Here is a 1,042,418-nt window from a genome sequence, read left to right as displayed (position 1 = left end):
TTATACAAGTTATAAAGTTAATCAAGTTAGTCAAAGTAGTCAGTCATACATATATCCACAACTGCTTTTCGAGGAGAATACTGAAGAGCTGCACTTCCTGCAGGGATATATGTACTGGGGCTGACGTCAGATTGAAATCTGATCCGTCTCCAACTGCTATCAGGAGTACACTATACCCACTGGTCCTGAGTCCATCTGTCTACACTAAGGAAAATGAAATTATCAGGTAAGTAATTTCTCCAATCATGGCAGACAAGGGTTGCATCCTAACCAATTAGTACAACTCTAATAGAAAAGGCCTTTGAAAAGAAGCTAAGCAAAAGGAGAAATTTGTGTGCGTGAAAGAAATTTTAGTTAATATTAAATTTATCAGCAGAGCATGTGGGAAACAGAGAAATCTGTTGTAATTGAAGGCTGAATGAACAGATATTGGTTTGGATCTGACTACTTTTGAATTTGGCAACTAGGCCAAGGGAATTATTCAGTCAGAGACTGGTTATAGAACCAGAAGCTGTAAAACACTGACCAGACTGGAGCATTGTGCACGCTGACAGTGTACGAGTCCCCTGGCAATGTGAGCTGCTGTTACAAAGGGAAGTGTTGAGACCTATACGGCTTCGTATTTGGAACTAAATCTCCACATTTTAAAATTGTATTAACTGCTTTGAACTGATTGTAACTGAAGAGAGCGGTTATCTTGAGAATTTTTCTTAAGAATTTTTAATAAATAAATTATATTTATTTCCCTTTGGGAAATAAAATAAAATTAAGGAAAATGTCTCCGCTCATTGGAGCCCTTCTTTACTAGAACTGTTATCAGCGAAAGTGATGCAGAAACCACTTGGGGTTTCTGCATCACTTGAAATGAAATCAGCTACCTTCCTCACTGATTGTCACAGTTAATCTTAAATTCTTTTCAGGTGAGATGACAAGCAGCTCATTGGAATAGGTGAAGCTGACTATTCTCTGACATAGTTAAGGAAACATGTTTATTTATTGTTTATTTTTATTACTAGCTAGTTCACAATTCGATATAGTGGTTGCAACGAATGAGGCATACGCATACCTAGAACAGCCGGAAAATAATTTGCAAAAGAGTAGATAGTTTCTCTTCTTTATTTTGTAAAGTTAGGAGAGTAGGTGCTGTGCTGAGGCCAGGTGAGGGAAGGAGGTCCAGAGGACCAAAGCACTCAAGAAGAAAAAAAAGGGTCTTCAAAACTGTGACCTGTATTTACATGCCTGCTTCTAGCCAGAAAGACACATAGAAAGGCACTGTGGGCTACTCCCAGACACACAGAAACAGGTACACACAGTGAGCACCAGAAAATAAGACTGACAAAAGCATAGGGGTAGATCTTAAAAACATTCGCGAGTGCCTACTTTTGTTCACGCACCAGGTGCGAACAAAAGTACGCTGGATTTTATAAGATATGCACGTAGCCGCGCGTATCTTATAAAATCCGGGGTCGGCGCGCGCAAGGGGGTGCACATTTGTGCAACCTGCTCGCGCCGAGCCCAGTGCGTGCTGCCTGTTCCCTCCAAGGCCGCTCCGATTTTGAAGCGGCCTCGGAGGGAACTTTCCTTCACCCTCCCCCACCTTCCCCTCCCTTCCCCTACCTAACCCACCCCCCTGGCCCTATCTAAAACCCCCCCCCTTACCTTTGTTGGCAGATTTACGCCTGCTAAAAGCAGGCGTAAATCCGCGCGCGCCAGCACGCCAGCACGCCATCACCCGACCCGGAGGCTGTCCGGAGGCCTCTACCACGCCCCCGGGCCGGTGAGCAGGAGGTGCTGTTTGAGCTCCATAGCCATTATGGGTTTGAATGAAGATCTGCAAAATGAGCGCAAGCCACTGCCAGCTAGATCTCAGGCACATCTGGTTTGTGAAACTCTTCAGCACCCTACATTTCCTGGCCTCTGCATTTCAAAATACGGTGGTCAGAGTAGGTGGAATAAGCAAGCCACCTTTACATGATGCTTCCAGCATAAACTCTGAGCTATGTGGAGCTGGGCAAAGAGTTACAACCACAGGGAAAAAATGGCAGGCACTTAAGGATGATTTCTATGCCATTGCTGATTTTCTGAATGCTTTGGGATCACAGATTGCACCTATGTCATACTTATCCCCACCCAAGTGGAGGGAAGAGTCATACCACAACCACAAGCCCTTTCATTCAGTCACTATGCGGGTGGTCTGAGATGCACAGATGTGACCCTGAATGTGGTGCCCAGGTATCCAGGGTCCGCTCCTGATTCATGCTTTGAACTCTTCTATCTTGCTTACACATATGCTCAACAGCTATTTACATGCACAGAGTTGGTGAAATGATTTTTCCCCTATGAACCCATGAATTCACAAGGAAATACTTCCCTAACACCTGCATGCATGGCTTGGCATTGAAGCTGTACTGGATCTGACACTCCAGCAAACGTGTTATAGAGAGTGTCTCGTCTGCTTCTACTTTTACTCACTTCAAGGTGTACAGATTTAGCCATCCTTATGGTAACTAAAGGTGAACTAGAAATGATATGGGTCCCAGACCTACGCTTTGGACTGCCTGGGTGGGACTCCATAATCCCACAGGGTTCAAAGCAGGAGCCTGGCTGGGGCAGCAGGAGAAAGAGGAACAGATGGCATGAAGTGCCTCTTTCCTCCTCTTCCTGTGACTGAATCGGCAGAAGAAGGTGGGAGGGGGGGTGGGGGGTGGAGGAAGGTTGTGCACCCACACATCCGCTTGGCTGGCCCGACGCGCATAAATCTACGCCTGATTTTATAACATCTGTGCGCATGTTATAAAATCCAGGTCACAGTACAATAATAAACCCCAAATAGCTTGAAAATTTGAAATTATCACAAAATATAAGATTCAGCTATACAAAAAGGAACGTCATATAATGCCTCTAGAAGCAATTGGCTTATATATGAAGCCTATATAGCTCTGGGCTGACTAATCATTGGTCGCAAGATTATTGCACAAGATAAGGCACTGATTTGTACACTTAGCTTGAATCCACTGTCAACATGTGAAAATCCTGAAGACTATCCTCCGACACAGCAGTGTTTCGGAGTGTGATACTCCTTCTTCAGGGAGCTTCAGGAACCAAAGTCTATTGGTACATAGACAGACGAAATTGTGGTCAATTCTGAGCTGGTAGTAGCGAAAACATGCAGTGCGCGGCAATGCGCTGCCTGCTAGCGTTTCGTCTCGCAGCGCACCAAATACAGAATAAAGAGACACTAAAGTTTAACTAGAAACATGCAAACAAAAACTGAATTGGAAACCATAACAAGACAGACTCCGTATGCAGTGTGATAGAGAAACAGAAACACCACCATTCCTTATTAAACTTCAAACAATAAAATCAAGATATATAAACCATCAATCATAATAGTAAAACTATACTCATAAAAATACAAATATTTCAAAGAAGCTGATGAATAGAACATCGAATGATTAAAATATATAATTTTTTTATGTTTTAATTTTCCAGTCAATAAAATATTTCAAAACAGTACACACATCAAATAACACCCAATAATTAAAACTCACTTCCTCATCATTCCTCATAAAACATTAAGCAATAAAGACAAGAGATATAAATCATTCATAATATTAAAACCATACTAAAAAAAAAATATATATATATATATATATATATATATATATATATGTCAAGCAGGCAGCAGCCATCCAGAAATTAAAATAACTCAAGTTATTTCTAATATTTCTCAACATCAAATATGTCAAACAGCAGACACATGAAATAACACCCCAAAATTTAAAATAATAGGATTAAAAATTTCCAGCTCTTGAAACCTGAGATCTTTTAATTTCCAGTCACCCACAGATTGTTGTGGATTGGGGGAGAGAGCCACACAATCTTTACCTCTCTCTCCCTCCTCAACACACAACTTGCTCTCACTCACATATATGCTGTCACATACACATGCTTTTTCACCCTCTCTCTTACACACACACACACACACACGCACACAGTCTCAGGCTCTCACAGACACATACAGGCACTTTCTGTCATACATACGCAGTCTCTTATACATACACAGGCTGTCGCACTTTCATATACATGCCAGCTCTCTTGTTGTTGCGTTCGTGCTTGTTTTAGCCCTCGCTCCACCCTCTCTACCTTTGTGGCGACTCCCTTCGGGTCTGACGGACAGATGCTGCCACAGCTTCTCCTTGCCTCTTCTCCCCAGAATCCCCGGGCTGGCCTGACGCTGCGGATCTGCCATGTTCCTGATGATGTAAGGGCGCGCGCTCCAGACTTTGTACCAGCAAGGATGCGAACCTCGGGGGCGTCCCCCCGTAGTGACGTCATCCGCTTCCAACTTAAAAGTTCTTTGCTTGCAACTACAAATTGAGTTAGCAAGGGGAAATCTTTCTCCGCTGCTCTGCCTCTACAAACTTACCTAGGGGTACCCGTTCCTCGGGGGTCCCCTGCTCTCTCTTCTTGATTTCAGATTGCTAAGATGGGATCCGGTACTCGCTCCTCGAGGGCCTACGTCCCTGAATGCTCAGAAGACTCCTCACTGCCTGGAAGCGATCGCAGACGTGAACACTGAGTTCTGTTGCAGATAGGAATCGGTACTCGCTCCACGAGGGCCTATGTTCCTAATCTCTGAAGACTCCCTTCTGTCGAAGACGTTATCGCAGGTACGGAGATCGTGAGCTATTATTGCAGATTGCAGATAGGAATCGGTACTCGCTCCACAAGAGCCCATGTTCCTAAAACCCTTCACAGACTCTCTTCTATCTCAGAAGCTATTGCATATCTCTATCTTATGAATTACTATTACAAATTGCAGATAGGAACCTGTACTCGCTCCACGAGGGCCTATGTTCCTAAATCCCTCCAAGACTCTCTTCTATTCCAGAAGCCATCTCATACACAGCTATTGTGAGTTCTTATTTCAGACTGCCTATAGGAACCAGTACTCGCCTACGGCTCCTGTTCCTGAATGAACTGAAGACTCTCTGTTGCATAAGAGGCCATTACAGATATCTACAATTGTAAGTGTATCATCTACTACTGGTTATGTATCCAGCATACCCTGTCTACTCACTACCTATAGTCTCTCTCTACAGCTCAGCAACCCAGAGATCGTAGTTCCAGTATCTCAGGGACTTCAGCCCTGCCGGGCACATCAGCTCACTACTGCCACCTCTGGTGGTTCAACTTCCAGTCTAATAAAGAACTATCTGTGTTTGCCTCATACTCCAGTCTAGCCGGTAGTCCCTCTCAGGATCTCCTCCTGGGGGCGCTGTCATCTGCCATCGGCCCAGGGATTCACCATTTCTATTAAGTGTTTATTCCTTACACTACTAGAGCGGTATCGTACCAACTGCCACTCTGTGGGAGTCATCCCACATTATATCACCAACTACGCCTACGGAGTATTACATATCGCTAGCTCCTCTTCCTAGGGAAACATCATTCTACAGAAGTAATGTAACCGCCTCCCTGGTGGTTACATTACTAACAGATTGCTATCCTCTCTTCTCGAGGAGTGATCTACAGCAGATTGCTATCGTCTTCCCTCTGAAGGAGCTAAGCCTTACGTATTGCTAATTTCTTCCTCCTGGCGGGGTGTGCGCCAACAGAGTCTATTCCTCCTGGCGAGGTTATCCATGACAGATGATAGCTCCTTCTTCTACAGGAGTATTCAGCAGCCAGATCGATACCAGATTGCCAACTCCTCCCCTCTGGGGAGCAGATCCATAACAGATTGCTAACTCCGCCCTCCTGGTGGGGTGAGCGATAACAGATTGCTAACTCCGCCCTCCTGGCGGGGTGAGCACTAACACTTGTACACATACACACACACACACTTGCAGGCTGTCTCATACATACACGCAGGCTCTCTTTCATACACACATCCAGGCTTGGTCTCGCATACACACAAGCATACACACATATAGCTTTCAGGCCTTCCCCTTTTTTCTGGCCTTCTTTTTGTCTGCCCTGGGATAGCAGCGCTGCTCCTCAATACTGGAAGGGAGGTGGAAAAAGGCCACTGGTACCCACGGCTTCTGCAAGGTGGGGAGGTGGGAGGGGAGGGCCTCGGCTGCCGCCTTGCTAGTCTCTCTTCAGGCCGCAGAATGATGGGCTTGCAGGGTTCAAAAAAGGTTTGGATAAGTTCTTGGAGGAGAAGTCCATTAACGGTTATTAATCAAGTTTACTTAGGGAATAGCCACTGCTATTAATTGCATCAGTAGCATGGGATCTTCTTAGTGTTTGGGTAATTGTCAGGTTCTTGTGGCCTGGTTTTGGCCTCTGTTGGAAACAGGATGCTGGGCTTGATGGACCCTTGGTCTGACCCAGCATGGCAATTTCTTATGTTCTTATGTTCTCTCTTTGGGCCATGCAGGACTCTCTTCAGGCCGAGCCATGATAGGATGGGCACTGCCGCGCTGTGCAGGTTTTCTCTTTGGGCCAGGAAGCTGGAAAAAACCGTGATCGGAGCAACCGGCCTACCAGGAGATGCCCGATCCCCCGTTAGGCCAATCTGCCCCTGCCCCTGTCTAGATTCAAAAAGGAAAAGAGCCTTCTTAACTGTTGGACCAACAATGTGGAACAATTTAACAATCCATCTCCGGTGTATTAAAGAACCAAGAGTTCAGGAAGGTGCTTTAAACATGTTTATTCAAAGAAGCATTTACAGATTTCCAGGAACAATAAATGGCCCAAGTAATACACCCCTGTTGATTTTTAAGTCGTCATTAGTGGCTTTTAAGCAATTTTTAAGTTTGAGGCCTTGTTTGCTTTATTGTGATCATTGTACGTGACTACTGATTATAACAAAGTCATTTTTGCATTGATTTTTTTTTTTCTTATAGCAATGAATTCCCAGGAAACATAAAATGAAAACTGAACCCGAAGGTCCCTACGTACACGATAACATCTGCCTGATCACAAGAGACTAGGCCAGTGGGACGGGTGCCTCATAATACAAGCGGAAAGTAAGGTGTCCGCCAATGGAAAAGTGAAGCTGACTTTCCAGCGCTCAGTTGCATAAAGACGCTGAGCCGTTCTTTGGTGAGATTTTTCTTTTTTTTATACTTCTCCGGCCTGTTCAGTCAATGTGAATGTAATTAAGGGCTCTTTGAACAGTTTGTCTTGAACTGCAGAGGTAATGGATTTGGGTGCCGTGCCAGCTCGGGAATGGGCTTGTGCAGACGGACGGTGAGCAGCTGGGCAGCCTGGCGCGCATTCAGGCTTCTGCGCTGGATTTCTCCTGCTTCCATAAATTATCCGCGGACGTCGGAAACTTAACAGAAAGAAAATCCTTTTGGAACTAAACTTCCCAAACAAAACAGCGGCCACCTGCTCCTGAAGAGTTGCAAATATTTATGCAAAGGATCTCAGGACTTGTGAAGGAAAGGCACCGTAGTTTTAGGCAGAACTGGGCTGAAGAATCGCCATTCTGTAGGTCACGATGATGAGCCTCACCCGTGGCCTGGGTGCTTTGCCTTTAGGCAGGGATTTGGGGAAATCAAGGTCCCCCAAATAATCCCCAGTAGAAAGCAGAACATTGCAACCTGCATCACTTCTATTGGTATCGCCTGCCAAGCGCGGACGGAAAAGCTGGCCTGGCTTCAAAGTTTACAAAATGAACATTGCCTAATCTTGTTTCTTCCCCTTCCACCACTTGCTGCCACAGCTCGCCGGCTGAAAGAGCTGCGCGGGCAAATTTTCCCTCCTTCATCAATATGGAACTGTGTAAATTGCATAGGCCAGATCCCTCTCCGACTCCCCACAGGTCCACAAAGTTTTGCTCACCTGCACCCAGCTGTTTCCAGACTATAAAAGTTGAGGGGGAGGGGGGTATACAGCTACTCCAACCACAGCTCATACAGACATTCGGGACAATCTGACGGGGCTCTTTTTCTTATTGCGCCGAGGCTAAAAATACTAAAATGAGATCGGGAGTAAAATAACAAAACTTTGAGGCTAAGCCTGGATGGGGGGGGGGGGTTTGTTTGTTTGTTTGTTTTTTACTGTCTCTAGGCCTAGGTTTGTCTGGTTCTTTTAAAATGGATTTATGGGTTATGATCTCTAAAGCCCTGCCCACAGGCAAATACCCAGTGCGTAGGACTGTGCTCAAGCACAAGGGGATGATTGCAGGCAAATATCAGCCCGGGCTTTTTTCCAAAATCGGCCCCCCAGGATATCTGTGACTCGCTCGTGTTTTCTGTGCAGCAGCTGTTTCCACACCTCCCAAAATCTCTTGAGAAGCACATCACGTGACCTAGAGCCTGACAGAACTGAGACAAAAATTCTCCAACATAAAATTTCACGTTTTTCCTAAAAAAACAACTAAGTACAGCACCTCCTAAACCGGGAGTGAGGAAACGGAATTGCAATTCCTATCCATCTATGCAATCGGTTGGGCCCCCCACATCTGTCATATATCCTGGATTCCTAGCCCGGTGTTAAAGTCTCTTGCCAATCAATCAGCTTGTGAACCAGTTTCCAAGTCATGAGACGACCGCACTGCCAGCCACATTTGCTTTTGTGCTGCTTTTCTTGTGCTCATTCAGTGAGTGCCTCTCTGCCCAAGCACTGCCCGCGGCCAGCTGACCCGCTAAGAGCTCAACCCAGCCACCTCAGACTGAACAGGCCTTTCCTTCTGGTTCACCCCCTCCCTCTCTATGGCAGTAATTTCCCCCCACTTCTCAGGGCCTCCCTACTCCAGCACATTCTCACTGGCTGTATGACACAGTCTGCTGCTTTTAGGATTCCTCAGGCTCTGCGCTGCCTGGGGAGGTGTGTGTATGGGGGGGGTGACCAGAAGTGATCCACACTGCCTGCCTTCTCCAGGGCTTAAGGAAAAGGAAAATAAGTCCTGGCCAAGACTATCTGCATCATTGCTGCAGCAGAGACTGGGGAGAACCTGGCCCACGATAGCACAGCTGGAATTCTGCTTTCTCACGTGGAGCCAGTGCAGCCAGGGCTGATGCAAGGGTATTAGGTACTCTAGGCAAACCTTACAGCCTTGCACCCCCAGCCCACCCTCCACACACTCAATTAAAAGTTATAGTATTTGGAATACAATTTTATACGATAAAGGCCATTCATTCTTCTGAAATAAAAATATCAGAACATGCATGCAGGGGTACATTTTAAAAGACAGCGCACGCGCATACTTTTGTTCGCGCATCAGGCGCGAACAAAAGTACGCTGGATTTTATAAGATACGCGTGTAGCCGCGCGTATCTTATAAAATCCGGGGTCGACGCGCGCAAGGGGGTGCACATTTGTGCAACTTGCGCGCGCCGAGCCCTGCGCGCGCTGCCCGTTCCCTCCGAGGCCACTCCGAAATCGGAGCGGCCTCGGAGGGAACTTTCCTTCCACCCCCCCGCACCTTCCCCTCCCTTCCCCACCTAACCCACCCTCCCGGCCCTATCTAGACCCCCCCCCTACCTTTATCTGAAAAGTTACTACTGCCTCCGGGCAGTAGTAACTTACACGCGCCGGCGCGGCAGGCCCCGAGACAGGCCACTGTGTCGGGGCACTCGGCCACTCCCCCGGACCGCCCACATGCCCCAGAACACGCCCCCCAATACAAAACCACGCCCTCTGGCCACGCCCCTGACCTCCCCTTTTTGCAAGCCCCGGGACTTACGCGCGTCCCGGGGCTTGTGTGCGCCTCCGAGCCTATGCAAAATAGGCTCGGCGCGCGCAGGGGGGGTTTAAAAGGGTTACGTGCGTACCTTATGCGCGTAACCCTTTTAAAATCCGGCCCATTATATTTACATGCACTGCTGTGGTGTCAATCATAAAAACCTGCAAAAATGTAAAAAGAAATACTTAGAACTCATATGGTATTAGGCCGATTGTAACGTGTTGGATGTGGGCTTAGCCTTAAGAAAGCCATGAGTAAACTAAATTGCAATATTGTAAACTTCCTATATCAATACAGCACTAACTGTCAGCACTCAAACAGTAAAACTCCTACCTCTGAAAAAGCAACACTGCAAATATTACATCAGGCCCTAAAACATCAATACACCTCCTATTAGGACAACAGAACCAGCCAAACTGCTATAGATCCCTACACGGAAACTATACCCTAACAGGATCCCTCACCTTGGTCTGGCACAGGCAGAATACAGACAGATCCTCACCAAATTCAGAATAAAGAGAGCAAAATATACAAAGAAACATACCTACAAAAATTTAACTGGAAACTGCAAAAAGCAGTTGCATATGAAAAACAGAAACATTACCAAACAATAAAACCAAGAAATATAAAACTTAATAAAACCATACTAAACAGTGAACAAATATTTCAAAACAGCTGATGAATGGCATATCCAATAATTGAAAACTATAGAGCCTAATATTCAAAAAAACAGCTTAGGTGGATAAGTCATACATATCCAGCTAAGTGGCACTGCTGAATATCTAACTATGGTCAGTGGGCACCACTTAGCTGGATAAGTGACTTATATGGCTAAGATTTTAGCCAGATAATTTAGGTAGGGAATGGGTGAATCAGAGAGGAATCAAGTTAGTCAGATAAGTTATCAGGTCACCTTCTATATTCAGAGTTAGCTGGATAATTTGTCTGCTTATCTCTTGCTGGGCCACAGGCCTGTCCTAATGTTTGCAGGATAAACTGAAGATAGCAAGATATATTCAGTGGTGCAGGATAAGTTTATCCAGCTAACTAGCCGAGCCATTCACAGGCTGAATATGGACCTCCAAAATTATTTTTTTTAATTTACTATTTTCAAATATTATTACTGGTGTTTGGGAGACAAATACCCAATAATTAAAACTAAGGATAAAACACAAATCCACTGTTCTCCATACCTGGGAACATTTGATTTCCAGTCATCCTAAGACTGTCTTGGATTATTAGCAGGAGAGAGGGAGGTGTGCAAACTTTCTCCTTCCACCCTCTTTCACACAAACACACACATGCATGCATCACTCTCTAATATGCACACATGCAAGCAGGCTCCCAATCTCTCTGTCACATACACACACACACAAGCAGGCTCCCAATCTCTCATTCTGTCTCTCAGGCACACATACAGAAGCAGGCTCCCAATCTCTCTTTGAGAGACATACATATACACACACAAACACACACACACACAAACACACACAAGCAGGTTCCCAATCTCTCTGTCACATACATACACATACAAGCAGGCTCCCAATCTCTCTTTGAAAGGCATACATATACACACACTCACACAAGCAGGCTCCCAATCTCTCTGTCACATACACACACATACAAGCAGGCTCCCAATCTCTCATTCTGTCTCTCAGGCACACACACAAGCAAGCTCCCAATCTCTCTTTGAAAGGCATACATATACACACACTCACACAAGCAGGCTCCCAATCTCTCTGTCACATACACACACATACAAGCAGGCTCCCAATCTCTCATTCTGTCTCTCAGGCACACACACAAGCAGGCTCCCAATCTCTCTTTGAAAGACACACACAGGCTTCCGATCTTTCCCTCTCTCACAGGCACGTGCACGCACACACAGGCTCCCACTCTGGGCAATGTATGACCTTTTTAGGAAAGAGCAGAGAGTGGCACCAGTGAATAGGGACAGCAAAATCACTGGCATGAGGGAGTGAGTGAAGGTCAGGGCTACGAGGAAGGAAGGAGTTGAAGGAAAGCAGGATCAGGCCTAAAAGGAAGGGGTGGGAAAGAGGAAGCAAGGAGATTGCAATGGAGTGAGAGAAAATTAGAAGAAGGGAGTCTGATTTGGGGAAGGAGAGATGACAGCTAATAGTTAACCAAGGAGAAAGATAGGAGTTTCAAGAGGAAAAAATGGCATGAAAAGAACCAAGAGTTGGAACACAAGAGAAGAAAACTATCGGGCACAGAAAAGATAGAAAATTGCTACTACACAAAAAGAACTGGAACATTTTTCATCTCAAAATGGATGCAGGGGTAAAAGGGCACATCTTCAAGTTTTTGTCCTTAAGTGTCATTTTGGCTGTTGATGGCCCTGGGTTTAAGAAAAACAGCAAAACAACTTTCCACTTTTGCATTCAGCATAGTATAGCAATTTAAGAAGATGGAGACTGAAGAGGGCTATAGAACTGAGGCATGTGGATATCAAAACAAGATGGCAAACCTGAGTGAGAGCAGGTATTAAATAGCTGCAAGATAATCTAGCATTATTTTTTGGTATCAGCCTTAAATCTTAAATTCTTATTTAACCCCTGCCAAGGGATGGGGTTGGTTTTTTGGGGTTTTTTTGTTTCTTTTTTATAAAGTTGGCAAACAAATTGGTCTCCTAGATAGGTTTTAGGTTTTTTCCTGTGCAGATGGCAGATTCTGATTTCATACAAATACTAGTTGCCTGTAATCTTCAGAGCCAAGCGTGCTGTCACATCTGCTTCCAACATACAGGTTCTGTGCCTCAGCTTAGGAACAAATTCTGCAAACCCTGGGCAAGTCTGCTCTTTCTTGTCTTCCTCTTTCTCTTTCCTGTTCTCTCTCTGTCTTTTGTTTTTCCATCTCTTGTTTCAGGTTACGCTCACCCGCACTGCCCGGAGCAGGCGTTAATTGCTGAGCGCTACTAAAACTAGTACAGAAAAGTAGAAAAAACTGCTTTTCTATACTGCCTCCTACTTAATATCCTTGGAAGGAGCAACTCTTTAAAAAATAATTTAAAAAAAAAGTTTAAAAAAAAAGCAGTGGCAGGTTAATTCAGCGTCCATTCTCCAAACCTGACTACTGGCACCAGAAGGAGTGTATAAAATCAATATTAAAGTGTCGGGCACTTAATATTAATTTATTCACTCCTTCACTTAGTGCCCATTGGTCCTTTTCACTGACATGTGACAGTAAATGGACCAATTGGCAATTGGAGGAGGAATAGCCTAATGGTTAGAGCAGTGGGCTAGGAGCCAGGAGACCAGCGTTTGAGTCCTGCTGTCGCTCCTTGTGACCTTGGGCAAGTCACTTTACCCTCCATTGCCTCAGGTACAAACTTAGATTGTAAGCCCTCTGTGGCTAGGGAAATACCTACAGTACCTGAATGTAAACCAATGTGATATCTCAGATTGAATGTTGGTATATAAATAAAATGAGAACAAATACCCCATATCTGACTCCTCTTTCCCCCACTGAAATGTACTGCAAATTTGGTGTGGACCAGATGCAAAACCAAAATGTTATTAGGTGCATAATCATGGAATATATTCATTCCCCCAAAATTATCCCCTCATGACCCTCATAGATGGCATAAGTATGTGTACGGATCTGTGGAATATGTGGATCTATAAAAAAATATATATCCTCATCAGAATCCTCATGCCCTCTGTGAGCAGATCACAAAAGCAAGAATGTTATTAGATGACAGACATGTACAAAAGTTATTAGATGGCGTAACTGCATGCATGGATTCATGGAAGCCATGGTTTCCTCCCAAAGATACCTCTGTCATGATCCTCATGGACCCCCTGTCGAGCCATAAAATGTGTGTGGATCAGAGATGCAAAGCTAAGAAGTTATATTAGGTGGCATAATTGCACATGCAGAGTTAGTCATGGAGTCCCAAAAATTAGTTACCCCCTCGTGGTCCCCATAGACCCCCCTGCTATGCCTTCAAAAATTTGATGTAGATGGGATGCAAAAACGAAAAAGTTATTAAAGGAGCAACAGCTGTGTGCATGTCTTCATGGAGTAAGTGGATCCAGAAAAAATATAGTCATGTCCATCTCCCCATGGAGCCCCTGAAATGCCCTAAAGCTTTGGTGTTAATAGAACATCAAATGGGACCAAGGTGGTCAATTAAGCCTCCTTCCCTTTGTAAATTTCTCAGCCTCGAATAAGAACAAAAGTCCTATGAGAGCCATTTGTAGTAATTTTGGGATGGCTTTTAACTAAGACAGTCAACCTGTTGGTTTCCTGCTTGGGACTGGAGTTGGGCAGGTGACATGTAAGGACTGGAGGGCCTGGAAAGCCTGGAGCTGCGGCGGATGTAGGGGATGAGCTCTGGGGCCTTATGTCTGCAGAAACTGGGCTTAGTCTTTTGGGTTATGGATTCAGACACATACAGGAATTGCATTTAATGCTATCCCCCTACTGTACCTTCACCAGCCACTGTGCGGGCTCCATCTCAGCGCCTGCTCCCACCGCTTATTTGTCCTTTCCCCTGTGCCTCTAGCCCTCCCCACCTCAGACAGACATTCTTCCACCCTCTTCCTCACTTGCAGAGTCCTTCTTCCCCTCTCTCACTTCATTTTGCTGCCTGTCCACCTCATCCCGCTGCTGCCACTCCTCTCCTCCATTCTCATTTCATTCTGCTGCCCATCTACACTCCACCTCCACCTCCTCCTGCTGCCGGACCTCTCTCCGTGGGTCCTCTCCCACCTCCAGCCCCTGCTGCCTCCACTCTCTGGGTCCTCCTCTGCAGTGGCTCCTTAATACAGTCACAGCACTTACAGCCTTCTGAGCCAACACAGAAAACACGTTTTAACTCTGCAAAATGTTGCCTGCTTGTCAAAATAATACAACCTAATTACCGGCTAAGTAATAATTAAACTGCCATATATAAAAAGTTCTTATTCAAAGGTGCAGAATAACCTTAGGAGTGTTGTCATAATATATCACAAGGCAGTGGACCACGCTCTCCTCTGCTCTCTCCCCACTCCAGCCCTTTGTCCCCACCTGAACAAACCCATCCTAGCCCTACAACTCCTTTTCCTCTCCTCCCCCCATATCCCCACCACTGTCTCTATTCCTTCTGCCCTGTCAATGCCCCCCACTCTCAATCTCTCTAAACCTATCCTGTCCTCGTCTCTTTCACAAGGCCTGATGCCCCACCCCCCCAGCAGTCTCTCCCCACTGCTTCGCTTGTATGCAGATCTCTCTCATGCATACTCATTAGGAATATCTTGAAAACCTAAGCTGATTTGGTGTCCACAGGGATGGAAGGTTGCTATCCCTTGGATTAACCAAGATGATCTTCTGGGGTATTTTGCAGAATTTTGTGTAATTTAATTTCTGGGGGAAAAAAAAACAAAACAAAAACTTGGATTATAAAAAAATACCAAAGATACTTGAAAAACGAAATTGTTCTTTTGATAGCTGTTTTGCAAAATGTGTATACCTTCCTAACGCTTTGTCATGGATTTCAGTGGGAGAATTCTTGTAGAAAATGATGCTACAGGTTTACATACAAAACAGAAAGCAGCACTGGCCATCTCGTCAGCCCAGTAATGCTGTCCACACTGCTACGGATACAGACTGGGACCACCTGCAAGATTCCCCTTTACCCAGGGCAGCCTGTCTTGTCTTTCTCCTTTTGAACGCTGCCATCTTGGGTAGGCGAGCATACAAGCTTCCCTACTTGGTTCTCACCAGCACCCACTTTTCCCGTGCCTATGCACAAATCTCTGTGATTATCCAAATAGCCAGTGCTACCAGCATGGTTGTTGCCTGAACATCTAGCTTCCTAGTCTCCTGCGTAGACTGCCAGACTGACCCTGCTACCCGAGTGCCTGCGTTTCTGCTAGGAACATGCCAGACAGAACCAGCTGCTATCATCACAACTTGATCCAAATAGTGTGTGTCAGCACCTTTTTTGAACTCCTGATTCATTTGCATGCTATTAGTGTACACCATCAGGAGAAAACTCTCTTTTTTCAGATCATGAGTAACGAATATATATTTATTTATTTATTTATTTAAAACTTTTTTATACCGACCTTCATAGTAATAACCATATCGGATCGGTTTACAAATAACAAAGGGATAACTGAGGCAAAAATAAAGTAACTAACAATAGAGGTGAATAAGGCAAAGTTACATTTAACAAGGAGTACGAACTTGGAAGCTTAAATAGCTGGAAGAAAGGTAAAGGTAGGAAGAAATTGTAACATCATACAAGAAGAATATGGTTAAAGCTTAAGGTGCTTTAACCTGGGAAAGCATGGGTCCATTGTTCAGGAGGATAGAAGATCATTTGTCCATGTGATAATAATGGCGACTAGTGATTGTCTGGAGGTTCAGAGAAGGCTTGGTGGAATATAGTTTTTTCCTATATATATGCATAGAAGTTCAGTGCATAGAAGTATATATGCATTGAAGTTCAGTGCACATTTTATTACATCGGGCCATTATTTTCTATAACTAGAGGTTAAGTAGTTTTCAGGTAGAGGTTAAGTATGGACAAGTTGGGACTGGAGTCACATACATTAATACCTTTCAGGTATTCGATGTCTCTAAGTTACACATGTTTAGATGTCTAAGTTTTGTCTCGCGAGACTTCTGATGAAGACCATGTTCCATTTTGGTCGCCCTTCTCTGGACCGCCTCAGTTCTATCCATATCATTCCGGAGGTTAGACCTCCAGAAATAGGAATAAAATACTCCAGACAAGGCCTCACTAATGAGCTGCACAACAGCAAAAACAGCTCCACTATGTTCCCCCTTCTGAAGCATCCTTACCTGACATGTGAAGAACAGCAAAAAAAAGGAGTGGAGGATTATTTCTTTAGTGCAGCAGGCAAGGCAAATTGCATGGTTCTTCACCTCTTCAGTCAAACCATTTTCCCTTTAAATTCTATGTGCAAGAATGATTTGGAAACTGTTCTGCAGAGCTGAAATGCCAGGCTCCTTCCTGTTTGCCTCCGCTGAGAATATTTCCACAGGTCTCTAGAAAACAGCAAAGCCAGATATGCACGGTAAAAACCAGATCTAATAGGAAATCCGGCATCTGTCCATTCCACCTCTGATTTTACCTCACAGCACACAAGATATACTGGTTCAGCTTTGCGTACGGAAATCGAGTCCGTGCGTGCCGTCGGAGTACACGGGCATATCTCTGATCGTGAGTCTTGCGCAATTTAATAACAATACAGTACGTTATTGACTGATTTACCTTGGGATTGAATAAAGAAAGGGGGCGGGCCTGTGCGGTATGGAAGTAGTTTGTGTAGCGTAGGATTCATTTACATTATTTTCTCTGGCTTGCTCGCGCCCACTTCCTGTAATAGATATAACAAGGCCACCTCCTGCCTCAGATCCTTTTCAGTGCTCTGAGGAGCTTGCAAGTGCTGGAGCCAAGCATCAGAGGCTGTTTAGAAAGAGAGAGACGCAGGAGATAGGAGAACTTCATTTGATTTGTCTCATTTATTCCCATTTCTTTTATTATTATTTCCCTTTTCTATTGTAAGAACATAAGAACATAAGAAATTGCCATGTTGGATCAGACCAAGGGTCCATCAAGACCAGCATTCTGTTTCCAACAATGGCCAAACCAGGCCATAAGAACCTGGCAATTACCCAAAAACTAAGTCTATTCCATGTTACCATTGCTAATGGCAGTGGCTATTCTCTAAGTGAACTTAATAGCAGGTAATGGACTTCTCCTCCAAGAACTTCTCCAAACCTTTTTTGAACCCAGCTACACTAACTGCACTAACCACATCCTCTGGCAACAAATTCCAGAGCTTTATTGTGTGTTGAGTGAAAAAGAATTTTCTCCGATTAGTCTTAAATGTGCTACTTGCTAACTTCATGGAATGTCCCCTAGTCCTTCTATTATTCGAAAGTGTAAATAATTGAGTCACATCTATTCGTTCAAGACCTCTCATGATCTTAACCTCTATCATATCCCCCCTCAGCCTTCTCTTCTCCAAGCTGAACAGCCCTAACTTCTTCAGCCTTTCCTCATAGGGGAGCTGTTCCATCCCCTTTATCATTTTGGTTGCCCTTCTCCATCGCAACTATATCTTTTTGAGATGCGGTGACCAGAATTGTACACAGTATTCAAGGTGCGATCTCACCATGGAGCGATACAGAGGCATTATGACATTTTCCGTTTTATTAACCATTCCCTTCCTAATAATTCCTAACTTTCTGTTTGCTTTTTTGACTGCTGTTGTTTATTGTTAGTGAAAGAAGTGTGAGCATGCTTGCTTGTTTTGTCTTGTTTGTCTGAGGTCTTTGTGTTTAGAGTATGAAAAGATGGATCCTTTGAGGGTGGGAGCTGCGAGAATGTCAGATGGCAGGGGAGTGAGTGGGGTGAGTGAAGGCTAGAAGTGAGAAGGGTGAAGCAAGGAGGGGAAAAGCCAGGAGCAGGGGAGGGAGGAGGAGGGCTGCAGCTGTAATGGGGGACAGTAGCAGCAAGGAGCACCCAGTGCCAGATCTAGTACTGGCGGTCCAAGTGGAGGAAAAGTAAGGCTCACCACATGCTCAAGCCTAGTACAGTAAGGAGGGCCTGCAGAATCTACCATCAGAAGAGGAGGCAGATGATGATGGATTTTGCCTTGTAGTACTACGGATTTCAGTGGCCTCACCTGGAAGCCTATCAGTCCCCACAGTCAGACAGAGGAGCCACCTGGGATGAACACACCCAGAGCTAGCCTCAGCAACCAGACACTACGTTGGCAAGTCTGCTGGAAGGCCTTCATATCCAAAGCAACACAGTGCATCAAGACCAGTGCAACATTTCATGCAAGCTGGTGCACCTGGACCACACTGTGAACCAGCAGTGGCAAGCTGAAGAGCAGCAGACAGTGACACTCTGCAAGGGTTGAACAACCTCTCAGCTGCCATTAATAACATCACTCTCCTCCAGGCCTTTCAGCAAGGTGCCTCCTCTTCACCTGCCACTCCACGAACTAGTCTAAGACTGCTGAGCAGCGGACAGGTGAGAGGCCCAAGATGAACCTTCAGGTTAAAAAGCTGAAACATGGCCTTCAATAGGCTACACCATGGACCTCAAACAATGTCAGCTGTGTGCCAGGGAGATGCCAACCTGCCTGGGGAGCCCTGGCTGAGGATCCCATGTGCCACGGAGATGCCTCTCATCCTCCATTCCTCACCTTTCCTTCCACAGGCATGAAGTGCAGCCCAATGCTCTCCTGCAAAACAAAGACAATGGCAGAATAATAAGAGAAGGCTAGGTCCAATCGGACAGCTACTGTCTCTGGAGTTAAATAATGGGTGTGCAGTGCACCCTTACAAGCAAAATATTCTGCTGGTATTCAGCTCTGGCCCTGCCTGCTACTCACTGAGGTCTCCCAATTAATTGCAGAATCTTCCCCCATTCCTGAGATCTCCTCCCTCTGTTGATCTCTGAGATCCCTTTTACCCTCTGGTAAGTCAAGTTAGAGCCATTTTGTTAGCCGGTCAAAAGATGTGGAATGCATTACCCACTGAGATAAGATTGCAATCTGATTTTAAAATTTTTTAAAGAAACTTAAAAACATGGTTATGTAGCATAGCTTACAAGAAATGTGAAAAAAGGTAGCCCAAAAAAACACCCATCATTTTTTTTTCATTGATTCTTTCACTACCATTTTCTGTTTACTTTATTCTATTTTACTTTTATGTGCTTTTATGCTAGAATCTTGGTATTTTATTCTTTATCTATTAACACTAAATTTTACTAATGTACTTTATGCTTGTGCTTTTTGTACCTTTTATCCTCTTATTTATTATTACTAAGCCTGACTTCTTTAATTTTATGTAATCCTGTATTTTTACTTTTAAATTGTAAACCGTTGTGATGGCATGTTTGAACGACGGTATAGAAAAGTTGATAAAGAAAGAAAGAAAGAACAAAAATGATACAGACATACAAATATGGTTAGCAAAATATTTTTATGGTGTAAAATAAAAATGTTCATCATTTACTGTGCAAAAATATACACATTGATGTAAACGTGCCAGTGAATTTCCACACAATTATCTATCTCATGCAGCAGAAGACCGGGGCTCTGGTCACATCATACCATACTTTTATTGCTGTTACCTGGTGCCTAACTTCATCCCCTAGTACACTGGACACCTTCACTGTATTTATCAGTGCTAAATTCAGAATGGACGTCTTCACGTGTGAAGGCCTCACCAGTACCCTTTCCTGGGGAGAGAAAGGGTATGAATCATTCTGATAGAAGAGGTGTACTTGCTATCAGGGGAACTACAGAGACAGCGCGCCTGAGGCTGAAGCATCCAAAGGTGCCCATGACATAAAGCTTTCCCAAGCCTGTTCTAGGGGACCCTACAGCCCCTCAGGTATTAGGATAGCTGCAATGAATATGCATGAGATAACTTTGCTCGGGCTGGGTCTCCAAAGCCTGTAGATTTATGTCGTGTACATTCATGGTGGATATTCTAAAAAGCCGACTGTGTGCTCTGCAGGGTGGAAATGGGAAGGCCTGTGTTACACTTCTGCATCAGTGTATCAGCGTGTCTGAGTACCAAAAAACATACAGCAGTACATGGCAGATTGCAATTGCTCCAGCTGGCAGACCTCATGCCAGCTATTTGAAAACAAGAATGCATCAGTTGGAAGTCAAATCAAAATTGTGATTACCCAAATGCCCCCGTATGTATAAGCGCTAGGAAGTCATTAGGCAGATCCACATAAAGCAATAGAGTTTCCTGCAGTCTTCCCAACTTGTCCTTTTAATCATCTGCATCTTCACGACCCTAAATAGCCCCGGCGAGTAAAGAAGAAGCTGTCAGGCCCTATCCAGAGCAGTGAAAGGACCGAACAGCCTCCAGGCAACACCATGGACTTGATGGAAATATTACAGAGAAGACTGATCTAAAAAACAGATCACGCCTCTCCTCACCTGAAATCCCCCCACCCGCACAACTCTCAGGACAAAAATACAACTATTCAGATACAAAGGAAGGCTGGAAATGTACTTAATGGCAATTAAGCAAAATCAGTTTATATCAGCAGTCAAAAAATTCAAATGCGCCCAAAGGCGCCGTAGACTTGCTGCAAATTTCAGAAACTTTGCAGCAGGATTTTCTCCGCCTTTGTCAGGGAGTCTGCCCGGGAGCTGTCACAGGGTGTGTGACAGGGGTGGGCTGGGGCGATACTCAAGTGGTTTGCCTTGCACGGGGTTTCCCCGTTAACAGCAGAGCCCTGGCTGGACTCCTTCGGCCGCAGGAGGCTGGAGAATCCGCTTCCCCGCAGTCACCAAAATTAAGAGCGGCCGCGCATGGAACGCCTCCACTTTTGGACCCAGGAAGCATCTCGTACCTCGAGACGCTGACGGGCGCGGGGTTTGGCTGACAGAACCGATTGCAGTAATCTGCTGGAACAAGAGCTCTCTTTTTCAGACACGGGCTGAAGAGCGTTGAGCAGCTTCCAAAAACAGCCGTGTAAACAAACAGCAGTTTCTATAGCAACCTGGGTTAGTGCCCAATTTTCTGTTTCATGTTTTAAACTTTGATGGCTTGAAAATAGTGCCTATGCCCTCCAGATTTATTTTTTTTTTTTTACCCTTGATCAGCTTCATCCTGGGCCTACGGTCCCTGCAGCCAGTCATTAACTGCCAGGATGTTTTCCCAGATGTCATTACCGCTTAAATATTAGGTCTGACTCGGTGTAAAGCTGATGCTCTTAAAAGTTCACTCTCAGGCTTGGCATAAATTTAGTCTTCAAGGATTTTGCTTTTTTGCAAGAATAGTAGTTGCTTAGCCTTTGAAATCACTGCAGGAGTCGCAGTGCTGGACTGTGCTTTAGTTCGTTTCAATTTGCAAGACCTCTTTCATCTCTTCTTATCATCGGTTCACTCCCAGCTCCCAAGGGAGAAGGTCCCATCAGTGAAAGCATTCAAGGGTATATCGCTCGTGATGAAAAAGGCAAGAAAACCCAGAGCAAGCTCTTTACATTCGCTGTGTCTCCTTCCTAGGAGCTCTGCTCCCATTTATCATCCACAGCAATTGCCTCCCACTCTCTTGCCGCCAGGTTACAAATGGTTTTGTCATTATCATGAGTTTCTCATGTAAAGTACTGATGCCCATTTGCTGTTCCATTTGCAGTACACAAACATCTGTTAAGGTCCCAAATGTGAAGTCACGATTCAGATGAAGGGGAAATAAAGGCAGCATCTTTCTCACCGAGGAACCCATTGTTAAACTTGCTCCCTACGGCGGACAAAATGAGCAAAAAAAGTCTACTGAGCCCTCTAGTGGTAAGAGTTAAGAACTGCAGCTGAAAAAAAACCCCAACCCTCACTAGAGCTTGGCCCCAGAAAGGCCTCCTCAGAGCAACAGAGAGGTCCAAGTGTCTGCAGGGACATTTTAGGCCTGTTTTGTTTTGTTTTTGTTATAGACCCTTCAGGTGCTTTTTACTGGGTTTGTGCTGATTTAAAATGGGAGAAGAAGGGCTACAAATACTACTCTGCTTTGGGATGTAGATTTAAAAATTAAGAATGATCAAAAACCTCCCAGACAAGAAGCAGCTCCGCCTCCTGTTGGCAGATTGTTAGAGCTGCTGCTTCTAAAACTGGCTGGGACTGGGGGTTTTTTTCAGAAGTGCTTGGGTTTCTCTCCTACCAGAAGGTGTCCGAGGGGATTTTGTGATGATTGAAAAGGCATAAACCACTTCACTAGCAGCCACTGGACAGATGGGAAGAGTCTCACAGAAATATGTAGGCTTCGGTTCTACAAAGATTCTGAGCCACACCTTCCATTTCCTGGAATCGAGGTCCACGGAGAGCCATGTCAGCTGACAACTCCTGCCTATGGCACAAGTCACATTTCAGTTCAGTAAATAAGCCTGAGGCTGGCTTGAAACCAGCTTGAATCCAATTTAAAGAGCTGAACTAGGAATGGTCTGTAATTATTTTGTACCTAATGTAAGAAGATGCTGGCTAAATAAAAAAATCACACTAACTCACTTGGATACAATATGATAGAAAAATCAGGGATAGTGCCCACAAAGCATGGGTATAGCAAAAGTGAAACAACTTTAATAATCCAAAAATCACAGTAAAGAATTCATACAGATATTCCAAAAATTGATTTTAAAATCATAGACAATATTTTATTCAAAACAAAAATAAATAAATAAATAAAATAAATATACAATCATAAACAATATCCTACACAATAATTCTAAAAAGAATACAAAGCATTAACCCATCTCACATGACACAAAATCTGAACAAAAACAAAGCAAACACATAAACCCCCAATAAAATATACAATATTGTATCACGTAGAAAAAAACCAAAATAAATCAACATTTAAACATCCACAAAACACAACCTACTCCTAAAAATTAAATGTACCCAAAAACCCTTTGCAGAATAAATCCCTTTAAATAGCAAAGAATTTCTTCCTTTCTTGTCCATATTATAAATGCCACGGTATTTCTAACAAGTTCAAATGTACTGAATGGGCTTGCAGGACCACTAAACTCATCTATGCCACAGAATCATATCTTCCAATGCAACGCTTTAATAAACTCTATAGTACGGTACCAATGCTCGTCTAAAGCGATCTTCCTGACAGCAATACTTGATGTTAAATTTACACAGTCATTACACAGCTGTGTTTGCTATGTGACAGCAACCACAGTTAATTTGTAACCTAATGCAACCAATGCAAGAACATAAGAACATGCCATACTGGGTCAAACCAAGAGTCCATCAAGCCCAGCATCCTGTTTCCAACAGAGGCCATTCCAGGCCATAAGAACCTGGCAAGTACCCAAAGGGCCTTTACCTATTGTGGAGCAAGAATCGCTTTTACATTAGAGCTGGTCCTGCATCCAAGGCAGAACAACTAGTAACTTAACTGAAAAAGAAACGGGATGCAGTTATGTTTCCTACTAAATATATCTGCCAACTCCATTATCATCTGCAAGAGCTGGAAATCACACTGGGAAATCCTTCTGTAAGGTCTATCAGGACCTTCCCAAAGGTGGCGTGTGCTACAAAATGCTGAGGGTGGAATCATTGCCAAAGTCCATCCCCACTGGGAGGGATCTTATTTGGGAATATGAGCATGCTCATGTGGACAGGTTAAAAATAATAATAATAATAATAATATTACAATAGGGGTGCACCCATGCCCCTTAGAAGGTACTCCCTGGCAAGCTGAATGAGGGCTGAAGCAGCCATCAGCGCCGTGAGAGAATTTTCCCGGCGCCTGCAAGTCCTTTAAGGCCGAGGAGGGGCGGGGCCCGAAAGCGAGTGCTGCCGCGGCTTCCCCCTGCAACCACGGCGGAGAGAGAGAGAGAGAGGTGTTCCCTGTCTCCCACGGTCCTCGGGGAAGGCCAGCCCAGAGCACTGTCATGGCTGCCGTGGCAGCGTGGAGCCGCTAGAGCGAGTGGCAAGAAAGCTCCCTTTGCACTGAGGAGGCTTTGGCTGGGCCTGGCAATGCTGCCTGATAAATATCACTGCTGCGACCCTTAAAGGGCCAGATCATCCTGGGGACAGAGAAATAAAAGAGAAAGGAGACCAAAAAGAAATAAAAGTAGACACGGGGGGGGGGGGGGGGGGGGCAGTGCAGAAAGTGGCAGGGGGGCTTAACAAGCCCCACCACAGTGAGAAAAGCCCCCAGGCCCGGACGTTCATCGGAGCACAGGGGAGAGTCCCTGCGGTTTCTACTGTGTGCTCAAGAGAAATGTAAGACTTGGGAGACGAGTCATTGCAGAACCCAGGGAAAACCATTTAAAATAAGTGTTTGGTCAGTTTTGAGTGATGCCCCCATCACCTGTGCAAGGGGGTTGGGTACTTTAATATGGTCCGGGAAAGCTCCTATGCTGGGACTTCAGTCTTGTAAGAATCCAGTCCGGGTAGCAAACTCAAAAGCACAAGGGCTAGCCTCTTGACTTTTGCAAGTGAGTTGCCCAGTGGAGGGACACTAAAAAGTAATGTAACCAGCCCCTGGGGACTTTGTTTGGAATAGCGCAGCTACTTTAAAACATTGTGGAAATAAACAGAGGCAGCTGCCACCTGTGCAGAGGAACTAAGAAATTTGAAATTGGCAGCACCAGAATTAAGAGTTTTTAAAAGTGGCACTACTTTGGGTGACATCAGTGGTGGAAGGATATGCTCTCTGAAGAAAAAGGTGTTGGACGTGGGGACTTCAGGAGAAAGCCTGGGATTTTTGGAGTTAAGAATGGAAAAGTCTTCCTCCTCGTCCGGCCTGAACTCGGACCCGTGAAGGATAAAACACCCAACTTGGGGACATGTTTCATTACACTGAAGATGCTATCTACCTCCTTCCCCCCATAATGCTACCATCGAATAATCAGCACAGTTTGAAAGTGAAGGAGGCAGCGGATGGAAAAATGCTGTCAAAGAAAGCAGAGCAGACAGCGGCTAGAATAACTGCAGTAAGGAAGGTGGAGCAGAAAAAAGCTGGCATGGGTGCAGCAGAGAAGGCGGATGAGATGCCGAATGGAGCAGTGCTGGCCAGAGAGGCAGAGGAGCAGTGGTCCATGGGAATGTGGGATGACCGAGCAACTTTCCTAGGCTGGAGGCCCGCACCACACTGACTCCAGCCTTTTCTTAACAGATTACAGCTTTATTCACACTTCTCAGTGTCCCATCAAAGTGGGATGCCTGCCTTCTAGCAGCAAGGCTGACAGGCTTGGTCAGGACAGAAATGTTTCTAGGAGCTGCCTTCTCCTAGTGACACTGCTTATCTCCGGCACTTTTACCCAGGACAGCGATATATTCAGGACGTGCCTTCTCCTGGAGACCTGGGCCTGGCCTCCTGATCCTGGCTGGACTCTGTCTCTTATCCTGCCCAGCAGGGTCCCACCCACAGAGTTCCCTCCCTCTATGGGATTTCCCGCACAAGTTAAGGAGGCCTGCTAGGGCCAATCCTTCCCAGGGAGCTCTTGTGACTTTAGTGCCAGGAGTTCCAAATCTTGAGCCTGAAGATTAGGGCCCACGGGTAGCGAGGAGGATACAGCTGGAGCAGAAGATATTAGTAGTTTTGACCAGTTGGGAGCCAGAACCTTTCCTTTACCCCTAAGGCTTGACAACAGGTCTTAGTAATCCTGTTTCAGGTGCTCCATCAGGATGCGTTCTTAGGGTAACCAAAGTTCACAAATGAACCTGCTTATTAGTGGAGAAGTATGCAAATATATTCCATAAATATTCATTGCTGATATCCTCAAAAGGAGACCAGTTTTGAGGCCTCAGGGACAGAGACTGGGAACCCCCCTGGCTTGATGCTAAGGCTTACATCTGGGACACAGTGGCTAGAAGGGCTGTTAGCTCACCCCTGCCGATCAAGCAGAATTGCCCTAAGCTGTTATTATTTCCTTGACTACATACAGGCAATATGTGACGTCCACCCCGATGCCATTGTCCAAATCTATATTACGCCAAACGAAAGCGACTGTGATGAGACGTGCAATGGTTCCCATCCTCGCGGGAACCCTGCAGCGATGACAGACACCCCCTTAACCTCCCAACCCATAAATGTGCGAGCTGGATCCTCGGAACCCTGCTGAGGACAGAGAAAGATCTTCCCTCGGAAAATCTTCCTGACAGCAGGACGAAGGAGCAGCACGATTGTTATCACTGGCTGGAAATGTAACAGCAGAGGGGCGGGGGAAACACGTGCACCGGATGCCACGTAACTCTGTTTCACTGCTGTGCGGAATGGCTTAGTTTCAAATTGCTTCGTAAGGACTCGGTGCTCCTTTATGGTGTTGACCCCGTAGGTGCCTGGGTCCCCAGGGGGGGGTGACAGTGGCACCCTCCTCACTGCCTGGCAAAGACGCAGTGTGCGAAAAACAGAAACCAGGTCCAGAAAGCTGTGGAAGAGGCCTCCCGGGTCACTTCACTGATAGAAAAAAAACATTGCAGGCTGTGCTGCTTTCCGACAAATATCCCTGCCCGAGGTGGCAGCAGGCAGGCACGGATCCGCCATGTAAATCCTGTGCACTTTTATTTCAATCTCGGGCACCGGAGGACAGGATCTGATCTCCTTTTCCCAGCTACTTATTTGCTGTTACTGCATCTGCTAGATGAAAGGGGGTCAGGTGCTGTGACAGCTTTATTACAACTCTCCACATCCACTCCAAGGATTTTTCTTTTTTTTCCCTTTCTGACTCTTCCCGCGGCCCCTGGGGACATGATTAATTCATGGAGCAGGCCTGAAGGCATCTCTCTGCGAGGGGCAGAGCACGTGTCCTCCTGCTGGGGAGAGCTGAGCGGGCTGTCCAGTCAATCTTCTACAAGCACTGACATTACAAAATAAATACAAGCCATCTATTTGTTTAAGGTTATTACTGAGTGATCGGCAGGGCGAAAAATAATCTTTTGCACCGACAAAACACATCAGGCTGCCGTTCCCATTTCATGCTCCCTCCCGTGGACTTTTCACCAGCTGCAAGGCTTTGAGGGGCTTTAGGGGAAAGGCTTCTTAAACTGTTACTGATAGCAGCGATTGTGAAAACCGGCCCTAAGCAAAGCATTCAAATCCAAATATTGGTGGAATTCTAACTAGAAATCTTAGCTAATAGTAAGACTGATGGGCAGCAGATACATAAAACGTTAACTCTTCTCCTAAGGCCTTCTGCTTTTCTTCATGCTATTTGATTCTTTTTTTTTTTTTAATCCTGCCATGCATCTGAAGGGCCTTTCTCAGCTCACCTCTGCAGTCCTGGTTCATTTAGGGTTGAACGAGAGCTCTCAGGTGACGCTGAGTAGGTGCGAGGAGGCCCGTGGGATGGAGCTGCCTTCATCCCCAACACCAGGCAATGCCAACGCGATGGCTACAGTCAAGCCATGCAGAATCCCGTTCAGAAAGAATTAAGCCATGCAACTGGCTCCACTTAGCCCCCGATAACCCTGAACGTCACCTGGCATTTTCCTGTCAGGTTGCAGGAATGCTCTCTCCCTCTCCCCTTCTCCCCGATTCATCCTTCCAGAGAAGGAAAACTGTGAAGCAACCCAACATTAAAACACTGACCCGTAAAACCTTTTCATTTCAAGTGGCTGATGCTGTGAAGAAAAGTCACAGCCCCCTCCTTCATGGATCATGCAGGTGTTGTGAAGTTTGCTGAAAGATATCTTAGAAGTACATTATTTACAGTCAGGAGAGAACCTAATTAATTCTGGATGCCTGAAGCTATAGGCAATAGTGTTCTTTCTGTTGTACTTGGGGTGCTTGCCTGGGTTACACTGACAGGTGATGGTGGCGTGAGGGTGACCAAGCAAACCGCCTAGGCTGGAGGAGAAAACCACACTGACTCCAGCCTTTTCAAATGCAATTTCAAGTTTTATTCTCATACACAGCACTTTCACGCAATGGCAGACTGCCTTACCTCAGGACAGTGTCCTTACAACCTTCAGAGAGGGTCAGGAGCTCCTGGTCCCAGCTGGGCTTACACTCTTATCCTCCCCAGCTGGTGCCACCCTCAGGACTCTCCCTGCCCAGCAGGGCCTCCCGCCAGGGAGCTCAATCCCTCTGTGGGATTTAAGGTGGATCAGGCATCTAGCCTGGTCCTGCACAGAGAAAAAAGGGGAAAAGAGGGTCACTCCATCACAAGTGGCTCTTTTTGTTGTTCTTGCATTTCTATCCTAAGTTTCAGGGATGAGCGACAGTGGATCTGCCTGTAGTACTTACAGTGCTGTCCTGGATTATGGGACGGTCAATAGTGGCTCAGTCTATTATACTTACAGTGCTGTCCTCAGGGCCAGTGCTTCCATTAGGCAAACTAGGCGGTCACCTACAGCACCAAAATTTGGAGGGGTTGCAAAATCCTGCCAGTGTGAGGCATAGAGGGGTGTCGTGCCAGATCTGATACTGCCAAAGAAGGGAGCACTGTGCTGGAGCCACTGTTGCCAGTAGGAGGGAGCACTGTGCTGGAGCCACTGTTGCCAGTAGGAGGGAGCACTGTGCTGGAGCCACTGTTGCCAGTAGGAGGGAGCACTGTGCTGGAGCCACTGTTGCCAGTAGAAGGGAGCACTGTGCTGGAGCCACTGTTGCCAGTAGAAGGGAGCACTGTGCTGGAGCCACTATTGCCAGTAGAAGGGAGCACTGTGCTGGAGCCACTGTTGCCAGTAGAAGGGAGCACTGTGCTGGAGCCACTGTTGCCAGTAGGAGGGAGCACTGTGCTGGAGCCACTGTTGCCAGTAGAAGGGAGCACTGTGCTGGAGCCACTATTGCCAGTAGGAGGGAGCACTGTGCTGGAGCCACTGTTGCCAGTAGGAGGGAGCACTGTGCTGGAGCCACTGTTGCCAGTAGAAGGGAGCACTGTGCTGGAGCCACTGTTGCCAGTAGGAGGGAGCACTGTGCTGGAGCCACTGTTGCCAGTAGGAGGGAGCACTGTGCTGGAGCCACTATTGCCAGTAGGAGGGAGCACTGTGCTGGAGCCACTGTTGCCAGTAGGAGGGAGCACTGAGCTGAAGCTTCTGCCAATGGATAAGTTGGGGAGGGGGTGCATGACCAAAGGTTTGCTTAGGACACTAAATACTCTTGCACCAACCCTGTATCTCTTGGTTACAGGGACAGGAGATAGTGGCTCCGTCTTTTGATTTATAGTACTCTCCTGAGTTATAGTGACAGGTGATAGTGACTTTTTATGTTGTACTTACAGTTCTGTCCTGGTTGCAGGGACAGGCAATAGTGGCTCTGTCTATTGTACTTACGGTTCTGTCCTGGTTGCAGGGACAGGCAATAGTGGCTCTGTCTATTGTACTTACGGTTCTGTCCTGTTTACAGGGACAGGCAATAGTGGCTCTGTCTATTGTACTTACGGTTCTGTCCTGGTTGCAGGGACAGGCAATAGTGGCTCTGTCTATTGTACTTACAGTTCTGTCCTGTTTACAGGGACAGGCATTAGTGGCTCTGTCTATTGTACTTACAGTTCTGTCCTGTTTTCAGGGACAGAGGTAATAGCGCCTTGAAAATGCACGGCCAAACTCGCGAAAACTAATAGCGCTTATCACATGCAAATGCATGTTGATGAGCCTATTAGTCGCCCAGGATACTGAAAGTAAAATGTGCGGACAGCACCAGGAACGTGTACAGAAAAGCAGAAAAAACTGCTTTTCTGTACCCCCTCCAACTTAATATCATATCGAAATTAAGTCGGCGGCCCCAAAAATAAAAAAACCAAAAACTTAAAGAAAAAATAAATCTGCCCACTGGTCAGCGGCTTCGAAAACGGACGTTCAATTTTGCAGGCGTCCATTTTCCGAACCCGTGGTTGTCGGTGGGTAGACAACCGACGCTGGTAAAATTAAGCGTCGACTGTCAGCAGGGACTTCCACTAATAAGGAGGCGCTAGGGACGCGCTAGAGTCCCCTGGGGTGCTGCATGGGGTGCTGCATGGAGTGTCCCCTAGTCCCTTTATTTTTCAAAGAGTAAATAACCAATTTGCGTTTACCCATTTCATTCCACTCATTATTTTATAGACCTCCGTCATATCTCCCTTCAGTCGTCTCTTCTCTAAGCTGAAGAGCCCTAACCTGTTATGCTCTCCGGCCGCTTCTGCAGCGCGGCCGGCCCCGCTCACCTCGCTACTCCGTCTACCAGCACCGGGCTCACCTCCTCAGCAACCTCGGCCTGTTCGCAGCGTCCCCAGCTTCCCTGCTGTCCTTCGCCTGACCAGGCCTTGCAGCAGAGCTCCTGCCGGGGCTCCATGACCTCCTGCTCCTCGGCCCCGCCCCTAGGCGCGCACGCGGCCAACGTCACTCCTTTTGAAGCTCCTAGCGCGGGAAACCCGGGTCCGACGCCCCATGATGATGTCACAGGTCTGCGGTATATAGGACAGGGCTCTTGCCCTTAATCCCTGCCTTGGCAATCGGGTCGACACCGTGAGTGTTTCTAGTTTGCCTCTGCGAATCTGTCTGTATTCCAGCCTTTGTTCCAGTCTCATTCCAGTCCTGTTCCAGTCTCGTTCCAGTCCTGTTCCAGCATCCTTCTGTGCCAGCATCCCTTGTCTCCTCGTCTCCTCAGGTAGTACCTTCGGACTGTCTTCTCGGTACTGACCTTGGCTTTCCTTGACCACGTTGATTGCTACCTGCCTCTGACCTTCTGCCTGTTTCCATGACCTCGTCTGACTGCTGCCTGCCTTTGACCTTCTGCCTGTTTCCACGACCACGTCTGACCGCTGCCTGCCTCTGACCTACTGCCTGTCTCCATGTCCACGTCTGCACGCTGCCTGGAACTGACCTCTGCCTGAACTCGACCACGCCTGACTGCCTTCTGGAACTTGACCCCTGCTTTGACTGACTGTGGTAACCGACCTCTGCCTTGCCTGACTATCCACGCACTGATTAATGGCATTGACCTTGCATTGGCTGACCACACTTCTTTGAACCTGGCACTGATCTTAGCTATCCATTCAGAGACACTCTTCTGGCCTTTACAGACACAAAGGACTTCCGGCCTAAGTTTCAACCACGCACCCTTGATCGTGGTGGGTACACCCCTGAACTTCTTATCAAGGAGATCCTGCGAGGCCCACCTAAGACCAAGCGGCCCAGATACTCAAGGGCTCAGCCCGGGGGTTCCCAGGGTTGCTAGTGGCGAAGCTCCAGCTAACCTCTTGTCTCCTCTTGTGCTCTACCTCCTGGTGGCAGGCGCTCTCTGGGTCCGACCAGGGAGCCTACCAATCCTGCACTAGGCCAAGGGTCCACCTCCTGGCGCAACATAACCTCTTTAGCCTTTCATCCTAGGGGAGCCATTCCATATACTGTATTATTTTGGTTGCCCTTTCTCTGTACCGTTTCATGTTCTGTTATATCTTTTTTGAGATGCAGTGACCAGAACTGCACTCTGTACTCTAGATACAGTCACACCATGGAGAGCTACAGAGATATTATGGTATTTTCTGTTTTATTCTCCATTCCTTTCCTAATAATTCGTAACATTGTGCAGTCAGGGTCCAAACCTTTATCAATGCACAATTAAACTCTGGAATTTGTTGCCAGGGGATGTGGTTAGTGCAGTTAGTGTAGCTGGGTTTAAAAAAGGTTTGGATAAGTTCTTGGAGAAGTCCATTACCTGCTATTAATTAAGTTGACTTAGAAAATAACCACTGCTATTACTAGCAACAGTAACATGGAATAGACTTAGTTTTTGGGTACTTGCCAGGTCCATATGGCCTGGATTGGCCACTGTTGGAAACAGGATGCTGGGCGCCCTAGGCACCTTCTGCCTTGCACCCTCCCTCCCCTCGTCGTGCCGCTTCTACCCGGTCGCGCCCCCCCCCCCCCCCAGTCATGCTGCCACCCCTATTAGGGGGTGCGAGCCATGTAGGGATGCGAGCGGCGGCACCAAGGCAGCAAAGAGGAGTGGAGATTGCCGAATCTTAACTCCTCTTTGGCGTCCATAAAAACAATCCCTCCCGGGGAGTAAGAGTAGAGCATGGGATGGAATTTGCTAGCCGGAGCAGCCCCTGAAGATAAATAAATTAGTCTGTGTACCCTTGGGGGTAAATACTCTACTAAAGGTTACACCTGAGATAAAGGACACCTTACCCAAAAGAAACACCTTTGTACATCAGACAGCTTTAAATTCATCTTTATTGCAAATGGACTTTAATTTAATTGTTAAAGAATCAGTAAACATTTAATTTAACACCCAGTGCCTTGTCCTGCCTGGTTTATCCCAGCATCTCACATCCTGGGATGCAGCAGCTAACACCATATAGAGAGAGAGACACACACACCACTACCTGGGCCAAAAGTGAACGCGTCCCACCAGAAAAAGGATTCCACCCTTGGGACAGAGAGGAGAGTGATGGGAGAAGTGCTAGCTGGAGAAGCCCCAAAGAATAAATAGGTTTGTGTGCACGGCTTAAAATCCCCCCCTCCCCCCCTACTTAGGGTTACACTCACATTGGTGTTCAGAGGGATCCAGACAGGACCCCAAGAATAGGGTCTGCACTCTGGGTGGGCTGCCTTTGCTGCTTTGTTTCTCCCCTTGGTGTGAGAAGGGGCAGATTGGAAGGCCCCGATACTAGATTTTATTTTTTCAATTATTACTGTTTGCTATGGCCCAGTGGCTGAGAGCAGGAGTGGAATCGAGCTGGGTAGTGAGAGGCCTGATGGCTCCCTCCTACTGGCTGCCAGCAGAAGCATGTGAAGGAAGGCACTGATGATGGGAAAGAGATGCCCAAGCAAAGCAGTAGTGACAGGGGCATGGAGCCATCACTGCTGTTACTTCTGCCACTGCTGCCTGTAAAAAAAAAAAAAAAAAAAATGAGAGCACAGAGTGAGTGGAGAGCCTGGAGGTAGGCGCACGTTCAGTAGCAGAAGATGCTGTAAGGCCTGGTGTTGGTTGTAGCAGCTCCTCGGGCATGAGGCCGCAGCAACCAACACAAACCATGTGATCCTCATGACCAGCCTATTGGGCAGGCCTGAATCTCCAATAGGCCAGACTGTCCTTGTGCTGCCGCTCTTTCTTTCTTCTTGCCCATGGGGGGGAGGTTAGGGACCCCGTGGGGCTTGTCGGCAGCACTGTGCTGTTGATGGCCCTGAAGGCAAGTTGAGGTGGCCATGGATGGAGAGTTTTGAGAGACAGTTTTTGTTGTCTCAAAATTTTGCCACCTGAGGCCGCCGCCTCACCCTGCCTCATGATAGAGCCACCCCTGGAGAGGACATTTATAGTCAATGGATGGTTTAGATTAAAAGCTCTTGGCTTTGCCTCAGGCTTTTGTCACCCCCAAAGGAGGTATTAACTGCTAGTAAATGCCCATCAGGGATTAGAAACATAGACAATTTTTCTAGAAAAGAGCCACTTGGTCTATTCATCCCGCTCAATTGTATTTGCCTACTGTGCTGTCACTGGATCTGCGGTATTCTCACCTTCCTCTTCCACTAAGGTCTGTTTCTGTCTTCAATTCTGCCACTGTTCTGGCTGCTATAATCTCAGCTGGAAGTCTAGACACCTGGAACATCATCCTCTCAGTGGAGAAAGTAACTCCAGAAGGAGGTTGTCTTTGGCACATTGCAAGCATAAAGGGGAACGTTGGCAGTATATTTGAGAGACAGATCATTCCCAGCGCACCCTGGGTGCACAAGCAAAACCTATTTGGAGACACTGCCCTGTGAAAAAGTATTTTCTCACATTCCTTTGGCGCTTCCCTCCCTTCAGCTTCATATAATGACAATACACAGTTTTATAAGGCTATTTTATTAAAGCTAATTATATCTCCATTGATGAGTTTTGATTGCAGCATAAGGCATCATCAAATATTTTGTTTATGTCAACAGAAATCCGAGACGGGGAGCATGCTAATTTTATGAACTGTATTCTGCATTTATTTTATTGGCCATGAGATTGCATGCTTTATGCAGCAAATAAAATGGACTTCTATTTTTTTTCCTGGTTTTGCCTTTTTTATTTGCCTCTCTGATGTGATCATCTCTTATCTCAAGCTTCTTCCTCTTTCTGTGCTCCTCAAAGACTCCTGAATGTTCCTGTTGCTCCCTAGAGCACGAATGGTAATTGGCTATCCTTGACTGGATTGGATTTGCATTTAATTGCTCATCTTTCTAGGCCTGTGCTCAAGGTGAGCTTCAGTTCAGGTACAGCAGGCAGGTCCCTGCCTGAGAGAGAGCTTACAATCTAAATTGGTACTTCAGGCAACAGAGGACAGTGTGACTTGCCCAAGGTCACAAGGCCCATCAGCGGAAGGAACAAAATATGAACTCTGGCTTCCCTGGTTTGTAGTCTGTAGCACTAACCACTAGGCTGCTCCTTACTGTGCACGGGTTTTGTTCTAAACTAGACAGAATCAATCATTCTTGTCACATGTAACAGCATAAACGAATCTCTAACAATATCACAATATTTCTCTCAACTTGGCAGATTACATGCCTTGGTCAAGTCGAATGTTTTTGTTCCATAGGCACAACATGGATAAAACTCCCTTTTGAAAACAAGCCCTAAGTCTTTCTTAGACAGGCAGCTGAAATCATCCATTTCCGATCTTTTGATTTTATCCTGCTTAACTATTACTCCAAAGCCAAACGTGCCTACATTCCTATGCCTACTATTCATAGATGTCTTCTCTAGCTCTGTACAGTGAGATCACTTGCAGTGCATTATGGGAATTTTAGGCTCTAGGAAACTGCCCTACCATGCTGTTACTATTTTATTCTTCTTTAAAGTAAAAAATAAATGTATTAACGGAGGCAATACAAATTATTATTCCTATTTTATCTGACTATTCTTGGATCTAAAACAGAGAGTAAAGATTTTCACTTTTATGCTTTGTAGTCTGTGAGACCTTTTCTTTAATCCACAGCTCTGAGGCTTGGCCTGTTTTGAACTTGCAGTGAGTGCTTGTGAACTGACATTTCAGTGGTAAAAAGCAAATTTTGACTTTTTACCCCTGAAATGTCATCAAAGTTTGCAAAGAAACCTTGGGAGGTTTCCTGAAGATTATGTGACTGTGTTACCAGGTCAAAATTTAGTCTTATTTTTTTTATCTTTAGTGAGGTTTACAAGATTTGCAAATCTGCATAGAAGGGAAATTGATTTTGTTTGTCTACTTCAAAGAAATTCACTGAATTCAGACTGGTTATGAGTTCAAGGAGCAGAGCTCCGAACACATCCATCTTTTTAAGGTCGTTATTTACAGAGGTGACATCACATCCACAGGCTGCAGGACTACTCTTAATACGGAAAGCAAACAGACTGTCCTATCTCATAGCGGCATTTATTTACAGATAGAAATATTGCAGGATATTGTACATATTACAAGATATGATGCTGTTTTTAGTCTATTTTCTGAGAGTTTTCAAAAACATTGGGCTTAACTAAATCTTGAGGGTCTTTAATCTTGAATGATTATTTTAGATCTAGGCCCTTGTACATATTTTAAGGTTACTGTTAGCAGTTAAGAATGAAATTCCTAATACTACAGTATGGTGCTAATGCTAGCCATTCTTTACTAGGCCTTTCATATCATGCAGGTTTTTGGAGAACACTAGGCAAATTTATAAAAAATGGGGGTCTGCCTGAATCACGGGCAGCAGAAAAGTGGGTTCATGACGTGCCTTCAAAAAATGTTCTGGTGTTTCTGAACCATCTATTACTAGTAATTTGAAACCTATCATTACAATTGTTCATTGTACTTGAAGACTAGAAGATGGCCAATGTAACCCTGATATTTAAAATGGACTCCCAGGGGAGATCCGGGAAACTGTAGACTAGTGAGCCTGACTTCAGTGCTGGGAAAAATTGTGGAAAGTATTCTAAAGAACAAAATCACAGAACACCAAGGGAAGTCTTGCCTCACAAATCTGTTTCACTTTTTTGAAGGGGTTAATAAACATGTGGATAAAGGTGAACTGGTAGATGTAGTATATTTGGATTTTCAGGTATTTGACAAAGTACCATGAGAGGCTTCTAAGAAAAGTAAAAAGTCATGGGATAAGTGGCGATGTCTTTTTGTGTATTGCAAACTGGTTAAAAGACAGGAAACAGTAGGATTAAATGGTCAATTTGCTCAGTGCAGAGAGTGGAGTGCCTCAAGGATCTGTACTTGGACCGATGCTTTTTAATATATTTATATATGATCAGGAAAGGGGAACAATGAGTGAGGTGATCAAATTTGCAGATGATGCAAAATTATTCAGAGTAATTAAAACACAAGTGGATAGTTATAAATTGCAGGAGGACCTTGTGAGACTGGAAGGTTGAGAGTCCAAATGGCAGATGGAATTTAATGTGGATGATTGCAAGTCTATTTAGTAAAGATTTTCTCCCATTTTGTGGGGAAAATGCTTGGTAAATGGGGCCTTAAATTTGTACCTGAGGCAATTGGGAGTGAAGTGACTTGTCCATGGCCACAAGAGGCATCAGTAGGATTTGAACTTTGGCTCCCCTGCTTTTCAACCCACTCTAGCCATCCGCTAGGCTATTCCAAATCCTCTATCAATGTGCAGGAAGAGCAAGTGGTTCGTAAAGCAGGTTGAATTTGATTCTGTATCATCATTCTGTAGAATCTGCAGCTATTTGGTGGGCTCGGTTTCTATAATTTAACCTTCGTGTCTCATTGCACTTTCAACAGCATCTTGTACTCAACACGGGCCTCTCTTTATGGCAAAAAATGACTTGTCTTGCGGTCTCAGTATTCAAAGTATAGAAGCAGTTGAAAATGGAGGCCAGCAATAAATGGAGAAGAAATAAACTAGAGCAACTGGGGGAGGCAGAAAGCTAGCAGACAGGGGATCCAGAGGGTTGACCACCAAGAAGAAGATTTGGTGCAGCGTGCAGGTGATGTGTTCAGGCTCCAGGACCGGGGTGGTTCTATAATGAGGCAGGGTGGGGCAGCCGCTTCAGGTGGCAGAATTTTGAGGCGGCAAAAAAGACCCCTCTTAGAACACCACTGGCAATTTAGCTGAAGAGTTGCCTCCCTGCCACCTGAATCACAGTTTTTTGGCAAGAACTGCTGTGCCTGCTTCAGAGCCCCTCCCGCAGTCAGAAGCAGAGCGCCAGTCCGGTAGAAAGAAGAAACAGTGGCCTCCACCGCAGCAATCAGAAGGTGCAGCCCACGGAGTTACAATAAACAGCGTTAGCCTTCCACAGCCCCTGTCCCAGCAGTAAGAAGCAGCGCAGCCGTGGAGCCACACTAGCAGCATCACCGACCTCCCCCCCCACAACAGTCAAGAGACGAGGCTGAAACAGCATCAGCCTTCCCCTCCCCTCCCCGGCAGTCAGAAGTGCAGCCTCAGAGCCAAAAGCAGCCTGAGGCCTCCCAATTACTTTTCTCACCTCAGCAGTTAGAAAGAGCACAACCTAAAAGAAGCATTGGCCTCCCCCCTCCCCACAATCATAGCAGGAGCAGCAGGGCCCCGGAGACTAGAAGCAAAAAGGAAGAGTCTAGTGGCTGTCCCGACTGAAAGAGACCTCTGCTGCTGCCCCTTGTTCTTCCAGAGGGGGAAACCAGTGAAAGAGCATGAGAGACAGCATGTGTGTGTGTATGTGTGTGTGTGAGACTGAGCATGAGACTGTGTGTGTGTATGATTATGTTAGGTTCTATCTTGGGACTTACTACCCCAGAAAGAGATCTAAGTGTCAAAGTGGATTATACTTTGAAATCGTCGGCTCGGTGTGCTGCAGCAGTCAAAAAAGCAAACAATGTTAGGAATTATTAGGAAGGGAATGGTGAATAAAACGGAAAATGTCATAATGCCTCTGAATCGCTCCGTGGTGAGACCGCACCTTGAATACTGTGTACAATGCTGGTCGCCGCATCTCAAAAAAAGATATAGTTGCATTGGGGAAAGTGCAGAGAAGGGCGACCAAAATGATAAGGGGAATGGAACAGCTCCCCTATGAGGAAAGACTAAAGAGGTTGGAGCTGTCCAGTTTGGAGAAAAAAAAAAAGAAAACCTTTCAGGCTTGAGATACCATCTCATGAGCACCTTGTAACTATTTTCCGACAATAGGGCGGAGAGCGAACTATGTTTTTTATTAGAAAATATCAAATCCCATTAGTCCGCAGTGAGTGGTTTACCCAAATCTCTTTCCCATGCCATTACATATGGGGCCTGTATCTTCTTTGCATGGCCAAGAAACCCATAAAGAGTAGAGTTAACACCTGTCACGTGGTCAGCCTTTTTACACCAGTGTTCCAATTGTGTTTTGCCCTATTTTAGCTCTATCCCGATTTTTATAATTGTATATAATGGAAACAGGCCTCCCTGCCCAATTGATATTTCTCCATGAGTTCCTGTAAGGTGTAGAACATTTGTATTGCCCAGATATGCTCCAGGCGGACTATGCCCTTACAGAACAGCGGTTGAAAGTTCGCGAGTTCTCTGCCAGTGGGAATTTAGTATTATAATTTATGGCCGTACTATAAAAGTAACGTCGTGCTCCCACAAAATATCCATGCCATTTTTCCCAAATATCCAGGGTTAATCACATGGTGGGGATCATATGAACAGCCAGGGTGTCCTGGGTTGCCAGACGTTAGTCTGCAAAGGCACAGTCCCCACCTGTTCTTGCTCTATTTTTGCCCACTGTTGGAGTTTTTTGTCTCTATGCCAGTTGATGTGTGCCCTCAGCTGGTCACTACCCAGTACCATTGAAGGTTTGGGACTCCCAGCCCTCCCCCAAGAGTGGGTTGATACAGGACATCTCTCCTGATCCTGGGTGGCTTCCGTTTCCAAATATAAGAAAAGATTCACCGCTGCCAACATTTCAACATAGCATTAGGTATAGAGATCGGAAGGGCTTGAAAGAAATATAAAAATCTAGGGAGTATATTCATCTTCACTGCTGCCATCCGACCAAACCAGGAGAGCGAGTATGGGGCCCATGTTTCCAGTTTTTTTGATAAGATTTGCCAAAGCGGTTTATAATTCAACTCAACCAAATCTTCATAAGTCTTGTTAATCCTGATGCCTAGATATTTTATACTTTGTTTAGCCCATTTAAAAGGAAGCTGTGATCGTAATGTAGCCTGCTGCTCCCCACCAGTGTCAGGTTTAATACCTCAGACTATTCTAGATTTAACCGGAACCCTGAAACCCTACTAAACTCCTGCAGTAAAGCTATAGTCTCTGGTAAGGAAGTTTCCGGTTATGTTAAGGTAAACAATACATCATCAGCAAACATGGTAATTTTATATTCTGCACAACTAGTCTGGACCCCATGATTAGCTCCTGAAGTTCGTATGCTATGAGCCAAGGATTCCAGGAATAAGGCGAATAGAAGCGGTGAAAGCGGACACCCCTGTCGGGTGCCTCGCTGAATAGTCAAGGGTTCCAAATAAATTCCATGAACCTTGACACGTGCCTGAGGGTTAGAGTATAAATTTAATAACCAGGCCAGAAAAGAGTGTACAAAATTAATTTTACGCAATAAGCTGAATAGGTAAGGCCAATGGACCATATCAAAGGCCTTTTCTGCATCAATGGAAAGTAACACTGCGAGTGTCCCTTTCTCCTTAACCAACCAGACAAGATCCACAACATTTCGCACATTATCAGCCGTCATGCGACCCGGAATGAAGCCCGCCTGATCTTTATGTACCAATTTGGTCATGGCACGCTTCAATATGTTTGCTAAAATCTTGGCAAAGATGTATAGATCAACATTGATCAAAGAAATTGGCCTATAGGAAGCGCACAGGGAGGGGTCCCATCCAGGCTTAACCAAAATAGAGATCCCTGCTACATTGGCACTTGTGGTAAGGGGATTACCAGCCTTCAAGGAATTGAACCACTCCTGTAGTAAGGGGGTAACGGGTTGAAAATCTTTTATAAAATAAGGCCTTATAGCTGTCTAAGCCCAGCACCTTATGGATTTTTAACTCCTTTATCACTTGCTCGATTTCCATTTCAGCAATGTCTTTGTCAAAGAATTGCCTCTCGAGATCTGATATTTGAGGGATGTCTATATCAATAAGATACTGCTCGATGTGAGCTGATTGGATCTGAGAGTCTGCCGTATAGAGGGACCTATAGAAATCCATAAATCTTTGCTGTAATTCCTTAGGTTGTGTCAGCATGCTGCCACATTCTGATTTAATTTTTACTATTTGGCATTGGGCCACCCATTTTTTCAGTCAATGAGCTAATAAACGACTGGATTTATTTCCCCATTCAAAACTTGTTTGTTGCATTTGCTGTAGCTGAAATGCTGTTTTCTCCAATTCTAAGGCTTGCAGTGCATCCCGAGCTCTCTGAAGTTTGACATAACAGGCCTTTGCCAACGTTACCTTATGTATGCATTCTAACTCCTGTATCTCCTTTCGCAACTGCTTTTGTTGCTTTGTTCTTTCTTTTTTAAGAAAGGCTGTGCGAGCAATTAAGCAGCCTCTAATCACTGCTTTTAGACATTCCCAGAGCATTGTGGGGTTAACATGCTCTTTGGTATTAAGATCAATGTACTCTTTTATTTCCCCCTCTAATTGCACACATTACTGTTCATCCCCCAATAGGGAGTCATTAAGGGTCCAGAATCGCACTCCCTCCCATCTAGCTGGCTCCTTCAACATGAGTTCTACTGGCGAGTGATCGGACCAGGTTATTTGTCCGATATCTTCCACTACAGTTCAGTTTTTGAATGAAGGCTTATGGTACCAGAATCGTACTGGTTCCAATTGAGCTGGAAGTTCAAAGAAGCAGGGGCAAACTGCTTGGTGAAAATAAAAATAAAAATTAAAGCTCTCTGCATTTAATAGACTTTCCCAGTTCGTGGTGTTGTATGTTGTGTTCAGGGTGAGGGCGCACTTTTTCTCTTAACCATAGGTGCCAAATGGCCTGGCTACGATTCTGGTGGCGGCTGCCTTGCACTCATACCTGGGAACTCTCCGGATTTGGCTCGGAGACTCTGGAATTCTGAACAAATTTTCGGGTCTCTGGGCCAACACCCGAAAACTCCGGGTGCCCTGTTGCAGAAGGCCAGAAGAGAAAGAGTCTGGAGCAGCACACGCCTGAAGAAGGAGGAGCATCAGCACCCGTGCCCTCGGAAGAAAACGTGAAGCCTGGTGCTACACGGCAATAAAGACGAGCAGGAGCGTCGCCCTCCTCCATGGGAAATGAGAAACTGAAGACGCAGGAGGAGGAGTAACAGTGTCGGGCTGCATGCTGAAAATAAAACAAGAGCAGAGCGAGCCGACACTACTGGAGGAGGAGGAAGTGGAGCGCATGTCTTGCAGGCCTGGGGAAAGAGGAGGCTCTTGTGGCTAATGAGAATCGAGGTGAGAAGAGACAATGAGCTTGTGTGTGTGTATGGAAGAGGGAGAGAAGTGAACGAGTGTATATGGATGTGTGTGGAATCTCATCCCTCGCCTCAGGCAGCAGATTGCCTTGAGCCGCCCTTGCTCCAGGAGGGAGGTAAGATGCCTGGTACTACAACCCCTAGCACCATATGTTCTATCTCTCTAATCTTACATTTCAGACTTCTGGCATTTACATACAGACATTTTAAGATGATTATTCTTTGTATTCCTGTTTGTATCTGTATTCACAACTGCTTATTAGCAGAAGATACAGACAGTTTAGGGTCATTTACATCTGTGAGCAATTTATTTTACATCCATCGGAGCTACTTTGGCCTTAACCACAACCTCTCTACTGGGATATCCTAACTTCCTTGTTTTGCAAGCATTATTGGAAGATACCTACCTACAAGGCAGGTGGCTCTGAGCTTTCATCCAGCAGCCAGGTTTCACTGTGGTTAAGGTGGAGCCTATGCCATCAGAATAAGCTCCCCCTTCCTAAGAATGTTCCCCAGCTTCAAACAACTCTGAAGCCTTCTTCCCTGTACCATAATCTCATCATACACTGAGACTCTGGAGCTCAGCCTGCAGTCCTGCAAATGGAACGTGGAACATTTTTTTGAGCATATGGCCCTGAAGGTTCTGGATTTCAGTTTCCTGCTTAAAGCCTAAATTTAACCTCCACAACAGTCCTCATGCACTTTCTTATGCCATTGGTACCCACGTGTACTACAACAGCTCGCTCCTCCCTAGCCCTCTCCAAAATCCTCTTGGTGACTTGTGAGGTCTGCTACCTTTGCACTAAAATATTTGTTTGCCCCAGGGCCTGAAACAAATCTGGAATTGTTCTCTTGTGCCACAACAGACTCCACACCGCTTCTCCAGCACAAATTATTGAGGAGCTGACGTAGCAGAAGCAGAGAGAACTTATCTGAGTTCTTTTTGCTGGGCTTCCAGTAGCACGTGCTAGGTGCTGGCATTTTCAGTGTCCAAAGAGACAGAACAGGAGGTCTAATGTGCTGTACCCACCAATGCTTCTTTAATCCCATCAAACCTTTCTTTGTGCTTGAAGTAAACTGCAGGAGAGGAGAAGACTTGTTCACACAGGTGCTGTGCAACCTAACCCTGCTCTCTGGCCTGTGCCATGCTAGAACCAATCAGACGGAGCTATGGAGAAGCCTCTTAAGTCTGTATAAGGGAAGCAGCCAATGGGGTGAGCAGGTGACGGGTAGGATGGGTGGGACTCAAGGTCATACCCTTAATTTGCAGAATAGAGACAAGCGGGCAGTTTTGTCCAGGAAGAGGGAGAGGGAAGGATAGTGTTGCATCTTAGAGAAATTCTGGAAACTCTAGAAAGATCTTCAGTGTAAAATTCCATCAAATTACTATTTAAATTCCTTATTAAAATCTGAGGTTTTTATTTTTTTGGAATAATTCCATTACAATTTTCAGTTGTGCTGCACCACACTTGTCAGTTTTATAAACATGAATCTATATACAGCTCTCGGTGGCATTTTTCGGAAAGGGCACTGGTGTTTTGCATATGCTGGTGCAGTAATTATGATGTTAATTATGTCAGAACGTTAAGTTAATTACTCAGGAGTGGATAATGGGGATTTTGCTCAGTGGCCATGATTTTGCCGATTCAGCATGTTACAGATGGCCCTTCTGGCCCTCAGTGGTTCTCAGAATATTCATCATGATGTATTAGACTGTGCAGCCTAAGCACCGCTGCCAAACTAACCTGCAACAGGCTTATAGGCAATTTCTTCCTCTCTCCCTTTCTCTTCTGTTCTCTGTTTCTTCATAATTTGGCTTAGCAAGGGTTTTCTCCTGTTTCTACCTGAACAACTTTTGATAAATCAGTTCTGAAGCTCTTTAAAGAAACCAGAAACAGAAAGACGTACAGTACAGCAGCAGTGGGTATCCCTGGTAATGATGGAGCACCAAGGGACAAGCACTAGCAGGGGGTATCCCTGACACTGCTGTAGAACCCAAGGAGAAACACTAGCAGGGGGGCATCCCCAGCACCACTGGAGCACCAGGTGAGATGCACTAGCAGAGGGTATCACCAACACTGATGGAGCAGCAGGAGTGAAGCACTAACAGGGGGTATCCCCGGCACCACTGGAGCACCAGGCAAGAAGCACTAGAAGAGATATCCATGACACTGATGGAGCAGCAGGGGTAAAGCACTAGCAGGGGAGCATCCCCAGCACCACTGGAGCACCAGGTGAGATGCACTAGCAGAGGGTATCACCAACACTGATGGAGCACCAGGAGTGAAGCACTAACAGGGGGTATCCCCGGCACCACTGGAGCACCAGGCAAGAAGCACTAGAAGAGATATCCATGACACTGATGGAGCACCAGGGTTGAAGCACTAGCAGGGGGGCATCCCCAGCATCACTGGAGCACCAGGTGAGATGCACTAGCAGAGGGTATCACCAACACTGATGGAGCACCAGGAGTGAAGCACTAACAGGGGGTATCCCCGGCACCACTGGAGCACCAGGCAAGAAGCACTAGAAGAGATATCCATGACACTGACGGAGCACCAGGGGTGAAGCACTAGCAGGGGGGCATCCCCAGCAACACTGGAGCACCAGGTGAGATGTACTAGCAGAGAGTATCACCAACACTGCTAGGGCCATTTTAATACATGAGCATATCTTTTGGACCTATTGAACTTTTACAGTTTTGTTGCACTAGGATATAGTATTGTTTCATAGAATGTTCAAAAGAACAATTTTTTCCAAAAAAATAAAAATTTACAAGGATATAGTGCCACATAATTTTGGATAATATTTTTAACCCACAATTAATAAAATAAACATTTTTAATATACATTTTGTAATATTTCAAAAATTAAAAAAAGATTATAGGATGGAAGGAGATTGTTAGTTTATGATGTAAAACAACACATAACTCTGTTTACATAGAAACATATAGAAATGACGGCAGAAGAAGACCAAACGGCCCATCCAGTCTGCCCAGCAAGCTTCGCACTTTTTTTTCTTCTCATACTTATCTGTTACTCTTGGCTCTTAGTAACCCTTTGGTTCTATTTCCCTTCCACCCCCGCCATTAATGCAAAGAGCAGTGTTGGAGCTGCATCTAAGTGAAATATCTAGCTTAGTTAGGGGTAGTAACCGCCGCAATAAGCAAGCTATACCCATGCTTATTTGTTTACTCAGACTATGTGATTCAGTCCTTGTTGGTTGTTGTCTGTATATAGATCCACTTTTCTTCATTCCCCCTGCTGTTGAAGCAGAGAGCTATGCTGCATATGCACGAAGTATCAGACTTTCTCCCCTGCCGTTGAAGCAGAGAGCAAAAGGATCTCGGGCAAACCCACATTGTGTTCCTGCCATTCATTTCTGAAAGGACATTCAAATGTAGCATTATGAATTTTGTTTTTCAAGAGACGCTGTGTTGCCTATTTAGAAAATTGTAGCAACTAGAAATAAACTTTGGTTTTGGATTGAAGAAAGAGCATCCCACCTGAACAGGGACTTGAACCTTGGACCCTCAGATTAAAAGTCTGATGCTCTACCGACTGAGCTACTCAGCCATAAAAGAAGTGACAGTGGGACTTGAACCCTGGTCTCCTACGTCATAACCCACTGCTCTAACCACTAGGCTATTCCTCCTCCTTTACCTTGGTGGCAATAATGTTAAATTTATATGAAACTACCAACCCTTTCCTTAATTTTTGTCAATTAGAAATGACACTTGTGAAATAGTGCATTTCTAAAATCTTGGGAATTGAATGTTTCTGTTTTTCCATTGCTATACTGCTTGTCTGACTTGTTGCAGTTTCCAGCTCAATTTTGTCTGAAAGTGTTTATTTATACTTTAAGATCTTCCAATTCTGTATTTGGTCAGGGTCTGTGTGTGTTTTGCATGTGTGACTGAGGTGGGGTATTCTGCTAGCTTGTAGTTTCTGTGTAGGGATCTATAGCAGCCTGGCTTGTTCCGTTTTCCTAATAGGAGGTTATTGGTGTTTTAGGGCCTGGTGTATTATTTGCAGTGCTGCTTTTCATGTTAGGGTTGATTCTGTTTGAGTGCTAGCAGTTAGTGCTGTTTTGGTATGGGAGGTTTACTGTATTGTAATTTGTAATTCAGTTTACTTATGGCTTTCTGAAGGCCAAGCTGACACCCAATGCACTTTACAATAGGCTTAATACCATATGGGCTCCAAGCATCTTGTGTTTTTGCAGGATTTTTTTGGTCGACCCCACAATAGTGTGTGTAAATATAATATACCTGTTGTAAGGGATGTTTTTACTTCAGACTGTAGTTTTTCTTGTAAAGTCTGTTGTTATAAATGCACAATTTGTATTGTGCAGGGGAGGGGCGGGCACAAGGCTATAAGATTCGCCTAGATGCCCAAAATCCTTGCATCAGCCCGGAGAGTGCTAGGCACAAACACATACACACACACACACACACACACACAACCATTCACCCTCTCTCACTTCCCCAGGGGTCAAATGTTGAGGTAGGGTGGGAGGCAGGTGGTAGAGATCCTGGGAGTGTGACAAGGTTATCAACTTCCTGGAAATATCACTAACACTCTATCTGCCACTTCTCCGGGAACCCTGACCCCCCCCCCCCCCCCCCCCCTTTACCAGCATTTTCAAATCATCAGGAGGGCCAGACTCCAAGCGGGATCCCCCTGTCCCCGCTCTCACGATGATATGACCTGCTCCCCGCCTTGCTGGCGGCGTGGGCATTTTCTTTTTCCTCGCCTCAGGCAGCTTATTGCCTTGAGCTGCCCCTGGTTCTGTCCTTCCAGCTAATTATTGCTGTTATATGCTACATGACTGACTGATATCCTATGCTCGGGCCAATCAGCTTTCTCGAAATCTAACCCGAACATTCTGCTGAACTCAAAACTTCGACCACAGAAAATGGCAGAATTTGCATTCCAGGGTCAGGGCTGCTCTGGAGCCTCCTAAATGCCCCTCCCCTTGCATTCTTCAGCCAATGAGGTGTCCCGCAGGAAGGCCACTCAGAATCCATAAAGCAAGCTCAGAGCACCAGCGGAAAACAGAAAGGCCATAGGGCTGTTAAGCTCCAAATACAACCGTACAGGGCTGCGGTCTTCAAATGAAATTACTTTACCTTTTATTGTTCTTTATCGCCTGTGTCCTGACCATGGAAGTTAAAGTGCTGTCTGCAGGGACTTGGTTTGCTTCAGAAAACTTCCCTAAATCAAATTTAAAATGTTTTTGGATTCCTCCGGAGAACCCTACAAGAAATAAATAGCCAAGCAGCTCCGCATTAAAGCATCCAGGCAACAGTGATCATTAATTCTGACAAGAAGAACAAGATGTCCAGAAACGCCGGGGAGTGTGGACTGCTCTCTCTCTCTCTCTGCTATTTAGCAATGCACTGAGGTATTTACCTGACATGTGTCTTTCTTTGCAAAGGTCACTGCTAGATTGAATTGTTTTATGCCTGAGAAGATACCTGCCATTTATCTATGTCCAAAATGATTAATTGATTCCCAATGCATATAATAATAACAACGTATGGGCGCTATATTTAACATGCTCCATAATCCTATGGTTTTTGGCTGGCTCTCTTGTAACCTGTCATCCGTAAGGTCGGCAGGAGGCGTCTCTCTCATTGTCAGAATGGTGGAGCAGAATGAGACAGGTAGATTTAGGGCAGCGGGAGCAACGTTTCTGAAGCAGTATTTAATTCATAAAAATAGAGTTGTATGTATATAAATATATATATGTGTGTGTTTGTCATTTATGAGTCCATATTAAAAAAAAAAAGTTCACAATCATGGGTGCCAGCTAGGACACAAAGCCAAGAAATGATTCCATGTTCTACGTAACTTACCTTCACCATCCTGGAAACAAAATATTTAAAAATAACAAAAAACAGGCAGTCAGCTAACACACTATATCTAGCATCGCGGATTAGCTGACTATCAAATAGGTATTGAAGATTCATGACGGCCGCAGGAGGAAGGACTTGAGAGACCCTGAGGTACCTTGTCACTAAAGAAGAAAGCGAACTGAGATGACGCTGAAAAGATAAATCTTACAGTATTTACAGGATATTTCAACAAAAACATAGCACCAAGCACTCTAGGCCTCATTAATAACAAGAATTGTTTATTTTTTTCTATACTCTGAGGCTTTTGTCACATCTGGGAATATTCTGATTTTCAGATTAAGAACTAACTCTTTTTGGTACCTGAATAACAGTCACTATCAGGTTCTAAATTAACATTTACAATGGTATGGTATGGTATGGTATCATTATTTATAATCCGCTTAATAATTCCCTAAGCATCTAACATTAAGGACATTCATAATAAAAGAATAAAAACACAAGAACTAAAAAGACATAATCTAATAAAACATATGGAAATAAATAAAAACTAAAACAGAATGAAACAGCCTAAAATGTAACATAAGATCGGAAAGGGCAGAGTGTGTTAATTAAGAAATGCTTCCCAGAAAAAGAAAGTTTGCAACTGAGCTGTAAAAGTTTTTAAACATGGGCTTAAACCTCAGTGTTTCTGGTAAGTTGTTCCATACAGTTGGTGCTGTGATGGAAAAAGCACAATACCAGATTACCTGTAAACAAGTTTGACAGACACTAGGTATTTCTAACAGCACCTTCTAAGATGAGCATGAGATGAGATGAGATGAGATGAGATGAGATGAGATGAGATGGTGTGGACGAGTAGCCTAGTGGTTAGAGTAGTAGGCTACAAACCAGGAGACCAGCGTTTGAGTCCCACAGTTGCACCTTGGGCAAGTCACTTTATCCTCAATTGCCTCAGGTACAAACTTAAGCCTGGATTTATCAAAATGCACTAAATATCGCATGCGATAGGAAAAGGGGTGTGTTTTATGGTAATAGGCTGTTTATTGAAAAGTGTGCTATCTTTACAACCACTGGGGTGAGGGAGGGAGAGAGACTAGCTATAAGGCCCTCATACTAGGTAGGTATTTATATCTCTATAGGAGGCCCAGCTAGCTACTCGAGGTGAGGTTTAGGAATTAGTGTAGGGGTTAAGGGCCACTTTGACATGCAGAGTGCGACATACGAACAGAACAGTGCACTCTTGTGAAGATCTGATGACCTTCAGAGTGAGGAAAGTCACCCAAAGTTGAGATTTGTGCAATGTTCTCTCAACCTAGCTTGTTCTCTCAAGCTAAGTTGAGAGAACATTGCACAAATCTCATCTTTGGGAAGGTTTCCTCACCCTGAAGGTCAGCAAATTGTTGTGACTCAACTAGTGTGAACCCCTGGATCGGGTGAGAGCTGACTCCACCCACAGGGAGGAACCCTGTGGGAACTCACCACAATAGGCTAGCCTCAGCAGAGAATGACACAGAGCAGCGAGGTTTTATTGTACAGCAAAAGAAATAATGGACCCGTGGAATGGGCAGTAGGCTATTGTCCAGAGTAGAGCTGTTCCCAGTGATGGTTTCCGGTAGTAGCCCGCGGAGCGGGGAACCCGGGGAAGTACCTCCTCTAGATGTCTTGTGTGCAGAGTAGCTTCGGTAGTGGTCCACAGCATGAGGTACGGTGAAGGATGTTATAGCAGCGGGCACAGCATAGTGAAGAGAAGAAGGTGGAGCTGGTACGTTTTGTACTCACTCTGTAGCGTAGATGGAAAATTGGTGACGAAGGCCCTCTGAGGAGCGGATAGCTGGAACACGGCAAGGCCCATGAGCAGCGGGTACCTAAGGTGTTCAACCAGGAAGGTAGCAAGGAGCAAAGTGACTGCAAGGTACTGGAACTCAGTAGGAAGGAAAACCCAGCGAAGAAAACGGAGAGTGTCTCCAATGCAGGTTGGAATCCAGCAAGAAGAAAGTCCTTGCTAACTCGCTGGATAGCAGACAAGAAGGGGTTTAAATATCCTGCCTAGATGACGTCAGGATTCCGGGTAGGCCAGGGTTCCCGCCCTGGGCCCTTTAAATGCAACGGGGGCAGCGGCGGCGCGCATGGCTAAGAAGAGCCAGGAGGCGTGGCTTAGCCAGCGGCGGCATTCCTGCCGCAAGGGTAGGTCTCCCATTCGCGGGGCAGGGCGCACGAGGAGGAAACATGCTATTGGCTTCCTCAGCGGCCGGGACGGAAGAAAGCGGCCGGGAAAGGTGAGCACGGTCGGCCACGGTATCCATATGACAACGCCATACTGCACTTTGATAAATGACCCGCTTAGATTGTAAGCCCTCTGTAGGATAGGGAAATACCTACAGTACCTGAATGTAATCTGCTTTGAAGTGCAAAAAGCAGAATATAAAAATCTAAATAAATAAATGAGCACAGGGCTCTACTTGGACCATATCTTTTTAATAGCATGTCACACTCATGTAGTGAAGTACAAGAAAGAAGTTTATGTACCCAAACGGCAACTTTATATTTAATTCTTGAATGCACAGGAAGCCAATGTAGGTCTACTAAAGCAGGTGTTATATGTTCACAAATTGGTTGGCCCAAGATCAACCGAGCAGCTGCATTCTGTAGAAGTTGCAAGGCATCGGTAGTCCGAAATACAGCGTGTTGCAGTAATCGAGCACAGGTAAAATCAACATCTGGACAACAATTCTAAAATCATTAGATTCCAGAAGTGGTTTAATACCACGAACAAGTCGTAGCTTATAAAATCCATTTTTAACAATAGACCTTAGAGAAAGCTTTGTGTCAAGTGTGAAGCCAAGACTCTTAGCATGGGAAACAATTTTAAGTTCTTGGCCATCAATTACCATATTCAAAGGCAAGGAAAAAGATTCATGATATCTTATTACCATCAATTCTGTCTTAGTTAAATTCAAGGCAAGTCTCTTCTTAGATACTAGATCGTAATCGCAGAGGTGCAATTCTTAATAGAGGAAGATGTCTGAGCCCATGAATTTTTCATTGGCCAATAGAGCTGCATGTCATCCGCGTACACATGGAAGCCCGCACAAAGGCCAGCCAATAAACTGCATAATAGGGCAAGGTACAAGTTAAAGGGTAGGGCAGATAATGCTGACCCCGTGGGGCTCCAGAGTGCATAGGAAACAGTCAGACTATGACCCATTATTATAAGTTTGCTGCTGTCCATTTGAAATGTACGACCGGAACCAACTCAGCACAGACCAATGAAAGTTGATGAGATAACATAAGCACACCCTGAACTTTCCAGAAAAGCTGTTAAATCCGGACTATCTGAAGGCAGCTGGGCTATTCCATATTGCCCTCTACCCTGCTCACCCTTCTTTTTTTAGGCTGGGGAGGAAGTTATAGGGGATAGTTTCACATGGAATTTGTTACTATTTCCATTAAATATTTCTTGAGCCCATCTAACCTTGGTATTGTTTCAAATCGTGGGATGTGGATCAGGAATAAATGTTGTCTTATCAGTTCTCGGCCTTTTGGCTAAGATTGAGTGTAGTATCTGTTCTTATAAGTTTAAATTCTGTCTCAATACATATTCTATGTTCTCCATTTTATTATGTGAAAAAGTATTGTCCTTGACCAAACAAAGTTCACTTTGTTAAAACTTCCTGCACTTTACTCTCAAGGTTGCCCAACCTCTTCTTACAGTCTATAGTTCCTGATTCCTGGGCAACAGTTTGGGCTGTAATCTCCTGCAACTGGCCAGAATTTACCCTGAAAAAGGACTTACCTAGCCTGTTGATAGCTTTCCAGCTTCTTTCTAAATTAAACATCTTAGGCCTCTCCAAGACTAATGCCTGTGCAGTCTTTTCAGCTGTCATCCCAACTAATGCCACCAATGGCAGAACACTGCTCCTCCATCTCGGGTCTGCCAGCACAGAGGTCTCCAGTGCTATTCCCATTGCACCCCTCCACACGGTGGCAGCTCCGGTGCCCCCCTCTCCAGTTGCCGCCGGTCCATTGATGTGATCGGTAGACGCTGGGTGCCTGTGGTTTCTAAGCACGGTCTCTGCGGTTGGGCTGACAGACGTCCTCTGGGTACGGGGACACATCGGAGGCCCAGGGGGATCGATCGCACTCCTTCCCTTTCAAAGCTTCCAACATCACCACGCTGGAGCTCACAGGTACAGCAGGGAGGTTGTTGCACAAATTGGTCCATTGATCCAGGAGTGGAGGAAGATTCAGAGACGAAGGGGAAGGCTCAGGTAATTCCCTTCCACTTCATCTTCAGAAAAAAAAACAACCTGAAAATATAGCCTAATCGCAGGAAAAAAAAAATAGAGAGCCCATAGGAAGAGCACAGCTCAAGTTAGCTGCACGTCCAACATCTTAAGCCTCTTCAGTCTTCTTTTTTAAGAAAATCTGGTCATACATAGAAAAAGCAACTCAATTGAGTTTCATACCTGACACACATGGGCAGATAAAAGAGTTTAAAAGGGGAGTGGAGATGGCATGGTGTATCGTTCTGTCCCTACTTCTTTCCCCTCCCCTTCCCGCTCTCACTGTCATCTTTCTGCCCTTCTCTCTTCCCCTCTCCCTCCCTTCAGCTCTTTTCCACCCCCAGCACACACACACACACACACACACACACACACTCACCTTTCTCTTACCTACCCACTACCATTTCTTTCTACCTTCGCTCCCAGGTTGTTTTCCATCTCCCCTTCCTCTCCTTCAGATATGGTTACATTCCCCACCAACCTTAATTTCATCTCCATCTCCCCCCTTTAAGCTCCTTCCCATCTCCTCCACATCCTAAACCCTTCGGTTCCTTTCCATCTCCTCAAGTGCCCATAGGTTTCTCTCCATCTCCTCTTCCCCTTCAAGTATTCCTGCCTTTGGATTCCTCTCTATTTCTCCTCTCCTTTCCTTTAGGCTCCTCTCCATCTCTCCTCCCCCTCCATCTTTTCAGGTTCCTCTCATTCTTCCCCTCTTCTCCTTCAGGTTGCTCTCAGTTCCATGGGGCGCAGTACGATGGGGCAAAGCGGTGGCAGGTCATCAGGGCAGGGGAATAATGAGTGTGAGTGCCCGCTCCCTTTGGCTGCTCTCCCCCCTACAGTATACACTTCCCTTGTAATCAGGAAGGGAAGGAAAAGCATTTGCAGAAAGTGGAAGCGCATGCTTGCCGCCCCAGCACTGATCTGACTCCCAGAGGAGAGGAGAGGGGGAGGAACGGAAGCCTTTTTAATGCGGTAATGTTTAGGTGGGGTTTCTTCAAGGGGAAGGTCTGCAGTCCCTGTTCATGCACTCAGTCGTGCACGATAAAGAAGCGCTAGGAGGAGGAATTCAGGAACTGACATCACTGGACCAGGCCCACTGTAGTTTCTGAAGTCACCACTGGAAAGAATCTGTGTTCGCTGGTGAGACACTCACAGGCCTTCCCAAAGACGTAAGAGCGAAACATGCACTGGCTGGCCAGGCCAAGTCCAGTGGCTGTGGTGTGATAGCACTGGGCTGGGAAAAGAGGAGGAAATACTAGAAAGCAGGAACGGTCAGGCACCCCTTGGCTTATGCCTAGTTGGCCTAATGGAAAATCCAGCCCCCATCCCTGCTGCAAAAACAGTCAGAAGCAAGGGGAAACTGGACATCCTTCCATCAAGTGTCACTCCTGAGGCAGCTGGTACCAGAAACCACACTAGAGGGAGCGATACTGGTCGTAATGCCTACAAACAAGGGAAATGGGGTTCTTTTAACCTGGCCGTTTCCTTCTGCTTCTTTTGGGCTTCCAGCTCAGTGGAAACAAACCTGGATTCTGGCACCATGAGCCTTCATTCGCAACCACCCAGGGATTTTTTTCCTCTGCTTTGCATCCCTGCCAACTTATTTCAATCCAGACATTGCAGATGGGAAGGGCTCCTTCCGGGACCCAGCAGCCATGGACCCTAAACTCAGCCTCCAGGGGTCACCGTTGAGCAATAACTGTGACTCCCTTCACTCTGCTCCAGGGCACCGAGCCCAACTGCAGCAGACCAGGGCCAGGAATCAAACCCAAATCTCTCTGCATGGCAGCAAGCAGCACTGCCGCTGAGCCACCGGGCTGACCAGAACAGGGTTCCCAATATCACAAGCGCTCGCCCAAGTTCTTGCAATCACGGGACAATGCGGCTTCACATGACCGCAGAGTCTGGGAAGGGGGGGGGGGGGTCTCACAAAGCTCAGGCTCCTGGACTTCCACAATATCAACTTTGTTTTGATGGGTGAGGACCTTACAGAGAGGCCCTGGCAGGGTGCCAAGATCTAGATGGAGAACAGGAACAGTGGGCAAAACCTCAAAGAAGCCAGGTGATAATGACCTTTGCGTTAGGAATGCAAATAAAAGAAGGGAAAAAGATCAGTATGGGCTTCGAAAGAAGCGATGGATAGATTAAGAGCAACAAGGTTAAGCATTCAAAAGGCACAAAGGTTCTGCAAAGAAGGAAGCCAGAACAAATATCTAGAATAGCTGAGGGAAAGCAGAAAGAGTCAGGACAGGAAAGGCACAAACAGAGAACAACAAGCCCTTTTTTTTTAGATTTATTAATGAAATGAGGGGCATGCATGGATTGGATTACAAGACTGAAAAGTAAAAGAGAGCAGTGCATGATGTGGGATGAGAAACGGATGTGCACCAAGCAGGAGAGAAACAATGAGGCAATCCTATTCGATGAGCTCAAGGTGGCTAAACAGTGTGGCAAGGTAGTGGCCAGCACCAGAGGAATGGTAGGGTAGGGTACTGTACATAGGAGGAGGTATGATCGGCAGAAAAAGGGAGGTGATAATTCCTTTGTACAGGACATCGGGTGAGACCTCGTCTGGTATGGGATCCAGTTCTGAACGCAGGGGGCCACATTTCCCAAAGGATGCTGATAGAGACAGTCCAGAGGAAGGGCCACCTGAATGATGCAGGGTCTCTCTGAGACTTAAATCTGTTTACCCTAGAGGAAAGGAGGAAGAGGAGGTTTGGATAGACATACAAAGAGCTGAAAATGAAACATTTAGATGGGGGAGGGTGATTTTCTTCAGACTGGTTAGAGGAAAAGTATGTGGGTAATGTTGTACCTGCGTAGTTCTAGTGAATTTTCAAAGGGAAACTACCCTGGTAGTAAATTCACTAAAACTACATGGCTACAAGAGTCCCTACATACTTTGCCCCTACTTTATCTGCAAGTGGGGTTAGTCACATAAATAACAGGTGTATATTTCAAACTTCAATATATACATGTAGTTTACTCCAGTCCTAAAATATCAACTTGTTGGAACAGCTAAATATATCCGTATGGTGAGATTGAGTGTGTGCATGCAGCTGCTCAGTGGAAGCACATTTCTAGGCAAGGAATGTAGATGCCTAACTCTGTGGTTTAGCTCCTTGTTCACGTTTAAAAATCGCCCTCAATATACAAGAATCAAGCAATTTTCCATGGAAAAGCAGTTGTAAAATAACAGATCCTGATATGAAGCTGGGGAGTAGACTCGGGAATAGAATAGGGAAATATTTCTTCAGAAAAAAAGTTTGTGGATGCTTGGAACAGCCTCCCAGTGGAAGCAACAGAGGCAAATTAAAAAAAAAAAAACTGTTTCAGGCGCAGAGGAAATGTAGTTGTGAGAAAGGGAAGGTGAAATCAGAGTTCAATTAGAGTCTGTGGCATTGCAATAGGGAGGCGAACGGGCACAGTGAATGAACCTTGTGGTCTTTATCAGCCATCGCAATCTGTTTCTATGCTATATTTTTAGGTAGCTCCCTATTAATAACATTGGCCAATTTAATTTCTTTATTGTGCACATATTGCCATCTAGTGTTCAATGTGTGTATATCATTCATACCAAAAAGCCAGCCTTAAATGAAAGGAGCTTACGATTACGAGTAATTCGGGACTCTGTCTTGAAACTGAAATCTGCAAATATTAAAAAGCTGAACGAAGTGGTTGGCTCTTGATTCTCCAGTTGTCAAGGGGTCGAGGTTAAATCAAGAGTCACCGCACAGGCTGCGGTGCGCAAAGACTTCCTAAACCGCTCTTTCCCGCGGAGCGGAACGGGTGAATGAGCTCGGGTTGCAAGCACGTGATCAGCAGGGCCAATCGTGACAGCTTCAGCTCAGGCGCCCACCTACTGACCCCGAGAGGACTTGGCTTGCTTTGGGTCTCCTCTCGTGTACTATGATTGCTTGACATACCGAGTTTATCAACGTGGAGCGTTTTATAACATGCATTTCATAGAAAACGGTTCAAGTCATCCACCGGAACTAAGTTGTGTTTCATATCCACTGTCTTTTTTCCAGAAATTCTAAAAGTTGCTTAGAATGCTTATTACACCCATTTCAGAGAAGGTAGTTTGGGGATTTTGCTGAAATTAAGTGATTTTTTATTACTTATTCTATTTATTTATTTATCTAAATACTCTTTAAGGCCAGTAAATTGTTGTGAGCGATGTACAAAGTTACTGTCTCTTTCGCTTGCATCATTTGCAACTGCTTGGTATCAAATATTTTTAGCCTGCTTTCCAAAGGGAAGGATTTTTATGAGATCACCCTGTGGGTCCATATTAACTTTTGTGCTTAGTGTCCTAGCCATACCAATTTTTCAGTACCTGTCAGGGGGTCCCAAGGATCCCCACAGGGAGCATTGTTTATTTAGGGGAGGGGGGAGATCCATAAAAATGCACATATGCATGATGGAGAATAGGTTCCACTATTCCTCCGAGGAATTTCATGCTTACAATGTTGCCTATATTCATTTAAGGAATCGTGACCCGTATTCTGTGAATTCAGTGAAATGCTCCAATTTTAGGAATATGGTCACTAAGGTAAAATCTTTTGTCCTGTAAACAAAAGATGGAACGATGCTGATCTTTAAGCTAAATTTGGAATAACTGATGGGTTTTTTTTAATGAAATGTTTTGCATAAATTGACCCAGTTTCCTTGACTGGAAAGTCCAGATATTTACAAAGATATGCCCATGGTATGTCAAGTAGGAAATATCATTAGACAATTGTTTCTTGTACCTTAAATAGAATAGTGTAATCAGTAGCTAGGGCTACAATTAAAATTAGTGCCATAATATGCACTGTATGGTTTTCAGCTTTGCTCTATACGCTTACATCTGAACATGATATCAGGGAGTCACCAAAATAGATAAGAGAAGCCCTTGGCTTTCCACCTCCCCTAGTCCAAACAAATGCCATCCCAGTAATACTTTAATACAATCTGTGCACTTTGTATTCTTTTTTGGTACTTGATACAGAAGATGTCTCTTGCTTCTTTGTGCTGCCATTTTAATTGGAAACAAGGTTGGAATTTGGCACTTGGCGATTTTGCCCCTATTTGATCTCCCCTCCCAAATTTCTTTCAGTCTAATCCTTGCCTGAGGACCTTGCACCAGAATTCTGCAATCACGGGCCCTAAATTCTACCATCCTAAATTCTTCCAGCCAACCTGAGGAATGGAAGATTTCACTGAACCTGGCATTGAACCCAGATCCCTCCATGAGAGCCACTGGGCCGGCTCCTCTACTTTTCAGCCTCCTCACGGGTAGGTAAGTTGATGCACAAGGGAAACAACCCCGGAAGTGTCCTTTTAGAAGCCCATGGCGGCCAGTGCCACAGGCGTTTCCTTACCTGCAGGTGCAAAGTGTGCAGCATAGACAAAGCATGGGGATTTCAAAAGGAAACCCCGGTGCATTCTGTCAGCTGCTCCTCGCCCTATTTTTTTTTTTTTTTTACCTGTGGGGACAGCACATGAACTTATCCTTCACAGAGAGAGAGGTCATTTTCAAAGGAAACTTTTCCCTGGGTACATAACTTGTCTACTTGCGGAAATCCCTCTGAAAATGTACTCCCTATATTCTTAACCTAAAATAAGCATTTTACAGATCCCAGTACTACAGAAAAACAAGAACTGTTGACGTGCGCAGGACCAGCACACGTTCTAGGAAATTCAGAAGAAATACAATAAATATAAAAATGAAAATCTAAACTGGAAAATGCTCCCAGTCTTCTTTAGCGTTACTTTTCTGATTTTCTGTACTTTTGGAAGTCGTAATCCCTTCTTAAGAGTATTTCATGATTGTCAAAGGTGATCTCACGCTTTCTATCGAAATGTTTATAAAACTCACAAAGCTTGCAGCAAAAGCATATATATATATATTTTTTAGATTACATTTGCCCTCCTCCCCTCCCTGGATTGACTAGTAAATGCAGAGGCTTCTTAGAGCACAACATTTCTTGGGCAGATACAGGTGCGAATTGAAATGGGAAAGAACAGCAAAACAATCTCTCGTTTCTGTTCAGCACCGTGGTCTGGACAGCTCCTACAACCAATTAATGAAAATAAAAGAGCGATGGACGGACAGAGAAATTCTGGGCGTGTTTAGGCTGGATGCCATAGAACTGTTGCTTTCCAACATGATTTCTAGGGAGCAGGAACAAAATCTCAGCAGTAGGCACTGGACTCTGTTAAAAACTCTGCGTTCCCCAGCTCCATGGCCCTAGTACCAGCTGCTGGGAGGGTTTCAGCACGATGCCTTCCTATTCACTTTTCTGTGGATTGCGAATGCCACGGAGATGCTCCTCCATGCTGTTGATGCAATTCTGTAACTTCCATTGCCTTGCGTCGACGGCTCGCGTCCCCTTTTAAGCAATTATTGCCAAGAATTACTCCATGGGATTGCTGGATCTCATCTGTTAAAAACAAAACAAACAATAGGAGGAGGCTAATGAAATTGTTTGTGGCTACACAGAGCTTGCAAGGACATCGGAGGACTAATCAATTACAATCCATCGATTTAAAAAAAAAAAAGTTAACGAGTGTTTCCAGTAAAACTGTATGCAGTCAAGATGGCTGTTTTGATATTTTATAGAATCACATTACCCCAGACCAATTCTTAAGGGAGCAAATTGAGGTATTTACAAAGAATTATTACAACATAAAGTAAAATGTCTGCAGTTTAGTGCAGATGTTAATGCTCTTTCTTCTTTCATCGAACAGACTCATTACAATGGAAAGACAGAGTATCTGAGGCTACCTCTCTCTACAGTGCTGTGCTGAGTTTTCAATGTTGTTCACTGAAGTGCAGTGTGTGTGTATGTAGTTGTGCTGGCTCCATTTTTGCAGGACAGGACAAGCCAGTTCTGGTCTTACTCAGCTACCTTCATCGACCTGCAGTTTAGGTGTCTCTGTTGATTTCCCTAAAAGTCCGTGAAGACAATGAGGTAAAACCAGGACTGGATCAGTCCTGGAAATCTGGAGCAGATGGTAACCCTGACACACACACATATATATATATATATATATATATATACACATACAGCAGACATACACACAATAGTACATTTTCCTGAGAGGTTGCTGAGTAGGCTGTGGCTGGAATAACAACAAAATTAGATTCACTGTCATAGATGTTACATCAGACTACTTTTCTTCTTTCCCCTTTTTCATCGTATTACTAATACCACTATTTATCATTTCTAAAGTGCTACCTGACAGATGCAGTGCTGTACAGTTACACATAAGAGACAGTCCCTGATCCATGGAGCTTACAGTCTAGTCGAGACAAACTCTGACTCAGGATCATGAGCTGCCTCACTTTTGCAAACTGTCAAGTTTAAGATGAAGAGCCTGTTGAAATTTTTAGATGATGCCATCTTAATTTCACCTCTGTCATGCCCATGTTAGTTGTCAGTGCATACAGATTGCAGACACAGTGGCTGATGTCTCCTTCTCTGAGCTTTGATTGGAAGTTAAAAACCGCAGTTTGCCCCATCAGAAATATAGTGTGGCATCCTGTATCCTCTCTAATTTTCGCAGCACAGTATTCCTGCTTTTGCCTTTCTCAAAGATTAGGACCTTTTTAAAAAAATGACAAACTAAGAACCAGCTAGTTCCTTTTATTCTGGAACAGGCTAATCCACTGCTAGTTCCAATGATATGCACAGACATCTAATCCATCTTTTCATAGGGAAACAAAATACACAAATCCACGCATGCTGGGAGAGAGGGATAAGGGAGAGAAAGAAGAGCCAGTTGGTAACCCCAGAAAGCATTTGGTTGTGAGAAACTAAGCAGGGTAAATATAGAGAGTCCACATTTACAAGGCAGAAAACACAAAGGGCTGCATCTTCTGGAGTGGGATTCATAGTTATCCTGGAAACAGAGCCCAACTGAAAAGGGGCATGTTAGTCCAGTTAAAAAGGGCAAATTCTGTGATTCTCGATTGGCTCACATTCTAAGTGCACACACATAGGAAATTGTCCTTAAAATTCCTGGACCCAGCTCTAAGTTCATGGAATTGAGACTGCTTGCTGCTGTGAAGCTAGGTAAACCATGCCTGGTGGTCATTCCTTTATGAAAATCTAATAGACTTGAACATATAAAATATTACTAGTATAATTAATGCACAAGCACAACACTTCACATACAGGGACCCTTTGATGTATAAAAAAGATCTAGTTGCACTGGAAAAAATGCAGAGAAGGGCAACCAAAATTATAAGAGGCATGAAACAGCTCCCCTATGAGGAAAGGCTAAAGAGGTTAGGGCTGTTCAGCTGGGGGAAAAGACAGCTGAGGGGGGATATGATAGAGCTCTACAAAATCATGAAAGCACTTGAACAGGTTAATGTAAATTGGTTATTTACTCTCTCAGATAATAGAATGACTAGGGGGCACCCCATGAAGTTAGCAAGAGGCTCATTTAAAACAAATCAGAGAAAATTCTTTTTCACTCAAAACATATTTAAGCTCTGAAATTCTAACTGGGTTTAAAAAAAAGTTTGGATATGTTAATTGAGGAGAAGACGACAACAAACTACTATTCATCAATAAGGAATAGTAGCTTGAGATCTATTTAATGTTTGGGTACTTGCCAGGTACTTGTGAGTTGGATTGGCCACTATTGGACACAGGATGTTGGGCTTGACGGATCCTTGGTCTGGACCAGAATGGCATATCTTATGTTCTTATGTACAGAAGAGACACATTTCCATAATTTTTTCTGTATATTCAAACTTATTTTCCCATTGACTCCTTTTGAGGACCTGAAGACATGTTTCTATGTCTAAAATAAGCATAAGGAATAGCAAAAAACAAGAACTTTTATTTTTTTTAGATATAGGGTTGGTCCTTGTCCTGTAGATCCCCTGCTTCTTTTCACCTTCTCTGTTGGATCATCTGTCTCATCTGTTGGACCAGCTGCCTTGTTCTTCTGGATCATCTGCCACTTGCTGTGGATCATAGTCATCATCTTGTATTGCTATTTCGTTCTTTTATACTGTATTTCCTCTAAAAGGGGACCCAAGGCAGTTTACATCCCACAAATAATGATGCAGCAGTACAACATAATATAACATACATAATCTCAAAAAATATCCCTAATATAGACCTACCTCTTTCCCTACTCTCACTAGGGATGTGGCAGGTCATATGACATACTTAAGGAATACTAGTGCAATACAATCATTCAATGATATGTATAGTAGCTCCCCTATAGTGGCTCTAAATTGAGGATGAGCTGTAAGCTGATTTATTAGTATGTGTTAAAATACTCATGGTCACTGGTGTAGTCAATCAAGCTTTACACTCCAGAAGACTGTCATGATCAGAATAAAGAGCTCTTTTATAGGTCTGTTGGATAACGGCGTGCGGATAACCGTGTTCTTGGAAACATTGTGCTAGGTCACGGGCATATGTACGATACTCTCCAAAATCTGAACAAATTCTGAAGAATTGACTGATGAGTAAACCCAGTTTCAAAGGATGAGGATGATGCCGACTCTGGAACTGTAAAAAGTTGTTTCTCTCTACTTGCTAACAAAAAATCCTAGTACATAAGTTGGTTACAGTGAGCTGAAGTGATGCATCCAAAAAAGCAATTTGTTGTGAATAATTTAAAGAAAACTTAAGATTAGAATCTAACTGATTAATCCATGCTTGAAAGGCTTCCAAGTTAGATACTGTGGATGTCCATAAAAGAAAACTAATCATCAATATACTTAGAGCAGCACGTGGTGCATTTCCACCACTCTGAGGGATAAATGAGCAGCTCTTTCCAATCAGATTACATACAAGTTAGCCACACTCAGTGCCAATACAGACTCCATGGGAATACCACGAATCTGGTGAAAAAACTCCAAACCAAAATTTGAAATTAGAAAATAATGTTAGTTCAGCTATAGAAATAACGAATTCATTTGGGATATGGTGATCTACCGGCCTGTTGACAAGGATAGCAGAGATTACATCCAGAGCTGATTGTTGCAGGATGTTGGTATAGAGTTGCTTCCATATCAAGCGTGACTAATAGGACATGAGATTCATCCAAATGAACCGACTGGATGCCTCTTAAAAAATGAGCGGTGTCTGGAATGTATGACTGTGCTTTAATGATCTCTGTTTTGAGAAAGATATCAGAAAATTGGGCTAAACTTTCCAAAACCAATCTGATAGCTGATTGGAGGTGTGATGAGAGACTTGTGGATTTTGGCTAGAGAGTACATTCCCAGGGTCTGTGGGTGCTTAAAGGTTTCCCTTTTGGAGCTGTACAACTTCAGAACAGATTACAAACCTTCTCCTGGATTATCGCCATGATTATGGGAATATTCTGTTGGTTCTGATCTTCAATCCAACTTTCAGCAATCTTTCCATGTTTTGGGTGGCATCATTTTTAAAGACAACTTACCTGTACTTCAAGGTGTTGCTGCTTGTTAATTTGCTTTTTTTCCCCTTTATTTTCTCAGATTGCTTCCACTGTGAATGTTGCAAGCCCTAATGCCTTTGAAATTTGGGTCAGTTTTTCTCCATATTGAAAGCACCTTAAAACGTCACATTTCACTCCCAAGGTAATGCATTTTCACTTTGTTCTTGTACTTCTTCTCTGATCTCTAAATATTGGATATTTTGCAGATCACTGCTTACTTTAGCTTTTCTTGTTTTGTTCAGGATGAGGCAGAGTGTGAAGAAATGCAACGGGCAGATCTGCTGCAATAACTGAACTGTAGCAGGCTTGAATGCTCCAAAAAGTCCCAACGCAGGCAGGAGCTGGCTTTGTACATTGTGCAAACAGAAAGCCATCTGCAGGAAGCTTAGCAGGACAAACTTCTCTGCTAGCAAGTCTCTGCATTACATATATCGAAGCCAGGTACTGAAACACTAATTCTGTTACAGCAAAATCCCATTTCCATATAACAAGGGATTGCTGTACATATTTATACACATGGCAGAGGGTGGCTAGGACAGCAGATGCCACATGAATGGGAAACACAAATAAGAGAAGAAGATACAGAAATATCATATTCTCTTCTTTTTATTCACATTTTCTTCCACTTTATCTTTACCGACCAGGGAACTCAAGGTCCCTCACTGGCATCCCAGACAGAACTCCCTCAGCACTGTAGCTCACCAGCAGTCACCTTCCCTGCTACTCTGGGGCTTGAGTACCTCACCTCCACGATGTGTCTAACATGTGCTGCAGGTTTTCATCCTCATTGCTAAATACCACCTTAAAAAGTCATGATTATACAGGACTAATTCTGAATATGTTCACTACATTTTGGATCAGCATAAGCATTTTCCAACGATGTTGCTATAGCTGACTTTTCAGAAGTAAGGCTCTGGCTCTCTGAGACAAATATGGCTGCCGGACACTAGCAGCAGGAACTCCTCCCCTCCCATCCAGACATCGGCTTAACAAAATGCTGAGGTTGTTCATATGGGAGACAATCTTTGCACATTTTCCTATCCTGCCCTCTTTACAGCTGAATCTCTTGATTCAGTGTTCAGAGACATACAGTGGTCAGATCTGCATCTTTTTCTTACAATCCTAGCAGGGAGCACAGGTTACTGAGGACCATGCCACTCTCTCCAAGTTTCACGAATTGGCAGTGATTGACATGTGACAAATGAAAGGGTGGTGGATTCATGGAATGGACTCCCAATGGACATGCTAGTGTCAAAAAATTCAAGAAAGCATGGGATGCCCTCAGAGGATCTTTAGCTGCGAAGAAGTAAGGAAAAGTCAGAAATCAACTGGAGTCTATAGCATTATACTGGGTGTGAAATTGGGCTAACAAAATGGGCCTCTTGTGCTTTACTTGTCCTTGTATATCTAGATAGAGAGGTCTTCTTCTTTTAACCATACTAAATATGGAGAAGGACAGCCTCCCCTGGGAATTACAAATCCTCTAAAGTCAATACTAAGACTACCACCCCAAATCTGCATCCACCATGAACCACTCTGCACACCAAAGGCCAATGTGCCTCCTTGGACCAGTCAGAGAACCACAGGATACATTTCCCCACATGCCACACATATATCAAAGGTGGTGCGACATGGTGCCATCTCACAAAGGTGCATTACTCAGAATCTTTGCTAAGCAACGACCGTTTTCCTTGGTGAGAGTGATATGGGTCAGGAGATTGCAGAAAAGGTGCACCGTGCGATGCCAGAGAGTCATTCTCCTCACAAACCCTGCCAGCATGGCTCCAGGAGGTGGTCACACAAGTTCACCACAATAATAAAGACAACACAGGCCTCGTAGGGTATGTGGTTTTGTTTTTTTTTATAAGGGTTTTCCAGGAAGTTTAGATACATTGGAATTGGCCTGGGAAAAAGATTTAGGAAAATCTATAGAGGAGATCTTGATTATATGCATTATGCTGATACTCAAACTCTTTCATAGGCTTTATTGGCGTCATAAGCAGTTTAATAAGATTGGCAAGTGATTCAGGTTTGTTGGAGAGGCTATGAGCAAGCAAGAACTTTTTATCATATGGTTTTGTCTTGCCCCAAGGATTTGGAATTTTGGAACCAAGCAAAATATTTGACAGAAAGGATCATGGGAAAGGAGGTGCCTGGAGACTCACAGTGGGCTCTGCTGGGTGTTGAACCAATGGGGACCCTAGATAGAGGATGGTGTTGGATTGTTGTGCGCTTAATGCAGAGAGTGATTCTCCACAACTGGAATCTATTGGGGTCAGATTTGTTCAAAGAATGGAAGGATCTGATAACCAATTCTGCATCATTGAAAGATGAATAGTGCACATGAGAAGAAAACCTTCTTCCTTTATAAAGTTTGGAGAAAATATTGTGTTTACCAGGGTGAAGAGGAATAATTCATTTAACGGGCCTAGTTTTGGGGAATGGCCTGGGAAGGCCATTAGATTTGGAGAGGGGATGTGGGATTTGAAATGGGAGAGGAGGGATGCCACAATAGATATACTTGTATTATTATACTTGTCTTAAGAGGTTGGTAATTTGGGGACACATTGATCTGTACTGTTTTGAATGTTATTGTGATGTCTGTGCATGTTACTGGCATTGAATGGATTGTTGCACTTCCTCAATAAGAATTTCAGATTGCAAAAAAAAAAAAATCAATGCAGACAACACAAAGAAATGATTAGAATTCTTGTTATTATTTATGTCGCTTTACTCAGTCAGTCCTTGACCCTCTTTCTCCACACTATGCACAAACATTTTAGAAACAGGTCCTGTCATGAACTTTGCATTTCATATTTTGAGTTTCATGAGACATTTCAATATCAAAATCCTGTCATTAATCGAGTTATTTATCTGTTTGCCTGTATAGATATGCATACATTTAAGACTATATAGAAAGTATATATGTTATCCATTTGATAAAAAAGATCACTCTCTCGACATAACTAAAATACCTGAATTAGAAAGCCCTTTTTGTACATGAGGATTTCCAGTTCAGAAGTGCTATGTTTTTCTAGCATCCTTTTTTTTTTTTTTATTATTGTGTATTGACTGCTGGGTCCATTTTCAGCCCTCCAGTAACCCTCATTAATTTCCCTCATACATTCTGTGTGCTGCATTGTCAGTTTTTATCAAAGACATGAAAATAGGGTAATGGTTTGATTCCATCATAACAAGCTCAAGAAAAAAAATTCTTATACAGAAGACTCCAATAGTTGCTCTGCATATGGCAAATATTCTGAATAATATAATATACATCATAAAAATTCATAAGGTTGTGCAATAAGGTCACTTGAAGTCTCATGTGAGAGCTCCAGAGATAATAAAATAGATATCTCTGTTTCTTCATATGATGCTTTGAGTTTCTGTCTTCTGAAATGTATGTATTTATTTATAAGGGTCACATTTGTTTCTCGCTTAACATCAAGACACGCAAAGCGAATTACAGTATCATCAGATTGAGGAATTCCCTGTAGTCACAAGCCAGCTCCAGTTAGAGTGCAAGCAGGGGTTTATTCAAAGGAACTTTAGCAGAACCTGAATAACAACCTGACTTGCGTTTCTGCAGGGTCAGCGTATACTGCATAGGGCCAACCTGGAGTCCAAGATCCAGGATAAATTTATAACAGCCTGTGCGGGGTTAATGAATGTCTGTGGGAATGTTGTACCCGCAGGCTTTAGCTTGAATTTGCAAAGCAGACTTTTGAAAATTCACGAGTTGCCCCGGTATGTACGTGCACATGCACGCAGGAAGTTACACCTGCTCCCAAGCAAGTGTGCTTTCAGCGTGTACATTTACACGCATACTTTCAAAAATCTACGGCTATGAGTGGAAATGCTTCTTCTGCGCTACTTCCACCCCCAGAATACCTCTTCATAGGGCAGACAAAAGTATGTGCGAAATGGGGTTTCACATGTGCTTTTACATACCCAATGCCTTCACTGATTTTCAAAGCACCACACATGCACATAGAACAGGGTTTCAGGCACATAGGTCACTTTGAAAATCAAGCCCTAAATAATACTTCCACAGTACTCTTCTCCATCCAGGAACAGATACTTTATGTAAGCATGAGCACTCAAAGGGCTCTCTGGGTCCAATGGCTCAACTCATCTCGGCCTTCTAGCCATCAAGTTGCCAGAACTCCTGAAAACCAATCCAGATCCTCAGGGGTGGTGCCATGTATTAAGCTCAAAGCTGTCAAAGTCAACCTCTGACTGGGCAGACTCTAATTTAAGGCCTGCCAGAGCACTTCTTGCCCTGACAAATGTAGATTACAGAACAATTTAGAAACAAGAAATCCATAATATAGAAACACAATAAAACATCAACATTAAACAATTTGCTGGGCAGCCTGAATGGACCATTTGGATCTTTATCTGCCATCATTTACTATGTTACTATAATATATAACAATATAACTACAAAAAAAAAAAAAAAAGAGAGATAACAATAAGCATACACACAGCATACACACAGCATACAGAGGGTAATTTTCAAAGGCATTTCTGTGGATAAGACAGCAGCAGAAATGACCTATTTCATACTTGCGCGCTCGATACGAAGATAAACTTATGTACTTATGCCTTACCCAGATTACAAGGGAGTGTTCCGGGGACAGGGTTGAGGAGAAGTTTACACTTAGGTCTCTACTTTTTGCATTTTCAACTTTCATTACACACGTAAGCTCACTTTGAAAACTGCTGTAACTTAGGCCTGGATTTTTCAAAATGCGGTAAGTATCACATGCGATAGCAAAAGGGGCATGTTTTATGCTAATATAGCATTTATCGCAATTTGCACTAATTACCTGTGCAAAGAGCTAAGTTAGCGCAAATTGTGATACCCTTTTCAGATTCTGTGATAAGTGCCAACCTGTTGTATTTCCTGCATTCAACCACTGGGGGACCATTGTTGAGAGAGAGAGAGAGAGAGAGAGAGAGAGAGAGAGCAAGCCTGGCCATAATGTCATGGACCATAGGTAGGTATTTGTATCCCTAAGGTAGGCCCACCTAGTAACTCGAGGTGGGGATTAGGTAAGAGTGTAGGGGGTTAGGGGCCACTTGACATTCGTAGGTGTCACGTAGAATGTCAAAGTGGCCCCTAACCCCCTACACTCTTACCTAATCCCCACCTCGAGTTACTAAGTGGGCCTACCATAGGGATACAAATACCTACCTATGGGCCATGACATTATGGCCAGTCTCTCTCTCTCTCTCTTCTCTTCTGAAATAGGCCTTACGGGAGACATTCATACAGCCTAACACAATCCAAAGAGGTGTAGTTAAAAATCAGCATTACAGCTGTGCACTCTCTGCCCCTAACTCCTCCTATTTTCTGAATTTGCATACGATATGGTGCGATCGCATGTGTTAAACATGTTTTCGCATGTGTTAACGGGGCTTTTCGCATGCGAAAACGCCTTATCGCATTTTGATAAATGACCCCCTTAGGTAGGTACTGGATGGAAAATATATGCAGGCTATTACACAATTCCCCCTGCCAATGGTTACGGCAGCAAGCAGGCTGTTTGGTGTGTAAAGTCTGCCCCCTAGTGGTAGTGCTACGGCATGCACGGATGCCGGAACGTCAGGTACAGCAATGGTGTCTTTGCACCACGGACTTCTGATGTGCTGCTGGAAATCTTGGACTCTTCAGGCAAAGAAAATACAGTCATGAAAAGCAGCTATTCAAACCAGGTGTTGGCCAGTTTCTAGCATTTTCCTCGGGTACAGTAACCCGGACATGCATGGTGGAGTGTGCAGAGGGATTCTCTAACGTCTAAGAGTAGCGACAGGCCCTGGAATTCAGTGTTTCAGCCCATTCAGAAATTAATCTCATGATACCAGTGACCTGACAACATAAGGAAAACAGAGCTTGGACATTTTGGGGATTTTTTATTTGTATATATATATTTTTTTTTAATCTTCGATGCACCATGTACTGTTTTTAAAAGTTGTCCAGAAGTGGTTCCTCTATTCCATTTTAAACATAAGCTGAGATTTGCTTTTTAGGTTTAAAAAAAAAAATCAACAAAGGGCAACCAGAATTCCATAGGGCTTGGGCCTTTGATCTGTGCTACAGGCTCTGTCAGTGTGTGTCCTTGCCATATCCTTCGGAGCTGGAGGGAGCAGGAAGTGAGTCTACGGTCTGTATCTTTTAAGCAGCCTTTTAAAACACAGGGAACACTAAGTGCCATACTCATACTCATGGCAAAAAGACATGGTCACATCTGATGGGGGCTGGAAGAACCTTTACAGTCTGGAAAGCTCATCTGGCTAATCATCTTTGGATAATTTGTATGTTTGTCCAATGCAAAGTAGCACAGCCTGCAGAGAATTAATACAAAGAGGAATTGGCATTCAAATTATCCTAAAGTGCTTATAGCCCAGATGTTCTGACGGCTACTATTACTTAAATCACCTTTATTTTGCTTGGTGGGCTGGTTAAATGAGATTTTCACAGTTGATTGGATATCATTTGATGTGGGAGCTTTAACCTGTGCACCCAGAGAGGAACAAGTGCATAAACAGCTGTGTGCAAGTGCTAGCAATTAACAACGCCGTCGTGATGAAGAGGGCAGGGTTCAAACTATGCCTTCAAATTAATTTACAAAAAGCAATCTGAGAAGTTTCCAGCTGGTGCTTTCCTCTGCAAGGACATGACTGTGGCGGTGTTTAGCAAGCACGCCCCAATGCTGAGGTATCAATAAAAGGCATCTGGCAGGTTACCAAAAAATAAAACCCACATTCTTTAAGGCTGCAAGTTTTGGAGGACTGGAGAGAGCATAAAAATCTATTTCTTGCTAATAAAGTTTGGTAAGTTTAACAGATGGCTCCGTGGCATCAGGGACCAGCTGAGCCATATTTTTTTTTTGGGGGGGTTCTCCAAGTGCTATCATGTGCATTGTAGTTTAATTGAAAACCATCTTGAATTAAATGTCGCACATTTCCTGCTTGGTGTAGGGCAGAGGTTCCTAAACCTGTCCCGGAGGATCCCTAGCCATGCAAATTTATATCCTGAAAACCCGACTGGCTGGGGGTCCTCCAAGATGGGCTTGGCAATCACTGGCATAGGGTATTATTTGCTTTTCTACTTGGGAAGGTGAATGACATTACAACAGGGCTTCTCAAACCTGTCTTGGGGACCCCACAGCCAGTCAAGTTTTCAGGATCTTCACAATGAATATGCATGAGATAAGTTTGCATATCACGGAGACACAGCATATGCAAATTTATCTCTTGCACATTCATTGTGGATATCCTTGAAGCCCGACTGGGTACGTGGTCTCCAGGACATGTTTGGGAAGCCTTGCATTAACAACTACTATGAAGCAACAGAGCCTGCACTTAATTGTATAGAAAATGTAACCCTCTTCCCTCAAACACACAAAAGGTTGCTTTATTCCAAAAGGAAAAAAGTCATTACGAGACAAGATCCTACATTTTAACCTTCCCCTTTTGAAAACCATTCTTAAATATTCTCTAAAAAAATGTTTATAATAAAAGAGACCCAGATCACCTCTAAGAAGCTTCTGTACTGGTAAAGAACTCAAGAGTTCTAGAATATTCCTGGTTTGTTGTTGTTGTTGGACTCATTATATTGATATTGCACTAGGCAATAACAAATCTGCTGCTTATTAGAATCTGGATTCTAGAAGATTCCTGGGATCTACCACCCTGGCACTTCTTGTTATGCTGTGGAAAACATACAGTAAGGATACTAAACTGATTTCTGCAAAGATTTGTTGCTGTACTTTTTTTTTTTTTTTGCATGCCCTTGAAGTTTGCAGAAAGGAGGAAGGTCACTTCCTTCCCCTGTGCTCAGATTGAAAACTCGTGGAGTCAGGTACATTAGTAGCTGGGCAAGTCATCTTGGACAGAGTTGTGTAAACGGAAGGCACTTTGAGGGCAATTTTCAATCAAGGACATGTTCAGAGGTAAAATTAGCGTGTTGGCCTTTCACAAAATTCCCCGCCTGATGTGTGGGTAAACCTATGCAGGTCCTGCCTGTTTGCACATAAGGTTAACTGGACTGAGTGGTGGCATTCCCAGAGGCAGAGTTGGGGGGAGGGGTTTGAGCTTAGCATGCATCGTTTTGCATTTTCAAAACAGGGAGGATAACTTTAAAATGTGAGCGCGAGCGCCCATATATACGTGTATAAGGACGTGTAACAAGATGCGCTTGAATTTTATATCCCCCATGCCCACGCTATAAAATGGGCCTGGCGCATTTATGCGAGCTCCTAATTCTAAGCAGGGAAATGTCGGCATTTAGACGCACAAGTGAAGGGATTTTATAATATGCACGCGTCCAGGAAATCACATTTAACCAGTTCATCCACCAGTTTGCCCACTCTATATAGCTGGGTCCTCAAGACCACCCTGGTTCTTTAGCCTGCTCTCCCCCCTAATGGAGCCGGACCCCTCAGGCAGTTCATCGATGGCTGGAAATAGTTTTATTCAGACTTACACCTCATCCGTAGCAGAAGTATCTTTGCACGGAAATGGACCTGGATGCACGAAGCTACGCCTGCACATATCCCCGCCCATATTCTGCCTCTCTTGTCCCATGATGCGAGGTACTTGTGCGCCTATGTGGCAGCTTTATAAAATCGACTAGGCGCACTTAAGCGATACCTGCGCATGCATCTCTCAGTTTTGATGTGCACATCGCTTTTAAAATTCTGCTTTCTGTGCGTACATTTTCCTGAAAATCTTCAGTGCGCCTAATAGCAGGTCTAATTGCGTGCCGGTGAATTTGCAGAATACTTTCCAAAGCGTATGCATGAGCCTAAGTCTGCTTTGAATACTGGTGTAACTTATATGCCTTTTTTCCACCTTCCGGTCAGATTTTAAAAAACCCGGCACGTGCTAAAAGCTGGAGATATGCGCATGACCAGGATGCGCGCACGGCGCGGGGATTTTCAAAGGCCCTCAGCCAGACGCGTATCTCCCGATACGCGCCAAAGAACAGGTTAAAGGAAAAGGGGCGGGCCGGGCAGTGCCATTAGGCACGGTCCCGCTGAAGCGTGCGTCGGCAGCCGGCCAGCCTGCACAACCTGCTACTGCTCCAGAGAGCAGGTAAGGATTAAAACAAAAAAAAAATTAAGTTAGCAGGGTTTTCGGGGTCGGGGCAGATAGGGGAAAAGGGAGGCAGGTTAGCTAGGGGGTTTAGGAAGTTCCCTCCCAGTCTGCTTATTGATTGCAGCGGACTGGAAAGGAACTAGGGAAAGGGCCTATTGCGTCCCCCCTTACGCGTGCGCAGATAGCGGATTTTATAACATGCGCACGTCAAAGCACGCATGTTTTAAAATCAGCACGTCACCGTGAGCGCCTCGGGACCTGCAGGAACATGGATGCCCATGTGCGGATTTTAAAATATACCTTTAATTGATGTGGGCTGTTGTAAAATTATGCCCATCTGAATAAGACGCATCCTTCAGTCCACATCTATAGGCTTTACCTAGAATGCAGGTGTGTAAGCTGGAAGAATATGGAATGAGTGCTGCTTGGGCTCTGCTGCTATATTCATACAGCACACCTGAAAGTCTCTTTGTTATTGGTTAATGCATAAGAGATATGCAAATACAACACAATTTTAAAACAAATTATTATTCTCGTTGTTACATTTGGTGGTCCGTGGGCTGCTCCCGTGGACTGCTCCCGTGGACCGCCACACTCACCTCCTGGGCTGGCGCCTTCCTGCCTGCTCTTGATGTGGCCATGTTCCACGTGGCAGTCTGCTGTGCTCCAATGTGGCAAGATGCTGCCAACCTCCAGCGCCAGTGGACCTAGCTGATATACCTCTTCTTAGTCGCGCATGAGCGCCGGACCTCTACCACTTTAAAGGGCCAGTGGTGGGAAAAGCCCAGTGGCGCAGTATGAGGAGGTCACCTATAAAGAGCTCACTTACTCCTGCTCTCATCGCCTCAGCAGCAGGTCCTCCTACACTTCTGAAAAACGTGATGCTATCCAATGTCCTTGTCTTCAGTTCTTCAGCTCCTTCCTCGTGACCCGCCTACTCTTCTCTTTTGAATCGATACCTAGTTTGACCTGATCGCTGCCTGCCACTGGATACTCCTGACCCCTGTCTGTCACGAGTTACGTCTGACCATCACCCAGACCTCGGATTCATCTGACTTCTGTCTGTCTCAACCCAGCTACCCTATGACGACCACCTCTGCCATCAGCAGAGGCTCCACCTAAGACCTGCCAGCACCCAAGGGCTCCACCTGAGGGGAACAAAGGCTGGTATAGGTGAAGCTCCAACTCTGCCTCTGCTTCATCCAGGTCTACCTGCTGATGGTGGAAACCTGCAGGGCTCTTCCCTGCAGGTTGCGCCAATCCTGCCTTGGCCCAAAGGTCCATGAATGCAACACCTGTATTTGATTAATTTCTCAGAAAATCGTATTTGGAGGCACAATATTTTAACATATTTAGATGCAGTATAAATAATGCACATTTTTTTTATATACAGGGAAAATGAAAAGAACTCAGTCATTCTCTGTAAATCTGGCACTACTATCAGAGCTTTTTAAAATCTCAAGAAACTGCTAATTAAACCACAGTGAGAGCTCAAAAGCAGTCAGCACACAAAAGAAAGTTAAAAAAAATACAAGAAAATTATTATTATAAGTCTCCACAGGAGCTCCAAACTCATGTCCTTATTTGCATCTAATTGGGTTAGTTTTATAACATATTAAGAATTTCAGTACCACAGCAGACATTACATTAAAGTGAATCTCTAGTGATAAAAGTTATGACATGGAATATGGAGCAAAGGCTGACATCAGGAGAGAAATGAATGTTCATTGGCTAATAACACCGATGCCCAAAAGCATCATCAAGAGCTCCTTAATGTGGAGAGAACTAGAAGCCCTTTCACTAATGGTGCCAATGCCTGAAAGCATCAACATGAGCTCCATAATGTGTTTCGGCTGCATAGGAACCTTCATTTTCAATTTTTATTTTATTTTCCCTGGGAATGTCAATGTCCTAGCAAAAAATAAATCAGTGGAAAAATGACTGTTATAATAAACAAGAGAAAAATTAGTGGAAAAGTCATTTTTCCACTGATTTTTTTTTGCTGTAACATTGAAATTCCCAGGGAAAATAAGATAAAAACTGAAAACAAAGGTCCCTGCTTATGCAGTAATCAAATGTATACTGGGAGTTGGAAGAAAAACGATAAACTGGATGAGAAGTTGGTTGAATATCAGGATTCAAAGAGTAACAGTCTATGGGGGTCCATGCAGGCGAAGGAAAAGTGATGAGTGGACTGCCATAAGCACCTCTACACAATATAAGAGTCAATGGGGAACGGATACAGGGGAAAATGTGCCTGGCTGTAGACGAAATGAAAATTTGCAAGAGGGGGAAAATAATATGAATCACCGTAATAGTAGGAGAAGACACTTTTCATGGTAGTCTGGGCTTTCTAGAGATGTTGCGAAGATGGTGATGTATCTTTTGCTGTTCTTCCCTTAAAAGGGCTTACATCACAGTGGGATCTACCTCCCCTCAGTCTCATCTCTTTACATTGGGTCTTCCCATTAGAAGTGACACACAGTCAATGGTTCTCCTGGAGGGAGGGGCCGAGACCAGGTGGAAAATCAGGCAAAAGCCCTGGCAGGTGGGGCTTGCATGAGATATTAAGGAGTGATGTTCAATGTAACATATGGTGCAGAAATAAAATGAACACTTTCATTAAAATAAAATATGATTTGTTATTTTTCAGGAATGCTTTAGTTTTTCCAACTGGAGGAATTTTTTATTTTAACTGAAGCAAAGGTAACTATTGTCATTTATAACAATGCCATGATTAGCAAAGTAAGAAATACTGGTTTTAAACAATCTTTTATTTTTCCTATCAGGTATTTTCACAGCATGTATAACAGGAAAGTATTAAGTAATATCACTTTTAAGCAGCCAAAACATAAGTCATTTGAAATATCTGTTAATGGTCTCTCAACGGACGACTTATTCAGAGCAGACACTCACAGCCACGACTGGGACAGATCAGATTGCAAGTGCCTGCTAAAGGCAGTGCATAGCAGCGAATTCGAGTTACCCCACTGATTTCCCCCCCCTGCAAAGGTCCAGAAGAGCTGGGGAGCACTGGCTGCAGTGGTGTGGGAGGTTTGAATGGCCACTGCTCCCCCACTGCCACTGCTCTGGGGTTGGAGATAGGAAGCAACAGCAGCGGTGCTCACAGGGATTCCTGCAGTTCAACACCGTTTCCTTCTGAGTCCTCACTCCTTGACACGCAACTAGGGCCACTGAAAGAACACTTGGAGCCCTAGTTGAACCTTCAGTCTTTCACTCCCCCCCCCCCCCCCCCAGCATTATTGGCAGCCACTCCAGCACAGTGCTCCCTCCTTCTTGCGTCAATGGCTCCAGCATAGTGCCCCCTTCTTTGGTGCTATTGACTCTCTTACAGCACCACTCTGGACCTTGTGCTGGCAGGATTTTGCCACCCCCCAAAACCTTGGTGCTATAGGCGACCACCAAGTTTGCCTAATGGAAGTGCTGGCCTTGCATGCAATATGTGTAGCTGCTTCACTAAGGGTCTGTGTGTGAGGATGGACAGCCAACCGTCAAAGTCACCACAATAGACGCTCTTCCTGTAGTGAAACATGCCAAAAGCTAACAGAACTATAGTCTAAAGAACTGGACTACAAATATGGCTCCGGGCATGGTGAGCAGTGATGTCATGAACATGCGCCCACTGAGAGCATTCACTCATTTCCCTGCCAGAGGGTCGCCAATGGGCTCCATTCCTTCACGCTAGATTGATCTGGTCATGGTTTTACCCTACTATCAGCTAAATATAAACCAGAGAGTGACAACAATTTTTATGATGGATAGTTGGTGCTAACTGTTACCTTACACATACTCCAACATACATCCCCACTTGCAACATTTACTGACGCTGATGATGAGACAAGACCATTTCTAAATTAGGTGTTAGTGACCATCATAATAGGCTTCATCGATATAGCTTGACGCTTTAGGACTCTGCCTTATATTTAATCATAAGTCGCTTATTGCTGGATATTATATGCAACAATATTTTTTTCAACTTTTTTTTTTTTATATGCAGCAATTTAAAAAGTCCATCCATGACCTACTTAGCTTATTTCCAATGAGCCAATCATTCAGTTGCAGCTGTTTTTCCCGACTGTTGATTATCTCCACATTCGTATTTGTAGAAAAATCTTCTGAATTTATTTAGGACTGGCTGTACTCAGGTCTCCTAAGTAGTTCATGGATGGCTTACCCTACTATCTCCATGGACGTGCAGTCCCACTCTTTTCAGTGAAATCTATAGGAAAATCAGAAATGCGAACCCATGCAAGCAGTGGGGTAAATCCAGGACTGGATCAGTCTGTCCTGCCTGAGCCCACTTTTGTACTTGTCCCTTTTACAGACTGCTATTATTTTATTATTTTTATCTTTCTGATACTTACTGCATCTGTGTGGGGGTGGCAAGATGTCGCTTGAGAAATCGTAAACAGCTCTTTCAAATGACATATGGTTTGGCTGATTTGGTCAATGGGCGAGCTAGCGAGAGCTCATGTTTTGATCTATCCCTATAGAACTCCATTATGAAGAAGCAGCCTTCCTTCCCACATAATTTTAAGAAAAAAAGAAAACCATCTGAGTTGAGATAAATTAATTTGACCAGAGTCTAAAGTTTGGTGGACACACTTTTCATAAAAACTGTGTGAGAATTTAGACCTTATTGTAACATTTTCCAAGCCATTGGCTGTCTTGGAGCTGCTAAAAAGCACAAGCAGAGCTCTGTAGCACAGGGACATTTAGCCAGACTGCAGGTAACACGTTCCTGGGATGCATGTTTGCAAATTAGCACATGCACAACTCGCATTATTTTCCATAGAAATGTAACCCTCACAAAAAGCAGCGCTCTCTCTTTGAAAATTAGGTAGAATGTCCCTGGAGTGCAAAGCACTGCAAACTTAGTAAATTGGCAGCCTATTTACTACATGTTTCTACATCTGTAGGAAAAATGCTTAGTAGATAAGGCAGTGAGCTGCCAGACTTCCATTCATTTCGCCGAGGATCTCACAAATAAGGGTTGGTGATGTCCTTTCTTTCTATACCGGGTTTAACATACTTCTTGGAGATTTTCAATGAAAAACAGTACTAGGGGGGAAAGGCATGGTGTGAAAGCTTTCGGATGTTTTCTTTGTCAATTTTGTTTCATTTTAGCACATGCTAATTTTAAATAGCGCATATTTAAAACAAAATAGTGCACACAAATGAAATAGCACACATTGTCAAGGGGAAGATTTTTCTTCTAGCCCCTGTGCGTTATTCAAGACTTAACCACATCAAAGTCTATTGTAAACAGCACTAATAATCATGCTGGATGATGATGTGGTTTCCAACTCAAACTGTTACTGAATTAAAGATGGAAAACTTAATGAACAGGCTCCTTACAGCTCTTGAGACTTACCAAATCATTTTTACAATTTCAGATCGCCAAAAAATTTGTGGCCTTATTGTTCTAGTCATTTTATTCGGTAGTCAAAACCAATTCCAATTACTTATTTTACTCCTTGTTCTTTCCAAACACTGGGCTGTTTTTTAAAGCTTCCTCCCAGTTGCTGGTGGATAGGATAATAACCCAGTTTAGTTTGTGTTAGTGCAACAGTCACATTTTTCATACCTTTAACTGCAGTTCAATATTCTTCTCCCTCCTTTGTTTCATATCTGGGTGGTCCCATCATACTTCTCTCTTCCCCTCCTGTTAATCTCATTGAGATGATGGTGGATACACCTGATGGGTATCACTGGTCATCTTCTAACCTCTTCCACTCCTCTTCCCTGAAAATAAATGGTAATTCATTCCTCCAAAAGATATTGACACCGTCCTCTGGTTCTCTCTCTGTGAAAGACACCACTTCCTCATGATGGATGGTAAAGATGAGTCCATGGACCCTAGGATCCTCAGGCAACTAACAAAAAGAAAATCTTAAGAAAAGGGAAACCAAATACTAGAGAATGGAAGGGTGGACACATTTCCTCCTTCTCCTAACACAAAGTTTCCAAACAAACAATGTAACATAAGGAAAGGCACCCTGTCTTCTTTACTTCACCCTAGTCTCAATCCTAGAAATCCCAGGATCCTTCCCTATAAAAATAAGCCATACTGGAGCAGTAAAGGGACATGCTGCCCCTAGGAAGGCCAGCGAAAAGATCCACACAGTACATTGAAGGCAGGGGCTTCTACAAACTAGCTCACCACCTAAAGCGCCCACATGGGGGAGCTAAAATCCACAATAATCCTCTCTCTGTTCCCCCAAAGGATAAGACACAACCTTTAGTAAGTAATGTGTTTTAATGATTGTCTACTTTTGTTTGATATTTGTAATTCACTTAGCACTTTTTGTTATAAGAGAAACCTACATTTTTTTATAATACTACTACAGAGTTCTCTACATATTTCTAGATTTCTCCAAAGTTGATAACCCTGCCACAGCCCCTGCAAATTTGCCCCCTGCTTCCCTCCTTTCTCCAATATCTGCCCATCTAAGGAGGTAGGGGACAGGGAGGGTGGATGGGTGGGATGTGTGTGTGTGTGTGTGTGCAGGGCACTCTCTCAGTCACTCAGATATACCCCTAACCCATGCTCTCTTGTTCTTTCTTCCCTCCTTCCCCGTTCTCATCCCTTTCCCCCTCCTCTCATTCCCCTTTCATGCAAAATGCTAGATTTGTGGTATAAGTAAAATCCCCCTTTGGAAACCCTAATCCATGGAGAGACCCTTGCACTTGGTGTATGAGTTTTAATGAGGAGTTCTGCATTCTGGGTCTCCAAAGCCTGCATATCTTTAGAGGACAATGTCTAGGCTTCCTCCCCTACAACTCCAGCGAGACAGCTGCATGGTCTGGGAAATGCCATCCATAATTGGCTTCCCTGACAGCACCACTCAACCCATGGCTCAATACAGCCAGAGCTTTCCTCCGTACTGGCCCAAAGCTTCTCATGGCTGTGCTGCAGCATTTGTCCCTGTCTTCAGTCCAAGTGGCTCCATCTGCACAAGCAACACTAATGCCAGCAATGCCTGGTGCAACCCGTCAGTGGTAAGCTTGCAGCAGCATGCTCCGTCCACACTGCTCTGATGTGCTGCCACTTGAACGTCTGACTTCAAGTCTGAGGTAGTGGTAGCGGCAGAATGTACTCCCAACTGCCAGCATTGCTGTTGCTGATGGGGGCCAGATGAAGTTCAGCCAAGGGCCACATCTGGCCCTAGGAGCATAATTTGGGGCCTTCTAGGTTAAAGGATAGGAAACAGAGAGTGGGACTGAATGGTCATTTCTTTCAATGAAGAAAGGTAAATAGTGGAATGTCCCAGGAATCTGCTCTGGAACCAGTCCTTTTTAATATATGATCTGGAAAATAGAGCAATGAGTTAATGATCAAAATGGCAGATGATACAAAATGTGTGAGATCATGTGTGCATGCATGAGAGCATGTGTGAAATTGTGTACATGTGTGTGTAAAAGTGCATGTGTAAGAGCATATGAGTGCATGTGTGTGAAAGAGCACATGTGTGTGTGTGTGTGTATATATATATATGAGGACAAAGTTCACCTTTCTTGCCCCCTTCTCCTCTCTCCCCAATAATCCACGGAAAGGTGACTGGAAATCAAAAGTACCCAGATCTGGAAAGTGGGTATTTTTTTTTATCCTTATTAGTTTTAATTGCTGGGTGTTATTTGATGTCTGCTTTTTTGAAATATTGTTTGGGAAATGTTATCATTTTTATGAGGTTTTTAATTGGTGGTTGTTCTATCCATCTGCTGTTTTGAAATATTCTATTACGGTATGATTTATGTTTAATATTCCCTGATTTTGTTTTGAGGAATGGCTTTTCTATTTTTCTATTATTGCTCTGCATACAGTCTGATTTGTTGAGGTATCCAATTAATTTCTGTTTATACTTTATGGTCTCTTTATTCTGTATTTAGTGAGGGTATGTCTGTTTTTTGCACGTGTAACTGAGGTGAGGCATTCTGCTGCCATGGAGTTTCTCTGTAGGGATCTATAACTGCTCAGCTTGTTCTGTTTTCCTAATAGGAAGTGTATTGGTGTTCAGGATCTAGTGTGCAGCATTGCTTTTTCAAAGTTAGAACTCTTACTGTTTGAGGACTGGCAGTGGTTTTTTTTGTTTTTATTTTAATATGGGAGGATTACAAATATTGTAAATGTAATTCGGTTTATGCTGGGTTTATGCATTACTATAGGCCTAACACCATATGCATTCCAAGTGTGTATTTTGGCAGGGTTGTGATATTTTATGATATTTCTTTTTCATGTAAAATTGACTATTATACATGCAGAATTTTTAATTGGGTGCGATGAGGGCAGGGGAACATGGACACAAGGGTGCCTAATGTCCGTGCACCAGCCCAGAAATAGAGCTCCACACAAAGACCTCCACTATTCATCCACTGCCCACTGCTCCAGAGGAAAAGGTGAGAGGCAGGTCTTAGGGTTCCTGGGAGTAGGGCAGGGTTTCCAGCTTCCTAGAAACATCATCAACAACACTCTCTGCCATTCCTTTGGGAACTCTGACTCCTGCTTTCTCCCTTCCACAGCATTTGAAATCAATGAAAGGGCCGGACTACAAAGAGACTCGCTTGCCCCTCTTGATGATTTGACCTGTACCATCTCGTCCCTCACATCAGGCAGCAAATTGCCTTGAGCTGCCCCTGGATTTACCATTGTATAAAGTAGCTGCCTTAAGCACGGTGGGAAAGTGAGAAACAGAGCAGGGAGATTGAAGAGACAGGAAAAAGAATGTTGCCAGAAATTAAAAGGTTTTGTAACCATTGCCATGAAAACCCACATAGGATGGCAAAGGAATGGGGCATGGCAGAAGGCTAGCTACACTGGCCACCCATGTTAACTTTGGTCCCTGCTCCCTTCCCCCCGGGAAAAAAAATACAGTTCTCAGTTCTCACTACACTCCATGTTTTAAGCAGTAATGAAAAATGATCATGGTGCTACCTGCATTCACTGTACACATGGGGCAGGATCCTTCTTTGGGAAATGCACTACCACAAGCAGTTTCCGATGGAAGTGAACATTCTCGCCCTGCTGGTCATACACATACTGCAAAACTTCCCTACTTTGATAAAGCCGTGGCATCATATAGCATATCAACCAAACTACAGGCTCCATGGGTCTGTTTACATCAACAAGGTCAGACATGTAACCTTAATAAGTTACGTCTGACATGCTTGGATGAAAACCATTAGTAATACAATCAGCATAAATCCTTGAGAAATGTGCATGCAAGAAATACATTCTCAGTCAGCTACAGCCAGCAAAAAATACTGTGTACAATTCCGGTCGCCGCATCTCAAAAAAGATAGTTGTGATGGAGAAGGTACAGAGAACTGTGACCAAAATGATTTTATTTATTGAGCCATTTTATATACCGTCGTTCCAAGTGAAGATCACAATGGTTTATATCATGCCACAAATATAAGTAGCCAGTTACAGTGTTCATATATCATACATTTAGCAATAGACACATACATTGCTTAAGGAGGAAAGACTAAAGAGGTTAGGACTTTTCAGCTTGGAGAAGAGATGGCTGAGGGGGGATATGATAGAGGTGTTTAAAATCATGAGAGGTCTAGGATGGGTAAATGTGAATCGGTTATTTACTCTTTCGGATAATAGAAGGACTAGGGGCACTCCATGAAGTTAGCATGTGGCACATTTAAAATTAATCTGAAAAAGTTCTTCTTCCCTCAACGCGCAATTAAACTCTGGAATTTGTTGCCAGGGGATGTGGTTAGTGCAGTTAGTGTAGCTGGGTTTAAGAAAGGTTTGGATAAGTTCTTGGAGAAGTCCATTACCTGCTATTAATTAAATTGACTTAAAAAATAGCCACTGCTATTACTAGCAACAGTAACATGGGATAGACTTAGTTTTTTGGGTACTTGCCAGGTTCTTGTGGCCTGGATTGGCCACTGTTGGAGACAGGATGCTGGGTTTGATGGACCCTTGGTCTGACCCAGTATGGCATTTTCTTATGTTCTTAGTATGCACAAGTGCATCCAGGGATGATTAGGAGCTTGTGCAGTTTCTGCCATCTGAGGGCAGTTCTAGAGAAAATACTGACACTTGGGATGGACAGCAAGAGTACCAAGTTTAAAGGTGAATTATACCAAGGGAAAATTTGGAGGGCAGGGCTTCCTAAACCTTTCCTCATAACCCCACAGGCAATTGGGTTTTCAAGATATGCAGTGAACATGCATGAGACAAAGTTGCTTTTTATTTCATTGGAATGTCTTTTAGGCTGATTTGATATTGCTTCCTATATTTAAATGTTATATTATTGCATTGTTTTTATTATTCATGTATTGGGACATACATTGATTAATGACATAAAATTACATTAACATACAGTGGATTACAGACTGGCTGAAAGGTCACCAGGACAGGTTTGAGAAACCTCAACGGCAGAGATGCTGCCAAGACTTAAGAACATAAGAACATAAGAAAATGCCATACTGGGTCAGACCAAGGGTCCATCAAGCCCAGCATCCTGTTTCCAACAGTGGCCAATCCAGGCCATAAGAACCTGGTAAGTACCCAAAAACTAAGTCTATGCCATGTTACCATTGCTAATGGCAGTGGCTATTCTCTAAGTGAACTTAATAGCAGGTAATGGACTTCTCCTCCAAGAACTTATCCAATCCTTTTTTAAACACAGCTATACTAACTGCACTAACCACATCCTCTGGCAACAAATTCCAGAGTTTAATTGTGCGTTGAGTAAAAAAGAACTTTCTCCGATTAGTTTTAAATGTGCCCCATGCTAACTTCATGGAGTGCCCCCTAGTCTTTCTACTATCCGAAAGAGTAAATAACCGATTCACATCTACCTGTTCTAGACCTCTCATGATTTTAAACATCTCTATCATATCTCCCCTCAGTCGTCTCTTCTCCAAGCTGAATTCTGAATTCTCACTGTACTGGTCAGAGCTGCACATGGGAATCTGCCAGACTCAGAGCTACTTTCCATTGTGCTGCGCTGCTATCAGGAATAGACCTCCTAAGTCAGTGTGTTGGACACCCTACTCTAACTCTATTTAAGGCCAGACTAAAAACCTACCTTTCTTGAGGCTGCTTTTAAATCCTAACCACTTCTCTACAATAAATGTACTTCCTATAGATTCTAGCTGGTCATAGATGCTTGTGTTGAATAGATTTTAAGCTCCATGGAACCAGGAGCTGTATCTGTAGAGTGCGGTGTATTTCTAGTAGTCATAACAGGGTAGCCCCTTCAGATTATTACCTATTTCCTCTCTTTCATCATGAGGGAGTTGCATGCTGGGCCTGTAGTTGACAGAGTATTGAGTGATCCTGGAGCATCTGCTCATAAGACGGCATTAGGAATAATTGAAGAGGAAAAAGACTGAACAGCAGCAGGAGTTGCTTAAAGGATTTGCTGGGACATCCCCTTCATAGGCTGTTTCTAAAAGGACAAGAGGCATGAAAGACCCCTGTATTTCAAGACAAGAAGAGCAGAGGAAGTGACTGAAAAAAAAAACAAAAAACTTGCAATGAAGCATTACAACACCAGAGCCCTTGAACAAGAGGTTGAGGCTTGAAAGAAGGATGTAGGGTGGTGCTAAGGACAGCTACTAAGAACAAAGTGATTCAAGATGAAAAGCTTTTGTGACAACATAAATTCTGTATTCTTAAACACCACCTCAGACAGGCTTGGCTTTTATATACATACACAGAACTGACAAAACAGTTCTACTGAGCCAGTCTTAGGGGCCAGATGTACTAAGCACTTCCCCACAGCCATAAAATAGGAGAAATCTCTTCCTACATCTGGTCTCTAAGGTGCAAAAACATTTGTGTATTATGAAAGAACTGGAAAATGAAAATATTTATGTACTTATAAGTAGTAAGAATTAGAGAAAAAAAGATGCAAAACTAAACAGGTTGTATTGTAGGGAGATATTCCAGGTTTAACCACTGAAAGCACCCAATATGAATCATAATAGCCAAAGAGGGATGCAGACAAGAATACTGACACGCCAAAACACCGTCACAGTTAAAAAAAAAAAAATTAAACCAGAACTGAAGGATCCTTATCAAGATCTGCCTGATTGTAAGAGCCTGTGTAAATAAAACCAAGGCAGAGGCACAATGCAGCAACTTAAGCTCATAAGCTGAAGTCACGGACCGGCCAAGGGAAGTCCAGATGTCAGAAGGACCTCCCACCCTTAGATGAAGGGGGAGCATTATGAAATGGAGAAAACACTGACACTGGCATACAGCTTCAGTCCAGAAGGGCAGGACCCCCCCCAAAGAAGAGGGGGGGGGGGAAGACCTGCAATGAGGCAAAGACTCTCCACCCACTACATGATTATGCACAAGCTTATGCACATATATCAGCTGGAAAGTAAAAGATGGGGGCAAATAAGGAGAAAGGGAGCAGACCCGAAGCAGCCCCCGCAAACCCTGCTATTGAGAAGACTAAGCATGCCCAGGAGACCAGAGAGAGGAGGCGCCCTGCCTAGAGTCGGATGGTGATGCAGAGTCTGAGGCAGTGAGGAGCCAAGAGCAGGCCAGCAGATCTGCCAGCACCAGACCCGGAAGCAAGCCCCCAGACAGCTCGGAAGCTCTGCTAGTAGCAGACCTGGAAGCCTCCTTCCCAGATGGTTATTCAGACCTCCAGCCAGGGCCTGCCTTCAGAGGTAAACAGGGGAAAATCACCTGAAGTTGGGACCAGGGGTAAGTTAGCCATAAGTATTAATATATTAGGCAGGCTAAGGTTTATGGCATGTTTGAAACCACCCATAGTACAGAACTTTCTTTAGGTAAACTGGTGCTTAGTGGCCAAGATGTTAGCCAGGAATTATCTTCTAAACACTAAATCCTGCCAAATCTGATACGTAAAAGTCTAATTCTGAGGAGAACACATTGATTTTTCCTGAACTTAGGATTGTGAAGTGGGAGGGGAACTGGTCGTGTCCTGTAGCAGTCAGGTCCTGCACCCTTAAACTTACTTACAGAATATGAACAGTTCAAGACAGTTCAAGGATTTGCATTCAAAATGTATGTGCAAGAAAAATGTAGATATTGAAAACCAAGTTGTTATAGCTAATGTATGGGTGCATACAGTCTAAATATATATATACACACAGCATAAACTAGTTATAACATGACTTGGTTTTCCATATTTTTCTTACTAATCTTATTCCATCTGATTTCCTGTTTTAAAATGTATTTGCTATATTAGTCACACCACAGACCCTGAAATGTTATGTGTTGTTGATCACATGTTGAGGTCCAAAAGGCAACAAAAAAGTTCATTACTAAATTATCCACTTGGTAGAGCAATAATATACACAATGAATATAACTATACATCTTGGAATTTCAATACCCAACCTCAGAATTTAAGAAATGCCATGCTAGGTCAAACCAAGGTACATTAAGTCTAGCAAATGTTTCCAATAGTGGCCAGTCCAGGTCACAAGTACCCGTTAGATCCTCAACAGTTGATCAAGTTCTTGTATCACACTCCCAGGCTAACTGTTAATTGTCTTTTCCTTCAGGAACATGTCCAATCCTCTTTTGAATCCCATTGGTAGTGGTCTTGACCATATCTTCTTGCACTAGATTTTATAGCTTTATTGTGTGCTGAGTGAAAAAATACTACTAATGATTTGTTTTAAATCTGCTAATTGCTAGTTTCATGGAGCGTCCCCCTAATCCTAGTGTTGTTTGAAAGGGTAAATAACCGTTTCCTACTCGTTCCACCCCACTCATGATTTTATAAATCTTAAATTATATCCTCTCTCAGTCATCTCTTTTTCAAGCAAAAGAGCCCTAATCTGTTTAGCCTTTCTCCATAATGGAGCCTGTGGATAAGCAGGCTGAATTAACCATGCTGTCTTGGGGCGACATCATCTGATTGATAGCACATGATGCAGAGCTCTCTCTAAGCAGCAGAACTTTTGTTGCTCTGCTCATGTGCGGCAGTTCCCACGCAGTCGACCAAAGTAGAATCTCCTCAGTTATTTTTTTTCCGTGCCATCGCACGAACAGGAGTCGTCTCTCTCTCTCTCATCTCCTCAAATATATTTGTCACTCTTTTTCACGTCAGCGACTCACAACAGCACTTTTCAGTGTTAAATGTAGTCTAAGAAGCAGCTGGGCTTTAAATATTGCCAGTGTGGCAAAATAACATCGGCAACAGATAGGCATAACTATTGTTATATCTGTCTAGGCCTGGAGCCTGACCAAACCAACTGCAGACTGTGGCCGCATGTCCCCTAGAGCTAAATGCCAGAGGACTGAAAAGACTGCCCTACTATGGGAGCAGGACAACGACTCATCGCTATCTGGGAGTTAGGCCCCATCGCCACGTGAGCTACACATTCGTCACTAGGCCCAAAATCGCAGCACCACTTAAAATGACGAGCTGTGTCAGTAGAGCCAACAAAAAGGCCCCCTAGAAATTCTAAGAGTCCCACAACATACTGAACCACTACCCCGCTCTACCATGAATAAGCCTTCAGTTTTGGAGTCAGGGATGCATGGAACACCAACTATGCTGTCAACGCCACACCCCGAGTCGTTGCCCTGCAAAGATGCATCGAAGCCCTCGCTTGCAACTCGACCCGATGCAACACGTCGGCTTCTCAAGCAATGTCATCTCACGATGCATGCACTTCAAAGATATTGTCTCAGAATACACAGACCACGCACCCTGGGCGATCAACGCATGGCCATCATCTTCTGCATCGAAGAACACAAGTCCCAAGCAAGCCATGCCGAAGCAATGGACGTAGCACAACTCTACATGGGTTTCTAAACTGAAGCAGGCAATGCAGAAGCCCCACAAGGCTCCTAAAAAGTGTCCATTTCAATTAGGGGACCCCACACTTCCAGATTCTTTAAAGAAAAAGAAACCAGAGGAAATGAGACCACCTCGTAGAACTGGAACCTATTCTACAGTCTTACTCAGACCAACCGAGAATGTCCCCTCAAAGACCACTCTCACTGAGTTCCTTGGGATCTTCTCAGAGTCAAATGACGGTATACTCAGATCTTTCAAGAGAGTCCCTCAGAAGCCAAAGCCAGTCTCCTCTTCAGAAAGAGCTTATCCCACATGATAAATCTTACTGGGAAGAACCTGTATTTTCTCCAGTTCATCGCCCCCCCCCCCCCCCCCCCCCCCCGATATCTTTCTAGCAGCTATGCCAGCTAAGGGACAGGTGCGTCCATTATCCACTCTGACTACACAGCTTTCCACGGATAAAGCTCAACCACCCCTACCTCCGGGCTCCCAGTCATCACAGACTATACAGCAAATTACTTCCATCATCACTAACCTGTTTGCCTCAGTGCATCCGAACATACCCTCTCCATCGTTCCTTCTCACCCTTTGGAGCAGGATACAAAAAGAACACATTCTCCACCAGTCCTACGCACTCTTCACCTTGGAGCTGTCATAGCCCTTCTGTTCCAATAGGGCAATACACACCCCAGCTTCCCTGCAACCTGAGGAATCCCCTGCTCCATCCCCATCTTCATCCACGGGACCACCCTCGGACCCTCTGGAAGAACCGCCAGAGCCCACATCTCCTTGGGAAGATTTCACCTCCTTCAGAATTGTGGAAAAGATGGGCAATATATTACAAGGTTGAGGTACGAAAAATCCCAGACCCCCGCATAAAGGTTTTTGGTATCCTTATCAGAACCATTAGCGTTGCCATCTCATGCACTCTTGGATTCTGTTTTACTAAAGTCCTGGGAGACCCCATATTCGAAACGTGCCAGTATCCAGAAACCTAGATCTGAAATTTTGATTAAGAAAATCCAAGGGTTATGGAGTGGTCCAGTTGACCCACGCTTCCGTAGTGGTAGAATCCGCAATGAAAAAGGTGAAAGTCAAAACTCCACACTAGTATGCCACTGGGGAAGGATAATAAGATCCTAGACACTTCAGTCGTAGTCTTCCAAAGCTCCATGCACACCTCCCATATAGAACAGTACCAGTTTTATATTGTACAATACTTATATGAATGCTTCCAACAGTTCAAGCTATTCGTATGCTCAGAAACTGTAGAGCAGATAACCCCTCATCCTCTTCAAGACCTATAGAAAGGACTCCGACATCATCTACATTCAGTATACAAAGCACTTGAAACAACATCTTGTTTCATTGAGGACCTCTATTGTAGCCCATCGGATAACTTGGCTGTGAGCAAGCAACATATGGGAGGATGTCCATGATAACCTCGCAGACTTTCCATGCCTGGGAGACAACCTATTTAGAAACAAACAGACACAGCTGCCAAAATAAAGGAACAAAATGGGGCAGTTCAGTCGTCGGTACTACCGACTGACCAACAGTCCCCTTTATAAGTGATACTATTCTCAATTTAAGAAGCCATATTTTCAAAAGAATGCCCTACAAGCAATACTCTCAGTACTGAATATCGTCATACAACAAACTCAACCACAGGCTCCACCAGCACAACCAAGGGACCATCAATGCGATCGCAGGCAGTAAAAACAGCAACAGTTGAATCCAAGCCGCATCGATGTTTTTTGAGCCAAACCAAGCCATAGCCCATCATGCCTGTCAGGGGCAGACTGATCCTTCAAATGGGTCCTTCAGATCATAAAAGGGGGTTATCAACTGGATTTTATCAAAGACCCCACTCTTCCTCACCTCATGCAATAGACTAGAGACTGGTCTCAGTCCCCATTTTACAACTGGAAGCAGACAGTCTATTAGCGCAGAAAACAATTCAACGACTGCCAAAACACCTCATTGATACAGGTTCTACTCCTAATATTTCCTCATTCCAAAACATTTGAGGGGTCTTCGTCCCATCTTGGATCTCTGGTCTCTCAACAGAACAGTTCAAAGAGAAAAATTCAAGATGACAACTCAAGTCTATTTTGCCCTTCGTTCGGCCAAACAATTGATGTGCTTTCTAGATCTGAAGGATGCATATGCACACATTCCCATCCATCCTTCTTACTGAAATTCCTATACTTTCACATAGACATTCACTACCAGTTCAAAGTTGCCCCTTTTGGATTATCTGCCCCGAGTGTCTTCAGAAAGCGCTTGGCAGCGGCTGTGGCTCATCTCTGATGAGCGAGGATTTGCATATTTTCTTACGTAGATGATTGGCTTGTAGTATCTCCAGAACGCAGAGGCCTACAAACAGACCTTTGAAACACAACAGATTGTCTAGGAGCAAGAATAGACACCATCCAATCCAGGGTATTCCTCCCCAGAGCCGGGGGGACAAATGTCTCCATAATCTTGACTCTCAGCAGTATCATCAAACATCAACTATGATTCAGAAAATATTAGTCATTCTGAGCCATATGGTGGCGGACATTCAGGTGGCTCCCCACACTCATCTACATATGCGAAAACTACAGTGGGGCCCAAAAGATCAATGGTTGCAGTTCCAACAACCTCTCTGTCAGAATCCACCTAACAGCTACAACGAAGCAAAACCTTTCATGGTGGATGAACCCAGAAATCCTACATATTGGAGCACCTCTACTGCCACTCCTCTCTCAACTAACCCTCATGACAGATGCAACCTCACAGGGTTGGGGAGCTCACCTTCTCCAATAGAAGACAGAAAGCTAGTGATCAGTGCAGGAAACATTTCAAATCAACATACTGAAACTGAGAACAATTCACAGTGCCATAGCAGCATTCAAACACTTGCTGGCGGAGAAAACAGTAATGATACATAGGGACAATGAAGTTGCTATGTTCCCCATAAACAAGCAAGACGGGTCTGGTTCTCTGATTATATGCAAAGCGGCCGTTCTGATCTGGGAAGGGGCGATCCTTCGCTCCATCGACCTCTGAGCAATATATCTGCTTGATATGAGAAACATCCAGGTGGATCTGCTCAGCAGAATATTTCATCCCCACAAGTGGTCTCTGGGCCAAGAAGTAATGGACGACATTTTCTACCACTGGGGCACACCGTGGATAGACCTCTTTGCGAATGAAAAGAACAAGAAGTTGGAGCACTTTTGCTCAGTGCTTCCCATCTGCAACAGATTCTCGCAAGATGTGTTCCTTCTATCATGGTTGATAGGTCTCCTATACCCCTCATCACACTCACAATACAGAAATGTATTTAGGATAAGGCGGATATAATTTTAATAGCCTCAGCCTGGCCAAGACAAACATGGTATGCCTATCTAGTTCAATTGTCAGTACAACTACCTAGGGTTACTTGAACCGCCTGACGCAAGGGGGGGGGGCAGGGGGAACCTTCCTATAAACACACTCCACTTGTCTCTTCACGTAAATGTATGAATGTTGAGCACAAAGTCTTATTACTGTTGCCACCACCCATACATGAAGTCCTGCTTTCAGCCAGGACACCTTCGACTCATAGAAACCATTTACATGGGAACATTACTCAGATTGGTGTACAATACATTCTCTTGACCCTTTCACGTGCCCTCCAGATCAACAGATCAGTTACTTGTACAATCTCTAACAGAAAGGTCTGAAAACATCTTCGATCAGAGTTCATCTGAGTGCTATCGTGGTATACCACTGTCAGGTTAGAGACTTTTCAATCTCACTACACCCCCTCATATCAAGGTTCATGTGGGGACTATTTTAACTTCACCCTCCTCTCCAGCAACCTCTAGTATCTTAAGATATTAATGTTACTTTGGGAGCACTTATGAAAGCACCCTTTGAGCCATTAGCAACAGCTCCACTAAAATTCTTAACATGGAAAGTTTTGTTCCTAATGGCTGAGACATCTGCACGACAAGAGAGTGAGCTACAAGCCATAGTACACATCACCTTACTTACAATTCTTCTCTGAGAAAGCAGTACTCTGACCACACGCAAAGTTTCTGTTGTGAATCTACTCCTGTGGAAGGAGGAGTTAGCAACCTTGTTAGGATCTGCTATGCTGATGGGAGGAGCAAGCAGATAGTAGTTAATGACTCCTAAAGGAGGAGGAGTTAGCAATCTTGTTATGAACTGGCTGCTGGATACTCCTGTTGGAGGAGGAGTTCTCAATCTGTAATGAAATGACTCCTGTAAGGGGGAGGAGTTAGCAATCTGTACCAGGAGTGCTTGGAGAGGGCACTCAGCTGTAGAGGAAGGTAGATAGGTGAATCCTTGGGCCGATGGCAGTTGACAGCACCCCCAGGAGGATATCCTGAGAGGGACCACTGGCTAGGCTGGGTTATGGAGACAGACCCAGATAGTTCTTTATTAGACAGGTTAGTAGAACCACTAGAGGTGGCAGTAGTGAGCTGATATGCCCGGCAGGGCTGAAGTCCCTCAGGTACTGGAACAGCGATCCCAGAGTGGCTGAGCTGTAACATAGAAACATAGAAATGACGGCAGAAGAAGACCAAACGGCCCATCCAATCTGCCCAGCAAGCCTCACACATTTTTTCTCATACTTATCTGTTTCTCTTAGCTCTTTGGTTCTATTTCCCTTCCACCCCCACCATTAATGTAGAGAGCAGTGAAGGAGCTGCATCCAAGTGAAATATCAAGCTTGATTAGTTAGGGGGTAGTAGGGGAAGTAACCGCTGCAATAAGCAAGCTACACCCATGCTTATTTGTTTTACCCAGACTATGTTAGACTATAGATAGTGAGGAGACAGGGTATGCTGTGTTCATATCCAGAACTAGATAACCAATCTCACATAAGGTCTTAAAGAGGCTCAGTAGCTTGAAAGGGTTAGGCCCTCGAGGAGCGAGTACCTGGTTCCAGTGAAAGTTCTGAGAGAGCGATGGTAACTCACAAATGTCTGTATCTGCGATAGCTTCCAGGCAGTAGAGAATCTTCAGAGTATTCAGGAACATGGGCCCTCGAGGAGCAAGTACCGGTTCCTATTTGCAATCTGAAATAAAGAAAAGAGAGCGATGCCCCCGAGGAGCGGGTACCCCTGGTAAGTCTGAGGAAGCACAGTAGCTTGGAACGAATCCCTTTCCATTCCTTGCTAACTCAATTAGTTAGCGAATACTGAGACCTTTTATATTGGAAGCGGACGACGTCAGCTCAGGGGGACGCCCCTGAGGTTCGCGCCCTTGCTGGTACATTAGTCGGAGCGCGCACGCGCGCCCTATGTCATCAGGCAACATGGTGGATCCGCAGCGTCGAGCTGGTCTGGGGATGCCGGAGGGAGACGGCATGGACACGCCGCGGCTGTAGCTGTCCATCAGACCCGGAGGGAGTCACCACAGAGGTAGAGAGGGCAGAGTGAGGGTGTTGAGCAGTGACGGACGCAACAGTTTCTACCAAAGGTGTTCTCATTTTTCATTTAAATGAGAATCACACTGTCAACTTTCTTCCCTAAACCACACTAGAATGAGCGAGAAAAGACCTTACATTGTAAACTGGCCTTGGCTTATTACAAATGAACAAAGCCATAGACAATCCCAACAACTGTTTATTTTGTTCAACTCCAATAACCTAGGAGTAGCAGTAGCTTAAAGAACTCTATTAAATTGGATCACAGACTGCATTCAATTCTGGTATTCTTCAACCTCACTGCCTTTACCTTCTAAGGTAAAGGCACATCAAGTCACAACTACTGCCTCCTCTATAGCGCACTTGAAAAACGTGCCCATTGTGGACATCTGCAAAGCTGCGATATGTTCATCAGTGCACACCTTCACAGCCCACTACTGTTTGGCCCAGCTCTCAGCTTGGTAAACAAACTTGCTTTTTTCCATCTCCTTTATCATTTTTGTCACCCTTCTCTATACCTGCTCTGTCTATTTTGAAATAGAGCAACCAGGAATGCACACAATATTCAAGGTACAGTCACACCACATATCTATACAAAGGCATTATGGTATTCTGTTTTATTCTTTATTCCTTTCCAAATAATTCCTTACATTTTATTTGCCTTTTTGAATGCTGCTGCACACTTAAACAAAGATTTCAAAATGTTGTCCCCCTAACACGGAACACAGCATCATGTACTTAAGTTGGGATTATTTTTCCTTATATACATTACTTTGCACTTGTACACATTAAATTGCATCTGCCATTCAGAAGTTCTCTCCTAGTCTCACAAGGTCCTCATATAGTTCTTCACAATACGCTGCATTTCAACTCAACATAATTTTGTATATTCTGTAAATCTGATCACCTCACTTGCTGTTCCTTTCTCCAGATTTATGAGTATGCTAAACAGCAGAGGTCCCAATACAGACCCTGTGACACTCCACTAATCTTTCTCTATTTGGGAAAACTGACCATTTAAGCCTAACCCTCTATATTTCCTGTCTTTTATCCAGTTACAAATCCACAATAGGACACTGCCTCCAAGCCCATGACTCCCAAGTTCCTGAGGAGTTTGTCATGAGGGACTTTTTCAAATGCCTTCTGACAATCTAAATACATTAAATTAACTGGCTCACTTTTGCCTACACTTTTGTTTATACCCTAAAAAAAAATCTAATATATTGATAAGGCACGACTTCCTTTCGCAAAACCCATGTTGACTTTCCTTCATTAACCCATGTCTATTCATGGGTGAGTAATTTTTGGTTTTTTAAGAATAGCTTTGACAGACTCACCAGTCTATAGTGTCCCAGATCACCCTCCCCCGCCCCCAAGCCCTTTAAAAAAAAAAAAAATTGAAGTCACATTGGACACCCTCTAGTTGTCTGGTACCATGGCTGTTTTTAATGATAGATTGTAAATCATCAAAACAGGTCTGCAATTCAGCTTTCAAATTCTTTCAGAACTCGGGGGCGAATACCATCTAGTCACTTAATCATCACAATCAAAAAATGTTTCTGGTGTGGGTATGACCCTGACATCCTCCTCAGTTAAGACAGAAGCAAAGAATTCATTTAGTTTTTCTATTTCCTTGTACTCCCTGAACACCCCTTTTACCTGTCAGTTATCTAGCAGCTCAACAGGCTTTTTGCTTCAAATGTACTTGAAAAATTTTTTCCCTCTATGACAAGCTTTTTTTCAAATTCTCTGAGCCTGTTTAATATTTTTACATAGAAACATAGAAATGACGGCAGAAGAAGACCAGTCGGTCCATCCAGTCTGCCCAGCAAGCTTCACACTTATTTTTTCTCATACTTATCTGTTTCTCTTGGCTCTTAGTAACCTTATGTTCTAATTCCCTTTCACCCCCACTATTAATGTAGAGAGCAGTGATGGAGCTGCTTCCAAGTGAAATATTAAGTTTGATTAGTTGGGTAAGCGGCAGCATAGCTCTCTGCCATGAAGCAGGGAGCTATGCTGGATATGCATTGAAAGTGAAGTATGCCTTGAAAGTCACATTAACTATCATCAAATATTGAAAAGCCTAATAATTGGTAATACCTATAGCCCATGAACCCATCCCTGTTTTTTTCTTTTTTAATTGGGAGATGGCTGCCCTTCATCCTTCCGCTCCGTGAAGGTGGACACCTACCACTGGCATCCCGCTCCGTGAATGCCTCTGTGGCTACTGCCGCTCTGTGCAGTGTTTTACTACCTGTTCTTTATATGCGTCCTCTAGACCTGATGGATCCCATCCCTGTTTTTTTTTTTAATTTAATTGGAAGATGACAGCCCTCCATCCTTCTGCTCCATGAAGGTGGAACACCTACCACTGGCCACTGGCATCCCGCTCCGTGAATGCCTCTGTGGCTACTGCCGCTCCGTGCAGTGTTTTGCTACCTGCTATTTTATACGTGTCCTCTGGACCTGATGGATCCACAATGTTTATCCCACGCCATCTAACTTACCAGTGCTTATGCTCTTACCTAATTTCCTCATGTCTCTTTCCATTTTTTGAATGACGCCCTTTTAGCTTTAATTGCCTCTTTCATATCACTATTAAATCATGTAGTCAGTCATTTGGTTTTCCTTCAACCTTTAAGGCACAGAATACATTTTGTCTGCGCCTCAAGGATTTTAAAGTGTCCACACCTACTGCAAGATTTTAACCTTTTGGATTGCTCCTTTTTTGTTTTTCTATTTTATCAGTCTCCCTTTTTACAGTTAAAAGGTACTTCAGCAGTTTTCCTTAGTATTTGCCCTGAGTGATTATCTAATTTTATTACATTATGATCACTGTTCCTAAGTGGATGTGGCACTTTTATCTCTTGTACCAGGGCCTGCATTCCACTGAGAACTAGATGTAATATAGTTCTTCTCTCATCAGTTCCATGACCAACTACTGCGGAAAGCAGTCATTGATGACATCCCTTGCATGTCCTAATATGACACTACCCTACCAATATTTAGGTAATTGAAGTCTCCCATTATTATTGTGTTGCCTATCTTATTAGCCAGGCTAATCTCTGTTAGCATTTTGCAGACCTTTTACTCATCCTGGCCAGGCAGGCACTACTAGGGATGTGAATCGTGTCCTCGATCGTCTTAACGATCGATTTCGGCTGGGAGGGGGAGGGAATCGTATTGTTGCCGTTTGGGGGGGTAAAATATCGTGAAAAATCGTTAAAAATCGTTAAAAATCGAAAAACCGGCACATTAAAACCCCCTAAAACCCACCCCCGACCCTTTAAATTAAATCCCCCACCCTCCCGAACCCCCCCCAAATAACTTAAATAACCTGCGGGTCCAGCGGCGGTCCGGAACGGCAGCGGTCCGGAACAGGCTCCTGCTCCTGAATCTTGTCGTCTTCAGCCGGCGCCATTTTCCAAAATGGCGCCGAAAAATGGCGGCGGCCATAGACGAAAAAGATTGGACGGCAGGAGGTCCTTCCGGACCCCCGCTGGACTTTTGGCAAGTCTTGTGGGGGTCAGGAGGCCCCCCACAAGCTGGCCAAAAGTTCCTGGAGGTCCAGCGGGGGTCAGGGAGCGATTTCCCGCCGCGAATCGTTTTCGTACGGAAAATGGCGCCGGCCATACGGAAAATGGCGCCGGCAGGAGATCGACTGCAGGAGGTCGTTCAGCGAGGCGCCGGAACCCTCGCTGAATGACCTCCTGCAGTCGATCTCCTGCCGGCGCCATTTTCCGTACGAAAACGATTCGCGGCGGGAAATCGCTCCCTGACCCCCGCTGGACCTCCAGGAACTTTTGGCCAGCTTGTGGGGGGCCTCCTGACCCCCACGAGACTTGCCAAAAGTCCAGCGGGGGTCCGGAAGGACCTCCTGCCGTCCAATCTTTTTCGTCTATGGCCGCCGCCATTTTTCGGCGCCATTTTGGAAAATGGCGCCGGCTGAAGACGACAAGATTCAGGAGCAGGAGCCCGTTCCGGACCGCTGCCGTTCCGGACCGCCGCTGGACCCGCAGGTTATTTAAGTTATTGGGGGGGGGGTTCGGGAGGGTGGGGGATTTAATTTAAAGGGTCGGGGGTGGGTTTTAGGGGGTTTTAGTGTGCCGGCTCACGATTCTAACGATTTATAACGATAAATCGTTAGAATCTGTATTGTATTGTGTTCCATAACGGTTTAAGACGATATTAAAATTATCGGACGATAATTTTAATCGTCCTAAAACGATTCACATCCCTAGGCACTACTATAAACTTTCCTTTTACCTTTGGAATTGATATCCATTAGAATTACAGAGTGCAGTTTGTCTCCTACAAAACTTTTATCCTGCTCAGCTCTATGCTATCATTAACATTTAGTGCCACCCCTTCACCAACTGTATCTGCCCTGCCATGTTGCCATAATTTGTATCCTGGTATCAGTGTCTCATTAGTTATCCTCCCTTCCACCAGGTCTCAGATGCCTATTATGTCTATATCTTCCTGTAGCACCATATATTCTAACTCTCCAGTCTTATTTTTCAGATTTCTGGCATTTGCAAACATTTTAAAGTAGTTTCAATTGTAATTTCTATGGTCATATGTACCCAAAAACTGATTATGACATGACACAGGCAGTTTGGAGTCACTTTTATCTGCATGCTCTATATTTAAATACAACTGGAATTTTTTCAGTTTTTACAACCAGCTTCAGGACATTGTAACTTATTTGATTTGCCAGCATCCTTTAAAGATACCTCTCTCCAAACCATATACTGCTGAGCGACTGTCTGCCTTCCCCCATATTCTAGTTTAAAAGCACCATTACTTCGATCATTCAAACAATTCAAACCAAGCATTTTTTTTAAATTTATTTAAATAAAAATTATAATTTATACAAGACTTTTAAACAATCAACAAAATTCTTTACAAAAATTCATTGGGCAATTGGTTTCATTTTTTTTCAATTCTTTTAATAGTAAAAGTTCTTTATTGACCAAAGAATGACACCTAGAAGGAATAATTATTCACAACTTCAAAATAGACTCTAACGTCAGACATAAAAAATGTAAACATCTATTCTACCACTAGAAATGAAACATCTGCCCAAATGTACACAATTCAGTAAAAACTGCCTGTTTTGCTTTGCTGAACAGTTGTATCACCGACAAATCTGTACACTTCTCTGTCTTTTCCGCCTACGCAACAGAAGCTTCCTTGGCTCTCCGTTCTGGTCCAGAAGTACTGTAATGAGTTTCACTGCCTTTTGCGTTTGTGCTTTGCTGTCTTTTGCTGATGAGCAGCTTGTGAATAATGTGTCCTCTTGCCTTTCAGCGCTGCAAGAGGACACTAATGCCAAAGTGCAGCATCTCCCAGATCAGGATGCAAGTTCAAGCATTGTTTAAGACTGTCCCCACTAGTGAAGTGACTGGTTTTCATTCCCCTTTATTTTTATCCTTAAAGGGACTCAAATCAGTCACTGCATTTCTAGTTAAAGTAATTCAATCCATTTATGCTGTGATCAACTCAACAATAAGGCTTATGAATTAACAGAATGGCAAAGCAGAGGCTGCAAAAAAACAAGGTAGACTGACATTCTGCTGCTCAAAGGTAGCACTGCACATAATAATCGTACAAATTGCTCGCCAATGACTGCAGCAAAGAAAAAAAGATATATTGCTAATTTTGTGTAGCAACATGGAATGAAACAGTGACTTTGGTACTACAGAAGACAATAAATTAGGCCAGTGCTTCTCAACCTTTATTTCATTGCTTACTGTCAAGTTTGCTAAGTCCTCGTGGTGCACTAAACCAAATCATGCACAATTCTCATTCTTCACCTCACCAGCAGAAGAGAGCAGTACTGTTTACCTGTGCATGCCTCATTCTGCCTGCTTGGGTCTGACATCGGAACATGCAAAATCAGCTGATCCTGAGGGTTTACAGGGCCCTACACATTCAAACATTGGACTGAAGCTGGCAGAAGAGATGGTCACAGGTAAGAAACACTGTTCTGCTTCCAGTGGGAAGGAGGGAGATATGGTAAGATTACCAGAGTTCTGCTGGGTGAATATGGGACCTTTGTTCCCTGTAGTGTGTATAGTGAGCGAGCAGTTCATTTTGGTGGGAAGCAGGAAATCTTGTGGACTGTCCCATGGAAAATCATAGTAATCTACTCTCAAAATATTCCTAAAAGCACATTCTTTGTTTTGTTACCAGAAAATATATTTTGGCCCAATGCAAAAGCCTCTGTGCTGGTGAGTATGTCCTGCATACAAGATAATTAATTATATACTAGAATAAGTCAAAATTAGCCAACAAAATTCAACTCTTCCCAACATGTAAATTCTATGTAGGAGATACATCCATGTCAGAGACTTTGATCTGCGTCCCAGTATATTTTATGATTATGCATTAATATTCTCTATTGGGCAATAAGTTTCCAACCTTTGATGTCTCTGGCTTGATTTTCTGGCTGTCTTTTTCTTCTGTCAGGTCTTTGTTCTTTTTTTTTTCTCCCCTTTTCTCTTTGTCATCATCCATCCTTTGCCTTTTTTCCTTGAGTTGATATTTTAATACTTTTTTTTTTCACTTGATGCTCTCCCTTCCTTATTCCTCCTCCCCTTTCTCCTATTCTCTCTTCCATTCCTCATTCCCTTTCTCCTCTTATCTTCCAAAATTCCCCCATTCCCAAATCCAAGGTCCTCTCTCATCCCCTTTCTATTGCTGAGTCATTTCTTCATCTCTATCTTGCCAGTACCTGGTTCTCTCTCTATTTTGGGTTCTCTGTCCCTCTTCATCACTCCGTCCCTTATCCAGGGTCCTTTCTCCCTTTCTCTCAGTCCTTGGTCTTCTCTCTCCCTTCACCTGTTCATTCCTGGTTTCCCCTCCTTCTTACCAGATCCTCTCTCTCCTCCGCTTCCCCCTTCTCTCGTATGGCCCAACCTACCCTTCCAATCTTTTCTCTGCTCCCACTCCCCTTACCCAGCAGTGCTGTAACAGCATCCTGTGCCTTCTCCCCTCACCCCCTTTCCTACCCACAAATCATTCTCACCTGGCTGCATCTCTGGATGACTTCCCCCCTCTGCTGTCATTTGAGTCCTAAGTCCCTGCAGCACAGAATATAAGGCCAGGGGCAGTGACTCTCCAAGGCAATAGCGCACAACAAAGAGCAGCCCTGTACTCCAGGAAGCAGGCAGAGAACTTTTCCCTACCACTTACTGTTGTGTGGGTTCCCTGCTCCTGCCCCTCCCCCTCTGGTTTTCCTCAGTGCTGTCTGGTTGCCGTGAAGGCAGGACTAAAGCAGCAAATAAGATTTAGGACCCTGTCCAATAGAATCCAGCATGAACCCAGGAGGAGGATCATGCTAAGGCTGTCAGGGTGAGCACCGGGACACATGAAGAACTTTCTCAAGGCACACCAATGTGCCCTGGCATACTGGTTGAGAAGCACTGAGTTAGGCTATAGTTACCCTACCATTTCAGAACCTCTGGCAAACAAGTCATTATTGTATTCTGAAGTGTTCCACTGAAATCACCACATAATACCATGTCACCACGGTACGCACTTTGCTGTACTGAAATTAATACCACTTAATGTAAGTGTGCCCCTAGTGGATGCACCCTATGTGCTCTTCTAGAAGTACAGCAACACATAGCTTAGTGCTTAAAAAAACAAAATCCAACATCCAGTTCATTTCCTTTATAATGGTATGAAAGATGTTCCACTATGATTTGGTTTTGGTATGCTCACTGGCGTAACCTAGTTCTATAATGTTCAAGTTATTAAAGTGCTGGTTAGTATTACTTCTTTACTTACAACAGACAAGAGGACTAATGCAATTACACTTGACCTTGTGTCAGAAACATTGATCAGAATCACATTACAACCAGATCATGGTAAAAGAGTTAAAGGTAGCAAACCGCCTTTTGCACAGCCAAAAAAAGCTTGCTTTGAAAGTGGAGTGTGACTTCCTAATAGCTTAACATATCACCCAGCTCAAGCCAGGAAGCCTCACTCCCCAGCAAAGGCAGGCCAAGCTACTTCAACTGGGAAAAATATAAGAAGAAAAACAAACAGTCTCCTAGTAATGCTGAGCATTCGGCTAGAAGGCATTTCTGGGAGCCTACTGTCCTTTTAATGATCTTTATTTTTTTCAACAAAAATGGTCAATTTTCCTTGTAGCAAACAGGACCCTCCCCCCCCCCCCCCCCCCCCCCCGAAAACCCACCTTATAAAAACACTTTTACAGCCATCAAAGACCCAGACACAAGGCAAGTGTAAGACTGGGAAATTCTAATCAAGTAAATGGACTCTTCTGCCAAGGTAGGCAAATTACAGACATGTGATGAGCAGGACAGTATTTGAAAATACAATAATCCCCGATCCATGGTGTGTTCCATATAAAATATAATCTGCTTTTCCTAAGTAGGGCCCATGGTACAGTATATGCAAGCAGAAGTAGCCTTGTATTTACAAGTAAACCTTCCAAAGGTTTGGTATGGATAGTACCAAAAGAAACCATTGTTACAAATGTCTGCAATTGTACAAATTATTTTGTATTAAACGTCTGTATCCTCCTTTCACTAAATTGTGCTTCCTTAAGCAGAGTTAACAGAATTGTCCAAAAATCTTATTTCACCTTTTTTTTTTTGTCAAAAATAGTGCGATTATAAATGAGGACAATTATGAATGTTGATCTGTACAAAATGTAGCCCCATGCAGGGGGCAATCTAAGGCGATAAGTTTGCTTCCTCTCCTCCAGTTACAGGGTTCTCTCTCATTTCAACACGCCAGTAATCCAATGGAGCGCTCTACACAATAGGTTATGTTCCAAGATACATTGTAAATATGGTAAACCAAGTTTTGAATACTAGAGAAGATAAAGATATGGGGATAACTGATTTAATATGGGGGGGAAAAAAAAAAAGCTGATTTGGGTTTTTTCCCCCCATAAAAGATTAAATGGGAAAAAGGACCCTGTACTGTAAAAGGACCATGCACACCAGAAGCCTTATGCCACAGTCTCTCTAAACCAAACTGACCTCCAATCACACCAGCAGCCTCTTGCCACAGTTTCTTCTCCACTAAACTAGCCTTTAGCCCAAAGCACTGACAGTTCTGTTCAACAAGGTCCTAAGCAAAGCTTAAACAGGTAAAATCAAACTAAAACCAGCTTTGCTTTTAATAAATCAGAGGATCTGTTAAGGTGAGGGGTTTTGGCTAGTTTGTGTGACAGCATGAAATTAAGAGCTGAAATATGAGGGGGCTTATCTTTATCGGTCCCAATGCATACATTTGGTGAAGCCAGAATACTGAGATGAAGCAGAGTTCATGTTCTGCCAGATTAACCCCCTGTCCTTACAAGATTCTAGTCCAACTCCATTCTACTTCCCATCCCACTGAATACTGGTTCCTAGAAAAGAAAATTGGCTCTTACCTGAATTTTCGTTCCTGTAGTACCACGGATCAGTCCAGACCCCTGGGTTTTGTCCCCCCTCTTGCAGATGGAGACAGAAGTTTACCGACAAACTCCGCCTTATCAAGGATGGTGCCACCTACAGTCTGGCAGCATTACTTAATGTCAAAGCAGAATGGATCCAAAAACCCATACTAACTATATACATTAACCTAACAACCTTAAACTGGCTCATTAACCCCCAAATGGGTACAGAACCCATGCTACTCGGGAAAAAAACTCGAGTGATCTGCCGATAAAAGAAAACAAAGATTGAAAAACAGTGTGGACTCTCCATTACCTTCAAATGCCAAAATGGGCGGGACTCTGGACTGATCTGTGGTACTACAGGAATGAAAATTATCAGGTAAGAACCAAATTTTCTTTTCCCTGTACATACGCGGATCAGTCCAGATTCCTGGGATGTACCAGAGCTTTTACTTACTTGGGATGGGATCCGGAGAGGCCCGCTCTCAGCATACCTTCTCCAAATCCTCCTGCCCCTGATGCCCGAACATCCAGCTGGTAATGCCTGGCAAAGTTATGTAATGACTTCCATGTAGCTGCCCTACAAATTTCCTCAGGTGAAATCTGTTGACATTCCGCCCAGGATGCATCTTGAGAACGAATAGAATGAGCCCGGAGACCCTCGGGCAAAGACCGATTGCTCAATAAATAAGCAGAATTTATGGCCTCCTTCAGCCACCGAACTATCGTAGTCTTTCTTAGAAGCCATGTTGCCCTTTCTTGGCCCACTCCAGAGCACAAAAAGATGATCCGAGCCCTGAAAACCATTGGTAATCTCCAGATAGTGCAGCAAAGCCCTACGAACATCCAGCTTCCGCAGATCCTTATTAAAGGGATCCGACCTATCTGAGAAGGATGGAAGCTCCACCGACTGATTTAAATAGAAGGAAGACACCATCTTGGGAAGAAAGGAAGGCACCGTACGCAGGGAAACGCCAGAGTCTGAAATTCTCAAAAAGGGCTCCCTACATGACAAGGCCTGAATCTCTGACAGTCTGCGCGCAGACGCAATCGCAACCAGAAAAACCACTTTCAAAGTGAGATCCTTCAAGGTTGCCCTTCGCAAAGGTTCAAAAGGCGCCGCACACAAGGCTTTAAGGACCAAATTTAGATTCCAAGATGGACACGGCTGCCTCACCGGGGGACGCAAATGCTTTGCTCCTCACAGAAAATGAGCGACATCGGGATGTGCTGCCAAACACACTCCTTGAATGTTACCTCGTAATGAACTGAGCGCTGCCACCTGCACTCGCAAGGAACTACACGATAAGCCCTTCGCCAAACCAGCCTGAAGGAAACTCAAAATGTCTGGGACACTCGCTCAGGTAGGTAAAATACCCCTGGCAAGACACCAAGCCTCAAAGATCTTCCAGACTCTTACATAAGATAAGGAAGTAGAAATCTTACGTGACCTCAATAACTTAGCCACAACAGCATCTGAGTACCCTCTGGACTTCAGCTGCTTCCTCTCAAAAGCTATGCTGCTAGACAAAAACCCTCGACCTGGTCGAAACAAACGGGACCCTGATGAAGCAAATTCGGCAGGTCCGGAAACCGCAAGGGACAGTCTATGGCCAGATTGACCAGATCCGCAAACCAAGGACGTCTCGGCCACTCAGGAGCTATCAGGATCACCTCCGACGGATGTAATTCTATTCGGCGAAGAGTCTGACCTATGAGGGGCCAAGGTGGAATCACATAAAGCAGAACATCCGATGGCCAGAGGAGAACCAGGGCGTCCACGCCCTCCGCTCCTGTGTCTCTGCGACGAGCGAAGAAGCGGGGAGCCTTGGAATTCTTTAACGTCGCCATCAGATCCATGCAGGGTGTGCCCCACCGGACACAGATGATCTGAAAAGCTTCGTCCGCGAGCTCTCACTCTCCTGGATCTAGAGAATGTCGACTGAGGAAGTCCGCGTGGACATTTTCCACCCCAGCAATGTGAGAGGCTGCTATGCTAAGTTCTGCTCCGCCCACGTGATCAACAGAAGAGCTTCCAACGCCACTGGTTGACTCCGGGTTCCGCCCTGACGATTGATGTAAGCCACTGTGGTCACATTGTCGGAAAGAACTCTGACCGTCTTGCCTCGGAGAATCGGAAGGAACGCCTGCAGTGCCAACCTCACTGCTCTGGTCTCCAGGTGACTGATGGACCATCGAGCCTCCTCCTGGGACCACTGCCCCTGCATTTCCGCAGGCAAACCGCTCCCTAACCGTGCAGGCTGGCATCCGTAGTGACCACCGTCCAGTCCGGAACTACCAAGGGAACCCCACGTCGCAAGTTGTCCATGAGCAGCCACCAATCCAGGCTGGACTGAGCAGACTCCGTCAGAGGTAAAGGGAGATGAAACTGTTCCGAAACCAGGTTCCATCTGGAAAGCAAATCTGATTATAAAGGTCGCATATGAGCGAAAGCCCATGGAACCAATTCCAGGGTTGAAGTCATGGAGCCTAGGACCTGCAAGTAATCCCATACCTTTGGGGTTTGCTTGGACAACAAGGCTCGCACCTGACCTTGAAGCTTGACCATACGTTCCTCCTTTAAGGACACTGTTCCCTGATGAGTGTCGAACAAAGCTCCCAAATAGTCCAACAACTGGGATGGCATTAGACGACATTTGGACATGTTGACTACCCAGCCGAGGGTTCTCAATAATTAAAGTACTCGGTTTATTGCCTCCTGGCAAAGCAACTCCGATTTCGCTCGAATTAGCTAATCGTCCAGGTACGGGTGTACTAGAAACCCCTCCTTCTGGAGCTGCGCTGCCACTACCACCATAACCTTGGTGAATGTCCTGAGCGTGGTGGCCAGACCGAACGGCAGAGCCTGAAATTGGTAGTGATACCCCAAGACGGAGAACCTCTGATGTTCGGCCCGAATTCCGATGTAAAAATATACCTCCATCAGATCCAGAGATGCAAGAAATTCCCCCCGTCGGACTGACGAAATGATGAACCTTAACGTTTCCATCCGGAAACGGGGAATCCGAAGGCATCTATTGACCAGCTTGAGGTCGAGGATGGGTCGGGAAGGTCCCTTCTTTCTTGGGCACTACGAAATAAATGGAACAACAACCCCGAAGTTCTGTCAGAGGAACTGGAACAACGGCGCCGAGGTCGAGAAGACGCTGCAGAGTCTCCTTTACTGCATGGCGATTTTTTGCATGACCGCATGGAGAGACCAGGAATCGCTGGCGGGGCCGGTGTGCAAAATCTAATGCGTAACCGTGTCTTATCACGGATAGCACCCACTGATCCAAAGTCATTTTGGCCCACTCCTCGTGAAACAGAGACAATCTGCCTCCCACCACGGAATGTACCGGTCGCACATCATTGTGAAGGCTTTCCGCCCGGTGTGCTCTGGCCGGTGCCAGACCTACCGAAACGGCACCCACGAAAGGACTGAGCGTACGTCTGCTGCCTGTTGGCGTTGTGACGAAAAGAAGAAACCGACCCCCAAGAAGTCAGAGGCCTCCGACCTCCTCTAAATCGAGACCTGAAAGCAAAAGAACCTCTCGACTTCGGTCTATCTTCCGGCAAACTATGCACCTTATTCTCGCCCAAGGACTGAATCAGGTCTTCCAGCTCTTTCCGAAAGAGCAGTTTTCCCTTAAACGGCAAAGAGACCAGTTGAGATTTAGATGACAGATCCGCCGCCCATTGCGTAACCACAGCAGATGTTTTGCTGACATGGCCGATACCATGGTTCTGGCCGAGGTGCGAAGCAAATCGTAAAAGGCATCAGTACTATAGGCAATCACCACCTCAAGTCGCCCCACTTTGAGAGATTCTTCCTCAGAGAGCGACTCGTTAGTCAAAAGCTGCTGCACCCAACGCAGACCTGCCCTCAAAGAAAAATTGCTACACATCGCCGCACGGATTCCAAGCGCGGAAACCTCAAAGATCTTTTTGAGCTGAATCTCCAGTTTGAGATCCTGCAAATCCTTAAGTGCTGTCCCCCCAGTGACCGGAATGATGGTCTTCTTCGTGACCGCAGCCACTGCTACATCTACCTTAGGAACTCTTAAAAGCTCCAAGGCCTACTCAGGCAGAGGATAGAGCTTATCCATCGCCTTAGCCACCCTTCAGGCCCAAGTCCGGAGTGTCCCATTCCTTGAAGAGCAAATCCGTAGCCGAAAAATGAAACGGGAAGGACGAAGGAGGACCCTGTAGTCCATAGACCCTAGGCAAGACTCTTCCTGGGGAAGTTGAATGCCTAACTCCCCCAAAATAGCCGGAATGAGCAGAGCCAGTTCGTCTCTCTGAAAAAGACGGACCACCTTCGGGTCGTCTCCGTCCGCCCCATGGGACCCCCGAAGACCGCTCTGCAGTTGATCAGCCTCCCCCTCACCCCCCCTCGGGGGCTGGGAAGGTAACTCCCGGTCATCCTGATCCTCCGATACCGTGGAGGAATCTGGATCCGCCAAAGGGGTCCGCAAGTTGGAGGGCCGCTGTCCAGATGAAAGACCCGGGGTCCTGGGCAATCCTGGTCCGCTTCTGAGGCGTGGGTTGGGAGTCCAGAATGAGGCCTCTTCTTACCTGCCTTCCAGGCCTTAAGCATTAAAAGGACAAAGTCAGAAGAAAAAGAAGACTCAGAGGACAAATCGTCTGAATCCCCTGCAGGGACATCCCCAGAGCCACAGCTGCCAAGACTTGCGGGCCTGTCCTCCTCAGGGACCCTCCGCTGTGGCGATAAACTCTGTGGGAGATCCTCCTCCCCCTGCGTTGCATGCGCTGCCGAGGCCACTGACACCAGTGGGGCCAAAATGCCAGCCGTTCCCGCATTTTGCGGGAACGGGCCAGAAACTGAGGGCAGCAGCTCACCAAAGGCTCTGGTGACAGTCTGCACCCTAACAACGACCCCCAGTGGGGTCGTGGAGGCTCCCTCTCCCCCTGAAAGAATTTGCACACAGCCCGTCCCGCGACAGGCGCGCTCACGTGGCACCACAGGCCCAACACGGTATTGCTGTAACTAAAAATAAAAAACTATTGCCACCCCCCCTCCCCCGGAAATGTGGCGAAACAGCGCGAAACTACCCCCACCGCAATTGGAAGGGAAGAGAGAGTCGAGCCACAACAAAAAAATACAATCTTTTTTTTTTTTTTTAAATAAGACAAATACTTGCCCTGGACTTACTGGGGGGAGTGAGCCGGGCTCCCCAGTATCACCCCCAGTAGTAGTTTGAGCTGGCAAATGGGCTTTCCACCCTGTACCTTAGCTGTCTCTGAAACCAGGGGGGATGGTCCCCTCAGGACCTCACAACCCCCTGGGGAGGCGGGAGACTCTGACCTGTAGGCAGTCACTGCGGTCCCTTCTCCTGGAATTTTTCTCTTCTTCTTCTTTTTTTTTTTTTTAATATCTAACTAAACTAACACTGTCATAAAATCTATATTAGGCCCTAACACAGACTGTAGGTTTTGCACTCCCACCATCTGCTGGAGACAGAAGAATACTGCCAAACTGTAGGTGGTACCATCCTAGATAAGGCGGAGTTTGTTGGTAAACTTCTGTCTCCAACTGCTAGGAGGGGAGGGGGGGGGGGGGGGACACAAAACCCAGGAGTGTGGACTGATCTGGGTATGTACAGGGAATTACCAGTTTCCGCAGATAAAGCGGTAAGGGCCAGAAAGCAGAAAGACACAGGCGCTAGGAAATTATGAGACCAAAATTAAATGATAGTATATAGCTAAATTGGCAAATCCCAGAATGTAATCAGCACTTTAATTAGCCAAATAACCTAATCCATTCAAGGTTCTTCACCATGTAAATCCTACCATAAAGGTGACAAGCATATGGTAAGAGTGCAAGATGAGAGTGTCTTCAACCCTTGTGGAAGAGGGGGAAAAAATAGTTCTACTTGATTCACAGCTGCTCAGGAAGTGACAAAACTATCATTCATCCATATAAAAGATTTTAGGGCGAAAAAAAAAACGGTCTGTGCCGATAAAGTGACACATCACATGATGAATAGAGAGAAGAAGAGATGAGAGCATGCTATGAAAAGCATAGTTACTGATTAATCCCAAAGGGTATCATTAGGGGGTAACACACACATAGAGGCCCACACAAGCTCCAAAGTTCAAAGGGTATTTTGCTTAGAAGGGTCATTTCATCTGGAAGTGGCAATTCCTAAAAACGCAAGGACAGAAAACAACTGCAGGCTCAGTCCTGGTATAATTAATTTTGCTTGGACTTGTACCTCTATTAGTTCACAAAGAAGTTCAATTCCTAGTGTCTTATTGAGGAAGTTTAAGTGACCTTTATTCTCCCTCTTTCTGTTTTCACCTTGGGTTCCATTAAGGAAGGAAGGAAGGGTAAGGTGAAAGTGAAATGAGACAGGACAGAGAGGGTGGGGGAGTGAGGGATGAAATGGAACTGTAAAAAGAGAGCGACAGTACTGCTTCTTAAGGCCCATCCAACAGCATATTCATATCCTGCACTGCCTGAAGTCACAATCTTTTTCACATTCATGCCACAAGCCTCCCACCTAATGCAGAGCCTGCAGCAGGCCAACATAAAACACAAACAAAGACATATAGGAGAAAGGTAAAGGTCTGTCATCCAATTATCTCCTTCACTTTTAAGGTCTGCAAACAAACATTAACAATGTTTCATGTGCAAAGCTTTGAGTGATGACATTACTGTTAACTGTCACTATCTAAAGACTTACAAAAAAAAAAAATTATACAAAATACGTTTTCTGTGACAAATATAAACCTTCTCAATCAGCAAAATTATTGCAAAGTAGAGAATATGAACGCTCCATTTCAAATTCATTAGTAAGCCATACAAAACCACAGACCAGCCTAAACCAGAAAAGAAAAGCCAAATCCGGTCAGAGCATGCAGGTCCCTTTGGAATGAAACTAATTCTCGATGTTGGATGCTGCCGATGTTATTTTCATGTACTGGTTGAAGATGGTTTCGAAGGCCTCGTCCCTGTGTATCATGGCACCAAACACCAGCGGCTAGAGAGAGGAAAAGAAAATTAAATAAGGAACTCCCAAAACATGATGCATGTATCTATAGAGTAACAGAGCAGAGGAAGACATAAAAGACCAGACGGTCTGTCCATTGCTGTCTACACTGCAAGGATACATCCCATCATCCATAGTGCCTGACCACTTCTAAGATCTGTCTCTCTTCATCCATTTTCTTCCTTTGTATGCTACCATATTAGGCAGACAAGATTCCCCACTTAGTTCACACCAGCATCCCTCCCTTCTCAGGGCTAACCGAAAGTTCTACAATAATCCAAATAGTTCCCAGTACCTGATCTCCACAAGATTATTTTTTCTTCATTATATTATTTTTCCTCATTACTTTTGAGGAAGCAAATAACTATTGCAATATGTCAGTGGAAAGAAACTCTTAATTTTAGTCTCAGGAGTCTCAAACTCCGCCCCAGAAGGCCATAATTTTCCAGATTATTTTGATAATGCTAATTCACCATTACCCAGAACCACTGCATGCAAGTAAATCTTCTGACTACTCCTGGCAACCAGCTTGAAACCCTGTCTGCGATCTGTTTGTGGCCCTCATGGACTGGAAACCAAGCTATAAGATCCCTCTTTTTAACTCACTCCATATAAATATTTATATCAACCTTTCCATTTCAGTCAAGTACAGTATGGTGGGAAAAGAAATTGCTTTTCCTGACATTTCAACAGCATCCTGTTTGAGAAGAGCACTGAGGACTGTATTCTCTGCAGGCATCCCCATCTACACTCAGTCACATTCCTGACAATACAGCTGCAGCTCTAAAAGGAATTTCAAAAAGAACCTAATCCCCCCCTACCCCCACTCTTTTCTCACAACTCTTAAGGAAAATTTAGGAATGCTTTTGATGCTGTCCATCACAGATGGATACAAAGAAAAAGAATAAATGCAAAACCTTGTCATGAGGACAACGAAGGGACAAGCAGATACTACAACAGTGGCATAATTAATCACTTTTTGTTCTCCCTGCCCAACTCACGCTACCACAAATTAAAGCCTCCCAACCAGTCAAAAGAAAGCTCATTAGCTCTGTCCGGAATGTGAATGAGAAGTGTATAAATTCTCTCCCTGCTGTTTATCTGCTTTAACAAGTTCTCCTCAACCACTCACTGGCCATTAGCCTTGTCCATCTCCCTCAGTGGTGCCTTCAGTATGCTAGGATCAGGGAAATAAATATTTTGTATCCCAGAAAGGTAATTCCAGTGCAGTGTTAGCAGAATAATCCACATGACAATGATCCAACTCCAGTCCTTGTAAGCCACCAATAAGTCTGGTTCTTAGAATACTCAAAAATCTGGAAACTGTCCAACTGTATGCAGATCTCTCATGAACATTCATGATGAATGCCCCTAGAAACAGATGAGCCATTTCCCGCAGTGCAGAAAATTCAGCCGGGCACTCCAGCCTCAGCACGGTCCAGAGACACACGGGAAAACAAACACAGCCCACCAACCGCTGCTCCGCCTCCTCTGCTACAAGCATGGCAGCTAATGCCGCTCCCCTGGGACACACACGGACCGGCCCAGTAGTTACCTGCTATCTGCCGAGGCCTGCAGCCCTCGCTGCCTCATGGCCGTACCTTCCGCCCCCCAGCAACCAGCTGTTTGCCTTTCTGCTCTATTTTATTTTAAAATCACAGATACAAAGGCAAAAAAACCCACACAGGGGTACTTCCCTGATTCCGGGGCCTTGCAGACAGAAGCCTTGAGGGAACCAGTCCCCTGGCTATCAGGACCTCCGGCACAATGCGGCCAAGCACAAGGCAGGGGTTCCCAACCCCCCAAATGTCCGACTCAATCTGAGGAATGGTCTACCAAGAAGCCTAACACCTCAGGGAGCTTCCTCCGAAATTCTCCTACTTCAACTTCTCTCTTTCTCTTTCTTAATCTCAGACTGCAGGATTGCACCTCTACCATCTACTGGAGTCAGAGAAATACTGAGGGGACTGCAGGTGGCACTCTTATGTAGCAGTGCCTCAAAGTTTTGTTTCTCTGACTCCATGTGCTGGTAGGGAGGCAAAACCCATTTGTCTTCACTGATCTGGGTATGTTCAGAAATAAGATTTAATATACTATCCTGAGCTGCACACGAACTGTTAAATCCTCCTTAGAAGTGGCAGTGTGCCAAATTTGTGTTCTTGCTAGAAAAAACAAGCGTGACTTGAGAGGACTGTTTTACCTTTCCTTTCCCTTCTGTTGAAGAGAAAATTCTCAAAAATCACAAAATCATTTTCTTTGAAAGTTTTTCCAGAATTATAATAAAATTACTCTGGATATGCACTGTACAATTACACATAGTTGAGGACAAACAAAGATTCCTGGCCTGCAGCCTAGTATAGCATCTAGGCAGGTCTAATTACCCCCTGCAACAGAACACGCTTCCCGGTGTCCAACATCAAACACAAATTCACAGTTTAAAAAGGTTAGGATGTGTAACAGGAGGAAACATTCACGTGACCAATGAGGACCCATCATATACTACCACTTCAGAGCTATTTTATTTTTAAAAATAGCAAATACACCCGGTTCTAGAGTTAGATGACGCCTCACCCTCTCCAAAACTGCCCATAATAGGTAAGAATGAAATATTGTTTAATTGCTTACAGCTTCTTGGTATAAACAACATTATGGGCCACAGGAAAGTGTGCTTCCTTCCCTTCCTGCCAGGCTCAAGAAACGGTGGAAAGGCCTGCCTCCCTATTACTTACTTCTACAGTGCTACTAAACTGTAGAAATACACATTTATTTTATTTATTGATTGTTTATATACTGCCACCACCAGAGAACGGGATGGTTTACAATAAAACATCCATAAAATTAATAAATAAGAGATCATTTCTGCTTTCTAGAGATTACAATCTATTAAAGACAAACAAGACAAATAAGAAAATTAGGGCGTTCCATTTAATATGGAAAATGGTTAAACCCAAAAAGGGTATGATCAGGAGAACCAGAGGTTAAGATTTAAAAGCAGCTTCAGAAGGGTGGGATTTTTGGCTCCATTTGAATAAGGCCAGAAAGTGAGCATGATGCATTGATTCAGGAAGTCTATCACAGCACAGCAAGGTGGACAGTGAGCATAGAGTGAGGATTCAGGCATAGATAAGAGTGACTTATCCAATGAACAGAGTTCTAAAGGAGAGGTGTAAGAAAAGAAGAGGAGAGATAATGAGTTGCTGTAGAATGAATGCACTTGGAGATGAGTAAAAGAAGCTTGAACTGTATGCAGGGATGGATAGGGAGCCAATGAAGTGACTTGGGTGTAGCAACAATGGTGGAAGATAATTTGTGCAGCTGAATTTAGCTGATTCTAGTGGGGAGAGATGATTCAGTGGGAGACCTGTGAGGAGTGAGTTACAGTAATTTTAAGCAGGAAGTGGGGACAATGTAGTAGTGTATTCAGAAAGGAAGGAATGGATTTCAGTAATGTTAGAAAGAAATGACATGTTTTAGCAGTGTTGTGGATTTATAGAGAGGAGTTGAACATGACCCCATGACAATGGACTGAGGGGACTGGAAGTATGACAGTGTTATCCACAGAAAGAAAAAGGGGACAGAAGTAACGGGAAGGCCTGTCTCCTTTCCCCAGTTGTCCATACAGTAAGTAATGGGAAGGCCTGCCTCCCTCCCCACCTACTCAAGGAGTGGTAGGAAGGCCTACCTTAATTCCACAATTGCCTAGCCAAAAGCTGTAGGGAAGGCCTATCTCCCTTGCTGCCTGCTCAGCCGAAAAAGCAATGGGAAGGCCTACTGCAGCCAAAAGAAGCCTCCCCATGCTCAGCCAACACTGAGCTTCCTTTTGTCTGTAAAGCTGAAAGAAAGAGGTATGCTGTGAATGCACTTTATATATGTTGTAGCAAGTTCTGGAAAGAAAACCTGAATAGCAGTCCATTTCTTCAGTTCACCCCTTCCTTGGGGCAGTCTCCCCTTTGGGGGAGAAGGGACGGAAAACTGGCTTATTATTATTCATACAGGATTTCCAACACTCCATGTGATTTTGGCCAACCAATCATGGAGTTACAGTGAAATCATTTTATAACAGTTCAGAAAAGTCAATGCTTCAAAAAATCTCTTTAGCCAGCATGTGAGGTACATGAACACAGAGCAGAGCCATAAAACTGGAGGAATATATTCAAGTCTAAACATTGATAACATTTTGTGAGGCAAGCTAGTTTCATCTTCTACATGAATGTGTAAAGATACCAACAGCAAGAATAACCCAACGTTATTCACTTACCTTTTGCGTAAAAGGCGTTGAGACTGCAATACCCATCCCTGATCCTGGCAGCACGGACAGGACTTTGTACTACATGAGACAAAACACAACCAGCTTCACTACAGAAGCAAATTCTGTGAAAATGCAGCAAAATGAAATATTTCAGTGGCTTAACTAAATAGGGAAATATAGGGATCACAGAAATGACCAGTTGGAAGGAATGCTTTCACAACATGCAGGAGGTAAAAGGAATCCAACATGAAGACAAAGAGTTCCAACCCAGCTTTACCTGGAACAATGACAGCGTATAAGACGAGGCCAACATGGAATGAGGTAAAATAAAGCAGAGTTTCTTACCTGTAACAGGTGTTCTCCGAGGACAGCAGGATGTTAGTCCTCATACATGGGGTGACATCATCAGATTGAGCCTCGACACAGAAAACTTATGTCAAAGTTTCTAGAACTTTAACCAGGTGCCAACGGGCACAACAACAATGTTGGTAACAGAGGGGGGAGACAGCTTGAACTTAAATGGGTCCTAGGCAGGAGAAAGTTGGATTCTACAACTCAAATAGATTCCGAAGGACAGATTGGCCAAACCTACTGTCGCGTCAGCCATTGCTATCCAGGCAATAGTGAGATGTGAATGTGTGGAGAGAACTCCACGTCGTGGCCTTGCAGATCTCCTCCATGGAAACTGCTCGCAAGTGGGCCACTGACGCTGCCATAGCTCGGACAGAATGAGCCTTGACATGACCCCCAAGATGAACAACTGCCTGGGCATAACAGGAGGAGAAGCAATCTGCTAGCTAATTTGATAGTATGTTTGGCAACAGCAATACTCAACCTATTCCTATCAAAAGAAACAAAAAGTCGGGTGGACTGTTTATGGGCTTCGGTCCGCTCCAGCTAGAAGGCTAAGGCTCACTTGTAATCCAAACTGTGCAGGGCTCGTTTGCCTTAATGCGAACGTGGCCTGGGAAAGAATATTGGCAGGATGATGGATAGATTAAGATAGAAGACCATCACCACCTAAGGCAGGAACTTAGGGTGTGTACGCAAGACCACCCTGTCATGACAAAACTTAGTGTAAGGTGGAAAAGTCACTAATGCAAGGAGTCTCTAACCCCTGCATGCTGAGGTGACAACCACTAAAAATATGACCTTCCAGATCAGGTATTTCAGGTCAGAGGTACGCAGCGGCTCAAAAGGAGCTATCATCAAATGAGTTATTACCATGTTGAGGTTCCAAGACTCAGCGGGAGGCTTCATTTGAGGCAGGGCATGCAGAATTGTACAACTATAGGCTATAAAGAGATGGGCATACCATCTACACCACGGTAGTATGCACCAATTACATTGAGATGAACTCTAACGGAGTTGATTTTTAAGCCAACTTCCGATAAGTGTAGAAGGTAATCAAACAGTTTTTGTGTGGGGCAGGAGAACGGATCTAGAGCCTTCTGCTCGCACCACATAGAAAACCTCCTCTACTTCAGTCCATAGGACTTTCTAGTGGAAGGCTTTCTAAAAACCACTAGGATCCAAGACAGAGATCGAGTGGTTGCAGAATTAACCTTTCAACATCCAGGTTGTGAGTGACAGGGCTTGGAGATTGGGATGTCCCAAAAACTGATCGGGGGAAGTCCCCAAACTGATCGGTCTCCAGATGGACAACTTCCGTATGATTGGAAACCAAACCAGTCTAGGTCAATAAGAGGCTAGGAGGATCATAGTCCTCTTGTCCTTGCGAAGCTTCAAGAGAGTCTTCACTACTAAGGGAATCGGAGGATATGCATATGGAAGACCCTTGACTCAATGTTGAGCCAGGGCATCCAAGTCTGGTTTGACCATCTGTCCCACACAGGGAGCAGAAATGAGGCACCTTTCTGTTGCAAGGGGACATGAAGAAATCCATGTCCAGGCTCTCCCAGAGGCAGAATATCTGATTTGCAACCCCCTGGGTCCAGGGACCACTTGGGGGTCTGGAGGCCCGACTCAGTCTGTCTGCTAACACATTCTCCATCCCAAGAAGGTACATGGCCTTGAGCACCATCCCATGGGACAGGGCTCATGATCAGATTTGAATCACTTCCTGACTCAGGAGGTACGAGCCTGTACCTCCCCTGCTTGTTGACAGACCACATCACCATCTGGTTGTCAGTCTGGATCAGGACAACTGTGTTGGACAGTCTATCTTTGAAAGTCCATAGTGCGTACCTGATCACCTGGAGCTCCAGGAAATTGATTTAGCAACAGCTTTCCAGGCCAGACCAGAGACCGTGAGTGCTGAGCCCTTCTACATGAGCTCCCCATTACAGGATGAACGCATCCATGGTTAGGACAATTTGGATAGGAGAACTTTGGAATGAGATCACCTGTTCCAGATTTTAAAGTACCTGCCACCAGGACAAAGAGTCCCAGAGGGGCAAGGTGATTCGGATGTGATTCTGGAGGTTCTGTGTTGCCTACCACCCCAGTGACCTCAAGGTCCATTGGGCCCTACGCAAGTGTAATTCTGCCAAGGGAGTGATGTGGATGGTTGCGGCCAAATGGCCAGACAACCTCAACATGTGCCAGGTGGACACCTGCTGGCTCTGCTGAATCTCTACTGTGATGGTCGACAAATTGACGGCCCTTTAAAGAGACAGGAAGGCCTTGGCCTGAGCCAAGTCTAACAGGGTTCCTATGAAGTCCAACTGAAGTGATGGGCTGAGATGGGACTTCAGGTAGTTGATGACGAACCCTAGTGACTCCAACACCTGACACAGCCCCTGCCTGGGATGTGCTCTTGACCAGCCAATCATCCAGATAAGAGAAAACATGTGCACCCCCAGCCTGTGGAAGTGCGCCGCCACCACGGCTAGGCATTTTGTGAAGACCCATGGGGTTGCCGCTAGCCCAAATGGCAACATCTGATACCGGAAGTGCTGTTTTTCCACAACTAATTGGAGATAAGATCATAAGATTTGCCAAACTGGGCAGACCAAACGGTCCATCAAGCCTTGTACCCTATTTCTACAGTGGCAAGCCAGGTCACAAGTACCTGGCAGGATCCCAAGGATTCTTCCGGTGACTTGGGAAGATCTCAATGTCAGTGTATGCATCCTTTAGATGGAGGGATCATAGCCAGGCCCCTTTTTTTCCCCATAACATTTTTATTGAGGAATGCTGCCATACAAACACACATACAAATTTCAAAACAAACATGTTGTTACAAAGTGTGATAGCAGCCCTTCACAATTTTTGCCTAATAAACTTTTCCCTACCAACACTCCCCCCCATGCCGATACAGACTCATCATTTTACATGTAGCCGTGGTTTATTAAACAAATTGTAGTTGTAAAGACCTCCAAAATACTTTCAGACATCACAATTCAAGGGGAAGAGAACTTGAACAGCTGCTGGTAGACTTCAATAAAACTTATACAAAATGTCTCTAAAGAAAAGTTTCTTCTTCGGAGTAAAAGAGGAATATAAGAAGTCATACTCCAGCTGATACAGCTCTGACATTAATGAGGTCCACGGGAGGGTTAGGTTTCAACCAATTTAGTAATAAACATTTTTTATAGAAACATCTCCATTGTCATTATTAAGTAAACAAAATGAACAAAACCAGCGAATATCCATATTGAAGATAACTGAGACCCGTTTACGCACAGATTCCCAGAAACCTCGAACACCTTCACATGACCATATACAATATATCAAGAAGACTGACTAATAAGCACACTTTAAACATGCACTGGATGTTGCAAGATCCATCTGATGAGCCCTCTTCGGGGAATATACAATCTATGGAAAATTCTAACTTGCATTTCACTGAGACTAATATTATTAGTGATCTTTTGTATAGACATGTAATCTCAAAGCATCTGGGAATCCAAAACCTCTTGTACATCAACTTGCCATTTTATGTGTTTTAACATTTTGATAAAAAAAATATACAAGTGAGAAAGAGTGCCTTGTTTCGCTGCAAAAAGTTATATGAAGGATTGTCTATTGGTCCTGTTATCTCCTTCATCACGTGTTGATAAAAAGCCTTTGGTGAGACCGCACCTTGAATACTGTGTACAATTCTGGTCACTGCATCTCAAAAAAGGTATAGTTGAGATGGAGAAGGTACAGAGAAGGGCGACCAAAATGATAAAGGAAATGGAATAGCTCCCCTATGAGGAAAGGCTGAAGAGGTTAGGGCTGTTCATCTTGGAGAAGAGACTGCTGAGGGGGGATATGATAGAGGTCTTTAAAATCATGAGAGGTCTTGAACGAGTAGATGTGAATCGGTTATTTACACTTTCGGATAATAGAAGGACTAGGGCCACTCCATGAAGTTAGCAAGTAGCTCATTTAAACAAATCAAAGAAAATTCTTTTTTACTCAGTACATAGTTAAGCTATGGAATTCATTGCCTGAGGATGTGGTTACAGCAGTTAGAGTAACTGGGTTTAAAAAAGGTTTGGATAAGTTCCTAGAGGAAAAATCCATAAACTGTGATTACGGTAATAAAAAGCAATAGTGGTTTGTGATTTATCTAATGTTTGGGTACTTGCGACTTGGATTGGCCACTGTTGGAAACAGGATACTGGGCCTGATGGACCCTTGGTCTGACCCAGTACGGCATATCTTATGTTCAATTCATTTTTAAATTGATTGCAGACAAAACATGATGGTGTATGAGTATAAGAAATGTTTTTTTTTTTTGGTTTTTTTTTTTTATCAGATGTTGCAAGTTCTGCATTTATTCTGCATTATTTCACCCAGATACAGATATAATAAATAAAATGTATGGTTTTTGTTTTTTGCTTTTGTAGCAATTACATAAATGGGAAATGATTTAAAGTAGCAGGGTCTCTTGCTCAATACATCTTCAGGTAATAGGAAGCTTAAAATATCAAAGATTTTATGTACTAGTACATGAACTCCGGTATATAAAAAGCCTTTAAATAAATAAATAAATAATATTGGGGGTGGTAACATGAGGCAGCAGTAGGGCTTCAGTACTAATCAGCGAGATATGGGACAGAGCCGGGTTCTGCACAGCACATGCTTGGTAGATTTTGCCAGTGACCAACTACCAAGAAAGAAGGGAGAGGCCCTGCAGTCCCAGCATTTTTCACATTCAAAATGGCTGCTTATGAACATTCTTTTTGAAACTTCACCAGAGCCAGATGTAAACATGTACACCATAAAGGAAATATGATAGGGACATTTAAATACATCAGAGGTATCAATGCATAGCAGGATAGATTTCTTTCAATGGGAAGGAGGCTCTAGAACAAAGGGTCACAGGATAAGGAGAAATCTAAGGAAGGCTGGGGACTGCATGGAACAGCCAGTCAGTGGAGGTGATGGAGACCAAGATAGTATCTGAATTCAAGACAACATGGGATAAGTATAATAGGCAATCTCTGCGTGAATGGCAGGGATTGAAGAGCTGAGCAATTGGTGTGGATGGGCAAACTATGATAGGCTATATGGTCTTTCTCTGCCATCATGTTTCTATCCTGTACCATAGTACATTGTACAGACACCTCTAGAAAATAGTTTGCTCTTTTAAAGAAAAGAAATAAGCCAATAGAAATATTCATTTATTTTAATTTGCAGTCCACCTTTCCATAAGGAATATGCCCAAAGTGAGATAAATTAAAATGTAAAAACAACATTAACATACAAATACAAACAAGCAATACAGTCAGTCTAATCCAGCAAGTACCTACCTTCTGAATATCAGTTATGTCTGTCAGTTTTATGACCTTGTTCTTCTTAGATGAACCAGATTTGGAACTCTCGAAACATAAATAACTGGAGGAAAGATGCCGACAAGTTATGATACATCAGAAGCACTTCTCAATTTGTCTTCAGTTATTTTGGACCAGCTAAGAAATGCTCCATTCTACGGTATTTAAAACTAAATAAAAGCAAGATTGCTTACCCTAAATGGTGTTTTACATAAATAGCAGGATGAATTATCCATGCTCTCTGGGTGACGTCCTCCAGCAGCATGGGGCAGAGCTTTCTCTCTCAGAAACTTTGAACTTAGTGCAAGCATGGCCATTCTCGCACGTTACTGTCCTTCTCCTCAGTTGATAAAAAAGCCACTTTAGTGTAATGATGGAGAAAGGCTGTCCAGAGAGGAAGGAGGGATCACATGGCTAATTCATTTTGCTATCTACGGAAAGCACTGTTTACGGTAAGAAAACCTTTTTTCCCCCATCAATAAATAGGTTAAATTAGCCATGCTCTCTGGGAGTCCCCAGCTAAGGGTTGCTACCATATTTACTGAAAATAGGAAAATTAGATTCTTACCTGATAATTTTCGTTCCTGTAGTACCACGGATCAGTCCAGACTTGTGGGTTTGCCCCCCCAGCAGATGGAGACAGAGCAGTTACCATAACAACACTCTGCCTGTAAATAGAATGGTGCCACCTACAGTTTGGCAGTATTACTCAATGTCAAAGCAGTATATCTCATCAAAACATCTTGAACTATGTACAAGAACCCTTTAACAAGAAAAGAAATAATTGGTCCGCTTAACCCTCCGGGGAATCGAACCTGTAGAACCACTTGAGGACAGACAATCGCAAATTTCTTCAGACCTGAAAATTAATTACATAATAACCGATCGGACTCTCCCTTACTTCCATGCCTCTGACGGGCGGGACACCGGACTGATCCGTGGTACTACAGGAACGAAAATTATCAGGTAAGAAACTAATTTTCCTTTCCCCGTACGTACCCGGATCAGTCCAGACTCCTGGGATGTACCAGAGCTACCTTACATGAGATGGGATCCGGAGAAGCCCGCTCGAAGCACACCTTCTCCAAAACCACCGGAACCTGGTACCTGGACATCCAGTCTGTAATGTCTCGTAAACGTATGCAAGGACTTCCACGTAGCCGACCTGCAAATTTCCTGTGGAGAAAACATCTGGCACTCTGCCCAAGACGCCGCATGCGAATGAGTAGAGTGAGTCCTTAGACCAACAGGAAGAGATCTACCACGAAGGAGATAGGCCGAGCTAATAGTCTCGGAGGCCATCTGACCCCGCTTGGAGCCAACTCCAGAGCACAAAAAGATGGTCAGAAACACGAAAGTCATTTGTAACCTCCAGATAACGGAGCAATGGTCTGCAAATGTCCAGCTTCCGCAAATCCCTGGACAAGGGATCCGAATGGTCTAATTCCACATAAGCCAGAAGCTCCATTGATTGGTTGATATGAAAGGAAGAAACCACTTTCGGGAGAAAGGAAGGCACTGTCCGAAATGAAAACCCCCGACTCCAAAATCCGCAAAAAAGGTTCTCTACAGGAAAGAGCTTGGAGTTCTGACACTCTACGAGCCGATGTAATGGCACCAGAAAGACTACCTTCAAGGTAAGATCCTTCATAGTCGCCCTCTTCAAAGGCTCAAAGTGTGCCGAGCATAGAGCCGTGAGAACTAAATTTAGACTCCAAGACGGACAAGGATGCCGCAGCGGAGGACGCAAGTGCTTTGCTCCCCTTATGAAACGAGCCACATCTGGATGTGCCACTAACGCTACACCTTGCACAGAGCCACGCAAACAACCAAGAGCCGCCACCTGCACATGGAGGGAACTGCATGACAAGCCCTTGGACAGACCAGCCTGAAGAAAACACAGAATATCCGGACACAGAGGCCTGGGTAGGAGAAACATCTCGGTCTAAACACCAAGCCTCAAAAATCTTCCATACTGTAACATAAGCGAGGTTGGTGGAGGTCTTATGCGATCGCAGGAGCGTAGCCACTACGGCTGGAGAATAGCCTTTGCCCCGTAACCGTCGCCTTTCAAAAGCCATGCCACTAGACAAAAGCGATAGACTTCAAACAGACGAGCCCTTGATGTAGCAGATCTGGACTGTCTGGAAACTACAGTGGACCCATCACCACTAGATTGAGGAAGTCTGCAAACCATGGGCATCTGGGCCATTCCGAGGCTACGAGGATGACCTCCACCGGATGGAGTTCTTTTCGCCTGAGTACTTTGCCGATCAACGGCCAAGGTGGAAAGATGTACAATAGAACTTCGATGGACCAGGGCAGGACTAGGGCATCCACGCCCTCTGCGACGAGTGTAGAAAACGTGGAACCTTGGCATTCCCAAAATGTTGCTATGAGATGAATGCTGGGCATACCCCACGTGTCGCAAATTAGTTGAAAAGCTGTGTCCGCTAACTCCCATTCCCCGGGATCTAGGCGATTTCGGCTGAGAAAGTCTGCCTGCTCGTTGTTCACGCCGGCAACGTGAGATGCTGCTATGCTAAGTGCTGTTCCTCCCAGCTGATCAACTGACGAGCCTCGACTGTCACTGACTGACCTCTGGTCCCTTCTTGATGATTGATGTACGCTACTGTGGTTGCACTGTCTAAGACAACTTTGATGGACCTCCCCTGAAGGAGAGAACGAAACGCTTGTAACGCTAACCACACCGCTCGGGTCTCCAGACGATTGATCGACCACTGTGACTCCTCCGGAGACCAAAATCCCTGTACAGATTTCCTCCGGCATACTGCCCTCCAACCGGAGAGACTGGCATCTGTGGTAACCACTGTCCAGTCGGGTACCTCCAGGAGAACTCCACGAGTCAGATTGTCTGTTACCAGCCACCAATTGAGACTGGACCGCGCTGCATCAGTCAGTGGGAGAGGAAGAAGAAACAGTTCGGTGACTGGATTCCAGCGGGAAAGCAACGCGGACTGTAAAGGCCGCATATGAGCAAAGGCCCAGGGAACCAGTTCCAAGGATGAGGTCATTGAGCCGAGAACTTGCAAGTAATACCGGACCCTGGGAGGATGCTTGAATAATAAGGCTCTTACTTGAGCCTGCAATTTGGAAATGCGTTCTGTGGAAAGAAATACTCTGCCCTGCTGGGTGTCGAACAGAGCCCCCAAATACTCCAAGGACTGAGAGGGCACGAGCCTGCTTTTGGATAAATTGACCACCCAGCCCAGCGACTGAAGTAGCTGGAGTAAGTTGTGAACCGCCAACCGGGCCAGTGGTTCAGACTTCGCTCGAATCAGCCAGTCGTCCAGGCAGGGATGTACCAGCAGCGCTTCCTTCCGGAGATGGGCTGCCACGACTACCATTACACCTTGGTGAATGTCCTGGGTGCGGTGGCCAGCCCAAAGGACAGCGCTCGAAACTGAAAATGCTGACCCAGTATCGCAAAATGAAGGAACTTCTGGTGATCCGACCAGATGCCTATATGAAAGTACGCTTCCGTGAGATCCAGGGATGCCAGAAATGCTCTCTTTTGCACCGAGGCAATGTCTGACCGGAGCGTTTCCATGCAAAAATGTGGCACCCTGAGGCATCTGTTCACTCATTTGAGATCCATAATGGGCCGAAAGGATCCCTCTTTCTTTGGGACCACAAAATAAATGGAATAACGGCCTGGAAAAAGTGTGTAAGGAGAACCACGTCGCAGCTCGGCAGATATCGACGGGAGACAACAGACTAACCTCCGCCATTGACTCTGCCTGAGCCCTAGTGGAAAGAGCCCTAACCTGAGTAGGCTATGGCTTTCCAGCATCTACATACGCGGCCATGACCACCTCCTTAATCCCATGAGCTATGGTAGCTCATGAAACTGGAGCGCCCTGCTTACTCCCACCATGGAGAACAAACAGGTGATCTGTGTTTCGAAAAGACTCAGACCTCTAGATATCCAAGGAACGCAAAGGGCAAAACTCCTATGCATCCCATCCCTTATCCAGGGATGGCAGAGAGATGGAATGATTCAAATGAAAGTCTGAGACTACCTCGGGCAAGAAGGATGTAACAGTACACAGCTGTAACACCCCCAGAGTCACCCGAAGGAACAGCTCCTGGCAAGACAATGCCTGCAGCTCAGAAATCCAACGCACAGAACATATAGCCACCAGGAACACAGGCTATGCAGTGGTCGGAATGGTGGGGCCTGCCAAAAGGTCCAGCACCAAATTAAGACTCCACAATGGAACCTTTAACCTCAGGCACTTCACTCCCTTCAAAAAAAGAAAAAAAAAAAGGGCCACATCAGGATGAGACAAGGAAACACCATTCACCAGGCCTCTGAAACAGGCAAGAGCCACAACCTGCACCTTCAAAGAATTAAAGGCCAAGCCTTTATTCAATCCATCCTGCAAAAAATCCAGAATGAAAGGGATCTTAACTAAACGAAGAGGAATACCCTGCTCCTCCACCAGGCCTCAAAAACTATCCAAACCCGCACATAAGCCAAAGAAGTGGAGAACTGGCAAGCGCAGAGCAGAGTAGAGTAGCAATCACCGCAGAGGAATAACCACACTTTAACAGGCGAGCCCTCTCAAGGGCAAAACCGTAAGACAGAATAGAGTCGGATCCTTTTGAAGAACCGGTCCCTGCTGAAGCAGATCCATGTGGAGCGGAAGACGAAGGAAGGCCTCCACCAAGAGTCGTCACAAACCTGCATACCATGGATGCTGAGCCAATCCGGCGCCACCAGGAGTACTAGCCCCCTGTGGCCTTCGATGTTGTGAATTATCCTGCCTAGTAAGGGCCACAAAGTAAAGGCATAAAGCATTGTCTTCTGGCCACACCTGTATGAGAGCATCTATTCCCAGGGACCACTGATCTCTCCTGAAACTGTAGAAGTGAGGAATCTTCGCATTTTGAGAAGTCGCCAGCAGGTCTAAGAAGAGAAGGCCCCAGTGATCCACAATCAGCTGAAATGCCTCAGCTGACAACACCCACTCTCCTGGGTCCAGACTCTCCCTGATAAGAAAGTCCATTCTTATGTTGTCTTTTCCTGCAATGTGAGAGGCCGAGATCATCTGCAGATGACTTTCCGCCCATTCTATCAGCTGGTCTATTTCCTGCGACACTTGCTGGCTCTTGGTTTCTCCCTGGTGACTGACATAGGCCACCGTCATTGCGTTGCCTAACATCACGTGAACAGGTTGATTCCGCAGCCTGTGGCTGAACTGCAAGCATGCCAGCCGTTCCACCCGGCCCTACAGGCGACTGATGTTCCAGCGCCTCTGGGCCGTTAACTCCAGACAGTGAGCCTCTCATCTGTAGAGACTCGCATCTGTCGTGATTACCAACCAGGTCAGAGAGGATAAGAGATCTCCCTTTCTCAGATGATCCTCCTGTAACTACCACTGGAGGCGGGAGCAGATTTCCATCGGCAAGTGGAGCCGAACTGCATAATCCGGAGACTGCAGGTTCCAACGAGATAGCAGAGAGTGCTGAAGAGGACGCATATGCACCCTTACACACAGCACCACTTTCAGGGTAGTGCCATCAAACAGAGTAAGTGCAGCATCTGGCGTATGGTGTTCATCAACTGACACACTTGAGACATCAATCTGTCCCATGTCAAACTGGACCCCCAGATACTCCAATGACTGGGATGGTTGAAGATTGCTCTTGGTCAGGATCATCACCCAACTGAGCTCCTGCAAAAAGGAGATCACCTTGTGTGTCACCAGGCGGCTCTCTTCCTGAGACTTGGCTCCAATCAACCAGTCGTCCAAATACAGGTACACCAGGATAGCAGAGTTGCTTACCTGTAACAGGTGTTCTCCCAGGACAGCAGGGTGTTAGTCCTCACAGATGGGCGACATCATCAGATGAAGCCCAGCATGGAATACTTTTGTTTTGACTGGCACACTGAGCATGCCCAGCATGCCACTAACCCCGCAGCCATGCAGGATTCCCACTCAGTCTCATATCAAAGCATAAAAGACGAGCGAAAAATAAAACAAAACACAGTCGGATCCAACTCTGCAGGGTGACGGGTGGGTCTTGTTGAGGACTAACATCCTGTTGTCCTGGGAGAACACCTGTTACAGGTAAGCAACTCTGCTTTCTCCCAGGACAAGCAGGATGGTAGTCCTCACAGATGGGTGAATACCAAGCTACAGAGGTTGCCCCCGAAACATACTGGGCCAAACAAACACCCAATAATGTGCAACAGGCACAACAACAGGGGTGCTGTAGGCAACAACGGGGTAATCAACATAATGGGCCCAGGTAGGAAGAGTTGGGTTCTCACACTTAGAACAGGTTACTGAGGACAAACTGGCTGAGGACGCTATCCTGTCAACCATCCTTGTCCAGAAGTAGTGGGCAGCGAACGTATAGAGGGAACTCCACGTCGCAGCCTTGCAAATTTCTACAATTGGAATTGCACAGAAGTGGGCCACTGACGCCGCCATGGCTCGTGCGGAGTGCGCTGTCACACGACCTTCGAGGGTATGGCCTGCTAGCTCATAGCAGAAAGCGATACAGTCCGCCAATCAACTGGACAGAGTCTGCTTGCCCACCACAACTCCAAGTCTGTTTTTAATCAAAGGAGGCGAAGTTGGGTGGACTGCCTGTGGGCTGCAGTGCGTTTCAGATAAAAAGCTGGAGCTCGCTTGCAGTCCAAAGTATGCAGAGCTCGCTCACCTCGGTGGGAATGTGGCTTCGGAAAAAAAGTGGGCAACAAGATAGACTGTTTCAGATGGAAGTCAGTCACCACCTTGGGCAGGAACTTAGGGTGTGGAACAACTTTGTGTAAAACGGATAGGTCACCAGGTCCTGGAGCTCACCGACTCTGCGAACAGACGTTAATTGCCACCAGGAAGAGAACCTTCCAGGTGAGGTATTTAAACTCGCAGGAGCGCAGAGGCCCAAATGGAGGCAGCATGAGCCACGCTAGTACGATGTTGAGGTTCCAGGCCACAACAGGAGGACATAACGGAGGCTTCAGTTGGAGCAAGCCTCTCATGAAGCGCCCCACTAAGGGCTGCACCGAGATTGGAGTGTCACCCATTCCGTGGTGGCAGGCTTTGATAGCACTCAGGTGAACTTGGATCGAAGTAGTCTGAAATCCCAACTCTGAGAGACGCCACAGGTAGTCCAGGAGCCGAGATGTGGGATAGGAGAAAGGGTCGAGACCCTGTTCAGCACACCAGACCAAGAATCTCTTCCATTTCAGCTGGCAGGACTTCCGCGTGGAAGGCTTACGAGAGGCTACCAAGACTTTTGAGACATTATCCGGAAGGTAGGGACTGTAGCACTAGCCTTTCAACCTCCAGGCTGCGAGGGCCAATAACCGAAGGTTCGGGTGGCATAGCCTGCCCTGATCCTGTGTGATGAGGTCGGGATAGGAGCCCAGACATATGGGCTCCTGGATCGACAGGTCACACAGGATTGGAAACCAGGCCTGTCATGGCCATTGTGGGGCTATCAGGATCATGGAGCCTCCATCCTGCTGGAGCTTCAAGATGGTCTTGCCTACGAGAGGAATTGGAGGATTCGCGTATAGGAGACCTGCCCTCCAGGACTGGGCAAAGGCATCCATGGCCGGGTCCCAATCTTCCCAGAACAGGGAGCAAAAGCGGCTCACTTTGTGGTTCTGAAGGGACGTTAAGAGGTCCACATCCAGCAGACCCCACCTGTGGAAGATCTTGTCCACCACGGAGGGGTTGAGGAACCACTCGTGGGGGTGGAATGTCCGACTGAGGCGGTCCGCCACCACATTCTCCGTCCCTGCCAGGTATGCTGCTCGCAGGAGCATGGATTGTGATAGGGCCCAGGTCTGCTCCAATAAAGGTGTGGTGTCCAGGTCTGCTCCAATGAAGCTGAGCTGCTGGGATGGCATCAGCTGGGATTTTGGAGAATTGATGAGAAACCCCAGCGATTGGAGGACTTCGACTGTTGAGTTCAGGGACTGTAGGGCACCCTCCCTCGAGGAACTCCTGATGAGTCAGTCGTCTATATAAGGGAACGCATGTATCCCCTTGCGGCGCAGGTGTGCTCCCACCACTGCCTATAGAGGGCAGCAGAACATGCACAAGAGCATGCGAAATCGGCCACCGCAGCCTACCATGAGGCGTGCAAGAAAAAAGCCTAAGTGAGGGGCCTAGCCCACCGGGGGCCACTCAACCCACCAGGCTGCCAAGTTCCCTAGCCCCAACGGAAGTGGGAACGAATGTTGTCATCGCGCGCCGAGAATGGAGACCGGAGGAAGTCCTGAAACCCCTCTGTCTGTCTCCGATTCAGGTAAAACTTTCTTTTTTTGTTTTTTTTTTTTAAACTTTACCTGAGCACAGCACTTACCAGCTGAGTACAGAGATGGTCTCCGGCTGCAGGGGGAGAGGGCATCTGCTGTCACCGCCGCACTTGGCCTCTTGCACCCGATGCCTTTCAGATGAGCTACCAGCTAAATCCATGCCAGGAAACCCAGCTACGGGACTAAGGCACACCTCTGAGAATCCATGGAAATCGCCTCAGGAATTCTCAACTGGGGAGAGACCTTTAGATATCACCGCAGGAGAGCGGGGCTTTCTTTTCCTGAATTTAGAATTTCAAATTTCTCCTTTCAAAAAGCTCAAAGCAATCCCCATAGTGAGATGCACATCCATATGCTGAAGATGGAGAATACTGGCAGGCTGGGTCACTGCAGGGCTATATATACTGTGACGACAGCTTGCTCCATCTCCATCTGCTGGCAGGAGAGCATAAATCCACTGGTCCTGAGACCATCTGTCTACACACTAGGAAATGCCCACTCACTATGCAGGTTAAAAGTCCACAAGTAGGGACTACATTCTCCTACTTTTACCACCACTGAGCAGAGGCCTTCATGGGGATGTGAGGTTGGCAATTAAGCACTTTTGCCTTTTCAAAAGTACATGCCTATTTTTCTTGAGTAGCAGGTTACGTGAATACAGGTTGTTTGGGTGTAATGATTTTCAAAGAGAAAATGCAAGTATACATTTCCTTAGAAAGCTGCTGTGAAATCTGCAAGTAAAAAGCCGCTGCAGATTTCATGCCAATGCAGGCAGTTACTGAATTACCCCCTTAAGGTTTGTCTCATGGACCTCAATCCCTACCCCAACAAGAAATCAATTACTCACTTTTCAGTAACATAAAGAACACCATTCCTCATGTAGTCTGTGGGCATCTTCCTGTCTCTGTTGATCAAGTAGCACCGCCAGCCTGTGTCACATGCTAGTGAAAGAAGCACACAAGCACAGGTGAGAGCCAAGAGGATACTATATTTATGTCCTTTCTAAAGAGGTCAGGCTCTATCCAGCACTAGCTATCTCAAACCACATAAACCTGCTTCTAGGCTCTCCCCCATAGGATTCTCCTAACAGAGGAATCCTACAGACTCCATAGGGATGAAGAATCATCATAGCTATGATGGCCTTCCTGGGAAACACACATAGAGGTAGATCTTAAATAAGTACGCATGCGCGAACAAAAGTACGCTGGATTTTATAAGATACGCACTTATCTTATAAAATCCGGGGTCGGCGTGCGCAAGGCTGCGCAAAATCGGCAGCCTGTGCGCCAAGCCGCACAGCCTGCCTCTGTTCCCTCCGAGGCCGCTCCGATTTCCCCCTACCTTTGTTGTGCAAGTTACGCCTGCTTGAAGCAGGTGTAACTTGCACGCACCGCCTCGGCATCCCCCAGCACAGGCCGCAGTGCCGAGGGGCTCGGGACCGCCCTCCCAGCCCGCCCCCGAACCGTCGCCACACCCCTGGACCCACCCCCCTGACCCCCGGACACGCCCCCTCCCACCCCTTTTACGAAGCCTCGGGACTTACGCGCGTCCTGGGGCTTTGCACGTGCCGGCGACCTATGCAAAATAGGCGCGCGCAGGGCTTTTAAAATCTAGCCCATAGCCTGTAAAAAGATGGTGAACAGCTTGAGATAAGAAGCAACAGCTAAAATTAAGGGCTAGAACCAATTGACAGGCCACTAGAAGATGTATCAGACCCATTTTAGTCCACATATTTTATTTTATTTACTGTATTGTATTATTCTTTTGACTGTTATATGATTTTTTTTTGGCTTTAATGATTATGTATGTATAATTGTTACCCACTACAACAGGGATCGGGAACCTTTTTGGCTGAGAGAGCCATGAACGCCACATATTTTAAAATGTAATTCTGTGAGAGCCATACAAGACCTACCAAATTAATTTACTACAACCCCCTACTCTCCTGACGCCCCCCAAGACCTGCCAAATTAATTTACTACAACCCCCCACCCTCCTGACCCCCCCCCCCCCAAGACCTGCCAAAAGTCCCTGGTGGTCTAGCGGGGGTCCAGGGCTCGCAGACAAATTTTTAATAAAAAAGTAAAAATCTAACAAAACCCCCCACCCTCCTGATGCCCCCCAATACCTCCAAAATTAATTTATTACAATCCCCCACCCTCCTGACCCCCCCCCCCCCAAGACCTGCCAAAAGTCCCTGGTGGTCCAGTGGGGTCCAGGAGCGGTCCGGGAGCGATCTCCTGGACTTGGGCTGTTGGCTGCCAATAGTCAAAATGGCGCCAACGGCCCTTTGCCCTCACTATGTCACTGGGGTCGACCAATGGAAGCGGTAGCCCCTGTGACATAGTAAGGGCAAAGGGCCGTCGACGCCATTTTGATTACTGGCAGCCGACGGCCCTTTGTCCTTACTATGTCACAGGGGCTACCGCCGCTATTGGTCGACCCCAGTGACATAGTGAGGGCAAAGGGCCGTCGGCGCCATTTTGACTACTGGTAGCCGACAGCCCAAGTCCAGGAGATCGCTCCAGGACCGCTCCTGGACCCCCGCTGGACTACCAGGGACTTTTGGCAGGTCTTGGGGGGGGGGGGGGTGTCAGGAGTTGTAGTAAATTAATTTTGGAGGTCTTGGGGGGCGTCAGGAGGGTGGGAGGTTTTGTTAGATTTTTACTTTTTTATTAAAGATTTGTCTGCGAGCCAGTTGCAGCCATCAAAAGAGCCACATCTGGCTCGCGAGCCATTGGTTCCCGACCCCTGCACTACAAACTATCTTTGGGACTGCGGTACAAAACTCACTGATGCCAAGGAAAGTGCACAGTGCAAAATATTACAAAGGACATTCCAAAGACAAAATAAGAAAAGGCAGAAGAAAAAGGCGGGAAATACAAAATTAACAATGTTTCACATTGTAACCACAAAAGGCAAACAAGCCCATTCAAAGAAGTAAAACACCATCATTCCAGACAGACCAGGAGCTTAAGTCAATCAAGGAAAAAGTAAAACATTTACAAAAGCAAGACTTCCTCTTTTACTGTGTTTTATTTTAGTATTTTGTACTCTTTTAAAACATCTCCTATATAGGGTAATGCCTTCATCTTGCCAGCAGATGGTGTGGGGGGAAAGGGAAGAATGCCAGGGTGCAGGGGAACCCTTTTCAACTCCCTACTGGGGCATGTGGTCTCATCTTAGAGAAAGCTGTGAAGAATGAAAGTGACAGGAGAAAAAGAGGCAAAAAACAAGAGAGGAAGCAAGGGCCTGGAAAGGATGAGGTAAATAGAATATGAAGGGGCAAAAGAGTTCCAATCAGAAAAACTGGAACCAGTCGGTAACCTCAGAGAGTCCTGGTTTTATCCCACAATGCCCAGAGATTTGTAGGGACTCTTTTCCCAAAGATTTAGTTCACAAATATGCTGGTCTAACACTAGTACTAGGATCAGCCAGCTGGTAAAGAAATAGGAATCCTACTAGCAATTCTCAAGCCTAAAAGAAAAGAGAGATGGACAGAAGGAAGATATAGTGAGCAGATCAAATTATGGAAAGATGACAAAGTAAAAAAAAAAAAAAAAGGGGGGGGCAGGAATTAGAAGAAAAATACTATAAGATAGGAGAAAGCGGAGAAAGTAAGACAAAAAAGGTAGAACATTTTTTATTCATTTCCTGATAATCAATTTGAAACCATGGCTACAAAAAACTGATTATGTAGCATTGACTACTAGCAAAATCTCTGATGTAAAATAGGCCCTGAAAGGCAGAGAGGATATCACCAGAGGTAAATACAGGACAACTGGTTCTTACCCTGCTAGTTTTCGTTCCTGGAATACCACAAATCAGTCCAGACAAGTGGGTTTTGCATGCCTACCAGCAGATGGAGGCAGAGAATAAAAACTTTTCAGGCACTGCTACACAGAGTGCCACCTGCAGTCCTTCACTATTGACCTGTACCCAAGCCAAGATGTCCAATCCAACAAACCCAAATAACTCTGAGTGAGCAAGACTCAAAGTTGGAGCCCCCTAAAACTAGGACCCCCTGACTCAAAACAAGGATTATAATAATTAGCAACTCTAAGGCAGTGTTTCCCAACCCTCTCCTGGAGGCACACCTAACCAGTCAGGTTTTCAGAATATCCATAATGAATATGCATGAGAGAGATTTGCATACATTGGAGACCCAGGGTATGCAAATCAATCTCATGCATATTTATTGCGGCAATCCTGAAAACCTGACCTGCTAGGTGTGCCTCCAGGAGAGGGTTGGGAAACACTGCTCTAAGGCATAACCTCTGTACAATCTTTAAAGTTGTTCTTAGTAATCTGAATATGATTACAAACTGCCTTAGCAACATCCAGAAGCAAGGAAGTCTTTAAAGAAAAACAAAAAAACAAAAAGGAATAGGTCTCTGGACTGAACTGTGGTATTCCAGGAACGAAAATTAGCAGGTAAAAAACAATTTTCCTTTTCTGCTCATACCCCAGATCAGTCCAGACAAGTGGGATGTACTGGACAGGAACTAGAAAGACCTGCGCGCAACAAATACTCCCCAAATGCAGACTCCTCTGGCGCCCGTACATCCAGGTGGTAGTGTTTGGTAAAAGTGTGAAGTAAAGACCACGTTGCCGCTCAACAAATTTCCTGCGAAGAATTCAGTTGACACTCCATCCTAGTAGAATTTGCTCGCAATCCCTCTGGAACCAACCAAACTTTACAGATACAGGCTGAACTTATTGCCTCCTTCAGCCATCTTGCAATCGTGCTCTTGGAAGCTTTACTTCCCTTCTTTGCTCCACTGAACAGGACAAAGAGGATCTGATCTCCGAAAGGCATTCCTGACCTTGAGATATCGCAATAGAATTTGCTGCACATACAATAAGTGAAACTCCTTCGCAAGTGGAGTATCGGGCGACAAATGTGGGAAGGCCAGCAGCTCCACCATCTGGCTGAGATGAAATGAGGAAACAACTTTGGGCAAAAAGGAAGGAACCGCACGTAACGATACACCATCCTCCAAAAAGGGAAAGGGTCTCTATAGAACAACGCTTGAAGCTCTGATATCCACCTAGCTGAGGAAATGGCAACCAAGAAAATGAACTTCAAGATAAGATCCTTCAAAGAAGCCATTCTAATTGGTTCAAAGGGAGGACCACAAAGAACTTGAAGGACCAGATTAAGGTTCCAGGCCGGACACATCCTCCGGATCAATGGGCGCAGATACTTCGCCCCCCTTCAGAAATGCATGGCATCCAGATGAGACGCCAAAGGTCTTCCCTTCAGCTTACCTCGAAGACAACCTGAGGCTGCACCTGAACTCAGAGGACATTATAGGCCAATCCCTTTGCTAACATGCTTTGCAAAAAAAGATAAAGCCTCAGGAACATCTACGTGCAATGGCTGTAGCCCATTCTGCAAACACAACGACTCACTCTCCAAACCTGGATATAAGCCAAAGAAGTGGAAGGCCTCCTTGCCTGAAGCAAAGTTGCAATCACCGGCTCTGAGTATCCTTTCAAGCAAAAAAACTTTGCCTTTTGAAAGCCAAGCTGCTAGACAAAAGCGATCTGCCCAGTCTGAAAAGATGGGTTACTGCTGCAACAACCTGTGCAGATGAAGCAAATGAATGAGACAGTCTATAGCGAGATGAACCAGATCTGCAAACCTGGCTGGTGTGGCCACTCTGGCGCCACGAGATATTCAATGAGATGCAATACTTAACCTACAAGAGGCCTCGGTGGGAATATGTACAGCAGAAGCTTTGTCAGCCACGGTTGAACCAGGGAATCAATGTCCTGGAGCCGACCTCCCTCCGGGACTGTAAAACCAATCTGCCTTTGCGTTTCCTGAAACTTCCTTGAGATCCAACTCCGGCCTGCTCCATCTGGCCTGTATAAGGGCAAAGGCCTCTGCTGACAACTCCCACTCCCCCGGATCCAGCTGTTGTCTGTTGAGATAGTCTGCTGCACATTGTCCATTCCAGCAAAATGAGACACCGCTACTCTCGATAGATGTCTCTCTGCCCAAATAAACAATTCCTGTGCCTCCTGCGCCACCAGACTCATTTCACCTTGACAATTGATATATGCCACAGTCGTTGCATTGTCCGAGAACACTCGTACTGTTCGTCCCTGAATAAGCAAAAGAAAGGTGAGAAAGGCTTTGCGAACACTTTAGTTTTCAACCGGTTGATCTGACCAGGACGCCTATGGTGACCACTGACCTTGGGCAGTTCATCCTTGACAAATTGCCCCCTAACCTCTGAGGCTGGCATCCTAGTCACCACCATCCAGCCCATTACTTCGACATCCATCCCTTTTCTCCAAATTGGGATGAGACAGCCACCATGAGAGACTGGGCCTGGCATCTCCCAGAAGCGGTAAAGGAAGCTGAATTCCTCTAAGAGTGGATTCCAACGGGATAAAAATGCCCTCTGGAGAGGTCCCATTTGAGCAAATGCCCATGGAACTAACACTGGGGTAGATGCCATAGAACCCAGGATCTGCAAACAGTCCCAGTTTTTGGGAACCAAAAGCCACAGAAGTCGAAGCACCTGAGCTTGCAACTTGACCACCCTCTCCATGGTCAGAAACACTTTCCCGACCTGGATATCGAATCGAGCTCCCAGATATTAGATTGACTGGGACGACACCAAGTGACACTTCGCCAGGTTCACCACCCAGCCTAACGATTGCAGCAGTTGCATTACATGCCGAATCGAATGATGACACTCCACTTCTGACTTTGCCCCAATGAGCCAATCATCCAAGTACGGGTGCATCAGAATTCCTTCCCTCCTGTGTGCCGCTGCCAGCACCACCATCACTTTTGTGAATGTCCGCAGTGCTGTCGCCAACCCAAAGGGAAGGGCCCAAAACTGGAAATGATCCCCTAGCACCATGAACCTTAGGAATCTTTGATGGTAGGCTTTTATGGTAATTTGCAGATAGGCCTCAGTCAAATCCAATGACGCCAAAAACTCTCCCTTGTGCACAGCTATCGCCGTCTGCAGCGTTTCCATCCAAAAGCGTGATACCTGGAGTGCCACATTGATTTTCTGTGGATCGAGAATGGGCTGAAAAGTCCACTCTTTCTTGGGAACCACAAAATACACTGAGTACCTCCCCAGTTCCCGCTCATGAGGGGGAACCAGAACAATTGCATTTAGGTGCTGTAACCACTGTAAAAAGTGTCCTGCACTGCCTCCCACTTGGCGAGGGAGGTGCAGCGGGAGAGCACACAGAATTTTTTCACCCACTCCAGAAGTCTAAGGCATGGCAGTCTCTTATCACCTCCAGAATCTACCGGTCTGACGTGATTCTAGTCCACTCCTCATATAACAGGAATAGCCTCCTGCTGATGGCTTCCAAGGAGGAGCGGACCAGCCTGCCTTCCTTGGCTAGCCTTACTTCCCGCAGCCCCTTTACAGAAAGGCCTATGCTGCCCCCGAAAGGACTGCTTGCCTTCTCAAGCCTTGCTTCTGTGCTGTAGGCAAAAATTCCTGTTGGATCAAAACCTCCTTGCATCTCGAAAACGAGTGCGTGGTGGAAAAGTCTTCTTGCCGATCTTCTTATCCATGGGTAATTTATTTCCCTTAGACTCCCCCAACAGCTTCCTCTCTGAACAGCAACTGTTCTTTAAAAGGGAAGTTACACAGCTATGCTTTAGACCACACCTCTGTTGACCAATTTCATAATTACAGGAGTCTCGACGCTAACAATGAAGAAACCATATTTTTGGTGAAAGTCTGGACCGTGCTGTATAGAGCTTTCGCCACATAGGCCACTTCCGCCTCCAAGCAGGCGGCCTGTGTGGCCTCACTCGCCACCCCCGAATCCTTCTCCTGTGCCTTCTGTACCCAACACAAGCAGGCTCTCTGCATCAAGATCCCACAGACCACCGCACCAAGGCTTAAGGCCGAGATCTCAAATGGTCTTTTCAACAGAATTTCCAGCTTTCGATCCTGGATATCCTTCAGAGAGGCCAAACCTGTCACTGGGATGGCCATCTGCTTGGTCACTGTAGACACAGCTGCATCTACCTTAGAAAGCTTCCAAAACTCCAAGGTTTGTTCCAGCAAGGGATATATCAGCCATAGTCCTGGCCACCTTAAGACCTGCCTCGGGAGATTCCCATTCCTGATCCACCTTCTTCGGTAAAGGAAAAGCCTTAGGTGGACCCCGTAGTCCATCCAATTCAGGGTTCACTCCCTCATTGTCAATCTTCCTTTGTGACCTTAATCCCCAACTCTTCCAACACCTGGGGAATTAGTGGCCGCAGTACCTCCTTACGGAACAATCTCACCACCCTAGGATTGTCCCCTTCTGCAACTAGGACATCCTCCATATCCTGCACATCCACTCCAAATACTGCAAAACTCAGCCGCCAGAATCCTAACAGGCAAAAACAAGAAGGAACATATAACCCCCACCCTTTTATCACTTCACTGGTTCCCAGTCAAATACCAAATAGAATACAAGACACTGACCATCACACACAAATTAATTCACAAAGATCATGCAAAACTGGGCTGAATTAAACATCACTCTCCATAAACCCAAACAAAACTTACGATCAAACAAAGGCCTCCTGACAGTCCCCTCCGTCAAATCTACACAACTCACAATTCGAGAAAGCTTTCTCCATCGCCAGCCCCAAACTTTGGAACACACTCCCGACTAACCTAAGGCTACAACCCAACCTAAAAACATTCAAGAAAGAACTGAAAACACTGCTGTTCACCAGAGCCTACCAAGACACACTTGAACAACCAAACCAGCCCCCCCACAACAAAAGACCTCCTAGACGACCGTAATCAAACAAACATCCCTCAAAACATTTCACCATAATAATCTAGTATCTCCCTCCCCCATCTTAATACTACTATCATTCTATTACCCAACTACGTAACTATACCAGAATGTACCTGCTCATGCTGCCCCAATGTACATTATGACGGCTTTAATACTGATGTAATAACTACTGTACCACTCGAATCTTTGTAAACCGTTATGATGGCGAAACCGAATGATGGTATATAAAACTCGATAAATAAATTAGCTAACGCGCTCACACGATCCTTCTCCAGATCAGTCCCAGGACCTCCCCCTACAGGTGATCTGTATCTTCTGCTTCGTCCAACATGCCCTCTTCTGTCACGCGACACATGACCCAGACCGAGAAGCCGAAGAATTCCCCCTAACCCCGACTGCTTAGCTGCTTAGGTGTCTTCTGAGGGGCAGAGCACTTAGTTCTTGCCTCCTTCTTAGCCAAATAGGCTTTATGGAGGATCAGGACAAAATCCAGAGAACTCTTCAGAATCATTGGACAGGTGATCCTGATCCACTTCACCCTGCTCTTCCTTCCTTTACCTGTCCTCAACAGGACACTGATCAACTGGAAACAGAAGGGGAGGGGAGTCCAGAGGCTCCCTTGCAGAGGCCTGACTTCTGACATATGGAGCTAAGATGGCCGCTGCCTCCTCCGACCCACCAGGGGTCTCCTGCACCAGGCTGGACAACCAGGTGGAACGACCACCACCTGCGAGTCCCATGGAGGTTCCTACTCCTCCGGAGACACAATCAGGGCAAAACACGGCTGCATCGAGGCATAATCGCCTCAGGCCGTAGCCCCGACAGTTTCCTGCGCTCAGGAGAAGCCATTAAGCCATGGTCAGTGCTAAAAATAGGCTCCTGCCTGATGAATCCCCCTGCCAGCACGGCAAAAAGCTCTGATGCTGTCCCAGCACCTAGCCCGCTGGTTGAATTGCTTTTGTCCCCTACTTACCTGACTCTTGCTGCCTGGCAAACATATTGCTCAGCCTTCACGTTTGCTTAACTCAATTATTGGGATTTTTTTTGTTTTTTTAAAAGCAACAGTACTCCAGAAGCACACACACAAGGGAAGGCAGAAAGAAAGAAAGAAAGAAACTGACTTCTCTGCTTCTGGACACTGGCAGCTGAGAGTGAAGGGGACCCAGAGGGAGTGAGGGAACCAGGAACCCTGGCTTTCCCTCCCCTCTAGAAGACAAGGGCAGAGCAAGATCACAGATAACCAACCCTTCCGCTCAACCTGATCTACCCAAGGGATGGCTCACGAAGGAACCTAACACCTCGAGGAGCCACTCTCTTCTTAGAAATCTCTCTTCCAATTTTAATTTTTTTTCTTTTTTAAGTATAGGATACGCTTTCAGTTTTGGTCTGTCTCCATCTGCTGGACAGGAGGCTTAACCCATGGTCTGGACTGATCCGGGTATGTACAGGGAAACTATTTTGTTTAGGTAAAAGAAAAAGGTGAAAATTGTAATCTCTAGGACCCCCTTCAAAGCCAACAGGAGAAAAAATCATAGGATTAGTACCATCAGCAATTCTTCACATTTTGGCTGACTACAGAGCTACAGTATTTTGTGCCAAGGAAGCCATGCTCAGGTCTTAGTTACAAGGCAGGCTGCTTTTGACACTAAAGTAATAAGTGTTCCAAACCAAATGGGGCAGTAGTCCAACAATTAAGAGTGAAAAGTGATGAGAAATTTAGGGGGAACTTAAAACAAATTGTAACTGGATGTTGTAGTACTCGATTTCCAGGACTATAACAACCCAGAACCTAAAATAATCTGTAGCCCCGAAATGATGGATCACATGAAAATGTCAGAAAATACTGTGTAAGAAAGTGGCAGTTCAATGCCTATGACAAGTCACTGTGGAGAGAAACTAGTGAACAGATGATGGCTATTTTAATTAAGTCATAAGACAAAAGTACAAGGAAAGAATGGTTTTCAAGGGTCATGATTTGGATGCACTGAACCAAATCACAGTGAACCTGGAAGATGTAGTAGGCCAGATTGACAGCCTGAAGAGTAGCAGATCATCTAAACCGGATGATATACACCCCAGGATTCTGAAAGAGCTAAAAAAGGAAATTTCAGACCTATTATTAATAAGTTGGAACCTATCATTAAATCAGCCATTGTACCTGAGGACTGAAGGTTGGCCAATGTAACCCCGATATTTAAAAATGGCACCAAGGGTAATCTGGGAAACTATAGACCAGTCAGCCTGACTTTAGTGCCGGAGAAAATCATGGAAACTATTCTAAAGATCAAACTCACAGAAAGCAGAGTTACTTGCCTGTAACAGGTGTTCTTCCAGGACAGCAGGATGTTAGTCCTCACAGATGGGTGACATCATCAGATGGAGCCCAGCAAGGGAATATTTTTGCACACTGAGCATGCCCAGTATGCCACTCTTCCCGCAGCCACGCGGGGTCCCCCCTTCAGTCTCGTATCAAAGCATAAAAGACTAGCGAAAAATAAGATAAAACGCAGACAAAATCAACACCGCAGGGAGGTGGATGGGTTTCCTGAAGACTTAGATCCTGCTGTCCTGGGAGAACACCTGCTACAGGTAAGCAACTCTGCTTTCTCCCAGGACAAGCAGGATGGCAGTCCTCACAGATGGGTGAATATCAAGCTGCAGGCTGCCCCCGGAACACACTGGGCCAACAGACACCCAACAACGTGCAACAGGCACAACAACAGGGTTGCTGAACCACATATTAGGCCCTAGGCAGGGTGAGTTGGGTTCTCACACTTGGAACATGTTACGGAGGACAGACTGGCCGAAGACACTGTCCTGTCTACCATCGTTGTCCAGACAGTAGTGAGCTGCGAACATGTGGAGGGAACTCCTAGTCGTGGCCTTGCAGATTTGAGCAATGGGGACTGCACAGAAGAGGGCCATCAATATTACCATGGATCTCACAGAGTGCGCTGTTATTTGGCCTCCGAGCGGAAGGCCCGCTTGCTCATAGCAGAAAGCGATACAGTCCGCCAACCAATTGGAGAGTCTTTTTGCCCACCACAACCCCAAGTCTTTTTTTGTCAAAGGAGATGAAGAGTTGGGTGGACTGCCTATGGGCTGCAGTGTGCTCCAGGTAAAAAGCGAGAGCAATCCAGGGTGTGCAGAGTCCGCTCACCTTGGTGGGAGTGTGGCCTCGGAAAGAAGGTGGGCAGCACAATGGACCGATTCAGATGGAAATCAGTCACCCCCTTAGGCAGGAACTTAGGATGAGTACGCAAACCACCCTGTCGTGGAAGAACCATGTATAAGATGGATAAGTCACCAGGGCCTGCAGCTCACTGACCTTGCGAGCGAAATTAATTGTCACCAGGAAGAGAACCTTCCAGGTGAGGTGTTTAAACTCACAGGAGTGCATAGGCTCAAATGGAGACAGCATGAGCCACACTAGCGATACGTTGAAGTCACAGGAGGCAAAGGAGGCTTCAATTGAAGTAAGCCTCTCATAAAACACCCCACTAAATGCTGCACAGATATCAGTGTGTCACCCACTCCTAGATGGTAGGTGCTGATGGCACTCAGGTGGAATCGGATCAAAGTAGTCTGCAACCCTGACTTTGAGAGACACCATAGATAGTCCAAGAGCTGAGGAGTGGGACAGGTGAAAGGGTCGAGATCCTGCTCCGCACACCAGACCAAGAACCTCCTCCACTTCAACTGGTAGGACTTACATGTGGAAGGCTTAAGAGAAACTTCCAGGACTTGTGAGACATTGTCTGAAAGGTCAAGGACTGTAACACTAGCCTTTCAACATCCAGGCCGTGAGGGCCTATGACTGGAGGTTCAGGTGGTGCAGCCTGCCCTGATCATGTGTGATGAGGTCAGAAGAGATGCCCAGGAATATGGGCTCCTGGACAGACAGGTACTGCATGATCGGAAACAGGATCTGTTGCGGCCAGTGCGGGCTATCAGGATCATGGAGCCTCTGTCTTGTTGGAGCTTCACGAGGATCTTGCCTATGAATGGAATCGGAAGATATGTGTACAGGAGACCCGCGCATTCCAGGTTTGGGTGAAGGCATCTATCCCTGTCATCCCTGCACAGAAGTAGAAGCGACTCACTTTGTGGTTCTGAGAGGATGTGAAAAGGTTCACGTCTAGCAGACCCCACCGTCAGAAGATCTTGTCCGCCACAGAGGGGTTGAAGTACCACTCGTGGGAGTGAAATGTCTGATTGAGGCGGTCTGCCCCAATATTCTTTGTCCCTGCCAGGTATACTGTTCGAAGGAGCATGGCCCGTGATAGGGCCCAGGCCCAAATCTGCGCTGTTTCCTGGCAGAGGAGATAGGAACCTGTGCCCCCGTTTGTTCACGTACCACATGGCCACTTGGTTGTCCGTTGGTATCAAGACAACCTTGTGGGACAGGGGGTCTTGGAATGCATAGAGGGCATACTGCATCGCCCGGAGTTCCAGGAAATTTATTTGGCAACTCGCCTCAGGCTCCAACCACACCATCTGCGTGTGGAGGCCTTCAACAAGGGCACCCCAGCCGATGTTGGAGGCATCTGTGGTAAGGAACATCTGAGCAGGAGGGGGCTGAAATGGAAGTCCCTTGCTCAGGTTGGCTTCTTGTGCCCACCAGGTGAGGGAGACCTGGAACAGCTCGGTTATCCAGACCAGTACGGAGAGTTCCTGAGTGGCTTCGTGCCACTGGGAACGCAAGATCCACTGCATCATTCTCATGGCAGCCATGTGGCCCAGTAGCCACAAAAGCAGGTGAGCAGAGGCAGTCCGTCGGTGATGAATGGACCAGGTTAGGCACGCCAGGGTTGCCACCCGATCGCTGGGGAGGAATGCCCTTGGCCACTGTAGTGTCCAGGTCAGCTCCAATGAAGCTGAGCTGCTGGGACGGCGTCAGCTGGAATTTTGGATACCTGATAAGAAACCCCAGTGATTGGAGCACTCCGACTGTTGAGTGCAGGGCCCCAAGGGTTCCCTCCCTTGAGGGACTCCTGATGAGCCAGTCGTCTAGATATGGGAACACATGCACCCCCTTCCGGCACCGATTTGCTCCCACCACCGCCAAGCACTTGGTGAAGACCCGGGGTGCGGAGGCAAGGCTGAAAGGTAGAACCCTGTATTGAAAATGCCGCTGGCCTACCACGAAGCGCAGGAATTTCCAATTGGGTGGAAATATGGCTGTGTGTGCATAGGCATCCTGCAAATCGAGAGAGCAGAGCCAATCCCCCTGACGAAGAAGTAGGATTAAGGTGCCCAATGAGACCACCTTGAACCGCTCTAGCCTCAGGAACTTGTTTAAGGCTCGGAGGTGGAGGAGGAGCGAGGGAGACTAACTGTCTGGTGATTTTAAGCGACGGAGAGAGCGAGGTGAGCTACTTACTGCAATCTCTTTACCAGCTGATACCCGCTGAATCCCGAAGTTTGCTCACAGTAATTTCATTAATCGCTGCACGCCGACGTCATCTAGGGGCGACTGACTCCTGCATAAAAGCCAGCCCCCTTTGGCGCATCGTCGCCGTCCCGGCGCATCGCCTACAGGGAGGGCGACCATGTTGGAATTGTGTTTGGAAGAACTGATTTCAACAAAATCGACTTGAACTGTGAGTTAGAACTATTTATCTACGTTTTCCTTTCTCCCTTGCTCTAAACCTCCATCCACCACTAGGAGTAAATAAATAAGGAAGGTGAAGTGTTGGAAGTTTTGAGAACTGTGAATATATTACCTAGCAATTTATGCCTCACACTAAGAGGAAGGCTAGGATTAGGGAGATAACAACCTCATCTCCCAATCCCTAAGCCTATCCAAACACAGATATCATCTTTCTACTCACCAGCATCTGTAAAAGAGCCGGTGGATTTGGCTGCTGGGGATTCTGCCACGGAGCGGGTGGTAGAACCCATGACCGAAACATCTCTAACACCCGGCGCCCCTAAGACTCCTCCTCCTCCACAGATATTTACTTCTGATAATGATTTACCTAATTCTTTCCTTGAATTAGAAGGAGAAGGAGACCTGGCCAAAGCGGGCCAAACTGGATCCATAATCTCTGAGGGTAATCAAGTGTATATAGGAGAAACAGAAGAGATAACAATGAGCTCTATTTGGTCAGCTTTAAAATCGCTGGAAGCAGCTATAGTAAAATTGACTCAATCCACTGAATCAACAAATCAACGTTTCATGAAAATTGAGACTGTGATATCAAAAATTGATGGTAAACAACAAGAAATGGATATGAGGATAAATAATCTACAGTGTAGTTCTCAAAAAATTGCTAAAATAGAAATTGTGTATGACAAAAGGCTTGAGACAATTGAAAACTCATTGCGTTATTTGAACCTGAGAGTTCTCAATTTCCCAAGACATGACATGATTACACCGAGAGATATGTTCAAAGAATATCTTAATGCTGTATTAAAAATGCCAGAGAATGCCATCCCTCCTATAACAAAAATATATTATGTGGAAAGAAAACAGAAAGGTGTAAAATCATGAGAATAAGATCATAGAACCACAATTAAATATTTCAGAATTAATTGAGTCATCCTTAGAAACAGACATATTAACTAGAGCTACATTGTATGTATCCTTTGTATTTCCAGCTGATAGGGATGCAATACTTCGCATGTTCATGAGAAGTAGGTTGGAGAAATTTCATGGGGCCCCCATATGGATTTATCCAGATTTATCTCGCCAAACACAGATAAGAAGGAAGAAATTCCTTGAAATGAAAAATGAGGTAGAACGTATGGGAGGGAAAATGCTTGTAAGGTTTCCGTGTAAATGCGAAGTTATGTGCCAAAATCAGAAATTTATTTTTTATGATATTACCCAATTGAGAGTATTTTTGGATTCACGAGCCCAAGATGCTTCGGCTATGGGTTTAGAGGCATAAAAAGAATAGTAAGATGCTACCTTATTTTTTCAATTGTTAAGTTTCCTTAAATCCGCTTGATTTCCTCAGTTAAAAACTCCTAGTGGATTACTTGTTAAAATTATGTAGATACTAAATGCTTATTTCTCAAAGTTAATGATTGCTAATGAGTATATGATTTATTATTAATGTATCTCTAACTATTATCTGTTTATTGAATATAGCATAAATAAAAAAATTTTTAAAAAAAGGCTCGGAGGTCGAGGATGGGACGGAGGTCACCTGTTCTTTTTGGAATGAGAAAGTACCTGGAGTAGAACTCCCGGCCTGTTGGGGGCAGGGAACCGGTTTGACGGCTTTTGATCGCAACAGGGCTGAAAGTTCCAACTCGAGGGTCACCATATGCTCCACAAGGCTCCACCCCGGTGAGGTGCTGCCAGCGATAGCCCCATTTCACGATGGTTAACACCCATGGGTCGGTGGTGATGGGGGTCCAGCAGTTTGTAAACAGGCATAGCCAGCCCCCAACCGGTGGGTCAGGACCTGTGGGCACTGGGGTTAGGCTGCTGCTTTCTCTGCACCAGTCAAAATCCCGCTGCAGGGCCGGGCTAGGGTACCCGCTGTTAGTGTGGATGGCCCTTTGGGGGAGCCCAAGCCAGACGAGCTCACGAGGCGGGAGGATAATCTCTGTTACCTATAGAAAGGTTTCCTGGAGTCTTGACGCAGCGCCAGAGGTACTGGCAGACAGTTGGCACAGGGTTTTGTGGTGGTCCTTTATCTGGGCCACTACGTCTCAGATCTTATCCCTGAACATGTTTTCTCCTGTGCACAGGAGATCGGCCAGCTTCTCCTGGACTTCAGTGCAGAGGTCGGAGGCCTTAAGGCAGGCCCAGCGCCGGGCACTAATATCGGCCGCAGACACCCTTGTCGCCGTCTCAAATATGTCATAGGCCGTTCGCACTTCATGCTCGACCGGCCTCGAACCCCTTCTGTATGATGGACTCCAAGCCTTCCTGGAACTGCTGCAGGAGACGTTCTGCGAGCTCCTGGACTTGATTCCAGAGGTTACAATTGTACTGATTCATGTACAACTGATACGCCACTATTCGGGCAATAAGCATCACCCCCCTGGAAGACTTTGCAGCCTAGGGCATCCAAGGCCCTTTGATCCTTCCCTGGAGGAGCAGAGGAGTGTGTGTGGGCCCTTCTGGCATTCTTGAGAGCAGATTCCACTATGACGGACTGGTGTGGGAGATGTCTCTTCTGGATGCTCAGGGTCTGTTGCACTAAATAAATGGCGTCCATCTTCCGGTTGACTGGAGCGACGGAGCCTGGGTGCTTCCATAGTGGGTAGAGGACATGAAGGAGAACCCCCATGTTCAGGGATAGCCACCACCTCCTTCAGGACGTCAACAAATTGGAAAACCTCCAACAATTTATGGTTGGTGCCCTCTTCAGTCAGAAGCTGAAAGGGTATGGCCTTCGCCATCGCCTGAACAAAACTGGCAAAAGGACAAGTCCTCCGAGGGTGAGCTGCGTCTCTCGTCCGGAGGTGAAGGCTCTGACGGGAGAGCATCCGAGGTCTCCAAGGAAAATTTGGAAGAATCATCGCCCCATGGGTCATAAGGGGCCTCCTCCTCACCACCGACCCGTTTGGGCTAAGGAGGAACTCCGAACACTGGGTCCTGGAGTACCGGCATCAATGGCCTGTCAGGGGGCCTCCATGCCGGCCACTTGGGCACTGGGACCATCGAGGGCCTTGGTGGACCTGGAGGCTCTGGGGCACCCGATGGCCCAAGACTGGGCTCAGGCACAGACGGCACTGCCTGCGGTGGCAGGCACAGAGCCGCATCCTTTTCCTACGAGGAACATGGAATCGGGATAGTATTGGAGAGTAGAACCGGTGGTGGATGGGGCACCAGAGGACCTCCGGGCACTGGCAAGGCACCAAGCAGCACGTCCAGCCTCTCTACAAGGGGCGCCAACATCCAGGGTGCTGGCTCCGGTGAGGCCCCGTAGGGGACAGAGCACTGCCTGCTGGACCATGCGATCCAACTCCTCCCGAAATTCAGGTGTAGTGAGCACCGATGAGGGAGAAGGCAGATAGGGTGTAACTGGCACCTCCACCAGGGTCTGTGGAGGTTCGGTACCCGACACCGAGATTGGTAGGGAATGCCCTGGACTACCGGGCCTGGAGGAAGATGGGGCGTTCTCGCCTTGGGGCCACTTCGGAGGGAGTTCTGCTGAGGCCGGTGCCCATCCGCTATCGGTGACGGCACCATGTGGCAATGACTGTCAGTGCCGGTGTTGGTGCTTCCCTCGGTGCTTAGCCCGGTCCTTCTCTGGCGCAGAGGAAGACAATCCCGAGTCCTTGGATTGGCCAGAGTCAGTGAGGGGCGATTCCCCGCACCTTTTTCATCGCAGTGGGGCACCAAGAGCGACAGCCCTAAGTCAGAACGATCCACCTGGCTTGACATCCCCGGAGCCGATGGAACTGATTGTCGGGAACCAAACAAGTGCTCCATCTTATCCAGGCAGGCCCACCGGCCTTTGGGGGTCATCTGAGTGCAATTGGTGCACCGACAAACATCGTGGGAAGGCCCCAGACAGAGGACGCAAATGTGCGGGGCCGTAATGGACATGGTCCGCGGACACTGAGGGCACTTCCTGAAGCCGGTCACCATCGAAAAAAGACGATGCGCAGCTGGTGGCCAGCAGCCACCAGGTGGGGAAGACACTTGGGAACAGACTACAACAACAACTCGGAAAATGTACCTACCGAATGCCGGAGGAACTGACTTGCGAAGGGGAACCCCGGAGCGGGAAGTAACGGTGAAAAACAAATGATTTCTTCTGTGTATGAAAAAGAGTTGAAGAGCTCAAAAAACCAGCGAGGCAACAGCACCTCGGAAAAAAGGAGACTGAAAGGGGACCCCACATGGCTGCGGGGATATTGGATTGCTGGGCATGTTCAGTGTGCCAGTCATAATTTCTAGAAACTTACCAGGCCTACTACCGCAGAGTGGGCATCACTCCAGTCTCGGTGCAGCCCTTAATGGGGTGCTTCACGAGAGGCTTACTACAACTGAAGCCTCCTGAGTTCTCCTGTTGTGGCCTAGGAAATCAACAGGAGTGCTGGTGTGGCTCATGGGGCCTCAGTTTGAGACCCTGTGCTCTGCGAGTTCAAGCATCTCACCTGGAAGGTCATCTTCCTACTGGCAGTTACTTCTGCTCGCAGAGTCAGTGAGCTGCAGGCCCTAGTGACGTATTCGTCTTACATGAGGTTCTTCCACAACAGGGTGGTGCTACGCTCCCATCTTAAATTCCTCCCTAAGGTAGTGACTGACTTCCATCTAAATCAGTCCATCGTGTTTCCCACTTTTTTCCCCCGAGGCCACACTCTAATCCAGGTGAGCAGGCTCTGCATACCTTGGACTGCAAGCGTGCACTCGCTTTTTATTTAGAGCGCATCGCAGCCCACATGCAGTCCACCCAACTCTTTGTATCCTTTGACAAAAATAGACTTGGAATTGTGGTGGGCTGCAGATCCTCTCCAATTGGTTGGAGGACTGTATTGCTTTCTGCTACCAGCAGAGGGCCATGGCAGCATCAGTGGCGCACTTCCGGGCACTCCCTATTGCCGAAATCTGCAAGGCCGCTTCGTGGAGTTCCCTCCACACCTTTGCAGACAATTGCTGCCTAGATAAGGACAGTCGACAGAACAGAGTCTTTGGCCAGTCTGTCCTTCATAACTTATTTACAATATGAGAACCCAACTCTCCCTATTTAGGGCCCAGTATGTGGTTCAGATTGCCCCCACTGTTGCCAACAGCACCCCTGTTGATGTGCCTGTTGCACGTTATTGGTTGCTTGTTGGCCTACAATGTTCTGGGGACAGCCTGCAGCTTGGTATTAACCCATCTGTGAGGACTACCATCCTGCTTGTCCAGGGAGAAAGCAGAGTTGCTTACCTATAACAGGTGTTCTCCCAGGACAGCAGGATGTTAGTCCTCACGAAACCCACCCGCCACCCCACGGAGTTGGTTTCGCCTGCGTTTTATTTTATTTTTCATTTGTATTTTTTCTCTGCTTTGAAATGAGACTGAAGGGGGACCCCGTGTGGCCACAGGGTTAGTGGTATGCTGGGCATGCTCAGTGTGCCAGTCAAAGTTCAGAAACTTTGACAAGTCTTCTGAGACAAGGCTGCATCTGATGATGTCACCCATCTGTGAGGACTAACATCCTTCTGTCCTGGGAGAATACCTGTTACAGGTAAGCAACTCTGCTATCCTACTCTCAGTTTCTTGTCTTTTAACCAGTTTGTAATCCACAAAAGGACATTGCCTCCTATCCCATGACTTTGTAGTTTTCTTAGAAGCCTCTCATGACTGACTTTGTCAAATACCTTCTGAAAATCCAAATACACTATATCTACTGGTTCACCTTCAAGCATATGTTTATTAACCATTTCAAAACAAATGAAGCAGATTTGTGAGGCAAGACTTCCCTTGGGTAAATTCATGCTGTGTTCCATTAAACCATGTCTTTCTATATGCTCTGTGACTTTGATCTTTAGAATAATTTCCACTACTTTTCCTGGCACTAAAGTCAGACTCACCAGTCTGTAGTTTCCCAGATCACCCCTGGAGCCCTTTTTAAATATTGGGATTACATTGGCCACCCTCCAGTCTTCAGGTACAATGGATGAGTTTAATGATAGGTTACAAATTTTAACTAATAGATATGAAATTTCATTTTTGAATCCTGGGGTGCACAACATCTGGTCCAGGTGATTTGCTACTCTTTAGTTTGTCCATCTGGCCCACTACATTTTCTAGGTTCACAATGATTTGGTTCAGTTCATCTGGCTCATCACCCTTGAAAACCATCTCCGGAACCGGTATCTCCCCTAAATCCTCATTAGTTAATACAGAAGCAAAGGGCAAGATAAATTACCTTAAATTCTTCCCATGTATGTATGCCTGCTTCCCAACCCCCTTGTGAAGGCACACATACGGGCCGATTCAGTAAAGTCCGCGGGAGAGCGGATGAACACCCACTCGCCTGTGCACGTGATGCAGTATTTAAATTAGGTCCGGCGGTAGAAACGAGCAAAAGGAGCGGCGGTTGTCACCGGGTTTGACAGCCGATGCTCAATTTTGCCGGTGTCTGTTCTCGAGCCCGCTGACAGCCAAGGGCTCGGAAACCGGACACCGACAAAATTGAGCGTCCGGTTTTTGACCTGACAGCCGCCAGCCCATTTCAAAATTTTTTTTTTCTTTTTTTTACTCTTCGGGACCTCCGACTTAATATCGCCATGATATTAAGTCGGAGGGTGCACAGAAAAGCACTATTAGGTGCTATTAGGTGCCGCGGGTTGGACGTGCGTTTTCCGCCCCTTACTGAATATAAGGGGTAAGGGAAAACGCGTGTCCAAGGGCAGGTTAACAGTGCGCTCCGTCGGAGCGCACTGTACTGTATCGGCCTGATAGTTTTTGGGATTGCCAGAATGAATATGCATGAGATAGATTTACATACCCTGCGCGTCTTCAATGAATGCAAATCTATCTCATGCATAATCATTATGGATATCCCAATTGGTTAGGTGTGCCTTCAGGAGAGGGTTGAAAACACTGATCTTTGTAGCAGAGGATATCATTCAGTTAATTTGCATTACAACTACAAAATTAGGGATAGTACACCGGATAGCTATCACACCTTCTTCCATTCTCTATCAGTCACCCCCTGCTGATGACTGAACCAGGTCATGGGTTAGAAAGGCCTTTTGTCTGCAATACAAGGAGCATCCATCAGCTGTCCCTCTCAGATCCTAATACATATGATTTTCCAAGACACAACCACACACCAACTCTCCTGATGCATGCACAATGTATCAAGCTTTTGCCAAGCCACAAAACCACTGAAGGACATTACACTTGCTCCAAAAGACTTTTTTTTTTTTTTTTTTTAAAGAGTGCAGCTACCTGGCAAAGGCCGTTCGGTTTCTGAAAGGTTAAAGATTTCATGGAAATTCCCCTTTTTGGTACTGTGGTAACGTCCCCCTTCTTCTTCTTTACTTACTCCCACCGGAGCACCAGAGACCACATTACTCCTCGATGATGCCATCTGAACCTGTGAAAATGGGAGCTGGACATAGTGAAGTAAGTTCACTCTGACAGGATTAGTCATCGGCTAACCCCATACCTCTTCCCTAATGAAAACACAGCTTTTGGAATAAAAATAAGAAAAGCATTGACATCTACAGTTTTAATTTTGGCAAATTTCAAAATGATATCTGATGCACAGCATATACCTGTTAGAGACATGACCCTGACAATATTCTATTCTCCAAATCAAAATAAGGAGATAGCAAACTACATTGCTCTTTAAGCCAGTCACACTAATCTCTTCAGTCTATACACCACATCAAAAGTTTGCAGCTTTGCACACAAGAAAATGCCTTAGATAAATTAGACTATTTTATCACTGCAGACATGTCAAAATTCATTTACTATTATAAACTCCACAGCAGGCTGTTTAATCAAAAACCAAGCGGCTGGTATGTGAAATTTAGTATTTAAGAGATAAAGGAAAACAAAACAAAAAAAACATTGAAAACAGATGTAAGTAAATAAAAAGAGAAATTAAAAACAAAACAAAACACATTAAGAACACAAATTTGAAATTAAAAAAAAAAGTTATTTCTACACTAAAATCCATACCTTTTCATGCCCTGGCAGCTAGCAGGAAAAGAAATGACAAACAGAAATGTGACAGCGACCAAAGAAAAAAAGTGAAATTAATTGAACAGCATTAAATACAGAGGGGCAGATGCAATTATGTGTGCGAAAAGTCAGCACCCGCTTTTTTAATGCACTCATGGCGCCCGTAAGGGGGGCGCCATGCAATATGGAAATTAGGGGGGTCACGCTAGGAAGGAGGCGCTAGGGCCGCTTGTGTTTATCGGCAGCCATTTTCATTACTGGCAGATGGCCAGTTATGAAAACCGATGCCGAGTTTACCGGCGACGGTCTTCCGAGTTATTTTATTTTTTTTTTTTTTTACTTTAAAGTTTTTTCTGCTTTTCTGTACTTCTTTTCAATGTGCTCAGCTATTAACGCCTGCTCCAGGCAGGCATTAGCGATAAATGTGTGTCTGAGACATGTGATGTGCGCGTTAAATAGGCGCTAATCCCCCTATTGCATTAGGGGGTGGATTAGCGCCTATTTATCCCGTGTCCGACTGCGGGTTAAACAATGCCCTCAGCTGAGCACACTGTATTGCATCGGCCCCAGAGAAAGACAGAAAAGGGAAACAAGCCGCAATATCTTAAGTACACCACAAGGGACAATACGCCGGTGGAGTCTCATTGTTTTTGCCTTTTACCAACCGTGTGTCAGGAAAATTTATTTTCCAATTATGCACAGCAATTTGGATATTCCGAGGCTCCCACTCTCAGGAAAGCAGCAGACCATGGCAGCACATGTTCACTTGTTTAGAATTTTGCTCGGTTCTTTTCTTTTTACCTGATGCTGGGAGCTGGTATTTCCTGATACAAAATGTACTGGTTGCGATGTGGAAGCTTCTAATCTATCCAATCCTAAGAAGCCACCAAGAAAAATCCCAAGGAGGATATTGGCAGCATCACTTGAAATTCTTTTTTGTGTGTTGATATACTTATTGAATTCATGAGAATTATGTCTCCTCTCCCCCCCCCCCCCCCCGTTTCCCGCAATTATCATCTCATCTAGGAGAATACTGCTACCATATTGTATAACACACTATCTAATGATACAACAAAATACATGTTGCAATTAAAACATCAATGATACCTAATATTTTCCAATCTATTATACATTTGGGCTGCAAAAGCTTCATATTTATACATAAAAATGTATTGATATATTTTATATTTTAATGTATTCATTCCCTATCAAATAATAATCTCTTGAATGTGATGGGGCCTGCCTCACAAACAGCTCTCTTTCCATTCTGCCTCTATGGAGGATAAAGAGTTGAGTAAATCAGGCCCTAATGTACTTCTGTCACTGAAAAAAAACAGACTCCACAATGGAGATGAAAAAAGAAAGAGATCTGAATTTACCCGTCTTGACACCATAACATTAGTTCTCTCTTTAAGCTGTGGATCCGTAGGCAAATTTGTCCAGATGATGTAAGGTGTATCGTACTTAGCTCGAAGCCTTGGGCAACGTTTGAAGACATAATCAATAAGGAAGAACTTGATTCCAGCGTAAAGCCCTAAACAGTTAAAAGAACAGAATTATCTCTCTCAATGATAATGCTGAAGACACTTATCTAATACAGCTGTACACAGACTGGATATTTTGTCAAAGGAAACAGAAGGGGAAATTACTACTTACCTGATAATTTCCTTTACTTTAGCGAAGACAGGTTAATCCACATCAATGGGTTATACACCTCTACCAGCATATGGAGCTGGAGCAAAGCTGATGTAATGGTATATTATACCCCTGCTCTGACATCAGCCCTCCAGTATTCTCTGCAAAAGCCAACTGAACAATACATGAACATAACTATTAGACAATTCAAGCACTCAGGTAACAGGAAAATACTAAGCTCAGACAAGGAATCTAGGGACTGGATCTGTCATGTATCAATAATCCCTGGAAACGCAGCCACACAGGAGGACAATAGCACCATCATCCGGCAGCCAAGGGCAGGAATGTGAATTAACCTGTTTTCACTAAAGAAAAGGAAATTATCAGGTAAGTAGTAATTTCTCCTTTCTTAGCATTCAGACAGGTCAATCTATACCAGCAGGGTGTACCAAAGCTACTTCCAAACAGGGCTTGAGGTTGCCCGCAGTCTGATCAACACCACACGCACAAAGGCTGTGGCCTCCTGGGTCTGCACATCCAGGTGGTAATGCCTGAAAAAAGTATTTAAAGAGGACCACATTGCTTCTCGGTAAGTCTTGACAGGAGACAACAATCAAATCTCCGCCCATGACACTGCCTGAGCCCTAGTGAAATCAACCCTAACCTGACTCAGCATCCACATACATGGCAGTGATAACTTCCTTAATCCAGCAAGCAGGGCTGGCGGAACCACTAGGCGAGCTAGGCTTGTGCCTAGCTCGCCTAGTGGTTCCGCCAGCCCCTATCATGTGACAGGGGTCAACCAATGGCACCGGTAGCCCCTGTCACATGGTAGGGGCTGAAGGCCACCGGCGCCATTTTGCTTAGTGGCAGCCGAGGCCCCGGGAGCAGCAGATCGCTCCCGGGACCTCCGCTGGACCACTAGGGGGGTGTCGGGAGGGTGGCACTGGCGGGGCGGCAGGGCGAGTCGATAGCTGGCTGCCTGCCTGCCGTGGCGCCCCCTAAGTCTCGGCGCTGATCTTCTTTCTGTGAGTGTGTGTGTATATGAGAAAGGAATCTGCCAGTTTAAAAAAATGAAATATTATAATAAACATACCTGAACTTTTGAAAAGTTGGATGAAAGATAAAATTACTAAATTTTAAGCATCCTGGAAAATAAAATTTAACTTAAAGTGGGTAGAGTCAAATACTAAAGCAAAAAAAATTAAAGTATTTAAAATGTTCATCTCAGCAAAATCACAAATTTAAGATACTGATGCCAGGTGGGGTTTGGTTTGTTTTTTTTTGAAGCATAATTTAAGCATGAAGACTAGAATCTGAAATGGTTTTGCTTTTAGAAAATGTATATTTTTAAATGACTAAGACTGGAATCTTCCCATTTAAAAGGGAAGCCGACTAAGGATATCTTTCTGTTCCATATCTCCCACATGAATAATCATACGACTGATAGTTTGAAGAAAGACACTTGCTTTATTGCCTGGAAGCATAAAACAAGAGAAGCTGTACTGTGTGGGTGGCTGTCTCTTGGGAGGACAGAACCTGAAGGAAGGGTGTCATTTCGCCTTTTGATAGGAATGTGATTTTCTTATTTAACGGTTGGGAGCATCACTTTCACTTTTAGTAAAAGTGAAAAATGCTGCAAGTCTGAAAGCAAAGTGCTTCTGTGAGAGTGTAATATGTATGTGAGACAGGGAGGGTGCTTCGTGTATGTGAGACAGGGAGGGTGCTTCTGTATGTGTGTGGTGTATATGTGAGTCAGGGAGGGTGCTTCTGTGCGTCAATGTGTGTGCACGAGAGAGATGGAGCATGTTTTTGGCTGGCTTGTGGCTGTGAGAGAGGGCATGTGTGTGATTGAGCCTGTTTGTAAGTGAGATAGAACATGTTTCTATCATACATGGACTTATTTGTACTTGTTTTGTTCTATGTCATTAGAATGTAAAGCTAGTTGCTGAATTATTGTTTATTGTAAACCGAGGTGATGTTTATAACGTGCCACGGTATATAAAAAATTTCTAAATAAATAAATAAATGTGTGTGATTGAGAGCTTGTGTGTAAGTGAAATAGAGCATGTGTGTGATTGAAAGCCTGTGTGTAAGTAAGAGAGAGCGAGAGCATGTGTGATTGAGAGAGACTGACCAGAGAGGTGACGTGTGTATGTGTGAGAAAGGCTGATCAGGGAGATGACTGGTGTGTGTGTGAGAGAGAGAGAGAGACTGGTTGGGGAGAGATTGGTGTGTGAGAGACAGAAACTGGTCCTGAGGGTGTGACTGGTGTGTGTGTGTGTGTGTGAGAGAGAGAGAAGAGACTGGTTGTGGTCCCTAAGGAAGAGGACTGTGAGGACAGTTTCAGCAGCTACTACTGCTTCTGGTATGGCCTGCAAGGGAAAGGAGTAGGAGAACTGCTGGAGAGGGTAAGTAAAGGTGGCTTTTTAAGTTCATTTTTCTTGACTGACTACCATTTTAATTATTGGGTAGTATGTGATGTGTCTGCTGTTTGAAATATTTTATTGGTGTTTGGTAAAGCTTTCAAAATTTGCATGAGTCTTTAATTATTGGATATTCTATTCATCAGCTGTTTTGAAATTATTTTATTAGTATGATTTTATAATTATGATTAATGATTTATATATCTTTATTTTATTGATTTGTTTCACGAGGAATGGTGAAATTTTTGTTTTTCCATTGTTACACTGTATAGAGTCTGGCGTGATGCGTTTTACAGTTCAGTTTTGTCTGCACATTTCTATTTATACTTTATGGGGCTTTATTCTGTATTTGGTGATGGTTTGTGTTCTGTATCAAAGACTGAGATAAAGCATTCTTTTAACATGTGGTTTCTCTGTAGGGATCTGTAGTAGCTTGGCCTGTTCTGTTTTCCTGATAGGAGGTGTATTGATATTTTAGATTCTGGTGTAATATTTGTAGTATTCTTTTTCATAGGTGGGGTTGTTATTTGTTGAGTGTTGGCAGACAGTACTGTGTTGATTCGGGAGGACCATGCCGAATTATATCATAATAGGTATGATGCCATATGAATTCCAAGATGCAAAGTTTTCTTGTTGGCATCACAACAGTGCATGAAATTATCACAACAACTTGTATATTAATTTTACCTCAGAATGTCATTTTTCATGTAAAATATGTTATAAATGCATAATTTAAAATTGTGTATGGGGAGAGGGTGCCAGACTGTAAGGTTTGCCTAGGGTGCCTAATACCCTTGCACTGGCCCTGCCAGCAAGCTATCGTAGCCCATGACGCCAGCTCACCCCGTTTACTCCCATCGTGGAGTAGTAACAACCAGTCCATTTTCCTGAGAGGTTTAGAAACCTCCAAATACTTCATGATATGCCGCTTGACATCCAAGGTCCGTAACAGGTGATATTCTCCACATCTCCCTCCCTGTCCAGTGTTGGCAGGGAAATTGAATGATTCAAGTGAACATCCAAGACCACCTTTGGCAAAAGACGGAACAGTTCGCACCAAGTCTCAAACAATCGCCAAACCTGAACACAGGCTAAGGAAGTGGAGAACTTTGACGCTCAAAGCAAGGTGGAAATTGCAGCAGCGGAGTATCCATGCTTCAGCAACTGAGCCCTCTCAAAGGCCATATCGTAAGACAAAAGAGAGTCAGATCTTCATGAAGAATACGACCCTGCCGCAGCAGATCCCTGTGGGCCAGTAAACAGAGAGGAGAGTCCACCAGGAGCCTCCGTGGATCTGCATACCATGGCCTCATGGGCTAATCTGGCGCCACCAGAAGCACCATCTCAATGTATCTCTCGATCCTCCAAATCACTCTGCCCAAAATAGGCCATGGGGGAAAGGTATTTAGAAACTTGCCTTCTGGCCACTCCTGCACGAGTGCATCAATGCCCAAAGACTTCAGATTTCTCCTGCGACTGAACCAGCAAGGAACCTTTGCACTGTGTGATGTCGCCAGCAAGTCTAGAAATGGGAGGGCCCCAGCAGCCCACTATGAGCTGGAATGCTTTGTTTGAAAATTCCCATTCTTCTGGTTCCAGACTCTGTCTGCTAAGGAAGTCGGCTCTTACATTGTCTTTTAATTTATTTATTTTATTTATTTAAGTTCTTTTTTATACCGACGTTCATGGCACAAGTCATATCACATCGGTTTACATCAAACAGAGATTGATTAACCAAAAACTTTTCTGCAATGTGTGAAGCTGAGATCTCCTGAAGATGTACTTCCGCCCATTCCATGAGTTAGACTATTTCCTGCGACACTTGCTGGCTCTCTTGGTTCTTCACTGGGGATTATATAAGTCAATGTCGTCATATTGTATGACATTATTCAGACCGCTCGATCCTGCAAGCGGTCGACGAATCACAAGCATGCCAACCGAATGGCACAGGTTTCCAGCCAATTGTTGCTCCAGAGAAACTCTTCTATGCTCCAGCACCCCTGTGCTGTCAACTCCTGACAGTGAGCCACCCAACCCTGGAGGCTTGCATCTGTCTTGAGTACTAGCCAGGCCAGTGTTCAAAGGGGAATGTCCTTCCTTAGATGATCCGCTAGCAACCACCACTACAGTGAAGCAGTTTTAAGTAGTCCTGACACTGTGGACTTCAACGTGCAAGCAGTGTGCGCTGAAGAGGACGCATATGTGCCCTTGCCCACAGAACTACTTCTAGGGTGGCTGCCATCAACCCGAGCACCTGTAGGTATACCATCGTGCGTATTGTTTCTGTCAATAGCTGCACCTGCGTCATCAGTTTCTGAAATCGGCTCTCTGGTAGGAACACCTTGCCTTGCTTCATGTAGAAACGAACACTGAGATACACCATTGTCTGGGATGGCTGCAGATGGCTTTTGGTCAAGTTCACTCAACCTAGTTCCTGTAGCAAGGAGATCACCTTGCATGAGACATGAAGGCTTTCTTTCATACTCTTGGCCTGAATTAGCCAATCGAAGTATGGGTGGGCCACAATGCCTTCCTTTCTCAAGATTGCCGCTACCATCACCAAGACGTTGGAGAAGAACATAAGAACTTGCCATGCTGGGTCAGACCAAGGGTCCATAAAGCCCAGCATCCTGTTTCCAACAGAGGCCAAAACCAGCCACAAGAACCTGGCAATTACCCAGCATGTAGGCCAAGCCAAAGGGTAGCGCTCAAAACTATAATGTCGCCCCAAAACAGTGAAACGCCGAAACCATTGATGCTCCAGTCGGATGGGAATATGCAGGTATGCCTCTGATAAATCCAGAAACGTAAGAAACTCCCTGACTGTACTGCTATTATCAATGCGAGAAAGGTTTCCATGCAGAAATGAGTTACTCACAAATGACGGTTGACTCCCTTGAGATCCAGGATGGGGTGAAAGGAACCTCCTTCTTGAATACAATTAAATAAATGGAATATCGGCCTCCACTCTACAGGGATAGTTGACCGCTTGGCAACGGAACACACCAGCGTATCCACTTTTGGAAAGCACAACTGCTCTCTCGCTGCCACATCCAGGGATACAGGGCTTCCAAGACTCGTCACCCTTTAAAATTAGCTTTCGGGGGTGCCCTATTCAAGATCAATTCTTGAATAGCATCCATAATGAGGAAGAAAAGGAAAATTGGTTCTTACCTGCTAATTTTCTTTCTTGTAATACCACAGATCAGTCTAGACAAGTGGGTTTTGCATCCCTACCAGCAGATGGAGGCAGAGAACAAAAACAGTGAGGCACTGCTACATATCAAGAATTTTGAAGTTAAGGAGAAATGTTTGGCTTCCAGTCGATTGGAGTGGCTCCCCGAGGTGCTAGTTCCTTTGAGGGCCATCCCTCGGGTCAAGCCGGGCAACCAGGAGGTTGGATGCCCCTGACTGTTGTAGCCCGCTGGTACTGGAGGCCTTGATAGCCAGGGAACTGGCTCCCTCTGGGTCTCTGAAGGCCCCCCTCCTGCCTGCCGCTGTCTTTGTCAGTGACGTCACCCCATATGTGAGAACTAGCATCCTGCTTGTCCTGGGATAAACTCTGTTAGATTATGCATTCAAGTTAAAAGGTGCAATAAACAAACTGACACATACATACATATAATGTGCTGTGTGCTGTATGAAGATTTTGTGTGTACAGCTTTCAGAGTTTCTCTATTTCTCACTCTCTTTGTGAAATGCTTCTTTAAAGAGCCTCGTCTTTAAGCTCTTTTTGAAGGATTGAAATCTCTCTGTAGTCTTACCTCTATGGGCATGGTGTTCCATAGGCCAATGATAGTGCTCTTTCTCTGACTTGTGTTAGTTTTGCAGTTTTGACTGAGGGGATGGTTAGGAGGGCTTTGTTGGCAAATCTCAGGTTTCTGTGTGGGACATGGACACAGAGTGCTGTGTTTAGCCATTCAGCTTTTTCGTCGTGGATTAGTTTATGATTTGTACAAAGAGTTTTATATTTTACCCTGTATTCAATTGGCAGCCAGTGTAAGTCAGCTAGCGTTTCAGTGATATGATCTCTTTTTCTTTTGCCAGTCAGAATTCTTGCGGCTGAGTTTTGGAGTGGTCTTATTGTCGTGTATGGTAATCCTAATAGAAGGGCATTACAGTAGTCAGTGCTGGCAAATATTAGTGCTTGTAGGACTGTTCGGAAATTTGTTTAATTTAGTAACGGTTTAAGTTTCCTGAGGACCATTAGTTTGGCATATCCTTCTTTGACTTTTAATGATATGTATTGTTTGAGGCTAAGTTCTATGTCAATTATTACACCGAGGTTCCGCACTTTCTTGGCTATTTCAATTTTATGATTTTTTTTTTTTTTTTTTTTTTTTTTTTTAGCAGTATTGGAGATTGGATGACCATCATATTTTTTCGTTCTAGATGGAGGAATTCAGTTTTTCCTATGTTAATGACTAGCTCCATTTGGTTTAGTAGCTGTTTAATGATGTCAAGATACATGATTGCTAGGTTTAGTGTTTTTTCCAGTGTGTCTTCGACTGGTAATAATATTTGAATATCATCGGCATATATGCAGTGTATGATACCCAGGCCAGCTAGGTATCATGGTGGTGAATTATAAAAAACAAAATAACAAAAAATAATTTTGATACAAAAGGATGTATTTGGACATGCATGAAGTTATCTTTTGATACATTGTTTGAAGATTTTTTTTTAACTTTTTGCATGCTCAATAGATATTTATAAAAAGGTTGGTGGTGGATAATTCATGATTATAAAGCTTATACACATTGCCTGGTGGTAATGGAAATAAGGTAATATATGAAACTTTCCACTCCTCCTTTTAAACATTTTTTTTTAATATGCATTTAAATCACATGGTCATTGAGTTGAGTTTTGCTCAACCAGAAAAATCAATGAAGATAAATAAGTGAGGTGATACAATTGAGTTGATAAAGAAAAATTCATAGGCACCATGATGGAGCAGTGATCGCCTAACCCGCAACATCCCAAAATAGATAGAAAGATGATAGAGAAAAAACCCAAGTTCTATCGCAGGTCTTACAGTCTTAAATCTTTGGACAGGTGAAGCCAGAAAGAGACTAATGACCTTACCTATAAAAAGCCCAATGAGCTTATAGGGAAAAAAGCAGGATGCGATGAATGCTGTCCAGAGGACCACATACAGTTTCTGTGTTATATCTGGCTGGACCCACATGAACAAGCTGAAAACAAAGCAGACACAAAAAGAGCTCTGCAATTTATTTGATGTGTTTTAAAGATGATCAAATCATGTGTTTCAAGAAATTAGACAAATGAAAAAAGGAAAAACATACTTCTTGATCTTTTCCAGTATGTCAGCCATCTTTCCAAACAGGTTCTGTGTGGAAAGAAAATGGTATCAGATTTGTAGTCAATACTGGGTTTGCCCTTGAAATCACTTGTAAACATTCAGTGTGCACTTTATATCAGATTTCTAAAGCTTTTCCCTGTAACAGTAGTGTTACAAAATATTTGAAGGTTTTCACTGAACAAAAGTACTTGTGAGGATCCAGGCTGCAGTGCAACCCTCCTGCTTGCAGGAGCCCTCAGTGGGCTGCACAGGCTTTGCCTTGAAGACTCTCCAAATCAGAGCTGCCACACCCATAAAATCCTGCCATTCAGTGTATTGCTTCAGCTTGGGTCTAACCACAGTCCTCACCTTTGCTCTCCTTAAGTCCTTGCCTTGCTTGTTTGTTTGCTGTCCTGCTTACATAAGAACATAGGACTTGCTTAGGCCAGTATACTAGCCCTCCAGTTGTGTATGTGTGTTTGTCATTGTTTGTTCTGTCCTATTCCTGTATGTATGCTGGCCCCTTTGTTTGTATCTGTTTGTCCTATCTTGTGGGTTCCCTTGTGTTTGTATCCCTGCTCCAGCCTCACCCTATCTTAGTGGATGATTCTTAGTTCCCTGTACGTACCATGGATCAGTCCAGACGGTGGGTTATGTTCCCCCTCCAGCAGGTAGAGTCAGACCAAAACGTCAGAGGGAGGTGCCACCTAAGCCCGCACCCCCCCTCTATGTCCCTTCAGTATAGTTCTGACTCCAGCAGAGTGGAGCAGGGGAACATTAGTTCCCCAGTACTTTGGTTTAATTTGCCATTCTAGCTCTTAGGTCTTTTTCTGACTTAACTGTGCTTGTGAGGGATCAAGTTTGCTATTGAAAAAAAAAAAAAAAAAAAAAAAAAAAAAGATTCCTGCAGTTTGCTTCGGGCACTTGCAGACAGGTCTGTGCTGACTTTCCTGCTCTGTCTTCCTTTCCTGTCTGTTTTCTACCGCCGCTTTCTCGCCGGGGTGGTAAGTACCTGCCTGTATTTATTCTTTTTCTCCTCACAGATTGCTGCTCGCGCCGCGCTGCTGGGGTGCATGCTGGTGGGTCCAGCCTCTCCCCACCCCCCTCCCTCCCCAACTCTCGGTCGCCTTCGACCCGCAGCCCCGCGAAGTCACATTCCCTGGGGCTGCTGATCACTGGGAGGTACCATTCCCCGGTGGTCCCTGCATATTTTGGGAGCTGGATGGGGGTGCGACAGTGCTCTGAGACCGAGCCAGACGCGAGCGACTTTGACTGATCTTCCTTCCCGCGCTTCTGCCCTCCCTCCCCCTGCCACGCGACATGTCGCGATTTTCAGCATGCACCGCGTGTGGTCGGCCCGGGGGTCGCCGCTCCAAGGAGGGACTATGTACCGACTGCCTCCCCGGTGGGGAGGTCAGCTTGAGGCCGGAGGAGGACACTGAGGCGTGCGGTCAAGACCACGCTTACGGACAGCAACCTGCCCCATTCCCGCGAAGCGCGGGAACGGCGGCCATCTTGTCACAGGAACAAGCTGCCTCCGGCGCCTCGGAGGAGGACGCGGAGGCCTCGTTTTCGGCCCTACCACCGGTTCTGGAAACGGTACGGGCACCGGATTTGCTGCTGCTGTCGGGGGATCCTCGGACCTCACTGGTTCCACCATCTTTCTCACCGGAATTCGTGGACCTAATGCATAACGCGTTCCTGGCCCGGATGGCTCAACCTGTGGATCTCATCCCCGGGCCTTCCCCCCCTAAGCTGGCACGGTCGGACCCTGTCCCCGGGGGAGCCCCCCACCAGAGTCTCGGCCCCCCGAGAGTGGGGACGGCAGGCCCGACCCAGGCCCTTCCTGGATCTTCCGGAGGGGATCCCATGCGGCATGGGGGACACCTGGACCCGGATTTGGCCAGCGATGACCCGCTCCTGGCGGCTCAGATGGAGGGTGACGACCCTCGGGTCCTGCGCATTTTCCAGAAGGAAGAGCTGGAGGATCTGATCCCGCATATCCTGCAGGAGCTGGACACTGATGCACCGCCTGATCCTCCAGGACCCGAACCCACGGCAAAGAAGGGGGATCCTGTTCTGGCGGGGCTCCGTCCGCCGGCGAGAGCATTTCCCACCCATCCTACATTCCTGCAGTTGCTTTCTAGGGAATGGGACTCACCAGAAGCCACACTCAAGGTCAGCAGGGCCATGGAAAAGCTTTATCCATTACCTGAGGATTTCCTGGATCTACTTAAGGTTCCAAAAGTTGATTCCATGGTCTCTGCGGTCACCAAACGCACCACCATCCCGGTGACAGGGGTCATGGCCCTGCGGGACCTCCAGGACAGGAAGCTGGAGATGTACCTCAAGAGAGTGTTCGAAGTGTCGGCGCTGGGAGTGCGAGCGACCACCTGCAGCTCTCTGGCTCAGAGAATTGGGCTCCGATGGGTACAACAGCTTCTCACGTCACAGGATCTGCCCACGGAGGAGATGCAACAGGTGGACAGGCTGGAGGCCGTGATTGCCTATGAGGCGGATGCCCTGTATGACCTGCTCCGGGTCCTCGCCAGATCGATGGTGGTGGCGGTCTCGGCTCAACGCCTCCTTTGGCTTCGGAAGCCCCGCATGGAATCAACTTTTGGAACCTTAAGTAGATCCAGGAAATCCTCAGGTAATGGATAAAGCTTTTCCATGGCCCTGCTGACCTTGAGTGTGGCTTCTGGTGAGTCCCATTCCCTAGAAAGCAACTGCAGGAATGTAGGATGGGTGGGAAATGCTCTCGCCGGCGGACGGAGCCCCGCCAGAACAGGATCCCCCTTCTTTGCCGTGGGTTCGGGTCCTGGAGGATCAGGCGGTGCATCAATGTCCAGCTCCTGCAGGATATGCGGGATCAGATCCTCCAGCTCTTCCTTCTGGAAAATGCGCAGGACCCGAGGGTCGTCACCCTCCATCTGAGCCGCCAGGAGCGGGTCATCGCTGGCCAAATCCGGGTCCAGGTGTCCCCCATGCCGCATGGGATCCCCTCCGGATCGGCAGATACCTCCTCCAAGTCTCGTCTAGGTTCACTCCCGTTTAAGGGTAAGTTCCTAATTGGAGAAGATCTGGATCAGATCATCAAGAACCTTGGAGAGAACGCGGTGCATAGGCTCCCGGAAGACTGACCGCGTTTCACGAGATCCTACAGTTCCTCCAGGAGTAAATTCCGCAACCAACACCTTTTCCACACCACGAGACAGCAGCCTCCGTGGACTCCCTCTACTCACTCACATTCCTGGAACCGGCCCTTTCGGGGGCGCAGATCCGGCAGGGAAGTTCCCTCTCAGGGCGCCTCCTCCAAGCCTCCCCCCAATGATGCCAGGACGACCCACTCTGCGGTACCCCTCATTGGGGTCCGAATCTCTCTCTTCTACGAGGAGTGGGTCCGGATCATGTCGGATCAGTGGGTCCTAGATGTTCTAAAGCACGGCTACGCATTAGACTTTATACAGCCCCGAAGAGATAGATTTCTCTTCTCGCCCTGCGGATCCCTTCAAAAGCAGATCGCGGTTCGCCAGACGTTGGACCAGCTCCTTGCACTGGGAGCAATTGTTCCAGTGCCACCATCAGAAGTGGGCCGGGGACACTATTCCATCTATTTTGTGTTGCCCAAAAAGGAGGGCACTCTCCGCCCTATCCTGGACCTCAAGTTGGTAAACAAGTCTCTCAAGGTTCCGCGTTTCCGGATGGAGACACTACGTGCGGTAATAGAGGCTGTACATCTGGGGGAGTTCCTGGCCTCCCTGGACCTCACGGAGGCGGATCTTCACATCCCAATCTTCAAGGCGCATCAACGGTTCCTCCGGTTCAAGGTACTAGGACAACATTTTCAGTTCCAGGCCCTCCCCCCTTTGGTCTGGCGACGGCCCCTCAAGTCTTCACCAAGGTCATGGTGGTGGTAGCGGCGGCCCTGCGTCGGGAGGGCATTTTTGTTCACCCTTACCTGGACGACTGGCTCATTCGAGCAAAATCTTTGCACCAGGGTTATCGGGCGGTCGACAGAGTATTACAGCTTCTCCAGTTGCTCGGGTGGATCATCAATTTCGCCAAGAGCAGCCTCACCCCATCTCAGTCATTGGCCTTCCTGGGCGCGAGATTCGACACGGCGGAGGGCAAGGTGCTCCCGTGGCCGGAGCGGGCACAGGCGTTGCGGGATCAAATACAGCAGTTCTCTGGCCTTCCTTTGCCCACAGCTTGGGATTATCTATAGGTTCTGGGATCCATGGCTTCCACTATAGATCTGGTACCCTGGGCCTTTGCGTATCTGCGTCCATTACAGAGGGCCCTGCTTTCCCGCTGGAAGCCGGCATCGAGGGACTTTCAAGCCATCCTCCCGATTCCGCAGAAAGCCGGCGACAGCTTCGCCTGGTGGCTAGACCCCTCCCATCTGGCTCAGGGGGTATCTCTGCAGACTCCGGACTGGATAGTAGTCACGACGGATGCCAGCCTCTCGGGCTGGGGGGCGGTCTGTCAGTCGAGTTCTCTCCAGGGCCAGTGGACACATGCCCAGGCGAGGTGGCCGACCAACCGCCTGGAGACCAGAGCGGTCCGTTTAGCGCTGAAGGAGTTCCTCCCCCTCATTCACCATCGGGCAGTCAGGATACTCTCGGACAACGCGACCACGGTGGTGTATATAAAACGCCAGGGAGGCACGAGGAGTCGTCACGTCTCCCTGGAAGCGGACAAGCTTATGCCCTGGGCGGAACTGCACCTGACCCGATTGGCGGACTCGCTCATCGCCAGGGTGGACAACATCCAGGCGGACTTTCTCAGCCGTCAACACCTCGACCCAGAGGAGTGGGAGCTCTCGGAGGCCATGCACTTGATTGTCCACCGTTGGGGGGTTCCTCACGTAGACCTCATGGCGACGGCCCGCAATGCCAAGGCCCCTCGCTTCTTCAGTCGTAGAAGAGAACACGGTGCGGAGGGAGTCGATGCACTGGTGTTGCCATGGCCCCGTCATCTTCTCCTCTATGTATTTCCTCCCTGGCCTCTAGTGGGCAGGGTCCTACGAAGGATCGAGAACCACCATGGCACGGTAATCCTAGTGGCTCCGGAGTGGCCTCGCCGGCCATGGTTCACGGATCGTCTCAACCTGGCAGAGGACGGGCCCCTGCGTCTCGGACATCTTCTTCGCCTCCTTCGTCATGGGCCAATATTTTTCGACGAGGCAGCTCGCTTCTGTCTTGCGGCTTGGCTTTTGAGAGGCGCACGTTGAGATGACGTGGTTACCCAGAGGCCGTGATCTCGACCCTCCTGCGTGCACGAAAGAAGTCCACCTCTGTTGCCTATGTCCGGGTGTGGAGTGTTTGAGACATGGTGCAAGGCTCAGGCTACACAACCAGGACAGGCGTCCGTGTCCCAGATTCTCTTGTTTCTTCAGGCGGGATTGGAAAAGGGTTTGGCTTATAACTCTCTCCGAGTACAGGTCGCGGCCTTAGGAGCCTTGCTTCGTCGCGGGACAGAACTTCCTCTCTCCTCGCATCCGGATGTCGTCCGTTTCCTTAAGGAGGTGAAGCATTTGAAGCCACCATTCCAACACCCTTGTCTCTCTTGGAGCCTCAATCTGGTACTTCGGACCCTTGACAGGACTCCCTTCGAGCCTCTATGGACGGCTATGCTCAAGGACCTCACTCTCAAGACAGTCTTCCTGGTGGCCATCTCTTCGGCCCGTCGGGTCTCTGAATTACAAGCGTTGTCCTGCAGGGAACCGTATCTTCATTTCACTGACTCAGGGTCACCTTGCGTACACAGTACCCTCATTCCTGCCCAAGGTGGTTTCATCCTTTCACCTAAATCAGATGGTGGAACTGCCCTCCTTCTCATCGGCTGAGTCTCGAGACCTCCTCAAGCTTGATGATAAGCACTGCTTGCTGCAGTACCTGGAGGTTACTAACGAGTTTCGGCTTTCGGATCACCTTTTTGTCCTTTGGTCGGGACCTAAGAGAGAGCACCTGGCGTCTAAGGTGACGATCGCTCGCTGGCTGAAGGAGGCCATTGCGGCAGCGTAAATCGGAGTGGGAAAGAAATCCCCGCTGTGGGTCAGGGCTCATTCTCTACGCGCTTAGGCAACATCCTGGGCGGAGAGTTTTTCGGTTTCATCGCAGGAAATTTGCCGGGCGGCTACTTGGAAGTCGCTACATACTTTTGCTCGACACTACCGTCTGGATGTTCAGTCATCGACTTTGGGTTCGTTTGGTGACAGAGTCATTCGAGCAGGGCTATCTATGGCCCACCCTCAGTAGGGAAGCTTTGGTACATCCCACCATCTGGACTGATCCTGGTACGTACAGGGAAAAGAAAATTATTCTTACCTGCTATTTTCGTTCCTGTAGTACCATGGATCAGTCCAGACGCCTTCCCTCAAATTGGTTGGGTTTTACTGCTCGATTTTTTCTTCTGTCCGTGACTCTCCTGATTAGAGTTGTGCGCTATTCTCCTTTGGAGCTGTGTTCCTTACAGTTCTGTTTAGCAAGTTGCCGTTGTTTCAACAGTTACGTTTTACTATTTCGATTTCAGGATTTAGTGTTTCCTTTATCTTGGTTTACTTGATCCCTCCGTTTTCTCTCTTCTATGGCTTTGATAGTCTATATACTGAAGGGACATAGAGGGGGTGCGGGCTTAGGTGGCACCTCCCTCTGAAGTTTTGGTCTGACTCCACCTGCTGGACGGGGGACATAACCCACCATCTGGACTGATCCATGGTACTACAGGAACGAAAATTAGCAGGTAAGGAATGATTTTCTTTCATCTTGCCAGCACCTCCGATGAAGTCCTGCTGGCCACCAGAACCAGAAGGCTCAACCTGAGGAGGTGATCATCAGTTAGGAGAAGAACTGGTCCTGCACAGCCCACGCCTACAGAGGACAGTTATCCCCGAGTCCAGAGCTGCTCCTGTCTTGGGGGATCACCCCTTAGCACTACCGTCACAAAACAGGGAACATATAGCAACTACAACAATATGTCAATTGTTTTCTGTAGTAAACAAAATATTGCCCAACTAAGAGTAATAGATCCATCAAATCCAACACCTCAGATCAAGACTGACATGCAACAGAAACCAGTGGCATCTTATATACTAAGATTTATGGAGGCCTATGTTTTCAAGAAGAGTCAGATATTTTCTACAAGTTCAAAATTGGAAGGGGACTCTCTTTAAAATTGTTTTAGAGAGTCTCAGGAACAGAAGACATGAGGTAGAATGATTAGTGATTAGAATCTGAAACTAAGAGTAAAGAATTCTGTGGTCGGAACCACAATGGACACTGAACAAGTTACAGTCTCTTACTGAGCCCCAAACTATAATTGGTTTATAACACTGCAACTTTGAGGACTCACTACGAATAAGGCATTACTGTACTAATTAAAGTTACTATGTATTTAAAGTTGTTTTACTAATAAGTATTTTTTCAGTTCACCCTAAACTTACTCTCAGTGGAAGCTGACTGCACACTGGTGATGTAATGTACCCTGTGAATCCTCAAGTTGTGATCCCTCCCTAATAATAATTATTTCATACTTATACACCTCTGATCCATATAACATGCTTGCAATGGTGAATAACAAAGCGTAAAATAAGCAACGTGTATATATAATGGTGCCTGAACAGTACCTGGGCTTTCTGTGCCACATCTAGAACAAGCTGAAACTTTTCTGACACAGTCAGATCTTCTTTTGGAGGTTCCTTAAAAGTAAACAAATTAAGACATTATGAATTCTTTTTATACAAGATCAGAAGTAGTTTAAAATATATCCATCACAAAAACTGGATTATAAATCAGTATTTCACGCTCTAAATTATAAATCAGTTTGAGTTTGCAGTGCTGAGATTTAAGACTTACAACGGTTTCAGAAACTTGAGGCACAATGCTCCACTGTATTCTCCAACCCCTAAAATAAAGGAAACTGTTGTAAAAATGCTTTTATTTTATATGCTATGTTTATTTTTTCAATTTTTAATTATGTATCGTATTGTTATTTTATCTTTGGTAATGGGGACTGGTTATTTTGTTGTACATTTTATTTAATTTTTATGTGTAAGGGTACTGACTAGTTGGTTCGTAATTTAGATTTATATAAATAGAAGATGAATGCATACTGTAGGAAACATATGTTTACAACATTTAAAAGCATTAGATTTTCGGTTGGATTTGTCACCATTCTAGTCATAAAATGGCCTGAAAGGTAGGATGAGTAAAGGCATAAGTACAGTTTCTGTATAAATAAGATGTAAGCCAATTTCTCTCTCATTGAAATTAAATGTTGGTTACAATCGTCTTGTCATTTCATCTACACCTGCATGTCACTGTATTTATGCTGCACATAATATAAAACAGTTTTCAAAAAAAAACAAAAACTATTAAGTTCAGTCCCTGTTTGGAGGCAAGAATCTCAGTTATCATACAACACCACCAAATGACCACCAGATTTAGGGTCTACATTAAGTTGAGGAAGGAATCACGATTTGTGATCCTTGGCAAAGGACGGTTGCTGCTAGGCTAGGCTGACTTGGCAATATAAAATAAGGAGAAAAATCCTGTGCATCTGCAATTAAGGGTGAACAATGCCCAGCAGAGACCAGTTTCAATTGAGCTGACAGCCCCAAAAGAGCAGGAGGAAACAGAGGCAAAAAAAAAAAAAAAAGATACACTATAAAAATTATCAATGTAATACAATGAATACTGTGTGTATACAGAGGATAACTATAGTGCTATACCACTTAACCAGCAGATTCAGATCTGTGTAGGACTTTATTAAGAAAAAACAGTCTATACCTTGTCATCTGATCCTTTCTGGAAACATTTTAAAAATTACTGAGAGATGCAAACTGGTTTCACATGTGGTTTTTGCTGTAACATTCAGTGGAAATACAGCATGGAGAGTCATGGTGGCCGTAAGGAGACACAAACGTAATGCTGATGAATTACAGAAGGAAACCCTACAAACTTGGTTGCCTTCCATGATTGACAACATTCTTTAGGATTACATGCTTGTGATTTCAATAAGTATACCTCATTGTTTTCAGTTAGTACTGGGACAATGCAAGACATTATACAGAAAATGGTGTATGAGCTTAGTATTTGAAGGAAAACCCAATGAAGATAAGAAAAACATTACCTGGCTATGAGGTAATTAAGGGATAACCTCAAAATAGCTAAAAATAAGAACATAGGAATGGCCCAGCCATGCCATACAGCATTCATATAAATCTGAAAATTTGAAAAATAAAACCAGGTTACAATCAGACAATATAACACATTAAGAAGCATTTCTTAAAGGTAATGACCATATTTTGTTGAATTAACTTCCTAAAGACTAGAATATGGCCCTGTTCAGATTGCTTTTCTTTCCACTCAGCGCATGACGTAAAAGAAACCAGCCTCACTACACTACACTAGCTATACGACAATTTGACTCTGCGCAACAAGTCAAGCTAGTGCAACAGTGCCAGCCTTCTCCCTAAAGCTCAGTTCTGCAAGAAATGCTGTGCTGCACCACGAACTAACAGACATCACTTAATGAAAGCTTTGTATAAAAACATTAGCAGGCTTTTAAAGATGAGAAGGTCACTTACAATAAAGGCAATAATTGACGTGTAGACAGAATGCCAGTCTGATAAGGCAGAAAGGTTCCTGACAAAATTTGTAACAGGTTTGGCACCTCTCTCTAGCAAGGAAAAGAAAAAAGACAAAGCACAATGGTTCAGTTTCAAACAATCCCCACCCCACCAAAAGCAGTTCCTCTCCTTATTAACAGGCTATGTATTAAGATTTATAAATAAGCCACTACAACATCATATGTATTGTTTACAAAATGTTAAAAAGAAAAATCTGTATATTTCTTTTTAACCAATAGAATAACACATTAACAAAACAGACAATTAAAACAGAAAGATTTTATTTAGCACTACTGATCTGATTCCTCAGATAGGCCAAGATTAAGCAAAAGATTCAAAGATCACTCTAAACGATAACAATCTAAAGGTAATGTTCAAACATCAGCATTCCCACAGCCCCCAATACACACGGGTGAGCTGGGACACTGGCTGGAGCGCTCTTTCAAGAAATCCTCATCTCATAGTGAACATTTCACATCAGTGCATGTTGATACTTACTCAATCTTCTCATATTTTCGGTTAACCTAGAAAAACAGCAAATGTTCATATGTGAGCAAGAAACCTGATCTTCCAGTACAAACACCTTTGTTTCAGCTGCCATCCTACCGACTGGACTGAGAAAATCACCCCATCCTAGGGACTATCCAAGATCCAAAGCTTTTCTTGCAAGAAATGTTTGACAAGCGGTCACAAATGCACTTTAAAAAGGCCATTACAGAACCCTACCTTATACATTGTTGCTACCTGTCCCTGTTTTACCTGGAAATTGAAGAAAATATGTGGTAATCACAGTGGAATACCAAAAAAAACCCCAAAAACTCTGAAACCTGGTATTCCACCCGTTCTTCTGCATAGGAAAGTATGAAGGTCCTCTGGTGGTGAACATTCATGACTCACAAGCAGATGAACAAAACACAAAGTGTGCAATTCAGTGAAGAGCCATTTAATACCTTGCTTGACACACACTTCGGTGATTCTTTTTAGATCTGTATTCTTGAATGTCTCATTTAGAGTTGACCGAACAAAACATTCAATGGTGCTCTTAGCAGAGCCTTCTCTCTCCCCTTTTAAGGCTTTGTCACATACAAGCAGCTGAAGGAGATTGCGACCAACATTATTGGTACAGTACAGATTATTCATAAGTAAGTAAGAGGATTACCTACAGGGATCATTACCTTCTAGCACTCAGCGGTTCCTCCGTCTCCACTGTGTTCTCCTCTGGTTGAAATCGAAAATCTTCAATGTATTCTCCAAACTTATCATAGAACCACTTCTGAACTCTGGAACACACTGTTTGACTGCGCTGCTTATCTTTAAAGAAAAAGGCTTGATATCAGAACATGCATTTTAATAAAGCAACATCGAAACATGAGAGCAGAAAAAGACTGTATGGCCCATCCAGTCTGCCCATTTGTCCAATTAATTATCCCATGTTTTTGTCTCCAACATCTAGTCCTGGGGGAATTCTGCGCTACTGTGGAGCGTGGAATTTGCGCAGAATTGCCAAATTCTGTGCAGAAAATAACAGAGGAGACCCCGGCATGCTGCAAACGGAGTGTGTCCCAAGTGTGCTGTGGGACGCGCTCCATTCGCGGCGAAGATGAAGGCCCCAGTGAGAGAGAGAGAGAGTGAGGAGGAGAGAGAGCAGGAGGGTGTGAGAGCATGGAAGGTAAGAGCGGGGGGCGCGGGGAATGCTTGAGTGTGGGTTTCAGAAAGAGAGAGCCTATATGAGGGGAGGTGAGGGGAAGGTGAGAGCGCAGGAAGGTGTGAGAGAGCATGGGAGGTAAGAGAGCAAGGGGGGATACTTGAGTGTGGGTTTCAGAGAGAGGGAGCCTATATGAGAAGATTGTGAAGGAGTGTGTGTGCATGTGAGAGAGAGTGGGAGCTCGTGTGTATGTGAGGGTGCTAGCCTGTGTGAAGGGATTGTGTATGTGTGAGACAGAGCCTGTGTCAACAGGTGTGTGTGAGGATGTATGTGTGAGAGAGAAAGGGAGCTTGTGTGGGTGTGTATTCAAGAGAAAGGGCCCTATATGAGGGGATGTGTGTGTGTGCGCGAGAGTGAGGGAGCCTGTATGACGGTGTGTGTATGTGTACTAGAGAGAAGGAGTTTGTGTGTGAGGGGAAGTACTGAGAACAGGGTCAAACTCTGGGACTGGCAATAGAGTAGAAGGGGTTGAGCCTAGAGGTGGAGAGGAGAGATTCTGGCAGGTGGAGGAGTTGGGGCCTGAGAGGGAAAGTGGCCAGGGGAGTAGGGAGAGCGAGTGGAAGGAAGGGACACACAGTGAATTTCTAGGGAAATTCTGCTCAAAATATTTAAAATTCTGCATCTTAAGTAATAACTTTTTTCTGTATTAATTTAAAATGTAATTACTTAAAGACTGTCATGTAAATTGTTTTATTTTGACCAATATAAAGTTTGCAGAATTTTAAGTTTTTGTGTGCAGAATTTCCCCAAGAGTAAACATCTCTACTGGTAGATAGTTCCATGCATCCATCATACTCTCTTGTAAAGAAATATTTCCTAAGATTACTCCTAAATCTACCTGCTTTCACTCTCATCTCATGACCCCTCCCTTCTAGAGCCTCCTTTCCAATCAAAAAATGTTCACCTCCTGTGCATGGAAACCTTTGAGATATTTGAATGTCTCTATATCAGAGCTTTCCAAACTGTGTGTCGGGACACGTTAGTGTGTCGCCTGCAGTGTGCAGGTGTGTCGCGCAAGCCCGGTCAACTCTGACGCAAGTTTGGGCTTTTTTTTTTCTAGAGATTCACTTTTTTTTTTCAGTTTATGGGTTGCTTATTATTGGGTGATTTTTGCTGTCAATCGCTTTTTTTGGGGGGCTTGGTGGGTGGAACAAGCCCAGCCATCCTTGCATTGGCTGCTGCTGCTGCCAATGAGGCCTGGCCATGAGGAGTACTGACTGCAAGCAGCAGTGTCTGGTGATCATGGAAGGGAGTGAAGCACTTAACTGGCAACAATCAAAAAGACGAGGTACATGAGTGTGGGGGCCAGACATGTGCTGGGGGGAGAGAGATGAGTGAGTGGGGGGCAAATGTGCTGGGGGGACAGACATGTGCTTGAGGGGGAGAGATATGAGTGTGTGGGGTACAGACATGTGCTGGGGGGAGGAGAGAGATGAGTGTGTGGGGGACAGACAATTTGTTTTATTATTGTTTCTCATAAATTATAACAATAACATGAATCTTGGAATATATATTTTTAATATAAATTTAAGGTTTTCATGAGATAGGTTGTGTCGTGAAACATTTTATTTATGTATATATTTAAGGAAACATACATAAATTGTCAAAATATGTTTCGTTCGTTTAACCTTTAACCTCTGGTTTACTAGTAGACTGAATTACTGTGTCCCGAAATTATGTTTGTCTAAAAAGTGTGTCACCAACATGAAAAGTTTGGAAAGCTCTGCTCTATATTGTACGGGCCCCCCCAGCCAGTCGGGTTTTCAGGATATCCCTAATGGATATATATGAGATATATTTGCATACAGGAGGTAGTGCATGCAAATACATCTCATGCAAATTCATTAGGGATATCCTAAAAACCCAACTGGCTGGGGGTGGGGGTGACGACCCGTAGGACTGGTTTGAGCACCCCTGCTCTAGGGTATACATGTGTGTAAATCTTTAAGTCTATCCCAATATGCTTTACAATGGACTATTTTAGTAGCCACCCTCTGGACTGACTCAATCCTGTTTATATCCTTTTGAAGGTGCAGTGTCCAGAATGTACACAGTATTGCAGGTGAGGTCTCACCAGGGATCTATATAAGGGCAACATCACCTCCCTTTTTCTGCTGACCATTCTTCTCCCTATGCAGCCAAGCATCTTTCAATCCAAACAAAATGAACCAAAAACACATTTTAAGAAGCTCAAGATTAGACAAGAAACAATGGAAATTTAGTGATAAAAAGCTTTCCAAGGCGGAGTAGTGTTAGTCTACAACAGCAAAAAAATGAGAGACTGGGGGCACCCTACAAAGCATTGATTCTTTGTGCAGTCTTCATGATACACCCAGTTAATCTGATTATTAGGATATCTACATTAAGCATGCGGGAGACAGATTTGCATGCACTGCCTCTACTGCATGCAAATCTGTGTCATGCATATTCATTCCAGATAATCTTGAAAACCAGACATTTTTAGAACCATTGCTACAGGATAACGAATTGAGGCCTACGTGTTCCTGAACAAGATGCATCTGAAGAAGTAGACCTGGAACACTTAGTTCCCCATTCAAAATCTGATTTTCACAAAAAACATGCAGAATTAACAATCACTGAAAAAAATGTGTGCAGCATGGGTTTTTCTTCCTTAAAGCAGGAGGTTTATTCTTTCTGCTTTAGCAAGTCATTTCCACATGTCCCCAAAGCAGGTTAGGGATGGCACACCACCCTACTGTACATATTCTCAGCCAAAAAACCATAAAAGGCACTGTCTTTAGCTCATGGCTCAAACCCTGTGACTGTCAAAAAGCAGAGAAGTAACCACATCATGCAGGCAGAGAAGGCAACCTGTCTAGGGGCATCACAATGAAAGAGGCACCTCCTCCAATCAGATGGTCCACTTGTGTTTGGCCTTCCCCTTTAAAGGAGCAGGTTGGCAGCACTCAGTGCATTGAAAAGTAGAGCCACCACTGGTTCACTCCATGCCTTTAAAAAGATAGGTCAGATAATTTACTAGCGCTCAGGCTGAATGATGCTTGGGAGAGCACTGCCTGGTCAGAGGAGGAACCCTTTCACCGCCTCACATCTTCAGAGGAAGAACCCCCCTCCTCCCACCCCCATGTCTAGAGGCAAGTCCAGCCCCGACTCCATGTAGAGAGACACTTTTTATAAAGAACTCATGAACATTAATAATGCATCTCCCAACAGCCAGACCCGCTAATAGCTCAGAAGGACCAGAGCTGTGAACTACTGCACTAAACATGCTGAGTCAAACAAAAGTGTGTCATGTGCGTAGCCTGTTAAGGCATTATTCAATCTCAGCTTCTACAATGAATAAAGCACTTCTGGAAGAGAGTAAGTTTAAAAAGGTCCTTTAAGGGTCAGTCTTTCTTGCATTATCTTTATTACCATCACAGAAAATATTCTATGGTACAGTATGACATGCCATGTTGGACCTTCCAAAATAAGGATTCATCCCTAAATGTGTTTGTATGAGAAATATGCATAAGTTTCCAATCCCTAAGAAAATATATTCCACCAAGCTGCCAGTTTTGAATATTCCAGCATGTAATCCTTGCTGTCCGAGATGGGAAGTGCTGCTGACGTGGGTGCGAGACTAACCCTCTGATGCAGAGTTCTCTTGAAGCTTCACAGAATGCACAGGGAATGAATGAGATGCCTCCCCTTTACAAAGCTGCATTATGTGACTCTTACACCTGATTCACTCTAGCTGAACAGTGTAGGCTCTGGAGCCTCTTCTAGCTCATTCTGCTGCTACCCTGACAGCTCTTCAGTTGCTGAAGCCTTGCCAACTCGTTCTCAAGGCATTCAGCCCTTGAAAGATCAGACCACATCAAGCTCTCCCACCAGGCTGATTCTGCCACTTGGAATGAGCTCAGTTTTACAAAATTGTTGCAGATGAAATAGGAAAATTGGTTCTTACCTACTAATTTTCGTTCCTGTAGTACCACGGATTAGCCCAGACTGCTGGGTTATGCCTCCCTTCCAGCAGATGGAGACAGAGAAAAACTTGAAGGGCACCCCCTGTAAGTACAGTGCACCACCTGCAGTCCCCTTCAGTATAAACAGTATCAAAGCATAAACTGAATTCTAACAGGTAACAGCAATCCAAATTTACTTATTTATTTTTAATTTTTATATACCGATGTTCCTGTATACAATACATATCGCACCGGTTTACATGGAACTGAACTGTCACCTCAGGGGTGGAATACATTGTAACATGTTGACAAAGAACTTTTACGGGGACATACATAAACAAGATTAACTGAAACAGGGTACAAAATCAGAAAACGTATGTACAGTGGTATGGATACCGTCTATCGCTTCATCAAGTTTTAGCTCTCAGAGAAGGCTTGGGTGAATAGCCAAGACTTTAGCTTCTTTTTGAAAGTTGCTAGACAAGGTTTTTGGCGGAGGTCCGGTGGAAGCCAGTTCCAAAGAGGGGGACCTGCAGTGGACAAAGTTCGTTTCCTCAGTGAACGTTTAGCCGGGTGGGTGTGAAGCATGTTCTGGTATGCACTTCTGATCGGCCTCTTTGAGGTGTGCTGCTGTAGTTGAAAAGATAGGTTGAGGGGGGGAGATGTTGTGTAGAGCCTTGTGAATCATCATGAGTGCTTTAAAGTGTATCCTGAATTTTATAGGCAGCCAGTGAAGGTTCTGGAGGATAGGGGTAATGTGTTCCCTTTTTTTGGTGTTAGTGAGGATTCTTGCCGTCGCATTCTGGACCATCTGAAGTGGTTTGATGGTGCTAGTGGGCAGGCCCATTTAATTTAGTGGCTAAATCAAATCTATGACAAACAACTATGTACAAATTAAGAGCACAGTGAAATCTTCGTTCTGCTATATAGTCTGACAGTAAAATTGAAAAATTCGAACAGATCCGAAAAATTAAATAACATCTACTCTGAGCGGGCATCTGGGCTGATCCGTGGTACTACAGGAACGAAAATTAGCAGGTAAGAACCAATTTTCCTTTCCCTGTACATACTCAGATCAGCCTAGATTGCTGGGATGTACTCAAGCTACCTTACATGGGGTGGGACCTAGAAAGTCCCGCTCGAAGCACACTGCTTCCAAAACTCTCGGAGTCAGGAGCCTTACCATCCAAATGGTAATGCCGAGCAAAAGTATGCAAAGATTTCTAAGTCGCCACTCTACAAATCTCCTGGGGGGAAACCAACTGACTTTCTGCCCAGGACGCAGCCTGAGACCTAAGCGAATGAGCCTTAAGACCTTCTGGAACCGCTCGCCCGTGACATGTATGCCGAAGCAATAGCATCCTTCAACCATCGGGCAATGGTGGCCTTGGACGCCTTTCTTAGGACTGCTCCACAAGACAAAAAGATGATCCGACAAACGAAATTCATTAGTGACCTCCAAGTAACGTAGAAGTATCCGCCTAGCATCCAACCTCCTCAATTCGCATGTATGCAGAGAATCTTGATCCAAATCCAGAAACGCAGGCAACTCAGACTGGTTCACGTGAAAGGGCGACACAATCTTAGGAAGAAAGGATGGCACCATTCACAGAGAAACACCGGAATCTGAAAATCTAAAAAAAGGTTCATGACAAGATAGTGCCTGAATCTCAGAAACTCTCCGAGCCGAGCAGATAGCCACCAAAAACACCGTTTTGAGCATAAGGTCCTTTAAAGTAACGCGCTTGAGTGGTTCAAAAGGAGGTTCACACAACATTCGAAAGACCAAATTCAAACTCCAAGATGGACAAATAGCCTGGAGGGGAGGATTCAAGTGCTTAGCACTTCTAAGAAAATGCATTACATCAGGATGAGTCGCTATGGACACTCCTTCCACCTTTCCTCAAACAGCCTAAAACTGCCACTTGAGCCCTTAGAGAACTGAAAGCTAACCCCTTCGCCAAACCCTCTTGTAGGCTAAGATGCGGACTATCAAGGCGTGCTTAGGGGAAACTCTCGATCTACTACACCACATCTACTATGGCATATCAAAAACTTTCCAGACCTGGATATACGTAAGAGAGGTTGATGTTTTGCGAGCCCGCAAAAGAGTGGAAATTACCATATCCTGATAACCCTTCTTTCTCAACTGCTGCCTCTCATAAGCCAAGCCGCTAGACAAAAGCGATCCACCTAGTCGAAAAATACTGGACCTTGCCTCAGGAGATTTGGAAGATGACCCAGATCGAGAGGGCTGTCCACCGCGAGGTTGATGAGATCTGTGAACCACGGCCTCCATGGCCACTCCGGAGCTACCAGAACCACCGTCCCCGGATGGGCCTCTATTCTCCTTAAGACCTTGCCTACCAGGGGCCAAGGAGGAAAGACGTAGAGCAGAATGTCGTGGGGCCATGGGAGAACAAGGGCATCCACTCCTTCCGCCCCATGCTCTCTTCTACGACTGAAGAAGCAAGCCGCTTTGGCATTCCTCCGAGTTGCCATTGAATCCAAGCGGGGAATCCCCCACCGCTGAGTTAACTTGAACAAGGATTCCTGTTAGTACTTTTGTTTTGTTTTTTTGTTGGGTTTTTTTTGTAGTTAAAGAATCAAGCTACCAGGACTGCAGGTTCTGCCACCTTCATCTGCTGGAGGCAGAGAAATACTGAAGGGGGCTGTCTGCAGGTGGTTCACTGTATTTACAGGGGATGCCCTTCAAGTTTTTCTCTGTCTCCATCTGCTGGAATGGAGGCATAACCCAGCAGTCTGGGCTGATCCGGGTACGTACAGGGAACTACTTCAGCTCTTTATGATGCACTTAATGTTCAAATACAGGACAGAGCTCTTGTGATGGCAACCCAGATAGTTATATACGATATCAACAGTATGCTTTTATGGTGGTCTTTCCTCATATTTTCTTTCCAGAATTAAATGAACCATGAAATATTTTAAAAATTAGCATGCAATTGTGTTATTTGTACTGGTTAAAAATATAGAAGCTCTACCCCAAAAAACTCTTTAAATTTATTTTGTGAATAAAAAAATCATAATTCTTGGATTCACAGGCACCAATTTACTTAGGCAGTTTTCATAATTTTCTAATGTCTCAGTAAAAATCCCTTGTGTGACCCCGATTCTGACACACCCAATAGGTGACACTGAGCAACAGCTCCTGGCATATTAGATGCCCCATATCATTTTCTTCATGCTTCTGTAAAAGCAATGCATTTTTTCCCCACCAAGAATCTCATTTTATTGCCAATGCAGACCATTCCTTTTTACAGATTCACTATTTAATTTAATTGATTTTTATTCCGCACTGCCATGTGAAATACCAAAGGTCAATACCTGAGCCCAGCTTCTTTGCCTCAGACCATTCAGGGATGCTATGGATGCAGGGTTCACTGCACTCCTTCCCCACCCCCCTATCTGAGGGGGATGGGGAGAGCACACTCAGAGTCCATGTCTACTGGGTTCTGTGGGCCCCCTGGTCAAGGGCTAGCACTGCAGTGGCTGGGCAAAACAGGAGAGGTGATGGGAGAAAGTGTAGAAAAATGTGAAAGAATCCTGGATAATTGCAAATGAAGGCTCTTGGCACCACATTCCCAACAAAGGCCAGTTCCAATTTACAAGCCAAAGGAGTAGGAGAATACTGCCCTATCCAAAAATAAACCTATAAAGTACAAACAAATTTAAATGAGTTTTTGATCTGGCAGTTTCCTCCCACCCTTTTGCACTTCGAACTCAATCAGAACTGGCTTTCTTTGGGCTACCATGCCTTGGGCCTTCATTTGCAGGTACTTGAGGATTCCCTCCTACCCCTATTTTACCTCCTGTCCCAATTCACTCAGCCCAGCCAGAGAAGGAATTTGAACTCTGGTCTTCCACATGATAGCATGGAGCACTGCTACTAAGACAGAAGGTTGGGTTTTTATTATTAACAAGAAGCAGCAGAAATGTGTAAAAACTACTGGGGAAAAAAAAAAAAAGCAATGCTATTCTCCTCTCTAGCCTAGCACTCACTGCAGCTAGTGCAATACTGGGCCACTGGAACATCTCCTTAATAGCCAAGGTCAGTAAATACAAGATGATCTTGGATCCTTTACTGGAATCACCAGATTAGTTTTGCTCTTCACCTGTTTATTTTTTGTTATAATTTCTGTCTGCAAGGTCCGATTGTGGACATGACCCTGTTTCTATAATGTTGGACTGTGTCTTGGCATTCATTAAATCAATTGGGGGGGGGGGGGGGAGGTATAACAAAGTCTTAGAGAGAACATGGGAAAGTCATTTGTGATAGAAAGTCAAAGTGTACATTGTCAGCAAAACGTTCTTGCTCTGCTTCATAGTCCAATGGCCATGCAGGGAACCGATTTCTTTTGCAACATATCACATCAGAGTGGTTGCCAACAGGACAGTTATGTAAGAGATAGGTAGATGAAGAACTAACACACCCAACACTTTTTTCCCCCTCTGCATGAACAAAGACTAGTTAGGAGTTAAAAACTATTTATAAAATTTGAGCACCATAATAAAAGAAAAAAATAAGGAGAAAGGTTCATTTTTTTCACTTTTTTTTTCCTGTTTATTTTGGGTTTCTTTTCTTTGCCTTTATCTTTCCTCCCAGGCACTCCCATCTTCTCTTCCCCCACCGGCAGCCATTGTTGACTCCCCAACAGCAGCAAACCTTTCCTCCCGGCCCTGGTCAGTCAATGCCACAACGCTCCTTCTCATTACCCGGGACCCATCAGCTCTTGCAGCTTTGTCTACTCAGCCCTCTCAGAAAGCTCCCTCACCAGCATCCCTTTTGTCAGGCAACAGAAGCCCAAATTTTAGGCATTTTGCCCAAAACGTCTCCAGCCTTAGCGATATTCTGTTGTGGAAGTTTGGAAACTAAATAGGACAGATCTCTGACATCTTAGCGCCAGCCAGAGAGGACTGAAGATTGATAGCTATTAAACGTGAACTAAGAATATGACAATGACCCAGACTGTATTCAGGATTGGTGGTTTCCTGCAGGTGATTGTATAGCTCAAGGGTGAACACTAGCGCTGCTAGATAAAGGATGAGGGATGTAAAAAAACAGAAAGCTTCTCCAGACAAAAGGAACATGAGAAGGCAAATGGTATAAAATATTCAGTAGACAAACAACTGAACTGTGTGCCTGGCAAGCTCCTGAGGCTCATGGGTAACTCCTCTTCTCCTGGACCATGTATCAGCTGGTGAAGGTCACAACCTCCCCTTCTCTCCAGCTGTCATTGGGTACTGACAACGCTGATTATTCCCACCTTCCTTTGAGAACTGCTAAGTAGGTCAGATGCACCAAGAATGCCACCAGATTATAACTGTAGGCATGTTTCTTAACTATAACAATAGTAAAGCAAGCAGCAGTTCAGTTAGAGATGAAGAGCTGTAAAAATCCTATTATTCTATGCACTCAGTACTAAAATATTAAATCTATTTTGTAACGATATTTTGTCAGGCTACTGAGCCTGCACTTTACAGAAATGCAGCAATCTCTCTCCTTACGTTAATAGAAGACCACGTGGCCCCTCCCCTCATGAGCACCATATCCAACTCCAAACACTTCAAAAAATCCTAAAAACACATTTATTTCAATCTGCTTTCCATATATCACACACTAAATAACATAACTACTTCTCCATCACACAGGGCACAACATTATTATATATTGATTTATTTTTATGTAAACTATTGTTTTTAGATTTTTTATTTTTATTGTATATTTTTGTAATTTTGAGCTTTTATAATTTGATAATTTTTATGTTTCTTTTAAATTTAAATCTTTATTTACATTTGTTTTTTTATTTAGTTATGTAAACCGTTTTGATTAAACACTGTTTGTAAAGACGGTATACAAACACTTTTAAATAAAATAAATAAATAGAAAGAAATGCCACAGCTGGGTGTGACAGACTCATACAGGAGAGAGCAGCACAGAAAAGAGGGAAGGTGCAACAGAAATCCAACATGGGAGCAATCACACTAAAAGGGACACATGCAATGAAGGCACTGGAAAATCGGGAGGGGGAGGTAAGAAGATGACTATTTTACAACAGGCAACCATAAAATCAGCACAAGTTTAGATTTTCTAGGCCATAATACAGTTCTTGAGATTAAATTTGCTCTGATTTAAAAAGAGAAAAAAATTAGAAAGGGGAACACATATTTGCTCTCACTCAGAAGCCTTCTGATAGCATTTTGAGACCAAGCTCCTGTTCTTGTATATAACATTTTAAGATGTCACATGGGGTACATGAAACCCACACTTGAGTTACACTCAGTTCAAAGATCTTCTGTGCTGTACAACTGCATGTTTACAACAGCATAAAGGGAGTCAATATATGAATTTGAAAGATAATATGGTAACAATATTAGAACAACTGCTAGCATTGGTTACTCGCTCACAGTATATCTAACGCAACATAATGGTAACATTCAGCAAAGTCTTTTACATTTATTTAACTGAGGGCACATGCCCTGGCTTATTTTGTTTGACTGTTTCCTTTTTATGATTGCCAAGTCTATTCCATGTTACCATTAGCAATGGTTACATGGAATAGACTTAGTTTTTGGGTACTTGCCAGGTTCTTATGGCCTGGATTGGCCACTGTTGGAAACAGGATGCTGGGCTTGATGGACCCTTGGTCTGACCCAGTATGGCATGTTCTTATGTTCTTAAGTGTCAGTAACACCAAACCTTGTAAGGAGGAATGACTGTGTGGTCTTTGCTCAGTTTTCCTTGGTACCCAACTTAGATGAGGACTAGCAGATGGTTCTTTTTGCCGTGATACAATTAATTAGTGATGTGTATCGTTTTTATATATCATATTGGTTCGTACTTCGTTTTTCCCCGCGGTTAACTTCATATTTTCCATGTTTCGGGGGTTTTTTTTCGTATTTCAATAATTGTGTGTTAGTGCGCACTAACATTTTCAGTTAGCACGCACTAACACGAAATTCAAAATGTTCCCGAATTTCGGCAAATTATCGTTCGTTTCAGGGTGCTCCCAAAACAGGACAAATTCTAAAACAAATGCACATCTCTACAATTAATGTAATGGCCTTTTCAGTTTTTTCCCAATTGATTATTTAAATAAACAATCTTGCGGGTTGTGTTTGAAGCAAAATTAATTTTTTATTTACATATTTATTTATTTTTACTAATGGTACTTTTGTTTGAGCTTCCTAAAATCCCTGATTCGTGTTCGAAGATATACAGCATCTTGCTCACCCTAAAGCTCATATTGACTTAGAAAATAGCCACTGCTTTTCTGGCATCAGTAGCATGGGATCTTTTTAGTGTTTGGGTAATTGCCAGGTATTGTAGCCTGGATTGGCCCCTGTTGGAAACAGGATGCTGGGCTTGATGGGCCCTTGGTCTGACCCAGTAGGGCAATTTCTTAAGTTCTTATATGAGTGTGAATGCCAGGAATAGATAGGCCCCATCAGTGGGTGTATGGGGTGGGGGGTAAGGTACAGCAGGGGAGTACAACTGAACCATTCTGGGAGTAAATCAAACTGTTAACACTTGACTGCAAATGTAGTGCATGATCTAACAGCATAAGAACTAAACAGGACCTGGTTGTGCCTCAAAGAGGATTGTAAGTAATCCTCATTGAAGATTCAGGAGAGCTGCCCTAGCATTTCATAAATGTGCGGGGACAAAACAGGAGCATACGACTACAAAACCAGACAAATGAAAAACAAAACAAAAAAAAAGGACTAATTTAAGTAGCAGTAAAATACCTGTTCCATTGACTTGGGTCTGTCCTTTTGCAGGCTGCTGAACTGCAGACTCTTCAGTTCTTTAAAGAGAGACAGAACACACTTAACATCACAACATAAGAAATGACATACTGGGTCACAGTGAAGTACCTCCAACATTCTCCAGATGGAAATCGGACACCAAACCATTCAACCACAGAAACCTTGCTGAACATGCATAAACACAGACACAGTACAATACAATTCTGGTCCTTCATTTTCAGTTTAAACCGATTTTCACCCATAAATTCCCAGGTTTGTCCGAAAGTGACAATTGGTTTAAACAGATTATTACCCTGATTTTAGAATGATTAAAGAGCATCTCCAGAGCTGCAGTCGCAACAACTCAAAGCATCCAGCAACTGCTGGAAGCCAGTGCGGGTCAAAACACCTGCAGTGTTTCAAGTCCCACCGCCCACCAATGAAAGCACTCGCCCTTCACTGCCGCTGATATGCTGTTTCAAATCCCACCTCCTCCTCCCACCAAGCAGCCAAAGTACCTGCTGCTTGGTACCACCAATGCAACATTTGAAGTGGGCCATACCCACCAGAAGCACGTCCCGGCAGGCTCCCTGGCCCTGCACAAAAGCAGAAGTGCAGTGCTGCAGAGTGTAAGACCCTCAGGAAGCTGCTGCTGAAGGAGAAGAAATATCTGCAGCCACCACTAGTAAGGAATAAATGTTGTTGCAATTGAGGGGGAGGGGAAGAGGGAGATCCTTGCTAGGATGCGAGTACAGAAACGGACATGCTAGGCAGGAGATGGGGATAGAAACAGGGATGTTGCTGAATGGAAGAATCTGCTTAATAGGGGAATTTTCAAAGGGACTTCTGTAGCTAAAATAGTGTTGTAACACGCAGAATTGGCCTTTTACAAAGTTGTCTGCCTAATATATGTGGGTGACCTTATGCATGCATGCATGCCATGATCGCACCCAGACTAAATGGAGGTGTTCCTGAAGGCAGAGCTGAGTATAGGTTTGGACTTATGCAAATACTTTTTGGACTTTAAAAAGCATGAGCATAAATGTTCATGGAAAATGTACACAAATGTTTTAATAGGTATAGCTTGTTCAGGTAGATCTGGTGGGATAATTATCACAATGGTTTTGTGAGTGTGTAATCCGCTTGGAAAACTGTGTAACTTGTGTGTGTTGTTGCTAATTTCCTGATGTAGGCGTTTGGAATATTTGCCACAGATTTTCTCTCTTGCCGCAACCCATGGGAAACAGACTATCCACCCTGTCCTATCCTCCAAATGTTGCTGCTATTGATTTCTTAAAGCCATCTTTCCTGATCTAATTGCCACTTTCCCTCAGTTGTTGGTCTCCTCCAGCCTTCCCCCTCTGCTGCTCATACCCTCATCTCCCACTTCCAAGTTGCTGGTCATCTCTTTTCCCCTTCTGCCTCCCTGCCAAGTTGATTTTCTGCCCTCCAGTGGTCAATGGCAGCTTGAACCCTTCTGGCCAACCTGATTTTGCCGACTATGGGCCTTGCCGTGCTGGTTGGGAAATCACAATCCTGGATTACATGTATGCCAACCTGTAATATGTATATGCAATCCTGCCCTATCGTGTAGAACTAGCACAAGTTAAGATGCCTTTCCATACTAAAGATCAGAGTATTCAAATGTCTGCAAACGAGGCATAATCCCAATGGAAACAACCAAGGGTCTATGTAAGAAACTAACCTTCTGAATCATCAGGTTCACTAACACAAAGCAAGGAATCTTTTAGTAATCCCAAAAGGAAAGGGAATTTAGCTCAGAGTATTCAAATGACTGCAGGGCAACAGCTAAGAACCGAATAAGCTAGATCTGTGAAAGGTATTTGTATTGTACATCAGCTTGCCAAAGAAACCCGCGCTGGCACAGCACAAAGAACTCCAGCACAAAGGAGAGATTACTTATGCCTCACAAGCTTCTCTACTGTACAGTCTAATCAGCTGACCAATATAGTGGACTGCGTCATGTAGAGACACTGCAAGAGACATAGGGTAATTCAAACAAAAGCATCATTTATTGTTCCAAAAAGTTGCAATTTCCTCTTAGTGTGGCCAAAATTAAAGCAGCTGGATCAGGGACAAGTTTTATTTTTAAGAACTTGTCAAGGTCCACTTCTCTGTCACTCTGATTTATAATGAAGTGCTATCAGTTTATAATCTCTATTAGAAGTTCCTCCTGCTTAAATACTCCCATTATTCTGAATCAGAGACATTGGGATGTTGCTGTATTGAAGCTCACCAGAATGTAGGAAAACATCTTACTAATATATTGGAAATACCGATGTAAACACAGACAACTGCAGCACAAACTCTAGAAAAAAAGGAGAGTGGCTGTACTAAAAGGTCACTTCTAATTTGAAAAAATAATTGTAAACGTTTGCAAAACCAAATGAGGATGCAACAGAGATGAGAAAGCAACAGGTTGGAATTTTGAAGGCTGATATTTTCAAGACCCTAGCTAGAGCAAAACTACACCCTGGCCAAGAGAATGAACAAGAGCTGGCAATGAAGAATGCACCACTTGTATGAGACTCTTAACGGTACTCAAATGACCCTAAGGAGAAGAGACTCAAAAGAACATGCAACAAATCTCTGTACTCCAGCTCAGCTTTCCCAATTCTTTGGAAATAAACAGATGGTGAGAGTCGGGCCCACATGAAGATTAAAAAACAAACAAAAAAAAACAACACTTTGATGGTTTTTTTGAATGCCCTCTCCTTTTCAGTCTGAAAAGTAAACAAAGCCACTTGTGCTTAGAGGCAGGTCCCTCTTGGGGGAAGATGAGTGACTTACTGTTGCCAACTGGTTCCAGATTTTCAGGACAAGCTGATTCAGTCCTGGTTTTACTCCACTGCATGCAGAGATTTTTAGTCTGGTCTTTCTTAGGAAGTGCAATATGAAAAGCAGAACTACAAGTTTCAGCATGCAATGGGGTAAAAGCAGGACTGGGTCGACCATTCCTGAAAATATGGAGCCAGCTGGCAACTCTAGGGGGAATCAAGGTAACTGCCCTGGGCCCTGAGCTTTGAAGGACCGTGCTCTGACATCACTACCTGTTCTTGAGCTTTGGCAGGGCAGCAGTTGTAACAGCAGCAGTGACTGAGATATCAGGTACAGTGGCAGACAGTCCAGGGAGGGGGTGGGGCTCACCTTTCCTTAATGCTGCCTTTCAATCTGTCAGGGGCCAATCCAGGAGATATGCTCCAGGTCACATACCCCCAGGCTCAGCTCTGCTTAGAAGCTTTATTAAATAAATGGCAGTAAGTTTATTTACACCATTATTCCACCCTTCTGAGACATACCCAGGGTGGAAAACAATCAGATGCAGGAAGTCTAGAAAGGCAAGTTTTAGCAATGTACCTGGAAGTTTCAAAGTTGCTTACCTATAACAGGTGTTCTCAGAGGAAAGCAGGATGTCAGTCCTCACACATGGGTGACATCATCTGATGGAGTCTGGCATGGAAAACTTGTGTCAAAATTTCTAGAACTTTGACTTAGTTTCAACGAGCATGACTGAAGATACCCTGCACAGCCATGCAGGGTATCTTCAGTCATAGCTAAATAAAATAAGCCATGAAGTGGAGACCCAACTCCATGGGGAGGTGGGCAGGTCTCATGAGGACTGTCCTCAAAGAATACCTATTATAGGTAAGCAACTCTGCTTTCTCAGAGGACAAGTGCTCACACATGGTTGAATCCCTAGCTACAGGTGCCCCCTCCTCAAAAAAGGGGACACCTGTAGCCAGGCCCTGGGGGGTGGGGGGGAGAACAGGTTTGAGGTGAAGAACCCAACTAAGTTCCAGAGGACAGACTGGCCAAATCTACTGTCACGTCAGCCATCCTGTTCAAACAGTAGTGTGATGTGAATGAATAAATGGAACCCCACCTCACAGTCTTGCATTTCTCCTTCATGGGGACTGATCACAAGTGGGCCACAGACACTGCCATGTCTCAGACAGAATAAGCTTCGGCATTACCCATGAGAATGCATGAGCATAATAGGAGATGCAATCTGCTAGTCAACTGGATAGCATTTGTTTGGCAACTGTGATTGTCAGCTTTCTCTGATCAAAGGAAGCAAAAAGCTAGGTGGACTTCCTATGGGCTTCTGTCTGTTCCAGATAGAAGGCTACAGCTTTCTTGCAGTCCAAACCGGGCATGGCTTGCTCACCTTGGTGAACATGAGGCCTGGGGAAAAATGTTGGAAGGATGATAGACTTGTTAAGATGGAAATCAGACACCATCTTAGTCAGAAACTTAGGAAGCATATGCAAGACCACCCCTATTATGGAAAAACTTAGTATAAGGTGGATAAGCCATTAAGGCCTGAAGCTCTCTGACCCTGTGAGCTGAAGTGATTGCTACCAAAAACACAACCTTCCAGGTCAGGTACCTTCAGTAAGAATGCAGTAGCTCAAAAGGGAGCTTTCATCAGTTGAGTCAAAACCACGAAGTCGCAAATCACAGAAGTTCTTAGGGGAGGCTTCAAATGAAGCAGACCCTGCATGAAATGAACAAGTAAAGGCTGTACAACTAATAGCTGTACAAAGATGGGCTTACCTTCTACATGGTGATGATATGCACCATTCGTATTAAGATGGAATCTTACTGAGTTGGTCTTAAGACCAGCATTGGAGAGATGTAGAAGGTAGTCCAGCAGTTCTTGTGTTGACCAGGAGAAAGGGTCTAGGGCCTTCCGCTCATATCAAGAAGCAAACCTCCTCCACTTCAGTCCGTTGGACTTCCGGGTGGGAGACTTTCAGGAAGCTAAGAGGACATGAGAGACATCATCGGAAAGATCAAGGAGTTGCAGAATCAGGCTCTCAACATCCAAGCTGTGCGTGTGAGGACTCGGAGGTTGGGATGCTGCAACCTGCCTTGATTGTGAGAGATAGGACTTGGGGATGTCCCCAATCTGATCGGTTTCCAGATAGACATCTCCTGGAGGAGTAGAAACCAAATCTGTGTGGCTTAACTGGGTGATATGAGAATCATAGCCCCCTTGTCCTCTTTAAGCTTCAGGAAAGACTTCCCTATCAGTGGAACTTAAGGATACAGCAGTTCCCTGGTCCAATGAAAGGCAAAGGCATCCAAGGCTAACTTGCTGCATGCCCTGTTCTAGGGAGCCGTGAACAGGTCCACCTCTGGGTTCCGCCAGAGGTGTAAGATCCAATTCGTTATCCCCTGGTACAGGGACCATTCATGTAAAGGCAGACTCAGAATGTCTGCCACCCCATTTACAGCCCAGCCAGGTATGTGGCCCCGAGTACCATTCCTTGAGAAAGAGCCTAGGTCCACAACAGACCAACCTCGTGATATGGGATGTAAGATCCTGTACCTCTCTGCTTGTAAAACATTGCTACCTGCTTATCGGTCCAGACCTGTACAGCTTTACTGGTCAGCCGATCTCTGAAAGACAATAGCGTGTACTGGATCAGCCAGAGCTCCAGAAAGTTTAGGTACTCATGTTCCCAGACAGACCAAGAGACCTGAATGTGGAGCCCATCCACATGAGCTCCACAACCCAAGTTGGATGCATCTGTAGTTAGGACAATTTATACCAGAGAAATTTGGAAAGGAATTACTTGGACCAAATTGGAATTGATTTGCCACCAGGATAGAGTCTCCCAAAGTAATGGAGTAACTTGGATGAAATCCTTGAGGTCTTGAATGGCCTGAAGGCAGTGACACCTCAGAGTCCATTGGGCTTTTCACATGAATAGTTGTGCCATGGGAGTGACATGAACTGTTGCAGCCATGTGGCCCAACAACTTCAACATGTGCCAAGCTAATGCCTACTGACTCTCTTGGATCTCTGACATACTAGCCATCAGAATGACATACCATTGCTGAGGTAGGAAGGCTCTCACCACCATGGCTAGGCATTTTGTAACAATGGGTGGGACTGATGCAAGTCCGAATGGCAGAACACAATACTGGAGGTGCAGGTTTCCCACCATGAATCTGAGATACTTCCAATGTGTGGGGAAGATCTCAATATGAGTGTAGGCGTCCTTTATATCAAGAGAGCATAGCCAGTCCCTTTTTGGAGAAAAGGTATAAAGGTGCCCAGGAAAATCTTGAACTTTTCCTTTTTTTTAAATTTGTTCAAGGCCCTTAGCTCTAGCATGGGACAGAGTTTTCTGGTTTTCTTTGAAATCAGGAAGTAAAATCCCATCCTTCTTTGCCCTAGTGGTATAGGCTTGACTGCTCTGGCCATTAAGAGGAAGGACAGCTCTAATAATAATACCTACTTATGATCTACAAAGACCTCAATATGGGCTTCGGGGGCTATTTGGAGGGATACTTAATAGATTCAATTTGTACCCTCTGTGAACAATGCCAAGGACCCATTGTTCTGAGGTTACACTGGACCACCAGTTTGTGTAAAACCGTAGCCCTCCTCTGACCGGAAGGCCCTACAGCACGGGTACCTGGATCTTAGCCATGCTTTCCATGATCTAGTCAAAACCCCTGGGATGCTGACTGAGACAGCTGCGTACAGAATAGAGAGGGTGGAGGATATTATCTCCTCTGGTGGAAGAAAGACTTCCTCTGTCCAAGTCTCAGAGAGTGGCTGTGGAGAGCTGCTGAAGAGTTGCACAGTGGTCACGAATGTGCTACAGCATCCTTTACTCAATCTCCAAAGAGATTCTCTCCAGTGCATGGCACATCAACGAGTCGCTCCTACACTTCTGGACAGAAATCAGAGGCTTGCAGCCAGGTGAAGCTACAGGTTCAGATGCCTATGGCAGAGACTCGATACCACCTCAAACACATCGTAGGTCGAACAGACCCCATTATCTCCACACTCCAGGCCTTTCGTCAACAGTAACTGGACAGTATTTTGCTGCTTCTGAGGAAGCTGGACTGCCATCTCCTGCACCTGCTTCAGGATGCTCCACATATACTAGCCCATAAAGAACTGGTATGCTATTATGTGGGCAATAAGCAATGCTTCCTGAAAAACCTTCCTCCCCAGGGTGTCCTTGGTCCTAGGATCTCTCCCAGGGGCACAGAGGAGTGGGTCCCAGAACACTTGGCCTTCTTGAGGAAGGATTTGACCACAACTGGTTGATATAAGAACAAAAAAGAAACATAAGAACATGCCATACCGGGTCAGACCAAAGATCCTTCAAGCCCAGCATTCTGTTTCCAACAGTGGCCAATCCAGGCCATAAGAACCTGGCAAGTACCCAAAAAAAGTACCTGGCAAGTACCTGACACTTTTCAAATCCGTGAGCTTTTTGGATGAGGTGTACGGTGTCCACCCTCTTGTTGACTGAAGCCACCATAATGGGGTTCTCCCACATCCTCAACAGTAAATCTTGAAGGATTTTGTGAACTGGGATTGCCACAATCTCCTTAAGAGGCTCCATGTACCGGAGAATGTCAAGCATCTTGTGCCTGGTCTCCAAATGAAATGGGATGGCCTCCGCTATTAACCTAATAAATCATGCAAAGGAGAGGTCCTCCAGAGGGGACTTCCTTCTATCAGGTGGAATAGAGGGATCAGAGGGGGACACTATCTGATGCCTCGTCATCCAAAACATTGTTTAAGCCTCCACATCCTCAGCAATATTTAGATTCTTCCCAATGAGACCAGCAGGGGAGAGATCCCAGAGCACTTGCTCCTCAGCCAGAGTTATGACGACCGAAGCAGCTGACTGATGGGGCTTGAATCCCGAGGCCTCCCATTCCCTTGGGGGAGCTTCCTCCTCTAAGGAATCTGGGATGACCATTGGAATGGCTGGCACTGACTCCAATGCCTCTCTGGGCATCTGTGCTGTTGCAGGAACAGTAAAGCACCAATGAGTGCCTGCAAGGAGTCCAGTAGTGGCTAAAGGAAGGTCAGTGCCATCAGTGCTTCTCCTCAGAGGTCTTGCAGCACCTCGAGGAAGGGCGGTGCTGTCGGTGCTCCTGCACCAAGGCCTTGCAGAGTCAACACTGACTAGGAGGCAGAAGGTGTGGCCATGTTCTCTTCAGAACAAAGAGAAGAATCAGTGGCTGACATCAAGACCGGTGGAGACCGTGGCGAACCACCAGGTCACTTGAAGGATGAGCTCTTCTCACCATGGGGGTTTCTCAGATGAAGTCGGACTATCCCCATGCTTGGCACCATAAATCGGCAGAGACCAATGCCCATGCTTTTTTGGCTTCCCTCAATGCTCAACATGGGTCTTCCCTAGTGCAGAGATCAAAGAGAAGGAACCACATGCTTTTTTGACCAAGAGTAGCTGGGACAATGATGGTCCATCTCCAGAGACCCTACCGGCCATTAACCCAATGTATATCGGTGCGGCTCCATGACACTTTGATGCCGATGCCTCAGACGCATCAATTTTATGGTGCTCAAAGAGACGGTCCACAATCTCCAGACAGGATCGGCAACCTCTGGGGGTCATCTGGGTGCATTTGCGGCAACCCCAGACATCATGCAATGCCCCCAAGTAGAAGACACATCTATCATGGGGATCCGTGAGACATGGTTCTCATGGAACCCAGACAGTCAGTTCGAAACAAAAGGCACGTTAAAATCGAACTCTTTGGTGGCTACCTATCGATGGCTGGTGGGCACTGACTGTACTGCTGCCCAGGGGAAATGACTACAAAAGGAAACTTGTTTAAAAAAAAAAAAAAAAACCCAACTACTGAAAAACCCACCTAGAGATTCTAAGAGGAGAATAGCGGGATCCCAAGATGACCAGGCAAGGAAACTTAGCGAAAATGAGAAAAATCCAAAACTGAGAGGTGAACAAAGAAAGGGAGAAAGAAAAAAAAGACCATGACTATCAGAAAGAAAGACTGAAGGGACCCCACATAGCTGCATGACATAATGCATGCTCAAGCATGCTCAATGAGGCTAAATCAAAGTTCTAGAAATTTTGATGATATCACCCATGTGCAAGAACTGCCATCCTGCTTGTCCTTTGAGAATAGCATTTTTCTATGGTTAGAAAATAAGGCAAAATATTGTGACTTGTTCCAATACACTGCTACAACACAATATTCTCCTTGTATTTGGCTAGAGACCATTTTACAATACATTTGACCAGCATTAAATTTTATTATATATTATATTATACCATGAGCCCAGACATGGATATTAGATTTACCCTAATATGGGACGTGCAGGCAAATACACAGAATATCGCTTCAGCTACTGTTCTGTGTATGACAGTTCACAGCACAAGAGGTTTGATTTTTAAGTTAGATGCAATCAAAACTCAGTTATGCCACTGTCAAAAATCAGAGTTAAAGCTGATGAAACTTCCAAGTAGCGTTAAAGCCAAACTGGATCCCAAGATTTTACAAGGAACACTGCAAACTATGCCACCACTCACCATAACACGCAAACAAGAAAGATCTATTAAAACAAAACAAATAAAAAAAACCTTCACCTTTGCAGCTTTAAGAACATTTGTGCACACTTTTATTATGATTTTAATTTTATTTTCAACTGGAGGGAGAAGAAGCTGAGGGGAAATGATTATTATAAGAAGTCATGGCAGATAGCAATGAAGCTCTACAATAATAATATGGCTGGAATACATCTAATGTAGAACCCTCTCTCCCCAAGAAATCTATTACACTGTCAGACATGCAGCAGCATCTGGGCTTTCACTAACAAGATGTCAGAGAAAGTGAAGTGTTGCTTCAACAGTAAAATCTCAGGAAAAACCTCAGAGACAGGCCAATTAAGCCCATCAGGACCTGGAATGATCAATTAGTGCATTAAGGCTGGCTCAGAAAAGGACTCCATTGCCAATACAAGAGCACATTACCTATGCAAATAGGGTCAGATCTCAGCCTGTTTCTTTGCTCTATTACCTCCTCTACCCTTCTGGTCTTTTCAAATCAGATTTTTACTGTCTTTTTAGAGCAGGGCTTCACAAATCTGTCCTAGGGAATTTCCCAGGATATCCGCAATAAAAGTGCCTGAGAAAAATTAGCATACATTACAAGTTTACCTCATGAATATTCATGATCAGATGTATAACTAGAACAGAAGCCCAGTTTCCAAGCTGCAGATGAGCATGTTATGGGGTGGACCCCATTTTTCCCCATCTCTTTCCATTTCTGAAATATTTATTACTTGCTTCCCATAGGACAGTGGGGCGTTTGGTGAGGATCAGTAATAGCAGCACCCCGATTTCCAACAGAGTAGCTAAGTCAGAAGAACCCAAGAAGCAAAGCGGAAGCTGATCCAGTTGGCTGTATAGCAGTAGAAACAAAGAGAATCAGTAGTTGGAAAAGCCCTTTATTTGATAATGCCCAACTCTGGCCGAGTTTCGCTCTCTTACATAGAGCTGCCTCAGGGGCAATCAATTAAGGCAGGACTGATACCTGCAAGGCCAATGTCACAATAGCATATGTAAGCTCATCTAATACCTGTCACATTTCGGAATGCTGCTTTCTCAGAGCAGTTTTTATAAAAACAACCTCAACTGAGAAATGCTGATTTAGTGCATTCAGCGTGGCTGTGAAAAGTACCAATTGTAGTTTGTCTTAACCGATTGTGTCCGCAGTCATCAATAATAATCCAAACGAGGTCTGTAGTCAACGCTGTCAACTAACAAACATTCGCATAAGACAAACTACAATTGGTACTTTTCACAGCCACACTGAATGCACTGAATCAGCATTTCTCAGTTGAGGTTGTTTTTATAAAAACTGCTCTGAGAAAGCAGCATTCCGAAATGTGACAGGTATTAGATGAGCTTACATATGCTATTGTGACATTGGCCTTGCAGGTATCAGTCCTGCCTTAATTGACTGCCCCTGAGGCAGCTCTATGTAAGAGAGCGAAACTCAGCCAGAGTCGGGCATTATCAAATAAAGGGCTTTTCCAACTACCAATTCTCTTTAAGTCAGAAGAACTAAATCTCTTAATTGACATCCTCAGGAGTTAAAATACTATTTTTTAAAAATCCACTTTTTTTTCTTTTTAAAGAAAAGGCATAATATAAAAGGAAAATAAATTAAGATTTTAACTGCTTTTTCTTTTTAACTTGCTTTTTCTTTTGCAAGCTTTAAATGTACATCTGTTCTTCCTTACTGTCATCTTTTGTGAGGCTTCAGAGCAGATAATAGTTTATGGGCACCTTAGAATTTACAAATGCATGCCACTCTTGTCATGCCTTTTTGGTTTTAAACTTTAAAAAAAAAAAACAAAAAGACATCCTTGTTCTTTTGGTAAACAGTTGCTGTGATCTTCCTTTGTAATATAAACATGAAATCTAAATGCTTATCAAATCCAACTGCAAAAGGAATGCAAGTGGGTTTGAGGGCTTGTATTAAGTTCCACCTGTCTGGAGAAGCAGCCAAGATGTTAGTAAGCATTTCTAGTTTTAGAGCTTGGCTTTCCAGAAGCTATGCTGCAATGCAACACAAGTTTAAGCTCTACTTTTGCCTACAGTATGAAAATGGCTTGTTCTAACAGCAGCCAGAGAAATTTATTATTTTAAAACAGCTGCTTTACATGAGCATAAGAACATAAGAAATTGCCATTCTGGGTCAGATCAAGGATCCATCAACCCCAGCATCCTGTTTCCAACAGTGTCCAATCCAGGCTAAAAGTACCTGGCAAGTATCCAAACACTAACTAGATCCTATGCTACTGATGCCAGTAATAGCAGTGGTTATTCCCTAAGTCAACTTGATTAATAGCAGTTAATGGATTTCTCAGCCAAGAACTTATCCAAACCTTTTTTAAACCTAGCTACACTAATTTATGCACTAACTACATCCTCTGGCAACAAATTCCAGAGCTTAACTATGCGTTGAGTGAAAAGGAATTTTCTCTAATTAGTTTTAAATGTGCCACATGCTAACGTCATAGAGTACCCCCTTAGTCCTTCTATTATCCGAAAGAGTAAATAACAGATTCACATCTTCTTGTTCAAGACCTCTCATGATCTTAAAGACCTCTATCATATTCCCCCCCCCCCCCCCACCAAAGTCATCTCTTCTCCAGGCTGAACAGCCCTAACCTCTTTAGCCTTTCCTCAAACAAACTCACAGCATGTGATTACTAAATGCAGCAAGTTATTAACACTATAGCTACACTTTAAATATTCTTTCTGGGGCTGGTTAATGATCTACTGGAGGGGGCATGAAGAACGGGTTTGATTTCCAAACTCAGTTAATACTCTTCAGGTTGTCAGAGGCAGCATTTACAACACCCCTAGAAAGGAAGGGGTTCCAGAAGACAGACACCTAGAAAATGGTTTAAGGGCACTCTTGAGTCAGGTTCTGGAGAGAACTGCAATTCTGAAGACTAGGCTAGAGGGGAGATAAAGTGATATTTTAACACACACACACACACACACAAAAAAGAAGTGCTATCTTTCTGGAAAAAATGGTGCTGCTCCTCACATGAGGATGCATATTGTTTGAGAAACTACAGGGCAAATCAGAGGAATAAACTTCACACCGTGATCATAAACAAACAAAAACAACTCTAAACATTAAAATAGAGCAAAATAGTTATATGCATGAACATCAAAAGCATAGATAAAATGCACAAATAATAAATACAGTTGTGCTCATAAATATACATACCCATGGCAGAATTTGTAAGCGGTGTAGAATTTTAAGAAAATATAAGTGATCAGACAAAACACGACTTATTTTTAATGTGTTTCAAATTAAACTATTATGCATTACACAATAGCACAATCATTAAACCATAATAAAGGAAATAAAACAATCATGTTCAAAAGTTTGCATACCCTTGAATGTTTGGGCTGATAATATACATAAGTTGACACACACAGGTTGAGATAGCAATGAACGGTAGGTATCCACACTTGTGCGTTGTTTAATTGTAATTAGTATCAGTGTATAAATAGTCAATGAGTTTCTTAGCTCTTGAGAAACCCTTGTGTATTTCATCCAGAGCTGCACTGACTCTGGTGGTTACTGAAGCATGATGAAAGCAAAAGAACTGTCAAAGAATCTGTGACCAAAAGTAGTTCAACTTTATAAATCAGGAAAAGGATATAAAAAGATATCTAAAGATTTGAAAATGCCAATTGTACTGTTCAAACTCTGATCAAGAAATAGAAAATTATGGGTTCTGTTAATACCAAGCCACAGTCAAGTAGACCAAGAAAGATTTCAGACACAAATGCCAGGAATATTTGTGAGGATGCAAAGAAAAACCCACAAACAACTTCTACTGAAATACAGGCTTCTCTAAAACAAAGTAGTGTGGGTGTTTCAGTATGCACAATAAGGAGATACTTGAACAAAAATGGGCTGCATGCTAGAGTCGCCAGAAAAAGCCATTGCTGCACCAAGCCACAAAACAGCTTGCTTACAAAACACCAAACAGTACCTAGAGAAGCCTGAAAACTTCTGGAGTAAACATTTGGCGTGATGAGACCAAATTTGAACTTTATGGTCACAACTATAAACACTATGTTTGGAGAAGAATCAACATCATCCCTACCGTGAAGCTTGGAGGTGAATATCTGCTGTTTTGGGATGTGTGAACTACAGTGGCACAGGGAATTTAGTCAAAATTGATGGCAGGATGAATGCATCTTATCAGAAAATATTGGAGGAGAAAGCAAAATTGATACCTTGTAATAGGTGTTATCCCAGGACAGCAGGATGTAGTCCTCACACACGGGTGACGTCACTGATGGAGCCCTATTGCGAGAAAACTTTCTGTCAAAGTTTCTAGAAACTTTTAACTGGCACTGTGAGGCCACTGAGCATGCCCAGCATGCCATGATATTCTCTGCCACAGGGGTCTCTCTTCAGTCTCGTATGTAGCAATGAGCTTTAGCAAAAATAAAATAAAAGGTATGAGACCCAACTCCGCGGGGTGGTGGGTGGGTTTCGTGAGGACTACATCCTGCTGTCCTGGGATAACACCTATTACAAGGTAAGCAATTTTGCTTTACCCCAGGACAAGCAGGATGCTAGTCCTCACACATGGGTGATTAGCGAGCTAGAGACTGAGTCATTTTGTAGTGAAGCAACATTGAAGTATTGTTAGTGAAAATGAGGCAGCCGAAGATCACAGCAGGTTGGATGTAGTAGGAGTTGGGATTAAACCGGAAACAAGTTCTTTACGACAGATTGTCCATAGGCTGAATCTTGTCGTCCTTCTTTGTCCAGACAGTAATGAGCTGCAAAGGTGTGAAGAGAACTCCATGTTGCTGCTTTACATATGTCAAGAATTGGCACTGAACGATAGTGTGCTACTGAGGTTGACATTGCTCTTACTGAATGCGCCTTTACTCGCCCTTGGAGAGGAAGGCCTGCTTTTTCATAGCAAAACTGTATGCAATCTGCTAACCAGTTAGATAGAGTATGTTTACCCACTGATTTACCCGGTTTGTTTGGATCATAAGAAACAAACACTTGAGTGGATTGCCTGTGGACTGCAGTGCGGTTTAAGTAAAAAGCCAGCGCACGTTTACAGTCTAAGGTGTATAAGGCTCGTTCTCCTTGATGAGAATGAGGTCTTGGAAAGAATGTGGGTAAAACTATGGATTGGTTCAAGTGGAATTCCGTAACTACTTTGGGAAGGAATTTTGGATGTATTTGGAGAACCACTCTGTCATGAAGGAATTTTGTGTAAGGTGAGTATGTGACAAGTGCTTGTAACTCACTAACCCTTCTAGCTGATGTAATTGCTATTAGGAAGATAGTTTTCCATGTGAGAAATTTAAGATCACAGGAATTCATGGGTTCAAAAGGAGAACGCATGAGTCTTGTTAAAACAACATTCAGGTCCCATTCTGTGGCTGGTGGCCGAATTGGTGGTTTAAGGTGAGTTAAACCTCTCATAAATCTAGTGATGAGAGGTTGCGCGGATATTGGTGCATCTCCCAGCTTGTTATGGTAAGCAGAGATTGCACTTAAATGTACAGTACAGATGAAGTCTGGAGACCAGAGTCTGAAAGGTGGTATAAATAATCTAATAGAGAAGTTGTGGGATAGGAAAAAGCATCAGTACTTTTTTGCTTGCACCACAAAGTAAACATGTTCCATTTCGAAGAATAGTTCTTTCATGTTGAAGGTTTACGTGAAGCTAGAAGCACTTGAGATACATTGGTTGAAAGATTGAGTGGTTGTAATATAAAGCTTTCAACATCCATGCTGTCAGGGACAGGGATTGAAGGTTGGGATGGCGCAACTGACCCTGATCCTGAGTTATGAGATTGGGAGCTACACCTAGGCGAATTGGATCTCTGATTGAGAGGTCTAGAAGTGTGGGAAACCATACTTGTCGAGGCCAATACGGGGCTATGAGTATCATAGACCCCTTGTCCTGTTGTAGCTTCACTAGAGATTTGGTTATAAGCGGTATTGGAGGATACGCGTATAGAAGGCCTGAGTTCCAAGGGCGAGCAAAGGCGTCCTTGGCTGGCTGGTTCTTCTGTTTGTGTACAGAACAAAATCTGTCCACTTTGTGATTCAGGTGTGACGCAAAGAGGTCTATTGTTGGTTGTCCCCAACGTTGAAAGATCCTGGTTGCTATTGAGGGATCCAGGGACCACTCGTGTGGTTGGAATTGACGACTGAGTCGATCCGCCAGTACACTGTGAATGCCTGCCAGATAAGTGGCCCGGAGAAACATTGAGTGTGTTAGGGCCCAAGCCCAAATCTGTGCAGCTTTTTGACAAAGGAGATACGAGCCCATACCTCCCTGCTTGTTGATGTACCACATGGCTACTGTGTTGTCCGTTTGGATCAGAACAGACTTGTGTGAAAGGCAGTCCTTGAACGCATGAAGCGCATAATGTATAGCTCAAAGTTCCAGGAAATTTATTTGAAATGTTGCTTCGAGTTTTGTCCAAGTCCCCTGGGTTTGGAGATTGTTTATGTGAGCTCCCCAACCCAAGGGGAATGTTCTGTAGTTAAAGTGATCTGTGGGGCTGGTTGTTGGAAGGGTAGGCCCTTGCGCAAGTTGTCCTTGTTCGCCCACCATAGTAGAGATGAACGTAGCTGGTGGGTGACTTGAATTGGAGAATGTAGTGGTTGAATGGCTTGGATCCATTGTGATCGTAAAGTCCATTGGGTTACTCTCATGGCGTGCCATGCCATAGGAGTGACATGAACTGTGGAGGCCATGTGGCCTAGTAAGGTTAGAAACTGATGAGCTGTTGCTTGTTTCTTTGAACATAGCGAGTTTGCCAGTAGGGAAAGTGTAGTCGCTCGATCCTCTGGTAGAAAAGCCCTTGAGAGTATGGTGTTCAATTCTGCTCCTATGAATTGAAGCAGGTGAGATGGAGTGAGATGGGACTTTTGATAATTGATGAGAAAGCCCATCGAATGAAGTAGAGTAATTGATCGATTGAGAGAAGAGAGAGCTCCTTGTAGAGATTGACTTCTGATGAGCCAGTCGTCTAAATAGGGAAAGACATGGACACTTTCCTTGTGCAAGTATGCTGCTATTACTGCCAGGCATTTGGTGAATACTCTGGGAGCAGAGGCAAGTCCAAAAGGTAGTACTCTGTATTGGAAATGTTGATGACCCACCATGAAGCGCAGATACTTGCGATGAGGAGGGAATATTGGAATGTGGGCGTAAGCGTCTTTAAGATCCAGAGAACAAAGCCAGTCTCCTGTTTGAAGAAGCGGAAGCATGGTGCCTAGAGAAACCATCCTGAACTTTTCTTTCTTTCTTCAGTAATTTGTTGAGACTTCTGAGGTCTAGGATGGGACGTAGGCCTCTGGTTTTCTTTTGAATGAGGAAATAACGGGAATAGAATCCTCTGCCCCTCTGAGACCGGGGTACCGGCTCTACAGCCCTGGCTCTCAGAAGGGTGGATAATTCTACTTGCAATTGGAGTATGTGATTTTCGCTGAGAGAGAAAGGTCTCTGAAGAAAATCTGTTGGAATTGAGAGGAAATTGAGTTGGTAACCTCGAGATATTATTGCAAGTACCCATTGGTCTGTTGTTATTGGAATCCAATTGTTGTAAAACCAGGATACTTGACCTCCTACTGGACATTCTGGCTGAGGATTGGAGAGGAAACTGTGTTCTCTGGGAGTGGCCTCAAAAGCCAGCAGCAGGCCCTGTCTGAGGCTTCGGTTGAGGCCTAGTTGTCCTAGGTTGTCTGGGTTGAGGTCTTTGCTGTGTTCTAGAAGATCTGGTCCTAGATGTAGGAGGGTAGTACTGTCTTTGTCTATAAAAAGGTCTTCTAGTCTCTTTTCGTTGAGGCCTACGGACAGAGTGCATAGGTGGATCCTGTGGGATCGAGGAAAGCTGACTCAGGGTTTCAGTATGTTCTTTTAATTGAGCAACTGCATCTTGGACTTTGGATCCGAAGAGGTTATCTCCTAGGCATGGCAGATCTACTAATTTATCCTGGACTTCAGGCCTGAGGTCCGAGGCTTTAAGTCATGCCCAACGCCTGGCACTGATCCCAGATGCAGCCACTCTGGAAGCTGTCTCAAACCCGTCATAGGCTGCGCGTACTTCATGTTTGCCTGCCTCCAGCCCTTTGTGGATGATGGCTTGGGCTGCTTCTTGATATTGTAATGGAAGAGATGGAATGAATTCTTGCATCTGCTTCCACAAATCTCTTTGATATTGGGTCATTTATTATTTTATTAACTTTTTTATACCGGTGTTCGTAAAGGTACATCACGCCGGTTCACATTATAACAAAAAGTATTGAAATTACATTATAACAGGGAAGAGGGATGGGGCGACAAAGTGAAGCACAGAAATACAGTTCAGAAATAAACAAGAAAGTGTCTCATGAGTATAACAAGGAGTAACTAACAACTTCAACATAACGACTGCATGAGCAATAAATTACAAGTAGTGACTAAGTTAAAAAAAAATATACTGTATCAGACTAAATAGTATTTCAAGAGAGTATCTCGGTAATGAGGAAAGAAGAGTTCCAGGTAGAGGAATCACGTAAAGTTGATATGAAGATATTCTCAAATTTAACATGGCCCTTGGTAGACCTTCCGTCCCAGGGAATCTAAAAATCTATGATCTTTTCCTGGGGGATTTGAGGAATGCGGCCTAATTCTTTTTGATTTTTTCTGTGCAAACTACCACTACTGACTGGTGAGGGAACTGCGATTTTTGGTAGCCAGGAGCAGACTGCACCAAATATGTACTGTCCATTCGTTTGTTGACAGCTGGCACTGAGCAGGGATGTTCCCAAATACGATGTTGCAAATCTAGGAGAACATCATGCACTAATATAGCTACTACTTGCTTTGGAGGGTCTACAAATTGAAGTACCTCCAATGTTTGCTGTCTGGTGTCTTGCTCTGTGACTAAAGTGAATGGTATGGTGTCAGCCATTTCCCCTGGACAAAGGTTGTGAATGAGAAATCTTCTGGAGGAGATTTTTTTCTTGGATCTGGTGGAGATGGATCTGACAAACTCTTCAGATGAGGTATCTGATTGTGTATCGCTCCAAGTGTCATATGGATCTTGGACTTGCGGAGAAATTGTGGAAGTCTTAGGCGGTGGAGGAATTCCTGAAGGTCCTGGTAATGGATCCTCAATAGGTGACTCCTCAGTATGCTCTTCCTGTGGATTAGAGGGAAGAGAATCGAGCAGATCATGATATTTTTTCAATAAGATCTGATATAGTGCTGACTCTGGGCGTCCTGGATCCCCAGGAAGGAGTGGCACAGATGGTGACGGCATTGGAACCGAAGATGGGGTTGTTGTCTTCGGTGGTCGCTTCGAAGTCACTGTAGTTGTTATCGATTTAGGCCCCGGCATTGATGCAATTATTGACATCGGCGCCAGCATCGACAGGGTCGTCGGCATCGGTATGGTGACCGGTGTTGGTGGGATCACAGACATTGGCGAAGATACCGGCATCGGTGACATCACCAGCATTGGCAAAATCGCCATCGGCACAGTCACCGGAATAGGTGTCTGTTCCTTCAAGGCCTGGATCAGCGCTTGTCTTATAAACATCAACAATTCCTGCGATACAGCTAGGGTAGATGGAGCAGCTGTATGCGGTGGCAGTGTGGGTTTTGATAATACCTCCACAGATTCCTGTGTAGGTTCGATCGATGATATAGGCCCCGATACTGGTAGCGGAGTTTCCTGATGCTTTTGCCGTTTAGCGGTCGGTTCCCCCGGGGAGAGGGTTAATGCTGGAGTCGGTGCGCGTCGATGTCTATGTTTGGGCCTATGCTCGACTACCGACCTTATCAATGCCATCGAAGTCGATGGCAATGCTTGATCTCCCGATCCTTCCAGACGACGCTTTTTCAGCAAAACTTTTTTGGAAACTCCTGCTGGGGATGATTTCATCGATGTTGAAGGAGAAGGAAGAAACTGAAGGTGAAAGAGATGTTCCATTTTCTCCTGTCTAAGTTTTCTTCCTTTGGGAGTCATCTCTGCACATTGAGGGGCAGGATGAGACATCGTGTTTATCTCCCAAACAGAGAACACACTCAAGGTGTGGATCTGTTATCGACATTGTCTGATTACATATCGGACATTTTTTAAATCCTGAAGCCATCTTTTCATCAACAGCCGTCGATGAAAAGAAGGGAAAATACTGAGAGAGAAAGTTTTTACTTGAAGTAAAAACGAGACTAAGATTTCTCACCAGCCGGTGGAAATATGAGAGAGATCCCTTATGGGAGAAAATCTTTTGAAAAATAAATGACTTTCTAAGTCAGTAAGTTTGTGAGAAAAACTCACAGGGCTCCTTACTCCGCGATGCTTACAGCAGCATGGAAAAACGAAGACTGAAGAGAGACCCCTGTGGCAGAGAATATCATGGCATGCTGGGCATGCTCAGTGGCCTCACAGTGCCAGTCAAAAGTTTCTAGAAACTTTGACAGAAAGTTCTCTCGCAATAGGGCTCCATCAGTGATGTCACCCCTGGGATAATTTGCATTCAACAGCCAGGAAGCTGTGGATGGGGCGCACTTGGACTTTCCAACATGGCAATGATCCGAAACAAGGTCAAGTCAACCCTTCAGTGGCTGAAACAGAAGAAAGTGAAGGCTCTGGAGTGGCCATCACAGTCTCCTGACCTCAACATCATTGAGCCACTTTGGGGAGAACTCAAACAGGCAGTTCATGCTAGACAACCAAAGAATTTACAGGATCTCGAGGCTTTTTGCCAAGAGGAATGGGCAGCTTTTCCACATGAGAAAATAAAGGGCCTCATTCACAACTATCACAAAAGACTGCAAGCTTTAATTGATGAAAAAGGGGGCAATACACGATATTAAGAACTAAGGGTGTGGAAAGTTTTGAACAGGACCATTTTATTATTTCCTTTATTGCTATTCTGTGATGTATAATAGTTTAATTTTAAACATGAAAAACAACATGTGCTTTGTCTGATCACTCATGTTTTCTTAAAATGCTACAGATCTTACAAATTCTGCCAGGGGTATGCAAACTTATAAGCACAACTATTTATTTGTGAAATTTTCTAATCTTTTGATGTTTATTCATATGACTATTTTGCTCTATTTTAATGTTTGGGCTTTTTTGTGTTTATTATGATCACTGTGTGAAGTTTATTCCCCAATTCGACTAGCATCATAGAAAGGCATGCTAAAAATACTTATAGTTGATAGAAAGAAAAGCTAGGATAGCATGAGAGAACTAATGCAGCAGAAACAGTTTTTCAGTACTGTGCAAGTGAAGTATCTGAAGATGGAGGTGAGCTAGTGCGACACAGGCTGTGTAACCAGATTCAAATCATCCCTAGGGATATTCTTGCACTAGTGCCATCACCTTCCTAAATGCCAGCTGGGATCCTCAGCAGAAGAAAGGCCACTAACCAAGACAATAAGACAACAAATCACGAACCACCTACCATTCCCTCTCGATTACCAACACATGATTTTTGCTTTCATTCTTCCAATCTGGTTTTCCTATTGCAAATTCAAAACTAGTAATTTTATTAAAATGTAATAGTTATGATAACCACTTAATTCTGGAAGCCCAAGGTTCCTGGTTGAAGCAGCAACATTGTATGACTTATCTGGAATGCTGCTCATTCTATAAGAATGCTGCTAGTTAAGGGTTTGATAGTTGCTTGATAATATTATTATAAGGCTTGGGCATAACCTGCACGGAGAAGTAGTTACTACCATAAGAAACTTTCTGGGCAGACTGGATGGTCCATTTGGTCTTTTTCTGCTGACATTGCTGTGTTATATATAATAGTTTAATAGTTTTATAGCTTTTGTTATTTATGTTTTTATATATTATCTTATGCATGTCTTTTTGTGAGCTGTTAGGATTGTAAATAATGCAATATAGAAATTTTTTAAATACACACACATACACATTTCTTTATAAATGTATCAGCTGCATTTTTTCAGAAGAAAATTAATAAACTCACAAGGTTAAGGTTAAATTCAGCTGTTATAGCTGTTTTAATTCAGCTGATACACAGAGAGAAGTGCCAGCCAAATTTTTAGGTACCAAGGGAAAATATGATAAAATTATTTCTAATTTTCTATTGTGGCTGTTTCTTTATTTTGTCCTCATTTTACTGGGTTTGTTCCTTTGCTTTGCTCCTCACCCTTTTTCCTACCCCTGGTTCCTGATGTCCATGGCACAGCACTTTCTCCTTTCTGGGGTAGGCATCATGGAAAGTGCTTTAACACCACTAGAAACCAGGATTATTCCCTCCCTGCCAATAACTACCTGGAGCAAGGGACACAGCCATCCATTCTGAAGGCTGCAAGTGATCACACAAGAACCCTGTGAGACACATCGACCATGGCGATTTTGCTAGGGCTTGCATTAACCTAAATTTAAAGAAGTTTGCTTCCAAAACCTACACACATAAAATGAAGTAACAGACTTTAAAAATAATACTTTCTATATCTGAGGGTACCTATCACATCCAAAAAACTGAGTATTTCCACAATTGAATTCACATGCATTTTTTTTTTTAAACTTCGATACATAGTGCACCCCCTAAACAAAAAGAATATAAACTGAGTGTACCACGCATTAGAGTAACTGGATAAATTCCTTCTGACAAGTCTGCAACTATGTTCAAGTGTAGGAAAACTTGCACACAACAGCATGCCTCTTAGCATGATGCATTGGTTACAAGTTGAGTGGCTAATGTTCAAAGGGTCTTTAGCTAGTGAAGGTTTATCTGCTGAAATGGCCCTTTAGAAGTTTGTGCGACTAACAAGCACATAAAATAATGCACACAAGGGATAGGTATGCCAAGGGAGTAAAGTCTGGGCAGGGGTAGGATGTACATGCATACTATTTTTTTTATTTTTAAAAAATGTGCACATAAACACAGGATTGTAGAACAAATCTCTCCTGGCTGGGGTGGGCTTTAGAGCTGAAAGGGCTGGTATGGCCAGGAACGTAACGATTTCAAAATATTTTCAACCATTTCCATCATTAGTAATAACACACAGGCCGATACAGTAAGGAGCGGTAGGAAGAGGTGCGTTAGGGCAGGGTGCACCCATGTTTGCAGCACATACAGTTCGGATCACTTACCGCTCGATACTGTATTTAAATAGCATGCAAATGCAAGCCGCATCCAAGAAGCATCCGTGAAGCATTAGGTCCGCGCAATCCATTTTACTGTATAGAGCGCTATACAGCGCCTATACAGTATCCTGGGTGCGTTGGTACCTGTCATTTCAAATGACGTTTGAAATGACAGGTACCAGGGGGGATTGCGAGTCCTCTCTCCCCCCCTCCCAAAGCAAGGCGCAGGGTGAAAATTAAAACAAAAGTGAATAAAGTGTAATAAAAGTAAACTTACTGCATGTGAATTTTCTTTGAACAGTCCTCTCTCTCTCTCTCTCTCCTCCTCCCGAGGCACGCACCGCGGCTCCCCTGCCTCCCGGGGGCAGCCGGCGGCAAAAGCGGCTTCCAGCAGCCCCCGCCGGCAAAGGTGAATGAATGTGCGCCTGTGCGTGCAATTTTGGCGCTCAAGGCATGACGTCACGACGTTTGGTGTCACGGCGTGTTAAGTCGGCGTTCGCTAATGCACTGCCTTGAGCGCCCAAATTGCATTCATTCACCTTCGCTGGCGGGGGCTGCTGGAAGCCGCTTTGGCTCCCCTATCCCCGCCGGCAAAGGTGAATAAATGCACGCCTGTGTGCACAATTTGGGCGCTCAAGGCAGTGCATTAGCGAACGCCGACGTCACACGCCGTGACGTCACGCCTTGAGCGCCAAAATTGCACGCACAGGCGTGCATTCATTCACCGCCAGCGGGGGCTGCTGGAAGCCACTTTCGCCGCCAGCTCCCTCCGCCTGGATGAATGCACGCCCGCCGGCTCCCTCTACCCGCCGGCGCGTACGGGCATGCATTCATCCACTCACCTTCGCCAGCGGGCGTGCATTCATCCAGGCGTATGGAAGCCGCTTTCGCTGCCGGCTGCCCCCGGGAGGCAGGGGAGCTGCAGTGCGCGCCTCGGGAGGAGGGGAGAGAGGACTGTTCAAAGAAAATTCACATGCAGTAAGTTTACTTTTATTACACTTTATTTACTTTTGTTTTAATGACATGTCGAACCGATTTTCGCCCTGCGCCTTGCTTCGGGAGGGGGGGATTTTGACCGGAGCCTGCCTATTGCTGTCACACCACACTAACGCCAGGGTAAGGGGGTTGTTTGCTCATGAAATTTCGTCTCTCTGACCTGACGCTCCACACTAACGCAGGGGTAAGGGTAGGCGGTAAGTTAGCAGGTTAAACGCGCGGTAAAACTACAGGTTAAAATGGAGATAATTGGGGCGCACATTACTGTATGGGAGGGAATAGCTAATCGGAGCATTTACATCTCATATACATGCTGCGGACGGAAAGGGTTACCGGTTGATTTAAAGAAGCGGTAAGGATGAGTTAAAAGGGATAGTGAATCACGGGTTGGACTTACGCGGCCAAATTGTGAGTTAGAAGCGGGTTAGAAGCAGGGTAACCGCAGCCCCGCTTTACTGTATCGGCCTGACAGTATGTAAAAGGAACAATTATGTGCTGTTATGTTTGTGTGTTTTCTAATGCCAACAAAAAACAAAATTGACTTTAAAAAGTCTGCACATAAATTTTCAGCCAAACTACACACAGCAAACAGTTGATTTAATTGTGTATGTGGAGTTTTGCAGTGTTATATTCCTGCATGGGGGTAATCTGCACAGAGCAAGTTACTATCCTTAACAGAAGAGCCCACTGGGTCAGGGAAATATGCATTATACCTGAATGTAATCTGCTTTGACGAGCCTGAAAAGCGGAATATACATCAAATAAATAAGGCTTGCAGGTAACCTGCATGAAGCAGGCAGATTAAATGGGCCATTTGGGTCTTGATCTGCTGTCATTTACTATGCTGCTATGAGGTTGGTGTATCTTGTGCACATTATTTGTCAGCTAATTTGTTACAAAATTACTCCATCATGCAAATTTGTATCTACCCATCCGAGGAAGCACATTGCTCTCACAAATACACAAGCACAAAAGACAGAGGACAGCTTTTTACACATTTTGAAGGAATTTCAACATTCATTTGAAGTTTATTTTCACACTACTTCACCTTGTTTTAAGTATTTCATTGATTCTGTGTTCTAATTCCTGTCTCCTGTTTCGCTCTTTTTCCAATTCTTGCTTTAGTGTTTCAGCATTCGTCTCTTCCCTAAGCTTCCTGAGCTCTTCTTCTGTTGAGATTTAAAAAAATAAAGAGTAATGTTAAGCAGGGACAAATTGAAAGTGGGTAATACTTCAGTCTACGTGACAAACAAGCATACATGTTTCATTAAACAAAGAGACATGTTAATGCCTATTAATATCAAAAGTCCCAAAATACCTTGCTTACTAGGCTTATAAAATTATCTTTTCAATAAAAATTCAAGTTTGGGTTTTATGTTTTGGTGTCAGCGAGTATACTGCCACAAAAAAAAAAAAAAAAAAAAAGGAAGTTCCAAGTGCTGATGAACATGCTCTAATCCAAAGAAACGTAAACCACTAAATTAAGGAGCAAGGAATTTCTGCTTCAAAGCCACAAATTCAATAAAATAAAATGGATATTACTCCTTAAAGAAGTGTTTCTTTTATGTGACATACCAAAGAAAAGGATGGGCAAAGTGACAGATAAAAAAATAAAATATATGCAATTTTTTTTTTTTTTTTTAGAACTTGGCATACTCCTATGATGATACATTTACGGCATTTTAATTTATCTTAGAAATCAAATTAGGCATGGTTTTTGAACTGAGAAAAGGCCAGTTTGCCTGAAACAGCGTTCCTCTAGAGGCTAATATTTCATTGGTGGTTGTTGCTCAGTCTAGGGCAGTATCGGTTTTCACACATCAGTTTCTCTATGCAGTGAAGGAAATACTTTTCTGTCACACAGTTGGCAGATAACTCAGGGCACACATGTCCTGGCCTGCACAAAGGCACAGAATGAGCAGGATCAAAGTTCAAAAACGGAGTGTCATGCATCCAGATGGTCATATTCAAAACCGTGTCAATGGAAAGCTAAAACCAGTGCAGAAGAAGGGGAAGTGCTGGCTTTAGCTATCCCCACAACGGTGGGGAAGCAGGATGCACAATGCTACGTTTAGGACACACTGTCAGACTCCTAAAGGTTATCAAGCTGTTCAGCTTTAATTCATCTTCCTCAAGCACAGCAAAATTGCTTACCTTGTAATAGGTGTTATCCCAGGACAGCAGGATGTAGTCCTCACATATGGGTGACGTCACTGACGGAGCCCTATCGTGGGAAAAACTTCTGTCAAAGTTTCTAGAAACTTTTGACTGGCAGCCTGAGGCTACTGAGCATGCCCTGCATGCCATGATATTCTCTGCCACAGGGGTCTCACTCCAGTCTCGTATGTAGCAATAAGCTTTAGCAAAAATAAAATAATAAAAAGTATGAGACCCAAGTCCGCGGGGTGGCGGGTGGGTTCTGTGAGGACTACATCCTACTGTCCTGGGATAACACCTATTACAAGGTAAGCAATTTTGCTTTATCCCAGGACAAGCAGGATGCTAGTCCTCACACATGGGTGATTAGCAAGCTAGAGGCTGAGTCATTTAGTATTGAGGCAACAGTGAAGTGGTGTTGTTGAAATTGAGTCAGCTGAAAATCACAGCAGATTGGTTGTAGAAGGAGTTGGGTTTAAACTGGAAACAAGTTCTTTAAGACGGATTGTCCGTAGGCTGAATCCCGTCGTCCTTCTTTGTCGAGACAATAATGAACTGCAAAGGTGTGAAGCGAAGTCCATGTTGCTGCTTTACATATGTCCAGAACTGGTACTGAGCGATAGTGTGCTACTGAGGTTGACATTGCTCTTACTGAATGTGCCTTTACTCGCCCCTGGAGAGGAAGGCCTGCTTTTTCATAGCAAAACTGTATGCAATCTGCTAGCCAACTGGATATAGTATGTTTACCCACTGCTTTCCCTTGTTTGTTTGGATCATAAGAAACAAAAAGTTGATTGGATTTCCTGTGGATTGCCGTGCGGTTTAAATAGAAGGATAGAGCACGTTTACAGTCCAAAGTATGTAAGGCCTGTTCTCCTTGGTGAGTGGGTAAAACTATGGATTGGTTTAAGTGGAATTCCGTAACTATTTTAGGAAGGAATTTTGGATGTGTATAGAGAACCACCCTATCATGTAAGAATTTTGTGTAGGGGGCGTATGTTACAAGTGCTTGTAACTCACTAACTCTTCTAGCTGATGTAATAGCTATGAGGAAGATAGTCTTCCATGTGAGAAATTTGAGATCACAGGAATCTATGGGCTCAAAAGGAGAATGTATAAGTCTTGTTAATACCACATTCAGATCCCATGCTGTGACTGGTGGCCGAATTGGTGGTTTAAGTTTAGTTAAACCTCTCATAAACCTACTGACAAGAGGTTGTGTGGATATAGGCAATCTCAGCTTACCATACGTTGTTATGGTAAGCTGAGATTGCACTTAAATGTACCCTTACAGAAGAAGTCTGTAGACCAGATTCTGAAAGATGGAATAAATATTCCAGTAGAGAAGTGACGGGGCAATTGAAAGGATCAATAGCCTGTTGTCTGCACCAGAATGTGAATCTTCTCCATTTTGAAGAATAATTCTTTCGTGTTGAAGGTTTACGTGACGCTATAAGCACTTGAGATACAACCTCTCAATCTTTCAACCAGAGTAAGATCAAGCTTTCAACATCCATGCTGTCAGGGATAGGGATTGGAGGTTGGGATGGCGCAACCGACCCTGATCCTGAGTTATAAGAGTGGGAGCTACTCCCAGACGAATGGGATCCCTGACTGAGAGGTCGAGAAGTGTGGGAAACTATACCTGACGAGGCCAATAGGGGGCTATGAGTATCATGGTCCCCTTGTCTTGCTGTAGCTTCACTAGTTTTGGTTATGAGTGGTATCGGAGGATACGCGTATAGTAGGCCTGAGTTCCAAGGGCGAGCAAAAGCGTCCTTGGCTGGCTGGTTCTTTTGTTTGTGCAGAGAACAGAATTTGTCCACTTTGTGATCTAGATGTGACGCAAAGAGGTCTATTGTTGGTTGTCCCCAACGTTGAAATATCCTGGTCACTACTGAGGGATCCAGGGATCATTCGTGTGGTTGGAACCGACGACTGAGTCGGTCCGCCACTACATTGTGAATGCCTGCCAGATAAGTGGCCCAGAGAAACATTGAGTGGTTGAGGGCCCACCCCCAAATCTGAGCGGCTTCTTGACAAAGGAGATATGAGCCCGTACCTCCCTGTTTGTTGATGTACCACATGGAGACTGTGTTGTCCGTTTGGATGAGAACAGTCTTGTGTGAAAGGCAGTCCTTGAATGCATGCAGCATATAACGTATAGCTCGAAGCTCCAGAAAATTGATTTGATATGTTGCTTCGAGTTTTGTCCAAATCCCCTGGGTTTGGAGATTGTTTATGTGAGCTCCCCAACCTAAGTTGGATGCATCTGTAGTTAATGTTATCTGTGGAACTGGTTGTTGAAAGGGTAGACCCTTGCACAAATTGTCTTTGCTCGCCCACCAACGGAGAGAGGAGCGTAGTTGGTGGGTTACTTGAATTGGAGAATGTAATGGTTGAATGGCTTGAATCCATTGTGATCGTAATGTCCATTGGGTTACTCTCATGGCGAGCCTTGCCATAGGAGTGACTTGAACTGTGGAGGCCATATGGCCTAGTAAGGTTAGAAAATGATGAGCTGTTGCTTGTTTGCTTGAGCAAAGCGATCTTGCCAAGAGGGATAGTGTTTCTACTCGGTCCTCAGGTAGAAAGGCTCTTGAGAGGATGGTGTTCAGGTCTGCACCTATGAACTGAAGGAGGTGAGACGGAGTAAGGTGGGATTTTTGATAAATTGATGAGAAAACCCATGGAATGAAGCAGGGAATGGTTCGACTGAGGGCGGTGAGAGCTCCTTCTGGAGAGTGACTTCTGATGAGCCAGTCGTCCAGTTATGGAAAAACATGGACACTTTGTTTGCGTAAATGTGCTGCTATTACTGCCAGACATTTGGTGAATACTCTGGGAGCAGAAGCAAGTCCGAAGGGCAGTACTCTGTATTGGAAATGCTGATGCTCCACCATGAAGCGCAGATACTTGCGATGAGGATGGAATATTGGAATGTGAACATAAGCGTCGTGTAGATCCAGAGAACAAAGCCAATCTCCTGTTTGAAGAAGTGGAAGCATGGTGCCTAGGGATACCATCCTGAACTTTTCTTTCTTTAGAAATTTGTTGAGATTTCTGAGGTCTAGGATGGGGCGTAGGCCTCCGGTTTTCTTTGGAATGAGGAAATAGCGGGAGTAGAATCCTCTGCCCTGCTGAGTCCGGGGCACTGGCTCTATAGCCCTGGCTCTCAGAAGGGTGGACAATTCCATTTGAAGTTGAAGGATGTGATTTTCGCTGAGATGAGAATGATTGGGTGGAAATTCTGTGGGAATTGAGAGGAAATTGAGTTGGTATCCTCATTTTATTATGGAGAGGACCCATTGGTCCGAAGTTATTGAGGTCCAATTGGTGTAAAATATGGACAATCTGCCTCCTACTGGTAGGGTTAAGTGGGGGTTGGCGTATAGACTTTGTTCTCTGAGTGTGTCCTCAAAATCCGGTAGCAGGGCCAGTTTGAGGAGGTGGTTGGGCCCTAGCTGTTCTCTGTTGAGGTCTCTGTTGTGATCTAGGAGGTCTCGGCCTAAATGCAGGGGGATAGTATCTGCGTTGCTTGTAGAAGGGACGCCTGATGTCTCTGCGTGGTGGCCGGCGCGTAGTATGCGTGGATGAATCATGCGGGAGGAAGGATAACTGCCTCAAAGTTTCCGTATGTTCCTTTAATTGGGAAACTGCATCTTGCACCTTGGAGCCAAATAAATTATCCCCAAGGCAAGGGAGATCAACCAGTTTATCCTGTACCTCTAGTCGTAGATCAGAGGCCTTGAGCCAGGCCCACCTTCTGGCAGTAATGCCTGATGCAGCAACACGTGAAGCTGTCTCGTAACCATCATAGGCGGCTCTAACCTCGTGTTTGCCGGCATCTAATCCCTTGTTAATAATGGTTTGTGCTGTTTCCTGATATTGTGTGGGCAGTGACAGCACAAACTCCTCCATCTGTTTCCAGAGGTTCCTCTGGTACTGAGTCATGTATAATAGGTATGCAGAAATTCTAGAATTTAGCATTGCCCCCTGAAATACCTTGCGGCCCATTTGGTCCAGGAATCGATTATCTTTCCCTTGAGGTGTTGAGGAATGGACCCTTGTCCTTTTGGATTTCCTCTGCGCGGATTTTACCACAACTGAGTGGTGTGGTAACTGTGATTTTTGGTATCCTGGTGCAGATTGTACTAGGTAAGTTGTGTCTACCCTTTTATTAACTGCAGGAACAGTGCAGGGATGCTCCCAAAGGCGTGGTTGGAGTTGCAAGAGAACTTCATGAATAGGAATTGCAACTGTCTGCTTAGGGGGATCTACAAACTGGAGGATTTCCAGAGTTTGTTGTCTGATGTCTTTGTTCAGCTTGAAGCTGGAAAGGAATGGAATCCGTCATCTCCTGCACAAAGGTTGGAAAAGATAAATCCTCTGGAGGTGATTGTTTTCTTGTCTGAGGTGGAGACGGATCAGACATAAAAGTTTCAGATGATGGATCTGAATCCGTATCAGACCAAGTATCGTATTCTGGAGGTTGGTGGTGAAGAGATGTAATCCTAGGAGGGGGAGGTACACCAGATGGTCCTGGTACAGGATCCTCAATTGTGACATCCTCTACCTGCTCTTGTACCGGGTTAGATGGCAGGGAGGCCAGTAAGTCTTGGTACCTTTTGGTGAGAAAGTCTTATAAGACTGATTCATCTGACTGTGGAAGTCTAGAGAATGATGGTGTACGTTTTGGCATCGAGGAGTGTGACCTTGTCGATGACTTGTGCTTCGGTACCAGTGTCTTTGCAGATCGAGGTATGGTGGGTGCCATAGTATACAAGGGTATAGGGTATCAGGTATGGAACCGTAGGCGTCGATGTTGTAAGAAAAGAAAGCATCGATAGTGGAGTTGATATTGACGTTGTTGTAAGTTCCAAGGAACTTGTCATCGGTGGTATGGTCGTCGAAACCGGCACCGGCATCGAGGTGGTTTGTGGCATCGATGGCATCGACTTGATGACTGACGTAAGCGTAACCGCCGGCATCGACGTAACCGTCTGCATCGGCGTGGGAGCCGGCATCGGCGATGACGCCGGAACTTGAGCCTGTAAGGCGTCCATTACCATCTGTTTTATAAGCCCAGCTAAGTCTTGAGTAGTCGACGGCAACTGTGCTGTTTTTGAGGATATCGACGGCGATGGTGTCGACGTTGGCACTGCGGACGCAGAGGTTACCGGCGTGTCAATGGTTTTATGCCGCTTTAGAGACGGTTCTCCCGGGGGGTGGGGGGGGGGAGCGATGGAGACGTCGAGGATTTTCGATGGCGATGCCGATGTTTAAGCCTCGATTCCGAGACTGACCTGGTCGATGCCGCCGATGGAGTCGGCGATGAAGCGTCTCCGGATCCTTCAAGATGTCTCTTTTTTAGCAGGAGTTTCTTCGTGACTCCTGTTGGAGATGACTTTGTCGAAGTAGATAGAGATGGGACAAGCTGGAGATGGAAAAGGTTGGACATCTTTTCCAGTCGAAGTTTTTGACCCTTTGGGGTCATTTCTTGGCATTGTTGGCATGATGAAACATCATGCTTCTCTCCCAAACAGATCACACATTCGAGATGCGGATCTGTAACCGACATGGTGCTGTTGCAAACCAGGCATTTCTTGAAGCCTGAAGCCATACTGGGATCGACGGCAGTCGATGAAAAATTTTCTTGTGAAAAAGGAAATTTCAGTATCAGTTTTGTCACCATCCGGTGACAAATGGGAAATAAGACCCAAAATGGGGAGAATATGAAAAAACTGACTGACTGTTAGTCAAAATTGTGAGAAAAATCTCACAGGGCTCCTGTCACCACGATGCTAATGGCAGCGCGGAAAAGCGAAGACTGGAGTGAGGCCCCTGTGGCAGAGAATATCATGGCACGCTGGGCATGCTCAGTAGCCTCAGGCTGCCAGTCAAAAGTTTCTAGAAACTTTGACAAGTTTTTCCCACGATAGGGCTCCGTCAGTGACGTCACCCATATGTGAGGTCTAGCATCCTGCTTGTCCTGGGATAACATTTGTACCATTCTAGCTAGCACCTACACTATTATGAAATTTACAAAGTTATGAAGTACACATGCTGAATCTTGCAGCCTGGCATGTATTCACCTTATCTCAATTCCAGAAACTGCAAAAGAACAACATGGTGGACCTGATCAAACAATTTGGTCTTTTCTGCCCTTCTACCAAATAAATATTATTCAACCACTAAAGTCTGAATGAAGGCCTTACAATAATCACTTCTCTAGTCATATGAATGTAGAATAGGGAAGGCCCGACGGCTTAGTGACAGTGCTGCATGCATACCATGCTGTCTTCAGTATCTGAAAACAGCTTCTAAGCCTCAGGTTGGCAGGAGATGTGGAGGAATTTCAGTCATCGCAAAATGGTGACACAAAGTAGCCAAAGTCAAGATGCACCTGTGCCATATGCTGGCATCACGGTCTCTGAGCATCAGTGAAAGATTATCATTGCAATGGCTGAGCTAGATGGGAGGCCAAAGAAAAATGAAAAAAAAAAAAAGCATACCCCCCCCCCCCCAGCAGCTGTAAATAAAGGCTCCTAGCATACAATTTAGTACAGTCCAATTCCAAATGAGCAGAAACTACTAAGCCTCTATCAGAATTTGATCATTACATGTGAGAACTAAAAAAAGGTTGTGCCCCATAGAGTACAACCAGACCATTACATAAACCATCATTTAAAAAAAATTATTGATCAATTGAAATTACCCTTATAATAGAATATAACCTTATAATGCAAAAGTTAAAGCTAATTGTACAAGTTATTTATAATTTGTACAGTGACAAATTTTACTTTTCAGGGAGGAGATGGTGAAAGGTGGATAACTAGACAAGAGGAGAATGGTACTGGAATTAATCAATACCAAACTATCCATCTGCAACCACTAATCATCTTTCTCTGTGCAAATGATTAGAATGGCAAGACAAAAATAGTTCCTGGAAGAGTGAACTAATTATAGAAAATCCCCCAATGACCACACAGTATTTCCGTTCGAACATGTTACCTAACTGGTATTGAAAGCCTTGTATACCAAATCCTATCTAAGCCTCATCAAGCCAGATCACATCAATAAAAAGACCATCAGCTAAATTGTGAGCTACGACTGCAGATGCCAAAGTAAATATATACAAGAGTTGTTTTGCAATAAATCCATAATCTAATGTGTCTCCATCTCAAGCATGCCTGAATTCTGTTATTGTTAGGACTCCTATCATCTCCACAGTAAGTCTGTTCCAAAGATCCAGCACCCTTTTCAATGAAAAAATATTCTCTCATTTTCCTTTTGAGCTTCCTCCTGTCAGGCCCCTTCTAAAGCTTCTCATTTTGTGGGAAATACCAGTACCTATTGAAGCCTGAAAGTTTGTACATCTCAGCTCTCTCTCCCTTTTCTTTTGGAGTCCTTGCTCCATTATTCCTAATAACAGCTGAGCCTCAACAGAAATCCAAGCTCTGCTCATTCAAACTTAATACAGGAACTAAGACAGGCAAGAATAATTAGAGTAAAGGCTCTTAACTCCTAGACAGGATTTGTGTTTCTGTATGACCAATTTGCACCTTCAGCTTTCTTTCCACAGTAAAGCAGCAACCAATGCCAAAGCCCATCTATAAATAGTCTGTTTGATTTCACGTCAAACATAAATAATTTTAGGCATGCATTCTTAAACCAAGGTAAGAATAGCAATAACAATTCTCCCATGCACAACAAAGCAAAGGGCATTCAGCAAAAGAAAAGTATTTGAGGAACAGTTCCAAGGCTACCATTTTTAAATTTAATCTATGGTAATATTTCATGAGAAAATAAAAACACTTTTGCCTCTCAGGTAAGGGTACAAAATATATTGAAGTTCAGAACAAGAGTGGCATAAAATGATCCTCGAAGAATACAAATCAATCTAATTCTAGTGTGTGCATACAGAAAAGACAAAAAAATATTTATGACAGAAGCATTTCAAATGCCTCAGCAAATTTAGATCTCATGCCACTCCTTGGAATACATTTTCCGGTTGATTTTATTCTCCCGACATCAGCTGATATTTCATATGATTGTCAAGAAGTGTGGTTCTTTCACATGGTGACAACTGCCATGTTCAATAAGTTCTTAGACTGTATTTCCCCGATGTAGTTTTCGATTACGAAACATCAGCTGATGTCGGAAGAATGGTGTTGGGACATTAACTCTAAAAAAACAAAACAAAAAAAAAACAAACCCCACGTTATTGGGACTCTGAATTTTAAAATTCATGTTTGTTGGCACTGATCTGCACAAGTTTTTGAAGGAAGGTCATTTTGATTGTGAATAGAATTTGTATTTGGACCTTATTTGGCACAGACACGTTTTGCGATGACACCACAATGGAGCAAAAAAGTGAAAATCTTTATAACTAGATTTCCCTGGCTCTTTTGATGTGATTTTAAAAACAGCCAAAGTTAACAAAATTAATGCTTTAAAACTATGCAGAGTTCCTATTTTGAACTGAAACTAAAATTACAGCCTTGCAGCGCCTGGGTCAGCTGGCGTTATTCTGCCATCATCTGCAATGTTAACGGACCCTCATCAATTTCCCTACAGGTATTCATGGCAAATTCTGCAAATATCTGTGGTATCACAAACCATTGCTAGCATGTCTGAGTATGAGGCATGTTGTTCAGCTAAAGGCAATTCAAATCACGGTTATGTGAATGTTGTTGTATGGTTTATTATGAAACGGGTACACTAAAATAAATTCTACAGCACGATTAAATAATTACACCACTGACATGTCTTTGCTGTTTCTCTATAGACTCAATAAACAATGACACACACAAAGATCTGTTCTCTGTGAACATTTGTTTTATATTCATATAGCTAACAATTATTATTTTTCACTCAATGAACAATTAAGCTCTGGAATTCATTGCCAGAGGATGTGGTTAGGGAAGTTAGTGTAGCTGGGTTTAAAAAAGGTTTGAACTCGTTTCTGGAGTAGCAGTTCATTAACTGCTATTAATCAAGCTGACTTAGGGAATAGTCACTGCTAATACTGGCATTAGTAGCATGGGATCTATTTAATATTTGGGTACTTGTAAACCTGGATTGGCCACTGTTGGAAACCAGATGCTGGGCTTGATGGATCCTGTCTGACTCAGTATGGCCACTTCTTATATTCTTAAGCACCACTGTTACCCTCTCCCCTCCACCATTTTGTCTTGGCCTGCATGGCACTCATAGAAACATATTATAAAAGAGAGAAGCATGAGAAAGCTTGAAATCCTCAGGAAACTTGAGACATTGTGCAAACTCAATTCTCAACTTTTATTACAAAGAACTCCCAGTAGTTAATAATGCATAGAAACAATTAATAGATCCTAGAAGATATAACAGAGCAAACTGACAAACTAAAGGAGTAACAAATCACCTGGACCAGGATGGTATACAGCCCAGAGTGCTGAAAGAACTGAAAATTGAAATTGCAAATCTGTTTTTGGTAATTTGTAAATGTATTGGGTAGGGACAGACTTGCGGAAGTCATCTTGATGGATCATGCGAAGGGTTAACTTAATCCCTTATGAGAGAGAAATACTGTCATACAGTTATGATTGGTTTATATTGAGTTACAGTTATTAGCATGTAGCTTTGTGCTTTTAGTTTACTGAGAAACATACTGTGTTATAGTTCTTGCTTCACAGCCCAGGGTCCCCCTTTGCAGAAAGCCTATAGCCCTCCTTTCACAGCTTCACCCACAGACCGCCCCCCTCCCCTTCCCAAGCCCACAACCCCCCTTTGCAGCTTCCCCCCTTCCTTCATAGCCCACAGTTCCCTCCATAGTCCTCCCTTCCCAGCAGCCCCCAGCCCATGGGCCCCCTTTACAGTTTTCCCCTTCCCCTTTGAAGTCTACAAGCTTCAAAGTCACACACACTCAAAATGGAGATATGACTAAAAGTATAAGAACATCAGTTACTTAAAGCCAGCTAGCAGATTAAGAGTTAAATCTTGACCTTGACTGGCTGCATCAGTCAAGCACACACAAGTAGTTTTGCAAAAGTTGAAGCTAAAAACACTTGGCATATACCCAGATGAGTTTTGGTAAAAGGCTAATAGTTACACATGTGAAAATGATGTACAAAATATTGAAACAGGGAACTTAGATAAGAAATTCACCACTACTCCTCATTCAGGCAGGCAAATCCACACCAATGGGTTAAGCACCTCTACCAGTAGATGAAGATGGAGTAAAACTGACTCACAGTCGACATGGACATATAGCCCTGCCCTGACATCAACCCGCCAGTATTCCACATCTCCAGCAGATGGTGGACATACATTTCCCTATGGGGGATTGCTTGTAATAAAAATTAAAAAAGAAGAAGAAGAAGAAGGAGAAGAAGAAGAAGAAGAAGAAGAAGAAGAAAGAATATTTCAGCACACCGCTTGAGAACCTGAGGTGACACTCGTTTTGGTCTCTCCCTCAGCTGAGTATTTTAAGCCTGGGAGCCTGGCAGGCATAGACAAAAAAAAAAAAGGTGATTTGAAGATGAGGAAGTGCTCAGCGGTGAAGGCTTGTACCCTCTTCCCCCCCCCCCCCCCCAATAGCCAGTGATTTGTTCATGCTCTCAGTCAGAGAAAGCTGAGCTCTGGTATTTAAAAAAAAAAAGTAGGGAAGTTTTAGTCTCTCCCCCCCCCCCCCCTCTTTTTCCTTACCGGATCTACTTCCCTTGGCGTTTGTTGCTCTGCGTCTCTTGCCCCCTTCCCCTTTTCTGGGGAGTTAGTGTAGAGTGTAGACAGCTTGGGCTCGGCAGGTTGAGCAGCTTTTGACTAGGCCCCGCTCCTCAGGCTTGGTTCTGCCAGCTGCTTGGGTAGGCCGCAGCGGTGGTTTTTCCCACGCACAGGAGTAAACGTGCATTCTCATCGTGCAGCAGTGTACTGAAGTAAGTGCACACGTGTGCAGGGGTATTTTGTGCATGTACTACTGCGACCTAGTTTTGGGTGCATAGTTACACACAGGAGTACTTGTATGTGGACAACCATAGCCTGACTTTGGGCATGTATTTGCACATGTATTCCCGAATACTGTTGCTGGCTGCGCAGGTCAGGAAGACTATGGTGCCAGGGACAAAACGGTCTAAGCACCTACCTATCTATGAAGCTTGCTATATAAATGCAACTCAACCTTCACTTTCTCTACAACCATATAGGCGCTGTTTAGGTGCTCAAGGTGATTTGTCCACTATGGATTTTGCTGATGTTGGGCCATCCCCTTGGGAGGGGAGTGGGATGGGATGGAAGGCGACATGGTGGATGTGTCCCCTCTGCCCTTGTTCCTGATGACAGAGACATCTCAGGCAGAAGGGTCGGAAACTGCAGGTCTGAGCCTATGGGCTCCAGTTTGGATTCATCGTCCTTTTCCTGGGTGGAAGTTTTCCAGGGCCTGCAGGCTTTTCTGCAGGGGCACCCAGAGGAGGCGAAGCAATCTACTAAGAAACGTTCACATACTCGGGGCTCACATTCATCAGCCACTGTGAGCAAGTGCTGCAGGGAAGTTGTCCCTGGTGATTTTCAGGGGGATGTGGCTCATGATACATTGGATGAATCAGACAAAGACCTCCGTTTCTCCCCTCTGGGAAAAGGGAGAAATTCCACCTTATTTGGAACAGCATCAGACTCTGCTCTGGTTTCTTCACAAAAATGAGTTGCCGATTCTGTTGATTCAGACCCTGAAGACACTCAGTGTGGTCAGGGGCGATGCTGCGGGCTTGCAAAACAGAGATCCCATATTAGTCACCTTATACAAAGCATAATGTTTCTTTCCCCTCCTTGATCCAATTCAAGAGTTGATTGATCTTGGAACGCCCCAGAGGCAAATTTTAAAGGAGATATGCGCTTTAGTGGGTTTGTACCCCTTGGATCCGAAGGCAAGGGTTCAGTTACGATTGCTGAAGGTGGATCCCTTGGTATGCGCTGTTACCAAGTGAACCACTATTCCAGTGGAAGGAGGGGCAGCTCTAAAAGATGCTCAGGATAGGCGGGGTCCAAGGGCGGATCAGTGATGGAACCGGGGGCCGCATTCTTAGCGATGCGGGCTATGACTTGGTGTGGACAATTGCTAGAAAGGTAGCTTCCACAACATTGGCTAAACGTCAGTTGTGGCTGCGAAATTGGTTGGCAGACACTATTTCCAAATCCAATCTCACAAGGTTACCCTTTAAGGGTTTCTTTTTATTTGGCAGCGAGTTGGAGAAAATGGCGAATAGTTGGAAGGAATCAAATTTACCAGAGGACAAAGCAGTGGCATCGAATCCTTTTGAGGGGGGGCGGGGGGGGAAGGGCTGCTCCAGGGATTCCAGTCTGTTTCACCCTTACAGAGGGGCATCTTCCCAAAAGTCTCGTCCCTACAAAAGATCTCAGACCTTTTGGCCTAGAAAGCCTCGTAAAGATGCGGGGTCCGGGACTGGAGCTCCTTGATATTCATAATGAAGGTGTGTAGGCTCACTTACTGGTTTCAAGAGATAGACAGGCATCTCCCTCTCTTTTATCAGAGATGGGTCCAGATTACAACAGACCAGTGGGTCCTGAACACAATGAGAAACGACTATGCTCTGGAATTTCGCCAAATTCCTGCGGATGCCTTTATGATTTCTTTATACAAATCTCTACAACAGAGAGTGGCAGTGGAGACTACATTAAAGAGGCTGTTGGATCTAAAAGGCTGTAACTTCTGTTCCCAGATTACAAGAAAATATGGGGAGCTATTATATTTATTTTGCTGCTCCCAAGAAAGAGGAGGGGTGTTTTCGTCCCATTCTGGATCTCGAAGGAGTCAATCGACATTTGCATGTGACTCATTTCCAAATTATAATGTTATTACAAACAGAATTCCCTGTACGTACCTGGATCAATCCAGACTCTGGGTTATTTCACCAATCCAGCAGAGGGAGACAGAGAAACATTCTACTGACTCTGACGTATACCCTGGGGTGCCACCTGCAGTCCATCAGTATTTCTCTGTCTCCCAGCAGAGGTGGACGTGCCTAACCCTGCAGTCTGTGGTAGTTTTTTTTTCTGGTCAGGTTGTTTAGGAATCAGTTTTTTAGTAGGGTTTCTAGGTCTTTTGTCTGTGAGAGGCTGTTCCTTTAATTTAAATTATAAAAAAAAAAAAAAAAGTAAGTTCAGCAGTCTAACTTTTATTACCAGCCGCCTCACTGCCTCCCAGGAGGTTGGGAGGTCCTGAAGGGACTATCCCTCCTGGTTCTGAGGTCGCCGGAGTTGGGGAGGTTTTGTACCCAGCAAACACTCCTGGCAGGGATGATACCGGGGGGGGCCAGCTCACTCACCCTATTTGGAGTAGCTCCGGGGGTCCGCGGCATTTGGTCAGGTAAAAAAAAAAAATTCTCTCTTAATTTCTGTTTCTGCCGGCAGCTTTTATTGTGGTTTATTTCAGTATTTCAGTGTTCGGCGGCACCATTGTTTTTACCTTTCGCCAGGGTGTACTTTATTCTTTTTTCCTTTTTCTTCGCGCCATTTTTTTCTCACAAAGCCACGAGGCACGGCCTTCCGCACCTGTGGGGATGCGCGCGCGCACGGCTCTCACAGCAGAGTCTCTGCTCTGCTTGCATCCCCGGTGGGGAAGGCTAGTCTATTTTAACTGTGAAAGATGCAAGTCAGCCGGCTCGCTCGGCCCCGAAGCCTCAGCGCAGCTGCTCGCCTACTCCGGACCCGTTTCGCTGCAGTGCAGGAACGGAAGCTGTATTAAGTGCTATGCGAGCGGCGACACAGCAGGTCATACAGGGAGCTTCGGACCCGCCTCCCTTGTCGCCGCAGCCGGCAGTCCCTGGGGGGGACAAACCACACGATGCTGAAGTAGGTTTAGGCGAGGAGAGCCTTGAGGAAGCCTCAAATTCCTCTTCCTCCTTTTCAGAGGATTTTATCCAGTTTCTTCATAAGGCTTATAAGTCCAAGAAGGACCGCAGAAAGTACAGGGAGTGCTCATCTGGGCAAGGACTAAAGGTCCACTCCTCCAAACGTGCGAGACCAAGTGGTTTTGGTGCTGAGTCAGCTCCAAAGCGTCCCTTTCACTCAGGCCCGGATCATTCCACTTTTTCTACTTCAGAGGATTCCGAACAGGACTCTTTGGCTATGCAGGGCAAGTCCCTGCCGGATGTGGATCTCGGAGGAGATCCTGGTTTGGGCAATAGTTCTGACCCTCACATAGCGGATGGGGATGATCCCAAAGTGGTCTGCCTTTTTAGGAGGGAGGAACTTAGTCCTTTGATTCCAGCAATTTTACTTGAATTGGGTCTTGAGACTCCGAAGAAGGATTCTCGGATGAGCGATATCGATCCTGTGTTGCTAGGCCTTAGGGGTCAGACGTCTTTTCCTTTCCATCTTTCTCTCACTGACCTTCTGTACCGGGAGTGGGACACTCCTGAATTAGGTCTTAAGGTAGGACAGGCAATGGACAAGCTATATCTATTACCGGAGGCGGCTTTGGAGATTTTGAAGCTTCCCAAGGTAGATGCCGCAGTATTATCTGTCACTAAGAGGACAACTATCCCAGTGATGGGAGCTATGGCCCTTAAAGATCTACAGGATCATAAACTGGAGGTTCAGCTCAAACAAATTTTTGAGGTTTCTGCACTTGGTGTGCGGGCAGCTATGTGTAGTAGCTTGGCTTTACGAGCTGGTCTGCAATGGGTCCAGTCATTGCAAAACAATTCTTCCCTCTCTGATGAGGAGGTAGCACAAGCTGGTTGATTGGAGGCTACGGTTGCCTACAGCGCAGATGCTTTATATGATCTCCTCAGGACCTTGGCTTGCTCTATGGTGGCTTCAGTGTCGGCTCGCAGACTTCTCTGCTTGAGGAACTGGTCGGCGGACCCATCCTCAAAGGCTCAGTTAGGAGCTTTAGCCTTCAAGGGAAAATTGCTCTTTGGGAAGGACTTGGAAGACATAATTCCGTCCTTAGTAGAGAATAAGATTCACAAATTACCGGAGGATCATCCTAGAGCTCGAAGCTCCTTCCATCCTGCTCTCGTTTTCAGTCTGGTTGAAGATTCCGTTCTTCTCGTCCATCGGCTCCACCTGCTAAGCAGTCTTCGGGTAGGCAACAGAATTGGCCTCAGTCCTTTCGTGGCCACCACTTTGGAAGACCTGGAAATTCCCAAGCTTCAGGTGGAACAAAATCTGCCCAATGAGATAGGGCTGGTCCATTCCCCAGTTCCGGTTATAGGAAGCAGGCTGTCTCTGTTTTACGGGGCATGGACCAGATGGACATCAGATCAATGGGTTCTCACAGTGATAAATCAAGGTTACGCTTTAGATTTTGTTCGGCGGCTTCACCATCGATTTCTGGTTACACCATGTTCTTACCTGGAAAAACGTCGCTCAATAAAGGACTCTGAGGCATTTGAGCAACCTCGGAGCTATAGTTCCAGTTCCTCAATCAGAACAACGGAGGGGTCGTTACTCAATTTTCTTCGTCGTTCCAAAAAAGGAAGGAGCCTTTCGTCCCATTCTCAACCTCAAAACAGAGTCAACCGTTGCCTACGGATTCCCAAGTTTCGAATGGAAACTCTCCGGTCCGTCATAGCTTCGGTACACAAGGGAGAGTTCCTAGCGTCTCTCGACCTCACCGAGGCCTATCTTCACATCGGCATTCGCTCTGATCAGCAAACGTTTCTCAGGTTTTGCATTCTAGGACAGCATTATCAATTCAGGGCTCTCCCGTTCGGGTTAGCCACAGCTCCCAGAACATTTGCCAAGGTAATGATTGTGGTGGCAGCACAACTCAGGAAGGAGGGCCTTTTGGTCCATCCGTACCTGGACGACTGGTTAATTCGGGCGAAGTAGGAGTCTTTTTGTCGCTCAATGGTCAGCAGAGTCATCGACCTCTTGCAGTCTCTAGGCTGGGTGATCAACAAGGACAAGAGTCACCTAGTTCCTTCGCAGTCTCTGGAGGTTTTGGGCGCATTGTTTGACACTCGTCAAGGGAGAGTGTTCTTTCCAGAACATCGCCTTCTCAAGCTGCAAACGCAAATCCGAAACTTACTGTCCATTCCTATACCATGTGTATGGGATTATTTGATAGTCATCGGTTCAATGACTTCTATTCTGGAGTTGGTTCCCTGGGCCTTTGCGCATATGAGGCCACTTCAGTCTGCATTGCTTTCACGCTGGAATCCAGTTTCGGAACTATACCGCCTTCCCCTTCCCGAGAAGGCTCCATCCAGTCTGGGTTGGTAGTTACAGCCGGTCAATCTATGGCAGGGAGTCCCTCTAGAGATTCCGGAATGGACTGTAGTCACCACCGACACCAGTTTTTCAGGCTGGGGAGCGGTATGTCAGAAAACATCTGTTCAGGGTCAGTGGTCCAAAGAAGAAGCGCGGTGGTCGACAAGTCGGTTAGAGACCAGAGTGGTACGCTTGGCATTGATCGCTCTTCAACCTCTCCTATGCGGGAAGTCGGTGCAGATTCTCTCCGACAATGCGACCACGGTAGCGTACATCAACCGCCAGGGAGGAACTCGAAGCCATCTGGTGGCTCGTTAAGTGCAGCAGCTGATCACCTGGCCAGAACATCTGCTCAGCATCGCAGCTTCTCACATTGCCGGGGTAGACAACGTTCAAGCCGACTTCCTCAGTCGTCATCATCTCGACCCGGGGGAGTGGGAACTGTGCGAAGAAGCCTATCAGATGATATGCAACAGGTGGTCCAGACCGGCAGTGGATCTCATGGCAACATTCCAGAATTCCAAAGCCCCTCAGTTTTTGGAATTTAGGGCTCTGTGTGCGGCACCTTTTGAACCCCTTAAACATACGACTTTGAAAGATCTCACGTTGAAGGTGGTTTTCCTTGTGGCCATTTCCTCAGCTCGTAGAATTTCGGAGTTAAATGCCTTGTCCTGCAGAGAGCCCTTTCTTAGAATTTCAAATACGGGAGTTTCATTACGTACTGTGCCTTCTTTTTTACCCAAGGTTGTTTCTTCTTTTCATTTAAATCAGTCAGTAGAGCTTCCAGCTTTTCTGTGTTTAGATTGTACGGATCCTTCCTCTAAGGATCTCAAGAAACTGGATCTGCGACGTGTACTGTTGCGTTATCTTGAAGTTACCAACAGTTTTCGATTGTCTGATCATTTGTTTGTTCTGTGGAATGGTCCTCGTAAGGGTCATAATGTTTCCAAGGCTACGATTGCTCTCTGGTTAAAAGAGACCATACGGTCAGCTTATCTTCTGGCTCGTCGAGATCTTCCGGAAGGTTTGAGGGCTCATTCCACTAGGTCGCAAGCTACGTCACAGGCGGAGTGTCAACTAGCTTCTCCTCAGGAGATTTGTAAGGCAGCAACTTGGAAGTCACTGCACACTTTTGCTCGTCATTACCATTTAGATGTCCAGGCTCAGAGTTCGGCAGCCTTCGAAGAGAGTGTTCTCCAAGCGGGACTCTCTGGGTCCCACCCCAAGTAAAACAGCTCTGGTACATCCCAGGATCTGGACTGATCCAGGTACATACAGGGAAAGGAAAATTGGTTCGTACCTGCTAATTTTCGTTCCTGTAGTACCATGGATCAGTCCAGAGGCCCACCCTTTTTAAGTCTCATTCTAGCAATTATTTTTTTTCTTCGGAGAGTCCGCTCGTTCACTGTTTTGGTGTATAAACCGCTTTTCATGCTGTCTACTTGCTTAATGTTTGCTTGTTTATTCCCACGGTTCTTTGGGATTCTGCTTCCATTTAGGATTTGTGAGTTGGAAGTATGTTATAGCGTTTAGCCAGTTAATTTTTATTGGTTAGATTTCTGCTTTGATATCGTTCAATACTGATGGACTGCAGGTATACGTCAGAGTCAGTAGAATGTTTCTCTGCCTCCCTCTGCTGGATTGGTGACATAACCCAGGGTCTGGACTGATCCATGGTACTATAGGAATGAAAATTAGCAGGTAAGAACCAATTTTCCTTTCCTCACGTCTCTTGACCTGATGGAGGCATATCAACATATTACCATTTGCCAGGAACATCAGCATTTCCTGTGCTTCGCCATTCTGGGATGTCATTATCAATTTCAGGCCTTGCCCTTCAGGCTGGCTATGGCATCCAGGACCTTCTCCAAGGTCATGCTGGTGGCATCTCTACACAAGGAGAGCATTCTAGTCCATCCATATCAGGATGGTTGGTTGATTCGGGCCAAGAGTGCAGAAAAGAGTTGATTGGCTTGTCGCAAGGTGATTTGTTTGCTGTAGGAACTAGGCTGGGTGATGAACTTGGCCAAGAGCAGTTTAAAGCCATCTCAGATGCTAGAGTATCTCAGCAAGTGATTCGATACAGAACAGAGTTTCTTTCAGAGAGTCGCATTCAGAAATTAATTACTCAAGTTCAGGCCCTGAGAAAGACTATTCACCCAACAGTCAATGGCAGTCACATTGCACATTGTTCCCTGGGTGAGGGCACATAAGGCCCCTTCAGCACAGGAGTACATAGTTCGACTCCACTCGCCATTGGAGGTGAGAGTCCAGTTGCAGTGGTGAATACAAGCAGATCATCTCAGGAAGAGAGTTTCCTTGGAGACACAAGACTGGTTGGTGCTCACGACAAATGCAAGTCTTCGGGGCTGGGAGGCTCGCTGTCAAGAATTGGTAGTGCAAGGTCATTGGAGTGCCGAGGAGCAGCAATGGACCATTAATAGGTTGGAAGTGTGTGCGGTTTGTCTGGCATGCTTGCAGCTCACCAAACAACTGGAAACTCTATCGTTGAGGATAATGTTGGACAATGCCACAATGGTGGCCTAAATCAATCATCAAGATGGAACCAGAAACAAACAGGTGTCTGTGAGATATATGCACTCATGGTGTGGGCAGAACAACATCTCCAGGACATATCTGCCTCCCACACTGCCAGTTAGGACAATGTATGGGCTGACTTCCTCAGCAGGCAGGCCTTGGACCCAGGAGTGCGGGAGTTGGCAAATGAAGACTTTCAATTCATAGTGACATGCTGGGGTCATCCATATCTGGATTTGCTGGCAACCTCCAGTAATGCAAAGGTTCCACAGTTCTTCAAATCGCAGAAGAGATCCAAAAGCATTCGATATCAATGCTCTCGTTCAGGTCTGGCCGCAGAGAGGGGTGTTATAGGCCTTCCCACCATGGCCGTTGATAGGCAGGGTGTTGGAGTCATTTTTTTGTTACTTTCACTGAGGATATGTGTGGAAGTTGGGCTGTGTGGATTCAGAGTTCTCACCCAGACACAGACTAATTTCAAGGCTACAGGTCAACCTCTGAGTGAACTCATATTTACTGTTTTGCACTGTGAAATACAAAAAGGCCAAGAGTCTATTTTAGTTATTCCAGTAGGTCTAGGATGAGAAAGCAAGCAATTAACTTATACTAAAGCCTGAGAGAGAGTGAAGTCCACACAGCTGCGCCCGAGACTGATAAGAACTCAGAGGAAGGGAACATCACTGCTTTTCCCAAGCATTTAATATGTAAGGAGTAATAACAGCTAGAGAGAGAGGAAGAGAGCACTTTTGGATATGATAGCACAGACTGATCCTTTGGAAACACATAAGCTTTTTAAATATATGCAGTAATTGTTATTATCTACCATTATTTCTTCTGTATGATCTGATTTTATTTGTTCTATCCTCCTATTGCTCAAATAAACTTACCTTCCTAAGTACATGGAACTGTGATGCACTGAATCAAAGTGTGTGCGTGGCTATTTGTGTAGGGAATAAGCTCCTGGTTTCAAGCCCCCAGGTATAATCCCAGTAATTGTGTGCATTTATATTGGGTAAGCCCCCGAGCTAGGCCTGTGTGCATGCAGGGGAAAAGCCCCTCAGGTAGCCCCCAGTGTAGACCTCAGTGAGATTAGCCCCCAGGTCAGAATGCTAGTGTGCCTGGTCTTAATTCGGATAGAGGGTCATTCGGAAGATTGAGAGTCAGACCGAAACTGTACTTTTTGTAGCTCCGAATTGGCCCCGGAGGCCGATCTTCAGAGACTACTTGGTGAACAGTCCTCTCAGACTGCCACTCCAGGGAGGATCTGTTGTGTCAAGGGCCCATACCTCATGTCGATCTAGGTTGATTTTGTCTTTCGGTTTGGCCCTTGAGAGGGCTCATTTACTGAAGCGTGATTATTCTTCTGCAGTGATTTCCACTTTGCTCCGGGCCAGGAAGTTTTCTACATCTCTATTTCATATTCGTTTGGAGAGTGTTTGAGAGCTGGTGTGAAGAGCAAGGTTCTCATCCTCTCAAAGTTGAAATTCCACTGATACTGGAATTTTTACAGGAAGGCTTATTTAAAGGTTTGGCCCTTAACTTTCTGAAGGTAGCAGCTCTTGCTTGTTATCAGATAGTGGGCCATTGTCTTCCCATCCAGATATGTCCAGATTTTTGAAGGGAGTTACGCATTTATGACCTCCCTTGTGACTACCAGTGCCTCTGAGACCTTAATCTGGTCTTGTGTTTTTTGGCGGGTCCTACTTTTCGTCCACTGCGTGATTTCTCTGTGCGGTTGCTCATTTTGAAAACAGTTGTCCTTGTAGCAAATCTCTTCAGCATGACTGGTCTCCAAGCTGCAAGCCATTTCTATGAATGACTCTGGGTGCGGTACAGCTTAGAATGGTATATTCTGTTTTGCCAAACGTGGTTTTGGAGTTTCATTTGAATCAGACTATTTCCCTTCCCATGCTGGACAGGGATAGATTTCAGTGTCGATTATAGTCTTGTGTGCCTTGGATGTTAGGTGGCATCTGATGTGGTATATGAAGATTACTAAATCTTTTAGGAATACTGATCATCTGTTTGTGCTCCATGGTGGTGGCAAACAGGGTGAACAGGTAACAGAGGCAACTATAGCCCATTGGATAAAAGTCGTCATCACAGCCGCCTATACAGATACTAATGTCCTATTGCCTGGACAGGTTAGAGCACATCCCAATTAGGGCTCAGGCGGAATCATGGGTGGAGCTTTAGTTGTTGATTCCTGTTGAAATTTGCCAAACCCCGACGTGGTCCTCCTTACAAACCTTCTCCAAGCATTACCGCTTGGACCTTCAGGCCCAGGAGGATGCGGCCAGCTTCCTGCCCTTTTCGGGAGTGGCTTTGATACATCCCACTGGTGTGGATTGGACTTATCTGAGTGCAGAGGAAGGAGCAATTATTACTTACCTGATAATTTCCTTTCCTCCAAGGAAGACAGGCCAATCCACAACCTGCCCTGGGCTGCCTACTTGCTTTTAGTTTGTCCCTTATATACGGATGATGAAGAGTGTTGTTTCTGTCTATTAGTTTCAAGGACTGGTAAGCATCATATCCAGCCCCAACTGATAGGAAGCATGAGTGTTTGACTGTTAATAATCATGTTCACAGTTTCGATTTTCCTGAGAATACCAATAGGCTGATGGTGGGGCAGGGCTATATGTCCATGACGTCAGCGAATCAGCTTAACTCAGTCTCTTGGTAGAGATGCATAACCCACTGCTGTGGAATGACCTCTCTTCCTTAGAGGGAAGGAATTTATCAGGTAAGTAGTAATTTCTCTTTTTAGAGTGATCCTGAAATATACGCAATAAATTTATATCATCAGTTAATTTGGCAATATATCAAGAAGGGTTCCACAATGAGATCCCCACAGTGCATGTGCAATTCCAAAAGGCATATAATCCAGACACACACAAGGATGGGCAGACTTCTGCAGAAGAGCTATACTGAGAAAGGTTAGCAAGACTAGTCTAGCACTACCAAAGGATCCCCTGCGCAGTTCAGCCTTCCCAAATAGAACCTGCTTAGCGACATTGACTGAGGAGTTTTGGAAGGTGCTCTTTCAGGAAAGAGCTAGGTCTTTGTTTACAATTATTTCCCTATAAGTTGAGGAAAGATATTTACCCTTGCTTATTGTGCTGATATACTATATATAATTTGTTTTATTTGTTTCCCAGATGTTCTTATAAGTGTTTGGTTTTGTGCATGTATTATATAGAGAATATAGCTTTTCATAGTTCATATAAGCTGTAATCAGGTGTCATTTTCTTAGTATGTTTATGTGATCCAGACTACAAGGCAAAAATTGCTCTTTCCACCCACTACAGTAAACTATCATTAAAACAGTCGATGGTATCTGAAAACTGGAGGGTTGCCAATGTAATGCCAACTTTTAAAATGGGATCTAGGGGATGATCCAGGAAACTACAGATCAGTGAGTCTGATGTCTGTGCCAAGCAAAATAGTTTCTACCATCATGAAGAACATTTATATAGGCAAAGTTTAATGGGACAAATCCAATATGATTTTAGCAAAGGGAAGTCTCACCTTACTAATCTGCTACAATTTTTGAAGGTGTAAATAGATGGATAAAGGTGAACCAGATGATATAGTATATCTAGATTTACAAAAAGCTTTTGACAAAGTCTCTCATAAGAGACTTCTTAGGAAATGAAAAAGTCATGGGATAGGGGCAATGTCCTGCTGTGGATTAGGAACTGGTTAAAAGACATAAAACAGAGTAGATCTAAATGGAAACATTTTCTCAATGGAAAAAAGGTGAATAGTGGAGTACCCCACGGATCTGTTCTGGGACCACTACTTTTTTAGCATATTTATAAATGACCTGGAAATGGGAACAGCGAGTGAAATGATCAAATTTGCCGATGACAAAATGATGCACTTGGGAAGAGTAGCCAAATATTAGCTACACAAACGCAAGGTTCCACGTTAGGAGTCACCATTCAGGAAAAGGATCTAAGCATCATCATTGATAGCATGTTGAAATCTTCTGCTCAGTGTGCAGCAGCAACCAAGAAAATAAAATGCCAGGCATTATTAAGAAAGGAATGGAGAATAAAACAGAGAATATCATAATGCCTCGTGTTGCTCCATGGTGCAACCTCATCTTGAGTACTGCATGCAGTTCTGGGCACCAAATCTCCAAAAAGATATAGCAAAATTAGAAAAGGTACAGAGAATGGTGACCAAAATGCTCAACGATTCCCATAAAGGAAAGACTAAAGAGGTTAGGACTTTTCAGCATGGAGAAGAAACAGCTGAAGGGAGATATGATAGAGGTTTATAAAATAATGAGTGGAGTAGAACGAGTTAACATTAATTGGTTGTTTACTCTTTCAAAGAGCACAAAGACTAGGGGGCACACAATGAAGTTATTAGATGATACTTTAAAATTAATAAGACATTTTTCTTTTACTTGACACATAATTAAGCACTAGAAATCACTGCCAGAGGATGTGGTGAAAGCTATGAGTGTAGCTGCTTCCATAAACCATTATTAAGGTAGAATTGCAGGAATCCATTGCTTATTCCTGCAATAAGCAGCATGGAATCTATCTACCCTTTGGGATCCTGCCAGGTATGTGTGACCTGGGCTAGCCACTGTTGAAAACAGGATACTGGGCTTAATGGATCTTTGATCTATCCAAGTATGGCAATCTTATGTATCAACCTGCACACAACAGAGGGGGGAAAGTCCTGAGCCACAACAAAGCAAAGTCACAAAAGATCAAGAAATAAATTTGAGTCCACCAGTTTCGCTGTTCAAAAATATAAATTTATATAGTTTCATATAAAAGTTCAAACACTTTTTCCTGACTTTAAATTTTTCTATTAAACTATATAAAGTTATATTTTTGAACAGAGAAATTGGTGGACTCAAATTTATTTCTTGACCTTTAGTGATTTTGCTTATGTGTCCACCCACAATACTGTAAGCTCTAAGTTATCATTTCAACTTCACAGATTTAACTGACCAGGAGAAAGAATGAAGGCTTGGGCAATAAAAAAAAAAAAAAAAAAAGCACAAGCAAATCCATTCCCTGGCAGTTTGAAATCTGCCTATGTTTTGTTCAGTTTTTAAATCTCTTGCAAATTCTAAAAGCAGGAACAATTCTACAGAAAAGAAATAACTAAATGTGAAATAAAGCTCATGCAGAAAGGGCTTGTACCCAATTCTTAAATTCAGGCCATCAGGGAAAAAGTCTCACAGCATTTTTTGCAGATTTTGCCCTCCTTTTGTCCGATTCTTAGAAATGGTTCTTGGCTGGTTAAGTTTAAATGCTTTGCAGGTATATAGCGCTAAGCTAGGGCATTATATAGCTATAAAGTTATTTTTTTTCTATTATTTGGGACTCAACATACTTGACTTCTACCTTCCTTGCTCCAACATTTCACAAAGTCCAACCCACAAGTTCTCAAAAACAAGAATAAAGAAATGACAAATAGCAGCAGTACAAAAAGCTCAGAGAGATGAGGAGCAACCCAGATATAAGGCAATACAATGAGGGAGTTGGCACTGGGATAAGCCAACAGAAAAAAAAAAAGAGAGTAAGTTTTGGATTTAGACCAGTGGTTTAAAACTGTTTTATTCAGGATCCAGTGGAAGAAAAGCACTTAAAATCCTCATGACCCAAACATCATCTTATGACTGCTAACTCGAGCCACTTCACATCACACAATTACTAAAATTAGATGTTACTTGCATTTTAAACAGTGTAAAATGTTTCCCATACATTTAATGTGAGTGTGGGCCTGGCTGTTCCTGATCTCCTTCCAGTCTACTCAAAAGGATGAAAGTGCCGCTTGCATATTAAGTGGGTTCACTGCTCACTTGCATTCCCTCCTCTGCCTTTTATTTCCTCGTATCCCCTTCCCCCCAATAATCCCATTACAGCTCTGTATAGCTCTCAGTCACTTTCAGCTATGCGGTGCTGGTACTCCCATACCTCTCGGTCACAACAACAGCAGTGCAGATGTATTGGTACTGCATGGCTCAAATTCCCCAAGTATCGTATAGTGGAACAATCTCACACTTTGCATAGAGCATTTGTTGAAGGAACGGTTTTATAAATTCAATTTTTAAATTTAAAAACACATATTTCCTCCCAATAATGCAATAGGAATGGGTGCATGGATAGGAACAAGGCCACAACCCAGTCACAGGCATGCTACAAACCAGAACAGGGATGCAATCCACAGTTTGATCACCACCGTGTTAAGAGATACCTACCCTGGTGAAACTCAGGAAGGTATTCATTGAACTGAAGCATTCTTGAACATGTCCAGTGTACTGGCATCATATCTATTTATACTAGCAGAGTCGTTTCAACTGAACAGTACATAAAAGCCTTCTGCTTAACCCCAAAACATTGCTTTGTATCCCTTTTATTTCACGAAAAGAAGAATTTGCCTTTCAGGTGCACTATATGCCCAGCTCTCAGAAAATAGGAACCCTTAAATGACCCTTATAGAAGACAAGATCTCAGTTTATCACATGCTAACTTTTGTCAAAATGGCAGAATCATTTCCCAGCATCAATCTGTAACATCATAAGGAACTCATTTGTTCGATATAATTGGGAAATGTGTTTCTGCTTCATTTCAGCATTGAGCATTTGAGGTTTTGTTTATTTATCAGGACTGAGTAGTTTATAGTTTAATTAAAAGCATAGTTTGGACAAATCTCCTGGTTTTAGAGGGAAGGATTTATTGAGGAAGAGGCTTGTCGGATATCCATGCACAACGCAAAATCTCAGCTGCTTCACAGACTAGCATCTTGCTATTCCTGGCTCTTCTGGGTTCAGTGAGTGGCCAATCACAGCTTGTTATTCAAGTCTGAAAACCAGCAGTATTAAAAACCGGTAGATCAACTTGAAAACCGGTATTCAAAACAATGCCAAAGAGCAAATTTCCTAGTCTCTTAAACTCGCACCATTTTCTCATTACTTATCAATGATCCAATTGCACAAAAAAATAGGATTATTGCTTTAATACTGGTGAAAGGTAGAAAAACAATGCTTAAAGAAGAGGAGAAATAGACTTGATCTAAATTAATACATCTCAATTTTCCATTTTTATTTTGAGGCAACAAAACTGTCCCATCATGTTTTACATCACTTATGTAGCTGCACAGATTTAAAATGGCAGGTATCCCATTGGGTGGCATTACTATTGGAGCAAAAAGAGTCAGATACTAACCATCCTTCTCACACATACGCATTTAATCTTTCAGTTTCCATGCTAGGTCTCTCTTATTTATTTAAGCAAACATATCCCTCGGCTTTTTACACTTCCTGCCAAGTGGGAAACAATTTTAATCATTTTACTTGCCTTTTTATAAATATAACTTATAATTATCACTATAAGATCTACAATTAGCGATGCCATGAGTTTTCATGGCAGAAGAGTGCCTGCATAACTAGTATGGGTATGCTGAAAAGACAGTACCACCATCTCGGGTAAGGGTTTTCTTACCAGCTATCAGACAAAGCAACAGTGCCAGCCGAAACTGAGAAAGAGCCAAATGTGTAGACCAAAGGCAGAAGCTGTGCGAGTGTGGAAGGGAGGTGGAAGAGAGGGGCCTAAGCTTATCTGCTTTGCTTATTAGAATAATAATGAGCAATCATTCTCATCCCTACAGTAGTCTTAATAAAGAAGCCCTAACAAATTAAAGAAATGGCTCTGTTTCCCAAATGCTACAATGTAACTAACACGCGACTGCATTCTTTTAGGACACGAGACATTTCTAAAAAGTAAAAGAAAAACTGCCCTCCTAAAGAGTATTCCTACTATACAAATTGTTTTCTAAGTCTTTTTTGCACAACATATTCGTTTGAAAGGAAAAAAATATGTTGAGTCAAAAAGCTTTTTTTTTTTTTTTGGATTAAGAAAAAATTATATTAGGCAACTAGTTGATTTCTTTTCATTTACTTAGAGCTCTGGTCAATGAGATGTGACAACACAGGATCTAATCACTTCTGCTGGTGTGCACATGGTTGAGTATTCAATTCTGCAGTAAATGTTGGAATATTAGCAAGCAGTTGTATGGTAAACCAGTTATTGAGTCTATCAGTTTCAAGAGGCTTCGCATTGAGCCTTGCACACAGTGACCTGCTATAATATACTTAGCACACTCCCAAGAGAGCCCTGCTACTTACAAACAGGATGTGATGGCGTACTAGCCTAGTATCGATCGCACTGTTACTACACAAAGAGTTCTAAGAACATGCTGTCTTTTCTAAAAGCTTTTGTGGCAGTTTTCTTCCTTGGCTGTCAGGGGACAGGGCATCCAAATGGATCTAGCTCAAGTGTTTAGTGAACAAAAATCTCTCTCTGGCTTATTTAGTACATTAATTGCACAAAATGGCTTGCGATCGATGTCAAGAATCATCCACTTTATAACAACCACAAGACATCTGATGATTTTAATAAGGAGATAACTTCCTGGAAAAGAGACAGCAGCATAGTGGGAAACGTGAGAACATAAAGCCTAATGATTCAGCTACATGGCAAAATTTGTACAAAGTAAAGTTCAGGAAAAAAAAGAATAGGTTTTAGTTTTAGTTTTTGTTCATGCTTCATTCAGGGCTGAAACCCAAAATGTAAAATGGTCTTCGATTAAAACATGGCCTCAGATAGCATCCACTTTCATTGACTGATGGATACATATGCAGGATTTACCAAGGATGGCTTGATGGAGTTACGGTTCTACCTGCACGTTACATCAAATCATGCTCATAGAAAATACTAAGGACATCTACTAGAATGATGAAAAGGCCAACCTCAAGAAGTGTAGCTTTGGTAATCCTGGTAGACCAATGCCTATTGTATTACTTAATGTGATTTGCAGTACCCTGTGGTAATTATTCATGAGCTGTTTAGCACTCATTTCCAAGCCACACAGCTCATCAGAATTTTTTTTTGCATTAGACCATGTTAAGTTCATGTTAATATGGAACACCACACTAAAGTTTTAAAATTTAACAGATTTTTAGAAATGAATAAAGAAATAGGAAAAAAACCCACTGCATTGGCAGCACCAGACAGCCTAAAATTGGGGTGAAAATCAGTTTAAACCAATAATGAAGGACCTTAAAACATCAATTACTGGCTCTTTAACAACTTTTTGTAGTTTTCATTTTTGAAGACTCTTTCCACCAGCCATCTAGATATATTTAGTACTAAGACATTTATGATCCTACTCAGACTTTAAGGTCATTGCAAAGGAGCCTAGTGGATGTTCTTTCAATTCATCAAGCTTGGGTGGTTGAGACTCAGGTGAGGAACTTCTTGATGAACTTGTTGCCTGGGGCTCTGTGCTCGTCACATGCATTAAAACTTAAGAAAATGGGTAAAGCAAAGTTGCTTACCTATAACAGGTATTCTCCAAGGACAGCAGAATGTTAGTCCTCACACATAGGTGACATCGTCAGATGGAGCCCGGCACGGAAAACTTTTGTCAAAGTTTCTAGAAACTTTGACACTATCTACGCGGGGTCCTTTAACAGAGTTCGCAAAAATAAAATAAGCCAAAAGAAACCCAACTCCGTGGGGTGGTGGGCGGGTTTCGCAAGGACTAACAACCTGCTGTACTTGGAGAACACCTGTTACAGGTAAGCAACTCCACTTTCTCCAAGGACTAGCAGGATGGTAGTCCTCCACATGGGTGAATATGTAGCTACAGGCCGCTCCCAACATATGCAGCCTTTAACAGGTACAAACGTGCACGACGACTAGCACTGCCAAAACATGGGGAGCAAGCCTGCACCCAAAGAAAGGGCCCAAGGTAGGAAGAGTTGGGTTTTCATGGCTGAAATAGATTACGGAGGACCAACTGACTGAATTGACTGTCATGTCGTCCATCTTTGTCCAGACAATGAGAGGCGAATGTGTGGCATGAACTCAAAGTCACCGCCTTGCATTTCTCATGTATGGGTACCGCAAGTGAGCCACCAAAACTAACATGGCTTGGCCAAATTAGCCTTGATGTGGCCCTTAAGTTAGTCCCACTTGTGCATAGCAGAAAGAAATACAGTCTGCTAGCCAATGGGATACGGTCCGTTTGGTCACTGTGACCCCCAATCTGTTCCTGTCAAAGGAGACAGAATTGAGTAGACTGGCGGTGATGTGCTGTTTGTTACAGGTAAAAAGCCAGGTCCCTTTTACAATCCAGAGTGTGCAGGGCGCGCTCACTCTGGTGAGCATGAGGTCTTGAAAAAAAAGGTAGGCAAGACACTGGATTGATTAAGATGGAATTCCGTGACCACCTTTGGGAGAACTTTGGGTGTGTACGCAATGCCACCTTTTATCATGACAAAAGTTTGTATAAGTTGGATAAAACACTAAAGCCTGAAGCTCAATGACTCTGTGCACTGAGGTAACCACCAGCAAGATGACGACCTTTCAGGATAGGTACTTCAGATCGCAAGATCCCAGGGGCTCAAACAGTGCCCTCATTGACCAAGGCCACATTGAGGTCTCAGGAGACCGTTGGAGCTGCGTCAGAGGCTTAAGCTGCAATAAACCTCACATGAAAAGCCCTACAAGTGGAGGGGTGGAAATGGAGATGCCATCCATCCCCTGATGATTTGCCCCAATGGCACGGAGGTGAACCCTCACCGAAGTGGTCTTCAAAACAGCCTCGGAGATGTGCAATAGGAAGCCTAAAAGCTTTGGTGTGGGACATGAAAACAGGTTCAAATCGTGCCCTTCAAGCAGGAAATTACCAGGGAAGCGAGGGTTATCGCTCTGTCCCGAGGCAGAAAGGCCTTTCTCTGGACAGTATCGAACCTGGCTCCGATGAAGTCCAACTGCAGTGACAGCTGGAGATGGGATTTCTGATAGTTGATTAGAAATCCCAGGTTCTCCAGAACACGTATGGTGGCATGTAGGGAATGCAATGTCCCCTGCCTGGAGTCACCTTTGATCAGCCAATCGTAAAGGTAGGGCCTCCTGAGGTAAGCCCCCCACCACCACCAGGCATTTTGTGAAGACATGGGGCACAGTCAGGCTGAAAGGCAGCACCCGATACTGATAGTGCTCCCCTTCTACCATGAATCAAATATAACTCCATTCTGCGGGAGAAATGGGAATATGGGCGTATGTGTTTGAGATCGAGGGAGCAGAGCCAGCCTCCAGATCTGAGGAGAGGGATCAGAGCTCCCAACGAGACCCTTATGAATTTTTCTCTGACAAGAAAACAGTTTAATGCCCTCAGATCTAGAATGGGGCAAAGGCCTGCGGTTTTCTTGGGAATCAGGAAATACCTGGAGTAGAACCAGTCACCCTGCTGGCCTGGCGTACTAGCTCAATCGTTCGAGCCACTACTCGAAGTATTTGCTGGTTCTCTGAACATCTTCACTGAGGACACGAAGGAGAATGTGGAGGAGTCCGTTGGAAATGCTGGCTCAAAGCCCCTCGCCACCAGTCAAAACTACGTGACGGGGTTGAGGCGGGGCAGGGGCTGGTCAAGGGGCACATGGCTGCCGAGCCCTTGCTCTAGCTGGTGCCTGTTGGGGTCTTGATCGGGAGGCCAGCAGATAATACTTTCTTGGCCACTAGAAAAGAGCATCTTGTATATTGCCTGGGAGGCTTCTTGCCGGAGGGCTGGGTGTCCGAGGTGCTGGCTCGGACACCCAGCCCACCCAGCTGTGCTACCGCCTCTTTAATCTTGTTCCCGAAGAGGTTCTCCCCTTTACAGGGGAGGTCTGCCAAACAATCTTGAACTTCGGGAAGGAGGTCAGAAGCACAAAACCAGGCCATGCAACGAGCCCCAATGCCACCTGCTGCAACCCTGATTGCCGTTTCAAATACATCATACGCAGAGCAGACTCCATGTTTGTCACACTCCATGCCCTCACTTCTGGAAATTGTCCCGAAACTGTTGTGGAAGGTGTTCCACCAAATCTTGAACCTGTTTCTAGGTTTATGGAGTATTGACCCATATAAAGCTGATAGCAGGCAATCCTGGCTGCCAAAATTGAGCCCTGGAATACCTGCTGAGAAAGAGCATCTAGAGCCCTGTGCTCACAACCCGGGGGAGCCGAAGCATGACTCTGGAGCCTCTTTGCTTTCTTCATAGCCGATTCCACCACTACTGACTGGTGTGGGAGTTGCCGGCGTTCAAAACCTGTTGTGGGCTGGTCAAGATAGACAGTGTTGGTCTTCCGGTTCATTGGTGGAATGCAGATGGGATGTTCCCAAAGCTGGATGACTAGTTCCTTAAAAATGTGTACTGGCACAGCCACCACTTCTTTAGGAGCATCAATAAATTGTAGGATCTCTAACATTTTATGCCTAGAATCCTGCTCTGTTAAGAGCTGGAAAGGCACTGACTCCGCCATGACCTTTACAAATCCAGCAAATAGATCTTGTCGTGGGGACCCTCGCCTCTCCTCTGGTGGAGAGCGTTCGGAAGGCAAGTCCTTAGATTCATCTGTGGAAGAAACTGATGCCTCTCCCTCCCAGGGATAGTAGGGGGCATCCTCCTCACTTTGGAAACCTGGAGACACTTGAGGTGCAGCCCCCACTGGGATCTTAAGCTAAGACTCCAAAGGCCTCGGGAACATCAATGGGAACGAAGTAGGCAACTAAGGCACCAGTGGAATCCCAGAGCACATTGACATCGAAGGTCCCATAGGCATCGGGAGCACAGAGGGAAATTGATGGCTCCAAGAGTTCCAGCCCCAAAGGCTCCGGAAGGGCTAGCGTTGGTCGGGGCATTGTGCACGGTCTGGGCGCCGTTGATGCAAATGGACCTTCCTCATCCAAGGAATCACTCACCAGAATTGGAAGCGGTGGAGGAAGCAGCAATGCACCCTTCGAAAGAGAAGGGACTCGAGGCATTGGGGCTAGCTGCATCCGTAAAACACCAAGCAGCAGATCCGGCTGCTCCAACAATGGCGCAAGTACCAATGGAGTCAGTTCCTGAGGCGGTGGCGGTCCCGGTGGAACCGGAGGCTCAATACCCTAGACGACCCAGCCGACCGCCAGTCGCACACACCTCTCCAACTCCTCAAAGTCTGCCTAAGACAGGGCAGCTTGAAGAGGCGGCGGTAGGGGCATTGGATCGCCCCCAGAACTGTGGGGGGGGGGGGGGGGACTGACCCCCTTCACCAGTATCAGTGGGGATCGCCAAGGTTCCTCAGCTTGTCCGGAGGGTACAGCATCCTCTACATGGGACTGCTTCGGGGGAGGCACAGATAACGTTGGTGCTTTCCTGTGGTCAGACATCTTTGAGGATGAAGACCGGTGCCGGTGCTTCCTGGACTTTTCCTGGTGCTCGCCCCAGTACTTCCAGAGCTGAGAGAGATGGAGAGGAACCGGACCTGGAACGCAAGGATATGGACCTCGCTCGGTCCCCCGCTCCTACTTTTGGTCCGGAGCTCGGTAGCGGAGAAGACACCGAGGGGGTCGTAGTCAAGACTTCCTTACCCTGTGGTGTCAAAGTCTCGGATGCCGATGGTTCTGATTTCTTAGCACCAAACAGCTTCTTAGTTTTGTCCAGGCATGCCTGACAACCCTTAGGGGTCATTTGGGCACAAAGATCACAGCCACGGACATCATGCAATGCCCCCAGGCACAAGGCACAGACCTAAGGGAAGTCCATGACATGGACATGGTCCAGGGGCACTGGGGGCAACAGCGGAAGCCGGATGACGCCATGGAAAAAAGAAATCTGCACGTGGTCGATGCCCAGCAGCCACAGGGAGGCAACACAGTCAGTAATCGACTGCAAATTAGCAAGGAAACTTACCGATACTGAGAGAAAAAAAAAAATGAAAACATGCAGAGGGACCCGACAGGACTCTGAAAAGAAGAAAAAAGTTGTTTTCCACAGCAAAAAAGCACAAGCTCCACAGCTGCAAGGCTTCAATTTCAGGGAAAGAGAGAGACTGAAGAGGGACCCTGCATGAACGCATGGATAATGGCATGCTGGGCTCAGTGTGTCAGTTTTCCATGCTGGGCTCCATCTGATGTCACCCATGTGTAAGGACTACCATCCTGCTTGTCCTTGGGGAAATACATTTTTCTTTCAGCAGGCATTTGCAGAATAAAATTTGGCACATTTCTTGGATTTTACTGTAAGTCTAAGTCTGGTTTTCAGTTTTATGGACGCATGTATATGTATTGTGATTGTTTTTGCTTTATGAATGTTTGATTTTATTTATATTCCACCTTTCAGACAGTTAAGTTGTGGTTTAAGCGGTGTGTGTATATATATATATATATTTTATATTTTTTTTTAAATAAATAAAAATGAGAGACTATCATCAAAGATGACCACAAGATTTGGTTATCAACTAAAAAAAAAAGTCCACAGGTCTTGCTATTTGTTTATTCCTGTCACCTGTGTACAGTGACATCACTACACTTTAATATTACATGGACATCAAACCTGCTAGCATATGTATAAAACACAAAAATTGATGGTTCAGAGAAAAAAAACACAAGTACTTACTGCAAAGGAAATTATGATAGCTGAAACTGGCACAGTATTTTGAAATGAGTTATTAAGTGCTTTTAAAGGAGGACCATCTCTGTGACTCAGGATATATGATTTAACACTGTGGCAAAGGGAATACGGTATCAGATCTGCCATCCATTGGGGCCAGTTGTACTTAGCATGCCATGGAGGTGGATGTGACCAAGGCCCAGGGCAGGAGAATAGCTGCCTTTACTGTCGCAGCTCCAGGTAGGCAACAAGCAGCACAAAGGGTACATGCCTCAGAGTTGGTACTCCTCTAACTCTCGGACTTACGAGAGTCCCCCAATCCAACCTGGAGGAGCAGGAATGAATATGATGAATTTAAAAATGTAAATCTATCAATGAGGAGAGATTTAAAAGAAAACAAATAAAAAGATGACTTATACTTGGCAAATATTAAGAGGTCTTCAGCAAAGGAAGGGTCAGTAAAAGATATGGAAACATTTAATTTTCCAAATCAAAATAATCAACAGAAAATGTTTTTACCAACTTTTCAACCCAGCTATCTGGTCGAAGGAACAAATGCATATTTCCTGAGCACTGATCTTTATAGTCATGACAATGTTAAAGGTCCCAACTGACACCAAAGACAGCCCCCTAGTCTCTACTGTTAACATGTATTTCATGCAATGGCAGCATTCAGGACTCCCCTCAACACAATTTTGTGACACCGAAAAAAATGAGACACAAATATAGTGGGGCTAAAAATGGATTTTTAAAATCTGTGGACAAGGTTTATATTTATTCTGTCCTATAGCTATAAAACAGATACCTACACAATCAGAATACACATAACAAAGACTAGTACAAATGTCATTTAATGAGAGCTTCCTCGCACTCATCTGCAATTTGTATTATGCAATAAAATTCTGTGGTTTCAATGAATAATCACACTCACCCCTAACAGGATTTAGCATGGACCAAAATTGCTGACAAAGGTTTAAAGCCCCACTTGCTATGCAAGCAGAGGATCCCATCCCCGGCATGCACTACAAACATTCCCACCAACTTTTTTAATGTCATACTTACGTAAAAAGTGTTTTTCCAGTAAAGCGATTTCAAGGTGACCTTTGATCTCATTTAGCCTGTCAGACTCTGTTCTGTTAAAGTCCTGGATTCCTGAAGCCATGATGAGGGTCCCTGTACCAGCCTCGAAGAGAATCAAAAATCCATTTATAAAATGTGTATATAGACACCTAATCAGCTAAGAAGCTTTAAACTGGCATCGTTTCCAACTGCAATTGAAATGCAAATATATTGCAAATAGACAGGAGTTAACAAGGCATCAAGAATGGTAAGAAGTGAGGCCTAAGCAAGCACAGCATCTGCGTACTGTTCTACCAACCTAAATGGCAGCAGGCAAGCTTTGGGTCTGCTATAGAATCCAGCTTGCACCTGCGTGTTGAACATGTATTTTAAATGAGCTCAGGTCCTTTGTCTATCAAAGCCAGTTAGAAAAGAAAATTCTTGCATGAAAATGATTGCAGGCAGCTCTCAGGGAGGAGACAAATGAGTGCAGTAGACTCCCTCAATGCTGCTGATCCCCAGTGCATAATCCTCTGCATCAAAGCAGCTATAAAGCACAATTAGCTGCTCTCAATGCTGCCAGACAGCAGAAGCAGTTAACAGAAAGGAATGCTGCAGGGTTACACAACCCCCCTCTCCACACCTGCTCCTGGCCTCTTTGTGTGGCCAATTGATTGCTTTCCCCCAGCAATGGAATGCACCACAGCAAGGTGAAAATGAAAGCACAGTGAAGGAAGCTGGGACAGCAAGAGCAGGGTAAAAAAAAAAATAGGTCTGCTGAAGGTAAGCAGTGGAGAGAGAATGAGTTGCATTTCCCTCAGGAGAAGCAACTATACCTACAAAAATAATAACACCTTCATGTGCAAAATGGGAGATACTGATTTCTGTCCTTCAGATGGTCAACTAAAAAACACAAACTACAACAATGCAAAAACCAAATACTGCTAAAAACAGAATTCCAGCTCCTGAAGCATCTCTAGGGTTAAAGTACATTTACTGAAACATAGAAAAAGACAGAAGATCAGGACAATAGGACCCATCCAGTCTGCCCAATATTATTTACTCCTGGGGGAATTCTGTACAATGCAGAATTTCCCCCTCCCACCAGAGGCTTTGCTAAGTATCTAAAAGATCAGAGGCACGGGCTCATAAGCCCTCACTCCTGAGAATTTCTCAACTAACTCAATCAAATTCTTCATCTTCTCCATCACCCCAAGAACAATCTTACAAAAAACACAATTGAACAATCCACAAATTATCTCTGTTCTGTATTTCTATGCAGCTGTGAACAGGAAGTTATCCTATGTAACCTGTAACAGGGAAACCACCTTGTTAGTTTGATCCTGACGAGGGCACAATAGCTCTCTCCATACTCACCTCTTACCAAAATTCTGTTCATGTACAGACACACACATAAAACAAGAGGCACTGCTACTAATATTTTTCACCATTGTCACAAGGTACTGGGCATGTCAATAGCACCTCTAGACCAGCGCTTCTCAACCGGTGTGTCACAACACACCAGTATGTCGCCAAACACCGGCAGGTGTGTCAGGTCTCCCTGTGACCCACTGCCCTGTGGTACTTTCCTTCTCCTTTTTTCCAGCCCCCGCAGGCCAATTGGAAGCCTCCTTTCTTCCTACCCCCACTGCCCAATGGGAAGCCTCCTTCATTCTGCCTGCCCTCACGCAGGCCAATCGGAAGCCTCCTCCCTTCTACCTGTCAGTGGGAGTAGGAAGAAGGGAGGAAGCCTTTGATTGGCCAGTGAGGCAGGCATCGCATAGCCCAGAGATGGGGTGGGAGGAATGGCAGTGTCAACCCCGACCAAGCAAGGCCGCCTCGGGAGCCCATCCCCATGGCGGCGAAGAGGAAACCTGACCCGGAACTGGAGGCCATTCCTGCAGTGAAGGAAGAAGTAGTTTTTGGTGAGTTTGTGTGTGAATGATTGCCTGAGTGAGAGCTTGTGTGTCTGTGGGTGTGAATGGATGCCTTGGTGTGTGTGGATGCGAATGGAAGCCTGGGTGAGAGCTGGTGTGAATGGGTGCGAGAGCATTTGTGTGTGATTGAGAGCTTGTATATAAAAGAGCATGAGTGTGATTGAGAGAGAGACTGCTCAGGAAGATGACTGGTGTGAAAGAGACAGAGATTGGTCGTGTATGTCTGTCTGTCTGTCTCTCTCTGGTTGTGGGTGCTAAGGAACAGGACTGTGAGGACAGAGCTGTGAGTGCTATTGGACTGGAAGGGAAAGGAGTAGGAGAGTTGCTGGAGAGGGTAAGTAAAGGTGGCTTTTTAAATTTATTTTTCTGGATTGACTGCCATTTTAATTATTGGGTATTATGCACTGTCTGCTGTTTTGAAATATTTTATTGATATTTGGACATGTTTAATAATTCTTATGAGTTTTTAATTGTTGGATATTATTCTGTTCAGCAGCTGTTTTGTAACATTTTTAATATAGCTTTACAATTATTTCTGTGTGGGGCTCTATGGCAGCTTGGCTTATTCTGTTTTACCAATAGGAAATGTATTAGTGTTTAGGGCTTGGTTTAATAGTTGCATTTCTTAGATAGGGTTGTTACTGTTTGAGTGTGTTCCATAATACAGGTGTAACTTTGTGCGGATTAGTTTGTGTGCATTATTGCGAATCTTGAGAGTCTGTTAAGTGCTATATTTATTTCTCTTTCCATTTTTCCAGGTTCGCACTGCATGCAGAGTGGATTTTTTGGTTTTCCATTCCAGTTTCTGTCTCCATATTTATAATTTGTGGTTTTTCTGTACTTGGTGAAGGTCAGTTCTGGATGTGTGACCGAGGTGAGTTACTTTACTAGCATGTAGGCATTTGTATCAATCTTATTTGTTGTGTTTTCTCAATAGGATATACATTAGTGGTAAATTACTGTCTTTTCATAAGGAAAGCTATTGTGCCTGGTAGTAAAGGGAGTTTGTTTTGCTTTTACTGAGATGTCATCAGAACCAGAAAAACAAGTTTGCTTACTGTAAACGGTGTTTTCCATAGATAACAGGAAATTTAGCCATGCATGCTGGGTGACGTCATCCGTGATGTCACGAAGGTGGAGCTTACTCTCTTAGCTCGAAGAGCTTTGAAGTGCGCATGACCTCGGGTTCCCATCCCATGCTCCTCGAGCTTCCCCTTCAGTTTGTTTTCCAAGCTATGTGCTGGTGTAGGCATTGCCAGGATGGATGGCTGTCCAGGGAGCTGGGAGGGAATGCATGGCTAAATTCCCTGCTATCTACGGAAAACACAGTTTACAGTAAGCAAATTTGCTTTTTTCCGTCGATAAGCAGGGCATTTAGCCATGCATGCTGGAAGTCCCAAGCTCATAAGTTGCAGAGATGATATTGTAATGTAAGTTTTGGGGTTTTTTATTGCAACCTATGGAAGGTGGACAGCCATTAAGGCTTAGAAACAGTTTCTAGAATTGCAGATCCCAATGAGGAATCTGATGCAGATTGCTGATCGAGGAAGTAGTGCGTTGTAAATGTATAAATGGACGACCAGGTTGCTGCTCTGCAAATGTTTTGGATTGCCACCCCGTGAAAATATGTGCAATGGAAGCTGCAGTCGCTCTAATCTGATGAGCCTTAACTCGACCGGCCAGAGGTATCTCCTTTTAGAATAACAGTATTGGATATAGGCGGTAAGCCAGTTAGAAAGTGTTCACTTTGATACCGGCTGACCCGGATTGTTTGAGTTGAAGGAGACAAATAATTGAGAGGAATGTCTGCTTGAGTCAGTCTTGTTTTTGTAATAGGCTAAAGCTCTTTTACAGACCAAGGTATGAAGAAGTTTTTGTCGATCGTCAGAATGTAGTTTCGGGCAAAAAACTGGTAAGGAAATTGTCTCGTTTAAGTGAAAAGCAGATACTACCTTTGGTAGAAAGGAAGGGTGAGTTCGTAATACCACCTTATCATGGTGAAATTGAAGATATGGAAAATTGATTACCAGTGCTTGGAGTTCACTTATTCTTCTTACAGAAGTGACGGCAACTAGGAAAAGTACTTTCCAGGTTAAGAATTTTAGCACAGAAGATGACATGGGCTCAAAGGGTGCATTCATCAACGCTTCAAAGACTAGATTAATATCCCATGGAACAACTGTTTTTTTTTATAGGGCGGGTGTAGACGAAGCAAGCCCTTCATGAATTTGGAAATCAAAGGATGGGAAGAGATGGAGCAGCCATTATCTGTGACATGATAAGCTGCAATAGCACTAAGGTGAACTCTTATGGACGTAACTGCTAACCCTGAAAGGGATAAATTGTGGAGATAAGTCAATAGCGATTTTGGAGGACAAGAAAGGGGGTCGAGTCCCTGCAGGGTGCACCATTTGGAGTACCGTTTCCATTTGAAAGCATAATTTCTTCAGGTGGAAGGTTTCCGTGATGCAATAAGAACGTCCATTTTGTTTGGTGAGAGATTCAGTAAGCTCAATATTTGCCGTTCAATCTCCATGCCATCAAGTAAAGGGAGGACTGCATGACGTGAATCAGACTCCCTCCATCTTGTGAAAGGAGAAATGGGTCCTTGGGCAGTGGTATTGGAGGGTTGATTGAAAGACTAAGATGATAAGTATACCATGTTGTCTCGGCCATGCGGGACCTATTAGGATTAGATTCGCTCCGCCTGCAATACATTTCTGAACTGTGTGTGAGATTAATGGTATGGGAGGAAAGGCGTATAGAAGGCCACTCCCCCACAGAATCAGGAAAGCATACTGCGACGTCCTGTGTATACTGGGAAGAAGAGAGCAAAATTTCTCTACCTTCCGATTCTCTTCTGATGCAAAGAAGTCTATCTCTGGAGTACCCCAGTTTGCGAAGATCTTGTCTGCTTCCGTTTGTTTGAGTGACCACTCGTGTGAGTGGAAAACTTGACAGTTTGTCCGCTCTTGTGTTTGCAAGTCCTGGAAGGTAGAATGCCTGTAAGAAGATCTTGTTATATTCTGCCCGTTCCCATATTTGAACCACTTCTTTGCAAAGAGTCAAGGAACCGGATCCCCCTTGCTTGTTTATATAAAACATTGCCACTTGATTGTCGGTGTGAATCATTACTGACTTTCCTTGTATCCATGACTGGAATGCTATTAAAGAGTTCTTTATTGCTCTGAGTTCCAACAAATTTATTTGGAGACTCTGTTTGGTTTCTGACCATAGCCCTTGTGTTTCTAGATGCAAGAGATGAGTGCCCCATCCCTTTGTCGATGCATCCGTAGTAATGTTTAACTGGTGAGGGGGATGTTGGAATGGTCTTCCTTCTTTTAAGATGGCTGGTTGAAGCCACCATCGAATGTCTTTTTTCATGGAAACTGTAACTCGTACCTTGTGAGACATTTGCTGTGTCAATTGGTTCTATTGAGATTTCAGACCCCACTGAAGGAGTCGTATGTGTAGTCGAGTATTTTGGACCACATGAATTGCTGTGGCCATATGACCCAAGAGTACCATAATGTTTTGAGCCGGAACTACTTTCTGACGTAGTAGAGTTTGAGAAAGGAACTATAAAGTTTTGATTCTGTCCAGAGGTAGAATGGCTCTGGAAAGAGGGGTTCGAATAATTGCTCCTATGAATTGAATGGTTTGGGAGGGTTGGAGCTGGGACTTTTCATAGTTTATTATCCAACTCAAGCTTTCTAGACAGAGGAGTGTGCATTCTACCTGAGTTTTCAGGAGTTGAGCACTGGAAGATACAAATCAGCCAATCGTCTAAGTAAGGAAATGTGTTTATTCCCTGTTTGCGGAAGTGTGCCACAACAGCAAGATATTTTGTGAAGACTCGTGGGGTAGAAGAGAGGCCAAAGGGAAGCACCTTGTATTGGTAGTGGTGATTTGCATCTTGAAAACAGAAGTAGCGCCAAAAATTCTTGTGAATCAGAATGTGAGTGTAAGTGTCCTTTAGATCTAGCGAGCACATCCAGTCATTTGTCTGGAGAAAAGGAAGTACTGTTTTGAGAGAAGTCATCTTGAATTTTTCTTTTGCGAGATGTTTGTTTAGTGCTCGGAGATCCAAGATGGGATCTCCTGATTTTTTGGGAATGAGCAAGTATTGGGAATAGAAATTGTTTTCCCTTTGAGAGGAAGGCACCGGCCAGACTGCCTTCTGTTGGAGGAGAAATTATATTTCCTTCATGAGTGATGGAAATTTAATTTGAGGCGTTTTGGAAGGAATGAGATGGGGAAGAGCTGGAAAGGAACTGAAACGTAGCCGGTAACCTTGTGAAATTATGGTCAATACCCATTGATCTGTGGTGATATCGGACCATTGGGAATGAAACAAGGATAGTCTTCCCGCCACCAGGACTGCTGTTGTAGCAAGTGGATTTAAAAAGATTGCTTAGGAGTCTGCTGAGAAGTTTGAGGTTTTTCTTGCCTCTGAGTTCTTTGATGTGGTCTTTGTCCTCGCATTTGAGACTGAGGCCTTTGTGGTTGGAAAGGCTGTTGCCTGTAATTGGATTGGTAAGGTTGATAATAGCGATACTGTCTGTGATAGCAGAAACCTCTCTTGTATTGACTGAAGTAATGCCTAGATGTGGAAGGCGTGTCTAGAGGCGCCGCTAAAGACTGGACTGCAATATTTTGTTCTTTAATTAAAGAGACGGTTTCTCTGAGTTTTTCTCCAAAGAGATCGTCCGGCCTGCATGGTAAGTTTGCTAATAGATCATGAACGTCATCTCTTATACTACTGGCTTGGAGCCATGCCAGACGTCTAGCTGAGATTGAGGTTGCTGATGACCTTGCAGACGTATCAAATGCTTCATATGCTGTGTGTAACAAATGACGCAACCCTTCTTGGAGGTCCAGGAAAGGCTGAGGTAGTGGAGCGTCCCCATGCGAGGTGGTTAGCAAGGGTTGTAATTGTTGAATACAGTTAAATAAATATTGTATGATGTAAAACTGATGATGGCTAATGTGGGAATTGAGCATTGAGTTTTGATAGACCATTTTTGCAAAGTCATCCAGAAGCTTATTATCTTTTCCTTGCATCCTCCTCCAGATCTATTAAAGATTGGGTTGATGACTGGTCACCTGTGCCTGCCGAAATGAATGAGTGGTCGAAGATATGGCAGCTGAGATTCAATGCCAAGAAGTGCAGAGTCATGCATCTGAGGTGTGGTAATCCGAAAGAATTATATGCGTTGGGGGGGGTGAAGGGCTGATGTGCACGGAGCAGGAGAGAGACCTTGGGGGTGATAGTGTCTAAAGATCTAAAGTCAATGAGGCAATGTGACATGGCGATAGCCAAAGCCAGAAGAATGCTAGGTTGCATAGAGAGATAATCCCCTTGTACAGGTCCTTGGTGAGGCCTCACCTGCAGTACTGTGTTCAGTTCTGGAGAGCGAATCTCAAAGGAGACAGAGACAGGATGGTGGGTGGTCTCCATCAAATGACTTATGAGGAGAGATTGAAGAACCTGAATATGTATATCCTGGAGGAGAGGAAGAGCAGGGGTGATATGATACAGACCTTCAGATACTTTAAAGTTTTTAATGATCCATGGTAGTCAACAAACCTTTTCCATTAGAAACAATTTAGTAGAACTAGGGGTCACGATTTGAAACTCCAGGGAGAAAGGCTTAGAACCAATGTCAGGAAATATTTCTTCACAGAGAGGGTGGTGGATGCCTGGAATTCCCTTCCGGAAGAAGTGGTGAAGACTAAAACTGTGACGGATTTCAAAGGGGCATGGGATAAACACTGTGGATCCCTAAGGGCTAGAGGATGGGAATACATAAAAAAGCTTGGGGGCAACCTGCACGGAGCGGCGGTTACTACCTTGGGAAGCTTGCTGGGCAGAGTAGATGGACCATTTTGGTCTTTTTCTGCCATCATTACTATGTTACTATTTTCAAGGTATGAACACACTCATAAGTACTGTGTTATAAAATTGATGTTGCTGAATGTTCAGCCTAGCACTTTGAAAAATCTTGCAGCTGAATTTGTCCACAATGTTGTTATCCTTTCCTGGAGGCATATTTGAATAAAGCCTGGATTTAAGATTTCTTCATTGCAAACTCTATGACCACAGACACATGCGGAAGTTGCACCATTCCATAGTGAGATAATTTTCACATGCTAAACTTAAGGTCTGTCTTACGAGAGTCGGACTTCCCTGAGAAAGGGGACTCCCAAGATTTATCCATCACTGTGTCCATTACCACATACGATACCAAGACGGTAGGCTCCGCTGGCACATCAAAAGTTTTTAGAATAACCATTGCCTCAGATCTGGGATCCGGAATATTCCTTGTCTCCACAAACTTCGAGTACGTGAGGTCTTACGGAATGATGAAGGCTCTGGTGGGTCCTGGGAAAGGGGGGGGGGGGGGGGGGGGGGGGGGGGGGAGTCAGATGGAATCCCTGTGGAACTATCTGGGGAGGTTGGAGGGGAATCTTGCAGTCCCTTATCTGGCTCTAGAGAAAATGTGGTTCGGGCTCCTCTCTCTGGTCACTGTCTTCCTGAAGTGGAGATGAGGGAGGTTGCTGATGTGGAGAGAGTTCTTCCTCTGATGGACTAAGCGGTGGCCAGGGGTGATGTTCAGCCTCTAGCGAGGAGAACAGCATTTTTAGGGTAGCATTATCTGATTCATAGCCTGTGAGGCTGTTCCTCCTTGTTCAGTAAAATGTGCTCCCTTCTTGGAATGGTAAAGCTTTCTACCAGCAGCCTTGTTTGAGAGGCAGGTCTCCTGTGGGTTTTTCATGGCAGAGCCACTGCTGCCAGCAAGATGGAAGAGTCTGGTTGTTTTTGGTGCTCTGATGCCATTGTCAAGCCAGCATTACTTTTAACCAGAGATTCTTGTAGCCAGGGATTGCTTTTTATGCTTTGAAACTGACAAAATGGCAGAACAGACCTTTGAGAGGATGTGGCGGATCCCCCCAACATGAGGTGAGGACATGATGTCTTCCCTATCCGAAGGAGCCGAACCACATACCTATTCAGGATGGAAAACTATCTGCGGACCATGTGCCGGTCCCTGTGGAATCCCAGAGGAATGTCTTCCTGAAGCCCTGTCCTTTGGTATTTCATCTACTTCCCGGCCCTTCCTTAGACGATGCCTGCTTCGAAGGTGTTGAACGTTTTGAAGATTGCTGCAACTTTTGCCTCTATTGTGTCGCTTGCTTCGTCTGCGTCATGAGCACTTGAGTGGTGCTCCATATACTTGGAGCTTGCATTGTGCTTTTGCGATGCAGCTTCCTTCTTCTATCATGCTTCGTGCCTCGGATGCGTCATATGCAGAGGCATTTTATGGGCCTCATCGCTGTGCTAGGATGACAACTCACTCGCTTCCAATGCATGCGCCACTGTCCTGTGCGTATCTGTCTTTTGAGCGGTCAGTTTCGTCAAAAGCACACTGGGATCTTTGCCCACCTGGCTCCTCAATGATTTCATGGGTGATGTGCTGCGTCTTGGGCCCCGGAGAAGAGTGCGTGGAATGGCGATCTTTGCGCATCGGTGATGGGGCATAGGATCCCAATGAAGTCCCTTCACCTTCCCTTAGTCTAGCAATCTTCGCCGCTCGTTGACTTTGGGATCGTGAAGACATTCTCCCGCAGACACGGCACAACAACTGTTCGTGCTCGGGTCCCAGAGAGAGGTAGCAATAATTATGCCAGTCAGTAAGGAATATAATTTTTGCTACACTGGCAGTATTTAAAGCCGGGTGTTTTCGGGGACACTGCAGCACTTACAAGTGCTGTTGAACTCAAGAGTTAAAATATAAAAAAAAAAAAAAAGAGAAGATTTGAGAGAAAACTTCCGCATGACCACCCAGCTGCATGGAAAAAGAAGACTGAGAAGATGGAATCACATGGGAACAGCCATGCAAGCGTCCAGAGCAAAGCTCTGTATTCTAAGAGATAAGCTCCACCCTGTGCCACCGGAAGATGTCACCTAGAGCAGCGGTTCTCAACCGATGTGTCACCTGCCGGTGCGGGTGTGACACTTTATGTCAGGGAGGGTATAGAGTCCAACAGGATAAAGATCATACAAGAGACTAAATGCTCAGTAGTATCTATATGGGTACAAAATCCCATGTGTGTTGGGTAAGAGTATAGTGATAGGAGTATACTACCGTCCACCTGGACAAAATGGAGAGTCAGATGATGAAATGCTAAGAGAAATCAGGGAAGCAAACTAATTTGGCAGTGTAATAATAATGGGAGATTTCAATTACCCCAATATTGACTGGGTAAATGTAACATCAGGACTTGCTAGAGACAAAGTTCCTGGATACAATAAATGACTGCTTCATGGAGCAATTGGTTTAGGAACCAACAAGAGAAGGAGTTATTTTAGATTTAATTCTTAGTGGAACGCAGGATTTGGTGAGAGAGGTAACGGTGGTGGGGCCACTTGGCAACAGTGATCATAACATGATCAAATTTAAATAACTGGAAGGGGGGACAATAAGCAAATCTGCAGCTCTAACACTAAACTTTCAAAAGGGAAACTTTGATAAAATGAGGAAAATAGTTAGAAAAAAACTGAAAGGTGCAGCTGCAAAGGTTAAAAGTGTTCAACAGGCTTGGACATTGTTTAAAAATACAATCCTAGAGGCGCAGTCCATATGTATTCCACACATAAAGAAAGGTGGAAAGAAGGCAAAACGATTACCGTCATGTTTAAAAGGTGAGGTGAAAGAGGCTATTTTAGCCAAAAAAAACATCCTTCAAAAATTGGAAGAAGGATCCATCTGAAGAAAATAGAATAAAACATAAGCATTGTCAAGTTAAGTGTAAAACACTGATAAGACAGGCAAAGAGAGAATTTGAAATGAAGTTGGCCATAGAGGCAAAAACTCATAATAAAAACTTTTTAAAATATATCCAAAACAAGAAACCTGTGAGAGAGTCAGTTGGACCATTAGATAACCAAGGGGTTAAAGGGGCTCTTAGGGAAGATAAGGCCATTGCAGAAAGACTACATGAATTCTTTGCTTCTGTGTTTACTAACTAATGAGGATGTTGGGGAGATACCAGTTCTGGAGATGGTTTTCAGGGGTGATGAGTCAGACAAACTGAACAAAATCACTGTGTACCTGGAAGATGTAGTAGGCCAGATTGACAAACTAAAGAGTAACAAATCACCTGAACTGGATGGTATGCATCCTAGGGTTCTGAAGGAACTCAAAAATGAAATTTCTGATCTATTAGTTACAATTTGTAACCTTTCATTAAAATCATCCATTATACCTGAAGACTGGAGGGTGGCCAATGTAACCCCAATATTTAAAAAAGGCTCCAGGGACGATCTGGGTAACTATAGACCAGTGAGCCAGACGTCAGTGCCAGGAAAAATAGTGGAAACTATTCTCAAGATCAAAATCGTAGAGCATATAGAAAGACATGGTTTAATGGAACACAGTCAACATGGATTTACCCAAGGGAAGTCTTGCCTAACAAATCTGCTTCATTTCTTTTGAAGGGGTTAATAAACATGTGGATAAAGAGATGCAGTGTATTTGGATTTTCAGAAGGCGTTTGACAAAGTCCCTCATGAGAGGGTCAGAAGGCGATGTCCTTTCGTGGATTACAAACTGGTTTGAAGACAGGAAACAGAGAGTAGGATTAAATGGTCAATTTTCTCAGTGGAAAAGGGTAAACAGTGGAGTGCCTCAGGGATCTGTATTTGGACCAGTGCTTTTCTATATATATATATATATATATATATATATATATATATATATATAAATGATTTGGAAAGGAATACGATGAGTGAGGTTATTAAATTTGCGGATGATTCAAAATTATTCAGAGTAGTTAAATTACAAGCGAACTGTGATACGTTACAGGAGGACCTTGCAAGACTGGAAGATTGGGCATCCAAATGGCAGATGAAATTTAATGTGGACAAGTGCAAGGTGTTGCATACAGGGAAAAATAACCCTTGCTGTAGTTACACGATGTTAGGTTCCATATTAGGAGCTATCACCCAGGAAAAAGATCTAGGCATCATAGTGGATAATACTTTAAAATCATCGGCTCAGGGGGCTGCAACAGTCAAAAAAGCAAACAGAATGTTACGAATTATTAGGAAGGGAATGGTTAATAAAACGGAAAATGTTATGCCTCTATATCGCTCCATGGTGAGACCGCACCTTGAATACTGTGTACAATTCTGGTCGCATCTCAAAAAAAGATATAGTTGCGATGGAGAAGATACAGAGAAGGGCAACCAAAATGATAAAGGGGATGGAACAGCTCCCCTATGAGGAAAGGCTGAAGAGGTTAGGGCTGTTCAGCTTGGAGAAGAGACGGCTGAGGGGGGATATGATAGAGGTCTTTAAGATCATGAAAGGTCTTGAACGAGTAGATGTGACTCGGTTATTTACACTTTCAAATAATATAAGGACTAGGGGGCATTTCATGAAGTTAGCACGTAGCACATTTAAGACTAATCAGAGAAAATTATTTTTCACTCAACGCACAATAAAGCACTGGAATTTGTTGCCAGAGGATGTGGTTAGTGCAGTTAGTGTAGCTGGGTTCAAAAAAGGTTTGGATAAGTTCTTGGAGAAGTCCATTAACGGCTATTAATCAAGTTTACTTAGGGAATAGCCACTGTTATTAATTGCATCAGTAGCATGGGATCTTCTTAGTGTTTGGGTAATTGCCAAGTTCTTGTGTCCTGGTTTGGCCTCTGTTGGAAACAGGATGCTGGGCTTGATGGACCCTTGGTCTGACCCAGCATGGCAATTTCTTATGTTTTTATGCTGCTCTTCCCTTTCTGTCTTCACCCCAGCGAGATGCACACAGTTCTTCAACGAACACTGCTGCTGTTCCTGCCTGTGCTATCAGCACTTTCAAGCCCAGAGTGGAACAGCAGCAGTGCTTGTGGAAGCCGACACAGCAACATGGCCTTTTCTTATTCCCTCCCCTGCAGCCCAGAAGAGGAAGTGATGTTTACCAGGCACACGGGAAGAAGAAAGTGCCATGCTGCTGCTGCAGAAATTGTGTCCCAAGGCTCCCCACAGCCCCGCAGAGGTAAGAAAGCAGTATTCAGCTGTTTGCCTGTGCTACGATCATCGCTTGCAAAGCAGCCAGCTGAGAATGTGGCCGCAGGGATTTCCTGCCGCACTGCAGTTTGGGAAATATGTTGATTAGCTGCCCCAGGTCTGCAGTCTTTAACTTTTTTTTTTATATGGCCCCTGTTTCAGACCTACAGGTCACGCTGATGTCATTACTGACATCAGCAAGAATGTGGCCTAAATTGTAAGGCCCCCGATGCCTTCTGCAGTTTTCCCTCTCTCCTTCTTGCAGCAGCACTAGGCTCAGAGACTCACAACGGCGGCCAAGATCATTGTGGGAGAGCTGGCAACTGTACTGGCTCATCCACTCCAGCCCTTCCCTTCGGAAACACTTACTGCCTCTCCTCAGGCTATGGGGAACCTGCAATTGGCTTCTGCAGTTCAAAACACAGCCTCATCATATCATGGGGAGCCTGTCATTGGCTTCCCGGGGCTCTGCACATCCACAGCCTACAGCCACTATTCTCAGTCCCTCCTCCCTGCAGCCTCTGCACTGTAGGAGCTTCCCCTGGCTCCTGCAGCTAGAATTGTGGCCTTTCTGCTCCTGGCTACTCACCCATGTGACCAAAGGCCCACGGAGAGACTGTCACTGACTCCTGCAGCCTTTGAACATCACGGCTACTCGAATGATTTCCCAAACAGCCACATGGCAGGAAATCCCCGCGGCCACATTCTCAGCTGACTGCTCTGTGCTTTGATGATCGCAGCACAGGCAAACAGCTGAGTGCTGCCTTCTTACTGATGCGGGGCCAGGGGTCAGTCACTCCTGCTGCAGTTCCCAGCTTGTCACAACTGCTTTAATAAGCAGAATACCGGCTGCCTTGTACTATAGCTGCCATGTGTGCTGGGGTGGGGGTGAGTGAGTGAGACAGAGAGAGTGAGTCAGCATGTGTGCAAGTGTGTGAGAGAATGTGTGTGATTGAGACTGTGTGTGAAAGTAAGAGACTGGTCAGGGAGGTGACAGGTGTGTGTGTGTGTGTATATATATATGTGTGTGTGTGTGAGACAGACTAGTCATGAACCCTAAGGAAGAGGAGCGTCAGAGTACAGCTTCAGCAGCCATTGCTGCTTCTGGTGTGTGCTAAGGCCTACAAGGGAAAGGAGTAGGAGAGTTGTCGGAGAGGGTAAGTAAAGGTGGTTTTTTTAAGTTTATCTTTCTTGATTGACTGCCAATTTAATTATTGGGTATTATGAAATGTGTCTGCTGTTTGAAATATTTTATTGGTGTTTAGAGAATTTGTAATAATTTTTTCAGTTTTTAATGATCAGATGTTATTCTATTTATCAGTTGTTTTGAAATGTTTATTTTATTTATTCTAGTTTTAGAAATATTTTATATTTCTTGAGAAATGTATAAATAGAAATGTGGAGACAAATACTGAACTGGAAACAGCAAGAAGCCAGATTGAGTGTATGCAGTGCAACAATGGAAAAACAAAATCATTAACTTGATGGTCACTTTATTCTGCATTTGGTGAGGGTCTATCTGTGTTATGCATGTATGACCCAGATAAAGGTATTCTGCAATCTTGTAGTTTCTGTGTAGGGATCTATAGCAGCTTGGCTTGTTCTGTTTTCCTCATAGGAGGTGTATTGGTGTTTAGGGCCTGGTTAAATATTTGTTGTGTTGTCTTTTCATAGCTAGGGTTGTTACTGTTTGAATGAGTTCCATAATGCAGGTGTAACTTTTTGCGCATTAGTTTATGCACATTATTGCAGTTCCTGGGAGTCTATTAGGTGCTATATTTCTGTTTACATTTCTTCAGTTTTGCACTGCATACAGAGTGGCTTTTTTGGATCTCCATTCCAGTTTGTCTCCATATTTGTAATTTGCGGTCTTTCTGTATGTACTTGGTGAAGGTCGATTCTATGTGTGTGACCGAGGTGAAGTATTTTACTAGCATATAGACATTTGTATCAATATTATTTGTTGTGTTTTCTCAATAGAAGTGTGTTGGTGGTAAATTACCATTTTTTCATAAAGAGGGCTATTGCACATAAAAACTGTTTATGTTGCTGTTACTCATATGACATCAGAAATATCTTTTTTGCATGGTAAACTGAAAGGGGAATGTCCTAGTTCTGTTCTGTACCCATTGTTGGGGGGTCAGGACGGTTCCTTAGATACAGAGTATATGTTTACATTTAGCCCCATGACGGTCATGTGTTCAGATGTGAGAACCATCTGTCAGGTGTGTCCCGACAGAAAAAAGGTTGAGAACCACTGACATAGAGAACAAGGCTAATTCAGTCTGCTTATCAACGGGAAAAATAGAGTATCCAGGTCGTATGACTGTGCCTAGAAAAAAGTTCATAGTCTACATTTGAATAATGAATGACAGTAGTAGAATAAGCTCAGGAACTGTGGGCATAAAACAGAAACATTACCATTCCTCATAAAATATCAATACAATCAAGAAATAGGAAACAGATCATAATAGTAGAACCATACTAATAAAAAAAAAAAAAAAGATACATATTTCACAATTGCTGATAAACAGAATGAAAATTTACAAACTTTCCTGATAATTTCCTTTTCTCTAATGAAGACAGGTTAATCCACGACCAGTAGGTTATGCACCTCTACCAGCAGATGGAGATGGAACAAAGCTGACGTCACGGTATATATACTCCTACTCTGACATCAGTCCGCCAGTATTCTCTGCAAAAGCCAACTGTGGACAAACTAACAATACATGATTATAACCATTAACACAGCGCTTCTCAACCGGTGTGTCGCCAAGCACCAGCAGGTGTGTTGCGTGCTCCCGGTCTCTCCCATTGCTCCTCCTTCCCTGCTGCCGTTGCCACCGGGCTATCAGTACGTTCAAGCCCAGTGGGAATGGCACCTGCGGCTGGCCTTTTCTTCTTCCCACGCCCCCCCCCCCGTGACCCGGAACAGGAAGTGATCTCTGGCTGTCCCCTCCTTTCTTTGCAATTATGGATCCTCTGCATTTATATCCTAAGTGCTCTTCAATTCCATTACCAGTTTTGTTTTGTTTTTTTTGTTTCCCCTACCTCTCCTGAAAGGTCATCTTGTGCATCCAGCACCCCCTTCCCATACAGACATGTTCTGATGTTGCTCCTGAGTCAACACCCTTGCAGCCTCATGGATATTTATATGCTCTGTAGGTGAGTAGCACAGAGATACTCGGCTTCCATCACAGCTAAATAATTTAAGTCGATTACCTTGCCATGAAGAGTTTACAAAACATTTTTAAATAGAACCATTTCCAAATAATATAGGAAATAAAGACAACAAGATACACACGGTGAATTATTTATAGCATTCTTGCCAACACTTGGCTTGCTCTGCAGAGGGTCTTAAGTAACTAGATAAAATTTACATATTTTACCAGGAAACACTGCTGGTATCTGAAGAAATAAGTATGCTCTAATATAAAGCATTCATAATGAATCAATATAAATAAAGCCCTTAAAAACACTTTCCATAGCCTCAATAGTGAAAAATGTTCATTTTAAATGAACAGTAAGTACCCTGGTGATGCCATTTTTAGCATACTTTCCGAAGGAAGAAAAGAAGGCTTACAAGATCATCATGTCTGTGCGTGGGTGGGATTCTCCTAACCCTACATAAAACGTCTGTGCTTGGCATCCTATCCACACCAAATTCTGAAGGCATGTCAGGAGGATCCAGGAGAAACCTGACCAAGTTATTTTTTCCCCCCCTTAATCCATAAATATATGCATGCACATGCCCCAGAAAGTGCGCGCCATTACTTATACTTGTATTTTCTTACTAACATTTGCAGGCTAAGTTCCCACTTGGGCCTCAGTACGCATTCCAAGATCAGCACAGAGAAGACAGAAAAAAAAAAAGATTCTCTGGAGCAAGGAAGAAAGCAGAGTTGCTTACCTGTAACAGGTGTTCTCCAAGGACAGTAGGATGTTAGTCCTCACACATGGATGACATCATCAGATGGAGCTAACCACACATCCACGTGGGGTCCCCTCTTCAGAGTTCGCGAAAAATAAAATAAACTGAGAGAAACCCAACTCTGCGGGGTGGCAGGCAGGTTTCGTGAGGACTAACATCTTGCTGTCCTTGCAGAACACCTATTACAGATAAGCAACTCTGCTTTCTCCAAGGACAAGCAGGATGATTGTCCTCATACATGAGTGATTATGTAACTCCAGGCCACACCCAACAGGTGCAGCATAGAACAGGTACCAACATGCACAACAATTAGAGCTGCAATAAACAGAGGAGCAGGCCTTCACCCAAGGATAGGGCCCACGGAGGGAGAGTTGGGTTTCATGGCTGAAAGAGATTACGGAGGACTGAGTGACCAAAATGACTGTCCCGCTAGCCAACCTTATCCAGGCAATAATGCGAGGTGAACGTGTGGAGGGAACTCCAGGCTGTCGCTCTGCAAATCTCGTGAATGGGGACGGCACGCAAGTGAGCCACCAAAACGGTCATGGCTCGAATGGAATGAGCTTTGATATGACCTTCAAGATGTAAGCTTGCTTAAGCGTAGCAGAAGGAAATACAGTCCGCAAGCCAATGGGATAAGGTCTGCTTAGATACTGCGACCCCCAATCTGTTTTTGTTAAAGGAAACAAAAAGCTGAGTGGACAGGTGGTGAGGTGCCGTCCGCTCCAAGTAAAAGGCCAGAGCCCTTTTATAATCTAGAGTGTGCAGTCCCCATTCCCCCTGGTGAGTATGCGGTCTTGGAAAAAGAAAGGTAACACAATGGACTGATTAAGATGGAATTCCGTGACCACCTTAGGAAGGAATTTTGGGTGCGTTTCCAAGACCACCTTATGACAAAATTTTGTATGGGGGGGGGGGGAGGGGTACGACACCAGAGCTTGCAGCTCACTAACCTTGCATACTGAAGTAACCACAACCAAAAGATGACCTTCCAGGATAGGTACTTCGGGTTGCAGGATCGCAAGGGCTCAAATGGAGCCTTCATGAGCTGAGACAGGATGACGCTGAGGTCCCAGGAGACTGCTGGCAGCTAAGTGGGGGCTTAAGTTGTAACAAGCCTCTCATGAATCGCTCCACAAGCGGATGGGTGGAAATAGATGCACCACCCTTCCCCTGATGGTATGCCCCAATGGCGCTAAGGTAAACCCTCACCGACTTGGTCTGCAGACCGACTCGGAGAGGTGTAACAGGTAATCCAAAAGGTCCGGAGGGGAACAAAAGAAGGGATCCAGACCATGTTCCATAAACCAAGATGAAAACCGCTTCCACTTGAGGTTGTAGGATTTTCTTGTGGAGGGTTTTCTGGACTCCAAAAGGACTCGTGATACACCTTCCGAAAGGCCTAGAGCTTGGACGGTCACCTGGTCAACATCCAAGCCGTAAGAGACAGGGCTTGGCGTTGGGATGGCAGAGCCTGCCCTGGTCCTGGGAGATCAGGTCTGGGCCAGCTCCTTTAGCAGCGGGAACCAGACCTGGCGAGGTTAAAAGGGTGTGAACAGGATCATGGTTCCCCAGTCCTGTTGGAGCTTTTGGAGGGTTTTTGAGATGAGTGGAAGGGGAGGGAAAGCGTACAGCAGCCTGGTGCCCAGTGAAGTGAAAAGGCATCCAACACAGATACGCTGCTCTCCCTGCCTAGGGAGCAGAAGTGATCCACCTTCTTATTCTCTGACGAAGCAAAGAAGTCCACGTCTGGGATCCTCCAAAAGCGAAAGATGCGGTTCACTACCTCTTGATTGGAGGGACCACTCGTAAGGTCGGAAGGCCCGGCTCAATGAGTCTGTAAGGACATTATCCGCCCCGGGGAGATACACTGCCTAGAGGAGAATGCTGTTCTCGATGGCCCACAACCAGATCTGGATTGCCTCCTGATAGAGAATGCATGATCCTGTTGCTCCCTGCTTGTTCGGATACCATTTAGCCACCTGTCGGTCTAACAAGGACCACATTGTTGAGCAATTGCTCTCTGAACACCTGCAGAGCATACCAGACCGCCTATATTTCCAGGAAGTTTATCTGGGACTGTGTCTCCTGCAAGAACCAAGGACCCTGAGTGTGGAGCCCTGCCACATGGTCTCCCCAACCTGTATGGGACGTGTCCATGGCAAGGACAATCTGGGGCTGCGGGTTCCAGAAGAGCATCCCCTTTTCCAGATCTGATGGGGTTGCCCACCACACGAGGGATAGCCAAAGGGGGGTGGGGATCAGGACTAGAGCCCATAGATCCTGGGTGGCTTGACACTACTGTGAGCATAATGTCCACTGAGCCCTGCACATGTGAAGCCGAGCATACTGTATAAAACGTACCATTGCCACTATATGACCTAGCAGTCGGAGAAACTGGTTCGCTGAGACATGGGAGCAAATGGAGACTACCCGAGCAAGTGCAGCAAGGGTTTCCACCCTGTCTTGAGGTAGAAAAGCCTTTTTCTGGACGGTGTCCAGTCGGGCCCCGATGGAGTCCGGTTGTAACGACAGCTGAAGAAGAGATTTTGGATAGTTGATCAGAAACCCCAGATTTTCCAAGACTCGGATGGTGACTCTCAGGGCACTCTACGCCTCCGGCCTGGAGTCGCTCTTGATAAACAAATCGTTGAGGTAAGGGAAGACATGAATCCCTCGCCTCTGAAGATAGGCCCCAACTACTGCCAGGCATTTGGTGAAACATGCGGAGTCCGTGAGCTCAATGCTCGCAGCCCGGTGGGGGGGAGTCTGAGGCATAAGTCTGAAGCCTCTTCACCTTCTTCAATGCCAATTCCACCACCACAGATTAGTGAGGGAGTTGTCGGCATTCGAACCCAGGACCAGATAAGCTGCATCCGTTTTGCAATTAACAGGAGGAATGGAGATGGGGTGTTCCCAGAGTCGGGCTAACAACTCCTAAAGATGTCATGGACTGGGACAGCCACCAACTCCTTCAGGGCATCCAGGAATTGTAGGATCTGCAGCATCTTGTGCTGCGAGTCCTGCTCTGATAATAGCTGGAAAGGCACAGATTCCACCATGGCCTTAATGAAACCCACCAAGGAGAGATCCTCTGGGGGAGATTTCCGCCACTCTTCCAGAGGAGAGGGCTCCGAGGGCAAGTTCTCTGATTTCTCTGTGAAAGAACCCCTTCCCAGGGGTTAAAAGGGGCCTCACCTTCACTTTACACATCCTGAGATGCGCGGGGGGGGGGGGGGGGGGCCGAGCACTCAACTGTGTCTTAAGCATCGAACTAAGGGGCCACGCAGGCCCCGCAAGAATCAGAGAGGGAAACAGAGGGCACCAGAAAGGTTTGGGGCCATATGAGCGCCAATGGATCCATCAGCTTCGGAAGCGCTGGGGACACAGATAGTACCCAAAAGGTATCGGTCCTGAGGACCCAGGGAGAGCCAGAGGATGGCAGGGCACCGCCAATCCAGACGGCCCATCTTCATCAGAAGAATCGCTCACCGGAATGGGAACCGGTGGCGGCAGCAGCGATGCTCCCTTCAGCCGAGAAAGGGCTTGGGGCACCGGAGACATCTGCATCAGCAATATACCAAGCAACAAATCCAGCCGCTCCAGGAGAGGCACAAGCACTATTGGAGTCAGCTCCTGCGGCAGTCCCGGTGGAACCGGAGGCTTGATGCCCTGTAGGGCCCGGGCGACTGCCAACTGCAGGCGCCTCTCCAACTCCTCCTCAAAAGCTGCTGAGGGTAAAACGGCTTGAGGAGGCGGCAGTGGAATTAGTGCATCCCCGGGTCATGAGGGGACACCGAACCCTCCACCAGCGCCAGTGGAGGCTGCCAAGAGTCCTCAGAAAGACCAGAGGGAGTCGCTTCCTCCGCCCAAGGCTGCTTCTGGGGAGGCACAGATGCAGACGATGCCTGCCCGCAGTCCGACTTGGAGAAAGATGAGCGGTGGTGATCCTTCCTCGACTTCTCCCGATGCTCACCTCGGTCTTTACTTGGAATCAACAGCGACTGAGAAGAGCCCGATCTAGAATGGGAAGACATTGAATGCACTTATACCTCCGCCCCTACCTCAGGACCGAGGAACAGCAGCTGAGGTGACCCCAAGGGGGTTGAGGCCGGGACTTCCTTCCGCAGCAGGGTAGAAGTCCAATATGCCAACGATGGATCTGATTTTTTTTTTTTTTTTTTTAAAGAGCTGAACAGCTTCTCCATCTTGTCCAAGCATGCCTGACGACCGTTGGGGGTCATCTGGGCACAAAGATCGCAACCATGGACATTGTACGATGCCCCCAGGCAGAAGACAGACCTCTTTGGAGTCTGTGATGGACATAGTCCGAGGGCACCGGCAAAAGCCGGATGATGCCATGGCAAAAAGAATGCTGCGTGCGGTTGATGGCCAGCGGCCACCGGAGGACAACACAGTCAGTGATCAACCGCGAGAACCCAAGAAACTTATCAAGATCGTAGAGAAAAAAAACCCGAGAAATGCAGAGGGACTCTATGCGATGCTGGCGATGAAAAACTGCAAAAAAGCAAAGAAACAAGCGCGAACTCCACGACCACGAGGCGAAAGCTTCGCAGAAAGGAAGAGACTGAAGAGGGACCCCATGTGGACTGGGCATGCTCAGCGTGCCAGTCAAAGTTTTCCTCACACATGGGTGACGACTACCATCCTGCTTGTTCTTGGAGAAACAAAAACATGGGGGCTGGGGCTATCACCATTACCAGCAACGGAGAAAGACAGGGAAAATGGGTTCTGGCTCCCCACTGAAACTGGGAGATGGAAGACTAGATGGGAAGGCAGACAGCAACTGCAACTGGCCAAGCTCAAGAAAAAGTACAATATTTTTCCACACTTAAAAATGAAAGGCAAAGGAAAAATGTTGATACTTAAAAACAGGGAAATATGGATAAAACACAGTGAAAGGAAGCAAGATTAAGAAACAAAGGACACTGAAGAGCAGTAAATGAATCCCTGAATATAACCAAGGCCTAAGAAATTTTATTGTACTAGTTTTCACAATACTCATTGCATATATTATACGTGCTTTGGTGGTTGTTCTCTGTATAGCGCATATTGCTTTCGTTTCATGCTTACTACCAGAGATCTCATGGACCTGTTTTTAGTTACAACCCTTGAGAATTTAAAAACTCCTAAGATGGCCCTTACAATGGGGAAGCTTACCAAGCCTAGGTTAATGCACTCTGTACTAGGTGGTCAACCTGATTAAACACACATCCCCCCACAACCCTTCCTACCACCCCAAACAAGTAAGTACTGCATTGGGAAACAATGGACTAGAGGGAGGAAAAGAGCAAGTTTGCTTACCGTAAACGGTGTTTTCCGTAGATAGCAGATGAATTAGCCATGCTGTCTGGGTACGTCTTCTGTGCTACTAGGTGACAGAGCTCTCTAAGTATAGTAAAGACTTTCAGCCGGGTGCTCCCTCTTATGTCCTCTCTGATTCACCTCAGGCTCCTCAGTCAGTATTAAAACAAGTGCAGGTTTTGCTGGAACAGTTCGGGGAGGCAGGTGGGTCAGCATGGCTAATTCATCTGCTATCTACGGAAAACACCGTTTACGGTAAGCAAACTTGCTCTTTTCACGTAGATAAGCAGCTGAATTAGCCAAGCTGTCTGGGAGTCCCCAGCTGAGGTATTGATCTGTCGTTTAGTGTAATTTGTAATTAGCTCAATACAGAATTTGAGGCGGACAGCTCCTATGAAGGCTGTATATGCGAGGAACACATGCTCTTCTGTAGGATAGTCCTACCCATTACTGCATCATTCACAGTTTGTTTGTCCAAACAGTAATGGGATGTGAAAGGGTGCAGCAGCTTTGCACAAATCTATGATGGGAACTTCATGGAGATGGCCATCAAGGCTGCCTGTGCACGAACTTGGTGTGCTTTTGGACTGGAAGAAAGAGTTTGCGACCGTTGCTAGTAGCAAAATTGAATACAGTTCGAAATCCACATGAAAAGCATTCGTTTAGTCACTGGACGTCCTTGCGCGTTCGGGTTGAAAGACAGAAAGAGTTGTGAAGGTCTGTTAGAGGAAGTAGTGCGCCGTTTGTAGTAGGCTAGTGCACGTTTACAGTCCAATGTGTGGCGTTTTCTATCACTGTCATTTGCATGAGGTTTCATATGAGAAGTTGGTACAGTTATGGTCTGGTTAATGTGGAAACTGGAAATAACCTTTGGTAGGAATTTAGGGTGAGTGCGAAGAGTCACCTTGTCATGGTGAAATTGAAGATAAGGCGAATAGTGGACTAGCGCCTGCAGTTCACTTACTCTTCTTGCTGAAGTTAACGCAACTAGGAAACGTTCTTTCATGAGAGGTATCAAAGGTGACAAGTGTTTAATGGTTCAAAGGGGGGAAGCATTAGTTGTTCGATGACCACATTAAAGTCCCATGGTACTGGTGGTTTTTGTAATGGAGGGCGTAGACGTAACACTCCTTTCATGAATCTGGAGACTAAAGTATGACACGAAATGGGTTCTCCATTAAGGTAAGTATGGTAAGCTGCAATAGCGCTTAGATGAACTCGGCGTGAGGAAATCGCCAGGCCTTCATTATAGAGTAAAAGAAGGTATGAAATAAGCTGTTCAGGTGGGCAAGTGAATGGGTCTGTTTCTGCTGTTGAACACCAAGAAGCATAGCGAGACCACTTTCTTTTGTAACTGAGTCGAGTTGAAGGTTTTCTCGAGGATACTAATACTCTTGAAGAGCAGGAGAAATATCTAGATGTTGGTATGCGATCCGTTCAACCTCCAGACTGTGAGATGTAGGGAGGAATGAAGAGGATGTAGGAGAGACCAGTTGTCCTGGGTTAACAGCTGAGGGCTTTTTCCCAGGGGAATGGGTTTGCATATTGTTAGACGAACTAGGTAGCTGTACCATGGTTGTCTTGGTCAAGCTGGCGTTATTAAGATTAGATCAGCTTCGTCTTCAATGCAACTCTGTATGGTGCGGGAGAGAGAGGTATCAGGGGGAATGCATACAGTAGGTTGTGAGACCAACTGACTAGAAAAGCATCTGATGCGATTCTTTGTGAGCTTGGGTAAATTGAATAGAAGTTTTCCAGCTGTGTGCTTTCTGTTGTTAAAAGGTCAATTGAGGGATGACCCTAAATCGTGAAAAGGCGTTGAGCTACTTTTTTGTCCAACTGCCATTTGTGAGGATGAAATATCCTGCTGAGTTTGTTTGCCCTGGAGTTTTGAATTCCTAGCACATAAGTTGCTTGAAGAGATATTGTTCGCTGATGAGCCTACTCCAGTAATTAAACTGTTTCCCTGCAGAGGTTCCAAGAACCGGACCCTCCTTCCTTGATTATGTAAGACATCGTGACTTGGTTGTCCATGTGAATCATTACTATCTTCCCTCAAAGGGATTCTTCGAAAGCTCGAAGGGCATTTCTGACTGCTTTTAGCTCTAGTAGGTTGATGTGCTGAATCCCCTCGAATGTCGACCATAAATCCTGAGTTGTCAAGTGGTCGAGATGAGCCCCCCAACCCTTGGGGGAGGCATCTGTGGTTAGTATTAGATGATGTCGTAACGGTCTCAGTGGCACCCCTGTCTGCAGTGATGATGGAGAAATCCACCATTGAAGGTCTGTTTTCATACTGTTTGTCATAATGGGTGTAGACTATGGGTGGAGGAATTGATTCCATTGGTTTTTCAGGCCCCATTGCAGGCAACGCATGTGGAGTCGTTTATGAGGGACTACATATATGGAAGCTGCCATGTGGCCGAGAAGGGTTAGAATATGGCGAGCTGATGTTATCGAAGTTTGTAGGAGATCTGTAGCCAAAAGTAGAGAGAGCCACTGCTCTCGGATGGGGAAGGAAAGCCTTGTTGTGTATCGTATCGATGACGGCTCCTATGAATTGTAAAGTTTGAGTGGGCTGCATATTTGACTTTTCGCAGTTTATGAGAAGGCCTAGATTGTCTAGGCAAGAAATAGTTCGTAGGAGATTGGCCCGCAGCAGAGCTTGATTGGAGGCTACCAGGAGCCAATCATCCAGATAAGGAAATATTTGCACCCCCTGACGACAAAGGGGCACCACTGCCACTGCTAAACACTTGGTGAAGACTCTGGGGGCAGAGGAGAGGCCGAATGGAAGAACCTTGTATTGGTAATGTTGATTGTCCGCCTGGAAACATAGGTAACACAAGGAACAGGGGTGCATTGAAACGTGTGTATACGCATCCTTTAAGTCCAGGGAGCACATCCAATCCTTTGGTTGAAGAAAGGGAATGATAGATTTGAGAGAAGTCATTTTGAATTTTTCCTTGTATAGCAACAAATAAGCATGGGTGTAGCTTGCTTGTTACGACGGTTACTACCCCGAATCAAGCCTGATACTTCACTTAGAATACATATCCAGCGCAGCTCACTGCTTCAACGGCAGAGGGAATGAAGAAAAGAGGATTTGTATTCAAACAACCAACAAGGACTGAGTTGCACAGGCTAGGTAAACAAGCGTGGGAGTAGTTTGCTTATTACGGCGGTTACTACCCCAAATCAATTAGCTAGATACTTCACTTAGATGCAGCTCCAGCACTGCTATCTACGATGGCAGGGATGGAAGGGAAATAGAACCAAAAAAGTTATTTAAAGGGACAAGAGTAACAGAAAAATATGAAGAAAAAAAAAAGTGTGAAAGCTTGCTGGGCAGACTGGATGGACCATTTGGTCTTCTTCTGACATCATTTCTATGTTTCTTTGTTTCTATAGATATTTGTTCAGGGAACGCAGATCCAATATCTGATGCAGCCCCCCTGATTTCTTGGGAATTAGGAAGTGTTGGGAGTAGAATCCCAGACGGGACTGTTGGGAAGATAACCTCTGAATGCAGTTGTTCTGTAGAAGATTCTGAATTTCCTTCAGTAGAGGTTCTTTGTGAGATGTTAATTGTTTTTGTGGAACCCAATGTGGACGGGTTGGGGGGGATGAGAAATGAAGATTATAACCGTGGGCTATGATTGATAACACCCACTGATCTGATGTGATATAATTCCAGGCGGGAAGAAAGCTTGACAATCTGCCTCCTACCGGGGGGTGATGGGATGGTGGCGGCATCATTCTTAAAAACCGGTTTGAGTTTTGGCGGGCTGAGGGTTCGCCTGTTGTCTAGGCGGGCGAGGGGCCCTTGGTTCTTTGGCGAGGTGCTGGAGGTTGGTATGGTTGTTGCCTCGAAGGTTAGAAAGGCTGAGGTTTGTAATATGAAAACGGTTTGTATGACTTAAAGGGTGGTCTTCTGTATGAACCCGAGGTAGCATATTGCCGTCTCGAAGTGGATGGCTGATGTGGTGAAGTTAAGGAGAGGGCAGCCATCTTCTGCTCTTTAATCTTTGATACCATTTCAGTGAATTTATCGCCGAAAAGGTTGTCTGGACGACACGGCAAATTTGCTAATTTGTCATGGACATCGTCTCATATGGCGCTAGAACAAAGCCATGCGAGACGTCATGTAGCCAGAGTGTTTGCTGAACCTCTTGATGAGATATCAAACCCTTCATAAACAGTTCTTAGTAAGTATATTAAGCCTTCTTCCATGCTGTGATATTGAGGAGGCAAAGCCATATCCGGAAAACTCTGTTGGAGATTTGTCTTAAGTGCCTGTAAATTGTCAAACAGGTACTGAGTAATATAAAATTGGTGATTCTGAATTCATGTGTTTAACATCGCTGAATTAAAGGATTTCTTTGCAAATTCATCCAACAGCTTATGGTTTTTGTGAGGTGGTGTATTCGAATGAATACGAGATTTTCGTGCCTTCTGCATCGCTGACTCAACAATGAGAGTTATGCGGAAGCTGAGTGGAAGCATGAAAGGGAGAATCTTTCAGCTTATATTTCATATCAATCTTTCTGGATGTTGGTGGTGTGGACAGTGGAGTATCTCAGGATTTCTCTATCAGCTGTGTGAGAACAGAATGCTGTGGAAGGGCTATTGGCTCTGTGGGGCATCAAAAATCTTCAGTATGCCCATCATTTCCTGACGTGGGTCAGGTATTTTCCTGGTTTCTACATTTAGGAATTTACCAACCTTCTCTATAAATTGAGCATAAGATAAATTTTCTTGGGGTGAAGATGGTTCTGGAGGTATCTCTGCTGGGTCAGACGGATAACCTGTGGAAGTATCTGCAGAGGAATCAGTATCGTATTCAATTGGGGTTGAATGTGGTACTGGATGGACCTTGGGTGCTGGACCTGGTGTGACACGGACCACTGGAATTGTTGGTAATTTAGCAGGTTGGGGTAGAATATTTGATTTTTCTACTGATTGTAGAAACTGAGACAGAATGTTGGTAATTCGGGTCATGGCTTGAATAGTGAGACCTGAAGTGGACGGTACTGATATTGGCTCCGTACTTAGCGGTAGAGTAAATGGGATTACATCTTCTGAACCCTGTCCTGGAGCCGGCTGAGGTTGACCAGGACTTGATGCACCAATCGAAACTATGGATTCAGATGATTCTGCTCCTTGTGAGGTAGGAGTTGTGGGCGAAATATGAGGAGGCAAAAACTCTGGTTCAGACTCCAAAATTGGCAGAGGAGATATGTCTCTTGGCCTCTTATGGCCCGAATGGTGCTTATGTTTTTGTGGAATTTGCGTCAGCTGTGCGCTGGTATGTGTCGACGACGCACCTATTAAATGAGGCATTGAGGCAGAAATATTTGTGCATCGATGCATCGGTAGTTTAGCTGTTGCGCCGGTTTGATGAAGCTTCAACGCAGAGGCATCCCTGCACCGGACGTCTTTTGGTGCATCGGTGCGCCGTACGTCCCTTGATGCCTCGAAGCTTCGAAATTTTTGAGCCCTGTTGGCGCGTCTAACTGCTGGCCGTCGATGTGTCGGTGATCTCACCGACGCATCCCCAGCACCATGCCCCGGTTTTTCACGGGTAAGCAATGGTGGGGGGTTCTGACCTGGGGGGTTCAACCGAGGAGGCTCTCCTCAATGAGGGAGACCTTTTTCTTCTTTTTGGTCCTGGTGATGTCCTTACCAAAGCATCAGATGGTGCATAGGAACCCCAAGTCCTGGATTGAAGGTCCTGTATCTTTGCTGCCCGCTGACGCTGAGTACGTGGGGACATGCGTCCACAGTCCACACAATTAACTTGGTCATGGGAGGGTCCCAGACACAAGTAACAGGATTTGTGGCCATCAGTGGCCGACAATTTTGCCACAAGAGCAAAATTTGAAATCAGGTCATGGCATTCTTCTATCTGTTGTTAATTCAAAGAAGTGCTGATGATTTTCACTGGTTTCTTCTTCTTTTTTTTTTTTTTTTACCACACAGAAGTTTCTCTCACAGGAGAGCAGAGCTCCGCGTGCCAACTGCCTTGCGGAAAAAAACTGACTGAGGAGCCTGAGATGAATCAGAGAGGATATAAGAGGGAGCACCCGGCTGAAAGTCTTTACTATACTTAGAGAGCTCCGCCACCTAGTGTCACGGAAGACGTACCCAGACAGCATGGCTAATTCAGCTGCTTATCTACATGAAAATAGCAACAGAGGTTGCAACACACTGCCAGATTAATGTTAAACATTAATTAATGGTGACCACTCAAGATGAAGCCACACAATGGAGTGAGACATTATAATATTCTCTGTTTTATTCTCCATTCCTTTCCTAATAATTCCTAACATTCTATTTGCTTTCTTGGCTGCTGCTGCTGCCACCTTAGCAGAAGATTTCAAAGTATTAGCAATGATGATGCCTAGATGTTTTTCCTAAATGGTGACTCCTAATTTGGAACCTTGCATTGTGTTGCTATAATTTTGGGTTACTCTTTCCTAAGTGCATCACTTTGGACTTGTCCACATTAAATTTCATGTTCCATTTGCATGTCCAGTCTCCCAGTTTCGCAAGGTCCTCTTGCAATTTCTCTTGAATTTTCTGTTTCTAAATTTTCCTCTTTGGTGAAGCAAAGAGCCAAAGTATACCATCAGGAATGAGCAAGTATCTGCGTTTTTCCGATGCTACATGATGACTGTATATCATCAGCTACTCACATTTTACTAATATTGTTCAGATTCTTGTAGGATTTACATTTTCAGCCAAATGGCCTTCTCTAATTTCATCTCTGACCACACATTGATATTCTAGAGGTTTTTCACCTTTTCCCCAAGAACATAAATTTTGTAAGCAAGAAGGCATTTAATATACTAGCCAGCAGCTAACAGGTCTGTTTCCTCCTTGAACCATGTCGTCGCATTCAGATTGAGGCGTCCAGATGCCTAGTACATCTAGCTTGCATCTAGATTCTGAGCTATGAACTTAGAAAGCAGAAGGATACTTAGCTCATTCATACAATCTATTTTTTACTGCAGGCTTAATGTTCAGTTGCACAGATAAGTTAAATCGTTGTTAGAACACTGACAAATGTAAAACTCCCATTGGAAATATGATGATTTAAAGCAAACATACCATGCATGAATAATATCCCCAACATGGTTCTGTTTCAAAGGATTAAAGTTTAAAAAAATAAATTAATTTAAAAAATTGTACATCATTTGTTGCATTTTTCACAACAGCAATTCCATATGCTAAAACTGATTAATTTAGCATCCTTGGGACTGGCTGTAGGCTAACTAGCATCCTGTGCGAAAACTGAAATTGGCACCTCTCTCCTCTCCCTTTCAGTGGTGGAAGTTCTGGCACAGAACTCCCTGCTTCGGTAGTGGCAGTGGCTCCAGCATAGCATCCCCATTTTCTCCTCTCCTACCCAGCAACCCTTCCTCTCTCCCCTCATCCTTTGCCCAGCACCACTAGCCCCCTTTCTCTTTCGCTCTGCCTACGATATGGAAAGTCATGGTGAAAAAGAGGGTGTCAGCATGGCACCCAGTGCAGCTGCACAGACCGCAAACCCAAATCATCATCCCTGGGCATCCATATAACTTTACAGATCTTGGCAAAGGATGGCTAAATTTAGAAGGACACTTCTTAAAGCTTTTTTTTTTTTTTTTTTTTTTTAAACACTACCACTGCATCTGTCAGCCTTTTATAAACTGCTGCTGGGAATTCTTGCACTGCCAGAAATAAAACTTGCAAAAGCAGATCTGTTTATAGTTTATGATAAACAGATTTAAGTCAATGTGTAGCAGCTAAATCATCAACAGGACCTGATTAACTGTTAATCACGAACATGGCTGACCCTGTCTTCCAGTACCAGGCTTCTCTTTCCCTCCAATGTCGTCCTTTCAGCATTGGAGGAACAAAGGCCACTGTGACACTGGAAGCGGAGACCTGCAGCAACATAGATGAGCCGCCTGGAAACTTTGAGAGTTTTCACATGATTCTAACATGCTATAACTTTATAAAAAGTGAATTTCTGTCAGAAATCCTTTGGTTATGTTGCCTGGCAGCCAAGTTTGCTCATTCATTCTCCAGAGAGAGCTCGAAAACTAGTGATTCGATAGAATACTTACAGGGTCCCTCAGCTCCTCATTATCTCGGAGGGATGGTCGAGGCATTTTCAGTGGGATCTCGTCGCCACATTCAGTATCGGAAGCATTTGGAGATTCGGCTAAATCAAGGAACTCGTCTCGCCTATGACCTCTGAACCTGATTTTGTCTAATCTCTTTAGCATGTTCAGGACCAAACTTTTCTGCTTTACTTTAACATGTCGGTTGAAGTTCCTGCAGAAGATAAACAAAGGATAGAATTATTAGTTTTTTAAAAGATTTTAAAAAAACAAAAACTGCAAGCTACTTTCAAAGCCAAGCAACAATGGATGCTTGCAAATGCGATCCTAGCTTGCACTTAGAACAAAGTTATATTTATTTAATTTTATTTATTTATTTAGTATTTTTATATACAAACGGTCGTTGGGAACATCCCATCGGTTTACATTTGAACACAATATCGCAACAGGCTTTATGTAGAACAATAACATGAGAAATGGTAGGGAGGAATAGGGAGAGTAGAAGGTTCAATCCAACAACAGTAGCTACAAATATAATACTCAGAAGCAGTAATTATATCCCCTGCGTATCGTGCACACTCTTAAAATTATGTAACACTTGGCCTGCAGCAGTCCAAAATGCTACTGTTTAGAAACTTTTAAGCCACTTCCCTAAAAATGTTCAACACTCTGGGAGCAGCCAGGTTAGCAAGAATCAGATGTTCTCTTGCCCAATGAATGCGGAGTCTGCATCTTTTGAGACCACAAACAGCATCAGACAATCCATGAAACAAGTGGGTGATGTGTGACACTGGAAGCTTCCAGAGCTTATGGACAAATACAGGAAAGCAGCTTTGAGAATTGCAAAAACTAACAAAACAGCAGCAGCACTGAAAGAGCCAGTGATTACATTGTGTATGTACTTTTCAGTCATTGAACTGGACAGAGCATCACTCTGCCAGTTTTCCACCACGCCTACAAACTTAAGAAATATAATTCAAACAGATCACCACATTTCTCTTTTTCTTTCCTCTCTTTGAAAATGACACTGATGTAGGACAATAATTAAAGCAAGACCACGTACTAAGGATCACCAATGCACATATTTTGATATAGTATACCATTGCTACCTTCTAAATCCCTCGACCAGTGGTGCTCACTTCCAGTCTGTTTCACAATATCCATCATGAATGTTTGTGTGATATTTATTCATTTGATCTCAGAATCTGAATAGTTTGTTATGAAAGATGACCAGAAGTCCAGCTAGTTCACACTTCTGTAATCCGGCAGAAGCAGAGGGTGGAGATAAAGTAAAGAACCAGTTTGGAAGGAAAAAAAAAAAAAAGTTTGCCCATCCCCAAATATGGTGATCACTTCAGAACTACTATAGCATGCCAGTCACTAAGAAGTTTTTCATGTAAAAGTTACTCTTGGATTGATTTAATTCTATAGCCATACCTACTTCTGCCAATAAGATGCTCCATCTTTTCACTACTTCCAGTTCATATTTTTTTTTTAGGTGATAAAATCTATTATCCCCTTAATGTTACAGGGTGCATCCTTGTTTCACTGGTTGTTTCTTCATGAAGAGGGAGATGAAAGCTCCTGCAAAATTCCTGTAGGGTCCATTAATATCTGTATACACATAATTAAATTACTACTTAAGTATAGATAACCCAGTCTGAACAACCTTTCAGCGTGCATAAGGCTCTGTGCCCCATCATCAGCTTAACAGGTCCCGTTTGCAACTTTTCTAGCATTTGGATACACCCTATTTGAGAACAGGTGCCACAAACAGAACCCCATATGCCAACCATGGTCTAACGATCACCTTGTACAGTGGAAGGGGCATAGGAATTTTAGGTAATATACGCAAGCCCTTTTAGAAGCTACCAGGTATTAATAAATAATACCCTCTCGAAGAAAATAAACCTAAACACTGGTGTTCCAAGGCTCTGCACTATCCGCAACCCTTTTCAACATATACCTTCTCCCGCTTTGTCACTGTCTATCTGACCTAGGGCTTACCCAATTCCTATACGCGGACGACATCCAAATATTAATCCCAATCCAAAATACTCTGGAAGAAACCTACAAAAAAAACAGCCTCACATCTCTCCAAAATAAAACTATTAACCAACATGAAACTCATAATAAACATCGAAAAGACAGAAATAATTCTCCTGGATAGGAAAAACACACCATCACCCCCACCACTGCTCAACATACAGAACCAAAAGACAACAATCTCACCGGTCTCACATGCTTGTAATTTAGGAGTCATCATCGACAGGGAATTATCCTTCAAGAACCACATCACGAATAAAATTAAAGGAAGGATACCACAAACTACTCACACTAAGACGATTAAAACCATTCCTTACTCCAGATGATTTCAGAACAGTCCTTCAACTACTCATCTTTTCCAACCTGGATTATTGCAACTCCCTATTATTTGGATTACCACTCTCCACCATCCTCCCACTACAAATTTTGCAAAACACTGCCGCCAGAATCCTCACAGGAACAAAAAAGCACGAACATATTACGCCAATTCTCATAGCTCTACATTGGCTCCCAATAAAACATTGAATATATTACAAAATACTGACACTACTGCACAAAGCAATATACGAAGAACAAACTAACTGGTTAAGTAAAACAATAAAAATATACACACCTCAACGAAACCTCCGCTTAACCAACAAAGGCCTTCTGAAAATCCCACCTACGCACTCCAAACAACTAACCTCAACCCATGAAAGAGCCATATTCCTCAGCAGCCCCAAACTCTGAAACACCCTCCCAACGGAACTAAGGACTCAACAAACCTAAAAACCTTCAAAAAGGACCTTAAAACCTGGATGTTCACCAATGCCTACCAAAACACCCAATGACTCATACACACCCTCCCCAAAATATAACACAAATCTGGACTGAAACCTCCTTGCCCCCGCCCTATTAACCTTCATTCAGAACCCCACCATGTTCCCCTTGCTACGTTAAGAATATCTCCCTCAATTTTAATAATGCTTTAAATGAACGCTGTATGTATAAATGAACGCTCTATGTACGTCAATGCATCTACTAACCTTCTAACACTTTATCCATAGAAGACGTGTTAACCAATATGAATACGATGTTAATCCCCATCCTAATCCCAACATTTTACCCATCGAAACTTGTAAACTGTTGTGATGGCGAAACCGAATGACGGTATATAAAACTCTATAAATAAATAATCAGTGGACAACGTTAAGGTTTAAACTATAAGGCTGCCACAGACTGACTCTCACAGAATAGCAGTGCATGAAAGATGACCCTCCTATTTTATTAAATTACATATTTACTCGTCTTATGGTTTGTTGAAGCAGTATGTCAGACTGCACTTGCTGCAGTAATGCCTGGTGAAGTGGCTGGCCATAAAGACGCTAGCATCTTCCTGTTCCTTGGCGACTGCTACCATTATCCAGAAGGAACAGAACAATAATAAAAAGGAGGAGCAGCCAAACCTGGAGGTTCCTGCTGTTACAGAACTAAGCGCATTCTATTTTGATGTAAAAAAAAAAAAATGATTTCAAGTCATTTTAATTAAAAAAACAAAAAAACAAAACTGTTTCAAAACCACCGAGATCCTCACCTGGATAATTTAGGATCACTAAAGCAGCAGTTAGCAATAAGTCAGAAAGAGGCGTTCCCATTCCAGAAGTCTAGGCCAGTCCCACAACGGTTACCATACCCACTCCTAACGCCGCAGAGCCCCGATTAAGCTGTTGAAGACAGTCGGGTGGGCAGACTCCAGAAGAGGCCGCCTGAAAAGAGGAAGGCTAGGGCGGGGGCGCCGCGATGCAGGCGATCGGCATGACGGCCTCTGGTCTGACAGGGCTGGAGCGGCTCGCAGAGGCGACGGCTGCCACCGGTGCGGTGAACCCTCTACCGGCGAAGGAGCAGCACCGAGAGGCAGGCGCCTTTCCACGCGACGTCCTGACAGCGCGCCAGACACGCTGCCTGAGGGGAGAAACCCGAAAGTTCCCGAATAAATGCAGGCAAAGTGTCACGGACAGACAACCTCCAGTTTCATTATTTGGTAAAACGCCATTAAATTTACACAGCATCTTACAAGAGATCGGAAAAAAAAAAAAAAAGAGCCAACTAAAAAATTGTTTGCGGTCTGCAGACAGTGACATATTGGGGGGGGGGGGGGGGAGCCTCGAGGTAAGTCAGACCTGAACCTCTCCCGTACACTACTACCCGCTGAAACGATTCAGTAAACGAAAGTGGCATTCCCGGGAGTTAAACGCTGGTGGCTTCTGTGGTAATTTCTGACCGCTCTGCTATGAGCCTTTGCCACAGTGTAGTGTGTATGCACCATCTTCCGCGCGAGATTTTTTTTGGTAACTTCTTAAAGCAACGTTTGGACAAGAACACTGCTCGGAAAGCATTAAAAGTTACAGCGCCACAGAACGGGATCGGAATGGCGCTCCGGACTGCGGCTGGAGAGGGTCTTTGTCATCTGAAGCGCCCCAAGCTTGCCGCCTTACGGAATCTGAAGGGCAGGGCTCCTGAAAGCTGCTTTCAACACTGCAAATGCCTCGCGCCGGCAGGTCGGCGCAACCAGGGACTTGCCCTGCCCCCATTTCCCCCCCATCAAACCAAGGAACGCCTGAGCTGGCACGCCATTACTTTTCAGTTAATAGTCCACATTACACACAAAAAAAACCACTGGGGAGAAGAGCAGCTTACAGCACGCCAGATGACTTCTGGGCAGAGGGAACAGCAACGATGAAGACGGGCAGGGGCGGCGGAATGCCTTGTTTGGTTGGGGGGAGGGGCCAACCAAGCGCCGCCCCAACTCCAGTCCCAGCTCTGCCAATTTCTTATTTATGTTTTCAGTTCTCTTTCTTTAAGTACATTCTTTCCGTAAATCATAGATTAGACTTATTTATTCCCAGACCTAGCAATAAAATACTTGATGCTAGAAAACTGCTAGGTTCTTCTTTATGCCTGCAGTCAGGGATGGTCTGCCCCTGAGAAAAACAACATTATTAATAGCAGTGCCAGTATTAAGTGGCTGTGTTTGGAGAGAGAAGATCCTCAAATGCCAAGAAACGTAATCAGAGACCAAAATACTTTGGCCTAAAGATACAGAAACAGTCCTAATTGTTTCGGCACCACTCGCCTGCAAGCTCACCTTGATTTGTAGCCCCAGCATTTATCACCTGGGTAAGAAAGAGACAGGGAATGGTGAGGGCTTGTGCATGGCAAATTCTCGCAGGGTCAATGCAAGGGTAATTAGGCATCCTAAGTGAATCTTATATCCTTGTGGGCCTCCCTCTTAACACACACAAAGTCACACCAATGAGAGAAAACACACCAATGAGAGAAACACACCAATGAGAGAAACCTTAACACACCAATGAGAGAAACCTACAAAGGAGCACTACAAGCCCCACCAGCTAAAGCCACACGACTCATCTCTACCAGGGACCGAGCTTTTTCTACAGCAGGTCCAGCCATTTGGAACAACCTCCCTGCAGATCTCAGAATGGAACCATGCCTACCAACATTTAAAAAAAAACTCAAAACTTGGCTCCTCTTACAAGCCTTCCCTGATCCATCAAACTTTCATTAGATAACTACTCAGCTTATGAATATGAATTCCGAACTTCGCCACTCCAATACTCACCTCATTCACTAGTTTGCTACCCTAATAAGCTAACTAGCTATAGACCAGGCTCGGACATTTCACATTGTATTTAATTTAATACACTCTTAAGGCTTCTCTTTTCCAGCTGATCCAGCTTCCAAGTTCAAGGTCCTTGTTATTATGTAACTTTTGCTTCTCTGCTTTGGTCTCCGCTAATTATAAAAAAGTTGTTCCTCATGTTACGTTATGTTATACTGTTCTACCCCTGTTCGATGTAAACTGACCTGATATGGTATTCAACCTTGAAGGTCGGTATAGAAAAATGTTAAATAAAATAATAAATAAAGTACAGTCTTTTGAGGTAAAAATATCATTTACAACATCATGTATATTATATTTACATACACTGCTGTGGTGCTAACAAGGAAACCCTGCAAGAGACATACTGTAAAATGTGTTGAGTTTGGGCACTTGGTCCTCAGAAAGCCATATGTAAACTGAACTACAATTACAATATACTAAACCTCCCATATTAAAACACTAATTGCCAGTATTCAAACAGTGAGAACCCTACCCATTAAAATGCAATAAGTCAACTATTATTCCAGGCCCTAAAACACCAATACACATCCTATTAGAAAAACAGAAAGTCAGATTGCTATAGATCACTACACAGAAACTAGACAGTAGCAGAATACCTCACCTCAGTCACACATGCAGAGGACAGACAGACACCCTCACCAAGTAGAATTAAGAGACCATAAAAAAAAAAGACAAAAATTGAACCCAACCCCCAGACTCTGTTTGCAGTGCAAAAATAGAAAACATATCACCATTCTTCATACAAACAATACAGTCAAGAAATATATCAGTTGTAACAGTAAAACCATACTAATAAAAAAATTAAATATTTCAAAATAGCTGACAAATAGAATAAGTCTACAATTAGAGTCATAAAAATGTTTAAAATCAATAGAATGTTCAACACACCCAATAACAAACTAATAAGGATACAAAAAAATTCCCTGCTCTCCATATCTGGGAACTTTTGATTTCCAGTCACTCTGAGATTGTATATACACACATTCATTCTCACACACATAACTCACTCTTCTCCCCCTCTGGAACGCTCAAACGGCAGCAGCCTCAATCTTCAGCCCATAGAGCAGACTGGCCTCCTCCTCCTTCCATCCGGGGCACAGGCTGACACTGCTCCTGCTTCTCCTGGCTGTTGCAACTGTACCTTTTTTCCCCCACATGTGCATGCCCATGTAGCAATTTCCTCTTCTGTGCCCACAGAGAAGGGAAGAACAAAGTCACAATTGTTGCAGTCTTTCCACCCCGAAAATAGTGGTGCTCTAGGCTGCTGCCTAGTTTTTCCAATGGCCCTGCACTCTCTCACTCCCCTCTCTCACCTTAGTCATACGCCCTTCCCTTTCCCATTTCTCCTTTTCTTTCCTCCCCTCATTCACATCCCCTTCCCTCACTCAACCCCTTCCCTCGCTTTTCATTCACTCACCCATCCCATCGACTCATCCCTATTCCCTACCCTGCACTCCTCTCACAGACCCCCCTCTTGCCAAACACACGTTCGCATTTTCTCACTCTTTCCCTTCTCATCCCACTCACCCACTGTGTCTTCTACCCTGTGGGCATATCACCATCCTACGCTGCCTCAGAGTTCTCTTCTTGCCCACGGGAGGGGTGGGAACCCTACAGGTGGGTCATCATTTGACAGTAATGCAGTCACAACAGTTGGGGGATCTTCTGTCTATAGGCAGGGATAGTCTGCCCCGAGAAGGATGGACAGGCCAGAGCCTGGATGGCCCACCCCATTCCGACACCTATGCAGGTTTTCCAACTCCTACTTGAAAAAAGTCACTAGATCCACTGTGAAAAATCTACAGACTGGGTAAAAAGTTAATAAAACTATGCTGTTGCACAATGATGTCTATCAGTCTAAGATTGGTAGAGAAAAAGGGGTGGCTCACACACTATTGAGCTCTCTCAGAAAATGACATATACATTCTGTCAGTCACACACACACACACACACACACATATAAGAACATAAAACTTGCTATACTGGGTGAGACCAAAGATCCATCAAGATCAGCATCCTGTTTCCCATATTGGTCAATCCAGGTCACAAGTATCTGGCTTGCTCCCAAGGGGTAGACAGAATCCATGCTGCTGATCCCAGGAATAAGCAGTGCATTTCTGCAGAAATCCTCTCTACTGCTGCTTATGTGCTCATGTAGCAAGTATCCCCTCCTCTGGGCTGGCTAAGGGCACTACAATATGTAAAGCTCCTGCTCTTCTTGCCAGGCCTTACCCAGCTTGCAGCAACAATATTTATACTTCCTCCTCCCTTTTCAGTCAATAGCCCACTGCACTGCCCTTCTCTGAGATCAGCCCAGCCAGCTCACACAAAGGCCTGACTAGCATGGCAGAGAAATTCCCCTGACGTCTAGCAGCGCAGCAGCAAAAAAAAAACAAAACCCCAAAAAAACAGGATTACTGATGATAACACAATCCTCATGATGTCTTTTGTTCTGCTGCTGGCAGCCTATCATATAGTGATAATAAAGTTGCAGCTCCTGCTTTTTTTTTTTTTGCTGGTTGTGATATGTTCTCCTTCCAGCAGAGAAAGCTCTTCTGTGACATTATCAGACTCTCCAGCGTGAAGGGAGGAGACTGAACCAGCAGAGCATGTTTTGTGGAAGCAGGGGCTGGCAAAACAAGCATGGCTCTCTAGCCAGGGATGTCACTCTCTTATACTCTCCTGCAGCACCCTAGCCAAAGGAGGTCTCACTCTCTTATACTCTCCTGCAGCACCCTAGCCGAGGAGGTCTCACTCTCTTATACTCTCCTACAGCACCCTAACCAGAGGAGGTCTCATTCTCTTATACTCTCCTGCAGCACTCTAGTCAGAGAAGGTCTCTCTCTTGCACTTTTCAGCTTCCACATATGCTTTGTAAGTAGGGAACCAGACTGAAATTGAGAAGGGGAGGAAGGAGCAGTCGTTGCTGATGGTGGCCCAAATTATTTTGGGGGGTTGGAGGGGGGTGTCATGTCCTCTGTGGCAGCCGCCCTTCCAATGTGTATGAAGATGTGAACAATTTTGTTTTCCTTGTGAAGCACAGTTTAACTATTAGATAAAGACCTACTGGCTCTTTCACCTACAGAAATGGTCCTGCATCCATCCTTTCAACTAGTGACACACTCACACATACACCCCTTCCACACAGAACTGTATCTGACTGCTCCATGTTATCACTCATGGTATTACAACTCCAGTGAAGTAATAAAACTCAGACTGTGTCAGAGATTATTTGTGACAGCTCTAAATATAGCTGCTCCCAGGGAAAGTGGGACAAAACGATTACATGACAGTTACATTTGGAACCACTGCAGGGTGCGTATTACTACTTAAGTACATTTTAAATGCTGCTTAATACATAGAAGATAAGATATGCCATGCTGGGTCAGACCAAGGGTCCATCAAGCCCAGCATCCTGTGGCCAACAGTGACCAATCCAAGTCACAAGTACCCAAACATTAAATAGATCCCAAGCTACTATTCCTTATTGATTAATAGCAATTTATGGACTTCTCCACTACAAACTTATCCAAACCTTTTTTAAACGCAGATATACTAACTGCCGTAACCACATCCTCAGGCAATGAATTCCAGAGCTTAACTATTTGTTGAGTGAAAACTAATTTTCTCCAATTTGTTTTAAATGAGCTATTTGCTAACTTCATGGAGTGCCCCTTAGTCCTTCTATTATCTGAGAGAGTAAATAACTGATTTACATTAACCTGTTCAAGTCCTTTCATGATTTTGTAGACCTCTCTCATATCCTCCCTCAGCAGTCTCTTCTCCAAGCTGACAGCCCTAATCTCTTTAGACTTTCCTCACAGGGGAGCTGTTCCATGCCCCTTATCATTTTGGTCGCCCTTCTCTGCTCTCTCAAATGCAGCTATATCTTTTTTGAGATGCGGCAACCAGAACTGCACACAGTATTCAAGGTGTGGTCTCACCATGCAGCGATACAGAGGCATTATGACATGCACTGTTTTATTAACCATTCCCTTCCTAATAATTCCTAACATTCTGTTTGCTTTTTTGATCACCACTGCACACTGAGCTGACGATTTCAATGTATTATCCACTGTGACGCCTAGATCTCTTTCCTGCGTGGTAACTCCTAAGATGGAACCTAACATTTTGTAACTACAGCAAGGGTTATTTTTCCCTATAAGCATCACTTTGCACTTGTCCACGTTAAATTTAATCTGCCAATCTTCCAGTCTCACAAGGTCTTCCTGCAATTTATCAAAATCTGCTTGAGATTTAACTACTCTGCATAATTTTGTGTCATCCGCAAATGTGGGTCAGAGGGAGCCTGTGTGAGGGGTCAAACTCAGCGTGGAGGGGTAGGGGATGGAGATAGCATGGAAAAGGTTGAGTTAGTGGAGAGCAGAGGGGTTTATTTAAATTTTTTTCTATATCGCTTTAAACCAAAGCAGTATAGAAGTTGGGGCATGAAAGGACAGAATGAAAGTGTTCTGACCAGAGGAGTAGAGAGAGGGTGGAAGTGACACTTACAGTGTACTTCTATGGGAGTTCTGCTCAAAATATTAAACTCTCCATCTTTGAGTAATAATTTTTTGGCATTACATTTTAAGATAATTACTCAAAGACTAATGTATATTGTGTTATTTTGACAAATATAAAGTTTGCAGAATTTTAAATGTATGCACAGAGAACTCCTCCAGGAGCAAATACTGCAGAAGGGTTAGAAGGAAAAAAGTGTCATTGTGAAGATGATCTAATACAGGGGGTGGAACAATTCCCCTATGAGGAAGGGCTAAAGAGGTTAGGGCTCTTCAGCTTGGAATAGAGGCAACTGATAGAGATCTATAAAATAATGAATGAGGGAAATGAGGAAACGATTTGGTTGTCTACTCTTTCAAAAACTACACAGACTAGGGGATATTCAATGAAAGTCCTAGGTGATACATTCAAGACAAAATAGGAGAAAATATTTTTTTTACTCAGTGCATAATTAAGCTCTGCAAGTCATTGCTAGAGGATGTAGTGAAAAGTATTAATGTAGCTGGGTTGAAAAAAAAGATTTAGATACGTTCCTAGAGGAGAAGACCATAAAACATACTTTTTTTTTTCCATCATGTTTATTAGGAATTTCAGAGGCAATACATAAGAAGATAAATACTCAGACAAAGCATGTTCAACATATGGCAATCATACAATAACATAGAACAAAATTAATAAGGTGGGAAGAACATTCTCAGGAACATAAGCCATTCTTAATGGGGACTTGGGGAAATCCATTGCTTATCCCTGGGATAAGCAACATGAAATCTATCGACCTTTTGGGATCCTGCCAAGTACTTGTGACCTGGATTGACTACTGTTGAAATCAGGTTACTGGGCTTGATAGAGTTCTGGTCTGACCCAGTATGGCAAATCTTATGTTCTTATGAAAAAGGAGGTGATAATGTCCCTGTACAGGTCACTGGTGAGGCCTTCCCTGGGGTACTGTGTTCAGAGGCTATAAAACAAAAACAAAATGATAGGGAGAAGAGAGAAGCAGTCTACACCAGATGACTTAAGAGAGAAGACTAGAGGACCTATGTGTGTATACTGTGATGGTTACTATCTACTATTAGAGAGGCTGATCAGAGGAACCACTAAGGCAGCGGTTCCCAACCCTGACCTGGGGACCCCCCAGCCATGTCATGCATGCAAATTTTCTCTCATGCATATTCACTGTGGATATCCTGAAAACCCGACTGGTGGGGGGGGGGGGGGGGGGGGGGGGGGGAGGTCCCCAGGACAGGGTTGGGAACCACTGCACTAAAGGGAGCAGCCCTCGAGTTAAAACCTAGGCCAAGCCTCCAGAGCAGAGGAAGTCAGAAGGGTAAGAAGGAAACTACAAATCCCAAACAGTATGGAAACTCTTGGTGGGGGGTGGGCAGGGGGAAGAGTTTCTAAGAGAAGGGAGCGTGAAAAATTCCAGGCCTTTAATAACCCAAGTGGGTTTAAATTGGAAAAGTTTGGAATAAGGGGAGGAGCTGAGGTGAACAAGCAAACTGCAAGTTCCAGAAGCCATATTCACAAGAAAAGGATGTAAAGAATTAATGGAACACCCTCCCAGATGAAGATAAAATCACTGAACCTAGGAATTAGAGCTCCCAAATACTGTACCGAGTGGTTGCAGCCGTAGCTGCGTAAGTAGTAAAAGTACTAAATTCTCACTACAGGCTACTGAGGATGGTGGCAGTGAGGTTTGGTTCCCTGAAATCAAGCCCAAATAGAAAGGCATTATTACAAAAGATGTTATTGAGCTGTACTACAGAGGTCTGGCCAGATTGTCACAACTGGAGGACCGGATGGATATAGGGATTTTCCATATAGGTGGAGTACAGGACCTCAAGGCAGGGCAAAGCAGGGTCTTCTGCCTGACCAGCCACCTCTCCCCCTTGGGTTGAGCCTGTAGGTTCTGATGGCCGGCGAGGCAATGGCTGGAGACAAGCTGGGTCTAGAGGCAGGCAGAGGCGATGAGACAGGAGCCGGAGGCAGGGGCTGGGAAAGGAGGCAAAGCTTGGGCCTAGAAACAAAAACTGGAACACAAGGTAAGGCCTGAGACTGGAGTCAAGATATGGAAACAAGGACTGGTACAGAAGGCAAGGCCTGGGACTGCAGTCAAGGACTGGAACAGGAGGCCCACAGAGTATGGACCAAAAGGAGGACCAGGCAGACTAAGACAATGACTAGACAGGATAAGACAAGACTAGGACTGGACAGGACCACAAGAACAGGGCAAGAAAGTAACAGACACAGGGTAACAGGAAACTAATGCAAAGCAAGATACATACAAGACCAGACAAGGGAAAAACAGACAAGGAGGCCTAAGCAAAGTAAGGCAGAGTGAGATTAGAGGCAGGGAGGCCAAGGACGCCACTGAAAAAGGCAGGAAGGCCACAGGGGCCACACAGAAGTAAAGCAAGGCAAGGTGAACCAATGCAAAGAGCCAAGGTGACTCGAAGAAGAGGCACAGAGTTCTGGGAGAGGAGGGGCTAAATAGGGCTGGCCCTGCTGCATCATGGAAGCATCAAGGAGGAGGCTAGTGCAGGAGAGAGGGTGGCTCCATGAAGATCTATGCTGGCGGAGAAGCTGCCTAATAGCCAGGATCATGACATGGATATAAAGACTGTTATACAGAGACACCACTGAACCTTATTCCAGAAGCCTGGCAGGATAAGGAGCCTGCATTTGCTGAACTTCTGACAGTTGATTCGGTTGGGTAACTGAGGGTAACTGAGGAGATGAAGGGAGAGTCGAGAACCAGCAGAATCATACTGAATCAGCAGATACCCAAGCAGAACAACCAGCAGGTTGTGACAATACTCCAGAGGAATGGAATGGAGAGACTTTTAAATATCTGAAAATGTACAAAAAAAATGTACAAAAACCTTTTCCAATGGAAGAAGCTCCAGGATATGAAACTCCAGGGGAGTAAACTCTGAAATAACATCAGGATATGTTTTCCCAGAAAGGGCCATGGATGCTAGGAATGACTTCCAGGAGGATGTAGTGCAGATAAAAACAGTTTTGGAATTCAAAAGGGTGTGGGATAAACACAAAGAATCCCTAGTGGCAAGAGGATGGAAATGACATACTGGGGGTAACCTGTGGTACTTTTTCTGTATGGGGGGGGGGGGGGGGGTAACCTGCACAAAGTGACAGTTACAACCCTGAAAAAGGCGGCGATGGGGTAATGTGCACGGTGCAGCTGTTACAACCCTGAATACCTTGCTGGGCAGACTAGATGGTTCATTTATCTTTATCTGCCATCATTTACTAATTAGGTATATACACGTCACAGGCAATAATCAAAGCTCAATAGCTTTCTTTTAAGTGACATCCCTGTCTAGTGAAGACAGTGATTTCATCTATTTAAACCCAAATTCCCAACAGAAGGATACTGCCATGATATGTCCACATGCATTCAGCATTTAAAAGTAAGCAGCAATACATTTAATATATTTCTTACTGACTACACAGCATTTTCTCTCAGGCATTAGGGGCACTAATGTGCTCCATATCATTTCCATAGAAGACGAATGGCATTTTGACTGTTTCAAGGCCCAAGGTACTTTTTCTTTTTTTTTTTTTTTTTTTTTTTTAATGGAAAACGACCTTTCAAAAGGAAAAGGCTCTGAGACGCAGTGCCCCTAGTGTTCCCCTATTTGCCTGGTCCACCTTAAATTCCTTAAGGAGAGTATGCTCTATGGGCGGGATCCTGAGGGCATAACCAGAGACTGGGGAATAAGAGCTGGGATCCAGGTGGGGCTGACTAGACCAGGCCCAGGTCTCCAGGAGGAAGGCAACTCCTGTAGTGTAACACTGTCCAAACACTGAGTTGAGACAAATCTGAACTGTGAGTACTGAGAGAAGTATTGTACCGTAAGTAAAGAGAGACACTGTTCTGAAGCATGTGTAAAGCTGTAATAAAGATATACTGTTTTAAGCAAGGCTGGGGGAGGTCTTGTGGTGTGATGTGAAGATGAAGCTGCGTTTTCTGCTTGCTCGGGGACCCCATTCCCTCCTTTGCTGATTAAACTACTACTCGTGACCTTTTTTTTATTAATTTACCAGGACTCTGTATCTTACACTCACGGTGTGATTCGGGGCATCCTTATGTCCAAACTTGGGCAGAGAGAAAAGGAATGCGCACGGGCAGGCAGTGGCAAAATGGCGGAGGGCAGCAATGGCTGGACATCCCCGGCTGTGTCTGATTTCAATACTGCTGAGGTAGCGAATGTGGTGGCCCTTATATTAGAGGAACATAAGAACATAAGAAATTGCCATGCTGGGACAGACCAAGGGTCCATCAAGCCCAGCATCCTGTTTCCAACAGAGGCCAAAAACCAGGCCACAGGAACCTGGCAATTACCCAAACACTAAGAAGAACCCATGCTACTGATGCAATTAATAGCAGTGGCTATTCCCTAAGTATAATTTATTAATAGCCATTAATGGACTTCTCCTCCAAGAACTTATCCAAACCTTTTTTGAACCCAGCTACACTAACTGCACAAATTTTAAAAGACTGGCTCTCACTTTAATGAATCCTATGCCTTGCTAACTGAAACTGGGAAAAGACTGAAGGACCTAGAATCCAATGTATCTGACATAGATGACCACTTGGTCACCCTGGAAGGAGAACTGTCTGCCTTAAAAAAAAACTGGCAGATAAGCAAGCCGAGAAACTGGAGGAGTTGGAAAACCATTCCAGATGAACAATTTACATTTCATAGGTTTTCCCAAAACCATAAAAGATAAGGACATCGCCAGCATCATTGAACAATGGCTGCCAGAAGCACTGCCACTATCAGATTGACAGCGCAGACTCCACGTGGAATGTGTACACCAGTTAGGTATTCGGGTGCCAAACAAAAGCAAGCCCCATCCAGAATTAGTAAAATTCGTGGATTATGCCCAGAAACAGGAGATTTTAATGGCATTTTGGAAGCACCAATCTCATCTATGAAGGTACTTCAATATTAATTTTTCAGGATTTCTCAGCGGGGATCTCGGCGCAGAGGAAGTTGTTCTCCCCTATTTGTGTGCAGCCTGTTGACTTAAATCTGCCTTTTGCTCTTCTATATCCTGCGAAACTTCGGATCACACATGCCAATAAAACAACAGTATGTGATACTGTTGCTGAAGCCTTTCTGGACACTTTGAACTGATGGGTGGTGCCCTTCTTAACATCTCTACTTAAGAGGAAGTTGACAATGAAGCGGAGGGCTGTCGCTCATTAGGTTTTTTCACTTGCTTCTGAATTCCCTTTCGAATTCAGTGAAGGATTGAGACTGTTACATTTCCAGTTTTTGCTAGACAGACAATTCTCCTCACTGGTTGATCATATGTTTCACCTAAGCCCCCCGCATAATCTCTTTATTACCACCTTTTCGCTCCTTTGAAATTTACCAAATTATTCAGTATGTTCCAGCTAGTCCCCTGCAGCCATCTCCCTTCCCCCCTGCTCATCTTACCCAAAATCTATACTCCCAACTACCATTCTCTTGCAACTGCTAAGAACTATTCCTGGTGTATTTCTCTGCACTTTGCCTCCCTCTCCCTGTAAAAGCACGATTTCCTGTGTCATTTGTTACAATCATGTTAACTACCATTAACTTACACGTTACAATATGTTCACTGCAAAACTCATCCTGTTACTTATTCCAATCAGTCATGATGACCTCACATTAAAGTACACTTGGTAAATAGCTCGCTACAAAACCTGATGTGTTACCTGTTTGAATTTCTCAGTTACCTTTATTAACCTTCACTTTGTTCCTTGTTCTCTGTAAAGCTTGTTGCTACTTTTAGTTATCTGTGAAACGAGATGATGCTCCCAACGTATCCCGGTATACAAAAACACTCAAATAAATAAAATAAAAAATAAATGTTTACATTTTTCTTTCTTTCTTTCTTTTTTGGTCTTTCTATTGCCTATTGTATTCCAGCTGTGGTGGGAGTGGGGTCCAAACACACAGTCACGGTCCTGATTCGCCTATGGTTGGGCAAAATTCTGGATTGCTGTTTTTGGTTCTGAGGGCAAGGGAGTTATTAAAAGGGGACGGGAAGAGGTTTTGTAGGGATAAGGGTTTCACACCACTTCTATCTTCATTTTGGGGATCATTTTTTACTTGAGAGCCAGTGATTTGTTTGGCATGATAGTAACAGACTAGGGTCTAGGCTGGAGGGCCTGGTCCTCTATGATGCCATTTTCTGCTTTTTGCAGCTTTATTATTCTAGTGCACCGATGACTTCCTCACCTATTAGGTGGGCAACCTGGAAAGTTTCAGGGATTTTTCTGTGTTTAAGACGCACAACATTTTAAAGACAATGAAAAGGCAAAATATACACATAGCTTTAATGCAAGAAACTCGTTTGATTAAACTAGAATATCAAAAGTTATGTAAACAGTGGGTGGGGCATGTCTTTTCCTCCCAGTCGGGAACAAAGAAGGCAGGTGTTGTTATTCTGATAGGTCATAATATTCCTTTCCACATGTCAAAACCGACTGAAGATTCAGAGGGGAGATTCTTATTGATTTCTGGTTCTGTGTGTGAAAAACCCATTGCTATTTGTAATATGTATGCCTCAAATGTATAATGAACATTCATTCTTTATGAAATTGCTTCGCTTACTGGCTGATTGCACATCTTGCCCCTTAATTGTAGGGGGTGATTTCAACTGCGTTCATAACCCAACATTGGATCCCTCTTCCATGGCTTTAGGGGGAGATTCCAAGTCAGTGAAAGGTACAAAATATCTGTTTCAGGGGCTTGATTTGGTGGACACTTGGCATGTATTACATCCTCTCTTGCGAGAGTATACAAGTGTCCCGAGCCCATGGGACTTGCTCAAGGATAGATTATTTTTGGATGAGAGGAGAAGACTTTGGCTCCGTTCTTAAGGCTAAAATATGTCCCCTAGCTGGGTCAGACTATACATTACTATGGGTTGAAATGGAAGGCATTCAACCTCTTGATTTTAGATAGATCTGGAGGTTTCCCAGACATCTCTCTACAGATCCACAATTTAAGAATTTTTTTTTTTACAAAAAAAAAAAATGGGAAGATTACATGGAAAGTAATAAGGAACATCAGGCATCCCCTGTACTTTTTTGGGAAATGGCCAAAATTATTTTAAGAGGGGAGATAATCTCTTATGTAAGTCCTCAGAGAAAACTCATGTCCAATGAAAGAAATCTTTCATCTAGAGAAAAGACTTAAAGCTGCTCAACAAGCATATGCTGCCCAACCCTCCCGAGCTGCTAAAAATAATTTTCTTATGGTTCAAATTAATTGAATGAGCTATTACACCAGATAGCAAAAAAAATAATGACTTTTTACAAAAGTAAGCTCTTTAATTTTAGTAATAAACCAGGAACATTTTTAGCACAGCTGGTAAAATCCTGGAAGGGTCAGAATTTATTCCCGCTATGAAGGATTCTACAGGTCAGGTGGTTAACTCTAGTAAGGAGATTGCTGCTATTTTCTGAACTTTTTATCATTCCTTATACAAAGCAGGGGATGTAGATAAGATTGATATTCGACAATACCTGGCCACGATAGATTTGTCCTGATTAACTGAACGCTAACTGAACGCCAAATAAAATCTTGAACACTCCAATACATATTCAAGAAATCCAGCAGGGCATTCATCGATCTAAATCAGGGGTCGGGAACCAATGGCTCGTGAGCCAGATATGGCTCTTTTGATGGCTGCATCTGGCTCACAGACAAATCTTTAATAAAAAAGTAAAAATCTAATAAAACCCCCCCACCCTCCTGACACCCCCCAAGACCTCCAAAATTAATTTACTACAACCCCCCACCCTCCTGACCCCCCCCCCCCCCCCCACGACCTGCCAAAAGTCCCTGGTGGTCCAGCGGGGGGTCCAGGAGCGGTCCGGGAGCGATCTCCTGGACTTGGGCTGTCGGCTGCCAGTAGTCAAAATGGTGCTGACGGCCCTTTGCCCTCACTATGTCACTGAGGTCGACCAATGGCGGCGGTAGCCCCTGTGACATAGTAAGGGCAAAGGGCCGTCGGCTGCCAGTAATCAAAACGGCGTCGACGGCCCTTTGCCCTTACTATATTTTTTTATTTATTTATTTATTTGTGTTTTTCTATACCGGCATTCACGGAAGTTCGTATCATGTCGGTTTACATAAAACAAGGGGTGAGCAATACATTATAACGTACATAGCTAAAACGTAAGAGTATACATTACAAAAGTATAACAAGTGCATAGAAGAAAAGTTACAATAAAACAGGGGTTATTCTAACTGGGATTAGAGTTAGAGGAGAGATAAAAAGTTTAACAAGAAGTAAAACCTTGTAGTGATTGGTTGGTATTGTCTGTTTCAGTTTAATAGAAGATGCTCAGTGTTGCTGCATTTGATGGAAGTGAATCATTAAGGGTCCGGAAATGCTTTCATGAACAGCCATGTTTTAAGTCTATCACAGCCATGTTTTAAGTATATCACAGGTCGACCCCACTGGTCGCCATTGGTCGACCCCAGTGACATAGTGAGGGCAAAGGGCCATCGGCGCCATTTTGACTATTGGCAGCCGACAGCCCAAGTCCAGGAGATCGCTCCCGAACCCCCGCTGGACCACCAGGGACTTTTGGCAGGTCTTGGGGGGTCAGGAGAGTGGGGGGTTATAGTAAATTAATTTTGGAGGTCTTGGGGGGGCGTCAGGAGGGTGGGGGGTTTTGTTAGATTTTTACTTTTTTATTAAAGATTTGTCTGCGAGCCCTGAACCCCCCGCTGGACCACCAGGGACTTTTGGCAGGTCTTGTATGGCTCTCACGGAATTACATTTTAAAATATGTGGCGTTCATGGCTCTCTCAGCCAAAAAGGTTCCCGACCCCTGATCTAAATTATTAAAAGCCCTGGGCCCAGACAATTATACTGCGGAATTTTACAAATTACTAGGTGATAGGCTGCTACATCTATTGCGTGAGGCCTATGAGCTGTGATTGCGACTGGGGGTTTTCCTCTCTCCCCTAATAAAGCCCTTATTATGGTTCTTCCTAAGGAGGGGAGGGATCCTATATGCTTCCTAGTGCCTATAGATCTATTTCCCTTTTAAATTCTGACACCAAACTCTTGGCCAAGACTTTTGCGGCTCGTTTGAAAAAAGTTCTCCTGGGTTTGATAAGGCAGGACCATGTTGGGTTTGTAAAAGGTAGGCATTCTATTTATAATGTTAGGCGGATAGTGGCATCTATGGAGATAAGTAAATGAAGGCGTATTCCATTGATGCTCTTAAGCCTTGATGTGGAAAAGGCATTTGATCGCGTTAATTGGGCTTTCATGTTTGACGTTTTACAAAAAATTGGATTTGGAGGATATTTTTTGCAGATTGAGACGTTATATAATTACTAAAACTGAAGCAAAAGGGTTAACAGTATTCAGTCTGAACAATTTCCATTGACTGGAGGTACTCGACAGGGTTGCCTCCTGTTGCCCCTTCTTTTTCTTATTTCTCTGGAACTACTACTCCAAAAGATTAGGGAGAATACAGGGATTCCTTTTGCTAGTAAGAGGGGGTTTATCTTTTAAGTTGGCAGCATTTGCCGATAAGATACTTTTACATATTAGTGAGCCAAAGTCTTCTCTTCCTTCGCTCCTTAAAGGATTTTCTGATTATGGGGCTTTGACAGGTTTGAAATTAAACCTGGATAAGTCTGAAGCTTTACCTATGCAGGATGCCGTTATAGTCACATGTGGTACTGACTTTCTGATGAACGGGGCTGGCGATTCTTTTAAGTATTTGGGAATATGCTTACAAAGAGATCCCACTAAATTGAAGCAGATTAATTATTGACTGTATCTAGATCACACTGGGCAAAAACTGCATGCTTGGAAAGATTACCCTCTCTCTCTCTTTCTGGTAGAATTGTTCTTTTTCAAATGATATTATTACTTAAGTGGCTATATAACTTTTTCAAACTGTGCCTCTGTCTCACAAAACGGGAAGTGCTGCACGTGGAGGCGTTGATAAGTAGATTTCTTTGGCATGGGAGAAAATCTAGGGTTGCTATCCATAAGCCAAAGAAAAAATGGAAACAAGGGGGTTTGGGGCATCTCCAACCTGCGATTCTATAACATGGCTTGTCATTTACGCCATCTTGGAGATTGGCTGATGAGTTTGACATTTTATATTCCTCTAGACATAGAAAGAGAGTTAGTGGCCCCATGGGATTTACGTTTTATATTACACATTAATAAAGGGTCCTTCCCATGCCAGGCAAAAGACAGTACCATTATTTTACCAATTTGGAAAACTTGGAAATAGTTTTGTTCCAAATTTGGTATAAGTTGGAGGATTTCTCAGTACTTCCCCATTAGGGGAAAAAGATTTTGCTCCAGGGGTTTTTAATCCAATTTTTAGACATTGGGCAGATAAGGGGATACAAATTTTGGCACATCTTTTAAACAAGGAGGATGCTACGATTGTTAACAGCTTCAGAATACTTAATGATTTAAACAAATATTTCTTTCCCTATCTCCAAATTCAGCATTATATACAGGCTATGAATTCGCAAGAGTCGGCTTGTGCATTTCATGCTGAGCTATTGGAGATTTTTGACTGGGAAGACCCCAGTAGACCCTCGATTTCTTATTTTTATCAGAAATTGATAAAGCAACTACCCTCCATAGTTTATGACGACATCGTACAGAGTTGTTCTCAGAAATCAGGGATAACTTTTTCTAGTAATGCTTATGCTAAACTTATTAGGGCTTGCCATATAACTAATGAAGGCCTCTGTGAGGTCCAGTATAAGTTCTTAATGCGAGCTTATATATCATCTGCAGGTGCATATGTAAAGTTTCTCTTATATATATTTATATATACTTACCGTATTTTCCGGTGTATAAGACGACTGGGCGTATAAGACGACCCCCAACTTTTCCAGTTAAAATATAGAGTTTGAGATATACTCGCCGTATAAGACTACCCTTCTGTGTCACTACATAACCATACTGCATGTGGTACCCAGTATACAACAACCAGCCAATCACGGCAAGCGATGTACCTTACCGGCGATTGGCTGGTTGTTATATACAAATCCTGCTTGGATTGGTCAGCTCTCCCTGCTTGCCCAGCCCTCCCTGTCTCCAAGACTATCAGAGCGGTAACGCATCCCTCTGGCCCACCCTTGTATCCTATTACCGGTGCCTCCTTCTCTGCCTCTCAGATCCCGCTCCTGAGGACTGCAGTGAAGCGGCGCAGACGTGCATGTGCGAGATCTGAGAGGCAGAGAAGGAGGTACCGGTAATAGAGATGTGAATCGGAACCGGAATCGGTTCTGATTCCGGTTCAGATTCACATCGTGGGTTTTTTTTCGTCTGGCCCGATCGGGTTTTGTTTTGTTTTTGTTTTTTTTAATCGGCGGCGCCCGAGCCGATAAACAAAAAACCCACCCCGACCCTTTAAAACTAATCCCTCAGCTTCCCCCACCCTCCTGATCCCCCCAAGACCTGCCAAATTAATTAAATACAACCCCACCCTCCTGATCCCTCCACAAGATCTGCCAAATTAGTTTTCTACAACCCCCCACCCTCCTGACCCCTCCAAGACCTGCCAAATTAATTAAATACAACCCCCCACCCTCCTGATCCCTCCACAAGATCTGCCAAATTAGTTTTCTACAACCCCCCACCCTCCTGACCCCTCCAAGACCTGCCAAATTAATTAAATACAACCCCACCCTCCTGACCCCTCCACAAGATCTGCCAAATTAGTTTTCTACAACCCCCCACCCTCCTGACCCCTCCAAGACCTGCCAAAAGTCCCTGGTGGTCCAGCGGGGGTCCGGGAGCGATCTCCTGGACTTGGGCCGTCGGCTGCCAGTAATCAAAATGGCGCCGACGGCCCTTTGCCCTTACTATGTCACAGGGGCTACCGCTGCCATTGGTCAACCCCAGTGACATTGTAAGGGCAAAGGGCCGTCGGCGCCATTTTGATTGTTGGCAGCCGACGGCCCAAGTCCAGGAGATCGCTCCCGGACCCCCGCTGGACCACCAGGGACTTTTGGCAGGTCTTGGGGGGGGGGGTCAGGAGGGTGGGGGGTTGTAGTAAATTAATTTGGTAGGTCTGGGGGGGGGGGGCCAGGAGGGGGGAGTTGTTAGATTTTTATTTTTTTTTATATTCGCTCCATAAGACGCAGACATTTTTCCCCCCACTTTTGGGGGAAAAAAGTGCGTCTTATGGAGCGAAAAATACGGTAATTATTCGCCCTATAAGACGACCCCCGGCGTATAAGATGACCCCCGACTTTTGAGAAGATTTTCAGGGGTTAAAAACTCGTCTTATACGCCGGAAAATACGGTATATATTTCTCCCTCAACAATTATGTACTCTCTGCATACTATGTTATGTACCTTTCCCTTACCTTGCCATGTAACCAAATCGTTCCATGTATCTTCTATATCTTTCTTATACGTTAATTGTAAACCGATACGATGTGCAAACGGTTATCGGTATATAAAAACCTTTAAATAAATAAATAAATTATATAGTCCGATAGGTGCCTGAAGTGCCTTACAACCAAGAGTACTCTTGGACACTTGTTCTGGACCTGTCCCTGCTTATAAAACGTTTTGGGGCGCACTCAGACGTTACATCCAGGAGGTGATGGGGATTAATATCTCACTAGAATCTAGATCTTTTTTGTTTGATTTCCCTACCTCTGTGACTACAAATGCGTACCTAAAATTATGGGTGCGGAAAACACTTCTCTTAACAAAGAAGGTTATTCTACATAACTGGCTTCCGCCAGAAGCTCCTACACTAACTCACCCAAGGATAGCTTTACATCATCTGTGTTCTAAGGAGTACCATACTGAAAAAACTGATTTGACCATCAAGCGAAAGATTTTTTTGAAAATGTGGGAAATGTATTTGCAAACTCTGCCTCATAAAACTCTGCGTTTCTCCTTGAATGTTCTTCAGTGATGGTTGCCTGACTCCACTGGCTGCTGTAATGATTGTTATAATATTGTCCTGATCACCTATGTCATGTTTCATAATTTGCTATGTGGGGTTTTGGGGGTAGTGCTTATTGGGTTGGGGGGTTGTTCAAGGTTGCCACTTGTTAGTGGATAATCTTTATCGTCCGGGACTGGGACTGACAATGGGGAATCTGCGCACCAACATCTCTTTTATGTTACTGTGTATTTTGATTATGCTAAAACTAATAAAAAAAAGATATGAAAACATAAGCAAGGCTGGAATCAAGACTAGCTTGTCTCCAGGCCTGTGGGAATCACTGCTCGTTCCCACAAGCTCGCTAAATGTTTTAGAGCCATTTCCTTCTTTTCACTCTTTTTATAAGGGAGAAACTCTGCAGAGCTTTCTGAATCTGGAGACTTTGGCTACCCATGTGCTGGAACCAGAGGTTAGGTAGTACCTCAGGGGACAGAGATCCAATGTACCCTGGGATCACAAGGGGTTTGCAGTACTGCTATGGGGGGAGGGGGGGAAGGAATATCAGCTTGGCTACATTTTCTTTGAGAAGTGTCACATGGATCTGTGGAATCCTGAAACATAGAATCTAATTTCCTGCCCGTCCCCTAAAAATCCACAGAAAACACACTTCTTTTGGCTAGCAACTTAGAGACAGCCCTACCCTTTGTTTCTTACAGACCTGTTAAATCTTGTTGAACTTTAAAATGTTCTGCTATTTGTGTGCTTAGAGGGAAAGTTTCATTCTTGTATAAAAACACCAGGTAACTTGAATGTTAACACCCTGCAGCTTCTATTCTTTCCAGGAAGCACCACACCTTTGAATAACTGCTGCCCATGCATTTTATGCCAGGTGCTCTGGCCAAGCTAAAAAACCTTCCCTGCGCGTTGCCATTTACCTTGTCTCAGGCAAGGGAGCTCAGGCCCTCTGATGCCACGAGCGAGGTCAGCAGACAAACCTCAGCACACAGCTCACATCTGGCACCTATAACACACAGCTGCCACAAGCCACTCAGAGGCTTAGAAAGCATTTTCTGCTAACATTTCATTCTGCTCTTGATGGATGTAAGGTATATTCTGAAAGTAATCTATAACTACGAGTCTGATTTAAGAGACAGAAAACTATGTACAAATGTTTACGTCGTATTGGTATAAGTACCTGTACTCCTGTAAAATCTTTAAAAAAAAAAAGTGTTACAATAAAAAAAATTATATAATGTATCGTAGGTGCATGCAGGAATTTAGACTACAGATGGGAGAGTGAAATCACCTGAATAATCATTTCAGGGCTAGATATATGTCCACTCTGATAAACTCTCTCTGCAAATCACTTTCATTAATCCAGACTAAGAAATCGACTTGCCTCTGATGAAGAAATCGATCAGTACTGGCTTTCAGGCAACCACCTAGTCTGAAGCAAAAATTAACTAAAGCAAGCTTCTAACGGCAACTCCCGAAAGATCCTGACAATTTACCATGCTGCAAGCTAGCCAGCACCTAGCACAGACCCCATAATTGCTCACATGGGAAGCACATTCAGTATAAAGGGATCCTACTCATGCTCCTCTAATATGGTGCATATCATTCAATGCTGAAAACGTGACAAAGAAACATAGAAACATAGAAATGACGGCAGAAGAAGACCAAATGGCCCATCCAGTCTGCCCAGCAAGCTTCCCTCATTTTTTCTCTCATACTTATCTGTTTCTCTTAGCTCTTGGTTCTAATTCCCTTCCACCCCCACCATTAATGTAGAGAGCGGTGATGGAGCTGCATCCAAGTGAAATATCTAGCTTGATTCGTTAGGGGTAGTAGCCGCCGCAATAAGCAAGCTGCACCCATGCTTATTTGTTTTACCCAGACTATGTTATACAGCCCTTATTGGTTGTTTATCTTCTCCCCTGCCGTTGAAGCAGAGGGCTATGCTGGATATGCATCGAAAGTGAAGTATCAGGCACATTTGGTTTGGGGTAGTAACCGCCATAACAAGCCAGCTACTCCCCGCTTTGTGAGTGTGAATCCTTTTTTCTTCTCCCCTGCCGTTGAAGTTATGCTGGATATGCGTGAAGTATCAGTTTTTCTTTTCCCCTGCCGTTGAAGCAGAGAGCTATGCTGGAAATTCGTGATGTATCAGTCTTTCTCCCATGCCGTTGAAGCAGAGAGCCATGCTGGATATGCGTCGAGAGTGAAGTATCAGGTACATTTGGTTTGGGGTAGTAACCAGTGTAACATTTGGTTTGGGGTAGTAACCAGTGTAGCAGGCACAAAGCCTGCTACACTGGTGAGACAGGACAGACCTTAAAAGGCAAGAGTCAATGCACACAGCACAAGATCAAACAGCATTGGGAAGACCAGGCCAGCACCTCCGTGGGGGAACATTTTTTGGAACCAGGCCACTGTGTCAATGACCTTATGATCAGGCAATCAATGGAAAATTTATAACTATCCAGGAATGCAAGAATCTTGAAGTCAAAATGATTACATAAATTGAAACTGACAAAAAAAAGGACTCAAAGGTTTGCTATCACATTATGAGCCATTAAATTATACTGCCTGTCACCTTCTGATTATCCATCATTGGAATGCCTTTTATGATCCACTTGTGGCATATTTTACTTATATTGCCTGGTAAAATATTACCTTAAACTCATTTGAAATCTGACCTGAAGAAGAGAGTTAGTTCAATAAAAAGGCATCACCTTTTGTTTTCTTTGTTAATTTGTTAAACTTTACATCTATGAAGCAATACAAACTTACTAGTCAGCTGGTTCAGAATAAAGTGAGACAGAGCAAGTCGAAAGATGTCAAGCTAAAAGGTCTGCAAACGGGCACACAGCATCTGCTGAGCAGAAAGCTAGAGCTCAATATAATAAAGACCGGGCTCAAGTTGGGATGTGGTAGTACCATTCACCAATTTTATGCCAGCACTAATTCTACTCATAATTTTTAAATTAAGCTAAACTCTGCCCAAGCACCCCAGGTTTGCTGTCTTGAGAAGATTATTTTGGCTATAACTTGGTGGCACTGCTGTGCAGGAGCCCTGGGATTCCATTCCCAAGTCCATCTTCTGCTCTTTGGGCCACATGAGGCTGGGAAGTTCAATTTGCTACGCCACAGTGAGACTTCTGGGCTCATTTTTAAAGAACCCGCATACCCTGAGGCTAATTCTCAAAGCTAAACTCCCAACGCTGCCTCCTTTTTGAAAATCAGCACGGCAAAGCGTGCAGCTATAAACTGCCCGAATCCTCTGCACCTATCTGTGCAGGTGGCAACGAAGAGATTCGAACAGCACCCAACCATTCGAAACGCAAACCACATGCGTGCTGTTCTCCTCCCTTGAGCCAGGGAATGCTTCTTTTTAATCTGCATGCTGGTCAGAGGGTGGCACTTTTCAATCGAGCCGATTTATCTTGGCAAATGGCTTTGAATGGTGTCTTCCCTATGGCTAGGTGCAGAGAGGAGCTGCAGTCTGCAATCTGGGCTGGATGGAATCAGATGGGGGGGGGGGGGGGGGGGGGGAGTTTAAAAAAAAAAATGGGGCTCTCCATTGTGGATGAAGATTCATAGGTGCCACTGTTCTAGTAGAGGTTGGGTGACCATGCAGCTCCATGTTAGGGAGGACAAGCCGAGTTGGTCCTGGTTTTCCCCCTTGCATGCAAGCAAATGTAATCCTGGTTTTTCCTGATAGAAATCAATTGAGAAATCAGAACATCTCCCTGCACGCCACACAGCAAAGCAAAGTCTGGTTCAGCCTGTCTCTCCTCGGCATGGAGCTGTATGGTCACCCAATACAGACCCATTCCAAGATGAACCAGAATTACTGCTGGGGGAAAAAAAAAAAAAAAAAAGAGTCCGGCTACACAAAGAGAAGAATAATGATGTTTTGAAGCAAATGTAGGATATTGTAGTCTAACACCAGCCAGGTTAATTTATGGTTTCACTCATTCACCTACACAGAAATTAAATGGCAAGTCAAGTAAAATACAGCAGCACTTGAGGAAAAGACAAAATTCAGGAATTGTTAGAAAAAGTAAAGGCCATTCGGTCCTTCAATGTTAAAAGGAAGTTTTCTTCAGGATCCTACCCCAGCCTGATTTATAGGCAGGCTGCCCCATCACAAGACATAACGCAGACATATGGGCTGAGATCTGCCAGCAGGTACACTTTACTGCTTGCAGGCCAATTTGGTAAGGAATAGTAGGCTAAAACCAGCCTGTTGCACCACCTGATCTCCGGCATTGAGAATGCCTGTACCTGCTTTGTAGCAGCAAAGTGGATTCCCTGGGGGGGGGGGGCAGATTCTCCAGTGGTAACTCAACAGTTTTTGGCCTTGATGATTTTTTCACGGTTCTGTCTCTAGGATGCTCCAAATTTATTTTACCAAATTCCAGGCTCAGTGCCAAGAATCCTCAACAGCTAATACCAAGTGTCAGACAGCAATAGTGACTAAGGAGTTCAGTACCAAAGAAATCAGCAGCACAGCAGAGCAGTAAGTGCAGTGTCCTGCCAGAGCAGCACCAAAAGGAGAGCTTCTCCAACCAAAACAACTTTCCTGGTTGCCTAATTAATGGGAGGCTCACTGTCAAGTGAATTTAAAGCAAGTCAGAAGGCCTAAGGTTACTAAGCCTTTTTCCCCCAAAAGTAAAAAAAAAAAAAAAGATCACTACAGTCACTCAAAACAGATACTAAATGTTCCTATATTCACACTGCTGAGATGTCATGGAGAAAAATAAGACCACAAAAAGAAACATGAAAGGTTAGGAAGTGGTGAACGAAACACACTTTAAGCCTCAGCTTGTAGTCTGCATAGCGTTCACCTCCTGTATCTGGCATGTGGGACTCTTGAAACACTTAATAAGATTCACCACCTCCAAACTGAAGCCAGAGAGAGATGTAGCAATCTGAAGTGCTGTATGCTGAATTTAGACCAATTGTACTGCTGATTTATTAATAGGATTAAACCTTACTCATTCGAGTCAAGAGCTCCAAACTGCTTAAATAGTCTATGCAATCTGCTAGATAGATGTCAGGCAAGTCTCAGGTTCTAGCACCTGGAGAGAGCTATGACGCAAACCTGGGGAAGCAAAACTACATCAGGCAGAAGGTGAGAACCAGCTCTGAATGACTGGAGGGGCAGTGTCCTGGGGATCTCTTCTTTCATCAAAGCTGGTGCACCAACACTGGCCAGCTCCTTTCCGAGAGCCTGCTCCCCAGTAGCAAAAGCCAAAGGATGCAGAGTGCTTCATACACAGATATTTGTGTACAGAAGCAAGATATGCAGGAGGTGACAAGTCAGGGTCATGGACTCTGCATTGTTTCACACTACTTAACAAGCACATGACCAGGTTCGAGCACCACATGGTGCCGGACCCTTTTTATGGTACAAGGTAGCTGAACTAATGATTTAACCCTTGCTCCTTAGGGCAACAGAAGCTGCTAAATTGTAAAACTGTGCCAACAGCTCAGTGTGCTGCAGCAGTCAAAAAAGCAAAGTTAGGGATTATTAGGAAGGGATGGTGAATAAAACGGAAAATGTCATAATGCCTCTATATCGCTCCATGGTGAGACCGCACCTTGAATACTGTGTACAGTTCTGGTCACCGCATCTCAAAAAAGATATAGTTGCACTGGAGACGGTACAGAGAAGGGTGACCAAAATGATAAAGAGGATGGAACAGCTCCCCTATAAGGAAAGACTAAAAAGAGTTTAGGACTGTTCAGCTTGGAGAAGAGATGGCTGAGGGGGATATGATAGAGGTGTTTAAAATCATGAGAGGTCTAGAACAGGTAAATGTGAATTGGTTATTTACTCTTTTGGATAATAGAAGGACTAGGGGGCACTCCATGAAGTTAGCATGTAGCACATTTAAAACTAATTGGAAAAAAATTCTTTATTACTCAGCGCATAATTAAACTCTGGAATTTGTTGACAGGGGATGTGGTTATGGCAGTTATTGTAGCTGGGTTTAAAAAAGGTTTGGATAGGTTCTTTGAGTTAGAAAATAGCCAACGCTATTACCAGCATCAGTAGGGATTCCTTTTGGCCTGGATATTTGGTGCCTTCAAAATCTGGCACCCTAGGCAGCAGCCTATGCCTAAATCCGGGCCTGCAGATCGCAGCAATGTCTTGGTGGTGGCAGACAGTCTCCATTTTACAATGACTGACTTAGCAGTGCCCCAGGGGAATATTCAAACATATACAATTTTCATATAGTGTGAAGGACATTATATTCCCCTGGTTAATACGTAAAAGCAGGCTGTAAGGAAAACCTGGGAAGGAAATCCAGTATGTAAAAGAAATCATAATAGGAGTCAGACTCCAAGTCCCAGAAGGCAGAGGGGTTCGGGAAGGGGAGGAACATCCGAGGCTTTACTCTATTGATAAGACGAGCGAGCCCAGGGGTGGTGGGAGAAGGGTGAGAGCTTGCTGAAGGAGGGGGGAGGACAGGAACAGGAAGCGACTCCACTACAACCAAATGAAGAGGTGGAGGTGAAGGGGTTGAGCCAGAATCGATGAACTTGGGAGACGAGCGGGGGAGCAGAAGAGGACAGACTCATGGAGACTGCAGGTCAAGAGCTTTAAGTGAACACTGCCAGTGTTGTTGCAGCCATCGTGAAAGGTGAATCATAAACCTCAGCTGCAGACTATAGGGGGAGGTGGAGTAGGGCCTGGTTCCCCAAGAGGTAGGCACCTAAAGCACAGCCGAGCTTAAACTGTGCAGGAAACAACTGTGCGCAGCAGGCAGGAGGATTAACGTGAGAGGTGCTTTCTTACTGTATGACTTTCAGGCATTTGTGTTTTGTAAAAGAAAAGCTAGACCGACTTTAAACTACTGGGATAACCTGGGACTATGTTTAAGCCCAGCTCGCCAACTGAGGTGAGAGGATTTTAACACATTGCTGGGACACCCTGGAAGGAGAGAGAGAGACTTTACTAAGTTCGGTTTCTTTTGTATCCAGAGGATTCCAGCTGGATTGCGACAGCAGTCTTCCCCCATCTGTACCTTTGATTCATCATGTTTTTGACCTTCGATTCAAATTCACATCGTAGGACAGGAACACCTCAAGGACCGTGACTGGCCACAGGTGGGCTATATTTAATTGATTATGGGTCTTGTTCAGGCAATTTTTGGAACTGGAGGTGATTTGGGTTTGCTACATTGGGTGTAAACAGTTATACATCAAGACCGTTTGCTTTTTTATTCTTAATTACTTTTGGAATATTCTAGACTTGTTCTGTCATGATGAAAGTATAACATTGTATGGATCACTGGTTCTCAACCCACTCCTTGGGACACATTTTACCAGTCAGGTTTTCAGGATGTCCACAATGAATATGCATGAAATAGATTTCCATACAATGTACGCAGAGTCTCTCTCATGCATATTCATTATGGATATCAAAAAAGCCTGAATGGCTAGATATGTCCAAGGTCTAGGTTGAGAACCCCTGGGTTAGGTCAGTGAAACTCTTATTTTAATACAGTTTGATTTGTAGTTTTTACATAAACTGTTAGTCCTGGGGAAATTCTATGCCCCCGTGGAGTGCAGAATTCCCCTACTGCGCAGATTCTGCACAGAATTTGGCAGGCCCCAGCCCAAACATGCCATGAGTAGAGGCCATCCTGCTCACGGCGAAGAAAAAGCAGGCCCCAGCATGCTGCGAATGGAGGCAGTCTAGTTTTCTGTGAAGATGGAGCAGGCCCGAGGGAGAGTGTGGGTGTAAGATTGCAAGCCTGGGGGTGAGAGAGAGAGCATGAGTGAGGCAGCATGGATGCCAGAGAGAGGGAGCTTATGTGAGGAGATTGTGAAGGAGTGTGAATGTGTATGAAGATTGGGAGTTGGTGTGTGTGAAAAAGGGATAGTGTGTATGTAAGGGAGCTTGTTTGTTTGTGAGAGAGGGAGCCTGTGTGAGAGTGTGTGTTTGGTGTATGTGCGCGTGAGAGAGAGGCATAGCTAGCCTGTACGAGGGGGTGTGCGCGCAGGAGAGAAAGAGATGGGAGCCTGTAAGAGGGGGTATGTATGTGCACTAGAGAAAGGGAGCCTGCATGTGTATGTGAGAGAGAGAGAGAACCTGTGTGAGGGGCAGTACTGAGAGAGGGGTCAAACTTTGGGAGTTAAGATAGAGTGGAAGGGATTGAGCCTAGAGGGGGAAGGGAGCAGTAGTAGCAGGTGGAGGAGTTGGGGCCTGAGAGGGCAAAGTGAAAGGAGACTGGGCAGGGGAGTAGGGAGAGAGGGTGGAAGTGACACTCTTACAGTGAACTTCTAGGGAAGTTCTGTGCAAAATATTTTAAACTCAGCATCTTTAAGTAATAACTTTTTTCTGTATTACATTTTAAATTAAAGACTGTCATGTATATTGTGTTTTGACCATTATGCAGAATGTTACTTTCTTTTTGCGCTGAATTACCCCAGGAGTAGAATGTGGAAAATGCATGGCCTGTGCAGTTGCATAGGGTGCTATGTACGCGGGGGCGCCGCTATGCTGGCACTCTCTTCCCCCACCATGTAGGCAGAGGAAAGAGTGAGGACACGGGGGGATAAAGTTGCTGGGCAAAAGGTAGGGGTGGGAAGAAAAGGGGATGCTGTGCTGGAGCCAATTGCCCTGTATCCAAGTAGGGCATGCTGTGCCAGAACTGCCTCCATGGAAGTGGGAAGGAGAAGGGCACCAATTTCAGTTTTTGCACAGGGTGTAAATTAGCCTAGAGCCAGCCCTGTACAAGCATGTGAAGATTCTTACAAAGGCACTGTACAAAGTCTCTGCTATTGGAGAAATTACTTACCTGATAATTGTGTTTTCCTTAGTGTAAACAGGCGGACTCGGGACCAGTGGGTTTATGCTCCCCTGCCAGCAGATGGAGATGGAGCAAGTTGACATCACAGTATACATAACCCTGAAGTGACCCCAGCCTGCCAGTATTCTCCCCCTATGGGGATTGCTTTGAGCTTTTTGAAAGGAGAAATGTGAAATTCTAAGTTCAGGAAAAGAAAGCCCCGCTCTCCTGCGGTGATACCTAAAGGTCCCTCCCCCAGTTGAGAATTCCTGAGGCAATTTCCATGGTCCCTCAGAGGTGTGCCTTGGTCCAGTAGCTGGATTTCCCGGCATGGACTTAGCTGGGGTTGGGGAACTGGGCAGCCTGGCATGTTGAATGGCCCCGGTGGGCTAGGCCCCGCACTTAGGGGTTTTTTTGCACACCTTGTGGTAGGCAGCCATTTTCGCGCGGTCTTGTGCGTGTTCTGCTGCCCTCTATAGGCCCTCGATGCGCAGAGTGTGTCGGTTCTTTGCACGCGTTGTGCTCTTGGTTTTTGGGCGCACTTTTTATGTGCACCAACTTTTTTTACGCGCTTAACTTGGCACACAGGCTGTGAGTGCGCCTTGCCGTGCTTTCTTGTAGGTGCTTATTTTTTTGGACGCATTTCATTTTTGAGTGGAAGCTGCTCAGACACACATTTACTGCAGCGATGGTGCCAGTAAGCAAGAAGCCTAAGCTTCTACCTGTTTGTGTTGCCTGTCATATTAGGGCTCCTCAGCCTGACCTGACTTCTAACCTGTGTCAATGCTGCGCTGCTCAGACGCTCGGGGAGATTTGTCTTCCTCAGATTTTGCTAAGCCTGGCTCTTCCCATTCTGATGATGGGTTGGTCACGGTCTTGACCAGAGGGACGCCAGATCTTGGTTCTCCCTTGACAGACTCCTCCGCTGGCGAGGGCAGATCTGTGGGACCAGTTCCAGTTCCTTCTGGGCTTGGTCTAGACCCGGCTGCTTTTTTCTTGGGTGGATTTTTTTCAAGGCTTACAAGCCTTTCTTCGGGTGCAGTCCTCCACTTCCCCCATTTCTGTCTGGTCGGACCCCCAGCCGGTGGCTCCTCCCTCTTCCAGAGCTACGCTTAAGCACCAGAACTTAACTCGGTTCCCTGCGTGTGTTCCTGACAGGAATCCAGATGGCATTGATGAGGAGGCTGATCCGGATTCCCTGGAAGATGGGGAAATTCCTCCAGGGCTGGAACCGTATTGAACGGTTCTCTCTTTCTGACACTTGCCATTTTCATTGTATTTGAATTTCCGGTGGATTTTCTTTGTTGTTAGCGCCGCCCTCTGTGAACAAACATAATTTTGAAAAAAAAGAAACTGCTGGCCCTCATTTCCCAGACTTTGAAACAGCTGGGTGTTCCTGGTTCAGATCTTATGACAGAGCCGAGGAAGAATCCCATTTTGGTTTTTTTTACAAAAAGCCTCTGGTCCCGAGTCCATCTGTCTACACGCTAGGAAAACATTACTATTCAGAATACTGAACTTACACAGGACTTTTAAGCAGTCAATGCACACATGCTGTGCACTGCCATGTGGAAGATCCTCAATTTGATCCCCGAGATGCATTTGGGGATGTAGGAGAGGCAGCACTCATAGACCTCTGGGGTGGGAGGTGTAATCATTGCTCTAGGGCAGAGGTTCTCAACCGGTGTGTTGCCACACTGCCCGGTCCCCTGCTGACCCAGCTGCTCCCCCTTCCCAAGCGAAATAGGTCCTGTGCCCGGGCTTTAAATGTTGATAGCCTGGGCAGAACGTGGCAGGGCAGCAGACGTCAGCGGCACTGGTATGCTCTCTTCTTCCCGTGCCCCGGAAGAGGTGAGCAGCAGGTGCATGCGCGGGAAGAAGATACCATGCTAATGCGGGCAGCATCGGCCCAAAGAAAAGAAGAGAGGCGCGACCTGAAGGATGAGCAGCGCAGCTCGGAGTAAAATGAGGAACAGCGTCAACCCTTGCGGCCAATGGGACGCCTTTCTCCGCGAGGAATGAAAATGAAGGAGGTTGCTGCTGCCTTTAGGGTTGGGAGGAGGTTGCTGCTGCCGATGGTTCGGGGGGGGGGGGGGGGGGGGGGGGGGGAGGAAGAGTGAGTGAATGAGCAAGCATGTATGTGTGTGAGTGAGATAGCATGTATGTGAATGATTGAGAGCCTGTATATGTGAAAGAGTATGTGTGTGTGATTGAGAGCTGGTTTAGGTGAGGGGAGTATGTGTGTGTAAATGAGAGAAAGAGAGAGCATGCTTGTAAGCATGTGAATGAGAGTCTGTGTGTGAGAGAAAAAGACAGCATGTATGTATGTGATTGAAAGCCTGTATGTGTACGCATGAAAAGACAGACAGCATGTGTATAAGTGTGTAATTAAGAGCCTATATACGTGAGAGAGAAAGAGCATGTGTATATGTGAGCGATTGAGAGCCAGTGTGAGAGAGAGAGAGAGAGAGAGAGAGGAGAAAGTTTGCAAGCAAACCATCCCTCCTCCTACTAATTCAAAACAATCTCAGGGCACCTGGAATTCAAACGTTCCCAAGTAGGCAGAGCAAAAACATTTTTTATATCATTATTTTTCATTACTGGGTCTTTGTGTCTGCTATTTTGAAATATTTTATTGATATCTAGAAATTTTTTATGAGTTTTTAATTATTGGATATTCCATTCATCAGCTGTTTTGAAATAATCTGTTCTTTTTGTTAGTATGGTTTTACTGCTACTGATTTTATATTTCTTGATTTGTTTTATAAGGATGGGTGAAGTTTCTTTTTTTTTTTCCTTTGTTACACTGCATACAGAGACTCTGGCTTGTTGCAGTTTCCAATTCAGATTGTCTGCATGCTTCTAGTTATGCGTTTTGGTCTCTTTATTCTTTGTTAGGTGAAGGTCAGCACATGTGATTCAGGTGAGGTTTTCTGCTGGCGTGTAGTTTCTGTGTAGGGCTCTATAGCAGCCTGGCTTGGTCTGTTTTCCTAATAGGAGGTGTATTGGTGTCTTAAGGCCTGGTGTAATATTTTCAGTGTTGCCTTTTCTTAGGTAAGGTGGTTACTGTTAAGTGCTGGAAATTGGTGCTGTTTTGGTGTGGGATGTTTACTATTTATGTAATTTCTGTTCAGACAGAATACGCATTTTTTCCTTGTGTCATTTTAAACAATAAAAATAATTACCGGACCTTTATTTTTTATTTCCGCCGTGAATTATAATGAGCAGTATGTCACACATGTGAGCGTGGTCTGTCACGATAGGAAAAAGGTTGAGAACCACTGCTCTAGGGTGACCTGTTTGATTTGCTTTTATTTAGGGATCCTGCGGCTTTCTCCTGCTCTTTTAGGCCTCCAGTTGGAATAAGAGCTGGGATGCTGGCAGCATGAGCCTTCATACATAACTATGCAGGGATTCTCCCCATCCCCCCATCCCCAACGCACCTATTCTAATTATTGCAGTGGGAGTCCTTTGGCGGGGGGCCCTGCACCAGGGCTCCTTCTGGAAGCCTGTAAATACAGGCCCTGCATTAAGCCTCTAGTTTTAGAACATCGAGCCATACACGCAAGAAAAATCATGACAGTGAAGGGACCAAAGTCATTTTTGATTGTTGACAATTTAACAGCTCACAAGAAACATTTGAAAGAGAACTTCAAAGCAAGCAAAAAAGCAAAGTTTTCAGGATGTACATAGTAAATTTTACCACTCACAATACTCAACATAGTAAACCAGCAGAAAGTGAGACATTTTAAGCAGCGGTTTCCTTCTACTCATTCAGAAGCAAGGGTGGCATTATGAGTCTTGCTTCACAACTACCCAGGGGTTTTTCTTCTATTTTATACCCCACTCCTTCCCCAACATATCGTGTCTGGTCATTACAGTGATGGTCCTGGGCCGGGGCTCCTTCCAGAACCCTGCAAGCATGAGCCCTGAACCTGACCTCCAACTGTCACACTCAAGCCATGACTATGTCGCCCTCCTTTTACCCCCCCCCCCCTACTCTTATCCAACTCCACCCCTGCTTCCACAGCATCCCCAACTCAACCTCAAAAAGTTCTGCGTACAAAACGTGGCTGCAAGGGTCTTGACTAGCTGCAGTTTCTCGGAATGTATCGCCTCGTCTTAAAGCAATTCCACTGGCTTGTTCTTGCTTTCAGACATACATGTTAGGTGTAGGCACTCATATTTAAACTTTTGAACAGTCATGGGCCATCATCATACTTTGCAGAGCACTTAAACCTGTAATAATTCTGCCCCTTATCTACAGCCTTCTAGATGCCCCGACTCTCTCAGTGGCGAGACAGGCAGGAACAAGGGATAGGGCCTTTTCACTGACGGTACCATTACGGGGGAACACACTTTCCCCAGATGTAAGTCAGTGCAGTAACGATATGGTCTTTTAGACGGGCTGTGTATTTCTAGGAAGCCTTCACCAAGTCTTGAGTTCTATTGTAGCGTTACAGAAACCCCTAGGTCAGTTTTATAGCTATTGTAGTGACATGAAGGTATGTCTTATTTATGGGCACGAAGCAATTTATTTTACTATATTTTGTATGATGTAACTATTTCACTTTTTGTTTTTTATTTATAATTTTAAGGTAACATATTACAATAACACATCAGTATGTATGTAAACCAGTGGACATCAAGAAGCCGCCAAACAGAGATAAACAGCAATGCAAATAGCCAACATGAAGATGAAGTGTTATATTGTACAATAAAGATCTCAGTTTCATTACCAGAACAGTTTTTGTTATTTGTTTACAAATCCCTCCCTATCTCCCCTTCCCCCCCCCCCAAACCCTAACCCAAAGCCTAAGTTACACCTCAATGTTAGGATTGCCAGTCTTCCCAGGGTTGCCATTGAGCAGAAAATTTTAATAGCTGATTGTGGCGAACAGCGGCAAGCTTATTTAAGTAACAAATCTTAGTTATTCTTTGATGCACCAGTCGGATAAGTGGTGGTTCCGCCTGTTTCCAGTGATAGACTAATTCCATTTGTGCTGCCAGTATTATTTGATAAATAAGATAATTATGTGGGTATTTTGCTGGTGCTAATGATATATTGTGTATATATTGTGTATATATTGAGAAAAAAGAATGCTGGCTCCTTGGGAACACGAACCCCTGCCACCTCAGATATCAGCTGTATCACCCCTTCCCAATAGGAATCCAGTTGGGGGCACTCCCACCACATACATCCCGATACCACCACATGCTCTCCAGCAATACACAGACAACCTGTTATAAAAAGCGATATAATTTAGCTGGCGTGGCGTACCACCTGTAGAGCATCTTATAGCCATGTTCTATCAAGGAAGCTGAAATGGAGCAACGCCTAATGGAAAGGAAACATTTCTTCAATTGTGCAGGTGTCAGAACTATCTTGAGGTCTCCTTTCCAGTCCCTGATATGTAGTGGTGCATCCCGGATTTCCCCATTCAGTAGGGAATAGATCCGAGATATAGTTTTTGTAATGCTATCCGAGTAGTCACAAAAACCTTCAAACAAGGTCTGACACTTGCCCAAATCTACTTGGACTAGTTTCTGTGAAACGTAAGACCTGATCTGGCAATAAAAGAAGTGGTCAGATGGTGGAAAATGATATTTCTGCATTAGTTCCAAAAACTCTAAGAACTTACCCTTTTGCCAAATATGCCCAAATCTGTAGCATCCACTCTTCTCCCGCCGAGCTGCCCTAGCCTTAGACATTCCTGGAGAAAAGTCCAGATTATGGAATATCGGCGTACTCAAATAGTATTTCCTGTCTCCCACCAATTGAGATTTCCAGCGATCCCAAATTTTCAAAGTGAACGCTATGGTTGGAATACTCTTTAACAACAGCTGTCTGGCCGTGCACATTAACCATACTTGAGATGCCGGAGCTGTCCCGGATAGAAAGCCCTTTTCCAACTGAATCCACCGTTTACCACAGCTTTTAGCATGCCAATCAATTACAGGGCGTAATTGTGAAGTGACCTAGTACCATTGTAGATATGGCACTCCTAGACCTCCCCTATCTTTGGGAAGGTACATGATTGAGCATTTAATTCGGGGAGGACGTCTTTTCCAGATAAATTGGGAGGGTCTGGAATAAATATCCCAGCCTAGGAAGAAGTCCAACAGTGATGAGATGAGATTCTCAGAGAAAGAAATGTAGTCCAGCAAAAGACTCATGCCCCTTCAAGTATTATAGTCCCCAGCTGGAGAGGAACCTCCCGATTGTCTTCTGAGGCGCTTGCCTCCATGTTGGACTCGTTGCAACCTCTGAGATTTTTCTCCAGTGGGATGAGAGGGTAACATGCCGTCCAGTTTTTCTCCGGACTTCAGAAGAGCTGCTGCTTCTTCTACAGGCTTCACTTTATTTGTCACACCCTGGATCGTAAATTGAAGTCCAAATGGGAATAGCCATTTATATCGGCGATTATGTTTTCTCAAAATTTCTAGAATTTCTTTGAACTCCCACCTTTTCCTAATCGTGATGGCAGATAGGTCTCAAAAGAGTTCGATTTTCACCCCATGCCACTGAAGATCCTTAATTTGGCGTGCGTGGCACATGATCTTTTCTTTCGGCGCATATTCATGAAAGCACATTACTATATCTCTCGGAGTGTTGCTTCTAGGTTTAGCTAGTGCTCTGTGTGCCTTCTCAAGGTTAATATTGGGAAGCTATACATCTTCATTGGCCTTGGATGTAACAAGAATAAAAAGACATATCTTTTACAATTGTTTCACAGTTCAGGTAGTCTTCCTCTTCAGGGACTCCTCTAATTCTGAGATATATTTATTTATTTATTTTGAATTCTTATATACCGACATTCTTGCAGGATTTACAAATCATATCGGTTTACAATACAACAGAACAATTGCGTCTAAGGCGTTACATTAAAAACATAGCGTCAAAAGAATATAATAACAGAACAATTTACTCACCTGGAACTGTTTTCCCAGGTCTTCTAGCCAAGCTTGTTGGTCAGCAATGTCTTTTTGAAGGTGAGCAATGCCTTGCTGAGTTGCTGTTACTGTGGCCTCCTGTTCGCTAAATTGCGTTTCCAGGCTGTCAACACGATCTCCCAGCACAGACACTCGCGCCTCATTTCCCCTGCTATTGACCTGATTTCTTCTTTTAGGGACCCCATACCATCTTTTATCTCCCTAAACCAGCTGCAGAAATCCTCCCGTGTGATAGCGGGGTCCACCAACGGAGGCAGGGGAGAAATGCAGGGCAGCGCGCTTACTGACGTTGTTGGCGGGCCTCCAGGCTCCTCCTCATCTAGGTTGGAATCCTGCTTGTCCGGCGCTGTTTCATAAGAAAATTGCCGCAGGTCGGCAATTTTTTTCCCGGAGCGACATTTCTCTCTTCCTGCTTTAATAACGCTGCGATTCGGGTGAAGATTATGGACGGATTACCAGCTTTAAAAAGGGATGCTTAAATTCTCGGCCTGGAGCTCAAGGATCAAGTGGCCATCCGAGCTTGTGACATCACTTCCCCTAACTGTATTTCACTTTTGTATATAGATGCTGTACATTGTGCTGGGCAATGCAAATTAGGAGTGCAATAAAAAAATTGAAATAATCTATGAGGAAAAGGAGATTGAGCTTGGTCAGTTAGCTTGCATGCTCTTTTGCGTAGTGTCTATCATTTAGGAAGAACTGTTAAAGATTTTGTGATATGTTTTAATGTCTGCACTAAATATTAACGTTTGCTGGTACAAGTTTATAACACATTGTAGGCATCAGAGTTGTCTTGGACTGAGGGCTACAGTCATTCCTGGCAGAGCTTATGGCAATTTTAATTCTGGTAAGTCACATGCTTGGTAGCTTCCTGTTTGCACTTTGAGCATGCTAAAATGGCTATTAATAGATGATGCGCTAAATGGTTTTGAAAGCCTGCTAAAATCTAGTATTTATAGCATGTGAACCATCATAAAAAGACTACCATTGATTATGCTACTTCTACCTGAGCACTAAATATGGGGATGATGGGTTACTGTACACATTATGACCATAGAAAAAAGAAATCAATACATGTTAGATATAAAGATGGAGATAGAGTGTACCTTCATACGATGCAGGTTCTGCTATCGTGTCTGTGAGCCTCAAAAAACGGCTTCTAATCATTAGGTACCTCTATGGAATGGTTAAATTATGTTATAGTCCACAGGTATTGCACTTATCTTATGCTCACACAGTCCGTCTCGAACCACCGACACCAGGGTGTTTCGGAGCGAAGCTCCTTCTTCAAGGGCAGTATTTATACTGGGAGAGACTGTTAAGACATTGTGGAAATCTGCATAACATGAAAAAATATACCATAACATTCATCCTGGAATTATTGACTGTTTAGTCACTTAATGCGGTCACTATGAAACTGAAGAGATACATACTTGCAATCGCGGCTGTTTCTGTGTTGTGGACTTGGCGTTAGTAATGCGGTCAGAAGTGCTCCGCTATAAAATGCATATAGAAAAGGACACTTTTTGAGGGTGTCTTTAGTGGAGGCAAAGCTGCCTTGTAATAGGTAAGGAAGATCAAATCTGGATATCTGGACAAAGAATACTTACTGTATTTTTGACGGCTGTCTCTGAGCGGCTCCTCTTACTAACGCGGGAAGCCGCACTGATGCCGCCATATTTAAAGGGGATTCCTCCGAATCAAAATCATGACGTTTAGGGGGCGGTGCTTATGACGAGTGAGCTGTGATTGCTAAATCAAATCATTGTGAGCCACTCTATTTTGTCATTGAGCCCATCTGGTTCCAAAGTGTTGAGGCGATGTATCCATTCATTTTCTTTTCTGTTGAGGATGTTGACACGATCCCCGCCTCTCCATGAAGCGCGGACGTGCTCCAATATGGACCAATATGGGAGAGACTTAACAGTCTCTCCCAGTATAAATACTGCCCTTGAAGAAGGAGCTTCGCTCCGAAACACCCTGGTGTCGGCGGTTCGAGACGGACTGTGTGAGCATAAGATAAGTGCAATACCTGTGGACTATAACATCATTTAACCATTCCATAGAGGTACCTAATGATTAGAAGCCGTTTTTTGAGGCTCACAGACACGATAGCAGAACCTGCATCGTATGAAGGTACACTCTATCTCCATCTTTATATCTAACATGTATTGATTTCTTGTATTAAGTATCATGTTGTAGATACTGGGTCTTATATTTCACATTATGACCATGGCATTTTTTAAATCAGGGCTGTTCCTTTATTCTTCAGCTATACTTTTGTTTTGAGTGGGTTAACTCAGAAAACTGTTACAAACCTAAAGGATGCAAGGAGCTACCAGCACCCCCAAATCTCATTACTGACCTGAGCAGCAATGACCTCCCATTTAACAGACTGTAAAGGTATCATACAAGCTCAGTAAGTGAATGCCACGAAAGAAGCTAATCCTGGCCCATAGTGATGCATAAATGTATACCCTTATTTCAAGAAAAAATTAGAAATAAACTTTCAGATATTAAATATTCAAGGTCTGCAAAGCTCCAGTGACTACCTCTAATCAGGACCATAAGCAAACAGGACACCAGTTTGATTTCTGGCAGTTTAATACATCTGGGACTGATTTTAACAAAGCACTGCCCACTATATAGCTATACCTGAAAGTAGCGTATATCTGTTTCTCTCAACCTTCTGTATGCCAGGGACCAGCTTCCTTAAATTATGTAGATCGGTTACAGTGCTGCAGGGAGTAGGTTGGCCTCCTATAAAATTCAAGAGTGGGAATGCAAGGAGGATATACCCCCTCCCTCCACTTGATCTTTAATCTCATAGGTCAGCCCTATAGCTGGTCCTTGTCATTTTAATAAGTTAATTATCCTGTTTAAGGAAAAAAAAATTAAGAAAACAAGTTGCTCTTATTTTAAGAGGCCCCCCTCCTACCTTCCTTCTCCCAAAAAGCCATCAGTAATGTCCTCAGAAAAGAAAAAAAATGCCTTCCTCTTCCATCCAGTCAGCTATAGTTGTTATTAAAAAAAAAAAAAAAGTAAACAGTCCTCACTCTCTCTTTTTCTCCCTCCCACCAGCTCACCATTACAAAATATAATAAAATAATAAACCCCTCCCCTCCGTCAGCCAGCAACACTACTACAATTAATAATGTCACACTGTGGACTTTTTTCCCCTATTGGGACAGGTCTACGAAAGGAGCAACTGCAGCAGAAGGTTAATGAGCCTACATGAGACTGAGTCAGTCTACTCCACTCAGGCCTTATCCCCTCCTGGCTTCTGTATGAGAAACAGGGCTAGCTCATTAACATTCAACGGCAGCTCTTCCCCTGTCAAAGATGGGATCTTGGGATCTGCAGAGCAGGAAGGGTTAGGAGGGTTCTCGGCCTGTGCTGCAGGGTGATGTGCAGCTATGGGTCAGGTCTTGCTTTCTCCTCTTCCTCCTCCAAACTCCATCACTCTGCAGACTGTCAGATACGCTGCAGAGGCCTAGGGTTGAGAACACTGGTGTATAAAACATGTGTCGTCCCCCCACTCAAACCAAGACACCCAAGGGAATACGCAGGTGTGCTAATGATAAACCGGTCTTCCCTTCTTATTACTTCACAGAAGATGTCAACAAAAGTTGACAGGAACCATCCCTAATCTGACAGTCATCATTCTCTAGGGCACAAGAACTTCTTCAAACCTCCATTTATTTATTATTTAGCATTTTTATATACCGAGGTATAGCAGAGTTGCCTTCACTCCGGTTTACAATTATAACAACCAGTTACATTAAAAAGTTTTAAAACATTAACATTTAACAAGCTGAGAACTGTCATATAATCCTACCTAATAAACGAAGGTTGACCGATGTGCCGCAAATGCGCAGTAGAGAGCAGCTCTACTGCGCATGTGCGGGCAAGGACGTCGGTCTCAGAAAAAAAAAAACAACATGGCGACGTCGGGTGGCAGCGGCGGCGTCAGGTGGCGGTGGCGGCGGTCAGTAGCGAGGGAGGGAGGAGAGAGAGGGAGGGAGGGACTGAGTGAGAGGGAGGGAGAGACTGAGTGAGAGGGAGGGAGTGAGAGGAGAGGGAGGGAGGGACTGAGTGAGAGGGAGGGAGGGAGGAGTGGGTGAGTGTGTGGGAGGGAGGTAGGGGTGGGGAAGAATGAGGGGAGAGGGAGAGGGAGAATGAGGGAGAGGTGAGAGACAGGGATGTGAGTAAGTGGAAGGGTAAGAAGTTGTGGAGCAGAGAAAAAGGGAGTGGAGGAGGGCTGAGGGAGAGGGGATGGGATTGAGAGAGGGTGGGGAGTGACTGAGGGAAGGGGAGGGAGGTGAGAGTGAGGGGAAGGAGGCAGTGGGAGACAGAGGGTGAGTAAGACTGAGTGGAGGGAAGAGGAGGAGTGAACGTGGGGAAGGGGGAGTGAGGGAGAAAAAGTGTAGAAGGGTGCTGTGTTAAATGTAATGTAGCCCGTTTTAACGGGCTTAACGGCTTGTATTAATATAAACAAGGCAAGATATTCCAAAGGATAGGTACATTGAAAAAACTGAGTTCATGCATAAAAATAGACATCTGTAGGAGGCAGGATAAATTGTCAGAGGGGGGGATTGAATGTTAGGAGGCTATGGAAGGCTGTGGTATTATGTTTTGAGATCATTCAGGCCTACTCCAGCTCATTGTCTTTTAGCTCTATTACCGCACTGTGCCTGTACCTGTACCTATGCTTGGTCTTAGCCTTGGTAAGTAGATAGGGCATCTGAGTAAAGCTGAGGTTATTTGAATGAATATGGGACTCAGAACCAAAGCTATCTTACATTTTGCAGCACTCTGCTCAGAAACCTGTACATATTCCTTATTAAAATAATCCTCTTTCCCATGTATTCAGCCCCAGCCATCTTACCCAGCCTCCCATTTACTACTCCCTCACTCCTGCTACCTCCAGGGCATTGATCAATGCCAAAGTTGCCACCACCTTGCCAGCCGAGATAATCCACTCGCTATCCTGTAACTTCTTTATATGTCAGAGAAACTATATCACCCATTTCTCACTATCACTATCTCACTATCACCATCATTTCTCACTATCACTGCAATTAATTCTGCATCCACTAGCAAAACTACTTAAGTCTCAGAATTACCTAAAAAATAAATGTATATTTTAAATTAAAATTGACTTCTCAGATTATCAGTATGAAGTATCCCACAAAACATCAGTCCATTCACCAAATGGTTGAGCATTTGGTGAATGGGCTGATATATATATACAGATATTGAAAAAGACAGGTCTAGCATAATATTGGCTAAGTGCGAAAATGGATGTCATCAAATTCAAAAAAATCCATGAAAAGTTTTCAAAACACAGGCCTGACCCAAACAAATCAGCAGGATGTACAACAGTCCATACAGATCATAGAATTAATGCACAAAGCCAAGCTAACGTTATCAGACTATACATTCTAATCAGAGCAGAACCAGCAAAATCCTAAGCAATCCATATCCATCCAAATTATGCAAAAATTCATCAGAAGCATTTTCTAAACATGGGAAGCGAAGCAGAATGCTTTGCAGTACATTTAAAGCACAATTAAACATTTCATTCATACTATAAAATAAATTCACTAAAACACACGTGTCTTCATAGAGATAAACAAAGAGAATATCACCCAACACCTGTCCAGTGGTTTTGTTTTTACAGCTTTTTGGTGCGGGTATCTAAGGAGGACTAAGGAAAGCAAATTGATATCAATGAGGTGGCAGTAATGGATGTAAGTGCAACCCACAACCGTGTTCTAATGTTAATATTCAGGACCGGATATCTACTTGATGCTTACCTTTCTCTTAGCATCCCATCAGACATACCTATCTTCGTTACAATTCGTTTTTATTGCCCACATTTTTGCTACATGGGAAAGCAGTACACTAATAAGCTTTCAAAAGTTAGATAGCTACTTCACTTAAATTCCGACAAAGAAATGGACAGCAGACATTCCCACCTTTTGGGCATACAGCCAAGCACCTCTCACGTGCGAAGAATATGCTCCTTTTAAAGAGGAGGAAGTTTAATTGTCCGCTTTTGGCAACGGTGCCCAATATTGCCAAACTAGGCTATTTCACGCCTTGTGCCACTTTTGTTTCCCCCCGTTGGGCTAGTTTTGGACAGCCTCTATCTTGCTGGCGCCTTTCTTTGCCTCGAGCAGCCCACCCAGCAATCGCAGAGTGATGACGCATCCGCAGCAGCCAATCGGAGGTGAGAGGAAGAGCCAGGCAGGTGCAGAAGGCGACTGTTGCTGCAGGATACGGAAGAAAGAGGATAGTGCATGTAGTCGCAGAGTGATGACTCTAGGCAGCAGCCAATCAGAGGTAGGAGAAGCAGCAGGGCAATTGTAGCAGGCTAGTGTTGCTGTAGAATACCGTGTTGTTAATTTATAGATTTTTGTAGCTAGATCTAGCGACCTTTTGAACTAAGTGGAGATTTTAGAACTGTGAATGAGACAAGGAGCTGTTTTTGGACAATTTAGCTATAAATCTAGAAACTTTCTCCCAGCTCTACAATTTCCATCAGTTTCCATACTGATGGAATATATCTGGAAGCAGAAAAATGCAAGAAAGTGAGACCTTCTCTAGCTAGAATGCCCCAGAAATGTGCAAGAAAGTTAAACCACTTTTGGATAGAATGTGGCAGGAAAGTACAAGAGAATGAAACCTCCTTTGTCTAGAGTGCCATGCAAGCTAGTTCTCTCTCCTGGCGACGGCCCCCTCACTCCTCAGAGCACTCAGCTGTTTATCCCCCCGGAATCACCAGGGAATCTGATGGCATCGTGATCAAGCTCTCTCTAAAGCAATAAATAAAAAGCAGGAGTTGCAGCATTATCACATGACAAGCAGCAGCAGAAGAACAGAAGCCAAGGAGAGGGTTATGTTTTATCTTCGGTAATTTATTTTTTTTAATTTGCCATGCTGTTGATAGGGGAAGTTCTCTGCTGTGCCGGTCAGACCTCTGTGTTAGCGGGCTGGGCTCATCTCAGAGCAGGGCAATGCAGTGGGTAATGACACAGTGTGAGTCCTGAAGAGGAAATGCAAAGGTGGCTGCTGCAAGTTGGTTGGCAACAAGTGAAGAACTCTCCATGATGATGTTGTAGTGCCCTTGGTTAACCAAGGGACACATGCTAACTTGCTAATTTTAAATTGAGTGTGTGGATGCCCAAATGAACATACGCTGGAATTTTAAATTGTCAACACATTTATGCATGTAAAATTTAAAATACGCCTTAGACTTATAAGTGTGCTAATTTTAAGAAGTTGCTCAAGCAGACCTACTTTACTTATCTTCCATAGGACTTTGCCAGCTTAAATAAGCATATGTAAGCGGATTTTAAAACAGTCCACCAATTTATCCAGTCTACCTTGAGGTCTTCCAGACTCCTCTGGTTTCTCATCCTACACTCTTCCCAGTTAATCCAGACCCTCACTTTTGGGTAGATTTTAAAAGCCCGGCGCGCCTAAGTCCCGGAGCTTGCTAAAATGGGCGGTCCGGGGGCGTGTCTGGGGTGTGTGTCTGTGGTTCGGGGGTGTGTCCAGGGGGTCATGTCTGCGGTCCGGGGGCGTGGCCAAGTGCCCCTACACAGCGGCCTGTGTCGGGGCCTGACCAGCCGGCACGCGTAACTGCATCAAACAAGGTAGGGGGGATTTAGGTAGGACCGGGGGGGTGGGTTAGATAGGGGAAGGGAGGGAAAGGTGGGGGGGGGACAAAAAAAAAGTTCCCTCCGAGGGAATGGAGGCAGGCTGCGCGGCTCGGCACGCGCAGGCTGCCGATTTTACGCAGCCTTGCACACGCCGACCCCGGATTTTAAAAGATACGCACGGCTACGCGCGTATCTTTTAAAATCCGGCGTACTTTTGTTCGTGCCAGTTGTGCGAACATGCGCGCGCTGTTTTTTAAAATGTACCCCTTTGTCTAGTAAGCCCAGAAATGCAAGATCAGACTTGCTTCTTATTAGGAGTAGCAGTAAAGTATCCCAAGTGGTGTCATTAAGCAACAATCATAAGTACCAACAGCAGTTAGCCTGGGAGATCATCTACTAAGACTAGAACACAGTTAAAAAATGGCAAAGTTCAGAGAATTATATAGTTAAACATGGAAAGTGACAGGGAATCAAATTGTTGTGGAAGTTCTCTAGGTAAAGAGGTTATAAATCCACTGCATAGTTTAACACATTTCCAGTAAAGGATTTGGATTTAAACAGAATGTATTTAATTTCCAAACAAAAAATATCTATCATTTTTGCTTTCCAAAGTGATGATTAGAGTGCATTATTGCTAACCATTTTAACAAAATGCACTGCTTTGCTATGGGGCAACATTTGTAAAATACCAGCGGAGTAAGTCCCAATCCTACTACATGAGAGTCACGTCTCAAAATACACAATGCAGGTGATGTTGCAAGTGAGATACTAAGAAATCCTGAGAGATGATATAGGACTTCACCCAGAAAAAAATGAATCTCCGGACAATATCAATGCCCATGGATTAACATAGCATTTCCAGTCCCACATTTCAAACAATTTGCATAACTCGCAGTACCCACTTAAAAAGTATTATGTGGGGAATAAACAAGGCCTTGCAAAAGTATTAGATGTCCTAAATTAACCATATAGCCTAGAGCCTCCCCCTCCCCGACCTTCCCACACACAGTTTAAATGCATTTATAACAGATTTTACATGAAAATGGACAGGTGGGCCCAGTCATGACCTCAGAGTCTTTTCTTCCAGCCCTTCAGGGCCCAAATTTGTTACTCCTTCCAGCTGCAACAATCGGGAACTTCCTTCCCACTTGTGCAGGCCCACAACACATTTCTTCTTCTAGATCCCACAGATGGGAAGAAAGATGCACAATCCTGCAGTCCTATAGCTGCCCCAATTCTGAGTAAGGTCAGTGGAAGCAGTAGGCCACTGCCCACAAACCTGTGGTGTTCTAGGCAGTTGCCTAGTTTGTCTAGTGCTTCCACTGGCCCTGGGAATAAATTGTTCTCTGAATTATCCTCAACTGCATTTCCCATAAGAGAGTAAACTCTAAACCCTTGTATATTTGTTCATTATAACTGAACATGTTATCCTGTATAATGTCTACCTGGAGTTCATCACGCCAAGCATCTGCTAAAGAGTTTAACAGCCCATAAGAATGCACAGAATGAAGAAACTTATATGAAGTGGGCTAATTATATTTCTCCTGTCGATAAATATGCAACAATCTTTGAAAGAGTTATATGTGTAGTGAACCGATCTCAATTAGAACTTCGTGTGAATAAAGTTTTCGATTTTAAAATGCATCAAAAAATCTGATGCTTTAAGACCAATTTGTTCTACACAATAGTTAAAAGGGTGGATCTGCCTTCTTTGAAGATCAATAAAAGTGAGAAATACTCCTTCATTCAAAGTCTTCAAGCTATGATTATATAGCATGCTCGTCACCTGGTGGGAAATGCAGATTCTCTCTTAGGGGCAGTAATAGTGACACATCCCAAGGAAGTCCCAATCCTTTCCTTAAATATTTCCAAAAATATCTAGCTGCTTTTATAATTAAGGATTTTGATAACCTGTCAGGTAATTCCCTAGAGTTAGCATGCAGGATAAATTTCAAACCCAAGGGGGCTACAAAGTAACTTTGTAGATCAAAATCTGAATAGAATGATCTACCTCCTATCCAATTCCCTATACACCTTAATAGGCATGCCATATTACCGGTATATAAGTGGATATCCAGGAATCCAAAACCACCTTCCTCCTTAGGGACCATTAATTTGGTCATATTAAGTCTCATTCTCTTTCCCCACCAAATAAATTAAGAGCAGATTCATAAAATCAATTTGATGCCCCTTTTTTTAAGCATCAACAGAATCATCTGAAGAACATAATACAATTTGGGCAGTAAAATTATTTTGATCAATGCAACTCTACCCAAAAAAGAGATTGGAAAGTGCATCCAACTCTTCACCCTGGACTGAAATTCCTGAATAAGAGGTGGTATGTTAACTGAATACCACTTGGCAAGGTCTCTAGGAACTTTAATGCCCAAATATGTAAGCATTTCACCAGCCCATTTTAAAGGAAAATGCCCCCATTGATCTTTTAAATCACCTTTTAAAACCATAGCCTCAGAATTATCTAGATTTAATCGACGCCCAGAAAAACTGCCATATTGGTCAAAGATATTGAGAAATCTAGGAAAATATTCCCTTTAATTAGGTAGAAACATCAGAATATCATCTGCAAATAAGTAGATGACAAGATTTTGTCTGCTGTCTTTACCATCTCTAACTTAAGCACTAAGGCACAGATGGCAAACTCCAGTCCTCGAGGGCCACAAACAGGCCAGGTTTTCAGGATATATCCACTAGAGATGTGAATCGTGTGCCAGATCGTCTTAACGATCAGATTCGGCTGGGGGGGGGGGGGGAATCTGATCATTAAGATATGTGAATTGGAATCGTTTCCGTTTCCAATTCACATCGCTAATTTAGGGAGGCCCGCGCCGCTAAAAAAAAACCCAACCACCCGACCCTTTAAATTGACCCCACCCTCCCGACCCCCCCAAAACCTTTTAAAATTTACCTGGTGGTCCAGGGGGGCCTCGGGGAGAGGAGAGATCCAGGGGGGCCTCGGGAAGAGATTTCCCGTTCCCAGGCATCACCTGTTCTAAAAAAAAAATGGCACCGATGCCCCTTTGCCCTTACCATGTGACAGGGTATCCGTGCCATTGGCCGGCCCCTGTCACATGGTAGGAGCACTGGATGGCCGGCGCCATCTTTACTCATCAGCCCCTATTATAGAGTATAGTATAATAGGGGTTAATGAGTAAAGATGGCCGGCGCAAAGCAGCCAGGGCCAAAACATTGTATAAGGATAGTTTATGTCCTTCCCAGATCACAGTTCTTTGGGCTCTGGCCAAATCCATAATGCGCTCCTTCACCAGAAAATCCGTCAAACAGGCCACAATGTTCTGGGGGAGATTTCCTTTTCATGGGCCCAATGCCCCATGTGCCCGCTCTACATGGATCACTAGATCTCTTCCATCTCAGCATTATTGCCATGCAAATGAGTTGAGCAAATGCGCTGCATCACAGCAATCACATCTTCAAATTCTGCTTCCTCAGGTAAATCTCTGATTCAAATGTTATTCCACCGAGATCTAGTCTTCAAATCTTCAATTTTGTCCAAGATCTCAGCTTGATGTTCAATTAAGAGGGATGTAGAACGTATAGACTCCATTATTTGTAGCTCCTGTTCTTTCTGTTTTTGATCCACTTCTTCTAAATCAGACACCTCCCCTTTGAGCTCCGTCATTGTCCATGATTTCTTTTTTAATGGCCATTATGTCTTTGTGGAGATCATGGAACCAGCTTTTCATCTTGCCCGGGTGATTGACTGGTCTGATGATCCACTCTTCTCCCTAAGTTGTCGGGCTTGGAATTGGAGGAGGCCTGCTCCCGCATGGCCTGTGATCTGCTCGCATGCTTTTCCAACGCACTGCTCAGAGTAAAAAGATTCTTCAGATCAGCTGTCTTTCAACGAGTCTCCATCACTACCAGGCAGATTCATTCACCAAGTTGCAGTAAGCGCCGTGTAAAACTTGCTGAATTTTTTAAAATTTAGCAAAATAATTAGCATCTGGGCAGAGTGATCTTTTCAAGCTCCCATCCCGGAAGAAGACATCACTTCCTCCTCAACTGCAATTTTTAAAAATAAGTTGGAAATTGGCAGTTTGATCCATTTTTCATTTATAGTAGGTTGTCCAAGGAAATGTTTTGCTCCGATTCCTCCCATTCCAAGACTGTCACACCCGCCATCTTGAAGCACCTGTTTGGTAGCTTAGACGCAGATACCAACATCTTTTAAAATTATTCCAATACAGATAACATTCTTTTTTGTCTTGTCACCATCTTTTCACAGTATCTATAATAGTAATATCATACATAGGCCGGCCCTATCTGATCATGGATTGATTGTAGTGATGCAAGATTTATTTGTGTACCAGGAATAAAGACCATATTCACTAGAGATGTGAATCGTGTCCTCGATTGTCTTAACGATCGATTTCGGCTGGGAGGGGGAGGGAATCGTATTGTTGCCGTTTGGGTGTGTGAAAATCGTGAAAATCGTGAGCCGGCACACTAAAACCCCCTAAAACCCACGGTGGTCCCCGCTGAATGACCTCCTGCAGTCGATCTCCTGCCGGCGCCATTTTCCGTACGGAAAACGATTCGCGGCAGGAGATCGTTTTCCGGACCCCCGCTGGACCCCCAGGGACTTTTGGCCAGCTTGGGGGAGCCTCCTGACCCCCACAAGACTTGCCAAAAGTCCAGCGGGGGTCCGGAACGACCTCCTGCAGTCGAATCGTGTTGGTCTATGGCCGCCGCCATTTTGAAAAATGGCACCGGCTGAAGACAACACGATTCAATTGCAGGAGGCCGTTCCGGACCGCTGCCGTTCCGGACCGCCCCTGGACCCCCAGGTAATTTAAGGCATTTGGGGGGGGTTCGGGAGGGTGTGGGATTTAATTTAAAGGGTCGGGGTGGGTTTTAGGGGGTTTTAGTGTGCCGGTTTTCCTGCCCTCCCCCTTCCCCCGATTTACAATTTTTTGACGATAAATCGGGGGAATTGGTATTGTATCGTGGCCCTAACGATTTTTGACGATTTAAAATATATCGGACGATATTTTAAATCGTCAAAAAACGATTCACATCCCTAATATTCACTAAGCTGCAGTCTACAGCGGCTTCCTGTGTGACCTCCATATACTCTGTTTTTTTGTTTTATTGTTTATTTTGCAAATTTTCAAAGTATATGGCAAGAAAAACCTTGATAAAGAAAATGAGAGGTATACAGTGACATGTTAAAGTCACATGACAAACTACAACAGCCCACCCACAGGTTTTATTTAACAGAATCCAAACCAATATACTTTAAATAAATAAATCTATAAACTTTGGCAAACAATCTTAATCTGTATCCACTGCCATGAAATAATGAACATAAGTACATAAGAAGTTGCAATACTGGGTCAGACCAAGGATCCATCAAGCCCAGTATCCTGTTTCCAACAGTGGCCAATCAAGGTTACAAATATCTGGCAAGTACCCAAACATTAAATAGATCCCATATTACTAATGCCAGTAATAGCAGTGGTTATTCCCTAAGTCAACTTGATTAATAGTAGTTAATGAATTGTATCTCCAGGAACTTATCCAAACCTTTTTTAAACCCAGATACACTAACTGCCCTAACCACAAACTCTAGCAATGAATTCCAGAGCTTAATTGTGCATCGAAAGAATATTATCCACTTTGTTTTAAATGTGCTACTTGCTAACTTCATGGAATGCCTCCTAGTTCTTCTGTTATCTGGAAGAGTAAATAACAGATTCACATTTACCCATTCTAGTCCTCTCATGTATTTATAGACCTCTATCATATCCCCCCTCAGCTGTCTCTTCTCCAAGCTGAACAGCTCTAACTTCTTTAGCCTTTCCTCATAGGGGAGCCGTTCCATCCCCTTTATCATTTTGGTTGCCCTTCTCTGCACCTTCTCCAGTGCAACTATACCAGAATTGCACACAGTATTCAAGATGTGGTCTCACCATGGAACGATACAGAGGCATTATGACATTCTCTGTTTTATTCACTATTCCCTTCCTAATAATGAGTAGCTTAGTGGTTAGAGCACTAGGCTATGAACCAGGAGACCAGGGTTCAAGTCCTGCTGGTGCTCCTTGTGACCTTGGGCAAGTCACTTTACCCTCTATTGCCTCAGGTACTAACTTAGATTGTAAGCCCTCTGGGGATAGGGAAACACCTGCAGTACGTGAATGTAATCCATTTTGAAGTGCTGCAAAAAGCAGAATATAAAATAATAATTCCTAACATTCTGTTTGCTTTTTTGACCACTGCAGCACACTGAGTTGACCATTTCAATGTAATATCAACTATGATGCCCAGATCTTTTTCCTGGGTGGTAACTCCAAAAATGGAACCTAATGTCGTATAATTACAGCATGGGTTATTTTCACTGTTGGCATCACCTTGTACTTGTCCACACTAAATTTCATCTGCATTTTGGACACCCAATCTTCCAATCTCACAAGGTCCTCCTGCAATTTATCACAATACGCATATGATTTAACTACTCTGAATAATTTTGTATCATCTGCATATTTGATCACCTCATTCGTCATATTCCTTTCCAGACCATTTATAAATATATTGATAAACACAGGTCCAAGTACAGATCCTGATGCACCTCACTGTTTACCTTTTTCCACTGAGAAAACTGACCATTTAATCCTATTCTCTGTTTCCTGTCTTTTACCCAGTTTGCAATCCACAAAAGTACATCACCTATCCCATTACTTTTTTAATTTCTTAGAAGTCTCTCATGAGGAATTTTGTTAAACGCCTTCTGAAAATCCAAATATACCATATCTATTGGTTCACCTTTATGTTATGAACTCTGCCCGCAGGTTCCCCTGCGAGCAGGCACCTTACCTTTGCTACTTCTGCCGTGCCCGACGCGGCTGGACGCCGCCGAAGTCGGGCCTTCACCGCGGCTGGAGCCGCGGACTCTCTGTTCTCTTGCAGCCTGGAGGACGCCCATTTTGGCCTGCTTCAGCGCAGCACGGAGCCGCCGATGTTTGCCATTACCGCAGGAGGCCACCGCCGACATCCCGTCCATCTTCGCGGCTGGAGGCCGCAATCCCTGAGCTGGCTTGGTGGCTGGAGCCGCCCTCGGGTCCTCCTGCAACAGCAAGAGCCGCTGCCGTCATCGGGGCCTATGTCTGGGCCCAGTCCTGCTTCCGCCCTAGACGCGCGGCCGCGCCTCTCTTCAAGATTTAAAGGGCCCACAGCTGGTTTTTGCCCTGGGCCCCACCTTGAGACTGTTTCCTGTGTCAGCCCTATAAAAGGGCTGTTCCTGCAATTCCTCTTCGCCTTACATCGGAGTTACTTCAGTCCTGGAGGCTCCTGCCTGCCAGCGCTCCGTCAGGTCCTTGGTGCTCTTCGTGGAGCTCCTCATCTCTTCTTCTTGTCATGCCTTCATTGCCTGAGGTCCTCATCCAGGTCTCCTGATGTCTCTCTTCCTGGTGTTCCAGCCCTCCTTGGTGTTTTGCTTCTTTGCTCTTGAGCCTTCTGTTCTGCCGGCCGTGGATTTCCGGGTGGCACGTCTGTGTCTGTGGAGATGCCGGCAGTGGACTTCTGTCCTGTGCTCCTGAGCCATCCTGTTCTGCCAGCCTTCGTGGTGCTCTGGATGACACCGGCTCCGTCGTCGAAGCCCCGCCTCAGCTGGATTCCTTCCTGCGCTTGTCCCGCTCTCCGCGTGGTCCGTGACCAGCCTCCTCAGGCTGTGTAGGGTGCGCAGTGGGACAGGGTGGTCCGCGACCAGCCCATTGGGTCTGCCCGTGAAGGTGGGCTGAGTAGGGCGCCCTGAGAGACAGTGCCAATGTCTACCTTCCCAGCTTCTCATCTCGTCAGGACTTCGTCAAGTTCCTTGTCTTGTCTGTGATGCCGTCACATCAGCCTTTGGTATCATGTCGTTGCATCAGCCTTGGTGTCATGTCTTCGCATCAGCCTTGGTGTCATGTCTTCGCATCAGCCCTCATTTGTGATGTCTTCGCCCTAGTCATAGTATCTTGTCTTCGTGTCAAGGCCTCCGTCTGCCCTCATCCTCAGGCTGGTCTACTGCTCCATGCCAATCCTAAGCGGCAGGTCCAAAAGGGCTTGGAACAGTCGGAGGACTGTTCACCTTCCAACATCATCTTGTTGGCCTTGGGAGCTTGCAGGCCTGGCAGAGGGTAAGACCGTGTCTCTGCCATGCTGGGACACATTGCCAACCCTCGGTTCGGTCCTGGATTCGTCTGGGGTCGGACCGAGGCCCAAGGGCACATGAAAAACCCATGTCACGTAACACTTTATCCACATATTAACGCCTTAAAAAAATGTAGCAGATTTATGAGCAAGACTTCCCTTGAGTAAATCCATGCTGGCTGTGTTACATTAAAAAATGTCTTTCTATATGTTCTGTGATTTTTTGTTCTTTAGAATAGTTTCCTCTATTTTTCCTGTCACTGAAGCCAGGCTCCCTAGTCTATAGTTTCTCGGATCACTCCTGGAGCCCTTTTTCAATATCAGAGTTACTTTGACCACCCTCCAGTCTTCAAGTACAATGGACGATTTTATTGTTAAGTTACAAATTTCTGCTAATAGATTTGAAATTTCATTTTTTTAGTTTTTTCAAACCCCTGGGGTGTATACCATCTGGTCCAGATGATTTGCTACTCTTGGTTTGTCAATCTGGCCTACTACATCTTTCAGGTTCACTGTGATTTGGTTCATTCATCTGAATTATCACCCTTGAAAATTGTCTCCGGAACAGGTGTCTCAACATCCTCATTAGTAAACAAGGAAGCAAACAATTCATTTAGTCTTTCTGCAATGGCCTTATCTTCCCCAAGAGCCCCTTTAACACCTCAGTCATCTATCAGTCCAACCAACTCCCTTGCAGGTTTCCTGATTTGGATATATTTTTTAAAGTTTATATTAAGATTTGCATCTATGACCAATTTCATTTCAAATTCTCTCTTAGTCTGTCTTGTCAATGTTTTACATTTAATTTGACAATGCTTATGCTTTTGCCTGTTTTCTTCAGCTGACTCCTTCTTCCAATTTTTTAAGGACGTTTTTTGGCTAAAATAGCCTCTTTCACCTTGCCTTTTTACCATGCCATTAATCATTGGCTTTCCTTCGACCTTTCATAATGCATGGAATACATCTGGATTGTGCTTCGAAGATGCTATTTTTAAACAATGTCCATGCCTGTTGTACACTCTTAGCCTTTGCAGCTGTACCTTTCTTTTTTTTTTTTTTAACTATTTTCCTCATTTTATTAAAGTTTCCCTTTTGAAAGTTTAGTGCTAGAGTTGTATGTTTACATATTGTCCCCCTTTCAGACATTAGTTCAAATTTGATCATGTTATGATCACTGTTGCCTTCAGCATCATCTAATGTTCCTCCTTTATATGTTTTTCACATGCACTGGCTCCCCCAAATGTCCATAAAGTGAATTACTAAACACTAAGCAACCTGTTTTAGATGATCTGTGCAGGGGCAAATGATAACCTGAGTATGACGTTGGTGTCCTTATTCTGAATACTTGTGGTTCTTTACTACTGGGAACTAATGATTAGTCTGCACACTAATTATTATCTGAGATCAATGAACATTATAAACAAGGAAGTATATACAGAATGTAGAATGTTTAGAGGTACCTAAAATAAGATTAAGAAGCTACAGCTTACAGCAATAGATGGGCAGGGATTCGGCATTCCATACAAAACTCAAGACCCACTTCTACAGACCTTGTTTTCTGATATCCCTCACCCCTTCCTTCAATATTGTGTTACCCTCAGGGAAATTTTAACACTGTCGGCATTCAAACGAGGTCCCGGTGTACTTTCTACCCGCAGGCTTTGCACTAATGTTTTTCTTTATTGTTACCTGCTCTGAGCATTGTTTTATATGATAAAGCAGGCTACACATTTGATAAAATCATTTTCAAAGTGAAAGTATGCACTGAGCTTCTGCATTAAAATGTGCCATGGGTTCAGCTCCATCTGCATATGCATTTTCCCTCCCGTGACCTGAGCACAACTCAGGGAATCCTTCCTCCCAATGTGGCTAAAAATCTTGAGTGTTATTTTTAGCTGCATTGAGGGAGGGAAGTTTTCAGACACTGACGCCACTTTGAAAATTGTCCTCATCATAATATCCTGCTGGTGCGCCGGCAAAGGGTGCCACAGAAAAAGCTAATAATGTCGTGACCTGGAAATGATTGGAACATTTGGAATCTTAGGGAATGATTTGTAGGATCAGTGTCTTTCATTTGATGCCTGACAGGTTGTGTGCAGACTGTGTACACTGCTGAACAAGAAGCTCCGAGAAGAATTTGAGAAAAACAGACAGGCTGAACCATATTGTTATGCTCAGGCTAGTGAACCCTTGGGCCGACGGGAGGATGGGATACCTTGGCGGAAGATCCGGAGGCTCTCCCATCGGGAGGTGAGGCAGAAACAGAAGATGTGATCAGCTGACCCTCGGCACTGTAGGCAGGAGTGACTGAAGGTGGAGCAAGAGTCGTGACGTCGAGGAACGGAGGTGTGTCTTCACCGCTGGAAGTCCGCGGTCCCCCCAGGAGGAGCCCGTAGGGACCTGGACCGCTGGGACTTAGGTGGACCTTTGAGAGGTCGAGGAACAGACGACGGTGCAAGGGCTGACTGGAGCTTCACCCCTGGAAGCCCGCGGTCCCCCCCGGGAGGAGCCCGTAGGGATCCAGGCCGCTGGGACTTAGGTGGGCCCTTGGAGACGATAATCAGAAGGTCCGAGGTCAAGTGCCAGAGGGTCGTCGCTTACCAGTCCGAGGTCACACACCGAGGGATCACCACTTGCCAGTCCGAAGTCACACACCAGAGAATCACCGCTTGCCAATCCGAAGTCAATACCAGGAATCACCGCTAGCCAAGCCGAAGTCAGGAACCAGGAATATCAAGACGGAACTGGAACAAGGAGTCAAGACGCTGGAACTCACCGAAGCAAGCAGACTCAAACAACACTCACAGGAGACATTGCCAAGTCAAGGAATGCTCAGAGGAAGTCTCCTTTTATACTTCCTCTGGCCCTGTGGATAGGAATCAGCTGAGGACAATTAAAGGAACGAGGTCCCTTTAATTCTGGTGAAGGGGCGCGGCCTCGCACCTAAGATGGCGGCGGCCATCTTGGATCCGGGCCGCGGAGGAGAGTAGCAGGCGACCGCAAGGGAGGAGCAGGACGGCTCCGGAGCCGGCGGCTCGCCCGGAGGCCCGCGCCGATGTGCGGGGGCGCTGGGCTCGGACGCAGGGCCATCAGACCTGATGCTGCTGCCGGCCCGGTCAGGACATGAGGTAGGGGGCCGCGCTCGCGGATGGCTGCGGGCGCGGAACACAACACATATGACCTAAACTCCGCTGAAGCTACAGAAAAAGCAGCTTGGAAAGCTTGAGACACACCACTACAATCCTTGTTCCACTCTAACCTAGTTTTTTGTGTAATGTCCTAGAAGTCTGTGTCCTGCCTAAGACAATTTTGCACTTTTTTATCAAAAAATATATTCGCAGAGTTTACCTTCCTTGCTGCACTTCAGTGGGGGATTACGACCTCTTCTTTTTTCCTTAGTTTCCTTTAAAAAGGCTTCCATAAGTTGGCATATACAAAGAGGTGAAGTTGTGTTGCTTCAACAGTAGCTTCCTTAACATTAGGAGAAACGGGCCGGTACAACGTTTGGGATTCACAATCCGGGAATTTTGTAGTCCTGCCCTCTCATCTGCCAGGGTAGCTTGCCCTGGTTAAAAATTATGAATGTAAACACGATACAATTCTTAAGTTTCAGAAAACGTGGCAGGCATATGCTGCTTGGAAAACAAGGGTTCATAACATAGATACCTAAATACAGAGGACGAGCTAACTGACTACATAGTTTTACGGCAATAGTCATCTCAAGAGATAAGTGAATCGCAAAAACTGGATAGGAGTTTATCCTGGGTCACTTTCTTACCCACTTAGTAGAAGCGGGGGGGGGAGGGCGGTGTAGGGATCAGGAGCAGTAGTTTGGAGGGGGTGATATATAAAAGTTGTGTGTCATTGCTGCTGATGAACCATGCACTATGTATTTATGAGATGGCGTTACGCCTAAATGTATTTATGTTGTGATACACAATAAAAAATGTTGAATTAAAAAAAAAATTATGACTGTGCTTTTGTTTCATTGTTTCTTTGTTTCTTAGTGTGCACTAAAATATTTAGCTTGCAGTTAATTGTTTTAAAATGCAGTAAATGGTTTTAGTGCAGGCTGAAAAAGAATGAAAAAAAAATATTACCCCAGTACATTCTATTGAAAATTATCCCCCTCAGAGCTCCTAAAAGTTAATGAGTTAAGGCACGATGGGGGCAATATTCAGCTGCTCACCGGCTTCCAAAGTTATTCAGATAACCTTATCTGGATAACTTTGATGGGATATTCAGTGGCACAGCTGCACCATTGAATATACCCAACTATCTTAAAGTTAGTCAGATAATTATCTGGCTACCTTTAGGACTACTCTATGACACAAAGCCAAATTGTGATGGGAAGAGGATGTTATGTTTTTCTAGGTGGTCTGAGAGCTGGGTATTAACTACTTTTTCTAGTACTTTGGCCAGGAAGGGTAGATTAGAGATGGGTCTGTAGTTCGAGGGGTCGTTGGGGTCAAAGTTAGGTTTTTTTGAGTAGGGGTTTGACAGTGGCTTGTTTTAAGGGTGCAGGAACATCTCCGTAAATGAGGGAGCAATTAACGATATCAGCGATAGATTTGGCAATGGTGTTGGGGATGGACAGGAGGATTTTAGTGGGGATTGTGTCAGTGGGGTGCTGCGCTGGTCTCATTTTCCTTAGAATGACTTCTGTTTCAGTGGAGGAGGTTGGTTCAAAGGTCGTAAGTGTGGAGGGGTTAGTTAAGGGTGTGGTGGGCGGGGCTGAGGAGGGAAAGCGTTGTAAGAGCTTGGAGATTTTGTCGCAAACGTAGATTGCACGGTTATCACATTTGGCTTGTGTGTCTTCTTCAGGTATGGAGGGGGAGGGAATTTTGGTTAGTTCGGCGACATATGTGAAGAGGGCTTTAGGTTGTATTGTAGGTCATGGATTTTGCTGGCGTAAAAATCTTTTTTTGTTTTAAGGATGGATGTGTGGTAGGTTTGTAAGGCTGATTTGTAAACTGCTAAATGAGAGGGGGAGGGGTCTTGGCGCCATTTCTTTTCATGGATAACATGCTCAAGTACAGCCAAGAGGAGAATGATAAAATCTTGGAATGTGTTCTAGACAATTACAGTATTGTGTTTGTCAAAGATTCAGCATGGAAGTCCTCTGGTGGCATAGGTCAGCTGCTGAATGTTGCCAAGAACCGTGAAGCAATTCAACATTGACATCAGGACTGCATAAGAACATAAGAAATTGTCATGCTGGGTCAGACCAAGGGTCCATCAAGACCAGCATCCTGTTTCCAACAGAGGCCAAACCAGGCCACAACAACTTGGCAATTACCCAAACACTAAGAAGATCCCATGCTACTGATGCAATTAATAGCAATGGCTATTCCCTAAGTAAATTTGATTAATAGCCGTTAATGGACTTCTCCTCCAAGAACTTATCCAAACCTTTTTTGAACCCAGCTACACTAATTGCATTAACCACATCCTCTGGCAACAAATTCCAGAGCTTTATTGTGCGTTGAGTGAAAAAGAATTTTCTCCGATTAGTCTTAAATGTGCTACTTGCTAACTTAATGGAATGCCCCCTAGTCCTTCTATTATTTGAAAGTGTAAATAACCGATTCACATCTACTCGTGCAAGGCCTCTCATGATCTTAAAGACCTCTATCATATCCCCCCTCAGCCGTCTATTCTCCAAGCTGAACAGCCCTAACCTCTTCAGCCTTTCCTCATAGGGGAGCTCTTCCATTCCCTTTATCATTTTGGTTGCCCTTCTCTGTACCTTCTCCATCGCAACTATATCTTTTTTGAGATGCGGCGACCAGAATTGTATACAGTATTCAAGGAGAGGGTAGCCAGGACACAGTGACCACAGAGCAAAACAGAAGAAGATAGTAGTGCTTATCCTTATCAGCTGAGCAGATTGAAGGAAAGGCTGTGTGGTGACATGTAACTGGAAGCCTTCTTTGGTCTCTTGAAGTTGCAGGACAAGACAACAAATGAGTAGTATCTCCTGCTACAGCAGCCAAGATTCCTTTATTTTCTCCAACAGTTTCCAGCCTAAAAGCAATTAAGGGCCTGAAACCAAATGAGGAACCCTGACAAGATGTATTCACTGTGGAATTCTATAAAAGTTAGGCATATTCTCTAGCTGGGCTGTTGGCCAATGTTAGAGCTAGTTGTGATATTTCTCCTTCCATGTTTGAGGCCTAGATAACTGTGATAAGAATTGCAGTTCTTACTGGTCTATATCAATCTTAAAGACAGATGTTAAATACTAGCCACAGTTTTGGTCTCCAGATTATCTCTCCTATTATTATTATTATTTGTGAAGTCCGGTATAGAAATATATATTAAATAAATTACCTACTGTAATTTGATACACGCTGACCAGGTACATTTTATTGCAGGTAGACAGGCATCAGACAACATAAAGAAGATGATGAACTTGATACATATTGTCAGGGATAAGAGGATTCCAGCTGTGAATTCAGATAAAGCTGTGGAGACGTTACACAGTAACATAGTAATGATAGCAGATAAAAAATCAAATGGTCCATCTAGTCTGCCCAGCAATTTGCTTATGGTAGTAACTGCCGCTCCATGCAGGTTATCTCCATTCTGTTAAGGGTAGTAACCGCCGCTCTGTGCAGGTTATCTCCATTCTGTTAAGGGTAGTAACCGCCGCTCTGTGCAGGTTACCGCCCCCCCCCCCCCCCCCCCCCCTACAGAACTGTTACACTATCTTTTTCTTTACGCCTTTAGGGATCCACAGTGTTTGTCCCATGCCCATTTGAATTCATTAACTCTTCTCGTCTTCACCACCTCTTCTGGGAGGGCATTCCAAGCATCCATCACCCTTCTCCATGAAGAAATATTTCCTAAAATGTTGGTTCTGAGTCGTTCTTCCTGGAGTTTATTTAGGGATTTTATCATAAAAAATTGGGTTGGGTTAAGTTTTGTTAATTGGATAGCAAAAATGCACAAAGATCCCAAGGCCTATCTGAAAATAAATAGCAGCCATTCTTACTTTTTATAAACATTTTCTGAGTGATTAGGCAAGGGTGCCCTGCTATTTGTTTTGGCTGTGAAACCCCTAGCATACAGGATTAACAGCAATGTGGATGTCCATGTTATAACTTCAGGCAATAAAACATAAAAAGTTTCATTGCTTGTAGATGATATGTTGTTATTCTTATCATATCCCCACACTATGCTCCCAAACTTAATAAAGGAGATTAAGTTATATAGTTTGCTATCAAGTTTCAAGATGAACTTCATTAAAATGAAAGCACTGAATGTTAATATTGGTGGCCAACTCTGATCATCAAGAGCCATAAACAGACCTGGTTTTCAGGATACTCATAATGAATATGCATGAGAGTGATTTACATAAATGGAGGCAGTGCATGCATATCTTTCTCATGCATGTTCTTTGTAGATAACCTGAAAACCAGGCCTGTTTGTGGCTCCTGAAGACTGGAGTTGGCCACTTCCTGTATATGGGGGAGCATACTGTTGAGAGAGTGTAAAATACATTTCCTATTCTTTTAGGATAACAAAACAAATAACTGGGGTTAATTTGACTAGAGCTCTAAGAATCTTCTATGAAATTATTCTGATTTGGTCAGTTTTTTTAGAGAACAGCATGGATATGTAGTCTGGGAGCAGTCTGATATGATTTGGCAGGATTGCAGCCATTAAAATGAACTGGCCACCGAGACTGCCTTACCTTTTTTTTTTACACTGTTCCCCATAGAACTACTGAAGAGAATGCTTGTCAAATTACAGAGACTTATTTTGAGATTAGTATGGAGCAATAAGCCTCAGAGGATCAAAATACAAATATTATATCAACATAAGGGGGGGGGGGGGGGTTGGATGTTCTAGATGTTACTAAAAACAATAATTGAGTGGTTTGTATTTTCAGGACAAAAATCATGGATCAGCACTGAATAGAAAGAGTTCCATCCCCCATTATAAGAAATTAAAGCCTCTTAGAATAAAAGAAATAATACCTCGTTCTTAATAGATTTAATCTAAAAAATGTGGGATTCAGTCAGTAAGCTTTTAGTATAAAAAAGGCTTCTATCCTATGCCTTTTATAAATAATTCTTCATTCCTGCCTGGCCTGAGTTCAAAGATTTTCCAAACGTGGAGCTCCCGTGGGCTATAGCATTTAGGTCAACTGGTTGAAAATGGGAGATTTTATGCTTTTGATGTGCTTTGGCACAGGTTCTGCTTTTGCATACAGAATTAGTACTCTCTTTTGCAAATAAAATGCTTTGCAAAACAAAAATATGTCAAAGAAATTTTACTTTATTCAAGCTGGCTTCTCTGGTAGTAGCAATGTGCCTGAAAAGCAAAAAATATAAAAGGTTTACTTTCCAACTTATGCAAATCGCAAAGTCTTATGCTTACTCCAAAAATTGTATATAGAATAAATTGTCATTGGCAACATAGTAACAGAGTAGATGATAGCAGAAAAAGATCAATTGGCCCAACCCACATGCCCAGTTAGTCTGTCCACACTACCAAGGATTTATCCCATAGGCCAGCTGCAGAGTGTGACTGTCTGAGATCTCTCTCCTTAGCCAGTCTTTTTTCTTTTTGTCTTCTTCCTTGGTACTCCATTATCTTAGGTAGATGAGCATATAAGATCTCCTCTTAGTTCCCTCCCACACTCAACCTTTCTCATGTCTAACCACAGCTCTGTAATAATCTAAATAGCTAGCAATACTAACATGGTCATTGCCCAAACATATGGCCTCCTAGGTCCTCTGCATAGACAGACCCAGCGATGTGAGTGCCAGCATGTCCACTGGGACTTTTAGTTAGTACAGTATTTGCAGACCAGCTGCTAGTTATTTCTACCATCACAAGACAAACAGCCATGTAATTGGTTGTGTTTCCACTAGGACTTCTAACCTTTCATATTAACCATTTGCCATTCAATTTAGCAGCCTCAACACTTGTTGAATCCTTCTAGTTTGGTGATATAAACGCTTAAATACATGCTATTAGATGACACTTTTTTCTAATTCTTCACTTTTAGCAACTAAGGATCTTCTTTGCTTATCCCATGCCTCATAAAACTCTGTTGCTGTGGAAAAGGTGCGCCATCCACTCACACTTACCATTCTTTCCATGAAAAAATAATAGTTCCTGATGTTGCTCCTAAGTCTTCTACCTCAGAACCACATATCATGTTCCCTAGTGTAATGGGATTGCTTGGCTTAGCTCTGGCAAGCTTGGCTTAGGATGTAATCAGAAGGTAGGCCTCATTAGATTCAGCATTCTCCTACTGACTGTATGACAAGTGTGAGAGTAGGAGAAGTAAACTACAGATGTGGGGAGGGAGTTCTCACTCTGGACCAAGTTTTGGGAAATCATATTAATTTCTGAAAATATACTTTTAAATATGCACATGAAAAGGGTATAACTAACTGAGGTGGGGAGAGAGGAGAGCAGAGGGACAAATATAGAGAGATAAAATCCCAGACCTTCAGCCGCCACCCTAATAATCATTAAGAAAAGCTTTGTACTACATTATTGCAACTATTGTCTTTGCTATATCTATACATTACAATTACTGCATTGCTTTCTGGAGCATAACTTAGCATTAATAATCAAAAAATATTTTTTACTACATTCTAGCATTTCAGCATGTTCTGTCATGTTATGAACCATATATTAGTATTTACAAGTCTGGTCAGTGAGATTTTCACAGTGCATTGATAACAGCTTCATAGGAAAACCTTTTCAAAGCACCCTTTCACTTTGTGTAGTGAATCCTGTCAGGAAGGGAGCTTGCAGCATACCAGTCTTATGGCTGGTGTAGTGGATCTCATCAGGGGAGCTACCTAACAGGCCGATACAATAAGAATCTTGGGAGAGCAGGAGCTCAGTGTTAAGTGCCCACTCTCCCGACACGCGCCCAGCCATTTCTCCTGGGCGCGTGATAATTTATTTAAATGAGGGGTTGCGTTAATAAGGAGGCGCTAGGGACAATAGCGCACCCCTAGCACCTCCTTTTTATGAAGAGGCGGCTGTCAGTAGTTTTCTGAACTCGCTGAAAGCCATGGGTTAGGTAAACAGACACCGCTAAAATTGAGCATCCGCTTTTCCAATCCGCTGCCTGGCAGGCAGATTTTTTTTTTTTAAATTTTTGGTTCCTCCGACTTAATATCGCTAGGATATTAAGTCGGAGGATATACAGAAACACAGTTTTTCTGCTTTTCTGTACACTTTTCCGGGTTGCTCAGAATTTAGGGCAGGCATTAATTTCTGAGAGTATCCCGGGCAACTAATAGCCTCATCAACATGCATTTGCCCTGGTCTGTTGGAGCTTAGTACTAGTCTTGAGGCCTGCACTGAAATAACCAGCTGCAACCTTCCCATAAGGTCCAGCCAGCACCCCCAGCACAGTCTCTACATCCAAATTCCAAACTCTTTTTAATCAACAAGAATTTATAATCCACTCGCTTACATTTCTGTCCACCTCTGGGCTGTTGGAAAGCCCAGGCGCTCCTCAGTTCACACCTTGTATTCCACACTGGTCTCCCTTCTCCGTCTCACCCACAGTGTAGGTCCTTGGTGTTTTGTAAATGGTAGCACTTCAAGGTGAAGCACTGCTGTTCTCCTCTACCCCTTGGCGTGGACCCTCCAGAGCCTCCTATTGTCCTGACTCTTTCCTCAGCCAACCAGGCCCTGGCATGTGAACATCTTCCTCTTATACAACTGCAACTCACACAGCCATTGTCTAGCTCACCACCCTGGCACACTCCTACCAGGGCCATCCTTACACCACACTTTTCTCTTTTTGAGAAATTGGAAAAACATAATACACACACCCCCTTATAGGAAGGTCTACCCACACATCTCCTCCTCCTAGCCATCCTCCTCTGATAAACTTTGGATGATTTCTTTTAACCAGGACATTCCTACTGAAAAAAAAATAGGATAACCTTTTGAACTCCCATTGACCATTCAGAGTAAATACATAGCCCCAGTACAAGTGAGCAATAGTACCATCTAGTGACACCCCTAGGGTTACACCAAATTTCCAATTCTTCCCCTCCCTAGTCCTTTCTTCTCATCTCCTCTCCCCAGCCCTTGTCTTCTCACTCTCTCCTTCTCATCTGAGATCTCCTCCCTGTTCTGTTTTTTTTCTTTACATGTTAAAATTTAAAAATGTATTGAGCTATGTTTTATCATTGTGTATGTACAGTATATTGTAACCCACTGAGCTCTGGGGATTGGCAGGCTATAAATTAAATAAATAAATGTCTGCAGACACAAGCAAGGTTGGAAAAATGTTTTTATAATTAATATAAAAGATACAAATACTTTCCTATGTGCTTTAGAATTTTTGTAATTCGTGCCACAGGAAACTGTGGGGCTGCACCTTAGATCTGCCCCCTTCAGTGACAGTTTTAAGTCTTTGCCACCCTTAGGCACTATTGCCCACCTTTTACCACCCCTCAAGAAGGTCAGGCACCAGGAATAGAAGATTAAGGTACAGGCCTCCGATTTCCTGTAGCAGGAATCAGAAAATTCTAAATTCACACCTCTGCTCTACACAGCTGAAAAAGATCTGAACTGTAAATCTAAGGAAGATCAATGGAATGTGATAAAGAGACTCTGCCCAAAAATTATATCTTTCTGGAAATCAGTACAATATTTACTGGATGTATTGAGGGCAATTTTAAAAGCTATTTCCACAGGTATAACAGTACTTTACCTACAGAAATGGGCTTCTGTAAAATAGCCTGTCCAATATATGGGTAAACTTATGGAAGTATATCTTGTGCATGCTAAATTTCCCTGGCATGAGCAGCAATGTTCCCAGGAACAGAGTCGGGAAAGGGTTTGGACTTCCATCCATGCTTTGGATTTTCAAACGTTATGCCCATAAATTTTCACAAAAATGCACAGTGCACAAATTAGCAAGTGTCACTATGTGCAGGTAAATTTGGTGGAATAATTTCCCCTTTAAAAATTGGTGTAACTTATGAATGTATTTGATGCCAAATCTAGGCGGGCTCTTATAAAATGACTCCCATTGAGGTTATTTATTAATTTAAAATCATTTGTAGCCCGTATCCTCCGGACAACAAAATTACATACATAAAAACAACAAAAAACATCACAAAACAATGCAATTAGCACTTTCATTAATTTACAACATGAAAGGCACTGGTGTCTGATAACTCTGCATGACAGTGCTTAGCTTTAAACAAAAATAGAGGCAGTGAATTAAGCTCTGCTAAGAGGAGGTTGACTGTCTGTTACTACAAGGGAGAATGTGACTGTGAATAAGTGAGTTTTTAAAGATCTTTTAAATGCTTTAGTATCAGCCATGCAACGTAACAACTGCGGAAGGGAGTTCCAAAAGTAAGGACCTTTGAAGAAGGCGCGTTTTATGTAAATGACAGTCTGGCAGCACGAACGGAGGGGATTTCTAAAAGGGACTGAGGTGGAGCGAAGTGATCTCATGGGGGTGTAGAGTTTGAGGATACAACTAATCCAAGGGGAAGTAATGCGATATAGTAGATTGTGTACTATCAGTGCAAGTTTGTATTGAATCCTGTACTAGACGGGTAGCCAATGGAAAGCTTGTAGGGTTGGAGTAATGTGATTGTATTTCTTTAGGCCTGTTAGGAGTCCAGATGTGGAGTTTTGAATAATTAGTAACAGCTTAATGGTGGTGTGTGGGAGACCGATATACAGGGAGTTTCAGTAATCAAGTATAGAAATGATTAGAGCTTGAAGTACTATCCTAAAATGTTGTGGATTTAGGAGAGGCATAACATTGTGCCAGCTTCAACACTTACAGAAGGAGGCACGTGTAATAGATTTTATGTGGCTCTGCATTAATAAGGTAGAGTCAAACTGAATGCCAAGGTTGCAAGCAGTTGAAACAATGGGAATGGATAGTGTGTCAAAATGTGGTGAGGATGGGATAGCAGTAGTCCAACCAAGCATAATTTCAGTTGTGCCTAAATTGACATGCACGGATAGAACAGAGACAGAGGGAAACAAACTGAGAAGTGAGTGCCCAGGAAGAGGCGATCAGAAAGAAGAACTGGATGTCACCATCATCGACCCTAAAGGAGAGACCCAGAGTAGAAAGGTAGTTCTGTAGGTAAAACGGAAATGGCCTGTTATAAATAACCTGTGCAATGTGAAGGCAAGCTTACTCACATACATCCTGTTAATTTACCTGGACTGCGCAGAAGCATTTCAGGTGGGGAAGCGGGGGAGGGGTTTGGACTTACACACTTTCCAAAGTATGTGTGTTAAGTTTACCTCCAAAATTGTGTGCAGGTAAATTTGGGATGCCCACTCCTTGAATGAGTTGGCGGGCACTAGTGCGCTAGCTAATGTGACCGCATTGGTGGATGCAAGAATGATTCCTCTTCCCCAGATTGCCCTGTGCCTTGCACCCCTCCCCCTCCCCCGCCAACCCTACTCCCACTTCCAGTCTCACAATTTCCCGTTGACACCCACCCTCAGATGCCCCATACCTCACAGTCGCCAGTTGACGTTCCCCCACCTAAGACCCACATCCCCATTAGTCTCTCAAACCTCGGCTCCCCAGGTAGCATAAGAATTTTTGTGCGGGGTCACATCTCTGGCTCACAGCGTTCCAGCTACAATTAAAGAGAAGATATGGAAGCGTAAATTTATTGATATATTTTCTCTTCTGATTACTGATTTGGAAGCTGAGCCAGAAAAAGGGGGAACGGGCAAAGTTAAAGGAAAACGATCCAAAGTGGCCAAACACATTCATAATCGGATTAGGGCATTCCACATTTTCATGAGTGTCATTGTGGAGCGCAAGCCTGAGCAGTCCCCTTTCCTTATTAGGTACCTTGACACCATTATGACAGCACAGAGGCGGAGGGGATGGGCTTGGCTGAACTACGACGTACGCTTTCGGAAAAGCATGTCCCACAATCCCTCCATTTCTTGGAAACATAGACTAATAGACCTATGGTTGGATGAGATGACTATCCAGAAGTCCTCATGGGTTGATAGAGCTGTTTCATTCTTCGGAAATACTAGAGACAGGAGTACTTTTCAAGGCTCTGGGAGGCGTGACGTGTGCAAGCAGTTTAACGCTGTCCACTGCACGTGGGCGAACTGCAAGTTTAAGCACACTTGCTCGTCCTGTGGTTTTGGTTCCCACCCTGCCATACATTGCTGCATTGCCAGGAATCGCAGACAGCTACAGCAGCTACATGGGGGATGACCAGCTGAGTTCACGAGCCCCAACCCCGATCAGCGTTGATGTGATGCGCCCCTGGCTTGACTATTACCCTTTCCCTGAAAGGGCAGAGCAGATTTGTAATGGTTTCACTCATGGTTTCCAGATCCCGAGTCAAATTATGGCCCCTCTGACGCCAGACCCCCCATCTGGCAACACTCGATCGCTATCTATGCATGAGGAGGAGGCTGAGAAAAAAATACAATCAGAATTGTCTTTAGGCAGGATAGCGGGTCCCTTTCCTTCCCCACCTTTTCAAATTTAGTATTATCCCCCCTGGGCATGGTTCCCAAAAATGAGCTGGGGCACTACCATCTTATACATAACCTTTCCTTCCCTCCTGGTAATTCGGTCAATGACCAAATAGACCCTCATCTATGTTCTGTGTCGTACTCTTTGTTCGACTCTGCTATTCAGATGATCAAGAATGCGGGACCTTGCGTGCACATGGCTAAGGTAGACATGGAATCAGCGTTTTGCTCTGCCGGTGCACCCAGAGTCCTTCTACCTACTGGGTTTTCATTTTAAGGGGCAGTTTTATTTTGACCGCTGCATACCGATGGGCTGTTCGATTTCCTGCGCATTGTTTGAATTATTCAGTGAGTTATCGAACAGCAATCGGACACGTGGCAGGTGGTTCACTACCTCAATGATTTCCTTTTGGTTGGGAGGGACAGCGCCGACTGCCATAACCTACTTGTCACTACAAAGGAGGTAGCTAGACAATTTGGTGTCCCATTAGCAGGGGATAAAACGGAAGGACCGGCGAGACAAATTACCTTCCTCAGGGTTTAGCTAGATGCAGTGGCCCAGTTGTCAAGACTTCCTAAAGAAAAAGTTGCAAGCTTCGTGAGGTAATCTCTGAAATGCGCTGCGTTAGGAAGGCCACCTTGAAGCAGTTCCAGTCCATGATTGGGTTACTTACCTTTGCTTCCAGAATAATTCCTATGGGCAGAGCTTTCCTACGCAGGTTATCATTAGCTACAGCTGGGGTGTGCAAAAAACATCACTGAATACGGGTTTCCTGCACAATCAAACAGGATTTGGTTGTGTGGGAAACTTTCTTAAGGGATTTCAATGGCGCTTCGTTTTGGCAGGATCCGCCCAGGCAGAATAGTGAGCTGGAATTATTCACGGATATGACGGGAGGTGTTGGCTTTGGAATTTATTTTCAAGGGGCTTGGTGCGCAGAGCGATGGCCGCCTGTTTGGCGACAGCATAAGGTCACCAAGGACTTAACCTTCCTTGAGTTATTCCCTATTGTTGTTGCCCTGCATATATGGGGAGAGTCACTTGTTGGGTCCCACATTGTGTTCAGATCCGACAACATGGCTGCTGTTTAATTGATTAATGCGCTGTCCGCACGCATTTTTTAGTTTAATGCTCTCATCAGGCATTTGGTGCTCACTTGCTTGCGCTTCAATATTACTTGCCGAGCGGCCCACATTCCTGGTAGGCACAATAACATTGCAGACTCTCTCTCCCAATTACAGTTCACAACGTTCCGAAGCCTCGCCCCGATGGCAGACCGTTTACCAACCCCCATACCCGGGGTCGTATGGCAACTTGGCCCTCCGAACTTTGGGACCTGATTTTGAGATCATTGTCGGTGAACACGTGGAAGAGTTACAGCCATTCGCTGCTTGATTTCCAGAGCTTCTTGGGGAAGGAAGCACATGAGGGCATTGATTGGCCAATCTCAGTGACCTCACTGTTGGGATATGTACTGCACTGCAAGAGCCAATGAAAGTCCAGAGCGGCGGTGGCGAATCGCTTAGCGGGAAATTCCTTCTTTTCCAGGCTGCAGGGGTTCCCCAGCTGTTCAGCATTCCCGATAAAGAGGGCTATGATGGGATGGGCCAGGGAGAGTGGCAAGATAAAGGATTTGAGAAAGCCCATAACTATTGAGATCCTCAGAAACATATTTGGGTGCTTGGAGGCTTTATGTTTTAATATCGCCGAATCTATTTTATTTAAATGTGCGTTCTCCCTGGCCTTTTATGCGGCTTTGTGCGTTAGCAAGCTGACGGCTCATTCTAGAAATGGGCCTTCAGATGCTTGCTTGCAATTGGCGGATGCGAGGCTTGAGGATGGCAAACTTACCCTCCGCATTCGCAAGTCTAAAACCGACCAATTGGGATCAGGAGTAAATGTCATCCTCCGCGAATAGTATGGGGAATCCACATGCCTTGTGTGTTGCACGGAAGCATATTTGCGGATGCAGTGCACAGAAGGCTGCTGGTACACTCGACTGGGGTCCCGTTAACAAGATACCAGTTTAGTCGTGTCTTGCAAAAAGCTTTACAAACCCTGGGTTTAGGAATATCAGGTTATTCATCGCATTCCTTCCATATAGGGGCAGCAACAGCGGCAGCAAGCTTAGGTTTACAAGATAGTGAGGTCATGGCAATTGGCAGATGGCATTCGGGAAGGTTCAGGCGGTATGTGAGGCCACCAGAATACTTTGCCGGTGGTTTGTAGCCTCCTTCTTGTTACATTCCCCCCTGCTTCATGTTGTTTTGCCTTTATTTTGCACAGATCGGTGGCCAAAGATGTCATTCACTTGGATTATTGGGCACTCTTATGTGCGATGGGCACAAAAGAGGGCCCGCCAGCATCCTTCAGGGGAGCACCTAGGTATGGCGGCGCAGCATGTGTCTTTGTTTTGGAAAGGGATTCCAGGGATGATATGGGACCAGTTATTACCGACTGCTTTGGAGCTAAGCAGACACAACCCTACCCCCTCAGCCCTCTTAATACATCTCAGAGGTAATGACATGCCCTTTACAAAGAGCGTGGCTCTCACGCAAAAAATTCAGAAAGATTTACTGGCACTACATAATATGTTCCCGCAGTCTGTGATAGTCTGGTCTTGCATCACCCCTCGCAGGATCTGGAGAGGTGAGCGATCTCATCCAGCGATGGAGAAGGTCAGAAAGAAAATTAATAAATGGGTGAAAAAATTCATGCACTCTATCGATGGTTTATCTATTGCGCACGATTTAATAGATGAAAGCCCTGGGTTATTCCGACCAGATGGGGTGCATCTATCAGACATTGACTGGGATATCTTTAATTCTGATCTGCAAGATGGCATATAGGCAGTGTTACACCTAATGGCCGCAGCCCGCTTGAGAGTTGGGGGGTCCCTGGTAAGCGGATTCGCTACCAGGGAACCGTGGCGTGGTGACTGGCGGAAGCGACACCCCCCCCCCCACCGCGCATTTAGGAGGATCGACCAGGCAGATCGGACTGGGCAAGCGGCCTGACAGATCCGGAGCAGTCCCTCGACGCTTCAACGGCCAAGAGGGAGGAAGAGGAAAATGCTGAGGCGCTTAGAACAAACGACCCGACTTCCACGGTCAGGTCGCCAGCAGTGACGCTATGGCTTTAACGGCCAGGTGTCAGTGACAGCTGCCCGGCTTCTACTGCCAGGGGGTGTGCGCGTGCCTCAGCGGACTTACCTGCTTGGCACTTAGAAGCGGAGATGTTCGCTGGGCACATAAAGTTAGTTATTAAATTGTTATGCTGTTTTACTAGTTATGTTAATGTTATTGTTATGTTATTTATTGCTGGTTATTCATATTAATGGGCTGCGGCCATTTATTGTCCAACATTAAATCTGTTATCGGATGGAGTTGTGTGAGTCTGCAATAATTTGGGAAGGGTGGGTGGGGGTTAGACGCAGCCTTTACACTCCCCACATTGTGCACAGTTAGCAATAGCCCCATTAAGGATGTGCTATGGAATCTGATGTAGCCAGTTAACAGGTCTCAGTAGTCAACTGTCCTGAGTTCATTCCTCAGTAAAGCTTTCCTTGTAGATAATAAATAAAATGCAAGGGATATACTCATTTATTTTTGCATTGAGCATTAAACATTTGTTAGATCTTTGAAAACCAGTTAAACTATTTTGTGCAGTTGATGCTTAAAAGGTCTAATTGCCTTTTGATAGCCAGCAGTATATTAGAACAGGAAAATATCAATTATTTTTATTTCAAATCTGCATTTTAAAATACATTCAGCGTATAGCAACAATTTTTAGCTGGCAAAACAATATCAGTTTTTGCTTATCCACTTAGAACATGTTCTGAAATGCCAAAGAAAGGGTTAGTGTGCTAAATCTTTATTATGGTTCCAATATTCATAAACACCCACTACTCCTTAGTGCCTTCCTTTGATCAAGAAAGTAGCTTGTGCTCGCTTGTCTTTATAAAATGTATTTATGCTGCTAAGGGTAAAAGGCAGGATTAAATTAAGATGCTTCTGAAGGCACTGTGTTGGGATGGATGAAGGAATGTGGGATATCAAAAGAGATTCCATATTATCCCAGATTACATTAAAAGACATCAGAAGATAAAGAGTCTGTGAGGAGCCAGCAGGAGGACAATAAAATGAGGCGATAGAGCTGGGACTTTGTTCCATAACTGCTTTGTAGTGAAGCTACAGGGTTGCATTTTCAAATGGGTACTGTGCGCCCAACTTATAGGTCGATGCAATACCATGTGCTTAGGCTAGCACACAGGTTAACCTGTGGTTGGACTTGCATTTTGCAATAAGGGGATTAGCGCATCCAAAATACATGTCCAAACCAGTGCGTAGCTAATAGCGCTCATCACATGTAAATGCCATGTTGAGGCTATTAGGTAGTTCCTCCTTATTTAAAAAATGTGTGCCCAATGCGCACATTTTTGCTCTCAGAAATTGCCAGCTCCGGAGCTGGCATTAAGTCTTGAGGAGCCCCAAAAGTTTACAGTAAAACAGAAAATACTGTTTTTCTGTGGTTCCTCCGACTTAACATCATGGCAATATTAAGTCGGAGGAACCACAGAAAGCAGCAACGTCAAACAAAAAAGTCTTGCCATCAGTCAGATTAGGAAAACTGATGCTCAATTTACGAACGCCCATTTTCTTAAATCGTGCACTGCCACTTCTCCTGGGCGCCCATTGCCATGGACGTGCTAGGGACACACAATTTATCTCTAGTGTGTCCTTTTTAGTGCGGTGGCTCATTTGCCTATTGCATCGAGCTCCCAGGACAGGTGATTGTGTGTGCATTTAAAAAAGTGCATCCAGTTTGGACATACATTTGTAGCATTTCTATTGCATTGGCCTGTTAGCTAGTTAAATTTTGGTCAGCTAAATTAAGATCCTTTTCAGCTGTCACCTAGCTGGCTAGGCTGTGGTTGAAAATTACCCTAAATGTAGCTAACTTTACTGACATTCCTGACCTAAATCTAGTTGACTAAGTTCTCAGGATTAAGAACCTAAATTTAGCCAGTTAAATTTTGAAAATTAGCACTAGCTGGCTATGTTCTTTCCGTCACCTGACCCTTCCTTGAAAACTGCCCACTTCGCTGGGTGGTTAGATTTAGTCACTCAGCAGAGGGAATTTTCACTCCCTGGTGATCTAACTAGCTATGGTCCAATGTAGTAAGCTGTGCAGCAAAACTGCGCAAATGTTCAACTCAGTTTCTTAGCCCACATGCCAAGAAATATTTTAACTCCTGACACAGCAAGCTACTGTTATGCTAATGCAACGGGAGTTAAAAACAAAACCGCTAACACAAAATGTGCACATAAACCTAAGTTACTGTCCACTACTTTGGACAGTCTTTTTAAGGCTGGGAATGCGGTTAAGAAGAGTTAAATAAAATATATGTGCACACAAACCTGAGTTAAAATGCATGCTTGGGGTGAATTTTCAAAGGAGTTGCATACGTAAAATTAGGCTATATGTGCATAGGTAACTTGTAGTTGCACACATGTTATTTTATAAACATCAAAATGTGTATTTTTGGTTTCGTGCAGACATTTACCAGCGCAAAAAAGGGGCAATCTAAGGGCATTCCTGGGTGGGGCCAAAAGGAATACATGAAAGTTGCTATTTTAAAAGAGATTTACATGAATACGTTAGGCAACTTACTTGCACAATTTTACCCCTGCTAATTATCTACTGCAATTGATATCAGACTTGTCTGTTGTCTGCTATTGGTTAGGTGGGTGGTCTGGGTGAAGAATGGGTCTCGATGACCTAGAGAACTGCTTGAGCTGGTGGAGGTATCAGCAAACTCGCAATTTCAATTTTGCACACATTTTAAAATATTCTGACTTTCGTGTATAAATCAAGAAATTATGGGCCGGATTTTCAAAGCTTTACGCGCATAGAGGGGGGTTATGCGCGCCAGGCCTATTTTAAAAAGGCCCGGTGAAGTGCGTAAAGCCCCGGGACGCGTGTAAGTCCCAGGGTTTTACTAAAGAGGCTGTGTCAAAGGATCGCCTGCCGGCGTGCGCAACTTGCGCCTGCCCGGAGGCAGGTGCAAAAGCTAAAATAAAAATTTGGGGGGGGGGGGGGGGAGTTAGAGTAGGGCTAGGGGGAGGAAAGGTTAGGGGAAGGGGTGGGAAGGTCAGGTTAGGGGGACGGGAATGGGGGAAAGCAGTGCGGCTCGGTGCGCGCAAGGGTGTGCACAGTTGTGCACACCCTTGCGCGCGCTGACCCCTGATTGTATAACTTGCATGTGCAAGTTATAAAATCGGGTATACATGTGCGCACGCCAGGTAGCTCGCACACATGTATGCCCCCCTCCTCCCGCGCACCTTTTTAAAATCTTCCCCCTTATTTTTTTCATGTGTAGAATATATGTACATATATTTATACAATAAGCAGGAAAGGTATATGCTTTCAATACATTGCAGGTATTTGCGCTTAATCAAACATATATGTATGTTGGAATTAGACAAGCATATTTTATGATCTGCATGTACCTAATATGCCTAATTATAAAATACTGTAGTAGATCTCCGCATGGCCATATTCATGCATCTATGGGGCCGCACGGAGATCTTTGAAAGTTATCCTCCCTGCCTTTTGCACATCTTCACTTGGTGAGGGGGGTGGAGAGGCTTTGGATTCCCATTGGTGACGTGCCTGCACCCCAGACTCCAGTGGTCAAGGAAACAGGAGCAGGAGAGCTCAGTGGGCACTGCCTGCCCTGTAGGACTGGAGTTCGGCCCATCACCTCCCGCTCCAACTGATCCGGGAGGGGAAGAAATGAAATTACGCCACCAACCCCACAAAAAAGCCTTACTGCTTCTGCATGCAGTTTATTTTTGGGGGGGTTTTCTGTACAAAAATGTATGCACAAAGAATATGCTTTGTACACAATTGTGTTTTATGCACTCAAAAAATGCTTTGGGCAGAAAATATGATTTTTGTGCAAACTGTGTTTTCTGCTCAGAAATCCTGAGTACAGGTCCTAGTACCAGAACTCTAGCTCTGCCCAAAGACTAACACTAGCCCCGGAAACTTTATTCCTCCTCTGATTAGAAGTTACATTTCTAGCACTAAGAAAACAAGAGTTAAGCAGGAGCACCTCTCTGCATTGGGAAGTAATAGATAATACTTTCCTTAACATAGACTTTGCAGGAAGGAGCACTACTTCATGGGTACAAGTTTGCATCTGGTTGTTTGCACATTTTTGGTGCACAAAAACAGCCAAGGGCACCTTATTACATCAGGCAGATCCCTTTGAAAATTGGCCCCATGATGTATTAGTCTGAAAGAGAAAAGAGAATACAGGAATCCAACCAAAATAAAAAGGAATAATTTGGTTAAAGTTGCTGTACATGTCAAATATAATATATAAATAGAGATATAAATAGAGACAAAAACACAGGCACCTCAACATTTGGTAAATTTTGATAGCACTGCAGTTTTAAGAATCACTCTTTATTCCCTCCTGCACACAGGACAGAAATACAGCTCCCTGGAGATTAAGATTTTATTCCAGTTTGGAACTCAAATAGTGGATCCTGGACTTCCCCACTGTAATAAGAGACAAAAGAGAACATTACAGAGTACTCAAGGAGGAGCAAAAATCACTTTCGGTCAAAACCACATCAACAAAACTCATCAATCAGCAGCTAAGCACATTGGACTTGATTCACCCGCAGGTGCCGTAGCCCTCACCAGATTTCAATTTCCTGCCCCGCTAACCAAAATTTACCCATGTAACTTTTCACCAAGGTAAAATTTATCCAGATAAAAAGATGGAGGTCATTCCGGGATGTGACCTAAATCTAGCAGGATCGAGTTGTTCCTCAACATTATCCAGATAAATTTAGGAAGGTACGTTTAGGTGGGTAAATCACAGCCCTAAATTTACCTGGGTAACTTACCCCAGTAAGTCCCGTCGAATATCCTGGCTAACGTTACCCAGATAAATTCCTGCTCCTGCACCACTCAATATGAACTTCTAAATTTTGCAGAATATCTGCTGTCATAAAAGGGGATATTCAATTGCTCTTCAGTGTATCCTGAAATACTCATAAGTTATTTTGGAAAGACCTGGAAAAAGCTATTTGGAACGCACAGGAGGTGAAGGCCACCTATACTGTCCATTATTGGGTTCCACATACAGCCCCAATCCATCTAGTCGCATGGCTTGCATTTGGCTTCCTGAGGCCTCTCCTCCAGATTTATTCCTTTGCTCAGAGCATAGAAGCCAACTTTTTAAAACAATTAGGGGTGCTACACTGAACACAAATGATCCCTCCCTGGACACAATGAGGGCATTTTCTCAATACTAGGGGATTCTTAAGCACACACAGAGCTGGCACCTATGGCTCAGAGCAGGAGTAAACTTAAGTGACTTCTTCTCCACGATTCCCATTATTTCCTACAGGAGGAAAATGTTATTTTTATTTTATTCATGGAAAACCATGGGAGGAGGCCTATGGCACCTGTTTCTTTTACTCTGATTCCATTGGAATGGAATCAGAAGGGGAAAAAGTCAGAAAAGAGTTGGTGAAAAAGTCCAGTTTCTGAGTTTCTTCTGGCTGCTTTAAAAGAGACAGTACTGATCACCCTGCAGCATGTATTTGTTGAACAACTGCTTCGACAGTCTCTACCTACCTGGGAAGCTTTCCAACGTGCTCAGTAAAACACACACACCACCTCCCCCAGTGTTCATACATCATTCCCACATACAGGCCGATGCAATATGGGCGCTTGAAAAAATGGGTTCTCGTGATTGAGCGCCCACAGTCCTAACACACGCTCATCCAGCTCTCCCGGGCGCACGATGCAATATGCTAATCAGCTGCTACGTTAAAAAGGAGGCGCTAGAGGAAATTGTGTGTCCCTAGCGCCTCCTTGGCATCAGGCACCCAGGAGAAGTGCTTGTGCATGGATTAGGAAAATGGATGCCCAATTTTACAAGCGTCCATTTTCCTAACCTGACCAAGACGTTTTGTTTTTTTTATGTTGCTTTCTGTGGTTCCTCCGACTTAATATTGTGGCGTTATTAAGTCGGAGGAACCACAGAAAAGCAGTATTTTCTGCTTTTCTGTTCAACTTTGGGGGTTTCTCAAGACTTAACGCCAGCTCCTGGGCTGGAGTTAATTTTTGAGGGTTAAAATGTGCATGTTGGACGCACGGTTATTTTTTACATTGGGGGTACTAGCTAGTAGCTTCATCAACATGGCATTAAATATGATGAGTGTTATTAGCCATGCGCTGGTTTGGACACACGTTTTGGATGCGCTGATCCTCTTTTTGCATCAGGGTTTATGGAACACCCGTCCAAAACGCGCGTCCAACCGCGGGTTAACTGGTGTGCTAGCCTGAGCGCACAGTATTGCAGCGGCCTGATAGGGTTTCCACCTAGCTCCATGTCAAAATCCAGTCCTAGCTTTACCTAATTGCATGCAGGGACTTGTAGTTCTAATATTCTGAGGTAAATCAATGGGACAGTTGAACTACAGAAGTCCCTGCATGCAGTAGAGTAGGAATGGATTAGCCTGTTCTTTATGACATGGAACCACATTCAGTTTCACACTGTTTTATTTCAAAGAACCCAAATTCCCATACCGCATTATGGAGAAGAATTAGGTCTTGATGGAAGAAGCATTTCTGAAAATCAGATGTGGAAGAGACAGAGGTGTTTTGGTACAATAACTAATTTAGAAAAGGTTTCAGACTATGAAGTAGAGGACTGCACCGCATGCTGACAGAGAAAATGTCCTCAAATGTATGGAACAGTGGAAAAGCATCAAGATACACAAGGTATTGCTGATAGTGACAGCTTCTGCCTGTCCTGAAACAATACATGATCCTAGTACTCAGTCATATCATCAAAGGCAGGTAGTTACCTACCCTGCACTGGGAGATAAGAGTAATCAAATAGAAAAGCAATATAGGGTAATAGGAAAAAATACAGAGCCAGTTTAAATGTTGGCTTCAGTTTCCTGTAGATTTACATTCTGCTGTTTATCTCTGTTTTCTCACTGCCCTGCAAATCACACCTTCCCACATACTTTTACTTTACAACTTTTTGCAGCTTTGAAAACAAACACCAGCACACCACTACTGCAATGCAAACTGTAATTTACTTGTGTATGAAAGCAACTTCAGGCTTGGCTCATAACCAGATGAAAGAAAAGTAACTCCGGAAAGCCACACAAATGTATTAAGTTAGTCCTATAAAAAGATATCACTCACAGCTTATTGGGTGATTTTTACTTCTATCTAAAAATAAAAAGGAACATCTTCAGAGGTGCAGAAAACAATAACAAATTGCTTAGGGGCCTGATAAGGATGTGTGTCATAGGTATAACATGAGAGAAACCCCCTTACTGAACTGGCCTCCGGCCTATACTGGAAATACTTCGGTACTGTCAGTGAGGCTTCATCCATAGACGCCAACTTTACAAAACGACTGGGGTGCTAAACTCAACACAATTTACCCCTCCCAGGGAACACTGAAGGAGTCTGCTCAATATTGGGTGCTCAAGCACCCACTGCACTCACAGAGCTGGCACCTATGGCTTCCTCCAGTTTCTTGGGTGGTTCCTTTTCTGTCCATAAGCAGGAGCACATCTGACATTTTACAGGAGGAATATGTCAGCATGATTGTCTCCTACAGAGAGCATCCAACATTGGGCATGCCACTGCCCCTCTGTCAAAACACAGACAGCCTGATTAGCCATCGTACAATAAGAGGAAAATAGAATTTGAACGTGTGTCAAAAGGAAATGATATCCACTCTGTTCAGTACAATACTGCTGAATGCCGCATGGAAAGCTGGGAGACCCACTCCTGTGCCAGTTTAAAAGTGCTCTTTTAAGTTGTTAAGACTGAATTTCTTTAAACAGCTTTTCTTGGGATTCCCCTGAACCCATGAGAGCAGTCATGTTGTGACAGTGTCACACACAAGTCACATGAATCCATCCAGGAACGCAAAAACAAAACGCTGTATAGATAAAAGTGAACCTTTTATTGATGTTTTACTGTTTCCAACATAAACAAAACACAGGGTTTTATTTATTATTAAAAGCAAGTGTGGTGAAAGTGTTTTTTAACGAGATATGCATTTGAGTTATTTAAAACTGAATTTTAATCTAGACCTCTTTCTAGAAACAATGCTCAGTCCCATCCCGGTTCATGATTTGTATGTTACCCTATAAATGGATACTAACTATGCTATGGGGGAAAAGCACAAATTACATTAAAGAAAAATGTTGCCAATCCCATCTCCTGATCCTTCCCATACTATATCCCACAAGCCTCTTATTATGTTTCTAGATCTCATATAGTCTGCATTTTCAGAAACTATTGATCCTTTGTCCAAAGGTGTATGAGCAGAACTGAAATAATTTGGCTGTACAGTATGGGGTATGTTTAAAAAAAAAAGCGCAAGCGCAAACAAAAGTACGCCGGATTTCAATAGATACGCGTGTAGCCGAGCGTATCTTTGACAATCCGGGGTTGGCGCGCGCAAGGGGGTGCACATTTGTGCACCTTGCGCGCGCCGAGCCCTGCGCGCGCTGCTCGTTCCCTCCAAGGCCGCTCTGAAATCGGAGCGGCCTCGGAGGGAACTTTCCTTCTGCCTCCCCCCACCTTCCCCTCCCTTCCCCTACCTAACCCACCCCCCCAGCCCTATCTAAATCTCCCCTCTACCTTTATCGCAAAAGTTACGCCTGCTCGAGGCAGGCATAACTCACGCGCGCCGGTGGCCCGCTGGCGTGCCATCACCCGACCCGGGGGCTGGTCTGGAGGCCTCGGCCACGCCCTGGAATGCCCCCGGGCCAGCACCACACCCTCTGGAACGCCCCGAACGTTGCGCCGCCCCCCTGACCCGACCCCTAGCAAAGCCCCGGGACTTACGCGCGTCCCGGGGCGCGCGCGTAACCCTTTTAAAATCCACCCCTATATTCATTATCAACCAGTCAAAAAACAACCTTAATTTAAAAAAAAAAAAAAAAAAAAAAAAAAAGCATTTACATGTCTCCAAACATTTTTAAAGGACAAGTTTCATGTGTGCAGAACTTGTGTTTAAAAGAAGTCATTTGCTTGAAAATCCTGCAGCGCATGTCCACTTCAGTGGCATCACAGACTGCTTCTGCAGCTGGGCCCAGCATGGATTTGTCCAGCAAGTTAACCAGCAAACCATGCTTTCTTTAAATGAGCAGTTGTTGCTTGCAAGCACTGTCCTCTTAAGAGCCACAAAATCGTTTTAAATCTTAGAATTCCTTGTGACAGACTTGACTTGCACCTACCTCTTTGTGACAAGGGTAGGCTGGTAATTGTATGTAGTGTTAAGAGGGTAAGCTGCAGTTTAGTAACAAGAAGAAGCAGATAAATCAAACAAACCCAAAAAGTCACTGAGCACACTATGGCAGTGATTTTCACTAAGCTGCATATCAGCAAACTCTGTGGGTATCTCGGGAGTTCCCCTTTGAAAATTCACTACAAGGTCCATGGGTACAAAAATACCCATGCATTTTGCCCCTGCTGTTTCTGTGGCTGGGGTTAGATGGCGGAAACTATGTGCACATATGTAAATATTCAGTATTCATGCATACCCAATCGAGTAATGCTCCCCGGAAATGCCTCCATTTTGAATGGCTAAACATGGCCATGTCCTGAAACTCTGGCTATATTTACCTGCTCGGCAGCAGGGCAGTTTTCAAACAGGATTCTGGTGGTCCCTGCAGTGGTTTCAGTGGTTTTTTTAGAGGATGGGTTATGAGTTTTGTGTAGCATGTCAGTCCTTTGGCTGGCGCTAAGATAAAGGGTATGGATTGGACACAGAATGTCAGCACATATAACATCATGGCCTGTGACTGGAGACTGAGGCATTATGGGCTGTGGTTGCTAGGTAGCCAAGCACAGGCTTACACGTGGCCATTTTAAGTGCTCAGACTTCATATTAATTGTATATGGAGAAATATTAAACATTTGGTAACTCAACTTGTGCTGAAACTAATATTCTGAAATTATTCTCTTTGAGCTCCCATTTTTGTTAGCAGTATTGTGGAAGGGCCATCGGGAAAGGTTTGCTTTATTCAGGATAATACCAAAATCTCCAACAGAGTAGATACCCTGAAAGGTGTGGAAAACATGAGGAAGGATCTTATAGAAACATAGAAATGACGGCAGAAGAAGACCAAACGGCCCATCCAGTCTGCCCAGCAAGCTTTCGCACTTTTTTTTTTCTCTCACATACTTATCTGTTTCTCTTGGCTCTTAGTAACCTTTTTTTATTCTATTTCCCTTCCATTCCCACCATTAATGTAGAGAGCAGTGTTGGAACTGCATCTAAGTGAAATAGCTTAATTTAGTTAGGGGTATTAACCACCGCAATAAGCAAGCTACACCCATGCTTATCTGTTTATTCAGACTGTGTAATTCAGTTCTTGTTGATAGTTGCCTGAATATAGATCAACCTTTCTTCATTCTCCCCTGTCATTGAAGCAGAGAGCCATGCTGGCTATGTATTGAAAGTGAAGTATCAGTCTTGCTCCCCTGCCGTTGAAGCAGAGGGCTATGCTGGCTTTGCATTGAGGTGAAATATCAGACTTGCTCCCCTGCTGTTGAAGCAGAGAGTTATGCTGGATTTGTATTGAGAGTGAAGTATCAGGTATTTTTTGGTTTGGGGTAGTAACCGCCATAACAAGCCAGCTACTCCCCTGCTTTTATGTGGTTGCAAATTCTTTTTTCCACATTTCCTCTTGCCGGTGAAACATAGATCAATGTTGGAGTCGCATTATTGAATAAGGATATTCATCTCCAGGTAGTAGCCATCATTCCCTCAAGCCACCCCCATGCCTCTTCTCTTCATTCACAGCCTCTAGACTTTATGGATCCACAGTATTTATCCCACACCCCTTTGAAATCCTTCACAGTTTTGGTCTTCACCACTTTCTCTGGAAGGGCGTTCCAGGCATCCACCACCCTCTCTGTGAAGAAATACTTCCTGAAGCTTGAGGCAATGTCTAAAGTCTGGCAGCTAAGATTTAATGCTAAAAAAAATGCAGGGTTATATATTTGAGTTGCAAAATCCCAACAGTGAATTTTCAAAGGAATTGCGCGCATAAATGTGACATACTATTGTAACAATTTTCCAAAGCCATTTTCTTGAGTAAAGTACACTTACAAGAGTAAATCCTATGGACAATTCAATGGCATATATTGTAGCAATTTTAAAAAGCCCACTTACTTGAGTAAAGTGCATTTACTCAAGTAAAATCCAGGTTTACTCATGTAAAGCTTTTAAAAATCAGGTCCCAAGGGAGCAGTACAGGTTAAGGGATGAAATTGTTTCATGCACAAAGCAAGAGCAGGATGTGGGGGTGATCATACCTGATGATCTTAAGGTGATCCAATAGATAGATAAAGTGATGGCAAAACCAGAACGATGCTTGCATACACAGAAAGAGGAACAGCAGAAGGGGAAAGGAGGCGATATTGCCTCTGTATATGCTTCTGGAGAGACCTCATTTGGTGTAGTGTGCACAATTCTGGAGACTGCACCTTCATAAGGATAGAACTGGATGGAGTTGGTCCAGGGAGCAGCTACTGAAATAGCCAGCAGTCTTCATATGAAGCATATGGGAACAGATTTAAAGATCTAAACATGTATACCCTGGAGAAAAGATGATAAAGGGGGGGGGGGAGGGGGGATATGATACAGAATTTAAATACCTCTAAGTGAATACACAGGAGGTGGGCCTCTTTTAATGGAAAGGAGGCTCTAAAATGAGAGGCCATGGGGTGATGGTGAAAGAAGTCAGATTTAGGAGTAATATAAGAAAATATGTCTTCATTGGACAGGCTCCCTTTGGTGGTGACAAGGACAGGTTCACAATTCAAGAAAACATGGGACAAGTTCAGAGGATCTCAGAGAGAAGAGGGGACTATAAAGCTGAACAGGAAATGCAGGTAGGTATACAGTCCTTATCTGCCATCATGTTCTATGTTACTTCCATAAACTTCAATGCAAAACCTTTGCGACAGGCATAGCTTCCCTTTAAAAATAAACAGAGACTATTTTGATTTCAAGGTTAGGAGACTCTATGCTGACTGGGGAGGTGTTTTTTTTTGTTAAATAAAAGTTTAGTTACAAAGGTTTTGAAATATTTGTTTTTCCAGTCCTTTACTGACAGCTATAGAGACTTAAAAGTGATATTTTTCTGTCAGAAATTTCAAACTAAGGGACCAATATACTAAGTATTTTCCCATATACACAAAACAGGGAAAACGTTTTAGTATACAAATCCTAAGTTTTCTTTGGGTACCTGGTAGAAAGGTGGTCAAGGTATGTAAGAACATTAAAAAAAAAACAACTATTTCGGATTCTTGAAATGGTATTTGTTTTTGGTGTGAGGATTTTGTGTGAAATAAGAACAAGTTCTCCTTGAAGGGCTTTTACCCTGTTTTGAAAGAGAAGCCGTCAGGAAAAAACAGTTTGTTTTCTGGTCACACTGTCTTTAGAAAGTTTATGAAATCTGGATTCTGAGTAAAAGAATATTGTGATTTAACTGTGATCAGAAAAGGGTACTCGTAGGTGAGATTTAAAAAAAAATGATTTCATTGACAGAAAGTAAATATTTATTATTTGACCTCAGTCGAACAGGAACGTAGAACTATTCTTCCTAAGGTAAGGCAATCTGGTCATAAATTATAAAAACGTAGACAAAGAGAATGTGAGTAACCAATATTATGTCATAGTAAAATTGTACAGAATTAAAGCTGTACAAAGGGAGAAAAAAAAACAACTTTGAAGTTCCAGATGCTAATAAGTGAGCATCAGAAATGGTGGAAAGTAAATTATAAAGCAACTGCTAATGGAATCATCTGAAGGACACAACTTTAAAGAAGTGTTAATTAAACAGGTGTTATTTAACATTTGTGGTGCCAGGCAGAGAGGGTGGTACCCTCTAAGGGGACATAATGAGTATCTTTAAAGACAAAGAGGTTCATGGAATCTGTTAAGGAACAGGTGAAACCTTGAAATAGAACTTACCTATGTGTTAAGTAAGTGTAGCTGTGTCATTATAGTTTATTTGTAGTTGGAAAATAGGGTGCAGTCTGTGTAAACCTGTTCAGTCAGGAACATACAGTATGTGAGCTCAGGAGACTTTTCCTTTTCATAGAATAGGAAAGTGCTTTGAATTTTTGCAGCAGACTTCTGGTTTATACTGAGGTCAAAGTATATTTAGTTCCAGCAAAGATTCTCAAGGGTAGGCAACTTTTATCCTGGAGTGCCACAAACAGATGTGGTTTTCAGGATAACCACTATGAATATGCACACCTCAAGCATATTCATTTTGGATGTACCTGAAAACTAGACCTCTTTGTGGTACTCCAGGAGCGGAAATGCCTACCCTGTACTAGATTATAGTTCAAGTGGGTCTGAGATGAACCCGTCATTGGGGATGTATCTGCTTATCTGTCTCTTCAGCTTTGGAATCCAGCAGGCCTCATCTCCAGCCAATACTTGAAATCACAGGGTTCATTTGAACAGGATTTAATTCTGATCAGTCCTGAAAAAGGGTTAAATGGTTCAGGTTCCAATTGGGTTAAATGGCTGGGATATCAAAGTGTTAGCAAATGTTGCTTACCTGATGTAACAGGTGTTCTCACAGGACAGCAGGATGTTAGTCCTCACAAATGGGTGACATCGAGGATGGAGCCCACCACGGAAAACTTCTGTCAAAGTTTAAACAGAACTTTGACTGGCCCCTACTGGGCATGCCCAGCAAGGCACTGACCCTGCAGCCAGCAGGGGGTCTCCCTTCAGTCTGATTTTCAAAGCTACAGGCAGTGCCTAGAAAGTAAAAATAAAACGAACCCAACACTGCGGGGAGGCGGGCGGGTTTCGTGAGGACTAACATCCTGCTGTCCTGTGAGAACACCTGTTACATCAGGTAAGCAACATTTGCTTTCTCACAGGACAAGCAGGATGGTTGTCCTCACAAATGGGTGAGTACCGAGCTGAGGATGTCCTGACTTGCACCAAATGTACCCAACGGTGTGCAGCAGGCACAACAACTGAGGAGAATTTGGGAAAGGGCATCCGCACCCTACCGGGTAGGTGGAAGGGTGTTGGTACATCAGGTTGGAAAAAGGTTACGCAAGACAGACTGGCCAAAGATGGAGTCCTGTCTTCCAGCCTTGTCCAAACAATAATGGGCTGCAAAAGTATGGAGAGAACTCCAGGTTGCAGCTTTGCAGATGTGCGGAAGCGGCACCGATCGAAGGTGTGCCACTGACGTCGCCATGGCCCTCACAGAGTGTGCTTTAACACGGTCTTGAAAAGGAATGCCAGCTTGCTCATAGCAAAAAGAAATGCAGTCCGCCAACCAGGAAGAAAGAGCCTGCTTACCCACAGGTTGTCCCAACTTATTAGGATGGAAAGAGACGAATAATTGAGTGCTCTTCCTGTGGGAAACTGTACGGTCTAGGTAAAAAGCTAGAGCCCGTTTACAGTCTAGGGTATGCAGGGTCTGCTCTCCAGAGTTGGAGTGGGGCCTGGGAAAAAAGATAGGTAGTACGATAGATTGATTGATATGAAACTCCGAAACTACCTTAGGTAAAAATTTAGGGTGAGCGCGGAGTACCGCCCGGTCCTGCAGGAGCTTAGTGTAAGGCGGATAGGTAACTAGGGCCTGTAATTCACTAACCCTGCGAGCTGAAGTAACAGCCAAAAGGAATAACACTTTCCAAGTGAGATATTTCAAGTCACAGGAGTGCAGAGGTTCGAAAGGAGGTTTCATTAGACGACCAAGAACCAGGTTAAGGTCCCAGGATGGGGCCGGAGGACGCAAGGGTGGCTTTAGATGGAGTAAGCCCTTAAGAAAGCTTGTTACTAGGGGTTGTACTGAAATAGGATTACCCCCAATACCCTTATGGAAGGCGGCTACCGCACTGACATGCATTCTGATAGAAGAGGTTTTAAGACCTGATTCAGAGAGATGCCATAAATAGTCCAAGAATTTGGAGATTGGACAGGAAAGGGGATCAAGGGACTGAGAAGTGCACCATGATGTGTACCTTTTCCATTTGTATGAGTAAGACTTTCTTGTGGAAGGCTTTCGTGAAGCTATCAGGACTCGAGAAACGGAATCTGAAAGGTTAAATGGTTGAAGGACTAACCTTTCAACATCCATGCCGTCAGGGACAAGGCTTGGAGGTTGGGATGGAGGAGGCATCCGTCGTTTTGAGTGAGCAGATGCGGGTCCATTCCCAGAGGAATGTGCCTGCGGATGGAGAGATCCTGGAGTATTGGAAACCATACTTGGCGTGGCCAGTAAGGTGCTATCAGGATCATGGTTCCTCCGTCCTGGCGTGGCTTCACGAGAGTCCTTGACACAAGAGGGAGTGGAGGGAATGCATAGAGCAGACCGGTTGTCCACTTGAGGAAGAAAGCATCCCTCGGCCGAGAGTGCTGGCTCCGAATGAGAGAGCAGTAATCGTGCACTTTGTGGTTCTGAGGGGACGCAAAGAGGTCTATGCGGGGAGAACCCCACTTGTGAAACAGAGAGGTCGCTACCAGAGGATCGAGTGACCACTCGTGTGGGTGGAAGACTCGGCTCAGCTGGTCTGCCAATACATTGTCTACTCCCGGCAGGTAAGTGGCCCTGAGGTACATGGAGTGGGAGAGGGCTTCCGCCCAGATCTGCGCAGCTTCCTGACACAGAAGGAAGGAGCCTGTGCCTCCCTGCTTGTTTATGTACCACATGGCCACTTGGTTGTCCGTCTGGATTAAGATTATCTGATGAAAGAGATGATCTTTGAAAGTGCGGAGCGCATAGCGGATTGCTCGAAGTTCCAGGAAATTTATCTGGTGTTCGGCTTCCTCTTTGGACCATAACCCTTGGGTTTGAAAGTCGTCCACATGGGCTCCCCAACCGATGTGAGAAGCGTCGGTGGTTAGGATTACTTGTGGATCCGGTGGAAGAAAAGGTAAGCCCTGAAGGAGGTTGACCTGAGTCGTCCACCAGGTTAAGGATAGGCGCAGCGCTTGTGTGACTGTGACTATGGAGGACAGAGGCTGAAAGCTTGAATCCATTGGTGTCGTAGAGTCCATTGTGTTACTCTCATGGCTAGTCGGGTCATGGGAGTGACTTGAACCGAGGATGCCATGTGTCCTAGGAGAATGAGGAACTGGCGAGCCGTGGCAGTGTTCTGAGACTGGAGCTGGCGAGCCAGGGACATTAGGGTGTGGACCCTCTGAAGTGGAAGGTAAGCCTTTGCCTGTAAGGTGTCCAAGTCTGCTCCAATGAAGAATAAGGTTTGAGACGGGACTAAGCAAGATTTCTCGTAATTGACAAGAAACCCTAAGGAAAGGAGTGTTTGAATTGTCAATTTTAGGGAGGATTGAGCTATCTGTTGGGTGGAGGCCCTGATTAGCCAATCGTCCAGGTAGGGGTAGACGTGGACACCTTCCTTCCTTAAGAATGCTGCTACCACTAGGAGACATTTGGTAAAGACTCGTGGGGCAGAAGCCAGACCGAAAGGTAGGACACGGTATTGATAATGGTCGTGGCCTACGAGAAACCGCAGATATTTGCGATGGGATTGTGTGATCGCAATGTGGGTATAAGCGTCCTTGAGGTCGAGAGAGCACAGCCAATCCCCTCTTTGTAGCAGAGGGAGCAGTGCGCCTAGGGTTACCATTTTGAACTTCTCTTTTTGAAGGTATTTGTTGAGGGCTCGAAGGTCCAAAATGGGACGTAGTCCCCCTGATTTCTTTGGTATTAGGAAGTATCTGGAATAGAATCCCTTGCCTCGTTGAGAGGGAGGAACGGGTTCTATAGCATTTGATTGCAGAAGAAGAGACACTTCCTGTTGTAATTGAGCCAAATGGGTGGATAGACTCCACGCTTGAAGAGGCGGGGAGTCTGCCGGAAGAGTTATGAAGTTGAGGTGGTAACCCTGTGCGATAATTGTTAGCACCCACTGATCTGAGGTGATCTGCAACCAAGGTTGTAGAAAATGGTACAGTCGACCTCCTACAGGAATGTCTGGAAGAGGGGTTTGGCATGTGTTCCCTACAAGGGAGTCAAAGGCCAGCCGCAGGCCCCGGTGGAGGGGCTACAGTAGGCCTTTGTTTCCTAGGCTGACGCGGCTGAGGCCTAGTAGAGGATCGAGCTGGACGAGGCCTGGCCGATGGAGGGTAGTAACGGCGTGGCCGAAAGAACGACTTCTTAGAGTCCTTCTTAAGTGGTTGTTTCGAGGAAACCTCAGACGGAACAGAAGAAAGTTGTTTCAACGTCTCGTGGTGATCTTTTAATTCAGCTACAATTTGCTGAATTTGTTCCCCAAACAAATTGTCCCCTAAGCAGGGTAAATCCGCTAAACGATCCTGGACTTCTGGGCGAAGGTTGGATGATTTTAACCAAGCCCAACGTCTGGCCGAAATGGCAGTAGCTGAAACCTTTGTGGAGGCATCAAAGATGTCATAAGCCGTTCTGATCTCGTGCTTCCCTGCTTCAAACCCTTTGTTAAGAAGGGCCTGAAGCTGTGGCTGATATTGGTCAGGTAATGTGTCAGCAAAATCTTGCATCTGTTTAAGGATGGCTCTGTTATATTGCGTCATGTAGAGTTGATATGAGGCTATGCGAGAAATCAGCATAGCTCCATGGTACACTTTCCGTCCCACACTGTCCAGGAATTTATTGTCCTTGACCGGCGGAGTGGAGGAGTGTGGCTTTAGACGCTTGGCCTTTCTTTGTGCGGACTCAACCACAACAGAGCGATGATCCAGTTGAGGCTTTTGAAAGCCTGGTGCTGACTGGACGAGGTATGTGGAGTCAGCCTTCTTGTTAACTGGTGATACAGATGAAGGAGATTCCCAGTTTTTCTTTAAGAGATTGAGAAACACCTGGTGAATGGGGATGGAAGCGATGATTTTTGGAGCATCCAAAAATTGAAGCAGTTCCATCATCTGGTGTCTGTCATCGGTCTCAGATTGCAGCTGAAAAGGTACAATTTCGGACATCTCCTTTACAAAATTAATAAAGGAGAGATCCTCTGGAGGAGATCTTTTTCTACTCTCTGTAGGAGAAGGCGGTGATGGTAAATCTGTGTCAGAAGATGTATCATCACCCCAGGTATCATAGGGATCACTTGGGGGTTGAAGCCCCGATGGACCAGGTTGAGGATCCAAAGGCATCGAAGGAAACCTTGGAGGAACCGGTGGTACAATCGGTACTGGGAACGGCATCGAGGGTTTCGGTGCTGCCGATGGAGTCGGTGCCGGTCTTGGAACCGATGGAGTCAAAGGATAAATCGGTGGAGATATTCGAGAAGGCACCGATGGGACCACCCCGGAAGGGGGAATCAGGAACGGTGTTTCTCCCGCCGATGAAAATCCAGTCGGAGACGATGGCGCTGTCGGTGCTACTGGAATCATCGATGGAAAGGCATGTACAAGTGCCTCCATACGTTGTAGTAGCGGTGCCAGCGCTTCCACCAAAGGTTCGGTGGTCGGTTCCTTCCTCGGTGGCGGAGTCGGTGCCGGGGTCGATGCCGGTGGCGGTGCCGGAATCGGTGCCAATGGAGGTTGGAATTTTTGCATCGCTTTCTCGATGGCCTCCTGGACCAGCCGGTCCAGTTCTGCCCGGAGACCAGGGGTAACAATACCCGGCTCGACGGGAGAGGGAGGCTGAGGCAGAGCCGGAGGGACCACCGTAACCGGTGGGATCACGGCTCCCACACCCCGAGAGGGTGAGGGTTTCCTCGATGCCTGCGAACGAGACGTGGACGGTGCCAAGTCTGATCGAGGCCTCTTAGTCGGTGGCTCGGCTTGTTCAGAGGTCGATGACTGTGGATCCTCGACAGGCCGAGACTTGTGCCGTCGATGGCGATGCTTGTCCTTCCGGTCTCCTCGCCCATCCGGGGAGGGGACAGGAGTCGACGGCCGAGAAGTCATCGATGGTGGACGGTCACCGGAGGGTTGACGATGGTGGTGCATCTTCGACGGTGCCGGTTCCGATGACGTCGATGCTATCGATGGCGTTGGGGTGGGTGCATGGAAGAGGAGTCCCATCTTCTCCATCCTGGCTTTGCGACCCTTAGGTGTCATTAGGGCACATTTGGTGCAAGTCAGGACATCATGCTCACTTCCCAAACACAAAACACAAACCCTATGGGGGTCAGTGATTGACATAGTCCGGGTACAATCCGGGCATCGACGGAACCCCGTCGCCATGGCTTAAGGCCAAATTTAGTCGCGGGCTCGGTAATTGCCAACAGGCCTCAAGGGCCAAATTCGACGGTAGTCGAAGAAAAAAGGCAAAAAACTTACCGGTTTCCGCGGAGGTGACAAAAATTTGTCGAAGGGAGACCCCTGAGGGGCAAAGTTTCTTCGGAAAGAAAAATACCGAATTCCTGTCAGGAACGTGGTAAGAGAGCTCCTTTCACCGCGTGGCAACTGCTGCGCGGAAAAAAGAAGACTGAAGGGAGACCCCTGCTGGCTGCAGGGTCAGTGCCTTGCTGGGCATGCCCAGTAGGGGCCAGTCAAAGTTCTGTTTAAACTTTGACAGAAGTTTTCCGTGGTGGGCTCCATCCTCGATGTCACCCATTTGTGAGGACAACCATCCTGCTTGTCCTGTGAGAAAATATTGAACTTTTAGGGTTGTAGATGCATGGAACAGTTTCCCAGTGGAAGTGATGAAGTAAAGGACAATGTCAGAATTTCAAAAAAATGCATGAGACAAGCATAGAGGATCTCTGAGGCAGGTAAAACTGAGCAAGAGGTGTAGCTGGGCAAACTGGATGGGCCTTATGGTCTTTATCTGTCCTCATATCCTCTGTTTCTGTGTTAGCACTTATACAGTTTATAAAGAGAAGAAAGGAAGAAATATTCTTGTGAAGGATGTTAACATGGGAGATTGTATGGAAAGCACTTTATAAGAGAGATTTGCTTCATCTCTTGTTGTTCATTTTTTATATGGATATTTATTAAACTAGGACTTGCTGAGCTGAATAATTCTTGAGAAAATATATATATTTTTTAAATCTGATGTGAAATAACTGAGTTTACAATGGAAATGTTAAGCGAAGGTAAAGGGCAAAATTGCCTCTTTTTCATGAACGCATGTCAAACGCCTCTGACTTAACTTCTATAGTTGCTAGCTAATTTTTTTTTAAATGTTAGTGATAAGTTTTTTTCGGTGTTTGTAATGCCAAAGAGGAAAGCAGTCCCTTGGATGCTTCCCATAAACGTTTCTGTTGTGGGTTCAATGGGATAGATTACGCTAATCTGTTCCATTGAATTGATAGGGACCTACAGGAATTGAGGTTGACTGTCTTGCCAGGTTCTGGTTTTTCATCACCAACCAAGGTCCCCTGTCCTGCAGGAAGACCTCAGAGACTGTTCCACCCTTGCGAGCAGAGAGGCTGGGGGAGAGACTGTCTCATGGGCAGAACAGCATGGTGATTAAGAACTGGGAGCTGCTGTTGGGTTAACATAATGGGGAAAGTTTCAGCTTGGAGGGAGCCTGTTAGAGGAATTCTTCTATGCTGGAGGTTAATCTGCAGCCAATTCAGATTACCCTACAGACTTTATGGGCCGCATTTATCGATCTTAACAAGGGATTGGTCCCAGATGCCTCAATCCGTAAAGAAAAAAAATGGAATGTTGAAGACTAAAGTGGAAGCACAGCAGTTGAAAACAAACTTTCTGGCAAAATGTGGCAACTAGAAAACTAAGTTGGAGGAATATGAGACTTGCACTGGCAGCTACAACAGGAAGCTCTGTCACTTCCAGGAAGGAAAGTGTGCAGAATGCCCTTAGCCTTAAGAACTTGAGAGCAATAAATCTTATTAAAAATCAGCTGATCCTTAGGCTTGAAATAGAACTATTTAGTAGAATGCTTGCAAATCCTCAGGGGAGAGATTCTACCTATTGCTAAGACTTACTAGCTTTCCTCTTCTAAATCATCTCAAGAAATCAAGCACTATTGTTAGTGAACACTATGTAATAAACATTTTTCCCATAAACACAATAGGCCCCAATTAAAAAAAAATGTTTTAACTTTTTATTTATTGCAGTTTTAATGATTTACATCCAAGTAAATTACTTGTCAGAACAACATACAGATAACATATATAAGAAAACAAGGGAAAAAGATATTAAAGGAAATAACATAAATCTCTCATCTTATCAGTCCACAATAAGGGGTAAATACCAGGCTCAATTCAAAGGAAAATTCTATCTATATAAAAAAAAACAAAAAACTGTGCCAGGGGCATCCTGAGAAGATAAACCATCTGGGCCTAAACCGAGAGAAATAGTTGTCTGAGTACGCCTGTCATTAGAAAAATACAGCCAAAATAAAGCACCCAAACTAATGACTCCAGGTCTCAACAATAAAAAACGTTTCCTCCTAGCCTGAGTTGCCTTAGCAACATCAGGAAACATTCAAACTTTTAATCCAAAAAAGGGAACATCTCTATGGCAGGAAAAAGTTTCAAAATAAAATCGGAATCGGAATCAATAGCAAATGTCACAATTAGGGGTAGATTTTCAAACCGCGCGATTTGGCCTACTTTTGCTGGCGCATCAGGCGCAAGCAAAAGTACGCTGGATTTTAGTAGATACGTGCGGAGCCGCGCGTATCCGCTAAAATCCGGGATCGGCGCGCGCAAGGCTATGGATTCTGTATAGCCGGCGCGCGCCGAGCCGCGCAGCCTACCTCCGTTCCCTCCGAGGCCGCTCCGAAATCGGAGCGGCCTCGGAGGGAACTTTCTTTTGCCCTCCCCTCACCTTCCCCTCCCTTCCCCTTCCTAACCCACCCGCCCGGCCCTGTCTAAACCCCATCCTTACCTTTGTCGGGGGATTTACGCCTCCCGGAGCCCCGTGCGCCAGCGGGCCGCTAGCGCGCCGGGACGCAACCTGGGGGCGGGTACGGAGGGCGCAGCCACGCCCCCGGACCGCCCCGGGCCGTAACCACGCCCCCGGACCGCCCCTGGCCGTAACCACGCCCCCGGACCCGCCCCCAAAACGCTGCCGACACGCCCCCTAAACGCCGCGACGACCGGGCCCGCCCCCGACACGCCCCCCTCGGAGAACCCCGGGACTTACGCGAGTCCTGGGGTCTGCGCGCACTGGTGAGCCTATTTAAAATAGGCTCACCGGCGCGCAGGGCCCTGCTCGCCTAAATCTGCCCGGATTTGGGCGGATTTAGGTGAGCAGGGCTCTTAAAATCCGCCCCTTAGAGTAGATGATTCTACCCTATTATTCAATGATATTTCCAAAAAGGAGGACAAATGTGACATATCAGAAAGCAGTTGAGATTCACTCCTGTCTTGTGTAGGCTTTGAAGAAGATAGGTGGAAGTAGATTTTTCAGAGACCTTTAAAATCTCCAGAAAATATCTATGAACCATTTCCACAGGGGAAATACATTTTTTCATTGGAAAGTTCATTAATTGAACACTTATTTATTTAAAGGGTTTTGTATACCGTCATTCGGTTTCGCCATCATAACGGTTTACATAGTTTTGTAAAGTATTACAAAATAATGGTTTACATAATCTTGTGGTATGTTACAACATCATCATCAAAGCAATTTCAAAATGTTTACAAAAATATACAAGGTATAGGAACATTCTAACACAAAGACTTGGGATTTATATTATATTAATTTAATTCTCTTGGATCATAATTGAGTCTGCGTATGCTTTTCTGAAAAGCCAGGTTTTTAACTCTTTTTTGAATGTTTTAATGTTTGGTTGATTTCTAATTCCACTTGGTAATGAGTTCCATAGTTTGGGGCTGGCGATGGATATTGCTCTTTCCTGTGTTGATTTTAGATGAGTACTTCTTGTGGGCGGGGTTTTGAGGAGTCCTTTGTTCTTTGATCTTAAGTTCCGTATTGGACTGTGGGTTACAAGGTATTTGCTTAGCCAATTGCTTTGTTGTCCTATGATCATTTTGTTCAGTGTTGTCAGTACTTTATATTCAATTCGGAATTTTATCGGGAGCCAATATAAGGAGATTAAAATTGGTGTTATATGTTCCTGTTTTTTTGCGCCAGTCAGTATTCTGGCGGCTGCATTCTGTAATATTTGGAGTGGATTTATGGTTGCGAGAGGTAGTCCAAGGAAAAGGACATTGCAGTAGTCTAGGTTAGAGAAAATTTATTTATTTATTTATTTAAAAACTTTTATATACCGGTATTAGTATGCATACATCATACCGGTTTACAATGTAACTTTAAAGGTAGAAATTACAATGAACAGGGAGGGCGAACAAGGAGGAGTATACAAAGAGCAGGAGGTGGAGGAATTAAAGCAATAAATAAAAACTGCAACGGACTATTTACAGGAATATACAAGGCGTAATGAGTAATTGTAGAACTGTTCTAAAATCTTCTTGTGTGAGGAATGTTTTGAGATGTCTGAGCGTCAGTAATTTGTGAAATCCTTCTTTAATTTTGTTGGCTATGTGGGTTTTGAGTGAAAATTCATTGTCGATGGTGATTCCAAGATTCCGTGCATGGAGGACAGGTGTGATAACAGTTTTTTGGTTATTTGTTATGAGTGGCTTCATGAGGGCATTGTTGCTCTTTTTATTTAGGATTATTAATTCAGTTTTGTCAATGTTTATTATTAGTTTCATGTCATTTAATTGCTTTTTTATTTCAGTAAGGTACATAGAGGTTCTGTTGTATGTGTCTTCGAGAGAATTCTGTATAGAAACCAATATTTGAATGTCATCAGCGTATAGGAAATGTGTCAGTCCTTCTAATGTATAGCATATTGGGAGTAAGTATATGTTGAAAAGTGTGGCTGAAAGAGAGGATCCTTGTGGTACTCCTGTGTTGATATTCACTTTATCAGAAAGGGTGTTATTGAAAATGACTCTGAAACTTCTGTTTGATAGGTATAATGAGAACCAATTTAAAGTGCTACCTCTAATTCCTATTTCGGATAGTCTTTCTATTAGAATGGCATGGTTGACAGTGTCAAATGCAGCTGATAGGTCCAGGAGGATTAATAGGTAATTTTGTCCTCTGTCAAATCCTCTGAGTACTGTGTCATTTGGTGATAATAGTAGAGTTTCGGTGCTCAGGTTTTTTCTGAATCCGAATTGAGATGGGTGAAGAATGTTATTTATGTCAAGGTAGTCAGATAGTTGTGATTGAACAGTTTTTTCTAAGATTTTTACCAAGAAAAGTAAGTTTGATATTGATCTGTAGTTTTGTATTTTTTTCTGAGTCTAGGTTGTTCTTTTTTTATTAATGGCTTTATGATTGCTGCTTTTAAGGATTCTGGGTATTTTCCTTCAGTGAGAGATAGGTTTACTATGTCTGTTATTGTTTTGTTTATTGAGCTGGAAATCTGTTTAATAGTCTGAATGGGGATACTGTCGGAAGGATGGTTTGCTGGATTCATTTTTTTGATAATATTCTGAATTTCGAGGGAGGAGGCCTGATCAAATCTTGTCCATGTTGCTGTGGTTTGTTGCCGTGAATTGGAGGTGTTGAGGTTGTTGTTGGCGGTTGTGTGGTTGCTAGTGATGTTGTTGTTTATTAAATTTTTGATTTTGTCAGTGAAGTATTCTGCAAAGTCATTACTAGTAGTGGTGCTGGAGGTCATTCTTAATTCGTTTACAGGTTTAGTGTTTGTACAATGTTGAACAGCATTTTTGGCTTATTGTAGTATTTACTAATTTTATTTGAATAGAATTCTTTTTTTGCATTATGTATTAGCTTTTTATAATTGGCTAGAAATGTTCTATAGGCGTTTAGCAGTGTCTCTGTTTTGTTCCTTCGCCAGTTTTGCTCTTTTTTTCGGAGTTCTCGTTTTGCTTCTCTTATTCTCTCGTTGTACCAGAGGTTTTATTGTTTTGGCTTTTTTATTGATTTTATAATAGTAGGGTTTAATCTGTCAGCAATGTCTTTGGTAATATTGATCCATGAGTTTGTGGCTGTTTCTGAGTTTGTGAAGTCAATGTTCTTGTTGTAGTGTTTCAATATCAAACAGGGGGCGGTATGTGAAAGTTCCAATGTTTTCTTTTTTGTTGGATTTCCTGTTGTAAGTAAATGTGGTTTGTATGAGAGAATGGTTGGATCACGGGATTATGGTGGTGTTGGTTTTGTGCGTCTTCCAGTTGTCACGGTTGATAAAGATTAAGTCAAGTGTGTGTCCTGCTTTGTGCGTTGGTCCTTCAACGATTTGTTCTAGACCCATTGACGTTAACGCGTCTATGATTGAATTGCATGTGGTAGTGATGGGATGGACGTCAATATACTAGGCATATTTGTAAATTTGGAGAGTCGAAGAGTGCGATTTCGAATGGTGTTGCAATCTTAGAAGTAATTAGTTTCATCTGCAAGCTTATTTTACTTATTAACATGAGCCCTCCACCTTTTTTTTTCATTCTAGGGATCGAGATGGTTTTATATGTTGGGATTTCTATTTGATTGATTAGTACATTGTCAGTGTTTTTTATCCAGGTTTCTGTGATCGCTATAGTGTCTGGTTTATTGTCTGTGAGTAGATCTGTAATGATGGGCATTTTTTTTTACTATTGATTGAGCGTTTAACAGAATGAAAGACAATGTTGACAAATAACATCTAAGTTCTCCATTTTGTTTTACAAGTATAGATGTCCCTTGGAAATAGTTATCTGAAGATGGTGTTGTCTAGGTATGTACCTAATAGGCATCTATGTTCGCAGGAGGTTTTCTAGTAATCAGTCCCAGGTGTTGCCATGGTGAGACACCAGGAGACAAAGAACAGGGCCTTCTTTTGTATAGCACCATGTTTGTGGAATGGCCTTCTGGTGAAGATCAGGCAATTACAGGATTATAGTGCCTTTCGTAAACAGGTAAAGGGTAATTTACTTTGCAAGGCTTTTGGATAAGTTATATGGAGTCTAGTTTGTTTTAAGTTGTTTTTAACTGTTTTTATTGAGTATGTTATGTAAACAACCCAAAACAGAGATCTGGAAATTGGGCAGGTTAGAAATTGCTCTAAATAAGTAAATACATAAATAAATAGTTATAATTGAGTCCTGAAAAACATTCACTTTAGCTTGTAATAATTCTACTCTTTGAGATAGAGGATATTTACTTTTGTGAGGATTGTAAAGCAGTTCTGAAGCCTTCATGTAGAGACACAAAGTAGACCAATTGTGAGGATACCTTCATAAGGCATCCCAGATAACATCCAGAGTTATATTAGAAGGCTTAATGAAACAAAATGGCTGTACCTCTAGCTTTGAAGCACCATCCAAAATAATCGATGAGAGAGCAGGGACGAGCTCAGGTGAAGGTAATACTACCCACGCGAAGGCACAGAGTCTGAGGTCATCTCCGGAATCAGTCCTCACCTCAGGGATCTCATCGCTGAAGCAGTCGGAGATATGTTGTCATCCAACCACGGCCCAAGAGGAACATTGTCCTCTGGATTGACCGTTTGAATCCCGGGTTGGGGAGAACTTAGGCATGGCTCTGGAATTAATGATGTTTCGATGTCAGGGATAGTTGCTGATGAGCCTTTGTCCAGCGTACTGTCCAGCAACTGCTCAACAGCGCTAGACGACAGGTCCTGATGCCAAAGGGAGGTGCTTGTCCATCAGACCTTTAGGTGCAGAACTGGCCAAAATGTCCAGGAACATGCAAGTCTTACCCTTCTGCTTATTGATAGACTGAGGAAACAATCATACAGGGGAAATTATCTTTTAAGCAGGCCTGCTCTTGGATGCGCGTTTTCCCTTACCCCTTATTCAGTAAGGGGAGGAAGACTCGTGTCCAACCCGCAGCACCTAATAGCGCCCTCAACATGCAAATGCATGTTGATGGCCCTATTAGGTTTGTGCGCGGGATACAGAAAGTAAAATGTGTAGCCAAGCCGCACATTTTACTTTCAGAAATTAGCGCCGACCCAAAGGTAGGCGCTAATTTCTTCCGGCACCGGGAAAGTGCACAGAAAAGCAGTAAAAACTGCTTTTCTGTGCACCCTCCGACTTAATATCATGGTGATATTAAGTCAGAGGTCCTGAAGGTTGTAAAAAGTTAAAAAAAAAAAAAAAAAAAAATGTAAATTGGGCCGGCGGCTGTCGGGCCGAAAACCGGACGCTCAATTTTGCTGGCATCCGGTTTCCGAGCCCGTGGCTGTCAGCGGGCTCGAGAACCGACGCCGGCAAAATTGAGCGTCGGCTGTCAAACCCACTGACAGCTGCCGCTCCAGGTCAAAAGGAGGCGCTAGGGAAGCGTTAGTGTCCCTAGCGCCTCCTTTTCCCCGTTTCTACCGCACCACCTAATTTGAATACTGCATCGCACGCACCGGCGAGTGGCCGGTGCGCGCGCCGGGAGAGCGGGCGTTCGTCCGCTCTCCCGCGGACTTTACTGAATCGGCCTGAAAGTAAGGGAGGACCTTCAGAGCTCATGTCTCAACATGTGGCCATCTTGGAATTTCATATAAATGTCCCCTCCTTTATAAATTAAATTAAATTAAATTTTTAACTGAAAAATTTACAGACTGCACCATCCTATGGCCTAGGCAGTTAACATGCCTAAAATAAGTAAAATAAAATAAATACAAATATAAAATAAAATAAATACAAATATAAAATAAACAAATATACAGAATAAAATGTAACACAAACAATTTATAAAAAGAATGAAACTTACTAAATGAGTTAACCCTGATGGCCGGTATTTGTGCTAAAAAAGCCTGAATGGCTCGACTTTTCTTCTTTAAGGATTAAGGAATGCTTGTTAAACATTTCTCCAACATTTTGCATATATTTTTGTGCTGGGAACCTAACAGAGATCAGCTGCTCTTTTGTTTTTCAGAAACCAAAATAAAATCTTTTATGGAGTGTAGAGTTAAGATTGTTTCTTGTGTAACTTGGCAGAAAAGGAAGACATTTCTTACTCTTCTTTCTAAAACTATCAAGCTTCATGCTATCTTGTCACTGAAATAGCCTGCCAATGCAAAATAGTGTGAAAAAAATCCCAGCAACATACTTCACAGCTGCCTTCCTTAAGCAATGTTAGTTCCCTGAGTAGAATCTTAAGAGTTTACATGTTATTATTCTTTAGCCTCAGTAATTAACTTTAGTTGTTTTTTTTCTTTTTAATTTTTCAAATCTCTTGCTTCATTTTTAGATGGAAGGAAAAGAGCTGAGGCCTAGGGTTTGACATTTTTATGGTCTGAGTGGGCACCCCTATTTCCCTACCTGCTGGTTAGAGCAGCTGACTGAGAACCAGGGAAGCCAGAATTCAAATCTAGCTTTCACCCACTGGTACTCCCTGTAATTTTAGGGCAATGGAAGGTGAAGTGACTTGCCCAGGTATACCTTAGGGGTCATTTACTAATCTGCAGTATTTTACTTGGGGGGGGGGGGGGGAGGGGTTGCAATCCTGTGATATTTTGCTCTAAGGAAATACAGCAGCCCTATTGGCATATATTTTTTTTATCATGGAAAACTTTGTGATAAAATAAGGCCAAAACTATCTCCCTCCCAAAAGGTTATTAAATCCCCCCCCCCCCAAAGGTCTAGCAAGACTCCTACCACTTTTCGAGGCAGGGTGGCCTGAAAAAGTTTTTAAAAAATGTGATGAGTGGCAACACTCTGCTCTCTTCCCTCACCTTTTTATAAAACACCCCTCACCCCAACCAAAGCCCCTCCCCTGAATATATTCCTCCCCAAGTAGTTGCTCCCCCAACAAAAACCATATCCCTGGGGTCTAGCGTCTCCCCCTTTTGCCTAAAAAATAGGCCCTGGTGGTCTAGGGAGGCCCCTGATCCCCCACACCTCGGACTCCACCATCCCTTTACAAGAATCATTGGTGGTGTCATGGTGGCCCGGAGCACCCCCTAGCTCTGGGGCAATTAAAAACTCATTAATTAAAAACTGTATAAAAATTTACAGACACCAAAAAAATATTTCAAAACAGCAGACACAAAGACCAAATAAAACTCCAGGTGCGCTGAGATTATCTTGAATTAGCAGGAAGAAATGGCAGGGTTTTGCTCTCAAACGTTGTCCTCTTACACACATACTCTATAAGAACATAAGAACATGCCTTACCTGATCAGACCAAGGGTCCATCAAGCCCAGCATCCTGTTTCCAACAGTGGCCAATCCAGGCCATAAGAACCTGGCAAGTACCCAAAAACTAAGTCTATTCCATGTAACCATTGCTAATGGCAGTGGCTATTCTCTAAGTCAACTCAATTAATAGCAGGTAATGGACTTCTCCTCCAAGAACTTATCCAATCCTTTTTTAAACACAGCTACACTAACTGCACTAACCACATCCTCTGGCAACAAATTCCGGAGTTTAATTGTGCGTTGAATGAAGAAGAACTTTCTCTGATTAGTTTTAAACTTCATGGAGTGCCCCCTAGTCTTTCTATTATTCGAAAGAGTAAATAACCGATTAACATCTATCCGTTCTAGACCTTTCATGATTTTAAACACCTCTATCATATCCCCCCTCAACCGTCTCTGTCCTTCACTTACACACACAAACAAGCTCCTTCACTTTCACACAAAAAACTCACACCCATACACATGCTCTCAATCAACATACATACCTACATACCTGCTTTCTCCCTCACTTTCACACACTAACACCCATTCTTTCCCTCAGTTTCACACATGCACTCACATACTCTGTCACATATGCATACCTGCTGTCTCCTTCACTTTGCTCTCAATCACACAAACAACTGCTGTCTCCTTCACTTTAGCACAGACAAGCCTGCTTTCTCAACCTCCCCCCTACACACACCTACCCTCTCCTTTCCCAACTCACAGCGCTCGGTACCCCCCCCCCCCCCCCCCGGCGCTCTAGAACGTAAATGCACCCTCTCCTCCGCAACCCTGTGGCTGGATGAGCAGGCGACAGCAGGAGTCATATAGAAGCAGTGTCGTCTCTTTCTGCTGCGGGGGCCGAGCTCGATTCCGCGACAGCAGATGAGGGTCTCTTAAACAGGACTCCTGCAGCGAGGGGAGGAAGGCGACACACGGGTTGAAGGTTGAGTGCTTCTTCCTGCAGGACACGACCCACACGCTTTCTGGTGATTCGTTTTGCACGGTCGCTTGTTAAGAAGGCGGGCTTTTGATATCTGTCGAATCCTCTTCCCCCGAGCCTGGCTTCTCCCGCGCCGAGCGCTGGGCGGCAGCAGAGGGTTAGGTGGAGGCAGCCGGCTGGAGCCGTGCCCGGCCGCACTCCTCCGGGACGCTAGAGAGACCTGCCCGTTTCTATGGAGACGGCAACCTGCGCCTCTCCGTGCCCGAGAGCAGCGCTTCGCATTGTAGAGCCAGCGCCGCTGCCCCCTCCCCCCACTCCTGTCACCGCTCGCGGAATTACCCGGAGCCCGTGGCGCGCGCTCACCCTCACTTTTCAAAGTTTTCTACTTTTCTCCGGCGTGCGCTTGGGGCGGGCAGAAAGACGGGAGCCCGCCCAGCCGTGCTCCTGACAGGAAAAGTTTTGGGGGAAAGAGCCGGAGATGGCACCGGAGCGGGACGGGCGACGGCACCTCGCGGGGGTCCTGGCAGACTGAGTTGGAACTTGCTTTTCGAGAAGGGGAGCCGCGGCGGCGGCCCACTCCCCTAAGAAGGGCTGGGGGACCGGTCTCCTCCTTCGCTGCCCTGGCTGTGGACTAAGGGGGGGAATCCCGTGCCGGTGTCCGGGAGAGGCGCTCCCCGCCGGGCTCACCCAAGGAGGCTGCGCGGAGCCATTTTGGAAGGACGCGAGAAACTTTTGGCTGCAGGAGTCGCCGCTTTCATGAGGAGCGGAGCCGGGGAAACCGGCGCGGGCCGGGGCGGCTGAGGCGCTGCCGCCGGGGCGAGGAAAGCATGGAAGCGCCGCCGCTATTGCGCCTCGCCTGCCTCTGTCTCCCTCTCCTGCTCGGGGGCGCCCTGGACCTGCACCTCGCCGGCCCCGAGGCCGTGCTGCGGCTCAACCTCTCGCTGGGGGCGGACTGGACGTACAGGGTGGACGGTGCCGGGGAGGCTTTGGAGGTTAGCTGGGAGGAGCGGGGCGTGCTGAGGCTGCGGCCGCTCCGGAACCCGGCGCCCCTCTCCGTGCACCTGAGCGGCGGGGACACGGCGCTGCACCTGCGCCTCCGGCTCCACGTGCAGGACCCGCGCTGCCTGCTGGACCGAGGGGAGCGGCATCCGCGGCGAGCGGGCGCCGCAGCACCGCCGGATCTCCTCATCCGCCGCTCCCTGCACCTGCAGAGCCCGCTCTGCCTCCCCGCCGGGGACGTCCTGCGGGGCGCCGCCGACCTGGTGACCGCTCTCTTCTTCTCGGGGGCCTGCCGTTGGGGCCCCGGCGGCGGGCTGGGCTGCTGGAGGGGGCCCCGCTGCTGCCTGCAGCCCGGAGGCGAGGCGCAGGGGGACCTGCTCTGTCTCGTGCTGGGCGACATCCGGGTCCGGGTGAAGCTGACAGTGAAGAAGAAGAAGGAGGAGGAGGAGGAGAGGGGTTCTAGAGCCCGGAGGCAGGACGGATCGGGGATCCGGCGGCGCAGGAGTGCCAACCCCATCCCCCAGTTCCAGCTCCCCAGTTACCAGGTGTCTGTGCCCGAGAACGAGCCGGCTGGCACCTGGGTTATCTCCCTGAGGGTGATGGACCCGGTCGAAGGAGAGGCGGGCCAGCTGGAGTACATAATGGAGGCGCTTTTCGACAGCCGGTCCAACGACTACTTTGTTATCGACCGTCAGACGGGCAGCGTGAGCACTGTGAAGGCCCTGGACCGGGAGACCAAGGACACACACGTGCTGAAGGTGAGCGCTGTGTACGGAGGGGCTCCTCGGAGATCCGCCACCACCTACCTCACAGTCACGGTCAGTGACACCAACGACCACCAGCCTGTGTTCGAGCAGTCCGAGTACCGGGAGACCATCCGGGAGAACATGGAGGTGGGCTATGAGGTCCTGACCATCAGGGCCACCGATGGCGATGCCCCTTCCAATGCCAACATGCTTTATCGACTGGTCAACGGGGACGGGGACAATGCTGCTTTTGAGATCGACTCCCGGTCGGGGGTAGTGAGAACCAGAGCACCTGTAGACCGCGAGTCCGTAGCAGAGTACCACTTGATTGTGGAGGCCAATGACCAGGGCAAAGATCCTGGCCCCAAAAGTGCCACCGCTACTGTGCATATACTTGTGGAGGATGAAAACGACAACTATCCGCAGTTCAGTGAAAAAAGGTACTTGGTGCAGGTCCCTGAAAATGTGCCTGTGAACACTCAGATCCTTCAGGTGCAGGCCTCTGACAGGGATCGGGGCAACAACGCTCTCATCCATTATAGCATTGTCAGTGGTAACATCAAGGGCCAATTCTACATCCACTCTTTCACTGGCAACATTGATGTTATCAACCCGCTGGATTACGAGATGATCAGGGAATACACTTTAAGGATCAAGGCCCAGGATGGTGGGCGGCCCCCGCTTATCAACAGCACTGGTGTGGTGCTGGTGCAAGTGGTGGACATAAATGACAATTCCCCCATTTTTGTGAGTACACCCTTCCAGGCCTCAGTCCTTGAAAATGTGCCTGTGGGCTATTCTGTTATCCATATCCAGGCTAATGATGCCGATGCTGGGGACAATGCCCGTATGGACTACCGGCTGGTGGACATCCCACCTAACTGCCCTTTCCAGATCAATAACAACACAGGTTGGATTACAGTATCTCAGGAGCTGGACCGTGAGACTGTGGAACACTATAGCTTTAGTGTGGAGGCCAGAGACCATGGACTGCCTGTCATGAGCTCCTCTGCCAGCGTGGCCATCACAGTGTTGGATGTGAATGACAACAATCCTACCTTCACTGAGAGGGTATACCACCTGCGTCTGAATGAGGATGCAGCGGTGGGTAGCAGTGTACTGACCCTCACTGCTGTAGACAGAGATATGAACAGTGTAATTACCTTCCAGATCACCAGTGGCAACACCCGGAATCGCTTTGCCATCACTAGCCAGAGTGGTGGAGGCTTGATCACGCTCGCCTTACCCCTGGACTACAAGCAGGAGAGGCAGTATGTGCTCACTGTCACTGCTTCTGATGGTACTCGCTCTGACACTGTGCAGGTCTTTGTTAATGTCACTGATGCCAATACCCACCGGCCAGTCTTTCAGAGCTCTCACTACACAGTGAGTGTGAGTGAAGACAAGCCAATTGGCACGTCCATTGTCACAATCAGTGCCACTGATGAGGATACAGGGGAGAATGCCAGGATCACTTATATTATGGAGGACAACATTCCACAGTTCCGCATTGATCCTGACACAGGCACCATCACCACCCTCATGGAACTGGACTATGAGGACCAGGCCTCCTACACCCTGGCTGTGACAGCCAAAGATAATGGTATCCCTCAAAAATCAGATACCACTTATGTAGAGATTCTGATCCTGGACGCCAATGACAATTTTCCACAGTTTCTGCGAGACCGCTACCAGGGCTCAGTGTTTGAGGATGTGCCCCCTTCTACTAGTGTGCTCCAAATATCTGCCACTGATCGGGACTCTGGCCTCAATGGAAGAATAATGTACACTTTCCAGGGTGGGGATGATGGAGATGGAGATTTCTACATTGAGCCCACCTCAGGCATCATCAGAACCTTTCGCAAGTTGGATCGTGAGAATGTACCTGTGTACAACTTGAGAGCCTATGCAGTGGATAGAGGCAGCCCGCCCCTGAAAGCTCTAGCGGATGTGCATATCACTGTCCTGGACATCAATGATAACCCACCTGTCTTTGAGAAGGACGAGTTGGACATCTATGTGGAGGAGAACAGCCCTGTTGGGTCCATTGTTGCTAGAATTACAGCCACTGACCCTGATGAAGGGACTAATGCTCAGATCATGTACCAAATTGTTGAAGGCAATAGCCCTGAAATATTCCAGTTGGATCTATTTAATGGTGACCTAACAGCATTGGTAGACCTGGACTATGAAACTAGGACAGAGTATGTGATTGTAGTGCAGGCCACATCTGCCCCCCTGGTGAGCAGGGCCACCCTCCACATCCGCCTACTTGACAAAAATGACAACGATCCTGTGCTGCAAGATTTTGAAATAATTTTCAACAACTACGTGACAAATAAATCCAACAGTTTCCCTTCTGGGGTCATTGGGAAGATCCCAGCCTACGACCCAGATGTGTCTGATACTCTTCTCTACTCCTTTGTTCAGGGGAATGAACTGAATCTCCTTTTACTGGATTCTGCCACAGGGGAATTGAAGCTGAGCCGAGATCTGGACAACAACAGACCCTTGGAAGCGCATATGAGGGTGTCTGTTTCAGGTAAGGGACTCCTAGCTTCTCTTAGTTGCTAAGCATTATATATGTGACTGAATTAATTTAGCATATTTCAGAGAAAGCCTAAGAGGATTTGGTGGAAAAGCTCCATTTAATGTAGTTATATAATACCACAGAGAAAAATGTTTGTACTGTGTGTAGAAGTTTAGACACTTTTTTTTTTTTTTTTTGCTTTTGGGCTAAATCACATTAGTTGAGTTAAAATTAGCAACTGTTTTAGAAAGTGCAGTGAAGCCAAGGCTCCTTCTGACAGCTGACACTTTTACAATAAGCTAGTACATTTTTATGACTGCTACAGTTGTAGTTGTAATATATGCTGGTAAAAATTGGGCAGGCAGTTTCTGTGGAAATTAGTGGATTATCCAAACAAAATGTCTTCAGATGAAAGCCATTGTGTTCACTAGAGATGAGCCAGAAAATATGACCCTAAATCTACTGGTAGTCCAGGGATTTTCCAGGAGGGAGGGTCATCGGATTGCAATTATGGTGAGAGTAGCTCTGAAAATCAAGGAAAGCTTGGAAAAGTTTGACACAGTCATGTGCTCGTTCAGTGGTTTTGCAGTCATTAACCATTGCAATGTAATACTCTCCTGTTGAAAGTCTCTGGATTAACCACTGGGTTTAGGATTGCGTTTTCCAGACTATCTCTAGTAGGTGCAGAAATAGTTTTATATCATTTGTCATCTGAAGCAGCATTTTTTCACATCTCCTCTTTCTGTAAAACGTTATTTCATTTTTTAGAAGATGTATGTGTTAATTTTTTGAAAGCTCCTCCAGTTTGACTTCATAATCACAGAAGATACTAATGGATCTATATACTTTATTTTTTTTTCTCCCATTTTGAGTCTGTGGGAAAATTGGTTTGCACATGAGCACCGAATGAGGGAAGGTGTTGGTGTGGGAACCCTCTAGTTCAGCAATTCTCAATCAGTGTGTCGTGACATATCACCGTGTTGCAAAGCATAAGCTGGTGTGTCGCCACCTCTGCGGCCGGAATACCATGCTCCCTGGTCTCCCGCTGATGCGGCTACTCTTCCAGCGGATTGCAGAGATCTCCTCTCCATCCGGGCTGCCAGCATTTTCAAGCCCAGGCAGAAAGCTAATAGTAGAGCCGATTGCAGCACTAAGCAGCCATCTAGAAAGAACACATGGGGGTTTGGAGGGCCACGCAGGCAGTGTGGCCTCCTTTATTGGCACAGCCCAGAAGAGGAAGTGAGGTGGATCCAAGAGGGAACAAAAGATGGAGCAGTACAAGTCAAATTTGAGAGGCACAGAGTCAGCCCCCGTGGCCCAAAGAAAGGGAACGAATCCCGTCGGCCACGGGCTGGAGGAGGAGGAGAGGATGAAGCTTCAAGCTGCTGCTGTTACATGTACTTCCAGGAGGAAAGAAACAGAATGTGTGTGTGTGAGACTGAGCACGTGAGGGTAAGAGGACTGTGTGTGTGTGTGTGTGAGACTGAGCACGTGAGGGTAAGAGGACTGTGTGTGTGTGAGACTGAGCACGTGAGGGTAAGAGGACTGTGTGTGTGTGTGTGAGAGACTGAAACCGTGAGGGTAAGAGGACTGCCTGTGTGTGTGTGCGCGAGCCTGCAAGACTGAGCAAGAGTGAGTGAGAGACAGTCTGTGTGTTGGTGTAAGTGAGACTGAGCACGTGAGAGGGAGGAAACAGTATGTACATATATGAGAGAGAGGAGAAAGTTTGAGCCACAACCCCCCTCTTCTCTTGCTAATCCAAGACAATCTCAGGACACTGTGAATTTGAAAGTTCACAGGTATGGAGAGCAGAGGATTTTTATTTTTATCCTTATTATTGGATGTTTGTGTCTGCTGTTTAGAAATGTTATATTGGTGTTTTGGAACATTTTTATGAGTTTTTAATTGTTGGATGTTTTATTCTTCAGCTGTTATGAAATATGTATTTTTATTATGATATTACTATTGATTTTATTTTTTTATGATGAATGGTGATTCTGTTTTTCCATTGTTGTACTGTTGTGGTTTCCAGTACATTTTTTGTCTGTAAATCTGTTCATACTTACAGTATGCTCTTTTTATTCTGTGTTTGGTGAGCATCTGTCTGTATTCTGCATGTATGACGAGGTGAGGTATTCTGCAGTATGTAATTTCCGTGTAGGGATCTATAGCAGCCTGGCTTGTTCTATTTTTCTAATTTGAGGTGTATTGTTGTTTTAGGGTCTGGTGTAATATTAGCACTTCTACATTTTCATAAGTAATAATGTTACTGTTTGCGTGCTGTCATTTAGGTTTTACTATATTGTTGTTGTTATAATTCTTTTACTCATGACTTTGAGTGCTAAACCCACACTGAAAACGTTCCAGTAGGCCTAATGCCATATGAGTTCCAAGTGTCTTTTTTTTTTTTTTTGTAGGGTTTTCTGATTTGCACCACAACAGTGCATGTAAATATAATAAACATGTTGTAATTGAGATTTCTTATCTCAGACTGTACTTTTAATGTCATTTTTCATATAAAATCTATTATAAATGCATAGGGGTAGATTTTAAAAAATAGCGCGATCGCGTACTTTTGTTCGCGCACCAGGCGCAAACAAAAGTACGCTGGATTTTATAAGATACGCACGTAGCTGCGCATTTTGGGCAGCCTGTGCGCGCCGAGCCGCGCAGCCTGCCTCCATTCCCTCCGAGGCCGCTCCGAAATCGGAGCGGCCTCGGAGGGAACTTTCTTTCACCCTCCCCTCACCTTCCCCTACCTAACCCCCCCCCCCCTACCTTTATCCATGGATTTACGCCTGCCGGAGGCAGATGTAAATCCGCGTGCGCCAGCGGGCTGCTGGTGCGCCAAGACCCGGGGGCTGTTCCGGAGGGCGAGGTCACGCCCCTGGAACGCCCCGGGCCCGCCCCCCGAACGCCGCCTCACGCCCCCGAAATGCCGCGTCATTTGGCGACGCCCTCAACATGCCCCCTTAAAAAAGCCCCGGGACTTACGCGCGTCCCGGGGCTCTGCGTGCGCCGGCGACCTATTCAAAATAGGCGCGCCAGCGCGCTGCTCACGTAAATCCGGCCGGATTTACACGAGCAGGGCATTTTAAAATCCGCCCGATAATTTTTAATTGTGTGGTGAGGAGAGGGTGCACAAAGGTGTATGGTTCACAAGGCAGACTTCTTCATGTACTGGGCCCAGTAGGACACAGCTCTTGTCCTTCATTCCTGCTGGACCCCTGAGAGAAATGACTTTCTCTTCCGGGCTAGTGATAACTGATTCTATCTTCCCCTGCTGGGCCCGAAAGTGACAGCAGAAGAAAAAAAGTTGGTGGCCCAATAGGGAATGCAGCTTGTACAAAAATTTGTTATTTCTGTCATTCCTTGTCATTCTTAACAACAAAAATAATACTGAGACTTTTTTTTTTTTTTTTTTAGTTTAGCTGTGGATTGTTGTGACTGGTGTGTCACACGTGAGCATTGCCCAGCAGGTGTGTCACATCAGGAAAAAGGTTGAGAACCACTGCTCTAGGTTATATGTAAGGCTCCAATATAGCTTGAGCTACTTAACTGGAAAGCAGATATTTCAAAACAAGTGTGTTCATAATAAAAGTTGCATACTTTAGTTCTAAAGAGTATAAATTCATAGGAAACAGCAAATACGATATTTTAAAGAATTTAGCTAATCTTGTTGCTTTAAAATCTTTAATTTAGCATGCTTATTCTCCCTGTCTTAGGTGCTAAGAATATTTTACCTTGTATTATACAAATTATATGTTGGTTTGAACATGGTATATCATCAAGGCATAAAGCTGCTTGCTTTGAAGATACTTAGCACATTGCTATTTCAGATGTAAATTGTCCTGACCTGCTTGCAGGCTTGTTTCAGGTGGCCTCCTTGTCCTACAGGCCTAGTTTTATTGCTCTTGGGATAACAATGGGTGTCATGTTCATTTTGACATTGTACTTGTTACTTTCCAAGACACTGAGTTAGTTTGTTTGCTTTTTCAGCATGACATTCTTAATACTTGTGTATTTGTGGTGTAATATATTCTGTATACTAATGCCATGGCATTAACAGGGACATATTCCATGTCTCTACACTCCTACCATTTCTATTAAAAAGGAATTTCTTGTTGACACTGCCTTTTCAAAAATAATGTGCACTCTTGATGGCCCTTTTTAAGTTATTACTGGGCAGCCAGTTGCTAGGTGATAACTTGTAATTTTAATTTTTTAAAGCTAGTGTGCGATAAGCAAAGGTTCATCAGCCCCAGGCTAGCTATCAGTTAAAGAGGTGTAGTAATCCTGATTTTCAGTTTTGCACATTTAATTCTCTCTTTTGCTTCTGGGGCTCATAGGACAACACTGGAAGAGAGAGAATTTCCAGAAGGCAGAAGCTGCAATTGGCTGCAGCTGTGATTGACTGTCAGTTTCCTGGAAATATTTGCTGTTATGTGCTATTTAAAAAGTTTGCTATAGCTGCAGGCTTATGGCTTGATTTACTAAGGTTTTCTCCCATTCTGTGTTTATGGGAAACATGATTAGTAAAATAGGGCCTTTTAGATTATTACAAGGTAGTTGCACTGGGAAAGTGCACAGAAAAGCAGTTTTTACTGCTTTTCTGTGCACCCTCCGACTTAATATCATGGCGATATTAAGTTGGAGGTCCCGAAGAGTAAAATAAATAAATTTGAATTCGGCCCGCGGCTGTTGGGCCGAAAACCGGATGCTCAGTTTTGTCGGCATCCGGTTTCCGAGCCCGTAGCTGTCAGCGGGCTTGAGAACTGACGCCGGCAAAATTGAGCGACTGCTGTCAAACCCGCTGACAGCCGCCGCTCCTGTCAAAAAGGAGGCGCTAGGGACGCGATAGTGTCCCTAGTGCCTCCTTTTCCCTGTTTCTACCGCACCGCCTAATTTGCATACTGCATCGCGCCTACCGGCGAGGGGCTGGTGCGCGCGCTGGGAGAGCGGGCATTTGTCCGCTCTCCCGTGGACTTTACTGTATCGGCCCGTGAGTTCTTAAGGAAGGACAGGGCAGGGGACAGGGGCAAGGATAGTAAGAGAGGAAGTGATTTGCAGCCTAAATACAGCATGAATGTAGTTTGGCTGGATTAGTTCACTTGAATACACAGAAATAAAAGTAAAAAAAATGTATATATATTGGACTTAAGGTAAAGCTTTCAGGAATTAATAATTTCTTCTTCAAGTCAGAATTCAAATGCGCAAAAGAAGATGTAATCAAAGGAAAATTAAAAACAATCCAGGAACACAAGACTTTTGAAGTCAAAATGATCAGACCCTTTGGATTTACAAAAAAAAAAAAAAAGACAGGGTAAAGACCTAGGTTTTCTATTGCATTATGAGTCATAAAATTATACTGCTGCCACCTTCTGATCACCCATCAACACCCCCACCCCTTCCCTTCATCCTATCATTGGAATGTCTTTTATGATTCACTTGTGGCAGCCACACTACTTTATATTTCCTGTAACCTTTTGCTCATTTGAATTCTGACCTGAAGAAAAGAGATGTATTAGCTAGTCAAGAAATACATTTTTATTGGATTGACAATATATCACCTTATATATTCTTTTGTTTGTATTTGTTACCATTTATTTGTAACTTGTAGCATTTTCATGCTTATTATGCCTCAGTTTGCATGGCCTGAGAAACTGTGTAACTTGTTTTACCTCACAGGAGGCTTGTGAGTAGCCTGCATGGAGCTGCAGTTGCTGCTACTCCTTAAAAATAAAACAAAAAAAAACCCCCCCTCAAAAAATCTTGCTCACCAGACAACATGGACCATTTTGGTCTTTATTTGCCATCATTCACTATGTTACTATGTCTGACAGCTCCCTAAAACTATGAATCTGATTACAATTGTAGGATTGCTTCTTTCTTTCTTTCTTTCAAGAGTTTTATATACCGTCATTCGGAAACGGTCAAAGTATCACCATCATAACGGTTTACAGATAAGGTTATAGGGGAAATTGGGTTGACAAGGGGTGTAAGACATAACATGTTATTAGGCTTGGTAGTAAAACAAAATCACGCTTAAGATCAATAAATGAATTCTTTCTTTTAGAAAGCATAGTTGTGATGAGTTCATTTAAACATGAAGTTGTATTGGAGTGCGGTGGTGTTTAGTTGGTGCTTTGCTTTGTTTGGTTTGGTATGCTTTATTGAACAACCAAGTTTTTAACTTTTTTTTTTTTTCTTTTTTTTAAATGTTTTTAGGTTTTCTTGAATTCTGAGTAAAGTGTTCATTTTGAAACTATTTCTGGACATTTAAGAAGAGCTAAAATTCTGAGCCATAAGTAGATTCATAGCTTAGGTATAGAATGGAAGGCATCCCTTTTTTATAAAAACTGTTTGCATGATAAGTCTGCACATGATCAACTTTTTTCTGTTTCTGGGCTTCATAAAGAATATTGTAGGGAACTCTTCAGCCATTATTGAGATGAGATATTTGACTGCTGCTCACAAATAACCATTTTGGAATTGTAAACCTAGACGGTCAGAAAGAGAGCAGCATCTTTCTGAGAGAGGATAAAGGAGCAGACTCAACATAATACTCATGAAAAGGCTATGAGACACATGAGAAGGGAGGGTGGTGTGGAAGCAGCAAGAATTTTCTTTCATACAATGATGTATCCTTTACTCAGCCTTTTATTTCTATTTCTATATAGCAAGGGAAGCAGTAATATACCTGCAGTGCTAATAATGTAATTATTGATTCATGAGTGCCAGTAGAAATTCTGCGTTTAGGGTAATCAGCTTTTATTCAGTAATTGTAATACGAATCTAGCTGAGGAGCAGGCAGCTGGTTTTCCAATGATTAGGAATTGCAGTTGAAATGACTTCCTTTTGCAGAACCCAGTTAAAAAAGTGGAATGATTAACTGTGTGGGAGACCTGGGGCTGGCGATGCAGAGAGAGAGAGAGCGAGTATTTTTAGCCTCTGTAAGGGAAAAGAGTCCAAGTCATTCATTGTGCAACAACTGTGCCTTCTGGCTGGCTCATGGGCACTTATGCTGTTGTGTTCAGGAGGGAGCCATTGTCGGTGCCTCTTAGACAGAGGACGGTTGCTGTGATGGAGAGGAAGGGGTTTAAAGTGCATAAAAACTCTGGTAGCTGTAAATGAAGGCTCATTTTGTTATAGTCAATTGAACTTGAGCGCTGTTTCCCAACAAATGTACTTTCAGATCAGGTGTGCCATGGAAAAGCCACCATTGCCTGGTGCTCAGATCCAGACCAGCAGCTAGGCTCTTTTTTTTTTTTATCATCTCGCAACTATAAGAGACTGACGATTGCCCTTAAACATGTTGAAACTCCTTTCTGAGAACATGTGCAATCATGCATGCCTCTTCTACCTAGCTTTACAGCATGAGCTCCAGAGGATGGTAATTTATGGGCAGTATGCAGGACACAGATAGCTGGTTCCTACTTTGTGCAGTGCACATTGTACTCAATGCCTCCTCATTGAGGCTTTCCAGCCTCTGCCCCATTTCCAGGCATTATGAGATGGAGAGAGCATGCTCTGAGCACTGAATGTAACTTCGAGTGTTAGGAGTAACACCAGTCAGGGAACTCTGGCAGCCACATGTAGCAGTTAAGTTTAATTAATTTAGCCAGCTGCTCTCATCACGCTGACTTCTCCCTTATCCTGCACTTCTGTATATAGAGGGAGCTGATCTATCGTGACAGGTTCATATGTTTTTCTGCTTCCTCTTTTCCTTTTGTTTTAAAACTTGCAAGAGAGACTGGTGGATATTTAGTGCTTTTCCAGCTCTTTCTTTTGGCCATATCCCTCTCTTCGTGACTATACTGCCTACTCTGTGGAGGTTGGTGTGCCAAACAACATTTTTGTTAATGTAGATGTGCCTCAGGCTTGAAAAGGTTGGGAAACACTGAACTGAAAGACCAAAGGAGCAGGAGAAAATTGTCAAGCCAAAAAAAAAGGACTGTTTGGCAGGAATTCACCTGTTAGTGAGTAGCAAGCATTTTTGAAATAGCAGATAGAGAAAGTGGTAAACTTTGTGTGTGTGTCTGAATCCAAATCACTGAGGAGTGCAGTGCTTATGTTTAATATAATGCAGTTTAACATAAAATTCTGCTTTTCTGGACATGTAAAGCACATCACAAAACAAAGTTTAAAACTCACAAGCATTGACAAAATACAGTGCATGTATCATCATTTGCTGTTGGGGAAATAGTCACCTCTGATCACTATGTATCTGGAGAAAACATAAGTGCCTGAGATGTCCCTAGACAGCAAGAAAAGATATTTATATGAAAATGTGAGGTGCTGATAGATGAGAGAGCATACTTAAAACAGATTTTCCTTTCTTATTTCCTAAAGTGTCTTAACTGTGTTAAATTTCCAAGTATCTGTTTTTGTTCTGGACCGTGGTAGTACACCTTATTTACTTACAAACATTCATAAATTGCTGATTCCAAATATATTGAACTAAACAGTGCACAAAAGCATATAAACATCAGAAAACAAAACAGGGGACATCCATAAAAATTCAGCAAAATATGCATAGACCTTCAGCCATTTCACTCAGCATTAATAATATATTTTACCAAACTTATCATGTATTATGCTGAGATCCTAGGATAGAGAAAAGCATTCTACTTTTTAGTGATAAAATGTCTGGTGATCTGAAAAATGAGTAAATGTTTTCCTTTTTAGAAAATAAATAAAGCTAGAGAAAAGCTTTGTGTTCTCAGCTTGGAGTCCACTTTGATAGCAGGGTGGAACACCTTGTTTGGGCAATAACAGGAAGACATGAAAAGTGAATAGTCAATTCATCATTTTTTTTTATTTTTTTATATCCCATCTACAGGGTGATCAGATAAACTCAATAAACAAAAATATATATACAAATTTTATAGAAGGTGATACCTTTATTGGATGAATATATCTCTCTTTTTTTTCTTTACTAGCCTTTATTTCTGCTCATTCTGGTGGCCTAACATGACAACCACACTGCTTTATACCAGTGTGATCAAAATGTTCCTGTGCCCTTACTTAAAGTATGCTAATGAAATTACTATTACTAAAAACAGTGAGGAACACTTTTTTTTTAATTCTGGTATTGTTTACATGTACTAATTCTGTTGTGTGAACTTTATTCAGTTTTACTGCTTGGTATTCCTCAATGTACACTGGAATTCATTTTATTATTGTACACTGCTTTGAACAAGTGATTTTTTTGAAAAAGTGGTTTATACATTTGTAAACTAAATTATTGGGACAATCTTTTATTCAGTTATTAAAAGGGAAGGGGTAAGCTGAGAAGGTCACCAAAGATCACTGTAGATGAAAACAGGCAAGCCATTTCCAGCAAGAAAGGGGTTGTTTGACAAGATATATATATATGGGATTTGCACAGATGCACAAAAACTTCTTGATCATCTGGCATTTGTAGTTTTTGCTTTAAAAGATTATCAATAATCTATGGTAGAAAAATGTCTTTTTATGGGTTTTTTTTGGCTAATTTTGAAACGGATATTTCATAAAACATCTTCTTTATTTAGTTTGGTTTTCTGCTTTTAAACTGTTTTTTCTCTAGTTATTGACTGTTGGCGTCTGATTGCAGTTCTGGCATCAGCAAATCATCTTCTGCATTCAGAAGAAGTTCTGTTTAGGTGAGCAGTTGGGAGGCTGTCGTCAGCAGCAATAAAACATGAAGGAAAACTCTGGAAAATAGATTTAATGTTGGATGTCAGAGATCAGTTCATAATTTCAAGATTTACCAAACCCTTACTGTCAAGGGTTAACATTCACCTGTTTAAAATGCTGTATCCATGCGCTTGTGCAATACAGACCTTGTGCATCAAGGCTCTAGGGTCTCTCTAAGTTTTGGGGCTAGTGGTCTGACCATTGTTTCTCATACGCTGTTCCCTGCTTGTTTATAGATTGCATGGTTTGTTTGTTTTTTTGAGCAGTGGTGTGAACAAAGGCCTGTTTTGTCTTTTTTTTTGTTTAATTTTTGCTCAGTGGTTTTCTCCCATTCACTTTGGACTTTCAACTTGGTCTGAACTGGCCTTTATTGCACTGTGGGGCAACGAGCCTTCATTCATATCCACCCGAGGTTTCTCCCCTGTTTATATGCTCCTCCCAGCTCAGCTCAGCCCGGCCATTGCGGTGTCAGTTCACGTCAAGAAGCCAAAACCTTGTTTCCGTCTGGCTAATGCGGGCTCCAAGGCTAGGCAATAGCCATTGAGGAATGGAAACACCTGAGCCTCCCTCCTTTTATGGGCTGTGAGAGCTGCTTCCACAGCATCCCTGCCCAGCCCAGGGAATGGAGCACCTGATCTGGCAATTCAACCCAGGTTTTCTGTATGTTAGTCCATATTACTTGCTGCTGGGGCAAACCCAGAAGTCAATATTATTGTTGAACAAAATGCATGCTTAGATTAGAGAGGAAATACTTTTAGCACTGAATGATTCATAGTAATTTAGTTTCATGCAGATAGGTTTTAAGCTTTTTGTTTTTGTACAGGAACAAACTGTCAGTTCAAAACAATCCTATGGTGTTGACTTAGTATAAGACCCATAGTTCCCTTAGAGGCAAATACCATCAATTTTTTTCAAGGTAAAAGTACTTTGCAGTTGGCTTACACAGAATATGCCCTTTTTAGCCTACTTTATTTATAAAATGTATTAATTGCTTTACAGTTTTTCAATAAAATTTCCAAAGCGATGTACACATATAGCAGCAGATTCATACAAAAACATAAACTGAGATTTTAAAACAAATAATTAACATATTAATAGCCATCGGACTAGCAGCCTAAAAAGGAACCCACCTCCTGTTCTGTTACAGTAATTCTATATTTAAGTTTGTGCCATCTATATATCTCTCTGATTTTGGGATTATACGCAAGCATCACCAGCCCCTTAAGTCTAGGTGGTTTTCCTAAGAATTGATTTGAAAGCTCTGTCATCATTATCCAAGTTTTTATGCTGAAATTTCATCAGATTCATTTCTTCTCTAACTTCCAATGGAAGACTGTTTGATAATCTAGGAACAGATGTTGAAAAAGACTGATTTTGAAATTTTACATAGTGGAACAGCTGTATTTTTAGCCCTTTAAAACCTGATCTGGCAGAAAATTAATAAGGTAAGATAAGAAAATGCCATACTGGGTCAGACCAAGGGTCCATCAAGCCCAGCATCCTGTTTCCAACAGTGGCCAATCCAGGCCATAAGAACCTGGCAAGTACCCAAAAACTAAGTCTACTCCATGTTACCATTGCTAATGGCAGTGGCTATTCTCTAAGTGAACTTAATAGCAGGTAATGGACTTCTCCTACAAGAACTTATCCAATCCTTTTTTAAACACAGCTATACTAACTGCACTAATCACATCCTCTGGCAACAAATTCCAGAGTTTAATTGTGCGTGGAGTAAAAAAGAACTTTCTCCGATTAGTTTTAAATGTGCCCCATGCTAACTTCATGGAGTGCCCCCAAGTCTTTCTACTATCCGAAAGAGTAAATAACAGATTCACATCTACCCGTTCTAGACCTCTCTTGATTTTAAACACCTCTATCATATCCCCCCTCAGCCGTCTCTTCTCCAAGCTGAAAAGTCCTAACCTCTTTAGTCTTTCCTCATAGGGGAGCTGTTCCATTCCCCTTATCATTTTGGTCGCCCTTCTCTGTACCTTCTCCATCGCAATTATATCTTTTTTGAGATGCGGCGACCAGAATTGTACACAGTATTCAAGGTGCGGTCTCACCATGGAGTGATACAGAGGCATTGTGACATTTTCCGTTTTATTCACCATTCCCTTTCTAATAATTCCCAACATTGTTTCCTTTTTTGACTGCCGCAGCACACTGAACCGACGATTTCAATGTGTTATCCACTATGACACCTAGATCTCTTTCTTGGGTTGTAGCACCTAATATGGAACCCAACATTGTGTAACTATAGCATGGGTTATTTTTCCCTATATGCATCACCTTGCTCTTATCCACATTAAATTTCATCTGCCATTTGGATGCCCAATTTTCTTGTCTCACAAGGTCTTCCTGCAATTTATCACAATCTGCTTGTGATTTAACTACTCTGAAAAATTTTGTGACATCTGCAAATTTGATTATCTCACTCGTCGTATTTCTTTCCAGATCCTGTCTTTTAGCCAGTTTGCAATCCACGAAAGGACATCACCACCTATCCCATGACTCTTTACTTTTCCTAGAAGCCTCTCCTGAGGAACTTTGTCAAATGCCTTCTGAAAATCCAAGTAAACTACATCTACCAGTTCACTTTTATTCTCATGTTTATTAACTCCTTCAAAAAAGTGAAGCAGATTTGTGAGGCAAGACTTGCCCTGGGTAGAGCCATGCTGACTTTGTTCCATTAAACCATATCTTTCTCTATGTTCTGTGATTTTGATGTTTAGAACACTTTCCACTATTTTTCCTGGCACTGAAGTCAGGCTAACCGGTCTGTAGTTTCCTGGATCGCCCCTGGAGCCCTTTTTAAATATTGGGGTTACATTTGCTATCCTCCAGTCTTCAGGTACAATGGATGATTTTAATGATAGGTTACAAATTTTTACTAATAGGTCTGAAATTTCATTTTTTAGTTCCTTCAGAACTCTGGGGTGTATACCATCCGGTCCAGGTGATTTACTACTCTTCTAGGTGTTATGGTTATTGATGTTTGGGTGGATCTTTGGACATTGTAGCAGCTGGCCATGCCCACAGGGGGCAGTCCCATGAGGGACCACAGTGTCAGGCAATACTCTGGACACACAAACACAGATTTGAATCTTTTTATTAAAAGTTTTGGAAACCACCAGAGGTGGCAGTAGTGAGTAGTAGATGTTGAGTCTGGCTGGGCAGGTCTCTCACAGAACACTGGAACAGCAAATCGTCTGCTAGGCTGTGCTGTAGTGGAAAGAAACTGAGAGTTATGAGTACACGATAAGAAGCATTCAGAGACCCAGGTAGAATTAGGAGAAGCTCCGAGACAGGGAGAGCAGGCCCTCGAGGAGCGAGTACCTGATCCCTTAGAGCAGAGAGACTCAGTTGTATTGTACTCATGTAGCAGTAACGGAGATTCCACTAGACGAGAGTTCTGGCACCGGAACAGAGGGCAGACCCTCGAGGAGTGAGTACCTGGTTCCAGTGAAGCAGTACTTTGGAATAGATGGTAGTTGTACTCACAGATGGAAACTGTTAGTGAAGTCTTCCAAGTAGAAGGGTTTGAAGATGCATGCAGCGACTCAGGGAACATGGGCCCTTGAGGAGTGAGTACCGGTTTCCTGATAGCACCTGAAAGAAGCAGAAGAGGCCCCCGAGGAGCGGGTACCCCGTTAGTAACCCCCCAAAGGGTGTAAGAGTTCCAGATAGTGCTGGAGTGGCAGAGCAGCTTCGGTATGGAGAGCGCATCTCATCCATAGAGTTACCGTTGCTAACTCGATGAGCTAGCAAATACTGTAGGCTTAAATAGACGGGCAGTGTGATGTCATATCAGGGGGATGCCCCTGAGGTTCGTGCCAATGTGGAAATAAAGATGAGGGTGGCGTGTGCGCATGCCCGCCCTAAGGTACCTTGGAGGAGCATGGAGGGAGGCGGCACCAAAACTGGTCCGGGGACGCCGGAGAGTACGGCAAACAGACGCTGCGGCAGCCAGTAGTCTGAAGTGAGTGGGAGGAGCTGCAAGTAGTGAGGTAGGCGGGGCAAAGCCGTCGAAGACTGGTCACAACACTAGGATCAAAGCAACATTTTGATTTCTTCAGTCGACAAACTACAGATTTGATTTCTACTAAAGAGGTAGTATCAAAGGAACTAAAATTTACTCTTTCACTAAAATTATCGCTTACCTGACAAAAATCAGAAACTGTATCCATTGCCACTCCCCAGAGCTAGACTGAGAAAACACATTTCTGTCTTTTCTACTTCAGTTCTCTCTAAAGCCAAGCCATTCCCAAGAACTCCTAGGTCCGAGCAGTCTACTTTCATTTTAATTAGGGGGTCCCTTAACCTACAAATCTTGTCCTCAAAAAAGAAACTTAGGGACTCGCAACTAGCATATCCTCATAAGCCAAATTATGCCCAACATCCTTCCCCAGGAGAGTACCAACCACTATAAAAATGATTTTACAATCATAATTGGCTTTTTCAATAGAATCGGAATAATCATTTTTTTACTGTGAAGTATTCTTTTCAAATATTCATTGGAAGCCAGTTGCCAGGCTTTCTTACAAACAGCTGATCCTGTTTTCACTCATTTCATTTCTAATCTGCGTAAATTACACTTAAGTTCTAGAAACTTAGCAGAAAACCAGGGAACTGAGCCTCCACCTTCCCTCTTTAACATGATTTCCAGATAACCTCTTATTTAGCTGAGCCATATTCATATTTTTCTCTTAACAAGGAATTCCACAAAGAAATCCAATAATCAGTACTCATATCCACTTTTTCCCAACAATCCTGTGCCAAGTTCAATGTTTCCTGCACAAATTTGTCAGAGTCCACATTCTTCAACATGGACTTCCTCATTCTAGATCTGTGTTTACTAGGGAGAACTACTACATGCCAAAAAATGATCTATCCAGGGCAATTTTTCAACTCCTGTAATTACTAAACCACCCATCTGACGCACCTTCTCAGAGGCAAACAGCAGATCGAATGTGTGTCCCTTTTCATGGGTTCCCACTTATACCAACTGAGAGAGACCACTGTTACGTAAATAAGATAAAACATATTTAACTTTTACAATATCACAATTTTCAGCTTGTAAATTTAAATCACCCATTAACACCAAATAGAAATATCTGAAAGCAAGACCTAAAATTACTTCCAGGGTAGCATCAGTCTGAGATTGAATTAACCCAGGCGAGCAATACCACAATGAAACGTAAATAAGATCCTGAAAATCTAGCTTAATTAAAATTCTTTCCCACCCTGTTACTTGGTCCAAAGGGAAAAAAAAGCTTACAAAATCACCATGTATGTGTGCCCATAATAACTTTTGGGGCAGGTATTCCAAAAAAGCTGAGCCCCTAAATTTAGGCTTCTAAAATAGGTGCTCAAGTTAGAAATCTATTTTCAGCTGAATTTGTGTCCCTACATTTTCAGCTGAAAATTCAAACTTAGGAGCCTAAATTTAGGTACCTAATTCTGAAAATCAGTGCTAAACTAACTTTGTTACCCTGCCTTAACTCTATAACCACCCACTTTTAGGGTCCTAAATTTAGGAACTTAGCCCTAGTACATTTTCAAAAGGACTAATTTGGACCCTAAATCCAAAAGTTAGGAGCCTAAACTCTTTGCAAATTCATCCCTTTATGTTTAGTATTCTGTCCACACCAAATTTTTAGGACAGGCCAGGGAGGCCCTGAGGACTCTGCCAGGGGTATTTTCTGAGTATAGCCCTAGACATATATGTCCCAGGAAGTAGCTTTCTTTAGTTTAGGGTTGGACAGCAGTAGTGTGCCTGGGAGGAAGAACTTGAAGAGTGGTGGGGCTAGAGAAATGACTGTAGTGGTAGCTACAGTGGGTGTGGAAGTGTTGGATGGGCAGTGGCTGGAGCTGTGGCAGGAAGAACCAGAAGAATGTCAGCTGGATTCACTGATCTTACAAAGCCATCATGTCTTTATCTCTCTGTACCTCTCTGTAAGGCCTGGATTTATCTAAATGCACTAAATATCGCATGCGATGGGAAAAGGGGCGTGTTTTATGGTAATAGCGCACTTTGCGATAAACAGTCTATCTTAGCGCTCTGCATATGTATTACCGCAGACTGCGATAACTTTTTTGCACTTTGTGGTAAGTACCACAATTGTTGCAATTCGTACCTACAACCACTGGGGGTGGGGGGGGGGAGAGAGAGATAGCCTAGCTATAAGGCCCTCATACTAGGTAGGTATTTATACCTCTATAGGAGGCCCAGCTAGCTACTCGAGGTGAGGTTTAGGTATTAGTGTAGGGGTTAGGGGCCACTTTGACATGCAGTGTGCGACGTACGAACAGAACAGTGCTCTCTTGTGAAGGTTTGATGACCCTCGGAGTGAGGAAACTCACCCAAAGATGAGATTTGTGCAATGTTCTCTCAACTACAATACCTAAACCTCACCTCGAGTAGCTAGCTGGGCCTCCTATAAGAGATATAAATACCTACCTAGTATGAGGGCCTTATAGCTAGTCTCTCTCATTAACTTGCTCATATTTTCTCATTCTTTCTCTCCGACGTCAGAGCACTTTTTGGTGTCATTGAGCTGCCTTGCCTGTATGCATTTAGGTCACCAATTGCATAGTTTGAAATATAGCAGTATGCCATGATAATAAACCATTTTAAAGGAGGACAAGATTGGAAAGGTGTACTTGAGGATCATACAACATTTCCAAAGGCATTCTGTTAACATGATAGAATAAAAAATTCTAAAGGAGCACATATGTATTGGCTTCTTTTTCTGAGTTAGGTCATGTTAAAAGAGTAAACTTAATCTCAAAACACCATCCCATGTCTTCTCCCGCACACACACGCCCCCAGTCACTTTCCTCTTATTCTTCCAGCTCCTTGTCACCTCCTCCAAGCCATTCCTGTTTTGATCCCCCCATTCCACCTGCTGCTTATGGAGCTGGGAGGAGAATGGTGGTACGTGAGCCGCATCCTCCTCTTCTAGCTTGGCCTCCTATTGTGTTTTGAACTATGTATAAGAAGTGGGATATGGGGGTGTGTGTGTGATCTTCAGCCACTTGAGGGGAAAATGTGTGTGTAGTGGGAGGGGGAGAATTAATGTGTTTGTTGCAGTTGCCAGGGAGGGGAGATGTGCATGTGTTCCTCTGTCATTAGCTTCTCTTGCTTTTCTGTTTCTCTGTCAATTTTCATCTGCATGTGTGCCAATGGTTTACATGAGTACATTTTTTCCCATGGGGTTTTACATGCATATTTTCTAACCTGCATAATTCTGTGTATAAACTGAGCATAAGCAGATGAACAAGGACACAGATGAACACCATCGTTGGGTGCATAAGGCATTCCTACAGTATTTCGCTATAAAAATGCCTAAAACGAGACATTTAAAATCTTAGGTCATAGCCCGTTGTAATGTCAGCAAGGATTTTTAAAGTTGCCCTTCCATGGGTTAATAGTGTTAAGCGTCTACACATTTTTGAGCCAAAGATGGAAACTATGCATCATGAAACGTTCACATATCCTGTTTTACTTTTAAGTTGTTAATAAGATGGCATAATATAACTATCACTTTAAATCGGTGTTTCCCAGCCAGTGTGGATTCTGATCTGATCAGATGTGCCATGGAAAAGTCACCACTATCTGATGCTCAGATCAAGGCCAGCACCTCTTAGCAATAAGAGACACATGTAGTGGTTCTTAAACATGTAGCAGCTTCTTATTGAGAATATATGTAATCATGCATGCTTCTTTTTCATAGCTGTAGCATGAACCCTGGAGTGTGTTAAGTAATGGGCAGCAGGCCCATTACTTAACACACCCATTACTTAGCAGGCCCAGTGCACACAGCACCTTCTCATCTTCCCCCCTTGAGTGTTTTCCTTTGAATCCTTTCAGCCTTTCTTTTCCCCAGGTTGAATGAGACAGGGAGAGCATGTATAGAACACTGAATATGACCAATGTTCCCTCTAAGGATTGGGTTGCTGTGTGCAAAACGTTTTGTTCATGAGCAAAACGTTTTGCTTTCGTGACCCTGTGAGCACTACTTTCTTTGATGCAAAAAGCCTATCAGTTTTATGCTCACATTGGACATTGAAGCAACATGCACAGAAACTTTCTCACATAAGCACATACTAACACACTTGCATATTCATTGTCATAATCTTTCACATGCATATATGCTCATTCTCATACTCACTCACTCTTATTCCTCTCTTTCGCTCCCTAGATTTAATGCACACTCATTCAGTTCTCCTCCTCTTTCGCACACATGCTCATCTAGGTAAATGCAAACTTTTCACTGCTGCACACTTTGAGAAGTAATGCAAACCGCTCAGGACTCAAACAACAGCCTTATCTATGACATGGCAGCAATGCAAATATTATACCATGCCCTAAAACACTAATACACCACCTACTGGGGTTAACAGTTTCAAAGCCCTACAGAAAAACTACATACCAGCAGAAATACTGCATCTCAGTTACACCTGCAGAATACACACAGACCCTAACCTAATACAGAATAAGGAACTAAAATTAGAAACAGAAACATGCAGGCTAAAATAAAATGTAAAGCCTGAGAAAGCAGATTCTGAATAGTGGCATATTGAAGAAAAAACAAAATACAAATATGTAATGCACACTCCCAAAGATAACATTTACCAATCACTAGCAATTCAAAGTAATTGTTTATTTTACCTACCTTTCAGGCCGATACAGTAAAGCGCGACCGTGATTACCCTGTTTCTAACCCGCTTTGTACCCGCAATTTGGCCGTGTAGGTCCAACCCGCGATTCACTATCCCTTTTAACCCATCCTTACAGCTTCTTTAAATCAATGGGTAACCCTTTCCGCCCGCGGCATGTATATGAGATGTAAACGATCGGATTAGCTATTCCCTCCCATACAGTAACGTGCGCCTCGACTATCGCTTTTTTAACCTGCAGTTTTGCTGCATGTTTAACCTGCTAATTTATCACCTACCCTTACCCCTGCGTTAGTGTGGAGCGTCAGGCAAGCCGAGACGAAATTTCACGGGCAAACTTTCCCCCAGCCCCCGCTCACCTGCCTTGGCCGCGTCCATGGGTGCCGATCTCCCGCGCTGACAGCTCCGGAGCAGCCCCAGTCCTCTCTCCCTTCCTCCCGGGGACAGCCGGCGGCGAGAGCGGCTTCAGCAGACGGGGCGGATCGGGCGCTCCCCATGGCTCCCAGGATTCCTATTCTCTAAAAGGTAATGAGCGCACGCCGAGACCTCGGACGTCGCACGCCGTGACCTGAGCGCCCGGCTGGACGTCTGAGGTCATGGCGTGCGCTCATTACCTTTTAGAGAATAGGAATCCTGGGAGCCATGGGGAGCGCCCGATCCGCCCCGGGCTGCTGAAGCCGCTCTCGCTGCCGGCTGCCCCCGGGAGGAGGGGAGAGAGGACTGGGGCTGCTCCGGAGCTATCAGCGCGGGAGATCGGCATCCATGGACGCGGCCAGGGCAGGTGAGCGGGGGCTGGGGGAAAGTTTGCCCGATTCACTTTGGTCTTGTCCCGGGGAGTGAGGGGGTCAGGCAGCCCTTCTCCTGTATCCACTTCCTGGTACCTGTCATTTGAAATGACAGGTACCAGCGTACCCAGGATACTGTATAGGCGCTGTATAACGCCTATACAGTAAAATGGATTGCGCTTCATGGATGCGTCTTGGACGTGCTTTGGATGCGGCTTGCATTTGCATGCCATTTAAATACTGTATCGAGCGGTATGTGATCCAAACTGTGCGTGTGGCAAACGCGGGTGCGCCAGGCACTGCCGCACTCTTTCTACAGCGTCCTTACTCTATCGGCCTGTTCGTTGTCTGATCTCATTTTTCTAATTTGAGAATCCCAGGCTTTACTTTCTCCACATTCCCTTTCTCGGTCTCTTTTTTTTTTTTCTTTCTCTACCTGTCTTCTTCCCTTTCTCCCTACACACACACTCTTTTTCTCTCTCTCTCTCTTTCTCTCTCTCTCTAGCTCCACACACACAGCCTCATCCCCTCACCCCCACTCATAGAGGCAGGCAGTCACCCACCCCCTCCCCCCATCCATAGGGCCTCACATAGCCTCTTATCCACCCATCCCCCATACACACACAGGTTCTTAACCTCCACATACATATAGCCTCTCTTACTCCCGCAGGTACTCATTCCTCCCCCCCAAAACACAGGCAGTCTCCACCCCATCACCTAGGCTCTCACCCAGCCATATACATACACATAGGGCCCGGGCTGCGTCTTGTAGGGTGGGAACAGCAGGAGTCTCGTTTAATCGAACGTCATCTGCTGCCGCGGGGCTGATCTCACGGTAAGAGCTGTGAGACTGGCCCCGTGGCAGCTGGAGATGATGGGGTAAATGCGACTCCTGCCCTGGAGGAGATGTAGGGAAATGTGATGCCACTGAGCAGATCATGCAAGGGTTTGACTTATCCCTGCCTGATCTGATCCTTGCATTTGGGGGGGGGGGGGGGGCTGATAAAAAATTGGCTGTGGCCATGCAGCTTAGAGGGAACAGTGGATGTTACTTGTTCTGAGTATGGGAAGCAACAGCAGTGGATGAACTCTGGCAGCCAAGGTAACTAAGCAAGCTGCACCACACTGACTTCTCCCATTTCCTGTACTTGTATATAGAGGGAGTTGGTCTATTGACAGATTCATGTATGTCTCTGCCCTCTCTCACTTTGTTTTAAAATTTGAAGGATGGTGGGGTTTTCGGTGCTTTCCTAGCTCTTATTTCGACCATGCAAATCCTCTATAAGTCCATACTTTTTGCTGTGCTCAGGTTGGAGTGCCACACAACATTTTTGTTAATATAGGGTGTGCCTCAGGCTTCAAAAGGTTGGGAAAACAGTGCTTTAAATGATAAATATATTGTCTTTGAGCAGTTAAACCAGATGCTTTTTGTTAGAATTGTGCATGGCACATATTTGTTCTGCAATGCTGTTCTAATTCTGCAGATTGATAGGTAGGATAGTATTGCTCAGCAGTGCTAGTATTGACTTGGTGGAATGTTGTCTTTGTAGGGCTTGGGTGTGTAGACTCCTAAAAATATTGAATCTGAACTGAAGAACTAGTCTTGTCTACTTGTTTTGTCAGGTATACCACTTAATAGATTTGGGCAAATTACCACCGTGGCCATATGTAGACAATCTCCATCTTGCACCTTCTGCAGACAGCATTGCTTGGAATTCTTTTCCAGTGCCATGCAATTAAAAAGCAGATGCAAAAATTGTTTATTTTGAATGAACTAAGAGTAGTGGATTTATATTTACAAATTTAAGATTCAAGTTACAAAACTCTCTGTACTGTATTTCATATGACATTTCATATGCCGGTAATTTGATCAGTTGTATGCTTTGTAAAGTATATGTATGTGAGAAATTGTATTACATAGCATAGTCAATGATAGTAGATAAACATCAGTTGGCCTATTTAAGCCCAATGTAATAAGGCATGAATAAAAAATGTGTGCTGAATTTTAGTGCACATTTTCTTAATGCTTTTTTAGCATGTCAGTAAACTCCTTATGCAGTGAGCTATTAATATGCTAATAACATGGGGAGTTAAAAAAAAAAAGCATCTACAAACCTGAAAATGTGCATGCACAAACATGCTTAGCACATCAGAAATATTTTATATAAATAAATGTTAAGTGCACAAATCAGGTTTCATGTATATAAAACATGATTTAAGCATGAATCCCCGAGCTACACACTCCAGGTTCCGCCCTATAGGCTGACACTACCCCCAGAAACTTTACTCTGCCTCTGAATAGGAGTTAAACTTCCTGCACTACGAAAACATTAGTTAAGCCTATACCCATCTCTGCATTCGGGAGTAATTGATACTGCCTTTTATTTTTAAGTAACTGTTTATTAAACAAAGTCAAAATCACAATTACAAGGCTCATAACAGCGAGGCAAAATTCACCAGTAAGCAATAGACTGTCCAAGCTGTCAAAAGTCCGTTACAAAATTGCAATGAGCATAAATATCAAATAAAGATGTGTGACAAAAAGAAAAGTGTAAACTTGTAGTCTGTGTGTTTTTCTCTCTCTCTACCCCACCTCTTACACCCCCATCCCCTCCCCCCCATGATATCCAAGAGAATCGTTGAAGCCTCATCTACTGTGAAACCCTAGCTCCATCCCTACTTGCCTTTGAAGGTATCAACCCCTCATTCTGAGTCTTCTGCCACCTAATATATGGTGCCCAGGATCTTTTGAATTGCAGAAGCGTCTTATGAATACACTGGGCAACAAATTTTCACAAAAGTCATGTTACGGAAATGAAATTAGTCAATTCTTATACATTTCCATGTGCTAAACATGAATGTGACTGTGAAAATGCAAAATTAGCTCTAGTCTTTTTTGTAATATGCAATAATATAATTACATCTTGATTTGTATGCCAATAGTAGGAGACCTACGGTTAATACCGTTTGAAAAATGAAGTCATAGACTACGTCTTAGATTTCTTTGCTTGTCTCTTGTACACCTGTTCGGGAGCATCTCTGCGGAGTGTCCAGCAGTAGTCAGCCAGCATGAATATTTCAAATGCTCACCCTTTCTGACTGGGCTTCATATACTACACTGCTGACGTCAGCTTACTAAGCAGCAGCATGGCAGTAGAACTGCATTGCATCAGAAAATGATGTAATAAACTCTGGATGATGTGTGCATGATGGTATTATGCAATATGATGCAATATTACATCATTCTAGGCTTATTTACAGTCCTACTGGATAAATTTACATGACTAAACATAGAAAGTGAACTATATTAAATATCTTCAAAACGAGAGCCAATAAAAACTTTTCATGGTCATATTCGTGTTCAGCACATCAAGATACTACAGAGTAGGACCTTTTTAAGTCAGTAACACTTTCATTGTTGCCCAGTGATAGGGCGGTTAACCTGTACATGATATATAACTTAGCCAACCTAGCTTGAATATGGGTCTTCTGAAGAGCCTCAGGCTTACACCACCAAGCAGCCAGTTTGCAGCGAGCTGTCACAATAATAACTTGGGTTTAAGTGGCAGAACCGCTCATCTAAAGTGCATACATCAATAAAGAATAACAGTAATCTATGATTTCTTGCAATCTTACACCCTGTGACATCAAATATGAGAGCCAGGACCATATTCCTATAATCAACCACTTTAGCATACATCTACCATCTATGAAAGAAGTGTCCCTGTTCCTCACAGTGGTGCCAACATCAGTCATCCAATCTAGCAGGAGTGAGATACCACCGATTTAAAGCAATTTTTATCCATTCTCAATGACTCCCAAGGAAACCAGACTCTTTCCGGTCAGCTGATAACATAGATTCCATTCAGAAAGTTCAAGTTGCAAATGCATATCCCCTTCCCAGGCTAACACGGTTTCAATGCCACTTTGCTCACCTAGGAGAGCATACATTTTAGAGATTACCTTGCCCAATTTATCTGCTTTAGAGCAAAAAACTTCAAACTTATTTATTTGAAGCATTTGTAGGATCCTCTTTGACCTAATAAAGGATAGAAGCTGATAAGCATATCTATCTTTCTCAACAAGGGGATGTAGCTGGGATATCGTTCACACAAATATATGGAATTCCCATCCCACACTGCTACAGCCATTCAATCCCCACTCATTTCCAAAAAGCTAGAGAGGATCTCTTCATCCCTGGAGGAAATAATTTATTAAGCAAAAAGGAAGAATGGGACCAAAATGAATGTTCCCCTACCAGCAGTTTCCTGTATCTCTCCCCCATTGTAAGTGTAACCTGGGCGAACTGGGAGATATTTTTTTAAAAAGTTCAGGGGCGATATCTGATGACCAGACCAAAGCCTCCAGTGAGGGAAGGCCCACAAAATCCTGTTCTGTCACCATCCATAATTTACGTCTGGTTGTACCATGCCAGGAGCTTATCGCCCTGAGCTGAGAGACTGTGTAGTAAAGAGCCAGGTCAGGCACCCCCTGATAGTTAGGATGGCATAGAACCTCTTCTGCCACTCATGGCGGCCTCCGCTGCCAGATAAATCTGAGTAGCTTTCTTTGCCAGTCCTGTAGCTACCTAAATTTAAATTTTATGTCAAATTGTTACTTTTATGCTATTTTATGTATGTTTATTGTAAACCGTTTTGATTAATTCTTTGAATTGTAAAGGCGGTATATAAACATTATGAAATAAATAAATTATGAAATAAATAATCAGGATAGATATTGGGAGTGTCTGAAAAAAAATAAAACCTAGGCATGATATTCATCTTAATATGGATTCTTCCTAACCAGGACAGCTGTAATTGTTCCCATTTCTCCAGATCAGCAAGTACACCCTTCAGAAGCAGACCATAATTAAGGTCAGATAATGTCCCTAAGTCCGCCCCCAATCGGATCCCTAGATAATTCACACTACCTCCAGCCCATTTGAAAAGGAAGACTCTCTTTCATGCCCAACATCACCTGCCTCCCAAGAGTCAAGTTCAAAATTTCCAACTTATCTTCATTCATTTTAAAGCCTTAAACCATCCCGTAGTTCCTCATTTCCCTTAAAAGAGGGGTGGACCACGCAGATGAGCAATAGATCACCTGCAAACACCATCATCTTATAGGAGTGTTCACCAGCTTGAACCCCAGTGCTCCCATCATTTGCCCGAATCTGAGCAGTGAAGGACTCCGGAGAGAGGGCAAACAAAAGGGGGGACAATGCGCACCCCTGCCTTGTACCCTGCACCACCTCAAAGAAATCTGAGTAACCCCTGTTAACCCATATGCTCACTTTCAGGTGGTGATGTAAAGTTATTACCTACGTCAGAAAATGTGATTCCAAACCGGTGGAGAATCTGGAACAAATATGACCAGTGTACCCTATCAAACACTCTTTCTGCATCCACTGCCAGCAATATGGTGGGTATTTTCTGCTCCTGGACCCACCATATAGTATTTAGGACTATTTGTATGTTATCTGCACCTAACCTACCTGGGACAAAACCCAACTAATCCCTGTGAATAAGAAAAGGAGCCACAGCCTTCAACCTCTGGGCTAATATTTCAGCTAGAATCTTAAGATCAATATTAATTAGAGAGATGGGTCTATACGATCCACCAAGCATGGGATCACATCCTCCTTTGACAAGCACAATAATGTTGACTACATTTGAGCCCTGTGACAGATGGCCTCCCTCCCTCAGGAAGTTGAACATTGCTGTAAGGGGTTGAATGAGCACCTGTTTGCAGGATTTATAAAATTTAGCCATGTACCTGTTGAACCCAGGGGCCTTCCCCAGTTTGAGTTCTGTGATCACTTCCAAGACCACCTCGTTCCCAGTCTTGGTGTTGAGATGTATTGTCATCTCATCTGGAAGGCATGGTAGAGACACACCTGTAAGATAATTCTCTATATTTTCCTCTGTAATGGTGGGGTCTGTGGAGTAAAGCTCCATATAGAATTGGGCGAATCTGTTAGAGATTTGCATACTATCATATAGATAGGTCCCTTCTCTATTCTTTATTTTGAGAATCTGATTAAGCAAACATTGAACTTTAAGACACCTAGCCAAAAGTCTGCTCGCTTTATTACCAAATTTGAAAAATGTCTGTTTTGTCCGTTCTAATTGGAAGGCCAACTCAGCTTGTCCAGATCTCTCCATGCCTGTCGTGCCTCTTCCAGTAGGGAAAAAGTGGTACCATCACCACACCTTTTATTTTTAATTTCCAATTTCCCAATACAATTTCCCTCCAAAAAGTCCATTTGTAATGGTTTCCTACCCACCCTCATATCCACCTACACCGGAGCATGATCAGACCAGGTTATATTACCAATGCCAGCATTCCAAACTTTACCCGCTAGCCCTTTATCTATTAAAAAAATAGTCAATTCTGGAGTATGATTTATGGGGCTTGGAGTAAAAGGTATAATCTGTTGCTGTAGGATTTCTTAATTGCCACACATCCACTAAACCCCAGTTGTCCATTAGAGCCTTCAATCTCTGTGACTTTGATGGACAGTGCCCCCCACTGGAATTATCCAAGAAAGGATAATGTATCAGGATGAAGTCCCCACCCACTATGATGTTCCCTTCCGCCCATCCAGATAGTGTGGTGGACAGCGAATCCAAATAAGTTCCATGGTCAGTGTTCGGGGTATAAACAGTAATCAATGCAAATAATTCCCATGTATCAAGACTTTCAGTATCAAAAATCTGCCCTTCAGATCCCTGATGATTGCTTTAACATCCACTATGAGATTATTGGCAAACAGGATACCCACTCCACCATATTTACCCTCCTTAGTAGCTGCAGAGCAACATTGTGTAGAGTATTTTCTAGACTGCATTAAAGCACAGTGTTGCACATTAAGATGGGTTTCCTAACAGAAAACGATATTAGCTTCATGACCTCTGCTTCTTTGAACAATAATTTTCGTTTTCGTGATGTATTCAGGCCCTTCACATTCAAAGACACTATGTTTAGCCCTCCCATCTTAGCTCCTATACCCAAACGAACACTAGCCTGCAATCACACATGCACTGACAAAACCGGAAATCATCTGCCAGAGCTGACCAAAGAACATCCACCCACCACCCCCACCTTCCCCCAAGCAGAAGAATCCAGCATACACCCCAACCCCACCTTCCCATTCCCCAACTCCTCCAATATACTGGCACTCCATGTGGAGTACCTCTTCCCTTCTGAGGAATGGCCTCATCCAGGCAAAAGAGCCATCACTTCAGCTTCACTTTTAAGACTCAGAGCAATCATACAGGTGTCACACCCAGCTTATTGGAGGACTCCAGGGACAGAGAACAGCCACCCCCAGAAGAAGCAACAGACGTGTCATAGTTCCAAAGATCGAACAGGATCTAATAGTCAGTCCCTTCCCACACTCACTGTTCCCGGTGAGGAGGGATTGTCCGGTTGTTGCTGTATGTGTTGGCTGGACCCTGGTACCCTCTGCCAGCGAGTCTAATCTTCCTTGCTTTTAAGCTGGGTCTTGTTGAAGATATCCTGTGACACCGCCCCCCCCCCCCCCCGCCACACTAACACCCATGTCTTGCAGAAAGTCCATAGCTTCAGACTGCACCTTAGCTGTCTTGCCTTGAGTAGAAAAATGTAATCCAAAGGGAAATAGCCAGCGATATGAAATCCCTGACACCTGCAGTGTGGAAGTAACTCCATAAAAGTCCCTTCACTTCTTAATAGTGGTTGCTGATAGATCCTGGAGCACTTCAACTCTCTGTGGCTGTGCCACACAGCTAGTCCCACTCTTCTGGTTATCCGAGCTACTTTTTCTTTGATAGCAAAATCATGAAAACAGGCCATTATGTCCCTCGGGAGGTTACCCCTTGGACCACTTAGTGCTCTGTCCAATTAAATCTCAAGGCATGCACAATACCCTCTTCAGATTCCATATGCTGGCCACCTTTTTAATGCAATCAGCAAATTTAGGGAGTTCCTGCACTCCTTAAAGTGCAGATTTGCCCTACAGGACCTATTCCCAAGGTCCTTGAGTTTATCCTCCAGGGCCATAATTGAAGTCAACAAGGCCTGCCCTTCCTTTTGGTATGCTTGATATCTGCGGTCTCGTTCAGGCACGATTCTACCTCAACGCGGTGTCGAAGAGCCGTGATGTTGAAGAGCCGTGATGAAATCCTCCACTTCAGCCACTAACCCTCCAACTTTGGAGTGGAGTTTCGCTGTGTCTTGCTACACTTCAGTGAACCAGCGATGGAACTCAGCTCGGGTAGGCACGCAGTTGTTATCGGCCTCCTGCTCAACCTCGTTCACAATCCACTGCTGTTGCCATGTGCCTGGGCTCCTCCTCCCCTGCCATGCCCATGGCATTTTGTACCTCTCTGCTGGCGAAAGAGAAGTGCTTCAGGTCCGTTTTTTGTTTTTTTTTTGTTCGCTACCATCCTGGAAACCTCCGCTGAGGGGAACAAGCTTGCAAACAGGGCCTTGTGATTAGTGGGCGCCGCAATTACAACCGATAGCGTAGTGGAAGGTAGGAGCCCCGGGATCAAGCGTCCATTGCGGTGGATTATGTCACTTCCTCCTTATTATGCCTTTTATTAGCAAGGGATTTTAATGAAGAAGCACTCATTTTTGCAAATATATTTTTACTCCACAGTCTGTGTGCACTTTTTTTGTGAGCTAAACTCGTTAAATCGGGAGTAAAGCTATATATGCAGAGAATGCCTGCACAACTGGGGGTTGACATGTATGCACACCCAAACACACCTTAATACATCAGTGTCTCAGTTGAGATTCTTCCTCTCTGGTTCTTTGTCACTTTTGGGTAGGTGAGCATACAAATTCCCGTACTTAAACCAACTCCATATCTGCTCCTCCCGCTTCAGCTTTAAGAACTTTCTCACGGTGTTATCAGTTAATATGAAGGCTATTTTTAAGATATATTTAGAAAAGCTGATAATGTGAAGGTACATGTGTTGCATATTAGAAATATGTTTGGGACATATTAATATGGATGGGTATCAGAAAAAGCCCGTACATTATATATACATTACATTAGCAGCCGTTATAATATTATCTTTATTCTTGGACTAATTAAACTTGATTTTTTGTTTCCTCTTAATTCTGTTCTTTTGGATTTTCATAATATTAATATTTATTTATTTATTTATTTAAAGGCTTTTATATACCGGAGTTCATGCACTAGTACATACCACTTCGGTTTACACAGAACAAGGATTAGAAAATTACATCAAACAAATTGAACAATTAAACAAATAAACAATTACATCCTTGTAATACAGAGCATAATGGTAAATGCTTGGTTAAGTGCAGATGTAATATCGTGCAGACCACATTGCTTCATGGAACAATTCGCACTTCATTGTCTTTGCTAAGACAGCATGGAAATAAGACCAGTTTTGGTGTTTGGTGTCCCTTCATCTTAGAGTCTGTAGTATCTAGGGAATTTGAGAGCATGCATTCTGAACTTGACTATTTCAAATACAAAGCTATTAACAAGTATACCAGTAATGTCAGCATGAACAACTATGGAGCCAATGAGTCAAACATAGGAAATAATAAACAGAAAACTAGATTCTAGTCTTGATGAGAAAGTACAGTAATTATACAGTTTAAACTACCTTACTGCTTATGTCACATCATCCTCACTCATAAGAAAATTTAAACAGCTTTACTATATTCTGGTTTCAGCCCTTTTCTAAAGTCAGATAAGAGGGCTGTTAAAGTATATGGCAGGTTATCGCAAGTAGTTTATGGCTCAGAAGATACTCTGGATATGTTTAAAGCTGTTTTTAATGATAGCTTTCATTAAACAAACATGTCTATGAGCTGTCATGGTTTCCTGTTTTCTGATACTGTTCTTTGGACCCTTTTGATATCTAGACCAACTAAATAAGAGTTGACAGTCATCATATTGTTCAAAGGCTAATTAAAATGTACTCAACTAGCAAAGTGAGATAAATGTAATCTAGGAAAGCAGTAAACATTTATCAGTGATATCCATAAAAGTCTGAACTTTATTGTCCAAATAGTTATTTTACTGATTTTCCTACGTATGTCCTGCCTTTCCTGTTTCTGCATATTGTTTTGATAGCATTAAGTTTTTAAAGGTTTTATTTTGAGTTTTTTAGAAAACTGCAAAATCACATTTTGATCATCTACACAACTCTATTGAGGTCTTGATTCATATTTAAAAATGTTTTCCTATAGGTACAAAATGGAACACAATTCAGCCCTAGGCTTTTTATTAATGGGTCTTTCACCTTTCTGTTCCTCGGCCCTTTAAATGGGTTGTATAGTTTAATAGTGCAGTTAGTATAGCTGTGTTTAAAAAAGTTAGTATAGCTGTGTTTAGAAAAGGATTGGATAAGTTCTTGGAGAAGAAGTCCATTACCTATTATTAATTAAGTTGACTTAGATAATAGCCACTGCTATTACTAGCAGTGATAACATGGAATAGAATTAGTTTTTGGGTACTTGCCAGGTTCTTATGGCCTGGATTGGCCACTGTTGGAAACAGGATGCTGGGCTTGATGGACCCTTGGTCTGACCCAGTATGGCATGTTCTTATAGCTGGTATTCCTTGGACTTTTATAGAAAATTGGTCAGAATTTCAATATATTTGCATTTTAAACTTATTTGCCATGTGTTGAAAAAATTGCTTTGTATAGCCGGTACTGATTTCAGCTCTAGACTCTGCATGACGCTTATTTTTTCCAGCTCCATCTCCTATATCATCTAGCTTGCAAGATATTAATTCTATTAGGAAGATAATCAAGTTTAAGTGTGTTTCTCTGTAATGTGTGCTCCACAGAGAAGGGCTTTGTGGTATAGAAATATGTAGTTATAGTGTAATACTACAGTCACTCTCCTGCTATTAGTAACTAGACACACATCTTCGTGACAGAAATCTCAAAATACCTTTCTCAGTTTCCTAGTCTGTGCCTATAACTTTGAGGTCATCTTTGACCTCAAAGTCAGCATGGCTTTACCCAAGGCAAGTCTTGCCTCACAAATCTGCTTCACTTTTTTGAAGGAGTTAATAAACATGTGGATAAAGGTGAACCTGTAGATGTAGTGTACTTGGATTTTCAGAAGGCATTTGACAAAGTTCCTCATGAGAGGTTTCTAGGAAAAATAAAAAGTCATGGGGTAGGTGGCGATGTCCTTCTGTGGATTACAAACTGGCTAAAAGACAGGAAACAGAGTAGGATTAAATAGACAATTTTCTCAGTGGAAGGGAGTAGGCAGTGGAATGTCTCAGGGATCTATATTGGGATACTTACTTTTCAATATATTTATAAATGATCTGGAAAGAAATACGACAAGTGAGGTAATCAAATTTGCAGATGATACAAAATTGTTCAGAGTAGTTAAATCACAAGCAGATTGTGATAAATTGCAGGAAGACCTTGTGAGGCTGGAAATTTAGGCATCAAAATGGCAGATGAAATTTAATGTGGACAAGTACAAGGTGATGCATATAGGGAAAAATAGCCCATGCTTTAGTTACACAATGTTAGGTTCCATATTAGGTGCTACTACCCAAGAAAGAGATCTAGGCATCATAGTGGATAACACATTGAAATCGTCGGTTCAGTTTGCTGTGGCAGTCAAAAAAGCAAACAGAATGTTGGGAATTATTAGAAAGGGAATGGTGAATAAAACGGAAAATGTCATAATGCCTCTGTATCGCTCCATGGTGAGACCGCACCTTGAATACTGTGCACAATTCTGGTCGCCGCATCTCAAAAGATATAATTGCGATGGAGAAGGTACAGAGAAGGGCGACCAAAATGATAAGGGGAATGGAACAGCTCCCCTATGAGGAAAGACTAAAGAGGTTAGGACTTTTCAGCTTGGAGGAGACTGCTGAGGGGGGATATGATAGAGGTGTTTAAAATCATGAGAGGTCTAGAACGGGTAGATGTGAATCGGTTTTTTACTCTTTCGGATAATAGAAAGACTAGGGGGCACTCCATGAAGTTAGCATGGGGCACATTTAAAACTAATCGGATAAAGTTCTTTTTCACTCAACGCACAATTAAACTCTGGAATTTGTTGCCAGAAGATGTGGTTAGTATAGCTGTGTTTTAAAAAAGGATTGGATAAGTTCTTGGAGAAGTCCATTATCTGCTATTAATTAAGTTGACTTAGATAATAACCACTGCTATTTCTAGCAACGGTAACATGGAATAGTCTTAGTTTTTGGGTACTTGCCATGTTCTTGTGGCCTGGATTGGCCACTGTTGGAAACAGGATGCTGGGCTTGATGGACCCTTGGTCTGACCCAGTATGGCATCATGTTATGTTCTCTCCTTCTCTTACACACATACTGAAAATACTACTAAAGTGTGTTCCTCTGTAATATTATTAAAATCTGTCCCTCCTTTCTGAGCATGGTTCCAAAATGCTTATCCACACTTTCATCACCTCCTGCTTAGATTACTGCAACTTGCCTCCCATTGGACCATCTTTCTCCACTGTAATCTATTCATAATTTGAGAGCATGTCTTATTGTGAGGGTCTGTGGACATTCATGCCTCCTACCAGCAGAGGCCCTCAGTGGGCTGTGCATATGTGGTGTCTAGTCCTCCAAGCTCTATGGTTTGAAGATTCTGCTGGTAGCCATGTTCTTCCAGCACTGCCACAGTTAAAAGCCTGCCTTACATCATGCAGCTTATGTCCTTGTTTGTCTTAGTTCTGGCCTTTCATGTGTTCCTGCTCTGGTGTGACCCTAATCTGTCTTGCTTTGATTGTTCTGTCCTTTTTGTTTGCTTGTTTCAGGCCCTAATTTGTGGCTGTCTTGTCCTTGTTTGCTTGCACCTAGTCTTGTCTTGCTCTCTCTCTCTCTCTTGTCTATTTTAGTGGGCACCTTTTTGTTTCCTGTTTCTGCAGTTCAGCCCTGCCTTAGTGGGTGCTCTTTAATACTGGCCCTTGGTGTGTGTGTGTTCTAGTTAAGTCCGGCTGGCTACCAGCATCTGAGAGCTCAACCTGAGGGGAAGGTGGCCCATATAGTCAGAAGAAAACTTGATTCTTGTTCTGCTCAAGTTAATCTTGCCAACATCAAGCAATGCTCCTTTCCCTAGGGTGCAAAATACCAGCAGTATGCCATGACAGTTATCTTCTTTCAGTGTTGCTAGCTAGCTATTTATTTATTTATTTATTTATTTAACAGTTTTTCTATACCGACATTAAAATACACATCATATCGGTTTACATTATAACAGCAGGTAGAAAGTACATCGAACGGGGAGATGGGGATGGAGAACCAGCAGGAACAAGAGTTAGAGGGGCTCTAACAGGGAGCCCGAGGCAATAGTTAAAATAGAAAAGGGGGAGGGGGGAGGAAGTGGGAGCTATTTACATAGGGAGAGTTGGATGGGTGAAAATTAGGGGGCTAAAATACAAGGATGGGGTGGAAGGAGGGGGGGCATATATTTACAGGGACGGAGGGTGAGGGTGGTTTGTAGCAAAGCTAGTCCGGAAAGGCTTGCTATGACTATAAGCGCTCTTCTCAAGTCACTACAGGGGTCTCCTGGCCACTTCTTGCTACAGTTCAAGCTTCTCTTTGTTGCCTATAAATGCATTCACCCTGCAACTCATTACCTATATTCTTTTCTCTCCCTACACACTCTCGTTTACTTTTTTAATTGGGCAAATTGCTCTTTTTTGTACCCTTCTCCACCGCCAGCTCTTCTGCTTTCCACCTCACTGCTCTGTGTGCCTGGAATAAACTTCATGAGCCAGTATGTATCGTTTCCTCTATGGCCATATTTAAATACAATTTTTTGAGGCTGCTTTTAGATTCTAACCTCTTCTCTACAATATATACACTTTTCATAGACACTTGTTTTTCAAGTATGTTTGTCATGATTGGACTGCAAGCTCTATGGAGCAGGGACTCTCTCTAATGTGTATCGGTATAGCACTGCATATGACTAGTAGTACTGTAGAAATTATAAAAAAAATAGTAATAGTAATTTGTATGCAGTAGCATACTGTGGTACTTTGGTCTGCTTACTTATTTCAGAGTAATTTCTTTTTTAAAAATCTTTATTTATTCAAGGCCACATCAAAAGTATAGAAAGTACTCTGTGTTGAATCACCAAGGCACCTCGATAGCAATTCTTGGTTTCCCAAGTTGAGTTTTTTTTAATCTTTCTTCTCATAATTTTGATGGTGGTATCTCTGAAGAAGTGTGGTAGACTGGATGCTCAAGTATTATGCTTCTTTTACCTTAGATGCTGATGCTTTAGTGTTGCGTTCGTGACTCTTCTCGCCCCTCACTCCACCCTCTCTACCTTGGGAGCGACTCCCTTCGGCTCTGACTGATAGATGCAGCCGCGGCTTCTCCCTGCCTCTTGGTCCCGTTATTCCCGGGCTGGCTTGATGCTACAGATCCGCCATTTTCCTGATGAAGTAAGGGGGCGTGCGTGCACTCCAGACTTTGTACCAGCCAGGGCGCAAACCTCAGGGGCGTCCCCCCATAGTGACGTCATCCATTTGCACTTTAAAAGGTCTTTGTTTGCTAACTTCTAACGAGTTAGCAAGGAACTCCAACAGGACTTGCTTTGGCAGTCCACGAAACTTGCAACAATGATCAGAGTCAGCCAGGGGAATCCTTCTCCACTGCTCGGCCTTTTCAAACTTACCAGGATTACCCGCTCCACAGGGGCTCCACTCTCTCTTCTTGATTTCAGATTGCTGGAATACTCAGAAGACTCCTCATTGCTTGGAAGCGATCGCAGACGTGAACTCATTGAGTTCTATAGTAGATAGGAATCGGTACTCGCTCCATGAGGGCCTACATTCCTATAGCTCTGAAGACTCCCTTCCTTCCAAGACGCTATCGCAGGTACGGCGATCAAGAGTTACATTGGCAAGATTGCAGATGGGAATCGGTACTCGCTCCACGAGGGCCCATGTTCCTAGAATCCTTTACAGACTCTCTTCTACTCTAGAAGCCATTTCATATACAGCTATTGTGAGTTCTTATTACAGACTGTTTAGAGGAACCAGTGCTTGCCTATGGCTCCTGTTCCTGAATATACTGAAGACTCTCTGTGGCATAGAGACCATTGCAGACATCTTGTATCTTGTATCTAGTATACCCTGTCTACTCTTGTATCTAGTATACCCTGTCTACTCACTACTTCTGGTCTCTCTCTACAGCTCAGTGACCCAGAGATTATATTCCAGTATCAGAAGGACTTCAGCCCTACCGGACACCTTGACTCAGTACTGCTGCCACTGGTGGTCCAGCTTCCAGCTTAATAAAGAACTATTTGTGTTTACTTCATATTCTAGCCTAGCTGGTGGTTCCTCTCAGGATCTCCTCCTGAGGGCGCTGCCATCGGCCCAGGGATTCATCATTTCCTCCAAGTGGTCATTCCTTACACTAGTATCACTCTGTGGGAGCCAACCATTACCGACCACTACCACCGCTTACGGAAGTATTATATAGATAGCTACCTTCTCTTTCTATGGGACTTGCCAGCAGCCTATATATAACAGATTGCTACTCCATAGCGGAGGCATGATAGATTGCTATCTCAGTAGCGAAGTACAATATACCTATTGTTGGCTCCTCTCAGAAGAGTGTTATAGAACAGATTGCCAACTCCTCTTCCCTGGGGAGTTGATCCATACAGATTGCTACCTCCTTTCCTTACAGGAGCATCTAACAGCAGTTCGCTAACAGATTACTAACTCTGCCCTCCTGGCAGGGTCAGCACTACAGATAGCTAACTCCTCCCCTCTGAAGGAGCAGATCATGACAGATTGCTACTCCTCCCCCTTTCAGGAGGAAAGCAGAACAGTTTGCTAACTCTGCCCTCCTGGCGGGGTGAGCAACAACAGATTGCTAACTCCTCCCCTCTGGAGGAGGAGAGCGTAACATTTAGGTTTAAAGTTGTCTTTTCTGGCACATGATCTAGGAGACACTCTAGATTGTTTTGTTCATTAGCAAATTAATTACAATTTCACAATAACTGGAGTTTGTTTTTTCTGGACTGTCAGCTGTTAACTACAGCTGAAGAGAATATATAGTAATCACTGTTTCTAGGAGTATGAGCAAGGCTGAACATCATAAATAACCAAAGGCACAATTAATAAACATTTTCTAGTGCCTTCCAGGCCAATATCATGAAGTCCTAAGTCCATTCCTAGGTTGATACAGAAAGGTGCTTTCAGTTGATTGCACATTTTTGCCTGCACTTCAGCACGCAAAACATACGATGCGTCAAGAAGTATTGCGCTCAGAAAATGCATGCTCCTAATTGTAAGTACTGCTTAGTATCCTCATACAGAAATCCCATACAAATGAGGGCATTAAGCTGTATCCCCCCGACCTGTGCCGAACACACATTTTAAAGTTTTTGTGCATTTTTTTAACTCCTGATGCATTAGCATATCATTAGCTTACTGCATTGGGAGTTAAAAAATAAATAATTAACCTTTTGTTAAAAATGTGCCTTGGAAATCAGATTATTGCATCAGCCTGTCCATGGGCGCAGAGACACATCTCTGCAGGTTGTTCACTCAGAGGAAATTCTAATGCATATGGAGGATCACTGACCCTCCTCACAGATTGCCTTTTGTAATAGTTGTCATCCACATGATCTAAGACACATTTTTGTTTTTCTCCTGCTGAGAAGCTAATCAGAGGAGAGTGTGGATTGTGGCCAGTTTTACAGCTGCTCCTTTTATTCATTCTCTCTTGATCTCATTTAAACAGAAGGGTAAACTAACGAGGACAGATGCTTTCATGCAGATGTTCCTTTATTATTAAAAGGGCCAGGATCCTGGGATTAGTGAAAATGACCCGAAGCAGAATCTGAAGTCTAGTGTGCTTGAAGTTGCCTATATGGACATATTGATTGAAATAGCTATATAAGAAAACTGTGCTGCCTCAGAAAGAACTTTGCAGTATTTGAGTATTACAGAGAGCTTGTTCAAGAAAGAGATGGCAACAGTGTGGAAAGATCAAGTTTTGCAAGGAATGTTAATTGAATTTCTTTTGTGTCTGTTTTGTTTGTTTCTGATTAATACAACCGTGCTGATTGTAACATCCCGTAAAGCGTTAGTAAGGGGGGGGGGGGTGTCTAACAGCATAACGTTTCAGTAGACTCCACTTACTGCTGTTATAGGAGCACTTCATCTGAATGTTGGATTAGGAAAACTGCTAGCAAAAAAAAAGAAAACCTGCCCAATTAAAGCTATTATATTCCTGTTTCTCTCAAAAGAAGACAGATACAAGCTCTGCTTTTTTTCAGTATGCCCTAGCATCAGTTAGTGTTCATGTAGCTGCATTGGTCCTTGACCCACCCTCATTGGACCAGCATAAGAAATAATCCAAAGTTGATATACATGGATACGTGGGTTCCATTCTCAGATGTTCATGTGGAGGGATGGAAAAAGATTTAGTAAACTTGAGTACCAGCCAACAATTCTTAGGTGCCAGGGCACAACATTATTTTTCCTTGTAACCTTTTTTCCTCTTTTGGATTACTTTTCTTTTAAAAGTTTGTATTCTTTTTCTTTGGCAAAGTCTCTAATTTCCTTTTTGTAAAGTAACAAGGATATTTTTCTCAACTGATAAATCTTAACAGTATGGAACCAAACAACTCACTGCCCTCAAATGGAAGACCTATCAAGCAAAGCCACATAAGTGACCACAGTACGCTCTTTATCAACAACTCTATACATCAGAGATGTAGATTCTTATTCTTCTGAAAATCCAAATACACCACATCTACTGGTTCACTTTTATCCACATGTTTATTCACCCCTTCAAAAAAATGTAGCATATTTGTGAGGCAAGTCTTCCTTTGGATAAATCTATGCTGGCAGTGTCCTATTAAACCATGTCTTTCTATATGTTTTGTTCTTTATAATAGTTACCATGATTTTTCTCATCACTGAAGTCAGGCTCACCAGTCTGTAGTTTCCTGGATCACCTCTGGAACCCTTTTTAAATATTGGGGTTACATTAGCCACCTTCCAATCTTCGGGTAAAATGGATGATTTTAATGATATGTTACAAATTACTTGTAATAGGTCTGAAATTTCCTTTTGAGTTTTTTCAGAACCCTGGGGTGTATGCTGTCTGGTCCAATTGATTTGCTACTCTTCAATTTGTCAATCTGGCCTACTACATCTTCCAGGTTCACAGTGATTTGGTTCAGTTTATCTGAATAGTCATTCTTGAAAACAGATTCCAGAACGGGTAGCTCCCTAACAGCCTCATCAGTAAACACCGAAGCAAATAATTCATGTAGTCTTTTCGCGATGGCCTTATCGTCCCTAAGTGCCCCTTTAACCCCTTGATCATCTAATGGTCCAATCGACTCCCTTGCAGGCTTCCTGCTTTGGATATATTTTAAAAGGTTTTTATGAGTTTTTACCTCTGTGGCCAACTTATTTTCAAATTCTCTCTTATCCTGTCTTATCAATATTTTACATTTAACTTGCCAGTGCTTAATGCTTTTTCCTATTTTCTTCAGATGGATTCTTTTTTTCCAATTTTTGAAGGAAGATTATTTGGCTAAAATAGCCTCTTTCACCTCATCTTTTAACCATGCCATTAGTTATTTGGAACCTTTCTTAATGTGTGGAATACAACTGTACTTCAGAGATGATAATTTTTTTAAACAATGTCCAAGCCTTTTGTACACTCTTAACCTTAGTAGTTGCACCTTTTCAGTTTTTTTTTTCTATTTTTCTCATTTTCTCATAGTTTCCCTTTTGAAAGTTTAGTGCTAGAGCCATGGATTTACTTATTGTCCACCTTTCAGTCATTAATTCAAATCTGATCATGTTATGGTCACTATTGCTTTACCTCTCTCACCAAATCCTGTGCTCTACTAAGAATTAGATCTAAAATACCTCTTTCTCTCGTTGATTCCTGAAGCAGTAGCTCCATAAAGCTGTCTTTTATTTCATTTAGGAACTTTATCTCTTTAGCATGTCCTGATGTTCCATTTACCCAGTCAATATTAGGGTATTTGAAATCTCCCATTATTACTGCACTACCAATTTGGTTAGCTTCCCTAATTTCTCTTAGCATTTCATTGTCTGTCTTAACATTTTGGCAAGGTGGATGGTAGTATACTCCTGTTTCTATACTCCACTCCTATACACATGGGTTTTCTACCAATAAAGATTCTATTGTAAATTTAGTCTCTTGCAGGATCTTTATCCTGTTGGACTCTATGCCATCCTGGACATAAAGCGGCCATCCCCCCCCCCCCCCCCCCCCCAAGTTGTTCCTCCTTATCATTGTGATATAATTTGTATCCTGGTATAGCACTTATTCCATTGATTATCCTTCTTCCACCATGTCTCTGAAATGCCAGTTAAGTATGTCTCATCATTCAGTGCTATACACTTTAGGGCGGATTTTAAAAGCCCTGCTCGCGTAAATCCGGGCGGATTTACGCGAGCAGGGCTTTGCGCGCCGGCGCGCCTATTTTCCATAGGCCTGCCGGCGCGTGCAGAGCCCCGGGACTCGCGTAAGTCCCGGGGATTTTGTCGGGGGCGTGTTGTGGGGCGGGGCCGATCGCGGCGTTTCGGGGGCGGGCCCGGGGGCCTGGTTTCGGCCTGGGGCGGTCCAGGGGCGTGGCCGCGCCCTCCGGAACAGCCCCCGGGTTGCGTCTCGGCGCGCATGGATTTACTTCTCCCTCCAGGAGGCATAAATCCATGGACAAAGGTAGGGGGGGGGGTTTAGATAGGGCCGGGGGGGGGGTGGGTTAGGTAGAGGAAGGGAGGGGAAGGTGAGGGGAGGGCGAAAGAGAGTTCCCTCAGAGGCCGCTCCGTTTTCGGAGCGGCCTCGGAGGGAACGGAGGCAGGCTGCGCGGCTCAGCGCGTGCTGGCTGCCCAAAATCGGCAGCCTTGCGTGCGCCGATCCTGGATTTTAGAAGATACACGCGGCTACGCGCGTATCTACTAAAATCTAGCATACTTTTGTTTGCGACTGGTGCGCCAACAAAAGTACGCGAACGCGCATTTTTTAAAAATCTACCCCTTTATGTATTTGGCTTACTTAAAGCCCACTAACCATCTGGTAGGATGGCAAGAACTGATCCTAGGAAAAGGACTAGGATTATAAACTCTGACTTGAAGGCTTCAAGACCGTGTCATAAAGCAGTATATTAAGCTAACAGTATTTTTGGCTAGCAGGAAAAAGCAACATGTAAAGGAGTGGCCTTACTATCCATCCTTAACCTGTGTGGGATCAGGCTAGATGCTTGGTCCACCTTAAAACCCACAGAGAGAGAGCTCGACTCTGAGGCGGGGATCCTGCTGGGCAGGATAAGAGATGGAGCCCAGTTAGGAACAGGAGGTCCTGCCTCTCCATGAGAAGCCAGCTCCTGAACCCTCTCTGGTGAAAGCTAAGGTGCTGGAAGGTAGGCAATCTATTAGTGTTTGTATGCTGAAGGGGCCAGAGAGAGGCTGCAGAGAAACCAAAGAGAGGTGCTATAGAGAGGTCAAAGAAAGGCACTGCAGGGAGGCCCGAGAGAGGTGCTGCAGAGTTCCCAGATGCAGCCACTGCAGAATGGCCAGCAAATGGTGCTGCAGGTGAAGATGATGTAGAGGCGGCAGAAGACACCACAGTTAAACTGGGAAAAGAGTGAAAGCCACCACAGAACTCCCAAATAAAGTCCAGAGAGTCTGGATGGAGAGGAAGAAGTGGAATCCAGTGCGGTAAATGGACTGTGGGTAGATACTGGGCAAAAGGTGCAGTAGGTGGTGGTATTTGGGGTAACCCTGGTGAGAGAGGGAGTAGCCTGTAGCCCTGACCAAGAGTCTAGCTGGAGGAAGGCCAGAAGCTGTCTGCTAGGGAGTGGAGTCACTTCCCTGGATGAAATACAAGGTAAACGATAGTATTCACTCCAACAGGTTTGAGCTGAGGTGGGGTGGGGTGGGTGGGGAGGATATGTAAAGCCTTGGCCCTAGTACTCCTCCTTAACCTGTACGTGACCAGGCTTAGATGCCTGTTCCACCTTAAAACCCATAGAGGGGGAGAGCTCTGTGGGTGGGATCCTGCTGGGCAGGATAAGAGGTAGAGTCCAGCTAGGAACAGGAGGCCCCACATCTCCAGGATAAGCTAGATACTGAACCCTCTCTGGAAGCTAAGGTGAGAGTACGCTGCTGGATAGTAGTAACCCTACCTATGAAAAGACAGCAGTGCACCACCAATGCATAGCCTGTTGAGAAAACACAACAAATAAGACTGATAAAAACCTTTACATGCTAGTAATATACCTCAACTCAGTTTCTTACACAGAACACAAACAAACCAACTTTCACCAATGTAGAATAAAAGAACACAAATTATAAATGTAGAAAAGAAGCAGGAATGGAAACCCCAAGAAGCCACTCAGCATATAGTGCAAAACTGGAGAACTAGAAACAGAAATACATTTCCTCCTACAACCAAGCAAAGTACCTTCTTAAAACTGGATATATTATGGCTTTTGCATTCCATTACACCCCATTCCTTCCTTCGCCCAGCATTCCCAGTCCTCCTCCCTCAATCATCTTCCTGTGCTCCCTCTCTCCCCAGCTCAACTGTCTCAGCCAGCAGAAAAGCTCTCGGTCTAGTCCAGAATCTTCCTCCCTCCTTACCGGCAGCAGATGAGAGCAAGAAGCAAAAAAGTTAGCATCGGATCTGCGCATTGAGCTCTTTCTGTCTTTTTCATTTCTGGGCCTTGCAGGTTGAAGAAAGCATTAGTAGCATTCCTTCCAGTCCCACCAGGCTCAGAAAAGCAGGAATTGGCAAGGTCTCGCTCTGATCTGCATAAAGGAGAAGGGGAACAGCCTCCCACTGGGCTAGGAAGAGGTGAGGGAAGTGAGAGTAGCCTCCTGTTGGGCCTGATAAAGGCGAAATTGGCCAACTCCTTCCTGGGCTGTCCTTGTGTCACACCAGCGTATCTTGACACATCTGTTGAGAACTGCTGGGCTACAGTACATACTGAGTGTGCGTCTTCCTTGGCAAGTGCAGACCCCCATTCAATACCCATGCATCCCTTTCTCTCTCTCTCTTCTTCTCCACTCCCCACCTCACCCAGGTGCTGTGCCATCTTCTCTCTTCTAGTTTCTATCCCTCTCTCTCTCCTCCTCTTGCCCTCTTACTCTTCTCTTCCTACCTGCTGCAGCCCTTCCTGTCTTGCTGGGGCCTGATTGGACTTGAAGACATCCTGCTCCTGAGGGGACCTGCCAAAAAATCCACTTATCCCAGGCAAGCAGGTGAGTGGATTTTTCCAATTTCTGGGGGGAGGAGGCCCTAATATTGTCTTGTAAATATCCCTAGTTAGAACCCCAATCTGAAGTACTGTGTGCATTTCTTGAGGCCACACCACTCTTAAGGACATTGAGAGGACAGAAGCAGCGTAAAAGAGGGCTAACAATTTAGTGGCCACGTAAGCCTTGTGTGCCCTCTACTATGTTACTTTGTTCTCTGATATTCTAAGTTAGTGCTGGTCTCCCTGAAAGTGAGCAGTGGGTGTGAAATCTTAATGCCACTTTTGGCCATCATGTCTGTTCAGACTTTAGGGTCTCTTTGGGGCAGCCTCTTCTTTTCCCTGCTTGCAGTTCTGATATTCCTTCCCCTCCTTTGTTCTGAGAACATACACCATTTCTTTTTTTTTTTTTTTTTTTTTGAAGAGACAGGAAGCTGGAGTTGTTTAGAAATGGGAAATCTCATCAGCATAGGAGCAGCTTGGTGTTTGTCAGAATAGGTGTTTGCTTACATCTGTTGGACGGAATTACAGGTTCCTCAATTTGTACACTTTTTTTCATAAGTTTTGATGTAGAAGTTCTAGGTTCCTAATGACATCATCCAGTTCCTCCTTAGGGGACATGTTTCTTGAAAGAGTAAACACTTGTCATTTTGGCATCTCTAGAGCATTAAACAGTTTTTTAAAATAATTATCATGTAGAATATATTTTAAAATTGTATACATATTAGTATATGTAGGGCATATGTGAAGCGGTTTTTTTTTTTTTTTTTACACTGTGTACAGCAAGGAGTTTTCATGTTTCAACTAGTAATAATTTGAATATGTAGCTGTCTTTCTGCCTGTAGGATAAATTGAGCTTTTTTCAGCTTTTGATCATCAGCTGAATGAAATATTTTAGCAAAAGATCAGAAGAGTCTTTGGTGAATAAAATAAAATTGACCTGCTGCGTCTGGTTGTGTACTCGGAGGAAAGTAACCTCAGATTCTTACACTTTAGACACCTTTTTATATTTTCGGATTAGTGAGGCTCCAGGCAGGCGTGCTCTAATCATCTCTAGTAAGTGCTCCTGTACTATGAATTATAAATGGGCCTTAAAGATACTTGAGGACTGTTGGAGAACTGTCTCAAAATGAATAGTGTGGTATGAATTTCAAACTTGAGGATATATAGGTAGCTTGATACAGTATCCTGATGAGAAATGTTTGTCTGCTCTTTTCCTGGTTTAATAAATTACACCTTTTGGCAGCGAGCTAGCTGAAATAGTTGGTCATGTGTATCCCTGCTCTGTGACTGTCAGGTTAAATCTGTCCTGAGTTCATATCCTCATAACATGATAGCTTCTGTTTAACCATGCTTCTTTATTCTAGCTGCTCTTTAGTGATGTCCCTCACTTTTCTATGATCAGCTAAAGAAAAACACATTCTAAACTGTGCTGTCTTTCCACTGTTCATGATACAAAAGACAAGATTTCATTTCTTGCCTCTAATTGGTGCATGTAATTTTCAATAGAACTTTGATCCTAAATCTAGCTGGCTAGGTTGCAGCTGAAAATTCGTCTGCTTCTAGCTGGCTGTAACATAGCCTAGATTTAAATCAGCTTCCCTGAACACAGGGATAGCCAGCTAGCTTAAGCAAATGAGTGCTGAATGTTTCTGGAACTAGATGACTCTAGTTGCACAGCAGCAGTAAATTTTCTCATCTATAGAACTAACTGTCTAATTTCATAGTTAGATGGCTTTGAAATTCTACTTCAAAGTATTGAGAATTATAGAGCTTCTACAGGGAGACAATTTTCAGCAACTATATGATACCATCTGTAAATCAAAGCTGTCTGCATAGCACTGAAATTGTGTGTGTATGTGTGTGTTTTCTAGGCCTGAATCTATCAAGTAAGAAAAGTACCCTTTCAATAAATATCTGTTGTGGTAAATGATATAGTAGCAGGAGCAGGATCTTTTGAACAGTAAAATTCTGTTGGCAACTTTGGTTTATGATTTTATTTTTTGTTGGATAAAGTAATGATGTGGTGTTATTCATAACATAAGGTATACCATACTGGGTCAGACCTAGGGTCTGTCAAGCCCAGTATCCTGTCTCTATCAATGGCCAGTCCAAGACACAAGTACCTGGTAAGCACCCAAACATTTAATAGATCCGGTGACAAGCAGTGGCTATTCCTTATTGATTAATAGCAGTTTATGGATTTCTCCAGGAACTTATCCAACCCTTTTTTAAACCCAGCTATACTAGCTGCGTTAACCACATCCTCTGGCAACGAATTCTAGAGCTTAATTGTGTGTTGAGTGAAGAGAATTTTCTACGATTTATTTTAAATGTGCTACTTTATAACTTAATGGAGTGCCCCCTACTCCTTGTATTATCCGAAAGAGTAAATAACCATTTAACATTTATCTGTTCAAGTTCTTTCTGATTTTGTAGGTCTCTATCATATCCCCCCTCAGCCGTCTCTTCTCCAAGCTGTATAGCCCTAACCTGTTTAACCTTAACGGTGAGCTGTTCCATGCCCTTTAACATTTTGGTCGCCCTTCTCTGTACTTTCTCCAGTGCAACTATATCTTTTTTTTGAGATGCAGCGACCAGAGTTGCATGCAGTATTCAAGGTGCAGTCCTAACCATGGAGCGATACAGAAACATTATGATATCCTCCATTTTATTTGCCATTCCCTTCCTAATAATTCCTAACATTCTGTTTGCTTTTTTGACTGCCACAGCACACTGAGCCGACAATTTCAGTGTATTATCAACTATGATTCCCAGATCTTTTTCGTGAGTGGTAACTCCTAAAATGGAATTTAACCCATGCTGTAGCAATATAATGTTATTTTCCCCTATATGCATCACCTTGCACTTGTCCACATTATAGTTCATCTGCTATATGGATGCCCAATCTTCCAGTCTTGCAAGGTCCTTCTGCAATTTATCACAATTCGCTTGTGATTTAACTACTCTGAATAATTTTGTGTCATCTGCAAATTTGATTACTTCACTCATCATACCTCTTTCCAAATTATTTATAAATATATTAAAAAGCACAGGTCCCAGCACAGATCCCTGAGGCACTCCACTGTTTACATTTTTCTACTGTGAAAACTGACCATTTAATCCTATTCTCTGTTTCCTGTCCTGTCCTATGACTATTTAGTTTTCTTATAAGCCTCTCATGAGGGACTTTGTCAAATGCCTTCTGGAAATCCAAATACACCATATCTACCGGTTTACCTTTATCCAAATGTTTATTCACCCGTTCAAAAAAATGTAGCAGATTTGTGAGGCAAGACTTTCCTTGTGTAAATCCATGCTGGCTGTGTCCCATTAAATCAAGTCTGTCTATATGTTCTGTGATTTTTCCTGGCACTGAAGACGGGCTTACCAGTTTATTGTTTCATGGATCACCTCTGGAGCCTTTTTTAAATATTGGGGTTACATTGGCCACCTTCCAGCCTTCAGGTACAATGGATGATTTTAATGATAGGTTACAAATTACTTGAAATAGGTCTGAAATTTCATTTTTTTAGTTCTTTCAGAACCGTAGGATGTCCAGTTGAACGCACAGAAACAATACATTTCTCGACTAGTATTTGGGAACCTTACTCTTTATCAGGTCAAAACAAATTAGCATGTCAAGCAAAAGATGACATTTTACCAGAAAATACAGGTGAATCACCAAATGCATTCCAGTGAAGAGGTTGAGGGGAAGAGATTTGAATTGCTGGAGTGATTAGAAGATGACAGGCAGTAGAATTGTATTTCTTATGGGGCCAGATGTAGTAAGTCTTGGAATTAAAACTGTGTGCTGAAATTTAGTGCACAGTTTCTTAACCCACATGCAAAAAAACTTTAACTCCCAGTGCAGTAAGCTAATGTTATGCTAATGCATCGGGAGTTAAAAATTAAAAAAAAAAGAAAGTGCACCTGCACAAATCCAGGTTAAAATGCGTGCTTAGCCTTTTGTGAAGTGAGTGTACATTTTAACTTGGGGTGGGGGAAGAGGCTCTGGATTCCTGTGGTAAATCTTCTGCACCCCAGACGCCAGTGGTATCCAAGGAAACAGGAGCAGGCATGCTTTATGCACCACAGCTTGATGTGCCGCTACCTACTCCAGCTGAGGGGGAGCTGTCAAATTATTCTGCTATCCTCAGAAACAGCTTTACTGCTTCCACAGTGATATAGAGGAAACCTTCAGGGACATAGTAGCCAAGTCACAACTCCAGTCTGGCAGCCCTAGTGCTGCCTTGGAGGAGAAAGGTCACTTGATCAGAGAGCATCACACTGGTGTATCAGGAAGTGATCCTGTAGCAAAGACCTGCTCTCCAGTTGATGTATTGTCTTCTTGTACCAAGGATGAGTCTCCCAGGGCTACTGCTTAGGAGGGAATGATTAGGTCGGCCGTCATAGTTAGTGATTCATTTCTTAGGAATGTAGATAGCTCAGTAGCTGGTGGACATGAGGATTGCCTGGTAACTTGCCTGCCTGGTGCGAAGGTGGCAGACTTCACACATCACCTAGATAGGATTTTAGATAGTGCTGGGGAGGAGCCAACTGTGGTGGTACATGTGGGCACCAGCAACATAGGAAGATGTGGGAGAGAGGTTCTGGAAGCCAAATTTCAGTTTTTAGGTAGAAAGCTTAAATCCAGAACCTCCAAGGTAGCATTCTCTGAAATGCTCCCTGTTCCACGCGCAGGTCCTCAGAGGCAGGCAGAGCTCCGGAGTCTCAATGCGTGGATGAGACGATGGTGCAAGGAAGAGGGATTCAGTTTTGTTAGGAACTGGGGAACCTTTTGGGGAAGGGGGAGTTTCTTCCGAAGGGATGGGCTCCACCGTAACCAGGGTGGAACCAGACTGCTGGCGCTAACCTTTAAAAAGGAGATAGAGCAGCTTTTAAACTAGAACAAAGGGGAAAGCCGACAGTTGCTCAGCAGCGAATGGTTCGGAGGGAGGTATCTTCGATGGATACTACTGAAACAGGAGAGTTAGGGCATCCCGACAAAGGTTCCAAGAAAAGCAAAAGTATTCCATGTGCATAATAATTAAAGATCTGGTATCTTTTAACCTGAGTTAAAAGATACCAGATTATCCCTGTCAGCTGAAAAGCATGTTGTTAATACAAAGAAAAAAAGTACTTTGAAATATCTGTATGTCAGTGCCAGAATTCTAAGAAGTAAGATGGGAGAGTTAGAGTGTATAGCACTGAATGAAAAGGTTGACATAATTTGCATCTCAGAGACCTGGTGGAAAGAAGATAAACAATGGGACAGTGCAAATTATATTGTAATGATAGGGTGGATCAACTTGGTTGGGGAGGGGGATGGCACTTTGTCTGGGATGGCATAGAGTCCACCAAGATAAAGATCCTGCAATAGACTAATTGCACAGTAGAATCTTCAAGGGTAGAAATCCCATGTGTGTTGGGTAAGAGGATAGCGATATACTATAGTCCACCTGACAAAATTGATAAGACATATGATGCCCAAATCATGCTTTCTGCCCGTAAATCCAGAGTACAGATCCCAGCACCAGAACTCTGGCTTCTTTGCATAGATTAATACTAGACCCAGAAATTTTATTCCATCTCTGACTAGGAGCTGTTCTTTCTTTGTGCTATGAAAACACGAGTTAAGCAGGCATACCCCTCTGTATTGGGAAGTAGTAACACCTTCATTACCATAGGATTTACATGAATGGGCACTAATTTGCGAGTACAAGTTAATGTCTGGTTGTGCACCATTTTTTTTCTTTTTTTGTGCACAAAAACTCCTTTTTAAATTGAGACTGTTTGCATGCAGAAAAAGTGCATACAATCAGATCTAACATGAGCAGCACATCCAAGTTCACCTTATTACATTGGACTTAGATCTTTGTTTAGTCTTTTCTTGTCCGCTTTGATACGTTTTGTCATTTTAACTTCAAAAATCTTATTTCCTGGAATGTTTTGAATTTTTCTTTGAATATCCTTGCAGAGGTGTTGCCTTGAGTCTTCTCTGTGGTGTCTGATCTCATGTCTGTCTGTACAAATTACTACTTCTTTTTTTTTTTTTTTTAATTTCTGGCCTTTTTTTTTTTTCCAATATAGTATCCATCTGCACTGAATAATATATACTATACTTTACTGGAAGATCATGAGTAGGGTCTCCTTGTGTTGAATATCTTTTCCACCTGGGTAACAGTGGTATGTGCTGGCATGATTTGCACTGTGGTATGTTGCAGGGATTTGTGCCATTCTCTTCTTTCTGAGTTTCTATTAGAACTTCTCTCTTTTGCTAATTTTTGCCTCTGATTAGATGGTTAACAGAAGGCCAGTGCCTTCAAAGCAGTGAATATATTTTCAGTGCTTTATCATTCAGGATTAATGGTTGTTAGTATTTTATGATTTTTTTCCTCAGATTTTCTAGCTCCAGGTTGTATGTTAATACAAGGAGCACTTGCTCTGTGGTTTTTCTTTCTTTGTACTACAGTAGGTTTGCCCTTGGTGTGTTAAAGGAAGAGGTAATCTTCCTGGAGATTATAGATTTGTAGCCTTTTTGTTTGAAGGATTCAGTCAGGGCTTGAGGTGTTTTTCCATGTCTTTCGCTCAGAGCATATACATGGATACCGAGTGGCTTGGCTGTGTATAGTAGAACTCTTTGTACATGAAGAGAAGTAGCTGCATGTGTTGGTCAATGTTCTGTTTACAGATGTTTATGGATGGCCATTGCTGATTGAAACTTCAGTATCCAAAAAGTTAACTTTTTCAGTGGAGTAGTCCGTTTTCAATCTCAACTAAGGATGGAATGTTTTAAAAGAGCTGTGAAATTGTTTTTGTCACCTCTTCCTTATACCAAATTGTAAAAATATCATTAATAGAGTAGAAGTATTTGAAAGATCCTAGTATGATATCCATTCAAAAATCTCATCCAGTTCTGCCATGCCATGATGCCCATGATTTGTAGATAGATGTCATTATTGAAGATGAAATATTGTGGGTCAGTATGAATGTAATTAATGTTGTAATAGGAGTGTATTTGGTGGTCTAACGTATCTGTCTTTAGAAATTTTAATCCATGTAAGTTGTTTTTTTTTTTGTTGGGGGGTGGGTGGTGGGGTGTCATAGTTATAATTGGGTTCTCAGTGTTTATAACACTAAAATATTTTCCTGAAACTGGAAGAAAAATACCCCCACCACTTTTGTCCTTGATGAAATGCATAGTAAGGTAGTTTTGTAGTGGTGCTGTTTCATTAACTGGCACATATTAATTAGAAAATATATATCAGTCTTTCTTATATCATTTACAGAGTGAAAGGATATAATGATACGAAGTAATATTCCTATTGCTCCAATGCCTTTGTTCTAATCAAATATGACCATCATACTAGGTACATTGATAAAATGTTGTCACTTTCTGCTTTATACATAATCATGGGTCATGTAAAATCCCCACATAGCATTTTTTTTAAATATACTTTTTCTTGCAATTAAAACAATCACTTATCTTCATTAAGTCCCTGCAAAAGTTTGTGAGTCAGATTGATGATTTGCCTATATTCGCCCATCGCGGGTCCATGTTTTGGACACTGATGTCCTTCCTCAGGGTATGGTCACTTCATACATTGCTCCCATCTGGTATTTCAACATGACGTTTCCCAGGAGTGAAGATCTGTGAAAACATTTTATCCATGATTCCTAGTATGATGGTGACATTTGATTAGAACAAAGATACTGGAGGATTAGGAACATTACGTGTTAATTAGAGCCAGGACACTCAAGTCCGTCCTTGGGGGGTGGCCCCCCTGCCCAGCCAGTTGGATTTTCTTGATATCCTTTATGACATATGTATGAGTTTTTGCATCATTGGAGGCAGTGTCTACAAATCTGGCCATGCTTATACTTCATTAGGAAAATCCTGAAAACCCAACGGGCTGGGGGGAGAGGGGCGAGGATTGAGTTGAGCATCATTGAATTAGAGAAGAGAGTTTCCAAATAGTTGACCTTTCTTTAATACAAATGTTTTCTGTGGAAGTTGTTAGAGAAGAGCTTAGCACAAGTTTTAAACTTTGTATGGGCATTACAGTGAAATATGGTGATGAAACTTGATTGGGTCAGAATCGTTCCCTTTCCTTGCTTTTCACCAGTTTCAGAATTGCATAGTGAGTTACATGTTGTCTTATTATGCGATTTTTATCAAGCCATCCTTCCCCTTGTCTGCCAAGTCTTTGTAATTGTGACTGAATAAAGAGTTTTTACAGTGAAGGAGATTATTATGGGATGTGTCAAGCCAAAGTACAGTACAGGACTTTGTTTTATCAGACTGTAATAATGGCAAAAATGAGTTTCAAAAGTAACTTGGACTTGTTAATGGTATTGCCAGATTAAATTTAGATCAGGCTGAGGTCTAAGAGCTAATGTGTGTAAGCATTGTAAAGCTACCACTATAAAGTGTTACAGGTGTCGCTAGTATAGCACATTGTATGACTGTGTACAACCTTTCTTGATGCCGTGCAGGCAGCTACATGCCATGCATGCTATGAAACAATTTTTGCCTCAGACACAGGGAACTGGTGATATTCCAAACCTGGTAAATGTGTTCCAGGGGACAGGAAGGTTTCATAATGTACCATTTAGAAACATTTTCATGTATTTATTCATGAATGACTTTGTTCAAATATGAGATTTGGTAACCAGGTTTTCAGAAATTATTGTACTTGAAGGGATTTTGTGCAACTGCATTTATTTTTAAGACACTTTGTTACACTCTTCTTGTAAAAATGCAAATTAATCTACTTTTTGAAAGGATGATCAGGTTCAGCTTTCCAGTAGGTTATGTACAGGCAGGGCTTGATTTGTGGGGGAACAGCCTGGAACGCAGTTCTGGCACTTCTTTTCAGGCTTAGGATGCAGCGTAGGAGGGTTATTCTGTTTCAGCCCTTCAGGGAAGAGATGGAGAGGGGAGTGAGCTTGGAATACACAGAGAGAGTGAAAAGAACAGCCACTCTTCTGCTCCCTCATCCAGCCCTTCCCTCACACCTGCAGGGAACAGAAGGGGAAGGAGTGATACTGACGCAGACACTGCAGAGGAAAGAACAAACTAAAAAAAAAAAAAAGGGTTTGATTAGGCATAAGTTTGAAACTTGTGAGCAGTAGTGCCGGTTGTCAAGGCTTCAGTCCTGCCCTGGATGAATGGCAACTATTGCTCACAACCATTGAACTTGTGCTAATTCAACCCCTTTTTGTGTCCATTCCGAAGGGCTTAATTTCTGGCAGAACCACCCAGAATGGCATTCTGCCACTTTTTTTCCTGAGACCTGAGAAAGTGGAGCAGAGCTGGCAGTTATATCAGTTCTGGCTCCACTGAGGAAACAGAATAGAATCAGTAGTTGCGTGGATTTTTATGCCCCCCCCCCCCCCCCCAGCCTTTGGAGGAAGCAGAGGCGGGACAGAGAGTGTTTGAGCTGCTTACTCTGAGACAAGGGTTGCCACGTGGCTTTGATTTGGATATGTGTGAGAGTTCACATTGGACTCTGGTCCCGCCCCTGCTCATCTCACCCCCTCCACATTTACACTTACCTTTTGTCTACAAATTAAGTCCTGTGTACAGGGAGGGTGGACAAACACAAGCAATGTGATTAGTAGGTGCATGCCTTCCTGAACAATTTAAAGGAATCTAGGTTCCTAAAATGGTAACAAAACTAGGAAAACATTTTGGAAACATAAAAATAGAACATAGTTGAATAAGATGTATTTCATTTTGGAAATTTCAGTATTTTGTGTACTGTGGTCAATATAAAAAAAAATGACAGAAAAAGATTACACCGCCTATCTAGTCTGCCCATCCATGCCATCTACTCAGTTTTACAATCCCTACCACTCCCTCAGAGATCCTCTGTGCTTATCCTATGTTTTCTTGAGTTCAGATACTATCCTTTCTTCTCCAGTCAATTTTATATCCTGTTAAAGGTATAGTATTCCAAATGAGGTCTCACCATGGAATTAAACAGGGACAATATCACCGCCTTTTTTTCTGTCGATGCCTTATCCACCGTTTGGCTGCCTTAAGACTGTCAGGTATGATCACCCCCAGATCCTGCTCTTATTTTGTATTTGAAGAATTGCATCCCCTATAAGTGTACCTTTCTCTTGGGATTTTGCATCCTAAATGCATAATTCTGCATTTTATAGTATTAAATCTTAGCAGTCAGACTGTAGACCCATTCCTCTTATGTGTGTTATGAACCCAGTCTTTTCACCCCTCTCCCCCCCCCCCCCCCCGACCCCTTACAAAACCTTTATCAGTAAATTAATTTTGACAAAGATATTATTGGGCCAGGAATACCAAGAGATTCCTCTTTGTTTTGTCTATTAGAAATATGTTCAGCACATCTGATACTCTAGTGGTAATAATGAGAAGTGCCTTAGTTTACAGTAAACGGGTATTGTTTTTTCTCAAAATTATATGTTTGAAAAATGGCCAACACTGAAAAGATGATTTATTGTATAGCTAGATACCTTATAAACTGCTGTTAGTTTGACTGCATTTTTAATACAGATTTGTTAAATAGTTGTATTAAGGCAAATTGATAATATGATTCATTATCTGTATACTTAAGGGAACTACACATATTGTCTTTTTCTTAGAAGACCTGTTTTCTTAGACTCGCGCAAGCCACTTTTTGAAGTCTTCCCCTGCAAACTCACTCCCACACCTCCTTTTTGCTTTCCCTCTTAGCTCCATTTTCATCAGTTATTTGTATTTCAAGCTTCTATTCAGGAATTTCTCTCTGTTCATCTGTAAGAAAAGATTGTAAACCATTTGCGAATGATACTTTTTTGGTTGGACTAAAATAAAACAGATGGTAATCCAATATTGGTTAATGTAAATACAGTACCCTGCAGGTCTGTTTGAAAAGGTGTTTGTATGTCTTCAGTGAGTGAAGGTGCTACCAAATTGTGTAGTAAGATGGCAGATTGTTTTTCTTCGTTCTTCTAAGAGGAGGAGGTGTGAGCCACTGAATGGAGCTTTGTGTTAAAAACCCACATGGTATCTTCGGATAAATGTTTGTGTACTATTAGAAAAAAAAATCTATATTCAGTCAATAAAATAGATTGTTTTTGCAAATTACAAAAACAGTTTAAGATTCAGTCTGCTACTGACTGTCCGTGACCTTGAGCAAATCACTTTGTCTTCCTATGCCTTACCTTACCCAACTGTAATTGAGTAATAACAATGCTAGCATTGTTCTCTTTGATTTAATAGCCTACATAGAGTCCAAGCTCCAGAAATGTGTTGCCAGGCACAGCTGCCTTAGACATGATTGCACATATGTGTCTGAAGTGCTAAAAAAGTTTATAAAGTGTGTTTCCATCTTGTTTAAATGAGCAGTGATTATAGAATTGCTCATTAAGCACAGTGTGAGCTCATTAATTCGATGCTATATGCATGATGCTTAAGCTTATTTTTTGTCTTCGTAATTCATGTGACTCAGTCTTCTACTTATTTTACTTATATTTTACTTATATTCTCATGAATTTCTCAAGTTTTTTTGTTTGCCATATTTTAGATTTTTATTGGGAATCCTTTACACCATGTGATTAGAGAGAGTTTGGACGTTATGATGTCCATGTTTAGAGTTGTTTTTATCTTGATGTTTATCTTATTATATTTGTTTTATATAATTTTTGGTCTGTATTTTTAATCTCTTTGTAAATCATCTTGAGTTGACAGTAGACAAGGCGATTTCAAGAAGTGTCATAAATAAATGTGTTGCCCCCCCAAAACGTTTTTCTGCTCTGCCTATAATAAATAGTATAACATTCCTTGCTTGGAAATAACATCATACAAATTGTGCAAAAAGTTTGAGTATAAGTGGCGGAACTGAAGACCCAATGCATGGAAGTATGCATTATTTGCAGTCTTCCTGGTGATTCCTGAGGTAACTGCTAACAGAAAGGCATTCTGTACATGTGAATGAGGTCTAGTGGCTTTTTCTGGCAAAATTCCCAAGTTTCTAGTAGCATTATACACATTGTAATAGCTAAATTGTTTTGTAATGGCCTTGCTCTAAGGTGAATAGTGTATTCAAGGTGGCTTGACATCTGGGTAAGAAACATGCTTTTTAGTATAGTCATGCAAATTCCATCTTCTGTCCTTGTTTTCAAGACTCTACTATAATTATACTACATTATTCACGGTTCAAATCTTGTTTGCATCTTGTAGAGTGGTTTTTTTTTTCCAATTCATGGTCATTTTGATAGAAGCCTACATAATTGAGGGTTTGAACTACTTTTGTATGAAATGGTTTGATATTTCAAAAATAAAGTTTTTGCAGTTTAGGGTTTTAAGAACATAAGAAATTGCCATGCTGGGTCAGACCAAGGGTCCATCAAGCCCAGCATTCTGTTTCCAACAGAGGCCAAAACCAGGCCACAAGAACCTGGCAATTACCCAAACACTAAGAAGATCCCATGCCACTGATGCAATTAATAGCAGTGGCTATTCCCTAAGTAAAATTGATTAATAGCCATTAATTGACTTCTCCTCCAAGAACTTATCCAAACCTTTTTTGAACCCAGCTACACTAATTGCACTAACCACATCCTCTGGCAACAAATTCCAGAGCTTTATTGTGCGTTGAGTGAAAAAGAATGTGTTACTTGCTAACTTTTGTTTTTTAAATTATTGCTGCATGAATTATATTTAGTTTAGGGAAAAATTGTTAAGTATAGTCAATCTCTTGTGATGTCACAGTAAAGTCTAGATTCTTGACCAGGTTTTCCCAAGCTTGGTCCATAGGATCTATCATCAGGTCAGAATTTGAGTATCCATAGTGTAGATATTCTGAAACACAATAAGGTGGTAGTCAGAGGGATACTGGAGTGCTTCTTTGTAGGTTGTTGGTGATGCCTGGAGAAAATCTCTGAAGAAAGGATATAGAGAAACTCAAGAGAGAGGCGCCCTAAATGGTGTGGGGTTTGTATTAAATATCCTGAGAGATGAGACTGATGACCTCAATTTGCATAAATTTGAAGAAAGGTGAAATGGGCTGATATGATCCAGATATTTAAATCTATATTAAAGAAAGGAATCATTATTTAAAAGTAAACTTTAAAAATATATATAACATTTTATTGAAAAAATCATTATACAAAATCGCATATACATATGAATGATTACAACAAACACATATACATATTTACAAACAATACATGTTCATATAAGATAGCACACATTGTATGAGAACAAAATATGGAACTGATCAAATTGCAACAGACTTTACATAAACCATATACCATTCACACGAGTGCAAGTTGGGGTGTTGGTGTGGATACATACCTATACACTGTTACATTGGCATTAAAAATGCAAATCTATAGATTTTCCATCATTACAAAAAGTGAGTGTGTGGTTCTGAGGATGTTTATGGTTATTTTTAATTCATGGAGGTGTGATAATATATTTTATATTTTATAATTGTGTGAATGGTATGTGTTTGGTGTATGTAAAGTCTGTTGCAGTTTGATCATTTCCATATTTGGTTCTCATACAATGTACTTGGTGTGGGGTTTGTATTAAATATCCTACATACATACATACAATGTACTTGTCCATTTGTTTTAAAAAATATGTGTGTTTAATTGTAATGTGATGATCATATTGACAAATCCACTCCAGATTTGATTGGTATGCACTATGACGATGTGTTTGTAATAAATTTTGTGATGGTTATTAGGGTATGAAATTAATAAACCAATGATATCACAAATGAAAGAAGTGCAATAAATTAATAAATAACATTCTATAAAATACATAATGTGTGTGTAAAATTTTTTTAAAATAACTGTATAGTGTAGGTTGAAATTAGTGGGGTAAATTCACAAGGTTATGGTTTTTCATGATTCCCATTATGACGTATGATTGCTATCATAATAATGAACATGTATCTTTTTGTAAATATTCATGTTTGTTGTAAACATTCATATGTATATGCAATTTTGTATAACTTTTTCAATAAAATGTTATATATATTTTTAAAGTTTACTTTTAAATAATGATTCCTTTCTTTAATATAGAGTATACTATTTGTTAGGAATTGTATGTAAACTCTGATTATATGATTGTACCAGACATTTTAAATACCTAAAAGGTAGCAATGCCCAAGCAGCAAAGCCTATTTAGTGGAAGGGAAGTTGGAGAACTAGGGTCATGATATGAAGCTCCAATGGGGGGGGGGGGGGGGGGTAGGTTTTGGGAATAACATCAGGAAATATTTTATCAAGGAGAGTGTGGTGGATTCCTGGAAATTCCTCCTAGAGGAGTTGGTGAAAAATAACGGAACTCAAAAAAGCATGGGATAAAGAGAGGATTCATAATGGCAAGAGAATGAGAGTGAAGCAATGGGATAATCTGCACAAAGTAGCAGTTACAACCCTAAAAGACACATGGGGAAGGGAAGTGGTTGTTAGGCTCCATGTGGGAATTTATCTGCACATTTTGCAAATGAAACTGATATACTGTAAATTGGACCCCTGTCTCTGTTGGTTAGTACAATAGGTTAGGAGTAATTTAGCCCCTTTGATGCAAAAATAGATCAATGCAATCTTGAAACAAGCTATGGTAAAACCTCTTTAAAAAAACCTCTTAAAAAAAACCCAACAGTTCCTTAAACCCTGCCCCCTCCTCAAGTACTGTTTAATATTGGGCTAGTATGTAACATTACTTTTTTGGCCAAACTGTTTGAAAAAGCAGTATTTAAACAACTGAATCAGTTTCTTGGCGATGATAGTGTGTGAAACAAAATGCAATCTGGATTTTGTGGCAATCATGGCATGTAAACATCACTGTTGATGTTCTTATTTGAATAAAGGATTGGATACTACATATATCTTACTGGACCTTTCAGCAGCATTTGACACATTGATCATGGAACTTGTTTGGATTGGTTTGTGTCTCTCTTGTTCAGTAGAGCATAACAGGTTAGGTTCTCAGATCTCAGCTTCTTGGAAAGTGTTGTATGGAGTATTTAGTGGTAATCCTTTGTTGCCATTGTTACTAAATATCTATTTATTGCCATTAACCAAGGCTATAAGGGCACTTGGCTTTGAAGCCTTCATCTATGCAAATGATGTACAGATATGTTGCCCTCTGGGTCATTAATGGGAGGCAGTACCAAGTTGAACCATGGCTTGAAGTTCATTATTGGCTTCATGACAACAAATTTTTTTAAAGTTAACCCAACAAATCAGAGCCGCTGTGAGTTAGGAGGACTTTATCTCTGTGGTTTGTTCCAATTGTTGCTTTATGCGATTATGGATCTCCCAGTGACCAAAAGCATCCAATTACTTGGAGTTTAAATGAGGTCTCTTTTTCACTAGAATCTCATCCTACTGCAGTCATCCACAGTAGTTTTTTCTTTTTTCTTTTTTTTTTGCTTTGGGTACAGTTAGACAATGTGAAACACTTTCTCACGTGGTGATTTTAGATTGATTATCCAAGCCCTAGTGATGTCTAAAATAGATAGGGTCCTCCATTTTCATTTTTTATTTTTCCTGGGCAGGCAGTGAGCAAGCAGTGTCAAGGTCCAAGCTTGGGGTCAGGGCAGATGGCAGTCTAGAAGAGTAATTAATATCCATAGCAGAGGTCAGAATCAGGCAGAGATGAATGGACATGACAAAGACCGGCTTGGGGACCAAGATACAAGCAAGACAAGACAGAGCAACAAGAAGGCAGAACAAGGTAAGGTAAGGAGAAGGCAAGGCAGACAGGGAAACAACAAGGCAATGTACTGAGACAACGAAACAAGACACTTTCCAGGAATAGGTGGAACTGTTGCTGAGGTGCCAGCTGGAAGTGCAGCTGGGGTTTAAATCCCCAGCCCATGCTGGTGCTGCTGCCATTTCCTGCCATGGTGTCCTTACTGTTCAGCGCGCTGTGCACACACCTGTGGGGACCCAAGGAGGAAATATGACATGCTGTGCCAGCTTTGGGGGGTGCATGTGGCTGGTCGCGGGGCTGTTCCACGGCTGGCCAAATGTTACAGGTGCTTTCTAAGAGGGCACTTCAGAGAATACAACTTGTCCAGAACAAGTCCTGTCTGTTGGCACTAATTTGTGGGGGAATGGCCTGGAAAGCAGTTCTGACTCTTCTTTTTAGACTTAAGAGATAGAGCAATAGGGATGTTCTACTCCAGCCCCTTCCCTTCAGGGAGCCTGCAGGATCGAGGAGAGTAAAAGGTGAGTTTGGAGCAGACAGAGCAGAGGACAGCTACTCTGCTCCCTAATCCAGCCCCTTTCCTCCTGTTGTTTCCCTTCCCCTTTCCTTCTATATGGGAAGGAGGAGAAGAGGTGATACTGAAGTAATGCTGCAGAGCAAAACACAGACACAAAAAGGGATTAAGAACATAAGAAATTGCCATACTGGATCAGACCAAGGGTCCATCAAGCCCAGCATCCTGTTTCCAACAGTGGCCAATCCAGGCTTACAAGTATCTGGCAAGTACCCAAAAACTAAGTAGATCCCATGCTACTGATGCCGGTAATAGCAATGGCCATTCCCTAAATCAATTTGATTAATAGCAGTTAATGGACTTCTCCAAAAACTTATCAAATCTTTTTTAAACCCAGCTACACAGATTGAATTGGTAAAAAAGTTTGAAGTTTATGAGCAATAGTGCTGGTTAAGGCTTCAACCCTGGTTTAAGTACTTTAGCTCAAAAGTTTTAAACATGTGCTAGTTCAACCCCTTTATATATCTGTTACCTGGGGTTTAATTTCTGGCAGAACAACCTGACATTCTGCCAACTTTTTTTCAAGGACCCATAGACAGAGAGTGGAGCCAATGGTGTAAATCTGTTCTGGCTCCCCTATGGGAAATGGAACAGACCTGGTAGTGAAACTCTGTTCCAGCTCTCTGCAGAACTGGAGCAGAACCAGCAGTGGAAAGATTATTTCTGCCCCCCCCCCCCCCCCCCCGTGCTGTAGAGAAAGCAGAGCACACCCAGAGATCAGATTAACGACATGGCCTTAGTTTTTGTACAACTTCCTGGCACAGTTGAAAGGCCTTGAGAGAGGATGGGAAAGGGTAAAGAAACACAAGGTAAATGCCTGTTCACCCCACTGCTTTTGCTGCTACTGGATGTCTTTGCATGCATGTGTATGTGTATGTGAGGGAGTTCACACCCAGCCTCTCCATCCCCCTCCCCAGGTCACATCTGGCCCTGGCTCCAGCTTTGCTCCCTTCCCTGCTCCTTTCACTTCTTTTTTTTTTGTTTGCAAATTAAGCCCTGCCAACAGATGCAGTCACATTATACCAGTTTTGAAATTGTTATGTAGGATGCAAATCTTGTCATAGGTTATGTTTAAAATATTATTGCTAGTTTTCAAAGCTTTGACTAGTCCGACCCTAGAATGCCTGAAAGAAATTGATTCCTTCCTTATGAACCTATTAGGATTACCTGTGACTCCCAAATGGGATGTCTTGAGTTGCCATCAGTTAAATTACAAACTGCCTGGAACAGAGCATTTTCATGTGCAGATTCAAAATGCTGGAATGCCTTCCCATTGGATGTTAGAATTATTTCTGACCTATTAACTTTTAGGAAGGCACAAAAGCTTTTTTTTCCCCAGGCTGTGTTTTTTATAAAATACTCCTGATTGAAGGGTTCTTCCTATTGTAACTTATTTGAATGTATGTATATGTTTGTGTTAGAGGATGTATGATTATGTTGAAAGTTTTATATGGTTTTATTTCATTAGCTTTATTTTCTTGTTACCTTTTTATTTTGATAAATTGTATTTTTGCTATTATATTCTTGTTATAACCCGTTCCAAGCACTTTTTGCGATAGTAGCAGGATATAAATAGATATTAGAAAATCCAATTTCAATAGTGCAGTGGTCTTTAATGTATTTTTTTTTTAAAGAAAATCGTAAGATGAGCCTTACCTCAGCTCTCTGTCCTGAAGTTCTAATTTTTGCATTTGTTTTATCCCCGTATTCCTCTGTCTCATGACTTGTGGCACATTGGCTATAATTTTAGCAGGTACTCTATGTAATTTTTAATTAAATGGTGTATTACAAGAAGAGTCTCAGGGTAAAGCTTATGGCCATCTGAGCATCTAAAACAGACGCTGCCTTCACCTGTAGTGCTGATCGCCTTGATATTGTTGTTGGAATGGAAGTCTTGCTCCTAATTACCTGCATGTTGTTTCTTGTTTTCTGGCATGCAAGGCTTTCCCAACATTACTTATAAACATATCCACGCATGGCTTACATCATGAAGAGGCTCAGTGTCAGACAAGCTGTAGTGCCACACCGGAGTCATTTAATAAAATCTACCAGTCACATGCTTTTTCTCAGAAGAAGAGGAAAAATAGATTCTGTTGGAAAGTCACCAATGATTGTTTAGTATTCATGCTTCTTTTGAATCAACAAATACCATGTTTACTCCCACAGAGCAAGTTGGACAAAAGTTGACCTTTGAGTAACGTATGATTGATCTGCTGTGATGCATTAAAGTGAGTGCTGCTTGTAGAGAAATTGCCATCTGCTTTTTCACATTAGGTAATTAAAATGCCCTCCTAAATTTACTTTTAAACTGTGGATTACTAATCCAACTGGGATTAGCACAGAGTTGAGCTAAAGTTCTTAATGTTATAGGTAAAATGAATGGCTAGTTGGAGTACATTCATTGATCTTAGAAACAAAAACAAGCATGTAGGCATCATCTTTAGGAAAGATCGCATGCTGTACGATTATATCTTTTAGTTTTTTGCTTTTATTGGTACTTTTGTTATGACTTTTTTGTATATCCAGCAGTTATTTCCAGGTAAGGTTTCTTGGTCCTGCCAAAGTTTTTCAAAGCGTCAGTCTAATTTATGCTTAATGTGAATTTTCTCTCTGACTGAGGGTGGGACCTAGAAGGTAGCAATGGAAATACCAGGTTATTGTAGCATCTTCCTAAATAATAAAACTGATTATATTTGGTTGCTATAGAAGCTGTTAGCTATAACATTTTTACATTCTTTGTTATAACCGTTCTATATTGGTTGTTTTACCAGTTATGTTGTCTTACCAGTTATGTTGTTATTCCAGTTATCTTCTCACTTGTAATTCGTTGTTTTACCTGTAAACCGGAGTGAAGGCCTCTAGCTAAACTTCGGTATATAAAAGCGTATAAATAAATAAATACAAATAAATATTGGAGGCAAGTCAATAAGTAACTTTTTGTTACAAAATGTAACTTTATTGCATTTATTTTGTATGGGCACAGGATGTTCATACAATGATACAGTGGATCCTTGCAAGTTTGGTCACTTGCTCAAAGCAGGGTTGGCACTAGAGAAAATGGTACCCTGGGCGAAAATCAGTTCTCCACTGTCTCTTCATTTGCTTTAGAGCTAATGGGCGAAGGTGCTTACAGCACCTGGAGTAATTCCCCCCCCCCCCCGCCCCAATGTGCCTTACTCAAAGTCCATCACTGATTCATGACAGGGTTTTTGGACATATAAAAAAATGATGGCTTCAGATAGAACTTGGGTGACCTTTCTCCTCTGATGCCTCCCAATCCCTCTTATGTAAAGTTTGTGAGTCTAGGTAAAGACCAGGTTGACTCTTATTTGTTGAGTTGAAGGTAGGCGTTGTATCTCCCTTAAACTGAATTGTGGAACTTAGGGTCCATTTCCTGGCCTTCCTGTTTTCTAGCTCCTTTTATCTTTTGCTTTGTTATTGTATCTCATGCCTAGGGATCTTCGTTTTCAATTTTTATTTTACTGTTAATGCTGCTGTAAGCTAATGAACGTGTATTAACTTGAAATCTATGCTATGAGATAATGAGATGGGAAAGTATTCAAAATAAGTCATAATACACAGATGTATTAATGTAAAAATCTTAACTATATCTCAGGGAGATGTAATTATTTTTGTTTTATCATACACATGCATTACCACAATGTACGCGTGTACATGTTTTATTTGGATCTTCCTTTTTGTGAAACATTTTCCCCATAGACACCTATAGGCCTCTTTGGCCTTGGTGCATGTTTTCTTAAAACAGAAAGTATGCAACTTTGGTCCTTGAGGTCTATAAGCAGTTCTGGTTTTCAAGGCAATGGTGATAAATAGCATATTTTGAAAACATTTTGGTTTGAGAATCAAGTTAAATTGTGTAGCTTGGTAACTTGCAAAACCGGACCTGTTTGCAGTCTTTGAGAACCAGGATTGTACTCTGTTCTGAGTGAGTGTGGGTTTTTATTTTTTAACTTTTTTATATCTGTATTTTAATAAGCCATGAATTATATGTAAATTACAATCCAATCCAAAAAAGAAGACATTTAAACTTAACAGTTTCAATATAATACAATTCAACTCTGAGGAGAAACAAGTGAAATTGGTGAACAATAAATAAATATATAAATATTACCTATACTCCTGAAACTTTAATAAATCTACTCTCAATCTACTCTCAATTCAGTAGACCAGTATTATCCCTAGAAATTTCTTCAAATGTTAGCATTAAACAAATACTGTTCTGCCATGATACCATATAAAATATTTAAAGAGCCTTAAGAATCTGCAGAAACACTTGAAGGTATCCATAAATGTAAAATTAAAACTGGAGAAAGTTCTTTTTTACTCAACGCACAATTAAACTCTGGATTTGTTGTCAGAGGATGTGGTTAGTGCAGTTAGTATAGCGGTGTTTAAAAAAGGATTGGATGAGTTCTTGGAGGAGAAGTCCATTACCTGCTATTAAGTTCACTTAGAGAATAGCCACTGCCATTAGCAATGGTAACATGGAATAGACTTAGTTTTTGGGTACTTGCCAGGTTCTTATAGCCTGGATTGGCCACTGTTGGAAACAGGATGCTGGGCTTGATGGACCTTTGGTTTGACCCAGTATGGCATTTTCTTATGTTCTTATGTTCTTTTTATTTAATAACATGAGGAATCACATAACAAGAGCACTGTACAAGGAAGAGTAAGATATAAGCATGTACAGACTTGCAGACTATATACGCTACTAAAGTTCCTTGTAAAATGTGAACACACACACTCAGCTCAAAACACGAATAATGTTATAATAATAATATTTGTTTGTTAAATACTATTGTTACTTTCACTGTTCCTTGTAATAATGTTCAATGGTTGATTGTTATTGTTCAATGTTCTATGTAAAAAACCCCAGTCTAACCTCCCAGACCAGGGCAACCTTTTCGTTACTTGTAAACCGGATTGATTTGTATTGCATACAGGAATTCCGGTATATAAAAATTAAAAATAAATAAATAAATAAATGTACAGGTGCATACATAGTAGACTGGCACCAGACTAAACAAACCAGGGAGCATATTATTAATCATGTGTGTCATATTTAAAGCCGGTTATTCCAGTATTCCCAAAAACGCCACCATATCTTATGAACCAAAAGGTTATGTTTGAGCATGTATGTCAATCTTTTAGTGTTGGCAATATCCAGTACCTGTTGAATATAAACATTTTAATAAACATGGAAATCTTTCTCCAGAATGTTTGCTGGTAAGAAGTATATTACTTCTATATATGTTGCCTACGAAAGTTATTTATTCTGTGTAGTCTTCTTTTAAAGGAAAATATGAATGTGTTTTGAGTAGAGAAGTGCTTTTAAAGCAGTGTTTTCCAACTTTTTATCTCAAGGCACACTTATTTTAACAAAAATGTGCGGTAAACTAGCCTCCATGAAGCAGGCAGTGCAGACACAGAAAGGTCTGGATCTAGGGAAGCACTGAAAACTCAACCAGGCTTTCTTTTTGAAATTTTAAGACACAGAAAGAGAAGGGGTAGAGATACATATGCATCTGTCATCATGGACCAGATCCCTCTATATACAAGTGCAAGACAAGGGTGAAGTCCAGCTCAGTTAGTTACCTTGGCTGTTGCATATGGTTGCCATAGCTCTTTCACTGCTGCTTCTCCAAACTTTCAGAGTAAGTCATATCCTGTGCTCATTGTATGCTCTTCCAAGCTCATTCAGTCTGGAGATCGGAAAGAGGCTGGAAGGACTCAGGAGGAGGAGGAAGATGAGAGAGTGCTGTATACAATGGGCGTGCTGCACAAAATGGGACCTAGCTACTCGTGTCCTGCATGTTGCCCACGTTCATTCTGTAGCTAGGAAAAATAGGGATGCTGGATTACTGTTTCCATAAAGGAGCTCCCACATGTTTAAGAGCCACAACAAGTGACTTTTGTTGTTTTGAGATACCAAGAGCGGAGCCCGGGTACTGGTCTGGATCTGAGCATTAAGCAATGGTGACTTTTCTATGGTATACATGATCTGGTCTGAAGGCATACTGGTTGGTTAGCACTGTTTTAATGTGATCATTCGACATACTAACAGGCCGATACAGTAAAGTGCGCTCCGATGGAGCACACTGTTAGCCCACGTTTGGCCGTGCATTTTCGACGCGCTGTTTTTACCCTTTATACAGTAAGGGGTAAATAGCGCGTTGAAAACGCGCATCAACATGCATTTGCATGTTGCGGGCGCTATTAGTTTTGGCCAACCCCCCAAAACTAATAGCGCCCGCAACATGCAAATGCATGTTGATGGGCCCATTAGTCATTCCCGTGTGATCCAGAAAGTAAAATGTGCAGCCAAGCCACACATTTTACTTTCAGAAATTAACGCCTGCCCTTTCAGAAATTAATGCCTGCCCAAAGGCAGGCGTTAATTTCGGCCAACACCGGGAAAGTGTACAGAAAAGCAGAAAAAATGCTTTTCTGTACACCCTCCGACTTATTATCATAGCGATATTAAGTCGGAGGCCCCAAAAGTAAAAAAAAATTTCAAATAATAAAAAAAAAAAATTCAAATCTGCCTGTGGCCCGCGGGTTGGAAGATGGACCCTCAATTTAGCCGGCGTCCGTTTTCCGAACCCATGGCTGTCAGCGGGTTTGAGAACCGACGCCGGTAAAATTGAGCGTCAGCTGTCCAACCCGCTGACAGCCGCTGCTTCTGTCAAAAAGGAGGTGCTAGGAATGCGCTAGTGTCCCTAGCGCCTCCTTTTACCATGGGCCTTCATTTACATAAATTTATTTACTGGATCGCGCACCCAGGAAAGTGGCCTGGGCGCGTGCTGGGAGAGTGGGCGCTCGCCCGCAAAGTTTTCTGTATCGGCCCGTAAGTAAAATATGTGCATAGGTGCTATAACTAGAAAGCTACTGCATTCTAAGCATCCCATGATTTAAAGCAGTGCTCCTGGAGAGTTGAAAGGGGTTATCAGCATTCCCTTTAATCCTTCTGCTTTGGCATTGGTCATAACATAATCATTCCGCAGTGGAGAAATCAGGTGGCAGGAGATTAATCTCCTATGTTGTAGAAATTTTCAGTCTCTGCCCAGAGACTGAGAAGGGTCCACTTTCAGCCCCTTGCTCAGCACCTGTGGTTGAGTCTTGTGTTATGAATGTATCTTGTGTAATCCTCACTGGACTCATGTATGGAAGTTGCTTGCTTGCTTAAATAAATAATCTCATCATCACTATAGAAATTGCTCCAGCACTTCTGAATATGATTAAAGCTTTTAGTGATCTTTTGGCTAAATAATGCTGCTAGTTCTGCCATGCTCTTGCTTCTCAGATCTTAAAAAGCTGTGCTGAGGATCCAACTTAAATATGACTTCCAGTGCACATCTCATACTTTTGAAGGTTGTCGCTATGCTTCTCCTTTGTAGGAATGAAATATAAATCCTCAAGGATGAGGAGTGAGGTGTAAGAATATTCCAGATATGTTAGAGAGACTAGCATGGCAACCCTAGAGGCTGAAGCACTAAAGTGCATAGAAGTTGCCATTTTCCATGAGTACATTTTCTACTAGGACTTATATGCAAATAAGCCTGGTGGAAAATTTGTGTACTGAAGTTTCTTATGGGCAGCTTTGCAGAAATGAGGTGCAAAGGCTTTTTTTGTTTCACATTTTAGTGCTATGAACATAATTAATGAGCTACTTTGCTTGAAATTGCATTGCAGCAGCTCATTAACTTTGATTTTGCTTACAAGTTTGCAAAAAAATTTGCCAAATGTGAAGCCAAAAGATTTGGCAAAGTGTGCTTCATTCATTAAAAATGAAATTTCTGTACCTAATGCAACTTGCGTGTACAAATTGTCATTTTTACATGCAATGTGGATTTTGGAAAATTGAGTGCACTTTAGTATATCAGCCTCCTAGACACCAAACAGAATATGAAAAAAAAAATGTTCAGTAATTAAACAAAAAAAATTATGTAAGGAAAGAAACACAAATAAAAGTCTTGGATGAGGGAAGACTGTTTCAGTTGGGAGCATTTTTTGGAGGTTCTGCATCTTTTGAATGTTCCTTTTCTGCTGGTTTTCTTGCGATTTTGTCCCTGGATAAAACTCCTCTCTGAATTGGACCTTGATAAAACATGATCTCCTGCAGAAGTTTATGGCTTGAAATATTACACGACTTACATACAGAAGATGTCCAGCAACAATAGAAGCTCCTCATTAATTCTGCAGAGTAATGTGATTACTGAACCATTTCTAATACATTATATTTAATAATTTAACCAGCACACACTAAGCTTTTAGCACTTTTTTGACTCTTGATTGGCTTTAGTAAAACGGTAACTAGCTGTTTTAATAGCAGTCTTGTCATCTTTTGTGTTTGTGTCTGTAGAATGCTAAAGTGATATTTAGTTGTGGCATTTGATGGCTGCTGTAATCTGTGAAGTGATATCATAAAATATTAGTATAAAAGTATTTGAGTTTCTGTGCCACTAGTATTGGGTGAAATAATTTCAACACTTAGACTTGTACAGTAATGTACTGCATTGTGCAATTTAATGTTAATAGTGCAAATTGAGGAAATGGCACAAATATTTGATATCTACTATAATATAGTTTGCGCTTTTACTAATACTAAAATTAACAATTTTCTGATTTTAATTTAGTACTCTAGTTTTGATCCACTCAATGTTTATTTAAAAAATAAATTTAATCCATTTTAATTGTTGAAATTTTATTTAGAATGTAATTATTTTATTTTGCTAATTTTCAGAGTTGGAGAATAAATTCAAAATTTGTAAATTAAACTGATAAAAAGAATTCTTGTATTTTTCTAATATTTTTAAAGCTTTTATTGATTAAATACTTAGGGAAATAAATGGAAATGTTTATACATAGCAATGCAAGTCTTTAGAAGTACTAAAGACCATACTAGGCTGCTCAAATATATATAATTAGGACTGGATTTAAAAGTGATAGCACCCACAGGCAGAGGACCAATGAGGAAGGGGGAGTGTCCTTGAGAGATTGGACAGCAAAATGTTCTAGATCCCATATTGTATGCGCCCTCAAAAATTTGGCACCTTAGGCGTATGCCTACATTGCTTTTTCCTAAATCTAGTTCTGCATTTAATATGTTACTCTTAGACTACAGGCACTAATAAGAGTTGACTACAAGATGCATAAAAGAATAGACTGGGAGTTAGTGTATTTATTTCCTTGGACTCTGCAGATCCATCCCCTACATGTAGAAAGGACTCTGATAAGGTGTTTGTTTGTTTGTTTATTTATTTATTTAACAGCTTTTCTATACTGATATTCGTGTCCACATCACATCGGTTTACAATGAACTTAAGGAAATACAATGAACAGGGCAGGGTAAACAGGGGAGCAGGAGGAGAAAAGAGGGTGAGTACTTATGTACAGGTGTACTTAGAAGAAGGAGTATGGGAAAAAAGGATAGAAGTAATTAACTTGAGGGGAGAACTGAGAGGACATTATAAAAGATAGTAACATTATAAATATCCCCCTCCCTCTCTCACTCAGTCCCTCCCTCCCACTCAGTCTCACTCCCTCCCCCCTCTCTCCCTCCATCTCACTCACTCAGTCCCACTCACTCTCACTCAGTCCCCACTCCCTCCGTCCTCTCCCTCAGTCCCACTCCCCCCCTCCCTCCTCTCTCCCTCAGTCCCAACTCCCTCCCTCAGTCCCACTCACTCCCTCTCACTCAGTCCCCCCCTCCCTCTCACTCAGTCCCTCCCCCCAGTCCATCCCCCTCACTCAGTCCCCTCCCCTCCCACTCAGTCCTCACTCACTCCCTCCCCCCTTCTCTCCCTCCCTCTCACTCACATCAGTCCCACTCACTCTCACTCAGTCCCCACTCCCTCCGTCCTCTCCCCTTCTCCTCCCTAGCCCCACTCCCTCCCTCCCTCTCTCTCCCTCAGTCCCACTCCCTCCCTTCAGTCCCACTCACTCCCTCTCACTCAGTCCCCCCCTCCCTCCTCACTCAGTCCCTCCCCCTCACTCAGTCCCTCCCTCCCCCCTCTCTCACTCCCTCAGTCCCACTCACTCTCCCTCAGTCCCACTGCCTCCCCTCTCTCCCAGTCCCACTCCCTCCCTCAGTCCCCCCTCTCCCTCTCACTCAGCTCCACCACTCCCTCCCTCTCACTCAGTCCCCACTCCCTCACCTCAATCCCTCCCTCACCACTAAGTCCCTCCCTCCACTCTCTCTCTCCGTCCCTCCCTCCCACTCAGTCCGTCCCCCCCCCTCTCTCCCTCTCTCTCTCTTCTCCCTCCACTCGCTACTGGCCGCTACCGCCGCCGCCCGCTACCGCCGCCGCCGCCGCCGCCGCTACCGCCGCCCCGCTGCGGTACCGCCGCCGCCCCGCTACCGCCGTCCGGCTGCTGCCACTGGGCGCCGCCATTTTTTTTCTGACGCTGGCTCAGATCGACGTGCTCGCCCGCACATGCGCGGTAGAGCTGGTCTCTACTGCGCATTTGCGGGCCGTCGGTCAGAGCCCATTATAAGTAGATAACATGAAGCGGGGGAGAGGGGGGCGTTGACGGTACACAGCAGTGCAATCAGGAACCCATGGTCGATGTTAAAGGTTAGTTTTAAAAAAAGAAAATGATACAAAATGGATGTTGTACTCAAGCTAATTGCTTAACATTTAGTCTATAGTACTGGAAAAACATATAGATTAATGTTAGCCTTTTGAACACATGAACTTCTGAAGAACTGAAAAGCTAAAGCAGTGGTTCTCAACCCTGTCCTGGGGACCCCCCAGCCAGTCGGGTTTTCATGATATCCACAATGAATATGCATGAGAGAAAATGTGCATGTTATGGAGGCAGTGTATGCAAATTTTCTCTCATGCATATTCATTGTGGATATCATGAAAACCCGACTGGCTGGGGGGTCCCCAGGACAGGGTTGAGAACCACTGAAAAGGTAAGAGACTTCTTCGAAGCTGAAATAAGATCCAATTTCATGTTGCATTAATGAGAATGTAATATTGGATTGTCTGAGAAAAAACAGGATGATGTCATCTGATGGTGCTGATGCAGATAGATGGTCCCCAGAAAATTATGTAAAAATAAGTATGCATAGAATTTTCCACTCACGCCACATCACAGAGCCTGTTCTTTTTATTTTTTTGTTTGTGGCAGTAACATAGAAATGTGCCAGCAGAAAAAGTCATGGCCTATTTAGTCTGTTCATCCACATCAAATGCTTAGTTATACAATCTCTATCAATCACTCAGAAATCCTGTCTGCTTGTTCCATGTACTTAGCTGAATTCAGATATTGTCCTTGTCTCTACCACGTTCACTAGGAGGCTGTTCTATGTATCCACCACCCTTTCTGTAAAGAAATACTTCTTTAGGGAATAAATTTTCACACTCATTCCATGACCCCTCAACGTTGGTGGCCAGTGGGCACCAAAGTTTCAAAAGCTTCAGGAAATGAAAGTGAAAGGAAACTTAAATAACCATCAAAAAAACCTTACCTAAGGATTCTATGAGTGATGAGCCTGCAAGATCCCATGTCAGACAGCTTGATCTATGAGTAAAAAAATTGCAAACAAATGAATGAGAAGACTCAGAAGAGGCAAGAAGTGTGACCAGCGGGCTGCACAGGAAAAAGACTGAAAGTACTCTGCAAGGACACATGGTATAATGGCATGAATGGGCATTAGATATAAGTAGGGGGAAGTTCTGGGTCCAGAAGGCATTTTTGATGGGGAAACTGTTGGGAAATGCTAGAGAGTGGTTCCGTTTCTGGGGAGATAGTGTGCCCTTAGGCCGTGGCACGACCCCAGAGGAACTCCAAAGAAACGCCGAGGCAGGCGAGACGAGTCCGAGCACGGGTGGACAGGCTGAAGACCAGGGGCCCTGACCTCTGCCGAACCCAAACGCACCAGAAGAGATCCAACAAAGCAATGCTGGGGTAGCCCTCCGGCCACTCGATAACCCTTTCGGACCTGCCGTATGGGAACGGCAGGCTCGACAGGACGGACAGAGGTTGAGGACAGGCGATGATACTGGAACAAGGATGAAACCTAGGCACTAGGAGACTTTGATGAGACGAAGACACTTGGAGACTTGGACAAAACGTAGGCAGGGCTGGAGCTCAGGATGAAGGAGGGGATCCGGGCGGCACTGGAAGCAGGATCCAGCCGGAATGGGGGCTTCAGTGACTGGGCATGGACACCGGGCTAGATGTGGAATTACACACAGGCTGGTCATCTGGAAGCAGAATCCAGCGAGAGGGCTAGGATTAAAACCCAGAACCAGGAACATCCAAGGACAAGGACATCTGAAGAGAGGAAACAGAATATCTGAAGACTAGAACATCAGGAACATCTGAAGACAGGACGGACAAGGAAGCAGGATCCAACAAGAGACCAGGAACCATAGACGAAGATAAGGGAATTCTCACGAAGAACAGAGTGCCTTGAAGAAGCGAAGATGGACCTCTGAGCCTCCTGGAATGAAGAGCTGGAGCAGACGAGGAATCCAGGAGTGGACTGGCTCCTTGCGAAGGTGACTAGGGACTGGTGAAGGGCCCTTTTATATAGGGCTGAAGAGGAGATGCCTGGATGAGGTCATCAGGTGGGGCTGCGGGTAAATAGTCAGGAGAGGCGCGGTCATGCACCTAGAGAGAGGCAGGACTAGGGACAGCGGTGGCAGCAGCTACGCTGAGAAGACCAGCCAGAGGTGGCACTAGGCCGCAAAACAAGGCGCGACGTTGGCGGCCCCACGCCACAGAGACCGAACAACGGTAGACAACAAGCAGCAGCACCTGGGCCGCACTGGACAGAGGTGGCCTCGGGCCGTGGGGAAGCATGGCGGCGGCCCTGCCCGCCGCAGAGAGAGAGGACAGCGGGGCAGCTCCACCGCGCAGGACAATGGCATCGGCGGCCTCCGGGCTGCAGAGGTGAGAGGCTGCTAATGTGAAGAGAGGACACACTGCCGCCTTTCCGGCACTGGTGGAATCTGCTACATGATATGCTGCAAATGGAGAATCTCGCAAATGGACAAGAATTTTTACACTGGAGAAAATTTCTTGCCACATGGGACAAGTACATTCAGACTTTGCCTCTGCATTCTCAAAGTCTCATTTTGAATTGTTCTGGTTTGCAAGGACCTCTTTCAGTGGAAAGGTCTGTCTCCTCTGCATTGATGCCTTGGACGTATTTAAATGTCTCTATCATTCTCCGAGGACAAGCAGGATGGCAGCCCTCACAAATGGGTGACTTCATTCAATGGATTCCAGCATAGAAAAACTATGGCAGAATGATCGTCAATGAACATAAGAAAGACACAAACCTCATTTCAGAATACACTGGTTTGTGATGCATTCCAAAGTCAATAACACAAGTGGGCAACAGATTATATTTTCCCTTATATAATCCCCTCAACCCACCCTTGGTCTGACCCAGTCTGGCACTTCATATGTTCTTAAGTATTGGCATTTGTTGCCATCAATGCATGTTGCTGGGAGTGGGGATGATCCAGTTTCAGCCCAGAACACCCTCATCTCATCCTTTAAACGTGTCGAGGATGTGCAATGGTTTTCACCAGCCCTGGTGTCCACCATGAATCAACCTTTCTGTTCTGAAAAGGCTGTGGCCACCTCTCCTGCTTCCCAGTTAGTATATACATCAGCGATTTTTGAGGAGGATCTGTAGAAAAAGATCCAGCAGTACTTGCAGAAGATGCTGCAAGGCTTCTGTATCAGACCATGAGTAGCACCAAGAACAGCACTGATGATCCTGGAGCTGCTGCTCAACTCCCTTCAGATGCTCACAGTTAATGAATTGGAGCTGTTACCGATGTCTGGAGGGGTAATGGAGTCGATGGCTGCTGGCTTACTGTTGATCTCTGACTCCTAGGGAGAGGAAGCGTCCCTGAGACATTTAGGTTCTTTGCGATTCAGGCCCAAACAGCCAGCTGCACCGGTCCAAGACCCACTTACTGAGGACAGAGCACCGAGAGAACCCTTGCATGCTAAATGCAGTGACATGGGTTCTCAGTATTCATGGGGGTATGGTTATGACTTTGCAGATGTCTCTGAGGAGATGTCTATGGGTCTTCTCTCCAACCGCTCTCCTCTACCCGTTCTATTTATTTATTGAGGAATCATGTGAAAGGGCTTTCTGAAATTCAAGTACAACTACACCTAGCACTCTCTTCAGATGACCACTCTGGTCATATGTCAAACTGTTGAGAGTCTGCTGACAAGACTGGTAAAACAATGCTACCTCAGATCTTGTAATCATTTGGATTCCAAAAACCGCACTACCGGTATCTACTGTTTTTCAGCAATTCCATTAATTTACTGGGCACATAGTTCAGACTAACTTGCCTGATGTTCCCAGCCTCCTCCCTACTTCCACTTTTGTGAAGAGAAACTACATCCGCTCCAAATGGGTCAAGTTTTTATTTATGCTGGATTTTTATTTTCTCTCTCTTTCCTGTCTGAGTGACCTAATATGTACTTACAGTGTGCATGTGTGTGTGTGAATTTGGCAACGTTTGTATCCGTTTTTTCATTTTGTAATTCAAATAGTCTGTGGCAGACAGAGTTTGTGGCAGGCTGGATTTATCTGTCAGCACCAATAAAGATAACACATAGGTGTTGAAATGGAGGAATTGTCCAATAAAATAGAAGCCTGCAAGGTGGTGTCAGGAGGACAAAAACAGTTTTGGTGAATTCTTGGAAAAATATATGTGTAACATACAACGTAACACACAAAAAGGAATTTAATTAGCACAAGTTTGAAACTTGTGAACAGGAGCGCCAATCATCAAGTTTTCAATCCTGGTGATGACTTGTATATGGAATGCACTGCTTTTCCCATGCCTAGGATGTGACTTCATCTCTGTGATTAATGGGTAAACCAGCCTGGTCTAACTAACCTGGATTTGTTTTTATTTGATTGCTTAGATTAAGCCTTACAGAATTATCTAGTAACTACTACAATAGATAAGTAAGTGAATGTTAAAAGGCAAACTGAGATCTCTCAGCAGTGTCAGGGATGTAGAAGGAAACAAAAAAAATTACCCATTTCACAGGTTCCTTGTTTGTCTAACCTTTTCATACATTGATCTGATAAATCTCTGATCTTGAACTTGTGACCTTGTTTCCCACCCTTGTCTTCTAACAGCAGGGCACTTTTTGTAGTGAAAGAGGAACCATGCTGGTGGTGAACAATCGATCATTGAATATTATTTTGGTGGTCATACCACTTCAGACTTTGCCTTCACCATTAGTTCCTGAAGTCAAAAATAAAAAGAACAGACTTCACAGCACTATCATAAAGAATGAAATTGACATGCAAATCATTGAGTGTAAAAACAATGGTTTCCTTTAATGTTATGAAAATAGCTCCTGATTGAAGGTTTTGTCATAATGGACAAAATAACATAATAATGATTCTTTATTGATGCTGTTCTTTGCCTTAAAACAAATGCATTATGATGATTTAAAGTAGATTAAAATATTTCATAAATAATGTATAGTCCTTCAGGAAATCCAGTGGTAATTCTAAAGTTAAATGTAAAATGAATAATTGAGTAAATTTTTAAATTAAAATTTCAGGCAATACATGGAAATAAGATCAGTGCCGTGATTAAATTAGATAACATTTTAGTCATCTTAAAATCTGTCTTCTGTAGCAGAATTTGCATATGTGGCTACTGCAGCAGTTCTGTGTTTGCCATTCTATGGAAGAAAGGGTATAACTAGAGTTTAAAAATGAATAGTGTCATTGAGCCAGATTGCTCTCAACTTGGAATGAAAGGGCAGAACAGTAAAATGTTAAATCTGGTTTGAGATAAGATCATAATAAATCTTTTTGAATACTGGCATATTTCTTGGCAACTCTGTCTTTATTTTTTCATCTTAGTGCAATTTGTATAGACTAGGGGTGGCCAATTCCAGTCCTCAAGAGCCACATACAGGCCAGATTTTCAGGATATCCACAGTGAATATGCATGAGATAGATTTGCATATATTGGAGGCAGTGCTTGCAAATTTATCTCATGCATATTCATTGTGGATAACCTGAAAACCTGGCCTGTTTGTGGCTATCAAGCACCAGAGTTGGCCACCCCTGTTATAGAGCATTCTAAGTGTGGGATTTGGCATGAGTGTAAGGATTTCTGTCACTGGGAATTGTAGCTCCCTTATTCAGGGGACAGTCACCAGTAGATTGGATTATTGCAAAAATCTTTCTATCGGTGTGAATAAAATGCAAATACATAGGCTGCAACTTACTCAAAACACAGCTGCACGCATTCTTCATTGTTTGAAGCTATGGGATCATGTCTCTCCTGTTTTAATGTCTCTACATTTAGTTACTTGTATGTTTTAGGGTTGATTGTAAAAAACAAAATAAGAATTTTAAAGATATGCATGTTCCATTGAGAAATTTATGATCAGTATTTTGATAACTGACTACCTTAGGGCCTCATTGTCTAAAGTATCACAGGCCTGCGATACTTTAGAAGATGAGGGGCGGGGGACCGAAATGGGGGGAGGGCCTGCGCTAGCCGGCAGCGATCGCACCGTCGTGATGCGATCGCTGCTGGTTTCGCATCGAATAGCGCCACCATAGGAGGTGTAGCTATTGGGATCGAAAGCTGCCGCGAAAAGGCACCTACCTTTTCGCTGTCCGTGGCGTTGGCGTTGGCGCAGAGTCGGCCCCGGTGACGCCCCGACTCCTCCTCTTCCGGGGCCGACTCCGCCCCCATCCTGGTATCGCACGCGATAAGGGACTTTTCGCGTGCGAAAGCTCCCTTATCGCGTGTGAGCGGCGTGGAAATTGAGGCCCTTAAAGAGGTGAAATTGGTAGAGACTAGAAAGGCCTTTCATACTGTGATCCAGTTATTTGGATTTCTATATCTAGAGAAATTAGATTAATCTCTAATTTGACTCTGTGTGTGTATAGTAAAGCAGGGGTCCTTGCCTCAGCTTTCAGTTGATAAGCTTTGAAGTGTGGGGAGTATGCTCATTATTCTGATTGCTTGTGTTTTAATTTGCTTCATTTTTTATGTTTGTTTATTTGGTTGCATTATGTCATTTTGTTAATTTTATTCTCTCTGTTGAATATTTTAATGATCTTAATTGAATATTTTGTTTTTGTAAATCTGCCTGAAGTCTGAATCAGATGGACGATGTATAAACTGAAATAAAAAAAAATGCTGTAGTGCTCACGTGCTTTGTCATTGCATGAGCCTGCCTGCTACAGTGGGCACATACTTGCAGGTCACTAGATCAGCTGCTGTTGTTGGCGAGGCTTTCTCAATGATAGCAAGCCAGTTGAATGATAGGTTGGCATGTTATAGCAGTTTCTCAGCCATGCATTCTATCTATTAGCGCTCTCTACCTCTTTTCTCTGCAGCTTTTCCCTTTTCATCCCTCACTAAGTTCTTCAACTTTTCTCTTTCTCCCACAGCCTCTTTATCTCTGGTTTTTCTTCCCTGAAGTCTCTCCTTCCCTCATCTCTCCTTTTCTGCTCTCTCCTCCCTCCCTTGAGTTCTGTCACCCCCTATTTCTCACTTCCCTGTTGGAGCATTTAAATCCCACTACTGGTACTATAAATACAAGATCTCAGTCTTCATGTTTGTAATTTTGAATCTTCTATATAACGTTTCTATGCTGCTTAGTAGGACATGCCAGCCTAGGAGAATGAAATATGCATGTGTTGCTGGATATCTTGTATCTACAGAGTCAGATCTGCTATCCAGAATGGCAAGATGTGCTTTTGATAGTCCTACCTAGTGGAATCAAAGTACCCTATATGACATGATGTGTGGCTGTTATTGGCAATCATTGCCCTAATGTGTGTTCTCCTCACATCTGGGATAGGAATCCAGTACTTTGATTTCTGGTTCAGATTATATGTATTTTTCTCGTAGTATGCTGTTGATGTGAAGATGCAAATGGTCTGTATACTATTGCTGTGGCTGTACATCTGGATTGTTAGTTGTAAATATGTTTAATTGTGCCTTAACCTTTGTTGATGATGATGTCCTGGTTGTCGGCGACTGGTGATGACTTCCTACTTAGCTTCCTACTTAGCTTCCTACTTAGCTTCCTACTTAGCTTCCTACTTAGCTTAGCAGCCCAGTGTCAGTAATTAAAATAGCAGTATGCTAGTGGGGCAGGAAGAGAAGGAGCATTGCAGACGCACCAGAATTGGTGCATGCTGATGGCCAATATAGGACTGTCCTTGCAGCTGTCGGTGGACCTCATCTCATCGGTGGCCGAAACCCATGTGGTAGTGATAGTGGCAGCATAAGAGTGAGAGAGGTTCCGAGGCTGCCGGCAAAAGAAAGAGAGGGGAGCCTGCCTAGGTGTATGTGTGAATGAATGGTAGCCCTTCCTGGGTGTGTAAGGGTATGAGAATGAATGGGACCCTACTTGGGGTGGTGGTAGAATGAATGTGAGCCTGCCTAGGGGTCTGTGTGTGTGAGAGATGAATGGGAGCCTGCCTGGGGTTTGATTTTGTGTGTGAGAATGAATTGGAGCTGCTTAGGCGTCTGGATGTGTGTGAGAGAATGAATGGGAGCCTGCCTTGGAAGGGGGAGATGTGAGAATAAATGGGAGCCTGCCTGGAGGTCTGTGTATGTGAGAGATGAATGGGAGCCTGCTTGGGGGTTTGTCTGTGTATGGGAGGATGTATGGGAGCCTGCCCGGGGTCTGTGTGTGATAGAATGAATGGGAGCATGCCTGGTGGGGTGTCTGTGTGAAGGAGCCAGTGACAGTGAGTGCATATGTGTGTATGTTGATGGGTGGGGAAGCATTGTGTAGATGGATGAGAGAGGGCATGTGAATATGGGTGGGTGAGGGAGAGAGAGCACATTTGTGTGCAACCCCCCCCCCCTTCCTCTCTGCCTGCTCTCCATGACAATCTCAGGTCATCTGGAAATCAAAAGTTCCCTGGTATGGAGAGCGGGGAATTTAAAAAAATCCTTACTAGTTTTAATCATTGGGTATTATTTGATGTATCTGTTTTGAAATACTTTACTGTAATTTGGAACATTTTTATGAGTTTTTAACTATTTGACATTCAGTTTTAACTGTTTTGAATTATTCTTTTTATTGTATGGTTGCTGCTTTGTTCCTCTGATTGTGGGGTATACTTGCTACTGTACCCCCCATACACACACAGACACATGGAGCTCTAAGGGGCCATCCTGGCCCCAGGCTCTGATACACACCAGTAATGTGACCCTGTTTAAAAAAGTTTGCCCACCCCTGCATTGGAAGGGCACAGAGATGATGAAAAGCTGTCTGGAGGGATAGGAGAAAATGTATTTGTGTTTCGGGGGGAGAGGAGGTAGTTGGGTGGCTGTGAGAGAGGAGAGAGAACGAGAAACTGTGTAGACCTACTCAAGAAGCTTCAGTACCTTAGCAGGAATGAGAGCCCTTGGTGCCGGCAGCCTGAAAGAGAAGCAACAGTTTACACAGGGCAGTGCTTGGAAGCTCCCTATCTGTTGCACATGTGCCTCACCACCACTGCTGTCTCAAGAAGCTTTTCCTGTCACCCTTAACACATGTGCAAGAGTCGCAGAGCTTCTATGTTGGTCTTGCTACCAGGCTGCTGGAGTATGGCAGCCACTTTAGACATTTTCATGCCCTTCAGGAGTGCAACATCACTGGATTAACCTGTTCCATCAAAAGGGAATTGTAAAGCATGGTCCTGTGTCATCTTGGATTAAAATCTTGCCAGCCTACATTGCTTGTTAAATTTTTTTTTTTGTTGAACACGAAGACTGACCAGACTGATTATATGTTATGGTATTCTTAACCAGAGTTGTCATGGATGCCCAGAGACAGTTTGATGCTGATTCCAGGATAATTTTGTAATAGTAGAGTTCACCATTGGTAATTCTGGCAGAAATTAAAATCTCATGCAGAGCCACAATTAGGGTCTTGCTACTCTGACAAGTACTGTTTCAGGGAAAGGTCACTGGCACATATGTAATACACATAAAAACTGTCTGAATTGGCCAAGTTTGAAATTAGTGACCAGTAAATACCATTGTTGAGGTTTCTGCTCTTCTAGCTTATGATTTGTCACGTATTCAGGCCTTAACATTTGTAGTCCTGCTCACAGATTTCAGTCTTGTGATAATTTAATTACCTTCCGGTATGCTTTTATCTATACTATAGGTTATACTTTCCTGGTCAGTTACAGTGACCTTTATTTTGTGTGTTTATGATAACAAAGACTACCTTTGCAGTGGAGATGTGGGTTGGAAAATGTTTCATTTTTAAAAATTGTCTCATAAAATTCATTAATAACAATCAATGGATGCCAATGCACTATGTAAACCTTAGCAATTTCAAGCTTTGAATTTGTTTCAATATAATAGTGTGGGAAATTTAATATGGTGGATTTTTGTTCACTAAATATTTAGATCAAAACACATACCAGATCAGATCTATTTAGGAAATCAGTAGCATTAGCATAGTAAAAGTTTGAGACATTTTATGCAAATGAAAATTCAGTTTGCATGGAAATTTTTTCCAATTTAGAAATATTTTTTGGAAGTCACATCTCTGCTTTGTAGGTCAAAGGATATTTATACATATGTATGTATGTATATGTGTATATATATCCCTCATAGTGTGAGTTGTCAACTTGTGAAAGGTTACAGATTATTGGCCACATTTTAATTCCCCTGCGCATGTAAGAAAACCAGGGGTTACGTGCATGTTAGGCCTTGCGCGCATTTTCAAAGGGGCTCGGCCACGCGTGTAACTCCTATTATGCACAGAATTGCTGGGCCAAAGGAAAGGGGTGGTCTGGGAGGGCGGGGCTGGAGCCAGCTGTTACCGGGGAAGGGACAGCCTGCACACGCAAGTTGCTACTGCAACAAAATAAAATAAGGTAGGAGAAAGGGTTTAGGGGGTGAGGAGGAAAGGGGAGGTTAGGGTAGGGGGTAGAGAACTGGGGAAAGCTGGGATGCTTCACTGCGCAAAATTTACTGGTCTACACCCCCTTGTGCGTGCCACCCGCAAAATCTGGCACGCCCACCGATTTTATAACATGCATGCGCATGTTATAAAATTGGCAAGTCCATGTGCGCGTGACGGGTAGCGTGCACATGGATGCGCACGCGATTCTTTAAAATCTACCCCTGCATTGTTTGCTCTATTTGGATATCTAAAAGCCAAAACAGTAACAAAAATTGAAACCTTTTAATTTGAAACTGTTAATTGAAGGAAATAGCAAAACATGCCTGACATGCATTGGTTTCTTATGCATATCAAGCACTAGACTTGGTAACAGTAAACAGCTTTCTCATATTTCTATATTTTCTCCCCTCTTCCCACTGAAACCTTCCATCCTCAGGTGAGTCATTACAGAAAATTAAAATATATCAAAGTAACCTCAATACATGTAATCAAGGCTATTATTCCTACCTACATCGGGTTCAAGATCTCAGGTTATCCACAAGTGAACAACTCAAACAGAAACTGAACAATGAATCCCAAGTTGGCGGCATGTAATAAACCCCAGAACGGTAATGTTTGTTTCCAAATACCAGTCTCCTCTCTACCTCTATATTTCATATATATATATATATATATCAAATCTTAAAACCATAAAGGCGGCAGCTGTAGTCTATGAAGAGGCCAAATATCATGATGTAGGAAGTGTTGAGCAACGTCGAAACTAAACTGGTATCACCAGACATTGAGTAGTTAATGGCCATGCTCTGTGCCGTAGGAGAAAATAACTGCAGATATTTGTTCCATATCTCCACGAAGCGAAGTTTACTCTTGTAGGATTGGATAGTGTCCACGTTCTCCATTTGCATTAAATCATGAAGCATATTTTGCCAAGCCCAGTAGGACAGGATTTCACTATCACATTAAGCTATCAATATTGCTTTCTTCCCCAGTAAACAAGCTTTCCGGAAATAGAAGTTATTGCCTTGCCCCAGTAAATGAAATGCTGTGCCAACATCAAATAAGACGACTTCTGAGGGGAAATAATAAAGAGCTTCCAAGTATCTAAGTAAAAAAATTATTAATTTTCCCTTAGAATGTTTGGGTAAAAAGCCCCCAAAAATTATGTCTCAAAGAACCCCTGGACATCTTACATTGTGCAGTGTTATGAGCCTGCTTTGAATAACCAAGAAGAGGGCAGGTAGGCACGTTTCAGAAATTTATATTGCATTTCCCTCAAAGTAGCATCCCCTACCAAGCCCGGTATGTGCCTAAATCTTTTAGAGAACAGTGACTCTGTCAATGTGAATGGGATTTCTGATTGCCATTTATACAGTAATATACCAGTTAAAACTTCCTGGTCCAGTTTCAGAAGGGCACAGTGGAGACAGATGCCATCCTCTCTCTTTCCTCAATTTAAAAAAATCCCTCAAGTCTATCTTTAAAAGCCTCTGCGAGGTTAGTGTTCATTAAAGTCTGAATATAGTTCTTTAGTTGAAAATAATAAAAGTACCAATTCTGGGAAGAGAAGAATCTTGCCTTTATCCCAGGACAAGCAGGATGATAGTCCTCCCATGTGGGTGACATCATCAGATGGAGCCCTGGTATGGAAAACTTCTGTCAAAAGTTTCTAGAAACTTTTGGCTGGCACACTGAGCCTACTGAGCATGCCCAGCATGCCATGATATTCTCAGCCACAGGGTCTCCCTTCAGTCTCTTTTTTTCCACCTTGCTGTTAGCAAAGCAGATTAGGAGCTCTGGGAAATTTTCCCTCACTTTTTTCCTCAGGGAAGAAAACTTTTTTCAGTCACAAATTAATTGTCATTGGGTCTCCCTTCGACATAGTTTCGGTGAGTACATTTTTTAATCAATTTTCGGTCTATTCTGGTCACCCTCACTAACGGTACCCGCCAGTCATCGACCGTTATCCGGCCTAGTTTTTTTATCATGGCCTCCGGATTCAAGAAATGTCCAGGTTGTAACCGGACTATGTCGATTACCGACCCCCACAATGTTTGTGTTTTGTGCCTGGGATCAGGCCACGATGTCCGGGTTTGTACAACCTGTGCCCAGATGACACCAAAGGGCAGGCGTGCCCGTTTGGACAAGATGGAGGAATTGTTTAAGAAAACCCCATCGTCATCGTCCACATCGTCTCCAAGGATAACACCTCTCTCGGTGGCAAAACATTGAGGAAATAAAAGGACCGGTGACCGTCCATCACCGACTCCATCGGCGTCCTCTATAAGTCTTCCTCGGCATCGAAGGAACATCGGGGAAAAAAGACGCCATCAACATCTATCCATCGGATGGAAAGCCACAGCCATTGACGTTGAAGGACATTGAGACTGGGTACTGGAACCAACACATCCTACCGTACCCGAGGAACCGAGGCGCTCTCCACAGGGCTCGGTGTCAGAGAATGTGCCACCACGCTTAGTTGTGGAAGTGCCAGTAGCGCCAGTCTTACCTTCCCCAGTGACAGTGGACCCAGTCCCAGTTTCCAGGGAAGAGGTGACTACCATAGTCCAGCAGGCCATTATCGAGGCTTTTCGAAACTTCCAGCCTCCTACAGTACCATCGGTACCGACACCGGCATCGATATCGGATCCGTCGATTTTTCAGCCTTTGCTGAACAAACTTGACGCCTTGATCAGAATAATTCCTCTGGCAAGTACCCAAAAACTAAGTCTATTCTATGTGGCTATTTTCTAAGCCAACTTAATTAATAGCAGGTAATGGACTTCTCCTCCAAGAACTTATCCAATCCTTTTTTAAACACAGCTATACTAACTGCACTAACCACATCTGAAAATAGAAATGTATATTCCTGTAGTTTTCTGGTTTTGGTTATGGCTATTCAGTCTTGGATCTTAAATGCTTTTGTTAGTTTGAGCTGTATGGCTACTGGTGCATGAGAAAGGTTGTGATGGTTTGATAGACTAAAGTCACGTATGTTGGTATCATTTGTTTGAGAGGCCAGAAAGAAGCCATTGTTAATATCTGAATCAGCAAGTAGATTTGAAAATAAGATCGGCACAGTATTATTTTATGATGTGCAGTCTGTTCATTTGTAATGCATGGAATACAAATCAATCCAGGTATTTGTATTGTATGTCAAGGTTAGATGCACTGAGTTTTATAAACTAAAATAATATGGCATAAATATAAACAGGCAGTTAATACAACAGATGTTTCAATAATGCTAATTTTAAAATGGGCTGTTCTTCTCATGGTACACCCACTTTTTCATCTGTCTGGTGACACTGTTGTCTTTGTCTTCTGGCACATTATGATCAGTTTGGCATCTGTCTTTCCTTACATGTGAGGGCTTATGCTTGAATTTATCTGGCTCCTCCACAAATGCCTTGCAGCAGCAAATGAGAGATTGTCTCAGCTTCAATCATAATGATAATTCTTTCTCAGAAACCATGTTCAAGCGCATTGGAATAGAACAAAGCATCTATATATCGTTAAATTTTCCATCTTTTATCTATTTTTTTATCCAGTGTCCTAAATGTGCAGCATGTTTTGTTTATGATGTTTGCTATTTAAAATGATTTCCTATACAAAAGATGATAGCAAACAGGCCGATGCAGAAAGGTGCGTTCTGGCCAACACAGTTTTGCCTATATTAGAACAATCATTTTGCTGCAATAAGGAGTTTTACGCTCTCAAAATGAGCATTATAAAATGGGAGTAATACTTGGCGCATTAAGCATTACTCCCCAATGCAGAGAGGTTTATTGGTCCAGCCAGGATTTTCTTAGCACTGGAAACTTAAATCCAGGGGTCAGAGATGGAATTAAGTTTCGAGTGCTTCTGTGCTGGCACTTAAAACCTGTTAACAAAAAAAAAATGGAAAAAAGTCAACACTTTGCGGACGAGTATTGAGTTATTTGGCTAAGTGGTAGCAGCCGCCACTTAGCTGGATAAGTACTGATTTATCTGGCTCTCTTGCGCGGTTCACCGCTACTTAGCCAGATAAGTACGTATCCAGCTGATTGGTGGCGAACCGCACCGGAGAGTCAGATAAGTACTGGCCATGAACCTCGACAAATAAGTGGATAAGTCACTACTTACCTGGCTAAGTGGAGGCAGTTTCCGCTACTAACCGGAATAGATAATGGTCAGGGATTATCCCCGGTTTCTGAGTTAAAATGTGCATCCGGCCTGTGCCGAACACAAATTTTACAGCAGCCCACTTTTTTCTTTTTTTTAAACTCCCTATGCATTAGCATTGCTTTAGCTTGCTGCATCCGAAGTTTAAACACATTTTTAGTCCGAACATTAAAACTGTGGCTGAAATCCAGCGTACAGTGTTTTAACGCCTAGATTGCTACATTGGCTTGTTAGGGTGTTTGGGGAGGGGTACTGAAATTGAGGGGATTCAAAGGAAGGAAGTGGGCTGATTTAGGGAAAAGTTAGATGAAAATACTACAGTCACATAAAGCAAAGAAAGATTTGACTAGGGAAGATAGGAAAAGGTGTTCTTTATTTGGTTTGCTTAATTTTGAAGCATGTGCTACACAGTGCATGTAAAAAAAAAAAAAAAATTGTGCCTGTGGATGCAAGGAACTGTACATGCATAGAAATATGCTATATACTTGGTGAAAGATTGCTTAGTTTCTATCGTGTAGAATTATCATGTATTTGTTAGAATCATTGAGTTCTCTACTGATGGACTTGATTCATTCCCAAAGATTTGGGCCTCCACTTCGTGAATAGCAGCTCAATATCTGCTGTCATAAAAGAAGATATTTGTGCAGTTTTGAAACACTCCAAAACTTGTTCGTAAGAGCCTGTCCATTTTCAGGCACTGTGATGTCCCCTAAAGGGTTGTTCGCCCATCAAAATATGTCTCTTACCTCTCCACGATCCCTACCCTGAATAGAATTTCTCCTGTTAAGGCCTCCAAGAAATAAATGCACCAAAGGTTGGGCCTCTTTCAACAAAATGGAGGCTCTGGAGCAAGGGGTCATGGAGTGAAGGTGGAGGGGGTAGACTCGCTAAATATTTCTTTACAGAAAGGGTGGTGGATGCATGTGGAAACTAGGACAGTATTGGAATTCAAGAAAACATGGGACAAACAAGAGTATTTCTGAGGAAGAGACTATAAAGATAAGTAGGAGATGTGGATGGGCCACATGGTTTTTATCTGCCTTTGTGTTCTGTGTTTCTCTGAATCTGGAAAAAGTCCTGTTTCTGAGCTCTTTGTTTCTACTGCTGGAGACAGTACTGTGATGGCCCCAACACATCATGACACTTGTCTGTTGAACAGTGGTTTCGACAAGAGATGTGTATCGTTTTTATATATCGTAACAGTTTGTACTTCGTTTTTCCTGTGGTTAACTTAATTTTTTCCACGTTTCGGGGTTTTTTTCCCCGCATTTCACTAATTTTGTGTTAGCACACACTAACTATAGTTAGTGCGCACTAACAGGAAATTCAAATTTTTCCCAAATTTCGGTGAATTATTGTTTGTTTCAGGGCTCTCCCAAAACAGGACGAATTAGACAATTTCGTTGAAATTATCTAATTTGTCTAAAACTAATGCACATCTCTATTCCACAGACCCTACTTTGCTTGCAAGCAGCCCAGTACTCCCTGAAAACACATGCCTGATACTTCTATCCCCTCATTCCAGCATTTGTATAGCATTCTCCCATTCACTCACAGCGGAACCACCTAGATCTATACTGGTCATGTACACTCATATTCCAGCACGCTGACCAGTCATTCACACCTGCACATTGCTAATCCCATTCAGTAACACATACGACACAGAAATAAAATAAATCTTTTATAACTACCATCCTACACTTACTCTCGTCTTCCAGGGGGGAGTGGTGATGGTGGCCATTTTTTTGACGCACATATTTTTTTTTTTTTGAGTTGGTGCCACCTCTTCCTCTCGCCTTCCAAGGGTGAAATGTCAGCATCTCTGGACAGGGCTAAGAAAGAGAAAAAAAAGTCAGCCAGGATTCCGCATATAAAAATTATTGGAAGGCAGCACATAAAAATTATTTATTTTATTTATTACCTGGATTATTACCCAATTTCTGATTCAAAATTCACCTAGCGTCATTTAACATTATATTAGAATGGCAGCAAATAAACAGAGGTTAATTGCATCTGCACGTGTTTTCAAAGTGCAATGCTGGGATCCGGCAGGGGAGGAGAAGGAGGTACAGCAAGACTGCCCATCTCCTCCTCCTGTTAACAGAGCTGGAGAGTAACTGTATCTGGGGGCAGGGATCCTCCAGCCTCTGAGACACTTGTCTTTTTCACTTTTGCTTGCCTGGATCCAGGTAGTAGGGTGCCCTATACTGACTCTGGACCAGAAATAGCTTTCATGTATCCTCTATCGATCTGAAAAACAAAAAGAACAAAAAAAAAACAATCTTTGTTAGTGGACTGACTAAGTCTAACAAATGGAAAGCGAAGTATTAGTCTAGAGAAAAGAATCATTCTCAGTCTGGAAGGACACATTGGACTTATCAACAAAGAATGTAGACTCTGCTCTTCTTACATAGAAAAACAGGAGACAAGATATTCCAGCCTTACTGGAATTGTCAGGAGAATCTTTCAGGGGTAGTTCTCTCTCTCTCTTTTTTTTTTTTTTTAATTGTTTAAGTCCTGGAGAACTCGCTGAAGGAAAACCAATGGGCAGTGGAGCTAGTGACAGGAGTTGCCATTGTAGGCACTCAGCGGGTAGTGCCCGCGTATTTACATTGTCTCCAGTCCCTCTGCTAGGGTGGTAGCATTACCGTTATTTGAAGGGCCTATTTCTGTGCTGAGTAAGCATAGCTGACAGACATGCTGTGCTTGTTGGTGATTCCAAATGTCCAGTTTTAGAGAGAGGACAAGAAGTGTGAATGGCTATAGAGGGCAAAATACCATCCCAATATGTGATGGATGTGTTGTACAAGGTGGCAGTGTGCTTTCAGGAATGGGAACAACCAGTTTTTATTACGGCACAGTTGCTGGGGATGCAGTGTAGTGATGCAGCAATGAAGCCAGTGTGTGTGTGTGTGATAGATGAGGCTTTGGTAGTTTGGGTCCCTAGCTCTGCTGGCCTGCGTAGAAGGGAATTGAAAGATTCTGAGGCTATGACTACAATGCATGGTGTGTGAAAGGCAAAGATGTGTGTCCAGTGGCCTTTTATGGGGGGTGAATGAAAGTTGGACAATACAGATTGTATAAATGAGAGGAGGGATTTTAGTTTTATTTCCTTTGGACCCATTCTGGTCTTTCATGCTATATACCTTGTTTAAAACATTGGTGGTTTGTTTTCTGGCTCTGCTAAGCGTTTTTGTCTGTGTGAGAGTGCTGGTGTTTTCCCAATTGATTCATATGGTGCTGGGGTAGATAAATGTTTACAGAATATCAAATGAAGCAGTGCTAAGATTTAAAGTGTGGGCAGGCAATTTTGGCTTCTTACCCTTAGTTCAAGCAGATATCACAGTCCACACATCCTCGGTAAGCATTCCTCTGCCTTATCTCTAGGAGATTGATGTTGCCCAAGCAACTTTGCATGTCTGAAAAGGGATAATTGGGCTCATGCATGGGATAACAAGTCAGCTAATGCATTCTAGGGCTTGGAGCAGGGTGGATTTAAAATATTTCATGATATGCACATTATCACGCAAACGTGTGTGTGTGTATTTAAATTTTTTTTTAATTTGCCAGTCTTCTTGAATAGCTAGCCACTATTGCCTCCTTTCCAGGCCCTTATATAATGTGTTTATTCTTAAAACAAAACTAAATAGGAATACAACTGAATAGCCGAGCCAGTGAAACAATATTTGTAGGAATTTAATGCCAAGTGCTCAGAGTAATTTGATTACTTGGAATCAAACTGAATATTCTGTTTCATTTATAATGGTAATGAGATGAAACCTTAAGAAAACGGAGTAGAAGTTAATCTGTTATTGCCATGTACTTCTCAGATACAGGTTTTGGGAATACAGCAGGTACTTTTAGTCTTAGCATTGTATTGAAAACTGGAACTCAGTACAAAACATTTTTAACTGTATAAAACTCTGCTGTTACATATGTTTTATGTCGTATTGTTGTTAGGGGTGATTATAAAAATTATGAATATTTCAAGCCAAAAATCATACTGAAACTTCTTTCCCAAGCTTCCTTGAATATTTACTGTTCATGAATTCATTTGTGATGCTGTTGATAATCAGAGATAAAAAAGATGAGGAAAATGTGCACACCATGGTTTTGTGATCCCTTGCATCTCACAGCTTTCAGGGTCATATTGCCAGTGTATGCTTTGCACATTTCTGTGTGATCTGTAGATAGAAGTTGTGCATACTCCCAAAGTCCACAACCTTGTACATATGCAGCAGCAAAGTTTCACTTAACTGTAAATGTTTTTGTCTGCTGAACCATTACTTTACCTTGAAAATGTCTGATTATCTTGGAGTTATGCCAGGAATCTTGCATCACAGTAATGGGATCCTAAGTGCTGAGTTTTTTATTCTTTCTTCTCTTCCCCTTTGTGCTACTTTGTTGCAAGAGCCGACAATCCAGAGAGCACAAATAGATGCACGTAGTTTTTGACTGTCTACAAGAAAGTATGACACAATTTATTATAGATGTTCACATTCATGCAGCTGCATTAGCAAGAGATGGAAGGAGTGCTTGGTCAAACTCTGCAAGTCAAATGTCTCTGAATTTTTTTTACATGGGGTTGCCTTGTAGTATTTTTTTTTTCTTCTTGATGTTTTAGAAAAAGACTGAACTGTTTCCTTGTGAAATGTCATTAAAGCTACATGTATACTGTTGAAGAAGCCCGTGCTTCACCAGTGTGTTGGCAAGAGGGATTTATCTTTTGCCTTGGTAGTAATCCTGTTTTAGGTGTGTCGGGTAGCTTGATGAATCACAGCAGGTTCACCAGGCAAAAGTTTGTTAGAGAATTGGCTTCTGGTCGCAGTCTTCTTTTTTTTTTTTTAAATAACTCTTTGTGAAGATCAAAAACTAATAGAGATGGCATATAATAAAATTCCAATTCATTATTCTGAAAAAGAGCAAAATTAGCTTTGATCAAATAATCACATTGACTTAGTCAATATTTCCTATATATATATTATCAAAATAAAAAAAAATTGAGATTTCCAAACCTTGCTGTAGTCACTCCTCATTTTCTATTATTTTTTCCCCCTTTCCTTTCTTCTTTACAGTCATACGTATTCATCCATCCACACAAACACATTCATTCCTACATCCCTATTGCACCAGGCAAGAGTATGGCCATTCACTCACTGTAGCTCACTGGAAAGATAGTGATTCCCAGTACTTTCCCACTGAAATTTGGCCAAAGAGTCATTTCTAATATTCCTTGAATCTGGAGGCAACGTTTATATATAGTTCCTCCATATTTATCTATAACTTTGTCAATATCACCATCTTTTTTTCTGTAACCCATTATCTATCCCTAATATTAATATGATCATAACTTTTTAAGGAGGCCAAACCATATGCAGGGCCAGTGCTTCCATTAGGCAAACTAGGCAGTTGTCTAGAGCGCCAAGACTTTGGGGGTGGTAAAATCCTGCCAGCATGAGGCCCAGATGGGTTCTTCTCCAGAGCCAATACCACCAAAGAAGGGAGCCACTGCCATGGGTAGGAGGGAGCGCTGTGCTTCAGCTGCTGCCAATAGGTAAGTTGGGAGGGAAGAGTGAATGACTGAAGGTTCACCTAGGGTGCCAAATACTCTTGCACTGGCCCTGACCAGGTGGGACACTCTTAAAACAAGGATACAATAAATATGCGTACAATACAATATATGAAAAAAGAAATGAAATATTTGTAGAGTGTATGATGCTTTACCAGTAAATCTGAATGACTTTCTTTACTCCTAAGGTACTATGCTTTCTTATACATATGATATTGAATCAGTTTTATAGTTTGTTAGTCAATATTGATGTTTAGATTCATTATTGTATTTTTATAGGTACTGTATTACTAAAAGGACTTGACTCTTTATCTTCATTATATATCTGTACCCCTGAAACATGCTTTGCGCTGAAACAACATGGCCATACTAGGTCTTTGTTTGTGTGTTTATAGAATTTTATTTGTCCTTTTATAATTGCTAAACATAAATATATTTTGCAAAATAGTTTTATTTTTATATTATTACATTGTATTTTTCACTATATTTTTTTATCTCATTGCTTTCGTATGCTTTTCACCTTCTTTCCCCATTTTAGATTGTTTTTATTTTTTTATTTCATTTCTTTATTTATATAATACATGTATTGTACTTATTGCATTCTTGTATTCTACCTGGTTTGGCCGTCTCTGTAAACAGTATTGCTTGTTTATCTTGTCATTTTGATTGTGGTGCTTTGCCTCTCTTTTTCTGGTGATACATAACGTTTTGCCACATTAATCCATCTCGGTTTCTGAGAATACATTTTATTGTTGCCATTGAGGCCAGGCTCGTAAACATTTTTCTAGAACAGCCATCAGTTCTCCACTTTAATTGCCAATAAAGCCTAAAAGGTGAAATTTCAAAACATTATGCACATAAAAATTAGCATATACACACGTAAGTAGTCTCTACTTGTGTATTCCATATTTTATAAAAGTCCAAAATGTGCATCTATTTTCACTTTCACGTGAACTTGTATGCATGTAACAAAGAAAGGGAGCGGTCTAGGGGTGTTTTTGGTAGATCCAATAGTTACATGTGTCAGTTGCTATTTTAAAAGACACTTATGCATGTATATTTTGCAACTTGCTCGTGTATTTTTATACCTGCTAATGATCTGGAGTAAGTGATATTAAATGTGTTTATTGTGTAGTACTAACTGGGTGAGAGGTCTGGGAGAATTGGGTGGTGTTCAGAGTGAAGAGCTAGAGAGTTCTGATGACCTGGAGAAGCACTAGACCATCTGGTGGACTAATTGGTAAAACTGGTAATTTTATTCACGTGTGTGTGTTTAAAATACGCTAACTTACACGTGGAAATCTTGACTTGTGCGAGCAAGTCCTACTTTATTTTCATGCGTAAAATATATGCATGTATATTTTTTAAAATAGGTAGGTAAAGTATGCATTTTCAGTGCATTGATTATACGCTGTTCAATGAATTGCATGGTATTTGTGTGTAAGCCTATATACGCGCAGATGTGCCAGGATAAACAAAAGCATTTTATATAACATGCATATCGGATATGCATGGATTATATAATATTAGTGTACATCTACATGTGGCCATATACATGCATATATGCCGCTGCATATAGTTTTGGGAAGTTATCCTCTTAATTTTGGGCTTCTGTCTTTTTTAAAATTGAAAGACCAGTTTCTGAAGAGCAGATAATTCTAGTTGGTATACTTTTTGACACTGGATGTACTGGAATAAGCATTTCAGAATTATTCTGCTAAGTGTGTTCTCTGTTTCTTTACATATTTAAGATACTACCACTCTACAAATCAAAGAACTATTTTTTTTATACAGCTTATTTAAAGGATGGGTCAGTTTGTATATTTGGATGTATTCGTATAACATGGAAATGATTTGCATAAATTCTAGTAAGTATCCTATTTTGAATAAAGTGTACTTGAGAATTAGATAATGGGAGTACCATTTGTCAGTGACATATTGAGGAAAATATTAAGAGACATATTGAGAAGTTTTAAACACTTTTTTGTTAAAAGGTTTTAGAGCAAAACCACATTTTCTGCCTGGTTATCTACTGTGCTGGGTATTGTAGGAGATGTTACATACTATCTAACCTGGTTCTTTATGAAACAAAATGAAACCTGTCAGATTCACTTCACTGTTCTTACATCTAAAATGCATGAGATGACATTACTCCTGGGGGAATTCTGCGCAAAAAAACTGAAAATTCTGCAAACTTTATATTGGTTAAAATAACACAATTTACATGACAGTCTAAGTAATTACATTTTAAATTATTACAGAAAAAAGTTACTACTTAAAGTTGCAGAATTTTAAATATTTTGAGCAGAATTTCCCTAGAAATTCACTGTAAGTGTCCCTTCCACATACACACCCCCTCATACAGGCTCCTTCACTCTCTCGCACACACACACATCCCCTCATACAGGGCCCTCTCTCTTGCATACACACCCACACAAGCTCCCTTTCTCTTTCACTCATACAGCCTCACACAGGCTACCTATGTCTCTCTCTCTCACACAGCCCTTCACACAGGCTAGCACCCTCACATACACACGATTCCTTTTTCATATACACGAGCTCCCAATCTCTCACACACATACACACTCCTTCACAATCTCCTCATATAGGCTCCCTCTCTCTGAAACCCACACTCAAGCATCCCCCCAGCCTCCCTCTCTTATCTCCCATGCTCTCTCTCACACCCTCCTGCTCTCTGTCACTCTCCCCTCCCCCACACCCCTCCCCTCATATAGGCTCCCTCTCTGAAACCCACACTCAAGCATTCCCCCCACTCCCCCTCTTACCAACCAAGCTGTCTCTCACCCTCCCCCACACCCCCTCTCCTCTCTCACACACACACATTCTCTCTCACCGGCAACTCCCTCTCTTTGAAATCCACACTCAAGTATTCCCCCCCCCCCCCCCCATCCACCCTCTCTTACCTCCCATGCTCTCTCTCACCCTCCCCTGCTCTCTCACCCTCCCCACCCCCCCTCTTACCAACCATGCTCTCTGTCTCACGCAGCCCTTCACACAGGCTAGCACCCTCTGAGCGCGTCCCGTGAGCCGTGGGACGCACTCCGTTCACAGCATGCCGGGGTCTCCTCTGCTATTTTCTGTGCAGAATTTGGCAATTCTGAGCAGGGGGGGAATACTGCGCAAATTCTGTGTTCCGCAGTAGCGCAGAATTCCCCCAGGAGTACGACATGCATGGCTTACTAGTAAATGGAATGCTTCCACAAGCTGATCAGCTCTGAGATCTAACAGTCATGATCTGAACTCTCAGCTCAAGTGGTGCTTAAAAAAGGTTAAAGAACCATTTAATTTAGGTTTTTAGTATATTTTCTAAACAGTATATGTCCCCTTCGTAGCAGCAGGTCTTTATGATTAATGGACAGCGAGAGGTGAATTTTCAAAACTTCACATGTGTAAAAATGAGCATATCATACAACAAATCCCTGCACTCATGAGGAAATTTACTTCTAAAAATTACTACTAATAATGGGGGTTAGTATCAGATGTTAAGGTGCTCTTTCAATCCAATCTCCAGGCTCTTGCCTGCAATGGGCTTCAACCTGTAGCATAGATGAGCACTGTATTTCACGTCATTTACTGTTTCCCATTAAACCTTTTACATATTTTATATAACTTGTTTCAATTATAATTACTTATCTTTTCATTAATTCTCTTATGTTGCCCACTGCGATGCATACGCCATGTTGTGAGCTGCGGTGTGGAGCCAGGTTTGGCCATAAGAGGCGAGAGTTTGCTCTCCTGAAGAAGGCATATATTAATGTTGAAACATTGTCAATGTCGGGTGTGTGAAATGGAGGCATCGCAGTGGGCTACGTAAGAGTTTGTAAGTTACCATTCTAAAAGACATGCATGTTCATTTGTCAACTTGCATATTTTTACATTTACTAATTATCTGGTGTAAGTGATATTAAACATGTTTGTGTAGTACTGACTGGGTGGGAGATCTGGGTAGACTGGTGGGATTTCAGGCTAAGAACCAGGAAGAATGACTGATCTGGAGAATGACTGGTAAACTGGTTAATTAAATTTACGTGCGCATGTTTAAACGTTGGTCAACTTGCATGCATAAATCAGGACTTGCGCTCGCAAGTCCTAGTTTACTTTTTGCGCATAAAATATACATACGTATATTTTAAAATAGAAAGGAAAAGTGTACATGTTCAATGCATTAATTATACATGGTTTCAGTTCATTGCATGTATTTGCACATAAAAATACATACATGCATATACTGTAGGGTAGAGATGTGTAGTTTATAAAACGCATATGTCATATGCAAGGGTTATAAAATACTTTCATATTATCTACACATGCCCATATACGTGTGTGTATTTCACCTCACGCATTTATTTGAAAGTTATCCTCTATGAGCCTTAAGCTGCTTATATAGCTGGAAGAGCCAGTCTGTTTACAGGTGGGTAGAGTATGTCCCTTTATTGACCAGTTGTAGAGATATGACAGAAAACCTTTTTTGTTGTTGTTTTCCTTGTTTATTGTCAGTAGCTTGTTAATGTGATTATGTAATGAACAGTCAAACACATACACATCTTATCCCAGGTGTTCATGTGTGTTGTAAAGCAACAAATGAAAAATTCTCTTACATACACAGATTTGGTGCTGTGGATAGGATCAATTTGTTTACATAGGGGTAGATTTTCAAAGGGGTACGTGTGTAAGATATGCACGTACCCCCCGAAAACCTACCCCAAACCCCCCCCTGCGCGTGCCAAGCCTATTTTGCATAGGCTCGGTGGCGCGCGCAAGTTCCGGGGCTTGCAAAAAGGGGCGGTCGGGGTGTGGCCAGGGGGCGTGGTTAGGGATCGGGGGCGTGACCGGGGGGCGTGTGGGTGGTCCAGGGGCATGGCCGAGTGCCCCGACACAGCGGCCTGTGTCGGGGCCTGCTGCGCCGGCGCGCGTAAGTTACTACTGCCCAGAGGCAGTAGTAACTTCTCCGATAAAGGTAGGGGGGAGTCTAGATAGGGCCGGGGGGTGGGTTAGGGAAGGGAAGGTGCGGGGGGGGGGGGGGGGTAGAAAAAAAGTTCCTCCGAGGCCGCTCCGATTTTGGAGCGGCCTCGGAGGGAAATGGGCAGCGCACGCTGGGCTTGGCGCACGCAAGTTGCACAAATGTGCATCCCCTTGCGCGCACCAACCCCGGGTTTTATAAGATACACGCGGCTACGCGCGTATCTTATAAAATCAGCATACTTTTGTTCGCGCCTGGTGCGCTTATGTTTTTAAAATCTACCTCTTAAAGAATAAGATCTGAGTTTGCTTTTGTTAAGCAGGAATAAATGTATTCAAATACATTAGCTAAAAATATTTGCTGTGTTCAGCCATGTTATCTTTGTAGTATGACATAGGTGGTCTAGCTGTGTTTCAGTGAGTGCACTAAAGAAGGACCACCAATGCTATTTTCCTATAGTCAGCCAAAAGCCATATGTTAAAATATAATGCAAAGATTTAATAAGAATTCTTGAAGTGTTTCCGTTTTGATTGAAATTTGCTATAGTTAAATGTTTGAAAGTTGTAGCTGCTTGAGGCTTTCTAAAAATGTCACTTTCAACTATTGACAGACAAGATCTTAAACATAACTAGGATCATTTTCAGCTTAAACTAATTTTTACTGAACACAAAACCAGATTTTACAAAAATGTATTCACTTTTTACTGATTTTTATCCAAAATTTTGGTTTGGTCTTACAGAATTTGTTTGGCCTTGATTTTCCTATCTCCAGTACTGAGCTGTTCACCTTTATATCCCAATACACTCCCTGGTCCTTGTTTTTAGCTCATCCCACCTGCCAGTCTAAGAGAAGAGGTCGAGCAACACTTTATATTTCTGGCCTCCAAAATAATCACATATTTATTCAGAAAAATGAGTTATGTTTTGCACTGATATTTTTTCTTGCTTTTATTGTATAATAAACATTGACAGTTTGCTAAGAAAAATAAAATAAATACTGAAGATGGAAGAGCTTTGAAGATAACTAAGGATCTAATGTAATAAACATGAGTAAAAATGTGTTCCTATGTAAAAACTGAGTAAATTCCCAGTGCAGTATACTAATGCATCAGGAGTTTTAAAAAGAATGCTAACTCAAACATTCATGCAAAATATAAGTTTAGTGTGCATAAAATATGACATGATCCAACAGCACTATTTCCAAACAAACACAGAGCCAAACTGCTCTCAGCAATCAAATCAAAACCAAGAAAAGTGCAGGGAACTTGTATAGTCCAAATTCTTGTAAATTCTTTATTTTATACCGGCAACTCCACTGTTATGCAGTCGATTATCATCAGGCATGTCCCCCGACATGGTCCCGTGTTTCGCCGAGGCTGCGTCGGGAGGGACAGTGAATTTAATCAAGCAATCTAAAATAGAGAATGAAAATGGACTATGTAAAGATTACAACGGCCGCACAAATCTTAATGACACAAAGATTAAATACAATTTACCTACCTTACAGTAGACTTCAAAGAGTTCAACAGGGAGCGCATCTGAGCACTTAATCTAAAGGGTATTTAACAGAGGGAAAAAGGCGCGTGAATCAGGTCAGCCAATCACACTTCAGCAGGGAACAGCTAATTGGGAGACAGCCTAGTTAGCCAATCATATTCAGATAAAGTGAAACCATTCAAGTTCCTTGTTCAGACCAGCCGGGGCTACAGTGTTTAATGTAAATATCCACTTTTGCTCTTTTTGGACTAAAAGTTCTGAAAAGTTGCCCCCACGAGTGGGGGGGGCAGCAACAACTTCCAATACAAAAAAGATGCCCGTGTAAAAAATTATATGTGGGGAAGACTTCACAGATGATAAAAACACGAATTATTGAACATAAATCTAATATTAATAGGCTACGTGAGAACGCACCACTTGGGGTGATAGTGTCTAATGATATGAAGTCTGCGAAACAATGCGACAAGGCGATAGCAAAAGCCAGAAGAATGCTGGGCTGCATAGAGAGAGGAATATCGAGTAAGAAAAGGGAACACAGTACTCCTTGGTGAGGCCTCACCTGGAGTACTGTGTTCAGTTCTGGAGACCGTATCTACAAAAAGACAAAGACAAGATGGAAGCGGTACAGAGAAGGGCGACCAGGAAGGTGGAGGATCTTCATCGGATGACGTACGAGGAGAGATTGAAGAATCTAAATATGTACACCCTGGAGGAAAGGAGGAGCAGAGGTGATATGTTACAGACTTTCAGATACTTGAAAGGTTTTAATGATCCAAAGACAACGACAAACCTTTTCCGTAGGAAAAAAATCAGCAGAACCAGGGGTCACGATTTGAAGCTCCAGGGAGGAAGATTCAGAACCAACGTCAGGAAGTATTTCTTCACGGAGAGGGTGGTGGATGCCTGGAATGCCCTTCCGGAGGAAGTGGTGAAGACCAGAACTGTGAAGGACTTCAAAGGGGCGTGGGATAAACACTGTGGATCCATAAATTCAAGAGGCCGCCAATGAAGAGTGGGGGACTCGCCAGAATGATGGCTACTGCCTGGAGACAATACCCTTATTCAATAAACATATACATGGTTACTGTGACTCCAACATCACTCTAAGCTTCAACAGCAAGAGGAAATATGGAAAAAAGGGTTCACACTCACAAAGCGGGGAGTAGCTGGCTTGTTACAGCGGTTACTACCCCAAACCAAATAAGCCTGATACTTCACTTTCAATGCATATCCAGCATAGTTCTCTGCTTCAACAGCAGGGCTGAAGAAAAACTGATACTTCACACATCCAGCAGAGCTCTCTGCTTCAACGTCAGGGGAGAAGAAAAAAGGGTTCACACTCACAAAGCGGGGAGTAGCTGGCTTGTTACGGCGGTTACTACCCCAAACCAAATAAGCCTGATACTTCACTTTCAATGCATATCCAGCATAGTTCTCTGCTTCAACGGCAGGGCTGAAGAAAAACTGATACTTCACACATCCAGCAGAGCTCTCTGCTTCAACGGCAGGGGAGAAGAAAAAAGGGTTCACACTCACAAAGCGGGGAGTAGCTGGCTTGTTACGGCGGTTACTACCCCAAACCAAATGTGCCTGATACTTCACTTTCAATGCATATCCAGCATAGCCCTCTGCTTCAACGGCAGGGGAAAAGAAAAACAACCAATAAGGGCTGTATAACATAGTCTGGGTAAAACAAATAAGCATGGGTGTAGCTTGCTTATTGCGGCGGTTACTACCCCTACTACCCCTAACTAATCAAGCTAGACATTTCACTTGGATGCAGCTCCATCACTGCTCGCTATATTAATGGTGGGGGTGGAAGGGAAATAGAACCAAGAGCTAAGAGAAACAGATAAGTATGAGAGAAAAAATGTGTGAGGCTTGCTGGGCAGACTGGATGGGCCGTTTGGTCTTCTTCTGCCGTCATTTCTATGTTTCTATGTTTCTATGTTGAACATTGGTTTCAATTTTCACATTCTCCCTCTGACTTGTTCTTTTTTGTATTGGAAGCTGCCCCCCCCCCCCCCTGCTCGTGGGGGCAACTTTTCAGAACTTTTAATCCAAAAAGAGCAATAGTGGATATTTACATTAAACACTGTAGCCCCGGCTGGTCTGAACAAGGAACTTGAATGGTTTCACTTTATCTGAATATGATTGGCTAACTAGGCTGTCTCCCGATTGGCTGTTCCCTGCTGAAGTGTGATTGGCTGACCTGATTCGCGCGCCTTTTTCCCTCTGTTAAATACCCTTTAGATTAAGCGTTCAGATGCGCGCTCCCTGTTGAACTCTTTGAAGTCTACTGTAAGGTATGTAAATTGTATTTAATCTTTGTGTCATTAAGATTTGTGTGGCCGTGGTAATCTTTACATAGTCCATTTTCATTCTCTATTTTAGATTGCTTGATTAAATTCACTGTCCCTCCCGACGCAGCCTCGGCGAAACACGGGACCATGTCGGGGGACATATTGTACTATGCCTGATGATAATCGACTGCATAACAGTGGAGTTGCCGGTATAAAATAAAGAATTTACAAGAATTTGGACTATACAAGTTCCCTGCACTTTTCTTGGTTTTGTTGTGATGATCCAACAGCACTGACATGGCCCCAGCTCTCTTACTGAACATGTGCCTGGAGTTCCTGTATGAGCACACTTCCTCATTAGTTCCTCAGTCTGTCTTCCTCTTGAGCTATGGACATGTCCTAGTCTCTATTGTTTGATTTTAGGCCTGTTTACTTGGCATGTCTGCTTTATTTTATCTTATATATATTATTTTGTCCCTGCCTTGGCAGCCCCTGAACAGATGTTTTTTCAGTTCCAGAAAAAAAAGTTATGTATAAGCCCAAGGCAAAAAAGAGCAAAGTCAGCAGGTTTAAGGCCTGCATCTGGTTTCAGTGCATTGCATCTGTGGGTGCCGTGTATTCACCATGGATACGGACTCTGTCTATTATCAATGCCTGAACTTGGATCATGACTCCTCCAGTTGCTACAGCTGTAGTAAGATGTCCTTGAGGGTGCAGCAGTACTACGTCTGGAAATTAAGGTGCTGTAGAAAGTATCAGCCATTAAGATGCTGAAACCTCAGTGCGAGGCTGAACAGCAGAGTCACCCCTCTTCCAGGAGCAAGGCATTGTAGGATTCCAGACACAAGAAGTTAAAGCAGGATCCTTCTCCCTTTCTTCCCTGTAAGCATGGAAGGCTGCTCTCTGTGGTACCAGTTCCCAGATCTGTTGCAAGTCAGGGGTTTTGGAAGCCTCTGACAGGCTAAATGGCTCCTTTGACACTGAAGAAAAAGTCAATGTTGCTGTGCAGAACAACCACCATAGCAGGTCCATCCTCTGTGCCAAGGTGGGAGTTAACCTCATCTGCGCAGGTGCTATCGCCCTCTATGGAGTGGAAGACTCCCATGGAGCTGAGTCATTTGTTTTATCCATATCTGATGCCATCCAAGGCATTCCAGGGCACAATTGATCCTTTTGCATCATGTTAAAGCTCTTTTGATGTTGTTGGAGCAGAGCACAAGAATCCCGCTACTCTGGAGAGCAGAGCTATGGTGCAGAGGGGAGGTGGTGTTGATGCAATCTATGAAACCTGGTGCCAGCCAGAGGGGAATGTCATCACAACTGGCATGGAATGTTTCGGAGTTGACTGCTTCTGTTGTTAAAACCGCTTGGCTCGGATCTCTTTGGTGCTTCCAACAGCAGCAAGCCTTAGTAAAAATGAGCTTTTCACGGTTTCTGAAGAGAATGTCTCGTCTCTCACTCCAGCTCAAAGGATCCCTGAGCAAGTAGGAGCCCCACTGTTGGAGCTGGTGAAGAATTTCTTTGCCTTCTTAAACCCTGAAGATAATAGAGGAATGTTGGAAGTTGGAGCCTCTCTTGTCCAGAATGGAAGAGTTTTTACCACATAATGATGAGGTTGCTCAAAGTCCCCCAGAGGTGCATGCCTTGCCTCAAGAGTTTCCTACATTGAGAACAAGTTCTCCTCTCCCCCCCACCCCCAAGTAGGAGATTCACCTCAACAAAGGGAGTCCTTTCATGCTTTGGAAGGGGAGTAAGTGGGATCAACTTGTTCTGAGTTACATCCAGAGGTTTCCCCCTATGATCAGCAGAGGTCTCCTCCTGGTTTCTCCTTATTGTCAGGTTTATGGTTCAGCATACCCCAGTGGTCAGGAGGATTCCACAAGAATTTTCCTTCAGATCCTTTTCCGGACTTGCCTTAGCATACCTTTCCTTCAGAGGACATCTATTATGTCCTTTATGGATAAGCTAGAAAAGACAATGCCATTATTTTGGAAGAAGAAGGATCTAAGAACAGATATTTTCAGGCTGTTGCAATTTCTTCAACCTCCACAGGATTCTGTATCCATTTCGGCGCTTAGCCTCCTCAAGGATCTGCGGTAGAGGATGTGGCAGACTTGATATCAAATGTAGAGTCAGGTCTCTTCAGATTTTGGTGCTATCCAGCTACCACACTATTCCATAGTGATTGAGTTTGCATTGAAGCTTGCTAAGTGCATCTGTCTGTAACGTTTGCTGGTCATGGGGTCATCCTGTGATCAGCAGTACTCATCCAGGACACCTAAGAGCAGCTTCACAGCTTCCATATCACCTTAGCACACTTACTGGGCTCTTTGCAGCATACGCCACCATCACACCGCTGCTGCCTTCAACCCCCTTAGGCGTGCACGCATTTATAGCTTATCTAGGCCCTGCAGCAGTAACTCACTGTTAGCGCCTTCTGATGACATCAGCCCTGCCAGGCTATTTAAGCATGGGCTCCGCAGTAACACATTGCCTTAGCAACAGGTCCTCCTGCTTCCAGCAATTCATGTTGCTCCAGCATTCCTGATCCTGCCTTGTTCCAGTGTTCCCCTGCCTTGCCTCGTCCAGCCTGCCTTGCCTCATCCAGCTTTGCATCGTCCCAGTCTCTCGCCTGCCTGGTATTGACCTCTCTCCAAAATAGCATTCAATACAAATTATTTAAAACTTGTTTATGTGATAGAAATTCCCGATTTCTAAACCAAATATCAGTGAAAGACACCAATATTGCAAACAGAGTAAATAGAAAAAGTGACAAAGGGACCATTATGACACCCTTATGTGCAGATAATTATATTGCACGAAATGCCTGGATCATAAATAATCATAGGTCCATTTTTCAAATATACACCGTGTCACAATATTCTTGAATTAAAAATTTTTTTTTTACATTTAAAAGAGGAACTTCCCTTGTTAGTAAGAAGTATCGGCAGCAGCAGAAGAGCTTGTTGCCAATGCAACCGTGCCCAACATAACGTTATGTTTCATCCGAAACCGCATCGGGGTGTTAAAGGAGGTGTCAACGCTGTTGTAAAAGTTAATGAGAGAAAATTAATTGAAAAACATCTTAAATACCAAAAGCACATTTACATAGAAGGTACGCCAATCAACTAGTTACATGTAATGTCCAGATGCCACATCAAAAACATTTGAAATGGCTGTGCGAAACGGCAAAAGATAGCATTTATTTAAAGGGACTGTCGTAATGATGTCATACCCAGCAGTGTTCAAAATTGACAACTATCAAATTAAGCTGTCAAAACAGAGGCGGAACCAAAAGTCCGCTCAAGCCAATGTTGGTCTCCCCCCCCCCTTTTTTTTTTATAAAAAAATAATTATTGTGCTGACAATTATGCAAAAACCTTATCAATTCAACAGAGTCCCTGTGCTTTGCAACTGAGCTTAGAAAAAAATTACACCATCTCTGTGGAAGGAAGGGTCTAGTCTTCCCTTCTGGAATTGATCTTTATCACCTGATAGTTGTGAAATCTGGTAACTACTTGTACTTCTGTTGCCCTCCTCTGACCAGTAGAGATCAGTCTTCAGTTCTGACCCCTCCCAATCTGCTCAGCTGCAGTTGGAAGTGGCATCTCTCCTTCAGCAGAAGGTGATTGAGCTTTTGTTTTCACTGGCATGTGACCAGAAGTTCTATTCCCAGTACTTTCTAATCCCCAAGAAGTCAGATATATTGAGGCCTATCCTGGATCTGTGAAAACTGAATTAATTGTTGATCCAATATATGTTTAAAGTGAATTCCTATCAGATGATTCTCTTCTTTGTTCATCCAAGGGACTAGATGTGCACTTTGGATTTGAAAAACGTTTATGTTCATATCTGTATCAGATGAGACTAACAGACCTAGATATGTATTCTTAGAGACGCTGAGATAGGGAGAGGATATAACTTATTTATTTTATTTATTTATTTAACATTTTTCTATACCGAACTTCATGACAAGCTTCATATCAGGCCGGTTTACATCAAACTTAGGGGTTAACTTAACAAAAACCATATAACAGGAAGGCCGAAGCGCAGATACAAATAACAGGGAGAATGAACTTGGGGGCTAGGGTAGCCAGGAAATAAAGGACAGAAAAAACTGGAGAAAGAAAACGTATGACTATACAGTGGCTGTGTCGGTCATTTAGACTATTGGGCTAACTGAGAGAACTGTTGCGATGTTAGGCTTGAGGGAAGGCTTGGACGAAAAGCCAAGACTTGAGTTTTTTTTCGGAAGGTGATCAGGCAGGGTTCCAGTCTTAGATCAGTCGGCAGGTTGTTCCAGATGGTGGGGCCAGCTGTGGAGAATGCCCTTTCTTTCATGGAGGTTAGACGAGTGGATTTAGTTGGGGGAACTTGAAGGGTTCCTTTGTGTGCCGCTCTGATGGGTCTTGCAGATGTGTATAGTTTGAGTGGGAACTGAAGGTCTAAAGGTAGTTGGTTGTGTATGGATTTGTGGATAATGGTGAGTGCTTTGTGCAAAATTCTGTATTTAATAGGCAGCCAGTGTAGGTTTCTAAGTATAGGGGTGATATGAGTTCTCCGGTTAGTGTTGGTTAATATCCTGGCTGCTGAGTTCTGGAGCATCTGTAGTGGTCTAGTGGCAGAGATCGGGAGTCCTAAGAGGAGAGTGTTACAGTAGTCGGTTTTGGAGAATATTGTTGACTGAAGGACAGTTCTGAAGTCCTGGAGATGGAGGGGTTTGAGTCTTTTCATAACTTGTAGCTTAAAGAAACAATCCTTCGTAATATTGTTGATTGATTTTAGGTTCAAATGGTTGTCAATGGTGACTCCTAAATCTCTAACTTGAGTGGTCTGAGGAATAGCGGTTGTCTGATCAAGGCTGGTAGAATGGTCGGTGGAGATGAGAAGGATTTCTGTTTTGGCTGCATTGAGGACCAGGTTCAGGCTGGTGAGAAAGTGGTTGATGGATTTAAGGCAGTTCTCCCAGAAGGAGAGCGTTTTCGGAAGGGATTCTTTTATAGGGATCAGGATCTGAACGTCGTCAGCATATAAGTAGTGAATTAGGTTAAGGTTTGTGAGGAGCTGGCAGAGAGGCAGTAGGTAGATATTAAAGAGGGTGGGGGATAGAGAAGAGCCTTGGGGAACACCTAGAGTAGATTTGAAGTTAGGAGATTCTTTATTGTTGATAGTGATCTTGGAGCTTCTATTATTGAGGAATGAGCTGAACCATTGGAAGGCGTATCCAGATAATCCAATGTCTGAGAGACGATTGAGAAGGATGCTATGGTTCACGGTATCAAACGCCGCGGAGATGTCTAAGAGAACTAGCAGGAATGAAATCCCTTTATCTAGGCCCATGAGGATGTGGTCTGTTAGCTAGATGAGGAGGGTTTCAGTACTGGAAGACTTGCGGAAGCCATACTGGGAGGGGTATAGGATTTTGTGTTCCTCCAAGTAGTCCGAAAGCTGTGTGTTCACCACCTTCTCTGTGAGTTTTGCTAGCAGTGGGAGGTTGGATATGGGTCGGAAGTTGGAGAGCACATTAGTATCCAGGTTGGGTTTCTTCAGAAGAGGTTTAATAGATGCTGTTTTAAGGTCATCTGGGTATATTCCTTGGGCGAGGGAGCAGTTAATGATGTCGGCCAGAGATCTGGAGATGGTTCCTGGGATAAGGAGCAGAAGTTTTGTTGGGATGTGGTCCATCGGGTGGTTGGATGGTTTCAGCTTCTTGAGTGTTGATTCTATCTCCAGAGGGGTGGTGGGCTCGAAGGACTCTAGGGTAGCTCTGGGGGAGTGTGTGGTGGTGAAGTTTAGAGCTGGTGGTGTTGGGTTAGTAGGGAGAAGCGCTAGTGTGTTTGCAATTTTATCCTGAAAGAAGAGTGCGAGTTCATTGGCTTTGGATTGAGCCTGATCGTCGGGAATGGTAGGGGCAGAGGGTTTAGTGAGTTGAGCTACATAGGAGAACAGGGCCCTAGCGTCATACTGAATATCATGGATTCTGCTGGAGTAATAGTCTTTTTTTGCTTGTAGGAGAGAAATCCTGTAAAGATGCATGTTTCATTTGTAATCTGACAATGTTGTAGAGTTGGGGGACTTCCGCCAAGTGCCTTCCTTGTGTCGGAGGTCTTGCTTCATTCGTTTAAGTTCCGGTGAGTACCAAGGTTGCATCCTTTTTTGAGTCCAATTGATGTTTTTTGTCTCTTTGGGGCAGAGTTTGTTGGCTATAGACTCCGTGATATTGTGCCAGGATAGAAGGGCTGAGTTGGGGTTGGAGGTGTCTAGATTGGGGAGTTCCTTGGAAAGATGTTCACTGAGAATATCGGAGGTACATTTTCTTCTGAGATGGATGGTAGAGTGAGGTTGTGGTTGAGAGGGGTTTCCTCGAGTCTTGAGAGTAGCTGATATGAGTGAATGGTCGGACCAAGGGACTGGGGTGCAGTCTGGAGTGTTAGTGTATGATAAGTGTGAGTTTAGGAAGATGAGGTCTAATGTGTGTCCAGCTTTATGGGTGGATTTGTTGACGATTTGTTCAAAGCCCATTGCCTGGAGTGTGGATAAGAAGGTTTCGCAGTTGGGGGAGATCGGGGAGGCGTCAACATCTAGATTGAAGTCCCCCAGAATCATGGCAGGTGAGTCCATGTTAATGTATTTAGCGATGGTTTCTATAAGGGGTGAGGCATCAGAGTCTAGTGATCCTGGTGGAGCGTAGACAAGGAGAATTTGAATATGTTTTGATTTGAACAATCCGAGTTCTAGTTTTTTGGAAGAGGTCTTGACAGGTTGCTGTCTAAGATTCAGTTCCTTCTTGGTTGCTAGAAGCAGACCACCCCCTCTTTTTTTGGGTCTGGTAATTGAGAAGACGTCATAAAGGTGAATAGGTAGCTGGTTTATCAGTACAGTGACGGTGCTTTTTAACCAGGTTTCCGTGATAGCACATACATCTGGATTGGAGTCAAGCTGGTAGTCGTGAAGAATGTGCATTTTCTTTGTGAAGGACTGAGCGTTGAAGAGGGTTAGAGAGAATATCGTGAGACCTAGTAGTTGGGTCAAGGGTGAGAGCATGATTGGGATGAGTGATCTCGTTGACTGATTCAAGGTCCGTTGTGAAAGTTTGGAGAGGTGTGAGTGGCGATGATAAATGATAGGAATGGGGTAGGATTGCATGTTACCTACTCGGGTGGTGAGTAGAGGGAGGTGTGGGGAGAGGAGTTGGAGGATGGTGATAGAAGCTGATCTGGCTGGACAGGGTTGCACAGGGTTACTGGAGAGGCTGGATGAATGCTGTAGAGGCTGGATGGATAAATGCTGGAGAGGCTGGATGGATAAAGGCTGGATGGTTGCTGGATGGATGCTGGAGATGCTGGATGGATGCAGGAGAGGCTGGAAGGATGAATGCTGGAGAAGCTCAATGGATGCTGAAGTGCGTAGTAAATTATACTACGCTGAAGTGCGTAGTAAATTATGATGGTAATGCATACATCTTTTTTCTTCCTGAGCAGCTACGGTCTTTTCACCTTCGAGTTGTTTTATCTGAACAAAACATCGTTTCTAGACAAACGCTATTTGCCACAAAAGCCTACAGTGCATTATACCAGTCAAGACCGGCGGCGACCACAAAGCGCATGCGCAGCTTTGTGGTCGCTTTTAATGGAGATATTTAAATACCTACATGGTATTAATTAACAACTAACCATTTTCAACTGGAAAGAAAGTGGTAGAACTAATGGTCATGATATGAAGCTTCAAAGGAGTAGATTCAAGAGCAATGTCAGGAAATATTTTTTCATAGAAAAGACGGTAGATGCCTGGACTGCCATCCCAGAATTGATGGTGAAGGCTAAAATGGTAATGGACTTAAAAAAAAACGTTGGATAAACACTGAGGACACATTGACAAGAAAGGAGGAATAATGTAAGCATAAAATACTGGCACTAAAGGCAATGGGGGTAGCCAGTTATTTAGCCTGCAAAGAGGGAAGGTTATGATCCTAACAGCAGTGGTATGAATGCATTAGGTATCTAAGAAAACATCAGGGTAACCTGAATGGGAGAGGTGGTTATGACCCTAACACCCATGCTTTCAAGAAGGCATTGGGGTAACTTGTATGGAGCAATGGTTATGACCCAAACTGTAGTGGCAAGACTGCATTATGATTCGAAGAATATTATTGATGTAACCTGTTTTGGAGTGGCACAGTGCCACTGCTCTTAAGGTTGTATGCTGCATTGGACTTCCAAGAAAACACTGAGGCAATCTACATGGAGTGACCATAAATGTCATTTAGCAAGGGAAAGCCGAATGTTTTGGACAGTGGCTTTGCAAGTTTTAGTAGCTGTGTGGATTATTAGAAAATTTGGCAGTAAGACGTTTTGGATTTAGTGTTAGATTTTGAAATTATCTTAGAAGATGACAAGGCTTGAAATGGCCTATCAGTGGAGGTGGCAGATGCAGAGATTTTTGGCATGCTTGGGACATACATGAAGGGCTGTAGTAGGAAAAGGTTTGAAAGTTCAGCTAAAATACATGGGGTGGGGAGCTAATGTTGTGTTGAGTATGGGAATTTATATGCTCATCTACCCTTAGTGGAAGAATTGTAGCTGGGGAGACCAGATGGATCAATTTGATAGTTTTCTCCAATTATTTTACACTTTTTGTTTGCAACCCTAAACTATGTAATTATTTTAAATACAAGTATGATACAGAATAGTTTTTCAGGTATAGTAATCTGAACAGTGTATTTTGGGAATTGAGATGTAGATTAAGGGTCAACAAATGAGTTGTAGCTGATACTCTTTTATTGGACTAAATTTGTTTGATCCTTAATTCTACATATCCAAGTAGACTAAGATGGTAACCACAGTTCTTTACTCAAGATGGAATTGAGCTGGAAATTCAAAATGGTTCCTATATTGTTGTTTTTGATTAGGAAGAGCGCATACTCATTTTATGCCCATGAAAATAATTCTTGATGAGTTAGGCCTTTACAATCCTATTCAAAATGGAAGAAAACATATAGTATATATGGCAACTTTGAGTTGGGGTTTGGTAATGCAAAATATATAGGTCTACAAGTTCTATAGACTTAGATTTTAAATGCTATCAAAGTTCCTCTAAGCATGCATAAAAAGTTTAAATCCAGCACTAAATAATTTCCCCACTTTGTCAATGATAGAAAATAATTTAGACTATTTTGCCTGAATAAGTGAAAAGTTTTCATTTTGCATATTAGGATATTGTTGCAATACATTTATGTATGAATATGCTCATCTGTCAGTTCTGTAGTACTTTGGAAAATTCTTGACTTGTTTTACTTTTAGCCCAGCAGCTTCTTCCTGCTACTTTGAACTTCTTGCTCAGTTGAAATGGTGCTCTGTTGAGCTATAGTGCTGCGAGTCCTCATTCATAATTACTCAGTCATTACAGCAATGCTTCTTGGCTAGGGATCACAGACTGCAGTTCCTTCCAGAACTTGGTGCACATACACTCAGACTTACCAGTAAGTGTCGCCGGTGTGCAATGTCTGAACCTCCTCCTTCCCTAGTGCTGTGAACGCTGCCTCCACAGCTTCCTCACCTAGCCCAAGGAGCAAAAACCAAGCCTGGAAATTAAATCTACATCTCCTGCATGCAATGACTGAGCCACTAGGTTGGCAGAATCTGGTCTTTCTAAATGAAGCTGCCCCCTACTGGCTTGTAGGAAGCTATGGTCTCTTAGTAAAGTTGTTTTCATATGTTTAGTGTTGTTCAGATTTGATGAAAATAACAGTAGTCGTGCCATTAATCTCTGGTATGACATAGCAGTTAGGCATGTGTTGATAATGTTTTCCATGCTAGGGTCTATAGGTCAACAGCGGATAGAACTTTGTTGAGAAGTAAGATTCCTAAAGCATTACACCTCATAATTCTCCCCTGGTTGTCATCTATCTCTGCTTCACACAGAAAGCTTGAGTTGTCTGTAATACTTGAGTAGGCTACGCCATTTGTTCTCAAAAGTCCTCTAGCAAAATATGAACATCAGATCATGAAATGAACATATGTTCAGTTATCTGTGGCCTAGGTAAAGTAAGAGATTTTGAATTTGGAAGACTGGGAGATCTAATTATAGTGTCCAAGTGAAAATATATGGTATTAAATGTAAATTGATAATTCAGAAGGATGCTTTATTTGAAAATACTGGGTTTGATATTATAACTTGTACTAAACAAAATCCACAAGATGATAGACAATTTCATAATACAAGGTTTCTCACAGTCTTTGTCACATGCCCACATATGCATGCCAAAAATGTCTATGCAGGCAAGGCCTTTTAAAATACACCTACACTATTCATCTTTTCAAACACATATACACATCCATGAGATTATGGATTTTCAGGACTGCAGGGATATTAATTGACACAGTTAATTAGCAGGAGGCATTTATATTAACTATTTATAGCACTACTACATAGTCTTAATCACACAGGCCCCTCCATACAACATCTGCAACAGTAGGTGGTGAACGGGGTAGCCAAGTTTACTGAATTCTGCCATGCTAGCCATGTACTGAGGCAGATCATTCTGTATGAGGATGTGTGGTTGTGATGAAGTTCTGAGTATGTGTGGAATAAGTGTCCTTTGAAGTTTTAAAAGGGAAATGTGAAATGAATCTTGTGTATCTCCTTTATTGTGTGTTTGATAATGGGTATCACCTCTTGTCCATAATGTTAACTCTGTTCTTTCACATATCTGCTGGCTCATTAGAATTCTGCAGTAGTACTCAGTTGTCACTAAGACAGCTATTGAGTGCACCTTTGACCTTTTCTATACTTATTTTCATTATGTTAGTGTTTCTAACCTTTTCAAACCCAAGTCATAACTGCATTAATAAAAATGTTGCATGACACACTGACTTGCGTAGTGCAGGCAGTGCGAACATGGAGAGGACTCACATGGCCTAAAGAAGAGCTAGGGAAACACTGAAAGCCCCACCACACTCTCTTCTAAATGCAAAGGGAGAAAGACACATATGGATAATGGACTAGCTTCCCCTGTATACAAGTGCAGGATGAGAGAGAAGTCAGTATTTTCAGGCAGTCAGTTGTTAGTTACCTTGATTGCCACAAGTGGCTTCCAGAGTTACTTCACTGCTGGTACTTCCAACACTCAGGGCAAATCGCATGTAGTGCTCAGTGCATGCCCTCCCCATCTCAATCAGCCTGGGGACAGGACTAAGACTCGAAGGACTCAAATGGGACAGCTCAGGACAGAGAAAATGAGGAGGTGCTGAATGCAATGCATGCTGCATAAAGTGGGGCTCAGTTATCCATGCCCTGCATGTGTCCCATTAATTACCACACTCAGGGTCTCATGCTGTTATTAGGAAGAGGCAGCATGCATGATTACATATGTTCTCAGAAAGGAGCTCCTATATGTTTAAGAGCCATTGCTGGAATGTCTTGTTACTGCAAGGTGCTAAGAGCAGAGCCCAGGTGCTGGACTGGATCTGAGCATCAGATAGTGGTGAATTTTCTGTGGCACACCTGATCGTCTGAAGATACACCAGTGTACCATGGCACACTGATTAGGAAACACTGCATTATGTGAACCATACTGCGAGCTTTCTGCTGCTGACTCCTGCCAAAAGTCTAAGCATTTTTCCCCACTGACTTAAAACCTTGTAGTACGACTGGCCTAAAATGTGCAGTGTACCTGAGACTTTTTATGGCAGAGAGGTTCCAGTGCAGCTATGGTCTTTCGAAACAGGATGGCGTATGAGATGCTGCAAAGATCACTCGCTCTATCCACCTGGAACGTCTACATAAGCAACTGCAACAAAGGGAAGGCATTCCTCACCCCAAGCAGTTGGTCTGGTCATCAGGTTCCCGAGGACCTACTGATTAGCTATATCGTGCATGTCAAGCAGCTCTGAGTAACCAGGAACGTGGTTCTCTTGCACCTGGCCGCCTGGGCATTTTTCGCGAAGCTGGAAACAGGATGAGCAGAGCAGTACTTTGCGGTCAAAAGAGTGATTCTGGGCTGGGCGAGAGAGTCTGTGCCTCGACATGACACTTGGAGGCCGTTAACACATGACCTGCAGATATCGCTGTGGACCGTCATGCCCTCAATAGTATCTAATGAGTTTGAGACTGCAGTCTTTTGAGTCACTTTCGCGCTCGCATTCTTCGGCGCCATGCGCAACAACAAATTCACTGCACCATTGCGGAAGGGCATCTCAGGCGTGTGGCCTGCCGTGGAGGTTGTCAGTGTCTCGAACAGCACGCTACGCCTGACTTTGAGGCAGTCAAAGACTGATCAAGGAGCATGCAGTCAAGTCATCACTCTGGCGACAGTCAAAGGTCTGTTAACATGTCCAGTGGCAGTTGTGACATCATACTTGGCTTTGCGCCCAAAGGTGAATAGCCTATTCTTACAGCAGCGTGACAAATTCCCCCCCCCCACCCCCCAGCAGATACCAGTTCTCCGTAGTCTTCAAGAAAGCACTCACTCTCTCCGAATTGGAGCAGCATCTAGCGCAGCAACCGCCGGCCTGCTCCAGGTGACCATACAACACATGGACTAATGGAGGTCCAGGGCATTCGTGTCCTACATCAGGTGCAATGTTCGCTCCCCTGTGCTTGCGGCAGCCCGGGTGCACCCCGAAACTTAAGTTTTATTTCACTTGCAGCTGCTGTCCATTGTCATTCTGCATGGATTGTGGGCCACTCATTCATCAACCATGTACGTAGAAGGGTTAAGAGAGGGAAATTTGGCCTCGACCTGGGGATGACTGAGGAAGGCTGGACTATCGAATGGCTGGGCCAGAGGGGCATGCATTGGCACCAGCTCTGGCCCATGCTGCAGTCAGAGACAAATCGTTGTGCACCGCCGGACTTAGTCATCATACATCTTGGCAGGAATGACCTGGCTTATCACTGCTGAACATGATCAGGGATGATTTGCAGCATGGCCATCTTCCAGGATATGCTGGTCAGAAATCATACCCCAGCAGAAACTGTTGGACTTGGGATGGTGGGGGAGATACCTTATTAACCAAAAAATACACACCTCAAAATACAATTCCCCCTTTTCTTGAACAAACAGACAAACAAAACACTGAGAAAATGCAAATCTTTGTGGATAGACTCTAATGTCCGGTATCCTTAAGGAAGTATCTCATTATATATGTAGTATAATATATCATACAGTGATATATTCTGTCTTATTTACAAAACTCTCCTTGATAACCACAGTCCTTAAATAATTAAAGATCATCTAGAGAAAGTTGTTATACAAAATATGAATGAAGCCGCTTATTCTGGGATGGCTTGTGTCTTCAACTTCTTTTCGCCATGTTGTTGGTGAATAACTTTAAGCATTTGTAAACTGATTTATAGGCACTGCTAGCAGCGGCGTCCATCTCCCGGCTTGACCTCACATTGCCTCTCCGGCCCCTGAAGCAGGCATTCATTGCCGAAATACTGCCAGTGTCAGGCGACTTCACAGTGCCTAGAGAAATCTGTTTGCAGATGCTGGGCGGCTTCATTCATATTTTGTATAAAAGCTTTCTCTAGATGATCTTTAATTCTTTAAGGACTGTGGTTATCAAGGAGAGTTTTGTAAATAAGACAGAATATATCACTATATGATATAGTATACTACATATACAATGAAGCACAAACACCGGCACTAAAGTCAACCTATTAAATTAAAAGTAAAAACAGTATATACTAACATTGAGGTACTTCCTTTTTGGTTGTTACCCTTAAGGATACCAGATATTAGAGTCTATCCACAAAGATTTTCATTTTCCCCGTGTTTTAGGGGAGATACCTTGCCAAATTCGACAGGCATATAGCTAAGGCTCTGCAGCGCCATGGCAATCATCACCTGAGGCACTTGTGGGTAGATGCGCACTGCGCAGGAACTGTACACTTCGGACAGAGTGCATTTATCTGACATAGGAACTGTACACTTCGGACAGAGTGCATTTATCTGACATAGGAAACTATCTGTTTCTGCAAGCTTTGCAGAGAGTTTTCACAGGCATAGTGCAGGGGCCATAGCCGTTTGGTATTGGGGGGGGGGGACTCTGTCCTGTGGGACCAAGGGTTTTCTTGGCCCACACATGATGGGATCCCAATGGCAGTGGCGACAGAGTCCTGAAGATTAATGTAGTGATGAATACTGCATATGAGGCAGGGAGGCGCCAATGAAGATGAGAGGGGCCTAAGGGCCGGCTCTTGACTGGCTATCGTGGATGCATGTCGGGCAAGGGGAGAGGGCCTTGATGATTTTCGACAGCCTGGCACATCTGCGAGGGGTCCTGGTGGGGCTTGCTGCGTTGCGGTCCGACGGGGTCCCTCCGGCAGAGGCGCTCTGCCACTGGACGGCAGGGGGAGGGGGCTTGCCGTGAGAGCAACCTCCCCTTCATGCCCTCCCCTTTTAGATTCCGCTAGGGCAGGAAGGGGGGGGGGCAGAGTCATCGGCACTGCCCCCCCTGCCAATAGTTACTGGAATCTGTGCCAAGTTTAGATTCCCCTGTTAGTCATCTTATAAACAGCTGCAGCCAATTTGCATCCCAGCGACTGAAGCTCTTCTTGTGTCTGTGTGTAATTGTGGGGTGAAGGGCCTGGCTGGGCAGGGGACATTAACCAGGGCTGCCTGGTTAATGTCAGAAGAAGGATGATGAGGTTCCTGCATATTGTAATGAAGCTGCTAATGTAGTATGAGTTGCAAAGCGAGGGTTGGGCTAAAATTTGTGCAAAGGTTTTCCCAAAATGTGCAGGGCCTGTGTTCAGTGTGTGCTTTTTTTACACATGGATTTTGCATCATTTTATTTGTCAAAGTCTTTCTAAATCCTAACTTTTGAATGAGCATCATATTATGATGCTCATTATTTACTTTTGGTTGTGAGAAATTTCAGTTCATTTCCTTAAGGTTGCCAACATAATACTAAACGGTCCTGTGCTAGCTAAACTTTTTCTTCACATTTTGAGTAATATTTTGATCATACTTCTTCAGCGTTTAATTATTTTTCTCTCTCTAAATGGTGAGTTGGTTGTGACCATTGATGTGAATCTCCCAGATCTTTAATTAAAAACAAAACAAAACTGAGGTTTGCCAAAACAGTAACCTCACCGATTGTCTCCTTGTCAGCAATGCTTTCAGCCACAGTTTTGGCAGAGTCCTGAGACGTGCCCTTTCTCGAGACAGTTGTCCGGGCAAGAAAAGTGTTGGCATTAAAAGAAGGGTTGTCATAGTGATTGAAACCTTCATGCATTCTTCAGGAAAAGTAGGCCGTAAGATGCACCTTTGTTCTGCCCTTTGTAAGCAAGGGACCCTTTAAATTGAAGAGCCTATTCCATTGTCTGAATGCAGATTTCTGTCACATGTGAAACCATTGTGCTCTGGAGTACTGTTTGTGTATCAATGCTTATTTTAATTACTTTCAACAAGAAAAGTCTGAATGAGAATTAAGTTCCAATTTCCAGTAGCATCAGAGGCAGAACTTTGAAGGCCTCTACATGGATCACAGCTTGGTTCCCTCACACTGATAGAGGGTTTCAGAGAAGGCACTTAGATTTAATACTTAACCATGAATAGCCAGCTCCAAGCAGGCTTGAAAAGCGCAGCTTGGGAAAATCTTCCTTTAGAATACCACAAGATTATTGGTGTCGTCTTACAGCCGCACTGACTGGAACTAGGTATTAGCCTCTTTACTGTCAGTTTGCCTACTTGGAGAAATCAAATGCGGTATGGAATTAATAAGCATGATTTTCTCCTAGAGATGAGGTGATAGTTTAAACATGTTGCATTTTGTGTATCCTACACATCCAGTTTCACCATGCTTCTGATTGTAAAGTATACCCTTACCAGTCAATAATAGTTCTAGAATTCCTAATCATAGTTTTTTTTAACTATACGCTTATTTTCTGTTTTTAAAAACTGTTTTCTGTGGGGTTTTTGCAGCAAGGTCTAATTTCAGGTTTATTTATTTATTTTTGTTTAATTATGGATTTAAAGAATAGACTTTTTTGTTAAAAGTTCTTTCATGCTTGTTACTAAGGTTGTAAAATTCATAAGTACAGTATTTGTCTAACTTCCTGTCTTGTTACATTAATGTAAAGTAGAATACATCTGTACATAGTGCCACATGTCTACTAAAGGAGACTAAATATTAAACTTTGGGTCTTTTTGTTACTTTGCTGGAATCTGCAGTTATCTTTAGGGCTACATCTTAAATCAATCTGATCCCCTCTGACCTCTTGTAACTCACATGGTCAACACGTGCAGGTTTTTTTTTTTTTTCTTTCTCTCCCCATTCTTGTACCCTTCTATTTCTCATTTTCCCTAGTGTGTTTGATAATTTAAGCAATGTTCAGTGAGTATAGTTGTCCCCTTAGTTACTCATAAATAGCCTGAATGACAGAACTGCCAAGCAAGAAGGCCGGAGCCTTTTCAGTGGCTCCCCGTTACCGTGGTAACCCAAGAACTCTGCTACACTGGCAAATGTGATCTTTGCCCAAACTGAAAGGGTGTGGAGGAATTTTCACAGCTCTGGGAGAAGACAAAGCCCTTTAGTAGTTAGGGATGTTGTAATAGGTTATCTGATACAGTGCAGGTGAAAAATAGGCTTGTTCTTTTGAAAGTTGGGCACAGCAGTTTTTAAAAGGAAAACAAGGAAACAAACTTTATTTCTTTAGAAATGAGGCACATTTTTTTTTTTTTTAAGTTTAATTTTCCATAACTTTTCATTTTGTTATTGGAAAGAATTAATCTTATGTTGCTTCTTGCACTAGCTAAACCCAAAGGATTTTGTGAAAGGCCAGGGGCAAGAAGAAACCAAAAAGGAAGATGATGGCCACTCCATTCAGGGGACTAAATTTGGCCAGAGCCAGGCTAAAAGGGGATTGCTTGGAACAGAAAGTTCTTCACAGCAATCAGAAGGCTACTTCAAGCGCTGTAGTAAGGTGACCTCTTACCTTTCATGGCAAAGCTCTGCTCCTTGCCCCAAGTTTCAACTGCAGCTCAAGTTCCTGTTATGGCAGAATTCTGGGAGGAGACCTGGTGCTTGGACACTGACCCAGGACGGTTGTATCATGATTGGGTGAAAAGTAAATTGAGAGGGGATATAAACGTTCTTACAGGATTGGGGTGTGGTTCTGCTCCTGGGCTGAGATCTGGAGTGTGGTCACTCAGACCAGATCATGCACGGGGGAACATGAGCAGGAGAGGGTGAAAAGCTGGTAACTTGCAGCTCGTAACAGAAACTTGCAGCACACTGGTAGAAAGGGTACAGAGCAGGAACTGGGAGTAGGCAGCTCCAAGAGGCTGGAGCAGAAGGTTGTGGCAAGCAGGTAACAGAAAACAGGACTTGGAATTTTGCAGCAGACTGGTGATAAAAAGCCTGGAAGAAAGGGCTGGTGATAAAACTGGTAACGGAAACCTGGAAGCAGGGAAGCTGAGCAGCAAGAGCTTGGCACACAGAAGATTTAAGTAGCAACCCCTTTTAACTGAGCCCCAATTAATCACAACACACAGGAGGTGGCTGCAAGGGCTTGTCTTTCTTTGCTCCTGTTTTTCCTTCCCAAGCCAGCCCTGTTCAAGCCCCATCAATGTCTTGATGTAAAAAAAACAGGGAAGAAAATCACTAGACGCTCACTGTAGTTCTGACTCAGCTGGAAACTCAGAAGCAGAAGAGAAAATTGCTGGGTCAAAAAAATAGCACAGTTGAGTTTGTGTCATATTTAGCCATCTCCTTACCAGTAGATCACGTGGGCATATTTCATTTGCTGTGGTATAACCATTTTAAACAATTAAGTTGCCTTACTAATAAATTGGACTTTTCCAAATTCCAAATAATTTGACAAGAGAAGGAGATATGCTTGGTTTCTCTGAATTCATTTTACTCTAGATTTTCCAAGTTTTTTTGCAAAACAAAACATATGCTAATTTTTTGCTTTCTTTTAAATAAAAAGGAATATTATTTCTTAAATGGATTTCTATTTAAGGGGAAGCAGTTTGGTTCCTAGAGACTTAATTTTTCTTTGTAAGGATACAAAGTTAGAATGCATGAGTTTAGAAGCCAGAACAAGACACACACAGTTGTTTAAGAAACCAGTTGATTGGAATATGCTGTGTGGCTGCACAAAACAGTCACAGATGTTTTTATTGAACATCTGGTTTAGATTCTGTGCCTCACTATTCAGGTCAGTCTGAACATAGCTGTTTTCTTACAGAAATGGAGGATTTGTATGCATTCTGTCCATGTGGAATTCATTTTCCACTCATTACAGGCATCTGTGAACATAAGTTGTCAAGTTTATTATGAATTTTTCTCATTAATTAACCTCAGTTAGCTTGTGGTTTTTATATAATGACCTGGACTTCCAAAAACTACTTAGCCATAAGAGGAGGAAGGATATATAAAATGAAACCGTGGACATATGCTGGATTTAGTAAAGGAGACAGTCAATCCAACGCATTTCTTTGTGTGAAATGACCACTTTTAGCTGAACAGGTTCTGGACCACAAGTAAATCAAATTGTGTTAATTTAGTAGTTGGCTATTGCAGTTTGTTGAAAGAAAATTTACTTCAATATTTATTTTGGAGAGGCTTATGATTTTACGAATACAAGAGGCTGCACTGCTAAATTATTTGTGAAAACGTCTCCCTGTTTTCAATCTCATTAGTTCCTTGGAGTAATAAGGCTGAATATGTGCAAAAGGGTATGTTGTCAAAATATAGATTGGTCTAATGGTGTTGCAAAACTTACTGCAAGTAAACTCAAAGTTGTTATCCTAAAGGTTGGTAGTTCATGAAGCGAAGACAGTTTCGTGCAAGCAGCACATATTGCAGGAATGCTGATTAACTTCCCAACACGGATTAAGTTTGCCTGACACTTAATATCAATTTATTTACGCCTTCACTGTCTGCCGACTGGTCCTTCCACTATCACATGTCACTGAAAAGACAAATCCCCTTTCAGAAGGCTGTCTTTTCAGAATTCTGAAAGAGGATTGGTCCTTTCACTGACATGTGACAGTGGAGGGACCAGTCAACTGCCCTAACACCCTATGCTTCCAATAAGGCATTGGGATAATTTGTATGAAGCAATGGTTACCACCCAAACCCTTGTGGCAAGACTGCATTATGATTTGAAGAATAGCATTGATGTTATCTGCTTGGAGTGGCCCTTACAGCCCTAAGAGCATTAACAGAGTGAATAAATTAATATTAAGTGTCAGAAACAGCCCTGTCAGAGGAGGGTGAGGTCTTCTCCGACTGGGGTTCCTGGAGGCAGGAGGGGGGAAGAGATTTGAAGGGGTGGGAGCTTTGGGCACAGATTTTATTTTTAAGGTGAGGGAGGGGCTGGAAGGGGAAGGGGGACCAACTGGCATGGGCCGGACCCTGCTCTGACTTTTTTTTTTTTTTTTTTTAAAGGTTAGATGGCTGGAGATGCTTGGGAGGGAGAACTTGCTGGGCTGGCTTGACCCACTCAGTCCAGCCCTACCACATTGTTCCAAGCAGGGGGGAGGGAGGGCATTCCACTCGGGAAGTCAGGGGAAATGGTATTTCTTTTTTTTTTCTTACCATGGAGTGACATGAAAATGGACCATGAGTCAAAAACAATGAGTGTTTTTAGCGCACCTTTTTTTTTTTTTTTACTACTTGTCTATTTGCATGTTAGTTTACTGCATCCCATGGGGACCGTGTTAAATAAAACCTGCACTAAAATCTAACTGATTTTAGTGTGGGCTTTATGAAAATGGCCCCAAGAAGAGTTAGTAATAACTCTCCCAGTCTGATTCCCAGCCCATGTCAACATACAGAGTTGTCTATGAAGTGCTTTCCTAAAACCTAGTTACCTGTATCTACCAGAACATTAAAGTTGAAATGTAAAAAATGTACATTTTAATGAGAGAGAGAGACCGGTATGATCTTTTGAATATCAAGTGTTTCATGAAAAATTCAAAACTTAAATATATGATTTTGAGCAGAGAATCATGGTTGCCATGTTAGTCCACTTGGATACATGGAATTAAGTGGCAACAAGTTGTAGGTGATACCTTTTTATTGGACTAACTTAAAACATCTACGACTAGCTTTTTAGAGATGTATTTAGTCCAATAAAATGGTAACACCTATAACTTGTTTGATTCCACGTTAATATAATGAAAGAGAAACTTTGAAGAATAAATACTTTTTTTTTTTTGCATGATTTTGTGTAGGATTCATTTGTATTTAAGCTGGTCCCTTTTTTTTATTCATTCAGTTCTCTTTATAATTGTGTTCTGGCCAGCATATCCCTCCCTCTTCCTGTAACCTTTATTGTTGTTCTTATTTTGCCTTTCCAAAGAAGTGTTCCCCTCTTATTGTGATTACAAGTAGTAATAAAATTTAAAAGAAGTGCTAATTTCACTATAAAAAGAACTTTGCAAAAGGCCACCAGTTGTGGTTGAATGATTTCTGGGGTTTTTTTTTTTTAATCAGAGTTCTCAGGTACATTATCAGTTGCTTATATGCCAAGTGCCTATTAGCTTTAGTAATGAAGTTGGACACATGGGCAGTTGCTGGTAATACTTTTCTCTGCGGTCACTGTGCCCTCCTAAATGGCTGTAAATACCAGTTAGGTTTATGTGATGTTTCTCATTTTATTTTATGTATTTCAAGTGTGTCATGTGCAATCCAGGAATGTACCAGTTGCGTAAACCTGACCTAATGAAAGGAACATAACTCTCAAAGTGTATTAAGGTTGCCTATTGTTTGTTTGACTCTTATACATGCACATAAATGAATTGCAATTATGATTCAATATGAGTCATTTGTGGGGAAAAAAGAAAACTCATTGATGATGATAAACACTGTGACAAAAGGGAGCAAACTGTACCCATACGACATCAGATTTAAGGATTATTTATTCGTAAAGCAGCTTTCCTCTTATGTGGCTATTGAAGAGATAGCGTTCACTTTCATTTATGTGGCTGAAACATTCCATGACACCCAAAGGCCAAAAAACGTATAAGGGAAGAGAGAATATGAATCTTCATTTTAGGGTTGTAGATACTGCAGTGATTTACAATCTTCTTTATGTATTATGGCATAAACCTTTTTTGTTTTAAAAACCGAGAATAAATGAACTAAAAAGCAAACAGAAAATTATGAGCTTATTAGAACTTCTTTGCTTTTGAATGTTATTACCCAGAGCTATGGAAAATGATACTTAAAAAAATCCTGGCATGTAGACCAGGTTCATGGATTTTAATATTGAAAAGCTATAGGTGAACGGTAAATTTCAAGCATTTAGTTTATGTAAAGTTGCATGTATTTTAGTGTCTTATTTTTTATTGATGTCTGCATGGTGACTGGTGTATAATGTGTTGAAATCACTGGTTGTATTCAGCGTATACCTGGCAGGTCTGGCACGTCCTATTAGACAAACTAGGCCTGGGCCTAAGGCGCTGACCATTAGGAGGTACGAACCATATGGGCTGCGAGCGGTGGGCATGACCCGGGGGAGTATAGGCGAGACCTGGGAGGTGGGCAGGTGCAAGGCAGAAGATTTTTCCTAGGGCGGATAATTCCATTGCATCGGCCCTAATACTTGGTGATATTAGTAAAGAGCATGTGTATCATTTTTATTAGCTCCTAGAGCAGGGGTGACCAGATCTGGCTTTCAGGATATTCTCAATGAATAGGCATAAGATTTTCATGCACTGCTTCATTTATATGAAGTATATTTTATGGATATCATTGAAAACAGACTTGTTTGTGGCTCTTGAGGACTTGAGTTGGCCACCTTTTCTTACCTGCCTTAATGTTTCTGCATTTTTTTTTTAAAAACTAAAATAAAGTGCTACTTATCACTTCTCAAAGGTTGACTCAGCACAGGTTGATGCATCATTGATTCAGTGGTATTTGAATACTTGCCCTCCCAGATCTTGTTCTTGGAGTTCAACCAGTTTGTTGCAAGATCATTTTTTAAATTTTGATTGTGTAGATAGTTATATCTATTTAAATATATGTATATGATAACAGGAACGATCAAATTGCAAAAAAGTTTTTTTCCAAGAAAATATTTATAACTTGCAATGGATAATGGGAAAGCTGTCTATATTATATTAGATTGAATTAAAATGGAGGAAAAAGCCAGTTCATAACTTGTCACAGAAGTAGCAAGCAAACTTGTTAGACCTTTGCAAATTGTGCCAAGTGACTTCAAGCCTTTGTAATCATTACCAGCATACAAAACCCCACTAAGAAACTTTTTTGACTTAAAATCTTTTTGTGATTTTTTTTTTTACTTGATTTTTCTTATGTCTCTCTTTGAATTTTTTAACTACTCAGTCTAGTCTTGCCTTCCAAAATATGTGATGGATACACCAAAAAGCACCATTTATAATCTGCACTCTATATTATAGCTGCTTAGTCTGATGAATACAGCTCAATGTAAATAAATTGTTAAATATACCCAACTGCAGACCCTCGTTTCGCCATCCGAAGATAGCGTCCTCAGGGGGTCTTTGAAAACAACACACTGGCTGTCTGTAATAAGAATAAAAGGGGCAGAAATCAACTGTACAGCGTCGTAAATGTGTAGTGGTCTAAAGTTGCAAAACTGTGGAAAGTACTTACTCAAAATAGCAGCGCTCAAAACAGACAAGCCCTGAGAACATAGACACAGAAAATATGTAAACATTCAGTTAAAGCCAAGCATATTTAAAATGTCTACAGAAACGTTATTGTATTTTAATATATCTTATGCACAGCACTTCAGTAGCAGATTCTTAAAGCACTTGATTGTAGAGCTCAATTCCCCTCATGAAGACATATAGAAGCCCGCTGTTATATATGCCAGAGCATTCGTAAGAGGTACTTTGATTATGTCAGTGTACTGCTTACTTCAATCACAGCGGGATATAAACATCCAATCAAAATGAAGCAAAGGGAGACAGTAAATATATTTATACTGCAGGGATGACTTCAATGTGATGCTTGCTTCCAATAAAAAAGAGATTTAACATCCTAGCAGAGTAAAAGGATAGACAAAAAAGAAACCTAAGTAATTTATACAGGACTGCCATAAAAACTGATTAAAAATGCTTCCCATTCTATAGAAAAATTAAGTCCATTGGGAGTAATAGTATTCCAAAAATAAATAAAACATTGTTCCTTTCTTTGCAAAAAAAATTGATATGTTGTCCCTGCGCTGTTGAGGTAAATGATAGATAAAAAAAAAAGATGTCATTCACAAAGTAATTGAAATCTAACCAATGTTTCACAATCTGTGCTGTCAGAACACCGCTCTTGTGTTGAATAATGCAGGTCTTGATTGGTCGAATTGTATGTCCTATATACAAAAGTCCACAGGGATCACTTGTTTAGTTTTACAGTCTGTCCTATTCTGAAAGTGAAATGTGATTTGTTTATGAGGAATCAAAAAAGACTCTGTCTCTAAACAGTTCATACAAACCGAACAGGTGCCGCATTTGAAATGGCCTATTTGGAAATTGATGTGTAACGCACTGGGTCGAGAAGAGGTGTGAACCAATTGATCTCTTGGGTTCTGACCAAGTGAATATGTAAAAATCAGTTCTACCAGTAATTTGTCATGTATGGTCAAGACATTCCAATGACGCTTTATAATTTGTTGCACGTAAGTTATCTGAGACATATAAAGCAAAATACAAACCAGTCAGGCGGAGCTCGTGTCTGTGTGGTTAATAACAGATCTCTGTTGGCAAATAATGCCCACTTGTAAGCCCATTTGATGATTTTATTTGGATAGCCTCTCATCTTAAATTTTGCGCCTGAGATGTAAAATTGGCCTATTGGTATACTATCCCTTAATCATCTGGGATGGTGACTGTTATAATGTAAAATAATATTCCTATCTGTGGATTTAGTGTGATTAGTAGTCAACAATTTCTCATTTGTATTAAAAATACATAGGGCCAAAAATGCTATCCGATGTTTGACTAGTGAATGTGAAATTAAGTTTGTCATCCCATGTGTTCAGCCATTCACCAACAGACTCCAAAGCTTGCAGTGTGGCCGTACACACACTCACACACACACCCCCACACACTTATTTTATAGTTGAGAGTATTTGACTGACATTATCACAAATATGTGATGGTGTATCCATCATATATTTTGGAAGGTAAGACTATACTTTGTAGTTCAAAAATTCAAAAAAGACATAAGAAAAATCAAATTAAAAATGAAAATATAATCACAAAAAGTTTTTAAGTCAAAAATGTTTTTTTTTATGCCAGTAATGATTACAAAAGCTCAAAGCCACTTGGCACAGAACCTTATCTAAATGCAGAGGATAATTTGTTGTTTTCACATTGGTTGTGTTTAGGTAATGCTGTTATCAGCCAAACCTGTAATCAGTTGTTAAAAATATATATAAATGTAAATTAAGTACCTAAACATAATTTGCTTTGAAGTGTCTGAAAGGCAGAATATAAGTCAAATAAGTTAATGTTGTATCTGAAGTATTTCTGCCTCAAGACAGAAAAGCAGTTTATCATGGGTTAATGTTAAGTTTTAAACTAAGGTTCAGATTATACTTAATTATTAACTCTTACAACGTAGAATTCAAAAATTAATCTTGTTAGGTGGTAAATAGTGAAACATTATTTTTGGTCAGGCACACCATTAGAATAAATTAGGATCTGTGGCATTTTTATAGCATTCCTACCCCAATAGAGGGGTCGTGGAGGATCGATCTCCTCCACCGGGTTTCTGCTGACCTTGGTAACCATGGGTCATTTTGCTTCAGTTTTTCTTTTGGTCACAGTGAGATGAAAACATGAAAGACCTGTGACTTTTTTTTTGTCAGTTCACTCAAGACCACTCATATAAAACAATCTGGATTAGTCCCTTTAGTTTCAAGGACTGAGGGCACTCTATACAGTATTCACATACAAAAGCAGTGGTTAATCAGAGAAATAAGAATCCGAGAACCCTACAGCCATGGTAGATAGAATTGTGGCTAATTGTACATCTGTGGCTTTGTTAGATGGGTCTTCCATTTGAGGGTAGTCAGTTACATGGTTCCAAACTGACTAAACTGTAAATATGTGTCAGATAAAAAAAATCCTTGTTTCCACAGAAAATAGGAAATCAAAGACAGTATTATAAAAACAAAAAAATACAATTTGGAGTCTTGAAGACCCAAAGACAGTTTTAAGGATATAATAAATATTTTCCCAAAAATAAATCTTCTTTCATAGGCAAGGAATCAACTCTAAGCAAAATTCAGGGAAAGTCAGGCAGTAAACATTTTCGATGGTACAGTGTGCATTCTAGGGAACCTACTAGGGAGGAAGGATCAAGTATTTTTTTTAAAATTCATGACAGACCAATGACTTGTAGAAATAACATCCTCAAGATGTGAAATATTACTGATGCCTTCCTTCATGGCACCTTGTGTTCCAAAGACCCCTCAAAAGTTCAAACTGCGATAGTGACATTTCATTAACTATTGTCCATGTAATCCTTCTTACTATGAACACAATACAAATTATAGACACAGATGAACTTGTTTTTAAAAAATTATAGAAAATGAGCCAAGAGCAAATAAAATATAGGAAATCATCCTTAGTTTACTGTTAGCTTTAGCTTTAGTTTTAATAAAAGTAGTGAAATAATTACTACTAGTAGAAAAATTATGTTCAAGGTTAATTAACATAATCGTTCTATAGTGTATTAAATATCGGGCAGATTTTAAATGCCCTGCTCGCGTAAATCGCGTAAAGCCCCGGGACGCGAGTAAGTCCCGGGTTTTTTTTTAAGGGGGCGTGTCGGGGGCGGGGCCGAATGACGTGGCGTTTTGGGGGCGGGACCGGGGGCGTGGTGCCGGCCCGGGGGCGTGGTCGAGGCCTCCGGACCAGCCCCCGGGTCGGATGACAGTGCGCGTAGATTTACGTCTGCTTCTAGCAGGCGTAAATCGAGGGACAAAGGTAAGGGGGGGTTTAGATAGGGCCAGGGGGGTGGGTTAGGTAGGGGAAGGGAGGGGAAGGTGAGGGGAGGGCGAAAGAAAGTTCCCTCTGAGGCCGATTCGATTTCAGAGCGGCCTCGGAGGGAACGGAGGCAGGCTGTGCGGCTCGGCGCACGCAGGCTGCCCAAAATCGGCAGCCTTGCGCGCGCCGATTCAGGATTTTATAAGATACGCGTGGCTATGCATGTATCTTATAAAATCCAGCGTACTTTTGTTTGCACCTGCTGCGCGAACAAAAGTACGCGATCGCGCTCTTTTTTAAAATCTACCCCTATATGTATTAGGCAGAAGGGATGCTTGTTGACACAAGTAAATGCTGGACTGGAGAAATTGCTGGCCCATTTAGCCTGGAATTAGATTTGTGGAAATTAGTGCCATTCCATTGTTTTGATACTGATATTTCAGAGAAAGTGTGACGTGAAAACAGAGAAAGCTGTCAGTGGGAAAGCTGTGGGTTTTTTGGTATTCACATTTAGCTATGCATCTGAATCATAGTAGTTAGAAAAGGTTGATTATGGCTTTACAGCAGTAAAAATTGCTCAAAATTGGATGTTTCTGCAGTAACTACTACTGTTAGTCACTTCCTATGTAACCTCTTAAACTATTCATTACAGAAATATTCTTTAATTGCTTTTAATTACTAAGCATAAGGAATTTTATGTAGTTGATGAGAATTATTATAGTGACATTGCAGAATTCCTTGAAGGAGAGTATAAGAATTTTCAAAACAGTTCTATGGCTGTTTTATTTCAAGCGAGCACTTCTGTTTAGCAGATTAAAACCTCAACTAGTATGGCAGTTTAGGAAGTGTTGTACCAAAAATAAAGTTGTATAGATCCTTAGGAGGGGGGAATACTTTTATGTTAATCATTTTCTCTATATTTTGTCAAATGCATAATTATGGCTGAATGAGGACAAAAGCATTGCCTAATATTGTAACACACTGTTTGAAGGCATATCAATAGTATCATCTTGTTTTGACATGTGATGTCTGTAAGATTATCCCCAGCTGCTATGTGATGAAGAATAATTGCATATTTAAACTGGCTGCTAGCTATTAATTGGACCAAAATTTCTGTATAAAAAAAATCAGCAATAAGCATATTTTTAGAGAAAAATATTCAAAATGTATGGTATAGATCAGGACTTCCCAAACCTGTCCTGGGGACACCATAGTCAGTCAGGTTTTTAGGATATCCACAATGAATATGCATGAGATAAATTTGCATGTACAGTGTCTCTATGATATGCAGATTTATCTCATGCATATTTATTGTGGATATCCTGAAAACTTGACTGACTGTAGGGTCCCCAAGACAGGTTTGGGAAGCCCTAGTTTTGATGTTTATTTTATACAGTACTTTGTAATGCAGAACTATATTTTTCTGTTTTTTTTCCTGGATCTTGAATTAAAACTTTAAGGGTTTGTTTAGTTATCTGTATAACATATCCTAGTACCTGCAATAGTCCTATATATATATATATCGGGAAAAAGACCAAGTCTTGCATTAAAATCTTACATCTGGGATAATTCAGGACTAGCCGGGGCAAACAGAATGTACATCAGGCCTTTAAAAATCTTGGTGCCAGCAGTTCTTTCTCCTCATCTCCCATGCTGTTAAAGCATCCAAAGGCAGAGACATTCATAAATTCTAACTAGTGGGCAACACTATTTCGATAAAGGGATAAATGAGGGTTGTACTGTGAGAGAAAAGGCGGAGGACATGCTTATAACTGCATAAATGATTAACAGCAATTAGCACTCCTTTTTTTGGCTAGCCACATTTTATTTTTGTACTGTTCTATTTCTGAAATAAAATTCTCTGTGGAATTCAACCCCTGTTATAGTACAGCCATATTAATCTGTTTGATGTAGTGATGTTGGAGTGGAGGAGTAGCCTAATGATTAGAGCAGTGGGTTGCGAACCAGGGGAACCAGAGTTCAAATCCCACTGCTATTCCTTGTGATCTTGGGCGAGTCACTTTACCCTCTATTGCTTTGGGCGCAAATTTGGATTGTAAGCCCTTTGGATATAAGGGAAATACACCTTGGGCAAGTCACTTTATCCTCCATTGCCTTGGGTGCAAACTTAGGCCTGGATTTATCAAAATGCACTAAATACCGCATGTGATAGAAAAAGAGGCGTGTTTTATGGTAATAGGCAGTTTATCGCAGTTTGTGCTAATACCTATGCAAAGAGCTAAGTTACTGCAAATTGCACTTTGAGATAAGTGCCAGACTGTGGTATTTCCTACATACAACCACGGGGGGGGGGGGGGGCGACATGTTTACTACCAGGGCCACTGGGGGGGGGGGGGGGAGAGAGAGTGAGAGAGCGCGCGCCTAGCCATAATGCCCTCACCCTAGATAGGTATTTATATCTCTATGGGAGGCCCACCTAGTAACTCGAGGTGAGGTTTAGGTATTAGTGTAGGGGGATTAGGGGCCACTTTTACATTCAATGTGAGATGTACGAACAGAACAGTGCTCTCTTGTGAACATTTGATGATCCTCGGAGTGAGAAAACTCACCCAAAGATGAGATTTGTGCAATGTTCTCTCAACCTAGTTTGATGGACTCTTTACCTGGGTAACATCAAGCTAGGTTGAGAGAACATTGCACAAATCTCATCTTTGGGTGAGTTTCCTCACTCCGAGGGTCATCAAATCTTCACAAGAGAGCACTGTTCTGTTCGTATGTCTCATATTGAATGTCAAAGTGGCAGCCCTCTGGAGATAGGAAAATACATACAGTAACTAAATGCACAATTGAATCTTTATGGGTAGAAATCCCTTGTGAGTCGGGGAAGACTATAGTGATAGGAGTATACTATTTCCACCTGGTGAAATTGGTGAGACTGACAGTGGAACTGCTAAGAGAAATTAGGGAAGCTAACCAAATTGGTAGTGCGGTAATAATGGGAGACTTCAATTACCTCAATATTGACTGGGTAAATGTATCATCGGGACACGCTAGAGAGATACAGTTCCTGGATGAAATAAATGTTAGCTTTATGGAGCAATTGGTTCAGCAACCGATGAGAGAGGGAGCAATTTTAAGCTCTTAATTCTCAGTGGAGCACAGGATTTCGTGAGAGATGTAACGGTGGTGGGGCCGCTTGGCAATAGTGATCATAATATGATCAAATTTGAATTAATGACTGGAAGGGGGACAGTAAGCAAATCCATGGCTCTCGTGCTAACTTTCTAAAGGGAAACTTTGACAAAATGAGAAAAAAAGAAAAAAACTGAAAGGAGCAGCTACAAAGGTAAAAAGTGTACAAGAGGCGTGGTCATTGATAAAAAATACCATCCTAGAAGCACAAAATTGTTCAGAGTAGTTAAATCACAAGCAGATTGTGATAAATTGCAGGAAGACCTTGTGAGACTGGAAAATTGGGCATCCAAATGGCAGATGAAATTTCATGTGGATAAGTGCAAGGTGATGCATATAGGGAAAAATAACCCATGCTATAATTACACAATGTTGGGTTCCATATTAGGTGCTACAACCCAAGAAAGAGATCTAGGTATCATAGTGGATAACACATTGAAATCGTCAGTTCAGTGTGCTGCGGCAGTCAAAAAAGCAAACAGAATGCTGGGAATTATTAGAAAGGGAATGGTGAATAAAACGGAAAATGTCATAATGCCTCTATATCGCTCCATGGTGAAGACCGCACCTTGAATACTGTGTACAATTCTGGTCACCGCACCTCAAAAAAGATATAATTGCGATGGAGAAGGTACAGAGAAGGGCTACCAAAATGATAAAGGGAATGGAACAGCTCCCCTATGAGGAAAGACTAAAGAGGTTAGGACTTTTCAGCTTGGAGAAGAGATGGCTGAGGGGGGATATGATAGAGGTGTTTAAAATCATGAGAGGTCTAGAACGGGTAGATGTGAATCGGTTATTTACGCTTTCGGATAATAGAAAGACTACGGGGCACTCCATAAAGTTAGCATGTGGCACATTTTAAAACTAATCGGAGAAAGTTCTTTTCACTCAACGCACAATTAAACTCTGGAATTTGTTGCCAGAGGATGTGAAGTTAGCAAGTAGCACATTAAGACTAATCGGAGAAAATTCTTTTTCACTCACGCACAACTAAAGTTCTGGAATTGTTGCCAGAGGATGTGGTTAGTGCAGTTAGTGTAGCTGGGTTCAAAAAAGGTTTGGATAAGTTCTTGGAGGAGAAGTCCATTAACGGCTATTAATCAAGTTGACTTAGGGAATAGCCACTGCTATTAATTGCATCAGTAGCATGGGATCTTCTTAGTGTTTGGGGTAATTGCCAGGTTCTTGTGGCCTGGTTTGGCATCTGTTGGAAACAGGATGCTGGGCTTGATGGACCCTTGGTCTGACCCAGCATGGCAATTTCTTATGTTCTTATATTCTTAAATATGTAGACATTTGCTGCAATGGCCTTATTTTCCCTTGCCACCATTGCAGCAAATGTCTCAGAAGGGTCAAAGAAACCAGGCCCGTAAGATGGCTGATCTCCACCACAGGCACTTATAACATCTCTTACCTCCTCAGCGGTGCCTTCTGATCGCAGGCTCTTCTGACACAGCTCCCTGCATCCAGTGGCTCTGACTAGGAGGTACATGACAATTCCTGAGCCTTTATAGTACCTGCAACTGGGATTTCCTGGGGCACCAGCTGATGACATCATCCATTCTTTGTGATTATAAGGAAGCTCAGTGCACCTAGCCAGTGCCTTAGCAATAGCTCCTTCTGGGATTCCTTTGCCAAGGTGATGTCATTACTACTAATTCTGTCTCCTGTTCCTGCTAGTCTACCTTCCTGCTTTCCTGCCTCCACTCCAGTCCTTGCTATTTACCCATCCTGCTCTGCTCCTGACTCCTCACCTGTCCTGGTTCCTGCTTGCCCTCCTTTTCCTTCGCTTTTGAATTGACTTTGTGTTGCTGATCCATCCTGGCCTTTTGACACTGCTTCGATTGCTACCTGCCCTAACCTTGGCCTGCATTCTCATCTCTCTCTGAACTCTGCCAGCCCTGACCTTTAGTTTGCCTTACATTTCTGCTTGGATGCTGGCTGTCCTGACTGTAGCCCATGATACATCAGCATCTGCCTGTCAGGCCCTAGTCCATGTCCACACAAACTATGCTGCGCCAATCCGACAGCAGTCCTAGGGGCTTACTTTCCTGAAATGTGACAGCATTGCATGTCTTCATCTCCCTGATATCCCCCACCTTAGTGCCCCTCCAAGGCATCAGGGGTAGAGAAAATCGAGTGTGGGGCACTAGATTCTTCTGGCTCTATGTCATGTTGCCACACCTCATCCCATACAGGGTTCTTTGGGGTCTTCTGCAGGAAACATCACTCTTCCTCAGGAACTTCTTCTAAGCATAGAGTGCATTCCACGCCATCAACGCATGGAGCGCCATCCATGTAGATGAAGTGCACAGCCCTATTAGCGCCACAGGTACCACCAGCACCATTGGTGGAAAAGCTGCTGCCAATTCAGGCAATGCTGTTGAAGCATTCGGTGCTATTGGCGCGGTCAGCGTTGCCTTCAGAGCACTGCATTCTACGTCTTCATCCTTGCCATTTCCCCCTACTGAGGATGGAGGTAACTTACGGTCTGTACATGGGGTCCTAATGCAAGTCCCTTCCTCTTTTCTGGCTAAGAAGATGCTGATGCCCCTTCATACCTCTTCTTTCTAGACCCCAGGCCTGCCAAAATCCCAGAGGACCTTCCCCCGATCTCAACTTTCCATTGACCAGATCAACAAGTTAGTCAAGGACGACTCCTCCCTGATGGACAATTCGCAGGAGGGCACATTACAAGCAATCCTCTCATGGCTGATGACTTTGCTACATCTGCCCTCAGAAGCTTTGATGAGGGGCTCCACGATAGTACCTACTCTGGGAATCCCCACCTCCCCTGTTGGTTGGGGTGCTGGGTCAGTCTTGGAATAGTCCTCAGGATATGTGGCGTTTTCTCTTCCTGGGTGGTTGGGACATGCCAATCACCTCCCCTTGTCATCATCATCTGGTTCATGGGTCAGTGTCCACCCTACTTAAGATTTGGCAGAAGGTTCCACTAGGATTTTATCTGCCCTACTTCCTGACCACCCCTTCCCAAAACACTCATCTCCAGCTGAGGGCCTTACTTATGCCAAGTTCTTGGGGGGGGGGAGGGGGGACACACAACACTCATCAAAACACCAATTTCAGGATAGAGGTCTTGGGAATCCTGAAGATCCTAGAAAGTCCAGCAAAAAGGCAGCAATTCCGAAATCCTAATAAGTGGAGGAAAGGAGTCAAGATAGCCGCACGGAGTGATCCTTAAGTCGGAGGTCTCTTGAAGATCTGTTTTTTCCTTCAAAATAATGCCTGCTAAGAGGAAGGGGAAAGTTCGGAATTACCCGTCCGTGACGACCCCCTCAACAAATTCTCAGCCAGAGATAACCGGCTTTATGTATCCAGCAGTTCAGACGCAGAGAACCGAGGAAACTGATGTGCGTGACGGCGTGGGAGAGCTGTTTACGCCGGCAGGGGAGGTGTCTCTAAGCCTCGAGCAGAGGCAACCGCCTGTTCAGAGGGCAGACGAGGAGACGCGGAGTGTGGAACCGGCGGTGTTTCAAGCCGGCCCTAATCCGGAGAGCCCCTCATGGACTCCTGATGGCACAGTACCGGGACCCTCTACATCGAGTCCGGTGGAAGGACAATGGACTACGAGATCATCAGGTACCAGTGAAATGCTGGGAAGAGGTAGGATTGCAGAAAGTGCTAGTAGAAAGGAGTTGATCCGCCATTCCAGCGTGGCCCGTACAGGTGACGCTTGACTCTCTATGGGATTTCATGGCTGGGATGGCTTCTGCTATAAACTCTTTGAATGACAAAATGGATCACTCCAGTTTACAATGTATTTAAAAATCTGCAGATTTGCAAAACCAAGTTGATTCCTTAAAAGGGAAAGTTAATGGTTTGGAAGAGAAAGGGAATGAGCTTCAGCAGTATAAGATAGCTGCAGTTAAAGACCGTGAAGTTTTATCCAGACATATGGAATTTCTTGAAAATAAATCAAGACATTTAATATTTGCGTTTGATAAATTTTCTTAGAGTAGCTGGGGAAATTCCCTACACTACTTTAAAGAAATTTCTTTTGGAAAAACTGGAAATAGGTGAAGGGAACTTTCCATCTGTTAATTCCTGCTTCTTCCTTCCTCCATCAAGAAGTCTGGGCAATGCCAGTAATGTTCCTTTCCAAGGAAACTTGACAGGTTTTTTAGAAGATTCAACCTTAGAAGTAATCAATAGAGGAACACTTCTGGTATCGTTTATTACAACTAAGGATATCGGCATGGTGATGGAATCATATTTCAGGAATTATCCGATTAATTTTTATGAAGCTGATGTGAAAATATTTCCTGATTTGGCCCCAGGCACGCAGGCCAGACGTCGGGGTTTTTTAAACCTCAGACAAGAGGCAGTGGAGTTGGGCTATACTGTTAAAATATTATTTCCTTGTAAATGTTTCCTAACTAATGGAGTTGAACGCTTTGTGTTTTTCACCTCTGTCCAATTTAAAAGAGTTTATAGACACCAGGAAAATAAACACTCTAACCCAGTAAAGAATAGAAATGGAAAGCTGTTGTAACGTGCATCATGTGTTTAGATAACTATGGTTAATCCTTTTGAACTTCCTTAAAAGATTTCAAATCTCCTTCTCACAAAATATTCTGCTAGGAGTGGGACTTAATAGTTGAGAAATGTGATATAGATTTTGTTAATGCTACCCTAACTAAGCAATGTTATTATTTAATTCGATTAATAGGTTTCCACAAAAATAATTGTTGGGAGTTGGGGAATAAGGAATATGATAATTAAGAACCCACAGTATTTCTTTATAAGCAAATGTGATTTTTGTTTATGTATTTGAAAAATGAATAAATAAAGAATTAAAAAAAATAAAAGGCAGCAATTCCCCTTCACAGAATTCTGGGAATCTTCAACTTAGGATTTAAGAATCTCTGATATCATGCCTACTGGCCACTCATAAGCTTGACCTCAAGTATAGAGTCTAGCAGTCTCAAGGGTAAGGATTGATTAAACTCCCCCACTAGTCAGTGGTGGTTAATGAGTGATGAAAAGGTCCAAGAAAATCTACCTCCTTCCCAACTCTCTTCCAAGCAAAGACCCAAGGTTTTTAAACAATATGGAGAAGAAGATATTACACAGCTCAATGCTGAACATGCACATCGTGACCCTTCAGCTGTACATGGTCCAATACCTTCACTACTGCATGGAGAAACTAAAGCCTTTAATTTGGTCCCTGGAAGGAGAACTTGAGTCCTATCATCAGGTCCTCTTGGACATAGATGAATGTCAGTGTCATGCCGCTCAGTTTATTAATTCTTAACAGCTCGGCTCATTCTTCAGCCACTGCCATCGCAGCCTTCCACACGGCTTAGCTTTGAGCTAGCAATCCATGAGAAACTGGCCAATGTTCCATATGTTGTCATCAAAGTCAGGGATACAGTTGCGCAGATCAAGGAGCAGCATGCAGTGATCCATTCTCTGTCTTTTGCAATGAACCAGCCATCATCGTGGAAACACTACCTTTCCTTTAAGCACCATTTCATCAGAGGTGCTCCTTTTGGCCTTTTCAGAGATACAGACTTCCTGTCACCTTGCCCTTGCAACAGCTTTCAGCAAGTGATAGTCAATGGGAATGAGGCAGCTCAAGCAACAACCACAAGCCCAATATAAACTGGGCCTGAGGATCCAGCTGCTCCTGTCCAAATAGGAAGTCACCTTGGACCACTGGGTCTTTAAGATTGTGCGGTATAGCCACCACTTACACTTCTTCCATGTCCTGCGCTGTTCACATCCCACCTACAGCCTGGATTTGTTTCATGCACCTCAAATCCTGGAGGTGGAATCCCTCATTCAGAAATGGGCTATTTAGCTAGACCCACCATGGGAGGGTGGCAAGGGGTTCTACTTCCGATTCTTCTTTATTCCAAAGAAGTTGGGAGGCCTGAGTCCTAGCCTGAATTTGAAGAAGCTGAGCAAGTACATTTGGGAGAAGTTCAAGATGAATACCCTGAACCCCATCCTCCTCTTCAGTCAGCAAGGGGACTGGATGTGCAACTTGGATCTGAAGGATGCTTATACTCACATCCTGATCCATACAGCTCATTGGAAATACCTTAGCTTTGTGGTGGAAGGTTCCCACTATCAGTGCAGAGTCCATTTGTTCAGCCTGTTGGCAGCACTGAGGGTCTTCATGAAATGTCTGGTGGTGGTAGCAGCATTCCCTCAACACCAAGGGATTTGCATTTTCAATACTGGTTGCAAACTTGCACACCACCAGTACCAAAATAGTTCTTTGAAGGTGAAGGGTTTCCTCATGCCGCTCAGAATGGCATAGGTAGTTTGATAAAATATACTAAAGGAAGAGACCCAGAAAAAATGTTAGCAAATAATAACCACAAGACACATCTAGTCTGCTCACGTCTGATATAATATTGCAGAGGCTATCCAGATAACAAAATTCAGGAGAACCATCTTCTCTATAGAATGTCAGGCTTCTGCTGAGGGGATTGTTCCGATATTTTCAGCAATGTTTTTTTTGTACTGTGAAAGGTAGAAATGATGTAGGGAAGTTGTTACAGAAGGACCTTGCAATTGTGGAGAAATAACAGCCCTGAGTCTTGGTATGTGATTCAGTCGAGGAGTCTCCATAAAAATAAAAGGGTTCTGTTCTGTTCTGTTGTATTAGGCATTGTGTGCTCCTGCTGTGTCTGACCATCAATCGTGGTGAACCTGCTACACAGGTTGGAGAAGCTTGGTTTTTGCAAAAACACAAAAATGTGCTTGTCTGACCTGCACTGAAGAGAGGTTTTGCAAATGTAACCTTTTACATTCTTGCAGAGTTCCTGTGCTGAAGTGCAGATTTGCTTCCTGACAGAAGAGAAACCTGTATGGTGAAAAAGATTACAGTTGAAAAAAATGTTTGTGTTGAAGATGTTCACATTTCATAGAATTTCTTTTTTTATTTATTATTTATAAATTTTCACAAAATTTACAAAGTAACAATTACTTTGTACAGTAACATAGAAAACATATTACAGAAAAAGAAATATTATTACATAACAGTAAATCTATCATTTTTACCTAGACCACAATTTTCCTGGGAGTAAGTGTTTAAGAGACCATAAAAAGGAAAATCATCTCTTATAGAAACAGCTTAACATGATGCTACCCATCTATTTATTTTACTCCTGAGATATGGGGCTTACTTGAGGAGAGGAGGCTAGAAGCAAACATTTACGGGAATCTAAGTACATTTTTAACTGTTCAGGAAAAAAATATATGTAAACTTCATTATTTAATTTGAGAATGCATTTGCAAGGAAACTTTAATTGAAATGTTGCTCCTAATGATTGGGCTTCCTGTCATAATGCCAGGAAGCCTTTCCTCCTCTCCTGCGTGGGTTTAGCTAGGTCTGGGAATATCTGAATAAACTGGCCAAGGAAATCTACCTTTAAATTTTGGAAATAGCAATGCATTACGAAACTGAGATCTGGTTCATATACAAAAGAAATCAATAGGTGTTATTGTTTGTAAGATTTTGGGTGGACCCTTGGACACTGTGGCTGCTGACCACGCCCACAGGGGGAAGTCCCGTGAGGAGCCACAGGTCAGGCTCAGCTTAGGACACACAACACAGATAGATCTTTTATTAACAGTATTGAGGAGCCACCAGAGGTGGCAGTAGGGAGCAGAGATGAAGCCCGGCTGGGCTTGTAGTCCCTCAGGGCTCTGGAACAGCGATCCCACAATGGCTGTGCTGTAGTGAAGAGAAACTGAGATAGTGAGTACAATGAAGTATATGCAGGGTTCTGGAATAGAGCCTCGTTGGTTGAGTACTCACATAGCGGTCTCTCTCGGTAGGAATCACAGGAGCTGGAGTAGAGGCAGGCCCTCGAGGAGCGAGTACCTGGTTCCAGGGAACAGCTCTGAGAGAGAAGTAGATAGTAACTCACTGATGGTGTAGGCAGCGGTATCTTCCAGGCAGAAGTGAAGTCCAGGCAGTGAGTCCGGGAGTATGGGCCCTCGAAGAGCGAGTACCGGTTCCAGACAGCGACCTGAAAGAGAAGAGAGAGGCCCTCGAGGAGCGGGTACCCCAAATAGAGTAAGTCCAACAATGGAGAGGCAGAGTAGCTAGGTACAGAGAACAAATCCCATCCATAAGGAGTTCATCAGTATGAATACCTGTTCCCCTTGCTAACTCGATTAGCTAGCAGTAGTATAGGCTTTTTGTATCCGGGATGCGTGACGTCATCACAGGGGGACGCCCCTGAGGTTCGTGCCAAAGAAAGTATTTGAAGCAGGGCCACACGGCGCACATGCCCTAAGGCAGCTGGACAGCATGGCGGGAGGCAGCACTCAAGCCAGACCGGGGACGCCGGAGAGGATGGCAGGCAGACGCCGCGGCAGTCAAATCTCAGTTAACCATGGGAGGAGTCGCCAGAGAGGTAAGGAGGGCGGAGTGGAGACGTCGGGCAGCGACAGTCGTAACAATAGGGTAGCTCTTTCTATTATCTCGATTGTAGAGTATTCTAAAAATTGTGTTAGATTTTGTAGATCCAACTGATGTTGACATTCATTACTTCCTCTTACTCTTCGAAATGGCAAGAAATGTACCCTATTAAATGATGGCAACTTTTCTGAAGAAATTTTCAAGATTTCAGTAAGATATCTTTTTAAAATAACTCTGGGCTGTTCACCAATAATTTTGGGGAAGTTTAGAAGCCTAAGATTGAGACGTCTTAGATGATTATCCATATATTCTATTCTCCTATTTAACAATTGTTGTTCTTGTATGATTGTGGATTGAACTTCTAGCCCCTTTTTTGTACTATCTTCCAACCCTTGAATTCAAGTGTTTTGTTCTTCCCATTTGGTACTATAGTCTAGGGAAAGATTATCCACCTTTTGTATACATGCTGCCAATTGTTGGGAACATATTTTCACGTCAGACCCAAGCTGCACCACAAGCCCCCTTTGGCGCTCGCGGCTTAGGCAACGCACTGGCGGCGGCACACGCCACTCTAGGGCCACTTTTAAGGCCCCTCTGATGATCCTCGTTTGATGATGTCAGAGGCGGGGTCAGGGAACGGCGTCAGGGACTCCGTTGAAACAAACTCCGGTTTGCTCCCGGCAGTACAAGTAGGAGTTTCACTTGCAAAGATCACACTCTCACCTCCCAGGTGCTCTTTTTGCCACTCTAGGGCTGCTTTTAAGGCCCCTCTGATGGTCCCCATTTAATGATGTCAGAGGCAGAGTCAGGGAACGGTGTCAGGGGTCCGCTGAAACGAACCGGTTTTCTCCCGGCAGTACAAGTAGGAGTTCCACTTGCAAAGATCACAGTCTCTCACCTCCCAGGTTACATTTCATAGTACTTCTGCTGTAATTTTTAGTAAAACCCCATTTTCCAGTAGGGTTCAGTTATGATGAGGTTGTTGGTAAGGTACAAACTTAGTACCTGATTCACTAAGCATTTGTCCCATAGACACAAAATGAGAGAAAAGCCTTACTGAATCTGGCCCTTAGATTGTAAGCTCTCTAGGGACAAGGAAAAACCTACAATACATGAATGTAATCTTCTTTTAAGTGGCTGACCAGTCACAAAGGCAGAATATAAAAAACTAAAGCTGTGTAAAATTACAGAAGGACTTCATGCTTTATACATTGCTGTCCCTTCCCGTCCTCTTCTTCTTTTTTTTTTTAAGCATGTTGCTTGTTTGAATGCCAGTTAGGGAATAATTTATATTGCAAAGAGAATTTTACAAACAAATATACAATACTTTAACCTGCAGACGGACATGACCATCTCCAGTACAGCTAATTGGGCCAATATTCCATATGAGCAAACCCAATGTAGTATTTTAGCTAGAATGGTACTACCAGATAGGATCGGTGTGTGTGCTAGCATGCAAAGCATGAGGTTCCCTCTGATCTGTGCAGGAGCCTCCTTATCTCACCCTTCCCCGTGCTGTTGGTCAGTTAACTGCAACTATTATATAAAGCATTCCTGGTGGAATTCTATGCAAAAAAACCTTAAAATTCTGCAAAATTTCTCAAACTTTATATTGGTCAAAATAACACAGTTTACATGACAGTCTTTAAGTAATTACATTTTAAATTAATACAGAAAAAAATTATTATTTAAAGATGCAGAATTTTAAATATTTTGAGCAGAATTTCCCTAAAAACTCACTGTAAGAGTGTCCTTTCCACTCTCTCTCCCTATTCCCCTGACTACTTTGCCCTCTCAGGCCCCAACTCTTCCACCTGCCAGTATCTCTCCCCTTCACCTCTACGCTCAACCCCTTCCACTCTATCGCCACTCCCAGAGCTTGACCCTGTTCTCAGTACTGCCCCCCACACAGGCTCCCTCTGTCCCTCCCTCTCTCACACACATGCTCTCTTTCTCTAGTGCACATACACTCACCCTCATACAGAGTCCCTCTCTCTCGTACACACACCCACACAAGTTCCCTTTCTCTCTCATGCAAACACCCTCACACAGGCTACTTATGTCTCTCACACACTCCTTCACACAGGTTCTCTCTCACACATCCACAATCCCTTCACACAGGCTAGCACCCTCGCATACACACGATTCCTTTTTCATACACATCAGCTCCCAATCTCACACACACATATACACACTCCTTCACAATCTCCTCATATAGGGTCCCTCTCTCTGGCACCCACACTCAAGCCAACCCCCCCCCCCCCCGCTCTCTCTCACACCCCCTGCTTACCCCCTCTGGTCTCTCTCACCCCTCCCCCCTTTCACAACTCCTCCCCCTCTCTCTCACACACCTCTCCCCTCTCCTCTTTCACACTCTCTTATTCCTCCCCTCCTCTCTTACACCCCCTCTCCCTCCCCTCGCTCACACATCCCTCCCCCTCCCCTCTCACACACACACACACACACACACACACACCTTTCTACAAACACTCACTCCCACTGGGTCCTTCATCTTCGCCATGAGCGGAGCACATCCCGCAGCTTGCTGGGGCCTTCATCTTCGCATGAACAGCACGTGTTCTGTTCGTGGCATATCAGGGCCTTCATCTTCGCTGCGAAAGGAGCGCGTGCCATTCACGGCATGCTGGAGTCTCCTCTGCCATTTTCTGAGCAGAATTTGGCAGTTATGCTTGGGGGGGGGGAATTCTGTGCAAATTCTGTCCTCCTCAGTAGCGCAGAATTCCCCCAGGACTATTACTCCTGGGGGAATTCTGCGCAAAAAAATTAAAAATTCTGCAAAAAAATTGAAAATTATGCGCACACATTTTCTAAATTCTGCAACAATTCTGGGAGACTTATGAAATCCAAGACACATGCTTTCTCTCACATGCCATCTGTCACACACATGTTCTGTCTCCCCACATACAACTCTCTCTCACACACACACACACACACTCCCCCCCCCACACACACACAGACTCCCAGGTAAACACTACCCACCCACACTGGCTCACAACAAACACAAGGGCTCAAACATACACTCTCAGGGCCTGGGCCTGGGTCTGGGTCTCTTCTTTAACCCCTCTCTTTCCCCCTTCCCCTTCCCCTCTCTCTCTTTCCCCTTTCCCCCTTCTTTCTCTTTCTCTTTCCCCCTTCCCCCTCCCCTCTGTTCCACTCCCTTCTCTCTCTCCCTCTTCTCTTCCTTTCTTTTCCCCCCTCTTCTCCATTCCCCCCTTCCCCCTCCCCCTTTCTCTCTTTCCCCATTCCCTCTTTCTCCATTCCCCCTCCCCCTTTCTCTCTATTTTTGATTGTTGGGTCCTGGTTTTCGCACGGTACAGCTTGCTAACCTTGAGCCGTCCGTGCCATGCTGTGATGCCCCCTCTCTCCGTGCACCACCTGACTTCGCTGTCCCGGATTGGCCGCTGTCCGTGTGCAGCATGAATTCACATCTCATTATTGTCTGGATAGGGATGGCCGACACAATAGTAGGTTTGACCAGTCTGCCACTGTTTGAGGTGTAGAACCCAACTTTCCCAACCTAGGGCCCATGGTTGGGTTCAGGGTCAGTATCCATCTATTGCCAACAGCACCGGTATTGTTGTGCCCATTGGCACCTGGTTAGGTGTCTGTTGGTCCCCTTTTGTGTTGGGGAGCAGCCTGTAGTTAGGGATTCACTCATCTGTGAGGACTACCATCCTGCATGTCTTTGGAGAAAGCAGAGTTGCTTATCTGTAACAGGCATTCTCAGAGGACAGCAGGATATTAGTCCTCATGAAACCCATCTGTCACCTCGCGGAGTTGAGTTTCTCTTATTTTTTATTTTAATCGTAAGACTGAAGAGGGACTCCACGTGGTTGCATGGCATAGGCGTGCTGAGCATCCTCAGTGTTTCTAGTCAAAGTTCTTGAAACTTTGACATACGTTTTCCATATCGGGGCTCCATCTGATGATGTCACTCGTGTGAGGACTAACATCCTGCTGTCCTCGGAGAACACCTGTTACAGGTAAGCAACTCTGCTATATGTCAGAAACTCTCAAGTAGCTTAAGTAAAGGAAACAAGTGTAATGTTTACAGTGGAATATCACCATATTTTTAATGTATTGGATATGTGCCTAAGTGTAATTCAGCAGCCTTTAGGCCTGTATGTTTCAGTTGGAAAATACTCTTGTATCATTACATTGTTTTCTTAATGCGGTTAACGAGCAGTAGGAAACAATTGGGAATTGTTTGAAACATTGGATGGTTTTATTTGAACGACACTGGTGTTTGAAGACACTAAATGGCTGGTTGCTTTCAAGTAATGCAGTGATAGACTTATATAATTAAAGCAGCACTTCTAACTAAATGGTTCAAAATATCAATGGTTACTTGGCCCTTTAAGTTTTCTCTTGGCTCTGTTTCTACATTTCCTCAAATCCTAATATATTTTATTTCTCATGTTGTTGCACTTCAGTGAAATAAAAAATGTGTATCTTTTTTATAATCGCGCCACTTGGTAATGGAAATCTTCCAAAAGGCCTCTCTTCTATATCAGTGTGTTGTCTGGAGTTTGAAGATTAAGTTTTGAAATACTCCAATTTACGTAGATTCATAATGGGGGGACAGCCAAGTAGGAAGATCTTTCAACATGTTTTAAACAATAGCTCATCAAGATTAAAATATAAATTTGAATGAAAAAGGCAGGGATTCATTTTCATAGCAATTGAACATATGTTATTTCCTAAATATAAAAATGTGTCTTTCCAGTTGTGCCAATTGTGCAGCATGTAGCTGGCATGGGTTGATGTCTGAAAGCAATGCAGCTGGAATGTATGACATTGCAGTGATTCACAGGCTGCCACACTGTCTTAGATCTGCTCAAAAGAACTTGAAGTTTCAGCAATAAAGTTGCCCACTTTAATATCACTCGGGATAGGGCTTTCTCTGTTGCAGGCCCACTATTGTGAAACTCTCTTCCTGATGAGATTAGGACAGAGCCTTGTGTCAAGCTCTTCGAAAAGGCTCTGAAAACATTCTTTTTTAAGAAAGCCTTTTTAGATCAACAGATTTTTATTCTATTCATTGATGTGTTAGTTGATTTTATATGTCTTTTATTGATTATTTTGATTGCTTGTTTGCTGCCTTTTGTAAACTGCTACAAAATATAATAAACCATGATGACTGTGGGTTCTGCATGACTCTCAGGAACTGTGAGACACACTATATTCATACTCATATATTATGCTTCCACAACCTGAGAATATATGTACTGACCATGGAGCCAGATGAGAGTCTGCAGGAATATCAGAGGAGTGAGAGGATGAGTAATTGGGAAGATGAAAGACAGAAGAGTGAGTGATCACATGATTTCACACTATTGCTAATCTTTATCTAAATACTTATTTTGTTTCTTTAAAATGAAGTGGAAGTGTGTGGCATCATGCTTTGCTATTTCATTCTGTCTGGTAGAACAGAGGAGGAGCAGAGGATACATCCCTTTCTGGATAGATGCTGGTTGCTGAGCACCATTTCATCCTCTCCTGTATAAGGAGCAATTCATCAAACAAAAAAACCTTTTGCTTTTTAACAGAACAATTCCCCTTGCATGTGATGGGATCTAATTGATGCATGCAGTGTGTGGAATGCCAGTTTTGAAAGTGTAGCCAATATGGATGGACAAATCAAGTTTATTAAAGATGAAGTAATTTGTGATTCTTTTGCTAAATGGCTACTCCCAGAAATCCAAGGTCATTACAGAAGAGCAATTTAAAGAATTTTAAAATGGATAAAATCATGAAAAGCTGTAAATGATGCATGATAGACATGCTAATTGCACATAGCAATTAGCATGTGCAGTTGAAATACTGCACAATGCCCAGCAGGCACATATTTCTTTTAAAAGATCAACTTTTCTGAGTATAGTAGTTCTAGCGTCTGCACATTTTATACTGAGTGTTTAATATTTAATAAATTTATAGCCAACACCCTCTGAAGTTTAGGACAGATTATAGTTAAAATATACATAATAAATCTTTCAACAAACAAAAACACCAATACAATAAGTGAATGTGCAACAGCTTCTGGCAAAAAAAGTAACTTGCCTTTGGAAATAATTAGTCTTTATACTCTTTGTATTTCAAAAACTGGTAATATTAAAAATATCTTGAATGTAGTAAACATAAAGTTAAGCTTAGCTATAAACAAATAAAAGGAATTTTTTGTATTATATGAACTGCTTGTATTGGGCTGCAATTTTTATGTGGCTGTATGCAACCACTTTATTAAAAAAAAAAAAAAAAAAAGTACCAACTCTGAAGAACAAGTATAGCACAATTTTAAGTAACTAGGAGATGGATTTATAAGGTAACTATAAATATCATGAATGTAGGCCATCAGCTTTTTTCCTTTGTAGTTGACAAACATTTGCTTTGTCGGGAGGAGGAACTGAAGGAAGCAATTATTTTTCTATGACAAGCTCCCTGGTTCTATAGATCTTGCCAGCTTAGCCACAGAAACATAAAAACATGATGGCAGAAAAAGCCTGTATGGCCCATCCAGTCTATCCATCCATCCAATTAACATTATAAATTTCATCACTTCCTCAGAGATCCCCTGTATTTATCCCATGCTTTCTTGAATTCAGATACTGTTTTTGTTTCCACTACTTCCACTGGGAGGCTGTTCCTCACATCTGCCTCCCTCTCTGTAAAGACATATTTCCTAAGACTACTCCTGAGTCTACCCCCTTTCAACCTCATCGCATGAACTCTCGCTATCATATCTCCCTTATCTCGCCTTTCCTCTAGGGTATGCATGTTTGGATCTTTAAGTCTATCCCCATATGCTTTAGATCGAAGACTACCGACCATTTAGTAGCCACCCTCTTAACAGACTCCATCCTGATTCTATCCTGTTGAAAGTGTGGTCTCCAGAACTGTACAAAGTATTCCAAGTGAGGTCTCACCAGGGATCTATACAGGGGCAATATCACCTCCCTTTTTCTGCTGACCATGCCTCTCCCTATGCAGCCAAGCACCTTTTGGTCTTTTACCGTCGCTTTATCCACCTGTTTGGCCAAATTAAGATCATCAGAATCAATTACCCCCCCAGATTCCGCTCTTCCTTTGTGCTTAGAAAAATTTCACCTCCAGTACTGTACCTTTCCCTTGCATTTTTGAATCCTAAATGCATTATTCTGCATTTTTTAGCATTAAATCTTAGCTGCCAGATCTTAGACCATTCCTCGAGCTTTGCTAGATCCTTCCTCATGTTTTCCACTCCCTTCCTAGCTGTCCATCCTATTACAGATTTTGGAATCATCGGCAAAAAGACAAACCTTTTCCAACAAACCTTCCATTATTTCGCTCACAAAAATTTTGAAAAGAACTGGTCCAAGGACCAAGCCCTGAGGCACACTGCTAGTAACAACCCCCTCCTCAGAGTAAACGCCATTTACCACTACCCTTTGTCTCCACTCAACCGGTTTCTAATCTGGTCAGTCACTCTAGGATCCATACCAAGGGCGCACAATTTATTTATAAATCATCTATGCGGAACCGTGTCAAAGGCCTTGCTGAAATCCATATTTGCAGTCTAGCGCTCTCCCTTGATCCAACTCTTTGGTCACCCAATCAAAGAATTTCATCAGGTTTGTCTGACAAGCTTTACCTCTGGTAAAGCCATGCTGCCTCAGATCTTGCAATCCATTGGATTCAACATTGTACCTCACTATTTAACTATTAAGAAGCAAATTCCAAAACAGTGCAGGCATTGTTAGATGCCTTTTCCTTGTTTTGCATGTCCTTTGATGATTGATTAATTCACTCTGTGGAAACTGACAGCAGGAATGCCTTCTATGAGAGTTGATGGTAAAAATAATGCTAAAATATGGAAAAAGAGGAGGTTGGTTCAAGTTTAGTAGAGTTTCTTGTCTCATGTATTGTTGCTTTCCTTTCTGTCTCTTGGATTTTGATATGTGTGTTTTGAGCTTGCTATGAAGCAGCTGACCCAGCTAGTCCTCAGAGTGACACAGAACGGAGCGCTCTTTTCTATCATTCTGAATGGGTCTGGGCAACAATAGCATGCCACAAATTTCACACAAGAGCAAAAAAAACAGTAATAATAACTTTCAGACTGAGATTTATGAGTAAATCTTTCGGTCACAGATTAAGTAAACTGACATTTCTTAACTCACCAGCCCTTAACATTGAGCTGTTACAAAATTTTGGTGCCAGTGTCACTGGAATAACTGATCCTTTACTCCTCTCATTTATAGGAAGGCAAATCAAATAATCTGTTGTATTAGAATTGTTAGTTAAGAGCTTTAGCTCTGGTAGCAATTAAAGTAGTATTTAAAAAAAAAAAAAAAAAAAGATTTATTAATAGAAAACCCTGATTTATGATCAGATAAACTTCAGTAGTTGAATGTATTTTTTGTTTAAATTGAATATACAAATGAATTGCCATTTTTATAGTTTCTTATGTTATCTCCCTTACTAGTGTTTTCAGTCCAGGCAATCTTCCCTGTTGGAGATGAGTTGATCAAAGCATTCTAGGTCCTGTCCTTGGTGCTTTTTGTTAATCAGTAACCCGTATCATACTGAGCTAAGGACCTCTTGGGCAAGCTAGCTGCTGTGAGAATTCCTGCTTTGTAAGAATACACTCTGTAGATGAGCAGGTGGAACAAATACATGGCTCTGCTCTAAATTCAGATGCAGTCAGACAGCTGTAGTAAGAGAAACATAGCAATTTTTCAAAACAGAAAATAGCCCTAGTCACTAATCATTCGTCTCCCTACATAACTGCGTAATACCCTTGCTGTCCCAGGAAGCTACCTGAATAACCACATTTAGATTTACCATACACTATATTAAATGGCTCTCTGTGATGGAACTATTAACGTTAGGAGCATTATTTGTAACTTTAGAAGTATCATATTATTTTGTTAGTGCTTTTCAATCAGGACTGAAAGTGCTATAGCACCAATTCAATCCATCTGTATGTCTCTCTGTCTGGGAGCACTGTAACTTCTGTTAAAATTCACCAATTTGGTCGATGCTTGGGGATAGGGTAGAGCATGTTGTAGCCCCTACCCTATTGAAAATTACTTTGATCTTATAAGTATGAGGCCATTTTGAATAGATTTAAAGTTGAAAAGTGCTAGAAAATTCATGTAGAAACATGGTATCATCTATCCCTTTTAATATCAGAAGCAGTAATGAAGTGGGCGCATGTGATCCTGATTGTTAACGACTGAATACTTTCCTGTCCGAACAGAAGCCTCTAGTGTAGTTGATTTATTCAGGGAAATATTTATCTCTTTAATGGGACTGAGAAGAAAATTTCAAAAGAATATGACAAAGAAAACAAAGACTCGCACTTCCATTAGCCATAAAAAATTGTCTCAAAAAGTAGACTTTTTTTTTTTTTACCCAAAACCCGTGAAGTAACTACTCATTGGTAGTGATGTAAATAAAGTGAAAATGATAGTAAATATATTGTGCTGAGAAGCTTTAAACATTTATGTGCAATTACATTACATAGAAATATTACATGTTGGAGCTGGGAAGATCATGATTCATTAGAAAGTCTCCTCTTCTGAGATTAGTTATACAGGATCTTTAGTATCATGCATAGTCTAAAATGCATCTGGACCTAGCTGTTCTCTTCTTGCCAGATGGTGGTTTCTAGTTTTTCTGTGATGCCTTTCATTGTTTCCTCTCCAATTTGTCGCTTAGGAATAAGGGTCAGCGATGCTTGTTCTAAAACCACATTGCTTGAAATGTGCTCAGTTTAATTCCCAATGGAGTTGATTTTCAAAAAGTTTATCTGTCTGATTTCGCAAGTCAGCCAGATAAACCCAACTGGCTAAATTTGTGCACTTGCAATTTTATGTAAATTTTAGCTAGTTAGAAAAGGATCAACACTGGAAGCCTTCCCAGAGCAGGTTTCGTTTTGGCCAGTTAGCATGGATATTTGGTGCTAACTGTCCAACTTTTCCTGCACAATCCTGGACACACAAATAAATTACTCAAATATTATCCCGTTAGATTTAGGTGAATTGTAAGCCACAGACCTTGCTGGTTAGATCTGGCTGAAAATTGACTTAGAATAACCGGGTAAGATTATCTTGTTATCTTACGCACTCGTTTGGGTTTTGAAAATTGACCTGAAATTGTTAACGATGAAGTCTGTGCTCACAATTTAGGATCATCCTGACTGAGCAAGTCTTATCAAAGTGGATTTTAATCTAATTTACCTGAAAAAGACTTTTTACTTTCAGTAAGAGTATCTATTTGGTAAGAATATCTACTTTGTGCCAGCTTCAGAACAGTCAGTAATGTCGTGAAATCTTCCATTTCCTTAAATGGGGAAGCAAGCTCCCCTGATGTCTTTGCTTTCTTGCTACTAGTACAGAATGAATGCTCGCAGCAGCAACAGAAGGCCCTCCTCTGAATAAGGTGCATACTATCCATCTTTACCTAAGTTTCCCAAACCTGTCCTGATGACTGTGCAGCCAGTCAAGTTTGCTGGATATCCACAATGAATATGCACGAGCTAAATTTGCATTCATCTGTTAACTGTAGATTCATCTCATTCATATTAATTGTGAATATCCTGAAAACCCAACTGGCTATTGGGTCCCCAGGGCAGGTTTGCGAAGCCTTGGACTTTAACCTTTTCCAACTAGGGGAATGATTGCCTTGAATGTTGAGTATGAAGTTTCCCTATAAATGTATTACTTAAATTTGTTTGGGTTTGTTTTATAGATGTCCATAGTTTCTTTAATTGTTGCAGAATATCATAATCATGGAGATATGTAATAGTATAAAATATGGTGTAGAAGTACTTGTATTTGTTATATGACCTACATCAGTTAGAACAGGGGTCAGGAACCTTTTTGGCTGAGAGAGCCATAAACGCCACATATTTTAAAATGTAATTCCATGAGAGCCATACAATATGTTTAAAACTAAATACAAGTAAATGTGTGCATTTTATGTAAGATCACACTTTTAAAGTACAATAAGTCTCTGAAAATATTACACCAGGCCTTAAGACACCAATACATCTCTTATTAGGAAAACGGACCAAGTCAGGCTGCTATAGAGTCCTACACAGAAACTACACGCCAGCAGAAAACCTCACCTGAATCATGTGCTGTCCCTCACCTAACATAGAATAAAGAGACCAAAACGCATAACAAGAAGCATGCAGACAAAAACTGAATTGGAAACTGCAACAAGCCAGAGTCTCTGTATGCAGTGTAACAAAGGAAAAAAGAAACATCACACATCCTTATAAAACAAATCAAGAAATATAAAATCATCAGCAGTAAAACTGTACTAACAAAAAGAACATATTTCGAAATAGCTGATGAGTGGAATATCCAATAATTAAAAACTCATATAAAACATTTCCAGATACCAACAAAATATTTCAAAATAGCAGACACAAAGATCCAGTAATGAAAAATAATAAGGATACAAAACTTTTTTTGCTCTGCATACCTGGGAACGTTTGGTATCCAGGTGTCCTGAGATTGTTCTGAATTAGCAGGAGGTGGGGTGGTTTGCTTGGAACTTTCTCCTCTCTCAGTCACATACCAGCGCTCTCTCTCACACTGGCTCTCAATGACACACCTATACACACATGCTCTCAGTCACTCACATATACAAATGTTTTTTCTCTCTCACTTATATAGGCTCTTAATTACACATTTACACACATGCTGTCTATCTTTTCACGCTTACAAACACACAGGCTTTCAATCACATAAATACATGCTGTCTTTTTCTCTCACACACAGACTCTCATTCACATGCTTACAAACATGTCCTCTCTTTCTCTCATTTACACACAGGCTCTCAATCACATACTCACATGCTCCCTCATCTAAATCAGCTCTCAATCACACACAGACACACATGGTCTCTCTCTCTCATTTAAACACAGGCTCTCAATCACATACTCACATGCTCCCTCACCTAAATCAGCTCTCAATCACACAGACACACATGGTCTCTCTCTCTCATTTAAACACAGGCTCTCAATCACATACTCACATGCTCCATCACCTAAACCAGCTGTCAATCAGACACAGACACACATGATCTCTCTCTTACTTATACACACAGGCTCTTAATCATACATACACATGATCTCTCTCACACACAAAGGATCTCAATCATACACACATACTCTTTCAAACAAACAGGTTTTCAATTACAAACTTACACATACAGGTTCCCAATGGTAAACTTACATTCATGCTCTCTCTCTCACAGGCAGGATCTCAATCACAGACATACTCTCTTTCACATATACAGGCTCTCAATCATTCACATACATGCAATCTCTCACTCACACACACAGGATCTCAAACACACATGCTTGCTCGCTCATTCACTCTCTCTCTCCCCCTTCCCCCCCCCCCGGGAACTCGCGGCAGCAGCAGCCACCACCTCCCAACGCTAACCTCCTTCATTTTCAGCCCTCGCGGAGGCGAAGGCGGAGTCCCATCGGCCGCGGTTGAAGATTTTCATTTTCCTCCGAGCTGCGCTGCAGTCTTCTTCCCGTCGGACACTAGCGTGCCTGCGCGGGTCTTCCCGCGCAGGCACCCGATGCTCTCCACTTCCTCTTCCGGGCCGCGGGGGGGGGGGGGGGAGGAGAAGAGAGCACGCCGGTGCCGCTGACTCCAGCTGTCCTGCCGCGTTCCGCCCGGGCTGACAGCATTTTAAGCCCGGGCGGCGGAGGACCGGGGAGCAGCTGGGTCAGCGGGGAACCGCGAAGTATGGCGACACTTGTCTGCGAGCCAGATGCAGCCATCAAAAGAGCCATATCTGGCTCGCGAGCCATGGGTTCCCGACCCCTGAGTTAGAAGCAGCTGAGCCCTATTCAAGTGATTAAAGAGCTGTCTTGTTAGCCAAATGACTGTTATCTTTTCAGTATATAGAAGTGATAGATGTGTATAATTGGTTATTCATCGCTTGTCATAGATGTGAGCCCTTGGGCTGTGGCATGTTGACACAACATAGCAAGCGAACCTACTAGGCCCATGCTGACAGCTGGTGGACTCGCTCTTCCTAGGACTAGAGCTGGAGCTTCACCTATACCAGCCCCATTCACTACAGGTTGAGCCCTTGGGTTCTAGGGGCCGCCAGGACTTAGGAAAAAGTTCCATAAGGAGCAGTCTGATTATGTCTAGCCTCAGACAGTAGTTGAGGCTGGCAGCAAGGAACAGTATCTGGGTCTAGGCCAGGGTCAGGGTAGGCAGTGAGAAGGCAGATCATGTCAAGCCAAGTGGCAGTCCAGAAGAGTAGTCTATATCCATAGCAGAGATCAGAACCAGGAATCAGGCAGAGACAGACAGACAAGATCAGGCACATGGGACCAAGGAACAGGCAGGGTGGACAGGCAGGGCAAGGCAAGAAGAAACAAGGCAGGGCAACATGGAGGCAAGACAATACAAAGGCAAACAGAAAACTAGCAACATGCACTGCAGCATAGGAGGACCTGTTGCTGAGACATTGAGAGGGAGCATAGCTTGGCCTTAAGTACCCTGCCGCGCTGCCGTCATCACCCGGCACTGCCGTCATCACCCGGCACTGCCATTGCCTTCCCACCACGGGACCTTTAATTTGGATGATGATGTACATGCGCACGCCTAAGGACAGCGCAAGAAAGCAAGGGGGTGGTGTCATGGCGGCATCCCTGCCGCCAACTAACTTCATGGCATCCTGGGGTGAATGTACATTTAATGTAACAACACTAGCATCTTTAAATTTATAATAATAAAACAGTCTATGAGCAGAAGTATTTCCTGCTGATTAAAATAATTTGCAGTGAATAGGTGAACAAGCCAAAGTTAGTTTAAAAAAACAAAACAAAACTGTAGCATAATATAGAGGGTGCTATGAGGACTGTGTGATAATATATTACACTGTTTTATAAACCACACAACTGGCAAATCCAGGACACTGGCTAGTTTTAGGAACTTACATTGTCCACATACTGTAACTTATGTGATCACAGGTTTGATCTTTTGATCTACTTCAGACACTGCCTTAGCAGACACTCATTCTATTTGCCTTTCTTTACACTTGTTAACCTGCACCTTCTCTTTCTTGCTCATTTATTGTCTTCTACTTTCCACTCACTGTGGCCCTCCTACACAGGTTCCAGATTCACTGCCCACTGCTGCCCAGGCATACATTCATTACTGTGTTTTTTTTCCAAAAACGAATTCACTTTTTTCTTTTCCCACCCATTTAGTTGCCCCACTGCAGAAATTCCTTTCACTTGCTTCCATCCAACTCAGCCTTTTTTTACAACCCCTTCTCCCACATAATTTTGGAAAGTGGTGGCAGGAATAACAGTAACCACGTAGGGAGCGCATCCGGCGTCCTTAGAGAGGTTTTTCAACATTATGGATAGCTTCGGTACACCGACTGATTTTCAAACAGGATAACATCCCCTGAGGAAAGGTCCGGTTTTGGACCAGAAACGTGGCTACGTCGGGTTGTCAACTTCCATCAGATAAGTCAGGACTTTTAAATCATTCTATGAAGTTTATCCGTCTTTGACAATTTAAAAAAAGAAGAATGATACATTCAGACTTGAAAATGATTTTTTATTAAAAGAAACACACAGGGGTGTAGGCTTGTTGCACACAATTTGAAAAGAATACACAAAAAATATGGGATGGAGGAGGTTTGGTTCATGATTATACACACATGAATTGAGTTCACCCTGGTGGGGGTTTTAAACTCAGATATATGAAACCCTTCCTCCATTCCTTAAAAATTTTTTTTGGTTTTTTCTAGTTATATGGGAAGCCAGTTCGGGTCAGCACATAGGCTTGACTGTCTCCCAGTAAAGCATTGCATCGAATTGAAATGATTCACGATTTGTGAGCATTAAAAAATTGATAAATTTGATGTAAAAAGAATTTCCTAAGGGGGAATTGGATGTGAATTGATTACGGATAGTATAATTTCCCCAAAAAATATTTTTGGTGCTTATCGTTAATAGGAATAACAGGAAGACATTTAATTGGGGTGAGTTCCTAGACCTGGAGATTTTTGCATTGGTGGCAACAGCAGTGAGAACATCTCTATGCTAAGATGGGTTTTCAGGCCTCAGGATCTTTGTTTTTACTCCACTCCTGTGGACGGCCTGTTATTCTGTTCTGCTTCTGACAAGCCTTCCAGTCAGTTCCCTTTTTCTTTCTTGTTTATCTTTGCTTTGGGAAAGATTTCTTCTTTTGACTTTGCATCATCTTTTTCTGACGATGACAGAGAAGAAGCTAGCCACTTCAAGCTTTGCCAAGACTGCAGGCAGGCAATGTCAGTCACTGACCATCACAAAGCCTGCGACATTTCAGATCCTCTCTTCTGCAATCTCTGAGCCAACCTCCTCCTTCAGAAGGTATTTGTATTAGTTGAAAACCCAGGAAGCACTTTTTCCAACAACAAAAAAAAAAGAAGCTTTTCTAAGGTTTAGCCCAAAATAGCAATAGCGCTTCATACCTTATCACTGTGAAGTTAGGAACTCTAAGCACCACCAAACCAGAGAATGTTTTTTGTCTGAATCCACTACACCAGTTTTCATTTTGAAAGACCTTCCTCTAGGTAAGAGGTTGAGGTTCTCTGCAAACTACCGGCCCATATAACTTCTTTCTGCAGTGCTGTATACATCTTGTATGTACTGTACAAAGGATATTGTAACCTCCAGTAGCTAAGTCCTTCAGATAATTTCAGAAAGCTATGAGTTACAGCTATTGGAATTCCTTTCAGATTGCCCAGCCAGGAGCACACTGATTCTAGACAAACACCAGAGTCTGCTCAGCTTAGAATCAGAACATGACACAATAACTCAGAACAGGAATGTGCCAGGTTTCTCTTCCTGAAGGAGGTCAGAAAGCAGAGTATTCTCTCTATATTGGGGAAGTGGACTTCTGTCCCTCTGTCCTCGGATACCTCTGACAGAAACCTTGGTAAATCTCAGAAGAGCCTGGAAACTATAATTCTCATAACTTCTTCTGGGCCAAGTTCGATTTGGGTTTTGGTCCTTCTGGATTTATGCCCTTCACACTGGTTTTCAAGAGAGCTATTGCCTTCAGTCTGGAGCAGATTAAATATTTTAGGCTGAGCTAGATTTTTGTCTCTTGCCCCAGCAACAAGCCTGGGACTGCTCTTTTGACACGAACCTTGCCTAATTGGATAATAGATTGCATATCCTTTTCTTATGCCGAAGCAGATTTGACCTTGGAAAGGCATGTTAAGGTTGGTAACTTTAGTGCCATAGCTGTTTCAGTACTTCATCTAAGGCCATCCTCTGAAGCGATATGGAAAGCTACGATGTGGAGTTTGGGCCACATATTTAGTCCCATTATTGTTTGGATACTCCCAGTGTTAGAGCAGGTCACTAATGGCTCTTTCTGAGGATTAGACCCTATTTCAGCCCCCCCCCCCCCGACCCAGTTTTATGATCTGAGAGGACTGGATAGTCCCTAAGCATGCATATCTTTACAGAATTGTGGGCAGCTGGCCACTAAAGGGTGCTCTAGAGGAGTCAGAAGTTAGAGAGACGATGTCGTTCTTGGATAAAGCTTGCTGGGAAATGTAGTTTCATGGGAATCTATCCTGAAGGCCAGGTAGAAGTAATTAGAAAATTGAAAGAAGGTAGAAAAGCAGGCAGCTGATCGAGGCTGGGATGTTGTCAGGAAGGCAGACCTCAGATTCTGCACTGGATAGTCCGAGAATCAACACTCTCATAGAAATTTCCATTTAAGAAGCCAGAGCAGCCATCTGTTAGGAATTTTAGCAGCTTGCCAGGACATAGAACCAGGAGTTGCTGTCTCACTGCATGGAGTTTTGCGGATTTGTTTTTAACCCCTCATAGCCATGCCTAGAATGCCTTGAAGATTTAGACTGTGAAACTGTTAAGTAACCGCCAATTCTATTTATTTATTTATTTATTTATTTATTTATTTAAAATATTTATTGGCCACCTTTCCATAGTTCAAGGTGGGGTACAAAAAGTGCATACATAATAGGCTTAATGCAAAGACAATAAAAACAGACAAAGATAAAATTAAAAAAAAAATTTAAAGCTCTCATTAAGGTTGGAGGGCCAAAAAAGTAGCTTAGCTTAGATGGCTCCATACGTCATATTAAAAAGATGCATTCAGATGCATCCAGGAAAGGAGTTCTAGACAGTGGACTCTGGATTTGATAGAGCTCGTTCTCTGATCTTATCAAGATGGGCTAATCTCACAGATGTCACATTGAGGAGGTCTTAATTGGAGGATCTGAGCTTGCGCAAAGGTGTGTAAAATTTCAGCATCCCGGAAATCCAAAGAGAAGAAACAATGGGACTGTTCAACGAAAATAAAGAGAGAAACCATGCCTGTATTTCATGCCTCACTCTGAGAGAGAGAGAGAGATGTCAAGTCCTCACTCCAAAGAGCTTACTGAGGGGAATGCTACCCCTCAGGGCTGTCTTGCTTTAACATAAATAAATAAATAAATAAATAAATAGGCCATTTTAATCTGAGAAACAGTTTGCTGCCTTGTTGGATGGTCAGTTTTACTGAAGATAAGCCTTAATTAAGGAGACCATGTGTGTGACTGTAGTGAATTTCTTGTTGCTTTTTTCAGAAAACATGAAGGTACTGAAGACAGCAGAAGATAGCACAAACCCAGTTACACAAAACCCTGCCTCCCCCCTTTCTGGAGTTTCTCATTAACATAATTACAGAGCTACAGCATACTACATGACATTAGTTGTGCCCAAACTGCTGCACGTGCTCTGAGAGGTCTCCAAGAATTTTCTGGAAATCATGTCTATCTCTGTTCCATTAGGATATCACATCACACACATCTGTGATTGGTGAACTTCTGTCTTCAGAGAAAACCTGTAACAGTAAACTTTGTTTACTCACTGCAAGTTTTCTCATTTGGCTTACCTGCCTTTCTAGTCTGAAAGAAATGATTTAGAGATTGTGGTGTACTACATGTAAAACTGAAGGCTTGATCCAATACGGTCAGACATCAATTTCCATTTACATGCATTAGTAATTTTTAGCTTTTGAACCATAGTGATCTGTATTTATAACATTTATTTATTTATTCATTCAGTTATACCGTTCAACAGATACCAGATCTAAAATAAATTACAGTACATTTAAGAACAATACATAGCCCATAAAAAAAAAAAACTTGCCCCCATTAAAAACAAAACATCCACCACAAATTTTCCAACCACAAGACCATCTTCTACCAACCCCGGTCTGTCCTGCTAAAAAGGAGCCAGGAGCAAGGTTTTTATTACAATGGAAAGAACCACACGTTCACCTTCTTCCTAAAGGAGAAATTATTCACCTCCACTCTCACCTCCAAAGGATCCGAATTCCACAGCTCCGTCGGGATACAGACCAGTGCTGCTGTTAAAGAACACATTTCTTTATAACAACATTTTTCTCACTTTGGGTGAATTTCATATTCAGAAAGATGGGTTATAAATCCAAATATCATAGAGCATGCTGTGCTATACAAAACAGAAATTTTAATACAGGCATATATACAATAAGTGCTTAATGCAAGTCATACATGCCTAATAAATATAGGGAAGATCCTTGCTTTGAAGACTCATGTAAGGGAATGGTTGTGGAACAGTGAATTACGGAAGCTAATAGAATGCCTCTCTGAAGTAGTACATTTTATTGGTTGCAATAAATTGAAGGCTGGCCCTGAAAGTAATTGTTACAGAAGTTCATTTCTACTAGGGCACTGTCTTCTTTTTAGCAAACAAAATTGCTGTCTCCAAGATAGTTGTTTAATAAAGACAGATAGGCTTGGCAATTCAATTTTTAGTCTAAGTAAACCAGCTAATGGTATTTTGCCTTCACAAATTGGATGACATGTGAACGTAATTAAACTCGAAGGTTATGTGTACTGTAGGGATCTCATTATGCTTTAGTACATTTTTAGGTATTCATGACAATAGACCTGGGAGAATAAAAATTGAAACTAAACCTCAGTTAGTAGCCTTATTGAGATTCAGGGAGAAGTGTGTTTCCAACAGCACTGACATGAGGAAGCTGGTGGTCAACCTTTCCAAACCTACAGCTAAATGTTTTGCCCGTGGGAATGCTGCATTCCTCTGCGGCTGCCAATACAAGCAAAGCAGTTATTTGTAGTGTGGCGAAAAACAGCTCAACAGTGTTCTTAATGCTCTACTGCAATCAGCCCATTGCTAAGATGAAGCAAAGACAACATGTTTCATTTATTTATATTCTTGCAGTTTGTGGAGATCATCACATTTTAATTATTTATACTACCATTTGTGGGTGGAGTTGTTAAATTAAGAAGATCACATTGGTCCCAAATTAGTTGTTTCCTATTTTAACTTTGATAAATCTTATTAAAAGGACTGAGACACCATAGATTATAAGCAGTGTAACTGGATATTTATTTCATTTTTCTTACAATATGATGTGCAGTAGCTCTTCTGTCTATAAAGTTGTAATTAGCTAGGTGTGTTTGTAGTGATCAAAAATAAATGTGTAAGGAACTGTGAATTATCCCTGACTATTGCATTTAATCACTTCCTGCATTAATTATGCCTTAACAATAGATCTATTTTGTTTTTGTAAACATATATAGATAATAAAACTGAATCCTTCAGTCCTCTGGGTAAGAAAGGACCACTGCTCAACAGCACTTTGCCAAAGTGATAGAATAAAGCAGTCAGACTTCATAGTGCCTGAATTTAGGCACCAGTCATAGATCCAGTGGTGTCTAGAACTTAGTCCTTTATTAGGGTCCCCTACAGCTGCCATTTTAATCTAGCGAAGTGCTGAGGCCATACAGCAGTCATCAAGAATTTGAAGAAAGATGGGAGGGGTTATGCATCAAAAACAGTAAAAACACTTCTTTGGAAAATGTATTTTATGTTGTTTTATACAATCTTAGGCTTTCCTTTGTTGACATAAGTGAGCTATTTTGTGATTAGGTCTACTTTTTTTTTTTTATGGTTTTCATCTATGGGCTGCCCCAAAAACAAGTGAGCTAACATCAGGAGACTCAGATCCAGGCTGCTGATAGTAGAAGGGCTTCCACTTATGCCGTTCACTTTCTCTTGGAGTTGAGCCCTCGGGTGCTGTTGGCCAGTGAAGCATGAAAAATAGAGATAGCTCCCAATATGAACAAGCAGTGAGAGGTCTGGAATGGAGCAAAGAATTGGAACAACCTGGGAATCTGGAACCCAGGAAAGAGAACAGGCAGGAGTGCTATGTAGAATCTGGAGACAAGAACAGAGCCAGAGCACAAGGACCGAAAGGTAGGATCAAGCTCTGGCAATTGAGTGATGAGATTACTACAGTATAAATACAGTTCTTTACAGGAAACAAGATGGCTGCTGAGGGGAAGCAAGAGCCACAGGGTTGGGAAGACTGGATAGACAAAGTAGCTCACAGCGTTACCTGCAAGCTGGACGAGAATTTGGCAATGAACGGATCCTTACATACTTTGGGAGTACTACACCTTTGGATTTTTGCCGCCCCTTTCTGTGTTGCTCCCCTATATTGGCAGGTCTTTGAGGTTTATTGCCTGTTCCCATTGGGATTTAGGGTTTTAAGGAAGACCTTTCAGAGCCTTATTTTGGCTGATGTTGAGAGAGTGGGAACATTTTTGGCTCAAGGCCACCTGCACCATACCCTTTTTTTTTTTAAGGGCCAGATCGATGGTTCCCAAACTGTGGTCCACAAGGCCATAACATGGGGTCCATGCAAAAAGTATTTTTAAGTAGCTCTTCTGGAGAATCATCATCAGCCCGCACAGACTTGGAGATGGAGTCAGCTGCAGCCCAGGGACTGCACAGCTAGCAAGATCAGTGAGACAGTGGAAAGCCTCCACAGCCAGCTCAGCGGGGCAGCTGTGGCTTTGCAGAACCCAGAAGCTCAGCGAGGCAGTGGTGGGCCTGCACAGGCTGAAGAACACAGGAAAATGGCAGATTGGGGCCCAGAGATCAATGGGACAGCTTCAACCTGAAGAGCAGAAGGAAAATGGCTGATCAGAACTTGGATAGCAATGGGTGAACAGTGTCTCAGGGCCCAGAGATCAACGAAACAGCAACAGTCCACAGGCTGGAAGATCTTTGGGGGCTACAACAGTAAATTGAGGGGAGGGAAGGAGAGAGAGGAAAAAGTAATTGGGAGAGAGCTGGGGGATGAGAGAAACTGGTAAGGAGGCGCTGAGGAGGGGAGAGAAAAAGACTGGCACTGCTGATCCAGGGTGGGGAGGGACTGGTTGGGAATGGCTGCAGGGAGAAACAATGGGGAGAGATTTGGGTGCTGGGAGAGACTGTGGGGAGTGACTGGCAAGGAGGAGAGAGCTTGGTGAGCAGGAACTAGGGGAGAGAGTAGTCTGAAATGGCTGGAGGAAGGGAGAGCAAACTTGGTGAAGAGAGAATGGTGGGAAGGAATTGGAGGAGAAAGAGACAGATGAGAGGGACTGGGGAGAAAGGAACTGGCGAGAGGACTACAGGTGAGAGACCGTGATGTGCAAGAATTGGGAGTTATACTCTTATTTTATTTATTTATAATTTGATAGCCCAAAATTCCTTGGAGCGTCAAAGCAGATTACATTAAATGCAATAAAATACAATCACATTCAAATAAAATACAACAAACCAACCAACCTCAAATGAATCCCCTCCCACAAAATTCACACTCCAATCCCCATTGCAGTCCTAAAATGTTTGACTCAGGAATACCTTCCCTTGTTATATCAAATCACTACAAGACCAGGAGAGCTAAATACCGGGCTAAGCCAAGGTAGGGGACTCCATTCCAAATGCTTGGTGCAAAATAGCTGAAAACAGTATTGTGTATTATTATCAGTCAAGCTAATCCAGTTGACAGCAATAACTGGGTGAATAATCTTGGTGCACCAGTAGGTTTGTACCAAGATAGGGCATCTTCCAAATATAGTGGCCCTTCACTGTAAAGACATCTGAATTCTAATACAAGATCTTGAAATTTAGTCTGAACTGAACTTTCAACCAGTGCAAATCCTTAGTAAAGGACTAATATAGTCCCACTTTATTTTCCTCATGCCTAATCAGATATGACTTGAAGCTGATAAGGGCCTTGGCTCCCTTATTGTTATGTTAAATTTAACTACTGCATTTGATTCTGTGGACCCTGCTATCTTTTTGAACAGGTCATGGAATCAAAGAGCCTATTCTTGCCTGGTTTGCTTCCTTTCTGAAAAATTGCTCCTATAAAGTATTTTGGAATTCAGATTGTTCATTTGTTCATCATCTTTTGAGTGATGTTCCATAAAGACCCGATTTTAAATGGCCCACGCATGTAAAAAACAGGGGTTACATGTGTGACTGAGCCTTGCGCGCGCCGTGCGCAATAACCCCTGTTACGCGCACAAGAGCCAGGCCTCGGCAAAGGGGCAGTCCGGGGAGCGGCGGGACGGGGCTGGAGGCGCCGGTACAGCGGCTATTTGCCACTGTGCTGGGGGATCGCTCGCCAGCAGGGTGCCAGTGCGCAAAAACTTGCTACTGCTCCTTTGGAGGAGCAAAAGGTAATTTAAAAAAATTGGGGTATCTTGGAGAGGGGAAGGGAGGTTGGGGTAGGGAACTTCCCTCCCAGTCCACTTCTTAATTGGAGCGGACTGGGAGGGGACTGGGGGAGCCCTGATCTAATTGCCACATGAATTAGGTAATTTCTACCCTCCCCTTGCACGCATTGTCTGGGATTTTATAAGATGCGCGTGCAAGCGCGCGCATCTTATAAAGTCGCACATCCATGTGTGCGCGCCCATGTATTTTAAAAAAATCTACCCCTAAGTGTCTGCATTGTCACCCTGCCGGGCCTCCCTTATTGAAAGCTTCCACCTCAGCTGTTGCTTGTATTCAGATGATGAGCAGCTGATTGTATACTTAGGAGATGATCAAACAGCGGCAGTGACTAGGTTTAATCCTTTGTTTCATCTAAGGCTATATGTCAATTGCTGCCATATTTGGAATATCAGGATTGGCCACTTTGATTTACAGCAGGCTGATGAGTTGGGTGAATTACTGCTCTTCTCTGTACATAGGTGGCTCAATGGGCAATCTTAAATGTGTGCTACATGCAAAATATACAAGCATGATTGCTGTATGGATGCTATAGTGAGAAAAATGACAGTGGCTATCTGTTGTGATAGTGTGGAGCCAAGAACAGATAGTTCTGAAAAGGCCCTGCTAAACATAGAGGCCAAAAGCAATAAGTTGCTATTGAGGTCTTATTGAGACAGGCAGGTGTGCTCCTGACAAGAATGATAGTACTCCATGACAAAACTTAATAGGCTTCTTATAGACAAAGTAGGCCTGTGGATTAAAATGCCAGGTTGTGGATTCTGCAGTTGCAGATATTGCTCATACCATGCTTCCTATAGACTATTGTATTCAGAGATAGCTGAGTTGGAGTGGGAAACACCATCAGTGAGGAGGAGGGGGTGGGACCATAATCTTTGGAAAAATAAATTGCTGCTACTTTCAACACTCCATGAGTAGTAATAATCTACAAGTTCTAACTGATGTGTAAGTTTTTTTTTTGTTTTTTTTTTTTAATAAGTTTGATTAAAAAAATGTAATTATACAAAGAAATGAACACAGGTACATTTTTCTGTTACAGAGATCAAATTAAATAATAGTATGTAATATTAAGCATTTATATACAGATTTGTTAAAGTAACTATTTCAGCAACTGTTAGCGCTCAGTATTACAGTATCAATTGCTTATCTATTGTGAGACAGATAAGGGTTTATTTACAGCCCACAACACTACTAAATGTATATGTTTTATATTAAAACTGGCAGCTAAAAGAGAAAGATCTTTATTCAAGCAAATGAAGTATTCCAGGTGAATGCAGTTACCAGCAAGGCAATTCAGGAACAGTCTCAGAGAATGTTATTGATACATAGGGGCCTTGGTTTTCAATTTAAATAGATTTTTACCCATAAATTCACAAATGTTTCCTAAGGTGTCAATCGGTTTAAACTGATATTCACCCTAATTTTAAGACGATTAAAAAGCTGCTCCAGAGCTGCAGATGCAGCATTTCAAGGCCTCTAGCCATTACTGAAAGCCATTCGGGTCCAAAGCACATGCTCTGTTCCAAGTCCCACCCTCCACCAGTCAAAGCACTCATCCTCAATGCTGCCTATGCCATGTGTTACATCCTGCTTTCTCACCTCCAAAGCAAGCAAAGTGCCTGCTGCCTAGTGCCGTGAATGCATTTGAAGCAGGTCCTGTCCACCAGACACACTTCCCAGCAGGCTTCCTGGCCCTATATAAAAACTAAATTGCAGTGTTGCAGAGCACGACGGCCTCGGTAAGCATTCTGCCAAGGGAGAAGGAAGAAGCCTGGAGCCACAGCCAGTAAGGATGAATGCTGCTGCAGTTTGTGAGGGGGGAAAATGAAGGTGGAGCGAGAGAAAGATTCTCGATGGCATAGGAGGAGAGAGAGAGGGAAACAGGAGAAGGGAGTAGAGATGAAGATGCGGTTGAATTGGTGGTGAGAAAATCTGATAGTGGCTTCTGTCTACCAAAATAAACTCTTATTTACCCAGAAAAATAATGAGCCATTTCTTTCAACTGATTTTCTCCTATTTTCTTTATTCTCAGGAAAAATAAAGAACAATAAAAACCGAAAATGAAGGTCCCTGTTGATACAGTAGGTTAAACAGGTCACCAACTCTACTTTACACACCACTGAGCTAGTTTGTTTACATAACATTTTCCTATTTAGTTGGCATTGTAATTTATCTTATATATGTTAATGAGCTTGAATTCTTTTAACCCATGTGATTTCTTGTAGATTGAGCCAGAAGGCAAAAAAGAAACTCACTGTTGATCCTTAACATACTTGTTGATTTTTTACTTATTTTTTAGCATTTCAGCTTACATTCTAGCATTTCAGTAGCCTTGGATATTTTTGCAAGTCTGATCAATGCAATTTCATAGGCTGCAATGATCTTAATTTCTTCACTGTCACCAAACTAGTTTACCTTTAATAGGAAAACTTTTTCAAAGCACTCTTGCAGTATTTTAGCATTTTAAAGTTTACTGTACCAGACATCCATCACCCTGCTGGTACCATCTCCATTGTTGTCTGGGAAGTTCTTGCCTATTGGTACTGCTGTTGGAGTTAACAGAAATGGGAGTGATGATAAAAAAAAAACCCCCAACATATTAGTTCTCAGAATTCAGTATGTACATCCACAAAAGAGACAATGCATACTGCTAAGCTGTATTGTGATTGGCTAGGAGATCAGGGCCTCCAATTGTGTTCCTTATTTGAAAATTAGAATTTGCTTTCTCAGAGCAATTTGAGTAGCTGCCCAGTTTCCTCCACATTGCAGTTTAACAGGAAGGAAAAGACTCTGTGGAATTAAAAAGACTGCAGTTATAAGCAAATAGGTGTCTTCCAGCAGATCCCATTTCAAATAACTCTAGCCTTTGTGCACATGCACACACCTTATTTTCTGTACTCTGGTTGATATAAAGTCTTTTATATTGTGTGTGTTTGTGAACAGTAACTTTTACCCAATTTTCTATCATTGCAGTAGTTCTGCACATGTTAAAATTTATATATATAGAAACATGTCTCTGTATACATATATAAAATGATTCAGCTTAAAATGTAGAAATGTAGGTGAACAATAGGAACAAAATTGTTCCCCTGCCCATTAACCAGAAAGATTCAGATTGCCAGTGGAATTGCTACCTGAATTTATTCTAGACCCTGGACTCCAACAAAACTATTTTGTTTCTTTTTGCTTCATTTTTAATGCTGTGACTGTAAGTTAGTCTGTAATTTTGCAGAGACAAAGTTTGGTGGGACAGAGGAGCATGTCATATTAACTATGTTTTCATAAGGGTCACCAAAATGATAAAGGGCATGGAACAGCTCCCCTAGGCGGAAAGGCTAAAGAGGTTAGGGATGTTCAGCTTGGAGAAAAGACGGCTGAGGGGGGGTATGATAGAGGTCTACAAAATTATGAAAGGTCTTGAATGGGTAAATGTGAAATGGTTATTTACTCTTTCAGATAATACAAGATCTAGGGGGCACTCCATGAAGTTAGCAAGTAGCACATTTAAAACAAATTGGAGAAAAGTCTTTTTCAGTCAATGCTTAATTAAGCTCTGGAACTTGTTACCAAAGGATGTGGTTAAGGCAGTTAGAGTAGCTGTGTTTAAAAAGGGTTTGGAAAATTTCCTGGAGGAGAAGTCCATAAACTGCTGTTAATCAATAGGAAATAGCCACTGCTTGTTGCCGGCAATAGTAGCATGGGATCTATTTAATGTTTGGGTTCTTGCCAGGTACTTGTGACTTGAATTCGCCACTTTTGGAAGCAGGATGCTGGGCTTGATGGACCCTTGGTCTGACCCAGTGTGGCATATTTTATGTTGTTATATACGTCATTGAATTTCAGGTGAAATTAATTAGGAGAAGGTGGAAGCTAGAAGTCCTCCATTCTTGCCTTTGTGTTTCAGAAATACATGAGGTTTTCAGTATTTTTTGTAGAACTGAAATAGCAAAGCTGCCTGTCTTCATTATACGGTGGTTGCTGAGTTCTTATGTGTCAGCATGGACTCTAGGTTATATTTCATGAAAATGGCTAGATATCTGATACACTGTTCTTTGCTGTAGCAATTTATTTGTAATCTAGTTTGAACTTGTTTTGTTAACAGTAAATTTTAACCTGCTGTGATGTAATCAACTGTAATCTTTCCATTAATTTCCCAAGCTTTTTTTTTTTTTTGGCTTTGTTTCACAGTTTTTGCTTCACCAATCCCATTATAAGTTTATGTGGCGTTTTTAATTGTGCATTTTAGAATTTGCATTTGCATTTTAGTTGGCTCTAGTACTAATTAGTGTTTTTATCACAGTAGTTAATGCCTCTGAGTCACCTCCAAATTCATACATCTAGCTCCATGCTGTTTGGAAAGTATAGGAGTGAAGTAGAGAAGGATTGATTATTTCTAGACACAATCTTGTAGAGCAGGCTTTAATTTAAAATATAGTACAGACTAACACTTCTTGGGGAAACCAGAGCTGCTGTGGCTCTGGTTTCTTTCTGCCTAGAGTTTGTATATTTTTATCTTTGTAAGGATAGGTGCGGTGAGTTGCAAGGGCTATAATAGAGCCTTTTCATTTCTGTTCCATTTTGTTCTGACGCTTTACAAACCCTGCGGTCAAGTTAACCCAATGGAACCTGCTGAGAGCCTAGCCTTGAAGCTGCCTATGGGTGCTTGTCATGCTGACAGGACATGCTTCTATTGCAGCTGTTTACCCTTTTTAGCTTTGTCCATGAACTGGACACTGTTCAGCATGCATAAGGATAACTGTAGGATAGTGGTATGTTTTGACTATAATAATATTTGAACAACATTGGCGAATAGTGAAGGTCAGGACCGTATTTAAAATTTATGGTGCCCATAGGCAGAGGACCAGGGGTGGGGGGTTTTGCCCCTGGAAGTCAGAGCAATAGAAGGAGTCCTAGTTTTTTGGCGCCTTCTGCCTTTGGGGCCCGTTGCATATGCCTACATCCAGCCCTGGTAAAGGTCTGCCTGATGCTTGGAGTTGCCTTTTCAACTTTCTCCTCTGGATCAAATGATTAGTTTGGATGCCCCTTTCCAGACAAGATCTTTATCTTTATTAAATGTCATAATTACTAATTACAATAGCTCTAAGCAATGAATTAAAGAATGTACATAAATTAACATTCACATCAAATACATAATCACACAATACATAAAATACTCAGGAGATAAAATTCAAGAAAGCAAACTAAAAAATAAATTGATGGACTCATCATTTGATATAATATTGCCTACCAATAGAGAATCTGACCTTATACATACAAAGTGATTATCAACTGATCTTAAAACACAAGATGCCAAAGAAAGAGGTACAACTCTGTTTGGAAGGTAATATACTCCCTAACAAATTATGTTTTTAAAATTACTTTAAATGATTTGACACTGTGAGATGCAGCTCTGCTGGAAGTGAGTTCCATAACATGGGGGCATCCTCTGAAATTGCAGTCTCCTGCATAGGAGCAATGCATTTGATTTGCTGAAGGGATGTCCATTAGTCCCCTCTGGAAGAACCTCAATGGTCGAATCGGGCAATACAATTGAAGCAAAGCATTTCACCAAGGGGAGGTATAAATGTTAATTAAAAACAGTCAGGTGGATCTTATATTGGATCTAAATGAGATTGGTAACCAGTGGAGGTCTTTTAGAGCAGGGGTAATATGCTATCTTCGGGTCCTGTCAGTGATCAAGTGCATAACTGAATTCTGAAGTAGCCGCAACAGCTTCAGAGTAGATGCAGGAAGGCCAATATATATTGCAATGCAAAAATCTAAGAGTGGTAAAATGCATGCCTGAACAATTAGCCAAAAGTCAGAACACTCCAATAGCTATTATATCAGTACAAGTGTTATCACATAAATCTCTGGACCACATGGACATTAGATTGGCCCTTGAAGTTCTACACTGTAATGATTGTGAGCCCTTGTGCTGTGGTATGGTTGGTGCAGTCTAGTAGGCAAACCTACTAGACCCACACTGTCAGCTGACAAACATGCCCTAGACTGGGACAAGCTGGAGCTTCTCCTATACCAACCCTTGGGGTCCTGAGGGCAGTTGGAGAGAGTGTCCAGAAATGGATCAAAGTCAGGGCAGGCAGCAAACACCAGGTACAGGTCAGGAGTCAGGGCAGGCGGCAAGCAAGGTGTAGTCAGTTGCCATTGCAAAGATTGATACCAGGCAAGCAAAATGAGGACTGGAGAAAAGGAAAGAGGGTAGAGCAGGAAGGTGGGACGAGGCAAAATTGGATGAGATGATGCTTGATGAAACAAGGCTGAAAGGCTGGATGAGCAAAGGCTGGACAAGGAATGGCTGGATCAGAAGCAAGACAGGAGCATGTCGGGATCTGGAGAGCAATACGCACTGTAAGGCTGCAGAGGATCTATTGCTGAGGCACTGAACTGAAGCAAGGCTACCCAGCAGCACTGATGATGTTAGGGAGCGCCAGGTAGAGGTTTCTTGTTGTGGAGCATTCTTAATCCAGCATGCAGTGCATGCACATACCTAGGGAGGCCAGGTTGGAAGGATCAGAATGATGGCGTCCGTGCCGGGGTCTGGGTGAGTGAGACTGCTTGCAGGGCCATCCCGGAGTGGCCAGACGTTACATATGCTTTTGATGCAACACTGATTCAAAGCCGAATTAGTCCTGGGGGAATTCTGCACTACTACAGAGCACAGAATTTGCACAAAATTCCTTCCCATTAGAATTTAGTTTTTGCACAGAATTTCAGAGAAGAGCCCTGTGGGCCGCGAGCAAGCGGAGTCTGGCCTGGGGCAGCCTCTGGCTGCGAGCGGAATCCATCCTGCTCGCAGTTAAGATCAGGCCCGGGGCAGCAGCTGGCCGCAAGCAGAGTCGGTCCTGCTCACAGCGAAGATCAGATCCGAGGATCAGCTGGCTGCGAGCAGAGCGGTGAAGATCATCAGACCCAGCAGCAGAAAAGGCCCAGCATAAGAGGCAAGAAAGCTCGTGAGCCTTGGTGAGAGGCAGTGTGCTTGTGACGGTGCATGTGTGTGTGTGTGTGTGTGTGACAGAGTGAGAGTTTGAGATCCTGTATGTGTGAGTGAGGGATTGTGTGTGTAAGAGAGAGAGCTGGGAGCCTATGTGAGGGGGGTATGTGTGTGTAACATAGAAGAGTGCCTGTGTGAGGGGATATGTATGTGCAGGAGAGAGAAGTCTGAGTGATGGGGTGTTTGTGTATGCAAGAGAAAGAGGGAGTTTGTGAGGGTGTGTGAGAAGGACAAAGGGAACCTCTTTAAGAGTGTGTGTGTATGAGAGTGGGACAGAGAGAACCTCTGTGAAGCTGTGTGTGCGAGAGAGAGAGCCTGTGTGAGGGTATGTGTGTTTATGAGAAGGAAAGAAGAAGACTGTGTGAGGACCTGAATGAAAAAGGGGTCAAAGTGTGGGAGTGGAGAGCTGGGGGATAGAAATAGAATGGAAGTACTTGAGCAGGGGAGGGGAGAGATAATGGAGAGCGGAGTTGGGGCCTAAAAGGGCAGAGTGAAAAAAGTCTGGCCAGGGGAGTAGGGAGAGAGGTAGAAGGGACACTCTTACGGACTAGGGGAATTCTGCTCAAAATATTTAAAACTGCATCTTTAAGTAATAACTTTTCTGTATTGCATTTTAAAGTAATTATTTAAAATAACACAATACACATCACAGTCTATAACTAATATAAAGTATGTAGAATTTTGCAGAATTTTAAATTCTTGTGCGCAGAATTCTTAATTTTTTTGCACAGAATTCCCCCAGGAGTACTGAATACACACACACTAGAGCTTTGAATCTCTAGACATCATTGGCTCTGATGTAGAAGCAGAATTAAACTTCTGAAAACAGGATTTTCTGTGATCAGCATTTTTTGTTTGATGCATATATGCACTGAAAGGCCTCCAAACATTGGTTGCAACATCTTTTGGAGAGCAAACATTAGAATAAGTAGAGGGTTTTTTTTGTTTATTTTGGACAGAGGTTTCCTCTCTGCTTTGGATTTCCAAATTTTTGAGGAGTGTCATAGGTCACCGTCTAGAACCTGCATGACCCATTGGCAATTCTCTGGAGCTCACTGCTCAGAGCCAGCCAGCTACTTGCTGGAGAGCTGCAAGGATCTCTCGTTTGTGGACTAGCATGGGTGTAGCTCCTTGCCTAGCAGGGGTACAACACAGTAGTGGCAGCAATCTTCCTTCCATCTCCAGGCCTGGGTGTGACCTCTGTGACCCCAGGGGGTAAGGAAACAGAGCCTTGGTCTCCTGTCTCACAGTGCACAACACTATATCCTGAGCCGCAGAGTCAGCCCTGATCATTTTTTTTTTAAAATTGTAAATGGGTTTTTTTTTTCTTCTAGTATAGACTACAACATATTACCTGAAAGAGAATTAATCAAACTGGCATTAAACTGTAAAGTAAAAAAATGATTAAAATCGGTCCACTTTGGGAATTGGGGGGGGGGGGGGGGATGTCATTTGTAGTTATAGGGCTAGCTGTACTAAGAATTTTTCTCATAAATATAATATGGGAGAACCCCTTAAATACATTTGATCTATATTTTCTTCAACTATAATTGTATAAATTAGAGCCAACTTATCTGGCATCTGGATGAAACAGAATCCGTAAAAGCTCAGTGAATTATATTAATTTATGTGGTCTTCAAGTTCATGGAGTCTTTTACTTTACTGACTTTTTTTTTTTTTAAAACTTTGTCCAGCTCTGAAGTATCTGTAGAGCTATATGCAGCATAATCTTGAAGTTTCCTAGACCTTCTCGTATCTGTTGTCTAGCTGTCAAACAATATATATTTGTTTCTGTGAAAGAGTGAAGAGCTTCAAGTCCTTAATCCATTGCGATACAAATGAAGGCTGTGACTCCACCTGCTAAACTCAGCATTTCTTTGCCACTCAGAAGAACGGCTGAAATAAATCTGTTTTATATCTAATAATCGCGTTGTTAAAGAAAGGAGCCCAATGTCAGTTGTCCTTATTAGCCAAGTTTCATGAAGAGATGCATTTGTATAAAATATAATAATGCAAGACAGTGACTGAAGAAAAGTGGAGTTTGGCAGTCAAACAATATTTAATGGGAAGAATTGAAACCTACAGAGCTTACAACTGCTGCCCTTTATTCCTCAGTGTAAAGCCCTCTGCCTGAGTCACCTGTGGCATAAGTCTCTTGGCATGAGTGTGGTAACTAAAGGTTAGAAGACAGCAGGTGATCAGTGGCCAGGAATCCTGACAGCTTCAAACACATTTTGTTTTACTCTTCCTTTAACTTAGCATTGAGAAAATCCTTTTGACTGACTAGGGTGTCTGCTTTAAGACAGGCCAGCAGGAGGGAGACCTTTTAAAGTGAGTGAGTGACAGCTGTGGAAAGAGTAGGGTGGGGAAAAGGGTTATGGTGCCAGGCAGCAGCTGCAATAGCACAGCAGCGGGGAGCTAAGGAATGAAGTTCCCAGTGCTGCAGATTCCTAAAAGCAAAACCATGGCAAATACTTCATGTCCTCCAGTAGGTAGATATCGTTATCACTGCTTACTTGAGGAGTGCCAGAGAATCTTCTTCTATGTTGATTGAGCTACTACAAATAGATACAGGGGGTCATTTACAAAGCTACTTATGCACATAAAACCTGGTTTTATGCATGTAAAAGGCCTTTCAAAAACTGCCTAGGAGATTGTGCGAGTAAAAAAAAAAAGCATGCAAAAGCAATTTCATGTGTATTTTTACACGCAGTTCAAAGAGGCATTCTAGGGGGCAGACTTGGGGGTGGGGAAAACATTTATGCTCACACTTTCGATTTTCAAAAGTATGTGTGTTAATCTATCCACCATACACCTTTGATCTGCTCCAAAGCAGGTGTAAAGGTGTGGGTGGGTGTTGCCACTTTTTCCGTGCACTCCTGGGAATTTTCAAAGCAGACTTATGGGCATAGGTCTGCTTTGAAAATTCAGACTAAAATCTATGTGCTTTCTACTTGCAGACTTCAGTCATATGTGGGCTGCTGAAAAAATTACCCTCCCTGGCAGCTCAACTATCAGCTGAGCTGTTTTGGAAGTAAGGACTAGTAAGTTTTCTACTTCTGTTTAGGGACAACACCCTCTCCCACTCTATAAGCTAGTGTAATACAGTCATTCCAGTTATCGATATCAGCAATTTTCAAACGGTGTGTCTTGATACACCAGTGTGTAGCCAAGCACCGGCAGATGTGTCGTGGCTTCCCAGTGTCCCGCTACCCTGGTTGCAATTCCCTCTCTCTCCATCACAGCAAAGACACACACATTCTTCTACTAACCCTGCTGCCATTCTATCTGGGCAGGAATGGCAGCAGTGTTAGTGGAAGCTGGTAAAGATCAGTGGCATAGCCCTTTCTTCTTTCCACCCCCATGGTCTGGAACAGGAAGAGATGTACAGTGGAGCACAAGGAAAGAAGGGAACACCACGCCATCTCAGACATTATAATTGATTTGTTATAGTTACCGAGTTACCTTTCTACTTCTGGTTTTTTCATCTTCTGAGTTCCATTACCCTTGTTTTATTGTAACATTTTGCCTCTTCTTCTATGTTAAGGTTAATGTTATAACCCCCTGTTCCTTGTAAACCATATGATATGATCTGTATCATGAAAGTCGGTATAAAAAAGTACTAAATAAATAAAAGTACTGGCAGCAGCACGGGTTCGGACCAAAATGAAGTTTATCCGGCGATCAGCGATGGGAGAAAGAACAGAGTTAGCCCCCACAGCTCATGGAATTCCTCGTTCTTGGGCTGCAGGGGCTGGAGGAGGAGGCTACTGCAGCTGCCATTTGTGCCGGGGAGGAGGGGGTCATGAGTGAGAGCGATCTAGAGGGGAGAGAGCGTTTGTGTGTGATTGAGAGCATGTACGTAGATAAGAGAGATCATCTGTGTGATTAAGAGAGACTGGTCAGGGAGGTGACTGGTGTGTGTGTGTGTATATGAGGGAGACTGGCAGGAGGTGACGTGTATGTGTGAGGGAGAGAGAAAGATTGGTCAGGAAGGCGACTGGTGTGTGTGAGAGAGACTGGTAAGGGATGTGACTGGTATGAGAGGGGAAAGGAGTAGGAAAGTTGCTGGCAAAGGTAAATAAAGGTGGCTTTTTAAATTTATTTTTCTTGATTGACTTCCATTTTAATTGTTGGATATTATGTGATGTGTCTGAACAATTTTTAATAATTTTTGAGTTTTTAATTGTTGGATGTTGTTCTGTTCATTAGCTGTGTTGTAACATATAATTTTACAGTTATTTCTGTGTGGGGATCTATAGCAGCTGGGCTTATTCTGTTTTCCTAATAGGAGGTGTTTTAGTGTTTTGGGCCTGGCTTAATATTAGCAGTGCTGCCTTTTCATAAGTAGGGTTGTTACTGTTTGAGTGAGTTCCATAATGCAGGTGTAACTTTGTGCAGATTAGTTTGGGTGCATTATTGCAGATCCTGGGACTATATTTCTCTTATGTGTTTGAATTTGAAAAAGAGAGACTTTGGGAATCTGTAATTCTTGATATTTAACCCTCATCTCTGACACATTATATCTTTGTTTTATTATATTTTTTTCCATTTCTCCAGTTTTGCAGTACATGCAGAGTGGCTTTTTTTGGGTTTCCATTCCAGTTTTTCTCCATATTTATAATTTGTGGTCTTTCTGTACTTGGTGAAGGTCGGTTCTGTATGTGTGACCAAGGTGAGGTATTTTATTAGCATGTAGGCATTTGTATCGCTTATTTATTGTGTTTTCTCAATAGGACATGCATTGGTGGTAAATTACTGTCTTTTCATAAGAAGAGCTAATGCACCTGGTAGTAGAGGGAGTTTGTTTTGCTTTTACTGACATGTCACCCGAACCAGAATATCTTTTTTGTATGGTGAATTGTATGGATAATGCCCTAGTTCTGCTCTGCACCCATTGTTAGGGGTCAAGGGGGTTCCTGTGGATGCAGAGTGCATGTTTACATTTAGCCCTGTGACTGCCACATGTTCAGTGTGTCACGCATGTGAGAACCATCTGTCAGGTGCGTCCTGAACAAGAAAAGGTTGAGAATCACTGATCGATGTTATAGCCTCGCCTCCTCAATTAACTAGTGCAATACAGTCATTCCAGTTATCTTTATTATGCCACTGGTGTATTATGGAAAAAGAGTTCATGTGACACTCCAGAAAAGATAGATATTCAGATTAGTTGCATTACTGAAAATTAGGATATTTCATACCTAGTTCTGTTCAGAGGGCCATTCCAGATTGTTCTTACTTTGTAGTGTAGTAAAAACTGATTTTCACCTTAGCATTTCCACTTGTACATTTCTGTGCTGGAGGAATTTATTTATTTATTTTGTTGTTACACACCATTACTCTATGAACAGTACCAAGGGCATAAATATTTCTGTATTAAACACTAATTTCCACATTGATTTATCTGTGTTACTTCATTCAGATATGTTCAGCAGTTGTTTATATGCAATCGCACGTCTCTTTTCAGGGTTCAGAAGAGTCCACACTTAATTATAGCTTAGGTTTGATTATGAAGTGATGATGTATGATTTAAAAAGTACTTATCTCTTTTAATGAGCAACTTTGATTTGCTGATATTGAGACTGAATGTGCTCATGTAGAGGCAGAAACTTTGACGGAGCCGGTCACTGCTGAGATTGCGGTATATGCATCTGTGGTCAGTAAGATAAGATCCCTTGCGCTAGCATGATCCTGCTGCCAGTTTTCAGCTCTTAATTTTGTGTATATTTTTCTGCTTTGTTTGGTGTTTAAAGTTCCACACATGAAATGGCAAAAGAGAAAAAAAAATCTCTTCCAAAGTTGACAGGTGTAGAAACAGGAAATAGTGTTTGTCTGTTCAGATTAGTGCTCTGCATGCAAGTCCAGTGGCAGAACTATCAAATGTTCCTGTCGGCAGAGCACACAACCCGAAACATGATTAACAGATAGTCACAAGATAAAGCCATTGTGGGTGGATGCAGTTTCAGAAATCTTTCCAGCAGTTTGCTCATATTTGTGTGTATAGTTATAATATGGCTCTTTGAATGACAAATTAGGTCACACAAGTACTTGTTAGTAGCCATTGTTCCTTGAGAGAAAAGTGTGTTCTAAAATAATTTTTTATTCAGTTAGCGCTATTCATTGAATTTTAACCAGTGTAATTTGCTTTTGTAGTATTTCAGAAACATTCATGCAGGCAGTGTGCTTTGAATGACCTGCTTGGCAGTGTTTTGAAACCTTGAGGATTTACGGATTCTAAAGAATAAGAGAGAATGCTGTTATTGTGATACAACTACAGCTGGGTAAATGGTAGCCCAGAGAGATAGTGACTAACCTAAGGCCATATGAAAGAGTTAGGCAGTGTTTGAACCTCTCAGTCCTTTCATTTTCCCAACTCTTTTTTTTTTTTTTTAAATATTCTCATCACTTGATCACATACACTGATCTTTCATCTGACAATGCCCCCACTGTCTGGTGTTTTCAGAAACATCAGGTCACAATCATTCAAAGGAGTTTGAAGTACAAGCTCACGTATAAATTTTAAGCATGAAAATAACCCTTCTCACAGGACAAGCAGGATGGTTGTCCTCACAAATGGGTGACATCGAGGATGGAGCCCACCACGGAAAACTTCTGTCAAAGTTTAACAGAACTTTGACTGGCCCCTACTGGGCATGCCCAGCAAGGCACTGACCCTGCAGCCAGCAGGGGTCTCCCTCAGCATCTTCTTTTTTCCGCGCAGCAGTTGCCACGCGGTGAAAGGAGCTCTTCTTACCACGTTCCTGACAGGAATTCGGTTTTTTCTTTCCGAAGAAAATTTGCCCCTCAGGGGTCTCCCTTCGACGAATTTTCGTCAACTTCGCGGAGTCCGGTAAGTTTTTGCCGTTTTTCATCGACTTCGGTCGATTTTGGCCCTCGAGGCCTGTTGGCACTTACCGATCCCGCGGCTAAATTTTGGCCCAAGGCCATGGCGACGGGGTTCCGTCGTTGTCCGGATTGCACCCGGACTATGTCAATCACAGACACCCCATAGGGTTTGTGTTTGTGTTTGGGTAGTGAGCATGATGTCCTGACTTGCACCAAATTGTGCCTTAATGACACCTAAGGGTCGCAAAGCCAGGATGGAGAAGATGGGGCTCCTCTTCCATGCCCCCACCCCAACGCCATCGATAGCATCGACGTCATCGGAACCGGCACCGTCGAAGTTGCACCACCACCGTCAACCCTCCGGTGACCGTCCACCATCGATGACTCTCGCGCCGTCGACTCCTGTCCCCTCCCCGGATGGGGCGAGGAGATCGGAAGGACAGCATCGCCATCGACGGCACAAGTCTCCGGCCCGTCGAGGAGCCACAGCCATCGACCTCTGCACAGGCCGAGCCACCGACTAAAAAGCCTCGGTCAGACCTGGCAACCGTCCACGTCTCGTTCGCAGGCACACGAGGAACCCTCACCCTCTCGGGGGGTGTGGGAGCCGTGATCCCACCGGTTACGGTGGTCCCTCCGGCTCTGCCTCAGCCTCCCTCTCCCGTCGAGCCGGGTATCGTTACCCCCCTGGTCTCCGGGCAGAACTGGAACCGGCTGGTCCAGGAGGCCATCGAGAAAGCGATGCAAAAGTTCCAACCTCCACCGGCACCGTCCTCCGGCACCGATTCTCCGGCACCGCCATCCGGCACCGACCCCGGCATCGACTCCGCCACCGAGGAGGGACCGACCCACCGAGCCTTTGGTGGACGCTCTAAGCAACACCGCTACTACTGCGCCGCATGGACGCACTTATGACGGCCCGTCCATCGGTGATTTCCAGTAGCACCGACAACAACACCAACCGTCTCCGACAGGATCCTCTTCGGCAGGAGAAACACCGTTCCTGATTCCCCCCTCCCCCGTCCGGGGTGGTCCCATCGGTGCCTTCGCATATCTCTCCACCGTCTATCCTTCGGCTCCATCGATTCCAAGACCGGCACTGATTCCATCGGCGCGCCGAAGCCCTCGATGCCACCCAGTTCCGCCTACAGCACCGATTCCATCAAGATTCACTTCGATGCCTTCGGATCCTCAACCAGGTCCTTCAGGGCTTCAAGCCCCACATGATCCATACGATACCTGGGGTGATGATACATCTTCTGACACAGATTTACCTTCACACCCAGCCATCTCCTACAGAGAGTAGAAAACGATCTCCTCCTGAGGATCTCTCTTTTATTAATTTTGTGAAGGAGATGTCAGAGTTGTAACCTTTCAACTACAATCTGAAGACCGATGACAGACAACCAGATGATGGAACTGCTCCAATTTCTGGATGCTCCTAAATCATCGCTTCCATCCCCCATTCACCAGGTGTTTCTGGATCTTTTTAAAGAAAACTGGGAATCTCCTTCATCTGTGTCACCAGTTAACAAGAAGCTGACTCCACATATCTTGTCCAGTCAGCACCAGATTTCAGAAGCCTCAACTGGATCATCGCTCTGTTGTGGTTGAGTCCGCGCAAAAGAAGGCCAAGCGTCTGAAGCCGCACTCTTCCACTCCACCTATCAAGGACAATAAATTCCTGGATAGTGAGGGACAGAAAGTGTATCATGGAGCTATGTTGATTTCACGCATAGCTTCATATCAACTCTACATGACTCAATATAACAGAGCCATCCTTAAAACAGATGCAGGATTACGCTGACACGTTGCCGACCAATACCAGCCACAGCTTCAAGCCCTTCTTCACAAAGGATTTGAGGCAGGAAAGCACGAAATCAGAACAGCCTACGACATCTTCGATGCTTCCACAAAAGTTTCAGCCACTGCCATCTCAGCCAGACGTTGGGCTTGGTTAAAGTCATCCAACCTTCCGCCCAGAGGTCCAGGATCGTCTAGCTGATTTACCCTGTTTAGGGGACAATTTTGTTTGGAGAACAAATTCAGCAAATTGTGGCAGAAATTAAAAAGATCATCACGAGACATTGAAACAACTCTCTTCTGTTCCATCTGAGGTGTCCCTCCAAACAACCACCTAAGTAGGACTCTAAAAAGTCGTTCTTTCGGCCCACGTCGTTACCTATCCTCCATCGGCTAGGCCACGTCCTGCACGGTCCTCCAACAGACCTCAGCCACGCCAGCCTAGAAAACAAAGACCTGCTGTAGCCCCACCTCCTGGGCCTGCGGCGGGTCTTTGACTTCCCTGTACAGAGCCCATGCCAGATCCCGCTTCCAGACATCCCTGTGGGGGGTCACTGTACCACTTTTTACACAACGCTGGATACAGATCACCTCAGATCAGTGGGTGCTAGCAATTTATCGCACAGGGGTTACCACCTCAAGCTTCATAACTTCTTCCTGGCAGGACTCCCCGCCTCTTCAAGCGTGGAGTCTAACCAGCCATTTGACTCAATACAACAGGAAGTATCCCTTCTTCTGCTGCACTCAAATGCTATAGAACCGGTCCCTCCCTCTCAACGAGGGAAGGGATTCTACTCCAGGTACTTGCTAATACCCAAAGAAATCAGGGGGGGCTACGTCCCATTTTGGACCTTCGGCCCTCAACAAGTACCTTCATCAAAAAGAAAAGTTCAAGATGGTAACCCTGGGCGCGCTGCTCCCTCTGCTGCAAAAGGGGGATTGGCTGTGTTCTCTCGACCTCAAGGACGCTTATACCCACATTGCGATCACACAATCCCATCGCAAGTATCTGCGTTTTCTGGTAGGCCACGACCATTATCAATACCGGGTACTACCTTTCGGTCTGGCATCTGCTCCACGAGTCTTTACCAAATGCCTCGTAGTGGTAGCAGCATTCCTCAGGAAGGAAGGTGTCCACGTCTACCCCTACCTGGACGATTGGCTAATCAGGGCCTCCACCCCTCAGATTGCTCAATCCTCCCTAAAATTGACAATTCACACACTCCTTTCCTTAGGGTTTCTTGTCAATTACGAGAAATCTTGCTTAGTCCCAAGTCCCAAGTCACACTTATCACCTCACCCCAATGACTTTTGTTTTCACGTCTATACAACTTTGTATAAAACCATTATACATATCAATTTATTGCTTGAATCCCTTGTACATATCTTATCCCCTTGTGTCTGTTTTCACCCTCCCCCCCCCCCCCCCCCCTTTGTCATGACTACCCCTACCCCTCCCTCCCTAAGTTATTTAGTTTCTTGCTCTGTTACTGCATTAGTTTCTTGCTCTGTTACTGCATTTATGTTACATACTGTTACTTGTAAAGGCTTCTGCCTATATATCTTATGGTTGTAAGTTACTTGTAAACCGGCACGATGTGCAAACGGCTGTCGGTATATAAAATTAAATAAATAAAATAAATAAATAAACCTTATCCTTCATTGGAGCAGACTTGGACACTTTACAGGCAAAGGCCTACCTTCCGCTTCAACGGGTCCAAACTCTCATGTCCCTAGCTCGCCAGCTCCAGTCTCAAAACACTGCCACGGCTCGCCAATTCCTCATTCTCCTAGGACACATGGCATCCTCGGTTCAAGTCACTCCCATGACCCGACTAGCCATGAGAGTAACACAATGGACTCTGCGACACCAATGGATTCAAGCTTTTCAGCCTCTGTCCTCCATAGTCACAGTTACACAAGCGCTACGCCTGTCTTTAACCTGGTGGACGACTCAAGTCAACCTCCTTCAGGGCTTACCTTTTCTCCTACCAGATCCGCAAGTAATCCTAACCACCGACGCTTCCCACATCGGTTGGGGAGCCCATGTGGACGATTTCCAAACCCAAGGGTTATGGTCACCAGAGGAAGCCGAACACCAGATAAATTTCTTGGAACTTCGGGCAATCCGCTACGCGCTCAGAACTTTCAAAGATCATCTATTGAATCAGATAATCTTAATCCAAACAGACAACCAAGTGGCCATGTGGTACATAAACAAGCAAGGAGGCACAGGCTCCTTCCTTCTGTGTCAGGAAGCTGCGCAGATTTGGGCAGAAGCCCTCTCCCACTCCATGTACCTCAGGGCCACTTACCTGCCGGGAGTAGACAATGTATTGGCAGACCAGCTGAGCCGTGTCTTCCAACCGCACGAGTGGTCACTCGACCCTCTGATAGCGACCTCTCTGTTTCACAAGTGGGGTTCTCCCCGCATAGACCTCTTTGCGTCCCCTCAGAACCACAAAGTGGACGATTACTGCTCTCCTCATTCGAAGCCAGCACTCTCGGCCGAGGGATGCCTTCTCCCTCAAGTGGAGACGACAGGTCTGCTCTATGCATTCCCTCCACTTCCTCTTCTGTCAAGGACTCTCGTGAAGCCTTCCGCCAGGACGGAGGAAACCATGATCCTGATAGCACCCCACTGGCCACGCCAGGTGTGGTTTCCCATACTCCAGGATCTCTCCATCCGCAGGCACATCCCTCTGGGAATGGATCCGCATCTGCTCACACAAAACGACAGATGCCTCCTCCATCCCAACCTCCAGGCCTTGTCCCTGACGGCATGGATGTTGAAAGGTTAGTCCTTCAGCCTTTTAACCTTTCGGATTCGGTTTCTCGTGTCTTGATAGCTTCACGAAAGCCCTCCACCAGAAGATCCTATTCCTATAAATGGAAAAGGTACACATCATGGTGCACTTCTCAGTCCCTTGATCCCCTTTCCTGTCCAATCTCTAAGTTCTTGGACTATTTATGGCATCTATCGGAATCAGGTCTTAAAACCTCTTCCATTAGGATGCATGTCAGTGCGGTAGCCGCTTTCCATAAAGGTATAGAGGGTGTCCCTATTTCAGTACAACCCCTGGTAACACGCTTTCTTAAAGGCTTGCTCCATCTGAAGCCACCCTTACGTCCTCCGGCCCCATCTTGGGACCTTAATCTGGTTCTTGGTCGTCTAATGAAACCACCTTTCGAACCTTTGCACTCCTGTGATCTTAAATATCTCACATGGAAAGTGTTATTCCTTTTGGCTATCACTTCAGCTCGCAGGGTTAGTGAGTTACAGGCCCTAGTTACCTATCCGCCTTACACTAAGCTCCTGCAAGACAGGGCGGTACTCCGCACTCACCCTAAATTTTTACCTAAGGTAGTTTCTGAGTTTCATATCAATCAATCCATCATACTACCTATCTTTTTTCCCAGGCCCCACTCCAACTCCGGGGAACAGACTCTGCATACCCTAGACTGCAAACGAGCTCTAGCTTATTATCTAGACCGTACAGTTCCACACAGGAAGAGCACTCAATTGTTTGTCTCTTTCCATCCTAACAAGTTAGGACAACCTGTGGGTAAGCAGACTCTTTCCTCCTGGTTGGCGGACTGCATTTCTTTTGCTATCAGCAAGCTGGCATTCCTTTCAAGACCGTGTAAAAGCACACTCTGTGAGGGCCATGGCGACTTCGGTAGCACACCTTCGATCGGTGCCGCTTCCTGACATCTGTAGGGCTGCAACCTGGAGTTCTCTCCATACCTTTGCAGCCCGCTATTGTTTGGACAAAGCTGGAAGACAGGACTCCATCTTCGGCCAATCTGTCTTGCGTAACCTTTTTCCAACATGATGTACCAACACCCTTCCACCTTCCCGGTTGGGTGCGGATGCCCTTTACCAAATTCCACCCCAGTTGTTGTGCCTGTTGCACATCCTTGGGTGCATTTGGTGCAAGTCAGGACATCCTCAGCTCGGTACTCACCCATTTGTGAGGACAACCATCCTGCTTGTCCTGTGAGAAAGCAAATGTTGCTTACCTGATGTAACAGGTGTTCTCACAGGACAGCAGGATGTTAGTCCTCACAAAACCCGCCCGCCACCCCGCGGTGTTGGGTTCGTTTTAATTTTACTTTTTTAGGCACTGCCTGTAGCTTTGAAAATCAGACTGAAGGGAGACCCCTGCTGGCTGCAGGGTCAGTGCCTTGCTGGGCATGCCCAGTAGGGGGCCAGTCAAAGTTCTGTTAAACTTTGACAGAAGTTTTCCGTGGTGGGCTCCATCCTCGATGTCACCCATTTGTGAGGACTAACATCCTGCTGTCCTGTGAGAACACCTGTTACATCAGGTAAGCAACATTTGCTATCTCTTTCAACAGATGACAAGTGAGGCTCCCATTTTCCAGCTTGCCCTTCTATGCTAGCAATGTTGTTGGAACTGAGTATGCAACATCAACTCCTCCCCATAACTCAAGAGACTGCATAAGAAAACAAAATACAATATGTTATACCTTCTTGCCAGTTTCTGTATTCCTTATTCAGCATCTTTATGGAAGTTTATACACACAGTGCATTGCCAAGAGTAATCATAGGTTTGAGTTAGTGCTATGGTGTTTCAGTTCAGCATACATTCTGAAATACTATGCACATCTTGCCGAGCATATAACAAAGCATATGTTAGTTCAGTTAAAGGCATCCTACGTTTTGAGATAAGTGACCAATATGGCTATGTTTTTATTCTGAAACAGCAAATGATTTTTACATCATTAATTATAGGTCTCTGTTCTTCATTGTCAAATTTCCCATGTTAATAATATTATTATTGGTAGATTTATAAGGCACCTTTGTCCAAGGGACAACACAGATTATGTAGTAACTAACTACATAGTGTAAATAAGAACTTGTCAAATTATGTATCAGCATGAAAAAGGGGTGGAGGCAGGTTTTGAGGTATGTTAGCTCTCGAGAATGTAAGGGAAGAAGATGAAGCTTCAATCATTTTTTTGAAGGTGTAAAGGAGCATATATGGTTGAATAGAAGGTCTCTGAATCTCAGAGCTGGAAGGAGAAAACATGGTAGCAGATGGGAATAATGCTAAGGTGGAGATAACGAGTCGAATTATGAATCAAGGGAAGCTGGATATGGAGCCTTGTGAATTAGGGATTTTAGGTAGACGTGTTAGATTAGTTTGATAGAACAGTGTTTCTCAAGCATTTCAAGCCAAGGTACTATTAACACAACTGTTGTGTGGCATACCATCCTCCATGGAATAGGCAGTGTGGACATAGAGAGAACTCATATGGCTAAAAGAAGAGCTAGCACTGAAAGCCCAAGCAGTCTCTCTTTCAAATTTTAATACAAAAGTAGAGAGAGAATGGAGAAATACAGGAACCCATCACAACAAACAATCTCCCTCTGTATACAAATTTAGGAAAAGGGAGACGCCGGTGTGGTGTGGGAAGGTGACTCAGTTACTTACCTTGACTGCTACATGTGACTGCCAGAACTGCTCCACTGTGCTGCTCCCAGCACTCAGAGTGAGACCCATCCAGTGTTCAGTGCATGAGGTCCCCGTCTCACGCAGCCTGTCGGTTAGGCAGAGGGTGAAAGGACTCAAAAGAAGGCAGCTGAAGAGCAGGAAGATGAGAAAATGGTGTATGCAATGTGTGCACTGCACATAGCAGGCCCAGTTATTCATGCCATTAATTACTACACGCTAGAGCTCATGCTGTAGCTAGAAGAAGAGGCTTGCATGATTATACATCTTCTCAGAAAGGAACTCTTGCATATTTAAGAGCCACTACCCTATTGCTTGTTGCTGTGAGGTGCTGAGAGCAGTGCCCGGGTGCTGGTGTGGACCTGAGCATCAGACATTGGTGACTTTTCTGTGGCACACCTGATCAAGTCTGAAGGCACACTGGTTGGGAAACACTGAGTTAGAAAACTAAGGCATCTTTCAAACAGTACACATACGCTAGCTAACACCTGTGGAAATTCCCCAAAGGCCTCTATGAGTTGCCCTTCCCCCAGCCCTGGCATAGACTGCTTTCCTACTTCAAGCCCTAATACAGCCTCCTTAGTCCTATCAAAGCCTGACCTCCCCCCCCCCCCCCCCATAGGCCCTGCCCTGGCTACATTTCCCAGCCCCAGCTGTAGCACAACCACCCAATAGAGGTTCTCTGGAGGCTCTTATTTATTGCCCTTCCTACCTCCAGCCCCAGCATAGCCTGTCCTCTCCAGGCTGTCGCCTTCCTCCAGCCACAGCACAGTGTACCCCACTCCCACCACCACCACGCGCCCCAGCCACTCTAGCCTCCAGATATCAGCTTTGTTCTCTGAGGGCTAGGAGCTCTTTTCCCTGTGTGGTAGGTAATCAGGCATGTGGCAGTCAGGGCAAAAGCCTGGATAGCCCCTCTCTCACTGCTGGATGACTGTCTGCATCTTAATTTTATTGAGTTGTTAGCAATTTCAAATTTCTAAGGGAGTAGAGATCTTCAAACTAATCTAAAGTATTTGTAATCTATTGGTTTCTTTTTTATTTTCTGTCCGTGATCTTCCAGTGACCACCTGGTTACATACCATATTGACCCTTGTTTTGAACTAATTCCCTGTTATGGTATGAAATGCATCTGTTGAAAATTTATAGGAAGTGGTGTTTTGGCGCAATGCCTTCCGATCCTCTTCTGCTGAAAGAAAGGGGGGGGGGGTGTGGAAGCAGGGCTGTGGGAGCTGGAGCCTAGATTCCTCTGCTGGAGCTGCTAGGAAAAGTATGCAGATGAGCCTTCTGGTCCTCTGCTGCTAAGTAAGGTTACAGGGATTGTGAAAGCTCAAACCTAGATGGCTCGCAGTGTCCTCTGCTGGGGGAGAAGTATTCAAACGAGCCTTCTAGTTCTCTGCTTCTGGAAAATGTGGAAGCTAAAGCCTAGACAGCTCGCAGAGTCCTCTGGAGTCTTCTGGTCCTCTGCTGTAGACAGACAGATACCATTTCCTCCTAAGCGTATAATGATCTATATAATGTTTTTTGTAAAATAACCTTTTCAGAGGTGAGGATGGGGGGAGAGGATTTGTTAGATTCTTTTTTTTTTTTTTTTTTGGATGCTTGAGAGTGCCCCAAACAGGTCTGGATTTGAGAATATCCACTGCGAGTATTCATGAGATACAGCTGCATACATTTGGCCTGAAAACCAGGCTAATTTGTACATTTTGGCTTCTCTGAAAAGCCAAACCTGTTTGTCTGCCTGAAAGACCGGTTTTGAGAGTATAAGAAAATAAGTACCATGCTGGGTCAGACTAAGGATCTGTCAAGCCCAGCATCCTATCTCAGTCAGTGATCAGTCCAAATCTCTTAGAAGTATTGGCAGATCCTAAAGAGTAGATTTATTTCTTGTTGCTCCATCTCAGGGATAAGCAGTGGCTTTCTCCACACCTACCTGGCTAATGTTTATGTACTTTTCTTTCAGGAACCTATGCAAACCCTTTTTAAACCCAGCTATGCTAGATACCTTCATCGCATCCTGTGGCAACAAATTCTATAGCTTAATTGTATGTTGAGTGAAAAAATACTTTCTCCAATTTGTTTCAAATCTGCTGCTGAAGAGCCCTAATCTTTATAAGGAAGCCATTCCATTCCATTTATCATTTTTATTGCCTTTCTCTGTGCCGTTTCTAGTTTCACTTTTTTTTTTTTTTTGAGATGGGGATGACCAGAACTGAATGCAATATTCAAAATGCACCGCTGAAAGGGCATCGATAATCATCAGTCTGAAAATGGGAGGATATTTTTTTTTAAATTATTTTTAAATGCTTATAAAACTTTAAGAAGCATACTTCCCATTCATTGCACCGACAGAGGAGGAACCACAGAGAACAGTAGATCTACTAAATAATTAATGAAAAGGATCGATTTATTAAAAAAAAAATAAAAAAAAAAAATCTGGATGCACAATATTCACACTCTAGGATGATTTTGCCCCTTGCTATTGTGCGTGTATGTTGCGCACCCAGAAAAGTTGTTTTTTTTTCTTCTTTAAATAATGGATACATTTCGTTAATTCTTTAGTTGGTGTTTATTGGATCTTGTGATCCCTATAGTTCGTATTGAGCGCCTATAGCAATAAGCACACAGCCACGTCTCCTGGGCACTAGGGACACACAATTTCTCTCTAGCGCATCCCAGCTCATTTAAATATAGCATCGAGCGCCCAAGAGAGGTCTGTGCGCGCATTAAAAAAAATGGGTATCCAGTTTGGAGGCACATTTTTATGCACGTCTTATTGCATCAGTCTGCATGAGTGGTGTGGAATGAGTATACAGTATAAGGAACAGTTATTTACCCTTTCCAATAGTACTTGGACAAGGGGACAATCCATTAGCTAATGTGTAGCACTTTTAAAACAAACCAGAGAAAGCATTTTTGTGTTCAGTACATAATAAACTGTGGAATTGTTGTCAGAGGATGTGGTGAAAGCAGTTAGAAAAGCTGGGTTTAAAAATAGTTTAGACAAGATCCTGGAGGAAAAGTCTATAAACCACTATTAACCATATAAATTTGGGGAAGCCACTGTTTATCCTTGTTTTGAACAAGAAGAAATTGACTTATTTTTTTTGGAATCTTACTTGGGTACTTGTGGCCTGGATTGGCCAATGTCTGAGACAGGATGTTAGTGCTTGATTTACTTTTGGTCTGACTCAGTAAGGCATTTCTTATGTTTTTAATCATCACCTAGAAAGTGGGGTTGCAAAATTGGTATGTACCCAACATCCTTCACAGTAAAGACTGAAGTAAAGAATTTATTTAGTATTTCTGATACAGCTTTATCCTCTCTCAGTCCTCCTTTTTTCCCTGGTCATCTAATGGCCTAACTAATTTCCCTGCAAGTTTCCTGTTTTTAATGCCCTTGAGAAAGCTTTTATGGTTAGTTTCTGCCCCTTTGGAAAGTCTCTCAAATTCTCTTTTGGACTGTTTTATTAGATTTTTATGTCTAACTTGCCCCATCCTATTTTCTTCATTAGGTCCTGCTTTGCATTTTTTAAAGATGCCTTTTGGATTTACTAGGCTCTTTCACACCACCATTCAGCCATTGTGGGAGACATTTATTCTTTCAAGCTTTTTATATTTGGGGAATGCATTTTACCTGGAACCATTGTATTAGCTTGATGTGGTAGATTGTCAGAAGTGATGCGGAACTTGTGAATCTAATTTAAAAGTAAGAAAAATGTTTGTTTGGGCCAGCATGATAGTTCAGTGGCAGCGCTATTCATTGCCATGTAGAGGGATCTGAGTTAGATTCTCAGTTCTTTCACTCCCTGGAAGGGCAGAGGCAGTGTTAAGTCCCTGGGTAGAGGGTGTCCCAGTCGCTGTTCCCTCTAAGCTACGCGCATGTGCACACGCACAGAGCTCAACCCCCCCACACACAGCTAAGTATAGCGTGCACAAGAAATCACGATGATATTTTCATTATACTGACTCGTAGTGCACAGATTTGAATTTGGTTTATAAAAGGTTGCGCAGAAGATTTTTGTACACAAGGTCTTTCAAAGATTTGAGGGAATGTTTGTCTCAGCCGCATCTGGTGGTCTGACTTAGGGCCTGTGATGCCCAAGCACCTCGGCACCCTCCAAAACCCAGGAGCCAGTTGCTGTAGTGACTTCCTAAGTGTATAAAATGGCGGGGGATGGGGGTGAATCTTCTGGGTAGCGAGCGAAGGCTTATGGCACTGTAACACAATGGAAGCTGGTTCTGTTTGAGCTGAAAGCCTGAAGGAACAGGAGGATACTGCTCGCCCCTCCCCATAAAAGAAGTGTGTGCAGTTGCATTAGTGAGGGGATTCTGTCTCTGTTGTGAGTTTAAGCCAGCTCTGCTGTGTGGCATGACAATTTACACTTTCCATGAATGTAAAGAGCATAGATCCTTTAAAATGCTAATTAGCATTTGCATAGCAAAACACACAGGACTTTGCTTAGATGCAGCTAACATGCTTGCTTTTATACTAATTTGGGTAAGTTCTTTATGTGCGGACTTTCTGTTGGCTCCTCTTGTGAAGTTTGCACTTCTTAAAGGTTCAGCTTTCTCTCACTGAGAGCTGCTTCTTATCCGCATGAGGACTGCTACTTGTAAAAGGAGTTTATTGTTTTTATAAACTGGAACCTTATGAGTTATACTATATAAGTGTCTTAAATATTTTGTTAGACTGGTTTCTCAGTTGTTTTTACAATATAGTTTAGTCATATAGAGGACAGTTTTCAAAGCCATTTATATGGGTAAATTGTATTATTTTCCATGGAGAAAGTATCCACACACACAGCAGATACAAATGTCCACAGGTACTTTATAATTGTGACACTTCTAGCTTTTTCAGCAGAATCTTACTGGATTCTTTAACTTTAGTTACATGATCTTCAAAAATGAAAATGCTTTCACTCTTTAAATAACGAAAGCACTAATTTGTATGGCAAGCACATATAAAGATGCAATGTCTTTAAAAAAAAAAAAAAAAAACCCCCAAAAAACCAACAAAGTATTTTGAATTTCTCTTGTATCCAGTAAAATAAATGGCTTTCTTGATTGAGAAAACTTCTTCATTTGCTTTCAGAATTGGTTATTATAATTTTTGTAGTGTGTGCAAGATGTACACAGCACTATACAGAGACATAAGAGAAGCCCTACTTTTTGGAGCTCACAATCTAGTCAAGACGGGCAGACAAGGCACTCAACAAACGCATATAAGAGGTTTTGAGTTTAGTGTAAGATTAAGTGCTGAGAAGAATTAAAGTCAGTAGTTATTGTTTGGTTGTACTGGACTGACCTTGTTTTTTTTTTCATCTTTACTTGTAGACGGCATTCACAGTGTGACTGCGTACTGCACACTTCGTGTGACCATCATTACTGATGATATGTTGACCAACAGCATCACTGTTCGACTGGAAAACATGTCCCAGGAGAAGTTCCTCTCCCCTCTCCTCTCGCTCTTTGTGGAAGGTGTGGCAACAGTGTTGTCTACTACTAAAGATGGTATTTTTGTTTTCAACATTCAAAACGACACGGATGTCAGTTCCAATATCTTAAATGTTACTTTCTCTGCTTTGCTTCCTGGTGGAGTACGAAACAAGTTCTTCCATTCTGAAGATCTCCAGGAGCAAATTTATCTCAACAGAACTCTGCTAACTATGATTTCCACTCAACGTGTCCTGCCATTTGATGATAATATCTGTTTGAGAGAGCCTTGTGAGAACTATATGAAGTGTGTATCAGTTTTAAAATTTGACAGCTCAGCTCCTTTCATTAGTTCAAACACAGTTCTGTTTCGACCCATTCATCCCATCAATGGTTTGAGGTGCAGGTGCCCTCCTGGATTTACAGGTGACTACTGTGAAACAGAGATCGACCTATGCTACTCCAATCCTTGTGGCAGGAATGGTCTTTGTCGCAGCCGAGAAGGAGGCTACTCATGTGAATGTTATGAAGAATACACAGGTTTGTTGTATTTATTAATATATTACAGACTGCAGCTGTGTTAATGCTTGTCAGTTTTACTACTCAAAGATGAAAAGCCTGAACTACTGAATTTTATTATAGCATGTTTAGTCAGCTGTGATTATCAGTAAAATTAGTCTTAGTGCTTTTTATGTTCTTCCTCCCACTTGCTGTTGAATTGCAAACTGCAATGGCAACTGAAAAATCTTTGCCTATTAGTAGACAAATATTGAATTTAAACTGCACTGGTGTTGACCATAGATTTTTTAAATATATGTATTTGAATTTATTTACAGATGTATTTATCTGTTTAGCGTTTGTTCTTTCTTTTTCTCATATTCTTACAGTTGTGGAATGGAAAGTCTTTTCCAAGATACAGAAAGCATAGTGGCTTTCAGTGTTTGGGTAATTGCCAGGTTCTTGTGGCCTGGTTTGGCCTCTGTTGGAAACAGGATGCTGGGCTTGATGGACCCTTCGTCTGACCCAGCATGGCAATTTCTTATGTTCTTCTGCAGTAGCTAATGCCATGAGTTCTTTGACTGCAGTTAAGAAACATATTTTGAACTAGTTGATATTGGTCCTCCCAAACTTTATACTTATGTAAGAGGGAACAGATGGGTTTTATCTATATGCTTATACATTTAAATAAAAGAAAAATATGAATAAAACTTTCACTAAGCTGTTGGTCCTATAAATGGAGAATTGCTTCAATAATTTTTTTACCATTGAAATGACTTTGAATTGTAGCTTACATCAAGAGCCAAAACTTGATTTTGCATATAGGCTTTGTTGTGGTATGTAGGAATACTGTTTTGTCAGATATGTCACAGCTCACCAGAGTTAAAGATCAACCTTTGTTTCAGTTCATAGTTAATCCAAAGATTAAGTTAATAGCAAAGATTAATTATCTGTAGCTCTAGCACTAAACTTTCAAAAGGGAAATTTTGTTAAAATGAGGAATATAATTAGAAAAAAGCTGAAATGTTCAGCTGCAAAAGTTAAGTGTTCAAGAGGCATGGACATTGTTTAAAAATACCATCTTAGAAGTGCAGTCCAGATGTATTCTGTGCATTAAGAAAGGTGGAAGGAAGGCCAAATGATTACTGGCATGGATAAAAGATGAGGTGAAAGAGGCTATTTTTAGCCAAAAAAACTTCCTTCAAAAATTGGAAGAAGGATCCATCTGAAGAAAATAGGGAAAAGCATAAGCATTGTCAAGTTAAATGTAAAAATTTGATAAAACTGCCCAAGAGAAAATTTGAAATGAAGTTCGCTGTAGACACAAAAACTCATAAAAACCTTTTTAAAATATATCTGAAGCAGGAAACCTGCAAGGAAATCAGTTGGACTGGCAAGTACTCAAAATCTAAGTCTGTCCCATGCTAGTAATAGCAGTGGCTATTTTCTAAGTCAACTTGATTAATAGCAGGTAATGGACTTCTCCTTCAAGAACTTATCCAAACCTGTTTTAAACTCAGCTACACTAACTGCACTAACCACATCCTCTAGCAACAAATTCCAGAGTTTAATTGTGCATCGAATGAAAAAGAACTTTCTCCGATTAGTTTTAAATGTGCCACATGCTAATTTCATGGAGTGCCCCCTTGCATTGCAGGTCTTTTCTTTATTTCAAGGGGATACTGCCACGTTGGCAGTTCCCTCCTTCCCCCTCCCAGTTTCTTTGGGGAAGAAACTGTCAGGTAGTCATCCCAAGCTGTGTCAGAGTATCAGCATTGTTTCAGGCTGCTCTTCTTTGCAAAGATGGGCTCTGCTTGCCTGTCCCTGACATTCTGCTTAGGATCTTAAGTTGTATTGTCTCTTCTGTATGGTTTCTTTATTTGCACAGGAACAGCAAATAGGAACATCTGATAAGGCCTCTAATACTGCTTGGAACAAGGCCTTTAGTTTCCACTGATGCAAGGTAGTTTAAAGTTCACCTGGGTAAAAGTCCCTCTCCTGCTGTAGCAGAATCTGGGCCTGTCAGAATTTACCCTGTGCATGGCTATCAGAATTCATAACTGGTGCATCATTGGTATACAGGAGATATCACCCTACAGAACATCTTAACAGGTACTAGAAATATTCATTAGATGCTAGTAAAGTAGTTTAAAATAAAGTTACTTTTGAAGAAAAGGTGAATCGCCAAGTCTTGCAACTAGGTGACATAATTAGACAATGCAGATAAGAGTGTTCCAAAGCTTTCTAGGAAAAACTTGAAAGCCGTTCTGGCCTTGTGGGGCAATTCCCGCATCCCCAAGTTCACGTATATTGCCTCATTTCATTGTTTTGCCCTAAGAGCAACTGACTTGCTTTTTTTTCTAACTTCTGCAGTTAGCTGCTGTGCTGCTTTCAGAATATTTACCTCTCATTTGGTACACTCACTGCTTCAATCTCTGGAGATCCAGCTTCATGCTTTCCGTTCACCTTGGGATGCCCCCCAAAAAATGAGCTGTCCTTGTGATATGGTCTTCGGTTCACAAGTTTTACATATCATTGTTTACATGCAGACTCCTGATGCTACAGCAGGTCTGGATACTCTATTTCGTGTATCTCTTTGACTCCAGCTAGTTATGACCCATTCTGTTATTTAAGGTTGTCTTCCTGTTAAAAATAATAACTATAGTAAAATATAAAATAGCATTTTAATCTGCCCAAATGAGTTTTTGTTTCTTTTGGCAGGATAGTTGTTTTCCTGTCTTTTTGTTGATGACAGCCTTTAGATTGGGATTCCCAATTGTGTGACTTTGTGATTCACCTCTTCAGGGAAAATAAGGTTGCTTACCTGTAAGAGGTGTTTTCTGAAGATAGGCAGGGCTGGCGAAAACCTCTGTGCAAGCTGTGCACTTGCATGAGGTGGCGGCCTTAAGAGGGCGGCAACCTCGGGGTTTTCGACCCGACAGCCGCGGACCGACTTCAAATTTTTTTTTTTTTTTTTAACTTTTGGTAACTTTCTGGACCTCTGACTTAATATTGCCATGATATTAATATTTATTTCATGTGAATGATTTGGAAATAAAGGTTAATAAAAATATTAGGTGATACCTTTTTATTGGACTAACTTGATTACCTTATATAATAATTTTGTATGTTGATCTTTATTTCTGTATTTTAAAATAGAAATCACAGCAATAGTGACTCATCATTATTTTGAAGATTATAACTTTGCATCTCTTTGTGATGATTTGTTCTTAATTTTCATGAGCTGTATCTACAATATTTTTATAAATCTAGAAAGTACGGGAAAAAGTCTTTATTTGGAGGGTGGAAGCAGGCAACATCAGTGTTTGATATATTGTTATTGCCATAGCATATGCATAGTCCATTATTTTAATTTATTTTTTGATTTGATTAATCGTAATGTCATACAGGAGTTATTCAAAGTGCATGACATCATCCTAGGCACATTCATTGAATTAAATTTTAGGAAACTATTGCAATTCCATATTCTCTCCAAGACCTAAGGTTTGGGTATACTGTGACATACATAATTGTGACATGACATAATTTTGGTTTGTTTTGTGAGTAGAAAAAATCCTAAACCTTTGCCACAGGATCACAGGTCTCTGCAGATGCAAAATATTGGCCCCTCTTTAGCTTTACATAATGAAAGCCAAGGTAAATCTTTCTAATTTGATGAAACTTTAAAACACCATCAAAATACAATAAAAAGAAAAACAAATCATCTGAACCAGAGTACTAGCAGATGGCATGAACACAAGAGAATGTAGTTAGAAAAAGCACTTGTATATTAATTACACTGAAGATCATTGTAGTGATCCCTAAAAGGCCCCCAGACCCTTCATAGAGTACAATTTCCCTTTCAGAGTGAATGCAAGTTCCTTTACAGTAACAACTTCTCAAATCTGTTGCCCTCAAGGTTGATTTTAGGGATCTCCTTCCAGCATGAATGAAGTGTGAAATGAGGCTCGTGGAAGTGGACAGCAGCCAAAGATCATCCCACTGACTCAAGAGTGAGTCAGAAAATCTCTTTCTCAAACTTTATCCCAAACTTCTGAGCATACACTTCACCACCACATATGAATTTACAAATCTGCCTAATTTTACCTTTTCAAAGAGAGGAAATGTTTTTAGTAGCTTGAAGCTGAAACGCGGTAAAACAAAATAAGTATTCACAGTTTTAAAAAATTTATTGGAACTAATCACAGCACAGCAAATTAACTGATGATGGAATTACCCTTTGGAAAAGTGCTGACTGTCATATTTAGGTTTTAAGGAATTTATTTTTTTTAACATGCATCTGAATTGACAGCAAATGCTATGTTTTTCATCTTCATGTGGATTATTATATAAAGTCGGTGGTAAAGCAATAAGGTTGGGCTTGATGAAACTCTGGTCATCTCTTAGTTTATTCCACTTTATAATCTGGTGTGTGTGGTGGTGAGAATCTGAACCATTTCATGTTCTTCCCAACTCTATTTGGTCCAATTCCTCTGAAACAGCCTATTCCAAGGCATTTTATTTTCTGCTGTATCAGAATGTAACTTGCCTTGAGCTACTACTGAAAAGGCATAAGCTAAATCTAAATATAGTTAAAAAAAAAATATGGCTAGAGGAGTGCCCATGCTATAAGGACAGGAGACATAGGCTGAAGGAGAGTCTATTGCTTTTGGTGAGGGCTGCGTCCGTGTACAGCATGTGTGACCAACTCCGGTTCTTAAGCCACAAACAGGCTTGGGTTTCAGCATATCCACATTTAATATGCATGAGGTAGATATGAATGCACTGCCTCCCTTATATGCAAATATACGGGCCGATACAGTTTAGATGCGTGTTTTCGACGCACTAGCTTTACCTCTTATTCAGTAAGGGGTAATAGCGCGTTGAAAACGCGCATCCAACCCCCCCCCCCCCCCCGAAACTAATAGCGCCCACAACATGCAAATGCATGTTGATGGCCCTATTAGTTATTCCTGCGTGATCCAGAAAGCAAAATGTGCAGCGAAGCCGCACATTTTGCTTTCAAAAATTAACGCCTGCCCAAAGGCTGGCATTAATATCTGCCGGCACAGGGGAAGTGTACAGAAAAGCAGAAAAAACTGCTTTTCTGTACACCCTCCGACTTAATATAGTGATATTAAGTCAGAGGCCCCCCCCCCCCAAAAAAAATTTTAAAATCGGCCCGCGGGTCGGAAGACGGACGTTCAGTTTTGCCAGCGTCTGGTTTCCGAACCCGTGGCTGTCAGCGGGTTTGAGAACAGACGCCGGCAAAATTGAGCGTTGGCTGTCAAACTCGCTGACAGCCACCTCTCTTGTCAAAAAAGAGGCGCTAAGGACACGCTAGTATATCGGCCCGCGACTTTTACTGTATCGGCCCGATAGCTGTTTGTGGCTTTTGAGGCTCCCTCTGGTGTACAGGAAGAGATCCTAGTGCAGTCAAGGCCTTGCACACGAGGAGCCCGCACCGCAGTGTCTGGTGTGTGCAGCTGCGGCTATGCTGAAGGAGTCCCTAGCAATCAGGAAAGGAAAGAATGGGGGTCAAAGGAAATGAGAAAAGGGGGAAGGAAGAAAGAGAACAAAACAGAAGTGGAAAGAGCAAAGGAGGGAAAAGATAGATATGGTGCTGAGGGAGGGAAGGATAGGGATGGCGAGGGTGATGGAGGACTGTGAAGGATGAGGATTTAGAGAAAGATGGGGGATAGTGGGAGAGAGGCAGTAGAGGGTGTGGCTCATCTTCACTCCTAGACACAGTAAAGAGAGACTTGATGCACTATCCTGACCCTGAAAAGCCCACCACTTGCAGCCCTGGACTCTGACAGTGGGAGAAGAGCAGCCCACCACTGTTATAGGGGCAAGGGGAGGAGGTTGGTGAAAAAATGGGCATGGCTAGATTTCAGATGCTAGAAAGAGATAAATGTACCGTGAGGTCCTGAATGCCTGGAATATTTATATATGAATAATCCATGGTTCTCCTCACCATTTAAAATCCAGAAAAATATATCTCGCATGTATATCTATCTAATTTTATATTTTTTAGCTATGTTAGATGATTTTGGGGGCCTTTGATTTTTCCATGGCAAGGCAGGGGCCCCCAGAATTCTTAATCTAAGCCTGTTAATTAATATGGGATAATTACATCTATAATCTGGTAATGGATTGATTAGACAAGTCAAGGGTGTTAGCAAACAGCTGTGCGTGAGGATGAGGAATGAAATGAATATGAGTAAAATGGATATGGAGATGCGGAAACCATGGGGAAATAATGAAATACATATTAAACCAGCTAGTGGAAACTTCCCACTTGACTGTTGCTGTAATTTGCAACAAATATTGACTATTAAGCAGGGAGCATTTTCTTTACTCTCACAGAAAAGTATGTTTTGAAATATTTACTAGCAAAAGTAATACATTGAGTTCACTAAATTACTTTAATAATAGCAAAGATGAAGAAGTTCAGCTGCAAGTGCAGTGCACTGCCATGCTGAGGGACTTGGGTTTGATTCTTGTCTCAGGGTTTGCATTTCCTGAGTCACCTGGTCTGGGGATGCTGAGGAGGCAGCATTTACAGTCCCTCTGGGAATGAGGAGAGGGCGGAAAGTCATAGTTCTAGCTTACTGTTGACGATGAGTGACCAGATTTAGAGCCCATGGCTACAGGGTTCCAGAGGAGCCTTGGTGCATGGTCTTCTGGCTGAAGATGTTGCTGTGATGACTGGGCTACAAGTGAGCTGAGAGAGGACATAAAATAGGAGAAAAATCATTTGGTAATTATGAACGAAGGTCCGTGATGCTGATTCCTGACTGAGCTGGAAGTCCAAAGCAATAATTTAGCTATATCACAGGCCTATGTAGAAAGGTGTGTTCAGTCAAACACACCTTTCTGCCTGCACAATTTACTACCGATGCAGCAAGGAGTTCTGTGCGCAGAAAATGTGCATTTCCCAATGGGACTACTGCTTAGTGTCCTCTCATGGAAATCTCATGCAAATGAGGCATTAAGCATTACCCTCTCCCCACCCCAGATGCAGAGAGACTGCATCTGGCCAGCTTGCCTTTTTTTAGCACTGGAAACTTAACCCGTGGTTAGAACTGGAGTTAAGTTTTCAGCGCTATGAAAAAAAGAATTAAAAAGTTTTAAAAAATTGTCAAAAACTCTCTGGGTAAGTGCCAGCAGCTGTTGCCACTTACACAGTTAACTGACTTATCCGGGTAAGTAAGTAGCAGCGACACACAGCAGATAACTGTATAAATACTGATTTATGAATCTATGTGGCCGCTGCTTCCCACTGCCAGATAGATAAATCAGTATTTGTCTGGGTAAATAGTGGCAGTGGATGCCATCACTTACCCTGCATAGTGTGTCAGGGATGCCTCCACCCCCTTTCCTAGTTAAAAATGTGCATTCGACCTGTGCCAAACACACATTTTACAGTTTTTACACATTTAACTCCTGATGCATTAGCATATTATTAGCTTACTTCATCAGAAATTTAAAAAAAGAAATCTTGACGTTTAAAAATGTGAGCTAAAAACCAGTGCACATTTTATTGGCGCCAAGATTATTGCGTCGGCCTGTCAGTTTACATAGCATTTGTGGAGAAATGCGAATTGAAAGAATGCAGGCACTGAAGAAACTTCAGTTTGTTCAGTTTGTCATTGACTGGCTCCAAGCAGCATGTTAATGTGAAGCATTGTTGAGTCTTTTGAGTGATTTTGAAAGGTGGATTATCCCTGTTGGAGTGGTAATGCGGAATGGAATGCAGCTTTGCTTTGGGAGTTCTAAAATTTCACTTTCCCTATTAAAAAATAGTTTGGAAAGTAATGACTAGAAAATGGTAGAATCTGTCATCTCTTCAATAAGTACCACTAAAACTTGATGATAGGGAATGGCACAGATAGAACTGTGTTCTAAAAATGCTCTTAGTGGTCGATAACAAAAAAAAATTATCGTATGCACTTCCTCTGGAAGATAATTATGCTCTAATAATGTGGGCATTTCTGCTTTGAAGCTTTGAGTTTGTGCTGGTGTAATTATTATTCATTTATAGATGATGAAAGTTTCTCTTTCTTCATGAGTTTTCTGTTACTGTAGCAAAGGTAAGCTGAGCTTCAAGATCTGTTTTGCAAACTAGAATGCATACTGATTAGCTGGTTACTTAGACTTGGCTTGGTTTTCTATGATGTTAGGAGGTGAGTGAATAGGGTAGGGATGTGAATCGGATCCGATATTGGATCCGATTCACATCCGATATCGGATCCGATTCACATCTATAGAGATGTGAATCGGAACCAGAATCGGATCCGATATCGGATCCGATTCACATCCCTAGGAGACAGTATCATTCAACAGGTAAGAATTTTTTTTTCCTCCCCTTCCCCTTTTGGTCCAGTGGCTAAAGCATTCAGTGAAGCATTTGGGGTGACAGGTTCAGACAGTCTTGTCTTCTGACACTGTGTGCATAGGTGGTATTCCTTCTCCCTGTGCTGCATTGTGCCCAGCAAGGGTCAGGTGGTAACAGTATAGAGCCTTCTCAGCTCTCTTCTTCAAAAGATTACATGTAGTCCAGGTACCCCCTGCTAGGTTTCAAACTTAGGAAGTCTATTATCTAAAGCGTGTTAGTTCTAACTCAAGCGTTAATGTGCTTTAAATGCCTATTTTAGTCTATAGAAGTCTAACCCATGTAACATAGGTGATAACATGCTTGTGTCATGTTTAGTGCTAACATATATGATAACATAGCAAGATGCTAAATTATGCAAATTACCTCATTACTGCAGACGCTGAATGCTTGTTAATTAGCAGAAAAGTAAATGCAAGCATTTTAATGCAAAAAAATTAACTACACTTTAAGGGCACGATTTTCAAAAGCATTTACCATATTTTTCGCTCCATAAGATGCACCTAGGATTCAGAGCTGGAAAATTTAAAAAAAAAAAAAAAAGGGTGTACTAAACTGGCTCTGTTCCCGGGTGTCTGTGGAGCAAATTAGGGGAGGGCATAAAATGTTTTTTTTGTCCCCATTCCCCATCTCAACCCTTTAAATTTAATTAACTACCGGAACACCTCAGCTCTCAAAGCAACTACCGGAACACCTCAGCTCTCAAAGCAACACCAAAACTTTCAAGAAAGATCTCAAAACATGGATCTTCAGACAAACCTTCAAAGATGGACTTGGCTAACCACTCATAACATCCATCACCTAACCACAGTCAATTCTATAACTGCAATATCAAGAATATCATCATAGAACTCGTTTTAAACCATTAATGTACCGTCACGTCAATTCTATACACCTTCTCTCAAGCTCATAATAATCATTTTTTCATAGATTCATCTAGATCCAATACTCGCCGCCTTACGCTATATCATAATCCGGACTATACTCCATGCCCTTCTCCTCATCACTTAAAATAGTTGATATAAGTTATCCAAGTTGCATTTTGATGTTGATTTTAACTTATTTGATGTCTCTTATTTATTATTTTTTAATTCGTTTGATATCAGTTGTTTTTCCTGTTTATTGTCAGTTGCTCCCAAATGTATTAAGTTGTTATATCTGTAAACCGGAATGAAGGCAGCCTGCTAAATTCCGGTATATAAAAACTTTTAAATAAATAAATAAATAAACAGCAACAACTTCTAGCTTTCGGCCAGAAGCATGAGAGGTACCAACCTAAAGCAACAGAGCAGGTCCAGCCAAAATCTGGATCAAAGTTTTGATCAATCTCCAAATTCAGCACTCAGTCCTTTTGTTAGGGGGTAGAATTTGTCTCTACCTGGAGGAATGGTGCAAAATCACCAAGGATTGCTGGGTACTCAAGTTTGTAGAATCTGGTTACTGTTTATATTTCTTCTGACTTCCTATGCTTCCCCATTGCTCACCCTTAAATCTGAATCTGTCTCATTCAGGATAGCTGCACCTGGAGGTAGAATTGCTCTTCAAGCAACAAGTGATAGAACCTATCCTGCTGAATCAAAATAGCCAGGGTCTCTACATCCGCTATTTCATAATTCCCAAGAAATTTGAGGGATTGAGGCCTATCCCTGGATTTAAGAACTCTGAACAAGAATCTATTTTGGGAGAAATTCAAGATGAACTCCCTCCACACCATTCTCCCCTTCATCCAGGCAGGGGAGTGAATATGTGCGCTAGATCTGAACAACATGTACTGCATTTTTCGCTCCATAAGAAGCACTTTTTTTCCCCCAAAAGTGGGGGGAAAATGTGCGTCTTATGGAGCGAATATAAAAAAAACTAAAAAACTGACTACAACCCCCACCCTCCTGACGTCCCAAGATCTGCCAAAAGTCCCTGGTGGTCCAGCGGGGGTCCGGGAGTGATCTACTGCACTTGGGCCATTGGCTGCCAGTAATCAAAATGGTGCCGATGGCCCTTTGCCCTTACTATGTCACAGGGGCTACCGGTGCCATTGGTCGGCCCCTGTGACATAATAAGTACAAAGGTCCATTGGCTGCCAGTAATCAAAATGATGCCAATGGCCCTTTTCCCTTACTGTGTCACAGGGGCTACCGGTGCCATTGGTCGGCCCCTGTGACATAGAAAGGGCAAAGGGCCGACGGCACCATTTTGATTACTGGCAGCTGACGGCCCAAGTGCAGGAGATCACTCCCGGACCCCCGCTGGACCACCAGGGACTTTTGGCAGGTCTTGGGGGGTCAGGAGGGGGAGGGGGTTGTAGTTAATTAATTTAAAGGGATGGGATGGGTTTTTTTTTGGGGGGGGGGTGTTTCCACAGAAAGAAAATAATAAACGTTTTCTGATCTGGGGAGTGGACCGAAATGGCCCTCCCCAGACCCAAAAACGAAATAGGGACAAAAAAAAATTTTATGCACTCCCCTAATTTGCTACATAAGATGCACAGACGCCCGGGAACAGAGCCGGTTTAATTCACCTTTTTTTTTTTTTTTTTAAATATTTTCCCCCTCTGAATCCTAGGTGCGTGTCATGATCAGGTGCGTCTTATGGAGTGAAAAGTACGGTATGTCCAAATAACCAGACATACTTCCCACTGGCACTGTCTATGCTTTGTGGTGGAATCCTTTTGTTATCTGGATATTCCCCTTTGGTCTTTCAGTGGCACTGAGAGTCTTTACCAAATGCATAGCTGTAGTGGCAGTGCATATTCGTCACCAGAGCAGCTGTGTTTTCACTTACCTTGTCCACTGAATAGTTATGGTGACTTCTCAAGAAGGAGTATTGACCTCCCTACTGAAGACAGTTCAACTCCTACAGTCCCTAGGGTTTCTAGTAGATTTTGAAAAATAGACTCTGATCCCATCTCAGAAAATCAAATTCATCGGGGCATGGATAAACTTCTTATAAGAAAGAGGTATTTCTTCTGACAGACCAAGCAGATGTTCTCAGGTCTCTAGCTCATCACTTGGTGAGCACAGAACTGACAGCCAGAAAAGTGCTAGTTGTTATGGGCCAAATGACAGCTGCAGTTCATGTGGTCGCTGTAACTCACCTTCACATGCAAGGAATGAAAAGAGAGCCTTACTGATAGTTAGATGTGTACATTTTATGAGAGGGGACTTCCCTCTGTCTATTTCCCCATCAAATAACCTTAGCAATAGACTTGTTCACCAAGGGAATGGGAGCAGATACATTTCCCTTCTGAACTTGGGGAACTTGGTCAACAGTAGAAAGTTAGTTCCAAATCGACCTACTAGAATCAGATACATCTTGAGTGCTTTCTCACTTTTCCTGATGGACTCTCTGCCAAGAGGCGATAAGGATATGGGAATGACGTACAACCATCAAGTTCTGCATGTGATTTACCTTCCGGGAATTGCATCAGCAGAGTGTTTTGCCCTCACAAATGGTCCTTACATCAGTCACTAACCAACAAACAGATCTTCAGGGACATCCTTCAATCAGCCTCTTCACATTGGAGGAAAATAGAAAACTGGAAAGACTTTCTTTCGTTCTTCCAAGCAAACTTAGGTCTGTTCAGAATGCTTTTCTGCTCACATAGAATGCATATCTCATGGATGCTTTTCCACTGATTCCACTGATAGCCAATAGTGCAAAAAGTGCTGAAAGACCAGGTCATCCTGATACTGCACCAGTAATGGTCCAGACAAGTATGGTTCTTGTACCTTGTGCAACTGTCCATCAGCCCCCGATCCCTATAGAGGCAGTCCATCTTTTTCTCAAGAAGAGGGTTGTTTGTATCATCTGAACTTCTTCTCTCAACTTGACAACCTGGATGTTGAGCATACGCTGAACTCATAGCTTTCCTTATTCAAAGAAGTAGAAGACATACTAGAAAACCCTCAAAGCCCACTAGATGGAATTTTTGAGGGCTTACAGCTTTAAATATGAAATGGTTCTCATCCTGGTGTCAGTGAATCTCCCTGGACCTGTTCACATGCAAACCACAGGAGCTGCTTCAGTACTTCTTCAGTCTTTACTCCTCAGGACGCAGTAGCTTGTCAAGTCAAGGTGCATCTCAGTGCCATAGGGGCCTACCATGTTCGGGTAGAGGATAAACCAATTTACACTCGTCCTTTAGTATCAGTCTTTATGAGAGGCCTATGGCATAATAATCCTCCGGTGGCAAAACCTCCTGTTTCATAGGATCTTAATGTCATTCCGTTCAGCATATGAAGCTATCCTTCGAACCATTGGAGTTGGCCTCTTTGAAGTTTCTCACATGGAAAGTATTGTTCCTTTTTGTGATCACATCAGCTAGAATGGTCAGTAGGCTTCAGGCATTGGTTCATTACTCTTCTTATATGCAGTTCTTCCACAATAGAGTGGTGCTCGGCGCCCACTCAAAGTTTCTACCAAAAGTGGTGTCAGCTTTTCATATAAATCAAGCCATTGTGTTACCCATGTTCTTTCCAAAGCCACATGCATATGCAGGTGAGAAACTCTTACAGTCTAAGGAATGAAGGGCTGTCTTGGCTTACTACTGAAAGAGAACTTAGCCACATGATCAGGCCTTGCAACTTTTCTTCTTTTACGAAGCTTACCATCTGGGCATAGTAGTAGCCAAACATACATTTTCCAATTAGCTAGCAGATTATATTGTGCATTGTTATGCTCTCACTGGCCTTCAGATTACAGACTCTGTTTAGGCTTATCAAGTGAGAGCCATGGCTGCATCAGTGGCTCATCTGTGAGCTGTGCCTATGAAGACATCTGTAAAACTGCAAGTTGGTTGTCAGTTCATAACTTCATTTTCCATTATTATCAAGGAGCGACAGTAAATTTGGACAAGTAGTTTTGCATAGCCTGTTCACCTAGTAGTCCACTGTCTAAGTTGGGTCCAGGTTGCTTTTTTCAGTTAAGTGCTCTACTGCAACCTTCAGCGTGGTGTTCTCCTTGTGTTAAGGTTAATTCAGCCCAGTCTGTCGATAGAGAAAGCAAGTTTGCTTACCATAAATAGTGTTCTCCGAAGACAGCAAGATAAATTAACCATATTAAATACCCGCTCGCTTTCCTGGAATGCTGACTACCTAGCTAAAGTTAATGTGACTTTGGATGTTCATTTGAGAGAGATGCAAAATTTTGTATTCATGATCTTTATTGTGATTGCAGTGAGGGACACTTAGCAAACTTATTATCTGCTTGAATAATTAATTTGGCCTGTTTGCTATATTTCTTATGATTTTGATACAGGATATTCATAATTTACCTAATTTATTAAATGCAGTACATTTTTAAAGAAAAATATTTTAATAAAATGTAACTTTATTTTTCATTTACTTTATCAGCTAATAGTAAGTTATTCTGACAAATAAGTTCCTTAATTTAAGTTTAAAACTAAGGATACAGTAAGCTATTTTTATATCACATTAGTTTTTACAAATTTATATGGGCATAATATATTTTGAAATTAATTGTGGGAGATAAACATGTTTCCTGTGAAAAGTATTTTGGTATGGGTAAACATGGGTGGGGTGGTATGTCACACAAAATATGTGTTTTTACTAATAGGGCATGTCCTCTCATACTTCGGTGGTTTTTACGTACCCAGTGAATTTTATAGTCTTCCAACCAGCGATGCAAATCAGTTGGCTCAAGCCATCTCTAGAACTATGTGTACAAGTTATTTCTTTTAATTTTGGAGGATTTTAGCAGCTGTGCTGCTGAGATAACAGTATTTTGTGATAGCATTACATAGTGATGCATACAGATTGGTTTTGTTATTTTTTTCCTTTATTAACCTGTGGTGAATGCGTACCACCTCTGTTGTGAATTTAGAGTAGAGAATGCTTTTGTAGTGTCATAAGAGCCAACTTGTTAAAATAACTGTGGGGGTTAACTTAAACTAAATGTCTGTGCACCCAGCAAAAAAGAAAAAAAAAAAAAGAAAATACAGTGGGTCATGGATGTGACTGACCAGCCTGTATTTAAATGTCCAGAAAGGAGCAGATAATGCAGGCATAGGGAAGACTCATGTAGCTAGGGAAGCATTCAGAGTTCAACCAGTTCTTCTTCTCTCCAACCCCAGCTCATCCCCATAGCCCATCCACCCTGCAGTCTCTTCCTTCCCCCTGCTCCCCCCCCCCCCAACTCTTGTCTGTTCCCAACACTCTCTCTCCAACTCCCCCTTTCTCTTGCATTCTCCTAATCTTTTTTTCCTCTGGCCATCTTATCTGCCTTACCCCCTCTGCTCTTTGTCTCCCCATGGGCATACTTTGATTTTTATATTTGGGGGCAGGGGGTTTTATATCCCTTTTCCTGCTCCACTTCCTATATCCCTTTAGCCTTCTCTGTTCCCTATGACCCGTCCTTCTCTGTTCATTTCCCAGGTCCTCTTCCCACCCCATGACTCTTCCTTCAGCATGTTACAGACTCAGCTCAGCTTTGAATTTGTGATTTTCCCCTCTTTCACAGGCTTAGATTACTTCCCTCATTTTTCTGGAACTGCTCCTGCCGCACTGCTCCCATCACTCAGATTCCACACCAGAGCCAGTACCTTGCCTTCACCACCTGCATTCCCAAACCCTGGGAGCTCAGCAGTTAGCAACTCTGCAGCTCCAAGGCTACAGCTGCATGGGGGTGCTTCCTGCCTTAGCTTGGAAACATCAGAGATAACTGCTGTTTCCTGCAGGATATAATAGGGGAATGGTTTTTTTTTATTTCTGTGAACAAGGGGAAAAGTGTTCCCATCCATTTCCTCTCATTTTAAGTCCTGACTGCAGTCCCTCTTGACATCGGAGCTCTTAATAGGGATTTTTCGGCCCATGGGATTGCACGCCCCTATAACATTTGTTAAAACTATATTTTTTAAAACTTTAATGTTACTCTCCTAATGTAAACTGTTATGATGGCAAAACCGAATATACAGTATACAAAACATGTTAAAATAAATAAATAACCTCTTCCTCTGCCGTTCCCCAACCTTTTCAGTAAAATACCTTATTTACCCTGGTGTCTGCAGGGTTGGTAGAAAAGTGCAGATAGCACCTGCCCCCCAACCTTGACCTATCCCAGCCAGCACAGAAATCTTAGTTTCCCGCCTGTTGCTTTGTTTCTTTTCTAGTCTTCCTCTCCTTTCTTTCATTTGTTATTTTTCTTCCATGTGTATATCTCTTTGTTTGCTGGCTGTCTTCTCTCAGCTCCTCCTAATCTCAACCCCCTCCTGCCACTTCTGTCCCTCTTCTCACATCTTCATGCCTCTTCCCTCCATCGTGATCCCCTCTTCTCACACCTTTCTCTTGATTTACCTCCCTTATCAGTCCCCTCTTCCTCTCTGTCCCACACAGCTTTCTTCCCAGACCTCTTCACATCTCCCTCTTAAATTCCCTTCACTTGACCTCACCCCAACTCCTCTCAGCCCATATCCTCTCTCCTAGCTTGTATCCCTTTCTCCTAGCTCCTTTCCCCTTTTCCCAGCCTATGTCCCCCTCTCAGCTCCTCTCCAAGCCTCATGTTCTCTCAGCCTGAGAAGACACTCTCCTCCTGCTCCCACAGCTCTGTTGTCAGCCCCACTTTCCAGCCCCTCTTCCTTTCACAGATCATCCCAACAGCACTCTCGCTTTCTCAGCCAGTATTCTCTTTTACAGCCAGTCTTCCTGTCTCCCAGCCAGCTTTCTCTAACCTCCTGTCCCGATCTCCGAGCAGTTCTCTCAGTCCATGACTCAACCCACCTCACAGCTCCTCTGTCCCTCTCTCAGCAGCCCTCCCTATTTTCCTTGCACCTCAGGGCAGACCAGAGAAGGAAGCTTGTCTGTTCTACACTGCTTCTGCTTTCTGGTTGCCCTGTAGCCCAGTGGTCAGACATTCCACAGCCAGTCAATAGGTTGCAGGGGAAGGCAGAAGCAATAGCAGAAAGACAGGAGCACTTTTTTCTTACCCTCCCCCATGGCCCTGCAGCATCGAGCTCTTAAATCCTGATCCACTGGGGCTACTCAAGCACCCACAGAACAGGCAGTGGTTCTTTTGCTGAAGAATGATCAGTGAATAGTTAGCAGGACCTTTTAGGTGAAGTATCTGTAAATGACTTTTCCCTGTACGTACCCAGATCAGTCCAGACAGTGGGTTATATCCCCCTTCCAGCAGATGGAGTCAGAGAAAAACTCGTAGGAGATCACATGATGCGGTGAGCCGGGCAAGTCGTTCCTTGCTCAGCTCCAGGTACTGTCCCCCCCTGAAACCAGGTCTCCCCAGCTAAACTCGGCGGTTTTCGATTTAATTTTTAGCGAACTACTCCTCTACGCTGCAGCGCTTCAGAGTGAGCACGTCGCCACGGGCGGGAATGCCCGGCAAACCAGTGAGAAAAGAAAAGAATAAAGTGGCCGAGACAGATTCTAAGATGGCGGACGTACGGGGAGGCCCAGAGGGAGGAGGGCTAGACGAGCAGGCGATCGCTCGTCTCTCGGCGGCAGTAATAGCGGGACTTGAGCCAAAATTTGTGGGGCTCAATGAAAACCTCCAAGCAGTAAAAGATTCAATAGGCAATGTGGGGCGCCGACTGGACATAGCAGAAGGCAGGATATCAGCCGCGGAAGAAGAGCACGTGGTGCTGGCAGCCCGGGTCACCATGCTGGAAACAGCGATAAACGCTGCGGAAAATAAACTGGAGGACCTCGAAAACTGAACCCAGCAAAACAGTTTGAAGTTCTTGGGCATACCTGAAAACATTCCAGATAGCGAGCTTAAAGATATGATGGAGGGCTGGTTACCCAAGGCCTTACAGCTCCCCGCATTGGAAGGCAAGCTGACAGTGGAGAGGATGCACAGATTAGGCCCTAGGAGAGAGACGGCATCCCGCCCCCGATTGGTGATCACCAAATTTCTAGACTGGACCCACAAGACCCAGATATTGACACCGTTCCGGAAATCTTCAGAGCTCACCTTTAAGGGAGCCAAAGTTATCATCTTTCAGGACTTCTCAGCAGCGGTGGCTGCTAAACGTAAGCTTTTTGCGAATACCTGCAGCTCCTTGTTCGCGAAGAATATACACTTCGCACTCCAGTTCCCGGCTATTCTGAGAGTTTGGAAAGATGGACAGACCCTACAGTTTGAAGCACCGGAGAAAGCAGGAGACTGGCTGAAGAGCCTGAACACCTGATCGAGGACAGTGAGCAGTCAGCAATCACTTATGGCCTGAGCACGATTGCCAATGACCCTTTCAGGGTAAAAGACCTGGAGTTTATCATGGGCTACTGAGGACCATCGAGTTTCACAAGGACTCAGTATTACAGTTCTATGTTGGTTTGTTTCTCTTTATGAACTTATATTATATAAGAGTTATATGTTAACTTGGATGCTTAGTTTGAGAGGTTCTCTCCTGAGGTTGGCACCATATGCGATCGGGGGGGTAGTACCCGAACGCATAGTACACTGATCTCTACCCTCGTTTTTACATGAGGGGGTTTTTCAGTATAGAGCGAATGGGGATAGGGGGGTTACGGGGGGGCTGGGTAACCAAAGGGATTGAGGAACAGCATCTAGGGGAAGGGGATGGGAGGGTGAGTTTTGACAAGGTTTGTGTTCTTACAGGGGGGGGGGGGGGGGGGAGACAAGTGGATGAATGCATGGGCTATGGATGGATATCTGGGTGCCTTAAAAGAGACAGGAGCTGGAGGCCTAGGCTGGGAGGTCATCCAGCAGATGACACATACTGAAGCTGGGAAGAAAATTCTGATGAGTGGAATAGGATAAATAACCTTAGGATCTGTTCTTGGAATGTGGGAGGTATAGGCACCCCCATCAAGAGACAAAAAATTCTAAGTGCCCTACAGCGTGTAAAAGCGGGGAAAAAAACTGCGATTCAAGAAACACATCTTACCGTAGAGGAATCTAAGAAGTTACAAAGAAGCTGGGTTGGGCAATGTTTTTATACGCCTGCAGTGGGAAGAAAGGCAGGAACAGCTATCCTTGTACATAAAACAGTACGATTTGACCTGAAACAACAACTAGCGGACCCAGACGGTCGCTACATCATAATCACGGGCAAATTGCAAAGAAAAGATATTACCATTTGCTCGGTATATGCCCCAAATAACTATGATCACAAATTTTTTCAAGACCTGATTGGCAATCTGATATCAGTTATGAATGGGCCCTTGGTGCTGCTTGGCGATTTCAATTGTGTGGATAGATCCCAAGGCCAGCAGGGCGGAAGTGGTCTACATCCAAAAGGGATAACTTACCTGTGTCAGGAACTCCAAGCTTTAGATATTTGGCGTATGTTACATCCATCAGAACGGGACTATACGCTTGTCTCTAGGGCACATGCGACAATGTCCCGGATTGACTATATTCTCATCTCAGATTTTTTGTTCTCGAGAATAACTCAGGCACACATAGGGACTATTGAGATATCAGATCATGCTCCCATATGGGTCGACTTGAAGGATGACAATCAGGAGGTGGGTGAGCGGCTGTGGCGCTTTCCTGGTCAGTTAGCGGATGATACAGAATTTAAGCAGTTTTTACAGGACAAGTGGGGAGAATATGAAAGACACAACCAGGCACACCACACTGACCCAATTTTATATTGGGAAGCCAGTAAGGCAGTTATGAGAGGGGAAATTACCTCCTTTCTGATTGCGAAATCTAAGGCATTACATAAATCTATCTTAGCATTGGAACGTCAGCTAGGGATAGCTAAACAGCAATTAGCATAACATAATGATAGCCAGCATAAGGCAGCTTATTACGATACGCTGCATACTTTAAACAACTTGTTACACACTAGGGCTCAAAGAGTATTGCAGACAGGAGCCCACAAATTATTCAGATTTGGAAACAAAGCGGGGAAGCTGCTAGCCAATATGGTTCGCCTCCATAGGGGGAAAACGTATATCGATAAGCTAAGAGATGATAGGGGCCACCCCCTTACCTCGGGTAAAGATATATGTGCATGTTTTCGGGCATTTTACAAAACCCTATATAGAGAAGATAGAGTAGGAGGCAGGGGAGAAGAAGATATGTTTTTTGAATCACTTCAGTTGCCCAAATTTCTCCGGAACAACTGGAGAGACTAAATCGACCCATACAATTGGGAGAGATGGCCTCGATTATTAAGGAGAGTAAATGAAATAAAGCCCCAGGTCCCGACGGCTTAAATGCCGAATATTACAAAATATTATTACCGCAAATTGGGGACTCCTTACTGAACTTTTATAGTACTGCCCAAGAGAACAAATGTTTCCCCAGTGGCGTTACAAGGGCGTTTATTACAGTGTTGGAGAAGCCGGGGAAGGATCTTTCTTCGCCGGCCTCATACAGGCCCATATCCTTATTAAACTATGAAGCCAAGGTATTCGCTAAAATTCTAGCGAATAAATTAAGTACTTGTTTCCCACACATCATCATGTCCCAACAGTCTGGTTTTGTTAAGGGGCGCGCTATCTCTAAAAATCTAACATCTCTGAATCTAGCCATGGAGGAATGTAAAAAACAGAAGATAAAGGCTTTATGATAGTGGGCTTCGATTCAGAAAAGGCTTTCGATAGGGTGTCTTGGCCTTATCTCTTTTCTGTTTTGGAGAAATATGGCATCACGGGAGAGATAGTGAATGGTATTAAAATGCTATATCACAAGCCTACCTCAGCGATATTGGCCAATGGCAAGCTTTCCGAGGACTTCCAGCTGTTTCGCGGTACTAGACAGGGATGTCCTCTATCGCTGTTGCTTTATATATTATCGATTGACCCCCTTCTACGTAAAATAGCTGAGGACCCACTGATCACTGGGTTTGGGAGTGGGAACCAAGAGTTTAAAATTTCAGCGTTTGCAGACGATGTCATGGCCTTTCTGACTAACCCCCAACAGTCTCTCACGAGGGTCTTAGCCTGGCAACGACTTTTCAGCTCCTTTGCAGGCTTGAAGATAAATACGGCTAAGTCAAAGGCTATGGCCTTAGACCCCTTCATACGGGGAGACTGGGAAGGTACCTTCCCCCTGAAATGGGTGGGTTCTGAGATGCGTTATCTAGGGATACGCCTCCCAAAAAATATAGAGAAGCCTACACAGGGTGAATATTGAGCCCCTCCTCCACCGTATGGAGGAAAAACTAAGGCTATGGACCAAGCTGCCCTTATCCTTGTCAGGAAAAATCTATTTACGAAAGATGATGGAGCTGCCGCGCTGGCTGTATGTGTTACAAAAATTCCCCGTGTGGATAACGAAAACAGAACTTACTCACATAAACAGAGCAGTCCGTCAGTTTCTCTGGGGTGGTAGATGGGCTAGGCTATCCCTCCAAACCTTGATGCTACCTTGAGACCAGGGAGGGTTGGCATGTCCGAACTGGAGGGAATACAATCTGTCTTGCATGCTACGTCATGTCTATGACTGGATACGAGAGACGTCCATATGTACACCATACAAGACTGTATGTGCCTGGTTATCCCCGCTACGGCCTGTAAACGTCTTTCAGGTCTCAGGGGTGCACTTACCAAGTGGCACTAGGCGCAACCAGCTTTTGAAAAGCAGTCGCTTAGCTTGGCGATTTCTAACGAAGATAAAATGTGGCATGACATCTGTATCCACACCCTACCTTACGTTTATAGGGAATCCAGAGTTTATGGATGGTAAGGAATCTATAATTTTCAGCAAATGGGCGGCGTTGGGTCTGACTAATGTGTATCAATTCCTAGACCTTGGGCAGGGAGGAGTACTGGAATTTCAAACATTGCGAGAAATGTATGGGTTAGACAATAAAGACTTTTATGGATACCTGCAAGCTAGACATTATATTAGCTCATTAAAAATAGAGCCCCCTGACTTACAGAGATTTGAGGTTTTGAAGTTCCTTTTTGATGTCAAGGGGCATAAATCAAACTCCTGTGCAACTTTTTCCAAGTTGCTTCGCAATATCCTCCATTCTGCCGCACTCCTCACTATACAAGCTAAATGGCAAACTGAAGCCGGTATCCCCCTAACGATAGAGGAGGTTGTTAGTACACTAAAGGGATGTTCCCTGGTATCTGAAAATATTAGCTTAAGGGAGGTGGGGTTTAAAATTCTACACTGTATGTATATGGCTAGAACTGGCATGTATGCAGCCCGACTTTGTGATTCTGATTTATGTTTAAAGTGCAAGGAAGAGTCTGGTTCATTTTTCCAATGTATTTGGTCGTGTAAAATTATACAGGGGTTTTGGGATGCCATCCTGCTAGAGATGGGACGGGCTTTGGGCCTCTCTATTCCGAAGGAATCTCGAATCTGCCTATTCCGCCTATATGAGGACCCGGTGGAAGCCTTAGCTGAAGCTCAAATATTATTCCTTAGTAAGGCCACTTTGGCAGGCCTACAAACTATAATGGCAGACCGGACGACTGGAAAAATAGGTTGGATAATATGTTACAATTTGAACATATGACGGTGCACAGTCATTCACTACTAATGCAACGCAGATGGAACGAGATTTGGAGCGGATTCTGGGATCGGATTCCACAGTATAAAAAAGACCTGTACAAGAAACTTTGTCTCAAGAGGTATGCAGCAGCTTCAAGGGCTCCTAAGATGTTCCACTGACAGACACGTGAACATGGACACATGGACCATATACCTTGTCTCAAAGGGGGGGGGGGGGGGAATTGAAACCAGTGTTGTACATGTTGAGTTTCTCAGTTGTTCATTTTATTCATGAAAAATCAATAAAGAAATTAAAAAAAAAACAAAAAAAACTCGTAGGGCGCCCTCATATAAGCAGGTGCACCTTCTGCGCCCTCTTCAGTATTCTTCTGACTCCAGCAGATGCTAGTGTTAGAACCTGCGGTTCCCCCTCTCTTTACTTTTATTGATAGAACATTAGCCTTTCTATTTTTCTCTTTTGCTCTTGTTCTTTCTGAGCATGGATCAAGTTTAATACAAAAAAAAAAAAAAAAAAGAAAAAGCAGTTAGTTATAGCTCTCAGTGCTTAAGCACTAAGGAACTTGCAGGCAGAACTGTTTTCCTATTTCTAAAGTGTGTTAGTCTTGTGGGTAAGTTCTGTCTCATTTTCTCCACAGATTTTGAATACTTTTCTGATTCTTTGGGGTGAAGTTGGTGGTCCAACCTCTCCCCCTTTACCAATGCCTAGCTGCCCTGAGAATTCAAATTCTTCGGGGCAGTTTCAGCAGAGACGCGTCATTCCTCTGCTCGAAGGAAATAATTTATTATTCAAGAGAGGGAGTTATTATAGTGTTGTTTTTTTCCTCAGAGCGGAGGTTTCTGCTTATCCGCTCTCTCCAGGGGCGCCCTCATATAAGCAGGCTCTCCAGAGAAGGCATATGCTCGAGGTGCCTCCCTGGAGGGAAGGGTCCCTCGGCACCAGCTCCTCACACGGCAGCATTGTCTCAGGCACCCCGGACTCCGGGGGGGTCGGCCCCGTTCCCATCTGATGCGGGAATGGTGGCCATTTTGGATTCTGTGCCGGCTGCTCCAGCACAGCCCTCTGAGGATTTAGACACAGGATTTTCACCGTCGCTGCCGATCTTGACCCCTGTGAACCCTCTGGACCTGGCTACACCTTCGGGGGGCCCCCCGATATAGCCTCTTCGCCTCCACCCCCCCCCCCCCCCCCAGGCTTTTTTCCACGGACTTTGTCCTCCTATTATATAATGCCTATTTAGCCAGATTGCAGCAATAGCAAGATCTAGTGCCAGGACTCCCCCCTGCCAAAGTAAGCAGTCTGGCTGATCCCCAGGATATTGCGGAGTCAGGGTCTACCCCAGGGCCCTCTAGGGTCTGGCTGGTTCCCCATCCTGTTTTGTTTGCCCCTGTGCCTCAGGATCCCATTGATCCTATTCTCGATGATCCGACGTTTCCCATGCAGGTTGAAGGGGATGACCCTTGGGTCCTGCGCCTTTTCCAGCGGGATGAACCGGACCCCTTAATTCCTCATGTCCTCAAAGAATTGGATATTGAGGCTCCCGAGCCCACCCCTGGCACCAGTGGAGCGGCTAAGAAAGGGGATCCTGTCTTGGCAGGATTTCATCCACCAGCAAGAACTTTTCCTTTCCACGAGATGCTTCTCCATTTAGAGAATGGGATACTCCTGATGCCACGCTCAGAGTGTCCAAGGCTATGGACAAACTTTACCCACTTCCGGAAGAGTACCTGGATCTTCTCAAGGTTCCCAAAGTGGATGTGTCGTCTCTGCTGTCACTAAAGGAACGACCATTCCGGTCACTGGAGAAGCCGCTCTCCAAGATCTGCAGGACCGCAAGCTGGAGGTGTACTTCAAAATAATTTTTGAAGTGTCTGCCCTGGGAGTAAGGGCCGCTGTTTGTAGTTTACTCATGAAATGTTCAGGTCTCAGATGGTTTCAACAGCTGTTTAGTGTACAACAGCTACCTCCGGATGAAGTGCAGCGGGCAGAGTGTCTGGAATCTGTCATAGCGTATGGGGTGGATGCTCTAAACGACCTCCTCCGGGTTCTAGCCAGATCAGTGGTTTCAGCAGTCTCTGCTAGATGTCTTCTCTGGCTAAGGAATTAGTCAGCAGATTCCTCTTCCAAGACTCAGTTGGGGTCCTTGCCCTTCAAGGGGAAGTTGCTTTTTGGAGAAGATCTGGACCAGATCATTAAATCTCTCTGAGAGAACAAGGTGCATAAGTTGTCTGAGGATCGCCCTTGGACCTCCAGGACGTTCAGCTCCACCAGAAGCCGTTTCAGAGGACAGCGACGTTTTCGCCAGTCCAGACCGGTCTCCCAGAGGCCACCCTCGACTCGCTCCCAATCCTGGTCTCATTCCTTTCGGGGCTGGAGGCCAGTCCGGGATGGTCTCTCCCAGGCTGCCCCCAATGAAGGTGTGCTGGCCCACTCTTCGACCCCCAGGATAGGGGGGGCATCTCTCCCTCTTCTACGAGGAGTGGGTCAAGGTTACCTCTGATCTCTGGGTGCTGGATATTGTAAAGCACGGCTAGGCTTTAGAATTTTCTCGCCCCCTAAGGGACAGGTTACTCTTTTCCCCGTGTGGACCAGTGAAGAAGCAGCTCATGGTGCGTCAGATGCTTGACCATCTTCTAGCTCTGGGAGCAATCCTTCTGGTACCGCCGACGGAACAAGGGTCAGGCCATTATTCCATTTACTTCATAGTTCCCAGAAAGGAAGAGGGGTCCTTCCGTCCAATTCTCGACCTCAAGATGGTCAACAGAGCCCTCAAGGTTCCTCGCTTCTGGATGGAAACATTGCGTTCCGTCATTGCGGCAGTTCACCAAGGAGAGTTTCTCACTTCCTTGGACCTGACGGAGACCTATCTGCACATCCCTATCTTCCAGGACCACCAGCGTTTTCTGCGCTTCAAGATCCTCGGTCAACAGTTTCAGGCCCTGCCTTTTGGCCTAGCGACTGCTCCCCACACTTTCACCAAAGTAATGGTGGTGGTGGCGGCAACCCTGCGAAGCGAGGGAATCCTGGTGCATCCCTATCTGGACAACTGGCTCGTTCGAGTGAAGTCCAGGAAACTGTGTCAGCAGGCTGTCGACAGAGTCCTACGACTTCTCTGCTCTCTAGGTTGGATTGTCAATCTCGCCAAGAACAGCCTCACTCCATCGCAGTCGCTGGACTTCTTGGGAGCGCGCTTCGATACAAGTGTGGGCAAGGTTTTTCTTCGCCCGGACCGGGCCCGGTCCCTCATCTCCCAGATACAACACTTCAGTTGCCTCCTGCTCCCCACGGCATGGGATTACCTTCAGATACTGGGCTCCATGGCCTCAACTATCAACTTGGTTCCTTGGGCTTTTGCGCATATGTGACCATTACAGAGAGCCTTACTCTCCCGCTGGAAACCAGTGTCCCAGGAGTTTCGAGCCCTCCTGCCGCTATCAGATGTGGCCAAGGACAGCCTGATCTGGTGGCTCAGTCTGGAGCATTTATTTCTGGGAGTGAACTTGGAGGTCCCTCAGTGGGTGATCATCACCACAGACGCCAGCCTCTCTGGCTGGGGGGCGGTATGTCAAATGCATTCTGCTGAGGGCCAGTGGACATCTGTTCAGGCGACCTGGCCGATAAATCGACTGGAAACCAGAGCAGTGCGTCTAGCGTTGCAACGCTTCCTCCCCCTAGTTCATCAAGCTGTACGGATACTCTCCGACAACGCGACTACAGTGGCGTACATCAATCGTCAGGGAGGAACAAGGAGCCGTCGTGTCTCAGGGAAGTGGACAAATTGATGGCTTGGGCAGAGCTTCACCTCTCTCGCTTAGCGGCATCCCACGTTGCGGGAGTAGACAATGTCCAAGTGGATTTCTTAAGCCATCAACACTTAGATCCCGGGGAGTGGGAACTCTCCGAGGATGCAGTAACACTTCTCTTTCGCCGGTGGTGGACACCTCAAATGGACCTGATGGCCACTCAAAGGAATGCGAAGGCCCCCCGCTTCTTCAGTTGCCGAAGGGAGCATGGCCGCGCCACCTCCTGCTATACGTGTTCCCTCCCTGGTCTGAAAGGTAATTCGAAGAATAGAGAACCACCAAGGACTGGTGATCCTAGTGGCACCCGAATGGCCACGAAGACCATGGTTTGCGGCTTGATAAACCTCACAGTGGACGGCCCACTTCGGCTGGGACATCTGCCCTGCCTTCTGCGTCTGTATTTTTCGACAGGGCAGATTGCTTCTGTCTTGCGGCTTGGCTTTTGAGAGGCGCCGGTTGAGAAGACGAGGTTAGCAGGAGGATGTTATTTCGACTCTCCTCAAAGCCAGGAAAACTTCCACTTCTCTCTCCTATGTCCGGGTCTGGAAGATTTTTGAGGCCTGGTGTGTGTCCATATACGTATCTCCACGTTGTGCCTCAGTAGCCCAAATCCCTATCCTTCCTTCAGCGAGGCCTGGAGAAAGGATTGGCCTACAACTCACTACAGGTTCAGGTGTCAGCCCTTGGCTCCCTCGTCCGGCATCTTGATGGGGCTCCTCTTTCTTCCCATCTGGATATTGTCCGATTTTTGAAAGGTGTCAAGCATGTGAAACCTCCGGTGCATGTCCTATGCCCTTCTTGGAGCCTGAATTTGGTACTTCGAATTCTCAGCGGTCCTCCTTTCGAGCCACTAAAATATGCCACTCTGAAGGATCTTACGCTCAAGACAGCCTTCCTGCTGTCCATTTCTTCTGCCCGCAGAATCTCGGAACTCCAGGCTCTCTCATGCAGAGAGCCCTACCTTCGTTTCACAGATTCGGGAGTATCCTTGTCAACAGTTCCATCATTCCTGCCCAAGGTGGTATCGTCTCTTCATGTGAATCAATCAGTGGAACTTCCATCCTTCTCGAATGAAGCATCAAGAAAACTCCACCACCTTGATGTCAAGCGCGTCCTTATTCGCTATCTGGAGGTGACTAATGAGTTCTGGTTATCCGACCATCTCTTTGTCCTCTGGAGTGGCCCCAAGAAGGGCAACAAGGCATCCAAAACAACCATTGCGTGCTGGTTGAAGGAGGCAATCGCCTCAGCGTACGTGGGAGCTGGACGCCAACCACCAGCGGGTATTAAGGCTCACTCACTCCGCACCCAAGCTGCGTCCTGGGCCGATATTCAGGCCGCCTCTCCTCAGGAGATTTGCCGTGAGGCTATCTGGAAATCGCTGCACACTTTTGCACGGCACTATCGTTTGAATGTACAATCACCGGGTTTTTTGCTCTTTTGGCGCCCACGTCATTTGAGCAGGGCTATCCGGGGCCCACCCTACGTAGGGAAGCTTTGGTACATCCCACTGTCTGGACTGATCCGGGTACGTACAGGGAAAAGAAAATTATTCCTTACCTGCTAATTTTCATTCCTGCAGTACCACGGATCAGTCCAGATGCTGTCCCTCAGAATTTCATGAGATTGGGATTGTCTTTCAGCTGACTGTTCCCGGTCACTTATGTGGCTGGTTTTCCTTTTCCTGGGTTCTCTTTACAAGTTATGGTTCGCTAAGTTTATACTTGTTCGTTATTAATCGTTGTTCGGTTCTGGGTTGCTTGATCCATCCAATATTCTCCTTTATGCTTTGATATTCTTAATACTGAAGAGGGCGCCCTACAGGTTTTTCTCTGACTCCATCTGCTGGAAGGGGGACATAATCCACTGACTGGACTGATCCGTGGTACTACAGGAACCAAAATTAGCAGGTAAGGAATAATTTTCTTATATAGAACTGACTTTTTTTTTTAAATTGTATCATAGGAAATTGAGATAATGCAGTAGGGTCCCTGATTGCTACATAACTACATGTACAAATGTACATTGCTTTAGGCTAGGATGAAGTTCATTACTAGTTAGATACATAACAGCATTATCTAGGGAGGAGTAGATAATGCTGTAAAGAAATACATTAGTCTGTCTTCTTTGTAAATGTCATCTCCCAATTTAAAATTGGTTCCTGTTACATCCAGACAAAAAGCCTTGGGCCAGATTTAATGCACATGAACATTTCCCACACTGAAATGCTGAAGCCTGTTGCTTTCAATGTAGCTAAAGGAAAATAAATAAAATGTAAACATTTTGAAAAATATTTTGAGACTGTTTATTACAAATTAAAAATTTTTCAGGGGCAAACAGGATGATCAGTTGCACATGTGGGTGATATCATTTGATGGCATCAACCAAAAACATCTCCCAGAGAATTTCTGGAAAACCTTGAAGGCTATTCTGGGAGTTCATGGAATTTTCTACACTGCCACTGCCTTGTGAAGCCTCTTTAGTCTACATTTGACTGTGGTAACAACTGGATCTTGTCTTCTGTGACAGAAGAATTTTCAGTCACCAAATTATTTTCTTGTAAAAAGAGCTGTCTTATTAGGATTCCAAAATAGGCTTTTTGGCACTTCGTAAGTTTTGGATTTTTTTTTTTTCAATTTACACTTTATTGAACATTTTTATATATATCATCCATAAATTCAAAATAAAAAGAAGAAATCTTGTTATACAACATCCAAAACATTATTACCAATACCAATTTCTGAAAATCAAAATGTTGAACAAGAAATTATAAATGGGGGAGCAAACAATAAATCATATCATAACAATAATCCAAAAGGCGAGAGGATGTCAATGGATTTACTTAGGCCTTAATTTAGATGTTACTATTCTCTTTTTGTCTCAGATTTATCTACCAGGAATGTTTCCAAATGTGTGGGGTCCGAGAAAATAAATTTATTTCCCTGAAAACTAATATAACATTTTGAAGGAAATTTTAAATAAAAAGTTGCCCCAATCTCTAGGACTTTACTTTTCAGGGAGAGAAACTGTCTTCGACGTGCCTGGGTAGGCCTCGAGACATCCGGAAATATATATACTCTTTGCCCACAAAAGGGAACATTCCTTGTTCCTGAAAAACTTTTCTAATACTTGATCTTTCTCTTTCTCTAGAGAGAAAGAAACAAATAAAGTCGCTCGTTTATTAATAATATCCAGAGATTCCTCTAGAAAAGAAGAAATCCCTGGACTTTTCTCTAGATCTCCAGATGGCGGAGTTCTAGATGACACAGGAAAATAAAAAATCTTAGATATAATTGGAATCTTATCTATATCATAAACAAGATTTTCTATTAAGAATTTCTTGAACATTTCATAGGGTGACAATAACCTCGTTATTGGGAAGTTAACTAAACGTAGATTTTTAATACGTAACATATTTTCTATATTTTCAATTTCTGAATGTGGTGATAGACTATCTACAATATGAATATTTTCAGCATTTTGGATATTTTGCACATTACCAGTTATAGATTTCATAGCAGATTCCAATTCAAACAATTTTCTCCCCTGTTCTTCGATTGAGGACTTATTTACATTTACTAAAGAAGTAAGAGATTCATTCACATTTGAGACATTAGAGTCTAGTCTGACTAACATCCTCCACAAGTCTCTCAGCGTAATATCTGTTGGCTCTTTGGGGGCTCAGCAGATTCTTACTAGGAGCTCCCAGTGTAGGTCTATCTCCAGTTCTCTGAGATGGTCCTTCCAAAGAGCTTTCGGGGAGATAAGAGTAACTTTCTTCCCTTTTCGCACTTTCTTGACTGTCCTCAATAGTCCCTTCCACTTTTGAAGTTCCTGGAGGTTGCAGGGGTGTAATTGGGCCATTGCCTGGACTCAGGGACACTTCATTAGTGGCACTTTCGCAGTCCATTTGTGGCACTTTCCTATTGACATGGGCATTCATGGGCCCAATATTTGGGGCTGGAGAGGAGGAGTAGACTCTTGCTTTACGCTTTTTACCCATAAAGAATTCAAAATAAAAATTACCTGTTTCGGCAGAGTCAGACAGTGTGAGCCAAGAGACAGTGAGTAACAGTCGGAGGCAGTCGAAGGCGGTCGAAGCCGGTCAAAGCCGCGCGCCGGCGTCTGCTGTGCGCCGCTCAGCCGCGGGTTTTAAAAGATCCCGCGGTCCTGCAGAGATGACGTCAGCTGATTCGGTGGCGCTCCGTCGCAGCTGTTCTCCCCTCTCACCGAATTAGTGCAGCAGGTAAGCGTCCAGTGTTCCTCTCGCCTCTCTCTCATTCCCCAAACACAACGCTCAGCCGCGGGTTTTAAAAGATCCCACGGTCCTGCAGAGATGACGTCAGCTGATTCGGTGGCGCTCCGTCGCAGCTGTTCTCCCCTCTCACCGAATTAGTGCAGCAGGTAAGCGTCCAGTGTTCCTCTCACCTCTCTCTCATTCCCCAAACACAACGCTCAGCCGCGGGTTTTAAAAGATCCCACGGTCCTGCAGAGATGACGTCAGCTGATTCGGTGGCGCTCCGTTGCAGCTGTTCTCCCCTCTCACCGAATTAGTGCAGCAGGTAAGCGTCCAGTGTTCCTCTCGCCTCTCTCTCACTCCCCCAAGTTTTGGATTTTTTTTTTAATGATAATACTGCTTGATCCCAAGTTTTTTGTGGTGTGGCTTGTCTTCCCTAACCTTGGCCAGCTCTTTTCACCACAAAATTTCATACTTATAATTACAGAAAAAATGGTCAGTGGCTTTAAACATTGCCCATAGTGCAGTCACAGGGGAGAGTCCATTTTCTAATGGTTTAGGCTCCTAACTTTTGGAGTTAGGCTCCTAAATTGGCCTTTTAAAAAATTTACTAGGGCCGAGCACCTAAATTTAGACTCCTAGTTTTACAAGGCTCCTAAATTTAGAAGTTAAAAAGTGAGTAGCCAGAGGAGTGAAGTGGGGGGGGGGGGGGGGGGGGTTTGGAACAAAGTTAGGAGCTTAGCACTGATTTTAGGAATGCTGCACGTAATTTAAGAGCCTATATCTAGGCAAATGAGCTTTAGGATCCAAAATTTATATGAATTTTCAGCTGAAAACTTAGACTCTTAAGTTTGACTGAAAATAGATGCCTATCTTAAGAACCTAATTTAGATGCCTAAATTTAGGAGCTCAGCTTATGAAAATCGGCCTCATGATGTCGAACATAGATTATCATGAAATCTGTATGCAGTCCCTGGTTGTGGCATTTGATCAAAGATGTTGCGCCAGGACCATTAAGCTCTGGAAATTGAGATTCCAAGACATCATCTCTGACAAAAAGAAGTCTGATGCCACGTCATTGGTACTTGTAGTTGAGATTGAAGAAGAGGCCCAGAAGCAGGGAACCTTCCCAGTTTGCACATGAGAAGATATTTCTGGCTTCTAGGAAGGAATACACCATAAAATCTTATTGGTCAAAATGGAGGAGGATCTAGGGCCTTGCTGTCTCTGAGAGGGGAAGGCTCCAGATCTCTTCTCTTGCCCTACACAAAACTACTTTTATATCTTCTGCATCAATCTGAAAATGATCTGAAAAACATTTCTTTTAGAGTACGTCTCAGAGCATTTGGTGCTTGCAATGCTTATTTCACCTTTTAGTTGCTAGATTTATGCGGGGCTTGCTTCAATTAAATCTTCACATTAAGCCAACCAGCGTATGATGGGACCTCATTGTGATAATTATCCTGTTGAAGAAAGCCCCTTTTGAGCCACTGAACTCTCATGGGCTTAGGCACTTGACCTTGGAAGATTATATTTTTTATGGTGGTCACTTTGTTCTGCAGTGTCATTGAGCTATAATGAAGTTTGATCATGACTATGTGGAACTATGTACAAATCCAAAGATGATATTGAATTTTTACCTTAACTTTTCAGAAATCCTGTCAGGTTTTTTTTCCCTAGGCCACATGCTTGTAGAGTTGAACAAACTTTCCACAGATTGCATATTTTCCACAAAGACAATGTCAAAACTTGGAAAAGTGAGATCCAAGATGGTGCCTTAGTGAGGCAAACATGGGCATCTCTCTTTTCCGCTTGCCTTTTTTCTGTGCAATGCCACACTCGGCCTGCAAGCGAAGGGCAAGGGAGCATCTGGGTTCGGAAGCTCTCTCTCCCCTTCCATTGGTGGGATCAATGGATGCCCACGTTCATCAGGGATCAGCAATTCCGGGATGTAACTCGCTGGTCGTTTGGAGGGGGGTGGGAAGAAGAGCCTGAACCCGCCCCAGAGCTGTTAATAAATTTATCCCTGGAGGAGAGGGCACCACCCGCTAACCCCGCTGAGAGTTGCTTCCACCTGCCACGACGGGACTCAGAGGTGTCGGAGAAGGACACCCATAGTGAGTCTCTGCCGAAGCCCGTGTTTGTGGAGGGAGAAGCCTCAGCCCTACGACAAGAGCTTTGGGGCAGCGGGAGTGGTTTCTGCTGGAGCTGCCTTCCAGCAGACCGGTGAGAGCTCAGCTGATCATTTAACCATTCAGCTAACAGAGCTGGTAAGACCTCAGTCATACAGTTTGGAATCGATTTGGGACGCTATTTATGTTCTGAACTTAAGATTTACTTGTATTGAGATATTTATTTCTAATACAGTTCAAGATTTAGACAATCATCTAAAACTGTTGAGAAAGAAGTTGGTGAACATAAAGGGTTGTGGGAATCTCTTAAAAGTACTCTTGAGAGTTCTACTGTTACTCAGCAAGTTCTAATTAAGGAAAATCAATCCCTTCAATTTAAGCTGGAGAATATTGAGAATCAAATATAAGCAAAAATATTGCGTTGTATTATTAGAAAGTTTCTTTTACCTCACCCAAAGATATCTGGAGGAGGTATTTATTAGAAATATTAAAAATTCCAGAAGCAGCTCTTCCAATAATTTCCAAGATTTACTATACTCCCCAGTTAAAGAAGAGGTCATTGCAGAATAGCAATATGCAAGTTTTACTACCCACTACTGAGTCACCTAAGATGGACATTTCGGCAGTTTTGGAACAGTCAGATGAAACTTTGGCTACATCTTCAACTTTGATTGTTACATTTTTGCTTGACTCTATAGGGAATGGATATTCAAAAAATATTTTGCACATCAAACAGAGCTCTTTTTGTACTGTAAAGTTCAAATGTTCCCTGACCTTTCAAGACAAACCCAAAGGAGAAGACGCCAGTTTTTGTTATTAAAACCTAAAGTTCTTGAGATAAGATCATTATTTGTGTTAAAAAATTTCCTTGCAAATGTCTAATTAAGCACCAAGGTGCTTCGTATTTGTTTTTTCATCCGTCTCAACTAATAACTTTTCTTATTAATAAAGTTGGAGTTCAGTTTAGCTCTTCTCCGGCTTCTGGTTAATGAGCTTCTTATAGCAGTAGCCTGACGTCAGATTATATAGTGACCCACTATCGCTAATACTTTTTATTACAATATGATAATTTTCTTTTGGATTGTGTATATCTTAGATCACTTATTGTGGGCTTGTAAGGTATGTGGTATTAGATTCTTATAAAATTTCTATTTCTTTTGCTTTTTGATAATGGTGTATTACCACATGTATTGCCTTTCAAGTGAAATGCTTGATATTATATTGTAAAATATATAAATAACAAAAAAAAAAAATTGGAAAAGTCAGATTTTTTTCTTGTTTCTGAAATGGGGTTCATTTGCTAAGCTTTTTTTTTTCCATAGACACATAATGGGGAAAAAGTCTTAGTAAATCTAGGTCATGGTTTGAAATGGGTATTTTTTTTCTAGGAAATTGTTATATAAATCTTTTTCCATCGATAAGTGAATGACAGAGCCATGCTGTATAGGTGCGATGTCTCCCAGCTGCGCGGTTCGGAACTTTCTCCAATAGCAGAACTTTGCTCTGCCCATGTGCGGGTGTTCACATGCAGATACACAGTCATTTTTCCTTCTCCAGCATATATAGTTACTTTTCCCTGTACAGTATTTTATCACCTTGTATAAAAAATTACTTCTCCGTGTTTCTTTGGACACAGCGTTCTGTGTCCCTTGATTTCTCCTGTTCTCCCCACCCTTGTTATTTGTAACTTTAAGTTCTCTGTAAACCGATATGATGTACCCATGAATACCTGTATATAAAAACGGTAAAATAAATAAATAAATACCTCGGTAATCAACAGTCCATCTCAGTTGCATTTTTTTCTGCTTTGCACGCGGCTATGAATATTTTTCTCCTCCATAGTCACTTTAACTTGGAAATGTCTGTGAAGAAAGGCACAGGATTCAAATATTGCTCCTGTGGGCATGTTATATCCACTACAGACAGACTTAATTATTGCTATTTTGCCTCGGTCCAGAGCACACCCAGGCTAACTGCAGGGACTGTAGACACATGTCCCCTTGGGCCCGGAGACAAAGGACTGAAAAAATCTCCAGACTTCTTGAAGAGATGGACTCCTCTCCTTCAAGTAGTTATGTGCCTTCTCCACGACATTCGACCCAATCCTTGCTGGGCCCAAAGCAGCCAAAGGACACTCGAAAAACGGCATCCTCCATAGACCCAATGGCTTCCACTCATCAAAAAAAGAAGAGGCATCATAAAATTCCTGAAACCAGGCCCAAAAATTTGAAGTAAACATCAAATAAACAGAATAAACTTCTGTTTAATCGCTGTATTACCAAACTTCTTAAAATTCCTTCTATACTAGATTTTAAGTTTGCTCAAATGTCTCTCATACGTTCAATTATTTTTGATGCCTACACACTGTATGGATTAACAATTTAAAAACATTTTTTTTTTAATTTAAATATATGTGATAAGAGAGATGAAGGTTTCATATAGATCGTGTAGGCGTCCCCACACCTTCGTTAGATGTTATAATCATTATCCTCCACCACCTCCTATATGTGACTATTCGTATTAGGTAGATTTTAAAACCCCTGCGTGCGTAAATCCTCCTGGATTTACACGCGCAGGGCACTAGCGTGCGCAAAGCCCCGGGACGCACATAAGTCCGGAGCTTCGTAAAAGGGGCGGGAGGGGGCATGTCCGGGGCGTGGCGACGGTTTGGGGGCGGGCGGTCGAAGAACAACGTGCTGTTGTCCGATTTTTATGGGCTAAGGGCTTAGTGGCAAAAGACATTCATAAAGAAATGTATCCAGCATATGGAGAGAAATGTCTCTCGCGTAAAGCAATTTATAACTGGACCGATAAATTTGCACAAGGACGTGCCAACGTGAACGACGAAACCAGACCTGGTCAACCTGTAGAGATTGCGACAGAGGCAACTGTGAAGCAGGTTGAAGAGATGGTTCGCACTAACTGGAGGGTAACAATTGATGAAGTTGCCAAAGAAATTGGGTGCTCTCATGGATATTCCTTGGTGCATGATGCATTGAACTTTTGCAAAGTCTGTGCAAGATGGGTTCCCAAACAGCTGACCGAAGACAATAAGAACAACCGGATGGGTGTCTGTTTGGAAAATCTCTGCCATTATGCAAACGATGGTGAATCCCAAGGATGGCACGTATTGTTACTGGTGACGAGTCGTGGGTGCACCACTATCAACCAGAAGTGAAACGCGATTCCATGCAGTGGAAGCATCCACTATCACCGACACCGAGAAAGTTCAAGCTTGTGCCTTCTGCAGGAAAGGTGATGTTGACTGTGTTTTGGGACCGAGATGGGATACTCTTAACCAGTTTTCAGAAGCGTGGTGAATCTGTTAATTCGGCTTCCTACTGTGCTACTCTATTAAAGCTTAAAGGAGCTATTCGTAGAAAATGTCCAGATCTGGAAAAAAGAGGAGTGCTGATTCGCCATGATAATGTCAGGCCACACACTTCGAATGAGACTCGTCAGACAATTGCGAACCTGCACTGGGAAGTTCTTGAACATCCACCATACAGTCCGGATTTGGCACCCAGCGATTTTCACTTGCTTGGCAAACTGAAAAGCCATCTCGGTGGTAAACATTTCACCAGCGATGAAGAAGGTGGAACAAGAGGTGAAGCGCTGGTTACGATGCCAGCCAAAAGACTTTTACGCAGAAGGTTTTGACGGACTTTTCAAACTCTGGGACAAATGTATAAATGTTCATGATGATTACGTTGAAAAGTAGTTGGTTTTTCCAGAAAAACTGTTTGTGACTATATTCTGTATATTTCACAGTAAATAATTCATCTTTTGTATTTAAATAAATTTCATGAATATTAATCCCATGTATGTTTGTGACTTACTTACTGTCTTACCCTCGTAGTATTAATTGCCCTCATGTCCAGCCCATTCGAACCCCTGGCAATGGTGAAGCTAAAATTCCTTACTTGGAAAGTATTATTCTTGATGGTGATCACTTTCACCCGATGAATTAGTGAACTGCAAGCCTTGGTCCACTTTCCACCATATCTACAGTTCTTCTGTGACAAGGTGTTATTACGACCTCACCCTAAGTTCATGCCAAAAGTGGTGTAGGTTTTTCACTTGAATGATTCTATTTCTCTCCCGACATACTTTCCAAGACCCCATACTTCACAAAGAGAAAATACTCTTCATACATTGGATTGTAAAAGAGCTCTAGCCTACTACAAAGCAAGAACGCAGACTCACATGAGATCTCAACAATTGTTCATCATCTATAATCCTAACAATCCTGCTGTGGCAGTTTCCAAAAGGACATTAGCTAATTGGTTGACAAGCTGCATCCGACACTGTCATGCCATTTCTTCCACACCTCTTTCTGGAAAGGTTAAAGCACACCAGATAAGAGCCATAGCAACCTCTCTGGCCCACTTAAAAGACATTCCTATAAGTGAAATCTGCAGAACTGCAACGTGGTCATCAATTCGTACCTTCACAGTGCATTACTGTTTTGATAAACTCTCTGACTCAGACACTTCAGTAGGAAGAGCAATCTTATCTGAAGTAGAAAGTGTGCAGAAACTGCCACCTTAGTAATTGGGTTGCACATTCTAGTACGGTCGAGTCCCCTCGAAGACTGCAACCTTCAGCTTGGGTCTCCCCATACAGCATAGCTCTTTTACTCACTTATCGATGGAAAAAAGCAAGTATGCTTACTGTAAATGGAGTTTTCCATAGTTAGCAGAGTGAATGAGCCATGCGATCCCACCCACCTCCCTGGAAGTCTCTACGACCTTGGATGGACATAGTCCACACACTTGTATACCAACTGAGACAGACCGTTGACGACAACTGAGGTATCTGCATGTAATCACCCGCGCATGGGCAGAGCAAAGCTCTGCTATTGGAAAAAGTTCTGAACTGCGCCGCCAGGAGACGTCGCACCCATACAGCATGGCTCATTCACTCTGCTATCTATGGAAAACACCATTTATGATAAGTAAACTTGCTTTAATATTTTCAACATTGTGCATATCACATGAAAAACCAAGTAATCATTTTTTCTCTGTGTTGGTTTTTGTGCAGTTTATAAATGTTTTGCTTAATATTTGCCAAAAACAAAGAGCTTCGTTGCGAACCTATATGTCAAAATCGCCAAAACAACAAAATGTATCACTTAGACACATCCAAAAATGCTCTTCACCAACCAAAAATTATTGTATGAGCTGGAACCGCATCAGAAAGCCTTAGACGACGTGCTTAGTAATGAGCTAAGCTGTCCGGTCTTCTCTATCATTTGCGGTCTGACAAAAACTTATAATAGGCACCATCCGGTGATCACAATATTTCAAGTCCTTTATCTATGCTCATATGACGCGTATTTAATATTTGATATTTATAAATCTCCAGAAAAGGTTTAAGAATTGACTCCAGTTTTTGTCGGACCACAAATGATAAAATCCAGACGGCTTAGCTCACTACTAAGCACGTCGTCTAAGGCTTGCTGTTGCGGTTCCGGCTTTGGTTGGTGAAGAGCATTTTTGGATGTGTCTAAGCGATACCTTTTGTTTTGCTTAATATTTGACCATGGATTCATGTTGTATATATAAAATATGTCCTAGCTTTGCTTGGAGATGCAATACAGCAAAGAGATAGAGAACTTGATATTTTTGAAGAATTTAGCTAGTTTCCCTGTGCTAACAAACATAAAATTGTAAAAACTTTCTGTGGTGTCAGTACTGGTGTGAACTTCTGGCAAAGTGTGATTTAGCTGAATTGTAAAGGCTGCATAATGTTCTGGTAATGCGATGTGTGCAACAGAGAGTAGATACAGGGATTTTAGGATGGTAATGGGGATTGGATTTAACGTAATTTTTGCTCGCCACTTTCACTCCTCAAAATCAACAAAAGATAGGTTTTCCAAATGTTTGCAATGCAAATGTATAAGCCCAATTTACACAGAAAATGAAACTACTTTCATATCTAGGTATATAATTATGCTTAAATTCTGGCATGTCTGTTCCCCCTCAAGCCTCTTCTCTTGCTGTTCCCATCTCTGGAATTCACTCATCTTTGTAGTACAACGAGTCCTTCGACTTTCTTTCTCTTTCTATCTCTCTCTCTCTCTGAAAATGTACCACTTCAGAGAGGAATTTTGCTTATCTCTCTAAAATCCAGCACCATCCAGCACCTCTTCTATGACCTTGCATGCCACTTCTCTTGCAGCTTCTTTCTCTTATAGGTCTTCCTTTATTTTCACAGTTTATAGGCAGGGGATTTCCTTGCCTATTGTTATTATGCCTTATGCTATTGATAATAGCTCTGGATTAATTTATATATGTTTCCTTTTGTATAGTGCTAGGTACTCAACATTATAAAAAATAAAATCTGTAAATAATGCTTGTTGTTTTGCTTAAGATTGATGAAAGTTACTGTTAAGACTTCTGTTTTTTTATTTTTTTTTTCAAAATAATTTTTATTGAGGAAAAAGATTATCAGATTATACACCAACAGCCACAAGACTTAACCCCCATTGTCTCAAACAGTAAAACTGAATACAAGAAGGCCATTGATCAGAATACAATAGGCAAGTCAGACAAAGAAAAGCACCCAAAAGTTACACTAGTGTGATAGAAATGACATGTACTCAAAGCAAGCAACTATAGACTTTGTGGGGTGACTTCCCAGAACACGCAAACTCAAACCTCCTCCTCATTTTCCAATTTTCCGCCCCAAAAGAAAAAACATCCATCTACCCCAAAAACACCCACACAGATACAACTCAAGCAACCTAAAACCCCAACCTGAATCCCCTTCACTATGGAGTCTCCAACACTAACCCCTGCCCCTTACCCTTGTTTCCCCCCCAATATGTCTATTCAAGATAGAGAGAGAAAGATGAACCCACAAAAGATGGGTAAACCCTCTAGGCCCTGAGCACTCCCCAAATATAAGAATATTCAGAAAGTGTTAAATCCTCCAGTTAGTGTCATAACCTATATTCACCAGCCCAATTTGTAGCTCAGGAGGTAGTAACTGGAAATAAATAGCCCATGCCGAGCAGGAAGACTTATCGGGTCTGCTCCTACCAAGCTTAGCATCTGTCCACTCCATCTGCATCGCCAAAGCCATGAAGCTTCTGGTTTTATGCTCCTTGGTTTTTATCTATAAGAGGTATTTGTTTTTCGCTGTTCATGACTAACCTCTGCTTTATTATTCATCTCGTGCAAAAATTCTTACATTGTAGCCTTTGAAGGTATGGAATTTGGCACTCAGGTAACCATCCAATGAGGCTTCACGCGTTTCTCTTCCGAGACAGTAATGAATTTCAATTTTTGAGGCTCCTAAGCATCATCACATCATCTGTGCCACACAGCTCCATCTTACCACCGTCATCAAGATCTGATTCCTTAATTCCCATTCCCTGGCACATCTCCAGTTCCATTCCCCTCCTACTCTTATCCTGGATATCTGTGATTCCAGTTTCTACCCTCCCTACCGCATCCAGCATACCTCCAATTTCATTCCCTCCTCCCAAATGGACGTTGATGTCCAGGTCCTACCCCACTGCTGCTGCCTTAAATATTAGGGTTCTGGCTGCACTGTGACTAGAAGGCAGTGATTGAGTCAGCCCATTCCATGCTCACAGACATCACAGCAGCCCCACTCCCTCTGAGCCTACTGGTTTCCATGCATTTGGCAAGGCCTGCGAGGGGGCATGGGCTGACTCAATATCCATGCTCTCTCTATTTTCTGTTAAAAAAAAAAAGTGACCAGAGCTCTGATGGTCACAGGAGCAGGGAGCAGACATCAGAGATCCACAGAGGTGGGAATGAGATTGGTGATCTGCAGCCGGGGGTGGGGGTGTATTTATGTGGGTGTAGAGGGGTGGAATAAATGCAATTGGAGATTAAGGTGGGGGTGCCATTGGCAATCTGATTTTTTTATCTCCCTAGGCATAAGCCGGTAGGCCTATGCATAAATACAAGCCCATGTCTCTATTATGGATAAGTGGTTTGACTGGGCAGATGGACTCTCGCTCAATCAGTGTGATGCAGTCATTCACAGCCATTTTTTTCCAGAGAAAAATGAAGTGTGGGTGAAATTGAAAATTCAGTTCCATATGTGTTTATCTATAAATAGTGTAAATTGGGAGCTCTGTTTAGAAGATTTTGAGGTGATGGTAAATAGCTGTTTAACTGGAAGAGAAATCTTGTTTACCAGAAAGGGAGTAGCCAAAGGACAAAGATGTTATTCTGAGTCTACTTTTTGTGGCATCAAGAGATTGGCTTTCTGGTACTGTCTAGTGAGTTCACTAGCATTTTCACAGGTAAGCTACATTTCTTGCTTTTAGTTCAACATAGATTACTTGAAATTTATGGTACATATACTATATGTATATTTTTAATTGAACTTTTATTGCTAGTGAGTTTCAGCCCTCAACTATTTATTTATGGCAGAGGGGGCTCTTGAATACAGTTTGTGCAAAGGACTTCCAGGAAGTAGGTGGACAGTTTGAGGTTTATGAAGAGTGATGGCATTGTGCATTGGAGGAGGCCAGATACAATGTTTGGAGTAGAAAATATATTTAGAGCAAAAAAAAAAATCATGTAGGAATAAGATCTAAAGAAGAAGTAATAAAGCCAAGTAGCTCATCTTGAGCTACCAATAAAAAGGTGAGTGCTACTAAATACACAATACAAAAATGAAGATAATAATCTGAAGAATCTAGCTAGCATGCCTGTTTTTAAGCAGCAAAGGACTGTTTCTTTAAACAATACAAATTACGATGACATCTGTAATATTATGAAAACAAGGAAAAGAAAAACATATTTATTGTTATATGTTTGGTGCACATGCTACAATTCATTCTGCTAGGAGGATGCCAGATTAACATTACTTGCTGTGCTGTAGAAAGCAGTCATTTTGTGGAAGAATAGAGTTCCATGTTCCTTTACACTTGGCTACACAGTAGAAAGTTACTAATCGACTCCTACAGCCCCCCCCCCCCCTCCCATATCCACGTTATATCTTTTTTTTGTTTTCTATCCCTGATTTTCTCCCCTGCTCCAAACAGCTCAGTGGACCCTGGCCAGCTGGATGGGGACCATCTCCAGGGTGCATCCTCTGTGCAGTTTATTTGCCAGCAGGATCCACTACAGCCTTTTCTTCCCAGGCTTGACCACCTCTACTGTTTCTTCATGTCTACACTTCTATCTCCCAGTAAGCTATGGCTATATCTTTTATTCAAAACTGATTCCTTTCTTGAGTTCACTGTAGCTGTTCATGCCATTTTTACAGAAATGGTTTGTTACATCAGTGTGGCAGTGTAAACGCCCCCCCCCCCCCCCCATTATGTGCAGGTTCTCAATCTCTGCCAAAAGATTAAGAAGAGAAACTGCCCTGAGCTCAGAGCTCAGACCCGAAGCTTAGATCCCAACTAAGGTGGCCAGCTGCCTCTGGTTTTGGACTGGACAGCCTGGTTTTGCAGCCAGTTGTACATAGTCCAATTATAAGTGTAACTGAACACTGTAAAACCTGGTCAACTAAAGCCAGCAGCCAATCAATGGTTGTGATGTAGCAATGCTCCAATCATCAGCCTGCTATTTCCTGGTACAGCCACAGAAGAGAGAGGAGAGATGTATGTTCACCAGTGGTTTGCGATCAGGACCTACAAGGGATTCAGTGGATTTCCAGCCATGGCTGATTTCCTTTATTTCATTTTTTTTCTTTGCGTTTATTTTCCCCCCAAAATGGGCAGGGATAAATCAAACCCTTGCCCGAGCCGATGCTGCACTCAACTGCCCCTTTTTTACCCCCACAGCCGGCAGTTGTAGTCACGTATAAGTGAAAGTCATCTCCTGCTACTGTGAGGCCGAGATTGGCCCCATGGCAACAGGAGTTCACGTTGCCTTGATGTGAATGCCATGGTCCATGCTGCCAACGAAGAACCTGTGATTTGGCAAGCTGCTGCTGTGGAGCCCACCCTGCGGCGGATGAAGAAGACAGGAGACCCCACAACCTGGTGGCCAGCAATGGACCCCATCCCATTGACAGCTGAAAATGAGTCCTGGCAGGTCATTGCAACGGGGGAGGGGGGGGGGAGGCTGAAGAAGAGAGGGAGCATGGTGAAGAGAGGGGGAGGCCTTTAACTTGTGTGAGTGAGTGAGAGAAAGCATGTGCCTGAGAGCGAAGAAGCCCCACTGAATGTGAGAGAGAGTGTGTGTGGGAGTGCAGAGAGCCACTGAATGTGAGAGATTGCCTGTGTGTGTGTGTGTGTGTGTGTGTGTGCAGAGAGCCACTGAATGTGAGAGAGTGCCTGTGTGTGGGTGCACAGAGAGCCACTAAATGTGAGAGAATGCCTGTGTATGTATGTGTGTGTATGAGGGAGAGAGAGTCAATGAGTTTGAGAGTGCCTATATATGTAAAAGTCAGAGTGTAAGAGTGCATTTTTGTTTGTGAGGGAGAGAGACTGAGTGTGTGTGTGTGAGAGTGAGGGAGACAGAGCCAGTGAATGTGAGAGTGTGCCTGTGCCTATATGTGTGTGTGTGTTGTGTGGAGAACCACTGAATGTAAGAGAGTTCCTGAGTATGTGTGTGTGTACATGTATGTGTGTGAGGAAGAGAGGGAGAGAGAACCATTGTGTGAGAGAATGCCTTTATATGTATGTGTGTGTATGTGAGGGAGAGAGCCACTGAATGTGAGATTGCCTGTGTGTGTATAAGAAAGGGAGAGAGCCGCTTAGTGTGAGAGCATGCCTTTATGTGTATGGGTGAAGAAGAGAGAACATCTAAGTGTGAGAGAGTGCCTTTGTATGTGTGAGGGACCGAGAGCCATTGAGTGTGAGAAAGTGCCTTTGTGTGAGGGGGAGAGAAGCCACTAAGCATGAGAGAGTGCCTGTATGTGTGTGTGTGTGTGGTGTGAAGAAGAAAGAATCATGAGTATGTGTGTGTGTGAGTTGAGTCTGTGTATGGAGGAGAGAAAGAGGATAAAATGTGTATACCCTCCCCCCAACTAATCCAGGACAATCTCAAGGCAAATGGAAATCAAACGTTCCCAGGTATGGAGAGCAGAGGATTTTTATTTTATCCGTATTAATTTTAATTGTTGAATTGTTGGATATTGTTTGATATTGCTATTTTTAAATGTTTTATTGATGTAATATTTGCAGTGGTATGCTTTCTTGGGTAGGGTTGTTGCTGTTTGAGTCCTGGGAGTTAGTGTTGTTTTGATATGGCAGATTTGTCTCTTGTGGTAAACAGTATTCTTGGCAGGATGTGATAAATTTTATTGGAGCTATGTAAGTATTATCCCAAAATTCTGTACATGAGACAATATAGGTCCTGTTTTAGATGTGAATATCTCTGATCTGACTTCTGAAGAAAGGACCTTTTTAAGAACATAAGATCATAAATTGCTATGCTGGGTCAGACAAGGGTCCATCAAGCCCAGCATCCTGTTTCCAACAGAGGCCAAACCAGGCCACAAGAACATGGCAAGTACCCAAAAACTAAGAAGATCCTATGCTACTGATGCCAGTAATAGCAGAGGCCATTTCCTAAGTCAGCTTGATTAAAAGCAGTTAATGGACTTCTCCAAGAACTTATCCAAACTTCTTTTAAACCCAGCTACACTAACTGCACTAACCACATCCTCTGGCAACAAATTCCAGAACTTAATTGTGCGTAGAGTGAAAAAGAATTTTCTCTGATTAGTCTTAAATGTGCTACTTGCTAACTTCATGGAGGGCCTCCTAGTCCTTCTGTTATCCAGAAGTGTAAATAACCTCTGATTATTTTAAGACCTTTATCAAATCCCCCCTCAGCCGTCTCTTCTCCAAGCTGAACAGCCCTAACCTCTTTAGCCTTTCCTCATAGGGGAGCTGTTCCATCCCCTTTATCATTTTGGTCACCCTTCTCTGTATCTTCTCCATCGCAACTATATCTTTTTTGAGATGCAGCAACCAGAATTGTGCACAGTATTCAAGGTGCAGTCTCACCATGGAGCGATACGGAGGCTTTATGACATTTTCGGTTTTGTTAACCATTCCCTTCTTAATAATTCCTAACATTCTGTTTGCTTTTTTGACTGCTGCAGCACACTGAGCTGACAATTGCAAAGTATTATCCACTTTGATGCCTAGATCTTTTTCCTGTGTGGTAGCTTCTGATATGGAACCTAAGTTCGTGTGACTACAGCAAGGGTTATTTTTCCCTATATGAAACATGTTACGCACCCCATCTGCTCCCGGCCCGCGCTCGAGCCTGGTCACCTCTCTGGTTCCATGGCAGGACCCGGGTCGGCCTCCCTAGCATCAGCTGCAAGCTCTTACAGGCCTCGGCATCCTGTAGCAGCGGTCGCTGGGCTTTCCGCTGTGCACCAGGCCTCATGCCGGAGCTCGGCGTCTTCGGTGACAGTGGCCACGCCCCTACACGCACGCGGACCGCCCAGCCTCTTGTAGGGCCAGGGGCGGGCCCTAGCTCCACGGCGCGCCCTGATTGATTCCCTGATATAAGGAAGTCCCTGCCTGTACTTCCTTGCCTCGACAATCGGCTTTGTTCCTTGTTAGATTGTCACTGCGTCTGAACCTTGTTCCAGGATCTTTCTGTTCCAGTCTTGTTCCTGCTTTGTTCCTGCATCCTAATATTCCAGCGTCGTCCTTCTCCTGTTCGTCTGTCTGTCTCCCCAGGTAGTACCTCCGGACTGACTCACTGGTATTGACCTCGGCTTGCTCCTCGACCTGCCTGCCTGCTGCCTGCCTTCTGACTGTGGCCTGCTCCTCGACCTCTCTGCCTGCTCCTGCCTTCTGACCTCGGCCTGCCTGTGACCTCGTCTGACCTCCGGAACCTGACCACTCTTTGGACTGACCCCCGGATTCTGACCTCTGCCTGCTCAACCACGTCTCTAGATTCTGGCTCTGTTCCTAGCCTTGTCATCACCTACGCGGTTCTGGTCCTCCTTGCTCCATCTGACCTCCAGTCTCGAACCTGACCATGCTCCTCTCCTGTCTGTGGGCACGCCTGACTTCCATCTCTCCAGGAGACCCTGCGAGGCTCACTTAAGTCCAAGCGGCCCCGGTCCCTATGGGCTCTTCCCGGGGGGACCTTGGGCTTCCAGTGGTGAAGCTCATCCTAGCCTCTGTCTCCTCCAGTGCTCCGCCCCCTGGGGGCAGGTGCTTCCTGGTCCCTACCAGGGAGCCGTTCTCCACTGCTCCAGGACAAGGGTCCACCCCCGAGCGCAACAAAACACTTTGCACCTGTCCACATTAAATTTCATCTGCCATTTGGATGCCCAATCTTCCAGTCTCACAAGGTCTTCCTGCAATGTATCACAATCTGCTTGTGATTTAACTACTCTGAATAATTTCATATCATCTGCAAATTTGATAACCTCACTCGTCGTATTCCTTTCCAGATCATTTCTAAATATATTGAAAAGCACCAGTCTAAGTACAGATCCCTGAGGCACTCCACTGTTTACCTTTCTCCATTGAGAAAATTGACCATTTAATCCTACTCTCTGTTTCCTATCATTTAACCAGTTTGCAGTCCAGAAAAGGATATTGCCTCCTTTCCCATGAGTTTTTAATTTTCTTAGGAATCTCTCATGGGGACTTTGCCAAAAGCCTTCTGAAAATCCAAGTACATTACATCTACCAGCTTACCTTTATCCACATGTTTATTAACCCCTTCAAAAAACGTAGCAGATTTGTGAGGCAAAACTTTCCTTGGGTAAATCCATGCTGGCGATGTCTCATTAAACCATGTCTTTCTATATGTTTTGTGATTTTTGTTCTTCAGAATCATTTCCACGATTTGTCCCAGCACTGAAGTGAGGCTCACCAGATCATAACATATTAACCAAGTAGACTAGAGAAAGCTATTTGTATCCTTTGGTTGAGTAATAAAAAGTAGACCTACTTTTTGTGATCTGCCGGGTGCTTGCAACTGGGACTGGCCATTTTTGGAGACAGGATGCTGGGTTTAATAGATCTTGGTCTGATCCAGCATGGCACTTCTAAGCCTTAGGCAAGAAAGAACCATCATTTGTAGTCACCAGACATAGTTAGATCCAACTCCCATCTATGTATAGGTTTTCATGGTTGTATCCCTGATTCCTTGAAGTTTTGGACCTTCCCTTCTCATTCTGTCTCTCCTGTTCAGGGGTTATGCAGACCACTTATCTTCAAGTAACCCTCAAGAATGTTACTCACAACTTGAAAGTGCTAATCATGAATTATAGCCGTGGCTAGCCTTGCCTTAATTTGTGCCCTGCACAATCACCGCCACTTGTAGGGTTAACTTTTTCATAAAAATGACAGAAATCCAATAACCCCTACAACTTAAATTCTTTTGTGAACAAGGTGTAATGTCTGTCTAAAAACAATTATTCCCGAATTGTGTGCAAAAATATATAGGTGGAGGTTTCTGATATGTATTATAGCCAGCCCCAAATAATCTTGGTTGCTTGCTAGTTGTCAACGATTTATAATCATTAACTCACTACCAAATGCCCACCATCACGGCAGACACATCTATATATATATATACTTTTTTTTGTGCACCTTTAAATCTTCATGTTAACTTATCAAAACTCATTAAAACTGCTTGCAACCAGAACATTTTTTTTTTTCGTTTTATAAAAAACTTTAATTTGTGCCCTTGCAAAGCAATGTGTGGCACACTGGAAAAGAGCCAGCAGGAAGATTTACTAAACATGGGACTGTGATCTTATATCCTCTCAATGTTTTATGCATCTTGACACAGTTTGCCCAGACTCTTGTTTTTAATTCTCCTACTTCATCATTCAAACACTTTTCATACCATCTTCTCATCTATGAAAGTTGTAAGTGCTTTAGTTCTATGTTCTTGCTCACTTTTACGTGTGTATTTTCTTGCATTTCTGTGTCAAATTATTGACAACATGTTTATCTTATACAGTGTTTAGTACATTACTAGTATTGTGCAGCATTGAAATTATAATGGTAATTAAGAGGATAACACAATTTTAGAATCTGAGTAGTAGTACTCTTCTTAACAGTGTACTCTCACTGTCTAATGGATCACTTATATTTATTTATTTATTTATTTATTTATTTATTTATTTAAGGCTTTTTCTATACCGGAGTTCAGGTAACAGGGTTACTAATCACTTCGGTTTATATGTTCATAATTCAGGTAGATGTGGAAGGTACTAGAACAGGTTTCTGATAATGAATAGGAAAGCAGAACCCAGAATTAGACTCTTCAAGATTGGAATCCCTGTTTGGTTACAAACTGAATAACTTCCCTAACAAGTCAGTAATAAATGAGATCCATATGCATGCATACATTGGCTGCTTTTATTTTGGTAAATGCAGCAACTCAAGTATTCAAAACTTAAAAGAAATTAAGTAGTCCATTATAAATCTAATGTAAGAATTATTTGTATTAAATACCTTGAACATTTCAATTCCAAGGAATATGTATTAAAAAAGTCATGTATCTATATAATTTCATAGTTGGTTAGATAGCGAGAGCATACGTCTGTTTGAATCCAGCCTTCTTTTAGTTGTTTGGAAACTTTACATGGAGGAAGTGGAAACCAAGCAAAGTACACTCTGTATCTGAAGCCTTTTCTGAAGCACAATGAAAAATTTCCTTCTTGACTGCAAATATTGCTCTCCTTTTAAATCTTTAGATCAACATTTTATACTAATACATAACTGAATCCATGAATATCTTTTTTTTTCTAAAATCTTTTCCAGTTATGTTTTTTTTTGTTTAGGACCAAATGCAACAATCTAGTAAAATAAGTGCAGAAAGCCTCCCAGTGAGTTTGGTTGCAGAGTCCTGAAATGGCAATTGAAATCCCTACAAATTCTGGAAGGGTAAAGAATTCACAAGCAAAATTGTACAAGCAAAATCTTGTGTAATACAAGTACGAGGAATTTGACCAATCCTTATATTTAGCTCTTGGGAGCAAAAGTCCCACAGTACATTTTGCATGAGTGTTTAAGACACTGGTTTTTTTCCTGTGGATACTTTTTTGCCTTCTAGAAGTTGCAGGAAGTAAAATGCTTTGGGCAAAAAAGATGCTTTGTTCAAATCTTTCAAGCAACCAGCATTGAAAGCTTTTGCCCTTTAAATCTGACCTTAAATTTCTTTTTATTGTGTTTAAATGGTTATTTGCAAATTTGTTTTTTGACATGCACTTCACTAAACAGGAAAACAGTTTCTGAATCTAGCAGAAGCCTTGCAAATTAATTCACAGTATTCTTTTCTTTCTACACACAGCTTGATAAATGCTAATTTCCCTGTGCTTCAGTTCTTAATTTGTAATTATAGGATTACTGTTTCAATTCAGAAATGAGATCTAATTTGTTCACATACTTCATTTTTGTTCATTATGTAGCATTTATAAACTGGTCAGCTTTCACTTAATATTAATTTAAATTTAAAATGCTGGCAAATTCACATGTCATTGTTGTAAAATTGGAGCCTCCCTTCCCTGCTGTGCTATTTGAAACAGTAAAACCCAGATGTATTTAAATATAGAGCATGCAGATAAAAATGACTCCAAACTGCTTGTATCATCTGATAATAAGCAGGTTGTGGATACATATAAAAATAGCAATACAAATGAAACTTCTTTAAAATGTATGCAAATGCCAGAAATCTGGAAAATAAGACTGAAGGGTTAGTATGTATGGCACTAAAAGAAGATAGACATAATAGGCATCTTGGAGACCTGGCGGAAAGAGGATAACTAATGGAACACTGTGATACTAGAGTACAAAATATATCAACATGACAGAACAGATAAAATTGGTAGAGGGGTGACACTATAAATTAAGGATGGCATAGAGTCAAACAAGATAAAAATTTTGTACAAGGAAAAACTGCAATCTGGAGTCATGGCTGGAAATTCCAAGGGTAGAAACATGACGGCAGAAAAAGACAATATAGCCTATCCATTCTGCCCATCCATCCAGATTAATTTAGCATCACTTCCTTAGAGATCCCCTGTATTTATCCTATGCTTTCTTGAATTCACATACTGTTTGTTTCCATCACCTCCACTGAGAGGCTGTTCCATGCATCCATCTCTGTAAAGAAATATTTCCTAAAATTATTCCTGAATCTTCCCCTTTTCACCCTCATCTCGTGACCCCTAGGTCTAGAGAAGGGATGGCGAACTCTAGCCCTCAAGTGCCATAAACAGGCCAGGTTTTCAGGATATCCACAATGAATATGCATGACATAGATTTGCATTCAATGGAGGCAGTGGATGGAACGCCTATTCTCATATGCTTTAGAACGAAGACTACTGATCATTTTAGTAGCCACCCTCTGGACCAGGTCCATCCTGTTTATATTCTTTTGAAGGTGTGGGCTCCAGAATTGTACACAGTATTCCAAGTGAGGTCTCATCAGGGACCTAAATAAATTTATTAGAACTCAGAGCGATTCGCAAGGCCTTACAAGTGTTCCAAGACTATCTGAAAGGCCTCAGGGTCGTGATCTACCCGCACAATCAAGTAGCAATGTTTTACATCAATAAACAAGGAGGGTCCGGTTCATGGTCCCTTTGCAAGGAGACCTTGCAAATATTCAAACACGCTCACAAAAATTGCATACATCTACAAGCAACTTACCTACCAGGCGTGTCAAATACAAGAGCGGACAGATTAAGCCACATCTTTCATCCTCACGAATGGGCACTCAGAAATAGCCCAAGACATATTCACGCACTGGGGGACTCCTTCGATAGATCTCTTTGCAACAGAGATCAATGCTCAAGTGCCCAAATTCTGCTCGATAAGACCAAGCCAATTCAGGATCGCTCAAGATGCCTTCCTCATTCTGTGGATGACAGGCCTCCTATACGCCTTTCCTCCCATACCACTCATAACAAGGACAATTCAAAAGTGCATAGCAGACAAAGCTCAACTGATACTCATCACCCCGGCCTGGCCGAGACAACCATGGTACAGTTTCCTTCTCCGACTATCCATCATGGATCCGATTCGATTACCGAGTCGACAAGATCTTCTCTGCCAAGATCAAGGGATGCTTCTACACCCGCTACACTCATCTCTCCACTTGACGGCGTGGAGATTGAGAGGCTCCTTTTAACAGAACAGGGAGTTTCCACTTCGGCACAATTCATTTTGTTAGAATCTAGGAAACTCTCAACCAGGAAAAATTATAGCTATAAATGGAAACTCTATTCTTCCTGGTGCAATTCCAAAGGGGGTACCACCATTGGACTGCTCACCTGAATTGCTCATTGATTATCTGCATACACTATATGTAGCTGGTCTAGCAACATCTTCCATCAGAGTTCATCTCAGCACCATAGGTGCCTATCATAGACCAGTTAACAGTATTCCTATATCCAATCACCCCTTACTATCTCATTTCATCAAGGGGTTAACTCATCTTCGTCCTCCGATAGCTAAGCCTCCGATTCTGTGGAACCTCAATATAGTTCTGGAACAGCTTATGCTTTTCCCGTTCAAACCCATGGACTCGGCACATATTAAATATCTCACATGGAAAGTGGTATTCCTCGTTGCAGTAACATCGGCACGAAGAGTTAGTGAATTACAGGCCTTGGTCCATTATTCACCATATCTACAGTTTCATCATCAAAAAGTGGTTCTCTGAACTCACCCATCCTTCCTACCAAAAGTGGTTTCTCATTTCCATCTCAATCAGACCATGGAATTACCCACCTTTTTCCCTAAACCTCATGCAAATGATAGAGAAAAACTACTGCACACTCTAGATTGTAAAAGAGCCTTAGCATACTACAAAGAAAGGACAAACTCGGATTCCCGTGTTTCTCAACTCTTTGTCTCCTTTGATCCAAAGGCACCTGGATTACCAGTAGCTAAACGCACCATCTCCAGCTGAATAGCACAGTGCATCAAATTCTGTTACGATAAACAGAAAATATGACTAGGTTCAGAACCTAAAGCTCACCAAGTCAGAGCAGTAGCAGTCTCATTGGCACACCTAAAGAATGTGCAACCCATAGACATTTGCAAGGCAACTACATGGTCATCGCTTCATACCTTCACATCTCACTACTGCCTTGATCAACAGGCAGCCACTGATTTATTTATTTTATTTATTTATTAACTTTTATTTACCGACATTCGTGAAGCACATCATGCCGGTTTACAATGAACTCAGGCGGAAAAATACAATAAAACAATGGAGCAATAAACAAGGGGGGAGAGGGGGGCAGGAGAGAGGGGAAGGAGGATAAGAAGGGGAAGTGGGGAAGGAGGGAGGGTAGGAGGATAAGGAGGGGTGGGGGAGGGAGGGGATAAGGGGAGATGGGAAAGGCAGAAAAGATAGAAGAAGTGTAAAACAAAATGGAGGAAACTATGTACAGTTGACAATATGTACAGTTACAATCAACTTAAGTATAGCTAAGGAGGTATTGAAAACCGGCAGTATTATCTGGGCGATGGAATTCACTTAAATAAAGCTTCTTTAGGGGTAAACTAGAAGGATTTAGGGGCGGCCGGGAGGCACTGGGAACACTGGGGTAACTTGGAGGGTTGTGGAGAGGCAACAGGTGGGTCGAGCGGGGAGGGGGGGAGCGGGGGGTGGAGGTCGAGCAGGAGGAAGCTGAAGAGGGAGGAGATTTACGTTTGGTTTGTATCGGGGTAGGCCTGCCGGAACAGCCATGTCTTGACTCCTTTCTTGAAATTGTGAAGTGATGTCTCTTGTAGGAAGGTGGGGAGGGAGTTCCAGAGGGTGGAAATATGACTAGGTTCAGAACCTAAAGCTCACCAAGTCAGAGCAGTAGCAGCCTCATTGGCACACCTAAAGAATGTGCAACCCATAGACATTTGCAAGGCAGCTACATGGTCATCGCTTCATACCTTCACATCTCACTACTGCCTTGATCAACAGGCAGCCACTGATGTGAAGATATGACAAGCAATCCTGCAATCTCTATCCTCCTGTCCAAGGTGACCGCCACACTGTTCATGATAACATACAAACATATATATATCACAAATAACGTGATCGGGGGCTTGGGACTCCCATGACAGCATGGCTAATTCAGTCCTGCTATCGACGGGAAAAAGCAAGTTTGCTTACCGTAAACGATGTTTCCGTAGATAGCAGGATGAATTAGCCATGCTGACCCACCCTCCTCCCTGGCAGTCACCTAGTCTTCAACTACACTACAGCTTAATCACAGATTGAGGAGAATCCGTTACTTTCCAGTGCGGGAACACACGCGCAGCCGCAGAGAGCAAAGCTCTAATCTCTGCTTTGACAAGCTCCGCCTCCCTGGACCTGATTGACAGATCCCATGACAGCATGGCTAATTCATCCTGCTATCTACGGAAACATCGTTTATGGTAAGCAAACTTGCTTTTTCCCGTCGATAGCAGGGCTGAATTAGCCATGCTGTCATGGGAGTCCCAAGCTCCCGATCATGCTGCCTCGGATCTTGCAATACATTGGTTTCAAATATTTGTACTAGTCTCTGTTTTAGCAGTGATTCCATTAGTTTGCTTACCACAGAGGTCAGACTAACTGGCCTGGAGTTCCCAGCCTCCTTCCTACTTCCACTTTTATGAATAGGAACCACATCCGCCCTTTTCCAGTCCTCCGGATCTACTCCAGACTCTGAGGAAGCATTGAAAAGATCAGCCAGCGGAGCTGCCAGGACATCTCTAAATTCTCTTAGTACCCTTGGGTGTATCCCATCCAACCCTACTGCCTTATCTACTTTGTTTAATTAGCTCCTCATGAACATATGTTCTGAAAATCGATTGAGGTTACCTCAGTTTCAGTCTTATTTGTGTTTATTTTAGGTGGTCCTGCTCCAGGCCCTTCCACAGTGAACACCGAACAGAAATATTTGTTATGCAATTTATCCTTTTCCTCATCAGCTTCTACATATTCCTTCCCTTCACCTTTGAGTCTCACAATGCCACTTTTGCACTTCCTTCTAACACTCAAAAAAAAAATCTTGTCCTCCCATTTTACTGTATTTGCTATTTTCTTCTATTTGAATTATTGCATTCCTGACTACTTTCCTATCTTCTCTTAATTTTTCCAGATATTGTCACCTGTCTTCTTCTTTCTATGATATAAGAACATGCCATACTGGGTCAGACCAAGGGTCCATCAAGTCCAGCATCCTGTTTCCAACAGTGGCCAATCCAGGTCATAAGAACCTGGCAAGTACCCAAAAACTAAGTCTATCCCATGCTATTGATACTAGTAATAGCAGTGACTATTTTCTAAGTCAACTTAATTAATAGCAAGTAATGGACTTCTCCTCCAAGAATTTATCCAATCCTTTTTTAAATTGCACTAACCACATCCCCTGGCAACAAATTTCAGAGTTTAATTGTACATTGAGGGGCGGATTTTAAAAGGAGCGCGAATAGGCCTACTTTTGTTTGCGCTCAGGCACAAACAAAAGTACGCTGGATTTTAGTAGATACGCGCGGAGCCGCGCGTATCTACTAAAAAACCTGGATCGGCGCGCGCAAGGCTATGGATTTTGTATAGCCGGCGCGCGCCGAGCCGCGCAGCCTACCCCCATTCCCTCCGAGGCTGCTCCGAAATCGGAGCGGCCTCGGAGGGAATCCTCTAACACCCTCCCCTCACCTTCCCCTCCCTTCCTCTACCTAACCCACCCGCCCGGCCCTGTCTATATCCCCCCCCTTACCTTTGTTGGGGGATTTACGCCTCCCAGAGGGAGGCGTAAATCCCCGCGCGCCAGCGGGCCTCCTGCGCGCCGGGCCGCGACCTGGGGGCGGGTACGGAGGGCGTGGCCACGCCCCCGGACCGCCCCGGGCCGTAGCCACGCCCCCATACCCACCCCCAAAACGCTGCCGACACGCCCCGAAAACGCCGCGACGACCGGGACCACCCCCCGACACGCCCCCTCCGAAAACCCCGGGACTTACGCGAGTCCCGGGGCTCTGCGCGCGCCGGTAGGCCTATGTAAAATAGGCTTACTGGCGCGCAGGGCCCTGCTCGCGTAAATCCGCCCGGTTTTGGGTGGATTTACGCGAGCAGGGCTTTGAAAATCCGCCCCTGAGTGTAGTTTATTAATGACAACCTTGTCTTCCTTACCTTTTCAGCTGCTTATTTAGAAAACCGAAATGGTCTCTCTTTTTCTTACCCCTCTATATAAATTCCTAACAAAAAGATTAGTTACCCTTATGATATTTCCTTTTAGTTTTGTCCACAGCCCTTCTACTTCCCCTAGATTTTCCCATCCAGCTAATGACTCATTGAGGTAGTCTCCCATTTTGAGAAAGTTAATTTTCCTGAAGTCTAGGACCCTCACTTTAGAATGAACCTTGCACCCCAATATTGAACCACACAATTCAGTGGTCACTGGTTCCCAGATGATCATCTACTACAACATCAGAAATACTGTCCCCGTTGGTAAGCACCAGGTCCAGAATTGCCCCCTCCATGAGGGTTATGTTACCAGTTGACAGAACAGTTCTCCTTGCAGAAAATCCAGGATCTCTCTGCTTCTAGAATATACTACAGTTGGGATGTCCCAATCAACATTTGAATGATTAAAGTCACAGAGTAGCTGCACCTTCCCTTTCACAGCAATCCTGTGAATATCTTCCATTAAATCTCTATCCATCTCCTCTGTCTATGATGGAGGCCTGTATATTACACCAATATAAATAAATGTTCCATTCCCTCTTTCCAGATTAACCCATAGTGCCGCCTCCTTACCTCATACGCCCAGCAATGCTGTTGTTTTAATATTGTTTTTTTATATATAATGCTTCACCTCCCCCTTTCCTTCCTACCTGTTCCTTCCTGAATACATTGTAGCCGGGGATAACTATATCCCAGTCATGGCTTTTAGTGTACCAGGTCTCTGTGACAACTACTACATCTAAATCAGCTTCTTCCATGACTGCCTCTAGATCTGTGACTTTATTCTCCATTCTGTGAGCTTTAGTGTATATAGCTTTTCAAATATTGCCTTTTCCTCCATATTTCCCATTCATTCTCACAGGACAAGCAGGATGGTAGTCTTCACATATGGGTGACATCACAGGATGGAGCCCAACCACAGAACACTTCTGTCAAAGTTTCCAGAACTTTGACTGGCCCCTACTGGGCATGCTCAGCATGGCACTAACCCTGCAGCCAGCAGGGGTCCCCCTTCAGTCTTCTTTTTTCCGTGCAGCAGTAGCCACGCGGTTAAGGAGCTCTGCAGAGATTCCTGACAGGAATTTTCCTCATGGAATTACTAAAATTTAATTTACCCCACAGGGGTCCCTCCTTCAACTTTTTCAAGCCGCGGTACTCCGGTAAGTTTTTTACCCATTTTCCGTCTATTACTGTCGAGTTTGGCCCTCGCGGCCTACTGGCCGTCGACTGTACCGCGGCTCAATTTTTTCATGTCCATGGCATCGGGGTTCCGCCGGTGCCTGGACTGTAATCGTACCATGTCCATCACAGACCCTCACAAAGTCTGTGTAATGTGTCTCGGATGTGAGCACAATGTCCTAACCTGCACCAAATGTGCCCTTATGACACCAAAATGTCGCAAGGCCAGAATGGAGAAGATGGAACTTCTCTTCCGTGCTTAAATCCCGACACCGTCGATTGCATCAACGTCATCAGAACCGGCACAGTCAACTTCGCACCAGCATCGACCTCCGGCCGGTGACCGTCTGGCATCGACGACTTCTCTGCCTTTGACACCCTCTACTCCCCCTCAGGTCTGAGGGGATCATAGAGATAAACATCGCCACCGGCATCGAAAGTCTTGGACCATCGAGGGAGCGAAATCATCGTCCGAGCCGCCATTGAAGAAGACCCGTCCAGAAAAGGCACAGACCTTTTCGGTGACCGGGTCACCGAGGCAACCCTCACCCGACAGGGTATCAGGAGCTGCGACTCCGCCTTTAATGGTGGTCCCTCCAGCTATGCCTCTACCTCCTTCTTCTGTTCTGGAGCCAGGGCTGCTTGCTCCAGGTCTCTGAGAAGAACTGGACTGGATGGTTCAGGAGGCCATCGACAAGGTGATGCATCGACTCCAGGTTCCTCCGGCACCGACACCGGTACTGATTGCGGAACCGACCACTGACCCGATTCCAGCAGCATTGGCACCGCTGCTCTTGAGGATGGAAGCACTTATGGCTGCTTTTCCACCGATGGACCCCTGGTCACCGATGGCTTCGGTGCCCTCCCCACTTGCTTTGTCATCGGGAGTAGAAACACCGTTCCGCATCCCTCCATCGGGAGTTCTGCCGATGCCTCAGCCTCGAAGCCGATACGTCCGTTGGTGCCACCGATCCACCCATCGGTGCCGACGCATACATTGGCACCACCGAGCCATCCATCGATGCCCTCGATGGCTGCACAGGTGCCTTTCGATGCCCTCATCGGTGCATCCAGTTATTCCTTCGAGTCCTTCGGAGCCTCGACCAGGACCTTCAGGGATCCCACCGCCCCTTCCTCCTCTACTCCCTAGAGGAGCAGGTGCTGATCCCTACGACACCTAGACTGATGATTCTTCACCAGACACCGATGATTTGCCTTCACCTACTGAAAGTAGAAAGCGTTCTCCTCCAGAGGACCTTTCCTTTATAAATTTTGTGAAGGAGATGTCTGAATTGGTTCCCTTCCAATTGCAGACTGAACAAGATGACAGGCATCAAATGTTGGAGCTGTTACAATTCCTGGATGCTCCCAAGGAAATAACCTCCATCCCTATCGACCAGGTTCTTTTGGATCTCCTCAAGAAGAACTGGGAATATCCTGGCTCTGTTGCTCCAGTCCACAGGAAAGCTGACACCACTTATTTCGTTCAGTCAGCTCCAGGCTTTCGCAAACCTCAATTGGATCATCAATCTGTGAGCAAGGAGATCAAAACCTCACACTTCCTTTCCCCCAGGCAAGGAACAGAAATTTCTAGCTGCCATTGGTCACCGTGTTTTCCAGGGATCAGTGCTCATCTCCAGAATTGCCTCTTATCAGCTCTACATGACCCAATATAATAGGGTCTTATTTAAGATATAGAAACATATAGAAATGACGGCAGAAGAAGACCGAATGGCCCATCCAGTCTGCCCAGCAAGCCTCACACATTTTTTCTCTCATTCTTATCTGTTACTCTTAGCTCCTTGTTCTATTCCCCTTCCACCCCCACCATTAATGTAGAGAGCAGTGATGGAGCTGCATGCAAGTGAAATATCTAGCTTGATTAGTTAGGGGTAGTAGGGGCAGTAACCGCCGCGATAAGCAAGCTACACCCATGCTTATTTGTTTTACCTAGACTATGTTGTACAGCTCTTGTTGGTTTTTTTTTTTCTTCTCCCCTGCTGTAGAAGCAGAGAGCCATGCTGGATATGCATTGAAAGTGAAGTATCAGGCACATTTGGTTTGGGGTAGTAACCGCCGTAACAAGCCAGCTACTCCTCACTTTGTGATTGTGAATCCTTTTTTTCTTCACCCCTGTCGTTGAAGCTATGCAGGATATGCGTGAAGCATCAGTTTTTTGCTTTTTTTTTTTTTTTTTTTCCCCTGCCGTTGAAGCAGAGAGCTATGCTGGAAATGCGTGATGTATCAGTCTTTCTCCCATGCCGATGCAGCAGAGAACCATGCTGGATATGCATGGAAAGTGAAGTATCAGGCACATTTGGTTTGGGGTAGTAACCGCCGTAACAAGCCAGCTACTCCCCGCGTTTTGAGTGCGAACCCTTTTTCTTCTCCCTTGCCGTTGTAGCAGAGAGCTCTGCTGGATGTGTGAAGTATCAGTTATTCTTCTCCCCTGTCATTGAAGCAGAGAGCTATGCTGTATATGCATTGAAAGTGAAGTATCAGGCATATTTGGTTTGGGGTAGTAACCGCCGTAACAAGCCAGCTACTCCCCTCTTTGTGAGTGCAAATCCTTTTTTCCATTACCTCTTGCTGTTGAAGCTTAGAGCGATGTAGGAGTCACAGTAAGCATGTGTATGTTTATTTAATAAGGGTATTGTGTCAATAGCCATCATTCTGGCGAGTCACCCACTCTTCATTGGCGGCCTCTTGACTTTATGGATCCGCAGTGTTTATCCCACGCCCCTTTGAAGTCTTTCACAGTTCTGGTCTTCACCACTTCCTCCGGAAGGGCATTCCAGGCATCCACCACCCTCTCCGTGAAGAAATACTTCCTGACATTGGTTCTGAATCTTCCTCCCTGGAGCCTCAAATCGTGACCCCTGGTTCTGCTGATTATTTTCCTACGGAAGAGGTTTGTCGTTGTTTTTGGATCATTTTTGGATCATTTGGATACAAGACTTAACAGACTCCCTGCCTCAGCAATTTCAAGAGCAACTCCAAACCCTAGTAAACAAGGGTTTTGAGGCAGGCAGGCATGAGATCAGATCATCTTACGATATCTTTGACACTGCTACCAGGGTATCTGCAGCTGCTATCTCGGCAAGACGATGGGCCTGGCTCAAGTCTTCCGACCTTCGCCTTGAAGTACAAGACAGATTATCCGACCTGCCTTGTGTAGGAGATAATCTGTTTGGCGAGCAGATTCAAAGAATGGTGGCGGAACTCAAGGACCATCATGAGACCCTAAGACAGCTCTCTCTGATGCCTTCTGAGTACTCTTCAAAACAGCCCTTCAGAAAGGACTCTAAGAAGTCATTCTTCCACCCAAAGAAGTCCTATCCGCCACCAACTAGAACCCGTTCTACGAGACCGTTTCAAAAAGCCTAGTCTCGTCAGACACGAAAACAAAAACCGCAAGCAGCTCCTCAGCCGGGCCCTGCTTCCAGTTTTTGACTCCTGCATAGAGAGCAGCAGCCAGCTTCCATTGCCCCACATACCAGTGGGAGGTCTATTGTGCCATTTCAACAACAGGTGGCACTCAATCACCTCAGACCAGAGGGTCCTGGCGATAATTGCTCAAGGTTATCATCTGAACTTTCTCTCCATTCCACTGGACTCCCCACCTCTACCGACTTGGAGAACATCCGATCACTCCATCCTTCTGGAACAGGAGATCTCCCTCCTCCTCCAGTCCAAGGCAATAGAACCAGTGCCCTATTCCCAGCAAGGCCTAGGGTTCTATTCCCGGTACTTTCTAATCCCCAAAAAATGGGGGGGTGTTCGTCCAATTCTGGATCTGCGTGCCCTCAACAAGTACCTCCAGCGAGAGAAGTTCAAAATGGTAACCTTGGGCTCTCTTCTTCCTCTTCTGCAAAGAGGAGACTGGTTCTGCTCTCTAGACCTCCAGGATGCATACACTCATATCGCGATAATTCCATCTCATCGCAAATACCTGAGGTTTCTAGTAGGCCCCAAGCACTATCAATGCTGAGTGCTTCCATTCGTCCTCGTGTCTGCACCACAAGTCTTTGCAAAATGCCTCGTCGTTGTTGCAGCCTTCCTCAGGACTCAAGGTGTTTACGTCTACCCCTATCTAGATGATTGGTTAATCAGGACTTCCATTCAGCAAGCTGCTCTGTCATCCCTACATCTTACTTTACACACTCTGATTTCACTCAGATTTCTCGTCAACTACGACAAATCCTACTTAGTCCTATCTCAAACCTTATCGTTCTTTGGGGCAGACTTGGACACCTTGCAGGCAAAGGCTTTTCTGCCTCAACAGCGAGCTCTCACTCTCATGTCTCTTGTACACCAACTGCAGTCTCAGCACTCCACGACTGCACACCACTTTCTCATCCTCCTGGGACACATGGCGTCCTCAGTTCAGGTCACCCCAATGGCTCGCTTGGCCATGAGAGTCATGCAGTGGACTTTAAGGTCACAATGGACTCAATCCATTCAGCCCCTGTCGACCATTGTCCACGTAACCGACTCACTCCGTCAGTCTCTCGCCTGGTGGAGAAATCAGGTCAATCTCCTCCAGGGCTTGTCCTTCCAGGCTCCAGACCCTCAAATAACTCTCACCACTGATGCTTCCAACCTCAGCTGGGGAGCCCAAGTGGCCGATCTGCAGACACAAGGATATTGATCTCCAGAGGAAGCCAAACACCAAATAAATTTCCTGGAGCTGCGAGCAATCAAGTATGCTCTCAGGGTGTTTCAGGATCGCCTCGCCAATAAAGTCTTCCTGATCTAGCCGGACAACCAGGTGGCCATGTGGTACATCAACAAACAGGGAGGGACGGGCTCCTACCTTCTGTGTCAGGAAGCTGCGCAGATATGGGCGGAGGCCCACTCGATGTACCTCAGGGCCACCTACTTGCTGGGAGTGGACAATGTGTTGGCAGACAAGCTGAGTCGCACCTTTCAACCACACAAGTGGTCTCTCAACCCCTCAGTAGTGAACTCAATCTTCCAACAATGGGGTTATCCTCAAATAGACCTTTTTGCGTCACCTCAAAATCGCAAAGTAGACAACTTCTGCTCTCTCACTCACAGCAAACACTAAGAACATAAGAACATAAGAAATTGCCATGCTGGGTCAGACCAAGGGTCCATCAAGCCCAGCATCCTGTTTCCAACAGAGGCCAAAACCAGGCCACAAGAACCTGGCAATTACCCAAACACTAAGAAGATCCCATGCTACTGATGCAATTAATAGCAGTGGCTATTCCCTAAGAAAAATTGATTAATAGCCATTAATGGACTTCTCCTCCAAGAACTTATCCAAACCTTTATCAGCCAAGAGATGCGTTCTCCCTCTCATGGGCAACCGGTCTCCTATATGCATTCCCTCCACTTCCACTTCTCTCAAAGACTCTCGTGAAGTTACATCAGGACAAGGGAACCATGATCCTGATAGCACCCCACTTGCTGCGCCGTGTGGTTTCCAATACTTCAGGATCTCTCCATTCGCAGGCACATTCTCCTGGGAAAGGACCCACTTCTAATCACTCAAAACGACGGGTGCCTTCACCATCCCAATCTTCAAGCCTTGTCTCTGACGGCATGGATGTTGAAAAGTTAATCCTCCAGCCACTTAACCTTTCTGAACCAGTTTCCCGTGTCCTGATTGCTTCACGGAAGCCTTCCACGAGGAAATCATATTCTTACAAATGGACCAGGTTCACGTCATGGTGCTCTTCTCAATCCCTTGACCCCTTTACCTGTCCAATCACGAAGTTTCTAGACTATCTCTGGCACTTGTCAGAGTCAGGTCTAAAAACTTCCTCCATCAAGGATGCATGTCAGTGCGGTAGCCGCCTTCCATAAAGGTGTTGGGGATGTTCCCATATCAGTACAACCCCTTGTAACATGTTTTTTTGAAAGGCTTGCTTCACCTCAAGCCTCCTCTTCGTCCTTCGGCCCTTTCTTGGGACCTCAACCTAGTTTTGGGTCGGCTCATGAAACCACCATTCGAGCCTCTTGAATCCTGTGACCTTCGATATCTCACATGGAAAGTGATTTTCCTTTTGGCAATCACTTCTTCGCATAGTTAGTGAATTACAGGCTCTAGTTACCTAATCGCCTTACACTAAACTTTTGCAGGACTGGGCAGTACTCCACACTCACCCTAAATTCTTACCTAAGGTAGTCTCGGAGTTTCATCTCAATCAATCCATTGTACTACCTACCTTTTTTCCCAGGCCCCATTTCACTCCAGGAGAGCAGGCTCTGCATACCCTTGACTGCAAACGGGCTCTAGCGTTCTACCTAGACTGTACAGCTGCCCACAGGAAAAACACTCAATTGATTGTCTCTTTCCATCCTACCAAATTGGGGCAGCCTGTGGGTAAGCAGACTCTCTCCTCCTGTTTGGCAGACTGCATATCCTTTTGCTATCAGCAAGCGGGCATTTCACTTCAAGACCATGTTAAAGCGCACACTGTGAGGACCATGGCGATTTCAGTAGCACACCTTCACTCGGTGCCGCTTCCTGACATTTGCAGGGCTGCCACCTGGAGTTCTCTCCATACCTTTACAGCCCATTATTGCTTAGACAAAGCCGGAAGACAAGATTCCATCTTCGGCCAGTCTGTCTTGCGCAACCTATTTTCAATGTGATGTACCAACACCCTTCCGCCTGCCCGGTGGGGTTCAGGATGCCCTCGGCCAAATTTCATCCCAGGCCTCGTGCCTTGCACGCCTGAATACATTTGGTGCATACTCGGACATCCTCAGCTCGGTACTCACCCATATGTGAGGACTACCATCTTGCTTGTCCTGTGAGAAAGCAAATGTTGCTTACCTGTAACGGGTGTTCTCACAGGACAGCAGGATATTAGTCCTTATGAAACCCGCCCGCCGCCCCGCGGTGTTGGGTTCGTAACATTTTTCTTATTTTATTTTCGGCACTACCTATAGCTTTTTAACAAGACTGAAGGGGGACCCCTGCTGGCTGCAGGGTTAGTGCCATGCTGGTCATTCCCAGTAGGGGTCAGTCAAAGTTCTGGAAACTTTGACAGAAGTGTTCCGTGATTGGGCTCCATCCTGTGATGTCACCCATATGTGAGGACTAACATCCTGCTGTCCTGTGAGAACACCTGTTACAGGTAAGCAACATTTGCTTTTCTATATCTGTATTTAGGGGTAGATTTTTAAAAACTGCGCGATCGCGTACTTTTGTTTGCGCAGCAGGCGCAAACAAAAGTACGCTGGATTTTATAAGATACGCGCATAGCCGCGCGTATCCTCTAAAATCCTGGATTGGCGCGCGCAAGGCTGCCGATTTTGGGCAGCCGGCGCGCGCCAAGCCGCGCAGCCTGCCTCCATTCCCTCCGAGGCCGCTCCGAAATCGGAGCGGCCTCGGAGGGAAATCTCTTTCGCCCTCCCCTCACCTTCCCCTCCCTTCCTCTACCTAACCCACCCCCCCGGCCCTATCTAAACACCCCCCCTACCTTTATCCATAGATTTACGCCTCCCGGAGGGAGACGTAAATCCACGCGCACCAGCGGGTTGCTGGTGCGCCGAGACCTGACCCGGGGGCGGTTCCGGAGGGCGCGGCCATGCCCCCGGGCCCGCCCGGGCCCGCCCCCGAAACACCGCGTCCCGCCCCCAAAACGTTGCGTCGTTCGGCCCCGCCCCCGACCCGCCCCCGTCCAAAAACCCCGGGACCTACGCGCGTCCCAAGGTTGTGCACGCGCCGGCAGCTTATGGAAAATAGGCGCGCCGGCGAGCAGGGCTTTTAAAATCCGCCCGTTAATGTTTGAATTACCTTACAGTTTTGTTCACCCTTCTCTGATGTTTCTAGTTCTAGTTTAAAACCCTTCTCTGATGGTTCTAGTTGTATTGTGATGTTTCTTGTTCTATGTAACGCTTTCAGGCAAGGCTATTGTTCACTGTAAACCGGTTTGATTTGTATCCCATGCAAGAAGATCGGTATATAAAAGTTAAAAATAAATAAATAAATAGTTTAAAACTCTCCTCAGGAGAGTGGGAATATATTACTGCCTTCCTTGCTAGGATGAGGAAATAGACTGCAAAATGCTAACAGAGATTATACTGACTAGTAAAATGTGATCATAATGTAATAAGATTTGGTATGTTCACTAGAGAGTGAAAATGACTGCAATAGCACTTAACTAAGAAAATAAAAAGGGAGACTATGACAAAATGAGGATATTTGTTAGAAATAAAACTGAAAGGAATCATCCAGGCATCAAGGGTGTGGAGATAGGGAGCTTCCATTATAAATTATCTCTTTTTGCAGATGATGTCGTGATCACAATAACTGAACCTGAGATGTTTCTTCCTAATTTAACCACTGTACTGGAAAATTGTAGCGCTGTCTCTGGTTTCCGGATTAATCCGGACAAATCAGAAATCCTTAATATCAATGTTCCTCCTACTATGGTTTTGCAATTTAAATCTCGTTTTCATTTCAAACGGGCACATGCATATATAAAGTATTTGGGAGTTTATATTAGCGCTTCACTAGACTTGTTCACACTAAGGTATGATACACTTTGGCGCAAGATCTCACGAGATCTGGGGGAATGGAACAGATATAGTATATCCTGGATAGGCAGAATTGCCGCAATAAAGATGTCTGTGCTTCCTAAATTTTTATATCTGTTGCAGATTCTTCCAGTGGCCAACCCAAAAGGGAGATTATTGTTTTGGCAAAAGATAATTATGTCCTACATATGGGGTAGGAAGAAACCATGTATAGCTCGTACTACTTTGTATAAGCATCGGTCCCAGGGAGGTCTGGGGGTTCCTAATCTAGCTGACTACTATTTGGCTGCCCAACTCCGGAACTTTGTGGATTGGCATAGAAAGAGCTCTCCCAAACTTTGGGTTACTTTTAGCCAACAATTAGTGGGAGACACTCTTTTATTTAGTTTTCTCTGGCAACCCAAAAAAACCTGGCTCCTGCCGCTCCGTGAGCTACTGCCCCCCATGATGCTTGTTCCCCTGGATGTCTGGTTAGCGCGATGGCATTTACTTACTGGCTCAAGAGAATACCATCATAGTACAAATCTCTATGTGAATAACTCCTTCTCTCAGGGGTATGAGAATCCAGCTTTTAGGAGGTGGCAGCAAAAAGGACTATATATTTGGGAACAACTTTGGGATGTGGGGGGATTGATTCCCTTCTCAGTTTTGAAGTCAAAATACAATTTATTAGACGCGGATTTCTATCCTTATATTCAATTGAGACATTTTGATCAGGCCATGTTGCTCAAGGGTCATCTCCAGCAGGGAAAATCGGACTTAAGTTGCGATGCTGTAAGGTGAATCATGCCACCAAAGTACTTTCGATTATATATGCTCTCCTGGGGAGGGTGGCCTTTACGAAAAAAACCCATATGCTGGCTTGGGAGGCTGATCTTCAGCACACCTTTGATCAACAAGACTGGGAGACCATTTTTAAGTATATTGGTAAGGGGCTTATAGTGGCTTATTTGATTGAGAACTCCCTGAAATTATTATTTCGCTGGCATTACTGCCCGGTAAAATTGCATAGAATGAATCCTGCCCTCTCTAATCAATGTGGGCGGGGTTGTCCGACTGTAGGGACCTATTTTCATATGTGGTGGGAGTGTGAGCGGGTTCGCTCATTATGGACACAAGTTGGAGATTGGATACAGCAGATGATGGGGGCTCCTTGTGAGCTTTCTCCCTCCCTGGCTCTTCTGGGTGTTTCTTCTCCCTTGAAAAAACAGCCTGAGTTGGGTTTGGTGCAATATATTTGCACGGCCACTAGAATTGAAATTGCACGTAAATGGAAAACGCCTATCCTGCCTACTTTACGGGAGATCCAAGGTAAAATGGGGAAATTATATGTATTAGCAGAAATAACAGCACATTCTAACAAAACTATTGGCCGCTTCAAGAAGGTTTGGTCTCCTTTTTGCTCTTGGAAATCAGAGTTTTAGAGGGGGGATTCTTACAGGGTATCATGCTTCTTTTTGACCCCATGTAGTCACTCAAGTGTCTGGACATCTCTCTCTGGATGAGTATATCCTACTTTCTCAACCTATACTTCAATCTTCCTATAGTACCTCAGTCATTTTTGATTTGGCTAGTGGCGGGGGGGGGGGGGGGGGCAGGGATTAGGGGTTCTATGTTTTGGGTAAAGTAAAAAAAAATGGAAACTATACAGATGTTTGTATAATTGCTTTATTGATATTTTATGCATTCTAAATTACAATATTTTTTACAGTATTTATGCTTTTGTTGTACATTATGCATTATGCCAAGTGAGACATGGGTGGTTACATGTACATGGTTTGTTTAAATGTATATCAATGTGTTCTTAATAAAAAATTTAAATAACAAAAAAAGAAATAAAACTGAAAGGAGCAGACTACAAGGTAAAAAAAACTTACAGGAGATGTGGATGCTGTTTAAAATCACCATCCTTGAGGCCCAGAGAAATGTATTTTCTACATTAAAAAATGTCAAAGGAAAACCAAATCACTGCTGATGTGTTTTAATAGTAAGATAAAAGAGGCAATTAAAACCAAAAGGGCATCATTCCAAAAATGGAAAACAGGCCCAAATGAGGAAAATAGGGAAGAATATAAGCATGGGCAAATTAAATGTAAAAAACTAATTAAGTAGGCTAAGAGAGAATTTGAAAGAAACTTGCCATACAGGTAAAAACAAGTAATAAAACCTTTTTCAAGTACATTCAAAGCAAAAAACCTGTGATGGAGTCAGTTTGGGTTGCTAGATGACCAAGGAAAAAAAGGGGTGGTCAAGGAGGAGAAGGAAATAGCAGAAAAAATGAATTAATTCTTTCCCTCTGTCTTTACTGAAGAGGATATCAGGCTCACATCACACTGGAAACATTTTTTTTATTGTGATGACTCTGAGCAACTAGATGGAATCACTGTGAAACTGAAGGATGTAATAACTCAGATTGACAGACTAAAGAATAACAAATCACCAGGACTAGATGGTATTCTTCCCAGAGTTCTGAAGGAACTAAAAAATGAAATTGCAGTCCAGCTTCTGGTGATTTGTAACCTATCATTTAAAACAGCCACGGTGATCAATGTGATGCTAATTTTTAAAGGGCTCAAGGAGTGATCTGGGAAACTATAGACCACTGAGCCTGATGTCTGTGCCAGGCAAAATGGTTGAAGCTATTCTTAAAAACAAAATTACTGACTATATAGATAGACATGGTTTAATGGGAAAGAATAAACACGGGTTTTGCAAAAAGAAGTCTTTCCTTACCAATTTACTAGATTTTACTGAGGGTATAAATACGCATGTGGACAAAGGTGAGCCAGTTGATATAGTGTATTTGGAGTTTCAGAAGGCATTTGACAGTCTCATGAGAGAATTCTCAGAAAATTGTGAGGAAATGGACTTGGAGGCAGTGTCCTATTGTGAATTGGTAACTGGATAGAAGGAAACAGAGGGTAGGACTAAGTAATCAGTTTTTTGAATGGAGAAAGGTCATTAGTGGAGTGCCTCAGCAGTCTGTATTGGGATCTGTGATATATAGCATATTCATAAATGATCTGCAGAAAGGAGCAATGAGTGAGGTGACCAAATTTAAAGATTACACAAAATTGTTTTGAGTTGTTAAAATGGCATTAGATTGTGAAAACACAGAAGGACCTTGTGAGACTAGGAGACTGAGCTTCTAAATAAGAACATAAGAATGTAAGAACATGCCATACTGGGTCAGACCAAGGGTCCATCAAGCCCAGCAATCCTGTTTCCAACAGTGGCCAATCCAGGCCATAAGAACCTGGCAAGTACCCAAAAACTAAGTCAAGTCCATGTTACCATTGCTAATGGCAGTAGCTATTCTCTAAGGGGTAGATTTTTTTAAAAAGCGCGTTCGCGTACTTTTGTTTGCGCACCAGGCGCAAACAAAAGTACGCTGGATTTTATAAGATACGCGCGTAGCCGCGCGTATCTTCTAAAATCCTGGATCGGCGCGCGCAAGGCTGCCGATTTTGGGCAGCCAGCGCGCGCCGAGCCGCGCATCCTGTCACCGTTCCCTCCGAGGCCGCTCCGATTTCGGAGGGAAAATGGACATTTTGAGGACTGACTCTATTGATTTATTTACTGTACAATGTTTAAAATATGATGTGAGCATTTGCACTTTCTATTATAATTGAATTATTTGATAACATTTCCGATTTTCATGTTTTTTGAAGATGTTTGTTTTTAGATGTGAGTGCATGGGTATAGTATGAGTGTGTTAGATAGTTTTTAATGTTAGACAGGCTTATAAAATGCAAATAAAATATTGATGCAATTTCTTGTATTCCTCTTCTGATGTATGTTGTGTGGTCCCCAGAGGCAGGCAGAGCTCTGGACTCTCAATGCATGGATGAGACGATAGTGCAAGGAAGAAGGATTCAGTTTTGTAAGGAGCTGGGGAACCTTTTGGGGAAGGGGGGATTCTTTTCCAAAGGGATGGGCTCCACCTTAACCAGGTTGGAACTAAGCTACTGGTGCTAACCTTTAAAAAGGACTTATAGCAGCTTTTAAACTAAATCAAAACGGAAAGCCGACAGTCACTCAGCAGTGCATGGTTCGGAGGGAGGTATCGTCAAAAGATAATAATGAACCATTAGAGTTAGGGCATTCCAATAGAGAGGTTTCAATAATAAGAAAGCAGTCCAAGTTCCTATTATTAAAGACTCATCTAAGCTAAAATTAAAAATGTATCCCTGTCAACTGAAAAGCAGAATGTTAATACAAACAAAAAAACCTACTTTGAAATGATTGTATGCTAATGCCAGAAGTCTAAGAAGTGAGATGGGAGAATTAGAGTTAGCAGTGAATAATGACATAGACTTATTTGGTATCTCAGAGACATGGTGGAAAGAGGATAACCAATGGGATAGTGCTACACCAGGATACAAATTATATTGCAATGATAGAGAGGAGCAATTTGGTGTGGGGTGGCGCTTTATTTCCGGGATGGCATAGAGTCCAACAGGATAAAGATCATGTAAGAGACTAAATGCACAATTGAATCTTTATGGGTGTGTTGGGAAAGAGTATAGTGATAGTATATTTCTATTGTCCACCTGGCCAAGATGGTGAGATGTACAGTGAAATTCTAAGAGAAATTAAAGAAGCAAACCAAATTGGCAGTGCAGTACTAGAAGCCTCGGACCACCGCGACCACGCTGGACAACCAGGCCAGCTTCCGGACCCCATCAAGCGGCCTGCCTCCCTTGGCCCGAAGCTCCACCCACCGACCTACCTCATCGAAGATGCGACATGGGACAGATCGATTTAGGGAGCGACGGTGAGCCTCTGGTGTTTCACGCCAAAGAACTGCGACTAAGGGGCCTGTCCCTTAGTGCGTCCCTTTATTCTTCTCCTTGCTGCTACCTTAGTCCCTAACCAAACCCAGCACAGAAAAAGTTAGAGACACAGAAATTCAATATCCTGAAATTCACCATCAAGAGCATGCCGCCTACCAATAGCGCCCTAGTAACCCGATCGAGAGGCCCTCCCACCAGGTGTCACCACCAGAAGCGCCATAAGGAACACCTTAAATCCAACTCGTCACACTGAGTGATTCTCATTCAATGATATCTGACCCCAACAACATGCAACTAATCAAAAATCTAATGACGAACCTAAAGCCTTCAAAGCGACTACCTATGAGACCTGGAAACCTGGTAAATATAACCATCAATAACTCTATAAAATACCTGATATGTTTAATGTTCTTCCTCATAAACGCTCAATCTCTCACAAAGAAATTCATGCTAATCACGGACTTACTACATGATAAAAAACCAGACTTCGGGTGGAGTCAAGATGGCGCCCAGAGCGGTAACGCTGTGATGCTGCTCCGGCGTTCTGGACAATTAAACTTTTTCTATCTGTAAAACAATGCCTCCGAAACGCAAAGGAAAGTCTAGGATTTACCCCTCTACTCCTTCGCAGCCTGTGGGGCAGACGACCATTGCGCAGTGTATCGAACTTGCAGCTAGAAAGGAGCTGGGAGGTCCGGCTGTTGGGTCACAGGGAGGAGAATGTGACCCATCCTCGGAAGAACTATCCCTCAGCCTGCTTGACATCACACTACCTCCGGCAGAATGGGTAACATCGACACCGCATTTGGATGCAGGCTCCAGAGGGGAGCTTTGGGACATCCAACATGAGGGGGCCGCTACGATGGGGATTCCCGTGCCTCCAATATACATTGGAGAAATGACATCTGGAAGTGGTCTGAGCCAGAGAGAGGAGGAAGGGGTAAGCCCAGGACAGTCACTCATTGCAAGTGAAACCACTCCTAAACCGGAGGTAGTAACTTTAGATTCGCTGTGGAATCTAGCCTCTGCTCTAGCAAAGACGGTTTCAGAATGCTCAGTAAAGATTAATTTTGTTTCTCATCAGCTTGAAATGTTAAATAAGAACTTTGAAGGGCATAAAATGGAGACAACAGAAAAATTTCTTAGTTTGGAAAATGAAGTGAAAAAGATCAAGGAAGTCCAAGTAAATATAATACAGGACTATGGAGCTGCTAGTAGAAGAATCGAGAATATAGAAAATTCATTGAGGCATTTAAACTTAAGGATAATAAACTTTCCTAGGGTAATTGGAGAAATTCCTAAAATGACCTTGAATCGATATTTCCACGAAGTATTAGAAATTAGTCCGGAGAAGACTCCACCCCTAAAAAAAAGTTTATTTTTTGCCAGTTCGGAAAGCACAGTTAAAACAACAACAAATACCATAGAATGTAATGGAAAACGTAACAGATTTTCTTGAGTCCTCTGATTATGAAATAGCAGAGAGAACAACGCTGTTAATATCTTTCTTTAATGAGTGACCAGGGAACAATCATGAGAGCATATTTTAAGAAGATTAATGAAATATTTATGGGGTCGTGGGTTAGAATATTTCTGACCTCACAAAAATAACAGACCAAATGGAAGAATTTTCTCGCCTTGAAATCGGATGTGATAGCTTTGGGAGCATCCTATATTTTAAGGTTTCTGTGTAAATGCGTAATAAAATATGAGAACAATAGTTACATCTTTTATCATCCTGATCAGCTGAAAAGCTTTGTTGAAGCAAAGAGAGCAGTACTACTTTTAGGTAGTAATTAGTGATGTCTTTAGAATAATGCTGTGAGAACTGGTCACCTAATTTCTGAGTAAAAATATATTTTCATTTATAAACTCCTTAAATTTGCAGTTACATCACCCCCCCCCCCCTTTTTGGGGTCTAATAAGTTGTAAACTGTCTGGGAATTGTTACAATGTATAGTAGTGATATCTTTGAATAAGATGTAATATGTTTTTTCTATTAGTATCCAGACATGATACACTATGTTTCATTAACAAAGTATATATGCTTTGTAAATTGTTAAAAAACAATAAAGACTAAATTAAAAAAACAAAAACAAAAAACAGACTTCATTGCGATTGAGGCCTGGCTAAAAAAATCCAACAACGTATTAATCAACCAATTAGCCAATAACACATATGATCTTTTCTCTATACCCAGAAAAAAACGCAGAGTTAATAGTTAAAAAAAAAAGTTTTGCTATGAAATTAATCCCTAACTCTCTTCCACCCCAATATGAAGTCGCCCTATTCGATTCCACCAAACTCCAGATTTACTTGGTTTACTGCCCCCCCGCTCCCCCCCCCCCAAACCTCTAGACAATAACATCTCCCCACTAATAGAATTCTTCGTCTCAACCATCAACCACAAAAAAACCCACAATTATACTCGGAGATTTCAATCTCCTCACTGACAAAACTCCATTATCACACACCACCCAAACTCTGATAGATGCACTAATAGCCCTCATCTTCACACAATTAATATACAACCCAACACATAAAGCAGGTCACGCACTAGACTTGATATTTACTAATGATAAATTCCACTCAAACCCCACAATATCCAACACCCCAGTACCATGGTCTGACCATCATCTCATAAACTGCCAGAGAGTGGAAACAAGCAACAACCCAGAAACAAACATCCCATACTCACTCAAATACAGACCACCATTTCCCCTGGATCTCCTACAACAAGAACTCGGAAAGCAATTAAATAATCTAGATTTATCTAACATCAACAATGCCACACACTCATGGCATAGAATAACTACAGAAATTGCCAACAATATAAACCCAGAAAGAACTATACTGATAAATAACAAAAGAAAAACAGACAACCCATGATTCAACAAGCATCTAAGAGATACCAAATCAACTCAAAGAAAAAGAATGGCGCAGAAACAAATGCCCACGAATGCTAGCCAGATACTGAACATACCTAGCATACTATAAAAACACAATAAACAAAACTAAACAAGATTACTACAGCAAAAAAATACAGAACTTCTCAAACAACCCAAAAACTCTATTCAACATTTGTAAAAAACCTAACAGGAGAAAATAACACTAATTCAAACACAAACAAAAATCTAAGCCAAGACCTAGCAATTTTCTTCAAAAACAAAATTAGTAAAATCTCTGAGAACATAAACAAAACCCTGACTCAAAACATACAGCGAATCAACATGGACATAACTCCATGGTCCTCTTTTGAAACCTTATCATCCACTGAAACTGAAAACCTCATCAAAACACTAAACCCGGCTAGACATGAACTTGATATAATACCCACTGAACTTTAAAAGAGATATCACAATTCATCTCCCCAACAATAACATCAATCATCAATAAATCTCTTGAAGAAGCTGAACTACCAGACACACTCAAAATGGCAACAATTAAGCCCATCTTAAAAAAAAAAGAACCTAGACCCCCAATGAGCTGAACAATTACCGACCCATATCCAATTTATCCCTACTAGCTAAACTAACAGAAAAGGTAGTTCTGAAACAATTATATGAACATCTTGAACTAAACAACATTCTATATCCCACACAACATGGTTTCCAGAGAAAACACAGCACCGAAACATTACTCATCAACCTAACAAACACAGTCCTAAGAGGGTTCAACAATGGCCAACAATACATTCTCATCTTACTAGATCTGTCTGCAGCCTTCGATGCGGTCGAACATAAAACCCTAATTCACAGACTATCCGAAATTGGCTTAACAGGAAAAACATTAGCCTGGTTCACCTCTTTCCTCCAAAACAGAACATTCCAAGTGGACATTAACAGCTCCCTCTCAGAATCTATCCCAGTTGAAACAGAGCTGATCCTTGTGGCACTCCTATCGGCCACTCTGTTTAACATTTATATTCTACCATTATGCCAACTATTATCGAATCTCGGCATCACCTATTACATATATGCTGATGACATCCAACTAATCATCCCTGTAACAAGCACTATAGAGAATGTCCTTAAACTCTCAGCCATACATCTCATCAACATAAAAAATACCCTAATTCAAATGAAACTGTGCCTGAATATGGACACGACGGAATGCATACTACTTGAAAGAAAAAGCTCAAGAAACCATCCCAATAACACAATTCAAATTGACAATACAATAATCAAACTGAGAGAAAACGTGAAGGACCTGGGCATATGGCTTGATCCCGAACTGAGCTTCAAAAAAAGCATAGCCATGAAAGTTCTACAAACTTTCAATACTTAAACATCTAAAACCACGCCTAAACCAACCTGAATTCAGAACAATACTTCAATCCCTAATTTTCACATGCTTCGACTACTGCAGCTCACTACTCTTAGGCCTTCCCAAAACAACCACACGCCCTCTTGCAAATATTAAGGAACGCCACAGCTAGAATTCTCACCGGTCCCAAAAGAACAGAACACATCACCCCTGTTCTAAAAGAACTGCACTGGCTACCCATAGAAAAACAAATAGAGTACAAAATGCTCTCATCATTCACAAAACCATACATAACGAAACAGACTGCCTAAATACTATATTCCAAAAGCACAATCCACAACGAAACACAAGATCAGCTAGCAAAGCCCTACTAGCAGTCCCACCAATCTCAATCGCAAACCTCACAACAGTCAGAGAAAGAGCAACCTCAGTAGCCGGACCATATCTATGGAACTCGTTACCAAAAAACCTAAGATTACAAAATTCTTTAAAAAAAACAAAACAAACCTACTTAAAACATGGCTATTTCAACAAGCCTACAAAGATGGCATTGGTTAAGTTGGCATTACCTTAAATACACACCGCACCATTATACACCTCCCCCTATTATGATGCGCAATTACCAAGCACCTAGTATACACACAGATCTTTAGATTCTATGAGCCACCCCCTCTCCTCTCCTAAACTAGACAAGCTCTCATCTCACCTTAGACACAATTGCTCACCTTCCAGACCTCTCAACATCTTCTCCCCCTCCCTTACCACCTCCTCCTCCCTCCCCATCTTGCCCCTTCACATTGCTCATACCCCCTTCACTGCCACTTGTCTCCTACATCCCCCCCTTCCCCCGACCCATCCAATAACTTCACATTCCATTTTTGGTTAAAAGACAGGAAACAGAGAGTAGGATTAAATGGTCTGTTTTAACAATGGAGTGCCTCAGAGATCTATACTTAGACCGGTGCCTTTTAATATATTTATAAATGATCTGGAAAAGGGAATGACGAGCAAGGAGCTCAAATTTTGCAGATGACACAAAATTATGCAAAGTAGTTAAATCTCAACAGATTGTGATAAATTGCAGGAAGACCTTATGAGACTGGAAGATTGGGCTTCCAAATGGCAGATGAAATTTAATGTGGAGAAGTGCAAGATGATGCATATAGGGAAAAATAACCCTTGCTGTAGTTACACAGTGTTAAACTGTATCCTTAGGTGTTACCACCCAGGAAAGAGATCTAGGCGTCATAGTGGATAATACGTTGAAATCGGCTCAGTGTGCTGTGACAGTCAAAAAAGCAAACAATGTTAGGAATTATTAGGAAAGGAATGGCAAATAAAACAGTGGCTGTCATAATGCCTCTGTATTGCTCAATGGTGAGACCGCACCTTGTGCATTTCTGGTTGTGCATCTCAAAAAATATATAGTTGCACTGGAAAAAGTACAGAGAAAGGGTGACCAAAATGATAAAGGGCATGGAACGGTTCCTCCTATGAAGAAAGGCTAAAGAAGTTAGGTCTGTTCAGTTTGGAGGAGAGACAACTGAAGTGGATATGATAGAATTCTACACAGTCATGAAAGGCCTTGAACAGGTTAATACAAATCAGCTATTTATTCTCTTAGATAATAGAAGGACTAGGGGGCACTCCATAAAGTCAGCAAGTAGCTCATTTAACACAAATTGAAGAAAATTCTTTTTCACTCAGCACATACAGCTCGATCCAGTAAAGTGTGCTCCGTCGGAGCGCACTGTCACCCTGCTCTGGACGCGTGTTTTCCCTTACCCCTTATTCAGTAAGGGGAGGAAAACACGCGGCCCGCCCGCGGCACCTAATAGCGCCCTCAACATGCAAATGCATGTTGATGGCCCTATTAGGTATTCCCGAGCGATCCAGTAAGTAAAATGTGCAGCCAAGCCGCACATTTTACTCTAAGAAATTAGCGCCGCCCAAAGGTCGGCGCTAATTTCTTCCGGCGCCAGGGAAGTGCACAGAAAAGCAGTAAAAACTGCTTTTCTGTGCACCCTCCGACTTAATATCATAGCGATATTAAGTCGGAGGTCCCCAAAAGTAAAAAAAAGTAAAAAAAAAAAAATAAATAAATTTTGAATTCGGCCCGCGGCTGTCGGGCCGAAAACCGGACGCTCAATTTTGCCGGCGTCCGGTTTCCGAGCCGTGGCTGTCAGCGGGCTCGAGAACCGACGCCGGCAAATTGAGCGTCGGCTGTCAAAACCCGCTGACAGCCGCCGCTCCAGGCCAAAAGGAGGCGCTAGGGACGCGCTAGTGTCCCTAGCGCCTCCTTTTCCCCGTTTGCACCGCGTCGCCTCATTTAAATACTGGATAGCGCGCACCGGCGAGGGGCCGGTGCGCGCGCCGGGAGAGCGGGCGTTCGTCCGCTCTCCCGCGGACTTTACTGGATCGAGCTGATAGTTAAGCTCTGGAATTCATTGCCAGAGGATATGGTTACCACAGTTAGTGTAACTGGCTTAAAAAAGGTTTGGATAAGTTCCTAGAGCAAAAATTCTTAAACTGCTATTGATCAATAAGGAATAGTAGCTTGAGATCTATTTAATGGTTGGGCCAGTACTTGGGTACTTGTGACTTGAATTGGCCACTGTTGGAAACAGGATGCTGGGCTTGATGGACCTTTGGTCTGACCCAGTATGGCATATCTTATGTTCTTATGCCCTTTAGAGTTCTTCTGGTATGATAGCCTCCTTTAATATTCAGTTATTTGATTTTGTTTATTTCACCACTTAGATTTGAATTTGTTTGAATTGCATTGCATTGCATTTTTTTGTGTGATTAACTAGTGGAGGTGATTTTTTTTTCTTTATGTTGCTTGTTTTTTGGTAACATTTGTTTTTGTTTGTACATGTTTGGGAATGGTAGGTGTGCCTCATAATTCTCATGAGTCCTATCTTCATTTGTTTGTTTTGGGTTATTTGCCTCCTGCTGTGTTTGCATAGATTCTGATTATTACTTAGATGCATAATGGTAAGTGGCCATAGAGGAAGAGCTTTCAAAAATGTGCAGAGTAAGTGGAAGGAGCATATTAGTTTTATTCCACTGTATTTATAATGTTTCTGGTCCAAATTAATTTCTTTTATCAAGTCAGTCATAGGAATGAATTGTATGCTGAATAACAAGACTGGAGCCCTAGATGTAGCTGCATGAATTGTAAAGAGTATTGTGATCGTGTTTAAATGAAAGGCATTGCATACAATCATATTAGTACTAATTTTATCTGCTTAACGATTGTGTCACATTACTTTGTGCCAAAAAGACAGTTTATTGCAATGTTCTGTTTATTCTATAGTTATATAAAGTAATTTTATTTAAAAATGACTTCGACAGCCAGCTGTGTACACCTTTAATATTCTTAGAATTACTGACTACCTGTCAGGGATGGAAAATAATGCTAGTAAGATTCCTTTTTGAATGTTCCAAATTAATAATTACTACATTATATTTAGGGACATTTGTTTTTAGTTTTTATTTTATTAAGAAACATGTTTCCACTGACTTATTTTGTAATAACATTGAAGTTCCAGGGCAAAATAAAAAAACTAAAAACAAAGGTTCCTAACTATTAATAAGGGTCAGAGCTCAGTTTTCTAGCACTGGGGCAACATTGCACAGGAATAATTGCTGGGGAAACCTTTGCCTCTAGGTCCATGTTTCTTTTTAGACAGGACCCAATCTGGACCTTAAATTAGACTGTTCTTTGACTATTTGAAGCTTATATGCCTGCTGCTTTGAATATTTGAGACTTTCAACCTTGCTTGATTAAAATTTGATTGGATATCTTTACCTGGGCTCTGTTTTAAGTTAACTTTAGATCTTTTAAGACAGCACGACACACACTTGCCTATTTTCATTCGTTTTAGAGAGGAATCATCATTTGGAGGCCAGGTTAGTTTAGTGTAAACCAGAAGAATTTGGCTGCTTCCTGTGGACCAGTGTCCTCTTCCATGTGCTTTCACAGCTCATCTGGCTACTCTTGTGGGCTGCAGTTGTGTAGAGAGGCAGCATCCTGCCTGCAGCATGATTTCATTAAAGCAGAAGAAGAATGCAGGACATGTCCGTTGATGTACTGCTTGAATTGGGTCTTACTTGTTTTGGCTACAAAAGAAATTTGGTCAGCTGTCACTTGATCTGACTCCAGCTCATATCAGTTAAGGGACTCTTGTTGTTGTGTCATTCAGTTCCTGCAGCATTGCAAATATTTGATAAATCAATATCCAAAACGTTGTGGGCAAGTGCTGATCTTCATTGTTAGGTGTTTGTGCTGATGAGTTTTTTTTTATTTTATTTTTTTTTTGAGAGTACATTTTACTAGAACTATTAAAAATGATTCATTGTAGTAATTGCTCCCCTTATGTCCTGCTTATGTTTCTCTTTGATTTATTCCAGGAGAGCACTGTGACGTGAGCTCCCGCTCTGGCCGCTGTGCTCCCGGAGTGTGTAAGAATGGGGGCACCTGTGTTAACTTGCTCATTGGAGGCTTCAAATGCGAGTGTCCACCCGGAGAATACGAGAGGCCTTACTGTGAGATGACCACAAGAAGCTTTCCTCCTCAGTCCTTCATCACCTTCAAGGGCCTGCGGCAGCGCTTCCACTTTACTGTCTCTCTTATGTAAGTTTATCCCCTTTCTACAGTAAAAGACTGAAGGCACCAACCAGGACTTGTACAAATTCAAGTTTTTAGCCTTGTCTGATTTCAGCCTGCATTTAATTCTCCTGACAAAGGGATAGCCATTGAGCTTGTTCTCTATATTCTTTCAGATGTCACTGAAAGTGGAAAATTACAGAAATTATCCTCTCTTGGAAATAATATAGTACTTTTATCCAATAATATTTATTATGTGTATAGAACCATCTGTGAACCTAGGTAGTTAATATAGTTTGAACACCAGGAAGTTTAGTGACATACACAAGGTGATTTACAAGCAGTAGGTAAGTAATTACTAGCTCTGTGCTCTAATCAGTGTGTCACACACTCAGCCCTGATAGCAGGCTCCACCTGTGACATCGGTGTAGCAGTCAGAAGTACATACAATCACACTCCCAACCCTGATAGCAAATCATCTGTGACATTGATGTAGCTCAGCCAGGAGAACACAGCTCTGTGCTCCAACCAATGTATCACACTCCCAGCTGTGATAGCATGCGCCACCTGTGACATCGGTGTAGCACAGTCAAGAGAAGCACAGCTCTGTACACATGCTGCTTCACTTGAATGTTCGTAATGCCAGTGACAGCGTCTGGTCTCTGCAAACAGTGCAGCATTGTTTTGCCTGATCAGCTAGGTGTGAATAATTATAGTCTGTGCCTGAGATCCACCCTCACTTGCTTTTCTTCCTACAGTGTTAGGAAATATAGGTTGAATGATGTAGTTTGTGTTCTTATATCCTGTAGCATCTTTTCTTTATTTAGATTTTAGGAATCTAATTCACTGGATATGTTTTCCAGGGTGGAGAAGGATGCCCTTGAGCCTTCCTTGTTTTGTTTTGGGTTTTTTAAATTTTTCATTGTCTTTTAACAATATTACATTAAACATAACTTGAATTCCAGAAAATAGCAACATTCATAATAGAAGAAAAATAATTATTTAAACTGATAAAATACTTTAGAAATAGATCCTTTCCTAGCTCACAAAATACAGAACATAGGAGCAAGAATGTCAGTCCTGGAGCCAGAACAAAACAAGAAAATATCAAAAAGGAAAGCAAGAAGGCAAAAGTTGTTCTATTTCATGTGTTGATCATATAGACAATCCGTTCTGCCAACCACATAGCTCCTGATAAATCGCATCTGGGTCTAACCTATGGTTTCTTAGAGTCCAAAAAAAGAGCCCATAACAATTACAAAAAAAAAAATAAATCCCAAATATAATTAACATAATGAATATCAGCAAACTTTAGCAAATATTTACAAGGAAACTTAATTTTTAAAAAAGCACCAAGAAATAAAGCCTCTTGATAGCTTTGTTCCTATGATCCTGCATAGCACTACACAGGTCAGGAAATATATTAATTTTGTCCCAGAAATAGTGTCTGTTGTGAAAAAACAAATGCAGGCACTGTCCCAGTCCTGAGGGAAAATGAGTATCACCAAAAATGAACCTCATTTTCAGGCCGATTCAGTAAAGTCCGTGGGAGAGCAGACGAACACCCGCTGTCTCGGCGCGCACGATTCAGTATTTAAATTAGGTGGTGCGGTAGAAACGGGCAAAAGGAGGCGCTAGCGACACTAGCGCGTCCATAGCGCCTCCTTTTAGTCCGGAGTGGCGGCTGTCAGCGGGTTTGACAGCCGATGCTCAATTTTGCCGGCGTCTGTTCTCGAGCACGCTGACAGCCACGGGCTCGGAAACCGGACGCCGGCAAAATTAAGTGTCCAGTTTTCGGCCCAAAAGACGCCGGCCCATTTTAAATTTTTTTTTTTTTACTTTTTTTACTCTTCGGGACCTCCGACTTAATATTGCCATGATATTAAGTCAGAGGGTGCACAGAAAAACAGTTTTTACTGCTTTTCTGTACACTTTCCCGGTGCCAGCAGAAACTAGCGCCTACCTTTGGGTAGGCGCTAATTTCTGAAAGTAAAATGTGCGGCTTGGCTGCACATTTTACTTTCTGTATCGCGTGGGCATACCTAATAGGGCCATCAACATGCATTTGCATGTTGAGGGCACTATTAGGTGCCGCGGGTTGGACGCGCGTTTTCCGCTCCTTACTAAATAAGGGGCTAAGGGAAAACGCGCGTCCAAGGACAGATTAACTGTGCCCTGGCCTGGTAAGCTCCAGACTGTCTGTAGAAAGTTTTCTAACCATGGTTCTCTCCCCTTGGCCTTAGGCCCTTCTCCTAGTAGGCAGGACATAGATCTTGCTCATAGGAGGAATAGCTTCTTCTGAGATTCTCAAAACCTCTTGAAGATATTTCCTGAAGAAGTCAATAGGTTTGGTCAGGGGAATCTGAGGAAACTGATGCACAGATTGAGGGACCTGATCACATTTTCCATGTTTTCTGTTTTGTTTTTTTTATGGAATGTGGTTTTGTCCTGAATTACTCCCCATCTGTAAAGCCGAGTGACACAAACCAGTGCTTCAGTTTTCCCTGTGTGTATTCCTAGGACAGATTCCTGGGCCTGTAACCATACATGTGTGTTGGGGCTTTGCCAGTCACTAGTAATACCCCCATTGATTTCCTAGAGAGGGGCAGTAAGAGGAGTTTGGTATTTGGGATTTCTCCCATTGCTATAACCCACCTTTTTAGGGGAGAGGCTTTAATGGAGTATAAAGTCCCCTGTAGCATGCTCAGAATTCAATGGGTAAAGAGCAGAGAAGTGGGTTGGAGAGAGAGCCAGGGATTTATTTATTTTTATTTATCTGATTTTTATATAATGCTTTTTGGCACTTCAAAATGGATTACATTCAGGTACTCTAGATATTTCCCTATCCCCAGAGGGCTTGCAATTACCTGATTCACTAAGGGTTTTTCCCATAGACACAAAATTGGAGGAAAGCCTTAATGAATCTGGCCTTAGGTTTGTACCGAGGCAATGGGAGGGTAAAGTGACTTGCCGAAAGTAACAAGGAGAGGCGGTGGGATTTGAAACCTGGTCTCCCTGGTTCATATCCCGCTGTTCTAACCACTAGGCTACTCCTCTACTCCTTCAGGATCTCAAAGGCATTGGATTGGAGAGTTAGAGATTTCCCCAGGATATCAAAGCAAGGTGATTGGAGAGTTGGAGATTCCCCCTGGATCTCAGAAGCAGTTCAAGTATTCTATGCAGGAGGTTTTATTTATTTTTATTTATTTATACAAGGCTTATTTTCCGCATCTCCAAAATTTTGTTCAGAGCGTATTACAACGTTGTAACATCCACAGTTTAAACATACATTATGTATATGCATGAGCAAGATACTGTTGAAAGGACATTGGATTTGATTGACCAGTTCCAGAGGGAAGGGCATAGCCCCAGTATCAGAGATCTTTTTGCCCAGGTGACTTGTAATAGCATGGGTGAAGAGAAGGACTGGCTTTTCAGTCAAGAGCTCAGGAGCCTTGTAGAATTTTCACTTAGATTACAGTTTACTAGTTTGACCCAAGATTGAGATTTTTGGTATTTTTCTGAACTATTATTCTTGGGGATACTTTTTTCTATCTGGCCAGTTTATGCCTGAAGTGGAGTTACATTCTCGTTATCCCACCCTCACTGGTGAGGATATATTTCCATGTAGAAGGTGTGAGGGGTAGGAGAGTACTGAAAACATCTACAGTGGATAAGGAAACCATCTGCTGTATGCTGATTTTGATTTTTGTAATTTTGGCCTGGATAATTTTCTTTAAGTTGCAATAAGGATTTTATTGTAAACACATCTGGATTTCTGTTTGACGTTTTCCTACTAATCCCAGTACAAGGACTGAATGGGTGGACACTGGTTTGAGTCTTGGTATTTACTCCTCTTGTTGGTTTTGCCTTCCTTGCTCTTTCTCTGGATAGTTTGGCATCTTCTGGAGATTTTTTTATCTAGTGTGTGAATTGTAACAAGACTGAGATTTATAGTACCAGAGCCTGAAAGGGTTTCTTTCTCCCCGTCCGGACTTGGACCTGGACACGTAGCACCCTTAGTTGAGGATAAAGCACCAAAATGGGGGACTCGCTACACATGAATATCAAAAGTAACAGAAACTAAAGAGGAAATTGACTTCTCCATAGAAGTCCACATCAACTTCAGAGTAATCATAGCTGGTCAAATCAGAGGCATCTTAGCTGGTATACCCAAAGATTTAAGAACATGCCATACTGGGTCAGACCAAGGGTTCATCAAGCCCAGCATCCTGTTTCCAACAGTGGCCAATCCAGGCCATAAGAACCTGGCAAGTACCCAAACACTACGTCTATTCCATGTTACCGTTGCTAATAATAGCAGTGGCTATTCTCTAAGCCAACTTAATTAATAGCAGGTAATGGACTTCTCCTCCAAGAACTTATCCATTCTTTTTTTAAACACAGCTATACTGACTGCACTAACCACATCCCCTGGCAACAATTCCAGAATTTAATTGTGCGTTGAGTGAAAAAGAACTTTCTCTGATTAATTTTAAATGTGCCACATGCTAACTTCATGGTGTGCCCCCTAGTCCTTCTATTATCCGGAAGAGTAAATAACAGATTCACATTTACCTGATCTAGACCTCTCATGATTTTAAACACCTCTGTCATATCTCCCGTCAGCCGTCTTGACAATCCTGGAAGTGTGCCTTCCTCCTTTTCAGCTGCTTTGATGCCATCTCCACCACAGAGCTCCAAATGTGATTTCTGTCCTCTCTCCAGCATTGTCTTTGAAGTACCCGCACGGGACACAAATTCAGTTCCCCCGCCGATGCTGCACATGGATTTGCTTCCTAGATTTGCAAAGCGCTTGAGCCTACAGGTGTGCCTCTGAACTCTCCTGGCCTGGGAGGAATAGTTTGCTTACTCAAGATTAAGGAGACATTTAAATCCAGCTGAGCTGCCACTTCCAAGCAGCTAGCAGCAGGTACTTCAGGTGAGCCATTCAAACACTCAAGCGCTCTGCTATATTTGACTTTTGGAGCAACAAGGTTGAAGGAGAGTACGAGGAATACTGCTGAGCTTTTGTGTTTCACCATGCTGGAGTTTGGGAGGGTAATTGCTCCAGCAGCCATCTTGCCCCAATGCAACTGCTTTTCAGACTGTTTCCTTTGCGTTTATTTTAAAGAAAATGGAGCTTTTGAGAGCAGCAGCATATTTGAAAATGTCCGCTGGTACATTGCAAAGACGTGTTGTAAAAGGTAAAAACATAAAAGGAAGAGACATGAGTTTGAGATAGGAGAAGTCCTGGGATGCTGGTTAAATTCACTGTACCATGAACCTCTGGAAGGTCCACTTCCTCCTCATGTCTTCCAAAAATGAGTCTCTTATGGAGTCTGCTCATCTGCTGAATTCTTCAGAATTACTAGATAACAAGAGGAGGTTCTCCATTATTACCAGGGCAAATTAGGAAAGTCACATAAAATATCCTTAGAAACTGCTGTTTGGTTTTGTGCCCATTAAGGGATTTTTTTGTCATCTCTTTTCATCAAAAGAAACAACATAGGCCTTGGGCACGAGCAATAGGTGCTCAGCTTTGCTAAGGAAAAGGGTCTTCAGCACAAAGTATTGCCCTGCAAGTTTTTCTCGGGATTGAAGGAGCAGCAGAGATGCTGTGAAACAGCTGTAAGGTCTTTCTTCTGGCCTTTATTTACTGCCACTTATGCATTGCTCCCTTTACCAACAACTCAGTGACCATCAAAGGCAACAATACAGTATTACATATAAAACAAGAAATGCCAATATACCACTGCTAAAAAAAAAAAATTACTAAATTTCCAACTAGTACAGACAACCCCCCATCCCATAACTCACCATTACCAAGTATACACAGGCAGTTCTTCCCCTGCCTAATGTTACTACTCTGAAAACCTCTTAAAATCCCAGTAAAACATATGCATAGTGGTTTGACTCTAGCTATAGACCAGGGGTAGGCAATTCTGGTCCTGGAGTGCTTAAAACAGGCCTGGTTTTCAGGATATTTACAAAGATCATGCATGAGATATATTTGCAAAGTGTGGAGACAGTGCATGCAGATATACCTCATGCATATTCATTGTAGATATCCTGACCTGCCCTGTTTATGGCACTCCAGGACCAGTTGCCTACCCCTGCTTAGACTAAGTTTCTGTACCCTCTCCATTAATATGAGTATCCATTTAAATCTTCTGTGGGCTCACAGGATGTCTGCCTAAGCAAGTATGCTTTTTTGTGTTTTCTGTACAGGAGGTAGTCCTCCTGGAATCATAGTACCTCTAGCAAACTGTTTTCCAGATGATCGTAACGAAGTTCAGTATACTTCTTTCTCTTGTAGACTTCTCTGTGACCCAGAGTTTTAGCACGCTTCCCACCGTTTTCCAGTTGGCTTTAAATATGAGAATAAATTTAGGGTCTGAGTTGTGCATCCTCTGCCAGTAAACATTGTCTGTGTAGTGGAGAGAGAGAGACATTGGAATCAACCCCATAGCATAAAAATTAATCTTATAATATTTTTTTGCCATCATCTTTATAGATTAATAGTACAACAATGTTGTCATGGACTGGCATTTTAGAAGATACAGGTAATGAATGTTAATTTTGTTTCTGTTTTCCTTGTACTTCTTTCCTTCCTAGCTTTTTTCCCTATCGATGCAGCGTACTGCTAGAGAGGTGTTTTCATTGCCTGCCTCTCTTCATAGGTTTGACGTTGTGTGGTTGTCGTATTAATCCACTGAGATATATAGATCTTTATTTCTGCATTAATCATTTTAGAAATTCCTTTATGTCCTGTAATCTCTTTGTTAGAGAGAAGGTATGGTCTCAGGGCTAGTGGATAGAACACTGCACTTTAAGTCAGAAGTCCAAGAGTCCAACTTCTACTGATATACTCTGCGAAAGTCACTTTATTTCCCTTTGTTTCTGTTTACCCAATTGTAATTGGATAATATTAATAGTACATTCCTAGCAGATTAAGTTGCAAAGCACATGGGAATTTATTTGAAAAAACCATTAAATCTGTTTTAAAAGTCACATTCAAGCCCTTTGAATCTAAGAACCATAAAACATAAGTCGTAAATCGCCTGTATTTCTTTGCTTCTGTAAAACTGCCTTTGGTATTTTTCTTCAGCATATGCAGTGCTTGCCCTAATCACATGTATTGCTTACTGGTATCTTGGAGAGAGATCCTTTTCTCTTCCTTTAGATATACCACACATATTCTGGGTCTGCTTTAACAAAAAATAGTATACCAACAGTACATTAATTTGCCAGACCTACCCTGTACCATTTACCTTTGTGAGTTTACATAGAGTAGTTTTCACTCCTTATTCTGATAGCACACAATTTGACACATTAACATTAGCTCAGCTGGACATTAAATCCATGGGGGAAGAGTGGTGGGACCACTGGTCTTGTAAACAAGTTATATATGCATGACTGTTCTAATCAAGCTGTCTGTAAGAGGGTACCATAGCTTGAAAACCAACAAATACCAAAATATATATATAAATAACAAAAAATTATGAGAAATCATGGCAGTATAATTCCAGAATGAAAGCTGTGTCCTCAAATTATAAAACAAAAACAAAAAAGGGCAAAAGCTCTTTAAATGCTTAATTTTGTAAACACAGTTCATAGTGATTTTCTTGTGCCAAAATGCAAGCATATAGCTGATGGTGCTTCTAAAATTCTAATCATTACTGGCAAGAGCGTCTTTATTGTACATTGTTAAATCAAAAACCTTGTGCTGTGCTGAGCAGCTTGAATCCAATAATGTAGAAGGAGTTAAAATGTGACTATCAATGTTCATCAAAATAAATTTAAAGTCTTTCAATCATACTGTATTATCCCGTTCAGTGTCCCCAACAAAAGCCTTTTTTCACCAATAAGGCTTTCTCAGGTAGATAATGAAAGAACTTACCTCATTGTGATAATATTCCAGGCACTTAGGCTTGTTCGGCCGGAAATCATTCATATAGAACAATTCTGGACTGAAACAAAAAATAAGGCAATTATTATCTCTTATTTACTCAACTTAAAAAAAACCCAACATTTTTAGACTACACTAAACCAGGCCGAATCTGAAAATGTTTGGCCACTCACCATGAAAAATAATGCTCTATAAATTTCAAAACTGAAAACAGCACTCTGATGGTATTACAAATGTGAAGAATTGCCATAGTCCATCCGGTATACCCGGAAGTATCTAATATAAGCCTACCCGTTCTGTTTGCCAACATATCAATTAACTGGAGGTGTTTATCAATGCACATAGATGATGGTTAACTACTTAACCCAAAAATGCTTCCCATCCAATAACCTTGTTTTTAAACCAAACACATGGACCATATTTCATATATAAATACAAAAATTGCTCCTGCTGTACAAATATAATGCAATATTTCTCCCTGTTTACATTTCAGATGTTTGAGTGATAAAAAATTGAAGCTGTTGAATGGTTTGTTGTATCTCCATCCAGTGTTTAACGAGAGGGGCCCCTACCTTGCCTGTCCATATACAGCTCTTATGCTGTATAATATGGGATTTAACAGGGCGTTTTGTGTGGCCAATATAAATAAGTTGAGGACATATCATACTATGGCGTACATAACTTCCGCAGTATCACAATCAAAATGTCCTCTAACAAATTGTTTAGAAAGAGTGATATGACAAAAATGTTTAATCTGTAAACAATTGCTTCAGATGGAACACTTGCCACACGCATAATGACCCCAAGTGCCCGCAACAGCCTCAGCAGGATAAGGAATAGAATTAGAAAATAATCTGTCCTATAAATTGTGTCTTCTGGCGTGAGCGAAGATCAGAGTATTCTGAAATGTACTGTGTAAAGTGAGGGTATCTCAGGGTTGAAGAATGATGTTTTGAGTAACATTCATCCCTAGCATATGAAGGAGAATGCAAACTGCATGCTTAAAAGCCAGCTTAGACTGTGGCTCCAATAATAAATCCTTTTTGGCAAACAGAGCTTTCTTGTAGGTATTATGGTCTTCCTGGTGTAGCCTCTCTGAAGAACCTTATCATAGATCCACTCAGTCCGGAGCCTAAACTCATCCATGGTGGAGCAGAGATGGCATAAAAGTAAAAATTGATCTATTGGAATATTTTGTTTAAGCCGTGAAGGATGGTAACTGGTATAGTGTAAGAGAGTATTGCAGTCTGTAGATTTGGCAAAAATTGTTATCAACCGGCCCTCATTCTTAAACATCTTGTCTTAAAAATAAAATTGTAACTTGATGACTTTGAAATGAAAACTGTAATTTCACTTCTTGCTGACTGAGCCACATTTCAAAAAGATATTAACCCATGCAGCCTCAGTCCAAATAAAAAAGATGTTTATAAATCTGTCCCACAAACAAATGAGAGTCCAAAAAGAGGACTTAAATATGAACTTAGCCTCAAAATCAGCAACATATAGGTATGCTACTGAGGGGTCCATAGTGGCCTCCATGGCTATACCCTTCATATTTGCTCAAAAAATTGACTTTCAAAACTTCTAAGATGCTTTTGCAAAATTAAGATAGTCAAGCTGGTGAACAAAACAATTATGTAAAAGACAATAAGGTGAAAACAAATATACAGCTCGATACAGTAACATTCAGTTGAAGTTTTCTCGTCTGTAACGAGCTCCCTGCGCACAATTCGGACGCGTAAGGCAAATCAGCGATACAATTTCCAGTTTCGCGCGTCCGTAGCGCTTCTTAAAACAGACGCGTAACCCTTCCCGCACCCGGCATGTAAATGAACGAATTAGCTGTATAATGAAGGAATTAGCTATTCCCCTCCGATACCGTAACGCGCGCTCAAGTTATCTCATTAGTAACGCACTGTTTTGCCGCGGCCGTAACGTGTTAGTTTACCGCCTCCCCCTAGTAGGAGTTAGGACTGTGAGTCTAGTAACAAATCCATCGACACCGCTTAAGACACTCAAAAACAATAAAACACAATTAAAAAAAAAAGCGATACAGAGATGATCGAGAAAATGTAATGATGTGGGACACATAAAACCTGTCAGAAGAAAAAAAAAATTTTAAATACCTGTCTGAGGGCCGCGTCGGTCCAGGCTGCCGGCGGGATCCGGGGGGCCGGTGGTCGCGTGTTAAATCTAGGCCGCGGGCGGGTGGGCGCCTGTTCCAGGCGGCGGCGGCAGCGGCGGCGGGGGGACACGCGTTAGTTCGAGACGGCCGGCGGGCGGTCGCGTGTTAAATCTAGGCCGGGTCGCACAGACGCGCATTCATCCACTGCCGGTGGGGGTTGCCTCTCCGGCAGCCCCCACCGGCAGTGAATGAATGCGCGCCTGTGCGACCCCTGCGTTTCGGCGCTCAAGGCAGTCACATGCCGTGACGTCACGCCTTGAGCGCCGAAACGCAGGGGTCGCACAGGCGTGCATTCATTCATCCAGGCGGAGGAGCCGGTGGCGAAAGCAGCCGGCTCCTCCGCCTGGATGAATGAATTCATTCACTGCCGGTGGGGGTTGCCTCTCCGGCAGCCCCCACCGGCAGTGAATGAATGCGCGCCTGTGCGACCCCTGCGTTTCGGCGCTCAAGGCAGTCACATGCCGTGACATCACGCCTTGAGCGCCGAAACGCAGGGGTCGCACAGGCGCGCATTCATTCATCCAGGCGGAGGAGCCGGTGGCGAAAGCAGCCGGCTCCTCCGCCTGGATGAATGAATTCACGCGACCACCCGCCGCCCGCCGGCCGTCTCGAACTAACGCGTGTCCCCCCGCCGCCGCTGCCGCCGCGCCCACCCTCCCGCAGCCTAGATTTAACACGCGACCACCGGCCCCCCGGATCCCGCCGGCCGCCTGGACCCACGCGGCCCTCCGACAGGTATTTACAAATTTTGATTTTTACACTTCCTGGTGCCTGTCATTTCAAATGTCATTTGAAATGACAGGTACCAGCGCACCCAGGTTACTGTATAGGCGCTGTATTAAGCGCCTATACAGTAAAATGGGTTACGCGGCCATAACCCTTCCCTACCGCTTTAAAGCCGCGGCATGCATTTGCATGCGATTAGAGGAGAGTATCGGGGAGTTAGTGAAGAGAACTGTGCGTGCGGGGAGGAAGGGTGCGCCTGACACTACCGCACTCTTTTTACCGCGGCCTTACTGGATCGAGCCGATAGTAAGTATAATAACAATCATAGTAATAATTTTTCTCACAGGACAAGCAGGATGGTTGTCCTCACAAATGGGTGACATCGAGGATGGAGCCCACCACGGAAAAATTTCTGTCAAAGTTTAACAGAACTTTGACTGGCCCCTACTGGGCATGCCCAGCAAGGCACTGACCCTGCAGCCAGCAGGGGTCTCCCTTCAGTCTTCTTTTTTCCGCGCAGCAGTTGCCACGCAGTGAAAGGAGCTCTTCTTACCACGTTCCTGACAGGAATTCGGTTTTTCTTTCCGAAGAAAAATTTGCCCCTCAGGGGTCTCCCTTCGACAAATTTTTGTCACCTTCGCGGACTCCGGTAAGTTTTTTGCCGTTTTTCATCGACTGCTGTCGATTTTGGCCCTCGAGGCCTGTTGGCACTTACCGATCCCGCGGCTAAATTTGGCCCTAGGCCATGGCGACCGGGTTCCGTCGTTGTCCGGACTGTACCCGGACTATGTCAATCACAGACCCCCATAGGGTTTGTGTTTTGTGTTTGGGTAGTGAGCATGATGTCCTGACTTGCACCAAATGTGCCTTAATGACACCTAAGGGTCGCAAAGCCAGGATGGAGAAGATGGGGCTCCTCTTCCATGCACCCACCCCAACGCCATCGATAGCATCGACGTCATCGGAACCGGCACCGTCGAAGTTGCACCACCATCGTCAACCCTCCGGTGACCGTCCACCATCGATGACTTCTCGGCCGTCGACTCCTGTCCCCTCCCCGGATGGGCGAGGAGACCGAAAGGACAAGCATCGCCATCGACGGCACAAGTCTCGGCCTGTCGAGGATCCACAGTCATCGACCTCTGAACAAGCCGAGCCACCGACTAAGAGGCCTCGATCAGACTTGGCACCGTCCACGTCTCGTTCGCAGGCATCGAGGAAACCCTCACCCTCTCGGGGTGTGGGAGCCGTGATCCCACCGGTTACGGTGGTCCCTCCGGCTCTGCCTCAGCCTCCCTCTCCCGTCGAGCCGGGTATTGTTACCCCTGGTCTCCGGGCAGAACTGGACCGGCTGTTCCAGGAGGCCATCGAGAAAGCGATGCAAAGGTTCCAACCTCCACCGGCACCATCTCCGGCACCGATTCCGGCACCGCCTCCGGCATCGACTCCGGCACCGACTCCGCCACCGAGGAGGGAACCGTCCACCGAGCCTCTGGTGGAAGCGCTAGCACCACTACTACACCGCATGGAGGCACTTGTACATGCCCTTCCATCGATGATTCCAGTAGCACCGACAGCGCCACCGTCTCCGACAGGATTCTCATCGGCAGGAGAAACACCGTTCCTGATTCCCCCTTCCGGGGTGGTCCCATCGGTGCCTTCTTGTATATCTCCACCGATTTATCCTTCGGCTCCATCGATTCCAAGACCGGCACCGATTCCATCGGCAGCACCGAAGCCCTCGATGCCATTCCCAGTACTGCTTGCAGCACCGGTTCCTTCAAGGTTTCCTTCGATGCCTTCGGATCCTCAACCAGGTCCGTCAGGGCTTCAACCCCCAAGTGATCCCTACGATACCTGGGGTGATGATACATCTTCTGACACAGATTTACCATCACCACCTTCTCCTACGGAGAGTAGAAAAAGATCTCCTCCAGAGGATCTCTCCTTTATTAATTTTGTTAAGGAGATGTCAGAAATTGTACCTTTTCAGCTGCAATCTGAGACCGATGACAGACACCAGATGATGGAACTGCTCCAATTTTTGGATGCTCCAAAAATCATCGCTTCCATCCCCATTCACCAGGTGTTTCTGGATCTCTTAAAGAAAAACTGGGAGTCTCCTTCATCTGTGTCACCAGTTAACAAGAAAGCTGACTCCACATACCTCGTCCAGTCAGCACCAGGCTTTCAAAAGCCTCAACTGGATCATCGCTCTGTTGTGGTTGAGTCCGCTCAAAGAAAGGCCAAGCGTCTAAAGCCACACTCTTCCACTCCACCTGTCAAGGACAATAAATTCCTGGATAGTGTGGGACGGAAAGTGTACCATGGAGCTATGTTGATTTCTCGCATAGCTTCATATCAACTTTACATGACTCAATATAACAGAGCCATCCTTAAACAGATGCAAGATTACGCTGACACATTACCGGACCAGTACCAGCCACAGCTTCAAGCCCTTCTTAACAAAGGGTTTGAGGGGGGGAAGCACGAGATCAGAACGGCTTACGATATCTTCGATGCTTCCACAAAAGTTTCAGCTACTGCCATCTCGGCCAGACGTTGGGCCTGGTTAAAGTCATCCAACCTTCGCCCAGAGGTCCAGGATCGTTTAGCGGATTTACCCTGCTTAGGGGACAATTTGTTTGGAGAACAAATTCAGCAAATTGTCGCTGAATTAAAAGATCACCACGAGACGTTGAAACAACTTTCCTCTGTTCCGTCTGAGGTTTCCTCCAAACAACCACTTAAGAAGGACTCTAAAAAGTCGTTCTTTCGGCCACGTCGTTACTATCCTCCATCGGCTAGGCCTCGTCCAGCTCGATCCTCTACCAGACCTCAGCCACGTCAGCCTAGGAAACAAAGGCCTACTGTAGCCCCTCCTCCTGGGCCTGCGGCTGGCCTTTGACTCCCCTGTAGGGAGCACATGCCAAGCCCCTCTTCCAGACATCCCTGTAGGAGGTCGACTGTACCATTTTTTACAAGCTTGGTTGCAGATCACCTCAGATCAGTGGGTGCTAGCAATTATCGCACAGGGTTACCACCTCAACTTCATAACTCTTCCGACAGACTCCCCGCCTCTTCAAGAGTGGAGTCTAACCACCCATTTGGCTCAATTACAACAGGAAGTATCTCTTCTTCTGCAATCAAATGCTATACAACCCGTCCCTCCCTCTCAACGAGGGAAGGGATTCTATTCCAGATACTTCCTAATACCAAAGAAATCAGGGGGACTACGTCCCATTTTGGACCTTCGAGCCCTCAACAAATACCTTCAAAAAGAGAAGTTCAAAATGGTAACCCTTGGCGCGCTGCTCCCTCTGCTGCAAAGGGGGGATTGGCTGTGTTCTCTCGACCTCAAGGACGCTTATACTCACATTGCGATCGCACGATCCCATCGCAAGTATCTGCGATTTCTGGTAGGCCGCGACCATTATCAATACCGGGTATTGCCTTTCGGTCTGGCATCTGCTCCACGAGTCTTTACCAAATGTCTCGTAGTGGTAGCAGCATTCCTACGGAAGGAAGGTGTCCACGTCTACCCCTACCTGGACGATTGGCTAATCAGGGCCTCCACCCAACAGATTGCCCAATCCTCCCTAAAATTGACAATTCAAACACTCCTTTCCTTAGGGTTTCTTGTCAATTACGAGAAATCTTGCTTAGTCCCATCTCAAACCTTATCCTTCATTGGGGCAGACTTGGACACCTTACAGGCAAAGGCTTACCTTCCTCATCAGAGGGTTCATACCCTAATATCCCTAGCTCGCCAGCTCCAGTCTCAAAACACTGCCACGGCTCGCCAATTCCTCATTCTCCTAGGTCACATGGCATCCTCGGTCCAAGTCACTCCCATGACCCGACTAGCCATGAGAGTAACACAATGGACTCTACGACACCAATGGACTCAAGCTTTTCAGCCTCTGTCCTCCATAGTCACTGTTACACAAGCGATGCGCCTGTCTTTAACCTGGTGGACGACTCAGGTCAACCTCCTTCAGGGCTTACCTTTTCTCCCACCGGATCCGCAAGTAATCCTAACCACCGACGCTTCTCACATCGGTTGGGGAGCACATGTGGACGACTTCCAAACCCAAGGGTTATGGTCAAAAGAGGAAGCCGAACACCAGATAAATTTCCTGGAACTTCGAGCAATCCGCTATGCGCTCCGAACTTTCAAAGATCATCTATTCCATCAGATAATCTTAATCCAGACGGACAACCAAGTGGCCATGTGGTACATAAACAAGCAGGGAGGCACAGGATCCTTCCTTCTGTGTCAGGAAGCTGCGCAGATTTGGGCGGAAGCCCTCTCCCACTCTATGTACCTCAGGGCCACTTACCTGCCGGGAGTAGACAATGTATTGGCAGACCAGCTGAGCCGTGTCTTCCAACCACACGAGTGGTCACTCAACCCTCTCGTAGCGACCTCTCTGTTTCGAAAGTGGGGTTTTCCCCGCATAGACCTCTTTGCGTCCCCTCAGAACCACAAAGTGGACAATTACTGCTCTCTCATCCGGAGCCAGCACTCTCGGCCGAGGGATGCGTTCTCCCTCAAGTGGACAACCAGTCTGCTCTATGCATTCCCTCCACTTCCTCTTGTGTCAAAGACTCTCGTGAAGCTACGCCAGGACGGAGGAACCATGATCCTGATAGCACCTTACTGGCCACGCCAAGTATGGTTTCCAATACTCCAGGATCTCTCCATCCGCAGGCACATTCCTCTGGGAATGGACCCGCATCTGCTCACTCAAAACGACGGATGCCTCCTCCATCCCAACCTCCAAGCCTTGTCCCTGACGGCATGGATGTTGAAAGGTTAGTCCTTCAACCGTTTAACCTTTCAGATTCCGTTTCTCGTGTCCTAATAGCTTCACGAAAGCCTTCCACAAGAAGATCTTACTCATACAAATGGAAAAGGTACACATCATGGTGCACTTCTCAGTCCCTTGATCCCCTTTCCTGTCCAATCTCGAAATTCTTGGACTATTTATGGCATCTCTCTGAATCAGGTCTTAAAACCTCTTCTATAAGAATGCATGTCAGTGCGGTAGCCGCCTTCCATAAAGGTATTGGGGGTAGTCCTATTTCAGTACAACCCCTGGTAACACGCTTTCTTAAGGGCTTGCTCCATCTGAAGCCACCCTTGCGTCCTCCGGCCCCATCCTGGGACCTTAACCTGGTTCTTGGTCGTCTAATGAAACCACCTTTCGAACCTCTGCACTCCTGTGACTTGAAATATCTCACTTGGAAAGTGTTGTTCCTTTTGGCTGTTACTTCAGCTCGCAGGATTAGTGAATTACAGGCCCTAGTTACCTATCCGCCTTACACTAAGCTCCTGCAGGACCGTGCGGTACTTCGCACTCACCCTAAATTTTTACCTAAGGTAGTTTCGGAGTTTCATATTAATCAATCCATCATACTACCTATCTTTTTTCCCAGGCCCCACTCCAACTCTGGAGAACAGACCCTGCATACCCTAGACTGTAAGCGGGCTCTAGCTTTTTACCTAGACCGTACAGTTTCTCACAGGAAGAGCACTCAATTATTCGTCTCTTTCCATCCTAACAAATTAGGACAACCTGTGGGTAAGCAGGCTCTTTCCTCCTGGTTGGCGGACTGCATTGCTTTCTGCTATGAGCAAGCTGGCATCCCCTTTCAAGACCGTGTTAAAGCACACTCTGTGAGGGCCATGGCGACGTCAGTGGCACACCTTCGATCGGTGCCGCTTCCGGACATCTGCAAAGCTGCAACCTGGAGTTCCCTCCATACATTTGCAGCCGATTATTGTTTGGACAAAGCTGGAAGACAGGACTCCATCTTCGGCCAATCTGTCTTGCGTAACCTTTTTCCAACATGATGTACCAACACCCTTCCACCTGCCCGGTAGGGTGCGGATGCCCTTTCCCAAATTCCACCCCAGTTGTTGTGCCTCTTGCACACCGTTGGGTGCATTTGGTGCAAGTCAGGACATCCTCAGCTCGGTACTCACCCATTTGTGAGGACAACCATCCTGCTTGTCCTGTGAGAAAGCAAATGTTGCTTACCTGATGTAACAGGTGTTCTCACAGGACAGCAGGATGTTAGTCCTCACGAAACCCGCCCGCCACCCCGCGGTGTTGGGTTCGTTTTCTTTTTACTTTTTAGGCACTGCCTGTAGCTTTGAAAATCAGACTGAAGGGAGACCCCTGCTGGCTGCAGGGTCAGTGCCTTGCTGGGCATGCCCAGTAGGGGCCAGTCAAAGTTCTGTTAAACTTTGACAGAAGTTTTTCCGTGGTGGGCTCCATCCTCGATGTCACCCATTTGTGAGGACTAACATCCTGCTGTCCTGTGAGAACACCTGTTACATCAGGTAAGCAACATTTGCTTTACTTGTTTGGGCCAGATGTGCTAAGCTTCTTTCCCACAGAAACAAAATGGGAGCCCTTAGTATATCTGACCCTTTGTTTAAGATCTAGTCCAGAGCTCTTTCACATTTAATTTGTCCTTTTACATAGAGCAGGAGTAGCCTACTCCGGTCTTTGAGTGCTGCAAACAGATCTGGTTTTCAGGATATACAAAATGAATATGCATGAGATATTTATGTAGCTCATGCCTTTTGATTGGTTACTGAAGGCAAGTTTCATTCAAGCACAGTTAAGTACCATTGTATGCAAATATATCTCATGCATATTTATTGTGGATATCTGGAAAACGAATCCTGTTTGCGGCACTCGAGGACTGGAGCTGCCTGCCCCTGACACAGTGCTGCAACTGATGTTATTCCTTCTTTGATTGCAAGTAAATGCATGTGTTGCAAGGATGGATAGGATACTGATATGTTATGTCAAACAAAAATCCTTTCCTGAACACTGCAAGAAATGATGAACTGATGGACCAAAATGAAAACCAGAATTTACCTTCACATCGACACAAGTACTATCTAGTGTCACTGTATTGGCCAAGATACAGCAGTGCTTTTTGTACTATGTTGCAACCCGCTCTGCTGGAGAATACTAGCAAGTACAGTGTTTGGGCAGGGCGTACCTGTGAGAGGCCGGGCACCCGGAAGTGTGAGAGTGGGACAGGAGACCATGACTGGAACAGGAGTCAAGAGAGGAGCCAAGGTCCAAGACTGAAGCAGGAACTAGGAACCATAGAACTGGAACGCAGGAACAGGAGCACTGGAAACTTAGAGACAACCAGGACACTAGACACTGAATGGTGAATGCAGGAATATTTCTAAGGAAGGAAGAACTGGAATATACATCACAGGACCACAGGAGCATGGAGTACAGAACAAGAAAAGTGGAATGAGGATTCAGGCCTGAGCAACAGGAAAAAACAGTAGCACTTCTGCAGGGCGGACACATGTGGGCTGTTGGGCCAGCAAAGGTGTGTCAGGCTAGAGCTTCTTATATCCAGCTCTAATGCTGGTCCAATTGGAAGACCACAGGGGCATGTCCAGCTTTCCCAGGAAACAAGACCAATTTATCAAGACTCCAGGGAAAGCCAGCAGCCCCTGCAACTTCCAGCAGGTTCATGGCTTGGAAATCCCAGAGTCATAGTTTCAAATTCCATCTACCCTGACATACTGTCAGATTTTTGTTTGTATTAAATGTATTTATGCTATGGAGTTGTGAAAAGTGCAAAACACACACATATACTCACTCATATGTAGTTTCCAGTTTGACATTATGTAACAGCAGAAGGATGATTTGATGTGCGCCAAGTTTATAAAGAATTGTGTATTTATTTGATGCTTAATCTAAGTTGCTCTACTCAGTGTGAAATATGAATACAAGTGCTGGAATCCTCATTCTGTTTTCAGTAATAAACTCATCTCTTCCAGTTACTTTTAATTACATGCACATAAAATGCAACATTTCCAACCACTCAATGCAAAATTGAATGTAAATTACATCCCTGACTGAAAGAAACTGCATAAGATATTTACTATTCCACCTTTTGCTGTTTCTTACATAACTTTGTATTCATTCTTCTTATTTAAGCTTAAAAGTGAGTAATTCAGGTAACTGGTTAAGGAAGAGCGAATGAATTTCTGCAGACTGAATTAGCTGCTTATTCCTGAGAGTGGTTGCTGCAGGATTGTGGGAAAAGGTGGGCCTAGGGAAGGGCTTCTATAAGAAGTGGGTATGGCTCTAATATAAGGAGAACTAGAAATGACTGAAAAATTAAGCAACAAAGCCAAGAAAAAGGCAAGCTATCTTGAGCAGCCTAGACCAGCGGTTCTCAACCGGTGTGTCGTGGCACACTAGTGTGTTGCGAAGCAGCAGCAGGTGTGTCGCGCACCCGCTGCTCTTCCCCCCCCCCCCCCTTCCACCTCAGCGAGACAAGCACTGTTTCCGTTCCTGCTCAGGCTATCAGCACATTCAAGCCCTTAGGGGGAACGGCAGCAGTGTTTGTGGAAGCCGGCAACAGGAACATGACCTTTTCTTCTTCCCGCCCCTGTGGCCCGGAAGAGGAAGTGATGTTTACCGGGCACGCGGGAAGAAGAAAAGGCCATGCATGCTGCTGCTGAAATCGCATCCCAAGGCTCTCCCGGGCCCCGCTACACTCAGCAGTTTGCCCGTGCTGCGATCATCGCTGAGAATGTGGCTGCCAGGATTTCCTGTCACGCGGCTGTTGGGGAAATCTCATTAATTAGCTGCCTAGACACAGAACTGAAGATCGATGCTGGCTGGTCCATTTGCCAGGGGTCGCAGGAGTATGGTGCCGCAGCCCCCCCCCCCCCCCCCCCCCCCCGGGCCTGGCTTTGACCTCCCCTTCTCTCGCCAGTGCAACACCAGCAAAAAATCATAAAAATAATAATAATCAAATTGCAAAAAAATAAAAGGCTGGGGTGGGGAGAAGAAAAAGCATAGAATTACATTTTAGGCTGACTGCTCTGTGCCTTGATAGCAGCACAAGCAATCAGCTGAGTGCTGCCTTCTTACCACTGCGGGGCGGGGAGGTCATTCCTGCTGCAGTTTCTAGCCTGTTAGGACTCTGCTTTTAATTGCAGCATACCAGCTACCTTGTGCTATAGCTGCCATGTGAGCTGTGGATGGGGGTGGGGGTGAGAGAGTGAAACAGAGAGAGTGAGCCAGCATGTGTGTAAGTGTATGAGAGAATGTGTGTGTGTGTGTGTGTGTAAGTAAGAGAGAAAACATGTGAGAGCAAGATACTACTCAGGAAAGCCACTGGTATGTGTGAGAGAAAGAGAGATTGTTCAGGGAGGTGACTGGTGTGTGTATGAGAGAGAGACATTGGTCAGGGAGGTAACTGTGTGTATGTGAGAGAAAGACATTGGTCAGGGACGTGACTGCTGTGTATGTGTGTGTGTGTGTGTGTGAGAGAGAGAAAGACATTAGGGAGGTGACTGGTGTGTATGTTTGAGGGAGAGAAAGATATTGGTCAGGGAGATGACTGGTATGTGAGTGTGAGAGAAAGAGACATTGGTCGGTGACGTGTGTATGAGAGAGAAATAGATTGGTCACAAGGTGACGTTTGTTTGTGAGACAAAGAGATTGGTCAGGAAGGTGACTGGTGTGTGTGTTTGAGGAAGAGAAACATATTGGTCAGGGAGATGACTGGTGTGTGAGAGAGAGAAAGTGTGTGTGTGTGTGTGTGTGAAATAGTCTAGTCATGGGCCCTAAGGAAGAAGAACGTGAGGACAGAGCTTCAGCAGCCCTTGGTGCTTCTGGTATGTGCTATTGGCCTACAAGGGAAAGGAGTAGGAGAGTTACTGGAGTGTAAATAAAGGTGGTTTTTTTTAAGTTTATCTTTCTTGATTGACTGCCTTTTTAATTATTGGGTATTATGTGATGTGTCTGCTGTTAGAAATATTTTATTGGTGTTTGGAGAATTTTTAATAATTTTGAACATTTTTAATGATTGGATGTTATTCCATTTATCTGTTGTTTTGAAACATTTATTATATTCTAGTTTTAGAATGATTTTATATTTCTCGAGGAATGTATAAATAGAAATGTGGAGACAAAAACTGAACTGGAAACAGCAAGAAGCAACAACGCAAAAACATTAGGTTTATGGTCACTTTATTCTGTTTTTGGTGAGGGTTTGTCTGTGTTCTGCGTGTGTGACCCAGCTAAGGGTGTTCTGCAAGCTTGTAGTTTCTTGGTAGGGATCTATAGCAGCTTGGCTTGTTCTGTTTTCCTAATAAGAGGTGTATTGGTGTTTAGGGCCTGGTGTAATTTTTGCAGTGCTGCCTTTTCATAGATAGGGTTATTACTGTTTGAGTTCCATAAGGCAGGTGTAACTTTGTGCACATTAGTTTGTGTACATTATTGCAGAGCCTGGAAGTCTGTTAGGTGCTATATTTCTGTTTTGCACAGAATGCAGAGTGGCTTTTTTGGGTTTCTGTTCCAGTTTCTGTTTCCATATTTGTAATTTGTGGTCTTTCTGTACTTGTTGAAGGTGGATTATATGTGTGTGACCGAGGTGAAGTATTTTACTAGCATGTAGGCATTTGTATCAATATTATTTGTTGTATTTTCTAAATAGAACATGCATTGGTGGTAAATTACTGTTTTTTCATAAGGAAGGCTATTGCACCTGGTAGGAGAGAGTGTTTATGTTGCTGTTACTGAGATGACACCAGAAATATCTCTTTTGTATGGTAAATTGAACGGGGAATGACCTAGTTCTGTTCTGTAGCCATTGTTGGGGGGGGGGGGGGGTCAGGGTGGATCCTGTAGATACAGAGTATATGGTTACATTTAACCCTGTGACGATCATGTGTTCAGTGTGTCACGCATGTGAGAATCATCTGTCAGGTGTGTCCCGACAGAGAAAAGGTTGAGAACCATTGCCCTAGACAATACTGATGCTGTAATGCTGTATAACTTGAGGGTGATATTCAAAAGCATTTATACCAATAGGTTTTGAGTTAACTGGAGAAATGCAGAGTTTTGAATATAGTCACCACTTATCCAGATCATTTTATCTGGATGAGTCATTTCAGGGGTGTTCTGGGACAGAGTTGAGTTAGCCACATAAGTTATTCAGCTAACTCTAGATGTGGACAAGAACAGGGTTAAAGTTATCCGGAACTTGGTTTTGGAGGGTGATGAGTAGGGACAAAAGGGTTAAGATGGGGTGTGAGGAAGAAAGGGAGATGGAAGAGGAGAGGGGGCTTGATATATGGGATTTTTTTATTGCCAAACTGGGGGGTAGGGTGGGGGAATATAGAAAGTGTCAGTGATCCTCTACATTCAACTTAACTCTTAAAGGGCAGATGGGGCTGGCAGATCCAACATATGACTCCCCTAGGTAAGGCGTGGGGGATTGGGCAGGTAGACCTGCTAGGTTGATTGTGTTTTTTCATTCCTGCTTTCCACTTAACTGGCTATATTGTTTGAATATTGCTGATTAATGTTAAACTTCTCTGGCTACATGTACCAGATATTAAAACCTTGTTGTCAATTTTCAAACACAGACTATTAGGTTTCAAATTTATCTGGTTGAGTATACGTGGATAACTTTTATTTTAGGATATTCAGTGAGATGTTTATCCTGATAAATTATCCTGCAAATTTTAGCCGGGTAAGTTATCTATGTTTTATTTCTTTGAAAATCTGAAAACCTTTTGTTAATCTCCATTATCTAGAAATATATATCAGACCACCTGCAGTATGTCAAAATCAGAAATGTATTGCATATAAAGAAAAATGTTTAATTTCTGCTCGCATATTTGGAATATGGAAGGATGTTTCTAAGACACATTTCATGTGTTGTCTTTTACACACAAATTTGACCTTCAATCGTTGACCCTAACATATCATCCTAGTCCTTAATCTGGGTTTCTAGTATCTGCCCTTTCTTTTGCACATAGCTATGACCCCAAGCTTATTATTTCTGTTCTCTTAATGCACCCTTATGAGATTTTTCTGTTTGGCTGAGAGCACACTCCTCTGTTGATCTGATACCTAATTCATTTAGCTGATTGTTCTGCATGTTTCCATTTTACCACCAATTCCACTTTATAGCCAAAAGAAATTCTGTGGAATCCTAGAGGAAGGTCACAGCATGCAAACAAGTGCGTTTTAGGGCCTGATTTACTAAGACTTTTCTCCCATTCTGTCTCTGAGGGGAAAAAGCTTAGTAAATCAGTGAGAACCGAAGATTTGAGGTTACTCCGGTCATCAGAAGATCGATGTTTTATATAATTTCTGATTGTAAATGAAAGCTAGTCCTCAGAGGAAAAGTGAGTTCTTAAATGATACTGCTTTAAGACTTGAATTAAAACTCAGAACCAAAAAGATTTAGACATGTTATGCACATAAAGGTGATTTTTGGTTTGCTTACCAGCCTTTGGAGTGTGTGTGTGGGTGTGTGGAGGGGTAGATTATGATTGTGCTTCAGAAAATGGACTTCTGATCATCATTAGTGTCTCCGAATCACTCAGCAGTCTGATATTGTCTAAAAATAGCTCTGTTACCTTCACTACTGCTACGAGCTGCGTAATTCTGAGCAATTAAATCTGTTTTCTCTGCTAAGCATAGACAGCTTGAATTTATTATATAGGGAGGATAACTTTCAAGCAAATGCACAGTAGCATATATGTCATTTTATAAAATACATGTATCTCTAACCCGCAACATGCGCATGAATACGTGCAGCGCATTGAAACCATATATGTCAATGCATTGAATGCGAGTATTTTTCCTACCTATTTTAAAAATAGATGCTTGTATATTTTACACACAAAAGTAATTTAAAAATGTGTGCATAAATGAAATAAACAGTTTATCAATACTCCATCAGTTCTCCCACTTCTTCTCCAAGTCATTGAGACCTTTCTGATTCTTCAGCCTGAGCTCCCCTTTTCCCCCCCCCCCCCCCCGTTCACCCAGACCTCCCACCCAGTCAGTACTACACAATAAATGTGTAGTGTAAAAAATGCAAGTAAGATGGCAAATGTACATGCTTGTATTTTTAATATAGCAACTTATAAAACACTTTTAAACTAGCAACTTATGCATGCAACTGTTGGCCTACCCGGGAATGTCTCTAGACTGCTCCTTTTTTATGCATGAAAGTGAAAATACATGCATATTTAAGATTTTTATAAAATACGGAATAGGCGAGTGGATGCTATTTGTACACGTATATGCTAATTTTTACACTTGTAAAGATTTGAAAATGCACCCCACAGTGTGAAACAGTTTTAGCAATAGGGACAGAAGTGCACAGCATTCTGTTTCTAAAACCAGGTGCAATTCTTGCTTTCGGATGCCCTCTGAATTTTTTATTGTTATTTTTTTGTTATCACATGTAATTCTTCTAAGACTCTGTAAATCCTAATGTTCTTTATTTTCCTAAAGCCCAGAAGGCAGAAGCTTAGGAAACAATTTTTCAAGTTCCGAGACGGAGACCAATGCTTTTCAAATAAAAATCCTATTTTTTCAAGAGTACAAAAGACTCTAAAACCACAAGGATAAATTTCCCTACTCTGTTGTTTCAGTAGTGATTGCAGGGCAGAGACAAGGACAGCTCTTCACGGTTATTAGGTAGGTTAGCACTTCATTTTTAAGATGATATGGAACAGAGATTGCTCAGATTTTCTTGGTGTGCCAGTTCTTTAATACAGAGGGTTGGGGTGGGGAAGAGATCATTAAGACACAGGTGTTTCTGTCTCTATACAGCATTCTTTATCCTCTGTCTGGTGTGAGTGCATTCATTATAAACCTATAAACCTAGCCTTTTTCATTGGAAATATATGACTGTCTTTGTATTCTAGGTTTGCTACCCGAGACAGGAATGCCCTACTTCTTTATAATGGCCGTTTTAATGAAAAGCATGACTTTATTGCACTTGAGATCATTGAGGAACAGATCCAGCTAACCTTCTCAGCAGGTAAGGAGTTAATTATCCTGCACTTAAATCTTAAAACTAAACATCAACTGTCAAGTAAACTAGCCTTTCAGAGCTTATTCTGCTTTCATCTATGTCATTCTCCCTGTGGCAATTTTGCTGACTAAAACTGTGAACATTACTGCAAAGATGCACTCGTTCATACTTTAATAGTGCCGGAATTAATTTTGTTCTTAGGCTAAATGCATGCAAATATAGCTCAGAAATATTCATTATACCTGTTCAGAAAACCAGAGCTGAGTGAGGGCTTCAAAGGTCTGAGTTTGGGAAATTATAAATGCTTCAACTTGGGTGTTTATTTGCAGAGTTCTGTGACTCTCAAATGGATTCCAGCTTAAAATCTGACCATCACTGCTATAGATCAGTAAATCCTCTGTGCCAGCCATAGAACATATAGTCGCCTGTATCCAGTGCAGTACTGCAGGCTCAGATGCAACTTCATTTCCTCGCATCCAAGGAATTCTCTCTGCTTATCCCATTCTTTTTTAATTCTGTTATTATTTTGACCTCCACCACCAGAGGCTATTCCATGTACCCCTCTCCCTTTCTGTGAAGAAATATTCATCATGTTGCTCCTTCGTCTACCTCATTTTAGCCACATATTATGAATTCTTGTTATAGAAATTCCTTTCAACTGGAAAATGCTTGTTGCTTCACTCCTTCAACTCTTCAGGGTTGTACATATTTAGGTCCTCAAGTCTCACTTCATAGGATTTATGGTGCAGACTGTGCACAATTTTGGAAGCTCTTCTCTGGACTACCTCTACTGTCTGTACAGCTGCAAAGTCACTAAGGGGTATGTTTAAAACATCTAGTCTCCCATGCTCATTGATATTGGGATTTAGCTGCATGCTCTCTGTGCAGGATGTCCCAGCCTTCTTGGAGGCCAAATTCAGCTATCCCATTGCTGTTAATGTTATAACTGCCACTCCACGCGGATTACTCCAGTCTTCTTGAAAGCCTGATGTAGTCCTACCACTTCTGTTTAGGGGTGTAATCACCATGCTATACGGATTGTCCTGATGCTGTTTGAGTTATAACCATGTCATTTAAGGAGAAGCGACCTCTGGAATTGAGCACAATGGCTCAGATGAGATCTTGCCAGTGATCTGTCCACAGGCTACCTTTTTTCTCCTGTTAATTCCTTTCCTTATGCACCTTTCTTCCAGCTCTTACCACTGTTTTGTAGCACTGTTTTGCTGCCTTGAGATGATCAGCCATGGTTACCCTGAGCTATCATCTTCTTTGTGCCCATTAATACCTCATCCTCTATAATGCACTATTCTCTAATTTTTCATGCATGACTCTACACGATTTTGTATTAAACATGTTGAGCAACTTTATTATCTTTGCAATGGGGTTATTAGCGGCAGAGTTGTATGTCATAATCCCTGATTCTTTCAGTCAAGATGCAAAGCTCATACAACTGTAAACTCTACCATGTAGTGAAACTTTCAGCAAATACTGTAGCAGTTGTAACAGTTTGTAACATCTGTATGGCAGAATAATGCTGAGGAAAAGCAATGAAAATGTGCATTTATATAGCTTTTTCATCCACTCAAGGCCCTGAAGTGCCTTATAATTAAGTACTTCAGAAACTTGCAGGCATCTACCTTGTGGTGAGTGACCCAGCATCCTATGTCTGCTGACCCGATTGCAGGAAAATGTTCAGATGGGGGTATATGAAGCAGGGTTCTGATAACGTTGTTATCCAATTAGTTATGTAAAGGAAGACCCACAGATGTAACATGACCTATCCAGGATCACATACTGCTTATGGAAGAAGACTTTAATTTGTATTGTAAAAGTTCTGACTTGTAATTCATTGCTTTTTCCATTTGACCACAGTCTTACATCACAGCAAAGGGAAAACAGATGAGGGTGTGTATTTGCAGTTCATTCTCTCCAAATGTAAGCTTTCCTAGCTTGTGGGAGGAGACTTTTTTTTTCCTATGACATGTTAATCTGTTCAGATCAAAAATCTGATATTTCTTCTTTGAAAAGGTCTATTGTTCTAGTGTTAAAAGGCTTGTCTAAAAGACCCAACCTTTGTTTGCTCCGTGCTATAAAGAGGCAGTCGAGTAAATATTGTTTTTCATAATTACCCAACAGCAGCAGTGCCTAGCCACCTAGATTGTTGCCTTGCTGTAAATACTTTCTTGGGAATGCTCTTGTTTTATGTTTATACAGTGTAGTGGGTGAGATAACAGTTTCTTGAGATTGAAAGAATGGCAAATACACTTCAAATATCAGTGTGGAGGACCAGCTGCCATGCAGGAGAGAGCAGTGTGGTCCCTTGCACCTCCTGCCAATCTTGCTGGGAGAGAAGATTAAGGACATTATTGATTTAGAGCTTCTGAGAAGCAATGGGGGAGTCCTGACATTCTGTGAGGGAGGGGAGAGACCAGGAGTTTGTGCTTGATTTAAGCGCCTGGGGTAGGCAAGAGTGCTTGTGCCCACCCACACCCTGATCCCCAGTCCTTTCCCTCTCTCTCCACTCCAACTGGTAGTAATGAGCTGTTGTGACGGGCAATACAGTGCTGGATCAGAGAGAGCAGTGGGAGGGATGTCCGCACCATAGGAACTTGTAGCAGATGATGGCAGTGCAAGAACTGTTTGCGTATAGGTGCGTATATGTGGAAGCAGCGAGAGACGGTCTAATCGTATTCAGAAGCTAAAAGAATGGAGACAACTGTGAAGTCAAAAAAAGAAATTGTTGTCTCTGGCTTTCTTTGTCTATTTTTACAGTTTGAAGTAACTTTTCATCTTCTACCTCTGTCTCCCCCTCTTTGCTGCTGCCTCCCTCACAAAACAAGCTCCCAAAGCAGGTCATGTCACCTGTCTGCCTCAGAAATTTCAGAGCTGGGGGAGAGAGCTCATATTTGTTATGTCAGCCCTTCCGTATTACATTTCAAATGTTGTCCTTAACCTTTAGTCTACAGTGTAAAAAAAAACAAAAAAACAAAACCTGGTAGCAATAATAAACACACAGACCAGGCTGTGCAAACATACAGTAAGCAAAGGCTGCTCACCAGTTTTGTAAGCAATTTTTTTTTTTTTATAATGACTTTGGCAAGTTACAGTTAGACCAGGACACATCTTTTGTTTTAAAAATCTGTGAAATTGTTTGCTAAATATCTTAGATCAATCACACAGAGTATTGCAAGACTTCATTTTCGTATGGAAAAAAAAAAGCTGCCTGGGCAGTGGCAGGGTGGTGTAGCGTCTCCCTCCTATCACCCCCACCCATGCCTTGCCATCCCAGCACTGCGTCCACACTTTAGTACTGTTTCTGTGATTATGGTTAATTTTTCTTCTTTTGCTAATTTGTCAAACCTTACTTCAATGGCTTTATTTCAGATATGAAATCCTGGTTGGAACGGGCGGAAATGTTATGTGGAATACACTAGTCACATGCTGATTAAACTACAGACTTGTTGGCATTGGCCCACCCCAGATGCAGAGAGGTCAATATTCAAAGTCATTTAACTGGATAATTCATAAAATATCTGGCTAAATGGCAGCTTTTTGACTATTTGGCCATTTATCTGGCTGAATCATAGCTAGAAAAATCATCACTCAGCGTTACTTTACTGCCTGAGACAGATTGGTTTAGCTTCAAAGGCATTATCCTGTTTTGAATCTTCTCAGTCCGATCAGACTCCAGAAGCTGTGTTTAGGGGTTCAAAGTCTTTTAAGTTGGCAGTAGGTGTACCACAAGGGTCGGCATTAAGAGCCAGCTTATTTACAGAGCGCCTGCGGCCTGATTCTCTCCCTCCCCACCTAGATTTCATAAATGGCATTTCCTGGCCACGTGCCTCCCACCCTCCAAAGTCCTCCTAGAAGTGAAAATAATATTTGGGGAGGAGGGGTCTGCAGGTTTGGCCCTTGCCATCCTCATCCCTGATTCTGTTTTAAAATTGAAATCAGGCTGCCCCCCCCTTCTCCCACCCACTATCCCTATGTCCTGGGCTGTCCCCTCACTCCCACCCTATCCTGCCCCTCCACCCCCCTGATCCTAAAAGCCCAGCTGGGAGCGAGGCATGTAATGACCTCCACCTGGCACTGCCAGGGCTGCTTCTGTCAGAGCTGGGGGGGGGGGAGTTGCATATCTAGCTCCCAGCTATGGTTTTTACAGGTGGGGGAGGGGCAGCCTGGAGCATAGGGATTGAGGGTTGGGGGACGACATTTCAGTTTACAAATGGAATTGGGGGCCTGACCTGTGGACTCCCCAACATTATTTTCACTTGTAGGGAAAGCTTTGGGGAGTGAGTGGTGCTCGGCCCGGGAGGGACAATTTTTGAATTTTGAGGGAAGGGAGGGAATCTAGCCATGGACCCACTTTTACAACTTCCTTCCTTGTTTGTTTGTTTATTTATTTGTTTATGTTTTAACTTTATGGTGCTACTTAACCTGATATCTTTGAAAATATATGTTAATTAGCAAGTTATCTGGCCCCACAAGGCTGAATAACTTAGAAGCTTTTCACTGGTTATATTTAAACATAACCAGTTGGGTTTTTAAATTATCCTGCTCCATGTAGCCAGATAACCTTAGGAGAGTATATTCAGGGGAGCATTTAATCCTGCTGAATATCCGGGACATGTTATCCAACTAACTTTAACCAGACAACTTGTCCATGTGCCGGCTTACTATGAACCTCGAAATATGTCGATTAGAGATTGAAGTCTGTAGTGTTCTGCATGGATATTCGGCTGAAAAGTGTTTTGGTTTGTCATTGTTTTGACCGGCTGATTATTTTGATTTTTTTCTCTATTTAACACTAGCATTTTGTTGATGGCTTTCCAAATTCTCTTTGTAATATAAAACCTCATTGTTTTTTTAAATTGATTTTTAATACATTAATGTGTTTATAGTTGGTCATATGTGCTGATACCTGCAGTATTGACTGCATTTCAGTCTGAGTGACACAAAGCAGTCTGATGAACAGAATCATTTTAAGTATTTCAGATGGAAGTTTAAATAGACATGATAAGGCTTTAAATCCCTCCTTTTACCCCCTAATTTGTATTTCATTTCTCAGGGGATCTTGGTATTTAATATTTCTGAAGTTCTTCCTATGTATCCACTCTCATAATTATGAATGTAATTAAATGGAAGATTTTCTATGTTGAATTAATTAGAACCCACTTGTGGTCATTACCCTGATACATATAAATCGTAAATGCAGCCCAAACAACTGGAAAATGGTATGAAGAATGAGATTTTTTTTTCTACATTTCACATATCTTATTCCAATGAATCATAACATTTAAGAAATAGCTAGAATCAAAAAGGGAAAAGATTTAAAAATAAGACCTAAAGAGAACGCAAAAGAGCCAATAAGTGGGCAAGTTGATGTTGAGAAGAATCTGGTAATATTTCTTGCCTGCAGGCGAGTTACATATTTTTTTTAGATTTCACACTTTTTTCAGCCCTTCAAAGTGGATTACATTCAGGTACTGTAGGTATTTTGTACCTGAGGCAATGGAGGGTAAAGCCCAAGGTTATAAGGAGTGACATCAGGACTCAAACCCTGGTCTCCTGGTTCATAGCCAACTGCTCTAACCACTAGGCTATTCCTCCACTCCAAAGCATCTTGAATACCATCATTCAGTGAAATATATAAAAACCATACATTAACAAACAGATAAAGTATCTATTTTAATCAGAGGTTTTAGATGTGCAGATTGTCTGATTGTATGTTGTACTAATGTGAGAATAATCACATTATCCTGAAATTTCACGGATATTGCTTGCTCTGTTTCTGAAAAAGAAAAACATTGTTGGCTGGCTATTGAAACAAAACAAATTGCATGCATTTTGGATGTGAAATTACATGCAAAGTAAAGTTAGCCATACTAAAGGTGCTGATAGGGATGTGTAGTCATTTTAAAAACATCTTAAAATCTATAGGTTTCCGATGTTTAAAAAAAAAAGCAAAAACCTCCAACTTGCATCAATTGGGTACCTCAGTTTCACTTTCCATATAACTCAGGCTGGTTGAGGAGAGAGGACTAATTGTTTCACAATTGTCTTTTGCAAGTCAGAAAAAGTATGATGTTGTTCAGCACAATGTGGCACCATTGGAGCATGGCTTGTCAATGTGTTGATTCGATTGTGATGCGCTATGAGGCGATGTTAGTTGGTTCTCACTGTATGTCTTATATAGACAAAATGGCATGGACATTGAATTAAATTTATGACTCATTTAGAGTCGCAATCGGTGCATGTTTTTAAATCAGTTGATTTCTAGTTTGTGGATGTGACCACATCAAACCCTGGAATGTAGTTTCGCACATCAAACACTTGCCACAAGCATAGTGCCCTTTTTCTGCTGCACTACTTGAAGGTCTAATGGTCTGTAAAGCAGATTTGACCAGATGATCCTGAAGATTTTGCCCCCACATGTAGGCTACCTTAGGAAACTCTTTGAACACTGGATGTAAGATTAGAACTGGCCAGTGTCTACGTAAAATGTCCACTACCTTATGTGCTTGATTGGTAAATTTTAAAACTCAAACCAAATCCTTAGACATCGAAGGCCGTTTGCAGGATAGCAATAAGGATCTGTAGGTATATAGCATCCTTTTATATGCTCACTTCTCTATTTATTGATTGATTTTTTTGTATACCGTTCGGGGGAGCCATCACAATGATTCACATAGTTACAATAGTATAAAATAAAGTAGAAAAACAGAAAGTTAAATTATTAGTAGATATAAATAAATTAAAATGAAAGCAAACAGTAAAACAAAGCTAAAATCCAAACTTAATGGTGTTAATAATACATACAAGTAGAGGTAAAAAAAATACAATAAAACTTCATTAAAAAGGAGGTAAATAAATAAAAGGAGAAGGTGCTTGTTAAAAAACAGGTTACTGCGTCATAGTTCACAATTAGATGATGATCTGAATCCTGATAAACCTTATTGAATATCCATGTCTTTAGATCTTTTCTGAGGAAAGCCTTGATTCAAATGGTGGAACATAAATTGTGCTTGTGTCTTGCCAAACACATCTTAGAAGTAAAAATTGGCTCACTAGAAGGCTATTTCTTAAACTTCTTGGATGACAGCTACTGTAAAGAAGAAAACTATTGTGATCCGTAGGCTTGTGGAATAATGAAGTCTCCAATCAGTGGACTCATTTGATGACCACTAAGTCCAAAAATGCAATTTATTTATGATTATATTGCATGGTGAACTGGAGATGTCTGCTCAGCCACTCAAAAGGGAATTGTTCAGATCCCCAAACCTGGAGTGTTAGAGAGAGACTTTACAAGGCATCCAGTACGGTAACACAACTGATCCCTAATGAGCCGGCAGGAGCCCCTGCAATAATTCTCTGTAATTTATTTATTTGATTTATATTCCACCATTCAGACATATCCATATCTGCAACATATCTCCCAGGTGAACAGCATCTGGCATGTTAGAACACTATAGGTAAGGCAAGTTAGCAAGTCAGACCCTTAACTTTGGGTTATAAATTGGCTGTATGGGCTGGGTTGGTCAGGCTGGGATACGAAGCAGGTCTGTACATTTGGAAGCATATGTGCACATTTTTTTTCATGTGCACATCAATTTTTTTTTTAAAACCAACAATTTTTAAGTGGCAGTATTAGCATTGTATTTCTATATATAGCACAAAGAAAAATTTAAACCTGTGAGTGATGCTCCAAAATGTATGAGCAACCGCTCACTTGTTCAGCTTAGAGGGAACTATGCCTCCGGGTGGTGGTGACTCTGGATGCAAGCTGGGTTGTTCCTGTGGATCGCCTCAGCTGTGGCCAGTGTCTTCCCTTACTACCTGTCCCTGTAGGATGTGGGAGGGTCATTGTCCTGCCTCAGCTGGCACTTAGCAGCTGACTTAGAACTGGGGCAGACCAGGGGAATCCAACTGTTTGTTTAAAACAAAGCATCACAAAGGCTCTTGGCAGGTGTTGATGCAATTGATTTCTGCCCAGTGCTCTGAATATCAAAGTGAAGAAATTCAGTGAAGCACAGATAAACAGTGGAACTAACTATTGTGGACAACCTGTTCTCATCAACTATTAAGCCCCTCTGTCCACCTTAAAAAGGATCACACTCTCCAGTCATCTGGTTCTTTTATTTGCAGTGGCCTACAATTAAGCCCCCCATCCTCCTTACAAAGGATCATATTTTCTGGCCAACTGGTTCTTTTATTTCCAGTGGCCCCATGTTCTCATTACAAAGGATCACACTATCCAGCAGCCTTGCCACACTGGATTTATGACAATCTGGTTCTTTTGAGCTTTCTTAAGATAGCCAAATGCCTCATCTAATTAGTGGTGCGCATGAATGGATGAATAATATTCCACTGTCCCTACTTACTGTCTTATAACTACAGCCAAGAGAATGGGCTTGGCAGAATCAGTGGGGCAAGAAGACCCTGTTGAGCTTGACTCTAGTCTGGCACAATGAAGAGATGTGAAAGTTGTAGGATAAGTGGGAGGCCTTTGAGCTGACAGTGAAATATCACTACTCTTATCATTTTTTCATTTACCCAGTGAGACAGGGGAGACAAGTCCAGAGTGACTCTAGATTTTGACTCCAAGCACTTGGTGCATGCTGGGTGTGACTCATTCAGGGTCAGTGGCAGGTAGGGAGTTTGCCTGGGGCAGTATACCTGTCAAACTGTAATGCAGGAGTCCTAAGGCAAGCACAGGAAGGACAGAAATCTCCCGTGGAGACAAAGACAAAAGCTTGCTTTATCTTGATTTTAAGTATGAATTTAGACTGTGAATGCAGGGCCTTCCAAACCTTCTGATTTTTTGAGTTTAAAGCAGAAAAATTGCCACAGGGAGCCGATATCTGTAACACTAAGGACTAAAAACATTTTAAAAACTCTGTCATTTTTATTTAAATGAAGCATTTGCTTCAATAAGTTAGACTGTGATTTCTCAGCACATATCAGCTATATTAACAAGCGGTCTCCTTTGTAATTAATATCCTGTTTGTTGTATTTTTATTCCAGCAGTGTAGTATTTGCAGCACAGATAACTGTTTGTTTTTTACTTGTCATAACTTTTGAATTATGTATATTTTTATTGGATCCCACTCTGAACTTATTGGAGGGGCAGATACATATTTAAAAAATATATATAAATTTAAAAAATAGAGACGGCACTTTTTGATGTTTTGATGACGGCTCTTCCTATCATTGCGAAGCAGAATTCACCAACCTTTAGATTTTTCACTCACTAATGAGAAATGTGAGCTAGGTTTAGACCATTGTGAGACAGATTAGTTTTACTCTACTGATGATGTATTGTAATAATAATCCTGCTCAGTGAGAGAGGAACTACAAGGTCAGACATTTGGTGTATATGCTTGGCTGAGGGGCCAATGGGGCAAAGTTACCGTCTGTGGGATTATGACTAAACCCCTCTAAGTCAGACTCCCCCCTAAATGGAACAATACTTCAGCGCCGTGGAGCCTCAGTTGGCCTGGGATAGCTGACTATCTGGCCAGTGAGTAGAGCTGCTTGCCTCTGGACCACAGTACAGACAGAAGGGGGTCGCCCTTCTGTAGTGCAATGCATGTTCATGGGGAGCCTGGTGCTAAATCATTTGAAAATGACCTGATTCTGGATCAGGGTCATGCGTAGCAGAGCAGCCACTTTGCTGCGGTCTACTGAAAGTCATCCTTTGAGCCAAGCTTTTGTCTTCTGCTGCAACCCAGCTTGGAAATCATGCTTCCTGCACAAAGATAATGCCTGGGGCCCAGTAGACAGGAAGGCACTCAAGGAGTGCTTCAGTTGATAGGTTTCTGCTGCTCCAGCTCAAAAGAACCAGATTGTCATAAATCCAGTGTGGCAAGGCTGCTGGATTGTGTGATCCTTTGTAAAGAGGACATGGGGCCACTGGAAATAAAAGAACCAGATGACTGGAGAGTGTGATCCTTTTTAAGGTGGACAGAGGGGCTTAATAGTTGATGAGAACAGGCTGTCCTCAATGTGGCTTAATGCTCATCCATCTGCAATGGGCTTAATATACACTTATTCAGAGTAAGTATACTGAAAGAAGGAAGAGAATGTGGGAGAACATAAGTAAGATTTTATTGGTTTATGGTGGATATAATCCCCAAGAACTAATACAGCTAGAGTAATTTTAAAGCAGCACATCCCTAGTACTGGATATGTTCCTTGTTTATTTGGCCAGTAATTTGCCCTGAGTTTCAAGCATCACATTTCCATGTTCTTTTGGCAGAAGTAAAAAACTTCTCCAAAAGTCAATCGAATACAAAATAACTATAACAAATTGTAAAGAAATAAACTCCTCTCCAGCTAATCTCAATAGGATCCCAACAGTCTGCATGTTCCATTGTGTCTTGGTGGAACAGACATGGGCTAGCAGAGAGAGTAGCCTCTTACGTTCTATGTTTTTGGAGGTCATTTGGAACAGTGTGCCTTCAGACCTGATCAGGTGGGCCACGGAAAAATCACATCTGCCTGATGCTCAGATCCAGGCTGGCATCTGCGCCCCGCACCTGACAGAAATGAATTGCTAGCAGTGGCTTTAAAACAGTTATTCATTTATTTATTTACTTCTTTTTACTATACTGATATTCAAGACAAATGTCTTATCGTACCGGTTTACATCAAAACAAGGGAAAACCAGAGAAACATGAGAAAAAAGTTACATAAAACAAGGGCAGTGAATTCAGGACAATTTAGAAAGGTAAACTTAGCTCTAACATAGGACTAGAATCAGAATGAAGATAACTTAGTATGGAGATAATTTAGCGTTAACACTGAATTAAATCAAATAACTTAGCGTGAATACGGAATTGGAGTCAAATCTTAAGGGATGAAAGGGCTTTAAGGTGAGGGAAAGGGAGGAGGGAAGGGTCTGGGCAGGGGGTCAGGGGGATCAAGGATCAGAGGGCTAAGGAACAGGCAGGGTGGTAAATATTATCACAAGATAATAACAGATATAAAAAAAAGTCCATCAAGCTAAGGTGAGAGAACATAGTAGAAAGTTCACCTTTGTGAGACTTTCCTCACTCCAAATGATGTCAAATCTTCACCAAGATATGTACTGTGCTCTTCGTACTTCTCACTGTACATGCGAAACTGGTCCCTAAACTAACACCTCACCGTAACCTATTAAATGGCCCTCCTATAGAGATATAAATACTTCACTACTATGAGGGCCTTGTAGTCTCTCTCTCTCTTGCTCTCTCCCCTCCCCCCCCTTAGCGCAAGATGTGAAGTGGTAAGTTGGTGTGGTTATCAATGCATTAATAACTCATTTTGATGAATCTAGGGGTAAGCCGCTTGGAACCTATGTAAATTCAGCAGCACAGCTATGCCGTTGAATATACGCGTATAAGTGAACACTTAGCCGTATAAGTTGTATGGCTAACTTCTCCCCACTACACTCCTACATTTTATGCTGTATAAGGGGATTTATACAGCTAAGCAGCGGCCGCTGAATGTGCGCATATATTCAGCGGCTGCTACTTAGCCGCATAAGTCCCACTTATCTGGTTAAATAGCGCTGAACGTGCTTTGAATATTGACCTCAAAATATTTAGCTCATGCCCTTTCATCAGTAACTCAAGGCAAGTTATATTCAGGTACAGTAGGTGTTTGGTAATGAGCAGCATGCAGGGGCATGGATAGCTGGGCCCCACTTTGGTTTTTTTGGTACACACAATGCACACAGCACCTCCTCACCTTCCTTGTCCTGAGCTGCCTCCTTGTCCTCAGCTAAGTGAGACAGACAAAGAACGCACTGAGCACTGGATATGGAGGAGGAGCAGGGGCAGTGGAGGAGATCTGGCAGCCTCATTGCCTGCCCCATATAGGGTGGTGTGCCACAGAACATTTTTGTTAATGTGTGTCTTGGGCTTGAAAAGCTTGGGAAGCACTGATTTGAAATATACTTTGTAAAACCTAAAATCCTTACTTATAGATTTGAGAATTATACAACGATAAGCAGGTAGAAGTGAATAGTTACTATTATTAGCAATTGCATTTTCATAAGAGACTGATTGAATGTAATGTAATATAATAAGAAATATGTGATTTTTTTTAAAGCATCTATTAAGCTTGTTAACTAACCTTGCAGGTGAAACAACAACAATGGTTGCCCCATTTATCCCAGGAGGTGTCAGTGATGGGCAGTGGCATTCGGTTCAGGTGCAGTACTATAACAAGGTAAGGCATGAAAGGACAGTCACTCATTTAAGATGATTCTGGCATAGTGTCTATGTCTAGTTTTTGTTATTGTCAGATAAACAATAAAAACTAGATAATTAAAGTGTACCTCTCTGAAGGAGGGATTGTTTAGTGGTTAGAACACTGAACTTTATCTTTCGCAAGTCATGAATCTTGAGTTAGAGACTCCTGCTCTGCTGCTGGTTCTCCATGTGGCTGCTGGTAAGCCATTTTATCTCCCTGCTCTTCTGAATAAGAATTTCCATTGCGCCTATCCTGCTTTTACTTAGTGCAGCTAAATACATCTGAGGGTTTTCTGCATGTAGCGGTAAATCTAAAAACCTTTTTGTTACGGTGTGATTAATTAAGGTAATAATAATGAATTCTTTGTCCATAAGCTGCTTGTTATCAGGTGTAGAGCAGTATATGAGATTTTCGGCTGATGAATGCATTCAGATTTGAAAGCTTTTCTTTATATTTTTGGGAAAGCTCATTATCAGAGGAACGTATGACAGCATTGAGTGATTGGCTTAGGGGAAGGAAGTTATGGTTGATTAAACGGAGAAAAGTATTTGTGCACATTAAAAAAAAAACCAAAAACAAACAAAAAAAACCCCCCACTGCCATACATTGTTACTCAATATTTTAACCAGTGTGTCGAAAACCTCTCTTGGAGACACATCTAACCAGTTAGATTTTCACGATATCCTTAACGAAAATGCATGAGATATGCAAGAGTGGTTAGAGCAGCGGCTACAAACCAGGAGACCAGGGTTCAAGTCCCACTGTTGCTCTTTGTGACCTTGGGCAAGTCACTTTATCCTCCATTGCCTCAGGTACCTATAGTACCTGAATGTAATGCACTTTGAAGTGCTGAAAAAAAGTGTGAAAAGCATAATATAAAAATCTAAGTGAGATAGCTTTACATATATTGGAGACCAGGCTATGCAAATCTATCTCATGTATATTCATTGTGGCAAACCTGAAAATCTAACCGCAGTTAGCCACCCCCACTTAGCCAGATAAGTTCACAACTATCTGGCTAACTGCAGCCAGATAACCAGATAAGTACCAGCAGTTAGCCATGTCCAGATAGTAGGATCTGTATGATTTATCTGGCTATCTTTTTTTGAACTCTCCGGAAGGTCTTTCTTCCCTGGTTCCCCCATCCCCCCCGCTTTTCCTGAACTAAAATGTGCATTCAGCCTGTGCCGAACGCATATTTTACAGTAATACGCTTTTTAGCTCCTGGTGCATTGCCATAGGATTAGCTTAACTTCATCAGGAGTTAAAAACAAATTTAATCTGAGCATTAAAACTGTGCACTGAAAACCAGTGCACAGCTTCGTAACATTCAGATTATTGCATCTGCCTGCTAGTGTTTTAGACATGCCTGAGTAACAGAATCACTATTTCAAAGTAGGTTTAACTAAGGAGAGGAATGGAAACGTGTTTCAATTAGCATATTCTGATAAAGTAAAGCATGTGCTTTCTGTTGGTTATGAAGTCATATGTAGAAATAAAGGTCAGCAAGCACTTTGTGGGTAATTTGTTTTATTTGATTAGTTGTATCTTTGTAAGTAGTTTGCAAAAGCTAATCACAAATATACCAGGTTAGTCCAGTGGGAAAGTATCATGTACAGCTTGTTTCTTGCCCTTTATTTCTACATATCTCAGTAGACTAATGCCACAGCCACATTATATTTGTGTGCATAAACTTTTAAATTAATAAGAGATTCCTCCTTCTCCATTTGTGTAGCAGTCCCTCCCAAGATGTTGGACTGAGATGGAACACGTATCTTAGAAGGCAGACTGAGCTGTATAAATTAGTGGAGCCATTGCGACTGGAAATCTTTGACTAGAAATGATTGATGATTATTTAGCCTAAAATAACTACAGATTCTACCCACAAAATGTCTTCAAGCATCATTTTCTAAGCCCTGATTTTGAGAAATAGTCTGTGGTGCAAGTGATTGTGAAGGGCAGGAATTAAATAATGACAACCTTCTACCCAAATATAAAACATTGCTCTCAAATACTTGAGGAGTCCTCTTTAGAAGGTAATTTCTTCATTTATTGTAAAAGCTCTGAGATAATGAAAAAACAGGCACTTACACCGTTCACCCTTGTGAGTGTACATGATCATGCTTATCTTTTTCATATTCCTCTGCAACAAGTTAGTGAAAAAAGACTATTTGCATTTTAGTATATGGAGATTTGAACTCCTAAGACACCAAATCCATAGTCACAGGCAATGCAGTTAGCTAATGACTAATAGAAGCAAGGGAAAATCCTTAGAGTTGCAATGAAAACAACTTACTGGCATGCTCTGGGTAGGGATAGGGATTTCCTATTTTGTTTCATGACATTTTCAAAACAGAACGGAAGAAAAACCAAGATTTTGTTGGTTTTAATTTTGTTCTGTTTTGTGGGGAAAGAAGGGAAAAATCCCTTGGGCCAACTTGAGGCTTCCCTGGGGACCTCCCTGGGCCTGAGCCCTAGATCAGGGTTTCGGCCTAGGCCCAGGCCTCATGCTGTGACCCAGTATGGAGGCTGGATCCCTTTGTTGAAGCCATGACCCAAGCTCAGGCCGAACACTGGGACCTGGCCTGGACCTGGGACCTGGCCTGGAGACTGGATCTCATTATCTAGACTATGGCCATACATCAAAATGGTTCTCTCTGCTCAGGAGGAAGATGCCACAGTGATGTCACTGTGCCACGTCCCTCAAATGGACAACATCATTTGTAGAGGATGTCATGAGGCTCTATGCCTATGCTGGGTCCTGGTCTCCGGGCCTGGGCCCAGACCGAGATAATGGGACCCAGCCTCCGGTTCAAACCCCAGCATCTGGCCTAGGCTTTAGTGACGGGGCCTAGCCTCCTGGCCAGACCCCAGTGCTAATCATAAGCCTAGGCCTAGCCATCAGTGCCAGACCCCAGTGCCAGGCCTAGGCCTTGGCTTTGGGCTGGGCCTTCACCCAGTGCCAGTCAAAGATGGGATCAGGCCTTGGGCTGGGCCTTGCCTCAATAATGGAATCCCCCATGGTCAGGGTAAATAGGCGCTGAATTTTTAGGGGCTGGGTGATATGTGGTGCAGGGGGGGGGGGGGGCCTGGGAAGGCCCTGTTTCAGGTTTTTTTTTGTTTCATTTCTGCAAAGGACAGAAATAAAATAAACAAAATTATAGTGTGGTGGGATATTTGGGGGAGAAAACACCACAGAAATTAAAAAGAACAAAACACATTTTTTTCCCATGGCAGACCTTATTAAAACAATTGATAAAATCATTCTCAAAATATTTATTACCTTGAAATACTGTTTTTGTTAGAACTTTTGATTTTAGGTTTAAGTGATAAACACCCCAATGCAAAATAAAGTTTATTGGATAACTACTGGAAAAACACCATGGCTTCTAGTACTCTCTCATCCCTACTCTTACCAGCCTTGAATCCTACGTTCTGTATTTTTGCCTAATTATATTTGAAGACACAATATGAACGTGTCAGGCTTTTCTGAAAGCTGTGCTTTATTCTTGTAGATAGCATTATGCCAGAATTGGTATTGCAGTTTCTACTGCTTTATTTTGTCAGTAATACCCCAGTAGAAATGTCAGCTGAAAAGTTAGGTAAGTGGTAATGTTTGAAAATTCACCTACCTTCTTCATTGTCTCATCCTTGGTTCATATCTAAACCCAGATTCTAACATCAACTGAAAGGTTATATTTAATGCATTTATAAAATGTGCAGATCCCATCCTTATTTTTCTCTCCCCTCCGCAAAGAAAACTTAAATCCCAGTTTTCAAAACAGTCTGCAGTATACCATTTGCAAGTGTAAGTGGGCGCGTGGAAATTTATGCTAGAATTTCATAAACTGTGTGGTGGGACCCGTAGAATTTATAAAATATTTCAGGGGTGGAAATATGCTGTATGCATGTATGTATCAGTATGTACATTCATTTGTAATATGGGAACATGTAGAATTTTGCTACGCATTTTTAAAAAATACACACATGTTTTTTGCGCAAAATACTTTTAACTTTTTGTGTAATAACCCAGAATTAAACACGGAAGCAGCTATATTTTAAAGCTGTGTTTCCCAACCAGTGTGCCTTCAAACCTGATCTGATGTGCCCCAGAAAAGTCACCAGTGCCTGATGCTCAGATCCAGACCAGTACTTGGGCTCTGCTCTGCTTTGTGCACCGCACCGCACAGCGAGAAGAGACACCGGCAGTGGCTGTTAAACAAGCTGGAGCTCCTTTCTGAGAAGATGTGCAGTCAGGCATGCTGGCTTTTCCTAGCTACACCATGAGCCCCAGAGTGCGCTAGTTAATGGGCAGCATGCAGGGGCATGGATAGCTGGGCCCAGCTTTGTGCAGCACACACATTGCACACAGCACCTTCTCATCTTCCCACTCTTGTGCCACCTCCTTTGAGTCTGTCCAGTGAGATGGGGATCGTGCACACTGAGCAATGGATGTGACTTATTCAGTGTTGGGAAAAGCAGCAGTGGAAGAGCTCTGGCAGCCATATTCGGCAATCAAGGTAACTAACCGAGCCATCTTTCTACACTACACCACCATTTCCTTCTCCTGCACTTGTGTAAAGAAGCAGCTGGTCCATTAAGATAAGTTGTTGTTATGAATGTATACTTGTAAGCTGCTTAGGACACTGGATAATGCAGCCTATACATTTTTAAATATAATAATAAATATGTCTCTCTACCCCATCCTCTCTTTGTTTCAAAATTTGGAAGGGAGATAGTGGGGCTTTTGGTGCTTCCATATTTCTTCTTTTGGCCACATAAATCCTCTCCATGTCCATACTATCTGCTCTGTGGAAGATGATATTCCACAACATTTTTGTTAATGTTGGTGTGCCTTGGGCTTGAAAAGGTTGGGAAACTGTTTTAAAGTAGGTGCTTATACCATTCTGAAAATACTTAGTTGAAGCATGTGCGTGGTTTTGGAATCACCGGTTCATGTAAATTTCTAGCAGTTTAACTTGAACTCCCACCCATTCACCCAGATCTCCCATCCAAAAACTGCAGGCAAAAGACAAGACTGATTTCAATTGTCTGAGTCAGCAGGTGTAAAAGTGTTTGGACAAAGTCAGTGATGTAATGTGTATATCTCTTCCAAAATAGTAACTTGCATGCTTTCTTATGAACCCCACCCCGGAATGTTCCTATATTGCCCCTTTTCCCTGTTAAAAATGTATATGCAGTTCTGCAAGTACACATGTATTCTGGAGGTTTATAAATTATAAATGTATCACATACTATTTTTATGAGCACAACCCCATGTAACTTCTTCCTGCATAAAAGTCCTTGGGTTTTTTTTTTTTCCTTCTAAAATTGATGTTTTATTGATTTGACCTCCAAGATCATGAGAATACTTGTAAACTGGAGTACTTAAAACTGCGAAACTATCTTCATTTAAAATCTCGCTGAAACTTCTTTGATGTACATATTTGTAACTCTACTAGAGTAACTTTAATTTGACTCGTGTTTAAAATAATTTTCCATAAAATCAATATAACATATTGATTTTATGGAAATCCATAAATGTCCATTCCAATGTCTAATATTGTTTCTATAATGATGATGATACAGGCACAGAAAATTCATAGAAACATAGAAATGTTGGCTGCCCAGCAAGCTTTCACACTACTTTTTTTTTCTCATACCTATCTGTTACTCTTGGCCTTATATTTATCTATTACTCTTGGCCCTTATTAGTAACTTTTTGGTTCTAGTTACCTTCCATCCCCACCACTGATGTAGAGAGCAGTGCTGGAGCTGCATCTAAGTGAAGTATCTAGCTTAATTGGTTAGTAACCGCCGTTGAAGCAGTGAGCTGCGCTGGATATGTATTCCAAGTAAAGTATCAGGCTTAATTGATTCGGGGTAGTAACCGCCGTAACAAGCAAGCTACACCCATGCTTATTTGTTTACCCAGACTATGTAATTTAGTTCTTGTTGGTTGTTCGAATATAAATCATCTTTTCTTCATCCCCCCTGCCATTGAGGCAGAGAGCTATGCTGGATATGCTTTGAAAGTGAAGTATCAGGCTTATTTGGTTTGGGGTAGTAACCGCCGCAACAAGCAAGCTACTCCCCCGCTTTTTTGTGAATGCAAATCCTTTTTTCCACATTTCCTCTTGCCGTTGAAGCATAGAGCAATGTTGGAGTCGCATTAACCGTAGCAGCATCTTAACTTTTCCCTGCAGTGAATGCACAGGTGGGATATTTAATGCAAAATTGGACTCACTGAAGTGGCCAAAAATTGCTTTTACACTTCCAAACATAATAGTCTGAAGGCCGGCAAAAGATACAGCTTTGACTTTTTTTTTTCTGTTAGCCCTGTGGACATTGAGTATGCCAGCTGAGAAACAAGGATAAATAACTACACTCTTGAAAATCATTTCATGGAAAAGTTCTCACAGCATGTGAACTGAACTGTTTATCTGCCTGTCATACCTGGTGAGAAAGAAGTATAGGCAGGTTTAGGAGACTGGTTTGGATCTGTATTTCTTGATATTCAGATTCAGAATGTGCTGTCTCATTGTATTCCTTTAAATGCAATGGCACATCTCTTGAGTTTTTATGTCTCTTAGTGAAATATAAAATACACATCTACAGTGTTTCACGCCTTCCAGGCTTAAAAGTATTAGTAAGAAAACATTTTTCCTGACGGGTGAGGCTTTTCAAATTCAGCTTTGACCTGTTTTACATACTATGAGTGAAACATCAAAAGAAATAATTAGCACACAAAACACAACAGCTCTAAAAAACAAACAAACACAAAAACAAAAAAAAAAACCTGAAAAGTCCACATTTGATAGTAAATGACCCTGTACTCTGGAGCTTTAGATTTTACTGTGGTTGTTCCACAGCCTTTTTTCTGATCGATTTTCAGAGCTGCAGGATATGTTTTGTAATGCAAACTAAAGAACAGACTTAATAGGGAAAATTTGCATGGAAATTTTATCTTTAGAATGACTTAGGCTACAGTAAAGTGACTCATAACTGTTCCTCTGTGCTGTTTATAGTTTCTACTTCCCCACCAAGTGAAAACCCAAATTCTAGTTCAAGTTCCTTAATCTGTATGTCTAGACTGTGGCGGCGTTTTTCGTATGCTCCTGTGCGTGCTGTGATGCCCTCTACAGGTCATAGGTGTGTGCTGTATTTTGGCTCTGCACATGCATTGTGCGCTCAGTTTTGGGAGTGGCTTGTACACGCACAAGTTTTAGACTGTTAACACGTTTAGCTTTGTGTACAAGTTGTACGTGCACCTTGCCGTGCTTCCTTCTGCCGCGCTTACTTTTTGTTTGCATATCCTTTTTGAGCCCAAGCCATTCACACACACATTTACCGCCTAAGCGTCTTCCTCTTTGTGTTTCCTATGATATATTAGGGCTTCTCAGTCTGACATGGCTTCTAACTTGTGTCAGCCTTGCTCAGACACTCAGGGAGAGTTGTCTTCCTCGGAGTTTGCTAATCCTGGTTCCTCCTATTCTGATGATGGGCTGGTCATGGCCTTGCCTGGAAGGACGCCAGATCTTGGTTCTCCCTTCACTAGCTCCTCCACAGGCAAGGGCAGTTCTGAGGGACCGGCTCCAGTCCGTGCTGGGCTTGGTCTGGATCCGGCTGCTTTTTCTTGGGTGGAATTTTTTCAAGGCTTACAATCTTTTCTTCAGGCGCAGTCCTCCACTTCATCCATTCCTGTCCAGTCGGACCCTGAGCCAGTGGCTCCTCCCTCTTCCAGTCCTATGCTTAAGAACCTGAGTTCGTCTCAGCTCCCTGTAGGTGCTCCCGACAGGAATCCGGATGGCACTGATGATGAGGTAGATCCTGGTCCCTGGAAGATGGAGAAATTCCTCCAGGACTGGAACAGTATTGAACAATGTTGCGGTTCTTTCATAGAGATGAACTGCCAGCCCTGGTTTCCCAGACTTTGAAACAGCTGGGTGTCCCTGGTTCGGATGCCATGTCAGAACTGAGGAAGAATCCCATTTTAGTTTCCTTCCGTAAAGCCTCTTGTTTTTTCCATGTGATGAATGCCATTCAAGAATTGATTGATCTGGAATGGTATGCACCAGAGGCAAATTTCAAAGGGAGTCTGACATTGGAAGGCCTGTACCCCTTGGATCCTGCTGTGAGAGAGCATTTACATTTTCCAAAAGTGGATGCACTGGTATATGCTGTCTCTAAGTGGACGACTAACCATATAGAGGGAGAAGCAGCCTTGATGGATGCACATGATAGAAGGATTGAGGCTATTCTTAAGCAAGCCTTTGAGGTAGTGGCAATGACTTTACAGACTGCTTCCTGTTGCACCCTAATGCACGATCATGTCTGCTATTCTCTCAGGAGGTTGAGTTTGGAGGGAATTCCAGAGTGGTTATGGAACCCACTGCTGCATTTTAGCAGACTCAGTCTGTGATTTGGTCCAGTTTCGGCCAGAGAAGTGCCTACGGTGATAGTGCCCAGGCATCAACTCTGGTGGCAAAATTGGTCAGCTGACACAGCCTCCAAAGCTAATCTTACCAAGATGCCCTTTAAAGACTTGATCTTGTTTCAGAGTGAGTTGGAGAAACTGGCCAGTAAGTGGGGCAAATCTCTGGTTCCTCGGTTGCCGGAAGATAAACAGTTACAGCGCCCCTTTGGTATGAGGGGTCGTCTCCGGAGTTTTAAGCAGTTTCGTCCCTATAGTGGATTCTCCCTTTTGCTAGGTCTGTCCTTTCATCCCTGACAGCACAAAAAAAGGAGCGGGTGGCGTACCCATGCTTTAATTACACAATGTTGGGTTCCATATTAGGTGCTACAACCCAAGAAAGAGATCTAGGCATCATAGTGGATAACACATTGAAATCGTCAGTTCAGTGTGCTGTGGCAGTTAAAAAAGCAAACAGAATGTTGGGAATTATTAGAAAGGGAATGGTGAATAAAACGGAAAATGTCATAATGCCTCTATCGCTCCATGGTGAGACCGCACCTTGAATACTGTGTACAGTTCTGGTCGCCGCATCTCAAAAAAGATATAATTTCAATGGAGAAGGTACAGAGAAGGGCTACCAAAATGATAAGGGGAATGGAGCAGCTCCCCTATGAAGAAAGACTAAAGAGGTTAGGACTTTTCACCTTGGAGAAGAGACGGCTGAGGGGGGATATGATAGAGATGTTTAAAATTATGAGAGGTCTAGAACGGGTAGATGTGAATCGGTTTTTTACTCTTTCGGATAGTAGAAAGACTAGGGGGCACTCCATGAAGTTAGCATGGGGCACATTTAAAACTAATCGAAGAAAGTTCTTTTTTACTCAATGCACAATTAAACTCTGGAATTTGTTGCCAGAGGATGTGGTTAGTGCAGTTAGTATAGCTGTGTTTAAAAAAGGATTGGATAAGTTCTTGGAGGAGAAGTCCATTACCTGCTATTAAGTTCACTTAGAGAATAGCCACTGCCATTAGCAATGGTAACATGGAATAGACTCAGTTTTTGGGTACTTGCCAGGTTCTTATGGCCTGGATTGGCCACTGTTGGAAACAGGATGCTGGGCTTGATGGACCCTTGGTCTGACCCAGTATGGCATTTTCTTATGTTCTTATGTTCCCAATGAAGGTTTGCCGACCCACCTTTGGGAACAAGAGATAGGGGGACATCTCTCTCTCTTTTATCAGAGGAGGGTCAAGATCACGTCACACTAGTGGGTTCTGGAAGTGATACAAGAAAGATTTGTGCTCAAATTTCACTGTATTCCTCGGGACGTGTTCATGGTGTCCTCTTTCCACTTCCCACCTCCTGAAAAAGACCTTAAACTTCTAGATAACTTTTGCAAGAAAATATTTCAAAGTGCAATGTTTATTTATTTATTTATTTATTTAAAATTTTTATATACCGGCATTCATGTTGCAAACACATCATGCCGGTTTACATATAACAGGGGTGTACAGTAAACAATTCAATAACCTATTTGTGTAGAAGGAAGCAGTTACAAATAACAAGGTAATAGAACTGGGAGGAGAGAAGAAAAGAAAGAGAATAACATTAGGTATAGGTATTTACATTAGTAATAACATTTTTACATGTGGAAGTGGTAGAATCTGGCTGAATAGAATTAATCGGTGTCCGGGAAAGCTTTTTTAAACAGCCAGGTCTTAAGTCTCTTCCTGAAGGTTGGGAGGCTGGGCTCCTGTCTAAGGTCCGGTGGGATGGAGTTCCATAGAAGGGGGCCGGCTGTTGAAAAGGCCCGATCTCTCAAGGTAATGTGTTTGGTAGTTTTTGGCTGGGGGCACTTGAAGAGATCCTCTGAGTGTGTCTCTTGTTGGTCTGGAGGAGTTATAAATTTGGAATGGGACTTGTAAGTCGAGTGGGGTGTGTTGATGGATGGTTTTGTATATTATGGAAAGAGATTTGTGGAGGATTCTAAAGTGAACAGGCAACCAGTGGAGATCTTTTAGGATTGGAGATATATGGTCCCTCCTCCTGGAGTTTGTCAGTAATCTTGCCGCAGCGTTTGTAACATCTGGAGGGGTCTAGTATAGGAGGAAGGTAGGCCCAGAAGGATAGAGTTACAGTAATCGATCTTAGAAAAAATGATAGCTTGTAGAATGGTTCTGAAGTCCTGAGTGTGGAAGAGTGGTCTAATTCTTTTCAGAACTTGGAGTTTGTGGAAACAGTCCTTGGTGGTTCTGTTGATGTAAGCTTTAAGGTTCATCCGGTTATCAATTAATACTCCTAGATCTCTCACCTGTGTAGTAGTTGGGATAGTTGGAGGATTAGAGATGGCATTATTATCTGGGGAGATGAGAAGCAGTTCTGTTTTAGAGGAGTTTAAAACTAGGTTTAGGTTAGCCAGGAGATGTTTAATTTCGAAGAGACAGTTTTCCCAGTGAACCAATGTTTTTGTGTAAGATTCTTTAATGGGTATCACGATCTGGATGTCGTCGGCGTAGAGGAAATGTTTGAGGTTAAGGTTGGAGAGGAGTTGGCAGATAGGTAAAAGATAAATGTTAAAGAGTGTAGGTGACAGTGAGGAGCCCTGGGGGACACCTATGGATGCGTCCATTCGTGAAGATTCTTTGTTCTGTATCTTAACCTTGAAGCCTCTGTTGGAGAGAAAAGATTTAAACCATGAGAGAGCTGTGCCTGAGATACCTATAGAAGCCAGAATGGAAGTGAGAATGGAATGATTGACCGTATCAAAGGCGGCTGATAGGTCCAGTAGAATTAAGAGGAAGGATTGGCCTTTGTCAAGGCCCATTAATATGAAGTCAGACATGGAGATGAGGAGGGATTCTGTGTTCAGTGACTTGCGAAATCCGTATTGTGATTGGAATAGGATTTTGTTTTCTTCTATGTATTCGGAGAGTTGAGTATTGACAACTTTTTCTAGAATCTTGGCTATGAATGGGAGATTGGCGATAGGACGGAAGTTGTTGGGGTCTTTAGGATCCAAGTTGGGTTTCTTGAGTAGAGGTTTGATGGAGGCCAATTTGAGGTCGTCAGGATATAGTCCTTGGGAGAGTGAGCAGTTTATGATGTCCGACAAGGTTTTAGCGATGGAGTCAGGGATGGCCAGGAGCAGTTTGGTGGGGATAGTATCCAAAGGATGGGTTCAAGTGTTTCCAGACCATTGTTGTTGAGGGATGATTGTTGAAGAGACTGGTAAAGAGCAGGGTCGGTGGGATTAGAAGGCAGATGAGTTAGAAGGCTGTTGACTTTGTTGTGAAAATGAAGAGCAAGTTCTTCAGCTTTGGGTTGTGCTAGGTCGTTGGGAATCTCCTGTGGGATGATTTGGGTGAGATTGGAGACATAGGCGAAGAGGGCTTTTGCGTCGAAGATTAAGTGGTGAATCTTGGATGCATAGTAGTCCCTTTTGGATTTAGAGGTAGTTGACTTGTATTGATGGAGGGTGGCTTTGTAGATGGATCGTGTATTGGTGCTTGGGGATTTGCGCCAGTCGCTCTCTTTCTGTCTTAGATTTTGTTTTAGCTTTCTTAGTTCTTCCGTGAACCATGGTTGTCTTTTGGAGGCGTTTGGGAGTGATTTTTTGGTTGCTAGCGGACATAGCTTGTCGGCTATGGAATCTGTGATGGCTTTCCAAGAGCGGAGAGCTGTGTTCGGGTTTGAGAGATCAATGGATGGAAGTTGAGAGGCTAGGTGGGAGCTGAGGTCTTCTGTAGAGCAGGATCTTCTGTATGGGAAAGATGGTGAGGGCCCTTTGGAGGTGGAGGGTTTGTTCAATGAGAATGCGGTTGAGATAAGTGAGTGATCAGACCAAGGGACCTTCTTGCTTTTGAGGCGTGAAGAATGTTTGATGCCTGGGTTAATAAAGATAAGATCCAGCGTGTGGCCTGCTTTGTGTGTGGGTTTGGTAACTAGTTGTTTGAAACCCAGGGCTGAGAGGGCAGAGAGAAAGGATTCACAGCTGGATGATGGGGTAGGATTGTCCACATGCAGATTAAAATCTCCTAGGATAATTGCTGGAGCGTCCAGTTTGATGAGGGTTGTGATTTCCTCTACTAAGGGGGAGGGGTCTGTCTCAAGGAGGCCCGGAGGGGCGTAGACGAGTAGGATTTGTAGTTGTTCCGAGGTGAAGAGACCCATTTCTAGTTTAGAGTCTGAGTTGTATGGGTGCTGGATGAACCCGAGGTCTTTTTTTGATGCAAATAGGAGTCCTCCTCCTCTTTTTTTCAGTCGGGGGATGGAGAAGATGTCGTAGTTTGATGTGGGAAGTTGGTTTATAATTGCTGTGTCCGTGGGTTTGAGCCATGTTTCTGTTATAGCACATATATCTGGTTTGGTATCAAGGAGATAGTCGTTGAGGATTAGAGATTTCTTGGACAGAGATTGTGCATTGAATAGTGAAAGTGAGAATACAGTGAGGCCTAAGAGTTGGGTGATGGGTGTTATCAAAATTGGGGTGAATGATTTAAGGTTTCGGTGTAGCGCCTGTCGTTTGTGTTGTAGTATGAATGATCTGTTCGGTTTTCCTATTGCTGACAGGCTGTGTTGTAAAATAGGTATTGGGAAGGTGGGGAACATTTTAGCGTGTAGTGCTTGTGTTGTAGTGGTGCTGCGTTAGTGCTGTTGATGGACCGAGGGGCGAAGGCAGTCTTTGTGAGTCTTTTGTTTTAATGTAGAGTGCTGAGAGGTAGTTGTTTTGCTGTTGCTTGAGTGTTGTTTGCTCAGGATGGTTGCTTGTTCAGGATGGTTGCTTGCTGAATGCTTGCAGGATGGTTGTTAGCTGAATGCTTGCAGGATGGTTGTTAGCTGAATGCTTGCAGGATGGTTGTTAGCTGAATGCTTGCAGGATGGTTGTTAGCTGAATGCTTGCAGGATGGTTGTTAGCTGAATGCTTGCAGGATGGTTGTTAGCTGAATGCTTGCAGGATGGATGCTTGTTGAGAGCTTGCTGAGATGACACTGGCTGGGTGCAGTATGGTGCTTGTTGGGAGAGAGCTGGAAGAACGTGAAGCAGGATGGATGCTGGCTTACTTATGAGGGTTCACATTGGTTTCAATATAACCAATTAGGTTACTTGCTGTTAGGAGGATAATGGATGAACCAGCTATTATCATAGTCATGTGAGAAGTTGGTGGAAACCATCAAACATTTAGAGGACGGATCCCTCAATATGGGAAGGGACTTTTTGTTTAGCCTGGTGTTGCTTGGGCTGGTCGTCCGGGGGTTTCACTGTTCATTCCGAGGAAGCCGTGCGGTGGTACTGCTTAGAGATGTCCGAGGGTGCAGGGAGCCACATCTGTGTCCTTCTGGGCTGTCTGCAGGGGCTGCTCGAAGGGGCGCTCAAAGGGGCAGGCCCCTTTGTCGCGCTCCTTCGGCGCGTGACGCTAGGCGCGTGACGCTTGACCAGGTTAGATTTTTATAGATGACTCTTTTTTGTGTCGCTCAAAAGTGATGTCATCAATATGGGTCTTAGCATCCAGCACAGAGATTTAAAAGCGGAGTCGTTAGAAGCAGGGCAGTCTTCCAGCTGGGGGAGGGGTCAACAGCCACGAGGTGGAGGAGGAGGAGGGGGTCCAATGGAGGGCTGGGTGCAGGAAACAGCTCAATCCAAGCCCTGGATCCTGGCTTGCAGAGCAGAGAAGAAAAGAAAGGCAAGTACCTGTACGGAGATTTAAAAGCACATTCGTTAGAAGCAGGGCAGTCTTCCAGCTGGGGGAGGGGTCAACAGCCACGAGGTGGAGGAGGAGGAGGGGGTCCAATGGAGGGCTGGGTGCAATGTTGTTTGCTTGTATTATCCACCATTTCTACAAGGTGCAGTATGTACATGACTGCATTCAAAAGTTAAAGCCTTTCATACCTGCTACAGAACAAGGCAATTACTATCCACAACTACTGCTGGACATGAAAGAGGGCATCAATCATCCACTCCAATTAGTATTTGAATAGTTTGATTCCATTTCACATACTTCATCCATCTCTATTTCGGCTAAACATATGTAGTGGTTTTGAGCAAACACCATCCATGAGGACATCCATGAAAAACTGGCGGACTTCTCCTGCTTGTGGGACAGTCTTTTTAACAAAAAGCACTGTGAGATGGCCGCTCAGATTTAAGGAACAGAATGTGTCAGTGCAGTTGCTCTTGACAGCTCCTGAACAGCCTGCCACAATGCGACATCACTTTCTGTGCAAACAACCATACTTCCACAGGAGGTTTTACCGTTTTTTTCAACAGTGCCATCTACATCCCTATTAGGATTCGTGGCCCACAAGTAAGCCCCCATGAGCTGCAACACTCACCCTTGACACTGCTCAGATTTGGCGCAGCAGGAACACTGTCGTAGTCAGCCATCCACATCGTCTTGCTCCTCTCTGCAGCCCCCAATGCCCAGCCTCAAAGCAGCAAGAACACTGCAAGCTTCAGCCTCCTCTGCCACCATGATGGCTGAGCCTATGTTCCTTAAGTGTGAGCACACTTCTCAGTCTTAAAGGGCCTGTGGCAGGAAAATCCCCATGATGCCCTCTGATGACATCAGAGGCCCCTCTGTATATAAGGAGTCTTCTGAGGAACAACAGACACCTCAATAATGGGTCTCTTGCTTGCAGTATGTGTTGTTACTTCCTGCGTTCCTTGTTCTTGCCTTCCACCTTGCCTTCTCCAGCTCTTCTTGCTTCAACTATTGCTTTCACCTTGCCTGTCTTGCTAGTCTTGCCCTGTGTGATCTGTGTGCCTTAGTCTATCCTTGGCTTGCCTTTTTGGATCTTGACCTCTTGCTTGGACCTGACCATGATTGCCTGCCACCTGGATCTGACCCCTTGCTGGACCTGACCATTCTTGATAGCTACCTGACTTGACCTTGACCTGCCTCTGACTCTGTTGTCTGCTGCCTGCCCTGACCCCAGTGTGCTTTTGGTCTCAAGGGTTACTTCCACCCTAGGGACCTGCCTAATCATGCCATTTGTCAGAATCCAAGAGCTCAACCTGCGGGGGAGGCAGCTGTTATAGATGAGGCTCCAGACTGTCCCGCTATAGGGTGTGTTCGCCAGCTGCGGGCATAAGTCTCAGGAGTTTGCCCTCAAGGCTGCATCAACTACACCGCAGCACAAGGGGCTTACACACCCACTACTCCTCACATCAATAAAAAGAATGCCACAAACGGAAACCTGCACAACAGGCCCAACCCAAAGTAAGGCCTAGTTTTTGATCCCTCCAAGTGATCAATTTCCAACATATTAGGCGGAAGAATCCATCGTTTGCTCTCTGTTCTTTTTGATTTGAGAAAACTGATATATATAGGTTATCAGCGCAGAAGTTTAGTGCTGAACAGAATTTCCAGATGTACAATAACCAGCCATTATAAAGTCTGGTTATTACAAACTCCAGCTCTTGCACCCACTTAAGTCTTTGCTGGGCCATGCAGAATTTCATCTGTGATTCAGGCATTAATTTTGCCCTATCTAGCCTTTTGTAATGTCCTTTACATTGGCCTGCCAACTACTGTGCTCCATGCCCTACATGTCTTGCAGAACTCTGCTGTCTGTCTTATTTTGGGTTTAGACAGAAGAGTGCACATTACACGTATTTTAATGGACTTTCATTGGCTCCCAGTTGCATTGTGTGCTCAGTACAAGGTGACATTACTTGTCCATAAGCTGCTTAAGTGTGACTCTTTAACTTTGACCAGTACCATGCTCCGTTTATACAATCCCAATCAGACATGAAGGTCCTCACAGAGAGACCTGTTAGACATTCCATCTGTTTATTGCATGATACTGAGATTCATGAATGAGCCTTCTTGACAGCTGATCTAACTCTGTGGAACTCTGTGCCTATTGCATTATGGTTAATCATCCGCACTAAGGAATTTAAAAAACTCCTGAAGACTCATCTGTTTTGTCTGGCATTTAATTGTTAGATTTTTTGCCTTCAGAGCACTGAATGTTGGCTTTTGTTTTGCTATTTTTATTTCAGTTGGCTTAGGTAGATGGTCCAAGAAAACAAACGGTAACCGATCCAAGGTGGCTAGCAGCAAACAAACAGGGTGGAATCGGTATAAATGGACTTTATTGAATCTTGCCCGACTCTGGCCGAGTTTCGCTCATCGAGCTGCCTCAGGGGCTTTAGAGCCACTTGAATTGGCTCAGATTAGCACGGACTTCACATATATCATAATTGAAGAGGTATTAATCAGCAAACTAACTGTTTTGAAACAGATACTTCCAACAGTAGACCACTGTGAGGGCAGTAATATCACAATTCTACTCGCCGCTCAAACAAATGCTGTCTTACAGCACACACTCCTTGAGAAATTAAAAATGAACTCCCTCAGCTTGATCATGCCGTACATATGGAAGGATGAAATATATATGTGTTTTGGATCTAAAGGATGCATTATGCTCACATACCCATCTACCTTTCGCATTGGTGCTACCTCTGCTTCCAGGTGGATACTTCCCACTGCCAGTACAGAGTTCTTCCCACTTGGTCTCTAGTTAGCCCCAGGAGTTTTTAAAAGTGCCTCATGGTAATGGCAGCTCATCTCCATCACCAGTACAAGTCTTCCCATCTCTGGACGATTGGCTTATCTCAGGAACTCAAGGGATGACATGCTAGGTTCTCTGAGCTCAACCATAGCTCTTCTACAATGCTTAGGTTTTCTAATCAACTTTGAGAAATCAAGCATGGAGCCAATTCATAGTCTGTTTCATCGAGGCTTGGAGAAACGCAATACAGGAATGAGCATTCCTGAGCGAACAATGTCGCTCATCCACAACCTCCTCTTTTCTCCTCGCTTGTCTGCAAAGTGACTCTTAGTGGTACTTGGTCATATGGCAGTGCCCAACCATGTGGGTCTGCTGACTTGTCTTCACATCCTCTAACTCCAGTGGGATCAACTAACTCAACTGCTGTTATCGCCAGTGCAGATTACAATAACCATGAAACGAGAGTTAGGTTGGCTACACCCCAAGTTGTCAAAGAAAGAGCCCCTACCAAGTAGTTCTGGTGAGAGATGCCTCCTCCAAAGAATGGAGAATGCATACTGGAACCCTTTGAACACAAGGCCTCTGGACTCTTCAAGAAATCCACTATCAAATCAGTCTTCTAGAGTTGAGAGCAATCAGATATGGTTTATCAATCTTTGTGTAATTCCTTCGCAAAAAACCATCCTGATTCAATTAGACACCCCGGTTGCCATGTTTTATATCAACAGGTAAGGATGAACAAGATCATAGACTCTCTGCCTGGAAGCCCTAAAAATCTAGCATCGGGCAAAAACAAATTGAGATGCTGTCCGGCCTCTTATCTGCCAGGCTTCTCCAACACCTTGGTGGACTGACTCCAGAAAAGTGTTTCACCCATGCGAGTGGTCTCTATAGCAATCAACAGCTGATGAACTCTTCAGCTTTTGGGGGTCTATTGACAGTGGACATGTTCACATGGGACCACAACACAAAACTAGATCAGTTTTGCTCAGTTCTATCAAACACAGGCTAGCTCAAGATGCTTTCCTCCTCGACTGGGGAAAAAGCCTCATGTATGCTTTTCCACCTTTACTGCTTATCATTAGAACAGTGCAGAACGTTCTTCAAGACTGCGCTTGTCTGAGCCATGCCAGGGCCATGAGGATTAGACGGATCTGGTGTGCATATCTTGTACAACTTTCCAGCAGTCCTCCCATACATCTGGGAACAGATCGTGCGCTGTTAACACAGGAAGATGGGACACTGTACCATCCCAGCCTTTCAACCCTCAAACTCACGTCTTGGATGTTGAATGCTCAACGATTGTGGATCTTCACTTACCTATAGAAATTGTGGAAAAACTAGTCTCCTTTGAAAAATGCTTCACTAGGAGAAAGTGGCACAGGTATTCCAAATGGTGTCATCAAAACGCTTTGGACCCATTTTCCTCCGAGTCTAAGCACTTGCTGCTCCATCTTTCTGTCTCAACCCATGCCACATCTTCCATACGAGTACACATCAGTGCTATAGCAGTTTACCATACTCAATAGACAGCAAATCTGTCTCTACCCATCCGTTAATACCTCATTTCATGAAAGGCCTGTGGTATATCAAATCCCTGGTACAAAATCCATCTATTCTTTGAGACTTCAATGTAGTCCTTTTCCCAACTAATGAAGCCTCCTTTTGAGCCATTGGAGTGAGCTTCGCTAAAGCACGTGACATGGAAGGTGGTAGTTCTTGTTGCAATCACTTTAGCTAGGAGAGTAAGCAAATTCAAAGCTCTCATCCATCATCCTCTGTACATGCAATTCTTCCACTACAGGGTAGTTCTCTGTAGTTGCCTTTAAGTTTCTGCTGAAGATTATCTCAGCTTTCCATATCATTCAATCCATTGTATTACCTACCTTCTTTCCAAGACCCCTTGCATATGAGGGTGAAAAGGTCTTACATAACTCTGGTCTGCAAAAATGCATTAGTGTGTTACCAGAAATGAACACAGCCACATCGGAAAAGCTCTCAACTGTTTGTCTCATATGATCCCAACCAACTAGGAGTAGCAGTTACCAATTGTATCTTGTCCAGCTGGCTGGCTGAGTGAATTTATCACTATTTCACTTTGACAGGACTGCAAATCACAGACTTTGTGAAAGCTCAGCAAATAAGAGCCATGGTTGTTTCCGTTGTGCATCTTTGAGTAGTACCTTGTGGTAACTTGAGCAGTAGCGGCTTGGGAACTGCCAGAGAAAAAGGGAGGCAGGCTCTGGCTGTTCCTTAAGTGAAGTTTATTTACAGTGAAATTCAGAAAAGTGCACAGCAAAGTAAAAGAATCAGACAACTCGCTTTGGAGTTCAGGTCTCTCACAATTAACACAGTGCAGTGCAAAGCAAAATAAACAATGTGAGCAGTTCACCTTGGATTCAGGAAATTCCCAGTCTTTAACAAAGTAGGTCTTATCTTAATGTCACTTTCAAACTGTAATGCAGCAGGTCTTCTCAAACGGTGGGTCTCCATCTGTTGCCTGGGGCCCCCTTAACCCTTCTAGGCCCTGAGGTTTTTTTACTCTGGTGAAGGGCTCCTCCCTTCACCCAGGATTCCCTGTGGGTCTCAACCTTAAGGAGGACCAGGCGAGACAGCAATGCCCAGTCCTTTAATGTAGTCTGAGGCAGTTTTGCAAAGTCTGATCGCACTGTAGTCCACTCTCCATTGTGAGAGTTGATTGCTTACCAAGAATATGCTCTGCTGCAACCCTCAGCTTGTAGGGGCCAATGCTTATCAATGGAAAAACATATTTCTTTATGTAAATGTTGTTTTCCATAGATAATAGGATGAATTAGCCATGGAATACCTATCCCCCTCCCTGTAGAGTAGACTACATAGCCAGATTAGCTCTGGTATACCTTGAAGATTCTCACAAGGCAACACCTGCGTAGGAACTCCTGCACATGCTCAGTACAGCTCAAAGCTCTACTAGCTTGGAGAGATGAGTCTGTTTAGTGCTGCTGGATGATTTATTCCACGTATAATGGCTAATTCATCCTACTATGTACATAAAACATCATTTACAGTAAGCAACTTGCCTTATGTTAGAGAATTTTCCTCCTTTATCATATTAGGGTGGGACAATGGTGCTTCTGGTTTCATGGAAAGTCTGGGGAATAGAGCTAGGGGCTGTGATACATGCACATTGAACCAGAGGTGTTTAATGACGTGAGTGAACTCCAGTTTCACTTGAGCAGTAAAAGACTTGTCATTACCCATTTATAAAATATCAGCTTACCTGTAATTCATATTTGCCTTGCTAAAGGCTGTTTGCTGAATGTTTAGGAATGTTAAGTACTTTAGTTACTTGAAATTTTCCATTTTTACATGTCTCCTCCAGCTAAGTCTGCTGCAGTAACTCAAAACCTGAAATAAATTGTAAGTGCAAATACAATTGATAAATGTGTAATATTTTGTCCATTAGATGAAAAAAGAATAATATGAATGCCTATATACCTCTGGGCCTCATTTTCTAAACATTTTTGCCATAGACACAAAATGTAAGAAAAGCCTTAGCAAATCAGGCCCTCTGTTGATATTTCTCTTTTTATATGTATGTTTTTAAACATACATATGAGGTCTATATTCAGTCACATTCCGGATAGCAAAGTTAGCTGGATAAACTTAGATTGAAAGCCCTCTGGGGAGAGGAAAATACCTACAGTACCTGAATGTAATCCATTTTGAAGTCCCAAAAAGCTGAATATAAAAATCTAAATAAATAAATATTCAACAGTCAAGCCACACTATTGAATATAGCCAGCTATCAATTATTTAGCCGGCTAACTATAGTTGGCTAACTTTAGGACAGCTCTTTGACTCGACCAGACTTAGCTGACTAAGTCATCCGGCTAACTCTGAATATTGGAGTTAGCCAGTTAACTTAGCTGGCTAACTCAGCTCCTCCCAGTTATATCCCTAGACAGCCCCTAACTTATCTGGCTAAATTCTAGCTACCTAACTTAATAGCCAACTAGAATTTAGCCAGAAAAAAGCTGAATATAGCCGGGTAATCCATTTAGACAGATAACTATTATGTTATCCATCTAAATGGCTTTTGAAATGGAAAATATATATATATATATATATATATACACATAAAATATGGTTATTCATACAAGTAGCATCCTGTGGCACAGAAAAGGGTGTAAGAATATAAGAACATGCCATACTGGGTCCAGACCCAGGGTCCATCAAGCCCAGCATCCTGTTTCCAACAGTGGCAAATCCAGGCCATAAGAACCTGGCAAGTACCCAAAAACTAAGTCTGTTCCTTGTTACTGTTGCTAGTAATAGCAGTGGCTATTTTCTAAGTCAACTTAATTAATAGCAGGTAATGGACTTCTCCTCCAAGAACTTATCCAATCCTTTTTTAAACACATCTACACTAACTGCACTAACCACATCCTCTGGCAACTAATTCCAGAGTTTAATTGTGCGTTGAGTGTAAAAGAACTTTCTCCGATTAGTTTTAAATGTGCCACATGCTAACTTTATGGAGTGCCCCCCAGTCTTTCTATTATCCGAAAGAGTAAATAACCGATTCACATTTACCCGTTCTAGACCTTTCATGATTTTAAACACCTCTATTATATCCCCCCTCAGCCATCTTTTCTCCAAGCTGAAAAGTCCTAACCTCTTTAGTCTTTCCTCATAGGGGAGCTGATCCATTCCCTTTATCATTTTGGTCACCTTTCTCTGTACCTTCTCCATCGCCAACTATATCTTTTTTTGAGATGCGGCGACCAGAGTTGTACACAGTATTCAAGGTGTGGTCTCACCATGGAGCGATACAGAGGCATTATGACATTTTCAGTTTTATTCACCATTCCCTTTCTAATAATGTCCAACATTCTGTTTGCTTTTTTGACTGCCACAACACACTGAACCAATGATTTCAATGTGTTATCCACTGTGACGCCTAGATCTCTTTCCTGGGTGGTAGCTCCTAATATGGAACCTAACATTGAATGGGTTATTTTTCCCTATATGCATCACCATGCCCTTATCCACATTAAATTTCATCTGCCATTTTGATGCCCAATTTTCCAGTCTCACAAGGTCTTCCTGCAATTTATCACAATCTGCTTCTGATTTAACTACTCTGAACAAGTTTGTATCATCTGCAAATTTGATTACCTCACTCGTCGTATTTCTTTCCAGATCATTTATAAATATATTGAAAAGTACGGGTCCCAATACAGATCCCTGAGTACATAACCAAATATGCAAGGCTCCACTTGTATAAAGGGATTTAAGGAATGTGAGTGTGCTTGAGTTTTATAAAATAACGAGAATACAAGGAACAGTTAAAATACCTACCACTGAATACTACAAAAAATCTTCATGTTATGAAATGTTGGTTAGTCTCTTTGCTAATTAAGATTAAGATCTTGAAATAAAGGAATGCAAGCAGTAAGATGATTAATCTTTATAAAATACCTAGAATCAAATCCATTGGAAAATAAATATTAGTACAAAGTTGCTTGATTCTAAAACCTGGTTTTGTTCTCCTCCATGTGTTGTGCCCTCTTGTTTTCCTCTGTTATAATGTATATTTATACTTCCATTTTCTCCTTGGGATCCATGCTTGTTCACAGCTTTGTCTTGCAGTCTGCGCTCATTCCTTCTATATCAGTCTACATACACTGATGATGCAAACTATGGTAGACATAGAAAAACAACTCTTCCTTGGTATGCATTACATCTCTGTTTCCAAAAAAAAAAAAAGTACAATGCAGTCATAAGGATCATAGAGATTGGGATGTGTATGGATTTTTTTTTCGTGTCAATTTTGTTTTGGGTTGGTATCCGTTAAATTTCATTTTTAAAATGGTTCGGGAGATATTTATTTCAGATTTCCCTAATTTCAGAGTTAGTGCGCACTAACGGGATTTAGTGCACACTAACTCTGAAATTAGGAAAACTAGTTAGTGCGCACCTACAAACATAGCTAAAAAGTGTCAATTGGGGTGCAGTTTGTTAGCTAGAGTTATGGTTCTGCATTCCCATTGGCTGTCACCTTAGTTATTTGTTTGTATTGCCAAGGTTGCAAGGTGGTGGGGGGGAATGGCCAGTGCTTGGTAACAAGTATAAACAACAAGTAATAGCATCAAGTTCTAGTCAGCAAAAGCATGTAATGCAAATGCTTATTTATAGTTTGCCAATCCCTTTGTATTTTAGGAAAGAGGCCCTGGCATTTTAGGATATGCATAATTTTAATTCCCCTGGTGTCTGTGTGCTTGGGTGAGGGACAGTAATCGTTGAGAGGGAAAGCGACTGAGGTGAATGTATGGGGTGACAGGTGGGAGAGAGACTGGTTGGGGTGCTGACTGGTGTGAGAGAGGCAGCCTGGTGTGTGTGTGTGTGGGGGGGTAACTAGTGAGAGGGGGAGTGACTGGGGTGACTGTATGTGTTCTGTGGCACGGGTTTTAGTGTGCCCTTGGGCCTCAGCCCGATCCCAGACGGATCCAGGACCGAACCGAGGGTTGGCAACGTGCCCAGCATGGCAGAACACGGTCTTACCCTCTGCCGGGTCTGCAAGCTCCCAGAGCCAACATCAAGATGATGTTGGTAGGGGAACAGTCCTCCGACCATTCCAAGCCCTTTCGGACCTGCCACTTGGATCGGCATGGAGCAGCAGGCCAGCCTGAGGGTGAGGGCAGACGGAGGCCTTGACATGAAGAGATGACACCAAGGTTGAAGCAACGGCATCACAGACAAGGGTTGATGCGCAGACATGACACCAAGGCTGATGCGCAGACATGACACCAAGGCTGATGCAACAGCATCAGAGATGAGACGAGGAATTTGAAGAAGTCCAGATGAGACGAGAAGCTGGGAAGGAAGACATTGGCACTGTCTCTCAGGGCATCCTACACAGCCCACCTTCACGGGTGGACCCAATGGGCTGGTCGCGGACCACCCTGTCCCACTGCACGCCCTACACAGCCTGAGGAGGCTGGTCACGGACCACGAGGAGAGTGGGACGAGCGCAGGAGAGGATCCAGTCGAGGTGGGACTTCGACGATGAAGCCAATGTCATCCGAAGCACCACAAAGGCCGGCAGCACAGGACGGCTCAGGAGCACAGGACACCAGTCCACTGCCGGCATCTCCTAAGACGGAGAAGCGTCACCTGGAGATCCACGGCCGGCAGAACAGAAGGCTCCAGAGCAAGAACAAACACCAAGGAGGGCTGGAACACCAGGAAGTGAGACATCAGGAGATGAGACACCAGGACACCAGGACACCTGGACGGGGACCTCAGGCAACGAAGACTTGGCATGACGCAGAGGAGACGAGACAAGGAGCTCCACGAAGAAGACAAGGACCTGTCGGAGCGCTGGCAGGCAGGAGCCTCCAGGGCTGAAGTAACTCCGATGCAAGGCTACGAGGAAATGCAGGAACAGCCCTTTATAGGGCTGGCACAGGAAATAGTCAGAAGGTAGAGCCCAGGGCATATCCGGCCGTGGGCCCTTTAAAACCAGAAGAGAGGCGCGGCCGCGCGCCTAGAGGCAGAAAACAGGAACTGTGCAGGACCGTGGACAGTGGTCCTGCACTGATGTTGACGTAAGGAGCAGGTCTGGGCCTAGAGGCAGGCCGCGATGACAGCAGCGGCTCCTGCCGCTGCAGAAGGTCCCGAGGGCGGCTCCAGCCGCCAATCCCGGCCTGGGCTTGCGGCCTCCAGCCGCTAAGATGATGATGACGTTGGCGGCGGCTCCAGCCACGAAGGTGGCAGGCAGAAGTCCGCAGCTCCTGCCGCGTGAAGGAGACCCGATAGGCGGCCTCTAGGCCGCAAGAGGAGAACACAGTCCACGGCTCCGGCTGCGTGGGAAAGCTCGACTTCGGCGGCGTTCAGCCGCGTCGGGGAGCAGGAAAAGCAGTATCGTGGTAAGGAGCCTGCTCGCGGGAAACCGCGGGCAGGATTCATAACAGTATGGGGTGACAGGTGGGAGAGAAACTAGTTGGTGAGTACTGAGAGGGGCCATGACTGTGGAGTGAATGTAAGGGAGAGAGAGGCAGCTTAGTGTGTGTGTCGGGGGGTGGGGGTGACTGGGTTAACTGTATGGGGTGACAAGTTACCCCACGCACATGCCAGGTTGAATCTCTCTCTTGTAATCACTCCAACTAGTCTCTCTCGCACCTGTCACCCCATACATTCATCCAAGTCACTTCCCCTCTTATCAGTCACCTCCCTCACCCAAACACACAGACTCACACCAAGGGAATTCAAAGTATGCAAGTCCCAAAATGCCTTGTCCCCTTTCCTAAAATATAAAGGGCTTGGCAAATTGGAAATATGGATTTACATTACATGCTTTTGCTGACTAGAACCCGATGCTTCTATTACATCACTTGTTGTTTACACTTATTACCAGGCAATGGCCATCCTCCCACAAACACCACTTTGCAAGCTTGGCAACACAAACAAGTAACAAAGGAGACAGCCAGTGGGAATGCAGAACCATACCTCTAGCTAACAAACTGCTCCCCAGTTGACACTTTTTAACTTATTGGTAGCATTTTTAATTAGTGCGCATCAACTCAAATTCGTGCGCCCTAAGTCCTATTAGTGCGCACTAACTCCGAAATTAGGAAAACTAGATAGTGCGCACTAACATCTAGTTAATGCACACCAAAGTCCCGTTAGTGCACACTAAGTCCATAAATAGAAAAACTATAGTTAGTGCGCACTAACGGGACTTTGGTGTGCATTAACTAGATGTTAGTGCGCACTATCTAGTTTACCTAATTTCGGAGTTAATGCGCACTAAGTCCCGTAGTGAGCACTAATACGAAATACTAATTTTCACAAAATTTCATCGTTTGTTTTTGTTTCGTGGTGCTCCTGAAACAGGACGAAATAGACACTTTCGTTGCTATTGTCTATTTAGTTGAAAACGAATGCACTTCCCTAGAAACCATGTAAGATATTTTGGGCATAGCAATAAATTGTCAATAGTTTGTTTAAAGGGGGAGGGAAATGCAATCTGGACTTCAAACTCTAAAGAAATAGGCTTCTTCAGCTTTTTCTGAGTCTGAAAATTAGGGCAGGCATGGATGACATAAAGTGCTTGTCATTCTCAGTCAGGGAGGGGGATATTATCAAGCTTTTGTCACATTAACTATATGAGCCTCAGCCAGCAGAGATTGGCAAAGTTAATAGAGCAATGAGGAGGATTGCCTGGGGAAAAGTCAAATGGATTGGAAAGAAGTAATGGGCCTGTGTTAAGTAAACCCTAGCATAGTAAACCAAACCAAATGTGCCTGATACTTCACTTTCGATGCATATCCAGCATAGCTCTCTGCTTCAACGGCAGGGGAGAAGAAAAAAACTGATACCTCACGCATATCCAGCATAGCTCCCTGCTTCAACGGCAGGGGAGAAGATAAACAACCAATAAGGGCTGTATAACATAATCTGGGTAAAAACAAATAAGCATGGGTGTAGCTTGCTTATTGCAGCGGTTACTACCCCTACTACCTCTAACTAATCAAGCTAGATATTTCACTTGGATGCAGCTCCATCACCGCTCTCTACATTAATGGCGGGGGTGGAAGGGAATTAGAACCAAGAGCTAAGAGAAACAGGTAAGTATGGGAGAAGAAATGAGGGAAGCTTGCTGGGCAGACTGGATGGGCCATTTGGTCTTCTTCTGCCGTCATTTCTATGTTTCTATGTTTCTATGTTTCTATATGTTTTTAGTAAAGACCAGAGCTCTGAAGGTTCATTGGTTGTCTCTGTGTAGATGTGTCTTGGATGATGATGACTTTTCTGTGTCAGAGGGAGAGAAGAGTCAAAGTGGTATAAAAATGGTAAGAAAAAAGTGGAAGCAGTAAAGGAAGGTGGGTGAGCCAAACTAGTCAGAACACAAAAATACCAAGGGTGGAACCAGACTGCTGGTGCTAACCTTTACAAAGAAGATAGAGCAGCTTTTAAACTAGAACAAAAGGGAAAGCAGACAGTTGCTCAGCAGCGCATGGTTTGGAGGGAGGTATCTTTAAAGGATACTAATAAAGCATTAGAGTTAGGGCATCCCAACAGAGAGGTTCCAATAATAAGAAAAGTAGTCCAAGTGCCTGTAACTAAAAACTCACCTGAGCTAAAAATTTCTAACTTATCCCTAGATGGGAGAATTAAAATGTATAGCAGTGAATGATGACATAGACTTAATTGGCATCTCAGAGACATGGTGGAAGGAGGACAACCAATGGGACAGTGCTATCCCAGGGCACAAATTATATCTCAGTGACAGAGAAGAACACCCAGGAGTCGGTGTAGCGCTTTATGACAAGGATGGCATAGAGTCCAACAGGATAAACATCCTGTATGAGACTAAATGCACAATCAAATCTTTATGGGTAGAAATTCCTTGTGAGTTGGGGAAGACTATAGTGATAGGAGTATACTACTGTCCACCTGATCAAGATGGTGAGATGGTCAGTGAAATGCTAAGAGAAATTAGGGAAGCTAACCAAATTGGTAGTGCGGTAATAATGGGAGATTTCAATTACCCCAATATTGACTGGGTAAATGTATCATCGGGACATGCTAGAGAGATAAAGTTCCTGGATGGAATAAATGACAGTTTTATGGAGCAATTGGTTCAGGAACCGACAAGAGAGGGAGCAATTTTAGATCTAATTCTCCGTGGAGCACAGGATTTGGTGAGAGAGGTAATGGTGGGGCCGCTTGGCAATAGTGATCATAATATGATCAAATTTGAATTAATGACTGGAAAGGGGACAGTAAGCAAATCCATGGCTCTCATGCTAAACTTTCAAAAGGGAAACTTTGATAAAATGAGAAAATTAAATAGAAAAAAACTGAAAGGAGCAGCAACAAAGGTAAAAAGTGTACAAGAGGCATGGTCATTGTTAAAAAAATCACAAGGGGAGAGCGGCGTAGAAAGCACACACATTTAGGTAAATGGCAACAGAATAATGTGCTACAAGTAATCATACTGAGCAATAACAGTTTAACAAACACATTTTTTTTTTTAAATTTTACTTGTGCACAATATTAAATTCCACAGTGGACAATTGTATATAATTGGAAGACCCCGACGCGGCTGTGTTTCGCGTCAGGCTGCCTCAAGAGGACCAGAATTTTCAGAATTTTTATATTAAAAGCACGGACAGTTGTCTGCTGATTACTTAGTGGTAGATATGCAGCTCAAAGCAGGGAGTCAGTGTTACGACTGTCATTGCCCGACGTCTCCACACCGCCCTCCTTACCTCTCTGGCGACTCCTCCCGCGGTTGACGGACGTTTGGCTGCCACGGCGTCTGCCTGCCGTCCTCTCCGGCGTCCCCGGTCCGGCTTGGGCGCTGCCTCCCGCCATGCTGTCCAGCTGCCTTAGGGCGTGCGTGCCGCACAGCCCTGCTTCAAATACTTTCTTTGGCGTGAACCTCAGGGGCATCCCCATGTGATGACATCACGCATCCCGGATACAAAAAGCTAGCTAATCAAGTTAGCAACAGGTATTCGTACAGGAACTCCTTACAGATGGGATTCGCTCTCCGTACCTAGCTACTCTGCCTCTCCATTTGGACTTACTCTATTCGGGGTACCCGCTCCTCGGGGGCCTCTCTTCTCTTTCAGGTTGCTGTCTGGAACTGGTACTCACTCCTTGAGGGCCCATGTTCCCAGACTCGCTGCCTGAACATTACTTCTGCCTGGAAAATACCGCTGCCTACACCATCTGTGAGTTATTATCTACTTCCCTCAGAGCTGTTCCCTGGAACCAGGTTCTCGCTCCTCGAGGGCCTACCTCTATTCCAGCTCCTGTGATTCCTACCGAGAGAAACCGCTGTGTGAGTACTCAACCAACGAGGCTCTATTCCAGAACCCTGCATATACTTCAATGTACTCACTATCTCAGTTTCTCTTCACTACAGCACAGCTATTGTGGGTTTGCTGTTCCAGAGCCCTGAGGGACTACAAGCCCAGCCGGGCTTCATCTCTGCTCACTACTGCCACCTCTGGTGGCTCCTCAATACTGTTAATAAAAGATCTATGTGTGTTGTGTGTCCTAAGCTGAGCCTGACCTGTGGCCCCTCATGGGACTTCCCCCAGTGGGCGTGGTCAGCAGCCACAGTGTCCAAGGGTCCACCCAAAATCTTACAAACAAAAACATTCAGGAAGACAAAACATGGTTGTGAAGCCGCAGCAGTGGTCCTTACTGTATATCCTCCCCATGATGGTCCCAGCGGTCGCACACCTCCGGTTGTGTATAATAATCTACATATCAGAAAGTCCTCATGGACTTCAAATTTCTAACATTTTTCAATGCTTTGGTGTCACGGTCACTGCTGCGGCTTCAAAACCATGTTTTGTCTTCCTGACTCCCTGCTTTGAGCTGCATATCAACCACTAAGTAATCAGCAGACAACTGTCCGCGCTTTTAATATACAAATTCTGAAAATTCTGGTCCCCCTGACGCAGCCTGATGCGAAACATGGCCGTGTCGGGGTCTTCCAATTATACACAATTGTCCACTGTGGTATTTAATATTGTGCACAACTGATTTGTGCACAAGTAAAATAAAAAAATGTTTTTGTTTGTTAAACTGTTATTGCTCAGTATGATTATTTGCCGCACATTATTCTGTTGCCATTGTTAAAAAAAAAAATGCCATCCTAGAAGCACAGTCCAGATGTATTCCACACATTAAGAAAGATGGAAAGAAGGCAAAACGATTACCAGCATGGTTAAAAGGGGAGGTGAAAGAAGCTATTTTAGCCAAAAGATCTTCATTCAAAAATTGGAAGAAGGATCCAACAGAAGAAAATAAGTGTTGTCAAGTTAAATGTAAGACATTGATAAGACAGGCTAAGAGAGAATTTGAAAAGAAGTTGGCCGTAGAGGCAAAAACTCACAGTAAAAACTTTTAAAAATATATCCGAAGCAGAAAGCCTGTGAGGGAGTCAGTTGGACCGTTAGATGATCGAGGGGTTAAAGGGGCACTTAGAGAAGATAAGGCCATCGCGGAAATATTAAATGATTTCTTTGCTTCAGTGTTTACTGAGGAGGATGTTAGGGAGGTACCCGTACCGAAGAAGGTATTCATGGGTAATGATTCAGATGGACTGAACCAAATCACGGTGAACCTAGAAGATGTGGTAGACCTGATTGACAAACTGAAGAGTAGTAAATCACCTGGACTGGATGGTATACACCCCAGGGTTGTGAAGGAACTAAAAAATGAAATTTCAGACCTATTAGTAAAAATTTGTAACCTATCATTAAAATCATCCATTGTACCTGAAGACTGGAGTGTGGCTAATGTAACCCCCGTATTTAAAAAGGGCTCCAGGGGCGATCCGGGAAACTACAGACCAGTTAGCCTGACTTCAATGCCAGGAAAAATAGTGGAAAGTGTTCTAAATATCAAAATCACAGAATATATAGAAAGACATGATTTAATGGAACAAAGTCAGCATGGCTTTACCCAAAGCAAGTCTTGCCTCACAAATCTGCTTCATTTTTTTTGAAGGAGTTAATAAACATGTAGATAAAGGTGAACCGGTAGATTTAGTGTATTTGGATTTTCAGAAGGCGTTTGACAATGTTCCTCATGGGAGGCTTCTAGGAAAACTAAAAAGTCATGGGATAGGTGGCTATGTCCTTTTGTGGATTACAAACTGGCTAAAAGACAGGAAAGAGAGTAGGATTAAATGGATAATTATTTCAGTGGAAGGGAGTGGGCAGTGGAGTACCTCAGGGATCTGTATTGGGACCCACCTTTTTAATCTACTAGATAAAGGAGCCCTGACCGACGTGCCGCAAATGCGCAGTAGAGAGCAGCTCTACCGCTCATGCGCGGGCGAGCACGTCAGTCAGAGCGGAGCGTGCCTGAAAAAAAAAATGGCGCTGGGAGGAGTAATGGCGGCGGCGGCAAGGAGCAGTAGAAGTGGTGGTGGTGGCGAGGAGTAGTAGCGGCGCGCGGGAGGGAGGGACCCCCCTCCCCGGAGAACTTCCATCTGCGCCATCCGAGGGAAGGGGTTGTGGATGAGTTGAGAGGGAAGGAGATGGGATTGAGAGAGGGGGAGTGACTGAGGGGAGGGGGAGGAGAGAGTGAGGGGAGGGGGGAAGGTGGGAGAATAGAGGGGAAAGGTGAGGGAGTGGGAAGGAGAATAGACGTGGGAGGGAGAAAGGGGAGGGGAGGTGGAAGGGAGAATAAGGGGGAGGGCGAATGAGGAGGAGGGAGTGAGAAGGAGAATGAGGGGGAGGGAGAATGAGGGGGAGGAGAGCAGTGGGAGACAGAGGGATGTGAGTGAGTAAGTGGGAAGGGTAAGAAGTTGTGGAGAAGAGAAAAAGATGTGAGTGGAGAAGGGCTGAGGGAGAGAGAAGGGGTTGTGGATGAGCTGAGAGGGGATTGGAGGGAATGAGATCGAGGGATGGGATTGAAAGAGGGTGGGGAATGAGTGAGAGAAGGGGAGGGAGGCAGTGGGAGACAGAGGGGTGAGTAAGACTGAGGGGAGGGAAGGGGTGAGTGACCGAGGGGGAGGAGGATTAGTGACCAAAGTGAATGAGCGAGGGGAAAGGGGGAGTGAGGGAGAAAAAGTGTAGAAGGATGCTGTGTTCGAAAATGGACCGAAAATTTTTTTTAATGTAGCCTGTTGTTACTGGCTTAACAGCTAGTATATTTATAAATGATCTGGAAAGCAATACAACAAGTGAGGTAATCAAATTTGCAGATTATTCAAAATTGTTCAGAGTAGTTAAATTACAAGCAGATTGTGATAAATTGCAGGAAGACCTTGTGAGACTGGAAAATTGGGCATCAAAATGGCAGATGAAATTTAATGTGGATAAGTGCAAGGTGATGCATATAGGGAAAAATAACCCATGCTATAGTTACACAATGTTAGGTTCCATATTAGGAGCCTACCACCCAAGAAAGAGATCTAGGTGTCATAGTGGATAATATATTGAAATCGTCGGTTCAGTGTGCTGCGGCAGTCAAAAAAAGCAAACAGAATGTTGGGAATTATTAGAAAGGGAATGGTGAATAAAATGGAAAATGTCATAATGCCTCTGATTCGCTCCATGGTGAGACGGCACCTTGAATACTGTGTACAGTTCTGGTCACCGTATCTCAAAAAAGATATAGTTGCGATGGAGAAGGTGCAGAGAAGGATGACCAAAATGATAAAGGGAATGGAACAGCTCCCCTATGAGGAAAGACTAAAGAGGTTAGGACTTTCCAGCTTGGAGAAGAGATGATTGAGGGGGATATGACAGAGGTGTTTAAAATCATGAGAGGTCTAGAACGGGTAGATGTGAATCGGTTATTTACTCTTTCGGATAATAGAAAGACTAGGGGGCATTCCATGGAGTTAGCATGTGGCACATTTAAAACTAATCGGAGAAAGTTCTTTTTCACTCAACGCACAATTAAACTCTGGAATTTGTTGCCAGAGGATGTGGTTAGTGCAGTTAGTGTAGCTGTGTTTAAAAAAGGATTGGATAAGTTTTTGGAGGAGAAGTCCATTACCTGCTATTAATTAAGTTGACTTAGAAAATAGCCACTGCTATTACTAGCAACGGTAACATAGAATAGACTTAGTTTTTGGGTACTTGCCAGGTTCTTATGGCCTGGATTGGCCACTGTTGTAAACAGGATGCTGGGCTTGATGGACCCTTGGTCTGACCCAGTATGGCATGTTCTTATGTTCTTAAGGGTTTGAAATAAACTTAGCTTGTTCACCGGGTTGCTGTTCAGAAAAATAAATATATTGAATTAACAAAAGCATAGATTATTCATCTTAAAGGCAAAACTAATGGTCTCCTGACATGGACTGTGTTTTGGAAAACTGTGTCAGGAGGGACCAAATCTGGAAATAAAAATAAATGAGACAAAATAAGTAAAAGGACAAGCAAAGGGGCAAATACATAACTTAGTTTAGACATATGCATAAATAAATTATACAGAAACTCAAAAATTAGTTTTTTAGAAATTAATCATATAGGGGTAGATTTTAAAAGGCGTGTGTGCGCGTGCATGGATGCGCACATGGATGCGCCGATTTTATAACATGTGCGCGCCAGTGCACGCATGTTACAAAATCCGTGTGCCACCCGCACCAGATTCTATTATCCATGCGCGCATGTGCGGGCGGCACATGCACAGGGGGGAGTACTTAGGAAATTCCCGCGTGGCTACTCATTCCAACCATGCCCAGTTCCCTCCCAGTCCGCTCCAATTAAGGAGCGGACTGGGAGGCAATTTTCCTACCCCCCAACCTCACCTTATTTTATCTATCCTTCCCCTTTCCTTCCCACCCTCTAAATCCAAGTTTGTTTGGTTTTGGGGGGTTTTTTTAACCCTTTTTCAGCAACTTACTTAAGCTTCCGAATGGAAGTAAATTGTTTGTGCCGGGAGCCAGGTCTTCAGGACAGCGAACAATGGTGCTGTCCTGGCCCGCGCCCTCGCCCCTCCACGCCCAGAACATGCTCCACAGCCTGCCCCTTTCAAGGAGCCCGGCATATATGCACGTACCGCATTTATGCACGCGGCACACGCAAGGCCCAGCTGCACGCATAATCCCCGATTTTACGCGTGCAAAGGATTTAAAATTCGCCGTATAGTGTAATGACAAACTCACCTTAGCTGTGGAGATTTTAGAAAGAATGTGAGCAGCACATCTGAAAGTGCTCCCAGTAAGATGGATTAAATAAATAAAAGAGCACCAAAACTAGAGTTGCATGATCATAGAAATCTACCAAAGAAAAGTCAGAGCAGAGGGAAGTGGTTAGTCTGTCAATCCAAGAAACGTCAAAACAGATGGTATAAAAAACATTATGAAAGGGGATTATAGGAAAACTGACCAGTTCATTTCAGAATTAAGTCCATTGAGGGGAAACAGTATTCAATGTATAGATCCATCTCTGCTCCCTTTGGAGGAGGAACCGAGCAAAATTTCCACCCCGAGAGGAGGGACCACATGTTTCAGTGAAAAAAAAAAAGTGAAGTTCATCAGGGCTGTGCTGTGCTTCTGTCCAGTGCTGGACAGAGGAGCATTCTCTCGAATATTGTGCAGACAGGAGCGGTGTTCATATTAGCGTGTGCGCGTCATGTGTGAGGTCTTGCCAATATATAATAAAGAGGAAGGGTAGCAAATCGCATAAAAGGAACCCCATTATCTGACGATAATTCTAAATGAAAGGGTTCATGCAAAGATAAGTGCATAAAGACCAGTATGGATAGTGAAAGGGCACATGCTTTGCATCTGCCGCAGGGGCGGTAGTAATGATTGAGTACAATAGTCAGAAGAATCCAGAATGTCCTGGAGGTTGCATCCGTAGCAAAAAAAGCAAAACAAATACTATGTTGAAAACCAGTAAAGAGGTCAGGCATTTCCAATTGCGTTGGATAATATCTCAAATAAATCTCGATGCAGTTGAAAAAGGCAAAACATATTAAAATGTCAGATTTTTAAACACAACTAACTAATTGGTTGAGTTTCTGTACTATTTAATTTTTGTATTTGCCCCTTTGCTTGTCCTTTTACTTATTTTACCTTATTTATTTTTATTTCCAGATTTGGTCCCTCCCAACATAGTTTCCCAAAACATGGTCCGTGTCGGAAGACCGTTAGTTTTGCCTTTAAGAAGCAAAATCTGTGCTCTTGTTGATTCAATAAATATATTTTTCTGAACAGCAATATGTTGAACAAGCTAAGTTTATTCTAAAGTCTTGGTGTTTTGGAGAAAAAACTGGAGCCACAGAGAAGCAGAAAGAATTAGAGCAAAGGGAATTGCATGGACAAACCTTATGTATTTGGAAAGACTAAACAAATGTTGAAAAAGCGTCTGATTTGATGAAAATCTAGGATCAGTGAAGCAGGTCTGTTTACAAAATTGGCAATCGCTGTAAAACCTTGGTTCAGTCCTGAGAAAAGCCTGAAGGACGACTATCCCTGCCTGAACCATGTCAGAGCCAATTTATAACACCATCAGCTTTTCATTTAGATGATAGGGACCTATAAGTGCAGGCTCCCAGTGGGTCAAAAGTCAAATGTTTCTGGGCTGCTAAATATGTTTCATTTTTGAATGAGCACATCCCTATGTAAACTGTTGCAAAGCTGAGCATATTTTCTAAATTGTGATGTCTATTTATTTTTCTAAAATGAACTCTTTATTTTGGATTTTTCATTGTTACTGACATCAAAAAACTTACTTCTTTCAAAAGCATTCAATATATAATTGTAGCTAGCACTCCCTTTTCATCTTGTCTGTTACTGCTGTACGTTAGCTTATGGCTTGTCGAACCAGTCTGTAATCCTATGGTTTTCAAGCCTCTCTCCAGCACCCCTCTCCTGCCAGCCTGATTGTCAGAATATCCCTATTGAATATGTATGAGACATTTTTGGTGATAGTGCATGTAACATATCTCCCATTGTATGCAAATATTTCTCATGCATGCATATTAGAGATATCCTGACTGGCTGGGTAGACCCCACAGCAGGTTGGAGAACTATACATAGACTCACATTAAAGTATTGGGCATTATTGTATCTCAGCTTTTATGCATTTTGTGAAGTCCACTTGTTTCACTTAGTTTTAAAGTAATTTAAGTATCATATTTTAGGTTAGCATGTTTCAACTTGGAGTTCCTCAGGAGCACTCTAGCTGGTATGATTTTCAAGCCAGTCATATACATATGACATACTTGCACACATCACCATGATTTTTAACCCAATCTATGCAATCTCATTCATATATTCAGGGGTTCCCACTATTCTAGATTTTGTCCGATTTTTGTATCCAGACTCTGGGAATGTTTGAAACCCCATCTGTGTTGCTATAGGTATCTTATTTCCCTGCATTCTTTTGTTGTGGAGTTTGTTTTATAGTTAATAGGCTATGTCTGAGGAGCATGAATGTATGCTACGTTTCTTCAGGGCATTTCCACATCTCTGTTTTTCAGCTTCTCTTTTGGCGTAAGATGTTTGATTCTGATATATATTTTAATGGCATACTCGCACAGTTTGAGGAATTGCAGTCTTCTAACACAAAAGAAAATTCCCATGATAGGCTGATTTCATGAAATGATATAAATCTAATCGGGTTGAGTGATTTATTATGAAATTCTTTATAAGTGAAGAATTGACTTCCATAAATTTTCTAATAAGACAGGTCCTGAGAGGTGTCTGTTGTGATTGGCTTCAGGTCATTAGTCATAGACTAGGCCTGAGGGCTATGAGCAGAAGATCGAGATACATCTATTGTGAGGCCATTAGCATCTTTAGATCCCCATATTTCATCATGAAACATGAATGTGTGACAAGCCCCAGTGACAGATAGCTTTGGCTTAGTATATAAGAGGGTTGGAATGTTTTCCTGACAGATACTTTTATCCTGCAAGTGTGCAACATACACGCTGCATGTTCAGAGGGCTTTGTAACTACTTGAACCTCTTCAACTGTTATTACAAAGTGAAAAGTCTCTAACAATACTGTTGTAGATCTCTTGAGAGCTTCTGCTTTCCAAGTAGAATAGCAGTAATGGTTTTATTTATCAAAAATGAGTTTTTCACTGTTCTGATTTTATGCTTCTCACTTTTCTTTCCTTGGGATTGAAGACCATCCATCCTTGAAATCTTAGCTTCATGGTTCTGTTTGTTAAATTCTGGCATTCTTTGTTATGGTTATGGCAGGGACAGTTATCCATTTTACCTGTATTAACTAGGCAATTGAAAATATCACACAACATTCACTTTCATAGAGTTCCTCTGTAACTCCATTATTTACTGAGGGAACACTAAAATGTAAATAATCTACAAATATATAAATAGACACCCAATTTATTTATTTATTTTTTTTTTAATTTAAAAGTGTTTGTATACTGTCTTTACAAACAGTGTTTAATCAAAACGGTTTACATAACTAAATAAAAAACAAATGTAAATAAAGATTTAAATTTAAAAGAACATAAAGATTATCAAATTATAAAAGCTCAAAATTACAAAAATATATAATAAAAATAAAAATCTAAAAAATTATACCATCCTCCCATATAACAAATTTTGTTAAAGCTTAAATATCACTGAATATCCCAAACAGTGGTGTTAAAATATTCACTCTCACATTCATACCCATATTAATAAAATGATATTTATTTTATTTATTTATTTAGGATTTTTATATACCGACCTTCTCAATACAAGTATCAAATCAGGTCGGTTTCCATAGAACAAAACTGTCGCGGTTAAGGCGTTACAATAAACAGAGTTTCTGAACATAAGAACATAAATAAATATTACATAGACAACAATAACTCGTCAAAATAACGTGAATAAATATAGGGAATGGCTAAAAAAGGGGTAGTGTAACTTGGGATATACAGTTAACAGAAAACTGTGTTGATGGGCAAAAACATGAGTAATGCATGAGCTCAAAGAACTAATGCATCAACAAAACAAGTATTTTCAAAACAAGTGATATATTGTAACATAGACCTCTGTCTGCCCCATAATATACATACACAAAAGCACAATGTATCATGCAATACACTTTATATCACAAAACCTCAATGCAATGTTTGGTTCAGCGCTGAACTTAAACAAATGAAACAGACCTTACGCCATAAAGAAAACAGATGGCGCAAAACCCCCAACACCTCTACACTTTCTACATACAAGGGATTCTTACATCACTACAGGACCGCCATTCTACAGAAAAAAAAGGAATACTACGCAAACAAAATACATCATTTCCAATATGATGCCCAGGCCCTATTCGCCTACGTGACACAAATCACCAAATCTACTCCCCCACCTATTCCAGATGAACATGCTCTGTACAAGGCTAACGAACTCGCTTCATTCTTTCAACGGAAGATTTTAAATACTCTCGCCCTCCTGCCTTCAAATACTACACCTCTCAAGTCACGTGAGAATCCCCAATCTCTCACTAGACCTAATTTCGACAGTTTTGAGTCAATCTCCACCAAAGAGATTGAATCCCTTTTAAAAAGGCAGAAACCATCAAGCCATCCGGCCGATAACATCCCATCGAGACTCCTGCTTCTCATCCCAAATGCGATCTCAGGACCTCTGACCAGTATCATAAACAGTCTTCTAACCCATGGAAGCTACCCAGACAGTCTAAAAACCGCCTCACTCAAGCCACTCCTCAAGAAGCACAACTTAGATCCGAATGTTTTAACTAATTTCAGACCCATCTCGAACCTCCCATTCGTGGCCAAACTAACAGAGAAACTGGTAAACACCCAACTTTCTGAATATCTCGAAGACCACAAGATCCTATACCCATCGCAATATGGTTTTCGTAAATCACGCAACACGGAGACCCTTCTCATTTCACTCACTGACCATATTATCATGGGGTTAGACAAAGGACACTCCTTTCTGTTAATCCTGTTAGACATCTCAGCGGCTTTTGACACCGTCAACCATACCATCCTGCTGGATCGCCTAACAGACATCGGCATCTCCGGATCTGCCCACAACTGGTTCAAGTCCTTCCTCAGCAATAGGACTTTCAAAGTCAAAATCAACAATAAAGAGTCACCCATAACTAAATCAACTCTTGGCGTACCTCAGGGTTCCTCCCTATCTCCTACCCTCTTTAATATTTACCTCCTCCCCCTCTGCCAACTGTTAACAGACCTCAACCTAATTCATTATCTGTACGCAGACGACGTACAGATTCTAATCCCAATAACAGAATCGATCTCAAAAGCGCTCACCCATTGGAACAACTGCCTTCTATCCATCACTAACCTACTTAACAGCCTAAACCTGGTTCTCAACGCCTCTAAGACAGAGCTGCTCCACATCTCCTCAAACGAAATCAATATCTCCCCACCATCACCACACAGCCCTCACATTACCTGCAAGCAGGTTAGAGACCTTTGGGTAATACTAGACAATCGACTAAACCTTAAGAAAATGGTCAACACTACATCCAAAGACTGTTTCTTCAGATTACAGATTCTGAAACGTCTCAAACCACTCTTATTCTTCCACGACTTCAGGACAGTCCTCCAAGCGCTACTGTTCGCCAAAATAGACTACTGCAGTGCCCTTTTCCTAGGCCTCCCCAAATCCACTACCAAACCACTGCAGATGTTACAAAACGCGGCTGCGAGATTGCTGACCAGTACCAGACGCAGCGAACACATCTCTCCCATCCTCAGGAACCTACACTGGTTACCAGTCAATTTCAGAATTTTATACAAATCGATCACAGTAATTCATAAAGCTATCCATCATCATCTTCAACTCGACCTGGAAATCCCATTCAAACTCTACTCCTCTAACAGACCAACCAGAGATACTCTCAAAGGCACTCTGAAATTCCCTCCTACTAAAGCCTCACGCCTCTCGATGACAAAGGACAGAGCTTTTTCAATAGCTGGCCCATCTATTTGGAATAGCATCCCATCAAGCCTCAGAGTAGAGCCTTGCCTGTTAACTTTTAGAAAACGACTTAAAACCTGGCTCTTTCACCAAGCCTTCGCCGACCCACCAGACAAGCACTAGTTGTCCTCACGCTTACCCTTCATGGTGTTTATTCTTACAAATGGACTCTGACTCTTCCAGATTAAAGCACCATTAAGCTTTAACTCGTACGCACTATGTTATCACTTTGTTTTTATTTATTTCCTGCCTTGTCTTCCTTCCAGCTTCCTGCAAGCTTCCAAGTTCCCTTACCCTGTTGATTGTAACTTTGACTCATTCCTACCTATTGTTTACCTTTCGTTCACTTGAATTGCGACCCCAGTTATTTTCTTGTTTATTGTAAACCGATCTGATATGGTTATTTACTATGAAGGTCGGTATATAAAACTGTTAAATAAATAAATAAATAAATAAATGTTCTGAAGACCCCATATATTGGAAAAATTCCAACAAGGGCCTCTTGTTTCACAACATTTAATGGATTCTTCAGGGGAATTTTGTGAAGTTATTTAGAAAACTTAGCATCTATGTAACAAGATATATCATAGATAAAATACACTGTTTCATAATTAGATGGTTTATCCTTAAATACTTCACAATATTACATGTTGGCATCAATCTAAATAATATAATCATTTTCAAACGAAAGGAGCTAGAGTCATAATTTTTATCCATCATAATTTAAAATGAAATCTTTAGAAGACTCTGCTCTTTCAACTACCATCACTCAGTCTTTTATCTACACAAGGACAGATTCAGAGATTTTCTGCCATCAATTTCACTCCTCAGTTTGCTAAAGATGTAGATGTTACTATGTCTATGAACTTTTCCAGTGTGTGCCTAATTTTAATATAACTTTATGGCTTCAATTATCAATTCTTAGATCTGCACAAAAAACAAAACAAATATATATCCCTAATTTGGATTGATGCCAACATATAATATTGTGAAGTTTTTAAGGATATACTATCTAATTTTGAAGCATATATTGCTACATAGATGCTAAGTTTTCTAAATAATAATTTCACAGAATTCCCCTGAAGAAGCTACTTGTTGCGTCCGTCGGTCTCAGACGGCTTCGACCTCTGTGCCTCACCTTTCTCTCTGCTCTCCCCGCTAGCCTTGGGAAGATGGCTACCTCCGGGTCTGCTTGCCGCTCTCTCCAGCGTCCCCGAAACGGCTATGGCAAGGCTATCCGATACGTTCTTCAAACGGCTATTGGTATATATCAGTATATAAAAACCTTTAAATAATAATAATAATGTTTCTCCTGAGGGCCTCCTAGGGTGCACGCGTGCACGCCATCCACATCTTTATCCACGTCATGGCGGGAACCTTGGGGGCGTCCCTCTTAAGTGACGTCACGCCATCCGGGTATTTAGCCTGCCCTTCGTCTGCTAACAAACTGAGTTAGCAAGGATCATGAATGGATTGAATGTCTTCGGTCTGAGCTACTCTGCCGCTTCCATGCTGCCGCTGGAAGCTCTCTCTGCCCTTCGGGGTATTTCATCTAACCTGGGTACCTGCTTCTCGGGGACCCTTTGCTTTCTCTCAGGTACCTATCTGGGATACCAGGTACTCGCTCCTCGAGAGCCTGCGCTTCCTGCCTCGATGCCTGTAATCCAACTTCTACTGTCTGCTGGGATCTAAATCTATACAGCTACCAACTCACGGCTCGATACAGTAAGGCCGCGGTAAAAACAGTGCGGCAGTGTCAGGTGCACCCTTCCTCCCCGCACGCACAGTTCTCCTGACCTAACGCCTGATTCTCTCTTCTAATCGCATGCAAATGCATGCCGCGGCTGTGAAGCGTTAGGGAAGGGTTATGCCCGCGCAACCCATTTTACTGTATAGGCGCTGTAACAGCGCCTATACAGTAACCTGGGTGCGCTGGTACCTGTCATTTCAAATGACATTTGAAATGACAGGCACCAGGAAGTGTAAAAAAGTGTAAAAAGTGTAAAAAACAAAAAACCTGTGTGTTATATAAAAAAAATAAAAAAATTTTAAATACCTGTCAGAGGGCCGTGGGTCAAGGCGGCCGGTGGGCGGCGGGCAGCCATCAGCGGCATCCGGTAGTCCCTTCTCCCAAAATCGCACGGGCGGGTTGGCAGCGGGGGGGGGGGGGCGGCAGCAGGATCCGGGAGCGGCGGGTAGGCAGCAGCGGGGTCCGGGGGGGCAGCGGCAGCAGGATCCAGGGGCGGCAGCGAGATCCGGGGAGCGAGTAGCGGCAGCGTGTTCGATCGGGCAGGCAGGTAGGTGGCAAAAAAAAGATGGCCGCCTGCACGGGACGAGCGTGCAATTGGCCGCTGAAGACGTGACGTCACGACGTTTGGCGTCACGGGGTGTGACGTCACGTCTTCAGCGGCCAATTGCAGCTTTCCCCCGTGCAGGCGGCCATCTTTTTTTCCCACCTACCTGCCCGATCGAACACGCTGCCGCTACTCGCCCCCCGGATCTCGCTGCCACTGCCGCCCCTGGATCCTGCTGCCGCTGCCCCCCGGACCCCGCTGCTGCCTACCCGCCGCTCCCGGATCCTGCTGCCCCCCCGCTGCCGACCCGCCTGTGCGATTTTGGCGCTCATCCAGGCAGGGGGAGCCTGAGGTCGTTCGCCGTCGGCTCCCTCTGCCTGGATGAATGCCCGTGCGAAATCGGGAGGAAGGGAGAAGGGACTACCGGATGCCGCTGATGGCTGCCCGCCGCCCACCGGCCGCCTGGACCCACGGCCCTCCGACAGGATTTAAAATTGTTTTATTTTTTTATATAACACACAGGTTTTTTGTTTTTTACACTTTTTACACTTTTTACACTTTTTACACTTACCGTAGCAGGCCCGAGCCTTGCTACTTTTTCGTTTGTTTTTTTTTTTGCTTCGGGAGGAGGGGACCGGACGGGGCTGCAGGAGACCGGACGGGACCAGGGCGAGTAAGCAATGTTTTTACACTACACTACACTACACTAACTCCTACTAGGGGGAGGCGGTAAACTAGCAGGTTAAGGCCGCGGCAGAACAGCGGGTTACGGAGGAGATAATATCAGCGCCCGTTACAGTATCGCAGGGGAATAGCTAATTCCTTCATTATACAGCTTTTTCGTTCATTTACATGCTGGGTGCGGAAAGGGTTTAGGAAAGGGTTTAGGAAGCGCTAAGGACGCGTGAAACTGGAGACTGTATCGCTGGATGGCCTTACTCGTCTGTATTGTGCGCTCCCAGCACGTTACAGACGGGGAATCTTTAACTCAACATTACTGTATCGACCTGTCAGTGAGTAATCTATCTAATTCAGTCTGTCTCATCTACAGCTCAGCACTGGGAACCTGCTACTGGAATTCCCTATATCACCGTGCGCTGCCAACACCTACCATTGGGAGACGGGTCCCCTCTGCCAAGGGTCCCTGGACTGCTACTACTGGATCACCTCACTACTGCCACCTCTGGTGGTATCTTCAAGCTGTATAATAAAAGTCAAATCTCTGTGTTTGCGTGTCTCGAGTCTAGCCTAGTATTGCGGCTCCTCACGGGGCTCCTCCCCGTGGGCGTGGTCATCACCGCAGTACCCAAGAATCCACTCCAACACCTCAAAACCATAACACTACTAAATATGAAACAAGAGACCCTTGTTGGTATTTTTCAAATATACGGGGTTTTCAGAACATTACATTGAGATGTTATGATATAAAGTGTATTATATGATACATTGTGCTTTTGGTTATGTATATTATGGGATAGACAGAGGTCTGGGTTAGACTATAACATTTTATGGATGTGGGTATGAATGTGACAGTGAGTGAGTGTATTTTAATGTTGCTGTTTGGAATATAAGCTATTTGTTTTAATAAAATTTGTTGTATGGAAGGATGGTATAATTGGGTGTTAGGGGCACAGTTGACAAGATGGCCCCATGAGCTTCTGTACTCACCCCGACACCACTGAGAGTGGCCCAGGACACCATCAATATGCTCCCACAGTTGAGATGCTGTCATTTCTTCAATGCTGCCAACTGCGGCCCCACATGCCACCATGCTGCTCCTGTCCCAGAACCTCCTTAGGCGCATGTGCATTATATGAGCCCTGCAGCGAGAAACACCGCCCAGGTGCCCTCCGATGATGTCAGGCTGACCAGCCTATTTAAGCAAGAATCTCACAGCATTACCTTGCCTCAGCAATGGGTCTCCTGCCTTGCAGTTCATGTTGCCTAGCGTTCCTGATTCTCATCAAGTCTTGCCTCGTCCAGCCTAGCCTTGTCCAGCTTTGTCTTCTCCAGTCTTCCTTGTCCAGCCTCACCTTATCCTAGCCGTCTTGTCCAGTGTCTTCATTGTGTCTTCATCCACCCTTGGCCTGACTCTCCAGATCTTGACTTCTTGCTTGGACCTGACCTCTGCCTTTTGCTAGCTGCCTGCCCTGACTTTGGCCTGTCTGACCCATTTAGTCTGTTGTCTGGCCTGACCCCGGTATGCTTTTGGAGTTTAGTTATCTTTACCTGCGTGGGAGGCGGCTGGTAAAGGTGACGCTCCAGACCACCCCGCTACAGGGTTTATTTGCCAGCTGCCACTGTAGGTCTCGTGGGTTCACCCTCGAAGCTGTGTCAACTACGCCACAGCACAAAAGGCTCATACACGCGCTGCCTTACACATTGGGTCTCTATTTATGTATTTGTTGAAATTGTAATGGACAAAATAAAGAAGGAAAGTCAAATTGCACCCCTCTGGGTGACTAAATCAAGTGGCCTAGTTTCACTAAATTCCTAAATTTATCTATGACAAATATGGTTCATTCTAGGGTTGAGTAGCAGTCGACCTGCAGAAATAGCTGCAAGGTCCTACGTAGTTTTTCTTTGAAAATTCATTATATAGTGTCTGTGAGTACAAACCTGTGTATGGGCCTTGCACTTGTGCGAGTTACTCAGAATTGCCCCTATAATTATGACTCCTGTTCAGTTCCCTTACATATAAGTACTATGGTTTTAGTTCTGCTTTGATTATTTTTAAATATAATATGCAAGATGACTTTTGGTACCAAAATGTATTATGGTCAGACCTCTAATATTTTTAAGGCTCTTATTTTCTTGAAAGCCACAAAACTTTATCATCATTTATTTCTGTTCAGGAGGAGGCTTGTTGTAACTGGCCCTTCTTGACTCATAAGTCACCCCAGGGTATTGACAGTTCACTGAATAAGGAAAGAAGAATTAAATAGAGAAGCTCCTCAGTATAAATGTAGAATCCAAACTGTAGGACTGTGTTCAGAATGATCTCAAATTGTAAAGCAGCCATATTAATGTTTTAGATCATTCAATGGCAGATAAACATCTTCCATTCAGGTTTAAATTTCATTCATGAGTTTGTATTGCGTTTAAAGTTTTTGAAAGTCCCTCCTACATTCAAACCCCATTACCCATGCTGCAAATACCCCACTCACTCTTCCACCTTACCCTGCTCACACCCTCATCTCTAACATACAACAGAGACTGTTGTCAATGTGGCTGAGTTGCAGAGGGAGGTTTGGAATAGAATAATGGAAAAAGCTGAGGCAGCTGTGAAGTAATTCGGGCAACTTCCGATTTTGCTGGTGGCCCAAAGAAGGAGGAGGTAGCTAATGGAGGAGACATTTAGTAATCTATTACTTCTCTAAGTTACTCAGCCAGTTCCTTCTCTCATGATTCTCAGTTTTAAAATGTTTTAGCATTAATTTTTGAGGATTTGATGTAAATATAGCTGCCTTTAAAATTTGATGTTTACACAATACAAAAGGAAAGCAGTATTGTGAGTACTTAATGTCTAAATAGTAGGGGTAAGGCTAAGAATCTTGAGATTTGGATTTTGGACTCTCTTACTCTTCTTTCCCAACTCATGCTTCAGGTGAGTTACAATTCAGGCACAATAAGTTGGTTACTGCCCCAGAGAGCACTTACAATCTAACAGGGTCATTTATCAAATCTCATTATGGCGTTTTAACATGCGTTAAGGCCTGAGATGTGGGGAGAGAGTGAGAGAGCTTGGCTGGGGGTGGCACCATAGTAAGCAGCTATTTATGCTACTATAGGAGGCCCACCTAGTAACTCAAGGTGAGGTTTAGGTAGTAGTGTAGGGGTTAGAAGCCACTTTTACATGCAGAGTGAGACATACGACCAGACCAGTACACTCTTGTGAAGATTTGATGTCCTTTGGAGTGAGGAAACTCACACAAAGATGAGATTTGTACAGTGTTCTCTCAACCTAGCTTGATGTTACTCAGGTAGAGTGTCCATCAAGGTAGCATGAGAGAACATTGTACAATCTCATTTTTGTGTGAGTTTCCTCACTCCGAAGGACATCAAATCTTCACAAGAGTGTACTGGTCTGTTCGTACGTCTCACTCTGCATGTAAAAGTGGCCCCTATTGCCTACACTACTACCTAAACTTCACCTTGAGTTAATAGGTGGGCCTCCTAAAGAGATATAAATAGCTAACAAGGGCCCTGTAGATACTCTCTCAGTCTCTCTCTCTCTCACTCACTCACTCTCGCTCACTCTCCAAATGATCTAGGTAGAAGGAGAGGTTTTGTGCTAAAATAAATATTTTAAAATTTGGGGGTGAGTTTGAGATAAAGTTGACAATTTTTCTTTTTTACTTTGCTTTTAAAATGTAGTAAGAGGTCTTGCAAATTGCACCCTATTTTCTTATTACGTGACATAGATTTCTCAGGCATTTTTTATTTGTTTCCTATATTAGTTGACAAAAATAAATATAAAACTGTGAAAGAGCAATGAAAAAGAGAAGCCAGGCTGATCATAAATCTAAAAGAGCCTCAGATGCATGGTAGGTGATGCTGCCACTTTGCACAGAGCTGGCGGAGGTATTTATCATTAAGTAAATGAAATAAGATCAATGGAGGCACTAATTTGCTCTTTTAATGCAGAAATATGTTAAAAGAAAATTTACGAAGTAAATAGTTTTGGCACCTTTATCAGATGTCTTAAGATGCAAACGTTCAGGGCTACAGATATCCCTTTCTCAGTCACTGATAGAAAAAATGGTTGAAATGGGTGGCCAAACTGGCCAGAAAGAGAGGAATTCATAGGTAAAATTGAGCCATAATGTGTTGTAAAAGCATCTCCATGCTGCTTCCAGTGACAGGAGTGACTGCTTAGGGATGTGCAGGGGGAAAAATTTCATTTTGATTTTTTTTTTGTTTGTTTTGGAAGAGGGGAAGTATTCATTTTTCAGTTTGTTTAATGTTTATTTTGATTCATTTGCCAAACCAACATAAACACTGAATTAAAAAAAAGAGAAAATTCCAAAACAATAAAATGAACCAAAACTAGGCCTGCCTGGAGCCTCCACTACTGCCTAACATGATTGGGACCTCCATGGGCCCCTTTGCTTCCCGCCCCCCCCCCCCCTCCCATTCTCCTTCACCTCCCCTGCCCCTTCCGCAAAATAGTTGGAACCCCTACTTACCCCTTCCATGGAGTCGGCTGCAGAAAGGGTCAGGAGCGATTCCTCGTACCTCAGGGCTGGCTGGCTGGCACCGTATTGTTTTGCAAACCAAAACCGGACTTTTCCAATATGAAAAATGCATTCATTTTGCATAAATGCATATCCCTAGTGACTGCCCACCCTGAACCAAACCTCCTGATGAACTGTCACTCCATTACTATGCTGGGAGATAACAGATTGACTTGAAATAGAGCAGTAAAATGCAAGAAAAGCTAATAGAAATGGAGTTTCATTTTAAATGCAGCCCAAGCTGTGTGAAATTAAATATACATTTTTGTGACACCAGCCTTTAATGGAAAGAAACAGTTGGATGCTAAAAACTTAAATCAGAGTAGTGATATAACTGATAAATGCAAATTATCTAATTGCTTACCACTTTTTCTGTTAGCTCTGTTATCCATCATTCATTGTGTACAGTAGCTGCATATTAGTGTTCATATAGTGATATTGAAGGCTACCAAAATCATGGTGGTGTTCCACGCCAAATAGAAATGAGCCACATCTATCAAATAATGAGCATCTAGAGTGTTGACTGTTAAATCCATTGACAGCAGCCCTTAGAAAGATGTTAGTACTTTGTTTTGAACACTGTAAAATTGAAATTTGGCAGCCGAACAATCCTATGCACTGGAAAGACAAAGCAAACCTCATTAACTGGAATATTAATATCCCACAGCTGTCCTGGAGCTGAAAGATAGGCTATCGCATTTCCTCCTGAAAACACCTCTCATCTCTTATGGAAACTTCATTATCCCACACTGTGTAATAATAATATTCACCTTTCTGCTCGAGCTTTTGTTTTCAGCGGTTTTCAGAAAACTAGTCAAGTTGCTGTTTCTTAAAACTGTACCAAGTCATAATAAGGCTTTAGCAGCAGAAGTGTTCAAATACGGATTTCAGTAACTTTATTCTTTGGTGACGGTTAATAGTAAAGTAAATTTGTTCTAAAGTTTTACAGTAGTTTTTAAAAAGTTTATAGTAAGGAATCCATTGTATACATGATAATTAGGTTGTGATAAAACCAGAAATTTTATATACTAATCATTAATGGCAAAAAGAAGGGATTTGGGTCACAAATCATTGAAGAAAATGTATCCTTGTGCATGAGATGTGTTCTTCTCTTAAGATCTTGGGCAGGAATAGGAGCATGAACAAGATGAGAAAAGAGCCTTTCATTGTTAAAGATAAATGTTCATACATTTTTTTTGTCCAAGCCCACTAAGTATATTCCGCAGCATTAAACAATAAACATGGGTTACAAATCAGTTTTAAAAATCTGACACATGAGATGAAAATAAGATGGCTCTTACACTATTCTGCACTTTTAAGACTATCTGGATGAATCAGTCGAAATCAATTGACTATTTCTCTAGCATTCTGAATCTGCTTTTATTATAAATTGCTGTAGTTTGTTATAATCCACTGTCCAAACTTGTTTTGTAACTTTGAATGATTGCTGTACTTTGCAGTTCAGTAGCTCCCCTGAGACGACGTTTCTTTCTCTGTTAATGGAAAATAGATGCTATTAGTGAGGCGTCTGCCACGGCTGAATATTTATTTACAAACATTTTATATGTCATCTTTTCCTAATAGGTAGGTACAGGTTGGATTACATAAAAGTGAAGAAAATCGAGCACATAAGAGAGCATATACAGGTACTGCATACAAATAAGGGGTAGATTACAATTAAGATCCATTTAGCATAAGTGATGAACAAAAGCAGGTACGAGTGGGGTAGCAATAAAATAAAAAACAAAAAACTGTGAGTTAATTGAGTATACAAAATGCACCTCTAGAATTAAGACGTAAGCTAAGCACCACGGGTGTGAGAGATATTAAGGTGGAATAACCCAGAAGTGGATGGATCTTATGAGACATGTGGTCAGAGACAGTTTGGAGAGGCGGGTAGTCGAGTCTAGGGAAAGGCCTGGCCAAACAGCCAAGCTTTGTTTTTTCCACAGAATGAGAGGTAACAAGATTGCAGGCACAGCATTAGAGGTAACTTGTTCCACACGGTATGGGTGTAGCCACTGAATACATGAAGTCTTGTGCATTTTTATTCTAGCCGAAGCCAGCCAAGAGGAGGATAAAAGGGCCCTTTGGGAAGATTGACGTTCCCTTGTGGGGGTATAAGAGAACAGAAGTTGGGAAAGTTATTCAGGGGCCAGTTCATTCACACATTTTGAAGACTAAGCAAAGGCCTTCTAAATTTGTATCTTGCTCTCAGCTGGGAGCCATTGTAGCAATTGCAGTGCTCAGCCTCTAGAGAAAAGCAGCTTCCTTTCTAGCACCTGCGTAGACTCAGCAGGATCACCGATTTGTACTGCATGACTTTTCTTCCTTGTGGCCATCAGGAAATCACAGCTGTTGCTGTGGCTTTCAAATGAATGGGTTTGTGATACACACACACACAAAAAAAAAAAGACTTCAAGAATTTGAGGGAGCCTTGAAATCTCTTTTCTGATAGTAGAAGACTCATGTTGGGCTTATTTGCATAAGGAGGTGTTTTCAGTTCACAGATACCCATGAAGGAAGTCATTCGGTTGCATAAAGTGAATGATGCAGCTATGAAGCCTCACTAGTCACCAACAATACAGCTAGCAGTGTCCGGCAGAGCCACTTGCAAGTTTAATTTACTCTCTCCCTACGTTGCCCTGGGGGTTATTTTTGTAAAGGAGATGCTCACTAGAAACTTTCTGAAAGAACAAACTGAAGTGAATGAACAGACTTCTGGTTTGGTGAAACTTTTTTTTTTACCTCAATACTAACAGGTCTGTTGTGTTTTATAAACCCACACATTCTAATTATCTGCCTTTCCATGACTTTCAGCTGTCCATTTTTCTCTCAATTGCTCTGGTTTGTAACCAGAAAGCAGAGCTTTCAGCGGGATGTTGCATTATATTGTTTGTCAAGAAAAGCACAAATCATATCTGTATAGTAGGCATGCGGATGATTTGCTGCATCTTTTTCAAGCTGTTTTTTCCCTGTAAAGCATTGTCCATGTTCAGAAATGTTTTTCTTACTTTCGATGAAGTGATAGGGGCATTCTGAGCCTACGGAAATTCTATCCAGGTTAGAGAGTGGAGTAATGATGGCTTAGCATTCCAGTTTCTTGGCATAGAATGAAAAGGTGACTTGTACCTATCATTATGTAATTAGGAAATGTAGGGATCATTTCATGGTCCTGAGTTCTGAAGCATTGTGCTGCTCAGATTCTAGACAGAAGAACAACAAAATTTTAAAAAGATCTGAGAAGCTCATAGGGAAAGAAAGGACAAAGTGAACTCTCTCTGCTTGGGAAATTTTTTCTTTCAAATGTATTTCTGATATATCAGCCGTTTATGCTGAGAGTTGTCTTTTTTGAAATAGTGCAATAGCACTGTATGTCCCGTTTGGATAGTTAAAAAGGTTTTCCCCCCACACTATTTTTTTAGATTTCTCCCTCCCAGCCATCCCAGCAACAGTCCTTTGTATTGTAGTAATGTATAGACTGCAGTTCCCTCCAGAACCTAGTATGGATGCACACTTTATCTGGTAAGCAGGGGTTTCTGTTGAGCGATGACTTGGTCTCCCTGCTCTCCTAGCAGCAATAATCGCTGCCTCTGCAGCTTCCTCTGCCTAAGAAATAAATATGATCTGCTATTGGATCATGGATCAGCTCCATAATTTTTATTTGTTTTTGTTAAAGAAAATTGTTCATTATAATCGTGAGGTGGCTATATTCAGGAATTCTGTGGTCATCTTTGTAATAACTGAATTTTTGCTAAGCCTGTTGCGTGGCATAAGAAAAAAGGTGACATGCCACCATAACTATAGAAGGAAAGAGTTTTTTTTTGTTTTTTTTTCCTGAAACAAGTACAGAAGTATAATATAGTATAGTACTGCTACGAAGGAGCATATCAACCCAAAAAATGATTGACCTGGTTTAATACTGAATTCCCTATCATTTTTAAACTATCCTCAAAGAAAAGCATACATGTTTCACAGTGTTTAGCAAAGTTAATCACTATGCCCTTTCACAGATATCTATTTAGAAAGGAAAATGATTTGGAAAGATTTAACTTTGCATTCCAGAGCATGTATGAAACATAGGACTGACTTACTAAAATGCATGAACATTGTTCGTTAATATAGTGTTTATCATTCATACTAATGGCTGATGTTAATGATATGCAAATGAGGCATATTATAAAGTATGTATGGACTTTACATATATATGTACATTGTTTGAAAAACTATATCTATCAATTGTAGTTAAGTGTTTTGTGTTAATATATCTGCACAGTAATTAGTGAGCATACCTTTTTTTTTTTTTGCTGCAACAGTAGGTAACACTGGGCAACAATGAAAGTGTTACTGACCTAAAAAGGTCCTACTCTGTAGTATCTTGATGTGCTGAACATGAATATGACCATGAAAAGTTTTTATTGGCTCTCGTTTTGAAGATATTTAATATAATTCACTTTCTATGTTTAGTCATGTAAATTTATCCAGTAGGACTGTGTAAATAAGCCTAGAATGATGTAATATTGCATCATATTGCATAATACCATCATGCACACATCATCCAGAGTTTATTACATCATTTTCTGATGCAATGCAGTTCTACTGCCATGCTGCTGCTGAGTAATCTGACTCAGCAGTGTAGTATATGAAGCCCAGTCAGAAAGGGTGAGCATTTGAAATATTCATGCTGGCTGATTACTGCTGGACACTCCGCAGAGATGCTCTCGAACAGGTGTACAAGAGACAAGCAAAGAAATCTAAGACGTAGTCTATGACTTCATTTTTCAAACGGTATTAACCGTAGGTCTCCTACTATTGGCATACAATTCAAGATGTAATTATATTATTGCATATTACAAAAAAACTAGAGCCAATTTTGCATTGTCACAGTCACATTCATGTTTAGCACATGGAAATTTATAAGAATTGACTAATTTCATTTCAGTAACATGACTTTTGTGAAAATTTGTTGCCCAGTGTTAAGTTGTTTTGCATCTCATTACCTCAGAATAGTTTTTACTTTGAAACTGTTGCAAGCTAATTAACATGCATTGAATGCACTTTTAACTCATGTTAACACTGTGACAGCATTGATGCACTTCACTACTTTGGCTCATAGTTTAATGCCAGCAAGAGAAGGCATGCTGTTGGCTCAGAGATGGTGTCCTTAGTTATTAAATGATTTACTTAGGCTGAGGTTTGCTCTTTTTCTTATTTAATTTGAGAGGAATATAAAGTTGAAACACTAGTAGTATAGAGGTATGTGCAGACCTTGCTGTATGGAGAATGTGAGGGCTCAGAGTATTCTCAACAAAGTACTGAAAGTGACCATTCTTTGTCCTTGTGAGAGTTTTGTTCTCAGCTCTGCATAGCCCCAAAGCATGGTGTAACCCAGTACTTTCATCAGGAATGTCCACTTTTCTTTGCTGGAATGTAACACTTCACCTCAGGGTCAAATATAAATAGAATTTAGCATGAGGTATGGGCTTCGCTGTAAGGTCTGGACTTTTGTACATGGGATGCATTCCACTACTTTTCTTTGGAATGTATTGTCTGTAGAAATTCTCTAGTTTCCCATAGCTCATAGTGATATGAAAGTGTTCTCGTTCTCCATTTTATCACCATATTTTGTGTCAACTAAGACATGAATTTCCTAGTGTGCCCTAAACTTTTCATCTCCCTCATGTCTTATTTTTTTATTTTGTCATCAAATCAATACTTTCTCTGAAGACTAGGAATTGACAGTCACACACATTGATGTTTCATGGCACTAGAGAAGGCTTCAATTAAGTCATGACTAAATTTGACCGTTCAACTAGAGGCAGTACAGAAATTTAATTTTTTTTCTATATGTTTGTGATAAGTGCCCATGGCAGTCAGGTGATCCCCAAATAAAGTTGAGCTTTAGGCCAGACTCTGAAAGATGTAGACTGTATTGAAGCATTTTTTTTAAATTTTGTGGGACAAGAAGAGGGATGTATGGCCTTGCCCTCACACCAGACAGCAACTTCTATTTCAACTTGTTAGATTTATTGGATTTCTTTCTAAAAGGCAGAAAGATTTGACACTTTATTTGGAGAAACCAAAGAATTGTATTACATCTCCACCATCCAGATTGGAGAGCTAAAGACTAGATGCTGGGATGGTGCAATGCTCTTTGATTGTGCATGATCAAAATTGGGGAAGTTACCAAGTTGATTGGTTCCCCAAGAAGAGAGAAAAAAATGTAATTCAGCTAGAAGGGATGTAGGAAGAACATGATTTCCTGATCTGTTCTGAGTTCGATTAAGATTTTGACCACTAGAAGTATTAAATAATATGAATATAGAAAGATCCTCACCAACCAAAGGAGGAAGACCACTAATCTCCCTTCTGATCTCAGGAAACAGAAGACTGGTACCTTCCTGATCAGGACCTCTGGCTCAAGAAAGATTGGTTGAAGCAAGCAGCCTTCTCTGAAGTATTTAGCATCTATATGGCCCCAATCTGCAGACTATTGGCTGGGCTTTGTATGGAATACCACTTGTATTCAGACGACATACAATTTTATATCCATGTGGGTTCCTTGTGGGTCAACACTTCCTTGCTGGTATCTTGTTGTATTTCTACTATCAGACAGTGGCTTACAAATAACAAGTTAGCCCTAAACCTGTCTAAAACTGAAATTTTAGTGTTGCAGCATGGTAATTCTTTGGGCACCTCCTAATCTATTATTATTGATAACTTCAGAGTGCAAATATCTGCTTATGCTAACAGCTTGGGGGTGTTAATTGATTTTAGTCTTACTTTTAACACCCAAATTAAATCTGTTGTTAGGTCTTTTTTTTTTTAAGCTACATGTTATGTGGCTTGAAAACTTGACTTTTGCTGATTTCATTCTGTTGTGCAGGCTCTAATTTTGCCCCTATTGGACTATTGAAATTCTTTGTTGGATTCCGAGCTTCAGCTTTAAGAACTTTGCAGATGTTCCAACTCTGCAGCAAGGCTTAGCTCTAGCTTGAAAGACCTCTATTGGCTACCAGTTGCCTCAAGAGCTACCTATAAGGTATTTATGTTGGTGCACAAATTTCATGAACTCTCTTCCATGAGTTAATGTTCTTCTTCACCTTTATAATGCATCCCAAGCCTTGTGGTCCTCCCAGAAAAAGCTGCTATATGTTCTAACTGTGTGCTATATTTGGTTGTTCGAGGCAGGTGGTGAGCAAGGATGGTTGGTGGTTAGGCTGTGGCTGAGGCAAGCAAGGATGGTCAGGTCACAGGCTAAGGTCAGTTCCGAGAATCAATCTAAGTATAGGCAGGTTGAAGATGAAAACAAGTACAAGGCTGGACAAGGCTGAAGACACAGGAGCAGCAACTTGCACTCTCAATAGAATCAACACGTTGTTGAGACACTGGAGCGTTGCATGACCGGGGTTTAAATATCCGGATATGTGATGTCATCAGAAGGTGCCGTCCTGCACTGTTCCTGCCACGGAGCCTTTAAATGGTGCATTCCTAGAGGAGGTCCTGCTGGGTGGTGGTGGTGGTATCTCAGGCTCCGAGGGCTGGCAGTATTTTTAAGCCACTCAAGAGAGGTGAGACTGGGGCCAGCTGGCAAGGGGTGAGTGAGTCGGCTCGTGGAGGCAGCCCATAAGCAAACATATCAGCTAGACCACATAATCCACATGTGTGACTCAGTGACCTGCTATCCTTCAGAGTACACCTGTTAAAGGTGAGCAACTTCACCTTTCTTCTTGCTTTATCCACCATTCAAGGCAAGGTATATAAAATATACTTAATTAAAGCATCACTTTCCCTTCAATAGTCCTTTAATTGGTCAGCTGTGTCTTTGGATTTCCAAACATGTTTTATGTCCTGTGTTTCATATTGTGTGTCACAGACTATGTTAGATTCTCCTTCTGTATAACTCTGGATCCGAGGAGTCGGCTCTGTTTTTTTAATGCACATTCGCATTAGATGTCTGCTTATCATTTAGTGGTGACTAACGTGCCTCCAGGATGAGAGCATGCCTCAGACTGCTGACTTTACAGGCTCTATGGTATTCTGTATATATCACTTTTCAGCTAGTAAAGATTGATTTAGGAAAAGCAGCACCTTTCACCTTGCTTTTTTTCTCCTCCTCTGGGATCAGCTGTCACTCTTCTCCTGCTGCCTCGCATTTTCCAGTCTTCACTAATTTTAAAGTACATCCAGCTGAATCCTGATATTTTCCCTCTAAGGAACTGTGCTAGCCAGAGATTTTCAGATTATTCAGAAGAACAATTAGTCATTAAGATTCCTCTTATTTATATTTGTATTTTCTTTCTGAGAATACATTGATAAGAACATAAGAACATGCCATACTGGGTCAGACCAAGGATCCATCAAGCCCAGCATCCTGTTTCCAACAGTGGCCAATCCAGGCCATAAGAACCTGGCAAGTACCCCAAAACTAAGTCTATTCCATGTTACCGTTGCTAGTAGTAGCGGTGGTTATTATCTAAGTCAACTTAATTAATAGCAGGTAATGGACTTCTCCTCCAAGAACTTATCCAATCCTTTTTTAAACACAGCTATACTAACTGCACTAACCACATCTTCTGGCAACAAATTCCAGAGTTTAATTCTGCGCTGAGTGAAAAAGAACTTTCTCTGATTAGTTTTAAATGTGCCACATGCTAACTTCATGGAGTGTCCCCTAGTCTTTCTATTATCCAAAAGAGTAAAAAACCGATTCACATCTACCTGTTCTAGACCTCTCATGATTTTAAACACCTCTATCATATCCCCCCTCAGCTGTCTCTTCTCCAAGCTGAAAAGTCCTAACCTCTTTAGTCTTTCCTCATAGGGGAGCTGCTCCATTCCCTTTATCATTTTGGTCGCCCTTCTCTGTACCTTCTCCATCGCAATTATATCTTTTTTGAGATGCGGCGACCAGAATTGTACACAGTATTCAAGGTGCGGTCCCACCATGGAGCGATACAGAGGCATTATGACATTTTCTGTTTTATTCACCATTCCCTTTCTAATAATTCCCAACATTCTGTTTGCTTTTTTGACTGCCACAGCACACTGAACTGACTATTTCAATGTGTTATCCACTATGACGCCTAGATCTCTTTCTTGGGTAGTAGCACCTAATATGAAACCTAACATTGTGTAACTAAAGCATGGGTTATTTTTCCTTATATGCAACACCTTGCACTTGTCCACATTAAATTTCATCTGCCATTTTGATGCCAAATTTTGCAGCCTCACAAGTTCTTCCTGCAATTTATCACAATCTGCTTGTGATTTAACTACTCTGAACAATTTTGTATCATCTGCAAATTTAATGACCTCACTTGTCGTATTTCTTTCCAGATTATTTATAAATATATTGAAAAGTAAGGGTCCAATACAGATCCCTGAGGCACTCCACTGCCCACTCCCTTCCACTGAGAAAATTATCCATTTCATCCTACTCTCTGTTTCCTGTCTTTTAGCCAGTTTATAATCCATGAAAAGACATCACCACCTATCCCATGACTTTTTATTTTTCCTAGAAGCCTCTCATGAGGAACTTTATCAAATGCCTTCTGAAAATCCAAGTACACTACATCTACAGGTTCACCTTTAGCCACATGTTTATTAACTCCTTCAAAAAAAGAATGAAGCAGATTTGTGAGGCAAGACTTGCTTTGGGTAAAGCCATGCTGACTTTGTTCCATTAAACCATGTCTTTCTATATGTTCTGTGATTTTGATGTTTAGAATACTTTCCACTATTTTTCCTGGCACTGAAGTCAGGCTAACCGGTCTGTAGTTTCCTGGATCGCCCCTGGAGCCCTTTTTAAATATTGGGGTTACATTAGCTATCCTCCAGTCTTCAGGTACAATGGATGATTTTAATGACAGGTTACAAATTTTTAGTAATAGGACTGAAATTTCATTTTTTAGTTCCTTCAGAACTCTGGGGTGTATACCATCCGGTCTAGGTGATTTACTACTCTCAAGTTTGTCAATCAGGTCTACCACATCTTCTAGGTTCACCGTGATATGGTTCAGTCCATCTGAATCATTACCCATGAAAACCTTCTCCAGTAAGGGTTCCTCCCCAACATCCTCTTCAGTAAACACCGAAGAAAAGAAATCATATAATTTTTCCGTGTTGGCCTTATCTTCTCTAAGTGCCCTTTTAACCCCTCGATCATCTAACGGTCCAACTGACTCCCTTATAGGCTTTCTGCTTCGGATATATTTTAAAAAGTTTTTACTGTGAGTTTTTGCCTCTACGGCCAACTTCTTTTCAAATTCTCTCTTAGCTTGTCTTATCAATATCTTACATTTAACTTGCCAACGTTTATGCATTATCCTATTTTCTTCTGTTGGATCCTTCTTCCAATTTTTGAATGAAGATCTTTTGGCTAAAATAGCTTCTTTCACATCCCCTTTTAACCATGCCAGTAATCGTTTTGCCTTCTTTCCACCTTTCTTAATGTGTGGAATACATCTGGGTTGTGCTTCTAGGATGGTATTTTTTTAACAATGACTACGCCTCTTGCACACTTTTTACTTTTGTAGCTGCTCCTTTCAGTTTTTTTCTAACAATTTTTCTCATTTTATCAAAGTTTCCCTTTTGAAAGTTTAGCACGAGAGCCGTGGATTTGCTTACTGTCCCCCTTCCAGTCATTAAATCAAATTTGATCATATTATGATCACTATTGCCAAGCGGCCCCACCACCGTTACCTCTCTCACCAAATCCTGTTCTCCACTGAGAATTAGATCTAAAATTGCTCCCTCTCTCATCTGTTCCAGAACCAATTGCACCATAAAGCTATCATTTATTCCATCCAGGAACTTTATCTCTCTAGCGTGTCCCGATGATACATTTACCCAGTCAATATTGGGGTAATTGAAGTCTCAATAAGATCCACCAAAAATATCCAAATTTTCATGCAAAATACGACGACAAGGTAAACACTACTAAAAAACACGTTGTATGAACAATATTTCTAAAGATTAGCGTGTGTTCTTTTATAACAATAATTCATTTACTGCATTATTATGGACCATCATACCACCCGTGACATGCATGCATTTGATGCCTGTATTTTCAGTCACATTGCGTCACCTTTAATCATCGGTCCTGTAAAATTTAAATGCAAGCATTCATTTGTACTTTTTTTTTTACTTTTTTGCTTTTTTTATAATTAATATGTGGAAAAGGTTAAATTTTCATCCAAGTCCTGCTCAGATACCTCTGCTGGTATGTGTAGACAATACGCTTCGCTGTAATAATGCAGTAAATGAATTACTGTTATAAAAGAACACACGCTAATCTTTAGAAATATTGTTCATACAACGTGTTTTTTAGTAGTGGTAATTGAATTCTCCCATTATTACTGCACTACCAATTTGGTTAGCTTCCCTAATTTCTCTTAGCATTTCACTGTCAGTCTCACCATCTTGACCAGGTGGACGGTAGTATACTCCTATCACTATAATCTTCCCCGACACACAAGGGATTTCTACCCATAAAGATTCAATTGTGCATTTAGTCTCCTGCAGGATGTTTACCCTGTTGGACTCTATGCCATCCAGGACATAAAGCACCACACCGCCTCCCGGGTGCTCCTCTCTGTCATTGCGATATAATTTGTACTCCGGTATAGCACTGTCCCATTGGTTGTCCTCCTTCCACCATGTCTCTGAGATGCCAATTAAGTCTACGTCATCATTCACTGCTATACATTCTAATTCTCCTATCTTACTTCTTAGACTTCTGGCATTAGCATACAAACATTTCAAAGTTTGTTTTTTGTTTGTATTTTCATTCTGCTTTTTAATTGATAGGGATAAGTTAGAATATTTTAGCTCAGGTGAGTTTTTAATTACAGGCACTTGGACTACTTTTCTTATTATTGGAACCTCACTGTCGGGATGCACTAATTCTAATGCATCATTAGTATCCTTTGAAGATACCTCTCTCCAAACCATGCACTGCTGAGTGACTGTCAGCTTTCCCCTTTGTTCTAGTTTAAAAGCTGCTCTATCTCCTTTTTAAAGGTTAGCGCCAGCAGTCTGGTTCCACCCTGGTTAAGGTGGAGCCCATCCCTTCGGAAGAGACTCCCCCTTCCCCAAAAGGTTCCCCAGTTCCTAACAAAACTGAATCCCTCTTCTTTGCACCATCGTCTCATCCACGCATTGAGACTCCGGAGCTCTGTCTGCCTCTGGTGACCTGCACGTGGAACAGGGAGCATTTCAGAGAATGCTACCCTGGAGGTTCTGGATTTAGGTTTTCTACCTAAGAGCCTAAATTTGGCTTCCAGAACTCCCTCCCACATTTTCCTATGTCGTTGGTGCCCACATGTACCATGACAGCCGGCTCCTCCCCAGCACTGTCTAAAATCCTATCTAGGTGACGCGTGAGGTCCACCACCTTCGCACCAGGTAGGCATGTTACCAGGCAATCCTCACGCCCACCAACCACCTAGCTGTCTACATTCCTAATAATCGAATCACCAACTAATACGGCCGACCTAACCCTTCCCTCCTGGGCAGTAGGCCTTGGGGAGATATCCTTGGTGCGAAGGACAATGCATCACCTGGAGAGCAGGTCCTTGCTACAGGATCCTTTCCTGCTACACCAAGTTGGTGCTCTCCAGTCATGAGACTTTCTTCCTCCAAGGCAGCACCAGGGCTGCTAGTCTGAAGTTGGGACTTGGCTACTATGTCCCTGAAGGTCTCATCTATATACCTCTCTGTCTGCCTCAGCTCCTCCAGGTCTGCCACTCTAGCCTCCAGAGATCGGACTCGTTCTCTGAGAGCCAGGAGCTCTTTGCATCGCATGCACATGTACAACTTCTCACCGGTGGGTAAAAAATCATACATGTGATACTCGATGCAAAAGACTGGGAAGCCCCCCTCTTGCTGCTGGACTGCTGCCTTCATCTCATTTTTTTATCAGTTCCTAGTTAAGTTTTAGGTTGCTATGGGAGTAGAAATGTGTCTAATTCACGTCCTTTAAATGTATTAGTGAATTCGCTATATGTCTGGTAGTGGCCTACCGGGGTCTGATCAAACTCTCAATAAAGTTTTTGTTTTTGTTTTTTTTTTGTGAAAGTGGCACCTGCCTATAAATTAAAGGATGAGCTAGGGGTGGGTGGGCAAGGGGTGGGAGGGTTGGGAAATCCAAACAGTCTAACTTCAGTTAGTTAGCCAGAGTGACTCACTGCTCTCTTGATTAACAAATGTTGGTACCTATTCAAACCAAATCACACTACTTCAACACCTTTCCAAGGTGAGTAACTGAACTGAACTTTCCAACCTTTTTACTTAGGTATACACTGCTCCTAGCTTATTTCTAGCTTCTGGCTACTTTTTGGGTTTTGTTTTTTTTTTTTTTTTTTGGGGGGGGGGGGTTTAATACACTCAGTTCTGCTTACTAGCTGCCTTACAGACTTTTAAAAATAAACACACTACCTACTGCTTACTTAGCTGCCTTATTGACTGACTATTTAAAAATACAAACAGTCTAACTTGTTTATTCACTGCTTTACTGACTATTAAAAGCATAAACATACAAACACACTAAATAATATTCCCAAATAGTTAACTTTGCCCCAATACTTTTAAAAAAGACAATGTCCCAAGCAAAAACTTACTGATTACTTTCAGCCACCAGCAAGGTGATCCTCTCCTCTCAGGAGAACCACATGCAGAGATCACACAGATACACATGTAAAGCATATGCACAAAATGGACTCATTCACAGATAGTTCTAAACCACAAGGGACAGGGCCATGAGAAAAGATGCATACCTTTTATTGAAAAAAAAAAAAATTAAACCCCCATCTAAGAGAGATTAAAATAGAAAAGAATGGAGAATGAAGAGCAACAGAAAAACAGGAGCCAAAAATCAGGTATATTGATATCTGGAAGATTCTATTGTGGCTGCTTTAAATAATAAAATTCTTTGGAATAAAATACAAAGATAGGAGACCTATGAACCAAGAAATGAATAAGAATAAATGTGTTGAATAATTTGTTAAAACTGCTTTAAAGCAGCAATATTTGCTGGATTCCTTACAGTATCTGCTTGTCTACTTATTGGCTATAAGGTTTCCTTCTGGGGATCTTATTCCGAGGGGTCCTTGGTTTATGCATTATATTTTGGGTTTATATTTTCAAATTTGTACAATAAAGGGAGCATACTTTTAATGTGGCCAGCAGCCCCCTGTGTGTTAAAAACTATTTCTGGCGTTCACTCGTCAGCTGTTAATGCTATATCCATATTTTAAGCAGGTTCTTTAATGCTGTTTGGCAATGATTATCATATTGTGTCCCCAGGGGGATCACATAACAGGACATTAACCCGCTCTACCTAAGACTAAGAGCCAGGGTTCAAATCCTGCTGCCACTTCTTGTAACCTTGGGCAAGTCACTTTACCCTCCATTGCCTCAGGTGCAAGCTTAGATTGTAAGCCCTCTTGGGATAGGGAAATACTTGAAGTACTTGAATGTAACTTGCCGAGAGCTACAAATGAAAAAGCATGAGCTAAATCTAAAAAAGAAAAATGTTATGCAAGTTCTCAATCTCAGCCCAAAGGTCAAGAAGGGACCATTCCTCTCTCATAGCTCAGACCCTGCGCTTGGATCTCATCACCTTTACCCTAGAAATTGCTCCACTATCTCCAAATAAGAGTAAGGCTTTCACTGGCAGAAGTCCAGAGCCTGTGTATTGCTTCTGTCATTTATTGCTGGTGTAGCCAGATCTCACAAGTTTATGCAATGGGGGCTGGGGGCTCTCAAACTGTGTAGGCTTAGCTTGCATGTGTTTTAAGTCATTCTGTCTCTGCTAATGTTTTAGTTGCTTAATTCTTTTGATGTTTTTTTCCTAGTTTCTGCATTTTTGATCCAGAATAGAAATGTCTTTAGTGCATCTGAAACTTTTTCCTGTTTCAGGGACACTCTGGTGTTTCCTGTAATCTAAATTGGTGTAGGGACGCTATAATTCAGCAAGTGACACTTCTGGAATTTAGGGAGATACTTTGAATAGCATTTATATGGGTTGTAATTAGGCTACAGGGATGTAACCCAAGACATGCATATGTTTTTAATGAATTTCCTCCTGGTCTGTGAGAAAAACAGCACTCTGGAGACAAAGCTTATTGTAGTTGAGCCTGCAGATCTGTAAGTAGCCCTAACAATGCCATGAAAATCTTGGCAAAATTATAAAGTATGAGCGTATTAAACCTTGCTTATTTAACCACACCCCATCTGGCATCCTGCTGTAAGACAGAGGTTAATTAAAGTTGAAAACTAGGAATGTGCATTCATTTGAAACGAAAGTGTAAAATGTGATGAATGAGTGGTTTTTGTTTTGTTTCAAACGAACTGAAAAATTTAAAAAACCCACACATTTCATGAATCTTTCATTTTTGGGAAATAGTGCGCCTTACAAGCAAATAGTCAGGCCAATGCAATATCAGCCCGTGTTAAACGGGTGCTCACGATTGAGCGCCCGCTCCCTTAACAGGGTGCCGATCCACCTCTCCGGGGCACCCAATGCAAAATGGGCTGCCGTGGTAAAAAGGAAGTGGCAGCGGGTACCCAGGAGAGGTGGCTGTCAAAGGGGTTAGGAAGAGGGACACTCAATTTTAGAGCATCCCTTTTCCTAACTTGTGCATAGCCACAGGTTAGGAAAATGGAAGTTCGTTAATTGAGCGTCCCTTTTCCTAACCTGACCACCGGCACCCTTTTTTTTTTTTTTCCGGGACATTCTAATTTTTTAGTTCCCCTGACTTAATATCGCCACGATATTAAATTGGAGGGCTACTTACAGATCTGCAGACCCACCTACAATAAGCTTTCTGTATACGTTTTGGGCTCCTCCAAAATTATGCCTGCTCAGGGCAGGCGTTAACTTTGGCGAGTCAAAATGTGTGTGTCAGGTGCACTTTTTTTTTTTTGTTTTGCATGGGGTAGAATAGATAATAGCCTCATCAATATGCATTTGCATGTAATGAGCGCTATTACCTACATGCACAATTGGACGTGTGTTTTGGACATGCTAACCCCAATTGTGCATCGGGGGTTATGGCGCACGTCCAGAACGCACGTCCAATCGCGAGTTGGGACAGCGCACGGTATTGCATCGCCCTAAGTGTGCTCTGTTTGCAAATAGGGCTCACTATTTTTTTTAATAGTGTGCTCTATTTCCCGAAAACAAACACAAAAAACCCCCATGAAAACTATATAAATATACCAGTCATATTGAATTCTATAGTCTGGTAACTCCCCAGTTAGAATAAATGATGTAGGTCCATGTGCCTCTTTTAAAGGTGCTTTTTACTTAAAAAGTGAAGTTTCTTACCAGAAACCATCTTAGCTTACTAGCGTTTCTTTCTTGCTGTCATTAGTGTGGTGCGGTCCAAGGCCTGCTGCCCATTGTACATTTTCTGACTGAGTTTGATAGGACAAGGGGCCTTTTCGAAGCCAGTGATAAGAAGGGTAATGGCTGCAGACAGATATAATTTTGCTAAATGCTATTATTTCTTTTAGCATGTGGATACTGAGCCTATTGAAAAGTGAGGAATTTGGACATGGTAAACTGCAGGTCACTCACATGGGCAGTCATACCCAAATCAGTTTTATTCAGTAATAGCCATTTATTTTGATAAGCTGTGTTTACCCTTTCCATTCTGTCTCCATTATACCTCTTGCCATTCATTACTGTGAATAGGAAGAATATTTTACCAGTTTTTCTTGTTTAGAGCATATTTTTTCCTTTATTCTGGTTTAGTTTATCACATCAAACTCCAGTTTGTATTTCCTTCATTTTATTTATTGTGCACATTGTGCAAATCTATTTGCAATCCGACTGCCTTGGCACAGGTGTTTATATAGGTGGGCAGAGGAATATTGGTAAATATCCATTCATTATCCTGTCCTGTTCATATCTGAAGAACAATCTAAACAGTTCCTGAAGGTGGCGGGAGGACTTAGCAGTCTTAGTGGCTCTAGAGCATGAATGGGGAAACTACGGCCCGTGAGCCATTTCCAGCCTACACGGGCCCCTTCATCCAGCCTTCCAATGCTGCATTTTTACTAGCCTGCCAACACTGCAGCTTTGAGTCCTTCCATCCATGCTGATGACATTAGCAAAAGGTGAGTTTAGGCCTTTGCTGGTGACACTGCCACCGGATGAGGGAATACTTCCCACTGTGTCTTGCTGCTTCTAATAGAGAACTGTTCCCCCTGCCCATTCTTTTCTTCAGGGGTGGGGTGTCTGAGCCTCATGGTCGCTATAGTTTGGCCATAGGGAGAGGAGTGTGATGGTTAATAGTGGCAGGTGTCTGCCATCATGGAAGTGCCTGTGTCAGTTCTGTAGCAAAGAACAGGTCTTGGATGACACGGGGGCTGGGCTGGAGCGTAATAGATGAATTTTACTACATATTGGCTGGGGAGAATCTGTGCCGTGTGAACACAGAACTGCTGGTGAGTGCAGCGAGCAGGAGGGAGGGAGGAAGACTAAGCATGAATGTTTGGGGTGCGTGCTGGCTGGGGTGGGCTAAGTCTTAGAATCTTGCCCTCTATGCATGGTAGAGGGAGGCAGGACTTGGGCTAGGACTGGGAAGAGAGAAGGGGAAGAGCCCTGGGGTGGGGGGCTAAGTCTGGATTGGGAGAGAGTCCTAGAGTTGGGGGGGGGGAAGAAGAAGAGAGGTACCCACACCCTCGACTCACCTGTACCTTGGACGGGGATGCTCCCAGCCCCTGGAACATCACCATAACCCAATGTGCCCCTGAATGCAAAACATTTGACCACCTCTGCTCTAGAGGTCTGATGGATGTTCAAACCTGCAGGTCTTAGCTCACATATATAAGGGTTTGTTTTTTTTTATCTTAGAAAGGTGCAACTTATGGAGCCAAGAGGAAAAGGGAAGCTAATAATGAATTAATGAAGGTTAATAATTTAAAGCCTAGTATACAATGGTCTAAGCCTTATCATGCTTGGGACTGGTACCAGAAAGCTAAAAAGTCTGATTATTTTTCACTTTTTGCCTTTTACTACCCTCTCTATTCTTAAACTTTACCGAGGGGGGGGGGGAGGTATTATTCCAGCGTGGGTGGTTTTTTTTCCACAAACTCCACTCTCCTATTCTGGCCAGTGCGGCAGTGTTCCTAGCTGGCCGTTAAGTGATCTGAGTAGTGAAGCATTGAGGTGTTGTCTGGGAATTTGAGTATACTCTTTCTTGTATGAAAAAGATTGTTGGCGTGAGGCCAGCAGGTTAATGAAAGAGGTTCTCTGTGCCTGGCTGGCTGCCTAATGAGACTGAGCATGTTGGATTCAAAAGGGCCCCTCAGACTTGCACATTCTGTAGCATAGTTTGAGTCACTTAATTTCTGCAATTTATTACCTCTATTGTTGAACCTGCAGAGGACATGCATTGCTCAAAAGAACATCAATTTTTTCCTAGTGAATTTAATGGTGGCGAAAGAGGCTAGACTGGCCAAAGTCCTCTATTTGTTTAAAGAACAGGTGAGGCGGCAGCAGTGCAAGCTTTCCCTGTTTTCGAGGGACCACCTACAACAATGAAAGGGTAATTCAGTCTGGATTTGATTATTATATTACCAGCAAAGGAGTCAGTTATTGTAAAATTGTAGTTGTGGGCTCCGTTGTTTTTTTTTTTTTTTTTTGGAGACGTGGATGCCTGTCTACTGGAATCAAAGACTAAGACCATTAACTCGTTTCACACAGGTTTGGGATGCCTTACCAGCCTGAGATGCATTTGTACCAGTGGCCTAGACATGGATGGCTCTGTAACACTTAGAAGAATATAAGTTTCATTTTTACTTATTGAATAGGTGCAGTCTCTGCATTTTTATTCAGCACTGTTAAAACATCTTTATATTTATACATCTTACATACAGTGAGTGATGTGAATGTTTTAAAAATATTCCCTAGGCCCCAATAAAAAGTGTGTTTAAAAGTCCACATATGAATTTGAGTTCTTGTTTTTATTGTAGATTTACAAATAACTGGGAAACAGATTCAAACTGAAATTAGTGTTTGACTAAGAAACACAGAGTTATTGAGCACTGAGTAGTAAGGTTCATTCAATCTTTTTTACTTGCAGCAAAACTGTTTATAAAAATAGAGCCACTGAGCCTAACTGATGTTAAGAATGGCAGAATATAAATGTTTTAAATTAAAATTATATTTGATCTATAACAAGAAAACGTTTTCCTTATCAACTTCCCAGAAAAATTCCAGGTAAAATAATTTTGTTTATTGATATCTTTCTAATGCGTTCATTCAGTGGTATGTTGACATGAGCAATGGTTATGATTGCAATGTCCGGCTCTTCTTTATCCCTCAAGAACACAAGAGCATAAGAAATTGCCATGCTGGGTCAGACCAAGGGTCCATCAAGCCCAGCATCCTGTTTCCAACAGAGGCCAAACCAGGCCACAAGAACCTGGCAATTACCCAAACAATAAGAAGATCCCATGCTTCTGATGCAATTAATAGCAGTGGCTATTCCCTAAGTAAACTTGATTAATAGCCGTTAATGGACTTCTCCTCCAAGAACTTATCCAAACCTTTTTTGAACCCAGGTACACTAACTGCACTAACAACATCCTCTGGTAACAAATTCCAGAGCTTTATTGTGTGTTGAGTGAAAAAGAATTTTCTCCGATTAGTCTTAAATGTGCTACTTGCTAACTTCATGGAATGCCCCCTAGTCCTTCTATTATTCAAAAGTGTAAATAACTGATTCGCATCTACTTGTTCAAGACCTCTCATGATCTTAAAGACCTCTATCATATCCCCCCTCCAGCCGTCTCTTCTCCAAGCTGAACAGCCCTAACCTCTTCAGCCTTTCCTCATAAGGGAGCTGTTCCATCCCATTTATCATTTTGGTTGCCCTTCTCTGTACCTTCTCCATTGCAATTATATCTTTTTTGAGATGCGGCGACCAGAATTGTACACAGTATTCAAGGTGCGGTCTCACCATGGAGCGATATAGAGGCATTATGACATTTTCCGTTTTATTAACCATTCCCTTCCTAATAATTCCTAATAATTTCTGGGTGGTAGCCTTTAACCACATGTTTATTAACCCCTTCAAAAAAATGAAGCATATTTGTAGGCAAGACTTCCCTTGGGTAAATCCATGTTGACTGTGTCCCATTAAATCATGTCTTTCTCTATGCTCTACGATTTTGATTTTGAGAATAGTTTCCACTATTTTTCCCGGCACTGAAGTCAGGCTCACTGGTCAATAGTTGCCCGGATCGCCCCTGGAGCCTTTTTTAAATATTGGGGTTAGATTGGCCACCCTCCAGTCTTCAGGTACAATGGATGATTTTAATGATAGGTTACAAATTTTAACTAATAGTTCAGAAATTTCATTTTTTAGTTCCATCAGCACCCTAGGATGCATACCATCCGGTCCAGGTGATTTGCTACTCTTTAGTTTGTCAATCTGGCCTACTACATCTTCCAGGTTCACAGTGATTTCGTTCAGTTCGTCTGACTCATCACCTGTGAAAACCTTCTCCGGAACTGGTATCTCCCCAACATCCTCATTAGTAAACACGGAAGCAAAGAATTAATTTAGACTTTCTGCAATGGTCTTATCTTCCCTAAGAGCCCCTTTAACCCCCTCTGTCATCTAATGGTCCAACCGACTCCCTCACAGGTTTCTTGCTTCGGATATATTTTTAAAAGTTTTTATTATGAGTTTTTGCCTCTATGGCCAACTTCATTTCAAATTCTCTCTTCACCTGTCTTATCAATGTTTTACAGGTAACTTGACAATAGTTATGTTTTATCCTATTTTCTTCAGATGGATCCTTCTTCCAATTTTTGAAGGATGTTTTTTTGGCTAAAATAGCCTCTTTCACCACACCTTTTAACCATGACGGTAATCGTTTTGCCTTCCTTCCACCTTTCTTAATGTGTGGAAAAGATATGGACTGTGCCTCTAGGATTGTATTTTTAAACAATATCTATGCCTGTTGAACACTTTTAACCTTTGCAGCTGTACCTTTCATTTTTTTTCTAACTATTTTCCTCATTTTATCAAAGTTTCCCTTTTGAAAGTTTAGTGTTAGAGCTGCAGATTTACTTATTGTCCCCCTTCCAGTTATTAGTTTAAATTTGATCATGTTATGATCACTGTTGCCAAGTGGCCCCACCACTGTTACCTCTCTCAATAAATCCTGCGTTCCACTAAGAATTAAATCTAAAATAGCTCCCTCTCTTGTTGGTTCCTGAACCAATTGCTCCATGAAGCAATCATTTATTACATCCAGGAACTTTATGTCTCTAGGAAGTCCTGATGTTACATTTACCCAGTCAATATTGGGGTAATTGAAATCTTCCATTATTATTCCACTGCCAAATTGGTTAGCTTCCCTGATTTCTCTAAGCATTTCATCATCTGTCTGATTATCTTGTCCTTCATGGCAAGCATACTCAAAACAATATTCATTAATGTAATTTTGGCATGCTTGATATCACATCCTGTAGAGTGAATGAAATGGACCTAAAAAGTTTCTAGTGTGAGGTGTACCAATAATGATTTTATAAATAAATGCTAACCAACTTGTTTTTTTAAGTTACCATTTATTATAAAATAGTTGAAAGTTGCCCCTGTAGTATGGTTGGCTGATAACAATTTCATCTGCATTGATATCCTTGTAAAACTGCATGGTTTTGATCCAGATACTAGTAAAAATGGATAATTGCATCTAGGCAATCCAGCATGTACACAATGGGGAGATATTGTTGCTTCTCAGAAAGTTTAAGGCACTCAGGCCTTGGCCTTCAGTCTCACAATGCTCCTAGGCATGCCATGTCCCAACAACAACCACAGAATTCAATTGTTATTGATTGCTTAATTATAAACTACAAAGAATGTGCAGTTTGTTTCATTGTAATCTAATTGGTTAGAATACTAGGCACTATGGCAATTAGAAATAATCTGCTTGAATTAAATCTAACTTTTAATAGTAATAATCTCTGCAACAGACATTTTTGGTGAGGGACATAGTAACATATTCTCTTGTGAGAATTATCTGCAAAAAATAAAAATTCAGCACAAAAAGTAAAAAAATAAAAATAAAAAAAAATTCTGCAGACATTTGTCAAAATAAAACAATATAACCACTGTCTGAGTAATTAATTAAAATGCAAAACAGAAAAAGTTATTACTCGGATACAGAATTTTAAGCAGAATTCTCCTAGGAATAAAATATGTCATAAGAACCAGCCTTTCAGCCTCCCACCCAGCTCTCTCCTCTCCCCTCCCCTCCCCGGTTTAATTTATTCATCTTTCCCTTTCTCAGGTTCACTCCCCCCCCCCCCCCCAACACACACATACATACATACATACATACATAACTCTTTCCTTCTCCCAGGTTCAATTCTTCTCCCTCCCCCAGGATCCAGGACAATTAAAAAAAAACAAAAAACCCAAAAACACAAAACTCCAAGTAGGCCAGCCTCCAGACCAGCAAATAGTGGCACCTTGATGGGAACAGGAAACAGTCAGCAGTTTTAGAGTCCTAGCTGTAAGTGTGAGTTGGGTGGAGGGGGGGTTTGGGTTAGACGAGCCCGGAAAGGCTTCTCCAACCCTGGTCAGTTGTTTGCTGTTGGAGAGTAGAAGAGGAGGTACCTATATCTGCCCCATCAAGAAGCAGTGGCAGCTGTCAGATTTTAAAAACAAAAACAACTCACACCACAGCCTCATGCTGAAGGAGACTCCATCTTTCTTATCCACCCCCATGGGCAGATAAGGACACCTTCCAGCTATCTGGGCAGATGTGTTTCAACCACTGCTGCCTCTTCCCACACCAAATTCTGTACAGTAAGTAGAAAATTCTGAGTGGGTGGGGAATTCTATGCAAATTCTGCATTATGTAATTGTGCAGAATTTCCCCATGAGTAAATATAGTAAATATCATCAGAAAAAGAGCCAGGCAGTCCATCCAGTCTGCCCAGCAACTTGTTTATTTAAATATTTATTTTATTTTACTTGTAGGGTAATTGTTGCTATGCGCCCAGTCAGCATGGGTTTTCTTTTTCTTCATCTCAATCATTTAGCCACTAGGCATCCTCTGTGTTTATCCCATGCCCTTTTGAATACCATTACCATTACCATTACCATCCTCACTTTCTCCTCAGGGAGGGCATTCCATGCATCCACCAGCCTTTTCTTGAAGAAATACTTCCTGATGTTGTTCTTGACTTGACCTCCTTGGAGCTTCATATTATGAACATTTGTTCTACAGTTTTCTTTTCATCGAAAAAGGTTTTATTCCTGTGAATTAATACCTTTCAGGTGTTTAAAAGTATGTATCATATCACCTCTGTCTCTCCTCTCCTCCAGGGTATACTTATTTAGGTCTGTGATAGAATGACCCTTTTTTCCCCCTTTTTCTCTGTGCAGGACCAGGCTAGATGCTTGGTCCACCTTAAATCCCACAGAGGAAGAGAGCTCTGTGGGCGGAACCCTGTGGGGCAAGAGAGAGTTCTGAGGACAGGACCAGCTGGGGCAGGATAAGAGTATAAGCCTAGCTTAGTTCAGGAGGCCCCCGTGTCTCCAGGAGAGGCAGCTTCTGGAAATCTTTTCTGATGAAGCCCAAGGGAGTGGGAAGTCTACTGCAAAAGTAGGCAGTCATTCTTATTGTTGAAGGACTGTTAATATGAATAAAGTGAAAGTGCGTTTGAAAAGTCTGGAGTCAGTGTAATTTTCTGCTGCAGCCAAAGTGATCTACTCGATCATCCTCACATATGGTGTCTGATTGGGGATTTTTTTCTAAAGCTTGGCACAGAAAAAAAAAAAATAGGTCTCCATGGGAGCGCCGTGAGCTGAAGCTTGTGTGGCTCAGGGAGCACACAGAAATAAAGGGGAAAGGTTTGTGGAATTCATGCCTAAGAAAAGGGGCTGGAAGAAAAACAGTGGTTTCTAGGGCTGCAGAGCATTTGAAGTTAGGTTACTGGCTCATAGAAGAGCACAGAAGGGAAACAAAAACCTTAAAAACTGTGTTTAAACCAGAGAGTGGTCTGTGGGGCCTAGAGGCAGGATTAGGTTTTTGTTTTTTTTTGGGGGGGGGGGGTTTCTTTACAGATTAAGGAGAAAACCTCTGTCTGAAGTTAGAACTGCTACACAGTGTACGTAGTGCCAGTGAGTCAGGGTTGTTTTGTTGGTGGTTTTGTTTTATATTTTTTTCCTTTAAAGAGAAAAAGAGAGAGAAAAGCTGGAACAGGGTGTGACCCTGGAGAAAGCTGCTGGAATTGACTGTGAGTGCTGTGTGTGGGGGCAGGGTGTGTCCCTCCAGAAGTAAGACAATTACTCTACAGCAAGGAGTACAGCTGCCAGAAGCCTGGGCAGTACTATTGAAAACCTGGTCTGGATCTAGTGGGTGCACTGCAGTGCAGGTGAAAGAAGAAAGAGAACACAGAGGCTTAAAGGTAGTGCATAGCTATGTACTTCTTTATAGTGGGAGTTCCCCGGTCTCAAGAGCTGCATGAGAAGGAAAACCTAAGACTGGAGGTTTTGCAGATGGAAAGGCTAGCGAGGCCCGTGAATAAAGTGAAAAAGCATTTGAAAAAGCTTGAGTCACTGTGGTTTTCTGCTCCAGCCAAGTTGATTTGCCTGGTCACCCTCACAGATCCTTCAATCTCATCTCCATAACACTTTTGGTGCAGACCGCACACCATTTTGGTCGCCTTTCTCTGGACATCTCCCATACTATCTCTATCCATTTTTGAGAGGCAGTCTCCAGAACTAAACACAGTACTCCAGAGGAAGGCTCACCAACAACTTGTACAGGGTCATTATCTTGTCCTTTTTCCTGCTGGTTATGCCTCTTGGTATGCAGCCACCTTCAAATCATCAGACACTATCATCTCGCAATGTCTTTCCCAATTTGTGCACATCAGACATTCACCCACCCCCCCCAATAACATACAGCTCCTTCAGATTTCTGAACCCCCAAATGCATGACTCTGCACTTCTTTGCATTGAACTCCAACTGCCAAACCTTTGACCATTCCTCAAGTTTTGTTAAATGACTTTTCATTCTATATTTATAAATGATCTGGAAAAAATACGACGAGTGAGATAATCAAATTTGCAGATGATACAAAATTGTTCAGAGTAGTTCAATCACAAGCAGATTGTGATAAATTGAAGGAAGACCTTGTGAGACTGGAAAATTGGGCATCAAAAACGCAGATGAAATTTAATGTGGATAAGTGCAAGGTGATGCATATAGGGAAAAATAACCCATGCTATAGTTACACAATGTTAGGTTCCATATTAGGTGCTACAACCCAAGAAAGAGATCTAGACGTCATAGTGGATAACACTTTGAAATCGTCAGTTCAGTGTGCTGCAGCAGTCAAAAAAGCAAACAGAATGTTGGGAATTATTAGAAATGGAATGGTAAATAAAACAGAAAATGTCATAATGCCTCTATATCGCTCCATGGTGAGACCACACCTTGAATACTGTGTACATTTCTGGTCGCCGCATCTCAAAAAAGATATAATTGCGATGGTGAAGGTACAGAGAAGGGCTACCAAAATGATAAGGGTAATGTAACAGCTCCCCTATGAGGAAAGACTAAAGAGGTTAGGACTTTTCAGCTTGGAGAAGAGACGGCTGAGGGGGGATATGATAGAGGTGTTTAAAATCATGAGAGGTCTAGAACAGGTAGATGTGAATCGGTTATTTATGCTTTTGGATAATAGAAAGACTAGGGGGCACTCCATGAAGTTAGCATGTGGCACATTTAAAACTAATCGGAGAAAGTTCATTTTTACTCAACGCACAATTAAACTCTGGAATTTGTTGGCAGAGGATGTGGTTAGTGCAGTTAGTATAGCTGTGTTTAAAAAAGGATTGGATAAGTTCTTGGAGGAGAAGTCCATTACCTGCTATTAATTAAGTTGACTTAGAAAATAGCCACTGCTATTACTAGCAACGGTAACATGGAATAGACTTAGTTTTTGGGTACTTGCCAGGTTCTTATGGCCTGAATTGGCCACTGTTGGAAACAGGATGCTGGGCTTGATGGACCCTTGGTCTGACCCAGTATGGCATGTTCTTATGTTCTTTAATCCTTCAAGCGTGTTTTCTCTGTTGCAGATCTTAATATCATCCACAAAAAGACAAAACTTTCTTTCTGTCTCTTCCATCACAACACAGTGATGTAGAACAGAACTGATCCCTGAGGCGACTCCACATCACTCTTCCTACCTCAGAATAGATTCCATTTATAACTATGTGCTGTCTGTCAGTCAACCAATTTCTGATCCATTCCACCACCTTGGAACTCATTCCCAGGCTTTTCAATTTGTTCATGAGTCTCCTGTGCAGGACCTTATCAAAAACCTTGCTGAAATCTAAATAAATGACATCAAGTGCTTTTCCTTGAGCTAATTCTCTGGGCACCCAATCAAAAACATCAATCAGATTTGAATGACATGATCTTCCTCTGGTAAGACCATGTTGTCTCAGATCATGCAACCCACTTCTTTGTAGATAGTTCACTATCGTTTCCTTCAGAAGCATCTCCATTAGTTTTCCCGCCACTGAGGTAAGGCTAACCAGTCTAATTTCCAGGCTCCTTCCTGCGAGACCACCACTGCCCTTTTCCAGTCTTGTGTCACCGATCTGTTTCCAAGGATTTATTGAATAGGTCTTTCAGCGAACCTTCCAGTACCTCTCTGATCTCCTTCAGGATCCTGGGATGTATCTTATCCAGCTCCATGGCCTTGTCCACTTCTTGTTTCGCTAGTACCTCCCACACTTGTTTCACTAGTACCTCCGTATATGAAATGGTATCTATCCCACTCCCATTCATGCTCTAATCAACCAGCATTGATCTTTCCCTAGAGTGGATGCTCTGCATGGGATAAAGTCCCTCAGCATCTCTTCGGACCCCAAGCTTCTCCAGAGTCCAAACAGGCATTCATTTCCAGTAAATACCCTGTGTGTTGTGGAGAATAATTGCTTAAGAATTAGCTGTATCTATGTTTGCAAGTACAGGGTTACCTGGAAAAAACAGAAATATAAATGCCTGGTAAACTTAATCAGTTGCACAGTTTTGCATCTAGTAAATTTACTGCTAACACTGCAGTTTCTTGTTAGTTCAGATGACGCAGAGAGCCTCTTTTTTTGGGATAACACAGGATTCCCTTTTGATAAATAAAAATTCCGCAGAGCAGCATTGCTGTTTGCTTTGAACACCCACAGAGCTATGTTCTGACTGAGAACTTGTGTAACAGGTACCTATATTGAAAAGACTGAAAGCAGAAACCACTATCAGTTTATCAGCACTTAAATTATTATCCACTAATCTGTGGCTTGTCCATATTTACCACAAAAATATCTGCTGCTTTGTCATAATACCCAGAGGGTACAGAGAGCCTTTTATATGTCTCCATTCAACCTGAGGAACCCCCTTTAAAGGGATTATATACACTAAATTAGTATTAGAAAGTGGCAGGAAATTCACTATGTTTTCCTAACCTTTCATTTTTTTTCAGTTGGTGCCATATGCTTTACTTTCTGATATGTTTGTGTGTACAAGTATTGCAAGCAGGTTTGGACACAAGTATCAAATATTAAGAAAGCAATTTGCATCTGTGATTCAGGACCTACATGCTTCATTTTTTTCTGGAACCTACTATTCAAACTTGAAAATGAAATATGGGAATCTAGACTGATATCTTGTTTTTATTATGTAAAGCTCATGCTTCTCAGGAGTCAGATGCTGGTCCAACAAGGTCAAAAGTGACATTTTTAAGTAGTTAAATCATTTCCTTCTCCAGTAAACAGAAGTTGTCCTGGAGGCATGATATATATGTACTTATGTGGAAGTCAGTATATTGTACAGTACTACATCCTGTTCTAAGGGTAATGCCTGTATCGGAGCAAAATGCACTGTGAGACATCTGGCAGGTGTCTGGTGCAGTCAGTGATGTATGAACATAGATTCATTGTCCATCACCTCCTCTCACTAGAGATGGAGCAGAATTCATAAGCACTTAAGTTGAACTAGAACTTATAAAACTAAAAGGAAAATAAAATATTGTTAAAATATAAACTGGAACAGCTGAAGCAAATGTAAATATAAACAATTAATATGCAAATAGTATAGTTATAAATTTGCCAGCAGGCCAGACATCTAAAATCACTCCCTGTTTTCTGGAGGAAAGTTTGTAGTCCTATATTTTTCATGTGAAATTCTGCTGAGTACTTTTCAAGAAATAAAAATTCAAATCTTTAATGACATGCATGTACAAACAGCACCCACCATTGGTTTATCATGATTCCATGTATGTTGCAAGGCTTTTGTCATTCTGAGAATGTGTCTGTGTTTGCATGATTTTGCTTTACATAAGCTGCAATGGGTATTGTAATGTACTATCTCTTTCTCTATGGTTTTTCTTCCTTCTCACAAAAGTCTTTAATTACTTTAATGGATGGTCCACTCCTCATTTGACTTTCCCCCAAAGTAATTTTAAATTATATTCCTTTAAGTAATTGTTGCAAATAGAATCCATGTTGAACTTGTTTCTCCATCAACAAGCAAGCAAGAATCGGCCATAACTTATGAGTTGATGTCATCCGACTGCGCCAGTGTAGACCCAGCTCTTGGAACATAATAAAGGTTTTATTTAGCGTGTGCAAGAGTTCTCACATGCTCTCACTGTGTTGTGAGCCCCTCAGTCTTTCTTCATCCAAGCTTCTGCACAGACATGTTCTCAGTCTCTCTTTAAGATTTTGTTAGGGTTGTTTCTTGGCCTGATTCTGTCTCATGCATCCTTTTTAGTTTTGCCACTCAACAGAACTTTTCAGTTTTACAAAAAAAAGAGAAGAATGTAAAAGCCCAGGGCCAACAAGACTGCGGTCAGCAATTTTAAGGTCTGCATATGAAGGTGTTGGATGTCCCTCACAGATATGCATTTTGTTTGCTTATCACTGCCTGGGCCCAGATCATGCTACCTCTAACTGCTTCAGTTGTAGTAGGATGTCCCCAGGGATACAATAGGTATGGTGCCTGGATAATGGAGGCCCGGTGGACGATGACGCCAGGTAAGGGCCCGAAGCCACAGAGCAAGGTCAAGCAGCAGACCTGCACATCCTCTTGGAGTGAGGCATTAATGGACTCTTGGCAAAATAAGCCGAGATGGGATTCTTCTCACCTCTCTCCCGCAAATCTGGAAAAGTTCCCCTGTGGCACTGGTTCTAGGATCTACCACAATCCCAGCGGTGTTGAGTACATGCAGAGGATTAAGGCACTGAAAAGGCACAAGGGATCTGATCTGGAATGTCTCCCTTGGTGCTTTAGAAGCCAGCACCGTCGGTGTAGGGCTCTGCAGGAGTAGAGCTGGCCTTGACCTCAAGGTGAGAAATTGCTTCCTTGGCACAGGTGCCATTGTCATTCATGGCACCAAACCATCTTTTCTACTCTGATCCAGCTCAGATCAGGATGCCATCCACCTCTTCAGCACAGTTTTCTAAGGACCACTTCAGTGCATAAATTGCTATGGCACAGAAGAAAGTTTCTCCTGTGCTAACAACCAAATCTAGCACTCACCAGCAAGAGGCATTGATGTCACTGGTGCAAATGCATCTGAGCTGGCTGCTTCTACAACTGCCACTGCAGTCCCAAGTTCCCACTCAGTGCCACAGGCATCAGCAACCCATACTGAAGATTAACCAATCTGGGTTTCTGAAGGAGATGTCTTTCCGCCAACTCCACTGTAAAGGGTATCTCAGCTTGTGGGATCCGAGCTATTGGAGTTGAAGAATTTCTTCACCACATAAAGTCCTGAAGACCAGAGAAGAATGTTGGAACTTCTCCTGTCCAAGATGGAAGAGATTTTCCCCTATAGTGGGGCTACTTAAAGTCCCCCAGGGGCTTCTGGTGGTGGGAGAGAGCGAGAGTCCTCCTCCAGAAGTGTTAGAATCACCTCCTCCAGGAAAGCCCTTTCATGGGTCGGAAAAGGAAGGAGTGGGCTCAATTCATTCTGAATTCCTGCGAGATGTTTCCCCTTCTGTCATCATTCTCGTTGGGGTCATGGCTCAGTGTACCCTAGTTGGGGGAAAAGGAGATTCCCTACCAGACATGCCTAGGCATACCCTCCTCTGGAGGATCTTGTCTACTCGGTTTCTTATATAAGCTGGTAAAGACTCTATCGGTGTCAGGAAGAAACAAGAGCCAAGAACAAATGTCTTGAGGCTTCTTCAACTTCCAGTGCGCTTTGCATCCATTTTTCATCCTGGAGAGTTCAGCTCAGCTGCTGTGATTGTTCACAGGTGGACTCTATTAAATATATTATGAGCCTTGTTAAGGTAATTTTTTGTATCAGAGCTAATATGAGTTTTTTATGACAAAGGATATAAAGACTTATGCAAGCAAGTCTTTTGGGGTATTTTGCTCTTATAGTAATTATTTTTGGAATGTTTCAATAATTGTCATGTTTTGTAGTAAAACAAACTCCTACTTTAATGCATTTTGATTTGTGTTCTTTTAGAGAGCAGAATGTGAAAAATGTACAAGGGTATGAAGACTTTTACATGTCATTGTATGGATATATTCTTGAAGCTGACCGTTTTTGATGTTAAAATGTTTTGAACCCAGTAGTAGTTGTAGGTCACCTTTAAGTTGAATGCATACAGATCCCATTGCAAGCTAAAGCAGTTTTATAAGCATGAAAGGTACAGATATCACAAAGGCTTTAGCATTACTTAATATATTCTCCGTGCCATGTGGTTCTTTTCATCTTTTGGAAAGATGTTTAGGCAACATAAAACCACTCTCTGTAGACAGTAGCAAAAGCTTTTTCTACATGAATGAAATACTCTCCTCCTCCTCCCTCGTCTCCAAAACAATTTGCAAAATATATGCTCAGTCAGCAGCAGCATTTTACTGTGCAGTAGGCCCATTTTGCCAAGATTGACTTTTTACATTTTAAAATATTTATATCCCTTTGAGCACATTTTTAAATATTTAGTTGGTAACAAATAGTACACTCAGGTAGAGACTTTGAATATGCTAACAGACCCAAAATATACTGCCTTGGAATGTGAGTTCTCTTTATTTAGCCAAGGCACATATTGGAGTATATGTCAATGACTTGTTTATATCTCTGCATGTTTACTTCATTTATTTTGGTATTGGTCTATTAGCAATAAGACATTTTGAATTGAATCAGGGGCATCACTGAAGAATGGAAAACCAATGCATGAATGTGAAAGTGCACTCAGAAAAGCACATTTCAAAATGGCTTTCTTAAATGCATAAAAAAAAGGGGGCTAAACTTAACATGGTACATAATTACATTTCTAGCATTACTTTAAGTGTGTGTGTTAGTGTATATAATGATGTCAAATGTGTGTGTTGTTTGAGCAAATCTTGTGATCCTTTTTAAATTTTTAAATGTAAATTACTCACAGTGCATGTTCCTCATTTCTTTCCATGTTCTTTCTTGGAAGCCCAACATTGGACGACTGGGTATCCCTCATGGGCCGTCAGGGGAGAAGGTCGCTGTAGTAACAGTGGATGAATGTGATACCACGGTGGCTGTGCGCTTTGGAAACCTCATTAAAAACTATACCTGTGCTGCCCAAGGGACCCAAACTGGATCAAAAAAGTGAGGAGCTGTTTGGATCATTTTCATTCCTCATTTGAAAGCTGTGCTCTCATGCTGTCATATTAAAACAAACGGTTGTATTGCTCAGAAAATAATAGTTTTTGTTTCTATGCTGGCTTTTAGATCTCCAGGAAAATAATTTTAGCATAGTGTTGACCATGCCTCTTTAGGACCTGGGGTTTACTGGAGCAGATCTATTCTTTTGAAGATTAAAATACCAGTTTACAATATATGGGAAGGGAATTGTAGGAATCATATGGGGTAGGAGGGAAGCATGGTTATTCTAGTTTTGTGATTCAATTATTCCATAAAGTTGGGTATAGATCGAAAATATGAAACAAGTGCATGGGTAAGGTTATTCCACCAGTATGCCCAGTATAAGATTTAATTTTATTTAAGAGCAATTTAATATTTGGGTGAGCTTTGATGGCCAGAACTTTTCTTTCTTTTTTATTTTTGCTGCTTTAAGTTGATAGGCATCTGAGCATTAATGGCATATACTAGAAAACTCTGAAAACAAATTCAGAGCTGACACTAGTCATGAGTATAAACTCTGCTGCTAAAGGTGTTTTTTTTTAATAGTAGCTGCATTCTTCCAAATATCAGGTTGCCTGTTTCTTTCCTCTGTTGCATCTGATGTGGGTCTTATTTCTAAAACTCTTTATTTGTCCACATAACTTTTGTTTTCTAGTTATATTTATGTTTTTCTTTTTTTTTTTTAAATAATTTCCCCTAAGCTTAGGGGTAGATTTTATAATTCTACGCGCGCATATTTTTGTTCGCGCACCAGACGGTCGGCGCGCAAGAGGGTGCACATTTGTGCAACTTGCGCGCGCCGAGCCCTGCGCGCGCTGCCTGTTCCCTCCGAGGCCGCTCCGAAATCGGAGCGGCCTCGGAGGGAACTTTCCTTCTACCCCCCACCCCTGCACCTTCCCCTCCCTTCCCCTACCTAACCCACCCCCCCGGCCCTATCTAGACCCCCCCCCCACCTTTATCTGAAAAGTTACTACTGCCTCCAGGCAGTAGTAACTTACGCGCGCCGGTGCGGCAGGCCCCGACACAGGCCGCTGTGTTGGGGCACTCGGCCACGCCCCCGGACCACCCACACGCCCCCGACCGTCCCTTTTTGCAAGCCCTGGGACTTATGCGCGTCCTGGGGCTTGTGCGCGCCGCCGAGCCTATGCAAAATAGGCTCGGCGCACGCAGGGCGGTTTTAAAAGGGTTACGCGAGTACCTTATGTGCGTAACCCTTTTAAAATCCGGCCCTTACTGTTTAGCTGTTTTCTGCCTTTCTGCTATACATGTGTCAGATGATTCTTGCATGGGTTTTTGATCTGATCAACATGGCAAAATAAGATTAATTTAAATTCAATGATGGAAGAGACTTTAAATGTTACTAACATCTCAGGAATGAAATAAACATTAACATAAAAAAGGATGATGTAATAAATGTTTAACTGCCAACTAAATTGGCAACATTTTTTCTTAATACTGCTGGCTCATTATCACTCAACAGATTTCTTTTAATCAAGCATGCATTTTGAAGTCATTAAGAAAGCAAGAACTAATCTACATCCTTTCCTCTATAGGTCTTTGGACCTGACAGGTCCTCTGCTTCTTGGAGGTGTTCCAAACTTACCTGAAGATTTCCCTGTGCACAACAGGCAGTTTGTGGGCTGTATGAGGAACCTGACTATTGACAGCAAGCAGATAGACATGGCTAGTTTTATAGCCAATAATGGCACCATTGCAGGTATGAGCCAAACCTGCACAAAGTGAGAGTTCCTCCTGCTCTTTCACCTCAAAAGCTGTTTTATGTAGCAATCCTTTCTCCAAGGAAAATGTCAAAGATGATGGTGACTACTACTGCTACCACTTATTTCTGTGGTGCTTCTAGACGAACGCTGCACTATACAGATACACATAAGTACCCTGCCTGCTCTATGAAGCTTACGATTTAGTCAAGACACACAAACAAGACAAAAGGTTACAGGAAATTAATTTATTACAGAAACCTGGTTAAAATCATCAAGGCTCTGAAAAGGGAGAGCCAGGGTTTAAGATTTAAAAGCAGCCTTAAAAAAGGTGAGTTTTTGGAGGGATTTGAATATGGCCACAAACGAAGCATGTCGCACCTACTTGGGAAGGCTATTCCAGACATACCAAACATGCAGCAAAGTGGAAAGTGCAGACTTGGGAGTTGACGATGGGGGTGAAGGGCACAGATAACTGCAGTTTGACCACTGAATGGAGTTTGCAAAGAATGGTGTAAGCAGAGATAGGAGAGGTAAAGAGGAGTCACAGAACAGACATTTGTAGGTGAGTAAAAAAAGCTTGAACTGAATGTGGATGCAGATGGGATGACAATGTAATGATTTGAGAAGAGGTTGCATGGTCATAATGACACTGGAGGTAAATAATTGGTAGAGATAAAGTTTGACAGACTGCATTTGAGTTAGTTCAGTGGGAGATCTGCGAGGAGCAGATTGCAGTAGTCTGTTTGGGAGCTTCTTCAGCTGCGACCTAGAGAGACTGGAAGAATTGGGCTAAGAAAAAAAAATGTAAGTCACGGGGGTTTAGGTTGGGACAACAGGTTTTTATTTCTTTATTTTTGGGGGGGTTTTTTTCCCCCAAAATAATTTTTATTTAAAGATGGAAGCACAATATCATGGGACCCCAGTGGGCCCCAAGCAGTACAAAGTAGTATAAGGAGAACAATCATACAAAACAAATGAACAATAGGAATAATTTGTGTTAATGTTTTGTTTATTGATTTTATGATGTATTATTGTCTTGATTATATTTGTTTACTGTAACATGCAGTGGGCAAGTATCCAAGGGTTCAAATCCCATTGCTGCTCCTTGTGACCCTCTGAGCCAGGGAAAATACCTAGTGTATCTGAATGTAACTCATCTTGAACTAAAATGAAAAGATGTGAGCTAAATACACTAAATAATAAGTCAAGAATAGAAGAATAGTCTAAAGCAGTGTTTCTCAAGCTGGTCCTAGAGGAGCTCCTAAGAGAATATCCACAATGAGTATTCATAGTGGCCCTCTTGACTAGCTAGAGGGTTACCGGTGTTGAGAAGCACTGGTCTGAACAACATAATTTACTCCACGAAAAGCAGGAGGTCAGGGCACAAGCTGCAGCACTTGAGTAACTCTTGTCTGACTGGGCCATCAATCAGGCATACTGCAAAGGTTGGCATTCTCCAGCCCAGAGAAAGGAGCAAGGGCTGCTGCCAGCCGTAGAGTAACAGTATGCGCCATGTGGGATAGAAAGAGGCAATGGACTCATCTTGCAGTGAACTTCTGAGGGTAGAGTTAGTGGCAGGTGCATGCAGAATGGAATGCAGTATTTCTCAGGTTAATATTGATTTCTAGGTTCTGCCTTTTACACCAGATGCAGCATCACGCACATCACGTGTACTTTAAAATCAAATAATAGACTTGGAGACATTTAATCAAATCTGGGGCAGTTATTTTATTTTATGAGACCAAGTACAAATTAAAAATTGAATGCATAGAGGGAAATGCATGTTATGCCTGCCTTAGAATTTCTCTACTGCAAGGGGTTGGGGATAGAAGGTGGATGTGCGAACAGAACGGAAGGGAGGAAATTTGGAAACCATTTAGAATTGTTTTCTGTTTCTCATTAGGTCATAACAATATATATTTTTTCAAAACCAGATGTGAATTTGATTCATTGGATGCATATTTCTTCTTTTTATCTTATTCTTGAAAAAGTAATGTTTCTTAATGAAAACTAATCTGGGTTGCTTAGCAGTTATTACATTTAATTGAAGGCATCTTTTCGTTAGCTTGGCTGTTACTGCATTCACAGACACTGAAAAAGAAAGAGAATTGTTTTTTGAGACAATTCATTAGAGAACTTTACTGTTAAAAGCTTTTCACTATATAAGAAGAGAGATGTTGATAGATGGCTTTCGGTACTTTATACTGCTTTGCCTTGCTCTGTAAAATGCAAACATCTTTTAGCTGACTGTATTTATAGTTTATACTTAGAACTGAGGTAAACCGGTTGCAGCCGATTTGTGTTTTGATGCAGCCAGTGGGTCATGAAGATACGGATGACTAAATATAATGGATCCCTTGTTTTACGCTACAGGTTGTGCATCTAAGAAGAACTTCTGTGACACCACCGCCTGTCAGAATGGAGGCACATGTGTAAACCAGTGGAACACCTATTTATGCGAGTGTCCCCTGCAATATGGTGGGAAGAACTGTGAGCAAGGTAGAGTATGCTTTCATTTCTCACTCTCTTGAATTTTGCTGCTATTGTTTTGGTGTTTGCCTGTTTAAATCGTCCAGCAGTCCACGGCAATTGGCTAAATTTTCATGCAAAGCTGTCATGCCCTCCGTTCAAGTCAGAGGGGATATTTGCAGATGTTTGTGGCTCAGTCAAAGATTGTTAGAGGACTTGAATAGTCAGCCTTCTATGTGCATTAATTTATATTGCAGCTTGAATTGCTTTAATTACATTGAGAGCGATATTCAGTGTCAATTTAGCTGGATAAGTTTGGACTAATCTGGCTAGGTGGCATTATTTCAGTATTTGGCTGCATTATCCTGCTAAGTGGGCGATAGGGCGTACTGAGGAGGAGCTACTTATCCGGAGAACTTAGCCGGATAAGTGCCAATATAAGTTAGAGTGCTATTGAGCAGGTCTAAAGTTAGCTGGATAAATTTATTTGGTTAAATATTAAGATAGCTAGGTATATTTAATGGCACAGCCATGCTGCTGAATACCCCAGCCAAGTTAGCCGGATAGCATCTGAATATGGACCTCACAATATTTCAAACCGTAATCATGCTGATCTCAGGTAAAATGCCTTTTTACCCTGAATATTTATTGGCCAATCGTGCCCTGTTTGGAGGAGCTGAAAGCCTGTGAAAAAAAAGTAGTTTTATTCTAAGGTGAATATGGCATGGCATATAACGCAGGATAATTGCAGGAAGTTTGTATACAAATTACTCATTTCAACACCTGTTTCTGTGTAAAAATCTGAAGAAAAAAAAATTTGCACAAAATTTCAGGCCACAATTAACTGAGAGATGCATCATTTTTCTTCCTTCAAAATTAATAAATTGCCTAGATTGTCAAAGGTCCATATTCAGAAGCATTTAGCCGAATAACTCAAAATTTATCCAGCTAAATGAAGATTTGGAAATTTATGTGGCTGAATTCTAGCTGGATAAACTTTTTATCCTGCTAAAATTTGATTGGATAAGTTAAGGGCGTTTTGGGGGTGTAGCTGGATAAGTTGTTCAATATTCAGTGTTATCCAAATAACTTATCTGGCTAACTCTGGTCAACCCGCAGATCTGTCCTAAAATTAGCCAGATAAACTTATCTAGCTAACTAAATACCTGATTCACTAAGGGTTTTTCCAATAGACACAAAATAGGAGAAAAGCCTTAATGAATCTGGCCCTAACATACCTGGATATGCCACGCCGCTGAATATATAGACTAAGTTGGCCTAATAAGTTTCTCTGGTTAACTAGCCGAGCTGCACAGCAGCTGAATATGAACCTCTCAGTTTTTTATGCACTGGGATTCCCTTACCTGTTCACTTGTGTTTTACTTTCAGTGTCCTTAATTTGTCATGTGCATTACTACATACAAATAAAATATATACAAACAGTATCATATATTACTAATAACAACTGATTTTGGCAGTTGGTGCTTGGATCTCCTTGCTTTGGTGTGTAACATACCTGAACCAGGAAGTGGAAGCCCTGCAGTAATAAATGGGTCTGCTGTGTGATTTAAGCATTCTCGGTATCATGGAACCCAGTCAGCTGACCAGCTTTAAGATATTAGCATGAGCACATATACTGAACTCCTGGGACATTTAAGGGATTAAAGAGAAAAGAAAAATAGAAAATACAGGAGGTTACTTTGTTTAGAATAATGAAATAATATTGAAATGTTACAAATACTAATTTCATGGTTTATATAGAAAAATATATGCATTTGTGTGTATATAGGAGGATCATTTTCAAAAGAATTTCCCCAGGTAAAATGGTGCTTTTCCTGCAGAAATAGCTTGTTATAAAGTTGCCTGCCTGATACGTGTATACGCTTACAGGTGTATGTTCTGTATGCACGTAAGTTTACCTGGACTGAGCACCTGGAAAGGGCTAGAATTGGGGAGGAGTTTGGACATATGGGCATACTTCTGGATTTTCAAAAGCATGCATGTAAAATCTCCTGAAAAATTCTTCCTAAATTCTCTTAGGTGTAATTGTATGTGGATAGCTTTGGTGGGACAATTTCTAAAGTAAACTTGATAAGTTTGCTTTGAAAATTGATTTAACTTAATGCTGTTATAAAATTATCCCTAGGATGCAATAGTCAGACATTTTTAAATGGGTAAATGTGTGTTTATTATTGCCCTTTCCTCTTATGTGGGCATACATTTAACTCTGTAAATAAATTAATGGAGCAAACGTATATACAATATTTCATTTTCAAATCTCCATGCGTACTTTGCACCCTTTTGCATGCAGGTGCAACATAAGCAGGTACTTTTTGTACCAGTATTGTACAAAAATAAGTTTGTAGTCCAGTGGCAGTGCAAGCTCCATGAAGACTGTGAAAATTGACCTCTTAAATAAATATGTATTTGAGCTAAAAGCATTAATGTATTAATGTAAATAAGGGCAGGAAAACATGCTTTTAGTCTGTTAGATGAATGGCAGGGTAAATGGCAGAGAAGGATGATATGGTTTTATGTTTACATGTTTTTATTGATTTTATTTACTGTTATTTTTTATGTTTGCTATTTTAACTGCTTTATGTATTTGTTTTATTACTGATTTTATAAATGTTGACATGGAAACCTCTTAGAAATTTTGATAAGCGGTATACAGATTTTGAATAAATAAATATCACTTTTGACAGGTATACTGTACATGTGATTTGTTGTCATGGCATAACAGAATCCAAAATAATTTGCTGTTCTACTACCTGCCACCAGCTGCTATTGTATTCGTAAGCATTAATCTTCCCACTAGTACAAAGCTTTTTCTTATACCAAATCTTTTGTAGTATGCTACCATTTCGGTATAATCTCAGAATCTGAAAGGTGAATTTTAAAAGCCAGACATGGGCCAAAACCAGGAGATGGGCGTACATCTAGCACATGTGCATGCCCACCTTATTTTATAAATGGCCCACATGCGCACACAGGTACTAATCGGGGAAAAAATGGGGCAGAATGTAAATGGAGCATGGGCATTGTGGGGTGGAGCCAAGAGATATGTGCGCATGTACCTAAGTGCCTGGGTGTGCATATAGGTATATTTCAGCACAAATTTACTTCTGCTATGGATGAGGTGTAAGTCTGATTAAAACTATTTCCAGGCATCTTTAGATTGCTTGAGGGGTCTGGATTAACTGGAGAGAGTGCAGGCTAAAGTTTCAGGAGGGTCTTGAGGACCTAGCTATAGACTGGGCAAACTGATGGACGAACTGGTGAAACTGGTCATGGCCTGGACGCACACTTGTTATAAAATTCCCTCACTTGCATGACTCAAAGTTGACATTGCCTTGCTGTGCATGTACAATCTTAAAATTAGGAGCCCATATACGCCTGACCTATTTTATTACAAGTGTGTATACTTATACGCATGCTATAAAATTTCAGCGCATCTGGCCTACGTATATGGGCACCCGCACGCCCATTTTAAAATTACCGACCCTATTTCCTGCAGCGGGTTTCCGTTTGTCGATGGACCTATGCAGACATTTGTTTCTTATTAGGATACAGCAGTGAGCATCAATTTTTCCTGAAAACATATTATTTATCTTCAGGGAAGGAGAACTACTGTATACTAAAATCAACAGTTTACTTTCAAGCATGTTTTGACTTATGGTCTTTTGCACAGTCTAGCAATTATGGCTCTCTTGCTTTTGTTTGTATTTTTTGCCAAGTTTTACTGGTCAGGGCTTGGCCTCCAAACTTTCCTTAGCTTGCAGTGGTACTCTGAGTCCAGCTAACAGTATAACAAGGAATAAATGCTTGAAACCATAGATAGAGGAGGGAAATAAACATCAGTGAAGCTGTACCACAATGAAACAAAAATAAATCCTTGTCACTGTATACTATGGTTTCCATTTCATGACTCATTGTAGTGAATTGGCAGCATACTCTGAGTGGAGTGTGGGAAAGTTTAGCTATTAGAGGAGAGACATGAAAGAGAGAGAGTGTGTCACGTGTGTAAATGTTGAATCACATAGAGAGGTTCATAGATCTTCTGAGTTCCAGAGGAAAGTGATAACAAGTGCCGTAGGATTGTGCCACAGGAAAGCAATATGACAACTATAGGATCACAGTGGAAAAAAGCAATCTGACTGCCCTTGGACTGCACCACTTTAAAGTGATATCAGCACCATATAATCACATGCCAGAGAAAAGCAATATGACTGCCACAGAATTGCACCACAGGAAAGCAATACAAGTGTGATGGGATCACACTACAGGACTGGGATAGGACTGCCATGGGATCGTGCCACAGAAATGTGCTTTTTTAGGCAGAGGAGGTATATCATTGGGTGGGTTATAGGGAGCATTTGGTTCTTTGGTGTGGTAAGGTTTTAAGATTCTGTTATCAGTTCTGTTTTGATATTTTATCTTTGCTGGCCTACCACCCTTGAGAATAGGGTGTGAGAGTTAGATAGGTTGGGGGGGAGGGGATATTTTTTATTTGTATTAGTTACGAATTGTATGTAATTATTTTGAATTGTTTGATTTATGAATTATGTTTTTAATCTGCTTGTATTTATAAAATTATGTATTTCTCTCTGTTCTAAGATGCTTTGGGTGGCATACAAGTCTAAAATTGAGTATAAGCTTCCATACTGGGTCAGACCGATGGTCCATCAAGCTCAATATCCTATTTCCAACAGTGGCCAATCCAGGATACAACTACCTGGCAAAAACCCAAACCGTAAATAAATCCCATATTACTAATGCCACTAATAAACCGTGGCATTCCCTGAATCAATTTGATTAACAACAGTTTATGGCCTTCTCTTCAAGGGCCTTATCCAAACCTTTTTTAAACCCAGCTGTGCTAACTGCCTTAACTACATCTTCTGGCAGTGAATTCCAGAGCTTAATTGTATGTTGAGTGTGAAAGAAATTTCTCCAATTTGTTTTATTACATGTGCTACTTACTAACTTCATAGAGTACCGCCTAGTCCTTATATTATCTCAAAGAGTACATAACAAATTCACATTTACCCATTCTAGACCTCTCATGATTTTATGAACATAAGAACACAAGAAAATGCCATACTGGGTCAGACCAAGGGTCCATCAAGCCCAGCATCCTGTTTCCAACGGTGGCCAATCCAGGCCATAAGAACCTGGCAAGTACCCAAAAACTAAGTCTATTCCATGTAACCATTGCTAATGGCAGTGGCTATTCTCTAAGTGAACTTAATAGCAGGTAATGGACTTCTCCTCCAAGAACTTATCCAATCCTTTTTTAAACACAGCTATACTAACTGCACGAACCACATTCTCTGGCAACAAATTCCAGAGTTTAATTGTGCGTTGAGTAAAAACCCCTATCATATCCCCCCTCAGCCGTCTCTTCTCCAACCTGAACATCCCTAACCTCTTTAGCCTTTTCTCATAGGGGAGCCCTTTATCATTTTGGTCACCGTTCTCTGAACCTTTTCCAGTGCATCTGTATCTTTTTTTTGAGGTATGGTGACCAGAACTGTACACAGTACTCAAGGTACTGTGGGGAGAGATACAGAGGTATTATTACATTCTCTTTTTTATTTATCATTCCCTTCCTAATAATTCCTAACATTCTGTTTGCTTTTTTGACCGCTGCAGCACACTGAGCTGATGATTTCAATGTATTGTCTACTATGATGCCCAGATCTTTTTTCTGGGTGGTAGCTCCTAATATGGAACCTAGCATCGTATAACTAAAACACGGTTTACTTTTCCTTATGTGCATCACTTGGCATTGTCCACATTAAATTTCATCTGCCGTTTGGATACCTAGTCTTCTAGTCTCGCAGGGTCCTCCTGAAATTTATCACGATCTGCTTCTGATTTAACAACTCTAAAAAATTTTGACATCTGCAAATTTGATCACATCCCTCGTCGTACCCTTTTCCAGGTCATTGATAAATATATTAAAAAACGCTGGTCCAAGTACAGATCCCTGAGGCACTCCACTATTTACCTTTCTCCACTGAGAAAACTGACTTCTACTCTCCATTTCCTGTCTTTTACCCAGTTTGCAGTCCACAAAAGCACGTTGCCTCTTATCAGAAAAAGAAGTTATTGAACAAATTGTGTAGTACACCCAACTCAAACAATATCTTGTCTCATTTATTCAAAGAGGGAAGATACAAATAAAACAATTATCATATTAAAGAAAATGAATATTACCCAACATTATAGAAAGTAGAAAGCAATTTTCTTAAATCATCTGCAGGGCTGACCCATGAGATTAAGCACAGGGTGAAGGAGAAATTATATCTTCTCACAGGACAAGCAGGATGGTTGTCCTCACAAATGGGTGACATCGAGGATGGAGCCCAACCACGGAAAACTTCTGTCAATGTTTCAGAACTTTGACTGGCCCCTACTGGGCATGCCCAGCACGGCACTAACCCTGCAGCCAGCAGGGGTCTCCCTTCAGTCTTCTTTTTTCCGTGCAGCAGTAGCCACGCGGTGAAAGAGCTCTTAACCACGTTCCTGACAGGAATATAGAATTTATTATTCTGAAGAAAATTTGCCCCTCAGGGGTCTCCCTTCGTTGAAGTTTTTGCCGTTGTTTTATCGACTTTCGTCGACTTTGGCCCTTGGGGCCCGTTAGCAGTCGACAGTCCCGCGGCTAAATTTTGGCCTTCCGCCATGGCATCGGGTTTCCGACGGTGCCCGGACTGTACCCGGACGATGTCAATCACAGACCCTCATGGAGTCTGTGTTTTGTGCTTGGGGAGTGAGCATGATGTCCTGACTTGCACCAAATGTGCCTTAATGACACCAAAAGGTCGCAAAGCCAGAATGGAGAAGATGGGGCTCCTCTTCCATGTTTCTACCCCAACACCATCGATTGCATCGACGTCATCGGAACCGGCACCATCGAAATCTTCGTACCATCGACAGGCCTCCGGTGACCGTCCGCCATCGATGATTTCTCGGCCATCGACTCCTGTCCCATCCCCTGATCATCGAGGAGATCGGAAGGAGAAACATCGCCATCGACGTCATAAGTCTCGGCCTGTCGAGGAATCGACGTCATCGACCTCTGCACCGACCGAGCCACCGCAGAAAAAGCCTCGATCAGAGTTGGCACCGTCCACTTCTGTTTCGCAGGCACCGAGACAACCCTCTCCCCCTCGGGGTTTGGGAGCCGCGATTCCACCGGTGACGGTGGTCCCTCCGGCTCAGCCTCAGCCTCCCTCTCCCGTCGAGCCGGGTCTAGTTACCCCTGGTCTCCGGGCAGAACTGGACCGGCTGGTCCAGGAGGCCATCGATAAAGCGATGCAACGGTTCCAGCCTCCCCCGGCACCGACTCCGGCACCGAGAGCGGAACCGGCCACCGAGCCGATTGCGGCTGCACTGGCACCGCTGTTACACCGGATGGAGGCATTAATGACAGCCCTTCCACCGGTGATGCCTATATCACCGACACCGGCAAGACCGCTGTCACCGACAGATATTTCCTCGGGTGGAGAAACACCGTATCGGATCCCACCTTCGGGTATAGTTCCGTCGGTTCCAGGGCGTCCCTCGCCACCGATCTATCCTTCGGCATCGATACACCCCTCTGCTCCACCGAGGTTTCCGATGCCGGCATCGATTCCATTGAGACCGACACCGGTTCCTTCGATGCCGACCCCGGCACCGATCCCGGCATCGATTCCATCGAGGGTTTTCTCGATGCCCCCGGTGGCTCCTTCCAATTTCTCGGAGCCTCAACCAGGACCTTCAGGTGTTCAACCCCCTAGTGGTCATACAGGTCACCAACCTGATCCTTATGACACTTGGGGTGATGATACCTCCTCTGATACTGATAATTTGCCTTCACCTCCCTCTCCCACAGAGAGTAGAAAGCGTTCTCCTCCTGAGGACCTCTCTTTCATAAATTTTGTGAAGGAAATGTCAGAGTTGGTGCCTTTCCAGCTCCAATCTGAACAAGATGACAGGCACCAGATGATGGAATTACTCCAGTTCCTGGATGCCCCTAAAATTATAACATCCATACCAATCCATCAGGTTTTCCTAGATCTTCTAAAGAAGAATTGGGAATCCCCGGGATCTATTGCTCCAGTTAATAAGAAAGCTGACACTACATATCTAGTACAGTCAGCTCCTGGTTTTCAAAAACCACAATTGGACCATCGTTCTGTAGTCGTAGAATCAGCTCAAAAGAAAGCTAAACGACTAAAACCCCACTCTTCTATACCTCCTACCAAGGAAAACAAATTCCTAGATAGCATAGGTAGGAAAGTATATCAAGTAGCTATGCTGATCTCCAGAATAGCTTCCTATCAGCTGTACATGACCCAATACAATAGGGTCATTCTCAAACAGATACAGGACTATTCAGATTCCTTGCCAGAACAGTTCCAGCCACAGCTCCAATCCCTACTAGCTAAGGGATTTGAAGCTGGGAAACATGAAATTAGAACATCTTATGATGTATTTGATGCTTCCACGAGACTTTCTGCTACAGCAATCTCGGCTAGACGCTGGGCTTGGCTCAAGTCATCTGATCTGCGTCCAGAAGTTCAAGACAGGCTATCTGATTTGCCTTGTCTTGGGGATAATCTCTTCGGTGAGCAGATTCAGCAAATTGTTGCTGAACTTAAGGATCATCACGAAACCCTTAAACAGCTCTCCTCCATTCCTCCTGATATACCTTCTAAACAGCCGTTTAGAAAAGACTCCAAGAAGCCTTTCATTCGGCCCAGGAAATATTATCCCCCTTCATCTAAGCCTAGGCCTGCACGGTCTTATCATAAGACTCAGCCTCGCCAGACTCGAAAGCAAAAACCTGCAGCCGCTCCACCTCCGGCCCTGCAGCAGGTTTTTGACTTCCACTTGGAGAGCATATACCAGACCCCTCTTCCAGCTATACCAGTGGGAGGTCGACTATGCCACTTCCTGGAAAGATGGCATCTGATCACCACAGATCAGTGGGTATTAGCAATCATTGCACAGGGTTACCATCTCAACTTCCTAACTCTCCCTTCCGACTCCCCACCCCTGCAGGCGTGGAGTCTCACAGATCACTCGGTTCTTTTAGAGCAGGAGGTTTCTCTTCTCCTACAGTCAAACGCTATAGAACCCGTTCCTCCCTTTCAACAAGGACAAGGGTTCTATTCCAGGTACTTCTTGATCCCAAAAAAGTCAGGGGGACTTTGTCCCATCCTGGACCTAAGGGCCCTCAACAAGTACCTCCACAAGGAGAAGTTCAAGATGGTGACCCTAGGCTCGTTGCTCCCTCTACTACAAAGAGGGGACTGGTTATGCTCTCTAGACCTAAAAGACGCATATACCCACATTGCGATAACACAATCTCATCGCAAATACCTCCGTTTTCTAGTAGGCCAAAGTCACTACCAATATAGGGTGCTACCTTTCGGCCTCGCATCCGCACCACGAGTGTTCACCAAGTGCCTCGTAGTGGTTGCAGCGTTTCTACGACAGGAAGGTGTCCACGTCTACCCCTACTTGGACGATTGGTTGATCAGGGCCCCAACCTAGCAATTAGCTCGGTCCTCCCTGACCCTAACAATTCAAACTCTGCTTTCGCTAGGGTTTCTAATCAATTACGAGAAATCCTACTTAGTCCCATCTCAAACCTTATCCTTCATTGGGGCAGACTTGGACACCTTACAGGCAAAAGCCTTCCTTCCTCATCAACCAATCCAGACCATAGTGTCCCTAGCTCGCCAGCTGCGGTCTCAACACACAGCAACAGCTCGCCAATTCCTTGTTCTACTGGGACACATGGCCTCCTCGGTTCATGTGACTCCCATGGCCTGCTTGGCCATGAGAGTCACACAATGGACTCTGAGACTACAATGGACTCAGGCTATTCAGCCTCTGTCCTCCATAGTCCACATCTCCAACGCCCTTCGTCTGTCTCTTGTATGGTGGATGAATCCGTTCAACCTCTTACAGGGCTTACCCTTTCTTCCACCAGATCCTCAGGTAATTCTCACCACCGATGCTTCCAACATCGGTTGGGGTGCCCATGTAAACGATCTGCAAACTCAAGGGCACTGGTCACGAGAGGAAGCCAAACACCAGATAAATTTCCTGGAGTTGCGAGCAATCCGCTATGCTCTCAGAACTTTTCAAAGTTGCCTATCGAACCATTCCATACTAATTCAGACAGACAACCAGGTGGCCATGTGGTACATAAACAAGCAGGGAGGCACAGGCTCCTTCCTTCTGTGTCAGGAAGCTGCGCAGATTTGGGCGGAAGCCCTCTCCCACTCCATGTACCTCAAGGCCATCTACTTGCTGGGAGTAGACAATGTCTTGGCAGACCAGCTCAGCTGAGTCTTCCAACCACACGAGTGGTCACTCAATTCTCTGGTAGCGACCTCTCTGTTTCACAAGTGGGGTTATCCCCACATAGACCTCTATGCGTCCCCTCAGAACCACAAAGTGGACAACTACTGCTCTCTCATTCGCAGCCAGCACTCTCGGCCGAGAGATGCATTCTCCCTCAAGTGGACGACAGGTCTACTCTATGCATTCCCTCCACTTCCTCTTCTGTCGAGGACTCTCGTGAAGCTACGCCAGGACGGTGGAACCATGATCCTGATAGCACCATACTGGCCACGCCAAGTGTGGTTTCCCATACTCCAGGATCTCTCCATCCGCAGGCACATTCCTCTGGGAAAGGACCCGCATCTGATCACTCAAAACGACGGATGCCTCCTTCATCCCAACCTCCAAGCCTTGTCCCTGACGGCATGGATGTTGAAAGGTTAGTCCTTCAGCCATTTAACCTTTCGGACTCAATTTCTCGTGTCCTAATAGCTTCACGAAAGCCCTCCACAAGACAATCTTACTCATACAAATGGAAAAGGTACACATCATGGTGCACTTCTCAGTCCCTTGATCCCCTTTCCTGTCCAATCTCTAACTTCTTGGACTATTTGTTGCATCTATCAGAATCCGGTCTCAAAACCTCTTCCATTAGAATGCATGTCAGTGCGGTAGCCGCCTTCCATAAAGGTATCGGGGGTGTCCCTATCTCAGTACAACCCCTGGTAACACGCTTTCTTAAAGGCTTGCTCCATCTGAAGCCACCTTTACGTCCACCGGCCCCATCTTGGGACCTTAATTTAGTTCTTGGTCGTCTCATGAAGCCACCTTTCGAACCTCTGCACTCCTGTGACTTAAAATTTCTCACATGGAAAGTGTTATTCCTTTTGGCTATTACTTCAGCTCGCAGAGTTAGTGAATTACAGGCCCTAGTTACCTATCCGCCTTACACTAAACTTCTGCAAGACCGGGCGGTACTCCGCACTCACCCTAAATTTTTACCTAAGGTAGTTTCGGAGTTTCATATCAATCAATCCATCATACTACCTATCTTCTTTCCCAGGCCCCACTCCAACTCCGGGGAACAGACTCTGCATACCTTAGACTGTAAACGAGCTCTAGCTTTTTATCTAGACCGTACAGTTTCTCACAGGAAGAGCACTCAATTATTCGTCTCTTTCCATCCTAACAAGTTAGGACACCCTGTGGGTAAGCAGGCTCTTTCCTCCTGGTTGGCGGACTGCATTTCCTTTTGCTATGAGCAAGCTGGCATTCCTTTCCAAGACCGTGTCAAAGCACACTCTGTGAGGGCCATGGCGACTTCAGTAGCACACCTTCGATCGGTGCCGCTTCCTGACATCTGCAAAGCTGCAACCTGGAGTTCCCTCCATACCTTTGCAGCCCACTATTGTTTGGATAAAGCTGGAAGACAGGATTCCATCTTCGGCCAATCTGTCTTGCGTAACCTTTTTCCAAACTGATGTACCAACACCCTTCCACCTTCCCGGTAGGGTGCGGATGCCCTTCACTAAATTCCACCCCAGTTGTTGTGCTTGTTGTACGCCGTTGGGTGCATTTGGTGCAAGTCAGGACATCCTCAGCTCGGTACTCACCCATTTGTGAGGACAACCATCCTGCTTGTCCTGTGAGAAAGCAAGTGTTGCTTACCTGATGTAACAGGTGTTCTCACAGGACAGCAGGATGTTAGTCCTCACGAAACCCGCCCGCCACCCCGCAGTGTTGGGTTCGTTTATTTTATTTTTGCGGCACTGCCTGTAGCTATAAAAACAAGACTGAAGGGAGACCCCTGCTGGCTGCAGGGTCAGTGCCGTGCTGGGCATGCCCAGTAGGGGCCAGTCAAAGTTCTGAAACTTTGACAGAAGTTTTCCGTGGTTGGGCTCCATACTCGATGTCACCCATTTGTGAGGACTAACATCCTGCTGTCCTGTGAGAACACCTGTTACATCAGGTAAGCAACACTTGCTTTCCTCCTCGGCTCCCCTCATTTACACTTTAATTTTCTTGGGTACCTCTCCCCCTGGGCATTAGTGCCTCAACCCATCCATGTCATTTAAGATATCTACCGTACAAAGAGTTGAGAAACACTGCTACAGTATACATAGAGCATTTTTATTTTTTTTTGCCTTTACTCTGTTTATCGCTCTCCATGTCCAGTGGTTCCATGCCTCCTGGCTCCTCTCACTCAGCAGTTAGCACAGCCAGCAGCAGGCAGCGTCAGAGTTATGAGAGCCTGTACGCCTTATCCCTGCACACGGCTCCTCCATGTCTAAGTGCATGCTTCCTGATAAGAAAGAAAGGAAGAGAAGGAGGAGCAGCTGTGTGGGAACTGAGATTTGTGCTCACCTTGGGGCCGATGCAATAAAAATGCGGGGTAAAACGGGTGCTCGTTTTCCTAAGGTGCACACATCCACCTCCTCTAGGCGCACGATGCCATATTTTAATAAGCTGCCATTTTAAAAGGGACGCGCCAGGGAAAATTGTGTGTCCCAAGCGCTCAAAAGCATCGGGTGTCCAGGGGAGTTGTGGCTGTTGTGTACATTAGGAAAACGGATGCTCAATACGAGCGTCCATTTTCTCACCCCACAAAAGAAAAGCTTGTGCGTTATCATTAATCAAGCAGGGAACTAAAGGACCGTAGATTTCCTCCTTGTTTGTCCTTTCATTCACAAACAGTCTTCTATTGTCCAGATCTTCCACAAAGTATCTTTTTTGCTTGCTCTGGAAACCAGCCAGCGTCTGCAATCTAGTCTTTTAAGGTCCAAACCCAGGTCTTAGTTTCACAAGTAGAAGGAAGCAGAAAAATCGCCACTCTGCTAACAGGCCCTTGACTCACGGTACAATTTAACGCCAGCTCCGGGGTTAGCATTAAATTTGCCACGTTAATAAGGATGCATTAGCTGAGTGGCAATTTTCTGCATCAGAGGAAATAGCTAATAGTTTCATCTACATGGCGTTTACATGTGATGAGCAGTATTAGCTACATGTGAGTTTGCACGCACATTTTGGACATGCTAATCCCCTTATTGTAGCGCATCCAAAACATGCATCCAATCGCTCATTAAGCTGTATGCTAGCCTGAGCGCATTTTCTTGCATTGGCCTGTGAGTCCCTTTGCTACCAGTCTGCTTGCACTAAGTTGCCCTACTGCAGCATCTTGCTGGGGAATTTCCCAAGATCCCAACCCTGCATGGAGGTCTTGAGTAACTCCACAAGGCTTACAGGCACATTTCTGTTCAGTCTTTAGTTTTTGTTCATTTTCCAAGTTCTTATGTTATTTTTTCAAAACTACTGTTTTTCAGCAAATCTTCATTTTTTTGCTTTAATTTGACACCTCATTCGTATTTCTATGATCAGAGCAATTGTCTCATAGTAGTATCAGTACATAAAAGTAAATTTACTATTAGTATATAGATATTAAACTTATTTAAAAATCGAAGCTTTAAAAACTATTTCCCATTCATACATTCTATATTCCACTGTGCTGTCTTTGTTTTTCTTATGGTTGTCTGTATTTTCTATTTTTTTTCTGTTTCTTTGTTTTCATCGCCTCATTTTTATCTTTCCTTAGGCAGTCCATGCTATTCATTCTGAGATGGGGTGTGTAAATCTAATCCTCCCAGGGCTGCAAACAGGTCTGGTTTTCAGGATATCTAATATATACCATAAATAAATGAATTCATAATGCATATTCTTGAAATATATGTGCATACACAAGGTTTTAGAAATAGATCAATTTGTGTATGATTACTCTGTAAATCAGTCTGATTTGCAGCCCTTGAGTACTTGAATTGCACCTCCTGTTATAACAGTTTCCTTTTTAGGTTCTGTAGACTCTGACCCATACTCACTTTGTTCCAGCAATAAATCTAAGTGATAGGAGACCTAGCTGCAGTTCTGAGACCAACTTATTGTAAAAGACATTGGTGCAATACTATCACTGTGCTTCTACTGAAAAGCTGTTTTTGTACTCTCCTTTCAGTGATGCCTTTCCCGCAGCATTTCCACGGCGAGAGTATTGTCTTCTGGAGTGACTTAGATATTACCATCTCTGTTCCTTGGTACATTGGTCTGATGTTCAGGACCAGGCGGGTTAATGGAATGTTAATGCAGGCTAATGCCGGCTCCTCCTCCAAGATCAACATTCAGGTAAGCAGCTAATGTTCCTTACCCAGCGTTCAAAGTACCTTCATTAAGTAATCCTGAACAATGCTGAACCAAAAGAGAACCCTTATCTAAAAAAAAAATCTTCAGGCAAAAGTACATACGGTATCCAAAATGATAGTAAATACTAATAAACTATCTCACATTGTTACCTTTGTCCACTCTACAGGCCCAAAGCTTTCTCTGACCAAAGTGATTTTTTAAGCATACAAAATAAGGAAATCGAAGCATGCAGTACTATGAACCAGAACAATTGGTCTATTCATATCTGAATCTGTCAGGAGAGGTAGCACAAGCCTGTGCCTTCAGATGGGTTTCAGCGTTTACCGTACTTTGACTCCAGACCTGTCACAAGAGCTGAAGGGAACATTTACTTATTATCAAGCTTCCTGTGGCACTGATGAACAGGGAAGGCTTACACAATTTTTATCTTACACTTCTGGCTTTGTGCCCTAAATTTGGTGCCAGTATCATTGCTCTGTGCTTACTACTAGTTTAGTGAACTTTCTGTTATAGGGAAGAAAGGTATACTTATTCTAGAAGTTTAAAAGCAACAGCCTTATACTCAGAAGTTTTAGAAGAGCAGATTCTTCTGGCCCACTGATTCCCCTCAGTGGAACAGAAGAGCAGGTTCGACTGTCCCATCTCTTCCCCTCAGCAGAATAGAAGAGCATGTTCGACTGACCTATTGCCAGTGGTATAGAAAAGCAGGTTATTCTCATCCATTGATTCCCCTTGGTAGAAGAGAAGAACAAGGGCTTTTGAGACTCTTTTTTTTTTTTTTTTAATGTGAACGAAGGGGAAAAGCACTGGTGCTTTAATATGCTAACACTTCAACATGTATCTCAGTCTAATCAAAAATAAAAGATTATTGGTCTGTGTTGATTTAATGATGACATATAATTATGTGCTGCAGGTTAGTTCAAGTTTATCTCCACTTAATCTGCAATCAACAAGGACTCTTGTATTTTCTGTTTACCTCACAATATTGTTCAACAGCATGGCATTGTAGTTTTATCATCACAGCTTCTGGTTCCTGTGATATTGTGGCAAGGACGGCAAAATCTGTTCCTCGCCTCAGCATTTGATAAACCCTGCGGAATTGCAGTAAAGCAACTAGCAAAGGAGAGAGCCAGGCCAACCAGGCATGCGCATGGAGCAGCCTCTGTGCCTCCTTTCCTCAAGCCCCACTACCTGGCCAATCCTGTTTCTTGCTCCCCTCCTTCACCTATTAGAAGGAAGAGGAGGAGCGTGGCTTCAGGCCATGTTCTCCTCTGCTTTCTGGAGCCAGATTTGTGGTTGGAACTGCAGCTTGCTTTGTTCAAATCTCAAGTCTGGCCCTGAGAGGCAGAGGAGGAAGGGATGACCTAAAGCAATTCCTCTTCCTTCCCCTCCTCCTCCTGCCAGGGGTGGAATGGCTGGGGATGAGGGGCGAGATGGAAGAGTGGGGTAGATCACCTGGTACAGGGGAGTAAGTTGAAGGGAGAAGAAGAGAATGGGATCATGGAGAGCGAGAGAAGATGGGATGGAGGAGGGAGATAGAATTATGGATGGGATGGCAAAATAGATAACCAGGAGGGAGGGAAGAAGAATATACTGAAGAGAGAGAGAAAGACTAAGAAGAATAGAACAGAGGCACCTGGGGGGGGGGGGGGTGAGACAGGTTGTAGTGAAAATTCAGCAAGTGGATAAAGGAAAGCAGTCAATATAATATATTGAATTTCCAGAACATGTTTCACAAAGTCCCTCATAGACTTCTCTGTGAAATAAAAAGCCATAGGATACTGTAGGAGGCATTGTCATAATATGGATTGATAACTGATTAAACGACAGGAAGCTAAGAGTAGGACTTAATGGTCTTTTTTCCCAGCAGAGAAAGGAGAAAGTGGAGTGACCCAAGGATCTGTCCTGGGACTAGTGCTGTTCAGCTTATTCATTGACGATCGAGAAAAGGGGAGTAACAAGTGAAATGATCAGATTTGCAGCTGATCAGAAATATTCACATGGTTAAAACAGAGGCAGATAGTACAGAAAGACCTTGTGAGACTGGAGAACTGGGCATCTAAATGTCAGATGAAATTAAATGTGGGCAAGTACAAAGTGATGCACATAGGGAAAAATATCCCTAATTTTAGATATACAATGATGGGTTCCTTATTAGGAATAACCATCCAAGAAAGAAATCTAGGAATCATTATGGACACTATGTTGAAATCCTTAGCTCAGTGTGTGGTTGTAGCCAAAAAAGCAGACAATGCTAAGAATTATTCAGAAAGAAATGGAGAATAGTACAGAAAGATAATGCCTTTAAGGATCAATGGTGAAGCCATACCTTGAGTACTGTGTGCAGTTCTGGTCACTCCTTCTCTAAAAGGATATAACAGAGTTAGAAAAAGTACAAGAGAAGGACAACAAAAATGGTTAAGGGAATGGAGCAGCTCCCATAAAGAGAAAGGCTAGATAGATTAGGGCTCTTTGGTTTGGAGAAGAGATGATTGAGGAGATATGATTGAGGTCTACAAAGCCATGAGTGGAGTAGAATAGGTAAATAGGAAGTGGCTATTACTCTTTCAAATAACACTAGGACTAGGGGACACTCTTTAAGCTAGCAGGTAGCAGATCTAAAACAAATTGAAGAAAGTATATTTTCATTCAATGCACGATCAAGCTGAGGAATTCATTGCCAGAGAATGTAATAAAGGCAACTAGCATAGCTGAGTTTAAAAAGGGTTAAAACAAGGTCATGGAAAAAAAAGTCCATAAATAGTTACTCAGGGAGACCTATCACTTGTCATAGAGAGTGAGCTGCAAGGAATTAGATCTACTTTTAGGGACTGGCCACTATCGAGACAGGACGCTGGACTCAGTGGACCTTTGGTCTGACCCAGCATAGAACCTCTTATGTTCTAGTGCACTCCATACAAAAGGAAAAGTTCCTCAGTGATATTAGTGATACAGTCATAAGCTAGGGGGTTGTCTCCTCTCCCAACCCTATCAGAGTATTCTTTAGAGATGCTCCCACACTAGGTCTTTCCCTGTACTAGTACATGAATTAAGCTACAGAATCTTATCTCCAAAAGTAGGAAAACTGGAGATTTTCCTGTGATATAAAAGGAGCTCTCTTCTGAGTAAATTACAGATGTGCTTCTGCTGGTATTCCTTGAAGCAGCAGTTCTGGAGCAACTTCATAAGACTGGCAATTCTCTATCTGACTCCAGAATGTAAATTCACCTCTTAAGACAGTTAAGGTAATAACTGAAGTAGACAAGGATTTTCCATCGATAAGCAGGCTGAATTAGCTATTACATGTGGGTGACCTCATTCGGCAGCACCGAAACTTCGAGCTCTACTGAGCCTCCTCGGTTATTTTTTGTCCAAGCTGAAGTATGGACGTTTATTTTGTCTCTCCCTAAAAAATGGTTTTCTCAACTTACTATTTTTTATTCAAAAAGCTTTCTTCTGCTTGCCTCACTGCTTCTGCAGCCCTACAACAGCACTTAAGTGCTACTGACCTCAAAAAAGACAGAAAATATTCTCTTCAGAAACACAGGAACATCAAGCTAGAAGAAAAAATCTGCTATAGTGACTGAAATTAAAAGCTGCCCCTTTGGCAAAATCATGTCCTTCACCAATGGCCATGAATTATGTTACTTCTGCCTCTGACCAGACATGACCAGAAAAACTGTGAAGCCTGCGAATGGATGTCCTTGTGCTCACAGCACTCTAGGGCCTTGCGCTTGAAAGAAGTGTGTAAATCTCTTCAGTTGCAGTAGATCTTCCTCCCGCAGTGCAGTGTAATTTGCCTCCTTGGGGAAAGACTTCAACAGAAATTTATCAAATACTTTCCCATCTGCTCAGGCCAAAATTTGCAGGTGCAAGTTCTGTTGACTGCTCTGTGTTGAAGTATAAACAGCTTCTCTCCTATGAGCAGATCTGGTATGTATCAAAGCAGCATCAGCACCGGCACCATCAGAGTATTCCTCTTCAGCACTGGCTGTGCATGGTGTCCCTTTGACAACATGCAGGATGCATCAACACGCCTGGCTTATCCAGGAACCCGAAACATGTTGCACGCTGCATTGATGCACCACAACGCAACAAGCCATTGATGAAAGAGCGATACATTCCTAACACAATGTTCTAGGTTTATCCGATGAAAGCTTTGATGCGCTCAGTGCATATTTCACTGCACGAAGTGCCTATGCCATCCTTTTATCCTCCATCTCAATTACTTCACTCTCCTCCAGCAAGAGATTAAAAACATTTTAACTTCCTTGGACCATGTAGCATTACTAAAACAGCAATAAACCAACCATCCAAGATATGCGGGAGAAGGCACAAGATTACCCTTATCTCCTCTATAATCAGAGTGCTGACACACCCTACATTGGTGGAGGAAAGTCTTCATTTTGAAACACTGAATCTTGTGTGTTCTATGTTCCTGCTGTATTCAAATAGACCACTTGTGTTATTGCAAGAACCTATCTTGGTGTTGGAAGAGGATGTATCTCCACCTGCTCCAAACCAGAGGACACAATAATCGCTTGACCAGATTGCAAGTTTAGTGAGGATTTTCTTTACCTGTCTGTGGAAGGAGGTAAATGGAACGCTGCAGCCTCTCCTTTCAGCTCTCACTTCGGCATTTCCACAGACTGGAATCCCAATCTCATCAATGCGTGTGACTTCATCATCAGAATCCCAGATTAGAGACTCTTCATCGACACACTCAATTGCAGTGGAGTCTACTCGATCGGAGGCTAGGGACCAGGATGCTGCGTTAAGGCCTTAACTGCAGGTTCCCCCCGATTTGCCGCCTTCATCTTTGGAGTCCTGGACAAGCGAGCCCATACCACTTGGCTCAGATGAGGACTCTGCTGGAATACAATCTGATCCCCTACCAAGTCCTCCAGAAGATCTCACCTATTCAAAATGTATTGAAAAACTACAGTAGGAACAGTCCTAGGCATTCATATTCATAAAGATAAGGATCCCAAAATGGAATTGCTTGTTGATTGAACCTGCCACCTTACCATTTCTCAACATTCTTAAAATTCTACTCATGAACTTGAGGGAAACGCCAATGTCATGTATCCCTACGATTCAAAAATTAGACCTCAAGTATAAGGTTAAGCAGTCACCAGGGTTTGGTATGGTTTACCTACTGCACCAATCAGTCATAGTGGAATCTGCGTTGAAGAAGACAAATCACGCATTCACTCTGATTCCTCACCAGGCAAGAATCATAAACATCTGGATAATTTCTATAAAAGAATATTTTAGAGCACTATGCTTTCCACTCATATTGTTATCTATCGGTTCTACATGGTTCAATACCTCCATGATTTTCTTCAGAAGCTGAAGCTGTACTTACCTTCCTCCAACCAGAACACTGGGCCTCAGCCTTTCTTAGATGCAGAAGAAGGCATTTGACATTTCCTCCATTCTGTATATGAATGTTTCGCTTCTGCTTCACATACCTCCGCAGCTTCCAATCGGCATGCAAGTTTAATCTGTGAAAATGTCCACGAGAAGATGGAATACTTTTATCATACTTCCCATGCTTGGGACATAACCTTTTTGGGAAGAAGCTCTGAGAAACAGTCTCCCAGATTAAAGACCTGAATGCATCCATACAGTCTCTCTTGATGGTGCCAGAGCATCTCACTCTGCCACGATATCCATACTATCTATACAAATGCCATTATTTCCACAGATGGCCTTACTGGCCTATTCAGCAGTACCAGCTTCTACCTCTTCCAGCCCAACATCAACAGTGGCTTCCAGCAAGACCTAAGCAATGTGAACACCATCAATGAAAAACCACACAGCAGGCCCAACCTAAACCAGGGCCTAGTGTTTGATTCCATCAAACAATAATTTCCCTTTTCTTCTGGTAGTGGGATGAATTCAGCATTTCCTGGATAATGGGAGTAGTAATTATGTGAATTTTTAAATGCAAGAAAAAAGATTTTGAAAAAATAGACTTGTATAGCGCAAATGATGTAGAAGTCCGGGTGGCCCGTATGTGTAAGGGTACGCCGCCAGGCTTTCTGATGCGTAATTATTACGTTTTGGTTATTTGATATTATTAAGGACCATGAAAATTGAGTATTTGTATGAATTGACCGTTGTGTGTATTTTAATCTAAATCTTCCCCACCTGCCGGAGGTCCAGAAAGATGTATTAGCCATCTCCATCTCTCTATTAGAAATTCAAGGGGCTGATAAGGAGCTCCTGGGTGGAAAATGCCCAGGTTCTGACGGATTTCAGATAAAATTTTATAAAAAGTTTTTGCCACATATTGCTCCCTTTCTCTTCCCCTTGTTTTGGAAGGCATGAGACGGGCCTGGGATTGGGAACAATGGCGGATGCTGTAACAGCATTAATTCATAAAAAGGAGAAGGATACTCAGGATGTGGCTCTTACAGGCCTATTTCCTTGTTAAATTAAAAAATAGATACTTGCCAAGATGTTACAACTATGTCTGGAGTCAGTTTTGCTGCCCTTAATTCACAGTGATCAATCAGGTTTTGGTAAGGGCAGAATCTCTACAGCTAATACTAAAAGCCTTTTTGATATACTACATATGACTAAAAGGAGTGGCAAAGCAACACTGAAAGTATTTCTGGATGCAGAGAAGGCTTTTGACAGGTTGAGCTGGGGTTTCCTTTTCTGGGTACTTGAACACGTTGGTATGCCTGAGAAATTCTTGCATTGGATCACGTCTATGTATGAGAAATCAAGGGCGCAGATACTAATTAATGGTTCTCTAACTCCTTTTCTTAACATCTAGAGGTGCGTGCCAGGAGTGCCCCCTTTCTCCATCACTCTTTGATTTGGCTATAGAGCCTTTAGCTGCTGCAGTTTGGCAACAACTGGATTTATGGGGTGAAAGGTTGGGTGGGTGAAAGTAAAAAAAAAAAAATATATATATATATATATATATATATCACTATATGCAGTTGATGTTTTGATATTCCTATCATCTCTGACTGTGTCTGGACCAAATTTGTTACCTTTGCTAGAGAGAGATGGTGTACTTTCTGGATATAAAATAAATATTGATACTTCTGAAATCTACCCAGTAGACCTCTGGACACCAATCCCTGAATGTTTTTCTGCTCTTTGGAAAATGATTGAGGGCTTTACCTATTTGGGCATTTACTTCCCACGAGACTTTCATACTCTATTTTCTAAAAATTATAGTGATGTGATTGGGAAGATTAAAAGAAATCTGCATACTTTGGAAAAAAAACTCTTTGTCCTGGGTGGGTAGAATAAGCCTATTAAATAGTGAACCGATGTGATATCCTGGATGAATGTTGGTATATAAAAAAATTTTAAATAAATAAATAAATAAATAAATATTAATATACTTCCCAAGTTGGTATCTCTTTCAACACATCCCTTGCTCAGTACCTTCCCAAGTTTATTCTGACTTGCACAGCTGGATAGGTAAGTTCATTTGGAATTTTAAACTGGCTAGGATGAAGCTTAGTCAGCTATGGAGGGGTAGACTGCAAGGGGGGATGGCACTGCCTAATCTTTGGGTTTATTACTGGGCAGCCAGGTTGATCTGTCTCCAGAAATGGATTTGTGGAACTGGTGCTTCCTGGTTATCTATGGAAAAAGAGCAGGCTGAAATAACTAGTCTTGTGGTACTTCCTTTTTTGTACCTCGCTTCACCACAATGCTGTAGGGTTTGCATATATGGAGACAGGTAAAAAAATGTGTAGGTGTTGCCAGGCAGGGTCTGTCACCCATTTCCCCTGTTTATAGCAAGCCAATCTTATCCCGCTTAACATTCTCTCCAGTCTTTAAGGATTGGAGGGATCAGGGTTTGATAATTCTATCACAGCTTTGGGGGAACACAGGTCTCCAGCCCTTTCAGTCTCTGGTGCAAGACTTTGATATTAATCCTGAGGGTCAGGCTCAGTATTTGCAGCTGTGGCAAGCCATAATGGGGCATCTATGCTTGATGGACCTTCTGCATCCTCTGAATGGCCTTGAAACAGTTATTAGTGACCCAGATGCATGTAGGCGTGGAGTTGCATTAATATATAAAGGCCTTTTGGAAGGCAAATTTGGGAAGCACACTCCTCAGGTGCTTGTGGATGCTTGGAATGTGGATTTGAACACCTCATTTGATGCCAAAGATTGGACAAATATATGAAAATCAGCTCACCATATCTCTATATACGCTCAGAGGGTTGTCGTAATGATTTGACAATTACATAGAACTTATCAAATTCCAGTATTTTTTGCTAAAATGTACCCAAAGTCTGAAAACACTTGTTGGAGGAGCTGAGGAGAAGTGGGATCTTTCATTCATATGTGGTGGCATTGTCAAGGTGTTTGGTACTTTTGGTCCCATGTGACCTAAGAGATTGCTTGATATTTTGGGATACCTTATATTTGTAGGTGGGTTCAGATGTGGGTTTACTGGGTAGTTGGAGAGGCCTGTTGATTCCTAGGAAACAGTTTCACAATCGCCACCTTTTGGAAATCCAGCCCTCCACTTGATTACTGGCACAATCAAGTGAAGGAAATAGCTGACATTGAGCAATTGTGTTATGTGCAGAATGAACATTTTAAATTTTATAAGTTTGGGGCCCATATTCAGAATATTGAGCATCTGCCTAATTGTTACATGCTCTTTTTCACTATACCTACATATCACATTTATTTACTGTGCCTTGGATTTTGCTTGTAGAGGTGTGGTATTAATTTTGTTTATATGCTGTGAAAAACTATTAAATAAAGAGTTTAACAAAAACAAACAAACTGTGCCTTCAAATGAAAATTATTTTCCATCTGGTGCCAGCAGTGTGATTTAGATCCCTTTTCATGTGAGCCTCCACACTTCTTACAATACCTGCTTCACCTTTCTAACTTGGGCCTTGGCACTTCCTCAGTAAGAGTCCATCCAAGGGCCATCTCAGCATATAATACTTTGCTGGATGGCAAACTGATCTCCACCCACCTTTTTTTATCTTGTTTTATGAAAGATCTCTGGCAGGTTAAGTCCCTGTTACAGAAACCTCCTGTACTGTGGAATCTCAATTTGGTACTTTCTCAACCCATGAAGCTTCCTTTTAAGCTACTAGAGTTCATGTCTTTGAAGTTCTTAACTTGGAAGGTGCTTATCTTCAGTGCAGTCACTTCAGTGAGAAGAATTAGCAAACATCAAACTCTCGGCCACTATCCTCCATATCTATAGTTTTATCACAACAGAGGGGTTCTTTGCACTCACCCGAAGTTTCTGTCTAAAATAGTTTCAGCTTCCCATATCAACCAATCCATAGTACTACCTACCTTCTTCCGAAGGCCCAACAATCATGAGGACACAAAAGCCCTTTGTAATTTGGTTTGCAAAAGGGCCTGGGCATATTATAAGTGTTGTACTCAGCCTCATCGTCAAACCAACCACTCTCTTGTATGATCCTAACCATCTGGGGATAGCAAGCACCAAGCAAACTCTATCCATCTGGTTACCTGGTTGCATTCATCACTGCTGCACTTTGACAGGATTGCAACTTACAAATTCAATCAAAGCTCCTCAGGTTCTAACTATTGTTTTTTCTGTTGCTTATCTTCAACTATTTCCCATCAAAGATATCTGCAAAGCTGTGATGTGGGCTCCAATCCACACATTTACATCCCATTATTGTCTGGATATACTTTAGGGAAAGGAGAGCAAATTTGGACAGGCAGTTTTGCGTAATCTATTCTTGCTGTAGTTCACGCTCCTTGGTGGAGTCTGGATTGCTTACTCCGCTGCAAACTTTAGTTGGGGACTTCCCACATGTAATGGATAATTCAGCTTGTTTACTGATGGAAAAAGCAAGTTTGCTTACTGAAAATGGTCTTTTCCATAGATAGCAGGATGAATTAGCCATGGAATATACACCCACCTCCCTGGAGAGACATCTACATAACTAGATTCAGCTCAGATACTGACTGAAGAGGCTCACAAGGCAATGCCCTTGCAGGAACTCCTGCACATGCTCAATAGAGCGCAAAGCTCTAAAGATTGCAGAGACAAGTATGTTTGGTGCCACCGGACGATGTCACCCACATGTAATGGGTAATTCATCCTTGCTATCTCCGGAAAACACTGTTTACAGTAAGCAAACATGCTGTATAGAGCCAACTTCTTTCTCACCATAAACTGCCTCTAGTCCTCACTCTCAGGTTCTTCCTAGACCCCAACAAGACTTCAAACTCCTGGAGGCTTGAGAATTCCATCCTTGAGCCCTAGCCACATTCCTAGGATAGGAAGTAGAAAGGGAGAAGAAGAAACCTCAGAGAATACTCCACTCCCTGCAGGACACCTCTCGTTGAGAAATGTCTGCTAAATCAGTAAACACTACATTGCTGACAGGTGCCTATGGAGATATTTAGGTAAATGGTAAGGACTGGAGTACTTTTAGGACCCCCCTTACCTACTCATCGTTAGATCCAAAATAAAATAAACAGCCAGAAAAACTGTGAAAATATTATTTATACTAATTTTCACTGGAATTTTAAATTTTAAAAGAGGTACTAATAATTTCTAGGACATTTTATGAATAATGAAGGGTATCCACTTTAACATAAATTTGGTATGTTCTAAATGATATAATTTTCTAGTAAAAGAGCACTAGTATTAGAAATTACCTCAAAAGTAATCCAGTGAAACAGATAAGGCAAACAGTGATTGAGGATGCTTTCTGTTTTCGACAGGTGCTAAACACCAACCTACAATTGCAAGTGTATAGTGGCTTCAGCTTGGTGGCTAGCTTGAATCTATCCCAGGCACGAGTAAGTGATGGCGAGTGGCATCACGTGTTAGTAGAGCTGAAGAGTGCTAAAGATGGCAAGGACATCAAATATCTTGCAGTCATGTCCTTGGACTATGGCATGTATCAGGTAAGGCAATGTCAGCCCTTAGAGGGTTTTGTGGGCTAAAAGAGCTTTAGATATGTAGGGACTGAAGTATACATTACTTGTATACAAATGGAAACTGGAGGGCTGTAATGGAATGTATTTGCATGTTTGTGAGTTTGTCATTAGCAGGCCATGAGCTTTTGTTTTTTGGAAGTGTCTCAAGTTATAGCCCACAGAGTGATAATTTCCTCATGATTTGAATGGTCCAATAAATTCCTGTTTTTATATGGAATGGCCAGTTTGCTCTTATTTTATAATTGGAACAAAGATAAGGAGGTCTCATTCACACTCCCAGCACCTTGCTAATACAAGAGCATGATGTGTTAAGGTTCTATTTATTAAGAATATTTTCACATGCATGAAGGAATACAATTTGTCCTGACCCTTTTTTTATTTTTAAACCTAACTGTTGCCCTTTCCCGGTTGTAATAGAACACCACAGAGATTGGGAATGAACTACCTGGATTAAAACTAAAAAGCATCTTTGTTGGAGGTCTCTCTGGGGAGAAGGGCTCAGTAAAGCAAGGCTTCCATGGCTGTATGAAGGTAAGAGAGAGAAAATAAAGCTAACCTCATTTTTTTTAGTGCCTGAAATGCTGGCTAAAATTTTTACATTTGATCTTATGCTTAGAACACAGATTAGGAGGCAGGGTGCTATGGGTCTGATTTTATCAAAGGCTTTTCTTAGTTCCATGACAGTGGAGAAACTTCACCCAAATTGATCTTGCATAAAATCCTGGCTAAAACCTATACCAAACTATACCAAACTGAAAATTATTAATACGATTACTCTCGCTTCAGTATGTTTGGCAGACACGGTCTTGCCATACATAGTGATGTTGACTGCATATGAATTTGTAAAGTGCTATGAAAAGAAAACAAAGAACTTGGGTACAGGATGCTAAATTAATGCAAACTGGGATTGTTTTATTCCAGTTACAAACCAAATTTTTTTTTAATCCTAAGATTTCAAAATAAATATCGTTTTAATATTAGCAAGTCTTTAAAGCTCACATGCAGGTTAAAACAATTATAGAAACATCCTTAAATATTTTTTGTTTTTCATTTTTATTATAATTGCTCACAAATGTCTGCAGATTTTTAAGTCCAAGTCTTGACTTGAAATATAGACATAGCAAATCATTAAGTATTACTGATCACTTCCTATACTTCACAAAGAAACTTAGAATGTGATGGGAGGTGATGATTTCACAGTCTACCTGGTATCCTCTCATTTTCCCTACCTATTGTAATATTGTAAACCCTACATGGCCTCTGGCTTTGCTCTCCCTTTCCCATCACTAACAAACCTTTATGCTTTACCAAGAATGTCTCAAATTCCATTACTGTTTTCCTCTCCACCTCCACTGGGAGGCGGTTCTGTACATCTGTCGCTCCCCTCTGTGAAGAATTGCTCTGTTGTAGTACTCCTCTTCCAACTTTGTATGGTGACTCATTTTTCTAGAACTTTATTTTCACAAAAAAAGGAAAAATAAATGAGTACATTGTACCCTCGGCACAGTTGATTCTTGTTAATAGCTAGCTTTCTTTATGACCCAAGCATTATTTTTGATAGAAAAAAAGAAGAAGCTGAAGAGGCATCTTCATTACATATGGCTATTTTTATTTCCTTACCCCTCATAAGTGTTGTTGAATTTTCGAAACCCAGGGAGTAAGAATGGGCGAGACCTCCACAAACATTGCTACCCTCAATATGAACCATGCAACAGTGATCAATGTTGATGACGGCTGTGAAGTTGACAACCCATGTGATGCTAACCCGTGCCCCCAAAATAGCTACTGCAATGATGAGTGGGAGAGCTACTCTTGTAACTGTGATCCAGGTAATCCAGTCCTGATGGGAGAAGGACACTACTGAGCTCTTGTTACATCTTTAAGTGTGCCAAGAAGCTGATAAATAAGAGATTTTGAGTGTTTCCCTTTTTTTGTAGTCTGAGCTCATTTCTCATAATATACAGGGAAACCTGTCCTGTGTCAGATGTTTTTCTTTTACCCTTTACATCTCACAAGGGCCTTATTTAATCTTACTACTGTCAAATGGAGATCAACCCCTCCATTTGTCTTGTATGTGCTTGCATTCTCCTCCAGGTGCAAGGAAGGAAAAGCTGCTCCCTATAATGCAGGCCCCAAGTCTGACTCAGCCAGACATGGTATAGTTGATGTGTCAGAGGGTGGCTTCAGGCACTTGGGGTCATCCAAACTTGTATATTACTCGGAAAATACAGCCCCATGGCCTTTTCTTTTTTCTCTACGTATTGAAAAGAATCTGTCTCACTTGACAATATCTGAGAGAAAAATCTCCATTTGTTTAAGATGTGTTAACTGTACAAATCACAAAATAGATGGCTCTGTCTTTGACATGCCAAATAGTAAATTACAGTGGAGGATGTAACTGTATCGCCTTGTTTTCCCCAGGGTACTTTGGGAGAGATTGTGTAAACGTGTGCAACTTGAACCCATGTGAGCATGTTTCAACCTGTGTCCGCAGACCGAGCTCTTCTCATGGATACACCTGCGAATGTGGACAGAACTACTATGGCCAGTACTGTGAGAACAAGTAAGTTACGGCAAATGTCTTCCTAGTCCCCTGGGACAGCGCCCTAGTATGTCACCTGTACGAAAGCTTTGAAAACCAGATTTCAGAGCCAGCTGAAGCCTTCAGTGCTGTTGAGAAGGAGCTGGTAAAATGTTCAGGACTAAAGTTTGGCGAGCCAACTGTTTAATTACCAAAGCAAAAAAGAATGTACATCAGAAATGGCTTAAAAGGGCTTTTTATACTTTCACTTTTAATATTAATCAGCAGCATATTCTTGGATAAGTTAACAAAGCATAACAACTTGTTCCCTGTACTGTAAAGAGTAAAAGGTTAGTGATTGTCACATGGTTTCTAATAAATGCTTCTTAGCACTATAAATTACCCTCAGTTTGGGTAACCATTGCTCAGAAGAGGTCCCGGGCAGCAGTAACAGTCTGGGGTTTCAGTGTATTGTCAGAGCTTGCAGAGTTAAACTCGTACATGGTAGTATGATTTGCAAATTGCAATCCAGCTGGTCAGGATTTGTGATTTTTGTGGTATGTAGTTGTGTGATTTTAAGACTAACATTTTATCATGTCTCAGAACAACTGCCTCATTCATCTCTTAATTTGTTTTTCCAGTCTAAGTTATGAAATCTACCTTTTTCTTTGAAGATAAACAGTTCACCGAGTTACGCGCATGGGTCATATGACTGCATTTGGTGCCAAATGGATGGATTCTTTCTGAGCTTGTGGGAAAGGGCAAAAGTGTTTTCACTGCCCATGCATGAACATTTCTGTTCTGCAACTCCTCTGTCATTTTGTTCACAGAGACCATTGGATTTGGGTTTTCATTCATTAGCCGTGCAGGTCTCAAGGAGGAGGTTTTTCTTTAGCCTCTTTTCCTAAACCCCACCAGATCACTGCTGTTAGGGGTGTTTGGCAGTCCTAAAGTTATTTTTCTTTGTCATTCTGCTAAGCTGGCTTGAGGATTTTTTTTTCTTCAGCATTACAGTGCCAACTGATCACTTGGCCACATTTTTCAAGTATTCAATCTGTTTTGGTGAAGAGGAAACTATCTGTTGATTTTCATCACCATGCCCAAGAAGCAGGCAAGTGGTTTCAGGTTCTATCCCAAATGCAAAAGAAAGATATCGCTATACTGATCATCACAAGATTTTCTGTAAAGATCAGGGATAAGGCCTCAATACCTCTGTCTGTGACATATGTACAAGGATGTCAACCAAAGTGTTTCGGGCCCAGAAGGCTAGACTCTTAGCTTTCTTTATCAGTGAATTAAAGTCCAGCTCCTTGCAGCTGGAGAAATCTGTCTGGCACTAAGTATACTCACTTGACTCATGTGTGTGACTGGAGAATTGCTGTATTTTAAGAACATCTGTGGTAAGCAACTTTGTTTTCTCCTACAGAGTTGACTTACCCTGCCCCAGGGGATGGTGGGGAAACCCTATCTGTGGTCCCTGCAACTGTGAAGTCAATAAAGGATTTGATCCTGACTGTAATAAGACCAACGGAGAATGCCGATGCAAGGTGAGCACATACAGTCTCAATGTGTGCCTTCAAACTTCTACATCAAACTTTACCTGCCTCCAAAGGCTAAGAGAACATGTCCTGCACAATACTGCTCTCTCAGCCATCCAGCTAAAAGACGTTGTAAAGTAATAGCACATTTTCTAACCAGTACTAACAACTGCAGAAACTATTGGAGTGAGCAGTATTTTCTCAAGAAATGATTATTTTACTAGAGAAGCAAGAATATTGAAAAATAGTCATGTTGTATTTTACTTTAGGAAAGAACAATTCAAATGGGCAATGTTGCAAGGTATTTCAGTCTTCTTGTGTGGATAATATGATATAAATTGTACTTTGCTCCTTTCAGGATAACTACTACAGACCTCAGGGCAGTGACACTTGCTACCCTTGTGACTGCTTTGCTTCTGGTTCCAATGCGCGTGGCTGTGACATGGAGACGGGCCAGTGTAACTGTAAACCTGGTGTGATTGGGCGGCAATGTAATCGCTGTGACAATCCATTTGCTGAGGTCACCAACCATGGCTGTGAAGGTGTAGTACATGTCCCAGCTAACTCTGGAAAATATCTTTTTTTCCTTACTTGAACAGATCACCAAGATTAAATGTTTAGTGAGATGAGTATAATTTAGTTTTAGTTTAGTTTTATTCAGCTGATAATCTGCCTTACCACATTAGGCTCAAAGCAGAGCACAACAGTAATGGTACAGACAATTCTATTTATTTATTTATTTTATTTAGATTCTGCTTTTCAGGCATTGTAGGTATTTCAAAAGTTCATCATAAATGAAACAAAAATAAAAAAAACCCATAAAGCAAACGGTAATATCAAAAAAATTAATATACGTAGTAGAAAATAGAAATAGTTAAAGCAATACCCTAAAATAAACAAGAACAAGAATTAATGTAAAGAAAGCAGGAAAGTCTAATCCATCATTATTGAGAGATGACTTTAAAGGTCACATAGGAAGAGCTGCAGCTGCTTATTCCTTGGCCAGGTAGGAGATCGTGCTTCAAGTGGCAGTGCGCTTTCTATTTCTATAATTTGTAATCTGTTTGCCTTGCTAATTGGTGGATTACATTAACCGTGTTTGCAAAAATCGAAATGAGCAATCAATTTTCTTATTGCAAAAGTTGCATAGATTACCTTTAGTTACTTCTCTTAATTTTTCCAGCAGCTTCTGGCTTAAACTTAGTGTTACATCTGTTTGCATGTCAATGATAAACAGAGCCTCCACTTTGCTGTGATTGTGGAGCAAATGCCCTAGGATTGTCTTTTGTTTCAGAATTGTGGCTTATGGCTCCTGCTGCTGCTACTGCTTATCTCTGTTGTTCATTTGTCTCAGTGCATTGTTCTCTCTTGTAGATACTGTCACCTCCATTTTCTCTGTGTAACTGCCCGTATACTGTACCGCAATCTGCCCTGCAGCCGCCATTACACTTTTCCTACATCCCTACAGCAGTCACTACCATCTTTTCTACTACTAGAACTTCCCAGCATGTTACTCTATTTAGGAAGCTAGAATCAGAAATATTCTTGATTCTGCACCACTCTGACCTACTAAACAGAACCACACAACAGTAATAGCTGATTAGCAATGCTTCTTCCATAGAAGTGTAGGGGAAAAGTATAGAACAAACAAGAGGGCATTGGAAAGGGAAGAGACATAAGATGAAGGAGAGAATGTGAGGAGATGTATGGAGCTAGAAGAGGGGAAAAGAGGGGAAGGAAGGTAGATGAGCAAAGATTCAAGAGGAGGAGAGTGGGGATGAGGAGAAAACTAAAAAAGAAAAGAAAATAGGGAAGCTAAATGGAGAAAGGAACAAAATGACAAAATAAAAGGAATTCAGGCACAGAGAAGGTCTGAAATGATATTTTCATTTAAAGTCTTTAAAACATTTAATTTTTTATAAAACCGTCTACTTTGTGTGTTACATAATATAAAACTTCTGATAATATATGCAGATGTGATGCAGAATTATTACAGAATCTTAAATTGTGTAGCAGAGAATTTTCTGAAGCTTGTCACAGAATCTACCTGGGAACTACTGCAGACAATAACTTTGACAGTGAGTCACTCAGTAGGGAAATGCCTACAGAACCTGAATGTAATCTGCTTTGTAGTGCCTGAAAGGCAGAATATAAATCAAATAAATATTTAACTAGGCCCAACCGTCCAAAGATTTACTATTCTGTGCCTTAGGTAAAGTCTTTTAAACATAGGTCCCAAGGTGAATCTGAAAGGTCTAGGTTATAACCCATTTCTTTCCATGCTTCAGGAAGGTTTAACCGTATTCAGTACTAAAATAATCAAAACTTAATCTGTAATAGATTATTTTCTAGGAAAGGTAATCGGTATGGATATCTTTAATAATCACCAAACACGATGCACAGAAAGTTAATGAACATTGATTTTATTAAAATGGAAGCAGGGATATTATCATATATGTTATAGTTCTAGAACAGGGAATTTTGAATGGGGGTAAGGATATTGTGAATATACAATGAGATTTCCTTTCAGATTTTTATTTGGTAATTGATTGCAATTAGGAAAGATATTTCTGCCTATAATATCACATTTATATATTTTTCACTATTCTTGGCTTTAAACTCATCCTTGACAACTAGAAGGATTGTTCCTTCCTTGATGGAATATAGTATGTTACACATTCAAATTTGAAGTTGTTGCAGCCAAAAAATATAATTGACTTAAAATTTTCCGAAAATCTAGACACCTGTAGATTATTATGGGGGCAGTTTTCAAACTGCACACATTAGTGGACCGTCTTTGTGCCATTCTCAAAGAGAAAGTACGGAAGGATTTTTACTTTGTACCACGTGGACAAAGTGCGTGTGGTCACTTGCACATGCTTTTTCTGTGGGCCTTTATTTACTTAAAAGATCATATGTAAGTTTGAAAATGCAATCTGTGTCATATTTTTCTTCCCCAAAATTAAACACACTTCTAGGAATGCCTCCTCTCAGTGGGGCTGATGCAATAAAGTGCGCTCAGCTGAGCTCACTGTATAACCTGCAGCTGGACGCGGGTTGTATAGGCGCTCACTAATCCTCTTATGCAATAAGGGAATTAGCGCCTCTACAACGTGCGTTCAACACGGAGTGAATCTAATAGTGCTCATCACATGCAAATGCATGTGAATGAGGCTATTAGGCATTCACTCCCAATGCAAAAAAAAATAAAATAAATGTGCGTCTATGATGCACATTTAGCAATCAGAAATTTACGCCTGCCTGGAGCAGGCATTAATAGCTGAGCGCTCTTAAAACTAGTACAGAAAAGCAGAAAAAAAATGCTTTTCTGTATTGCCTCCTACTTAATTTTGTTGCTACATTAAGAAGGAGGAAAAACAAAATTAGATAAAGTTAAAAAAAAAAAAAAAGTTTTAAAAAAAACAAAACACCTGCAGTCCGGTGCAGGAAATGGAAGCTCAACTGACAAGCATCCGTTTCCTGAACCCCCTGGCTGTGTGGCGTTTAGGAAAACCAATACCGATAAACTCAGCGTCGGGTTTCCTAACCGGCGGACGGCCGACGCCGATCGGGTTCTCGTTAGCAAGGAGGCGCTAAGGGCACGCAAGCGATCCTAGCACCTCCTTGCTAACGCGACTCTGTAAATATTGCATGGCACCCCCAAGGGGGGGGCGTGTTAAAGCGGGCGCTGACTGTTCAGCGCCAGCTTTCTGTGCATATTTATTGTATCGGCCCCAGTGTGGGCTAAAAGCACACATGTTGTTCCACAATGCAGGAACTTTTAGCTTCATTCAGCTTGGGTAGTTTTTAGACAGCCATTTTGAACAGGTAAAAGTGCTTTTTACTCATGTAAATTGCTTTGACAGTTGCCCAGTATGTATCCCAGATTCTGTAATAACCATTTTTACAGCATCATTAGATAAAATATGTTGTATAGTATGGGGGTAGTTTTGTAACAGCCTGGGTTTGAAAGTCATCACATTTGTACATTAATTACAACAATTTTCAAAGGGGCAGATTTTAAATCATACGCGTGCGACGTATGTTTGTGCGCGCAACCTAGCGCACAAATGTGCGCCCGATTTTATAACATGCGCATGCAGCCGTGCGCATGTTATAAAATCAGGGGTCGGCGCACGCAAGGGGGTGCACAATTGTGCACCTTGCGTGCGCCGAGCTGCACTGCCTTCCTCTGTTCCCTCCCAGGCCACTCCAAAATCGGAGCAGTCTCGGAGGGAACTTCCCTACCCCACCTTCCCTTCCCTTCCTCTAACTCTCCCACCCCCCAGCCCTAAGCTAAACCCCCCTAAAAAAGTTTTCTTACCCAGTTACGCCTGCCTTGGGCAGGCGCAAGTTGCGTGCACCGGCCAATAGCTGGCCCGAAAACCCGGGCACGGCGGCAAATGGCCGCTTTGCCTGGAGGCTCTTGCCCCGCCCTTTTTTCAAGTCCCGGGACTTACATGCGTACTAGGGCTTTACGGTGCTGCCGTGCCTTTTGAAAATAGGCCCAGCACGCGTAACCCCCCTACGCGCGTAAATCCTCGAAAATCTGCCCCAAAGTGAACTTAGCATTCACTTTGCAAATTACTTCACTAAAATTACCCACACACAATTACACCTGCTAATTTTTATGCAGAAAATTTTAGAGGCAATTTTACGTGCACATTTTTGAAAATCCAAAATTATGCACATAAGCACCAAATGTCTCCTCAACTCTGCCTCCCATGGAACACCTTTAGTCAGTTGCAGGAAACTTAAGTGCACACAGGACATACACGTGTAAGTTTATCTTCATGTTGGGTGAGTGATTTTATAATGGCCATGTTTGCCAGTAGAAATGGCTTTGAAAATTGCCCTCCCTGGTAGTACTATCCTTCCAGATGGATTAGGTATGTTTAGAGATGTGCAATCTGGCAAAATGAAATATAGGAATTAACAACAAAATTTCCTTTCATTTCGTTCTTAAAACAAAACCATTGAATATCCAATGAAATTTTGTTGGTTTCATGTTTCTTTTTGAAAACAAAAAAAAGTCATCCATTGGGCCTAGGTCCTGGCTTGAGGCCTAAGGAACTGGCTGAGGCCCAATGGAGGGACCTCTGCCTATTTGAGCGCAGTGCCAGGGCATGGATCTAGGCCTAAAGCTGAGGCCTAACGCAAGGCAAAACATTTGGTGTCTCATTTGATGCCCCAGAGTCAGGCTCGGGCTTAGGCAGAGACCCCGGCATTGCACTTAAACCTAGGCCACGTTGGGCCGCGGCCTAGGTCCAAGTGCAATGCCAGGCTCTTTGCCAAGCTTGATGCTGGGGCCTTGGCCAAGACACCACAAATTTTGCCCTGCATCAGGCTGTGGCCTATGCCTAGGCAAGGCCCCAGCAGTTGAACTGCCGAACATCGAAATGGCAACCTCCACTGAAGAAGGAGGTGCCAGAGTTAGTTAATTCTGGGGTGTCCCCAGCAGACACAGTCATTTTAAAGAAGAAGAAAGAAGAGAATGATGCTACGAGGCCTGAGCTCCGGGCCAAGGCCCCAGCGTCAGTCCTGGGTCCAGGCCTTGGCCTAGACCAAGACCCAGGCATTGGGACCTGGTCTCCAGACCAGGCCCCAACTTTGGGCCAAGTCCAAGGCTCTAGCATTGGTTCTAGGCCAAGGTGTCGGGACCAGACCTCAAAGCCAGGGCTTTGCATAGGGCCTAGGCTGAGGACCCAGCGACATACCATGGTCTAGGCCTAAGCAAAACCAAGGCTTTAGCCTGGGCCTAGGCCTCATCCGCGGATCCTCCCGGACCGGGTAAGTGGGTCTGGGGAGGATCCCTGCCTTGGCAGTTTTCGAATAGGTGGTGGGGACAGGTGGCTGTGGGAGACCCATTTCTTTTTTCTTTTTTATTGTTTGTAAACTAACGAAAACAAAATAAACATTAAACAAAATGAAATTCATGGAGAAAAACACCCCAGTAACAAAATAAAAAAATGAAACAAAATTGTTACCCTTGTTCACACCTAGTTATGTTCATTAAATGTGTTTTACATATTATAATTCTTGTGAATTGAATACAAATATGAACACACAAAGATAATTTATTAAAATAAAGTGAAGAGCTTAGATTCTGTATTGTTGAAAAATGTACTTTGACTTGAACATTGCTGTATTTTGTTGATAACCCCAGTAGTCCCATGCTGCCTTTGAAATCTGTATTTTCAGTATCACAAATACTCTTGTTGTTCCCTTGTACACTGTAACTGAGAGGGTTATCATTTACTTAACCACTCCTGAATGTGCTATAATGAGTCTGTTGTCTCATGGGATCTTTGCTGTAACCTTAGCAATGAAAAGGGTGATGTTTACTTGAAAATATTTTGGTAAACCACATGAGAGAATTGTTAGAAAGCAGCTAAGAATTCAGAAATATATATATTTTTTTTTTTTTGCTTGCATGCAGTGATTTACAATGGATGTCCAAAGGCCTTTGAGGCTGGCATATGGTGGCCACAGACTAAATTTGGACAACCAGCAGCTGTACCTTGTCCTAGGGGTTCTATAGGTAAGTGCAAGGAAAGCCAGAACCATTCTTAGTTGAGTGCTGGTTTAGTTAAACATTCAAATGTCTATGTATTCTTAAGTTTGATGTACTGCCTTTCCCAGAGGCCCGAGGTAGAATACAAAATCACAGTAATAATCACAACAGAATAAAATGCAAAATTAGACAAACATAACAAAGTATAAAAATGTTACGTGAATGTATTATATTTAGCAAATAGTGGGCCACACGAGCTTTTCTTAGGAAATCTATGTTTGGAGTTAGAAAGCAATATATGTAATTAATTTATTAGTTTTGTATGAAAGTATTTATTTCAGCTTGCAGTACTTCATGGTTCTCGTAGCCTAGCCACTTAAATGTCTACTCTTTCTTCTTTTCTTGCTACACAAACCTGTTACAGAAAAGCGTGCATGAAAATATAGGCAACAGGAATCTGGTTCAATTACAGTTTGAGGTCACCTCACCCAGTGCAGAATAATGAACGCTAGTTATGGGTGCCCCCCACACTCCCTTTTGGATAGTGTGTAGTCATTCTACAGTTTAACCTGCATTGTCATATAGCTTGTCTACTATACTCAGCTAAGCTGCTCTAGGAATAAGGAAATCTCACCCAGTCAGCTGATTTCTTATTCTGGCCAAAGGTCATGATCGAGAGATGCCTCAGTTTTCTGTTCTGGTTCTTGCTGATGCGGCGGTTACTACCCTTACCCAATAAGCCTGATACTTTTGATGCAACTCAACATTGCTCTTTGCTGCGATGGCAAGGGTAATGGGGAATTGGATTCAAGCAGCAACCAACGAGGGCCTGACTTTTACAGACTGGGAATCTGTTAAGCATTGGGGAAACCTGCAGGGCGCAACAGATGCTACCGTGCGCTTGCTGGGAAGACTGGATGGACCATTTGGTCCTTTTCTGCTGTCATTTCTGTTTCTCTGTTTCCCCTGCTGCTTATGTGATGCTACAAGTTATAGTATTTTTTTACACGGAAGAACACCACCATATATGGATAGCTGCTGCACAGCTCATATTGCTGAGTATTAGGGTTCTTTGTCCTTGCTTATCCAGATATAAGGGGGCACTCTACCTTGCCTCCTCACTAGCAGGCCGATTCTGTAAAAAGTGCGGGAGAACCGGCGCTCCGTGTTGAGTGCCTGCTCTCCCGACGCGCGCACAGGCACCTCTCCTGAGCGCGCGATTCTCTGTTTCCTAGCTTGTACCAGATGGACTCAGGACCAATGGGTATAGTGTGCTCCTGATAGCAGTTGGAGACGAAGTCAGATTTCAATCTGACGTCAGCACTACATATACCCGTGCACGAGGCTCTGTTCCTCAGTTTTTTCCGTCTCCATAGCAGTTCGGGACTTCACACACGCTTGCACAGCGTCAGAAAACCAAACTCCAAATTCAAAAAAGAAAGAAAGAGAAAGAATCTTGCCTACAGATGAGCCCCGCTCTTCTGCAGTGATACCTAAGGGTCCCTCCCCCAGTCAAGAATTCCTGAGGTGATTTCTGAGATCCCTCAGAGATAAGCCTCGGTCCCGGCGTGGACTTAGCCCCCTGAAAAGGGAGCGGCTGAGAGGCAGCGGGTGCAAGACCGAGCACGGTGGTGAAGGTATTCCCCTCTTTCCCCGCAATCGGAGACCGCCCGGCAAGAGACCCGGAAGCACCAAGACAAGGTAAGGTAGAAAACTTTTCTCTAAGTCTCTAGTCTCCAAGGCTCGGATAACCGCACAGATCATCCCTCCGGCACCTGTCTAATCGGGTTGAGCAGCCCCGTCCGGGCTACACCCCAATCCAGTTCAAGGGTCCTCTCACTTGGAGACCCTCTGGGGGGGGACCGCCATCTTGCCCGTGTGGTCGCCGGCGCCATTTCCCCCCCCCTTAGTCGCCGCTTTGTCCGCACAACTGAGCCATGCGCACAGCAGCGAGCCAGGTGCATAAAATACTTGTGGCACAGCGCCGCGCGCACAGCAACGCGCACAAAGAGTGCTGAGCACACAACTAGGCCTGTGCGCACAGCCACACGTGCATCTTCCGTTCCTGGCACACAACGTAGGCGCACCCGGAACGCATAACCAGGCCTCCCAGCATGCGCATCTGTACAGAATACACGCGCAAATCATGGCACCGCTGTCCAAGACAGCTAAAGGGCCAGTCCTCTGCTCGGCATGCCACCTGAAAGCGGCACAGCCCGAGGTGACCTCCGCCCTGTGCCTGTTGTGCGAAGAGCCGAGACAAGGTCCCCATCAGCCTGTAGAGGACTCCGGATCTACCAGCAAGACTACCCCGGACCTCTCTATTCCCGACTCAGCCCTTCCATAGTGGGGGCCCTCGGGGAGTGCCGCCGGACCCAATGCGGTCCCAGGCAACTTCACTGGGCGGGATTCTTCATGGAACTACAATCCTACATCCACGCACAGACAGGACCACCAGCAGCACAACCACAACCCCCGTCAGTGGCCTAGAACCTCCCAAGGCCCTCCTGGCCTCCACCAGATGAGCCACCCCTGGACAAATACCTCCCCTTAGGGGACACAGATGATTCGGAGAAGGAACCAGAACCCCTGGAAGAAGGGGAACTCCCTCCAGGTACGGAACCGCATCGCACCAAGCATGGGTGTAGCTTGCTTGTTACGGCGGTTACTACCCCAAATCAATTAAGCATGATACTTCACTTGGAATACATATCCAGCGCAGCTCACTGCTTCAACGACAGGGGGAAATGAAGTAAAGAGGATTTATATTCAGTCAACCAACAAGGACTGAATTGCAAAGGCAGGGTAAACAAACGGGAGTAGCTTGCTTATTACAGCGGTTAGCTAGATACTTCAGTTAGATGCAGCTCCAGCACTGCTGTCTGCATCGATGGTGGAGGTGGAAGGGAATTGGAACCAAAACGTTATCAATAAGAGCCCTGACCTCAGCGGTCAAAGTAACAGATAAGTATGAAAACAAATAGGTGTGAAAGCTTGCTGGGCAGATTGGATGGGCCATTTGGTCTTCTTATGCCATCACTTCTGTGTTTCTATGTTTCTATGCTTCTTCCCAAAAGACGAATTATCAGATCTCGTAGCCACGAGTCTGAAGGCATTGGCCATCCCGGACACATGCAACACAGCAGAGTCCAAGGCGAGCCCCTTCCTGGCCAGGCTCCGCTAAACCTCACGCCATTTTCCTACGCTAAAGGCCATACAAGAACTGATCGACCTGGAATGGGACGCCCCAGAGGCCACTTTCAAGGGGGGTCGAGCCCTAGATGCTCTCTACCTCTTGGACCCCGTGACGAAGGAACTCCTGAGGTTTCCCAAGGTCTACGCCTTGGTCTGCGCCACCACAAAGCGCACCACCATACCAGTCGAGGGTGGAGCTTCCCTCAAGGATGCTCCTGACAGACAGCAGGAATCCATTCTCAAAGTCTTACGATGTATCAGTTATGACCTTACAGATCGCTGCTTGCTGTGCCGTGGTATCACGTGCTTGCCTGGCGATGGCCAGGGACGCAACTACGCCAATCGAGGCATTAGACCCGGCAATATCATTCCTCACAGATGCGACCTCAGACCTGGTGCGCACTTCAGCCAGGAGCCTCTTGTCCATAGTGGCAGCCAGAAGACAGCTATGGCTCCGAAGCTGGTCAGCCGAAGCGTCCTCTAATATATGAGGCTCACGAGAATGGATCACTCCTCTTCGGAAGCGACCTGGACAAACTAGCTGACAAATGGGGCGAGTCCACAGTACCCCGTCTACCGGAGGACAGGAGCAAGAGGAACCAACGCCCCTCTCCCCAGGCACCCAAGGGCAGAGGATCCCAGCGTTATAGACCATACAAAAACACTTAGCAAGCCCCCCACCCCGCCGACAAGGGACAGTCCTTTCGGAGCAGACACAACAAAAGAGGAGCCAGCTCAGGACCAGGCCCCAGCTGCAACACGCAATGAGAATCAGCAGACCCATCTACAGGAAGAGATCATAGGGGCAGACTTGCCCTTTTCTACCGAAGATGGGTCGAGATAACGTCAGACAATTGGTTCCTATCCATCATCCGAGAGGGATACTACCTGGACTTCCACAGCATCCCTCTGGACAAGTTTGTGATTTCTCCGTGCAACGACCCCTCCAAGAGGAAGGCAGTGGAAACCACACTATCAAAACTACTCTCCCTAAAGGCAATAACACTGGTGCCTCCGCACCAACAAAATTCAGGGCACTATTCTATCTACTTCATCGTGCCCAAGAAAGAGGGAACATTCCGGCCCATACTGGACCTCAAGACAGTCAATCGCTACCTGAAGGTACCCCACTTCCACATGGAAACCCTGCGTGCAGTCATAAGGATGGTACAACCGGGAGAATTCCTGACCTCCCTGGATCTGTCAGAAGCCTATCTTCACATACCGATCCATCGCATCCACCAGTGTTTCCTACGCTTCGCGATATTGGGCCATCGCTACCAGTTCCAGGCCCTACCGTGGTGGTAGTAGTGGCAGCACTGAGGAAAGAGGGAATCCTCGTGCATCCATACTTGGACGATTGGCTGATCAGAGTGAAATCGCCAGAGGAAAGCCAGCAAGCAACCACCAGAGTCCCAACCTCGGGTGTGTCGTCAACACACCCAAGAGCCACCTGCAACCCTCCCAATACCTGGAATACCTGGGAGTCTGGTTCGATACCAAAGGGAACAAAGTCACCCTTCCCCCTACAAGGAGAAGGAGATTGATGGAACAGCTACGAGCATTGTTGAATTCCACTCTCCCCACGGCATGGGACTATCTCCAAGTCTTCGGACTCATGGCATCAATCATAGAAGTCATCCCATGGGCATGGGCCCACATGCAGCCCCTACAGCATTCCCTACTGTCTCGATGGAACCCGATGTCTCAAAATTACTCCGCCCCCCTACCGGAAAAGGTTTGGAACCAACTACAATGGTGGCTACAAGAAGATCACCTGAGCGAGGGAACAAGCCTATCACCACCGGAATGGACCTTGCTCACTACGGACGCAAGCCTGCACGGATGGGGAGCCCACTGCCAGGAGCTAATGGCTCAAGGGCGATGGGACGAAGAAGAGTCTGCATGGATCTTAAACAGACTAGAAGCCCGAGCAGTCAGACTAGCCTGCCTACGGTTTAGCCACAGACTCCAAGGCAAATCAGTCAGAGTCATGTTGGACAACGCCACAACAGTGGCCTACATCAACTGCCGGGGGGAACTAGGAGCCAGCAGGTGTCCCTGGAAATAGAACCCCTAATGACGTGGGCAGAATCAAACCTACAAGGGATATCAGCTGCCCACATCACGGGAAAAGACAACGTCACTGCAGACTACCTCAGCAGAGAAAGTCTGGATCCAGGGGAATGGACATTGTCGACAACAGCCTTCCAGCGGATAGTAAATCACTGAGGAACACCAGCCATGGATCTTCTGGCAACCGGGCCCAACACCTGGGTTCCCAAGTTCTTCAGCCGAAGACTGGAACAGCTGTCCCAGAGAATCGACTCCCTCGTCCAGACCTGGCCTCAGGAGGACCTACTTGTACACCTTCCCTCCATGGCCACTACTGGGCGGAATCATCTGCAAGATAGAACACCACAGAGGGCTGGTACTTCTAGTGGCCCCGGACTGGCCAAGAAGACCGTGGTACGCGGACATGCGAAGACTTCTAGCGGGAAACCCTCTATGCCTACCTCCACACAGGGATCTACTGCAGCAAGGACCGATCCTCCACGAAGACCCAACGAGATTCTCACTTACGGTCTGGCCATTGAGAGGTCTCGCCTGAAAAAGAGTGGATACTCAGGACCAGTGATAGACACACTGCTCCAAGCGCGCAAGTTCTCCACTTCCTTAACATATATATGAGTATGGAGAATATTTGAAGCCTGGTGCGAGGGCCGCGACATCCTTCCACGGACAGTCAAAATCCCCATGATCCTGGAATTCCTGCAGGATGGCGTAAGCAAAGAGTTGTCTCTCAACTCCATCAAGGTACAACTGGCTGCCCTGGCCAGCTTCAAACCCAGGGTGGACGGCAGCAGCCTAGCGGCCCACTCAGACATCTCCTGCTTCTTAAAAGGGATCAAGCACATTCGACCACCTCTAAAGTGGCTGATACCCCTATGGAATCTCAATCTAGTGTTAGACTTCCTAGCAGGATCCTCGTTCAGACCAACTCGTGGTCTGTCCCTACGTCTCCTGACCTTGAAGACAGCGTTCCTCGTGGCAATCTGCTCAGCTCGTCGAATCTCCGAACTTCAAGCACTATCATGCTGGGAGCCGTTCCTCAGATTCACGCCGGGATCCATACAGCTGCACACTGTACCCTCCTTCCTGCTAAAGGTGGTTTCTCACTTCCATCTAAACCAAACCATCTCTGGTTTGGTTTAGATGGAACTTCCATCTAAACCAAACCATCTCACTTCCATCTAAACCACTGCCATCTCCAGACGAGCATAACTCTGAAGACTCACGCCTTCTTCGCCACCTGTACGTCGGCAGACTCCTAGTCCGATACCTGAAAAGATCAAAACCTGTACGAAAGATGGACCATCTGTTCGTTCTTCACAGCAGGAAGAAGCAAGGGGAAGCAGCCACACGGGCAACCATTGCCCGCTGGATCAAAGAAGTATTCAAGGCGGCCTACATAGAGGCAGGCAAGCCCCCACCTCTACAAGTCAAGGCCCATTCTACAAGGGCCCAGGCAGTGTCCTGGGCAGAAACCAAGATGCTGTCATCCGCAGAGATCTGTCGGGCGGCAACGTGGTCCTCCATCCACACCTTTTCGAGATTCTATCGCCTGGATGTTCAGGCCAAGGAGGACACAGCATTCGCAAAGGCAGTACTAAATGGGCCATGGGCAGCCTCCCGCCCGGTTCGGGAGTAGCTTTTGTACATCCCATTGGTCCTGAGTCCATCTGCTATACGCTAGGAAATGGAGAAATTACTTACCTGATAATTTCATTTTCCTTAGTGTAGATAGATGGACTCAGCACCCCACCCATGGCTGCCTCGCAATCAAGAAGCCCCAGGGGAACCTCCCCCCAAGTGCAACACAAGCACAGGTAAGCCAACCCTTATTTCTAGTTCAGACACCCATATTACCAGGTGGCGGCGCTTCTCGGTTGAATGCCCTAGTGGTCTCCAGCTAGAAACCTTGTCATCCAATCCGAGAAATCAAGTTTCAAGTTAATCAAGTTAGCCAAATTAATCAAAATTATCCAAACACAAATATATCCATAATTGCTTTTCGAGGAGAAAACTGAGGAAAAGAGCCTTGAGCATGGGTATATGTAGTGCTGACGTCAGAAAGAAATCTGACTCCTTCTCCAGCTGCTATCAGGAGCACACTGTACCCATTGGTCCTGAGTCCATTTGTCTACACTAAGGAAAATGAAATTATCAGGTAAGTAATTTCTCCATTTAAATTAGGTGTCGCACTAATAAGGAAGTGCTAGGGACAATAGCGCGTCCCTAGCACCTCCTTATTAGCGGTAGAGGTGGCTGTCAGCGGGTCCGACAACTGACGCTCAATTTTCTAGCATCAGTTTTCAAACCAGCTGACAGCCACGGGTTAGGAAAATGAACACCAGCAAAATTGAGCGTCTGGTTTGTTTTTAACCCGCTGATAGGCAGATTTTTTTTATTTTTTGTTTTTTAATTTTTAGTGCCTCCGACTTAATATCTCTAGGATAGTAAGTCAGAGGGTGTACAGAAAAGTAGTATTTTCTGCTTTTCTGTACACTTTCCCGGGTTGCTTAGATCTTAACGCCTGCCCTTGGGCAGGCATTAATTTCTAAGAGTAACATGTGCGGCTTGGCAGCACATTTTACTTTCAGTATCCCAGGGACTAACTAATAGATTCATCAACAAGCATTTGCATGTGATGAGCGCTATTAGTTTTCGCAAGATTGGCCGTGCGTTTTTGAGGTGTTATTACCTCTTACAGTATAAGGGATAATAGACGCACGTTGAAAAATGAGTGGCCAAACGAGTGCTAAATGGTGCGCATGACAGGTAGGCAAAATAGCAGTAAGACCCTTAAGGTGGTATATAAGGAGCATGACAGGTAAGCAGAGCAGTGCCAGCAAGACCCCAAAGATGATATATAAGGAGCATGGAAGATAGGCATGTGGCAGCAAGAATCCTAAAGTGCTATATAAAGGGCATGGCAAATAAGCAGAGTGGTGGTAGCAAGACTCGTAAGGTGATATATCAGGGGCGTGGCAAGTAGGCAGTGCAGTAGCAGCAAGATTCCTAAGGGGTATGTCAGATAGGCAGAGCAGTGGCAGCAAGACTCCTAAGGTGGTGCATCTTGGGCATGGCAAGTAGCAGAGTGGAAGAAAGGCCTTCAAAATGCTTTGTCATCTTGCCACTTGCATAGAAATTCTAGCAAATTGATTTTCAAATAAACAAGCTTTTCTCAGCAACTCTGATGCCAGCCTTGAATAATGAGGGCTCATGATGTTCCTTGTCATTGAGTAGACACGTTCACTGGCATGCTGGTTGGTGGACAGGAAAGATAGTGCTGAGCCACCTTGGTAAGGTCTGGCCAAACAACCTTCAAACTCAGGGTACTTGGACACAACTTGAAGCAAAGTTTCAAATCAACTTCCTAGAGCTTCAAGCCATTCGTTATGCTCTATATGCATTCAAGGACTGCTTTTCACACAAGACTGTTCTCATACAGACAGACAACACAGATGCAATGTGGTACTTGAACAAACAAGGAGGAACAGGTTCTTACCTGCTCTGCCAAGAAGCTGCGCAGATCTGGGCCTGGGACCTTGCACACTCCATGCTTCTCTGGGCCACTTATCTGGCAGGCATACAGAACATAGTAGCAGATCGCCTCAGTCGATGTTTTCATCCCCACGAGTGGTCTCTGGATCCCTCTGTAGCGAGCAAAATCTTCCAATGCTGGGACCTCTTTGCATCCAAACTGAATCACAAAGTGGACAGATTCTGCTCCCTGCACAGGCAAGAAAACACGTTAGCCATGGACGCCTTCACTTGCCCCTGGAACACAGGCCTACTATATGCCTATCCTCTGATACCACTAATAGCCAAAACTCTCGTGAAACTACAACAGGGCAGGGGATCAGTGATACTCATAGCCCTGTACTGGCCTCGACAAGTGTGGTTTCCCATGCTTCTCGACCTCTTATAACTCAAGACCAATCTCATAACTCAAGACCACAGCATGTTACGCCACCCGAACCTCCAGACCCTATCCCTCACAGCCTGGATGTTGAATGCCTGATCCTACAACTGCTCAATCTTTCAACTGACGTCTCTTAAGTGCTTGTAGATTCACGAACACCTTCCACACGAAAATCCTATCGTTCTAAGTGGAATAGATTTACCATGTGGTGCATGCAAAAAGGTATTGAACCCTTTTCCTGCCCCACTCCATCTTTATTAGACTATCTCTGGCACCTTTCAGACTCTGGTCTCCAGACTTCCTCGGTACGGCTCGGCTACACTTCAGTGCTATCTCAGCCTACCTCAAGGGTGTAGGGGATGCTCCAATAACAGCACATCCCCTTGTGAATCGGTTTATGAGGGGCCTACTGCAATTTAAGCCCCCTCTACGGCCATCAGTTACTGAATGGGACTTAAACGTAGTACTTGCAAGACTCATGCGTCCCCATTTGATCCTTTGCACTCCGTTGATGTTAAATTTCTTACATGGAATGTTCTTTTCCTAGTAGCCATTACATCTGCTCGAAGGGTCAGTGAGTTACAAGCACTTGTCATATACTCAGGTTCCTCCATGACAGAGTGGTCCTCCGTACTCACTCTAAATTCCTTCCAAAGGTGGTAACCGACTTTCACCTGAATCAATCTATAGTCTTGCCCACCTTTTTCCAAGGCCTCACTCTCACCAAAGCGAGAGAGTTTTACACACCTTGGACTGTAATGTGCACTCGCAATTTACCTAGACCGCACTGCAGTCCACAGGAAATCCACCCAACTGTTTGTTTCTTTTGATAAAAACAAACTGGGAGTTGCAGTGGGCAAACAAACTCTCTCCAACTGGCTAGCAGACTCTATCGAATTCTGCTATGAGAAAGCAGGTCTTCCTCTTCAGAGACGAGTGAAGGTGCACTCAGTAAGAGCCATGGCAACGTCAGTAGCACACTATCGTTCAGTACTAATTGCTGAGATCTGTAAAGCTGCAACATGGAGTTCTCTACACACATTTGCAGCACATTACTGCCTAGGCAAGGAAGGACGTCAAGACTGCCTTTGGCCAATCCGTCTTAAAGAACTTATTTCCAGTATAATCCCAACTCCTTCCACTTCCATCTGCTGTGGTTTTCAGGCTGCCTCATTTTTCCCAGCAATACACCAGTTGTTGTGCTTGTTGCACAAGTTGTATGCTGTTGGTCCAAATTAAATATGTCAGCCTGTAGCTTGCTAATCACCCACATATGAGCACTACCATCCTGCTTGTCCTGAGAGAAAGCAGAGTTGCTTACCTGCAACAGGTGTTCTTCCAGGACAGCAGGATGTAGTCCTCACGAAACCCACCCGCCACCCTGCGGAGTAGGGTCTGAAACTGTTTTATTATTTTATTTTTTGCTCGCACCTTTTGCTACAAATGAGACTGAAGGGAGACCCCTGTTGCTGCAGGGATTATGGCATGCGGGCATGCTCAGTGTGTCAGTCAAAGTTCTAGAAACTTTGACAAAAGTGTTCCTTCACAGGGCACCATCTGATGACGTCACCCACATGTGAGGACTACATCCTGCTGTCCTGGGAGAACACCTGTTACAGGTAAGCAACTCTGCTTTGTCCTTGCTGCTGAGTAGCTTATTGAAAATTGGATCTTAAGCCCTTAATGAGCTATTTAACATATGTGCAGGAACTTCAAATTTAAACATGTTCGTATATGCTAAACATTTAAATAGCATGCTAATGATGTCATTAGTCATTAACATACTGTGTGCTAAGGCCCTGGTAGGAAAAACTATATTTAAACACACACTTTTAGCCTGTAAATGTGCTCTTGTTCGGCATGATAGTTTGCAAATGGTTAGAAGCCATATCCTTGGCCTTCCCTTGGCCTTGCCACCCCTTCCCATCCTACCCCAGGAGTAGATCTGCCTCTCCCCCTACCAGATTAGTACTGTATATGTTAATTCATAGGATGTCTTATCTAGGGATGTTTTTCTTTTAACTGGATCAGATTATTATAGTTTAACCAAAATTAGTATCTGAAGCATGTGAAAACATTAGGTGCCATCTACATTGAGCATATAACCAACATTTTTATGGTATGGAGTGAATTTTTATATACTTATATCAGAAAGCTAATGCATGCTGTCCACTGAATTTTCATAATTATAAGAGAGTCCCAGTTCATTAGTACAGTGCTTTTTATCAGTTCTTGTCTATTCAAGGGATAAACCAGGATGCTAGAATTATGATAGAATGCAACTGGTATGTGATAGCCTTTTAACATATCATGGAGTGTCTGGTTTCTTTTCACAACAAAACTAGTACTTCCTAGAGATGTTGTTCTAGGCTCAGAGAATGCAGTGACCTCAATGTGCCTCTGTGGTCAGCAGCAGGCATCTCTAAAACAGATGTTCCTTTGATCTCTATCGGTCTGCCCGATAACATTTCATGATATCTGCTGCTTGCAATTGACTTATATGCATGTTAGTGACTCGGTGGTTTACTTTTCTCATATTTATTTCATTAGCAATCTTCAGTATCATACAAAATGAAAGCCTAGAAAAGCTTTAGAAATCCCACAACAGTAGTTGTTAACCTTCTGACTCTTTATGAGCTGCAAGCTGTGAGACTATGTACTGTAAGAAAGATCATTATTTATATCTTGCCTTTCTTTTCTTGATGTCCATTATCAGCAATGGAAATAAATTCTCTGAAAGGGCATATATTATGAATTCTTTAGTGGGGCAGTGACTCAAAACCTTTTCTGACTGGGATGAAGTTAGAACCCAGCAAAATAACAGATCCTACCATGAAATTAAATCATTGTAGACCTCTGCTTGTAATTCTTTTCTTATTGCATTGTTTATGCTAACAAGGCTATAAAACTAAAGCTTTATTCATAATTTCACACCAGATCTAAAAATAATTTTAAGCTTAAAAAATCACTAACTGTCCTACATTTTTTTCAAATTGGGACACATTTACAGATCAACTACCATTCCCAGTGTGAGAGACACTGCAGTAGTATACACAAGTATATGACAACCTGATACTTCCGGTACTGGCAGTGTCATCTAAGCTTTTAATAAGTTGAATAGTTCAATCTTGCTAGTCAAAGTGCTATAGTCCAGAATGGGATTTAAATGCTCTGTAGCACTGGATATTGTATGTGTGCATTGTGTACCACAACATAAAGAAATAGGAGGTGCAGCCTCCAAGAAAACAGTGGTTCCCCATGGACAAACAGGACTGTCCGCCACACAAGTGGGTAGCGTCATCCGACGGTGCCAACATGGAAAATGTGTGCGCTCAGAACTCAGAAAGACCTATAAGACTTTCTGAGAATGCACTGGTGTTCCCATGCAGCCCACCACCCTGTGAGCTCCCTCAGTCTCTTTTCTTCTGCTGAAGTGAAAGGACATGTTGCTTTTTCAACCCAAATTTAGTTGCTTTTTGGATCTATGCATTTTCATTTCTTATGCTTTCTCTTATTCCTTCATTCTTTTTTCTTCCTCGCTTGAAAGCTCTTTCAAATAAAAAAATGTTTTAAAAAGCTTGTTTTCACCTCTTTTTTTTATACAGCTAAATTCTAGCTAGATAATAACTTATTCAGCTATAGTTTAGCAGGATAGGTGGCTGAATACCTCAAATCTTGCAATATAAATGGATAACTTGTGAGTTATCCATCTAAATCACTTTGAATATTGACCTCCAAGTAATCTATATCTACTTATATATCTTGACTGCTTTTTTTTTTTTGTTAGTCTAAAGCAGGTCTCAGCTTACAAGGTAATGTAAAGGCGCACCAAGTTAGAGCTACTGCAACTTTGTTGGCATATCTTTGCTCTGTCTCTTTCAAACAAATTTGCAAAGCGGGCTACTTGGTCATCTGTCTGTACCTTTACTAAACACTAATGCCTGAAGAAGCCTCCAAACAAGATAGTTTTGGTCAGGCAGTGCTTAACAGTTTATTTGATTGAATTCAGGTCTCTCTTCACCACTTCATTCAGGTTGCAATCCTTTAATTCCAAATCGAGAAAAACAAATTCTTACCACAACCCTGAACGTGGGAGTCCCCTGACATTAGTCCTGCTTGTCCACAGAGATAACAATGCCATTTACCTGTAACAGGTGTTCTTAAACAGCAAGACATAACCCACCCTCTCCCTGTAGAGTTGAAGCTTAGTTTGTGAAGAAATAAGTGAGCTAGTGGGCCAGCAGCTGTGCAGGAGCACCCTCGCATGCTCAGAAAGACGTGTAGGTCTTTCTGAGCTCTGAGAATGTTTTTCACCTTGGTGCCACTGGAGGACATCATCCACTTTTGTGGTTGAATGGTCTTGCTGTCTATGGGAACAACTGCTACAGGTAAGGAACTTTGTTTTTTCATTTTGGGTATTCCATTGTGTGAGCCCCCCTAGAAGGTTCCTAAGAACAGGGACCTTACTGGTTTTTTTTACCTTTGTAACACTCTTATGCAGAAAGCATTTAAACTTTCACTTCTGGAAACAAGTTAGAACAAAGACTGATTGTTAAATTAGAAGGTGATGACATATTTTACTAGAAAGCTGTTCCTGGAAATTAAGAATTAACTGAGCCATCACATGACTCATTGCTGTATTTTGTTAACCAATTGCATTATTCTTTAGGGAATGCAATTCGACATTGCAGTGAGGATAAAGGATGGCTGCCCCCTGAGCTCTTCAACTGCACCACAGTTACTTTTGTGGAGCTAAAAACTATGGTAAGAAGTGTTTTGTGTATCGACCAGTGTTGTTAAATGAAGTTAAAATGCAAACTTACTTTGACCTGATGGGGAAATAGAGCATCAGGGCATTGAGTGGTTATCAAATTCAACCTATTACATAGGAAGGGCAACTTTTATAACATAATGGAAAAGTCTGTGTGTATATTGTGCATGTAAACTTCACTGAGGATTTTCAAAGCAAATTTACAAACATACGTTGATTTTGAAAATCCATGGGTAATTGGCTCAGTATGTGTATAAATAGCTTTTCATGAAGTTACACTCCTCTTTGTAGGGTACAACCCCAACCCCGAACACATTTCTGCATGCACGAACAACCCAGGCTATTTTTAGTGCAGCTATTTAAAAACACAAAACCATGTTTTATGCATATAAATAGCTTTGAAAATTACACCCATAGTCTGGAATTGTTCCCTCATGGGATTTTTTTTTTTTTTTTTTTGAGTAATGTTTTTATTTTCTCTTACATGAAGTTTTGATCCTCACAGAGGCTGATGTATTAAAGGCTACTTAGTGTGCTAAAAGGGTAAATTCTGCACATTGTTTGCGACAGTGTGTACTGTTTATCCTTTTACTAAGAAAAATTATGTTTGTGAAAATTGTATTTTAATTCATATGAGTGATGTGATGCAAGATTATGCAAAGCAGCTCATAAGTACAAATGCATAACTAAACAATGCACCGCTTTTCAGAGCTGTGTGGAGGAGTGTATGTTAGGCCTGCCTTAAAAGCCCAGGACCAGGCATTTAGCCTGGTCCATCTTAAGTCACATAGAGGAAGGGAATTCCTCTCTGAGGGGTTCTCCTTAGGAGATAAGAAGTTAGGCCAGGGAGAAACATGGGGGCCCCAGGGAAAAGAAGTAGCCTAGGGAAGATTAATATTGCTACCTTTTGGTTTGAGAACTCCTGAGGTAAGCAGAATTGCTTTTGATACATTTTTCTGTGATTAATAAAAAGCTTAAGAGAAAACAGCTAAAGTTCAGCCTGAGTTCTCAGTATCACAAGCTATTTTTGCAAAAAAAAAAAAAAAAAATTACCTAAACCTCAATGAGATGTAGAAAAAGGTTTGGTGAAAAGTTTATTTTTCTACTGGGCTTATTTGCCTAGAAGTCCATGTAGAAAACGTGTTCACACTGTTCACTCAAGTGTGCACAAAGTTCGGCACACTTCACTATATTGGCCTCTTAGAAGTCAGTCATTTATTTATTTTATATTGAGCTGTACAGCAAGCAAATTATTACCCAGGTAAAGTTAATTGGGTGACTTTAACCTGAATATTCAGCAGGACTTACCCAGGTAAGTCTGCCATTTAATATAACCCCTGAAGTTACCCGGGTAACACTAGGATCATGACTTCCCTGACTAGGTTTACTCAGCTTATTTTATCCAAATAGTGCTGAATATGAGCGATATCTGGATTCATTTTGGCTACTCCCTCAGGGGCCAATGTAATAAGACCCGTGCTGAAATCCAGGCTGATGTTTCTGTGTGGATTTTTTTGGTTCACGGGGTGTAATAACGGCCATGTATGCTATTTAGATACGCACATAAAATCCATTCACATTAAACATAGGTGCCATAATGTGCGCAGTAATGTGAGCTAATGGCCCTATGTGGTTTACGCAGACATCCTCGCAGAAACCCACACAGACACCCATCGGCATGTGGACACCCGCGATTGATTCTCGTGGCAAAATCTTTTCTTTTTAAAAAAAAATGAATAAATTAGTGGTCCAGAAGTTGATGTGAAGGTGGGTAGAACAATATCTAACCCCTTCATGATCGGACTCCGACCACTGGCGAGAGTGTGAAATGCAGATCAGCGATTCTGCCTCATTGAGAAGCTGCCTTCTCTCTACTCGTTCCGGCTGCCGCTTGGCTGATCCGCAAAAGCATCAAAAAAACGGTCTCCACACCGGTGCTTTCACTTACCTCCTACCCTGACTCAGGCACTAAAAACCCACACTAACCTGATCTCCCTGCTGGCACAGCTTCCTCCATTGCCCATGAGTAGATAATCATGCACGTGTGCCATTAGTGTGCACGCATGCAGAAAAACCACGGGTCTGTAAGCAAGCTTGTACACGCTTTTTTCCCCCACACTAAATCCTTATTACATACCCATATAAGGATTTGCGCAGGAAAACACGCATTCAAGCGTGCTTATATGCACGCACAAACCCGCGGCAGCTTCAGTGCACTTTATGACATCGGCCCCTCAGAATGCCCCCCCCCCCTTTCCTTTTTTTAGCTGGCTAAATTTTATCCTGGTAAAAAGTTATTTGAGTAAAATTTTGCCAGTCAGCAGGGTGGAAAATTGAAATTTTGGGGTTTGTCCAGGTAACTTAATTTATCCAGGCAAACTCTTTTCAATATTGACCTCTGTAAATTTGAATTGTGTTTTCCTTTGATTGGGGCATTCTGTTGTGTGCTGTTTTCTTCATTCTCTTTGTTAGTTTGACCTTTTGTGTTAAGACTGTAACAGCTACTTGGTTAGGGCCCATGTTTATCTTGCCCTTTGATATTATAAGAAACTGATCAAAATTGCCCTGCCCAGGCTAGCTTAGTGGCTGAATGGTAGTGCTATACTCTGCCATGTGGGAACTCCAGTTTTGATTCCTGAACCTGGGTTCTGCATATAGGCCAGCTGGGGCTGTAGAGGCAGAGAATCTCAGCCATTGCTCAATAGCAACACTTACTGGTCAGGAGTCAGGTGGCACCCTATAGACTAACCAATTTATTGAAACATGAGCTTTTGAGGACAGAGTCCATGGCATCCGTTGAAGTGGATTCTGTCCTCAAAAGCTCATGCATCAATAAATTGTTTATTCTATAAGGTGCCACCCAACTCTGTCATTTTTGTTACATCAGACTAACACGTCTATCCCTCTGAAGAGTTTTCACTACTGGTCAGACTCGAAATGCAAATCCACCATTGTTTTACAATGACTTTCCTCTTCACATTTCAGATTGAGAAACTGCATCGCAATGAGACCAAACTTGATGGTGAGCAATCAATCCAAATTGCTAGAGGGCTGCAGAATGCGACCAATCACACACAGTCCTTCTATGGAAATGATGTCCGGACAGTGTACCAGATGCTCATCAGAGTGTTGCAGTATGAAAGCCAACAGCAAGGTTTTGAATTAGCTGCAACAAAGGATGTGGAATTCAATGAGGTGAGAAAAATGTTATACTTCTGATATATCTTCCTACTGGAAGCAAACAGAATTCAGGATTATAATTGAATAGAACAAAAAGTGCACAACTATGGTCATAATTGCTCACAAACAAAACTGATTCTCCATATACCCATAATGAGTACTCAGACAATACAGTTGATGCAAGAATGATATTAAATGACATGTTTGGGTTTTTTCTGAAAACCAGACCTATTTGCAGATCTGAGCAGCTACAGATGATTTACCCTCCTGACTACTTTTTAGGGGAACAAACACACCCCCTCCCTCCTCATGACTGGATCTGTCACAGGTTCACGAGCCATCCCCATGCTTCCGGGCCAATAATCCTTCTTTCTTTCCTACTCCATGGCTGGATCTGTCACAGATTGACACCTCCAACATACGGCAATATTCCCTTCCTCCAGCTTGCCCTCATTTATTTATTTATTTGTTTATTTATTTATTTAACATTTTGGCAAGAATAGCTGATTGGAAGCCCCCTGGCCAGCAACCCTTCCCTTCCTCCCTCCCACCTATCCCATAGAAAGAACAGCTGACCCCTCTCCCTCCCCCCCCCTCCCCCCATCTCTTCTCACCTCTCCACCCTGATTGGGCCATGGGTAACTGCCTATTTAACTTATGGGAAGGGAAAACATTTTCACAGAAAAATGTGTGCAAACAAAAAGTTTTATTTATTATTTAAAATCGTATATCTTGCTCTGTCCCCAGTTGTAGGCAGGAAGTGCTACATTTTAAGAAGAGTCAAAAGTTCCACAGCACTTTTTGCACATGATTTTACGTGCATGGTTTTTTTTTTTTATGTAAGATTTTTTTCTCATCCAAAAGTTCTTGCCCTACTTTAGCCTGTCCATAAATCTTGTGCCTAGTGTCACATCTGAGGATTTGGGAGAGTAGTATGGGAAGTCTGTGATTACCTGTTCCTGGGATCACACTGGAGATATGGGTGAAGATTGAAATTAACCTTATAGTACTGAAGGTTAAACGCATAAGGAAAGTCTTTTTCATCTCATGCAACTCTTGCTGCTTTAGTTAATGCCCAGTCATTGGAACTTACATTTTAATGACTAGAACAATAAAAGCATTATATCTGTAGCCATCGATGTTTGATTTAAAAAAAAAAAAAGAAAACTTGTTTTTTGAAACACTGATTTTTCAACTTTTTGTTCATATATATCAATCCCTGTAGGGCTCTTAATTGTACAATAGTATCATTTTACACATAAATCTGTCAATTGTGATATTTTAAACTTGCTTAAAAGAACTGTTAGAAGAATATTTTGCTGTTGGGACCTACCCAAAATCATCACACATTCTTTTCTATGGAAATAATAGCTGTTATCAAACTGTTCTACTTAAAAACAGTTCTTTAATCTTATCAAAAGGCTGTTCTGCAAAGATCAAAAAAGCCCTCATGATTTATGAGGTCCTGGAGCTCAAGTATGCCATCTCTTAATACTCCCAAACATTTTGGGCCATTCCACCAAAAGATACTGAAATTACTTCAATATGCCTTATTTAACTTTTAAGATCCCTGGTTAAGGTTTTCTGCCTTAAAGTAGAGTTGGTACTTATAAATTTGCAAATCAAGGACTTTGTCCACTAAAATGTGCACTTGAATCCTTATCTATGCATTCGTTATGATGTGAAGTATTTTCTGTCAACAAACAGGCTGAATTAGCCATAACTCTGGGTGACATCATCTGGCAGCACCTTACAGACTCTGCTCTCCCCTAGCTAGTAGAGCTTTAAGCTTTACTGAGCATGTGCAAGAGTTCCTGTGCAGGCGTTGCCGTGTGAACCTCCTAGTCATTTTTTGTCTTGAGCGCAAGCACAGACTTATACTCAGTCTCTCCAGATAGTTTTCTCTATATTCTTAAAAACACATTTTTCTGCATATTTTCTTCAGCCTTTTTTTTTTTCAGTTGCCTCGCTGCCTCTGCAGCACCCACAACAGCGCTGTTCAATGCTTAAAATAAAAATAAACAAACTTGCATCCTCAACATCTCTGGAAAAAATTAATCTGCTATCAGTAGCTTCAAGATTTGCATCTACGGCAAGATAATGTCCCGCAAGGATGGCCACGAAATGTGCTATCAGTGCCTGAGGCCAAACCATGATCAGGCAAATGCTACACCTGTGGATGGATGTCTTCATGGTTCCAATATTCCTGGGCCAGTAAAATTGAGGAATTGTGTAAATCTCTTCAGAGTCTTAGCACACAGTGCAGCATCATTTGCCTTGCCAGGTAAGGAGTTGAGCAGGAACTCCTCCAAAAATCCCCCATCTGCACAAGCCAAAGCTCTGGGATCTAGTAGAATGAACCATCCTGCATCAAAGAACAAACAGCATCACTCTTTAGAGACGTTGAAACCTGCATTGAAAAGCATAAGAAGGGTGATGCATTAGCACCATCGATACAAGACCCATCAGTGTTGTTGACGCAGTAGACATCAGCATTATCGGCAGAAAGTACATCAGAACTCTTGACACATGGTGAACCAGTGATTTTTATACACATCTTACCAGTGCAGATAACACATCAAAGACCCTCTGTGCATGGGACCTGCTGTTTGTCTTCTCTACTCGATGCAACATTGCACCTTGCTCTGATGTATAGCATAAGGACACATGGAACCATCTTGATGCATGCATACAAGAAACATTCCAGCTCTGTATTGGCATCATTGGCACAGCAAAGGGGGCCTCTCAAAGCACTTGTGAAGAAGCATTCCATGGCAGCTTCCAGGTATCGACTTCATTTGACATGAATCATTTGGTTGAAATAATTATTTAGAAGCATGTTTTGTGTGAATTTTTAGTAGTCACATAATAAGAGATTAGTGAGCACTTGTTGAAAGTTGAAGAAAATGAAGTTAAAATGCAAACTATAAATCATTTGACTCTGTCTCACGTACCTCAGAAGCCTCCATCAGAACCCGGTATATAGCGTGGCTTACGGCAAGTAACATCATTGAAGATATACATGACAAGTTAGGGACTTCCTTTGTCTGTGAGACAAACTCTTTGGTGAAAAGCTGAGAGAAATGGTTGCTCAAATAAAAGAACAGAATGTGGCCATTCAGATTATGCCAGAACAGCATTCCTCTTCAAGACACTCCTCTTACAAGAGATATTTTTAGAAGCTCCCATTCTGTCCTTCTTCAACAGTACTGCCTTCTGCCCTCTTCCAGCTCAACGATAGCAAACACTTTCGGCCAGACCTTGCCAGAGGGAGCACTATAAACCCAAGATGACACAACAGGCCCAGTATAAATCTGGGACAGTTTTTGATCTCTTCAAACACTCAACAGTTCTCCATTCCTTTGGGGGCAGAATCCAGGCCGCCTTGAATTTGAGGCATCAGATAACCAAGCAGCAGTGGGTCCTCAAGATCATGGAATCTGTATACTGTTTGCATTTCTCCCAATTGCCATCCCCTCCACATTGCACAACTCTCAATCCAGATCCATCTAATCTGATGCAGCTTTGTCTGAAAATACAGTCGCTTCTTCAACAATGGGCAATAGAGCCATCCTGGCATCATAGCATAGATAGGGCTTCTACTCCCAATATTTCCTCAGCCCCAAGAACTCAGATAGATTGAGGCACATTCTGGATCTGAGATCCTGAACAACCATCTGCACAAAGAGAAATTCAAAATGAATTCACTCAGCAAAATTCTCTCCTATGTCCAGAAGGAAGAATGGATGTGCATGCTCCATCTGAAAGATGTGATTACTCAAATACTCATCCATCCTTCCCACTGGTGCTATTTGCTCTTCAAGGTGAATTCTTCCCATTATCAGTTCACAGTACTCCTGTTTGGACTGTCGGAAACTCTGCGAGTCTTCATCAAATGCCTTGCAGTGGTAGCAGCACAGCTGCATCATCAGGAAATTGTTTTTCTGGTACCTGGACAGTTGATTAGTCACAGTATCCTCTCAGGAAGAGGGGTTACTTTCCTTGTACAAGATGATCCATCTTCAGGAACTGGGTTTTCTGGTGAACTTCAGAAAGTTGAATCTAGTTCCAACTCAGCAGTTATAAAATTCATCAGAGAGTGGATAGGTTCGCTACAAGAAAGGGCATATTTACCATCGATTGAGCAAGCACCATCAGTTCACTTATTTTCAAGCTGCTCAACACTCAGCATTCGACATCCCAACAGATTCTCATTGTTTTAGGTCATATGGTGGCAGCCATACATGTGGTCCTGTTTACCCTCCTTCACATCTGTTGCCTGCAATGGGGTCTACACCGCCAATGGGATCAGCTAACTCAGCCTCTATCAACAATTGTATGGGTCTCAGAAGAAATTAAAAGAGAATTGACTGGTGGCTAAACCATCATGTGCTTCAGGATGGAGTTCTCCCAACAAGTAACCCTAGCAATAAGACACCTCCACAAAAGGGTGGGGCACCCACACAGAATCTTTTCAGACCCAGGACATTTGGTTTCTCGAGGAAAGCCATTATCAGATCAATCTGACCGCATTCACACAACTTCTTCAAGTAAAAAATATCTTGATTCAAATTAACAACTAAGTTGCAATTTTTTTTTTTAATTCTTTATTTATCAATTTTCCAAACATAATATACAAAGCATCCACTTTGAAATCAGAAATATGGTTTACAAAAGAGTAACACATCAAATCACATTGAAGATAACAATAAAGGAAATATATATCAAACTCTTTTGTCTTTTTAAACCCATTTTACCACTAACTTGTGGGGGGGCAGGTAACTGCGAAAAAATAGGAGTTTCTCAAAGAAATATCTTTAATAAAATAGCGGCGCTGCAAGATGTTAACCTTAATCTAGTATATAGATCAGACATTGGTGTTTATTTGGAGGGAAAGTTTTTTCCCTTCAACAAAGTTTTTGAGATGTTCAGGTTGGAAAAATATATGAGTATTTTCACCATGCTTTACTATGCACTTACACGGAAAGCGTAAGAAGTAGGATGCTCCCAGAGCCAAAACTTCTGTTTTTAGCTCTAGGAAAGCCTTCCTTCTCTGTTGGGTAATTTTTGATACATCTGGGTATATAGCAACATTAGCCCCCATGAAATTTTTATTGGACTTCTTAAAATAAGCCCTCATTATTACTCCCAAGTCCTTATCATTAAAGAAGGAGATCAGGAGAGTAACTCTCTCCGCCACCTCATACGTAGAAGATTCCAGGAATTCTGTAAGATTTTCCAGGACATTGGGAGATGTTAACTGTCCTCGTTGAGATCTGCGAACAGGTAGAAAGTAAACTTTGTCGAGTGGGGGAGAATTATCTGAGGAAATATCTAGAACTTCAGAGAAATATCTCTTAATCGTGATCCGAGGGATTTCTCCCACCACCCTTGGGAAATTCAGTATTCTGAGATTTAAATGTCTGTTCGCGTTCTCCAAGTATTCAATCTTGTTATTCACAGTCCCAAAGTTCTGCACCATAGTAGTCTGCACTTGTTTAACTTGTTTCAGTTCTTCTTCCATTTTATTCAATTTTTCTATGGTTTCACCTTTAGTTTTCCCAAAATTTTCATTTATTGTACATAGCTGTGATGACAAAGTACTTATATTCACTGAACATTCATTCAAAGACTTCACCATTATTGATGTTAGTGTCCACAAGGACTCCATCGTGACTACCTCTGGTTTCTTGATATTAATAATTTCACCGGGTATGAGGGGGGTAAAAGATGGCATGTTCTCACCGCTTCCGCTGATCTGATTCAGCTCCCCACTCAGCTCAAGGCCTCCGGCTCCATTTTCTCCAGACAAACTGGGACTCCGGGCGTTCTCCACACTCAACACTTCTCCCTCGGGCCGAAAAGTCATGGCACCCGCTTCGGATCCTGCTTCTAGGCTCGGTGTTGAGGGTTCCTGCTCCGCTGGAGGTAGTCACTGATCTAGCGGGCTGAGAGAAAACAGTTCCGTGGTCGGGTCGTGTTCTCCTACAACCGGCCCGACAGCCGGAGAAACCAGCCCACTTCCTTCGGTTTTTGGGGTGCATTGTCCGATTGTACGCTGCCCAGGGGGTAACGGAGGCGCCGAGGGATACGCTCTCTGTCTGCCCTTTCGTTTAGGGGGCATTTTACAAATAAATTCCGGCACTAAGCCTTTTTCCAACAGAAAGAAATGCCGGAGCAGCAACGCAATGCAACCTACTTCAGCGCCATCTTGACTCCGCCCCCTACATCAAGTTGCAATTTTTTATGTCAACAAACAGGGAGGCACAGGGTCGTGGGCCCTCTGCCTTGAAGCATTAAAGATTTGACAGTGGGCAATCAAGAACTGAGCTGTTCTAAAGTCACTTATCTTCCAGGGATATCCAAGATGCTAGTGGATCGCCTCAGCTGAGTATGTCACCCACACAAGTGTGGTCTCTACAATAATCCACATAGTTGACATTATGGGGTCTGCCATTGGTCGACCTATACATGTTGGAGCAGAACAGAAAGTTTGACCAGTTTTGCTCAGTTCTACCGAGCAATCTCCGGATAGCTGAAGACGCTTTCTTACTCATTTGGGAAACAAGCCTCATGTACACTTTTCTGCTGATACCATTGATCACCAAAACAGCACAGAAGCTACTGCAAGACTGTGCCCAATTGGTCTTCATAGCTCCAGTGTGGCCCAGTCAAATGTGGTTATCTTACCTTGTACAACTCTCCAGCAGTCCTCCAATACATCTTGGGGCAGACCCTGCTTTGCTAACTAAGGATGAAGGAATGCTGTACCACACGAATCTTCCGTCCCTCAACTTTGACGGCTTGGATGTTGAACATTCAGTCGCAGATCTCTCTTTGCCCAGAAGCAATGAAAATATAGTGGTTTCAGCTAATAAGCCCTCAACTAGGCAAGACTATTCTTTCAAATGGAATAAATATTCCAAGCAATGCCAGCAAAATGCCTTGAATCCATTCTGTTGTGAACCCAAGTATTTGTTATCCTACTTGTTCTTCTTTGTGACTCAGGGCCTTGCTACATCCTCTGTCAGAGTACAACTCGGCACTATAGCAATTTTGCATGTCACGGTAGACAGTAAGCCCATCTCTACATAATATAAATAAATCAATATTCATTGGTTTCAGGATTTTTGAAAAGCTTATGGCATGTGAAACCTCTAATTCCATGGGACTTGAACATTGTCCTTGCTCAGTTAATGATGCCGCCCTTTGAATCTTTAGAAACTGCTTCTCTTAAATATTTGACATGGAAAGTAGTTTTCTTGGTAGCAGTAACTTTGCCTAGATGAGTCAGCAAAGCTCTCATTCATTATCCACCATGTATGCATTTCTTCTATAACAGGGTGGTGCCCCACACCCAACCAAGTTTCTTCCGAAAGTGGTATCTGCCTTCCATATCAATCAGTCCATCGTTTTACCTATCTTCTTTCTATGACCACATGCACATGAAGGTAAGAAAATCCTTCATATGTTACAAAAGAGCTCTGGCCTGTTACAGAAAAAGTACTCTGCTGTATCATCAAACTTCGCAGCTGTTTGTTTCATATGATCCAAATAGGCTTGGAGTAACAGTCACTAAATGTACAATGTCCAAATGCATAACGGAATGTGTTCAGCACTGCTACATTTCAGCAGGCTTGCAGATTAGACACTATCAAAGCTCATCAAATGACAGCTGTGGCTTCTTCCATTACCCATTTGCGAGAAGTACCCCTTGACATCCACAAAGGTGCAGCATGGTCATCTGTTCACACATTTACACCCCACAACTGTCTAGACAATCTCTCAAAAGCTAACAGTAAATTCAGGCAAGCAGTTTTGCGCAACCTGTTCTTGCAGTAGTCTACTTTCCACAAAGGAGTCTTTGTTTACTCAGTAAACACTTTGCCTCAACAGTTTGGGACTCCCCGTATGTAATGGCTAATTCAGTCTGCTTATGGACAGTATTTTCTGTAGATAGAATGGAATGCTCACCTACCTCCCTAGAGAGTTGACTACCTAGCTGTAATTAGTTCTGATATTGACTAAGGAGGTTCATGAGGCAATGCCCACAAGGGAACTCCCGCACGTGCTCAGAGCTTACATAAGAATATAAGATATGCCATACTGGGTCGGACCAAGGATCCATCAAGCCCAGTATGCTGTTTCCAGCAGTGGCCAGTCCAAGTCAGAAGTACCTGGAAAGTACCCAAATAAATCTCAAGCTACTATTGCTTATTAATTAAAAGCAATTTATGGATTTTTCCTCTAGGAACTTTATTCAAACCTTTTTTAAATCCAGTAACACTAACTGCCGTAACCACATCCTCTGGCAGTGCATTCCAGAGCTTAACTATGCACTGAGTGAAAAAGAATTTTCTTTGTTTTAAATGAACTACTTGCTAACTTCATGGAGTGCACCCTATTCTTCTGTTATCTGAGAGAGTAAATAACTGATTTACATTAACTTGTTCAAGTCCTTTCATAATTTTGTAGACCTCTATCATATCTCCCCTCAGTTGTCTCTTCTCCAAACTGAACAGCCCTAACTTCCTTCGCCTTTCCTCATAGGGCAGCCATCCATGCCCCTTACAATTTTGGTTGGCCTTCTCTGCACTTTCTCCAGTGCAACTATATCTTTTTTGAGATGTGGTGACTAGAATTGCACACATTCTACTAGCTATAAGGCGAGTCTGTCCTGTGCCGCTGGATGACATCACCCACATGTAATGGCTAATTCATCCTGCTATATATGGAAGCACCATTTACGGTAAGCAAACTTGCTTATTTTAGTATGTATGAAAGAAAAACAGAAAAATGTTTTAGAGATATTTATTTGTGTTTGCTATAATTTGACATGATTTCTGGAAATATTTCTTTGCAGAGAAAGTAATAGATGTATGGAATAGCCTCCCCATGTAGGTGGTAGGGAAAAGAACAGTATCTAAATTCAATAAAGCATGGGATAAACACAGGGGATCTGAGGGAGTGGTAGGGATTGTAAAGCTGAATTGGATGGTGTGAATGGGCAGACTAGATAGGCCATATGGCCTTTTTCTGCCATCACGTTTCTGTGTTTCTTTGGAGTGATGCACAACTATACAAATTATTAGTTCTAAAAGTTAAAGTGGGTAAAATAAAACTGATAACCTGCATAGTATTTGAGTTCTTTAGCACAAGAAATAATCTCTACTGATTATAAAATTGACTTTCAAAAGGTGCTGTCTGTTTGTATCCAAGGAAAAGTCCTGAGCTGTGTTTGTCACCAGCAGTACTGGTGTATATAATGGAGCCAGCCATAGAACATTATGGTTGCTGTGGCTGCAAAAAATCAGATATTTCACTGAAAAAGATCTTCAGTTGATTTCTTTTGTCTTGCATTGCAAGTTAGGGCTTTTAAATCCATTTTAGCCAGCATTTGTGAGATAATTGTTTTTGTGATGTCTAGTGTCAGAGAGAATGTGATAGTCTAGTAGTAGGTGGAGCAGTAGAGTCAAGAGAATGGCCTGGCTATAAGTTTGAATCTTGCTTTCTCACATATACTCTGTAATCCTGTGCAAGGCATCATCTCACTGTGAGCATCAGTTTGCCCTGCTGTAATTGGGTAGTGGTAATTGTTTCCATTAATAAGCAGGGCTGAATCAGCCATGAAGTAGGTGAAGTCATCCAATGGCACTAATGAGCCACTCTCTCCTAGCTATTAGAGCTATTGTTCTATTGAGCATTTGCAGGAATTCCAGTTTGGGCATTGCCTTATGAGCCCCCTTAGTCTTTTTTTGTCCAAACAACTGCAAATACTTGAATCTCTATGTCTCTACATATTTTTCTTATAACTGTACTTTTTCTATCTAAAAGTTGCCACACTGCCTCTGCATCCCACCAGATAGCACTTTTAAGTGCTGTCTTTCAAAAAAAAAAAAATGAAGAAGAAGAAAAGTGAAAATTTCTTCCTAACAACTTCAGGAAAGAACACCACCACAGTAAGTGGTTTTAAGGACTGTATATGTAGCAGAAAAATGTCCATTGCAAATGGACATGAGCTTTACTACATTTGACTTGGTCCTGACTATGATCAGGCCAACTGTTAATAATTATGGATGGATGTCCCTGCATTCACTGAAAGCAAGGGCCTACAAAATGGAGGAACTGTGAAGGGCTCAGAGAAGCCATAATCAGTCTTCCTCCCAAAGTGCAGCTTCATCAAAATATCTCCCTCGTCAACGAAGCAAGCCAAATCCTTGGGGTCAAGTAGACGCAGCTGATGTCTATAAGGAGGCACTGCTCTGCGGAACACTTAGAGCACTCTGCATTGAAAAAGCATAGACACTCAAGTGCACCAGCACTGTTGATACACGGAGCTTCAGCTTTGTCAACACCATTGGTGCCATTGTCAGATAAGACTCCTTTGCGCATCCACATAATACTCTGGCACCATTAATACATAAGTCATCTATGCATTGTTCCTCAATGCCTTTGCTGTCAGAAGCATCATCACATCAGGCCACAACTCTCCCTACATAATTCTACCTAGGTCACATGAGTCAATGTATAGGATCAGAGGAGTAGCCTAGTGGTTAGAGCAGTGGGTTAGAATCCTTGGGCAAGTCACTTTACCCTCCATTGCCTCAGGTACAAAGTTAGATTGTAAGCACTCTGGGGATAGGGAAATACCTATAGTACCTGAATGTAATTCACTTTGAAGCGCTGAAAAAAGTGAAAAAGCTGAATATAAATCTAAATAAATAAATACCTCTCCCTCTACCAGCCACCAGAAGAATCTCGCCTAGCAAATTTCTAGGCCAAGGACTGCATCTGGAAACACCAGATCCTGTTTGCTCTCTTGTGCCTCTAATTTCTAACTGACTGTCTCATATTTTACAGAGTCTAGAAGATATTCAAATCCTTGTCTCAGAAAAGGATGTTCTACCACCCACACCAGGTCAAAGGACATGTCAGCCACTTGACCAAGTAGCAGAGTTAGTGAAGTATTTCTTTATCTTTTTAATGGCTAAGGAAAAGAGGGTACCATCTAGCCTCTCCTTTCCAGGATTTCAACTTTAATCCCATAAGAGGGAGTCCCACTGTCTCCAATTCACATTTATATGCCATCAGAACCCCTGCAAGGAAGTTCTAGCCCGTGCTCTTCACTCACAGCGGATGCTAGCCACTCAGAGGAGGTACACAAGCCCCCTATAAGGTGCCCAGGAACTCCTCAGTCGAGAACTTCATCACTGGAGTCCTGGATTAGCATTCCCTCACTTCTGGCTCTGAAGTGGGTTTGATAGGGATACCATCTGACACCCCCCCCCCCCCCTCCGAACTTCCAAAACACCAGTCTCCCTGGAAGACAATTTCTACTCAAAAGTTTTGGACACATTGGGATAAGTCCTTGCATTAAATGTGTGTAAAGCAAACATCCTTACACAAATGTTATGGGTCCCCTCCAAATTCTGGAAACATCAGTGAAGCTAGTAGCTCTTCCAGTCCATCGAATCATGCAGCTACCCCACCAATCTGTTGTGGTAGAATCTGCTGTAAAGAAAGCAAAGAAAACTAGAATATACTTGAATACTCCACCAGAGAAGAATCCCAACTCTTAAACAATTTTGGAAAAAAGATGTTTCAAAGCTCCATGCTAACTTCAAAAATGTCTAACTACCAGTTCTATATGGTCCAATATTTACATGATTGTATACAAAAATTGAAGCCTTTTCTTCCAGCCAGTGATAGTGGCATTGCATACCCTTAATCATTTTTTGATTCGGAAGAATGTATACACCATCTCATTTGTTCCATCTATGAAGCATTCAACACTACTGCATGTTCTTCCTCATCCTGCATTAGAATATGCCGCATGACCTGATTCAGATCCCGGAACCTTCGAGACAATGTTCATGAAAGGTTGGCAGATATGCCCTGCCTCGGTGACAATCTTCAGAAAAAAGCTCAGGGAAACAGTGGTACAAATGAAGGAACAAAATGTAATGGTCCAGTCCCTGAACAACAACCTTCTGCAAGGTGATTTTATTGCTCTTTTAGTAAACAGTGCTTCCAGAGATGCCCTTTCTGGCAATTCCAACATTACCCAATGCCGCCTCTACTTCCACAGCACCAGCAACGTCTATCTCATCCCAGACAACTTGAATGCCATCAGCTAAAGGCCACACAACAAGTCCACCCTAAATGTGAACAAAGGTTTTAAACCACCTTCCAAACCCAGCAATCAGCCACTTTGTAGGAGGGAGAATCCAATATTACCTGGAGGAGTGGCACAAGATCATGAAAGATTGCTGGGTTCTTATAATCATGAAGTCTGGATACCACTTGCATTTCTCCTGGCTTCCCATACTCCATCATTGTTCAGACTTCAAACCAGATCCATCTCACATATCCCAACTCTAACTGGAAATGCAGTTGCTCCTAGATTCAGCGGGCAAGGGAACCAGTTCCCTCCCATCTATATGGCCAAGGGTTATACTCCCGCAACTTCCTCATACCTCAAGAAATCTGGGGGACTGAGATCCATCCTGGATTTAATAAGCCTAAACAAGCACATGCTCTGAGAAAAATTCAAAATGAATTCCATGCACACAATCCTGCATTTCATCCAGAAGGGGGAGTGAATGTGCTTTCTGGATTAAAAAGGTGCATATGCTCATATTCCCATCCATCCCTCCCACTGGTGTTATCTGCACTTTATAGTGGACTCTTCCCATTACTAGTACAAAGTGCTGCCTTTCGGCCTGTCATCAGCACTGAGGCCCTTCAAGAAATACCTAGCCATAGCAACAGCATATTTGTTTCCCTTACCTGGATGATTACGAATGTCTCCCTAAAAGTTTACGAATGTCTCCCTAAAAGTTTTCCTGTTTTAATGTATTCCGCCCCTGAGGCGACTGTTTACTGTATCCCGTTTACTGTATCTTGTTTTAATGTATTCCGCCTCTGAGGCGACTGTTCAGTTCCTTGTAAACCGGTGCGATATGTATGCTATACAGGAACATCGGTATATAAAAATAATAAATAAATAAATAAATAAATGATTGGCTGCTGACAACATCTTCCCAGGAAGCAGTGCCAACCTCATAATAAACATCAATACAATTTATGTGGTCCCTGGGACCCCTAATAAATTTTGAGAAATCAACTCAAATTCTCACTGAGATAATCAAATACACTGGAACATTGATAGATTCTCTAGAGAAAAAAGTGTTCCTCCCTTAAATCAAGTGATAACTTTCAAGTCACTAGTGCAGCACACACATCAGTCAACAGCTAGAGATGTAATGGTTGTTCTGGGTCATATGGTAGCAGTGATCCATGTGGTTCTTCTATCCTGCCTTCATATACAACATCTACAGTGGGGTCTTTATTCACAATGGGATCTGCTCATTCATCCTTTTACTACAACAGTGCAGATTTTGATAGAAATGAAACAGGATGGCTAGACCCTCTCACCCTTCAAGATGGGGCTCCATTACGGTTTCTCCCTCACCAAGCAACTTTGGCAACAGATGTCACCGCAAGAGCTTGGAGAACCCACATCGTCCCTTTTCAGACTCAAGAGACATGGTCATTCCAGGAAAGATAGTTTCAAATCAGTCTCCAAGAATTGAGGGCAATCAGATACACTCCAACAACTTTTACTCAAATGCTCATGCAGGCCGGCAACCAGGTCACCATGTTCTATAGAAACAAACAAGGAGGCACATGGTCATGAACCCTTTGCTTAGAAGTGATAAAAATATGGGAATGAGCAACTGAGCTGCAAATGACCTGTCCTTCTGGAAATCTCCACTACATTAACAGATCACCTCAGCAGAGTCTTTTGACTACACACATGGTGTCTGTAGCAATCATTAGCCAACAACTGGTCAGTTTATGTGGACTTCCAGCAATAGATCTATTTGCATCAGAGCAAAACTGAAAACTAAAAAAGTTTTGCTCCATTCTTCCCAGCAAACTCAGAACAGCTCAGGATGCTTTTCTGCACAGCTGGAATGTGGATCCCACTAACATCCAGAACGGTGCAAAAAGTGCTCAAACACAGGTCTCTTCTGATTCTCATAACTCCAGCGTGGCCCAGACAAGTTTGGTTGTATATCTAGTGCAACTATTCAGCAATCCTTCAATCCATTTTAGATCAGATCCCTTCTTAACTTAAGAAGGAGGATGCCTATTTCATCCAATAATTGCTGGATTATTTTTACCAAAAGAAGATGAGAACATCATAGTATCTGCAAGAAAACCATCAACTAGGAGAGCATATGATTTTAAAAGGAAAAACATTTTCCACATGGTGTCAGAACAGTTCCTTGCATTCATTCTCATATGAACCCAAAGACTTCCTTAATTACTTACTTGCTTACTCCATCTGCTTCAGTACTCAGCACTTTCTGAGTAAGAATACATCTTACCATACTAGGATTGAATGTAAACCTATCTCTACTCATCTGTTAGTATACAAATTCATGAAAGGTTTATCCCAGATTAAACCTCCAGTTGCAAAACCACCTGTTCTATGGGATGTAATGTGGTCCTAACTCAACTAATGAAACCATTGTTTGAACTATTGGAGTCTCTTCTCTCAACTTCCTAACCTGGAAAATATTGTTCTTGGTAGCAGTAACATCAGCCAGATGGGTCAGTGAATTTCAAGCTCTAGTTCATTTCTTACCATTTCTTCTACAAAAGGGTAGTGCTCTGCACTCACCCCAAATTCCTACCAAAAGTAGTATCACTTGTCATATTAAGGAAGCCATCATATTTCTTACATTTCTTCCCAAGGCCACTTGCTCATGAGGGTAAAAAAGCACTCCACACCTTAGACTGCAAGAGGGCTTTGTCTTATTACAAAAGAAGAATTCAGCCTCCAAACACAAGCTTACCAGCAATTTATCTCTTACAATCTTAGGATCAGAAGAGGGTTAGACAATGGCCACCAATTTCTGCTTGTGTCACTTAACATCTCATCAGCCTTTGACACCATTGATCATAATATCCTTATCTTCCACCTTCAAGAATGCGGTCTAGCAGGAAAGGTTCTTGAATGGTTTCACTCTTATCTGTCTCATCGATCTCAACACATTAGGATCAATAATTAAATTTCTTGTCATTCTTTCATTAAAGCTGGTGTCCCACAGGGCTCTTCTCTTTTGTCAGTACCCTTCAACATTTATTTGGCTCCTATTGCTAAACTTTTGGCCACTGTAATGGAATTCTACAAAATATATGCTGATGACATCTAATTTCTCATCCGTGTTTGTCTTACCTGGAATGAAACTCTGGACCATCTCAACATCTGCTTCTCCACTGTTAATTCTTAGCGTAAATATAATAAACTCACGTTTAACATGTCCATAACAGAGTTTCTGGCTCTGTCTAGCCCATATTCTCCCCTGAATCAAAGCAGCGTTTGTCTCAATGGTCTAAGTTTCCAAATCAAAAACCAAGTGAAAAGTCTTGGTGTTATTCTAAATAGCACACTTTCCTTTAAACCTCAGGTTAAACAAGTTATCAAACAGGGTTTTCTCAAATTGCACGTTCTTGTCGGCTTAAGGAAACTTCTGTATCCTCTAGAGTTCCACACCGTATTGCAGGCATCTATTTTTCCTATCCTTGATTACTGCAATAGCCTCTACACTGGTCTACCTCACTCAACTATACATCGTTTACAGAAGTTATTAAATTCAGCTGCCTACCTTATCACTGGTTTGAAACATTTTGAGCATATTACCCCAGCCCTGATTGAAAGAGTCAATTTTAAACTGGGAATGACAATATTCAAATTAATCAACAATCAATCCTACCCTTGGGCAAATGCAATACTAAAATGTTATCAGTCTGCAAGAACCTTGCGTTCATCTCAGTTGGGTCTTTTGGATGTTCCTTCTCCATGAGTCCCAAAATTCCGTGCTCTCACCCACTAAAAATGTGTTCAATGAACTATCTTATTTTTATTTATATTACCAATCAATTTTAATAAAATATATTGAAGAAAGAGGTAAGTTTCATATTACTGGTGCATGCCTCCACGGCCTTGCGTCCTTCTCGTAGTGTAATCATTAACTTGCCTCCTTCCTCCTTTTGTAATTTTTGTGTGTTTTATAAATAATTTTAATATAATATTTATGTCAAAAAAATTTGTTTAAATCAAAAAGATTTTTAAATCAATTATAATCTCCACTTTGCATAATCGGGGTAAAGCAACTTATATTTTTTCTGTTGCTTTCAATGTCATCTTGACTTTCATTGAATAGCTAAAATTCATGTATCCCTTATGCTCATGGACAATTATATTTCAATCTCCATTAAATTTATGCGCCATCTATCTTAAATGTCCCTACAAGGGTTTTGTGAACGCCGAGTTCCTATATATTAAACTGCCACTGTCCAAATGAAACTGTTAGAGACTTATCTCCCGACACAGCTGCGTTTCGGTCTTTCTTCGTCAGGGGAGAATGTCCATTCCTGTTATCCTTAGTTCATGGTTGATCCAAAATTCATGGCGTTTTTTCAGGCTATCCGTTCTCTCTCTCCGGCTTACAAGCTCCGAGTGACGGCGTTCATGCATGCCTTCTCCATGAGTGGCATGCTTGCACACTACCAGAGAATGCTGCTTTTCGGTGGCTGGCCCAGAATTCTGTAACTTCCTACCAACAGAAATCCACCAGTGTGATTCAGTTAAAACTGTCAAGAGACTCCTTAAGACCTTTTTGTTTAAGCTCATTTATTTTTAATTTGTTTTCTCTCTTTGCCTTTTTTTCCCTCTCTCTTATGGTTGTATTATATTTTACTTAGTTATATTTTATCTTTTTTCTTAAGTTTTTATCATATTTTTTTAATATTTATGTATGTTTTAATATGTTCATCACCTAGGCCATTTTGTGTTAGGCAATTCACAAATTTAATAAATGTAAATATAACCAACTAAGTGTAGCAGTGACTAAACAAACATTGTCCAATTGGCTAGCAGACTCTGTTGTACATTGCTATACTCTAGCAGGCATCCAGATTATATATCAAAACTCATCAAGTAAGAGACATGGCTACATCAGTGGCTTATCTACAAGTTGTACCTCTTGAAGACATCTGCAAAGCTGCAAATTAGTAGTCACTCCACACCTTCCCATCCCATTACTGTATGAACAATTTATCAAAAAATGACAGACAAAATTCAGACAAGCAGTCTTGTGTAGCCAGTTCATGCAATAGTCCATGTTCCATGGTGGGATCTGGATTGCTTATTCAGTAAATACTCCACTGCAACTGTCTTGGCTAATTCAGACATGCTTATTGATGGATAAATCAAATTTGTTTGAATTATCTATGCTACATACCCATCTTCCTACCTGGAGAGTCAACTACCTAGCTAGATTTAGCTCTCAAATCGACTGAGGGGGGATCATGAAGCAACGCCTGAGCTGGAATTCCTGCACATGCTCAGTAGAGCAAAAGCTCTACTAGCTAGGAAAGAGATGTCTATTTGGTGCTGCTAGATGATGTCACTCACATGTCTTGGCTAATTCATCCTGAAATCTACAGAAAACACTGTTTATGGTAAACAAGCTTTCTTTCTCCTCCCCATTTCCTTCTGTGTTACTCAGGATCCAAGAATGTGCTGCAAGTTTTTCCACCCACAACATGCATGTTTCCTAAGTATTATATTGTGACGCAAGCTAGGCTCTGTAATGAAAATTGTATTTATTATGATTATAGTCACCAATAACAGAAATGTTTTTCGTGGCGTTTAGCTCAAGATTTGAGTAGTACTTTTGCTCTAACTCTTGGGGAAGAATACTTCGGCAATTTGTATATTACCATCCTGACAGTAGAAACATGGAGAGTGCAGTTGTGCAGTGCATTCTGACTCTTCAGTAGTACACGATTGTTAACGTGCTTTGACTTCAAAACAAGTAAGATAAAGGATACTAAAAGATGAAAGGGCTGAGGAATTTGAAGAAAAAAAATTAAGTAGACGCCACTGAGAAGGAGTGGAGATTTTCCATGTTTCCTGTTGGGCTATTAGGCTTTGAACAAGTTGGCTAAAGCTTCTCTTCCCTTCTAGAGCTTCTTAACCAGCAAGCAGTCCTTGATCTCTTGGCACAGGCAAGCATTGAGGCAGGTGCTCTTAGGGCTCTCGCTTCAGTGCAGGACTTCAGTTCAAAACCCCTTGTAATCTCTGATTTTGGCTGAGGTTACTAATGATGATAGGTTTAAGGGATTACTTGTAAGTAATACAAGTTCCTAGTGGGAACTAATAGGTGTGTGCTTTGTGATAAGACTGGAGAAGAACATGCCTGGATTATGAAAAGTCTCATTATGTGATTACCTTCCGCTGCAACATGAATCACTTGAAATGTTCCACATATTTGACCCAATGCAGCTAGACAGCCATCCTGAAATTTTTTTTTATATATGATGCACACCATATTTTATATATATATATTTTTTTTTTTCTCACTCCCTCATCTATCCCCTTCCTCCCACCAGAATATCATAAAAGCAGGTAGTGCCATTCTAGACCCTAGAAATAAGGACCACTGGGAGCAGATCCAGCGAACAGAAGGAGGCACAGCCCACCTGCTCAAACATTATGAGAATTATGCCAGCAATGTGGCAAAGAACATGAAGAACACATACATGAAGCCTTTTGTCATCGTAGCACCCAATATGAGTAAGTAGCACTGATTGAAACAGATCATTTTGTAAGAGCAAGCCAGTGTCTGAAGGAAGTCATGGATGACACTGCATTGTTAGAGGACTATACAGCAATTAAAGAATTTACCTGCAAATCAACATTTTTACTCATTGGAAAAGACTGGGATTTTGGAAATAGCAGCTGATTTGGTATCCAAATATATATATATATATTTTCAGTGCTATACTGCCGTAGTGGCGTCTGACTACAATGATGGCTATTCTTGCAGTGATGACAGTAAAGGGGGTATATCTGCATGTATAAAACTGCCTGCATTAACAACAGAAGCCAGGATTCTTCTTTAACCGTAGCACGTTGAAAATTTATATATATATATATATATATATATATATATAAACAGAAGCTGTTTCCAAAATCACAGGAGATTAAAATGTTTTGTTAAAATATTGGTCCAAGAAAAGGTAGGATACTGTGGAGGTTGTGATATCTTTTCTTGGTTCAAGAAAAAACTTTTACATAGATATTATCTATTTGCTTTGAGAATTTCATACATTCTCTTCTTTATCATTTGAGAGTAACAACATTCTTTATAAAGATGCCATTTCCATTTGCTAAATACAGGTAATGATGGCAATGTTCAGATAAGTTATCAGGGATATTCAGTAGGATAATCATCCCACTGAATACACAGAAATACAGTTCTCCAACTGACATTTCTCAGATAATTTTCAAACCTAATCTGCTATGTTTGAATATAGCCAGTTAGGTTTCAAGTTTGTGTACCTGGATAATTTGACTTTTACTGGTTATATTTACATTAAATATTCAAATTAAGTTAAGTACTGAAAAAATGTTAAAAAGGAAAGTATGCAGGCCTGCAGACCCAGTTCCCCCTTCCCCCTCTAAATGTGTGAAAATAACATTGGGCATTGTACTTGATCTGCCCCCCACCCCCCAAGCCCTCCCAAAACATAGTAATAAAGTCACAGGCCTACGCATTAGCCCCAACTGCCCTCCCACCTTATGCTTTCTCTAAGCCCCTCCTGATCCCCACCATCTCTGTTTTCCCCCCACAACCTGAACCCTTCCATCCTACCCAGCACCCCATGAAATCCCCCAGTCACTGGGATTGTGGTAGAATTGTATAAAAATGAAAAAAAAAAAAAAAAGGGAAATAAATGTACCCTGCAGCACTTCAGTACTACAGTCTGTCTGCCAGGAGTCAGTCTGGAGATGTCATGATCTGAACTTGCAATCCTCTGGCAGCCAACAAGGATTTTAGCCAGGGAACTAAGGGGGCAGCTTCTCTAGCTGAATTGTCAGAAAATCCTAGTTTGCTGGTTTCCCCTCACTTTGTCACATAACAGCTTTCCCATTCACATGCAGGGTCCTGTTCCTACTATTGTATGAAATGTTCATTTCTGTCTTTCATCAGTTATTGCAGTTGACATCTTTGACAAGTCAAATTTTACGGGAGCAAGGGTACCAAGGTTTGACGAGATCTACGAAGATTATTCAAAAGATTTGCAATCATCTGTTCTCTTCCCTGATACTTTGTTCAAATCCTTAGACAGAAAAGGTAAAATGATCTTACAGAATATTTTGTTTACTTTTGTCTTCTTTTAGAAACTTTCTTACCTCTGTTTTTATTTGCTGAGAAGGCATCCAGTGTTTCCAATGCACGGGTAACACCGAATTTAAATGGTCTGATTGGGGAACTGTGGGCGGAATGTTAGGCAGTAAGAAGCACCATTGCAAAGCATTGCAAAGCATATTGACATGAATATTTAGTGAGCCAGCGAGCGGGTTATCCAGGTAAAGCTGCACAGGTATTCAACAAAACATGCCCGGATAAGTATTCCACAAATATACCAGGATAACGTTATCCAGGAAACTTTAAGACAGGCACTTTTCCAAGGTGACCTGCCCAACTAGCGCTGAATATCATTACTCATTGGATAAATTTAATCATGCCTCTGGAACGTCTCCATCACTGCCTCTTTTTATCCTGCTACATTTTGAAAGGATGAGTTACCACAACAAAATGTAGCCGGGCAACAGGGGAAATATTCAAATCTCCGGTTTTGTCCAGATAACTCATATAGCCAGACACTTTGAATACTGACCTCAATATTCTTAAGTAGAAATGCTATAAATGTTGTTATTTCATTTAATTGGTGAGGTCTTCCATATTGATGTATTCCAAAGCTATTACAGAACGCACTTTCATCATGAGATATCTTGTTTGCCAGTTAAATATAAGTTAATCAATGGGTTTGCTTACATATAATGGCCTCAAGACATAAATATGAATCATCATGACTTTTTCTTTGTGGTTAAGGAAGAGTAATAGTTTATTCTAGAAACCTTTGTGGTTTTGAGTTGGTTTTTTTTGTAATGGAAAGACATATTTGGTGTTTGTGAATAGTGCATTAAGGCTTGAGATGAAAGCCCAGCTGTTTGTGTTGATCTTGCAGTGGTATTGCCAACAACAAAGCCTTCCAATCAGAAACTTTCCTCCGAAATTGATGACGGTGCATTAAATCCTGATAATGCCCTTTCAAAGAGGAAGAGGAGGCAGCCAGATCCCTTTAATCAGTATGCTGTGGCTGTGGTGATTGTGTACCGGTCCCTGGGACAACTCTTACCTGAGCACTATGACCCTGACAGACGGAGCCTAAGGTAAAGCTGTATATGTGCTTGTTTGAAAGCACACTGGGATAGTCCTTTTCATGGGATGAAGGAGTAAACACACTCCCAAGGCTTATTTCCACCAGCAGAATGTTCTGCTAATGCAGAATGATCTTTTAAATGATGTTTTAATTGTCATGTTTTGTGTAATATTTCTTGAATTTTAAAAGTTATTAATGCAGTAAAGTCTTAATAAATGATAGCTGAGGTGACTTGTGTCCTAATTTTCCTGTCAGCGGCATTCTGACCCCAGTGACAAAATTAACTTCTCTTGAAGATAGCTGTTTATATTAACCCACTTAGAAAATCAACTTTGCATAAACTGCTTAGTTATACGATTTTTGGAAGAAAAACAATGATTTAAGAAAATGCCAATTTTTTTTGTTTTGTGTGCTGTAGATCCATTTTGTGTTCATCACATAGTTTTCTGACCCTTGCCATATGCTGGGTCCTGCTCTTTTGATGGGACCTAAAGAGGATCAAAAGAGAGCCATGAGGGAGCGGCATCAGATACAGAACTTCTGGAAAAATAATTACAGAAGTAATAGCCAGCTTTACAGCTATATTTTCTTATGTATATAAAACTGTACATCCATACTTGGACAGCCTAACATAGTATAGTTTGCTAGCCTGACCCTATAGAGGGGACAACGGTCAAAGTATAGTTGGAGAAGAAGAGAAATAAGAAATTAGACTACCTCAGTAAGGCTTGATGCATCTATAATCTCGTGGGTTTTCTTATGGTGTATGAGATGTGGATATGATTTGATATATTTAGATATGAGATATATGTTTTATTTATTGATAACGCTCTTAACTGAATGGGTAAATAAAGCAGAATGACAGGAATGATAACTGAACAACTTCTCTCTTTCTCTGATTCTTTATTCCCAGAGTGCCTAATCGCCCCATCATTAACACTCCAATAGTGAGTGCCACTGTTCACAGTGATGGGGGCCTGTTCCCGAATCCACTAGAGAACCCCATCATGCTGGAGCATGCTCTGCTGGAGAAAGAGGAGAGGACCAAGCCCGTGTGTGTCTTCTGGAACCACTCCATTGCGTGAGTTTGGTAGCACTTTCCTACATGAAGGACTCTTGCAGCGGACCTACGGCACAGTACAAAAATGGAAAACTTGGGGTAGCTGCTATTCCCTGTACATACCCGGAACAGTCCAGACCGTGGGTTGAGTCTCCTGTCCAGAAGATGGAGACAGACCAAAACTGAAAGGGTATCCTATATCAGGACAAAGCCTACCTTGCATCCCTTCAGTATTTGTCTGTCTCCAGCAGATGCCGGCAACTCACCTTGCGGTTCCCTTACTTCATTCCTTTATCTTTGCCCTGCGGGGTTTTTCTGTCTATTTCTCAAGCTCAAGCAAGTATTATTGGTCTTTGTGTTTAATTGCACAAACAGGGGAGGAGGAATAGCCTAGTGGTTAGAGCAGTGACTATGAACCAGGAGACCAGGGTTCAAGTCCCGCTGTTGCTCCTTGTGACCTTGGGCAAGTCACTTTACCCTTCATTGCCTCAGGTACAAAACTTAGATTGTAAGCCCTCTGGGGATAGGGAAATAGCTACAGTACCTGAATGTAAACCGATGTGATATCTCAGATCGAATGTCGGTATATAAAAAAATTAAATAATAATTTAAATAATTAAAAAAAAAGTTTGAAACTAATTTTCCCTCAACTCTGTCATTTAGGGACAGCACTGTCTCCTTGCTCTTGGTGGGCCTAGAGGGGCTTGCCCCTTGAGTTTCTCAGTCTAAGCTCCCTTCCCGGTGACCCGTGTACTGGGGTGATACTGGTCACTCCCCCTGAGAAACTGCCTTGAGCCCCGGGACGTTGTAATTCCCCGGCAGCACTTACAGGGAGGTTCATTACCCTGTTTAACAAAAAGAAAAAAAAGAATCTAGATTTACTTTCAATTTTACTCAGAAGGCAGCTTACTTTCCAACGGGTAGGGTTCATTCGCCTGCACTTGCTCCTCTCCCCAGCACGGCTCAGCTGTTTTTCTTCTGCTCGCGGCGATTTCCTGTCAATTATGCCGCGATCTCACTGTTGTTTAGCCTGCGGGGAGCCTGCTTTGCGGCTCTCCCGCGATGGGTTGTGTTCGGGGTGCTTGCCGGGTGGGGAGGGTCCCTCTGTGGCGCAGACCCAACCAAGGACCCGAGGGTGTTCCTCCCGCTGCATGGCCAGGCCGTTCCCGACCCGGCAAACCACGGGAACAGCAGCCATTTTGGGTATTAGCACAGCTCCCGATTCGGAGCTGCAGGGGGGAGAGGAGTCGGATTTTCAGGTTTTTCCCCCGATTTGAGCCCTGTGCCTCCTCCAGATGAGGATCCCTCCCCCCGGGAAATCCAGGCCACGTTTTTCTTCAGAATTTGTGCTCTTGATGCACAGATCTTACCTGGCCAGCTTGCAGGAGGAGGAGGCCCCCCCCCCCACCAAGTCCCCTGCCCGCCAAAATTCCACAGATGCCCACTCCGCCCGCTCCTGCAGCGCCGGATCTGCAAGGCTCTGTCAGGATTAGAGTGGTACCGGGGTACCCCCCCCCCCCCCCCCCCCCGGATACGGCTCGGCCACCCGCAATTCCAGACCAGGATCCGGACACGGATTTTTCTTTGCCGGGTCCCCCCCTCGAAGGGGATGGCCCCTGGGTGCTATGTTTGTTTCAAAGGGAGGAGCTGGAACTTCTTATTCCCTTCATCCTGAAAGAACTGGGGATTGACGTCCCTCCAGATGATACGGTGACGGCTACAGTGCCCAGCCCATGTGGACCCGGTCCTGGCGGTACTCAGGGCGCCTCCACGCACTTTTCCGTTCCATCCCATGCATAAATTGCTGTTCCTTCGGGAATGGGAAGCTCCCGAGACGGGGCTACGTGTGGGTAGAGCTATGGACAAGCTCTATCCTCTTCCTGAGGATTGCCTGGAAATGCTGAAAATCCCCAAGGTGAACTCTTTGGTCTCTGCGGTCACCAAGCACACCACCATTCCAGTGGTGGGAGCCACCGCCTTCAAGGATGTCCAGGAGTGCAAACTTGAATTTTATCTCAAGCTTATCTTTGAAGTCTTGGCCTTAGGTGTCCGGGCGACGATCTGCAGCAGTCTCATGCAGCGGGCAAGCCTTAGTTGGGTTCAACAATTACTCAGCACCCAGGACCTCCCGTCTGCAGAGGCAGAGCAGGCTGAACGACCGGAGGGCGCAGTGGCATATGGAGCGGATGCCCTCTACGATTTATTCCGTGTACAGGCCAAGGTGATGGTTGCAGCAGTGTCGGCCAGATGCCTCCTCTGGCTGCGCAACTGGTCGGCCGACTCCTCTTCCAAATCCCAGTTGGGCACACTTCCTTTCAAGGGTAAGTTGCTTTTTGGCGAGGACCTAGAGCAGCTTATTAAATCCTTGTGTGAGAACAAGATCCATAAGCTGCCGGAGTACTGCCCTAAACAGCTTCGGTCTTTCTTTTCTACGAGGTCCCGTTTCAGGGGTCAGAGGAGGTAAACCAACATGGCACGGGACTCCTTTCCTCGAGGGAACTCCTCCAGATCTCAGGCATGGTCTCATTCCTTTCGTGGCCCCAGTCCTTTTGGAATGGTAACCCACAACATTCAACTGCAAAGCCCACCTCCCAGTGAGATCCGGCCGGCCCATTCCTCTGTTCCAGACTTAGGTGGACGTCTCTCCCATTTTCAGGAGGAATGGGTCAAAATTACGTCGGACCAGTGGGTCCTCGAGGTGATAGAGAAAGCTTATGCTTTGGAGTTTGCTCGAGATCTGCCGGACCTGTACATCGTCTCCCCTTGCGGGCGGCCGTCTTCCAGACTCTCGCCAGGCTCCAGGATCTGGGAGCCATAGTCCCAGTTCCAATGGAGGAACAAGGCATCGGCCAGTATTCCATCTACTTCGTCGTGCCAAAGGAGGACAGTTCTTTCCGTCCCATCTTGGATCTCAAGAGGGTCAATAGGGCCCTCAGGGTACCCAATTTCTGAATGGAAACCCTGAGGGCGGTGATCGTGGCAATTCATCCAGGCCAATACCTGGCTTCCCTCGACTTGACGGAGGCCTATCTCCACATACCTATTCGTCGTGAGCATCAGACGTATCTCCATTTCAACATCCTGGGCCAACACTTTCAGGTCCGAGCTCTGCCTTTCAACCTCGCCACCGCTCCACACACCTTTACCAAGGACATGATGGTGGTAGCGACAGCTCTTCGCTGAGAAGGAATCCTAGTCCATCCTTACCTGGATGACTGGCTCATGCAGGCCACGTCGGTGACTCTCTGCAGAATAGCGGTAGATCAGGTGCTTGCTCTCCTCACCTCCCTCGGGTGGATAGTCAATTTCTCCAAGAGCAACCTTCAGCCCTCCCAGGTCCTGGAATTTTTGGGCGCACACTCCAATACCCGAGTCAGCAAGGTGTTCCTCCTGGACGCTTGGGCTCTCAAACCTATGGACCAAGTGCATAAATCTCTCTCGCTTCTGCTTCCCACGGCATGGGACTACCTTCAGGTACTGGGGACCATGGCTTCCACTATCGACCTGGTCCCCTGGGCGTTTGCGCATATGCGACCATTACAGAAAGCTTTGCTATCCCGCTGGAAGCCGGTGTCCAAGCAATTTCAGACGCCCCTACCTCTCTCCAGTTCTACCATTGCTGACATACAATGGTGGCTGTCACTAGTGCACTTCTTGAAGGGAGTGCCCTTACTGACTCCGCAGTGGATTGTAGTGACGACAGATGCCAGCCTCTCCAGGTGGGGGGCGGTCTGTCAATCCCAGACCACGCAGAGGTACTGGTCCCAAGTCCAGTCGCGCTGGCACATCAATCATCTGGAGGCACGAGCAGTGTCCACATTAAATGTCATCTGCCATTTGGATGCCCAGTCTCACAAGGTCCTCTTGTGATTTAACAACTTTGAATATCATGAGCAACTTTGAATATCAGCAAATTTGATCACCTCTCTCGTTGTTCCCATTTCTAGGTCATTTATAAATATGTTAAAAAGCAATGGTCCCAGTACAAATCCCAGAGGCACTCCATTAGTCACCTTTTTCCACTGAGAAAATTGACCACTTAACTCTACTCAGTTTTCTATCTTTCAACCAGTTTTTAATCCACAATAGAACATTACCTCCTATCCCATGACTTTTTAATTTCTTCAGGAGTCGCTTGTGAGGTACTTTGTCAGTCGCTTTCAGAAAATCTACATACATCTGTCAGCTGGCTCACCTTTATCCACATATCTATTCAAACAATAACAGGGTTTTAGAGACACAATACAAGAACATAAACCATATCACTAATTATGTGACAATGATAATGCAGATCAACTTTAAAGGCAAATATCAGAGAATTCAAAGTGGCTCCTTTACCAATCAGCTGAAAATATTTTCCTGTTTTGAACAAGAAACATTAGGTTCAGATGAATAGTAAGTTACCTATAAGAGGGCCTTCTGCCCCTGCTGGAATCCATTTTATGCCAGCAGCAATGGAGCAGTCACTAACATTGCTTAGGTCTTCATATCACTGATGGTGATTTGCTGACATTGCTGCTTTGCTAGCACCATTTTTCAGTGCAAGGATTCTGAAGATATCTCTAAAGGATCATTGCCTGTTATTTAAAAAGGATGGATCCATGATCCTTCAGAAGGTATTACAATTACAGTGCAATGAACAGCCTAAGACAGACCTCACAGAGACATTACAGAGTTACCTCCCAGTTATGCACATATCAGTTTTAAATTAGACAATCATTTGTCCATTTAACTTGGACATTGTTCTCCGCAGCCTTGCTAAGTCCCAGCTATAACTTGGTGCATGTTATGCAAGGACACTTAACACAGCAGGCCAGTACTTTGAAGTTCTATTTATTTATTTTATTTATTTTGTTTGTTTTATATATTGGTATTCTGGTTCACTCATACCGGTTTACAATAATATAAAATCCAACTTAATAAAACATATAAAATATATCATAATAAAACATTAAAATAAACATCGCAATAGAATCAACAAAATCAATTAAAATCTGAGTTAAAATGTTGGAAAAAAGTTCTATGATTTGGCGGTATACAATTTTTAAATAAACCTAAACCTATCCTGTGGCCCGCACCATATCTTCACAGCTTATGTATTGAGGAATCACTTGTTGCTGATGCTTAGATTAAGAATCTCAAAATAACTCTGTTTTTATTTTCAGAGCAGTCCTGTTGTATTCAATTACTTGCATAGACTTGAAGTTCTGATTCCCTTAAGGAAAGTAGAACTACAAGTCCTTGCATACAGTGGGCTAAAACCAGGACTGGATCATCTTTGTCAGGAAAAAAACAGAGCTAGATGGTAATACTAGATCAGTGTTTCCCAGCCCTCTCCTGGAGGCACACTTAGCCATTCAGGTTTATAGGATTGCCACAATGAATATGCATGAGACAGATTTGCATATCCTGGATCTCCAGTGTATGCAAATCTATCTCATGCATATTCATTATGGATATCCTGAAAACCTGACTGGTTAGGTGTGCCTCCAGGAGAGGGTTGGGAAATACTGACCATAATAGACAGCAACCTCTGTTAATTTTTTTTTTAACAGCTCCTGCAGTAACATTTTCTGTCCAGTGTACTAGTAGCTGTATATATTCTCTGAGTTAATTTAAGGAAACTTTAAAGAACTGTTTTATTAGTTATTTTAAAACGTAGTACTTAGAAATTCTTAGAAAACAATTACAGTAGATTAAATATTTAACAAAAGGAACAAATGGATTTCAAACTAAAGTTTTTTGTTTTTTTTTTTAATTTATAATAAGTAAGTTTGTATCCCGGGCAGTGTTCCTTATCTTGTGTGTCATCCTGCCACCAAGCATTATGTTAGTAATTGTCATTCACAACCCCGTATGAAAGTGTGCTCGCAAGAATCGTTGGGTCAGTGCTTGTTTAGCATTGGTTGATCCTTTGCTTGTAATTCCAGCAAAGAGAAGGCTGCAGGACACATTCTGCCTGGTACCTTATGCAATAATGTTGTAATCTCTACTGAGCAGGTACTGTGTCTAATATTTCTATACAGCACTGTGAACATAGAGTAGTGCTACAAAAGTGATATGTAGTAGTGTCCTGTGGCCACTCTCCTTTATTGTATGCGATGGTGTTTGGCCAGCAGGAGCTGCTCCTTGGCTGCATCATCTTATGTAACAGCTCAGATGGTTTTCTTACTATGTTAGATCTTGTTTCTTTAACCAACAGGATTCGTGGAATGGGAGGATGGTCCTCCAAGGGATGTGAGCTCATTTTTAGGAACCAAAGTCACATCACGTGCCAGTGCAATCACATGACCAGTTTTGCTGTGCTGATGGACATTTCAAAGAGAGAGGTGAGTCACCATACATTGGATTGCAAAATATACCCTGAGGTTCTAAAACTGAAACAAATTTGTATTCCAAATCTTAAAAAGCATGGCCTAGTGAGTACAGCAGTGAGCTGAGAACTAGGGAAGCCAGGGTTCAAATCCCACTAATACTCCTTATGAATTTGGGCAAGTCACTTTATCATTATTTTTTCAGGTACCCACTTAGGTTGGGGTAGGAACCTATTGTACCTGAATTCTAATAATGCTGTAAGCTGCCTTGAGCATCATTTGGAAAAGCGGTCTAGAAATCCAAAACAATTATTGTTGCTGCTCTTCTATCTTGTTCCTTTTCATCCCGCTATGTAGTTCACTTAATTATGCTGACTGAACAATGAAGTCATTCAGTGGCCATAACAATGGTCTCAAGTCATCTGAATTTATTGCCATGTCCTCAGAAGGCTTCAATTTGTGCTCACAATTTTAAAATGCCAAAACACAATTTTAAAATGACACAAACCAAGAAAACATTTAAGTTGTCTCTTCATCACCAAGGAAAAGAGGTTTGTCTGTTATTCAGTATAAGGTAGATTTTAAAACGAGCGCGTGCCACATCCTTGTGCAGGCGGCTCCCGGTACATGCACATGGACGCAATCATTTTATAACATGCACGCGTTGGCATGAGCATGTTATAAAATGTGATGCATATGCAGGCAGCCCGCGACTCGCTCACGGACGGGGGGGAGGGCAGAAATTTCAAAAGTACGTGAGACGACACGATCGGGCCTTTGCCCATTTCCCTCCCAGTCCGCTCCAATTAAGGAGTGTTCTGGGAGGGAACTTTCCTAACCTAACCCTATCCTTCCTCCCTTTTCCCCTCTCCTCCCTGACCCCTAAACCTACCCTAGCTTTCCCCATTTTTTAAATTTTAATACTTACTGCTCCTCCTGAGCAGAAGTATTTTCCGCACACCGGCTGGCTGCTGGCACACGTTTTTCCGAGACAGAGCCTAATGGCTGCTGTCCCGCCCAGACCCTGGCCCACCCCTTTTTGTTGGCCCAGCACTTCTGCGCGTAACAGGGGTTACTCGTGTGGCTGGGCCTGTTCTAAAATGCGCGCAAGACCCAGCCACACACAAAACTCCCTTTTTTTTTTATGTGCATGGGCCTTTTAAAATCAGGCCTTTAGAGCATAGAGATCCAAGTTGGAAGGGTTATTTATTTTTAACACATTCACAAAATATAAATAGTACCATTAATTTTATTGTGGGCAATTGTCCTGTCCAAGGAGCTGTCCAGGACATGGTGCTGAACAGTAGTGAAATGCTCTTGTTGAGCTATGGATAGATATATACCTGCAGGTATACAATCATGCCTCATAAAGAAAATCTTCCAGAATATCTCTTATCAATCACCTTCCGCCACCTAAAAACTGCTTTAATAAATCCTGAGTTTATTGGTCATTCTTGTCATCTTTCTTTGAACCCTCACCAGCCTGAGAGGTTCATCCTCCAAGGAGCACTCTAAGTGCAACTCTGTCAGAGACTCTTATAGAAGTGGCAGTAGTCTTCCCTTTCTTCCAGGGCCTGCCTGAACACACCACTCCATGGCATGTCTGGGTTTCACTTACCCCAATAAGTGTAGCATTCAAACCCAGATTCTTATCTGTCACAGCACGGTAGCTTGAATCATTGGGCTGGACCAGAAAAATAACTTTTTACATGGGTAACAGGACAGTATACAAACAGGAATCATGTACAGGAGTGACTGGAAGATGGACCACATTGAAACAGTCATTTGACATTTTCTTCAGAAGTAGGACATTGGTAAATATTTGCTACACAGGGGAGGATTGCCACCTAGATAGATTTTGAGACAATGCTGGGGAGGAGCCAGGTGTCGTGGTACATGTGGGCACCATTGACATAGGAAAATGTGGGATGGAGGTTCTGGAAGCCAAATTTAGGCAGAACCTCCAGGGTAGCATTCTCTGAAATGCTTCCTGTTCCACACCCAGGCAGAGCTCCAGAGTCTCAGTGCGTGGATGAGACGATGATGTAGAGAAGAGTGAGTCAGTTCTATAAGGAAATGGCGAACCTTTTGGGGAAGGGGGAATCTTTTCCAAAAGGATGGGCTCCACCTTAACCAGGGTGGAACCAGGCTGCTGGCACTAACCTTTAAAAATTTGCTAGAGCAGTTTTTAAACTAGATTAAGGGGGAAAGCCAACAGTCACTCAGCACTGCATGGTTCGAAGGGAGATAACTTCGAAGGGTACTAATGAAACAGAAGGGTTAGGGCATCCCAAAAGAGAGGTTCTAATGAAAGCAAAACTAGTGCATGTGCCTATAAGTAAAGAATAACCTGAGCTAAAGGATTCCAAATTATCCCTATCAATGCAGGTTGTAAATACAAACAAAAAACACACTTTGAAATGTCTGTATGCCAATGTCAGTAGTCTAAGAAGTAAGAAGGGGGAGGGAGAGCATATAGCAGTGAATGATGAGATAGGCTTCTAAGAAAACTAAAAAGTCATGGACTAGGAGGTGATGTCCTTTTGTGGATTGCAAATAGGTTAAAAGACAGGAAACAGAGTAGGATTAAATGGTCAGTTTTCTCAGTGGAAAAAGGTAAAAGTGAAGCCTTAGGGATCTGTACTTTGTCCAGTGATTTTTAATATATCTGGAAAGGAGTACAAATTTGCAGATGTCACAAAATTATTCAGAGTAGTTGAATCACAAATGGATTGTGATAAATTGCAGGAGAGCCTTGTGAGACGGAAGTTTGGGCATCCAAATGGCAGATGAAATCTAATGTGGACATGCAAGTCGATTCTTATAGGGAAAAATAACCATGTTGTGGTACACACTGTTAGGATCCATATTAGGAGTTATCACCCAGGAAAAAGATCTGGGCATCACTGCAACACTGGCAAGAAGAAAGAGAAAGGCAGGAGCCTTTCAAAAACGGTAAAGAGAGCGGGAGGCCCGTGATCGGGAGCCCCACCCACCCACCCGACGTCACCACCAGCAGCGCCAGAGCGCTAAAAGAAGCGACACCTCCAGACGTCGCAGAAAGTGAAAAAAAAACCCCTCCCACCACCAACCGCCCTGCAACACCATCAAAAAGAAAGGGAAAGGCAGGAGCCTTTCAAAAACGGTAAAGAGAGCGGGAGGCCCGCGATTGGGAGCCCCACCCACCCACCCAACGTCACCACCAACAGCGCCGGAGCGCTAAAAGGAGCGACACCTCCAGGCGTCGCGTGCCGAAGGGGCACAACAAAGGGGCACTCCCCTTTGTGCACCCCTTCATGCAAACCGCAGTGTTAGCAGTACTCAATCTCTTGATAACTCCCGAATGACCAAATAATGGCAAACCATTAACCCCCCAAAGACTGCAAGATCAACAGAAACGACCCAAATGTAGACAAAATTGGAATGACAGAGGAACGAAAACAAAAATAAAACTCAAATATCAACACTCAACCATTACGCACAACAACAACAACAAATCTCTCGGCAGCTACTTAACACTTTCTTTCCTACTCTTTAATGCTCAATCCATAATTTAAAAAATACCAATCATCAACGACCTTCTCCAAGATGAAAATCCAGATTTCATAGCAATCACAGAAACATGGGCAAAAAACACAGACACAGTACTAATCAACCAAATCAATAATTCTACATACAGAACTTTTTCAATACCCAGACCTAAAAAGAAAGGCGGAGGCCTTATGCTAATCATCAGAAAAAACCTATAGATGAAATTAATCCCAACAAGCCATTGCTCCCCAGTGGAAATTGCACTATTTGATTCTCCACATCTACAAATTTGTCTGGTTTACTGCCCCCCTAATACTCTCGATCAGAACTGCTCTCCACTATTGAATTTTTCCTGACCAGAATATCAGTCAACAAACCCATAATTATTCTAGGTGACTTCAACTTACGCATAGACATTGCCCCCTACTCTCCCGCCTGCACTTCAATCATTGATGCGCTCTCATCAGTGGGTCTCAGACAAATCATCAATGGCCCAACGCACAAAGCAGATCACACACTAGACCTAGTCTTCATCAACACTAACATATAGTCAAACCACCAAACTAAGATAACGAAAATACCATGGTCAGACCACTCTATCATCCACGCAAACTTATATTCAAATTGTTTACTTGTTTTTAATTTTAGTGGTTGAGCTACTGCCTGTATAGTCCTTCCTGGCGCAGCCTGTTTGGCGAAACACGGTGTCCTTGTTAGGGGACATCTGAACCTGTATAATGTAAACAACTGAAAACACAGGAGTTTTTTCGTTGTTAAACTGTTCATAAGCACCTACAACTGAATGACTGATTTTCTTCAAGGGACTTAACACCACGCTCCTCTTCTTTTCATAACTCAGAAGTTAGCCAGCTAAATGAATATTTGGATATTCAGACTTAGCCGGATAACTTAGCTGGCTAAGTCTGGTCGGGTCTAGTTTATTGCTAGATAAAAGTGCTGATTGGAAGGCTGACCTAACAACAGGAGTGTTGTGAGATGGGGGATTTTTATGTTTAACAAGGAATTCATGAGTTTCTGAAGTGCTTCTCTGGCACCGCTACAGTGCAGCTGAGTTTGGAATGCTCTGCATGATCTGATTTGTGATGTGCTTTACCTGCTTTTTATCAAAACTAATATAAAAGACTGGCCATCTTTGCCAATGTGGTGGTGGCTCTCAGGCTTACATCAGGAGCAGATCCTTATACCAGTAAATCACCACATAATGATTCAGATCAGATCCAGGTAAAGCACGATGAGCTGAACATGCAAATGTCATCGCATGAGGAGTTGGAATGAGCAGCTCTGTTGTTTTATTTTAGGCTGTTTTGGTTAGTACAATTCCATTTTTCATTTATATGCAAGAATCTTTCAGTTAAAGGCTCCTCAACTATATTTGCAGAAGTTGCACTAGTTTTAACAGGGATGGATAATGACTCAGACATTCTTAGCTTAGGTTCCCCATGTTGTCATGCAAATAAATCATCAACAGGGTAACACTGTCTGTTGCCTCCCACATATGGATCACAGCAACAAGAACACGCGTGCAGCTTCTAATTAACAAGCCTGAGAATATATATGTTTTCCTTTAGGGCCCTGAAGAATGCATGTTTCAGATAAGGAAAATATCACTTACAAAATTCTGACTACAATACATAACCTACTCTATAATACTAACTCCATCTGGTTATGTTCCTTACTACGAATTTACAGACCTACTAGACAGCTCCGTTCACTTGATAAATGTATCCTTGAAGTACCTACCATAAAAACTGTCAGTCTAGCACTAACCCGTAAACGAGCATTCTCTGTTGCCGGTCCAATACTTTGGAACGCATTGCCTGAACACATTCGTCTGACTGCTAGCCGTATAGAATTCAAGAAACTGTTAAAAACCTATCTTTTCACTCAAGCATACAACATATACTAAGTCCACTACATTATAAGTCTCTGGTATTTTATGCTTATTTTATGATTTTAATGAATTTGTACTTAATTTTATTTTTGATTTGTTTGAATGCAATGTTAGTGTAATATTACTTGTGTATGTTCTAATATGTAAACCGCCTAGACGGATAGTTCCCTACCCATTGTGCGGTATATAAGAATTGTAAATAAATATATAAGAATTGTAAATAAAATATGATTAGTTTGATTAAAATAGATTATTTTGTTTTTTTTAATAGGAAATGCTGGAGAATGCCTTATGTTAGTATTGATTTCTGTCCGGTTTTTTTGGGGGTTTTTTTTGTTAACTTGCACATGCAATTTTCAGAGTTACATGCAAAGTTCCATGGCATTGGAAAAATAGGTCCATATGTCAGTTATAACAGATACAGCAAGAAGGCATTCAGTCCTGCATCTGAGTTCACATTAGCATGGATTTTTCTGATGCTGCAGAACTTGTATATAGATCTTGACCAGCAACAAAAAATTGCATGCATCAGCTGAAAAATAAATGAATAACATAAAGAACACAAAAATTAGCAAGGACGTGTGTATGCGCACATACACTTTCCCCATTCTGAAGTACACACTGTCTCTTCTCTCTCACACACACTCAAAATCACATTCTCTTTCTGATACATGCATACACACCTGTACAAACAAGGGACAGCATCTCTGGCACTAAAACTGTCCCTCAAATACACACAGAGTTTCAGTTGCACACCCAGTCTCCCTTTTTCACATGAACACACAAAGCCTCTCTCTTGCACAGAGAGCCACCCACAGCTCTTGCCTCTCTGTCAGCCACACATATTTGTACAAAATGAATTTCTTTCTCAAAGACACGCACAAATATCTCAATCCTTGCTCACCAAACATAGATGAGTCACCTGACAGATGGTGTCCCTTTCAGCCCCAGCCAGTAGTGCAGGGGTGAGGAATACCAAGCATTATCATCCGATAAAGGGGACACAAAGGAAAGCAAGGCAGAATGGGGAAGACAGATCTAAGAAGACTGAAAAGGTATACTCCCTGGAATACACAATTTTCAGAGGGGTTTTTTTTTTTTTACATTGAATGCAAGCTCCAAAATAGGTTTGTCTATTTGTGAAAGTGAGTGGGAATGTTCCAGTGCCATTCAGCCATCCTCTCTCCTTTTCCACAGCACAGGATAGTGCTCCCAAGCCTTCAGCCATCTCTTACCTCTCCTTCATAGGAGGTAGGCAGATCAATCAACAGAAATAGGTGAATGAAAAATCATTTCCCAACACTGAAAGTGTTTGTTGAAAGGGACATGGTCAGAGAAAGTAAAATGGAAATCTAAAACATTTCTAAAGGAATGCGTTATTAACTCCCTGCCACTTGTTGATTTGTTTTTAGTTCTATCTCAATAGTTTTTTAATCTCCTGGCTATTTTTTTTGTTTTGATTCTTTTACATTTCAGTTAGAAAGTTATATGCTCCTGGAATGCCACATAGCATGGCTGATGTTTGTTGTATCCTATCTGTCTGCAGAACGGTGAGGTGCTGCCTCTGAAGATTGTCACCTACACTACTGTCTCAATTTCATTGGTGGCTTTGATGGTGACATTTATCCTGCTTGTTTTGATCCGAACACTACGTTCAAACTTGCACAGTATCCACAAAAACCTGGTAGCCGCCCTTTTCTTCTCTGAGCTAGTCTTCGTCATTGGCATCAACCAGACAGAAAATCCGGTAAGAAGTCAAATACTACTATCTTGAAAAAACCCAAAAACATATTTTTAGACTCTCTGCATGCTTCTTTAGCTTAGGGCTTCCCAAACCTGTCCTGATGACCACACAGCCAATCAGGCTGTCAGGATATCCACAATGATCATGATGAGATCAAGTTGCATACATTGAAAACCCTGATTCTGCAAATAATCATTATGGATATCCTGCAAACCTGACTGACGTGGGGTCCCCAAGCTAGTCTGGGGAAGTCCTGCTTTAGCTGGATAATTTAACTGCAGGCTTTTACCAGTTTTCCTTTGTGTGTTCTCAAAATCTAGGTCATCGGTATGTGAACAAGAGTTAACAGTACTAATGGTTACTTCAACTAATGCCTTACTACTACAGTTTTCAGTCTTAGCCTTAAAAATATTTTTCCTTCTCTCAGCCTTATAGTGAGCCAGCTCAGTCTCTGAGCCCTGCCAGAGTGTTTTCCAGCTACTGTTCACACTTTAGTCCAAGTCATTCCATGAATTCGTATGATTGAGGACAGGTTTCAGCTTCCATTGGAGAGAGTTTTGAAGCTGTGAAATCATTCACAGCCTCATTATAAAGCACCAAGGAGTGCTTAGCCAATCAGATTGCTTGATTGGCTTACCATCATCCCCACCTCCCCAACTTCCACATGTTCTCCAGTGGAATGACCTTGGACACAGCAGGGATCTTCTGTCTCTATATAAACTTGCATAAAATTATAGCTACATTATAATAAGTTAATAGGTTTTGAGAGTGTTGGTGAACATTAATTTGGACTGATAGGAACAGACCTCTTATACAGACTTTTACATGGTTACACAGACTTACACCGTGGTCTTTCAGATAGGGTCACACTAGTGTATGGCTTCCACATATTTGCCAAATGCAAAAGCAATAACATTGGCAGCCGGGACGTCCTCCTCCCCACTGGACTCTTCGCATCCGACCCCATTTTCCACCCCCTCACAACAGCACTGGAAGGTTTATCCCTCCAACCCCAATTAACAAAGGCCACAGCTTTATTGAACAGTAACTATAAAGTAATACATACAGTATCCAAGCCATAGATATCACATGTGGTATCACTGTGCTACCCCGCGATCCACTGTCTGCCATGCTCGAGCAAGACAACAAGACAACCAGGGTGTATCCGCCCCCCCCCCCCCGCCCCCCTGTATTCGAGCAAGGGAGGCCCACCCCGGACGCTACCACACCCCAGTGTCCCCTCAAGAACCGTCCTTGCCAGGACATATTACAACAATTAGACCAGCGGCATATCAGACATCACCTTGTTTCCCCCCCCCCGGCTCGGCTCAGGTACCCCGCTCCGCCCTTTACAGTTATCCCCAACATTACATTAGAAGAATCACAGTCTTGGCCTCATCATCTAACAAAAGCATACTAACACTGTCTAATGGGATACCTCACCTGCTCCTGACTATACCTGCATTGGGTGGGAGGGCGGGAATGCTGGGACCACCACAAAATGGTGCTGCCCGGGGCGACGGCCGAGATTCAAATAGAGCTGGCCGTCACCTGATATCCCGCGCATGTGCGGGCCCACAGGAAATCTCACAGTCCCGTACATGCGAGAGCCCGCTCCCATCGCGCCAACGCGGCGCAAGGCATGACGTTGCCGCAGCCCCCATCAGCCATCCGGTGAGCCTATCTAGTCTGCCCAGTTAAGATCTGTCAAGTTTGGATAGATGCCCATATAAATTCCTATATGCAGTCCAACACATATATGCAACTCCTGCCTTCCCTATATCTTTAATCATGACTTCTCAACCTTTTCATACTACTCCCCTCCATATCCAGCTTAAGCATTGCCAAAATCCATTACAGTGACGGTCTCCACTGGCAGGTCATTTCAGGCCTTCTTCAGCTTTGATTCTTACAGTACCAATACTTAAGCCAAGACCAAGGCTCCCTTCTATGTCAGAGTAAGAACTATTAAGGGCTGATAAAATAAATGTAAACTTCTGTTCAAAACATTTCTGATCCCCTTTGGCAGTGACACCCTTTCAGTGTTTACTCAGAGAAGTACTTAGTCTATGTTTTGTTCCCTAGTCAAGAGTATAATCAATGCCGCCTCCTAGTTAGAGGAGGATAGTAGATCTCTGACTTTGCTTTTCTGGAATCACAAAATCACAGGTCAAGATATACTACAAAATTAAAATCTGAACATGATAGAGTATTGTTCCAAAACTTACAGCTGTATGATTCTGTGTGTGTAAAATCAGTTAAAATTACTTATTTTCTGCCATTCTGATTTTCCTGGTTGAGTAATCATGATGAGGCTTCAAAAGTCATACCACACCATATCTGTATGCATCAGTCAGTGTTCACTTCCTGCGTCTTGTGTACACAAACTTAATCCAAAGACCTTCAGTAACTGTTTCCACAGTGAAAGCTTTTTTCTTTTGTTTCGTATTGTTTTTATCAAACTGTTGGTAATCTGTAACTGAGTTCTCATTGTACCTTGTGGTCAATAATTTGTAATGGATTGCTCTCCTTTCCAGTGCACATGATCCATAGTCTGCAGCTGAAAGTGTTCCAAAAATAACTTTGCATTATCTCTTTGCAAATTGGGAGTGAGTTTCCCTTGCAGGACACTGTGCACACAGCGTGTGTGTCAGGTAAACTAGTCGTGCACACCTGCGATGACAGGCTGCCCAGCAAGTCATGCACTGGTACACCTGAGAGAGAGGAGGAATGCTGGAGCCCAAATAATTCATTGGTTGTTGGCGTTGGGCCGGGTTCTCAGCAGTTTCTGTAAAGCTAACAATACAGTTTCAGGGAGAGGTTCTAATCCCCCAGGAATTACTCATTGACAGAAATGATTTATTATCACTTAAGCTTCTGTTCTTTTTGTTCTAGGAGGAGGTAAAGTTTTAATTCATATTTTAAACAGACAAGGGAGTAAAATAGAGAGGTGGAGGGGGAGAGAGAAAACTGCTTTTACGATAAGCAAAAAAAAGTCCCCTGCATTGTATATTCATCTTTACCTGGAACACTCATAAAATAAAGGGCGGGTACGCAGTCATTTATTTCCAAATGCAGATGTCCAAAAGAGATGAATCCAGAGGGGATCACTGGTTTCCTCAGTGCTAGGACAGAGAATGCATTGCAGTGCTGGTGAAAAACAAAACACGGTAAACTGGTTTCCTGCATAAAAATGCTCTTTGAAAATTAAATTGTCCACCCCCACCTGTAAATATATCTCCCTTCCCCCCCCCCCTCAGTATGATAACGTGAGTCCTTTCACCCTTACTGGAAAGGAACAGGGTTGGGACAGGCACAGTAAAACATGTGCAGGAATTCCTTTTTGAAATCTCCACAAATACTTTGTCTTGCAAACTCCTCCCTAATTCCACCCCTTCCCAAAATGTGCATTTGCGCCTTGCGCTAGCGTTATTATCGCCATAACGCATTTTGATGAATGACCCTATATGTTAGTTGTTTTGATTATTTCCTCCAGCAGCAGATTCCATAGCTTCATTGTGTGCCAAGTGAAAAAAATACTTCTATGATTTGTTTTAAATCTGCCAGTTGCTAGTTTCCTGGAGTCTCCTCTAATCTTATTGTTGTTTGAAAGGATAAATAACCGTTCCCTAATTACCCATTCCACCCCATTCATTATTTTATAAATTTCACTTGTATCCCCTCTCAGACTTCTCTTTTCAAAGCTTAAAGAGCCCTAATATGTTTAGTCTGTCTCCATAAGGGAGCTTTTCCATCCCTTTTATGATTTTTATTGCCCTACTCTGTACTTTTTCTATGTCTGCTAACCAAGCAATTGGATCTAAGAAAACAAAGAGGTAGGCAATCTATGATAGCCATCAGGTAAACACAAAAGAATAGATGCCTGGATCTTTTCCAATATTTTATTGATGCAGAGACGTAGCCGTAAAAATGCCCGACTCAGGCCGAGTTTCGCAGCTTTACAGCCGCTGCCTCAGGGGCTACAAACAAATCATACAATAATCAATCATACAAAATAAATACACTTATATCATAAAATCCCAAAAAACGTAGTATCATTAAGATCTCACAAATATTAAAAAAAATTTTTATAAGACAATAAAAACCCTTTTTAAACATCATTAAGATCTAAAATAAATCATAATATCAAAATTAAAAATGGTGACATCAATGATTGATTGAACTAATGAAATAAAAAATGGTGACATCAATGATTGATTGAACTAATGAGATAAAAAACATACCTCTCAATTTAAAAATATTTACTAATTCATTAAAAGAAAATTGTCTTAACATAAAAAATTTTCTCTTAAAAATTGAAAAAAAGGGGTTTTATTCTTAATTCTTTACAAATAATTCCTAACATTTTTTTTTTTTTTTTGCCTTTTTGATCCCCACTGCACACTGAGACAAAAATGTTAAAGTATTGTTTACAAGGTCTCTGAGGTCCTTTTCCTGGGAGGTGACTTCTAACATGAAACCCAGCAACATGTTCTTGTGAGGGGACTTATTTTTTCCTATGTGTATTACTTTACACTTGCCCTCATTAAATTGTGTCTGCCATTTAAAAGCCCAGTCTCTTAGTCTTACAAGGTCCTTCTGCAGTTCTTCACAATCCACAGCCATTTTAATGACTAGAAACAATTTTGTGTCATCTGCAAATATGGTCACCCCACTCATCATTCCTTTCTCCAGATCATTTATGAATATGCTAAATAACACAGGTTCCAATACAGACTCCTGAGGCACTCAACTAACAACATTTTTCCATTTGGAAAACTGACCATTTAGTTCTATCCTTTGTTTCCTGTCTTTTATTCAGTTACCAGTTCACAATAGGACACTGCCTCCAATCCTATAATCTCCCAATTTCCTCAGGAATCTCTCATGAGGTACTTTGTCAAATGCCTTCTGAAAATCCAAATATACTATATCATCCAGCTCACCTTTGTCTGCATATTTATTTACACTCTCATAAAAATTGAGTAAATTGGTAAGATAAGTCTTCGCTTTGCAAAACCTATGTTGACTCTACCCATTAAACCGTCTTTATGTGGTCAATTTTGTTTTTAAGAATAGCTTCGACAATTTTGTCCAGCACAGACATCAGACTTACTGGTCTATAGTTTTTCCGGATCACCCCTTGAGCCCTTTTTAAAAATTGGGATTACATTGGCCACTCTCTAGTGTTCTAGTACTGTGGTCATTTTAAATGATAGGTTGCAAATTAGTAGAAACAGGCCTGCAATTTCTTTTTTTAGTTTGTTCAGAACTCTGGGATGAATATCATCCAGTTCAATGATTTGTTATTCTTTAATTTGTCAGTCTGAGTTATGTCCTCCATTTTCACAGTGATTCCATCTAATCTCTCAGACATTACCATCAAAAAGTGTTTCCTATGGAGGTGGTTGGGTCTTTTCAATATAGCCCAAATTTGGGATGATTATGGTCTTTTATGTTTTAGTGATATCCAAGAGGAGTATGACTTACTGGTGAATGTGCATGTGAAATATTTGCAGTTGAGAGAAGCACTAGCAGGTCATTTTAATATCTCTACACTGCTGTGACCCCTAAACAAGATGTATGGAGCCTGATGCTTTCCTTAAGGGTATCACAGCAATATATTGGGGAATACTGCTTGGCCAATTTGGGGCAACAACTTCCTCTGAATTAATTAATAAATGGAATGCAGATCTGAACACTAATTATGATTCCAAGAACTGGCAGTCCATTTGGGAACAAGCACATCATAGTTCCATTTGTACTAAGCATACTGCATTAATGGTGAGACTGTTACATAGAACCTACTCTACGCCGGAAGTTTTCTACTCTATTCATTTGACTTCTGATGCACTGTGCTGGCAGGGGTGTGAGGAAGTGGCACATACATTTATATGTGGTGGCATTGTCAGGGAGTTCGTTACTTTTGGGCTCTAATCACTCAAGAAATTGCTGATATATTGGGCTTCCCGATGTACATTACTTCCTTCACAGGCCTTTTGGGAAGGTGGGCAGGCTCGTTGATTCCCAGAACTTATTGGCCATTAGTCGGCCAACCTTTACTGGCGGCCCAATTCACAATTGCCACCTTCTGGAAGAGTAACCCTCGAATAGACCATTGGCGGGAGCAAGTACCGGTGGTGGCTGATCTTGAACACTTGCGATATGCTCTTCGAAATGAGAGCTTCAAATATGACAAGATATGGCATGATTACCATCAGTTTTATACTGTCTAGAGTACATGTCCAGCCTTTGCCTGAAGGACTATATATGCCTCATTCTTTCTGTTTTGCTTGGAAGCAGAAGTCAATGTTTCCTGCCGAATGTTTGTTTTCTTTCTTTGTATGCGTTAAAACTTACAAATAAAGAGTTAAAAACAATGTTTCCTGTGTGGGTATGATCCCAACATCCTCCTCAATAAAGAGAGAGGCAAAGCATGCATTTAATTTTGCTGCTATTTCCTTCTCCTCCTTGACCACCCCTTTTACACCTTGGTCATCTAGCAGCCCAACTGACTCCCTCATAGGCTTTTTGCTTTAAATGTACTTGAAAAAATGTTTATTACTTGTTTTAACCTCTATGGCAAGATTCTTTTCAAATTGTCTCTTAGCCTGCTTAATTATTTTTTTTTTACTCTAACTTGCCAGTGCATATGCTCTTCTCTATTTTCCTCATTTGATCTGCTTTTTATTTTTAATTGATGCCCTTTTGGCTTTAATTGCCTTTTTCAGTTCAGTATTAAATCACACCAGAAGTCATTTGGTTTTCTTTTGACATTTTTTTTAATGCACAGAGTACATTTAGTCTGGGCCTCAAGGATGGTAATTTTAAACAGCGTCCACACCTCCTATAAGATTTTAACCTTGTAGATTGCACCTTTCATTTTTTTTCTAACAAATTTCCTCATTTTATCATAGTCTCCCTTTTTATATTTAATTGCTACTGTTTCATTCAGCGCACTATCAAGCTGTGGATTCTGTTGCCAGAGTATGTGATCAAGGCAACTAGCACAGCAGGGTTTAAAAGGAGGAAAAGTCCATAACACATTATTAGTCAGGTAGACTAAAAGCTATTGATATACTGTGCCTGGGAGTAACTGGAATTAGATCTACTTTATGGGATCTGCCAGATACTTGTGACCTGGATTGAGACAGAATGCTGGGCTGGATGAACTTGGTCTGACCCAGCATGGCAATTCTTATTTTCTTGTTTTTTTTTCTGTTCAACAATTTTCAAAAGTCCATTCCCATGGGTAAAGCCCTATTTTACCTGCATAAATGACGTTTAAAATTAGCCTCCCTTTGTCTAGTTCTCAGTTATTGTTTTAAAGAACGAGTTAAAAAGTAACAAAACCAATAGAAAGCTTTGAAGGTATCAGGTGTTTAATTCCACACTGATTTCAGACTAAGGTTGCTAATGTCTTCTCTGGAATGGGGTCATTGGAGCTTCATGTAAGCGTGCCTTGCTTGCCCAATGTTGATTGGTGATGTGCACTCTACAGCTTTCATCATGTGCTCTTGTCTTTTCTAGTTTGTGTGCACTGTGATAGCCATCCTCCTCCATTACTTCTACATGAGCACCTTTGCATGGATGTTTGTGGAAGGGCTTCACGTCTACCGCATGCTGACAGAAGCGAGGAACATCAACTCTGGCCATATGAGCTTCTACTATGTTGTTGGCTGGGGGATCCCTGCCATTATAACAGGTGAGCGGCCAAAGGCTGGAGCTCCAGGCACCTGGACTCCACCTTTCTTTTCCTGTCTTCATTTGCCAAGGAGCAGGACGCCACACTGCACGCACTCCATTTCTTGCCCTGTTAAACATGCCCTCACTTTCTAACATATGTAGTGCTTAATTCAAATCCAAACAGGAAAGTTTATCTTGAAAATCCATTGCTGTCTCCTGAATGTTTTAAGTTTGTTTTCACTTTGAACAGGCTAACTTTTTATGCACGAAGGAGTTGAAAGATTTTACTGAATCTCTTCCTCTCTTGGAACTCATTTTATTCTGTTTTGTGTAATTCTTAGCGTGGATGATGCACATTGCTTCTAGAAACTGTTTGGAAGTTGAGTTTAAACCTGATTTTAATGTAATGCTAAAGGCGAGTCCCTGCTCAGTAATACTTGAAGAGGCCCAAGGCTCACGCACACAACATGGAAAAAGCCTGTCCTGGAACTGGTCAAGAGCTCTTCTAACATAGGAGATGATGTAGTAAAGTGCTGTAGGCTGAGCTCACACATTTATTCATGTTTGTATGCACGTTTTTATTCCCGTAACGTTATGCACAATTTAATTAGGAGATTAGCGTATAAAACATGCACACAGCTATGAGTAAAAATATTTGCACAAATTAGCATTCCTAAGTTTTAGGTTAATGAAGGCATTAGCTATTACTTCCCAATGAGGGGAGGTTTGGAGGCCTAATTCAAATTTTCTAAGGCTGGAAAGTTAGCCCATGGATCAGAGGTGGGGTAAAGTTCACACACATTTCTGGGGCTAGTGTTAGTCTATGGTGCATGCCCCAGAATAGGCCTGGACTGGCAGTGCTCAGCAGTCCTGGACTTGAGTTTCGTGTGCACAACTTTTATGCTTCTAATTCATGTTTTATACATACAAAACCTGGTTTGTGTGCATGAATCACATTTTTTGAGCACAAACCTTGTTTTATGTGCATAAACCTTGTTTTATGTGCATTAACTATGATTTATGCTTATAATACAAAAACACAATTTTTGCATGCAATTCTAGTAAAAAAAAAAAAATTTACTGTAGTTTAACTGAGGTTTGTGCACATATTTTAGTGTTTGCATCCCTTTCTTAATGCTGCAGTTATTTGCATGTCAGTTTACTAGATCAGGAGTAAACTCTTTTTAGCATATAAGTAAAAATGTGTGTGAATTCAGCGTACATATTTTTAGCTGCATCTTTTCATGTCAGCCCCACAGGGAGAGAGGGATGCCTAGATTCCCAGGGAACACTTGCTATTCTTCGCATCATGCAGGCCAGTGTCACAGCTGGCTGCTAGAAATTACGTAAGGGAGCCGATCTGGCGGCTCAGTGGCTGTGCTGTCTTGCCACGAGAAACGCAGGTTTTGCTTTTGCTTCCCTGACTGACTGGGGATGCTGTGGAAGGTGGTGTCAATAGCACAAGTTGTTGCTCAACAGTGACACCTACTGACTAGTACTAGGGGGCACATGTACTGGTTTCCAGAGGGTCTTGGCCAAGCCAAGTATCAGCATCCCAGTGACTGAGCTGGTGAAAGTTATCTTAAAAAAAGAAATGTACAGAAATGGTGGTTTCATAATTAGTTTACTTTAGTTTGTTATAGTTCTTTCTTTTTTTGACTAGGTTTTAATGAGAGCAGACTGAACCCTTCTTCTTCCTGAAATTAATTTGCTTAATTAGTTGAACTGAGTTTATAGGTACCTGGCAGAGGTGTAGTACATGTTTGTTGTCAGGACCCTGAAGCTATGTGTTATATTCATCTGTTAAAACAGACAGAGCTGCATGTAGTATTAAGATGTATTGCACGGCCCTCCTGTGCTTGTAACAGAATGAAAGCAGAATCAGACAGCAGTCCAGAGCTGGCAATGATTCAATAACATTTTGTCAATCACATCCAATGCTTTGCTGGCCCTCAGGCAGATTGAGATAGATTGCCACACTGTACATGGAAGAGCGAGTTTAATTTTTGGCTCTTATTTCGAAAGTCAATATTGATTTTGGGTGAGGGAGACAGTGTGTTGCTCTGCAGAGCTGGAACTTGTAGTAACTTCTGCCCTACCTGTTTGCTTAGGGCAGGGATGGTGAACTCTAGCCCTTGAATACTGCAAAAAGGTTTGGTTGTCAGGATTGCCCCATTATGCAAATTAACCTAGTTATTGGATCAAATATAGACAAATATGTCATATAAGTATTTTTTGTGGAAGTTCTGAAAAATGTACTTGTTTGTTGCACTTGAGGACCAGAGTTTGCCATCACTTTTTAAAATGACCAGATAGCTTTAGAGTAACTGGGCTTTGTGCAGTTTTCTCAGTAGGAAACAAATTACAAATCTCAGAATTCTTTTGGGTGAAAACCTTAAAACAAGCAGAACTTGAACAGTCTATTTGTATTGACCCAAAGTATGAGGCCTCCCTATGCGAATATTCCCTGAGGAAACATAAGAACATGCCATACCGGGTCAGACCAAGGATCCATCAAGCCCAGCATCCTGTTTCCAACAGTGGCCAATCCAGGCCATAAGAACCTGGCAAGTACCCAAAAAACTAAGTCTATTCCATGCTACTGTTGCTAGTAACAGCAGTGGCTATACTGTAAGTCAACTTAATCAATAGCAGGTAAAGGACTTCTCCTCCAAGAACTTATCCAATCTTTTTTTAAACACAGCTACACTAGGGAGACCACGTGATCTGATGCATGGGTAGGTTGCACGCCTAGCCCGCTCCCGATCTTCCCCCCCAAACGGAGCCGTTTTCAGCTGCGATTTCGCAAATTTTTAGCACAGGACAAAAATCCTAACCTCCCTCGTGGCTACCCAACGGCAGTTTGCTGACTTCTGGCAAGGCACCAGCGATATGTCCGGGAAGCCACAGCGGGAGAAAAAGCTGCCGGGGAAGACAGCTAAAACAAAGATGGCTGACTGGCCGCCGAGTCCGAGTCAGCACGGACCAACCCCCACAGGAGCTCTGGTAGAGGAGATCACTACCGCTACCGACATAAAAAAAACAGGTAGAGGACACTCAGACAAGGATAGTGGGCCTGGAAACGGACTCCCAGGCCCTGCATCAACACCAGAGCACCCTGAAACAGCAAATGTGGGCGCTGGAAGCAAAGGTGGAGGACCTTGAGAATAGGTCCCACAGGAACAACTTGAGGTTTGTGGGCTTCCCTGAAGCTATCCCGGATAGGGATCTCACCCCCCTTTTGGAGAGCTGGCTGCTTGAAACACTGGGACTGCAGAATTTACGAGACCAATGCGTGGTGGAAAGGGCGCATCACCTGGGAGCCTGCCAGTCAGGTAGTGCCAGACCACGGGTGGTCATAGCCCGTTTCCTGAATTACACACATAAAATGGCTATACTACAGGCCTACAGGAAAATGGCTGTGCTGGAATACGAGGGGGGAAAAATATTAATGTTTCAAGACTTCTCCGCAGCAGTGTCCACGAAGCGCAGGGAATTCTCTGAAATCTGCAATCTCCTGTTTAAGAAACGCATCAAATTTTCACTGCAATACCCAGCTATACTGCAGATGGAACACAATGGGGTCTGGCGTGTGTTCGATACAGCCACTGGGGCTCAGCAGTTCTTGGACTCTAGTTTGGGTTACGGGGGCGTTCGCCTGAGATGGAACTCTAGTAGCACTTTCGTTTGGGCGCCATAGATAAACCTATCATGCCTGGCGAGCGGCTACGGCTGTCAGGGTACCAAATGTGTATCTTTCTTAAAGTTGTTGTTTCCTGGTTGTTTAATCTGTATACAATTTTGGGGGGGGGGAACCGGCACAGATTGAAATGTGATCTCCATCCCTTCCTTCGGAGAGGGTCTTCTGTTCATGGGGACAGAATACAGAGTTTGGGGAGGGGGGGGGAGGACGGGGGTGATGATGAGGGGATAGGGAGTAGGGAGCCCTGGCCTCAAAAGGGACGGCAATCCGGTAGACGACACGGAGCTCCATATATGCGACTGCAGGACATGAAGGGCACACTCGAGGCTCAGCTGCCAGGCTTGGGGGAGTTGTTTCTAACCACCTTATTGCAGGGCCTTTTCACCATAACTACATTTTACTGGATTAAGTATGGGTGAACGCATTCGATTAATATCCTGGAATGTTGCAGGAATAGGATCCCCGGTAAAACACACTAAATTGCTAGCGGCCCTTCGTAGGCACAAAGCACAGGTTGCTTGCATCCAGGAGACGCATTTAACTTCTCTCAAGCATAGAAAGTTAAAAAAAAAAATAAGACTGGGTGGGAGAAGTCTACTCTGCGGCAGCAGTTCATAGAAAAGGAGGGGTGGCAATCTTGATTGGCAAACAGGTTGCTTGGGAATGGCTCACCACCATCGAGGACAGCCAGGGCCGGTATCTTATAGCTGTGGGGAAAATCAGTGGATGGGTCACCACTATTTTTAGCGTCTACCCCCCTAACGTGTAATCGCATGGCTTCTCCACGGCTTTAATGCAGGATCTCTTGAAGGTGGCACAGGGCCCCTTGATGGTGGCTGGAGACTTCAACTGCGTGGTGGACCCTGTGTTAGACAGATCCTCTCCGACAGCTGTGTCAGCGCTGGGGAAGAATAAGGGGATTCAATACCTATGTAACCACCTGCAACTTCTGGATGTTTGGTGAACTATGCATCCAGAGGAGGCAAATTACACACGTGTACCGGGCCCACCTGACTATGTCTAAGATAGATTATATTCTGTATTCTAGGGAGAGCTTGGCACAGGGTGAAGATTGGGCTGCCCGAATTCTCAGATCATTCAATGATCTGGATGGACGTGACCTGGGGGATGGGGACGGGCAAGCCGCGCAGGTGGCGGTTCCCCTCTCATTTAGCTAAAGACCCAGACTTCCAAGCTTACCTCAGAGAGAAATGGGAGGCCTTATACGGTCAACAACATACAGCATAAGGAAACCCCACTCCTATTTTGGGCAGCGGGGAAGGCTGTGATGAGGGGAGAAATCACAGCATGTGTGATTCGGAAAGCCAAAATGCTAATTCAGCATATTTTGGCACTGGAGAAAGATCTACAGAAGGTGAAGGCTCGTTTAATCCATTCTCCTTCAGTCCAAAATAAAAAGTTGTACAGGGAGTTATTAGTTTCTCTGAACAGCTATATCCATCAAAAGATGGAAAGAACCATGTTATTAGACTCTCACCAACTATATCACTTTGGTAACAAAGCGGGGAAATTCCTAGCTACTCTAGTTAAAGCACATCGGGGACAAACGTATATAAACGCACTACTAGACTCTAAAGGGGCCAGACACAGCTCTGCAGCGGCTATATGTGACATCCTTTGGGGGGTTTATGGAAATGTATATGCAGCGGAAGACGTTCAGGACACGACAATACAGGAAGAGAAGTTCTTCCATGGGATAACCTTACCTCAGCTGTCCTCCCAGCAGCTGGACTGGCTTAACAGGCCCATTGGCATCTAGGAGATAGAATTCGGGATTAAGACCAGCCCAATACATAAGGCCCCAGGCCCTGATGGGTTTAATGCAGAATACTATAGGATTCCATACAAAGACATGGGAATATTTTAGGGCGGCGGTATGAACACAGGGCATTTCCAAAAGATGCCACTTTAGCATATAACATGGTCCTCCCCAAAGGTGGTAAAGATCCCCTACAGCCTGCATCCTATCATCCCATCTCTCTTCTGAACTTTGATACTAAACTATTTGCAAAGATCATAGCCACCAGGCTGCACGTGGTTATCCCCCATCTGATTACAGAGGAACAAGCTGGGTTTGTAAAGGGCAGGATGTCCGGGAAACACATTATACGCTTATGGATGGCGATGAAACATTGTCGGGTTAAAGGGCTGCCGGCATTGGCTGTGTGGTTTGACGCTGAAAAAGTGTTTGATAGGGTGGCCTGGCCGTATTTATTCTCTATCTTGAAACGTTTTGGGCTAAAGGGTGATATAATGCGCAATATCTCTTTACTTTATCAGGCACCCTCCTACTGTGTTCTGGCCAATGGAGACATGTCTAGTAGCTTTGATGTTCAGCGTGGGACCCGACAGGACTGTCCACTTTCAGCGCTGCTTTACATCCTGTTCCTAGACCCTCTACTTAGGAAAATTGCCACAGACCCACAAATCAGGGGCCTTGAGTTGCAGGGGGAAGCCTTTAAAATTGCAGCATTTGCTGATGACGTCCTAGTATTCTTGACCTCCCCCATATGCTCTTTACCAAGGGTGATGGCCCACCAATGACATTTTGGCACCTTTTCAGGCCTCAAAATAAATTTAGACAAATCTGAGGCTCTGGATGTACCTGGCTCGCTAAAATGCAAGTGTCCAGACCTCTTCCCACTTCGGTGGGTAGACAAAGAGATGAGATACTTGGGCATTAAGATCTCTACTAACATTACTAATATTTACAAATGCAATGTTATGCCTCTGCTTCACCAGACAAAAGACAGACTGAAACACTAGAAAGTGCTCCCTCTATCCATCAGTGGCAGAATTCAACTATTTAAAATGATGGAGCTACTGCGTTGGCTCTACAGTCTCCAAATGCTGCTGGTCTGGCTTCTATGGAAACATGGTAGAGCCCTTGAGAGGAGTTTGGGAACATTCCTTTGGAGGGGCAAATGAGCACAGATTGTGCTGCCCTTTTTACAAACTCCCTGGGAGAAGGGGTTATGGATTGTCTGAACATTCAGGATGCCATCTCTGACTGTATATTGGGATCCGACAAACATATACTTATTGGGTTCCTTCAGGCCTGTTGGAGCTCCGGTAGACTCCAGAACCTCTTGGATGTCCTCAGTACTGCTCTTCCAAAGGAGATTTCCCAGAATCCTTTCCTCTCAGGTTGCAGGCTCGCCAATTTTTGCATAAAGACCTGGGAGGGGTGCTCCCCTTCGCTGCTCTTTAGCAGGCTTTTGGCCTTTCCAACAAGGAATTCAACATGTACCTACAAGTCCGCCACTTTATTGAACATGATCTGATACCGAGATCACCCACGCCAAATGTGCAGGCTTTCTCCAAATTCTTCTCCACTCCACAAGGGAAGCCGATCACGTGCGCCACTTTGAGACGGGCTGTGGTGGGCCTTGTGGCTCCAGGGCCATTACTGGGGCTTGCAGAGTGCTGGACTCAAGAGATGAGCTGCCATGTCGCTCCAGAAACCCTGGAGCACTGTTTTGGCAGTCTCCAACGCGTTTCCGATAATGTGTTACTGAGAGAAACACAATACAAATTTCTTAGACGGCTATTCATTTCTCGCAGCTGGACTTACAAAATTAAACTGACTGCTAGCGCCACTTGCATCAAATGTCAGGTTGCAGAAGGTACCTTATTCCATCTATTTGGAGTTGTGATAAAGTGCTTGAGTTCTGGCACGGCATTTTGCATTTCCTCACCTGTCTCCTGGCTACGACTATACCGATGGACCCACACTTGTGCCCCTTTGAGGTGATTGACACCCTGCCGGACTCTATCTCAACTAAACAGAGGGTGTTTCTGCAACAAGCTTTTTGGCTGGCGAAACAAGCGACACTTGACATGTGGCTAAAGGAGGACCCACCCTCTATGACGTCCTGGAGGGTGAAACTACATCGCATAGCAATATATGAACAGCAATTATGAGAGAAAAAATATATGAGAGAAGCAATATATGAACAGCAATTATGAGAGAAAAAAAAAGTGCGAAAGCTTGCTGGGCAGACTGGATGAGCCATTTGGTCTTCTTCTGCCGTCATTTCTATGTTTCTGTGTCATTTCTATATGTTTAAAAGGTTGACACCTGCCAAATACAAGGAATTTCTGGATAAATGGTCAGTGTTCCTCTTGTCTTTAAGTGTCAAAGCCTGGAGCAGACTGTTTGAGATGTCGTAATCACTGCCATATGACCCTAGAGCAGTTCTGGGACTACAACACATTACATCTTCATGAACAGCACATGGATTAGTGGGTATATCTAGCACCAGATGCTAATACACATAAGCACACCAACATTACTCATTCTACTACCAAGGACAATTTGTACTTATACTACTAACAAAATTGTGGCTGATGCTATGGCTTTTGTCTTCAATTACTAATTGAGGCTAGGGAGGGGGGATAAGGAAAGGGGGGGCGACCACGTTTATACAATCATGTGTTGTGTTATGCTTTGCAGTATGGTTTCTACATTAAAAAATGTGAAAATAAAAGATTAAAAAAAAAAACTAAAACACAGCTACACTAACTGCGCTAACCACATCCTCTGGTAACAAATTCCAGAGTTTAATTGTGCACTGAGTGAAAAAACTTTCTCCAATTAGTTTTAAATGTGCCACATGTTAACTTCATGGAGTGCCCCCTAGTCTTTCTATTATGCTGTCAGACAAATCTGATCGACTTTTTTGATTGGGTGACTAAGGAACTGGATCAAGGAAAAGCACTCGATGTCATCTACTTGGATTTTAGCAAAGCTTTTGATACGGTCCCGCACGGGAGACTGGTGAATAAATTGAGAAGCTTAGGAGTGAGTACCAAGGTGGTGGCCTGGATTGCAAACTGGTTGACGGATAGAAGACAATGTGTGATGGTAAATGGAAGAGAGAGCGGTGTTAAGCGGAGTGCCGCAAGGATCGGTGTTGGGACCGGTCCTGTTCATTATCTTTGTGAGCGACATTGCGGACGGAATAGAAGGTAAGGTTTGTCTTTTAGCGGATGACACTTAAGATCTGCAACAGAGTGGACACGCCGGAAGGAGTGGAAAGAATGAGATGGGATTTAAGGAAGCTGGAAGAGTGGTCGAAGATATGGCAGCTGAGATTCAATGCCAAGAAGTGCAGAGTCATGCATATGGGGTGTGGAAATCCAAAAGAACTGTATTCGTTGGGGGATGAAGGGCTGGTGTGCACAGAGCAGGAGAGAAACCTTGGGGTGATAGTGTCTAATGATCTGAAGTCGGCGAAGCAATGTGACAAGGTGATAGCTAAAGCCAGAAGAATGCTGGGCTGCATAGAGAGAAGAATATCGAGTAAAAAAAGGGAAGTTATTATCCCCTTGTACAGATCCATGGTGACAGAGACACGATGGAGACCATCCAGAGAAGGGCAACCAAAAAGGTGGAGGGTCTTCATCGAATGACTTATGAGGAGAGATTGAAGAATCTAAATATGTACACCATGGAGGAAAGGAGGAGCAGAGGTGATAGGATACAGGCTTTCAGATACTTGAAAGGTTTTAATGATCTAAAGACAATGACAAACCTTTTCCATTGGAAAAAAAATCAGCAGAACCAGGGGTCACGATTTGAAACTCCAGGGAGGAAGACTCAGAACCAATGTCAGGAAGTATTTCTTCATGGAGAGGGTGGTAGATGCCTGGAACACCCTTCTGGAGGATTTCAAAGGGGTGTGGGATAAATACTGTGGATCCATAAAGTCTAGAGGATGTGAATGAAGAGAAGAGACATGGGGATAGCTTGTGGGAATGACAGCTACTACCTGGAGGTTAATACCCTTATTCAATAAACAAACTCACTTGTCAGTGCGACTCTATCATTGCTCTATGCTTCAACGGCAAGAAGAAATGTGGTAAAAAGGATTTGCATTCACAAAAAAAACGGGGAGTAGCTTGCTTGTTGCGGCGGTTACTCCCACAAACTAAATAAGTCTGATACTTCACTTTCAATGCATATCCAGTATAGCTCTCTGCTTCAACGGCAGGGGGGAAAGAGGAAAAGAGGATTTATATTCAGGCAACAACCAACAAGGACTGAATTACATAGTCTGGGTAAACAAATAATTATGGGTGTAGCTTGCTTGTTAAGGCGGTTACTACTCTGAATAAATTCAGCCTAATACTTCACTTGGAATACATATCCAGTGCAACTCACTGCTTCAACGGCAGGGAGGAATAAAGGAAAGAGGAGTTATATTCAGACAACAACTAACAAGGACTGAATGGCACAGGCTGGGTAAACAAATAAGCGTGGGAGTAGCTTGCTTATTGCAGCAGTTACTACCCCTTACCAATTAAGCTAGATGCTTCACTTAGATGCAACTCCAGCACTACTCTCTACATCAGTGGCAGGGGTGGAAGGTAACTAGAACAAAAAAGTTACTAATAAGGGCCAAAAGTAACAGATATGTATGAGAAAAAAAAAAGTGTGAAAGCTTGCTGGGCAGACTGGATGGGCCATTTGGTCTTCTTCTGCCGTCGTTTCTGTGTATCCGAAAGAGTAAATAACTGATTCACATTAACCCATTCTAGACCTCTCATGATTTTAAACACCTCTATCATATCCCCCATCAGCCGTCTCTTCTCCAAGCTGAAAAGTCCTAACCTCTCTAATCTTTCCTCATAGGAGAGCTGTTCCATTCCCTTTATCATTTTGGTCACTCTTCTCTGTACCTTCTCCATCACAAATATATCTTTTTTGAGATTCGGCGACCAGAATTGTATACAGTATTCAAGGTGTGGTCTCACCATGGAGCAAAACAGAGGCATTATGATATTTTCCGTTTTATTCACCATTCCCTTTCTAATAATTCCCAACATTGTTTGCTTTTTTGTCTGCCGCAGCACACTGAACCGATGAGTTCAAAGTGTTATCCACTATGACGCCTAGATCTCTTTCTTGGGTGGTAGCTCCTAATATGGAACCTAACATTGTGTAACTATAGCATGGGTTATTTTTCCCTATATGCATCACCTTGCACTTATCCACCATTAGGATGCCCAATTTTCCAGTCTCGCAAGGTCTTCCTGCAATTTATCACAATCTGCTTGTGATTTAACTACTCTGAACAATTTTGTATTATCTGCAAATTTGATTACCTCACTCGTCGTATTTCTTTCCAGATCATTTATAAATATATTGAAAAGTACGGGTCCCAATACAGATCCCTGAGGCACTCCACTGTCCACTTCCTTCCACTGAGAAAATTGCCCATTTAATCCTACTCTCTGTTTCCTGTCTTTTAGTCAGTTTGTAATCCACGAAAGGACATCGCCACCTATCCCATGACTTTTTACTTTTCCTAGAAGCCTCTCATGAGGAACTTTGTCAAACTCCTTCTGAAAATCCAAGTATACTACATTTACCGGTTCACCTTTATCTACATGTTTATTAATGCCTTCAAAAAAATGAAGCAGATTTGTGAGACAAGACTTGCCTTGGGTAAAGCCATGCTGACTTTGTTCCATTAAACCATGTCTTTCTATATGTTCTGTGATTTTGATATTTAGAACCATTTCCAATATTTTTCCTGGCACTGAAGTCAGGCTAACCGTTTGTAGCCTTTCACCTCTGGCATACTGCTAGTCACTCTGTTGTAAAAACAGGTATACATCTCAAACCAAGCTCAAGAATGACAAAGGGAGAAAAAGCCACCACTCTGTGACCACTAATAAGTTATGATCACAGATGTGTGGCTATTGCTTTGACATATTGCAAGCTTCCTATAAAGACCCTTGGGTGAATTCCCTTGAAACAAACTCAACTTATTTGAAATCTGGCTCATATTGAGACATAAGTGAAATATATAGATAAGTTCTTGCAGCATATTATTGAGCTAAATTATTCAAGATGTTTTTAAATATTGAGAAGTTGGTAACACTCCTCCATCTCGCCCTGCCCCCTGCTGGTCAGCCAGAGAGCAGTGCTTTCAGAAGGCACTACCCTAGTCCTGCCTTGTGTCAACAGCACATGCTGCCCTTCACAAGATATTGTGAAGGGCAGCAACTGGGATTTTAAAGGGTGACAGGTGCAATTCAGAGCCAGCCTGGGCAAGAGATGCATTTCCAGGTCCTGTATGGCAGACTGTCTCAGTTATTTCCTAAAACGCAGCCTTTGGTCCAACACTTAGGGGCCGATGCAATACAGTGCACTCAGCCCAGCGCACTGTTTAACCTTCTGTTCTGAAAAGGGATTGGTCCTTTCACTGACTGACATGTGACAGTGAATGGACCAATCGTGAAGGAGTGGGGGAGGGAGCTTAGGGCAGGTCAGACACAGCTCATGCTGTCAAGGAGGGAGAAGATTTTTTTTTTCCTAACTCTCTTTTGTTCCTCCGACTTAATATCGCCATGATAGTTAGGTTTGGAAAATGGACGCTGAATTTATCAGCGTCCGTTTTCCTAACCTGTGGATGTGCGCCAGTTAGGAAAATAAATGCTGATAAATTCAGCGTCCGTTTTCTTAACTGGCAGACAGCGGCAGACAGCGGACCTCTCTTGAGCGCACGCTGACAAGGAGGTGCTAGGGGCATGCACTCGCCCCTAGCGCCTCCTTGACAGCGTGAGCCCTAATTTAAATATTGCATCATGCCCCCAGGAGAGGTGCCTGGGGTAGCATTAGGAAAGTGGGCGCTGAACGCTCAGCACCCGCTTTCCGCGCACTTTTTTTGCATCGGTCCCTTAGTAGGAAGGAAGGTGGACAGAGAAAGAGAGAGCACTGCTAGGAAATCCCTACAGCCTGAAAGATTTAAAACAAATTGTAAGAAGTCTTTTTTTCACTGTGCACAATCAAGCTATGGAATCTATTGCCAGAGAATGTAGTCAAGGCAGCTAACAAAAGAGGGTTGGACAGGTTCCTAAAGGAAAAGTCCATAAACAGTTATTAGCCAGGTAGACTTGTAGAAAGCTGGAACTTATCTCTGGGAGTGAGATACAAGAAATGTATTTATTTAGACATTTTATATACCATTGTTCCATGTATAGATCACAATGGTTTACAAAGTGACATTCATAATTATAACTCAGCAAACAAACAAACAAAGATTGGTTCCAGGGGTGATATTCATAGGCAGGCATTATTATCTATCAAGTGAAATTTCTAGTACATCTTAGTAAAAGATCCAATTCATAAGGCAAAGTTTATGGGTAATTAAATCGAAATGATAGTTTTCACATCTTAGTCATTGGGTTGTTTTGAGAATCTTTCTTCTCTCGTTTGATTATTCTTCATGATTCGATTATTATCTTTTGTCTTTGTGACTCTGTATATTCTGATGTTTTAAAGTTAAATTATATGCATTTTTGAATAGCCATGTTTTTAATTTGCATTTAAATCTCTTTCTATCTGGTAAAATCCATAACCTCTCAGTTAAGGAGTTCTGGTGCTTTGGACCCACTATGGAAAACACGATCTCTTATTTGTGTTAGATGTGTGCTCTGTATTGTAGGAATAGTCAATCCTTTATTTTGAGATTTTAGTGTTCGCTGAGTATTGTAAGGTTGTAGTATTACTCATAACAAGCCGGTGTTATTGGAATGAATGATATTGAACATTATCGTTAGTACCGTATTTTCCGGCGTATAAGACGACCCCCAACTTTTCCAGTTAAAATATAGAGTTTGGGATATACTCGCCATATAAGACTACCCTTCTGTGTCACTACATAACCATACTGTATGTGGTACCCAGTATACAACAACCAGCCAATCACGGCAAGCGAGGTACCTTACCGGCGATTGGCTGGTTGTTGTATACAAATCCTGCTTGGATTGGTCAGCTCTCCCTGCTTGCCCAGCCCTCCCTGTCTCCAAGACTATCAGAGCAGTAACGCATCCCTCTGGCCCACCCTTGTATCCTATTACCGGTACCTCCTTCTCTGCCTCTCAGATCTTGCTCCTGAGGACTGCAGTGAAGCGGCACAGACGTGCATGTGCGAGATCTGAGAGGCAGAGAAGGAGGTACCGGTAATAGAGATGTGAATCAGAACCGGAATCGGTTCTGATTCCGGTTCCAATTCACATGTTTTTTTTTTTTCGTCCGGCCCGATCGGGTTTTTTTTATCGGCTGCGCCCGAGCCGATAAACAAAAAACCCACCCAGACCCTTTAAAACTAATCCCTCAGCTTCCCCCACCCTCCTGACCCCCCCCCAAGACCTGCCAAATTAATTAAATACAACCCCCACCCTCCTGACCCCTCCAAAACCTGCCAAATTAATTAAATACAACCCCCCACCCTCCTGATCCCTCCAAAACCTGCCAAATTAATTAAATACAACCCCCACCCTCCTGACCCCTCCAAAACCTGCCAAATTAATTAAATACAACCCCCCACCCTCCTGACCCCTCCAAAACCTGCCAAATTAATTAAATACAACCCCCTACCCTCCTGACCCCTCCACAAGATCTGCCAAATTAGTTTTCTACAACCCCCCACCCTCCTGACCCCTCCAAGACCTGCCAAAAGTCCCTGGTGGTCCAGCGAGGGTCCAGGAGCGATCTCCTGGACTTGGGCCGTCGGCTGCCAGCAATCAAAATGGCGCCGACGGCCCTTTGCCCTTACTATGTCACAGGGGCTAACGCTGCCATTGGTCAACCCCAGTGACATAATAAGGGCAAAGGGCCGTCGGCGCCATTTTGATTGCTGGCAGCTGACGGCCCAAGTCCAGGAGATCGCTCCTGGACCCCCGCTGGACCACCAGGGACTTTTGGCAGGTCTTGGGGGGGTCAGGAGGGTGGGGGGTTTGTTAGATTTTTATTTTTTTTATATTCGCTCCATAAGACGCAGACATTTTCCCCCCCACTTTGGGGGGAAAAAAGTGCGTCTTATGGAGCGAATAATACGGTAATTATTCGCCCTATAAGACGACCCCCGACTTTTGAGAAGATTTTCAGGGGTTAAAAACTCGTCTTATATGCCAGAAAATACGGTACTTTATTGTAGATTCTGGATTGTATTGGCAACCAGTGCAGTGACATCAGCGAGGGTGTGATGTGATCATATTACCCTGATCCTAATAATAGTCTTGCTGCAGCATTTTGTAATAGTTGTAGTGGTTTTTAGGTGACTTGCTGGAAGACCTAGTAGTAAGGAGTTACAGTAGTCAAAATTTGAGATTAGAATTTGCAGTACAGCATGGAAATCAATAAAAGTTAATAATGGTTTCAACTGATGTAGTATACGCAACTTGGCATAACCTGTCTTAATTAATTTACTGATGTGCATTTTCATTGTGAGGTTCTCGTCTATCTGTACTTCTAAGTCCCATACTTGATTTGAGAGATTAATTTGATAATTACCCAGGTCTAGGGTAGGTGGTTTAACTATTGATGTGTTTCTACTAAGCCAAATGATTTCAGTCTTTTTAGGGTTCAGTGTCAGTTTAAGTTGTGATAGTTCTTGTTGTATTGCTTTCATGTAGGTAGAGAGTAACTAAGCTGTATTTTCAAATGATCTGGTGAGTGGGATGTAAAATTGTATGTCATCAGCATACAAGAAGAAAGTTCTACCTAGATTCGTCAGTAATTTACATAGTAGGAGCATGTAAATGTTGAATAGTGTTGCTGAGAGGCTTGAGGGACACCTGTACCACATTGGAAAGGGTTAGATATGTGGTTGCCCAGTTTGACTTGGAATGTTCTGTTAGATAGAAATGACGAGAACCAGCTGAGAACCCTGTCGTCGATCCCAATGTTTCTCATCTGATGGTATAGCAGGTTATGATCCACCGTGTCAAAGGCAGATGTTAAGTCAGTTAGCACAAGACAATAAGATTCACCATCATCAAGCCCCTCGTAAAACTATTGGGGATCTGCCTGGTATTTAAATTGGAGTGGTTACTATCGAAGAAGGATGCTGGGCTCGATAGAGCTTGGTCTGATCCAATATGGCACTTCTTATGTTCTTATGATTAAATCTCTTCCTTTAAAAAAAAACAAAACACCCTGTCCTTGATGTGCTCATTGTATTTAACCAATGCATTTTTTTAGTTAATGTCCATGATAATACTATGAACATGCTATTGGGAAAATATTTTACCATTTACATGCTGATACTTAATTGTATAACCTGTTAAGTGGCCTTCTAACATGCATGTTAAATTTTTACTGACTGGCATTGTAAAAACAATTTTAGCACTCCATGAAGTTAGCAAGTAGCTCATGTAAAACAAATTGAAGAAAATTCTTTTTCACTCGGCGCATAGTTAAGCTCTGGAATTCATTGCCAGAGGATGTGGTTACAACAATTAGTGTAGCTGGGTTTAAAAAAAAAGGTTTGGCTAAGTTCTTCGAGGAAAAATCCATAAACTGCTATTAATTATTAAGCAATAGTAGCTTGAGATTTATTTAATGTTTGGGTACTTGCCAGGTACTTTGTGACTTGGATTGGCCACTATTGGAAACAGGATTCTGGCTGGGCTTGATGGACCCTTGATCTGACCCAGTATGACAATACTTACATTCTTATGTTACTACATATGTCCCTATTTATCTCTGTCTACTAACTGGGCTAATTTTTACAGTGAGTTTGTGATGTCCTCCTAATAGGTGTTAAGGCTGATGGGGGAGAAATGAAATGAACCACTACAAAGATCTAGTGGTTTCTAGTATTTTAGTATGAGCTTCAAAGGTTAGAATTACCTTGATTGAAATTTAGATTCCATTACTCGCATTTCCAAACCTGAACGCAATCTAAGTTTGATTGTTTTAACACTTTCTTCCATAGTTCAATAAGTGTTAAGAAATTTTGGTCATGCCATGTTGCAAAGGGATCTCAGTAAACAGACTGTTGACGGGGGGAAACTATCTGTATCAAGGACCTTTTGTGCTTCTCCAGTTCCCAGTTGCAAATTTTCTGCAAGGCATTAGAAGACAGATATTAAAAAAAAAAAAAGCTGAGCTCCTAAATTTAAGCACCTAAGCTAGATGCCTAATTTCATCCACACTTAAAAGCTTAGGGGTAAATTTTATAACATTTGCGCGCGGCCTACATGTGCGAGAGCTACGCGGTGCACGCACATGTACGCCTGATTTTATAACATGCGCGCGCCTTCCTCCATTCCCTCCCAGGCCGCTCTGAAATCAGATCAGCCTATGAGGGAACTTCCCTTCCCCCTAGCCTGACCTTCCCACCCCTTCCCCTAACCTTTTCCCCCCCAGCCCTACTCTAAACCCCCCCCCCCCAAAAAAAGTTTTATTTTACCTTTTGCGCCTGCCGGCAGGCTACCAGTACACCATCCCTTGACATAGCAGCAATGGCCGCTGTGTTGCAGGCCTCTGTCCCCACCCACGCCCTGCCCACGCCTCACCCCTTTTGTAAAGCCCCAGGACTTACACGCATTCCAGGGCGTGTAAGTCCCAGGGCATGTAAAATAGGCCCAGCGCGCATAACCTTTTAAGAATCTGGCCCTTAATCTTTTAGCTGAACATAAGCACCTAACCTAGAATCCTAAATTTAGGTCAACTAACTTTTTTCCTTTCTTCGGCGTTCTCGGCCACTGGGGAGGACCTGCGCGATCGGCGCCGAGCCCCACCGGGGGAAGGTCAGTAAAGCACGCTCCCCACCCGGCGGGCCTCAGCGCCGACAGCGCGATCAAAATAACAGCAGAACCTGCAAAGAAAAACGAAAATCGCGCCGAGACACAGGACCCGCCCACCACCCAGCGCAGCCAATCAGAGCGAGCCCTGCTAGGGCTTTAAATTCCTGCTCTGCCCGGCGCCATCTCCTTTCTTCGGCGTTCTCGGCCACTGGGGAGGACCTGCGCGATCGGCGCCGAGCCCCACCGGGGGAAGGTCAGTAAAGCACGCTCCCCACCCGGCGGGCCTCAGCGCCGACAGCGCGATCAAAATAACAGCAGAACCTGCAAAGAAAAACGAAAATCGCGCCGAGACACAGGACCCGCCCACCACCCAGCGCAGCCAATCAGAGCGAGCCCTGCTAGGGCTTTAAATTCCTGCTCTGCCCGGCGCCATCTCCTTTCTTCGGCGTTCTCGGCCACTGGGGAGGACCTGCGCGATCGGCGCCGAGCCCCACCGGGGGAAGGTCAGTAAAGCACGCCCCCACTCGGCGGGCCTCAGCGCCGACAGCGCGATCAAAATAACAGCAGAACCTGCAAAGAAAAACGAAAATCGCGCCGAGACACAGGACCCGCCCACCACCCAGCGCAGCCAATCAGAGCGAGCCCTGCTAGGGCTTTAAATTCTTGCTCTGACCGGCGCTGCGCGCCGAAGGAGCGCACCGAAGGAGCGCGACAAAGGGGCAGGCCCCTTTGTTCGCCCCTTCGTGCAGCCCCGAGGGAGCCCCGACCCACACCCATGGAGGCAATCACATCCATAATACGGTAGCCGCCAGCAAAAAAAAAAAAAAAAAACTGAGCCAACAGACTTCACTGCCTGGTATAAATCCAGCACCTACTACAGCCACTTCAGCATTCAACCAACCGCTCCTGCTTCCACTCCTGCTGCTCCAGCATCCACTCCACTCCAGCCGCTCCAGCATCCACTCCAGCCGCTCCAGCATCCACTCCAGCCGCTCCAGCTTCCACTCCACTCCAGCCGCTCCAGCATCCACTCCAGCCGCTCCAGCTTCCACTCCACTCCAGCCGCTCCAGCATCCACTCCAGCTGCTCCAGCTTCCACTCCACTCCAGCCGCTCCAGCTTCCACTCCACTCCAGCCGCTCCAGCATCCACTCCAGCCGCTCCAGCATCCACTCCACTCCAGCCGCTCCAGCATCCACTCCAGCCGCACCAGCTTCCACTCCACTCCAGCCGCTCCAGCTTCCACTCCACTCCAGCCGCTCCAGCATCCACTCCAGCCGCACCAGCTTCCACTCCACTCCAGCCGCTCCAGCTTCCACTCCACTCCAGCCGCTCCAGCATCCACTCCAGCCGCCCTAGCTTCCACTCAATCCCAGCCGCTCCAGCTTCCACTCCAGCAATCTGGGAAGAATGTCTCCATCATTCCCAATCCCAATCCTCCCACACTGTCCATCTTCCAAAGGACATTCAACTCGACACGCCCATCACCACAACCTTAAATCCCTCTCTCCAATCATGATCACTCCCATTACCCAACTGCTAGGCCTCACACTATTCTCATTAACACTGTTCAATGCTCAATCCCTAACTAAGAAAGCAGTAATACTAAACGACTATCTCATCGATGTGAAACCGGATATATGCGCAATTACTGAGACATGGCTCAAACCTTCAGACACTGCAATAATCAACCAATTACCCACAGAGACATACAACTTCTTCTCCATCCCACGCCAGGGAAAAAAGAAAGGAGGAGGAATCCTCTAGCTACAAAAAGAGGACCTCAGATTCACTCAGCATTCCACCAATACCGACTCGAAACTCGAATTTGGCTTCTTTCTCGTCAGAACAAACTCCAAATTCTACTTGTCTATGCTCCTCCAGGTGTACTGGAAATAGACGCCTCTCCTCTGGTCGAAATAACTACTTCCCTTATCAGTCTAGATGCCCCAGCTATAATCTTAGGTGACTTCAACCTGCACGTTGACAACTCCATATTATCACCTAACTGCGAAAGCCTTACTCACAGCATACTCCGCTTTAGGTTTCACTCAACTAGTTAACAAATCCACTCACAAAGCCGGACACACATTAGACCTTATCTTCGTCAATACTGCAATCAAAACTGGTCCAGCAACCCACCTGCACGAAGGTACCATGGTCAGATCACTCCCTCATAACTTCCTCATTCTCAATAAAAGATACCATTCCTTCTCGCATACCCTCACATTGCTTCACTTACAGAAAAACATGCACCATAGAAGATCTTAGCAACCACTTATCATCACATCTCACCCAAATAGACTGCACCAATCCGAAACTCAGCGCTTCGTTCTTGGAACAACATCACGGAATCAATAGCCAACAAGTTATGCCCTCTGACAACAAAAAAAACCTCACCCCAATTCTTCCAAAAGACAACCATGGTTTACCCTAGAGCTAAGAAAGCTTAACTACTGCTAAGACAAAATGAGGCCAAATGGCGTAAAAACCCATGCACCATCACCCTATCTACCTATAAATCAACTCTTCACCAATATAAAATCCAATACATTAAGATCCAAGAGGAACTACTACGCATCCAGATCCACCATCTAATCTTCGACGCTAAAGCCCCTCCTTTAGCTACGTCTCTAACCTCACACAAATAAACCCATCAGAAATCGCTCTCAACCAAGCCAAATCTAAAGCGGAAGAACTAGCGCTATTTTTCAATAACAAAATAAGCAAACTACTAACTCAGCTGCCCCATAACATCACATCTACTTCAACACCACCTCAGACCGCCTTCAAAAAATACCCGCTTAGAAGAACTAGAACTCACCTCTTCATTGAGATCCAAGGTATACTACGGAAAATGAAACCATCTTCTCACCCTTCGGATCACATCCCCTCGAAATTGCTTCTAGCAATTCCTGACTCCATCGCCAAATCCCTGTCAGACATCATAAATTGCTCAATACACAAGGATCTTACCCAGAGACCTAAAATTGGCCTCTCTCAAACCACTACTCAAGAAACCTAATCTAGATCCTAATGACCCAAACAACTACAGACCGATCGCCAACCTCCCCTTCATAGCCAAGATTATGGAGAAATTGGTTGAACACCCGACTCTCAAACTACATTGAAGAAAATAACCTCCTATCCCCATCACAATACGGATTCCGCAAACACTAAGCACGGAGTCCCTCCTCATCTCCTTAACAGATTACCTCATCCTGGGCCTCGATAAAGGTCAAGCCTTCTTATTGATCCTACTGGACCTTTCTTCAGCCTTTGACACCGTCAATCATTCCCTACTCATTAACCAGTTAACCGCCATAGGCATCTCAGGCACAGCACTCTCCTGGTTCATATCCTTTCTCAGCAACAGAGGATACAAGGTCAAGATCCAGAACAAAGAATCCTCTCTACACCCGTTGTCAGTAGGAGTCCCACAAGGGTCCTCCCTGTCTCCTACTTTATTAACATTTACCTTATACCATTATGCCAACTACTCACAGACCTCAACCCTCAAACACTTCCTTTATGCGGGACGATATCCAGGTCCTGATACCATTAAGGATTCCTTCGCAAAAACTCCTGGCTTACTGGGATACATGCCTTCAAAAAAATTAACTCCTCCTCACCAGCCTAAACCTGGTATAAATTCCGGCAAAACTGAACTACTGCTCATCGCCTCAGAGAACAACCCCATTACCTCTGCACAGCAAAGCCCACGCCAACCAATCACACAAGTGAGAGGACCTAGGAGTCCTAGTTGATAATCGCCTGAATTTCAAAGCCCACTATTAACAAACCACCAAAGACTGTTTCTATCAATTACAAGTTCTGAAAAGAATTAGACCTCTTTTCTATGCCCAAGATTTCAGAACCATTCTGCAAGCAATCATTTTTTCAAAATTAGACTATTGTAACACCATCCTACTTGGCCTTCCCGCTTCATACACCAAACCGCTTCAGATGGTGCAAAATGCAGCTGCACGAATTCTGACAAATACCAGGAGAAGGGACCACATAACCCCTATTCTAAAGAACCTCCATTGGCTACCGATACACTTTAGAATAATATACAAGGCCATTCTCACCACATACAAAAACATCCACCAACTGGCTCCCATTGACCTACAGATCCCTCTCCGACTACACAATTCGTCAAGACCGACAAGAGATGCATACAAGGGTTCGCTACAGGTTCCACCGCCCAAATCTACCAGACACAGCACACTAAGAGACCGAGCTTTCTCTACAGCCATCCCACCGTTATGGAACTCCATACCCTCAAATCTTAGAATAGAACCATGCATCTCAACCTTCAAAAAAAGACTAAAGACCTGGATATCCATACAAGCCTTCCCAGACGTCAATTGATCTAATACTTACAAGCCACCCCTAATCTCCATCTACACTATGGTCGACCTTATCTCCTATCGTTTACTTGTGTAAATTAATAACCTGTCCTTTCTCTTCCTCTAAGCCAAGTTCTTATCACCTTGTTATATGTAACTGCCTTTTCAGCACTTTGTTATTGTTATGTTTACTTTGCACCCCTGTTTTATGTGAACCAGCATGATGTGACTGCTGTCTCGAATGCCGGTATATAAAAAATCTAAATAAATAAATAAATAAAAACTATTTATTTACCTAGAGTAGGAAGCCTTGTGCTGAATATCACAGCTAAGCACCTAACTTTTTTTCCCATCACCAAATTTGCCCCTGTAGCCACCTACTTTTTAGGACCTAGTGGAAGTAGGAGTCTAAATTTAGGTACTCAGCTCTACTTAATTTTCAAAAGGGCCAATAGCCTCTAGATTTCTGCAGTTCATTATGACCATGATATGAACTGCAGGTTACAACAAACATATTGCCCCTCACTTACTCCAGAGCACTCTATACCCTCACATATAGTATATGATATGGAGGATCAGGAAGCTGTCATATATGTTAGTAGTTTTTTTCCTGCAACTTGATTTATTTTTCTTCCTTCTTTCTGTTTCAGGGCTGGCAGTGGGCCTGGATCCCCAGGGCTATGGGAACCCTGACTTCTGCTGGCTTTCCGTCCATGACACCCTTATTTGGAGTTTTGCTGGACCCATTGTAATAGTAGTTACTGTAAGAATGACTTTGTAATGCCTACCAATGTCTGTTCCCTTTCATTATTACCCCATTCTACCTTTCTCCACTAGGATTTCATAAAGCCTACAGTTTAACACTGCAGATATTCTTTTTAAGTAGTTTAATTTTCCATATCGAGAAAATTTCACAAGAGTTTAAACCAGTAATTGACATAATGTTCTATTTACTAGAACATTCTTCTTGTGCAGAGTGTGTGTCTTGAGCCTTTGTGATCAGTAGGAGGCTGTTGGTTAGGGTTTAGAATTGGGAATCCGAAGACTTCTGAAAACCTCACTGCTTCTAGTCCTAATTTTTTTATATAATTATTGAATTTTGAATTACATAAAATAATATATATTTATATATATCAATCCAAAAACAGTTTCCTAAGTGCCCTATTTACTAAGCCTTTTTCCTATAGATACAAGGGGAGTAAAGCTTTAGAGCAGGGCTTCCCAAACCTGTCCTGGGGACCCCACAGCCAGCCGGGATTTTAGGATATCCACATTAAATATGCATAAGATAAATTTCTATGCACTGAGACTCCATTGTATGCAAATTTATCTATGCATATTCATTGTGGATATCCTGAAAACCCGACTGGCTGTGGGGGTCCCCAGGACAGGTTTGGGAAGCCCTGTTTTAGAGGCCAGTATTCAGTAGACTGCATAGTGGACAAGTTATCCGGCTAAGGTTAGTCAGATAATTTGTCCTGGATATTCATTGAGATAAATGTCCCACTGGTCATCCCTGATTAAAGTTGTCTGGTTACAGTAGCCAGATAACTTTAAACATATCCAGATATTCTTTTCAATATGATCGGTTATGTATGAAGTTATTCGGCTGCAGTTAGCCAGATAATTTTACACGTAACTGGCTACATTCAGAAGAATATAGCCAATTAAATAGTGAGCCTCATGCCCTCCCCCACCTCCTGCTCTCGGTTCCTGGGTTTTTTTGGTTTTTTTTAATATGTTTATTTCCAGGGACCCCCCCGCCCCAATCCTTCGACCCCCAACCCTTTCCCTCCCACCCCCTATACCTTAAACTGATGTTTTGATGTGGCCTAGATCATGACAGCATCCCACCATGATCCGGGCCTTTGCATTGCTATGCAGCTATGTGAAGCATTGTTGCTATAATTTAGCCAGCAAAATATCTAAATATGCCACATTTGCCATTTAGATGGATAACTTTTAAATATGGTCCTCTTAGTAAATAAGTTCTCAAATGAGTAAGTCTATTAAAGGCTAAGCTCCAAGAAACAAAATAAAAAGCTCAGAACTGGTACTTATTTTCAAGCCAAGAATTAGACAGGGCTTTCGTGCTTCAACAAACGTCAGTTCATGCAACAGAGAAAAGGTGAAAAGAAAATTGCATAAAATCAAATTGTACATCTATCCCTCAATGATGGAGTTATCTGAAGAAATAAGGGAACCATCAGATGCTAATTCTGGCCACTGACTAAGATTTCAAAAAGATAAAACAATTGTTCTGGATCAAAACAACAGAAAATATTTTTTATTCTAAATAACCTTACCTTTATTTATATGGGTTGTTTAAATGAAAGGAAACTTCCATAGCAATCACCATAAAATTATTTTCTCTGCAGTTGAATTACACTTGCAGTACCAGGATATAGTCTCTTTTTGTGATCTAGGAATATTTTATTCCTGTTGACTAGGAACAATTTCAACACCCAGTTATGGTCAGGTTCTAGTACAAAGCTAACAAACAATGTAGGTTTTCTAGAGAACTAAGTTTTAAATTTATTTATTTATTTATTTAAAGATTTTTTTTATATACCGGGGCACGTTATAAACATCACCCCGGTTCACATTGTAACGTAACCTAGCAACAAGCTTTACAATAGTTTAATGTCAAGCAATACACTATGAGTGTATTGTCAAGCAATACACTATGAGTTTGTAAATAGTGAGTCACGGGTACTTTCCAGTGCCCAATTCTTACAACTCTTTTACCAAGGATTTCTTCTCACCACCAGCTTTGAATGGCAAATAAAATATCTTCTCCAGCAGTGGCAAAAAGGGTTCTGAAATTAAAAGATTCTCCTTCTAATCCAGAAATACTCGCCATCCTGAAGAAGCTAATTAGGTCAAATTCCTATTTTTGTTTTAAGAAGACTCAGTTTTCCATCTTACGCCTCAGAAAAAGATTATTCTTACGTAATATATTACACAATTTCTGCAACGAAGCAAGATTTGACGGTCTCCTATCATTTTCTTAGATATAGCAAGAACCACTATCTTCTAGGTACTGCATCATGTTGCAAGTCTATTTTGATCAAAACAGCAGCTTCCATTTTGCAAATGAATTTCTGTAATCGCTCCATAGTTATTTCTTTTCTTCTAAGACCCAGGGATAGTTTCTCCATAATCTCAGGACTGGACTATTCTAAAGGAAAGAAGAGAGGGTACTGATGTGGTTGAAATTGAATCTCCATTGGGCTGCTCAAAGGTCTCCAAAAGTTGTGATGTGATTGTAGTTACAGGCATCTGCTCCAGAGAAGAAGCAGAAATCACTTGGATTCCTTCCGCACCTCCGCTTACTACAGGGACGCTCTCCATCCAGGACTGTACTGCTGATGTCAAATCTTCCATAAGGTCCAGCCACTCATTTGTAGCTTCCAGACTTGCTGACAAAATCACAGTTACTGTTGTCTCATCAAAAACATATTCTACTGCAGCAAGACATCAGGGGAGAACTGTCGGGGAAGCTTCTGTGGCCAAAAAAAAAGTCAAAGTTGACGTTTGAGTTTGGTTCCAAAGCTGATGCATCAGAAGCTGATCAAGTCCTATTTTCTTACACTAGTGCTACGTTTGACTTCCCTCTTCCTCAGGTTGCCTTTGTGGGATTTTAGTGTTTTTTCTTCTGTTCACAAGTACTTATTCTCAAGCAGTGTGTACGCCGATATGTACAGCCATTCACCCCAGAGAAGGCTGCATGTATCCTCTGAAATGCTATGGATAAGATGCATTTTCACTAAAGATCCCTTATGAAATACAAATTATTTGCAAAGAAATGTGATAAATTCAATGAAGCTATTGTTATGATAAATTTTTGGTCTAAAGCAGGGGGGAATATGTGAAGGAGCCCTTGCTTCTGGGAAATGGATCTTGCTAGCTAAATTTCTGGATCATATTCTTTTCTTCATTTCTTACTGTTTACTGTTCTGAAAACTGATCCCTTTTATGCAATTTTATTGCAAAGTGAAGAGCAAAGAATGCACTGCATTGTCTAATCTCATGCTGTCTGTATCATTCTTCCCATAGATCACCACCGTGATATTTATAATGGCAGCAAAAGCTTCCTGTGGACGGAGACAGCGGTCACTCGAAAAGACTGGCATCATGTGAGTTTGCAAACAATGGTGAATTTGGTCAGATCCTGTTACAGTTCAGTAATGTCTGTAACTTGCGTGATGAAGCCACTAATTATTGTGTTCTAGAATTGACATTCCATATACATTTTTTCAGAGACCACAGACTCCTGGCTTGGACTACCTTCTCAAACCAGCCCAGGAAACTCTGTTCTTATCAGACCAGCCTCCACTCTCACCCCTTCATCCTCCTCCACTATCCTTGCCTGGCCCTCCCCCACCCACAGCTCTTTTGACAGTTTGTCCCCCTCACCTAGGCTTACCACTTGCCCTCCCCCATAACCACTCACTGCTCTCATCCTTACACAGCCCGAGTTTGGACTGTGGATTTCAAAGAGACTGGATGGAAGGAGGGAGAAAAACAAAAGTTAAAGTGCTCATCAAACCCCCTAAAAAAAAATGGCAAAAATGAAAACCACATCTGCTAATAATCAGGACATAAAGCCAGGACCATCTTTTGAGGGGAGGGGAGGTCAAATAGGAGTTGACTACCCTGAGCCCCACACTTTGGGGGAGCTCTGCCTCATCATGGTAGCCCCATCGACAACACTTATAATTTCCAAGCATCTTGGAGGTGAAGGCAACCTATGATGGCATTCCAGGGCCCTGCTGCAGTTGCTTCATCCCAGACCCCGCACCATCCTAGGGTCAAGGCCCTGCATACAGCTAACGAAAGTCAAGCATTGCTGTGTGTCAGCTGTCAATTATTATACCTGGAATTTCTGTTTTTGTAGGTTGTGATGCCTTTTTAAAGGGGGACCAACCGGAGAGGGTGTCGGGATTTTCTAAAATGAACCCTAAAACTGAGCACAATGTGAAACCTCACAAAACCTTATTTAATGAAATCTAAATATAGAAATACACAGAGCAATGTAACCCAGTACAGCAAGGTATGTACTGTAACCCAGTACAGCAAGGTATGTATTCCAATACACAGTAAAACAAAACCCCCAAATAATATAAACAAAATAATACATATAAATATTAAAATATCATGGATAATATTTAAATATTTTTATTTTTTTCTTCTAAAGTTTACATCATAATGTTCAGGGATCTGAAATGGAAGAATGACTCTCCCCAAAAACGTCTTCTTCCTTCACTGCAGGGATGGGCTCCAATTCCGCCACGGCTTTACTCCGGTGGGCCTTCTTTTTTCGCCACCACGGGGATGGGCTCCCATAGCGTTCGGGGGTCAGGTTTCCTCTTCGCTGCCACGGGATTGGGCTCCCGTGGCAACCTCGGTTGGGGTTGGGTTTCCTCTTTGCCGCCACGGGAATGGGCTCCCGTGGTGGCCTCGGTCGGGGTCAGGTTTCCTCTTCGCCACTAAGGGGATGGGCTCCCGTGGCGGCCTTGCTTGGTCGGGGTTGGGTTCCTCTTCACCGCCACAGGGATGGGCTCCCATGGCAGCCTTGCTTGGTCTGGTTTTCCTCTTCGCCATCACAGCGATGGGCTTCCGTGGCAGCCTTGCTTGGTCTGGTTTTCCTCTTCGCCACCACAGCGATGGGCTTCCGTGGCAGCCTTGCTTGGTCGGGTTTTCCTCTTTGCCACCACAGTGATGGGTTCCCATGGCGGCCTTGCTTCGTTGGGGTTCGACACTGCCATTCCTCCCACCCCACCCCCGGGCTCTGTGATGCCTGCCTCACCGGCCATCAAAGGCTTCCTATTGGGCAGTGGGGCTAGGAAGAAAGGAGGCTTCCAATTGGCCCGCAGGGGCTGGAAAAAGGGAAAAGGAAAGTACAACAGGGCAGTGGGACACCGGGAGACGCAACACACTGGTTGAGAAGCGCTGTCCTAGATAACTCTAAAGGGCTAGAGGTTCATCTTTAAAGGGGTTTGAAGATCCCACCCGTCTGAGCACTCTTGAATTATCTAGCTAAATCGTGATCCAGCTAATAGCTGGATAAGTCAGAGGTGGAGTAAAGTTAGTCAATTAATGCTGATATTCAGTGTTGTTCAGCTAACTGAGCTAATTGGGTATATTCAGTGGCACACTCATGCCGCTGAATCTCTGTATAAGTTAGCCAGATAAGTTTGTCCAACTAATTTAGCTGAACTCCCTGCAGCTCAATAACGACCTCTTCTTTCTTTGTATATTTTGTTTTGGAATTTTCTTGGCTGAATTAACAGGTAAATGTTCATAGATTGTCATTCAGTTGTTCTTCACTGTGCCAATAGAAGTTGAGATTTGTTAAGGTCTATTATGATTGCATAGCCATTTGTGGTAAGACAGATATATAATTTATAAAACAGATAGATCAGTCACAGAAGAAATGAAATTCTGGAAAGGATATATTAAAATGGTACACTGGGCAAAAGACCACAGCATTAAACAAAAATGCAGTTCCACAGTGCCTGCTCTCCTGGGGAAGAAAAACAGAAGCAAAAGGAGTAGGATATCAAATATGGATATCAAAATAGCATCCTAATGTTCTTACCTGTCCCGAATGCTCTTTGGCTGGAGGTTATATTCAAGTATGGCATTGCTAGCAGGGTGAACGTGGGCCAGGCTCTGCGGTATGTGATGCTCACTGCCTGTCACACTGTCTGTCCTTGTGAATGTGACATTGCTGTGTTGATTCCCTTTAGATCCGTGCTGAGAACCGCCTTCCTTCTGCTGGTCCTGATCAGTGCCACCTGGCTACTGGGGCTCATGGCAGTCAACAGTGATGTCATGACATTTCATTACTTGTTTGCCATCTTCAGCTGCTTACAGGTAAATGCATAGAGTGCCTGATTGTAATCCGCTTCAAAGTGTCTGAAAGGCAGGGTATAAATCAAATAAATAAATGGAATACATCATTTCTTTCTCTTCCCCTTCGTGTCTTTGATGCTGTAAACTAAACAGCTGTCTGACTGGGAAAGCAGGGAGAAATTCCTTTACATCCAGATGTAGTAAACTGAGCGTTAAAACTGTGCACTGAAATTCCGCACACAGTTTCACACACAAGCTAAATTTATTGATACATTAGCAAACCATCAGCTTACTGTACCTGGAGTTTAAAAGATTGTGTTCAAAGAAAAGGCTTAGTGCACCAAAAGCATCTTTTGTGCCCAAATATTTCTGCACATAAATCCCGACTACAGGTCCTGGCACTGAAGCTCCTGTTTCTGCTCATAGACTAGAACTAGCAGTGGAAACGTTACTCCACCTCTGACTAGGAGTAACATTTCCAGCACTAAGAAAATGTGAGATGAACCAGTGCACCTCTATGTATTGGGGGGGGGGGGAGGAGTAGGGCGGGATGATAGCTAATGCCTTCATTTTCATGCAAGGGCGCCAAGCAATGCACACGTTATTTGTGTGCCAAACTCCTTGCCCCCGTCGTGACTACAGTTTGGGCACAACTGCAGATAAAACTTTGTGCTTTGAGTGCACCCTATTACCTCGAGCCCGGTGCTAGAAACTGGAGCCTTGCAATTCACAACTCAGACTGTGACAACAATGAGGGAGGGGCCCCTTTCTGATGATGGGATGGATGACTGGGAGCCAGCGGGTGCTCCTGGGCAGCAGGGGAATCAGTAGGTGGTCCTCAGGCAGGTAAAATAGATAAATATTCTGTTGAAAAATCCTGATGAAGGTTCAAATACAGACCTGAAACATTGGAAAGTAGATCTAATATATTCTTGTTTCAGATGGGTTAGAATGACCAGTGTGTGTATTTATTTTGAGAATGTTTTCACAGATGGAGGACTACAGCTACTGGACCAGCCACACCTAGGTCTTTCCTGTCCATGTAGCTTTACATTTGAGAGTGCTAAACAAACTTTACCTTCTACTTGTTACATCGGATCTCTAGCCATTAGTGCTCATTCCTCAGTGCTGGCAGCAGTGAAGCTTCTCCCCTCACCGCTCATTTAATTATGCTCATTGCAAGGGTATTGTGCTCAGAGTTGCTGTGTCAGTTGTCACCTGATATTTTGAGGACTACAAACCATTTTGATTTTCAGATGAATCTGTTTCTTAAAACCTATAAATGCAGATAGTATTATGAATATCCATTGTGGGTATCCTGAAAATAAGGACCAGATTTCCACACCCCCTCCTTTACACACTATCATTATCTGTTCATGGATACATTCTTAGACTGCAAATCAAAGCTGTGCACTAACCTTCTCATTTCTGTAAAAATATTTTCTACATTGGGCTGTAAAATCTGCTTGGGATTTGTGCTGTGAAATTTCTATTTCTGTGTACACAAAACATGATATCACAAGTAGGTTTTCTCTACAGGTATAAGACTGTCTAGTGTCTGCATCCTTTTTAAGGAGGGATTTATATTAATCTAACTACTAAGTAATTCCAAATAACTTAAGCCAATGACTGGTAGTGTCAGAGGAGATACCGTTTCAGCAGACTGAAGAACATTTGATTAAACTTAAGCTGCTATTTAGCTTGTTGAAATCTGGTTGGCTCTTCATGCTGCACAGACTCTGGGAGGCCATTGTTCTGCTGTCCCTTAGTGCAGGAAGCATGCCTAGGAAGTACAATAATACTGAAATGTAAGAGCTAACTGGACTGGATACTAATGCTTGTATATCCCAGCCCTCCTAAAATTATTATTTTTCTAGACATCTTAACCCATTATGTCCCAGATTCCTATTTAGAGGATAGCTTCTTAAAACATTTGGGAAATAATGGTTTAAAGAAAATTAGCTACCGCTTTGCAGCAGCAGCAGCACTAGCATTATTTAAGTAAGCAAAATCTTACTCAGTTATTTCCATTCTGATCTCTAATTCATTCTTAAGGATATTTAAGTAAAACAATTTAGATGACTGCATTACACTGATAATACAAAGAATAAATATGGCATAAGCAGCAGGAAAGTGGACTCATGCTAAAACCTGGCCCATGTCATCTGGTAGTAGAGTAGCAGTTTAGTACTGTTCTTTGTGATCCTTTTAACTGGATATGAGGAGATTTTGAAACAGACAAGCTGATTTTATAACATGCGTGTGCCAGTGCACGTATGTTATAAAATCCTCTATCCATGCACACATACGTGCTCGATTTTATATCTGTGCGCACGGGTACCAACTCGTGCGTGCAAGGCGGGGGAATTTTCTTACAAGCGCAAGGTGACACGAAAGGGACTGGGAGGGAGCTTCCCTAACCCCCTACCTACCTTGCCTGCCTTTTCCTCTCTCCTCCCTGACCCCTAAAACCCCTCTAGCTAGTTTTTTTTTTGTTTTCTAAACTTTCCTGCTCGAAGGAGCAGCAGTAAGTTGCGAGCGCCAGCCAGCTGCTGGCATGTGGTTCACCGGGACAACACCCGCCTGGCCTCTGGCCCGCCCCTTTAAAAAAAAAACAAACTTTGTTGTGCACGTACTGGGGGATATGCACGTGGCTGCAAGCATTTAAAAATGCACACAGTTCGCACGCGGCCCAGCCATGCACGTATCCCCCCATTTCGACAGGCGCCAGGCTTTAAAAATTAGCCTGTTTCTGTGTAGAGGACATGATTATGGCTGCTCTCTTGTTTTATGCTCTCCGAGGACAAGCAGGATGGTAGTCCTCACACATGGGTGATATCATCAGGTGGAGTCCGGCATGGAAAACTTCTGTCGAAGTTTCCAGAACTTTGACTTGGCATACTGAGCATGCCCAGCATGCCCTATACCACATGCCCACGCGGGGTCCCTCTTCAGTCTGTTTTTTTCCACAGAGCTATTGCATCGTGGTTTGAGTGAGCTCTTGGCTTTTTTCTCTGAAACTTGTGGAAAACTTTTCCCCCTGATTTTTTCTTTGGATTTTTGCGTTCCATCGACGCCGGGTCCCTTTTGGCCCCTCCCGTGGCTTCCTGAGCTAGGTTTCTCAACGTTTCGGGTAAGTTTTCTTTCACATCGACCTCCCCCTGGTGGCAGAGCCTCTGTGCCTGCCGCTCATTGTAGTCCACCACCATCTTTGTTGTTTTTGCATCCCTCTTTTTTTGTTTCTGTTATGGCCACAACCAGTTTTCGTCAATGCCCCCGGTGCCTGAGAGCCATGTCTATCACAGATCCTCATGATATATGTGTCCTCTGCCTGGGGGGAATCACATGACATCTGGGGTTGCTGCAAGTGCGTTCAAATGACCCCAAAGGGACATCACACCTGACTCAACAAGATGGAGAAACTCTTTAGGTCGGGGAAATCAGAGCCATTGACTTTGGCATCAGCAGCACTGGCACCGATGGACACGACGCCATTGGCGAGACCATCGGTCCCGTTAATGCCACCAGTGGATAGGGGCACCAGAGACCAGCCACGCTCTGTCTCCTCCAGGTCAAGGAGGTCGGGTTCCATTTCAAACTTTACACCGACAACATACAGTTCTTTTTTCCCCTTAAAGAAACATGGGCACAGACAGAATCATTTCTTCTTTCTTGAATCACAACTATTCAAAGATGGCTCAATCAAAATAAATTAACTCTCAATATCTTAAAACTGAAATTATAATTTTATCACATTTCCCAATCCCAAATACTCTGACTAACTTTCAATTTGATAATCAGACCATTACTCTCTCGCAGAATGTCCGTAATCTTGGAGTCGTCATTGAACCTGCCCTTTCCATGCGTGACCTAATCAGGATGGTCACTCAATCCTCCTTTTAGAAATTAAGACTTCTTTAACATTTCAAACCACTTCAGTTTTATAATCATTTTTATTTTCTAGTACTGACTACTGTAATTCTCTCCTTATTGGCCTCCCAGCATACACCATTCATTCACTACAAATTATACAGAACTCCGCAGCCAGGCTCCTCACAGGAATCCCAACTCGTAATCACATCACCCCTGTACTTGAATCCCTCCTTTGGCTCCCAGTATCATACCGTATCCAGTACAAATTGGCTATGATCATACATTCTTCTATTCAGAATATTCACTATCCCTGGATTTCATCTGTATTAAAAATCCATGCTCCTGCTAGATCATTAAGATCTTCCAGTCAAACCCTCCTCAATGTTCCTTCCCCCAAAATAGCCCATCTTGACAAAACAAGAAAATGTGCATTTTTTTCAGCAGGCCCACTTCTCTTGGAATACCTTACGAAAGAATTGAGCCTCCACGAAAGAAATTTCTTTAAAAAATCCCTAAAAACAGATCTATTCAAAAAAACATTCTTGAAGCAGGCTAGCAACATATAGTTGCCATGGTCTCTTTCACACTCAGTATCATCCAGTGTTTGATACTCTTTGTCAGAAAAGCTGTACTAATTTGTATTGTATTTCCTAACTAAGTTTGTTTTATTTTAATGTTGATTTTTTTTTTAATTGTTACCTTTTATGTATGTTTCATTGTATCCTGCCCTGAATGAAGGAAGGGAGGGTAACAAATGTTTTAAAATAAATAAATTGCAGATCCGATATGTAAATTTTTCACAGATGCCATTCAAAAAGAATGCTTCCCAAAAGATTTTAACAATGCTTTTATTACTGTTTTAGCAAAACTGGGGATAGATCCATTGTTACCCTTGTCTTATAGGCCAATATCCCTACTAAATTGTGATTGCCAAATATATGCTAAGATCATTGCAGACAGGATGAGTAAAGCGTTACCATTTATTATTTCTCATAATCAGGTGGGTTTTGTGAAAGGACTTTCTGCTGGGAGTCACATAATTAAGCTGATCACAGGAATTAAAGCTTGTAGAGATAGCACTTATCCAGAAATGGTATAGGATTCGATTCAGAAAAGGCATTCGGCAGCATGGCATGGCATATATGTTTTCAGTGCTACAGAAATTTGGATTCAAAAGTCAAATCCTGAAATATATATCCATTCTTTATAGTTATCCAACATCAAATATAATAGCCAATGATCATAGTTCATCAGATGTCCACATAAACAGGAGGAGTTGTTCAAAGTTGCCTACTTTTTCCAATGTTCTATATACTGTTGATAGATCCGCTAATTAGAAAAACAGATTCAAATGAGAGGATACAAGATAAGGGAACATAATTTTACAATAGTAGCATTTGCAGATGGCATCTTAGTATTCGGAAGTAATGTGAATCCAGAAGGAATTTGGAGAATTTGCTGGTCTTAAAATTAATAATGACAAATCTGAAGCATTGGACATAACAGGATATTTGAAAGAAAAATGGGGAGATCATTTTCCATTGAGATGGATAACATCTGAAATGAAATATTTAGGCATAAAAATACCAGCTGATATTGTAAAACTATATGAGGCTAATGTGAGACCTCTGCTAAAGAAAATGATGCATTCATTCATCTCATGGAACAAATTACCTTTATCGCTTATTGGGAAAATTCATCTCTTAAAGATGATAGAAATACCAAAATGGCTTTACATGTTAAAAATGTTGCGCCTCTGGTTGAAGAGAAAAAATCTCAAAGAACTAAATCAGATAATCAGAACATTTTTATGGAAAGAAAAAAAAACCACTAATAGCATTATCAGTATTATTGAGACCTATACAACAGGAGGGAATTAAATGCCCAAATTTGCAGACTTAAATTTGGCCTGCCTTTTGCCACACATTCGGGATTGGATATATGAAACTCCATGTCATACACCTTACAATTTCTACAAGCGTGGATCTTCCCAATATCTTTGTCCAGTGTCCTACAGTTAGAGGAGAAAGATCTTCCAGGTACTCTAAAAGAAAACGTAACTCATGCAGGAATGCTTGGAGTGTGCTGTATGGGAAATAAAACTTACCAAGAACAATTTTGGTAAATCTGCAGTTTACTCCCAGCATACACATTAATGTGTTTCACATGTGGAAGACTCAATGTCTTACACATATTCATCAACTCTGTAATGGTGACTCAAAAGTATTACAAAGTTTTTGGTTTATCACATAAACTAGTCGATTTTAAAAGCTTTGGGGGTAGATTTTAAAAGGGTGCACACGATTTTATAACATGCGCGCACAGGCGCATGCATGTTATAAAATCCGGAGTCGGCACTCGCCAGGGGATGCACAATTGTGCACCTTGCGCATGCCGAGCCCACTCCGAGCCGTGCTACCTTCCCCCGTTCCCTAACCCCTTCCCTTCACTTCCCCTACCTCCCTCGCCCTTTCGCTCCTACCCTGACACAGCGGTAAATGGCCGTTCTCACAGGACAAGTAGGATGGTAGTCCTCACATATGGGTGGCATCACAGGATGGAGCCCAATCACGGAACACTTTTGTCAAAGTTTCTAGAATTTTGGCTGGCACCTACTGGGCATGCCCAGCAATGCACTGACCCTGCATCCAGCAGGGACCGATGTAATAAGCTGCGGTAGACCTGCTGCGGGTTTTTGTGCGTGCTCTTACACAGCAGTAGCCACGCGGGTTAAGGAGCTCTCTTGAGATTCCTGACAAACTTCTTTAAAAATGTTCTATGCCATAGGGGTCCCCCTATCGATATCTGTACTCCGCAGTCGAAAGGTAAGGTTTTACCCTTGTTGCGGTCGATTCATGTCAAGTTTTCCCTTCGGGGCCTACTGGCCATCGACCACACCGCGGCAAAATTTTTGTCAACGCCACGGCGACAGGTTTTCGTCGGTGCCCCGATTGTCCTTGGACAATGTCCATCACAGACCTGCATAGAGTTTGTGTGTTGTGTTTGGGGTCCGACCATGATACCCTAACTTGCACCAAATGTGCCCAAATGACACCAAAGGGCCGTAAAGCCCATTTGGAGAAGATGGAATTTTTTTCATTAAAAACTCCCGACACCATCGACCGCTTCGACTTCATCTGAGCCATCGACCTCTCGTCAGCAACGGGACACCGGTGCTGCCCGACCGGCTTCGACTACTCCGAAGGTGTCGGCAACTTCCTCATCGCCTTAGGAGAAGGACCATCGTGAAAAGCATTGACACCGGCAGCGGAAAGCTTAGTCCGCTGAACCAGGCAAATCCTTGGCATCGGCGTCGACAGAGCCACCGACAAAGAAATCCCGTCCAGAGAAGGCCCCATTCTCCGCTGCGACCGGGTCACCGAGGCATTCCCCCTCTGTCATCGGTGCAGGGAGCCGCGACTCCACTTTCACCGGTAGACCCTCCGGCTAAGCCAGTGCTGCCTCCTACTCCGGTGCCGGGATTCCACACCCCAGGCTTCCACGAGGAATCGGATCGGATGATCCAAGAGGCCATCGGTAAAGCACTGCAGGGCTTCCAGCCTCCATCGATGCCGATACCGGTGCCCGAGCCAGTCACCGATCCGATTCCCATGGCGCTTGCATCGCTACTGAGTAGGTTGGATTCGTTGCTCGGTGCCCTTCCACCGCTGGAACCGAGAACACCGGTATGTCCTCTTCCTTCGATGCCAATTCCTGTATCATCAGAAGATGAAGAAACACCGATACCCATACCGCTGTCTAGAATTCTGCCACCGACTCATCCATTGATGTCGCTGGTTCCATCGGTGCCACCTCCGATGCCATCGATGCCTAAGCCTGGTCCTTCGGGATTAACGCCATTTCTCCCCTCTGAAGATCCTCAGGGAGCTGGTGATCAACCTTATGATCCTTGGACTGATGATTCTTCCCAGGATACCGATGATCTGCCTTCAGAGCCCTCGAAGAGAGAAGGTGTTCTCCTCCAGAGGATCTGTCCTTTATTAACTTCATTAAAGAAATGTCTGAAACAATTCCATTTCAGCTTCACACAGAAGAAGATTGAAGGCACAAGATGCTGGAAGTACTCCAGTTTCTTGATTCTCCTAAGGAAATCATGTCAATTCCCATTCATGAAATCCTGATTGACCTGCTAAAGAGAAATTGGGAGCATCCAGGTTCAGTTCCACCTGTCAACCGTAAGACTGAAACGCAGGAGCTGACTGCACAAGATAGTTGGTATCTAAGATCACAACTGGATCATCACTCTGTGGTTGTGGAATCAGCCCAGAAAAAGGCACGACGTTGCAAACCTCATTCTTCCATACTTCCAGGAAAGGAGCAGAAATCCCTAGATGCTTTTGGCAGACGGGTCTTTCATGGCTCAGTGCTTATATCTCGCATTTCTTCCTACCAGTTGTACTTGACCCAGTATAACAGAAACCTTTTTAAGAAGATTCAGGATTTCTCTGAATCTTTACCTGACCAATTCCAGGATGAGCTTAATGCTCTAGCTAAAAAAGGCCTGGATGCGGGCAAGCATGAGGTACGCGCTGCGTATGTCATATTTGACACTGCCTCTAGGGTGTCCGCAACGGGGATTAGCATAAGAAGGTGGACCTGGTTGAAATCCTCCAACCTCAGGCCAGAGGTACAGGACAGGTTGGCTGACCTGCCATGTACTGGGGATAATCTCTTTGGAGACAAAATCCAGGACACTGTGGCGCAGCTCAAGGACCACTATGAAACGCTGCGTCAACTTTCTTCAGTGCCTGCTGATTTCTCGTCCACCTCCAAGAGGACATTCAGGCGAGACTCTAAGCGGCTGGCCTACAAACCAAGAAGGTATTATCCTCTGGCTTCCCGAGGTCGCCCTTCCAAGCCTTATCAAAAAGGTCAGTCCAGGCAGTCCCAACCTCAGAAGACCCAACCTGCTCCTCAGCCAGGACCAGCTTCAGGGTTTTGACTCCTTCCTGGAGAGCATAGGCCAACCTCCTCTTTCATCTGTACCGGTAGGCGGTCGTTTGTGCCACTTCACCAACAATTGGCACACAGTCACCACCGATCAGTGGGTACTTGTGGTAGTCGCTCAGGGTTACCACCTCAACTTCCTGACTGTACCGGCGGACTCCCCAGCTCGGCTGACGTGGGGATCATCCGACCACTCTCTGCTTCTGGAACAGGAGGTTTCAACCCTCCTCCAGTCATGGGCAATAGAATCAGTGCCCTCTCCCAACAGGGGCAGGGGTTCTATTCCCGGTATTTCCTCATCCCAAAAATGTCAGGTGGCATTCATCCAGTTCTGGACCTTCACACCCTAAACAAGTATCTACAAAGAGAGAAGTTAAAGATGGTAACCTTGGGTTCGCTACTTCCTCTTCTTCAAAAAGGAGATTGGCTATGCTCTCTAGATCTCCAGGAGATTGGCTATGCTCTCTAGATCTCCAGGTTCGCTACTTCCTCTTCTACAAAAAGGAGATTGGCTATGCTCTCTAGATCTCCGTGTACTACCATTTGGCCTAGCGTCTGTTCCATGAGTATTCACCAAGTACCTCGTAGTAGTCGCAGCCTGAGTCAGGGTGTCTATATCTACCCTTATCTCGACGATTGGTTGATAAGGGCTCCGACTCAACCAGCCACATTGGCGTCCTTGCGTCTCACTCTCCATACCCTAATCTCCTTAGGGTTTCTAATCAACTATCCCAAATCCAAGATAGTTCCATCCCAAACCCTATCCTTTATAGGGGCCGACCTAAACAATATACAGGCGAAAGCCTTCCTCCCTCAGGATTGGGCTTTCACCCTGGCCTCTCTGGCGCATCATTTACAGACTCAAGTATCCTCAACTGATCATCACTTCCTCATACTGCTGGGTCACATGGCGTCCGCGGTGCATTTCACTCCAATGGCCCGCCTAGCCATGAGAGTTATGCAGTGAACCTTAAAATTCTAGTGGGTTCAGGCTTGTCAACCAATGTCCAGTATTTTTCACGTTACCACAACCTAGGGTGGGGTGCTCATGTCGGCGACCTTCAAACTCAGGGAACCTGATCTCCACAGAAAGCCAAACATCAGATACATTTCCTGGAGCTTCGGGCAATCAGATATGCCCTCAGGGCTTTTCAGGATTGCCTGTCAAACAAGTCCATCCTGATTCAAACCGACAATCAGGTGGCGATCTGGTACCTCAACAAGCAAGGGGGAACGGGCTCCTACCTCCTGTGTCAGGAAGCTGCACAGATATGGGCATGGGCCCTTTCCCACTCGATGTACCTCACAGCCACCTACTTGCCGGGCGAGGACAATGAGTTGGCGGACAAGTTGAGCCGCATGTTTCTTCCGCATGAGTGGTCTCTCCAACCCCATGGTAGCGGACATAATTTTCCAACATTGGTGTTACCCTCACTTATTTATTTATTTATTTATTTATTTATTTAACATTTCTTTTATACCGATATCCGTTCGCACATCGTATCGGTTCACAGGGAACGAAAAACCATTGGGCAGTGCCCGTACATATAACAGATAACATAATATAATATGATGAACTAGGCAACATATAAATAATTTTTGGGAGGAGCCCTTACATATAACAGGCATCAATGGGTAGATGCTATGGAATATAACTATAACTATATACATGATAGTGCAAAGTACAAAATCAGCAGACATAGACCTCTTTGCGTCAGTCCACAACCGCAAAATAGAAACTTCTGCTCTCTAACTCGCAGCCGCCACTCACACACGAGGGACGCTTTCGCCCTCTCGTTGGCCAGCGTCTCCTCTATGCGTACCCTCCACTTCCACTTATATCGAAGACTCGCGTGAAGTTATGGAAGGACAAGGGTGTAATGATTCTGATAGCCCCTCACTGGCCACGCCTAGTGTGGTTCCCAATCCTTCAGGACCTATCAGTACACCGGCACATTCCTCTGGGGATGGATCCGCTTCTGATAACTCAGAACAACGGATGCCTGTGCCACCCCAACCTCCAGGCTCTATCTCTGCCTGGATGTTGAAAGATTAATACTACAACCTCTTAACCTTTCCCGAGTCCTGGTAGCTTCACGAAAGCCTTCCACGAGAAAGTCTTATTTTCTAAATGGAAGAGATTTACAGTATAGTGCACTTCTATGTCCTTAGACCCCTTCACTTGTTCCACGGCGAAGTTTCTGCACTATCTCTGGCACCTGTCAGAGGCAGGCCTGAAAACGTCCTCCATCAGGGTACATGTCAGCGCGGTAGCTGCGTTTCATAAAGGGGAATGTTCCTATTTCGACACAACCCTTAGTAACACGCTTTATGAGAGGTTTGCTCCACTTAAAACCTCCACTGCGCCCCTGCTTGGGACTTCAACGTGGTTTTGGGGCGGCTCATGAAATCTCCGTTTGAGCCCCTCCACTCTTGTGATCTCAGTTATCTCACATGGAAAGTAGTTTTCCTTCTCGCTATCACGTCCGCTTGCAGAGTTAGTGAATTGCAGGCATTAGTTACCTACCGGCCTTACACAAAAATTCTGCATGATAGAGTAGTGCTCCGCACTCACCCTAAATGTTTACCAAAGGTAGTGTCGGAATTTCATATTAATCAATCAATTATCCTACCTACCTTTTTTCCCAGGCCCCATTCAAACCCAGGAGAACAAGCTCTGCATTCCTTGGACTGCAAATGTGCCCTAGCTTTCTATCTAGACCGCACGTCGGCCCACGGGAAATCCACTCAATTGTTTGTCTCTTTCGATACCATCAAATTAGGAAATCCTGTGGGAAAGCAGACTCTCTCCTCCTGGTTAATGAACTGCATTTATTTTTGCTACCAGCAAGCAGGCATTCCGCTGCAAGATCGTGTTAAAGCACAGTCTGTCAGGGCCATGGTGACATCAGTAGCGTTCGGTGCCGCTTGCTGATATTTGTAAGGCTGCTACCTGGAGTTCTCTCCAAACCTTCGCAGCCCAATACTGATTAGATAAGGCTGGCACACAGGATTCCATCTTTGGCCAGTCTATTCTAAGCAACTTGTTTTCAGTTTAACTTCCCAACATCCTTCCATCAATCCGTTCAGGGTTTAGGATGCCATCCTAACCAAATTTCCACCCCTGTTGTGCCTGTTGCACATCTTTGGGTGCATTTGGTGCTTTGCGTGGGCATCCTAAGCTCGGTACTCACTCATATGTGAGGACTACCATCCTGCTTGTCCTGTGAGAAAGCAGAGTTGCTTACCTGTAACGGGTGTTCTCACAGGACAGCAGCATGTTAGTCCTCACGAAACCCACCCACCACCCCGCGGAGTTGGGTTTGCTTACGTTTTCTTATTTTATTTTTCGCACGTAGACTGAAGGGGAACCCCTTCTGGCTGCAGAGTCAGTGCATTGCTGGGCATGCCCAGTAGGGGCCAGTCAAAGTTCTGTAAACTTTGACAGAAGTTTTCCGTGATTGGGCCCCATTCTGTGATGTCACCCATATGTGAGGACTAACATCCTGCTGTCCTGTGAGAACACCTGTTACAGGTAAGCAACTCTGCTCTGTGCCCGGAGCCTCTGCCCCCGCCCTGCCCCTTTAGAAAAGCCCCGGGACTTACACGCGACCTGGGGCTTTACGCGCATCGCCGGGCCTTTTGAAAATACGCCCGGCATGCATAACCCTTTGAAAATCCATCCCTTTATGCGCGCCAAAGCCAGGAGATACATGTGTGACTCGGCGTGGTGCACTCTGCATGGATTTTAAAACCGTCGCAGGTTTGCACATATCTCTCAGTACGAGCACAAAAATAATTTTCGCCAAAAGGAGTGGGGCGTGGCCATGGTCTGGGTGGGACTTGTGTGGACCGGAAATGCACAATGAAGTCTGCGCTTAAGTCTACGCGTGCAAGCTCGCACCAGGGTCCCCTACCGCGTAACTTTACTTCTGCTGTGGACTTGCGTATAAGTTGTAAAACAAAGAAAAATAGGGTAGTCAGTGGGATTTTAAGGCTTGGTCTTAATAGGGTAAAAGGGAGGCTAGTTAGCTAGGTGGGTTATGAAGTCCTCTCCTTTATTGGGGCAAACTGGGGACAAACTGGGAGTAGAGGTTATTGTGTCAGCGCACATGTCCAGTAAAATCCCCCCAGTTACGCGAGCAAGGCGGCATTTGCGCACATCAATATGAAATCATGTGCACTTGTACACACGGATAGCCGATTTTAAAACACGTGCATGTGTATGCACATATACGCGCGTATGTTTTAAAATCGCCCCGTCCATATACGCGCGCTGGCAAATGTGCACGGCTCTTAAAATCTACCTCAAAGACTTTTATGGTTATCTCCAACATGTGGAGTGGTTGGGGAATTTTTTAGGTCATACAGAGGTTAGTAAGATGGAAGAAATGGGAAAAACTGGGAAAAAAGAATTCCTGTGTTCAATTAATAGAGAATTACAAAACATAAAAACAGGTAATGAAAATACAGACTTATTGAACAGATGGAACAAACTGTCATTTATAAAAATTACAAAGCAAGAATTGAATGATTGCTTAAAAATATAAATAAAGCATTGGAAAATGTTATTCGGAGGGAAATACAATACAAATTTCTACATCAATTTATATTTCACTAGTAAGAGCATTCAGAATAGGAACTGTTGCCTCAGATTTGTGTCTAAAGTGTGGCACAAGTAAAGGAGATTATTTCCATAGGTTTTGGAGCTGTCCACAAGTACAGGCTTTTTGTGAAGAACTTCAACTGTTTTTCCAAAATGTACTTCATTATTCTTTCCCGCTGAATCCTAAGATGTGGCTCTTTGGCATACTTGAGGACAATCCTCCTAAAAATACAAACGATTGTAAATTATTTTTAGAAAAAGCTACTATTGGGCAATGGAAATTGAAAATGTACAAATTACTAACTTTTGCAAAAATATCCTCAAATAAGAAATGTGATCAAATGCTAGAAAATGTAATCCCTCAAATTCAGAATGTTGTGTATAATTTATGATTTGATTTATAATTTATGAGCTACCTCTTTGCAATTTTATGATTTATGTTTTTACAAATTATCCTTATGAAAACTATGATGAACAAAACAAATAATTTATCATCTCCAAAGTAAGGGTTCTGTTGAAGTATCTGATTAGAGAACACTAAATAGGAAATTGATATTGCATTTAATATTATTAAATTCAATGTGGCAGATGTAGTCTTATCTTTATCTCAATTTAGGGTACAGACTTTGGCCGTATGGAATCATATGTATGTAACTATGGGCCGGATTTTCAAAAGGTTAAGCACGCCGGGCCTATTTTCAAAAGGCCCAGCAACACGCATAAAGCCCCGGGACGCGTGTAAGTCCCGGGGCTTTACTAAAGGGGGCGGAGAAGTTTGGGGGTGAGGCCAGAGTCCTCCGACACAGTGCCATTACCGCTGTGTCAGAGGATCGTGTGCCGGCAGGCTGCCGGCAGGCACGAAAAGTAAGATGAAAGTCGGGGGTTAGAGTAGGGCGGGGGGGGGGAGTAGAAGGTTAAGGGAAGAGGGGGGAAGGGAAGTTCCCTCACAGGCCGCTCCGATTTCAGAGCTGCCTGGGAGGGAACGGGGGGAAGGCAGTGCGCCAACCCCTGATTTTATAACATGTGCGCTCATGGACACGCGATTTTATAACATGCACGCACGCAAGCTTTTAAAATCTTCCCTTATATGTGTTGAATATGGAAGAAGTGGTTCTATAATTAACCAATCAAACAATAGTACATTTCGTAGTTTTATGCAAGATGGACAATGAGAAGTTTGAGACAGCCTCAATGATAGGAAGGAGGGAAATTCAGAATAGTGAGACATAAATAAAAATTAAAATTATGTTTATATTTTCTGATATGGTTGTCATTTTTTATGCTTCTTTTGCTGTGAAAAATTTCAATAAAAATGTATTGGGGAAAACAAAAAAGAATAATATAAAACAGTTCAAAGTAGAAAAAACAGAAAGCAGCTTCTTGGGCAGTCCACAGATCTCAAAATAGAAATCATCATGCACTGAGAGTAGCAATAACAACTAGAAAGTGGGTCCTCCCCGACTCCTTCCTCTTCTCCAGATACCTTTCAGAATTGGGAATCCTCATCCCAGTGGAAAACAAAATACCTGGCTGCACGCTCAGCCTTCCAGTCAAGTCACTCTTCCCCATGGAACTTAAGTAAAGAAACCCTCCAGAGTCCTCTTGGAATTTTTTTCTCTAATCCAGATGAGACAGCAAAGCATGCTCTCTCAGTGGACAAGAGACAAGTCCACTTTCACGCTTCTATCCTGGAGCTCAAAAAGTAAGCAGCCTTTTGCATCTCTCCAGCTCCCTCGTCACTCTAGAAGTCCACCCTTTTGGGGATAGACCCTTCTGTCAATCACAGTAGCCACTTATACCCCTTGAACCGCCCATTGTTGGAATGTTCCTACTGTTTAACCTATAATAAAGCCTAGCCAGCTCTGTCGTAGCCTTAGACAATTGATCAATAAAGGTCTAGCAATAGGGTTTAAGGTATAACTTCCCCCCTTTTCAGTCTTTCCCTGAGTAGAAAAATTGGGTTTTTTCCCCCATTTCTGCAGCGGCCCTTCTGGAAGCTTTGAAGTTGTCCCATCTGCACTCAGTTGTCTGGCTTAAAGAGCAAAATTGCCAGACTTCAGGCTGAGCTACAGTTTATTAAACGAACAACTCCAAAACCACATGATCAAGTTTCCCTGGCACAGAAGCAAAAAAAAAAAAAAAAAAGAGGAGAGTCCATTTTACTGCGGTCTCGCAAAGGATTTGCACTCTAGATCTCAGATATTTGGCATGTCCGGCTTCTTTATAATACTAATCACACAGAAGCATCCTGTGGAAGCACCTGGGGATGGAATTTAAATTAATGAGGGGTTCCACCTTAATTCCTTACACAAGATGGCAGAGGCACCCAAAGGAGAAACTGATTCTGAGAGGGCTCCTGAGTGAAGGGTATAGAACTGTGAAATAATCATGGGGAGAGGGACGTCATTTGCCTTCCAAGCACCTAAGCTTACAAGGGTAGGCAGAAAGCCTAAGGGATAGCTAGAAAAATGTGAACGGGAAGGGAACTGGATAATTCTGCAAACCTAGGTACAAATGTTGAACTAGTAAAGATTCCAAAGTAGTTTAAGGTGTTGGGAAGAGGTGTTGGACAGATAGCTGAATTTGTGACGGCCTTAGAAGTGCTAGCTGCCTGGAGAAAGGAAATAGAACTGCCCTTACAAAGAAAATGTAATTCATGGTTGAACCAGAAGGTGATTTGTGGGGGGACATTGATGATGGAGGATGTACTTGTGAGAATAAGGATCTTTACAAGTGAGATGGCTTATATCCATCCAGTTCTTCTTAGATGGGCGTTTAAGCAAGGGGGGGGGGAAGAACAGGCCAAAAACAGTTGTGGTGTCTAAGATAAGTCCTAAAGGGACAAAAGTCCACACAAACTCAGGTAATAAAATACAGGAAAAAGCAAATAAAAGAATGATGCTAAAGTAGAAGAAAACCGAAGAAAATAAGAGAGGGAGATAGAACATCTTCTTGGAGGGTTGTGTGTGCAAATGCTCAGTCTTGTTATCAGAATCACAGCGCTGGAGGCCCCTGTGGTGGAAGTGGACTTGCATAAAATTTCAATCACTAAGTGTGATAATGGAACCAGGACTGAGAGATGAGCATCCCAGGCTGCAATCTCTTCTAATCTCTTTTCCATGTCTATGTAATGTAAAGTGATGACCTTTGTTTGGTACATGCAAACCTAACTTTCCATGTGAATCAGCAGTTTTCTGGTTTGTAACTCATCCTTTGTTTTCTGTTTCACAATCCAGGGGGTCTTCATTTTCTTTTTCCATTGTGTATTTAACAAAGAGGTTCGAAAGCACTTGAAGAATATTTTAACTGGAAAGAAGGCGTTTCCAGATGAATCAACAACAACAAGAGCTACTTTATTAACTGTAAGAGATCAACATGGAAAATATATTTATCAAAGCACTCATCTGCTTGGAAGCTTTTTAATAGAGCCTGTCCTGTAAAATCGGTTTCTGTATCTCTGTTTTGGATCATTCCCTTCCTTCTTAAAATAATTATGTTTACCCCCGTGGTTCTCAGCACTTTTTCTTGTTGCACCTAGAATATTTGCATATAAAAGCATCTTGAGAGATGAATTACCGTATTTTTCGCTCCATAAGACGCACCTGACCATAAGACGCACCTAGGATTCAGAGGGGGAAAATTAAAAAAAAAAAAATTGTGCTAAACCGGTTCTGCGTCTGGGCGTCTTATGGAGCAAATTAGGGGAGTGCATAGGTTTTTTTTTTTCTCCCCATTTTGTTTTCGGGTCTGGGGAGGGCCATTTCGGTCCACTCCCCAGATCAGAATATTTTTCTTTCTGTGGGAACCCCCAAACCCCCCCATCCCAACCCTTTAAATTAACAACCTCCACCCCCCTGACCCCCCCAAAGACCTGCCGAATTAATTTCCTGCAACCCCCCCACCCTCCTGACCCCCCCAAGACCTGCCGAATTAATTTCCTGCAACCCCCCACCCTCCTGACCCCCCCAAGACCTGCCAAACGTCCCTGGTGGTCCAGCGGGGGTCCAGGAGCGGTCCGGGAACGATCTCCTGGGCGTGAGCCGTCGGCTGCCAGTAAACAAAATGGCGCCGACGGCCCTATGCCCTCACTATGTCACTGAGACCGACCGCTGCTATTGGTCGGTCTCAGTGACATAGTGAGGGCATAGGGCCGTCGGCGCCATTTTGTTTACTGGCAGCTGACGGCCCTATGCCCTCACTATGTCACTGAGACCGACCAATAGCAGCGATCGGTCTCAGTGACATAGTGAGGGCATAGGGCCGTCGGCTGCCAGTAAACAAAATGGCGCCGACGGCCCTATGCCCTCACTATGTCACTGAGACCGACCAATAGCAGCGGTCGGTCTCAGTGACATAGTGAGGGCATAGGGCCGTCGGCGCCATTTTGTTTACTGGCAGCCGATGGCCCACGCCCAGGAGATCATTCCCGGACCCCCGCTGGACCACCAGGGACGTTTGGCAGGTCTTGGGGGGGTCAGGAGGGTGGGGGGTTGCAGGAAATTAATTTGTCAGGTCTTGGGGGGGGGTTTGTAGGAAATTAAGTCGGCAGGTCTTGGGGGAGTCGGGGGGGGGGGGGGTGTTTGTTAGATTTTTGTTTGGTTTTTTTTTTATATTCGCTCCATAAGACGCACATACATTTTCCCCCCACCTTTGGGGGAAAAAAAGTGCGTCTTATGGAGCGAAAAATACGGTATATGCCTTCCAAGCAAGCAAGATTTAAGCATGTGGGACAGCATCCGAGATGGTCACAGCAGATATTTTGGAAGGATTGGATGGTGCTTTGGATTTAAGAGCCCCTTGCAGATCTTATTTGGGTACTGCACCAGCAAAAGTCAAGGGGAAGTCTGCAATTCTGACTTGGTTGTAGGTTTTTCCAGAAAAATTTGAATCGGAAACTGTTCCCATACAATTTTTTCTCACTTTAAAAAAAAAAAAAAAAAGTTCTCACAAAATTGTATTATGCTAATTTTTCCTAATGCCCTAAATAGATTTGTGATGTGATTTGACATGTTATTTGACCTGTATGTTTGATTTAAAAGAGAAATAACCCACCATATTAATTTCCCATGCTATTATCTCAAAGGTTTTCAAATAGCCAAGTAGTTGAACTGAAATATTTGATGAGGTGGGCGGAAGGGGAAACAATAAAGACACTTAGGGCAGATTTTTAAAAAGTACGCACGCGCGTACTTTTGTTTGCGCATCTGGTGCAAACAAGAGTTCGCTGGATTTTATTAGATACGCACATAGCCACGCGTATCTTTTAAAATCCGGGGTCGGCGCGCGCAAGGCTGCGCAAACTCGGCAGCCTGCGTGCACCGAGCCGCGCTGCCTGCCTCTGTTCCGGCGCCCCCCACCTTCCCCTCCCTTCCCCTACCTAACCCACCCCCCAGCCCTATCTAAACACCCCCCTACCTTTATTATAAAAGTTATGCCTGCGCTGGCCAGCTGCCGGCACGCGATTCCCCGGCCCGGGAGCAGTTTCGGAGGCCTCGGCCACGCCCCCGGAATGCCCCAGATGACGCACCGCCGTAACACGCCCCCGACGCCCCCCCAAGAAAGCCCCGGGACTTAAGCGCGTCCCGGGGCTTGTGCGCGCTGCCGAGCCTATGCAACATAGGCTCAGCGCACGCAGGGGGTGGAAGGGGCAGCTTTTCGGGGGTTACACGCGTATCTTACGCACATACCCCTTTGAAAATCTGCCCCTTAATGTAATATAAATGTTATCCTGAAACAAATTGAAATCTTGAAATTGCAAAGCCTGCCTAATACTGCATTGGCATGTATTGATTGTTACTAATGAATTTTATGAAACTGAATTTTTAGAAATGGAAACATTTCTACCTCCCATATCTGATTCTGACGCACAGAAAGAATTTGTATTGAGGGAGAGCAGCAAAGGTGGAATATGTGAAAATTCCTATATCTTCTTGGACTAGGTGGTGCTTTTATTCCTCTAACACTTGTATTCATTTTTTAGGTGTTCATTGCCATTCCCTGTGTATTTAGAGTTATTAGATAGAGCAGGTTCTCTTTTAAACGGTCTCTTTTCCCTTTAATCTCTACTATTATAAGCAGGGCCTACTGTGCCAAGCCAGTTAGTAAAGGTCCTTTTATCTTTCTCTCCCTGCAAGAGGTCTCTTGCTTCAGTTTTACTTTGTGCTACAAATATAGCTTTGACTTTAAAGTTTTTCCTTCCTTGATCTGATTCTGCCCTGAATTGTGTGATTTCTGCTCCTTAATTCGAACCCATTGAAATGAATCGAGATTGAAAGTTGGGAACTGAGGCTTCCAGTCTGAACTTGTGGAAGACAGTTTCAGCTTTTCTCCTTGGCATAATTTCTTCTGACATGGGTTAGTTTTGTAGGACCTTGGTCACGTGCTGGTACGGATTTGTTCATGTAGATGCTAACTTTTGTTTTGTTTTGTTTTGTTACCAGCGCTCTCTGAACTGTAACAACACATACATTGAAGAGCCAAACATGTATCGCACTACCATTGGTGAATCAACAGTCTCACTGGACAGCACCGTCAGGTCAGCCAAGAGCCACAGTAGCTACCTTGCTTATATTCTCAGGTAATCAGGTGGTGGCTGCATGGCTTTTGGGACCTTTTTCTTTCCTCATCCTTGTTCAGTTCCATTAACTCTGTACTCCTGTTCTCTGCTGTTAGGTGTTAATGCTTGGCTGGGTTCATATAACCATTAATTATGCAGATTCCTTTCTGGTTTTCATTTGAATCCTCCTTGGATTTTCCTTTATAAGACAGTCTAGTTTGTAGTGAGAAGGCATTTCTTTGTTGGTCTGTAAAACGTTGCCTAGTTTTATTGTGCATGTTTGAGATATGATATTCTGAGGTATCAAAGACATTGTATGGGATTCTTTTTTTCATTCTTTATTTTTGGTAGGGATGAAGCTACTCAGAAGCTCAGTGTTTCCTCAAGCCAAGCCCGTGCTGGCCACACAGAAGCAGATTCTTCCATTTTCCATCAGAAACCAACAAAGGCAAATGGTAAATTAATTGGAAAATGAAAAACTCATTAGAAAACCTATTAATCTTTAGTACTGTATTCCCTTTGTAGCTGGCTAGCTTGTAATAAAGGTAGGCTGACAAAAATCAGTTAAACAGGTTTCTGGCCTGGTGTACACAAGCTGAGTTGAGCTGCCTTTACTTGGCTGGTAATGTGTGAGATACACATGCGGTAGTACCGGTCAATCATCTGCCCTTGCAGTAAATGCAGCACTCCAAGTTAAACAGGTCACTTCAGCCAAGAGCTGCATTCCTTCCTGCAGGGAGCGCACTTACCTGGTGCTCAAGGGATATTTGTCCTGAGTAGAAAATCACCAAACATTTTGTTATATTTTGCTTCAACTGCCCGTCTCTTTCCAAGAGCAGCCCAGGAGCTGCAGGTGAAGTCATCAGCTGAGCCAGATGGAGGAGCATGCCCAGGGCTTACAGTGACTTTCACCATCCTTTTAAGAATCGTAAAGTAAATTTGCGTGTTATTTAATATTCAATATTTTTGTTCCATTTGTTTGCAGTTATGTAAAAGTTCCACTGAGCAGATGACTCTTCTTTGTGCTACCTGTGCCCAGCTCTTCTGTACCATATTTTAAACCCTCCAGACCCAAGATGTATGCTGTTATTTTAGATCTCAAAATATCCATTGTCAATAGAAATGAACGTGCACTGCCAGTCTGAGAGGTGAAGGGGTTAAAGAGTGGAAGTTGCTTCATTATATGTGTTGAGCTCAGTAATATCTCCCCCACCAACACCTGAGTAATTTGGTGTCACTGGTAACTGTCAAGTTACTGATATTTTCCCAATAAAGTGTTTTCATCTAAGCTCTGGTACCTCTCTTGGCTGCTTTACAGGACACGATTCAGATTCTGACAGCGAGTTGAGCCTGGACGAACACAGCAGCTCCTATGCTTCCTCTCATTCATCAGACAGTGACGACGATGGCGTAGAAACAGAGAAAAAATGGCAGGCGCCCACTTCCCAGAACAACGAGAGAGGCCCTATGCACAGCACACCCAAAGGTAACTTGACCACACTATGTGAGTCACTACACAGTGCCAGCTTCAGAGAGAGAGAGAGAGCACAGTCTGTTGTTGTTGCTATGCTAACACTCACTGTTTTTATTCTTTGGATTTATTAATCAACTTTTTAAATAAGTAATTCACCCAAGGCTGGGTACAGCTTATTAGAATCAATAGAATCTTAACAAAAGAAGAGATGCATAGTAAGGACAGAATTACAAATAAGTTAGCATAAGATCATGCCATACTGGGTCAGACCAAGGGTCCATCAAACCCAGCATCCTGTTTCCAACAGAGGCCAATCCAGGGTACAAGCACGTGGCAAGTACCCAAAAACTAAGTCTAGCCCATGCTACTGAAGGCAGTAATAGCAGTGGCTATTTTCTAAGTCAACTTGATTAATAGCAGTTAGTGGACTTCTCCAAGAACTTCTCCAAACCTTTTTTTAAACCCAGCTATACTAACTGCACTAACCACATCCTCTAGCAACAAATTCCAGAGTTTGTGTGTTGAGTGAAAAAGAACTTTCTCCAATTAGTTCTAAATGTGCCACATGCTAACTTCATGGAGTGCCCCCTAGTCCTTCTTATTATCTGAAAGAGTAAATAACCGATTCACATTTACCCATTTAGACCACTCATGATTTTAAACACCTCTGTCATATCCCCCCCCATCCCCCCCCCCCCCCCCCCCCCCCTCAGCCATCTCTTCTCCAAGCTGAACAGCCCTAACTGTGATGATGACTAAACTTAAAAACTGCATGAACAAGTAATCCGGACTGAGTCCTAACCTAAAATAAATACAGAACATTTCAGCAAAGAGCAATCTTTGTAGCAGAGTCTCCATTGTTAACCAACCTGTTATAAGACTCATAAATTGAGCACACATTTCATGAATGCAATAGAAGGCATGTCCACACATTGGTTGTATTTGTGTAGTACTGTGCTAAAGAGGTAATTTAAAATGCCTTGCAATCCAGGCAACTGTCCCTAAGCCTGTGGACAACCTTGGGCAAGTCACTTTGGGCAGATTTATCAGTGGTAATCTCCTAGAATTATCATTGGGGAAAATAAATACAATTGAAATCTCCTCGTGCTTCAGTGTATTTATATGAAATGTGTTAGTAATAATATAACATCGTACCTTTTCCCGTTGGAAGGTGTCAGATAGGCTTTACACACAAGCAGTGGCTGCATGTGTGTGGCTGAAAAGTTCTATTTGTAAATCACATTAGGACCCCACTTAATGAAAGGTACTGTGAAATTCAAAAGTCGTATTATTATTGAAGGGATGGGATATTATATTTTAAAAAGAGTGAACTTTGAATGAGGAGAATTCCTGGGACATGAGTTCAAAGCCTGCCCTCCTCCTGACACTGTACAACCGTGATCGAATCATATCATCTCCCCTAGCAGCTTCCTTTGCAAGCTGTCTTGCAATTCAAGCACCAAAAGCAGACTTTCCATCCCAGAGGTGACTGCGCAGTATGAGTTCATAAGGCATGTTGGAATCCTGTTTGGATGAAAGATGTTGTGTATATCAAGTGCTGATGGCTATTATTTTGGTTTTCACTTTACAGTTGATTCAGTGCCCAATCACGTGAAACCATATTGGCCTGGCGAATGTGTAACGACGAGTGACACTGAGGATCCAGGAGGGAAGCGCAGACTGAAAGTTGAAACTAAGGTTAATGTAGAGCTGCATAATGAATGCAAATCAAACCACACCAGCGAAATACCACAAGACGCACAGAGTGACGGGCAAACCGTACCTCACCAAAACAATCAGCAGCCGGAGCAGAGGAAAGGTAAATCTGACTCATTCAACCATAACCCCAGTACTTTGTGGCCTCCACTGGCTCCTTATCCAGTGAAGAGTTCAGTATAAAACAGCTGTGATGGTGTACAACTTATTAACCCTTGATTCATTTCCATGGACCAGTGCTCTGCTTCGAGTTTATAACAATTACTTATCTTTCACACAACTCAACCTGAAAGGATTGGTGCTATCGGCTTGTAATGCCCAACAAAGGCGAATATGCCTGTAGTCCTGCCTTCTTCAGGGTCCAAATTCTAAACAATAAAAACAGAAATGATAACCTTCATTAATGTTCATAACATTTGCACATCTAAAACCACACATGCCTCTAAACATACTCACAACAGGACTTTGCCTTCTATTCATGAATTGTTAGTTTTCTAAGGAGTCTCTCAAGACTAACTTTGTCAGACGCCTTCTGAAAATCCGGATACATTGCATTGACTGGCTCACCCTTATCCACATGTTATAAACACCTTCATAAAAACCTAGTACATTGATAAGATAAGACTTCCATTTACAAAATCATATTGGCTCTTACCCTTAGGCCATGTCTTTCCATATGTCTAGTAATTTTTTTTAACTTTATTAATTTATAATAAATGCTCAAGGAAAATCTTGGATAGATATTTTAGGAATGACTTCAAAACTACATACAAGCCACAAAAAAAAAAACATTAATTAACAGCCTTTACAGTTTCAAGTTCATAATATTAAGGAACCCAATAACAGAGTCCTAAAAAAAAGAAAAGAAAAATGAAAACAGTGGCCAAACATTCCTATTAAAAAGGATTATTCGAATAAAGCTGGAATAACATCTTAAACTGATGAAACATTATTGGAGCCCATTGATACAATTTTATCACTAAGGAAAAGGGTTAGTTAACTTAGCTCAAAAAATATATTTCACATATTCTTACATTAATTAAACACTTGCACATATTTTTTAGGAAAAAAAACCATAGTTCGAAGTTGAACAACTCAAGGCCTTATCAGTAAAACTGTTTCTTCCTCTTTTGTCACCTTTGTCAACAGTTCCTCTCAATGCCTGAAGAACAAATTCAGAAGCCAGTCTCTATCTGCGTCTAGAACAAATTAACTATAAGGCTATAAGGGATGATGGCTTAGCCAGATCTTTATCAGAAGTCTCCATAATAGCAGATAAATTTAAACTTGTTTGAAACAGGAGACAAATTAGCTGATAAATCCATACCTTCCTCTTTCTTAAGTGGTGACAAATAAAAAAGAAAAGTCTAGACACAGGTGAGAAGGATTTTTCTGGAACTTTAAAAATTTTCTTCAATTATCTTTTAAAATTATCTAATGGTGTAACTGAGAAGAGGCGAGGAAATTAATTAAACATAAATTCCTCTGCCTATTTATTTATTTAAAAATGTTGTGTACCATCATTCCCAAGAAGCATCATAATGGTTCACATCATAAAAAACAATAATTATGGAGGTTAAAATACAGTAACATATTCAATATAAAATAAAAAATTTTAATAAAAGGACGAGTAAAAGAAAAACATAATAATAATCGCTTTTTCATTTTAGCTACTTCTTTCCTCTAAATGGTCTGCATAGGCCTGTTCGAAGAGCCTTGTCTTCAATGCTTTCTTAAAAGCTTTAAACTCTGATTCCAGACGTAATTCAACGTTTTCCAGCTTGGATGTAAGAATATCATTATCTGTAACTGCTGCTTCTTTTGTACCCTTTCCATACTTTTAATAGCAGTGTCATGTGGTAATGCAAGCAGTTGGTAGCCGGATTACAGCCAGAGAAAAACACCAATAGTTTCTGGCTGTGCTTCAGTGTACTTTATTTAGAGCAGTTGCCATTTTCGGGGTCTTCATGTTCCGTAACGGCTCTGCTTCGGGATACCTTGTAGTGTAATCCAGTATGATGAGGATTTACTTGATTCCTCTTGTGGTTCTTTCTAGTGGCCCCATAAGATCCATGCCCAGCCTTTCAAAAGTGCTCTTGATGATGGGCATGGAGATGAGAGGTGCCATCCTTACCTTGGCAGGTTTTATGAGCTGGCGAGTAGGGCAGAACTGACAAAACAATTGTATCTGTTTATGAAGACCCAGCCAAGAGAATTGTGCCAGAATCTTTTCCCGGGTCTTTTCCTCCCCCTGGTGACTCCCTAGCAGGTGACTGTGTGCTAACTGCATAACCTGTTGTCAATAGGACTTGGGTATCAAGAGCTGGTCTAACACTTCCCCTTCCACATTCCCTTTGTGACTCTATATAGTAAATCCCCTTTCATTGCAAAATAGGAGGGGGGGGGGCAGGGTCTGCACTCTGTGCCCTTGGGACTACGCTCCCATCCACATCTTGGATGTACAGTTAGGGTAAATAAGCAAATATAGACATAGCCTAGTAGTTAGAGGCTGAGAACCAGGGTTCATATCCCACTGTTGCTGCTTATGACCTTGGGCAAGTCACTTCACTCTCCATTGCCTTATTTACTAAGCATTTCAATCCAGTGGGAGCACTGAGAGGAGAGGGTCATCTTGCTGGTGGCTGAAAAGAATCAGTAAGTACTGTTTGGGGAAATTTTTAAAACTTAAAAGTATTGGGGAGAAGTAAACTATTGGGGTATATTGTTTAGTGTGTTTTTGTGTCTGTATTGAATAGCTAGTCAGAGGGCAGGCAAAAACCAGGAGTTTGTGTGAGTTTTGTATTAATTAGCTAGTCAGAAAGGCAGGCAAAAAACAAGTTTGTGTGTTTGTATTTCCCACCCCTCCCACCCACCCCTAGTTCATCCTTTAATTTATTGGCAGGTGATATTTTCACACTAAAAATAAATAAATAAAAAATGAATCAGCCTTTTAACTTAAATTCAGAAATTCCCTACACCTTATCAAGAGTTTAATCAATCCCTTGTAGGTCACTACCAGATATATAGTGAATACACTAATACATTTAAAGGACCCTAATTTTACACAGTCCTACTCCCATAGCAACCGAAAACTAACTAGGAACTGAACAAATTTAAGATGAAGGCAGCAGTCCAGCAGCAAGACGGGGGCCTCCCAGTCTTTTGCATAGAGTGTCACATGTATGATTTTTTTACCCACCGGTGAGAAATTGTACGTGTGCATCTGATTCAAAGAGCTGCTGTCCCTCAGAGTACGAGTATGATCTCTGGAAGCTAGAGTGGCAGACCTGGAGAAGCTGAGGCAGACAGAGAGGTATATAGATGAGACCTTCAGGGACATAGTAGCCAAATCCCAACTCCAGTCTAGCAGCCCTGATTCTGCCTTGGAAGAAGAAGGTGTCTTGATCCGAGAGCATCAATCTGGTGCGGCAGGAAATGATCCTTTAGCAAGAACCTGCTCTCTAGGTTGTGCATTGTCCTCTCACACTGAGGATGTGTCTCCCAGGGCTACTGCCCAGGAGGGAAGGTTAGGTCTGCCGTCATAGTTGGTGATTAGATTATTAGGAATGTAGACAGCTGAATGGCTGGTGATCATGAAGATCGCCTGGTAACATGCCTACCTGGTGTGAAGGTGGTGGACCTCTCGCCTCATCTAGATAAGATTTTAGACAGTGCTGGGGAGGAGCCGATTGTCATGGTACATGTGGGTACCAAAAAGAAAGGAAAATGTGGGAGGGAGGTTCTCACAGGACAAGCAGGATGGTAGTCCTCACATATGGGTGACATCACAGGATGGAGCCCAATCACGGAACACTTCTGTCAAAGTTTCCAGAACTTTGATTGGCCCCTACTGGGCATGCCCAGCATGGCACTAACCCTGCAGCCAGCAGGGGTCCCCCTTCAGTCTTCTTTTTTCCGTGCAGCAGTAGCCACGTGGTTAAGGAGCTCTGCAGACATTCCTGACAGGAATTTTCCTCACAGAATTACTAAAATTTAATTTACTCCACAGGGTCCCTCCTTCAACTTTTTCAAGCTGCGGTACTCCGGTAAGTTTTTTACCCATTTCCCGTCGATTACCGTCGAGTTTGGCCCTCACGCCCTACTGGCCGTCAACCGTACTGTGGCTCAATTTTTTCATGGCCATGGCGTCGGGGTTCCGCCGCTGCCCAGACTGTAATCGCACCATGTCCGTCACAGACCCTCACAAAGTCTGTGTAATGTGTCTCAGATGTGAGCATGATGTCCTAACCTGAACCAAATGTGCCCTAATGACACCTAAAGGTCACAAGGCCAGAATGGAGAAGATGGAACTTCTCTTCCGTGCTCAAACCCCGATGCCATCTATTGCATTGATGTCGTCAGAACCAGCACCGTCAACTTTGCGCCAGTATCGACCTCCGGCCAATGACCGTCCGGCATCGATGACTTTTCGGCCTTTAATACCCTCTACTCCCCCCTTAAGACCATGGGGATCGTAGAGAGAAACATCACCACCGGCATCAAAAGTCTAGGGCCATCGAGGGAGCGAAATCATCGACCTCGCCATCGTCCGAGCCACTGTCGAAGAAACCCCGTCCAGAAAAGGCACCGACCTTTTCGGCGACCGGGTCACTGAGGCAACCCTCACCTGACAGGGTATCAGGAGCCACAACTTCGCCTGTAACGGTGGTCCCTCCGGCTATGCCTCTGCCTCCTTCTTCTTTTCTGGAGCCGGGGCTGCTTGCTCCTGGTCTCCGAGAAGAACTGGACCGGATGGTTCAGGAGGCCATCGACAAGGCGATGCATCGACTCCAAGTTCCTCTGACACCAGTACTGATTGCGGAACCGACCATCGTTCCGATTCCAGCAGCGTTGGCACCGCTGCTCTCGAGGATGGAAGCACTCATGGCCGCTTTTCCACAGATGGACCCTGGGTCACCGATGGCTCCGGTGCCCTCCCCGCTTACTTTGTCATCGGGGGAGAAACACCGTTCCGCATCCCTCCATCGGGAGTTCTGCCGATGCGTCCGGCGCCATCGAGCCATCCATCGATGCCTCCAGTTATTCCTTCGAGTCCTTCGGAGCCTAGAACAGGACCTTCAGGGATCCCACCGCCCCATCCTCCTCTGGTCCCTAGAGGAGCAGGTGCTGATCCCTATGATACCTGGACTGATGATTCTTCACCAGACACCGATGACTTGCCTTCACCACCTTCACCTACTGAAAGCAGAAAGCGTTCTCCTCCAGAGGACCTTTCCTTTATAAATTTTGTGAAGGAGATGTCTGAATTGGTTCCCTTCCAATTACAGACTGAGTAGGACGATAGGCAACAAATGATAGAGTTGCTACAATTCCTGGATGCTCCCAAGGAAATAACCTCTATCCCTATCCACCAGGTTCTTCTGGATCTCCTCAAAAAGAACTGGGAACATCCTGGCTCTGTTGCTCCAGTCAACAGGAAAGCTGACACCACCTATCTCATGCAGTCAGCTCCAGGCTTTCACAAACCTCAATTGGATCACCAATCTGTGGTTGTAGAATCTGCCCAGAAAAGAGCAAGGAAATCAAAACCCCACAGTTCCTTTCCCCCAGGCAAGGAACAGAAATTTCTAGATGCCATTGGTCGCCGTGTTGTCCTGGGATCAATGCTCATCTCCAAAATTGCCTCTTAAGAGCTCTACATGACGCAATATAATAGGGTCTTATTTAAGCAGATACAAGACTTCACAGACTCCCTGCCTCAACAATTTCAAGATCAACTCCAAACCATAGTAAACAAGGGTTTTGAGGCAGGCAAGCATGAGATCAGATCAGCTTACGATATCTTTGACACTGCTACCAGGGTATCTGCAGCTGCTATCTCGGCAAGTCGATGAGCCTGGCTCAAGTCTTCCGACCTTTGCCCTGAAGTACAAAACAGATTAGCCGACCTGCCTTGTGTAGGAGATAATCTGTTTGGCGAGCAGACAAAGCGAACGGTGGCGGAACTCTTGGACCATCATGAGACCCTAAGACAGCTCTCTCTGATGCCTTCTGATTACTTTTCAAAACAGCCCTTCCGAAAGGACTCTAAGAAGTAATTCTTCTGCCCGAAGAAATCCTACTCGCCACCAGCCAGAACCCGTTCTACGAGACCGTTTCAAAAAACCCAGTCTCATCAGATACGAAAACCAAAACCGCAAGCACCTATTCAACCAGGTCCTGCTTCCGGTTTTTGACTCCTGCATAGAGAGCAGCAGCCAGCTTCCATTGCCCCACATACCAGTGGGAGGTTGATTGTGCCATTTCAACAACAGATGGCAGTCAATCACCTCAGACCAGTGGGTCCTGGCGATAATTCCTCAGGGTTATCATCTGAACTTTCTCTCCATTCCACCGGACTCCCCACCTCTACTGATGTGGAGAACATCCGATCACTCCATCCGTCTGGAACAGGAGGTCTCCCTCCTCCTCCAGTCCAACACAATAGAACCAGTACCCTACTCTCAGCACAGCCTAGGATTCTATTCCAGGTACTTTCTTATCCCCAAAAAATCGGGGGGTGTTCATCCAATTCTGGACCTACGTGCCCTCAACAAGTACCTCCAGCGAGAGAAGTTCAAAATGGTAACTTTGGGCACTCTTCTTCCTCTTCTACAAAGAGGAAACTGGCTCTGCTCTTTAGACCTCCAGGATGCATACATTCATATCACAATAATTCCATCCCATCGCAAATACCTGAGGTTTCTAGTAGGCCCCAAGCACTATCAGTACCGAATGCTTCCATTCGGCCTCGCATCTGCACCACGAGTCTTCACCAAATGCCTCGTCATAGTTGCAGCCTTCCTTAGGACTCAAGGTGTTCATGTCATCCCCTATCTAGACGATTGGTTAATCAGGGCTCCCACTCAGCAAGATGCTCTGTCGTCCCTACATCTTACCTTACACACTCTAATTTCGCTCTGATTTCTCATCAACTACGACAAATCCTACTTAGTCCCATCTCAAACCTTATCGTTCATTGGGGCAGACTTGGACACCTTGCAGGCAAAGGCTTTTCTGCCTCAACAGCGAGCTCTCACTCTCGTGTCTCTTGCACACCAGCTGCAGTCTCAGCATTCCACGACTGCACACCACTTTCTCATCCTCCTGGGACAGATGGCGTCCTCAGTTCAGGTCACCCCAATGGCCCGCTTGGCCATGAGAGTCACGCAGTGGACTCTAAGGTCACAATGGACTCAATCCATTCAGCCCCTGTCGACCATTGTCCACGTAACCGACTCACTCCATCAGTGTCTCGCCTGGTGGAGAAATCAGGTCAATCTCCTCCAAGGCTTTACCCTTCCAGGCTCCAGACCCTCAGATAACTCTCACCACCGATGCTTCCAACCTCGGCTGGGGAGCCCACGTGGCCGATCTGCAGACACAAAGATCTTGGTCTCCAGAGGAAGCCAAACACCAAATAAATTTCCTGGAGCTTCGAGCAATCAGATATGCTCTCAGGGTATTTCAGGATCGCCTCTCCAATCAAGTCACCCTGATCCAGATGGACAACCAGGTGGCCATGTGGTACTTCAGCAAACAGGGAGGGACGGGCTCCTACCTTCTGTGTCAGGAAGCTGCGCAGATATGGGCGGAGGCCCTCTCCCACTCAATGTACCTCAGGGCCACCTGCTTGCGGGGAGTGGACAATGTGTTGGCAGACAAGCTGAGACGCACCGTTCAACCACACGAATGGTCTCTCAACCCCTCAGTAGCGAACTCGATCTTCCAACAATGGGGTTATCCTCAAATAGACCTCTTTGCTTCGCCTCAAAATCGCAAAGTAGACAACTTCTGCTCTCTCGCAGCCAACACTATCAGCCAAGAGACGCGTTCTCCCTCTCATGGACAACCTGTCTCCTATATGCATTCCCTCCGCTTCCACTTCTCTCAAAGACTCTCGTGAAGTTACGTCAGGCCAAGGAACCATGATCCTGATAGCACCTCACTGGCCGCGCCAAGTGTGGTTTCCAATACTTCAGGATCTCTCCATTCTCAGGCACATTCCCTTGGGAAAGGACCCGCTTCTAATCACTCAAAACGGCGGGTGCCTACGCCACACCCAATCTTCAAGCCTTGTCCCTGACGGCATGGATGTTGAAAGGTTAATCCTTCAGCCACTTAACCTTTCTGAACCAGTTTCCCGTGTCCTGATTGCTTCACTGAAGCCTTTCATGTGAAAATCGTATTCTTACAAATGGACCAGGTTTACGTCATGGTGCTCTTCTCGGTCCCTTGACCCCTTTACCTGTCCAATCGCAAAATTTCTGGACTGTCTCTGGCACTTGTCAGTCAGGTCTAAGAAAGTCCTCCATCAGGATGCATGTCAGTGCGGTAGCCGCCTTCCATAAAGGTGTCGGGGATGTTCCCATATCAGTACAACTCCTTGTAACACGTTTTTTGAAGGGCTTGCTTCACCTCAACCTCTGCGTCCTCCGGCCTAGTTTTGGGTCGGCTCATGAAACCACCATTCGAGCCTCTTCAATTCTGTGACCTTCGATATTTCACATGGAAAGTGATTTTCCTTTTGGCAATCACTTCCGCTCGCAGAGTTGGTGAATTACAGGCTCTAGTTACCTATCCGCCTTACACTAAACTTCTGAAGGACCGGGCAGTACTCCGCACTCACCCTAAATTCTTGCCTAAGGTAGTTTCGGAGTTTCATCTCAATCAATCCATTATACTACCTACCTTTTTTCCCAGGCCCCATTCCAATCCAGGAGAGCAGGCTCTGCATACCCTTGACTGCAAACGGGCTCTAGCATTCTACCTAGACACTACAGCTGCCCACAGGAAAAGCACTCAATTGTTTATCTCTTTCCATCCTATCAAATTGGGGCAGCCTGTGGGTAAGCAGACTCTTTCCTCCTGGTTGGCGGACTGCATATCCTTTTGCTATCAGCAAGCGGGCATTCCACTTCAAGACAGTGTTAAAGCACACTCTGTGAGGGCCATGGCGACTTCAGTAGCACACCTACGCTCGGTGCCGCTTCCTGACATTTGCAGGGCTGCCACCTGGAGTTCTCGCCATACCTTTACAGCCCATTATTGCTTAGACAAAGCCGGAAGACAAGATTCCATCTTTGGCCAGTCTGTCTTGCGCAACCTGTTTACAACGTGATGTACCAACACCTTTCCGCCTGCCCGGTGGGGTTCAGGATGCCCTCGGCCAAATTTCATCCCAGGCCTAGTGATTTGCACGGCTGAGTACATTTGGTGCTTACTCTGACATCCTCAGCTCGGTACTCACCCATATGTGAGGACTACCATCCTGCTTGTCCTGTGAGAAAGCAAATGTTACTTACCTGTAACAGGTGTTCTCACAGTACAGCAGGATGTTACTCCTCATGAAACCCGAACGCCGCCCCACGGTGTTGGGTTTGTAACGTTTTCTTATTTTATTTTCGGCACTACCTGTAGCTTTTTAACAAGACTGAAGGGGGGACCCCTGCTGGCTGCAGGGTTAGTGCCATGCTGGGCATTCCCAGTAGGGGCCATTCAAAGTTCTGGAAACTCTGACAGAAGTGTTCCATGATTGGGCTCCATCCTGTGATGTCACCTACATGTGAGGACTAACATCCTGCTGTCCTGTGAGGACACCTGTTACAGGTAAGCAACATTTGCTTTCTGGAAGCTAAATTTAGGCGCTTAGGTAGAAAATTGAAATCCAGAAAGTCCAGCGTACCATTCTCTGAAATGCTCCCTGTTCCACGAGCAGATCTGCATAGGCAGGCAGAGCTCTGGAGTCTCAAGACATGGATGAGACGATGGTACAAGGAAGAGGAATTCAGTTTTGTAAGGAACTTGGGAACCTTTTGGGGAAAGGGGAGTCTTTTCTGAAGGGATGGACTCCACCTAAACCAGGGTGGAACAAAGCTGCTGCCTCTAACCTTTAAAAAGGAGATAGAGCAGCTTTTAAACTAAATCAAAGGGGAAAGCCGACAATCACTCAGCAGCGCATGGTTCGAAGGGAGATATCTTCAAAGGATACTAATGAAGCATTAGAGTTAGGGCATCCCAACAGAGAAGTTCCAATAATAAGAAAAGTAGTCCAAGTGCCTCTAATTAAAACTCACCTGAGCTAAAAAAATTCCAATTTAAACCTGTCAACTAAAATGCAGAATGTAAATACAAACAAAAAACTCACTTTGAAATGTTTCAGTGCTATTGCCAGAAGTCTAAGAAGATGGGAGAATTAGAGTGTATAACGGTAAATGATGACATAGACTTAATTGGCATCTCAGAGACATGGTGGAAAGAGGATAGCCAATGGGATGGATAGTGCTATACCAGGGAACAAATTATATTGTAATGACAGAGAGGAGCATCTTGGTGATAGGGTGGCGCTTTATGTTCGGGATGGCCTAGAGCAGTGGTCCCCAAACCTGTCCTGGAGGGCCACCAGCCAGTCGGGTTTTTGGGATATCCTCAATGAATATGCATGAGAGAAAATTTGCATGCACTGCCTCCATAACATGCAAATTTTCTCTCATGCATATTCATTGTGGATATCCCAAAAATCCGACTGGCTGGTGGCCCTCCAGGACAGGTTTGGGGACCACTGGCCTAGAGTCTAACAGGATAAAGATCCTGCATGAGACTAAATGCATAATCAAATCTTTATGGGTAGAAATCCCTTGTGTGTTGGGGAAGAGTATAGGAGTATACTACCGTCCATCTGTCCAAGATGGTGAGACGGACAGTGAAATGCCAAGAGAAATTAGGGAAGCTAGCCAAATTCATAGTGCAGTAATAATGGGAGATTTCAATTACCCAAAATATAAAAATATAAATCTATCCAATGACCAACGATTAAAGATAACTAATAACAATCACATTATGTCATAACATTTTTATCTTATATTGTTGTTAATATCACACATATTTTATGTAACAAATTTTTGTGTGGTAAGTTTTAGGACCTTCATATCACCCACGGTTACACAAGCTCAAACTTGTGTTGCCACCGTTTGCGGGGTTTTTTTTAATCATTTGTCCAAAACACCTTTTTTTACGGTTAAATGTTTTTGCAATTTTTCTTGTTGTTTTTTTTGAAAACTTTTTCATAAAATTTCAAAGGACTGTACTTCCCTTTTGCTTAAGCTGATAAGGTTCCAGAGTCTGGAGTCCGACGTTGTGGAAGATTTCTACATTTGTGCTATTCGATAGAGGTCCATTTCATTTCTTCTGTGAATTAAAACTATATTATTTATCTGTACTTCATGAAATGAAACAAATGAATAAGGTTCGATTCAGTTCGGGGCTGTCCAAATGAAACAAATTTGTCTTATTCGTCACATTTTGCAGTTTCATTTTAAATGAATGGACATCCCTATTGTTAAGTTAGAATGCTGCATATTGGATTTGTATATGCTGGTAGATATCTGCCTGGGGACTGCTGCGGGCTAATTCGTGGGGTAGAAATAGAGAATACCGGAGTGTTTCAGTGTTCACAGTTGAGGAATATACTTCTGGAAGCAGGACAAAAAGTATTAATGGTATTTGCAAATATTTCCTAGCACTGCAGAATGCCAATTTCTTTTCTTTATGACAGACGAAAATGTGTTTTTCAGAGACTTGGCTGAGCTGAAAAGCCCTTTTTTTGGTTACTGTTGCCTTCACAATTTGCTTTTTTGTAAAACGCTAATTAAACCATGTACATAAAATGTTATAGAGAGAGAGAGGTATAAAGGAAAGTGAGAACAAAAGAGGCATATGGTGCACCAAACCCCAGCTTAAACCACAGTGCATAGGGATGCTTTCCTCTCTGCTCAGTAAATAACTGTAATTGTGTCCCTATAGCACTGTCCCATGCAATGAAAGCAGTCACGTAAAGAACTATCTTTGTAGACTAAGCATTACGGTTAGAAACACCATGAAATACTGTTATTGCATATCTTGGTTCTACTCATCCCTTCCCCTTACTTTGGATAGGGTAGCGCTGAAAAACTGGGAAAATTTCTCTATAGTAGAAAAAAACAATACTCCTTGGTCATAGAACAGGCTCAGGAGTCAAAAGAAATCTCACTCTTTCCACCCCCTCCCCAAACCAAAATGAGTGTTCCAAGGAGATTTGCAAGGCTGTGATATGGAATTCAGTCCATGTATTCATAAACTATTCCTGTCTAAATATGGCCTCCCAGAAGGACAATAGGTTTTGACTGTCTTAGTAACACATGGGCCGATACAGTACAGTGCGCTCCAACGGAGCGCACTGTTAACCCGCCATTGGACATGCGTTTTCCCTTACCCCTTATTCAGTATGGGGCCGAAAATACACGTCCAACCCGCCGAACCTAAAAGCACCCTCAACATGGAAATGCATGTTGAGGGCCCTATTAGGTATGTCCGCGCAATTCAGAAAACAAAATGTGCAGCCAAGCCGCACATTTTGCTTTCAGAAATTAGCGCCTACCCAAAGGTAGGCGCTAATTTCTTCAGGCACCAGGAAAGTGCACAGAAAAGCAGTAAAAACTGCTTTTCTGTGCACCCTCTGACTTAATATCATGGCGATATTAACTCAGAGGTCCTGAAGGGTAAAAAAAAAAATAAATAAATTTGAAGTCGGACCGCGGCTGTCGGGTCGAAAACCGTGGACTTGGAGAAATCCACTGCTCAATTTTGCCGGCGTCCGGTTTCCAAGTCCGTGGCTATCAGCGGGCTCGAGAACCGACGCCGGCAAAATTGAGTGTCGGCTGTCAAACCCGCTGACAGCCGCCGCTCCAGGTCAAAAGGAGGCGCTAGGGACACGCTAGTATCCCTAGCGCCTCCTTTTGCCTGTTTCTACCGCCGGGCCTCATTTAAATACTGAATCGCGCGCACAGGCGAGTGGGCATTCGCCCGCTCTCCCGCGGACTTTACTGAATCGGCCTGATAGTAAATGATGGCAGAAAAAGACTCAAGTGGTCCCTCCTTGAGTGACAAAGCCCTACTTCATTCCTTCTGAGGTCCATTTTTTAATTTTGTGTTGTCTTCCTTCTTTAAAAATAAAATTTACAAAATAGAAAAGGATTTTCTTTTCCCAACAAAAAATATTTCCCATCTATTAATGAACATAAGAACAAAAGGTTTGCCTTATTGGGTCAAACCATCAAGCCCAGTATCCTATTTCCAACAGTGTCCAATCCAGGTCACAAGTTACTGACATGCTCCCAATAGGTTGATAGATTCCATTCATTTTATCCCAGAGATAAGCAGTGGATTTCTCCAAGTCCACGGTTTATGAACGTTTCTTCCAGTTACTTATCCAAACCTTTTTTAAAGCCAGCCTTATTAATAGCTTTTACCACTTCCTTAGGCTACAAATTCCAGAATTTAATTATGTGTTGAGTTAAAAAAAAGTTTTTCTCCTTTGTCTTAAATGTGTTACCTAGTATCTTCATTGTGTGTCCCCTAGCTGTTGTATTGTTTGAAAGTAAACAACTGATTTATGTTTACCCTTTCCACTGTACTCATTATTTGATAGACCTCTATCATATTTCCCCTCAGCTGTCTCTTTTCCAAGCCTTTCCTCTCAGAAAATCATTATATCCCCATTTATTATTTTAGTTATCCTTTTCCAATTTTGCTATATCTTTTTTTGAGATGCGGTGGCCAAAATTGCACACAGTACTCAAGGTGCAGTCTCACCATGGAGCAATATAGAGGCATTATGATATTCTTTGTTTTATTCTCCATGCCATTCCTATAATTCCTAGCATTCTGTGTGATTTCCTAGCCGCCGTTGCTGCTGCTGCTGCTGCTGCTGCACACTGAGCAGATTTCAACATATTATCCATGATGATGCCTAGATCTTTTTCCTGGGTGGTGACTCCCAATATGGAACCCTGCCTTGTGCAGCTAAAATTTTAGGTGGTGATTCTCTAAGTGCATTATTTTGCAGTTGTCCATGTTAAATGTTATCTGCCATTTGGATGCCCGGTCTCCTCATCTCACAAGGTCCTCTTGCAATTTCTCTCAATCCTCTTGTAATTTAACAACTTGGAATAACAGCAAATTTGATCACTTCATTTGTTGTCCCCATCTCTAGGTCATTTATAAACATGTTAAAAAGTAACGTTCCAAGTACAGATACCTGGGGTGCTCCTCTATTCACTTTTCTCCAATGAGCCCTACTACCTGTTTTCTTCCCTTTAACCAGTTCTCCGTCCACAATAGGACAATGCTTCCTATCCCAATGTATTTGCACTTAATCAAGAACAAACTGTTTCAATTGGTAAAATGTATGTGGATGTTGAAAATAATGTAACACCAGTGGTAGTGTTTGTTCCATTTTCTTTGTTGTATGTGAGGCTCCCCAGTCGCTCAAACCCTTCTCCCTTCCCTTTGACATTATTGTTGCCCAGTCGATGCTGTTATCTGGAACTAGGGGGAGCTATGGGGCTGTGGCAGCACAGGAACTATGGCATAAGTGCTGTGTAAGGCTTTTATGCCTTTCCAGAAAGCTCTGGAAGAATCCATCCATTCAGCACAGAGCACAGCCATGTGACTCGTGTGTAACTAGTGAACTGCTGTCTTCGGAGAACATTTCTTACAAGTAAGCAGTTTTGCTTTACTGTCCATGGATGTATGTATGAGAGCAAAGCCCAGCCTGGTGTTCATCCATTGTAGTGGCTGTTATCGAGAGCTAACAATCGTGCACTAAAACACAGCAACTGAGCTAATAGGCAATTTGGTGCAATGACTCATTATACTGGATATAAAATGTAAAGCGACTTGGAACTGACTGCACTTGTAAATTTTGTTTATGACATGCAGACATGCCTTTCCTGTTAAACTTTTGTAGGAAGGGCTCCTTTCTAAATAAATAATCAAGTGCTGTAGTGTCCCAGTGTCTGATTGTGAGGCAGCAGACTGTATGATAAGGGCACCAGAAATACAGCAGGCATGTGAGCAGGGAGATCTTAGATCAGAAGGAAGGCTCTGTCATTTTCAGAACCAAATAATGCCCATGACAGCCAAGAAGATTGCAATTCAGAGGATTTCAGTTTCATTAACTATTTCCTCACTGCAGTGAGGCTGAACAGCTGTACTCCTAGTGTAAACATGTCAGCAAGTTTTTATATTTTTTTTTGGTTTTTAATCTATAACTAAACTCTGTTCTACTTGTCACAGGCATTTTGAAAAACAAAGTCACCTATCCTCCTCCACTGACGGAAAAGAATATGAAGAATCGGTTACGGGAGAAATTATCAGATTACAATCAAGCCACTATCTCATCAAGGACTTCTTCCCTGGGGTCAAATGATGGGGTTCGCTCTCCCACAGACCCTGGGGTAACAATAAAATCCCCCCGAAGGGAGCAGGCTGGAGACCAGCTCAATGGGATGGCCATGAATGTGCGGGAAGGCACCATCCGTGCTGAAACATCTGATTCTGAGTAAGTGTGCCTTTAGCAATGATTCTGACAACGGAAGGTCAGATTTCTAGGGAGAGGTCGGGATAGTAGTTTCCGTGTTGTGAAGGCTCAGGGGAGCAGAGAATGACTGCACATTGTCTATGCCATTCCTGCTGGCAAGCAAGTTCAAGACTCGGGCTTGGAGGTTCCCTCAGCCAGCAAGGGAACCTGTATCATGCAGAGGTAAGATCTGTCTTCACGATTTCCTTTCTCTCCCCCACACACAGTGCCTCCAGTGCTGCAGTTGGTGGAATCAAATCATATGCTGCTTTGAGAAATTACAAACCCTGCAACAGATTGCAGTTATTTCCTCAAACTTAACAAAATTGGAATAGCAACAATAGATCTTAATATTTTGTTTTAAAATTGTGTGTTCTACATTCTTTCCTAACCATGTGTAGTAGACTATAGGGTAAAAATAGGAACATGGTTATGGTCTGCATGAACTCATGTAACACTTTGATTTGTAATCAGGTACTCAGTATTTTCTGCTGTTGTGACCTTTTGGTTAGTGTTCAGCTGAGAGGCTCTCACACACTTGAATTTTGTTGACTTTTAAGCTTGCACATACATGTAGTTCTGTTAGGTATGTGATGCATTTTATTGGTGTGGTTCTTTATCAGGGATTAGGGTAGAAGGATCACCTAATTTATCAAGTCCTGTGATATATTATATTATCTAAAATCCGTTCAAACCCCCAAATATGGCTTTATTTTGCACAGAAAGAGATCTTAGTGAAAACGGTAGTAATTTTGGTACAAAACAACTTAAATGATGTCAGCAATATCAAGTTGCAGGCTCAAGGCTTTTTTTTGGGCTCATCAATGGTTCATCTCTGAGAGGAGGTTGAATATTGTGTTGGGCATGTAAGATCTGTTCTCATTAGACCATGACTTTGCAGATGTAATTAAACCAGTATTTTGTTTAAAGCTATTTTGACTGTGCCCAGCCCAAGTCCTAAAAGAAAGGTTTAAAGCAATCCCTAATGATAATCATAAATCATTCTTCTATTTTGTTCTCTTCCTGACATAGGAAGTTTGAGTCCAGTTGTTTCATGAGTGGTACAATGTTTTTCTCCCAGGACAAGCAGGATGGTAGTCCTCACATGTGGGTGACGTCACTGGACGGAACCCTATCACGGAAAACTTTCTGTCAAAGTTTCTAGGAACTTTTGAATGGCACACTGAGCCTACTGAGCATGCCCAGCATGCCATGATCCCTGCAGCCACAGGGGTCTCCCTTCAGTTCCTTTTTTTTCCACATTTCTGTTAGCCTCACGTTTAAGGAGCACTGTGAGTTCTCTCACAAATATTTTCTCACGGAAATTCGAAGTTTTCACTTCAAGAAATTCCCTACAACGTTCGGTGAGTACCGTTCCGGGGTTTTTTCAGTCTGTTCCTGCCACCTCATCATCGGTACCCGCAGGCCACTGACCGTTCCTGGCCTAATATTTTAATCATGGCCACAGGGTTTAAAAAGTGTCCATACTGCCCCCGAATGATGTCTATTACAGACCCGCATGAAATATGCATACTTTGCCTCTGTCCCAGCCACAATGTCCGCGCATGTTCCACCTGCACACAGATGACTCCGAAGGGCAGGCTTGCCCGTTTTGATAAAATGGACAACCTCTTCAAAAAAGTTACTCCATTGACATCTACAAAGTCACTCCATCGACATCTACAAAGTCATCACCGATGCCAATCCTCTCTTCCATCGAGAAAAGTCACCGGGAAAAGAAGAATATCGATGACCGTCCATCACCGACTCCGTCTGGGACATCAGTGGCTTTGTCCTCGGTGCCAGGTAAAGACCAGACCGAACAGCGGGGAAAAAGACGTCACCGTCATCGGACCGACTCCATGTCAAGTGGAGGAACCGATACCGCATTGGCATCAAGGGCCATCGATCCAATAGCGAAGCGGGCCCGAGTACATGAGTCTCTGTGCCTCTCTGTACCCGAGGCACCGAGGCGCTTCCCACCGGGATCAGTGTTGGAGACTGAGCCACCACATGTTCATGTGTGCCCATCATGCCTTCTCATGTGACAGTGAATCCTATCCCAGTCTCCAGGGAAGAGCTAGATGTCCTGTTCAAACAGGCAGTCATCGAGGCATTCCAAAATCTATAACCTCCACCGATGCCGGTCCCCTTCCCCCACTGAGACTGGCGCCATCGGTGTTTGCACCACTGTTAAACAGGCTCAATGCCTTGATCGGCGCCTTCCTCACACAACTGATGCCAGTGACACCGATGGAACCTCCGATGACTCCACCGACAATACCTATTCCGGGTTCATCGGAAGACAATCGACATCGGACCCATTACCTGGTCCATCAGGACTTTCAAAACCCCATCGACCGAGACTTTCATCGATGCCTTTGATGCCTCTTCCCAGTCCATCGGGGGACACTGTACGTCGAATGCCATCGATGCCCGACTTACCTCCATCAATGCTAAAGTATCCTCCTTTAAAGGCATCGAAAATTTCATCGATACCAAAATGACCTATTATACAGGATACTCTTCCTCCACCTGGGTCCCACTTAGAACCCCAGTATAATTCATGGGAAGACGTGAATACAGATACAGATGATCTCATATCAGAGCCTTCTCCACAGGAGGAAAGAAGAAAGTCTCCACCAGAAGACCTATCTTTTGCAAATTTCATAAAAGAAATGTCTGAGACGATACCATTTGACCTGGTCACAGAAGAGGACACCAGACATAAAACACTGGAAGTCCTACAATTTGTCGATGCCCCCAAAGAAGTCATGTCTTTGGGAACATCCCTGTACAATTCCACCCATTAATAGAAGAACAGATGCAACTTACCTTGTACAGCACACACCGGCGTTCCAAAAACCGCAACTTACACATCAATCAATGGTGGTGGAATCTGCGCAGAAGAAAGTCAGAAAACAAAACCCACATTCTTCTACCCTCACCAGGAAAAGAACAAAGATTTCTTGACGTATTAGTCCGAAAACTTTTCCAAGGATCCATGCTAGTGTCACGTATAGCAGTCTATCCACTCTACATGACACAGTACTAGAGGAACCTGTGGAAACAGGTACAGGACATAACTGACAATCTTCCACAACAGCAAAGGGAACCACTCAATGCCATTATCCAAAAATGCCTTGAATCAGGTAAAATCAGGTCTGAGCGGCGTATGATTCCTTTGAAACTTCTACCTGCATGTCAGCTACAGGAATCCGTGCCAGAAGATGGGCTTGGTTAAAAGCTTCAGATCTCCGCTCAAAAGATAAGCTGGCAGATCTTCCATGCACCGGAGACAACCTCTTCGGTGATAAAATTCAAGATGCTGTCTCACAGTTAAAAGACCATCATGAGACACTACGCCAGCTTTCAAAGTTACCAGCTGAGCATCCATCCTCAGCTCGAAAGCCCATAAAAAGAGACACTAGGAAACCCTTCTACCGACCTCGTCGATACTACCCACCTGCATCTAGCATGCGTCCAGCAAGACCACCTCAATGGGGACATCCATGCCAGACAAAACAAACCAGGACTCAACCAGCCCCTCAAACAGGACCGGCAGCTGGATATTGAAAGATTTCCAGAGAGCAGCAGCCACTCCAACAATCCAAGATCAGACTTGCCTGTAGGAGTTAGTCTCCATTATTTTATACAAAACTGGCGCTTTAAAACCACGGATCAGTGGGTGTTAGCCATCATGAACCGAGGATACCGTCTCAAATTTCTCACGATACCTCCGGATTCACCACCCACTCCATTGTGGTCACACAACAACCACACTTCTCGTCTAGAGTCAGAACTCTCCACCCTGCTGAATTCCAGGGCTGTCAAAACCGTTCCCCGGTCTCAACAAAGCAGAGGGTTCTACTCCCGCTATTTCTTAATTCCAAAGAAAACAGGTGACCTCCGTCCCATTCTAGACCTCCGCAATCTCAACAAATTTCTTCAAAAAGAAAAATTCAGGATGATCTCCCTCGGGACCATTCTTCCCTTATTACAACAAGAAGATTGGCTCTGTTCTCTGAACCTGCAAGACGTCTACGCTTACATCCCCATTTCCCCACAACATCAAAAATATCTACGATTTATAGTGGGGCAAAAACATTTCCAATATCGAGTTCTACCATTCAGACTGGCTTCAGCACCTCTGGTGTTCACAAAATGCCTTGCAGTAGCTGCTGCACGTCTAAGGAAAAACAGCATTCACGTTTTTCCCTACCTGGATGATTGGCTCATCAAGAGTCAATCCAAGCAAAAAGCTCTCGCTGCCCTAAAAAGCACCATGACTCTGTTACAGTCCCTGGGATTTCTAATCAATTATCAGAAATCACATATGAACCTGTCTCAGCTCCTCACCTCCTCACCTTCATTGGAGCAGACCTCGACACCATGGTCGCAAAAGCTTTTCTGCTGAACGACCGTGCACACAACCTTGCAAATCTTGCAGATTCTCTAAGCAGGTGGAAAGTAGCCTCTGCCCATCAATTTCTTACACTACTGGGCCACATGGTATCTACAGTCCATGTTACCCCTATGGTGAAGTTAGCCATGAGAAGGACCCAATGGACTTTGAAATCTCAGTGGTTCCAAGCTGTTCAGCCACTATCGTCCCTAATACGAGTCACCCACGAGTTACGTCTCTCACTTCGCTGGTGGACAAACAAACCTACTTTACAGACTGGCCTACCATTCCAGCAATCGGCTCCTCAAGTGACCTTGACCAAGGATGCATCCACCTTGGGTTGGGGAGCTCACATCAACAATCTCCAAACACAAGGTACGTGGACCCCGCTCGAAGCAAAGTCTCAAATCAACTTTCTAGAACTTCGAGTGATACACTATGCCCTTTATGCCTTCAAAGACTGCCTCTCACACAAGACTGGGCTGATACAAACAGACAACACAGTAGCAATGTGGTACGTAAACAAACAGGGAGGCCCAAGCTCGTATCTTCTTTGCCAAGAAACAGTGCAGATTTAGGCCTGGGCCCTGGCACATTCCATGCATCTCAAGGCCACTTATCTGGCAGGCATACAAAATGTCCTAGCGGACAGTCTGTCGATGTTTCCACCCCCATGAATGGTCTCTGGATCCCTGTGTAGCGAGCAAAATCTTTCAATGCTGGGGTCAACCAACCAAACATTCAAGATGGTTTCTGAAATGGAAATTGAATCTATGTTAAAAAAAAACTAAACCCGGCCCCTCATGCATTCGACACAATACCAACCACTGAAATAAAAAAAGTAGCCAACACAGTATCGCCAACATTAGCAAAGATAGTGAACTTATCGTTAGAGGAAGGAATCATGCCAGATAGTCTAAAAAGGGCAATTGTAAAACCAATTCTAAAGAAGAAAAACATCGACCCGCTTAACCTGAGCAATTACAGACCAGTATCAAACCTACCCCTAATCGCAAAATTAATTGAAAAAACTATACAAAAGCAACTAGCGGAACACTTAGATAATAATAACATCTTGTATCCATCACAACATGGCTTTAGAAAACACTATAGCACAGAAACACTTCTGCTAGCACTAACAGACAACATCATGAGAGGTTTCGACAACGGCAAACATTATATTTTAGTGATGCTGGACCTGTCAGCAGCATTTGATATTGTAAATCATGACATACTTTTAAATAAACTAAAGGAAATAGGTTTAAGTAACATAAGTTACTTAAGTAACATAAGTAACAAATTTCCGTCCTATATCCAATCTCCCATTCATAGCTAAGGTAAAGGGAAAAATTAGTTAACTCCAGACTCTCAGACTACCTCGAGGAACAAAAAATTCTGTTCCCGTCCCAATATGGCTTCAGAAAAGCTTTAAATACTGAATCACTGCTAATTTCCCTGACCGACTACCTCATCATGGGCCTGGATAAAGGTCACACTTATTTACTGATCCTCCTGGACCTCTCAGCTGCCTTTGATACGGTTAACCACGCCTCCCTACTAATTCAATTAGCAAACATCGGAATAACAGGAACAGCACTTTCGTGGTTCAAATCGTTCTTAGGGAACAGAAAATACAAAGTCAAAATTCACAACAAGGAATCTCAACACTACCCTTCATCTACGGGAGTTCCACAGGGCTCCTCCCTTTCACCAACACTCTTTAATATCTACTTGCTCCCTCTTTGCCAACTGCTAACTAATTTAAACCTTAAACACTTTATTTATGCAGATGACGTCCAGATAGTCATCCCCGTCAAAGAATCCTACAGCAAAACCCTAGAATTCTGGGAAACTTGTCTTAAAAAAATTGATGGTCTCCTCTCCAACCTCAATCTAATACTAAACTCTTCAAAAAGCGAACTCCTCCTAATTTCATCGGAAAACAGGAACACCGACTCAAATCCCCCTCACAATTTACAAACTCAACAAGTAAGAAACTTGGGAGCTATCATTGATAATAGGTTAAACTTAAAAGCATTCATAAATCAAACTACTAAGGACTGCTTCTATAAACTCCAAGTCTTAAAAAGAATAAGACCTCTCTTCCACTTTCATGACTACAGAACCATTCTGCAATCAATAGTATTTTCTAAACTAGATTACTGCAACTCTTTGCTATTAGGTCTCCCTTCATCTCACACGAAACCCCTTCAGATGGTTCAAAACACGGCTGCGAGAATATTAACTAACACACGGAGAAGAGACCATATATCACCAATCCTCAAAGACCTGCACTGGCTGCCAATTCACTACAGAATCATATATAAGTCCATAACCACTATTTTCAAAGCTATTCATCAACATTCTCTGCTCAACCTCCAAATTCCTCTCAAAAAATTTACATCCAACAGACCAATCAGAGAGTCCTATAGAGAAACACTACAAGTACCACACTCCAAATCCATGAGGCACATAACCACCAGAGATAGGGCTTTCTCCACTGCAGGACCAACACTGTGGAACTCTATCCCACCAGATCTGCGACAGGAACCCTGCCTGCCCACATTCAGGAAAAGACTCAAAACGTGGCTATTCCTGAAAGCCTTTCCTGAACTAAACTGATCCTATTCCATTATTAAATAGGCGCTCAGACTTTGCCTTATTCATGGTAATTAATATCTCTACCGCATAATCAATATCCCTACCTCTAAAGGACAATTCATTAATGCTTTAAGCACATTGACTGGCATTTACGTTCTCTCTATTTAATCCCCAGCTTCTTTTCTATGCTCCAAGTTGTATTACTCCCTTGTTTTATTGTAACTGCATACCTTAACCTTCTCTTGCTTAATGTTTTTTATCATTGTTATTACTACAACTATTATTATTATTATTATTATTAATAAGATAAATGTTAGTTTTTTACCGAGTTTTGTTACCTAGCCACTTGTTAATTGTAAACCGACATGATGCGATATCTATTGCGAATGCCGGTATAAATAAATAAATAAATAAGTATCAAATGGTTTAGATCATATCTAAACAACAGATATTTCCAAGTGCAAATCAAAGACGTAATGTCAGAGAAAATACACCTACAAACAGGGGTTCCACAGGGGTCAGCTCTATCTGCTACCCTCTTTAACATATACCTATTACCATTGTGCCACCTACTAGCTGGTCTAGGCATAACACACTATATATACGCTGACGATATTCAGCTAATACTACCCATAGAGGAAACTATTGAAAAAACATTAAACTTAGCTAATATGTATCTTGATATCATAAAACAATTAGTAAACCAAATGGAGCTAGTAATCAATATTGAAAAAACAGAATTCCTACACTTAGAATGCAAAAAGACTGAGATCATTCAAGACACGATCACACTCAAAAACAACCAAAAAATAGAACTAGCAGAGAAAGTACGGAACCTAGGAGTTATTATCGACACAGAATTAAGCTTAAAACAACATATATCCTTAAAAGTGAGAGAAGGATACACCAAACTCATGGTTCTCAGAAGACTCAAACCACTGCTAACGACTACCAACTTTCATTCAGTACTACAAGCATTGATTTTTGCAAGCACAGACTACTGTAATGCCTTACTACTAGGTCTACCATACACATCACTCAGACCACTACAAATTTTACAAAACACCGCTGCAAGAATTTTGACCGGAAAAAGTAAAAAAGACCACATCACCGAAACCCTAGCCGAGTTACACTGGTTACCGTTTGAGCAAAGAATACAATACAAAACACTTTGCACCATACATAAATTAATACATAACGAAAAAGCAGATTGGCTGAACACAGCCCTCCGCATTCACATACCAAACAGAAACCTAAGATCAGCTAACAAAGCACTCCTTACAATTCCATCAATAAAAACAGCAAGACTCACTCAAGTAGAGAGAGCTCTCTCCCTGACAGGACCCATACTGTGGAACACCATGCCATTGGAGTTAAGGTTACAAAGAGACAGCAAAACCTTTAGAAAAAGCTTAAAAACCTGGCTATTTAAGCAAGCTTATCAAAGAGAGTAGGTGGAATAGTGAAGCCGGCGAAGTGCGAGGTAGGAAAAAATGAAAATCAACACACACCATCACAATCAATATGTGTGTAGCTGTATTTTATTTTTATATTACTTTGTCTTATCGTCCATCACTATAAGATAAAGTGACACTTATAAAGTTAGCATTGCTTTCAATTCCGAAAGAAAAACTCCAGACAGTATTGTATCACAAACCAATTATATTTTTTTTTAAAAAACTATGTACCGGACTGTTATGGCACCTGTGTAAATTAATGTTTCAGCATCCTTATTTTATGTGCCCTATTGTAAACCATTGTGCCGGAATCTACTTAACGACGGTATAGAAAATAAATAAATAAATAAACTGAACCATAAAGTGGAAATGTTCTGCTCCCTCCACAGCCGTCGACAAACGTTCTCCAGGGTTGCCTTTGCTCGCCCCTGGAACAAAGGCCTCCTTTATTTATTTTTAACACTTATCCATAAAGCCCTCCACAATCCTGAAATGAAATGGTTTAATAAATCAATACAACTTCAATCTTCTATTAAACCCACCAGAAATCAATACCTCGCCACATTACAAACCCCTTCACCTAAATTATATAACCATGTTTCCACCAAAGCACGAGCGTTCTCTTTTGCTGGCCCTTTGTTATGGAATACTATGCCCACTGAACTGCGCCTTGAGCCATCTCCCAAAACATTCAAGCAAAAACTCAAGACATGGTTATTCACACATGCCTATACGTGAAATATATATGTTGATCCTCTCCCATTTTCTCACTGCCTTCTCTACCCTTCTCCCCCTGTCTAGACACCATCTCTAATTCTCCTACCTCTGTTCCCACTGTAAATACCTCTCTTTACAATTGCTATTAACTACTTTTGAAATGCTTTCTCCCCCCTCTTACTACATCTAATGTAGAACTACATCTCCTCTTAACCCTTTTCCCTTACCTCAGCCCCAATTTACTAGAATCCCGTTGCTACATCTCCTCCTAACCCTTTTCCCTTACCTCAGCCCCAATTTACTAGAATCCCTTTGCTCCCTAGTTCTGTTTAACTTACCTCAACTAATATACCCCCAAAGTATAGTTCTGTGTTTTTTAATAGATTCTACTTTTATTATATTTAAATATTTATATACATACTTTCGTTTAATATATAACTTGTTAAATATATAATCTGTTAAATGTACAATCTGTTAAATGTATAACGCTCCGGCGTAAGTTAAATCTGTTAAATCTGTTAAATCTGTTAAATGTATAACGCTCCGGCGTAAGTTCCTGTTCATTGTACACCGACGTGATATCTTTGATGAGCGGCGGTATATAAAAAATTATAAATAAATAAATAAATAAATGTGTATCCTCCGATACTGCTTATAGCCAAAACTCTCGTGAAGCTACAACAGGACAGAGGGTCAATGATCCTCATAGCCCCGTACTGGCCTCGACAGGCATGGTTTCCCATACTTCTCGATCTCTTGGCCCAGAAACCCATTCGTCTAGGTACAGATCCCCATCTCATAACACATAATCATGGCAAATTACGCCACCCAAACCTACAGACCCCCTTGCCTTGACAGCTTGGATGTTGAAAGCTTGATCCTACAACCTCTCAATCTTTCAACTCAAGTCTCTCAGGTTCTCGTAGCTTCACGAAAGCCTTCCACAAGTAAATCTTACCATTCTAAGTGGACTAGATTTACCAAGTGGTGCATTCAAAAAGGCATTGACCCCTTTTCCTGCCCTACTCCATATCTGTTAGACTATCTATAGCACCTCTCAGATTCTGGTCTCCAGACATCTTCTATACGTGTACACCTATGTGCCATTTCAGCATATCACAAAGGAATAGGGGATGCCCCACTAACAGCGCAACCTCTAGTGAGTCGATTTATGAGGGGCTTACTTCAACTTAAGCCTCCCATTTGCCCACTGGTTACAGAATGGAACTTAAATGTAGTACTTACAAGGCTTATGCGATCCCCGTTTGAGCCTTTGCATTCCTGTGATTTTAAATTCCTTACATGGAAAGTGGTTTTCCAAATAGCCATCACATCTGCTAGGAGGGTCAGTGAGTTACACGCACTTGTCACATATTCACCCTATACAAGGTTCCTCCATGACCGAGTGGTCCTTCGTACTCACCCTAAATTCCTTCCTAAGGTGGTAACAGATTTTCACCTCAATCAGTTAATAGTCTTACCCACCTTTTTCCCAAGGCCTCACACTCTCCAGGGCGAGAGAGTTTCACATACCTTGGACTGTAAACGTGCATTTGCATTTTACCTAGACTGCATTGCAGTCCATAGGAAATCCACCCAACTTTTCGTTTCTTTTGACCAAAACAAGCTAGGAGTTGCAGTGGGCAAATAAACTCTCTCCAACTGGCTAGCAGACTGTATCGAATTCTGCTATAAAAAAAGCAGGCCTTCCTCACCAGGGGCGAGTAAAGGCGCACTCAGTAAGGGCTATGTCAACATCGATAGCACACTACCGTTCCGTACCTATTGCTGACACCTGCAAAGCTGCTACTTGGAGTTCTCTTCACACAATTGCAGCACATTACTGCCTAGACAAGGAAGGACGTCAAGACTCGAAATTTGGCCAATCCATCTTGAAGAACTTATTTCCAGTATAATCTCAACTCCTTCCACATCCAATCTGCTGTGATTGTCAGGCTGCCTCATTTTTACCCAATGGTACACCAGTTGTTGTGCCTGTTGCACAAATTGTGTGCTGTTGGTCCACACAAATATGAGTCAGCCTGTAGCTTGCTAATCACCCACATGTGAGGACTATCATCCTGCTTGTCCTGGGAGAAAGCAGAGTTGCTTACCTGTAACAGGTGTTCTCCCAGAACAGCAGGATGTAATCCTTATGAAACCCACCCGCCATCCTGCGGAGTTGGGTCCGAAACGTTTTATTATTTTATTTTTTCGCTCACACTTATTGCTACAAACGAGACTGAAGGAAGACCCCTGTGGCTGCAGGGATCATGGCATGCTGGGCTTGCTCAGTGTGCCAGTCAAAAGTTTCTAGAAACTTTGACAGAAAGTTTTCCGTGATAGGGCTCCGTCCAGTGACATCACCCACATGTGAGGACCACATCCTGCTGTCCTGAGAGAACACCTGTTACAGGTAAGCAACTCTGCTATCCATGTGCTGACTGCATATCTCTCTTGACTTTTATACTGTTCATATATATACATAATCCTCCCCAGCTGGAAGAAAAGTTCAGGTGAACTCTATCACAGGGATGGTAGAGAAGTAAATATGTTGGAAGTTAAACAAAATGTCATAATTTGGTATAGTAATACTTGAAGTTGATCCTAAGATCCTCAACTAGCAAGAACAGTGAATCTTGTCCCCAGGACTAGCTGTCGTCATCAAATCCTAGCCAGCTAACCATTTGTGACCTACAGAATATGACTGTGTTGTGCAATGTTGTACCTGTGATGTGACACGAGCCTGTGAAACAGGCATTATTTTGTGTACTCTGGGAATGGTGCACTGACAAAGCAAAAGCATTGACCATAAGATCAAAAGCATTCAAACAGAAAGAAGATGGAATAAAATTATATTGCCAAGTCAATCCTTCCTTAATTATTGCTGTGGTCTAGTCCTGAGCCCCTGACTGAGGAAGATATGATAACAGCATTGGTCCTGGTGACAGTTTCAGTGTAGAATGATGAATAAAGCATGAGATCCCAGTGCATGCCTGTTCACTAACATGGAATAACTTGTTTGCTTGTTTTTCTCTAACCCTAATCATGCATGGTTACTTCTCATGAACAGAGGCAGTAATGAAACTTCAATTTGACTCATCAGGAAATGCTGACGGTGTCTGCACCCCAGGACTGCTAGCTGCGATGGCTCTTCCTTGGTACCTCAGATTTCACAGGAAGGTGCGTGCAGTGATGAGGGTGACATCACTTCCTGTGCAATTGCTACTTCTTATGGCAGACTTGTGACTGCTGGTAACAGCAATACAGTGTAAATGTTTCCTGTGGATATTTCATGAGGTGCGTTCCAGTGCTCATTTTAAGATTGTGACCAGTGCCAAAATGTCTGGGGATGAGTAATTAAGACTGGCTGATGTGGAGGAAAGCATGTCAGACCAATGGAGGCGGCCAGTTGTGTTGGCACTTTAGAAGCCATAGGTGTGCTGCCGAGGCTGCTGGAGTGTGCAGCATATACAAATGATTGGAAAAAGAGAACAAAGTCCTTCTAATTACAGTGCAAAGGATCCACGAAAAGTTCAAATAGCAGCCATAAGGCAAGGCCTCGACTGGAAGACCCAGCCAGCTGAGGTCTTACTCTTTCACATGACGACACATCAACCTGCAGAAGAATAGAAAGAAGTGTGTCACACCAAGTGCCCTTCAGTATCTTCACCAGCTTATTTTGGACACATTTTTCCATTTAAAAATCTTTTTTTATATAAAATAAATTGTAGATAAATTTTTTATATATTTTGTATGGTGACTCTAAAGAAGAAAAAAGCTTGTATATTTTCCGTTTGTACTGATTTTTATTAGTTTGATACCAAGGGACCTGCTGAAAGGTTCCACTGATATTTTTATGTAAAGAAGATTGCACATTTATACTTGAACCTGACATGTGCTTAACATAATCGAGTTTCCCACTAAAGCACCCTTCTCATGTCTTATAGGTATTTAAGTACCCAAAGAGTAAATCTGTGCTCAGAAAACCACGTGTGCTGCTGGGCTTTACAAAATTCTAAGGAAACAGTATCCACACACAGACCAAACCAGATTATCTTTTTAAAACCTCAGAAGTTCATTACTTATTGCTAGTATCGCTATATTAAAAATTTCAACATGAGCTTTTCTAAAGCAGAAGTGTCAACTCCTGGCTAAGCTGGTAACCTTCTATTCTTGCATCTAAGTAACTTGCAGGCTTCTGAAAAGTAATAGAAACAGGGTGCTTTCCAACCAGCTATCACACCTGTCTTCCTGTGTCCTGGAATGAGAGTTCCTGTTGACTAAAGAATAAGGGTGAGAGAAAGGTCTAGTGAATACTGCAGATGTAGTGAGCAAAAGGAAGAAGCACTGCAGCCTCAGGCTTTAAGGGGGTCTGACCAGGAAAAGCCAGCAGGTCCTAAAAGTAAACATAAAACAAACTTTGAAGAAAAGAAATTGAGAACATTTCTTCTAGGATCAGGCAAGATACATTAATAGTTTGGAATATGTTTCTTGAAGGCCCCGGTGCTTTAAGTTAATGCACTAATTTATATATATAGATTGACTGGGTTTGCCATGGTTAACATGCCACTTAATCTTTCAGTTAACATCATTTCACTCGCACTCATCCTGGAGTTTTAAACATCTGGACGGGTTAACGTTTCCTACTCCATTTCTGCAGACTCTGGATTTATCTTCATTTAGCGGTGGTATATATTTCCACTAGTAAATTACCTTTTTACGTGCAGTAGCAACAGGCAAGAACTGGAAAGCTGCTGTAGTGAAACGTTTGACATTTCTCATCTCCAGCAGAGACACGATTTTATTCAGCCCTGCCGCAGTTTCCTGCTGCTTTAAAAGGTGATTGGCAAATATCTTGTTAAACTGATTGTATGTGTAGCAGCCGGAGGTTCCTCTTTTGTATAAATGAGGGCTCTGCTGCTGTATGCTGGCTCTGATTTCACATGCTTTTCCCAACCCTCAGCCCAATGGAAATGAATTTACCATAAATTATGAACCTTACTTTGAGTTACACGATGCATTGTGATATTCCCAACACTTTTCAAATTAACATATGGGACTTATAGTATCGGGATGCAAAAAAAATAACTCCTATACAAAACTTATTTTTAATAGAAGATTGTAATTATGAAACTATAATATAATATGTATATACTGTACAGAGTGCTGTACAAATTAATTTGCATAGTGAAAATGTCCCATAAGGCCTGCAGTCTAAGTAAGAGTGGGAAGGGAGGTTATATGTGACTTGCCCAAGGTGGTGATGAATGGTGGCGTAAAGACTTAGAACCAGGGTCTCGAAATTCACTGTTCTCTGCTGTAATCACTACACTGCCACACCCATACACTTAGTTCACTAAATCCCAGAGAAATGTTTATAGTGATTACCAGTCCTGTCTTACTGCAGAAGATTCACACCTGGTTTGTAGATGGTGAGAGCTCCTATAGATGCCTCTTCTCTGTGAAGTACAATCTGCTGGTCTCTGCTATGTCAGTTTAGGCAACTGACTATAAATCTCATCTATGGTGATCCTCCCTGACCGGGAAGGTTGTAGACAGGACCAGGAAAGAAAATGGAAACTTGAACCCACACTGTGATTCTTTCTCTATCATCAGCCAGTCAATACTTTGCAAGCTATGCTTTTTCAGTTTTTATGTGATTAAATCCAATCTGTTTTGTAATACAAACTTTTTAACTTGCAATGAATGTTTAGTAAAAGCATCCTGCTCTAAACACTTGGGAACAAGCAGCTACGAATATGACGGCAAGAAATTGGTGGTTTAAATTGCCTATAATTTAGTGTATCATTTTTATACAGTAAGTCATTTTTAATTTGAGGTAGGTGAAAATGGATATTGTCTCTTTAAAATTTTAAACACACAAAACGTTTTGAGGGAAAATGTGCTCGACAGTGATGGGAAAGGGTTCAGAGCCTGTAAATACTGCAAGCCCCCCACCAGCTAGAACACATACTTACCCACACTAATCACTGTGCATCTGTGTGTTTTGCCCCAGAAGATGTAGGCAAGTTTAATTTGATCAGGAATGCTGAAAAATGTTCTGATTATGACAAAAAAAAATGTAAACCTATCTTTTATGACTTGTAAAGCTTTGATAGAGATTTGACACTGGACTCATTTTTATAAAAAAAAAAAAAAGATGTATATTTATTAATGTGCAAAACACTGGAAATGCAGCACAGATGAAAGATGTGACAATAAATTAAGATTTTAAATTTGTACTCCCACGGTACGATGTTCTTTCCCTTCCAGTGTTACCGATAAGTGTGAGACTAAATGAGATTCAGGTTTTCTTTCTGAATATCACTTTAACCACTTCTGATAGCATTGGCATACTTATTCATCGGAAAGACATTGATCAGCACTTAAATTCTACGGGTGTGCAAGGAAGAACTTTTATTTATTTTTTTTATAATAACTATTATCAAATAGTTTTTGTATGCACTAAGATTGAAAAAAGAATTAATTGTCTTCTGTCATTTCATTTTGGAAATGATGTAAAACAAAACAGCAAATGTTTCAAATGAAAGTACATCCTTATTAAATTTATTGTCAGTTTACTAGTTAGGGGTGGACTCCAGCACTTGTTTTGGCCAGCCCTGATTTTCGAAGCATGCTGAAGTGTGTAGTCCTGATAACTGTTATTGAGAATATACAACTACAAAACCTAAAATGATTGTAGGTATAATGTGTAAATGGATTGGGGGTGCACTAAGACATCTGGTCACCCCCCACCCCCTGTATATAAGCTCCCTTTAAATGAATATGGACCGCTAAAATACAAATGATAAAATGCCATTTCGCTGTGAAACCCTTGCACCAGATATACTATCACAGAGCAGCAAAATGGCATGTTGATGTTCAGGGGGCAGGGGAAGGCTAATTTTTGTATCAGCCCACATAAATTAAACAGCAAATATGCTAGCTCTAGGTTACAGCAGTCTTCCAAGGGAAACCCCGAGCTTACATGCATATGTTCCCTTTTTGAACATTATTCAAATGAAAGTACCCCCCGCACAGTTACACCTGGAAAACTGTGCACAGACATTGCTCAAGAAATGTTTCACCAGGGGTAGTGCCACAATGAATACGCATGAGGTATATTTGCATGTACTGCCTCCATTATATGCAAACCTATCTCTCCTGTATGTTCATTGTGGATGTCCTGAAAACCAGACTTGTTTGTGGCATTCCAGGACTGGAGCTGCCTAACCCTGTGTTACCCGCATGCCTAAGAGCAACATCTTCCCCAAGCCCCGCCCTTGGGAATGCCTCCGCTCAATCCAGGGTACACTTGCCCATGAGCACGACACATTGGGCAGACACATTTGTAAAGAGCAATTTCTGAGGGTAAAACACTTTTATTCACTGAAGTCCCTTTGAAAATGATCCTTTCTATATCTTAAACAACACTGTTGTATGCCTTTAGGTGATGGTGCTGCATAGCTAATGTTTCTTTATTTGCCTCATTATGGCTCCAATGTAATAAAATATGAGTAAAAAGGTTAAGCCACATTTTAGCTTGCATTTTCTGTACTCGTATAGTAAAAATTGCCAATGCAGTTTCAGGAGTTTAGAAATATGCTAACTCAAAAATGTGCACGCACAAAATTCATAGCACACAAAATATGGTTTATGTGCAGAAAACATGGCTTATGACCAAATCTTGTTTTGGTCAGGATTTTAAAAGCCCTGTGTGCGCGCCGGGCCTATTTTTAAAAGGCCCGGCCACACGCATAAAGCCCCGGGATGCGAGTAAGCCCCAGGGCTTTGAAAAAGGGGCGGGGTGGTCCGAGGGCAGGGCAGGGTCAGAGGCTCCCTGCACAGCGGCCATTTGAGCTGTGCTGGGGGATCGTGTGCCGGCAGGCTGCCAGCGCGCGCAACCTGCCCCGAGGCAGGCACAACAGGTATAATAAAATTTTGGGGGGGGGGGGGGGGGGGTTTAGGTTAGGGGAAGGGGAAGGAAGGTCAGTTTAGGGGTTGGGAACAGGGGAAGGCCGCGGATGTTATAAAATTGCACATCTATGTGTGCGTACCGGTTGGCATGCGCACATGGTCGCGCACGCATAGGTCTGAAAATCTACCCCATAAATGCACAAAATACATGTATTAAGCACATAAAAGAACTGACAAGGTGCACTAGATAAGTCAATACAGTGCTTCTCTTTGGGGAAAGCACTTTGCACAGTTGTCACCATTATGCACAAAATTGTTGCATGTGCAACTGTTACATAAGCTCTTTGGGGCAGGCTCTTACACACGGATGCAATTCTGTGCACTGCCAGTGCACGGCTCAACACGCATTGGATGCGCGTTTTGGACAAGCGTCCATAACCCCCAATGCAAAACAGGGATTAGCACATCCAAAATGTGCGTCTAATCCCCACAATGCAAAAACATTTTTCATGTGGCCAATGCATGTGTGCAACATGGCAAATGTAATGCCAGCCCAGGGCAGGTATAAAGGTCTGCCACGCTCAAGGGCTCATTGCAGAAAGCCAAAATTCCTGCTTTCTGTGATCCTGCCTACTAGTATCGTCGCGATACTAAGTAGGAGGGACCACACAAAGCGGAATCAGTTAAAAAAAAAAAAAATATTTGTGAAAAAAAAATTTCTGGGCGCCCTATATACACCCACAATATTCACAGTCCAGACCGGGTATATTGTGCTGGTAGCGGGAGAAAACGGACGCTCGTATTGAGCGTCAGTTTTCTAACCTGCACTGACAGCCACCTTTCTTGGGCTCCCGATGCCGAGGAGGCACTAGGGATGCACACTTTTCCCTAGCACCTCCTTTTTACTGCAGCAGCTAATTTAAATATTAAATCGGGCGCCCAGGAGAGGTGGATCGGCGTGCATTAGGAGAAAGGGGGCTCGATCATGAGCACCCGTTTTACGCGCGCTGATATTGCACCAGCCTGTTACAGTGGTACAGTTGTCACCATCATGCAGCACTTGCTGTAAGTTCAACTTTCTTTCACGGTCTCCTCATGCTTCTCTGGATTTGCATAAGACCTGGGAGGCAGAGCTGTTGGCCAGGCAGTTAAAATAGTCTTCCTGCTACCCTGTATCTAGCAGAGATTGTAAATCTGTTAGCAGCTATCTTGTTCAGGCTGACAGGGAGGTAAGAAATAGAAATACGTTGAAATATTTTACTCAGAACAAAATACACACTCATTCTTTAGGTAAGTAGAAATGCTGTATATAACAAATGTACGCACACAACACTGCTCTTCTGTGTGTGTGATGAGAAATAAGTAACATAGAGGTTGATGTGAGCGTGCTCTCTTGTTTGCATGCACATTTTAGTGCCTGTAACTTTATTCAAGTTCCTGCCTGGCCAGCAGTTGTACCAGGCTTTATGCAAATGTGGAGAAGCATGAGATGACAACAGTATTTGCAAAAATAAAAAGATATCTACTGATTTTGTCTTCTGTATTAAATGCAAATCTTATATTTAAAGGACCATTGTAGATGCAGGCAACCGATTTTAGGTTTAACCCAATATAATCACAGGTCCTGTACGTTTTTAGTGTGTTTGAAATTACACTATAAATGTCCATCCAAGCCAACTGCTTTTTATGAATCGCACAAATTGGTGCACCACACATAATATTTATGATGACAAAATGAGTTCATTCATAATCTGGTCTCCTTCATTTCTCCTGATTCCAAATCCAAAAGTAGTTCCTCAAAATGAAATGACATCTTCCCAACACCAGCCTAATGTTTCAAACTAGAATTCTTCATCAAAGGATTTAAATCTTTGCATTCACCTTTGTGATCATTTTCTAAAAAGGAACTCCTAGCCACTGATCATTACTCAATATGCCGTGTTCCAACTGTAGCTAATTAAATTATTATGCACACTCAGTTCAATCATTTTCAAACATATCTGCATTAAATTGTTATACATATTCAAAAACTGTTTTTCATTGTATTTAAGCAGGAGCCGGCCATCTTCCATGAAGAGTTCTCAGCATTTAGTATCAGCTAATCTGCTGAAGTCACACAGCCTCATAGGAGAAAGATGAAAGGAGGTAGTCTCAGGCGTAATCCTAGGAAATATTTCTTTACAGAGGAGGGTGGTGGATGTGTGGAACAGCCTCCTAGTGGACATGGTGGGGACAACAACAATATCTGAATTCAAGAAAACAAGGGATAAATACAGGGGATCTCTGAGGGAGTGATGGGAATTATAAAGCTAAATTAGTTTGGGTGGATGGGCAGACTAGATAGGCCATTCTGTCTTTTTCTGTCATCATGTTTCTGTTTCTATGGGGTCGATTTTAAAAGGAGCGCGCAGCCGTCCATGTGCACGCGGTTCCTAGCGCTCACACATGGACGCACCGATTTTATCACATTCGCATGCAAGTTATAAAATCTGATAGCCACGCACATGATTTTAAAATCTGCACGCATGTGCGGGTGGTGTGTGCGGGGAGGGGGTGAATTTTCATTAAATACACGTAGTGATGCAATTGGGCCTTCCCCAGTTCCCTCCCAGTCTGCTCCAATTAAGCGGACTGGAAGGGAACTTCCCTAAACCCCTACCTAAACTTCCTCCCTCTTTCCCTCTCCTCCCCACCCCCTAAACTTAACCTACCTTTCCCCAAATTTTTTGTTTTATTACTTACTGTTCCTCTGGAGCAGCAGTAACCTCTGTGTGCCGGCTGCCTACCAGCACGCTTCCCTGGAACAGCGGCTAATGGCCGCTGTCCCGCCCCTCCCCACCCAGACCACGCCCACAACCCACCCCTTTTTCAGGGCCCAGCAATTGTGCACATATCAGCGGTTACGGACGTGGCTGGGCCCTTTAGAAAATGTGCGCAGTGCACGCAGGGCCCAGTCATATGCAATCAGCTTTCTCCATCTCATCATTCATGTCTTCCAGTTGGGTCATATACTGCTTTATCCACCAATCAGCGTAAATGTTCAAAATTAGAATATTTATTATAAACATTTCATATTCTGACCTTTCCCAAAGTTGGTATCAAAGTGGATTATAATAAATTTAGATGAACTAACATCTTACACTCAGATCAGAATTTGCAATTAATAAAGCATTGGGATCCAATATAGGAAATCCCATTTGTGAATAATTTCAAGACCAAGTTGTGTCATTGTTGTGTAAAACATAGTCCTTTGTAGAGAATTCAGGAAGTTGGGGGGAGGCTTGGCTGAAAGCCTTGCCTTAGCTTTTTTCCTGAACTTAAGGTAGCCTAGCTCCAGACGCAGAGTTAGTGGTAATTTGTTCTAAATTTATGGTGCATCAGAGCTGACATAGAGTCTTGTGCAGGACACTGGCAACAGTCGGGGGGGGGGGAGAAGGAAGAAGGAAGAAGAGTTATTTCCATGGACCGGAGAAATGTTGAGAGAGGTATTCAGGGGCTTGTCTTTTCAAGCATTTGTAGATAAAGCACAGAGTTTTAAATTGTATCCTGCTTTCTACTGGGAGCTAGTGAGGATGATGTAGAATAAGCTTGATGTAATCATTTGCTTTTGCTCCTACCAAAATTCTCACGGCAATACTAGGAGCTGGAGGCGCTTCAAACTGTATTGTGAGAAACCGTTTTATAACGAATGTTTTTATTCGGCTGGCAATTAACACATAGATTACAGTAGCAAGATTACATTTATCAAAGAAATTATGTAGTTAGCAGATCTGATGCCAACTACATAATATGGGGTTTCATTGTGAGATTTTGGTCCAGTTGAACCCTCCTAGGCTTCCTACCAACGCCTTAGGCTATAAGGTACCTGCTATTTAGAGAAGTGATTTTAGGGGGTGAACTTGGCGGCTGAGCCAGAGGGGTTCTGATTTAGATGGGTTTAGTCTGAGTTTTTGTTTACTAAGCCATTAGGCTACCTCTGTAAGACAGTTATTGAGATTGGTAATGGATAAAGTTTGGTCAGATCTCATTTTGATACAAGTCGGGTGTCATCCGCAAATAGGTGGCACTCGGTATCATAGCAAGCTGTTCCATAATATAATCGTACTAATACAAAGAATTTTTCTTTACTGTCAGTATTTCAGTGTTTATTTCAGCAGTGGAAAGCACCTACAGCACGATTCTGCCATCTTCAATGTATGAATCCAAAATTGTTCATGAAAGTTAAGATTAGAAATGCACAGGTCTTAAATGGAGTGACCATATGTGATACAATGTGGCACTACCAGCGCTTCCATTTTCAAAGTATTGATGCAGCTGTGATGATCAATCACGTGCGTTTTAATCTTTTTAGTCCTTTCAACATACACTGGCAGCAGCTGCACAATATCACAACATCCTTCAAACTGTGATCTGTTTTTCTTTTCAACTGATTCGCAATCCCAATATGGAGTCCTGCCTTACAGCTCCAACTCTTCAGTGAGTTAGCGGACACTAAACTCTGAGAACTGTTCATATAAGAAGATGGTCTGTTTCTGCTTAAATCTAACTAAGTGCTAGTTTTGAGAATACTGTACATAACAATTGAATGCAGATATGTTCTAAAGTAGTTGATTCCTGTCTCAATTCATCAGAGTATTAACATTGAGTTTGCATTATAATTTAGCTACAGTTGGAACATAGCTTATTACATAATGATGAGTGGCTATGCTGTCCTTTTTAGAAAATGATTGCAAAGGTGAATGCAAGATTGAAAATTTAAAACCCCTGGTGACGGACTTTGGTTCAAAACAGTAGGTCAATGTCAGGAAGTTTTCAGTTAATTTTGAGGGAACTACTTTTGGATATAAAATAAGGAGAAATGAAGATAAGTAGACAAACTTAATGAATGAATTGATTTTGTCTTCATAACAATCCCTTCAGTAAAGTCAGCAAAATTAACCCAAGTGAGAGAAAGGGCTTTATCATTGGCTGGGCCCATACTATGGAAAACAATGCCCCCTGAACTCAGATTACAGAGTAATCTCAAAACGTTTAAGAAAAATTTAAAAACATGGCTCTTTAAAAAAAGCCTTCACTAAAGAGTCTGGAGGGTAGAGAATGAAAGTACAGGGAAATGCAGATGAGAATGAATTTACTCAATCCTACATTTAAGAAGTAATACCTCAAAGAGATAGTAACTCAATAACATACCTGGACTTGACCAACAATACTCAAATAATGATTTTATTTATGAAATTGTAACCGAACTTTATTGGCACCTGTTAGAATGTACGATATCCTAGATTTACTAACCTTAGTCTATGTGCCTATTTGTAAACCGTTGCAATGGTATATAACTTAGCGACGGTATAGAAAAGTTTTTAAATGAAATAAATAAATGTTTTGTGCAGTTAAACCATTTTGTGCGAATCATAAGAAATCTGCTTGGTTAGACAGTTTTAATGCAATTTGAAAAAACAAAAACTAAAAAAGTACAGGACCTGTAATTACATAGACATGAGGAGTCTGAATTAGCGTAATCATAAACTTTGTTGTCTGCACCTACGATGGTGCTTTAAACATATGATTTGTGTTTAGTAAAAAAGATAAATCAGCAGATATCTTCTTGCTTTGGACACATTTAATTTATCTGGCTGTGGCAGTCAGTTTCTCAATGAGGAATAGACAGTTGTATGTACAGTGAGCGCTGCATAATTGTGACACCGAGCTCACATAAAAATGGACACTTGCAAATACAATTCTGCGTCTCTGACTCAGGGATCCTGGGGCAGAGGGTATCTGGCTTGGGGTCCCAGAGGCGGGTACCCCAATGATTAGCCTGTTTTGATTTTTTATTTTTTTTTAGGCTTGGCAATATGACTCCTGATTCAGAAGTGGAGTAACGTTGACCTATGTTTCTGGGGCTAATGTTAGCCTACGGTGCTGTGCCAGAGTGGTCCTGAGCTTCCCAGGTGCGGTGGTCCACCTTGGATCTGAGAAACCAGAGTCCAGGCTCCCCACATCCAGGAACTTCCAGGTCTGGGGACCCCACTGGCACAGCACCATAGATTGTCGCTAGCCCCAGAAATGTGAGTTAATGTTACTCCATCTCTGACCCACCAGTTAAATTTCCAGCACTGAGAAAACATGAGTTAGCCTTCAGGGCTTTAACGCAGCTCCCTGCACTGGGGAGTAATAGCTATTCGCGTCATTAGCACATTTTTTGTGTACTAACATCCTTACTCATTGTGAAAAAAGCTATGTGCACAAAAGGGATTAAATGGGCACTCAGTCTAGTGCACCTTATTACATTGGCTTCTATATGTTTTAGATTATTTTTCAACTCACCTGCAGGAACAGTGCTGTATGCATACAGTTGTTACAACACAAAGTACAGCATTTCTACTTAACTGAAGAGTTAGTATGCATTTTGTCCTGAGTAATTTATTTCAATAATATTTCTTACATCCCTGTCAGGCTGTATGGGATATTTGCTAATAGGTTTTGAGTATGGCTAGAAATGGGGTAGCAGGAAGAGGGTATTTTAACATGTTTCTTGTATTTCTGCAAGTTTCTTAAAGTTCTGGGAAGCTGCATTAAGCAATCTGATAAACATCTGCTTTAATTTCAGTGCACCTTATACTTCTACATGGCAAATATAATTTGCATAGCACTTTCTGTGGTTAACCATTATACTATCAAGATGGACTGAAGATTTCCTCCTTCCTAACATATGAATTGTGAACTATTAAAAATGTTGGGAAGATATCTACATAGGCTAAAAGGTAGATCAAAGTGGAATGAAGAAATTTGCAGTATTTGCTTCAATTTTATTTCTTCAGAGCAAGAGCGAAGATGGATATAATTGCGTAAAATGTGTAATATGAACTTAAATCCACCAAACATTTGTCACTTGGTATTAGCAGTGGTAAATGTCAGTGTATCTCATACATGCTGTGTCAGGATAATACCATCTGTCTCCCTCATCAGATACAGTATAGACACTCAGCCTCCATAAATGCCAAAGTGTGGGAGAGTAGCTCCTTGTTAATTTATTTTATGAAAGCATACAGTGGAGCACAGCTGACCGAAGCCTCTTGATAGGAAATTAGTAACATATCATATTCTCCAATCAGAATTTTTATATTATGGTTTCTGCTTCCCCAGTAGCTTGCTGTTTCTCTTCTAGTAGCACAGGGTTAGGCAGCTCTGGTCCTGGAGTGCTACAGACAGATCTGGTTTTCAGGACATCCACAATGAATATACATGAGATAAACCAATGTGATGTTACTAAACGAATGTCAGTATATAAAAGCTGCAAATAAATAAATAAATAAAAATATATTTGTTATAATGGATGCAGTGCATGCAAATATAACTCATGCATATTCATTGTGCATATCCTGAAACCAGACCTGATTGTGGCACTCCAGGACTAATGTTGCTTACCCCCGTATTAGTAGATGATGTTTTGAGTTTTTATAAAATGAATATTTTCCAAGAATCTATTTCAAAAAAACAGGAATTGCCTAGGGAACTTCTCTCGGAATAGGGTCTGTTGTGTTAATGATTCCTGAAACAGAGAATGAAGGATCTGAAATTAAACATTTATTGTTGTGTTGAAGACTGGAAACTTGATGAGAGAGTTAAGTATTCTGCAGTGTAAATGTTGGCACATCCTTCACGTTTTCATAAGCAAATCCCTGTCAAGAGGAGTCTGCACATGGACTTTGAAGTTAAGGAAATGAAAATGTGGGAGCTAAAGGTTAGAGATACAATGGCCTGTAGACCCCCAGTGACCTAGGGCCAGTGACCCTTAATCTTTTGCATTCTCCCTAGCTCCATGGCCTTTTCTACACAATTAGAAATTAAGCATTTTTATAAACAGATTTTACATGAAAGAGGGCACTCAAAGTATAGTCTTCTGAATTAAAAATATCACTTACAACAACAAGTATATTATAGGTACATGCTCTGCTGTGATGCCAACCAAAAAACCCTGCATAAAAGACACTGGTATTAGGTCTATTGTAACGTGTTGGGTGTGGGTCTGGCCATCAGAAAGCCATGAGGAAACTGAATTACAATTGTGGTAAAACTCCTATACTAAACAGCACTAACTGCCAGAAATCAAATAGTAACAAGCCTACAACACTGCAAATATTACACCAGACCCAATGCACTTATTAGGAAAACAGAGCAAGCTAGACTGCTATAGAGCCTTACACAGAAGCTACACTAACAGAATACCTTACCTCTGTCCCACATGTAGAACACGGACAGACCTTCACCAAATAAACAATATCTAGACCATAAAGGATAAATAGAAATGTATAGGCAAACACTGAATTGGAAACTGCAAGAAAACAAACAGTATGCAGTGCAGCAATGGATAAACAGCAACATTACCATTCCTCCAAAATAAACAAAAATAAGAAATATAAAACATCAACATAATAGTAAAACTATACTAATAAAAATAATAAATATTTCAAAACAGCTGACAAATAGAACATCCAATAATTAAAAAGTCATATAAGCATTTTTTTAAATTTCCCAAACACCAATAAAATATTTCAAAACAGCAGACATATCAAATAACTCCCAATAAAAATTAATAAGGATTAAAATAATCCCCTTCTCTTTGTACCCGGTAATTTTTTTTATTTCCAGCACCCTGAGATTGTGGTGGAATAGTAGGGGATGGGGGCACATGAACGTTCTCCTCATGTTCACGCTCTTACCCATGCATGCGCTCACTCTCATTCATGCTGGGCCTCTCTTTTCTTCGGCTGCTGACAGAAGAGCTCCATTGGTGGCCCTGCTGGGCCTCTCCCTCTCATCTCTGGCTGCTGCCGCGGATGGTCTCTGCCAGGCCTTTGGCCACTGGTGAAATGGGCCTTACCAGTGTGATGAGCTCCGGCGGCAGCCCCACCGAGCCCCTTCCTCCAGCAAGATGGGGCACGCTGGACCTCTTTTTCTCTTCAGCTGCCAGTGGGATGGGTTTCCAACAGTTAGGGGCTGTCCCTTAGCTATGGCACCCTAGGCGAGCACCTAGTTCACCTAACAGAAGTGTCAGCCCTGATGACCTTCCTAATAAATAGTACAGCCTGATCTTTTTGTGATTAAAGTTTTTATTGAAAAAGGCTGCGAAAAATGAATAACATTGGGTGGACAATGTTCCCAAATACTCAACAATGGTTAAACAATAAACATAACAACATGAAAAGCCTCAATGTTTTATATCGATATACCATATACCCCCCCCTCCCAGTACCCTCCCCCCCACCACCCACCCTTGCCTACGCTTAATAAAGCATAAACGATAACAAGAGATACAACCACCATCACTATTCATCGGTGCCAATATTCAATAGATATGCTCTACCATCAGGAACAAGCTCAAAACTTAAGAGATGTTTGATGCCCTCCATTGTTGGTAGGGGCTCCAGATCTTCTGGTACCACCCCATCCTATGCTGTTTATGGGCAGTGATTTTGCTAAGAGTGCAAAGTTTAGCAACCCGCAGCTGGACGTGACCTAGAGATGGGCCCAAAGGCGTTTTCCAGTGTAGCGCTATTTCGCATCTAGTGGCAGTATACACATATGTGAGAAAAATATTCTTATGGGGGTCCTCCCCTACTAGTTCTCCATGTAAAAGTGCTGCTTGTGGGGTAATTTCACAGTGTACTTGAAAAATGTCCGAGAGCCAGCTGGCTACCTGTCCCCAGATCTTAGTGATCACAGGGCAATCCCACCAAAGATGAAAAAATGTCCCTACTTGCCCGCAGCCCTTCCAGCAATTTGCCGATACACCCTTAAAAATTCTGTGGAGACGGGCAGGCGTATAGTGCCACCTATATAATAGTTTATAGCAGTTTTCAACTAGTGAAGCAGAAATAAGACCCTTCCCGATCGTAGAATACAATGTCTCCCAAAAGTCGTCCTCCACCGGGCCCCCCAAATCTCTTTCCCACGCCACAGTAAAAGAAGGGCGCGATTGCAGCTCCCTATTGAGTAATTTATAAATTCTGGAAAGCAATCTAGTACAGCCTGATCTAATGCTGGAACAGACATAGTGACAGAGACCTGGGAAATAATCTGTAGAACGAAATTCTGCCTTTGTGAAATGAGAAGTCCGATTATGAATAATTTTGTTTGCCACAAATTATAAGCAACTGGAAATGAAAGAAAAATTAGAAAACTGGGTGTCCAATTAAGGCAAACATGATGGAACAGCAGCAAGAAAGAAGATTTTGCATAAAGCTCAAAGCCACCTTGCTCCACATCATCTGCCTTCGGTGAAAAGAACCTCCTCAATGTTCCAAAATAGCCAATTTATCAAAGCAATGAGCAGAGACTGCTGTAACCAAGCAAGCCCCATCCAGCTGAAGCAATGCCATGCAAACTATTGGATTTGTTTATATAAGACGCCTTTGAATTGTTACACAACCCTGTTTTATCTTGTTTTGTGTAGTGTTCCCAGGCCCTCTCATAAGTCCAGCGGGGCCCCTGCCACGTGCAGCCTTTGAGGGCCCTAATAAAAATATACCAGCACAAAATAAGGCACCATAAAGAGGGGATATTACTTGAATTTTTTTTTTTATTTAACACATGCTTTTCTAACTTTTTTTTTTTTTTTTTAGCACAAATGCGTATTGTATTAAATGCCAAAAAATTCAACGAGCCTCCTTTTGAGCTTGAGGCCCAGGCCAAATGGCCACCTGGTTCCCCTCCTCCCCCTTTATAACGTTTAAGAACAGGATTAAAAAACCAAGCTGCTGGAATCCAGGCCTAGGAATGATTAATATAACCTAACCTAGCTGAAACCTTCAGCACTGGGAGCAGGTTCACTGGCCGCTGACTTACTATTTAGTTTGCAAACAAAAGATGCTTCTCCGTGCTGTTTTCTCCTATTCATATGCTGATGGGACCTGGCTGCTCTGCTACTGTGTAATGTCCCAGTGCTTGCAGACTGCTCTGGGCATGACCTCTGGGTTTCTAGGGAGCAAAGCAGCTTTTCAGTTCTTCCCCCTTTTTTGTGAAAGAATCTGCAATAAACAGATCAATTATTGTGCTGCATTAATGAATGACAGCGCTGGGGTTCTTGTTTGAATGCCTTCAGCAAGTGTACAAAAAAAGCATGGACAAGGAAACTGTTAATAAGCCTGCTGCTTCCCCACCATCCCTTCCAATGCACTGTCCCTGACGTCAGTCTCTCTAAACTGATTTTGTAAAGCTCGTTGTTAAAGCGCTATAGAAGTAACTAATAACAGGGAGGTAATATTCAGCAAGGAATAAGGGGGACTTGTACTTTTAACCCATAGATGTCAGCCTCACATTAACTGGCCCCACTAAAAGGCCAATGCTTATTATTCAATGTATACATGCTGCCGTTGTGTCAATTACTGTCTGGTATGCAGCTTAATTATTATATATATGCAGACGATATTCAGATCGTCTTACCAGTAAATGATTCTATTGAAAAAACTTTTAAAATTGCTAATATGTACCTAAACATTATTAGACAGTTACTAAAGCAAGTGAAATTGAACCTTAACTGCGAAAAAACGGAAATCATGTTGTTAGAACGCAAAATTACAACAGTTGACCAAACTAAAGTTTTTAACATGGAGAATGTGTCCATTTCTTTAGGGAACAAAATTAGAGACTTAGGCATGTAGCTTGATCCGAATTTACTTTAAAAAAAAAACACATTTCAACAAAGATACAGGAAGGTTATTACAAATTATTAATTCTTAGGTGCCTAAAACTTTTATTGAAACACGAGGAATTTAGAACTGTGCTCCAAGTGCTAATATTCACCAACATAGATTATTGCAATTCCTTACTGCTTGGTCTTCAAAGTCATCAATTAGCTCATTGCAGGTTTTGCAGAATTCCGCTGCCAGGCTCATTTCCGGCACAAACAAAAGAGATCATATTACTCCTGTCCTTGCTGCATTACACCGGCTACCAGTCAAATTCAGAATTAAATATAAGATTTTATGTCTAATACATAAAGCAATCTATGCAGAGCAAGTAGATTGGATGAATACAGTCATGCGCATTCATACCCCGCAGCGAAGTCTGCGTTCAGCTGGCAAAGGGCTCCTTACAATTCCCTCTATCGCCACTGCCAGACTCACTTCTGTCAGGGAGAGGGCTGTGTCATTGGCTGGACCAGGTCTTTGGAATTCATTACCCACTGAATTAAGGCTTCAAAGTAATTTAAAAGAGTTTAAGAAAGCACTGAAAACCTGGTTGTATGTACAAGCTTTTCAAGTAGAAGCCAGTTAGGAATTTGCCATATTATTTTATTTTTTAAGTTTATGATTTTTGCTTTTAAATTTCAGTACTTTAATGCGTTATATAATTTTAATTTTATTTTAAGTATTTATATGATTGAATTTTTTTTAATTTTGTATGAATGGTTTAAATTTTGAGCGAATTTTGTTTTTATGAAATATTGTATTATATGTTTTTATGTATTTTATGTTTATTTTAAGGAAATACTGTAAACTGGTGTGAAGGTATATACCAACATCGGTGTAGAAAAATTAAGAAATAAATAAATAAACAATGCAGAAAGGTGCGTTCAGCGGAACACTCCTTTTCTACGGGCAAAACTTATTCCCAATGCAGGAAGGAGTTTTGTATGCACAGAAATGTGTGTACCTCAAGGAGAGTAATACCTCCCATGGAAATCCCATGCAAATGAGGGCATTAAGTATTACCGCCTGATTCAGAGAGATTGCACTGGGCCAGCGCCCCTTCTTTAGGGCTGGAAACTTATAGCCTGCGTCAAGGCTGCTGTTACGTTTCCAGCCCTATAGAAAAAAACAATTAAAAAGGGAAAAACAATGTCTGAGGGGGTAAGTGGTGGCAGCCAAGGCCACCACCCTGCCAGATAAGTACCGACTTAGCCGTCTATCTGGCAGCAGAAAGCAGCTGAATATGTCGGTACTTATCTGGCTGTCTGGTGTGATCCGTGCTACATAGCCAGATAAGTGAGTTATCCAGCTACGCAGTGGCGGATTCACGATGAAGACCAACCCGGGGATTCGCCACCCAGGAGATACCGCGTGGTCTGCCAAGCACGGCTCTGTCACGGCCGCGCTCGGCATACCACGTGACTGGCGCGACCGACCCAGCGGGGGATACCCGATCCCCCGATAGGCCAATCTGCCCCTGCGGCTACATCGCAGTACCGATTTAAGCAGCTATCTGGCGGCTGCTTGCTGCTGCCCTGTAGCCAGAGAAGTTGGTATTTATCTGACTATGTGGTGGTGGTGGCAGCTGCCTCTTGTAGAGACAGCTCCCCCTCCCTGGTTAAAATGTGCGTTTGGCCTTGTGCCAAACTGTTTACTGTTTTTACGTGTTAACAACTCCCGCGGCATTAGCGTATCACAGCTTATTGCATCGGGAGTTTAAATGAGTGTTACAAATGTGCGCTGAAAACCAGCGCACGGGGTTTTTAATGCTCAGAGTATTGCAGTGGCCCCAACATGTCCTGCTTACTGATCTTAGAAAACACATGAGACGTGATTAACTCTGGTATTTTTTATTTTTCTTTTTAAAGAACAACCTCCTCCTCTGTCTACGTTCATGTAAATAATAATTTAATAATAATTTTAATTATACACTATCTCCATCTGTGTGGTTAAATAACTATGCAATCAAATTCAAATTATTTTCCTATTATTTAATTCCAATGTCCAATCCACATGGTGAGCAGCAAGCTGATGTCAGACATGTCATACTTTGTCCAAAATCTCCAAAGTATAGCGAGAATAAAACCTAATCAAGACATGAAGCATTTTGAATGGTAATTTACTTGTTTAGGAGCTAATTTTAAAATTTGGCATCATGCATATGTGGACGACCGTCGCTGTTGACAGATGGGAGATGGCACTACGACTCAGATTTTTCAAGTGTTATAAAGCGAGTCATTTTTGGGGTAATTTCATAGACATAATTCAAACTTGTGCAGGGGTGACGATTCCTCAGCAAAGAGAAATATTATTGTTGGGGAAATCTTTCAGACATTCCAGGGATGCATGAGAGAAAAGCCCCTTCTCGGTCTTTAGCTCTGAGGGTAGCTTGCACATGGGTTTTGATAAAATGGACGGAGGAGGCACAACCCATTTTGGGATTCGGGCAAAGTAGAATGTCAGTATATCCGTTACCAGAGCAACTGAATGTAAAATATGCTAAGTGCAAGGTTTCAGAAACCTATATAGCCACACAGTGCAAATTTTAGAAAACATTAGCAACAGAAGCAATAAAATCACTAACAAGTAGATTTTAAAAGGCCCGCGCATGTAGATATGCATGGAGAGATGCACGTGGCCGGGCCTTGCGTGCGCCGAGCGCATTTTTAAAAGGCCTGGCCACCCGCGTATCTCCCGATACATGCAGAAGGGGCGGGCTGGGGGGGGGGGGGTGGGACGGAGGCCAGGCAGGACAACGGCCATTAGGTCCTATTCCAGAAAAGCGCGTGCTGGCAGCCGGCTGGCGCACGGACTTTACTCCTGTTTGGAGGTGCAGGTAAATGCTTCAACAACAAAAAAACCCCCCACTAGTTAGGATAGGTTTAGGGGTCGGGAAGAGGGAGGAAAGATAGGGTTAGAGAAGTTTCCTTCCAGTCTGCTCCTTTATTGGAACGGACTGGTAGGGAACTGGGCAAAGGCCCGATCATGTCACCGCGCGATTCTTTTAAAATCCTCCCTCCCCCCCCCCCCCCCCCCACACACATGGAGGAAGCCACCCACCCGCCAGCACATGCCTGAGCTCAAGGTCCATCATGCACAGGCAGCCAAAATGTTTCACACGTATTCTGTTTGAAGAGATTCAAAAGTTTAGCAGGTATAAAAACAAACAGTCTGTGCCCAAGAATAAGTTCAAGCAGTCCCACAAAGCAGATACAAATCCTCAAGCTACTTAAGTACTGAAGTGAGGGGAAAGGGATTTAAAGAATCCCTCCCAGTTTTCCCAACAGCGTCTTCTGCTTTTTGAAACACCCCCCCCCCCCCCCCCCCCCCCCCCCCGCAGGATGATGCCAGGCTTCCCTCATGATGGTGAGGGCACCACATCACGTTCCCAGCCAGGTGTGCCATGCCTTCCCTAGGAGTCCAGGAAAAAACCTCTTTTTTTCCACTCAAACGAATGATAGCATTCTTCCTGGTGGCCATATTAGTTCCTTCAACCTTGGAATCAGGAGCCCAGCATGGATCAGAACTGTCTTGGTCTACCACCAAATCCTTTGTCACCTTGGAAATGGAAAAAATAGGCAACTGTCCTCTTCCTTCACAAGCCTGGTGTGAGCTATAGCCCCTTGGCTGCCCCTCATTGGCTTCTTGGATGATACCTGTCTGAACCGAACAAAAAAACAAATCTCTAGCCAGCTCCCCAAGAACTCCAGGAGTCACCATTTATGGACCTCCTCCTCCATCATTCCAACTTGACCACCGCTTGTGGGAACTGCCTATTGCTGGAATATTATTAATGATAGACTAGGGAGGAACCACATCCCCTCTACAGCAGTTGCCCTGTTCCAGTTATTTTCAATATCTCTGGGATCCATTCTTCCATCTCTTCTTCATGCTTTCTGGAATTCCTAACACCGGGATAGCATTTTGGCCTCCCCTTTTTTCTTGATCATCCACCCAGCCTTCCAGCACTTGATTTTGTTTTTTTTTTTAGTTCATATGTGACTTTTGTTGACGATCTCCGATTTGTGTGGCAAGCTGTAGGATGTCATATTTTATTCCACCTAAAACATTCTCCAGTCTATTTAAAACACCAATGCCACTTTTTCTGAAACTGCTTGAATTGGTTGATCTCTTCCAGCATTAACTTCTGGTTCCAGGTCTTTCTCTGGCACCATTTAGTTGTCTACAATCTTAATTTTCTCCCTCTCTGATCTTGAAGGATTGGAAAACATTTGCTCACTGACCCTCACCAACCAAATGTCCATAAAATGGAAATGATCCCAAGCAATTTTGATTGTTTCTGCAGTTAGAACAAGTGATTATGAGAATGCACCCAGGAGCACCCTCATGTCACATCCGTTCTCTCTGATTGCATCATGTCATCACTCAAAATCATTTTTATTGGATTTTATCTTCAATTAATTTTTTAAGGCACACTTTTTGGTGGGATATTGTAAGCAGATATCCTAAGGAAACAAAATCAGTTATTTAATATCTCAAAAAAAGCAGAACAGTTTTTGGAGTATGACTGACAAACAGGCCGATTCAATATTCACTCTCCTGTGCGCACAATTCAGTATTTAAATGAGGGCCCGCGATAAAAAGAGGCACCAGGGACACTAGCGCGTCCCTAGCGCCTCTTTTTTGACAGGAGCGGCGGCTGTCAGTGAGTTTGACAGCCGACGCTCAATTTTGCCGGCATCGGTTCTCAAACCCGCTGACAGCCACAGGTTCGGAAACCAGACGCCAGCATAATTGAGCGTCCGGTTTTCAACCCGAGAGCCGCGGGCCAATTTTAAATTTTTTTTTTCTTTTTTTTCAATTATTTTTTTACTTTGGGACCTCCGATTTAATATCGCCATGATATTAAGTCGGAGGGTGTACAGAAAAGCAGTTTTTACTGCTTTTCTGTGCACTTTCCCGGTGCCGGCAGAAATTAACGCCTACCTTTGGGTAGGCGTTAATTTCTGAAAGTAAAATGTGCGGCTTGGCTGCACATTTTACTTAGTGAATCGCGCGGGAATAACTAATAGGGCCATCAACATGCATTTGCATGTTGCGAGCGCTATTAGTTTCGGGGGGGGGGGGTTGGACGCGTGTTTTTGATGCGCTATTACCCCTTACTGAATAAGGGGTAAAGCTAGCATGTCAAACGCGCGTCCAAACATGGGTTAACAGTGCGCTCCGCCGGAGAGCACTGTACTGTATCGGCCTGAAAGTGATCAATGCACAGATATAATAAATCATATATATATATATACAGAGAGAGAGAGTGTTCTGTGAATGGGGATTTCCCCTAACCACTCTCTAAACAGGATAAACTGCCTGTGTGGCATCAATACTGGAGCAGAATGGTCAATGGCTTCATTGTTTACAAGCAGGACAAATTTCCATTCACGCTACATCTTCATGAAAATGTTATGAAGAAATTTATGAATGGAAGAAGAACAGGTCTAAAAGAGAGTACATTAAAAAAAAGCCTCTGTTTACTCTTTGTAAATGAATAATGCGCAAGGATTTATCATGACATTGATAGTGTTTCCCTGGCTGGCACACCACAGAAGCATTTGTGCTTTCCTGTTGGGCTTACATGACTTCTGTTATGCCTTTCCTGCACAATTCCTCTAATTTATTTTGCAACTTACCTAATATTATGGGTATGCACCCTAAGCCTTGTCTTAAATTTTGTAAGCGATACCTTGAATTCAACATAAGGCTTTCTTTAAGATGGGCTTATGTACAGTATTTAATGCTGCAAATACAGAAAAGCCCGAATGAGTGGGTTCCAGCAGGCAACAATAAGACTCATTTAAAAAGCAGTGGCTAAGGCAAAGCACAGCTGCCCATTATAGTGTATCCTTTCCAGCTGTGTTAGCAGAAAAGCTCTTAAATCCTCCCCACTAGTAAAACTCCAAGCCTAGGGGGCAGGCTCTGAGGAAGAGAAACAATTTACTCCCTCAGACAGAGCTCAGGTGAGATTAGGGTTGGCAGGTTCGGCACTACAAACATTTTATTGCTTGGAATGGGCTGCTTTGGTTTTGATTTGTAGTCTAAGAAAACAGCCAAGCGGTGAATGTGAAAAAGGAGGTTTATCACGTCCCCTCTCGTTTTTCCTCATAGTCCCTTCCACTTCCAGAGATGTTGGTTGTCTTTAATTATTATACAACGTACAGGAAAATAATGACCTTAGTCTTACATTTTCTAAAGTTTTAACACGCCGTTGATGCCTGTGAGTGTGGGACTTTGCTGTCTTCCTGATCTGGGGCTACTGGTGCTCTTCAGTATGGGCTGTGGGAGGCACTTTCATAGGATGGACTATTACAGTGTCTTATTCCTGGGGGAACTGCGTGTCAAACAAAATATACAAATTCTATGGACAATACTTTAAACAGTACAGTAAAGAGTGTATTACTGAAAGACAGTGATTGTATGTTAATCTTGACAAACAAAATGAGCAGAATTTTAAAAAATCTGCAGAATTTTTAATTTTTCTGGCTTAGAATTCCCCCAGGAGAAATAACTACAGAGCGGCAACTCAACAGGTGTCTGCTGTTATGAAATATATTATTGGTGTTTGGAAAATTAAAAAAAAAAATGTTATGAGTTTTCAGTTATTGGATGTTCTCTGTCAGTTGATTTGAAATATTTATTCCTTATGTTGCTGTTTTATATTTCTTGATTTTATTGGTTGATGTTTTCTGTTTTGTTCTTTTGTACACTATTTCTAGAGGTCTCTGTGAAAGCTGTGGAATCTGTTTCAAAAACTTTTGATATGTACTTTTGAAGCTTTGTTTGAGGTATATGCACTTCTCCTTGATGTTACACATCTATTTTTACAATTAATTGCTTTGTTCTTTTGTTTAATTTTCTCCACAGACCCGGTGTACTGTATAGTCATGTCCTTGCCTGCTTTCATTATGGTGTACTGTGTGCTCTTTCTTGAGTTTTTTGAACCTTTATGTTTAATGTTCTGTACTTGTCACTGTTCTAATTTAACTTTATTTGTAGATATGAGAAACTTCTTGTGTTCCTCCCAAAACAGCAACCTGTTCCTGGTTGAGAAGAGAGTTTGTGTTTCTAAGGTGACACCAAAATTGAAATACCTAGTTTTGTTCTGCACTGTTTGGTGGGGGATTTTCTGTAGAGTAGTGTAGAACTTGAGGTATAAGTTTTATATTGGGTTTCTTTCCTGTCCTGTATAGACATTAGACATTTCCACTATATAGAACTAATTGATGCTAATCAAATAATTTTAGTAGCAGTTTTATTGGATGGTTGAACCTGGTCAAGGGTTTCTTTGCTGCATAGAAGGTCCTTGTGTCTAGAGACACCACTGAAGTGCATGACCAGCACCTTGAGACCATGGTGCAAAATGTTTGCGAGGATTTCCTCTCTCCACATGGAGTTAGGTAAGAGGCAGGTGTGGAGAAAGCCGCTGGGATTGAACTAACACTTGTTTCCCTGTTACAGGACATACGGGATGATTTCCTTATGCTAGCTGCAATGGAAGGTAGAACAGAGATCGTGTCATGTTTAAAAGTGCGATGTCCAATTCGATGTTTTTACAGGATTCTTCTTGCGGGGCAGAAAAGGGAAGCTGTGGATCATTATTGAGTTCTTTTAATTATCAAAATCTCAGGGTGAAGAAGGGAGGGACGGATTATGAGCTTGTGCCAAGGATATTTTAGGTACTTATCAATGCTTCTGACAGACAATTGCTAGAAGCAATGTGGATGGTAATGAAGCAATACACAGAATAGCAGTTACAAACCAAAACAGGAGAGCACAACTCTATTGTGCTTCCAAGAAAGCACTGGGGTAATCTGCATGGAGCGGTGTTTACAACCCTAAACTGCAGTGATATGATTATATTGAATTTCCAAGAAAGCTTTGGGTAACCTGCACAGAGTAGCAGTTAACACCCTAAGCAGCAGTGGTACAGTAGCATTGGGTTTTCAAGATTTCTGGGGAGACCTGGATGAAAGGATCATGATTAAAACTCCAAACTTTAGTGCGCATGAGAAGGCTGGAGTTTTACATCTGACCTTGATGGATGTGGAGATTTAAAAAAAATAAATAAATAAATATTGGTGGGGGGCGCTAGAGATGCACTGAGCTGAAAGGACATGTTTCTGTTGGGCTCCTGTGGCCGCCGTTTATTTTATCCTCAATTTCATCGAGTGTTGGTGGAATTAAACTCACCTGATGCTCCAAGAGCCTTTGCCTGAACTTTGAGCTGATCAAGGGGTTATGCCAAAGCGAGCAGTGACTAGAAAGTATCTAGAAAAGCGCATATGATAAACAGGCCTCTGATGGGGAAGAGGAAATGGCAGACTCCGCACTTACCCCTGAAACTATAGAAGGGATCAAGGGGACAGTGGAAGGCCTCACTGGGAAGATACACAATGTATTAGAGGCTAAGCTGGACTTGATGGTCAAGAAAGTCACAAGTCTAGTCTCTTTGGTTGGTGAGACCTCAGCCCATGTGGAGGCAGTAGAAAGCAGGGTGGAATACATAGAAAGTTCAATGTGTTGGAATGCTAAACTAAAGCTCTGCAAGAGAAAACAGACAACCTAGAAAATCGCAGCTACAGGAATTGTATCCGCCTCATCAAGCTGCCTGAAAAAGCGGAGGGGGTCCAATCCTATCGTTTTTTTTTTTTTACTAAATGGCTGCTGGAGCACACAGAGTTCTGAGGCCGAGAGGAGGGGCTGATAATAGGCCTCGAGTTGTCCTGATTAAGGCACACAATTTCCTGGAAAAGCTTCAGTTTCTGCAGGCTGCGCAGATGTCTGGCAAAATTACATATCAGAATGGCCCGTCTTTACCTATTTCAGGACTTCTCTACTGACCTTCAGCATAATCATCACTTTCAACAAGGTGATAAAACGAGCTGTGGGGCTTGGAGATTAATATGCATTTCTTTGCCCTGCTTGGCTAAGTATGTTCCAAGAGGGCAAGGCTCAGATCTTTGCAACCATTAAGGATGCTCTGGAGTTGATGAGAGCAGAGAAAAGGCAGTAAGCACCACTGCAGATAACAGATACCTGGATTATCTAGAAGAGACCCTCGTTGGCTTCTATCGCTTTGCAATCAGCCTTCGTGTGAGGGCTGTTGGAGTATGGAACACTTAATGACAGTACAAAAATCCCTTTTTTAAAATTTCCGGACTGCTCTTAACTGATATTCAGTCATTTGGGGGCTGTGGGGTGCCGCGGTGACAGAGAGATTGGCGCTGGATGTGGTTAAGAAGGTACCAGCTTACACTGGTATGGTTTTTTGGTTTTTATTGCTGGGCTGCAAGCGCTGGCTTCTTCCCTGACCTAGATATTTTCCTTGGCTGTGCTTGTATACAGCCCTCTATAGTGAACAGCACCTTGCACTGCAAGTCTCCAGTGTTGGCCCCAGTTCAGGGTGCAGCATGAAGGACCCGGACATGGAGGCTCAGCACAGTGGATGTTTAGATTTTCACATCAGTTTTCTGGGTGGGAAAGTACCACCTATGCTTGGACTTTTACTTTTGTATGTCGGGGGGGGGGGGGGCCTTAAGACAGAATCCTTTAGAGTGGTGGAGATAAGTCTATTTGATCTGGGGAGAGAGAGGTGTCTGAGGATAGTTTTGGGGAAAGTATAATGACATGGCTAGGTCCCGACGACTGTCCCACTCAGCTATGGTCTTTTTTTTTTTGGGGGGGGGGGGGGGCGGGGACTGGTGTTGGCTGTAAGAGGGCACATCTAGGTGAGGACAGCCAGCTTACAGGTGGGTCAGGAAGGGATAGGATGCGAGCGGGTTCAGTGGTCTTGTTAAAGGGCTAGGGGGTCAGTTAAGAGGGGGATTAGGGGGACGAGGTTCCTATGTTTACCAGAGTTGGGGGCAGAGGCTTAGCAATAAAAGTTCAGACACATTCATTAGAATGCTCTTGGTCATTAGTGGCAAGGGGATGGAGCAGCTTGGCTATTTCTCAGTGGATAATATTTTCACTATGTCTTACTTGTTATAACTCGGTGGTGGTGGTGGCGCTGTTCTGCTGTTTTTCTCTGTACATTGAATGCATAAATGTACGGGCAGGTTAAATATAAGGGGTGTCTCACCTCCCATTAAGTGCAAGTGCCTGCTGCAATTCTGTAAACAATGAGCACACAGTCTTCCTTCAAGGGACTCAATTATCAAGAACCGAAAGTGACAAACTGCAGAGGGAATGGGTGGGCCAGGTTTACTCCGCTCCTCTCTCAACCCGGAGCAGAGAGCTCAGTATCCTGTTTCATAAACAACTGCCTGTGCAGTTCCTAAGCACTAAAATTGATGGGGTTGGTAGATTTATCATTCTGCACTGTAGCATATATGCTCAGGAGTTAGTGCTGGTTAGGATTTATGGCCCTAACCAAGATCGCACTGTTTTCTTTGAAGCCCTCACACAGGATTTGGGGGACTTTGCTGAGCTCCCTTTGATCATCAGAGGCGACTGGAATGCCTGTCTGGACCCTTTAAAAGACAGGTCCAGAGCCACAGGTGATCAGAGGGTACCAGGGGCTCTGACCTCGATGGTTGAAGTGTTTTCTTTGTGTGACATCTGGAGATCTAACAACCCTACAGGGGGAGAGTACACTTTTTTTCTCCCACAGCACAACTCATATAGCTGCATTGCTCATTTCTTTTGCTCTGACAGGCTCTATAGTTGTGTCCTGCAATATCCTTCCATGTCAGTTTTCGGACCATCAGCCTATTTTTCTTTCACTGGTGTATGCTGAGCCCTCCCAGGCCTCGCAACTATGGAGACTGAATGTGTCTTTGTTGAGACGAAATGATTTCTTGGAAATGATCGCGGTGGCCATTCACGAATTTAATTTGCATCACGCTGAGATACAATATGATCTAGTGCTATGGGGGAAAACGCTCAAGGCTGTTCTATGTGGTAGGATGATAACGTTTTGCTAGTTATGTTAAGAAAGTACGTATGGCAGAGCAGAGAAACTGGGTGAGAAAATCAAGAAACTAGAAAAGAAGCATAAAAATGTCATCTCCTCAGGTATATAAGCAGCTTGTGGAAGTTAGGGATCAACTGAGACTGTTGCAAATAAACAGGATAGAGCAGGCTATACATGGAAACACATTTTTAGTTTTTCAGAAGCACAGGTTGCAGCTGTGCTTAGAGAGCAGTCTCTCTTTTCTGAATCCAATGCAATACAACGGGACTCGTCTTGGGACGAATATGTTCATCTCAATAAAGAAAGCTATAAGGGCAGAGTTACATGGAGCAACTTTAATAGAATACGTCAAACTCCAGATAATACCGCACGGTTTACGTGTGTTGAAAGATCCCATGTTATTCAATGACGATCCAGAGTTTGTGAAAACATGGTACGCCATCTTAAATAAGTGCTCGTTGGATCTTATGTTGCATACTATAGGAAGAGTGAAAACAAGTGTGAAAGAACTCACAGAAAAGGCACATAATTTAGAACAAATCAAACAAGATCCAACACCCACATCTTTGGATGACAAAATAAGCAAACTGCAAAGCTGTTTGGATCAATTTCGTACGGTACGATATGGCATGCTGGGCAGAGGCCTTGAGCCTTGATCTCCGTTTCTGGTGGTGCCATGGCTATCGGCGCGTAAACCCTTATGCGCTCCGGCGCGTCTAAGATGTGCATATGGGTTGCACGCGCAGTTGTGTGCCCAAGTCGCGGGTATGTGCTCAGCCCAGTAGGCGCACGACGCGCGTATGTCTTATGTGTACGGCCATTGTGCGTGTAACTTTATGCGCACATGGAATTTGTGTGCCTAATTAGCCTTGTGCGCCCGGGTCGAGACGGCGGAGCGGCGAATAGGGCCAAGATGGCGACGGCGACCACCTCGGGGGGTCTCCACGTGGGAAGACCCTTGGAACTAACTGGGGCCTGGCCCTGCTAGGGCGGATCAACCTGGCGGCACTGGTCCCAGCTGGCGACCTGTGCGACTCCTCGAACCTCGGAGCCCGGAGTCTATGCTGAAGATTTCTACCTTACCTTGTCCTCGGTGCTTCCCGGTTTCATTCCGGGCAGTCTCTGGCTGCAGGGGGAGAGGGCAAATACCTTCACCGCCACGCTCAAGGGTGCACCTGCTGCCTCTCAGCCGTGCCCGGGATCGGGGACTAGGTCCTCAGCGCGAATCAGCCGCCAGACTGAGGCTTACCTCCGAGGGACCATGGAAATCACCTCGGGAATTCTCAACTGGGGGAGGGACCCGAGGGTATCGCCGCAGGAGAGCGGGGCTCGTCTTCAGAGGTAGGTTTTCTTACGAATTTGGGTTTTCTCCGTTGAATTTGTTCTAACGCTGTGAGAGCGTGCAGATAGTCCCTAACTGCTATGGAGATGGAAAATACTGAAGAGCTGCACTTCCTGCAGGGGTATATGTACTAGGGGCTGACGTCAGATTGAAATCTGATCCATCTCCAACTGCTATCAGGAGTACACTAATACCCATTGGTCCTGAGTCCATCTGGTTTGGACAGGATTGCTTTCACCAAATACATGGGATCCCCATGGGCTCTCCTCTAGCACCAGCTGTAGTGAATCAGTATGTTGCTAATTTCGAGGAGTGTCATATAGTTCCATCTGAATGGTGGGAAGATATTAGATGTTGGCTTAGGTTTATAGATGACATCTTTTTCATTTGGATAGGCTCGGATCAACGATTACAGAGGTTTCTTACATGGATAAACACTGTGGACAGTCATTTGGAATTCGCAGCACATTCATCACAGGATCAGATTACTTTTCTGGATGTAGCAGTCACTAAAATTAACGGATCTCTCAACACTACGGTATACCATAAACCTACGGACAGGAACAACCTATTGAAATTCCCAAGCCACCATGTTTATAATTTTAAAACTGGCCTACCAGTGAGCCAGTTTTTTAGAATTAGACGCATTTGCTCCACAGACATGGAATTTGAAATTCAAGCAGCATACTAAAAGAGAGATTCAGAGTCAGGGGATACCCTCATAAGGCAATCCAGAGGGCATATAAAAGAGCAAAATGTAGTGACCGTCAGCAGCTTTTGTCATATAAACCCAAAAAGGAAACATCCCAATTACTATGTGTATTACAGCAGTCCACTGCTACGGGAGTTACAATCTGGGCCATGAAAAAGTATTGGCATATCCTGTCATTGCATAAAGAATTCAAAGGACTTCCATTGTTTGCTACAATCAGAGGCCGGAACATTAGGGATATGTTGGTACATGCACAATTGGATCATAGTATCCACCCAGAGGAAATTGTAGGCCATCAGACTTGTGGGCACTGTAGTTGGTATCATCAAGCTATAGTGGGGAAAGAATGGGTGGACCCTGTTACAAACTATAAAGTTTGGAGAAAATGCAATACAAATTGCAATTCTAGCAATGCTATATATGTAATAATTTGCCCGTGTCCCAAACTCTGTGGGCCGCAAGTCACACCCAGTACATGTTAGACTGGGGGAACATAAATCGCGGTATACCACAGCCAAAATGACGGCTCCTATGGTGCAACATCTGAAGGAAGCAGGACATGGTATAGCAGATTTAAAATGGACTATATTGGAACAAGTTAGTATTTCCACACGTGGTGGGGATCCGAGTACATGATTGAATTATCGTGAATTATTCTGGATTTACACATTAGTCATCACATCCAGTGGGGATGAATGAAGATTTAAATCTATCGACTGTTTTGTAACAACAGCTTCCACCATGGTGTTATATTTTTTAGGACATTCGAACACAGTAAGTTGGATTACATTGTTCCAACTAGGTCTGTTGGGATACATGCCCTTGTATTTGAAGTTGTGCAGCTTGCCTCAACCAGGTCCGACATTACAATAAAGCAAATGACAGTGTTGTCATCCAGGTCTGCGTGACCTGATAGCACCGTAACAAGGAGGTGTGGTTTATCTCAAAAGCGCCATGTTTAAAACTCCACAGAGAGAAGAATGTTCAACATCATGGGTCCCCATTGATGGCTCTTTAGATCTCCTAAAATTACTGGATTGGTAAAAACTCCATGTCGAAGTGTTGATTATAAGGAGTTCGTTTTGTGCATTGGTTCAGTTAACATCCAGAACAGGAGAGACTTAAGATCTGGACACTTTCCGAAACAGCGAACCTTTGTGGAGTTTAAGGAAAGTGGTGAAGATTTTCAAGCTAAGTTACAGCGTATTTGTGAAGGATGGTGTGGTAATGACCATCTGTTTGTAACTTTGTTGCACAGTATACTCCCCTGAGGAAAGACGACTGCGTCTGTAACATGTACATGTCGGGACTTTTAATAACAGATTGATTTATAGCAGATGGGTTTAAGGTATTTACCATTCTACGATACTAAAGTAACCGTGATACAATGGCATGGGAAAGAACACTAAAAGTTTGTAGTCTGTAAAAACAACGTTATGGGATATCACATAACATATTTAAAAAAATATATATATCATTTACAAAAAACAGTTCACATAAGGAGGAGGTTGGAGGTTAATGATTATAAACACATGCATTCGTGGTGCAGGGACGCCTACACGATTATATGAAACCTTCAACCAATTCCTATAAATATTTTAAAAATAGTTCTAATGAATACACATTTATCACAATTTTTCACCACAGTCATGTAGGTTCTACAAATCAGTATTAAACATTTTTTTATACTGACAGTAAAATAGTTTAAAGTGGAAAGTGTAAAAAATTCTTTTGGCACAGCGATTGAACAGTTGTATTCCTTTTGTGATTGAAACATATGTGCTACACTAGACAGAAGCACTATGAGCATGGAAATCGAACAGGAGCTCTTTCAGTTACAGCAGCACGTGAAAGGACTACACCAACTACTATCCATAGACTGCTCAAACGGGCTGGTAGATTCACTACAGACCATAGGGAAATAGGGGAAATAATTAAGGAATACTTTCAGGTGTTACACTCTGACTCCCAGACCTGTGTGCCTAGTGTGGCTCAGGAGTTTCTGGATAAGGTACAAACCTGACACAGAAGGCGGTTGAGATTTAAAGGCTCCCATAACTGCTCTGGAGGTTCAGGTGGCAATTGGTGCATTGCCGGCAGGCAGGAGCCCTGGCCCAGATGGTTATCAAACAGAGTTTTTATAAGAAATGTGTAGATGATGTGGTACCAGTGTTGGTCGAGCTTTACCATTTTTTTCCCCAAGGGGCTTAGTCATCAATGGTAGAGCTTAATGATGGTAGTATAACACTTCTTTATAAAAAAGAAGGCGAATGGATCAGATGTGGGAGCATATCAGCTTATATCCTTGCTAAATGAGGACCTGAAAATCCTAGCCAAGACGCTTCCAAATGCCCCTGCTGATACCCAGGATCATGATGTCAATCGGCGCATAATAAACGCAGGCTGTTTAACCTGTTACATATCACTAAGGTTAGGAAAATGACAGGGATAGCGGTGTCCCTTGATGCAAACAAAGCTTTTGACAAGATACAAGGGCCTTGCATGTTTGAGGTGCTATGCTTTGGTCTGGGTTAATGACCTCTGTACAATCAAGTTTCCTATTATTTGTAGCACAAGACAGGGATGTCCGCTCTCTCCTTTTCTTTTTAATTTGGCAATAGAACCCTTTGATCAAATAATCAGGGAAAGCTCAATCATTTCTGGGTTTAAGGTTGACTATCCCTATATGTGGATGACATTTTGCTTTTCTTGTCACAGGTTGATGTGGTGAGCCCAAGTCTGATGAAGCTACTTGGGAATATGGGAAAGTCTCGGATTACCAAATTAAATTTGGAAAGTCCAAATTAATGACCCGGGGGGGGGGGGGGGGGGTCAGAGTGTACATCCCTGGGTATATATTTGGCTTTTCTAGGGGGTTCACTTATCTTAGGGTGGAAGTGTCCCATGGATTTACGGAACCATATAAACTGACAGAATTTGGAGAGATTTAAAAGAATGGATGAATTTATTAAACTCCTGTGCAGGCCGAATCAACCTAATTAAGATGAGAATTCTTATCAGTATTTGTTTCAGCACGTTCCGTGGGGTGCTCCATAAGGGATATTTGCTTCGCTCCAGGGTATGATGCATAGCTATATTTGGCATGAGGGTGTGGCACGAATCCCCTATGCATACTCTATATTGGCTTAAGAGGCAGGGTCAAATGGGATTACCCGATTTCCTAAACTATTACCGAGTGGCTCATATTGCATGTAATTGAGACTAGTATAGTGTGGGTGCAGTCAGAATAGGCCGAGACTGCAGGTTTTGATCTACCTTTTGGGCCGATGCAGTAAAGTGCGCTCAGGCCGTGCGCACTGTTAGCCCCCGGTTGGACGCGCGTTTTCGACACACTATTTTTACCCCTTACACAGTAAACGCGTGACCAACTCCCCCGAAACTAATAGCGCCCACAACATGCAAATGCACGTTGATGGCCCTATTCGTTATTCCCACGTGATACAGAAAGTAAAATGTGCAGCCAAACCGCACATTTTAATTTCGGCCGGCACCGGGAAAGTGTACAGAAAAAAACTGTTTTTCTGTACACCCTCTGACTTAATATCATAGCGATATTAAGTTGGAGGCCCCAAAAATAAAAAAAAATTTAAACTAAAAAAAAAAAAGTAAAATCCGCCCGCGAGTTGGAAGATGAATGCTCAATTTTGCCGGCGTCCGTTTTCTGAACCCGTGGCTGTCAACGGGTTTGAGAACAGATGATGGTAAAATTAAGCGTCGGCTGTCAAACCCACTGACAGCCGCCGGATCTGTCAAAAATGAGGCACTAGGGACGTGCTAGTGTCCCTAGCGCCTCCTTTTACCGCGGGCCCTCATTTGCATATTTTTGCTTTCTGAATCACGCGCCTAGGAGAGTGGCCTGGGCGCACGCTGGGAGAGTGGGCGCTCGCCGGCTCTCCCACGGGTTTTTCTGTATCGGCCCGTTTGTTAATTATAATCGGGTCAATGCAGTAAAGTGCACTCAGGCGGAGCACACTGTTAGCCCCCAGTTGGACACGCGTTTTTGACGCGCTGTTTTTACCCCTTATACAGTAAGGGGTAATAGTGCATGGAAAATGCACGTCCAACCGCGCCCCCCCCCCCCTGAAATTAATAGCACCCGCAACATGTAAATGCATGTTGATGGCCCTATTAGTTATTCCCTTGCAAAACAGAAAGTAAAATGTGTAGCCAAGCTGCACATTTTACTTTCAGAAATTAATGCCTGCCCAAAGGCAGGAGTTAATTTCAGCAGGCACCAGGAAATTGTTCAGAAAAGCAGAAACTACTTTTCTGTACACCGTCTGACTTAATATCATAGTGAAACTAAGTCGGAGGGCCCCCCAAAAAAAATTTTAAATCTGCCCGCGGGTTGGAAGACTGATGCTCAATTTTGCCAGCGTCCGTTTTCCGAACCCGTGGTTGTCAGCGGGTTCAAGAACAGATGCCGGTAAAATTGAGCGTCTGATGTCAAACCTGCTGACAGTTGCCGCTTCTGTCAAAAAAGAGGTGCTAGGAACGCACTAGTGTCCCTGGCACCTCCTTTTACCGTGGGCCTTCATTTGCATATTTTTTTTTTTTTTACTGAATTGCGTGCCCAGGAGAGCGGGTGCTCGCCGGCTCTCCTGCGGGTTTTTCTGTATCGGCCCGAATGTCTGGTATGGCTCAAGCTGTGAGGAGAATTTTGTGTAGTCACCCCATAATCTCACGCACTGTTAAGGTGTAGAGGGAAATATAGAGGTATCTTGGCATACAAGTGGAGGATCTGTCTCCCATTTTGCCATTGGCTAAGAACCCCAGGGTTTCATATTGCTGCTGCTTCCTGGGAGTGATATAGAGACATTATGACATCCTCCAAAAAATGTAATTTCCTTTCATGCTTCAGATGTTGTCACTGTAAACCGATGTGATGTGCAAACGAATGTCGGTATATATAAATCATTAAATAATAATAATAATATGGGATACTGGCAGCAAGAGGGATTGTGATTCATTTGGCAAATCAGAGATGCACAGATTCATATTCAAGGCAAAGGCTGGGAGCCTCAGTTCCCACCGGCAGTGGAAAGATTTTTGTGTGATATGGGGGGGGGGGGGGGGGTAAACGTTCTTTTATTTGTACAAGGGTCTCATAACAGATGAAGTTACAGAAAGGTACCAACATCTTGTGGATACATGGATTAGCCTGGATGAGGACTGGGATAGAATTTGGCGGGATGCACACTCGGGTCTCCTTTTGCACAAGAAGGGTGGAGCTTTACTTCACTGTACATCTAGGTATCCACTTTTCTTCACTACATTTTCTAAGATAGCCTCTCTGCTTTTTTTTTTTTTGGGGGGGGGGGGGGGTTGCAGCCTGGACGGGTCCTATTGTCACCTGTGGTGAACCTATCCTGAATTACAATAGTTTTGGCTGGCAAGTGAAATAGCGAGCACCACCACTATCAAGAAGGATTTTTCTCCGACTCCCACTCTAGGCTTGCTGGGTCGGTGTGGGGACTCAGAGGGTTCTTTGACAAGGAGGGAGGTCCAGTTAGCTAGCCATTGTATCCATGCCGCTCGCTTTACAGCAGCAACATTTTGGAAACAGGTTCCTCAGATTTCATACTGGGAGAATCAACTGGTTGAAGTAGCACTAATTGAGAGGCTTACCTATTCTCTCTGGGGCAAGATAAATACAATCTGATCTAGAAAAAATTGTGGGACTATAAGGGATGAGGCAAGTGCATTCTGCTTTTGTGGTTAAGATAGTATTTGTTACGTAGATGGGGTATGACCTTGTATTATATGTAGGTCACAATAACAACATGCAAGTATTGTCCCGTTCTTGTAACATAGCTGAGCAGATGTGACATTGTTTGCATATTGAAGGTATGTTGTCTAAAGTTTGTTAAATAAAAAGTTTAAAAAAAAAGACAAACCTTGGTACTAAGACAAAGGGACCTGTTCTAAGAATCAAAGTTGAAGATGCCAAGGCCTGAAATGGTGGAAGGCATTTCTGTAACCGATTTTGGGCTTGCTTGGAACAGATATGGAGGGCAGCGATAAGAAAAAGGTTGAGGTTGGGAAAATGGGTAGGGGTGGGGGGCAGATGGTCTTGGGTTGCACATGGAAATTTATATACACATCTACCTAAAGTGGCTGAATCGCAACTGGGCATAGGAGATGGACAATTTGGGTCTTTATCTGCTGTTATTTAGTATTATCTCAATAAAACGCTTCCTCCTCATGTCCAGTTTATATTGGAGATGGATGATAGTTTCTCATTGACTACTTACAACCACGAGGAGAGATGTTATCACCCAGCAAAATGCAAGTAGCTCCCACTGCCTCTCTAAGCTGGGTTTGAGCCTTCTCTTGGTCAGGTTGTGATGATTTCATCCACAGGATCATACTGCCATCTTATGGTAAAACCTGTAAACTGCTGGAGCCTTTGCAGTGATCCACTCTTCAGCCATCCTGCTCAGACTCAGGGGGCATAATGTAGATATTTATGGCCTGTCCGCCATGGTTAGACAGGTATCACTAATTCATGGCCAGTGAATTCTAGTCCACACAAAGGTATTTTGGTCTCTAGGTTGTCTTTTTCTTATTAGGTCAGCTGCCTTCTCCTAAGGTTCTGAATAGTGCCAGGCAATGACTTTTTGCATTTTCATTTTTTTCTGCCCTTTTCACATCACACCATTTCCTTGAGCAGTCTCCCTATTTATAGAGGACAGTGTCTGACCTCACAATTCATTCCCACATAGTGGAAGGGGATCCCATATAAACTGTAAGGGGGAAACAGTTCAGCTGTCAGGCAGACACGTAGAGAAGGGAAGCAGGATTACCAACCAGCTCCGCATGTCAGGCTAGACAGATCCAACTTCGCCTGCATGCATGGACTTGGCGCTGCATTTTCTTAGGAAATTCAGACATAGAACTCCATCTACACAAGAAGGCAAAACCCCACACAAAATGGAATCAGCTGGCATCAGGAAAAGATTCTTCATGTTTTCTTCTCTTTTGCATTACTTTAATTCACTATGCTCTCCATTAATTAATTTACATTTTATCCAGCAAACTATATTGGGCATAGACTTGATACTTTGACACACCTGTGCTCAAATCAGTCCTTGAGCCCTTCAGGTTTCCAGTAAATCCCTCATGAATTTGCAAGAGATATATTTACATGCACTACCTCCACTGTATGCAAATATATCCATGCATATTCATTAAGGGATATCATGAAGGGCTACCTAGTTGAGGGGCCCAAGTATTGGTTTGAGCACCTTTGCTTTGATAAAATGTCAACATATTCCTGTTTTATATCAATATCTGATAGTACCATTTTTACAGTAAGAATACATTGCATAATCCATTACAGACACAAAGCACTACCGCATGCAGTTCAGTTGAGCTTGAAAGAGCTTCTTTAGAGCACTAGAACGTTATACTGAAGAGGAGGGGATCTGACTACTTCTAGAGGGAAAACCCACAAGCACTGCCGAGAGCTCCTTACACTGCAGAACCTAAGGGGATGGGAAAGGGTGAACAAAAGTGGATTAAAAAAAAACCAGTTTCAAGATAAGATGACAACAGTGCACTCATCTTTTTAGGAGAAAAAGTGGAAGCTTTCTTTTTTTTTTTCCTGAAAAATACAGTGGCCAAAATCAAGCTCCCTGCTGAAGGGTTTTGTAAGCTGAGGAGTCCCTTTCCACTGCCATCCTTGGGGGCAGAAGATACTTGAACATATCCCAGCAAGATCTAAGGAGGCTTTGCTACCTCCCTCTCAAGGCTGTGGCACCTGCAGTGGGATCGGGGTTTATAATTCTAACTCCCTCTTTCACAGAAAGTGAAAACTTTTCAGGTGATTCATCTTTCTTGAGAAGAGCAACGTCATGGCAGTGCCTTTCAAAGTACTGAAGAATGGTCAGCTCCTTCCTGCTGAAGGCAAACATGTCTGGCTTTTGCTTTCTGAGATGTTTCTTCTGAATAGTGCTTGGCATGGCCATTTTTCTCAGTGCAGATTCTGTATCCCTTTTTTTTTTTTTTTAATGAATATAAGAAAGCAAAAGCTGACGACAGTGCCTGCCAGCGAGGGGAATGAAAGGCCTTTTCTACCGTTCTATTGCTGCTGTTTCAACACAGAAGAAAACTGGGTCTAAATCTCTCAGGAAATGGGACAAGGCAGCCCAGGGGCCATAATCCGATGAAATAATTTAACAAAGAATAAGTAGTGGGGTTTTTTAAAAAAACTCAGATATCTATGCGCCCGGTAAGCACCATTCGCCCTCTAGGATCAGCGGTTTCCTTTCACAGTCCTGTTTCCTGCAGCAGCTCAGGGATACATTTGGAGGCAAGCGGTAGAAATTCTGAAGCACATTTGTATATATTTTAATAATTTTGTATATTAAATAAATGTAAATGCTAAAAATAAGTTATTTCCAGCCTTACTTTGTCTATTTAATTTATATTGTTCTTTTGGGGGGAGCTCAGGGAAAGTTTGCCTGCCTGCCAAAGCTTGAAGCTCCGAAACTCGTCTGGCACAAAAAAATGGACACCCGAATACAGTTTTAAGGGTCAAATCTTTAAGTGGAGCCCTCTGTAAAGGTTCGAAGGGAGCTTCGCAGAGAACCCAAAGAACCAAGTTAAGACCCCACAAGGGACAAGTAGCCCGCACCGGCAGCTTCAAATGTTTGACTCCCTTGAGGAAGCAAACGACATCCGGATGAGCCGGCACCGAGTAACCATCAATGTTGCCTAGGAGGGAGCCAAGAGCGGAGCCCTGCACCCGCAAGGAACTGAAAGACAAGCCTTTGGAGAGGCCATTCTGTAGGAAAGAAAAGACCTGGGAGACCGAGGCTTTATGAGCTGACACTCCCGAAGCGGCACACGCGTTCGCGAACACCTTCCAGACCCGGACATAAGCGAGCGAGGTAGCCGGTTTCCGGGCTCTCAAAAGCATGGATATAACCTCTTCCTTATATCCCTTCTTTCTCAACCTCCACTGTTCAAAAGGCAGGCCGCTAGACAAAAGCGATTCGCCTGATCGAAAAATACGGGACCCTGGCGAAGAAGGTGGGGGAGATGACCGTCCCTCACGAGGTTTACCAGATCCGCGAACCACGTTCTGCAAGGCCATTCTGGAGCCACTAGGATGCCGGGACCCTGGTGGAGCTCGATTCTTCTTGACACTTTGCCCACCAGCGGCCAAGGGGGGGAACACGTATAGGAGAATGTCGTGAGGCCAGGGAAGGACCAGCGCATCCACTCCTTCCCCGCAATGTTCCCTTCTGCGGCTGAAGAACAGAGGCGCCTTCGCATTGTTCATTGTGGCCATCAGATCTAGGTATGGGGGACCCCACCTGCGGACAATCAGACTCATCACCCTGTCTGACAACTCCCACTTGCCGGGATCTAATCTCTGGCGACTGAAGAAAATCGGCTTGAACATTCTCTTGCCCCGCAATATGGGACGCTGCTAGGTGCTCTAGATGACGCTCCGCCGAAGCGAAGAGCTTGCTGGCTTCCAGAGCCACTAGGCCATTCCTGGTGCCTCCCTGTCGATTGATGTAGGCCACCATGGTGGAGTTGTCCTCCCCCTACTCCATCGCCTTGCGATGGAGTAGGGGGAGGAATGCCTTGAGAACTAGGCGTACCTCTCGAGCTTCCAAGCGGTTGATGTGCCAGCGAGATTTGATTGGAGACCAGTAGCCTTGAGTAGACTGGGTCTGGCACACCACTCCCCAACTGGAGAGACTGGCATCCATCATGACAACGATCCAGTGTGGAGTCTGGAGGGACACTTCCTTCAGTAGGTGGGCAGGCGAGAGCCACCATTGCAGCTCGGCGATGGTAGACTCGGACAGCGGGAGAGGCATCTGAAACTGTTCTGACACCGGCTTCCAGCGGGATAGCAAAGCTTTCTGTAACAGACGCATATGCGCAAAAGCCCAAGGGACCAGATCTATAGTGGAGGCCTTGGAGCCCAAAACCTGAAGGTAGTCCCAGGCCGTGGGCAGCGGGAGAGAGAGAAACGAGCGCACTTGGTGCCTGAGTTTGAGCGCTCGCGAGCCTGGGAGGAAGACTTTGCCGACTCCAGTGTCTAACCGTGCTCCCAAGAATTCCAGGGTCTTGGGAAAATTGATGATCCAGCCCAGAGCGGTCAGAACAGCCAGGACCTTGCTGACTGCCAGCTCGCAAAGAGGCTCCGATTTGGCCCGGATGAGCCAATCGTCCAGGTAGGGATGTACCAGCACTCTGTCTCGACGAAGGGAGGCTGCCACACCCACCATTACCTTGGTGAAAGTGTGCGGCGCCGTGGCTAGACCGAATGGGAGCGCTCGAAACTGGAAATGTTGGCCCAGTATCTTGAATCGAAGGTACTGCTGATGGTCGCAGCGAATCAGAATGTGCAACTAGGCCTCCATCAGGTCGAGCGATGCCAGGAATTCTCCTGAGCGAACCGCCGCTATTATCGCCCTCAGGATTTCCATTCGAAAATGGGGAACCTTGGGAGCCTGGTTGACTCACTTGAGATCCGAAATTGGATGAAAGGAGCCTTCCTTTTTGGGGACAACGAAGTAGATGGAATATTGGCTGGCTCCTTGTTCCTCCTTCGGTACTGGGACTATGGCACTCAGTTCCAGTAGTCTGCTTAGGGTCTGGTCGACCGCAGGCCTCTTCTGCCTTCCACAGGGGCAGATTAAGTGAAGGTCCAGTAGCTGTTGAGCAAATTCTAACACATAGCCTTTATCTATTACCTCTAGGACCCACTGATCCATCGTTATCTTGGCCCATTCCTCGAGAAACAGGGACAGATGTCCACCTAAGTTTAGAGCGGAGGAATGGGCCGACCATATTTCATTGGGAGGACTTTGCGGTCGAGTGTTGCTGACTACCATCCCGGAAGGGTTGCCGTCCACGAAAGGAATGAGACCAGGATTGGGATCTGGAAGCCGTTCCTCTGGGAAAAGAACCGTGTGCTCTTGTGTTATATATACGTTGACCTCTGAAGTGAGTGTGAGAGGGAAAGAACACCCGAGACTGTTTCGGATGGTCCTCTGGCAGTTTATGAACTTTATTTTCACCAAGAGATTTAATAAGCTGCTCTAGGTCTTCACCAAAAAGCAACTGACCCTTGAAGGGGAGAGTGCCTAACTGTCCCTTAGAAGAAGTGTCTGCAGACCAATTTCTCAGCCAGAGAAGACGTCTGGCCGAAACAGTGGAGACCATGGCTCTGACCTGTACACGTAGAAGATCGTAAAGGGCATCCGCCCCATACGCTATAGCACCCTCTAGCCGCTCCGCCTGCTCTGCCACTGCAGACTGGAGGTCTTGGGTGCTGAGTAATTGCTGAACCCACCTGAGCGGGCATGAGACTGCAAATTGTCGTCCAAACTCCAAGGCACAAAACTTCAAAGATACGCTTCAGATAAAATTCCATTTTACGGTCCTGTACATCCTTCCCCACAACAGGTATCTACTTTAGATATTTTAAGCAGATTCAAACATTCCTCAGGGAGTGGGTAGAGCTTATCCATAGCCCTACCCACTCGTAGTCCTGCCTCAGGGGACTCCCATTCCCGCAGGAGCATCAGCTTGTGCATGGGATGGAATGGAAAAGTATGTGGAGGAGCCCTAAGTCCTGCCAGGACTGGGTCCGCGGTAGGAGGCATAGCCTTAACCGTATCCTCAGGGGGCACCCCGATTCCCAGTTCCTGCAATATGAAGGGAATGAGCAGTTCCAGTTCCTCCCTTTGAAATATGCGGAGCACCCGCGGAATGTCCCCCTCAAGGGGGGGGGAGGGTTTGGAAGCAGAGGATCCGCATCCGGATCAGGGACCGACAGCGGTTGAGGGGGATCCGGAGGCGGCTGGACCCCCGGGACCACCCTAACTCCGGTTCCTTTGGAGGTTGCAGAGGAGAAACCCACGGGTTCTTCGGGGGGGGGGGCCTAGAGGGGGATCCTCCTCCTCCTGCAGATTAGCCAGATAAGATTTGTGCATAAGAAGCACAAACTCTGTGGAAAAATGAGTCTTTGGCTTCCTGGGGGTGGGGGCGCTCAAATCGGGTGGAGAACTCACAGAATCGGGCTCACCTTCTTCCTGCAGCCCCATTTCAGCATCTGGGACTTTCCAAAATGGCTGCCGTTCCCGCGATTTTTCGGGTCAGGAACGGCCTGGCCACGCATCGTGCAGCTCATCCCCGGGTAGCCGTAGTATGGGATGCCGAGGAAGGGCCCTCCCCACCCAGCAGGCACCCAGAGCAAAGGCCGGCGCGGGAAAGCCTCGTGGCAGGCATTACAAATGCAGGAACGCAGCATCAGCACTTAGAAAAAAAAAAAACACTGTGAGGAGAAAAAAAAAACAGCTGAGCTGTGCAGGTCAGCAGCAGAGGCAGAGAATGAACCTGCACACTGCCGGCGCTGTCCATGGTTCTCAAAGAAAAAAAGAAACAGGGCTCAGTTTAAAGATTTTTTTTTTTTTTTTTTACACACAGAAGTGCAATCCTCGGCCCTAAGTGGACAGCTTGCCAAGGGGGATTGACTGGACCACCAGTATCACCCCAGGTGGTCACCGGGAATGGGAGCCTAGGCTGAAGATTTCAAGGGGCAAAGCCCCCCTAGGCCCCCAGCCGAGCGAGGAGACAGGACTGTCTCCTAGAAATTTAGATAGAAAACTTTCCTAGACGAATACTGAATGGTTGCAGGGTAGGCTCTGTCCTGATATAGGATACCCTTTCAGTTTTAGTCTGTCTCCATCTGCTGGACAGGAGGCTCAACCCACGGTCTGGACTGATCCGGGTACGTACAGGGAATACTTATTACTACTGTGCAGTGCTGTCTCCATTCAGTAGCACTATAAAAAGAATAAGTAGTAGTATTACAGAAAAAGGATTTGTCAAGAATGAGGAGAGAGATGATTGGGAATGGGGAGGATAGGGGGATAAGAAGGGAAGATGAAGGTGGGGGATAGGGAGAGGATCTATGATCTGGAGAGGGGAAAGCCTCCCTCCCTCTGGCTCCAGCCCTGTATCCCTTCATTTCTCTCCTCCATCACCCTTCCCTTTCCCCTCTGTGGTCCTTGTCCCATTTCCTCACACCACTCCCAGTCCTCTCTCAGGTGTCCCCCCCCCCCTCAGGCAGCTGCAATTACTTAATACCACAGCAAGATTGTTTATTGTGGCAAAGAAGTGATCGTATTTCACCCATCTTGTTTGCTACCAGTAGAAGCCAGAATTCAATGTAAGATTTTGATCCAGATTTTCAGATGCTTGTGCTGGGGTTGCCAAAACTATTTGGCTGCTCTGTTTAGGTGGCACGAGCCTGTTAGGTCTTTGCAGCCTTGGTTAGTAATACTCCTTTTGATTGGTGCTGGTTATGCAGCATACTGCTTTTAGTGATTTTGGACCCATGCTTTGGATATGCCTACTTCAGAAACTTGGGGAAAAGAAGTATTTGCATTTTAGAAAATTGACAAAGGCATTGCTGTCTGAGGAGGCATTTCCAGAACAGACATCTCACAGGCACTGGTGTGCTAGAGGAAGGGAGCACGGCAGAACTCAAGGTGCTGCGTCTCTTTGATTGATAAGATTTTAATGTATTTTCTTGTGGTTATTTTAGGTTTTATTGTATAGTGATGGCATTTGTTTCTATTGTGGTTGTATTAAGAAAACAAAATTCCTATAACTCCGTGTAAGTGGCGAGCACTGAAAAGAGATTTTTGTCTCCATCAGATGCACTTGCCTTGAGGTTATTTTCCAGCTGCTGATCCAGCCGCACCTGTCACCTTGCCTGGGTCTGAGCTCTGATCTTGCCTCCTAGATCCTTTTTGTTTTTCCCTTGTATATGCTGATTCTTGTATTCTTAGCTCACCTTTTGTTAATCACATGCCATCCCCATGGTCCCTCTTCAGCAATGGATGACCTGGCTCCTGTTCACGAGAACAGCTTTCAAAAACCAACATGCAGTACTGCAACGCCTGAGGAGGCAACGCTAGGATTCTCGTTAACCACACAAACCGAATTTACTAAAATATATCTTTTGCTGATTATTACTGATTTAAACAGAACATGAGCAGTAAAAAGGGAAAAACCTCCTGTGAGATTACAGCACAACAATGCAAATATCTTCACCAAAAAAAACCAGGTTTATTTTAAAAATAAATAACTTCTGTTTAAAATAAAAACTCATTGGAAAAATAGGGATTACGAGCAAATTAGTTTTGTTCAAACTTATTTTCTAGGAGTCCCATTTCTTATTGGAAGACAGGTTTCTGCTTTCCTGTTTGTTGAAAACGTTTTCCTCAGGGGCAGTCAGACCTTTTTTCTGCTTTCCCTGTCCTCCTAAGCCAGAGCCCCGATGTTATAAAAGGAGAAAGGCAGATGTCAAGGGACTGGCTCTGATGATTTGAAGGCTCCTGCTGGCCTCTCCCTCTTTCGGCCCTGTTGTAAGGTATAAAGGGAGGGGCCCAGTCTGACGATTTTCCCACTTCCCAGGCATTCGTTGCCTTTATAGAAGACGGCAAACTAGAAAAGAAAGGAGAAGCATTATGTGTGTGGCACCAAGCACTGTGTCTGTGGGCAATATTCACAGCTGTGGAACAATACCAGCGACACGTTTACTGAAAGGCTAATTTGAGGCTGAGCAGAGCAGATTTGCAGCCTCAAGATGTGTACTGAGCTATGAAGAAATCCTGCTATGTGTCAAATTAAGCATTTGCTGACAGTTTTTCTGATAATGCATTAATCACTGCCATGCACCTGCATGCAGCTATAACGAAAACGGACGGGACCCTAAATAACTCAGACTGGCACATGGGTGGCACAGCCTGCCACCTTAAGCCACAGTTAGTAATTACCAATGCAGATGGTTGTGTAAGGGCAGATCAAGTGACTGCATGAAATAAATGATAGGCTCAGTCCAGTTTCCAGCAGACAGGACCCAACACCACAGCTGACAGTGAATTGGCTCCAGCGAGCAGGTCCTGGCACCTGGTCCACTATGGAGCAGCGAAGGACGCCTTGTGTCAGCACTGCAAAGCTAACCGATACAGGCGCATGTAATGTACTTTGTTTATAAGACAGAGAACATAACTGATACCAGGATAAACAGTGCCTTGTAAAGTCTTCACACCCTTATACGTGTTTCACATACTGCTTGAAAAAAAAAAAAACAAACCCACCACAAATTAGGGGTTTGTTTCACTGATCTCCACAATGTATGCTACACTTTCAATGTGAAACAAGTACAGAAATGTTCCAAAAGTAATTAATAAAAAGCTAAAAGTATTCATTGCATAAATCTTCACACCCCCTTGCCAACACTTTCCAGAAGCCTCTTTTGCGGCAATAACAGCTACGAGTCCTTTAAAATGTCTACCAACTTTGCACTGCAGGATGGTGAAAATGCTTTCTACAATGTGTTTTAAATCTGTTGGTTTCCTGGGGTGTTCCTTATTCACCCATTCCACCCCCTCTCCTCTGTCTTTCTTCCAAGCTGACAAGCCCAGCCTGCGGAGCCTCTCCTCAAAGGAGACATGTTCCATTCCCTTTGTCATGTGTGTTGCCTTCCTCTGCACTTTTTCTAGTTCCACTGGCTAGACAGGATGCCCAGAACTGCCCATGTTACTTAAAGTGCAGTCACACTATGGATCAATACAGAGGCAATATATGTTCTGCTTTATATTCTTTTTGAGATCATTCCAAACCTATTTTCTTTTTCTGACCACTACCACCCACTGAGCTGCAGATTTGAAGTATTGTCCACAAAGGCTCCAAGGTGCTTTCCTTGTGTGGTGACTTAACATAAAATCCCCAGCATTGTGTACCTGTACTTGCAATTATTTTTCCCTATGTACATCACTTTGAACTTTTCCACATTAAATTTCATCTGTCACCGATCTGCCCAATCTCCTAGTCTTTCAAGGTCCTTCTGCAGTTCCTCACAATCTGCTGCTATTTTAACAACTCTGAATAATTTTGTGTCATCTGCAAATTTGATCACCTCACTTGTTCCCTTTACCTGCTAATTTATGGATAGGTTACAGTATTGATCCCAGTACCAATGCCTATGGTACTTCACTAATGACCTTTCTCCCTTAGCAAGAAGAGTTCAAGTTCTTTTAGACTGACTTGGAATAATCTGTGCACAGCAACCTTCAAGTCTTGCCACAGATTTTCTATTAGACTGAAGTCTAGGTTTTCACTAAGCCACACAAAGTGTTACGGGTTCAGATCATGCAAACTGGTATCCTGCCCAGGGCTCTGACCTGGGAGGGCTAATCTCACTGAATTTACACTGGGGCTACCTGAGGGACTTATCCCATACAAACACACTCAATTACTGGGATTATACCTGGAGGCTTGAACCCAAGAGCTTATCCCCAACACAAACAGCCACACACAAACTTTGAGATTCAGTACATCACGGTTCCAGGTACTTAAGAAAGTAAGTATATTTGAGCAATAGGAGGATAGAACAATCAGATTACACAGATGAAGCAATGGTAGATACTAACAATTGCTACACAGATATAAAAAGGCTTACGTTTCCAAAGGATCAGCCTGTATACCATCATGTCCGGAGTTCTCTCCCCTCTCGTTCTCTTGCTGTCTCTCTTTATACAATACAAATGCTTGTGAAAGCAGCAGCGTTCCCTCCCTCTGATTTCTTATCAAATTTCAGGCACAGCTGTGTGGCCTTCACTTTCTCTTTCAGCCTTTAGTATAAGTTAACAACAATTTCTTCTCATCATCGATCTAGTGGAATAACTAAACAAACAGACTCTTGCCTGTTTGTAAACATTTCACAGTGCAAGACAGTAAATAGGAGTTCACTCAGAGGTTGGCCTGTAGCCTTCAAACTAGTCTGTGTCTGGGTGAGAACTCTGAATCCATACGGCCTATCCTCTATATACATCCTCAGCCAAAGTAACAAAAAATGACTCCAACATGAGGACATTCATTTTCTTCTTGCTGCTGAATCTTCTCCCCAGTTCCAGACCTATGGCAGACGAACAGGTTTTCATCCAGGATCTGCCTGCACTTTGCCACATCCATCTTTCCCTCCATCTTCACAATCTCCCTATCCCTACTCTTGCAAAGTATCTCCATAACAATGCTGCTGCCACCACATTGCTAAACTATAGGGATGGAGTTAACACAGAGATGTGCTGTGTTTGTTTTATGTCACATATCATTTAGCACAGAGATCAGAAAGCTCCAGTTTGGTCTCATTAGACCACAAAACCTTACCCTGCATGCATGCAGTGCCCCTAGGTGTTTCCTTACAAATGCTATGTCTTTTCTTCAGCAGTGGCTTTGATTTTGCCACCCTACCATACAGGCCATGTTTGTGGAGCAATCTTGCAGTTACTAAACAGTCAACATTTTCCCCAGTCTCAGCCAAAGACCCCTGTAGCTCTTTTAAAGAAACCCTAGGCTTCACAGTAACCGTCCATTGCAATTTCCTTAACCCACGACTACTAGCTTTGGACGAACTGCCTTGGTGGTGTCAAAATGAAGAACCAGACAGTGCCCCAATGGATATTCAAACATACTGAAATTATCTTAGTCTTCTCTCAAGCTGTATCTGAATCGTTTGGCATGTTTTAACTTTTGCTTCAAATTCACTTCATTCAGGAGTATTTGTGTCAGTTCAGCTACCGTGACTAGACATAGGTGGGCTTTATTATAGGCCTTAAGGCAATTTATTAAACCGGAGTTAATGTGGGTTTGCTATGAGAAAGGTGTGGAGATAACTACAATAAAGATGTTTTATTTTTAATTACTTTTGGATTATTTCTATAGTTTTACATATTTTGGCTCTTCAGAGCGGATTGCATTCAGGTACTGTAGGTATTTCCCTATCCCCAGAGGGCTTGCAATCTAATTTTTTTGTACCACCAATGCACCACCAGGGATTAACCCCTTCGGCCCCTTGCTCTTCTGCAACTGAAGAAGTGCGGTGTCTTGGCATTCCTCTGGTTTGCCATCAGATCCCTATGAGGCATACCCCACTTGGGAGAAATGAGGGTCATTGCTTACTCCAATAGCTCCCATTCTCCGGGATCCAGTTGATGTTAGCTGAGAAAATCCGCTTGCGCATTGTCGGCCGCTATCAAAGCCAGATGCTGCTCTGCCCAGAACATCAGCATCTCTGGTTCCAGAACAACCGCTCGAACCCTGGTGACTGATGTAGGCCACCATAGTCGCATTGTCTGACAGTACTCTGACTGCCAGGTTCTGCAGAAAGGGTAGAAATCCTGCAAGAGCCAACTGCACCGCTCTTGTCTCGAGTCTATTGCTGGACCAGGTCGCTTCCTCTGCCAACCATTGTCCCTGCACTAAGTGGGACTGACATACAGCCCCCCCAGCTGATGAGTGGTATCGATAGTCACCACTATCCACCGAGGCACCTCGAGATCCACTCCATGACCCAAGTGGTCCCGGCCAAGCCACCACAAGAGACTCTGTAAACAGTAGTGGAAGGTGAAACTGCTCTGAAATCGGATCCCAGCAGGATAGTAATGCTTTCTAAAGAGGCCTCACATGCAAAAATGCACACGGAACCAGCTCCAAGGTCGAGGACATGGAACAGAGGACCTGTAAGTAATCCCAGACCCTGGGCACTCTTGTCTCCAACAGGTTCTGAACCTTAATTTCCCCCCTGCGCAGAATTTGGCAATTCTGCGCAGAAAACAACAGAGGAGACCCCGGCATGCCGCAAACAGAGCGTGTGAAGACGAAGGCCCACGTGTGCTGTGGGACGTGCTTGGTTCGCAGCAAAGATGAAGGCCCTGGTGCACCGTTTGCGGTGAAGATGGAAGGCCCGTGTGCCGTGAACGGAATGTGCTCTGCTCGTGGCGAAGATAAAGGCCCCGGTGAGAGAAAGTGAGTGTGTGTGTCTGTGTGTCTGTGTGGAGAGGGGAGGGGGAGAGAGCAGGAGGGTATGTGAGAGAGAGAGAGCATGGGAGGTAAGAGAGTGGGGGGGATGCTTGAGTGTTGGTTTCAGAGAGAGGGAGCCTATATATGAGGGGAGGGGGTGAGAGAGCAGAAGAGTATGAGACAGAGCCATGGGAGGTAAGAGAGCGGGGGGGGATGTTTCGAGTGTGGGTTTCAGAGAGAGGGAGCCTATATGAGGAGATTGTGAAGGAGTGTGTGTGTGTGTGAGAGAGACTGGGAGTTCGTGTGTATGAAAAAGGGATTGTGTGTATGTGAGGGTGCTGGGCCTGTGTATGTGCGAGACAGAGCCTGTGTGAAAGGGTGCATGAGAGGTAGGTAGCCTGTGAGAGGATGTATGTGAGAGAAAGGGAGCTTGTGTGGGTATGTATGGAATAGAAAGGGCCCTGTATGAGGGGATGTGTGTGCGTGAGGGAGCCTGTATGAGGGTATGTGTATTAGAGAGAGGGAACATATATGTGAGAGAAGGAGGGACAGAGGGAGCCTGTGTGAGGGGCAGTACTGACAATGGGGTCAAACTCTGGAACTGGCAATAGAGTGGAAGGGGTTGAGCCTAGAGGTGGAGGGGAGAGATACTGGCAGGTGGAGGAGTTGAGGCCTGAGAGGGCAAAGTGGCCAGGGGAGTAGGGAGAGCGGGAATTTCTAGGGAAATTCTGCTCACAATATTTGAAATTCTGCTCAAAATATTTAAAATTCTGCATCTTTAAGTAATAAAACGTTTCCGATTTCTTTGATTTGTCATTAAAGACTGTCATGTAAATTGTGCTATTTTGACCAATATAAAGTTTTTGTGCACAGAATTCCCCCAGGAGTAGAACCTGCGCTTGCAGCTTGAGAATCTGCTCCTTCGTGAGAAAGACCTTGTCCAGATAGGTATCGAAGCGTTTGCCCAAAAACTCCAGAACCTGTGAAGGCGAAAGACTCCTCTTGGCCAGGTTCACAACCCAGCCCAAGGATCGCAAGCAGCACAGGACCACTTCCACCGCCTGTCTGCAAAGGACCTCTTACTTCGCTCGGATGAACCAGCATGCCCTCCCTTCTGAAGGCTGCCGTTACCACCACCATGTTGAAAGTCCTCAGAGAAGTGGCCAGACCGAATGGAAGAGCACAAAACTGAAAATGCTTTCCCAGGATCATGAATCTGAGGAATCTCTGATGGTGCCGGCAGATCCCAATGTGTAAATGCGCTTCTGTCAGATCCAGGGATGCCAAGAACTCCCCTCTTTGCACTGCCGCTATGACAGATCTAAGAGTCTCCAGTCAACAAAGGGGAACCTTGAGAGCCACATTTACTTTCTTTAAGTCCAGAATTGGCCGAAAAGTCCCTTCCTTCTTGACACCACAAAGTAAAACTCCATTCCTCACTCCTCCTGGGGAACAGGAACAATGGCTCCCAGCATTCTTAGCCTTTGAATGGTCTGCTGAATGACAAGCTTCTTCGCTAGTGAGGCACAGGGAGATACAATGAACAGGTTTCTTAGTGGCCGAGCAAATTCTGAAGTGTACCCTTGTCCTATTATGCTTAAAACCCACTGGTCCGAAGTGATCTTAACTCACTCCTCGAGAAAAAAAAAAAAAGTCAACCGACCCCCGATGACTAGGATCGAGGAGTGGGTCAGCCTCACTTCAGTGAGGATTTGGCTCCGCTAGGGCCTTGGCCAGAGTCTTCTCGGTTTGCTCTGCAGCCATGAGAGGACTGGGACTAGGACTGAAACCTCTCCAAGGTCTGCCTCTGGCCTGTGCCCGTAGCACTGCTCTGGCAGAAGCGCTGTTGGCCTCGAAAAGGAGAATTACTTTGGACCCTTTAGGCTTGTCTTCTGGTAGCTTGTGCACTTTATTATCTCCAAGCTGCTTTATCAGTTGTTCTAAGTCTTTCCCAAAAAGGAGCTTGCTCTTAAATGGCAGCGCCCCAAGCTGAGCCTTCGAGGAAACGTCCGCCGACCAGTTGCGCAACCTCAAGAATCTCCTAGCAGAGACCGTGGACACCATTGACCTAGAAGAGGTGCGAATAAGATCATATAAGGTATAGGCCCCATAAGCCACTGCTGCCTCCAAGCGTTCCGCTTACTCAGATTCCTGGGGCAAGAGGTCCCTGGCACTCTAACTGCTGCACCCATCTCAGGCTTGCCTGAAGCATAAAACTGCTGCATATGGTAGCGCGGATGCCTAAAGCAGAAACTTCAAAAATCTTCTTAAGATGCACCTCGAGCTTCCTGTCCTGCAGATCCTTTAGAGTTGCCGCCCCAGCTACTGGAATGGCGGTTCTCTTGGTGACCGCCAACACAGAAGGATCCACCTTCAAGAGCTCCAGGATGTCCTCAGGCAAGGGATAAAGCTTATCCATAGCTCTACTAACTTTATGACCAGCCTCCAGAGTGTCCCACTTCCTGCTTAACCATTCTTTGGGAAGGAAAAGTCCTGGTCGGGCCCCTCAAACCAACCATGACCAGATCCACTGTGTCCTGGTCCGGCTCCTCCTATAAAACCTCTACTCCTAGCTCTGCCAGGACATACGGGATCAGAGGACCTAGCTCCTCTCATCCCCTTCCATAGTGGAAATCTTCCCAGGCTCCTCCTCCTCCTGATCCGGGCCACTGTTTGGGAGGAGGGTCACCTAGAGGAATATCCCCCGAGGGCAGCCCCTGGTCGGACTCTTCGGAGGAAAGGTCATCTGCAGCCCTCTGCGCCACTGGACTTTTGACCTTACGAATCCTTATAGCCCCCGGCATCCCCGACAACCTGGGCAAGTTTCTGGGTGGGCCCTGGGAGAGCAAATCCTCTTGCCTCGACTTGGCCATATAAGCCTCATGCAATAATAAAATAATAAAATCCAGGGAAAACTGAGAAGGACCACACAAATCCCCTCCCAGGAGGGATCAGGGTCCCCCCCCCCAGATGCCCCTCTAACGCCCCCCGGGCCTCCTCTGGGCTCAAATCGGCCAGCAGCAACACTGGCGGGAGATACCCTCCCCCTGCCGCTCTCTCTTCAGCAGCTGCAAAAGTTTGTAAGATGACCGCCGTTCCCACACTAAATGGGAATGGGTCGCCCGAGCTGCCGAGCAGCTGGCAAGCTACCAGGGCCGCGCCGCTTGGAGGATGCCATCAGAGATCCCTGTGACAAGCCCTCCCCACTGGAGAGGCTGCAGGAATATCGGCCAAGTTTAGAAAGCCACACGCAGTGCTCCCCACTCTCGGAGCAGCAGCTAACACACGGCATGGCCGGTGTGAGAGTGCATTACAGATGCAGATATTAACTGCGGGACAGAAGCAGCTTGGACACTCTACTTCCGTCCGCTCCCAGAGATGGGGGTGAGAGCCAGAAAGCACCAGCAACTGCTTCAATGCTGTAAACTGTTTTGCTTGTTTCTCCTTTTTAAAAAAAAAACAAACAAACAAAAAAGAAAGGGACTACTTTCCTGAAGAATGGTGGCAAAGGCTTCCCATGATCCTCGCTGAAGGGGAGGGAGCTGGACCACCGGCTGTCACCCCCGGCATCGCAGAAAGCAAACTTGGGGTTCCCAACCCCTGCTTGTTCACAATCTGCTACCAGGAGGGATGGTCCCACCAGGACCTGACAACCTCCTGGGAGGAAAATCTCAACTTTTTTTTTTTTCCTGGCTCAGGTTCAGAACTGCAGGTTTTGCATCACTTCCATCTGCTGGAGACAGAGAAATACTGAAGAGATGCAGGTTGCACACCGGGTTAAAGAGGTGGTGTTATAAAATTTTCTGTGTCTCCATCTGCTGGAAGGGAGGCAAAACCCAGGAGTCTGGACTGATCTGGGTACCTACAGGAACTCTAGGTTACAGTCTTACTGCACACACTCGAGCTTGCACCTGAGCGCACAAGAAAAAACACCAGCCACGGCCTAACCGCATGTCACAGAGGCCTAGCCGTATCGCATGCGGCCGACCAACAGGACCTGCAGCGTGGGACCAAGGAGTGGACGCTGCCCTATCTACCGACTCATGCCACCAAAACACCGCTCGCTTCCATTCTCCAGTAACTCACCAGAGTTGCGAGAGGGTGAGTGGCAGTGAGGATGAGAAAACAGCCCCGTAGAAAAAGGGGATTTCTGTCTCATTCCCTCCTTTCTTTTACCTAAGCTCAGTCCTCCCTGGTTGAAAGCACGATCAAGCCAATGCTTACAGGGGTAGATGGCACAAGCTTTCATCCTGAGCTCCCCCTTTGTCTTCTGATTTTTTTTTTTTTTTAGCCTAAAACTGGCAAGGCATTGAGGCTCAACTGTTCAACTAAGGGAGGAACCAGCCTGGTATCACCTCAGGAGCTCAAACTTCTGATCTGTTTTCCTCTTCTTTTTTTTTCTTGTGCGGTAAGAAGACCCAGAAGACCTCGCTGGACGAGACCTCCTGTTCCCCCGGAACAGAGTTCTAGTAGGAAACAAGTCCTCGAGACCGATGCCTGTCCTCTGGAAGCTTATAAGCCTTGTTCTCTCCTAGCCATTGCATAATATCATCCAACTCCTTGCCAAACAACAACTTGCCTTTGAAGGGAAGGGAGCCCAGGTGGGCATCAGCGCTGTAGGCGATCACCGCCTCCAGCCGATTAGCCTGAGCAGCTTCTCCTTTCGAGAAACCGGCATTGGCCTGGAGCTGCTCAGCCCAGCGAAGGCCCGCAGTGCAAAGTTACTACATATCGCTGCGCGGACACCCAGTGCAGAAACCTCAAAGACCTTCTTGAGCTGGGGCTCCAGCTTCCTGTCCTGCAAGTCTTTAAGGGCTGTAGCCCCTGTAACTGGGATCGTGGACCTCTTTGTCACAGCCGACACGGCTGCGTCCACCCTAGGAAGTCGAAGAAGCTCCAAGGCGTCCTCTGGAAGAGGATATAGCTTGTCCATGGCCTTGCTTACCTTCAGACCTAAATCCGGAGTGTCCCATTCCCTGACGAGAAGATCCGTTGCCGAGAAGTGGAAAGGAAACGACACCGTAGGTCCTCTGAGGCCTAGCAAGACTGGATCCATAGCTCCCAGACGTGACTCTGCCGGCGGAGCCTATATGCCGAGCTCCTGTAGGATGGCTGGAATGAGCGGCTCCAGCTCATCCTTCTTAAAGAGACGCACCACCCTTGGGTCATCCCCTTCCATCGCTTGAGATCCTTTGCTGGTACCTGGCTAAGCAGGTACCTCCGCCTCATCGGCCCCCCCCCCAGGGGCCTTACCTGCGGGTCCGCCTCATCCTGAGACGTGAAATCCGTGTCAGTCTCCGGTGGGACGGACCGTAACGGTCTTTTATCTTTAGGCGGGTCCGAGTCCCCCCGGGACCTATTCTGTTTCTCCTGGGACTTCGGCTGGAGCCCCAGCCTCCCAGGTGCCAGCTTTCTTTGCCTTAAAAACTTTGTGCATAATTAGCATAAACTCAGAAGAAAATGAAGAGCCCAACCCAGAAGCAGCCTCCCCAGGGCTATCCTCCTGCAAGGGAGAGGCTGCCCCGGCCGGAGCGCCCCCCCCCGCCGGAAACTGCTGTGGCGATAACTTGTCCATGGTAGCATCCCCTCTCCCAGCGCTCAGCGGGAACAGATCCTCAGCCCCTTCAACACTTGGTCCAGCGCACACCGGCGAACTCTGAGCCCGAATCCTACCCCCCCCCCCCCCCCCCCCCGAACGGGATCGGAGGAATCCTCGCCGCCCTGCATGCAGCCGGAGCACAGGCCTACGCGCGGCACGACGACCCCTGGGGCATATCCCCCAACGCAGCCCTCAACACCAGACCCGAATCCAAAATAATTAAAGTAACAAAAGGCGTGAACGGAGGAGCGGAGAGTCAGCACGCACACAGGAAAAAAAACTTTTTTTTTCCTACCGGTCACTGTCCCTGGTTCTGGACTCCTGCTCCAGAGGGAGGTGAGTGAACCGGGCTCCCTGGCATCACCCCCGACGCTAACCAGATAGGGCCGGGTCCTCGATCCTTAGCAGTGGCCTCGACCAGCGGGGGATGGTCCTCAGAACCTTCCACAGAACAGACGAGGGACATGACTGAAAACTTCTAAGAATTATTATTTTTTTTTTTTTTTGTAAAACTTTAAGGACCAAAACAAACCAAACAGACCCTGACTAGAACTACCTACCAAAAAACTTTACAATCAGGATCCCAGAGACTGTGGGCTCTGCACCTGCATCATCTGCTGGAGACAGAGTAAGGCTGAGAGGCTGTGGGTGGCACTCTGGTATATGTGGCAGAGCCTGTCAAATCTTGCTCTGTCTCCATCTGCTGGTGCGGAGGCAAAACCCAGGTGTCTGGACTGATCCGGGTATGTACAGGGAACATGGGCAATTCCCACTAGGAAGATGTATATCCACCATCTGTTGGAGACGGAGAATACTGGCAAGTTGATAGTGACATCAGCGAGTCTGCTTTTCTCCGTCTCCAGCTGCTGGTAAGAGTGCATAATTCACTGGTGTGGATTAGCCTGCCTGAGTGCAGAGGAAACTTACATATTACGTATATATTCATCCATTCCCCACCTAGGTCACATGCATGTAAGCTCTCTCTGTCACTGCCACCATCTGCCACATATTTCTATCTTGGAACAGCCAAGACACCAACTAGAGCTTCTGCAAACCTACAGAAGTACATTTTCAGGAAATGTGAGATATTTACAGTTAAGAAAATATTTATATGCCATGTAAGAATTAAGCAAACAGAGGTAGTCTTATTAAATGGTTGCAGTTAACTTGCAACTGGAACACACAAAGTAACCATATGTCCACAGGGTACACAAGCATGGCAATTTTCACCCTCATTAACAATCAGCTCACCTGTCCTAGAGTCAAGGCTCTGACTGGCTTCACTAAGGTCACCCAAACTGTGCCATCTTGGTTCAAGGTCAGCATACATGGCACTAGAGATAAAAGAAGAAGGTCAGTGTATCTGCACACTCTTTTCTCACAGTCTTGTTCCCTCTCAAAGCTTTGCCCCAGCTGAGCTGAAAAAGGGCTTGAAGTAGTGACTCCACAAGGGAGCGTGCACCAAGGTACAGCACATTCAGACCACCAGGCTAGGGGAAGGGGAGTCAAGACATCGCTCTGTACGGCATGCTCAGATCCCCTGGTCGGGGGGGAGTAAGAATCCAATGCTGCTTTGTACAACATACTCAGATTCCCAGGGGTGAGAAGGGAGTAAAAGATAGAGCTCCATCCAGCACACTCAGATCCCTTGAAGGAGGAGATGTCTAACAATGCTCATTTCCCCAGAGGTGAGACGAGTGTGTCAGATACTGCTCCCTCCAGAGTAGAGGGGTGTCAGACACGGTTCTATACAGCATGCTCAGATCCCCTGGGGGTGTCAGATGCTGCTCAGGTAGTAGGGAAGGAAACAGGAAGACGATTTCAGGAGTTCATTTTCTGCTGCTTCAATGCATCTCTCCATTGCAAGATCAGAACACATTACAACTATCCAGAACAGATCATATGAAAGCTTAACAGGATGACATACTGTAAAATGAGGAAAAAAAATGCAATTCTCCTGCTACTACAGCTTCTCAATTAAGCAACAAGAAGTGACATGCATGGAGTTTCCGGCAGGATCAGTGCTGGATGTGTTACAAAGGCTTCAGGCTAAAGGCAGATACAGCACAGACTGCTAGAAAGTTCCAGATTCCTATGGGAGTCTCTGGGTGTCAATTCAGAAAAACAGCCAAATGTCTTGAATGCACCTGCTGGAAGGTAGAACTTTTCAGTCCTCTTTCTGTACCTGAATCATTTGAGAACCATAAAAATGCCACACAACATCAGGCACATGCTACTAATGCCCTATCCTGCTCAGTTAGTGGCAAATGCCTCCAATACAAACCCTGTGATAAGACTCATGTCAACTCTTAGGCAAGCCTGACCTGTTCTCCAGTTTATTCTGTCTGGTTTAATCCCTGTGAGCTGGCCCCCCGAGCCTCCTCCCGCCACACACACAGAATTTTCCTACCGGAAAAGGACAGACTTGATTGGCAGGGTGAGGGTGAGAATGGTCGAGCATGTAACCGACTGGCCTAGCAGTAAGAACACACCACTACAGCTTTGCAAAACTGTGCACATGCCGCCTCACCTAACGGCATCTGGTGCTGGAATCGAAAGCTGCATTCCATCATCTTGTCCCGGACCAGCTGTGCGGGTGGCTCCTCAGTCATCCAGTGCACACGGTCTGTCCGCAGCAGTTCCCTGTAGAGAGCTGGGTGATCCGTGCTGGGGGCCTAAAGGAGAAAACAGCACAACCAATGGTACAAAAATGGAAATTTTTGTTTGTTTGTTTTTTAACACAAAATGTCCACAAGTCAGAAAGCACTTTTCATTATTTTTTCTATTGGTACAAAAATCAGAAAAAACACTAACGCATCTGGACACTACTAAGGAATGAATGCAGTGCATAACACACAAGAGGAAAAGAACCCCAACATCTCGGCGTTTTGCCCTCCTGAAAGATGCTCACAGAACAGGATTTCACCAGGTGAGGTTATCCACCAGGGCCTGGGACTCTGCACTCCAAGGACTACCTGTAAGATGTCATGGACTGTCCCTCCCAATATCAAGCCTGAAGCCCCTTGGGCTGCTGCTGTAATGAGTCACCAAACTACCTGCCCGGTTTATGGCTAGAACACTGTAAATCTCACACTTGCACACACTGTCCAGTAAAATTATTATTACAATCACAACCAGAGGTCCTATAGCAAATATGTTTCCATCCAAAATTTATTAAATATATTCAAAACACATAACCACCTATTCTAATACATAGGAACTCCTATCTAGACGGTACATATATTAAAACATTGCCAATCATTCATTACCCTACATACTCACTACCCATACATACTCAAATCATCCATACATCACATAAAATCACCCAACATGATCATTAAATACACTAATATACTATATCTTATCTTTCGAAATGTGTAGCGTACTACCTCACAATTTTATTACATAATTATGAAATGCACAAAACAATAAATGTTCTTGTATATGTATTCCTATCACCCGACGAAGATCTCATTTCACCCGTGGATACGGGCTTCCTCAGGGACTACCTCTATACCCACACAACTGTGTCATGTTGAAGTGCCCGAGTCAAAACCTCTAATATCAGGTATTAATGATCACAGATATTCTTCTCATATTCACCATCAAAAATTCCACGTCTAGCACAGAGTCCTATAAAACACATAAATGTCTTATATTAAACATATTATCCACCCTTCACAATAACCTAAACTCGTGTCAGCTAAATAAATAGACATACCTTAATGGCCACATCCCCGCCATAATTACAATGTCTCCACTGCTTATAACCATCCACTACCATCTATTATGAATCACTGCTTTATATACATTGTTGCCTTCCAAACTTGTAAGCAGCTCCAGCTCTGCAAGCTTCCTTCATCTATAACCAATGTATTATTTAACATAAGTCATCAAACATAAGGTATTAAATTCCCCCTATTTTACTTTTATAAAAAACTACCCCCCCCCCCATATACCAAAATTCTAACCACAATACCAACCCAAACCTCCAAAAGTCTAAAACTTACCAAATGCATTTCACATCACCTTTCAGCATTCCATAATCACTGGTTACCACGTACTTATATGCACTGCTGCACCAACGCAATTCAAAAATGATCTTCTCTATTCCATCGCAATTCAAAACTGCTTCCCTTACTACTCCAAAGCGTCCCTTTAAACATAAGCCCTGCCAATCAAAATCGTTGCTGACTGCTTACCTAATACCTTCAACAAAACTTTAATATCCAACAAACCTTCTGCCACACACAACCTACATCCGGGTATTAGCAACATTAAACAAATGGAATCCACAAACTTTAATCACAAACAGACCTGCTGCCATGCACACACTCCCTCTGCATTTTAACAACATCAAAGAGCTTCAAAGTATTGTTACAAATCACGGAGCTACTAACTTTCTATCCCCATTATAAAAGCTAACTGCTTACGTAATACATTCAACAAAGCTTTAATTTCCAACAAACCTTCTGCCACACACAACCTACATCCGGGTATTGGCAACATTAAACAAATGGAATCAGCAAGCTTTGATCACAAACAGACCTGCTGCCATGCACACACTCCCTCTCCATTTTAACAACATCAAAGAGATTCAAAGTATTAGACATTAAGGGACTGATTTGTACAGGTTGCACCAATTTTGAAAGTGGATTTATGCACATTAATCCTCTGAAAATTATCCCAACACAACTTCCCAAACAAAGTTACACCTGCTACTTTGTGCGGGGGGAGTTTTCCTAGCAAAAACAAGAGGGCAAACAATGCTTAACCCGCAAAAAGGACTTGTAAGAAAACTGCAGCCCCTTGATACCGGGATAGATGTATGTGCATGTTTACCTGGACTGAGCAGAGGCATTCCAGCGAATGGAAGGGGGGAGGGGTTTGCACTTAATCACGTATTTTTGCAATTTTCCAAAACTTTCATTCACACGAATTAGCAGGGGTAATTGTGGTGGGGTCATTTGTATGTTAAGTTCACTGTGAAAACTGGTGTAACCTATGCATAGATGTAATAATTTTCTTATGCAGGCTGTTATGAAATTACCCCCCTAACTGTGGATCAGATTTAACTCTTTTCCTGCATGGCACATCTCTAGGAAGCAAAAAACTTAAAATGACCCCCCCAAAAAAGCCCCCATTAGACAGACTGGCCAATTAGGACTTCAGTGGTCCAGAAATTCTCTTCCTTCAGAGGATGTGATGCTCAGGTAAGTCATTAAACATAGAAGCCCTGTCTACTATGTGCATAGGAAAGTTACCAGGGCATTCTACACAAGAACAGGGCTGCTTCCTTCTCAGTGTCAGGGTGGGTCGCTCACTCCCTGCCCCACCCACTCCCTTTGTTATAGCTGCTTTCACCAGATTGTCCAGCCTCACCTTATTAAAAATCTCCATGTAGAATTAAATTAGGTTTAGAAAAATACTTTTTTTTTTTTTTTAAACACACAAAATCTTTTGTTCCACACCCTATGGGATTTGGACAAAAGTGCTACATAAATCCACTACTAATAAAGAGAATAAGGGTTTTTTTTTTCCTAGTGAGCACTATATAGGAAAGAGCTCTCTCTGAACCCTAGCACTCAGGACGAAGTACAGAACACCAGCTTACAGGTGACACTTGAACTCAGCAGAATTGCTGGGACTCATCAGGCTCTCTACTTACCACAAATACGGTCCCAGAACTGACATCTTTATCTACAACAAACCAGGCATCTCGCTGACCACCTATTCTGGCCCGCTGGCCCAAGGTAAATAAAAACCAGCCTGGAGAACAAAAAATATTCAGCCATTTAAAATCTTGGTAAAGTTAACACTTATTGTTAATATGCCAATTATCCATCAAGATCAAAACGCTGTACAATAAATCTTAAAAAAATAAATAAATTTCAGCCAAAGCGAAATTCAAAGGATAAGGCCTGCAAGATCCAACTTTTTTTTTTGTTTTGGAACTAAGCCAAGACAAAGAAAAAAAAAAACGTAACTACAACTAAAAATCACTCCTTGATATTTTTTTTAAACTAACTACAGACTGTAGGGAATGCACCTCTACCATCTGCTGGAGTCAGAGAAATACTGATGGACTGTAGGTGGCACCTGAGGGTATAGGGGCAGAGTCAGTCAAAACCTCTGTCTCCACCTGCTGGTGGGGCGACAAAACCCAGGAGTCTGCACTGATCAGGGTACGTTCAGGGAACAAACATTTACAAAACAATCACAAAGTAAAATAATTAAACGAGGAAAATTTATATCAGCATCTACAAAGAAGACCTAACAGTTCTGCCTATTTATAAAAATGTAATAAGATTCTTTAAAAAGCAGAATACTAAAAAAAAAAAAAAAAATCTCTCTATATATATATATCTATATCTCTATATATATATCTCAATTAAAAACCTGGGTAAACAACCAGGATTTAACAAGTTTCCTAAATGTAAAACAAATTTTCTTCAGCCTTAAATCCATATGGAAGGCGCTCCACAACAGTAGAGCCTATTATCTTCCAATCTTATTTCACAGGGAGATGGCAGTCTCAGTAATTCATGTTGAGAGGACCTCAGGTTCTTAGATATAAAAGCACTCTCCATAAAGTGCCCTATAAATGAGTGTGAATCTAATTTAATTCAGCATCATACCGTCCATCAATGCAGTTCCTGAAATAACGGCATAACATGATTGAATTTGGAGGGTCCAAAAACTGCCCTGGCCACAGTATTTTGCAGTAATTGTAGCCTTCTCAAAGGCTAGCATGCCACCTATTGGGCTCCAAAAGACACGGCCATGTATACAGTAACTCTAGCAGTCAGGATTTCCTGTTACCACATACATCAGCACCAGTGGGTAAGGCCAGCAGATCTCCACATTACTAAATGTTACTAGAAGAGGTTTTTAAGTAATTTGTTTTTAAAATCTATGAAAAGCAGTTTCAAGTGGCTGCAAAATAAAGCTATAAGGGTAATACATAGCCTAAAGTGTCAATGGGAAAGACAGTGAGGGTTAATAGAGTTGACAATGTGATACTGAGGGGATGGGTTATTGGGGCACAGTAAAGGGTAAAAGAGCTGGCAACATGGCATACTGAATGGTAGTGAGGCTGTTAACATGTGATGGTGGATCTGGAAACAGAGAATACCAGACAGATAGCTTCAGTACCAGGCTCTACTATTGTGGAATGCTCTTCCTATAGATTTACGGTTAGAGAAAAATGTAGGAAACTTGTTAAATACTTAAGCTGGCCGTGTGATACAGGGCACGGGGTTGGCAGTGTGAAGCAGTAAGTGGTATAGTGGGGTAGAAGTGCGGAACAGTGTGGGCCAAGTGGTATAGTGGACTGGCAGTATGGAGCAGTTGGACATGGCTGGGTTGGCATGTGAGATGATGGAGTAGCAGCGTAGGACGGATGTGGCTGATCTGACAATGCTGGACGAGTGGTATAGTGGGGCTGGCAGCGTGCAGCATCGGATGTAGCTGGGCTGGGAGTGCGAGGCAGCTGACCTGGCAGTATAGCAATACGAGTCAGGAGGAGGTTACTGGGATGTGGGCTAATAGGTAGAATACTGAGTTGTGACTCCACAGGCACCAATTCCATTTTCCCCTCTCCGTCATTCAGAGTTGGACTCCAAATAAGTCAATTCAACTTCCTTGCACTTAAGACTAAGCTCTTGGATGAAGAGGTGCTGAACCACAAATTCTCTTGCTCAGTGCTAATGGTGCTTTGGAAATAATAAAAAAATCATCAAATTGCTTTTGGCCGCAAGAGGTGAATACTAACTTTCTATCTTTTCCTAATAAAGCCAGGGAATCTTTTCTTGTGATTCCTCACTGTACATTACAGTCACATCTGCCAACATGCCACTAACAGCCAATAATGAACTAGAACAAATGACCAGTTAGCAAGGTCTGTGCAGAATAATCTTTTGTAAAGGCAAAACATCTGGTTTCCAGCAGCAGCTGTATTCTAGATAATCTCTAGGGTTCATTTCAGACATCTAGAGTGTTTTTCTAGATATAGTTTGGAATTTGGTTTATAAAAGCCTTCCCTAGCTGCAGGTAGATATATTAAAGGGAACAGTCCAGGAAGTCAGCAAATACTGGCTGGTAGGAAGGCTCGGGGGCAGTGCTGTACACTGCCATGCCAGAGATCTGGGTGGAATTTCCAAGCATGGTTTCTGCTCCTCGGCTTGCCCTGGACAGAGGAAGCCAGGGAGGCAGCAGTCAGAGGACCAAGATAGGAAAAGAGGGAGGAAAATATTCCCAGTCATCTGACAACTGACAGCCAGACCCAGGGTACACAGGCGCTGGGTTCCAGGTGGTTTCTGGTCCCTGCCTGAAGACGGATAAGGCTAGGACAGGTGTTTTAAAAATGAGGAAATACCCCAAGGTCACTGTGAACAAAAGCTCATAGCACCATAGGCCCTATAGCGGCTGGTTCTGACTGAGGTTGAGGAGAGGGGGAAAAAATATATATATATGGAATCCTCCAAGTGCAACCTGCCCACCACAAAAAAAATTAAAATAAAATATGAAGAGGCAAGTGAAAGCTCCTACCAGCTGAACAAAGTTTCAAAAGCGAGTGCGTCTCCAGCAATGGTATGTGAACAGTAAGAAGATTCATCATTGTAGCAGTAACACCACTGTGCCCACCCACCTCCTGTGATCAGGGGGGGGGGGGGGGGGATCAACTAAACTGACCATCAGCTCCTGCGGGAAAGGAAGGGTCAGGTGCGAGACCCGCACATCCAAGCAGCCCACCTTCCTTTGGGAACTGGAAGTCGGTGGGGCTCACTCACCTCTGTGGCTCCCCATGACCTTTTTGTCTTCAATGGAGATGAAGCTGCCGGGCCGAGGTTCTAAATACTCCAGGAAAAACAAAAGGTGGAAACAATGTGATACTGCAAAACCAGCTGCATGTGGCAATGCAAACCATTTCCCTCTCGCATGACTTACAACTCACCTCAAGGATGAAATTCTCAAAATGCCTTTCACCGATAAAGCAGATCCCCATACTCTGGAGAGGGAAAAATACACAGGAGTGACATACATACTGCAAAAAGGGAAATAAAGTGCACAAAACATTTTACCTTTTTGAGATGGCACTGGTCAGAAAAACAGACTAAGGCTAATCGCTTTGGAAAACAAGCTGTCTGCCTAAGATTGAGCAGAGAGTCAGTGGCAGAAGAAAGCCTTGGACTCATGGCCCATGACTTCTCCTGGCTCACAGAGGCTAAGCACCCAACCCCCACCCATGCTCCTCCTGCCTACAACATGGGACAGATACAGGGCAAAAGCCAAGTAAGGTCACAGCTTCTAAAGCAGCCCAGCCTGGCTAACACCTCAATCTATACAACAAGTTCACCATCCCTCATTTTCTGGACTATAGCTGGGATGCACATTCAGAATTACATCCATACTATACCCGACACTACTTTCAGAGGAGGTTGCAAGCAGAGATTTGTGCATGACTGTAGCCACACAACATCCCTCATTTCTCCAAATGCTACACTGAAAGTTTGACCCCATGTGCAGCTTATGCAGCAGAGAACCATCAACTTTTTATTAGTGAGCTCCCGAGGCCAGCCAGAGCTGGGGATATTGGAGGAAGTCATGGTCATTCATCGCGCAATAGCAAAGCCTAGGGACTAGATTTACAGCCCATGTAAAGGAAGCAAGGCCCCCAGCTGAGAAGTCAGGAGGGGATATAAAATGGGTGGAGGGGCTGGGGAGGGAATCCCTGGGTAGCTGTCAATGAAGATTCATGGCACTGTAGTCCATTAGAGGTGAATTCTGATTGAGCAGAAAGGGAGGGGAAAAAAAAAAAGATCTAAAATTGGAATAAGCAACAAAGCTTTTACATGAATTCACCCAAAATACTGAATTATGATAAAAATTTCCTTTGTTAACATAGAAAACAAACAATCTAAGATTCTGTCTTTGCACCAAAAATCAAATAAGGACCCAGAGAGGCTGGGAATGCTGATGGAAAGGCAAGGGCAACTTGTACCTGAATTACAGAGGAGTACCTTCCCTCCTCCAGTGACGGAACGGGACCCTCCTGAGCAGAGCTTCCCAATAGCTGCCTTCTGACAACCCATGCTGGACCTAAGAGCTCGGCCAGCGGAAGCAAGCCCCAAAAGTCCATGGGACAATGTTCTAAGGCATTTACCCAGGAAAACCTGCCAGTCCTAAAAGTGTCCTCAGCATGGCTATAAAGTTATGTGCAGGCTTCACAGTGTGGCTGTGTTTAAGCTGTGGGCTTGGGGGTGAGTTTAGGTTAGTATGCATGCAGAATGGCATTTTCAAGTTGGCACACACACTGCTCTCTTCACCGTGGAATAAGGAAGCACTTCTGTCACTGGGTACACGAGGACGCAGACGATTCTAAAGAAAAGCCACATGTGTAATTTTCTTTGACAACTGCCTAGCAGGTCCGTGGGTACACAAATATTTGCCTACTTTGCACCGAGGAAGGTTACTGAAAACTACCCCCTTAAAGGACATTTCATCCCCATATCACTTGACTTCCAGCCACAAGAGGTATTAAAAAAAGACAGGCACATCATTGGTATGCACACTTTTACTGGTATTACATCTCTGACTAGAAAAGGAATACTTTAAAATGGTTGGGCATTTTGCCAGACAGCATCACGTGACAATACGCAGTGTGCAAAATCTGAGGCTAATGGAAGAGCAGATTTAAAAGTACCAGATCAGAAGGAAGATGGAAGGTGTCAGAAAGGACTGAGGCAGGCTCTGAAGAGAGGGCTCCTAATGGCCGGTATGAGGGCCTATGGAGGACTTTCAGGAGCTATTTGCTTCTGGCTGAAGCAGTTGGGCTCCTGAAAAGAGCAGTTGGTTAAAAGAGAACCAGCAAAGCCATTGGGTAGAAAAGAAATACCGCTATTAGGCTAATGCATGTTTAATGCTCTCCTCACACGTAGTCCTGATAACTTGCCTCGCTAAACATCCATTACCACAATGAATGGATCACCACTCTGTTGCTAGCTTTTTAACTACATTTTGCTTTTGGAAAGCTTTACATTCCTTGTCCCTGGCAGAGCCACTTAAAAAGGAGTTCACTCTTGCTTATAAAAGCCAGCATGCAAGTTTCTGCTCCCATAAACATCTCACGGTCCAAGGTGAACAAAGGGTGAGAATGCTGAGCTACCGTGTGCTGTCACTCCCTCCCCGGATCTCACCTCTTTCTTCGTCAGCACATGCTGAAAGCCCGCCTCTGCTGCTATCTTCTTCACAAAGTCTTTGGTGAGGCCTCCCAGTGGGAAGAGGGTTCTTCTCAAGGCATCCTGGGAAACCTGGCTGAGGAAGAAGGTCTGGTCCTTGAAGAGGTCAGCGCCTTGGAGAAGTTTAACAGCTGCAGGGTGTGGAATGCATGATGTGTTAAAATGGGACAAGATGGCTCCTTCTCTTGTCAGAGACCAGACTATTTCTATATCACCACTTCTGAGCCAATCTGAAGGGCCCAAAAATAGAACCGTTTTTACACATTTTAATCATTGACTTTTTAAAATGTAGCTTTCTTTTGTTTTAAATAGCAAACATGCAGGCTAATATATTTATTTTAAATAATGGAAAAATTACTTACCTGATATTTTTTTTTCCTTAGTATAGCCAGATGGACTCAGGACCAGTGGGTTATGTGCTCTTCTGCTAGCAGATGGGAGACGGAGTCAGATTTCAAGCTGACGACAGTCTAGATATACCCCTGTAGTAACCTCAGCTCTTCAGTATTCTCTTCGAAAAGCCATTGTGGATATATCTTTGCTCAATTAACTCGATTAAACTGGTTCAACTGATTTCAAAACTGGAGATCGCCAGTGCAATCAACCAATTAACACAGACACCGGACAAACTGTAGGTGTCTTGAACTAGGGGTAGGCAGCGGCTTACCCGAATTTGTTTAGTGTCAAGGTTCGCTTCCCAAGGTTCTCCTTCTCTGGGGCAGCCGTGGGCGGGATGCTGAGTCCATCTGTCTACACTAAGGAAAACAAAATTATCAGGTAAGTAATTTCTCCATTTCCTAGCGTGCAGCCAGATGGACTCAGGACCAGTGGGATGTACAAAAGCTACTCCCGGACTGGGCGGGAGGCTGCCCATGGCCCACTTAATACTGCCCTTGAGAAGGCTGCGTCTTCGTGGGCCTGAACATCCAGGTAGTAGAACCTGGAGAAGGTGTGTATGGAGGACTACGTCGCCACCTGACAGAACTCAGCGGGCGACAGCAGGCTTGGTTTCTGCCCAAGAGACTGCCTGGGCCCTCATAGAATGAACCTTAACCTGCAGTGGTAAGTGCTTTCCTGCCTCTATGTAGGCAGCCTAGATTACTTCTTTGATCAAGCCGGCTATGGTCGCCCGCGAGGCCGCTTCTCCTTGCTTCTTCCTGCTGTGAAGAATGAACAAGCGATCCGTTTTGTGTAAGGGTTCCGATCTTTCTAGGTATCGCACCAGGAGTTTGCATTTAGGTGGCGAAGAAAGCGTGAGTCTTCAGAGTCCTTATGTTCATCCAGAGATGATAGGGAGATGGCCTGATTCAAATGAAACTCTGAGAACACTTTTGGTAGAAAGGAGGGGACGTTGCACAGCTGTATGGGTCCAGGAGTGAATCTAAGGAATGGTTCCTGACAGGATAGTGCTTGAAGTTCAAGATGCGACAAGCTGAACATATTGCCACCAGGAATACAGTCTTCAATGTTAAGAGGCATAGTGACAGACCATGCATTGGTCTGAAGGAAGCCCCTGCTAGGAAGTCTAATAGTAGATTGAGATTCCATAGGGGCACTGGCCACTTTAGGGGTGCCCGGAGTTGTTTAACCCCTTTCAGGAAGCGGGACAAATCTGGATGAGTTGATAGTCTGATACCGTCCACGTCGGCCCTGAAGCAGGACAGTGCAGCTACTTGGACCTTGAGGGAGTTGAGTGACAACCCCTTTTTCATACAGTCCTGTAGGAAGTCCAGAATCATGGGAATCTTGGTCATCCGCGGGAGTATCTCGCGGTCCTCGCACCAGGCTTCGAATACTCTCAAGATCCTTATATATATGACAGGGATGTGGAGAATTTGCGAGCTCGGAGCAGGGTGTCAATCACGGCCTTTGAATAACTGCGCTTCTTCAGGCGAGTCCTCTCAAGAGCCAGACCATAAGAGAAAATCGAGACGGATCTTCGTGAAGAATCTGGCCTTGCCGGATCAGGTTCCTGTGTGGAGGTAGGCACAGAGGGTTCCCCGCAAGGAGTCTTTGCATGTCTGCGTACCATGGTCGCCTTGGCCAATCCGGGGCCACTAGTAGAACTAGTCCCCTATGATGCTCTATTTTGCGGATGACCTTGCCCAGTAGCGGCCATGGGGGGGGGGGGGGGGAAGGCGTACAGTAAGTCTTCCTCTGGCCAAGTCTGGACGAGAGCATCGATCCCTTGGGAGTGTGGCTTTAGTTTGCGGCTGAAGAACCTGGGGACTTGGACACTGAGATAGGTGGCCAGTAGATCCATGGCTGGGAGGCCCCAGCGATTTACTATCAGTTGGAAGGCTATGGTCAACAGCGTCCATTCCCCCCCAGGCCCAAGCTCTCTCTGCTGAAATGTCTTTTCATGCGATGTGGGAGGCCGAAATGTCTTGTAGGTTTATCTCTGACCGTGCCATGAGAGGGCCTATCTCCAGCGACACCTGCTGGCTCCTGGCTCCTCCCCGGCGGTTGATGTAAGCAACAGTTGTAGCGTTGTCCGACATTACTTGAATCGTTTTGCCCCGGAGTCTGTGGTTGAATCGCAGGCACGCTAGTCTGACTGCTCGAGCTACCAGGAGGTTTGTGTTCCATTCCGCCTCTTCCTTGTTCCATTGTCCCTGGGCCGTCAGCTCCTGACAGTGGGCTCCCCACCCTCGCAGGCTCGTATCCGTAGTGAGCAAGATCCAGTTGGATGGGGATAGTCCTGGGACAATGGGTTCCATCATGACAGTAAGGAGCATTGGAGCGGTCGCATGTGGACCCTTGGCCAAGGGATGACCTCCAGGGTTGATGCCATGAGGCAGAGGACTGGAAGATAGTCCCATACCTTGGGGCGTGCATTGGTCATCAATCGTCGTAATTGTTCCATCAGTTTCTTTCTCCTCGGGGGAGGGAGAAAGACTTTGTTCTGTTTGGTGTCGAAACGGGTCCCCAGGTATTCTAGAGTTTGAGAGAGCTGAAGACTGCTCTTGCCCATGCTCACAACCCAACCAAGTTCCTGCAGTAGGCTCTTGACACTGCTGGTCACCTGCTGGCTCTCTTCCGAAGACTTTGCCCTGATCAGCCAGTCGTCCAGGTAAGGGTGTACCAAGATCCCTTCCTTCCTCAGGATTGCCGCCATGACCACCATAATTTTGGAGAATGTTCTGGAGGCGGTTGCTAGGCTGAAAGGTAGCGTTCGGAACTGGTAATGGTGACCTAGTATTGCAAAGCGTTGAAAACGCTGGTGATCTTGATGGACTGGAATGTGAAGGTAGGCTTCGGAGAGGTCCAGGGAGGTTAGAAACTCTCCTGATTGTACTGCCATTATGATGGAACAAAGGGTATCCATGCAGAAGTGTAGTATCCGCAGATAACGGTTGACGTTCTTGAGATCCAAGAAGGGTTGGAATGATTCTTCCTTCTTGGGAACGATAAAATTAATGGAATAGCACCCCATATTTTGTTGGGCATGGGAACCGGAGTTATTGCCTTCAGACTGAGTAGTCTTGTCAGGGTGGCTTCCAATGCCAGTCTCTTGGTGTGGGAGTGGCAGGGTGACATCATAAATTTGTCTTGAGGGATGCTGCGGAACTCCAGAGAGTAGCCTTCTCGAATGATGTTTAGTACCCATTTGTCCAACGTGATCTCGGCCCTTCTTTGGTAGAAGAGGGCAAGTCAACCCCCTATTTCCTCTTCCTGTGGATGGGTCGGTCCATTCTCATTGTGGAGCATGGCTGGAGCCTTCCTCCGGGCCTGCTCCTCTCTTGGTCTGTTGGTTCCGAAAGGGCTGTGACCATCTGGAGGGATGAGGTGCCTGGAACTGCGAGTTTCTGTAGGGTCTAAAGCGTTGCGAGCCTCTGCCCTTGGTTCTTCTAGGTGAGGGCCGCTGAGATCTTTTATTCCTATCTTCTTGGTAGCTGAGGCACTGGGGATTCGCCCCATTTGCTGGCTAACTTCTCCAATTCGCTTCCGAACAAGAGAGACCCTTTAAAGGGCATTCTTGTGAGATTTGCTTTAGATGTCGCATCAGTAGACTAATTCCGTAGCCATAGTTGTCTTCTGGATGCCACTAGCGAGGCTATGCCTCTGGCTGAGGTACGCACCAGGTCTGAGCTTGCATCCATCAGGAAGGCTGCTGCAGGTTCCATCATCTCACCAGTATACGTTCCGGAGTTATTTGCCTCTCTTGAGAAGAGCAAGCAGGATCATGCCACCAGTGCGCAGCAGGAAGCAATCTGTAGTGTCATTGCTGTTGCGAAGGCCTGCTTAAGGTTGGATTCCAATCGTCTATCCTGAGTATCCTTCAATGCAGCACGGCACAGACCATGGCGACCACTTTTGGGAAACACAGGCATTCCTTAGTCGCTGGTTCTGGAGGGTATAGGGCTTCCAAGGCCCTACCCCCTTTGAAGCTGGCCTCCAGGGCATCCCACTCCAGGTCAATCAGTTCCTGGATGGCTTCCATCATTGGGAAGTAGCATGAGGCTTTACGAAGGGACACCAGGATGAGGTGGTTCTTTGGTTCCACCAATGGGTCCATGCCTGGAATACAGAGTCTGGGAAAGAAGGGCTGGTAATTCATCCTTGTGGAAGAAGCGAAACATGGTTCGGTATGGTTCCAGGCCTGGAGGAATTTCTCCTTCTTCCAGGGAGTCGCCATCGTCATTTCAGGTGTCTGGGTCCCTGTCAGGGAAATTCTTGGTTAAGCGAGGCTTGTCTCGAGGCATCCGAGCAGAGCCAAGAGGATCTCGTGCTTCCGGTAGCTGTTGAGCCTGGGGCGCAGCCGGGGCTGATTGCGCCTGAACGAAGGCTTGTAGCCCTTGGAAAAATTCTAACCAGGAGAAGGTCCCCGGGTCCATGTTAATCCCAGGGGGAGTCGGCGTAGGGGCCTCTGAGGTGCCATCTTTTGGAGAAGCCATCTCACAGATGCATAGGTCCGGGGAACTATCATCTGTAATAGTTCCGGACCTATCCCCAGACAGTGAGGGACCAGGCTTTGGTTCCCCCTGGGCTTCCTCGCAATGCCGTCACAGGCAGGACTCCAGTTCAGGCCGCGTGGTTCTTATGTGGCAGGCTGTGCAAAGAGAGTGCCTTCTGGCCTTTTTGGGTGCCGGTGCCATTGCCTCTAGCTTCAATGAGCGCGTGTAGCTGTAAACGTGGCTGTGCATGTAGTTGTGCGCGCACGGTGCACCCTCATGTGTGCCCGCTTGTGCACGCATCTGTATTGGACGCACATAAGTTAGGCGCATCGGCTGCCCGGCCTGCCCCGCGTGTACCGCCGGTCGAGAAGGGAAGATGGCGCTGACGCCCCCGCACATAAGATGGTGCATCCCAGAGGGTCTCCACGTGGCCCCTGCACCAGATTGGGGCCTAGCCCAATCAGGGTTGCTCAACCCGATTGGTGCTCCCTTTTACCTCGCCAGAAAGGAAATCGAATCGGTATGGCAATCCGAGCCTCGGAGACCGGAATTTAAGGTTTTCTGCTTACCTGGTCTCGTCGCTTACCAATCGAATGCCAAGATGGTCTCCAACTGTGGGGAGGGGGGGCTTTACCTTCACCGCCGCGCTCTATTGTGCACTCGCTGCCTTTCAGCCACTCTGGGGGCTAAGCCCATGCCGGGAACTGGCTACCGGACCAAGGGACACCTCTGAGGGATATCGGAAATCACCTCAGGAATTCTCAACTGGGGGAGGGACCCTTAGGTTTCACCGCAGGAGAGCGGGGCTCAGCCTTCTTTAAGGTAAATTTTCTTTCTTTGCTGTATTTGTTAACACTATTCTAGTGTGTGGGATAGTGTCCGCATCTGCTAGGAGATGGAGAGATACTGAAGAGCTGAGGTTACTACAAGGGTATATCTAGAGTGACATCAGCTTGAAATCTGAGTCTGTCTCCCATCTGCTAGCAGAAGAGCACATAACCCACTGGTCCTGAGTCCATCTGGCTACACGCTAGGAAAGTGTAGTTTTCAACATCAAAAAAAAAATCAATCTGTTACAATATGTTTCTTCTCAGCTGGCTTCAAATTCAGATAGAGGATTCTGAACATTACCACGGAGATGAGACATGGATGACTGGTAACAGACAGTTGCTTAGAGACTATCCCATCCCCCCATCAAGAAGTGAAAGGTTTTTTTTTTTTTTTTTTAAGTACTAGCAACCCATATCCAGAATTTTACAGAAAGACTTCTGGAAGTAGGTTTCTAAGGAAGTACTACATACACTTGCTGCCTTTCCAAAGGAAATCTTGGACAGTATATAAGAGAGCAATTAAATCCTGCTCCACCAACCACTCAGATTACTACTAACCTGTCCGGGGATAAAGGAAGGGAAGCTATCACTACTACAAAACTTCCCTGTCAGGGAATGCAGATTTGCTCCAACATGCTGCCTGTCTAACTGCCAGGATAACATCTATAGTAAACACACAATCTTCTGTGAACCACTTGGGGTGTGACAGCAGGATGGAGCGATTTGCATGGCTGATACAGTCCTGTAATACCAGACTAGAAAAGAACGTGTCCCCTCCACCTGTGCAGTCCCAACACAGATCCATTTCCATGTCTGGGCTGGCTGGGGGGCGGCAAGGAAGTGCTACAATTTTTCCTGGCACTTACTGTTTCTGACTTCAAATCTGTTCCGAAAAAGCCCTTCTGGCCTCTCCATGTGTCGCTGCTGAAAAACTTCCTCATCTTCTTGGGACGTTCTTGCATAATGGCCTGTAGCAATTGCATCAGCTCCTATCCCATTAGAAAGGCAGTTTTAAAGCTCCATACATACCCATTGGAAAATGCATTAATCTTACATTCTTAAATCCTACCTATTACCGCTCAGTACCAGCTAGGTGAGACTCATGATCTTAATAGGAAATTAAGATTTATATATAACAAAGTCACTTCAAATTTTGCGAAGATTCAGATGGTTTTAAGGACCTTTTTCAAATTCATAATTTTATGACATTGCCTTGGGATCATAAGAATCCCACCCATGCAGTAAAAACCTAGATGACAGGTGGGATTAGACTTAAAGCACAGAATATATCACTAAAGAGATGCCTAGTTGTCTTCTCCCTGTGGACTATTTAGGGATGCTCCCCAGCATTCCCAGCCCAGGTTTTGAAACCAGCTCCTGTCACTAACCTTCCAGGCAGGTCTTTGGTTAAAGAATGGTGATGTCAGCTAAGAGAAATCTTTCAAGCATGTTTCTATCTACATACAGTTGTGCTCATAAATTCACGTACCCCTGGCAGAATTTGTAAGATGTGTAGCAATTTAAGAAAATATGCGTGATCAGACAAACATCTTATTTTTAATTAATTTCAAATTAAACTATTATGCATCACAGAATAGCATCATTAAACAAACCATAGCAATAAAGGAAATAATAAAATGGTCCTGTTCAAAAGTTTGCATACCCTTGAATGTTTGGGCTGATAAAATAACCTGTATCAACTTTAGTTGATGGTAATAGTGTACGATGGTAATGAAATGCAGGTATTCACACCTGTGCTTTGTTTGAACGTAATTAGTACCTGTGTATAAATAGTCAATGAGTTTCTTAGCTCTTGAGAAACCCTTGAGCATTTCATCCAGGGCTGCACTGACTTTGGTGGTTACTGAAGCATAGGAAAAGCAAAAGAACTGTCAAAGAATCTGCAAGCAAAAGGAGTTCAGCTTATCAGGAAAAGGATATACAAAGATATCTAAAAATTTGAAAATGGAAAATTGGTTTTTTACCTGCAAATTTTCGTTCCTGTAATACCACAGATCAGTCCAGACCAGTGGGTTGTGCATTCCTACCAGCAGATGGAGTCAGAGAACAAAAACTCTGGGCACTGCTACATAACCGAGAGTGCCACCTGCAGCCCCTCAGTATTGGTCTGTACCCAAGCCCAAACAACTAAACTTTACTAACAACAACTCAATAGCCAACCCCTCGCCCAGAACAGAGAAAACAAAAACCACTAGACCACCTCGGAACTTGCTCCTTCCGGAGCATTTGCAAAAGAACCAAATTGTTTCTTCAGGAAAATATTACCTCTCAAGGTAGTCTTTCGGAATCTGAAAAGGGGATGGGCCTCTGGACTAATCTGTGGTATTACAGGAACGAAAATTAGCAGGTAAGAACCAATTTTCCTTTCCTGAACATACCCAGAACAGTCCAGACCAGTGGGATGTACCCAAGCCACTCTTCACTGGGCGGGAACCCGAAAGACCCGCACGCAGAACACCCTCACCGAAGGATGATTCATCATGCACCCTAACATCCAAACGATAATACTTGGTGAAAGTGTGAAGGGATGACCAAACCGCCGCTCTGCAGATCTCCTGAGGCGACAGAAGCTGACACTCAGCCCAGGAGGTAGCCTGGGCCCTAGTGGAACGAGCTCTCAGATGCACGGGCACCTGACGCCCTCGGGCAATATAGGCCGAAGAGATAGCCTCCTTAAGCCAGCGCAGAATCGACGCCTTAGAAGTCTGATCACCCTTCTTAGGACCCCCAAACAAGACAAACTGATGGTCTGACCGCCAGAAGTCACTGGTAACCTTCAAATAGCACAAAAGAGCGCGATGCACAGCCAAAAGATGAAGCTCCCTCTCCTGAGGGGAAATCCTGGCAGATCCACCGCCTGATTGACATGAAAGGCCGAGACCACCTTAGGCACAAAAGACAGAACCGTGCACAGCGAAACTCTATCATTGTAAATCCTAAGAAAGGAATCCCGAAATGCAAAGCCTGTAACTCTGAAATGTGTCGTGCAGAACAAATGGCTACGAGGAAAACAGTTCTCAAGGTCAAATCCTTAATGGGAGCCCTGAGTAAAGGCTCAAAGGGGGCTCTGCAAAACACCCGAAGCACCAGGTTCAAACTCCAATCCGGACGTAACGGGCATACGGGAAGATGTAAATGCTTTACTCCCTTGAGGAACCGAAAAATCTCTGGGTGCACTGCCAGTGACAGACCATGAACCTTGCCCCTTAAGGCACCTAAAGCAGCCACTTGAACCTAAAGTGAGTTGAAAGCCAAATCTTTGGCCAACCCCTGTTGAAGGAAATCCAACACCTGGGGAATCTTCATTGACAAAGGATCCAAGGAGCGCTGACAGCACCATGCCTCAAACAACTTCCAGACTCTAACATAGGCCATAGACGTAGATGGTCGACGCGCCTGAAGAAGAGTGGAAATGACCTGCTCTGAATATCCTCTCAATCACAATTGCCGCCTCTCAAAAGCCAGGCCGCAAGAGAGAAGTGATCCTCCCGATCTGAAAATATGGGCCCCTGACGGAGTAGTTGCGAAAGATGAACCAGCTGCAGAGGACCTTCCAGCGCTAATCGCACCATATCTGCGAACCATGGGAGACGTGGCCACTCCGGAGCCACCAACACCACACTGCTTGGATGTTGCTCTATGCATTGGAGAAGCCGACCGATGAGAGGCTGGGGGAAAGAATGCCTGTGGGCCACGGACACACTAGGGCATCTAATCCTACTGAGCCTATTTCTTGACGATGACTGAAGATGCATTCCATCTTCGCATTGGCCAGAGCTGCCATCAGATCCAACTGAGGCACGCCCCACCTGGCGCAAATGAGATTCCAAGCTTCGGGAGCCAACTCCCACTCCCCCGGATCGAGCTGTTGACTGCTGAGGAAGTCCGCCTGAACATTTTCCACTCCTGCAACGCGGCAATTCCTTTGAGATGGCATTCCGTCCAAGCAAACAACAACAGCCTCACCTCCTACGCCACCACGAGACTCCATGTCCCGCCTTGCCTGTTGATGTAAGCTACCGTTGTCGCATTCCCTGAGAACACTCGAACCACTGTGTTCTCGAACAGAGGCAGAAATGCTTGCAGGGCCAGTCGGACAGCCCTCGTCTCGAGGCGGTTGATGGACCAGGATTTTTCCGTTGGGGACCAAAGACCTTGAGTGGATTTGTCAATCTAAAGTCGGCGAAACAATGTGACAAGGCGATAGCTAAAGCCAGAAGAATGCTGGGCTGCATAGAGAGAGGAATATTGAGTAAGAAAAGGGAAGTGATTATCCCTTGTACAGGTCCTTGGTGAGGCCTCACCTGGAGTACTGTGCTCAGTTCTGGAGACCGTATCTCAGAAGGGACAGAGACAGGATAGAGGCGGTCCAGAGAAGGGCGACCAAAAAGGTGTATGGTCTTTATCGAATGCCTTATGAGGAGAGATTGAAGAATCTAAATATGTATACCCTGGAGGAAAGGAGGAGCAGGGGTGATATGATACAGACCTTCAGATACTTGAAAGGTTTTAATGATCCAAAGTCAACGACAAACCTTTTCAGTTGCAAAAAATTCAGTAGAACTAGGGGTCACGATTTAAAACTCCAGGGAGGAAGGCTCAGAACCAATGTCAGGAAGTATTTCTTCACGGAGAGGGTGCTGGACGCCTGGAATGCCCTTCCGGAGGAAGTGGTGAAGACTAAAACTGTGAAGGATTTCAAAGGGGCGTGGGGTAAACACTGTGGATCCATAAAGTCTTGAGGATGTGAATGAAGAGAAGAGACATGGGGGTGGCTTGCAGGAATGACGGCTACTACCTGGTGATTAATACCCTTATTCAATAAACATACACACGGTTAATGCGACTCCAACATTGCTCTATGCTTCAACGGCAAGAGGAATTGTGGGAAAAAGGATTTGCATTCACAAATAAGCGTGGGAGTAAGCTTGCTTGTTGCGGTGGTTACTACCCCGAACTAATTAAGCCTGATTCTTCACTTTGAATACATATACAGAGCAGCTCACTGCTTCAACAGCAGGGGGGATTGAAGAAAAGGGGATTTATATTAAGACAACCAACAAGGACTAAATTACACAGACTGGGTAAACAATTAAGCATGGGAGTAGCTTGCTTATTGCGGCGGTTACTACCCCTAACCAATTAGGCTTGATATGTCACTTTTATGCAGCTCCAGCACTGCTCTCTACATCAATGGCAGGGGTGGAAGGAAATTAGAACCAAAAAGTTACCAATAAGGGCCCTGACCTCAGCGGTCAGAGTAACAGATAAGTATGAGAAAAATAACTGTGAAAGCTTGCTGGGCAGACTGGATGGGCTGTTTGGTCTTCTTCTGCCATCATTTCTATGTTTCTATGTTGAGGCAAACTGCTCTCCAGCCGGACAGACTGGCATCCATGGAGATAACCACCCAATTCACGGGGTCCAAATCCACTCCCTGTACCAGGTTGCTGAGTGAAAGCCACTATGATAGACTGACTCTGGAAGTAAAGGCAATGGTATATGGAACTGTTCCGACACTGGGCTCCATCTTGACAACAACGTACGCCGCAACGGACGCAAATGAGCGAACGCCCACGGGTCCAAATCTAAGGTGGAGGCCATGGATCCCAGAACCTGTAAGTGATGCCAAACTGGAGTCTTCCTCTGAAGAAGGGCCTTGACCTGATCCTGCAACTTCGTTACACGGTCCGATGCCAGAGAAACCTTGCCTCGGAAGGTGTCGAAGAGCGCGCCCAAGTAGACCAGCGACTGCATGGGCTCCAAGTGACTTTTCTGGACATTTATGACCCAGCTGTGCGACCGCAAGGTGAACATCACCCTCTGGACCGATCTTACGCAGTCCTCCTGTGACTTTGCTTGAATTAGCCAGTCGTCCAGATACAGATGAACAAGGACTCCCTCCTTGTGCAGGAATGCCGCCATGACCACCATGACCTTGGTGAAAGTACGTGGGGCTGTTGCCAGACTGAAAGGAAGAGCTTGAAACTGGAAATGTTGGCCCATCACCTTGAAGCGGAGGAATCACTGGTGAGCCTGGCAAATCGGGATGTGGAGATACACCTCAGTGAGATCTAATGACTCGAGAAATTCCCCTCTGCGTACCACGGCCACCATAGTCCTCAAGATCTCCATGCGAAAACGGGGAACTCGCAGACACCTGTTCAGCTTCTGCAAATCCAGAATGGGACGAAAGGTGCCCTCTTTCTTTGGAACCACAAAGTACACCAAATGCTGTCCCTTGCAAGGGGAACTGGAACAATGGCCCGGAGATCGAGCAGCCGTGGTAGGGTCCCCTGTACTGCTTCGTGCTTGACCCGCGAAGCAACGTGAGACTCCACAAAGGCCTCCTGCACTGGGCATGAAAACGAGAGTGTAACCATCCCGGACCACTTCCAAGACCCATCAGTCCGAGGTAATCTTTTCCCACTCTGCGTAGAAGCTCGACAATCTGCCTCCGACAGCTTCTACGATGGAATGGGTGCCCCTGGCTTCATTGGCAAGGTTTTTGACGTCCAGCATCCTGGCCCGTGGACTCTCTGTCTGGGCACCGTCCTCCACGAAAGGACTGCTGACATCCCGAGCCCGGCCTGGGCCCCAAAGGAGCTGAAGACCTACCAGGGCAAAATCTGCGAGAATCCCGGAAACGAGCTTGAGGGGGAAAAACCTTCCCAGAAGGTTTCCTATCCTCTGGCAGTCAGTTACCTTTGGACTTCCCCAGCAATTTCACCAACTGTTCCAGATCCTCCCCAAAGAGAAGCTTGCTCTTAAAGGGGAGGTTACAGAGTTGAGAGTTGGAAGATAAATCTGCTGACCAATTACGAAACCAGAGTAGTCTACGAGCCGTAACAGCAGACACCATACTACGTGCGGAGGTCCATACCAAGTCATACAATGCGTCTGCGACATAGGCAACTCCTGCCTCCAAACATGCGGCTTGCAAGGGCCCCCCCCTGCCGTTGGCACTGGGAGCTGTGGAAGCTCCTGGACCCAGCAAAGACAGGCTCTCTGCATGAGGCTGGTGCAAATCGCCGCCCTGAGATTCAGCTCTGAGACCTCGAAGACTTGCTTAAGGTATATTTCCAGTTTGCGGTCCTGAATGTCCTTCAGTGCAGCAGTCCTGGCCACAGGAATGGTGGTTGTCTTAGTCACGGCAGACATCGCCGCGTCCACCTTCGGTATCTTTAGAAGATCCAATACATCCTGCAACAGGAGGTAAAGTTTTGCCATGGCTCTTCCCACTTTCAAACCAGCATCTGGCGAGTCCCACTCCCGGGTCACCAGCTTGTGGACCTTCTTAGGGATTGAGAAGGAAGTCTTCGGACCCAGAATACCATCCAGGACTGGGTTGATGCCTTTGCTGTCTGATTCTTCCTGTGAAACCTTGATCCCCAGGAACTCCAAGATATGGGGAATGAGAGGTCGAAGCTCCTCTCGCTTAAATAAGCGTACCACGCTGGGATCACCACCTTCCGAGGGTGGGAGGTCGTCCTGGTTCACATCACCCATACCCTGGGTGAGTCCAGGATCCTGATCCGCCCCGGGGCCAAAGGGATCTCAGAGTGGGGCTGGCAACATATCCTCACCTGGAGCCCCCTGTCGAGCCCCTGACGGTTGATGAAGATCCGGGGACCCCATGGGTACCCGCTTTGGTGGAGGCTCCACCAAAGCGTCTGGCTGTACTGCACTCTTCAGGATCTCCTGTTTCCTAGCCAGGAACGCCTGGTGCAGTAGCAGCACAAACTCAGGACAGTACACCCCCCCCAGCAGGAGGGTCTGGTAGCCCAGAGTCATCCACAAAAAATGGGAACCTGGTCCACCGGGGATAGAATGGGAGGGGCATCCTCCTCCCACAGCACCTGCCACAAGCCACTCTCCCCGCTGAGGAGGACCGGTCTGCCTGATTCTCCCCCCCAACCCCCCCCCCCCCCCCCCCCCGCAAGGAAGTTCCCTCTTGCCCAGTGGAGCAGGCAGAACAAAGGGAACTAATGTTTAGGGCCTGCCCTGACATGCCACATGCGCAGCAGGTCCCCATCTTGGGTCGGGGTGCCATACACCAGACCGAGCAGCCACGCGGTCGTCAAAAAAAAAAAGAAAAAATATCAAGCTGGGAAACCTTCGCGCGACTGCAGGAGCTAAAAAAAAATAGCATACTCCCTGCAGGCGCGAGAACTGCCGGCACGAAAAAATGCGGCCTAGCACGCGCTCGAAGGCCTCCCCTCCCGCAGACCTACCGGGAGCCTTGGGCTGTTGTTAGGACCCACGAGGTCGAGCTCCCCACTCCGAATGGCCTGCTGACGAAACGGCACGGCACGGCCCGTCCCCCAAAGCAACTCCGCCTACCTTGAAAGCTTCAGTTTCTTTTCTTTTTTTAAAGAAACTTTACACTGGCACTCCTGGGGCCTGAGGAAAGGAGTGACAGGAGCCTCCTCAGTAGTCGAGGAAACCAGGAGCCCCTGGCTATCGAGACACTGGACCGTTGCGGGCGAGACTCAGACAGGGGTATTCAACCCCCTGGATACCTGGCTTGAACTGAGGGATGGCCCACGAAGGTGCCTAACACCTCAGGAAGCTACACCACTAACTAGCCTAACCTAGGAAAAAAACTTTTCCCTAATAGTTAAAAAAAAAAAAAAATAAAGTAACAGACTGCAGGTTTGCATCTCTACCATCTGCTGGAGTCAGAGAAATACTGAGGGACTGCAGGTGGCACTCTCGGTTATGTAGCAGTGCCCCATGTTTTTGTTCTCTGACTCCATCTGCTGGTAGGAATGCACAACCACTGGTCTGGACTGATCTGGGTATGTTCAGGAATGGAAAATTATGGTTTCTGTTAATACCAAGCCATGGTCAGGTAAATCAAGGAACTGCCAAGAAATCTTTACGGGATGCAAAGACAAACCCACAAGCAACTTCTACTGAAATACGGGCTTCTCTGAAACAAAGTGACAAAGTGGTATGGCTGCTTCAGCATACACAAGGAGATACTGAAACAAAAACGGGCTGCATGAACTGCCAGAGAAAAGCTATTGCTGGACCAATGCCACAAAACAGCCCGCTTACAATGTGCTAAACAGCAACTACAGAAGTCTCAAAACTTCTGAAACAAAGTAAATTGGAATGAGGAGGCCAAAATTAGACTTTATGGTCACAACCATAAATGCTATGAAGAGAAGCACATCATCCCTACCGCGAAGCATGGAGGTGAATATCTGGTGTTTTAGGGGTGTGTGAGCTACAGCGTCTCAGGGAATTTAGTCAAAATTGATAGCAGGATGAATGCAGCATCTCATCAGAAATTAGAGGAGAATTTGCATTTATCAGCCAGGAAGCTGCACATGGGGCGACTTGCACTTTCCAGCATGACAATGATGTGAAACATAAGGCCAAGTCGACTCCTGCAGCGGCTGCAGAAGAAAGCGAAGGTTCAGGAGTGGCCATCGTGGTCCCCTGACCTCAACATCATTGAGCCACTTTGGGGAGAACTCAAACAGGCAGTTCATGCTAGACAACCAAATAATTTACAGGATCTCGAGGCTTTTTGCCAAAAGGAATGGGCAGCTTTACCAAGTGAGACAATAAAGGGCCTCATTCACAACTATCACAAAAGACTGCAAGCTGTCATTGATGCAAAAGGGGGGCAATACACGATATTAAGAACTAAGGGTATGGAGAGTATAAACAGGACTATTTTATTATTTCCCTTATTGTGCTATTAATGATTGTGCTATTCTGTGATGCATAATAGTTTAATTTGAAGAGCATTAAAAACAGATGTTTTGTCTGAACACTCATGTTTTCTTAAAATGCTACACATCTTAAAATTCTGCCAGGAGTATGCAAACTTATGAGCACAACTGTATAGATAGATACTGATTTATCTAGAGAAATACATATTAAAAAAAAAAAAATTACAGCCTGCCCATAAGAACATAAATTGCCATGCTGGGTCAGACCAAGGGTCCATCAAGCCCAGCATCCTGTTTCCAACAGAGGCCAAACCAGGCCACAAGAACCTGGCAATTACCCAAACACCCATCAGTCTTCCTCTCTAGCTTCTGTTCCCTTTCACCAGCTGGAGAAACCAGCAACAAAGCTCCTTCAGCTATGGGCCTTCCTTAGTTCAGCAGAACCTGGACAATCGGCTTCACTGATAATTCTTAAAAGCATGTCTAACCTACCAAGTAGTGATACTTTACTTTTGCTTCTTGATAGAACTTTGGAGATAGGTAGTTTTTCAGGGGTAGGGATCAGGGGGCAAGTTTATGGTAGCAGCACCACTCACAAGCCCTCTGTACATTAAGCGGATGGATTTACCCATTGTACTTAAACTGGGATCCAGAATTCAGGTCCTAGGAGGTCTGTTGGAGCCTAGCGTGGATGTATTCCCATTCTCAAGGCTTGCTGTACCCTGCTGACTAGGGGAAGGAGAAGAAAGCTGAGAAGGCGATGGTTTACAAGCAGGCTGGCGGAGACCCAATACTTTATGAAGGCCTCTCTTTGCTTGCTTAGTCTCACATCAGGGCTCAGTGCCTTCTAAATATGAAGGTCAGATTAGAGGTTCATCCTGAAAGAACCAATGTTAGCAGGGGCAGGTAAACACCCTGATTATTTTGTAATTAAGTGTGGCATATTTTGCCTATACTGACAGTTTTTATTTACAGTTGAAATGGATTGTCTTACTGCCTCATTAATTGACATACTTTCTCCTACATCAACTTCAACAAAGTTCAGGCGGGCTAGCCTGATGGCAGATGGTCTCCTCTTTTTGATTCCTAGACCCAGCTGGGAACAGGGATGCTGTGTGTGGGGGGGGGTGGGGGGTGTTAAAGTCTCTGGATGAGAGAGACTCAGTCATTAGCCAATGCCAACACTGTGTGTACACACATGCCAGGTCCCAAAACAGCTGCAGCCTGTGGGCCCCGTCCGTGACAGAGGATGGTCACCATGATGGCTGGGCTTGATGAAAGGGAAGGGACTCTAAAATGGGGAAAACCCAGGAAGCTGCATATGAAAGCTTACAATGCCATAAACCAATAGAAGTTGTTTCCAACTGACCTGGAAGCTACAAAATAATTTAAAAAAAATGAAAGACAAAACAACAACACACACTACAAATTACAAACTTATTCATACATCTGCTGGATTCTTCAAGCTTAATCTTTTACTCTTAAAAGGAACCCAGAAACTTAAAAAGAAATCTATTTAAAACTAGGTATCTGGTGTTCCCACACTATTCCTAAAGTAACATGAGCGACCCAAGCAGGAATATACACATAATGCAAACAAAAGGCTAAAGTGAAACAATCTCACTTACTATGACAGAACAAACCGCTTTATGGAGAGCTAGCACAAAGCTCTGCTGAAGCACCATGAAGCAACAAAAGAACATGTACTATAATGCAGTCAAAATTTCAATTTAGATGATTATGTCTCCACCTGCTGGTGAAAATATGCAGTTTTTGAGAATGCTGCATTTCATGCTCTGATCGATCCAGGTTCCTTTTAAACAGCATTTTGACAGTATCAACCCTTTTGTTTTGCAAGACAACTTCCTCTGTCTACTTAAAAGAGAAACCAGTGCACTATACAACTAATTCAATAAAAAATGAAAATGCAGCACTTACCTAGGTTATCTAAAGCATAACGAATAAAATATTTAAATTTGATATGCTTGTTGCATATGATATCAGGATTGGGGGTCCGTCCTTTTTCATATTCATTTAAAAAATAACTGTAATAAAAACAAGAACAGAATTAATATTCTCAGTCTGTGTTTGCGCTCCTTTGTTTATCTTTGATGGCAATCTCCAGGCTACATCATTCTGTTCAAATGCTGCCCACGCAAATTAAACGTACATTATATAGACCACTTTAAATTCAAATGCATCACAACCAAGTAGCAGAAGATCCTGCTGGTACTTACTGGAGAGAATTTTCCAGCATGGATTACAGAGGATAACTTTAAAAAAACAAACAAAATGTCTCACAATGTATTTCATTTATTTGTATATAGAAATCAACCATCTTTACAGCTCAGAACAATGTATATTCTAACAAATAATTTTATAAAATCACTTACACATAATTACCAGCACCTGCATCAGCTATTGTTATAATACATTTAATTATTGTTAAAACACACAATACTTAAAAGAAACCACCATATATGGACTTAAAAATGGCATGTTCTCTTTTAACAAGGCAGTTTCTTAATCAGAAAAGGGAAATGCCTGCCGATCAAGAATGTCTTCAGTAACATGAGGAGGGCAATCTTAAAATCCCACAGGCCTGTGGGCAAATTTAACGAAAAGCTGGTGGGTGTATGGAACGAACTCTCACCAGAGGTGGTAGAAACACAGTTTTTTGCAGTTCCATTACATGTGATAAGCACAAAGGATCCCTGGTGGTGGTGAAGTGAGGGTAGGACCAGTGATCCCCTGGGGTTTGTGGTGATGCAACGGGAGTGGGATTGGGTAGACTGAATGGGAACAGGTGCAAAGTACGTAAGGTGATTTGAAAATGCTATTGCTGTGTTACTTCCCCTCTCTGACCTAACTCGGCAGCTTGTAGTGCAGCATTCTTTCTGGCCATGCTGGCTTTTAAGAACAGATTCATCTTTTTATTGTGTGTGTGTGTGTATAAATATGTCTTCATAGAGAAAGTGGTGGATGCCAGGAATGCCCTTCTGGAGATGGTGAAGATAAAAAACAGTGAAAGAATTCAAAGTAGCATGGGATAAACACTGTGGATCCCTAAAGGCCGGGGGACAGAAATGAAGAAAAGAGTGGATGGGGGTAACTTGCTTGATGCAACAGTTACAATACCCTTAGCAGAAGCACGGGGATTACTACCCACAACCAATAAGCCTTGATACTTTTGGCGCAACTGCAACATCACTCTCCGCTTTGACAGTAAAGGGGGGGGGGGGAGGGGAATTGGATTCTGATGGCAACCAAAACGGGCCCTGACTTTTACAGTCTGGGAATACTGATACGCAGAAATAAGGGGAAAAGCTCAGGACTGCTTCTCTGGCCAAGTCCAAAAGCAAAGCAAGTCAGCATTGTCGGGATTTTCAGGAAGGCTCCTCACCCAGTAAAAATGATGCTAGATGTAATTGTTTATGGGTTTGACAATTGCTTGTTTTTTTGATTGTAAATATTACTACCCTTATCATAAGGATTGAGGGTAACTGCACAGACTACCCTTAAGGGAAACCTAGGGGTGACCTACACGGTGTGGTAGATAGCTAAAACATCATTACAACTCTGGAACACATCACTGTCACACACAACTACAAGGCCAAAACCCAGATCCTTGCTCGATATACAGCATACATCCACCAACCTCATCACCACATTATCTCACCAGACAAGTTCACTCTTCCCATCAGACTAGCATTCGTCACCTAATACATCTCACTTCTATTCTTCCAACCTGTCACACTGACATAATTCCAACATAGTCACTCCTAAACAACAAACCTCATCATCACTTTAACCAATAACAGGTCACATACACTCAGCATCATCTCTACAAATGAACCAATCCAAAACAAGCCTACAGTTCCAGCAAGTTCCACATTAATATTCCTTTTCCTCCAGTCATTAATATCAAAATAAAACAGCACATCATAAGATCAAAACACACAAATAAACTCCAGCAAACCGGCAAAGGACAGAAAACTTGATTGAGAAAAGCTTTATACAAGAGCCAGGCAGCGGTACTTCACTTTCTCTTTTGGCAGTGGTAGCTCCATCACAGCATGCCCTGCTCTCTTCTACCTTGTACCCAGCATTTCCATCTCTCTCCCATCACCCAGAATCCTCCTCTTCCTCCACCCTCAGCATCCAAAGTTATTTAAACATTTTTATATACTGCTTCCCCAGTTTTTAGAAAAAAAACAAAACACACTCAAAGCAGTATAAAGTACTCATGTATATCTTGACTACACCTTTGAAAATGTACCCCAAATGCCTAAGAACTAACATTATCAAAACAAAATCACTGTAGTTCCATCTTTTTTGTTCTAGGGAAAGAGGAATTAGAAACCTTTAGGAAGCAAACATGTTACTAGGGGAAAACAGGAGGTAGCAATAGACCTCAGCGATATCAGGGAGAAAGAGAAGAGCTGCCAGATTAGAGTCCATGGAAGAGGATAAAAAGTTAAATAATCAAAATCCATGACCAATAAATAAGTTTTACCAAGTGGAAAACTCCCTGCCAGAAGCACATCATCAGAGGCCGGAGAAAGGACAGACGTTATCTAAACAAGAGGAAGAAACATCAGTGTTTTACTATCCTTAACTGAGAACCTGGTCCTTGGCACAGGCTCATACTAGCCAAAAAGCCAGAGAGGGATTGTGACATGGGATCTCAAGCAGCAACATGAGAACATGCCTGATGGAGCAGTACAACAGGACTAAGATCATGCAGGAGCCATGAGAAGATTTTGCTGCTCTAAGATCCTTTTAACTGAGGCCTGCCTTTGGCTGTTGTTGCCCCGAGTGAGCTGTCCTGAGCGGTACTGTCCCCTCCTGCTATCATCCTTGCTTCCCAAAAGGGATCATCCCTTTAGGAGCTGCTATGGGACTGACTGGGAGACTCTACCCTCTAATTTGGAGCTTTCAGTTTTAGGTTATTAGTGGGGTGTGGATTTTTTTTTTTCCCTTTTCAGTACTGTGTATTACATTTATTTTGATTTTAGAACATGTGATATACTAGGATATATTTTGGACTATTTATTTTATTGTATTTATGTACCTCTGTACAACAAAATGGTGTTGGGCTGTAACCATTTTAAAACCGGGACCTGGTGGGGCAGGTGCAGATGGAGATCACTTCTGCCCCATTAGGACTTCAATGACCCTCCCTTCTCCCATAGATGGGGTAAGATGCTTCCATGGGAGGGGCGAGGAGGAATGGTGGCACAGGAACTCCTTTCAACCCCCTCCCACGCTGCTTTCCAGTGGTACTCGGCACTGCATGTGTATCACTTCAGTGCCGGTCTAAGCAGCTGTCTAATTTCCCTAGTGCTTGGGCCAACTCCGGCCTTAGTGAAATGGCTTCTCTAGCCCCCAGACTGAGGGCCTTCTGAGCTGTTTGGGGAGAAAAAAGAGCTAAAAGACACTTCACATGCAAAAAGTCAAAATGCTTTTCCTGTGTATACAGTTAAAACATAGTACCATGCATAATTCAGCAGAAATCAATTCTAAGTTAGTTTCGTCATGATTCAGGGCTTAATGTTTTAAGTCCCACCCAAGCTTCCACATAGGAAACTGCCACTAGTATTTGTCTCAGCCTAAGAGGCTCTGTAGAGGTGCTAAAGGTCAGCCAAGGAAGCAAAGTCTAATAATACAGTAAATAGTTTAGAATATTCTTTCCACCAGAGTGAAGGGTGTCTGCTTTTCACCATTATAATACCTTACAATAGCATTTCAACCTGACTTTTTGAGCAGGTAAACTCTGACGTGGCTTTCTATCACAGGTGTTGTGTTGGCTGAACAGCAGTGAAATCCACTTAAGTAAACCTATGCTCTTGTTACATAAATGTGTATAAATAAAGCTCCTTTCAAGCCACAGAGCAAAAAGTTCTTATGGTAACCTACTGAGTTCATCCAGCTTCAGAAATGCACTTACCTAAAAACATCATGCCAGAACTCTTTCACATAGGAAACCTGGTAAAAGGGGATATCCAGCTTCTGGCAAACCCTGTACGCATCATCACAGTCTTTGTCACTAGTGCAGACCCCTCGCTCGTCCACAGAGTCCCAGTTCTTCATAAACACACCCATTACGTCGTATCCTACAGGGAGGACATTTTATAGCCCTTAATATCTTTGGAGATCATAAAACATTTATTCATTAATGATAATTTGGATCTAATACCTTTCAACCTAATTTGTGCAGTTTAATAGTTGAGCTGCCTCTGGGGCAGATCCTTTATCAACTGATTTCTACCCCTTAAGGCAGAAGAGAAAAGTAGTAAGATTGGAATAACTGCAATACGCAGTTATACTGAAGCAGATACTTGAAAATAAAGTTACTTATTGCTTTGGAAATTGCTCTTTGCTTACCCTTTTATTTTCATCTATGTGTTACCTTACTTTGGCAATGCATGTAAAACTACTGTGTCAAAGTAATCTGAATCTGACTTGGTCAAGGTCACACAGTGCGTTAACTACAGATAACAGAGAGAATAAAAAGGATTTTTAGCATATTAAGACATTTGTTTTTATTAAATTCTGTAGGGGGGGGGATTGCAAATAAGTTATTCATGAGACGTTCAGTGGCCAAAATCAAAACTTTTTTTTTAGATGCCGCGCCGGCTGTTCAATAAGTCATGAACAGTTACAGTTTCTTATTACATGCTATTCTATGAGTCGTGGTCACCTCTTAGTGAACATTAAATGATAATTCTGCACACACTCAACTAAGGCCTTGGGCACGTTCCCTGTGCGAGTCACCGGAGCCACCTGGGCAAGCGCCGTCCGAGCCCGTCACCCCATGTCGGCCGGCGGGTAGCGCTTACCTCTCCGTTTGAGCAGCAGCGCGGCCACCGAGCTGTCCACCCCGCCAGACACCGCGCACACCACCCGCCGCATCGCCGTTTACGGGTCGAGCCGCACACGCGAACTCCAGCCCCGCTCATTACGCATGACCCGGGGATGTGAGCCGCTGCAGAACCTGAAACATATTGTAGCCAGGTGGGCTCGCTTATGTACGTATTTATTTATTTTTATTTCGTTTGAGGTGGTCCCCTTAAGAGCCGAAGAAGGCCGCGGCACTTGGCCCGGGATGGAGCCGCAGGTCAGAGGCAAGGTTCCTACGCGTGCTTTTGGTCAGTGCGGCGTGGGAACGAGGAGACGCAACGTTAGGCGGAACTGCCGGCACAGGGGTAAAGTTTCTTCCTAGTGGGCTCCCGGGCCTCACTGTTTGACGTCGACGTCGTTACGTCACGATGACGTTTCCAGCCCGACAGGCGCGCGTACCATCAACGCCATTTTTTTCTCTGGCCCCTTAAGCTTCTACAACACAGAGTGAAAGGGAAAAAAAATGCAAACAAGCTGTCAGCGACAGCAACCTGCCCCCAACGTGTGTGGGACTCGGTTAGAAAGAGCAGAAGGAATTCTTTCCAGAGGTGTCACTTGAGAAGCATGTGAGGATGCTCAGGGAGAGTCCGGTCTCTCTCTGCTAATAACACCTCATTGACTCCCATTATATTAAAAGTTCTCGCCAATGTTTTACTTTTTTTTTTTTTTTTTAATAGCACGTCTGCGTTTAGGTACAGGTCTTAGGAGACAGGATTTAATAATTATTTAGTGGTAGTAATTTATATGCTTGGACTTAGCTAGTTGATATGCCCCTATGTGTTCTTATGGGACCCCAGAAAATAACAGGCAACTAAAAACTTTCATTCGACGATGCAGAAGAAGGCCCCACAGGTTCCAGCGTTGTCGGATCGATCTGGGGCTGACTAATCCAACTGCACCCGATAAAGTTCCGGGCGAATGACTAATAGCCTCATCAACATATAGTTGCATGTAGTGAGCGCTATTAGTTTCGGGGGTGGATGTGCGTTGTGGACTCGCTAAACCCTTGTGGATACGCATCCAAAATGGATTAAAAAGTACACGCAGCTGGCCCGTACGTTTTGTAAATTTGTAAAATCTCCATTTAAGAGCCATCTCAAAATTTGACTTTTCCAAGTTTAGTAATACTGGACTCTGCAAATTAAATAAAATATAACTCTCAAAATGTGCACTGAGAGCGACATAATTAATCTTACTGCATATCTACACTCAAAAGAAAAATATATTAGCCCTAACTCAACCTTATCTAGAGTGCTATTCATTTTTTCATCACCAGCAGCTTTTTAATAAAAAAAAAAATGCTGTACCTCGCTTTGAATTGAATAAATTAGGCTGTCAATCAACTCACGCTTATCCTCTATTATACTCAAGTTGGTAATTTAAAAGTAAAGAACCATTTCAATATAACTATACCAAAAATCTGCATTCCACATATGGAAAACTGTAACAAAAAATTTCATAAGAATGCTTTCCATTCTATTGTTTGATTTAAACCCAGTGGTTGCAGAGTTTGCCATTGATAAATGTAATGTTGCTCTTGTTGGTACAAACACTGAGACTTTACCTCTTTTTTTTTTTTTTTTTTTTTAAAGAAACATATTAAATAATAAAGAACTTTAAATTGGCAAGCTGATGCTTTATTGCTATCTAATGAGATACCAGGCGAGCCTCCTGCTTGTTATTTTTAATAGTTTTTATTTTCAATAATGCATCCTAACCTGCTATTTGTATATCCTATTTAGAATATTTTTACATGAACAAAGAATAAAATAGCTTATTTTAAAGGAAGAGCAAGCATAATAAGCAGACAGCTTATGTTTAAACTATTTATAGAGTCTGGAAATTAAATAAGAAAATCTAATATCGCTTAGGGGGGACTAGGGGGCAATCCATGAAGTTAGCAAGTAGCACATCTAAGACTAAGAGGAGAAAATTCTTTTTCACTCAACACACAATAAAGCTCTGGAATTTGTTACCAGAGGATGTGGTTAGTGCAGTTGGGTTCAAAAAAGGTTTGGATAAGTTCTTGGAGGAGAAGTCCATTAATGGCTATTAATCAATTTTACTTAAGGAATAGCCACTGATTAATTGTATCAGTAGCATGGGATCTTCTTTGTGTTTGGGTAATTGCCAGGTTCTTGTGGCCTGGTTTTGGCAGCTGTTGGAAACAGAATGCTGGGCTTGATGGACCCTTGGTCTGACCCAGCATGGCAATTTCTTCTTATGTTCTTATGATTTTAATCTATGGTATAAATTACTCAGTTTTTTGTATTCTGGATAAATCAGAAAATAACATGTAACAAAAAGCTAAGAATATATATCCTGCTTTATTGATAGTGGCTAAAAAGTAGCTTTGAGGATACATGACATGATACCAGGAAAAAGAATTCTCAACTTAGATGATATCTTTTCCATGTATTTTCATTTTTTATTGGCTCACTCGCATATGAGCTGAGACGATCTGTGGGTGAGCAGCTACCCCTGAAGAAGAATTAGACCCGATGTTACCAGGTTTTGCAAACTAAGGGCTACCCTGGAGTTCCTGCCTCAGCGTTGCAGTTTTCAACATTCACACAGCTAAGTACTTCTTTTCAGGTCAGGTCTTGCCAGACTTGAATTTTTTAATCAATAAATTTTAAAAACAACTATTATATGGACAGTGGTTTGTTCATAATTAAAAAGGAGAGGTAACCTAGATGGTATCTTCAATTCATGTTTATGAAACAACTACTATACACCTTAAAAACATTTTAAAAAAATTTGTTTTTTAATATATATATATATGGTTTAGAGTATATTGAAATACATAAAGAATAAATACAAAAATATACAGGTATAAATGGTAGATGAATGCAGGTTTTTGATATATGTTACTTTATTATACAGCAGTGGTTACCAAACCTGTCCTGAGGGAATGCCAATTTAGGGTACATTTTAGAACTACTGCACAGTGCGTTGCAAAGTGCTGAGAGAGAGACTATTTCTAAAGGCCTTCATAGTAGTTAACTATTTATCTCTCTGTAGGAGGGCCAGCTAATAGCTGGAGCTGAGGTGTTGGTGGTGGTTTAGGGGCCAGTTTCACATGCAGAGTGAAATGTACAAACTGCACAGTACACCTAGATGAAGATTGGATGTCATTTGGAGTGAGGAAAGTCTCACAAAGATGAGACTTCTATTATGTTCTCTCACTCTAGCTTGATGGTACTCGGTTATAGAATCCATTTTTTTTTTCTTCCATGATTGGGCAGCCAGTATGTGCCCCTTCAGAATTGTCAAGGTTCCTCCAATTTCCTCACTTAGGGGACACTCACTGAAATTAACAAGTAGCAGATTCAAAACAAATTGGAGCAAGTATTTTTCACTCAGCTCAACTCACACAAGCCAGATTTTCCCTTAAATATTTCTGAAACATCTCATAAGGTGCAAGCAATCTGGTAATGGGAAAATTCACAAAATGCAAATTCTTAATTCTGATAATTCTCTATATTTTCCAACTCATTGTGGAATAACATTCAGATAGATGAAGATTTTCCAATGTTTTTATGTTTTGAAAGATGTGGAGTTATCAGTGGAAAACTTGACTTTAGAATTACAATTTTTTTCCCCTGTTCTTGAATAGCAACTTTATTCACATTCACAATAGCTGAAAGGGAAGAATTCATCAACGAGACATTTGAGTCCACCTTTGTCAGCATCCTCCAGAGCTCCCCCATGGTAATTTTAGACTCGTCAACGGTATTAGGCCATATACTGTCTATTTTTATTGTTAAAGTTCTTTCTCCTGCTTCATGCTGTTCTAGCCCTAAGCAGGGAGGTCTCACATCTTTCAGTGACTGAAAGTTTCCAAGCCACTTACATTTGCGTCTTCTTAAAGGATAGATGCTCCTCCTGATCTTCCTGGGGGCTGCAGCGGTGTCGGTCCCATGCCAGGACTTAGAGACAGAGATCTCTCTATCAGAGTCCTACTGTGGCAAGTTCCTCCTGGTTAGGTGCGCATCCATGGGGCCAGTTATTTGCGGTGCCAGGGAAGAGGTCATGAACTTGGCTTTCCTTTTACACCCCCTCTATTTCAGATAATAGTCACAAACTAAAGGCAATCAAAGCCAATCTAAGCGGCGTACGCCCCTTCGGCATGCACCGCTTAGGTGTCGCACCGCAGGCTTTTATGCTCGTGCTCTCTGATTGATGTCGTCACTCAAGGGAGTTCCTCAGGTGTAGCTTGGCTCTGAATCAGTCGCCTCTCACTTCAATCAGGTAGGTTGGTGGCAGCCCCTTCACTCCAGAGCAGTTTTTAAACTAGAACAAGGGGGAAAGCAGAGTCACTCAGCAGTGCATGGTTCAGAGAAATGTATCCTTGAAGGATACCAATGAAACAGGAGAGTTTAGGGCATCCCAACAGAGAGGTTCCATTAAAGCAGACATAGTCCATGTGCCTCTCTATAAAATATCACCAAAGCTAATGATTTCCGAATTATCCCTAACAACTGAAAAGCAGGGTGTTAATATAAACAAAAAACACAGTTTGAAATGTCTGTATGCCAGACCTCTAAGAAGTAAGATGGGAGAGTTAGAGTGTATAGCAGCAAATGAGATTGAAAGAAATGGCATCACAGTGACGTGGTGGAAGGAGGATAACCAATGGGACAGTGCTATATCAGGGTACAAATTATATCGCAAGGATAGGGAGGATCAACTTGGTGGGGGTATGTTACATTAAACTCTATACCCTCCCAGACATAAAGATCATACAAGAGACTAAATGCTCAGTAGAATCTATATGCATAGAAATCCCCTGGGTGTTGGGTAAAAATATAGTGCTAGGAGTATACTACCATCCACCTGGACAAAATGGTCAGACATGATGAAATGCTAAGAGAAATCAGGGAAGCTAACCAATTTGGCAGTGCAATAATAATGGGAGACTTCAATTACCCCAATATTGACTGGGTAAAATGTAACATCAGGACTTGTTAGAGACAAAGTTCCTGGATATAATAAATGACTGCTTCATGAAGCAAGTGGTTCAGGAACCAACAAGAGAGGTAGCTATTTAAGATTTAATTCTTAGTGGAACGCAGGATTTGGTGAGAGAGGTAAGGGTGGTAGGGCCACTTAGCAACAGTGATCATAACATGATCAAATTTAAATTAATAACTGGAAAAGGATAATAAGTAAATCTGCAGCTCTAACACTAAACTTTCAAAAGGGAAACTGATAAAATGAGGAAAATAGAAAAAAAACTGAAAGGTGCAGCTGCAAAAGGTTAAAAGTGTTCAACAGGAATGGACATTGTTTAGAAATACAATTCTAGAGGCACAGTCCATATATATTCCACACATTACAAAAGGTGAAAGGAAGGCAAAACGATTACAGTCATAGTTAAAAGGTGAGGTGAAGGAGGCTAGTTTAGTCAAAAAAACATCCTTCAAAAATTGGAAGAAGGATTCATCTGAAGAAAATAGGATAAAATATAAGCATTGTCAAGTTAAAAGTAAAACATTGATAGGACAGGCAAAGAGAGAATTTGAATTGAAGTTGGCCATATAGGCAAAAACTCATAATAAAAACTTTTTAAAATATAGCCAAAGCAAGAAACCTGTGAGGAAGATAACACCATTGCAGAAAGACTAAATTAATTCTGTGTTAATGGATGAGGATGTTGGGGAGATACCAGTTCCGGAGATGGTTTTCAGGGGCAATGAGTCAGATGAACTGAACGAAATCACTGTGAATGTAGTAGGCCAGATTGACAAACTAAAAAGTAGCAAATCACCTAGACCGGATGGTATGCATCCTAGGGAACTGAAGGAACTAAAAAATTAAATTACTGATCTATTAATTAAAATTTGTAACCTATCATTAAAATCATCCGTTGTACCTGAAGACTGGAGGGTGGCCAATGTAACCCCAATATTTAAAAAAAGGCTCCAGGGGTGATCCGAGTAACTAGAACAGTGAGCCTGACTTCAGTGCCGGGAAAAATGGTCGAAACAATTCTCAAGGTCAAAATCGTAGAGCATATAGAAAGACATGGTTTAATGGAACACAGTCAACATGGATTTGCCCAAGGGAAGTCTTGCCTAACAAATCTGCTTCATTTTTTTTTTTAAGGAGTTAAACACGTGGTTAAAGGTGAACCGGTAGATGTAGTGTATTTGGATTTTCAGAAGGCGTTTGACAAGTCCCTCATGAGAGGCTTCTAACAAAACTAAAAAGTCATGGGATAGGAGGCGATGTCCTTTCGTGGATTACACACTGGTTAAAAGACAGGAAAAAGAGTAGGATTAAATGGTAGATTTTCTCAGTGGAAAAGGGTAAACAGTGGAGTGCCTCAGGGATCTCTACTTGGACCGGTGCATGTGTGTATATATATATATATATGATCTGGAACGGAATACGATGAGCAAGGTTATCAAATTTGCGGATGATACAAAATTATTCAGAGTAGTTAAATCACAAGCAGACAGTGATACATTACAGGAGGACCTTGCAAGACTGGAAGATTGGGTATCCAAATGGCAGGTGAAATTTAATGTGGACAAGTGCAAGGTATTGCATATAGGGAAAAATAACCCTTGCTGTAGTTACACGATGTTAGGTTCCATATTAGGAGCTACCACCCAGGAAAAAGATCTAGGCATCAGATTGGATAATACTTTAAATTGTCAACTCAGTGTGCTGCAGCTGTTGAAAAAGCAAACAGAATTTTAGGAATTATTAGGAAGGGAATGGATAATAAAACGGAAAATATGCCTCTATAAATCGCTTTGAGGTGAGACCGCACCTTGAATCCTGTGTATAATTCTGTTTGCCGCATCTGAAAAAAAGATACAGTTGCAATGGAGAAGGACAACCAAAATGATAAAGGGGATGGAATAGCTCCCCTATGAGGAAAGGCTGAAGATGTTAGGGCTGTTCAGCTTGGAGAAGACGGCTGAGGGGGGATATGATAGAGGTCTTTAAGATCATGAGAGGTCTTGAACGAGTAGATGTGACTCGGTTATTTACACTTTCGAGTAGTGCAGTCAGGGTAGCTGGGTTCAAAAAAAGGTTTGGATACGTTCTTGGAGGAGAAGTCCATTAACTGCTGTTAATCAAGTTTACTTAGGGAATAGCTACTGCTATTTATTGCATCAGTAGCATAGGAGCTTCTTAGTATTTGGGTAATTGCCAGGTTCTTGTGGTCTGGTTTGGCCTCTGTTGGCAACAGGATGCTGGCTTGATGGACCCTTGATCTGACCCAGTATGGCAATTTCTTATGTTTGTAAGCATGGGTAAGCCAGGTATTAACCCTAGTTCAGGACTCCCATAATTGCCGGGTGGTGGTGTTATCTGGTTAACTGCACTGGTGCTCTCCAATTGGAAATCAGTTGAACCAGTCCTAGTTAATCAAGTTATTAAAGCACACATATATCCACAATTGCTTTTTGAGGAGAATACTGAAGAGCAGAGCTTCCTGCACGGGTATATGTAGGCTGACGTCAGCTTTGAAATCTGACTCAGTCTCCCATCTGCTGTCAGGAGTACACTATACCCATTGGTCCTGAGTCCATCTGGCTACATGCTAGGAAAAGTGGAGTTTAAAAGGGGGAAAAAAAGTCCATATTGAATAAGAATGTTAAACCAAATACATAGGAACCTAATTTACCTATATTAAACTGTTAAGCTACAGTAGATAATCTAATATTAATAACTATCCTAATAAAATTTAGCAACTAAGTTTAAGTGAAGCTTTAGCATTAGAAAATTGAGTTAACTTTGTGCGTAGCAGGTTTACGTAGTTTTTATTAGCGCACTCTCTAGGACAGGCATAATGTATATGAGGAAAAACCACAACATACATAAGAACATAAGAAATTGCCATGCTGGGTGAGACCAAGGGTCCATCAAGCCCAGCATCCTGTTTCCAACAGAGGCCAAACCAGGCCACGAGAACCTGACAATTACCCAAACACTAAGAAGATTCAATGCTACTGCTGCAATTAATAGCAGTGGCTATTCCCTAACTAAACTTTATTAATAGCCATTAATGGACTCCTCCAAGCACCTATCCAAACCTTTTTTGAACCCAGCTACACTAACCACATCCTCTGGCAACAAATTCCAGAGCTTAATTGTGCGTCGAGTGAAAGAATTTTCTCTGATTAATCTTAAATGTGCTACTTGCTAACTTTATGGAATGCCCCCTAGTCCTTCTATTATTCGAAAGTGTAAATAACCAAGTCACATCTACTCGTTCAAGACCTCTCATGATCTTAAAGACCTCTATCATATCCCCCCTCAGCCGTCTCTTCTCCAAGCTGAAAGCCCTAACCTCTTCAGCCTTTCCTCATAGGGGAGCTGTTCCATCCCCTTTATCATTTTGGTTGCCCTTCTCTGTACCTTCTCCATCGCAACTATATCTTTTTTGAGATGCAGCGACCAGAATTGTACACAGTATTCAAGGTGCGGTCTCACCATGGAGTGATAGGAATTATTATGAAGGGAATGGTTAATAAAACGGAAAATGTCATAATGCTGCTAACATTCTTTTGAAAAGTAGAGATGGTTACTGGATTCTACCAGCTAACCCTAGATCTTTGAAACTAGTTTGTCATCTTTAAGAGCCAAGTTTTTTTTTTTGCCTTTGGCAGGCAGTGCTACATTAGCATTTGGCAGTGTCACTTTAGACACTGGTATATATTGTTGGTAGTTTAGAAACAATTGTGTCATCCTTTGAACAGTAATATTGTATCCCTTTGCATTTGAGTCCATAGTTCTTAACATTGTATCTGATGTATTGATCTGGTACTATTATTGACTCACATACTTCCGTGCATTTTAGCAAATATAAAACTTTGGGTCCGGTTTGCTCATGATTCTCTATTTTTGTCTGCATATTAAATCATTTTGGTATTAACAGCTTTTTTTATACCAACATTAGAGAGCACATCATATCAGTTTACATCTGAACAAAAGGTGGAATACACAAAAAACAGGGAGGGGAGGGAAGGGGAGCAACAAGAGTAACAATTTGCAACAAAGGTGGTGCAGCTAGGAGGCTCTCTAGAGATTTAGTTTACTAACTAAAGTTTGGGGTTTTTTTTAGTAATTTTTATATATCCATCATTAGTGCTTCCCCTATTGGATTTTTTTTTTTAAGAGATGGTTATTTGTTTTATTAGCTGAAAGTAGGTTGCACGTACAGCAGAAATCAAGAAAAGTCAACAAGATTTGTACCAAGGGATGAGCACAGCTGTAACTGCTCAACTGAAAAGACTGCAAGCAAGGATTCTAACCATAGCACTTCATATTTGTCATGGGAGCTTGATGTACCTAGAACAGAGCTTTCCAAAGTGTGTCGCCTGCAGTGTGACGCGCAAGCCCGGTGCACGTGACACACCGGCAAGTGGGAGCCAATGCTGCCGCTGGTGGACCTCATCCCACTGGCGGCTGAGCAGTAAAGAATCGCTGTGCTGTGTGCCGAAGATACAGCTGGAAGATCGGCAGGACCGTGGTGGGCCTGCCGATCTTCCAGCTGTGTCTTCCGTGATTAGAAAACTAAGATCAGACAGCAAAGGAAAAAAAAAGAAAAATTACTTTTTACTGATTTGCACATGTAATCTTTGGTAATGTGCAAGAGTAGCACTTTCTCTATGCGGATCTCACAATGTACAAGATCAACATGGAGGAAATGGAAACCCACGGGGCCTGCACAGAGGAGGCAGCAGAATGGGCTTCAGTGCCAATAGCAGCAATCAGCGCCTCCCCAATAGCCATGTGGCATCAGTGACAGTGGCAGCAGAGGAATGAGAGAGGCTCCAAAGTTGCTGGCAAAAGAAAGAAAGGGGGTCTGCCTTTAGTGTGTGTGTTTGTGTGAGAGAATTATTGGGAACTTGCCTGGGTGTGTGTGTTTGTGTGAGAGAATGATTGGGAACTTGCCTGGGTGTGTGTGTTTGTGTGTGAGAATGATTGGGAACTTGCCTGGGTGTGTGTGTTTGTGTGTATGTGAGGGAGCCAGAGAGAGTGTGTATGAGAAAATCCAGGGGAGTAAGAGTTTGTGTGGGGTGTGTGTGGAGGGGGAGAGAGTGTCTTAGAGCCCGAGAGTGTGTCAGTGTCTGTGAGAGGTTATGGTGGGTATAAGAGCATGAATGTGTATGTATGTGACAGTGTATGTGTGAGAGAGAATGGACATGTGAGTCTGTGTGAGAGAGGATAGCCTCCTAATCCTGGACAATATCAGGGTGACTGGAAATCAAGAGCTCCCACATATGGACAGCTGGGGCTTTTTAAAATCCTTATTAGTTTTAATTATTGGGTGTTATTTGATATGTGCTGTTTTGAAATATTTTATTGGTGTTTGGGAAATTGTAAAAAATGTATATGATTTTAATTAATAGAAATTCTATTTATCAGTAGGTTTAAAATATTATTTTATTAGTATGGTTTTACTATTATAACTGATGCTTTATGTTTCTTGATTTTATTTGTTTTATGAGGAATGGTGGTTCTGTTTTTCCATTGTTAATACACAGAGTCTGGCTTCTTGGGGTTTCCATCTAAGTTGTGCTCCTTTATTTTGTATTCTGTATTTGGTGAGGGTCTGTCTCTGCTCTGTGTGTGTGACCATGATGAGAGATTCTGCTAGCATAGGGATCTATAGCAATCTGGTTTGTTTTGTTTCCTCAGTAGGTGGTGTATTGGTATTCTAGGACCCAGTGTAATATTTACCCTTGCTTTTTCACAGGTAGGGTTATTGTTGTTTGAGTCCTTGGTGTTATTACTGTTGTGTTACAATGGGATTGCAGTATAGATTTTGAGTGTCTTTTTTGTGAGGTTTTGTGTTAGTTCACAATGTGCCTGGCAGTGGAAGGTGTTTGTGCTGCTGTTACTGTGAGGTGACACCAGCATTTGAAAATATATTTTAGTATGATGAGCTGTAAGGGAAACATCCAAGCTCCATTGTTTGGGGGAATTTCAGTGGATGCACAGAGTTACAGAACTGGAGGTGCAGGATTTATATTGACATTCTGTCCCTTCCTATAAAATTCCAGGCTTCACTCTCATAGCCACATAGAATTAGTTGAATGAGGCTATCAAATAATTTTATAGTGTGAAACTGGCCAGCTTTTTAAAATTACACAGAAGACCCGTTGGACTTTATTAACACCAAATATTCAAAAGCTGTGTTCATCCCATCAAGTTCATATATCTCATTAAAGAGGTAAATTGAATAACACAATAACTTTGTTTTATTATTGTTATTCATAAATCTTGGAATATTATATATTTTTAATTTAAATGAAAGGTTTTCACAAGATAGTTTTGTCGTGAAACATTTTATTATGTATATATTTAAGGAAACATACATAAATTGTCAAAATACATTTCGTTCGTTTAACCTTTAACCTCTGGTTTGCTAGTAGACTGAATTAATGTGTCCCGAAATTGTTTGTCTAAAGTGTTTCACCAACATGAAAAGTTTGGAAAGCTCTGACCTAGAAAGTAATTCTGATCAGCATTAACAAATATTATGGTTTCTGAAAACTGAATAAGTTAAAAATGTATCCTGTAGCTGATAAGAGCTTGGAAAGTAAAAAAAAAAAAAAGTCTAAATTTATACATTTAAGATGAAATACTAGTTTCAGTATAAGTTACCCACTTAGTTGTATTCTAGACAAACTGGTGAAGAACCTACACGACAAGACAATGGCGTTCACTTCCAATCTGCAACTAGGTCTGGTGATTTCAGGATATCCTTAATGGAGTATGTATCAGACTTGCATGCACACTCCCTCAATCATATGCCAATCTGTCTGATGCATATTCATTAGTGATATCTTAGAAACTAGAGCTGTTTGAGGCCCTTGAGAACTGGAAGTGAATAGCACTGCTGTAAGAGAAAAATATAAGTTAAACGGAAGAGAGTTAATTGGGTATAAAGTCAGTGATAACCGTTGTCCCAACATTAGCACACTTACTTGAAATTAACTTTCATCTTTATTTTTTGTTGGATACACTCCTGTTAAATAAAATACCTTTTATTGGAAAATGATTGGAGAAATTACTTACCTGATAATTTCGTTTTCCTCAGGGTAGACAGATGGACTCAGGACCAATGGGTATAGTGTACTCCTGTTAGCAGTTGGAGACGGATCAGATTTCAATCTGACGCCAGCTCCTAGTACATATATCCCTGCAGGAAGTGCAGCTCTTCAGTATTCTCTTCGAAAAGCATTGTGGATATATGTGTGACTGACTGATTACTCTATTAACTTGCATAACTTCATAACTTGGTTAAATGTTATAACTTGATTAACTTAAGTAACTTGATTAATTTGGATTGGTTGATTGACTATAGCTGGAGACCGCCAGTGTACTCAACCGGAAAGCGTCGACACCCGGCAGGGTGGATGCCCTGGGTAAATGAAAATGTGTCTTACCCTTGAATCATTTGAAAATGTGTGTGTGACGGCAGCAGAGGGTGGGATGCTGAGTCCATCTGTCTACACTAAGGAAAACGAAATTATCAGGTAAGTAATTTCTCCATTTCCTAGCGTGTAGCAGATGGACTCAGCCAATCGTCTAGGTAAGGATGTACTAGGACTCCTTCCTTCCTCAGTGCTGCTGCCACCACCACTCTGACCTTGGTGAACGTCCGGGGTGCTGGGGCTAACCCGAAGGGTAGTGCCCGGAACTGGTAATGGCAGTCTAGGACTTTGAAGCGCAGATAACGCTGGTGTTCCTGATGAATTGGGATATGAAGGTAGGCCTCCGCAAGATCCAGGGAAGTGAGGAACTCTACCGGCTGAACCGCCCTTATGACTGATTGTAGGGTTTCCATGCGGAAGCGGGGGATCCGCAGGTGTCGGTTGACAGACTTGAGATCCAGGATGGGCCTGAATGTTCTCTCTTTCTTGGGGACGATAAAATAAATGGAATAGTGACCAGTATGTATTTCCTATGGAGGCACTGGTGTTATGGCCTCGAGGGTCAGTAGTCTGGCCAGTGTAGCTTCCACTGCTGCCCTTTTTATATGAGGTCGTGGCAGGGAGAGTCCACGAATTTGTCGGGGGGGGGTTCTTAGAAAATCTAGGTAGTACCCCTCCCGAATGATGGCTAGGACCCACTTGTCCAAAGTTATCTCGACCCATCTGCGGTAGAATAGGGCTAGTCTGCCCCCTATAGCTTCTTCCCTCGGACGGGTCAGCTGAATCTCATTGTGGGGTGAGGCTGGGGCCTGTACCCGAGCCAGTTCCCCTCTTGCTGGGCTTGTTCCGAAAAGACTGGTTCTTGCCCATTGTGCGGGGCGTTTGGTAGTTGCTTCTGTAAGGAGTGAAGCGCTGTGAACTTCTGCCCCTGGAGGAACTGGGGAAGGGTCGGTGTCCTCTTCATCTTATCCTCCGGCAGGCGTGGCAATGGGGACTCGCCCCATTTGTTTGCTAGCTTCTCCAGTTTGCTGCCGAACAGTAGGGAGCCTTTGAAGGGCATTCTAGTGAGGCGTGTTTTGGAAGATGCGTCGGCCGACCAGTTTCGGAGCCAGAGTTGCCTTCTGGCCGCCACCGTAGATGATACTCCTCTGGCCGCTGTGCACACTAGGTCAGAAGCTGCATCCATAAGGAAGGACACTGCTAGTTCCATGACTTCTCCCGGAGTGTTGTTTCTAGCCTGGGATAAGCAGGCACGTGTCACCACGGTACAGCAGGCCGCAATTTGTAAACACATGGCGGCTATGTCAAAGGCTTGTTTAAGGATAGACTCCAGACGTCTGTCGTGTGCGTCCTTGAGGGCTGCCCCTCCCTCCACCAGGATGGTGGTGTGCTTAGCTACCATGCAGACCATGGCATCGACTCTTGGGCATGCCAGGAGATCCTTGGTTGCTGCGTCCAGGGGGTACATGGTTTCCAAGGCTTGTCCCCCTTTGAATTTGGATTCCGGAGCATTCCATTCCAAGTCAATTAGTTGTTGGGCTGCTTGTAGCAGAGGGAAATGGCGGTAAGTCTGCCGAATCCCCTCCAGCAGGGGATTCGGATTAAGATCCTCCGAAGTACCTGGGCCGGGGATGGCGAGCTCAGTCAGGCATTGGGTAACCAAGTCCGGGAACTCGTCCTTGGTGAAGAAGCGTCTCATGGCTCAGTGAGGCTGTCCCCGGGGGGAGCTCCCCTTCTTCTAGGGACTCTGTTTCCTCTTCAGATATGTCTGAGTCCCCATAGGTGAGGCTTCTGGGTGGTGGAAGTCTGTGTCTAGGTCTTGAGGGGCCTGGGGCATAAGGGTCCTCCGGTGGAGCATATGGCTGCTCAGTCGGGGGTTCCGCTTGCATTTTAACAAAGGCATGGACCCCTCTGAAGAACTCCACCCATGAGATAGACGTTGGGTCCAAGCTGAGGGGCGCTGGTTCCCTGGGGGTGCTCGTCTGAGGGGGGGTCCCCCTGGGATTTGATAGGTCCGGCGTACCCCCTGAGGAGCTAGTACTCGGCCCTGGGTGGGACTGGCCCTGAACTGGATCTCCCAGGGCCTCCTCACACTGGGTGCACAGGGAGTCAGCCTCCTCTCTTTGTGCAGCTCTGATGTGGCATGCTGGGCAGAGGTCTTGAACCTTTATCCCTGCTTCTGGTGGGGCCATGGTTGTCGGCACGTAAAACTTATGTGCTCCTGTGCGCCTGGGCCGCGTGTATAGGATGCGCGTGTAGGTATGCACGCAGCTAGTAGGGCGCGCGTATTCTGTGCGCACGACTTTTGTGCGCGCAGCTTATGCGCACAAGAGATATGTGCGTGTAGATTACGCGCACATGTACTTTGTGCGCCTAGGAGGATTATGCGCTCAGGTCGAACGGAGCGGCGAATGAGGCCAAGATGGCGATGGCGAGCATGTGGGCAATATGGCGACTACCTCGGAGGGTCTCCATGTGGGCAGACCCTTGGAAATAGCCGGGGCCTGGCCCTACTAGGGCGGATCAACCCGGTGGCGCTGGTCTCGATCGGTGACCTGCGCTTCTCCTCGATCCTTGGAGACCAGAATCAAGTGAAGTTTCTACCTTACCTTGTCTTCGGCGCTTCTCAGCTTCATTCTGGGTGGTCTCCAGCTGCGGGGGGAAGAGGGTAAATACCTTCACCGCCATGCTAGAGGGTGCACCCGCTGCCTCTCAGCCATGCCCGAGACTTCGGGGGCTAGGTCCTCGCCGCGAATTGGCTGCCGGACCGAGGCTCACCTCAGAGAGACCACGGAAATCACCTCGAATCTCAACTGGGGGAGGGACCCGAGGGTATCACCGCAGGAGAGCGGGGCTCATCTTCAGGTAGGTTTCTTCTTTAAATTTTGGTTTTCTTCTTTAAATTTGGTCTAACGCTCTGAGAGCGTGCAAATAGTCCCTAACTGCTATGGAGATGGAAAATACTGAAGAGCCGCACTTCCTGCAGAGGTATATGTACTAGGGGCTGACGTCAGACTGAAATCTGATCAGTCTCCAACTGCTAACAGGAGTACACTATACCCATTGGTCCTGAGTCCATCTGCTACATGCTAGGAAATATCTGCTTTTCATTGAATTTCTGAATGTATTAGTGTTGTGGGCTATTTATATTTGCACTATGGTCTATGGCACAGTCAGTGGGAACACAGAGGCGAGGATCACCTTGCTGGTGGCTGAAAGGAATCAAGTTTTTGCTTGGGACATTGTCTTTTTAAAAGTATTGGGGCAAAGTTAACTATTTGGGAATATTATTTAGTGTGTTTGTGTGTGTGCTTTTAATAGCCAGAAAGGCAGGAAATAAACAAGTTAGACTGTATTTTTAAATAGTCAGTCAATAAGCTAGTAGGTAGTGTGTTAAGTTTTAAAAGTCTGCAGAACTGAGCGTTCTGCAGACTTTTAAAGAACTGAGTGCTTGTATTTAATACAAACTGAGTGTTTGAATTAAAAAAAAAAAACCCACAAAAACCCCCCCAAAAAGTAGCCAGAAGCTAGAAATAAGCTAGGAGCAGTGTATATCTAAAAAGGTTGAAAGGTTCAGCTCAGTTACTCACCTTGGAAAGGTGTTGAGGTAGTGTGATTGGGTTGAATAGGGACCAACATTTGTTAATCAAGAGAGCAGTAAGTCACGCTGGCTGACTAACTGAAGTTAGACTATTTCCCAACCCTCCCACCCCTAGCTCATCCCTTAATTTATAGGCAGGTGCCACTTTCACAAAAAAACCCCAAAAACTCAACAAAAACTTTGAGAATTCGATCAGACCCTGGTAGGCCACTACCAGACATATAGTGAATTCACTAATACATTTAAAGGACATTAGACACATTCCTACTCCCATAGCATCCTAAAACTTAACTAGGAACTGATCAAAATTGAGATGAAGGCAGCAGTCCAGCAGCAAGAGGGGGGCTTCCCAGTCTTTTGCATAGAGTGTCACATGTGTGATTTTTTACCCACCGGTGAGAAGTTGTACATGTGCATGCGATGCAAAGAGCTCCTGGCTCTCAGGGAACGAGTCCGATCTCTGGAGGCTAGAGTGGCAGACCTGGAGGAGCTGAGGCAGACAGAGAGGTATATAGATGAGATCTTCAGGGACATAGTAGCCAAGTCCCAACTTCAGACTGGCAGCCCTGGTGCTGCCTTGGAGGAAGGTGGTCTCATGATGGGAGAGCATCAACCGGGTGCAGCAGGAAAGGATCCTGCAGCGAGGACCTGCTCTCCAGGTGATGCATTGTCCTGTCGCACTGAGAATATCTCCCCAAGGCCTACTGCCCAGGAGGGAAGGCTTAGGTTGGCCGTCATAGTTGGTGATTCGATTAGGAATGTAGATAGCTGGGTGGCTGGTGGGCGTGAGGATCGCCTGGTAACATGCCTACCTGGTGCGAAGGTGGCGGACCTCACGCATCACCTAGATAGGATTTTAGACAGTGCTGGGGAGGAGCCGGCTGTCGTGGTACATGTGGGCACTAACGACAAAGGAAAATGTGGGAGGGAAGTTCTGGAAGCCAAATTTAGGCTCTTAGGTTGAAAGCTTAAATCCAGAACCTCCAGGGTAGCATTCTCTGAAATGCTCCCTGTTCCACGTGCAGGTCCCCAGAGGCAGACAGAGCTCCGAAGTCTCAATGCGTAGATGAGACGATAGTGCAAGGAAGAGGGATTCAGTTTTGTTAGGAACTGGGGAACTTTTTGGGGAAGGGGGAGTCTCTTCCAAAGGGATGGGCTCCACCTTAACCAGGATGGAACCAGACTGCTGGCGCTAACCTTTAAAAAGGAGATAGAGCAGCTTTTAAACTAGAACAAAGGGGAAAGCCGACAGTCGCTCAGCAGTGCATGGTTCGGAGAGAGGTATCTTCAAAGGATACTAATGATGCATTAGAATTAGGGCATCCCGACAGTGAGGTTCCAATAATAAGAAAAGTAGTCCAAGTGCCTGTAACTGAAAACTCACCTGAGCTAAAAAATTCTAACTTATCCCTATCAATTAAAAAGCAGAATGAAAATACAAACAAAACACAAACTTTGAAATGTTTGTATGCTAATGCCAGAAGTCTAAGAAGTAAGATGGGAGAATTAGAATGAATAGCAGTGAATGATGACATAGACTTAATTGGCATCTCAGAAACATGGTGGAAAGAGGATAACCAATGGGACAGTGCTATACCGGGGTACAAATTATATCGTAATGACAGAGAGGAGCACCCGGGAGGAGGTGTGGCGCTTTATATCCGGGATGGCATAGAGTCCAAAAGGATAAACATTCTGCATGAGACTAAATACAAAATTGAATCTTTATGGGTAGAAATCCCTTGTGTGTTGGAGAAGACTATAGTGATAGGAGTATACTACCGTCCACCTGGTCAAGATGATGAGACGGACAGTGAAATGCTAAGGGAAATTAGGGAAGCTAACCAAATTGGTAGTGCGGTAATAATGGGAGACTTCAATTACCCACAACAAATCGTGCAAGGCTAGAACTTGGAATTCCACCAAAAATTCAACTGTATAAATACTCAGTTTTATTCTCACAATCAGTATAACATGGCAACTCCACATATGTCTAAATGAAAGTGTATCAGTCCCCCGACACGGTCCCGTGTTTCGCTGGTGGCTGCATCGGGAGGGATCACAGTAACAATAGAATCTGCAATATAAATACATACAGCCTTGGTGAAACATAACATATAAGGCTACTACTACATCATAATCAAAATGTATATGCATACCTTTTAAATGAAATCTGGAGCGTGAGCACCCTCACCCTATCAACCTATTTAAAGAAGTGGACTTGGCGCCAAAACAGATGCCATCGCGAGAGCTTCGAGACCAGCCCCTCCCCCACTATTTAGCCGAAGCCCCCTCGAACAACACGATTACCTCCGGATCCACGGCAGTAGCTGAAGATACCATCTTTAATCTCTCTTCACAGACTTTGACTGATATTGAAAGGGGAGTGCTCCACAAGGGTTTATCATTTGTGCCTACCTTGAAATGTGACATGTTTGACCTACAGGTGCATTTACACCGTTTTTTTCCAGTTATTAAAACAAACTTTTCTTTATTGATTCCCCCCCCCCCCCCCCCCCCAACAGTAGATATTTCTGTAGTTTCGAAGTAGTCCCGGTGGACCCCTCCCGGCCCTACTAACCCTCTCCTGGGAGCTTTTGAACGATTGGTGAGTGAGGATGCCCGATCTATTGTATCTCGTAAACAGTATGTACAATATAATCTTACAAAACAGGAGGTATCTGCAGTTAGAACTCTATCACGTGATGACACCATAGTGATAAAGCCTGCTGATAAGGGAGGGGGCATTGTGGTACTTGAAAAAACTGATTATGATCACGAATCGGGAGGCTAAATTTTTGGTGAATACTGTCCCAGTCACACCCCTATTCTATATCCTCCCTAAGATCCATAAGACGCTGATACACCCACCGGGCCGGCCTATTGTCTCTGGCATTAACTCTCTGCTGGAGCCTGTCAAAGTTTGTTGATATATTTCTGAAACCTTTTGTAGCTCAGATTCACTCCTATGTCAGGGACTCCTCCCACCTCATTTCCATACTTCAGAATTTACCGGTTCCCCCAGGTGATTTCTTTTTTGTTACACTTGATGTGATCTCCCTCTATTCTAACATTCCTCAAACGGAGGCGTTACAAGTTATAGAGGACACTTTAGAAATGCGGCCTACCCCTCACCGAGTGTCTACCTCATTCCTGACTAAGTTATCGGAACTAACTTTGACAAAAAAAATTTTTCTATTTGATGAAACATATTATCAACAAATTAAAGGCACAGCTATGGGGGCCACTATGGCCCCCAGTCTGGCCTGTCTGTATATGGACCGATTTGAGTCTTCCCTTGTTTACCCTTCAGAGTGGTTTTCACGGGTATCACTATGGCTTCGGTACATAGATGATATTCTTATTATCTGGACAGGCTCTGACATACAATTCTTTTTATTTTTTGATTGGCTTAATTCCTTAAATCCCCATATCCAGTTTAAATTTTGTATTCATCTCAAATTTCTTTTCTTGACATTTTAATTTGTTGAAAATGATCAATTTGCGACTACACTTTTTCGAAAAGTAACTGACCGGAATACGGTACTGTCCTACTCCAGCTGTCACCCTAAACACCTGCAGGATAATA

At 43.5% G+C, this 1,042,418-nt stretch overlaps 3 protein-coding genes, 1 non-coding gene and 1 pseudogene across 10 annotated transcripts; 2 read left to right on the top strand and 3 right to left on the bottom strand.

Annotated features, from left to right (window-relative positions):
- Positions 1–44,936: 44,936 nt before the first annotated feature.
- On the bottom strand, positions 44,937–45,009 carry TRNAK-UUU. Its single transcript has one exon. It is a non-coding gene; the product is annotated as a tRNA-Lys (tRNA).
- A 5,808-nt stretch (positions 45,010–50,817) lies between these two features.
- Positions 50,818–50,998, top strand: LOC115099669 (annotated as a pseudogene).
- Positions 50,999–105,899: 54,901 nt separating this feature from the next.
- GRAMD4 (GRAM domain containing 4) lies at positions 105,900–316,379 on the bottom strand. Of its 4 annotated transcripts, none has more exons than XM_029617381.1 (19): positions 316,063–316,379; positions 271,138–271,348; positions 240,762–240,882; positions 205,381–205,501; positions 180,859–180,917; positions 168,636–168,771; positions 167,959–167,984; positions 167,419–167,510; positions 166,962–167,053; positions 165,686–165,734; positions 165,457–165,528; positions 157,831–157,874; positions 157,610–157,719; positions 149,843–149,997; positions 147,723–147,870; positions 126,915–127,008; positions 117,742–117,826; positions 112,043–112,111; positions 105,900–107,775 (listed from the first exon to the last, which is right to left on the bottom strand). In XM_029617381.1, exons 1-19 carry the CDS (start codon positions 316,071–316,073, stop codon positions 107,674–107,676), a joined length of 1,797 nt encoding a protein of 598 aa, XP_029473241.1. In that variant the 5' UTR covers positions 316,074–316,379; the 3' UTR covers positions 105,900–107,673. The 4 variants fall into 4 exon arrangements, with proteins under 4 accessions (XP_029473241.1, XP_029473240.1, XP_029473242.1 ...); XM_029617380.1 differs by lacking the exon at positions 316,063–316,379 and adding an exon at positions 315,901–316,049; XM_029617382.1 differs by lacking the exon at positions 316,063–316,379 and adding an exon at positions 275,857–275,937.
- A 57,182-nt stretch (positions 316,380–373,561) lies between these two features.
- Positions 373,562–938,422, top strand: CELSR1 (cadherin EGF LAG seven-pass G-type receptor 1). Of its 3 annotated transcripts, none has more exons than XM_029617243.1 (35): positions 373,562–377,735; positions 561,450–562,088; positions 639,323–639,545; positions 664,086–664,201; positions 676,320–676,408; positions 754,797–754,954; positions 756,544–756,707; positions 759,085–759,210; positions 773,531–773,697; positions 784,438–784,623; positions 785,074–785,187; positions 786,311–786,485; positions 787,078–787,219; positions 788,604–788,724; positions 789,074–789,257; positions 795,155–795,256; positions 809,083–809,177; positions 812,170–812,379; positions 830,836–831,019; positions 832,440–832,583; positions 833,482–833,686; positions 834,590–834,757; positions 840,939–841,065; positions 848,040–848,240; positions 855,768–855,942; positions 878,197–878,309; positions 881,606–881,685; positions 884,302–884,428; positions 901,091–901,216; positions 904,295–904,431; positions 904,762–904,865; positions 905,729–905,896; positions 907,476–907,703; positions 922,715–922,979; positions 935,284–938,422. In XM_029617243.1, the coding sequence occupies exons 1-35, from the start codon at positions 374,276–374,278 to the stop codon at positions 935,291–935,293; spliced, it is 9,033 nt and encodes a 3,010-aa protein (XP_029473103.1). In that variant the 5' UTR covers positions 373,562–374,275; the 3' UTR covers positions 935,294–938,422. The 3 variants fall into 3 exon arrangements, with proteins under 3 accessions (XP_029473103.1, XP_029473101.1, XP_029473104.1); XM_029617241.1 differs by having other exon boundaries at positions 373,563–377,735; positions 935,251–938,422; XM_029617244.1 differs by having other exon boundaries at positions 373,564–377,735; positions 904,295–904,389; positions 935,251–938,422.
- Positions 938,423–978,881: 40,459 nt separating this feature from the next.
- Positions 978,882–1,026,930, bottom strand: TRMU (tRNA 5-methylaminomethyl-2-thiouridylate methyltransferase). Of its 2 annotated transcripts, none has more exons than XM_029616268.1 (11): positions 1,022,758–1,023,145; positions 1,021,866–1,022,031; positions 1,017,854–1,017,960; positions 1,007,072–1,007,194; positions 1,000,436–1,000,608; positions 998,194–998,247; positions 998,030–998,096; positions 994,906–995,006; positions 991,768–991,912; positions 990,489–990,571; positions 978,882–979,279 (listed from the first exon to the last, which is right to left on the bottom strand). In XM_029616268.1, the coding sequence occupies exons 1-11, from the start codon at positions 1,022,828–1,022,830 to the stop codon at positions 979,139–979,141; spliced, it is 1,233 nt and encodes a 410-aa protein (XP_029472128.1). In that variant the 5' UTR covers positions 1,022,831–1,023,145; the 3' UTR covers positions 978,882–979,138. The 2 variants fall into 2 exon arrangements, with proteins under 2 accessions (XP_029472128.1, XP_029472129.1); XM_029616269.1 differs by lacking the exons at positions 978,882–979,279; positions 1,022,758–1,023,145 and adding exons at positions 979,290–979,793; positions 1,026,675–1,026,930.
- Positions 1,026,931–1,042,418: the final 15,488 nt, after the last annotated feature.

The sequence above is a fragment of the Rhinatrema bivittatum genome, chromosome 9 (genome assembly GCF_901001135.1).
Source record: "Rhinatrema bivittatum chromosome 9, aRhiBiv1.1, whole genome shotgun sequence".
Taxonomy (NCBI): Eukaryota; Metazoa; Chordata; class Amphibia; order Gymnophiona; family Rhinatrematidae; genus Rhinatrema; species Rhinatrema bivittatum.
The sequence above is the reverse complement of the archived record's forward strand: the minus strand, read 5'-3'. Positions and strand labels throughout refer to the sequence as shown.

Coding starts and splice junctions, on each gene's coding strand:
- CELSR1 (XM_029617241.1), top strand. CDS start 374,276: ATGGAAGCGCCGCCGCTATTGCGCCTCGCCTGCCTCTGTCTCCCTCTC. Junction 756,708..759,084: donor CAATAATGGCACCATTGCAG/GTATGAGCCAAA, acceptor TTTACGCTACAG/GTTGTGCATCTAAGAAGAAC. Junction 905,897..907,475: donor TATGCACAGCACACCCAAAG/GTAACTTGACCA, acceptor TTCACTTTACAG/TTGATTCAGTGCCCAATCAC.
- TRMU (XM_029616268.1), bottom strand. CDS start 1,022,830: ATGCGGCGGGTGGTGTGCGCGGTGTCTGGCGGGGTGGACAGCTCGGTG. Junction 995,007..998,029: donor GGTCATGGGGAGCCACAGAG/GTGAGTGAGCCC, acceptor TTTGTTCTCCAG/GCTGGTTTTTATTTACCTTG. Junction 979,280..990,488: donor GAGCCTTGACTCTAGGACAG/GTGAGCTGATTG, acceptor TTTCTTTTCTAG/TTTGCCGTCTTCTATAAAGG.
- GRAMD4 (XM_029617380.1), bottom strand. CDS start 315,926: ATGTCTGATGGGATGCTAAGAGAAAG. Junction 157,875..165,456: donor ATGTGGCACAGAAAGCCCAG/GTACTGTTCAGG, acceptor CTTTCCACACAG/AACCTGTTTGGAAAGATGGC. Junction 157,720..157,830: donor ATACTGGAAAAGATCAAGAA/GTATGTTTTTCC, acceptor CTTTGTTTTCAG/CTTGTTCATGTGGGTCCAGC.